Genomic DNA, 937,905 nt, shown 5'->3' with positions numbered 1-937,905 from the left:
ATTCATCTTTGTAAAATTTTAGTATTTTCAGTTGTAGTAGAAATTGAAAATTGACAATACTGCTTTTGTGTGGGATACTGTGGTAAATAAAAATGCCTGCTCAAGGCCTGGGGAGAACTAAGATGATTGGGGCTTCGGCTGCCTCCAGCTGCCCATGATGGCAATGATAGTTAAGAGGGTCAGTGTATCTGGATATCTGTAACCCATACATGTCACATCAGTGAACCTGCCCACATCATTATACCTTGGTACATTAGATAGAAAGCTGTAATCTACAAGACCCAAATTGTTATTTTTTTCAAGAAAGGAAGATCCATATTTGTTTTTGGGGGAAGAAAGGAACAAACTGCAGAAAAAGAACAAGGTTTACTAGGATGCTGAAGGATAATATTATATATTATATATGTAAAATTCATATGAATTATATCATATATTTTGTATGTATTTGAAATATATATTTAAATATATACTATATTATATAGTTTTTTGAGGTTTGTTTTGAGATGGAGTCTTGCTCTGTCTCCCAGACTGGAGTGCGGTGGCTTGGCTTACTGCAACCTCCGCCTCCCAGGTTCAAGCAGTTCTCCTGCCTTGGCCTCCTGAGAAACTGGGATTACAGGCACACACCACCATGCCTGGCTAATTTTTGTGGGGTTTTTTTTTTTGTTTTTTTGTTTGTTTGTTTGTTTGTTTTTGAAACAGAGTCTCACTCTGTCGCCCAGGCTGGAGTGCAAGTAGTGTGATCTCAGCTCACTGCAACCTCTGCCTCCGAGGTTCAAGCGATTCTTCTGCCTCGGCCTCCAGAGAAACTGGGATTACAGGCACACACCACCATGCCTGGCTAATTTTTGTGGGGATTTTTTTGTTTTTTTTGTTTGTTTGTTTGTTTTTGAAACAGAGTCTCACTCTGTCGCACAGGCTGGAGTGCAAGTAGCGCGATCTCAGCTCACTGCAACCTCTGCCTCCCAGGTTCAAGCGATTCCTCTGCCTCAGCCTCCCGAGTAGCTGGGATTACAGGCACGCACCACCACCCCTGGTTAATTTTTGTATTTTCACTAGGGACAGGGTTTCACCATATTGGCCAGGCTGGTCTCGAACTCCTGACTCGTGATCCGCCCGCCTTGGCCTCCCAAAGTGCTGGAATTACAGACACAAGCCACCACGCTCGGCCTAATTTTGTATTTTTAGTAGAGACAGGGTTTCACCATCTTGACCAGGCCAGTCTCAAAATCATGACCTCAAGTGATCCACCCACTTTGGCCTTCCAAAGTGCTGGGTTTAAAGGCGTGAACCACCGCACCAGGCCTAATAATAGTTTATATGTATTATAAAACACTGAACTATATATTCTGTAGTTTTAGAAAGGGGAAGGAACAGGCCAGGTGTGGTGGCTCACGCCTGTAATCCCAGCACTTTCGGAGGCCAAGGCAGGCAGATCACGAGGTCAGGAGATCGAGACCATCCTGGCTAACACAGTGAAACCCTGTCTCTACTAAAAATACAAAAAATTAGCCGGGCATGGTGGCAGGTGCCTTAGTCCCAGCCACTTGGGAGGCTGAGGCAAGAGAATGGTGTGAACCCGGGAGGTGGAGGTTTCAGTGAGCCAAGATCGTGCCACTGTACTCCAGCCTGGGTGACAGAGTGAGACTCCGTCTCAAAAAAAAAAAAAAAAAACCAACAACAAAGAAAAATCAGTAATAGAGGCTGGGCACGATGGCTTATGCCTGTGATCCCAGCACTTTGGAAGGCTGAGGGTGGATCACCTGAGGTCAGGAGTTCAAGAACAGCCTGGCCAACATGGCAAAACCCTGTCTCTACTACAAATACAAAAAAAAAATTAGCCTGGTGTGGTGGCGGGTGCCTGTAATCCCAGCTACTCAAGAGGCTGAGGTGGGAGAATTCCTAGAACCCTGGGAGCAGAGGTTGCAGTGAGCTGAGATCGCTCCACTACACTCCAGCCTGGGTGACAGAGTGAGACTCCAACTCAAAAAAAAAAACAAAAAACAAAAACAATAATAGAGATGAAAATATGTCTTCAATGAGCTCATCAATTAGAGTCAATACAGGTAAGCAAAGAATCAATAAACTTGAAGATAGGTCAATAGAAATTATTCAAACTAAAATGCAAAGAGAAGAAAGGGATGAATGAAAAAACACAACAGAATATTCATAAGATGTGAAACAATATCAAATGGACTAACATTTGCATAATTAGAATTCCAGAAGGAGAAGAAAGAGAGAATAAGAATATTTCAGTAAATAATGGCCAAAAATTTTCCAAAGTTAGTGATAGACACTAAATCATAGATCCAAGATGCTCAGAAAACACCAACCAGGAGAAATACCAAAACCTGGTAACTTAGGCTATATCACATTCAAATAGCTGCAAACCAAAGACAAACAAAAATCTTGAAGCCAGCCAGAGAAAAAGACACATTACCTGTAGAGGTACAAGAATTAGAATTACAACAAATGTTTCATCAGAAACCATGCAAAAAAGAAGAAAATGGGGTAATATCTTTCAAATGCTGAAAGAAAATGTCAACTCAGAATTCTATTCTATACCCAGCAAAAGTATCCTTTAAAAATGAAGAAGAAATAAACATTTTCTCAAACAAATAAACACTGAGTGAATTTATTGCCAATAGAATTACTCTACAGGAAATATTTTAAAACAATTCCAGGGAGAGTAATTATGTAGGCCAGAAACTTGGACCCATACAAAGAAATGAAGAGTGTCAAATGAAATAAATGCAAGTAAAATATTTTATTTCCTCTGAAAGGTAACTTAGTATACAGGAAAATATTATTCTACCATTGCATGAGGACAGCTATTTCAGGTAATGGGGAACACAGTAAAACCAGCAAGTTCTATGAGGATAAGTATATCATCATACCTCGTTTGTTATAAAATGAATTCCTTGGTTGGAAGCAATATTCTTTGGGATATTATGATTTAGGCATTCTATAAATCCATGGATTGTGGTGGTTTTGGCAGAAACATTGCAGGCAGGGAATGTGAGTACATTTCCAAAGTAATAGTTGATTCCAATGAGAACAAAGTTTAGCCTTTGAATGACGTGATTTAATGTAATGAACCTACTACCAGGATTGGCTTGCCCTCCCTGGAATGGTGCTAAATCAGGGGTTCATTACTGGTGTCTGCTCTTGGTAGCTCAGGCACATTGCTGTGGTTTTGGTCAATGGAAATCCATGTTTCTGAGTCCATGAATATCCTCCATCCCTGCCCACATGACTACGTTGCACAAAAGCCCACTGGGCAAAGACAGGGATGCCTGGGGAAAGATACTGTCTGACATTTATAGACCTTATTATCTTATCATCTTTTCTACCTTATTATAAAGACCCTCTTTTGCTAAGGATGCTCTTTGGTGACATTCACTAGGGACAGATACCTCCTACTCACTGCTCATTTGGAGAAGTCTGTCTAATCATGTACCTCTATCCCAGACTGTCATGTCACCAATCTTCCAACTCTGTTCTTTTCGTGTCCCAGACCATCCAGCCAAGTGTCAGCAAATAACCATGAATCAATATATATCCATAGTTCTTGCCAATTCTTTACAGCAGGTACAGTGGACAACTAAATGTACCACTTGAAATTCTGCCACTGAGAGGATTTTCTTTCACCAATATTCTTCAGATTCATTCCAGATTAGACTATCGTACTGCATCCATCCCAATTTCAGGTGATGCTAACATATAATGCAGAACCAAGCCCATTTTTTTTTCTTCCTTAGCCATGGTAACTCATATGGTGTGAGTTCAGAGAGGGGGCAATGTAGCAGGAGTCAGGGCTACAATAATACAACTTACTTCCTCCTATAGGAGTTTCTCCAAGCTGGTCTAGATTAATGATAGAGTGCTACTGGACACACTTAATTTTATGGTTTGGTAAGTTTATAACATTTAATTCATAATGGGCAGCTTAGATCACAGGGTAACTTGGTGGCCAATGGTCAAGCTATCAGTCTGTACTGAACAGAAGCTATTTCTCAAAGAGACAATAGTAATCTGCAGACAATGGAATAGCTTTGCTACAGAATCCCATAGGAGCACACCAAAAGTTCCAAACAGTGTCCATATCTACCAAAGATGGTGCAAGCATAATTACATCTGCTGGGTTAATATGGCCCACGTGGCAGAATAGATTGAAGAGCAACCTGATCTCATGCTGAGATTCCTCTTTCTCTGGGATCCAACCAAATCAGCAGCCATTTGAGTTACCAGGTAAATGGGTCAGAATACTATATGCAACTATAGTATATGTTGTCTGTAAAATCCACAGAGGCCCATTAGGCATTATGTCTCTTTCTTACTGTTAGGAGGGATCAGATGAAACTACCTGTGCTTAACTTTGGAAGGTTTATTAGTCAGGGTTCTCTTAGAGGGACAGAATTAATGGGAGATATATATATTATATATAATTTTATATATATATAATTTTACCAAACCATAAAAGTAAGTGTGTGCAGTAGCACTCTATCATTAATCTAGACCAGCTTGAATAAACTCCTATAGGAAGAAGTAAGTTGTATTACTCTAGCCCTCACTCCTGCTACATTGCCCCCTCTCTGAACTCACACCATATGAGTTACCATGGCTAAGGAAGAAAAAAAAATTAATGGGATATTTATTTATTTATTTATTAAGTATTAACTTACACTATTGCAAAGGTACCACAACAGGCTGTCTGCAAACTGAGGAGCAAGGAGAGCTAGTCTGAATCCCAAAACTGAAGAACTTGGAGTCTGATATTCAAGGGCAGGGAGCATCCACCACGGGAGAAAAGCTGTAGGCTGGGAGGCTCAGCCAGTCTCTCCATTTCAAGTTTTTCTGCCTGCTTTATATTCGCTGGCAGCTGATTAGATTGTGCCCACCAGATTAAGGGTAGATCTGCCTTCCCCAGCCCACCAACTCAAATGTTAATCTCTTTTTGCAACACTCTCACAGACACACCCAGGATTAATACTTTATATCCTTCAATCAAGTGGACACTCAGTATTTACCATCACAAGTCCGCTCCTTGTCAACTTGAACGTATACACATCCTCTGAGATCATACATAATCTTCAAATAAAGACAATAATAAGGTCATAATTACGCCTAACATAATACAGCTATTCTTTGTACTACCAGAAACACACCAATCCCCAACCCAAATACTATTACATACAGTTAACCATGCTTAAATACTGATATGAAGTCAATAAATCTTACTTCACATGATCACATGATAAAAAAGAAAGGAAATACAATAAAGATATTTTCTTGTACATGTGTATACAAGCACAAACATGTTTTTAACAAAAGAAAGAGGGAATACTCATAATAGTTACAGTCCTTGTTTCTGCAGCTGGTCACATGGTCGTAGCTGGTGTTGATGACTACCTTCTACTACCCATTCTGTATTCCCTTTGACTTCAGCAAGCACCTCAGCAGGTAGTGGTTTTATTCCTGGTGGAGTGACCCATACCTTCATTCCTGAAGGGTCTGGGTCATTTGTAGTCCTGCTGGATTGGGCTGTTGTAGTTTCCAATTGATCTTAATCACAGGGCATGGTAATACTAAGAGACGCCCTAATGGATCTCCTGTATTCCACGTGTACTCTTCCTTACCTCTATTCTGGAGTAGTAGACTGGTTTCATCTTGATGGTCTGGGTCAATTACCCCAGCCAACACTAACTCCCTTCTTATGCTGTTGACTTAAAGATAGGAGGAGCCTAAAGTGTCCAGGTAGCAATCTTAACTTCCAGTTTAATAGGATAATTTTTGTGTCTCCTGGTGGCAGCGTTCCTCCCTCTGGAACTAAGAACTCTAGACCAGCAGAGTATAATGTTGCGGGAACAGGAAGCAAAAATTTTGTTAGTGGATCCCTAGGGGTGATGGTGAGTGATCAATCCACTTCCACCTGCAACCCTTGATTCCTGGACTCATGAATCCTGGCCATGGGAGAAACAGTACCATACATTGGATGCTGATTCAGAGCATACACAGTCTTCTGGAGAACTTTGCCCTAGTCCTGCAAAATATTGTCACCTAGTTGGTGTTGTAATTGTGACTTCAAAAGGCCATTCCACCATTCTGTCAATCTAGCTCCTTCAGGATTATGGCAAACATGGTAAGACCAGTGAATTCCATGAGCATACGCCCACTGCCGCACTTCTTTAGCCATAAAATGAGTGCCTTGGTCAGAGGCAATGCTGTGTGGAATACCATGACAATGGATAAGGCATTCTGTGAGTCCATGGATAGTAGTCTTGGCAGAAGCATTGTGCGCAGGATAGGCAAACCCACATCCGGAATAAGTGTCTATTCCAGGGAGGATAAACCTCTGCCCTTTCCATGATGGAAGAGGTCCAATGTAATCAACCTGCCACCAGGTAGCTGGCTGATCACCTCAAGGAATGGTGCCATATCGAGGGCTAAGTTTTGGTCTCTTGCTTCTGGCAAATTGGGCACTCAGCAGTGGCCATAGCCAGGTCAGCCTTGGTGAGTGGAAGTCCATGGTGCTGAGCCCATGTGCAACCTCCATCCCTGCCACCATGGCCACTTCGTTCATGGGACCATTGGGCAATCACCGGAGTGGCTGGGGAAAGAGGCTGAGTGGTGTCAACAGAACATCATATCCACCTGTTTATTAAACTCCTCCTCCACTGAGGTCACCTGTTGGTGAGCACTCACATGGGATACAAATATCTTCACAGTTTTGGACCACTCAGACAGGTCCATCCACATACCTCTTCCCCAGATTTGTCACCAATTTTCCAATCATGCTTCTTCCATGTCCCTGGCCATCCAGCCAAACCACTGTCCACATCCCATGAATCAGTATATAATTGCACATTTGACCATTTCTCCTTCCAAGCAAAGTGTACAACCAGATACACTGCTTGAAATTTTGCTTACTGGGAAGGTTTCCCTTCACAATTGTCCTTTGGGGATGTCCTAAAAAGGGGCTATAGTGCTGCAGCTGTCCACTTTTGGGTGGTGCCTCCATATCATGTAGAACAATCTGCGAACCAGGTCCCAGTCTTCTCTTCCTCTATCAGCTGGTGATAGGGAACAACCCATGAGGCCATAAGGGCAGGCTGTGGGAGAGAAGGCAGGGTGGTAGGTGTGGAGACCATGGGCATTAGAGCCACTTCCTCATGTAACTTACTTGTCCCTTCAAGACCTGCTTGAGCCCAATCACGTATATACCACTTCCATTTGATGATGGAATGCTGCTGTGCATTACCCACTTTATGTCTAGATGGGTCAGCAAGCACCCAGTTCATGATAGGCAGCTCAGGTCGCATGGTGACTTGATGACCCATCATCAAACATTCAGTTTCCACCAAAGCCCAGTAACAGGCCAAGAGCTGTCTCTCAAAAGGGGAGTAGTTGGCCAGGCGCAGTGGCTCATGTCTGTAATCCCAGAACTTTGGGAGGCCGAGGAAGGTGGATTACAAGGTCAGGAGTTCGAGACTAGCCTAGCCAACATGGTGAAACCCGATCTCTACTAAAAAAATACAAAAATTAGCCAGGCATGGTGGCATATGCCTGTAATCCCAGCTACTCGGGAGGCTGAGGAAGGAGAATTGCTTGTACCCGGGAGGTGCAGGTTGCAGTGAGCTGAGATCATGCCACTGCACTCCAGCCTGCGCAACAGAGCAAGACTCCATCTCAAAAACAAAAACAAAAACAAAAAACAAACAAACAAAAAAAAGGTTGGTAGGGATTAGTTATCTGCAGAAGATGGCAGGGCTTTGCTCAAAAATCCTAGAGGCTTCTGCTGTGATTACCTATGGAAGCCTGCCAAAGGCTCCAAACAGCATCCCTATCTGCCACTGACACCTCAAGCACCATTGAATCTGCTGGATCATATGGCCCAAGTGACAGAGCAGCTTGCACAGCAGCCTGGAACTGTTTTAGAGCCTTCTCCTATTCTGAACCCCACTCAAAACTGGCAGCCTTTCGGGTCACTCGATAAATGTGCTGGAGTAACACACCCAAATGAGGAATGTGTTGCCTCCAACATCCAAATAGTCCCACTAGGTATTGTGCCTCTTTCTTGGTTGTAGGAAGGGCCAAATGCAGCAACTTCTCCTTCACCTTAGAAGGAATAACTCGACAGGCCCCACATCACTGGACCCCTAGAAATTTTACTGAGGTAGAAGGTCTCTGAATTTAGGCAGATTTATATCCCATCCTCTGGCATGCAAATGTCTCACCAATAAGTCCAGTGTGTTTGCTACTTCTTTCTCACTGGATCCAATCAGCATAATGTCATCAATGTAATGGTCCAGTGTGATATCTTCTGGAGTCAAAAAGCAATCAAGTTCTCTCTGAATAAGATTATGACACAAAGCCAGTGAGTTCATACACCCTTGATGTAGGACAGTAAAGGTATATTGCTGGCCTTGCCAGCCGAAGGCAAATTGCTTCTGGTGGGCCTTATGGACAGGAATGGAGAAAAAGGCATTTGCCAAGTCAATGGCTGCACACTAGGTACCAGGAGATGTGTTAATTTACTCAAGCAATGAAACCACATCTGGTTTGGCAGCTGCAATTGGAGTCACCACTTGGTTAAGCTTATGATAATCCACTGTCATTCTCCAAGATTCATCTGTCTTCTCCACAGGCCAAATGAGATAATTGAATGGGGATGTGCTGGGAATCACCACCCCTGGGTCTTCAAGTCCTTGATGATGGCACTAATCTCAACAATTGCTCCAGGGATACCATATTGTTTTTGATTTACTATTTTTCTAGGTAGAGGTAGCTCTAATGGTTTCCATTTGGCCTTTCCCATCATCATAGCCCTCACCCTACCAGTCAGGGAGCCACTGTGGTGGTTCTGCCAGCTGCTAAGTATGCTTATGCAATTATGCATTCTGGCACTGGGGAAATGACACAGGATGTGTTGGGGGACCCACTGGACCCACTGTAAGTCAGATCTGAGTTAAAACTCCATTAATTACCTGACCTCCATAAGCCTCTACTTTAACTGGAGGACCGCAATGATGTTTTGGGTCCCCTGGAATCAACGTCAGCTCAGAGCCAGTGTCCAGTAGTTCCTAATGTCTGATCATTTCCCTTTTTCAATGCGCAGTTACCTTGGTAAAAAGCCAGAGGTGACCTTGGGGAAGAATGGGAGAAAGATTGACTGCGTTAATTGTAAGTAATGTAGTGGGGTCCTTCCTCAAGGGGAACCGGACTTCCCTTCATTCAAGGCATTCTGGGTCTGTAAACTGGCTCAAGTCTGGAAATTGATTGAGGGCCCATGATTCTCTGTTTTTATAATTCAATTAGTCTTGTCCCTTCGACCTAGAAATTTTCTATTTGTATAATTTAAGTAGGAATGCAGTAGGCTTCCTATCAATTTCACTTCTAGGAACACCGTAATTAATCAGCCAATGACAGAGCTCTACACGAGTCAGACTATTCTGATTGCCTCTTTGCCTCTGCTGTCCATAACGGAAGATATGCCCACCTTGCCTTTGATGGTTGAGTGCCGCCACTTGGCCCCTGCTACCTCGGGATCCAATTATTTCCATTGTATTTAACTTTTGTAGTTTAGTGACTGCAGTTCCCACCGTTAGATCTGACATACAGAGAAGAGCAATTACAGGTCCCTTCAAAGATACAGGTGCTGCCCTCACAAATCTATTTCGCAAGGCATTGGTTAAAGGTATATGGTCTGGACCCTCCCAGCTGGGATGAGTAGGTCTAAAGTGGCTAATCCACTCCAGCATCCCAATCTCCCTAGGTCTTTGGATCCCTTCCTCTACATTAAACCAAGGAGGATCAGGCATTTCCAGCTCACTCACAGTGGGCCATCTTTTAAACCATATTTCAGCTAATCAAGCAAATAAACTATTAGAACCTTTTTTTAACTCCCCAAGCTGCAACATTAAGTGCAGAGTCCCTAATTAGTTGGCACAAATCAATAAATTCAGCCTGATCCATTTTTCACCATTATCCCATACACTTAATATCCATGCCCAGCCAGGCGTGGCAGCTCATGCCTGTAATCCCAGCACTTTGGGAGGCCAAGGCGAGTGAATCACCTGAGGACAGAAGTTTGAGACCAGCCTGGCCAACATGGTGAAACCCCATCTCTACTAAAAATACAAAAATTAGCCAGGCATTGTGTGGCATGCGCCTGTAATCTCAGCTACTCAGGAGGCTGAGGCAGGGGAATCACTTGAACCCAGGAGCTGGAGGTTGCAGTGAGCCGAGATTGTGCCATTGCACTCCAGCCTGGGCAATGGAGTGAGACTCTGTCAAAAAAAAAAAAAAAAAATCCATTCCCATGCTTGTTCTCCAGTTGCTATTCATATAAATTAGAGAACTCAAACAGCTCTTTTCGCCTGTAGTACACCTCCTCATGGGTTACACTCTCAACCATCTCTAGGGGGCCGCCAGGACTTTAGTCTAGTTATAGGTCTAGAAGCAAACAGACGTGTTCGGGGTGACATCTGAGGAGAATCAACATTATCTTGCCTGGCAACTGTGTCAGGGGAGGCCATCACTCTTGCCTCAGACAGTGCAGGGTTTATTTCTTCAGAGAAAGGTGGAAAGGCTGATGGCAGCATGGGCTGGGGAGGGGAGGTTGCCACTACTCAGGATGGGGAAGCTGTTCCTTCTGGCAAAAAAGGTTCATCAGAGTTTACAAACTCAGCCCCCCAGCATCATCAGGGTCCTCCCACACATCCCCATTCCAAGTTTCAGGGTCTCATTCTTTTCCAATCAATGCCCTCACTTTAACAGTAGACACCTGGTGAGACTGTGCATGTGTATTTCATTGCAGGTCAGACACTGGCATGATAAGAGCTTGTGTCAGTTTTTCCACAATTTCAGCTCTTTCTCTGTGGGAGATAAGACTCTCACTCATGGCAATCTTAGCAGATTTGAGGCTCAGTATCTGCTTCTGAAGCTGGGAGACAGAATCCCTGAGTTTATCATTTTCTTTCATCACTTTGTCCACTGACCTTAGGAGCAACTGATCAGCTTCATTATGTTCATTGGTTCTCCACATATGGTCCATGGTATGATGTACAGAGTCACCAAACTCCTCTCACGAGCAGTGAATCAGGAGTGTCAGATGCATTTATTTTGCATAACTCCCAAAACAGTACACATCAGGGACTATCAGTGTTCTCTATAATATTAGAAGTAGAGTTCTTAGCATTTTTAGGTCTAATCATATTAAGCAGCCAATCCCAGAAAGCCCAAAACCAATGAAAGAATTCCATGCTTAATATTCTGTTCCTCTAGACCCCACTCCTGGTACCAAAATCTGTATTAGTCAGGGTTCTCTAGAGGGACAGAACTAATAGGATATATATTGTATTAGTTTATATATAGCATATATTTTATGTATAGTATTTTATATCTATAAAGTATATAGTATATATGTTATATTTTTATACTATATGCTTTATATAGTATATAGTATATACTTTATATAGAGAGTATATATATATATATATATATATATATATATATATATATATAAAGGGGAGTTTATTAAGTATTAACTTACACAATCACAGGGTCCCACAATAGGCTGTCTGTAAGCTGAGGAACAAGGACAGCCCATCTGAGTCCCAAAACTGAAGAAGTTGGAGTCTGATGTTTGAGGGTAGGAAGCATCCAGCACAGGAGAAAGATGTAGGCTGGGAGGCTAGGCTAGTCTCTCCTTTTCAAGTTTTTCTGCCAGCTTTATGTTCGCTGGCAGCTGATAGATTGTGCCCACCAGATGAAGGGTGGATCTGCCTTCCCCAGCCCACTGACTCAAATGTTAATCTCTTTCTGTAACACCCTCACAGACACAACCAGAATCAATACTTTGTATCCTTCAATCCAATTAAGTTGACACTCAATATTAACCATCACAGAAGGGATCCTTTCAAGTCCATACCCTGCATCACTGGACTTTATAAGGGTCATCACTGATTCTTCAGCCAAGAAGAGATGAATTTACACAAACAGAACACAAAAAGGCTATTTCTACTGCCAAATTTGCTAGGCAAAATTGGGGGTTTGATGTATTTAGCTTCATTGGAATCTTCTCTATGTTCTGACCCCAGTTCTTTCACTCATTCCCAATCAATGCCCTGACATTAATATAAAAAACCATGTGGTGTTATAAATTCTATTTTCACTGTAACTTAGCCATCCACATGATTAGCCTTTGAGTTTGGTCAGAAATCTTGACACTTTGCAACTAAAAGAGCTGAGAGTTTATTTTAGGGAATTTGCAAAAGCCATCTGGTTTCTTACCTGGATCCAGAGCCAGGAATTTAAACCTCTGAACTTACATGTTTTTTTGCCCCAATTTCTACAGTACAACTAGAAGCAAGCAAACAACTTTGTTATTTTCACACTTCCCCAAAACTGATATATGACAATAGCTATTTCTTTCTTCTTTTTTTTTTTTTTGAGATGGCGTCTTGCTCTGTTGCCCAGGCTGGAGTGCAGTGGCACAATATTGGCTCACTGCAACCTCCGCCTCCCGGGTTCACACCATTCTCCTGCCTCAGCCTCCCAAGTAGCTGGGACTACAGGCGCCCACCACCACGCCTGGCTAATTTTTTATATTTTTAGTACAGACGGGGTTTCACTGTGTTAGCCAGGATGGTCTCGATCTCCTGACTTCGTGATCTGCCCGACTCGGCCTCCCAAAGTGCTGGGATTACAGGCATGAGCCACCACACCAAGCTGACAATAGCTATTTCTGTAGGCACTTGATTACTAGAAACATGGGTTATAATTTTTTTTTTTTTTTTTTTGAGAAGGAGTCTCACTCTGTCGCCCAGGCTGGAGTGCAGTGGTACAATCTCGGCTCACTGCAAGCTCCACCTCCCAGGTTCACGCCATTCTCCTGCCTCAGCCTCCCGAGTAGCTGGGACTACAGGCGCCCGCCACCACGCCCGGCTAATTTTTTTTGTATTTTTAGTAGAGACGGGGTTTCACCGTGGTCTCGATCTCCTGACCTCGTTATCTGCCCGCCTCAGCCTCCCAAAGTGCTGGGATTACAGGTGTGAGCCACTGCGCCTGGCCTTATAATTTTTAATAATTATTTTAATTGATAAATTAAAATTGTATATATTTATCATATGTGATATATGTTGAACTATGCATACATCGTGGAATGACTAAATGATGCTAATTAACATATTCATTACCTCACATACTTAACATTTTTTGTGACGAGAACACTTAAAATCTCTCTTAGAAATTTTTGCGAATACAATACTTTGTTTTGTTTTTGTTTTGGAGACAGAGTCTCACTGTGTCACCCAGGCTGGAGTGCAGTGGCAAGATCTCCGCTCACTGCAACCTCTGCTTCCTGGGTTCAAGCGATTCTCCTGCCTCAGCCTCCTGAGTGGCTGGGATTACAGGTATGCACTGCAATGCCCGACTAAGTTTTGTATTTTTAGTAGAGTCAGGGTTTCACCATGTTGGCCAGGCTGGTCTTTAACTCCTGGGCTCAAGTGATCCTCCTACCTCAGCCTCCCAAAGTGCTGGGATTACAGCTGTGAGCCACCCAGTGCCTGGCCACAATATAATACTTTGTTATTAACTATAGTCATCATGTTGTACAATAGAGTTTTTTTTTTTTTTTTTTGACAGAGTCTCACTCTATCGCCCAGGCTGGAGTGCAGTGGAGTGATCTCAGCTCACTACAAGCTCCACCTCCCAGGTTCAAGCCATTCTCCTGCCTTAGCCTCCCGAGAAGCTGGGACTACAGGCACCCACCACCACGCCCAGCTAATTTTTTGTATTTTTTTTTAATAGAGATGGGATTTCACCGTATTAGCCAGGATGGTCTCGATCTCCTGACCTCGTGATCCGCCCACCTTGGCCTCCCAAAGTGCTGGGATTACAGGCGTGAGCCACCGCGCCCGGCAGTAGAATTCTTTAATTTCCGCCTAAATGAAACTGTATATCCTTTGACCAACATCTTCCCTGGGCCCCCTTCCCCTGGGCCTTGTTAACTACCATTCTGCTTTCTGCTTCTATGAGTGCAGCTTTTTTATATTTCTATTGGTCTTTCTCTGCCTGGATTATTTCATTTAACATAATGTCCTCCACGTTCATCTATGTTATCAAAAATGACAAGATATTTTTCTTTTTAAAAAATGAATAGTATTCCATTGGGTATATATACCACATTTTCTTTGTTTATTGTTTATTTTATTTTATTTTATTTTATTTTGAGACAAGAGTTCTCACTCTGTCACCCAGGCTGGAGTCCAATGGTGCGATCACAGCTCACAGCAATAGCTTCAACCTCTTGGGCTCAAGCAATTCTACTGCCTCAGCCTCCCAAGCAGCTGAATCTACAAATGCATGCCACCATGCCCAGCTAACTTTTTTCCATTAGAGAACAGGGGTCTCACTATGTTGTCCAGTCTCTAACTCCTGGGCTTAAGCGATCCTCCCACCTTGGCTTCCCAAAGTGCTGGGATTATAGGCATGAGCCACCATACCCAGCCCCAGAGAACAAAATTTTAAAGCCCCATCATCACGTCCCTGTTCCCCTGGAACAAATTCCTATACAAAAAAAACAAAAAACAAAAAACAGTGTCAGCTAGGGTTTAGTAAGAGAAGTGGAGACCCTAATGAGTTTTAGAAATAAGAGGTTTGTTATAGGATTTAAGCCTTCTACACCTATACTAAGAGCTGAAGAAGCAACAATCCAGGTAGGCTCTTTGGAGAAACAGAGAATGAGGCACCAACTAATTAATCTGAAAAGTCAAGCACATACAATTACCTAAGTGGGACTGCAAAGGGAATGCTATTGCCTCTGTATAGTTCTCCCCTCTGTAGGTCCACAATTAAGTGTCTGTTGGTGGACCTGGGGCCATTGTTGGTCAGCAGATTTAGCAGATAAGAAGACATGCCGGAGGTGAAGTGAACAAGGGTGAGGGCAACCTGGAATTTATAATCAACTCTTTGCCTGTTTGTCACCATCTCTGAGTAGGATGACCTTCAGAGAGTAATGGCCAGTGCTCTATTTCTGCCTTCCAAAAATATTACATACTTTCTCTCCTTGCAATATAAGGAGAGGAAGTATGAAAAATTGATTCCAGATTAAGTCAGTTGAACACAGTTCAACCACCACAAGTACTTCAATCTCCTTTTGAGGCACCACTCTTCCTCATTCTTAGCCTGAGTCATTCTTACTGGCCTGATCTTACCACCCCAACTTCAGGCCTTAATATGTGAACGAGGCCTGTCTAACCACAGTCACATTGACTGGTTCAGCAATGGAAATATAATCCATCTCAACTCTGAAATTCTTCCTAAATCCACTAGAGAAACAGTTTTCTCTCTACTGGCATTAATAAACTGACACAATGTATGATTAATGTTGCTTCTGTCTGTGTTTACTTGCCTGGGAATAAAACCGACAGCAGGAAAAGCTGAAATATGGAGAATGATAGACAACTAATATTGTTATGTGAGCAACTAGATTTAAATAAAGTCTTATCCATCCCTGGATTTTTCTATATTTTCTTTCTTTCTTTCTTTTTTTTTTTTTTTTTTTGAGACAGAGTCTCACTCTGTTGCCCAGGCTGGAGTGCAGTGGCACGATCTCGGCTCACTGCAAGCTCCGCCTCCCGGGTTCACGCCATTCTCCTGCCTCAGCTTCCGGAGAAGCTGGGACTACAGGCGCCCGCTAGCAGGCCCGGCTAATTTTTTTGTATTTTTTTTTAGTAGAGTCGGGGTTTCACCGTGTTAGCCAGGGTGGTCTCGATCTCCTGACCTCGTGATCCACCCGCCTTGGCCTCCCAAAGTGCTGGGATTACAGGCGTGAGCCACCACGCCCGGCTCATCCCTGGATTTTTTCAACAGGTGACAAGAGTGCCTGAAATGTAATAATCAATGCTTAATGAATGCTTGAATAAGTGAACCAATAAATCCCCCCCACTTTTTTGGGGTTAAATAAGTTTAAAATATATACGTATTACTTACACACAAAAGGTTAATATACTATCCGATTCATACTCCTGCTGAGAAAACTGCCCTACATTGACCATGTCCACATTCCAGCCCTCTACTCGCACATGTAGCTATTAAACCAGAAGTGGAAATTTAATGCATTTGTATGACCAAAGATTTTGTGCTAGATAAGACCTAGCACAAACAGATGAGGTAAGCCAAGGCAAGAATGTTTGCTGCTCTGTTTAAAATAACAAATACCTAAAAAGTGAAGTTATTCAACAGTGGGTGGTAAAGTGGAAAGATGCCATAAAATTACTAGAGGCCATGTGCAAGTTATGAAAGAGCAGCATGAGCCAGGCGTGGTGGCTCGCACCTGTAATCCCAGCATTTTGGGAGGCCAAGGCAGGCGGATCACAAGGTCAGGAGATTGAGACCATCCTGGCCAATATGGTGAAACCCCGTCTCTACTAAAAATACAAAAAGTAGCCAGGTGTGGTGGCGGGCACCTGTAATCCCAGCTACTTGGGAGGCTGAGGCAGAGAATTGCTTGAACCCAGGAGGAGGAGGCTGCAGTGAGCCGAGATCACACCATTGCACTCCAGCCTGGGCGACAGAGCAAGACTCCATCTCAAAAAAAAAAAAAAAAAGCCCCGGGGCAGTGGATCACGCTTGTAATCCCAGCACTTTGGGAGGCCCAGGTGGGCGGATCACGAGGTCAGGAGATCGAGATCATCCTGGCTAACACGGTGAAACTCCGTCTCTACTAAAAATACAAAAAATTAGCCGGGCGTGGTTGCAGGCGCCTGTAGTCCCAGCTACTCGGGAGGCTGAGCACAGAGAATGGCCTGAACCCGGGAGGCGGAGCTTGCAGTGAGTGGAGATCGTGCCACCGCACTCCAGCCTGGGTGACAGAGCGAGCCTCCAACTCAAAAAAAAAAAAAAAAAAAAAAATGAAATGTATGACATCATCTCTGCAACATTCTTGCCAGCCACACAAATTGAACCTCAATATTTAAAAATGTTTAGATTAAACAAGTTTAAGGGAAATACAGGGATAAAATAACAGTTATAATTAGCAAAATCCATAGTATGAGAAACTCTACATGACAAATAAACTACCTTTTTCTGTTCTTTCTTTTTTTAGAGACAGTCTTGTTCTGTCACCCACGCTGGAGTGCAGTGATGTGATTATAGTTCACTGCCATCTAGAACTCCTGAGCTCAAGCGACCTGACTGCCTCAGCCTCCTCAGTAGTTAAGACAATAGGGAGGTACCATCATGCCCAGCTCATCTATTTTTATTTTTTGTAGTGATAGGGTTTCACTATGTTGCCAAGGCTGAAACTCCTGGCCTCAAGCAGTCCTCCCACCTTGCCTCTGAAAGTGCAGGGACTACAGGCATGAGCCACTGCACCAGCCAAATTACCTTTCCAAACAAATAAATAACAAAGGGGCCGGGCGCAGTGGCTCATGCCTGTAATCCCAGCACTTTGGGAGGATGAGGCAGGCGGATCACCTGAGGTCAAGAGCTGAAGACCAACCTGGTCAACATGGCAAAACCCCGTCTCTACTAAAAATACAAAAATTAGCTGGGCCCAGTGGCAGTCGCCTATAGTCCCAGCTACTTGGGAAACTGAGGCAGGAGACTCGCTTGAACCTGGGAGGCAGAGGTTGCAGTGAGCCAAGATCGCGCCACTACACTCCAGCCTGGGTGACAGAGTGAAATCCCGTCTCAAAAATAAATACATACATACATACATACATACATACATACATACATACATACATACATACCAAAGGGAAGAAAAGGATGGCAGGGATAATATATGGGAATGCGATAAAAACTTATGTTCAGCCGGGCGCAGTGGCTCACGCCTGTAATCCCAGCACTTTGGGAGGCCCAGGTAGGCGGATCACCTGAGGTCAGGAGTTCCAGACCAGCCTGGCCTGGCCAACATGGCGAAACCCTGCCTCTACTGAAAATACAAAAATTAGCCGGAAATGGTGGCTGGCACCTGTAATCTCAGCTACTCGGGAGGCTGAGGCAGGAGAATTGCTTGAATCCAGGAGGTGGAGGTTGCAGTGAGCCAAGATCATGCCATTGCACTCCAGCCTGGGCGACAAGAGCGAGACTCAACAACAACAACAACAGCAAAATAAATAAGTTTATTGCAGCACTATTCACAATCGCTAAGATATGGAATCAACCTAAGTGTCCATCAACAGATGAATGGATAAAGAAAATGTGCTGTATACTTACACAATTAAATACTATTTACTGATAAAATTAAAAAGATTGATTCTGACATTCATGGCAATGTGGATGAGCTTGGAGGACATTGTTTTAAGTGAAATAAGCTAGGCACAGAAACATAAATACTGCATGTTCTCACTCATGTGTGGAAGCTAACAGAGTTGATCTCATAGGAGCAGAGAGTAGAATAGTGGCTACTAGAGCCTGGAAAGGGTAGTGAGGAGGGAGAAAAGCCAGGGGTTGGTTAACAAATACAAAAGCACAGCTAGAGAGAAGGAATACGTTCATAAATAAACATTATAAAGTGCATTTCTATAATCCCAGTACTTTGGGAGGCCATGGCAGGAGCATCACTTGAGCCCAGGAGTTTGAGACCAGCCTGGGCAACATAGTGAGACTTTGTCTCTACAGAAAATAAACCAAATTAGCCAGGCATGATGGCACAGGCCTGTTTCAGCTATTTGGGAGGCTGAGGTGGATTGCTGGAGCCTGGGAGTTCGAGTGAGCCACTGCACTCCAGCCTGGGTAACAGAGTGAGACCCTGCCTCCAAATAAATAAATAAATTTCACTTATAACTCTGCAGTTGAATGGCAACTTTGGTGAATGGGAAATAGGACGGAGTATAGCATGAAAGGGAAAAGTCATTCATTTGATAAACATTTGTTCAGTACCTACTAAGTACAAAGCACTCTTTTGAAAACTTGAGATCCGATGCTAAATAGTCCTATTTCCTTACCTGGAAGAACTTATAGTCTAGCAAAAAGTAATATTATGTTCAAACTTCAGTGCTCAACTTTGAAATGAAATGGGTTTTTTGTTTGTTTGTTTTTTGAGACATCTGGTTCTGTCACCCAGGCTGGAGTGCAGTGGCGTGATCTCGGCTCACTGCAAGCTCCGCCTCCCGGGTTCACTCCATTCTCCTGCCTCAGCCTCCTGAGTAGCTGGAATTACAGGCATGCACCACCAAGCCTGGCTAATTTTTGTATTTTCAGTAGAGACGGGGTTTCACCATGTTGGCCAGGCTGGTCTCAAACTCCTGACCTCAAGTGATCTGCCTGCCTCGGCCTCTCAAAGTGCTCGGATTACGGACATGAGCCACCATGCCTGGCCAAGAAAATAGACTTTTTAAAGATATTTAGTTATTTTTTATTTTTCTGGCACCTAACCAAATAGTTAACTGAAGAATGGGAGTGTTAGCAAAAGAGGCCTTCAATCATTATCCCTTAAAGTCATTATCCAAAGAAAAGGAAGGTAAAATGAAATAAAGAAAAGTTTCTAGCTGGTATGAAACCATTAATATTAGGACAACCTCCAGGCTTTGAGCTTAAAATAAAGATTATGTTTCATATTTTATCACAGTTCAGCTGTATCAAATATAAAGAAAGTTTTGTATATATGGGTATTCATTTTCTTTCTTTCTTTTTTTTTTTCTGAGATGGAGTCTAGCTCTGTCGCCCAGGCTGGAGTGCAGTGGCGTGATCTCGGCTCACTGCAGCCTCCGCCTCCTGGGTTCAAGCGATTTTCCTGCCTCAGCCTCCTGAGTAGCGGAGACTACAGACGTGCGCCACCACGCCTCGGCCTCCCAAAGTGCTGGGATTACAGGTGTGAGCCACTGCTCTCGGCCATTTTATTTACTAAACTTCACCTATATCAAATATATGTCAATGTGTGTAAAAAAAAAAAAGTCTATCGTCAGATACTAGAGAGAAGTGAAATGCTAGATTACAGCTGATGCATAGTTTGCACCCTAACTTAGTGGAATGCGGCCAGCCACAGGGGAAGCGTAGAGTGCAAGATGTCTGTACGTCGTACATTACAAGTTCTTCTGTTTAGCTCTGTCTGGCCACGACTCTGTCTTAAAACTGCTTAATGTGAATTTTCCATAGGCTTTGTGCAAACACACAAACACACACAATGATATAAGCCAAACTCTCCGTCCTCACAACATTTTGTGCAAAGTCTGCAACAGCTTCTCTAGGTGGGAATTCTGGTAACAATGTAGTTCTTTCCTTGTCTCTATGATGTAAACTGTGAAGACCTTTCCTTTTAGCTTCTTCCTTCATACTACCTTCTTATGTTTTTGGTTTTGTTTTTTGCTATATTTTCTGTAATATTTATTAGAAACTCAACATATCTTTTAAACTGTGCTATTATTAGCATTTTTGATACTGCTTTTGTTAAAATATTGCATAAGGTTTGAATAGTTTTAGTGCACAATTTTGCAAGATTAAACATTCTTCAAGAATGTGTATATCTAGTTACAGCAGTCATCCAACTATTTACAGTATTAGTGAGGCAGTAAGGAAAAATCCAGAGCTTCCTGCACCACTCTACATATCTTTGAAGAGTTCCACAAATCCAGTTCTATCTGCACTCAAATGAATACCTTTCCCCCACATGCAAATCATCTTGTTAATGTCAATTAGGACTGAAATATAATATCACTACCATATGCAACTAAGAAATGCCCTAATGAGTAGGACCTGCAATCTACTGATGGTCAGAAATGCAAATTTCTAAGCAGCGATAAGGAGGTTCCTGAACAAAAGTTAGTTATCTCTTACTATTGTGATATAATCACACCTGAAAGGAAGAGAAATTTTAGCAAGAATTGCTCATGTGTTGAACTAGAGTGAATCTGGAGAACAAAAATTCAGTGGGCTCCTAATATTATTTCATAAAAAGATGCTGCTGTGGTTTGACTGTGCCCCCTCCAAAATTCAGGTGTTGCCAATGCGACCTTATTAAGAGGTGAGGGCTTTAAGGGGGGATAAGGTCATTAGGGTTCTGCTCTCATTAAGGGGATTAAGGATGTTATAAAAAAGGCTTCATGCAGCTTTGAGTTCTCTTGCCCTTCCTTCTACTTTGTACCATAGAAGAACACAGCATCCCTCCCTTTCGGAGCCTGTAAGCCCTCACCAGACAACTGAACCTGCCAGTGCCTTGATCTTAGACTTCCTGGCCTCCAGAATTGAGAAATTTCTTTTCTTTATAAATTGCCCAGTCTCTGCTATTCTGTTGCAGCAAATGAAACTGTCCCTAAGACAATGGGATTCTCTTTAACTTGTCCTCTTAATATAGAATATGACATATTCATTTAGCTTGTTCTTTAGCTTTCCTGCCATGTGAGGACACAGTTTCAGGTTTATTGTTGCTGTGTTTTTTGTTTGTTTTTTGAGACAGGGTCTCAGGCTGTAGTATAGGAATGTAATCATAGCTCACCGCAGCCTCGACCTCCTGGGCTCAAGTGATCCTTCTGCCTCAGTCTCCTTAGGAGCTGGGACAACAGGCATGTGCCACCAGGTGCAGCTAATTTTTAAATTGTTTGTAGAGGCGTGTCCGGAATTAGTGGGTACTTGGTCTCACTGACTTCAAGAATGAAGCCGCGGACCCTCGCACTGAGTGTTACAGTTCTTAAAGGTGGCGTGTCCGGAGTTTCTTCCTTCTGGTGGGTTCGTGGTCTCGCTGGCTCAGGAGTGAAGCTGCAGACCTTCACGGTGAGTGTTACAGCTCTTAAGGCAGCGCGTCTGGATTTGATCGTTCCTCCCGGTGGGCTGGTGGTCTCACTGGCTTCAGGAGTGAAGCTGCAGACCTTCGCGGTGAGTGTTACAGCTCTTAAGGAAGCGCGTCTGGATTTGTTCGTTCCTCCCGGTGGGCTCGTGGTCTCGCTGGCTTCAGGAGTGAAGCTGCAGACCTTTGCGGTGAGTGTTACAGCTCATAAAAGCAGTGTGGACCCAAAGAGTGAGCAGTAGCAAGATTTATTGCAAAGAGCAAAAGAACAAACCTTCCACAGTGTGAAAGAGTACCCCCAGCAGGTTACCATTGCTGGTTGGGGCAGCCTGCTTTTATTCTCTTATCTGGCCCCACCCAAATCCTGCTGATTGGTAGAGTGAATGGTCTGTTTTGACAGGGCGCTGATTGGTGCCTTTACAATCCCTGAGCTAGACACAAAGGTTCTCCACATCCCCACCAGATTAGCTAGATACAGAGTGTGCACACAAAGGTTCTCCAAGGCCCCACCAGAGTAGCTAGATGCAGACTGTGGACTGGTGCATTCACAAACCCTGAGCTAGACACAGGGTGCTGATTGGTGTGTTTACAAACCTTGAGCTAGATACAGAGTGCCAATTGGTGTATTTACAATCCCTGAGCTAGACATAAAGGTTCCCCAAGGCCCCACCAGAGTAGCTAGATACAGAGTGTTGGTTGGTGCATTCATAAACCCTGAGCTAGACACAGGGTGCTGATTGGTGTATTTACAATCCCTGAGCTAGACATAAAGGTTCTCCACGTCCCCAACAGACTCAGGAGCCCAGCTGGCTTCACCCAGTGGATCCCGCAATGGGGCTGCAGGTGGAGCTGCCTTCCAGTCCCCTGCCGTGCACCCACACTCCTCAGCCCTTGGGTGGTCGATGGGACTGGGCGCCCTGGAGCGGGGGGCGGCGGTCATCGGGGAGGCTCGGGCTGCCCAGGAGCCCACGGAGGGGGTGGGAGGCTCAGGCATGGCGGGCTGCAGGTCCCGAGCCCTGCCCCGCGAGAAGGCAGCTAAGGCCCAGCGAGAAATCGAGCGCAGCACCGGTGGGCTGGCACTGCTGGGGGACCCAGTACACCCTCCGCAGCCGCTGGCCCGGGTGCCAAGCCCCTCATTGCCCGGGCCGGCAGGGCCTACCGGCTGCTCCGAGTGGGGGCCCACCAAGCCCACGCCCAGCCGGAACTCCAGCTGGCCCACAAGCGCCACGCGCAGCCCGGGGTTCCCGCTCGTGCCTCTCCCTCCACACCTCCCTGCAAGCTAAGGGAGCCGGCTCCGGCCTTGGCCAGCCCAGAAAGGGACTCCCACAGTGCAGCGGTGGGCTGAAGGGCTCCTCAAGTGCTGCCAAAGTGGGAGCCCAGGCAGAGGAGGCGCCCAGAGCGAGCCAGGGCTGTGAGGACTGCCAGCACGCTGTCACCTCTCAGAGATGGCGTCTTGCTATGTTGCCCAGGCTGGTCTCAAACGCCTGGCCTCAAGTGATCCTCTTGCCTCAGCCTCCTGAAGTGCTGAGATTACAGGTGTGAGCCACCATACCCGGCCACAATCTAAGCTATTTTATTGTAGTAGCACAAACAGACTGAGACAACATACGAAAGGCTGTAAGAGCTTTGTCAGATTTCTTATGCTATGTAACTGGACCATATTTGTGGTTTTACTCATCCTATCTGTTGTTTAGAAATGGCAGTAAAACCCTTGCTATATTCCGTTTATTGAGGCTTTCCAGTTTCCCTGGTACTCTGCTAGGTACTTTAAATATATTGCATCTTTTTTTTTTTTTTTTTTTTTTGAGATGGAGTCTGGCACTGTCGCCTGGGCTGGAGTGCAGTGACGCAATCTTGGCTCACTGCAACCTCCACCTCCCAGGTTCAAGGGATTCTCCTGCCTCAGCCTCCTGAGTAGCTGGGATTACAGGCATCCGCCACCATGCCCAGCTAATTTTTTGTATTTTTAGTAGAGACGGGGTTTCACTATGTTGGCCAGGCTGGTCTCGAATGCCTGACCTTGTGATCCACCCGCCTCAGCCTCCCAAAGTGCTGAGATTACAGGCGTGAGCTACTGCGCCCGGCTGCATCATATAATCTTTATAATTTTCATAGGTAGGCATAATCTTCAAAGTTGAAGAAGTTAAATATCAGAAAGATTAAGTGACAATCACAGAGCTAGCAGGTGGTAGGAACAAGATTTAAATACTTGACTTGATATGGCCTAATTCTTTCAAAACAACAGAGATTCTCCAATCATGGAGTGAAAAAGAACTACTGGAAAGAGAGAGAGAATGAACACTAAGGTCCTATCCTAGATCTACTGAATCTAAATCTCTCTACTCACTGGCCAGTCTTCATGTTTCAAACTCCACAGTCCAAATTACAGAGGAAGCAAGAGTATTTGTCTTAGATGTTTACGATCACCCCTACAAGTAATCTCCTAGGTTGTAAGCTAGGTTCTTGTAAATCATGTACCTACCATGATCTAATCAGTGACACCGTAATGCATTTCAGAGCAATTTCCCTGAGCAAGGCTTAAAATAAAGAAGGACAGTGGATGTGGCAGTTAGTATGACTTTTTTTTCCAATATATTTCCTTTCTTGGGTGTAACTCTCTATAATTCCAAAAATGATCTAGTATCATATGAAAGACTACAATATATTCACTACCTCCTTAACAAGCATGAACAATTAGTCTGTCCAAAAATAGCATTAAGAGATGTGAGGACAGATACAGTGGCTCATGCCTGTAATCCTAGCTACTCGGGAGGCTGAGGCAGGGAGAATTGCTTGAACCAGGGAGGTGGAGGTTGCAGTGAGCCAAGATCACACCACTGCACTCCAGCCTGGATGACAAAGCAATACTCCACCTCAAAAATAAATAAATACACACACACACACACACACACACACACGCACACGCACGCACATATATATATATAATTTCCTAGGTTATATATATATATAATTCTTTATTCTTTATTATTCTTTATTCTAGGTTCTATATATATATATATATATATTATTCTTTATTTATTCTTTGCCATTATTTAGTCTTTGGACTAAATTCTAAAGATATATATATATTAGGAGAAAAAAATGCCCCCATATATTCATTTCCTAATCTCCAGAACCTGAAAATACTACTTTATATTGCAAAAGAGTGAATATTACCTTGTATGGCAGAATATCTGATTAAGTTAAGGATCTTCAGAGGAAGCATTTATCCTGGATTATTGGATTATTATGTCCTTGATTATTCTCCTAAATACAATTACATATATCCTTAAAACAGAGAAGCAGGGGAAGATTAGAAAGACGCACACAGAGGAGGAGGCAATATGAAGGCGGAGGCCCAGATCAGAGAGATGTGGCTGTGAGCCAAGGAATGCCAAGAAATGCCAGATAGCTCCCAGAAGAAGCTAAAAGAGGCCAGATATCAATTCTCTCTCAGTGGCTCTGGAGGGAGCATGGCCCTGCTGACACGTTGATTTTTACACTTCCAGTCTCCAGAACTGTGAGAGACAGATGTGTATGTTGTTTTGGTAATTTGTTATGGCAGCCACTCTAAACTAATACAAGGGGTAATTTAAAGTTGTTTTTTCTCTTTGGTTCAAAATATCTAGGTATTTTATATCAGCCCTCTAGTTCCTTTGGGGACCTATATCCAGGTTTTATTATATTTTATTTTTTGAGACAGAGTCTTCCTCTGTCACCCAGGCTGGAGTGCAGTGGCGTGATCTCAGCTTACTGCTACCTATGGCTCCAGGGCACAAGTGATCCTCCTACCTCAGCCTCACAAATAGTTGGGACTATAGGCATGTGCCAGCATGCCCAGCTAATTTTTGTATTTTTTTGTAGAGATGAAGTTTCTCTATGTTGCCCAGGCTGATCCTGAACTCAAGTGATCTGCCTGCCTCAGCCTCCCAAAGTGCTGGGATTATAGGCATGAGCCACTGTGCCCAGCCCCAGGTTTTATTCTTTGCCATTATTTAGTCTTTGGACTAAATTCTAAAGACAAAAAACAGAGATACTTCCTATTGATCAGTGATTTACAAATATTGGTGGCATAAGAATATCCAAGGAGACTCATCATTAGTGGAGAATCCTGGGGCCCCACTACAGACTGTGGGGTAGCAACTAAATTTTGACAAGTAGCTCAGATAGATCCTTTTGATGGCCCTTAGACTGATCACATTTTGAAAAAGTGATTTAAAATAGTGGAAGAAATATGAAATATTAGTGTATTAAGTAGAACTAGACTGAGCTGTGACAGAAAATCTACAATAATACTGACTTTAAAAATATATCAGTTTATTTTCTCACACATAAAAAAATAGAGGGAGCCAATCCAGGGCTGGGACACCCCATCATAAGAGATTCAGGCTCCCACTAAATTGTTGCTCGTTTCTTCCGTCTTGCTGCTATTCCATCCTCAGCATGAACCTTTCACCCCATGGGTCCCAGATGGCTGTTTGAGTGCCAGTCCTTACATCCACATTTGTCATGTGGGAAATTACTTTGACTCAATAGTAGCCCCTAAGTATACTACCATGCAAGCTATCACAGAAGTCATCGTACAAAAAGCCATGCAGATTAAGTAAAGATGCCTGAATTATGTGGTTTATTGAATCAATTTAAAACGCAGACTGAGGCCAGGTATGGTGGCTCACGCCTGTAATCCCAGTACTTTGGGAGGCCAAGACGGGCAGATCACTTGAGGTCAGGAGTTTGAGACCAGCCTGGCCAACATGGCAAAACCCCGTCTCTACTAAAAGAAATAACAAAATTAGCTGGGTGTGGTGGCGTATGCCTGCAATCCCAGCTACTCAGGAGGCTGAGGCATGAGAATTGCTTGAACCTGGGAGGCAGAGATTGCAGTGAGCTGAGACAGTGCCACTGCACTCCAGCCTGGTCAACAGAGTGGGTGACTCTGTCTTAAAAAAATAAATAAAATAAAATAAAATAAAGACTGGGCCAGGCGTGGTGGCTGACTCCTGTAATCCTAGCACTTTGAGAGGCCAAGGCAGGCAGATCACTTGAGGCCAGGAGTTCAAGACCAGCCTGGCCAACCTGGTGAAACCCCATCTCTACTAAAAATTCAAAAATTAGCCAGGCATAGTGCCACATGCATGTAGTCCCAGCTACCAGGGAGGCTGAGGCAGGAGAATCACTTGAACCCATAAGGCGAAGGTGGCAGTGAGCCAAGGTCGAGCCACAGCACTGCAACCTGGATGACAGAGCAACACTTTGTCTCAAAAACAAAAACAAAAACAAAACAACAACAACAAAAAAACAGACTGAGCAACAAGGATAAAGGAATGAGATAACAGGTAAACATACTTAGGATAGGATACAGGTGGGGCAAAAAGACCACATAATGTGAATCATGGGTTTCCAAATGTGTACAGGTCCTATCTTTGTTTCTGCTACATCAGTCTTCCCTTTGAAGGTATGCTCATGAGGAGCAGAATTGGGATTTGGACAAGGGAGCCTAGCAGACAGAGAGTGCCTGGAACCAACTCACTCATTTGCTCTATAAGCAAAAGGCAAGGAGGGCAAGTATGCCTGACTACAACTGTAGCTCCCTAATTAACCTGCTAAACAGCTGTGGGTGTCATCTGTGTTTTTAGGGTAGAGCACAGATGAGACCAGAATGACACCATAATGAGTATCACTAATGAGTAGTTGTGTTTGTTTCCCATTTCTGTGTAACAAATTACCACAATTTTAGCAGCTTAAAGCAATACCCATTTACTAGCTCATAGTTATATAGGTTAGACATTGGGCACTGCATGACTGGTTTCTCTGCTCAAAGTATCACTAGGCTGAAGTCAAGGTTCAACTGGACTGAGTTCTTGTCTAAGGAAAATCCTAAGGAAAGATTCACCTCCAAGCTCATTCTTCTTCTTGGCAAAATTCATTTCCTTGCACAGGCTGACAGGCTGAAGTGTATTTGTATTTTTAGTAGAGATGGGGTTTCGTCATGTTGGCCAGGCTGGTCTCAAACTCCTGACTTCAAGTGATCCACCCGCTTTCTCCTCTCAAAGTGCTGGGAGCAGGCCTGAGCCACTGCGCCCAGCCAAGTTTCACCTGTATCTTATAAGCTAGTAGTTTACCTGATATGTAGGCTTAATACTTCATATGAGTTTCAAATATCTCACTTGTTTGTCCTAGCTTCTATGGACCAATTGAATACTCTCAAAATATACAGTGAACATACATTATGACTTTTCAGTCAGCAAGGAAAAGGAGGAAGTGAAAATGGTTTGTTCCTCCCCCAGCATCCCTCACCCTTTAAGGATTTTCACAAACAACACTTCTGCTTATACTCCACTGGTCAGAACTTAGTCACATGGCCATACATGGCTTAAAGAGAGATAAGGAAGAGCAATCTTTATTTCGAGTAGTCATGTGCCAAGAGAAAAATCGGATGTTCTGGCCAGGCGTGGTGGCTCACACCTGTAATCCAGCACTTTGGGAGGCTGAGGTGGGCGGATCGCTTGAGCCCAGGAGTTCGAGACCAGCCTGGGCAACATGGTGAAACCCATCTCTACAAAAAATACAAATTAGCCAGGCATGGTGGCGCCCCCACCTGTAGTCTCAATTACTCTGGAGGCTGAGATGGGAGGATTGCATGAACCTGGGAGGGGGAGGCTGCAGTGAGCCAAGATCTTGCCATTGCATTCCAGCCTGGGTGACGGAGTGAGATTCTTTCTAAAAAAGAAAAAAACTGATGTTCTGTTACAGAAGAAGAAGGGGGAAAAAGAAGTGACAGAGGACAATTAGTAATTTTCACAATTACCAAAAAACAAAATTAGCAATAATAATAACTTTGACATAGAGACTATGGCTAAAGCCCTCATGTCTGAAACTGGTTGTGAGGCGGTAGCTAGTATTTATGACTTATCTTTCTTTTTACCTGGACTGTGTTCTTTGCCGTCCAGCAACACTTAAGCTTGTATGATACTGCTCCTCTTCCTTCTCCTCTCTTACCTCCTCACCCCACCCTGAGCAGAGTGACTTGTACCTTCAATTCTGAGGGTGATGAATTATTTGTGATACTTCCAATAGGTCTCAGGTACTCTGGCACCATTAGATAGTAGTAAAAGGAGGTGACCCCAGGTGTTCCCTAGGATTCTTGCTGTATTCTTCATTTCCCCTATGTAATCAAGATCTATAATACAGCTAAAGTCGTCACATCCTTTTTGCGTCTTGCTCTGATGGCATATGGAGCCTGAAATGGCTAGGTGGCAGTTTCTACTTCAAATTTATTTCCGCTATTATCACATTCCACCTTTCTCTTGGGTACTGAGAATTGAGAGCTGAAAAGCCTGTGGTTACAAGTTGAGGAGACAAAAATTCTGAAAACAGATTATTACATGCAATCATGAGCAGTGCCCCTCCCAAGTACACTGCTAGTTTCCTGGAATCTTATTCCTTACTATGGGAGGGAAAGTATCATTGTTGGTCACTGGTTCAGAACATATATCACATTCTGCAAGACAGCTGTAACTTTGCAAAATGAGGTTCCCAATCTTATAGTCTGGTTGAATTTTCAATAAAATGTTCCAGTTTCTTATATGGCTGACTTGTAAGCACAAAAAAAGCATAATAACAAGAAATACTGTGGACTTCAGCTTCATTTCTTATACTATGAAGAATGGTCTAAGGCAATGTCTGAGTGGTGTATAACGCATTCAGTAAATTCATACATGATGACACTATAACCATGAAAGCAAATACACAACCAGAGGGAGTCTAAGTAAAGGCAAAACAGTGACAAATACATGTCAAGGGGAGCCAGTGAAACTGGCTGACCTGCAATCAGATGCATGACTTCCCTGTAAACTATGGATGGACTTTCTGTTCATTAGTCAGCGTGCTTTGCCAATTTAAACTTCAGCAGGTCAGGCCTGGTGGCTCACGCCTGTAATCCGAGCACTTTGAGAGGCCAAGGCGGGCGAACCACAAGGTCAGGAGTTCGAGACCAGCCTGGTCAATATGGTGAAACCATGTCTCTACTAAAAATACAAAAATTAGCTGGGCATGGCAGTGGGCGCCTGTAGTCCCAGCTAATCGGGAGGCTGAGGCAGGAGAATTGCTTGAATCTGAGAGGCGGAGGTTGCAGCGAGCTGAGATCATGCCACTGCACTCCAGCCTGGGCGACACAGTGAGACTCTGTCTCAAAAAACAAACAAACAAACAAACAAACAAACAAACTTTAGCAATGCTAGCAGACAAGTTAGCCTTAGTGAAGTGAATACTGGGTGATAAACTCCAGGTGATAAGCCTCCTTCACTACCAGGTTGCTACTTTGAGCAAGAACCAGGCCAAGGATTATTGACAACCACAATGTAGATCATACCATCCAACTAATTAGTCAGACATCATGTTTTAAGCAGGGACTATGTGAAACTTCAGGTTGAGTTCAGAATCTGATTGGGACAAAGGTGCAACAAATTCATATTAGAGTTCCAACTATTATATGATATCTTAAGGACCTTATTCTGGCTAATGAAAATAGTGGTGTCCTGGGTCCTACAGAATTTGCATGTTAGATTGTAGTCAGTATCAATAAGTCCACAAAAATTTTGTTATTTTATTTCTCCCAGCGTGTGATATTATATAATCTTTTCTGTGGGGTTCCCCATCTCTCATTCATTCAAATATTCCACATTTATAAAGGCATTTACGTCAGAGAACTAAGAGCCTGCCATTCCATTGTGGTGGTTTAAGAACTCTTCATTAGGCTCAGTGTTTTCTGAAATACATATTAAACAACACCTTGATAAGCTGGTTCAATTTTTTCTTGCAAATTCCATTGTCCCAAAGCTAAAACCATTGATATCTGGAGTAAGGCATCCTCTGGCAGGATTCAGATTACTCTGCTTAATTATCTGCTGCTTTTTCTTTTAACCTCTGTAACTCCTATGCCTGGATCACTCACTACACCCATTTTATTTCCTTAAATAGTTGCCACTTAAGGCCGGGTGCAGTGGCTCACGCGTGTAATCCCAGCACTTAGGGAAGCCAAGGCAGGCAGATCACGAGGTCAGGAGATCGAGACCATCCTGGCTAACATGGTGAAACCCCATCTCTACTAAAAAACAAAAAATTATGTTGTGGTGGTAGGAGCCTGTAGTCCCAGCTACTGGGGAGACTGAGGCAGGAGAATGGTGTGAACCCGGGAGGCAGAGCTTGCAGTGAGCCAAGGTCGCACCACTGCACTCCAGCCTGGGAGACAGAGCGAGAATCCATCTCAAAAAAAAAAAAAAAAAAAAAAAAAAAAAAAAAAAAAAAACATAGTTGCCACTTGGGCCAGGCCAACCTCAAATCTTCCTAATACAATAGTTACAATAGTTAACAATAATCCGGCCGGGGCACGGTGGCTTACGCCTGTAATCCCAGCACTTTGGGAGGCCAAGGCGGGCGGATCACTTGAGGTCAGAAGTTTGAGACCAGACTGGCCAACATGATGAAACCCTGTCTCTACTAAAAATACAAAAATTAGCCAGGCATGGTGGCGCGGCCTGTAATCCCAGCTACTTGGGAGGCTGAGGCAGGAGAATCGCTTGAAAACAGGAGGCAGAGGTTGTAGTGAGCTGAGATTGCGCCACTCTACTCCGGCCTGGGTGACAGAGCCAGACTCCAAAAAATAAAATTTAAAAAAAGTACAATTAGGGCCGGGAGCGGTGGCTCACACTTGTAATCTTAGCACTCTGGGAGGCTGAGGTAGGAGGATCACCTGAGTTCAGGAGTTTGAGAGCAGCCTGGCCAACATGGCAAAACCCCATCTCCTGGGTTCAAGTGATTTTCCTGCCTCAGCCTCCTGAGTAGCTGGGATTACCGGCACCTGCCGCCATGCCCAGCTAATTTTGGTATTTTCAGTAGAGATGGGGTTTCATCATGTTGGGCAGGATGATCTGGAACTCCTGACCTCAGGTGATCCACCCGCCTGGGCCTCCCAAAGTGCTGGGATTACAGGCATGAGCCACCGCGCCCGGAATTTAATTTATTTTTTATGCTAGAATTTTGCTGAGGATTTTTGCATCACTATTCATTTGTGATATTTGGCTAGTTTCCTTTCTTTTTCTTCTTTTCTTTCTTTCTTTTCTTTGTGTTTTTCTTTTCTTTTCTTTTCTTTTTTTTAATGTTTCTTTGGTTTTGTTATTCAGGGTAACACTGGCCTCATAGAATAAGTTTGGAAGTTTTCCCTCCTCCTCTATTTTTTAGAATAGTTTCAGTAGAATTGGTATCACTTCCTCTTCATATGTATGGTAGAAGTCAGCAGTAAAGCCATCTGGTCCCAGGCTCTTCTTTGCTGGGAGACTTTTAATCATGGCTTCAATCTTGTTCCTTGTTATTGGTTATTAGTTATGGACATGTTAATAATATTGAGTCTTCCAATCCATGAACATGGAATATCTTTCCGTTTTTTTGGTGTCATTTTCATTGTCAGGCATCAATGTTTTATAGTTTTGGATTTCTTCATGGTTCAATCTTGATAGGATTTATGTGTCTAGGAAATTATCAATTTCTTCTGGATTTTCCAATTTATTGGCATATAGTTGCTCATAGTAGCCACTAATGGTCCTTTGAATTTCTGTAGTATCAGTTGTAATGTCTCTTTCTTCATCTCTAATTTTATTTTTTCAGGTCTTCTCTTTTTTGTCTTAGTCTGATCAAAGGTTTGTCAATTTTGTTTATCTTTTTAAAAAACCAACTTCTTAATTAATCTTTTGTATTTTATTGTTTCAATTTTGTTTATTTCTGCTCTGATCTTTATTATTATTTTTTCTTCTACTACTTTTGTGTTTGATTTGCTCTTGCTTTTCCAGTTCTTTAAGATGCATCACTAGGTTGTTTCTTTGAAGTTTTTCTTCTTTTTGATATAAGTGATTATAGCTATAAACTTCCATCTTAGTACTGCTTTCACTGTATTCCACAGATTTTGGCATGTTGTGTTTCCATTATCATTTGTTTTGTTTGTTTTTTCTGTTTGTTTTTGTTTTTTGTTGTTGTTGTTTTGAGACAGAGTCTCACTGTCACCCAGACTTGAGTGCAGTGGCACGATCTCAGCTCACTGCAGCCTCCGCCTTCTGGTTTCAAGTGATTCTCCTGCCTCAGCCTCCAGAGTAGCTGGGACTACTCTGGGGCTAATTTTTTGTATTTTTAGTAGAGACGGGGTTTCACCATGTTAGCCAGGATGGTCTCAATCTCCTGACCTCGTGATCCACCTGCCTCAGCCTCCCAAAGTGCTGGGATTACAGGCATGAGCCACCGTGCCCAACTTCGATATCTTTTTTAATCCCTTCATTAACCCACTGATCATTCAAGAAGATATTGTTTAATTTCCGTGTGTTTGTATAGTTTCTATTAATCTTGTTTTTTGTTTGCTTGTCTAATTATTTGTGAACTCAAATTAAGTAAGCAAATATTTTGTGCCCACTGAAAAACTGGATATCTGGACTGGTGAGTTTCTGTGCTCTGTGTTAATTTTTTTACCCATGGCTAAGGTTGTGGAATGGAATCTGCAGGTTCTTAATGTGTCTTCATGTGTATAGTTTAAAATAGCCTATATGACCGGGTGTGGTGGCTCATGCCTATAATCTCAGCACTTTGGGAGTCTGAGGCAGGCAGATCACCTGAGGTCAGGAGTTTAAGACCAGCCTAGCCAGCATGATGAAACCCTGTCTCTACTAAAATTATAAAAATTAGCTGGGCATGGTTGGCACATGCCTGTAGTCCCAGCTACTCAGGAGGCTGGGGCAGGAGAATCACTTGAACCTAGGAGGCAGAGGTTGCAGTGAGCCGAGATTGCACCACTGCACTCCAGCCGGTGTGACAGAGTGAGACTCAGTCTCAAAAAAAAAAAAAAAAAAATCTGAGGGCAGTGGCTCAGGCCTGTAATCCCAGCACTTTGGGAGGCCGAGGTGGGCAGATCACGAGATTAGAAGTTGGAGACCAGCCTGGCCAAAGAGACCAGCCTAGCCAACATGGTGAAACCCCGTCTTTACTAAAAATACAAAAATTAGCCAGGCATGGTGTCGGGTGCCTGTAATCCCAGCTACTTGGGAAGCTGAGGCAGGAGAATCGCTTGAACCCGGGAGGTAGAGGTTGCAGTGAGCTAAGATCACATTATTGCCCTCTAGCCTGGGTGACAGAGCGAGATTCCGACTCAAAAAAAAAAGAAAAAAAGAGTTATATGTCTTCTCCTTGATTTGATCAGTAATATATATTGAGTACAATATAAGCATTTAAGATTATAAAATATATAAAATTATGTATTCAACTAAATTGAATTATAATACTGACAAACTTTCATATCAACAGTAATTATGTTCTGTACTATGTCAGCTTAATCTCCAGGATGCTTAGTCTTGAGACAAATCTTTAAGAACTTTAAGACACTGAATTACTACTATTAATTAATGGTTCATATTTGAACCTGGATATTACCTAAATATGATAGAATAATGAAACATTGGTCATCAAATATAATTTTTATATATACTTTTCCTTCTTATTTTATATGTTGTTAAGCAGCTGAAAGTGTTCATTTTCACCACCTTAAGAAAGTGTTAAAATGATGTGTGTGTGGCTATAAAGGTCACCTTAGATATGCTCCACCAACCTGTTAAAATGCTTACATGTGACAGGTATCAATATCCTACTTTCTGGTTCTCTCTGTGAAATAGCAGTTAGCTAATTTGATTAAAATACATATATATAGGCCAGGCACAGTGGCTCACACCTGTAATCCCAGCACTTTGGAAGGCCGAGGCAGGCGGATCACGAGGTCAGGCATTCGAGATCATCCTGGTTAGCACAGTGAAACCCCATCTCTACTAAAAATACAAAAAAATTAGCCGGGCATAGTGACACGTGCCTGTAGTCCCAGCTACTCGGGGGGCTGAGGCAGGAGAATTGCTTGAACTGGGGAGGTGGAGGTTGCAGTGAGCCAAGATCGCGCTACTGCACCTGGGCAACAGAGAGAGACTCCATCTCAAAAAAAAAAAAAAAAAAAAGTACATATAATATATTAATAATAATATAATAAATTGAGAGTATAGGCAGTCCTTGCTTTGCACAGTTCTGATATGCACAAATTTTAGTTAGCATGTGTATTAGTTTCCTGGGGCCACTGTTACAAAATATCACAAACGGAGTGACTTAAAACAATAAAAATTTCTTCTCTCATAGTTGTAAAGACCAGAAGTCTGATATCAAGGTGCTGGCAAGTCTGTCTCCTTCCTTTCCTCTTTCTAGTTTCTGGTAGCTCTAAGGGTTTCTTGGCTTATAGCTGCATAACTCCAATCTCGGCCTCTATCTTCACATGGTCTTTTTCTCTTATCTTCACACTGTCTTATAAAGATGTTATTCATATTGGACTAAGGCCCCACCCTACTCAACTATGACCTCATATTAACTAATTACATATGAAACGACCCTATTTTCAAATAAGTTCACATTCAGAGGTTCTGAGAGTAAGGACTCAAATTGTTTTTTGGGGTCACAATCCAACAGATAACAGCAAGGTTTAGTTAAATAATACCAGTGCCCAGGGCCAGGTGCGGTGGCTCACGCCTGTAATCCCAGCACTTTTGGAGGCTGAGGATCACGAGGTCAGGAGCTCAAGAACAGCATGGCCAACATTGTGCAACTCCACCTCTACTAAAGACACAAAAATTATCTGGGCGTGGTGGCGAGTGCCTGTAGTCCCAGCTGCTCAGCAGGCTGAGTCAGGAGAATCACGTGAACCCAGGAGGCGGAGGGTTCAGTGAGCCGAGATCACACCATTACACTCCAGCCTGGGCTACAGGGCGAGACTCTGTCTAAAAAAATAATACCAGTGCCCCAACAACATGGCTCAATTTCACTTATGATGGTATATTAATTGGGAATAAGTGCATGAAGTAAAACTTTTGCTGCTGTTTAGTCCAAAAATCACTATGTAAATAAAACATGCACATGATAATCAGGGATCTATCGTATCTCTTCTTTCAAAATCTGTCAGTGATTGATCATTGTGCCTCTGTTCATTTCACCCACAGACACCAAAGCATGTAGTTGTGTTGCTTTCTTCTCTCCAGTGATAAACCTATATAGCATTTTACAAAAATAGAAAATCAAAAAAGGAAGTTGGCCAACAAAGATGAAAGTGCAGCAAAGAAACTAAAGTTGATGATGCCAGAAGTGAAATGCAAATCAAACATAATGGAGTTATAGAAGAAATAGCTGACTTCAGGGATGTTCACATTGCTACCATTAACGAGATTCTACATACGCAGCCAGAGGAACTTAGTAAATAGTGAGTTTATTGACATAATTAAGAAAATGAGGCCGGGCGCGGTGGCTCACGCCTGTAATCCCAGCACTTTGGGAGGCCGAGGCAGGCGAATCACGAGGTCAGGAGATCGAGACCATCCTGGCTAACACCGTGAAACCCCGTCTCTACTAAAAATACAAAAAATCAGCCGGGCGTGGTGGCGGGTGCCTGTAGTCCCAGCTACTCGGGAGGCTGAAGCAGGAAAATGGCGTGAACCCGGGAGGCGGAGCTTGCAGTGAGCCGAGATGGCGCCACTGCACTCCAGCCTGGGTGACAGAGCGAGAATCTGTCTCAAAAAAAAAAAAAAAAAAAAAGAAAGAAAAGAAAAGAAAAGTAAAAGAAAATAATTGTGGTTAAAAAAAAAAAAAAGGATGGCTACGTCTCAGAGAAAGTGATGCTATCAAAAAAATCTTCATGTTAAAATAAAATCTTGGAGATATAACCTTGAAAGCACAAAAGATAAAATGTTGGAAGCTTATCAAACTAAGAAGGGTACATTACAGTTTTCCAAGGCATGGAAAATATGTTCCTCCATATTGTAAGTTATATGACAAAAGAAGATGACAACCACTGTAGAAACTACTCTTTTTTTTTTTGTACCAGAAGATTATCCTTGGATATGAGCTCCGTGTTCAAACTACTCTTGATACTTTTTTTTTTTTTTTTTTACAAATAAATATAACACTGTAGTTTCTCAATGTTTCTAATATTTTGAAGTATGGTGTACTAAAAATATTTTTCATTTCTTTTTTTCCCCTATATACATTTAGACTGACAGAAAGTTTTTAATGTCTTTTTTCATTTGTTTTTCAGTACAGACAGTGTCTCAGTATGTTGTCCAGGCTGGACTCAAACTCCTGGGCTCAAGCAATCCTCCTGCTTTGGCCTCCCAAAGTGCTGGGATTACAGGTATGAGCCACCACACCTGGCCGTTTTTAACATCTTGATAAAATTTTTTGAAGGTCAAAAGACAATTGTTATTTTTTCCACTTTTTTTTATTATGGTAAAAAACACATAACAAAATTTACCATCGTAACCATTTTTAAGCATACAGTTCAGTAATGTTAAGTGTATTCACATTGTTGTGAAGCAATCTCTAGAACTTTTTCATCTTGCTATATCCATTGATTGGTAAGATGACTTTGCTTGGTTTTGGCTTCCCCAATTATTTGTATGATCCTGTACTACCATACAAAGTAAGGTCTATCCTTATATGTATTAAGGGCTGATCAGAAAATAGAAAACTCGAAAAAATGGATTTAATATAAAAATTATTACTAAGTATGAATTTCTTAACTAGCCATGGAAAAAAGATAAAAAGACAACTCTGAGATATCATGGAAGTGGCAGTTGCAATAAGCAGCTAACACCCCAGCACTAAAACAACAAAGGGAAGAGGTTGGAATTATTAAAACTTAGAAATTGTCCAGGCGCGGTGGCTCACGCCTGTAATCCCAGCACTTTGGGAGGCCGAGGAGGGCGGATCACGACATCAGGAGATCGAGACCATCCTGGCTAACATGGTGAAACCCCATCTCTACTAAAAATACAGAAAAATTAGCCGGACGTGGTGGTGGGCGTCTTTAGTCCCAGCTACTGAGGAGGCTGAGGCGGGAGAATGGCGTGAACCCGGGAGGCCGAGCTTGCAGTGAGCCGAATCGTGCCACTGCACTCCAGCCTGGGCTACGGAGCGAGACTCCGTCTCAAAAAAAAAAACTTAGAAATTTATATATTTATTTATTGAGACAGAGGCTCACTCTGTTGCGCTGGCTGGACTGCAGTGGCACTATCTCGGTTCACTGCAGCCTCCACATCTCGGGTTCAAGCGATTCTCCTGCCTCAGCCTCCCAAGTAGCTGGGATTACAGGCATGTGCCACCACGTCTGGCTAATTTTTTTGTATTTTTGATATAGACAGGGTTTCACCATGTTGGCCAGGCTGGTCACAAACTCCTGACTTTAAGTAATCCAACTGCCTCAGCCTCCCCAAGTGCTGGGATTACAGGCATGAGCCACCGCACCCAGCCTAAAACTTAGAAATTTAAAGGAGAGGTTCTGTGGAGCTAAAATCCAGACTTCTGAAGGGATGCTGAAGGAGTGCCAGTCAGCTGGTGCTGATGTCTCTGAGGGTATTGGAGGTACATGGAAATTCATTATGCCCCTGTTAGAAAAACTGCAAACTAGAGGGAGTTGATGTTATAATAAGAAACTGCCATGGCAAGTGTAAAGAAGCATTGCTGGCATGATGTTCACAGGAAGCACAAGCAGATACAAAGGGGCAGGTCCTTTCTTCTTCCTCTAGCCTTGCAGTCTCCCTTTATTATTATTATTATTAGAGACGGAATCTCTACTGTCGCCCAGGCTGGAGTGCAGTGGCGCGATCTCGGCTCACTGCAAGCTCCGCCTCCCGGGTTCACGCCATTCTCCTGCCTCAGCCTGCCGAGTAGCTGGGACTACAGGTGCAAGCCACCAGGCCCGGCTAATTTTTTGCATTTTTAGTAGAGACGGGGTTTCACCGTGTTAGCCAGGATGGGCTCAATCTCCTGACCTCCTGATCTGCCCACCTCGGCCTCCCAAAGTGCTGGGATTACAGGCGTGAGCCACCGCGCCCGGCCAAATTTATTCTTTTTTAAGATTGCTTTGGCTATTCAGGGTTCCTTAACATTGCATGTAAATTTTTTCAACTGATACATGATAAATGTACATATTTTCAAGTTACATGTGGTAATTTAATACATTCATTTAATTTGTAAAGATCAAATCAGTGTGCTTAAAATATTTATCACCTTAAATATTTGTTATTTCTTTATGCTAGAAACATTTAAATTCTTCTCTTCTAGTGATTTTTAAATGTACAATTGACTACTGTAAACTATAGTGACCCTACTGTCTGACACTAGGCTTTATTTTTTTCTATCAAACTGTCAATATGTAACCACTAGTCAACTTCTCTTTATCTTCCCCATGTGAATTTTAGGATAGATTTCTATTTCTAAAAAAAAAAAAAAAAAAAAAGTGTAATGAGACTTGGCATCTCTCCAAAATCATGCTCTGTGCTTTGTGCTGTCTTATTTATTACTGTTCTATTTTTTAGTTTCTCTGCTGTGGTTTCAATGTTCCCTCCAAAAATCATGTGGAAATTGAATTACCATCATGACAGTATTAAGGGATGGGACCTTCAAGAGGTAATTATGTCATGAGGGTTTATGTTCATGAGCAGATTACTGCCATTATTGTGGGATTGAGTTATTGTGAAAGTTCAGCTGCCTTTTTCTCTGTGTGTCTTATGGTTCTTTGCCATGTGATGCCATCTGCCATGTTATGACATGGCAAGAAGGCCCTCATCAGATGTGGCCCCAGATCTTGGAGTTCTCACCTCCAGAACCATAAGCCAAATAAATAAATTTATTTATAAATTACCTAATATGCACTATTCTGTTATAGCAGCAGGAAGTGGACTAAGACATCACCCTGAAACTGCTATGTTTTCCTGCAATTATGTTACCTTCTGTCATGTTTAAATGATTTCATTGTCACTTTGATTAATAAGCAGCCAAGCTATAACCATTTATTTTATTTTATTTTTTTTTTTTGAGACGGAGTCTTGCTCTGGCACCAGGCTGGAGGCAGTGGCGCGATCTCGGCTCACTGCAACCCCCGCCTCCTGGGTTCAAGTGATTCTCCAGCCTCAGCCTCCCGAGTAGCTGGGATTATAGGCATGCGCCACCACACCCAGCTAATTTTTGTATTTTTAGCAAAGACGGGGTTTCACCATGTTGGCCAGGATGGTCTCGATCTCCTGACCTCGTGATCCGCCCACCTTGGCCTCCCAAAGTGCTGGGATTACAGGCGTGAGCCACCACACCCAGCCAGCATCTGTTATTTGTTGACCTTTTTATTTTTATTTTTATTTTGAGGTGGAGTTTTGCTCTTGTTGCCCAGGCTGGAGTGCAATGGCACTATCTCAGCTCACTGAAACCTCCACCTCCTGGATTCAAGCCATTCTCCCGCCTCAGCCTCCTGAGTAGCTGGGATTACAGGCACATGCCACCACACCCAGCTAATTTTTGTATTTTTATTAGAGACAGGGTTTCACTGTGTTGGCCAGGCTGGTCTCGAACTCTTGACCTTGTGATCCACCTGCCTCGGCGTCCCAAAGTGCTAGGATTACAGGCGTGGCCTTGGCCTCCCAAAGTGCTAGGATTACAGGCATGAGCCACCACGCCCAGCCATTTTTTGACTTTTTAATAGTAGCCATTCTGATTGGTGTGAGATGGTATCTCATTGTGATTTTGATTCGCATTTCTCTAATAATCAGTAATATTTAGCTTTTTTTTAAATATGCTTATTGGCCACATGCATGTCTTCTTTTGAAAAGTATCTGTTCAAGTCCTTTGCACACTTTTTAATGGGGTTGTTTTTCTCTTGTAAATTAGTTTAACTTCCTTATAGATGTTGGATATCAGACATTTGTCAGATGCATAGTTTGCAAACATTTTCTCCCATTCTGTATATTGTCTGTTTACTCTGATGATAGTTTCTTTTGCTATGCAGAAGCTCTTAACTTTAATTAGATCCCATTTGTCAATTTTTGTTTTTGTTGCCATTCCTTTTGGTGTCTTTGTCATGAAATCTTTCCATGTTCCTATGTCCAGTGTGTCATTGTCTAGATTTTCTTCCCGCATTTTTATAGTTTTAGTTTCTTTTTTGCTTCTTTTTTTTTTTTTTTGAGACAGAGTCTTGCTCTGTCACCCAGGCTGGAATGCAGTGGCGTCATCTTGGCTCACTGCAAGCTCCGCCTCCCGGGTTCACACCATTCTCCTGCCTCAGCCTCCCAAGTAGCTGGGACTACAGGAGCCCGCCACCACACTCGGCTAATTTTTTTTGTATTTTTAGTAGAGACGGGGTTTCACTGTGTTAGCCAGGATGGTCTCGATCTCCTGATCTTGTGATCCGCCCGCCTTGGCCTCCCAGAGTATATAGTTTTAGTTTCTACATTTCAGTCTTTAATCCATCTTTAGTTGATTTTTGTATATGGCATAAGGAAGGGCTCTAGCTTCAATCTTCTGCATATGGCTAGACAGTTATCCCAGCATCATTTACTGAATAGGGAGTCTTTTCCCATTGCTTGTTTTTATCAACTTTGTTGAAGATGAGATGGCCACAGGTGTGTGGCCTTACTTCTGAACTCTGTATTCTGTTCCATTGTCTGTGTGCCTGTTTTTGTACCAGTACCATGCTGTTTTGGTTACTGTAGCCCTATAGTATAGTTTGAAGTCAGGTAACATGATGCCTCCAGCTTTGTTCTTTTTTGCTTAGGATTGCCTTGGCTATTTGGGCCTTTTTTGGTCCCATGTGAATTTTAAGGTAATTTTTTCTAGTTCTGTGAAGAATGTCATTAGTAGTTTGACAGAAATAGCACTGACTCTTTAAATGGTTTTGGGCAGTATGGCCATTTTAATGATATTGATTTTGCCTATACATGAGCATGGGATGTTTTTCTGTTTGTTAGTGTCTTCTCTGATTTATATGAGCAGGGTTTTGTAATTCTCATTGTAGAGATCTTTCACCTCCCTGGAGAGCTGTATTCCTAGGTATTTTATTCTTTTTCTGGCAATTGTGAATGGGATTGCCTTCCTGATTTGGCCTCTTGGCTTGGTGCTGTTGGTGTATAGTAATGCTAGTGATTTTTTTACATTGATTTTGTATTCGGAAACTTTGCTGAAGTTTTTAATCAGCCTAAGAAGCTTTTGGGCTGACACTATGGAGTTCCCTAGATATAGAATCATGTCATCTGCAAACAAAAATAGTTTGACTTCCTCTCTTCCTATTTGGATGCCATTTATTTCTTTCTCTTGCTTGATTGCTAGGGCTAAGACTTCCAATACTATGTTGAATAGGAGTAGTGAGAGAGGGCATCCTTGTCTTGTGCCAGTTTTCAAGGGGAATGCTTCCAGCTTTTGTCCATTCACTATGAACTTGGTTGTAGGATTGTCATAGATGGCTCTTATTATTTTGAAGTATGTTCCTTCAATACCTATTTTATTGAGAGTTTTTAACATGAGGGGATGTTGAATTTTATTGAACGCCTTTCCTGCATCTATTGAGATAATCATGTGGATGTGTCTTTAGTTCTGTTTATGTGATGAATCACATTTATTGATTTATACATATTCAACCAATCATGCATCCCAGAGATGAAGCCTACACAACTGCGGAGAATTAGCATTTTAATATGCTACTGGATTCAGTTTGCAAGTACTTGTTGAGGATTTTTGCATCAATCTTCATCAAGGATATTGGCCTCAAGTTTTCTTTTTCTGTTGTGTCTCTGACGGTTTTTGTTGTTGTTGTTGTTTGTTATTTACTTTTATTCTGCCAGGTTTTGATATCAGGAAAATGCTGGCCTCATAGAAAGAGCTGGGGAGGAGTTCCTTCCCCTCAATTTTTTGGAATAGTTCTGTAGGAATGGTACCAGCTCTTCTTTGTACATCTAGTCAAATTTATCTGTGAATCCATCAGGTCCTGGGCTTTTTTTGCTTGGTAGACTATTTATTAGTGATTCAATTTTGGAGCTCATTATTGGTCTGTTAAGGGAATCAATTTCTTTCAGGTTCAGTCTTGGGTGGGTGTATGTGTTCAAGAATTTATTCATCTCTTCTAAGTTTTCTAGTTTGTGTGCATAGAGGCGTTTGTAGTAGTTTCTAATAAATATTTTTATTTCTGTAGGGTCAGTAGTAGTATCACTTCATCATTCCTAATTGTGTTTATTTTAACCGTTTATTTTCTAGGGAGCTGTAATGGTTAATACTGAGTGTTAAGCAACTTGATTGGCTTGAGGGATACAAAGTATTAATCCTGAGTGTGTCTATATGGGTGTTGCCAAAAGAGATTAACATTTGAGTCAGTGGGCTGGGGGAAATCAGATCCACCCTTAATCTGGTGGATGCAATCTAATCAGCTGCCAGCAAACATAAAGTAGGCAGAAAAATGTGAAAAGGAGAGATGGGCCTAGTCTCCCAGCTACATCTCTCTTCCATGCTGCATGCTTCCTGCCCTCAAACATCGGAATCCAAGTTCTTCAGTTCTGGGACTCAGACTGGCTCTCCTTGTTCCTCAGCCTTCAGACAGCCTATTGTTAGACCTCGTGATTGTGAAAGTTAATACTTAATAAACTCCCCCAATAGGATATACATATCCTATTAGTTCTGTCCCTCCAAGAGAACCCTGACTAATACAGATTTTGCTACCAGGAGTAGTTCTAGAGGAACAGAATATTAAGGATGGAGTTCTTTTATTGGTTTTGGAGTTTCTGGAGTTGGCCACTTAATATGATTAGCCCCCAAAATGCTAAGGACTCTACTTCTAATAGTATGGAAAACACTGATAGTCCTTGGAAGAAACTGTTTAGAGAGTTATACAAAATAAATGCATTTGACACTCCTGATTCAGCGCTCGTGAGAGGCAAGGAGTTTTGTCACCCTATACATAATACCTTTGACCATATGTGGAGAACCAAGGAACATAATGAAGCTGATTGTTTGCTCCTAATTTCAGTGGAAAAAGTGATGAAAGAAAATGATGAACTCTTCCCAGCACTTTGGGAGGACGAGGCGGGTGGATCACGAGTTCAGGAGATCGAGACCATCCTGGCTAACATGGTGAAACCCCGTCTCTACTAAAAATGCAAAAAAAATTAGCTGGGTGTAGTGGTGGGCGCCTGTAGTCCCAGCTACTTGGGAGGCTGAGGCGGGAGAATGGCGTGAACCTGGGAGGCAGAGCTTGCAGTGAGCCAACATTGTGCCACTGCATCCAGCCTGGGTGACAGAGCGAGACTCCATCTCAAAAAGAAAATGATGAACTCAGGGATTCTGTCTCTGGCTTCAGAAGCAGATACTGAGAATCAAATCTGCTAAGATTGCCCTGAGTGAGAGTCTTACCTCCTGCAGACAAAGAGCTGAAATTGTGCAAAAACAGACACAAACTCTTATCATGCGAGTGAGTGGCTGACCTGCAACAAAAGACGCATGCACAGCCTCACCAGGTGCCTACTGTTAAAGCAAGGGCATTAATTGGAAAAAAATAAGACCCTGATACTTGGAATGAGGACGTGTGGGAGAACCCTGATGAAGCTGAGGAAAACTGAGTTTGTAAACTCAAATTAACTTTTTTTCCCAGAAAGAACAGCTTCCCCATCCCCAGTAGTGGCAACATCCCCTCCCTGGCCCAGGCCGTCTTTCCACCTTTGTCTGAGAAGATAAACCTTGCGCTTCTTGGACAACAATGATGGCCTCCCCTGAGGCAGTTGCCAGGCAAGATAATGTTGATTCCCCTCAGAAGCAACCCCTAGTATGTCTGTTTGCTTCTAGACCTATAACTAGACTAAAGTCCCAGCAGGGCCCTAGAAGTGAGGTTGAGAGTGTGACCCATCAGGAGGTGTACTATATGCGAAAAGAAAAGAACTGTTTGAGTTCTCTAATTTATATAAATAGCAACCTGGAGAACAGGCATGGGAATGGATTTTTTTTTGTTTTGAGAAAGAGTCTCACTCTGTCACCCAGGCCAGAGTGCAATGGCACAATTTCGGCTCACTGCAACCTCCACCTCCCTCCACCTCCCAGATTCAAGCGATTCTCTTGCCTCAGCCTCCTGAGTAGCTGGGAATACAGGCATATGCCATGAAGCCAGGCTAATTTTGGTATTTTTAGTAAATACAGTGTTTCACCATGTTGGCCAGGCTGGTCTCAAACTCCTGACTTAAGGTGAAATGTCCACCTCAGCCTCCCAAACTGCTGGGATTACAGGCATGAGCCACCGTGCCTGGCCAGGAATGGACATTAAGGGTATGGGGTAATGGTAGAAGGAACATAGAGCTCGATCAGGTTAGGGAGTTAAAAAAGATTCTAATAGTTTATTTGCTTGGTTAGCTGAAATATGGCTTAAAAGATGGCCCACTGTGAGTGAACTGGAAATGCCTGATCTCCCTTGGTTTAATGTAGAGGAAGGGATCCAAAAGCTTAGGGAGATTGGGATGGTGGAGTGGATTAGTCATCTTAGACCTGCTCATCCTAGCTGGGAGGGTCCAGAAGATATACCCTTGACCAATGCCTTGTGAAATAGATTCGTGAGGACAGCACTTGCATCTTTGAAGAGTCCTGTAATTGCCCTTCACTGTATGTCATATCTAACAGTGGCAGCTGTAGTCACTCGACTACAAAATTTAAATACAATGGGAATAATTGGATCCTGAAGTGGCAGGGGCCAAGTGCCAACTGTCAAAGGCAAGGCGGGTATAGCTACCATAAAGGAAAGCAGAGGCAAAGTGGCAATCAGCATAGACTGACTTCTGTAGAGCTCTGGCATCGGCTAATTAATCTTGGCGTTCCTAGAAGTGAAATTGATAGGAAGCCTACTGCATTCCTACTTAAATTATACAAACAGAAAACTTCTAGGTCAAAGGGACAAGACTTATTTGAATTATAAAAACAGAGAATCATGACCCCTCAATCAGTTTTCCAATTTGAGCCAGTTTACAGACCCAGAACGCCTTGAATGAAGGCGAGTCTGGGTCCCCTTGAGGAAGGACCGCACTACATTACCAACAATTTATGCAGTGAATCTTTCTCCCATCCTTCCCCAAGGAGACCTCTGGCCTTTCACCAGGGTAACTGTGCATTGGGGAAAGGAAATGATCAGACATTTCGGGGATTACTGGACACTGGCTCTGAACTGACTTTGATTCCAGGGGACCCAAAACATCATTGCGATCCTCCAGTTAAAGTAAGGGCTTATGGAGGTAACGTAATTAATAGGGTTTTAGCTCAGATCTGACTTACAGTGGGTCTAGTAGGTCCCGGACTCATCCTGTGGTCATTTCCCCAGTGCCAGAATGCATAACTGGCAGAGACAATTATGTTAGGTTAGCAGCTGGCAGAGCCCCCATATTGGCTCCCTGACTGGTAGGGTGACAGCTATTATGGTGGGAAAGGCCGAATGGAAGCCATTAGAGCTGCCTCTACCTAGAAAAATAGTAAATCAAAACAATATTGCATCCATGGAGAGATCGCGGAAATTATTGCCACCGTCAAGGACTTCAAAGACGCAGGGGTGATGATTGCCACCACATCTCTGTTCAACTCTCCTATTTGGCCTGTGCAGAGGACAGCTGGATCTTGGAGAATGACAGTGGATTATCATAAGCTTAAGCAAGTGGTGACTCCAATTTGAGCTGCTGTACCAGGTGTGGTTTCATTGCTTGAGCAAATTAACACGTATCCTGGTACTGGTGTGCAGCCACTGACTTTGCAAATGCCTTTTTTTCCATTCCTTTTCATAAGGCCCACCAGAAGCAATTTGCCTTCAGGTGGCAAAGATAGCAATATACTTTTACTGTCCTACCTCAGGGGTTTATCAACTCTCTGCTTTGTATCATAATCTTATTCGGAGAGAACTTGATAGCTTTTCACATCCGCAAGATATCACACTGGTCTATTACATGGATGACATTGTGCTGATTGGATGCAGTGAACAAGAAGTAGCAAACTCACTAGACTTATTGGTGAGACATTTGTGTGCCAGAGGATAGGAAATAAATCTGTCTAAAATTCAGGGAACTTCTACCTCAGTAGAATTTCTAGGGGTCCAGCAGTGTGGGGTCTGTCAAGATATTTCTTCTAAGGTAAAGAAGAAGTTGCTGTATTTGGCCCCTCCTACAACCAAGAAAGAGGCACAACATCTAGTGGGCCTATTTGGATTTTGGAGGCAACACATTCCTCATTTGGGTGTGTTATTCTGGCCCATTTATTGAGTGACATGAAAGGCTGTCAGTTTTGAGTGGGGTTCGGAACAGGAGAAGGCTCTGCAACAGGTCCAGGCTGCTGTGCAAGCTGCTCTGCCATTTGAGCCATATGACCCAGCAGAGCCAATGGTGCTTGAGGTGTTAGTGGCATACAGGGATGCTGTTTGGAGCCCTTGGCAGCCTCCCATAGGCCTAAGGCCTCTAGGATTTTGGAGCAGGGCCCTGCCATCTTCCGCAGATAACTACTCTTTTTTTAAGAGACAGCTGTTGGCCTGTTACTGGGCTTTGGTGGAAACAGAACGTTTGACTATGGGTCATCAAGTAAGTCACCATGAGACCTGAACTGCCTATCATGAACTGGGTGCTTTCTGACCCATCTAGCCATAAAGTGGGTCATGCACAGCAGCATTGGAAGTGTGCTGTGCACACTTCATCAAATGGAAGTGGTATATACGTGACTGGGTTCGAACAGGTCCTGAAGGCACAAGTAAGTTACATAAGGAGGTGGCTCAAATGCCCATGGTCACCACTCCTGCCACCCTGCCTTCTCTTCCCCAGCCTTCACTGATGGCCTCATGGGGAGTTCCCTTTGATCAGTTGACAGAGGAAGAGAGGACTAGGGCCTGGTTCACAGATGGTTCTGCATGATATGGCGGCACCATGTGAAAGTAGACAGCTGCAGCACTACAGCCCCATTCTAAGACATCCCTGAAGGTCAGTGGTGAAGGGAAATCTTCCCAATGGGCAAAACTTTGAGCAGTGCACCTGGTTGTGCACTTTGCATGGAAGGAGAAATGGCCAGATGTGAGATTACATACTGATTCATGGGCTATAACCAATGGTTTGGCTGGATGGTCAGGAAGAAGAATGATTGGAAAATTGGTGACAAAGAAATCTGGGGAAGAGGTATGTGGGTGGACCCCTCTGAGTGATCAAAAACTGTGAAGATATTTGTATGCCATGTGAGTGCTCACCAACAGGTGACCTCAGCGGAGGAGGAGTTTAATAATCAAGTAGATAGGATGACCTGTTCTGTGGACGCCACTCAGCTTCTTTCCCCAGCCACTCCAGTGATTGCCCAATGGTCCCATGAACAAAGTGGCCATGGTGGCAGGGATGGAGGTTATACATGGGCTCAGCACCATGGACTTCCACTCACCAAGGCTGACCTGGCTACAGCCACTGCTGAGTGCCCAATTTGCCAGCAGCAGAGACCAACACTGAGCCCTTGATATGGCACCATTCTTTGGGGTGATCAGCCAGCTACCTGGTGGCAGGTTGATTATATTGGACCTCTTCCATCATGGAAAGGGCAGAGGTTTGTCCTCCTTGGAATAGACACTTACTCTGGATATGGGTTTGCCTATCCTGTGTGCAATGCTTCTGCCAAGACTACCATCCATGGACTCACGGAATGCCTTATCCACTGTTATGGTATTCCACACAGCATTGCCTCTGACGAAGGCACTCACTTTATGGCTAAAGAAGTGCAGCAGTGGGCATACGCTCATGGAATTCACTGGTCTTACCATGTTCCCCATAATCCTGAAGCAACTGGATTGATAGAATGGTGGAATGGCCTTTTGAAGTCACAATTACAATGCCCACTAGGTGACAATACTTTGCAGAGCTGGGGCAAAGTTCTCCAGAAGGCTGTGTATGCTCTTAATCAGCATCCAACATATGGTACTGTTTCTCCTATAGCCAGCGTTCATGGGTCCAGGAATCAAGGGTTGGAGGTGGAAGTGGATCGATCACTCATCATCACCCCTAGGGATCCACTAGCAAAATTTTTGCTTCCTGTTCCTGCAACATTACGTTCTGCTGGCCTAGAAGTCTTAGTTCCAGAGGGAGGAATGCTGTCACCCAGAGACACAATGATTCCATTACACTGGAAGTTAAGATTGCCACCTGGACACCAGGGAGGGTGGCTCATGCCTGTAATCCCAGCACTTTGGGAGGCCGAGGTGGATGGTTCGCCTGAAGTCAGGAGTTTGAGCCCAACCTGACCAACATGGAGAAACCCTGTCTCTACTAAAAATACAAAATTTGGGAGGCCAGGCCTAGTGGTGCTTGCCTGTAATCCCAGCTACTCAAGAGGCTGAGGAAGGAGAATCGCTTGAACCTGGGAAGCAGAGGTTGCAGTGAACTGAGATCGCACCATTGCACTCCAGCCTGGGTAACAAGAGCGAAACTCCAACTCAAAAAAAAAAAAAAAGATTGCCACCTGGACACTTTGAGCTCCTCCTACCTTTAAGTCAACAGGCAAAGAAGGGCGTTACAGTGTTGGCTGGGGTGATTGGCCCGGACTATCAAGATAAAATCAGTCTACTCCTCCACAACAGAGGTAAGGAAGAGTATGCATGGAATACAGGAGATCCATTAGGGCGTCCCTTAGTATTACCATGCCCTGTGATTAAGGTCAATCGGAAACTACAACAGCCCAATTGAGGCAGAACTACAAATGACCCAGACCCTTCAGGAATGAAGGTATGGGTCACTCCACCAGGAAAAACACACGACCTGCTGAGGTGCTTGCTGAAGGCAAAGGGAATACAGAATGGGCAGTAGAAAAAGGTAGTCATCAAAACTAGCTACAGCCACGTGACCAGCTGCAGAAATGAGGACTGTAACTGTCATGGGTATTTCTTCCTTCTTTTGTTAAAAACATGTTTGTGCATGTAGACCCTTGTACTAAGAAAATATCTTCATTTTATTTCCTTTTCCTTTATCATGTGACATAAGATTTATTGACTTCCTGTCAGCATTTACGTATTGTTAACTTTATATAATACTATTTGGGTTGGGGATTGGCGCATTTCTAGTTGTACAAAGGATAGTTGTATTATGTTAGGTGTAATTATGACCTTATTGTCTTTAAGATTACATATGATCTCAGGGGATGTGTATGGGTTCAAGTTGACAAGGGGTGAACCTGTGATGGTTAATACTGTCACCTTGATTGGATTGAAGGATACAAAGTATTATTCCTGGGTGTGTCTGTGAGGGTGTTGCCAAAAGAGATCAACATTTGAATCAGTGGGCTGGGGGAGGCAGATCCACCCTTAATCTGGTGGGCACAATCTAATCAGCTGCCAGTGAATATAATAGTGTAGGCAGAAAAATGTGAAAAGGAGAGAGACGGGCCTAGCCTCCCAGCCTACATCTTTCTCCCGTGCTGGATGCTTCCTGCCCTCAGACTCCACGTTCTTCAGTTTTGGGACTCGGACTGGCTCTCCTTGCCCCTCAGCTTGCAGACAGCCTATTGTGGGACCTTGTGGATCCTGTAAGTTAATACTTAATAAACTCCATATATATATATATATATATCTTATTAGTTCTGTCCCTCTAAGAGAATTCTAATACAGGAGCATATAATTCTACTTTTACCAAGTGGCCAAGTCTCCTCTGTTTTTTAATTCCCATGATTAGACCCTAAATTTAAAAAAATAATAATTTCAAGAAGTCTTTTAAACTTATACTATCTTAGAGGTTTCCCAGAGAGTCCTTGGCAATCACAAAGATTTGTTTTTTTACCTCTTAGAAGGGAAGGCCAAAGTGGAATTTTGTCTGGTATCCTTTATATTTTGTAATTATTTCAACACTATTTTAAGAAGCACATAGTAAGAATTGTCAAATCAAAACAGAAGTGCGACTTTCTGTTGGTTAATTTTGAACAAGTGAAATATTACTAAGATAAATATGAGGCCAGGCATGGATGGTGGTTCACTCCTGTAATCCCACCACTTTGTGAGGCTGAGGCAGGAGGCTTGCTTGAGCCCAAGAGTTCAAGACCAACCTGACCTACATACAAAATACCCATCCATACCATTTTTTTTTTAATTAGGTGATTGTGGTGGCATGTTAACTGTGGTCCCACAGTACCTGGGAGACTGAGGTAGGAGGATTGCTTGAGCTCGGGAGGTGGAGCCTGCAGTGAGCCATGATTGTGCTACTGTACCCCAGGCTGGGTGACAAAATAGACCTTGGCTTAAAACAAACAAAGAAACAAACAAAAAACATAAATATGTTTCAGGTACTGTGTATACTTTACATGTAGGAGATTTGGCAATGCTCTCACTATCCCTAACATGTTCTTATCTTCAGGAAAATGTTTATTAATATTTAATAGAATTGTTATATATTTTTCCCTATAAAGAATTATATTCTCCGTCGGGCATGGTGGCCCATGCCTGTAATCCCAGAACTTTGGGAGGCCGAGGCAGGCAGATCGCCTGAGGTCAGGAGTTTGAGATCAGCTTGGCCAACATGGTGAAACCTCATCTCTACTAAAAATAGAAAAATTAGCCAGGCATGGTGGTGGGTGCCTGTAATCCAGCTACTCAAGAGGCTGAGGCAGGGGAATCGCTTGAACCCAGGAGGCGGATGTTGCAGTGAGCTGATAGCACGCCAGTGCATTCCACCTTGGGCAACAGAGTGAGTCTCTGTCTCAAAAAAAAACGAAACAACAACAAAGAATTTTATTCTCGGCCAGGCACGGTGGTTCACACCTGTAATCCCAGTACTGTGAAAGGCCAACATGGGTGGATCACCTGAGGTCAGGAGTTCGAGACCAGCCTGGTCAACATGGTGAAACCCAGTCTCTACTAAAAACACAAAAATAAGCTAGGTTTGTTGGCGCTTGCCTATAATCCCAGCTACTCGGGAGGCTTAGGCAGGAGAATCGCTTGAACCTGGGAGGTAGAGGTTGCAGTGAGCCAAGATCAAGCCACTGCACTCCAGCCTGGGCCACAGAGTGAGACTCCGCCTTAAAAAAAAGAATTTTATATTCCATTCTGATATTATTCGCTACTCTTACTAATTAATCAGAGCCATTCAGTCTTATCACCAACATGTGGTTCTGCTTTTCTCTCATGCTTGCTTAAATGCTCTGTCATAAGCTATAAGTAAAAATTGGGTCTTCATCAAAGAAGAACATCCTCAGAGCCTTATGAACAAGACTGTATCAGATACTCTAATTATTAATACTGCAGTGAATAAACTCGTGGGTATAGGCTTCAAGCTGGCATTGCTTATACTCTGTCTCACTATATCAGGGCACTTAACTGTGGTTTCAAGATTATTTTTAGATCAGAAGCAGATGACTCTGTGGAAACCCACTAACCCAATATCCTGTGGAGCAAGATTTACATAGAACTGAAAATCTAATAGTGACCATTTGTTTGATGAGGAATATTGTTATATTATTCCTAATGTTCTAGTTTCTGATGTGTATATGGGAAGCCCTTTATTTTCCTTCAAATTCTATCTCCAACTCTGAATGTAGAAAACTACTTTTTCAAGCTGGGTGTGGTGGCTCATGCCTGTAATCCCCACAATTTGAGAGGCTGAGGAGGAAGAATCACTTGATCCCAGGAGTTTGAGACCAGCCTGGGCAACATAGCAAAACCCTGTCTCTACAAAAAATGAAAAATTAGCCAGGCATGATGGTGCACGCCTGTAGTGCCCACAACTTGGGAGGCTGAGGTGAGAGAATTGTTTGAGCCTGGGAGATGGAGGCCACAGTGAGCATGTTCGTGCCACTGCACACCAGCCTGGGTGACTGAACAAGACCCTGTCTCAAAAAAAAAAAGAAGCCTTCAAAGTTTTATCTCAAACCTAGCAAATATATTTCTCTATGCATTTTCAGATTATTACATATTTCTTGCTCTTATAATTCTTCTTTAAGTTAACTTATTATCTGACTCATTAATGATTTAAGTAATAATCACTGACACGTGTTCATTCTATATTTATATGAAAGCCATGCTTTTAAAACTTATATACTTTTAAAATTATACACTGACACTTCTTAACAGCTTCTCTGATTTCTCTCTTCTAATTCAACCTACATACTGCTGTCAGTGTGGTCTTCCTAAAATATCATTTATGTCACTAACTCCCTTTCTTGCTGAAACCTCCTATCAACAAGATAAATTTCCAAAAGTCATCAGCCTAATATTCACAGTCCTTGACTGTTGAGCTCCAAGCACCTTTAGAACTTTATAGTCTACACAAATCTCTTTTAGGCCAAGCAAAAATACTGTACTTATTTTATTTTACCAGTTTATCATATTAAAAAAATTTTTTTTTAAATCTCATCTGAATGGCTTTCTCTGTTCTTTATCCTTCTTGGAATTTCTATTCCTTCAGGCCAGCTCATTTTATCTCAGCCAGTAGCCCCCAGTGGAAAGTGGGTAACTGAACACTTATAGCATTTAATACAATATAAAGATAATATATATTATATGTATGTATAACATGTATATACATATAATATATTACGGTATAATAAAGAGTATATCTGGTCTTTGTCTCAGTTCTTGGCATAGAGCTTCAAAAATTTTTGGAACTTCCAGAGTGACAGAAATGTCTTTGTAATACTAGGGGCATGACTCATTTTGGGCCACTAGCCTCAAGATGGTGACTGGTCATCAGAAAGATCAACCATGTGATTAGAGGATTAGATGGTTGGGACTTTGAGCCAGGCTGACCTGATTGAGTTCATTCACTTGGTCAATGATATACTCAATCAATCATGCCTACATAATGAATCTCCAATAAAAACTCTGAATACTGGAGCTCAGTGGAGAATCCTGGTTGGTGAACCTTGATGTACCAAGATGACAATTCATCCAAATTTGTTTAGGAGAGGTGACCAAAGCTCTGCCTTCCCTCCCAGAACTTTCCTTATGTGTGTCTTCAATTGATAATTCTTGAGCTGTATCTTTATAATAAAGCTAACAATAAGTAGATAATTTTCTTGAGTTGTTTTAGTAAATTCTCAAACCTGAAGGAGTTATAAAAACCTGAAATGTGAAGCCAAATTAGTCAAATGTATGGGTGGCCTGGGGACCTCTGGCATTTGTGGCTGGCATCTGAAGTAGGGCAGTCTTAAGGAAGACTGAACCATGAACCTGTGACATGTGCACTACCTCCAAGTGGTTAGTGGCAGAACTGTATGGCACTATACTCCAGCTGGGACTGAAACACAGTACATATTGAACACTGTATTATTTTAGAAGTCTACATTTTATGTATGAAGAAAACATGTTACTTCCTTTGTCTGCTTTATCCAGCCATCTTGGGAATTCTCTCCCATAGCAGTGGACTATGTAATTTTCCCCACTGGGCACAACTGTTCAGAGTGGATGCATGACCCAGCTATAGCTGAGACACCACGATTCTGTCTTTCAGAAATGTGTATAGGAATACTGAAATGTTCATATGTTGGATGGTGGTACTGGAGCAAGAGGTGTCTGGCATAGTAAGTATCCAACAGATTTTTGTTGAATGAGTAAATGAAAGAAGTGCCTGTGGCTGGGCGTGGTGGCTCACGCCTGTAATCCCAGCACTTTGGGTGGCTGAGGCAGGTGGACCATGAGGTCAGGAGTTTGAGACCAGCTTGGCCAACATGGTGAAACCCCGTCTCTACTAAAAATACAAAAAATTAGCCAGGCGTGGTGGCAGGCGCCTGTAATCCCAGCTACTTGAGAGGCTGAGGCAGGAGAATCACTTGAACATAGGAGGCAGAGGTTGCAGTGAGCCAAGACCGTGCCACTGCACTCCAGCCTGGGCAACAGAGCAAGACTCCGTCTCAAAAAAAAAAAGGAAGTGTCTGTAACTTCAGGGCTTTGATAGCCATTTCTCCCATGTACATGGAAAAGCAGAGAAAATCAGTTTTCTGAAAGAGAAGAGAATAAAGCATGAATGCTTATATCCCCCCAAAATTCATGTTGAAACTCAATCACCAATGTAATTGTATTAAGGGTTAGGGCCAGTGTGGTGGAGCACACCTGTAATCTCAGCACTTTGGGAGGCCAAGGTGGATTACTTGAGGCCAGGTGTCCGAGAACAGCCTGGGCAATGTAGCAAGTTCTTGTCTCTACAAAAATTACAAAAATCAGCCAGGAATGGTAGCAGGCACCTCTGGTCCCACCTACTTGGGAGGCTGAGGGAGGAGGATTGCTAAGCCCAAAAGGTTGAGGAGGCAGTGCACCAAGATCGTCACTGCACTCCAGCCTGTGTGACAGAGCAGAGCAAGACCCTGTCTCAAAAAAAAAGGCCCTTAGGAGGTAATTAAATAATGTAGGCAGAACCTTCATAAAGAAGCTCAAGTGAGTTGTTTACCCTTTTTACCATGTAAGGACACAGAGAAGATGCCATCTATGAAGCAGAGAGCCCTCACCAGACACTGAATCTGTTGATGCCTTTATCTTGGACTTCTCAGCCTCCAGAACTATAAGCAATAAATATCTGTTGTTTATAAATTTCCCATTCTAAGATTTTTTTTTTTTGAGATGGAGTTTTGCTCTTGTTGCCCAGACTGGAGTGCAATGGTGCAATCTCGGCTCACCGCAACCTCCGCCTCCCAGGTTCAAGTGATTCTCCTGCCTCAGCCTCTCGAGTAGCTGGGATTGCAGGCATGCGCCACCACGTCTGGCTAATTTTGTATTATTATTATTTTTTTTAGTAGAGACGGGGTTTCTCCATGTTGGTCAGTTTGGTCTCGAACTCCTGACCTCAGGTGATCCACCTGCCCTGGCCTCCCCAAGTGCTGGGATGACAGGCGTGAGCCACTGTGCCCGGCCCTAAGATGTTTTGTTATAAGAGTCCAAAAGGAGTAAGACAAAGCAGATGCAAAGTGAGAGGCAGAGACAAAAGATCATGTGGCTTTGGAAAAATGATAACTTCTTGGGTCTCCTAAAGATTTTTCTGTTCTAGATCTAGTGAAGCCTTGATGCATCCTGCCTTAGTTTCCCTTGAAATGGGCCTATATATTCCCATTATATTTCTCCATTTGACCAAGTTAGTTTGAGAGTTTCTCTGCTCCTAATGTTAAAGGATTTTTTCTAATGACAAAATCATGAATCTCAGCCAGGTGCAGGTGGCTCACACCTGTAATCTCAGCGCTTTGGGAGGCTGAGGCGGGCAGATCACTTGAGATCAGGAGTTCAAGACCAGCCTGGCCAACATGGTGAAACCCCATCTCGACTAAAAATACAAAAAACAAATTAGCCAGGCATACTGGTGCACACCTATAATCCCAGCTACTTGGGAGGCTGAGGCAGAAGAATTGCTTGAAACAGGGAGGCGGAGGTTTCAGTGAGCCAAGATCGCACGACTGCACTCCAGCCTGGGTGATGGAGCGAGACCCTGTCCCCCTGCCACCCCCCAAAAAAATTATAAATCTTATATAAATATAAAAAGAATGTGTTGAAGATTTTACTGACTCTTTCGTTAAATGAGGAAAACAGTTAAGATATTACAACAGGTCCAAAGGAGAATCCAAACAACAGGTATATGTATAAATCATAAACATTAAATTTCCAAGTGGATGTAAAACTGACTTTTGGGAGAGAAGGAAATTTGTCCCCTCACTGGACAGAATTCATCCACATGGTTATGGATAAAAATAATTTGTATTGCTTCTTGTTTTCTGCAAGATAATTTTAGTCTCTAAGGAGTTGTACAACTCTCTAGTCAAAGCCAAGTAAATATCCTTAGATGATCAGGTAATCCCAGGATTGTACCATTCCGCTGAAAGTATATCCAGAAATCTCTCTTTTTTTTGAGACAGAGTCTTGTTCTGTCGCCAGGCTGGAGTGCAGTGGCATGATCTCGGCTCACTGCAACCTCTGCCTCCCGGGTTCAAGCTATTCTCCTGCCTCAGCTTCCTAAGTGGCTGGGATTACAGGCGGGCACCACCACGCCTGGCTACATTTTGTATTTTTAATAGAGATGGGGTTTCGCCATGTTGGTCAGGCTGGTCTCGAACTCCTGACCTCATGATCTGCCCACCTTGGCCTCCCAAAGTGCTGGGATTACAGGTGTGAGCCACCACGCCCGGCCTGAAATCTCTTTTGTTTATTATCATGTTACGTGTTTCGTTATACTCATAAACGAATGATCCTTGTCTAAAGCGAGTGTTTCTCCTATCTCTATGAGAAACTCATCTGCTTTGTGAAAGATCTGCATAGGTGGAGAGAGAAAAGAAGGGAACCACTGCTGCTAACAATGGCTGAATCAATCCTAGCAACCAAAGGATAATAGAATCCTTTGAATCCAATCTCTCTAACCAGCTGGGTGCGGTGGCTCACACCTGTAATCCCAGCACTTTGGAAGGCTGAGGCGAGTGCATCACTTGAGGTCAGGCGTTCGAGACCAACCTGGCCAACATGGCGAAACCCCGTCTCTAACTAAAAATAGCCTGTAATCCCAGCTACTTGGGAGGCTGAGGCCAAGAGGCAGAAGTTGCAGTGAGCTGAGATCCTGCCATTGCACTCCAGCCTGGGCAACAAGAGTGAAACTCCGTCTCAAAAACAAAAAATCTCTCTAACCAAATTTTAAGCCACTTGAGTACAGGAAACTTGTCTTATATCGCCTAGCTTGCTTTCACAAAGTACCCAGTAAGAAACGGGTTAGAAAAATATTTGCTGCCGGGCGCAGTGGTTCACGCCTGTAATCCCAGCACTTTGGGAGGCCGAGGTGGGCGGATCACAAGGTCAGGAGATCGAGACCATCCTGGCTAACATGGTGAAACCCCATCTCTACTAAAAGCACACACACAAAAAATTAGCCGGGTGTGGTGGCGTGCGCCTGTAGTCCCAGCTACTCAGGAGGCTGAGGCAGGAGAATGGCATGAGCCCGGGAGGCAGCGCTTGTAGTGAGCTGAGATCTTGCCACTGCACTCCAGCCTGGGTTACAGAGTGAGACTTCGTCTCAAAAAAAAAATTTTTTTTGCTAATTGATTGCTCGAAGTCAGCAAATTGAAACAGGAAAGTTGTGACCCCGTTTGAAGATTTAAAACAGGAATGAGCCGGGCGCGGTGGCTCACGCCTGTAATCCCAGCACTTTTGGGAGGCTGAGCGGGTGGATCACGAGGTCAGGAGATCGGGACCATCCTGGCTAACATGGTGAAACCCCGTCTCTACTAAAAATACCAAAAAAAAATTAGCCGGGCGTGGTGGTGGGTGCCTGTAGTCCCAGCTACTCGGGAGGCTGAGGCAGGAGAATGGTGTGAACCCGGGCTGCGGAGCTTGCAGTAAGCCGAGATCGCGCCACTGCACTCCAGCCTGGGTTACAGAGCGAGACTCCATCTCAAAAAAATAATAAAACGAAATAAAAAATAAAATAAGAGAGTAAGGACAAAAACACACAAACTAAAAACAAATATTTTTCCTAGCCTGCAGTTAGCCAGAAATTGAAGAGTCTTGTGATCTAATGAGTGCCAATAAACTCATATCAAACTTTACAGGCTTTGCCATTATCATATTTCAGGAACATTAAAAAATCTCTACAAAACACATGACCAATTATACAACAAATGTCACTTATATGGTATGCTTTTATATGTATAAAAGAAAAATGTCTGTAAAACGCCTGTAAAAAATGTCAAAAGTTGCATGTACAAAGTGCTAGAAAAGTGGGCTGATTGTATCATTCTTGTTTCCTTTTCCTAACCCTCTCTCCCATCCCCAGGAAGCTACTGCGAGCGGGAAATGATAAAAGAGACCTGATAGTGGAGGCAGCTAAGCACTCACCCAGATACAGCTAAGAATGAGGCCTTGAAAATGAGGGAGGACTTCTTCCTGGGAGCTGACTGTTGGGTCAGGAAAGCGTGGCCTCCACGGAGATTCACTGGCCCAGTTTGCATGAGGAGGCCAATCACTGACCAGGGTTCCCCCATCTGCAACAGCTGCATGAATGCTTAGGCATGCTTGGGGAGATAAATATGAGACTAATGACCATAGATAATAAATTCAGAATGTTATGACAGCTAATTGAGAACTCACACATGGGCCTGCGGACTGCTCAGCCAAGGGCCCTGTCTCAATGCTGGCTGCGTTCTCCTTCCCTCCTGGTTGTGTGGGCTGTGGCCTTCTTTCTCGCCTTTAGGTGCTGCTGCTGTGTACACAACTCCTAGTGGTTCTCTTCTCGTCTGACCACACAGTCCCTCTTTAGGAAACCAGACTATGTCACCCCCAAATACGCTTCTTTGACATAAAAATTATTTTTGAGCTGAAGGCAATTGAGAAGCAGCAAACGGGGAAAAAACTCTTATCCTCTAGCTTTTCTTCCTGAAGACAGGATATAGATTCTCCCTTACTGGAGACAGCTCTACATTCCTGTCAGCCCTGAGAGGCCCCAGGAGAGTCTGCAAACAAACTTGACTCCCATGTATTTACCTTCCCATAATTTCCCATGCTTGGAAACCTAAAACCACTTTTCTTTGTCCTGTCATTTCTCTACACGTTTGTTTTTCTTTGTTGAAGATGCCTTGTAAGTGGAGTTCTAAGCCACCATTTTGAGTTACTTTTCACTGACGTTTCTCCCTTGAGATGTGCGCTGCATGCCTTAATAAACTGTTTTTCTTGTGTTAATGCGTCTTTTGTTACAGAAGTCTATTCCAAGGAAGAGCTTAGGAGGGTTGAGGAAAAACATTATCTTTCCTCCCCTGCATCCCCATCCTTCACTTTTCTTTCAGGCTCTAAAGACAAACCCATGACAGGAGGTTTTTTTTTCTCTCTCTCTTTAAGAGTTCTGTTGTTAATCACCACCACCAGGAACCAAGTAAGCGTGAAAAACCATGAGAGAAAAATGAGAAGTTGCAATGTTCTCACAAAACCCCCCCAGTTTCCAACTTAGTAAATGACAAGTGGAAAACAATTTTTGAATTTTTTCCCTCTTACCTTCATTTCTCCAGTGGACGAAAAGGTGGAGTTTTCCTTCTGTGTCACTCTCTTGCTCCACATTTAGATGTAAATTAGGCCTGAAGAAACGATTCTGGTCCAACAATAAGCATCCCTTTGGTACAAGTGGCAATTTACATCTTTCAAAACCCCTAGAACTTTTTCCCCGCCCAGGCAGAATCTTTTGTGCAAAATTGGGACCAGTATAATCCCAAATGGGTTACTTACCTCCTTTTGGAAAGAGTAGAAGAAAAACTTCAGTTTGGTATTTGGAATTGCAAATTTTGTTACTCAGGAGAAGTCTGTATGTAAAGATCTGGCTCCCTGAAAGAAGCATAATTATGAGGAAATTTGTAATTTTTTTAGAATTTTGGTTTCAGAAAAACCTCTAAAAATCTTTAAAATTAAAGATTTAAGGAACTAAAGAATTCTGATTTGGGAAAATTTTGCTCAGTAATATGAGAATTTAGTTTAATAAGTTCTTCACAAATTGAGGTGAAGTTGGGTTACAAGTGCCTAACCAGACTAGCAGTTCCCTTTGGGAAAAAAGGGGCCTTCTTGGGTTGGGTCAGAAAAATCCTTTTTCTTCTGCGACTAAAGACATTACTTTAGCATTAACTTAGGAATACTACCTGATACTTGACCAACATAAAAACAATGCTTTGTGTGATTTTACAGCAAAGTAAATTTAGTAATTCGAGACTGTAACTTTTTTTTTCTTTCCAACGTTTATTTTAAGTTCAAGGGGTGCATGTACAGGTTTGTTACATAGGTAAATTGTGTGTCACAGGGGTTTGGTGTACAGATGATTTTGTCACTCAGGTAATCAGCATAATAACTGATAGGCAGTTTTTCAGTCCTCACCCTCCTCCCACCCTCCGCCCTCAGGTAGGTCCTGGTGTCTGTTGTTCCCTTCTTTGTGTCCATGTGTACTCAATGTGTAGCTTCTACTAATACATGAGAACACACAGTATTTGGTTTTCTGTTCCTGAGTTAATTTGCTCAGGATAATGGCCTCTAGCTCCATCCATGTTGCTGCAAAGGACATGATTTTCTTCTTTTTTATGGCTGTGTAGTATTCCATGGTGTATATATACACATTTCCTTTATCCAGTCCACCATTGATGAGCATCTAGGTTCATTCTATGTCTTGGCTATTTTGAATAGTGCTGCAATGAACATACTCATGCATGTGTCAATACTGCAACTTGGCTGAGTGCATTGACTCACACCTGTAATTCCTATGCTTTGGGAAGCTGATCACCTGAGGTCAGGAGTTCAAGAACAGTCTGGCCAATATTGTGAAACCCCATCTCTACTAAAAATACAAAAATTAGTGGTAGTGGTGGCAGATGCCTGTAATCCCGGCTACTCGGGAGGCTGGGGCAAGAGAATCACTTGAAACTGGGAGGTGGAGGTTGCAGTGAGCCAAGATCATGCCATTGCACTACAGCCTGGGCGACAAGAGCAAGACTCCGTTTCAAAAAACAAAAACAAAAAAACCTCACAACTTAACTACCAGGAGAGTTGCAGATTGGATCGTGAAATAGGTGAAGCTTATGTTCTTCCCTTTCTAATGCTTTCATCCCTTTCATGTTTCCCTACTTTCCAGCTTCTTTATTTTCCAAGTCCTTCTCAGTTAGCTAATGTCTAGTAATTTTATTTTTATAATTTAAAAGTGGATTCTTAAACACCTGAGGGTGTAAAGGAAAGACTCCTGGTAGAATTGAAGCAAGGTGACCACCTATAGATATCTCTATCTGAATGCCTCATGCTGTGATATGCATCTGGTTTCTGCTTGGATGCTTAGTCACTGCCAAGTAATCTTCTACAATTGCTGTTGGCTCACTTACAGCTTGAATTATAGAAATGTTATTAAATTCTTGTTTTCCTTTCTTATCTTCCAAACAAAACATAGCAGGATCTGGCCAGGCGAGGTGGCTCACACCTGTGATCCCAGCACTTTGAGAGGCCCAGGCGGGTGGATCACGAGGTCAGGCATTCGAGACCAGCCTGGCCAACATGGCGAAACCCCATCTCTACTAAAACTAAAAAAATAAATAAATAAATAAAAATAAAAAAAATAAATTGCTGGGCGTGGTGGTGGGCGCCTGTAGTCCCAGCTACTCGGGAGGCTTAGGTAGGAGAATCGCTTGAACCTGGTGGGCGGAGGTTGCAGTGAGCTGAGATTGCGCCGCTTGCACTCCAGCCTGGGCGACAGAGCAAGACTCCATCTCAAAAAAAAAAAAAGAAGAAGAAAAAGAAATACGGCAGGATCTATGATCAGTTATTTATACCTTGACTGAAACTTTCGCTTTGTTCTGCCACTCTCAGCTTCAGTTGCCTTTGTCTTGTACTTGTGATAAACTTTCACCTAATAGACCTGGACACCTGGCCTGCCAACCCTCTTTCAGACTTGACTGAGTCAAATAATCCCAATTTATGTCAGATGAAAGCTGGGCACTGTAATCTCAAGGGAGTCCTCACGTACCCAGCCAAGGCAGGTGGATGCCGTAATCCTGAGATGGGCACTAAATGCTCACAATAGACCACTTTCAACCAGCTCTGGGCTTGAATAACTCATGAACCCAGGAAGGAGTAGCCAATGACATCACTCAGAGACCTTGCTTTCTTAATATGGGACAGATCTAGTTTACTGTATTTTGACTTCAAAGACTATCTCATTTTTTTTCTCCCCTAAGCCTCATTCCCAAGTCTACCTGAAGAGCTAAAATGAACTCTCTGTTTGGCAGTAAACACCTTTTCACTAAGCTCTCCATGTGTGCTCTCTAATAGTCTTATGTTTTTCTTCAACATCTTTGTGAAATAGAAGGCTTTATCTCTTTTCAAACAAATTTCTGGTGTCAAGGGACAGAGAGAAGAGTATTTGAGGAGTGGAGTAATGAGTAGGATAACCTTTCCATGGGCCATGAGATGTTACTTTCCTGACTCATGTCATCATAGCCAGTTGAGAATCACTAAATCTTCTTTTTTAGCATTAGCAAAGAACTGGTCAATTTTTTTTTTTTTTTTTTTTTTTGAGACAGAGTCTTGCACTTTCACCCGAGCTGGAGTGCAGTGGCATGATCTCGGCTCACTGCAACCGCCACCTCCCAGGTTCAAGCTCCTGCCTCAGCCTCCTGCGTAGCTGGGATTACAGGTGCCCGTCAAGACGCCCAGCTAATTTTTTGCGTTTTTAGTAGAAATGGGGTTTCACTATGTTGGCCAGGCTGCTCTTGAATGCCTGACCTCGTGATCCACCCACCTCAGCCCCCCAAAGTGCTGGGATTACAGGCGTGAGCCACCACGCCCAGCCAGAACTGGTCAAATTTTACGTGCTGTTCTTTGTGTTATTGATATGGTTTGGCTGTGTCCCCACCCAAATCTCATGATGAATTGTAGTTTCCATAATCCCCATGAGTCAGGAAGGGACCTGGTGGGAGGTAATTTAATCATGGTGGGGGTTTCCCCAATGCTTGTCTCACAAGATCTGATGGTTTTATAAGGGGCTTCACCCTTTGCTCGGCTCTCATTCTCCTTCCTGTGCCATGTGAAGAAGGACGTGTTTGCTTCCACTTTCTCCATAATTGTAAGTTTCCTGAGGCCTTCTCAGCCATGCTGAACTTTCAGTCAATTAAACCTCTTTCCTTTATAAATTACCCAGTCTCGGGTATGTCTTTATTAACAGCATGAATACAAATTAATACAGTTATTAAAGTCATATTAATACTTATTTGCTCCCTAAATAGAAAAATTAGCATATAGAATATACTTATTCACACTGCACAAATCCTCAGTGGTACAACAAATATACTATTGATCTGTGCTTGGCTTTTACTGGTTAGCATTCAAGAAATATGCTAATAATATAAATTTAAGAAAGTATGCCAGACATAAGACTTTTTTTTTTTTTTTTTTGAGGCGGAGTCTTGGTCTGTTGCCCAGGCTGGAGTGCAGTGGCGCCATCTCAGCTCACTGAAACCTCTGCCTTCTGTGTTCAAGTGGTTCTCCTGCCTCAGCCTCCAGAATAGCTGGGATTACAGGTGTGTGCCACCACGCCCAGCTAATTTTTTGTATTTTTAGTAGATACAGGGTTTCACCATGTTAGCCAGGATGGTCTCCATCTCCTGACCTCGTGATCCACCCAGCTCGGCCTCCCAAAGTGCTGGGATTACAGGTGTGAGCCACTGCACCCGGCCCATATATTTTATTCCTTAGAAGTCCATTCCAGGCCAGGTGTGGAGGCTCACTTCTACAATCCCAGCACTTTGGGAGGCTGAGGTGGGAGGACTGTTGGAGTCCAGGAGCTTGAGACCAACCTAGGCAACATAGTAAGACCCCGTCTCTACCAAAAAAAAAAAAAAATGTATATATATATATTAGCTACGTGTGGTGACACACGTCTATAGACCCAGCTACTCAGGAGGCTGAGGCAGGAGGATCATTTGAGCCAAGAGGTAGAGGCTGAAGTGAGCCATAATTATGCCACTGCACTCCAGCCTGGGTGACAGAGTGAGACCCTGTCTCAAATAAAATTCCATTCCAGTTTTCCGTATGTATATGGTTTATTCTCTAAGGTTTCTTTAAGTCACAGTGAAGTAGCTTCATACTCAAAATATCAGCTAGATTTTGTGCTGTTGATGACAGTGAAGGACTATGAAGAAGTAGAAGGCTAGGTTTCACTTCTATATGGTGATTATAAAAAGTTATCCATAGAAGGTAGGGAGGCTGTGCAGGTGTGGGGGCAGTAGGTACACGGGAACTCTCTGTACTTTCCACTCAATTTTGCTGTGAACTAAAACTGTTCTAAAAAAAGTCTATTTTTAAAAAAAGTTACCCAAGTCAGAGTGAAACAACAAAGAACTGACTGTGTAGGCTCCTGCCTGGGCCACATTTTGATACAAAAGATAGTTAACACAGTGAATTGTTAAAAGTATGATGGATATTGTGCAATGTGATTCACCTGCTAGAGCCAAGACTGCTATTTGTGATTAAATATCTGTTCTTGCCTCCCCCTTAGTAATAAAACCTTCAATTTTTAGTTGGACATTTGGCTTCCTAGTACAGAGGCTTCATTTTCTAGCTGCTCTTTCAGGTAGGGGTGCCAAGTGACTAAATTTCTGGCACAAAAATAGGACACAACTGGAATTGGTGAGTATTTTTTCTGGGCAGTGTACCCAAAGAGACAGAGCATACTTATTTTTTCTTTTTCTTTTTCTTTTCTTTTTTTTTTTTTTTTGCCTTTTCTTCCTAACAGCTTGGCAATTAAGCTGTATTCTCACAATTGGCTGAAAGCATCCCTTTCAGCTAGGTGTGCCATAGGGTTAAGTTATAACCAATAGGTGTAAACAAAAGTACTACCATGTACACTTCTGGAAAATTGTCTTTAAAGGGAGGTAACATAATCTTCCCGACTTTCTTCTTTTTACCAGCTAGATGCTTCAGCAGATTTGAGGAAAAAAAAAAAAAAAAAAAAAAAAAAAAATATATATATATATATATATATATTTTTTTTTTTTTTTTTGAGATGGAGTCTGGCTCTGTCGCCCAGGCTGGAGTGCAGTGGCACGATCTCCGCTCACTGCAAGCTCCGCCTCCCAGGTTCACGCTATTCTCCTGCTTCAACCTCCCAAGTAGCTGGGACTATAGGCGCCCGCCACCATGCCCAGCTAATTTTTTTTTATTTTTAGTAGAGAGGGAGTTTCACCGTGTTAGCCAGGATGGTCTCAATCTCCTGACCTCGTGATCCGCCCGCCTTGGCTTCCCAAAGTGCTGGGATTACAGGCGTGAGCCACCACGCCTGGCCAATTTGAGGAATATTTTTGAGGATGGAAGAACAATAAGATAGAAGACTGGGTCCTCGAGGACTGCTGAGCTGCTTTCAGGCCCTGCTCTATTTCTTTCCAATTTAGTACACATGAAAGAGAAAAACTTCCATCTTGTTTAAATAAGTGTCAGTTTTAGGTTGCTGTGTTTCATGCTAAATGGATTCCTAATAGATACAGGATTAAGAACTTGGAAGTGGAATACTAAGAAAAACCAAAAACATGATACTAGGCTTAGAAGTTGAGTGGCAGGTGGTATAGACTCAACATCACAGGCTGGTCATTTTGTGGCAAACATTTCCCTGCTTTAACTTGAAAAGGGGACCACATGCTGACTGAGGCTGTAGCTTTAGGGGAAATGATAGGAAAGATTAATGATTTTTGTGGGTATTGGTTGCCTACTGATGCTTTCAGAAAGCCTTACAGGCAAGAAGGCAGTGGAGAAACAGAGATAGAAGGGACTACAGCTTTGCTAAAAGATTGCTATTTTTCTCAAGTCTACAATCAAAGTTGACCATTTGGACCCTTGCAAGAATAAAAGGGCAACTGCTTTTGCACTCAAAATTGAACCAGTTATAAGCAGTGGTTGAAAGCCTGCAACCTTAGTAAGAGAGAAAACTAGTGACCCCTCATACAAAAGCATTGACCTGCTAGCAAAGAGTAGATTAAGGGTACTTCTCTCCCATCCAAGTGTGTTTTAAACAACTTTCAAGGTAGTTGCCATTAAATTGAGGGATAAGGCTGGGTGCAGTGGCTCATGCCTGTAATCCAAACACTTTGGGAGGCCCAGGCAGGCAGATTGCTTGAGCACAGGAGTTTGAGTTCGGCCTGAGCATCATGACAAAACCGTGTCTCTACAAAGAAGTAAAAACATTAGCTGGGCATGGCGCGTACATGCCTGTAGTCCCAGCTACTCAGGAGGCAGAGGCAGGAGAATCACCTGAGCCTGGGGAGGTTGAGGCTGCAATGAGTCTGGGCGTAGAGTAATACCCTGTCTCAAAAAGTTTAAAAATTGAGAGTAAAGCTGGGCACAGTGGCTCACACCTGTAATCCCAGCATTTTGGGAGGCTGAAACAAGTGGGTCACTTGAGGCCAAGAGTTGGAGACCAGCCTGACCAACACGGTGAAATCTTGTCTCTACTAAAAATATAAAAACTAGCTAGGTGTGGTGGTGCATGCCTATAGTCCCAGCTACTCAGGAGGCTGAGGTGAGAGGACCGCTTGAACCTGGGAGGTGGAGGCTGCAGTGAGCCGAGATTGTGCCACTGCACTCTGGCCAGGGCAACAGAGAGAGACTCTGTCTCAAACAAAACAAAACAAAACAAAAAAGATCTGTCTTCAGGCTTTAAACAAACAAACGAAAACACTGTGGCTAGACAAGATCTTTGGCTGTACTTACAAGGACAGAGAATTGAATGAAAATAAATTTTAAAAAATTATATTTGAAAGAATTATATTGCCTGCAAAAATCTGTGACTATTATAGCCCTATAGCAATCCCCAAGCCTGCACAAAAATGAAGTGGATTTAATAAAGAGTGTATCTCCCGAAAAAGGGATGACTCAGCAAAGCCAGTCTCAGATGTGGCCATGGAGGAGGCTGATGAAGGAGGAACTTCTGAGAGAGCAGAGCTAAGGACCAGGAAGTGCATCAGTCTTCTATGGTTGCCATAACAAAATACCACAGATTGGAGGTCTAAACAACTCTTTATTTTTTCATGGTTCTGGAGGCTGGAAGTGCAAGATCAATATATCAGCAGGTTTAGTTTATCCTGAGGTCTCTCTCCTTGGCTTGCAGATGGTCACCTTCTTGTTGTGTCTTCACATGGCCGTTCCTCTCTGCATGTACGTCCCTAGGGTCTCTTCCTCTTCTTCTTAGGACACTAGCCATATGTGATTAGGACCCCAGCCTTATGACATCATTTAACCTTAACTGCCTTTTAAAAGGCTCTATCTCCCAACAAACAAACAAACAAAACAAAAACAGTCCCATTGGGGGATTGGGTTCTACCCCAAATTCACATGTGGTGAATTTGGGGTAGAACACAATCCAGTCCACAACAAGGATAGTAATTGAAAAAGCTCATCTCAGAGAGCAGAACCAAGGGCTGCCTGGTGAGCTAATCAAAGAACTCCCTTCTCAGGCCAGGGAGTTCTCTGCAATTAGTGCTCAGCAGGGTTTGATAACTCCTATGGACCAGTACCAGTGAGTGTTACATGTTTCCTGCTTTCCTCTTCTCCAGTTGAAATTTTAATTAAGGTTACTCTATTCCTGTTTCACCACTATACAGTATACTGAATATGACCAAAAAGGCAGGATAAATAACTTTGTTTATGAGTTTCTGGAGCATGAGCCACTACATCTAGATAAGATGGAGATGACTCCATATCACCCAGAGTTTCTCAACTTTGAGCTTAAAGCAGTAACTAGAGGACACTTTGGAGTTCTCTCTCCTAGAGAGGAGGGCTCTATATAAAAAGAAGGAGCTTATGGATGAGAGGACTGTGGCAAGGACTGCTACGTCTCCCTTGATAGGTTCTTTCTTCCTCTTTCAAGTTTTAGCTGAACATAACAATTCCTAAAATAAAGGCTACACTTTCCAGCATCCCTTGCAGCTCTGTGAGATTTCCAGGACATGTTGTTTAAAAGAATGTGTGAAGGCAGCCAGGCGCGGTGGCTCACGCCTGTAATCCCAGCACTTTGGGAGGCCAAGGGGGGCAGATCACGAGGTCAGGAGATCGAGACCATCCTGGCTAACACAGTGATACCCTATCTCTACTAAAAATACAAAAAATTAGCTGGGCGTGGTGGCAGGCGCCTGTAGTCCCAGCTACTCGGGAGGCTGAGGCAGGAGAATGGCGTGAACCCAGGAGGCGGAGCTTGCAGTGAGCGGAGATCGCGCCACTGCACTCCAGCCTGGGCAACAGAGCGAGACTCCATTTCAAAAAAAAAAAAAAGAATGTGTGAAGGCCCGGCATGGTGGCTCATGCCTGTAATCCCAGAACTTTGGGAGGCTGACGCGGGTGGATCACCTGAGGTCAGGAGTTTGAGACCACCCTGGCCAACATGGAGAAACCCCATCTCTACTAAAAATACAAAAATTAGCCAGGTGTTGTGGCTCGCACCTGTAATCCCAGCTACTCGGAAGGCTGAGGCAGGAAAATTGCTTGAATCTGGGAGGCGGAGGTTGCAGTGAGCCGAGATCATGCCATTGCATCCTAGCCTGGGAGACAAGCAAAACAACTCCGTCTCAAAAAAATAAAAAAAATAAAAAAAAAAAAATAAAGAATGTGTGAGCCCAACTTACTCTTTTCTTTTTCCTGCTGGTTGGAATGACGACATGATTTTTGGAGCTTCACTGGCCATTTAGACTATGGAGTAAAGCTGCTTGCTGTGGATAGTAGTGCAAAAAGATCTAAAGAGCTAGGTTCCTGTCACTGTAGAATGACTTCGTCTAGACTTGTATGGCATGAGACAGAAATAAACTATACTTTTAAAGCCAATATTATTTGGGGTATGCTGGATTGTTCTGTCGTCAACATGACTAATCTGGGCAGAATTTTTTCCGGAATCCCTTATATGGACCTAGGTTAGAGTTGATCTCACGAGGAGCTTGCTCATAATTTGCAAGGCAGAAGTGAAACGGTAGCCATGCCTCTCTGAAGATCTTCATTGTGCCGCATGGTGATAGACAGATGTCAAGGTGCCCAGTGGGTTCAGCTTGTCCACTTTCCTCTGTTCTACACCAGGCTGTTCTTCCCAAATGCTAGCCCTGCTGGTCAACAGCAGTTGCAGGCCCACCACCAGACACTTAGCATACACAGAGGTGTCTTAAGAGGGGCATGGTTTCCCACACAATGCTTAGTGAGCTCCCTTTTTGCAGTACCAATTTGGCTGATGAATGTCCTGGATTTCTCAGATTTCCTTGCAAGCTTCGACTTGTCTGCTCACCCCAGGGCTTTAGGGGACTGCTTAGTGACTATTTCTCCAGCTTCCCCTTCCGGATCTTTACTTTCTCAACTCCTCCCACAGTTGTGTAAGTACTAGTTCCTATAATAAATCCCTTGCCTAATAACACTCACAGTAGCTCTGTTCCTTCACTGAACCCTGACTGATATATTGGATTTTATGACATGTAGATCACCTTTATTCTAACAGAGTCACATACATTATCCTGCTAAATCTTCCTAAGAGCCATGGGAAGGTAGCACTGTTGTTATCTCTATTTTACAGACGTGGAAATGGGTTTAGAGAAGTTAAATAATATTCTCACTGTCATACAGCAAGTAAGTGGGGATGCCAAGTTTGTAACCCAATCTGCCTCCTGCCAGAGCCCGAGAGCTTAACCACAACACCTTAATACATATGTACTTCCTGTCCAGAAGTTCTACGCTAATTCATATTCCTTCTTGCTTTAGTGTTTTTGTGTTTAAAGTCAATCATGCTACCTAATCAGACAACCATAATGTACGAACAACAAACAATAAAGATTGCTAGTGTCAACAGGGTTTACTTAATAGCTTTGGAAAGCGTCAGTGTTACTGACCGTCTGTTTGTTTATTTCCACTTCAGCTCTCTAAAAGCAAAACCCTTGGCCAAGTAGAGCTCCACTTCAGGCAAGAACTAGGGTCCATTTGGGAGGCTTATTTAATATTTAAAAGCTGAGGAAAGATTAATACCACATCCTTGGCATATGCCTGCTAAAGCAGAGACTGTAGGCTCAGATGCCAACAATTAATTCTGAAGGAACAAAAGAACAGGTCAGAGCTTAATATTGGGGTGTAAATGAAAATGAAGTCAGGGCCGGGTGCGGTGGCTCACGCCTGTAATCCCAGCACTTTGGGAGGCTGAGGTGGGTGGATCACCTGAGGTCAGGAGTTTGAGACCAGCCTGGCCAACATGGTGAAACCCCGTCTCTACTAAAAATACAAAATTAGCCAGGAGTGATGGTGCATGCCTGTAATCCCAGCTACTCTGGAGGCTGAGGCAAGAGTATCGCTTAGAACCTGGGAGGCAGAGGTTGCCCTGAGCCGAGATTCGCCAGTAGCACTGGGCAACAAAGGGAGACTCTGTCTCAAAAAAAAAAAAAAAAAAGAAAGAAAAAAAGAAAAGAAAAGAAAATGAAGTCAGACCTAGGGAACATTTTCGGGATTTACTAAACATCTACCCACAGGGAAGGAAGAAAGAATGTCAGCGATATGGACAGTTGCTATCATACATTTTTGGATTCTCTTAGATCTCAGTACTTTATAGGGAATCAGAGTCCTCATTTTTTTGGCCAGTGTGGAAGATCCTGTCAGTACCATGCTCATATCCCTGCAATACTTACTGTTTCTATATGTGCAGACGGTATCCTACTGCTAGTACATGATGCTGCCCGAGGGCTTTTCCTCAGTTCAGGTGTAGAGAAAGTCCTCAGCGCTGTAGAGTTAACACTCCTGGAAGCAACTATAAACTAATGACTGATAGTAATTAGAGGACAAACTCCAGCTTCCTCTTCCCCTCAGGTGGGACAGCTCCCACAGGTTCCCAGCATGACTGACCCTCGGTTGCCCCCATTGGTAACGTAATGGTCTAGGCTTCCCTCACTTCCCTGTCTTACTGCCCCTTTCCCCTGTCAGTGCTTCCTATGATCACCACTCAAACTACTTACATTTAAACCTTTTGCTTAGGGTTGGCTCCTAAAAGAATCTGGCAGAAGACAGCCTAATTATGGGGAAAGCACTCCTGCCCAAAATAATCGGCTAAATTTCTCCATTTTTTCAAGTTTCAAATTCTATCCATTAGGGGTGCATATGGGGGGCCAGGCATGGTGGCTCAAACCTATAATCCCAGTACTTTGGGAGGTTGAGGCAGGTGGATTTCTTGAGCCCAGGAGTTCGAGACCAGTCTAGGTGACATAGTGAGACCTCATCTCTGCAAAAAATACAAAAACTTGCCAGGTGTGGTGGTGCATTCCTGTAGTACCAGCTACTAAGCGGCTGAGGTGGGAAGATCGCTTGAGCCTAGGAGGTCAAGGCTGCAGTGAGCTGTGTTCATGCCACCGCACTCTGGCCTAGGTGACAAAGTGAGACCCTGTTTAAAAAAAAAAAGGGATGCATACGTGGTGTCAGGTGTCAATTTGGGAAATTCAGATACTCCTTGCAGGGTTATGAAGCAACCATCATTTTTTCCACCATATCTTAGGGAAAATGGTTGGTGACATTGCTTTCTTCTTATTACTATTTAATCTCACCCAAAATAATTGGCTAAAATTATTGGCTAAAATAATTGTCTGCTCAAAAGAATCATTAGCCATCATAAAGTAAGTAAATTCTCACTGCCTCATTCTGGGGCAGGCTCATGTCTGAAGGAGTGTGATCTCAAGTGTACATCTGCAATTTGGAATCGAAAGACTGCAATTTGAAGTTGAAATACAAATGGGCAGTGGCTGAACCATAGATAACAACAGAACTCTGACCCATGAAGGGGATCAGAACATGTTGCCCCCAAATACGCTGCTTTAGCATATTGATTATTTTGAACTGAAGGCAATTGAAAAACAGCAAATGGCCTCTTGACCTTCACTTTTCTTTTTTTTTCTTTTTCTTTTTTTTTTTTTTCGAGATGGAGTCTCACTCTGTCTCCCAGGGTGGAGTACAGTGGTGCCATCTCTGCAAGCTCCGCCTCCCAGGTTCACGCCATTCTCCTGCCTCAGCCTCCTGAGTAGCTGGGACTACAGGCACCGGCCACCATGCCTGGCTAATTTTTTGTATTTTTAGTAGAGACACAGTTTCACTGTGTTAGCCAGGATGGCCTCGATCTCCTGACCTCGTGATCTGCCTGCCTTGGCCTCCCAAACTGCTGGGATTACAGGTGTGAGCCACCACACCTGGCCTGACATACATTTCCCATGAGAAAGGTGCTCTCCCATAACCAGAAAGAAAACATTCTTATCAATGGAAATGGAGAATTGACACTGATTGTTTGTCTGCACAAACAAACCTTATTAATATAGCCCTTATCTTCCATTAGTTTTCCTCATATACTTCCTAGGTACTTTCCAAAAACTTACCACCTGTAGAAGCCCAAACCCCTGTCCTTTATCTACCTATGTCTTCACAATTTATTGCCTTTTGTTAAAATGGTATATAAACCTCTCTATCCACATGTTTTGAGGTTTTCACATCTTCTCTGTGAAGCCCTCCATGCCATATAAAAACATTAACACCAAATGAAATTGTATATGTTTTTCCTGTTGTAATATTTGTCAGTTTAATTTGCAGGCCCCAGGTACCTAATAACATAAGAGGGTAAAGTTCTTCCTTCCTTCATTGACAACATGCAGCAACCTATCCAGGAAACTAATCACTTATTTTCAATAGCCAACCAGTGAGACAGTCTGCTGTAAGTCAGATTTGTTGGGAGTCACAGATCTTTAGTGACAGTCTAAGAGGCCAAACAATAACAGTTGTTTCCTGTGACAACAAGCCAATATGGCCAGGACTTGATTAATAACTGACCGCTTTTCTAATTTTTGTCCCTGCTTCCAAATTAGGACCAATCAGAGGAAACCGGATGGGTGCAGTGGCTCATGCCTGTAATCCCAGCACTTTGGGAGGCTGAGGCAGGTGGATCACCTGAGGTCAGGAGTTTGAGACCAGCCTGGCCAATATGGTGAAACCCAGTCTCTACTAAAAAAAAATACAAAAATTAGCTGGGCATGGTGGCGCACGCCTGTAGTCCCAGCTACTCAGGAGGCTGAAGCAGGAGAATCGCCTGAACCCAGGAAGCAGAGGTTGCAGTGAGCCAAGATTGCGCCACTGTACTCCAGCCTGAGGACAGAGTGAGACTCTGTCTCAAAAAAAAAAAAAAAAAAAAAAAAATCAGAGAAAGCCAAATGTGTACCCCTAACCAATCACATAGGAATTCCTGTTTCTAGTTTGCCTGCTTACAGCTTCCTCATGCCAACAGCCTCTAACTGGGGCATAGTTGAAGCCTTTCCTTTTTCCTACAATAAAACTTTCCTACTCCTCTGCCTGCCTTGGAGTGTCTGCCAAAATACAAGTGACAGTGGTTGACTCCCTAGCTATAGCAATCTCTGAATAAATAGAATTTGCTTGTTCTCATTTGGTTTGTCTTAGTTTTTTTCCACATTCTGTCCACCCTTGTAACTTTCTATTTGGGGGACTTGTATTTGATATTATGCCTTATTCTCTCCATCCACTTTGTCCTAAAGTGGATGACATACTATTTTAGAGTTCCAATTGTAAAAATGCCTTTTATCCCTGGATAAGATTGCATTTTGATCCTTTTAATCTCAATGAGCCAGAAGTTTTAGGGCACCAAGAGAAAAAGTCTGGAGGGTTTCATATGTCCTTTTCCCCACTATCAAATGCAATCACAAAACAGTATTTCAATATTATCAGTACTGCTTTTGTTCCTATCCCTTATCTGAAGTCGAGAATCTTCAATTGTTTAAAGTTTCCTAGTTAAAGTTTCCTAGTACCTTCATATAGCACTGCTTGCTAGGTGTTTGAGGACAGGAGACTCTTGACTGCCTACAGGTTTACCATTGAGTCTCTACAGAGACTCTTCTTGGGAAGGCGAGTGAGTGTCTTGGCCTTTTTAGGGTCCATGTGACAGAGTGTAACTTTCTTACGACTTATCAGACTGGTTATTTGTTTGTTCTTGCGGACCTTGAATATCTGAGATAGGTCTCAGTCAATTTAGCAAGTTTATTTTGCCAAAGTTAAGGATGTGCACCTGTGACACAGCCTCAGGAAGTCCTGATGACATGTGCCCAAGGTGGGAAGAATACAGCTTGTTTTTCTTTTTCTTTTTTTCTTTTTTGAGACAGAGTTTCACTCTTTCGCCCAGGCTGGAGTGCAGTGGCTGATCTAGGCTCACTGCAATCTCCACCTTCTGGTTTCAAGCGATTCTCCTGCCTCAGCCTCCCAAGTAACTGGGATTGCAGACGCCTGCCACCACACCTGGCTAATTTTGTATTTTTAGCAGAGATGGGGTTTCACCATGATGGCCAGACTGGTCTCGAACCCCTGACCTTGTGATCCGTCCGCCTAGGCCTCCCAAAGTGCTGGGATACAGGCGTGAGCCACCGCTCCCAGCCCACAGCTTGGTTTATACATTTTGGGGAGACATGAAACATCAATCAACATATGTAGGATGAACATTGGTTCAGTCTGGAAAGGTGGGATGACTTGAAGCAAAGGCAGGACAACTCAAAAAAAAAAAAAAGGTGGGACCACTCAAAAAAAGCAAAAGCAGAGAGGAGGCTTTCAGGTCATAGGTAGAGAAGAGACAAATGGTTGCATTCTTTTGAGTTTCTAATTAGCCTTTCCAAAGTAGTCAATGAGATATGCATTTATCTCAGTGAGCAGAGGGATGACTTTGAATACAATGGGAGGCAACTTTGCCCTCAACAGTTCCCAGCTTGACTTTTCCCCTTAGCTTAATGATTTTTGAGGCCCCAAGATTTATTTTCCTTTCACATTTTCAACCTTCATTCTCACACTTCTGTGCTCTGCTGTGTGTTAGATTCTGTAATCTACATTTACAAACTTTTGGTCAGATTCTGCCAATGGAAAGAGATTAAAAGGCAAGAGGGAGGGAATTGTGACTCTCTTTTTCTAGTTTTGAGCAGTTGAAAAAGCAGCTGTTTCCAGCAGTTCCAGCACTACACACCAGTGATAAAAGAATGGAGGCGGCAATAGCGTTGATGGCAGGGGCAACATTAGTAGTGAAGTCTGGGGCAGACGAAGCCACGGGGACTCCGACAGCAGCCTGCGCTTGCAGGCTCCTGGGCTCCAGTTCAGGTAGCTGGGCTTCAATAACAGAAGCCTTAGCTGCATGCACCCTTGGCCTCTGCTCAGTGATTTTGCTTCCCCAGTCTAGAAATGGTTAGTAGTTACTACTCATTGAGTAAGCTTCTCGTCCTCTGGACTTCCCAACATTAACTAATTCCTTCATTTAAATCTCTACTGGTTGAAATGACTAGAGTGGGGTTTTTTTCCTCCTTAATTTGCATAATGAATGATAGGCTCCTCTCTTGGTGAAATCCAGTTAAAATTCCACCATAGTAGAATCTCAGGGCATCTTTCTTTGTTTTGTTTTATTTGAAATATAAAGGAACAAGTTTCCCTCTTATTTCTTTGGGAAGATATCTGCCTTAGAGAAATAAAGCCACTGGCAGTGGATTTGCATAGATTATTCCTTCTCCCTGAGCACAGATATGTAAATATATTCCAAGAAGGGGCTTGGTGACTTTGATCTACTCTATTTAAGATTAATAGCAGCCGGGGCACGGTGACTCACGCCTGTAATCCCAGCACTTTGGGAGGCCGAGGCGGGCGGATCACGAGGTCAGGAGATTGAGACCATCCTTCCTAACACGGTGAAACACCGTCTCTACTAAAAATACAAAAATTTAACCAGGCATGGTGGCATGCGCCTGAAGTCGCAGCTATTCAGGAGCCTGAGACAGGACAATCCCTTGAACCAGGGAGGCGGAGGTTGCAGTGAGCCAAGATCCTGTCATGCCACTGCACTCCAGCCTGGGTGACAGAGTGAGATTCTGTCTCAAAAAAAAAAAAAAAAAAAAAAAGCCCTGGCCGGGCGCATGGCTCACGCCTGTAATCCCAGCACTTTGGGAGGCCGAGGCAGGCGGATCACAAGCTCAGGAGTTCGAGACCAGCCTGGCCATTTGGTGAAACCCTGTCTCTATTAAAAATACAAAAAAATTAGCCAGGCGTGGTGGCGGGCACCTGTAGTGCCAGCTACTTGAGAGGTGGAGGTTGCAGTAAGCTGAGATCGCACCACTGCACTCCAGCCTGGACAACAGAGCTAGACCCGTCTCAAAAAAAAAAAAAAAAAAAGAATAATAGTCCTTTGTGTAGGCAATAGTCCCAGCTACTCTGAAGTCTAAGATGAGAGTATCCCTGGAGCCCAGGTGTTGGAGGCTACAGGGAGCTATGATCACACCGCTGTATTTTAGCCTAGATGACAGAGCAAATAACAGTCCTGATATTTTAGTACTCTTTTTTTGTAAATTTAAAAGAAAAAAATAAATAACAGAATAAGAAATTAGAAAATAATAATTACATGACCAGGACCAAACTTCACATGGAGACTTTCCAAAGTATCTCACAAAATATACGTTTTTCCCAATGAGCAATCTGAGATATGGTGAAGGGTTTGTGAAGGTAAATGAATACCTATCATCCTCAAACACAAGGCTCCTTCTGTGTCTAGGTGTGTTTTGCATTGGTGTGGAAGCACTGTATTTTTGTTTGTTTGTTTGTTTGTTTTTGAGACAGAGTTTTGCTCTTGTCGCCCAGGCTGGAGTTCAGTGGCACGATCTCACTCATTGCAACCTCCGCCTCCTGGGTTCAAGCGATTCTCTTGCCTCAGCCTCCCGAGTAGCTGGGATTACAGGCGTGTACCACCAGACCCAGCTAATTTTTGTATTATGAGTAGAGACGGGGTTTCTCAGTGTTGGTCAGGCTGGTCTCGAATTCCCGACCTCAGGTGATCCACCTGCCTTGGCCTCTCAAAGTGTTGGGATTACAGGCGTGAGTCACCATGCCCGGCCTTCACTGAATGACTATTGATTGAAGACATTAACATTGATTTTATTAATAAAAATAAAAATTAACACCTCCATAGTACTTTCTCTATATGGTTCTATTCTAAAAGGATATTAGCCAGGTGTGGAGGCTCATACCTGTAATCCCAGAGCTTTGGGAGGCCTGAGCTCAAGAGTTCAAGACCAGCCTGGACAACACAGTGAGACCCTGTCCCTATAATTTTTTTTTTTTTAATTTGCCAGGCATGGTGTTGTGTGCCTGCAGTCCCAGTTACTTGAGAGCCTTAGGTGGGAGGATCCCTTAAACCAGGAGTTTGAGGCTGCTGTAAAGTATGATCACACCACTACACTCCAGCCTGGGTGACAGACTCTGTCTCAAAAATAAATAAATAAATATATCAATAAATAAAAGCATTATTAACTCATTTGTGAATTGAAATTATCATCACCAACCGTACCCTATTTTACAGATGAGAAAACTAAGGCACAAAAAAATTATTTAAAACGTATCTGGTGGCTGGGCACAGTGGCTCACGCCTATAATCTCAGCACTTTGGGAGGGTGGCTAATTTTGTATTTTTGGTAGAGACGGGGTTTCTCCATGTTGGTCAGGCTGGTCTTGAACTTCCGACCTCAGATGATCCGCCAGCCTCGGCCCCACAAAGTGCTGGGATTACAGGCATGAGCCACCACGCCCGGCCACACCAAAGGTTTTTTAAAATCAACAAATTATTTGGAAATTATTTGAATAATTTTTTAAAAATTGCACAAAACTTATATGGTAAGCAGTTTTATACATACACATACATATATAACTGTATATGTAATTGAATAAGCAGTTTTATACATATATAATTTAAATAATTTAGAAATGGAGATTATATTTTTCAAATGTTTACATTTATATATTGATATCTAGGTTAATTTACAATATGTATTGTGGGTTAGATACGTTGATTTCATTCCCTACAGGAAATATCAGCAAACCTCATTCAAACAGACTGAAATGGTAAGGGAAGAAATTTACTTTTTTTCACATAACTAAGTAGTCCAGCGTAGGTTCCAGGCATGGTAAGATCAGTGGCTCAGTGATGTCATCAAAATTCTTTCCATGTCTGTTCTGCTTTCCTCTCTGTTAGGGTTTACCCTTAGGCTAGATCCTCCTGTTACTCAATATGGCAACAGCACTTCCTGCTGTTACATCTGTGGTGGTTTACAATATGTCCACAAATTCCTTAATATTCCTCCTTCCCTGCAAAAGTGCAGCCTAATTCCCCTCCTCCTAAATGTGGGCTAGACTTAATGACTTCCTTTAATGAATAAAATGAAGTCGAAATGATGGTGTGTTGTTCCTAAAATTAGGACATAAAATATAATGGTTTCCTCCTGTTCTTTTTGTTGGGATCACTCTGGGGAAAGCCAGCTACTACGACAGGAGGACATTCAAGTAACCCCATGGAGTGGATCACAGGGTAAGTAACTGTGGTCTTCTACTAAGAGCCAGCAATGAACTGAGAACTTATGCCAACAGCCATATAAGCCATCTTGGAAGTATATTCCCTAACCCCAGTCAAGCCTTCAGATGAATGCAGCCCTGGCAAATGTCTGGAATGGAACCTCATGTGAGAATCTGAGCCAGAACTGTCCAGCTCAGCTGCTCCTGAATTCCTGACTCACAGAACCGTGAGATAATAAAATAATTGTCATAAAAACATCCAGAGGGAGAAAGGCACATCCTTTCTCTCTCTCTCTGAGAAACTGCTGAGACTTCCTGGCAAACTTACTAAACCAGTTAGTGATTAGGAACTAATATTACCATGATTCTTATACTGAACCACCCTGTGGAGCTGGAGCTGGAGTCAGTGTCTTCTGAAGCCTAGGACTGTGTAGAAGACACAGCTTCTGATGGGAAGAAATGAGGGTACAGAAACAGATATCGACAGGTGACTAATCAAGCTAATTTAGGTTGTACTGTATAACAAATATCCACCAATTCTCTCAATGGCTTAACACACCAAAAGTTTGTTTCTTCCTCATACTACATGTCTAATGTGCCTTGGCAAGGAGATCTTGGCTCAAAGAGGTTTCAACTCAACACTTGCTTCCTTGATCTCTCAAACAGTGACAAATTGTTTATTAGATCTGAAAGCTTTTTCCTGGAAGTTACACATATCATATTACCTCCTCTTTTACCTTATTGACAGAAGGTCTAATTTCAAAGAGGTCAGGTCATACAATATTACATTGTGACCAGAAACTGAAATTTTTTTTTTTTTTTTGAGACAAGAGTCTCCGTCTGTCGCTCAGGCTGGAGTGTAGTGGCACGATCTCAGCTCACTACAACCTCTGCCTCCAGGGTTCAAGTGACTCCTGCCTCAGCCTCCTGAGTAGCTGGGACTACAGGCGTGCGCCACCACACCCGACTGATTTTTGTAGTTTTTAGTAGAGATGGGGTTTCACCATATTGGCCAGGCTGGTCTCAAACTCCTGACCTCATGATCCCCCCGCCTCAGCCACCCAAAGTGCTGAGATTACAAGCGTGAGCCACTGTGCCCGGTCCGAAAACTGAAATATTTTAACATCACTGATGAGTACCAGCAAGGGAAAATCAGGGTCTGGATCTGGGTGTGGTGGCTCACGCCTGTCATCCCAGCACATTGAGAGGCTGAAGCAGGTGGATAGCTTGAGCCAGGGCAACATGGCGAGACCCTGTCTCTACCCAAAAAATAGAAAAATTACCCAGGCATGGTGGCACATACCTGTAGTCCCAGCTACTGTGGAGGCTGAGGTGGGAAGATTACTTAAGCCTGAGAGGCAACGGCAGTGAGTTGTGATTACACCACTGCACTCCAGCCTGGGCAACAGAGCCAGATCCTGTCTCAAAAAAAAAGAAAAAAAGAAAAGAAAATCAGGGTCTGGAAAACGTGCTTACTAAGGGACTCGAAATTGGGATGTTACAACAGCAACAAACTTTCTCTACTTCAGCCCCTACAAGTCCCCGTATCTTTTAAGGAATCTCTCTTTCTTCTTTGCCCTTTAAGAGTCAAAGTGGTTAAATAGATTGGATGTTAGGGTATGTGGCACAGGGATAAATCCTAACTTAATTGCTGCTAGATCTTAGCCTAGCATGTGTGAACAGGTCTTAGCAGACTACTTGAAAACTTTAGTGAAAACATTAGTACTGACTCATGATCATGTATCTAATAATTACTCTTCTAATATTAGGTCCAGTAATGTGTAGTTTTGCTAAGAAATCTAAAGTTATAAATAACATGTTGAAATTTTAAAGTGCTTTGGATGTTGAAATCTGCATGTCAATAGCTCACCTTTTCTCAGGGTTTTCGTGCTAGTAGCTTAGTTATTATCCTGATAGGATGTTTGGAAGTTTCTGGGTAAGGAAACAGATCTGTTCTTCTGCTGGGCTAGTCCACCTGTTTCAGGTCCTGAAAAGCTACTGACCTAGTGGACTTCAGACTCCTTGCTTTGTCTTAGCGTTTGAGTTCTTTTAATTCTGGCTGGTAGCTGACCTGTTTGTTAATACATCTGGAATGAAAAGTCTGTTTTTCTAGCCAGGCGCGGTGGCTCACGCCTGTAATCCCAGCGCTTTGGGAGGCCGAGGTGGGCGAATCATGAGGTCAGGAGTTTAAGACCAGCCTGGCCAACATGGTGAAACCCCGTCTCTACTAAAAATACAAAAAATTAGCTGGGCATAGTGGTGAGTGCCTGTAATCCCAGCTACTCGGGAGGCTGAGCAGGAGAATCTCTTAAACCTGGGAGACAGAGGTTGCAGTAAGCCGAGATTGGCGCCACTGCACTCCAGCCTGGTGACAGAGTGAGACTCTGTCTAAAAAAAAAGAAAGAAAATTCTGTTTTTCTGACTGCTAGCTCTGGTTTTATTCTAGCTAACTCCATCTCATTTCTCAGCTCTTTCTGAGAAACTCACTGGCTATATCTCACTCCACTCAACCTTACTGTTTTTCATGTCCCTCCTCTTTTCTCCCATATCACATCCTCTTTTTCCTATCCTTATAAAGGATATGCCATGTCACTCTGGAATAGCTGACTTCCTGTGTATCTTCCCAGCCTGTAAGCTCTTTGAAAGTACATTCCACGCTTTATGTGATTTTTAAAACTCACAAGCCCAGCGTAGCCAATAGTACCATATTGCCTGGTTGTTAGGAAGTTTTCAATGAATGTTGAATTAATGTTGAATACAAGAATCAAACTTTGGGGAGGAAGATTATAACAATGTAAGAGTCTTTAGAAATTCACTACAAAGATCCATTAATTTGACTTCCTAAAGCGGGGTAAATTAACTTTATCTACTGAAATGTAAGTGTCTTTCCAGGCAAGGTGGCTCACGCTTGTAATCCCACCACTTTGGGAAACCAAGGCGGGTGGATCGTGAGTTCAGGAGTTCAAGACCAGCCTGACCAATATGGTGAAATCCCATCTCTACTAAGAATACAAAAAAAATTAGCCAGGCGTGGTGGCACATGCCTGTAGTCCCGGCTACTCGGGAGGCTGAGGCAGGAGAATCACTTGAACCCAGGAGGCAGAGGTTGCAGTGAGCCGAGATCATACCACTGCACTCCAGCCTGGTGACAGAGTGAAACTCTGTCAAAAAAAAAAAAAAAGTTTCTGTGGAATGGACAACATATTTGGGCCTTAATTTAATATCCATAGTTCATCCAATTAACTCCTTCCAAGGGTTCTCTGGCAGTGGTTCTTAACTTAGTCCCTGGGGGTGGGGGATGGGCAGGGACTGCATTTCCTGTCACCAAGTGACCTTAGGGCAACAAAATCTCTAGCGTAGACTGGAAAGTGTGCGACCCATGACTTCTCCAGTAATGAGGGACCCTCTCTCCTCCATCACTGCACAAAGGGACTGCTGCAGAGGTGTAGGTCTAGTTCTGGCTTTTCCGATTTTGTCATGGATTGGGCTCCTCGGGGACACCCAGACACAGAGAGCAGGACTTTTATTGCCACGAGGTAGCCGAACTCTTAACCTTTCTGGTTTATATAACTATTAAAAAATGACATTATTTGTAAGTGTGGACACTGATGGAAAATCGTCGGTTATTAGGCATACAGTAACTGCTGTTGTTCCTGGTCTTGCAGGCCTGGACTGACTACCGCGATGTTACCCTCATCTTTAAGGGCTGTCACACCCTAGCTCAGAGAGAGCAAGGGACAACCTTCAATGCGCTGGGTGTAGTCAGGCTGTAGATCATGTGAAAGCCTGGAGGAGTACAGTCACCAGCTGGTTCACTGTCTTCCTTGCAGCCCACTTAGCAGTAGTTTCGGAACTCGCTGGAGGAGGCTTGCGGGGGTGGGGCTGGAATGCCTCCTGCATTCCTCCTCGCCTCTTCCTCCTGGCTGCATTTGCGGGTGCGGGGGAGGGGCGAGCGCAGGGAGCAGAGCGCAGCGGCTGAGTCCAGCCAGCGCTGGTGGCTCCCAAGGCCCCGAGCACGTGGACACCAACCCTCCTCACATTATCTGGTAGGTTTATCACAAAGTCGGCAAAGGCAGGGCCTCCTTCACAAAGCCTTCTAAAAGACGCCCTGGTTCTCAAATTACAGTTTTGCAGAGGTCAAGTTCATTCATGCTTACTAATCTCTCATCTATAAAATGGGGATAAAAGAAAAATTACAGCAAATATTATTCACAAAAAGGAACCTTGCCTAACAATGCAGCGTTCATTTCCTGTGAAGAGTGGAGAGGAACTAAGTAATTGCACTTTGTTGATTTTATTTCAGCCAGATAACAAAGAAAGATCCTATACAACAAATGTTTCCCCTTTGTTCCCCGCCTTGTAAAGAGTCATTTCTCTATGGAGAAAGACTCCCCTTTGTGCATTCCCTAACCCGACAGGCCACGGGGATTATGAAGAGCGAGCTCTCTGGAGCTGTTTTCCTGGTTAGAGACATTGTTCTGGAAAGCAGACTGGGTTGCCATGGTGACGGCTCCCGGGGCCTCGCCCTGCCCCTCTCCACCCCGCCTGCTTGTGCTGCCTCCTGGTACCCCGCCAGGCCCGATTTCAAGTGTTCCTCCCCGCACAGCACGGAAATGGCAGGGAAATTCTAAACTCTTTTTCCCAGAGTGCCTCTGGGGGCGAAAGGCAGAAAAAAAAAAATCCCTTGTCAGACCGTTCTGAATTGTCCTTGAAAAAAACAGGCATTAGATTGAAAGCTTGTTGAAGGCAGGAACCAACCATGTTCTCATCACTGAACCAATTCTTCCCCTCTCGCTATGACCATCTTCCCCCAGCCGGAAGTAGGCTGACACGTAGTAGGATCTGAAAAAGGGTTTATAATCCGTTGCCAGTGAGGTGGCGGGTATAGTATCAGCTTAAATGTATGGATTTTGGAGCCAGAATCTTTACCTGCCACATTATAGATGTGTAACGTTGGTAAAGTACCGAATCATTCCAAACTTCATTTTCCTCATCTCTAAAATGGGGACAATAATTCCTAACTTGGAAATGTACGGTGTGTATGTTATAATTTAAGATAGGAAACACTTGGTACTGCCTGGTTTATAGTGAGTTCTCAGTATTATGGTTATTACTGTTTTTTAAAATTTATTTATTTATTTATTTTTTGAGACAGAGTTTCACTCTGTCGCCCAGGATGGAGTGCAGTGGTGGCATCTCGGCTCACTGCAACCTCTGCCTCCCTGGTTCAAGCAATTCCCCTGCCTCAGCCTCCCGAGTAGCTGCGATTACAGGCGCACACCACGACGCCCAGCTAGTTTTTGTGTGTTTTTTTTTAGTAGAGACGGGGTTTCACCATTTTGGCCAGACTGGTCTCAAACTCCTGACCTCAGGCAGTCTGCCCCCCTCGGCCTCCCAAAGTGCTGGGATTACAGGCGTGAGCCACCACACCCAGCGGTTATTACTGTTATCCTCTCCAGCCTACTGCATCTTCATGTGGGGCAATTCATTGTTCCCTACCAAAAAAGAAACAAATCCTAAAGAAAGAAAAGACCTATCAGAATCCCCAGCAGTCCAGATCTAATAGTTAATGAAATGGACGTAGAAGAGCTTCATGAGTTACTTATTTGTGTAATAAACATTAAATAGAAAATGTCAGCAACATGTTTCGTGTGTTTGATTTTCGCACATTAATAATGTAGAGTGGATTGTGTTCCAATTTTCCATCTATGTATCCATGGTAAAAGGAATAAAATAGCATTTTCACATCTTTCAGCTGATCTTCTTCCTTTTCCCTTCCCCAGTCTCTTAGGAATATTTCTGAAACCTACAGCCCTGCTTATAATTGAGCCTGTGCATGGGAGAGTCGTAAGCTCCATGCCCTGCCCCCCAGCTCGCACCAGGGCTGACTTCAGTCAGAGAAGCCCTGGGTCTGGAGGCATTTAGTGCCTCTGGAAGATTCTAAACATCTTTGGACACTTAGGGGAGAGGGAATTTACACACACACACAGTGTCCCACCAGGCCGACCTGGACTTTGTGTACAACTCCTAGGAATTTTTGGTGGGGAAGGGCTGTACTGGTTCGGGAAGGTTCTGAGCCAAACTTGGCCACAGGCAGTGCACAGCCTCCACAGCTGCAGACCACAGTTCAGTCTACTAGACAGTGTTAGAGGAGCCATTTCAGGGTGGGACTGATCAGATCTTAGGAGGTTCTGGCACTTGGGGGAGGGGAGCGGAGGACAGGATTATCATTCCATTGTTACCTAATACTGCTGTGTCTCTTAGTTGAGAAAGGCATGTACGGCTTGTATGTATTTCTGGACGCAGATGAAAAGAGAATGTTGACAGTATTGGGTATGGGTACTGCCATTTCATGCATAGGGCTGAAGGAGGTCCGATAATGACTTGTACAAGTGCCACTTGTATGTGGGGCGCTCCCACAACGCCTATGTTCAGTGTATTTTGAGGTTGTGCAATACAGCAAAGCTGTTGGAAAGGTGGTGTGAACTGCAGGGTGTGAAGTGCTGTTCCCTCTCCTTCAGACCCTCTCGCACATTCCCCCCCCCACCACCAGGCACACACATGAAACTACAGGAGACACATAATCCTCCCCTCCCCCAACATTGCAGACAGCTTTCTCTGAAAACTGATACCCTGAGGCCCTTTTTCCCTTACCAGCCACAATTAGGAGCAGCAAGACAGAAAATGCGGACTGGATTATGGCACAGAGACAGTGCTGTGTGATTTCTCTTTCTGGAAGAGGCCACTGTCCACGCTCCAGGCCTTATATTTCATCTGACTTTGCCACTACTGGCAGCAGCTTTAGGCTCCAGCGAGTCCAGGCCAAATCCAGTTCTTTCTGCGAAGTCCATGCTGGATTTTCTCTTTCACCCTAGTGAAGTCTCTGCCGAGGCTGTTGTTCTCAATCCAGCTCAGAAACTGGCTCAAACCGCCCTGAACTGGATTTGGTGGCTGTTGAGACACAGTTTCTGCCTCTTTGTTAGGGCGGATCCGGCCTCATTCGCGCTTCAGTTTCCCTCCCTCCTGTTTTCCCAGAGTCATCTACAGCCATTCCCCTCCCCCGGCCTCTCCAGTTTGGCATTTTTTTTTTACCCTTCCCTGGGCCAAGACCCCATAAAGCAGATTAAATTCTTTAATAAAAAAGTGGATTTAGATTGTAAACCTTCTGCTTTTATTACATTAAGTTCTGCTTTCCTCAAAGTTGTTATCTAACCAGTTGACATGGTGCCCTTAAAATCTTGGCTCGCATCCTAACCTAGAAATAACTTTAATTTTCACTCTGGATGGGAATAACTTTAAATTTCCCATCAAAGACTGAAGGGCTTTGGTGCAGTACATTGTTCATTTCCGTTTTGTAACCATATTTAAATTAAAACAATTTATTCATTTCTTTGCTGATAAATGACATAGTATGTGTAGAATTTTTAAAACAGTCACCTATACTGGCTTGTCTATTGCAACTGTGCAATTCCTAGAGGAAGAACTAAAGAACTGGGATGTTTTTGGTTTTCGAACCTGTAATTGTAACCCTGAATCCGATTCTATGAATTGTACAGTGACGAAGGCTGTTGGGGGAACACGTGGGGACCATTCCTGACAGAATACCGGTGGACACAAAACTGGGAATGTGACGAAATAAGGAGGATAGGACACGCCTGGGTTTTTGCAAGTTCCCTTTATAGAAAATTTAAACATTTCTTATGTTTTGGAACTAGATAGAGGTGACGGTTCCATAACACTGTGAATGAGGTAGATGCCACTTAATTGCACACTTTAGAAGGGCTAGTTTTATGTTATGTGGATTTTGCTTCAATAAAAAAGGGGCTTTGTTTTAAGAATTTCTCATTTTCTTTTTGTGTTTTTTGAAAATTCAGAGAAGAGACAGATAATAACCCTAATCTGGGTGTGGCTTCGTTGCGTGCTTCACGACTCTCTGGTCTCCCTCTGCTGGCCAAACTGCGCAACATGTCACCATGTCCCAAGGCCTCTTGAGAATGTCTCAATTTTATGTCGAAGCACAAATGCAAGGCTACGTTACTAAGAATCACTCTCCAAACCTGGTTTCATGTGCATTTTACGTGTGCAATATACTGAAAGAAGAATCAGATGTTTTGTTTCTATGATGTTACATAGGATTAATTATATATTAACGATTTAAAATTTGCCCCTAAGTCTCAAAACAGAGACAAAACCGTTGTCATTTCCCCTGGGCTTAAAACCAGAGTGAAATTGCTCATTTAAGTGTTTAGTTTCAGTAGAGCATAAAGCCCTGGAAAAAAAACAATTACAACAGTAGATATGGAAAAGCTATTTTTGTACACAGGAGGGGAGGGGTTGGCTTTGTCTAGTGAGTCAGTACGCTCAGAAGGATGTGGGTGCCGGTTTGGGCTAAGATAATCTTCAAAATGTATGTTAAAAGGACGTGAATTCATCAGTTGAATTTGTTTTTGTGAGATTTAAGAGTCATCAGTTATTGTGGGAAGGCACACAGTATATGCTACACGGGATTTTCCAAAATGTTCAGTATCAAAGGGGATTCAAGAAGGGTAGAGGTCAAGCCATCCAAACTGGCCCTCTGATTCTTAGAGATGCTTTTATTTTAGGATCTTTGCATTTTTCACTCCACCTTGAAATCTCCACCCTCCCCCCCCACCCCTTATTCCTCTCTCCTTTCACTGTCCTCTGAGTTCCTCCTACCCTCTGGTCAAGCTTTGCCTTCCTCAGAGGCCTTCCTGAATGCTTGGTCCAAAGTAAATTCCTTATACCTTCTTATCATCTTACATGGCAACCTCTTTTTTTCTGTTGTAGCACCACTGTAACTTACAATTATATATATTTGTTTTCTTGTACATTGGCTCTCCCCCTTCACCCGCAACTAGCTTTCTAAGTACCCTTGGGCCGTGTCTGTCTGATCAAAACTGTATAACAAGCATAGGACCTGGCAAAATGTTAGCAAGGAGCAAATATTTGTTGAACAGATTAATTAAATTCAAATATTATTTCTCTGGTCCCAGTCCACTACTTTCTGGCTTCTTCTTTTATACCAGTTAGTTCTTTTACGATTCAGTCTGTTTTCTTACTCTTGTGAACTTTCAGGAACAACTGATTTATTTCAGGGTTCCTCTTTACATAATGAGAGCTACTGAGTAGAATAGAATCTTCACAGCTTCTGGGGGGTACCAGAAAGATGCCCAGAAAGGGGGTACCATGGCCATTACTGGCACCTCAGACAAGGGCAGGCTTCAAACAGGGAGGCCTGTGGCAACCCCTCCCCTATGTCTGAAGCTGAGGGGATGGGGGAGCTAAGAACAAAGGAAAGAAGAGAAAAGTGTCCAGGGAACAGGTGGGGACCATGGTCTTCTTGCCCCATCTTCCTCAGGGGTTGGGGGGTACAGAGTTGGTGGTGGCCCATCCTGCTAGGTCCCACTGCCCCTCAGAAGAGGCCCCAGTCCTTCAGGTTGTTCTTGATGATGACGTCGGTGATGGCATCAAACACGAACTACGTTCTTGGTATCGGTGGCGCATGTGAAGTGTGTGTAGATCTCCTTGGTGTCTTTGTGCTTATTCAGGTCCTCAGACTTACTCTGGTTGTAGCTGGCTGCCTCATCATACTTGTTGGACCCTGTGTACTCAGGGAAGCAGATGGTCAGGGGCTGTGTGTGATCTTCTCCTCCAACAGCTCCTTCTTGTTGAGGAAGTAGATGATGGACGTGTTTGTGAACCACTTGTTGCAGATGCTGTCAAACAGCTTTTATCCCCTAAGAAAAGACACACTAGTCTTATAATTCTTACCGTCTGTGTTTTCTCATCTGTAGTACTTGATTTTACTCTGAGATGGAATTCAACTTGGGTTTTGGTTTCTGAGTCTGGAGTCATGCACATGGTTTTCCCCCTTCCATCTTTATCAAAACTGTCCCTATCACCAGAGGGAAAGGATTTACCAATTCCTCCTTTAAAAGAGTATCCTGGCGGCCAGGCCTGGTGGATCATGCCTGTAATTCCAGCACTTTGGGAGGCCGAGGTGGGTGGATCACCCGAAGGTCAGGAGTTCGAGACCAGCCTGGCCAACATGGAGAAACCCTCATCTCTACTAAAAATACAAAAATTAGCCAGGGGTGGTGACGGGCGCCTGTAATCTCAGCTACTCGGGAGGCTGAGACAGGAGAATTGCTTGAACCCGGGAGGTAGAGGTTGCAGTGAGCTGAGATCATGCCATTGCACTCCAGCCTGGGCAACAAGATTGAAACTTCGTGTCACACACACACACACACACACACACACAACGGGCATGGTGGCTCACGCCTGTAATCCCAGCACTTTGAGAGGCCAAGGTGGGCCGATCATGAGGTCAGGAGATTGAGACCATCCTGGCTAACACAGTGAAACCTCACCTCTACTAAAAATACAAAAACTTAGCTGGGTGTGGTGGCATGCACCTGTAGTCCCAGCTACTAGGAGGCTGACGCAGGAGAATTGCTTGAACCCAAGAGGTGGAGGTTGCGGTGAGCCGAGATCGCGCCACTGCACTCCACACTCCAGCCTGGGTGACAGAGCGAGACTCTGTCCCAAAAAAAAAAAAAAAAAAAAAATGGATCCTAGCTGGGCGAGGTGGCTCACGCCTGTAATCCCAGCACTTTGGGAGGCTGAGGTGGGTGGATCGCTTGAGGTCAGGAGTTTGAGACCAGCCTGGCCAACATGGCAAAACCCCGTCTCTACTAAAAATATAAAAATTAGCTGGGCATGGTGGTGGGTGCCTGTAATCTGAGCTACTAGGGAGGGGATACAGGAGAATCGCTTGAACCCGGCAGGCAGAGGTTGCACTAAGCTGGGATCGTGCCACTGCAGTCCAGCCTGGGTGACAGAGCAAGACTCAGTCTCAAAAAAAAAAAAAAAGATTCTACTCCTGGCCAGGGACTCATCCAAGCAGAAGTCTAATGCCACAGAATTTCAAGTAGGCAATTTGCATCTCTGAAAACCTTCAGATGAGAGAGAGAGAGAGGGGCCACCAATTCACTGGATTTCAGCCCAACACAAGAGTAATGTCTTTGGGGCTTTTTTTTTTTTTGAGACAGGGTCTCACTCTGTCACTGATGCTAGCTAGAGTGCAGTGGCCTGATCCTGGCTCCCTGCAGCCTTGACTTCTGGGCTCAAGTGATCCTCTCACCTCAGCCTCCAGAGTAGCTGGGACTATAGGCATGCACCATCACACTTGGTTATTTTTTTCTATTTTTCTTTTTTTTTTTGAGACAGAGTCTCACTTTGTTGCCCAGGCTGGAGTGCAGTGGTGCAATCTCTGGTCACTGTAACCTCCACCTCCCTGGTTCAAGCGATTCTCCTGCCTCAGACTCCCTAGTAGCTGGGATTACAGGTGCCTACCACCAAGCCTGGCTAATTTTTGTATGTTTAGTAGAGATGGGCTTTCGCCATGTTGACCAGGCTGGTCTTGAACTCCTGACCTCAAATGATCCACCCGCCTGGGCCTCCCAAAGTGCTGGGATTACAGGCATGAGCCACCATGCCTGGCCTATTTATTTTTTTATTTTTTCACAGAGACAGGGTCTCTCTGTGTTGCTCTGGCTGCCCTCAAACTCCTGGCTTCAAGTGACTCCTACCTCTGCCTCCCAGTGAGGTGGGATCACAGGCATGAGCCACTGTGCCCTGCCTGGAGCATTTCTTCACCTAAGCAAATTAGCTGTTCTAAAAGCTGTGCTAGGTGTTGGAGGACATTTGAAGCACAGCTTTATTGTGTATTTATTGCAAGGTTTTGATTGACTCGTTGTGAAACTGGTAGGATTTCCCTAACTGACTACAAAATTCTGTGACTTTCACTTCTTTTTTTTTTTTTTTTTTTTTTTGGGATGGAGTTTCGCTCCTGTTGCCCAGGCTGGAGTGCAATGGCACGATCTCAGCTCACCACAACCTCCGCCTCTGGCGTTCAAGAGATTCTCCTGCCTCAGCCTCCCGAGTAGCTGGGATTACAGGCATGCGTCACCACACCCGGCTAATTTGTGTTTTTAGTAGAGACAGTTTCTCCATGTTGGCCAGGCTAGTCTCGAACTCCTAACCTCAGGTGATCTGCCCACCTCAGCCTCCCAAAGTGCTGGGATTACAGGCGTGAGCCACCACGCCCGGCTGACTTTCACTTCTTTTAACTGGTTCAGGGTAATCAATAGTTGAGAGACCGAATATTGAGGTCAGAAAAACTCAAAGCTCTGAAGCCGTGGTTTCCTCATCTATTTTGTTTTTTCATCTATAAAAATATCTCTATAAAGTTGTAATAATCATTATAAGAGCAATTACATAGCAATACTTTGTGCCAGTTTACTGTTATGATATATATGTATATATAGTATGTATAAACCACATTGTATATATAAACTGTTTTCCTCATAGCCACCCTTTGGAGAAGGTACAATTGTTCCCATTTTATTTTTATTTTTTATAGTTAGGATCTCTGTCTGTTGCTCAGGCTGGAGTATAGTGGTGCAGTCATAGCTCACTGTGGCCTTGAACTCCTGGGCTCAAGTGATCTTCCTGCCTCAGCCTCCAGAGTAGCTCAGACTGCAGGCTTGTACCACTGCTTCTGGCTAATTTTTAGATTTTTAGTAGAGAGGAAGTCTTGCTATGTTGCCTAGGCTGGTTTTGAACTCCTGGACTCAAGTGATCCTCTCGCCTCAGCCTCCCAAAGTGCTGGGATTACAGGCGTGAGCCCCTGTGCCTGGCCCATTGTTCCCATTTTCTGCTGGGGACAAGGAAACACAGAGAAGTTAGGTAACTTGCCCAAGGTCACACAGCTAGTAGAAGGCAGAACACAAACACAAACCCAGGATGCTTGAGTCTCTACTTTAAAAATCCTAGTGCTAATTACCTGGCACAAGATAAGTGTTGTTAAATCTTAGTTTCTTTTTATATCCTCCCTTGAACTTTCACGAAAAATGGTTATTCCTTCTTCAAAGTATCTTAATACAAAATTAACCCCCTGCCTTTTCAGATGAGGAAACGGAACTCCAGAAAGCTTGAACCATGTGTTTTGTGTGGCCAGATAGGACTAGATCCTAGCTCTCCTGCCTAATCTGGGAAGGAATAATGGTTCTCCATATTATTGTGTTCCATCTACTTCCTTCCTTAAGTATGGTTTTGTTCTTGTTATTTTTGTACCATTTTTGAAAAGAAAGGAAAATAATTTCCTTCCTGAATCTCACTCTTATCTCCAAATTGTTTTCTGCAATTAAATAACACTCGCCGTGCTGACAGAGGCATAACTAAATGGAATGTGCTGCTTTTCTACCAGAGTGCACAAAGGGAGTGAGCAAGAGTCTATCACTGCCAAAGTGAGGAGAGGAAGACTAGTTGGCATTCATTTTCTTTCTCTCTTTTCCATCTTCATCCCTTCCCTCCTTGTTTCTGCCTCCAGCTCTCTTTTCCCTTACCTGGATTAGGAGTATGGGACTATTGCTGGTGTCACCCTAATAAAAATTCAAAGATAGGTTAATAAGAGATAGTGCCCAGAGATGGGTAGTAAGCTAGGGTGTCAGTAGCTGCTGCCTGGTCTCTTTTTTTTGAGACAGGGCCTCACTCTGTCACTCAGGCTGGATGGTAGTGGCGCTATTAAGGCTCACTGCAGCCTCAACCTCCTGGGCTCAAGCAATTCTTCTACCTCAGCCTCCCTAGTAGCCGGGACTACAGGCACATTGCCATCATGCCCAGATAATTTTTGATTTTCAGTAGAGATGGGGGGTCTCACTATGTTGCCCAGGCTGATCTAAAACTCTTGGGCTCAAGTGATCCTCCCGCCTCAGCCTCCCAAAGTGTTGAGATTACAGGTGTGAGCCACCATGCCCAGCTTTGCTGCCTAGTCTTTTCTTGTCTCTGAATGAAAACAGAGAAAGCCCCGAATTCCTGTCTTTATTGTGTCATCATCTCAATACATGCCTTTGCATAATTTAGTTAACCTGTACTAGCCATCCATGATTTTCTCAACTTTGTATGAAATACTATCTTTCCTATTATCTGCTCTCAAAGAATTTTGGCTTGGCCATGAAATAGTACAGTGACAATGACAATGTTCAAGAGATCATGGTGTTTTGTTTTATTTTGTTTGGCTTAAATAAAAATTCTCAGAAGTATCACATATATGTCTATAGTTGCAAAAGTGCAACATAGCTTTATAGTCTTTGAATAGCACTATTCTAAAAGGCCTTATGATTTTGGAACCTATAGCTAAATAATATATTTGATCATCCTGAAACATCTATTGCACAAAAATGAAAGGAAAACAGGATTACCACAGTAAAAAAATACCGTTTTCAAAACAGAAGAAACAATGCTTGCTTCAACAGCACATATACTAAAATTGGAATTACACAGAGATGATTAGCATTGTCCCTCTGCGGGGATTACGTGCACGTCATTTGTGAAGCATTCCATATTAAAAAAAAGAAAGGTTTGAGGTGGTCATTAGAATAGAGTTCCTCTCTTTTTTTTTCTTTAGCAGAAACCTTTTGGGAAGGTTTGGGGGCTTTGGGTATTGATTGGCTTAGATGCTGAGTAATCATAGGTCTTTGTTTGCTAGGCTCAGGTTTTTTTTTTTTTTTTGACAGAGTTTCGCTCTTGCTGCCCAGGCTGGAATACAATGGCGTGATCTTGGCTCACTGCAACCTCTGCCTCCCGGGTTCAAGCGATTTTCCTGCCTCAGCCTCCCGAGTAGCTAGGATTACAGGCATGCACTACCATGGCTGGCTAATTTTGTATTTTTAGTAGAGACAGGGTTTCTCCATGTTGGTCAGCCTGGTCTCGAACTCCCAACCTCAGGTGATCCGCCCACCTCGGCCTCCCAAAGTGCTGGGATCACAGGTGTGGGCCACTGCGCCTGGCCAGGCTTAGGGTTTCTAAAGCAATATAACTTACATATAATGTTAGTACTTTTTTGTTTTCTATTCACATTCCCCAAGGTTATAACCAAAACCAGAATTCTTTTTATCTTGTTTCTTAGAACAAACCAGTGCTTGGGCCGTCCACTACTTTGTAGCTTGTTGACCTCTATCATGGCCGTATCCGAGGTGGAGAGGCAGAGTGAGACAGTCCCTTCTTTTCTGGCTACATTCTTTTGACTGGCTCTTTGTAATGAGAACAATTGTCCCCTTTGTCATCCAGGGCATGAATAACAGGAAGTAACTGGGAGTGATCTGTGGATATCAGTATCCTGGCCTCCTTAGCGTTCACTTTATTTTTGGGTATAGAATTTTGACATTCTAATCCTGGAAAGCCAGAACTGATTATTGGCCATCCTGGATTATTAACCTAGGCAAAACTGTGTTTTTCATATTTTCTATTTCTAGACCAGCTAGGTTCAAACAAAGTTTGACTCTTTCTTGCTGGACTTTACCAAAAAGCAAACATTTCAACATAGTGAATATTCTATCAAGTCTCCAAACATCCAGCCTTGTTATTGTTTAATACATGAAGAGTCCTAATATAAAATAGGCAGCAATCTAACCAGGCGTTTTTTACCCAAAACCAGTAATTGATAATCATTCCTAACTGGGGAGTGGGGAAATTCTCACTACTTTATACCTCACCTCAATTAGCCAATTCCACGTTTTAGGGACTGTTATTATTTATTTATTTATTTATTTGAGACGGGAGTCTCGCTCTGTCGCCCAGGCTGGAGTGCAGTGGCGTGATCTCAGCTCACTGCAACCTCCGTCTCCCAGATTCAAGTGATTCTCCTGCCTCAGCCTCCCAAGTAGCTGGGACTACAGGCACGTGCCACCATGCCCGGCTAATTTTTTGTAATTTTAGTAGAAATGGGGTTTCACCATGTTAGCCAGGATAGTCTCAGTCTACTGACCTCGTGATCCGCGCCACCTCAGCCTCCCAAAGTGCTGGGATTACAGGTGTGAGCCACCGTGCCTGGCCTCTTGTTATTATTATTTTTTGTGACGGTGTCTTACTCTGTCACCCAGGCCGGAGTGCAGTACTGCGATCTTAACTCACTGCAGCCTCCACCTCCTGGGTTCAAGCGATTCTTGTGCCTCAGCCTCCTGAGTAGCTGAGACAACAGAGTGCGCCACCACACCTGACTAATTTTTGTATTTTTTTTTTTTTTTGAGACGGAGTCTCGCTCTGTTGCCCAGGCTGGAGAGCAGTGGCACGATCTCAGTTCACTGCAAGCTCCGCCTCCCAGGTTCACGCCATTCTCCTGCCTCAGCCTCCGGAGTAGCCTGCCACCACGCCCAGCTAATTTTTTTTTTTTCTTTTTGGAGACGGAGTCTTGCTCTGTTGCCCAGGCTGGAGTGCAATGGTGTGATCTCGACTCACTGCAACCTCCACCTCCCAGGTTCAAGCCATTCTCCTGCCTCAGTCTCCCAGGTAGCTGGGACTACAGGCATGTGCCACCATGCCCAGCTAATTATTTTGTATTTTTAGTAGAGATGGGGTTTCACCATGCTGGCCAGGCTGGTCTCAAACTCTTGACTTCAAGTAATCTGCCTGCCTCGGCCTCCCAAAGCACTGGGATTACAGATGTGAGCCACTGCACCAGCCGTATTTTTTGTTTTTTAGTAGAGACAGGGTTTTGCCATGTTGGCCAGTCTGGTCTCGAACTCCTGACCTCAGGTGATCCACCTGCCTTGGTCTCCCAAAGTGCTGGGATTACAGGCGTGAGCCACTGCGCCCAGTATGACCTCTTTAAAGGCTCTGTCTCCAAGTGCACTCACATTGGGGGTTAGCGCTTCAACATAGAATTTTGAGGGGGCACAATTTAGTCTGTAATAGCACTATTTTTGGATGCATTTGGATTCAGGACCTAAATGAAATCATTGAGACTCTGTCCAATCCTTATCATGTTAAATAGGCTTCCATGCGCTGGCCTTTCACAACTCTAAATTATATTCTTATTATTTAATAACTCCAACGCAAAGAAAACACCTTTGTCTCAATGATTCTAGCAAAATATTCTGCAGTTGCTCCTCATTGGCCTGGGGAGGAACATGTGCATATCTTTGGAATAATCACTAGATCCAGGGAAATGGGATATGTTGATTGTTCGTTCCTGGGTCTTATGTCCACTCCTGGACCTAGGATGGGGGTGAATTGTTTCATTTGAAACACAGGAACTCAGAATAGGTAAGAGGGTGTTTCTCCAAAGGAAAATCAAGGTGTTGCTATCAAGAGAATGAGGAACAGATGATGGCAGGCGAAATGCAATAAATACTACTTCGTGATGTCTAAATTTTCGTCTAATGCCAATATGCTATGCTTTAATCTTGAGTCACTGAGTATCTTGAATGATACTGGTCCATTGTTTTATAGGACAGTGCTGCCATTGTTTATAAAATTCAGCATTCTTTCCATAATCTCTGGAAGAGTAAAAGAAATATGTTATTAATTTTGAAGTTCAAAGTGTATGGAAGTACATTTCTCTACTAAAAATGTAAAATTGGACCCCCAAGGAACTATGCACCAGCCATCATCTTAAGAAGTGCAAAGTTGCCCGGTGCGGTGGCTCATGCCTGTAATCCCAGCACTTTGAGAGGCTGAGGCGGGCGGATCATGAGGTCAGGAGATGGAGGCCATCCTGGCTAACACAGTGAAACCCCGTCTCTACTAAAAATACAAAAAATTAACGGGCATCGTGGCGGGCACCTGTAGTCCCAGTTACTCGGGAGGCTGAGGCAGGAGAATGGCGTGAACCCGGGAGGCGGAGCTTGCAGTGAGTGGAGATCATGCCACTGCACTCCAGCCTGGGCGACAGAGCGAGACTCCATCTAAAAAAAAAAAAAAAAAAAAAAAAAAAAGAGAAGTGCAATGGTTCTGAGGAGTATAAATTATACAGTCCCACGTCCTGGCAATGGTTTATAAAATGTGGGATGCCCCACTTCCCGTCATTTGGCATGAGCTGTTAGTTTCGTGCAATATTTCCTTTTCCTTAGTTGTGAATTTAATTTCTAATATTGTCATTCATACATGCATGGTCACTACCTTTCTCTTCTATACATGACCAAGGATAAGAGGTTTGTCTCTTGAGTAAAATGGAGCCCACCATGGGATGTACTCCTAATTAAATTTTAAAAAACAAATTAATGTTATTTTGAGGATTATTTGTTCCTATTTTCTTTGTCTATACTAACAAGATGGTTAACTTCTGAACAGAAATGAAATAGGGCATGGCACTTTAAATACTATCTGTGAACAGAAATGATGGACAATGCACTGTTTTTTTTTGTTTGTTTGTTTTTTGGGATGGAGTCTTGCTCTGTCACCCAGGCTGGAGTGCAGTGGCATGATCTTGGCTCACTGCAAGCTCTGCCTCCCGGGTTCACACCATTTTCCTGCCTCAGCCTCCCGAGTAGCTGGGACTGCAGGCGTGTGCCACCACGCCCAGCTAATGTTTTGTATTTTTAGTAGAGACAGAGTTTCACTGTGTTAGTCAGGATGGTGTCGATCTCCTGACCTCGTGATCCTCCTGCCTTGGCCTCCCAAAGTGCTGGGATTACAGGCGTGAGCCACCGTGCCTGGCCGGATAATGCGCTGTTAATATACTGTTTACCTCTGGAAATTAAGACTAGAGGTTAGGCTGGGTGCAGTGACTCATGCCTTTAATCCCAGCACTTAGGGAGGCAGAGGCGGGAGGAGAGCTTGAGCCCAGGAGTTTGAGAGCTGCCTGGGCAATGTAGCAAGACCCCGTTCTCCACAAAAAGGAAAAAAAAAAGACTAGAGGTTAGGGTGCCATGGAAAGTTGGAAGTACTCCTTATTTATTTATTTATTGAGAAAGGTTCTCGCTTTGTCACCCAGGATGGAGTGCAGTGGCATGATTTCGGCTCACCCACCTCAGCCTCCTGTGTATCTGGGACCACAGGCACACACCACCACACCCAGCTAATTTTTTATTTGTAGAGGCGGGGTTTTGCCATGTGGCCCAGGCCAGTCTCCACCTCCTGGGCTCAAGTGATCTGCCTGCCTCAGCCTCCCAAAGTGCTGGGATTACTTACAGGCATGAGCCACTACACCCAGCTGGAGGTATCTTTTACATTATAAAATAAACTTTTCCATTTAAGCATAGTTTATACTGACAAAAGTACATACATTTTAAGTATATAGAGCAATGATTTTATGAATTTTGACAAGGGGAACACATTCTGACCACCCCCAAGTCAGGAAATAGAACATTAACCGAACCCCAAGCTCCCTTTGTGTTCTTGCCAATCACTACTTCCTCTTTCCCAAAAGTAAACAACTATCCTGAGTATTGACAGCATAGGTTAATTTGGCCTGTTTTGGAACTTAATATGAACTTTATTCCTTGGACCTCGCTTTTTCTACTCAACATTGTTTGTGAGAATCATCTATAATGTTGTGTATGCTCACATATTTATTGCTGTATAGTTTTGCATTATAACCACCATTTGTATTTTCATTGTTCCAGTTTTTTGTTTTTACAAAATGCTCCTAGGAACAGTTTTTCATTATTTGACCTTATACACTATACTAAGGTTTTTTTAAAAACCACAAAGATGATTTAATTAAAAGAAAACTATCATTAATGAGGATTACTCCACATCCTTAACAATTCTTAACCCTTTGACTACCCATTCTTCATGTTCTTTTTCAATTCCTCTTTCTCCCACTTCTCAAATGTGTTTACAACTTTAAGATTGAGTCTTAATCTCTGTTGCTTTTTTTCTTTACATTAGTTCCTTCACAGAATTATTGCTGTGAGGGCTTTCATGTTGCTTCTATATAAATGACTTAAATCAGTGTCCCTTCCCCAACCCCACGCTCACACTCATTAGTCAGTCCTTAAGCCCTACATTTCATTTCAGTCACTTTCCTATTTATTACACTAGCTTAGCACTAATCCTATGGCTTTATACCCAGCTTAACTGTAAAAGGCAAATACTTTTTTATATGAGGGTCCCTGTCCATATAAACAATTTGAGTCACTCAAAATCAGCAGTTCAATCTTGTGGGATCCCACAAAATAATACTGCTCTTACTAGTCACCTTTCTAGAAGTAGGCTGACTGCAGCCACAGCATAAGCATGGGTCCAGGATTTCCTCTGGACATCTGGGAAACCCCACTTGGGGGAGAGTAGAAGAGGAACCAAATGACAGGTAGGGTGTTGGAGAGTGCCCTGAAGGGATGCAATGGACATGAGGCCACTGTCACCTTGCCTGGTCTCAGGCAGTGGACAAGACTTGGAACTATTTGAGAAAGGCACTCCAAAGCATGGGGGTCAGAGAGAGGAGGCCCTGAGGCCCAAAGCCTAGGAGAGGATTCTACTGTCTAAAGGCAGTCCGGTCTTCTTATTACCTTCAGGGTAAAGTCCAGTCTTCTGTAACATTTTAATTTCTCCACAATCTGGCATAACTCTCTAACATTTGTAGAGGAAGGACCTTGATTCAATGGTATGCTGGAACTAACTTTCACTGCTTCCAAGAGGCAATCATGGACATTTCTTCCCAAGTCCATGTTTAGTTATGTCACATTGGTAGCTTGAAATTTTCCATGGTGGCTTATTCGCAAATGCTACAAATCATGTTTTTCTGGTTTAAGAGCCAGTTAAACATAGCCATACATCACTGCATAGATTACTGTGGAAGGAATGTCTTCTTACTAGAGTGAGAGACGTATGTTTTACTAAGGCCCCCAAGAAAAGGCTGTTTTCAGAGTGTTTCCTGGTCAGAGAGTTTTTTGGAACTGAAGAATTTGAAGGGAGAGTAAGAAAATTTACCAGAAAAGGATGGAATTCTAGGAAGGTTTTATTTATTTACTTGAGACAGAGTCTTGCCCTGTCACCCAGGCTGGAGTGCAGTGGCGTGATCTCAGCTCACTGCAACTTGGCCTCCTGTGTTCAAGCGATTCTCCTGCCTCAGCCACCCAAGTAGCTGGGACTACAGGCATGAGACACCATGCCGGGCTAATTTTTGTATTTTTAATAGAGATGGGGTTTTACCATGTTGGCCAGGCTGGTCTCGAATGCCTGGGCTCAAGTAATCTGCCTGCTTTGTCCTCCCAAAGTGCTAGAATTACAGGTGTGAGCCACTGTGCCTGACCAAGGAAGATTCCTTTATATAAACTTAATTTAAGGCCTTTGTTATCAGGCAAACATGGAAAAGTTGGACATCTCTGTCATTATTTTTATAAATTTAGATGATTTTAATACCAAAGACTAATAAGGAAGAAACAAAATTAGATCCAAAATTTATATAAAAATATTAGTAAGTATAATCCAAGAGTTAAAAATTGGTATTAATAATAAAGAATACCCAATTAGGGGCTGGGCAAGGTGGTTCACACCTGTAATCCCGGCACTTTGGGAGGTTGAGGTGGGTGGATCACGAGGTCAGGAGATCGAGACCATCCTGGCCAACATGGTGAAACCCCATCTCTACTAAAATACACAAAATTAGCCGGGCGTGGTGGCATGCGCCTGTAATCCCAGCTACTTGGGAGGCTGAGGCAGGGGATTTGCTTGAACCCGGGAGGCAGAGGTTGCAGTGAGCCAAAATCACGCCACTGCACTCCAGCCTGGCGACAGAGCAAGACCCTGTCTTAAAAAAAAAAAAAAAAAAAAAAAAAGATTACCCAATTTAGGACTTATTGTAGGAATTCAAGGATAGTTCAATATCAGGAAAACTCTCAGTATAATTAGTTATATTAGCAAGTTTTTTTTTGTTTGTTTTGTTTTTTTTTTTGAGACGGAGTGTCACACTCTCGCCCAGGCTGGAGTGCAGTGGTGTGATCTTGGCTCACTGCAAGCTCTGCCTCCTGAGTTCACACCATTCTCCTGCCTCAGCCTCTGGAGCAGCTGGGACTACAGGCACCTGCCGTCATGCCCAGCTAATTTTTTGTATTTTTAGTAGAGATGGGGTTTCACCGTGTTAGCCAGGATAGTCTCAATCTCCTGACCTCGTGATCTGCCCGCCTCGGCCTCCTAAAGTGCTGGGATTACAGGCGTGAGCTACTGTGCCTGGCCTATATTATCAAGTTTTAAATAATCTAAGTAGATTTTGAAAAGATAGTTGATAAATTTCAACAGCCATTTCTAATAAAACTCTAAAGTCAATGAAACAATTGATATATTTGACTATATTAAAATTAAAAACTTCTGACTGGAGCAGTGGCTCACTCCTATAATCCTAGCACTTTGGGAGGCCAAGGTGGAAGGATTGCTTGAAGTTTGATACCAGCCTGGGCAACTAAGCAAGACCCCATCTCTACAAAAACAAAACAGAAAAATTTGCTGGGTGTGGTGGCGCATACCTGTAGTCCCAGCTACTTGGGAGGCAGAGGCAAGAGAATTGGTTGAGACCAGGAGACAGAGGCTGCAGTGAGCTATGATCATACAATTGCACTCCAGCCAGTGTGACAGTGAGACCCTGTCTTAAAAAATAAAACAAAATAAAAACTTATTTTCATGAAAAGATACCACATACAAAATGAAAATGTAATCTGTAGACTGAGAGAAAATGTTTGCAATATTTGTATTTTCACAGAATTTTTTTTTTTTTTTTTTTGAGATGGAATCTTGCTCTGCTTCCTAGGCTGGAGTGCAATGGCACCATCTCAGCTCACTGTAACCTCTGCCTCCTGGGTTCAAGCAATTCTCTGCCTCAGCCTCCTGAGTAGCTGGGATTATAGGCACCTGCCACCATGCCTGGCTAATTTTTTTGTATTTTTAGTAGAGATGGGGTTTCACCATCTTAGCCAGGCTGGTCTTGAACTCCTGACCCTGTGACCCTCCTGCCTCAGCCTCCCAAAGTGCTGAGATTACAGGTGTGAGCCACCACACCAGGCCAGAAGTTTTTTTTTTTTTTTTTTTTTTGAGACTGGGTCCTACTCTGTTACCCAGGCTGGAGTGCATTGACATGATCATGGCTTACTGCAGCCTTGACCTCTCAGGTTCAGGTGATCCTCCCACCTCAGCCTCCTGAGTTGCTAGGACCACAGGTGTGCACCACACTCAGCTAATTTTTATTTTTTATTTTTTTATTTATAAAATATATTAATTAAAAAAAAACAGAGATAGGGTCTTGCTATGTTGCCCAGGCTGGTCTTGGTTTCCTGGGCTCAAGCAGTCCTCTCATCTCAGCCTTACAAAGTGCTAGGATTACAAGTGTGAGCCACCGTACCTGGCCTAGTCAGAAGATTTAAATAACTTTTTTTTTTTTTTTTTGAGATGGAGTCTCACTCTGTTGCCCAGGCTGGAGTGCAGTGGCACTATCTCGGCTCACTGAAATCTCTGCCTCCCGGGTTCAAGCGATTCTCCTGCCTCAGCCTCCTGAGTAGCTGATATGACAGGCATGTGCCACCACACCCAGCTAATTTTGTATTTTTAGTAGAGACAGGGTTTCACCATGTTGGCCAGGCTGGTCTCGAACTCCCAACCTCAGGTGATCCGCCTGCCTCGTCCTCCCAACATGCTGGGTTTACAGCCATGAGCCACCATGCCCAGTGCTTTGTTTCTTAAGTTGTGTGGTCGGAAAAAGGTTATTCTTTATTTTTCCTCTCTAGCTTCAAGGTCCTCTTATCTGTTTTGTGTCCCAGGAGGCAGAGGCTGACCTACATGACCTGCACCAATGAGCTTCCTTGCTCTCTGGCTTCCAATTGGGTCCAGCTAGTAGGGATCGTAAGGAGATGGGGAGGGGTAGAAGAGTAAAGCTGGGCTATCATCCTCATGTTTCTCTTTCGTTCAGGGTTTTCTTATTTACTTAAATAGTCTATGTGAACATGGAGAAAATATGGCAGACACAAATCCAGTTCTTGACACGGGTGTGGTAAGAGTTGGGGGTGGGGTAGAGGTGCTGATATGAGTGCAAGGGAAGGAAAGAAGAAAGAGAAAGCCAAACCCAGAAGGAAAAATAAAAGGATGTAAGGGTCAGATCCGGGCATTTTATGAAAGCTCTCTAGTGAATTCTGTTTTTCATCTAGACAGAATCAGCCAATGCAAACTCTTTGAGGCAGAAGGAGGCCAGCATGGCTGGGCTGGGTGACTGAGGGGCAGGATGGTAGGAGTAGAGGTGAGAGGTGGGGTGGGGACACTGTAGGAAACAGGATTTGGCTCTTACTCTGATGTCTGGACTAACAGCGTTTTGCTAATCTCATCCATAAATTCTCTTATCACTTGGGAGGAGATTTGTCAAACTCTCCCCTCCCCTTCACCGCCACCCTTATGGGGTTAGTCTCACTGTGCCTGGGGCTAAGGAGTGGGGCATTTCTAACCCTCGGCATCTGCGCAAAGGGCTGATGGGTAGTTTCCAAGTCAGAACTGGAAGAACAAGTCAAATCTGGGTTGCCAGTCAGGTGGGATAAATAAAGAATGGGAGCCAAGGTAGGGAGTCAAATGCAGGGCTTTAAGGAACCACGCCAGACAGGAGGGAGGGGCAGCGGTGCAGGCCAGCGGGAGGGAGGGATTCAGGAAGTGAGGCGCAGACATGGCAGTTTAATTTATCTTCATCACAAATCTTGAAATCACTGGAGCAGCTACTTGCCCTCTTACAATCTAGACATCAATCTAGAGTTTCAATTTCCTCTTACCAGTCTTCTATTTTTTCATTTGTAAGATATTCCCCTTGATAAAGAAAAGAGAAGTGAAATTGTTAAAATACCAATTTTCTTTGTTTGTCAGCGTCGCCATCTCAGTCCATTCTCTTCCCACAGCCACAGCAATCTTTCTAGTAAGCAAAGCTGATTGTGTCTGGCTCTCTCTCACATTTACAATAAAATCTAAACTTTTCTCTCTTTTTTTCTCTTTTTTTTGGGGGGTGTCAATAAACCTTCCCTAATTTTATCCCCGCCCCCTTTTAGAAAACGTTCCTGGATCATCGCTGCATTTTTGCTATTCCTTTCTGTAACCTTGCCATTCAAAGAGATGCCATTTGCGGTTACAGCAGTTTTTCAACAGTGGCAGTATTTGAGGTCAGATAATTCATTTGTCGTGGTTGGCTGTCTGTGCACTGTGGGACGTTTAGCTGCATCCCTGACCTTTACCCACTAGCTGCCAGTAGCACTCCTCCAGTGGTGACAAGCAAAAATGTTACCAGACATTTCGAAATCTCCCCCGGGAGCGATATTGCCTCTGGTTAACCATTGGGATAGGGTGTGCTGTTTCATGTCTACCCTCCCCTACGCCTGCTCCTCTTTCTGCAGGCAGTGGCCTTCTCCCTGTGGTTATCCTGGCAAACGCAGGCTCATCTCTCAAAATCTCTGCTCCGTGCTCCCTCCCTGGTGAAGCCTTCCCCGTCTGTCAAGGTGGAGTTAGGCAAGTTGGCCCTCCCATTTAGATGGCACCTTGCTATTAGAGTCAGATCGAATTGTAATTCAATGGAGTTGTCTGTTTCCATCTCAGGCTGAGGGTTTAGAAGGTCAGATTGTTTTTTAGTATTTTGTCTCCTGTACCCAGTTAAGTACCTGGGCCAGAATATTGACATCTAGGTGTATCTTTAACAATTTATGTTTCAATGTTGGAAATGATTAAAACAGTTTAGAAATAACATTTAAAGGCAGATTAATTTTTTTTGCCTCATAACTGATATGATGTCTGTGATATCTAGATTTTAATAAGCCACCACATCTCACATATGATATTTTGTATATGATTTGTGAATAGTTGCCTCTAGTTATTAAACTTGTTTTTGTCAGGTCGGGCCACACAGTCCCACGCCTGTAGTCCCAGCACTTTGGGAGGCCGAGGTGGGAGGATCTCCTGAGCTTAGGAGTTTGAGATCAGCCTAGGCAACATGGTGAAACCCCATCCCTACAAAAAAATATAGAAATTAGCCAAGGGTGATGGTGCATGCCTGGAATCTTACCCCAGAGGCTGAGGCAGGAGGATCACTTGAGCCCCAGAGACGGAGGCTGCAGTGAGCCAAGATAGCACCGCTGCACTGCAGCCTGGGTGACAGAGCGAGACCCAGGTCTCAAAAGAAAATAAAAGAAAAAAGAAACAAATAACAAACTAAGACACAAACACACTCATTATCCTAGGCCTCATTAGGCGATAGAAATTTTTCAGCCCCGTTGTAATCTGTTGTATTTTCAGTCCGAATATCTACTGAACTGTCATGTGTCATGTGAGTGTACTCTTGAATAACCACCTGCATAAAGCCACGCTATTATTTGACAATAATTTAGTATTTCTGCATTTTTAGTTATTTAGGACCAACTATACTTTAAAACGTTATTCCATTTGGGAAGCTCATTATCTATCAATAATAATTGTGAAAAATATTTTTAACATTTGATTTTTAAATACCTTACCAATGCTGCCATCTCCTGGATGCTTTTAAGCACTGTAACAATCAAGGAAGCTTACAGTTCTTAATAGTGGTTTCCAAAAATAACATGATATATGCCTATCAAAAGCTTTTATTTTTTGCCCCGTTCTTTTTCTTTTTATTTTTTTGGTTAGTTTGCAGAAGGCCTGTATACATTTTTACTATTTGCTCCATAAAATAGTTGACTATCTACCTACCTTTCTAACCTCCCACCGCTGGAGACAGAATGGTGTAGTAGTACTGTAGTGTAAAGTGATTATGCTACTTTTATTTTGCCTCTCTAGACCAATATCCACCCTTCTCTACTCTGCTTTGTGTCCTAGGAGGCAGAGACTGACCTATATGGAATGCATCAAGAAGCTATCTTGACTTTTAGCTTCAAATTGGGTCTGGGCAATGGGAAGCACTCAAAGGAAATTAAAGAGAAAGAAGAGCGTAGAGCTGGAGAGTTTATCCCCCCCAGCTCCCTTCTTATGAGGTCCCAGGGCTCTGTCCCTTCAATGAAGGTCATATCCCCAACAAGAGCCCTTACCAAAATAGTTCACTCTATGTTAGGGAAATAGTATTTACATCCTTTCTATATCTTTCAGGCCTAAAGATGATAACAGTACCTAAATGTTGTGAAACCCAGAGCACTTTGCTGTCCCCTGGGGTTATCCTACATTCTGTCCATACCTTTTAGATGCTCCTTTTATTAAATAGCTCCTTAAATTACCTAGCTTGAATATATTTCATTTCGTCCCGACCAAAACAATGAGAATAATGATAGCACTTAACTCAGGCTTGTTACAAGTGTTAAGTAAGTTAAAACGTGATTAATGTTTAAACCATGTCTAAGAAAAGAGATAAAAATGAAAGCAATAGGAAAGAAAATGATAGTGATAGGAGACAAAGATGATCCAATACTAGGATAATTGCTATTTGTTTAGTGGTTAGAAGTTCCCCCAAATCAAATATTTCTATTGAAATTGTCTTTAAATAAACAATTCAGAGATAAAAAAGAGAAAAACTTTTGTTTTAACTGTAAAATAAGTTTATTGGTGGTAACCTTATATAATTTTATTCCTGATAATTGATGTTACAAACTTTGGGGTCTTTGAGGTATGCAGTATCCTTGTATGTAACTTGCATAAACCCCATTATTTGAGCTCTCTTAATTGCTTTTGTGATTTCTTTCCGTGTCTTCCCACAAAGACCTGTTACGTGCCTTCCATAAATGCATCCAGTAAATGGAGAAATAAAATGAGACAAAAGCGGTACATTCTTATAATTTACATGCTTTCCACATGATATCTATGTTAAGCGTGTCTATATAAGAGACCACCTGAGCAGGCTTAGTGTCAGCAACAAGGCTGTTTATTCACTTGGGTGCAAGTGGGCTGAGTCCGAGAAAGGAGTCAGTGAAGGGTGGTGGGATTATCACTGGTTCTTATAGGTTTGGGATAGGCGGTGGAGTTAGGAGCAATTTTTTTTTGTGGGCAGGGGATGGATGTTACAAAGTACATTCTTAAGGGTGGGGAGGATGTTACAAAGTACATTCACAAGGGCAGGGAGGAGGTATTGTCACAAGGAGGGGGTGGGGATGTTACAAAGTACATTTACAAGGGCAGGGAGGGTGTATTGTCACAAGGCAGGGAGGAATGTTATAAAGTACATTCACAAGGATGGGGAATATCACAAAGTACATTATCACAAGGACAGGGGAATGTCACGATGGCTTGATCATGGTGTGGCCAGCTCAGAGGACCTTACATTCCTGTCTTTTTATGTTAATAATGAAGAACTAAAACGAGAAAGAGTAGTGAAAACTTGAGGCGAAAATTTTGGGGGTGGTCTGGAGGGGTGATGGGCAACGTTTCTCAGGGCTGCTTCGAGCGGGATTAGGGGTGGTGCGGGAACCTAAAGTGGGAGAGATTAGACTGAAGTAAGATTTTGGGGTAAGGGGTGATATTGTCAGGTTGTTAAAAGCAGCATTTGCCATATAGAGTGATTAGTGATAGCCTGGATGCGGTTTCGTAGGAATTGAGAGATTAACCGGAAGACACGAGGCCCGAATAAGAGAAGGAGGAAGATAGGTATTAGAGGACTAACAATTGGAAGAAGCAGGATACCCAGTTTTTAGAGAGTGGCCAGGTGGGTCCAGGATAATTAGTTGCCTGATTAGCACGTTTTTGAGCTCTGTCTTTGAGTTTTTTGATGTTATCATATACCAGGCCAGATTGATTTAAGTAAAAACAACACTCTTCATTAAGAAATATACAGAGTCCTCCTTTTTCAGCAGTGAGTAAATCGAGGCCTTGGTGGTTCTGGAGGACAGCTGCAGCTAAAGAGTCAACCTGGGCTTGGAGGACAGATAAAGTTTGTGATATATCTGTAATGCTAGCAGAGAAGTCATTAGAGAGGCTGCAGAATGTTGCGGCAGCGGTTGAGATGCCTGCTATTCCAGTTTCAAGTGCAATAGTGGAGGCAGAAAGTCCTAGACCCACAAGTAAAGGGATTAGTGGGATGACTCTTTTTTGTTGTGTTGGTGTCATGAGGGGGACAGGCAGTTGATCGTTCCCATCTGCAAACTGGATTTTGGGGGTAAGGAAGACTAGAGTACATGTGCCTGTCCAGTTGGCAGGTAGGCACATGTAGGTGGAAGAGCCACATAAAAAGAAGAGACCTTGTGTCAGGCAGAACTGGAAATGTAAAGTGAAAAGGTGAGAGGGTGTACTGAAAGAGGAGACCTGTGCCCAGAATCCCAGCAAGGGCAGCAGCCATTAGAGGTTGTAATGGGAATTGATGGTGCAACTGCATGGAGGCAGAGGTTCGGTTCTCATGGTGTATGAGAAAGCACATAGTGTCTACGAGTAACCTTTCACTGTTATTCATGGGGCTGGGTATAAGCAAGCAAGAGGAGGGGCTAGGAGGAGAGTCAGATGAGCAGGGGGAGGGTAGCCAAGGCTGGAGTGAGATGCAGGGTAGGTGTCTTCCTAAACAATAGTGACTGCCAATGTTTTTTAGTTTGTCAGTAATGATAGAGGCTTATCAGTAATGTGAAGTTGGAATGCTCCCATCTGTTTGGTAATGTGTGTGGCTGGGTTCTGGAGATAAAGAGTAAAGGAACATTTGGACGGTGGAAGGTTGTCTAAAGGGATTCCAGTAGGCTGTTGTCAGGAGATGCATAAAGGAATGGCAATAGGGATAGTTGTTTGTGTGGTTAGGGGTCCAAATATGGGGGCAAGGGTGGAATTGACATAAGGAGAAAGGTGCCATAAGTAGATGTTGAGAAGTGTGGCAGCTCGTTGGTGCGAAATGTCTGGGGAGTTCTCACCTAATCTGTCTAGAAAGTAAAGAAGTTCCTCAGATGGGTAAAGATGAGGGCTATTAAAGGAAGGTTGGAGGTGCAGGGAGACAGGAGAGGTAGCCCAGTTGGCCTGTAGAGCGGGGATGGCTGTATAAGAGCAGGAAGAAAGGGAAATGCATAGCCAACAATTCTTTGCTAGAGAAGGATTGGAGGCAGTGAGGAGAGAGTGGGTGAGATTGATAGTATGCTGGAGGTAACTAGGGAGAGGTAGAGAGTGACTGGAGAATGGGGGCAAGGATAAGAGTGAGTAGAAAAGTAAAAAAAGGACTTCATCAGGATAGAATTGGAGTGTACCTTGCCACTGAAGATCTTCTATCCACTCCAAGAGAGAGTTAAGGGTGGTGGTTTGAGGTAAAACCAGGAGATATCAGTTATGATGGTTTGGAGGAAAAGTGTAAACTGGCAGTGTAAACAAGGGCAGGGCATTTGCGAGTAGTTGAGAATGGTGAATAGGAGTATGATTAGACAGAAGATAGTAGGAATGACAAGTTTTTGGGGTGCAGTCCAAGTAGTGGGGGTGATTGCGTAAAGCCCTGTTGTAAAAAGCAGGGTAAGGACCAATAGACCTAATAGAATGAAGGGATGTATTAGGCTCATAAGGGTTATTACTGTTCTTCAGAAATGTGAGTTTAAGGGAAGTAGGGGAGAGTACTTGTGACTTCCAAGAGGAAGAGGAGAGATCAGGCTGGCTGTCCGAGGGACACAGCTTTATTCTGGAATGGTGAACCCAATGGGGAGGGTCCTGCAGGTGGATGGCAATTGGGGTACTATAGATGACTAAGTAGGGTCCGGTCCGTCAAGGTTGTAGAGTTTGAGGGGTCAGATTTGTAACAAGAACTGATCATCCAGCTAGGGTGTCTTCATATAGCTGGGAGTCTGGAGTAGGCAAGAGAAGATTAGCAGCCTGGTGAATTTCCTGTCTAGCCTGCTGGAGGACTGGAAGACAGTCACCTAGAGGGCTGGTGTCTGTCACGAGGTTGGGGCTGAACAAGAAGGTACGTCCATATATTGAATAAGGTGAGAAACAGATGGACGGAAAGAAAGTAAATTATGAAAAAGAGCTTGACTAAAGTAATGGGGGCTGTCTCTGAAGCCTTGCAGCAGTACAGTCCAGGTGGGTTGCTGAGATTGGTGGGTGTCAGGGTCAGCCCATGTGAAAGCAAAAAGAGGTTGGGATGAGGGGTGCAAAGGAATAGTGAAGAAAGCATCTTTGAGGTCAATAATGGAGTAATGAGTTGTGGAGGGAGGTATTGAGGATAGGAGAGTTTATTGGTTTGGCACCACAGGATGGATAGGTAAGACAATTAAGTTAATAAGGCGAAGATCCTGAACCAACCTGTAAGACTCGTCCGGTTTCTGGATGGGTAGGATAGGGGAGTTGTAAGGAGAATCTGTAGGCTTTAAGAGGCCATGTGGTAACAGGCGGGTGATAACAGGCTTTAACCCTTTTAAAGCCTGCTGTGGGATGGGATATTGGCATTGAGTGGGGTAAGGGTGATTAGGTTTTAATGGGATGGTAAAGGGTGCCTGATCGGTCACCAAGGAGGGAGTAGAGGTATCCCATATTTGTGGATTAAGGTAGGGAGACATGAGAGGAGGATGTGAAGGAGGCTTTGAACTGGGGAAAAGGGTGGCAATAAGGTGTGGCTATAGCCCAGGAATAGTCAGGGAAGCAGATAATTTAGTTAAAATGTCTCGACCTAATAAGGGAGCTGGGCAGGTGGGGATAACTAAAAAGGAGTGCATAAAATAATGTCCAAGTTGGCACCAGAGTTGGGAAGTTTTAAGAGGTTTAGAAGCCTGGCCATCAATACCAACAACAGTTATGGAGGCAAGGGAAACAGGCCCTTGAAAAGAAGGTAATGTGGAGTGGATAGCCTCCATATTGATGAAGAAGGGGACGGATTTACCCTCCACTGTACGAGTTACCCAAAGTGTCTGTGATGGTCCAGGAGGCTTCCAAGGTAATCGGCAGTGTCAGTCTTCAGCCGCTGAGCTGAGAAGATCTGGGAAGGAGTCAGTCAGAGAGCCTGGGGCCAGAGTTCCAGGGGCTCTGGGAGTGGCTGCCAGGCGAGTTGGACAGTCTCATTTCCAGTGGGGTCCCGCACAGATGGGACACGGCTTAGGAGGAATCCTGGGCTGCGGGCATTCCTTGGCCCAGTGGCCAGATTTCTGGCACTTGAAGCAAGATCCTGGGGGAGGAGGTCCTGGAGGAACGCCTGGCTGGTGTGGTTTAGGCATTTTGAAGTTCTTGTATGCTGGAGATATGGCTGGGGTTTCTCTCACAGTGGAGGCAAGTAATTGCAACTCAGAAATACATTGCCACTTGGTTGCCTCTTCTCTATTATTGTACACCTTGAAGAGAAGATTAATTAAGTCCTGTTGTGGGGTTTGAGGGCCGGAATCTAATTTTTGGAGCTTTTTGTAACGTCGGGAGTGGACTGGGTAATAAAATGCATTTTGAGAATAAGACAGCCTTCTGGGCCCTGTGGGTCTAGGGTGGTAAAGCGTTTAAAGGTTGTTGCCAAACGGGCCATGAACTGGGCTGGGTTTTTATATTTGATGAAAAAGAGTCTAAACGCTAACTGATTTGGGAGAGGTCAGATGAAGAAAAAGGAGCATTAACCTGGATTATGCCTTCAGATCCAGCCACCTCTCTAAGAGGAAATTGTTGGGCAGGTGGGGGAGGGCTAGTCGTGGAACAAAAGTGTAAGCCAGACTGGGTGTGAGGAGGGGAGGTGATAGAAGGATTATAGGGTGGGGGAGCGGAGGCTGAGGAAGAATTGGGACCTGGCTCAGCCTGGGGAGGAGGGGAGAGGTCAGATGGGTCTGTAGAAAAGGAGGATTCAAAGGACTCAGAGCTTGGGGTGGAGACTGAAGGACCAGACAGGAGAGAAAGAAGAAAGATTTGGGACGAGTTGCATTGGGAGCAGAGACTAGGAAGTGACTGATGTGTAAAGAATGCCTGGATGTCAGGCACCTCAGACCATTTGCCCATTTTATGACAAAAATTATCTAGATCTTGTAGGATGGACAAATCAAAAGTGCCATTCTCTGGCCACTTGGAACTATTGTCGAGTTTGTATTGGGGCCAAGCGGTATTACAGAAGAAAATAAGACGTTTAGGTTTTAGGTCAGATGTTAGTCGAAGGGGTTTTAGGTTTTTAAGAACACAGGCTAAGGGGGAAGAGGGAGGAATGGATGGTAGAAGGTTGCCCATAGTGGAGAAGGTAAGTTTAAAGAGGAAGGTAGAGACACGGAGAAATGGAGGTGGGCAGATACCAGGCTTCCAGTATGCGTCCCTGACTGAGTCCTGGGCTGTAATGTGGGTGAGCAGCCAAAGCAGGTGTCCCTGCAATTGACCTGCCACCAAGGGAGTGTGGGTGAATGATGAAGGCAGGCGTCCCCGCTATGATCAAACACCAAGGGAAGACTGTCTTCCCAAATCTGTGACGGACATTGGAGTTTTTGAGTTCACAGATAAAATGTGTCTCCTTTGTCTCTACTAGAAAGGAAAAGAACTGGAATTGGAAGGATAGGGAGACTGAAGGGTAGCAAGAGAGGCTGGAGAAGAGAGTGAAGAGACCGCTTCCTGATTTGAAATTGGTGAGATGTTCCTTGGGCTGATCTGATGACACCTCCAAAGGAACACAATGATTCTCTAGTAACAGACTTGAAGAAAAGGAAATCAATGAAATGCCTGAAAAGAAATTCAAAATAATGATCTTAAGGTAACTCAGTGAGATACAAAAGAATACAGATAGACAATTTAACAAAATTAGGAGAGAAATTCACGATCTGAATGAGAAATTCAACAAATAAATAGATATCAAAAAAAGAAACCAAACAGAAAATTTGGAGCTGAAGAATTTAACAAATAAAAAATATGGTTGAGAGCTTCAACAATAGAGTAGATCAAGCAGAAGAAAGAATTTCTGAAACTCTTTTGAAAGAATTCAAAAAGACTTTTGAAATAACCCAGTCAGACCACCAAAAATAAAAAGTTAAAAAGAAAAATCTGGGCACATGGGCTCATGCCTGTAATTTTAGTTACTTGAGAGGCTGATGTGGGAGAATTGCTTGAGCCTAGGAATTTGAGACCAGCATGGGCAGCAAAGTCAGACCCCATCTCTGGGGGAAAAAGATTAGCCAGGTGTGGTTGCATGCATCTGCAGTCCCAGCTACTTGCGAGGCTAAGGTGGAAGGATCATTGTGCCCAGGAGTTTGAGGCTGCAGTAAACTATAATCATACACTGCACTCCAGCCTGGGTAGCAGAGACTCTGTCTTTAAAACAAAGAAAAGAATGAAGAAAGCAGCCTAAGGGACTTGTGAGGCATGATTAAGTGAACATATATTTACACTATGGATGTTTAAGGAGAAATGGGAAAAGATATAGAAAAACCCATTTAATGAAATAACAGCTGAAAACTCCCCAAATCTTAGGAGAGATATAGATGTTAAATCCAGGAAGCTCAAAGTTTCCCAAATAGATTCAACCCAAAAAGGTCCCCTTCAAGTCACATTATAGTAAAACTGTCAAAAAGACAAATAATTCTAAAAACAGCAAGACAAAAGTGTTATTGCACACAAGGAAATCCCCATTAGAGAAACAGCAGATTCCTTGGCAGAAAGCTTACAAGCCAGGAGAGAATAGGATGACATATTCAAAGTGGTGAAAGAACAAAACTGCCAGCAAAGAATACTATACCCACCAAAGTTATCCTTCAGAATGAAGGAGAAATAAAGACTTTCCCAGGTGTATTTGGCCGTTCTTGCATTGCTACAAAGAAGTACCTGAGATTGGGTAATTTATAAAAGGAGAGGTTTTATGGGCTAATGGTTCTACAGGCTGTACAGGAAGCATAGTGGCATCTTGCTTCTGGGGAGGCCTCAGGAAGCTTCCAATCATGGCAGAAAGCAAAGAAGGAGCAGGCACATTACAAGGAGAAAGCAGGAGCAAGAGAAGGTGGGGAAGTGCCATATACTTTTAAGGGGCCAGATCTCATGAGAACTTACTGCTGGCTGGGTGTGGTGGCTCATGCCTGTAATCCCAGCACTTTGGGAAGCTGAGGTGGGTGGATCACAAGGTCAGGAGATCGAGACCATCCTGGCTAACACGGTGAAACCCCATCTCTACTAAAAAAATACAAAAAAAAAAATTAGCTGGGTGTGGTGGCAGGCCCCTGTAGTCCCAGCTACTTGGGAGGCTGAGGCAGGAGAATGGCGTGAACCCAGGAGGCGGAGCTTGCAGTGAGCCAAGATCACGCCACTGCACTCCAGCCTGGGCGACTGAGCAAGACATCGTCTCAAAAAAAAAAAAAAAAAAAAAGAGAACTCACTACTGAGGACAACACCAAGGGGATAGTGATAAACTATTCATGATAAATTTGCCTTTATGATCCAGTCACCTTTCACCAGGCCCCACCTCTAACATGGGATTACAAGTCAACATGAGATTTGGGCAGGGACACACATTTAAACTACATCACCAGACAAGCAAAAGCTGAAGGAATTGATTATCACTAGACTAGCCTTATAAGAAATGCTTAAGAAAGTCCTACGTTTGGAGGAAAAGGATGATTACTGCCATCATGAAATCACGTGAAAGTATAAAACTCACAGGTAGAACAGTTATCCAAATGAGAAAGAGAAAGGAATCAAACCTCATCACTACAGAAAACCACCAAATCACAAAGATAAACAATAAGAGAGGAAGAAAGGAAGAAAAGAAATCTAAAACAACCAGAAAACAATTAACAAAATGTCAGGAGTTTTTTTCTTACTTATCAATAATCTTGAACGAAAAACAAAATCTTGAATGTAAACATTAAATCCCCAATTAGAAAGATATAGGCTGGCTGAATAGATAAAAAAATATCAAGACTCAACTATATACTGCTTACAAGAAACTCACTTCACCTACAAAGACACACATAGACTGAAAGTGAAGGGATGAAAAAAGATATTCCATGCAAGCAGAAACCAAAAATAAACAAGAGCAGCTATGCTTGTATCAGACTTAAACAGACTTCAAGTCAAAAGCTATAAAAAGATACAGAGAAGGTAATTATATAATAATAAAGGGATCAATTCAGTGAGAGGATATAACAATTCTAAATAAATATGTACTCAACACTGGAGCACTCAGATATATAAAGCAAATATCATTAGATTTAGGGGGAGAGATAGATATCAATACAATAATAGTTGAGGACTTAAATGCCCCACTGTCAGCATTGGGCAGATTATCTAGACAGATAATCAACAAAGAAACACCGGATTTAAACTGCACCATAGACCAAATGGACCTAACAGACATTTACAGAATATTTTATTTAATAGTTGCAGAATAACTCATTTTTCTCATCAGCACATGGAACATGCCATATGTTAGGCTACGAAGCAAATCTCAACAAATTTTTAAAAATTGAAATCATATCAAGTATCCATGTTGCCCACAATGGAATAAAATTAAAAATCCATCACTAGAGTAACTTTAGGAAGTGTACAAATACATGGAAATGAAATAACATGCTTCTGAATAACCAATGGGACAATAAAGAAATTAAGAAGAAAATTAAAAATTTTTTGAATCAAATGAAAATAGAAACACAAAATACCAAAACCTATGGGAGATATAAAAAACAGAGCACGGTGGCTCATGCCTGTAATCCCAGCACTTTGGGAGGCCAAGGCGGGTGGATCACGAGGTCAGGAGATAGAGACCATCCTGGCTAACACAATGAAACCCTGTCTCTACTAAAAATGCAAAAAATTAGCCAGGTGTGGTGGCGGGCGCCTGTAGTCCCAGCTACTTGGGAGGCTGAGGCAGGAGAATGGCGTGAACTGGGAGGCAGAGCTTGCAGTGAGCAGAGATCGCGCCACTGCACTCCAGCCTGGGCGACAGAGCAAGACTCCGTCTCACAAACAAACAAAACAAAACAAAAACAAAAACAAACAGGAATAAGTCGGAAGTTGATGGCAATAAACAGCTATGTCAAAAAACTAGAAATTTTTTAAATAAACAATCTAATTATGTAGCTTGGGAGACTAGAAAAGCAAGAAGAAGCCTAAGTCAAAATTAGTAGAAGGAAAGAAATTATAAAAATTAGAGCAGAAATAAACATAGTTGGGACTAGAAAAATGCAAAGGATCGATAAATCAAAAAGTTGGTTTTATGAAAAGATAAAAAAATTAGACAAACTTTTAATTAGACTGAGAAAAAATGAGAGAAGACCCTAATAAATAAAATCACAAATAAAAAAGGAGACATTACGACTGATATCACAGAAATACAAAGGATCATTAGAGACTATTGTGAACAACTATACATCAACAAATTGGAAAACCTAGAGGAAGTGAATAAATTCCTGGACACATACAACCTACCAAGGTTGAACCGTAAAGAAATAGAAAACCTGAATAAACCAACGATGAGCAAAAAATTGAATCAGTAATAAAGTCTTCCAACAAAGAAAAGCCCATGACCAGATGGCTTTACTACTGAATCCTACAAAATTTTTAAAGAACTAACACCAATTTCTCTCAAATTACTCAAAAAAATTGATGGGGTGGAAATTCTTCCTAACTCATGAGGCTGGCATTGCCCTAATACCAAAACCCGACAAGGACACAACAACAACAGCAAAAAACTGTAGGCCAATATCCCTGATGAACATAGCTACAAAAATCCTCAACAAAATACTAGCAAACCAAATTCAACAGTACATCGAACAGATTATACCCCATGATCAAGTGAGGTTTATCTCTGGGATTCAAGGATGGGGCAACATACATAAATCAATAAATGTGATATATCATATCAACAGAATGAAGGACAAAAACAATATAATCTCAATATCATTCTGCATCTCAATATCTTTCCGTTTTTGAGAAAATTTAACATCCCTTCAAGATAAAAAAAACTCAACAAATTAGGTATATAAGGAATATACCTCAAGACAATAAACTCCATGTATGACAAACCCGCAGTTAACATCATATTGAACAGGTAAAAGTTGAAAGCATTTCCTCTTAGAACTGGAGCAAGACAAGGATGCCCACTCTCATCACTCTTCTGCGGCATAGTATTGGAAGTTCTAGCCAGAACAATTAGGCAAGAGAAAGAAATAAAGAACATCCAAGTTGGAAAGGAGGAGATCAAATTGTCTGTTTGCAGATGACATGAATGTTTGTGTGTGTGTATATATACATATGCATATATATATACATATGCATATACATATACATATACATATACACGGTAGTAGTCATCTCTCTTTACAAACAAGATATATGACTGGTTGTACTGCTTGAAGTTTTTCCCACTAGCAGAATTTCCCTTAGCTATTGTTTTGAGGGACATTGTATTATACTATAGTACTACAGCAATGAAACTACATTTTACACTAAATGTAAGCATTTAGTGTAAAACCATCTATAAACCCACTCTTAGTTAAGTGGCTGTAAGGAATTTTCCATGAGGCCATGCATGTATATTGAGGGGAGGTAACGAAGCAGGAATAGATGTTCTGGAAATCTGCGGTCCCTGTTTAAGCAACCAGCTTGTGCCCTCAGTACCTTTTGAGACTGATATAATATACATTATTTCCACTTTGTGATGAACTAGCTGCTGTGTCTGTCTAACACACAATTTGTGACGGGTAGCTCAGTTCTCATGATCATTTGAGTTATGATGATCAGGCATTTAATCTTTGCCAGAGCTCAGTAGAACTCCAAGACATGTTTCTCCAAAGAAGACATGTTATCTGCAGAAGAAAGCAAGCCTTACTTCAAAACTTTAAGTGGAGACATTGTGATTCTTCTATTGCCACGTTCTAGTGGTTCTGAATAGCATTCTTTCTGTTGCAAAAGCTGACTCTTATTGAATCTGCTAGGTCATAAGGTCCAGGTGGCAGAACAGCTTTTAAATTTCATCCAGGACCTGCTGTAGAGCTTTCTTTTACTTGTGGATTCACACTGGCAGTATGCTCAAATATCTATTTGTTGGCTATCAGATCAAGAGAGATCCAAATCATGTGTGTCTCTGTTTTCTTCTCACGAAGTGCAGTGTTCAGCAACTTCTCCTTTATTTTAGAGGAGCTATCTCGACATGACCCAGACTACTGAGCGCCTAGAGATGTCACTGAGGTAACAGAGTATTATCTGCCATCCTGGATCACATATGCGTATCACTTTGACAAATCGGATACTTGCTATTTTCTGCTCATCAGTTCTACTCAGCATGTTGTGATCTGTGAGGTGGGTTGGCATGATGTTCTGTGGCATTTCAAGACAATCAGCGTCTCTGTGAATTCGATCAGAGGTTGATATTTTCTGTAAAGGACCATGTGCTGAATATTTTAGGCTTGTGAGCTGTGTAGCCTGTGTTACAACTATTCAACCCTGTAGTGTGAAAACAGCCATAGATAAATAATATGTGAGCAAATGAGTATGGCTGTGTTCTACCAACACTTCATTTATTATTTTATTATTTATTTATTTTTAAATATCTTTTATTACACTAGTCAGAGAAATTAGAATTTCATTTAATTCTTATTTATCTTTAGATAAATTCATCATTTAATTTTTGTCAACCGTTTAAAAATATGAAGACGATTCTTAGCTTACGGACTATACAAAAATGTATCAGGATGAATTTGGTCTGTGGGTTGCAATTTTCTTATACTTGGGTTAGATTATGGCAGAAAACAAGAAAATTGACATTGACACCTAAGGAAAGACCATGAAAGTATACTGCTGACTCTACCAGGTGAAGGCAAACTGTTCCTGTGATCCTTACACATTGTTATTACAGAAATAAACATATAACACTGCAGAATAGACGCCACAGGCTGTATTGATTCACTCCACTAAAGAAACCATATCTGAAACAGTAGCTGCAACTGAACTCACCACCTAATTTATTTTATGATAATCTATAGTCAGTCTCCATGATACCTCTGCCTTCTGACATGTCATATAAGCAAGTTAAATGGTAATGTAATAGGAATCACTACCTTAGAATCTCAAGTTTTTGATAGTAACACTAATCTCTGCTATTCCTCCAAAGAATTTTAAAGTATAATAAAATACAATTAGTTAGAAATAATTATGTAGAGTATAATGGTGATTTACATATATATGTTTTTATGCATATATATATAACTAACGTATATATTACACTATTAAAATGGTTTTTATTGGCCAGGAGTGGTGGCTCACACTTGTAATCCCAGCTCTTAGGGAGGCAGAGGCAGGAGGATAGCTTGAGCTCAAGAGTTCGAGACCTGCCTGGGCAATATAGTGAGATCCTGTTCTAAAAAAAAAAAAAGTTTTTATTTGGTCATGGAATTATGTTTAATATTTTTTACTTTTGTACTTTTAAATATTTCATTTCTTGCAATGAACATATATTCCTTTACAGTCATAAAAAAAATCTAGTTTGGGCGGGGCGCCATGGCTCACGCCTGTAATCCCAGCACTTTGGGAGGCGGGTGGATCACCTGAGGTCGGGAGTTCGAGACCAGCCTGACCAACATGGAGAAACCTCGACTCTGCTAAAAATACAAAATTAGCTGGGTGTGGTGGTGCATGCCTGTAATCCTAGCTACTCAGGAGGCTGAGGCAGGAGAATCACTTGAACCTGGGAGGCAGAGGTTACGGTGAGCCGAGATCACGCCATTGCACTCCTGCCTGGGCAACAAGAGCAAAACTTCGCCTCAAAAAAAAAAAAAATCTAGTTTGTTTTTTATGTGAATCACTTTTATTTTTAAACTTTTTGTAGAAGCCAGCTGTGGTGGCTCAAGCCTGTAATCCCAGCACTTTGGGAGGCCGAGGTCGGTGGGTCGCTTGATCTCAGGAGTTTGAGATCATCCTGGGCAACATGGTGAAACCCCATCTCTACAAAAAATCCAAAAATTAGCCAGAAATGGTGGCTCGTGCCTGTAATCCCAGCTACTTGGGGGGCTGAGGCGGCAGGATTGCTTGAGCCCAGGAGGCGGAGGTTGCAGTGAGTTGAGACTGTACCACTGCACTCCAGCCTGGGCAGGCAGAGTGGAAACCCTGTCTCAAAAAACAAAACAAAACCCAACTTTTTGTAGATATGAGGTCTATGTTGCCCAGACTTGTCTCAAACTCCTGGTCTCAAGTGATTCTCCTGCCTCAGCCTCCCAAAGTGCTGGGATTATAGAAGTGAGCCACTGTCTCTGGCCTGAATCACTGTTAAAGTCAGAAAACTAAATTTAACTAGATGAGGGTCTATAAATGTAATCCTGAGAATAGTTGTACCAAAACTAACCTCAGCAGATTTAAATGTTTGAATCAAAAGTCACTACACCAATTTCACAACAATTTCAAATAGCTCATTATTCTTATTTTATTCTTTAATTAAATATTTGAATTAACACACATTTGGTCTTTATCATTTTACATATATTTTCAAACAGAATCCTCAAAGCTTTAACTTTTAAGTGAAAGAAAATTAATTAATGGTACATGATTTTTATAAATGCTTCCCATACTAGTGTTAATAGTGTATGAAATACATAACATTAAACTAACTAGACAATTCAGTACTGTTGCGTTTAACCACTGTGTTATTAAGATAGAGGAAGGGCTGGGCGTGGTGGCTCACGCCTGTAATCCCAGCACTTTGGGAGGCCGAGGCGAGTGTATCATGAGGTCAGGAGATTGAGACTATCCTGGCTAACACGGTGAAACCCCGTCTCTACTAAAAATAAAAAAAAATTAGCCAGACGTGGTGGCGGGCACCTATAGTCCCAGCTAGTAGGGAGGCTGAGGCAGGAGAATGGCGTGAACCTGGGAGGCGGAGCTTGCAGTGAGCCGAGATCACGCCACTGCACTCCAGCTTGGGCGACAGAGCGACTCTGTCTCAAAAAAACAAAAAAACAAAAATATTTTGTGAAGACATACCAAGTATGGTGTCCAGACCCTACTTCAGTGAAGGAATTGTTTTCCCAACTACTGGGAGTGCTACGAGGGGAAAGCCTTCAGCTAGCAGTGTCTTCAGGGACTGCATCAGCTTCCTGTGTGACTAAGGTGGGGCACCCTTACCAGGACAGCCTACATCCAGTGATCAAGGTGGAGGTATAAAGGCCTGGCTGTTTTAGTCCACTGTGGGACAACTCTGCCAATTCAGCTTCCTTTTAAGAAAATTAAGCTAGGGTCAGGCGTGGTGGCTCACGCCTGTAATCCCAGCACTTTGGGAGGCCAAGGCGAGTGGATCACGAGGTCAGGAGATCGAGACCACACTAGCTAACACGTTTAAACCCCATCTCTACTAAAAATACAAAAAATTAGCTGGACATGGTGGCGGGCACCTGTAATCCCAGCTACTCGGGAGGCTGAGGCAGGAGAATGGCATGAACCTGGAAGGCGGAGCTTGCAGTGAGCTGAGATTGCGCCACTGCACTCCAGCCTGGGAGGCAGGGATACTGTCTCAAAAAAAAAAAAAAAAAAAAAGAAAATTCATCTGGGATTTTTTTTTCTTTTCTTTCTTGAGACAGAGTCTCGCTCTGTTGCCCAGGCTGAAGTGCAGCGGCGCAATCTTGGCTCACTTCAACCTTGGCCTCCTGGGTTCAAGCGATTCTGCTGCCTCAGCCTCCTGAGTAGCTGGGATTACAGGGGCCTGCCACTGTGCCCAGCTAATTTTTTTGTATTTTTAGTAGAGATGGGGTTTCACCATGTTGGCCAGGCTGGTCTTGAACTCCTGACCTCAAGTGATCTGCCCACCTCGGCCTTCCAAAGTGCTGGGATTACAGGCGTGAACCACCACGCCCTGCCCTTTTTTCTTTTTTCTTTTCTTTTATTTTTTTTGACGGAGTCTTGCTCTGTCACCCAGGCAGGAGTGCAGTAGTGCAATCTCGGCTGGCTGAAAGCTCCGCCTCCCGGGTTCATGCCATTCTCCTGCCTCAGCCTTCCGAGTAGCTGGGACTACAGACGCCCGCCACCACGCCCAGCTAACTTTTTGTATTTTTAGCAGAGACGGGGTTTCACCATGTTAGCCAGGATGGTCTTGATCTCCTGACCTTGTGATTGCCTGCCTTGGCCTCCCAAAGTGCTTGAGATTATAGCCTTCTGTTTTTTTTTGTTTTTTTTTTTTTTTTTTTTTTTGAGCCAAGATATGGCTGTGTTGCCCAGGCTGGAATGCAGTGGAATGAACCCGGCTCACTGCAACCTCCTGGGCTCAAGTGATCCTCCCACCTCAGCCTCCTGAGTAGCTAGGACTACAGGCACCTACCACCACTCCCAGCTATTTTTTTTTTTTTTGTATTTTTTGTAGAGATGGGGTTTTGCCATGTTGCCCACACTGGTCTTGAACTCCTTGTCTCAATCGATCTGCCTTCCTTGGTGTGAGTCACTGTACCAGGCTGGGATTCTTTTTTTTTTTTTATGGCAGCAAGATTTAGTAAAGCGAAAGGGAAAGTAAAGGGAACGCAAAAGTAAAGCTTCCATGTGGTGGAAGGGGACCCAGAAGGATTGTGTTTTTTGGCTTGGGTGTCTTATGCTTATATCCCCTTATGACTCCTCCCCTTTTCTTTTTCTGTCCTATAGGATTGGCTAATTTTCTATCCACTTGTGGGTTGGCAGACCTGATTGGTTAAAAACATCAGGCTGCAGCTAGAGCTTGAACTCCCTATATGATTGGTTGAAGTTTCAATCCCTTAGTTTGTAGCTGTGACTCATTTTGGCTTAGGGGAAAGTCCCCTTTGATTGGTTGAAGTTTCAATCCCTTTAGCTTGCAGCTATGACTAATTTTGGCTTAGGGGAAAATCCCCTTTGATTGGTTGAAGTTTTAATCTCTTAGCTTGCAGCTATGACTCATTTTGGCTTAGGGGAAAGTCACTTTAGGGAAGTCCCTATTGACCCAGGAAGTCCAGCCAATTTAGCCACTTAGTCCCTCAGTCCCCCCTTTCAACAGGAAAGCCCAAGTGCTGTTGGGAAGTTGGATGACGATTGTTCTAGCTACTTCCTGCTGAACTGGGGGGTAGAAGGGGCACTGCAGTTGAGGTTTCCTCAGGAGGGGAGTCTTTGGTGTCGTGGTGTGAGAACAGGTTGGTGGGTGGGTCTAGGGGTGCTTGATAGTAGGTGCTAGTGGTGGTCACTTGGGGCTCCATTTGTAGAACCATTTGCAGCTTCATGGATTCTATTCTGGAAGAGGCAAATTTTACAAGGAGGTTAAAAATGCAGGGTCCAAAGATAAGCAACATCACAATAGCCACCAAGGGCCCCAAGAAGGGGAGAAGCCAGGGCATCCATTGATTGACAATATTCCAAGGTCCTGTGTCTTGGAGCTCTTGTGCCCAGCACTGTATCCCATCTCAAAACTCCTTAACCTTCTTGGTGACAATTCTGGATTGATTAACGAAATAGCAGCACTCTTCTAGAAAAAGAGGTTCCACCTCTTTCAGCTGTTAATAAATCTAAGGCTGTCCGATTTTGAAGGGCTACTGTTGCTAAAGAATTAAGCTGGCTTTGTAAGGTGACCAGCGAATCTGCGATTCATGCCATGTCATCATTTAACTCTTGTGATAATTTGTAATAGAATTGGATGGAGGTTGTAATGCCTCCAATGCCGGTTCCTAGTCCTCCTCGTATCCCAGCTCCTATAATGAATGGTAGGACAGTCCAGGTCAGCTGAGACCCTGGGTTTGACGGATCTTTAAAGGCAAATAAAAATTGAGAGTCAGGATGCAGAGGGATGCAGAAGAAAGTGTCCTTAAGATCTAGGACTGTAAACCATTCTGCTTCCTCTGGTTTCTAGGAGAGTAGAGTATAAGGATTAGGTACAACTGGATACAGAGGAACAACTGCCTCATTGATAATTCTGAGGTCTTGCACTAACCTCCATTGTCCGTTGGGGTTTTGTATGCCTAGAATACGAGTGTTGCATGGACTGTTGCATGGTTTTACTAATCCCTGTGCTTTTAGGTCTTTGACGATCTTTTGTAATCCTTGTTGGGCTTCTGGTCTGAGGGGGTACTGCCTTTGATAAGGAAAGGAGGTAGGATCCTTTAATTTAACTTGAACTGGACAAGCATTTTTTGCTCATCTGTATTGTCCTTCCTCTGCCCAGACATCAGGATTAACTCCCTCCACGAGTAGAGGGCAGCAAACAGGTATTTCTTCTTCTATATTCAAGTTTATTATGGCCCCTCCTTTAGCTAATATGTCCCTCCCTAGTAAAGGAGTAGAGCTCTCAGGCATGATAAGAAAGGCATGTGAGAAAAATAAGGCTCCTCAGTCACAATTTAGAAGGTGGGAGAAATACCTAGTGACTGGCTGTCCTAGGACCCCTTTGATGGTGACAGACCTGGAGGATAGTTGTCCGGGACAGAAGACTAAAACTGAGAAGGCTGTGCCAGTGTCCAGGAGGAAGTTAGTTTCCTGGCCCTTAATGGTTAAGCTTACCTGGGGCTCTGTGAGGGTGATGGCACGGGCTGGCGCCTGCCATGGGTACCCTCAGTCCTGTTGTTGGACCATCAGGTTAGTGGCCTCTGGCCCAGAGGACCTTCACCCTCAGAGGTAGTGTGCCTTCCAGTGATCCCCCTGGCACAAGGGACATGGACAAGGGGGTGGCTTATTTTTGTTTGGGCAGTCCTTTTTGAAGTGCCCCTGTAAGCCGCACTGATAACAAGCCCTGTTAGGCTGGTTGCCTGCCCAGCCCTTCTTTCTTTCAGAGCCACCGAAGTTCGTCTGCCTGAGGGCCATAACTAAGGCGGGGCCATGAGTAAGGTGGCGGCCTTTTTCTTGTCTCCTCTGTCTCATTCAGCCTGCTCCTCCTGATCCCTATTATAAAACACTGAAGTTGCCAAATTCAATAGAGTTTCCAAATTTTTCTTGGGGCCTGGGGCAGACTTTTGAAGGTTTTTTCTAATGTCTGCAGCTGACTGAGTGATAAACTTATCCTTTAAAATTAGTTGGCCTTCAATAGAGTCAGGTGACAAGGAGGTATGCTTTCTTAATGCCTCTCTTAGTCTCTCTAAAAATGCTGTAGGGTTTTCTTCCTTTCCCTTCATTGTGGTTGACATCATTATGTAATTCATTGGCTTTTTTCTGGTCTTTCTTAATCCCTCTAGTATACAAGTCAGTAAATGGCTGTGCTCCAAACTGAGGTCCCAGTGGGGATCCACACTGGGAACCGCCTGTTGGCCTGTAGGGAATTGTTCCCTTTCTTCTGATCTCATTTTATCATTTACCTGGCTTAGGTACCAGAGATCCCCAAACTCCCGGGATGCAGCTAAGGTGGCCTCTTCTTTGTTGGGAGTTAATGCTTGACCTAACAACAACAACATATTTCTCCATGCTAAATCAAAAGATTGTCCTAATCCCTGTAAGATATCTATGCGTCAATCAGGATTATCTGAGAATTTTCCTAGGTCCAGTTTGATCTGTTTTAAGTCTGAGAGGGAAAAGGGGACATGTACTTGCACTGGGCCAAAGTCTCCTTCTCCTCCCACGACTTGGAGGGGGCACAATTGAGGGCCATTGGCGCCTTTTGGTTCCTTGACTTTTTGTCTGGTTCCTTTTGGGCCATAAGGGCCACAGGAGAGTCCTTACTAGTTGGAGGGGGAGCTATGGGGAGACCTGAGTATGGGGGTAGGCTTTGAGGACCCCCAGTAGGATGTAAATTACATTTTTTTTTACATAATTGTGGGTTATCCCTTAGTGAGAAAAAAAACCTATACATATGGCACTTCACTCCATTTGCCCTCTCATTTACAAAAGAGATCTAGCTGTAGGATGGTATTATAGTTTATACTTCCCTGGGTGGCCGTGTCTCTCCTCTGGGAAGAGGATATTGTGGCCAGGTGGTGCTGCAGAAAAATATAAGTCGCTTCTTCTTCAGTGTTTGAGGGTCAAATTGGTCCTAATTATCCAGAATACACCTCAGGGGTGGCTTTGCTTTTGAGGGAATGTCTTCCATCTGAAAGGAGAACATAGGAGTGCCTGCACCCCTAGTCATCCCCTAGTGAGCACTAGCCCTAGTGTGTCCCCTATGGTTCTAGTGTCCTTTTCTTTCCAGGTTTCCAGGGTGCACAGTCACCCATGGAACCATGCTTATTGGATTTAATTGCACTTACTGATGTAGCAGTTTTGCCCACACCGTTTCCCACCCTTTTTTAGCCACAAAAAATGGGGCTGGGGCTGCTGGATTTTAGTGGCTCCTTACCAGCATGCACACAATTGCCTTTGCATCTGCAAGTGGGTCTTAGGTTCAGGGTGTATTTTGAGTTCAGAGACCAGGCACCAGTTAGCATATTTCTGGGCTTGGAGCTGTCCCAGCAAGATAAATTCCTTGAAAATAGCACTGAAGCACAACAGTTTTAGGGTAGGTAGTGGCAAATTGGAGGACCAGTGCTTTTCATACCTGAATTTTCTGTCCCCTGTTTGCCTTCATAAGAATATTCATTGACATTTGGACTTGGATTGGGGACCTATTGTCTATTATATTGTTTTTGGCCCATACATCTGACTGCTTCGAGTGGAGAAGTTCTACAGTTCTAATTGCTGATCCCAGACAGGAAAGGTGGTAATTAAAGTAGCCTCTACAATCTGGAGAAAGTTTAGGGCAACAAAGGGAAAAATGTCCTAGGCCTTCTATCAGCCACTGACATGCCTTTTGATGTCCCAGATAGTGCCTAGGGTACAGGTTATGAGGGACAGGTCCTGTATAAGTATACTGATACTCATTTGCATAAGAATAAGCCTGAGGACACCATGGGCAAGGGTCTTTGGATTGCCAGCCCCCTCGACTTAGGCTCCTAGCCAAAAGATTCTTAGACTCAGGGGTAGGAAAGATCCTAGAGGACAGGGCCTCAAGAAAGTCTTCTCTGAGGATGTTAGGACCCAGGAGGCATAGGTCAGAAAAGGCAGGGAACTCATGCATGGGCAGTTGTGGAGTAGAGGCTTCTCACTGTGCCATGATCTCCACTGGGTCAGTGCCAGGAGTTTGGGAAGACAGTTTTCCACCTCTAGCCAGCCCTCGGCTTTTCCCAGGAAAGGTAGAGAAAGGTGGAACTGGTTCCAGTTAAACCAACGCTCCCAGCTTGGAGGGCCGTGGGTTGCTAGAGAGCCCTTTCCCAGAAAGCCTCACACCCATGTCTTAAGTCTGGGCTGTGCTTGTCACTTTTAAATGGCTGACAGGTGCTGGGTGTTTTCCTCCAATTTCTAGTGAGAAGATAGAATAGCAACTGAAAGGGGTCCGAGGTTACTCACCGCTTTGGAGAAATCCCGGACCAGACCCCAGAAATGAGATGAGAAGTCTTCTCCTTATCGAAGGTTTTTCTCGATTGAAGGGTTCGTGGTCTCACAGGCTTCAAGAAATGAAGCTGTGGACTGCAGTGATGAGTGTTACAGCTCGATTAGAGAAACACACAGACCCAAAGAGTGTGCAGTGGCAAGATTTATTAAAGTGAAAGTGAAAGTAAGGCTTCCACGTGGTGGAAGGGGACCCAGAAGGGTTGCCCAGGATTCTTTAACTTAATTATTCTGTCTCTCTCTCTTTTTAAATTGAGGTATGTTCATTAATGAATTATGAGTAATTATCACTAACCCACAAAGTATTTTGGACCCATGACCTCATTCAAATAAATTGAGTGAATCATTTCCTTTAGGAAACCCCAATTAGAAAACTATTTTTCATTTTCTTCTGTCCTTTCTCTATGTTATATCAAACTTTATTTTATTTATTTATTTTCTCAGATAGGGTCTCGCTTTTTCATCCAGTTTGGAGTGCAGTGGTGCGATCCTAGCTCACTGCGGCGTCGAACTCCTGGGTTCAAGTGATCCTCCTGCCTCAAGTAGCTAGGACTACAGGCCTATGCCACCACACCTAGCTAATTTTCAAGTTTTGTATATCATAAAAGTTTATGGGTGGGGCGTGGTGGCTCATGCTTGTAATCCCAGCACTTTGGGAGGCCGAGGTGGGTGGATCACTTGAGGTAGGGAGTTCCAGACCAGCCTGGCCAACATGGTGAAATCCCATCTCTACAAAAATATAAAAATTAGCTGGGCATGATGGTGGGTGCTTGTAATCCCAGATACTCAGAAGGCTGAGGCAGAAGAATTGCTTGAACCTGGGAGGTGGAGGTTGTAGTGAGCCGAGATCGTGTCACTGCACTCCAGCCTGGGCGATAGAGCAAGACTCCATCTCAAAAAAAAAAAAAAAAAAAAAAAAAAAAGAAAAAAAAGTTTATGGGTGAGGAAGCTGGGCATTTGATCCTTCTATTATTTATTTTATTTTATGTTTTTTTTTAATTTTACGTTATTTATTGTCTGTGTTTCCAACAAGACTAAGTTCCTTGAGAGTGGAAAGCTTGTTCTCATAGCTTGTTTCATAGTAGGCAGGCAGTAAATACTGTATAATTTAATCTGCAAAAACCCAGCAAAGCATGTGAATGTGTGTGTGTATATAATTTTATTATTATTATTTTTCAATATATCCGAAAACTAAAGCTCATTTAAAGCCAAAGTCATTTAGCTTATAAGTGCAGAGTACCTTACAATTTTACAAAGGCATGCTTCTTTTTAAGAGTATTTCAAATATACCTTCCTTTTCTCTTTTGTATTATCCATGCATAATATTCTTAATGTCCAAGAACAATATTCTTTTTCTGTTTTTTGAGACAGAGTCTCGCTCTGTCACCCAGGGTGGAGCGCAGTGGCAAGGTCTTGGCTCACTGCAAACTCCACCTCCTGGGTTCACGCCATTCTTCTGCCTCAGCCTCCAGAGTAGCTGGGACTACAGGTGCCCGCCACCACGCCTGTCTGGTTTTTTGCATTTTTAGTAGAGACGGGGTTTCACCGTGTTAGCTAGGATGGTCTTGATCTCCTGACCTCGTGATCCACCTGCCTCAGTCTCCCAAAGTGCTGGGATTACAGGCATGAGCCACCGCGCCCAGCCACGAACAATATTCTTACTGTTCTTTACCCAATGCCTCATTTTCTTCTCAGTTATTCTCATCTCAAAAGACTCTAATATTTAAAAAAAATTCACTTATGCCTTCTGACTTGTAAATAACAAAGAACTGCTAATGACCCCGAAATATAATTGTCCAACCTATGGACTATGGCCCTGGAAATGTAAACTGATCCCAAATTGACATTTAATTAAATTTATCAAACATTTGAACCATACTAGATAGTTTATGCTACTAATGTGATTTGTGGTGGGGGTCTTGGGCCATGCTGAATCAGTTTGACCCCCAGAGGGGCTGGAGACTGAGTAAGGTCAGCCACATGGGTGCTCTCTTCCTACATGGCCAATCCCTAATTAAAACTCTAGACAGCAAGACTCAGGTGACCTTCTCCAGTTGGCAAGACTCCATCCATGTTGTCACACATTGTTGCTGAGAGAATTAAGTGCTGTCTCTATGACTTTACAGAGAGAGGAAAACTAGAAATGTGTTCCTGGTCTCTCCTGGACTCTATCCTTTGTGTCTTATTTTGCTGGGTTAAATCTTTATCCTTTCATCATAACAAACGGTATGAGTTTAACAGCTTTTCTGAGTTTGGTGGTCCTTCTAGTGAATTGTCAAACCTGAGGGTGGTCTTGGGGTGCCCCGTCACAGCTGCTTAGTAAATGTATCAACTTTGGGATTCTTAATGTAGGTTTCAAACCCGACTCTAAAACTTTCTGTGTGCTCCTGATCAGGTTAGTCAGTCAAATTTTTCCTCTGTTTCTACATAACTAAAACTAGCACAGTAACAGCTGCATTACAGTGTTAGTGTAAGGATTAAATAAGTAATGTAAGACAGGTGCCTGGCAAGTGTTTAATTAAATGTAGCTGTTTTTTTTATCATATTGGGGTAAGGGGTGGAGGAATACAAAGATTATTAAGACATTTTCCAATGGCTAGTAATCTTATCAAGGGAAAATCCTTTTCTTGAGGACTGTGGGGAAATGAGGTTATTTTCCACTTGGTCCACTCTTTGGAGACTGACAGCTCGTTCAGTCAGCCATACAAACTGTCCCTCCTACTCATATGCACTGCTATCCTGGGGCTGGGGCAGGGACAGGACAGGCAAAGAAGGAAAGACTTTTTCTACCTGAATCTGAAGATATATCTAAGATTTATGTACATGCAATTAGCCTATATATATCTCTCTTTTATCATATCAGTAGTAGGACATGGACCTTCAACAGGGTACAACTGGCCTTTAGTAACTTCGTAATTAATCATTCAGGACAGCCCCAAATGTTCCTTTTAGCCTTATTTTGCTTGAATAATGACACTGGAATGCAAGGAGACACCATGGGAGTGGCCTTCACTTCCCATTCTTTCCATGCCCCCTGGGTCCCCTGATACACATTGGGCCAAGTAAAGCCCTGCCTAGGGAATGGCAAGAGAGGACATGGAGTCAAATCTGTCTCTTGAAATCCCTGTTAGTAGAATAAACATTTTCAAACATCTAAATCAGTCTAGGTTATTTTTTGTTTAAAGATTTCTTTTCCTGGCTGGGCACAGTGGCTCACGCCTATAATTTCAGCACTTTGGGAGGCTGAGGCAGGCGAATCATCTGAGGTCAGGAGTTTGAGACCAGCCTGGCCAACATGGTGAAACCCCGTCTCTACTAACAATACAAAAAAAAATTAGCTGGGCATGGTGGCACACACCTGTAATCCCAGCTACTCGGGAGGCTGAGGCAGGAGAATTGCTTGAGCCCGGGAGATGGAGGTTGCAAAGAGCCAAGATCGTACCACTGCACTCCAACCTGGCTGATAGAGTGAGATTCTGTCTAAAAAAAAAAAAAAGATTTCTCTTCTTTTTGGAACAGGATCTCACTCTGTCATCCAGGCTGGAGTGCAGTGGTGAAATCTTGGCTCACTGCAGCCTCAACTTCTTGTGCTCAAGCAATCCTCCCACCTTAGCCTTCCAAGTAGCTTGGACTACAGGCATATACTCCCATGCCCAGCTAATTTTTTATTTCATTTTATTTTTATTTTTATTTTAAGTTCTGGGATACATGTGCAGAGGGTGCAGGTTTGTCCATGGTGGTTTGCTGCACCTATCAACCCGTCATCTAGGTTTTAAGCCCCACATGCATTAGGTATTTATCCTAATGCTCTCCCTACACTTGCCCCCATCCCCTGACAGGCCCCAGTGTGTGTTGTTCCCATTCCTGTGTCCGTGTGTTCTCATTGTTCAACTACCACTTATGAGTGAGAACATGTGGTGTTTGGTTTTCTGTTCTTGTGTTAGTTTGCTGAGAATGATGGCTTCCAGCTTTATCCATGTCACTGCAAAGGAGATGATTGCACTAATTTTTTATTTTTTTGTAGAGATGGGGTCTCACTATGTTGCCCAGGCTGGTCTAAAATTGCTGGGCTCAAGCGATCCTTCTGCCTGGGCCTTCTAAAATGCTGGGATTACAGGCATGAGCCACTGCAACCAGTAAGCAAAGGAGTTTTTAAGAGTGGGACTCTTTGGGTAAAAAAAGACTAAAATGACCTTTATTTGCATTTAAAGGAGATCTAGACTTGAGGACTCTCCCAGGCATCCTGGAGCTAGGCACTGGCTACCGCAGAGCGTTTTGTAGTTAGGAAATGTGATGTGGACTTGGTTAGTGGCAGAAGAGCGTCAGGAATGGGGAGGGAAGTATTTGCATATATCCTTCAACCTTCCCCTTTCCTACTGTTCCCACTCGTTTCTAAATACAAAATCTGCTCTGGGCCATGTGAGAAGCAGGGCAGGACTTTGGCTTCACTGAGGTGGAAGTAAAAGGAATAGGCAGGGAATTCTTAGGCAAGGGAAGCTGAAAGAAAGGAGTTTCTGGGATATAAATCAGAGGCTCCAGTATGAGAAGCCAAATAGCTTTTCAACAGACTGTATTGAGGTCACAGGGAAACTGCAGAGCAACTTGTCTCTTCCTTAAGAATGGAGACATGTGTACTGACCCAGTTTAAAGCCACTTACCCTGATTTTTCTATTCATATCCAGACTCATATCTATGTTATTTCCTCAAACCCACACCCCTCTCCCAGCACAAAGCAAGCCGATCTCAGATATTTACAAATTCACTCCTGCGGTAGAGCTCTCCTTCCATTCAAACCCTATTGAATAGATAAAGTACACATTTGACTGCCATAAATGCTCAGAAAAGAACAAAGTCCTTTAGTCTGTCTTGATTCAAAGTAATCTGAAAAATTAATCTTTAGCCAACAATACTGGAAACAATGTGAAAAAGTCCCCACATATACACACATGTAAGGATTATTGAAATTTTCACTCAAAAAAGAAAAAAGTTATTCTTTTTTTTTTTGAGATGGAATCTTGCTTTGTCACCTAGGCTGGAGTGCAGCAGTACGATCTCGGCTCACTGTTGCAATCTCTGCCTCCTAGGTTCAAGCCATTCTCCTGCCTCAGCCTCCTGAGTAGCTTGGATTATAGGTACACACTGCCATGCTTGGCTAATTTTTGTATTTTTAGTAGAGGTGGGGTTTCACCGTGTTGGCCAGGCTGGTCTCGAACTCCTGAACTCAAGTGATCCATCTGCCTTGGCCTCCCAAAGTGCTGGGATAAAAAATAATTCTGAACCTAACGATATGTGATCTCAGGTAGAGAATCTATTTTTCTTTGTTTTTTTGAGACAGGGTCTTACCCTGTCGCCCAGGCTGGAGTGTAGTGGCATCATCATGGCTCAGTCATGGCTCACTGCAGCCTTGACCTCCTGGGCTCAAGTAATCTTCCCATTTCAGCATCCCTAGTAGCTGTGACTCCAGGTGTGCACCACCATGCCAGGCTAATTTTTATATTTTTTGTAGAGGTGGGGTTTCACCATGTTGCTCAGGCTGGTCTTGAACTCCTGAGCTCAAGCAATCTGCCTGCTGCAGCCTCCCAAAGTGCTGGTATTACAGATGTGAGCTGCAACTCTCAGCAGCGTTTCCATTAAAACAAATAAAAGGAGACTGACTTAGGTCCATATGTACTGGTTCCAAAATCCCAGAAGAGAAAAATTAGACTGTGCAGCTGAAGCCAGGAGGACAGAGACACGTAGCGGCTGAATACTTAGAAAGGATTATGGGAGCAGACTCTTAGAGAAGAGAGAATGACAAATTCTCTTTTAGGAAGCATGGAGACAGAGAGGAAATAATTGGCATTTCGAATACGGAAATCTTATTTATCATTCTATCCCTTGTACCTAGTATATATAATGATGTTAAGTAAAACTGAGTTGAACTAAGTTTTAAGATAACTTAGTTATCTTAAGTTAAAGATAGGCAATTGCAAGTATATAAGATAAAGATTGAATCTATTTTGTTTCAGGTAGGAGGCACTGACTTTCCTTCGTCTGTACTGTGGGTGCTGTGGTGTGCTACCCAGATACAAATTCCCATCCCATCTAAGGCTTGAAGAATTCCTCCAGCTGTGGGAGTACTGGCAATCAACAACTCTCAGCTGAGTCTCTCTTCTAGCATTGCCCTTGGCTAAACAGAGCTGCCTAGCCCAAGGTCATACCTCCTTCCAGGAGGTAATTCATATCCAAAGACTGGTAAATGCAGGGGCACACAGGCCTAGCCCTATGACTCCAATTTGGGGCAACTCTGAAGGGTCATCCCAACTCTAGAGCTCCTAATAGGATGCGCTGAGGCCTTTGTTTTGACAGAATCATAGTTTGACTTTTCTCTGTAAACAATCTTGGGTTTTTTTGTGCCCCCACAGGAATTGATCCTAAGATTATTCGCCAATAAAGTTCCTACATGCAAATCTCTGCCTCAGAATTTGGTTCATGGGGAACTCAACTGGAAATAGCTGGCACCAGGAGGGTCTGAAAATGAAAACTCTAAGACAGGACTTTGGAAATGGATCATTCACAGGCCAAATATCAATGAGGGCCCCATCATTGGTAGTAGGTGGCACACAGACAGCAAATAGTCCATGGCATGCAGTAGCAATGCAATTTTTTGAACTTTCACTAGCAGTGAACTTGGATAGTCTACCAATGGAAGGAATGCACTTGTAGGTGCAATGTATCTGTCATTTGAGAAAGAGGAAATACTAAATATAAGGACTATAAAATTGGATGGCTATTGCTGAGGGCTATTCAGTTCTGCAGAAAGATAATGAAAGGGTCATTAATTATCAATTAATTAAAGGCTAAGTGTGAAAGCCAGAGGGTCTCCTTGGCAGCATAAAAAAGACTCTCATCTCCTGCAGGATATGTATGGTAGAGCTCCAGAAATGGTAGATTCTCAACCATGGAAAGTTTTCTCTGCACTAATTGGGAGCCCTGATTGGGAAGAAATGTAACCCTGACACAGGGAAGGGAGACATCTGGGTTGATGCACTGGAGAATCTTGAATCCTGAAATTCTTCTACAGAAATAGTCCACTTTTCCCTTGTAAAGACTAATTCTCCCTCTTCAGGTAAGCAAACAGTGATCTTTCTAAGTAAGCAAGTAGGCAATGATCCAGCCAGGTGATGTCAGGAAGTCTCTGTCATCAGCCATTCCCGTGCTGGTTCACTGGTACATGAACAGAGTAGTCATGGTGGCAGGGATGAAGTCTATACGTGGGTCCAACAAAATGGGTTGCACTTACCCAAGCTGATCTAGATTTTGTTGCTGTCGAAAGCTATGGAGACAAATCCTGAACCCCAATATAGCACCATCCCTCAAGGAGACCAATCATCCACTTGGTGGCATGTTAACTATTTGGATCCTGTAATGAATGGAATGTTTATTCCTATGTTGAAATCCTAACTCCCTAGGTGAAGGTATTAGGAGGTAGGGCCCTTGGGAGGTGATTAGGTCATAAGGGTGCAGTCCTCATGAATGGGATTAGTGTTCTTATAGAAGAGAGCTTGTTTGCTCCTTCTGCCATGTGAGGATGTGGCAAGTAACAGGCTATCTATGAGCCAAAAAGCAGGCTCTCACTAGATATTTAATCTTTTATTTTCTGAGATAGGGTCTTGCCTTGCACTGTACTCTAGGTTGGAGTGCAGTGGTGAGATGCTAGCTCACTGCAGCCTTGATCTCCTGGGCTTAAACAATCCTCCCACCTTGGCCTCTCAAGTAGCTAAGACTACAGGAAGGTTCCATATAACTAGCTAATTTTTTTTTTTTTTTTTTTTTTTTTTGGTAGAAACAGAGTCTCCCTGTGTTGCCCAGGCGGGTCTTGAACTCCTGGGCTCAAGCAATCTGCCCACCTCAGGCTCCCAAAGAGCTAGGATTACAGGCATGAGCCAACATACCTTGACATGTCAATATCTAGACACAGAATCTTGATCTTGAACTTCCCACCTCCGGAACTGTGAGAAATAAATTTCTGCTGTTTATAAGTCACCCAGTCTATGTTATTCTGCTATGGCAGCTAAATTTATCTTGGCTGGAATTGATGTATTCTGAGTATGAGTTTAACTTTCTTGCCTGTAGGGCCTCATCCAGCATCACTTGTTGAGGGCTTATAAAGTATTTGATCTACTTGACATGGGATCTGGATGACATCTCACTGGACTAAGGAACCCACTTAACAGGATAGGAAATGCAGCAGTTCACACATGACTTAAGATCCACTGGTCCTCTCACCTACCATTCCACCCAGAGCCTGCTGGTCTGATAGAGTGATGAAACAGCATTGGTGTAAACAGCTCTGATGAAACCTGTTAAGGTACCAACTTGGAGAGAACACCCTGAGAGGATGGGGCACCATTTCCCGGAATTAGTATACATCTGAAGTCAACCAGAGCTGTATGGGATGGTATCTTCAATAAATAAAGTCTGATAGAGAGAGTTAATTTACAACTGGACTAGAACAGCACTGTCTTTGTCTCTGTGAATGCCTTGATGTCTGGTTTCTGACTGTCAGACAAGATAAGAAAAGTGGAATTTATGATGTGCTGTTTGAAGTCTGAAACTCCCTTCCTAACTGCCAGGGCCAATTTCTATACTGACGGCCTTAAACTGGCCTAACTGGTTTGATAGCCCTGGCTAAGGGTACATAAAAACTCCACTGGGAACTTCCTTATTGAATTCCCCCAAAGCTAAGATTCCTTGCACAGATCTTGGTGGTTTGACCTAGATTCTGACTGCATCGTGTGCAAATCAGGACCCTGGGGAGCTGTGTCGGAGCTGTCTCTCAGATTCCAATGCTTGCCTGTACTCTCCATCTCTTGATGCAGTGCATCACTTGCCTTTAAATAAAAGCCTTGAGTCTGGTAAGGCCTTTAAAATATCTGAACTTGAGAAGTCTTTGCAACAGAATATAATGGGAACTAATGGATGGAGGCAAGAGTGGCTCCACCAACCGTTACTCCCCAGTAACTCACTGGGGAAATTGTGTTTCCTAGAGATCCTGATCCCAAAGAGTGAGCACTTTCACCAGAGGATACAGAAAGTGTTGCATTAAACCTCAAGCTATGGCTGCCATCCAGTTACTTTGGACTTATTGTGCCAACATACCAGCAGTCAAATAGGAGATTCACCCTCCTGGAAGAAGTAATCAACTCTGACCATTAGGAAATAATATGTTTGGCACCCACACAATCCACTTGGTTTCTTGATACAACAGGCATGCAGGTCCTGAGATGGGGATGATGACCAGGGTCTTAGATCCTCTCAGAGATGAGTGTCTGGGTCACTCCACCTAGGTGATAAGGTTTGGCTCTCTGTCCCCACCCAAATCTCATCTTGAATTGTACTCCCATAATTCCCATGTGTTGCAGGAGGGACTCGGTGGGAGATAATTGAATCATGGGGGTGGTTTCCCCCATACTGTTCTTATGGTAGTGAATAAATCTCATGAGATCTGAATTTTTTTTTTTTTTTTTTTTTTTTTGAGACAGGGTCTCACCCTGTTGCTCAGGCTACAGTGCAGTGGCGTGATCTCAGCTCACTGCAATCTCTGTCTCCCGGGTTCAAGCAATTCTCCTGCCTCAGTCTCCCAGGCAGCTGGGATTACAGGCACTCACCACCACACCCCACTAATTTTTGTATTTTTAGTAGAGACAGGGTTTCACCATGTTGGTCAGGCTTGTCTCGAACTCCTGACCTTGTGATCCACCCACCTCAGCCTCCCAAAGTGCTGGAATTACAGGCATGAGCCACCATGCCCGGCTGATCTGATGGTTTTATCAGGGGTTTCTGCTTTTGCATCTTCCTCATTTTCTCTTTGAGATGGAGTCTCACTCTGTTGCCATGCTGGAGTGCAGTGGCACAATCTTGGCTCACTGCAACTCCGCCTCCCAGGTTCAAGTGATTCTCCTGCCTCAGCCTCCCCAGTAGCTGGGACTACAGGCACCCACCACCACACCCGGGTAATATTTTGTATTTTTAGTAGAGATGGGGTTTCACCATGTTGGCCAGGATGGTCTCGATCTCTTGACCTCGTGATCCACCTGCCTCGGCCTCCCAAAGTGCTGGGATTACAGGCATGAGCCACCGCCCCCGACCTGCATCTTCCTCATTCTCTCTTTGCCTGCTGCCATCCATGTAAGATGTGACTTGTTCCTCCTTGCCTTCTGCTGTGATTGTGGGGCTGCCCCAGCCATGTGGAACTGTAAGTCCAGTTAAACCTCTTTCTTTTGTAAATTGCCCTGTCTTGGGTATGTCTTTATCAGCAGTGTGAAAATGGACTAATACACTAGGTAAGCCACCTAGGTCAGGAGAGAGAAAGGGAATCTAAGAGACCTATAAGGTAGAATGATGATAAGTATCATTTGTGCTCTTGAGATCAGCTGCATGGTGGGGATGGAGGCCCTGTGAAATTTTAAGGACCTGCTCTTGGAACTTGAATGAAGCAGGTGGATCCAAGAGACTCAGGGGTGGACTATAATGGATGTTGTACTACCCCACCTTGATCTCCCCACTCCAGGACTGAAGCCTTTTTTACCCCTTCTGCTGGGAGTGTTGTCAGTCAATAGACCTCAGCTGAATTCTTCTCCAGTTCTTGGCCTTGGTTGAAGAACTGCCCCTCCCGAAGAGTAGCTAACATCCAAGTGTCTGGTTGTTTTGGGAGCATAAAGGCCCAGTCCTCTTGCTCCACTTTGGAGCAACTCTAAAGTGTCATCCTATCTCCAAAGCTCCCTTTAAGATGAACCTAGGCCTTTGTTGTGACTCACAGTTTAACTTCTGTCTCTGCCCAATTATACTTTCTTTTTTTTTCCCAGTGATACTTTCTTCATGTCCCCACAGGTTTTGTTCTTGAGAGTACTCCCTAAGCAACATTCTGTACTCAATCTCTTAGAGTTTGCTTTTCAATGAACCCAGTCTGTGACCATCTGAATGCATCTTGCTTTCTTTCTTTCTTCCTTCCTTTTTTTTTTTTTTTTTTTTTTTTTTAAGATGGAATCTTGCTCTGTCACCCAGGCTGGAGTCAGTGGCATGATCTCGGCTCACTGCAACCTCCACCTCCAGGGTTCAAGCAATTCTCCTGTCTCAACCTACTGAGTAGCTGGGACTAGAGGCGCGTACCCCTGTGCCCATCTAATTTTTGCATTTTTAGTAGAGACGGGGTTTCACCAAGTTGGCCAGGCTGGTCTTGAACTCCTGACCTCAAGTGATCCATTCACCTCAGCCTCCCAAAGTGCTGAGATTACAGGCATGAGCCACTGTGCCTGGCCCTGAATGCATCTTTCTAAAATCCAGTCTAGTCTCTAAGAAGCCTGTAATTGCCTTCTTATTCTTGGTGTAAAGCTGCAATGGTTTTTAAACTGGGTTCCAAAAAACCCTTCTGTGGAGGTGCTTCATTGCAAATATTTAATTTGAATTTCATTCTTAAAAAACAATGGATACATTGTTTTTTAAATGTGTCCAAAAATGACTGGACACAGTGGCTCATGCCTATAATGAGCCACTATATTTGGGAGACTGGGGTGGGAGGATTGCTTGAGGCCAGGAGTTTGATACCAACCTGGACAACAAAGCAAGACCCTATCTCTACAAAAAAATTAAAAAATTAGCTGGGTGTGGTGGTGCATGCTTATGGTCCCAGCTACTTGGGATGCTGGGGTGGGAAGATCACTTGAGCCTGGGCTGTCAAGGCCATAGTGAGCCATGATTATACCACTGCACTCTGGACTGGGTAATAGAGTGAGACTCTGTCTCTCAAAAAAAAAAAAAAAAATTAACAATGTAAAAAGCACTAAAACCAAAAATACAAACTACTGAGAAAAACGAGCACAGAAATATAAATGTGCTATATCCTAAAGTTTACACATATTTTACAGTGTATTAACTTGTGGTGCCAACTCCTATGATTTTTGTGTAGAGCCCAGGAGAAAGTTTCACTTTTCATTATTGTGTACATATTTCAACTTTTAAGAAATTATTTTTGGCTGGGCACGGCGGCTCACGCCTGTAATCCCAGCACTTTGGTAGGCTGAGGTGGGTGGACCACCTGAGGTCAGGAGTTTGAGATCATCCTGGCCAACATGTTGAAACCCTGTCTCTACTAAAAATATAAAAATTAGCTGGGTGTGGTGGGGCGTGCCTGTAATCCTGGCTACTCGGGAGGCTGAAGCAGGAGAATCGCTGGAACCCAGGAGGTGGAGGCTGCAGTGAGCCAAGATTGCACCACTGCACTCCAGCCTGGGCGACAGAGCGAGACTCTGTCTCAAAGAAAAAAAAGTTTTTTTGAATATATAATATATGTACGTAGTTTGGAATTAAAAGATATAAAGGAGTATATACATAATTTTTTATATATATGTATTTATTTATTGAAAAGAATAATTCCCTTTCACCCCCATCTTCTAGTTCCCCTGTTCCCTCTCCAGGGGCAAATATAGCACTCGGTTTCTTGCATATTTTTCTAGAGATACCTTATGTATTAAATTATGTATATATAGTGAGAGTTTCCAGAATCAAAATGGAGTCTCTTGTGTCAGACCAAATCAACAACAACAAAATAAAGCTGGGAAGTTAAGAATGAAGGGCCCTCACTCACATATGCCTATGATAAGAACTATTACAAAGACTCTCTAAAGGGCTCTTACACGTGTGCCTATAGCAAGAGTCTTTGCCAAGGATTCCAAACTGTAGCTTGCTAGGTGAGTCACAAGGACAGCTGGAAAGATCCATAAGAATACTTGCCTGACACACTGTCTCTATTAAAAAATTAGTGTCATCTTCTGTGATAAGCCTCTGTAAACAATGTTCTCTGTTTCAAACCAAATTATGTGTACTTTTCTCTTTTGCCTTTAAAAGCATCTCCTTGCCTCAACCTCCTTGGATACAACTGTAGTCTCCTTAGCCTGCATATCTTGGATTTGCAGATCCACTCTGCACTCCCCATTAAACTCATTATGTTTGAAGATCATCTCTCTTTTCTGTTACTTAGGTTGACAACACACACATATGCACATACCTTTTCCCCCTATATACACTGTAACGTATGCTAAATGCTGTTTTAAAGGTTGCTTATTATTTTTAATTTAACATATCTGCAACATTTTTGTTTATGGAAAAGGTCTCTAATATGTCATTAGTTCATAACTGCTGCTTTGCATATTAAAGACCTTTACCTTTTCTAAAAGACCTGATCTTTTCTATAATAAATATGTGGATTTTGGGAAAGAGATTCCAAAGCAGAATATCAATAGCATGGATTGGCTGATATTAGCTGCATTCATAAGGTTATAAAAGAAAGAAATGAACTCAGAAAAAAAAAATAGCCTACTTGCAAGCAGCACTAAAAAGTAAGAGAGAATTCAGGCATTTTAGGACTGTGTCAAAAGATACCACTTTTTCTTTCTTTCCAACTAGTAAATGATAAAAGGAGGAATAATTTCATCTAGGAAGGCCAATTCAGCCTTAGGACAAAGACCAAATCAATGATGTAGCTATGAGATGTTCTGTTAAGACCTTGGATTGCATTAAGCTGGACCATACTAACCCATGCAGCTGAACAAAATGGCTTCTAGAAAAGTGACTAAGGGCAAGGTCCTGTGGAAACCTGATAAACTTAAAGGACCTGTAATTACATCTAGAAAGAAAGTCATGTTTCAAAAAGAATTGTTGGTGTGACTGAAGTCATAAAAAATGGACACATATTTTGGAGAGAGATTTATCGTCGAAAATGCCATGAGCTTGTATTACAAGAGACTGGGACCGTTTAGGCTATAAACGACTTTTGGGGCCCCAGATTTCCATAGGCTGAGAAAGGTGCCCTTCTGCCAATGAGACCATGTTCTCTATTGCCCTCTTTAGCTATGTCCAAGGAAAAAAATGAAAGATATAGAAAGTGCAGCCAGGCACCACAGAGAAAAGTGGACTAGGGAAAATAGTTTGAGGATCAGTTAAGGGCCTCCTACAAGCCACTAGTGAAGTCTTGGGGCTCTGGGTGTAGTGGGGTGTCCCAGCCTTCCTAGCAGCCTCCTGAGAAACAGCAAGATTCTAGAGGGAATGGATGCATGGTCTGTCTCCAGGGAGGGAGACCACAGGGCTGGATTGGTCATTGATTGCCTGTGTGACCATGTTGACAGTAGTAGTGCACATCTGAGCTATACCCTGTGTAGAAAAATGATTGATTATTGAGGGCTGGCCCAGCCCTCAACTACTACAGTCCCACTCCACCTCTTCTGCATTTTGGCACTGTAGGGCTTCAGAACTTTGGGCTGAGGCTGGTTGCAATGGCTCATGCCTGTAATCTCAGCACTTTTGGAGGCTGAGGCAGTCGGATCACTTGAAGTCAGGAGTTCAAGACCAGTGTGGCCAACATGGTGAAACTCCATCTGTACTAAAAAAAATACAAAAATTAGCCAGTGTGATGGCATGTGCCTGCAATCCTAGCTACTCAGGAGGCTGAGGCAGGAGAATTGCTTGAACCTGGGAGGCAAAGTTTGCAGTGGGCCGAGATTGTGCCATTGCACTCCAGCTTGGGCAACAGAGCAAGACTTCATCTCAAAAAAAAAAAAAAAAACCAAAAAACCGAAAAACCAAAAAAACAAAACTAAACTCTGGGCTGAATGAAAACAACAAATAAAATCGAGGCTGAATTTTTAGTCCATCAGGATTGGGGTTGAGAGTTAATTAAAATGAAGAATAGAATATAAAGAAGTGAGTTATTACTTGTATACTGTAGTATACTGGAGTTTGTTGATTCCTATCTGTTATAAATTCATTTACCCATTCAGTCATCAAAATTTTCTGAGTGTGTACTTTTTGTCAGGGCCTGAACTAGGTCCTGGAAATACATTGGTGAACAAAATCTTCGTGGAGTTTACGTCCTGATACATAGATGTCTTAGTCTGTTTTCTACTGCTATAATAGAATACCACAGACTGGGTAATTTATAAAGAAAAGAGATTTATTTGGCTTATGGTTCTTGAGGCTGGGAAGTTCAAGGGCATGGTGCTGGCATCTGTTTGGCCATCTGGTGAGGTCCTACTTGCTGTGACACACTATGGCCAAATGACGGGAAGGGCAAGAGAGCACATGCAATAGAGTTTCCTTTTATAACAAAGTCACTCCTGAGATAACTAACCCACTCCTTTAATAATGACATCAATTCACTTATGAGGGTGGAGCCCCCATGATCTAATCACTTCTTTTAAAGCCCCTACCTCTCAATACTGTCACATCAGCAATTAAATTTCAGCATTAATTTTGGAGGGGACATTCAAACCATAGCAATAGGATTTGTGACATTTGGCTGGAAACTTGGAAATAAGAGTATATATGTTGCCATGACATCCTGTTTATAAGTCCCACATCCACATTCAAATAATTTACTACTAACAAAGAGGTAGGTGCTATGTAATTATATTGTTCCTAGAACAGGGTACAAGTAACATTGGAATAATATTTTCTCTAAGGCAGGCTGGTTACACAGCTATCAGCACAAGCAATCTTTAGCTAATTAGGATTTCAAAGGAAACATAAACATTTAAATGTAATAGGATTATACCTGGGTGGAGGCATTAAGGATATCTATCTCTCTCAGTAGCTTTCAGGCTTAGTTAGAGAGCTAGGATGGTTAAGATTTAATTTTCATTTATTCAAAAAGAAATCAAATGTATTCTTCCAAGTGGGAACAAGAGGATTGGTGTCAGTCTGGTCTTTCCCCTGCCCTACTCAACTAGTTAAGCAAATGTTTCACAGCAAATATCTGTCTGTCGGATGTTTAAATTGTGTCAGGAACATTAATAGAATTTTTGTTACATGTTATCTCTTAAAAAATAGACCAATATTATTAATGTGAATCCTTTATTAAGATTATATTAATTATTAATAGAGTCACATTAATAACATTAATGTTAATTATTTTGTTATTAATAATAAAATATTAACAATTATTAATACCAATAATTAAATATTGATTAATAATAATGATTAAGCTAATTAAGTTCACATTGTATTAGTACGTTCTCACACTGCTAATAAAGACATACCCAAGACTGGGTAATTTATAAAGGAAAGAAGTTTAATTGACTCACAGTCCAGCATGGCTGGGGAGGCCTCAGGAAACTTACAATCATGACAGAAAGGGAAGCAAACACATTCTTCTTCACATGGTGGCAGGAAGGAGAAGAATGAATGCCCAGTGAAGGGGGAAGCCCTTTATAAACCATCAGATCTCATGAGAACTAACTCACTATCATGAGAACAGAATGGGGGAAACTGCCCCAGTGGTTCAATTATCTCCACTTGGTCCCTCCCACGACACGTGGGGATTATGGGAACCACAATTAAAGATGAGATTTTGGTGGGGACACAGCCAAACCATATCACATATATTAATGTGATAAAAGCAGGTAAAGTTCTGATTTTTTTCCCTTCAAACAACAAAACAATAAAACCCTAAATAAAACAAATAACATGATTATAGAAAGCATAATGTGGCAATAATCTCCCATTGAGGCTGTAGTTCTAGTTCTTTCTTTTTCAAAGTTTCAATGCCATAATAATTTGTCAGAGGAAAATTAGGCAGTAAAAAGCATCTTTTCTTTCCCTCAGAAGATTGAGGGAAAGGTTAAGGAGAGGGGAAAATAATGTGAGTAAATATGGTCAGCCTAAAATAGAGTTAATGTAGCTCCATATCTAACATTGTTTACCCAGACTGCTTTTTTCCATGAAGAACACCAATAATTATCAGTATTTGGCAACAAAGATTGCAGATTGCTTCATGTGAGGTTAATATTTACTTCCATTTTTCTCGGAAAAGACTTTCAAAAAGAATTTCTATTTGGGTGTTCTTGAGGGAATTGTACTGATTCATTTCTTTGTTATAAACTATTTTGGGGAAAAGCTGAAATGTTACATACCTACTTTTGTTTCTTTGCTTGGTGAAGTTGATTGTGCTGGATTTTGTAATTCTATTGTTTTGTTAAAATGACAATTTTTTTTTTTTTTGAGACACAATCTCAATCCGTCACTCAGACTTGAGTGCAGTGGTATGATCTTGGCTCACTGCAACCTCTGCCTCCCAGGTTCAAGTGATTCTCATGTTGCAGTCTCTCGAGTAGCTGGCATTATAGGTGTATGCCACCATGCCCAGGTAATTCTTGTATTTTTGTAGAGATGGGATTTCGCCATGTTGGCCAGGCTGGTCTTGAACTCCTGACCTCAAGTAATCCACCTGCCTTGGCCTCCCAAAGTGCTGAGATTACAGGCATGAGCCACTGCGCCCAGCCTAAAATGGCGATGTTTTTCCCCTATAGAAGCCCTTCTGAATTCAATGGGAGGCCTTCTTTGAGTTACTTGTCTTTACTTAGAGGGATATTCTGAAAGCCAACTATGGTGAATACAAAAATCAGGGAACTACAGGTCATAGAAATGTATCAAAATGTAGTGGCTGTCAGACAGTATAACTTAATTGATTTAACAGTTTTTATAATCAAGTTCTAGTGGTTGATTTCAATCTCCGGTCAATGTGGGTTGACCAACTAAATAATTCCAGGTTTTCTGCCCCTCCCCTGGCATGTAAAGTAATCCAGGTTTTTCATAGTGAAATTGGTATGCATTTTTTAAAGAGAATCAACTAAGCTTGGGTGTTTGGGATAATAACAAAAATGCTTTTTTACCTTCTACCTTATTAGCTGAGTCTTAACTGAGAGAATGTTTTTGAACTCTATTATTTCTCATTCATTCTACTCCCGGCTCCCTGGGATTTCAGCAATTATGGTAGCTCTTCCTTCTGATTTTTTATTTTTTCTCCACAAGATCTTTGGTATTCATGAGGCCAATCTCATCAGCATTCAAAGCTATTAGGGATTTCCAGGTCATAATCTCAGATCCTACAAGCCTCTATCTCTGTTTTGGTTCCTTGGGGGGTTTGCCAGTCTTCCTCAAGACATCAAGAAATGTTTATCAAGCTGGGCATGGTGGCTCACGCTTGTAATCCCAGCACTTTGGGATGTTGAGACGGGTGGATCACCTGAGGCCAGGAGTTCAAGACCAGCCTAGCCAACATGGCAAAACCTTGTCTCTACTAAAAATACAAAAAAATTATCTGGGCGTGGTGGCGCACCTGTACTCTCAGCTACTCAGTAGGCTGAGGCAGGAGAACTGCTTGAACCCAGGAGGCGGAGGTTGCAGTGAGATAAGAGTGTGTCCCTGCACTCCAGCCTGGGCAACATGGTGAGACTCAGTGTCAAAAAAAAAAAAAAAAAAAAAGAAGAAAAAAGCTGGAAGCCGTCATCCTCAGCAAATTAACACAGGAAAAGAAAACCAAACACTGCATGTTCTCACTCATAAATGGGAGTTGAAAAATTGAGAACACATGGACACAGGGAGGGGAACATCACATACCAGGGCCTGTTGAGGGGTGGGGAGTGGGGGGAGGGAACTTATAGGATGGGTCAATATGTGCAGCAAACCACCATGGTACACGTATACCTATGTAACAAACCTGCACGTTCTGCACATGTATCCCAGAACTTAAAGTAAAATTAAAAAATAAAAAAAGGAAGAAAAAAATGTTCTGGCATATAATAGGTGTTTTATTTAGATTTTTGAGTAATTGATAAATTCACATGGTTTCATAAATAAATAAATAAATAAATAAATAAATAAATAAGGTGGCTGGGCACAGTGGCTCATGCCTGTAATCCCAGAACTTTGGGAGGCCGAGGTGAGCAGATCACTTGAGGTCAGGAGTTCGAGACCAGCCTGGCCAACATGGTGAAACCCCATCTCTACTGAAAATACAAAAATTAGCTGGGCGTGGTGGTGCACACCTGCAATCACTCAGGTTGGCTGCTCAGGAGGCTGAGGCTACTTAGGAGGCTGAGGCAGGAGAATTGCTTGAACTTGGGAGGCGGAGGTTGCAGTGAGCCCAGATTGCACCACTGCACTCCTGCCTGGGTGAGGGCGTGAGACTTCATCTCTAAATAAATAAATAAATAAATAAATAAATAAATACACATGGTTTTAAAATCAAGAGGTATAAAAAGTTGTATAGTGAAAAGTTCCCTCCTTATTCTTCTATTCCAGTATCCTCATCTATCCTTCTTCCATTCCTCACTCATCATCCCTAGTACTAGTTTTGGTTTCCTTCTGGAGTTTATGTGCATTTAAGTGCCATTATAGACTAATTGAGAGATTTTCATCTTTTAACACCCACATGGCTTAAAATTTTATATGTTTATTATCTCCACCTCCTTATCATCTCTCATCTACTTAAAACAATACTTTAGGCTGGGCACAGTGGCTCACACCTGTAATCTCAGCTCTTTGGGAGGCCATGGCAAGAGGATAGCTTGAGCCCAGGAGTTTGAGACCAGCCTGGGCAACATAGCGAGACCCTGTCTCTACAAAAAACAAATTAGGCCGGGTGCGGTGGCTCACGCCTGTAATCCCAGCACTTTGTGAGGCCAAGGTGGGCGGATCACGAGGTCAGGAGATCGAGACCATCCTGGTTAACACGGTGAAACCCCGTCTCTACTAAAAATACAAAAAATTAGCCAGGTGTGGTGGCGGGCGCCTGTAGTCCCAGCTACTCGGGAAGCTGAGCAGGAGAATGGCGTGAACCCGGGAGGCGGAGCTTGCAGTGAGCTGAGATTGCATCACTGCACTCCAGCCTGGGCGACAGAGTGAGACTCCACCTCAAAAAAAAAAACAAAAAACAAAAAACAAATTAGCTGGGTGTGGTGACATGTGCCTGTAGTTCCAACTACTTGGGAGACTGAAGTGGGAGGATCACTTGAGCCCAGGAGGTAGAGGCTACAGTGAGTCGTGACTGCACCGCTGCACTCCGGCCTGGGTGACAGAGTGAGACCCTGTCTCAAAAACAAAAACAAAAACAACAACAACAACAACAAAAAACATAGACTTTATTTTTTCAGAACATAAAGTTCACAGCAAAATTCAGCAGAACACACAGAGATTTCCCATATACCTCTTGCCCCCACATATGTATAGACTCCCCCACTATCAAAATCCTTCACCAGAGTGGTACATTCATTACAAACAATGAACCTACATTGGCATGTCATTATCACTCCAAGTCCAGAGTTTACATTAGGGTTCATTCTTAGCGTTGTACATTGTGTGGGTTTTGACAAATGCATGATGACATGCATCCACCATTATAGTATCATACCGAATAGTTTTGCTTCCTAGAAATCCTCTGCCTGTTCATCCTTTCCTCCTAACTCCTAGCAACCACTGATTCTTTTATTCTCCATAGTTTTGCCTTTTCCAGAGTGTCATATAATTGGAATCATACAGCATGTAAACTTTTGAAATCGGCTTATTTTGCTAAGTCGATGCATTTAAGTTTCCTCCGTGTCTTTTTATGGCTTGATAGCTCATCTCATTTTAGCACTGAATAATATTCCATTGTCTGGATGTTCCACAGCTTATTTATTCACTCACCTACCGAAGGACGTCTTGGTTCTTTCCAAGTTTTGACAATTGTGAACAAAGCTGCTATACACATTCATATTCAGGTTTTTATGTGGACATAAATTTTAAACTCATTTGGGTAAATACCAAGGAACACAATTGCTGGATCATATGGTAAGAGTAAGTTTAATATTATAAGAAACTGGCAAACTGTCTTCCAAAGTGGCTGTACGATTTTGCACTCCCACCAGCAATGAATGAGGGTTTCCCACTTACTTTTCCACAAACTGCTGGCACTTTCCCACTTTCCCCACCCCACTAAAACAACTTTTGCTAAGATAAGCAATGGCTTCCCAGTTGCTGTCAATGTGTACTTTTTAGCTCTTATTTTACTGGACGTATCTGTTGACTACTCACATATACTTTACTCTCTTATCTCTTCACCTCGAATACTAGTCTTTTCGGTTACTCTTCTCCCATTTAGATGGCTCCTTCCCTTTTTCTGTTGTTAGTGGTTTCTGGTCTTGGTTTATCCCTCAATTGTTGATATTTTAAAATTTTCTCCTTCATACTTTTGTAACTCCGTACACTTTTCAGAGGTAATTTCCAAAATCTAGCAGCAATCCAAAGATTGTTTTTGTTTGTTTGTTTGTTTTTTGTTTTTTGAGACAAAGTCTCGCTCTGCACCCAGGCTGGAGTGCAGTGGTGCCATCTCAGCTCACTGCAACCTCCACCTCCGGGGTTCAAGCAATCCTCCCACCTCAGCTTTCTGAGTAGCTGGAACTACAGGCATGTGTCACCACGCTTGGCACTTTTAAAATTTTTAGAAGAGACAGGGGTCTCCCTCTGTTGTCCAGGCTGGTCTCGAACTCCTGAGCTCAAGTAATCCTCCTGCCTTGACCTCTCACAGTTCTGGGATTACAGCAGAAATTCTTAACTGAATTGGAGATATACATTTTCGTTGGCTTATTGTCTATTAGACTGCTAAAATTCAGCACACTACTCCATTCCTGGGCACCAAAAGTAAGCAAATCTCTGCTCCTCTTCCTTTATTTTTGATCCAGATGGGTGGCACTACTGTCCATCTTAAACTGCTCACACCTGAAATCTGAAGCCTTCTTAGATGACTTTTCCTTGCTTGGCCCTCCGCATTCAGGAAAATTGATTTTACTTCCTAGACACGCCTTCAGTCTGCCTCTCCTTTACATTGCCACAGCCACTGCCTTGGATCAGCCCTCCACCTTCATTTCCGGTACTGATGCAATGGCCTCCTGATTGTTCTCCTACTTCTGGGCTCACTCTCTGCTCTTCGCCCTCCACACCAGTGTCTGGGCGATCTATTTATAAAGTAACCCTCGACAGCGTCATTCCTCTGCAATACTCATGGCCTCGAGGAAAAAAAGTCCGAGCTCTCAAGTGTGGTGGGCAGCGTACTTCATGGTCTGACTCTACCTGTTCTTCGGACTCTGTTCCTTCCTGAATTTCCTGGGGCAGGCTTTCTTAGGCACCTGGAATGTCACATCTCTGCCTGTGCCTGAAATACCCTTCTCTCGTCTGCCTAGGCGCTGTCTCTATTCTAAAGGCCCTCTTTTATTTGGAGCTTCTCCCTCTTCTACTCCCATCTTCACCCCCCAGCTGAGTTAAGTGCTTCTTTCTTTCTGTACCATAATCGCTTGACATCTCAGCAGCACTGCCAGTCACGCCATTTTATACCGCTCTATTTTCTTGTTCAAGATCATGTGGACTTTTTATGCGCATAAGTTTTACTTTAACACTTACAAATGGCTTTCCCAACGCTATTTCCTTTGATCTTCATGGTACTCCTTTTGTCCTTGAATTGTGTATAAAACCCTAAAAACTAACAACAACAACAACAACAACAACAACGAGTCTGAAACAAAGTTTATACGTTAACACTTTATTTGGAGTGGAATTCCAGGGCAGCAAGAGTGAAGGAAGAAGGAAGGAGGGAATTCAAGCAGGGAGGGAGGGTAGGCAAACATAAGGTGGCATCTTTCTTATCCTGCAGATCACTATTTCACAAAGACACAGCCAAGCCCATCATACAAGGCATCTCCTGAGAGGCTGCATAGATCCATTGAGACCCAGAACAGACCATTAGGTTTGGAAAGGTGGAAAAGTAAGTGATTTATTCGTCAGTGGCTTCTTATTTTGTGCTTTTCATTGGACAAAATTTAACGATTTTTTTTTCTCTTTCTTTATTTCTTGCTTTTTAAAAATTTTCAGAGCAGAAGAACTTGACCATCTAATTATTTTTAAATTTCCCAGACCTCCAGGGTGTTATTTGCCTCCCCACCCGCCCCCGTCGCCCACTTTTCCCCGGCAGCTGCTGGGGAAGCCAACAGCTGGGTCCGGTCGGGTAGAACTTGGGCGCCTAAGCAGCCAAGGCTCCTGCTGGGGCAGAAACAACGCAGCTGTGTGGAAGCTCAGCGAGTGGCATGAGGAGAGGAAGCAACTGCAGTGGCAGGGGGCTGTCACTTTGGCAAGCTGCCAAGAGGCCAGGGCAGGTTGGATCAAGCAATTCTTTTTCTCTAATTGAGATTTTATTGGTTGTGTTGGGGATCAGTACGTACACAGACATTTCACAATTTTGCACACAATTTGTACACAATTTTGTACCAAAAATCTAAAAAGCCATGTATTGTAAGCGTTAAAAACAGATATTCTCATGACTTTGCCGCTTGAAATTTGAAGGCCAAATTTCCTTAAGATATCAAATGCCAGTGTCTTCAAATGTGGATAACCTGTTACGTAAGTACCATCAATGAACAATTTTATATCATAGACACTACGTACTGAAATTTTCAATCTTTCACAGCACATTAACAAAGTTCCTAGGAAAACAGGACCACCACAACCAAAGATGCTACAGAGCACACGTGGTTTTGACAGGGAGAGCCACCATCAAGGAGTAGTTGTCTTTTTTTATTGAGACAGAGTCTTGCCCTGTCACCCAGGCTGGAGTGCAGTGGTGCAATCTCAGCTCACTACTATCTCCACATCCCAGGTTCAAGCAATTTTCCCGCCTCAGCCTCCCAAGTAGCTGGGATTACAGGTGGGTGCCACCACACCTGGCTAATTTTTTGTATTTTTAGTAGAGATGGGGTTTTGCCATGTTGGCCAGGCTGGTCTCGAACTCCTGACTTCAGATGATCCACCCGCCTCAGCCTCCCAAAATGCTGGGGTTACAGGTGTGAACCACTGCACCTGGCCCAAGGAGTGGTTTTCTTAGGAAACAATTCTACTAAAAAACAACACGGGAATAGGATTAAAAATGTTCAAGACATTAAGTGCGGGACTGTGACTCCATATTGCCATGTAGTATGCTTTCTATTATAGGATATAAAAACTATCCCCCATTTGTGGAATATGAAGCCGACACCCAAGACAGTCAAAGTCTCCTGTAATCCAGTATTCCACATTATTTGCTGGTTGTACCAAAAATAAATAACTAGCAAATAATTTCATCTCTGAAATAAAAGCATTCACACTTAAAAAAAATGAGATGAAGAGGGATTCCCTCCTTCTTAAAAATGTTTCTAGAGGCTGGGCACGGTGGCTCGCATCTGTAATCCCAGCACGTTGGGAGGCTGAGGTGGGTGGATAACCTGAGGTCAGGGGTTCCAGACTAGCTAGGCCAACATGGTGAAACCCCATCTCTACTAAAAATACAAAAAAAATTAGCCAGGCGTGGTGGCGGGCACCTGTGATCCCAGCTACTCGTGAGGCTGAAGTAGGAGAATTGCTTGAACCTGGGAGGCCCAGGTTGCAGTGAGCCCAGAATGTGCCAATGCACTCCAGCCTGGGTAATAGAATGAGACTCTGTCTTAAAAAAAGAATATAAAAAAAAGAAAAAAAGAAGTTTCTAGAGCTACTAAAACACTTGGCATTTACAAAATAGTTGATAAAAAATATTCGTCTGGATTGTATAGGAAGGGAGACAGGGACTGTGGCTAAGACAGGGCATATGATACTAATCAGACTTGGCTTCTTTGTCTCCAGGTTCATCAGAGGCTGGACTGTCCCCATTTTCAGTTTCTCCATTTTCTGTAGGTAAATCTTCTTGAGTTTCCTGGTTAGCCATTTTGGCCTGTTTTCCCTTTCCTCTTCTTTTTCCCCTTTGTTTGCCTTTTTTGGTCTGAAGGTTTATCCTTTCCCACTGCCTTTTTTGTTTTCGTTTTTACTGTTGCAGGAGCAGGTTTATCTGACAACCTCACCCATCTCCTCTTGGGATCTTCCTTCACTGTGTCTTGGGCTGAGTTGCCCTCCTCTCGGGTATCTTGATGGTGAGGAGGCCACTGCTACTCCTCTTACAGCTCGAACTGCTGAGACCTGCAGCCAGGGCAGTGGGAGAACCTGATGGGACCTGGGTCAAGCCAATACGATACAGCACATACACGGTCAAATTCATCAATGATGTTAGAAAAACCCAGTTTTCCTCATATTGCTGATGAGGGAACTGAAACTAGAGAAACAAATTAACTTGTCCAAAGTCACACAACCATTATGATTGAGTTAGAATGTATTTCAAAGTACTTTTCCCTATATATTTTACAATGTTTTGCACTGAACAAATGTATGTCTGAAGTTTCTATTTTTTTCTCTCCTTCCTCAAACACTAATGACATTTTTTGTTTTTAACTTTTATTTTATAAAGTTCAGAGATACACGTGCAGGTTTGTTATATAGGTAAATTGTGTGTCATGGGAGTTTAGTGTACAGATTATTTCATCACCCAGGTAGTAAGCATAGTCCCCGATTGGTAGTTTTTTGATCCTCACCCTCCTCCCTCCCTCCAAACTCAAGCAGGCCCCAGTGTCTATTGTTCCTATATTATTATGTCTATGTCTGTTGACATGAAGTCCACTCAATGTGAGAACATACAGTATTTGGTTTTCTGTTCCTGTGTTAGTTTGCTTAGGATAATGGTCTCCAGCTTCATCCATGTTGCTGCAAAGGACATGATCTTGTTCCTTTTTATGGCTGTGTAGTATTCTATGGTATATACATACCACATTTTCTTTATCCAGTCTTCCACTGATGGGCATTTAAGTTGATTCCATGCGTTTGTTATTGTGAATAGTGCTATGATGAACATACACGTGCATGTGCCTTTATGGCAGAACAATTTATATTCCTTTGGGCATATACCCCATAATGGGATTGCTGGGTCAAATAGTAATTCTGCTTTGAGTTCTTTGAGAAATCTCAAAACTGCTTTCCATAATGGCTGAACTAATTTACATTCCTACTAGCAGTGTATAAGCATTCCCTTTTTTTCACAACCTTGCCAACATCTGTTATTTTTTTGACTTTTTAATAATAGCCATCTGACTGGTATGAGATGGTATCTTATTGTGGTTTTGATTTGCATTTCTCTTTTGACTAGTGATACTGAGCATTTTTTCATATGCTCTTTGGCCATGTATATGTCTTCCTTTTTTTTTTTTTTTTTTTTTTGGAGACAAGAGTCTTGCTCTGTTCCCGGGGTGGAATGCAGTGATGTGATCACAGCTCCCTGCAGTTTCTACCTCCTGGGCTCAAGCTATCCTCCTGCCTCCAGAGTAGCTGGGACCACAGGTATGCATCGCTACACCTGGCTAATTTTTTATTTTTAGGAGAGACGAAGTCACGATGTTGCACAGGCTGGTCTCAAAGTCCTGGGCTCAAGTGATCCTCCCACCTTTTGGTCTCCCAAAGTGCTGGGATTACAGATGTGAGCCACTGTGCCCGGCTGTATGTCTTCTTTTGAAAAGTGTTTGTTCATGTCCTTTGCCAACTTTTTAATGGACAAATGGTTGTTAATTTGTTTAAATTACTTATAGATTCTGGATATTACTCCTTTGTTGGATACACAGTTTGCAATATTTTCTCCCATTCTGTAGGTTGTTTACTCTGCTAATAGTTTCTTTTGCTGTGCAGAAGCTTTTTAGTTTAATTAGGTCCCATTTGTCCATTTTTATTTCTGTTGCAATTGCTTTTAGTGTCTTAATGATGAAATCTTTGCTAAGTCCTATGTTCAGAATGGTACTTCCTAGGTTCTCTTCCAGGGTTTTTATAGTTTCAGATTTTACATCTAAGTCTTTAAACCATCTTGAACTGATTTTTGTATATGGTTAAAAGAAGGGGTCCAGTTTCACTCTTCTGCATATGGCTAGCTGGTTATCCCAGCACCATTTATTGAATAGGAAGTCCTTTCCCCATTGCTTGTTTTTGTCAACTTTGTCTAAGATCAGATGATTGTAGGTGTGCAGCTTTATTTCTGGGCTCTTTATTCTGTTCCATTGGTCTATGTGTCTGTTTTTGTACCAGTACCATGCTGTTTTGGTTACTGTAGGCTAAATACTGATGACTTTTGATTTAGCCAGCCAATTAACAGTCCAGCCCTTTCTGTCTGGACTGGTCTTTTCCTTTCCAAAACTCTTATTTGTATCCCAACTTCCTGAACTCCATTTTTTTTTTTTTTTTTTTTCTGCAAAGAGCACTGGCGGGCAGTTTAAAGTAGGGCAAGTTCCTTCAGACTATAGGTTATCCCTGCCTAGGATGCATAGGAAACAGCTGCAGGTTCAGGCAATTATGATAAAGCCAGAGATACTAAGTTCTGGACTTCTTAGTGGCCTATTTGATTGGTAATTATCTAGTCTACAAGTCCTCAGGTCCAGGTAGGACAAAAAGGACACTATTACTTTATCTTGATTGGCTCTCTAGACACGGTTACCTTTTACATAGAAGGGAGGCTCTATCAGAGGAAAGTTGGAGATGGGACAAATCTCAGGTGAACCCTATTCTAATTGAGTGCACTAGCTCCATTAATCAGCAACAGCTGAGCAAGACCAGCATCCCTTGAACCTATTATCTTTGCGGCTGCCTTCCCTTTGTTTCTCACATTCACGAAGACCCTGCTGCTTGTGTTTGTGTGTAGATAGAAAGGGGATCTCTTGGGGCAGCTATGTCTTCCTCTACGGACAAGCGTGATACATATGGAAATTCCAAGTGGTGGTACCTGTGAAGAAGCGGACAATTCTGGAACCCTGGTGTTTGTGGCAAAGAAAGAAAGGAAGCAAGGAGAACCAGCCACCCTGAAAGGAGGTAGCAATGGTTAGCTTTATCCAGGGTTTCCTGATGTCACTCTACCTTCTTCATTTTTTTGTCTCATTTCTTCTTTCCCCCAAAGTAACAGTGCTAAATGTAAAATACTGTTGCATTGAACCAGGTCTCCTTCTAAGCCCGGGAGAGCTGGAACCTTCCTCCATTTTATTATGTATGTTTTTCTTTCTTACTTCCTCTTACTTCAGGCCAGAAAGCCTATATACTGCCAGGAATAAAACAATGAAAGCCAGTCTTTGCTGCTGGCTCTATGCATGTGGCCAAATGATTATTGGCAAGAGCACTGTTAGGATGCTAGCAGGGGATTCTGAAGGTGTCTGCTAATAACATATTCTCACGGGATGATTTAGGGAGGCTGCAGGAATACAAGGCTCTTTCTGGTGTGAAAAGCAATTCCACTCTCCTTGGGGGCTGTCTGACCTTGTCCCTTTTTCCTCTCACCCGAGACTGCCCTGTGGTCCCACCCAGTGTTTTCATAAAGAAACACTTTTAGATAATAACACACAGAAATTACCTGCTTGGCCAGTTAACATATCTGGGTGCCAGAAAGCCACCATGGAAGGGGCAGGCATTCTGTGGGACTCCCCTGCTTTTTAAAAGCTGAGTTCAATCTCTGTTCTATCTTCCAACAGTGTCTGGTGGAATCGTTTGAAACTTTCAAAATAAGTTGATAGGAATTTTATGTCTATTGAATCTAATAAAAAAACTTGAGCTTGTATTCCTTTTTTTCCCTCATTTTCTTCTTCTATTGACTCATTTTTAGTGTATTTTATTAGGGAATCAGGGGTAATTGGAAAAGAACAACAAAAAAATCTGTTCCACGGGCGTTTTGAGAAGCAGAGCCCCTAAGTCATGCTGGTGCCCAACTTCTCTTACCCATATTGGCGCAGGGATACCCTCTGCAGATGTCTCCTCCCAGAGTCCCAAAAAAGGAATGGAGCAATTTCCCTGCAGTCCCCGGTGTTCCCCCTCAGCCTGTCCGCCTTACTTCCGGGAAACTGGGAACCCGTTGTGGGACCACCTCCTGTCTTCCTCTTTCTTCCTGTCCTACAATCCCCTTCATCAGGAGAGGGCGGATGTTTCTTTAACTTCCAATCTATCTACTATAGTCCATCGGGACTAGCTCTTGATACACTTAATGTGAGTTAAAAATGTAGAGAATCCTTTCTCTCTCAATTGTGTCTGTTATCTAGTTTATTGTTATGCTACGCCATCTCTTGAATGTTATAAGTTGAATAATAACTCCTGCTCTTCTCATTCCTTCTTTCACAGTCTCAATCCAATCTGCACCTCCTTCTCTCCCACGATACTTTAGGTTTTGACAAAGATTCTTTGCTTGGCCAAAGTTTAGTCAGGCTTCCAAATCTTCTGCTCAGCCCATCTATGCACTTTCTTGCAACATCCAGTTTTAGCAAAGAACACTACTAAGTCAGTTTAGCCAGAACCCCTCATCCTCAGTATCTGATCATCCTGGATATCTGATCAGAATTTTCCTCTCCCACGTCCCCAACGCGATGCCTGTTCACCCTGGCCTGTCTTCAGCAAGAATCCTGTTGTGTTGGTTTAGCCAGAATCCCCCTCACCCCTGATGTTTCCTCTTAGTAATTTTCCATCCACTGACCTCCACCCTGCTCGTTGGCATCAATTATGATTTCCACCTGCTTGTGCTGTATTCAGAGTTGCCCCAGTCTCTCCCTGACTGCAAGACCCCATTGCCCTGGTCCCTGTAGCTATCGTGATGGTTCTGAATGACGTTTTCCTTGCCATGCTTTAACTAGTATCACTGAATAAGTTTTCCTTAACAGTTAATTAGGGAGAAGGTCGCATAATGTAGTTTTTCAAAATACTATCTTCCCTTGCACAGCCTCGTGTATTGAGTTATGCTAACAGCACCACTTCTGCCACGGATCCCACACCACACCCTAATAACGTGTAGAGCTGTAAATATATGGCATAATCATTTCTGTTGCATCACTTGTACTGAGCACAAGGCAGGCTCATTCTCACCCTTCAAGTCTCAGCCTAAATGCTGCCTCCCCAGAGATGCCCTTCTTGATGAGTGTCCTCTTCTAGTTAGTTTCTATCTCATCATTCTGGTTTTTTTTTAAATAACTTTATCACAATGTTTTATGCCGCTTGTTTACTTACTAATTGTGTCTCCCATAGAAATGTAAGATCCATGAGGCCAGGATCTTTTATTTATTTTTTATATATTTTTTGAGACAGTGTCTCACTGTGTTGCCCAGGCTGGAGTGCAGTGGTGTGAACATGGCTTACTGCAGCCTTGACCTGTGCTCAAGCAAGCCTCCTACCTCAGCCTCCTGAGTAGCTAGAACGAAGACAGGTACATGCCATGACACCTGGCTAATTTATTTATTTTTAATTTTTTTGTAGAGATGAGGTCTCGCTATGTTGCCCAGGCTGGTCTCGAATTCCTGGACTCAATCATTCCTCCTGCCTTGGCTTCCCAAAATGGGATTACAAGCGTGAACCACTGCTCCCGTGTTTATGTTTTCAGTTTTAATTTTAATTTGTTGGGAGGCCAAGGCAGGTGGATCACTTGAGCCCAGGGGTTTGAGACCAGCCTGGGCAACATGGTGAAACCCTGTCTTTACAAAAAATACACACATTAGCTGGGTGTGGTGGTGGGCACCTGTAGCACCATCTGCTTGGGAGGCTGAGGTGGAGGTGGAAGGAACACCTGAGCCTGGGAAGTTGAGGCTGCCAAGAGCTGTGATTGTGCCACTGCATTCCAGCCTGGGTGACAGAGTAAGACCCCGTCTCTAAATAAATACATATTTTTTTTTAGAGACAGAGTTATGCTCTGTCACCCAGGCTGGAGTGCAGTGGCACAATCATAGCTTGCTACAGCCTTGAACTCCTGGGCTCAAGTGATCTTCCCGCCTCAGCATCCCAAAGTACTGGGATTACAGGCATGAGCCACTGCAGCTGGCCCTTTTATTTTTATTTATTATTGTATCTCCAATTCCTAGCATAGAGCCTGGTGCACAGCAGGTGATTGTAAATCTTTATTGAGAAAGTGAAAAGGTACTAGAGAGCTCCCTCTTGTGGATGCTTAGGCTGCGAATCCCTTTTGAGGCATGCATGGAATTGCAACGTTACTCCTGCCCATGGCTTTTTGTATTTGAAACATCTGGAGTCCTGTAAAGGTGATTGCATTTTGCTATTCAGGAAGGGTCGCTAATTTCAGCTTAAGATGTTCAAGTTTCATAAAAAGAAAAGATGATAGGTGATGGAGCTCCCCCAGGAGAATTCAGAGAGCGAACCTGAGAGAAGATAGGGGAAGAGAAAATGGTCACGACTCAGACAGAGGTCCTACTGTCTCTATTATGTCAGTTGCCTAATTTGAGGCACACTTTTGTGGCCCAGGAGGTGTCCAGGCAAGCGAGCAAGGGAAATGATTGTTGTAAATGACCATTATGCCAGTGCCCGGGGCAGTGGCTGAAGTGGAGGACCCAGTGGGTGCCACATTTTAGGGTAAAGTGGCCCAGGCAGGCTGCCACTCTCTGCACCGCATGCCACTTTATGGTTGAAGCTAAAGATGACACCTGCTCTTTCCCTGGGGTATTTTGTGAGTCAGAGACTGAAGCCAGCACAGCTGCTCCTCTGCAGGGCATTGTCATTCCCTGCTGCAGCCCCATATCTGGGAGCAGCCCTGGTCTCCCCCTTCTCTCTTCCCTTCCACATTTGTCAATAGCCAATTGATTTAATCTTCCAACTCTCTCTTGATTATGGTTTGCTTTTCTCCTTCTCCTTTGCTGGAGACCAAGCTGGCATCTTTTTTGCCTAATTGATTGCAAGAATCTCCTGAGAGTTTATTCCAAATCAGACTTGATGGCTTCTATTTTACTTTTTAGTATGATCTCAATCAGGTCCGTCTCCAGATTAAATTAACAGATCCTCTGTTGTTTCATTGATCAAAGATCTCCGTCTTTCTCCTTCCTTAAGCCTTATCTTATTACTTATATTTTCTTCCCTCCTCTCAATTCTTAAGATTTTCCCCTATTTTTCCAGTTTCTAGAACTTATAATGCTTTTTTTTTTCTTTTTTTAAAAATAGTGCTTTTGCACCATAGTTTCATTTTGTCCAGCACACGATTAATTTATGTATACTGGCCTACTATTCTGAGAGCCTGTAAAGCTCACTTTTATTTCTATTAGCTTTAAAAGATTCCATAGTAATTTCCATAGAGATACTCATGTTGTCTGCAAATGAAGACAGGTTTACTTCTTTCTTTCCAAAGTGTCTGCATGTACTTCTTTTTCTTTTTATCTTTTTTTTGAGAGAGTCTCACTCTTTCGCCCAGGCTGGAGTGCAGTGGCACAATCTCAGCTCATGGCAACCTCTGCCTCCTGGGTTCAAGCAATTCTCCTGTCTCAGTCTCCTGAGAAGCTGGGACCACAGGCATGCACACCCGGCTAACTTTTGTGTTTTTAGTAGAGACGGGGTTTCACTATGTTGGCCAGGTTGGTCTTGAACTCCTGACCTCAAGTGATCCGCCTAGGCCTCCCAAAGTGCTGGGATTATAGGTGTGAGCCACCATGCCCGGCCATGTACTTCTTTTTCTTGCCTTATTGCCCCAGCTAGAATCTCCAGTGGTGTTAAATAAGCGTGGGGAGCATGGATGTTCTTCCTGATCTTAGGGGGAAAGGATTCAGTCTTTCACCTTTAAGTGATGTTAGCATACTTTTTTTTATAGGTTTTCTTTTTCAGGTTGAGAAAACTTCATTCTATTTTTTTTAGCTTGTTGAAAATTTTTATCATGAAGGCATATTGAATTTTATGAAATACTTTTTCTGCAACTCTTAAGATAATCATATGATTTTACTTTTTACATGGACTGATTTCAAATATTGAGCAAATTCTCTATTCCAAGAGAAACTTTACTTGTTTATTCTTTTTATATGTTGCCAGATTTGATTTGTTAATATATTTTTAAGAATTTTAGCATCTGTGTTCATGAGAGATCATGATATGTACTTTTCTTGTAATATCTTGGTCTGGACTTGCTATTAATGTTGGCCTGATAAAATTAGCTGGAATTTCATCTTCTACTCTCTGTAAATGTGTGTAGAATTTGTATTATTTCTTATCCAAATGTTTCATAGCCTTCACCACTGAAACCGTCTGGGCCTAGACATTTTTCTATGGGAATGTTTGCAGCTATAAATTTAATATCTTTTGTATATGATATTCAAGTTATCTACCTTTTGAATGAGATTTGGCAGTTTTAGCTTTTAAAGGAATTTGTCCATTTCTTGTAGGTTATTAAATTTATTGGTATAAAGTTATTCATAATGTTTCTTTATTGTATCTCTAGGATCTATAGTGATGTCTCCCTCCTTCATTCCTTTTTTTTTTTTCTTAATATTTTTTAGAACAGGTTCTCGCTATATTGCCTGGGCAGGTCTCGAATGCCTGGGCTCAAGTTATCCTCCCACCCCTACCTCCCTAAGTGTTAGAATTACAGAGCCACTGCCCCCAGCCTCTTTTATTCTTGATCTTTGTTAAATTGTGTAATTCTTTTTGTCTCTTAAGTCTGGCTATAGAGGTCTACAGATTTTATTAAATTTGAAAAAACCTAGCTTTTGGTTTTGATTTTCTGTGTTGCTTTTCTGTTTTCTATTTTAATGATTTCTACACTTTTATTATTTCATTTCTTCTGTTTGCCTTGGGTTTAATTTGCTCTTCTTTTTCTAGTTTCTTACCATCAAAGTTTAGACCCTTCTTCTTTGTTCATGTAAGCATTTAACATGACATACCTTTCTCTCTAAGGACTGTTTCAGCTGTATCCTATAATTTTGAAATGTTGTTTTCATTTTTTTAAAATTCAAAATGTTTTCCAGTTTTTTTTTGTGACTTGTTCTTTGATTACTGAATTATTTAGAATTGTTAATTTCCAAAGATTTGGAGATTTTTTAGATGTCATTTTAATATTGATATTAGTTGAGTTGTGGTCAAAGAACATACTGTTTATGATTTAAATTCTACTACATTTATTGAAATTTGTTTTATAGCCCCAAATATAGTCCATCTTGGTGAATGTTTCATGTGTACTTGAAAGGAATGTGTTTTCTGCTGTTGTTGAGTGTTGTGTTCTATAGAAGGCAATAGGTCAGTTTGGTCAATGGTGTTGCTTAAGTCTTCTATATCTATTTCTGTGTACCTGTGCTACCACTTACTAAAAGAGGAACTTTGGGGCCGGGTGCATTGACTCACACCTGTAATCCCAGGACTTTGGGAGGCTGAGGCGGGCAGATCACGAGGTCAGGAGATCGAGACCATCCTGGCTAACAGTGAAACCCCGTCTCTCCTAAATACAAAAAATTAGCCAGGTGTGGTCGTGGGCGCCTGTAGTCCCAGCTACTCGGGAGGCTGAGACAGGAGAATGGCGTGAATCCGGAAGGTGGAGCTTGCAGTGAGCTGAGATCATGCCACTGCACTCCAGCCTGGGCGAGAGAGCAAGACTCTGTCCAAAACAAAACAAAACAAAACAAAACAAAACAAAACAAACAGGGCCTTTTTTTTTAAGGGCCTTTAAATCTCCAATATGTTTGTAGGTTTTTCTATTTCTCTCTCTTTTTTTTATTTTATTTTATTTTTTTTTTAACATATTATTTTTAATTGGCTTAAGTTAAAACACGATTTGTTAATTTTATTCACAGGTTTTGATTTAAAATCCAGCTATATCCAGTTTCTTTTTTTTTTTTTATTATACTCTAAGTTTTAGGGTACATGTGCACATTGTGCAGGTTAGTTACATATGTATACATGTGCCATGCTGGTGCGCTGCACCCACTAATGTGTCATCTAGCATTAGGTATATCTCCCAATGCTATCCCTCCCCCCTCCCCCGACCCCACCACAGTCCCCAGAGTGTGATATTCCCCTTCCTGTGTCCATGTGATCTCATTGTTCAATTCCCACCTATGAGTGAGAATATGCGGTGTTTGGTTTTTTGTTCTTGCGATAGTTTACTGAGAATGATGGTTTCCAATTTCATCCATGTCCCTACAAAGGATCTCTCTCTTTTTTAAATTATACTTTAAGTTCTGACTTACATGTGCAGAACGTGCAGTTTTGTTACATAGGTATACACGTGCCATGTGGTTTGCTGCACCCATCAACTCGTCACCTACATTAGGTATTTCTCCTAACGTTATCTCTCCCCTAGCCCCCCACCCTCCGATAGGCCACAGTGTGTGATGTTCCCCTCCCTGTGTCCATGTGTTCTCGTTATTCAACTCCCACTTATAAGTGAGAACACGCAGTGTTTGGTTTTCTGATCTTGTGATAGTTTGCTGAGAATGATGGTTTCCAGCTTCATCCATGTCCCTGCAAAGGACATGAACTCATCCTTTTTTAATGGCTGCATAGTGTTCCATGGTGTGTATGTGCCACATTTTCTTAATCCAGCCTATCATTGATGGATGTTTAGATTGGTTCCAAGTCTTTGCTATTGTGAATAGTGCTGCAGTAAACATATGTGTGCATGTGTCTTTATCATAGAATGATTTATAATCCTTTGGGTTTATGCCCAGTAATAGGATTGCTGGGTCAAATGGTATTTCTAGTTCTAGATCCTTGAGGAATCACCACACTGTCTTTCACAATGGTTGAACTAATTTACATTCTCACAAACAGTGTAAAAGCATTCCTATTTTTCCACAACCTCTCCATCATCTGTTGTTTCCTGACTTTTTAATGATTGCCATTCTAACTGACCTGAGATGGTATCTCATTGTGGTTTTGATTTGCATTTCTCTAATGACCAGTGATGATGAGCATTTTTTCACGTGTCTGTTGGCTGCATAAATGTCTTCTTTTGAGAAGTGTCTGTTCATATACTTTGCCCACTTTTGGATGGGGCTGTTTGTTTTTTTCTTGTAAATTTGTTTAAGTAAGTTCTTTGTAGATTCTGGATATTAGCCCTTTGTCAGATGGATAGATTGCAAAAATTTTCTCCCATTCTGTAGGTTGCCTATTCATTCTGATGATAGTTTCTTTTGCTGTGCAGAAGCTCTTTAGGTAGATCCTATTTGTGAATTTTGGCTTTTGTTGCCATTGCTTTCGGTGTTTTAAACGTGAAGTCTTTGTCCATGCCTGTGTCCTGAATGGTATTGCCTAGGTTTTCTTCTAGGATTTTTATGGTCCTAGGTCTTACGTTTAACTCTTTGATCCATCTTGAGTTGATTTTTGTATAAGGTGTAAGGAAGGGGTCCAGTTTCAGTTTTCTGCGTATGGCTAGCCAATTTTCCCAACACCATTTATTAAATAGGGAATCTTTTCTTCATTGCTTGTGTGTGTCAGGTTTCTCAAAGATCAGATAGTTGTAGATGTGTGGTGTTATTTCTGAGGACTCTGTTCTGTTCCATTGGTCTATATATCTGTTTTGGTACCAGTACCATGCTGTTTTGGTTACTGTGGCCTTGTAGTATAGTTTGAAGTCAGGTAGCGTGATGCCTCCAGCTTTGTTCTTCTTGCCTAGGATTGTCTTGGCTATGTGGGCTCTTTTTTGGTTCCATATGAAGTTTAAAGTAGTTTTTTCCAATTCTGTGAAGAAAGTCAGTGGTAGTTTGATGGGGATAGCGTGGAATCTATAAATTATTTTCGGCAGTATGGCCATTTTCACGGTGTTGATTCTTTCTATCCATGAGCATGGAATGTTTTTCCATTTGTTTGTATCCTCTCTTATTTCCTTGAGCAGTGCTTTGTAGTTCTCCTTGAAGAGGTCCTTCACATCCCTTGTAAGTTGCATTCCTAGGTATTTTATTCTCTTAGTAGCACTTGTGAATGGGAGTTCACTCATGATTTGGCTTTCTATTTAGGTTTCCTGTTTCTCTTATCAGTCAGGCTCTGTAATTAGGTAGATACATATTTAGAATAGTTATATATATATGTACACACACATATATATGCACCATAAAATTATATGGTCATAAAAATTATATGTATAATATATACATATATGTACATATATGTATATAGTGTATACATATATGTACATATATGTATACACTGTATATATGTACATATATGTATATAGTGTATACATATATGTACATATATGTATATGCAATATGTACATATATGTATATACAATATGTACATATATGTATATACAATATGTACATATATGTATATACTATATACATATATACTATATATACATATATACTATGTATATATACTATATACTATGTGTATATATAGTATACACATATATGTACATACATATATAGTCTACACATATATGTACATACATATATAGTATACACACACGGCATATGTACATATATAGTACATATAGTATACACACACATGGCATATGTACATATATAGTACATATAGTATACACACGCATGGCATATGTACATATATAGTACATATAGTATACACACGCATGACATGTACATATATAGTACATATAGTATACACACGCATGGCATATGTACATATATACTACATCCAGTATACACACGCATGGCATATGTACATATATAGTATAGTATACACACATATGGCATATGTACATACATGTATATATAGTAATATATAGTATATACACATATGGCATATGTACATATGTATATATAGTATATACACATATGGCATATGTACATATATGTACGTATGTAATATGTACACACAGCGTATGTACATATATGTACGTATGTAATATGTACACGTATAGTGTACGCACATATATGTACGTATGTAATATGTACACGTATAGTGTATGTACATATATAATATGTACAAGTATAGTGTATGTACATATATGTACGTACGTAATATGCACATGTATGTACATATATGTACGTACGTAATATGTACATAAATGTACGTATGTAATATGTACATGCATGTACGTATGTGGTATATGTACATGCATGTACATATGTAGTATATGTACATACATGTACGTATGTAGTATATGTACACATGTAGTATACGTACATATATGTACGTACGTAGTATATGTACATATATGTACGTATGTAGTATATGCACATATAGTATATACTATATATAGTATATACTATATATGTGTATATTAGTATATACTAATATGTATATATTATATATGTACATATATGTACATACACCTATGTATATACATGTACATATATGTAATATGTACATACATGTGGGCACATATATGTGTGTATATATATTATACATATAATTTGTTTTTTGAGATAGAGTCTCACTCTGTTGCCCAGACTGAAGTCCAGTGGCGTGATCTCAGCTCACTGTAACCTCCAACTCCCAGGCTCAAGCGATTCTCCCACTTCAGCCTCCTAAGTAGCTGGGACACAGGCATGCACCATCATGCCTGGCAAATTTTTGTACTTTTTGTAGAGACGAGGTTTCACTATGTTACCCAGCTCCTGATCTCAAGCAATCTGCCCACCTCAGCCTCCCAAAGTGCTGGTTACAGGCATGAGCCACTGCACCCAGCCATCTTTTCTTAATGAATTGGCTTCTTTATCTTTAAGAAGTATTTCTTTTTATCCCTACTAATACTTCATGTTCTAAAATCTACTTAATCTAATATTAATATAGGCATTTTAGCTTTCTTTGGATTTTTTCTTCTTATTTTAACCCTCTATGTCTATGTATAAAGTGAGTTTCTTCTTGTAGACAGTATGTAGTTGAGTCTTTTTAAAAAATCAGTCTGACAATCTCTACTTTTTGATTGTTTAAACAATTTATATTTAATGTAATTATCTATATGGTTATGTTTAAATGCACCATATTGCTGTTTGTTTTCTGTTTGTCTCAATTGCTCATTTTTCCTTTTTGTCTTTACCTGACTTCTTTTGGATTGAGTATTTTTTTTTTCTGATTTCATTTTATCTTCACTAGGCTTACAGCCCTTTTTTTTTTTAAAGGTGATTGCTCTAGGACATACTGTATATATACGTATATATATACACACACACAAATATTTTCACTTTTCAGTCTATTTTCAAATATTATACCATTGTACATATGGTATAAAAATGTTAGAGAAGTGTATTTACTTTACTGTCTTTCTTTTCTTTGTGCTACTGTTATTATATATTTTACATCATATTTTTAATTTACTTCTACATATACTATAAAATCCATAATTAATTTTCTTACTATTAGTAGTTAATTATCCTTTAAAAAATAACTTTGTGGCCACGCACGGTGGCTTATACCTGTAATACCAGCACTTTGAGAGGCCAAGGCAGGAGGATCACTTGAGGTCAGGAGTTCAAGACCAGCCAGGCCAACATGGTGAAACCCCATCTCTACTAAAAATACAAAAATTATCCGGGCATGGTGGTGGATGCCTGTAATCCCAGCTATTTGGGAGGCTGAGGCAGGAGAATCACTTGAACATGAAAGGCAGAGGTTGCAGTGAGCTGAGATCATGCCATTGCACTCCAGCCCGGGTGACACAGCAAGACTCCATCTCAAAACAACAACAACAACAACAACAACAACAACAACAACAACAACAACAACTTTGTGTGGCTGAGTGCAGTGGCTCACGCCTGTAATCCCAGCACACTTTGAGTTCTCGTGTTGAGGCCAGGAGTTTGAGACCAGCCTGGCCAACATGGTGAAACCCCATCTCTAATAAAAATAAAACAATTAGCTGGATATGGTGGCACATGCCTGTAATCCCAGCTACTTGGGTGATTGAGGTGGGAGAATCGCTTGAACCCTGGAGGAAGAAGTTGCAGTGAGCCAAGATCATGCCACTGTCCTTCAGCCTGGGTGACAGAGTGAGACTTTGTCTTAAAAAACAAACACACTAAAACTTTATGGAAATATAATTGATGTAAAATAAAATACATTTATTTATTTATTTGATAAAGGGTCTTGTTCTGTCACCCAAGCTGAAGTATAGTGGCGCAGTCATGGCTCACTGTGGTCTCAACCTCTCGAAAATACCCGTTTTTATTTTATTTTATTTTTTTCATTTTATTATTATCATACTTTAAGTTTTAGGGTACATGTGCACAATGTGCAGGTTAGTTACATATGTATACATGTGCCATGTTGGTGTGCTGCACCCATTAACTCATCATTTAGCATTAGGTATATCTCCTAATGCTATCCTTCCCCCCTCCCCCCACCCCACAACAGTCCCTGGAGTGTAATGTTCCCCTTCCTGTGTCCATGTGTTCTCATTGTTCAGTTCCCACCTATGAGTGAGAACATGCGGTGTTTGGTTTTTTTGTCCTTGCGATAGTTTGCTGAGAATGATGGTTTCCAGTTTTATCCATCTCCCTACAAAGGACATGAACTCATCATTTTTTATGGCTGCATAGTATTCCATGGTGTATATGTGCCACATTTTCTTAATCCATTCTATCGTTGTTGGACATTTGGGTTGGTTCCAAGTCTTTGCTATTGTGAATAGTGCCGCAATAAACATACGTGTGCATGTGTCTTGATAGCAGCATGATTTATAATCCTTTGGGTATATACCCAGTAATGGGATGGCTGGGTCAAATGGGAAAATACCAATTTTTAAAGCATATAATTTACATATTAAGTTTTTAAGAAATAGAGATGGAGTCTTGCTATGTTGCTCAGGATGCCCTCGAACTCCTGGGCTCAAGTGATCATCCCACTTCAGCTTCCCAAAGCCCTGCATGTTAAATTTTGTTTTATTTATTTATTGATTGATTTATTTTAGAGATGGAGTCTCACTGTCTTACCCAGGCTGGTCTCAAACTCCTGGTCTCAAGTGATCTTCCCACCTCAGCCTCCCAAAGTGCTGGGATGATAGGCATGAGCCACCACACCCAGCCCATATTAAGTTTTTTTTTTTTTTTTCTGTGACAGAGTCTAGTTCTGTCACCCAGGCTGGGTCTTGGCCCACTGCAACCTCTGCCTCCCCGGTTCAAGTGATTCTCGTGCCTCAGCCTCCTGAGTAGCTAGGATTTTAATTTAGGAAAGGAAATTAACATTTATTGAGCATGATGCTGACTGCATAGGCTGACAACAAGCAATCCTTCAGCCAGCCGATAATGGTTTTGTTTTTAAACTCACTGTAGGCAATTTGTGAACTTGCCAATTCCTTCGACCACTCTTTCTCCTTATGAAACTGAGAGTGACTCTTAGAGGCCCCTTAAACACCAGTATGCTATTGCCTAGGAGAGAGACGTATTAGTGTTATGGCTACGGAGGGACTGGATTCACTTAGGATTGAAGCTCCTTTATGAAATCCAGAACCCTCTGGAATTGATTAGGGTGCCACATTCCACATCCTAGGCCACTGTATGTGATTAGCTTGACTCTCTTTTGCTTTGACTTCTCTACAGAATCCTGCTTTTATACTAGAATAACAAAACTCTGATTTTCTGTTAGCAGAGCAGGCACTTGAAGGCAGATTCTATTGCAGGAGAGAGGAAAAAGGCTAATCTGATAGGCAAAGCATAGTCTTTGGTGGATGGTGCAGATGGGGTGTAGGAGGTTAGGCAGTTGGCCATGCCATGGAGGTCCAACAAGAAGTAACAAGTGGAACGTTGGCAACACGTGGGGCTCCAGAGGGCAAGCCAAGAGTATTGTAGATCTAGACAGGCAGCGAGCAGCCTGCATCAATAATTGCTGACAATACAGAGGAAATAAAGATTAATCACTCTCCTGGGCATATTCTGTATCCCAGGTGTCCTGCCTATCACTGGCTCCTGGGATCCAGAGTTTTGGAATGCATGATCATTGGCAGTTGGTGGAGTCTAAATTATTCATGCCTTCTTTGACTTAACAGCTTGTAGAAACCACAGTTCCATTCTTCACACTTTTATAAAAGCTTTGTTTGCATTTGAACAGGGGAATCTCACTGACTAAGGTTAAAACTAGGAATAGTAAGAGGAATTCAGGGAGAGGACATCGAGAGTTTTCTCCCTTATGCATTATTAATCTTAAAACATGTTTAGGGATAAATAATGAGGCAAGAAATAGATATATAAACAGATTGCTTTTTCTTGAATAAGCATGCACTTCATCTGTCAGCATTTGATTGCTTTGGGAGTTGTGTGTAACCAACACTACATTTCCCCATTATCTAATAATCACCCATTCATGAGTGTCCCCCACACCAGACTGAACTCTTTGTGGATAGAAACGGAGTCTTATTAATCTCTTTATCTCTGGAACCTAGCAGTGATGAATGGTGAAGGTTCATCCTTTCCTTACCAAGCATGTGCTGTTTCAGAAGCCATTTAAATTAGAAATTCCTTCACAGCAAGCATCATGTCTTTCTTTTCTAGTGAAAGTAGGAAGTAGCTCAAAACAGCACTAACAGGCATTTAGTGACTGTTGATGATGCTAATGATGACATCTAGTTTCCATGGCAACATGCGCTTATCCTCATAATGTTTCTTGGATTATGTGAAATTTGAATGCATATATATATATATATATATATATATATATATATATATATATATACATACTTCTTTCCACGTTGTGAGAAAATCTTTTGTATTACAGTATTTCTTTTACCTCATCTTTTAAAAAATGTTTAAGTAACTGAATCAGTTATCTACATACTGTGGACTATAATGATGTCAAGTTTAGGAATGGTACTGGGAGCTTAGAAATGGTATTGCAGAGGGGGAGAAGCAGAGAATAAGTTGTTAAAAATACATGGATGGCAAACCCATTTTTAGTACATGTTTTCTTTTTTCTCCCTACTCTGATCCTCATCTACTCAACTAAATCTAGCTCTCTTTAAACCTTGAAATCACTTCAATTTCTGCATGGACTATACTGAAAACTGTGAAAGGGGGATCTAAAAAGCTGTGAGAGGGGGAATCTAGGCTATTTCCAGAACGTGTCCATCTAGGATGGTTACTCAGCTGGTGGACACCAGTGCGACTCTCCAGTTGTTAAATACTGAAAAGCTTTCCAACTGATTGGTCCCTTTCACTTCTGTCCCTCAGCCAGCCAGTGCTCTTCTCTGGGGACAATCTCAGTTAACAACTTTTTATTCATTCTTCTAAAGATAGTCTAATATTGTTTAGACAAATATAGAAATGTATGTTCTTTTTTTCCCCACAAATGAAAGCATATTATTTATACTGCTCTGCACCTTGCTGTTTTTACTTGCAGGTGTATCCTAAATATCCTTCTATATCAATTCATCAAGGTCTATCTCATTTAATAGCTAGAGAAGATTTTATTGTATGGATGGCCCATGTATCAGTCAGCTTTTGCTGGGTACAAACCATCACAAAATAGCAGCAGCATACAGGAATAGGCATTTCTTTCTCTCTCACGCATCTGTGGATGGACTGGTGTTGCTCTGTTTCTGATTGCAGGTGGATAAACCAGCTGAGGTGGTGTTGCTTCATATGGAGGGGCAGTCAATACTAGGCTATGTTTTTCTCATGGCAATGACAGATGCACAAGTGCATTTCAAGCCTCGGCTAACATCACATCTGCTAATATCTCATTGGCCAAATCAGTTTGTATGGCCAAACCCATAGTCAGAAAGTGGGAAAGTTTACTTCACCTACCTTGAGGTTATGGCTAGGTCATAGATATATAATCTTACTGTAGGTGATAGGATTGGGACTGAAAGTCCAATTTACCATAAATCCTATTTCTTTTAACCTATTTTATTACCAGCTCAATTGATAGATATTTAATTTGTTTTTACCTTTTGCTTCTTTATATACTTTAAATTAATTCCAGCTCTGAACTCCTGTTCCACTAATATGATGAGAATTCACTCTGTCATTATTAAGACTCACCCTTGGCTGGGTGTGGTGGCTCATGCCTGTAATCCTAGCACTTTGGGAGGGTGAGGCAGGTTGATCACCTGAGGTCAGGAGTTCAAGACCAGCCTGGCCAACATGGTGAAACCCCATCTCTACTAAAAATACAAAAAGTTAACCAGGTGCAGTGGCGCGTGCCTGTGGTCCCAGCTGCTTAGGAGGCTGAGGCAGGAGAACTGCCTGAACCCAGGAGACAGAGGTTGCAGTGAGCCAAGATTGTGCCACTGCACTCTGGCGTGGGCAATGGAGCGAGACTTCAACTCAAAAAAAAAAAAAAAAGAAAAGAAAAAGACTCACCCTTGCCTCAGTATGGTTCCCTGGTATCAGGATCATATGCAGGTCAAATATTGGAGAAGCCTCTCTCATTCTCCATTATTGGTCCCTTCTGGTTACCATGAAGGCAGGTCCAGGGAACATGACCTTTTTAGGACCTGTGACACTATTTTCGTGTCACAAGATTCTTTGGCCTTGTGCTTCAAGTTCAATCTCCAATAACAGTCACTCTTTCCACAAATACCTTGACATTACTTAGTTGTGGTTTAGCAAAAGTAGAATCTTTTGGGACACATGTTTTTCAGAAAAGGAAAATATATACTTGGGCTTCTTTTTATTTTGGCAATAGAGCACGTTAGGTACTTTTACTGCTGCAAAAATATTCAGATGGGATTACAGGAAAAGAAGGTAAGGTCTTATATAAGTTTGCTTGGGGTATACACATATCTATACATTGGGTGAGTTTCTCAGTGTATGAGAAGAATATTGCAACATAGCATATGTCCATCCATGTGTTTCCGAGAGTGTATAGTCTCCATAAAAGAGAAATTGGGAGGCGTAATATAAAGAAATCGATTGCAGTATTCTACCACAGTAACAAATATAACTTCAGACATTTTCAAGTATATAGCTACATGCTTAGAATTCAGAAAATTATTCTGCCATAACAGGCTGGGACCATCTTTCTTTATCTGTAAGAAGGAACATTATTCATTCATTTATTCTTTTACCGATTCTGTATTGAGCATTAAACTCAGCCCTAAGCACTGGGGATACAAAGATAAGATGGTGACATCTCTCCCACAAGGCGCTGGTAATACAAAAGGAGGTAGTGAACCAGCAAGCAGAGACTAGTCATGTTGAGTATAAATGCAGGAATAGGAAACTGTGTAAGGGATGGGGTTGGCACAAAGGAGGGGTGCCTAGGCATATGGGGGCAGATTTCACACAAAGGTAGACACTGGAACTGGGTTTTGAAAGATAAGTGAGACTGCATCAGCAGGACAGTGGAGGAAGGGTGTCCCAGACATTAATGCTGATAATAGTAGGGACATAAAACAGCATGGCATTTTGTGAGGTTGGCTGGAGATTAAGATATGAGGAGGGTGACTGGCAACAACATGAGTGTGAAACGTTAGGCATGGATTCCATTCTAGAGCTGAGAGCAGGGGAAAGACTACTCTGCAAAGGGTTGGGGATGGATTGGATGGGCAGGAGACTAAGGATTGGCAGGAGGCCAGGATAGGAAGCAAGAGACTTTGGTAACATAATGGGAGTTAAGAGGTTTGGGGGAAATATAGATCCCAGAATGATTGAACTTGACATTTTTTTTGGCAAATCCCATCGTGCGGCTCTCCCACTTAAAATCCTTTAGTAGGTCGGGCACAGTGGCTCACGCCTGTAATCCCAGCACTTTGGGAGGCCGAGGCAGGTGGATCATCTGAGGTCGGGAGTTTGAGACCAGCCTGACCAACAGGGAGAAACCCCATCACTACTAAAAATACAAAATTAGCTGGGTGTGGTGGCACATGCCTGTAATCCCAGCTACTTGGGAGGCTGAGGCAGGAGAATCGCTTGAACCCGGGAGGCAGAGGTTGCGGTGAGCCAAGATCACACCATTGCACTCCAGCCTAGGCAACAAGAGCAAAACTCCACCTAAAAAAAAAAAAAAAAATCCTTTAGTAGCTCCCATTGCTTTTAAGACATAATGTAAGCTCATCAGCTGGGCCCAGCAAGTCTTTCCTCTGAAGGTCTTCAGCTGCTCTTTCTTCAGCTTTCAGTTCCTCAGTTTGCATTTTTATGCTTGTGCTCTCTTCAAGTTTCTGAACCTTGCTGGTTAACCTAGAGTAAGTTACTCCTTCCTTCCATAATGAGCTTGTGTTTATATTTCAAATCTTACTTCCGACACCCCCTTCCCTGGGCAGTCACTGGATTCCCTCTCACCCCCTAACTTGGAATTTTTTTCACCATCGAATCTCAGCCACCGTGCCATAAACTGAATCCCCGAGTAGATGGTGAATATGTTGAGGGCAGAAGCTGTCTTTCTTTCCTTCCTTCCCTTCCTTTTCCCTTCCCTTCCTTCCCCTTCCCCTCCCCCTTCCCTTTACCCTTCTCCTTCCCCTTCCCCTCACCCTTCTCCTTCCTCTCTCCTCCCCTCCCCTCTGCTCCCCTCTCTTTCTTTCTTTTTTTTTTTTTTTTGAGAGGGAGTCTTGGTCTGCCGCCCAAGCTGGAGTGCAATGGTCATGATCTCAGCTCACTGCAACCTCTGCCTCCCGGGTTCAAGAGATTCTCCTGCCTCAGTCTCCTGAGTAGCTGGGACTACAGGCATGCGCCACCAAGCCCAGCTAATTTTTGTATTTTTAGTAGAGACGGGGTTTCACCATGTTAGACAGGCTGGTCTTTCTTCTCTCTTCTCTCTCTTCTCTCTCTTCTCTCCTTCCTTCCTTCCTTCCTTCCTTCCTTCCTTCCTTCCTTCCTTCCTTCCTTCCTTCCTCTTTCTCTCTTTCTTTTCTTTCAAAAATATCTATAGATTTTATTCTTAATTGTAAAAGTCTGTGTAATTCTTGTTTTGTTTTTTGTTGTTGTTTTTTTTTTTTTTTTTTTTTTTGAGACGGAGTCTCGCTCTGTCGCCCAGGCTGGAGTGCAGTGGCGCGATCTCGGCTCACTGCAAGCTCCGCCTCCCGGGTTCACGCCATTCTCCTGCCTCAGCCTCCCGAGTAGCTGGGACTACAGGCGCCCGCTACCACGCCCGGCTAATTTTTTGTATTTTTAGTAGAGACGGGGTTTCACCGTGTTAGCCAGGATGGTCTCGATCTCCTGACCTCGTGATCCGCCCGCCTCGGCCTCCCAAAGTGCTGGGATTACAGGCGTGAGCCACCGCGCCCGGCCAAGTCTGTGTAATTCTTAAAAGGCCAAAAATGAATTGGAATAATGAAGAAAAGAAGATCTGGAACAGAACTAGCTAGACTAGCCTAGCCTTCCATCTGTTCTACTAAGGAGAGGTTGGTAGATCACACCAAACTCACATGTATGCTATTTGAAGGTTGATATGCATATATAATCCTTTTTTCCAGTTTCCAATGGCTTTAATTGGTAAATATGCTCTAGAAAATAATGATCAATCCTGTTGCTTCCATGTCAGTGGAATGAAGAGCCGTATCAAGGGACACACCAAGCAGTGCTGAAGGAGACTGCTGCTGTGTCCACCTGTTATTCATAGGCCCAGTCATAGGCACAAGACTTGTAGTCAGCTGGTTCTTTGAGCTTAAACCATGGGCTGATTTCTTTTTCAACACTTTTTACTCAGTCACTGTCATGAATGATGTTCCTGCCCACCTGAATGCATGTCTTTTATTTCTAAATCTCCAGCCCTAGAATAATTCAAGGCTAAATGAGTAGGCTCTCAATTAATTCTTTTGAATAAATGAATGAAGTAGCCCCAATAATTCCTGGGACTCCTTATGTTCAAGTTCTACCTCTACTGGAGCTGTTCCAATACATTGGAGAAATGCGATGTTAAAACTTAGATCTGAGAAAAGAGTCAGAACATGTCGCATTGCTACGAGGTCCAAGTCTAAGAGGAAGCATCTGCCTCAGGTCTTGGCAGATTTCCTTGCCTCCCTCTAATCTGTTCTTTTATCCAACAGATGTCTAAGTACTGCAACCTCAAGATGATTAATAACTCAAGGACTGGGGAGGGGAGTATTTTTGTACTTTTTACCAGTACTTTGGAATCAGATCTTTCCATCTCAATGTGTGACATCAATTTTGTTTTCTTCTTTTGAGGTGTATACTTATATAGGTTTAACTATGAATAACTGTTAGGAATTTATAATCAGTAGTTTCAGAAGAAGTGACAGATGGGCTAGTATCCCAGAAAGCAGCAAAGAAGAAGGGGGACCAGGAGTCCTAGCAAGTGATAGAAAACCTTTAGGAAAGGAAAGTAGTTGGTTTAGAGGAATCAGAAAACAAGAAAAAATTCTGCAGCCCAGTGTGTTGAGGCCAACTTTGGTTAATCTCCTTATTGATTTAGGCAGTGATTCTAAGTATCTGACCAGGACACTTTGAGAGACCTTGGAATTATTGTGAGGGAATGGAAATCCAAATGAAAACTTATATTTTCTCAATCACTACAGTAAAATACAGTAAAAATACAGTAACTGGCACATGAGGGTTTCCATACTTAAAAGATTGGGAATGGATTTTAAACTAGTAGTGTTCACCCTGAGCTGGAAGCGCTAGTTTCATATTCGTATAGTATCTTGTAATGTACATAGGTCTTTTACTTACACTAATTTATTATATTCACCATAACTTTGTAGGGTAAGATGGGGAGGTATCACCATTTTTCAAATACAAAACTGAGACTTAGGCTGTGACTTGTATATGGTTTCATGACTTGAATCAATTCAGTTGAGAGAAGCTTGCAAATTCCATGGATCTTAATTCAGTCCTTTATACTACAAATACTTTTTCCTTGTGGAAAAATTATATCCAGAATGAAGGATAGGGAAATATGGGACTATAAACAAAATATATGCTTCTTAGGAACCAACAAAAAGGAAGAACAGGGCTAGGAGCAGGGCTGGGTTCATCTGTTGACAGCGGTGTTACAAACTAAGGGATTCTGGAAGTCAGACTTGGTTATGAGATTGAGCAAAGGTACATTATGGCCAACCTTAAACAGGTGTGCTTTAACATCTAACAGATCCTCCTCACTCTTTAAAAAGTGCTTTCGGTTTTGCATTCAAGAAAGACCCAAAATTATTTTGTTGATTTATTTTGAGAACAGATATAGGAGATAATTTAAAAGATTATATTCCCAAGGTCTCAGATTTAAGAATGAACTTTGAACTTCCATCTAAGTACCAAACAAAGGAGCATATGTGACACACATTTAATTAAAAAATTGAGTGCCTTTCTTGAATCACTAGAATATTTATAGCTCGATGGTGGTTCACTCCTATAATCTTAGTTCTTTGAGAGGCCTACATGGGAGGATTGCTTGAGTCCAGGAGTTTGAGACCAGCCTGGGTAACATACTAAGACTCCATTTCTACAAAAAGTAAAAAAATTAACCTGATGTGGTGGAACACGCCTGTAGTCCCAGCTACTCGGGAGGCTGAAGCAGGAGGATTCTTTGAGCCCAAGAGTTCCAGGCTGCAGTCAGCTATGGTTGCATCACTGCGCTCCAGCCTGTGCAACAGAGTGAGACTATGTCTTAAATAAATAAATAAAATAGAATATTTACTCTCTAGGCAGTAGCATGGCAAAGAATACATAATTCCTGCAGGGAAATCTGTATCTATCAGACTCAAATTGTGTTAAAGTAGCCTTTAAAAATTGATCATAATCTCCTATTTAGCTCAGTTAAAAGGGTAAGAAGCATCGACCCACAGAGAAATGGATATTCTATGGAAGTCTTCCAAGTAGCTAATAGAAATAACTATGGTTTATTGATTGTTTATTATGGATGAAGTAGTCTATTAAGCACTCTATCCATCTACTATCTATCTATATTAATTATTACAAAATTTCTAGTAAGTATTCACAATTAACTCAGTTTTTACAAATAAGTGCCTTAAAGCTTAAATAAGGTAAATGACTTGTCCAAAGTCATATAGGCAAAATGTGGTAGGAGGCTGAACAAGATTTTGCACTCAGAGACACCTGAACTTAAAATACATACTCTTAACCTTATGCTAGGTACTCCTAAAATGAGCTATATACAGTGTTTCTCAGAAGTCTTTGGAATTCAAATCAACGTCTGGCTATCGTGAATAACTTGTCTGACTTTTTAGCTGTCAATTCTGTAACCTCGATCCAAACCAAGAAAGTTTGGGTGCATTCTCTCTAGCAGTCACTAGGTGGAGCCAGTGCACTAAAAAGCCATCAGGCTTTTTGGGGACCAGGCAGGATTTATTCTAGGAAGTCAGGGGAAGTCAGCAAAGGCTGGTTTTGATTGGAAAAGTGCTAAAAAGATTACTCCCTCTGACAGCTGGCTTTTTTTCTTTTCTGGATAATGTAGATGAAGAGGAAGATGAGAGATCTCCGGAGGTGTAGAGAATTGCTAGAGCCAAGAGTTATGTGGGATGAATGCATAATCAACCAATTTTGTTCTTTCGCAGGAGTGGTTTCAATAATCTGATGTGTGGCTGGGTTGTGGGTTGTGGAAGCAAAGCACAATAGCCCCCTGCCCTGTGTGGTCTGCCTTCCCTTAGAGACCCCAGGCTTTCACATTGTATAATACTGGGCATACGCAGTTGGCCCCACGTCTAGTTTCTCAAATGGTCTGACTAAAATGACAATAATGATGATGATGATAACTGTTATTATGTTAACAAACATGTGCATGGCACTTTATTGATCCCTTTCAGTTGCATTTGTTATTGAGGTGAGTGGATCTTCTGGCAGGGGAATAGAACTTCATGGGATAAAGGGAGGGGATAAGGGCAGGATGAGATTTTCCTCTATGTCCAGGAAGAGTTCTCCAGAGAAACAGAACGAAAGGATCTCTCTCTCTCTCTCTCTCTAAATATATATATATATATGCCTATATATATATATATATGCACCTATATATAAATATATATAGGCATATATGTAGATATATAGATGCCTATATATAAATATATATGCATATATAAATATATAGATGCCTATATATAAATATATGTATGCATATATATGTGTGTGTGTATATATATACTCCCATGATAGGCAAGTACAAAATCCATAGGGTAGACCAGCAGGCTGGAGACCCAGGGAAGAATTGATTTTTGCAGCTTGAGCCTAAAGGTAGTTTGCTGGCAGAAAATTCCGTCTTCCTTAGGGGATCTCAGTCTTTTTTTTTTTTTTTTTTTTTAAGGATTCCAACTTATTAGATGAGGCCCTCCCACATTATGGGGAGTAATCTGCTTTTACTCAGAGTTTACTTATTTAAATGTTAATCTCATCTAAAAATACTTTCACAGAATCTCCAGATGTGTTTGAGCAAATATCTGGGTACAGTGGCCTAGCTAAGTTGACACATAAAAACCAACCATTGTAGGTAGATAACAAATTCTATGCTGGGCTTGAGGGGAAAATAGAGTTCCTTTTGCTGTCTTTGGTAGGGTTCAGAGCTGTTAATTTCTTTCTTTTTTTTTCTTGTTTTTGAGACAGGGTCTTGCTGTATCACCCACGCTGGGGTGCAGTTGCATGATCTTGACTCACTGCAGCCTCCTCCTCCCAGGTTCAAGCGATTCTCCCACCTCAGCCTCCTGAGTAGCTGGGATTGCAGGTGTGTGCCACCATGCCCAGCTAATTTTTGTATTTTTAGTAGAGATGGGGTTTTACCATGTTGGCCAGGCTGGTCTCGAACTCCTGGCCTGAAGTGATCTGCCCACCTCAGCCTCCCAAAGTGCTGGGATTACAGGCACATGCCACAGTGCCCAGCCCAGAGCTATTAATTTCAACTCTAGCAGAAGCAATGTACTCACCCTCTCTCTCGTCCCTGAAAGCTTGATGAGTTGGCAATGCTATTCTGGATAATCATACAAGATGTTTTTATATAAATATATAAAAAATCAGAATTCTATAAAGCATGACTTCCAACCATATCATTCTGTGTTCTGATTATAAGGTGGCTCTGAGATTTCTTAAAAAATATTTTTTTCTTTGTTTTTTTTTTTTTTTTTTTTTTTAGAGACAGGGACTTGCTCTGTTGCCTGGGCTGGACTATGGTGGCACAATCATGGCCCACTGCAGCCTCAACCTCCTGGGCTCAAGCAGTCCTCCCACCTGAGCCTCCCAAGTAGCTGGAACTACAGATGTGAGCTTTCATGGCTGGCAAATTTTAAAAACTTTTTATTTTGTACAGACAGGGTTTCACTATGTTGTCCGGGCTGGTCTTGAACTCCTGGGCTCAAGGGGTCCTCCTGCCTCTGCTGCCCAAAGTGCTGACATTATAGATGTGAACCACTGCTCCTGGCCCTGAAATTTCTTTTTTATAGAAGTACTTTGAAAAGGCATTGAATGAATAAAGTGCCTTTCAAGTAAAGTGTAGAAGCATCCAATGTTATTTCTGAAAGTGTCCCTAGAGATGGTATGTTTTGGATTTCCCCATTTTACAGATAAATGGAGACATAGAAGAATGAAATGACTTATTCAAGGTCATATCGGTATTATTTATTTATTTATTTATTTATTTATTTATTTATTTTTTGAGACAGAGTCTTGCTCTGTCACCCAGGCTGGAGTGCAGTGGCACGATCTCGGCTCACTGCAAGCTCTGCCTCCCGGGTTCACACCATTCTCCTGCCTCAGCCTCCTGAGTAGCTGGGACTACAGGCGCCCGCCACCATGCCTGGCTAATTTTTGTATTTTTATTAGAGATGGGGTTTCACCGCGTTAGCCAGGATGGTCTCGATCTCCTGACCTCGTGATCCGCCCTCCTCGGCCTCCCAAAGTGCTGGGATTATAGGCGTGAGCCACCACGCCCGGCCGGTCATATTGGTATTTAATGAGAAAACTAGGACCAGAACCCAGGCCTTCTGCCTGCAGTTTCATCGTGCTTCCTGTTGCAGCATGCTGCCACCATATAAAAGTGCAAGGATAATCACTTGGACTGCAAATGCCCAACCAGCTGTGCTGAGCAACATGTGTCTAAACAGGCCCAACCGAAACAGGAAATGCCAGTCTTGAGTGGGGGAATGGTTAATCAAAGAGAAAAATATGAAAATGCTGAATCCCAATCCTTCCCAGTGAAGTAGAGATACTAACTTGAATAAACCTCTGCTAGAGTGTGGCAAAAAGTGGGAGGAAAATGATGGAGGCTTAGGTTCCCGTAAGCCTTAGGTTTAGTGATGTCACTGTACTATCTGAGTATAGTCCTATCACATCTTAACAAGTGGCTTTGTGACCTCAGCAAACTGAGATATCCCAGGTAGACACTACTACAAAAGTCATATATATAAAAGAATAAAACAGTTTCTGTAATTAATTCTACAAATAAATCTAAGTGGAATCTACAGATTGGAAGCAATGGAGGCCTAATAGGTTTCTTCAGCCAGGGGATTTTGGCACTCCAAGCTGGCCGCCAGGAACCCTATTTAGTAAGTTGGGGGAAATAACAAAGATGACATTGGAATTAACATTTGGGCTCTTGGAGAAAATGTTGCCATTCAAATATCTTGCAGTTATTAGCCCCAAGGGAACTAATTAAAAAATGCTATAAGTGAGAGACCTAAAGGGGATGGAGAGAAAAGAGATGCCGCTAACAAAGTCATAAAAGTAGTGAGGAAAGAGTAGTTCCCTAGCAGGGCGCGGTGGCTCATGCCTGTAATCCCAACACTTTGGGAGGCCGAGGCGGGCGGATCACGAGGTCAGGAGATCGAGACCATCCTGGCTAACATGGTGAAACCCCATCTCTACTAAAAATACAAAAAAATTAGCCTGGCGTGGTGGCGGGTGCCTGTAGTCCCAGCTACTCAGGAGGCTGAGGCAGGAGAATGGCGTGAACCTGGGAGGTGGAATTTGCAGTGAGCCGAGATCGCACCACTGCACTCCAGCCTGAGCGACAGAGGGAGACTCCGTCTCAAAAAAAAAAAAAAAAGAGTAGCTCCCCATATTAAATCAAACATCGTTGGCTGGATGGAAGGGAGAGCAGTGTGCAGGCTAGTGAGTAGAACCATGAGGTCAATGTAACAGTGGTGGTGTAGAGACAGGATTAATGACAGTGGTAATGGTTGGGGCCATCCAACGTCAGCAGGAATTGGTTAAGTACAGCACCACCTGCACATTTTTGTTCACCAAATTCAATTTGATTAGTTGGAAAACATTTACCGAGTTCCTGGTATATGCCAGGTGTAGAGTGCAATTTTTTTTTTCTTTTTTTGACGAAGTCTCGTTCTGTCGCCCAGGCTGGAGTGCAGTGGCACTATCTCTGCTCACTGCAAGCTCTGCCTCCCAGGTTCACACCATTCTCCTGCCTCAGCCGCCCGAGTAGCTGGGACTACAGGCGCCCGCCACCACGCCCGGCTAATTGTTTGTATGTTTAGTAGAGACGGGGTTTCACTGTGTTAGGATGGTCTCGATCTTCTGACCCTGTGATCTGCCTGCCTCAGCCTCCCAAAATGCTGGAGTTACAGGTGTGAGCCACCGTGCCTGGCTGAGTGCAACATTTTTAATGCAATCCTAGAGAGAGATTTAAGATACACAGGAGCTACACAGAGAAAGGATGTTACATTTATTGGAGAATGAGACAGTATAAGAGAAGGTGGTCTAGATGTATTACTGATCTGGGTTTTAAAGAATGAATATGCATTTTCTTTTCTTTTCTTTTCTTTTTTTTTTGAGATGGAGTCTCTCTCTGTCTCCCAGGCTGGAGTGCAGTGGCGTGATATCAGTTCACTGCAACCTCTACCTTCCGGGTTCAAGCTGTTCTCCTGCCTCAGCCTCCTGAGTAGCTAGGATTACAGGCGCCTGCCACCACACTCGGCTAATTTTTTGTATTTTTAGTAGAGATGGGGTTTCACCATGTTGGCCAGGCTGGTCTTCAACTCCTGACCTCAGGTGATCCGCCCATCTCAGCCTTCCAAAGTGCTGGGATTACAGGAGTGAGCCACCGCGCCTGGCCTATGAATAGGCATTTTCTTTTCTTTTCTTTTTTTCTTTTTTTTTGAGAGGGAGTTTCACTCTTGTTGCCCAGGCTGGAGGGTAATGGCGCGATCTCGGCTCACTGCAACCTCTGCCTCCCGGGTTCAATTGATTCTCCTGCTTCAGCCTCCTGAGTAGCTGGGACTACAGGCGTGTGCCACAACGCCAGGCTAATTTTGTAATTTTAGTAGAGACGGCGTTTCTCCATGTTGGTCAGGCTAGTCTTGAATTCCTGACCTCAGGTGATCCACCTGCCTCAGTCTACCAAAGTGCTGGGATTACAGGTGTGAGCCACTGCACCTGGCCTGAGTAGGCATTTTCTAAGTAGACAAGAAGAAGAAAAACATGTGAAACAATGGAAACAGTAAACATACATTTTTACCGATAGGTATTGTTATGTAACAACCACCCAAAACTTAATGGCCTGAGACAATGGCAATAATTTATTTTGGTTGTGAATCTGTAATTTGAGCAGAGCTAGGCAGGAATGGCTTATTTCAGTGGAGGCAGCCGAACTCGGGCCTGGGGAATCCACCTTCACATTGATTTACTCACAAGTTGGTCCTGTCTATAGGTCCTGGCTATAGGCTGGGAGCTCAGCCAGGCTTGGGACTGTGGGAGGTCCTTACAGCATGATAGGATGGTAGCTGTTTTCAGGAGTGAATGTTTCAAGTACTTCAAGCAGAAGCCATATCACCTTTTATGATCTGGCCTAAGAAGTCACATAGCTCATACGTGAAAAAAGACCATAGTCTTTTTTTTTTTTTTTTTTTTTTGTGAGATGGGGTCTTTCTCTGTTGCCTAGGCTAGAGTGCAGTGGCATGATCTTGGCTCACTGCAACCTTCACCTCCTGGGTTCAAACCATTCTCCTGCCTCAGCCTCACGAATAGCTGGGATTATAGGTACATGCCACCATGCCCAGCTAATTTTGTATTTTTAGTAGAGACAGGTTTTCACCATGTTGGCCAGTCTCGTCTTGAACTTCTGACTTCAGGTGATCCACCTGCCTCGGCCTCCCAAAGTGCTGGGATTACAGGCGTGAGCCATCGCGCCAGGTCTATAGTCTTAAACTAATCCAGATTCAAGGATTGAGAACAAAGACTCCACATCTCAATGGGAAGAGCGTTAAGTCACGTTGTAAGGAGATATTACTGTGACTACCTTTGGAAAATACAATCTGATATAGGCATGTGAGAGTGAAGTATCATGGCCTGTTCAAGAAATACATCATAACACAGGTATTTTTCTCCTCCTCCTCTTCCTCCTCCTCTTCTCCTCCTCCCCCCTCCCTCTCCTGACCCTCTTCTCCTCCTTCCTTTCCTCAAACAGTAAACAAGCTAAATTATCTTACGTTTATGGGAGACAAGGATTCACATAGTAAGTCAATCTAGGTAAATCTCTCAAAATTTTGGAACCAATGTTTTATTTTTTAAGTAAGAATAATCTCACTTCTTTTACCTACTATCAGCATGCTTTTGAGGATCAAGTGAGATAATCCCTGTAAAAATTACTTGAAACTGATAAAGCACAATTTATGTTTATTTATTCAACCATCTACTCATTTATCTACCTAACCACCATCAATTCATCTCCACTCATCTGTTCTTTCATTATCGAATATATATTAAACATCTACACTGTGTCAAGTCTTTTACTATGGGGTGGGCCCAACGTAAGTAATTATTGGTTCTCTGAGGAGTATTCCTAAATGTAGTTTTTTGAAGTAACGCCAGTGAATTAGAATCTCTACACTCTCAAAAACGTTTAACTGGTATATGCAAAGTAACTGGTCACCAGAGGCAACTGTCTTATTTTAATGTTCAAATTTTCTGTTTGTTTCACCTTCTTCGTTAAATTTAAACTCATTCTTCAATACATTCTCAGAGAAGTTCTGCTTTCTACAATAGCAACACAAATAAGCTCAAATAACCTGCTTTATTAGATTTATCACAAGTAACTTATCTGCTCTATTTGGCCAGAATTGTAGGTTGGTTATCACAGCATTTTCTTAGTGTTATATATTTTTCAGTGGATGTCTTCCAACATATTATTGGGTTCATATTATAGTACAGCATTACTCAGTTTATAAACAAATTAAGAATTAATTACTTACATTTTATTTAAACAACAGTCTTGTAGACGTGTAGTATGAGTTATAGCAGCCAAGATAGCAAATCCTACAACATTCTGTTGTCTTATTAATTACCAAACATCACCTATATCTAACATCAAACAAATCCCTCATTTATAGATTATTAAAATTCTACGAAATTTTATTGTGGTTCAATTTGTCTAAGATCTCCATATGAATAAATCTTTGCCAGAAGAACCTCTATGCAGGTGTAACGTACAGTGGCTAATGGCATGACTTTAGAGGAGTAAGATAGAATGGTATTTTTGTTTGTTTGTTTGTTTGTTTGTTTGTTTTTTGGAAACAGGGTCTTGCTCTGTTGCCCAGGCTGGAGTGCAGTGGCATGGTCATGGCTCACTGCAGCCTCAAATTCCCAGGCTCAAGTGATCCTTCCACCTCAGCCCCCTGAGTAGCTGGGACTACAGGTGCACACCACCATGCCCAGCTAATTTTTTGTAGAGGTGGGTTCACTGTTATGCCCAGGCTGGTCTCAAACTCCTGAGCTCAAGCAATCCACCCACCTTGGCCTCCCGAAGTGCTGAGATTACAGGTGTGAGCTGCCAGGCCCGGCCAAGAGTAGATTTTTATTATGATTCTACACATACTTGCCGTGTGACCTCGGGCAAATTATTTAACTTCTTTAAGTCTTCACTTTTCCATCTCTAAGATGTATACAATGTTACACATTTATAGAGCTGTTACTAAGAAAATGAAAGAAATAATGCATATGAAGCCATTGGTAAAATTCCTTGCATAAGGTCTCCATAAATGTTGGTTTTAGTGTCTATGTTATTTTGACTAAATTGAGGTGAAGAGGTACTATATAGTTCTTTTTTTCTTTATGTTTGAACTTATAGATTATTTGTGATAATATAATTTGTATATATTTCATATAAAATTAGGTTCAGCTGTGTTACAGAGGCCTAAAATGACAGTGGCTTTAAAAATAGAGATTTTTTTTTCCTTTTTCAAGTAGAAGGAGGTAGGCTGACCAGGGCTGGTGTGATTTTTCTACTTTGAAAATTTTCCAAGAATTCTGAATTCTTAGTTGCGCTTCTGTCATCTTGAGGCTGTGACCATTATCCTCATGATCCCAAACGCTAGCTATAGCTCCAGTCACTAACTTCACATCTTAAGAAGTAGTGTGTAAGAATGCTTGAAGAAGAAAGTGGATGGGGAAAGCAAAGGGTATTAGATCATGGCTTTTAAAGGAGGTCTCCAAACTACAGGGTGTCTCCATGTATATTCCATTGTCTAGAATTAGTCAAATGTTCAGACCTAGCTGCAATGCAGGATAGAAAGTGTATTCTTGATTCTCAGTGGACATTTGCTCAGCTGAGAATTGCAAATCTATTTGCAAATCTATAAAAGAATCGGTAGAAAGCATACTGGGGGACACTGGCACACATCTCCACATTATGCAACTTGTTTTTAAAACTGACTCAACTCATTGTGGTGTAAATCTGAATGATTGATTTGTCCAATAACTTCCACCAACTTTTCTCTGCCAAGTCACCACTTTCTCTTGGGAACCAGCTCCCTTAATGGTAGTTCAGTCTGATTTCTTTTACTTTGGTCACTTTGGGCTATTCAGAATAGTCTTGTTTCAGTTTGTGAGCCCTAGTCCTCTTCATTTTAAAACATTATCTTAATCTGTTCCTGCTGCTATAACAAAATACTGAGAGTGGATAATTTATAAATAACAGAAATATGGGCAGGCGCAGTGGCTCATGCCTGTAATCGCAGCACTTTGGGAGGCAGAGGCAGGCAGATCACAAGGTCAAGAGATTGAGGCCATCCTGGCCAACATGGTGAAACCCCATCTCTACTAAAAAATACACAAATTAGCTGGGGATAGTGTCACGTGCCTGTAGTCCCAGTTATTCGGGAAGCTGAGGCAGGAGAATCGCTTGAACCCAGGAGGTGGAGGTTGCAGTGAGCCGAGATCACGCCACTGCACTCCAGCTTGCTGACAGAGCAAGACTCCATCTCAAAAAAGAAAGAAGAAAAAAGAAAAACGGAAAAAGAAATATATTTTTCGCAGTTCTGGAGGCTGGGAAGTCCAAGACCAAGTTGCTGGCAGATTTGGTAGAAAGTAGAATTGCTCTGAGAATGTATTCAATAAAGAGTTTTAAATTTAGTAAAGGAGAAACAAGCAGAAAATTTGAATATTAAAATAAGACAGTTGCTTTTGGTGACGAATTACTTTGTATATACTGGTTAAACATTTTTGAGAGAGTGGAGATTCTACTTTCTACAGTAGCAACACAAATAAGCTCAAATAACCTGCTTTATTAGATTTACCACAAATAACAACATATCTGCTCTATTTGGCCAGAATTGTAGGTTTGTTATCACAGCAATTTTCTTAGTGTTATATATTTTTCAGTGGATGTTTTCCAACATGTTCTTGGGTTCACATTATAGTACAACATTACTCAGTTTATAAGCAAATTGAGAATTAATTATCTACATTTTATTTAAACAACAGTCTTGTAGATGTGTAGTATGAGTTACAGTAGCCAAGACAGCAAATCCTACAACATTCTGTTGTCTCATTAATTACCAGACATCATCTATACGTAACACCAAACAAATCTCTCAGATTTGATGTCTGGTAAAATTTCTCTCTCTGCTTTCAAGATGGTGCCCTGTTGCTGCATCTTTTGATGAGGACAAACTCTATGTCCTCACATAGCAGAAGAGAAGAAGGGGCAAACTCACTTCCTCAAGCCCTTTTGTAAGCACAAAATCTCATTCATAAAGGTGAAGTCCTTATGACTTAATCACCCTCCGATGGCCCCACTTTCTAATACCATCACCTTGTGTATTAGCTGCTAACATATGAATTTTGGAGGGATGCATACATTCAAATCATAACAAACATCTGTCTGATGCTTAATTCAAAGCTCTCTCACTCCTCTCTCCAGTTCAGGTTTCAGGGGCCTAGAGGAAGGGAGTGAACCCTCTTTAATTATCAGGCCCAGTGAAGCATTGAATTGTGACAGTGTGTGACAGCAGTCATGTTTCACTTCCCTTTGAGCTAAATCATTTCATCTTAAAGCCACCTGCTCTGTGGGCTCTAGAGTAACTGATGCCAAGTAGCCATAAAATGCATTGCACTGGACATCATAACTCATACACTGTAGTTCAACAACGTAAAGCCAATCACTAACCAATGTTAATTCCATAAATCAGTGAGAATTCCTGTCTAACAACTTTGTATCTGCCCACTCCTTCTCCCCTTTTGCCTTTAAAAACCTGCTTGTAACAAAGACTAAATAGAAGCACTCCTCAAGGCAGCTTAAATGTGTGTCCCAGGTAGCCATCCTCAACCTTGGCGCAAATAAACTCTCTATGTTAATTGTGCCTTTATTTCTTTCTTTAGGTCAACAGGGTGGCTGTCATCACCTGCTCTTTCCATCTCCCTCCTTCCTCCATTGCTTACCTCCCTGAGACTGAGTCAGGAACAAGGCTGAGGGATGCAGATGGTGGCACCTCCCCACGTTTCTTTTAATCATTCTCACTGTCTGGCTGGTTGCTTGAAGGGTAGTGGTTTGCCACTGGTAGTACTGGGAATGACTTTAGATGCTCCTGATAAGGCTCCATCCCAGGTGCTCTGTTGGCATTGGTATTGAGGACATCTGTCCTCCAAGGTTCCCTACTGAGGGTCTGCAGCAAATTGTAGAATCCATCTTCTGCATGCCTCAGGAAACAGAGACCCAAGGGAATCATCTGTGCCCCTCCCCCATCGAGCTATACCCCTGAGTCCTGCTCCTTGGTGCTCCTTCTCTTGCTCTGGGGCAGGTCAGCAAGCCCAGTGGCCTTAGGCGGTGGCTTCTTCTCCTCCTCCTCCTCCTTCTCCTTCTTTTTCTTCCTCCTCTTCCTCCTCCTCTTCTTCCTCTTCCTCCTCCTCCTCCTTCTTCCTATATGTTTGCATTATTTAATTTTTAAATTTTAACTTTTATTTTAAATGTGGAGGGTGCATGTGCAGGTTTGAACCCAGGTTGTGAGCATAGTAGCCAATAGGTAGTTTTTCAACTCACACACCACTCTTCCCTTGCCTCCCCTCTCTAGTAGTCCACAGTGTCCATGTTTGTCCGTGTGTGCTCAATGTTTAGTTCCCACCAATAAGTGAGAACAAGTGGTATTTGGTTTTCTGTTCCTGCATTAATTCACTCAGGATAATGACCTCCAGCTCCAACCATGTTGCTGCAAAGGACATGATTTCATTCTTTTTCATGGCTGTGTAGTATTCATTCCATGGTGTATATGTACCACATTTTCTTTATCTGATCCACCATTGATGGGCACCTAGGTTGATTCCATGTCTTTGCTATTGTGAATAGCACAGTGATGAACATACCAGTGCATGTGTCCTTTGGTGTAATGATCTACTTTTCTTTGGGTATATACCCAGTAATGGGGTTGTGGGGTCAGATGGTATCTCTGTTTTAAGTTCTTTGAGAAATCTCCGAACTGCTTTCTATAGTGGCCAAACTAATTGACATTCCCACCCGCAGTGTCTAAGTGTTCCTCTTTCTCTGCTGCCTTGTCAGCATCTGTTGTTTTTTGACCTTTTTTTTTTTTTTTTTCTTTTTGAGAGGGAGTCTTGGTCTGTCACCCAGGGTGGAGTGCAGTTGTGCGATCCCAGCTCACTGCAACCTCCGCCTCCCAGGTTCAAGCGATTCTCCTGCCTCAGCCTCCCAAGTAGTTGGGATTACACGTATGTGCCACTATGCTCAGCTAATTTTTGTATTTTTAGTAGAGATGTGGTTTCACCACGTTGGCCAGGCTGGTCTCGAACTCCTGACCTCAAGTGATCCGCCCGCCTTGGCCTCTCAGAGTGTTGGGATTACAGGCGTGAGCCACTGCGCCTGGCCATTTTTTGACTTTTAATAATAGCCATTCTGGCTGGTCTGAGATAGTACCTCATTATGGTTTTGATTTGCTCTTCTCTGATGATTAGTGATGCTGAGCATTTTTCATGTTTGTTGGCCTCTTGTATGTCTTCTTTTGAAAAGTGTTCATGTCCTTTGCCTATTTTCTAATGGGGTTATTTGTTTTTTGCTTGTTGATTTGTTTTAGCTCCATATAGACTCTGAATATTAGATGTTTGTGAGATGCATAGTTTGTGAATATTTTCTCCCATTCTGTAGGTTGTCTGTTTACTCTGTTGATAGTTTCTTTTGCTGTGCAGCAGTTCTTTAGTTTAGGTCCCACTTGTCAATTTTTGTTTTTGTTGCAATTGCTTTTGGGGACTTAGCCAAAAATTATTTGCCTTAGGCTTTGTTTTTTTTTTTTTTTTGAGACAGAGTCTGGCTCTGTTGCCCAGGCTGGAGTGCAGTGGGGTGATCGCGGCTCATTGCAACCTCTGCCTCCCGGGTTCAAGTGATTCTCCTGCCTCAGCCTCCAGAGTAGCTGGGGCTACAGGTGTGCACCACCACACCTGGCTAATTTTTGTAATTTTAGTAGAGACAGAGTTTCATCATGTTGGCCAGGCTTGTCTTGAACTCCTGACCTCAGGTGATCCACCCTCCTCGGCTTCCCAAAGTGCTGCTGGGATTACAGGCATGAGCCACTGCACCCGGCCACCTTAGGCTTCTTAAACATACAACTGGGGCAAGCCATGCCCCTCTTCCCTTCTTTTTTTGCTTATTGTGGTAAAATATTTATAAACAAACATTGCCATTTTAATTCTTTTTGAGAGACAATTCAGTGGCCTTAACTACACTTATGATATTGTGCAACCATCACTATTACTTATTTCCAAAACTTTTTTTTATCACCCAAACAGAAACTCTTTACCCGTTAAGCAATAACTCCCATTTCCCCTCCCCCAATCCTCTGGTAACCTATAAACCATATTGTGTCTTTTACGTAAGTGGAATTTCATACCAGTGGAATTTGTCTAGCTGATTTCACTTAGCATAATGTTTTCAAACTTCATCCATGTTGTAGCATGTATTATAAGTGGATTCTTTCTTTTATGGCTGAGTAACATTCCATTCTATGTATATACTACATTTTGCTTATCCACATCTTTTGGCTATTGTGAATAATGCTGTAAAGAACATTGCCATACAAGTATTTGTTTGAGTCCCTGTTTTTAGTTCTTTTGTGTATATACTTAGAAATGGAATTGTTGGGTTTTGTGGTAATTTTGTGTTTATTTTTTGAAGAACTGCCAAACTGTTTTCCATAGCATCTGCACCACTTTATATTCCCACCAGCAATGTACGAGGGTTCTAATTTCTCCACATCCTCACCAACACTTATTTTCCACATTTTTGATTATAACTGTCCTAGTAGGTGTGAAGTGTGTCTCTTGGTGGTTTTGATTTGCATTTCTCTGATGACTAATGGTGTTGAGCACCTTTTCCTGTGTTTATTGGCCATCTGTGTATCTTCTTTGGATAAATGTCTATTCAAGTCCTTTATCCATTTTTTAATTGGGCTGTCTTTTCTTTCCCCACTCTCTCTTTTTTTTTTTTCAGCTACCATAGAGAGAGGAGAAAGAGGAAGACTTCTCTTTACTTTCTTAAGCCTGTGGTGTCTCTCTCTCTCTTTTTTTTTTTTTTGAGATGGAGTCTCGCTCTGTCACCCAGGCTGGAGTACAGTGGCACGATCTCGGCTCATTGCAACGTCTGCTGCACGATCTCTGCTCATTGCAACCTCTGCCTCCTGGGCTTAAGCCGATACTCCTGCCTCAGCCTCCTGAGTAGCTGGGATTACTGGTGTCCACCACCATGCCCAGCTAATTTTTGTGTTTTTAGTAGAGATGGGATTTCACCATGTTGGCCATGCTGATCTCAAACTCCTGACCTCCAGTGATCCACTAGCCTCAGCTTCCCAAAGTGCTGGGATTACAGGCATGAGCCACCTCTTATGGCTGTTGGCTGGTCAATCAGTTCAGGTTCTCTTGCCCCTGCGGTGGGGGCGTGGGTAGTGATGTAAGGCTCAGAGCAAGAAATAGGCTTTAAAAACTGTTCCCAGTAGGCCACGCTTGGTGGTGCATGCCTGTGATCCCAGCACTTTGGGAGCCTGAGGCAGGTGGATCGCTTGAGCTCAGAAGTTCAAGATCAGCCTGGGCAACATAGCGAGACCGCATCTCTACAAAAAATACAAAAAGTAGTTGGCTGTGATGGCATGCACCTGTAGTCTCAGCTCCTCAGGAGGCTGAGGTGGGAGGACGGCAGCCCACGAAGTCAAGGCTGCAGTGAGCTGAGATTGCGGCACTGCACTCCAGCCTGGGTGACTGAGTGAGACCTTGTCTCAAAAACAACAACAACAACAACAAAACCCCATTCTCAGTAATCTCCCCTAGAGGCTCAAAAAGATCTTAATCCGATCTTACACAAATCTGTTTCATTTATGCATAGAATAATTCAGTCTTAGAACAGGAAGGAATCATGGAGTTTATCACATCCAACTCCATCATTTTACAGCTAAGGCCTCTCTCAGGTCCTTCAAGGTGAAGTAACTTTGCCCACTAATTTACCATCTTAAAACAGATTTTTAAAAAATGCCTGACTTATGTGTCACTCGGACTGGCTGCAAAAGTATACCTTCTTTTTTTTTAAATTTTTTTGGAATCTGGAAGAGGAACACATTACAGATATGACCTATTTCTGATCTCCCTTCTCCATGTGACGGTGGCAGTTTTTGGGTGAAAATATTTTGTCAGCGGCTCTAACATATGGATAGTTTCTAGGCTTTTGGAGATCAGGTTATTATGCTAAATGAATACAGATGAGCATTATGCCTATATAGTGCTCTACACTTTGCAAAGTGTTATAACATCCTTACCATCAGTGAGCAGGTGTCATTATTCCTATTAGTTGGATAAGGACATGGCCAAGATCATCAGTCAACTGGTGGCAGTTTCTGTTGCAGAACACAGTCTCTTGTTTCTAGGTAGGTGATCTGGCTGTGATGTCTGGCACCCTACTGATTACCAGCAGGATGCAATGGAAAGAACATCAGAATTTGGAGCCAGAGAACTCAGGTTCAATTCTCAACTCCATCCCTGATAGGCTCTTACCTTAGGCAAGTCACTTTGCCTTTCTAATTCTCAGTTTTCTCATCTGTAAAGTGGAGACAAAAATAGCATCTATCCAGTTTTTGTGGGACTCAGGAAATGGAATAGAGTGCTTTGTGAATACAGAGAGTTATACAGATGTTAGTGATTGCCATTATGTGGCTGTCGAGGTAGGGGGTCACTCTGTGTATTATAAATAAGACTTTGTATGGTTTAATGGGTTTAGAAGCTTACACAGAGCTTCAAAGAGCTCCTGCAGAGTAAAAGATGATGTGCTCTTCCTCCTTAGGTCTTATCCTAACCCATAACCATTGTTATTTAGAATTCAACAGACATAACAAGCTAAGTCTTCTTGAAATATTCCTCTTTGTAAATATAGCTTTGCTTTTACAGTTCTTTCACCTGCAGAAAGATGCAACATTCGCTCATTTCACCTAGCATTTGAAGGGTCAGTCATGGAAATCTGAAAGTCTTTCTAACACACAAACCCAGTCATGATGCTCCTATTATTAAAAACCTTTTTACTCCCTGTGGCTCACAGGATCAGGTCTAAATGCCAGGGCTGCAAATTGTTTCCCTATCTAAGTGGAATATACATATGCAAATGGATTTATTAATCAGAGGCCTATCATTACAGTACCAGCCCTTTTCTGTGCTTCCAGCCTTTCATCCTAGTCCCCCCATTTCTTTCCTACACACTGTATGTGCCACAGCACCTCTCACGGGAAACAAAGCTCAGATGCCCTGCTGGTTATGGCCGCCTTCTGTTTACATGGGCTGCCTCAGCTGCATGGAGCCCTTGGCCTTCTCTCTGCCACTTCCATATCTCCCCTTTAAGACCCCACTCAAAACTACTTCTTCTGTGAGACCATCTCTGACCTCTTCTTCCTCACAGGGTGGATTCATCATTCCTTCTTTGTGCAGGGGGGAAAAAAAAGCGTTTCCCCCAGGATTCTGTCTTTTGCTCTATTTAATTTGAGATTTGTTTAGCCATTAGTCCACGAGTTTTGAGGGCTGGACAAGAATTGTATTCTCTGCATCTCTGTGCGCCAGTGCCCAGTGTCGGATGCAGAAACAGTAGGTACTCAATACATGTTTGCTACCATATACTGATAAGGGAAACAGGAATCTGTTTGCCAACAATCCTTATAGCCTGGAACTGTGCCCATTTGGGTCTTCCTTCCCCTCTCTCTGAGATTAAAAATACATCATCATCCTCTAGTCATCAACTGGACATAAATTAGACAAAACAGGCCTTACTTTAAAGTTCCACCCTCCAGGCCTCTCTTTTGGCCAGTTGGCCCATTGGCTGGAAAGCCAGGGCCTGTGACACTGGGTCCCTCTGTCTGATAACACTAACAAGCTATGTGACTTTAGCCCATCTCTTGGCTTCAGGTTTTGGACTGTCTGGGAGTTAGAGTAGATATTCTCAGGGATCCCACTCCATTCTGACCATTTCTCTTTTACATAGTTGATGCTGAAAAGCTGGGTGAGTTCAAGCCAAGGCAAATACTTTTGGCTGGAGCAGAAGACCAACGTAGAAACACAGGCTGGAGATGGGGTTGGGGGGGGGTTGGGTAGGACAAGTATCAGCACAAAAGCCCTGGGGCTCCCTTCAAAATTAGAATATTGTGTTGTTATTGTCTAGTCACTTCTCGCAGCACAGAGTAAGTCCTCCCAGCTCAAACACACCTTCTTCAGAATGCTCACCCCTCCCCCATGATGCTTTCTAACCCTGAGTGGGACTTTTTCCTCAAACCTGGTCACAGACTCCTTTAGAATGTCCCCCATTAGATTTCTTGTGCACTCTTTTTCTGCACTTGCTTAGAATTTCAACACACTGTTGCCAGTGAATTGAGAATGGAAAAGTGCAGAAGGGTCAGGTGAACTCAAGCATGTACTTGGATGAGAGCAGAAGAGCCGGCAGAGAGGAGTAGGAAGGACAGAATTGGTAAGAGCTCTGGATTGAAAAGGGGACATGGACAAAGGGGAGGAGTTAGGGACAAGACACATTTAGGAGTTTTACTGCAGACTTATTTGTTTTTAATGCAGTTAAAGTTTTGTTTGTTTGTTTTTGAGAGAGGTTCTCACTGTATTGCCCAGGCTGGAGGGCTGGAGTGCAGTGGCACGATCTGGACTCATTGCAACCTCTGCTTCCCGGGTTCAAGTGATCCTCAAGCCTCAGCCTCCTGAGTAGCTGGAACCACAGGTGTGCACCACCACGTTTGGCTAATTTTTGATAGAGATGGGTTTTACCATGTTGGCCAGGGTTTTTTTTTTTTTTTTTTTTTCAAAGAAAGGAATGTGTTAGAAGAAACTATGAAGTATGAAGATTGTACACCAGCACACGAGTGAAGATGAGAATAACCCAAGACCATGAAGTTAAATATTTCACAAAAAACATTTATATGAACTTTGTCATGTCTTTTGTTAAGTGAAAAGTAGAGAGAGACATTTATTGGATGGACTAGCTATGAATCCAATTTTTAGATAAATCCTAATATTTGTTGCTTTAAAAGGGTCAAGGTCCAACACCCAACCAAAACTGAGAAAGACACCATCAAGGAAAGGCCTAGATTCCGGGCGCGGTGGCTCACGCCTGTGATCCCAGCACTTTGGGAGGCCAAGGTGGGCGGATCACGAGGTCAGGAGTTTGACACCAGCCTGGCCAACATAGTGTTTAGTCTCTACTAAAAATATAAAAAATTAGTTTAGTCTCTACTAAAAATATAAAAAATTAGCTGGGCGTGGTGGCAGGCACCTGTAAGCCCAGCTACTGGGGAGGCTGGGGCAGGATAATCTCTTGAACCTGGGAGGTGGAGGTTGCAGTGAGCCAAGATCGTGCCACTGCACTCCAGCCAGAATGAAAAAGGTCTAAAAAACCCCAATATTTTCTTTTATAAAAGCGAAGAAAATGGGGGGAAACAGATTAAGGAAAAAGAACCAAAAATGGAAAGAGGACACACAAAGTCTTGTACTAAGGTGTCTGTGGACCAGCCGTTATCCAGTGAACCTCAGGGCAGGACTTCCTCCCCAATTTCCCATCTCAACTGTTTTTTTACATAATGAGAACAGGATAACATTGGGTAGTCAGAAAAATGTTGCTCAAGATTCTACTAAAGATAAGTAACAGCAAAGATATATCCAGTCCCTCGGCAAGCTACTGATGTCGCATAGCAACAACTGCCTAGTTTTATTTCTGTCACACGATTGCCATAAGGAAGCTTTGAAATTAATTTTTTTTTAAAATTTAAACAAACAAGGTAGCATACCTCACTGCACCCATCCAAGTCACCTGCCTGCTTCCAAAATTAGAAAGGCAGCCTCTTCAAAGAAGAGATAATTAAGGTAGTAGAAACAGAAACACAAATTTATCAGGTCTCTGCTAATCTCCATCCCGTGCTATCTCATTAAATCCTGGTAATAACCGTGTGAGGTGGGTTTTACTCTTATTTTGCAGATGGGGAAACTGACTTAAAGGCATTGAGTAACTTGGCCACCCAGTTGGTAAAGGGGTAGAGTTAGGATTGAAAGCATTCCCCTCACCTTTTTCCATCTGATTTGTAATCCAGTGCTTTTCCCATCACTCAGCCTACTGCAATGAGGTCAGTGGTACTGCAGCTGGCTGGAGTTCCCCTGCCACTTCTGAAGGTGTCTGGGATTGTGTCTGTTAACAGGCCAGTCTTACTTCCAGAGGAACACCTGGAAGAATTTGGACCCGAGTTTTATTCTGTGGGCTGGTTATTTCATGGTATAGACCTAACTGGGAAATCTAAATTTATAATTAGCCTAATGCAAGACAGTCACAGACAGGCAAGGGGCAGGACCTATGAAAACACAATAGCTCTTCAAGGCACTTGTGTTCTGAACTATTTGAGGGGAGTCCCTGTCACCATTTTTGGTATTGGTGTTTGCAGGCAGGTATTTAGGAGTTATTCAAGAAGTAAGTTCCCTATGTGTTGTGACAATTACTTGAATATTTTTTTTTTGAGATGGAGTCTCACTCTGTTGCCCAGGCTGGAATGCAGTGGTGCGATCTCGGCTCACTGCAACCTCCGCCCTCCGAGTTCAAGCGATTCTCCTGCCTCAGCCTCCCGAGTAGCTGGGACTACAGGCGTCTGCCACTGCGCCCGGCTAATTTTTTGTGTTTTTAGTAGAGATGGGGTTTTACCATGTTGGCCAGGCTTGTCTTGAACTCCTGACCTGGTGATCCACCCGCCTCGGCCTCCCAAAGTGCTGGGATTACAGGGGTGAGCCACCGCGCCCGGCCTCACATCTTATTATTTTTTTCCTAGCAGTCACTTCAGCGTCTATGAGTAGGAATAATAGAACCAAACACAAGGAGTCCAAGGTGCAGACATTTTTGGTCTCCCCTCTGCTCATGACTCGGGGGTGTGTTCTGGAAAGATCTCACTTCTGCTTGCTTACCACCCATATGGCTCTCACACAGAGGAAGAACTCAAGTCAACCAACATTCCCTGGGCCTCTATTGTTTGCTGGGCATTGAGCTGAGCAGCAGGGATACAAAGCAGTGTTACCCACTGAGCCTGACCTCAAGACATTCTTCAGCCTCATCAAGGAGATAAAAATCAAACAGAGTTACTACTGTATGATAGACCAGTTGCAAGCCTAAAGAAGTACCGCAGGAGCATAAAAATAAGTGTCATCCAGTCTAGTTCATTGGAAAAGGTTTTATGAAAAGGGTCCACTTGATCATATTAATGCAGGCATTGGGATCACTGGGGCATTCTAGGTGGAAGGACCGCATGGGGTCATGAAACAGGGAACCCTAAGCAGCTCAGTCAGCCTGGAGTATAAATTAGGAGTCAGTGATGGTCTGGTATGTGTGTATGTTAGGTGGGCGATGGTATGAGGGTCAGGGAGAGGCGTCCATTTTATGGTAATGGGGAACCTTCGACAGATGTTTGAGCAGAGAAATAACTTGCTAAGATTTGTGCTTTAAGAAGTCATACGTGGTGGCATTTAGGAAGTAGATGCAGCTGAGCAAGATTAAATTCAGAAAGATCAGAAAAACACTGGGTAAATAAATTTGAAGAGGTTTCTTTGCCAGAGGTCTCTTAAAATATTTTAATGTGCAAATGGGTCCTGTGAAATGCCTTTGTTGTGGATATTCTCCTTTTGTCCATCTGGGTTTGATCCCCACCTTTCTCTACCCTGACTCCAGGAGGCTGACCTTCTGGAAATGTCCCAGCTTGACTCTCTTGCCTGCTCCCTTCTTGTTGGGTTCAGCCAATGGGGGAAACCAGGAGGAGATCAGAGGTAGGAAGAAAGACAGCACAGAAAATTTTCTTCCTATCTGTTTTTCTTTCCTTTTTAAAAAATTTTTGTCAACAGGGCCTCACTCTGTCACTCAGGGTGGAGTGGAGTGCAATGACACAATCATAGCTCACTGTAGCCTCTGCTTCCTGGGCTCAAGCCATTCTCCCATCTAAGCCTCCAGAGTAGCTGGGACTGCAGGCATGCACCACTAAACCTGGATAATTTTAAAAATTTTGTGTAGAAACAAAGTTTCACTATATTGCCCAGGCTGGTCTCGAACTTTTGCGCTCAAGGGATTCTCTCACCTCAGCCTCCCAAAGTGCTGGGATTACAGGTGTGATCCACCATGACTGGCCTAGAACATTTCTAACCCTCTTCAGTTGGGCCTCAGTTTGCCAGTGGCTCTACCTGAGGTCATAATTCATGTTAGGAAGTCCCTTTTTTCATTTGTTCATTATTTTTAGTTTTTTATTTGACAAATGAAAGTTATCTATATTAATTGTGTACAATATGTTATTTTGAAATATGTATACATTATGGAGTGGCTAAATTGAGCTAATTAACACGTGCTACCTCACACACTTATCATTTTTGGTAATGAAAATGAGAGGTCCCATTTCTATAGCTACAGCTCACTCTAGATTCTATAGCCATAGTTCTCTCCTTCCTCTGCCCCTTCAGACCTCACAGTGGCAATGACTTCCTGCTATTGCTAATCTAGGGGTGCATCACTATCCTTTGCTGGTTCCTGTACCAGCCCACACCTTTGAAAATAATTTATTTATTCAAATGTCTTCAAGTGTCACCTCTGCATGCGTAGCCAGCTTCCTGCTGGATGCTGACTGATACAATCATGGAACAGTGTCTGATATGGTTTGTGTCACCACTCAAATCTCATCTTAAACTGTAATAATCCCCATGTGTCCAGGGTGGAGCCAGGTGGAAATAACAGAATCATGGGGGCAGTTTCTGCCATACTGTTCTCGTGGTAGTGAATAAATCTCATGAGATTTGATGGTTTCATAAATGGGAGTTCCCCTGCACAAGTTTTCTCTTTGCCTGTCACCATGTAAGACATCCCTTTGCTCCGCGTTCATCTTCCTCCCTTATTGTGAGGCCTCCCCGTCCTGTGGAACTGTGAGTCCATTAAACCTCTTTCCCTTATAAATTACCCAGTCTCATGTATGTCTTTATTAGCATCATGAGAACAGACTAACACAGTAAATTGGTGCCAGGAGTGGGGCACTACTATAAAGATACCTGAAAATGTGGAAGCGACTTTGGAACTGGGTAACAGGCAGAGGTTGGAATGGTTTAGAGGGAAAGTTTGAAAAAACTTCCTAGCAATTGTTGAATGGTTTTGACCAAAATGCTGATAGTGATATGGACAATAAAGTCCAGGCTGAGGTGGTCTCAGATGGAGACGAGGCATGTTTTAGCAAGACTTGCTATGTTTTAGCAAGAGACTGATGGCATTTTGCCCCTGCCCCAGAGATCTGTGGAACTTTGAACTTGAGAGAGCTGATTTAGGGCATCTGGCAGAAGAGATTTCTAAGCAGCAGAGCCTTCAAGAGGTGACCTGGGTGCTGTTAAAAGCATTCAGCTTTCTATATTCACAAAGAGAAGCAGAGCATAAACGTTCAGAAAATGTGTAGCCTGATGATGTGGTAGAAAAGAAAAACCCATTTTCTGAGGAGAAATTTAAGATAGCTGCAGAAATTTGCATAAGTAATGAGGAGCCAAATGTTAATCACCAAGACCATGGGGAAAATGTCTCCAAGGCATGTCAGAGGTCGTCATGGCAGCCCCTCTCTTCACAGGCCTGGAGTCTTAGGAGGGAAAAGTGGTTTCCTGGGCCAGGCCCAGGGCCTTGCTGCTTTGTGTAGTCTTGGACTTGGTGCCCTGCATCCCAGTCATGGCTAAAAGGGGCCAAAGAACAGCTTGGCCTGTGGCTTCAGCAGGTGCAAGCCCCAAGCTTTGGCAGCTTCCACATGGTGTTGAGCCTACAAATGCACAGAAGTCAAGAATTGAGGTTTGGGAACCTTTGCCTAGATTTCAGAGGATGTATGGAAATGCCTGTATCTCCAGACAGATGTTTGCTGCAGCGGTGGAGCCCTCATGGAAAAACTCTGCTAAGGCAGTGTGGAAGGGAAATGTTGGGTGGGAGACCCCACACAGAGTCCCCACTGGGGCACTGCCAAGTGGAGCTGTGAGAAGAAGGCCACCATCCTCCAGACCCCAGAATGGTAGATCCACTGACGGCTTGTACTGTGTGCCTGGAAAAGCTGCAGACACACAATGCCAGCCTGTGAAAGCAGCTGAAAACAGGGCTGTACCCTGTAAAGCCACAGGAGTGGAGCTGCCCAAGACTGTGGAAACCCACCTCTTACATCAGCATTACCTGGATGTGAGACATGAAATCAAAGGAGATCATTTTGGAGCTTTAGGATTTGACTGCCCCACTGGATTTCAGACTTGCCTGGGGTCTGTAGCCCTTTGTTTTGACCAATTTCTCCCATTTGGAATGGGTGTACTTACCCAATGCCTGTACCCCCACTGTATTTAGGAAGTAACTAACTTGCTTTTGATTTTACAGGCCCATAGGTGGAAGGAACTTGCCTTGTCTCAGATGAGACTTTGGATTGTGGACTTTTGAGTTAATGCTGAAATGTGTTAAGACTATAAGGGACTGTTGGGAAGGCATGATTGGTTTTGAAATGTGAGCACATGAGATTTAGGAGGGGCCCAGGGGTGGAATGATATGGTTTGGCTGTGTCCCCACCCAAATCTCACCATGAATTGTAATAATCCCCATGTGTCAAGGGCAGGGCCAGGTGGAGATAATTGAACCATGGGAGTGGTTTCTCCATACTGTTCTCGTGGTAGTGAATAAATCTCATGAGATCTGATGGTTTTATAAATGGGAATTCCCCTGCACAAGCTCTCTCTTTGCCTGCTGCCATGTATGACATCCCTTTGCTCTTCCTTCGTCTTTGTCCATGATTGTGAGGCCTCCCCAGCCATGTGGAACTGGGAGTTCATTAAACCTCTTTCCTTTATAAATTACACAGTCTCAGGTATGTCTTTATTAGCAGTGTGAGAAGGGACTAATACATTATCTTTGAGAAATACCCATCCATTTAAAGGAACTGTTCGATCTGGGGTAGAGAGAATGAGAGTTTTCACCAAGACTCACATAGTAAATAAGAAGGTGAGGACATAGACTAGAGAGATACTCAGGAAGCAGAATTTACAATATAGTCACTGATTGTAGGGTCAGGAGGAAGAAGAGGTAGAGAGAATTGCTCCTTGGATTTGGGCCTAAGTGCGTAGATGGTGATGTCATTCACCATATCACAGAATGTAAAAGGAAGGACAGGTACTAAGGAGAAAACCAACACTCTGGAGCACAGTAAACTCAAGGTGCCTGTGGGGCCTCTAGGGGTAAAAAGGAGCCCTTGTCTACCTCCTGACTTGAAAAACATGCATAGATTCAAATATTTTTTTCATTCCTGCTTGGAATTTTCCCTTTTTACTTTTGCAGTCCATTTCTCACAATCCTCTGTGAAAATCAGCATATGCTGAAAGTAGGTAGTTTCTGTTATCTTTACTGTGACTTCATGACACCAGAGGGCCAGAAAGCTAAAAATATTGAGAACCTAGGGCCATATCAATCTTCTTAAAACACCTGCATTTTTCTCTGCTCTTCATGAAGCTAAAAAAGGGTCTTGGCCGGGCACAGTGGCTCACGCCTATAAACCCAGCACTTTGGGAGGCCAAGGCAGGTGGATTGGATCACTTGAGGTCAGGAGTTCGAGACCAGCCTGGCCAACAATGGTGAAACCTCGTCTCTGCTAAAAATAAAAAAATTAACCAGGCGTGGTGGCATGCGCCTGTAATCATAGCTACTCCAGGGGTTGAGGCAGGAGAATCACTTGAACCCGGAAGGCGGAGGTTGCAGTGAGCTGGGATTGCACCATTGCACTCCAGCCTGGGTGACAGACAGAGCAAGACTCCATAAAAAAAAAATAAATAAAATAAAATAAAATAAAATAAATAAATAAAAACAGGGTCTCTTGAAGCTGGGCATGAAAAAGTCCTTGCCAGTCAGTCAAGCACTGCAACGCTCACAGCCCCTTCTAGTGCCCTGCCCCACTCTCTCTCTGGAGGACTCTGCTGCCCATCTGTGCCTGTCACCAGGTGGTGGTCCTGCCCTGCTGGCCCGGTGAGAGCTGGGGGTGTTGACGTCAATCCCCCTGCCTCTGACACCTCAGTTCTCATCCCTGTTGTGAATTTAGCTCAAAAACTTTCAACAATTATGGAATCAGAGTTTAAATTCTTTAGCCTGATGACCAAGTCACAGCCAAAATATTAAAGGAGAAAGCAGTGTCTCCTGGGGTCTGGTAGTATTCGTAATGGTAACTGATGGGCTATCCCTATGAGAGAAAGTAACTTTGAGGGAATAAGAGTCCGGGTCTCTTATTAGTGGGAGCTAAATCTTGGATTCACATGGACATAAAGATGGGAACAACTGACACTGAGGACTCCAAAAGGAGGGAGATAGGGAAGGGGGCAAAGCGTGAAAAACTTTCTATTGGGTGGTATGTTCACTGTCTGAGTGACAGGATCAATGGAAGCCCAAACCTCAGCACCGCACAATATACCCTGTAACAAACCTGCACATGGACCTCCTGAATCTAAAATATGAATGGAAACAAAAAAAAAGTCAGGGTTTCTAAGTCTAGATTCCATTGCCTGAGAGTGTGGTATGATTTTTCCGGAAAACAGTGGATTTTCTTTATTCTTTCATTTTTTAAGGTTCTATGATTCTTTTTAAATGCTTACTGTATATACTGTTCACATCATTCGTTCAGCAGGCAGACATATAATGATCTTATTCTAATTTTTCATGACATTCACCTTTTATTCCTGATTAGATTAATAAATCTCAGCATTTTGTATTTCTTACAACCCACTGTGCTTAAATGGGTGTTAAAAAATACTTGTTGAGTAAATGGATGAATAGATCACTAAGTATGAATCACTGATATAGCACTCACCTCGAATTGGAAGACCTGAGGCAAACACCCCAGCTTACCTTTCAAGGACAGCTCTGGTTTCTTTTAATGTTCATTGAGCTAATTATCTCAAGGTCAGTGAAGTTTGACAGAAGGAAAAAGATTATCCTAAACAATGGAGTTGTGTTTGATAGGTTAGTGCAGAGGCTCAGCTACTTGCTATAGAATCTTGAACAAATTACTTAATCCACTTGAACCTTATTTATCTATGAAATTAATTCATTTTAAAGAGTCAATGCAGTATAGTGAAAAGAGCATCAAACGTAAGTCAAAACAGCAGGCGATCCAAGAGAGATGGAGATAGAGATGGGGATAGACATAGACATAGACATACAGATGCAGATACAGATGGATGGGGATAGGGTACTGAAGACTGAGGCTGCAGTCTTTTATAATCTAAGAATCTTGGAAGTGATCTGCCATTATTTGTGCTGTATACTGTCAATCATAGAGAACAACCTTGGTACAGTGTGGGTGCAAATTACACAGGGACGTGAATACTTGAGACAAGGATTATTGGGGGCCATCTTGGAGGCTGCTACCACAGTGTTCAATAACTGAATTGAAAATATTCCCAAGTACTGTTCTTACCCTTTCTTGTCTCCTATGATTGTCTTCCCTGACAGAGTATAAACTCCTTATTCTCCATGATGTCCTTATATGCCAGGAACATGCTATATGTGTGCCCAATATTTGTTGACATGAATGAATGGGTGCTATATGTTATCCATGTTTCAGCTCTTTTTTTTTTTGAGATGGAGTTTCGCTCTGTCACCCAAAGTGGAGTGCAGTGGCGCAATCTCGGCTCATTGCAATCTCTGCCTCCTGGGTTCACGCCATTCTCCTGCCTCAGCCTCCCAAGTAGCTGGGACTACAGGCGCAAGTCACCATGCCTGGCTAATTTCTTTTGTATTTTAGTAGAGACGGGGTTTCACCATGTTGACCAGGCTGGTCTCGAACTCCTGAGCTCAGGCAATCTGCCTGCCTCAGCCTCCCAAAGTGCTAAAATTACAGACATGAGCCACTGCGCCCAGCCAGCTCTTTTTTTTCCGATGAGATGCAAGGAAACTTAAAGAGCCTCTAGTATATCTTTTTTTTTTTTTTTTTGTCTCCCAGGCTGGAGTGTAGTGGTACAATCTCGGCTGACTGCAACCTCTGCCTCTTAAGTTCAAGCAATTCTCCTGCCTCAGCCTCCCGAGTAGCTGGGATTATAGGTGTGTGCCACTATGCCCTGGCTAATTTTTGTGTTTTTAGTAGAGGCCGGGTTTTGCCATATTGGCCAGGCTGGTCTTGAACTCGTGCCCTCAAGTGATCTGCTTGCCTCAGCCTCCCAAAGTGCTGGGATTACAGGCGTGAGCCACTGCACCCGGTCTACCTTATCTTTTTACAGATGTGGAAACCAAGGTCTACAGAGGTCCCCTTATTTGTCAGCAGTGCAGCTAAGTCTAGAATCTGGTCTCTAAACTCCCAATTCTCTGGACTTTCTACTTCATTCTTTCTTAGCTTCAGTCTTTGTAACTTGAAATTACCCTTGACACAGAATTTAGTAGCTCTGTTAATAAATCATCTGCCTCTGCAGCTCTGCCTTTTGTCCTATTTGGCCTTAGTTCCACTTTTATTGAAATATTTGGTAATGCTTTCATCTGATTTTCCTTCTATATTACAATTTTCTCTTTCTGTTCACCTTCTGGTTTCCTGGCCCTAACCCTAAATGTAGTGAATGGCCAAGGTTTCATGAATATTAAGATCTAATATTTATGTGCACTATCATCTTCCATGCTCTGTTTATTTTTTTATTCTTGTGACACAGTTAATAATTATGCATCTGAAATGGCTGCAAGTTTAAAAAGCAAAAGGAAAAATTCTTTTGCAATAGGTCTTACTTAATTTACAGGTCTCATTTTTGCTTCATTTCTCCGTTTCTTTCCCTTATCTAGCACTAGCCTCATTAAAAACTTTTATATGAGAGATTAGCATTTTTAAAGTCAAGATCTCTCTTCTATACTTATGTTTGAAAAGGCCTCCTCCACTCTTTCTTCTTGGGTGATGGCACTTTGAACATAAAGCTAGTATAGTATGGGCCTCAATGCATTGGTATTTCCATGTTTATCTCCTCTGCCAGACTGAGCACCTTGAGGGTAGGCATTGTGTCTTAGTAATTTTTGTATACTTTAGTATCTCACAGTATAGCTCCTAAGAGGATCTCCATACATAGTTGTCAAGTGGAATCAACCAACCCTTCATATAATTTCAAATACATTAGATGAAACCATCCTTTTCCCAATAGTGATCGTTCTTCTATAACATATTCTTGCATTTCAGTTGAAGACAGGGATGTCCCCCGACCCCCCTACTCTGCCCAGGCTATCCTATGCTATCCCTTGAGTATCCCGTATCCCTAAGTCTGACCTGAGCAGAGCTACTTGAAAGTCTTCCTTTCCTGGAAAATGTGGTTTGAAGTGTGCCAGGAAAATCTCTCTCCCATGTGTATGGTCCTTTTTTGAATAAATCCAAACCCATTCTCATTTGGGGCTTGAAAACTTTTTAGCTTTCAAAAGCCTGCTTTGGAAATCCAGATGTCTCAAGGGAAGGCAGAAACTTGTCTCTCATCTGCTGACACCTTAGCAGCAATAACATTTCAGCAGAAAGTGCTGTGAGCAGCAGTTGGTAAAAAGTGGAGAGAAGCAGAAAAATGCCTTTTGTTCTTTCCCACCTGCTCTGGCTTTCTGGTGTTTGCTTTTTCTCAAGCATTTTTCTTTTCTGTTTTCTCTTCTCTTCTCTTTTTTCTTTTCTTTTCTTTTCTTTCTTTTTTTTTTGAGACTGAGTCTAACTCTATCTCCCAGGCTGGAGTGCAGTGGTGCGATCTCAGCTCACTGCAACCTCTGCCTCCTGGGTTCAAGTGATTCTCGTGCCTCAGCCTCCTGGGTAGCTGGGATTACAGTCACCTGCCACGATGCCCTGCTAATTATTATTATTATTATTTTTTGTATTTTTAGTAGAGACAAGGTTTCTACATGTTGGTCAGGCTGGTCTCAAACTCCTGACCTCAAGTGATCCACCTGCCTCAGCCTCCCAAAGTTCTGGAATTACAGGTGTGAGCCAGCACGCCCGGCCATGTATATTTCTTGAGCTCATATCCGAAGATGGAAAATTAGCCATGACACTCCCATGGGCTATTCGGCTTTGGGGGCCAGGGCAGCTTGGAGGGTCACCCTGTTACACACAGCTTTAGCCCTGCTAAGAGGGGCTGTAGGGACCCTTTTGCCCAGCAGAGGGTACTGTCTGTGCTGGCAGCCTCTCTCACTGTGGATGGTCCCGGCTCAACCGTGCTAAAGTTAGCTGCTGGTTTGAAAATTTTATTTGTTTCTGGTTTGTGACACAGTGCAACCCAAAACAGGATGACAAATGTTTACTCTTTAAATTACAGGTTAAAATCTTTAAAATCATTTTTGAGAGTTTAATTTTTGCCCCCTAAATCCTCCGATGGAGTTACAGACTCAGGTGATGTCAGGAAACAAGATTGAGTGTTGACTCTCTGCTCTCTTTTCTTTTGTAGCAAGCAGGTATGTTTGCTGCCCCTTATTCTTCTAGCTGAGTCTTCACCCTCATTTAGGCCACCCCCAGAGCAAGGGTGGATGTGGGGTCCCAGGAAGAGGTTGTATGTCCTTAAGGATTTGGGTGTTTTCCGACGGAGCACACTCATGGTAGATCATCTCTCTGGTCTTCAGGAGGACTTTGCTTAAGTCACAGTCCAGGTGAGAAGTATGGGGTTGGATGTGGTCTTCCAAGGGGGCCTTCATGACTCACATCGGTCGTTCCAGGCACATCCGAGGCCTTCCCAGGATGATGAGTGTATCTGTGCAATGACTGACCTATGACTAGCCTATTATCACTGATACCCCTTGGGCAAACCTAGCAGCCAGCAGTAGGTCAACAACCAAACAGAACTTCAGACAGCCTTTCACTTGTACCTTAGAACTTCCGACCTGCTATTCTTGGGAATCGCTCTGGGGTAGACATGAGATCCTCACCCCCTTGGCTTCTCAGAAATTGCTCTCCAGTTTTATTTAGACTGTATGAAGCAGGAACTGACAGAGCTGCCTAATGCTTCTTAGCATGCAATGTTATTACAAATATAATGGCGTTCAATTTAAAAATAAAATACATTTTCTACTTTGCAACCCTTCTGTTCTCTTTCATTTAGCTGTTTAATAATGTCAAATGCTTAGAACCCAGATTAGAGATTCTTACAATAGTCTCTGATTAAACCCTAATAAAAGCACAGTCAGGAAAATTCATAATATAAGGCATGCTAACTAACTTTTGGAAGCTCAATTTATATTTTGTAAGGCTAAGACTAATTTGAGGATTATGTTTTAAACTAAAAAGCTTTATGGGTACTTAGGCAAAATACTAGTAATAATAAATGAAATAACCCAAAACTTGGGTAGTTTTGTTCCTTCATTGACTAATTGCTTTTACTCCGTTTACTTTCAAAACATTATTTGAGAAAATGTACCATAATTCTTTAGAGCACTGAAGTAAAAATGCAAACATAAGGGCCAAGCAGTGAAGGACATTGAATAATTATTCCAGAAAACTCAAGTTTAAGGGAAATGTTTGCTTTTTTTTTTTTTTTTTTTTTTTTTGAGACAGGGTCTCACTCTGTCACCCAGGCTGGAGTGTAGTGGCATGATCTGGGCTCACTGCAGTCTCTGCCTCCTGGGTTCAAGTGATTCTCCTCCTTCAGCCTCCTGAGTAGCTGGGATTACAGGTGCCCATCACTATGCTTGGCTGATTTTTGTATTCTTAGTAGAAATGGGGTTTTGTCATGTTGGCCAGGCTGGTCTTGAACTCCTGGTCTTAGGTGATCCATCCACCTCAGCTTCCCAAAGTGTTGGGATTACAGGTGTGAGCCACTGCGCCCAGCCAGGAAATGTCTACTTTTAAGTCCAAGACTTAATTCTGGATTTTCTTAGAGCCAGGGAAACAAGGGAATCAGTTTGGGTTATCTAGCTCTCATATCTAATATGAGTAAACATACTGCACAAATGTCTTACTGGAATTAAATTCAAAAAAATTATGTTGTAAATCTTTGCAGATGTTGGTATACATAGTGGACATATCTTCAACAAAACAAGGTGTTCTTTATTTAGCATTATCTACACCAGTTTCTGATAGAAAAATGAGGGCATAGTATTAAGTCATAGTTTGTGAAGCCATTTCTATAAAGAACTAGAGCAGTATTCAGGTATATGACTTTCCAGTGAAGTGACATGACATAGCTTGGAAATTCTAAAAGAAAAACAAGAAGAATGAAAAGTTAAAATTCCTATAGTCTATCTTTCTTAAGCATCAGTGGTCAGAACTGGGTTTTTGTTAGGAACTTATAAAAGGTACTTCATAATTAAGGTCTCCTGAACTCCAGATATCTTGTGTGGGTTGAAATAATAATCATATACTTTAGAGATGTGGTGAGTAGATGTCTTATGATCCATTTGAAAGACCTTGACTTTGTATCCTGATGAAGGACCACACTCCAACTCTGAATAAATGGAAAAATACCTGCAAAAATACTAATAAAGCACCCCACAGACTGCCTGGTACTTAGAAGGCACTCAGTAAGTGTGAGTGCCCCATTAGGCAGGCAGTTAGCTATGGGCCCTGAGCATTCCTACACATTCTTGCAAAATGGCTCACCTACCTCCTGATGCTGAACAGTTCTGTAGCTAGTCACAGGCAAGTAAGCAAGTTTAGCTGACCACAGTGTGACCACCCTGTAACTGCTTGCGCCCTAGGAGGAGGGGGACTAACTTATTTTTTGCTTGCTACAATGTTTGCTGCTTGAGGGAACATTTCCGGATGCTAGGACTTGGGCTCCTCTCCTATAAGGCACCCCATTGTGTGAGCAGGTATTATTGGGTCCCGTCATGTCACCCCTGTTGGACTTGGGGACAAGGGAAACTGTGTAGATATGCTGATGCTCATGTTGCCCACTGAGGAATAAAGTCCTTTGTCTTTGATCCACACATCATCTTCTGTCCATTAAACTGTAGACTACCTTGTTAGCTTTCAAGCAGGGTAAAATTTCTGACTCTTTGCAGCTTGTGACAGCGGTTTCCTAAGCCATCAAACCCAATCTTCCTTCTCTTCAGATGGCCTCTTTGAGGCAGATTCATTATCATCACTAGCTCTAAGAGTGTTTTCTCCAACCAATAAGCTTCTGTTTACTTTCTCTACAATCACAATGAGCAGGAATCATATTATTCAGCTTAGATAAGAATTGTGTGGCTGGGTGTGGTGACTCACACCTGTAATCCCAGCACTTTGGGAGGTTGAGGCGGGCAGATTACTTGAGGCCAGCAGTTAGAGACCAGCCTGGGCAGCATGGAGAAACCCCGTCTCTACTAAAAATACAAAAATTAGTCACACGTGGTGGCGTACGCCTGTAATCCTAGCTACTCCAGAGGCTGAGGCACGAGACTCGCTTGAACCTGGGAGGCAGAGGCTGCAGCGAGCTGAGATTGTGCCACTGCACTCCAGCCTGGGTGACAGAGTGAGACTGTCTCAAAAAATAAAAAAAGAAAAAAGAATCGTGACAGTATGAGAGTCCCTGGGTGGGACATAAGATCCGTAAATATTCCTGTAGAAACAATAATAGTAAAAATAGTAATAACAATTAAATTACTATCATGAAGAAATTGATGTTCAGAGAGATTGTGCAGCTTCTCCAAGGTCACACAGCACATGAATGGCAGAAAGAAAATTAAAACCTACATCTGCTGATTCTTAGCCATTATTCTGTATTATTTCCTCATTAATAGTTTCCACTGCAGTTTTATATATATGCCTATATGTATGTGGTTCTTACTCTGACATCTTATTTGCCCTTGCTAGGGATCAGCAATCTTTTTAAAAATCTAGGACCAGTTCAAGATTTAATCACAGTGCCTGTGTTGTCTCCTTTCTTCTTCAGTACTATCTTCTTACAAATTGGCTTGAGTCTCCTTTAGTTTGCTTTGGGCTGGTGATTTAAACAAGTGATGGTAGAACCAAGGAAGTTACAGAGGTACAACACCCTAGGGAATCCTTAGTATTTACTTGTAATGACCAGTGAAGTTTAATTTTTTTTTTTTTTAGAGGTGGGGTCTTACTCTGTTGCCCAGGCTGGCCTTGGACTCCTGGGCTCATGGATTCCTGCTGCTTCAGCCTCTGGAGTAGCTGGGACTATAGGCATGCACCACTGTGCCCAGCCAAATTAGAAATGTTCTTAATATTTCAAATATTATTGTTGCTCCTCTTATTTTAAATTTAATTTATGTTATTGTTGCTCCCCTTATTTTAAATTTCTCTTAGTTATCTTTTTCTGACTTTTTTGGCTGCTTGTCTGTGTCTGCACATCCTGCACAATGTTGAAATTGTTCCGTTGATGGTTGAGAGATGAGTCCCTTTATCTATGATATTGGGAAAAGTTACTGAGCTGTCCACATGATAGACCTGGTGTTTGTGTAGAAGGACCGGTTCCTTGATGCCCCATTTGGAAGAATACCTCTAACTCTAAACAGAAACAGAACTTTCCCTCATTGTCCTTCCTATTTTTCACTTTGATGTAGTCCACAGCCACAACTTGACTAACAACTCCTACCTCCAAGGCTGCAGGTGTCCCAGACAGATTCCTTGGAACTGGTGCAGTGCAATAATTTCTTATGGCCTGATTGTAGATTATAAAACCAGCAAACGAATAATAATATTGATAATTATAATTACTACTACAACAACTACCACCACATTTGTTGAATATTGATTATTGACAAGGCTCAATGATAAAGGTATAGTATCTCATTTAACCCTTTTACCACTGTATCTAAGCTGGGTCGTGTTATGATTGACCCCATTTTACAAATAAGGGAATTGAGGTTTAGAGAGTTGACGTAGTTTCCCAAACCTGTTCAGCTGTCATGTGGCAAAAGAAGAATTTCATCGCAGGTGTTCAGGTGTCAGAGCCTTCCTCAAATGTTAGACCCACCATGCTCTAAAGGAGAGGTTCACAAAGTGTGGTTCTAAGAACAGCAGCATCAGCATTGCCTGGTAGCTTGTTATTAATGCAAATTTTGGGGCCTTATCTCATATTCACTGAATAAAAAGCTCCAGGGGCGAGGCCCGCAATCTGTTTAAATAAGTCTTCCCAGTTGACTCTGTTGTCTATTAGAGTTTTACAGTCATGGCTCTAAACTCTAAAGCTTTCTCCTCTCCATATAGATATCTAATGTCAGTTCCATGAATGTTGATAATAAGAAATAATTTACTTAAAAAAAGTATGTTTGTTAAAATACAGATTGCCATATACATATATCTGTAAAATATTCTTGACAACCCCCCTCACCCTACTCCTGCATGAAGCCTGAATCAGATGAAGCCTCCAGCTCTAACTGTCAGTTTACAGGCAATACAGAGGACAGAGGAACATGTTACACAACACCAAGGGAATGCAATCAGCAAAATCCAGACTGTGAGAAATTTTGCAGGATTAACGACCTGGTTTCTTCAAAAGATAAACTGCAATGAAGGAAGATTTGTATGAGAAATGCATTAAATGAGACTTAAGAGACATTAACCAAATGCAGTGTTTGGATCCCACTTAAAATAAAAAACAAGCAAAATAATATAAAAATTTTATAGGACAATCAAGTAGTTAGGGACATTTAAATGCTAATTGGATATTTAATGATGATAATGAATTAATGTTAGTTTTTAAAGATATAATTTTTTAAAGCTATGTGGTTATATTTTTTAAAAAAATCTTCAAACTTTTTTTTTTTTAAGTCTTCAAGCATACTAGAGCATTTACTGAAATAGAAGTTCCTGGGGTCAAGTTACTAGATTTAGTAAACACTGTGTTATGGCTGCCTCCTTAGCACATTCTCCCTTCTCCTGGTACCTACCCAGATTTTTATTTAAGTATTCGTACCCCTCGGCCCTGCTAAGTCCAAAGGGTGAGATATGTAGTTCATGCTTAATTTAGCTCAATCCTAAGCGTTAGCTACAATTTCTAGTTTGAAAAGGTGCCCTTTTGGCAGGAAGAACATTTTCTGTAAAATTCTGGGAAAGAAGTTTTCATTTTTTTTTTTTTTAACTCCGGGAAGCAACCCAAACTTGCTTCTCTAGGACATAGATGGTATAGCCAGTTCATAAGAGGGTCTCTTGGTATTCATGACCTTGGTATTCAGTGTAGTCTCCGCCTACACTGAATTAGGGCTGACCTGTGTGAGCAAGAGAGAATACTGTGGAAGTGATGGCAGATGGCTTCTGAGGCTAAAAGACATTTGCAATTTTCTTCATGCTGTCTTGGGTTTCTTGCTCCAGGGAAAGCCAGCTGCCATGTCACAAAGACCCTTGAAGCTGGTGGAGAATCCCACATAGACAGAAACCAGTTTGCTAGCATTAGCCTAACAGCCACATGAAAGAACCACCTTGGAAGTGAATCCCCTGTTCCTAGAAAGGTCTTCAGTGTCTTCAACTTCAGCTGATATCTGATTGCAACCTCATGAGAATGCCTAATCAGAATCCCACAGCTGAACCAGTCCAGAATTTCATAAACACATTGCCTACAAGAAACAACAGATGATTATTGTTGTTTTAGGATACTAAGTTTGGTGTAATTTGTCCTGCAAAAATCAATAATGAATGCAATACATGAAAAAATTGTAGCCCAGAGAGTTGGAAGTAGGCATTTTGTGACCACGGTGGGTTGAGGGGAGCCAATTTAGGGTGAAGCTTACATTTTGGGAGGCAAAGCAGAGAGACTGGAAGGAAATTGATTCCTCATCGTCATCAGTGAAACCCATCTCACTTCTGTGCTTTCCAGGTCATGAGCAATAAGTTTCTTTTATTGTTAAAGCCAATTTGGGTTTCAATTACTTTTAAATGCCTGATTGGAGCAGGAGATATGAGAATTTTGGTGGTGTAAGTGGACTACATGGACAGCATGATAATAAATGAAAGAAATCATAAGTGAATAAAAAAGTGATTCTGAATGGGTAGGCTATTGTATTAGTTTCCCAGGGCTGCTGTAGCAAATCAGCACAGACTGGATGACTTAATGCAACAGCATTTTATATTCTCATCAGAGTTCTAAAAGGCAGAAGTCCAAAATCTAGGCAGGGTTGGTTCCTCCTGAAGACTCTGAGGGAGAATCTCTGTCCTTGCCTCTGTCCTAGCTTCTGGTGGTTGCCAGCAATCCTTGGAGTTCCTCTGCTTATGGCTGCATCACTCCAGTCTCTGTTTCTGTCACTGATGTGGTCTTTGTCCTCGTGCAAGTTGACATAGATTTCTTATAAGGACTCTGCTCACTGGATTTAGGACACATCCGAATCCAGTAGGACCTCATTTTAACTAATTACATCTGCAAAGATCCTGTTTCCAAAGAAGCTCCCATTCTGAGTTCTGGGCAGACCTGAATTTCTGAGGGACACTATTCAATCCAGTACAGTGATAACTTACAGTGTTCATTGACTGAACAGATACTTATTGAGTGTCTACTGTGTGCTAGACCCTGGGTTAGTCAGTAGAGATAGTGTGAACAAGACAGATGTGACACATGTTTTATATAGAGCTTACAGTCCTTACAGTCCAGTATAGAAGACAGATATTAAGCAAATGGTTGCAAGTGTAATAAAAGTTACAAAAGAAGGAGCACTAGAATGTGATAGTATCACCTGAGAAGAGACCTAAACTATCTGAGGTGGGAGTGGTGAGGGTAGTCAAAAAGGCCTCCTTGTGGAAGGGACATCTAAGCTAAAACCAAGCAGAAAATAGGGATTAGCTTGGTGAAGAGTGTAAAGACCAGATTATTACAAACCAATGCTGTGTATGAGAATTTGCATTTTTAACAAGCACTTCAGTAATGTGCCCACATGCTGGACTTTGAGAACCCTTGCTCTGGGACCTCAGCTGACCTGAAATAGATCCATATCTCCCCAACAACTACTCACGAAAAAGACCACTCCTCCTCTGCTCTCTCACTCAGCCCTGTGAACCAGGCCAGGGTGAGGACACCCCTGAGAACTGGACTCCCTCCCTATTGGGACACTTGGGCCCCCTTCCCACCACTGTGCTGAATCAACTAAATAAAACACATGGCTTATATCTGGTTTAGATTTTTCTCCTTCTTCGGTGAGCATTTTCCAACTTTTCCCTGCCTCCAACTCTGTTCTATTTTCTGCCACATAGCAAGCCTATTGCTTTGCATTTCAGTTGATAATTTATTTGCCATTGAATTGCAGAAGTTCACCTTTCTCTTAAAAGCATCTCAAGTGTATGTTGCACTAATTCAGTGTTTTATATGAAGAAAAGGTGTTGACATTTTCTTCATTTCTCATTTTCATCAACTGAAACAGTTTTTAAAAACAGTATCTTTCCTTTGGAATAGGAGATAGAGAAAGTCCAGAATAACAATTCCCAAATATCCAACTGAAAAAAATTTTAACAATTGGGGCTGTTTCTCAGGAACAATAGTAGATTCTTACCACTTGATTCCTTTGCAAGGTTGGTGAAACTGACATTTAAACTGATAATGATCAGAGATTTTAGAGCTTTAGAGAGTCTTGGAGGTCACTGAAATTCTGAAAGACCATAATCTCCTTTATTTTACAGTTGAGGAAAATTAAAACTGAAGGAGGTAAGATGAGTTACACAGTCAGTCTCACCAGATAACTCCAAACTCCTCTTATTCCTCAAGACCTGTTATTTGGTTTATTTTCAGTGACTTAGATTCTCCACCTTACTTGGTAGCTAGGCTACTTATGCCTAAGCCACATGCTCAAGGTTTCTCCTCCTCATTTGTTGCCACTTAACCCGTAAGAAACCCAGCGCCTTCCTCATGCAGTGGCCCAGGTCTCAGAGAAATGAGGGTCATCCCTCATATCAGAACTAGGGAACCGGCCTCACACTAGAGCTCTGGCTTTTGAGTCTTTTTCAAAAGGTTATACATGCCTTAGACACACAGAAAAGAAAAAAAATATTTGAAAGCCGTTTTCATTCGTTGTCTCCAGTCTAAAAATAGGGTGACAGAGGGATCGTGGGATAAGCAGCCGGAGCAGGGAAGAGTCGGTTGCCACAGTAACCAATGAGCCATTTCGCCGCATTTGCCTTGACTGTGTGATTTCTGGGATGTTTTTTCCCCCTTTCCTTCTCTTGTGCGTGGGGGTGGGGGTAGGTGGTGGGGGCATTTTTAGATTATATAATGTGGAACCAGATTCCTTACCTCCGGAGTCAACCAGTCTTCATGAAATTGCTATTCCCTTTTACATCTCCCTCCCACTGCAAACAGCCTAGGTTCAGTTGGCTTTCACTGGGGACCAAGAGAAAAGATTAGGATCACACCCATCTCTAAGTACAGTAGTACCTTTCTTGAACACCTCTCCAATTTTTGACAGCCTAGCTTCATAGAAATATTTCTTGCTCCCTTCCCCCCAGTCAGGTTCTCAAATGTCACAGGCTCCAGGAGCCCACTGGGAGACTACTGGGGCTCTCCCTGTTCCAGAGCAAAGAGGGTTGGCCCTACATGAGGTTGCAGTCTGTGAAGTTGCTCTGAGGCTGACCTGGTTCTCTTGCCTCAAGAGAGCACCTCTCTTACCTCAAGCTCCATCCTCTCCCAACCTGTACATCCTGGGATCTGGACACAGGCCCATTTTATAGTGTAAACAGCACTGGCTTTGGAGGCAGAGACACTTATGTTTGAATCTGGAACCCACTATGACCTTGGGCTAATAATGATTTAATATTTCTGAGCCTGCTAAGAGACAATAGGCACAAAGCAGCCAGCACAGTGTCTGGCACAAGTGAGGCACTGAATAAATGTTAGTCATAGCCACTTCTTCCCCAATTTCCCTGTCCATCACTGCTCTCCTTTCCTCCTCCCTGCTATCATAGGCCTCTGGTAGACCACTGCAGGCTTACTCCCATCAGCATTTGAAACACCTAACGTATGTTTATTTTAGAGATCACTTTTTCCTATATCTCTTTTGATCTCTTTTCCTCTCTACGGTCTTCATTCTCCTGCTGGCTGCCTTGTGTCCTCACATGGCATCTCTCCATACTTAAGACCTTTCCTGGCTTGTTTTCATCAAAACACATCTATATCCCATTTATGAAGAGCCCAGGGGGTTCTTGAATAGCTAATCAGGTTTAAATCAAAATGTAAAAATGTGTTCAATGGACACAAATGAGTTAAAATGACGCAGGACAAGCTCAAATCTTTACTGCTTATTAGGGTGATGAGGTAGGAATGAAAAACTGAATGGGAGTGTATTCATTAGAAATATTTTTTTATTTGCAAATAAAATCCAACCTGAACTCACCTAAGCAAAAAGGGAATATGTTTGCCAAAGTAAGTAGGAAGTCCAGGAGTGAAGCTATCCACAGGGATCCCAGAGATTCAATGACTAGCATCAGAACTCTTTCTTTTGGCTATAGTTTGAATGTTTGGCCCCTTCAAATCTTGTGTTGAAACTTGATCCCCAATGATGGTGGTGTTTGGGTCATGGGGGTGGATCCCTCATGAATGGCTTGGTGCCATTCTCAAGGCAATGAGTGAGTTCTTGTGCTATTAGTTCCATGAGAGCTGGTTGTTAAAAAGAGCCTGGCACCTCCCTCCTCTTTCTCTCATTTTCTCTCTTGCCAGGTGATCTCTGCATGCTGGCTCACTTGGCCTTCTTCCATGAGTGAGAGCATACTGAAGCCCTTACCAGAAGCAAATGCTGGTGCCATGCTTCTTGTACAGTCTGCAGAACTGTGAGCCAAATAAACCTCTTTTCTTTGTAAATTACCCAGACTCAGGTATTCTTTTACAGCAACACAAATGGGCCAAGACAGAAAATTGGTACCAAGAAGTCAGGTATTGCTATACAGATATCTGAAAATGTGGAACTGGCTTTGGAACTGGGTAATAGGCAGAGGTTGGATGATTTTGGAGGGTTCAGAAGAAGACAGGAAGATAAAGGAAGGTTAGGAACTTCTTAGAGATTATTGGTGGTTGTGACCAAAATGCTGACAAAAATGTAAACAGTAAAGGTCATGCTGATGAAGTCTCCGGTAGAAATAAGGAACTTACTGGGAAGTGGAGTCAAGGTCACCCATGTTACTTCATGACAAAGAATTTGGTTGCATTGTGTCCATGCTCTCAGGCTTTGAGGAAGGCCAGACTTAAGAGTGATAGCCTAGAGTGTCTGGTTGAAGAAATTTCAAAGCAGCAAAGCATTCAAGAAGTGGCATGGCTGCTTTTAACAGCTTATATCAGGTATGGGAGGAAGGAAATGACCTAAAGGTGGAATTTATAATTAAAAAGAAAGCAGAGTGTAAAAATCTGGAAAATTCACAGCCTAGCCCTGTATTAGAGAAGGAAAGAGACTTTTCAGGAGAGGAATCCAAGGGTGCTGCAGAGCAACCATTTACTAGAGAGATTAACACGGATGAAAGGGAATCAGGTATTAATAGTTAAGACAATGGAGAAAAGGCCCCCAAAGGCATTTCAAAGATCCTCAGAGCAGCCCCTCCCATCACAGTCTCAGAGGCCTACAAGGCCAGAATCGTTTTAGGGGAATGGCCTTGAGTGCTGCTGTCTTGTACCACCTCCAGATGCTGCTTTCTAAATCCCCGCCACTACAGCTCCAGCCACAACTCAAATGGCTCCAGGTACTGTTTGAGCCACTGCTTGGTGGCTTCCACATGCTTTTAATTCTGCAGGATGCAGAATTCAAGAGCAGAGGCTCTCAACTTCTACCTAGATTTCAGAGGATGTATATAGGAAAACCTGGATGCCCAGGCAGAAGCCTGCTGCAGACTCTAGTAATGCAATGCTGAGCAAAAGTGTGGGGTTTGAGCCCCCATAGAGAGTCCCCATGAGCACACTGTCTAGTGAAGCTGTGGGGGCAGGGCTGCCACCCTCTAGACCCCAGAATTATAGAGCCAGCAGCAGCATGGAATCTCAGCCTGGAAAACCCACAGACATTGGACTTTGACCTGTGTGAGCAGCCACGTAGGCGGCACCCAGCAAAGCCATGGGGACAGTGCTTCACAAGGCCTTGGGAACCCATTCCTCACACTAGTGTGCCCAGGATGCTGGACATGGAGTCAAGGGAGATCATTTTGGAGCTTTAAGATTTAACATCTGCCCTGCTGGGTTTTGGAGTTGTGTGAGGCCTATTACCCCTTTCTTTTGGCCAGCTTATCCCTTTCTTTTGGCCAGCTTATCCCTTTTGTCATGGGAATGTTTGCCCAATGCCTGTATAATCATTGTATCTTGGAAGTAAATAACTTATTTATTTATTTTATGTTTTTTTCAGAGATGAGGTCTCACTGTATTGCCCAGGCTGGAGTGCAGTGGCTATTCACAGGTGCAGTTCTGCTACTGATTAGTGCAAGAGTTTTGACCTGCTCTGTTTATTTTTAGTTTCTTTTTTTATTATGTATGTATGTATGTATGTATGTGTTTATTTATTTAATTATTTATTTTTTTGAGACAGGGTCTTGCTCTGTCGCCTAGGCTGGAGTGCAGTGGTGCGATCTCAGCTCACTGCAACCTCTGCCTCCTGGGTTCAAGCAATTCTCCTGCCTCACCTTCCCAAGTAGCTGGGACTAAAGGTGCATGCTGCCACACCAGGCTAATTTTTTGGTATTTTAGTAGAGACGGGGTTTCACCACGTATCCCTGAGTTTCAAACTCCTGAGCTCAGGAAATCCACCTGCCTCAGTCTCCCAAATTGCTAGCATTACAGGTGTGAGCCACTGCACCTGGCCTCTTTTAATAATTTTTAAAATTATATTTGAACTTGCAGCACTGCATGACCTGCCCTGTTTCTGACCTGGGCTGGTTCACCCCTCCTTAGGCAACCTGGTGGTCCCCTCCTCTCAGGAGGTCACCATATTGATGCTGAACTTAGTGAAGACAACTGATGGGCATAGTGCCCTACAGCCCAGAACTCCTGGGCTCAAGTGGTCCTCCTGCCTCAGCCTCCGAAGTAGCTGGGACTATAGGAACACACCACAAGAACTTATTTTTGATGTTAAGGGCTCACAGCTGTAAGAAACTTGAGTATTATAGGAGACTTTGAACTTCTCAGTTGATGCTGGAACAGGTTAAGACATTTGGGGACTATTGAGAAGGGATGACTTTATTTTGAAATGTGAGAAGGACATGAGATTTGGGGCGCTAGTGGCAGAATTTTATGGTTTTGACGTTCGACTTTTTCAAATCTTATGTTGAAATTTGATCCTCAATCATTGACCAATGTTGGATGTGGGAGCCTAATGGGAGGTGTTTGGGTCATGGGGTGGATCTTTCATGAATGGCTTGGTTCTGTCCTCATGGTAATGAGTTCTTGCTGTATTAGTTCCTGTGGGAACCCACTGTTAAAAAAAGCATAGCACCTTTCTCCTTCTCTCTTACTTCTTCTCTTGCCATGTGATCTTTGAACACACTGGTTCCCATTCCCCTTTCACCATGAGTGGAAGCAGCTTGAAGCTCTCATTAGAAGCAGATGCTGGCACCATGCTTTTTGTATAGTCTGCAGGTCCTTGTGCCAAATAAATCTCTTTTGTTTATTTATAAATTGCCCAGCCTCAGGCATTCCTTTATAGCAACACAAATGGACTAAGACACTGTTCCTTAACTCTGCTTGTCTCCCAGTGGCTTTATCCTTGCTTACCACAGACAGGCTTTCCCCAGACTTATATTTTTCTAGCTTCTGTGACCCAAGAGGTAAGAATTCTTCTCTTCCAACTTCAGATTGCAAAATTCCAGGAAAAGACTTTGGCCTGGTTTGCATCTTAGGTGACTCTGAATCAATCAGAGACCAATCAATCTTTGGCAAAGAGAATGGGATACTATCATTGACCATGTTATGTCTCATGTTGAGGAGGTGACAGTCTGTGGTGAGTAGTCACCAGAATGACATGATTCAAATGGGAGAAGATCAATTTCCCCAAAGAAGATAGAACACTCGTGTAAGGCAGAAATAACAGAAGTTCACTTCAGAAGGTTAACCACAAAAGAACTGCCTGGACACTCAGAAAAGTATCTGTAGAGCTGCAGAGTAGGTACAAAGCAAGTGTCTGAATGACTCTGAAGACAAAGTTCTTGCCCTCAGGGAGCTGTGAATTCAGCGCAGGAGAAAGAATTAAAAATACAAAGAGAAGACAGGTGAAATTGCAAGGATACAGTTACATAGCTGGAGAGGAATTGAGAGGACTGAAAATGAAAACTTGAAATTGCCACCATATGTCAAAAAAGTTAATTTATAATAACATCATATTTCAAATTGGGTTCTGTGGAGTGCCAGCATTACATTAGATGCTGCTCTGGCTCTGGGCTGAATGCTTGTATTCCCCCAAAATTCCTATGTTGAAACCCTAATCCCTAAAGTGATGGTATTAGGAGGTGGGGACTTTGGGAGGTGATTGAATCATGAGAGAGGATTCCTCATGAATGGGATTAGTGCCCTTATAAGAGAAGCAAAGAGAAATTCCTCACTCCATACACCATGTGAGAACGTAGCAAGAAGGTGCTATCTATGGACCAGAAAATGGTGTTGGACCAGACACTGAATATACCAGCACCTTGATCTTGGACTTAGCTTCCAGAACTGTGAGGAAAAAAATTTCTATTGTTTATAAGCTATCCAGTCTATGGCATTTTGTTACAGCAGACCAAATGAGCTAGGATGCTAATAGGTGTTCCCAAGAAAAAATAAAAAAGAAAAGAAGGAAAAAGAAAGAGAAAGGGTCACTGTGCCATGTTTTAGAAATGATGGATTAAAGTTATTAGGTTTTAATTTCTTTTCTTAATCAGGTTTTAATTTTTTTTTCTTATTATGTTAGTACTCATTTCACACATATTTGACCATAGAACCAACCTTTTTAACCATAGACAACTTACAGGATCTTGAGGTGGATTCATGTCCCATAGATCACATTCTGGAGAATACTACCATAAAGACATCCACATAAATCATGGTGACAGTCAGAATATCAGGTTTAGAAGGACCTTTAGAGATCAAATATCTGAATACTTTTTTTTAAGGAAATTAAACTTTTTATTTTATTTAAGATAATAGATTCACATGCAGTTGTAAGAAATAATACAGAGAAATCCCATGTATACTTTACCTAGTTTTGCCTAATAGAAACATTTTACAAAGGAATAGTACACTATGACTACCAGGATATTGATATTGATATGGTCAAGATACTGAACATTTTTATCATCACAAATTCTTTTTTTTGTTGTTGTTGAGATGGAGTCTCACTCTGTTGCCTAGGCTGGAGTGCAGTGGTGCGATCTTGGCTCACTGCAACCTCTACATCCTGGGTTCAAGCGATTCACCTACCTCAGCCTCTCGCAAAGCTGGGATTACAGACATGCGCCACCATGCCCAGCTAATTTTTGTGTTTTTAGTAGAGACGGCGTTTCACCATGTTGGCCAGGCTGGTCTCAAACTCCACCCACCTCAGCCTCCCAAAGTGCTGGGATTACAGGCATGAGTCACTGCATCTGGCCCATCATCACAAATTCTTCATGTTGCTCTTTTATTACCACAGTTACTTCCCTCCTGCCCCATCCCCTCCTTAATTCCTGGGAGCCACTACTTTGTTTTCCATTTCTATAATATTGTCATTTCAATAATGTTACATAAATGGAAACATTGTGTATAACCATTTGGGATTGGCTTTTTTTCACTGAGCATCATTCTCTGGAGAATTGTGTATACCAATAATTTGTTCCTTTTTATTGCTGAGTAGTATTCCATGGAATGGACGGAAGAGTTTGTCTAACCATTTACCTATTAAAGGCCATCTGGGTTGTTTCCAGTTTTGGGCTACTATAAATAAAACTTCAATAAATTTTCATGTACAAGTTTTTGTATGAACATAAGTTGTTTCTCTAGTATAAATACCCAGGAATGTAATTGCTTGGGTCATATGGTACTTGCATGTTTAAGTTTCAAGAGTTCTTTATGTTATTCTAGATACTAGTCCTCTGTTGGATGTGCGGTTGGCAAATATTTTGTTCCAGTGTATAGCTTGTATTTTCATCCTCTTGGCAGGATCTTTTACACAGCAAAAGTTTTTAGTTTTGATGATGTCAAATTTATCAATTTATTCTGCTATGGATTGTGCTTTTGGTGTCAAGTGTAAGAACTGTTTGCCTAGTTGTAGATTCTCAAGATTTTCTCCTGTTTTTTTTTTCCTGGAAGTTTTATGGTTCTATGTTTTGCATTTAAGTCTGTTATTCATTTTGAGTTTATTTTTGTACAAGGAGTGAGATTTAAGTTGGAGATTATTATTATTATGAGTATTTGTATATAGACGTCTAATTATTTCAGTACTACTTGTTGAAAAAGCTATCGTTCCTCCATTGCATTGCTTTTGCACCTTTATCAAAAGGCTGCTGGGCATATTTGTTTTGGTCTATTTCTGTGTTCTCTATTCTGTTCCACTGAGCTATGCATCTATCTCTCTGCCAACACCACATCATCTTGATGGCTGTATCTATATAATAAATATTGGCATCAGGTTAATTTATTTATTCTTTATTCTTCCTTTCCAAATTTGTTTTAACTATGCTAGCTCCTCTGCCTTTCCATATACATTCTCGAATAATCTTGTCTCTACTTACAAAAACTCTTGATCGAATTTTAATAGAAATTATGTTAAACTTGCATGTGAGTCTGGGGAGAATTAACACTTTATTATGTTGAGTCTCTCAATTCAGGAACACAATATGTCTGTCAATTTATTTAGGCCTTTGATTTATTTTATCAGTGTTTTTTGGTTTTAGCACCCAAATCCTATACATATCTTGTTAGATCTATTCCTGAGTATTTCCTTTCTTTTTTAGGAATTGTAAATGCCATTGTATTTTTAACTTTGATGTCCATATGTTTATTGATAGTATTATATATACATATAATTGAGTTTTGTATGTTTATCTTATACTCTATGACCTTGCTGGATTCACTTGCTAGTTCTAGGTGCGTTTTTTTTGGTAAATTTCTTTAGATTTTTTATGTACATAATCATGCCATTTACAAATAAAGATAATTTTATTTCTTGCTTTATGATCTGTATCCATTTTAATTATTTTTCTTGCCTTATTGCACTAGCTAGAACTTCAAGCATTAAGTTGAATAAGATCAGCTAGAATCAGCATTCATGCCTTGATCTTAGGTGTAAAGCATTCAGGTTTTGTCATTAACTGCAAAGTCACCTGAAGCTTTTTTGTAGATGCTTTTTATCCAATTGAAGAATATTCCTTTTATTCCATATTTATGAGAGTTTTTTTTTAATGATGAAAGAGTGTTAAGTTTTGTGAAATGCTTTTTTTCTTTACTGATTGATATGTCATGTAACTTTTTCCTCTAGTCTGATTGGCAAATTACATTTATTGATTTTCAAATATTGAACCAGACTTGCATCCCTGCAATAAACCCCAATTGGTAATGATGTATCATTTGAAAAATATATTGCTGGGCCAGGCGTGGTGGCTCATTCCTGTAATCCCAGCACTTTGGGAGGCCGAGGCAGGCAGATTGTCTGAGGTCAGTTTGAGACCAGTCTGGCCAACATGGTGAAACCCTGTCTCTACTAAAAATACAAATCAATTAGCCGGGCGTGATGGTGTGCGCCTGTAATCCCTATTTGGGATAATCATCTACTTGTTAGGCCGAGGCAGGGGAATTGCTTGAACCAGGGAGGTGGAGGTTGCCGTGAGCCAAGATCATGCCACTGCACTCCAGCCTGGGCAACAGAGCAAGACTCCATCTCCAAAGGAAAAAAAATTATCTATCTATCTATCTATACACACACACACACACACACACACACACACACACACACACACATCTGGATTTTATTTGGTAGTATTTTGTTATAGATTTTTATGTCTATATTCATGAGGGGTATTGGTTTTTAGTTTTTTAAATTGTCATTTTCTGGCTTTGGTATCAGGCTAGTTGTAGCTTTATAAATTGAATTGAGAAGTGTTTCCTTTTGTATTTTCTGGAAGAGATGGTGTAGAATTTGTATTAATCTTTAAATGAAATGAATGATAGAATTCTGTGTTTTTTTTTTTTTTTTTTTAACAAGGTTAGTGGGATTCTTGAGCAAAACCATCTGGGCTTGGAGATATCTTTTTTGGGAGTTTTTCAAATCATAAATTCAATTTTCTTCATAGTCATAGACCTAGTCACATTATTTATTTTATGTGAGTTGTGGTTGTGTGTGTGTGTGTGTGTGTGTGTGTGTGTCTTTTTGAGGAATTTGTCCACTTTGTGAAATTTGTGTGTAGAATTGTTTGTAGTATTCTCATATTGTCCTTTTGATGTCTGCACAATTCAGAGTAATATCTTCTGTTTCATTCCTGATACAGGTAATTTGTGTCTTCTCTCTTTTTTCTTTTGTCAGTCTTGCTAGAGCTTGTCCATTTTATTTTTGATTTTTCAAAAAACCAAGTCTTTTTAAAATTGAATTTTTAAATTGTTTTTCTATTTTCTGTTTCACTGATTTCTGCTCTTACCTTTGTTATTTCCTTTCTTCTACTTCTTTTGAGTGTATTTTACCTTTCATTTTCTAGGGGCTAGTGGTGAGAGCTTAGATTATTGATTTGAGACATTCCTCTTTTCTTACACATGCATTTAGTGCTATAAATTATCCTCTCAGCCCTGCTATAGCTGTGTCGCACACATTGACATATGTTGTAGTTTCATTTTCATTCAGTTCAATATATATATTTAAATTTCCTTTCAGATTTCCTCTTTGTTGATATATTATTTACAAGTGTGTTGTCTGGGTTCCGAGTGTTTGGAATTTTTTGTTGTTGTTAGAGACAGGGTCTTGCTCTGTTGCCCAGGCTGAATTGCAGTGGTGTGATCATAGCTCACTGAACCTCGAACTCTTGGACTCAAACAATCCTCTCGCCTCAGCCTCCTGAGTAGCTGGGGCTACAGATGTGAGCTATTGTGACCGGCCAAGTTTTAAAATAAGTCTCTCTGTTATTAATTCCTAGTCTGATTCCATTGTGATTGGAGGACACACTTTGATTTCAGTTCTTTTAAAGTTGTTGAGGTTTGTTTTATAGGCCAGGATTTATTTCATCTTAGCATATGTTCCATGGACACCTGAAAGCAATGTACATTCTGCTGCTGTTGGGTGGAGTGTTCCATAACTGTTGATTGATCCTGTTGGTTGATGGTGTTGTTGAGTTCTATGTCCCTGCTAATTTTTTGTGTAATTGTTCTATTAATTATTGAGAGAAGGTTGTTGAAATCTTCAACTATAATTGTGGGTTTCTCTATTTCTCTTTTCCATTCTATCAATTTTTGCTTGAAACATTTACCAGTTCTGTTGTTTGGTTCATACATATTTAAAATTACTATATCTTCTTGGTAGACTGTTCCTTTTGTAATTATTAGATGTTCCTCTTCCACTTTTACTTTTAATATAATTGTTGATAAATTAGGACTTAAGTCTGCCATTTTGTTTATTATTTTTGTTTTCTATTTGTCTCTGTTGTTTTTCATTTTTCTGTTTGCTTTTTTTTTTTTTTTGCATTCCTGTGGGTTACTTGAACTTTTTTTAGAATTTCCACTTAAGTTACTTGTAATATTTTTGAGTGTATCTCTGTTTACATACATAACTTATCATAGTTTTCTATTATCATCATATTATCAGTTCGAGTAAAGGAACCTTACTTCCCTTTATGTTCTTTTACCTTCATCCATTTATAATATAATTTTCTTAAGTACTTCCTCTACATAATTCAGAACTGCATTAGGCAATCCTATATTTTTTTTCAACCATCAAACATAATTTACAAAATGCAAAAGGAAAAGTTATTGTGTTTATCCATTTTTTTCTTACAATATTCTTTTTCTTCATGATGTTCCCAGGTTTTTTCTTTCTTTGTTTTTTTTTTTGGTGACAGGTTCTCTCTCTGTAGTCCAGGATGGAGTACAGTGGCAGAATCATGGCTTACTGCAGCCTTGACCTCTTAGGCTCAGGAGGTCTTCCCACTCAGCCTCTTTTCTTATATATGTATTGAGTGAGTAGCTGGGACCACAAGCGCATGCACCACGATGCCTAGGTTTTTTTTTTTTTTTTTTTTTTTTGGCAGATATGAGATCTCACTATGTTGCCCAGGCTGATCTCAAACTTCTGGGCTCAATCAATCCTCCCTTGGTCTTGGCCTCCTGTCGCGCTGGGATTACAGGTATGAGCCCCTGTGTCTGGTCTCAGGTTTATATTTTTAATAATTTCTTTTCTGCTTAGAGAACTTTTGGTAATTCTTTTCAGAGTACAACACATTCTTTTAGATTTCTTAAAATCTGAAAATGTCTTGGTTTCCCCTTCATTCTTGAAATATATTTTTGCTGGATATAGGATTCTAAATTTACAGATTTTTCTTTCAGCAGTTGAGAAATGTGCCACGTTTTTTCTGGCCTCCATAGTTTTGATGAAAAACCCACTGTCTTTTGATTTGTATTTCTCCTATAAGTGAGGTATTAGTTTCTTTAGCTGCTTTCAAAGTCTTTAATTTTCATAGGTTTGACTGTAATGTATCCTTGTGTAGATCTCTTTGGCTGTATTCTATTTGAGGTTTATTCAGCCTTTTTTTTAGGCAGTCTCACTCTGTCACTCAGGCTGGAGTTCAACGGCATGATCTCGGCTCACTGCAACCTCTGCCTCCCAGTTTGAACCGATTCTTGTGCCTCAGCCTCCCAAGTAGCTGGGATTATCAGCAAGTGTCACCATGCCTAGCTAATTTTTCTATTTTTAGTAGAGATGGGGTTTCACCATGTTGGCTAGGCTGATCTTGAACTCCTGGGCTCCAGCAATCTGCCCTGCTTGGCCTCCCAAAATACTGGGATTGTAGGAGTGAGCCATGGTGCCTGGCCTATTCAACTTTTTAAATCTGTAGGTTGGTGTCTTTTGTGAGATTCGATGAGTTTTAAGTCAAACTCCTTTGCATACTTGCTTAGTTCCACCCTCTTTCCCTTCTCCTTCTGGGACTCCAATGTCTCCTTCTGGGACTCCAATGTCTCCTTCTGGGACTCCAATGTCTCCTTCTGGGACTCCAGTGACAGAACTGTTACTTTTTGTTACAGTCACTGGTCCTTTAGACTCTGTTCGTTTTGTTTTCAGTATATTTTCTCTCTTTTATTCATACTGGATAGTTTCTATGATTCTATTTTCAAGTTCACCAGTTATTTCCCCTGTTCCATTTTGCTTTTGAGTCTATCCATTGAGTTTTTATTTTGGTTATTGTATTTTTTATTTCTAAAATATCCATTTGATTCTTCCTTATGTCTTCTGTTTTTTTTTTTCTGAGACTATTTCTTTGCAAAAGATTACAATTTTTAAATTTTTTGTAAACATATTGGTCATTGTTTATTAAAATATTTTTATGATGGCTGCTTTAAAATCTTTGTCAGATAATTTTAGCATCTCTGTCATTGATTGGTATCTACTGATTATCTTTTTTATTTATTTTGAGATCTTCCTGGTTCTTGGTATGACAAATAATTTTTTCCTGAAATCTGAACATTTTGGGTATTATGTTATAAGTCTCTGGATCTCATTTAAATGTTCTGTTTCGCTGGCTTTCTCTGATACTTCTCTAGTAGGGGAAAGGAGGGATTGTCACGTCATTACTGCTAGGTGGGAAAGAAGTCCTGACTCTGGATGTAGTCTCTACTGATACCAGTGGAGGTGGTTTGCTACCGCCTAGCGGAGATGAAAGCACTGGGTTTCTACTTAACCTTGCCTGACACTATCCGAGTCAGGGTACCATGTTACAGCCTAGTGGTTGTAGAACACTAGACTTCTCACTTGGCCCTGAACTAGTGTGAGTGTGAGGTAGCTAAAGGTTTTTCTGTGGTGTTTGGTTATAGTAGAGCAGTATTATTGTAAAGTTTCATGTCTTGCTTCCTTGGTTCTTTTGGCTAAAGAGAGTGGGTTTTTGTTGGAGCTTATTTTGTCTGCACCTACCGATGTTTTGAGGTTGCCAACTTTTTCAGTACCAAGTCTAAAATATAGGAGGCAAATTGAAAACCCAAGGAACTTATCATTATGATTTTCCTTAGGTCCAGAAGTCCTGAGCTGATCTGTTATGTTCTCTCTTTACCTCCCAGAGTCTTTTATTTTTTTAAGTTTTTGATTTTATTTTTAGATTATCTATCTATCTATCTATCTATCTATCTATCTATCTATCTATCTATCTATCTGTCTATCTGTCTGTCTGTCTATTTATCTATGTATTTTGAGACCAGATAATGAGATTGGCTAATTTTTGTATTTTTGGTAGAGATGTGGTTTCACCATGTTGCCCAGGCTGGTCTCGAACTCCTGGACTCAAGCAGTCCTCCCACCTTGGCCTCCCAAAGTGCTGGCATTACATGCATCATGAGTCACTGCGCCCAGCCACCACTGTGGCCAGCCCCAGTGTCTTCTTATGTGTGCTTTATATATAATGTAGAGTGTTTTTAGTTGTACTTTGTGAGAGGAATGGGGAAAATTACGTGCTCTCCATTTTCCCAGAAGCTAAGTCCTCAACACTCCTTCGATAGATGAGAAAATTGAGGTCAGGAGAGGTTAAGTGAATGACCTAATATAAAACAGCTATATCCATACCTCTTATAGACTAAATACCTAACCTCCTGCTCCATTTTTTTTGTTTTTACTTTCTGTGCCACCTGAATTCTCACCCAACAAATGCAGTTGAGATTCTTCCCTAACTCTTATGATAGTCACCAAATTCAGAATTTTTAAGGGACCTGAATGAGGAAATGATATGTAACTTGTGATTTAATGCAGCAGCGAATTCCCCCTTAGATAAGAATTGTGGATATCAGTGATATACTATTCGTTTAAAAAGAAGGAACATTTGAGAATAAATCCAAAATGCTGTGACTGGAAATAATATGCTTTTTCATTGTGAAAGTTGATTTTGGACTCATATTCTTTTTTTTTTTAATTATACTTTAAGTTCTAGGATACATGTGCACAACATGCAGGTTTGTTACATAGGTATACATGTGCCATGGTGGTTTGCTGCACCCATCAACTCGTCATTTACATTAGGTATTTCTCCTAATGCTATCCCTCCCCCAGGCACCCACCCCCTGACAGGCCGCGGTGTGTGATGTTCCCTGCCCTGTGTCCATGTGTTCTCATTATTCAACTCCCACTTATGAGTGAGAACATGTGGTGTTTGGTTTTCTGTCCTTGTGATGGTTTGCTAGAATGATGGTTTCCAGCTTCATCCATGTCCCTACAAAGGACATGAACTCACCCTTTTTTATGGCACAGTATTCCATGGTGTATATTTGCCACATTTTCTTAATTCAGTCTATCATTGATGGACATTTGGGTTGGTTCCAAGTCTTTGCTATTGTGAATAGTGCCGCAATAAACATATGTGAGCATGTGTCTTTATAGTAGCATGATTTATAATCCTTTGGGTATATACCCAGTAATGGGATCACTGGGCCAAATGGTATTTATAGTTCTAGATCCTTGAGGAATTGCCACACTGTCTTCCACAATGGTTGAACTAATTTACACTCCCACCAACAGTGTAAAAGTGTTCCTATTTCTCCACATCATCTCCAGCATCTGTTGTTTCCTGACTTTTTAATGATCACCATTCTAACTGGTGTGAGATGGTATCTCATTGTGGTTTTGATTTGCATTTCTCTGATGACCAGTGATGATGACCATTTTTTCATATGTCTGTTGGCTGCATAAATGTCTTCTTTTGAGAAGTGTCTGTTCATATCCTTCACCCAGTTTTTGATGGGGTTGTTTTTTTCCTGTACATTTATTTAAGTTCTTTGTGATTCTGGATATTAGCCCTTCCTCAGATGGGTAGATTGCAGAGATTTTCTCCCATTCTGTAGGTTTCCAGTTCACTCTGATGGTAGTTTCTTTTGCTGTGCAAAAGCTCTTTAGTTTAATTAGATCCCATTTGTGAATTTTGGCTTTTGTTGCTATTGCTTTTGGTGTTTTAGTCCTGAAGTCTTTGCCCATGCCTATGTCCTGAATGGTATTGCCTAGGTTTTCTTTTAGGGTTTTTATTGTTTTAGGTCTTACATTTAAGTCTTTAATCCATCTTGAGTTAATTTTTGTATACAGTGTATGGAAGGGATCCAGTTTCAGCTTTCTACATACGACTAGCCAGTTTTCCCAACACCATTTATTAAATAGGGAATCCTTTCCCCATTGCTTGTTTTTCTCAGATTTGTCAAAGATCAGATGGTTGTAGATGTGTGGTATTATTTCTGAGGCCTCTGTTCTGTTCCATTGGTCTATATCTCTGTTTTGGTACCAGTGCAATGCTGTTTTGGTACCAGTGCAATGCTATTTTGATTACTGTAGCCTTGTAGCATAGTTTGAAGTCAGGTAGCATGATGCCTCCAGCTTTGTTCTTTTTGCTTAGGATTGTCTTGGCTATACGGACTCTTTTGGTTCCATATGAACTTTAAAGTAGTTTTTTCCAATTTGGTGAAGAAAGTCATTTGTAGCTTGATGGGGATAGTATTTAATCTATAAATTACCTCGGGGAGTATGGCCATTTTCATGATATTGATTCTTCCTATCCATGAGCATGGAATGTTCTTCCATTTGTTTGTGTCTTCTTTTATTTTGCTGAGCAGTGTTTTGTAGTTCTCCTTGAAGAGGTCCTTCACATCCCTTGTAAGTTGGATTCCTAGCTATTTTATTCTCTTTGTAGTAATTGTGAATTGGAGTTCACTCATGATTTGGCTCTCTGTTTGCCTATTATTGGTGTATAGGAATGCTTGTGATTTTTGCACATTGATTTTGTATCCTGAGACTTTGCTGAAGTTGCTTATCAGCTTACGGAGATTTTGGGCTGAGCTGATGGGGTTTTCTAAATTTACAATCATGTCATCTGCAAACAGAGACAATTTGAGTTCCTCATTTCGTAATTGAATACCCTTTATTTCTTTCTCTTGCCTGATTGCCCTAGCCGGAACTTCCAACACTATGTTGAACAGGAGTGGTGAAAGAGGGCATCCTTGTCTTGTGCCGGTTTTCAAAGGGAATGCTTCCAGTTTTTGCCCATTCAGTATGATATTGGCTGTGGGTTTGTCATAATAGCTCGTATTATTTTGAGATATGTTCAATCAATACCTAGTTTATTGAGAGTTTTTAGCATGTTTTTAGTTTTTAGCATGAAGGGCTGTTGAATTTTGTCGAAGGCCTTTTCTGCATCTATTGAGATAATCATGTGGTTTTTGTCGTTGGTTCTGTTTATGTGATGGATTATGTTTATTGATTTGTGTATGTTGAACCAGTCGTGTGTCCCAGGGATGAAGCTGACTTGATTGTGGTGGATAAGCTTTTTGATGTGCTGCTGGATCTGGTTGCCAGTATTTTATTGTCAGACTCATATTCTTAAAGCAGCCTTTTCAGACTGCCCTCCCTCCCCACTTGTAGAAGTAATCTGGCCACTCATTGTTTTTCACCTTCCTCGTATTTCTGATTTCATGGAACTTCTAAGAAACATCATTTTAATTTGTCCTCTTCCTCACTCCCCCCACCCCACCCCACTCCAGCACTCTATCTCCCTTACCCCAACACTTGCCAGGGTGGAACAATAGGGTCCTTTGATATTTGGGCATTTTTAGAGCCAAGTCATTCAGGAAGGGAACAGTGCCTTCTCTTTTTCCAAAGCAAAAGTGCTTTCTCTTTTCTAAAGCAGGGAGAACCCCTTCATTGATAGGATTGTTGATCCATAGAAGTATAAATGCTGGTGTAAACATTTCTGGCATTTGTATTTAAAAGAGTTCCTTAAGAGTGGGGCCCATATTGACTTAAAAAATATTGAGGAGAACGTCTAATAGTGGCCATCACCAACTTGATTTATTAGTAACCTTTATGAACAAATATCCATTTGAGGAAGGCTGCCCCGGCTGGTAGCCTGAAAAAGCCTGCTTTTCTCCTTGACTTGGGATTTCCTCATCTGGTTATTGTCCTTCCCTTTACCACAGGAGTTCACTAGTCCTCAAATTTAGCTGTAAAAGCTGGAATGACCACAAGCTTGGTTCTAGGCTCTTGATTCTCTTCTATTTGGATTCTCTCCTTCTGTAATCATATGTAGTTTAGTTGCGTTCTATTGCTTAATCTCAATATGCTGATGACTCCCATATGTGTACCTTTAGTCTGATATCTTTCCTGAGCTCCATACTCATATATGCAGCTTGCTACCTATCTCTTTACATATAAATATTATGTATCAATATTACATATAAATATATGCAGATTATATATGCATGTATACATGTATGTATATATGTACACATACATATGCACATGCACATATATACAATGTATATACACACATTATATATTTTATGTGTATACTTATATATAATGTGTATATATGTTATATACTATATGTTATATAATATCATAGACCCTATTGGTCTGTTCCTTGAGATGGATACATTCACGGATAGGTCATCTGACTTCCTACTCTCTGTTAGTCCCTCCCCATGTCACTTGAGTGCACACACCATGAGTGTAGCCCGTTTTTGTTTTCTTTATATCACTCTTCTCTCTCCAAGCCTCTCTTGATAATTTGCTGTCTGTCTATCGCTTGTCCCTTACATCTTCCTGCAGGGGACACGAAAGCAGTGGTGGCTTGTTTGCCTAATTCAGCCCTCTGCAGCCAGCACCCTTCTCAATAAAGGGTGTAGACTCAGTGGAGGAATGCCGTGCTGCCCTCTTCTCTGGCAGTTCTAGTCCCTTTTTTCCTATCTTGATGTAGCACCAGCTTAAGAAAGGGGATTCTGGATGATCCTGGTGTAACAGGGTGTAAAAACGGGACTCTTTTTGTCTTTGTTTTACCTGAGACCTGAAAAAGTAGGTTGATAATAGGCCTGAAAAGAATAGGTCAAAAGGATCTCCGTGTTCTGAAATGAGGTGCCAAGACTCCCAAGCAGGGTGTAAGGACTGGTGCTCTATGCCTTAACAGGCTGCCCACCTCAGCAGTGGGGAGGACTGAGGGGCTTATTCCTCATTCAAGGGTAGTTAGGGGCTATGGTGGAAACACTGTAGCTGCTTCTGCCTCCTGCTTGTGAGACATAAAGGTAAGTGGCCGGAGCTGCTTGCTAGGCTGGCCGAGCAGGGAGAGGTGGCTCACACAGGAGCCTGGTGGGTTGGGAGCAGAGTATGTTAGAGTAAAAGGATGAGAGAGTGTTTTCTATGGATCATATGTGTACCAGATATGAGCCATGCTGGGAGAGAAAGCTGCCCTGGGATTTTGTTTTATACTGCCTGAGAGGACCACCTGGAAGGGGCAGGAAACCACAGCAGAAAGTGTGACATCAGGTGTCTAAACACCAAAGGAGGAAATATTAGCGACCCATCTGTGGAGATGCATTTCCTGCTTCAAGGGAACTGCAGGTAAGCGACCTCCAGTGGTGTGTGGGAGTATCTCTGAAATGCTCACGAAAATGCCACCGAGAAGTGTCTTTAACGCTTGCCAGCCCCAGAGAACACCACACCAGCTCACAGCAGCACCAGTCAAATCAGGCCTTCCCTGTTTATGGTGCAGTTAGCTGAGCTGGCTCTGGTAACAGATTAGCCCCGTATCCCAGTGGCTTAACACCGTACTGGCTTTATTTGTGTCTACACAGTCAGTGCAGGTGAGGATGCCCTCCTTTATCTCATGCAGGGGAGGATGGGAGTGGAGGAGGCATGTCATTTCCTAACTTTCTTGACTCAGAAGTTACATGTCATTTCCACTGACAGTTTCTGGCCAGAATAACTCATCTGGCCCAAACCTAACTGTTAGGAAAGCTCGATATGAAGGAAAGGAGGACGTGGAATATGTGATGAGCACAACTTTGGCCTCACTGACCTCCTGCCCTTACCTTCCACTCTGCATCCTTTAACCTGGATGCAGAACCAGTCCTTATCGTGTACATACCAGTGTAGCCATACTGGTTGTTAAATTCTTTTAAATCTAGGTGATGGATATAAGGTGGTCATTGCATAATTCTTTCTACTTTTATATATGCTTGAAGTGTAGAATTTTGACAGTTACACAGGACTATTTGTTTAAAAAAGATAATTGAGCATTTTTTATGTTTTAGGGTCCTTACTAATATTTCCTTTTTAAATATTCACAAGCCTGTGAAGTAAGCCCTGTTAATGTCCCCAGTTTACGGACAAGGACAGTGAAACGAAGAAAGACAAAGTAGTTTAGCTAAGATTGTAGATCTAGTACAATCAATTGCAATTGCGTATGAGTTGTTTGTCAATTAGAAGAGGAGCTTTTTGGGTGAAGGGATCATTTATTTATTTTAGTACCTCTAGCATACAGCCTAGGGCTTGGCACAAAATAAGTATGTAAGTATTCTGTTAAGGATTGTAGTGTCTAAGTTAATCAAGAATATTGGTCTGTAGTTTTCTTTTTTGCTTATATCCTTTTCTGGTTTTAGGATTAGAGTGATGGTGGCTTCATAGAATGAATTAGGGCAGGTTCCTTCTTTGTCTATCTTTTGTAATAGTGTCAAAAGGATTGGTACCAATTCTTCTTTGAATGTCTGGTAGAAACAGTCATTTTAATTACTGAAATGGGGGCATAGTGTGATTTAAGTGACTTAAAAGACTGAGACATTTTAATTATTTAGGTGAGATTGGAAAAGTCATGTGTTTTCTAGACTTCCCTGAGGGTCAGAAAGGACCAGGTCCCACTGATTTGAGCAGAACAGGGCCTTATTTTCTCATGTACTTTTTAGGGTCCCCCTTGTTGCCCATACAGGTGACACTCATTTGGGAGGTAATTTTGCAGGGCTCAATGTGAATGCCACCTCTCACAGGAGACTTTCCTGAGCCCTGCAGCTCCTCGTCCCCACTTTTAGCCTCAGGCTCAGCCCTTTGATAGCCTTCTAGCTCTTACCACAACTGCAATTTTTAAAATTTACTTAAAAAGCTTCTCCCTCATGAGAATGCCAGCTCCATGAGGCAGAAACTATGTCTGTTTCATCTGCTGTTCTATCCCCAACCATAATAGTGATGAACACATTTTATGTGCTCAAGAATATTTGTTTGGTGAATAAACGAATGAATGAGGCCCAGCCCTCATGCCATCTTCTGTCCTGTACTCTGGCAGTTATTAAGAGTGGCTTGGAATGAACAAAGTCCTGCATTTGCACTGCTCAGTAGGTGGAAGTGAGGATGGAGAAGTGGCAGGGAAGCATCTGAGCTGAATGCTAGCAGAGAGAGATGTGGGTATCCAAGTAGATTAGGTTTCGTGGTGCTAATTGTCCAGCACAAAGTTATTCTGCGTGTACATTACTGGATCCGTTTTTGGAGGTGGGGTGGAAGAGTCTAACCTAGGAAACTTGTTATCAATGATAGTTGTATTTCTGTGGGAAAAGGTCCTCTGAGTTTTAATCCACAGAATTTAAATAGCACCTTCAAAATAGCTAATTTATAAGCTGAGGCCTGTCACCATATAATACTAATCTCTCATTAGGAAATCAAATATTGTTCATATGCTAGGCATTGTTGGAAATTAGAAATAGACAGTAAAAGTTACAGTTCCCTCAAGCACTGCACAATCTAGGGCAGATGGGAGGTTAGATTGCCCATCCCCCTCCTGAAAAAACTGAAAAGCAATGAACACCCACAACTTTATGCAATTCCATTGTGGGGAGACCTAGACATGAAAATACTGTGACTTCTGAGTTACTCTTAATGCTTTATGTCTTACTTTTATAAAGAACAAGATATACACAATGCAATGCAGAATCAGGTTGTCATTTAAAATAAATTTGACTTTCTTGTTTTAAAATGTCAAAATAGTTCTCCTTTCTAATAGCTGTGTAATTTGGTCAGGTGTTCTCTATCCTACACAGCTTATAACGTGATGAAATACTTGCTGCCTTTGACCTTGTGCTGCAGTTGGCAGTTTACACATCTGTCTTCCCTCACAGGCTGTACATTCCTGGACTCCAGGATCGTAGCTCACTGATCTTCATGCCTCTCCATTCCACATGCTGTCTACTTCATGTCTGAGCCATGCCAGACTTTGGATCACCACTAATTAAAACATGAAAATTGCATTTTCTTCTTCAACACACCTTTTGCACACTTTATGATTCTTATCATTATTGTGAAAGAAGAAAAGTCTGTCCTGTGTGTACTCTGGTTGTCATCAAAGGTAGCAATTGTCACAAAAACAGAAGACACACACACATCTATTCTTTTAGAATCTACCGATAATTCCATATATAGTTGTGGTAAAAAAGGAACTGCATACAATTTTGGGCAAAAGATAGTATCTTTTCAACATTTTAGGATAGGGTAGGAATATAAACCAAGGAGTTAATTTTTAGTGACAAAAGTAGATACTAGTTCTAACCATTTTTGTTACAGAAGTGTTAGGGAATGGGGAAGGGGCATAGTTTTGTAGATGCTTTTCATGGAATTTTTTTTCCAACTATAGCTGTTTATTTTTTTAAAATTTTTTTCCATAGGGTATTGGGGAACAGGTGGTGTTTGGTTATGTGAGTAAGTTCTTTAGTGGTGATTTGTGAGATTTTGGTGCACTTATCACTCGAGCAGTATACACTGCATCCTATTTGTAGTTTTTTATCCTTCACCCGACTCCCATCCTTCTCTCCAAGTCCCCAAAGTCCATCATATCATTCTTCTGCCTTTGTGTCCTCATAGCTTAGCTCCCACATATCAGTGAGAACATACGATGTTTGGTTTTCCATTCCTAAGTTACTTCACTTAGAATAATAGTCTCCAATCTCGTCCAGGTCACTGTGAGTGCCATTAATTCATTCTCTTCTATGGCTGAGTAGTATTTCATCATATATGTGTGTGTGTGTGTGTGTGTATGTACATATATATATATATATATATATATATATGTACATACACACACACACACACACACACACACACACACACTACAGTTTCTTTATCCACTCGTTGATTTATGGGCATTTGGGTTGGTCCCATGATTTTGCAATTGCGAATTGTGCTGCTATAAACATGCATGTGCAGGTATCTTTTTTGTATAATGACTTCTTTTCCTCTGGGTAGATACCCAGTAGTGGGATTCCTGGATCAAATGGTAGTTCTACTTTTAGTTCTTTAAGGAATCTCCACACTGTTTTCCATAGTGGCTGTACATTCCTACCAGCAGCGTAGAAGTGTTCCCTGATCACCAAATCCATGGCAACATCTACTTTTTTGTTGAATTTTGATTTTTTTGATTATGTCCATTCTTTCAGGAGTAAGGTGGTATCACATTGTGGTTTTGATTTGCATTTCCCTGATCATTACTGATGTTGAGCATTTTTTCATCTGTTTGTTGGCCATTTGTATATCTTCTTTTGAGAATTGTCTATTCATGTCCTTAGCCCAATTTTTGATGGGATTGTTTGTTGTTTTCTTGCTGATTTGTTTGAATTTGTTGTAGATTCTGGATATTAGTCCTTTGTCAGATGTATAGATTCTCCCACTCTGTGGGTTTTCTGTTTATTCTGCTGTCTGTTCCTTTTGTTGTGTAAAGCTCTTTAGTTTAATTAGGTCTCAGCTATTTATCTTTGTTTTTATTGCATTTGCTTTTGGGTTCTTGGTCATGAAATCCTTGCCTAAGCCAGTGTCTGGAAGGGTTTTCCCAATGTTATCTTCTAGAATTTTTATAGTTCCAGATCTTAGATTTAAGTCCTTAATCCATCTTGAGTTGATTTTTGAATAAGGTGAGACATGAGGATCCAGTTTCATCCTCCTACATGTGGCTAGCCAATTATCCCAGCACCATTTGTTGAAAAGGGTGTCCTTTTCCCACTATTTTATTTTATTTTTGAGACAGAGTCCGGCTCTGTTGCCCAGGCTGGAGTGCAGTGGTGTGATCTTGGCTCACTGCAACCTCTGCCTCCTGGGTTCAAGTGATTCTCCTGCCTCAGCCTCCCAAGTAGCTGGGATTACAGGTGCCTGCCACCATGTATTTTAGTAGAGACAGGGTTTCACTATGTTGGCCAGGCTGGTCTTTAACTCTTGAGCTCAAGTGATCTGCCCGCCTCAGCCTCCCAAAGTGCTAGGATTACAGGCATGAGCCACCGTGCCTGGCCCTTTTCCCACTTTATGTTTTTGTTTGCTTTGTCAAAGATCAGTTGGCTTAAAGTATTTGGGCTTATTTCTGGGTTCTCTATTCTGTTTCATTGGTCTATGTGCCTATTTTTATTCCAGTACCATGCTGTTTTGGTGACCATGGTCTTATACTATAGTTTGAAATCAGGTAGTGTGATGCCTCCAGATTTGTTCTTTTTGTTTAGTCTTGCTTTGGCTATGTGGGGTTTTTTTTTTTTTTTTGGTTCTATGTGAATTTTATAATTTTAAAAAAATTCTGTGAAGAATGATGGTGGTATTTTGATGGGAATTGCATTGAATTTATAGATTGCTTTTGACAGTTTGGTCATTTTCACAATGTTGATTCTACCCATCCATAAGCATGGGATGTGTTTCCATTTGTTCATGTCATTTATGATTTATTTCAGCACTGTTTTATAGTTTTCCTTGTAGAGGGATTTCATTTCCTTTGTAAGGTATATTCCTAAGTATTTGATTTTTTTTTTTGCAGCTATCGTAAAAGGGGTTGAGTTCTTAATTTGATTCTTTACTTGGTCGCTGTTAGTGTATAGAAGAGTTACTGATTTGTGTACATTGATCTTGCATCCAGAAACTTTGCTAAATTCTTTTATTAGTTCTAGGAGCTTTCTGGAGGAGTCTTTAGGGTTTTCGAGGTAAATGATCATATCATCAGCAAACGGTGACAGTTTGAGTTCCTCTTTACTGATTTGGATGCCCTTTATTTCTTTTTTTTTTTTTTTTTTTTTTTTGAGACGGAGTCTCGCTCTGTCGCCCAGGCCGGACTGCGGACTGCAGTGGCGCAATCTCGGCTCACTGCAAGCTCCGCTTCCCGGGTTCACGCCATTCTCCTGCCTCAGCCTCCCGAGTAGCTGGGACTACAGGCGCCCGCCACCGCACCCGGCTAATTTTTTGTATTTTTTTAGTAGAGACGGGGTTTCACCTTGTTAGCCAGGATGGTCTCGATCTCCTGACCTCATGATCCACCCGCCTCGGCCTCCCAAAGTGCTGGGATTACAGGCGTGAGCCACCGCGCCCGGCCCGGATGCCCTTTATTTCTTTCTCTTGTCAGATTGCTCTGGCTAGAACTTCTAATACTATGTTGAAGAGGAGGGGTGAGAGTGGGCATCCTTGTCTTGTTCCTCGTTCTCAGAGGGAATGCTTTCAACTTTTTGCCATTCAGTATTATCTGGGCTGTGGGTTTGTCACAGATGGCTTTTATTACATTGAGGTGTGTCCCTTGTATGCTGATTTTGCTGAGAGTTGTAATCATAAAGGGATGCTGAATTTTGTTGAATGCTTTTTCTTCATCTTGAGATGATCATGTGATTTTTGTTTTTAATTCTGTTTATGTGGTGTATCACATTAATTGACTTGCATATATTCTGAATCCCTGCATCCCTGGTACAAAACCCACTTGATCATGGTGGATTATCTTTTTGATATGTCACTGGATTCAGTTATCTAGTATTCTGTTAAGGATTGTAGTGTCTAAGTTCATCAAGAATATTGGTCTGTAGTTTTTTTTTTTTTTTTTGCTTATATCATTTTCTGGTTTTAGTATTAGAGTGATGTTGGCTTCATAGAATGAATTAGGGAGGGTTCCTTCTTTCTCTATCTTTTGTAATAGTGTCAAAAGGATTGGTACCAATTCTTCTTTGAATGTCTGGTAGAATTCTACCGTGAATCCGTCTCGTCCTGGACTTTTCTTTTTGGCAATTTTTAAATTGCCATTTCAATCTCGCTGCTTGTTATTGGCCTGCTCAGGGTATCTAGTTCTTCCTGATTTAAGCTAGGAGGGTTGTATTTTTCCAAGAATTTATCCATCTCTTCCAGGTTTTCTAGTTTATGTGCATAATGGTGTTCATAGCAGCCTTGAATGATCTTTTTTATTTCTGTGGTGTCAGTTGTGATATCTCCCATTTTGTTTCTTATTGAGGTTATTTGGATTTTCTCTCTTCTTGGTTAATTTTGCTAATGGTCTATCAATTTTATTTATCTTTTCAAATAACTTTTTGTTTCATTTATCTTTTCTTTTGTTTTATTTCAATTTCATTTAGTTCTGCTCTGATCTTGGTTATTCCCTTTCTTCTGCTGGGTTTGGGTTTGGTTTATTCTTGTTTCTCTAGTTCCTTGGGGTGTGACTTTAGAAAGTCAGTTTGTGCTCTTTCAGTCTTTTCAATGTAGGCGTTTAGGGCTATGAACTTTCCTTTTAGCACTGCCTTTGCTGTATCCCAGAGGTTTTGATAGGTTGTGCCATTATTGTCATTCAATTCAAAGAATATTTAAATTTCCATCTTGATTTTGTTTGTGACCCAGTGATCATTCAGGAGCAGGTTATTTAATTTCCATGTATTTGCATGGTTTTGAAGGTTTCCTTTGGAGTTGATTTTCAGTTTTATTCCACTGTGGTCTGAGAGTGTTTGATCTAATTTCTATTTTCTTAAATTTATTGAGGTTCGCTTTGTGCCTATCATAAGGTCTATCTTGGAGAAACTTCTATGCACTGTTGAATAGAATGTGTATTCTCTGGTTGTTGGATGAAATGCTCTGTATATATCTGTTAAGTCCATTTGTTCCAAGGTATAATTTAAATCCATTGTCTCTTTGTTAACTTTCTGTCTTGATGACCTGTCTAGTGTTGTCAGTAAAGTATTGAAGTTCCCCACTATTATTGTGTTGCTTTCTATCTCATTTCTTAGGTCTATTAGTAATTGTTTTATAAATTTGGGAGCTCTAGTGTTAGGTGCATACATATTTAGGATTGTGATATTTTCCTGTTGGACAAGGCCTTTTACCATTATGTAATGTCCCTCTTTGTCTTTTTTAACTGCTCTTGCTTTATTTGTTTTGTCTGATACAAGAGTAGCTACCCCTGATTGCTTTTGGTGTCCATTTGCATGAAATGCCCTTTTCCACCCCTTTACTTTAAGTTTATGTGAGTCCTTTTGTGTTAGGTCTCTTGAAGGCAGCAGATAGTTGGTTGATGTGTTTTTATCCATTCTGCAGTTCTGTATCTTTTAAGTGGAGCATTTAGGCCATTTACATTCGATGTTAGTATTGAGATGTGAGGTACCATCGCATTCATCGTGCTGTTTGTTGCCTGTGTACCTTGGTTTTGTTGTTTTTGCTTTTTAAATTGTATTTTTGTTTTATAGGTCCTGTGAGATTTATGCTTTAAAGAGGTTCTGTTTTGATGTGTTTCCAGGATTTGTTTCAAGATTTAGAGCTCCTTTTAGCAGTTCTTGTAGTGCTGGCTTGGCAGTGGTGAATTCTCTCAGTATTTGTTTGTCTGAAAAAGACTGTATCTTTCCTTCATATATGATGCTTAGTTTTGCAAGATACACCATTCTTGGCTGATAATTGTTTTGTTTGAGGAGGTTGAAGATAGGGCCTTAATCCCTTCTAGCTTGTAGGGTTTCCCCTGAGAAATCTGCTGTTAATCTGATAGGTTTTCCTTTATAGGTTTCCTGGTGCTTTTGTCTCACAGCCGTCAAGATTCTTTCCTTTGTCTTAACTTAGATAACCTGATGACAATGTGCCTAGGCAATAATCTTCTTGCGATGAAATTCTCAAGTGTTCTTTGTTCTTCTTGTATTTAGATGTTGAGGTCTCTAGCAAGGCTGGGGAGGTTTTCCTTGATTATTCCCCCAAATGTATTTTTCAAACTTTTGGATTTCTCTTTTTCCCCTGGAAAAGTGATTACTCTTAGGTTTGGCTAACATAATCCCAGACTCCTTGGAGGCTTTGTTCATATTTTCTTATTCTTTTGTCTTTGTTGGATTGGGTTAATTCAAAGACCTTGTCTTCAAGCTCTGAATTTCTTTCTTCTACTTGTTCCATTCTATTGCTGAGACTTTCCAGAGCATTTTTCATTTCTGTAAGTGTGTCCAGTGTTTCCTGAAGTTTTGATTTTTTTAATGCTATTTATTTCTTTGAATATTTCTCCCTTCATTTCTTGTATCATTTTTGTATTTCCTTGCATTGGGTTTTGCCTTTCTCTGGTGCCTCCCTGATTAGCTGAATAACTAACCTCCTGAATTCTTTTTCAGGTAAATCTGGTATTTCTTATTGGTTTGGATCCATTGCTGGTGAGCTAGTGTGATTTTTTAGGGGGTGTTAAAGAACCTTGTTTTGTCATATTACCAGAGTTAGTTTTCTGGTTCCTTCTCATTTGGGTAGGCTCTGTCAGAGGGAAGGTCTAGGGCTCAAGGCTGTTGTTCAGATTCTTTTGTCCCATGGGGTGTTCCCTTGATGTTGTACCCTCCCCCTTTTCCTATGGATGTGGCTTCCTGAGAACCAAGCTGCAGTGATTGTTATCTGTCTTCTGGTTCTAGCCACCCAGCAAGTCTACCAGACTCTGGGCTGGTACTGGGGCTTGTCTGCACAGATTCCTGTGATGTGAACTGTCTATGGGTCTCTCAGCTGTGGATACCAATGCCTATTTCAGTGGAGGTGGCAGGAGGTGAAATGGACTCTGTGAGGGTTCTTAGCGTTGGTGGTTTAATGTTCTATTTGTGTGCCGGTTGGCCTCCTGCCAGGAGGTGGTGCTTTCCAGAGAGCATCATCTGTGATAGTATGGAGAGGAACTGGCAGTGGGCAGGGCCCTAGAACTCCCAAGAGTATATATTCTTTGTCTTCAGCTACCAGGGTGGGTAGTCAAGGACCATCAGGTTGGGGCAGGGCTAGGCATTTCTGATCTCAGACTCTTTTTGGGTGGGTCTTGCTGTGGCTGCTGTGGGGAATGGGGATGAGATTCTCAGGTCACTGGAGTTGTGTACCTAGGAGGATTATGGCTGCCTCTGCTGAGTCATGCAAATTGTCAGGGAAGTGGGGGAAAGCTGGCAGTCACAGGCCTAACCCAGCTCCCACGCAATCCAAAGGGCCAGTCTCACTTGTACAGTGCCCCTCTAACAGCACTGAGTCTGTTTCCAGGCAGTGGGCAAGCAGGGCTGAGAACTTGCCCCAGGCTACCTGCTTCCCAGCTGTGAAAGAAAAGGGCTTTAGTACTTCCCCCACCTGTGGAGTCTCCACACTGGATTTGTGCTGTCTCCTGAGTTCTGGCCTGGAGGCTTCTTGCCCAGTTCAAATTGTTACAAAGTTCAGCTGGAGACTTCCTTCTCCTTGTGGTTTTCCCCTTGCCTCTGGTCACCCTCCCAAAGGATCCCTGTGATACCAGGCAGGAATGGCCTGCTTTGGGACCCAGTGAGTTCACAGGGCCTTTCCTGCTGCTTCCTCTACCCCATGTATTTCACTCAGCTCTCTAAATTGACTCAGCTCCAGGTAAGTTTGGAAACTCCTCCTTCAAACTAGACCTTCAGTTTCCTCAGTGGGGGTGTGTGTTCAGGGGTGGAGGATCTCCCTTTCCCCCTTCCACAGTTTGGGCACTCAGAGTACTTGGGGTGTCTCCTGGGTCCTGCAGGAGCAGTCTACCTCCTTTAGAGGGTCTGTGGGTCCTTTTGGGACTCCTGGTTTATTCCTGCAGTCATTCTAGAGCTAAAATTCATGATGTGAGCCTCCACATGCTGCTCTGTCCATCCAAGTTGGAGCTGCAATCTAGTCCTGCCTCCCATCCACCATGATGATCCAGGAAATGTCTTCATGGAATTTGTATTGTTTTGATTTGCTTTAAGTTTAAAGGTTGACATTTTCTGATTGTTCCTAAGTTTGGTTGGGGACCCATTTTGTGTTCTCAGGGCCTCTGTTATGGACTAAATATTTGTCTCCCTCTGCCCTCCACTCAAACAATTCATATCATGAAGCTCTAACTCCCAATGTGATGGCATTTGGAGGTGGGGCTTTTGAGAGGTAATTGGGTTTAGCTGAGGTCACAGTCCCATCCCTCCTGATGGGATTAGCACCCCTATAAGAAGTGACCAGAGAGCTTGCTGTCTTTCTTTCCACCATGTGAAGACATAGCAAGAAGGAAGCTGTCTGCAAACCAGGAAGAGGGCCCTCATATATACTGTGATTTAGTCTGTTTTAAAAAACTTTTAAAGTTTTGTATGCTTAAAAGGAAATTGTTTATTGGAAGCAGAAACTGACACTTTAGTCTATATCACCCATAAGGGATGGAAAAAATGAATGAAGAACAAATAAAGCTATGTCTTTTATAATTGCATGATTTGAGGAGTTTTAGCCTTTAAATCAGGAAATAAGCACCCTTCCCTCCAGATTCTCAATTCTAAGACAGTGTTGGCTCCCTGATCTTGGACTTGTCAGCCTCCAGAACAGTGAGAAATAAATATCAGTTGTTTAAGCCACTTGATCTATGGTATTTTGTTATAACAGCCTGAGCTAACTAAGATAGCCTCTGTGTACTGACCAACTGGACACTAATTCTGGAATACGCTCAGAGTTAGCATTTGTTTCTTCTCACTATGAGAGTCTGTATCAGTTATCTGCTGCCACAATAAGCAACTACCCCAAAACTCTGTGGCTTAAAACAATGACCATTCACTTACCCACGAGTCTGCAGGTCAGAGACTGCTGGTCTGGGAAGTTCTGCTGATCTCAGTTGTTTTCACTCCCACGTCAGCTGACTGAAGCACCTGGGCCACCAGGTTTTCATGCTCCAGCAGGCTAACTCAGGCATGTTCTCATGGCAGTAGCTGAAGCACAGTAGCAAGAGTACTTTTTCAACCTTCTGCATATATCACATCTGCTAACATCCCATTAGCTAAAGCAAGTCACATGGCTGAACCTTGAGAAATGCAGTCAGCTGGCCAAGTAGCATTGATTCATAGGAGGTGAAGAACTGGGGCCATTAGTACAATTAATACATTTAACTCCTCTCAGTCACCATCACATGCCTCACACTGAAGAAAAACCTTGGTGGGACTCCATTGTGGAGGAATGGGGTTCATCTTCTGGGTCCTCTCAGAAATCCTGTGCAATGTGGTAGGAAGAACAGGAGACTGAAACCAGAAGACTTGGAAAGGAATCCAGACTTTCCTATATATTTGTGACTTTGGTCAACTTATTTCACCTCCATAAATCCTTCTGTAAAAGAAGGTTGATAACACTTACGATGATTAATTTTATGTGTTAACTTGACTGTGCCACAGGGTGCCCAGATTAAACATTATTTCTGGTGTGTCTGTGAGGGTGTTGCCAGATGAGATTAGCATTTGAGTCAGTGGACTCAGTAAAGTACATTGTCCTCCCCAATGTGGGTGGGCACCATCCAATCTGTTCAGGGCCTGAATAAGAACAAAAAAGGCGGAGGAAGGAGGAATTTGTCCCTTTTGTTTCCTGCCTGCTTGCTTGAGCTGGGACACTGGTCTTCTGCTCTTAGACTGGGATTTACACTATCATGTCTCCTGGTTCTTAGGTCTTCAGACTCAGACTGAAATTATACCACCAGCTTTCCTGGGTCTCCAGCTTGCAGATGGCAAATCACAGGACTTGTCAGCCTTTATGGTTATGTGAGCCAATTTTTCTTTCTTTCTTGTTTTTTGAGATGGAATATCGCTCTGTTGCCTGGGCTGGAGTGCAGTGGCATGATCTCAGCTCACTGCAACCTCCACCTCCTGCGTTCAAGCAGTTCTCCTGTCTCAGCCTCCTGAGCAACTGGGACTACAGGGACGCACCACCTCACCTGGCTAATTTTTGTATTTTTAGTAGAGACGGGGTTTCACCAGGCTGGTCTTGAACTCTTGGCCTCAAGTAATCCATCCATCTCAGCCTCCTAAAGTGCTGGGATTAAAGGTGTGAGTCACTGCACCCAGCGAGCCAACAGTTCATAATAGATCCCTTTCTCTCTCTCTCTCTCTTTCTCTCTCTCTCAGTGTGTGTGTGTGTGTGTGTGTGTGTGTGTGTGTGTGTGTGTGTGTGTGTGCATGCTCTCTCTTTCTCTGGAGAATCCTGACTAATATAGACTTTGGTACCAAGAGTGATTCTAGAGGAATAGAATGTTAAAGATGAGTTTTCTGATTTGGTTCTGAGTTTTCTTCAATTGGCTTTCTAATCTGATTAGACTTAAAGATACTAATGATCCTATTTCCAGTATAAAGAGAGACTGATAGTCCATGGCATTTATAGAGATGTGCAAAATATCTCTATTGAATACTCCTAACCAACCACTTAAAAGAAGCAAGGAGCTACGTGACTCTATATGATACTTTCAAACATTTTTGGAAAACTAAGGAATATAGTGCTGTTGGTTGGTTGTTCCTAATGTTCTTGGACAAAGGGGTGAAAGAAAAGGATGAGTTCAGGCGTTCAAATTCCTTCACTGATACATTATCTGTCCCACAGCATTTTGAGGATCAAATTTGGTAATTTAAATATGTATAGTGCTCTATAAGTACCAGCTCAATAAGTGTTTACTTTATGTCAAAGATAGGCTATTCTTTTATGTATACAAGCTGTAGAACCTCTCTTTTGTGTTTGCCTTTTACTGGGAAGCAGAAAATACTTCTCATTTATCAAATGGATGGCACAGCCATGGGTAATTTTGAGGCATATACCATATTCACATTATATGTGAAGGATGGCTCAGAAATAGTAATAAGTTCATATCATAGAGCACCCAGTATTATTAGAATTATACCAACCACCAAAGAAACACAATGTTTATGAAAGTATTTCCAATTTAATAATTTAAAATTCCTTTCCTTATTTATACTATCTCAATATAATTCACTCCAGCTGAGTTGTTGTCTGGTGATTCTTATTTATATTTTAAGGTCTGTATTAGGGACACAGATGGCAATGTCTTTTCACTTCATAGACAGGGCCTAGGACTAATCATTAGAAAAATTTAAACCTTATTAATTGCCCCAAAATGTAAGAGGCTCATTAAGAATAAGTGTGTTACATAATAAGTAAACACATTTTCCTCAATAATTTGCTTCAAATTCATTTAGAAAAAATAATCATGGATAGCTTTTTGAAGCTTTATTTTAGTGAAAGTGTGGTGGGACCATTGAAAACATTTGGTTATAGAGCTTAAAGATGAACATATTTTATCAGCCTCTTATAACAAGTTCTTTAATATAGTCTTGTCTGTATAATTTTGAAGCTAAAAGCAATGTCTAAATTTAAGTTGGTTTTTACTAGCATTGCAAACTCCATCTGTGACTAGTCTCAACAGCTGCCTTTCCTGTTCCTTCACTGGCATAAGACCATTAATCAGGTGGTAGGGGAAAATGGGAGGGCTGTGTGTTATTGTTGATTGTGTTTTGCAGCGAAACATGAGTTTAATGTTATAGAGAACATAAATTTATAATTGTTTCCTGTTAAAGAGTCTGAGAATAAGAAATGAGTTCTTTCCATTGTTCCTTTAATCCCATTTAAAGATTTCTTGATCCCCTCATATTTCTCTGAGATGTTAAGTAGAAATTGGCTTGTATTGTTGTCTGATCTAGTCTTTATTTAAAATTGAGATATCTTTTTTATCATAAGTTTCTCATTAATTTTTGCATTACTCTCACCATATGCAAAAATTAACTCAAGATGGATTTAAGACTTAAATATAAGATGTCAAACTATAAAAATCCTAGAATAAAACATAGAAAATACTCTTCTGGACATTGGTGTAGGCAAAGAATTTATGACTAAGTACTCAAAAGCAAATGCAACAAAAACAAAAATTGACAAAATTGACAATTGAGACCTAAGTAAACTAAAGAGCTTCTGCATACCAAAAGAAACTATCAACAGAGTGAACAGAAAACCTATAGAATGGGAGAAAATATTTGCAAACTATGTATCTGATAAAGGACTGATATCCAGAGTCTATACAGAACCTAAACAAATCAACAAGAAAAAACATAACTCCATTAAAAAGTGGGCAAAAGATATGAACAGGCACTTCTCAAAAGAAGACATATAAGAGGGCAACAAACATATGAAAAAATGCTCATCATCACTAATTATCAGAGAGATGCAAATCAAAACCACAATGAGATACCATCTCACACCTGTCAGAATGGGTTATTAAAAAGTCAAAAAACGATGGATGTTAGTGAGGTTGCTGAAAAAAGGGAGTGCTTGTACACCATTGGTAGGAATGTAAATTAGTTCAGCCACTGTGGAAAGCAGTTTGGAGATGTCTCAAACAACTAAAAATAGAACTACTATTCGACCTAGCAATATCATTACTGGGCTTATACCCAAAGGAAAAGAAATATTTCTACATAAAAGACACCTACACTTTTATGTTTATTGCAGTCCTATTCACAATAGCAAAGACATGGAATCAACCGAGGTGCCCATCAATAGTGTATTGGATAAAGAAAGTGTGGAATATATACGCCATGGAATACTTATGCAGCCATAGAAAGAACAGAATCATGTCCTTTGCAACAACATTGATGCAGCTGGAGGCCATTATCCTAAGCAAATTAACAGAGGGACAGAAAACCAAATACTGCATATTCTCACTGATAACTGGAAGCTAAACATTGGATACACATAGACATAAAGATGACAATAATAGGCACTGGGGACTACTAGAGGTGGGTAGAAGGGAGGGGGCAAATGTTGAAAAACTATCTATTGGGTACCATGTTCACTATTTGGGTGATGGGATCAATAGAAGCCCAAACCTCAGCATCACACAATTTACCTATGTAACAAACCTGCACATGTACCCCCCTGAATCTAAAATAATTTTTTTTTTGAGTTGAAGTCTCCCTCTATTGCCCAGGCTGGAGTGCAGTGGTGTGATCTCAGCTCCCTGCAACCTCCGCCTCCTGCGTTCAGGCGATTCTTGTACTTCAGCCTCCTGAGTAGCTGGGATTACAGTCAAGCGCCACCACGCCCTGCAAATTTTTCTATTTTTAGTAGAGATGGGGTTTCACCATCTTGGCCAGGCTGGTCTCGAACTCCTGGCCTCAAGTGATCTTCCTGCCTCCACTTCCCAAAGTGCTGTGATTACAGGCTTGAGCCATCACACCCAGCCTAAAATAAAATAAAAAAATTATTAAAAAAGTTGCATTAAAATGCTATTTATGTTGATTATTGAGTTTTTAGGTGTTCCCTTAAATTTTTCCCTTAAGGCAGATGCCTCACTCAACCTCACAGTAGTCTTGGTCCTGGACAGTTTTACAAATCACGATATACTGTTGAATTCCATACTCACTACCATTATAGCTTTTCAAAGAGACTCACAATATAGGAATTGATGTTGAGAAAGGAAATTGTAGTAGTTAGCTATTGTTCCATTACAAGACACTCCAAAACTCACTAGCTTAAAAAAATTATTTAGCTCACAATTCTGTAGGTTGGCAATGTAGATTGTGCTCAGCAGTTTGTTATCCTGGTCTCAGCTGGGCTCCCTCAGCTTTGTTTGTGGTTAGCTGTGAGTCAGGTAGGCAGCTTTGCAATCTTGGCTAGCAGGGTTAGGACTAAGGTGAAATAAGGAATTGGACTTTATCTTATAGGCAATAGAACTCTGAAAAGTTTTGTAGGGGGAAATAATAATGTTATTATTAGATTTGCCCAGGTTGGTCTTGAACTCCTGGGCTCAAGTGATCCTGTGGCCTCAGCCTCCCAAAGGGCTGGAATTATAGGTGTAAGCCACCATGTCTGGCCTCTTTTTGCTATTAATTGTTTTCTTTTCTGTGGAGAAGCCTTTTAGTTTGATGTAGTCTTACTTACCTAATTTTGCTTCTGTTGTCTGTGGTTTTGGTGTCATATCCATAAAATCATTTCTAAGTCTAATGTCGTGAAACGTCCCCTTATGTTTTCTTGTAGGAATTTTGTTGTTTCAGATTGTATGTTTAAGTCTTTAATCCATTTTGAATTGATTTTTGTGTATGCTGTAAGCTAAGCGTCCAATTTAATTTTTTTTTTTTGCATGTAGATATCCACGTTTTCCAACACCATTTGTTGAAGAAACTATTTTCCCCCCATCATGTGTTCTTTGGCCATCTTTACATAAAATCAATTGGCCACATATGCATGGATTTATTTCTGGGCTCTCGGTTCTATTCTATTCACCAGTATGTCTGTCTTTATGCCAGTACCATACTGTTTTAATTACTGTAGCTTTATCCATGAAATCAAGACATGTGTTGCCTCCAGCTTTGTCCTTCTTTTTTGAGATTGTTTAGGTTGTTCAGGGTCTTTTGTGGGTCTCTATAAATTTTATAATTTTTTCTATCTCTGTAAGAAGTATTATTTTGATTTTGATAGGAATTTCTTTGAATCTGCAGATGGCTTTGGGTAGTATGATAGACATCTTAAAAATATCGAATCTTCCAACCTGTGACCACAAAATGTGTTTCCATTTGTTTGTGTCTTCTCTAATTTCTTTTATCAATAATTTGTAGTTTTCAGTATGTAAGGCTTTCACCTCCTTATTTAAATTTATAATTAAGTATTCTATTCTCTTTGATGCTATTGTAAATGGGATTTTTTTCTTAAACTTTGGGGATATTTTGTTATTATAGTACAGAAGTACAACCAATTTTTGTTTGTTGATTTTATGCCTTGCAACTTACTAAATTCAATTATTAGTTGTAATAGTTTTGTGGAGTCTTTAGCGTTTTCTATACATAAGCAGGGATGCTACATTTTGGATGTGCCCCCCAAAGTTTATATGCTGGAAACTTGATCCCCAACACAACGGTGTTGGGAGGCGGAGCCTAATGGGAAGTATTTAGTTTATTAGAGATCCCCCTTCATGAATAGACTAATGCCTGTTGTAAAAGGGCTTGAAACTGCGAGTTTGACCTCTGACTATCCTTCATCTCTCTCTTTCTTTCTTTTTTTTTCTTTTCTTTCTTTATTTATTTGAGATAGGATTTCACTCTCGTCACCCAGGCTGAGTACAGTGCCATGACCATGGCTCACTGCAGCCTCAACTTCCCATGCCCAGGTGATTCTCCCACCTCAGTCTCCTGAGTGGCTAGTGCATACCACCATGCCTGGCTAAATTTTTTGTATTTTTAGTAGAGATGAGATTTTGCCATGTTACTGAGGCTGGTCTTGAACTCCTGGGCTTAAGAGATCCTCCTGCTTCCGCCTCCCAAAGTGCTGGGATTACAGGAGTGAGCTACCATGCCCAGCCACCTCTCACTTTCATTTGTGCTCCCTTCCACCTTCTGCCATGGGATAATGCGGTAAGAAGGCCCTTACCAGATGTGGGCCCCTCAGCCTTGGGCTTCCCAGCCTTTAGAACTGTAAGAAATAAATCTCTGCTTTGTATTAATTACCCAGTCTCAGGTATTCTGTTATAGTAGCACAAAATGGACTGAGACAAGGAACAATTTTATTTCTTTTCTTCTGATTTGGATCTTTTATCTTTTTCTTTCCTAGTTGCTCTAGCTAGACATCTAGAACATTGTTAAATAGAAGTGGCAATAGTTCATTTATTTGGTACCCTTTGGGATTCCTTTTCCCAATCTTAGTGAAAAAGCTTTCATTTTTTTCTCTGTTGAGTGTGATGTTAGCTGTGGGCTTGTCGTATATGGCCTTTATAATGTTGAAGTAATTTCCTTCTATTACTAATTTGTTGAGAGTTTTTTTTTTTTGAGTTGATGATTCAGAGCTATATTTTTGACATGGAAAAAAGAAATATATTAAGTTTAAAAACAAATTATAAAAGAGTTAATTTTGAAAAATTCCATTTTATTTATTTATTTATTTATTTATTGTTTTATTTTAACCAGGAAAGGATGTCAAGTTTTATCAAATGCTTTTTCTTGCATCTATTGAGATGATCTTATGGGTTTTGTTTGTCATTTTGTTAATGTGGTGTGTCACATTAATTGATTTGTATATGTTGAGCTATCCTGGCATCCTAGGGATAAATCTCACTTGGTCATGGTGTGTGATCCTTTTAATGCGCTGTTGAATTTGATTTGCTAGTATTTTGTTGAAGATTTCTTACTTATTTTCACAGGAATATTTGTGTGTAGTTTTCTTTTCTTGTGCTGTCTTTGTCTGGCTTTGGTATCAGGGTAATGCTGGCCTCATAAAATGAGTTTGGATGTATTTTCTCCTCTACAGTTTTTCTTTTTTTAGAAGAATTTGAGAAGGAATGGTGTTATTTCTTTAAATATTTGGTAGAATTCACCAGTAAAGTCATCTGGCGCTGGGCTTTTCTTTGAAGATTTTTGATTACTGATTGAATCTCTCTACTTGTTATAGGTCTGTTCAGACATTCTATTTCTTCATGATTCAGTCTTGGTAGGCTCTTTGTTTCTGGGAATTTATTTATTTCTTTTTAGTTATCCATTTTGTTGACATAATTGTTTATAGCAGATTCTTATGATATTTTTTATTTCTGTGTTTATAGTAGACTCATGATCTTTTTCATTTCTGTGGTATCAGTGGTAATATCTCTTCTGTAACTTATGATTTTATTTATTTAAGTATTTTTTTAATCAAGCTAGAGATTTCTCAATTTTATCTTTTCAAACAACCGTTAATTTCGCTGATTTTTTTCTGTTGTTTACCTGTTCTCTATGTTACTTATTTCTGCTCTAATCTTTATTATTTTCTTCCTTCTGCTAACCTTGAGATTGGTTTGTTTTTATTTCTAGTTCCTTGAGATATAAGGTTATGCTACTTGAGATCATTCTTCTTTTTTAATGTAGGTATTTATTGCTATAAACTTCCCTCTCATTACTGCTTTTCCTGTATCTTATAAGTTTTTATGTATTGTCTTGTTTTTATTTGTCCTAAGATGTTTTTTAACTGCTTTTTAACTTTTCTTTGACTCATAGGTTGTTTAAAAGTGTAGTGTTTAATTTCCACCTATTTGTGAATTTTCCAGTTTTTCTTCTGCTACTAATTTTCAGTTTCATTCCATTGTGGTCAGAAAAGTTATTTGGTATGATTTTGGTCTTTTAAATATTTTAAGTCTTGTTTTGTGACCTAGCATGTGAACTGTCCTGGAGAATGTTCCATGTGTAATTGAGAAGAATATATATTCTGTTGTTGATTGAAAATATATGTCTGTAAACAGAGAGCCAAATCATGAGTGAACTCCCATTCACAATTACTACAAAGAGAATAAAATACCTAGGAATCCAACTTACAAGGGATGTGAAGGACCTCTTCAAGGAGAACTACAAACCACTGCTCAATGAAATAAAAGAGGACACAAACAAATGGAAGAACATTCCATGCTCATGGATAGGAAGAATCAATATCGTTAAAATGGCCACACTGCCCAAGATAATTTATAGATTCAATGCCATCCCCATCAAGCTACCAATGACTTTCTTCACAGAATTGGAAAAAACTACTTTAAAGTTCATATGGAACCAAAAAGAGCCTGCATTGCCAAGACAATCCTAAGCAAAAAGAACAAAGCTGGAGGCATCACGCTACCTAACTTCAAACTGTACTGCAAGGCTACAGTAACCAAAACAGCATGGTACTGGTACCAAAACAGAGATGTAGACCAATGGAACAGAACAGAGGCCTCAGAAATAATACCACACATCTACAACCATCTGATCTTTGACAAACCTGACAAAAACAAGCAATGGGGAAAGGATTCCCTATTTAATAAATGGTGTTGGGAAAACTGGCTAGCCATATGTAGAAAGCTGAAACTGGATCCCTTCCTTACACCTTACACAAAAATTAATTCAAGACGGATTAAAGACTTAAATGTCAGACCTAAAACCATAAAAACCCTAGAAGAAAACCTAGGCAATACCATTCAGGACATAGGCATGGGCAAGGACTTCATGGCTAAAACACAAAAAGCAATGGCAACAAAAGCCAAAATTGAGCAATGGAATCTAATTAAACTAAAGAGCTTCTGCACAGCAAAAGAAACTGCCATCAGAGTGAACAGGCAACCTATAGAATGGGAGAAAATTTTTGCAATCTATCCATCTGACAAAGGGCTAATATCCAGAATCTACAAAGAACTTAAACAAATTTACAAGAAAAAAACAAACAACCCCATCAAAAAGTGGGCAAAGGATGTGAACAGACACTTCTCAAAAGAAGGCATTTATGCAGCCAATAGACACATGAAAAAATGCTCATCATCACTGGTCATCAGAGAAATGCAAATCAAAACCACAATGAGATACCATCTCACACCAGTTAGAATGGCGATCATTAAAAAGTCAGGAAACAACAAGTGCTGGAGAGGATGTGGAGAAATAGGAACACTTTTACACTGTTGGTGGGTCTGTAAAGTAGTTCAACCATTGTGGAAGTCAGTGTGGCAATTCCTCAGGGATCTAGAACTAGAAATACCATTTGACCTAGCAATCCCATTCCTGGGTATATACCCAAAGGATTATAAATCATGCTGCTATCAAGACACATGCACACGTATGTTTATTGTGGCACTATTCACAATAGCAAAGACTTGGAACCAACCCAAATGTCCATCAACGATAGACTGGATTAAGGAAATGTGGCACATATACACCATGGAATACTATGCAGCCATAAAAAAGGATGAGTTCATGCCCTTTGTAGGGACATGGATGAAGCTGGAAACCATCATTCTGAGTGAAGTATCACAAGGACGGAAAACCAAACACCGCATGTTCTCACTCTTAGGTGGGAATTGAACAATGACAACACTTGGACACAGGGTAGGGAACATCACACACCAGAACCTGTCATGGGGTAGGGGGAGTGGGGAGGGATAGCATTAGGAAATATACCTAATGTAAATGACGAGTTAATGGGTGTTGCACACCAACATGGCACATGTATACATATGTAACAAACCTGCTCGTTGTGCACATGTACCCTAGAACTTAAAGTATAATAATAAAAAAAGATTCTAAAATGTATAATTACCCAAACATTAAAAAAAAAAGATTCTTTCTTTTCCTTCAGCAGCTTATTATGATATATCTAGGTGTGGATTTCTTTGACTTTTTTCCTAATTGGAGTTAGTTGAGTTTCTTGGATATGTAACTTAATCATTTTCATCAAATATAATAAATTTTTCCAACTATTAAAAAAAAGAAAATATATGTCTTTTAGGTCTATTTGGTCTATGTTGTTATTTACTTCCGCTCTTATCTTGTTGATTCTCTATCATGTTGACTTATCCATTATTTAAAGCGGGATATTGAAGTCTGTTAGTATTATTGTTTTGCTGTCTATTTCTTGCTTTGTTTCTGTCAATGTTTGTTTTATATATTTAGGGGCTCTTTGTTGAGTACCTATATATTTATAATTATTTTATCTTCCTGATCGATTAACACTTTTATCATTATATAATGTCCTTCTTTGTCTCTTGTGACAGTTTTTTTACTTAGGGTTCATTTTGTCTGATATAATGGTAGCCACCCCTGTTCCGTTTGGTTACCATTTATGCAAAATACTTTTTTCCATCCCTTAACTTCCATCCTATGTGTGTCTTTAAATCTAAAGTGAGTCTTTTATAGACAGCATAAATTTGGATTAAAAAAACCACTTAATCAGTTTATGTCTTTGAATTGGGGAGTTTAATTCACTTGCATTTGAAGTAATTATTCAGAAGGAAGTATTTACTATTTTCATTTTTTCAACTGTTTTCTGTTTATCTTGTAGTTTTTTTCATTCTTTGTCTTGCTGTATTCCTTTGTGTTTCATTTTTTTTTGTGTGTGTGTGTTGATATACTTTGATTCTTTTCTTTTCTTCTTTGGTGTAACTTTTATAGGTGTTTTCTTTGTGTTTACTATCGGGCTTCCACAATATATCATATAGTTATCATAGTCTATTTTAAACTGATAACAAGTTAACTTCACTTGCATATAAAACTCTACAGTTTTACCACTCCCCTCCACATTATATGTTATTGATGTTATAATTTATATTTATCTATGTCATATATTCATTTATGTAATTTTAACTGTCTTATTTTGTAGTACTTTTGTCTTTTATGTCAAGATTAAAAGTAATTTACTTACCACCATTAAAATAATAGAGAATTCTGCATTTGTTTACATATTTATTTCTACCAACGAGTTTTGTATTAATACTTTCTTATGCCATTGTGTTGCTGTTTAACATTCTGTTATTTCAACTCAAAGGGCTCTTTTTAGCATTTATTGTGGGCAGGTTTAGTGGTGAATAATTCCTTCAGCTTGTTTCTCTGGAAAAGTGTCTCTTCTTCATTTTTGAAAGACAATTTTGCGAGACATGGTATTCCTGATCAGCAGATTTTTGTTGTTGTTGTTTTGTTTTAGCACTTTGAATATATCATCCCACTCCCATCTGACTTGCAAGATTTCTCCTGAAAAATCTACTTATAGCCCTGTGTAAGTTCTTTTGTATGTGACAAGACACTTTTGCCATTTTCAAAATTCTCGTTGTTTTTGACTTTTGATTATTTGATTATAATGTGTTTTCAGTGTAGATTTCTTTGAGTTCATTTATTTGATATCCTTTGGGATTCCTGGATCTGGCGTCTATTGCCTTCCAGAGACCTGGAAAGTTTTCAGCCATTACTGTCATTATGATGTTTTGGTCAATGACGAACTGCATATATGACAGTGGTCCCGTTAAATTATGAAGGAGCTGAAAATTCCTATTATCTAGTGACATTAGCCATTGTAACATCTTAGTCCAACATATTACTCACATTTTTGTGGTAATGCTGGTGTAAACAAACCTACTGCATTGTCAGTTATATAAAAGTATAGCAAATACAATTATGTTATTATGATAATAAATGACCATGTTACTGGTTTGTGTATTTACTATAGTATACTTTTAATCATTATTTTAGAGTGCAATCCTTCTACTTATTAAAAAAAGTTAACTATAAAACAGCTTCAGGTAGGTCCAGAAGTATTCTAAAGAAGGCATTGTTACCATAGATGACAGCCTCATGCATGCTATTGCCTCTGAAGACCTTCCAGTGGGACAAGATGTACAGGTGGAAGACAGTGATACTGATGATCCTGACCCTGTGTAGGGATAGGCTAATGTTAGTGTTCATGTCTCATTATTTAACAAAAATTTTAAAAAGCAAAAAAGGTGTAAATAGAAAAAAAACTTATAGGGAAAGAAAATAGTTTTGTACACCTGTACAGTGTGTTTGAAGCTAAGTGTTATTAAAGGAGTAAATTTATTTTTAATTAAAAAGTTTGGGCCGGGCACGGTGGCTCACACCTGTAATCCCAGCATTTTGGGAGGCTGAGGTGGGCGGATCACCTGAGGTCAGGAGTTCGAGACCAGCCTGGCAAACACGGTGAAACCCTGTCTCTACTAAAATTACAAAAAAATTAGCTGGGAGTGGTGGTGGGTGCCTGTAATCCCAGCTACTCTGGGGCTGAAGCAGGAGAATTGCTTGAACTTGAGAGGTGGAGGTTGCAGTGAGCTGAGATTGCACCATTGCACTCCTGCCTGGGCAAGAAGAGTGAAATTCCATCTCAAAAAAAAAAAATTATAAAGTTTGTAAAGAAGAAAATTAACAGTGAGCTAGGGTTAATTTATTATTGAAGAGAGATAATTTTTAAATAAATTTAGCGTAGCCTAAGTATGCAGTGTTGATAAAGTCTACAGTAGTGTATGTTAATGTCCTAGACCTTCATATTCACTCACCACTCACTCATTGACTCACTTGGAAGAACTGCCAGTCCTGAAAGCTCCATTCATGGTAAGTGCCCTATACAAGTGCACCATTTTTTAATCCTTTATACTGTATTTTATGGTACCTCTTCTATGTTCAGATGTGTTTAGATATACAAATAGTTACTATTGTGTTACAATTGCCTACAGTATTTAGTAGAATAACATATTATACAGGTTTATAGCCTAAGAGCAATAAGCTATACCATAAAATCTAAGTATATAGTAGGCTATACCATTATACTATTTAGGTTTGTGTAAATTCATTCTATGATGTTTGCATAGCAAAATCCCCTAACAACACATTTCTCAGAACATATTCCCATCAGTAAATGACATACAACTGTACAAACATTAACACAAAATGGATCATAGTTCTAAATATAACTGCTAAAACTATAAAACCCAAAAAGAGGAAATCTTCATGCCTTTGAGTTAGGCAATGATTTCTTACCTATAATACCAACATCACAAGTGACAGAAGAAAATATAGGTAGATGAGACTTTATCACAATTTTGAATGTTTGGGTTTCAAAAGGACACAGTTAAGAAAATAAAAAGACAACCAACAAAATGAGAGAGAATGTTTGCACATATATATCTGGTAAGGAATGTGTATCTAGAATATTTAAGAAATCCTTGAAACTTAATAATAAAAGAGAAATAACCTAATTAAAAATAGAAAAAGAAGCTTTTATCCCAAAGAAGATATTAAGATGGCTAATAATTACATGAAAAGATGCTTAGCCTCACTAGTTATTAGGGAAGTACAAATCAAACCACAATGAGATACCACTTCATACTCACTAGAATGGCTAAAATATAAAATATAGGCAGTAACAAGTTTATAGAGGATATGGAGAAATTGAGACCCTCAGTGAATGCTGGTGGGGCTGTAAAATGGTACATCCACTCTGCCAAACAGTTTGACAGTTTTTCAAAAACATTAAACCTAGAGTATGACCTAGAAACCCCACTTCTAGATATATACACAAGATAATTGAAAACATATGTAAACATAAAAACTTATATAGCAGCATAATGGATAAAAAGTGAAAAACAAGCTCAAAGATACATTAACTAATGAGTGAAAGGACAAAATGTGTAGTATCTATACAATGAAGTGTTATTTGGCAATAAAAAGCAACAAACTACTGATACATGCTACGACATGGATGAACTTTGAAAACATTTTGCTAACTGAAGGAATCCAGTCACAAAAGGCCACATATTGTATAATGTCATCCATGTACAATGTCCAGAATAAGCAAATTCATAGGTACAAAAAGTAGATTAGTGATTGCTTAAGACTGGGGGTAGGGGAAAATGGAGTGTCCTTGCTTGGTGGTGGGTACAGAGTTTCTTTTGGGGTAATAAAAATATGCTTAAATTATATAGTAGTAATGGTTGCACAACTATGAATATACTAAAAAACACTTTACAATATTATGGCATGTGAATTTTATTTTATGTAAATTTATCTCAAAGCTGTTATTAAAAAGAAAGGACAAAAAAGGTAATCAATAATACTAATAAAAATAACACTACAATATGTCCCACAAATACTAAAAAAAAATAAGATGTTTCAAAAAAATTTATGAAAATAAATTTGAAAATTTTGATGACATGAGCAAACTCCCAGGGAAAAATTTTTTATTTTTAAATTTTTTATTGTACTTTAAGTTCTAGGGTACACGTGCACAACATGCAGGTTTGTTACATAGGCATACATGTGCCATGTTGGTGTGCAACACCCATTAACTTGTCATTTACATTAGGTATATTTCCTAATGCTATCCCTCCCCACTCCCCCCACCCCATGACAGGCCCCAGTGTGTAATGTTCCCCACCTTGTGTCCAAGTGTTGTCATTGTTCAATTCCCACCTATGAGTGAGAACATGCGGTGTTTGGTTTTCCGTCCTTGTGATACTTCGCTCAGAATGATGGTTTCCAGCTTCATCCATGTCCCTACAAAGGGCATGAACTCATCCTTTTTTATGGCTGCATAGTATTCCATGGTGTATATGTGCCACATTTTCTTAATTCAGTCTATCATTGATGGACATTTGGGTTGGTTCCAAGTCTTTGCTATTGTGAATAGTGCAGCAATAAACATGTGTGCATGTGTCTTGATAGCAGCATGATTTATAATCCTTTGGGTATATACCCAGTAATGGGATGGCTGTGTCAAATGGTATTTCTAGTTCTAGATCCTTGAGGAATCACCACACTGTCTTCCACAATGGTTGAACTACTTTACAGACCCACCAACAGTGTAAAAGTGTTCCTATTTCTCCACATCCTCTCCAGCACCTGTTGTTTGCTGACTTTTTAATGATCGCCATTCTAACTGGTGTGAGATGGTATCTCATTGTGGTTTTGATTTGCATTTCTCTGATGACCAGTGATGATGAGCATTTTTTCATGTGTCTATTGGCTGCATAAATGTCTTCTTTTGAGAAGTGTCTGTTCATATCCTTTGCCCACTTTTTGATGGGGTTGTTTGTTTTTTTTCTTGTAAATTTGTTTAAGTTCTTTGTAGATTCTGGATATTAGCCCTTTGTCAGATGGATAGATTGCAAAAATTTTCTCCCATTCTATAGGTTGCCTGTTCACTCTGATGGTAGTTTCTTTTGCTGTGCAGAAGCTCTTTAGTTTAATTAGATCCCATTGCTCAATTTTGGCTTTTGTTGCCATTGCTTTTTGTGTTTTAGCCATGAAGTCCTTGCCCATGCCTATGTCCTGAATGGTATTGCCTAGGTTTTCTTCTAGGGTTTTTATAGTTTTAGGTCTGACATTTAAGTCTTTAATCCATCTTGAATTAATTTTTGTGTAAGGTGTAAGGAAGGGATCCAGTTTCAGCTTTCTACATATGGCTAGCCAGTTTTCCCAACACCATTTATTAAATAGGGAATCCTTTCCCCATTTCTTGTTTTTGTCAGATTTGTCAAAGATTGGATGGTTGTAGATGTGTGGTATTATTTCTGAGGCCTCTATTCTGTTCCATTGGTCTATATCTCTGTTTTGGTACCAGTACCATGCTGTTTTGGTTACTGTAGCCTTGCAGTATAGTTTGAAGTCAGGTAGCGTGATGCCTCCAGCTTTGTTCTTTTTGCTTAGGATTGTCTTGGCAATGCGGGCTTTTTTTGGTTCCATATGAACTTTAAAGTAGTTTTTTCCAATTCTGTGAAGAAAGTCATTGGTAGCTTGATGGGGATGGCATTGAATCTATAAATTATCTTGGGCAGTATGGCCATTTTCACGATATTGATTCTTCCTATCCATGAGCATGGAATATTCTTCCATTTGTTTGTGTCCTCTTTTATTTCATTGAGCAGTGGTTTGTAGTTCTCCTTGAAGAGGTCCTTCACATCCCTTGTAAGTTGGATTCCTAGGTATTTTATTCTCTTTGTAGTAATTGTGAATGGGAGTTCACTCATGATTTGGCTCTCTGTTTGTCTGTTACTGGTGTGTAAGAATGCTTGTGATTTTTGTACCCTGATTTTGTATCCTGAGCCTTTGCTGAAGTTGCTTATTAGCTTAAGGAGACTTTGGGCTGAGCTGATGGGGTTTTCTAAATATACAATCATGTCATCTGCAAATAGGAACAATTTGACTTCCTCTTTTCCTAATTGAATACCCTGTATTTCTTTGTCCTGCCCATTGCCCTGGCCAGAATTTCCAACACTATGTTGAATAGGAGTGGTGAGAGGGGGCATCCCTGTCTTGTGCCAGTTTTCAAAGGGAATGCTTCCAGTTTTTGCCCATTCAGTATGATATTGGGTGTGGGTTTGTCACAAATAGCTCTTAGTATTTTGAGATACGTCCCGTCAATACCTAATTTATTGAGAGTTTTTAGCATGAAGGACTGTTGAATTTTGTCAAAGGCCTTTTCTGCATCTTTTGAGATAATCATGTGATTTTTGTCTTTGGTTCTGTTTGTATGATGGATTACATTTATTGATTTGCGTATGTTGAACCAACCTTGCATCCCAGGGATGAAGTCCACTTGATCATGGTGGATAAGCTTTTTGATGTGCTGCTGGATTCGGTTTGCCAGTATTTTATTGAGGATTTTTGCATCAATGTTCTTCAGGGATATTGGTCTAAAATTCTTTTTTTGTTTTGTCTCCACCAGGCCTTGGTATCAGGATGATGCTGGCCTCATAAAATGAGTTAGGGAGGATTCCCTCTTTTTCTATTGATTGGAATATTTTCAGAAGGAATGGTACCAGCTCCTCCTTGTACCTCTGGTAGAATTCAACTGTGAATCCATCTGGTCCTGGACTTTTTTTGGTTGATAGGCTATTAATTACTGCCTCAATTTCAGAGCCTGTTATTGATCTATTCAGGGATTCAACTTCTTCCTGGTTTAGTCTTGGGAGGGTGTAGGTGCCCAGGAATTTATCCATTTCTTCTAGATTTTCTAGTTTATTTGGGTAGAGATGTTTATAGTATTCTCTGATAGTAGTTTGTATTTCTGTGAGATCTGTGGTGATATCCCCTTTATCATTTTTTATTGCATCTATTTGATTCTCCTCTCTTTTCTTCTTTATTAGTCTTGCTAGCGATCTGTCAGTTTTGTTTATCTTTTCAAAAAACCAGCTCCTGGATTCATTGATTTTTTGAAGGGTTTTTTGTGTCTCTATCTCCTTCAGTTCTGCTCTGATCTTAGTTATTTCTTGCCTTCTGCTGCTTTTGAATGTGTTTGCTCTTGCTTCTCTAGTTCTTTTAATTGTGATGTTAGGGTGTCAATTTTAGATCTTTCCTGCTTTCTCTTGTGGGCATTTAGTTTCTATAAATTTCCCTCTACACACTGCTTTGAATGTGTCCCAGAGATTCTGGTATGTTGTGTCTTTGTTCTTATTGGTTTCAAAGAGCACTTTCTTTCTGCCTTCATTTCGTTATGTACCCAGTAGTCATTCAGGAACAGGTTGTTCAGTTTCCACGTAGTTGAGTGGTTTTGAGTGAGTTTCTTAATCCTGAGTTCTAGTTTGATTGCACTGTGGCCTGAGAGACAGTTTGTTATAATTTCTGTTCTTTTACATTTGCTGAGGAGTGCTTTACTTCCAACTATGTGGTCAGTTTTGGAATTAGTGCGATGTAGTGCTGAGAAGAATGTATATTCTGTTGATTTGGGGTGGAGAGTTCTGTAGATGTCTATTTGGTCCACTTGGTGCAGAGCTGAGTTCAATTCCTGGATAACCCTGTTAACTTTCTTTCTCGTGGATCTGTCTAATGTTGACAGTGGGGTGTTAAAATCTCCCATTATTATTGTGTGGGAGTCTAAGTCTCTTTGTAGGTCTCTAAGGACTTGCTTTATGAATCTGGGTACTCCTGTATTGGGTGCATATATATTTAGGATAGTTAGCTGTTCTTGTTGAATTGATCCCTTTACCATTATGTAGCAGTCTTCCTTGTCTCTTTTGATCTTTGTTGGTTTAAAGTCTCTTTTATCAGAGACTAGGATTGCAATCCCTGCTTTTTTTTGTCTTCCATTTGCTTGGTAGATCTTCTTCCATCCCTTTATTCTGAGTTTATGTGTGTCTCTGCATGTGAGATGGGTCTCCTGAATACAGCACACTGATGGGTCTTGACTCTATCCAATTTGCCAGTCTTTGTCTTTTAATTGGGGCATTTAGCCCATTTACATTCAAGGTTAATATTGTTATGTGTGAATTTGATCCTGTCATTATGATGTTAGCTGGTTATTTTGCTCGTTAGTTGATGCAGTTTCTTCCTAGCATCGATGATCTTTACAATTTGGCATGTTTTTGCAGTGGCTGGTACTGGTTGTTCCTTTCCATGTTTAGTGCTTCCTTCAAGAGCTCTTGTAAGGCAGGCCTGGTGGTGATAAAATCTCTCAGCATTTGCTTGTCTGTAAAGGATTTTATTTCTCCTTCACTTATGAAGCTTAGTTTGGCTGGATATGAAATTCTGGATTGAAAATATTGGCCCCCACTCTCTTCTGGCTTGTAGAGTTTCTGCCGAGTGATCTGCTGTTAGTCTGATGGGCTTCCCTTTGTGGGTAACTTGACCTTTCTCTCTGCCTGCCCTTAACATTTTTTCCTTCATTTCAGCTTTGGTGAATCTGACAGTTATGTGTCTTGGAGTTGCTCTTCTCAAGGATTATCTTTGTGGTGTTCTTTGTATTTCCTGAATTTGAATGTTGGCCTGCCTTGCTAGGTTGGGGAAGTTCTCCTGGATAATATCCTGAGGAGTGTTTTCCAACCTGGTTCCATTCTCCCCATCACTTTCAGGTACACCAATCAGACGTAGATTTGGTCTTTTCACATAGTCCCATATTTCTTGGAGGATTTGTTCATTTCTTTTTACTCTTTTTTCTCTAAACTTTTCTTCTCACTTCCTTTCATTCATTTGATCTTCAGTCACTGATACTCTTTCTTCCAGTTGATCGAATCGGCCACTGAAGCTTGTGCACGCATCACGTAGTTCTCGTGCCATGGTTTTCAGCTCCATCAGGTCATTTAAGGTCTTCTCTATGCTCTTTATGCTAGTTAGCCATTTGTCTAATCTTTTTTCAAGGTTTTTAGCTTCTTTGCATTGGGTTCGAACATCCTCCTTTAGCTCAGAGGAGTTTGTTATTACCGATCTTCTGAAGCCTTCTTCTCTCAACTTGTCAAAGTCATTCTCCGTCCACCTTTGTTCCATTGCTGGCGAGGAGCTGCATTCCTTTGGAGGAGAAGAAGCGCTCTGATTTTTAGAATTTTCAGCTCTTCTGATCTGGTTTCTCCCCATCTTTGTGGTTTTATCTACCTTTGGTCTTTTATGATGGTGAAGTACAGATGGGGTTTTGGTGTGGATGTCCTTTCTGTTTGTTAGTTTTCCTTCTAACAGTCAGGACCCTCAGCTGCAGGTCTGTTGGAGTCTGCTGGAGGTCCACTCCAGATCCTGTTTGCCTGGGTATCACCACAGAGGCTGCAGAACCGCAAATATTACAGAATGGCAAATGATGCTGCCTGATCATTTCTCTGGAAGCTTCGTCTCAGAGGGGCACCCGGCCGTATGAGGTGTCAGTCGGCCCCTACTGGGAGGTGCCTCCCAGTTAGCCTACTTGGGGGTCAGGGACCTACTTCAGGAGGCAGTCTGTCTGTTCTCAGATCTCAAACTCCATGCTGGGAGAACAACTACTCTCTTCAAAGCTCAGTTGGAAATGCAGAAATCACCCGTCTTCTGCGTCGTTCAGGCTGGGAGCTGTAGACTGTAGCTGTTCCTATTCGGCCATCTTGGAACCTCCCCCAGAAAAGATTTTTTACCGAGAGTGATACGTGAGGAAATCTGAATAGATATATAATGTTTTAAAATTTTTATATTTATAACTTTTATATTTATAATTTATAAAAATTGCATTTTCTAAAACCTAAGTACAGTGTATATATAATACGTATATTAAAATGTATATTTATATGTATAATAATTATATATTATATATATTTTTGTACAATTATATAATTTTATATTTATATGTATAACTTTACTTCCTCATTAAAGATAATTTTGCAGCCAGGTGCAGTGGCTCATGCCTGTAATCCCAGCCCTTTGGGAGGCTGAGGCGGGCAGATCACAAGGTCAGGAGATCGAGACCATGCTGGCTAACACGGTGAAACCCCGTCTCTACTAAAATACAAAAAAAAAAATTAGCTGGGCGTGGTGGCAGGCCCCTGTAGTCCCAGCTACTCGGGAGGCTGAGACAGGAGAATGGCATGAACCCAGGAGGTGGAGCTTGCAATGAGCCGAGATGGCGCTACTGCACTCTAGCCTGGATGACAGAGCGAGACTCCATCTCTAAAAAAAAAAAATAATAATAATTTTGCAAATTTAAGTTAATATATAAGAAAAAATGTTGCAAGTTTATGTTTTCTTTTTCAGAAAATAAAAGAGGAAATATTTTTCATCTCATTTTAGGCCCACTGAACCTTGATACCAAAACTTAATAAAGACATTGTAAAAAAGAAAAATGATAAGCCAATATCATTAATAAACATAAATGCACAAATTTGAAAACAATATCTTAAGCAATATATAAAACTGATAACTGAGTAGGAATTTTCCAGAATGTAAAACTTAGTATTTAATGTTGCTAAAGCAACATTTAAAAAAATCAGTAGTAAAATAAGGAAAATAAAATTATATAGTCAGTAGATGTGAATGAAGCAATGTATCTACTTTAAAAAACATTAATAGCAAGCATACTCTTAGCAAACTGGGAATAAAAGGGAATTTTCTTGTGATAAAATGTGTCTAATAAAAAAGCTACAGCAAACATCTTACTTAATGGTGAAATGTCAGATGCTTTCCCTCTGAGATTAGAAACAAAACAATAATGTCTGCTCTCATCACTTCTAATAAACACTGTACTTAGGTTTTAGAAAATTCAAGGAGGCAAAACAAACATAATAAAACTTATAAAGGTAGGACAAGAAAAATAAAATTATTACTTACAGATAATATGATGTATATTTAGAAAACTCAAGTAACTTACAGGTAAATTATTGAATTAATAAATAAGTGTAGCAGAGTTACTAAACACAGGATTACTGTAGAAAAAACAAATGTATATATAGCAGTGCAATGGTTTATTTTATGCCCAACTTGACTGGGCCACAGAGTGGCCAGATATTTGGTTAAACATTATTCTGGATAATGAGGGTTTCTGGATGAGATTAACATTTGAGCCAGTAGATTGAGAAAAGCAGATTCTCCTTCCTAATACGAGTGGGCCTCAACCAATCCATTGAAAGCCTGCATAGAAGAAAAAGGTTAAGTGAAAGAGAATTCTCTCATTTTGTTTGATTGTCTTTGAGCTGGGACTTTGGTCTTCTCTGCCTCTAGACTTGGATTGAGACTAAAATTTACAAAATTGGCTCTCCTTGGTCTCTAGCCCGCCAACTGCAGATCTTGGGGCTTCTCAGCCTTCATAATCATGTGAGCCAATTGCATATAATACATCTTTCTTCTATCTCTCTCTCTCTCCCCCCCATCCCCGACCCCCCTCACAGAAAGTTGGCAGGGCCCTGCATTTGCTAGTCCCCAGGGGCTATACAGAACAAAGCAAGCAGTGATTTTGAACAGGTATCAGGGCACTTCCCATAGCTCCTCCCCCTGGCTTATTCAGGCAATAAAACCTATAAAACCAAGCTTCTGGCTTCTCAGTAGAAAGAGCTCGATCACACAACTAGCACCCCAAATTTCCTGGCTAATATCCAGGGACTGGCTTCTAACTTGCCTGTCTCTGGGAGCTGATGGGACTTGGTATCTGTTAGTTCCCTGAAGGCTACAGAGACCAAACAGTAGTTTGAAAAAGTGTGTGGTTTTAATACCTGTGTGGGAAGTTGCCACAGTGGCTCTCTCACCTCAGTGCAGAGCAAGTGGGCAATAAACTCCAGCCCCCAACTTACCTTGTGGTGCAAAAAAGTGGACCACAGATTTAGCTTCCCAACTTTTTTGACTGCTGCTTAAGGAACTGGCTTCTATTTTGTTTGTCTTGGGTGCTGATGGGAAATGGCATTCTCTAGATTTCTAGGGGCTGCTAAGAACAAAGGACAGCAGTTTGAACCAGCATAAAGGCTTGAGAGGCACCCAGAATATCTGGCCAAGCTGATTAGTGAGGGTTTTCTATACAATACCAGTCTTTGAAGTCTAGGAAAGGTGGTTATTTTCTCTAATGCACAGGCCAACGCAGTTGTGGAAAATGAATAAATAAGAAAATGTATTCCAAATAAAAGTAAAGATACATCTTCAGAAATTGACTCTAATGAAATGGAAGTATGTGATTTACTAAACAGAGAATTCAAAATAACAGTCGTAACAATACTCATTGAGGTCAGGGGGCCATAGCATGAACAAAGTTATAATTTCAACAAAGAAATATAAAATATTTTAAAAGTACTAAATAGGAATTATAGAACTGAAGAATACAATAACTAAACTGAAAAATTAAATAGAAGGGTTCAACAGAAGACTAAATCAAACATAAGAAAGAATCAGGAAAAAAAGCCAGGTCATTGGAAATCATCCATTTAGAGGAGCAAAAATTAAGAAAAAAGAGTGAAGATAGCTTAAAGGAGTATGGGACAACAATATGTGCATTATGAGAGTTACAAAAGGAGAAGAGAAAGAGAAGGGGACTAAAAGCTTATTCAAAGAAATACAATCATGTACTGGTTAACTAGGGGGATATGTTCTAAGAAATGTGTCATCAGGTGATTTTGTCATTGTGCAAGCATCACAGAGTGAATTTACACAAACCTAGATGGGACAACCTACTACACACCTAGGCTATATGGTATAGCCCATTGTTTCTAGGCTACAAACCTGTACAGCATGTTACTGTACTGAATACTATAGGCAATTGTAACATAATGGTAAGTATTTGTGTACCTAAACATGTCTAAACATAGAAAAGATATCGTATAAATAAAATATAAAATACAAAAGTGGTACACTGGTATAGGCACTTACCATGAATGGACCTTGCAAGACTGGAAGTTGTTCTGGATGAGTCAGTGAGTAAGTAGTGAGTAAATGTGAAGGCATGGGGCATTACTGTATACTACTGTAGACTTTATAAACTGTACATTTAGGCTATGCTAAATTTATAAAAAATAATTTCCTTTCTTTAATAATAAATTAACCTTAGCATACTATAACTTTACAAACTTTAATTTTTAAAACTTTTTGACTCTTCTGTAATACCGCTTCAAACACAAACACATTGTACAGCTGTACAAAAATATTTTCTTTCTTTATATCATTATTCTACAAGATTTTTCTCTATTTAATTTGTTTTCTTTTTTACTTTTTAAACTTTTTTGTTAAAAATTAAGATACAAACACACATGTTATCCTAGGCCTACGCAGGGTCAGGATCATCAGGACAGCACTAGATGATAGGAATTTTTCAACTCCGTTATAATGTTATGTGACCACCATTGCATATATGGTCTGTTGTTGACTGCACCATTATTCTGTGGCACATGACTGTATGTGATGTGAGGGAGGGACTGAACTTCATACTTTTGCATGTGTATATCCAGTTGTCCAGGCATCATTTCTTGAAAAGAATATTCATTTTTCCATTGCATTTTCCTGGTGTGCTGGTAAATCAGTTTACCAGAAACTAAGGGTTTATTTATGGACTCTTAATGCTATTCCATTTATTTATATATCTAGACTTATGCTATATTTAGTCTTATGCTATTACCAAACTGTCTTGGTATTGTAACTTTGTAGTAGGTTTGAAACTGAGAAGGGTGTGTTCTCCAACTTTGTCCTTGTTTCTTAAAGATTGTTTGGTTATTCTGGGTTACTTGCATTTGCATATGGATTTTAGAATCAGCTTTTACATTTTTGCAAAAAAAGCCAGCTAGGATTTCAATAGAGATTTTGTTCAATCTATAGATCAGTTTGAGTGGTATTGCCATCTTAATAATATTACACCTTCCAATACATGATCATGGGAGATCTTTCTACTTATTTAGGTCTTTAATTTTTTTCAATAATGTTTCATAGTTTTTAGTGTAGAAGTTTTGCATTCCTCATCAAGCTTATTTCTAACTATTTTATTTTTCTTGATGTTGTAAAAGGACGTTTTACTTAATTTAATTTTCAGAGTGTTCATAGGTAGTTTACAGAAATACAATTGATTTTTGTGTATTAATCTGTTATCCTGAAACCTTGTTGATCTTGCAAGAATTTTTAGTCAATTTTATTAGACTTTTTCTGAAAACAGTTTTTTGTTTTGTTGATTCATTATTGTACCTTCTACAGTTATTTCACTAATTTCTTCTATTAATTGTTTTCTTCTTTCTGCTTTTTTTCAGGCTTTATTTTTCTAAAATTTGAAATAAATGCTTAGATCACTGATTTTTAGCATTTTCCCTTTCTTGTATACATTTAAAGCTACAAATACCTCTGAAATTTTTGACTGAATTTAAAATTTTTAAAAGTATAATATTTTTATTAGTATTCAGTTCAAATATTTACTACTATGATTTTTTTCTTTAACATATAGTTATAGTGTATTTTTAAATTTCTGAAGATAGTTGATTTCATTTATCTTTCGCTTGTTGATTTGTAGGTTAATTACATTGTGATCCTGGACATAAAATTTTATATAATTTTAATCTTTTGAAATTTGCTAAGATTTCTTTTGTGGCCTAAGTTATAATCAATTTTCACAAATATACTATACACAGTTGAAAGGAATGTGTATTCTATAGCTGTTGAGTGCAGTGTTCTACATGTGTTCAGCAAATTATATTTTTTTATCATGTTGTTCAAGTTACATTATTAATGATTTTTTCCCTTCGCTTAACTTATAGATTAATGAGAAAATTTGTCATAATCTCCGAATGTGATTGTGGATTTGTCTATTTCTACTTAGAGTTCTATTACTTTTAGCACTCTCTCTCTCTCTCTCTCTCTCTATATATATATATATATATACACGCACATATATATATATATATTTTTGAGATGTAGTCTTGCTCTGTCACCGAGGCTGGGGTGCAGTGGCATGATCTCTGCTCACTGCAACCTCTGCCTCCCAAGTTCAACTGATTCTCCTGCCTCAGCCTCCTGTGTAGTTGGGATTACAGGTGTGCACCACCACGACTGGCTAAATTTTGTATTTCTAGTAGAGATGGGATTTTGCCATGTTGGCCAGGTTGGCCTCAAACTCCTGATCTCAAACGATCTGCCCTCCTCGGCCTCCCATAGTGCTGGGATTACAGGCATGAGCCACTGTTCCCACCCATGGCTTCATGTTTTTAAACTATTTTGGAAAATTGCCACAATGTTTCTTCCAATATTGCTTTTGCCTCATTCACTATGTCAAAGAGGATGTAATTTTCATGAGTAACTCATATTCTTTGGACATAGTCTTCCTATAGGACCAGAATTATGGAGATCTATTCTACATTGTGGTGGATATTTTTCTTTATTAGTATTTAGAGAATGTTCTTTTTCTTTATATATGTATATATACATGTTGTATAGTATTCAGTGGCACAAATGTTGCCATAATTTGTTTAAAAGGCTCTCTGTTAATGAAATCAAAAAATTATTTTCTCAAAAAATGTTAAACTCACTTGTATATGTTAATGAAAATTTATAAACAAAACTACACATCAATTTCTTGGAATATATTTCTCCCTTGCATTTGCATTTTTTACTTCTCCTTGATAAGTCATGCCCATCTTTTATGACTAAGCTTAAATACAAAGCCCTAACAAACTCCCTCAAAAAGATTTACTCTCTTTTTCACTGCTTTTACGCATCCCTCTTTCAGAAGTTATTGCAATCGGTTGTGATCTTTTGTTTGTATGTCTATATTTTTCTTCACAATGTGAATATCTTATGATCAAGGGTCATGCCTGAGTTATTTTTGTCTGCCAATTGCTAGTGAGATTTTTTTTTTCTCTTCCCTCTTGCAGGATTTCGTTTTCTAGCCTAGTGAGATTTTTGGAGCCAGTAAACACTCAGTAAAGGCTGAATAAATAAATAAATAAGTTTTCCCTTAGAGATCTTCTTCATGCCTTCCTAACCCCCATACTATGTGCATTAATTATATCAATTACCTTAACTGTTCCATTACTGATTGCTGAAATGACTCATAAGACTCAAATCATTTATACTCTTCGAACACTTTTATTACAAGCAAAGGATACAGGACAACAATATCAGGAAAAGAATATGTATTTAAAATGTCAGGAGATTTCTTATCTAAGTTTCTTTGTCCTTCTGTTGCTGGGTCGAATAAAACATGCTTTGTTTCCAGGTCACAAACCACCACCACTGTGTGTGCAAAGCATCTCATTACTAGGAAGCTCAAAGACTGCTCCAGGTCCAGTTCTTTTATGCTGAGATGGCCATAGAGGCACATTATAGTTAAGTGACTAGATTTAACTGTTAAACCTGCCTAGTTCCACCAAAGCCAAGTACAAGCCATAAATCTAAGATGATTACTAAAAAAACTCAGACAGTCTGCTGCATTCTGTTGCAAAACAACTCATAGGCAAACAGCTGTAAAACATCATTTGTCTTTAGCTGATATGACATAGTGTGGAACAAGGGTCACCAGTATGTGCCAGTAAGACTTGGAATAAGCATTCCAGAACAGCTGAGATTATTTTTAAAAACTGATGAAAAGGATAATGTCAGGACAGTTTTCTTCAGTTCTTAGAGCACCAAAGATTCTTTTAAACTCAAAACGTGTGAAATATCAGTCCTTTTTTTAAACAGAAACCACATATAAATCCCAAATATATTTTTAAAAACCCTACAAGAATACAGTAGCAATATGGGCAAAGTGTATGAAAAGGCACCTTAAAAAGCAAGAAGCCCAAGTGGACAATCGCTAATGAAAATATGTTCAACTTCATTAGTTCCCAGGGAATTGAAAAGTAAAACAGGAAGGTACCATTTTAAATTATCAGATCAGTAAAATACAATTAATATGAGATGTAAGTCTTTAGATGGGCTAAACATAACTTCCTTGAAAAGAAATCCAGCCAAACTTTGAAATATATTTTTGGGAAATAACTACTTATTCTTGAAATCATAGCTAGCCACTGTCCATCTTCAGACTAACTGTTGTTTGGTGGCTTAGAGGAGAATAATTCAGAACCAAGAGTAAGTTAAAATTTAATTTGACCAACTCTCAAATACTATTTAGTTATGGCCTCCTTGTAACTATTACCCTCCCTTAGACCTCACTTCAGGCCTTACCAAATTACAGAATCTTAGGAGTGCGAGGGGCCTTAATTTATCTCAGGCTTACTTCCTTTTAATTGTGATATTTATACTCACTTTAATGCTATTACTGGAAAGAAGATCTGTCTCATTTCCATTCAAAAACTTTCTCAAAATTTTCTCAAAGCCCTCCTATTTCAGTATATTTTAATACTCAGCTATATAGTCCCCCTTTCATTCTATCATGCATAGTGCCTGGCATAGAGTAGGTGTTTAACAAATATTTGCTAAATGAATCAAGGAGTGTGCAAGTAATTGTCATGCCAGATAAAATTCAGCTCTTTGCCACTGTTGAATTTCCAACTTCTTCTTCCAAACTGTTAAACATTGCTAGAGGACATAATCCAACTGAGCTGATATGGCCCTTTCCAAATTTGTGCTATTAAATCCAGCTGTGCCCTCATTGATATTGAATCATCTTTTTAGTCATGTCTTGTTGCCTTTCTAGAACACTCACTGTAATAGTTTATTCCAAGTACTTTAACTCATTGAAACCCTAGTCCCACCCTGGGCTTCTTACTCTCTCTGGGAAAGGTTGTCAGGGAAAGGAAAGGTTGTTGAGAAAGTTGTCACTAGCAGCACTACTGACTTCCTGCCTTGTTGGGTGGTTACACGTAGTTATGAGTGATTGGGTGGTTACGTACATGTCTTATTTTGTCTTCTGATTATAAACTTCCTGAGGCCAGGATTCATCTTTTACTACCTTTTTCTCAGCCTGCATCATAACCCATTAAACACAGAACCGTGGTTTTCTAATAAATTGAGGTGCTCTGTTCTGATTATTGCTATATAACAAAGCTCCCCAAAGTAAGTGGCATAAAACAGCAACTACTTCATTATCTGTGTGTCAGGAATTTAGAAAGGATACAGTGAGTATGATTTACCTCTGTTCCATGGTATCTGGGGGTCTTAACTGGGATGACGGGGGAGCTGGAATTATTGGAAGACTAATTTACTCACATGTCTGGTGGATGGGAAAAGAGGAACAAAGACAAATACTGTAGACTAGAGCACCTGTATATGGCTTCTCCATGTGTGTTGGCTTTCTCATAGGATGGCAGACTCAAAGTCTTTGGACTTACTGAGTAGTGATAGTTTGAGGCTTTGAGCATGAGTGTTCCAGTGAGCAAAGTAGAAGCTGTATTTTCTTTTATATGCTAACCTCTATCCTAGCTTTCATATCTGCTGAACTTTATTGGTTGAAATGGTCACAAATCTCACCCATATGTAAGAGGGAAAGGCAATTGACCCTACCTTTTAAAGAGAGAAATACCAAAAATAAAATTGCAAGAAGAGCATGCAGGGTGGTAGGTATGGTTGCAGCCACCTGAGAAAAATACAATCTGCCATATTATCTTCCACATTTTTTCTTTGTCATTTCCAAAAATCCCTTTTAGTCCTCTACAAATCTCAAAGGCAAGGCTAATGCCTCCATCTCTACCCTCATCTCTTATTGGCCCTTGTTTCTTCAATGAAACAAACAATCAATCAAGAAGCAAGCCTCAGAGCCAAAGCCATACCCTTATCCCTATATTCACCCTCCTATTGGCTCTTGTTTCATCAATGCTGCCTCTTTGGTGCTTTTCTTTTTTCACTTGCCCATATTTCTTTTTGCCTGAAACATGCCCATTATCAATTATCATAAAGCTTACCCTCCTTCAATTCTTTCACTGATACTACTTTCCCTTTAAATTACTTTCCTGTAATTTTCTTTCTCATCCAAACATATCCCTGTGTCTTATTGACACATCATTTACTTGTTTTTTAACCTCCTGCACTCTGGCTTCTTTCCCTTCTACTTCCCCTGAAATTCCTCTGAAACCTATTAATATAATCCTAATTATCATAGAGTCTTTTCGAAGTTCTCATGCCCTGCAAAATCTCTGCATCGTTTTGTACTAATGCCATATGTATATCTATATAATTGATCTAATTAATCTGAACTACTCTGAACAGGCTTTATTTTTTCCTGACCCTGCTCTAGTGCTTAAGATATTCTCCTCACCAAAAATTCCCTCCCATAATCTACATCTTTGAAGTTTTTCTAATCCTTTAAGGCATGGCTCAAAATGCCTCTTCCTCTACAATACCTTTCTTAACTGCCCAGTCTCTGCTTTCTGACTTTCTTTAGAATCCATTGCCTCTGATTTATTGAAAAGAACATTAGGCATAAAATGTTAGAATCCTTTTGATTATGTCATTGTATGACCTTGGACAAGACAGTGTATCTGGGCCTCAATTTTTCTCATTACACAAATCTTAATTTGAATGATTTACAAATATTATACAAGTTGGTTATAAAAAATAAAATAAAAAAGTTTACTCAAGTAAAATTTTTTACTCCTCCCCAATTCCACTTCTGTTAATAATTTACTTTGGATTCTTAAAGATATTTCTGTACTCACATAATGCATACCTACAAACACATAGGCATACAAGTGCGTAAACATTCACACATTTTACCTATAATTAGGAGAATATGTAATACTATAAAACAACTTTTGAGACTTTTTATGGGAAGCATTATATATTACAGGCTTCTCTCATTTTTATGGTTTTATTGCTTTAAATTTGCACACATTGATTTTTTTGATATACAGTTTTGAGTTTAAGCACATATATGGATTTGTGTATGCATATATTGTATATGTGCACCAACACATATGCAGAATAAAGAACATTTATATGACTTCAAAAATTCCCTTGTGCTACCCTTTTGTATTAAGAACCTTTCCCCACCTGTAACCTCTGGCCCTTTTCAGTCATATGAATGGAATCATACATTATGTAACATTTGGAAACTGGATTCTTTTACTCAGTATGATTGTGTCTACATAGGAAATCTCAAGGAATCTGCTAAAAGTCTGCATACATGAATTTAACAACACTACAGGATACAAGGTCAACATAAAAATGTCAGTTATATTTTTATGTACTAGCAATAGGGATTTGGAAAATAAAGTAAAAATATAATTTTTCAATAGTTACATTAAAAATGATATACTTAGGGGTAAACCTAGCATCCTTGCCAGCTCTTTGAAATTAGGTTGTTTGCTTCTTCTTGTTGATTATCTTTTTCCTTGCAAATTGTTGAGATTTTTCTCAGTTCTTTTGTCAAGTAATCTGGATTGCATCATTGACGTTTTGATTGTTATAAGACTCTATGTCTTGTTTGAATCCTATGGAGAATGTTGCTTTTTGCTTGCTTGTTTTGGTAGGCATATTAGTTATCTGCTGCTGCATAACAAATTATGCCAAACCCCAGGAGCTTAACACAGCAAACATTATCTCACAGCTTCAGAGGGTCAGAAAGCTAAGAGTGACTTAGCTCAGTGCTTCTGGCTTAGGATATCTCATGATGCTGCAATCAAAGCTTGACCGGATTTTGAGGATCCACTTCCAAGCTCACTCATGTGGAGGTTGACAGGAGACTTCAGTTCTGCACCACCCATGTGGGCCTCTCTGTAGGGCTGGTCATGACATAACTTCCCCTAGATAGAGTGATCAAGACAGAGTGAACCCAATTCTGAAGCCACAGTCTTGTAACCTCGAAAGAGACAAGCAGTCACTTCTGCCCTACTCTATTGGCCATGTAGACCAATCTTGGTACAGTATGTGAGGAGAGGGTGTGAATACCAGGATGTGGGGTCATTGGGGGCCATCTTGGAGGCTGGCCACCTCATAAGGTATTTAAACTTATTATGTTTAAGTTGCATGTTCCTACCTGCTTTCTGTGGACTGTGTTTTCAAAGCTTTTGGAAAATTATTCAAATCCGTACTGTGTGTGTGCGCCACCCAGTAGGCAATCTGGGACCTAAGTGGTGTTCTATCCCATAGTTCAGCTCTCGAGCTAGTGTATTGTTTAGGATCATTTCCATGCATGCACACTTCAAGGGTGAGCCCAGAATTTAATGACAGATATATAGGATCCTTTGTTTGAGTGGCTTCTTCTATTTAATCTCCCCAACACTCTCTGCATCCAGGAGAGCCTCTTTCTGGTCCTTTGGGGGTGTATATATATATACACCCATCTCGAATTTTCTTGAATACAAAAGTATGAAGTGGATCTTTTGCCAAAGAGGAGTTCTCCTTCTTAGAGTTGCATGTGCCTATTGGTCAAAACTGCCATCATCCAGCTGCTTTGCATTCTACCAGCTTTCTGTGGACTTTGTTTTTCTGTGGACTATAGCTTGCTTGGAGTCTTGGTTAGGAAAGAGAAAAAGAAAGAAGGAGAAACAGAGGGAGAAAAAGAGGGAGGGAGGAGGGAAAGAAGAAAGGGAGGAAAGAAGGAAGGAAGGAATGCAGGGCATTTCTCTCATTTTCTGTGTCCTGTAAAGGGACCCATTTCTCACTCCTCAGATCAGAAAGAGAGGGCTTCTTTTGGAGCACCTGATCTGTGGTGAGTCCACAGCTCTGGGGTTTAGGTTGCTTTTCAGTCTAGGCTTGAAGATAAGGAAAGAAAAACAAAAAATGAAAAACTCAGGAAGTTTACCGCTAGATTGTTCATAATTTGAGTTTTTCTTTCTCAATCTATTACCAGTGGCAAGTCTGACCCATCTTCAGCAAACTCAACTCTTGCCTCCTTGGGGGAAAGAATTCAGCTGAGGAGCATAAAGTAGAGTGAGAGACCAAGGCAAGTTTTAGAGCAGGAGTGAAAGTTTCTTAAAAAGTTTTAGAGCAAGAATGAAAGGCAGCAAAGTACATGTGGAAGAGGGCCAAGCAGGCAACTGGAGCAATCTAAGTGCCCTGTTCGGCCCTTGACTTTGGATTTTATACATTGGCATGGTTCTGGGGTTTTCATTTCTCCTTGATTTTTTCTTGAGGTGGGCTGTCTGCATGTGTGGTAGCCTGCCAGCACTTGGGAGGGGCCGCATGCACAGTGTGTTTACTGAAGTTGTGTGCATGCTCACCTGAGGTGTTTTTCCCTTACCAGTGAAGCGTTCCCGGAGGAAGGGTCCCTGCCATTTTGCCTCTTAGTGTGCATGCTTGAGCCCACTTGCTCATCTCCTGAGACCTTATCAGGAAGCTGCTGATCACCAGTTCTAGGTGTTGTCTATCTATTGGGAGACTGTCATTCTTTGGTGCCAGCTGTGACCAATTATGATTTTAGAACGAGAGTTTAACAACCACCTGACCATCATCACCTGACATTCCTAGAGGAAGGGGTCCTCTCCTGTCCTGCTCATGAATGCCTAACTAGCCAAGAAATCTACCTGCTACCATTTACTTTTCAGTTTTCAGATAATTTTTCCATTCGTTTTGTCTAGCATTTTAATGGCATTCAGTATAGGGTTGCCAGGTAAAATATAAGACATCCTATATAATTTTTTAGTATAAGTTTATTTTAAATATTGCATGAGAAATATTTAAACTAAAAATTATTGCTTACCTGAAAATCACATTTAACTAAGCATCCTGTATTTTATTTGATACATTTGGCAATCCTAATTCAATGGAAGATGAGGTGGAGTGTGCTTACTCCATTTTCCCGAGAACAAGAACTTTACCTCATTATTTTAACAGTGCCTACCATTCTGTTTTATGGAAGTACAAAATGTATTTAGCCACTTTGCTATTGATATTTAGGCAGTTTTCTGTTTCCTCCTCTTTTAAATAATGCCACAGTGACATTCATTTATATTTATCTTTGCACACTTTTAGTCTCAGTTTTTTAAAATCTATGCCAAATAGAGAAGTGCAACTGCCTATCTCAAAGGGTTGTTGTGAGAATCAAATGATATGATGAGTGTGAATATGCTTAGTAAGCTGTTAAAGACTACAGAAAGTATTTCTCAGCACTTGTCTTGTGAGTGATGGACTTATAAGTGTACATGTTTAGTTTCCCTAGTGATTAAAAAAAATCCCTTGAGTGGATAGATTTTGTCTTATCTAGCTTTGTAATCAATTCTACTGAGTTTTGTAATAGTACTTTGCTTTTAGATGACTCCAAATAAATAATAGTCAAAAAAGAGAATTAAACTTGCCTACATTTGCCCTCATCTTCTAACATTTCCTTATCTCTTAGATATAGCTCATTAATTATGCTTATCTTGGTTCCCTTTCTAAAATCACCTATTTGTTTTAATTGATTTGTTTTAAAAATCATTGATCTTTAATTTTTTTTACATGTACCTTTAAGAAGTTCCCAGGTGATTCTGGTGACTCAGCCAGGCCCAGGATCCCTGATCTAATGCACTGTCTCAGTAATGCAGGTATTGACATTCCTTCTACTGAGTCACTAACTGGGGGAGATCTGACCTTGCCTCAGCACAGCCAGGATTCTTGTGGTTGCAAGTGACAGACAACTCAACTTAAATTAGCTTAAGCCATAAATGTGGGTACACATGGCTGAAAAATCCAGAGGTAGCACTAGTTTGATCTAACATCTCAAATGATATCACTGAAGTGATGCAGCTGCTTTAGATCTCCCTTCTGGATTGCAAAATTCTACAGCAGTCCTAAAACTTACATCTTCAAATCACACACTCCAGGAAAAGAAAGTCTCTTTAAATGGTTCCTATAGAAGAGAGAAGAATTTTCTCCTTCCCAGAAGTTCTAGCAAACATTTCATTGTCCTGCCTCCTAATGAAATCACTATGGTCAGGGACTGAATAGGCTGATTGGTTTAAGTTTGTGAAGGCCACCCCATGGTGTGTGAGAGAGAAGCAGAAAGAGTTAGGGGAGCCAGACAGTGCCAAACGTTCTCTTACAGCAGCCTTCCATGTTTTAGTCTTATTTCAAACATTCACTGAAAGGATCTTTTTTTAAAAATTTTTTTACTCATTTCCATTACTTTCTCTGTGTCAATACCAAATCCACTCACTAGAAGCCTGATTAATGGTAGATTCTGTTTAATGAAAATGTTTTTCTAAGGGTCAAGTAATTTCTTTTCAGACACATGTGAATTATAATTAATCATTTTTAAAAAGAGGCAAATCTCCTTAACTATCTCCATTGAAAATCTCTTGTAGTTACACAACTTTGCATTTAATACAAAATGAAAATACCAACTTCCTTATCCAAAGGCTGGTTTAACATATGGTTGCAGGTGGGTTCTCACTTTTAAACCGAATTTAATTATAGTGATTTGTCTGGGTAACAATTATACTAACTGAATGGAAGAGGATCACGCTTTTCGTTAAAATGCAGAATCATTGGGGAACTGAAAGCAGCCACCGTGGATGGGGGCAGACAAAAAAAAAAAAAAAATCAGACTTAAGAAAGTCCATCAGCCAAGAAGATGAAACAAATATGTTTTCTTACTCCTTGGATCTCTTACCACTGTCTTTAAAACATAATTAACTGCAAACAAATAAACAAGCAGCAGCAGTAGCAGGGATTTGCAGACCAAGGAGGGGGAAACGTTCCACTACGTAAGCGGTTCCCCTGGCTCAGCCATAGGGAAAATGAGCCCCTGATAGGAAAATTTATGCCGATTAAAAGCAGGGGAGTTTTAAGGCTAACCCCTGACTTTTCCCTTCATCTATTTTTTTTTTTTTTTTTTTTTTTTTGAGACGGAGTCTCGCTCTGTCGCCCAGGCTGGACTGCAGTGTCGCGATCTTGGCTCACTGCAGGCTCCGCCCCACGGGGTTCCCGCCATTCTCCTGCCTCAGCCTCCCGAGTAGCTGGGACTACAGGCCCCCGCCATCTCGCCCGGCTAATTTTTTGTATTTTTAGTAGAGACGGGGTTTCATCGTGTTAGCCAGGATGGTCTCGATCTCCTGACCTCGTGATCTGCCCGCCTAGGCCTCCCAAAGTGCTGGGATTACAGGTGTGAGCCACCGCGCCCGGCCCATCTAATTTTAATTGTTCCTCAGATCCATTAGATCACTTAAGGTGGCAGCCCAACACCCTCTGTTTATAAACAGAAAATGTCACTTGATCTGACAAAGAGCAGGCAAGTATGGGTAAATCAGCCCTTCTTAGGACGCATTCACAGAACCATACTGGACAGTAACTCTTGTTTCCAATGGAAGGTAGGCTAAATAGCTTCCAGGTTATTGCTCTCTGGTTACTGAGCAACCATGAGGTCTTTGCCAGTCCTCTCCCCACAAAATTAATCTCCTTGCATAATATCCAGTGGTCCGACCGTCTTGTCCCTCTGTTCCTCTCTTGTCCATTCCATTTTCTGAGGCCCCTCTTCCACCTGCCGTCCAGTCTCCCCAGTGCCCACCTCTCATGTCTGCTCTCCTCCCCCGTCCTCTCATTCTCTCACTTCTTCATCTCACCTCTTCTAACCCTCTGCAACTTTCTCGTTCCCTTCCTGCCCATCTTCTTATGATCACAATCGTGTCTGAACCTTGGCAAAGAGAACGCTCTGAAAAACATTAATGACTCCTATGGAAACAGCTGGTTCCTCTGAGTTGGAAATGAATATGGGGGCTGTGAATGGTGCTTGTTGTGAAAGAAGCAAGCAGAAGGAAAGAGTTCAAATAGAAAATCTTCCGTCTTCCTTGGCATCCTCCTGAATTACTGTCTCATTTCTTTGATCTCTCTTGTTTACCAAAAATGTAGCTAAGAGATTTATGATAGGTATGTGCTAAAACTCCCTCTGAAGTGGAAAATTTTCAATGAGTGTTGTTATTAGTCTTTTGGTTTCCACCTTTAATGTGAGGGTTGGAAGGGCTTATTGAAATGAAAATGTAAATTAATCCAAACATCAAATTGGTTGGACCCACTTATAGCATTTTTATTGTTTATCAGATAATTAATTAGGTCTACTTCTTAATCTGAAGTTTCTGTCACTTTTCCATTTTTTTCTGCTCCCCCTCTCTGTCAACATTTTACCGATTATATTAATCATGGTTCCAGTAGGAAATAAATGACACCCTCAAATTAGAAAAATGGGAGAAGAGTTTAATGAAGAGACTGTTTACAAAGGTGTGGGAAAGTGTTGGGGAACCACGGTGGATGGTGCAGGAGCTAGGGGCATGCAGGTGCAATAGGAGGGAACAATTATTAGAACTATTAGGGAGAGAGTCAGGTAGAAAGGACATCTGTTTTAGGCAATGTGATTTTTGGTCGAGGGGTGCAGCTTGCTTCTTAATCTTTTTCTCTCCTGATCTTCCACTATGTCCCCTCATTGGCTGAAACCCAACCAGAAGCTGGAGAATAAGAGAGCCCATTGATGTAGATCATACAAGTCAGTCTCTCCAGGGCAGAGATTAGGTTGGAAAATCAGGGACAGTGGATCTGGAGGAGTCAACAGAAAAGATATGAATCATTTTATAAAAAGAGGCAAATCTCCTTCACTATCTCCATTGAAAATCTCTTAGAGTTACATACCTTTGCATTTAATACAAAGTAAAAATACCTAAGACCTGCAGGCACATCTTTTGTGAGAGGAAGGCAAACCGGAAATAAAGAGAATAGTACAGAACGTTTATGTAAATTTATCGGGATAACATTTTATGAGTTAGGAGCCAATCTGAGATAGAAATACAAGATTCTTTGGTCTTGGTCTTTGATTTTAATTTTAGGCCTACATAATTTTTGGAAGCATTTTCATACCAGTGGGTACCCAAATCTTAGAAATATATGCCAATATGTTAGGTCCATCTAAAAATACTACATGGCAGGGGGGTGCCTAAATGTACTCATAGTTAGATGTTTTATGTGTCAGCACTGAATAATTTTAATAAATGAATACAAGTACTTCTGTTTTATAAGGAGATGCTATAGAGAGAACCTCTATTGGTTTTAGGCCTTCCACCCCCCACGCCCCCCTGCCATTTTTTAGAAATAGTTTCTTGAATTACCAATGGGGACCTTTTCTTTCTAACCCCTTATGGTTCTGTGGGTGGACGTGGGATTCAATTTGGCTGAAAGTGCACTCGATGCCCCTGGCCACAGGGATGTGATGAAGGATGAGTGCATGAAATAAGCCAGGCCAATCAGAGTGGCACCCAGAACACTTATTCTGCAAACTCCGCCTGAACTCTGGAGAGTGTTAGGACAGGAGCTGCTGATGGTCCTATCCACCACCAAGCGGACACTCACAGTGGAAGCAACATGAAGGAGAACAGAACCCAGGTAGGGAAAGAGGACAGATTCTGGTGACAGAGTTTGTGTCCTTGAATTCATATGTGTCAGAAGCTAGCTCTAGGCCTGTTGCATCCACTAACAAGTTCTCTTTTAACTCAAGCTAGTTTGAGTTGGATCTTCTGTCACTTAGAACTGAAATTTTCTTAAAATGATACAAAGTATTCCAGGTAGGTTATCAGGATAAGACTTTTCCTTAAAGGCAAATACTATTGTCTCATGAAATTCCTTTATGAAGTTATGATTTTTTTTCCTTCCTAAGAAAATTTTCTCCACAGGCTGTTGGAAATGAGATAAGAAGACCACATCACAGCACCCTGTGGTCTGTCAGCAAGCATGCTGTGCTTTGCAAAGCTTCTTAGACCTGCCTCCTTTACAATGGGAATTTTTCCCTCCTGTCCTATGCTTGCAGTTTGATTTGGCTCTCATCTTAATCTGAATATGTTTGAATACAGGTCCACAACAATATTCATGGATGGAGCCCCCACAGTGGGACCTGTATTTACACCTTGAACACTAATACTCAGAGTCTCATAAAATGTGGAGAGAATTCGTTCCTTACTGATCCTGTGAGCTCAGCCTTTGGTATAGTTTATATGAATGAAGGTTGTTTGTGTTCATACATGTATTGAATGAACCTGAATCTGGCTACTTTGTAGCTTAAGGGCAGGAAAAGGAAGGAGAGACTGAGTTTTGTAGACTGTGGAAGACTCTCCGAGCCATCCTGCTCCATGGGCGATGGCAGAGTTGTGGTTAGAGTGGGCCCTGACAGCCTGTGTCTCAGGGTTCTGATCTGGATAAAGTGATGACAGGAGTTGTGCCGTGAAGCCGGGGCCTGGACTCAGGATGAGAGAGGGACCCTGGTTGTGTAGATCCACAGGGAGGCACTCCAGTTGTGCTGGGAAGGCTGTAGCCATCATTACCTCTGGCTCACTGAGACAGCTCTGCTCACATCAGCAGCCCTGGGTCCTGTTCTCAGGGATGGATGTGTAGGTCAGCGCAAGTATTAGGGCATGATTCTTTTTTATAGCAAATGACAGAAAGTAGAAGGGTGAATTATCACTGTGGGGGCCAAAGGAGAGCTTTCACTTTGGCCCACTGAAGGTTCACTGAAAACCAACTCATGAAAGACAGATTAATTGGAGAAAAGGTGTACACATTTATTTAATGTATATACACAGGAGTCTTCAGAATAAAGACCCAAAGACAGGGGAAATTGTCCATTTTTATGCTGAGGTTCAACAAAATATGAGGCAGCCTTCTATTATAGAAATATGGTTGGACAAAAAAGGCATGATTGAATGCTAATAGACACTGGGGACACCCAGCAAGGCCTGTCTGTCTAGATTCTTCTTGGCCTCTCTGAGCATGCATTTCTTCCTTCTGGGTGTGCAGCAGGACCCTCTCTGGAATGGGGATCTTATGACCGATCATCAAACAAGTTAGGTCAGATAATTTCTTTATGGCTGGTTTTTACATAGATAAGGTGGAGGGAAAGTTAGAGTGATTTTTTAGGTTTTATGACTGGCTTTAGGAAAAAGGGATTCTGGCTTCTATGTCCCATGTTGGGGAAGAGAAATTCTAGTTTCTATGGCTAGCCTGGGGGGAGAATGGGACTGAGAGGGATGAAGGCAGGAGAAGGTGACAGAAAAGGTTTTGCTTCTGAAGCTGCTGTTGGGACCCTCATTAGGAGGCATTGTTTTTTGAGCCCCAGAATCTCCTTTCTCCATCTACACTAGCACAGTGATTTGACTCTAGAGTCAGAAAGACTGGGTTAAAAATTCTAGCTCCATCTTTACAAGCTGCATGGCTTCTGTAAGATGGAAACAATAACATCTACCTCACAAGGCTGTGAGAATTAAATGAGATCATTCTCACTAGAGTAGTTAACACAGTACCTGGAACATAAGTCTCCAGCAAATGTTAGCCTGAAAGGGAGCAGGGGATACACTCTATAAGATATTTTAAAAGTAAAATATGTTTCTATGATCAACTTTCCTCCACTCTCATTTACCCCCGAGCCTCCCAGCAGCTACTTAAGGTGTCCCCAGATTTCCTTGTCACACAGTTAAAATGACTGTGGATTACATTGTATTTCAAATAATCCAAGAACAGTACAGCAAGCTTAGGATCTGAAATTAACTTTGCCTTTATATTGTTCACGCTAGTTTCTCTTCAAGTACAATTATCATCAGAAAGCTGCCACTAAAAATAGTACTGATTCTCATTTTTCTCTCAGTGTTATCTGCTGCCATAGTATTTCCTAGGCATGTTTATTTACTTGATTCACAGTAGTGAATCTTTTCTCTTATTAGCCTGCCAGCAACAAGCGGATCCCACAGCAATGCTCAGTTCAGGTACAGTCTTTATTCCTCGGGAAGCACAGGAGGGCTGTGTCGCCATTTCTCCTTGAGAAACTCAGTGGAAGTGTTGGTCATGGCAGGAGCTGTGTGGACAATTTTGATGTGAAAGAAAGAGAAGATCAAAGTAGAACCTTCGCTTTGATAGTTTCAGAACTTTTCTCCCTCTGGGGAGAATGACAATTTAGCCTTCAGATTTCCTCTTGTTCCCTTTTCACTGCTCATATGTGCTTTGTGTGCAAGTGTGAATTTAATGGTAGTCAGAGAAGCTGATTGACAGCTCCCTGCATGTCTCACCCCCCCTCTGATGACTCTTGCTCACAATTTGGCAGTAAACTGTCTGAGTAATATGAGAGCTCTGTTTCTATCTTTCTCATTAGGTGCTAAGATGTTGGCCAGTGATACGGTTAGGCTTTGTGTCCCCACCCAAATCTCATCTTGAATTGTAATTCCTATAATCCCCATAATCCCCATGTGTCAAGGGAGTGACCAGGTGGAAGTAATTGAATCATGGGGTTGGCTTCCGCCGTGCTGTTCTCCTGATAATAAGTGAGTTATCACAAGATCTGTTGGTTTTATAAGGGGCTCTTTCTCCTTTGCTCAGCACTTCTCCTTCCTGCTGCTTTGTGCAGAAGGTGCCTTGCTCCCCCTTTGCCTTCCGTCATGAATGTAAGTTTCCTGAGGCCTTCCCAGCCATGCAGAACTGTGAGTCAATTAAACCTCTTTCCTTTATAAATTACCTAATCTCCTTTATGTCCTTATAGCAGTGAGAACAGACTAATATAGCCAGTAAGTTAGAACAAAATGCCATAACACTGAAAGCATTTTATCCTGGGGTATTCCCTCCTACCCCCCTGCCAATGTCTCTGACTTGTCCGTCACAAACCTAAGGAGTTAGCATTAGATAATTTGGGGCCTTCTTTGGGTAAAAATAAATTGCTGTTAATTCTAGAATTATTCAATTCTTTTCCTCTCCTCTCCAACACTTCTCCTCCTTTAAAAAAAAAAAAAGAAAGCAATTCATCCAACCCTGAGAAAAAGCAACAGGCAGTCTGAGGACACAGCTCTGTAATCTGTGAGCTCCAAGTGTTGGCTGTGAGTCTAGGAGATTTGCAGCCAAGGCTGCCAGTGAAGTAGCATCTGAAGCAAGCTTAGGAGAGACAGTGTGTCGGGGGAGGGAGGGGGTGGCCTAGGAAGGTGGGAAGGAAGGAATAGAAAGTGAGCAAATTGAAACAGGAATGGAAGCAAAAAAAAAAAAAAAGAACCAACCTAACCAAGCAATTTTATATTACAACTCCTTCAGTCTTGGGAAATAACCATGTGATGTGACTGGCCCTGCAGCTAGAGGCAATGTGAGAGACTAAAATGTTCTAGCCCTGGCTCTGACAATCACTAACTGTGAGATCCCCAGCAACCCTTAGGGGTCTTCTTACCACCTGTGTTGAATGGAGGATATGTAAGCTGCCCAAGCCATCTAGGGTTGATAGATGCTGAGGTCATATAACACTTTATGAAACCACTTTGAAAACCGAAAAGTCTAGTTCCAAATGTAATGTATTATCAGTTCTCTTCCAGAGAACATGTATCCAACATGCCTCAAGCTTCTGTTTCTTCCCTTCCTCAGAAAAAACAATGCTTACTTTAAGCCATCTTAGGCTCTGTCCAGAATCTTCCATTGTCAAGTCATACACCATGTTGTTTTTCTTAGCAAAGAAGTGAAGGCATGGACCCTGCTCTGCTGCTAATTCCCAAAGATAAGGATGGTGTCAGGTATTTTGTATTGTCTTGCTACTGGGCAGGCTTTTCCACTAATAAGATGAGCAACTGGAGATCACTGTCCAGTTGGCCAACCTCCGATATTGCATGCGGGATAGTCAACCTTTTCCACCATGCATAGTGAGGGGGTATCAGTTTGCAAGGACACGGCTAGCATGCTGGGAGCTCTGTGGTTCCCAGACGCCTCCAAGTGGCTTAGATTGGAGCTATAATTAAAACCATTCCTTGCAGTTTGAGGAGAGAGTGGGAATCTTCAGCCTCTGTAATCACCGGGTCATAACCAGACTGTGTTACTGTCAAATGTTTGGGAAGTCCATCATTTTTATCTCGGAGCTTGCTAAGACCCCGGGGCTAAAGTTTCACATAGATCTTATTCAGACTGAGGATCAGGACAGGGATTTTTTAATAATCCTTTTTGGTCTGAATACTTGGGCAGGATTTGGGGAAGTCCTGTAACGTCCTGGGAGTTTCTGTTCTCTATGACATGCTGGGAAAGAGAAATACAGCACCTCAGACACCCACCTTTTTCACCAATCATGGCAGGAGAATGTTTTCTGCATCAAAATCACTTAAACGGTGATAGACTTCCCTCTAAACTCTTCATTCGCTCATGTAACGTTAATTTATTGAGTGTGTGTTATGTGAGTAGCACCACAAAAACTGCAAATATTCATTAAGAATCTAGGAGGGGCTGGGTGTTGTGGCTTAATACTAGCACTTTGGGAGGCCAAGGCAGGCAAATCATTTGAAGTCAGGAATTTGAGACCAGCCTGGCCAACATGGTGATATCCTGTCTCTACTTAAAATAAAAATACAAAAATTAGCCTGGTGTGGTCATGTGCACCTGTAGTCCCAGCTACTCGGGAGGCTGATGTGGGAGAATTGCTTGAGCATGGGAGGTGGAGGTTGCAGTGAGCCACTGCACTCCAGCCTGGGTGACAGAGTGAGACTCTGTCTCTAAATTCTCTTAATAGATTTTCATTGTTGTACCTGAGACATATGAGATATTTATGTAAAAACTATGGTACAGAACATCTCTCAGTGCCAAATGAGTGGCAGAGAAAATAGCATGCAGACTAGACTGGTCTAGGACAAGTTCACAGAGGAGAGGGGACTTAAATTGGGCTTTGAATGAATATTAATAGGATTTAGAAGGCATGGAGAAGGTAAAGAACAGGTGCATGGGATGCCTAGCAGGAGCAAAGGTTGCACAGAGGCAAAGCTTGCACAGAGTTAAGACTGAATCAAGAGCAGAATGCTGGGTCCGTGAGTGGTTAAGAATATGCATTTTGGTGTCAGTCTGCTACCTACTCTCTGTGTGACCTTGGAAAAGTCATTGATCACCTCTTGGCTTCATTTTTCTCATTTATAAAATGAAGGTGACAGTTCTTGCCTTAAGAGGCAGTCATGAGAAGTAAATGAAATAATGCATAAAGTGTTTAGCACAGTGCCTAATTGCTAATAGTAAGCAATTATTAGCAATATTGATAATACTAGTTGAAATGTGGAGTTAATCTTTTCCCTGGGGAAAGTGGGGGAGCTACTGTGAAGACTTTTGTGCAGGAATGCGACAAAATCAGATCAATCTTTTTGTAAGCTGAATGACATAATGGTATAAAGAAGTTGTGGAGAGAGAAGACGCTAGATGTGGGAAGTCCAATTGGAAAACCATTTTAACCATTCAGCTGCGAAGATAATGACCTTGATCATGACGGAGGCAAGGAAGAGATGGAAAGAAAAGACATTTATGTCAATTTTCATGATCGGATGTAGGGAGTAAGAGAGTGGAAAGTTCCCATGATCAGAGTGTAAGCTTCTGAGGATGGAAGCCTGTATTTTAATTCTCTTCATCCCCAGTGCTTAGCACATTGCCTGGTACTGTATACTGTAGCCATCAGTAAATGTTTCTGAGTGAAAGTGTAAGTAAAGGAGTGAGTGAATAAATGAAAGAAAAATGATTCACAGGTCATGAGCATAGGTTGTTGAAAGAATGGCAGTTTCCACTGACCAAATTTAACCCTTTCTTGGAATGTTTTTGGTATCTATGTAGTCTTTATCCATCATATAATGTACAAAAATGTACATATTACACAATATACACAGGGTTCTATTATCAGTATGTAATTGCTCATTTTAAAAGAAATGGTTTTAACTTTAATGAAAGTGCTAAAGGGACAGTTTTTGTCTAGAAATTTTTGTTTGATTTTTTTAACTTGAATAGAGATGTTATATATGAAATGTGGTCTCTTTGGGATTACTAAAACTAAAAATGATACATGTTTTAGTTCAATTTTAGGAAACTTCTTTTAAACTTCAGGATTGGTAGAATGGGATTAAAAACATTTCCACTTTTATATTTGTATAATTATTTCCCTTTTCTCCCTTTTTCCATTTAACAAGGAGTTGAAGTAAATCGATGGTTTATGTAAATCGTAACTTTTTCAGAAAACTCAACATTTTGGTTTCTGAAAATGGAGGAAAAAGTTCTAATATGATCAGAATCAGGGACTTTGCTCTTATCCAAAGGTGAATATTTGCTGTCAATCTGTGGGTTGCAGCTTGAAACTGTTTACTAAAAGACCCCAACTTCTTTAATATTTAAATTTACTCAAATGCCTTGTTTATATTTTTTAAAGAGCCAAAAAGAGACCCAAGCACATTAACATCTGGCAATGAGGCACTTAATTTTATTCTAACTCATCCTTTGCAAATATTACCATGACATTGTAAAGTTCTCTAATTCTCATTTGCTGGACATTTACTAAGATAATTTTTCTTTTTTAGTAACAAAACCAAATCAATTCCCAGACTTCTCCTGAATGAAATAGGTGGAATTTAGCTGTGGACTGTGTGAGCTCTTATTGAAAACAAGATGCCCTCAGGAGCTATTTCACAGCATTCACCTTTCCATGTGCAAATAGAATAGAAAATGACTTTGTTACCTGCAGTCTTTTTGCTGGGTCCTGAATTGTGGTAATTATGTAAGATTCCTGCTTTTAAAAGTAAGCTTTCTTATACAAAATTAGAATATTACAGTTATATGTAGAGGAGTATAGATTTTTGATGTCACAGAAAACAAGGTTGTATAATGGCCACACCTCCCTTGGTAGGCAGTGGGGAAAAGACCTTGTACACAGTGCCACAGACCACCGTGTGCCCTGTTTCCTGAGAAATCAACTATAGGTATCATCATTTACACGCAACGTCACCAACAGGTGGATGTGAAGAGCACAGAGTTCTGATAGTCATCTTTCTGTTATTACTTGTCTCCGTCCCAGTGGCCATAGCTACTTAGTCTAAGAATAGACAACTAGTACAAGTTGGGCAATCGATGTTTCCCCGTGGTAAATACAGAATATTGAATGGAGACCCAGAAACTGAAATCTTTGAGAAGTGAGTCTGCTTTATGGTAGTGTTTTGGGAGGAAATCTATCACCACTGTGAGGTCCTAGAGCTATGCTGGTCCTGCTCTTCCTAAAGAGTAGGTGTGTTTGACTCCTCATTAGATTCTGTCACATATTCTAATATTCCTCCAATAAACCCTGCTTCCATGTGTCTATATGATAAGAGTGTGGAGCAGTAGGGACGGGAAGAGCTTTTATCAGTTAAATCATTACTGACAGAGATTTACTTTTATTTGATGTTAGCAGTGATTTGGGCAGCAGATGAAACAATGAAGAACCATGAGATGCCAACTTTTTTGATCTCCTCATAAAATGAGATTATCTTCCTGGACAGCTGCTCCCTTCTGACTCCTGAACAGGAGAAGAGCAGAGGCCACTGTCCCCTGAGGAGTCCTTAGGGGTTAGCCATGGGCTTCCATTCGGCCAAAGATAGGTTGGAAGAATATCAGAATATGTGACACAGTCTAATGAGGAGTCGAACACCCGCTCTTAAGGAAGGGCAGGGACCAGCATAGCTCTGGAACCTCAGGGTAGTGATAGATTTCCTTCCAGAACACTACCATTCAACAGACTCAGTTCTCAAAGGTTTTAGTTTCTGGGCCTCCAGTCAATATTTCATATTTACCTTAGAGAGATGTTGATTGCCCAACTTGTACTAGGTATCTATTTTTGGACTAAGTAGCTATGGCCACTGGGACAGAGACGAGTAAAGATGGCTCCCAGAAATCACCTCTGTGGAGAGATTGAGCCATTCTGTGAGATAGTAATATAATAAGTTTATGTTACTAGGTCCCTGTTGCTCTGCAAAAAGCCTGGGGAACTGAGATAAAATTCCTCAAAATTGCAGGAAAACTCATTAATCTAAGGGGCATTGAAGATGGCTTCAGAACTTTGGGGAATCTCTACATCCACAAAATGATGGACTATGGAATTGCTCATTACTAGTGTATCAGTTATGTATTGCTGCATAACAAATACCCTCAAAACTTAGTAGCTTAAAACAACTGTTGTTACTTGCTGTTATTGCTATTTGCTCATCATTCTATGGGATGAGCTTAGCTGGACAGTTCTTCTACTGGTGTAATCTAGATTCACTCATGTGGCTCAGTCACCTAGTGGCTTGAATGCAGCTGAATAGTCCAAGGTGGCTTCACTCATTTACCTGGCATTTGGTGCTGGCTATTGGCTGGGCCACTTTCCATAGTCCTCCATCCTCAACCAAAAGAGCCCAGGCTTCCTCACATGGCATCAGTGAGGCCTTGGTGTTCACATGGAACATCAAGAGACATCTTGAGGCCTAGGCTTGGGAGGGCCTCTGCATTCCACTGTTCAGAACAAGTCACAAGGCCAGCCCAGATTCAGGGGAGGGAAAAATAGACTGTCTCTATGGGAGGAGTGGCATATGGGGACAAAACAGAGTATTGTAGCCATCTCTGCAAACAATCTAACCTGCTTAGGACTTACCTATATTAAGAAATGAGCAAACAATAACAACAAAAATTCAAGCATTTATAGCAAATATCCAGCCATGGGAGAGTTGAATAGCATGGTATAATAAAGTACCTGTCAGAAGTAAGTAGCTAAAAAATGACTTAAAATTTCTACAGTTCACACAGCAGTTGTGAGTAAGGCACACCAGAAAGCATACTGGAGTGGGATTGGATTATGGATCCAGTCATGTTACCATCTTTCTCTGTAAAAGTTATAAAGCTGCTCACCTCCAAGCCTCAGTTTCCTTGTAGGCCAAATAAGAAAATGTATGAATCACATGACTATTATGAGAAAGAGCTCTGTGAACTGTAAAAATGCTATATAAATGAAGTCATTCAAAAGAATTCAAATTGTGAAACCATGTTTTCCTCTTCTCTAGTTATGTGGTTTAAAACAAGGAACGATCTCAGGCTTATGTAGCTACAAAAGACATGTTTTTACTAAAGTTTTCTTTCATCTAAATGCCTTTTGATGATTTTCCAGTGAATGTAGTGCAATATATGGTTTTTCTAAGTGTACAAAAATGTGTGAAATTAAAATACCCAAGAGGAGAGTAATTGAATGTATCCATTTGGAGAAAATAGAAAAGCACATGGAAAAGGAAATGAGCTTAAAAGCATAAGAGACAGTATGTCTTTTAGACTGCGTAAGAATAATTAGGTGAGATCCTCTGTGTGGACAATTTTAAGAGAAAATGATTTGAAACAGTAAAATGTATGCCAAGCTAGGTGTGAGAGCTGAACACAGCAAACTTTGAAGAAGTAAAAGAAAAAACTTTAAAATGTAATAACTACTTTCTTTTATTATTATTAATTTTATTTATTTGGTGTTTGTTTTTTTGCCTGCCCTGGAAGAGCAATAACTAATTTCATTGGAGAATGGATTGTGACAACAAATATAACACCACCAGATTTTAGTATTTCCAAAGCAAAAAAATTGCCTAGGGCAGTCCTCAACAAATGGCATAGCAATTGGTGGAAAAAGGAAAAAGACCCAGCCTCCACGTGGTCTACTGCAAGAGTTGGCCAACTTCAGCCTGTGTGCTAAATTCAGCCCACCTGTTTTTATAAAGTTTTATTGAAACACAGTCATGCCCATTCATTTACAAATCATCATGGCAACTTGCTTATTACAATGGCAGAGCTGAATAGTAGCAACAGAGATTGCATGGTTTGCAAAGTGAAAAATATTTATTATCTGGCTCTTTACAGAAAATGTTTGCCAACCTCTACTTTAGTGGGACGATTCTGAAGCACATTCTGCGTGGTTCCTCAGAGTGTTCTCAGCAAGACTGAGACCCAGATGTTCACAATGGTAACCAGCACTTTAATGCACACTTTATTGGCTCTTTGCCCTTTCCTATCTTTCTTTCTCTGCTCCCTCACTTCTGTTTCCTAGGACCATTTTGAAAATAAACTACCTGCATCTGAGACCTTGTCTGCTTTGGAGGAAATACAAATTAATATAGAACTCAATCCCCCTTGGTAGTTCTTTTTCATGTTACACTTATGAGATCTTGCTCCATTATTTACTTGGTGACTTATAACACATATTGTGCTAGTATGTGTGCGCTGCTAGAAAGGAATACCTGAGACTGGGTAGTTTATAAAGAAAAGAGGTTTATTTGGCTCATGGTTCTGCAGACTGTACAGGAAGCATTTGCTTCTGGTGAGGGACTCAGGATACTTATAATTATTGCAGAAGGCGAAGGGGAGCCAGCATATTACATGGTGAGAAACGGATCAAGAGAGAGGCAGCAAGAGAAAGAGAACAGGAGAGAAGGAACAAGAGAGAGAGAAGCAATGTCGCAGACTCTTAAACAACCAACTCTCATGTGAACTCATTACTGCCAAGAGGGTACCAAGCCATTCATGAGGGGTCTGTCCCCATGACCCAAACACTTCCAGTAGGCCCCACCTCCAACACTGGGGATCACATTGCAACATGAGATTTGGAGAGAACAAATATCCATGCCATATCACATACCATGCATAAAATGTAAACACTCACATACCATGCATAAAACAGAAAGACACACATATAATCTGTCACTGAAACAAATGTTTTACGACATAATATTTACCCTTGCTTGTATTTTCTATTCTGTTTTACTTTCTTATATTTTATTTTATAAAACTGTCTGGTCATGACCAGTTAAGCTGATTTCCACACAGCTCTAGAGGACTCTTTACCAGTTGTTGAACCCATACGTCTGTGAGTGGCTACAAGTCAAAATTGCATAGGCTTGGAGTCCACAGGCCTTGATCATATTGCCTGGTCAAAGAAACACAGAGTATGGATTTGGAAGACTTGATCAGGAACTCTTATTTGTAATGGCAGAAATGCATTGACACCATCCTGAAAAGAGCACAAGGAATAAAATGAGGGCATAAACAAAAAACTGTGTTTAGGATGAAAGAAGATGGAAATAGAGATGGAGCCCAGTGAAGAGGTGAATCTGCAAAGAGCTGCAGAACATCTCTTCATTTCTACGTTGTATAAAACAGGCCTCTGTGTGTGAAAGCAACAAATAACATTTGAATGAATATAAATAGTCAGAGTCCTTCCTACATTTTAAAGTTGATGTCGTCCATCAATTATAATTTATGCCATCGTCATCTCTTTACCTGTGATTTCAGATGATCTCCTTCTGCTTAGCACTATACTATCTGGATGCTTCTACCTCTCTACTACTCCTTCTTAGTCTCTTTTGCTGGATTCTCTTTGGTATTTGTTTTTAACTGTTGATGTTTTCCAGGGCTCATTTCTCTGTTTTCTGTTTTTATTACACTATACACTTCCTTTAATCAATTTTACCCACTCTCATGATTGATTATTTCTATGTTCCCGGTCCTCAAAATAAATACCTTCAGCCTAAATCCTCCACCCTCAGATTAATGTAGCTGCCTGCTGAATATCTAGACCTGAAACTTAACTTTTTTTTTTTTTTTTGAGACAAGGTCTCACTCTGTCACCCAGGCTGGAGTGCAGTGGTGTGATTTTGGCTCACTGGACCCTCCACCTTCTGGGCTCAAGCAATCCTCTCACCTCAGCCTCCCAAGTAGCTTGGACTATAGGTGCATGCCACCACGCTTGGCTAAGTTTTAAATTTTTCTTTAAAATAGTAGAGATAGGGTCTCACCAGGTTTCCCAGGCTAGTTTTGAACTCCTGGGCTCAAACCTATCTTAGCCTCCCAAAGTGCTGGGATTACAGGCGTGAGCCACGACACCTGGTAAAACTTAACATCTTAAATTGAACTCATCCTCTATAATGCCTGCCAAATCTCCTTGTCCCACTCTCCCTGTTTTCACTTTCTGTTTCCCACCATCAGGGCAATCATCCAGACCAGAAGTCCAAGAGACTCCTAAATGTCTCTTATTTTGCCCCTTCATCCATAGGTCATAGGTCCTAAATATTTCTTTAATTCATCTTCCTCCTTTATTGGCATTGTCAAAATTCATTATAGAATTTTGAGTTTCATCATCTCTCCTTTGTATTATTGAGATAATCTGTCTATTGATCTCCCTGTGTTCTCCCTATTCAATGCTCTCTTCCCAAAGCCGCCAGGGTCATCTTCTAAAATGCTCCAGATTGGATCACAGAAAGAGAAACCACGTGAAGTATTTTAAGCAGGAATGAATTTAAAACTGCTAACTGGTGCTTACAAAACCCTGGAAAGGCTGTAGGACTGTAGGTCAGAAAAGGTTGCCAGTGGCTCTGAAGTTTGCCAGTTGCTCTATAATGTGATAGCAGCGTTCTGGGATAAAGGAAGAGGCTATTGTTGCCCAAGTTAAGGACTTCAGAAAACCAGTGGTGATGTTCATAGTTGCCTGTAGCACAAAAATGAGTGTTTCACACACAGCAGAACGAGAAAAACCTAAGGTCTCTTGGAGCTCACGCATCTGCCTGCCACTGTTGGAGGAATAATGCTGGCTCTTTCTTTCTGAATCTGGCAGGATTCCAAATTGGTGGCCTTTAAACTGGAATACAGCTGACATGGGATCTAGAAAATGGATTCCCAGATTTTCAACTCATGCTATACAGGAGAGAGCATGAAAGGAGCGGAAATGGCTCTGAAGACCACAGATGATCTGGCACACACCACCCCCATCACTTGCGGGATAAAATCCAAACTGCTCAACAAAGAAAAACCATAGCCTTCACAAGCTGGTGTCTTCCTCTGTAATCATCTCTCTTCCTTTCTTCCTTGGCACTGACCTTATTGAATTACTGACTTGCAGTTGCACAACTGCACTTTATGCATAGTTTCATGCCTCCATGCCTTTGCAAATGCTATTCCCCAGGGGTGGAAGTCATTCTACCACCCTCTACTCCCATGAGTGGCCTTCTGGACAAACTTCTATTTGTTCTCATGACACCAATGCAAAGAGTCTCTGTTCTGTGAAGTTTTCTTGATCTTCTCTTCTCCCATAATTGTTCCTTGTACTCACCTCTTTATTTAGTGAATCCAGTATTCATTTATGTGCCTGCTTCCTGTGCTATACTGTAAGCTCCTTAATTGTTTCTTCTTTACCTTTATCCCCCAAGTGCCCTGCCTAATGTTTGGCTTATAATAGACACCCAATTCATCTCTTATGGAATAAATGAGTAGATGAAAGCTCCTATACGGCGCTGTACCTTGAGGTCAAAGCATCAGTGAAATTGCTTACAGGAGATATAAGCAGCCAGATCCCTTGCTATGGAGACACCATTTGCTAAATCCTGCCCTGTGGAAAATAGCGTTATATAGGTAGGTTCCAGCTGTCTTTCTATTCATAGCCTGTATTCCTTGTCATATCCAAGTAATTATTCAGCAGCTGCCTGCCTTTCTACATTCTAATATCTTTTCAAATGGATTCTGAATCTGGAAATGGTGTTGGACCCTAGCTGGATACTAGTTGGCTTAAAGAAAACCCACTCTCCTAAAATGCCTGTTTTGTTAGAGTGTGAGATTTCTGAAGAAGGAAATGGGGATGGGGTTGGGGATGGGAAACGGGAAAGCTGGCCATCTTTTTGAACAGAGAATGAGGAGGAGTGAATTGGTTTCCTAGGAGATAAGGCTCTTCTTTATTTAAAGTTTTCCCACAGAAAGGTTTCTGTACTGGTGTCTTCTTCTTAGTCATAAGGAGTGCACCATCAAAGATGCAGCTCAGAATTGCTTTCTATCAGCCACCATCAAAAGTGAGCCTAATCTTCTGGTCTTTGGTCCTTACTTTTTCTGCTAGTGTCTAATAAAGATAACTAAGAATACCATTATGAGTCCAACTGCAATGACTGTTTTAGTTATTTAATCACCTAATCACGAGGACAGGAATCTTTAACAATAGATTCACTGATAGAACATAAGCTGGTCTCCCCTTCACACAGTCTCTAAGACAGTTGCCCCCTACTGCCTTCTGAGCCCTTTTCTCCCACCAGATAGTCTAGATTCCCTAAAAAGAAGGGAGTACACGATAACCTCTCAGTTCAAGGACTTTAGTATCAGGAATGTCTCCCTTCCAAGGGACCTCTTAGCTTCAGAGAAATGAGAAGTAGCACCTTATTAAAAAGAGATTGTGATTCTGTCTCCCTGTGTGCATGTGATCAGGCAGAGCCAAATTGCTTTGCACACAGCTATTATTTGTCTTGGTCAGTTGGAGGTAATTGAGACCATCTTAGGTAAAATCATGCAGAAGCTGGAGGTTACCTCAGGCCCTATTTGATGTTTTCCTCACCTCTAGTGAAAATCATTCTTGCCCAATATTAAAGAAACTCCATACTTACAGTATTAAGTATTGCGCTGCAGTAAACACGTTTCCAAGTGTCTGTTCAGCTCACATTTCTCTTCTCCGTGGACTGTCACCCTCCTTGCCCTGCCACATGCTCCCACCTCACCCTCCCCCCATTATTCACCTTTGTTCTTGAGTACATGATATCCTGTTCTATGAGTATCTTCCAGCATCCCTTGATTCCACCAATGTTTGATTCTAACTCAAACTGGGCCAGTTAATTCTCCCTCCCTGTGAATTTAGGTTGAGACCAAGAAATGCTGGTTTTTAGCTAAGCTGGCTCTGTGGATGGAGAACATGTCAAGTCAAGACCTGTGCAGTAGCCATGCAGTGGGCTGAGGGGTGATGGGTGTAGAAGTGCAGAGATATGCAGTGCTGGGATGCTGAAGGAGCCCCCTGCCTGGGTTCCTGGTTTTTTGTGGTTCTATTCCCTTCCTCAGAAGAAATGAGTCATCTGGATTTTTACCTTAAGTCAGGTTCAAGTTGCAATTTGTCATTTATAACCTAGTTTGAGAAAGCCATGCACATAGAAAAGATGATCAAGTATTTAGGAACTTGTCTTTTATATGAAAGCATTTAGGTAACGAGGGCAATTGAGGAGAATTTCAGACAAGGATGATATGACCATCAAGTCTGGGATTCAGAGATGCAGCATGAACTTTGATGGCAGAAACAGCTGTAGGGTGTGTGTGTGTGTGTGTGTGTGTGTATGATTGTGAAAGAGGGATATACACGCACACACATGGCATAGCAGAGGTGGGGGCTGGCATTTAGTGCAGTTTATACAAATCCCTCAGTGAGTGTGGTTTGTTGTGGTTGTCCTGGTATTTCATTTAAGAGTCACACTGAAAACAGTGAAGATAGAGAGAGGGTCCTTGCAAAAAATGCAATTGTGAGCTCTCTTTATTTTTTATTTTTTGGACTTGGAACAATAAAGCAGAACTTGACATCTTCCACCTGAGAAAAAGCATAGCTTGAGCATGATGATAATGTCTTGACTCCTTGTTTAGAAAATTTGGTGAGAAAGCTGCAGCATTTATTTGCCCTCTAACTCCTGACCTTACCTGGAAAGCATGTAAATCTGCCTGCAGGGCCAGACTGGGTTGGACTTGAGATACATACAGCACAACACTTGCCATGGAAATGACCATTTCCTTCAAGTATAGCAGGACTTCTGCAGTTTTCCAAGCCATGGGGAACCATGAGCTTTCTTTTTCCTGGGCTTTCCAGACTTCCCTGTCACCCTGTCCTCTGTCTACTTTCAGGTGCCTATTGGCCCTCCTCTTCCCCTAGTCTTCCAATAGATCAAAGGCTGCAGTGATGTTAACTATTTTTGTTCTTCACTGTGAAAGCTATTTCAGAATGAGAGCACTAGAAGCTCATGGCCAAGGACTGCTCAGCTGGGCACATGTGCCCAGAGGCACATTCCTGGCACATTCCTGCCAGGTGGGCCACAGGACCAGAATTGCAATCTGCAAGAGTGCAGATCCTCTCATCAACTGTTGCGCTTTTTCTTTTACTTCATTCCATTCCCCTGTGGCCCCAAACTACCATCTGTCCTTTACCCAGAGTCCATCTTCAACACCTCCTCTGCGTACTCTAAAGGGCTGCCCTTGCCCAGCAGCTCACTTCCTCCCTACTTCCTCTCTTTGACGTGTGGTGATCAGGTAGAGCTGTTCATTCACAGTTTGCCTCAGAGTTTCTGCCACTGGCCCCTCCTGGACAGAAACTTCAAGAGGGAGCAGTGATAATGGCTTAGCTCAGCGACATATGAAGGATGGGACAGACAATGGCAGAACTTGGCAGTATGGCCAGGAACACCTCAGCCTGGGGCTGTATCAGGTTGGGGAAGAATGCTGAGATAGAACATGCAGCAATGGTTTTTGGAGCCAAGATTCTGGTCTCTTAATGACGCTGGAGATGAGCAGTGTATGAACCTTTACAAAGAATTCAAAGAAGCTGGGAATGTTTGTGTAATTAGTTAATACCAGAGAACAAATGATGTAAAAGTTTTGCTAGGTTTAGTAATTTACGAGAATGACTTACCCCTTATAACGAATTACTGCATGCACCATAGCTCTTATGCACATCATTAGTAGGTGACAGGTTACTTTTATTACAGGTTTTATTTGTTCACAATGCATGCTAAACCCCACAGATGCATGCTCTTTTTTTTTTTTTTGTCTGGCACTGGCTTCTGCTCACAACTTTGAATAATTAGGAAGCACTATTTGAGACTGAATTAGGACAGGGAACTTCATCTGCTCTTAAAAAAATCATACGAACATGGTAAAACCATTACTTATTAATTTAACAATGATCTTATGTTTGAAAATGATATGAATGCAATTACTATATGTTTTTCACATTTTATGAAAAAGATCAGGCTTGCCCTCTGTTCCATTCCTGTAGAACCGCTCCGTCTACTAGCCACCTATGGCTATTTAAATTTAATTAATTTAAATAATAAAATTAATCTTTTAGGTGCACTAGTCACATTTCAAGGGCTCAATAGCCACATTTGTCTAGAGGCTATCTACCATACAGTGCATATACAGAACATTCCCATCATTGCAGAAAGTTCTGTTGGACGGTGTGGCCAGAGTCCAGTTAGTGGTGAAAGTTAGTTCTATCTATCATGGGACAACTAGGTCAGCTGGCTCTGAGTTTTCTGCATAGATTCTGGGATCCTCAGGGCTCCTGTGTGGGGTAGATGACAGTGAGTGTAGCAGTGACTGAGAGGCAATGCCGATGACATGAGAAAGCTACAGTAGCATGTCAGGGAGACCAGGCAGGAAGTGGGGAGGAGCCATTGCAGGTGGTGTGGATCCCATCACTATTCATGGAAGTGGGTTGCTACTCTTTACTGTTACCTTGTTCAGTGGGTACAGAGAAGTCACATCCAAATCAGCTCAATTTATTGATCTTTCAGTAGCTGGCTGAGTATTGTTCAATAACAATTTGTAGAGTGAATGAATGCACGAGATGGTCCACTACACAGCAGATTTTTATAATGTGGACAGCTTTCATGCATACAAGAACTTTAGAGTTTAGATACCACTTTAGGCCCAGTGTGGGGGCTCACGCCTGTAATCCCAGCACTTTGGGAGGCCAAGGAGGGTGGATCGCCTGATGTCAGGAGTTTGAGACCAACATGGCCTACATGGCAAAACCCTGTCTCTACCAAAAATAAAAAAAATAGCTGGGCGTGGTGGTGCATGCCTGTAATTCCAGTTAGTCCAGAGACTGAGGCAGGAGAATCACTTGAGCCCAGGAGGCAGAGGTTGCAGTGAGCTGAAATTGTGTCACTGCCCTCCAGCATGGGTGACAGAGCGAGACTGTCTCAAAAAAAAAAAAAAAATTAGATACTGCTTTAATAATTTTTTCATTTGATCCTTGTAACGCATGTAAAGTGGGTGCAGAACCTATATCCTACTCTTGCTGATGAGAAAGTCAGGGCTTAGACAGTTGGAGATGTTTTCTGAGTCACTGAGCTACAAGTAGCAGAGTTGTGACTCAAATTCAGGGCTTAGAATTCCAAATGACATGTCCCAAGGCATTGCATGGCCTCTTAGGTGCCTTTCAGTAAGAGTCTTTCCAAGAGCAGACTGCTGATGTGATAGGATTCAAGGATGCCTCTGACACTTAGGGTTTTCCAGGGACCAGTTGGTTCAACTTTGATAAGTTTTTCAAGTTCTTGGCATGATGCACGGTTTTTATTTTTCACATTTGCCTGAGTTTCTGCTTTGAGGCTTTCACAGACAGACTGTCTGGCATTCTGAAGCAGTGGCTTTCACACTGTGTCCCACCCGTCCCTGTAGCTCCATGGAGGGGCTGCAGAGGCTGCTGTGAGGGTGGGGCACAGTGGGGTGGCTGTGTGTTTGGGCTCTGGGCTGTTCGGGGCTGATAGGCTTTAAACTATTTTTATATATTGACGTTCCTCAAAAAAATTTCACTCGAAGAAAGGTTCTTTTGCTAACCATTACAAAAAGAATCACTGTTCTAAAGGATTTTTATGGCAGTTTGCTTCCTGTGACAAGAAAGTGGGGCAAGCTGAACTGTCTGCCCAGGCGTTCTCCAGGAATGGCATTCATCTGCAGACCAACTCATTCTTTCTAGTTAGAAACAGCCCCTAGAAGTTTGGGGGCCTCCTACACCTGGGGAGCCACCCCTAAGCCAGGGCAGAGGGTCAAGGGCCTCTGTGCTGGGGTCAGAGGGCCACGGTTGTTTGGTGGTGCTGCCCTGTTTTCTTATTCTGCCCCTTTGCTCTTGCCTTCATCTCAGGCAGGAGTCCTCTCATTGCCTGAGCCCCTGTATCTGCCGGGTTCTCCTCTGTGGCTCAATACTCAGTCTCGAGGGTTTGTTGGCTTGGGCCAGAAGCACCTGCCAGGCTCCTGCAACTCAGAGACTACCGCTCCTGACTGCATCTGGCCTGCTGTATTCTGTCGTTGCTCACCTGCTCAATGCAAGGCAAGGAATATTTAAGAACGTCAGATTCATTGACATCAGCTTTTGTATTCCTTGTTGCTCTCTTGAATGTGAATACACTAAATTTGATTGAATAAGCCTGGATTTTTACATTATAATTCTGCGTCTGCCTAAAGTTTACTGTGTAATTCATCTTAAAGCTCTGAATTTTTCATTGATAAGCATGATGCTGTTGTCAGCATAAAAAGGGGAAAATGAAGTGTGCCACATGGGAACTGGAAAATAATGTTAACCTGTGGCAGTAAAACTAAAAAAAAAAAAAAAGATCCATACATAATGAATGATAAAATTTATACACCTGGAGGAAAAATTGAGAAATCGATGCCCAGAGGACAAGATCTGTGTGACAACATGGTATTCTATATAGCAGGATGACCAGGGTATAGTCTTAAGAACACAAAATGGTACCATGACTTTTTTCCTAGTTTAAAATTTTAATTGTCATAAAATATACATAATTTAAAATTTACCCTCTTAACTATTTTTAAGTGTACAGTTTGGTATTATTAAGTACATTTTTCATAGTTATGCAACCAATCTCCAGGACTCTTTTCATCTTGCAAAACTGAAAGTCTGTACCCATTCAAAACTCCCCATGCCTCCCCCGCTGCGTCCATGCAGACACCCTTCCACTCTCTGTCTCTATCAATTGGACTACTCTAGGTACCTCATGTAAATAGTATCAAACAGTATTTGTCTTTTTGTCTTATCTCACTTATCATAATGTCCCCAAGGTTCATCCATGTTGTAGCATGCTTTAGAATTTTTTTCCTTTGTAAGGCTGAGTATATTTCATTGTTTGTGTTTACTGTATTTTGTTCATCCTTTCATCCATCATTGACGGACTTTTGGATTGCTTCTACATTTTGACTATTGCGAATAATGCTGCTATGAACATGAGTGTGCAAGTACTTCTTGAACTGAAAGAGACCCTTCTTTCAGTTCTTTTGGAAATATACCCAGAAATGGAATTGCTGGATCATGTAGCATTTCTGTTTTTAATTTTTGAGGAACTACCATACTGTTTTCCATAACAGCTGCACCATTTTACATTCCACAAACAGTGCACAAGGATTCTAATTTCCCTGCATCTTCACCAACACGTATCCTTTTCTTTTTTGTTGTTTTGTTTTATAGTAGCCATCCTAATGGGTATGAGGTATTATTTCATTGTGATTTTGATTTGCATTTTCTTTTTTAAAAAATTATACTTTAAGTTCTGATATACATGTGCAGAACGCGCAGGTTTGTTACATAGGTATACACGTGCAATGGTGATTTGCTGCATCCATCAACCCATCACCTACATTAGGTATTTCTCCTAATGCTATCCCTCTCCTATCCCCCAACCCCCCGACAGGCCCCAGTGTGTGATGTTTCCCTCCCTGCATCCATGTGTTCTCATTGTTCAACTCCCATTTATGGGTGAGAATATGCAGTGTTTGGTTTTCTGTTCCTGTGTTAGTTTGCTGAAAATGATGGTGTCCAGCTTCAGCCATGTCCCTGCAAAGTACTTGAACACATCCTTTTTTACGACTGCATAGTAGTCCATGGTATATATGTGCCACATTTTCTTTACCCAGTCTATCATTGATGGGCATTTGGGTTGGTTCCAAGTCTTTGCTATTGTGAACAGTGCTGCAATAAACATATGTGTGCATGTGTCTTTACAGTAGAATGATTTATAATCCTTTGGGTATATACCCAGTAATGGGATGCTGGGTCAAATGGTATTTCTGGTTCTAGATCCTTGAGGAATCACCACATTGTCTTCTACAATGGTTGAACTAATTTACACTCCCACCAACAGTGTAAAAGCGTTCCTGTTTCTCCACATCCTCCCCAGCATCTGTTGTTTCCTTTTAATGATCACCATTCTAACTGGCATGAGATGGTATCTCATTGTGGTTTTGATTTGCATTTCTGTAATGACCAGTAATGATGAGCTTTTTTTCCCATGTTTGTTGGTTGCATAACTGTCTTCTTTTGAGAAGTGTCTGTTCATATCCTTCGTCCACTTTTTGATGGGGTTGTTTTTTTCTTGTAACTTTGTTTAAATTCCTTGTAGATTCTGGATATTATCACTTTGTCAGATGGACAGATTGCAAAATTTTTCTCCCATTCCGTAGGTTGCCTGTTCACTCTGATGATAGTTTCTTTTGCTGTGCAGAAGCTCTTTAGTTTAATTAGATCCCATTTGTGAATTTTGGCTTTTGTTGCCATTGCTTTTGGTGTTTTAGTCCTGAAGTCTTTGGCCATGCCTATGTCCTGAATGGTATTACCTAGGTTTTCTTCTAGAGTTTTTATGGTTTTAGGTCGTACATTTAAGTCTTTAATCCATCTTGAGTTAATTTTTGTATAAGGTGTAAGGAAGGGGTCTGGTTTCAGTTTTCTGCATATGGCTAGCCAGTTTTCCCAATGCCATTTATTAAATAGGGAATCCTTTCCTCATTGCTTGTTTTTGTCAGGTTTGTCAAAGATCAGATGGTCGTAGATGTGTGGTGTTATTTCTGAGGCCTCTGTTCTGTTCCATTGGTCCATATATCTGTTTTGGTACCAGTACCATGCTGTTTCAGTTACTGTAGCCTTGTAGTATAGTTTGAAGTCAGGTAGTGTGATGCCTCCAGCTTTGTTCTTTTTGCTTAGGATTGTCTTGGCTATATGGGCTCTTATTTGTTTCCATATGAAATTTAAAGTAGTTTTTTCTAATTATGTGAAGAAAGTCAATGGTAGCTTGATAGGGATAGCATTGAATCTATAAATTACTTTGGGCACTATGGCCATTTTCATGATATTGATTCTTCCTATCCATGAGCATGGACTGTTTTTCCATTTATTTGTGTCCTCTCCTATTTCCTTGAGCAGTGGTTTGTAGTTCTCCTTAAAGAGGTCCTTCATCTCCTTTGTAAATTGTATTCCTAGGTATCTTATTCTCTTTGTAGCGATTGTGAATGGGAGTTCACTCATGATTTGGCTCTCTGTTTGTCTGTTATTGGTGTATAGGAATGCTTGTGATTTTTGCTCATTTATTTTGTATCCTGAGACTTTGCTGAAATTGCTTATCAGCTTAAGGAGATTTTGGGCTGAGATGATGGGGTTTTCTAAATATACAATCATGTCATCTGCAAATGGACAATTTGACTTCCTCTGTTCCTATTTGAATACCTTTATTTCTCTTGCTTGCCTGATTGCCCTAGCCAGAACTTCCAACACTATGTTGAATAGGAGTGGTGAGAGAGGGCATCCTTGTCTTGTGCTGGTTTTCAAAGGGAATGCTTGCAGTTTTTGCCTGTTCACTATGATATTGGCTGTGGGTGTGCCATAAATAGCTCTTATTATTTTGAGATACATTCCATCGATACCTAGTTTATTGAGAGTTTTTAGCATGAAAGGGTGTTGAATTTTATTGAAGGCCTTTTCTGCATCTATTGAGATAATCATGTAGTTTTTGCCATTGGTTCTGTTTATTTGATGCATTATGTTTATTGATTTGCATATATTGAACCAGCCTTGCATCCCAGGGATGAAGCTGACTTGATCGCAGTTGATGAGCTTTTTGATGTGCTGCTGGATTTGGTTTGCCAGTATTTTATTGAGGATTTTCACATCGATGCTCATCAGGGATATTGGCCTGGAATTTTCTTTTATTGCTGTGTCTCTGCCAGGTTTTGGTATCAGGATGATGCTGGCCTCATAAAATGAATTAGGGAGGAGTCTCTCTTTTTGTATGGTTTGGAATAGTTTCAGAAGGAATGGTACCAGCTCCTCTTTGTACCTCTGGTAGAATTTGGCTGTGAACCTGTCTGGTCCTGGACTTTTTTTGGTTGGTAGGCTATTAATTACTGCCTCAATTTCAGAACTTGTTATTGGTCTATTCAGGGATTCGACTTCTTTCTGGTTTAGTCTTGGGGTGGGGAGGTGTATGTGTCCAGGAATTTATCTATTTATTCTAGATTTTCTAATTTATTTACATAGAGGTGTTTATAGTATTCTCTGATGGTAGTTTGTATTTTTGTGGGATCAATGGTGATATCCCCTTTATTATTTTTTATTGTGTCTATTTGATTCTTCTCTCTTTTCTTCTTTATTAGTCTTGCTAGCAGTCTACCTATTTTGTTAATCTTTTCAAAAAAGCAGCTCCTAGATTCATTGATTTTTTGAAGGGCTTTTTGTGTCTCTATCTCCTTCAGTTCTGCTCTGATCTTAGTTATTTATTGTCTTCTGCTACCTTTTGAATTTGTTTGCTCTTGCTTCTCTAGTTCTTTTAATTATGATGTTAGGGTGTCAATTTTAGATCTTTCCTGCTTTCTCTTGTGGGCATTTAGTGCTATAAATTTCCCTCTAAACTCTGCTTTAGCTGTGTCCCAGAGATTCTGGTATGTTGTGTCTTTGTTCTCATTGGTTTCAAAAAACTTATTTATCTCTGCCTTCATTTCATTATTTACCCAGTAATCGTTCTGGAGCAGGTTGTTCAGTTTCCATGTAGTTGTGTGGTTTTGAGTGAATTTCTTAATCCTGAGTTCTAATTTGATTGCACTGTGGTCTCAGAGACTGTTATGATTTCCGTTGTTTTGCATTTGCTGAGGAGTGTTTTACTTCCAAATATGTGGTCAATTTTAGAATAAGTGCGATGAGGTGCTGAGAAGAACGTATATTCTGTTGATTTGGGGTGGAGAGTTCTGTAGATGTTTATTAGGTCCGCTTGGTCCGAAGGTGAGTTCAAGTCCTGAATATCATTGTTACTTTTCTGTCTCATTGATCTGTCTAATATTGACAGTGGAGTGTTAAAGTATCCCATTATTATTGTGTGGGAGTCTAAGTCTCTTTGTAGGTCTCCAAGAACTTGCTTTATGTATTTGGGTTCTCCTGTATTGGGTGCATATATATTGAGGATAGTTAGCTCTTCTTGTTGCATTGATCCCTTTACCATTATGTAATGCCCTTCTTTGTCTTTTTCGTTCTTTGTTGGTAAAGTCTGTTTTATCAGAGATAGGATTGCAACCCCTGCTCTTTTTTTGCTTTCCATTTGCTTGGTAAATATTCCTCTATCCCTTTATTTTGAACCTATGTGTGTCTTTGAACGTGAGATGGGTCTCCTGAATACAGTACATTGATGGGTCTTGACTCTATCCAATTTGTCAGTCTGTGTCTTTTAATTGGGGCATTTAGCCCATATACATTTAAGGTTAATATTGTTATGTGTGACTTTGATCCTGTTATTATGACACTAGCTGGTTATTTTGCCCGTTAGTTGATGTAGTTTCATCAGGATGTCGATGGTCTTTATAATTTGGTATGTTTTTGTAGTGGCTGGTACCGGTTTTTCCTTTCTGTATTTAGCGCTTCCTTCAGGAGCTCTTGGAAGACAGGCCTGGTGGCGACAAAATCTCTCAGCATTTTCTTGTCTGTAAGGGACTTTATTTCTCCTTCACTTATGAAGCTTAGTGTGGCTGGATATGAAATTCTGGGTTGAAAACTCTTTTCTTTAAGAATGTTGAATATTGGCCCCCACTCTCTTCTGGTTTGTAGGGTTTCTGCAGAGAGATCTGCTGTTGGTCTGATGGGTTTCCCATTGTGGGTAACCTGACCTTTCTCTCTGGCTGCCCTTAACTTTTTTTTTTTTTTCATTTCAACCTTGGTGAATCTGACGATTATGTGTGTTGGGGTTGCTGTTCTCGAGAAGTATCTTTGAGGTGTTCTCTGTATTTCCTGAATTTGAATGTTGGCCTGTCTTCCTAGGTTGGGGAAGTTCTCCTGGATAACATCCTAAAGAGTGTTTTCCAACTTTGTTCTATTCTCCCAAGTCACTTTCAGGTACATCAATCAAATGTAGGTTTGGTCTTTTCACATAGTCCCATATTTCTTGGAGGCTATGTTTGTTCTTTTTCATTCTTTTTTCTCTAATCTTGTCTTCACGCTTTATCTCATTAAGTTGATCTTCAATCTCTGATAGCCTTTCTTCCACTTGATTGATTTGGCTATTGATACTTGCATATGCTTCATGAAGTTCTCGTGCTGTGTTTTTCAGGTCCATCAGGTCATTTATGTTCTCTAAACTGGTTACTCTAGTTAGCAATTTGTCTAACCTTTTTTCAAGGTTCTTAGCTTCCTTGCATTGGGTTAGAACATGCTTCTTTAGCTCGGAGGAGTATGTTATTACCCACCTTCTGAAGCCTACTTTTGTCAATTCGTCAAACTCATTCTCCATCCAGTTTTGTTCCCTTGCTGGTGAGGAGTTGTGATCCTTTGGAGGAGAAGTGTTCTGGGTTTTGGAATTTTCACCTTTTTGGGGCTGTTTCTTCCTCATCTTTGCGGATTTATCTACCTTCGGTCTTTGATGTTGGTGACCTTCGGATGGGGTTTTTGTGTGGGCATCGTTTTTGTTGATGTTGATGCTATTCCTTTCTGTTTGTTAGTTTTACTTCTAACAGGCCCCTCTGCTGCTGCAGGTCTGCTGGAGTTTGCAGGAGGTCCACTCCTGATCCTGTTTGCCTGGGTATCACCAGTGGAGGCGGCAGAACAGCAAAGATTGCTGCCTGTTCCTTCCTCTGGAATCTTCATACCAGAGGGGCACCCGCCAGATGCCATCCGGAGCTCTCCTGTATGATGTTTCTGTCGGCCCCTGCTGGGAGGTGTCTCCCAGTCAGGAGGCATGGGCGTCAGGGACCCACTTGAGGAGACAGTCTTTCCCTTAGCAGAGCTTGAGCACTATGCTGGGAGATCCACTGCTCTCTTTAGAGCAGGCAGGAAGGAACATTTAAGTCTGCTGAAGCTGTGCCTACAGCTACCCCTTCCCCCAGGTGCTCTGTCCCAGGGAGATGGGAGTTTTATCTATAAGCCCCTGACTGGGCTGCTGGCTTTCTTTCAGAGATGCCCTGCCCAGAGAGGAGGAATCTAGAAAGGCAGTCTGGCTACAGCGGCTTCGTGGTGCTGCGGTGGGCTCCACCCAGTTCTAACTCCCCAGTGGCTTTGTTTACACTGTGAGGGGAAAACCACCTACTCAAGCCTCAGTAATGGCAGACACCCCTCCTCCTACAAAGCTTGAGCATCCCAGGTCAACTTCGGACTGCTGTGCTGGGAGCGAGAATTTCAAGCCAGTGGATCTTAGCTTGCTGGGCTCTGTGGGGGTGGGATCCACTGAGCTAGACTACTTGACTCCCTGGCTTCAGCCTCCTTTCCAGGGGAGTGAACGGTTCTGTCTTGCTAGCATTCCAGGTGCCACTGGGGTATGAAAATATCCTGCAGCAGCTAGCTTGGTGTCTGTCCAAACAGCTGCCCAGTTTTGTGTTCAAAACCCAGGGCCCTGGTGGTGTAGGCACCCGAGGGAATCTCCTGGCCTGTGGGTTGCAAAGATTGTGGGAAAAGTGTAGTATCTGGGCTGGAGTGCACCATTACTCACAGCAAAGTCCCTCATGGCTTGCCTTGGCTAGGGGAGGAAATTCCCCCCACCCCTTGTGCTTCCCGGGTGAGGTGATGACCCATCCTGCTTTGGCTCACCCTCTGTGGGCTGCACCCACTGCCTAACCAGTTCCAATGAGATGAGCTGAGTACCTCAGTTGGAAATGCAGAAGTCATCCGCCTTCTGGTTGATCTCACTGGGAGCTGCAGACTGGAGCTGTTCCCATTCAGCCATCTTGCCAGCCACTCTATTGATTTGCACTTGATTGGTGATGGTGAGCATCTCTTCAGGTACTCGCTAGCCATTTGTATATTTTCTTTGGAGAAATGTTTACTTAAATCCTTGTTCCCTTTTAATTTTTTTAAATTTTTATTTTTTTCTTACTCAGGTAAATTTGATTTTATTTTATTTTGTTTTTGAGATGGAGTTTCGCTCTATTGCCCAGGCTGGAGTGCAGTGGCACGATCTCAGCTCACTGTAATCTCTGCCTCCTGGGTTCAAGCTATTCTCATGCCTCAGCCTCCCAAGTAGCTGGGATTACAGGCACGTGCCACCATGCTCAGCTAATTTTTGTATTTTTAGTAGAGACGGGGTTTCACCATGTTGGCCAGTCGGGTCTCGAACTCCTGACCTCAGGTGATCTGCCTGCCTCGGCCTCCCAATGTGCTGGAATTACAGGCATGAGCCACCATGCCCAGCCTATTTTTTTTTTTTTTGAAAAATAATTTCAACTTCTATTTTAGATTCAGGTGGTACGTGTGCAGGTTTGTTACTTGAGTACATTATGTGATGCTGAGGTTTGGGGTATGACTGATTGATCCCATCACCCAGATGCTGGGCATAGTACTCAATAATTTTTCACCCCTTGCCCCCTACTTCCTCCCTTCCCCGTCTAGTAGTCCTCAGTGGCTATTGACGCTTGACCTATTTTAAATTGGGTTGTTTTGTTGTTATTGTTGAGTGATAGGAATACTTTATATACTCTGAATGTTAACGCCCTACCAGATATATGATTTGCAAATATTTTCTCCCATTCCATTTATTTCCTCTTCACTCTTTTGACTGTGTCCTTTGATGCATGGAAGTTTTAAATTTTGATGTAGCCCAATTTATCTATTTTTACTTTTGTTGTGGTACCACAATTTTTGCAAGTGTAACCCAAGCCATTCCAGGAAACAGATGAAAAAGCTGAATCATAGTTTATAGTAATAACAGGGTCAGAGCATTGACCTGACCAATTGTCTGTTGCCTGTTTGGGCATATATATCTTGTATGTTGTAATTATTATATGATCACAATAATCATATAATATTGAGGGGGGAATCCAAAAAGCCATAGAAAGTCTCTACATCTCCAGCATTGTCCAAAAGATCTAGGGTATAGACAATGGAAACACACTGGTCAGTGGGAGAATCTCTTGTAGGATAGTATCTTAGGGTTTTCCAGAGAAACGGAATCAACAGGATGTATACAGATATAAAAGAGGAGACTTACTAAGGGAATTGGATCACATGATTCTGGAGGCTGAGAAATCCCATGATCTTCCAGATATGCCATCTGCAAGCTGGAGAACCAAGAAAGCCTGTGGTGTGATTTAGCTCGAGTCTGCAGTCCTGAGAACCAGAGAAGCCACAGTGTAACTCCCAGTTTGAGGCAGAAAGCCTGAAAACTGGTAGGGTTGTCGGTGTAAGTCCCAGAGTGGAAAGGCCCTAGAACCAGGAGCTCCAATGTCTGTGGGCAGGAGAAGATGGATGTCCCAGGTCCAGAAGGAGAAAGAGAATTTGCCCTTTCTCTGCCTTTTTGTTCTTGGGTCCTCAAGGGTTGGATAATGCCCACCCACATTGGTGAGTGCAGATCTTTACTTAGTCTAATAACTTAATTGCAAATATTCTCCCAAAACGTTCTCGCAGACACACCCAGAAATCATGTTTTACTGGCTATCTTGACTAGACATTCCTTAGACCATCTAATTGACATAAAATTAACCATCACATGTAGTGAAATTGTGAAATTTTATCTGGCTTTCCTAGAGCCTAGGTAAATGTGTTCAAGTTTTTGGCTGCAAAAGGTAGAGGAGACTTTCACAATTTACCCCAACTAGAGGGATTTGTTGTAAAGATACATAGGGAAATAGGAAGGCAGGGAAACAAAATCTACAATCATTTCACAGGCAGGTCTCATGGAGAACTAGCAGGTTGTTGCACTCGGGACAGCAGCATGGCTGTCACAGGAAGGGCCTCTGACTCCACTAGTCTGCCAGGTGCGTGATTTAGCACTTATGTATTTGCTTCTTTCTCTACCTCCGCTTGCTTTACACTGCAAATCCAACTAATCTGTTTATTCTTCTGTATAATTGCTTCTGATAAAAGATTGCTTCTACTGTCTTAAGGCTTTTACTTATTCTCTTTCTCCTCTCTTTCTGTATGTTTCATATTTAAAATCTAAAGGAGAAATGATCTTACTGAGTGGTCACTCACTATTCAGTACAGGGACACCTCCTAGACCTCTAGATAGTGGCCCATCTCTGTGGGATTGAGTGAAACAAAGAATAAAAATCTATTGATAGAGACAGATTTAAAAGGCAAAAATTTGGAGACTTCTCTAAGACTAATATAATTGGAAGGCTCTGATCAGTACAGTATGATTATTCCCACAAGTATCCCACTACCTTTGTTCTGATTCACACTCATCAAGTAGCTTTAGGATTATTAATTAAATCCATCAAGTGATCTGATACTAAGAGGGTTTCCTGGCTTGTGAGCATAGATACTTTAATTACTGGAAAGAAATGTCCCAAATTTAAATGAATAAGTTGACATTTTGCTTTATATCAAGTCTCTTGTGAATTAGTTTAGCATAGGACAGTTCTCCTGAGTTGATTCTATTCCAGGGGCTCTGAAAACTCACATTTCTCAATTAGCTAACATCCTCAGTTAATTTCTTTCCTCTTTTAACTGACTACATTGACCTTTTTCTGAGAAATTCAGTGGTTTATTTAATGTTTTTCAAAAGTACTTAAGATTCTTAAAGTTTCCATAGCACTGTAAAGTGAGATTCATATGATTGCCCAAATCAATTCTAAAGGATAGATAGATACTGGCTCAGCAGGCGTGGTGGCTCATGCCTGTAATCCCAGCACTTTGGGAGGCCGAGGTGGGTGGATCACCTGAGGTCAGGAGTTCGAAACCAGCCTGACCAGCATGGAGAAACCCCGTCTCTACTAAAAAATACAAAAATTAATTGGGCATGGTGGCGCACTCCTGTAATCCCAGCTACTCGAGAGGCTGAGGCAGGAGAATCGCTTGAACCCGGGAGGCCGAGGTCGCGGTGAGCTGACGTCATGCCATTGCACTCCAGCCTGGGCAATGAGAGCAAAACTCCATCTCAAAAAAAAAAAAAAAAAAAAAAAAAAAAGAAGAAAAGATAGATACTGGCTCAGAGTGTTTAGTCAGGGTAGATTCCAGAGGGTCATCTATTGGATATGCATGACAAAAGGCCAAGTGGAGAGGGGGTAGGTATCTCTAAAAGTTTTAGCTACTGTATTTATTTCCTATTATTGCTTTAACAAATCGCCATGGAGCTAGTGGCTTAAAACAATAAAAAATTATTATTTTCCAGTTTTGAAGCTCAAAGGTCTGAAATGTGTTTCATGGGTCTAAAATCAAGGTGTTAGCGGGGCTGAATTCTTCTGAAGGCACTAGGGGAGAATCCCTTCCCTTGACTTTTCCAGTCTAGAGGCTGCCCATATTCCTTGGCTCATGGCCCCCTTGCAGTTAACAATTAATTGCATCACTTTGACCTTTGCTCCCATCATCACATCTCCTCTGAGTCTGACTCTCCTGCCTTTCTCTTTCACTTACCAGCACCTTTGTGATTATGCTGGGCACACTCAGATAATCCAGGACGATCTCTCCAACTCAAGATCCTTAACTTAATTATACCTGCAAGGTCCCTTTTGCTGTAAAAGGATTCACAGGTTCTGGAGATTAGGATGTAGATTTTTTGGGGGAGGGCATTATTCTGCCTACCACAGTTACATTATTTTCTGGTTATGTGCTTTTATTATTTATTTATTTATTTATTTTGAGACAGAGTTTCACTCTTGTTGCCCAGGCTGGAGTGCAATGATACGATCTTGGCTCGCTGTAATCTCTGCCTCCCAGTTTCAAGCGTTTCTCCTGCCTCAGCCTCCCGAGTAGCTGGGATTACAGGTGCCCCCCACCACACCTGGCTAATTTTTTGTATTTTTGTAGAGATGGAGCTTCACCATGTTGGCCAGGCTGGTCTCAAACTCCTTACCTCAGGCGATCTGCCTGCCTTGGCCTCCCAAAATGCTGGGATTACAGGCAGGAGCCACCATGCCCAGCCTGGTTATACACTTTTAATAAGCATCTAGGTGTTATAGTGTGGCAGGACTCTAACATTGAAAATAAAGAACATAGAGTAATTTAGAGTCACATTTAAAAATCAACACCTAATTTACAATAAAGGTATGCAAAATCATCTGAAGAAGATATTATTTGTAGGCAAGCAAACCCATACTGTAACCTCTTCAGTGTCTTAATCACTAGTAAAATTAAATCAAATTAAAGCAGAAGGAGAATGACATAGGTTCATATTGGTAGTGCTCACCTAAGCTCTAAAATGGAAAGGGAGACTCAAAACAGAGACTGATTATTTTAGATCTCATGGACAGTATGTCCCTAGAATGAATAATTCAGAGATTTATCCTTGCATTTCAAATATACCAGGCCCATTGGCAAGATTATCTTTATGGTAGAATTATACATCAGACTAAGAATTCATTCATTCTGAAACTATATCTGTAGAATAGTATTGTTTCGTGAGCTATTGATAAGTAATCTATATAGACAGGAGTCAAATGCACTTTAGAAAAGCTGTCTGTCTGAGCCCTTTGAGATTCACAATGTATATCTGCAGTCCAAAGGAAAGAATGCAGTTATGAAATCTGAGTTTAATCCAGTGTTTCTCACATTTATTGTATTAGTGAACTTTTTGTCGTTGTTGGAAGATGTATTAAAACATCTCACAGAACATAACGCATTTTGGGAAACAATGAATTAAAGATTTGATTTATCTACATCCTGTTTTTTTGAGTCTGTGCTCACAAAACCATCTTTTGATTTCTATGTGATTGGGCCACAAGTAAAAAAAAAAATGTTTTGATCAGGCCAATGTGATATTTCTTGTACATGTGGTGTTATATTTCTCACTGTAAATTAATGCAAGAGCCTTTTGATGTTTACTTTCATCTCATGTACCTCTTAGCGTGAGTCAATTTGTCACCCACCTTCCATTTACTTTCAGATGCCTGTCTACTTACCTATACCTACAAAAGGAAGGGTAGCCAGAACTTTATGTACCACTGGAAAACAATAATGAGTTCTGGACTCTGAAAACTCATCCTGGTGACATGACATCATGGGAATTGCCTAGACTACTTTGAATAGCTGGATTTTGCATCTAAATGTCAACACAAAGTTTTAAGATTACCATATTTCTTTGCCCTTAGGCAATCACTTCAGCTTTTTTTTCTATCAACTAACTGATGCATAACAGCATCAATCTATTGTATGTGATTACTATGAAGTGTATTCATTCATACTGCTGATCCATAAAAGGGTCTTCCAAAGCTGAGAGAGAATACAAGGTCAACGAGGGGCAAAAACAGGTCAGGCCCAGCATGCAATTTTGTTTGAAAAAAATCAGCCTGTAACACAAAGATCTTTCATAAGAGCAAGTTAAAGTCTGAACCACTGGATTTTTGTCTTATTGTACTCAGCTGACTCTAATATATATCATGGTTTGTACTAAAATCCTTAACAACTCAGGAGAGGAAGAAAGCTTAGAGAAAGTTCAGATGAGAGTAACCAAGTATTGGAATATGAGAGCCATAGAGAAGGTGAAAAGATAAAGGATGATTTAGACTTGAGAAAATAAAATTATAGAAATATATAATAAGCTTCCATACTTTGTTAAGATTAGTATATTTAAACAAACTAAATACGTGGTAAGTAAAACTTTGTAATAGCCTTGCAGGTTTCATCCTTGCCATACTTCCTTGTTTGAGTTCCCTATTTACTCAAGCAGTGAGTTTCCCTCCCAAAAGTACTGTGTCTTGCAATGTGCCTTCTAAACCCCCTCTGTCTTCCAATGGTTCTTAATTACCACCCCTTGAGTTAAGATCTCAGACTTGTTCTCTACCTGCGTCATTTAAGAGTTATTCTTCTCACCAGTCCACACTGGCATAAACTTACAATTCCTTTTTGTTTAACGCTTTGCTAAACTGTGTTCTAGGTCTCATCCAATTAGAGAAAAAAGGATCACCTCCTCCCTTTTGACATAGGATAGGAAGTTGAACAGGGAATTCCACAAGGCACAATTCTCAGTAAGACCAGGACTTGTAGAAAATAATGTAATGGCACAAGATCTGAATTAGATCAAGAGAAAGCATATTTCCCTAAGAAATATTTTCTTTATATTTCCTGTCTTTTGTATATAAAAAGTCTAATTTTAATGTTGCATTATTAAGTTCTAAATTTATTTCTATTTAGAAAAGGTATAATTAAACAAAGCAAATCTACATATGACTTTAGTCTCATAGCTCTAAATAATAACACAATTACTAAATATTCATAGCAAGTTTTCATAAAAATTTCAGAATCGTATAAACAAATTACCCTAAATAGATATTTGGTACAAAAAAATGAAAAAAAGCTGTACTTTTAACTATTTTTAGTAGATTTATTTAATAGGCTCTGTGATCCAGAAATAGATTAAAACTTAAATCTTCTAAGTTTTAGTTATTTTAGAGTTATGGCTTTGAAGATTGAACTTTTATAAAACCCAGAAGTTACTAAATAAATGGTAGTAAGTGCTTGCAATTCTCCGTTCTCTCCAGTTATGAAAGGACTACAGTATCAAAGGCTATACTTAATTTCTGAATGCTCAAGAAAAATTTTATGTAGACAGTTTCTTTATAACTTTAAAATTTAAGAATTTAGCACTCTGCTCCCCCTCCCCAGGAATTAGTACTAATCTTTTATGCCTTTGTAATGGTTTTCAAACATATATATGAGATTATTTTATCCTTGCTTACAGAGTTTACGGGGGAACTCAGGAAACACATGTGGTTTGATGTCTGCATTTCTTCTAGTGGTTCGGAATACTGGATTGGAATATTGGGATTGTATATTACATTAATTTCGGTTCTTCAGTAAACCTTCATTGATTGACAGCTGCACTGTCTAATATGGTAGTCACTAACCAAATGTGTCTATCCAGGACTTGAAATGTGTCTAGTACAAATTGAGATGTGCTGTAGTATAAAACACACACCAGATTTTATAAATTTAGTATAAATAAAGTAAGGAAATCTTATTAATAATTTTTATGTTGATTATATGTCAAAATAATAATGTTTTGACTACAATGGGTCAAATAACATCTATTAGAATTGATTTTACTCTTAAAAAATCTCTTTTAAAGTGACTACAAGACTATTAAAGATTACAGATGTCATTTCCTTTTGTGGCTGGCATTTATATTTCTATTAGACAGTGGAAATCTACAGCCATTGCACAATGAAGTGTTTTACATGTTTATATTTTCCAAATGCACTTAAACATTAAAATGTTCACTGTTTAAATTACTTTTTGGAAAGCGTCCTTAAGTGTACTCTACTTCTACATCTTTTTCTTTTTGTTTTTTTTTTGAGACAGGGTCTGGCTCTGTTACCCAGGCTGGAGGGCAGTGATGCGATTGTGGCTCACTGCAACCTCTACCTCCTCAGCTCAAACGATCCTTCCACCTCAGCTTCCCGGGTAGCTGGGATTACAGGCACGCACCACCACGCCTGGCTAATTTTTGTATTTTTTTTTAGAGATCCGGTTTCACCTTGTTGCCAGGCTGGTCTTGAACTCCTGAGCTTAAGTGATCCACCCGCCTCGGCCTCCCAAAGTGCTGGGATTACAGGCGTGAGCCACTGTGCCCCACTACTTCTACATCTTCTTAATCAGAGAAAGCCACTTAATATAGCATTTTCTTGATAGGCCAGTGTCATCATTATGAAGCACTATTTTTTTATGTTCTGTTTTATTAATGCCTTATGAGTTAGTGAGTCTCATAAGACTATTACTGTCATATAATATGCCCCCGGTTGATGTGTGATTATGTTTGATAATTTGGCTGTGTTTTTCACGTTGTTTGTAATTGTTTCCTAAGTATACTTCTATGCCCTTTCCAATGCAACATGGATGCCCCTTAGAAATTCAGAAAACCTGATCTTTTTCTAGAGAAAGCAGATAGTTTATGAAGCCTATAAGCTTTTACAAAAATGTAAGTCTTGAAACCCATGGCAGGCTGTTTCTTCTGTAGATAAATTCCATAAGCTTTATTATAGCTGATTTCCTTGTAGGGCGGAGATCTTTCTGGCTTCTGAATTAGTGGTTACGGATGAGATATCTGTGGCTGCCAGAATTCTTCCTACTAATCTATTACCTGTAGTATGTGGCATTTTCAAATGAGATTAGAATTTATGCATACAACTGTTGAGAAAATAATATAAAAATAAATAAAGGATTGATAGGCTACAGGTAGAATTATTCTGTTGGCTTCTATTTTTTAAGATGATGCTGTGGGATCAAGCCACAATTGCTATGTTTAAGTTCAAGTGTGGCTAAGTAGGCAAATGTAGAATAAACTATGCACATAAGAAATATGATCCTGAGTTAGCAGAGGTAGCCCATTGTTGTTTAGCTTCTCACCTGAAGGCTTTCTTCACATTCATTATAGCGGCAGCTAGGGCTGATTGTGTACGGCTGTTATTTCCCAGCAGTCCAAAGCTCTGTGGCATTGCTTGAAGCTGTGCTTCGATATGTTCCTATAGCGTTTATCCTGCTCTGCTTGCTTGTGATTTTTTTGACATCAGCTTTCTTACACAATAGCTCCTTGAGTATCCTGCTGTCTTCCATTCTCTGCATACACACATTCCAGTGGTACATCAATATGAGGACTATCTCAATGCCAAGACTGACAATATTCCTTATGATGCTGGTAAGAGATCTGATTTTTAAGTTAACATTCCTAGATCTGTGAGGTGGTATCTTTCCCAAATACACAGACATCTATTTTGAGCCATATGACATTGTGTTATGAACAATTATTTATTGGTAAGTTCTATCATTTGAATGAGATATGCTAGGATGTCTTCTGCTGCCCCATAATGTAGATATTCTGTTTTAGATGCTGTGAATTGAACAAACCTGATAAAATTGCTCAAGAAGCTCTGTGTGGTATGGGCAAAAGATACAGGACTTGCAACAAAACAGAAGTTTAGAATGCATTTTTGCTTATGGGCCTTCAGTTTATAATGCTAGCATAATAGAGTAGTGCTGAGTTAGATCTAAACCTGATCTCTCGGCCTCAAAAAAGAAACAATTGAATTTTTTACGTACTTCTCTACTTCTTTGTTAATAATACTCAGAAGAAAATGGCTTTTTAAGGCTTATACCAGTCCATTGCCCTCTCTATAGAGAATTTCGTGATAAATCCATGACAGTTGTTTTGTTACCTTTCTATGGCATTTGATGATACTTGTATCTTAGGCATTACCCTTCAGCCTGGATTCATTGAATAGGTTGTAGGAAACAGAGCATGGTACTACTTTGTTTTATTGCTTATGTGTAATAGGTTAGATAGGACACCATCCATTATTAGGTGGCTGCATAAGTTAATATTGCTACATAGCAATGCTAAAAATCTCAGGTTTTTTTTTTTTTTTTTTTTTTTTTTTTTTTTTTTTTTAAGACAGAGTTTCGCTTTGTTGCCCAGGCTAGAGTGCAATGGTGCGATTTCGGCTCACTGCAACCTCTGCCTCCTGGTTTCAAGCCATTCTCCTGCCTCAGCCTCCCAAAGTAGCTGGGATTATAGGTGCCTGCCACCACGCCCAGCTAATTTTTTTTTGTATTTTTAGTTGAGACAGGGTTTCACCATGTTGGCCAGGCTGGTCTTGAAACTCCTGATCTCAGGTAATCCACCTGCCTTGGCCTCCCAAAGTGCTGGGATTACAGGTGTGAGCCACCGTGCCTGGCTTTTTTTTTGGACAGAGTCTCACTCTATTGCCCAGGCTAAAATGCAGTGGCTGCTATCTGGGCTCACTGCAACCTCTGCCTCCCAGGTTCAAGCGATTCTCCCGCCCCTGCCTCCTGAGTAGCTGGGATTACAGGCCCGCACCACCATGCCCAGCTAATTTTTTGTATTTTATTTTATTTATTTTTTGAGATGGAGTCTCGTTCTGTTGCCCAGGCTGGAGTGCAGTGGCGCGATCTCTGCTCACTGCAAGCTCTGCCTCTCAGGTTCACGCCATTCTCCTGCCTCAGCCTCCTGAGTAGCTGGGACTACAGGCGCCCGCCACCGCGCCCGGCTAATTTTTTGTATTTTTAGTAGAGACGGGGTTTCACCGTGTTAGCCAAGGTGGTCTCGATCTCCTGACCTCGTGATCCGCCCACCTGGGCCTCCCAAAGTGCTGGGACTACAGGCGTGAGCCATCGTGCCCGGCCATTTTTTGTATTTTTAATAGAGACGGGGTTTCGCCATGTTGGCGAGGCTGGTCTCAAACCCCTGACATCAGGTGATCTGCCTGCCTCACCCTCCCAAAGTGCTGGGATTACAGGCATGAGCCACCGGACCCAGACTCAGTTTTTTATAATAATAAATATTTGTTTTCTTATTCTTACATCTGTAGGTCAGTAGAGTTTCAGCTGGGGTTTGGCTGAACTTGGTTGAGCTCAGCTGGGCTTGGCTCCAGGTTGAAAATTGGAATAGATCTGCTTTATGTTTCTTTATTTTACTACCAATGACTATACAAGGTATGCTCCTCTGATGATGGATCACAGGAGCCCAAGAGCCAAGCCAAATCATGAGATTACATTTAAAGCCTCTGGTAATACATCATTAACATATGACCAAGTTCAGTATCAATGGAACAAAGAGATATATTCTTGCTACCCTATGAAGAGGTACTATAAAGCAATATGACAGAGGTGTTTCCAGCTATGATAGTATGAAGATGTTAGTGAATCCTCTCTATAAAAAAAAAAGTCAGATATAAAAGTGGAAAGTCTTTTCAATAACAACTATTTCAAGGATGTGGGAATTGGCAAAAGGCAGATAATAATTGAGATGTGTTTATTCTAAAAAAAATACTGCAAGAATTTAGGGTAAGAATTGTGGAAATATGTGGCTTTTTTTTTTTTTTTTTTTTTTTTTGCTTGGGGGAATCTCCCATACCTCCTCTCACCCAAGAAAGTTGGCAAAAGCAGCTATAGTTTCACCAAGGTAACACTGGCCATGAACACCAGTAGGGTTGCTTCCTGAGTAGGCAGACTCAACTCAGGGCAAAACCCCATGACCAAGCCAAATAGGAAACCTACAGGAAATAAATAGGAAACCTACAGCTTTGCTAGCCCAAGGCTCTGGTTTTATTTGGGGGAAAATAGTAGACCAACTAGTAATTTAATGGGGAAATCCTAGAAACAAAACATCCATAGAAGAGCCCAATAGGTGTTCCACACATTTCTGGATAACTCAGAATCTACAAACTATGCATGTGCACAGAGGAGACCAAAAAGAATAATAGAAAGTAAATGCCAAGCCATACTTTAGAATTGGCTCAGCTTTGAATTTATTTCCCAATGTAGACACATATTGATTATTGGGGATAGAAGTGCTTTTGGGCCTGAGGTATTTAAGTAAACCTCTACCTAGATCATTAGCTGACCATCAAGGTATTAGTGACACATAGGTTGAGCCCTAATAAGGCAGGCTAAAAGTAATTTTAAAAGCACAGTTTAAAACTTGAACAGAAACATCATCAGCTATACCCAATGTGGGAGACAAATTCTGCAGTTAAAGTTCATTCAAGTTATTATTTTTATAATAAATAAATCAATAAAGCAATCTCTAAATTGCTATAATATAGTATCTAAAACGTCCACTTTTTAACAAAAATATGAGACCTACAAATAGACAGGAAAGTAAAATCCATACTCAGAGAACAAGTAGTCTATAGAAACTGTGTCTTTGTGGGTCAAGATTTTGAGTTTAGCAGAAAAAGACACGAAAGCAGCTAACATAAATATATCTGAAGACTAAAAGGAAATCTTATTCAAAGAAGTAAAGGAAAATATGGTGAAAATGGCTCAACAAATAGAAAATCTAAATAGAGAATAGAAACTAGAAAAAAAAGCCAAATAGAAATTCTTGATTTGGAAAATACAATAGCTAAAATAAAACTATAAAAAAGAGCCAAATCTTTTTTTAAATATTTTAATGCTTTTATTGATTCTACATTTGGAAAATACAGTAACTGGAATGAAAAGTTTGCTAAATAGTCTCAACAGATTTGAAAAGGCAGAAGAGAAAATCAGTGTACTTGAAGATAGATCAATAGAAATTATCCATTCTAAAGAACAAAAAAGAAAATAAGATTGAAGAAAAATGAAGAGACTCAAAGACTTATAGAGCCTATCAACATATTGGAATGAAAGTTCATAAGGAGTGGAGAGAGTAAAGGGCAAAATTTTTTTGAAGAATTAATGGCCATAAACTCAAACCTAGTGAAAACCTTAGTCTGTATGTTGAAGAAACTCATTAAGCATCAACTAAGATAAAAGCAAAGTTATTTACACCTATACCCATGATAATAAAAAACTTTTAAAAGCCTAGACAAAAGCAAAGTTTTAGAATAGTGAGAGTGAGAGGAAAATGACTCATTGTGAATGAAGAACCATACACGATGGCTAGTGGCTTGCTTTTCATAAAACATACAGAGTGTAGAAGGCAGTGAAATAAATAGCCAAAGTGATCATAGGAAAAAAAAAAAGCCTATCAACGAAGAATATTCTTTCTAGCAAGACAGTCTTCGAAAATGAAGGCAGGCTGGGTGAGGTGGCTCACACCTGTAATCCCAGCACTTTGAGAGGCTGAGTTGGGAGGATTGCTTGAAGCCAGGAATTTGAGATAAGTCTGGGGAACATAATGAGACCCCATCTTTACAAAAAAAAAAGAAAAAAGAAAAAAGAAAAAAGCTAGGCATGGTGGTGTGTACCCCTACTTCCATACTTCCAGTTACTCAGGAGGCTTAGGACCCCTTGACCCCAGGAGTTTGAGGCTGCAGTGAACTATGATTGCACTACTGCATTCCATCCTGGGTGACACAGTGAGACCATATCTCAAAAAAAATTTAAAAAATAAAAAAGAGTAAAAAATGAATGCAGAATAAAGACCTTCCCAGATAAACAAAAATAAAAATAGACCTTGTCTACAAGAAATCTGAAGGCAGTCCTTTGGGCTGAAAGGAAATGACAGCAGATGATTACTCAATTACATAGGAAGGAAGAAGGACCAATGAAAATGTTAAATATGGCCGGGCGCGGTGGCTCACCCCTGTAATCCTAGCACTTTGGGAGGCTGAGGCGGGTGGATCACGAGGTCGGGAGATCAAGACCATCCTGGCTAACATGGTGAAACCCCGTCTCTACTAAAAATACAAAAAATTAGCCGGGCGTCGTGGTGGGTGCCTGTAGTCCCAGCTACTCGGGAGGCTGAGGCAGGAGAATGGCGTGAACCCGGGAGGCGGAGCTTGCAGTGAGCCGAGATCGCGCCACTGCACTCCAGCCTGCGCAACAGAGCAAGACTCCGTCTCAAACAAAAAAAAAAAAAAAAAAGAAAATGTCAAATATATGGACAACTATAAAAGACTGTCCAGTGTTTTCTCTTTTCTTAATTTCTTTAAAAACAAAAAGTACTTGAAGCAATAATTATAATGCTATATTTTGGAGGATATCTTACATATATAGTTGTAATATGTATGACAATACTAGCACTAAAGTGAGAAAAGATAGTGGAAATAATAAACTGGAGCAAAGTTCCTGTATATTATTACTATTATTATTAACCTGAAACAGATTATGATAAATTAAAGATATATGTTGTAGTCCTTAGAAGAATTACTAAGAAAATAATTTAAAAATATAATTAAAACTCTAACAGAGGAAAGAGCAAGGTCCAACTATATGTTATCTATAAGAGACATTATATTGAAAAATACCAACAGGTTGAAAGTAAAAGGAGAGAAAAAGCAAACAATAGCTAGTAAAGAACCAAACTGGCTTTATTACATACAAAACCATAGACCTGAAGACAAGTACTATTATGAGAGACAAAGATAACAATTTTATAATAATAAAATTTTCAGTATATCAGGAAGAAGTAGCAATTATAAATGTATAAACATCTAACACCAGAGTCCCAAATGTAGCAAAGATTGACAGAATTAAAGGACAGACAATATAATATTGTAGTAGTTGGAAATTTCAACATCCTTCTTTTAGTAATTGACAGAACTAGACAGAATATCAGTAAGGATATTCACGACTTGAACAACACCATTAACCAACTTGATGTAAATAATATATAGAGCACTCTATCCAACAACAGCAGGGTACACATTTTTTTCAAGTGTACATGGAACATTTTCCATGATAAATAATAATACTATAGACTGTCAAACACATCTCAGAATATGATTTTTGACTAAAAAAATTCAGGAAACCAACAACGGAAAAGTATTTAGGACTTCACAAATATTTGGAATTTCAACAAATAGTTTTAGAAAAACAGTGAGTCAAAGATGAAATCACCAGGTAAGTTAGAAAATATGCTTAACTGAATAATGATTAAAACCTAATCTATCAAAATTTATGAGAGGTAGCTAAAGTAGTGCTTACAGACAAACTTAATGTTAAGTGCTTATATTAGAAAGAAAATAGATCTAAAATCAATTTCCTAAGCTTCCACCTCAAGAAGCTAGACAAAGAATGGTAAGTTAAATCTCAAGTAAGCATAGGGAAGAATATAATAAAGACCAAAAAAGAAATAAATGAAATACAAATTGGAAAAACAGAGTAAATCCACAAAATCAAAAGTTTGTTTATTTAAGATCAGTAAAACTGATAAACATTTAGCTACACTAACAAAAAAAGAGATAGAAGACAAATTAACAAAATCAAGAATGAAAGAACATCACCACAGATCCTGCAGAAATTAAAAGAATTAGAAGGGAATATTATGCCAATGAATTAGACAATGTAGATGAAATAGTTAATATTCTAGAAGGATACAGGTTACCAAAACTGTCATAAGAAGAAATAGAAATCTGAATAAACCTGAAATTCATAGAGATTGAATTAGTAATTTACAAGCTTCCTACAAAGAAAAGCTCAGACCTGGATGGCATCACTAGTAAATTTTGTCAAACATTTAGAGAAAAAATAATACCAATCCTACACAAACATTTTCAGAAAAAAAGAGGAGGAAACCCTTCCTAACTTGTCAGTATTGATATGATACCAAAGCAGGACAAAGTTATCACAAGAAAAGAAAACTATACAATTATTTCTAATGAACATAGATGCAGAAATTCTTAACAAAATATTAGCTTATTGAAACAAGCAACATAAACAGAGGATTATATGCCATTACCCAGTAGAATTTATTCCTGAAATGCAAGAATGACTTTACATATGCAAATCAATTAATAAATATACTATATTAATAGAATGAAGGACTAAAGCTATACAATTTTCTCAGTAGACACAGAAAACAACTTTTGACAAAATATAGTATTCATTGATGTTTAAAATCTCTCAACAGATTAGAAATAGGAACGAACTTCCTGTACCTGAGAAAGAGTATGTATGAAAAACCTTCAGCTAATATTATACTTAATTGTGAATGATAGTTGTAAAAGTTTTCCACTTAGATTGGGAATAGGCCAAGTACATACACTCTCACTACTTCTACTCAACATTTTACTGAATGTTCCAGCCAATGTAACTAAGCTACGAAATAAATTAAAGGCCTTTATGATTTTGTATGTAGAAAATCCCAAGATTATATGTAGGTTAAGTACCAGTTAAAATTAATGTGAGTTTAGCAAGGCTGCAGGCTATGAAGTAAATTTGCAACAACCAATTTTATTTCTTTATACCAGCAATGAACCATTCGAAAATAAATTTAAGAAAGTAATTTCATTCACAAAAGTATGAACAAAAGAAAATTCTTAGGAATAGGTATAACAAGAGAAGTGTAGGACCCATAAGCCAAAATATTATAAAACATTGCTAAGAGAAATCACACAAGATCTAAATTAATGGAAAGAGATACCATATTCTTGGAATGTAAGACTCAATGTTATTAAGATGGCATTTCTTCTCAAAATGATCTGTAGATTTAACACAATTCCTATCAAAATCCCAGCAGGCTGTTTCTTGTTGAATTTGGCAAGTTGATTCTAAAGTTTATATGGAAATACAAAGAGCTAAAACAATTTTGAAAAAGAAAAATGAAGTTGGGGATTTATACTAGCTTATTTCAAAATTACAGCATGGTTCTGGTCATCAGGCAGTGTGGTATTTATTGATATAAGGATAAACATTGGTCAGTGGAACAGAATGGAGAGCCCAGAAATAATCTCTAACATTTATGATGAATGGGTTTTCAAAAAAGGTGCAAATACAATTCATTTGGGGAAAAATAGTCTTCTCAACAAATTGTGCTGAGACAATTTAATATCCATATGCAAAAGTACTTAGACTCTTACATTACCCTGCACACACACACACACAAAATTAATTCAAAATGGATCAGAGAGTCAAATGTAAGAGCAAGAACTGTAACATTTCTAGAAGAAAACATTAGATCACAAATATGATTTCTTCAATCTAACAAAAATGACAAAATTTATAAATTAGACTTTATCAAAGTTAAAATGTTTTACTCTTTAAAAGGCACTATTAATAAAACTAAGCCACAGACTAGAAGAAAATACTTTTAAGTCATATAACTGATAAAAGACATACTCGGAATCATAAATAGCTATTACAATTCAATAATAAAAAGACAAAGAATCTGATTAAAAAATGGGCAGGTTTGAATAGGTGTTTCACCAAAGAAGACATGCAAATGACTAACAAGCACATAAAAAGATGAAAACATTTAGGAGAGGCGAAGTAAAAGCACAACGAAATACCACTAGAGACCCACCAGAATGGCTGTTATCAAAGTCTTACAATATTGTGTCAGACAAGCTGAAATCCTTCTACAATGCTCATGAGAATGTAAAATGTTATATTCACTTTAGAAAAACAGTACAGTAGTTTCTTGGCAAGTTATACATATACTGTACTTACCATACTACCCAGCATTTGCACTCCTTAGTATCTACTCAGGAGAAGCAAAGACACAAATACTTGCAGGTGAACAGTCATAGCCAAAATCTGGAAACAATCCAAATGTTAATCAGCTGAGAAATGGATAAGCAGAAGGTGGTATAGCCATACAATTAAATACTAGTCAGCAATAAAAGGGAATGAAATGTGCTATAGGCGACAACATGAACAAATCTCAAAACCATAAGTAACCATTATGAAAGAGGTAAAAGATGATATATTGTATGATTCCATTTGTATACAATTTCTAAGAAACGAAAAATGGTAGAGATATGATTGCTTGGGGCTGGGAGTGGGAGAAGGGATTGATTAGAGACAGCATAAGGGAGCTTTTTGGGGTAAGAGAAGTGCTCTAAAACTGCACCGTGATGTTGTTCTGTTATATAAATTCCATTATATAAATGTATCCAAAATCATGGAACTAAAGACTTACAATTACTGAATTTTTATGGTATATAAATTATATTTTAAACTTGTTTTAAAAAGTCACTTGAAACAGGCTTTCTAATGTATAATAATGTATAACAAGTAAAAATATTGGAGCAATAATTTAATCTGTCAAGGTAACCAGATACACTTTTTTTTTTTTTTTTTTTTGGAGTAAATGTAATATGTTGGTGAATTTCTTGGGGCAGTCAAACTGAACCACTAGCTTCTACAGCTCACATCTGACGTTGGCTTCAACCTGACTCTCCCAGTCACATCTTTGTGATTCACCACTGTATCCTAGAAATTTATAGGACATATAGTAGGTGTTTAATAAATATTTTTGAATGACATGAATTACGAATGTCTTGAAGATCTGTATGTGGTATCTACAGCAAAACCCATTTCACAGTTCCACAGTAACATGCAAAGTCACATCATATTACTTTTTTCTCTTAAAATTTTTTTTTCAGTTTTGATGTAGGACTATTCTTACCAGGAAAAATATACATGTAGTTCACATTATCCTAGCTATAAACCACTAACCATGCAGGTGTTCAGACCTTTATACAGTGCTGCCAGCAGTGTCTCATCCTCTACCCAGTTCCAGCAGCCCCAGGAATACTTCATGTGTGCTCGAGTGCAGTTTGTCCCCCTGATATCTCCCCTGCAATTCTGGGCAGAGTAGTGTCCCTATTTGTGGCTATTTTCACTTTTCCAGGTAGGGCGGATGGTGCTTCTTCTCAACTGGCCCTCTGCATGCTGCGAGAAGGACTACACATCTGGCCTGGTAGAGTGGCAACAGGGAGGTACTGTGTAAGCCTGTGCTATTGCATCCCTGGGTATTGGACATATCAGTTGTACACGGATATGTCCAATATCAGCAAGCTCTCAGCATCACAAAACTTTGAGGTGGCCTACTGTGGAATTGAAGAAGATGCCTTCTGTACTCACAGGGTTGCATTGTGTTAGATGCACCCCAAGGCAGTGCTGCCTGGGCCCCAAACTGTTAGAGAGTTTAGAGAGAGACTTTTTCCATTTTTACTCATAGCTTCTTTCTTCTGAGTCTCCAGACCTGCATCAAGGGAACAGTGTTGGGAACAGATTTTCTCAGTCTCAACCATGCTGTTCTCAGAATCCCTATTCTCTTCTCACTTCAGAGGTCAGCCTTGTCATGCTTGTCTCCTTACCTGCCACTAAGTACTCAGACCCCCCTGAAAACATATTTTGTCAGTCTACTCCATGAATTTGACAAACACATCCAGACATACCTGAAAACACAGCAGCGGAAGATGGCTCAGTATTGATTTTTACTACATTGTTATTAAGAGGGCCCCAAGACAGCACCTTGGACAAAGGACTTTTCTTAAACCCTTGGATCTACTGTTTCTTTTCACCTTGTTAGAATTATCTTTATTTAGATACCAGAATTTTAAAATATAAAATTATCTTATGACATATAAAATTGAAGTTTCTTTACTTTTTTTGGATTGTGGCTGCTCAGGCAAAGTGATGAAAAGAACGTAAATTGGTTAAGTGTCACAGAGAGGTACATTTTGCACCACCACTGTGACTCTAAGTGTAACCTTCAGAAGCTGACCTATGGTATAAGTAGATACTCTGCTGCATCACAGGCCATTAATTGCCTCCTCAAATCTATTCTCTTTTTGTTTCTTAGTAACCAAACCCTCAAAATGGGCCCAGCTGAAAACTGTATATTCTAGCTTTTCTTGCAGATTGATGTGGCCAATGAAATGTAAGTGGAAGTGTTTTCAAGACTTTCAGGAAAGCTTCTGAAAGTGAGGGGAAGAGTATTCTTTCTTCTCTTCCTTCTTCATGGAGATGTGACCACTGGAATTAATCAGCCATATTGGAGCTGTGAATAAATTTTGGGAATGGAAGCCATGTTTTAGGAGGTTGGGAAGAAAGATACCTTGAGCCTGGGCCTCTGAAGACTTTGAGGAGCCACCATGGGGGCCCTGGTCTGTCCATACAAGCCTTCTTTTTTAGGTTTAAGGGAGAAATAAAGTTCTGTTGTTCCAGGCATTCTTTTTTTTTTTTTCTGCAATACACAGCCAACTCTTATTCCTAAAGACTATACCTGCTAAGCACAAAAGGAAGATGAAATGCCCCTGATATCAGAAGAATACAGTATGATTATTATTCTATTGATTCAGGAATGGTTCTCATTATGGAATGACATTCAGAAGAGCAGCTGTTACAGCATCCAGCTTATCTGAAGCATTTCAAATATTAGTTAAAAATAAATGTTTATGTTTATGACTCACAGAATCATAATGGCTCTGAAATGAAGCTCAGCTAAATACCAAACCTTTGAGATTGAAGTCAGAGAGGACAATTCTCTTTCCCATGCTGTGTTAAATACTATGCTAAATAAGCCGCAATTCTGATCCATGAAATGGATCCCGTATTGCCGTATGTTAAGTATAATAATCACCTTAATTCTTCTGCCTCTAAAAGAGGGTGATTAATTTATTAAAAAGTAACACATTGATATAATAAGAAACTCAAATAGTAAGTGCAATAGGATAAGAAGGTATATTTGAAACTACTAAAACCTACATCTATTTTGTTCTTATAGATTATAACCAAGAGAGGTTTTGGTGTGTATGTGCTTAACAATGCCTAGTATATTTTATCCTATTTAATGTATTTATATTTCTATTTATTTATAAATAAATATTATGAAAATAAGTAGGTATTTTCCAAGTAGATTATTAATTCTCAGAAGACAGAAGCTGTGTCTTAAGTTTACAACCCAAACCACTGGCCTACAGTAATCATAAATATAATATGTTAAAGATAAATTAAAATACATTTAGAATTAAGTACCCTTATCGTGATATAGCAGGATATTTTGGAATTCAGATATTGCAGGGATTGGAATATTGCTCTGTTTATCAGGGTCTGGGTGCTCTGGCATCTGGAACTAGGTGCACTCTTTCCAGCAGGCCTCTCTTGCATCCACAAATTTACATTCAGTGGAGGATTCTCTTAGAAGAAAATCAGCAGGTATTCTGACCACTCCGTCCTCCTACTGAGGTTCAGATATATAAAATAATGTCTGTTCTATGGGATGGCTCCAACTAAAGGAAAGGACAATGGGACACTTGAGGATAAATTTTCCACAATGCGGAGGTAAATCTATGACAGAGAATTGGATTCAGCATCAAGATATAAGTTATTAGAGATGAGTGATGATCTGGATAAAGAGTATGAGCTGGCAGTAGAATTCATTCTTGCTAAGGGTATTAGTTTCCCAGGGCTGCCATAACAAATTACCACAAACTTGGTGGCTTAAACAATAGAAATTTATTTTTTTACAGTTCTGGAGCCCAGGGGTCTGAAATTAAGGTACAGGCACACCTTGTTTCATTGTGCTTCTCCTTATTCTGCTTCACAGATATTGCAATTTTTACAAATTGTAGGTTTGAGGCAACCCTGCAAGTCTATCGGTGCTGTTTTTCCAATAATACGTGCTCACTTCATGTCTCTGTGTCACATTTTTGTAGTCATGATATTTCAGACTTTTTCATTATTATTATAGCTGTTATAGTGATCTGTGATCACTAATATTATATTACTATTGTAATATAATATTACAATGTTACTATTATAATTGTTTTGGGGTGCAACAAACCATTCACATAGAACATAGCAAACGTAATCAATAAATGTTATGTGTGTTCTAACTGCTCCACTGTCAGGCTCTTTCCCCACCTCTCTTTCTCTCCTTGGACTTCCCTATTCCCTGAGACATGACAATATTAAAATCAGGCCAGTTATTAGCCCTACAATGGCCTGTAAGTGCTCAAGCGAAAGGGAGAATAGTGCATCTTTCTCTTTATATTAAAAGCTAGACATAATAAAGTTTGGTGAGGAAGGCATGTCAAAAGCTGAGACAGACCAAAAGCTAGGCCTCTTCCACCAAACATTTAGCCAGGTTGTGAATGCAAAGAGCAAGTTCTTGGAGGAGAATAAAAGTGCTACTCCATGAACACACTAATAATAAAGTCAAACAGCCTTATTGTTGGAGAAAGTTTTGGCGGTCTGGATAAAAGATCAAACCAGCCACAATATTTCCTTAAGCCAAAGCCTAACATAGAGCAAAGCCCTAACTCTCTTTAATTCTATAAAAGCTGAGAGAGATGAGGGGGGTGCAGAAAAAAAGTGTGAAGCTAGCAGAGGTTGGTTCATGAGATCTAAGGAAAGAACCCATCTTCATAAAGTAATCGTGCACAGTGAAGTGGCAAATCTTGCTGGAGAAGTTGCAGCAAATTCTCCAGAAGATCTAGCTAAGATAATGAATGAAAATGGCCACACTAGGCTGGGCATGGTGGTTCATTCCTGTAATCCCAGCACTTTGGGAGGCCGAGGCAGGTGCATCACTTGAGCTCAGGAGTTCAAGGTCAGCCTGGCCAACATGGTGAAATCCCATCTCTACAAAAAAATACAAAAATTAGCCAGATGTGGTGGCACACACCTGTAATCCCAGCTACTCAGGAGGCTGAGGCAAGAGAATCACTTGAACCTGGGACGGGAGGTGGAGGTTGCAGTGAACTGAGATTGTGCCAATGCACTCCAGCCTCGTTGACAGAGTGAGACTCCATCTTAAAAAAAAAAAAAGAAAGAAAATGGCCACATTAAACAATAGATTTTCAATTAAGATAAAATAGGTTTCTATTGGAACAAGATGCAATCTAGAACTTTCATAGCTAGAACAGAAAAGTTAATGGCTGACTTCAAAGGACAGGCTGACTCTTGTTAGGGGTTTACGGAACTGTTGCCTTTAAGTTGGAGCCAATGCTCTTTGACCATTCTGAAAACCCTAGGCCTCTTAACAACTGTGCTAAATATACTCTGCCCATGCTCTGTAAATGGAACAACAAAGCCTGCATTTACAGCATGGTTCACTGAATATTTTAAGTCCACTGTTGAGACCTACTGCTCAGAAAAAAGATTACTTTCAAAATATTGCTCATTGACAATGCACCAAGTCATCCAAGAACTCTGATGGAGATGTACAAAGAGATTAATGTTGTTATGCAGCCCATGACTCAAGGAGTACTTTTGACTTTCAAGTCTTATTATTTAAGCAATGAATTTTGTAAAACTATAGCTTCCATAAATAGTAATTCCTCTGATGGATTTGGGAAAAGTAAATTGAAAATGTTCTGAAAAGGATTTACCATTCTAGATGCCATTAAGAACATTCATGATTCATGGTAGGAGGTAAAGATATTAACATTAACAGGAGTTTGGAAGAAGTTGATTCCATCCTCATGAATGACTTTGAAGAGTTCAAGACTTCAGTAGAGGAAGAAACTGCATTTGGTAGAGATAAATATCAAGATAACTAGAATTAGAAGTGGAGCCTGAAGATGTGGCTAAATTGCTGCAATCTCATAACAAAACTTTAATGAATGAGGAGTTGCTTCTTATGGATGAACAAAGAAAGTGGTTTCTTGAAGTGGAATCTACTCCTGGTGAAGATGCTGTGAACGTTGTTAAAATTACAACAAAAGACTTAGAATATTACATAAACTTTAGATGATAAAGCAATGGCAGGGCTTGAGAGGATTGACTCCAATTTTGAAAGAAGTTCTACTATAGGTAAAATGCTATCAAACAGCATCGCATACTACAGATAATTCTTTCATGAAAAAGAGTCAATCAATGCAGCAAACTTAATTGTCGTCTTATTTTAAGAAATTGTCACAGCCACCTCTACTTTCAGCAACTGCAACAATGATCAGTCAGCTATCAACATTAAGGCAAAACCTTCCACCAGCAAAAAGATAATCATTCACTGAAGGCTCAGATGATCATTAGCATTTTTGGCAGTAAAGTATTTTTTAAACTTAGGTATGTACATTTTTAGACATAATGCTATTGCATACCTAATAGTGTACAGTATAAACAGAGCTTCTATATGCACTAGGAAAAAAATTTTGTGTGACTTACTTCATTCTGGTTTTCTGGAACTGAATCTGCAATATCTCTGAGATATGTCTGGTTTGCAGGGCCGCACTCCATCTGAAGGCTGCAGGGAATCTTCACTTGCCTTCTGCAGGTTTTGGTGATTCCAGGTATTCCATGGTTTGTGACAACACAATTCCAAAATCTGCTTCTTCATTCACATGTTCTTCTTCCTTGTATCTCTGTGTCTGTTTCCGCTTCTCTTCTCTTACAAGAAGTTTTCACTGGATTTAGGGACCGCCCTAATCCAGGATGATCTCTTTTCAAGGTCCTTAAGTATATCTGCAAAGACCCTTTTTCCAAAGTCACATTTACAGGTTCTGGGTAGATGTATCTTTTGGGAGGACAGTATTCAAACCATTACAGTCTGCCCTCTGATCCCTCAAAATTCATGTTTATCTCACATACAAAATACATTTTCTACATCCCAGCATTATCAAAAGTCTCAACCCATTAAGCGTCAACTATTATTCCAAAATCTTATGGTCTAAATCAGGTATAGATAATATCCTGGGTCTGATCTATCCTGGGGCAAAATTTCTGTCCATATGTGGACCTGTGAACCTAGAAAACCAGTTGTTTGCCTTCAAAATACAATGGCGGGTTGGGTATAATATAAACAACTCTATTACAAAAGAGAAAAATTGGAAGAAATTAAGGGGTCACCAGTACCAAGCAAATCTGAAATCTGGCAGGGCCTGAGAATAATTGTCTGTGGCTTGTGGCTCCACACTCTGTGCCTGTGGCTTTATCATCCTTTGTGGCCTCAGGCAGCTCCACTGTGCTTTGTGCCCTTGGCAGTGGCTCCATTGCCCTTTGCCCCTGGGCCAATAGCACTTTTGCTCTTGAGTTTTTCTTCCTTTTTTTTTTTTGAATAGCACATGCTTGCAGCAGAATAGCTCTATAAGCCCATTTCCTGCCTGAAGACTTTTAGGAGTCTGACAATCTTTTAAAATTTTGTCCAGTCTCAGTCTCCTTCAGCCCAACCTCATAATGTTTCTTTTAGTATAATATTCTTAAACATCTGTGAGCCTCCAGTGTGTGTCACGGGGATCCACACCATCAAGCAAAAGGGTTCTCTTCTTAGATAACTTAATATTTATTCTTGGATTCTGCTAACATGGTTGATTGCATCCATGAATCACATACCTAATTTCTTTAGCAAAAGGTTTTCAAGTTGCACACTTGGCCTTCTCTCTGGAAGAGGATTTCTCAATAGCGAATTTTCTAATTTTAGCATCCTTTGTTCTATGGATCAGAACCTCCAAAATTATCAAGTGCTGGTTCATTTTTGCTTAACTTTTTGCTTCCTCAATTTATCTCTTTACTTTTGCATTTTACTATAAGCAACAAGAAGAAACTAAGCAGCACTTCAACACTTTACTTAGAAATGTCCTCAACTAAATATTAAAGTTAATCTCTTACAAGTTCTACTTTACCAAAGTGTAATAGAACACAGGTGAGCCAATTTCTTCCCACTTTTCACAAGGTTCACCTTTCCTCCAGTTTCTAATAACGTGTTCCTCCTTTTCTCTGGAGACATCACCAGAAGCATTCTTGTCATCTGTATTTCCATTAATCTCTGCTAGGCCATCTGTGATTTTCTATCAAGTACCTCAAAATTCTTTCAGCCTCTACCAGTAACCCAATTCCAAAATCACTGCCCACATTTTAAGGTATTTATTACAGCAGCATTCCTCTTCCCAGTTTCAAAATCTGTATTAGTCAGAGAAAGAGAACCAGTGAGAGATATAAAAATCAATCAATCAATCTCTCTATCTCATCTATTAATATCTATCTATCTAAATCTCTCACTCTATAGTTCTATCTGTCAGTCATCCCATCTATCTATCTGTCTATCTATCTATCTCAATGAATTAGCTTACATGATTGTGGGGGCCGGCAAGTCCCAAATCTACAGGGCATGTCAACATGTTGGAAATTATCTGGCAGAAACTGAAGTTGCTGAGGAAGATATTTCTTCTTCCTTAGGAAATCTGTTTTGCTCTTTTTAAAAAAACAGCTTAAGATATAATTCACATGTCATACAATTCACCCACTGAAATTATACAATTCTATGGTTTTTGGTATATTCACAGATATCTGCAACTATCACTATAGTCAATTTAGAATATTTTTTATCATCACAAGAAGAAACTCCATATCCTTTAGCTATCACTCCCCATCCCCACCATTCACTCTTCACCTAACCATAAAGAACAGCTAATCTACTTTTTGTCTCTACAGGTTTCCCTATTTTGGGTACCATGTCTCAATGCGTGGTACCATCACACACCTGGCCTCTGGATTCAGAACATTCAGAGTCATCCTGGATTCTACCCTCTCACCTAACTTCTCATTCAATTAGTGCTAAGTCCTATAGATTCTTTCCTTTTAATTTCTTTTTGACTAGCTACCTTCTTTTCCATTTCCTCCATTACTGCTTTAAATCAGTCTTCAAATAGTATTTTCTGCCTATGGTCATCTTTGCCCTCCAGTAAATCCTGCACACTGTTGCCAGAATGACTTTTCTAAATCTGAATATTATGACCCAACTGCTGTGCTTAAAACCCATTGTTAGCTGCCCATTGCCTAGAGGAGAAGCTCCAAACCTCAGGATGTGATAAACAAGGCCTCCATAGCCTGTATATCTATAGCCCTATCTATTGATTGGCACCATGTTCCCATCTACACTGCCTCTCTCCCAAACAAGAAGCAGTACTTCAGCGATACCCAAATATTTGCATTTCCCTAGACATTTAACATTGTTCCATATTCCTGTATTTTTGCTCTGGCTCTTCCATCTTTTTGAATGATTTATCCTCCCCACTGGGCTTCTCAACCTCCATCCACATAGGAGCATAACTAGTTATCTTTAAAGGTTAAATATCTAAAGGGAGTGGAGGGAAGGAAGAGCCTTCAAAGAAGGTTGAGGAAGTATTATAATAAGAGGATATAAGAAAAAGTGCCATATACCGAATAGTTTTAGGAAATGACATGGTTATTGAACAAAGATTAAAATTAAAAGCTTCAAAACAAACATTCCCTGGGGGCACATAAAAGTTGTCAAACTTTTATTTGCTTTTAGACTTGATATTTATATTATGATACTCTTCTATACAAAGATATACAGGTATTTCCTAATGCCCTGCTATAGCTTTTTAAAATTTAATAACTTGGGTTGTAGGTATGACAAGCTATATATATATATATATAAATTCAAGGAAATTTTCTTCTTAAAAGTGACACGAACTTTAACTCCATAGCCAGAGTTGCTTATTGTCTTCTTGTCTATGGCAGCCATTTGTGTTATTTGTCACAGGACCTGCAATGAGTATCTGTTGTTATAACTATATAATACGGTTGTTCTGGAGTCTAATAAATTCACTTCTGAACTTCTGCATAGGTTATTTCTACTGTAAGCCCAAACTAAGTTATTAAGCTTTAAGATATATCAGACAAAGAAAATAACATACGCTAAGGCTTTATGAAGACTGCATGTATTTATGTGTATGTATATGTGTGTGTCCAATATATGTCTATGCATGTAATTATGCATACACAATACATCTTTTTCTTGTGCAACTTTAAGTCCATTTTCTTTTACCCTGTCCTGAGTGGAGTGAAGTTAAGCTTGTTATCTTCTCTCTCAGACTAACCATTTACACCCTTGAATACTGTTAAGCCAGCTTTTAGCCTATTCACCGTGAAAGAATTATGTAGTTCTTTTCATTTGTCTTCATTCTATTTCCCAAACGTAAAAATCATTCCATTCCTGGGAATGCTGTCAAATTCATGTCAGGCTTCACAGATACCAAAATGGGGTTCCCCATTTCAGGAAATAGCACAGAAAGGTAGAATAGAGTAGGAGGATTTTTTTCCCCAGGGTTTTCTAGGAGATGCTTGTATTTATCTAAATATTAAAATGATTGCAGCAATAATAATACCATTTTCCATGTCAGATGTCTTTTGAGGAATTTTAAAACACTTAAAGTTTTTTGAACAGTACAATGGGATATGGTTGCTTTGCAGTTCAGAACTGAAAGCCCAAAAACTCTTAAAATCTTGGTATTCTTTTTGGTTGTGGAACGTGGCCTCTTATTTCAACAGTGTATGGAATGTGGCATTCACTGATAAGCAAGCCAGACTGAAGGACCTATTATCCTGGAAGATTACATTCCAGTTGCTGCTCAAGCACATTTTTTATTACACAAACGTACTTGCATGATTGTATATCTTTGACTAGTTTTAATATTAGGAGTACTTTACACAAAAGATTTTAGTTTCAGTAAGTACTTTCTCCAAAGAGGGGGATTAAGAAGGTCCTGTTACATTTGTGTTGAGATACTACCACAGCTGATGCTCCCTGGAAAGTACGACCTCCCGGCAGGAGGCCAACCAGCGCACAAATAGAACATTAAACCACCAAAGCTAAGAACCCTCACAGAGTCCATTTTACCCGCTGCCACCTCCACTGGAACAGGTGCTGGTATCCATGGCTAAGAGACCCATAGACGGTTCACATCACAGGACTCTGTGCAGACAACCCCCAGTACCAGCCCGGAGCCTGGTAGACTTGCTGGGTGGCTAGACCCAGAAGACAGATAACAATCACTGCAGCTCGGCTCTCAGAAAGCCACATCCATAGGAAAAGGGGGAGAGTACTACATCAAGGGAACACCCCATGGGGCAAAAGAATCTGAACAACAGCCTTGAGCCCTAGACCTTCCCTCTGACAGAGCCTACCCAAACAAGAAGGAACCAGAAAACCAACTCTGGTAATATGACAAAACAAGGCTCTTTAACACCCCCCAAAAAATCACACTAGCTCACCAGCAATGGATCCAAACCAATAAGAAATCCCTGATTTACCTGAAAAAGAATTTGGAAGGTTAGTTATTAAGCTAATCAGGGAGGCACCAGAGAAAGGCAAAGCTTAATTTAAGGGAATAAAAAAATGACACAGGAAGTGAAGAGAGAAATGGTCAATGAAATAGATAGCATAAATAAAAAACAATCAAAACTTCAGGAAACAATGGATGCACGTATAGAAATGCAAAATGCTCTGCAAAGTCTCAGCAATGGAATTGAACAAGCAGAAAAAGAACTTCAGAGCTTGAAGACAAGATTTTCGAATTAACCCAATCCAACAAAGACAAAGAAAAACAGGATAAGAAAATATGAACAAAGCCTCCAAGAAGTTGGGGATTATGTTAAATGACCAAACCTAAGAATAATCAGCATTTCTGAGGAAAAAGAGAAATCTAGAAGCTTGGAAAATATATTAGGGGGAATAATTGAGGGAAACTTCCCTGGCCTTGCTAGAGCCCTAGACAGCCAAATATAAGAAGCTCAAAGAACACCTGGGAAATTCATTGCAAAAAGATTATCGCCTAGGCATATTGTCATCAGGTTTTCTAAAGTTAAGAGGAAGGAAAGAATCTTAAGAGCTGTGAGGCAAAAACATCAGGTAACTTACAAAGGAAAGCCTATCAGGTTAACAGCAGATTTCTCAGGAGAAACCCTACAAGCTAGAAGGGATTGGGGCCCTATCTTCAGCCTCCTCAAACAAAACAATTATCAGCCAAGAATTTTGCATCCAGTGAAACTAAGCTTCATAAATGAAGGAAAGGTACGGTCTTTTTCAGACAAACAAATGCTGAGAGAATTCACCACTACAAAGCCAGCACTACAAGAACTACTAAAAGGAGCTCTAAATCTTGAAACAAATCCTGAAAACACATCAAAACAGAACCTCTTTAAAGCATAAATCACACAGAACCTATAAAACAAAAATCCAAGTTAAAAAAACAACCAAAAAACCAAGGTATACAGGCAACGAATAGCACGATGAATGGAATGGTACCACACATCTCAATACTAACATTTAATGTAAATGGCCTAAATGGTCCACTTAAAAGATACAGAACTGCAGAATAGATAAGAACTCACCAACCAACTATCTGCTGCCTTCAAGAGACTCACCTAACACATAAGGACTCACATAAACTTAAGGTGAAGGGGTGGAAAAAGACATTCCATGCCAATGGACACCAAAAGTGAGCAGGAGTAGCTATTCTTTTATCAGACAAAATAAACTTTAAAGCAAGAGCAGTTAAAAAAGACAAAGAGGGGCATTATATAATGATGAAAGGACTTGTCCAACAGGAAAATATCACAATCCTAAATATATATGCACCTAACACTGGAGCTCCAAAATGTAAAAGACAATTACTAACAGACCTAAGAAATGAGATAGACAGCAACACAATAATAGTGGGGGACTTCAATACTCCACCGACAGCACTAGACAAGTCATCAAGACAGAAAGTCAACAAAGAAACAATGGATTTAAACTGTACTCTGTAAATGGACTTAACACATATTTACAGAACTTTCTACCCAACACCTGCAGAATATGAATTCTATTCAACAGTGCATGGAACTTTCTCCAAGACAGATCATATGATAGGCCACAAAATGAGCCTCAATAGATTTAAGACAGTTGAAATTATATCAAGCACTATTTCTGACCACAGTGGAAAAAAACTGGAAATAAATTCCAAAAGGAAACTTGAAAACCATGTGAATACATGGAAATTAAATAATCTGCTCCTGATCATTGGATCAAAAATGAAATCAAGAGGGAAATTAAAAAATTCTTCTAATTGAATGACAATAGTGACACAACCTATCAAAACCTCTGGGATACAACAAAGGCGGTGCTAAGAGGAAAGTTCATAGCCCTAAATGCCTACATCAAAAAGTCTGAAAAAGCACAGATGATCTAAGGTCGCACCTCAAGGAACTAGAGAAACAAGAACAAACCAAACCCAAACCAATCAGAAGAAAGGAAATAACCAAGATCAGAGCAGAACTAAATAAACTGAAACAAACAAAAAACAAAACAAAAGATAACTGAAACAAAAAGCTGCTTCTTTGAAAAGATTGGTCTATCAATTTTATTGATAGACCATTAGCAAGATTCACCAAGAAAAGGAGAGAAAATCCAAATAAGCTCAATTAGAAACGAAATTGGAGATATTGCAACTGACACCACACTTGTGAGCCTTGAAAAGATCATTCAAGGCTACTATGACCACTTTTATATGTATAAAATAGAAAACCTAGAAGAGATAGACAAATTCCTGGAAAGATAAAATCCTTGTAGCTCAAATCAGAAATAATTAGATATCCTGAACAGATCAATAATAAGCAGTGGGATTGAAATGATAATTTAAAAATTACCAACAAAAAAAGTCCCAGACCAGATGGATTCACAGCAGAATTATAGTAGACATTCAAAGAAGAATTGGTACCAATCTTATTGACACTATTCCACAAAAATGGAGAAAGAGGGAACCTTCCCAAAATCATTCTATGAAGCTAAAATCACCCTAATACCAAAATCAGGAAAGAACATAATCAAAAAAGAAAACTACTGACCAATATCCCTGATGAACATAAACGTTAAAATCTTTAGCAAAATACTAGCTAACCGAATCCAACAACATATCAAAAAGATAATTCACCATGATCAAGTGGGTTTCATACCAGGGGTGCAGGGATGGTTTAACATATGCAAGTCAATTAATGTGATACACCACATAAACAGAATTAAAAACAAAAATCACATGATCGTCTCAATAGACAAAGAAAAAGCATTCGACAAAATCCAGCATCACTTTATGATTAAACTCTCAGCAAAATCGGCATATAAGGGAAATACCTCAATGAAATGAAAGTCATCTATGAATTCAGCAACGTTTCTGGATACAGGATTAATGTACAAAAGTCAGTAGCTCTTCTATACACTAAAAACCACCAAGCTGAGAATCAAATCAAGAACTCAACGCCTTTAACAAAAGCTGCAAAAAAACAGAAACAAAAACAAAACCTTAGGAATATACCTAAGCAAGGGGGTGAAAGACCTCTACAAGGAAAACTACAAAACACTGCTGAAAGAAATCACAGATGACACAAATAAATGGAAACACACCTCATGCTCATAGATGGGTAGAATCAATCCATGTGAAAATGACCATACTGCCAAATTCCCGTCAAAATACCGGCATCATTCTTCACAGAATTAGAAAAAAAGCCATCCTAAAACTCATATGGAACCCAAAAAGAACCTGCATAGCGAAAGCAAGGCTAAGCCAAAAAAACCCCAGAAACGAAACAACAACAACAACAAAACCCAAAAAGAAACAAACCAACAAACAAAAAACAAATCTGGAGGCATCACCCTACCTGACTTCAAACTATATTATAAACCATACTTACCAAGACAGCATGGTACTGGTATAAAAATAGGTACAGAGACCAGTGGAACAGAACAGAGAGCCCAGAAATAAACCCAAATACTTACAGCCAACTGATCTTTGACGAAGCAAGCAAAAGCATAAAGTGGGGAAAGGACACCCTTTACAACAAATGGTGCTGGGATAATTGGCAAGCCACATGTAGGAGAATGAAACTGGATCCTCATCTCTCACCTTGTATGAAAATCAACTCAAGATGGATAAAGGACTTAAATGTAAGACCTGAAGCTATAAAAATTATAAAAGATAACATTGAAAAAACCTTTCTAGACATTGGCTTAGGCAAGGATTTCTTGACCAAGGACCCAAAAGCAAATGCAAAAAAACAAAAACAAAAACAAAAAACGAAATAGCTAGGACTTAATTAAAGAGCTTTTGCATGGCAAAAGGAATAGACAGCAGAGTAAACAGACAACCCACAGAGTGACAGAAAAATCTTCACAATCTATACATCTGACAAAAGGAATAATATCCAGAATCTACAATGAACTCAAACAAATCAGCAAGAAAAAAACAAACAATCCTATCAAAAAGTGGGCTAAGGACATGAATAGACAATTCTCAAAAGAAGATATACAAATGGCCAATAAACATATGAAAAAATGCTCAACATCACTACTGATCATGGAAACGCAAATCAAAACCACAATTTGATACCACCTTACTCCTGCAAGAACGGCCATAATGATAACTAAAAAAAGATGCTGGTGTGGATGTGGTGAATGGGGAACACTTCCATACTGCTGGTGGGAATGTAAACTAGTATAACCTCTATGGAAAGCAGTGTGGAGATTCCTTAAAGAACTGAAAGTAGAACTACCATTTGATCCAGCAATCCCACTACTGGGTATCTACCTAGAGGAAAAGAAGTCATTATATGAAATAGATCCTTGCACATACATGTTTATAGGAGCACAATTCACAATTGCAAGAATGTGGAACCAACCCAAATGCCCATCAATCAATGAGTGGATAAAGAAACTGTGGAATATATGTGTGTGTGTATATATATATATACACCACATATATGATATATATACCATATATACACACTATATATCATATATATGATACCATATATATGCACCATATATATGATACCATATATATGCACCATATATATGATACCATATATATGCACCATATATATGATACCATATATATGCACCATATATATGATACCATATATATGCACCATATATATGATACCATATATATGCACCATATATATGATATATATGATATACATGATGTGTATATATATATGATGGAATATATATATATGTGTATATATATGATGGAATACTACCCAGCCATAAAAAGGAATTAGTTAATGGCATTCACAGTGACCTGGATGAGATTGGAGAGTGTTATTCTAAGTGAAGCAACTCAGGAGTGGAAAACCAAACATATGTTCTCACTTATAAGAGGGAGCTAAGCTATGAGGATGCAAAGACATAGGAATGATACAATGGACTTTGAGGACTCAGGGGGAAAGGGTGGGGAGGAGGTGAGGGATAAAAGACTACAAACTGGGTGCTGTATATACTGCTCGAGTGATGGGTGCACCAAAATCTCACAAATCACCACTAAAGAACTTACTCATGTAACCAAACACCACCTGTTCCCCAATAACCTATGGAAATAAAACATTTTAAAAAATTGTGTTGAAATGAACAGACTGCAACTTTGGTTTTGCACAATTACTGCATACCAGAAAGTGGAAAGAAGAATCAAATATACTGGTATGATATGTCAAGAATTAGTCCACAATTTAGACATTTGAATTATTCTCTGTGGATGTGCAACAAGGGCAAAGTAGCCTAAAAGGGAAAGACTGTTCTATCACATTGGCCACATATCCTGGATCCCAGATCCCAATGTGGAGGTGGAGAAGGCCTTGTCTTCCCTTGACTTATGCCCATTAGGAGACTGAGATGTCTCTGGGCATGGATTGAGGAGCAGAGGAGGAGAAAGAAAGAAAGGGATAATTATGTGTTGCACACTTCTGGATCAACCCAGCTTCTAGTGACATGGTAGTTGTCCACAATAAGTGACTTACGGCATAGAGACTTCAGTAAAGGGAAGGGCTGTATATGGAAGAATCACTGTAAGGAACATGTTTACTAAACAGCTGTAAGTACACCAATGCAATTAATTTCCTCCCAAAAAGAGTTTATGTCAACTTAAGCATTAGTCAAGGGAAACTCGAGGTCCAAATCTACTTTCTACGACCACCCAATACCCTGTCCTCAAACTCCTTTTGATTAAAGTAGTTGTTACTTTCCTATTCTATTTGAATATGTTGCAAGCTTTTTCCTGGTTCAAAAACGATCATTACAACATACTTAGTATCATAAAGTGGCTTCCTTTTTGCTCTTATAAAATAAGATGAAAGTGAAAATGACCTCTCTCCTGCCTTCACTTTTGCACTGCCCACTCTTAAACAGTAGCTTGTTGCTCCTGCTGATGAGTTTCCTCGCAGTGTGCATTTATTTAATGGTTCAGGAATGACTTACACATACTACAACCTGGTAACTGTCCATGTAACTCCCCAATTTTTAAAGTTATAACAGGTTCTTAAACCATGCTACTAAGCAAGAGTAGTGCTCCTCCAGTTTAGAAAGTCGAATTAATATTTCTGTGGAATGTTTACTTATAGATCAGAGTTTCATTCATATTCAATTTAATGAAGAGGGGTTTTCTTGTAAATATAATGTTTAGAGCAATCAATTATTTCAGGCATCTTGACTGATTTACCTTATTCTATATCTCCTTTGTCTTCCTCAAACCTAATGTGACCTGACCAATGTAGCAAGACATGCAGAGATAGATCAGAGGAGAAGAGAAACCCAGCCTGCCTTACAGCTTTCCAAACTAAATACCATTAAAAATCTTTATTTCTTCTGCCAAAGGGGGACATCGGGTACTGGGAAAGACTATTTTAGAAAATATAACATTGAGTTTTATGTATTTTTAACCTGGGAGTTCTTCTAAAAATTGTTATGAATTCCACTTTTTGAAGGAACCGTGAGGAAACAATTCTGAGATACTAAAGCTCTGGGCACAGCCAGTTTAATGTACGTAGGGCCCTCAGTTAGAAATGCCAATAGAGCTAATGGATTAGTAAGACATTTCCACCATTGGGCAGCTCCCAGCTCAAAGTTGGAGCTGATAACCCTGCAATTGTTTTTGAACTTATCTCAACAGAGCAAGGAGTACAGCAAGGACCTATTGTTTCTAGTGAGCAAAATAAACAAACATGAGGCTGTTCAATTCTTTTCTTTCTGATGTTTCCCTTGGAGACTGTATGGTTTTCTTACACTCAGGACTTTTTTGAAGGTGGAAGGAGAAAGTAAAGGTGCATGAGAGGACATAGAAGGATGAATGAACGTGAAGTTAGCTCATGAAGAGAGGAAGACCCTGAAGCTGGTATAAAGAAGGCCCTGTCCTTTGCCTTCTCTGCCTTTTCTGGAGTCTTAATAACATTGGGGCTCAGAAAATAGCACAAAAGAATAGAGGAAAATTTTCCTGCATTGTACTTTTTTTTTTTAGGAAGAAAGAGACCCGTGTGGCTCTGTCCAGTTCTTCCATCAAAAACATATTAAAAGTAAGAAAAATGGCCAGGCGTGGTGGCTCACACCTGTAATTCCAGCACTTTGGGAGGCCGAGGCGGGCGGATCACGAGGTCAGGAGATTGAGACCACCCTGGCTAACACGGTGAAACCCGTTCTCCACTAAAAATACAAAAAAATTAACCGGGCGTGGAGGCGGGCGCCTGTAGTCCCAGTCAGTCAGGAGGCTAAGGCAGGAGAATGGCGTGAACGCAGAAGGCGGAGCTTGCAGTGAGCGGAGATCGCGCCACTGCACTCCAGCCTGGGTGGCAGAGCGAGACTCCGTCTCAAAAAAAAAAAAAAAAAAAAAAAAGAAAAATCACTTTTATCAAACCATTAACTAAGACAGTGCCAGAAGCAGATTTTTTGTCAACTCTTTTGGAATAATTGCATATACTCTCCTATGACTAAAAGTGGTATTTTTGCCTGTTATTTAAACCTGGCCTTAATAATTGAATATAAGTAACCATCCTAAATTTGCAGCCTTTTTGAACACCATGCTGAAACTTGTAATTTAGTTTACAAGCTCTGAGCTGTCATTTTTGCTAATTGCTTTGTTTTTTTCACTTGTGTGGTCTTCATTTATTTTTCTAAAATCAAATCGACATTTACTATTAAATGTAGAAATGAAAAAAGGGGCATTATAATGAGCAGATTTATAAAATATATTGTGTGAATGGACATTTTTGACTCAACTATAATTAAGTTTGGGATGGCGCTAAGGCATGTGGTTTTCATTTCTCTCTATAAACTTTTAGTTAGGAATTATGCTAAAATTTACTAAGCGTACATATAGCATGCAATGATTGTAGAAGACTTTATAAGTCTTTATTGGTTATTGCCATATGACATCTGTGTAGTGAGTAGGAATTACTAGGAATATAATTTCTTCAGACCCAAAACAATAATTTTTAAAAGTGACAAAGAGTAATGTTTGGGACCAAGGAATAGTTCCAGCACTCTAAGTGCACGTTTACATCCTTTTTAATGAAAATATGACCTTCAGCCTCAAAGATAGCTCCAGCTCTAGATATGATTTTTAATTACATCTTTACTTTAAAAATGAGCCCCAAGTCACCATTTGGAGGGTAAAATAAGAGTTGAAGGTTAGAGAAAATATTTTAGTAAATTCTTGCTGCACATTCTTAGACTTCCCGGGAAACTGCACCTCATGAAGGGACAGAGGGGATAAGCCCTTTATGGAGAAATGAAGAGGGTTTCTTCTTCAACAGGAACAAGGAAACAATCCTCAGATACAGTAGGGACAGAAGAATCCAGAAGGAGAGAGAGCAGAAGCATTACTCTCCTGCTCAGCCACCTCTCCCGGCATTTCCATTTCCTTCAGCTCCTCTGCCATCTGACTTGCTAGAGTAAGCACAAGGAAAAAGGGCAAAGTGGCAAGAATAAAGAAAACTCTATGTATTAATGCATTTTCACACTGCTATAAAGAACTGCCTGAGACTGGATAATTTATAAAGGAAAGAGGTTTAATTAACTCACAGTTCCGCATGGCTGGGGAGGCCTCAGGAAACTTACAGTCATGGCGGAAGGCAAAGGAGAAGCAAGTACCTTCTTCACAAGGCAGCGAGCGAGAGAGAGAGAGTGAACGGGGAACTGCCAAACACTTTTAAACCATCAGATCTTGTGAGAACTCCCTCACTATCACAAGAACAGCATGAGGGAAACCACTCCCATGATCCAATCGTCTCTCACCAGGTCCCTCTCTTGACATGTGGGGACTACAATTAGAGATGAGATTTGGGTGGGGACATAGAGCCAAACTATATCACTCTATAAAATATAGAATAAGCATCCATTATATGTCTTTCTAAGGCACACATTCAGGAACGAGTCATCTCAAAGATGCCTTTGAATAATTCAAAATTTTAAGCACAAGAAAACGCTTTATCATCTTCTGTTCTCTAAATGAGATGGTTTTTTGCATATGTTTTATTTAAGAAAAGAAATACTAAAATGGAAAATGATCCAAGTGGGAAAGGACGAGGTTGTCATGGAAGTGATCTTGGAATATAATTTGAGAGAGTAAAAGGAGTTTTGCTGTTCAGTAATTAGCAATATTTAAAAAAAGTTTTTACATGTGGAACTAGCAAAACATTTTGGAGGACTGATTATTCAAGTACAAAGAAGCCAACAAGACACTCAATTCACCAGTCATTTTAGATATTTTTCCTGTTTCTTCTGAGCTTAAACTATGATCTAAAGAGCCATTGATTTTGCTTTGTTACTGTAGTTAGTGTAATTTTTGTGTGATATGATTCGATACAACTCACCATGAGATAGATTTAATTCATTTATTAACATTTATAATATGTTAAATGGTCACAGCATCAAAAGCATTAAAGCCCAATGTGTTGATAAGCACCAATCCACTATTGAGTTAATAAGAATCATTGTAATTTACATAGCATTTTGTAAGCTGCTCTCCAAAAAATATAGAAATTGGATTAGAGAATATAACTATCTACAGTTATGCATTGCTTAACGAAGGGGATATGTTCTGAGAAATGTGTCGTTAGGTGATTTTGTCATCATGTGAACACCATAGAATGGACTTATGCAAACCTAGTGGTATATCCTACTATACACCTAGGCTATATGGTGTAGCCTATTGCTCCTAAGCTACAAACCTGTACAGCACGTTACTGTACTAAATATTGTGGACAATTGTAACACAATGGTATTTATGTATCTGAACATATTCAAACATAGAAAAGGTGCAATAAAAATGTCATAATCTTATGGGACCACCTTCATATATGCAGTCCATTGTATATGCAGTCCATTGTATATGCAGTCCATCATTGACTGAAATGTCATTATGTGGCACATAACTGTATTCCTAAGGAGAAAGTATGGAAAAACTTGAAATGTAGTCATAAACTGCCTTCCTATTTCCACTTAGCCATGTAAGAACTGTGTCAACCGTATGACAACCCATGTGAGGATGCGAATGATACAGTATAATTCACTATTGTAGAATTAACAATCCACATTTTTTTCTGTCCTGTGCTGGGATTCTGTAAATAACAAATATCCTACATAAGTCATTGCCATGCTAAGCGAGTTAGAATTAATCCTGTAAGTGATAAGAGATAGTTAAAGGATTTTATGGTGGGAGGTGCCATGATCAATGTATGTTCCTAAAAGAGCCCTCTGGTGCATTTTGCTATTTGGGAAGGGGTCATTCAGAAGTTGGAAGAACAATTAAGAGTCTATTGCTATTGTTAATCTCCAAAACATATAAGAAACTTCTGCAACAAAGACGATTTTTGGAAATCATTGTTGTACAGTTGGTATTTGAAACCATGGGAGCAGATGAGATCAATTTGGAAATGAATTCCACAGGTGTTGTTTCAGTGAACTTTCTAATGCAATAATCTTTTCTTAATGAAGATAAAACTTCAGAAAGTACATAGAATTTCTCACAATGTAAGGCGGTTGTTCCTTTAACTTTGAAGTGGTGGATGACGACTGCTGTCAGAGAAAAGAGAGATAGTTAACATTGCTGCAAGAAGAACATGGCCTTTTCCTTAACTGTGCACAATCATTGCGAGTTTTTGTTTATCTCTATTTCTAGAGAGATTATGGCCAGGATGCTTCTGGAGTGGCTTCTGAAAAGTAATTCCCACTAATGTATTCTTGGAATAATAGTGTGGCTTTAGGCTGCCATGTGCAAGCACAGGTTGTATGATCTCTAATCCATGGAAAGCTACTGAGAAATGCCTTTCTATGCTGTATTTACCAGCTCTCTAAAAGTGTAAACCCTGGTTGTGTACCAGGTTCAACCTTACTCACATTCATAATACCAGTCTGCCTGGGTGATTCATGAAGTCATAGCGTTAAAGCCACATTGCAAAGGATGAAAATAATCGTCCAGACTTTCAGCACTAGATTGAGACTAATTTAGGCCAATGCAAATTAAGTTCCTGGGAGTTTAGAATATGGTAGTTAGAAATTTCTATATTTCTATAACTATTTAAAAATGTTTTTAATAGAAAAAAATAGGTTATACTAGGGGAAACATGCAAAAATAAATATGATAGGTATAATTTGAACATTCAAATGTAAAGAGAATGACTATAGATACATAAAATTAATATTCCTCTTCCACATAATAATTGACCAAAGAAGTGGAGCAAACCATTTGCACCAAGAAAGAATGAACACTAAGTCAGTATGCTTGTTAATAGCTACAGCAAAATACATTAAAGGCCATAGGAGATGTTCCTTCTTCCCTGTTGTATAAACAAATGTAAATATGGTAATAAAATCCAAGTTTGTGGGGCAGTAGAAGAAGAGGTGCAAGTAAGATTTTGCAAATTTGTAAAATCTATCTAGAGAACATTGGAAATGAAGGAAATACACATGACAGTACTTGGTGATCAATAATCCTACTTTGAAGGAACATATTTCAAATTAAATACTTCTAAAAAATGTATTTTTTGTGTTCAGATGTTTATAGCAAATTATTCATTATATTAAAAACTTGGAAACAAAACTTAAGGGATAGATTAGAAAATTGTAGTCTTTATCTTGATAAATATGTGACCTATGCAGATATCTAGAAAATTATATAAAAAGTAGATTTCAATGAGAAAAGAAAATAAGTAACAATCACATAGATTACAATTACATACAATTTACATATTTACATATATACCTATAAAGATTGAAGCAGGTGACATAACCAGCTGTTTCAAAATTAAGGTGTAGAGGAAATTGTTCTTTAAATGAAAGAGTAATTAAAAATACTACCGTGGCTTACGCCTATAATCCCAGCACTTTGGGAGGCCGAGGTGGGCGGGCCACGAGGTCAGGAGATCGAGACCATCCTGGCTAACACGGTGAAACCCCGTCTCTACTAAAAATACAAAAAAATTAGCCGGGCAAGGTGGCGGGCGCCTGTAGTCCCAGCTACTTGGGAGGCTGAGGCAGGAGAATGGCGTGAACCCGGGAGGCGGAGCTTGCAGTGAGCCGAGATCGCTTCGCTGCACTCCAGCCTGGGCGACAGAGCGAGACTGTTGCAAAAAAAACCCAAAAAAAACAAAACTAATACAGAAGAAACAGATTTTAAAATCTTTATTAATAAGTGTAAATTTAAGTTCTTTTCAAATAAAATGTGATGGTCAATCAATCATTTATAAAGATCTGAGGGCAAGATACAACTTAAAAGTAGATGTTCTACTTGACCAAATTCTAACAGACTTGATGTCAAGGGTAAATGTACACTCTTTAAAATCCCAAGAAAACCTATAGCGTGATGGCATGTTTCTTTGGAAAGTCTTAATTAAGCCAATCTGTTTTTCCTTCTGCAATCATGTTAATCGTTTTACCCTCACCTTTTTCTCCATTAGATACTGACATTATTAGATAGCTGTTAAGTTTTTAGTTCTAACATTTATCATGCCATCGAATATGACTTCCAAGTACAGGAAAACCTCATTAATTTTGACCTTCCTAAATTGAAATTTGCAATAATTTAGGCAAACTGTGTTTCATTTATCTATGTACTGCATCATACTGACTAGTTTTACTAGATCAGGCAAACTCTTCCTGACCCCTGGTAAGATTTGTCAAGGTCAACAGAGAGATTCTGAAGCCCATCCTTCCCTACCTCCCTTACCTCCTGACTCTCCACATGAACTGTTCTGGTCAGAAATAATTTACCTTTGTCATGTAAGGCTTTGCTATCAATGAACATAAAATGTTCTCTCAACCAGAGGTCACAGTCTAGATATTGCCAAGAAGTTGTGTTTTGTTTAATCCCTACAGTGTTTAATTGTGCACACATACACACACCCCTGCCCCCACTGGAATTTGAAAGCCTTCAGACTGAGTGTATACTTTCCAGTTCACCACAGCATTTGCCAGTCTTACATTCGGCTTCTTCATACATTTGAGTTCACCACCTCATTAACTGTTAAGATACTCTCATAAAACCATTTCAAAACATTCCACACTTTGCATTTTTCTCCGTCCTTCCTTCCTTCCTTTCCTCCCTCCCTTCCTTTCCTCCCTCCCTTCCTTCCTTTCCTCCCTCCCTCCCTTCTTTCCTTTCCTCCCTTCCTCCCTCCCCCTTCCCCCTCCCTTCCCCTTTCTTCCCCTCCCCTCCTCTCCCCTTTCCTTTCCTTTCAACAGAGTCTCAACTCTGTTCATTGCAGCCCTGACCTCCGAAGCTCAAGTGATCCTCCTACCTCAGCTTCTCGAATAGCTAGGACCACAAGCACATGCCACCATGCCCATGCCTGGCTAGTTTATTCTTTTTTCTTTTTTTGAGATGGAGTCTCACTCTGTCACCCAGGCTGGAGTGCAGTGGTGCGATCTTGGCTCACTGCAACCTCCACCTCCGAGGTTCAAGCGATTCTCCTGCCTCAGACTGCTGAGTAGCTGAGATTACAGGCACACACCGCCATGCCCAGCTAATTTTTCTATTTTTTTTTTTTAGTAGAGACAGGGTTTCACCATGTTGGCCAGGCTGGTCTTGAACTCCTGACCTCAAGTGATCCACCCACCTCGGTCTCCCAAAGTGTTGGGATTACAGGTGTGAGCCACTGCACCCAGCCTATTCATTGTTTTTGGAGAGACAGGGTGTCCTTATGTTGTCCAGGGTGGTTTCAAACTCCTGAGCTCAAGGCATCCTCCTTCCTCAGCCTCCCAAAGTGCTGGGATTACAGGTGTAAGCCACTGTGCCCGGCCTGCATTTTTTCTTCAGTGATCTCTGGAATACTATTTTTTTCTTTCTTTTTTTTGAGATGGAGTCTCACTCTGTTGCCCAGGCTGGAGTGCAGTGGTGCAATCTCAGCTCACTGCAACCTCTGCTTCCCAGGTTCAAGCGATTCTCCTGCCTCAGACTCCTGAGTAGCTGGGATTACAAGTGCCTGACACTATACCCGGCTAATTTTTGTATTTTTGTATTTTTTTTTTTTTAAGTAAAGATGAGGTTTTGTCCTATTGGCCAGGCTGGTCTCTAACTCCTGACCTCAAGTAATCCGCCTGCCTTGGCTTCCCAAAGTGCTGGGATTACGGGCATGAGCCACCGCCCCTGGCCTGGAATACTATTCATTTTCTGCTGCTTTGCTTGTGTTTATTAACATTTCATGGACACAGCCTGGTTCCTTATGGGCAGAGATAGGTCTTAAATAATGTTATGTCTCCACAGTGCCTAGTAGAATGTCCTTCATCTAGGTGTTCCGTGACTGTTAAATAACTGGCTAATATGTAACTAAGGGTAAATAAAGATCTGAACATCATATAGAAGGATACTAGTCATGTTGCACTTTGAAGTTCAACAATCAAAAGCATATGGATTATGTCATTTGATCTTTTCAAACCCCCGACAGGAATGGCAGTTATGACAGAAAATAGAGCACGAATGCCTTGTGTCTCGAGAAAAGAGGTAGAAATTAGGATAGATAAGTATACATATGTTTATCCAAATACATTTCAAATTAGTGCTTTCACTTTGATCTTGAGTTTTAAGACCCAAATGTCTAATTACTCATATGTTATGAGAGGCAGCATAATTGAGAGATGCAGATATCATTACTGCTAAACAATGCTTATGGCTCTATTCCTTCTAGACAGGATTGCACTTCCCTGCTCCCATGAAACTGGGCTTGGCCATGGGACTAGTTCTGACTGATGAGTGTGGGCAGGAGTGAGATGTATCATTTTCAAGCCAAAACATTTCATTGCCAGTTCAAGACATGTCATCCCTCTCCTTGCTTACAGCTGCTGTCTTGGTAGCACATGTTGCTGTGAAAGTGACATAAGATATAACAGAGAATGTTTTGTCAACACATGGATAACTATGTCTTGAAGGGTTGCCTGAATCTATAGTAGCTTTTGAGAGAGCAAGAAGTAATCTTTTGTTAAGCCACTGTTGTTAGGAGGCTCTTTACTGCAGTGGAAACTTGATTTTCCCTACTAACACAGCTATTGGGACCAGGGCCTACCATGTTGGAAGAACTCATATGGATTGATTCAACAGTGCATCTGTAAAGAGTGTGATCCTACAGCCAGATTGCCTGAGTTCATATCCAAATGCCATAGCTACTTGTCCAAGTTCCTTAACTTCTTTGTTCTTCAGTGTCCTTATCAGTAAAATGGGATAATAATGGCACCTACCTTATGGTGTTGATGTGTGAATGGATGAATTAATTCATGCAGAACACTAACAACAGTGCTTTAGAACAGTGCTCAGTGAGAGATAGCTATTATTAATGTTATCATTACTAGTCAGAAAGCATCCCGAGATGATAAATAAACTTAGCGTATTAGGTTTCTTACCACCAAACCTGCTCTTCCTGTCCTGTGTTCTCTATCTTAGTGGCATTGACACAGACTCTTTGGTTAAAATAAAAGATGTGGAATCTTCTTATCACACCCCATCACCACACATATTCAGCCAGTTGCTGTATCCTGGCGATTTTACTTTGACTATACAAATAAATAAATAAAACTTTTATAATCTCTCCAAAATACATTCCCTCTTATCTTTTCTTATTGTTACTACTGTAATTCATTACCACTTTCGTAGAGCAATAACCTCCTAATTTGCCTGCCTGCGTACAATATTTGGGAGACAGAATGATGATAGCAGAAACAGCACATATTTTGCCATGCATACTGACCTTGAACTCTGGCTGTATGTCTTGCCAGCTATAAGATTCTGGGAAAGTTACTTAATCTCTCAGTGCTGTTTTTCTTCATCGGTACAAGGGGATGCCAATATTCACTTTATAGGATTGTTGAGAAACTATATGAGATAATCAAGGTAAAGCACTCAGCATACAGAATCAACCATTCTAAATTTTGTTCCTTTTTCCTCCATTAAATTTGGCTCAAACTATTGCCAATATTATTTTCCAAAGGCTTAGGCCAGATCAAATTCCTTTCTTCCTCCAGAACCCTATGGTATAAAATAAACATAGATTACTTAGTATAAAATTCCATAGCCTCTAGAATGTGTTCCAATACTCTTCCACATTTGTGCTATCTCTTACTACTACTTGAAAGTCCCTCTGAACTTCTGTTCATGCCCCTCCTTCAGCTTGAAATGGTCTAACTCCTTCTCTCCCTGTCAAAAGTCTACTTCTAAGTCCAGAACTGGTACCACATCCTTTGAGATGCAAGATTTCCCTCATCCTTCTGTGTATCTGTTAGGTAGTGTGATAAAATTGCTGCACAACAAATGACCCTGAAACTCAATGGCTTATAACACCAAGTATTTATTCTTGCATATCGATAGGTTGGCTGAAAGTGGTCTGGGCTCAGCTAGGGTGACTCAGCTTTGCGCTGCGTGGCCCCTTTTCCTCCTAGGACAAACAGGCTGCCCTGGACATGCTCTTTTCATGGCAGTGGCAGAGGTGTGAGTGCTGAAGCAGAAAAATGCAGGCATTTTGAGACCTGGATGTGGAACTGGCACTCCACCAATTCTACTTCATTTGATTGGTTAAATCAAGTCATACTGCCCAATCTAAACTCAAAGTGTAGGGAGGTATGCCCCTTGCATTATCCGGGGGCCACTGCAGTGTTGCATGGCAAAGGCTGTGGTTATATGAAGAAATGAAGAATTGAGGGCAATAAAGCAGTTTCCACACTTTTGTTGGAATGAATGTTTAGAGGTATTAGAATTCTACTTCTATCTTTATTATAAGTGTTACATAGCTCTGTATTTTATTACCTGCATTTCTTTTTACATACTGACTTCTTTTCTTTAGACTACATATATATATAATTTTCTAGCTCTGCTAATAATTACTGCACTAATATCACTATCAACAACAGACATACTGTTACTTAATATTTTATTTCAATTCTCTTTGTCCTTAAGTTATTAGGAAACAGGGACATGGGAGTGTGGTCTCAAATTATCATCCAACAGATTACCTATTATGTACAAAAAGGGAAATGTACTTTCATATTGAGAGATCCCTTGGACACTCCCAAATCTGTGATCAAATTTGGAATCATCAGTAATGGGACAAACTGGCATTCCAGGCCTTCTGGTATGACGTGCCGGAGAAGTGTGCAATAACACCGTGCCAAAAAATGCTCATCCTTCATCTGTTTATGAGGAAAAACACACAGACACATTTAGAATATGAATATTCTGTAAGATTACTGGCCCTGACTATCCAAAAATGTCAATGTCATGGAAGACAAAATAAGGTGAAGGAACTATTCTAGATTAAAGGAGACTAAAGAGACAAATAACCAAATCTAATATGTGATAAAGGACATTTATGGAACAACTGTAAACTATGAATATTGACTTAAATAAAATTATGATATATGCATATTGAAAGATATGGGGATAGGACTAGGAAGAGTGCATGTGTGTGGCTCATTAGAGATTTTTTGTTTTTGTTTTTGGGGAAAGGGAGGCAAACCCTTATTTTCCACAGTGTTGTATCAATTCATAATGAATGGACCAAAAAAATAAGAAGTAGCAATGTAAGTGTACCATTTTGAGTTGTGAGAGTAAATGCCAAAAATTTCAATTAAAAAGGCTGAAAGGGGCCTTTAGGGAGTGAAAAATTGTGGTGCTGAGGGGATAAGAGGACTGCTGCCAAACTATTCAATTATTTTAAACTCTTTACTTACATAGTTTTGATAAAACTAAAATATAAATTAAAAATAAAATAAATATCAATTTGAAAACAAAATTATAAATGAATGTATTTTATAAAGAGCTACAGAGGAGAGGTAAGCTGGGACCAGACAGTGAAGGAACCAGTGTGTCAAGGGAGAATTTGAACTAAATCTGTTACTGCGGAGCCTGTTGAGAAGTTCAAGTAGGGTCATCATAATGCAGCTATTGTAGAGGCATAGAAAATCCTTCTAGAAATACTTACTGACCTCATTCTTCAGATCCCCTTACAAGTCATTCATTCATTGATTCATTGAGACACTGCTCTAGGTGTTGGGAATGTAGCGGTGAACAAAATAGGCCAGGCCCCTGCCCCTGTGGCGCTTACAGTACACACCTCCCAGGGTACGTGGCCAGGGGATTGATTGTGTGAATTTGGAACATGGGAGGAATAACCCCCCACCACCTCAGGTGGGGACCTCAGAATTCTCCAAAGGCACTAGAGGTGTGTGTGTATGTGTGTGTGTGTGCACACGTGTATGTGTGTGTGCCCTAATGAAATCCACCCTAATTCACACAATTTCATATTAATTTCATTTCACATTTATTTTGTGAGACTCCTGCCTCTAGATGTGAATGTCGCACACCCATGTTACTCCATGTTCTCTCAACAGATTGTCAAGGTCTCCCAGTGGCCTCCTCTTTTCCCTCAACTTGGGCAGATTTTTAAGCCGTTTTGTTCTCATTTCCTTTACTTGGGCTCCACAGAAGTTCTCTTGGCTGTCAGTGGGGAAGGGTGCAGGGTGCCAGGAGTGAGGGAGGGGTATATGTCTTTTCTAGAAGGGGGCAGAAGTCATTATCAATAAATGCTACTCTAGAAGATAAAAGGACCCTCTGAAGGGGAGTAGGAAAAAGAAGTGATATTTCCCTGGGGATGATAACAGGAACTGTTCCAGGAGGAAAGGCCCACAGGAAAGGAGACAGATATTACATGGAAAAAGAATATTGGAGCGCTGGATACATGGCTCACAAAAAAGCCTTTAAAAAATCAGAGAAAGGATGAAGTGACAAGGGAAAAGGGAACTAGTGAAAGGAGAGCTATAAAATTTATTTCCATTTTGTTTCCTCGTTTACCTCACTATCCAACTGCCTCTGGCAAGAAGATGTTCCAAAATGCCTTGAGATAGAGATTGGGTCTCTCATTCATATTGTCCATAGTAAAAGAAATTAGGGTACATTTTTTGAGAAACTCAAATAATGAAAGCAAAACAAAAGAAGAATATATGTCTTCTGTATATAATAATGGTGAGGCTAGAGACAGTCTTTTTTCCAAGGTGTTTCCATGAGAAAAAGAAAGGGGGGAGAAGACCTATTCGGATAGAAAAATTAAGATTCTAAAGAATTCTTTTTGAAAAACAGCTGGGTCAGATCTGGTGTTGTTGTATCTTTGCTATGTTGAAAGGGAAAAATACAATTAATAAGACAGTGCCAACTGTAACTGTGCTTAATAGGGGGTTATTTCCATTCAGGGTATGAGTGATGCTAGAAATAACAAGTAAATTATCCCTTTTCTTTAGTACAGAGAAAGCTTACTATCACATTGCATCCTATATTTCCACCTTTCTAGGTTCAATCATTCTTCTCTCTGAAAGTCTTATTCATTCCTCCTTTCTCTCTCTCCTCCCATCCTGCCCCTTTGATTAATTTCCAAAAGAAAAGGGCAGATTTAAGGGTCAGGTGCGGTGGCTCATGCCTGTGATCCCAGCACTTTGGGAGGCTGAGGCAGGTGGATCACGAGGTCAGGAGTTCGAGACCAGCCTGGCCAATATGGTGAAATCCTGTCTCTACTAAAAATACAAAAATTAGCCAGGGGTGGTGGCGCGTGCCTGTAGTCTCAGCTACTTGGGAGGCTGAGGCAAGAGAATCACTTGAACCCAGGAGGTGGGGTTGCAGTGAGCTGAGATCATGCCACTGCACTCCAGCCTGGCAACAGAGCGAGACACTGTCTCAAAAAAAAAAAAAAAAAAAAAAAAAGGCAGATTTAGATGAGTATTGAAGAAATGTTTCCATGAGAACACAATGTAAATGTCTAAAAGTGTATTGTTACAGTGTATACAACAGGCTCAATAAAATGCCCTGCATAATGAATAATTTTTTCATTGTTGGAGGATAAGCAGGTCTTCAGACAAGGGGATGAGGGTTGTTTAACTCTTCCTTTGAAAAAGACTGTCTGAGTTGAATAATTAATATTATTATGATAAGAACAAAATAGAGATTCTTTTAAAAGAGTAATGATGGTAGAGGCAGGATCTTAGTATGCTTGTGCAAATTATTAAAATTGAATGCTCTGCCTGTGTTTCCTGTACACTCCAGGAATTGCAAGCAAAAGAAGATGGATTGGATTAAGCAGAAAACATTAATATGCGTGTTGTCAACTGAGCCTTTAATGATTACCTTTTCAAAGATAAAAATCATTCAAATATTTTATCTAGAAACCAGCAAGCCTGTTTTACATTAGGTAATGAACTGAGAGGCAGACTGACTTTGAAACTAATACAGCTTCGAATTCATAGACTCTCACTTGGGCCCTTTCTAAGGTGTTGGGAGAAGTCCTAAAATGTGCCCAAATGTTTTGGTGAAATTTGCAAAAGTAGCATATTTTAATTGTAATCTATTATTATTATTATTATTTTATAATTGCTTCTTTGTCACCCAGGCTGAAGTGCAGTGGCAGGATGTCAGCTCACTGCAACCTCCGCCTGTCGGGTTCAAGCGATTCTGCTACTTCAGTCTCCCGACTAGCTGTAATTACAGGTGTGCTCCACCATGCTTGGCTAGTTTTTGTATTTTTAGTAGAGATGATATTTTGCCCTGTTGGCCAGGCTGGTCTCAAACTCCTGACCTCAAGTGATCCACCCGTGCCAGGCCTTAATTGCAATCATTTAAAATTGCTCTTTCCATTCCAACTTTCCCTGTCAGATTTCCCCTCACACTGGGTGTCATTGGAGTGGTGGTGACCATTTTTGGGATGAAGCTAAGGGAATGCTGAATTGGAAACACGTTCATTTAGGCTTAGTGAGATATATCTCTACACCTTGCAATCAGTTCTCCATAGAGTTAAGTTATTGCTCACTGTTCCAAATGAAGAAAAGGTTTCCAGGTGTGACACAAAGGTGTCACAGGATATGTGTCATCACAGGATATGTGTCGTCCCGGTATTCTAGTTCAAGAAAAAGCTGCCTCTCCCTTACCTCAAAGTTTCTGACCACTTTGGTATTTTGTAACATTTTTTTTCTCCTTCAGATTTGTCTCTCAAATGGAGTGTTTTAAACATATATGACAAGTAAGAATTTTCTTTAAAGAATCTAAGTGTAATGTTTACCCTTTGGAAGCTGCTCAAGCCTCCAAAGCGGGGCAGGGAAGTGCTGGGAAGGGAAGGGTGTGGTCCCTGGCGAGGGTTCCAACCCCATGCCTGTGCCCAGGGACCTAGGTGAGGACAGGCATTTTTGTTTTCCTGCCCAAATGTTGCATTTCCCAAGACCACATAATGTTGCATTTCCCAAGTCATACCTAAACTAATTATTTAAGATGAAAACAGAAATTCTAAATAGCGGTAATGAATAGACCCCTGGGAATGTTTGACAATCAAATTAATGAAGAGAAGTGAATCATATGAACATATTGGGGAAATATTTATATTTTTGGCTCATTTGAGACAAAATGCTGTCATTGATGAAGACAGTATAAAACTTATAATAAATTACAAACTAGTTAATGAATTTTATCAATTCAAGAGATATTTAAGATTAGTCACTGAACAAGAAAACTTGAAATCCTTGTAACCTGAGAGCTTATATATCAAAGAAATTTGATAAATGTCTTTCTAAATTTGACAACAACCCTTAAAAGTGTAAACTGTACTAATACCAATAAATAGGAAAATTTTCTAAATTATCTATAATGAAAAACAATTTTCAGTTATTTTGAAGAATAAACTGGATCCCAGATTATTTTTTTTGATTCTAGTATCTTCATAGAAAATTATAGTTTAAACCACAATGTGAAGAGGTACTCAAAGAGAATGTGGTAAAAAAAATACAAAAACAAATATTACAGAAATATGCAGTTAACTAGAGATTATTATTTAAATTTTTAATTTTTGTGGTGTTTATAACTACTAAAGAATTTTTAAATTGTTGTGATTTATTTTCTAAGTGGATATTCACTTTTGCAATTAATTTTTTATTCTTTCTCTTAAAGAGGGACTCCAAATTGTATAAACTTCAGGCTCCAGCCTTTGGTACCGTGTTTGATCTGAAAGATGTTGCCAGATAAACATACTTTTTTTGTTGTTGTTGGCCAGGCAAGGCATAGGCTTTGCGTTTGCTGATTGGGCCATGAAAAAGAGTGTTTGCATCTTCTGGGAACCTCTCTTTGGGTTGAGTTGGCAGAATACCTCCAAAAGTGTCATTAGCAGCCTCAAGCAAGAGCTTCTCCTCAATAAGCAATGCTGTGAAATATGATGCAACATTTTGTCTCATTAGAATATTGTTTTCTGTGTTGCTGGACTAGGAGTTAGGAAATATATATTTATGACACTAAGAAATGGTGTTTCGAATTTCATGAATCTGGGCGATCCTTGAAATAGTTTTATTTTATTTATTTATTTTTGAGACGGAGTTTTGCTTTTGTTGGAGTGCTGGAGTGCAATGGCATGATCTCAGCTCACCGCAGCCTCTGCCTCCTGGGTTAAAGCGATTCTCTTGCCTCAGCCTCCCAAGTAGCTGGGATTACAGGCATGTGCCACCACACCTGGCTAATTTTGTATTTTTAATAGAGACGGGGTTTCTCCATGTTGGTCAGGCTGGTCTTGAACTGCCAACCTCAGGTGATCCACTCGCCTTGGCCTCCCAAAGTGCTGGGATTACGGGTGTGAGCCACCACACCTGGCTGAAATAGTTTTATTGAGAGGCTTATGGTCCATGAAGGCAAAGGTTATTAGTGAGAAGAGCAAGTGAGTGACAAGGAGCCAGAAAAAAAGGAGACGAATCTTAGTTCCATTGAGTAGTCAATGGGCAATGAATGCCATGGGCAAGGGATATTACTTTCCACTTCACAATCTGTGTGGTCCCTAGAATTAGCTATTTCAGAACCAGAAAAACTGCTTGATAAAGTGGCTTCAAATAGTCATAAAAAATATCTATTGAACCTCTACTGCATGTCTGGAATTGAGCCAGGTACTGGGAATATATGGATGACTTAGGTTATGGTCTGTCCCCTTAGGGAGCTAAACAACTAGTTTGGAAGACAGGAAATTGACACCAGAATATAATTTTAAGTTTAACTTTATGAAATTGCCTTTTTATTATATGTCAATAATGGTTATTTCATATGATTGGCAATTTCGTATGATTGAATATCAATAGTCTCACATGGTTCAACATGAATAGCTACAGAGGTAATATTTTTCCCTATAGTGGGCCAGTACCTGGTTAATGAATGCAATAAGTTATCACCCAGTCAGTTTGATAACTGATCAAGCAAACTCTTCCATACATTGCTGAATACAGAAAATGAGAGTGGAGGGGATGGTGGTGAGGTGTCATCTCTCATTTCAAAATTCTTGCAATTTTTACAGAAATCAATTCAGGCTTGGTTGACTGAAAAATATCCCCAGAGGAGGTGGGACTTGAGCTGGAAACTGAAGAGGAGTGTGGACTCAATTAGGTGGAGGAAGTATGAGCGTTCATTCTTCCCTGTACACTTGGAAAAGTGAACAGGGTGGAATGGAATTGCAACAGGGTTCAGGTAGGGAGGAAAAGGAAAGAAAATAGGGAAGAATAGTATAATTTTGGTGAAGGGACTGAGGATAGGAAGGGGAACGTGGGCTATGAGCCAGAAATAAAAAATATAAAAATTTAAAAAGTAGATTCAAGGTCAACCCATGAAGATCCTTGAGTGAGCTTGGATGTTATTCTGAAGCTAATGGACCAGGTAACGGTAATTTTCCTGGAAAATTCAGGGAAGAGTGTTTCAGGAAATCTCTATTAGGTTCTTGCTTTCTGCATTCTATACTCCTCTTGGAATCGGCGTTCTAACAACTGCAAACCTGCCCATAGGCAGGTGAACTTGAAAACCCTGGAGACAAATTATTAGAGGGGCTTGGGTTGGCTGTTGTGTATCAAGAGGGCACAGCAACTCTGGGGTGCTTCGACACTTCCCCAAAGTAGTGAAAGATCAGTTCTAACTCTTAGAAAAATAGAAAACCATTACTGAGAAGGAATAATTTGCATGTGAACACACTCTATTTGTGTTTTCACACAATGCTTATGTGTTCGTGTGTGTTAAATATGTTAGATTCAAAAATTAAGCCTGAGAAAAACCAGGAAACAGAAGAATTACTGTAGCTCAGAAGTATGAGTAGTCTGGTCTACAGGACAGCAAAAACATATCTGATGGCTTCTACAGACTAAAGTTCCAAGCCACTAGGTATATCCACTCACACAGCCTTCTCTCCTGTGCGTTTGTATGGCCGCTTCTCAGGAATGCTGGTGAGAAGCCCATGATATAACCAATATGAAAATGTTCCACCACTGTAGTATTCTAGATATTTGAAAAGACAATGGATGAGAATGAAAATGATGCATATACAATAATATTAATGTTAAAAGTAAACAATACTACAGGTGGTGATAAGGGCTATTAAAATATAAAAGAGTTCAATAGGAAGAGAAATGAATGGATGTTTGCCTTTTCAAAGAGGGTGGGTTTGTAAATGCCAGGAAATCCAGTTTCCTTTAGGGATTATTCACGGGCCTCACCATCTTCTCTTCTCAAGGCATTTAAATAACAGGATCCACTTTAATAAAAAATGTCAAACTCCTCCCGCCTTCACTAGCAGCCAGAAAAGCACGCGTATGGTCCATACTATACAATTTAGCCACGAATGACACCTGCTTTGCTTTGTTTTCTATTGTGTTAGGCGTCAGCCTCGTGTGCTCAGATAGATCTTAAGCTCCTTGAAGGCAAGAAAGAACCCGGTCCCAGACTGCGTCCGACACACAGAATGCTCGTAGGAAGCACAGGCTGATTTATGGAAAATACAGCAAGGGTCTTCAATTTCGAACTACAGCTCCGCCTTGGAGATGCTTTCCGCAGCCCGCGGGCCGCCCACGGGGGGCACTGTCTAGCTCCCCTCGCCCCTCAGCCGCTCTCCGTCGGTGCTGTTCCCCGCTGCGGCCGGGAGGAGGCGCCACGGACTCGGGCTAAGCTTCTTCCCCCTTCCGTCCCCCTTCCATCCACCTTACCACCCCACTTCCCCAGCACATGACGTGGGAAGCTGCCTCCGCCAGAGTCTTAGCAAGAGGAGTGAGGGGGTGCAGGGGCTTGGGGGTGGGGTGGGGTGGGGGGTGTGGAGAAAGAGGACACGCGCGCTCACACCCGCCCCTGGGAGCAGAAGCAGTATCTTCCCCAGCTTCGTGGGTTTCTCCTCCCCCCGGAGTCAGGGTGTGCGAGGTAGGGGGTGTGTGTGTGTCTGTGTGTGTGTGCGCGGCACGTTTTTGAGTGTGAGACCCAAATCCAGACCAGGCAACCTGCGTTCCCCGCGCCTCCCCCCGTCCCCGGTGATTAATACCCATTTTTCTGACGCTCCCCTCCTCCCCTCCTGCTCTCCCTCTCCGGCTGCCGCGCGGTTGACTTGCACAGCCTGCCCCCGCCCGCTTCCCTTCCCCCGGCTCCGATCCTCACCAACTGGAATCTGGGCTCCTGCCTCTCCACCCCCCACCTCTTTTTGAGAAAGGAAGGTTCCCCCCACCCCCTTTCAAAAACCACTTCCTCCGGCTTCTTCACCTCTAGGAAATCTCGGGGCTTCGCTCTATCGAGAGTGCTCGTCAAGGGTGATTCTTGATCACCACCATCCAGTAGTGCTGGCGTCCGAATGCATATCCTTTTGCCTTGCAAAGAAGAGTCATGAACTTCAAAACCCCCGAGACGGATCATTAATCCTGCTTTGCAGGAAAGGAAAACCCTCCATTCCCAGCCACCGGCCACCCCTCTCCGCAGACTGCAACCGCGGAGGCGCTCGGAGCCGGTACGTAAAGATGGGCTTTGGAGTCTCTCCTTTGAATGTAGGGGTTTGGGGGTGTCAGGCAGATAAAGGGTCGAAGCCGTGAAATCGTGAACGAATCTGGCATGAGGTAAAGCTCTGAAATCCAGCAGAACCCGGCACTTGCTAATTTGGACGTGGCTTTTTTAAAGGTTTTTTTTTTTTGTGGGGGAGGGGGTGCTGTGACTGGGTAGGGCTGTCTCTGGTCTTTTGGGGGGTTTCATCCCTTCACCTAGCAGAGGGGCAGGGCAGCGGCGCCCCGGGCCGGACCCACGCGCCGAGCCCATCCGTCCAATCGACACGTTGCAGGTGAAGCCCCGTGCGCTGCACCTCAGCGCGGCGGCAGCGTGAGTGTGCGCGGGGGTGAGTGTGCGCGGGGGTGAGTGTGAGTGCGCGCGGGGCGCGTGCGCGTCGGGGGCGTGTGTGCGCGCGTCAGTGTGCCCCTTCCAAGAAATGCCCAGTGTGCACCCCGTGCACAATCAGAACCCATTCAGCACAAGCCCGGGGTGGGAGGCGGCGCTGCTGCTGGAGGCGATGGGGAGAGCGAGCGAGACAAGTCAGCAGCAATGCAGATGGGGCTGGGGGCCGCACTCGCTGGCGAGTTAAGTGGGAATTGTGTTTCTGCGTGTGTGTGAGTGTGTGTTGCTGTATGGTGCCGCTTCTCCCCCCCTTCCTCCTTCCTTCCCACTTCCCTCCTTCGCTCGCTCCCTCCCTCTCTCCTCTTCCATTCAGGTTGGCTTTCCCACCTCTCATCCGTGCCTGTCCCAGGAATGGTATAGCCAGACCTTTTCTGAATTATTTATAGACCGGTACCAGCTGTTTTCAATTCCTCTCGTGTGCACTCTGTGGGAAATGCGGGGTTTCCTCCCCCCTTTCCTTAAAACGAATTGATATCTTTTTCGGAATGCATTTTTCTCACCCTCCGGGGGACACGCGAATCAAGCCCTGACCGCCTCTTTTTCCCCCTTAGGAAGGGGACGCTTTGGGAATGACCATGCTCCACCGAGGGACGGAGCCGGCCCCCAGCTTCTCCACACAGAGCCTCCTCCACTAACGCTCCAAAAACCAAAAACCGTAATTGCCAGAAGAAGCGTTAAAAATCTATTCCAGCCACTAACCTCACATGCACACGGAATAATTACTCTGGATTCTGCATTGTGAGCTGCTCTCCATACCCTGAATTACCTTTGAATTAAATCTTTTTTTTTTTGAATTTGCATCTCTTCAAGACACAAGATTAAAACAAAATTTACGCTAAATTGGATTTTAAATTATCTTCCGTTCATTTATCCTTCGTCTTTCTTATGTGGATATGCAAGCGAGAAGAAGGGACTGGACATTCCCAACATGCTCACTCCCTTAATCTGTCCGTCTAGAGGTTTGGCTTCTACAAACCAAGGTAGGGCAAATTCTATTTTATTTTTTCCTCACCTGGGGTAGGGATTCCTCATTTTATCTATCTCTTCGAGTCCCTCAAGTGGATCTTTTTGGAAGAAAAGGTCACAAGATATGAAAATAATGCTGTTTTGGGAAAAAAGGCTTATTACAAAGAAGGAAATCTCCCATGTTTTTTCTTTTTCTTCTCTCATCTAACAGGTTTTGGGCTTTTGGGGGGCAGTGGGGGTGGATGTATGCAGGCACAAAAGATGTTGGATGGCATCAGGGGAATGTATCTATATCTATAGACATAGCCAGCCAGGAGACCTGTGTGATTTTCCAGTTAAATAGCATTTTATTCACCCAGAACTAAAGCTCCGATTTTTATGGGAATCTAGAAATCCTTTTTTTTTTTTTTTTTCAGGTTGGCTTTATTCCCCTTGTCACCTTCATGCCTCTCTCCCTGTCTCCTGTCTTTACCTTTCTAGGCATCCTTTCTATGCCCTTTAAAACAGATAAAAATAATGATTGAGATTACTGTGATTGTTGCCCTGAAATCCACTTGCTGTCTAAAGGGTTGACAAGGGGCCCAGAGATCCCGGGAGGCCTATTGCAGAGGGGTAGGTCTAGGTGGGGATCGGGCTGGTCTCAGAACACCTGGAATTGAAGGATGCTGCAGGTTAAACGACTTAAATCTTAAGCTCGGAAAGGAGGAATTCTGTCAATATTCTGCTTTTAATTTGTATTTTTTCCTGTGCTATTATTTTTGAGCTGTAAATTTCTCCTTCTGTCTACATATCTATTTATACCCACACATCCTCCAAGCAAACTGTTACTTCTACACTCTTGCAAAATGGCTATCTTGCAGAGTTCTAAAATGCTGTGCATGTGGAAGGGGTGCAGAATTCGACACGTGAGTCTTTGTGTTAAACAAAGAGATGTGCTGTTTGCATGTATTAGTCTTGTACCCTCAAAAATGGAATTAATACTTTAACATTTTCCCTTTCATCAATTTTTACAATATGTGAAATGTGATTAGGCAGTATTTTAATGTACTTGAGAAGAGAAATAGCAGGAGAAATGGAAAAGACTTAGCTAATGACTCTTCAGCTAGTCACTCATGCAATCCAAGACAACTCTTGAGAGAATCAGATCATTCATGGGTTGGAGGGCCATGATGGTGAGTGGGCTGCTCCTTTCCTTGCTCCACTGACCATATGTCCCTGAACTCTGAAGGCGTCTAAATGCAGGGATCAGGTTGGGATAAAGATCTCCAAAAACATGTAGCAGAATCATTAGCATCATTATTTTTCCTAAAAGTATTACCACCACCCCAACACACACACAATTTTTTTTTCTGGCATTTTAAAACAACAATTCTTTGATAATCCAAAATACCAAAGGGATGTGGGGAAGAGGTGAAAGATCTTTGTCGCTCAACATGACAGTAGATGATAGTTCTTCATTGTCCAGAAAGGATAGATGTAATCCAAATTCACTATCCCCCTTCTCTAGGTTTCATTCTTTTGAGTTTTACTGCTGAAATGCTACTTTGTAACCATGGTGTAATCAGAGTGAGAGGGTGGGATCCCACTTTGAACCATGTTCTCACCACGTCTACAAATGACTGAGGTTATCTGGTGTGTGCTCACCTTAGAGACACCTGAACTCATTCTCCATCTGCTTCCACTCCAAGTAGGAGGATGAACTCTTAATTTGACTTCAAAATAGAAAAGAGGTATGGGTGAGAAAGGCAGCTCCATGTGCAATGCTTTCATACATACAGATGGACAAGGAGAGGAGGGCATTGATGGGGCACAGGGCCCCTTTTGCATCCCCAGTGCCACAACACCAGTACTCTACACCCAGTAGGTCCTTTGGAATGTTCGTTTGTTGGTGATGGGTTTGACAAGGATGCTGTTTGACAGGATCTCAGCTACCTCATTTATCTTGAATGCCAATGGATGAAGCCAGGTTCCAGGCTATCATTAGTTGTCCCTAAGACTAGGCGAGGTTGAAAGGGGAGGGAGTTGAGGAAGAGAGGAAAAAGTGGGTGGGGAAGCTATAAAGGGAAAGGAGAGGTAATCCAACTGGAAGAGGCTTGTTAAGATTCAAGGAGGAATCGCCACAGGTGGTCTGTGCCTTTTCACCATGCAAAGCCATTTTGGAGACCCTGATGAGGAAGCAGGTGTTCCCCATCCTCGCAGGCAGTCTCTGTGAGGCTGTGACTCAGTGGTGCTCTGAGCCATCTCAGGGCCTTTGTTCTCGCCCCCTTTTTCCCCCTCACAGCACAGAGCTGACTGGGTTCTATTTTGTCTTTTCTCCTTCTGCCAGCCCCCTTACAATGTGGGTGACATGGGAAAGAAAGGTGGCGGCTGGTGGGAGGAAGAGCAAATTTAATTTCAATCGAGGAACCTCCATGATGTGCAATTAAGAAAAGTAATAATAATGGGAAATAAAGACTTCCCAGGACACAGTTAAGGACATTAGGTGGGTGATTTCAAGAGAAGCAGAACAACATGGTTATCTTCTATGTCTGTTTCAGGTGTGGCAGAGCATGGCGGATCTGTGAACACAGAGTGATGTGGCAGTTTAGAGTTAGGTGTTACATGTGAGGAGAGGAGCCGGGAGTACCACTGGATTGTCTAATTTTTCCTCTCCCGTTGGTTCCATCCCTAGGAAGCCTGTCTGTCTGAAGATCCATGCTTTGCTAATGTATATATGCAATTTTTGCCAGGGATGGACGCAGGCAGAGAGAATCAATAAGAAGGTGAAATGACAGGAAAGGAGGGGAAAGAGAAAAAATCCTCAATTCAATACTTTGCACACCAAGTGCTTTTCTTTAAGGCTGATTGAGAAGAGCGACTTCCTCTGGAGAAGGGATGAACAGCAGGAACCTTGATTTTGTGTTCTTGGTTTACCTCCAGAAAGATAGCTTTGGAATCTTGACTGTCTTCCCTGACCTTCATGTACATTCACCCAGTCTTGTGTGGGGAGAGGCAGGGGGCACCTGGGAGGTGGGCAAATGGACTGAAATTGGCTGGTGGAATGAGGGGTGTTTGGGAGAAACAGGACTGAGCTGATGCATCCCTTGGCCACAATATTACCTTGTAAAACATTCTTCCAGTTCCTCCATGAATACAATAAACCCTGGGGGCAGGATTTTTTTTTTCTATATTCTTGTTTAAGAATCTGAAAACAAAGGTGACATATATACTACTAACAGGTTAAAGTAAAAAAATTGTTAATATTTATGGGCTATAAATAATATTGATGGACTATAAAAGGAGACAGGTGAAAGGACAAATTGTATGGGAAGAAATCATAATCCCAAATCAGCATGTAGAAGCTAGGGAAGAGAAAAAAGCCAGGGTTGAACTCACCATTCTAAAGATGGGAAAACTGTTGTTCCAAACGATAGTCTTGTGTCTTTAATATTGAAGACTGGGGCCGACAAAACCACTCATCTTGTGTATTTTGTTGGAGTCAAAAGTAGCTGAGCTGGAAAAATGAAGCTCCTCTTTTTCCTCAGTGCCATTCTACCCCATCCTTAGGAATTCTAGAAATTTCTTCCTTTCAGTAAACTACATTTTCAGTCGCTGCTCCTGTGCACATGATTGGATGCCAGTATTGTCTCTCATTGTAAATAAATATAGATCAAAAGAGTTACTGGTCTAATGAATTGTTCGCATTTATTAAAGTGCATCTACTCTTTGCAACCACAAGAGGAAGTCTCCAGGGAGAGTAGATTAGTGGTTGAATTGATATCTTCCAGAAGGAGGCCAAAGCTAGAACAGAATGTAGTCGGGATGAAAGAGCAGGCATAGCTCAGAGAAGGTGGGTTTTTGAGGTTCACCTGCGGCTGTTAATGGTGCCTGCGGCCATTACACAGAATCCATTGTGCTGTGAACATTTTGGGGGATTGTGAACCCAGCAAGGTGTGTTTATGAACCTTTAGTTGTTTTCTTGATGTTCTCCACCTTATTTTTGGTCTTTTCACTTCCTAGTACTTTCAGCAGAGGTTGGCAGAGAAGGGACCTCATGCACGTCTACCTTGTCCCCTTGGTGAAACTCTCCATGGCTGCCCCAGGCTGTGGAATTGCCTTCCTTTCTGGTCTTCACCAGCATGTGCTCATGCTTCTTAGTTTATCCTGACTTTGTTTATATGCCCTGTTTCCCTAAGAAGTTTGTGCACTCCTCAAGGGCAGGGAGAGATGTTTTATTCATCTTAGAATCATTTGTACTTAGCGTAGTGACTAGCACATAATAGATTATCAGAAAATGTTAAATAAATGAACAGAGAAAGGAAGTGAGATATTAATTAGTTGATGATGCTACCTGTTTGTTCTGTTGGGTTTAGGAAGGGTTAAAATTTTGTTGTTAGATGAGATCAAGAATATCAGAGCTATGTGATACTTTAGAAAGCATCTACTCTGAACTTCTCATTTAATAAAGAAATTGAGATCCAGGGACATTAAGTGATTTTCCTAAGGTTGTATAACTTCTTTAGCACCAGTGCTTTGTACACCATGCCATTGATTAGAGTGAAATGCAGAGTTATCTGTGGATTTTAAATATCTACGTCAGTGCTGCTCTAACTTTATCGTATATTAAAATCATCTGGAGATTTTGTGAGACTGCATATTCTAATTCAGTAAACCTGGGCTGGGGCTCCACATTTTGCATTTCTAATGAGCTATCAGTTGACGCCAGAGTTGCTGGACCACGCTTCACAGGTCTACACCATCCCTGCTTTTAATTACAGACCATGGTTAGTGGCCTTGGCACCAGAACATTGGCAGTTGTGCTTGTATTCTACTTTTGGGATTCCAGCACTTCTTTTTTTGTTTTGTTTTTTAAATCAGAAAGAAACCTGTATATTTAAGTTCACCCATCTCCTCTCTTCTTTCACTCTTTCCACCTATGCACATCTTTTGCCTGCTCTCTTTTCATTCTGTGCTCTCTTATTCTGATGCTTCTCATAACTGATTCCTCTCTTTCTTTTTTTTCTTCTTATGTCCTCCTGCTTTTTAGTTTATCTTTTTGTTAATGTCTCTTAGTCTCTTTTACACTGTTCTTTTAACTTCATTTATTTTCATGTCTTTTGCTTTGTTCAATTATTCAACAACATTTAAGAATATTGTGCTATGAAAAAGAGTTAGCTCTGTCTGTACCTGCCAGGATCTAGTGGTGTGGAGCAGGATCTAGTGGTGTAGCCCAGGATCTAGTGGTGTGGACATGTATAAAGAGATAATTATATATTTAGGTAAGATCTAAAAAGGAGAGAAATCTGGGAGAGTGAGGAGGGCTTCATGGAGGGGTTGACATTTAAATTATGTCTTGAGGAAAAAATAGGAGATTTATAGGATACAGAAAGACAGGTCATTTTAGGAGGACAGAAAGCATATGAAGAGGAAAGTTGGTGTAAAAGGCAAGCCTCCCGCTCTTCCTTGCATCCCTTAACTCAAGGAAAAGAACAACACAGGAATTTGCTGCTTCTTTGATTAGGAATTTCAGATTACAAATGACAAGGTTAGAGAATAAAGCCAGGGTCGTCTTAAAAGAAGGAAGAGGCTCTAATTTCTGCTTTCATGATTGTATAGTTAGTGAAATCCTAGCCTTGTTTATTAGACTTGCCTCTAGAATGAGCAAATGATACAGTTTTCATCTTAGACCACTGGATTGCAGCTAACTCTGTTGATGGCCATTACAAAGAAAGGGACAGCTGTTAGTTGGTTTGTGTCCAAAGGGAAACCTGGATCCTAGCCCAGGCCAAGCTACTCAGAATGAAGGACCAGCCTAGCCCATGTGTTTCTGGAGTAGGGAGGTAAAAAGTTGCCATGCCCTTCAGACACCAGCTGCTTTCTGTAATGGCAAAGGGAGTGATGGATGAAGAGGGATCCCATTATTCCTAGGGGATTCACAAAATGCTTTTTGGTAGTCTATTTAGAGTGGCTTGATATTTTAGAGGTTTTTACTCCTGGGGATGTCCAGGTGTGGAGATGCTGGGGAGACACCTTCAGTCACCTCTTGATTAAACTATAGCATTGGTGCCTAAGGGAAGATGGGCTTGAAATGGATGATTCCCTAAATTTATTTTCTATCTTTTTCTGCTCCTTATCCTTTTACCATTTATCTACACTTTCACCATTCTTTGTATGTTGTGGTTTGTATTTGTTTCATTAGCAGAAGAAACCTAAGCTCAGCCTGATGACTTATTAAAGATGCATTACATATAAAGAGAGTACCCTGGATCTGAAGATATGTGGGTGAGTAAATTCCCACCATTGACTGACCTAAGAGTCAGGCATTCCAAGGGGACTTGAGAGGCAGAGCAGGGGAGGCACAGTGATGAGGCTGTGCCCAGGGTCCCTGAGAAGGCGGTGGAGGGGAAGCAGGGCCAGCTCTCTGTGAATGGCAGACCTGGAAGGAGAGAGAAGCTACAGGCTTTGGCCCTCCTTGGAGCCCAGCTTGATGGGGAGCGTAAAGTCTGTAGTAGAGGAGCTTCCTAGATTAAGACAATTAAAGTTTCAATGAATTAACCCTCTGAACTGCTCACTCAACTCACCAACGGCAAACTATGCTGTCTACACGCCATCCTCTGTGTCTTTCCTCACTGCCTCACTCAGACTGAAAATTTCTTTCTTTAGAAAGAAATGTCAAGCTTAAAGTTCCCATTAATCTTTATATAGACCCACTCAGGGCTTCAACCACATAGAATTTCTTAGGAAATCAGATCTTGTTTCTTTTTAAGAGGGGGGACTTAAAAACAATGGCTGAATAAAAGCACTACATGGTTACAGGAAGGGAGAAGAGAGTCTCAGAAGCCTGAAGCTCAGGTGAGGACGCTCATTCTTTTTCCCATAGCTAATTGTTCTCTGTGAAAATGGCCGACATTCTTAACTAATCCTCCCACCTTCTAGGGGCCGTAGTCTGGTCACACAGATGCCATAGCAGTTTGTACTTTGGATTCGAGATTAGTGTATTGGATATGTATCCAAATCCACACACCCCCCACACACCTGTGCATATTAGACTTGTGTGTGGATGGATATGTTTGTGCAGTGACTTACCTACCAAATATAGTAGGCCCCAAAATCTTAAATGCATTAAATGTGTGCAATTTAGGGACAATAATGCATGTGGTCTCTGTGTGTGGCACAGGATAATAGAACAATAATGCTGACAGTCACCTTGGAGGTTACGTGTCCTCCTCGACAACCACCCTTTAAAAACTGTGAAAATAGTCCTAAGGTTGGCCATGTGGCCTAAAGCCACATAATGTGGTCAGCCACGTCCACTGACCCTCATTTCAGTACTTTCCTTTCCCGTGCCCTGCCCCCAAGAGCCCCCTTGGAATGCATGGCCCTAAATCAGCCAGTGGTGTGCATTTGCTCATCTACATAGCATCAGAGTCCGGAGTTCTCTCTTATATGTAATGGGTCTTTAAAAATGTTAGGTTTTTCCAGGCTGTCCAGTAGCTGCCTATATGATAATGAAAGAGGTGGTGGTCTTAGGAGGTGGTGGTCTTAGGAGTCAGAAGCTTATATTTAATTCTGCTTGTGTTGCTTTATTCTGTGACCATGTACAAACCGTTGACTCTGGACCTCAATTTTCTAATTTCCATAAAGTGACAATAGTCTGAAGCAGTGATTTTGAACTCCACTTCAATAACAAAATCATCCACAGAGCTTAAACAAAAACAAATACAAAAAACTAAACAAGAATAACAACAAAGAAAAGAATGATGCCCATGCTCAGACCCTACCCCAAAGAGTTAAATTGAAATCTCTCAGGGAGGGATTCAGGCGATGGTCATTTAAAAAACTTCCCTGCAGGATTCTAATGCGAAGCCATATTTGAGAATGACTGGGCAAGATGATTGACAAGGCACCTGTTAGCTCTAAACATTATGTTACACTAGCATTTTAACATGAAGGTAAGACCTTGTCACTGTTAAACTGTTCTATGATTAGTGGAGGGTCCCTGGGCCAGAAGTTAAAAAAAAATGCTGTTGGGATATGACGGTACTTAGTCTACAGCTTGCACCCAAGGGGTGGAACTGGGGTTTGAATTAAGGGAAGCTCTCTCAACACTAACACTGGCCTGGTGTTGAAAGTTAGGAAACTTAGGGAGAATGCTTTCCTGACGCCCTTAAAACAGGTGTGGCTGCAAAATAGGGCGAGCAGTTCTTGGTTTTGCAAACATCCTCTGTTCCACTTAGTCTTTATTGAGGGTGCCCCATTTCTTGTTTCGGAGAAAAAACCTCATTTCGGTCCTTTGTAACAGTGTAAATGTAGGAAAACTATTAATAAATGGGGCTGGCTAAGCAGACCTTGATTGATTGGTGAGGGGTGTGAATGGTGCAATTATCTGAGTGCTAGTTGGAATTCACTAGCCCTGTTGCCCTCCCTCTCAGTGCCTGAAGTAGAATATTAAAGGCACGCAGAGGAGGAAGAGGGTAGGAGGCATCAAGATGTCGTTCTTCTCTGACTGTAACTTTAATCACTGATTATTAGGCTGGCTGGGTTAATAGTTTTCTCACATCCTTCCTTTTTGGCTTACTCTCTTCCCTGTTTTAAAATAAATGTGAACCTAAATGTACAGAGGCAAGAAAAAACCCAGATTTATGAATCCGTGTCTTTAAAAAGACAAACTATAAAAGAATAAAAACACTACTTCTCTTTTGGACAGCTGCTAATAGCCATTGAAGATAAAAGAGAAAGGGTATGAGTGTGGTTTGGACTCTGGTGTTTGGTGGGCTGTGTGGTGGTGTGAGGCACTAAATATTTAGGAGAAAACTAAGACGCATACTCCTCGATTTGAATTTTTCAAATATCTACTGGCTGGCCCCACACAGGCAAAACATCCAAATCATGGAGCTACTGCAGCCTTTACCCTGGAATTTGTTACCATGCAGATAGATCAGTTTCACCCGTGAGCTCTGTGGAGCCACAATTGCTGTCTTTGTGATTCGTGGTTCTTCCTCTCATCACCTTGTTAGAGGCTCCAGAATTGTTTCTGAGCTTGAGGGGGAATGGAGAATATTTCAGTTTTTATTTGATTTTGTTTACATCTGTATCCTGGTTTTTCCTTCAGTTCACATAGGAAGAAGGACTGCAGAAGAAATTCTACCCTGGCCAAATACAGGTGCTCAGATTTGAAAGATCTTTCCTGAGTAGGAGAATGCTACCCTTTGGATTTTTGAAGAAAGAAATACTGGATGTGTGTGTGTGTGTGTGTGTGTGTGTGTGTGTGTGTGTTTAGAGCCTGCATGTAGAAGAGAAATCACTTTTGTTTAAAAGTGATCAAATTTGTTAAAGTGATCAAATTTATTAATTTTTTATTTTCCTGTGAGGACAAGATTTATGACTTTGTCCTTTTATGTCCTCAGTGGTTAGCAGAGTGCTCTCTGCACATGGTCAGTGCTCAGAAAATATTGGTTGTTGGTAAAGATGATGATGGAAATGAACGTGCATTGAAGATAAAGCTGACATGTTTATACCTTTTATGTTTCTATTTCCTTGCCATCCAAGCACCTCTTAATGCTTTGGGTGAGATTTACTAGAGTGGAACAGACGAAAGTATCTTTAGTGCCAGCTTTAGGCTGATGAAGTGAAAATATACTCATTCCTTAGTGCCTCAGTTCTTTGAGCTTCCTTTCACATTGTGTTCGATATGGACATTTCTTCAAAAAGCTCTCTCTCATCACTAATTATGCTATTGCCCTTCCTTTCAAATTCCATGTAAATACTGTTCATTCCTCAAGGCTCATCTCAAAGGCAGGCTCCACCATGAGGTCTTGCTTGATCTCCCCAACTAGAAGTGAACTCTCCCTTGGGAGGCCGAGGCAGGTGGATCAAGAGGTCAGGAGTTCGAGACCAGCCTGGCCAAAGTGGTGAAACCCCATCTCTACTAAAAATACAAAAATTAGCTGGGCACGGTGGCAGTTGCCTATAATCCCAGCTACTCAGGAGGCTGAGGCAGGAGAATTGCTTGAATCTGGGAGGCAGAGGTTGCAGTGAGCTGAGATTGCACCACTGCACTCCAGCCTGGACTGTCTGGAATAAATGGGATCATGGTTACCTTCTCAACCTCTCCTTTTTATTATGTACCCATTTACAAAGCTGCTTTGATTTCAACATAAAATTCAAGTTTGACACTGAAACTCATAAATGATCTTTCAGTAACCATTGCAGGCAATCTAGTTTATTGATAAGTCTGCATTTACGCAACTGAGACAGAGATTAGGAAAAGGAGTGAGAAGGTCCTGGAATTATGTAATCAGAATTTGTATATCCTTTAAAGACAAGAAGTGGAATGAAAATGCTAAGAATTATTGCTGTCAGTCTAAATATAGTTATCTATGAGGAATTGCCTTGCCTTTGCTGGAGACAAATTTCTATGGAAAATTATATTCTAGATTATGCCAATTATCTTCTAGATTATATTAATGCACATTACTCAATCCTCACCACAAGGCTGACATTATTTCTGTTTCTCAGATAAACTGAGGAGTAGAGAGCTGAATGTTACACAGCTATAAGGAGCAAACTAGGGTTCCAACTTACATCTTCTGATTCTAAGCCCTGACTCTTTAAATTATATAGAGTTGCTTCCATGTTAAAAAAGATAAAGGTTTATGTTGCATGTGGGGAACTCATAAACAGCCTGTACTTGGAAACTTCAGCTAAAGTGATTTTCTTCTAGATCCCTTCTCTTGGGGCTTTGCTGTTGGTAAAAGGCAAAGTTGTTTTAAACTGAAAAAATGGATCCCTACAAAATAGTTGATTTCTGGACCTTAATTTAATTCAGTGAGGATGAAGGATGAGAAACTCATGGTACTGGCCATAAGCATCTCATTCATTTCACATATGGCTAAGGCCTGAGTATCATCATCTTAGCCTACCCCTACCATTCTGTAAATATATTTCAACTCTGAACCTGAAGACTCTGGTTCCTCTAAGAGGGAAGGAACAATCTACTTCTCTCTGATCATGTAATCTTGGACATTTTGAAGATTCTCCATTTTCTTGCATCTATTTCTTTCTCAAACCCATTTGCAAACTACTCCTTTGAATAGAGACTAATGGTTAAGTGCAAGAGAATGGCAGTCCTAAGTATGGCTTTGTGCTTGGATTTTACTATTAACAGGGGTCATCATTGTTAAAGAGGAAATTCCAAAAAGGACGTGAGTGAGCTAGTTTTGTTTCAAATATCTCTATCAGCTATTAACTCAGAGGGCAGTTTTATAGAAAATAAATATAAAATACAAAGGTTAAATTCCCCATATCTTTTCTTTCTATTATGAAAGAGGATATATATTGGTGCCACATGGAGTGCCTTAACTTTACCACATGCATATTTTAAAAAGGCCTTTCAGTAATTTGAAGCAAGGTGGAATTGAGGAGAGAGGCACTGGTCTTTGGCCCTGTTGAGCAGATCCCATCTTGGCCCCACCCTGGCCAGCACTGTGTGACTCAGGCAAACTATACAACCTTGCTGAACTCACTTCCTCATCTGTAAAATGAGGTCTTTAGGGGAGCCAGTTATCGTGTTGACCCCTGTAAAGATGTCGTTTTGTGGACTGAATGAGGAAATGTAAAAAATCTCCTCAACCATAAGCGTAATATACACATGGGCTATATGAAATAATAATTAATAACTGCATCCTGCTCCAAATAGCCAGTTTTCAATGTATGATGTGGCCTTGAATTCAATGCATCCACTCTCAGTGAACAAGAAAATGGAAAATATTTAATGGGCAAGACATGCCGTGAGTGGCAAGGTACGCAGCATTCTGAATGCAGAGTGGCACCTAGACATTGTGACCTGCAGTTTTTAATCTTTGGTCTATGTCTCCTTCCCAGGTTCTCTTTCACAGTATTTTATTGAGAAAACTAGATAAATACTTGTCAGAAAGGAGAGCAAAACTAATCTTTCTAGCTTTATGTGTGAAACTGTTTTTTCCAGGCTTATCTTTTATCTTTACATGATCCAAGAAGTAAAGAGATGGAGATGGTGACACAGGCAGGGGCAAGGGATACTGTGAAAGGCTGATTTACACTCCAGGCCTTTGCTCATGCCTCTTGCTCTGACTGCAGTGCCCTCCCCACCTCCCCTCATGCCTGCAAGTTTCAGCTCAGGGATCCTCAGCTCCAGGTCTTCCTGTCGCCCACAGACTGGAATCACTGGCCTCTTCCTGCTCCCATAGCCCACCCTGGGATGTGAAAGGACTGCTATCGTGTCTCTATCCATCCCACCTCCCGATGTGAATTTCTCAAGGGGAGAAACAGCATCCACCCTCATGTCCTGGTGTGTGCCTAACAGAATGCTGGCACACCATAGATGTTTAATGGATGGCTGCTACTTTGTTGTGAGCACCTACAGGTTCTGTGCTTAGTGCTTTCCATGAATTGACCAATTTAACCCTTTCAAACATCCATAGAGGTATGTAAATTTATCTGCATTTCACAGATGAGGATACTAAGACATGAAGACATTAAAAGCTTGCTTTGCTTAAATGGCACAACCAGGATTTGAACTGGGCGTTTTGGCTCAAGTTCACACTCTTAAACTCTTTGCTCTAAGCTTTGTAGTAAATGTTTATGGTTGACTTGATGCTCAGAGACTTAAAAGAAACATACTGTGTGTCTGGTTCTACATAATGAAGAGAGTGGAGAAAGAGAAGGGTGCACAGCAGGATTCGAAAGGTGGTTAGGACCTGGACTTCTGTGAATGATTTGTGGACCTCTTTCTTCTGATGTGCTCATTAGCTATAGGACACAGCCAAGACAGTCTTCCAGAAATGCACAGGAGTGTAATTAATGTAATTGTTGAGTTATGCAGAAGGTGAAATGAGTTGTATTTTCAGCACTTGTACTTCCTCAGCTCCTTGCTGTCATCTTGGGTTTTTTACATTTTCCCTGCTACTGTCTTCTCCACCTTTCTTTCTGCAGTGTAACATGGTGGCAGAGGCAGAAAATGGTGGTTTTTCTCCTGAGCAAGAACTCAGGAGTCATAGTGCCAGGGTTTATGTTCTGACCCTTGTTCATTTATTGGGAAAATGTCTTTATTTCTCTGTACTATCAGATTCCTTATCCATCAAATGGAGTATTAATAATTCTGGGTTTTTAGAGTTACTGTGAGAATCAGGTGAGTTATTTCACTTTCAACAATACTTGTCACAGAGTAGGCATTGTATAAATATTAATTATCGTGACTTCCCCTGTTTCCAACCCACTAGGTATTCGATCAGAGCTAGTTTGGGTGGTGCAGTGTGATGCTTAGTTGTCCCATGTAGAGGGCCAGCAGTCATTTCTGAATTAGAAGCTTCCAGATCAAGTCTGACTTCTTTGAGTATCTCATCAAATTACATCTGGCAAGAAAAGACAATCTGGCCACGAGGTGCCATGTTTCTAGAATATTTAGAGAACATGAATTTTTAGTACAAAAATGCAGAAGATACAAATGGAAACCAATTAATTGAGGATTTAAAGTTTCAAGTGAGCCTAGGACAAAGTCACCATGAACTGATCACACATGAAAAACTGTAAGGAAAACTAAAACAAGCCAAAACTTGAGAAAGAAAAGGAAGGTTTTCAATGAAGGAAGACAACGGAGGCAAAGACAAACCAAATTGGATGTAATAATATTGATCACTTACATTTCTAAAGCTTGATAGTGTGTCAATAGCTTTCTCATATATACTGTCTTCCTCATACATTATTTGGTCTTCCCAAGAACTCACCAGGAGGAATTCTGGGCATGAACTATTAACCCTATTTTAAAGGTGAGGAAATTGAGGTACAAAGTACTCTAGTGATATAAAGTGCTCTAATGATTGCCCAAAATTATGCCGTCAAGAGGAAGAAAAACCTAGAATTCAAGCCCAGCTTTTCTGAATCTCATGTCCGGGGCTCTTTCTCCTCTGCAGGTGCCTTGAGATAGTTTAGGAGATCAGCTTGCTCTCCTAGATGAGAAAGTCTGGAGGGATCCTGCTCGGATAAACAAAGGTCTTATTCTAAAAAGAAAGCCACTTCAGTGGGAAGGTAGGCATCTTCAGAAATGGTAAAAGTTGTGAAATCTGAGAAGAAAGATTGACATATCATGCAAAAGATTTAAGACTTTAGGAGCGATGCAATTATTACCATTTTACCTCTCTATCTTTACTTTCCAAAATTTCCACAATAAAGCATATCATTTTTATATTTAGAAAAGATGATTAGGAAATAAAAAATGAAAAACTTTAGTTATATGAGAAATTAAAGGGAAAGCAGTAAAAGCCATCTTCATAAGAACAAGAAGTATATCTTTAATTTCTTAGAAATATAATTGGGAACTGGTAACTAACATACAATCACACACACGTGTGTGTGTGTGTGTGTGTGTGGTGTGTAATCTGGATTCTAGCATGAGTTAGGGAACACAAGACCAACATAAAATTGGAGAGGATTTTAAAACATTAATTAAGGAGAATATGATAAATAACCCCAGGTCTTCATGACAGATTCTAAAATGTCTTTAACAAAGAAGTGGCCAGTGCAGGGCCAAAGGCTGCCATTTGGGAAAATCACAGAGGACTGGAAAGATCTCTGAGAGCCAGTGTATAACCTTCTTTGAAAAAAGAGATGATGGCTAGAAATTACAAACTCATAAGCATAAATACTAGGTTGCAAAAAATATCAAACCTTTCAGTTACCTTAAAGAGACCAGGGCTAGGAACCCTCAAAATGACTTTTTAAAGAACAAATCCTATTAGATCTGGGGCTCTGTGAGGATTTCAGGCTTGGCAGGCTGCAGGAACTGATATATGTAATTAAGGAAAAGTAAGAAAAGTTTAAGATCTGGCTTATCCTGAGATTCTACTTTCTAAACAGGGAAAATGGGGTGGGTTAAATAGATGGTGGTCAAAATGGAGTGACGGCAGTGGCTGCCAGCTAGGGCAATGCCAAAGATGCTATGTGGTTCTCACCTGGGGGAGCTTGGACCCAACCTATATTAACATTCTCAACAAAGGTGGGAACAGTTAAGTATTGTGCCTGCTTCTCAGGTCTGAACAAAGAAGGCTGAGCTCCTGCTGAGGAATGAGGTGTTCTGCGAGTCAGCTTTGCACCGCTGCCGTCACAAACAGCCTGGCTTACAGCCTGTGAAGTCCATGCTGCCCTCCTTGACCCCCAAACCCGCTTCATCTTTGCTGCCTTCCCACTTCTACCCTGACCTTTATTCCACACATTGAAGCAGCAATTCCCAAAATGAATGTTCTGGATCCTCTTCCCTGAAAAATCTACTTTTGTGCCAATGCCTCAAATTCCACATGAAGTATTTATTAGGGGACTTAGCATCCCTGAAGCCCATCTATGAATGGCAGGTTAAGAGCCCTTGCTCTGGACTATGTGTCCAGGGCACACCCTGGCAAATATTCCTCTGGTTACTTGTCTCTAGAAGGTGAAGACTTTGGAGAACAGCTTTTCCTTGCAATCCTGACTTTTTTGTCTTTCAAGTTTAACCCACCGCATGGATTCATTTATAGGATGTTTATGAAGGTTTGTGGCCAAGGGCAGGGCCTCTTTGCTGTGGAATCAAATTTAATGCCTATCCTCCAAGAGCTCACACAAACCAGGAGCTGAGATTTGGGCAAAAATGTCTAGAGAAGAAGGCAGAATTGATGGTGTCTTTAAGGTGGCAGAAATCAAGTAATGTAGGAGCCCAGCTATCTGGCCCAGACACGGGTGAGCCAACGTGACCGCCCAGGGATAGGGGATGCAAGTACTTAGGAAGGGATGAATGTGATTCAGATAATATTGGAATAGAGGAATACTAGCTTTCTTTATAATTGTCTACTATGTTAGCCACCTCCCAGTCCACCCTAATGGACTCTGACTCTTGTCTAAGGCCCTGAGAACAAATTCTAGCCACAGCCAGAGATTAAGTCTCCATCAGGACCCCAGGGTGAAGATTTCTTAAAATTTCTCGTAAGGTTCTCCTCCCCTCTCAAAGTTGATATTCAGTGGATTCTCTCTTTACCTTTCCCACCATGGGAGATTTGTCTCTATTTTGTCCTGGGTGCCAAGCAGTGCCTTACAAGGACAGCTGAGTCCTGGCACCCTCAGGATCCTGGGCTGGTACTGCTGTGGCTTTTACACCAAGGCAAGCCTAGATCTTGAATATTCAACATCTAGAAGTAAAGATGGGAGCCCTAGTGCCACTCCCCAGAGAGGCAGCCCATGGGAGTCAAAAGCTGGGTCTTTGATGTCAAAGGGACTTGAGTTCAGAATCCTGGAATTGCCACCGAGTGACTTTGGGTAGGGCATTTCAACTTTTGACTGCCAGCTTTTCCTCTGCTGTAAAACGCAGGTTATGTGAAGGTTAGATGAGGTGAAGTATGTAAAGCGCCTGGAACTGAGCTCTCTGCCTCTCTTGTCCATATCCTGTGAGTAACGCTGCCGATTTCTCAGTACGGTAGGAAAAAGCAAAAGGGATGGTCCTTGCTGGCCTTCTCCATCTTCTTTTGTTTTTCTTACATAAATGCCTACCCCAGCCTGTGCCTCAACGACCCTCCACTACAGCTGTCATGCCGCGGAGAATTGCAGAAGCTGGGTGCGTTCATTTCTGCTGATGAGGGAGATGGAGTAAAGTGTATGAAACCGAGTGCCTAGGAGAGCCTCAGGAAATTGGGAGTGTTACAGAATAAGCCCAGAAATTAGGTGTGTCCAAGGGGGCGATCCAGAGAGACCTGGGGGCTGGGAGCCTCGGGTTATTAGAGAGAATGGCAGGAGCAAGGAAAGAGGGAAATTTTTTAAAAAGAGAGGGTGACACTGATGAAAAAGAAGAAAGTGCCATAGCCAGGACCTGAACTTCCATCAGCTTCTCTGCTTTTTCTCCACCTGTGTGTTAAGGAGGGAAAAACTAGGGAGGGAGAGAATAAAGGAAGAGGAAGGATGAGAAAAACAGGGTAAAAGGAAGAGGTGGCGGGTGAGGGGCTGAAAGGAGGTCTGCCTTCTCTGACAGCCAGGGGGAGACAGAGGGTCTGTCTAACTGCATTCCCCAGGGAGGGACAGTGCCTATCACCCTTCCTCCTTCCTTGCCTAGCGGACGACGAGGTGGCAGCAATTTTGGCACTCTTCTGGGGGAGAATCAGAAAGCGACAGCTGCTCTGCCCCCCTGGGAAGTTCTGTCTGGACTCCAGGGAGTTTTTGTGACTTCTTTGTGGAGGTCAGCCCGCCCGCCCGCCTGCCAGCCTCCAAGGCTTGCTTGGGTGTTACGGTCACTGTGATAATCCAGTCCTCTGCCGGGCAGATATTTGCTTGGTGTACATCTCTTTGTCTCACTCCTGCCTGTAAATGGTGGCAAACAGACATTTTGGAAAGGAATTAAGCATTGTGAGTTCACAGAATGTCAAGCATTCAAGTGGCAAATATAAATCAATTTCAAATTGTTTCTGGTTTTAGGTTATTTGTAGTACGGTGCCTACTTGTAGCATAGGCAATTCAGGGTTACTTTTATACAAAACGAATGCAATTTTCTAAAATCTGAATTGAATAACTGCAGGCTGGTGGATATATTGATCTTTGTGAAGCCCTTCTGTTTCCATGGGAGAAGGGATGGTATATATTTAAGGCATTGGGTCTTGATCTCACTTTGGTACTGGAATCAGGGGTGGGCATGAAGTAGATGTGGAGACAAGAAGAGCGTGAGCCTCCCTCTGCTCCCGCCTGGTTCCTCGGTGCAGTTGGGTTCAAGCCCAGATGCAGCTGGAAGAAGAAGCAGCTGCCAAGCAAAGCCATGCTCCCTGCCGCTCACTGTGTGGAAGAGCCAGCTTCGTGCACGTGTGTGTGTGTGTGTGTGTGTGTGTGTGTGTATGTATGAGAGAGACAGAATCTGAGAATACAAATGAAAAACCATTTCTTCACAGGGTATAAGAACTTTAGGGTATATTCATAAGGGCACTGATTCTGATTTCTGTCTTAGGGACCAGCATATTTGAAATGCTGCTCAGGTGGTTCTAATGTACAGCCAAGTCTGAGAATTGCTCTTCCAGACCCTCCCACCACCTCTCTCACACCCGTTCCTTTGTCTCATATGTGCCTGAGCCGTGCTGCCTGCAACCTCCACTCTAAGGGAGGAAGACAGCCTCTGACTTCTTGGGACTCCAGTGATTCTTGTCTGCCATTCCGCTGGACCTACGTTTCTAGAAGATGTGGTGGGTTGATTAAATAAATGCTCTCAACCCTCTAATTTTATGCACACAGCTCCTCATGCTGTGGAAATAACTACTCTTAGATTTTTCATTGTAAGTGGATTGCCCAGATTGCCCAGAGGGAAAGAACTTAGTCTAATTTTAATAAAACAAGTGTTTATTTAGTTATTCAGTTAAAATGGTCAACATTTTTGCACTTTGTTACATTTTCTCCTACATATTTCAAAATATACACTAAATTAACTTTTTTAATATGTTGGATTTATGGATTCTTGCACATTTCCATTGCAGATCAACCACTTACCGGCAAAAATGTGCCCTCCAATTCTTCCACATTGCCTCTTTGTCCAGGTGTCCAGCAGCATTTCTTCCCTATGGTATCTCTCTCACCCCTCCCATAAGATCTGGATCCTCTCTCCTTGTGACTTCAGGCTTTGCTTCCTCCACTTCACTTACATCACTGACCTTACCTCTCAGTGTGGAATTCTCTAATGCTTCCTTCTCCTGGGCTTAGAATTCCTTGTTGCTTCCCTTCCTTCCCTCCCCTGCCACTCTGTTTCCTCGAACTGGAATTCAGCTTCTCCAGTACTGACCCACCCACTTGCAGGCATATCTGCTTTTAGTGTTCTGTCACTCACACTACTAAGGGCAGATAAAAAAAAAAAAAGTCGTCAGAATCCTTTCTTCCAGAGCCCATCATCACGAATGACGGCATGACCAGCCTTTGTTCACAAGCACCCACCCCACTCTCAAAACATGGGCTCTCTGAGCATTCTCTCCTCCATAGTCCTGGTCTCAGTTGATGGTGTCATCACACTTTGCTGAGAAATCATCATTCTTTGATGTAAAGGTCCATAATCATTCTCTTTCCAGTATAAACACTCATGTCTATCTTTTGTTTGCTGGATGCTTCAGAGGGGACTTTGTTTTGTTCTTTACAGCTACAACTGCCTTTGTCCTGACCCAATCCGTCTCTTCATTACGGACTTTGCTGTCACACAATACTTCCTGTCTTCCCTGACATCAGGAAGTTCTGTTTTCTCTGCTTCTTCACTGCTGCTTTCAGTGTGGTCACCCTAAAACCTTTACTGATCCAAAACAAAATTCATTGTCTTCCCCCAGCCCCTCTCTCTGGGGTCCCTGTTTCTTAGGTAGTATGAGCCTTCTTTTAGTGCCTTAGGCCTGATGCTTTGGGGTCTCCTCCATGCCCCCAGTACCCTCTCCGCAGTCCCCCTGTGGTGTCTTCAAAGTGCTTTTGCATATGAATCCTCTTGCCACAAAAAGGCAGTAGAGCCTTTTGGTAAAAAAACATGGGCCTTGGAGTCAAACTGCCTGAAGCTGCCACGTTTTAGTGGTGGAAACTTTGAAAAATTACATCACTCCTGAGTCTTGGTTTCCTTATTTGGGAATAATGGAGAATAATAGTAATACAGTGATTAAAAATATAGTTTTGAGAATTAAATACATTAATACCTATAGAGGACTTAGAACAGTACCTGGCATATTATAAATGTCTAATAAATATCAATATTACCTCTAACCCATGGGTCTCTACTGGGGGCTGTTTTTCCTCTCAAAGGACATTTGCCAATGTCTGCAGACAGTTTTCATTGTCATGAGTGGGGAGCAGGGGTAGAGGCCTGGGATGCTGCTCAGCATCCTAGGATGCATGAGACAGCCCTTGAAAATGAAGAATGAGGCATCGCAAAATGTCAGCATTGCTGAGGCTGAAAAGCTCGGCTCCACTTATGCCACCATTTTCTCAAGCCTCAATCAAGCGTCCATTCTGTTTTTTCTCCGTCCTCCACTCCCTTGAATGCTCATTTTCTCACCTGGTTTCAGTTACAAACTGGTTTTGATCATTCTGCAATCTACAGTTCCATCATCCTGAATAATAATATCTCCAGTGGTGGATAGAAAAATCTCTCCTGGCATGTTCTCCCAATATTGGAAATGGTGAAGACCAAAAAAAAAAAAAAAAGAAAAAGAAAAAAAGAAAGAAACCCACTGTTCCTCTCCCTTCTCCCTTCATTCAATCAGCATCTCTTCGCCAACACATTTCTATGGTTGCCAGTGGCACACTGTCCTGGCACCAGTTTCCACTGGCCCCCTCTCCAAAATCCCCCACTTCCACTCCATGCCAATGTCAGCCGGTTCTCCCTCCGCATGGTTTCCTTGGATCCTCATTTTCCATTTCCATGGCTACTGCTTAGTGCAGGACTCTAGCTGGCATCCCCCGCCTGGACCTCGCCTCCTCTCCTCCACCCTCCACACAGCTGCTGGAATTGTCTTCATTAAACACTGTTTTCTCTACTCACCAATCCACGGTGGCTCTCCATTACTGCTTATTAGCAAAAGGAAATTCCCCAGGAAGCCCTCTGCAGCCTGACCTCCCTCTCCCTGCGGGCCCCACCCTGGCGGCTGCCTGCCTTTGTGTTACTCCCTCCCAGTCTCTGGGCGTTCACCTATTGGAACTCCTCCCTGTCTGTCTCTACACCTTAGAGTGTTATAATTCCCCTTCCTGGAAAGCCTCCTTCTCTCCTTTTGCCAAACTCTGTCTGTCACCTCCTTTAAAATCTGGCTCAATTTTGAACTCCCCTAAGAAACTTTCCTGAATAACCCACCAGATTCTCTGTGTCCTATTACTCCGTCTCTCATTTTGGTCACAAGTATTTATTAGACTTGGCCTACATTAATTTACACTTGCTGATGTGTATGAAGAATCCCTTAGTATTTTTAGAGAATATCCAAATGTGTATGTTTCTTTCCCCCTCCACCCCCTTTTTTTTTCTTTTAAGCTAATTCCCGCGGTCCAAATCAAGTGCTCTGGATAGAGGAGGACTTCAATAAATGACGTCTCTATAACGTCTTTTTTCCCCTCTCTCAAAGCCAAGGCGGGACTTCAAGGGCATATTTTATGGGTGACTTTAAAATAACCTTCTCGTCTTTTTGTGGTTGTATTGGTAGTGGGTGGGAAGAAGAGGAGGAGGATGAGGAGTAGGAGAAGGAGAAAGAGGAGAAGGAGAACATGGAGGAGGAAGAGTGGAGGGAGGAGGAGGAAGCAAATCTGGGCTTGCCAAACACAGGCAACAAAATGCCTCCGTCAGAGGTTGCCCACGGGATGAGACATGTGGTATGAGAAAAAGGTACCAGTGCCATGTCCTGGGCATCTGCTAATGAGAACCTCCCTAGGGAAAAAGGAGACAGAAACATATTGTGTACTAACCTATGGGGGTACACCCAGCTTTTGTTTAGCATTTGGCAGCAAGCTGGACACTTTTAAGTATATTTTAAATCTATGACCTCATTTGGCAAATGAGATAGATGATGATGTTCCATTATGCAGCTGAGGAAGTGAAGGCTAGGGCAGCTCATGTGACTTGCTCCTGGGCATCAGGACTGTGCTGGCGTTTGGACTCAGTTCTTGTGAATTCCGGGGTCCCATGCTTTCCATTGAACCCTGTTGCCTTATCTTACTCTGTAAGGTAAAGCTTTAGTCCACTTCAGTGCCATTATTTTTACAGATTGTGTTGCCATTATTAGTCCACTATTAGTAAAACTCAGCCTAGAATTAATCCTAATTAGTGCTCTTTTCACTTTATCACAAACACTACATTTTATTCCTAATCCAAGGTGCAAATAGACCTCTTCCCAAGAGACTTGAGACCAGCGCTGTCCAATAAAACTTTCTACCGTGACGGAAATGTTGTCTAACTTTACTGTCCAATGTGATAGCCACTAGCCACCTGTGACTAGTGAGAATGGAGAATTTCAGTTAATTTAAGTGCCAACAGTCATATGCAGCCTGTGGTTTCCTCCTTGGACATGTCAGCTCCAGATTCGTTATGTCCTTATATTTGTCAGGGTTAGTAATTTGCCTAATCTGGGTTTTCACATCTCCCTTCCCTTTTCATCCTCTGGGAGGTTACAGTAAACCACGAAGATTCAGAATGTGGGAGCTCACCCAAGATGGGCCTCCGCAGAGCCTGCATCGTCATCAAGGGAGGCAAGAGAGATGAGGGAGCCGACTGCTGTGCTGGGGAGTCGGCACTGGGTGGGAGGCATTTGTGGAGGAGAAACCGCCAGCTCCTGGGTGGGTCTCTTCCCTTCTAGTAGCCTTATAGGAGCTCAGCACTCGTTCCTGTGTGGTTCTCGCCTCTTCCCACAGGAGACAGGTCATGGGAGGAAGCTGAACTGCTTCTCAGAGATTGGGGTGGAGGGGGCTCTAATATATTATAGCATTAGCCTTCTCCATCTGGCCCAGTGGAAGGTTACCAATGAGATGAAGATGAGTTCATTGGGTGCTTCTGTCTTTAATTTCCACGGAGAGATACCTCAGTAGTGCTTTATGGTAGAAGCCTCTCTTTGCAGTCCTCTCTCTCTCTGTCTCAAGCTTGTGTGTGTACCCATACACATGTATATGGTATACACACCAAATGCCCTAAGTACCTTTCTTCCCATATCCTGCATTACATCAAAAATACTAGTTACTATATTTACTGAGGCCGACCTCCCAGGAGAGGCTCCCAATGGCAGACTTGTTGCAGCTGAGCCGAGTCCAGTGGAAGCAACAGAAAATGACAGATCCCCAAGAGAACAGCTAATGGAAGCAATAGGTTGATGGTATGGCATGGTGTGGCCTGACCCTGTCTTTGCTGGTTTCTTTCTCTTTTCTTGTTCACTATTCTGCTCCACTTGAATTTTAATCTAATTTATTTTTTATGCCTATAAGAAAATAACCTGAACTCTCTTTAACCTGTGGGACATACAGCATTGGAATTCTCGCCCTAGATAAATTGAGTCTGTTTATACACAGAAATTAAGGGTAGAGGACGAAAAAGAACTTTCCTTAGAAATTCAGAGTCTTTAATTGCAGGACTAGAGGGAGGATCTGAACTCTGACTCTCTTGAGTCTAGAGAAATCGTGGAAGAAGTTAACCTCAGAGTTAACTGTTTAAGGGACATGGATGCTATTCATCCACGTAAAAATGTTCCGTCGTGCGCTTCATTGCCGTGAATATGTTTACAGGGAAATGGAAGTTTTGTTCTGTGGCTCACGGGCTTACTGGTGAGTCCCCAGAAGACCCTCCAGGTATGCTCGTGATGATGCGGCTCGTTGCTGGGCAGACAGATGTGAGCCCACACAGGGCACCCAGAGTCCATACGGAACGAACAGTTGGAGGAAACGACTTGGAGAAAAAGGCGCTTGTTTTCACACAGAGGCTTATAGAACAGAATGAGGGTAGGAGAATTCAGGGCAGCTGTGACAGAGAGAAAGAGTTACTGCCCTGATAAGAGATTTTTGCAAAATTTTCTCTGAGGAATGTAGATTTTAAGAACATAACTCAAATTGCCACGAGTTGTCATTTAAATCAGAGATCTAATCATATCTGCCTCCTCGGAAGCCTTTAATGGCTCATTATTGCGTGCAGAATGAAGTCCTTGTTTTCCTCCGCAGCGTGCCTGGGCGTCCGTGGTTCATCTCTCACGGCCTTTGTCGCCTCCTGCCCACTGCATTGCTTCCTCCTCTTTCTGCTCCAGCTCATTCGTGCACTTAGTGCACACTTGACACACTTAGTGCCCTTGACACATTTCTTTGGCTTTGCTCAGGCCGTTCCTGCCTTTGGTCAGACATATCCCCTACTCCATCCCAGCACTGTCAAAGTTCTGCAAGTAAGTTCTTCAAGGTGTCGCTGCAACCTCACCTCCTCTAGGAAGCCTTCCCATATCCTTCAAACAGGGGACGCATTTTTCTCTCCTGCATTCTTACGTATCACTCTGTATTCGCAACAGCCCTTGTCACCCTTGTCTTATTTGCAAGTTATTAATATACGCGTCTGGTGCCACCATGCAGCTGGGGCCCCCTGGAGAGCCAGGCTGCATCTTCTTGATCTTCACACTGCACGTACTCTAGAAAAGTGCATTGCATACAGCAGGCACATTAAATGGGATGGCTCTTTGTGTCTTAATTGAAACCACTGGCTGCTTACCTTTATCTCTTCATTTGCCTTTTCTACTTGTTTTGTAGTTTCAAAGTATTGTATGCCATATATAGGCCCAAAGGTGGAATTGAGTTAAGTGAAGAAGCCGGCTCCAGTGTACATGATGAATTCTGCTCATTTCATCTCAAAATTATTTGGATGCATAACTGACTTTAGCTGAGTAGAATAAGGACATTTTGCTTCAGTTAGAACCGGTTCAGCTGTTTCTTGCTCCTTGAAATCATCGAAGTAAAGTTTTGAATTTGAATGCCTCACAGGTTCTACCCTGTTCAAATAGAGCCAACATAATGATTTAGGCAAGATTCTATGTCTGCTGCAGACGTGTGGTGAGTCTTCTGTCCTTTCTGTTAATCTTTCAGCATCTTTGATATTACTTTCAGATTTTGGTTTTGGATTTGCATTTTGCCAGCTTGTGTTTCTGAATAGTACTTAGGTTTATCTATAGGTCAGATCCTGCTACAAGAAATAGCATGAAAATCTCTCTGCTAACAAGGAATGCTAGGTCTAAATAAATATGTAACCCATTTGCCTCAAATAATATCCAATCAAATAGAATATTTGACCTTAAAATATGTGGTCACATTTGTTTATAGTTTATTATAATATTTTATTTACTTCAAATATCTTAAAAGATGTTTTGTTAAATGCATGATCAATTTTGTCAAATCTTCTTCTCCTGGAATAGAAAAGAGACAAAGGATGGGTACATTGGGGAAGGCTCATTTATGTGCCTAAAAAAGGGCAACCACATGACTTTGTCCCTGTTTCTATCAGTTCTATAATGAAAGCATTTCTCTAAAGCTATTCCTTGTGATGGTATAATTGGAGGTCTCAGTTGCACAATTTTTCTTCCCTTTTGCAACAAATTATGTTCCTTTTGTGTCATAAGATTTTTTTTGTCCCTTCAAAGAAGAAAAAGTTTTTTTTTTTTTTTTTTCCTGAGACGGAGTCTCACTCTGTCACCCAGGCTAGAGTATAGTGGCAAGATCTCGGCTCACAGCAACCTCCACCTCCCAGGTTCAAGTGATTCTGCTTCAGCCTCCAGAGTAGCTGCGATTACAGGTGTGCACCATCGCACCCAGGTAATTTTTTTATATTTATGGTAGAGATGGTGTTTCACCATGTTGGCCAGGCTAGCCTTGAACTCCTGACCTCAAGTGATCCACCCGCCTCGGCCTCCCAAAGTGCTGGGATTACAGTACTTTCATATGAATGTCACCCAGTGGTTCCCCTGAACTTGGATGTGACTCAGTCTGCAGATGGCCAGATTTACTTGTAAGAGCCTGATGACCAATGCTGTCTTGCTTTTATCTAAAGCTGAGGAGGTAGAAGTGCTCTGAGCTCCCACATTAACCGGATGTGCTGGCTCCATCTGTCCCATTTCAACCTCAGGTGAAATGTCAGGGGCCAGTTGTTGCAGTGGAGATGGCTCTAGTATCTCTAACCTGGCCAGCACCCTTTGTTGAATCATGTAGCAAATTACGTTTGTTTGTGCTGAGATATTTTTTAGTGCTGAGGTGAGACGTTCAGAATCAATGCCATTGTGGGTTAGGCCCAGACCTAGTAGGCAGATTATATCTGAAAGATAGAATCACAGAATGTTAGCACCAAAGAGGACAACTCATTGTGTGGCTGAGGACACTAAGGCCGATGGGCTAAGCAAATACCAAAGTACGTAGCTATGCCTGGTCCAGGGCCAGAACTCAGGCAGCCTGACTCCCATTCCAAGGTTTTGAAACTATGTCAATAGTCTACATGCTTTTCAAATCCCACATTTTGATGAGTAAAACATTTGGGGGTTTTTATCCCTAGTCTGTGTATATTATTATTCAGTGAAGAAAACAGCCCATACTAGGTAATTCAAAAGGGAGAATTTAATGCTGGGAATCAGGGACAAAGGGATAAGAAGAGCTGAAAGCTAAATGGGGCATGGCCAACCCCATGTGCAACCCCAGATCAGCAAAGCAGGAAGCCAGTGTGAACCTTTGGGTCACAGGGAACAAGGTAGAACTTGTCCACTGAGAATGGAACAAGTGGTGGCTGCCTGGCAGAGAATGTCAGTCAGGGAGGAGATACAGCTCCTGGGAAGATGCTGACCAAAGCAGAGAGAAAGGGGGAGATATATTGTAGCTTCTCCTCTCTCCAGCACCCCCACCATCTCTTGGCAGTATCTCCATTGGTAAATCCTAGCCAGAATCTATTTGGCACGGGAGGCTTGGAAATGTGGTCTGCAAGGTTTTTGCTCTCTGCAATAAAGAGCAGTAAAGAGAAGGGATGGGGGACAGATCTCAGAGTGAATAAGCAAATTGGTGTAGATTATTTTCCAAAGGTAACTACAACAATCTCTCCCATCCCACATTCTCCTCTGCAATGTGACCTGGTCATTACTGCACATCATGGTGTGGAGGGTCCAGCCCCCTCCCCTTGTATCTGGGCAGCTTCATAATTGCATTGACTAATTGAGTATGAAGAGCATGGCTCTACGTGACTTCTGAGGCCAGGTCAGAAAAGGCCATGCAGCGTCTATCTGGTTCCCTCGGTTCATTTGTCCTTTGGACATCCCTGCTGCCATGCTGTGAGAAGCCACACAGACAGGTCATGTGTAGGTACTCTGGTCAGTGGTCCTGGCTGAGCCCAGGTGTCAGCCATGTAAGTTGAGAAGTTTCAGATGATTCTAGCATGCATCCCTGGAGTCACTTCCCAGATGCTTGGGTCTTCTCAACTGAGGCTCCAAAAGTCATGGAAATGAATCAAACAATCACAGCTGTGCCCTACCCAAACTCCTAACCCTCAGAATTTGTGAGCGTAATACACTGGTTGTTATTTTATGCTACCAAGTTTTGGGGTGGTTTGTTATGCAGCCCTACAGAACTGGAATGCCAATGACCAGCATGTTTATTTAGTACATAATTATATGTGTATACTGTCTAATATGTTGTGTTCATTATAAAGCACGCAAAAAAACAGAAATTAAAAGTGGGTGAGATAAAAATAAATATAAATAGAAGTTCTAACATTTTATTTTCATGCCCAGCTCCTGGGGGATTGGAAACCTCATGCTATTATATACCTTAAATACATGGCCAGAAGAAGACAGACTTTGATATTCAGGATCTTTTAAATAGTTTTCAACAATCTATGAAAAAGAAAGACGGGGGCAAGTGATAGAGAGGGGAAGTACAGATAGGGAGGTTCTCACCGGAGGAATGCAGGAAGGAGAGAGGAAACACAGGAGGAGAGGTTCCATGGGATAGAACACAGGGCTCCTAAACAGGGTGGAGATTTTCCTGAAGCAGTATTAGGCTTTCAGAGTATTTTAGTTTCATTTCTGTAATGCCATTCAGGAGGACCGTTGCTAACTATATCCTAATTTGTGGATTCCTGCGGACACTGTATAAAGGTGAGTGGGTAAGATGAGTTACAGTTTCATTAACACAACGGGGACTGTTATTGAGAACTGATTCTAGAATCGAGTGCTTCAGAGATCTGAATATTTTTAGAAAGAGAATTGGGTTGAGTCTTTTTTCTAATATCTCTCACTTCCTTTACGGAAGCTCTAACACATTCCGTGTGGGCACCTGACATGCACATATAGACACATCCTTAAGGTCCTTATATACATTTTTATTTTTATATCACCATATACACGTTGACTTCTTTCTTCACACCCCCAACCAAAAAAAAACCCAATAAAAATCTTTAATAATTTTCTCTCTTACTGCTATATATACACAGATCCACTTTTGATATATCAATTGTGCTTAGGTATAAGACCTGTACAGATAAATGTATTAATCTATTGCAAGCAATTAATAAGGATAGCTTTCTTTTTCTTTCTTTTTCTCCCCTCTTCTCTTTCTTATTACCAATAAAGTCTATTTATCCCCTTCTTCCTGTGAATTCCCTTACAGAAGCCACACAGGTTAACCAGCTATATAGTATGGTGGCCATTTGCTATTAGGGCTGTGGTTTCACAGATAAATTAGACCTTGTCTCCACTCTTGAGAAGCTCACAGTCTAGAGAGAGAGATGAACAGATAAATTGGTAATCATATTTTGTGTGGTGAGTGCTGTGATGGAAGCAAATACAGTGTGTGTGGGAGCCTGTGGTATGGACGCTAAGTGTCCATGAAGTCTTCCTAGATTTTTGACAAATGGGTGCAATTATACAGCTCTACCAACCATGAATTGCATGTGCTTGGCTTTTGGATGCAGTAAGCTTTCTACAAACAGACTGGATCATTTGACTTGAATATCCTGTTAACAAGACAAGCTAATTTGCCCGAGGGGACTTCTTCACCCTTACATTTAGGCTAAATGGTTTTTACGTTGGATTTTCTTATTCAGGCTGCAGGGTTCCTATCCTTCCCTGGAATGAATGCTCTCTAGCTTGTCTACCAGGCAGAGACTGCTCAGGGATCACTCTGGGTTTTTTCAGTGTTTCTATTTCATTTCTGGCCTCAGTCAGTCTGCATACAGGAGGTTCCCTGTACTATATCTAGGGTTGTCAGATTTAGTGAATTAGAACACTCAATTAAATTTGAATTTCAAATAAACAATAATTTTTTAGTAGAAGTATGTTTCAAATATTGTAATATTTGCATACTTATACTAAAAGTATTTGATATTTATCATTGAAGTTCAAATTCAATTGGGTGTCCTGTATTTTATCTGGCAGGCCATATCACTACTCTCTCTTGGCCTTGCTCTTCTTGGAATGTTCACAAGGGAGTGGGAGGTGTAAGAAATTTTTATCTCTAGAAGCACCACTTCTGGATTGGAGATTTTGTCCTTCATTTTTCTCTTCCCTGGTCAAACTTAGCTTTTTTCTATGTTGTAGGTGGCTAGGCCTGTCATTCCATGTTGAATTTATTTCTGATAGGGATTCTGGAGGTATTAAAATTCTGGCCCTTGGTTGAACTGCTTTACCAAAGTAATATTTTACCTAAAACTTATTTTTCTCCATAAGCTTGAAGTGGAAACTCTTTTTAAGGAATTGTGCCCAAAGCATGAGTCAGAGGCATGAGAGTAGGCTCAGAGAGCAAAGGGCATTTACTGTCGTGCAGGAATCTGAGGCATCTCAGCACTCCTTTTGTTTATTTCTTCATTGTTCATTGTGATCTGGCAAATGAGAAACCTAGGCCAGTAATTTTTAGATAGGCAAGGAGTCAAATATAAGAAACAATAATAGCAAGAATTTATTGAGCACATCCTAGCAAGCTAAATGCTTTTCCATGTATGTTCTCACTTAATCCTCATAATAATTTAATGAGATAAGTACTCTTATCATCCTTATTTTCCAAATAAGGAATAAACTTAAAGAGATGAAATAACTTGCCTTAGGTTGTGTAGCCCATAAGTGACCAAACTGGGATTTGAAGGCATGTAAATCTGACTACAGAGCTCCCACTTACAACCCCAATGCTACAGTCCTTTGGGGCTGAGCCTGGGCTGGGGTCTCAGTAAACACTCTTGGGTTGATTCATCTACTCTGTTTAAATGATTTCCAACAAGGAAGAATACTTTATAACCTCTTTTGTAACTTCTAGTGTGTGGTCCCCTATTTTGACTGGCTATTCTTCCATAGATTAATACGATGATTTTCCCTCTGCGTATAAAACCATTCCTTAGCCTCAGTAGAAATAGCAAATTGATCAATATCTTCCCCTTAAAGTGGTAACTTTTCTTTTTCCTCTGGTTGTCTCTTATTTTTTCTTCTTAGGTTCTGTAATCGACATCATGATCAAAGGTAATTTAAGTGCCTGTTCTATAATGTTTACTACTTTTTGTTGCTCTCTTTTGAGTTCCTCCTTAATGAATTTAGTATATTTTGGAGAATCACAGTGCTTACGTGCATAAAGTTCATAATAAACATAAATTTGATTGGTTTGGTTCTTGCAGGCTTCTGTACTGCAAACACAGTACAGCCTGGTACATATCTAAAAGTGAGTATTTTGCTGATTCCCTTTAGGCTGTATCCATCTCTGTCTCATGGCCCATCAATATACACTACATTGAATGCAACTTCTTGGCATCGTGGTTTGTGATCTTCCTCTGTAATACTAGAACATGTATGTAAATGAAATCGTTTGTTAACGATGCTATGTCCACCACATGGTACCTGACACCCTCCTGTAGAGGCTAATGGCAGTGTAGATGTTATATTGATCATGAGGCCATAGAGTCCCTCACAGTTGAAGCACCTTATGTCGGTGGCTTTGAGCTGATTGCCGAATGCCACGGCAGCTTCCACACTTAAAGGATTCCAGGAGGCCCTGTGGTCCCTCTGGTTGAGTGTTCAGATTAAGGGTCCTGGAAACCTGTAGCAACCCTGGAGAGAAGAGGCAGGAAGAGGGAGAGGAAAGTTTCTGCCTTTGATCTCAGAGGGTCTGGAGGATGTGGGAGGGCCTAGGAGTTGGAAAGATTGGAAACTCTGTTTGAGACGTCTCTGTAGCAACCAGAATCTTCTGAGATTTCTCTAATAACTCTCTTACCTAGCTGAGGTTTGCTTGCTGTCCAGGCTGAAATGCAAACCAGCATCTCCCTTCTCCCCTCATTTCTGTCCAGGAACTATGGGTTCTTCAGGCAGTGGATTCAGCCCTGATTTGGATCTCTGGGCACTCTTAGGGTTGAAGCAATGGTCCCTCCAAAGTCCGGCAACCACACAGATAATTCTGCTATCACCTGCTGCAGGGACTAATAGCCTGCCCCTGCTGAGGACTTGTGATACAGGGAAAGTAGTAGAACCTCTGGGAACACTCTCTTAAGACTGCTTTCCCTCCTTTCCCAAGAACTTAGTTCTTTCAGAGAAAAAGCGGTCTGCAGTAGTCTGGTGAGTTTGTGGTTCCTGGGTTTTCTGAGTGGCTGCCCATCAGTTTAGAGGGACCACAATGCCAGTGACTCTAAATGGCCCATCTGTCCATGGAATTCCCATTAGTCACCAGTTACCTTCCTTACATTCCGGGTGTCGCAGCACCACAACTTTTGAGTCTTTACTCAAAAGTAAATCAAGACACACCATCCTTGGCATGCTGATGAGATTAATGTAACCTACATTTAGGGGAATTTCAGAAATTTTGTAATTAGAGGTACCGTTGCTCCTTGCAGAATCCAGGTCTCTTCTCTTCAGAAATGTGGCTTTTGAGTGAATAGTCTTTGTTAAGTCACCAGTGTTGGCTCTGCCACCACCAACCGTGTTGAAATCTTTGGCATCAGAGCAGAACCGGATGACTCTGGCAAAAATGAATTTGAGAGGATATATATAAAAAAATCTAAGACCCAAATCTGTGAGACTGTGCTTTATCTCTAGCAAAGAAAAATAGGACTTCCTTGCTATTTACAGTGCTCTTTCAGCAAGGAACACATCTCAGCATCTTTAGTCCCCCCAGAGGGCTAACAAAGGTTTGTTGTTCTTTCATCGCAGCCCATTTTTGAATTTAGCATTTAAACATATGGGGCAGGGTTGGATTGATCCTTATGAAAAGAAAGCATTTACCCCAAGGATCCCCCCTGGCAGAGACTTTCTTTAGGCTTTTTCTGTGAGGCAATGTGGTTATATTTGCCCCAGAACCTTCTTTCTTGTAGCTATTAGACAACAAGTTGACATTTTGTATCATATTTATGCATGTGCTACTTTTAGATACCATCTTATCCTTCCCCAATGGCACTTCTACAATTAACTGCAACATTGTTGGGTTTTGAGTGAGTAAATACCATACTTTCAGGGCCTAGGTGGCCATATGGTCACCTTTGCCATTGTTTTCTTATGGAGAGGTCCTGAGGAGAGTGAAAGAACAATTTCAGTTTAAAAATGGGGGGCTGCTTCTCTGGTTCTGGGACAGGACAGTAAACCCAGAGGGTAGTAGGTTAAAGCCTACAGCGTGGTTTAACGTTATGGAAGTGAGTTGGAGAACAACTCATGCCTCATCCTCAGCTTTGCACTGTGTGTCAGTGATGGTTGCCATGGTGATAGCTTCGTGTCATCACTGGAAGATTTGGACTGCAGCTGGAAAATGAGCCACAGCCAAAGGTGGGGTCCTATCAGATCAACAGCCACTTTTGATGCTAGGGTTTCAAGTTGAAAAGGAGAGGATGGAACAGATTATTGAAAATCTAAGAATACATACAATGTAGAACACCCATGGGGATGTTGAAACATTCTGTTGCAGGATGTGGATAGGATTGCTACTGGATGTATGGGAAAACCACGTATATGGGCTTGTGATTGTCTTTTTTTCCCTTTATGGGCCACATTTCTCCAGTGAGGTGAAGCGTGACTGTCTGAGCTATGTTACAACTGCCCTGGCAAAGGCTGGTTCATGGGTTTTGCTGCTTGCTGGACCAAGCTGCTGACTCATCCCTATGGGAAGATAATGAGGAGAAGAAAGCAACATGCAGCCTACATTGCTATAATCCAAGGACAATTCACATGGCGAGCCTCAGTTTTTTCCTATCAATGGTGTTGTAGACAGTGAGGGGATACATACGTGCAACCTCATGGTTTATTAGCTACACTGACCAGTCAGTGGGAAAAGCAACAGGTCTAAAGTGTTTGAGAAGTTCTGCAACACAGCAACAAACTGGAGAACAGATACTTTTGTGAGTACATGAAGACTTTCAAAGCAGTATGAAGGCATGGATCATTTTAAAGGACTTAATGTTCAGATTATCAGTTTCCTACTATAGTCTTTCCTAAAATCCATCTGCTAGAGAAAGTGTCACCTCTCCTTTCATGGTTGCTCTTTTCTCTCCTTACCAAAGAAAATCACACCTCTCACTTACCCAAATTTTACTATATGCATCGCTCAAAGGTGAAAACACTTCTAAGGGTCACATAAAGGGATAATTGGAAATATTTGTGTTAGGAGAAGCATCCTTTCATCAAGAACCATAGACTATCTCTGTCTCCAGCTTATTAAAAGATAACAGTCCTAATAATACATTTTTATATATTTTAAACTGTGGTAAAATACACATATTTTAAACTGTGGTAAAATACACATATCATAAAATGTAATAAGATTTTACCATTTATGTTTAATATTTGTCTGTCAAAATTAATGTGGTTATTTTATTTTCACCAAATGTTTACAAATAATTATTGTAACACTATCTCAATCCAGAAAACAACACTTAAACACCTATGATTACAGGAAATAAAAAATAATTATAAACTGAAACTTTTATATATATATATTTTGGTTGCAAAGAAGTATAATAGTGACCAGTAAAATACTTTCAAGCATCATGTATATAATGTAACCTATATATTACATTACAATAAAATTTTGTGGGGGAGATGGAAGAGGAATTCAATGTCAGGGAAAAGAAGGAATGATATCAAATGTATAACTTAAAAAAAGGGTTAATCTTACATTTTAAAAATGGATGGTGGTAGATATAAAGTTACTATGGTCTTTATATTCCATGGAATAATTTGGAAGAGTGGTGAAGTAATTTTATTTTAAAATGTTAGTATTTATTATATGCCAGAAATTATATACTTTGTAACTATTTAGATTATGATGAATGAAATTAGGTATCAGCTTAAAACAAATTTTTAAGAATCCTTTTAGTGGGTAACTGAGCAAACAAGTTTGAAGACATTATTTACCCCCTCCACACACAGAATTTACATATTTATACTAACTTCAACACTGGACTGTCCTTGTTTCCTCTTTTGACCCATCAATATTTTCACTCATTATCTCTCCATGGGGTTGTCTAACATCATACTCTGGAATTTCCCACAGAGCTGCTACTTCTGTTCCCAAATGAGGCTTGTTCTTCCATTTTCTTGCATTGTTATAATATGCACTGTTGTTATAATATGAGCAGTGGCTTGGCATCCTAGGCTGCCCTGTTTGGCATCTGTAGTCATTCCTTGGAATTAAATGTAGTAATAGATGGTTTACTTCCAAGTATGACTGCATCAGACTCTATTGCCTCTGAAATCAATCAGGTGAAGAACTAGTTGTTTATGTTCCCATGTCTCACAGACTTCAGCTGGGGTTAGACTGACCTGCTTTAGTGACTGCCTTTGTACTGTTGCTTCTGAAGCCAAGAGATCACCCCTCATTGACTCTTAATACAGCCCATCTCACTGTAGGATTTGTACACACAGGTAGGTACTGGTGCTGCCCACTGTGCTCTATGAAAAGGCTAGCTCTGGAGAGGAAACAGTGGAAGTGGTCTATAGAAAATCTGCTGCCATTGTATTCACAGGAACTTATCACTGTTCTGCCAGGTAAGACCAAGGTTCTCGTATCAACAGCGGTAGGTAGCTCCTAAATAATCTTTCTCCAGGATCACACAGGCAGAGCCAGACTCAAGCAGTAACACCCTGCAGTGTGACAGGGATCTGGAGTGATACGGAAAACAAAGCCTTCAGAAGGAGGTGTAGGTTAGTTAAAACATTGTAACACCTCATAAAAATGCTTACCACCCTGCCACTTCTCACTCTTTCTAATGTCATAACAATGATACCTTCAATGGATTAAGAATCTGGAACAAGAAGAGTAGCAGGTGCTTAGTTGCATTTTGCTTTGTGGGCCTGTGTGTTTGCTTTGTGTTTTTCGTTTTTGGCCTGCCACAATTTGTTTAGACCCTGAACTTTTAGCCCCTATTTATGATTAGTGTCAACTTAGGAACTTCTATTGAACCACTCTATTCTTAAAAAGCACATCACCCTAGAAAAGTAATTTATTTTTCTAGCTGTAGCCATCTGAGAAGTGATTTATGATAAACAACTCATGGTTTACTGGAATCATACAAATTAACTTAACCAACAGTCCAGAACTTAAAAAATTAAAGCCGTAAGCATGTAAGAAAATAGATAACTGAATCAATGGCCCATAGCTCTCCCTCTCAGCTGGGAACTTCCACATTTCTTCTGTATTCTAGATTACCTGTCATGGTCTGAGACATATAGTCAATTGATGAAAAATACTTGATTTATTAGGTGAAAGCCTTTATATTTCTATGTTAAAACTATAAGAAATGTTTCTTTTTTGGACTCAAGTCAGTTATGGGTTCACGTCCCTGCCCCTAACTAACTTCATGGCCTTGGGCAAGTTGTTGCACTTTTCTGATGCTCATTTTAATTGTTTGTAAAATGAGAAGTAGGAAGCCTACCATGCAGAGTTGGGAGGACTAGAGGAAGTAGATGTAAAATACAAAGATGCTGAATAACTGGAGCTGCTGTTACCATTTTTCTCAAAGGCATCTCAGTAAGTGTCTCTCTGTATGTGGAGCTTTGCAAGAACCTGGCTACAGAGCAAGAGGTGGACAGCAGGCCAGCCAGCTGGGAGAAGCGTCTCAAGTAGACGTACACACAGCTCTGCTTCTGTTGGGAAGCTACCTTGGGGCATGGACAAGGATTCTATCTGTAGCAACACATAGGAGTCATTTGGTGATTTAGACTTGTGTGAAGTGTTGTGAAATGTTGGGTTGTATGACTGAGATAGTGGCTTTGGAATATTACCTCTCCTCAACAGTATGTGGTTAAAGAAGGGTTTTAGGAAATCATGGAAGGCACTTATAGGAAGGAAATGGTGGCAGTTCAAAACAGGGTGTTTCAGATTTGGAGAATGATATAAGACCTAGACAGAAATGGATGAAATTAGATAAATTGGGTAATGAATAGGCCCATCCATATAAATTTGAGATTGTCTTTTCTAGATTTGTTTTACAAATGAAACTTAAAGTACCCAAATCTGGATATATTGATAAAGGGATTTATGCTCATTTATTTATTCATTAATTCAGTAGATACTTATTGAGCGTCTACTATGTGCCATGAACTGTTCTAGTGCCTGGGATACATCAGTGAGCAGGCGAGACCAGGTCACTGCCTCCTGAAGCTTTCATCGTAATGGGAAAGACAATAAACGAAGAGATGCAAATATGATCATAGACGAGAGTGATGAGTACTGTGAATAAAATGGACTATAGGTGAGGGGCTAGACAGTGACGGAAATTTCTGTTTTAGGTAGAGGGGCCAGGAAAGGCCTTTTGGATAAGGTGACATTGAGCAGAGAGGCATAAATGAACTGAAGAGGTAGGAATGTAGTTCTTTGGGATGAGAGCGTCCCAGGCTGAGGAAACAACAAATACAAAGACCTTGGAGTAGAAATGTACATGTTTGTTAAAGAAAAACAAGGAGGCCATGCTTAGGGCTTAGTGAATGGAGCAGAAGTGGGAGAGATGAGATCACGGAGGTAGTCAAGGGCCAGTTCACGTAGGGCTTTGAAGGCCATGGCAAAAGCTTGGATTTTATTCTAAATTCAATGGGGGAGTCAGGGGAGAATCTTGAGTAGGAGTGTGACATCATCTGACTTCAGGATCCTTTACATAAACAAATTATTGTCAGGAAAATAGCAAGCCTGATGGGTTGATTCCATTTCAGATGTGAAGTTATGACTCAGACAGCCTTGCATTTGAATCCTGACTCTATTTCTTAAGGTTTTGTAACTGGGCAAAATGCTTAAATTTTGTACACTTCTCCTTTTTCATCCTTAAAATGGTGGAGTAATAAGAAGATCCACCTATGGGGCTGTTGTGAGGATTAAGTGAACTTTTCCTGAAGTGCTGTTGCACAGGCAGGCACATCTACTGAGAAGTGCCTGGGGGTGTGCTCTTATCAGACGGGAGCAGTGGCTGCTCTAAGGCTAGAAGTCAGGTCCCCTAATTCCCTGTGGCATCCCTTGCTCCACCCCCACCCCATACCACCTGCTGCTAAAGAGATGCTTTTCTCCATGAACCGGGATGGGAGGGCCTCTGAGGGACCAGAGGGGTCAAGGATGTGATCAAAATGCCAGCCAAGCAAGATAACTCCGACAGTGGCTTTCAGGATTTTCTGCAATTTATCCTCACAGGGAGAGATGATAATGAGATTGTGCTGTGTCTCTCCCATATAGTGCTGTGTACCCAGCAGGCTCTGGATAAATATTTGTTGAGGATGAGAATCCTTCAAAGTGATTATTGTCTCTACTGAAAGATACTGTATTCTAAACTCCCACTAATTTGAATTATTTTAATTTATATACATTAGTAGTTTGTATGAATGAAGAGTTGGAAATAAGTAACTTACTTGGGAACTTTATAGAAAATAGATGATTATCTAACTTAGGCCTATTAGGATATCATTAATTAATTTGCCTCATTTTATTTTACTTGTTCATATGTATCTTCTGTTAAAATGTTATTTGTACAGCAACTAAAAGTCGTGAAATAATTATTTCCAAATGAATTGAGTTTTCATTAATTTTGAGAAGACATTCTAGCCCTTAACATTTGGAATGAATTACATTTAATTACATTATTCAGTTGTACAACTTAGCTTCCCAAATAGTGCCTGTGCCTGAGGCTGAAGTATAGACATAGTATGTAGTGGGATGAAGATTGTAGGAGGGTTTTTTCTCAGACCCAGAATTGCCTAGAACAGTTGCAGGGCAATAAACAGAAAAAGGGGGTTCTTGCTTAAAGAGTAGATCAGCTCTGAAGTTCTGGGCTGTCCTCCCCACCCCTGTCATATCAGCTCTTCTGGCAAATGATGCTAATCCCTTTCCCACAATTACTTATGACCCCCGATGAAGTCTGTGATCTCAGAAGCCCTTGGTTCCAATGGAAAAAGTAACATGGTGGTGGTCATGGAGAGAGGTTTGCACGTGGAAGACGGTAAAAGCAGACCTTTTTTCAAAGGCTTGTAAAAGAGTGGATTAAAGATTAACTGCTATGGGGCACACAAACTTGAACAAGTTGTGACTCAAACATTTGTACCGACTTTGACCTTTTGCCCAGGAGAGGGCAGTAACATGCTAACATTTAAGCTTTTCCAGTTGTCCTTAGCAGACACTGCGCTGCGGGAGCCAGCATAGAATTAGTCACAGTTGGGCCTCATTTTCATTCTCACCTGATCAGCTTTCAATCTTATGTTTAGTTGTTTTCAGCCTTCGGCTACCATGGTTTGCACACACGTAGATCTAGAAGTGACACTTTTCATTTGTCCTTAGGACGCTAACAGACTGGAAATCTGCAGTGATGGTCCCCTGGGTTTGATGCTGTGAATGCTGCATGCCTCGGCCACCACTTCCCTGTGGGTCCAGTTTAAGGGCAGTTTATGCCGATCTACCTCAGCCACTGAGGTGGCTGTCCTGTCCCCAACTTCTCTAGACTATCAAGTCATGCTCCCCACAGTTTATATCCTCCATCCTACCCCACAGAATTTTACACCTCAGACTCAGAAACAAAAGGTCACACCCAATCCCGTTCCTCACCTGGCTTTGAAATCAGAGCATCATTGTGATTTTTTTCTTGTCCCTTTGTCCATCTTCACAGCAGGAGGGTTTGGCAACCTGCCTCAGCCTTATCATGCATATGACTGGAGTTGTCAGCTTTTCTTCTGGGACAACTTTCTGGCTGCAAGGTTTGTGGGGAGCTGTGTGCTAGTTACAGGCATTTTTAGCTTTTGACCAGGTTCAATGTGGGAACATAAAGGAGTATCAAAATACTAAAAATAGAAGGCAATGAAATATAAGCTAATTCTCAATATCTAGCAGTACTGTTTTGGTCATTCTTGGTAACTGGCCCAGCTCTATCCAACGGCCACAGAGAGTGTGAATCCCCTGTCTACCCACCCTCCTATCTACCTCCTACCTACTGTGTGTGTGTGTGTGTGTGTGAACATATGTGTGTCTGCTTTCCCTGGGGAAGCTAGTGGGGCACTAGCATAAATAATAATGGTTAGTGAAAGAAAATGTGGGAAATGAAGGGAAATTGGAGAGAGGGTTAATGTGAATTGGAGCCCCAAAGTCCCTGTAAGGTGTGTGGAGAGTCCCCTAGTTTCAATCATCATGTTGGAAGGTGTGTGGAGAGCATGGGTGATTGTGGGGTATATGTCAGGGTGGGGCAGGGAGGGAGAGAGATAATACAGAGATGGAACACTCATCCGTTACAGAATGGCTTATTTAGCAAAGTGGTTCTAGGATTTTAGTGAAATGTAAATTTCACCCCTGCTCCCTTTTTTTCTACCAGCCAGGCCACCTGTTATTTCCCATGGTTGAGTGTTTAATGATTTCCAGCCATAGGGCTTCCCTGGCTTCTCCTGGGAGCTTGCTTCACACTCTGTTGAGTTGAAATGTTTCTTGATATTCAGCCTACACTTCCCTTTGCTCAATTTCACCCCATTATCTCCTAGTTACACCCCTTGTATTACCCTCATAAATCAATCTTTTCTCCCACTTCGTCATTTTGGTAGTTTGGAGACTTATCTGTTTGCATGTGTACGTGTGTGTGCGTGTGTGTGTGTGTGCGCCAAGGAGATGAGTTGGAGGACAAACGGCAAGGTAAGAAATAAAAACCGCTGGGGAATAATGCCTTCAGGCTGAGCTATGTGGAATTCTTTAAAGGTGAGAAGGTTTCCTTATTCTGCTTTTCCATAAATCATAAAGCAGTCTGAGGTAAAGCCCATCAAAATGGATCTAAGTAACTGTAAATTGTATTGTTTTCCCAGATGCTGTGGGTGTAAGTGGCATCAGGGCACTGAGGGGTGAATGGGATGGAACAGACTCAAAAGGCAGGCCCTATTGCAAAATATTTAAGTCTTGGTTTCACTTATAATGGTGAAACTGTAAATATCTCAGTGGACTGGTAAAAATTAGCAATAGAATCTACAGATTGCAAACTCTTTTCTCCACATATTCATAAGCTTGCAATACAAATACCACTGGACCATGGACCTGCACTTACAGGTTTACAGGTCACTGTGGTTACTTCCCAGCTCCTGCCTTGATGCCGTACCTAATGCACAGGCACACTCAACCCTTTCTAGTTTTGTATTCTGTGTACTTTCTGTGGGCTGGATATGTTTCTTGGATTAAAAACTGTATCAGTCCATTTTGTGTTGTTATAAACGACCTGAGACTGGGTAATTTATAAAGAAAATTTGGCTCATGGTTCTGCAGGCTGTACAAGAAGCATTTTAACCAGCCTGGGCAACATGGTGAAACCCCACCTCTACTAAAAATGATACAAAAATTAACTGGGCATGGTGGTGTGCACCCAGCTACTCAGGAGGCTGAACTGGGAGGATTACTTGAGCCTAGGAGGAAGAGGTTGCAGTGAGCCAAAATTGCACTACTGCACTCTAGCCTGGGTGACAGACTAAGACCTTGTCTCAAAAAGGAAAAAAAAAAAAAAAAAAAAAAGCACGGTGCAGGCATCTGTCTTTCTGGTGAGAGCCTCATGAAACCTTCAATCATAGTAGAAGGTGAAGGGGAAACAGGCGTGTTATGTGGCAACAGAAGGAGCAAGGGAGAGGGAGGGGAGGCATGCCATGCTCTTTTAAACAACCAGATCTCCTGTGAACCACAGCAGGGAGAACTCACTCATTACCTGGGGAAAGGCACCAAACCATTCATGAAAGATTCAGCCCCCTGACCCAAACACCTCACATCAAGCCCCACCTCCAACACTGGGGATCACATTTCTATGAGATTTGGAAGGGATAAACATCCAAACCATATCAAGAATGTATTTTGTGTTTTTGAACTTCCCTGATCCACAGCAGAATTTTAAAAACTAGATTTTTATAGATAACTAAACGCTACTGAAGATCAACAAAGTTGATTAGTAACAATAATAATGATATTGGATGGTAATTCAAAGACTACATTCAGAATAGACAAGGAGTAGGGAACAGTTAAAGTCTTTCGAGGTGAGCTCCTATTTTGTTCTAATTCTCCATTTCTCTTTTCTTTCTTTCCTGAATGAGCGTAAGTTGAAGTTTGATGTAATGGCAAAAAGAGAAGAGAAGCATTTAATTGTCTTTATTTTTTAAGAAATTAAATCAACTTTATTGAAGTAAAATTGCCACAAAAATTTACGTATTTTAAGTGTACAGGTCCATGACTTTTGACAAACATAAGCAACTGTAATAGCTAGCAACTCTGATCAAGAAGTAGAACATTTCCATCATCGAAGGAAGTTCTCTTGTGCCCTTTTGCAGTCAGTTTTACTCACCAGTTCCCTACCCAAGACAACTATCACTCTTATCTGTATCCCCACAAATTAGCTTTGCTCTAGAATTTCATATAAATGGAATTACACACTATGTAATCTTTTGAATCTAGCTTTTTTTGCTTAGCAAACTGAGATTTGCCTATTTTATTGCACATATCAGTAGTTTGTTCCTTTTTATTGAGTATTGAATTTATGAATATACCACAATTTGTTTACTATTTATGGACAAGTGGATCATTTCCAGTTTTTGATTATTACGAATAAACCTACAAAGGACATTTACATTCAAATATTATTATGAACATATGTCAAAAAGTAGAATTGCTGGATCATGTAGTTGCAGGGTACAGCTTTTTCTATCCTTTTACTTTAACCCATATATTCCTTTATATTTAAAATGCTTTTCTTATAAATAACATATAGTTGGGTCTTGCTTTTTTTTCAGCATGACAATCTCTGCCCTTTAAGTGGAGAGTTGGTATATTTATATTTAATGTAATTATTGAAGTGATTAGGCTAATGTCTATGTCTTGCTATTTGGATTTCATTTGTGATTTCTGATTTTCATTGCTTCTCTGTTTCTTCTTTCCCGCCTTCTTTGGGGTAAATAAAATATATTTCATATTTTCTATTTTATTTCCTCTGTTGTCTTCTTACTTATACCTCTACTTAGTATCTTTTTAGTGGTTGCTCTAGGGCTAAAAAATGCATTCTTAATTATGTTAGTCTATTTAGAGTCAACATTGTATCTCTTCACACGTAAGGTATGACATTGCATACTTCCTGTTTCTCACTTCCTACCCATCACCTCCCAATTTTTATTTCCTGTTTCTTGATTCTCACTTCCCACTTCAGAAGTGTAATAACTTCGCAGGAGGATAATTTCATATGACTGTCCACCTTGTCTTTAGTATGATTGTTGTCCTATCTTTTACTTCTATGTATACTATAAACCTCACCTTATAATCATTTTTGTCTTAATAAACAGTGTTATCTTCTGTAAATTATAGAAAGAATGATAACATAACCTTTTATATTTAGTCATTTATTTTCCATTTTCAGTACATCTTATTTCTTCTTGTAGATCTGGGTTTTCATCTTGTGTTGTTTCCCTTCAGCCCGAAGGCTGTTCTGTCACTTAGCTTTTGTTTATCTTAAAATGCTTTTACTTTTCTCTCATTATTGGAGAATATAATTCTGGGTTGACAGTTTTTTCTCTTTTTTTTTCTTTTTTTGGCACTTTAGAGATATTATTCCATTGTCTTCTGGTCAGCAGTCATTTTTATCCTTGTTTCCCTGTACTTAATTTATTTTTCTTTCTTACTGGCTACTTTCAAGATCGTCTCTTTAGCCAGGTCTTCAGAAGTTCATGATGTAATTAGGTTTGATTCCCTTTATTTATCCTTCTTGGGTTTGCTGAGCTTCTTGGACCTGTAAGTCAGTGAAAATCAAATTGGCATTCGGGAAATTTTTGGCTGCTATTTCTTCACATGCTTTTTTCTGCTTCAATCTCATTTAAAAAAAAATCTTTTGGGACTCCTCCAGTTATATATATATATATGTTAGATTATTTAATATTGTGTCAAATATTAACATGCAGCTCTTTCATTTTTCTTCAATCTTCCCCCCCCCCTTTTTTTTTTTTATTTCTGTGCTGTTTGAACTCTAGCTCTTTACTGCAGTCAGGAAATTGTCTCTAGGCAGACAGCCAAGGTGAAAAAAATAAAAGAATAAGAATAGATCAATGATATTATTAATCTGTCTTCAAGTTCACCAACTCTCTGCCATCTCCAATTTGCTGTTAAGCCCATACAATGATTTTTTTTTTCATTTCAGTTAGTGTACTTTCTAGTTATAGAACTTTTATTTGCATCTTTTTTTTGTAATTTTCTGCTTTTCCACTGAGATTTCCTATCTGTTCACTCATTAGGGCCATATTTACCTTTAATTATTTGAGCATATTTTCTGTACTTTTTAAGACATATTTATAATAGCTGCCTTAAAGTTTCACATGCCAAGTCCAAAATCTGTGTCACATTTTCCATTTTCTTTGTATGTATAAATGGTTTTTTAATTAAATACTGGGCATTTTGGATAATATGTTTTAGAGACACTAGATTCTGTTGTTTCCCTTAGAAAAGTATTAATTCTTGCAGCTTAAATACTGGCTGATCACCTTGAACTTTTGCAGGCTTGGTTTTATGCTTTGTTATTACATATCTGTGGAAAACTCATGGCATTTTCCAAGTCCCTCTAACTTGGTAAGACTCAATCTTTAAACTGTTCCCTTGAGGATTTTGTTGTAGTTTGAATGTAGTCTTTATTAGGGTGAGACTATAGTAGGTCTTATTTTGGGGTACAGATCTTACTCCTACAGAGGGGCATTTCTGGAATCTCAGATTGATGCCACAGATGTTTTAACATTTAAAGAAGGCTGTTCTACTCTGGCAGGACTGGAACTCCAATCAGCTCCAGCACTTCTCTTTCCCCACCAGTGCTCAACCTCTAGTAACTGCGTTTTACCTTTAACACTGTAATGGGTGCTGTCTAGAAAATCTTGGAAGTCTTTCCCTGCGCATGTATAACTCAGCCCTCAGCCATGAATTCATAGAGGACCTCATCTTGGACTCATGGGGCCCTCTTTGCACATGTGTCTCTAATAATCCACCCTGCAGATTCTAGCCTTTTTAGCTGCCACAAACTATGACCTCTGCCTCCTCAGCACAGTGCAGCCACTGTGTTATGCTTTGACTCTAGCTCTCTGTCAGGAAATTGTCTCTAGGCCAAAAAGCCAGGATGATTATGGGCTCATCTCATAAAGTTTTCATTTTCTGAGGAAACAAAGTCTTATGCCGCTTATTGTCCACTGCCTGGAAATAGTTGCCTCACATCTTTTGTCCAGCTTTATAGCTGTTTCCAGTAGGAAACTGGCCTGAAATCAGGTATTTTATCATGGCAAAAAGCAGAAGGCTTCCACTTATCTTTGTCTTTAATAATAGTTAGCATTTATTGAATATTTACTTTCTGCAGGGTACTCTTCCATTTACTTTATATGTATGATTTAGTTTAATTCCCACAATAATGCCATCAAATAGGTACTATTTTTTATCACAGTTTTATAAGCGAGGAAACAGATGCATAAGGGGCTAAGTAACTCATGGCAGGAAATCCAACTAGTAAGTATCATAGTCTGAATTCAAACCCAGGCAGTTTGAATCAAGTTAATGCTTTTAAATCATATATTCCCTGACTTGACAATAGTCAGCGCTCTGGGAGGATCATTCAGTGTATTGTTACTATGGAGAAAATGCTTTTCTCCTCTAAGGATGAGACGAAATGCTTCATAAATGCACATATGATTATTGCTATGGGAATCCCAAAAGAAGGTGTGGTCATGTTATGTTCTGAGGTTGGTGTGAAGTAGTTTATTGAGTCCTGTTTTAGCATAGCAGTTACTAACTATGGCTTATAGTCAAGATTTGTATGATACAGAGGGCTTATAATTTTTTACTGGTCACATATGCTAGCCTTTTGAATAGCTATGACAGGGTCAAGCTTACTTAGCTATGGCTCTTTAAAACCCTAAGTTAATCTTACGTTTCCACATACTTTTCTCATCTATGGACCAATTGTTCCTTCTATCTCTCTATCTTACAGTCCCAGGAGTTCCTGGCTATCTATTCTCAGAAAACTTGGGTCTTCTTTTAGAGGGAAATGGAAACAAGCATCTTATCCATTCAGGTGAACCAGGAACAGGAGAAATAAGACAACAAGCTGCTGATTGTGATCGGATTTTTTAGCTGGAGACCTAGAAGAGTACCAGAGCAGAGTGTTTTCTGGCTGCTGGTCATATCTGCCTTGACAGATGATCAGAGGCTGAGGATGTATGAGCACACATGGCTTTGCTGACATCAGAACTTGGAGCCATGCTTTCCATATAGAGTGTTGGTGAGCATCACTCCTGAGGAGTGAGTGCAACAGCAAGTGGAAGCCAGGCGTCAGGACTCAGCATGTGGATTGGGGTCTTGGCTTCCTGCCAGTGATGAAGTTGTACGTGATGGCCAGATGCCCTGTTATGGGCATCTGTCTGTGATGTTACACCCACTTGGTAGCCTGTGGAGGAAAGAGGGTATCAACCTGGGGTAGGAAGAGAGACGTGCTAACGGAGAAGCACTGTGGAATAGCGGGCACAGACCTGGATTCTAATCTGAGTTAAAATCACTTACAAGCCCTGCAGTCTTGTGTAAGTTACTTAACCTTTCTGAGCCTTGGTTTCATTAATTCTAAAGTGGAAGTCACAATGCCTGTCACATCCCACCATTAACGAATTTTGTGAAGAAAAGGAAATAATGTATATGTAAACTATAGTATCTAACCCTGTTTCCAAATAGTTTCCTAAGGACAAGAGTCAATGGCATGCAACTTCTGGAAATTTAGTTATTGTGTAATTTTTGATTTTTGAATAAAACATACATGGAAACAGTTGGCTGGAGAGATTTGGACACAGAGGAAGAGCATGGGTAGGCATGGGTTGTCAAGGAGTATTAGGATTTGAGTCTGTGAGAGTCACTGAAAAATCAGCTGCCAAGATTAGCTAGTGAATTAATAAACATTTTCTGAAGTCCTCTTGGTACTTAGCACTAGGCTAAATGCTACAGAAAACAGCAGAAATAGAAGGCAGAATTCATGCCTCTATGTGCATATAGTCTCCTCAAGTGGTAGGACTTGGTGGTGGTAACAGATATTTTAGGAGAATCAGCAATTTGAGTAGGTTGGTGGTGAGCAGAAGATATTGAAGGGTAAGAGGAAGGCTTGAGGAGGAGGAAAATATTCACTCTTACCGCTTCTAGCCCTGCTCACCTTCAGGCAGGGTGAACCTCATTCTGTTAGCTTAGACCTGTCCCCATCCCAAACCAGGCTTTACCACAGCAAGTAGCTCCACACCCTACCATCTATAGTGTCTGGCAACTTGGCCATGCACCTGCAGCCATCCCTTCAGTTCTTACAATCTAGTTCCACCATGGGCCTCTACTTTACTTTCCTGGTTTCCTTTCCAATTGCTCTGCAGGGCCACATGCTCATCTTTGAGTCTTAGCTGCTTTGGCTGATACCTGATACCCTTCTTGCAGAGGTACCAGCAGCATCAGAGGCATCCTAGGGAATGGCTAGTGGGTTGCATTTGGGAAGGCAGGGTTAAGTGGAGAGTAAAAATAGAACAGAACTGTAAGTGTAAGGATATTCAGGTAGGACCGTATCAAGGAGATGTCTGGGGGAATGGTGATTCAATGGCTTATTAGCTAGAAACAGAGATTGTTGTTAAATTAATCTACCAGTCTTGGAGTTCAGGTAGTGACCAAAACGGAGATATATAGCAGCCACATTAAATTGATTGGATAGAAGATGCTGCCCCAGGGAAGGGTTTCATCTTTTGGGTCCTACCTGTGTTTCAGTCGGGGTGCTGGCAGGGAGACAATGGCATACTCAAAGGGTTTAATTGAAGAGAGTTTGTTAAAGGTACTATTTGCAGAGGTGGTGGGAAGAAATAAGAGACTTAGCATGAGCTGATGACTAACAGGCTGGAGACTAGCAACAGCTGGAAGCTGTGATCACCCCTGGTTGAATGGGCAAGGGGAAAGGAAACATGCCTCAGGGGTCTGGTGAGAGCTGTAAGCTGTAGCTATGGAAGAGAAGCTGCCCAACAGTAGCTGTGGCCATTCACACAAACACACACACACGCACACGCACACACACACACACACACACACACACACACACACGACAAAGCCCTTTTCAGTGCAAACAACAGTTTACCATTATTTTGGAATACCAATGAAGAAATACCAATAGTTTTAGATGAAGTCTTTCTACTTACCTTATCTGGGAAGAGAACAGTGTAGAAATTAGGCTTTTGTGGTTAAGGGTTGGCTGCTTCCTACTTCATCCTGATTTCTGAGAAGTCTAAAATCAAGATTCTCCCAACCTTTTGGTTCTTGACTGAACATTTCTCTGGATCCTTCCCATTTCTGGAAATCTCTCTCACTTAGTCTTAGTCTTTCCAGTACAAGCTTTAGGGTAGGCATCATAGAAAGGCCTCTCTGTGTTCTCTCTCTCAGGACTTCTCCTTCATGTTCCCATCCATTTTTTGAATGCTTAATACATCTGAAATAAAGACTTTTGACTGGGTGTGATGGCTACCTGTAATGCACAGATTAGTAGGCAGACATTTATTACTGCCAATTAAGTGGTAGGCATTGCTGTAGCCACTGGGAATGTAGTGATGAAGAAGATGGACAAAAGCCCTGTTGTAGAACTGACTTGCTAGTGGAGGACATAAATATTAATCATGTAAAACATGATATAAATTTAGACAATGTTAAATTCCTCAACAAATATAGAGAGTTTAGGGTTCTTTTGGGTAATGTAGTCATGGAAGATCTATTGGAGCAGGTGGCATTTGTGCAGATACCTGATAGATCAAAGAGAGTGGGCCACTAGAGAACCAACAACCAGGACATATGCCCCAGGACATGAGCGAGTTTGGTATGTTTGAGCAGTAGCTAGACAGTCAATGTGATTGGAATGTAGTGAGCATAAGTGTATTAAAAAAAGGAATTGGAAAGATAGATAGGAACTGAATCATGAGGGCCTTTCAGGCTACAGCAAGAGGTTTGGATTTTTATTCTATAATGGAAAGTCATTTTATTCTAAGTGTGATGGAAAGAGGATGATTGGAGGATGTTGTCTTTTTATGTTTTAATCTAGCTAGAGAGTGAATAGTTTGTAAGGGAGAGAGACACTTAGGTGGCTGTTTCATCATTTAGGTGAGAAATGATGGGGATTAAGGTCGCAGTTATGGAGGTGGTGGACAGTGTTAGATTCTAGATATATATTCATTGTACAGCTGACTTAACTTGCGGAGGTTGCATATGGAGGGATGAAGGAAAGAGAGGAATTGTGGATGACTATGCAGTTGCATAAATGGTGTTGGTATTAACTGAGATACGGAAGACTTAGGGAGAGGCAACGTTGGTGCAAGAAAACAGGAAGTGTTTTTGTCTGAATTAGTTTAAGGTATTTCTGATTTAGAAATCCATTTGAATCTTGAGGTTTGAAGAAGTCAGAACTAGACATATCAGCTTGGGAGCTGTCAGCATAGAGATGGTATTTAACGCCATGGATATGGATGCAGTCATTTAGGGAGTGAGCCTAGTTAGATGGAAAAAATGTCAGGTATCAATCCCTGGAGCATTCTACTTTTAGAGGGTGAGAAAAGGAGGAGAGACAGAGAGAGACAGAAAAGACTGACCACTGAAGTAGGAAGAAACCAGGATACTGAAGTGTTATTGAACCTAGAAAAGGAATCATTTCACAAATAAGAGGGTAGTCAACATTGTTGAATGCAGATGACAGAGGAAGATGAGAGATCAAATTGACCATTGCATTTGGTGATATGGGGATTACTGGTGACGTCTATGCAAGCAATTTCAGTAGAGGATTAAAGGGAGAATAGAGTGTGAGTAAATGATGTTCTGCAAGTATTAGGAAATAAATGCCACTGGGTCTTTCAACTAGTATAATTTAAAATTTTTAGATTAAATATTTTTTCTGTTCAAACCACCTCTATACGACCTCAAGTGCTTCTAGGTAATGCCTAGAACTGAACTAGTAGTCCATATGTGATCTGTCCCACGTAGAACATACCAGGAAAACATTTTTCTTCATTCTGAATATTCTATGTTTACAGTTGTAGCCTAAGAGAGGTTGCATTGCTTTTTTTTGACAATCACATTGAACTTCTGATTGATATTATCATCTAAGCTTTAAATCTTGAACACACATGCTATTTCAAAGCAAATTCTCCACCCTGTTATTATATAGATGGGTTTTTTTTTGTTGGGGGGCTGTGGTTTGGACTGAAGTGCTGGACCTGGTGGTTGTCACTGTTGCACTTCATCTTGTTTGATTTGGCTTGCCAAGGTCTATTTTACATCCAAATTCTGTCACTCGGGGATTGATGTCATCCTTTTATAAGCAGCTCCCTCTGCCTTTATCCAAATCATGAATAAACAGGTTACCTGCTTCATACATTCTGTGGAAGTAGCTGGGTATAAATTATAAATTACCGATACATTAATTCAAATGTAGACAAACCAAAGGCCATTTTTAAACACAGATTAATGGTGGGAAGGCCCCACAACATCAGAGGGTCTGGTTTTTACCGGCTCAAGATCAGGGGCAGGTGGATGCTGCTGTTGCGTGGGTGAATTTGGATCAGTTCACAAAGGCTCCTTCTAAGATGCATTCCCCTCATCTAGCTGTGAGCCTCCTTGATTGCACCATGAATCTGCCCACCATTCTCTCTTATAGTCTCAAAGATCTCATAGGAAACTTGGCCAAATGCCCCCATTGAAATCAAGATCCCATGTATTTATATTTCTCTGAATCACCAGTCTAATAATCCTATCAGCAAAGGTTATAATAAGATTCTATTAAAAAATAAGGTTAATAACTTGTATTATTTATTTATTTATTTATCTATTTATTGTGAGACAGAGTCTGGCTCTGTTGCCCAGGCTGGAGTGCAATGGCACAGTCTCAACTCACTGCAGCTTCCACCTCCCCGGTTCAAGCGATTCTCCTGCCTCAGCCTCCCAAGTAGCTGGGACTGCAGGTGCGTGCCACCATGCCCAGCTAATTTTTGTGTTGTTAGTAGAGATGGGGTTTCACCATTTTGGCCAGGATGGTTTCAGTCTCTAGACCTCGTGATCCGCCCGCCTCAGCCTCCCAAAGTGCTGAGATTACAGGTTTGAGCCACTGCGCCCAGCCAATAATTATTTATTTAGCATATTGTGGTGTTTGGAGTGCTTTAATATGTATCTCACTTAACCATTGCAGTGAACCATCACAGTAACCCGGTGTTACTGGGTTCTAGGGTGCTTTATTTTGCAGATGAAGAAATTATCAAGGAAGTGAAGTAGTTTACCCTAAGTTTCATGACTGCTTGTAAATGGTAAAGCTCAGATTCAAACCACTGACATGGAGTTTGGAAATTGGACCTAGGCAGCTCATTATGGCAGGCTGTTGTTCACAGGTGACAGGATAGAGGAAAGCTGGATGCTCCATTAGACACTCAGGGCTTTGTTCAGGCCTAGCGTAGTAACAGCAGGTATACAGCAGAAGACAGTTTGCAGATATCCAGCACTAATGGAAATCTTCTTTAGCATAACGTAAGACCTGCCTTTCCCAAACTCAGGATTGGATCTGGGCTGAGACTATGTTGTTAGGGTTATTATTACTGGCAGCTGGGCAGGGCTAGTGCAGAAATGGACTGGTAATGAATCTATGCTGATTCCTGGTGATCACATACTGTATTTTTTTTAAAGCAACAGCACTATTTGCTTAACGGTTTGGTTTAGAGCTTTTCTGTGAATCTATGCAAGTTAGAACTGGTCATATTTTATGGATTTCACTGTTTTTTTGTTTGTCTTAAAAATAACAACCCATGCCGGTCTCCCATTTAGGTATCTTTTTATTCTGCATAATTTCTTAAGGATTATTGATAATGATTCTTGAACAAATCTTCAGGTTATTTAAGTATCTATAAAAGCAAGACTTATGTGCTAGACACACTGAATTCAGGACCTAGCTCTATACTTACTAACTGGGAATTTGAACATGTTTCTTAATATTTTAGTTATTCATCCATAAAATGGGAAAAATCATAATACATACTACATAATATTGTTGTGGGGACTAAATTAGTTAATGCTTATTAAGTATTTAGCACAATGCCTGGCATCTCTTAAGAACTCAGTAAACACTAGCCATTGTTGTTAAGTTATTGTCATTGTCCTGGGACAGTACCTGATGTGTATGTTTAAGTGACTGACTACTTTTTAACTATTCCTTTTCCCATATAGGGTTTCAGTTTTATCTTAAACCATGTTTGCCTTACCCTTTGCAGTTTGAAGATCATTTTCCTTTGTGGAAGATATAAAAAGCAAGATAAAAGTTGAATACCTCTGCCTTCTCTTTGTCATTGTGTAACCTTCCATCATCACACAAAACTGTTTCTATCACTTCCTGGATCACTTTCTTTTGAACATAGCTTTAACAAGTCTTTTACCATTTTTTCTAAGCTTTAGCCACTTTTCTTACAAGTTTATCCTTATACTTTTATAACTGTTCTGTTTTTATATATTATGAGTGCATCCTCATCTTCTGTATATTTTGTTACATAATCTGATTTCATCACAGAACTTTTTAGGTAACCATATTATCTCCTTTAAATATCTTCTGAATTAGAATTGTTATCTATTATACAGCCAGAATGAAATAATTTAAAGCAGTGAATCTCTTTTAAATCACATTGCCCTTTTAGATGTGTCCATAGACTCAAATTCATTATTTCTTTTTTTTTTTTTTTTGAGATGAAGTCTTGCTCTGTCACCCAGGCTGGAGTGTAATGGCGCAATCTCAGCTCATCACAACCTCTACCTCCTGGGTTCAACCTGCCTCAGCCTCCCAAGTAGCTGGGATTGCAGGTGCGTGCCACCACGCCTGGCAAATTTTTCTATTTTTAGTAGGGACAGGGTTTCACCATGTTGGCCAGGCTGGTCTCAAACTCCTGACCTCAAGTGATCCACCCGCCTCAGCCTCCCAAAGTACCGGGATTACAGGTTGTGCCACTGCGCCTGGCCTCCAACTTTTTATTTTCTTTATCATCCTTTCCACAGCATACCCCCCCTTTTTTTTTTTTTTTTGAGACAGGGTCTTGCTCTGTTTCCCAGGCTGGAGTGCAGTGGTGGGATCACAGCTCACTGCAGCCTTGGCTTCCCGGGCTCAAGTGATCCTCCCACCTCAGCCTCCTGAATAGCTGGGGCTACAGGCATGTACCACAACACCCAGCTAATTTTTTTTTTAATTTTTATTTTTTTTGTAGAGATGGGGGTCTCATTATGTAGCCCAGGCTGGTCTTGTACTCCTGGGCTCAAGCGATCCTCCCACCTCAGCCTCCCAAATTGCTGGGATTACAGGTGTGAGCCACTGCATATGGCTGCACCCTCTCTGTTAGCTAATATAAACACTGGTAGGGTGTGGTCATTTTCTCACTGGGACATCGTTAGTTCCATATAACCATCTAGGGCAGGGGTTGGCAAACTACAGTCTGTAGGCCAAATCTGGTCTGCTATTTGTTTTTATAAATAAAGTTTTATTGGAACACAGCCACATCTGCTTGTTTAGTAGTGTCTATGGCTGCTTTTGCACTACAAGGGCAAAGTCGAATAGCTATGACAGAGGCAGAGACCATATGGCCCACAAAGTGTAAAATATTTACTATCTGTCACTTTACAGAAAAAAACATTTCTAGCCTGTTACTAAGGCTTCCTTGAGGTGGAAAATTAAACCCCCGATAGCAGCTCTTCTCAAAGATTTCTTAACCTCCAGGGAAATACTGCTGTTAGAAGGAAAAATCAGATGCCCTGTTTTAAAAGAATTAAACTTCTAGCATGTCTAAATACTTGAAATCTTGTATCGCTATCATATCTTGCCTTTCTGCCAGTTTTGTGATTTCTTTCAGTAAATATTTTCAATATCCTCTTTCAGGCTGAGATGTTGGGTGGTCTCTGCTCTTACAGTGATATTATTATCTGTCTTATTTTATCTTTCACTCAAATGCTCTCAGCCATGTATCCTGGTTCCTGAATTTCCATACACATTTACATCCCCTTAAATGCCTTCCATACAAATTTGTCTTTTTTTTTTTTTCTTTTTTTTGAGACGGAGTCGCGCTCTGTCCCCAGGCTGGAGTGCAGTGGTGTGATCTTGGCTCACTGCAAGCTCCACCTCCTGGGTTCACGCCATTCTCCTGCCTCAGCCTCCTAAGTAGCTGGGACTACAGGCGCCTGCCACCATACCCGGCTAATTTTTTGTATTTTTAGTAGAGCTTGGGTTTCACCGTGTTAGCCAGGATGGTCTCGATCTCCTCTCCTCGTGATCCGCCCGTCTCGGCCTCCCGAAGTGCTGGGGTTACAGGCATGAGCCACCACACCCGGCCACAAATTTGTCTTTTTAAAAATGCAGGCAGAGCCAGGCAGGTGGTAAAGTCCTTGACTTTGCTCATTTGTAGACTCACTCTGCTCCTTCTATAATTGTTGGACATCCTTCTCAGCTCTCATCCAGGTTCCATCCATGGGGCAGGATGATGCTGGAGAAACTGGGGAAGGAGGGTTATCGTACAAGGTGGTCTCTGAGCACATGCTGTCAACTGGAGAAGGATAAAACCAATCAGGAGAGTAGCTGCTTCTGCTCCCGGGAGGAAAGCAATGCACATTGTTTAGGTGTGGATGGGCTTAAGGATACACACCAGGCAAGGGTCGATAGCCCCGAGATTCAATAAGGTACAGAACAAGAGCAGTGAACCTGGAAGTGACGAACGGGGGATAGATGTTGCTTTTTGTCATTGGGTGTGTGTTGCTGAAGCTGGAGTGGCTTTTTAAAGATTCTGGATTCTAGTAGTTCCCTGGCCTGGTCATTCTGTCCATCTCCGACACCTTCTCATTTTCTGCCTTCTCAATTTGCACCATTTCCCTTTCTTCTCCTTGGTCTAAGTGTGCCCCAGATGGATTTATTCCCTCTCTAACCCACAGTTTCATACACACAGGACTTGGCCTTTACTTCAGATCTGGCATATTCTTGCCCCGTTCCATTGCCTCCTCTGATTGTCAGTTGCTAAAACGTATTCTTTCTGTGTACTTTAGTTTTCTTTATCTATGAACTCTTCAAATTGAACGGAGGAAAATAGTTTAGTCTGGAAAGAATGACGAGAAAAGAAGAGTTAATGGATTAATGTAAAAGCCCGTCACTCTGTATTTTAACAATAGGTCATTCGCAGTACTTATTGTAAAAACCATTAAAATCATCAACAGGTCATTAGTGCTGACTTTGAACTAGCTCATCAAAATTGCACTATTAATAGCTTCAATAGCTTTGAAATGCTTGAATTTTAATAGCCAGGAATGAAAGGTGGAGTAAGGTGACTATTGGGCTTGGTTAGTTTTAAGGCTGTTAGGGAAGTGCGGGGTGTTTCGGGGGTCCTTCCTTAAGTGTGAGGCTAATGCCATAGGTGATGGTGAATTCAGCTTGATCATAAAGCATCTGGTGCCACTGTCCAGGGAGAGATAAAGTGTAAGAAGTGCTGGTCTGACCTGCTGAGCCATAAACATGTTTCTTTTCAAAATGGTGGAAATCAGAAAAAGAAGCTGTGCTTTGAAGATTCTGTCAGTAAACATCTCAAAAATGACAGCTGTCCTACTTTCTTTTGCAGTCCTTTTGTGACATAACAGCTCTCCTTTTGTTGGAGTCTCTTCTAACATCACATTCCTAAATTACTCCTTAATTTCTTCCTGTTATTCCTGCTCTGTTATGCTTCGTAAAATAGGATTTTGCAGAAACCAGGGTCGTGGGTCAAGTTTTTATAGGAAGCCTTGGACTTTGCCTATAGTCAAAGACTGGGAGCTGCTGAGGGCTGTTTCTAAGGTGAAGTCAGGCTAAGTGGAGGTCAGTGCCATAGTCAAAGGCAACACTGGCGCTTCAGCCATTGTTTTTCATTGTCCTCTTAGTGTAGGTTTTCGTTTCAGGTGTGCATTAAATGATACCTGGATTCTGGTTTTTATGTATTGTTAAAGCACAGATTTTCTTTGTCCTTTGAGGTTTTGGAGGACAGTTAGCATTTCTACCATTGCCTTCATTTTTATTTCATGATTATAGCCTTAAGGAAGGTTTTGTCCATGTCTGTGACTGGGCATGGATAGTGGGAAATAGGAAAATACCACTTTTGCACCCTATGCTCTAGGGTGTAAAACTGTGAAATTTAAATAAAATGCAGATTACCATTTAGAGAGGATAAGGAGATCTCACACAGAAATAGAAGGGTTAAAAAATTACACACTTTGGAGGAATACGTGAAAAGTTGCCATGGTGTGAGAAATATAGATATAGATATCAGTGAAGATACAGATATTCCTCTTTTTGCTCTTCTAGATCCTCTTCCCATTCTTCTCACTCTGCTTTGACCGTGATGAGACTGAACCCTGTAGACAGGATCAGTGGATTTCCTAAGGATCTGGTTAGCATTGGCCAGGAGAGAGCAGTCAGGAGGGTGAGGTTAGATGGCCCTTTCCCCAGCTCCCTCTATCCCTGCTGTGCTGTGGGTTGAGAATCCCTGCCTTCTTCTCCCAAAAGCCAGAGCTCCTGTAGGGTGGCCACTCATACACGTCCAGCTCCTGCTGGGTTCTATTAGCAGCTCCCTCACCTTTCTTCTTTGGGGGAGCAGGGATGATAATAGCTCTCACAGTTGTCAGAGCCTGGGCATTTCACCAGTCCTTGTTGGTTCCCTTAGACTCTGCCCACACCTTTTAAAATAGTCCCTTCATTAAACTCTCCTCTATCTTCCCATTTGGAGTTGCCATCTGTTTTATGTTGGGACCCTGACTGATACTATCCTAGATATCTTATCCATATACAATATACCTATTACTGTGTACCGCTTTTACATGCTGTGTGCAGTGTATGCCTCGGGTCTTTTTAAAGCACCAACCAGAATGTGGCACTGACTAGTCCCCCCAGAGGCACAGGTTATAGATTCTGGGAAGAAAGAACAATAAGAGTAAGATTCTCTGTTTTTTATAGGGTAAGAAATGAATCTTCATTCTCTCCAAAACTGAGAAGAAAATATTCATCCTTCCTTTTCAAATTCTCCTTACAAGAGAGTGGCCTTGTTAGTTATTGTTGGAGTAGCTTTCTTATTCTGGCCCAAAAGCAATGTAGGTGAGTTGTCATGGAGACAGTGTAGGGTGTTTGTTCAATGGTAGAAACATCCATTTGGGCTGAGGGTAGACTGGCTTCACCCTTAGACTTTATTTCCTCTTTTGGTCCACAGTGGCTAAATTTTCTGTAATCAGCAAATATGGCCCTTAAACAAGGAGCTTCTTTTAGCCCCAAGCAAAGATGGCGGCATCCCTCCATGCTTTCTACCCAAGAGAGCAGGGCTGTTGGAAAACAGCAAGTGTATTGTGAACATTCATCCCTTTACCCTGGATAACCTGATTCACTTTTAGTAAACGTCTCTAAACTCCCTTGGATTTATTCTCTGCCTACTCTCTCTCTTTAAAGAAAATATGTACTTAATAACTCAGACAATGTACCATAGAGGTCACTTACCATGGATGTATTTTGCTAATGTCTGATGTGTTGTACTTTATGCAATATAGAACTTTAATGGTATTTAAAAGTGCCTCATCTCATTGCAATTTCATGTCTGATTCTCTGCCTTCACCTTAGTTCTAAGGTTAGGTGATTTGTTCCGTTATGTGTGAATATTAGAATACATTTCTTTTTTTCCAGAAAAAATGTCAGTGTGAATTGTTTCCAAGTTGAATCTAAACAATGTGATTTTAAAATAGACTGCTTTATCTATTGTGGTGTTTCTTACACTAATGTCTGAAAAATATTTTGAGAATTGCTGAACGATCAGATAAACAGAATGCATACCCTAGATTTAGTAGAAGCTGTATCTCCATTATTTGGGCCTTTTTTGCAGCTCATATAAAATAACATTGCCTAATTTCAGGAAAAAAAAAGAAGTATATTAGATTTAAAGAAAAAGGAAAGGAAAAATGCCAGGTGCTTCCAAGGATGTAGGTAGCAGGAATTAATAGTTTTTTATTTTTTTTCCTCAGAGATATGCTACTGGAATAAGTGATGCTAGATGGTTTAATGTCTTTGTATCAAAAAGTCTTTGTGATATTGTGCTTAAGATTAGAATTCCAGGAAGAGAGCATCCTTTTGGCCCAGCATAGGTCACTTGCCCATCTTTTAGAAGGGAGGTTGGGGCATGTTGTTTGACAATTCCATGGAGATTTTATCCACTGGAGGAGGCGTTGTTTCCCAAAGCACAGTTTTGGTGCTGTTACCACCAGTAGGAGATCAGGTGCCCAGCAGGCAAAGCCAACAGATATCCACTTCATCATCTCTCTTTAGTTTTTTGTTTGTCTCTTTTCCAGATCATTAACTAAGATGTTAAATAAAACCGGACTTACCACGGGTGCCACAGGCTCCCCACCAGGCATTCCTCTGCCTGTGTACATTATCGTTGATAATTATTCATTTGCCTTTAGTCAGACTTTAGCCTCTGTGATGAGTTTTACAGTCTTGCCCATTTGAAATTTCATGCGCTGCTGTATCAGTCTCTTTTCTGGAGTCAAAATGTATTATTTCATTGACTGTGTGCTCCTCTCTACTAATCTTGTAATCCTAACCCAAATAACAATTCAGTTTGGAAGACTGCCATGTGGCCAAAACATGAGCTAGTTTTTTTCTCTCCACCTTCCATTGTGGAAGCGGGGGTTTGAGCTCAGACACCCAGGGCACCCTGCTATCTGCCACTCTGGCTAATGAACTGGAGACACCATGTCTCAAATGATCTGCTGAAGCACTTTAGTGCTCTCTGAACCATTGAGGAAAGATTGAATTAGATTCAGTCTACTTGTTTAACCTAAGCATATTTTACACTACTCAAATCCAGTAAAAATTGATAATGATAAATATTATATAGGAGAGCTTACTGTGTGCTAGACACCTTACTAGGTACTTTGCTTGTGCCACCTCTCAAACCTTCGTTCCAACCCTAACAATCCTGAGAAATAGGTATAATAACACTCATTTTCCTGATACAGAACCTAAGGCTTAGAGGCAAAATAACTTGGTCAAGGTTGCATATTTAACAATATATATTTCTTATCATTTAACCTCTGTTGCCACTTGTGCTTGGTACATACTTATCTGCCTATCCATCTATCCACTGATTCTTCAATTCAGGGAATAATATATCTATCGCATGCCTACTGTGGGCCAGGGACTGTTGGAGATGCACAGTGCTGGGCACAAAGCTCATTAGACATGGTGTCTTCCCTGCCACCAAGGATCTGGCATCCCAGTAGGCTAAGAAAAGATTTATATGGAAACTCTGACTTCATTGAACCTGACTTGCTGTTCACAGAGAATGTACAGACTTTCAACCTCCCCAATACTGCTGTACCATCTGAAATCCCTTCTTAGGGAACACAAGAGAAACTTAGATAGACATATAGAGAGAAAGATGTGCAGTGTGTTGCAAACTCTTCCATCAAGATACTCGAAATTACAGAGGAGGGTGGAAGCTCATCCTTCAGGTTGAGACTGCAAGGTAAAGTAGCCTTCTGCAAGAGTTATTTTCTCTTAGCTTTTATATTTTGTCCTGAAACTTTTTTATTTGATTTTACTTTTGAGATATAGTCTTGCTCCTGTCACCCAGGCTGGAGTATAGTGGCAGTGGCACAATCTAGGTTCATTGCAACTTCTGCCTCCCGGGTTCAAGCGATTCTCATGCCTCAGCCTCCCAAGCAGCTGGGACTACAGGTCTGCACCACCACAGCTGGCTAATGTGTTGTATTTTTAGTAGAGATGGGGTTTCACCATATTGGCCAGGCTGATCTTGAACTCCTGGCCTCAAATTATCTGCCTGCCTTGGCCTCCCAAAGTGCTGGGATTACAGGTGTGAGCTACCATGCCTGGTTCCTAAAACTTTATTTTAATATGCCCTTTCCCTATGATGTTTCAGTGATTATTTCAATATAAAAATAAATTTCCAAAATTACCTACTATTGAGTAAAATGGCTCAAGAATACGTACTGTGCTTTGTTAGGGTTTTACATATCCTTGGTGCCGTTAGGATTGGTACAAATCCTGCAACTTGAGAACCATGGGGCAGACTAATGTATTAGTCAGGATTCACAGAAGCCACCTTGGGTATTTTGAAGAGGAAATTTAATACAGGGAATTCAAGGTTTACACAATCTTTAGAAGGCTGGAGGAGTGAAGAACAGGAAAGCTTCATTTGGGAAAAATGTAAGCGAAGGGCTACAGTGAGGCAAGTGGGTGATTCTCAGGAGATGCCTGATGTCACCGGCAAAACTGTACCTTTGCCACAGGCCAACATCAAAGTGACGTCTTCCAGGTGCACCTGGAGCATAGCAGCTTCTTTTTCTCTTCCACCTTCCCCACCTCAGTCTGGAGCCTCTCACTGCTGGGATCTAACCAGGAACTTGTTAGCAAAAACATCCAGGAAAGGAAGGAAGTTTCTAGGCTTCATAAACCTGGAATGCAAAAGAGAGCTTAGAGATGTGAGAATGGTGCTAAGGATCAACAAACAATATCCTGCACAGTTACAAAATGATGTTTTTGCCTAGGATAAAGCAGTCTTATCCCATCTTTTCCCTACTTCCATTCTATTCCTTTGAATTTTTTCCTTGAGAAGTTAAAGTACCAATGAATGATGCTTCTGTGAGAAGCGTAAGTGAGTTGGGGAAATTTAATTCTGTTGACTCTCATTTTTTCACTTCACCTCCTACTCTCCACCCTCCTAGTTCTCCCAATCCCCGTTTTTTTTTTTTTTTCTTGAGATAGGGTCTTGCTATGTTACCCAGGCTGGCCTCAAACTCCTGGGCTCAAGCGATCCTCCTGCCTCAGCCTCCTGAGTAGTTGGGATTACAGGTGTAAGCCACCACACCCAGCTCTAATTCCTTTTTTTCAGTGAGGAGGCGGGCTCTTAGTCCCAGGATTGTGACTGAATTCCTCTGAGGGCTTTTTACCACCCTAGGCCTCTTCAGAGATAAGCTCTTTAGGGAAGACAGAAGGGAGAAAATCTGAATTGATGGCAAGGCTTTGTGGTGTATTCCTCTGCAGGAATGTGATCTTCCTCCTGTGGTAAAGGGCGTCAAATGCTCCAGCCAGTTCATCTGCATCGTTGTTGCTCTCATTTTCAAGGTGATTCTGATATGACCCCAAGAATGTCTGCTTTTTTTTTGAGTTCCTGAGCTCCCACATTCCCATCAGTGTTCAGAATGGAGGGCCATGGACCCTTTCCAGGGAGACGATCCCCGCATCAGCTTCCAATTTTCAAGCAAGATCTTGGCCAACAGCTTTATAGGGTTCATTTGGATGCTTCCCTACCTTCTTATAAATGGATACTGTCATTTTCCACTAGTAAACCCAAAGACTTAGTTTAAGTTGATGCACGGTCTTAAAAGACTGCATCACGTGGCATTTGTTATTTTTAGAGATATTATTAAGCCCTTAAGAAAAAAACAAAAAGCCATATTGTCTCTACCTGGAATCTTTCATGTCATACAGGCCACTATTTCTAGAACGTTGAGGTCATTCCAAAAGTACATATTAGGGAATGTTAGTTTAGAAAAGAGTTTGAATTTTAGAAAAGTTGTGAGAGAAACAAATGATTCAATTTATGTGGGTGTTTCACTGGAATCATTATAATAGAATATTTGAAGAATAGGAGTTTTTAATCCCTAACTTGACTTTTTTGGCTTTTTACGTACATGATATATGGGGACTCCTAGAACCATAAAGTATAAACTAGATTCAGAAGGTCTCTAAGAACCAAACTTTGAACATACACACTCTAACTCAGAAGACTGGAGGTTAAAGGAGGTTAGGTCCGTGTGCATATTTGTGGGAAGGTTTGGTTATATGCACGCTAACTATTGAAATCAGGCAGATAAATGTAGAGCTTTTGGAATTTGCATGTGGAGGAAAAGAAACTCAGGCCCACTGTGGGAATTTCCCAGAAAGGGGTGTGAATCTCTATTCTTAGCTGGAGTTAGAAGTCTCTATTTTTTTCTTTTTGAGAACAAGATAGGTATTAAATACATGAAGTAAATGAAAATAAGTTAGTTGAACTGCTAATAGTTTTGAGTGGGTGGAAGGATTGAGAAGGATCCTAGACAAAGAAAGCTGACTTTCAAGCTAATTGTTCCAAAAAGACATCACAGAAGGGAGGGACTAAGAAATCCATTTTCAGCTTTGTTTTGATAAAGCCATTCATTTTTGAAACTACAACTACTGTATAAAAAAGAGACCTCAACTTCATAATGTGTAGTTTATGAATCAATCATCCACAGGATTTTAGGAGAGGAAGCAAATAACCATCCCTTTAATACATTTTCTTTTCTCCTAACCAATGTCTAATTGCAGAGCGTGCATTGAAAATGAAAGGGAACTGGGGTTGGTTGCTGCTATTTGTGACTGATAATTAGGCAAGGGGTCAGAAAAAAGGGATTTTCAATTGCCATGTGGCCATTTTTTTAACATGTCCAGATTTCAGAACATCAAACTCTTATTAATGCATAAATGCATGGTATTTGGTTGTCAAATTCAATTGAACTAAGATTTGTTGAGTACTGACTATTTTCCGTATCCTTTTCTTTTTTTGAGACAGGGTCTTGCTATGTGATCCAGGCTGGAGTACAGTGGTGCAGTCATAGCTTGCTACAGCCTCAAATTCCTGGGCCCAAGTTATCCTCCTGCCTCAGTCTCCTGAGTATTTAGGACTGCAGGCATGTGCCACAAGTCTGGCTAACTTTCACTCACATCATTATGTTAATCTTTGCAGAAATCTTGTGAGGTATTACTATTCCCATTTTACAGGTTAGAAAATTAAGGTCCAGAGGAGTTAAGAGATTTGTATCTTTAAATGCACTTAGGGAGAAAAGGGTGGAACTGGTACTGAAAGCTAAATCTGATGGATGTCTGATGCCAAGTCCAGGGCTTTTTTCACAGTGCTGCCCTACTTGGTTCCAGTTTCTGGGGACCTGAATTCTATCATTGATATTGCCAGCTGACCACTGTGATGCCTTTATTTGAGAAAATCCACCCAATATGTCCAAAGAGCCTGGTGAGGTGACCTAATTTATCAGAGGATTAAAAACAAAAACAAAAACAAAAACTCTACCAAAAATCTGATATTTTTCTAGCATATAGTATAATAAAAAAGAAAAAAAGAACACTGTTGCATATTTTGAAATTGCCACTTAAAGTGAGATATTCCCACAATAATGGAACAAATGTTTTTCATCCAAAAATTATAGGCTGGTTTTGACTTTATACCTATCAGTGATATTATATCGTTTTCTGTGAATGTTCTAACTTCCTTCTGTACTTTGGGGTAAGTGTACTCCTTAAAACTTGGTCTCCTTAAGCATGGCGTAGAAGATCAATCTTAAGAATCCAATGGCATGCCAGGAAATTTTCCAGCTAGTCCACATTTACCCTGGTCACTGCTGTCCTCTTTTTCCTTCTTGTGCGTCACTCTATTGGACTGTACTTTATGGCTGCTTTTAGCCTCCTGACATTTCTCTCTGTACATTAACTGTCATTTAGTGCCTCTTATTTAAGTACCACAGCACTTCGCAATACAGCCGGCCCACCCAGAGGGTCTCCAGCTCCCACTGGAAGTTTTGCGTCACCATCGTATGGATAGTTGGCTATCTGCAGCAGCAGTGCGTGGTCTTTTCCAGGAAACAGCAAACACTATTCCCATATATTGTGGGTTGCTGGGGCTTGTAAAATAAGCAGTTTTGATTAGCAGGGTTATGGGGTTTTATTAGTGGGACCCCATTTGGAGCCTTGTTTTAATGGGATGTGACCCAGAGGGACATGATGTGCTTGGACTGGTTGCCTAAATTTGGAAGAGGCTCAAGGGAGCCAGGAAGGACTGGCAGGTCTGACAGGCTTGAAAATAAAAATGGGGCCAGTATTCAGGCTTGCCCCTTAGTGTGGAATGCCCCTTTCTTCCTTTGTGCTTTCCTTTCTTCCCGTGTTCCTTTCCTGAAATGTAGCTTTCTCTTCCCCATCTTTGCCTGGCATATTTCTATTTGTTCTTTAAGTTGCAACTCAAAGGTTACCTCTTCGTAAAGCCTTTCTTGACTTTTCCCCACGCCAGGTATTGCTGCATTCTCTGTGTTCCCAGATGTCTTGTGTGCACCATGTACCATATATAATAATAATTTGCTATAGCATTGTTACTAACTGAACTTTGAGCCCATTGTCATCCTGGCGTACATTGAGGATTAAAATACACACACACACACACACACACAAATGTGTGTGTGTGTGTGTGTGTGTATATGTATATGTATGGAGAGAGAGAGAGATAGAGATGGGGTCTTGCTTTGCTGCCCAGGCTGGTCTCGAATCCTGGCTTCAAGAGATCCTCCTATCTTGGCTTCCCAAAGAGCTGGAATTATAGGCGTGAGCCACCACGCCTGGCCGATAGATATTTATCAAATGAGTAGATCAGTTTTCCTTTCCATTCCCAACTTTTTCTTACTTGGACCAAGATTTTTGTTTTGTTTTTGTCTAGAGCAACTAGTTTAGAACCATTCACACAACACATTTAATGTTATGGAATGAAGATCATGAAACCACACAAGACTCATGCCTTCCAAATGAGAGAATGAATCTGTTCTCTCTTAGGGCCAATCTCAGTTTGGCAAAGATGATAATTTGTTTATGATCTCAAACCTAACAAACTTCCTGATTTAAAATGAAAGTTAACTTAATATTCTTTATTGCTTCTTGGAATCTGATCTTGGCAAGATTAATGCAAAAAATATTGTTAAGTAAGGTATTCTTGTGGAATTTTTGACTGAGTGAAATGGAAATGTCAAAGATCTCATTTTCAAAAAGTCCCCCAGCCTCTTGCCCCTAATCTGCAGTCAGTGCACAGGCTTTTATTTCCTGGCCTCAAAGCTCTGGTTTTTGCTTAGGTGCCCCACAGCTCTATAGAGTTATCCCACTGCAGGAGGACCCTTCAGAGACCATTACAAGCATAGGTCCAATTTATGTACACTCCCCAAATACAGTGAACCAAGGGGAGATGTTGATTTTACCTGCATTTTAAAAAACAAATCATCTAGTTGCCTAGTGATTGAAGGGCACTGGAAATAGCCATTGAGTGATCTCATTTTCCTGCCTCATCACGCCAGCCTTGATGGAAGTAGTAGCAAAATCCAAGTAAAGATGCCAGCCAGGTGCTTGGAAGTTTCAGATGTCTTGTCTGGAAGAGTGGCTTCAGATGGACTTTGGCAACAACTGGAGGTGGTCCTAAGGCTGTGCTAGCCAATGCAGTGGCCACTGGTCTTATGTGGCTATTTACCTGTAAATTAATGAAAATTAAATAAAATAAAAATTCAGTTTCTCAGTTGCTAAGCCACATTTCAAGTGTCCAGTGGCTGCATGGGGCAGCTATAATGGACACTGTGGATATAAATTTCCATCACTGCAGACAGTCCTGTTTGAGCAGTGTTGTTACAAGGGGCCTGGAGCCTATAACATTGTATCTTCTGCAAGATCCTGACTTCCTGAATGGCCAGGAGCAGACCCAGGAGGCACAGCTTAAAATAGAGAGTGAGGTCAGCAAATGGTTTTGGCCTGCCTGTGGCCAGGGGTTGGGTGATGCCCATGGGTACAACTAGCAGGTTCGAAACATAGCTAGTGAAGAGGAAGGAAATGGAGTGGTTTAGACTCCAATCGGTGTCTAAGTACAGTGTGACTAACGTATGCCAGGAACTATGTTGTTTGCTTTTGGCTTTGTTACCTTATTTCAACCTCTAAGATAAGATAATGGCCTGCTAAAAAAATGGGTACACAATAGATGTACATATTTTGGGGGTATATGTGATATTTTGATACATTCATATAATGCATAAAGATAAAATCCGAGTAAGTGGGATAGCCGTCACCTCTAATATTTATCTTTTCTTTATGCTGGCAACTTTTGGATTCTTCTCTTCTAGTTATTTGAAAATATACAATAGATTATTGCTAACTGTGGAAACCCTACTGAACTGCTGAGCACTAGGTAGGTATTTTTTTGTACCCATTAATTAACCTCTCTTTATCCCCTCTTTCCTCTACCCTTCCTGGCCTCTGGTAATAGATAATTCTCTATTTTCAAGAGATTTACTCTTTTATCTCTCATATATGAGAGTGAGAACATGCAATATTTGTCTTTCTGTGCCTGGCTTATTTCACTCAACATAGTGATCTCCAATTCCATCCATGTTGCTGCAAATGACAGGACTTCATTTTTTATGATTGAATAGTATTCCATTGTATACATTATACCACATTTCCTTTATCTGTTCATCCATTGAAGGGCATTTAGGTTGATTCCAGATTTTGACTATTGTGAATCATGCTACAATGACTACAGGAGTGCAGACATCTCTTTGATATGTTGATTTCCTTTCTTTGGGATGTATACCCACTAGTGGGATTCCTGGGTCATGTGGTAGTTCTGTATCTAGTTTTTCTGAGAAACTCAATATTGTTTTCCATAGTGACTGTATTGATTTACATTCTCACCCACAGTGTGTGAGGGTTCCCATTTCTCCACATCCTCACTAGCATCCGTTATTCCCTACTTTTTTGATAAAAGCCATTTTAACTGGGGTGAGACGATATCTCCTTGTGTTGTGGTCTGCTTTTTACAGATGAAAAAGCTGAGACTAAGAGGCATTAAGTACCATGGAAAAGGGTGCAAGCTGGAACCTGATGCTTCTAACTCTTGAGTTCAGTGCTTTTTTGGCTTTAGGGGTGGGGAGGAGTGGGGAGGAGGTAGGCAGGGGACCAGTAGTGAAAAGGTGAGACAATTGATTTGAAGAAATTGACCTGGTTGCCCCAGTTCATTCATTCATCCCATAGAGCCTGGATCGTGCTCAACCACTTTCTCAAAGTCTGTTGTTAAAAGCTGATGCTGAAGTAAATTTTTCTTCTATGGTAAGCTTAATGAATGGAATGAGGATCTGCTGAATCTAAGATCAAAGATGAAAATATAATTAATAATAATGATGATGTAGCAGGTGCTGTTGTACGTGCCAGACACTGCACTAAGCATTTTTCATAAATTAACTTATTTAATCCTCTCAGCTACTCTATGAGGTAGATACTACTGTTACGTCTATTTTATAGATGAGGAAACTGAGGTTTGGAGAGAGAAAGTAAGTTGTCTAAGGTCACACAGCAAGAAAGTGGTCCCTGAGAAACCATTATCTCCACTAAGCATTTACAGTGGAGATGGCCTTGGGGCAAGGTAGATGATGTAAATGCTAGAAGTCCCTGAGTGTGGGGCAATAGGGAGAGTTGGAGTATGTGCCTCGTCTAGTGTTTCATATTCACACTACACAACACAACAATTCAGCAACATCTCAATGAAGCCCAGACAAAACTCACCTGCAGGTGGCATATTGCAGACAAGCAGACAGTTTGTAACTATTCAATTTTCAGAGGTTGAACCAGAGGCCCAGAGGGATGAAGTGACTCACTCAGTGCCTCACAGACAGCAGCGCCAGCAGTTCAGTGCCCTTTAGGATTCCTTCCCTGCCTCCAGCACCAGTTTTAACCCCTCTTGGCATAGTTGGTTCTCAAAGGGGGCACTGTTAGAGCCTTCTGGAGGCTCCAAAAAAACTCTCTTCTGTCACCTGTTTCCCTGTCAGCCATTCCACAAGTGTCTTTGGTTGTGTGCGAGTAGGGTGAGTACAGGAAGGGCATCAGGGGTGTTGAATGGAAGATTCTGGCCTCTAAAACCATACTTGAATGTTGTGCTTTCATGAGACTTTTGTTTTAGGAAAGAAAAGGAAACATGGTAAGCGTGGCTCCAACAGTACTAAAGATCTATGTGGGATCCTCCATCCAGGCCATGTGGACTCTGGGCATTGAGTTTCTATCCTTTTCACATGGGACAGTAGCTTTCCACTGCCACTGTTACTCTCGACTCAGGTGGAAGGCTGGGGGGCATGCTTGGGGAGCTCAGTCATTTCTTTCTGATGGGAGGACTAAGGAGTGACATGAGGAGTTACCAAACCCACTGAGGTATGGGACTACAATTCTAGCCTGTAGGACCAGGAGCCTGCCTACTTCGTTTTCTAAGCAGAGACATTGAGGAGGGGGGACCCAGGGATTTTTTATGTGCATCCTGACCCCTCTTACCTTCCTGCCTCTGGTTTTTCCCATTGGGAGGCGCCAAAAGTGCACTTTACAAAATACACATGCATTCACTCCCCCGAAGAACTCCATGAAGAACATTCATCCTCATTTTACAGATGAGGAAACTGAGACTCTTAAAGGTCTAGTCATACTGAAAAAAAAGTCGTTTGAACCAGCACCTCCAAATATTAAGGGCACACTCCTTCCATACTGCAGTGGCCTTGACTCTTGTGCATGGGACACTTCAGGTTCAGACAGAGCAAGGCTACATCCGCACCCTGTGCCCACAAGTACGGAGCTCCGAGCAGGAGGCTCAAGTGAGCCCATTGCTCTCTTAGACCGGCCATACTCCCTGAAACCCTAATGGCGGTTTAGTGTAGGTCATGTTCAATACGTAACTTCAATAGGAGTATTAATTCCTTTCAGCGTTGTTCACCCATCATTTCCTTTAAATGCTAAACCTTTGGAAAGTGATTCACTTTCCCCTCTCACTTTATGTTTCACTTACTTTCTCCTTTCTTCTTCATTAACATCTGCTTGTTTCTCCTCTCTTTTGCTTCTCTCTCTCTGCTGATTCTCTGTGAGTGGCAAGAGACCCCAGTTGGTTATTATTCACTGCACAGAGTTTTTAGATTGCACCCAGAGTGAATGTCAGCCTGTGACAGAAGAGCTACGGCATCAGCTCCATCTTAATGAGCGCCCCATGCTTCCTGGGGTGGGAAGCACTAAGGAACCGTCTACAGCAGAGTGCCCTTTCAGGGTAGCAGCTCCTCCCTGTGTAAGGTGCAGTTGCTGAGGGAAGAGGCAGTAGGCGAGTTCTGAGGGGCTTGGTTAATTTGTGCGCACTAGTCACTCATTCCCTGGCCCCGAGTGTGGCTGCTTTCATCTCTGTCTCTCCGCACTGCACGCACAGTACGGCAAAGCTTTGCTGCACTGATGGCAGAGGCAATCAAGCCTGCCGTTTTCTTGCTAAATGCTTTCTTCGTAGAAGAAATAGTGTGAGGGGTTGGAAAAAAACAGAGAAGGCAGAGAATGAAAGAGACCGAAGTGAGCAGGTATTTGAATACCTTCCCCTATGTGTCTGCGGTCATCCACCTTCTGCGAGGGCTGGACCACAGCACCCCTGTGGAATCTTTCATGCCGCCTGGTCATTTTGAGGGTGCGTGTGTACGTACTAGGCTGGAGGGAGACCCCGAGGTCTAGATCATGATTCGTGGAAAAGGGAGGGAGAAGAAATCTTTTTCCTTCAAAGCCATAGAAGAAAAGGGACCCACCAGAAAGACAGAAGACATGATTTTGATTTATTGCCTGGGGTAAACAGGTAGCCAAGGAGAAGTATGTGAAGAATAATGAGTATTGACACAAACTGCAGAGGCTGGGGGTTGTTCCTGTTTGCCAAGTGGTGAGCTCAGAGCAGACTTCTGAGGCTCACTTGCTTTCGTTGACGAGGCCTTCTTGTTGCTTACTTCTCCAGACCTCCACATCCTTGCCCCTGACTTCTAGCAAGGCTTGATGTGCACAGATCTGACATCTGATCCTTCTGTACAGTCCCCTCTGGCTGAAGCACCTATGTCATCATTCGTTCATTTCTTATTCAAAACTATCATCTTATTCTGCTTGGCTCATTATCCTTTATTTTTTTTTCTTGTAAATTCTGTGCTAAATGTTCGAGATACAAAAATGAATTAGGTACAGTCTTTTTTCCAAAGGAGTTCATGTCTAGTTGAGGAGATGATAAGACTCACTATGGTAGTAGGTGCGACAGTAGAGGTATCTAGGGGGTCTATAGGAGAAGAGAAAGGGCCTGGTCCAGGGAGATGCAGAAAGGGTTGGAAAATATCTTTTACGTAAGGGTGATGTGTAAACTGAAGTTTGATGGCTAGACAAGGAGAGAAGGAAAGGATATTCCAGACACCCATCAGTGTGAAAGCGGGGGTATGGAGATGCAAACAAGCATGACAGATTTGGAAACCTTGAAGTAAAGGGCAATTGGTTTGGTATAAATGGGTTCCTGAGAGATGCCATGAGATGAAAGTAAAAATCTATGAAAGATGCAAACCACAATGATCATTTTCAGTCATGCTAAAGGATTAATTTGAACTATATCCTCAGAGCTGCAGGAATCCACTGAAGAATCTTTAAACAGAGGAATGACACAGTGAGGTTTATATTTTATAACAAAAAATTTCCTTGGGAAATGGTGTGCGGCAGTGTTGCTTAGAGCAATGTGAATTGGTGGCAGAGCTCATTTAGAGACCTTTGCAATAATCCTGGCCAGAAAAGATGAAGACCTTAGCCAAAGCAGTGGCAAAGAGAGGAAGAGGAAGGAGGACTTGCGTCAAAGGATTAGCTATGGACAGGAGGGGCTGCACCTTCTTTGAAACCAGAGAGAAAGCAAGAGAAGGCTGCCTATTGCTAGCATAATCTTGTCCATGTGTTTTGCCCATTTCATCAGGCAAGTGTGGGTCCATTTTCATCCAGGAACCTAACACCAAGGCATTTTAGAGACATAGATTCTTGCAAATACTCTAAATATCCCCTGGAAGAAATTTGGGGGTGTTTATGTGTGTGTCCTATCAGTTTTATAAGACTCTATGCTCTTCGAGGGAGGGCGCACACAACATATTCATCCATCTGTAATGTGCATCATTCAGCACACCAGGGATACTTAATAAGTATTTAATAGTAATAAGATCTGAGCCCCAGGAACATTATTATATTTGTCAGTAATGAAATAACCAGGTTTGGAAGCAATTTGGCTAAGATTAAATTTTATAAGAAAATCTTAATTATTTGAACTTTTGAACATAGTCAAGCCCATTCCTGAAATATCTAAGTGGCTTCTGCTCTTAGTTTGTCTAGGTAAATATTTTAGTTGGCTTAATTGGAGATTGTTTCTAAAACTGTAGGAGGTAGTATTTCTTTGTTGTTCCATAATCTCTGATGACCTGTCTTTAGAAACAAGAACTTTTACAATGATGCTTAATATTTTCTAATTCAGGTCCCTCCTCTCTTTCCTGATACTTGCATAAGTCGGGACAGCCACCACTCATTTGTCTGTGATTTACAGCACCCTTTTCTCTCTATTTACTTCCTCGTCACATTTACCTTTATTGCTGCTAGATATTCCTTCACACCTTAAGGCACTTTCTTATCCTTTTTCTTCCCGAGTCTTTCTAGTCTTTGTCCCATTTTAAGGACAAGTGAAGTGTCAGCCGTCAGGCCGCTGGATGCAATCTGCTTTCACAGTGCATTAGTGCTGGGCACCAGACCATGTGGTACCTGTGTCTGTTATGATACACCCAGTTGATATTTTTCCCTGAGATTTTAATAAGCCTGATCAGAAAGTTTCACTGGATTTAAGAACAGTGCTCATTATTTCCTGCCCTCCCGTACATTCAGGTTCTACGTCACTAGGACACACGGCCCTATCCCGAGGTACTAACCTGAAGGTGCTGTTATTACTGACCATTCAACATAAACAATAGACTTTTAAACACCCTGGGATGAATCCAGGTAGTCCTTACCAAAGACAAGCTCTCATGAATGGTAGTGTTCATCTTTCTTTGCTGCGGTTATTCTCACAACCAGTCCTGGCTTAGCATATGATCTTCTATACATGTAAGCAGTAGTAAGTCAACTTTAAATGAAGCCCTCTGTAACATGGCCTGCCTGAGCTGTGGAATTTGGAGCTCCAAAATTTTGCCCTTTGTGCTGTCCGAGGATCATTGGCTTTGATGAGCTTGTGGAAGGCAGAAGGAGAGAAGAAAGTATATTCATGTCATTTTTTTGGAGCCTGCGTTTGTTACAGAGTACGAGCCAGCAGCCATTTATAGTGAGCATGGTGGACACACAATCCCAGGACTCCTTCTTCGGGTCACTCCACTCTTTACCAAACATTTCTAGATTCCATGATAGTGGCTCTTCCCTTCTGGAGCAGTGCAGCAGTGTGCTTCGTGTTATGCACTTATCAGACCACTTTGAAATATACTTTCTTCAATACCATGCAATCACTGAATATACTGGTGTGTGTTTTGTGAGATGTCTCAAGCAAGGGGAGATGACTTGAAACGAGTTGTAGAAAAACCTGTTGAAGGAAGTAGTGTTATTTAACTTGAGTAGAGAGGTTCAGGGCAGGGCATGACAGTTGCCTTCATGTATTTGAAATGTTGTAGGGAAGGAGATTAACATTGTTCTATGTCTCCTCAAAGATCAGGTGCAAGGTAGAGGGAGACAGAGTTCAACTCATTATAAGGAAGAACTTTCGGGTGTGATAGTTAAGAATTTTGCTCTGAGATCAGGCTTCCTGAATTTAAATCCATCATCTGCTAGTTACTAGCCATATCAACTTGGGTACATTTTTAAAAACTCTTTTAATCTTTAGTTTCCTCATCTGTAATATGGGACAATATTAGTATTTAACTCATGAATTGTTATGGTTAGCTGATGCCATACATCAGCTAACCATGCTCTTAGCATGATGCTCACAGGGATAATGCTGGCAACTATTAACAGTCTCAATTGTCTCAAGATAGTATACATGTTTAACAACAGTTTCCAGGATTTCCCATTATAACTGAGCACTATATGTTCTTTTCTGTTTTTTTTTTCAAATATGTAGTTCATTGAAATATATATGTGTGATTTTCTCAGTTTTTTCTTGGATGATAGAGATGGTTGGAGGACTGAGAAGGCTTAGCTTTCAGAATAACTTGAATGGCATAGATATTCCTGTGATGTTTAGGAAAAAGTATACAGTGCAGAGCGTCATGAGTTCAAAATAACTGGGGTATGGTGTAGGATGGGTGAGGATGCCATTCTGCCCTGCTGAAAAGTTGAATTAGGACTTTTTAAAATAAAAAAATGCAGTTTTAGGATTTTAAAATACTGTATGCATTTCCAATTAAGGCACTTAGGGTAGTAGTAAGTAAAATGCCATTCATGGACACTCTTTTAAAGAAAAAGATGAATTATTTTATCCTGAATTTTAAGAAACATTGAAATAATTAAATCTGTAATTTGCCATGTCTTGAGCTCTTGTTCATATACTTTTTTTTAAAAAAATTGAGGTATAACATACACACAGCAAACTTCACTCATCTCAAATATACAGCTTGATGAATTTTTTCATATGTATAACATCCATATAACCACTAAACAGATAAAAATATAAAACATTTCCAACAAATCAGTTTCTTCATGCCCATTTCCAGTCAATACCATTCCCTGTTATGTTATAACCACTATTCAGACTTCTGTCAACCTGAGATAAATTTTGCCTGTTCTTGAACGTGATAATAAAGGGAATCAAGCAATAGTACTCTTGTGTCTGGAGGACTTTTTTTTTTTTTTTTCCTGAGACAGAGTCTCACTCTGTTGCCTAGGCTGAGGTGCAGTGGAGTGATCTCAGCTCACTGCAGGCTCTCTGCCTCACGGTCTCAAGCAATTCTCGTGTCTCAGCCTCCAGAGTAGCTGGGACTACAGGTGTGTGCCACCACGCCCTGCTAATTTTTGTATTGTTAGTAGAGACAGGTTTCACCATGTTGGCCAGACTGGTCTCGAACTGTGGACCTCAAGTGATCCATCCATCTTGGACTCCCAAAGTATGGGGATTACAGGCATGAGCCACCACGCCCGGCCCTCTGGAGGCTTTTTCTTAGCATCTTACCTATGAGATTCTTTCATATTGTTGTATATAATGAGTTTATGCAAAGACTTTTTTTATCTAGATTGCTTTACATTTAGAATGAATTATTTTACTACAAATAAATTTTTGGAAATTGTGAGGCTGGGAGGAATCTTACAAAGCTTCATGTCCATATCATTTGATTTATGTGAAACATCTGACACCAGAAGATATTAAGTAATCTGCATAGTTTTAACTAATGGCTAAGTAACCTAGTATGCTGTATCTTCATAGAGATAAATCTGTTGCAAACATTATTCTCAGTAAGAGTCATGCACATAGTGTCTGAATTATACATAGAAAATGTGAATTTTTATAAATTACATTATATTAAATACTAAAATTTCAAATTAATATGATACAAATTAATCCTATTCATTAATGGCCTGGCTTCTTGGATTTTATACACATTTTGACAATGACATTGCTAGAGCAGTTTGTTCTTGTTGTCCAGTTAAGGAAATCATTGTCATCATGTTCATTAATGTAAGACATGAAGTGCTGTGTATAACAAAATGGAATTGATTTTGTCTGATTAAATCTTAAACACTTACATTCTCTTTTTCTCTCTTTCTTACACACACAAACATATTCATAAGGAGACATACACTACCTACATGAAATGTGTGAAAACCACACATTTTCTAGGGTATAACCATTTATCTCTAGATCAAGTGAGACATTGTCTCTCTACAACCCTATTGTTATTGAAACTCAAAAAGTTGTTCTTGCAATTGATTGAATACAGCAAAACTGTAAAATAAGGATATGAGAGGAGATGGAAAAGTGGTACAAGAATTGCCCTTTAGTGCTCAGTGTACTTTAAGCTTTGACATAGGAGGACAAGAGGTTAGGTCCTGACTACCTGTGGATTTATGGGTTTACTTGTAGTTAGGGGGCCAGGTACAAGATGGAGTATGTTAAGTGACAGAGGCATAAAAAAGACCATTCATTTCTGAGAATATGGCTGTGTGGCTATTTAGCCCAACCCTCTGCTAAAAACAAATTAAAATGTCAATAAAAGGATGTCTGAAACCATCAAATTGCTATAAGAAGATAAGGCATCATGATGCTGAAATCCAAGAAAAGTATTGGGAGCTCTGTTTACCCAACGGTATTTGCTGATAATTAAGCTGCACTTTTCATGGCCTGGCAGAAGAGGGCAGAACCAAATCTTGGGACTCAACCCAAGCGGGGAGCCTAGGGAAACCCTCCCATATTAAGCTGGACTCTCAGAACCAGAAATAACCTGTGATTATATGCACAGGCAATTTTATGGAGAGCGTCCTTGAGGCTGAGCAGAACGGGGCTGGGGATGGGAAAGTGAAGAAAACAACAACAAAAAACAAGACCCTATCCCTGAGAAGTTTCTGGCTCTCAGCTCGTCAGAATACTTGTAAGCTATATTTGCATAAATGAATGGTGAAGAACCCTCCAGCAGTGAATTTAGTTTGAGATGGTTCTCGGTCTGTAGTTCTTTTAAGCACCTGGCAGAAGCAAATGCAAAACTTCTTTAAGGAAGACGTCCTAGACTGCCGGGAACCACCTCCCCACTCCTTCATTTTCAAGGGTAGTGAATAGTATAGTCAAAGAAAACCAGAGGAAACAACAGAGTGCAGAAACAGATCAGCACATTCTCCAGACTTTGGAATTATTGGCATATAGTATGAAACAACTATACTTACCACATTTAAATAAATAAAAGGGAAGCTTAAAAATATCTCCAGGAACCAGGAAAGCGCAAAAAGTATTTTTGAAGATTTGTAAAAGAGCCAACTAAAACTTCTAGGAACAGAAAATAACTGAAAGTGTAATAAAAGCTCATCTGATTGATCTAGCAGCTGATTTGTATAGAGCTAAAGAGAGAATTAGTGAACTGGATGAGGAGTCTGAAGAATTTTCCAGAAGGCAGCAGGGAGAGACCTTCCCCACTGTCTTCCATGCATATAATCAGAGTGGTGAGAGAAAATAGGCAGAAAAAATATATCCGAAGAAATAATGCTGTAGAATTTTCCATGATCACATCCTCATGAGAAAAAGTTTATTCTACCAGAACTATGTAACAATTTTGAATTTGTACATACTTAAAAACATGGCCTCAAAATATCTCTGTTTATCTACCTATAGTTATAAATGAACAGATCTACAAGAAGAAAAAGTCAAATCTACAGATTCAAAAGGCCCAATAAGCACTAAGAAACATAAATAAATGTATGTAACATTTATATCTCAAAATGGTTTCTGCCTCAAAATTATATCATAATATTATAGCAGAAAATCAGCTAAGTAGAGAATATCTTAAAAGAAGTTATAGAATAATGGAAGATTATTTTTGAGAAATGATAGGCAGATGAACTCCTGACTTCTCAAGAACAACAAAAGCCAGGACATTGTAGAAAATTTATGTGTCAAAAGAAAATAACTGACACCTTAGAATTTTACACCAGTGAAAATGTCTTTTAGAATGAAATAAAAGTTTTAAAGATTTGGAAAAATAAAAACTAGAATTTTGAACACCAGCAAACCTTCAGTAAACGATATTCTAATGAACATAAGCCCAAGATGAAATGTCTGAGATGCAAGATGGAGTGAAGAGCAAGTGGAGTAGAAAATGGGAAACTAAATGATTATTAGCCATTTGCAAAAAGATAAAGATGACTAATAGTGATGCAATTAAAAGTAAGAAAAATAATGACAACAAAAGTGTACGTATAAATTAGGCAGGAAGGTTAATGGGGTTAAAGTGTCCTAAGATGCTTGTATTTTCTGAAAGAAGGGTAATGATATGAATTAACTCTAAACTTTGATAAATTAAGTAGACATATTTTAATTTCTAGGACAATCACTAAGACACCAGAAACCAAGTGTAGAATTTACAATTAGCAGATTGGAAATAAAAAATGATAAAATATTCAGTCATTGTAAAGAAAGGAAAGAAAGAGAGAAAGAAGAAGAAACAGAGGAGGTGTGGAACAAATAGAAAACACAAAATAAGGTGATAAATTTAAGCCCAATAATTACACTAACTAAAAATGCTGAAATTACAAAATCATTTTCATATTGTATTAAAAATAATATTCTGTTTATAAGTGACATATCTAAAACATAATGGTACTGAGTGACTATACAAAGTTGGAAAAACAGATGCCATGCAAATATTAGTCAAAATAACACTAATATACCTATATTAACATCAGATAAAATAGACTTCAGACAGATTGGTCACTTGAATTGATTAAATATTTTAGATTATAATGTAAACATCTTAGATTATATGAACCTAGTAGCAAATCTCAAAGTATATAATATCAAAGTTAACAGTTGTATAATGAGAAATAAAAATATTCATGATTATGATAGGAGGTTTTAAAAATACTTCTCTCAGTTACTGATATGGATATAGGAGATTCGATTAATATGATTAACAAACTTGACATGAAAAGGTAAATACAGAACACTCTAGTAAAAAGCTACCAAATATTACTTTTATTTCAAACATATATGGAACATTTAGGAAACTGACCATTTATCAAAACTTAAATTACATCTCAGTGAATTTCAAAGGGACTGAAATTAAGGCCAGGAAGACCTTGTTCTTCCTGATCGAAGTGCAATTTAGCTATAAGTAAAAAGCAAAAGGACAACTAGCAAATCTCATATGTTTTGGATAAATAACTCGTGTTAAAGATGAAATCATAATAGAAGTTTAGAAACTATTTCGAATTGAACAATAACTAAAATGCTACATATCATTATATGTAGGTTGCAGATAAAACAATCCTTAGACAGAAATTTATGGTCTTTATAGCTTATATTTTAAAAAAGAAAGACTGAAAAATAAACTAGACATCTGTCTCATGAAGTTAGGAGGAGAATAAAATTAAAAGAGTACGAAAGGAAGGAAATGATCAAGATGAGAGTAAGAATAAAAGAAATTTATGATAAACATATATTGCAAAGTATTCATGAAACGTAAAGTTTTTTTTAAACTTATACATTTACAAATGTCTGGTAAGGCTGGTCAACACAAAATAATATAAGGTACAAATGGTTTAAGGAAGAAAAATGGGGATATCACTAGAAGTGCTACATGAAATAAAGAGGTAAGAAATCATTATAAAATTTTATGTTGATGAATTAAAAAAATTAGTTGAAATAGAAAAATTATTGGAGAATATAACTCACCAATATTGATTTACAAATAAATAGAAAACTCAAAGATTATGATCATTTTAACATTTAATTATTAGTAATAGAAATCTTTCTAAAAAAGTGTGCCAGGCTTAGTTAGCTTCATTGGCAAGTCTTGGCAACCATTAAAGAAAGAAAAATTATTATTTTTATTATTATTTGAGAGGGAGTCTTGCTCTTGTGGCCCAGGTTGGAGTGCAATGGCTGATCTCAGCTCACTGCAACCTCAGCCTCCCGGGTTCAAGTGATTCTCCTGCCTCAGCCTTCTGAGTAGGTGAGATTACAGGCGCAGGCCACCACACCTGGCTAATTTTTGTATTTTCAGTAGAGACGGGGTTTCACTAGGTTGGCCAGGCTGGTCTCGAATTCTCGACCTCAGGTAATCTGCCCACCTTGGCCTCCCAAAGTGCTAGGATTATCGGCATGAGCCACCATGCCCGGCGAAAAAGTATACTCTTACACAAACTCTTCAGAAAATGAAAAAAGAGATGATAATCCTTAGTTTTTTGTTTTGTTTTTTTGGTTCATTTTTTAAAATGTATCTGCAAAGACCAAAAAATAATGTAAAGCATTATGAATTGAAGTAGATGAAAGGAAATGCTATATTTACATACTGAAAAACTGCATTTTAAAATTATTAACTTGCCCCCTAAACGATGTAAGATTCAATTTAATTGAAATTAATATGCGGCAGATTTTTTTTCAGAATTTAACAAATAGATTGTAAAATTAACTTGAAATTGCAAACAGCTAAGACACTTAAAGAGAAAGAATACGATGGGAAAAATTGCTTTACCAGATATCAAGATTTATTTTACATTACATTAACTAAAATTGCTCCAATTAAAAAATAATTATCAGATTGGATTATTTTAAAGCTGAATGGTGTAACATTTTTGCAAGGGTATACAAATATATCAATGAAATGGAATAGAAAACTTCCAAAACAGAGCCCCACTTTTATAGTCACTTGATAAATAATAGAAGGGCATGGCAGATTGGTGGAAAAAGATAGACTTTTTAATAACTAATGCTGAAAAAATTTGATATCTGTATAAAAAATACATTTCTCACCTCACAGCATATACAAAAATTTATTTGAGATATAAATGTGAAAGGTAAAATACAGAGACTATAGGAATATCTCATGAACTTGAAGTTGGAGTAGGGAAATTTTTTGTGTATAAAGCAAAATACTTCTAAAAATAAAAGATGAGATTGATAAATTCAACTATATTAAACTTAAAGTCTTTTATTTGTCAAATTATACCAAAAAGATAATGAAAAAACAGATCACAGAGTGGGAAAATATATTTATAAGATACGTAGCTGACAAGACTCATATTTACTATTATACTGTCTAAGACGGTAGCCAGTATTACATACGCCTATTTAAATTAAATTAGGTTTAATTTAATTTAAAAAATGCTTCTTTATTCTCACTAGCCACATTTCAAATGCTCAATAGCCACAAGTGGCTACTGGATACCATATTAGATAGACAACACTGATTTAGATTTTATAAAGAAATATATATCCAAAATATATACAGGGTAGTTTCTTTAAGTTATATTCATTTATATCTGTTTAAAGTATCCATAATGTATAAAGAAATGAATATTCTTGTATAAATGAGTAATAATAAAAAAGATAAATCAGTGGTAAAGTGGACAAATAGGCCTTTCCCAGAAGAAGATGTCTAAGTGGCCAATAAACATATGAAAAGATGTTCAACCTCATTAGGAAGCAAAGGAATGCAAATGAAAACCACTATAAATTGCCGATATATACTCAACTGATTGGTTAAAACATTGTTTAAACTTGGCAATACTGAATGTTGGTGAGAATGTAGAAGAGGAATACTTCTACACTGCTTGTGGAAATTTAATTGGCCCAATTTGAAAAAATTGTTTGGCGTTATCTATTAAATTTGAATCTTAGAGAACTTCAGTTATTATTGTACTAGGATTCTTGGACAAGAATAGACATGTCAGAATTGCCCCAAGTTGGAATCAACCCAAAGGTCTTATCTACATTCTAATGTAGATAAAGAAGTTGAAGTTTAATCATAAAGTGGAACAGTACATAGCAATTAAGGTAAATGAACCGCAGCTGCTCCCAACAACATGGCCAAATCTCAGAAGTATGCTATAGAGTAAAAGAAGCAAGAGGGGAAATAATACATATGGTATGATTCTAAGTGATTCTATCCACGTAATGTTCTAAAACAAACAACTGAACATACTGTTTAGGGATGTGTCATTATGTGAAAATTACAAAGAAAAGGAAGAATACGATGATAATACTCAGAATATGATTATAGTACTCAATGGGGGTTTCCTGCACTGGTGAGGGAGAAGGTTATAATATGGGAAGGGCACACAGGGACATTTTTGGACGCTTATGGATTCTTTAATCTGGGTGATAGTTATGGAAGTATTTGCTTCAGAATTTGGAACAATGTGCATAAATGTTTTATTAACTTTTTTTTTTTTTGAGATGGAGTTTCACTGTTGTTGCCCAGGCTGGAGTGCAATGGCGTGATCTCTGCTCACTGCAACCTCCGCTTCCTGGGTTCAAGTGATTCTCCTGCCTTGGCCTCCTGTGTAGCTGGGATTATAGGCGTCCACCACCATGACCAGCTAATTTTTTGTATTTTCAGTCGAGACGGGGTTTCTCCACATTGGTCAGGCTGGTCTCGAACTCCTGACCTCAGGTGATCCACCCTCCTTGGCCTCCTAAAGTGCTGGGATTACAGGCATGAGCCACCGTGCCCGGCCTTATTAACTTTTTATATGTATATTCCACAATGATGAAGAAGGGAAGCTCTAAGCTGCTTATATTTTCTTGAGTTGATATGAAAAGAACTTGTAGAGGAAGGATATTTGAGAGTGTTCTTGAAATATGAATAGATTTAACAAATAGAGAAAGAGAAAGATCATCCTAAGATGGGAACATCATGAAAACCACATGGGAGTGGTAAAATATGCCTGTTTGGAGCCTATGAATAATATGTGGGTGTCCTTTAGGGGAGCTGGTAGGATATAAGGCTGTTATACAGCTTAGAGATATAGCATGTGAGATCATCATAGACTCAAAGACTATGGTGAAATTATTCCTCAATTAAAAAAATTTGTACATATACTGTCTTCTATAAAGCACATCTGTGGATTTCTCTAAAAAAAGCATGGCCATAGCTACGTCTTCATAGGTTTTAGTATCAGACAAAATAAGAAAAGTTTCCAACATCTTAACATGCTCTTCTTTGTGTATGCTAGCTAACAGGAAGTGGATAGTTGGCAATGTCCCCCTTTGACTTATTTAATTACAATGAATTATTTGGTTTAAATTATTATTTTGACATAGGAAATAATCAGATTTAATGTTAATGTGTTCCTTAATGTGTGTCAGTTACTTTTTACTACTATGCTGTGTGCCTAACAAAAATGCCTGGGCCAAGAGGAGACAACACCCCTCTGGACATTGCTGCCTATTTTCATTTTCATTTGGGTTGAACATGGCTTACATAAGGTACCTCCCCGATTGCCCTACGATTAAACACTCTTCAACTTGACACTGACCCACTTCCTTTTGCCAGATCATAGTGTCTTGTCTTATTTTTATTGAACATTACCCAGTCTTTTTTTTTTCTTTAAGGGCTGTTTTTCCAATTTAAAGAAGCTGTGTGCTTTGTTTTCTTTCTTTCGTTTGTTTGTTTTTGTTTTTGTTTTTTTGACTTCAAAACAATAGGGGGCTTTGCACAAGTTAGTCTCCTATGTTAATTTAATTAATGTGGTCTTGATTCCAGAATTCAAATCTTTCATAATATATTTTGAGTTGTGTAAGACAGTGTTAGGTTCTAAATTTATCTCCGGTTTATAAGCTAGATTGACCTGACTTATTGGCCTCTTAGAATTTCAAGTTTTCTCATCTGTAAAATGGGGAAAGGAATTCTTATGGAAACCAAGCACAGTATCTGACAAAACATAATTCTCAGTAATTGGTAGTGGTAGTAGTTGTAATAGTGGTAGTAGTAATAGTTGTTGCTATTATTATTATTTTTGAGACGGAGTTTTGCTCTTGTTGCCCACGGAGTGCAATGGCACAATCTCGGCTCACTGCAACCTCCGCCTCCTGGGTTCAAGCAATTCTTCTGCCTCAGCCTCCTGAGTAGCTGGGATTACAGGCATGTGCTGCCACGCCTAGCTAATTTTGTATTTTTAGTAGAGATGGGGTTTCTCCATGTCGGTCAGGCTGGTCTCAAACTCCTGACCTCAGGTGATACACCCGCCTTGGCCTCCTAAAGTGCTGGGATTACAGGCATGAGCCACCGTGCCCAGCCCAGTTGTCGTCATTTTTTGCACTAGAGAATGTGCCAGGAAATGTAACAGGCAGACAAGGAAGAACCACACTTGTGTTCTTCCTCTTGCATTCTCCCACATCCAGCAAGTGGGATGATCTGGCCACATAGTGGTCATACAATGTCAACTAAGAGAAGTGCCTGTGGTTAAAAGCACTAGCCTGAGAATCAGGCAAGCCTGGGTTCAAATCCTTACTCTGCCATTTATTAGTTGTGTGGTCTTTGGCTAGTAACTTGTCTCTGCTTTGATTATTAAATGCAGTTATATGTGTAAATCACACAGCATAGTGGCTGGCACATACTTAAATACTCAATAAATGACATTATTATTTCCCTAGTTCTATTAATCAATAATATAAGAAGCTAGATAGAAATAATGACTCGGAAAACCCCTCCAGATCAGTGTCAGACCCTAATAGTTCCCATTTGCAGCCTGTGGATTTGTTTTGCTTAGAAAGAGGAGAGTAACACACTTAACCCCTGTCTATATTCACTGTCATTGTTTCTTTTCCACCTCTCTTTTCCTCATTAACAATAAGCCTTGTTGATAGAGCTAGTGCTGTATAAAGGTAGCCCTTTCTTTTTTATTTATTTATTTATTTATTTATTTATTTATTTATTATTATACTTTAAGTTTTAGGGTACATGTGCAGAATGTACAGGTTAGTTACATATTGGGAGGGTAGACAATAAGGACCAAGTTATTAAGATAATCTGGGCCCAGGATATAAAATTTTCTAGTAGAATGAAATCATTGAGTCATTCAATTATTATGACTTTCCCAATAAAAACATGCTTTCATTATATATCTATCATCTATTTATCATTATCTAAATATCTATTCATCCATCTCTTTCTGCTTTATTGATGTAATTTTTAAAATGATATTTAAAGATTCATAGGCTGTTATTTCCAGAAAAGACCTTTAAGATTACCTAATACAACATTCTTATTTTCTAGCGGGGAATCCCAGGGCCCAGAGGGATAAGTGTCCTGCCTGAGATCTCATAGCTAGTTACTTCTAAGAGTCTAAGGGCTCTCGACTCATTGGGAGAACCCACATTTTCTACAGATTGAAATAGAATGTGGAAGGCTTAGGAGACCTTTCTTTAGGTAAAGGTGTAAATCTGTACTCTGTCAAATATGGAGGATTTGGGAGTCTCTCTAAGCTGATGCTCTTCTGGTGCTCTTTATCACACAGTAAGATTTCTCTCCCTGGAGCCTGCTCATTGGTAGATTTTGGCTTTACCGGTGAAGCAGGGGCAGGGCTGGGGAGTCTTTTATTTAGAGTGTGCTAATGGAGTAAGTGATGGGGTAATTTGGACAGGTGCTGCAGTGGGGCTCTAGCTAGGCTGGGCCCTAGTCTCCCCGCGTGAGTGAGGCTGACTGAACTGAGAAGTTCTGAGGAAATATGCTGAGTTGGTGAGAAACTTTTCTAACACATCAGGCTTTTCCTAGTTCTTGTCCATTTATCGATGCGTTGCGAGTAGGAGGGGGAGTGGCAGAACGATGCTTCCTTTTAGGGTAATTGAAAAGGGCGAGAGAAGGAGGATTTTGAATGTTTGCAATATTTTAAGTAACATCCTCATCATAATCATTATCATAACTAGTATCTATTATGGGGCAGATGTTCCAGGCATCTTTCTGAGTTGCTTTACATACATTATCTCATTTAATTCTCACAAGAGTTCTGCAAGGTAGATATTATTCTTACCATTTTACAGATGAGAATACTGTGGCTTAGAAAGTTTAAACAGCTTACTCAAGGTCACCCAGCTAGTGCATGTGAAAGCCACACTAGCTCTGTCGGTAGTGCTTGCTACATAGTGAACTGTATTGCATATAATTAACTTGCTCATAAAACAATAATATTCTTCATGTTTAAATACCCAAAGGCCCTCCCCAATCCCCCAACACATTTTGTATTCTGAGCTTTTCTTTTTCAAGGACTTTACTGTCCACAGAGCTGTGAGATCATCATATGAGTATTATTTTAAAAAATGGAATGGAGTTTTGTAGTGACTTAAGGAGATCATTGCCATGTAGTTGTACATTATATTCATTTTGGAGACATGTTTCAAACGTTACAGGCGCCACTATGGCCTTAATGATCGTTCCCTTTAATCGTCCATTTTTTGCTTCCTTTGGATGCTTTGCATGCCCTCACTGGCCAGTGGTAATACTGCAGACCTTCTGAAGGACTAACCCATCGCTTTGCTCTTTTCAGTGGACACCCTATCCTCTTCTTGAGTCTATTCCAAATGGCTGTCTTGATCTTTAATTACAATCCTCCGTGGACTTGTCATAGCCAAGCTCATCCTGCACCTTCGCTTTGTCAGCTCTGCACTCCTGTCCCCATCTTCCTCACTATTACTCATTTCCCCTGGTGTGATCCTGCTGTTCTCAGCTTTGAGTTTATTGCCAGTTAAAGGAGCCTCCTCGTTGGTAGAGCCTTCTGTTAAACCTAATCTCTCCTCTGAAATCACACTGCGATCCTCTGTTTGTGTACTTTATTTTCTATTTTGTTATCAACATTGAGTTAGTATATGTAGAAAATATTTGCATAGTGAATTTGTTGAAATAGTATAGATTAATATAGGATATATATGATATACTATCGTATGCACACATGTATTTGGTAAAAGCCTATCAGATATAAAGGGAGTTTAGTTATTCTGCAAAGTGTTTTAAGTCATGACTTAACCTCTGCCACATACCATAGTACCATGATTAATAGGCACAGGACTCTTAAAAAAGAGCCAACACACACCTCATTAGAACTTGAAGTTAGAGGAGCTCACATAGCATGAAAAGATCTAAAGATCTACATTCCAAAACTTTTTCTAAAGTCCTAGATAATAAGCTTAATAAGTCACCTTGAAAAACTTTACATATGCTAATCACAGCAAGCAAGAATTGCAAAGCAGGGATAGCTAGCCTAATGTTGTACAAGAACAGTAAAATATTTATTATCTGGAGAGTTCCGTTTACATTATTAACCCACTTTTCTGTCATTTCTCAAGAACTTCTGAAATTCTTAGCCTTTCAAACTTTGGAAAGACCTGTTTTGATCTTAAAACACTAACAAAACAGACGTGCTTTAGCCTCTACTTTCAGTTTATTCTGCTAATTGAGATATTAGTGACCACCAGGACAGTCACATACATATCTAAGGGCTCAGCCACATACTTCCAACTGCTTTTTCAAGTCCCTTTAATGAAGGAACATACAAAATGGTTAAAGTGAAAGTGATTATTTCCTGCGTAGGGTAAGAGTTGGATGTTACTGCAACTTTATCTCAATTTTCCAGCTTCTTACAGTCATAATGCTGGGTGTAAATGTGGCAATATAAATTAGTGGAAAACCTCTCAGACCGGCTTTGCCACTGGCCAGCCAAGTGATCCTGAGCAAGTTCTTTGACCTCATGATTTCTTTGGACCTCAGTTTCTTCATCTGTTGAAGGAGGAGGTTGAACTGAATCAAACCATTCAAGTCTTAGTTGCTCTAATATTCATGCATATATATTTACACAATGTGCACACATTCACAAAAATTACACAAAGTACATATGCCTTTATATACACACAAATGAGGGTGCAGCACTTTAAATAAATGTGATAACTCAAACTTAGATCATGACTCTTACTTTACAGAAATGATTCTTTCCAAAATGATTCATTGTATGGTTCCTTTCAGTCAAGACTGGGAAATATGTGACCCTAGACAGATTTAGGCACTTAATTTTATCCAACTAATGGAGTAAATATTTCATATGCTAGTAATTGCTAAATTACAACACAGCCTTAAAAATTTAGTGGCATTACCTAAAAGGAGACAGGAAGTGGTTGATTCTCCATTAATCTGTTTCTCTGTCTCATTTCAGTTGTATTATTCTTCCTTTGTCTATCGACTGGTATATATACTTAAGCAATGTTTAACATATAACTTTAATAATTTTTTCTGATTATAAAAATAACATAAGTTCATTGTGGGATATTTGGAAAAAAAATAGAAAAGTTGACAGAAAAAAAAGTCACTCGAATTCTAACAAAGACAATTGCTGCTAATGTTCTGTTATTTCCTTCCAGCATTTTTCTATGCATTTTAAAATAGATGAAATCACACCGTTTTTTGGTGCTCTTTTTAAAATTAAGCATCACAGCATACAGATTTTTCTATGTTATTGAAATCTCTTGGTAAACATAATTTTTTTAGGCTACTTAGCATTCTGTCATAAAGCTATAGCACAATTTACTTAACCACCTTCTTACTGTCGGCCATTTAATTACTTTCCATTTTTCACTATTATAAATGATGTTGCAATGAACATTTTGGTATATAAAGCTTTTTCTGCCTGTATTTTACATTATTTCTTTAGGAAAGATTCCCAGAAATTGAATTACGGGGTCAAAGGTATGCACATTTTTAAAGCTCTTGATCTGTAATGCCAAATGGCTTTTCTAAAATGGTTTGTATCAATTTATATTCACTGTAGTAATATGTGAGAGTGCTGTGTTTCACCATGTCCTTGGCCACCCCCCTCTAAAATCTAAATAAAAAATCTTTATGATTTGGTAGGTAAAAATTACACTCCACCGCTGTGTTTTTATTTCTGTAATTATGAGTAATATCGGACAATTTTCCAGGTTTCTTCATTGTGGTTTCTCTTTTGTGAATTTTCTGCTCATATCTACAGTATATTTTAAATTCTTTATTATAGTTGTGAACATAATTCTGTGTCATCCATTTATAAATCAGATAAATGCAAGCCCCCTTCTTTTTTTTAAAAAAAGTCACTTTAAGTTCCCTTTTTTGCTCATTCTTGGCTGATTTTATTTTCCTGTATCAGTTCTTCGAAATCATTGTTTAAAATAGTAAGTTATGTGCTTTTGAGTAGATGGCTTTCAAATATCTGTGGAATACATTTATAGATTTGAGTTTTATGTTTAGCTTTTGAGGCACATATCTATTAAATAAAAGTGAGATTCACGTTTGTCTATCTTTTCACAGATTTCCAGGTCACTGTGGGGTCTCAAGTCTTAAGTTTTTCTGATTTGGCATTAGTTAATAATGATTAAACAAATAATTTATGAACATTTATCATCCAATATTTTGGTATATTTCTTCCTACTTTTGTATGTGGATTATTTGATTTGGAATCATAATTTTTCATGTTCTTTTCCTTTGATATGACAATTTAAGGATTTTTCTATTTTATTAAAACCTTTTTTGGAAGTATTAGTTTTTAATGTTTTCTGCTACCCCCTCCCCTCCACTATCTGTCTTCTGCATCATTTTTCACCAGCACAGGAAAAATAGAAACACATGCTTCTTCAGTAGTTGGCCATATGATTAGAAATCAATGTGTATGTAAGCCCTATGAATATTTTATTGATAACAGTGGTGAAATAGAGCATGTTTACTATTCTAAAATATGGCTGTTTAGATGTAATTCAAAGGCTGTTCAAAACAATTTAATCAAATTTACTTAGATAATGGGCCAAGTGCTAGTCATTGATCAATGCTAAGCAAGTCAATTTGAATACTGAACAAAATCTAGAGCTAACTAAATGATTCTCAAGGGGTCACAGGGATGGTTTTGGTCAGGTCATCATTCAGTTCTGACTTCAGGTTCTCATCCCTGATGACTGCTTACTCTGTGCTTTGAACCCACTTGTTCCATGAAAGAGAATGTTCTTTCAGGGAGTCAGGTGAATTCACGTTTAGAACAAGCTTTATAGGATTCATTCTCTACAGTTTCTTAAATCTTATATCTTCCTAGGAGGCTAAGTAGATAACCTTCACTCTCTCAAAGTCCTCAAGGGAACGATGTGATTTATGTGGGCTGCAGTTAGCTCTTGGGACTTTTGTTGGTAGTTTAGGCCCCCGTGTTATTCTCATATACCACAAAGCTTAGGAGACTGTTTTGTATTTACAAGGAGAGGTGTCTTTCTCTAAGGTGGCAGTCTCTGCCTCACCTCCACCACTTCTGCAAAGCTAAGTGGAATAAGCAAGCTGTTGGAGATTAGAGACAATGGGAGTTTAGTTTCATTCTGGCCTGCGCCCTGTTTCAGCTTATGGTATCCAGGAATCTTGGGTGCTCACTGGCCCCCTGGATCACTTAGGGAATCTCATTTATTCCACTCCCAGCATAGGGAGGATAAATCTAGCCTGTGTGATATTTCATTATGAGAATTTGAAATAGTTTTTTTAAAATAATATTCTTTATAAAAGGACCAAGACTGGAAAACTGTAAGGACATTATATTGGATTTGACATATAAGCATAAAATACAAATTAGAACTCGGCCATTGGGAGATGGGACTTCTGGTTTTTTTCTTCCCTTCTGTCATTATGGCCCTGAATGAAAACCTATTATGAGAAGGTTTTAATTTAAGGATCTCACCTTGGTTCTTTGGGACGGTTGTGTTTCACCTATGAAATTTCAATTCATTTCACTTCAACAGTTATTTATTCATGAGTCACTAGGGTGGTTTCTTTGAATTTAGCCTCCGTCATTTATTAACTGTAGAATCCTGGGCAAGTATGATTGTCATGAGGATCAAATGACATGTCCCAGGCTGAGTGATGGAGCATGGTGCCTGGTGTAAAAGAAGTGCTAAGGCAATATTAGTTATTGCCATCATTTTTATTAGATGTATGCTTCTAAAGGGCAAGGCTTGTCTTATGTTTATATTTAAGACAACTTAGAAGAGTGCCTTTTACATAGTAGGTAAATAATTTTTGAATTTGATTGGCTTCTTCAGTAGCTTCTTCTGGGTCTGAGCACCTCTTGGGCTTTTTGTGGCTTTGGTGTTGACGATGGTGATCATAATGGTGATGGTGCAGGCAGCATTTGTAAGATACCTATAATTCACCATTCTAAGGCTAAATAGAGGATTCAATTTTGCAGTTGCCAGTCTGACACCTTTTGCCAGCACCATGGTAAATTTCACTTTAAAAAGCTTTGTAAACTGCATTTTTTTTTTCATTAGAAAGGTTGTGTGGCCACATTTGTACAGTAGGTGAGAACATTTAAATTTAGACTTATTAAGCAGACTGCTGACAGTCTTAACCATGAGGTTAAGAATAAAATTCCAAATTGGCAGTTAGATGGTGTGAACCTCATTGCATTGGTGGCACATCTATAGATATGCACTAAACAATGCCTTACAATGACCATTATAGGTTTAAATGGAATTCAGTGGAGCCTGTAATTTTTTCAGGGCTTTGAAACTTAGTGAAGTTACAAGCTGGTCAGGACCTTGAAGGGAGGAGGGGGAGAACATTGGTGCAGGGGGATGCAAGGAAGATGTTCTTCCTTCTTGAATAGGAATCACAGTCCCATTAAAAGAAAAATGCCAGAGTCTTGGCAGAAAACACAGATTTGCATATTATTCACATGCATTTGCATATTGAGTTCAAGAGGCTCTGTCTTCAAGTATGTAAAATAAATAGTGTAATCTGCTGCAATTGTGTTCCAATCCAGTATCCAGGGCATTGCACAAATGAAATACGTAACATATTTAAAAATCACATTTCAGAAGATGAAAGATGGCAATCAGCTGAAGGTGGCTCTGCATCACTAATACTGATAGGGAGCGGAGATTGGCTGGCTTGGCTAATGTGTAAGATTGGAAAAGCCATTGCCTTAAGAGGCCTCATCTGCAGAGGAAACCTGCTCAGATGGGTTCCGGGCCCACTGGACTTTGCAGCCTCAAAGTTGTGATACCCAGGGCACTACCTGTCTCCCAGGGTGGAAAGTCTGCATGGTGCTCAAAGGACTCTGCCTTCTCTGAAGCTGAGCAGGAATCACACTGTTTCCAGACTGCAGACCAGGAATTTAATTTCATGGGCCCTTCCATGTTCAATCCTAGAGATCTAAGTGCCTAAGCTGGTTCAAGGGACAGCAATAAGACAAGGGGTGTCGTGGGAGAAACATATAATCCCATACTGTCAACAAGCCTTCGTGAAGCACCCCTTCTTCTCAAGAAATATATACACTAAGTAAAAATAGTGTGAGCTATGGAAATGCTACTCTATACCAAGTCCCCTGGTTTTCTTCTCCAACCAGATTGCTGCCACTGAACCTCTCCTGAATAGAAATTCTAGTGCTGCCACTGGGCGCATGGGGTAGTGGTGGTACCTGTCCTCCAGTCCTCCGCAAACGATCAGATTTTGAGATGCTGTTTAGGCTCTGCAGCTTACAGATCCCCAATATGGCTTTCAGAACCTATAGAGCAATCAGTAAGAGATTTAGATTTGAGGAATCCCTGATGTAGTTTGCTTACTAGAGGCGGTAGATAGGTGGGCAGACTTCACAGGATGTTAAAACCAAAAAGAACAGAGAGATAGGGCAAGAGAAAATTACTGGAGGGGGCAGTGATTTTGTAAGGAGTGGCAAAACATCCAGGAAAGGACACCCATTCTTCATCTGTGTTGAAACAACGTCCTGAATGTTTATTGTCCATGAAACGAGATAGGCCAGCCATATAGTCAGGGTCAGCCCAGCAGGGGCTGAAAGGAAGGCTGACGTCTTGTGGACAGCAGGGACTCACATCCTCTCAGTACAGGGAGGACAAAATTAGAGCAGGAAGACAGTTTCGATCCTCACTAACTGGAGGGTGCCAGCCTATTGTTTTGATCAGGCTTTTCTTAGAAGTCTAGGCAAGATGAAATCCTCTGAGCAGCAAGGCTGGAGAATGACGGTCACTGAAGGGGAGGATTGTTTCCCTGATTGTACATCTCTGTATCTGTTACCATTGAGCGTGTTAGCTTCCTGGGCTCAGATCTACTTGTGAAAATTGTACTGCTTTTTGTCATTTGAATGAAAGACAGGTGTATGCCAATTTTGCCAGTGCGAAAATCCATCCTTGCTGCCATTCCATAATGCCAGGAGGTTGACAGCATGATAGTTTCGGGGGAAAATGAGTTTGGCATGGTCTTGGGGAACAGAAATATTTTACTACAGTTCACCTTCTGATTCCACATGCTAGCCTTTTTATTCATTTTAAGGTAGTCACTTAACCTCTTGCTCGTGATTTGTCCATTTACAAAATGGGTATTTAATACATGCATACCTTGCAGAGGTTTTGTGAAAATTAATTAGGTAAAGGTTATAAAATAGTTGGCAGATGAAGCACTAACTGTTATTAAGCTGGGTAATTATATTGTGCTTACTTAAAATTTCTTCAGTAGACTCAGATATAAAAGCATTTTATATGTCCTATCTCAAGCTTAATCAGTAGATGGCAAAATTGTTTTATGTGCCTAGATATGTAATGTACAATTGTGTGCTGCTGCATAATGATGTTTTGGTCAATGATGGACCACGTGTACAATGGACCACATATTTGACGGTGGTCCCATAAGATGATAATGGAGCTAAGAAATTCCTATTGCCTAGTGACGTCTTAATGATTTTGATTCTGTGTAGAACTAGCCTAATGTATATGTTTGTGTCTCAGTTATTGACAAAAAATCTAAAAGCCAAAACAAATAATTTTTAAAATAGAAAAAAGCTTATAGAATGAGGATATACAGAAAGAAAATATTTTCTATAGCTGTCTTACAAAAGAGACAGAAGTTAAGCAATTTTAGAAGTTTATAAAGTAAAAAAGTTATAGTAAGCTAATTTATTACTGAAGAAACTCTTAAAAATAAACTTAGTGTATCCTAAGTATTCAATGTTTATGAAGTCTATAGTAGTGTACAGTAATGTCCCAGGCCTTCACATTCACTCCCTGACTCACTCAGAGCAACTTTCAGTCCCTGCAGGCTCCATTCGTGGTAAGTGCCCTATACCATTTTTTTTTTTTTATCTTTTATACCGTTTTAAAAAATCTTTTATACTGTATATGATATTTCTTTTTTTTTTTGAGATGGAGTCTTGCTCCCTCTCCCAGGCTGGAATGCAGTGGTGCGATCTCGGCTCTCTACAACCTCCACCTCCCGAGTTCAAGTGATTCTCCTGCCTCAGCCTCCCGAGTAGCTGGGATCACAGGAGTGCACCACCACACCCGGCTAATTTTTGTATTTTTAGTAGAGACGGGTTTTCACCACATTGGCCAGGCTGGTCTTGAACTCCTGACCTCCAGTGATCCACGCACCTCAGTCTCCCAAAGTGCTGGGATTACAGTTGTGAGCCACCACACCTGGCCTATTTTTTTTTTTTTATCTTTTATGCTGTATTTATACTGCACCTTTTTAATGTTTAGAAGTGTTTAGATATACAAATACTTACCATCGTGTTACAAGTGCCTACGGTATTCAGCACAGTAACAGGCTATACAGGTTCGTAGCCGAGGAGCAATAGACTATACCACAGAGCCTAGGTGTGTAGTAAGCTATACCAACTTGGCTTGTGGAAGTGCACTCTGTGATGTTCACACAATGATGAAATTGCTTAACAACACATTTCTCAGGGCGTGTCCCCGTTGTTAAGCAATACATGGCCGTATATTGATTTTTTTGGGTTAAACAAAATTGTTTCTTTTTACATTCTGTCCATTCCACTCATTCTCTTTCCCTTTCTCATTTCTCTGCCTTCTCTTTCTGATACCAATTCAGCTGTTTTATTGTTTGCTCAACTGACTTGGAATTAGGACAGAGGAGCCAACAGGCTTGTAGAAGTGGCTGAAGGTGGACTGTGCACTGCGTCAGTCCTGGGGCTAAGTCCACAGCCACTAAGATAGAGCCATTGTCACCATATATTTGAGGACATGACACAGTTTTCTTCCCATTTTAGAGGGCAAGCACTATGTAAATGTAATACCTGGCTGCAAAGCAAGCTTCAGAAGTAAATGCCTAAGAGCTACTCACCCATGGAGGCATCAGTTGTCCCTCTCTTCTTTTCGAGATTGCTCCAAAGAAATAAAATACATGAGATCCACAAACCATCAGTCTTCATTACTCACTTTCCATAATTATTACTTGTCCTAGATGAGTGGGTAAGTATAAGTAAGACTGAAATAAATCCCCAAAGCATTCTAAAAGCAGGTCACTTTGACTAAGAATTGATTCATTCTGTTAGAAGTTTAGATTTCTTTTTATTTATTTATTTTTCTACTTCCATTCATGCTATCTTTTGCCGATCCTTTTGTATGAGTTCTGTTGAATTCTGTGCCTTGTAATCCCATGCCTACGTATTAGTCTTTTGGGTTTTTTTCAGTTTTGAGGATAGAGAAAACTTTTTTTTCCTGTGAAGATTTTACTACACTTCCTAATTACAAAAGTATTGAAAAATATGAATGGTGGGTTTTAAAATAGAAATTCACTGAGCTGCATGTACATTTATAATGTATGTATTTATATGATTGTACTTGCCTGTATAAATACTACAAATTATTAAAAAGTTTTAAGAAGCCCCTTATTCACATCTGTGCTTTTTAAAAAAATTTGTGTCTTTGTTTCTCCTGTATCATTGAACGGTTTCTCCAAAGCATTGCAGCTTATTTTTGTAATAATTTTTGGCTTGAAATCTAATTTGTTTTCCTATGTTAACATCTGAGAGGATATATAGGGTAGTGATTAAGAGCATGCGCATTAGAGATAACTGCCTCGGTTTGTATCCTAGCTCCTCCATTTAGTAGCCATGTAACCTTGGGTTAGTTACTTGAATTTTCTGTACTTCAGTTTATTCGTCTGTTAAATGGGGCTAATAGGGCTAATAATAACATCTACCCCATAGGGTTGTGTGAAGATTAAGTGAATTACTATATATAAAGCACTTGGAGTGTGCATGTGACATGAGTACTGTATAAGTGTTTATGGGTGAGGGTTTATTCTGTGAACCTCTATTGTAGAAGCATCATACTCTAAACATGTGGTTAAGAAACACTGATACCCCCGGAGCTGGCTTGCATTAGGAGGTTTATTATAGAGGAAGGAGTATGGCCCTCAAGAGGAACTGGGGAGGGTGGTGGGTGAGTATTGGGCAGGCTGCAGGAACCAGGCAGCTGCTCTCCTTGTCTCCTTTCCCTGCTGGCTGCGGGAACTCGGTTCTGCTTCTCATTCTTTGCTTCTCAGATGGTGCCATTTCTGTTTCTCTTTGCCACCTGGCCCTTCCTGCTTGTTCATCAATACTCCTCTGTTCAAAATCCATCACCCCAAATGATAGTCTCAACCCAGCAGTTTAGTCGGCCTCAAAAGTCCATTGCCCACAGCTAACTTATTTAGCTTCTAGGCATTTATGTTCCAATTTTCCTAATTGGTTGAGCTTGGTCAAGCACCCAGCCCTAGCTCAAAGCCAGAGCATGTGGGGTGATATGGAACTGTGGGAGCAGATGATGTATAGGATGCTTCTTTGGAGGCAATTTCTGTATGAACTATATGAACCATGGCTTTTAAAACATTTCCAATTAAGAAATACATTGAACATCAAACCAGTACATACACCGGTAAATATTAAACTGAAAATAATCTTTGCCTTTACAACACGGTGTGAACTGATCTGGTCTATTTCATTCCCTTAAAAAATGCTAGTTATGAGCATATTTGGAAAAACACTGCTCTGAGACTTGTGTGTACTTGGTGCATTGGGTTGGGGGACAATTGGCTTTTTTGCACTCTTCTAATCAGGGCTTCTCTTTAGTGCACAACAGTGTCATCTGGGGCGCTTGTGGAAAATGTAGATTTCCAAATTTATCTCCAGGTGTTCCACATCACCTGGCCTGGGATCAGGCCTAAATATTGGCCAATTTTGCCAAGTGCTCAGGTGTTTCTGATGCAGGTTGCTTGCAGATTTTATTTTGAGAAACACTGCATTAGATATGTGCTCTCAACTAAGCTATATACCGTTACCACCTTTATTTCCTTCTGTGCATGAATACTTTGTCTAATGAACAAGTTGTATTCTGAAAGTCAGTTTATGAGACTCCTATTTAAAACTTCAGAATACTACTTCTTTTAGGAAGCTTGGTAGATTCCTAAACCAATACATAAAAGCCTTGTTAAGCGCTCCTGTAGATCTTGTTACCAGTGCTTCTCAGACCTGATTGCTGGTAGCACTGGGTTGAGTGACAGAGGGACCAGGATTTGGATTATAGGCAGGGGCAGTGAGGGAAGAACACAGGGGAAGAACATTTATATGGAGGATGAAGTGGACATGAAAGATGAAAGAGTGAAATCTTTCACATTAACGGGGAGAAAAGGTTCCTCTTAGAGGGCTTCTAACCACACCCGGCTAGTGAGGAAGATCTCTTAGGAATGTATACTTGCACTCTCAATTTAGAGATAGATTTCATTCTTGTAATGTCTTCATTTAGTTGACACTTAAGTCAGATTTTTCACCCTAACTGCTCTTTTTTGTGGTTTAATATTTGTCTTTCATTGTCTATAGGAACTTCTGCATTTTTATGTACTACTGCTAAAATCTGGAAATTGATATAAAATACACAGAACTTATTTTCTACATTGTTTCCCACCACTAACTTCTCCCAAATTTTGGTGTAGGGAACACTTTTGCACAATTTTCCTCTCCAACTTTTTTCACATCTTACTGTGTTTTACCCCTCATCAGTTTCAAATCTATTATCTTGTCTGCAGCATTTTTTTATGGCCTGATTATCTTCTACACGAATAGCTATAACCTCTTTGGGAGGTTTCTTACTTTCTGTGATCCTTCACTCAATCTCTCAAACTCTAACCAAAATAACCACTACATGTGCTAATTTAAGTGCACAACTCCCTTCTTAAGTCTCTACTTTTTGAGCAGCCAAGTTCATAGAATGAATCTTGAAGCAAGAGTGGAAAGAAATATTTCTTGTAAAGGAAAAAGACAAAAATATGTATATATATACACACACATATTCATGATTTAAAAAATTTCATCAAACTGGAAACGGAAAGGAACTTCCTCAGCTTGACAAAGGTATGAAAACCCTACAGGTAATATCCTATTTAATGCTGAAAAACTGAATATGCTACCCCTAAGATAAGGAAGAAGATAAGGATGTTCTCTGTTACTAGTTCTATAAAAATTTTTATTGGAGGTCCTAGCCAGTGTTATTGGACTAGAAAAAGAAGAGGAAGGAGAAAAAAAATTATCATTACTCCCAGGCAACATGACTGTCTATGTAGAAAGCAGCAAAAAATACACACACACAAAAACTACTAAAATAAATGTTTAGTAAGGTCACAGGATACATGGTCATACAAAAATTAATTGTATATATATTATCAATGAACAATTAGAAATTGAAATTTAAGAAATTTGTAGTAACATCAAAAACATGATATTCTTAGGTATAAATTTTATAAAATATCTGACTCAATATTGTTAAGGTGTCTACGTTTCTTAAATTTTTGTAGATTCAACAAAAACACAGTCAAACTCCCAGTAGGATTTTTTTTTTGTAGGAATTAACAGCTGATTCTAAAATTTACATGGCAAAACCAAAAAGGCAAAACAATTCTGGAATTAAAAAGTTGCAGGACATACACTGCCTGTCTGTAAGACTCAAAAGCACAGTAGTCAAGACAGTGTGGTAATAGCATAAAAGAGTCCACAAGTAGATTTTTGACAAATGTGTCAAGGTGGTGGAGGAAGGGCAGTCTTTCCAGAAAATGATGCTGAAACAATTGTACATCCATATGCAAAACATACATACAGCCCTAAATGAACCTCGACTCATAGCTTGTGCCATGTAAAGTGATTAATAAACTGAAAATGTATCATAGAACTATAATTATACAACTCTTGAAATTAAAAATCTTTTAGAGGAAAACAGGAGAAAATCTTTATATCCTTTGTTTAGGCAAAGACTTTCTAGATATACAAAATGTATGAGCTATAAAAGAAAAAATTAATTACACTGGACTTCATAAAAACAAAAACTTCTTTTTTTGAAAGGCACTGTTAAGAAAATGATCAGCCACAAAATGGGAGAAAATATTTATAAAATACATATTTTATATAAAGGACATATCTAGAATATGTGTAGAACTCTCACAACTCAATAGCAAGAAAACTCAATTGCAAAGTGGACAGAAGATGTGAACAAGCACTACTAAAGAAGAGATAAGATGGTAAATAAACATTGAAAAAAATTTTCACATCATTAGTTGGCAGGAGATTCGACTCAAAACTACAATGAGCTACCACTGAACACCAAGTAAAATGAATGAAATTTAACAAAAAGAAAGAAGGACCAAAGGCAGGTAAGAAGGAAGGAAAAAAAGAACATTCACAAGACTTTGGAAAGAATAGGTTGGTAGGAATGGTAAGAATGTGGAGAAACTGCTGGTGGGAATGCAAAATGGGATAGTCACTTTGGAAAAGTTTGGCAATTAAATATAAATGTTAAAGTACTCTAACCAATAATTTAGCAATCCCACTGTCAGGTACCTACTTAAGAAAAGCAAAAACATATATCCACACTACAGACCATATGTGAACATTATAGCAGCTTTATTCATGATCACCAAAAGTGGTAACACCCCTTAATGTCCATCAACAGTGAATCAATAAACATATTGTGATAAATCTATACAAAGGAATATTACTCAGCAATAAAAAGGATGAAGTTCTGATACACACAACAATATTGAGGAATTTCCAAAGCTATTATGTCAGGTGAAGAAAGTCAGACACAAAAGGCTGCATGCAGTATTATTCCATTTACAGGATGTCTGGGAGAAGCAAATTATAGAAATCACATCAGTGATTGTCACACACAGGAGAGGGCTAAGGGATTGATTATAAAGGAACACGGAAATATTTGGGGTGATGGAAATATTTTATATCTTGGTTATGGTGGTGGTTATATACTGTATATATTTGTCAAAAACCTATAGAACTGTAAACTTAAAAGCGTGAATTTTAATGTATGCAAATTGTACCTCAGTAAACTGGATCTTAAAAGATTTTCATAAATTAAAATTTACATACTGATGTATACATAAATGAATAATGTCTTTGTCAGGCCCATTTAGTAATAACAAGCTTCCACATTTGCATAGTATCTTTCAACTTTTAAACTGCTTTCATACCCATTTTCTCACGTAAGTCTCACAACGCTGTGAAAGAGGCATTGTTGCTTATATTTTAGAGATGAGCCTCTCTGAGGTTCAGAGAGGCTAAATGATGTGCTTAAGGTCACATAGTAAATCTTTCTCGAATCCAGGGATTTTCCACTATTTCTCAATGCCTCTTTAAAAAATAGATCATATTTGCCAATTTTGAAAAAAAAATTTTTATTTGTTTGTTATGGCTTACTTGGCTTCTCTTTCCTCCTCTTGATTGACGGGGAATTCCTGCTTTGGTGCCTTCCGTTTATCCAGACAAATTCCAGAGAGCTTCCGAGCACTTCACTAGTCCTCTGCCAGAGTTCCATTTTGTCCAAAGGACAGATCTCTTGGGAAAGCTCTCCTGATAAACTCAGAATCTCCTACCCTTCAAGAGCATTCTAGGTCAGGAACTGTGTCCCTTCCTCTTGGCAAATGAGACATATACTATGTTTGTATCTTATGTCACTAGTTTATCTCTGCGTTATTTCTTCATCTATCTCCGGGAGATTTGTGTAAGAAAGACTCATATTGACTCTGCGGTGAGGTGACAGATGGCAGTTTAGAGAGTTGGTGTAGGAATGAATATATGCACAGGATGATAGAAGAATGAGTAAATTTTAAGGTGTAGATGATTAATGAGGTGCAGAGGTAAAGGCTTAGTGATTCCCTCATTAAACTCTGCAGAGCTCAGACTGAATCAGGTATGTTCCTGTCAAGCCACATCACTATCTCTCTATGTAGATTCTTGAGGGAAGAGGAGAATAGGAGAGAAGATGTCAGGTTTTAGAGGAAGGAAAGTGTAGTATGGCAAGCAGGAGAAAATGATTCTAATGGAGATATTTTGATGTAGAATGAGAGGAGAAGCCAGAGAAAAGATGGTTGTTGGAAAATATTAGGATATTGCATCGGGTGATGAAGAAAGAATTCGGTGCTAAAGTAGAGAAAATAGCAGGGTTTGACTTAGGCCTGAATATATATTAGACAAACGAAAATGACAAGGGCATGCGAAGAGCTTGTGAAAATGTTTTAGATGGGTCAACCTTGCAGTGAGGCCAGGCAACTAGGCAGATGGATAAAAGTGTGAAACCAGGCCTTTCTTCTAGTTAAGGAAGAGTAACTTTTGAGTCACTGACTCAGTTGGGGGACAGGGGATTGGTGGGTCATGGTTATATCCTGGTCTAGAAATGAAACCCGCTGAAGAGACAGGATGAAGAACAAGAGAGAATGGCCCAGGCAAGGGAAGAGAGTAGAGGAAGAGGTGCCGAAGGAGACCGCCAGGTGCTAGTGGGCCACGGAAATGTGGAGAGATTAAGTGTTGAGGTGGATGGTGCAATGGGGGAAGAAACAGGTGACAAATCTTGTAAAGGACAACCAGGGAAAATTAGAACAGCAGAAAAAAAGCGGCAAGTGGAGTTGTTCATGAACATATTTTAAGAATAGAGAAGACAGATTTAAGACACAAGGTGAGGAATAGAACAAAGAGGATGGAGTAGGAGAGGCAAAATGAATAGAAATAAAGTTATCTTTTTTATACATACTCTCGTGTGCACATGTGCATGCACACCTGCGCACATGCGTGCGCGCACGCGCACACACACACACACACACAACCTTATACCCCTTTGTCAGCCAAAGCAAGGCAAGAGAATTTGAAAACTGAAACAAAGCTGCCTCCAGATGCGAGGTCTCAAATAGGCTGTGGAACAACCTTTGCACAGCATGAGAGTGAACACAGTAAACAGGAAGGCAAGAGCTGAAGGAAGACTTGGGCTAGAGATGAGTGAAGAGAGGCGTCTGTACACAGGGCAGTTGCAGGCAGTAGCCCAGGGTCATTGTACTTAGGTTCATGTGAGCAGAGGGAAGTTTTCGTGTAGAGAAGAAAACTGTTTCCATGAATATTATTTCAATTGAAAACGCTTCATTGAATGTTATTTTTAAGCACTTCAGTTTCTTAATCATTATAAACTGGGGTCTTCACTTCTCAACAGTGACAGCTTATTTGCTGTTTTTGGGAGGCAGGGAAGGAATTTCCATGCTGTAATAAGCCAGCCTAGCTGATTTCCTAAACAGCTCTCAGAGGCAGCTGCGGTTTCAGTCACCTAGGAAGCTGAGGATAAAATGGATTTAGCGATGGGAGATCTGTTCCTCTTCCTCCCGATCTTCCATTGTTTTTGGTTGCATCTCTAGCGTTAAGTCCGAGCGCCAGCTGAGCATCCCCAATTCCTTGGCTTGCCTTTTCAGCTTTTCTCCAAACATTCCTTCCGTGGGCTCTTGCTCCTGGCCAGGCCACGCTGTTCTCATTCCCCAATATGTTTTGTGCCTCACTTGTTTTCTGACTTAAGGCAGCCTCATTTTTGTATTTTGGCTCCTTTCCTCAGATACCCTCGGTGCTCTTTAGTCCAGCTCAAAAGCTGCTTCCTAATAAAGGCATCTCCAGGACCCAAGGCCAGGGCAGTCCCTGTGCCCTTGTCTTTATACTGCCTTAGCCCTCTCTGCGGCCCTGACAGTCCTGTGTTGGGGAGTGTGTGTGCTTTTCTGTGCAGGGGTGTCAGGTCCTTGTGGCTGAATTCTGACTCCTTATCACACTTTACAGTGACTCACAGATGGACACACAATAAGGACATGTTGGTTCATTGGACTTTTGAGGACAGAGGGATAGAAGCTGGTGTGTGAAGTCGTAAGTCAAGTTTTCAGCTTTCAACATTTAATTTAAGGTGGGAGAGTTGCAGACATCCTGATTGTACTCCCTTTATCTGATTTTGGAGAATTCTGCCCATGGATTCTGGCCTGGCCTGCAGCTGTGTCCGGCATGTCAGGGAGGAGCTCCATTTGGCCTCAGTGGGGCATGGACAAGGAGGCACTGACTGTACCGGCCTGTCCCCCTTGCCATTCCTATGGCGATGGTGGACATGGTCACTCAGGCCTGATATATGTGCTATTCTAGCAGGGTCAAGAGGCTGGATTCAGAGAGAGCAGCTACTTGCTTTCAAAAACACTATGAAATGTGAAGGGTGACCAAATTGCAACTATATTATTACTGTTACAGGAAAAGATTCACAAACAGTTCTCATTTTTTTTTTTTTTTACTAATTCTAATTTCTTTTCTGCATATTAAGAAAAACCACAAAGTTAACGTTATATATTTCTTTGCAATATCACCTTTTTATTTTCTTGTGTTGTTATACGGTCATGTGCCCTATAATGACAGTGGTTCTGTAAGATCATAATACTGTATCGTTACTGCACATCTTCTATGTTAGATGTATTTAGATGCAAAAATCCTTACCACTGTGTTACAACTGCCTACAGTATCCAGTACAGTAACATGCTGTACAGATTTGTAGCCTAGGAGTAATAGGCTATCCCATATGGCCTAGGTGTGCAATAGCTGTACCATCGAGCTTTGTGTAAATACACTCCATAGTGTTTGCACCATGATGAAGTCGCCTAATGATGCATTTCTTAGGACATAGCTCTGTCATTAAGCCACGCATGATTGTATTTCCTTATACTTTGGTTTCTAATTTGTATAGTCAGTAAAAATTGATTCTAAAACTCAATTTTTTCATGAATCAGATTCCGACCAAATCAAAGAGAAGAATAAAAAGTTAGGGCTTCATTAACCAATTTGTTTCTTCAGCAAAGTCCCATTTAATGACCACATTTTCCCTGAGTGAAAATGCACTGCCTTTCTCTGAATTTTATTTTGTAGTCATTCTAATAATTGCTTGCTATATTTTTCTGACTCCCAGTGCTTTTACATTTCTCATTCTCAAAATGCTGGCTCCCGACGGTTGTTCTCTTGAAATAGTCTTCAGCTGTTTATCTGTTCTTTGCTGAGGACCAGGCACCTGGAGACCATTGCTGCTTACGATGCTGCTCAGCAGGGCCTGAGGATAAGCAGGGAGTAGCATCAGGAGAGGCCATACTCGACTCAGTGGTGGAGTGGTGGTGGCAGAATTCAGGTCTTGCTTTCGCCACTTTGAATCAAAGAAAGCCTCATAGGTATTATTGTGGAACTCAGGAGGAATCTGTATCATTTATAGTCACAGCAGAACACAGAAGCCGCACTCAATTTGTTTAATTTGAAGATAGTTCAGTCAAAGGGCTATTTACCAAGGTGTGGACAGTGCACAGAAACCACAAGAAATGAACTGGCATCCTGGAGCTAGTAGCAGCTGGGTGTAGCTACCACCACCCGTGGCCCCGAAGGAGGAAGGTGGGAGCAATTTCTGAAGTCTGGAAGTAGGCTGTATGGAGCCAGTCATGAGGAGAGGATTGCTTAGCGGAAGCTGTGACCTTCAGTCAAGTGATACAACCAGCCCACAGTGAGTGGCAGAAAGGGAAGTGGGTCGGGGGAGTCGATAGCCCTGTCTTGGTCTTGTTCCTACTCATCTCCTGATTGTGTTGTCTATTGGCGAAACCCACCTGGAAACCGGACGACTGGGAAGTTTACCATATAGTCCAAACAGGTCTGCTTCCCAGGGCTTAGCGCAGAGCGGAGTAGACAGTAGATTTTTTTTTTTTTTTTTTTTTTTTTGAGACAGAGTCTTGCTCTGTCACCCAGGCTGGAGTGCAGTGGTGCGATCTCGGCTCATTGGAACCTCCGCCTCCCAGGTTCAAGCAATTCTCCTGCCTCAGCCTCCTGAGTAGCTGGGACTACAGGTGTGTGCCACTACCCCCAGCTAATTTTTTGTATTTTTAGTAGAGACGCAGTTTCACCATGTTAGCCTGGATGGTCTCAATCTCCTGACCTCAAGTGATCCGCCTGCTTCCGCCTCCCAAAATGCTGGGATTATGGGTGTGAGCCACTGCGCCTGGCCTGAGAGTAGATCTTAAGTGGTGAGTGGAAGACCAGAATTCACAGAATTTTAAAGCTGGAAGAGACTTCAAGAACCAGTTCATTTCTCTTATTTCAGAGATCAGGAAATAGAGCCACAGGCTTGTCAGTGGTAGAACTGTAACAAGGCCTAACAATTTCCTCAGTCTGTGTGCCTCCTACCCCATTATTCTACCCATCCTATAATTTGGGAGAAAGGAGAGAGAGGAGGAAGGCAAGAACAACTAAAGAGTAAAGCTTCAACTTATAATAAATGCTTCGAATAGGTGCTCAGTTACACAGGTAATGTTAGAGGGATTTTAACAAGTTCACAATTCGGTTATGCTTAGTTGTGTGGCTAACTATGTACACTGGTAGGAATAATGATGGAAATTTATATTAGGAAATGTGTGATTGCACCTATAGTTGGCCTGATAACCAGGAAGCTGAAATAATGCAGCTTTTGTTCCCTATTGACACTGGCCTAGCTACAGGGCTCTCTTTGAGGTATAGTCTCAAAAGCTTGTTTTAAACCTTGGCTCTGAGGTGAAGTCTGAGTCATACTTGGGTGCCATGTTCCATCAGCAGAACCATCCTATAGCTCAGAGACCAAGGGAAAGAGGGCTAATTTGAGCTCACACACATGCAACTCTCATATAAACATTGATTTACACATACAAATATACATCCAGATACATAGGCAATTACCAACTAACAACATTGACCTAGAAATGATCCCTATATATCAAGAAGTTGGAAATGATATTGGCGTTTATTGTATTGCCCTTCTGTTATAATAACCCTTGAGAAATGAAAGACCTAGAACAGTGCCTTTGTTTCTGATCAGTGGAGTTAGAGAGTTGCAACTCATTATTGGTCTGGTTCATTCATTAATGTCATTAACAAATGTTCATTGTGCACCTACCATTATGCCACATGCTTTGCCAAGTACTGGAGATAGATAAATAAGACATAGTCCCTGCCTCATTTCATTAGGGTTTGCAAGAAAAGCCTTGTTACTAGCAAAAGCAGTGAGTGTGACTTCTGCCTTTCCTGTACTTCTATACTCCTTTCCAGTACTCTTTGTGATTGAAGATATTGATTCCAAATCTGACGTGTGACTATTCTGATGTCAGTAATATGATAGTTGTATAAAATTTGGTGGCTATTTGGTGGCTGGTAGGAGGGAGGGAGTGAGGAAGTAGGTGCTGGCTCTCCCTGGGATTAGAATTTAAGTATTGTTTACATTACCCATGAGATTGTCACTTACAGACTTTTTAAAACAACCTATTTCTAAGGTCAGTAGAAATTGTGCTAAAGCCAGGGAAGGAGGTGGGAGGGCAGAAGTTCTTTGACTCCTTTCTAAGTAATTGGAGTCAACAGAAGCTCCTTGTCTGCCTCTGAACAGAATATATTCACATTCAATGAATAAATATCAGGTAACTGCATTGTGCTAGATGCTTTCAAGTAAATTGTTTAATATTCACAACAACTCTGTAAGGTGAGGATAATAATTCCCATTTTATAAAGAAGAAAATGAGGTCTAGGTAATTTAAGTTACTCTCTTCCTTCCCCCGCCCAAGATAAGTGTCAAAGCCAGGTTTCAATTCTAGCTCTTTTTGACTTTAGGGCCTTGCTTTCTTCAAAAGATTATAAGGATCTTCTAAATGATATTTTATTACTTTTGTAATTTCAATCTGCCGTTTTCACTACTATTTCCTACTTATCTGTTCGTCCTTAGCTCATTACTCTCCTGATCTCTTAGGTAGCACTGGGCATGCTCTGTCACAGCCCTCTCACATGATACTGTAATTTCCTGTTTATTTGTCTTGGCCACTAGTCTAATGGCTGCTTGGAGATAGGATCCCATTCCCATTCTGTGTTGGATCCTGTCTCCTAGCAGGTTCCCTGGCCCATGGAAAATGTTCAACAAACATTTATCAAATGAATCGATCTTCACAGTGATTCTGTGAAGGCAGTAGTTATCTCACATTTTGCAGATAAAGGACTTGCAGTTAGAGAGGTAAAGATCGCACAGCAAATTAAGACTAAATGTTAAAAGTGAGTCCATTAACTCTAAAGCTTTGCTCTCTCCATTACAAAACAACATGATTATTATTGCAAAAGAGGCTTTGTGGAGGGATGCGGTGGCTTGGAATATGTCTGGGCTACAGAGCAGATTGTTTTGGGGGTTGGGGCTTGGAAATAGCCTTCTTCGACACCTACATTTCATTTTATTTTTTACTTTTTATTTCTTTTGAGACAGAGTCTTGCTCTGTCACCAGGCTGGAGTGCAGTGGCGACATCTCAGCTCACTGCAACCTCCACCTCCTGGGTTCAAGCGATTCTCCTGCCTCAGCCTCCCAAGTAGCTGGGACTACAGGCGCTCGCCACCATGCCCGGCTAATTTTTGTATTTTTATTAGAGACAGGGTTTCACCATGTTAGCCAGGATGGTCTCGATCTCTTGACCTCGTGATCCACCCACCTTGGCCTCTCACAGTGCTGGGATTACTAAAGGCGTGAGCCACAGGGCCCGCCCATTTTATTTTATTTTTTTTCTTCAACTTTTATTTTAAGTTCTGGGGTACATATGCAGGATGTGCAGGTTTGTTACATAGGTAAACTTATAAATGGGAGCTGAACGATGAGAACACGTGGATACATGAATGGGGGAAAAATACACACTGGGGCCTGTGGGGTGGGGAGGGAGTGGGGGAGAGAGAGCATCAGGAAGAATAGCTAATGGATGCTGGGCTTAATACCAAGGTGATGGGTTGATCTCTGCAGGAAACTACTATGGCAGACGTTTACCTATATAACTCCTACTTTTAAATCTCCTCTAGTGCAGGCTGTTCATCTGTAGCTCAGAACACCACTGTTTTCTGGGTAGATGCCTATAGGTTTGGTGGTCTGTCCCCTATTCCCTGCTCTCTGTAGTCCTTCCAGTATCTTCCTTTGACTCCTTCCCAGTTGAGATTTTCCTGCTGCCCTGCTCCTGTGCTTCTCCTTTTATCATCTGCTCATTTTCACTGCCCGTCCCCCTCTTAATAGATAGTGACAAGCCAATAATTTTTATTAACACTTGAAAATGCTATTTTGCTGTTAAACCAATACACACAATTGCCCTAATCTGCTGCCAAATGGTAATAATCAGAATCAGGTTTCAAAAGGTTTGGATTTCAGCAGTGCCCACACTGTCCTTGGAGGCCTATAAATTAATTATAATTAAGAACTGCGTGCAGATATTAGGAGAGGAACTTTGAGCAATTTTGATGTCTGCTCTTGCAACATATTAAGGAAAAAAGAAAAACCCGTGAGTGTTTGCTGCTGGTGAGAGTACTGATAATCATCTACGTTTGTATTACAAATTTCTATTAAAATGCACACATGTAAAGTGATTTATAATCCTTTATTAGTTATCTGTACAAACCTTGTATCAAGAATATGGGTGACAGTAGAAGTGATACTTCTGCTTTGTGCATACAGCAGGAAAGAACAGCTCAGATAGAAAAACCTGGCTTGAGCCACTGGAAGTGCTGTAAGGACAAGAAGGAGCCCAGGTGACAGGTCTGGTTGAACGAAGAATGAGAAGGCTCTTACTCGGGAGAGGTTCCAGGAAAGATGTAGCAGAAATATTGCTGCCAAGAGATCCAGTATCACCTTTGCTTTTGGCAGTGATGGGGCCATCTTCTTCTAAGGGTCTACAGGAGCTGGGGGGCTTAGGATGGGCGTCCTTACCTGCATTATGTAAGAGGACTTGTTGGTTCATCTGCTGGCTCAGAGATTTGGATAATCAAAGCCTATGTCTTTTCCCTCTCTCCCATCTATCCTGCTCTTCTCTGATCAAATATTTTCCAAGAAACAGCTTTAATGAAGGTTTTGATTTTCTGTTTCCATTATTTATGTGGCTGTAATATGTTGAAATCCATTTGGGGTTAATTCTCTGCAGGACTATATTTAGGTGAGTAAATTCCCCAACTCCAGGACCAAGGATCCCTGTTTATTGTCATGTGGGTCACTCAATGACAAATGAATTGGGCATGTATCTAGCATGTCCAGGGAGATATTTCTTTCTCCACTGGTTTCACAGGGGCACAGTCTCAGCCCCTGCCTCCATGCCCCAGACTCTCAGGATTTCTTACCTTGCTCCTTTCTGAAGAAAGAGCAGGGCAAGGGAGCTCAAAAGCTTGAAAAGAGTAACGGATGATGGTAATAGTGTGAGAGGGAGGAAAATAACAGAACACAGAAGTGTAGGTTCCAAGTCAATTCAAATCAAAGATTGGTGCCTTTTATGTGTTATTTCTACAGACTTGGATGATATTTAGTAGTTTAGCAGACACTAAGTGCATTTAGAGGATTGAAATTGGATTTTTAAATGCCCTGAATATATAGATGCCATTTGACAAAAATAGATATTGGTCTTCTACTTAATAGTGATATTGAAAAGTAGATGTTTGTCATCTGTGATACTCACATTTCCTACCTCAGATGGTTGATGAATGCATGTATTGCCTAAGCTAAGCATTCTGAGTCAAGATCACTTCTTTGGTTCAACATTTGCCCTGCTTCTCTAGATTTAAATTTAGAAGGTATAACTTAAAACTTTAATTGACTTGGAACTTACAATTCTTAAAAATGTATTAATTAAAAATTATTTTGGATCTGTTCTGCAGAATTGAGTCAACCATACTTCTTAGTTCATAGCACAGTTTCATTATAGGTTCAGATAAGGACATTGTGTTTAATAGTTCTTTGGGTACTTTTATCCTTTCTTATACATTTTAGAATAAATTTATAGCATTTCTTTTAAAATCTTACTATTATTTTGATAAGAATTGGCTTGAAATGATAGAAAATAGAACTTAAAATACTATGATATCACATTCATGAATGTGGTATATGGTTACATTGTTTGGGTCTTCTTTCAAATCTTTTAATAAAGTTTTCAAATTTTTGCTGTAGAGGTCTTGTTAAGACTTTTGTTAATTCCTACATAGATTACAGTTATTGGATGTACCCACCAGGTAAAGGCTGACGATCTCTTGATTTCCTATTATCAAAGAGTGATGTTTTATTTGTTTGTTTTAAACACAATTTAACATTTCTATCATATATATTTCCCTTAGTCAAGTATGTTATCTGCATTTTTCTGAGATATTCATGTAAATATCTCATTTAGTTCTTTAATGTGGTGAATTATTTTGATACATATTCTGAAGTTAAGCCATTCTTGCATTTCAGATATAAACCGCAATTGATCATGGTGATGATGATTACTATTTAAAAAATATACTGTGTTTTAGTTAGCACTATTTTTTTTTTTTTTTTGAGTCGGAGCCTTGCTCTGTTGCCAGGCTGGAGTACAGTGGCATGATCTCAGCTCACTGCAAGCTCTGACTCCGTTGTTCAAGGGATTCTCCTGCCTCAGCCTCCAGAGTAGCTGGGATTACAGGCACGTGCCACCACACCCAGTTAATTTTTTGTATTTTTAGTATTTTTAGTGATCTGCTCACTTTGGCCTCCCAAAGTGCTGGGATTACAGGTGTGAGCCACCGTGCCTGGCCACTAATTTTTAAGGTTTTTTTTTTCCTTTATGTCCATAAGTGGAAGGGGTTTATAATAATCTTTTCTTATAATTATCTGAATCTAGAATCAAGCTTTCCGTCTTTTTCTTTTTGTTCCACTTATATGAGCAAGGCTCGTTTCCTTCTTAAAAGTTTGATATACTTAATCTATAAAACCATCTGTACCACTTTTGCTTCTTTTTATTTTGGCAGAGGTGGGGTGGGCTGGTGGGATGATTGGGTGGGAAGTGGAGGACTAGGGTAGGGAGTAGTTTTGTCACATTAGGGGTGTGGGCTTTAATAACAATTTCTAAAATTTCTAAAACTTAATTCAAATGTTCTACATTCTTTTCAGCCCCTTTCCCTATTTGCCATTTTTATTATATATTACACATTAAATGGAAAAGTAACTAGTTTTCATAATATTCATTATTTCAAAATTTCTATTATATATGTTATTTTCTCTTTCATTCGCATTTTCTCTCCTTTTTTTTTTTGATTCATCTTGTCAGGACTTTACGTCTTTTAAAAGATCAGTTTTGTTTTTTGCTTTTCTTTGTCTTGTGTTTCATTCATTTGTTATTTTCTTGTTTATTAGGGTTGACTGTTAAGTTTTTAATGCAGTAAGTGAAAACTTAATTATAATTAATCATATTTTATTTTCTTGGTTTCTTATAAATGTATTTAAAAGTGTATTTTTCTCTGTAAATGCTTTAATTGTGCTCTAGAAATTCTGACATTTAGTATTTTTATTGTTATTCTGTTCAAAGGAATTTTAGTTTCCCTTATGATTTCCTTTTTAACCTTATAGTTATTTAATCACAAGTTTTTTTTTTTTAAGATTTTGGATATGTAGTATTTTTAGTACCTTTAAAAAGTACTTTTAATTTAATCACATTATAGAAAAATGACAATTGATTTCATATTGATTTTTTTAATCTATTGATGTATTTTTGTAGATTTAATATTTTTCATGTATGTACTTAAAAAGAACATCTATTCTCTGTTCTATATACATTTCTAGGTATCTGAACTAGTTCGAACTTATAACTCATGCTTTAAAAAAATCTTTTATGTCTTAGTTAATAAGATCTTTTGTCAGTTGGATTTGTCTGTTTCTCCCCATGTAAATTTTAGTTGTTGCCTTATACATGAAAAGTCTATATTTTAGCCTCATATGTGTTCATAATGATTGCTTCTTCCTGGTACCTATATGTTATACCACTTAATGTCCCTTTTGATATTTTTTGCCTTTGAATTTTATTTTGTCTTGATATTAAAATTTCGATAGATACTACCACTTTGACCTCCAAAAAGGTTATACTCGTTTATACTCTTCTTGACTTCCATTGTATGAGAATTATTGTTTCCCCACTCTCTAATGTGACATATTTTAAGCCTATGTCTCTTAACTTTCTGTCTTTATTGGTAGCTTGGAAAACTGGACCTGATACATAGTTCTGGCATCTTAATCTTAACTTCACTCACTGCCTGTCATATTCCAGTCATAGTCTCCTTAATTGAATCACTCCAAATAATGTCCTGACTGCATTAAGGGATGGTGCTTGGAATATTTTTGACTTAATTATTGATTAAGTCACATTTTATTCTTCCAGTTGTGGTTGCCCCAGGACTCAGTTTTCTAAGGACAGGGTTGGCCTGGCTTCTCACCCAGATGTATCTTCCCTTTGAGCCTGCTCTGAGCCTGCTCTGAGCAAAGTGTAGACTGTTTCCTGCTATAGTTACCCTGTACCAGTTACCAGCATGAAGATAAGCTCCTGTGGCCTTCTGTTTGCTATGGATCTCGGGATCACTTAGCCCAAGCTTCAAGGAGGCAAAGAGCCAAATGAGTGAACAGTCAACTCTCTAATCCTGCTGCTTTGTTGCTGGTCCTTCTGGTGCACCCTGGTTTCTGAATTCATGGCATGATTTCGATATGCTGAGCTCCACTGATTCCCAATACTGGCCCTGGCCTGAGTGATTATTGAATTCATCTACATGACTAGTAAGCTGTCAGTGGAGGTCGCTGCTACCCCGAGGCCATTATGGGACATCTTCAGGGAGTTATATCGCTCAGGGAACTAACATCTTTTGCCCCATGCGCGGTTCCTCTTAACATTCCTTTCAGCCTCTGTCTGCCATTCTTTCACCCTCACCTCCCACACACTCACTTTGTGCTATCATAAATAGCTAGGCTCCTTGAACAGCTTCTATAGAAGCTTAAACGTAATATCCTTTGGATCTGTGGAGTATTTTAGATTATTCAAAGCACTTCCATATACATATTTTCATTTGATCTTCACAAAAATCTTTCAGGTATGTAGGTTAGGTATATTATCCTGGTTTCACCGATGATAGCATAGAGATGGTAATTAGGTGACTCGCCCATCCTCAGGCACTGTGTTAACACAGAACTGGTATTAAAACGTCAGTTGGTTTTGGTTGGGGATTTCATTCATTCATTCATTCATTCACTCAACACTCATATTATACTGAGAGGCCCCAGAAGGGAAAGAGCAAGGGCTTTGGAGCCAGACAAACTTGGGTTTGAAAATTGATGTCATCCCTTATTAGCTGTGTAATCTTGGTCATGTACTTAACCCTCAGTTTTCTCATTTGTAATAAAAGGAAAGTATGACTTACAATGTTTTTGTGAGTATCTAATAATGCATGAAATTTACCTGGCAATAATAATATCTGGTACCCAGCAGGTTGAACTATTTGACTAGCAGGTCAAAAATGGTCAAATATTAACAATTTTATATGGTTCAACCTAATGGTAGAAACTCAGTATTGGCCACCATTTATTGAGTCCTTCCTTATTGCATATGAGGCACTGTTAGAGCTCAAGAATATGAATAAAAGTGAGGAAAACATTTTCCTTATGGGTCTATGTCTGTATCTTCTGCTAGACCATGGTCCTGAAGGATAGAATCTGTATCTGTTGCATCCTCCCCACCAAAAAAAAAAAAAAAAAGAAAAAAAAAGAAAAAGAAAAAAGTTCTCTAGGTTATAAGTGCTCAATAATTACTGAATTGAAAAAGTCCCTGCTCACAAGGAGGTTATCAACTAGTTAAAGTAGGTGGACACATCATCATATATTGGTAATAAAAGTTTATGTGTATTTAGATAGATACATGCAGGCTATGGTGAGAGCCCAAAGGAAGCAATGCTCAATTCTACAGGGAGAGCAAGACTTCCTAGAGCAGGTGCATCAAGACTTATGGTCTCTGTGAGGAAGGGAGCAAAGCCACTCTGCTTATCTTGGACTACATGCTTTCCCTCAATGAATCCCCTTTTAATGTTGGAAATTGAGTTTGTATTCAAAGTAGCCTCTTTGTCTCACAGCCCCTCTGCTACTGTTATCTCCCATAATGTATTGCTTTGTAAAGTGCTTTGCTGTATCCTGAGTATAAATGAGATGCTCTGTAAAACCAGATGCTATTCTTTGGGTGTCACAACTAGCCACTGCATAGCCAAATATAATATATTGTGTGAGACAAGATAAAGGAACACAAGAGATACTTTAGAGAGAGCAAATAAAACATCAAAGTGGGAGAGTGGAGTGCATTAAAGTTAAACTGTCACGGCAGAGTGGGCCACTTTTAAACGTGAAGGAAACTAATTTAGTGACTTGTAACTGTAGGATTAGAATACCATTGGAATGAAGTTAGCTTATAGTTTTGCCAAATGGTAAATCTTTTGGCTTTCCTTGAGAACCAGTCATTGGAATTGAACTGTGTGTGTGTGTGTGTGTGTGTGTACTTTGTCCACAGCTCTTTGTGGTGTCAAACTCCTTCTGTCTTCCTCTGAATATCAGTACTACTCAATTGCCTATCTAGTGTTTCTTTCCTTTAAGTTCTGGGAGGAGGAATTCAGGCCCTGTTTCTCCTGCTAAATTGTGTACAGCCCATCAGCAAAGGTTTCCAGGGCTCATGGAGTCATTCTCTGTTTTCACAGAGACACTGAGATCAGAAAACTGTCAGGAGTAAACTTTGCTCAGGCATGAACCACTGAGCTACTCATCTTATTTGTGAGAGAGAGACAAGGCAATCAATACAGGTCTCCTTCTTGGCAGTGTTGAAGGATGACTATACCAGTAAAAGTTCCAAAATGTTTTCTGCCAAGAACTGGATTGGATTTTGTGCTTCTTCAGCCACAAAATGTCCCCAGCATCTTGCTCCCAAATCATTAATGCCCTTTGCAGTCAAGACTGACTGCTCAACTCGAACACTTCCTTATCTTTCTTTATTCAATACTGTCATGATTAGCTAATCTCTCAACACTTTTAGATTTTTAATCTCTCACCATTTTTTTTTTTTTTGAAACAAGCAGGAGATCTGAAGCAGCATTTTCAACCTTGATTGTATGCTCTCTCTCTTTGTAGAAGAATGAGAATCTGGTTTTGGTTCTGGTTGCAGTTTGTAGAGTATTGCCTTGGAGTATTAAAATGCTGTGTTTATGTATTGGCATGCTGGTGTTATAATGCCATTGACCTTGGATAATTACATAACTGTGTTGAGCTTCTGTTTTTCTATTTGAGAAATGGGAATAAAATGTCTAATTTATAGAGTGTCCATGAAGATCAGAGAGATTATATATGAGGAAATGTCTAACACAGTGTGCAGCATATAAAAGATGTACAATAAATGATTCTTTTTAATTTTTTATGGATTCGGGCAGTAAATATGTGCTTTTGTTACATGGATATATTGTATAGTGGTGAAATCTGGGCTTTTTAGTGTAGCCATCACCTGAATAGTGAACACTGATTATTTAAAATAAAGCGACATAAGCAGAACTAGTTATATTAAAATAAGAGGAGCTCTTGGAGAATAATGAGAAGCATAGAGAGAGATGGCCAAGGCTTATATTCTATAGAGCATTATGTCCTTAGTTTGATGCATAGAATAAGATTTAGGGTCATATGTGGAAGTAAAAAGGAAGGAGTTCTTTGTAGGTAAAAGGTGGCAAATTATATGAAAATACGGTATCAGTCATTTTAGGGAAGTCACGACTATAGGATGGCATCAGGAAAAAAAAAGGAACATTTTTCAAATGTGGCTCTAACATTACTTCAGCTGCTAATGGTATTTGTTTAAGTTTCTGTATTTTGGTGTATAAATAGATTGGAGTAATATGTGTTCCTTATAATAATTGGTTATATGAGAGGCAGTTCCACGTAGTGTAATAGAACACATATTGGAATACAAAAGTCAGAAGATCTGGGTTCAGGTTTGTTTCACTTAATTGATTGGTTCATGGTCTTAGAACACTTAGCTTCTCTGAGCCTTGGCGTCAACATTTATAAAAATGGTGATAATAATGTTTTTCTTATTTTATTCCCTACTGGGTCATTGTAAGGATCAATTGAGGCAATGTTTTAAAACTACTAGTCATGTATCAGTTGTTCTTGTAGTTTAATATTAAGAGCCAGATACTAACAAGGTTACTAAAGAATTTTCTGGCTGTTGTCCTCATTGAGGCAAACATAAGGTGAAGGCAGCAAGAATGCAGGGCTTGTGTACTTATAGCCCCCCACATCCAGTTTATCCAGCCCATGTTCTGTTGCTCACCTCTGCTGAGCACGTTTTTCTGCTCACTTTGTCTGGCCTTGCTTTCCTTCAGCCCAAGAACAGTACAAGGGTGGGCTGTAACAGGAGGGCCAGGAGATTTGTGTATGCATACTCGCATGGCTACCTGGACCACTCACAACCTCTTTTCCTCCTTTGTCTCTGCCTGTAGCTGCCAATGACTATAGCAATAGCACCTTTTATTGCCTTGTTCAAGGATTTCTGAGGCTTTTGAAAGTTTCATTTTCTCTCATTCTGCAGAGCAAATACCAGAGATAAGAGAGTAGGCTGGTAGATGGAGTTGGGTTTGGTGCTCAATGAAAGGAGATAAGGTCCTTGAATTGCAGTATCTAGCCTCTTCTAAGACAGGTTACGTGATGTAGATCCTATTTTAACATGCTCTTTCTTTGTGTTTGCAGGGAGTCGACGAGTTGAAGATGAAGCCCAGAGCGGAGTGCTGTTCTCCCAAGTTCTGGTTGGTGTTGGCCGTCCTGGCCGTGTCAGGCAGCAGAGCTCGTTCTCAGAAGAGCCCCCCCAGCATTGGCATTGCTGTCATCCTCGTGGGCACTTCCGACGAGGTGGCCATCAAGGATGCCCACGAGAAAGATGATTTCCACCATCTCTCCGTGGTACCCCGGGTGGAACTGGTAGCCATGAATGAGACCGACCCAAAGAGCATCATCACCCGCATCTGTGATCTCATGTCTGACCGGAAGATCCAGGGGGTGGTGTTTGCTGATGACACAGACCAGGAAGCCATCGCCCAGATCCTCGATTTCATTTCAGCACAGACTCTCACCCCCATCCTGGGCATCCACGGGGGCTCCTCTATGATAATGGCAGATAAGGTAAAAAGGGGCTGCAGGGAGAAGGGCCTGAGGGTTTGTGCTGAGGACTAAACCATGCATTTGTTTTCCTGTAAAACTTGATTGTTAATGATGGAAGGTAACCAGATTGCATTGACAGCGTGGATAGGCCAGCAATTAATCCTTTTTTTTTCTCTCTCTCTCTTTGAGACAGAGTTTTGCTCTTGTCAGCCAGGCTGGAGTGCAATGATGCCATCTCGGCTCACTGCAACCTCCACTTCCCAGGTTCAAGTGATTCTCCTGCCTCAGCCTCCCGAGTAGCTGGGATTACAGGCGCCTGCCACCACACCCAGCTAATTTTTGTATTTTTAGTAGAGACAGGGCTTCAGCATGTTGACCAGGTTGGTCTCAAACTCCTTACCTCAGGTGATCCACCTGCCTCAGCCTCCCACAGCGCTGGGATTACAGGCGTGAGCCACCGTGCATGCTTAGCAATCTGTTAAAGATGAAAGTGAGGGAAAGGTGCTGGTATCTAGAAACTCCTATAGTTTTGAAAAGGTTTTTGTGTCCACTTGTTTGTAAATGGACTCACTGAAATGACTAAGGGATGTTGACGCTTGTAGCTCTGGGATACCTTTTCTTCAAATAGGTATATGAAAGGCATACTCTGTTATTCTTTGGCAATACGTGTTCTCCCCCATACTGTTTTCAAGACTATAAAAAGAAAAATCCCTCAAGGCAGGTGATTTCTCTACTTGAAGATACAAATGTCATAGGGAAATAATTCTTGCCAAGGTATTAACGCTCATCACACATATTGATCTGCACATCCAGATGGATTTTAATCCGTGGAACCTGTAGCAACACATTTTTCCCCATGCTTAGATTTGAAGGCAATTGGGTGCACATTAAAATCACCTGAAGAGCTTTCAACACTGCTGATGCCTGAGTCCCACCCCTCGGGATTCTGATTATTGGCCTGGGCTTCGGGAGTCTTAAAAGCTCCCCAGGTGATTCTAGAGTGCAGTTAAGATTGACAACCACTGCTTTAAATCTCCAACAAATCCTAGCCTCTCCTGCGTTAATGTTAGGCTAATTGTCATATGACTAATTGCCACTTGACACTGGGGCTTATTCCCTAACTGCAGAAAAAAGCGTTTTATTCTGCTTTGGGTTGTTTTGTTTTTACATACTATCAGTTATTCAGTTATTTTCCTTGCTTTACTGATTATTGTTCATTACTTAGATACAGCACTTAGTACATATGCACTGTCCTTTGCAGCCAGCCATTCACGTCTTAGAATAGTTAGTTTCACCACAAGTGCTACGTTTATCATTTTTCATCATTTTGGGTTTCTACTATTGTCATTGTCATACTTTTTATCACCACATTCAAACCTGCCTTTAGTTTTGTACTTAAAAGACATGCTTTCGGGTTAATAATGTTTGTAAACACCTTAAAACCTAGCACAGACACCACAAGCATGCTGCCTGGCTAGTTGACAACCTCCGCAGTGGAGCAGCTGAGCCGAGACTAAAGGAACCTTGCATGACCGTTACCGCCACCTGTCGGCAGCAGGCAGAGATGACTAGCTTCTGCTTCAGAGCTTCCCTTCAGTCTAGGAAAGGTCAAGTTAAAAGTGTTAAGTGAAGACATTCCAGTATCATATGAGAAACATATTCTTCCATTTACGTGGGTGCAGGTACAGATGTTAGAAAATAGGCACTAGCACAAATAGCCCATGCTAAGGGAAGTGGGAAAAATAAGCAAAATGGAAAATGTAGACTGCTGTGGCAGAACCCGTTGAGTTGTGCTTCAGGTAGATTTTTCTTTTTTTCAAATATGATTGTCCTTAGCAAATTATATTTTATTTTAACAGTGGCAATTTGAGGGCACAATTTTGCTTTGAAAGAATTCTGATATGGTTAAGAGCGAATTTTAAAATTACCATGAATAAGTACATATCTACTTTGAGAGCACAACAGGTAAAAATGATTTTTTTCTCATGTGGGCTGTTGTGCAACCTATATTATTTCTCCCTGGTAGAAAAAGTTATGCCTAAACTAGCTGATTGCTTCTCTCTGGTACCTTTTACAAATCCACAACATCATTATACAAATATAAGGTAACTTGCAGAGCATGCAGAGAGACTGAACTCTTTTTTTCGCTGATGTATCTTAGGGGCTTTGAGAGTGTTCCCCATATGCTAGGCGCTTAGTGCTGTGTATGTACTATCTTATTTAATACTCTTAACCAGTTAGCGACCTAAGTGATATTATTTAATCTTTATCTTACAGATGGGGAAACTGAGGCTCAGAGAGGTTAAGTAACATATCCAAAATGCTACAGCTCTTAAGTGGAAGCCAGGATTTTAACATTGGTTGCTAGCTTCAAAGGCTGTGTACTCTCTTGTCTCTCAAGAAAATGACTGGTTAAGGTCTCATATATCTTACTACCCTTCACTTTCTCCCTTGTTAGATGGCATTGTGGGGGATGTCATCTGACTGAAAGTGATCTATTACATGATTTATAATCAGGCAATACTGGAGTCTAACTACAAGAGAACATAACAAGGGTATGAAATGGTGGAGCGCTTAAGTGTAGCACAGTTCCATAGAGGACCCACTGGCTACTGCCTTCCAGGAGTAAATAGGAGAACTGACACCAGTAAAGTGAATTCTTCTAGGTCACTGTAATGAGACCTCCTCTCATCACTTTCCCCTTGCTCCTTCCTTCATTGCTACCACACCCAAATATTCCATCATGTCTTTCTCTCCGCCAAATAAGGAGGTAGGTGGGCAGTGACTTTTAGATGCTTTTCTAAAATAGCGTAAATATCTGACTTTTGACCTGGAAAGAATAGTTTCTAAAAGGTAAGCAGCAAGAGGGAAAAGAAGAAAGAAAAAGATCCAGTAATGGAGATCCTGGAAAGTTGGAGGCTCAGCCCCAGGCGTTCGATGCTGAATGGGTGGTGGCAGGAGCTACCTGGAGAGAGAGTGCCAGCAGCAAACTTCCCAGCAGCCATGCAGAGGAATGTTTGGGGGCTTAACAGATTTGCATAAAGGCCAATAAAAAGAGTCCCCAAATCTCAGAGAAAAAAGCCTTTGGGACAAATTTCAAAGATAAAACACCTCAAAACTAAGGCCAGGTTTTTTTTTTGTTTTGTTTTGTTTTTTTAATAGAAGTTTATTTTTAAGTACCATGACCATATTTTACAAACATAGAATGGGGACACACAGTTGGACAACTATTAATCAACAACAGGGGAATAGGACAAAAAACATTTGAAAGTGGAACTGATGCAGTAAATCTAAGACATGTAGCTTGGCCACACTGAAGGCTCATAGTAATCGTCTGAAGGATGATCAATAAGCCTTCTATTTTGTTCTCCCCTTCTCGGAGACAGGTAATTGTCAGTCTGTTTTAACTTAAGTTTTTGTTGTTAGTTTATTTCCAATAAAACCCACTTATTAAGTGCTCTTGTGGATGATTGCATTACAGGGATAAAGTTTGTATTCAAGAAGTTTTTGATGCTGGAAGGACAGCATTCTTCTGAAGACTTTTGACAACAGCACAGACACAGTTCAGCAGTTCAGCACCTCGTCAAATAGCATGTGCTCACTTTTTTGCATATGCTAATTAATCAGTAAGAACATTAATTAGCACTCTGCTTTCCCAAAGAGGAAATGAGCTTTATATTATGGTGGAAAGAAGCACGGGGGCTAGCTGAGTAGGGCTATTAAAAAATCAGAATTTAGAGTCCAAGCTGGATTCGGGCATCACTTCCTAAATGTTAGAATCAGGACAAGTCACCAATCCCTGACTCTCAACGTTTGTTTCCTTGCCTGTATAATGGGGATACTAATATGTTGATTACAGGGTTGTCGAGGATTAAATGAGGTGATACATGGCAAGTGCTTCACTGAAGTGTCCAGCCTAACATTCAGCAGGTGAAGCTGAAGGCCATGTGGAGCAGTTTGAAGGGAGTGAGAGTGTATCATGATGCAGGAAAAGAATGAGAATCGAAAAGCAGCATGGACCATTGTAGAAAAAACTCTAAATTGGAGACCACCCAAGAAGGGCATATGGTTGAAAGGTGAAAATCTGGGGGAAGGCTCTGAAGTGTGAGGTGGGAGTCTTGGTCTCACCCCACCAGGGAAGCTGAGGCTCACAAGTAGTATGGAAGCCTGCTGCAGCCACACGGGGTCCCTTAAAGAAAATCTCTAACCTGGAAAGAACTGCTAGGTGCTTGTAACAGAGACTGTTTCGAATAGTAATGGAGAATGTTTAAAAATGTATGAGGTGCTTTTTGGCAGTTCCCCACCTGAGTATAAAGAGCCTATTTTATTTTGCCTTGTTATAATTGCTTTTATTCTCCCTGAGATCCTGGATTTAAGATGCCCATCTGAATCCAAATAATGAACTGAAGCTAGATGTATTTCCATTTATTTCTAGGAGGTTTTTCTACTGATTGTCTGAAATCTTCCCTGGGTTTTCAGATTTTAGCTTAGAAAGGTTAAGTAACTAATCCAGGATATCACAGCCCACTATTAGCAATGGGACTAGAATTCAAATCTCAGGAATACCTGTTTTGAAACCTATGCTTTCTATTATACAATTCTGCATCATAAGACACTGAACTAAGAATTATACATCCCTGAGTTTTAGTCTCCATTCTGATGAGCTTTGAAAATGTGGACAAACACATTAGTTATACTACATGATACTCAGTTTATAGTTTATGAGATATAAATTTTGTGTTCTGCCCTATACACCTTACATTTTGAAGATAAAATGAAATAAAATATATGGAAGATTTTAGGGCAGTACCGTGGCAAACAGACACTTTAGGTGAGGGAAATAAGGAGTAGTGATAGGGAATGACAGAGTCAATGACAACTGTTTTGTCCTTGGCATTAGGACTAATGAAAATGGCTTGAGCAGAAGGTAGGAAGGAAAATAGAAAGGTAGAAGTTACAGTAGGAGCAGGCAAAAGGATTCAAGATCCAACTTTAATGCTCCAAGAATGGGGAAGAAAAGGGTATGCTGAGTAAAGGGTCAGGATCTGGAAATAGACATGTTGATCAGGGTGTAGCATGGTAGCTAAAACGTGCATCACATTCTGGATCTTATTCTTCCTTAGATGACATGCAAAAATATTCTTACTGTGGAGTCTATTGCTATGATTCTTTCCTTTCTAAATTGCTTCTTTGGGGGCCAGGCACGGTGGCTCATGCCTGTAATCCCAGCACTTTGGAGGCGGAGGCAGGCAGATCACCCTAAGTAAGGAGTTCGAGACCATTCTGGCCAACATGGTGAAACCCCGTGTCTATTAAAAATACAAAAATTGGGCGTGGTGACGCACACCTGTAATCACAGCTACTTGGGAGGTTGATGTAGGAGAATTGCTTGAACCTGGGAGATGGAGGTTGCAGTGAGCCGAGATTGCACCACTGCACTCCAGCCTGAGTGACAGAGCGAGACTCTGTCTCAAAAATAAAATAAAATAAATAATAAATTGCTTCTTTGGGAATGGATGCTTTCAATAGCACTTTTCATTTTCTGTACTGAGAGCCACATTTTGGAATCTAATTGGGGATAGGAAGATGGCCCTACTCTTCTTTGGCTTCATCCTCTGGCCCTCTTCCCCTATCCTCTACCCCCACTTGCTTAATGACAGTGGGTTTGGAGAGAGTAGATGGGCTGGCAGTGGTGTGTGACACTGGGAGTAGACTATTGCCTTCCCTTGGCTCATATGGATTTGCATATCCAACATAATCTTGAAACCAAGATGGCTACATGTTACTCATGCCTTACCCTACGCTTCTTCACTAATTTCTGGTGTCTGTTAGATTGTTACCTTGCTTTTAGTTGTCTGTGATATAATATTCCTCGGGACAGAATACTTTGGGAGAAAACTGTAATGTTATGGCATTTCTTGGATGAAGGGTATTAAGACATAGAGGTAGGAAAAGTGAGAGGAAAAAAACTAACATAATATGTCAATTTTGAACCAGGCATGATGTTAATGAGCATTTTAATTCTTATGCAATCCCATGAGGGAAGTAGTAGTATTTCTTCTTTCTTGATGGGGAAACTAAATCAGAGAGCGTTTATGTATGTTGGCCAAAGTCACACATCTACAACAATAGTGGGACTGAAATCTGAATTCAGACATGCTTGACTTTAAGACTTTTTCCCAGTGCATACGATGAGGGAGTAAGAAAAAAAAGCCAGGACAAAATTACCTGGAGTTCAGTTTCTTCTCTCCAATTTTCCCTACTTGAACTATATTTTGGGGAAAGATGGGTAGGCAGTGCTCTCTAAGGCACTGGAAACTTTGTAGTGATGTAGCTCTGTCTGGCTGGCTCTTTCCACCTGCTTCTGTGAAATGTGTTTCTTGTTGGCCAGCACATCCTGTCTTTAAAAATTGGAGCTAGGATTTTCTTTAGGAGCAGTGTTAATGCTTGTAACAATTGAAGCCCAGAAATTGCTTCGACATTCATAGAAATACAGGCACTTGGTGCTGGAAAGTAACACACCAGCCATCACTTGTCATACATTTTCCAGGGACGTGATGGTGTCTAAAAGAAGGTACCAGCACAAGGAGAGAATGCAGACTTTGGAGTCAATGGGCTTGAGCTCTATTCATTCTCAGCCATGTGACCTTAGTTGGACTCTTCAGACTCTCTGAGCCTCAAAATCTCCTTCTGTAAAGTGAAAACAAAAATAACACCCAGCTTATAAAGGGTAGCAAGCCTTATGACGCAATGTACCCAGTGCATGGTAGACAGTTGGTGCTTAGTATATGCCATCTTGCATTCTCAAAAACCAGACTTGTCCTAAATCACTTGAGGAAAATGGATTCTAATTTTTCCTATTAACAGAAATAGAAGATTTGGGGATGTTAACCTGCTTCCATTTAGACATGGTGGATAAACAACAGCTCAGTAGGTTCCACCTCTTTGGTGATGCAATTACTGATATTGACTTGATCAGAACTTATCAGGATTTTCAAAGCAGAGACATAAAGTGATTTCAACAAACTGATACACATAGGATATAAGCATTAAAGACAAGTCAAGATCATTTTCTAAAAACATAACGGAATAAAATAGTGTTTGAATCAGAGTCACTCATAGATTTGGAAGTGTTAATATGTTAAAAAAAAGTGAATTATTACATGAAGAAAATATTCGTGGTACTAGGTGGGAAGTAGTAAAATGTTACAGATACAAGAAAACATAAATTTACTAAATATTGCCAGCCAATTTTTACATCACATTGATATTGCTGAAAAAAACTCCCTGAATTATGAGTTCTATACAAAGAGTATATTTTTAGTCCCCTTTCTGAGACTTCTGTGATTCTTTTTGTCTTACTGTTAGATCTACATTTTATTCAAAATTGTATTTTGATTCTGTAGTTTAAAGGTCTAGCATGCAGGAGAGTAACATTAAAGGTGGTTATTTTTATTCTACCTTTCTGAGTACAATAAAGGTTTATTGCTATAATTCTATTTTACACGGACAAAGAAGATCTAATTATTGTAAGTTATTTTGAGGTTATGATGAGAAAGACTGACACTGATCATTTATTTTTTGTCAAACTCTGAGTTAGTCACTTTATATGAGCTAGTCATCTTATATATTTTATCTCATTTAATGTTTTCATTGAATTTAGAAGGCACATATTTTATCTTTATTTTAGAGACAAGGAAACTATAGATCAGAGAGGTTAACTATGTTGTCCAATACCTTTAGGTAGTGATTTGCTCACCGTAGCTTAAACAAATGAGTCTGTGGGTGTCTCAGAACAAAGAGTCTAGAGACAGAGGCTGCTGGGGGTGGTTCACTGGCTCAGTGATGTCAGTACTGACATCTGGGGTTCGCCTGGCATTTTGTCATGGTTGGAAGGTGGCTGCTCCAGCGTTAGTCATCCATCATGCTCATACTTAACGAAGGAAGAAGAAGTGGGTTGGTATTGGATTAGAAGAAGTCTTCCCCACATCCTTGATTTCATGAGCCCAAACAATGTCACATGGGCAACTCTGTGGACGTTGCAAGTCTCTCTGGTGGAGGTGACAAGGGGGGAAAGGAGTGGGAATGGCTTTGGGGCTAGTCAACAGACAGTGTAGTCAACAGACAGTGTAGTACACTGTGTCTCAAAGGAAGTGACATCCTGGGAATTCAACCAATGCCTGTAGGAATCAAAGCCCAAACATGGTGCATTTCCCTTGTCTCACGCCAAACCCTCTTTTGTGTCTTTAGTCTAGTCTTCTCCAGAATTAGGATCTTGGTTCATCAGTTATTTTCTTTTTTTCTTAACTTTCAACTTATTCCTCTCTACTGGTATCTTCCCTTTTAGGGATTCTTAGAAGATGTTTGGGAATGTATGAGGGTGATTTTTGGATGCCATAATAACTGGTGTGTGTGAGAGTGTGTGTGTGTGTGTGTGTGTGTGTGTATGCACGCGTGCGCCACAGGCACTGAGAACTTAGAGAACCGGCATGTTAAGTGGCCTGTAATATATGTGTTAGTGTCCCACTGTCAAGAATAGTCTTACCCAAAATATCAACTATCACTGTGGCCCATAAATATGCTCAAATCACTCTCATCTTATTAAACAAACATGAAAGCTTTCCTTGATGCTCATTCTCCCTCCTTGTCTCCTTCTTTTCACAGTTCAGCTCCTTAAAGGGTAGTCTGAAATTGCCTTTTGCACTTCCTCATCTCTCACTTCTCCAAGGTGCCAAATCCAATGGACTTTTCAAGTTGTTCTTGACCTTCTGCAGCACTGAATACTGTTGACCCTTTTAGTGCTAGTCACAAAAATTATGATGACAAGAGTAATTAGATTTGTCACAGATTTGGTGACAGCAGCAATGAGAATGTATAGAATTTAGAACATGGGTGGGTCATATAGGTGGAAATGTCTAGTAAGCACTTGGATTTGGGCCTGGAGGTAGAGTGAATGATTTGGGCTGGACATGTAGCTATAAGCCTTATTTGCGGGGACAGGATAGCTGAAACCATGAGAGTGGATGAGATGGCTCAGAGTGAACAGTGGAAAGGGGAGAGAAGTGGGTCAAGGGCAGAACCCTGGGTGCACCACCATTTGAGGGATGGCCAGGGGAGGTGCAAGGTGCAGATGATAAAGGATCTGAGACAAAATTATCAGAGAGATAAGAAAAGAACAAGAAGAGCAAGGAAGGAGAAGCATTATAGAAACCAAGAGTTCTAAAAAGGGAGTTATTTCTCAGTCTGGAAATCAACTTAGAGCCCTCCCTTCCCCTCCGACAGTAACGGGACCTTGATAGTTCCACCTTCGTAGGTAGCTCCAATTTGTCCCCTCAACTCCATACACGCTGCAGTGACCCAAGGGCTGGCACTCATTCTCTCTTGTCTGTGCTGCCACATGGAAGCTTACCTATGATTCTTTGGAAACTCAGATCTATTATTACTTTTTTGCTTAAAACCGCCCTGGCTTCCTTCAGCTTAGAATGAAGCGTCCTCTTTAATCTGGTCCCAGGCCACCTCTCCAGGATTTCTCTTAACCTCCCTGCCCTTGAGCAGCAATGTCAAGCCACACTAAATTATTTACAGCTCCCCGAATGGTTCTGCCTGTTTTACATCTCTGTGCTTTTGTCTTTGCCACCTCCTCTTCTTAGAATGTCCTCTTCCTTGCCCACCCCTTGTCCACTTTATAGGAGAATTCATGGCGTTTCTTCTGTGCACACTTTCCTGACTCCCACCTTCACAGAATTTGGCATTTCTTTTCTTGTGCGTCACCTGTGCCCTCTTCGTGCTTTTATTGTAACCTGTCTTGTTAACACATCTGTCTCTCTTGCTGTAGAGTAGGCTCATTGTGGGCCAGGGCTATGCTTTAGTAATTTCGTCTTCCTAGCACATAGTGTCAGGTGCATAGTGACAGCTAACTTTGATTAAACAATTAACACTCATTAAACTGTGCACTCTATACACACTGCACTGGGTAGCATGGTGATCCTTCAAAAGATAGGTCCATGTCTTAACCCTTGGAACCATAAATGTGACCTTATTTGGATAAAGGGTCTTTGCAGATGTAATTAACTTAAAGATGTCATGATGAGATCATCTTGAATTATTTGGGTGGGCCCTAAATTCAATGACAAATGTCCTTATAAGACACAGAAGAGGAGAAGACACAGACACAGAGGAGAAGCCCATATAAAGAGAGATAGAGGTGGTAGTTGTTGAGCTACAAGCTAGGAAAGCCGCCAGAAACTGGAAGAGGCAAGGAAGGAATCTCCCCTAGAGCCTTAGAGTGTGAGACTCCCGACACCTTGATTTTAGGTTTCTGGCCTTCAGAACTGTGAGAGAATACATTTCTGTTGTTTTAAGCCCCCGAGTCTTCTGCAGCCTTAGGAAATGAATACACACACCACAGTTAAGTGAGGGAGTTCTGGAATCTCACTGCCTTGCTGTTTCCTGGTTCTATCACCACTTACTGTGTGACCTTTAGAAAACTCCTTCACTTCTCTGAGCCTTAGTTTCCTCATCTATAAAATAGTGATACAAATAGAGCTTTTGCTCTCTCACTCTCTGTCTCTCTTTTCTCTCTTTTGTCTCTTTTCTTTCTTTCAACAGGGTCTCATTCTGTCACCCAGCCTGGAGTGCAGTGGCATGATCTCGGCTCACTGAAGCCTTTGCCTCCCAGGTTCAAGTGATTCTGCTGCCTCAGCCTCCTGAGTAGCTGGGATTACAGGCATGCACCACCACGCCAGGCAATTTTTTTTTTTTTTTTTTTTCAGTAGAGATGGGGTTTCACCATGTTGGCCAGGCAGGTCTCAAACTCTTGACCTCAGGTGGTCCACCCACCTTGGCCTTCCAAAGTGCTGGGATTATAGGTGTGAGCCACTGTGCCTGGCCTAGACCCTATTTCTTGAGGTTATTAAGTAAGATTGTTCAAAGTACCTAGAAAAGGCCTTGAAAATGGTAGGAATCAGCAAGTATGGGTCTATGAGAGTTATTTGGTAAGTCTCCATTGAATAAATGAATGAAGTAAACAGAAACACAAACCATCAACAGTATGATCTTGAACTCACCTAGCTCTGTGGTCATTGGACATGCAGTTTGGGTGTTCTCTCCAAAGGTGATGCTCTTTCTAGTTCACTCCAGGCCTGGGACAATGCTGAAAGGGTGTCAGTGTTCCCTTTAGCTGTTCCACTACCGAGGCCCTTGGTGGGACTGGCAAGGTGAAGTTCGTCTTTTAGCACTAGTGTTTCCCTTTCTGCATGCCTCTCTCCTTGTTTTGTTTTTGCTTTTTGCTTCTTGTTTTGTTTTGTTTTGAGGTGGAGTCTCACCCTGTCACCCAGCCTGGAGTGCAATGGCACTATCTCGGCTCACTGCAACTTCTGCCTCCTGGGTTTGAATGATTCTCTTGCCTCAGCCTCCCTCATAGCTGGGATTATAGGCACTCACCACCACACCGAGTTATTTTTTGTGTTTTTAATAGAGACAGGGTTTCACCATGTTGGCCAGGCTGGTCTCGAACTCCTGACCTCGTGATCCGCCCACCTTGGCCTTCTAAAGTGCTGGGATTATAGGCCTGAGCCACTGCTTCTGGCATGCTTCTTGTTTCATGTGCATGTGCATGTGTGTGTTTAAGTGTGGTGCTGATATTTTTCTACTTTCCAGGGCCCAAGTGGTACATCTCCTCTAGGGCTGTACTCCTCACCCAAGGTCCTCATGCCCTCAGATATTTTTTCTTCTCTACCATCAGTTCAAAACTCCTGTTTCTTTTCCCTTTATTTCTTTTCATTTCATACATAGTCCATATCACAACTGTAAGTAATGGTAGTAGTTCTTTTAGTTCTCCGTCCTGCTAGACTACAGACTTTGCAAGGGCAAGGACTAGGTCTTTATCATTTTTGTATCACCAGAACCTAACATATAGCTTGTCACAGAGTAAGCCCTTAATACATATTTATTAAATGTATGGATGAATTAATTATTTCGGGGCAGCAAATGTCAGTTGCAATTAAGAGAAAAGTATTTTAAACCCAAATGAAAATGGCTGATAGGTTAATCTCTGTGGTTACTGGCAGATACATTCCTACGTCTCTCTGGGCTGCTAGCTCTATCACCTTTCCCTTCCTCACAGATATGAGGGCCAGATACCAGCAATCAGCAACCTGGCACTTCCAGCTGGAGTTATCACATTTGTGTCCACTTTATTTTTAGCAGACAGACATGGCAAAAGGCCTGCTTCAGGTTAGGGGTGCCATCTGAGGTAGCAGAGCAAGACTTTTATCATGAAAATATTTAAGTGCCAGTGATAGCCCTGACTTTATTAGCGCTCTTTCAAAAGAGTGAGCAGAAAGAAACAGTTTTAAATGTTTTGGAAAATAAACATATGCAATTCATATTATATGCTAATTGTCAAGGTATCACCCAACTATATTTAATCAATGTAATTAACTTTTCAAAGGTAGTAACTTCCTCTCCAAACAACATACTTTCTCAGTTATTTATTCACAAAATATCTTTTATCTACTGGGTATTAGGAACTATTTGAGGTTCTGGAGATGTGATCAGTAAGAGAGACATGTCCTCATGGAGCATTGACTGACAGTAAACAGACACATCAATTAAACAGTATTATTTTGGATAGTGGTGAATGCTTTAATGAAAATAGCAGAAAGAGGTATTGTGAGCTATTTTAGTTAGGGTTGTCAGGGAAGGCCGCAGAGGAGGTAGCCCTTGAGATTTTCATGGTGAGAAGGATCAAGATGCCTGAAGATCTGAGGGGCAGCATTTTGGCAGAGAGAACAGCAGGTGTGAAGGCCTTCAAGTGGGAAAGTGTTTTGGTTGCTGTTGTTTCTTGATGAGTAATAGGAGGGTCAGTATAGCTGAGGCTGAGGAGGTGCTCCGGAGTTGGCTGATATAGGGCCTGAGGTATTGGCAGGGTGCTGTTTTTTTATTCATTCTGGGTGTAAGAATGGGGCCATGTTACCTGATATAGTGTCTTTTCAGATGGCGGCAGTATAGTATCGTGGATGGAGCATATGCCATGGAGCCATTTTGAGTTCTGGTTCCACCTTTCAGAGCCCGGTGACCTCTTGCCACGTGTGATTTCTGTGATCTGTTTTTTTTTTTTTTTTTTCCTCATCTCTCTGTTGTGGTTAATACTCTTCCACCTCAAAGAACTATTATGAAGATTAAATGAAATAACCTTTTAAGTCACTCATTACTCTGCCAGGTACACACCTGGTTTTGAATAAATGGCTTCTGTTATCTACTAGTATTGAAAGACAAATTCCTCTTAAAAGAAAAGGCATCCTTTTCTTTTGATAGGTGTATTATGCAGGTTTTGTTTTGTTTTGTTATTTTTACAAAATTTGTTTACAAGCTTGCAAACAGTTGAGCAAAGCAATGGAGGAAGTTAGATACATTATAATTGGCTTTCCTCTAACTAAATGGCTGCTTCTCCTTTTGAGTTCTTGGAGTTTCCATGCACTAGTGTCCCTTGACTCCTCCTGGATTTGTCTACCTAGTTGCAGCTGAATATCATTTCCTCCCTTCCCAAAGTGGGGTGGTGGCACTGAGAAGAGTATCACAGGGAATGCTGCATCTGGGGTGAGCTTCTGAGGTATGGGTTGAGAGTGGAAGGTAGCACAATGGTGCAGCCAGCCAGGGTAGCCTGTCTTGAACTGAGGATTCCTGGCATACCCCCAAGTCCTCATGGCCTGCCACCACGTGTCTTGGGTGCCTTCTGTTGCCTTGGCAACATGTAATCCAGAGTAGTAGGGAGCAAGCAGCCTTTAACCTTTCAGCATCACGTTGCTAGGGCAACAGGCTTCCCAGGAAGCCAGGCTGCACTGTGGTTTCTGCATGCTGCTTCCACCCACCCACCCTCCTCCTCCTCTGCCTACTCTTATTTCTGCTGTCTTCCATCTGCATCGCTCCACTTCTTTTGCCTTCACAGATCTACTGTCTGCATACCCCTTCCATCTCCTTCCAACCTCTTTGCCTTTTATTCTTACCATTCCTGTATTCTCATTGCTTATATCAAAGCAAATATTGTAAATTCTCAAAAATAAAACAGTTTGACATAATGAGCTGAGAGGATGGTGAGAACGAAGGAGTTAAAAAATAGCAAGAAAGAGAGAAAGGAGCTTGGTAGAATTTATAGTTTATTTTAGTGTATGGTAGTGGTTGACTTTGAAATCAACAGGGGAGATTTTATTTTATTATTGTTATTTTAATAGAGGTACTCTGGCCTCATACCCAAGGATTTAGATTTAATAGGTTTGGAGCAAAGCCCTACTAATTACTGTTTTTATAAACTTCCCAGTTTGAGAACCACTGGTGAGTAGAACATGTCATGTTGTTTAGGTTATAAAGTCTGTGACAGGTCAGGCTCTATTTGGTGAGATTTCTCATCATGGTTTCCAGTGCAATGTCATTGAGTGAATGCTTAATAAAGATTAAGAAGGAGAAAGAAGAGTTGGAGAAAAATGAAAAGAAGCTAATGGAGATGAGGAAAGGAAATGAAAACAGAAGGGAGGAAACACCATGAAAATGACAAAGAAAGTCAGTGGAATTAGAGACGCTGAAATCCACCATCAGATGTCAGTTCAACAACTCTCTTGTCTCTGATATTCAGTGGGAGTGCAGGTTGTTAAGGGTCTTAACCCAGAATTGATTAACATACTCTTTTGGGTATGTTTTGAATCCTGGATTTGCCCTGGTTGGGAGGAGAGTGGGGTGGGCCAAATTTGGAGTTTCAGAAGAGGTCAGCTTCATTTTATTACCCCTTTAGAAAAACCAAATGCCTACTGCATTTCTGGTGCCACTCTTTATACGAAATGGTGCTTTGCCTGCACTGAGCCAATTTAACCTTCAAAGGAGACCTAGGATTTAGACAGTAGTATTATTCTCCTTCTTTTACAGATGAAGAAAGAGAATCAGAAAGGAAAGCAACTGGCCCGCACTATTAATGGCAGTGTGGAAACTAGAACACTTATCTAAATGACAGTGAAGTCCATGGATTTCACCAGTATGCTTCACTTTATTTTGAACACTTTTATTTATTCAGCCCTCCTGGGACATCAAGCATTTAGCCTTGGAGTAATAGGATATCCCAGCTATTGCAACAGGGGCTAACTGGAGCCTGGCAAAGTTGACTTCCTCCCTTTCCCAGTTGACCTTGATTAAGACCTAAATATTCAGAATAAGGGAATAGCCAAGGGAGAGACAAGAGTGGGATGAAAGACAAGAAGTAGAAAGGGAAAGAGAATTAGAGAAGAAAGGATGTAGGGTGGGCAAAACTGTCAGGTCCACCCCCAGTCTGATGGGGCCTGGGAGCTGCAGCTGCATGGGAATTCCAATTCTCTCCAAACTCTAGACTCTGGTTGAGAGTGAACCTGAGACCTTCAAGCCCAGAACACTTTCAACTGGATGCCCCAGGATTTGATCCTGGATCAGCTGAAACTCTTCAATAACCCTGGGGATTGGGGGAATTTTTTTCTGTACCATGGTGTGTGTGAGGAGAAAATAAAATTGAGTGCACATCAGTCTAAGGTCTAGGATTCCATCTCAGTAGATGAGAAGTTGACAAGGAAGAGAGTATCCTTTCCTCACTATCCTGGATGGCGATAGGTCTTAGAGCAATCTTTTCCTTCTTACTTCTTGAATAGTCTTAGAGAATCAGCTGTAATTGCTGTTACCACAGACCAAAATCTTTACCAGTCAGTGTTGGTGTTGCCCAAAGGCTGTTTCCATTGTCCCCCTCAGCACCCTCCCATAGTTCCTCCCATTGCTGGTCCTTCAGCATCTATTGTCCCTATTATTTTCCCAGGATAATCAGAGGCTTGCTTATCTGCAAGAGGGGTATTCAGGTGTTTGGAAGATATCTGTGTGAGCATGATGGGACAGATATCTAGGCGGGCTCAGGCAATGCATGAGAGAAGTAAATTTATCACACAGTGTGCAAGCCCTTTCTAGAGAAAGAGAGCCCCTTGGTTTCCACCCCTCATGACTGGGACAACACAGAGCACACGAGGTGTGCTCAGTGTGTATTTGTCGGTAATGATAGATTCTTTGAAATCAGATGGGAACAGGCCATATGCTCTTGGAAAACAGCCTACATTACAAGGTGGGATGGATGAGTGAGATGTGTTTTTGCAAGTTCTTTTCATCTCTAACATCTGTGATCCTGTGAATAATTCTCTTCCCCTAGGCCCAAGCTGGCTGCTTGCCTGGGGTCTCTGCCAGAACCTTTCCCCCACCGCCCCTCTGAATGGAGGTCATAGAGAGTCTTCTGTTCTGGAAGGATGGCTCTAGAAGCCAGAGTTGATACTGAAAACAGGAAATAAGGTCTGAAGCCTGGAGTCAGAGCCCAGGAAGAGAGGAATTGGGGCAGGAAGTGTGAGTGCAACAATTCCCAGGACCAAGCAGGGGAGAAGTAGGGGAACTGATGGCTCAGACCAACATTACCTGAAGTTGTCCAACGGCTGTGACAGCTGTAGGTCCAGTTACACTCATATAAGCCACGGAAGCTTTGCTCTGGCCAAATACAGGGACTGGCTGAGTAGCAGGACTCAAGACCGGGCTGCTCTGCAGGGTAGAAAGAGAGCAGCGGCCAGAGTCCCAGTTCTTGTCCTGCTTGCCTGCTTGCCTGCCATGTCATTTTTTCCAGACATCTAACCAGCACATCTGTATCAGAAGAGGCTGATACAGACGTGAATGCCCTGGTCTCTCATCACTGTTGTTCTCCAAGAACAAATTGGTGACTAATTTTATTGAGGAAAGTACTATTTGGGGTCATGGAACTTCACCCATTTGGCCCTGCAGTTTCTGTGCCCGAGGAGAAGTCTCACTGGTCAATGAAAGGGAAGACTTGGTAACCCAGCAAGTAGTTACTGGTGTCATTTCAGTTCTTCCAGAAGGGAAACCAGTTCAGTGGTTGTTATGAAAACTACTCAGCAAAGCAGAGAGGGGGATAAGGACACCGTTCAGCTTTCTAGATGCTCTAGGAGAAGAGCACTTTCTCTCACGTTGGTGTATTCCACTCTTGTGCTCTGTTGGGTTCAAGAAAGAGGCTAACTAGTCATTGTAGTGGGGGCTTCTGAAGCTGTTAAGAGTTGGAAGTATCTGGAGCTGGCTTTTTGTCTGTGGGAGGAAGCATTAGGGCTTGAAAAGGGTTTTTTTGTGTGCTTCTGGAACTTCCAAGTAGCAATCATGGCCACTTTGTGATCTTGATCTTGATGGTCAGTTCAGGGAAAAGTTATGCAATTGGAAAAGAATCTACTTTTAACCATTTTTTCCTTCCTTTTCCATGTTCTTTTCTGTCATTTGACAGCTCCTACCTCTAATTCTCCAGTGCCTTTTTTCTGCCCTTTGCCTGCCCAGAGGACTCTTTTCCTGCTTCCCTCTGCTCCTGGCACTGCTGGGGTTTCTCCAGGAAGTAGTGTTCGATTCAGTCCTGGGTCTGTCCTCCACGTGGCCCCAGAATTTCCTCCTTTCAGTCTGTAACACTAAGTCCTTGCCAGGGTCCAAATAGACAAGAGCAACTAACGGGTTTCCCTCCCTAGGGGCATTTGTATTCTAACTTAGTGAAAGAAGTTTGTAATAGTGGAATTTCAGATACCCCATTGGACCATAAGGGAAATATGTATTTTAAACGGAAGGTACTTTCCTGATGGCCACAGATTCCACCGTTTGTGGGGATCCTCTCTGATCCTAGCATGAGGGGTGGCTCTGCTGGGATACCTTGCTGCAAACAGAAACCCTGAAGGGGAGCTGCTTGAGGAGGGTGTCAGTTGTCCTCAGCTGAGCAGGGGACTGTCCATACCTGCTCTGGAGCCTGGAGAGAATTTTGTCTATTAAGGCAGAAGGACTTCAGGACCTGCTCTGGGAAGTAGAAGAGAATCTGGCAGAGGAGGGAAGTCCACATAAATTGGTGAACTCCGACGATTTATGGACCGTTTTAACCATCCACACTACAGAGAGGGCTTAACCCTACTTTCTGCACTAAGAACCCTCAGCTGCTTTTCCCTGCCCTCATGGACTCATCTCAGCCTGCCTGTGCATGCATCCTTCTTTGTTTCTTCCCCTCTTGGCTTCTCTGATTGTTCCTTCTCTCTGTCCTCCTTTCTCTCCTTGCCCTGCTCCCTGCTCTCCATCATTGCATCTCTGGTTCGTGTCTCTCTGCCCTTCTCCCACCTTGTCCTCCCCCCCATCTCCTGTGACCCACTGTTCCACACGGCTTCTACCTTATGTGGTACACGCAGCCATCATCGTGCTTCATCCTGTCAGTGCTGAGGCCCCTCTGTAGCCTACCTTTGGACCTGGCATTAGTTAAAAGTTCCCAGGTGGTCTGCTCTTGACTTTTGGAGCTATCAAACATTAGCTTTATTGTCTGTGGCCAGTTGGTTCAGTTGGTTAGAACTTAGCATGTAATGAGGCCACCCAAGGACATAATGCCCTATCTCTGTGGGACCTTGTAGTGCTCTTCCATCCCACGGCAGAGATTCCCTCCAGCAGCCACCTTCCCCATCCATATGCTTGGTCATAGTGGGGGCCTGGGTGAGGAGCTGTAGCTAATTTATTGATAAGGGATATCAGGAATAATAATATAAATTTTTTAGATTAAACATTTTGTTGTGAGATCATCATAGATTCACATTTTGTAATTTTAAAAATTGAAAAAGAGTTTGAGCTCAATATAATAGATAGAATTCAGGCCCAGACAGACCTGGACTGATTCTGGCTCTCCCTTATTAGTTCTATGTTCTTAGCCTGCTTAACTCTTCTCTGCCTCAGTTTCCTTAGCTTTGCAATAAGGAAAATAATAGCAACCGCGACACGTGTTTGGCCTCTTTTAACCTTCCTCTGCCTGCACTCCTTTCTCTTTCTCTCTCGCTCCTGGGTCTATTTTGTTATACTGCTTTCTTTCTTAATTGTTTTTTATTTTTACCAATGTTCCTAGGAATCCTCCCCTCCTTTCTCCCAATTTTGTGCTTCTCTTTCCATTTTCCCGACTCTTAACCATTTCCTTATTTTCACTCTCCAACTTTCTCATTTATCATCACCTCACTGAATTTTTACTGCCTTCGCAAATATGTTTCCTCATTCATTCCTCCCTGTCATTCACTGTTTCTGGGCCCTTCGTGGCTTCCGGGGGAATGTGCAATTCTTATTTATTTATAAGCATGGGAGAATAATTACAGAAATGATTTAATTGCTTTTTCACATAGATCCTACAGCACTGACTGAGCTAAATGGTGGTGGAGTCGAATATCAGCAGGCAGTCTCAACACAAGAAAAAGATTGGTTTGGGTGGATTTGAGGTAGAGATGCAACAATAAAGTCTATAGAAGTCTCAACCTCATTTGTCAAAGCAACTGCGAAAAATATGCAATTATTCACAACTAGGATTATATAAAATGGAAGGTATATGTCACCAATATTTGAAATAGAAGGAAAGAGAGTAGGGCTAATATTTTTAAAAATAATTTAAGTCTTATGGGCAATGTAGCGGATGGTATGCTGCTACTCGCTTTTTAGGGCTTTATTCTTCTTTGGAGTACTCCATAGGGTTGAATGGAAATATTCATTGCATGGTGTAGATGTTAGAGTGGAAAGAGCCTAAACTAAACTACCAAATCAAGAGGTCTGGTTCTCATCTTTGCTTTATAATCCATATAGCTGTTTGACTCTGGGCAAGTCCCTTAATCTTTCTTTGTTCTTCATCTGAAAATAAAGGGGTTGGGATTTACAATCTATTCAAGAAGTTTCTGGTATGATGTCCATGAGAAGAGAATGTTGAGTGAAGGAAAGGTGAGTGAATAAATAGGTGGAAAGCCATCAAAAATGCACAGGGTTCAGGGTGAGTAGATTAAAGTAAACAAAGGAAATGAGCAGTGGTGGTAAAATCTGAAGATGTATGATCCAATTATGAATTTTTAAACTGCATCCTTGCTGACAGATTTTAAGATTTGGCACATAAAAGGTTGCAAAGAGAATGTTGAAGCTCTTTACATGCAGTAGGGAAAGGAAAGGGAATTCCTAATAAGGCACACTCTATTTTCATCCCCACTCCACTCTATTCCTCACCCCTCCACAAAAATCCAGATGAACATGTTATCTTACTACATGGTATCAAAGACCATCAAGGTTGGAAGGGATCTTAGAGACTAGTCTCATGCCCTTATTTTACAATAGAGGACACTGAGGCCAAGAAAGATTAAGTGACTTGCCTGAGGCCACATCTCAATTCTCTCCTGGAGCTGGCCTACTTTTCCAGATTACCAGATCAGTTCTAGTAGAACTTTAAAGTCAACAAAATACCAGTCCTCTCTAATAGTTCATAGTCTACAGATAATATGATGTAATGAATTGCTATCTCTTCTCTCTCCTGATTAGAGGTGAGGACAAGGGCAAACTGAAATTAGGACTAGGGTAGGGAGGGAGGATATGATATTTTAATGTGGTTTGAGATAATTGATTGAAAGTATATTAATGAAATATATTGATATTGATAAAAGTTAATATTAATGACATTTGGGGCTGTATATAGTAGAAAGCCTATATATTAGAGATTATATGAACTTCTGATAATCGTAGGCAGACAGATGGAAAGAAAATTTGGATAATCTAAATTCTATTTGGGTGAGACTCTTCAATGATCAAAGAACACTCCAGAAACTGGTGTGTCCCAACTACTCACAGGCCATAGATAGTTCTTTTATTTCCTCCAAATGTGGCACCCTGAAGTCAGCCCCTTTACTCCTCATCTTGAAGCATTCTTCTAATGAGCTACTTAGGAAAGAAGTGCTCAAGTATGCAGAGAAATTCGTGTACAGCAGAAATTCATACTGGAAAAGCAGGGAGTCTTCCAGAAAGAAAGGAAAGGAAAATTGGAAGAGAGAACAGGAAGGAACACTACAGTACATGTGGCTGGAGGTAGGAGATAAAGATAACAAAATATTACCTTTCATGATGTTTTACAGTTTTCAAAGTAAATTTATATACTTTACCTTAATTTGATACTCATAACGATTGTGCAGTATGGGAAACTGCATCTCAAATTCTCTCTCTGAAAAGTGAAGATAGCTATTGTCACTATCCCCATCATCACCATAAGTCTCTGAGAAGTTAAATGATATGTCAAAGATGGAGAAATACTAAGTGGCAAGGCTAGGACTAGAATGTAGGTCTTCTGGCCCCTAAGTTAATGGCTGCAAGAGAAGAGAACCATGTAAGCTACACTGAAGAGTGCTGAATGGCTATGATTGATGAGTGGTGCCATGTCAGCACAGGGGAGTCAAATGGAATGCAGAGGATTTGGCCACGGAATTCTTTGTAGACCTTGGCTGATGGTTTTCTGTTAAATGAATAGCTTTGATGGGACTAGAGAGGATGAAGAAGTTACTTAAAGGGAAGAAAAAGAAGCTATGGGTATGTTAACAGTGCATGCTTAAGGGCCTAGACATTGATTGGAAAGGTTGGGCAGCTATCTAGAATGAGGAATTCATAGGCCCATACAGAGGAATGGACCCATACAGAGGAATTTTAAAATAAGGAGAAGGATTAAACCTCAGTTTAGTGAACAAAAGGCAAAACCATTCAAGCCAAATATGACCAAGTTAAGTCTACAGCCTCTCACCTTATCCGTCCCCTCCTGGGGAAGAAAAAGAGCCACTATTAAAGCCTTTTACCAGAGTACTCTTAAATCTGTTCTGAATAAAGCTCTAAATGGGCTGGGATGGTTTCCCTTCATTAACACTTCATTAAGCTTTGTCAGATATAAGCCTCCTAGCCAGATCCTGGCAAGGGACTCTCACTGAGGTGATAATGAGGAGAAAAGGTTTTGGCCTACTCCAGAGCTGTTGAATGTAGGCTAAAATATATTTTGATAACATTGGTATTAAAATGAGTATTAAACATCACTTTACCCTGGGTGGTGTAAATAGAATACATAGGCACAAACAGAAAGAGACAAGCATGCCAATATAACATGACACATTTCAAAGAGATTTGGTGATTGGCTGGAAACAAATTGTTAAAATCTAAGTCATGTTGGACTTCACAAATGATGGGATCTTGATAGATTTGCAACGTGTTCCTAATATTTTTAAAAATGCCTCTTTCAAAAACAGACATAATAATTGTACATGATTCTTAGAATGTTGGTGCTTCTAGCCCTAAATTGTCTTCTGACTGTTTAATATTTATCAACTACCAGCTGTTCTTAGAATTAAATTGTGCTAATCTTCTAGTAGCTTACCTACGCTCCTAAAAGTGCTGTCACACTGATTTAATATCCTGTGAAAGCCTGAAGGTGCAGACATTTTAAGAAAAAAAGGTATATTTAATCTTTACTTTGAAGAAGCTTCTGATTTGGCCTCATGGAAAAATTATGAAATTTTGTGAAAATATTATAAAAATACAAAAATTATAAAAATATTAACACAGAATCAAATGGGAATGACCCCTAGGGGTACTTGATGCAGACACAGTTGTCTGGAAGATCACACTCATAGTAATCAGCAATCAGATGTCAACCAAAATTTGGAAAGTGAGTATTTGTGTGTGTGTCTGTGCGAGTGTGTGTGTGTGTGATGTGTATGGGGATTCAGGAGAACATAAGAAAAGCCAAAATGGTGTTTTTGAGGTGGTTTTCCTGGGCCCAGTGTTGATATTATTGTTTTTAAAAAGCAGTGTTTTTTTTTTTTTTTTCCCCAGTGTAGCAAGCCTACACATTCTGCACATGTATCCTGGAACTTAAAATAAAATATAAATAAATAAATAAATAAATAAATAATAAAAAATTTTAAAAAGTAAAAATTAAAAAAAAACAAAACACCGCAAAAAATTAAAAAGCAGTGTTTTGAAAACAATAAGATTTTCTAAAAAAAAAAAAAAAAAAAAAAGAAAAACCAATCTTCACAACATTCCAATGAGCAACTAATCAGAAAAGGAGTTGGAAAAGGAAGACTATTATGTATGGAGCCCTTGCTATGTGTAAGAGCTTTATATGAATTATCTCGTTATAATTCTCCTAATTAATTTTGCCATCACTTCACTAGACCCCATTTTCACCCTATTTCCATAATGAACTGTAGAAGTTAGCCTACTTTTCAGGTTTATTTTTATGCAAGAAGTCAACATTTTGATAATTTCATCAAATTATCTAATGATTAGCTTTTTGGAAAGTGGTCTAGGATTAGTTTTACTCATTCAGAACATCCTTTATGTGTTAGATGTGGTACAAATCACTGAGGGTATGGTGAAGCTGGAGAAATAGATGAACATGCATAGTGTTTTAATCAATAGTGGTATGCAGAATGCATCACAAAAGGAGAAAATGGCACAGAAATTAGATGAGGAAGATTGAATTTGAGCAACCAAGATCTGGGGGACGATCATGAAAAGTTTGCGGCAGTGAGCTACAAAAGCCGGGTGTGGTATACCTTGGACATTTTAAGGGCTTATCTCATAGGACTAAGAAAAATAATGCATATCAAAACTGCTGGTGATGTTGACACCTGGTAGGTGGTTACCCACCTACGTTAATTGAAGTGAAAAATGAAAGCAAATAATTTAAAACAGAAGTCTGAACTGTAACATAATGAAACCCCTATGTGGCTGAATTCACAAGATACTTGAGTGGAGAGTGTCATATTGGGATATGGTTATACGAAGCTCCCTGATGTCCCATGACCCATACTGGCAGTGGCAGTCCCTTCGTCAAGCCTCCTTTTTGGCCAAGAGGGAACCAGTCTTGGTGGGGACTTTGCTCCTTCCAGGCACACAGCCTCTATTGCCAGTTGCTTAGAGGAGAGGTTTCTGATTTCTCAATTTGCAGACTAATTATTTTATAATGATAGTGGCAGTGGTGGCATGATGTAGCACGATGAATTGTTATTTTTCCAATTTCGACTTTTAAAAAATAGTCCTATACCATATTTTTTTTAAAAAAACAAAGGATATGGAAACTACAAACAAAACTAAGAAATATATGATCTCAGAATAAAGAACAGTCCTTTAAATTGAATACATCTCGCTGTGTCAACAACCCAATACATTGTTTTTATTTTTCTCATTTTTCTGTGGGCCAGTGATAACTTTATCATGGATTGTCATTGATCCATGGGCTAGTGTTTGGGAAGCACTGGTGTAGATATTGTTGCTAGAGACAGTGTTTCCAAGGAAATTGCTTCTAAGAGCTGTGGATCGAGATGCGTCCCCTGAACTGTTAGGCTAGAGCCTGACAGGTAAGGGCTCTGCTCGTGTCTTGTTTCTCTGACAGAAATTACAGCACAGTGAAAAGTGTGGCACTGAGGTCCTATGGGATATCATCATCTCCAGCAGTGACAGACTGATGAGGTTCCGGGATTGCGGGGGAAGTGATCAATGTACTGTGTCTTGACTTTAGCGAGCCTTTTATTTCTGTCCCGTGTGACATATTCATCAATAATCTGAGAAAATAGAATCTACACAACTTTCTGGTTGGAAGTTTATATCAAAAGTGTGGTACAGAGGTAAGAGGGCTTATCTGAGAGTTAGAAACACTGGGTTAGAGTTTAGGCTCCGGCATGGCTAGCTGTGTGATCTTGGATAAATCATTCATTAGGTCTCAGCTTCTTCAGCCATACAATGAGAATTGCATCTCCTGGGGCTCATCAAGTTGTCTTTAGTGTTACAAAACCCAACATAACTTCACATTTATCTACAACTAGGCTGCTTAGGCTAAGAAAAATATGTTTCTTTGCTTTGAGTTAATATCATGTCATATCATTGATGTACAGGAATCTCATGCTGCTCCAATATATATTTGTAAAAAGAGGAAAACTATGATTACTTAATAAACACATGGCTATAGGGCGTTATTCATACTCATAGTGAGGAACAATTTTTCTTTACTTCTTGTTTCTGCCCTCTGGAGAATGGAGCTGAAGGAGTTCTTATATTTTTAGAAATATGTAAAAAATGATAGGACAAACAATTCAGGGCTCAGAGAGAACACCACCACCATCACCACCAACAACAAAAAACTCAGAGAATGTAGCATACGAAAGATAAAAGTCAGCTATGTAGTAGTATTTTTGGAACCAATCAATAAAGAAACATCCAGTGATTTTTAGACAGGTAAAAGGTAGAAAGTAACCTAACTGGAACTGATCAGGTACTTTGCTGTGTGCTTTATTTTTTATTTTATTACAGTGGCTATATTATTTAATTGCATTATATTAATTAACATATGACATTAATGATCTTGTTTTTATTTTTCTATAATCCTGTGAGGTAATTATTATTACTCCCATTTTATATACAAGAAAACTGGGGCCCAGAGATGTTGAGTTGTTGTCAAAGTTGTCCAGCAGGTAAGAGGGGCAGCCAGGATCTAAATCAGGTATCTTTGTCTACGAATCACAAGGTCCCCTGCACTGATACATTCATTTACTGCCACCTCCTAATGCACAGTAAGCATCCAAGGCACGTTTCTCAGCCTTGGAATTTTTACCTATTTTATTCTGCTGTTTTTCCTTTCAACAAAATGACCTTGAATTCCTTTCCAGCTCCATGTTTCTAGAATGCTTGGATCCCTACCGAATGAACAAAATCCAGAGGGAGTGAAGTTGGCCCCAGTGATATGGAGGGCTGGGTGGGGCAGAACTGAGAGGCACAGGCTGAAACAGAGCAGTACGTTACGCACTGTAGTGGCATGCATAATGCCCTCTTAGAGATGGAGTGAAACACACCTCACCCTTTGAGTTACAAGTGGTTTGATCCCTCACTCTAAGGTAAACTCACTTGTTCTCCTTCTAGCTAGGTGGGGAGAAACATTACATTTTATTCCAAAAGATTCACGTATAAAAATATCCCATGGTTTCTATATGGGATAAATATACATGCATATGCGTATTTTCTATTATGGAGATTTTTTTATGTCCATTGAATGAGCTTACTGGACCGTTCAATAAAATCAAAGCTTTGACCTGGTTATGAGTCACTAAAGAAGCTGAATTTTTATAGTCAATTGATGCTGTTGGATGGCTTTAGTACACACATTGTTCTCGGTTCTTTGGGCCTTTCTTGTTCCTGTCCTTGTTTCTCTGAGCACTGTGGACCATGGTGGCATCAATCTGAGGCGTGCAGTCACAAGACCTTTGTCTGACACCTGGGGCTTCCGTTTGTCTCTGCCTCTTGCCAGCTGCATGACCTTGGGCAGATCACTGAACCTCTCTGAGCCAAAGCTGCTTTGTCCATAAAATAATGGATGATGTAATGACTGAAATGAGATACATGAGAGTGCTTCGTTGAGCTATAAGCACTGCACAATCATTAGGTATTGTTCATATTCTGGCTAGAGGGAGCTGAAAAACATCTCAGGGATTTTCACCATGACGATTGTATGTGTGGTTACATTTCACTGATTGAACCACTTTCAAATTTTCTCCAACTGGAAAATATTCTAGCCCAACCTCTCCTCTGTGTAAGTAATCATGGTAAAGCTGCTTCTGGGCTCCATCACTCTCATTCAGGTACTTCTTAGCCCTGATCCAACCTGTCTCCCTTGTTCTGTGGATGTCTCTGCATGTTATGCCATATAATTAATTTTAGATGATAGAAAATCAGCCTGCCAGGCTACTGTAGAGATGACGGATTCTTTGCTGTAGCTTCATTCACCTTTCTGCACATGTATGCTTCACAGTGCCAGAGCTGACTTAACCTCAGAGTGTGATCAGTAGGTGTTATAAACAGAAGAGTCCTTGGTGGCACCTCTTTTGCCATGTGTTGGCAGAGTGAATGGGTGAATATGCTGGCAAAAAAAGTGGTTCAGGCACTGGGGGCCTTGCTAAATGACTGCTATCTGATGAGCTCCCTGGTGGAGTGTTTCCAAGAGGGGCAGTTGTCAGTGAACATGAGTATGTGAATGCTGGAGTGCCTGGAATAATACGTAAGAGGGGAAGAGGCAGATTTATGCTGCTTTGCATCAGCAGGGCACTGGGAGCAAGCTGGTAGTTTCCTCTACACACCACCCTGAAATACAGATATTTCTTGGGCAAGACATCTGGCTTCTCCATCCACTCCCCTTCCTCGCCCTTCCTATTAGATTGCTTCCAGGCCATGTTAGAAATTCTCCTGTGCCACACCTGAGCATCAGTGACTGCTGATGGAATGAGTGTTTTCACCCTATTAATCCTTGAAGAGGTGACAGGAAAGGGAATAGATAAGATGGGGGGGTGGTGGGGAGAAAAGACAGACAGGAAGAGACAGATAGTGTAGGAAGTGGAGGCCAGAAGGTTGGCGCTGTAATCAGAAGAGGCCATTGAAGTAATGTGATAAAACAATGCATGGATAATTCAGTTATTTTTAAAATGCAGGTTATTCAACTGAGGAAAGGAGAGAGAACTAGGAAGGTAAGAAAGGTTACACTGAAGGACTGGGGTGCTTCGGATATGGACCTTTGTGTTTTCAGGATCAAATGGATTTAGACTAGGGTTTTTTCCTCAGAGAATGAAGCATCCAAGGGAATATCAGGGGCTTTAAGGGTGGAAAATGGACCACGCAGGTGCTTTGGGCCGAGGCTGACTGTGCTTCAGGCTTTGTCTTGAGGAGAATTTTAAGTAGTGTTTGTTAAACACTTCTTGTTTTCCTTTCTCATTTTCCCATTTGCTATTTACCTCTTATTCTTTCCTGTCCTCATCCCTCCGATATGTAGCCTTTTGCACATTTAATTTTGGTAAAAATGGATGGTTTTACATTTCCTCTTGTAACTCTCTTCTAAGTCTTTACATCCCTTGGTAATTCATGGAGATCCAACTAGAGAAAAAGCAAAATTGCAGTCAAAGAATGCATGGTATTTTCTATTAAACAAATATTTAATATTTATTTGCATTTGTTAGAAACGCAGTGTGCCCATGGCCGCTCCTAGGGAGGCAGGGAGGTAGGAGCTTCTAGCTGTTCACAGATTTCCATCAGCTATAACCCCTTCCTCTCCCCACACCATAGCAGCCATCCCAAATAAATACACATGTTGAATGTAGATGTGTTTGCTATGTGGTGCTGCCTCAGCACAGCTGCTGAGCCCTGCCTTTTGAACAGATCGCCAACCCCAAGCCCTTCTATTTGGACATCCTGCACCACCATCGAGAGGAAGGCCATGGTTAAGGACAGTGAATTTGAAAGTCAAAATTGGTTTTGCTGGCTCCTGTCTGTGTGAACTTAGGCAATGACTTAACCTTTTGGAACTTCAGGCTCCTCACTGTTAAAACAGGAATAATGCCAGCCATGTATGGTTAACATAGAAGGAAATGCCTTACCTCACTAAACACTCTGTCCAATGCTTGGCTGAGAAGGGCGCCCTTCTGATTGCCAGCCTGCAAATGGGCCAGGCACCATGCCTCCCTCCCCCACAGATATTTTATGCATGCCTCCCAACAATCCTGTGAGGTAGAGATTGTTGTACAAGTGCAGAAATGCAGGACTCAGGGGGACTGTGGTTTGGGCCAGGACATGCATGTGTGAAGTGGTAGAGGAGGACATGTCTCAGAGAAAGATCTGCTCTTGGTTGGAGGAGATAGGGCCAAGAGAGGGTGTGTTTTGTGGGAGAGGTGTGATTTCCTTTAGCTAGGGATATAGTGAAGCCCCCTAAAGGCCTTGAGGCCTCTGCCTTGAGTCAGGGCCATACAGGACAGATAAGATGGACTCATTCTGAGTTGTGGGATGTTTATGGAATGGAAAGTTTCAGAGAGAGCACAGCAGAGCAAGTGGAAATTTCAGTTTTGTGTGCTAAGAATAAATCTATAGAGAAAATGATTTGATGTAAGCCAATGAACAAAAAGAAAGAGAGAGCCCGGGGATAGCAGTGCACCCATCTGCTTCTATTATTATTGTTGTTGTTTAGCTAAGAGAAGAATGCATTCTCCATTCCCCGGGCCGTACGGGGCTCATCAGGTTACCTGGACACCTATGACACACACCACTTCTCACAGTGGCATCTGAGTGTGCCATGAGGCATGGGACCATTTGCTTCTCCTTCTCAGCTTCTGGCTTGGCCCTCACCTGCTGGAGCTGCTCAGCTCACAGGGCTCTGTCAGAAGATCTCCAGGTCCCAACAGAAGAGAAAAGGGGAAAGGCAGAGCAGGCAAACAGGCCAGAAGGACTAGGGGAGAGACTTCTGAAAGAAAAAAGAGACAAAGTAATGTGGAAGGCAATGTGATTGAGAACTAGTTGCAGGGTGAAATGAATGCTGAACATTAAGTGCATAATTTGAGTAATTAATGTTCCAGATGGGAGAACAGTTTTATATTCTTATTCCTATTTTCCAAAGGTTCAGAGCCACGCAGAAAACTCTTCCCTGAATTGCCAGCATCACTGGCTTGATCCCAAAGGACCACACATGGCATAACTTCATTTAGGCATGGTTTCCAGGTGGCTTTTACATTTTTTGAATAAATAAAATGTTTTTTCTTCCCCCTTAGGCCAGAATTCCTAACCAGTGTTCCATGCATGGTTACAGGTGTGGCCGAATAATTGCTGTGCTCAGCCCTCAGGACTGCTGGGTTCACTTCCCCAACGGCACAAGATCACATGCCCGTCAAGTCTCCTGGGAAAGGCCTGAGTATGGCAGGCAGGTTTGCTGTGGGGCTGGCAGCCCTGGAAAAGAGGATGAGGAGTACTGGGCTGGCAGCTGTGTGGCTTTGGGAGAATCTTTCTGAAGATACAGGTTAACTACATACAAATGCAGTCCCCAACCTGCCCAGATCAGAGAGAAAAGATCCAGTTCAGGACTTGCAGCTTCGCTGTATGAAATTTCTCTTGAAGAATGGCTGGGCCTTGGGCAGCCTCTCCCTCTGGCCCTCAGCAGGCTTCAGGGCTCTTCCTCCTCTCTCAAACCTCCCTTACACTCTTTTCTTTCTTCTTCTTCATAGTTGAACTATTTAACATGATGTTTAAAGGCATGCCTGGCTGCCTTGTGGAGATTCAGAGTTGCCATGGCAATGTGGCCTGTTTCTCCAAATTAGGACATATTCCTGCTGGCTTTCTTTTTTTTTTTTTTTTTTTTTTTTAATGTGCTATGTTTTCCCTCTCATACAACTCCTGTGCCTCTTTACATCCATCCCTGCCTTTCTCCCTGAGAATGCTAATTTAAGTACCTGTCCCCAGAACTGGAGAGGTCTGAAGGCTAAAGGGGGTGCCTTCCTGATGTTCTCTCCAAGCTCATCCTTTTCCCCATTGCACGTGGGTCTATGTCTGTGGGGCTGCCATTTCCGTGGCCTTCTGAGAGCCCTTTCTGTGAGGTTTTCTCCTGATGCCTGTTTTTTTTCTGGGCTGGGCTGGTAGCAAATGAATTTCTGTTTTACGTAAAACCCTTTTGTGAATGGCAAGAGGTAAGGAAGAGACAACTGTGGCTTGGATTTTAAATATTATTTCCCAGAAACTTCTTCCCAGGCACGTGCTCCCTTTAGGGGATGCTCACAAGATAGACAGGATTCAGGATAAATGAGGGTGCATGCGCCTCAGCTTTTTCTGTACCACTCATTTTAGGATCCCAGGAAAATATGAACTTCAAATCAAGAAAGCTCTGTAATCTGAGGGTAAGGACAAAAACTGGTCAATGTTTTAAAAAAAGAAAAAGAGAAGGCTGTGGGATGGAGGCGTTCCTTTCCTTCAGGATTATTTCTGCTCCATAGATTGTAGATAGCTCTTTGAGCCAGTTGAATTACAGTCTGTTATAAAAATGGGGAAAGAAAGAGAATGAGAAAAGCAAGACCGATTTAACTCTCCTGTTTCTTATTTTAATTGCTGGTGCTCTGTCCTTGGCACATGAAGGCCAATTAGAGAAGGCTCCTTGGCCCACACTTAGAGCAGAGATGCGCAAACTTGGCTGCACTTTGGAATTGCCTGGGGAGTTTAAAAAAATACAGATGCCTGGGTCGCTCCCATAAAGAGTCTGATGTAATTGTTTCAGGGTGCAGCTTGGGCATTAGAATTATTTTTAAATGCTCTCCAGTTGACTCTAATATACAGAAGTTGAGATTTACTGGCTTAGATGGTGATTGCTTTTGGAAGACAGAAATCATGGCTTCCAAATGTTTGGCTATAAAGTGGCTATCTCTGAAATCCTTGGACAAAAGGCACAAAATTCTCAGATTTAATTCATTCACACCTTCCCCTCTGTTCCCTGCATATTCACCTGTGAAAGGGCCGAAGGGAGAGCACCAAGACAATTAGCCAGGTAAACAAGACAAGAGTTGACCCAGGGACGAGGTCCACTGCAGCCAGACAGTGACATGATGGGAACCCAGGCAGTGTCAGGGCTGCTGATATGTGGGCCCAGAGTGGGAAATAACACTGGTGCAGTCACATGTAGGTCAAAGATGACACCCTGCATTGTAAGTGAAACATGACGTGGCCCTTTGATGTGTTGCTGGAGCTTGAGCTAAAGCTGCTGGTGGAACTTCCTGTGGACAGCCTCTTCTAGTTCTAGAAGTTAGCTAAGAGGGCTGGGCATGGTGGCTCATGCCTGTCATCACAGCACTTTGGGAGGCCGAGGAGGGTGGATCACGAGGTCAGGAGATCCAGACCATTGTGGCTAACACGGTGAAACCCCATCTCTACTAAAAAAAAAAAAAAAAAAAAATTAGCCAGGCGTGGTGGTGGGCACCTGTAGTCCCAGCTACTCAGGAGGCTGAGGCAGGAGAATGGCATGAACACGGGAGGCAGAGCTTGCAGTGAGCCAAGATTGCACCACTGCACTCTAGCCTGGGAGACAGTGCGAGACTCCGTCTCAAAAAAAAAAAAAAAAAAAAAAAAAAAAGAAGTTAGCAAAGAGACTACTGTGTTTTCACCTTGCACCTTTTCTGTAGGCAGTGGGCATGTGTACATCACGAGGCAGCAAGCTTTCAAATGACACACTTTTGACCACATTCAGAAAGCATCGCTGGAATGACCTTCATTTTTTTTTCATCTGTAATCTTCATTAGGGAGGAATCCTGGGGTAGTAGGAAGGACCTGTGATACCTGCTGTGCCATTAACAATCCGTGGTACTGTGGAAAAGTCCCTTATGCTCTGGGGCCTTCATTTCTGCATCTGTAAAATGGGGTAGGAATGGGAGTGAAGTGGGGGCTGTTGAGCCCCTTCGGTTGCAAGGATGTTGTTTGTTTCTATCAGTCCCATGTTTGCACCTGCTGTTTGTTAAAAGTTACCTATCAGGTGGCAACATGATGACAGCCTCGTTTTAGGTCAGAGTGGGAGATAAGCCAGATAGTAGGAATTCAAGATGTGGAGTATCTTGGGCTCAGAGGTCCTTCAGGAAAACTAATGAGAACACACCTGAATTTGTAACAGAACACATTCTCAGTTAACTTAAAGAACCAGACTTGGGAATCAGGGAAGGGCTGGAGAGCAAAACTGGAATAAGCAAAAGGCCAATATGCAGAGGAGATGGAGGGGAAGAAGGTTCCGAGGCCCATTGTGACTGTCCTAAGCCAGGTTCTAGGGTATTCATCTCCTCGTGAGGACCAGGCCTGGCAATTCTCCTGTTTGAGTACCTACCTCTGAGTGGAAGGATTGAAATTGTGAGATGTTTTAGTGATCAGGCATCTTTCTAGTTCAGGTTGATGATATACCCATGAGTTAATACAAGTCTACATCCTCTGTCTACTTTCAGTTCAGGGGATGATAATTTTTAATACCATATCATATGTCATGCACTGTGCTAGACACTGTTCTCAAGAAGCTTCCAACCACTGTAATAAGTACTTTAACAATGAACATTTGTATATCATCCAGTATACAGAGCCACTTTTACATGATCCGCTTTGTTCCTCCATACTATTTATTCATGATATGTTTTATTCATCAGAATGACGATTTTTTTTAATTAAAATATATAGTGTTGATGTGAGTGCAGGGAAATAGAGACTTTCATAATTTCATGGTAAACATATAAATTGGAGTGACCTTTGTGAAGACAGTTTGGCAATAAAAGCCTCAAAATATGTATACCCATCACTGCTATTCAACTTACAGAAATTGATCCTATGACAATGCAAAAATATTTACTTGAAAGGTGGTCATCATAGCATTAGTTATCACGGTGAGTAATTTGAAACATTTTACATGTTCAGTGATGAAGGGCTGGTTAAATTAAATTATGGTATGGATGATAAGCAACCATTAAAAATCATGTTATAGAAGAGAATAATAATGAAATAGGAAAATGTCATTTCTATAAATACATGAAAAAGGCAGGTTAAAATTATAATCAACAAATATTTATTGAGTGCCTGCTGTGTTCAAGACACTATACTAGACACTGAGAATAGGGTGGCAAATCAGACAGACTCTAGACTTCAAACTCCCATCCAGTGGGCATGAGGGGTCTCTACTCTGGGAGGTTTTATTCAGTAGTAGTGTGGAAGGTGTACACTCTCGAATACTATGTTTGATGTGGTATATTTCAGAGGATAAGGGTGAGATGAGGAGGAATACATGTTTGTACTATGAAGATGTGAGCATTTAAAGCAGATTACATATAGACACCAAAATAATGTTATATCTGAATGAAAAGTAGCACAGATGATGTAAATGTTCTTCTGTATCTTTTTAATAATTCTTTGATTTATGAGCATGCTTTATAATGTTCTCATAATAAGAATAAATACGTGTAAGAAGAAACATAGTTCTTAGAAAGTTGCTAAATTTTCATGGACTCTATTTTCATTTGTAAACACCACCTTTCTTTAAATTTATCCTTCTACTTCTGTTGGCCAGCACCAATAAATAAAAATAAACTTACAAAAACATGCTACCCTGCCCCCCACTGCCCTTCACCACCAGGGGAAGAAAGAAAAGCCCATCTATATATGGAAGCCTGTATTTTGGAACAGACATATGAAAGTGTTTCTTCCAAAGGCACGTTCTCCTGAAAAGATGATAGAACACTAATGAAACACAGGGTACTGCTTATTGTATTTATTTTGGGCCTGCTGATTTGTTTCTCTTAAGAACAGTCACATTAATATTTGTTTCTGGATATGTCAGCACACAGTGTTTATAAGGCTGAATAAGAAAAGAGACTAAAAACCTTTCACCAAGGAGGCGGCCAGGTCTGGCCTGGTGCAGACAAGGGGCCTATGACATTGGTCTAGAGGGAATTGTGGGTGGCAGTTACCGGGCTCCCCCACATGAGCCTCTTTTTCTTCTTCTACTGTCCTTGCCTATTCCTAACGTGTTCCCTTTCTCCTACTCAATTTCAGTCCCTTTCAATCCATCACATTTATTGAGTGTTGCTTGGTCTGGCATTATGCTAATCTCCCTCTCCATAGCCCTTGGTTTTAGTAACCTCTTCTGTGACTCCATGCCTGTTGGGCCTGAGCTGGCATCTTCTAGGGGATCCTAGAAGAGAGGATCACCAGCAGTTAATAAACACTGAGAATTCTCCCAGCTCTGTCATTGTCATTTGGGGCAACTTAGAATTTACTTGTACTGGTTCTATGGAGAATCAGAAAATTAACTTGCCTGCTGTCTTAGTTCATTTATGTTGCTATAAAGGAGTACCTGAGGCTAAGTAATTTATAAAGAAAAGAGGATTATTTGGCTTACACTTCTGCAGGCTGTACATGAAGCATGGCGCCATCATTTGCTTCTAGTCAGGGCTTCATGCTGCTTCCTCTGAAGGTGGAAGGTGAAGGGGAGCTGGTGTGTCCAGAGACCACGAGGTGGGAGAGCGGAAGCAGGAAGGTGCAAGACTCTTTTTAACAACCTGCTCTTAGGGTGACTTTCACAGCAGCTAATAGATTGAGAACACACTCATTGCCTTGAGGAGGGCACCAAGCCATTCATGAGAGATCCACCTCCATGACCCAAACACTTCCCATTAGGACCCACCTCCAACATTGGGGATCGAATTTCAACAAAGGTTTGGACGGTCAAACTACAGCACTTGCATTTTTCCATATGTACCTGTGATAAGGCAGGGCAGATGACCACGATGTTATATGCATTGAGATTTTTCCTGTTAGGCCTTATTTCCTCTTCTCTTGCAGAAAAAAGATTCTTTAAGGAATATTCAGGCAGAAATGTTGCCCGTGAATTAAGCCTGCTTTAACAGGGCTTTTGATCTGTATGTATGCCTGATGCTATCTTGTGGCTTAGTTTCTTAGCTGGGGAGGGTGTACATATATATAAAATGTAATATAGAACAGATACATATTTTGTGTGTCAATATATATACACAGATACATTTGGCCTTCTTCTGATAAGATCTTTTAAAGATAAGCTAATATGTGTGAAAGAAAAGCTAATGCTTGTGTTTGCTCCAGAGAATATTAGGACATTTGTTTTTTTCTCCTACTATGTTTGCTATAGTTTCTCTATGACTCTCATGTTCATTAAGAAATGAAAGAAATGGTATCTCTGGGTATTTCTGCAGGATCATAAATCTAGAAGTCATGTGTTGAAAAAGACTTATTTCTCAAAGTAGAAGCATGAGTACCTTAACCTTATTTGTTTCAGTTTTTGCAGTACTGATAGTTTTCTTAGCTGAAAGAGTCTGTGTACTAACAGGTTATAATACAATTCACAAAAACCATATTATTCAATCATAACAAAAAGTATGAGTTTACTAACTGTGCCCTGCTTTTGTTTTGGGTTGCTGCCCAAGTTATAATCCCTGACCTTAGATACATCCTTCTTTAAAGTCCCCTGCTTTTGTCAAATATCTCCTATATTCAGCTTGTTAACAGAACTCATTTTTGATGACACAGTGACAGACAATCTCTGCCTTCCAGATAGTGGGTCTCAGGTGCTTTAAAGAGTGGATTAGAACTGCCACACAGACTCTTGTTCCATCCTCCCAGCCCCTCCTACCCCTACTGCCTTACCTGCCAGCTCACTTTACCACTTCACTCCTTTACCTTCTCACAACATGTTGGGAAGAAGAAGGAGAAGACTCTTTGAGGCAGGTCCTTTCTTTAAGTCAGAGAGCTGTCGTAGGGACTCCATAGTATAAGCATGGAGCAACTGCTTTGATAAAAGTCATCTTTCTATCCTTCTCTCTGAACTCAGGAATATCTTCATCTGAGAAAGGAAAAGAAAGGTTTTCTGAACCTAAACAGGTGGACTTCCCAGGACTTCCCTTCCCTCCCACATCACCCTCTTAGAAATGGACATTGAAGAGGATTCCAATTTTAATTTGGATAAAGATAAATCTCAAATACTCAACCAAGACTTAGTTAACCTGCATTATCATTGGGTCTTCTCAAATTAGCTGTTAGGCCAGGGCTGCAGATGATAAAGCAGGAGTGGGAGCAAAGAAAGAACAATTAGAAAGACAGGGCAGTGGCAACGTTAAGGGCTCAATTCCCGCACCATCTTTTCTTATCAATCGAGGTCACAAGCCTATCTCTATGTTCTGAATTTTCATTAAAAATAAACAATATGTAACTCAACACATATTGAGTACCTAGTATATGCAGACACTCTTCTAGGTGGTGGATATTCCGGAGTAAATAGACATATCTTAGATCTAATGGCAGTTACATCTTCTGCTCTGGGAGTGGTCAGATAAAACACATCAATAAACAATTATTTTAGACAGTAGTAATTTCTATTAAGAAAATAAAATGGGATCTTTTAATGAAAGGTGATTGGATGAATAGCTAATTTGTATTGTGTGTTCAGTGAAGCCATTACTGAGAAGGTAAAGTTTGAACCGAGGTTAAATGACAAGAGGATGCCCCCTATGTGATGGCCTCTTCTATGGTAGAATTACCCTAGGAAGGGTTAACAGCAAGGTGAAGGGCTCCAGTATGGAAGTGTAGAGCAGAAAGCAAGCAAATGTGGCTAGAATATAGTGAGCAAGGGAAGATTGATAGAAATCAAGGTCAGAAAAAAAGACAGGCACCAGATAATGTATATCTTTCTTTAGAGGCCAGGGTAAAGACTGGATTTAATTTCATGTGTAATATGAAGCCACTGAAGGTTTATAAGCAGGAACTATATGATCTGATTTGAACATTAGAAACAAAAATTGTGATACTTTCACTTCCAGCCATGAGGGAGTGTGGCAATCTGAAATTACCCTCCCACCATAAATAACTAGAAAATTGGAAGGGGGAAAAGAAAATGGCTACTTTTAGACATTGGACAATGGGTAGCACAGGATTATTATTCCTGAGAAAAGAAAAGTAAGGTTTTTCTAGGCTGTTTACCTGGAGATAATTCCAGGACTGAGGTTCAATGAGGAGTAACCCAGCAATCTGACTGAGTTGAGGAGACAGAGATCAGCATTTGGGGAGGATAAGGCATGAGAGTTTTGTGGGATGGAATTCCTAAGGTTAGAAGGAGCTCCGGTAATATGCGCTGGGTTCCTTTTGAGTTTTTGCTCAAATCTGTGCATATTATAGGTGAAATTCCATGTCTGGACAAGGTTACTTTCTGTGGAAAAAAACAATTATCAAGGAGCCATAAGAAGAACAATTCCCAGAATTCCCACTGGGCCAGAGGCCATTCTAGTTCTCTTAAGCTAGAGTAGAAAGAACTCATTGAGACTTAATAGAGATCTCAGAAGAGCCATATCTTAGAGGCAGGGATAAATAAGTGCTAAAATAAAGGTTATTAGATAATGCCATAAAGAGGAACAAACTAACCTGAATGCTACTTCCTGCCAAAAAGGTCTCACATTTTAAACAGGAGCTTCAAAAATTATTACACACATGAATATGTGCACATGCACATACACACATACACAGTAGGAAATATGACCCATAAACAAGAAAAAAATGGTAGAAACAGACGGAGAAATAACAAAGATATTCACAATATTAGTAAAGAATATTAAAAGACCTATTATAGGCTGGGTGCGGTGGCTCACGCCTGGAATCCCAGCACTTTGGGAGGCTGAGGCGGGCAGATCACGAGGTCAGGAGTTCGAGACCAGCCTGGCCAATATAGGGAAACCTTGTTTCTACTAAAAATACAAAAATTAGCCGGGAGTGGTGGCATGCGCCTGTAGTTCCAGCTACTTGGGAGGCCGAGGCAGGAGAATCGCTTGAACCCGGGAGGTGGAGGTTGCAGTGAGCCAAGATCATACCACCGCACTCCACCCTGGGCGACAGAGTGAAACTCTGTCCCCACCCCCCACCCAAAGAAAGACGTGTTATAAATATGTTCAGAGATATAAAGGAAGACATGAACATGATGAAGAAGAAAAATGAAAGACATCTTTTAAATGACTCAGTGGAACTTAAAGAAAAAATATTTGAACTAAAAATGAACTGGATGAGATTAATGGTAGATTAGGCATTGTAATAAAATATGAAGGATCTAGAGTATAGCAAAAGAAAATGAAGCACAGAGAGTAAAAAGAACAGTATGAACTGTTTTAGAGACTCATAGGAAATTATCTATCAGTCCACATGTATATAATTAGAGACCCAGAAGGGAAAAGCAAAGAAAAATATTGGAAGAATTAATGCATAAAAATAGAATTCCACATTTGATTAAAACTATATGAAATTATTTGGTGAAAACAATTGATAAAAACTATAAATCAACAGATTTAAGAAGTTCAGTAAATCCCAAACTCAAAAAAAAAAAAAAAAGAAAACAACAATAAGGCACATTATAAACAAAATTGCTGAAAACTAGCAATAAAGAGAAAAATATTTAAAACAGCCAGAGGGAAAAAAAGACATATAATATTCAAACTAACAAAGGTTAAAATAGCAGCAGACTTCTCATCATAAAATATGCAAGTCAGGAAAAATGGACTGATGTCCTTAAAATACTGAAAAACATTAAAAAAAAAAACCTCTCAACAAAGAACTCTACACCTAGCAAAAATATCTTTTAAAAAGATACAAAAATATCTTTTTATCTATGTAAAGGCAAAATAAAGGCTTTCAGAGGAAAAAAAAAGCTGAGGTAATTAGTCAATGGTACATTTGTATTTCAGAATTATTAACGTTTTTCAGGCAAAAGAAAAATGGTATCAGATATAAACTTAGAACTACAAAATGGATTGAAGAACATCAGACATAGTAAATTGGTGGGAATTTATAAACATTATTAAAAATCCTGAAAAAATAACTAGCCATGTAAAGCAAAAAACTAAACAGTGTATAGTGGGGTTTATGATGTATATTGAAGTAAAACATATGATAAGTTCAGTAAATCCCAAACTAAAAAAAAGAAAACAACAATAAGGCACATTATAAATAAAACTGCTGAAAATTAGCAATAAAGAGAAAAATATTAAAAACAGCCATAAGTAGCCCTAAGAATGAGGGGAGGGGTGAAATTTACTGTTGGAAGTGTCCTATACTATCTATTTAGTGGCAAAATATTATTTATTTATTTTTTGAAATGAAGTTTCACTGGTTGCCCAGGCTGGAGTGCAATAGCATGATCTCGGCTCACCGCAACCTCCGCCTCCTGGGTTCAAGCGATTCTCCTGCCTCAGCCTCCAGAGTAGCTGAGATTACAGGCATGCACCACCATGCCTGGCTAATTTTTGTATTTTTATTAGAGACGGGGTTTCTCTGTGTTGGTCAGAATGGTCTCGAACTCCCAACCTCAAGTGATCCGCCCACCTCGGCCTCCCAAAGTGCTGGGATTATAGGAGTGAACCACCTTGCCTGGCCTGGTGTAATAGTATTTGAAGAAGGAGTGTAGCAGTTTCAAGAAGCACATTGTTAGTCCTAGAGAAACCATCAAAACAATGGCAAGGAGTATAGCTAATAATGGTGGAAGTAATACAGAACTCTAAAAAAACAGTCAATTCAAGAAAAGGCAAGAAAAAAAAAGAAGAAACAAAGACTAGATAAAAAAGAAAACAAATAGCAAAATGATTTAGAGCCAAACATATTAATAATAATATTAAATATAAATGGCCTAAATATGCCACTGAAAGGCATATATTGACAGATTGGATACAAAGCAAGACCCAACTATATGCTATCTATGACAAATCCATGTTAAATATAAATATGTAGATAGGTTAAAAGAGATTAATTGGCCGGGTGCGGTGGCTCATGCCTGTAATTCCAGCACTTTGGGAGGCCGAGGTGGGCAGATCACCTGAGGTCAAGAGGTGGAGACCAACCTGGCCAATGTGGTGAAACCCCCTCTCTACTAAAAACACAAAAATTAGCTGGGCGTGGTAGTGTATGCCTGTAGTCCCAGCTACTCGGGAGGCAGAGGCAGGAGAATCACTTGAACCCAGGAAGTGGAGGTTGCAGTGAGCCGACATCGGGCCATTGCACTCTAGCCTGGGCTACAAGAGCAAAACTCCATCATACACACACACACACACACACACACACACACACACACAAAATATATATATATTTATTATATATATATTATATATATATAAAATCTACCAGCTTGACCAAATTGACCTTTCTAGAATATTGCATCAAACAACAGGAGAGAGAATATACATTCTTTTCTAGTTTATATGTTATATTTACCAAGGTAGAAAATATTCTATCAAATAAGTCTTATTCTATCAAATGAGTCTTATCAAGTGTAAGTTGATTGAAATTATACAAAATGTGTTCTGTGACCACATTAGAATTAAAGAGAACTATAGCTAGAAAATACCTAAATTTTGGAAATTAAACATTAAACTTCTAAGTAATGCATGAGTCAAAAAAGAAATCACAAAGGCCTTCAGGATATATTTTGGACTGAATTAAAATAAAACAACAACATAGTAAAATTTGCACAATATGGCTAATGCAGCGCTTCAAGGGACATTTATAAAATTAAATGATTATATTCAAAAGAAGGAAGATAAACAATCAATGATCTGAAGCTTCTACCTTAGGAATCTAGAGAAAGAAGAGTAAGATAAACAGAATAAACAGAAGGAAAACAAATGAAGAGGGGAAATCAATGAAGTAGAGTATACACAAATTAAAGAAAATCAGTAAAACCTAAAGCTGGATTTTTTTTTTTTTTTTTTTTTTTGAAATGGAGTCTCGCTCTGTTGCCCAGGCTGGAGTGCAGTGGCACAATCTCGGCTCACTGCAACCTCCGCCTCCCGGGTTCAAGCAATTCTCCTGCCTCAGCCTCCCAAGTAGCTGAGATTACAAGCATGTGCCACCACACCTGGCTAATTTTTTTTGTATTTTTAGTAGAGACGGGGTTTCACCATGTTGGCCAGGCTGGTCTCAAACTCCTGACCTTGTGATCCGCCTGCCTCGGCCTCCCAAAGTGGAGGGATTACAGGCGTGAGCCACCGCGCCTGGCCTAAAGCTGAATTTTTGAAAAGATAAGATTGATAGATCTCTAGCAAGACTGGCTCAGAACTGAGGAGATAAAACATAAATTATCAACATCAGGCAAGAAAGGGGGATATCACTATAGAGCGTATCAAAATTAAAAGGCTAATAAAAGAATATTATAACCATCTTTATGTCAATAAATTTGACAACTTGGGTAAATAGACAAACACCTTGAGAGACAGAAAACTACGAAAGTTAACTCAAGAAGAAAAAAATAATAAGTCATTCTTTATATATCAAAGAAACTGAATTCCTGGTAAAATCTTTTCTTGTAAAGATAATGCCAAGCCCAAATGGCTTCACTGGTGAATTCTACCAAACGTATAAAGAAAGAACAATACCAATTCTACACAAACTCTTCCAGGAAATAGAAGGGGAGGGAACATTTTCTAACTCCTTATCAGTATTCTTTTCCTACCAATAAGTGACAAGATACTATAAGAAAACTATATACCAATATTTCTCATGAATATAGGAGCAAAAATCTTCAAAAAACATTAGTTAATGGAAATCCAGCAAGATATAAAAAGGATAATACATCATATCTAAGAGGTGTTTATCCCAGTAACACTGTGTTGGTTTAACATTTGAAAATTAATGTAATTCATTATATTAATATGAAAAATATATATGATCACTTCAATAATGCAGGGAACAGTTTGAAAAAATTGAACACTCATTCATGTTGAGAATTCTCAATAAACTAAATGTAGAACATCCTCCTCAACCTGATAAAGATATGTATGGAAAACCTATAGCCGACATCATACTCAATAGTGAAAAAGTGAATATATTTTCCCCAAGGTTGGGAAAAGGCAAGGATGTTTGCCTTTACTGCTTCCACTCAGCCTTATACAAAGGGTTGTAGCATATGGAATAAAGTACAAAAAAGAAATAGAATATTGATGAGAAAGGAAAGAGTAAAACCATCTTCCTTCACAAATGACATGACTTTCTATGCAGAAAATTCTAAGGAATTTACATAAAATCACTAGAACTTAGATGAATTTAGGAAGATTACAAGATACAAAGTTAATATACAAAAATCAATTGTATTTTTATATACTACTGGAGAATTATCAATTTAAAAATTTAAATAAAATACTATTTATAGTAGCATCAAAACCATGGAAAAAATTATACATATATATCAACATATTCAAGACCCCTACCCTGAAAACTATGAAGCATTGCTGAGAAATATTGAAGACTTAAATAAATGGAAAGCTATACTGTGCTTATGGATCAAAAGAATCAGTATTTTAAGATTTCAACTCTCTTTACCTTCATCTTTAGACTCATCTCCATCCTAGTAAAAAGCCCAGTGGGGTTTTTTCAGGGTGGGGGTAGAAATTGATGTCATTATAAAAAATTTATGGAAATACAAAGGACCTAGAATAGTCAATACAATTTTAAAGAATAACAAAGTTGGGGGACTTACAATACCTTAAAACTTGCTATAAAGGACAATGTGGTATTGGCATAAGAACAGATATACAAATCAATGGAACAGAATGGGGCTCAGAAATGGACCTATACTTATGCATTCAATTGGTTTTCAATAAAAATGCCAGAGTAATTTAATGGAAAAAGAAGGCTTTTCAATAAATGATATTGAAATATTTGGCTATCCAAATGGAATAAAATGATCCTCAACCCTTAGAAGTATCTTTAAGGAATTACAACTAGGATTGGGTGTCATTTATGTAAGAAAGATTGGAACGCCAGTCATCAAATCAGTGATCAAAAGAAGGCTTTGTTCCTATATCAAAAGATTGGCGGATGTATGCAAATTTATATATTTTGACTTAAAATGTGTAAAGACTAAATGTTTGTTGCTTAACCAAAGTTTCTTGTTTGTCCTGATATTGTCAGGGAGGAAAACTTTTTATCACTGTGTTTTTGTATGGTTTTATGAGACTTAACAGAGGTGTTGTAAAGTGCTTGGCATGTAGAATCTTCTCAATAAACAGTTTTTAGTATTACCCCCTACCTTCATTTCTTAACTGTTCCTCATCTCTTTACCCTTTGTCTTATTCTATCATATTTACCTTTCTTCATTGGCACACTGCATCTTACCAAATAGATTGTAAATGCATAGACTGTTTTTTATACTTCTAACCCTCACAACTACATTTTGTACTTCTAACCCTCACAGCTACATACAATGTGCCCGATTGATTATGTTTAGATCTTTTACTACTGCCTAACTGAGAGGGTGGACCTACCTTAGGGATACCTTTCAGAATCTGTTAGATTGTTCAGCTTCTCTTGACCTATTATATTAGAAGAGTGGTAACATTATTTTTAACCAAATATATTAAAAGTGTGATTCCATCATTTTTTCCTAGAGGTATTGTCTCCTCTTTTTGCACACATCCAAATTCCCTTTGAAACTCTTGTGCTAAAAATTTCATAAGACTTTAGGCCCAGCCCTTTAAGGAATACTTATAGTTCAGAAGGCAGAATAGAAAAGCAGAGGAAATGAAATTGTCTTCAATATCATTCCCTGGTTTTGCTTTGACTTGATACCTTATATATATTAGAATTAGGACATATTTCATGGCTGAGATCGAGAATATTTATGGCAGGCTTCTTACAGCTTCATTGCTTCCCGTATTTATTTTGTGTAATAGAGAAAGTAATGTTTAGAAGTCTGAAAAACTTCAAGGAATATATTTTCTTCGCTTTAAGTTTGGTTGGTAAAAGAACTTCTGGTCCTGGATAGAATGATGGCTTGAAATTCTTGTGAATTCAATAGTTCACTAGATTGTAAGCTGTTTGAGAATAGTGGACATATCTTTGTCAATCATATGTGGCTCCAAAAGAACATTGCACAGTGCCTGGTGCTACGATTTTTCTAAATGACCAAATGATCAAGATTACTACACAGAGCCAGGATTGATCCCAGACAAATGGTGAAATAAGGAAAGTTTGTTTTATGCTACCTCTTTTTATGTAGCACTTTTCTTCCTTTCTGTCTTCTGCCTTCTTCCTAACACCAGTCCCATTCTATTGCTCACCTGGCCATTAACTAAACCCTGATAAGATGGAAGGGATCATCAGGTTAGCCTTTGCATATGAGGCATCTTTCAGACATTTGCATTTTAGCAACTGCCTCTTAAAGGATGAGGGATGCATTTCACAGTTCAGATTTGGGGCCAAGAATTAGCTCCTCTGAGCTGCATGGTATGTGTAAGTGTGTGTGAACAGAGCCCTCTGTCCTGGGATCCACCTTTACTCTATTGCTTGGTTTCAGAGGATGAGGATGACTGCCTGAGGAAATAGAGAAACTCTGTGTAAGAAATGACACTTGAGCTGGTCCCTGAAAAATACTTGAGTTTTTCAGGTTGGGAGGTGGTTTAGGGTAGGGGACAGAGCGGGAAGAGAGAAATAGTAGGAAAGCATTCAAGAAAAATGGAACAGCATGAGCAGAGGTACAGAGATGGAAGAGCAGGGGGTATTTTAGGCACATCGAGTGGTTCTCGGTAACTGGGGCAAACTTTGTACGGTAGCAAGTAGAAGGAAATTGGAAAATAAGAAAAAAACCAGTTGGGGCAGACTGTAAAGGGCCATGTATGTTATTCAAAGGAGTTTAATCCTCATTCTGTGGGCAGTAGAATTCAAAAGGGGGAAGAATCAAATTCCTATTATAGAAAGCTCTTCTTGGTAGCAGTGTAGAGGGTGGATTTTGTGGGCAGGGAGACTAGTTACCAGGCTGTTAAAGCAATTCAGCCAAGAGATAGCAAAGGCTCAGCAGTGGGGAAAAGGAGGAAGGATTTCCTTTCAGATAGTTAAAAGAGAAAATGGATAGCATTTAGCAACCAGGTTTGCCCTCATCCCAGTTCATTTATTCATTAATTCAATCAACATTTAGCTCCCTAATGTAGGCCAAGCATTGTACTATATGCTTGAAAAATAAATAGAACATGGTTGCTTCCCATAACAAGCTCAAACTGTAGTAAGGAAAGCTGACACTTAACAATTAGAATGAATTGAGTACTATAACAGGGGTGAACAATGCGTGCTGTCAGAATACAGAGAAAAACAATTTCTAAGAAGCTCCATGAGGGTAAATTCAGTGTTTTACTCACTGTTGTATCTCTAGTTCTTAGTTGATTTGGGGAAACTAATAGGTGCTTAATAAATATTTATTGAATAAATATATGAGCTTGGGTAGGTGGCTATATATGGTCAGAGAAATGACAACGTCTTCTCCACTGTACTGTAGACCAGAGAAGTATCAAATATATAGGGTTGTGTCCCTAGGTGGTGGAGATTAGGATGGCATTGGTATTTGGCCATTGATCTAGTCTCTTTTTCTCTTGGGGGCTCATGTGGGCTCCATGGGGACTGTAAGCCTCTGAGAGTTAGCTAGCAAGAATAGGGTCAGCATGGCTGTGTTTGTTTCCTCTTTGGCATTTCTTGGAATTTGGTACAATCTTTTGGAAAATCTTAGCTTAGTTGATCAGAGATAAGGGAAACTAAGGGAGAGGTTTTGTCTACACTTGGGTCAGACAGAGATTCAAGGAGAGTAGGACCCACCTCGGGTCAGGAACCAAGTGGGAGAATCCTATGAGGAAAATGAAACCCCAGTGCAGGAAGTTTAGGTTGTTTATTGGTTGCTCCTGTTCACTGGAAGTCTCCATTTATGTATGGACCCTGGACCTTCTGGATTTCATTTTATTAAGGGAAGTTGACCAAGTCCACAGTCTCTTAATTGCCACTCTGAAATCCAACAGGTTCAGATATGCAAAGGATTTTTTTGTAGTTTATTTAGCATTAAAATATGAACTAATGTGAATTCATTTGGCAGCAAAATCTGACATACAGTGCTGTAAAACTGTTTGTAGTCTTAATTTCATCTTAAAAGTGCTCATATTTTTGTGTTTTGTGGGAGAAATGTTTATGTGTTTGATTATAGCATCTTGCCCCAGACACCCCTAGGATAGTGCTAGGTAGTATTTGGTAAATACACGCTATTACCTTTTCAAAATCTGAAAATTTTTGAACTAGGAAACACATCCTGTTCCTAGGATCTTAAAGAAGTGGAGATTTATTATATATTCCCTTTCAGGGATTAGTAAGGGTTTTTGGACAACATGAGTGTAGCTGAGTCTTGAAGATGCATAGAACCTTGTTTTGGTTCTCAGCTGGAGGTGGTATTGTCCCTGTTTTAGTTTTCTAGGGCCCCGGTAACAAAATACCACAGATGTGGTGGTGCAAACAACAGGAATATATTTTCTCAAAGTTTGGAAGGCTAGAAGTGCAAGATCAAGGTGTCAGGAGGTTTGGTTTCTCCTGAGGCCTCTCCTTGGCTTGTAGATGGCCACCTTCTCTCTCACTCACACGGTCTTTCTTCTAAATGGCTGTGTCCTGGTGTCTTCTTGTGTGTTCCAATTTCCTCTTTTTATAAAGACACTTGTCAGATTGGATTAGGATTAACAGCCTCACTTTAACTTAATCACCCCCTAAAGACCCTATCTTCAAATACTGTCACATTCTTAGGTCCTAGTGGTTAGGCCTTCAACATATAGACATTGGAGGGACACAGTTGAGCTTATAAAGCTCTCATAGGTGTTGGAAATGTGTGAATGTATTCTTTCGAGGTTATGTGGCTGTAGAGTGTTACTCTCTCTTCATGGGCAGGGCTAGGGTTGCTAAACAGCTTTTAGTATGAAAGAGACCCCTGTATGATGATTTGTCTGCCACAAAAGGCCGTCAACATCTCTGGTGTGAAACACTCATGAAGGCTCCAAAGAAAGGGTTGGACCAGTCTCTGGGACAGGCTCTGTCATGATGGTTCTGTCTTTGATGGAAAGTTGAGGGCTAGTAATCTTAAGAGAATGGATGTTCTCTTCTTAAAACTACTTTCTATTCTCTCTTTTTTACTCACCTTTTAGTTGGTTCTCTCAAGCAGCATTCCTGGACTTTGTGAAACAGGTATAATAAATAGATTTAACTATATGAGGTTTGACTTGGAGCTTTGGCTTCTCAATCTCTAAGAATAATGAGAAATATATACTTTCTGTGTTTCCTCAACTTACCTGTGACTCTTAGACTGAAATAACACCCCTTCTTAAAAATAAATCCTGCCTTGCCTCTAGGCTTGCAGTGGTATGAAATAAAAGTGCATGAAGAGCTTAGCACAAGTGTTCAAACAACCAGGGCATGAATTAGTACCCAGAAATATGCCTGTGGCATGTGTGGGCTCTGACTTCTTCTTGGAATGGCCTTTGGTTCCAGTATGTCCCCTTTTCTTTCCCACTGGGTCGCTGGCTCCTTCCTGCCCTTTGGTTAAAATAAAGGGAGTGGGACGATTCAGTTCTTTTCCTGTTTAGAATATTGAAATGCCTTGCAAATATTATTGCATTCATTAGTGCCATCATAGGTTGTTATTAAATTATAAATCAACATATCATACAAATGTTAAAAATAACAAGAAAATGAGTCTATTTCATAGGCATTCACTGCCCAGACAGTACTCCATTTATGATTTCTTGAGTCATGCTGAATTATTCAGGCCTCTTTTTACAATCTCAACATATAGGAGAAACAAAAAAACGATAACAATTGCCACTACAATACATAAATAAAAATGAATAATTCAGAACTCCCATCTTATTTTACTCCCCATTGTCTAACTCTGACTGATCCCAGCTTTGCTTTCCATTTCACAGTACTCAGCAAGGTAGACAGGAGAATTTTCAGGTATAGAAATAATGACAGAGCATTTTAGTTGTTTGACCCAGAAGAACCATTCCTGAGCGGTTGGAAACCCATGGCCTGACTTGAAATGTCTTTGCCTATATATGTGGGCTCTCCTTAGTCTTTACTCATCATTGGGTTATTCTGGGGACATTTAAAAAAATAATAACCATTCTCCAATCAGCAAATTTTTGAAACTTCCCTTTATTAAGTTTCCTCTCAACAATTTGACCAGCAACTGTAGCAACAGGTTCTTCTCAGGTATAATGCTTTTTTGCATTTTTGCATTCCACATGTGCTAGAATTAATGTCCCAAGTTTATTTTATCAGGTGGAGAAAGAGTTGAAAACAGGAATGGGATTTCAAGAGTTCTAACTACAATCCTGTGGCTCGTGTGTGGACCGTGCTGCTGGGCCAAGAGCCTTTCTGATATGCCCTGTCGAGTTCCCGAGCATCTGCTGACTAACAGGCTTCCTGACCTTTGGTTTGCTCCCAGTCAGTGGGCGTTGCTCCAGCCCAGCTAGAGTACATGCTGTGGAGGCAGATTCTGGACCACTGCACCGCTGTCTGACTGTCATTTACCCCCTTGGAGACATCAGAGAAGGAGGCACGAGGGCTACAAAGCTAGCTAAAGAGCCCATGCTTCCTTCTGTTGGACTTTTCTGATTCTAGAAAACCATTTCCAAACTTTTATTCTTCTTGCAAAATTATGACCAAGGGATAGAAATTGAGAAAAAAAAAAATCCTGCACCAAACCCTCAATGATAAAGATAGGGAAGAGCCTCTCCTTGGCTCTAACAGTTAATTGAATCCTTTGTATTTGTATGCTGGCATCCAGGCAGACAAAAGAAAATAAAAGAACCCAATGCATGGGATTAGTAGGCCCATCTCTTTAATAAACTGCTTGGCAAGATTTGTATTTTTCCAATTTCAAGTGTAGGGTTTTTGACTTAGGTTTAGATTGCTTAGGTTTTTATTTTTCTCTTCTTTACCAGCCCGTTCCCCAATAAAAGAGGAAGAAACATCTGAATTTTAAAATCATCTTTGAAGGAAATTAATGTACACACACATAACACATATAATGTATATTATCTTGTTAGAACCCCACTTTCTTAAGACATTCTTTAATCATTTGTGAGGGGGTTGGGGGCATGTGATACGGAGGTGGGTGTTGGAGCGATGCTTTAGTTTCAGAAGGCCTGGAGGCACAGAGTCACAGAGAGCTGTTTCCATGGCAGTGCTATGGAAACCAGGTCTGCTGCTCACTCCTTCCCAGAGTGGAATTTCCATGCTTCTTATAGCATGGGCTCCAAAAAAGCCTGCTGGTATCTTATCCAAACTGTGACTTTATCATTGAAATCTCATTGTAACCTATTATTCTGGCCTCTTTTAAGTATGGGAAAATGGGGGAAAAAAAGGAGTTCAAAACACTGCTAGAAAGTCTGAACCTTAGATTTTCTGGACATTTTCCAGAAGGATGGGGAGAATATTAGTTTTTTGTCTTATCAATTGTCATTTCCATAACCATCTACTTTTCTAGGTCCTGTTTTATAGCATTGTTAAGTCCCACAGTACTGTAGGTGATAGGTCCTTGTACCTATTTTTTAATCTGTTGAACTAGAGGTGCAAGATCTGTCCCTTTAGAGACCTGTCATCTCTAATATCTAGCCACGTAGGGTGGTCTCACCCTTCATATGACTTGTCCACGTGTGCTGTTTTTCACACATGTGGACCAGATGAAAGGTCACAGATGAGTCACTGTAAATTCTTTTTCACTCTGCAAATGCCTCTCAAGTATATCTCTTGCTAGCAGTGGGTTTGTGGCATCATTTCATACCTGAGGAACTGCAGGGAGTGTGTGTGTGTGTGCACATGTGCATGTATTTGGTTCTCTTGACATGAGATGTTGCTTTACACTTACAGTTATCACCTACTTGTGTTCTTTTAATGGAAAGATTGTTGTGTAAGCAATGACGTCAAATGAAGACCATGAATATAAGTACAAGAAGAAGAAATGTGAAAGTATACAAGCACATTTTTAGAATGGGAGAAAGAAAATTCGTGAGTATTTTAACCCCACCTTTTCACTTCAAAGTTAGGCATAATGAGCTTCCATGAGCAACACCAGGCAAGGTTGTCTGCAGCAACAGCTTATTTTGTTAGACTAAAAACCAGCAATTTTTTTTAAACTTCTCTGATTCTCTTATTACATAGAAACACTCCCCAAAGTCCTTTATCAGAATGTTCATACATCTTTTCTATAGTCTCTTCAAGTTTTTCTAGCACGTATCCCCAAATCTCCCATCTCTAATGATTCCATTTCCTTCCTCAATAAACAACCCACTCTTTATCATTTTAAATCATTTTCTGCTCAAGGAACTTGTGAATTTCTCAATACTCTGTGATTGTTTTGTTGTTACGGTGTCAGAAGTTCCTATATGTCTTTTTTTTTTTTCTTGTCTGTTCTGAATGATGCCTTTACTGAATTCAGGACTGAAACATACTCTCAGAGGTTTTTGCTTCATGGCTGAATCTCAGTACCAATACATTGAATTCATCTGAGGAAAAGTACCCTGAGTATTGCGCAAATGTCTGCTGCCTATCTGACTTTGTCACTCATTTATTCAACCAATATTTAGTCATCTATTCTTTCATTTATTCGGCCACTGATGGTTCCTATGTGTATAGCATTGTGCTACATCTAGGTCACATTGGAGAAGCCTATGATACATTATATAAAGTTGAATCATATAAGATTGCTGATATTGTACTGTTTTTGACCTATAAAAGGTGAATTTTACATATCTTAAGACAAAGATACAGTATAAACAAAATCTAGAAAAATGAGATCAACGTTTAAATACAGGTTTAAAAAATCAAAGAGATGAAACTTAAGGGAAGAGTTGAAAATAACATTCATAGACAAGAAGAACTAGAAAATAAGAATCTAGGACCTCTCAATGCTCTGAAGTTCCTGTAGTGACCAGTACAGTAGCCACTAGCCAAATGTGGCTATTTAGATTTCAATTTAAATTAGTTAAAATTAAATAAATTTAAAATTAAATTCTCAGTAGTATGAGCTTCATTTCAAATGCTCCATAGTCACATGAGACCATTGGCTATCACATTGGACAGCACAGATGTAAAACATTTCTATCATCACTGGAAGTTCTGTTGGACAGTGCTGCAAGGCTGTTCATGTCCATAACTTGATAATGGAGGAAAAAATAGGTTAAGGGAGCTTAAATTTCCTTGTGAAAATCTGTAATGGTGGAGAAAATGTTTTGTTACTTGGAGGCAATTCTCATTATTCACTGAAATTCACTGGTTTTCTTCTTAGGTACTAAGCTGATTTGTAGGTTATTTTGTAACTGTTAGTGGCCCAGTGAAATTTGTCATAAGTCCTAAAACATATAAAATAAGCATTACACTAAAACAAACACACAAAACCTTGCTTTTTAACGACTCTCTCCTTTGCTGGTCATCCAGCCAACCCTAATGGCTAAACATAGCATGTGAGATCTGGCTTGGCTCTTCGCTCTCTTCGTGGTCCCTCTAGCTGAGAATTAGTGCATACTGAGGAATACTCTAACACGGAAAGCAATCCTTTGCCAGCCTTCACATCTTTTGTAAGAGTTTTGTACATTAGGCATTAAGTTCCTAAATCTAAACACTTTGCAGATTCCCTAGAAACCTGAACATTTAATCCCAACTCTAAATCTCCGCTACTTCCTTCCTGATGACTTTTTGTCTATGGTAACTTTCCTATTTCCCCCAAGAGGAATCAGTTTTGGGAATCCTCAAGTGGTGACACATTTATCATTTTCACCTCTGAGTCATTGCCCATGTTGATCTGAAGAATCCATGATGATGCATGAGAATACATGTGCACAGAAGCATACAGACTATTAGTCTTGTGATTTTCAAATATCTCCAAAAGTAAGGCTGTTCAACTTAATGAAAAGCAAGGAAAAAAGAAAGCAACTCAAGACGGGTAATTTTATTACTTGTTTTGTGAGATTGGACACACCCCTATTGACATGTATGGACTCAATTCAAAAAAGGAATGAATTCAAAATTGTTCACTACTTTTAGCCTATATCATATTGAATGAATTAGCATTTTGACATTAGGCAGGCTTAGGTCTAAGTCCTGTATAAATGACCTCTGGCAAGCGCCTTCATCTTTCTGACCTCGGCTTCCTCATCTGCTGTAGAATCTTGTAGAGTGGTCATTAGGATGCAGTGAGAATATGTGTAAGGCACTGGAACATAGTAGGGGCTCATTAATGCTAGCTATTATTATTACTGTTATTTGGATGTTCCTGCACTGCTTTTGTTGTTATTGCTGCCAACAAACATTTTCTCCTCATCCTGTTTCCAATTCTTGGTACCCAGCGTCCCAGAAGTGTAGTAATGTTTGGAATTTACAACATATTCACATGCTTCCTTTGCCATCTGGTTCCGATTTTTGCCTCACTCTTATTCTGCCCTTATATCATAATTCTGATATTTAGCATTCGAATGGATGACTCTAAATAGCTTTATTGCTTGGTCTTTACTTTTTTTGATTTCCAGTTTCATATAAAATTTCCCAGGCCGGGCACGGTGGCTCACGCCTGTAATCCCAGCACTTTGGGAGGCCGAGATGGGTGGATCACATCAGGAGTTCGAGACCAGCCTGGCCAATATGGTGAAACCCTATCTCTACTAAAAATACAAAAATTAGCTGGGAGTGGTGGCGGACGTCTGTAGTCCCAGCTAGTTGGGAGGCTGAGGCAGAAGAATTGCTTGAACCCGGGAGGCGGAGGTTGTAGTGAGCCGAGATCAAGCTCGGACCACTGCACTCCAGCCTGGAGAGACAGCAATACTCTGTCTCAAAAAAAAAAAAAAAAAAAAAATTCCCAAAACTTCCCAATTACTTACCTTGTTGCAAGTAATAATATCTGGTTACAAGTTTGCCATGATTCATGAAATGCCTCTACAGATGTCTACAGTTGTCACGTTAAGGACAAGTCCATAATTTCTCCATTTCCAATGCAAATAGTTTCATGGTTTTAAATACCTTGTGTCTATAATAAACACCCTGAATCGACATATCTGATCTTACCTTTCATTTTCTTAGTTCTATTCCTCACTTCCATTTCTTTCAGAGGTTGTGCTCTAATCTCTTACAGCTTCCTCAGACTTAATAGATTAAAAAAACAGAATTCTTAATTTATATCATTTGCAGTGTTCATTTGTTGAATATTGTACTAATATTTCTTTAGTGAATGCAAAGTAGTGTAGCAGAATTTTGCTCATGGAAAATGTCTACAGTTGAAATAGGTTTAGTTGAACATGAGAAGAGGAACAATGAAAAAAAAAGATAAATACATATCAAAACAGAGATTAGGGAGAATACATAGTGGGAAATGATAATGTAATAGGCAAATAAAATTCAGTCCAAATGCATGAGCCCAGAAGTTATTTCAGGGCTGGGTGTGGTGGCTCATGCCTGTAAACCCAGAAGTTATTTCAGTCAACATTTTGCTAAGAATTTTGTTCCCATGTAGAAGAAAAGAATTCTGACTTTTTTTTTTTGCAGTTTCTTCTGTTGGGCATACACCTAAAAGTGGGGCTGCACAGTGTCTTTTATATAATTTGGGGCTTAGTACATATTTGTTCAATCGATTTTTATGGAGGTTGGAGGGGTTGATTAACTCAAAACTTTAACCCTGCCTGTGAACACCAGTATGTCTTCAGAATACAGAATATATTACTTTTTTTCTTTTGAGACTTCTATGAAAGATTGGCCACGAGTCACGGAGACCTTTGAGAATCTAATGAAAACTATAGACCCCTTTTCTGGAAAAGTATCCACTTACGAAATGCTGCATGCAGTTTCAGGGAATTCAAGGATCCCTTGAGGCCCATTCATAAACCCTGAGCTTTGTATGTTTACTACATGTTCATACATTTCCCTTAATGTCTCCTCCATTCCTTATCTCCGTTAAAAGAAGATCTCCGTGCCTAATTCCAAACTAGAAGCATTTTATCACTCTCCACTCTCCAGTCAGGCTAGTATGTTAGTTGTCTGATCCCACAGCTTCATATATTAAGCCTGGAATGTTCTACTTTATGAGGGGAAATGCAGGAAATGCCTGTTGCAGCCCTCAGGTAAGTAATAGAGTCCAGAATGTCATTGCACTGGCATAGGGAGGACTCTTCTTGATGTTTCTGTGGCAATAGTGACCATATTTATTTATTTAAAAGACAGGGTCTCACTGTGTCACCCAGGCTGAGTACAGTGGCGCTTTAATGGCACACTGCAGCCTCGCCCTTCTAGGCTCAAGTGATCCTCCTGCCTCAGTCTTCCAAGTAGCTGAAAATGCAGGCACATGCCACTGTGCCCAGCTAATTTTTTCTTTTGTAGAGTTGAGGTCTCTCTATGTTGCACATGCTGGTCTTTAACTCTTGAACTCAAGCGACCCTCCTGGCTCAGCTTCCTAAAGTAAACCGAAACCAAAAAAAACCAAAACCTGGGATTACAGGCATGAGCCATCATGCTCAGCTGAGTGATCACATTCTTTAGAAGACTAGGTCATTTCTGAATAACACCTGACCCTTACCAGATGAGAATAGGAGGAGAGAGTGTTTGGTTTTCATACTGCCAACTCTATTTTGGCATTTTTCTTATCCCCTTCCCGAACACTTATAAATGCCTGATGTCCATTTCACTGAAGTTAGGCCTCTGTTTTTGGCCAGTTGCCATAGATGGCAGTGGCTAATGATCAGATAAATGAATCTCACTACTGGACCTAATAAATTAATCTTTCTCAATGTGACATGTAGCTAATGTTTTATTGCTCATTGACACCTTAATTCAATTCAGAGAGTGAGACTTTCAGACCAGGTGGTAGATGGTTATCTGTAGAGATGTATTAGGGGTATTGGAAGGAGAAGAAGACAGGTTTTCTGTGACCCTCTTCTGATACAGTACGAGTGACTGGCCCAAGATTTGAAAGTGTTGACAGTAGCAAAGATTATTATTTCTTGTTCCTCTGATTCATCTGACAGTTAAGAGAAATCAACATTTTTGCCAGACACTGTATAGGCATTAGAAGTGCAATAACTATTAAGAAGAAGGACATAGAATCTGCCTTCAGGTTCAGTTTGGAGTGGGATATAGACATAGAAACTGATTGTTCATTCACTAGTAATGGGATTATTCCATTTCTCAGGGCCCTGTACGAAGGGAGGCAGGCTGCTGGAAAAATATACAGGCTCCACTCACAAATAATAAAGCCCTTTAGAATGACCACATGGTCATGAGCATATTCACAAAACTACACCCAATCAACAAATATTTCCTGAGTGCCCATTATAGGATAGACCTCGAAGCTACTGAGTAGACACAGTAGAATCCCTGCTTTAATGAAACTTTTTAGTAGAGGACACAGATGGAAAACCAAATGCGCGCACACACACACACAAATATCCCCGCTACTCAGGAGGCTGAGGCATGAGAATCGCTTGAACCTGGGAGTCAGAGGTTGCAGTAAGCCAAGATCGTGACATTGCACTCCAGCCTGGGCAACAGAGCAAGCCTCTGTCTCGAAAAAAAAAAAAATGATTTGAGACAGAATTAAGTACTATGCGGAAAGTAAGTACTGTAAGAGAATAAAGAATATTGGAGGTTGGTGGGGAGGGGGGTGGTGGGGTTTCATTTAAACAGGATGGTAGGGAAGGTCTCTTGGAAGCGATGGTGTCTGAGCAAAAACCCGGAGGGTAGGAAAGAATGGGGAGCTCTCTGGGTTCAGAACAGCAAGCAGAGAACCCCTAAGCAGGAATGATTCTGGAAGTTCAAGGCAGAGCAAGAAGATCTCCTGACTAGAGCAGAAAGACTGGGGAGAGAGGCACAAGATGAGGCAGACTGGATCCCACAGAGCAGCCTAACATTTCTGGGTCATGTTCTAAGTGTGTAGAAAAAAATTGGAGAACTTCTGTTTACAAAAGAGTACTCTGATTGCTGGATGAAGATTAGACAGTGGGAGTGGGGGAACAAAAGTGGGACAAAAGGCCAATTCAGATAGGTTTATCCATTTATTCAGTATTCATTTAGCACTGCTAGTTATAACTTATTCCTGCCTTTGAGGAACTCATCTTCTAGTGGGTGTTGCTGATTTCTTTCTTTTTTTCCTCCTTATACCCTTTTAAGACAAATTGTCATGCTGACCATCTCTCAGGCTAATATTTTACTTTATGAATTCTATCTTTGGCAAGTGGTTCTCTGTCTTAGATTAGCATTTTAGGATTTTGAGTCACATAACAACCATTATTTTAAAATATCTCCTATATAAGCAGCACCAGACATACATTATTATCTCTTTTAATCCTCTTAAAAGTCCAGCAATGGGGTTATTATTGTTCTCATTTGACAAACAAGGATATGAAGTCTCACAGAGATGAACTGTCTTAGTTATGTCCACATGCTTAGTACAAAGTGGCTGGGACTTGATCATAGCCTCTTGGCCACTAAACCTCCTGGTCTTCCTACCACACCTTGTTGTCTCATAAAGAGCTGAAGTGTATAGTGAGCTTACTTGGGAAATTAGGAAATTGGTTTTTCTGAGACCGGTAATATTCAAGAGCAGTTGTCCTTGATGAGGTAACTTTGCTTCCAGAAGACATTTGGCAAGTTGGGGTGGGGTTGATACTGGCATCTATAGGGTGGAGGCCAGGGATGCTGCTCAACATCTTACAATGCACAGGACAGGCCCCTACATCAAAGAATTGTCTTGCCTGAAGTGCTGATAGTGCCATGGTTGAGAAATTCTGTTACACCTCCACTGTACTCTAGGTCATCACTCTGGTTACGTTTCTTTGCTCTTGTTCTAAGCAGATGTTTGGGTCCAACTAAAGAGGATAGAATCTGTTATTAAGCTGTTTTTGGTTTGGTTTTGTTTTTGTCATGACTGGTTTTCTCCTAGCCTTGCTTTATCTATTGGCTCATGATAGCCTGAGCGCTGAACTCTATAGGGCTCGGGAACCCCCTCAGTCATTCTTTTATTTTATATGTATATATATATATATATATTTTTTTTTTATTATACTTTAAGTTCTAGGGTACATGTGCATAATGTGCAGGTTTGTTACATATGTATAAATGTACCATGTTGGTGTGCTGCACCCATTAACTCATCATTTACATTAGGTATATCTCCTTAAGCTATCCCTCCCCCCTTCCCCCACCCCACAACAGGCCCTGGTGTGTGATGTTCCCCTTCCTGTGTCTAAGTGTTCTCCTTGTTCAATTCCCACCTATGAGTGAAGTTCATGTCCTTTGTAGGGACATGGATGAAGCTGGAAACCATCATTCTCAGCAAACTATTGCAAGGCCTCTCAGGCATTCTGAGCCATTCTGATCATGTGCTGGGGATCTGCCCTGAGTTGCTCCATTGCTCTGTGCTGGGTTTCCTCTGGACTGGTGTAAGTTGGGCCATTAGAGCCCTTCTACCAGAAAGTTGTGTGAATTGGGATCAGGTCCTACTTAACTCTGTTCTTACTAGCAAACTCAAAGTGGCCCTAGAAGCTCTGAGATTTAGAACATGGGCTAGGAAGCAAATTGCCCATCAGTTAGCACCCCTTCAGTGTTTAAAAATGCTGATGCACACTGATGGGAAAGAGAGAATGTCCGCTATTGTCCCCCACCCCCAAAAGCACTCATGCAATCTTTATGGCTTTCTCAGTCTAGACACTAACATAATAATTCAGAGCTGCCAGAGTATATGGCCTTAGAAAGGCAGCAGATGTCCCACACATTTGCATTTAACTTTACAGTGGGTAATGTCATCTAGAATCATCCTTTGTCTCTAGGTCAAAAGGTTCATTCCATTACTAAAAGCATAACAGATTATGGATTATCTTTCTACTGCTGCTTAAACTTCCCTTCAGAGGAGCCATCCTAAGCTGGGTGGGTTGGTTAAGGTTCCTGATTCTATGACAGTCCTGCTCTGTGAGACGGACTCAGAAGCAGACTGACAGTCCTTGACTTGGTGCCCTTTTTTAAGAAGCCCCTTGCTACCTTTACTTTTCCTGTGACTTGCCTGACTACAAAAAAAAAAAAAAAAAAAAAAAAAAGCCTTCTGCTTAATAAACGTCTGCTTGTAATATTCTGAAACAAGGAGGCTAATCAAAGGCCCTGTTCTGCAGAACAGGGACGCTAAATGACAAGATTAATTTCCGTAATCAAGCAGCTTAATTTGGACAGTTTTTCCCTCTCTGTTGCTGATTGCAATTGAGGCAAATTTCGCTGTGGTGAGATTCTGCCTTTGCCTAGGAAAGCTTACTTACTGGTACTAGAAGAGGGGAGGCAAGGTGAATGTGGTCAGAGAGATGCAGGGAGGTGAGAAGGAGAAGGGCATTATGTGAAGTGAAATGTGAACGAGTGAGCTAGTGCACAAAGTCATGGGAATTTTTCTAGGCCCTCTTATATGAAGTGGTGTGAAGGACTTTATGCAATTGTCCACACAGCGACTACTCACAGTCCTGAAATATTTCCATCAGGAGAATCACAGCACGGTTGTCACTTAGACTCATACAGCCGTGGCAGGTTTGGGCAGAAGGTCACCATAGAAATCGTCTAATCCAACCACCTTTTTTTCATAAAGCATTCTCAAAAACATTAAAGAACTTGCACCCTGTTCATTAACACCAAGCAAAATTTCAAGACGAAATGGCTAAGCAATCTAATGAGATTTGCAGGAAAATAAACAGTAACATTGTGATGGACCTTATGTTTATATAAAGTGTTATAATTTACAAGGCACTGTGAGTAATTTTTTTTTTTTGAGATGGAGTCTTGCCCTGTCATGGCACTTTGAGTAATTTTAAGTGGCAGACTATATTACTCAAATTAGAATTTAAATGGATTTTTTAACCCTTATCTCATATATAAAAATCAAATCAAATGGATTAAAGACTTAAACATAAGACCAGAAACTGTAAAAAATACTAGGGAAAACAATGGGAAAGAGCTTTATAACACTGATTTGGGCAAAGATTTTTTAAAAATATGATCCCCAAAGCATGAGCAACACAAGTAAAAATAGACAAATGGGATTGCATCAAACTAGAGAGTATCTGCACAGCAAAGGAAACAAGCAACAGAGTGAAGAGACAAACCTACAGAATCGGAGAAAATGTTTGCAAATCATACATCTAATAAAGGTTAATATTAAAAATATATAACTCAAGAAACTCAATAGCAAGAAAACTAATAACCTGACTTAAAATGGGCAACAGACCCAAAAAGACATTTCTCAAAGGAAGACATACAAAAAGCCAACAGGTATATGGAAAAATGCTCAACATCACTAATCATCAGGGAAATGCAAATCAGAATCACAATGTGATATCACCTCATAGCTGTCAAAATGGCTATTATGAAAAATACAAGAGATAACAAGTGTTGATGGGGAGATGGATGAGAACATAACTTGCACACCGTGGGTGAGAATGTAAATTATTAAATCATTATGGAAAACAATTTGGAGGTTCCTCAAGAAACTAAGAATAGAATTACCAAATGACCCCAGCAATCCCACTTTTGGGCATCTCAAAGGAAATGCAACCAGTATATCAGAAAAAGCTGACTCCCATGTTCATTGCATCATTATTCACAGTAGCCAAGATATGGAGTCAACCTAAGTGTCCATCAGTTGATGAACACATAAAGAAAATGTGGTGTGTATATACAATGGAATACTATTCAGTCTTAAAAAAGAAGGAAGTTGTGTCATTTACAATAACATGGATGAATCTGGAGGACATTTTGCTAAGTGAAGTAAGCAAGATACAGAAAGACAAACACTGTATGATCTCACTTATATATGAAATCTAAAACCAGTTGAACTCATAGAAGCAGACAATAGGATGGTGGTTACCATTGGGAGTTGAAGGAATTGGGGTATGTTGATCAAAGGATACAAAATTCCAGTTAGACCACGTGAATAAATTCAGGAGATTTACTGTACAAGATGGTGACTATAGTTAATAACAATGTATTATATACTTGAAAATTGTTAAGAGCAGATTTTAAATGTTTTCACCACACAGAAAAATGATAAGTATGTGTGGTAATGTATATGTCAATTAGCTTGATTTAGACATTCCACAATGTAAGCATATATCAAAACATCATGTAGTACACTATAAATACATACAATTTTTATTTGTCATTTAATAAATAAATGCAAATAATTTGAATTCAATATTTGTTGACTTTTAATAACATAAATAATAATAGCCTGCCAGCTTATTGTTTCTTAGAAAGATGAAACACCTCCCCATGGGGATTTAAGAATCTTCTTTTTTTCTTGTGCTGTAGTTAGCACTGAAGAACACCACTTTCAAGGAAAAGAACAATACCATCTTGTAGTTTTGGATAACTATTTGAAATTTTGACCTTCAGGCTTTTCTAGATATAACTTTGTTTAGATTATCTTATGCGGATCCATGAACTCTGGTTTCTGCTAGGAAATACGGTGAGGTAGGTTAATCTGTGGGCAAGAAGCTAGGTAGCTATAGGTTTTATTATTAACTTTGTCTTTAACCTCAGTGAGTCATTGCACCTTTCTGCGCTTTGGTTTCTTAATTGTAAAATAGAGATGACTATACAGATCTACTTCACAGAAGAATAACTAATCAATGATTGAAAAGCTCTTTTCAAACATAAAGTACTAAATAAATACTAAAAAATGAAATAAATTGACTTCTAAATAAAATGGGGACAATTAAATCAAGGCTAGACCAGACTGAAACTAATAGTAAAAGCAACAAGGCTTTGTGTATGTCTGTGTATTGCGAATATGACAGGGGAAAACTTAATGACCAGTAAATCCATGAACCCTGGGTTAGCACAGTGAGGTATACATGGATCAAGATGCCACTGTGCACACTAACCCAAGCCCTCAAGAGCAGGATGTTAGAGAAACCTGGTTGGTTCATTTTCCCATTCATTCAAAAAATACTTAGTAAGTGCCTATTATGGGCAAGGCATTATTGCTACAAGACACTCTTCTAGACCTCATGGAGTTTAGAATGTATTGGAGGAGACAAGAAATAACCAAATGTATATAATATAAATCTCTATGAGAAACACGGCAGGAACTGTAAAAACTAAGTGTTATATAGGAAATCAGAAGTTTTAATTAGTGTGACCAGAGAAAGCACACTGGAGAAAATGTTATTTGAATTCTACAGGTTCCCTTGGGCACTGACAAGGCAAAGGGGATGCAGTCAAGGTGGAGGGACCAGGACAACCAAATATGAAAGTGTTATAATTTTTAAAAATGAAGGGGTTCAGATATCTTATGTTTGGATTTGCATTGAACAGATGGAAGAGACAGGACTAAAAATAGATGGGGTTGATCATAGTGAACCCTAAATGATTGTGGAGAACCTAAAAGGCATAAGACTATATGAAAGTAAAAACTTTAGGAATAACAATCTGAAACACTAACAAACCACTGATCTCCCTGGGAAGTGAGAAGAGCAGAGAGTGAAAATCAATTTAATAGAATGTAAGTAATGCAGTGTACGGTGAAAAAAAAAAACAGTCCACAGAGGATTAAATGAGCATTTAAAAGATTTCTTATCTAAAAATAATATCTCACTAACAAAAAAAAAAAAGAGAGCTGCAGAAATGACAAGGTACAGTGAGATCAGAAAGGAGAGGCAAAAGTTGGCAGGTTTATACTTGATCACCCAGGAATGCATATTCTGGTGAAAAGATATAATTTGGCAAGTTCAGAGAAAGACGAAAATGGGTAAATGGTGAATAAAGTACTTAGTGAAGTGGCAATTCATATTGAGAACAATATCATTCTTTGTCCTGTACTTGAAATAGAAACAGAGGGGCATAAAATGGCTGGTTGGGACAAACAGAACTGCAGGCTCACAGGCAGAAAGGCAAATGCCCAACTGGGTTGACTCGCTACATCAGCTCAGACTTGGCTGTGGGTAACCCCTTGTGAATTGTTGTTTCCACATGTGTGTTGCTTCATTTTTGGCTCTCCGTTGTCCCCATCACCTTCCCATCTCACCATAGGGTTTAGGGTATTTTGCTGTGTGTTCAAATAGAACATGAAAGAAGCCTTTTAAAAGTATTTCTGTGCCTATTCACAGTCCCCTAAATTTTATTACAGTTTTTACGTTGGTTTACAGAGTATTTTGGTTTGATTTATATGGAAAACTTCTTTTTTAACATTATAGTAGCATAGATTTTTAAAAAATGAAATTCTAGGAAACAAATATTATAGACTAGTTAGATGGCAAGGAGAACAGGAGTTTTAGAACTAACTTTTAATCTCCATAGGTACTAGTTGTCTGGACTAGCTGAGTCATTTCATCTCAGTAATACTTGGTAGTGCTGTGAATAGCAGATCTTGCATGCACAGAACACAGCCCAGTACCTGGCATGTGACAGGCACTTTATTTTCTGTTAAAGTTAAGTACAGTTGACCCTTGAACAATGTGGGGGTTAGGGGAACCAACCTCCCACACAGTAAAAAATCTGTGTGTAACTTTTGACTCCCCAAAACTTAACTACTAACAGCCTACTGTTTACTGGAAGCCTTGCTGATAACAGAAACAGTCAATTAGCATATATTTTGTATGCTGCATACATTATTATACTGTATCCCTACAATAAAGTAAGCTACTGAAAACAAAATGTTATTAAGAAAATTATAAGGAAGAGAAAATACATTTACTATTCATTAAGTGGAAGTGGATAATCATAGAGGTCTTCATCATGTCATACTCAAATTGAGTAGGCTGAGGAGGAGGAGGAAGAGAAGAGGTCGTTCTTGCTGTTTCAGGAGTGGCAGAAGTGGAAGAAAATCTGTGTGTAAGTGGACCCTGCACAGTTCAAACCTGTGTGTTCCCGAGTTAACTGTATCACTTTAATAATTTTTCTTGTTACAAAAGCAATGCATGAACATTTGAGAAAAACTAGAAGACAAGGAAAAAATTAACCAGATAGTTAATCTCACTAGATAGTAGTTAGCATTCTGAACATCTCTCAATGTGCAATATATAAAACAAAAATAAAGTCATATTGCACATACTGTTTTGTATTAGTCCTTTTCTATTTATGTAAAAAATTTAAATTTATTTGTATTCATATATGATTATCCTTTCCCATCAAGAAACATCTTTCTACATAATTTCTTATGGCTTCATGGAATTCTGCAATTTAACCAATTCTCTATTCAGTATTTTATATTATTTTTAAATTGGGAGATTTTACAAATAATAGAATGATGGACATCCTTGTAGATAAATCTTTTTGTCTATCCTAAATTATTTCTTCAGCATAAATTTTCAGAACTGGACTTACTTGGTCAAATAGTACCAACATCTTGTGGCTTTGAATATTTATTATCAAATTACTCTCCATTAATTTTAAACTAGTATGTGTGTTGATCAATAGTGTATGAGAATATCCACTTCCCCCGCCTTTGCAATATGGAAAAAAAATTTGTGCTTAAATTTCTATTTAGTTGATTTACTAGTGAAGTTGAACTTTTCAAATATACTTATTAGCCACTTGATTTTAATTTTGCCTTTGTGAATAGTATGTTATTCTGGTTGGTATTTTCAAATGGAAGCTGTCTTTTCCCCGTGTCTATCTTCATGATTTCATTTAGTAAAGTATTATTCTTTGTTCACATTTGTTTATTTGGCTAGACTTCAGACTCCTTCAGGGCAGGATTATATGTTATTCTTTTTTGTATCTTGAGCACCCAAGCACGGAAGAAGGACTCAGTAAGCATCTGGTGGGTGCGTGAATGGAGGGGTACCAAACAAACAGAAGGAAGGTTGAACCAAGGTAAGTGTCCCTGTCTGCTCACCCAGACAGTGAAGTCACTGGAGTGTAGGTAACTCGTCTTGTCTAAACCAAGTGTATAGAGCTCAGAGCAGTTCCCAGGGAACAGACTGAAGTGCTTAGTCCAACAAGAGATGGATGACATGTAAGACAGTGAGTAAATGAAGACAGAAATGAGCTGAGTGGTCTCCAAAAGTTCAGATGAAGGCTGAATGCTGGACAGCTCCTTGACACAGGGCTGCTTTTCTTTGGTTCTGTCAAGATTTTTCCTGAGTGACACCTTAGGATCGTTATGTCTGATTTCCTCATTGATCACCTCACCCGGAAGGAATTCTTTGGAGTATCAATCAAGGGTCCTTGCTGTATTTCTTATTGAGAAGGTCATTTTTGTTTGGCCAAGACTTTGTTTTCATATTAGATGGTAAAGCCATTTCTACAGGCCCCACTGGGACAGTACAAGTTTCTCTGTCCTTCTCTGTTCTGGGCCTGTGGTGTTGTACCTCCTAGATGTACTCTCTTGACTTCTTGCTCTCTTTCTTTGAAATTCTTATCTTTTGAGCTCCTAATAGTTGTAGAGAAAGATATAGGGATGAAAAAATGGAAGAAAGGGAATTGACACTAGATAATAAATCATTGATCAGTTTTTTATATAGGGGTCACAAACTGTGATCTGAACATGTGGCAGAGTGTTTTACACAGCCAATGTATGTTTGTAACATTTGCACAATACATTCCACATAGTGCGCTTAATGATCACGTACTGTCCTCGTTATATAGAACTTAATTTTAAGTCAGTATTTACAATCAATAAGTATATGTTGATATGGCAGGTTTTGGTTTATTACAAATTGTACGTATTGTTTGCCTACTGTTCCTGCAGTAGGGACAGACAGTTTTATAAATCTCCGGCGTATTAGGCATTCAACCAGAAACAAAAGAAAGAGAAGATAAATCCCCTTGAGGAATTTATTCTTAATTTGTATAAACTGTTAATACTTGCTGATCTACTACAATCTTCTTTTCAGGTAAATAACATATATAGACCTAGCATCTTACATCATTTATATCATTTTCTTATGTATTTACATCAGAATATAGCATAGCATGACATTTAAGACATCTCTATACAATACAAAGTGAATTTTTGACACGTATTTGGTTAATTAGATCATTGTGAACATCCAAATCATGACGTACATTCATAGTAAATGTGTTAGCCTGTGACATCCAGTTTGGTCCTCCATAGAAGCAAAATTAATCAGGCAATGAAAGACTATTATTTTCACTGTAACAGTATGCTGAACAAGGATGCCATGTTCATTTGTCTCATAATTTCTGTGCTTGTGAGTTCAGAGATGTTGATACTATATGGAAGCCCCAAGGGGTGACAGTTTAGACAATTAATGGAGATTTAAACCGTGGTTAATAACCAAATTTAAGTAAATTTGTGCATGCAGAAAATAATCAGGAGAGACATTAATAACTATGAAGCCACTTTAGCAAAGAGTGATAAAAATGGTCAGGAGTTTGGATAATGTCAGTTAAACTAAGTTTAACAAACACTGTCAGTGAAGAAGAGGCTGGGAGATGAAAATGAATGTGATTGTGCTATACAACTGAGGGAAGATTGTAAATGTTCCAGAGTACCCACAGAGCTTTGATAGGAGAAGGCAAGTAGAGGCTAAGAAACACTATGCCCAAACTTAGCAAAGACACCAGAGACTGGGATGGGTCCTTAACGTCAAAATTGAGCACAGCTGTAGGTTAGTCATCAGGTTCTAAGACTGCTGCACTAGAGAATGGTCTTTAAGGGAATGTGACATAGTCCTCCCATGGGGTGAATTATCAGTGATTCCAGGAGGAAAATGGCACACATCGGTTGGGTTTGAGGGAGCTGCTTTGTGTTCCCATTATTAGAGCTCTTTCTATTCTGGTGCTGATCTTTCATCAACACTGAAGAATGGCTGGTATTGTTCAGTAGAGTCCCCTGGGAGAAATAGAGTACTATGGAGCGGTTTCTTCCAGGCAGGCAGCAAGGTTTTAGGTCTGGCAGATCTTCATATTAGGAGCCTGAGTTCTCTCCCTGCCCTGCCTAGCAGGTTCTCCTGATGCATTCTCTCCCTCACTCTCACCCTGGGTGGCATCCTTAACTTGCCTGTACCCCCTGCCATCTTTTGACAGTCAATTTTTCTCAGAAACAATCCACCATGCTCCTGACCACCCCCAGTCCTCCTTCCCTGCTCCTCCTTTCCCCCCCTCTCTCCTGCTGATTTGTTATTATGTACTGCAGCTGCCCGGAGGATTTTAAATAGACCCATAATGGCACAGCAGTGCCTCTTGGAAGTTTAAATATAACCTTCTTGTTAATCTTGTCTGTGGCGGCAGCAGGAACAGCACCTGGAGAAGGCAATGGGCAAGAGATGCCCTGGGGTTCTACCCTGAGATCAGGTCTAGCAATCTTTCAGGTGTCCTGTGATATGAAAGTATTTGGTCTCAGCCTCATGGGTGACTGTGTCTCAGCCTTAAGTGGATTTGGTGCCAGATTGACAGTCCCTAGAAATGTGAGCACAGTGGAATACAAGGGCGAAAGAGACTGAGGGAACCACAAGGAAAGTTTAAAATTCCTCTCCACCTTCTGCCAAAACATGTCACCCATCCTTTGCCACTCTGAGAGGCAGAATGTGTTTAGTCCTATTTAGCCTTTGGCCCTGTGTGGGGACCTGCAGGGGGAAGGGCTAATTAGTGTCAGTTACATCAGTGGCCATGATTCTTAAGGAGCAGGTGTACAAATAATAAGCACTTCCAAGCCACAAAATAAAGGCCTCAGAACAGCTTCCAGGGGATGCAATGGGTGGTTGCTCTGACCCAGAGCAGTGAAATTGTTCGTGAAGGAAAGATGCCTACAAATTGCAGTCCCAGTACCCAAACTTGTCAGTATTTTCTTGGATTTAACAAATGTCAAACACTAACATTAATTAATTCATTCAATGAATATATGTTGAATACTAGTGGTTGTGGGAAATGTTCTCAGATCAATGGAAGAAAAGAGCAACAGGGAAAGGAGGCACCTTTTTGAATGTAAGGAGGCCTTCAATGCTGGAATGACAGACCCTTCAGAACAGAGATCGTCATGAGGACATGTTCTAAGATCCATCTAGTTTGGTTTTTTTCCTGTTGAAATGTTCTAGAATGAACTGATTGTCCAAGCGTGGGAATAAAAGAGATTAGACATTTAATGAAAAAGAATTTAAATTCTGTGGAGTGTAAAGAAGTATTTTAAATGCTTAGTTTTGGTGGAAGGGATACAGGTGGTGTCATTTGTTATCTTAAGGCAGATTACAATATAAGAGAGGAACCTGAACAAATAATAAATACATATGATAATAAGCATATCAAACATTTTATAGTATATTTTGGGGTATGTTGTATGTTTACATACATAATTCTATATTGTACTCATACTACCCTATATGGTGAACATTGTTATCTTCATTTTATGTAAGAAAAAATTAGCAGAAACTGATTAGATGGTTTATCCAAGGTTAATGAGCTAGTTAGTTGTGGGACCAAGACATCTAACTACAAATATGATTGTGTGTTATTCATAATTGAATCCCTAGGGGCTGGTATGATGCATTGCAACACTGACTTTTTTTTTTTTAGTAAATGAATGAATGATACTATTTCCTTGTTTCATAACTCTACAATCATATGTTCATTTTTAAATAAACACACAAAAGCCATTTCAAACATTTTAGTATTTTAGTAGAGAGGTTACTGAGGAAGGAGAATGGGTCAGGAATGGTTCTAATGGATCCATATAGTTGATCATGGGATACATTCTAGAGTTTTGCTATTCAAAATATGGCCTAAAGGCCAGCAGCATCAATGTTATCTGGGACTTGTTAGAAATACAGAATCTTAGGCTTCAGAATCATAGTTGTGACTTAAAGATTGACTTTGAGCAGGTAGAAAGTCTTCTTACAAACTGAAGTCTGCAAGTGATTATAGGTAGGAGATGTGTGATGGTAGAGAATTAAATATTACTAGAATATCACTGTAATAAGAGCAGAAAGCAAGTGGGTAGAGAAAGGATCACAGAAGGGCTTCTATCCAGCCTGTGCTTTCGTGAGGGAGAACAGCTGAACCATCCAATTTAGACAACACTTTTTTATAAGATTTCTAAGGATAAAGATTATGTAAAGTCTGTTTATAGAGTTTTAAGTCCATCAAACAAGAATATTACCTCCACCTCATAGATCATGAAACTCTTGCTGAATTTTGTTTATTTAATAGCTTTTAATCCTATAAGGAAATGGAGACCAGTTGGTTGTTACATTAGTCAAAACAGTATGTAGTTTCCTACCTATTTGCATGAAAGTAGACCTTTTTGAAAATGGCAAAGCAGGTCCTACCCACATTCTGAGAACCATTAGGGATTCTTCAAAACTATAAGCAGGTCTGATGTGAGTGAAACAGAATAAACCAATCCCTGCCCAAATGGGAACAGATTTCTCTACTTTCCATTATCATTTTAGTAAAAGTGCAACTTATAGTATTTGCTATTGTCTGAATGTTTGTGGCCCCTCAAAATTCATATGTTGAAATCCTAACCCCCAAGGTGATGATGTATTAGGGGGTGGGGAATTTGGGAGGTGATTAGGTCATGGGGGCAGAGTCTTCATGAGTGGGACCTTATAAAACAGACCCAAGAGAGAACTTTTGCCCCTTCCATCATGTGAGGAAGGCATCATCTGTAAACCAGGAAATGGGCTCTCATAAGACATTGATTCTGCTAGTATTTTGATCTTGGACTTCCAAGCCTCCAGAACTGTGAGAAATAAATTTCTGTTCCTTGTAAGTTACCCAGTCAATGGGTATTTTGTTATAGCAGCTTGAATGGACTAAAACAGTATTTTTAATCATCTATTTATTTCTTTGAGTGAGAAATACAAAAGCTGGATAATTTAGCCTCCTTTAAGGACTCACAATCTAAATAGATAGAGGTAGAGGAATCATATTGTTTGTCAAATAAAATCTTTGAGGTGAGAATGAACAAGGCAGGCATGACAGGTAATTAGGAAAACTAGGATCTGGTACCAATTTTGCCACCGAATTTGTGTTCTTAGAAAACATCTAATTTCTTTAGGTCTCAATTTCCCATCTGTCAAAATGAGAAGTTTGGATTGGATGGACTTTCAGGTCTTTCAGTTCATGCTCCCAAGCCTGCAGGGGAATGGCAGATCAAGTGTTAGAGTGATGGATGGAGAGGTTTCGCTGGCCAGATGGAAGACACTAGATATGCAGCATAAAGTCTGTTTATCTCACAAAGGTTTTTTAAATGAGTTGATCATTGTCTTTTTCCTTTATAAGATGGTTTAATATTTGCATCACTCATTGTCTGCTTTCAAGGTTAATGGACATTTCCATTTCAAATGGCCCTAAAAGCTTCTCTGAATTGGGGAAAGGCTTGTCTGGTGATTTGTAAACCCAAGCTATAGTTGATCATGCCTGTGCCTTGCGGTCCCAATTATGCTGCCCTCTGGCCTTCTTCCCCCTGACTCACAAAGTGAGACTAAAAAGAAAGATATCCAAGGAGTCTGGCTGATGACCCAGTTGGAGCCTCAGAGACTGGGGTTGGGGCCCAAAATCAGAGGGTCTGATCCTCAGCTTTGTGGGTCTGCAATTGGTCAAGTTTTCAGGAGAGGCCATATTTTACAACATTAAAAATGTGTGGTGTTCTCCAAAAACCTTCTACATTTTCGTTTATGCTTCTTTGGTTATATCAGAAACGGATGTTCCATTCATAGCCAATGTGTGTTGAACTCTTATTGCATACCATACACTGGAAAGCTGTTTCTTTTTTTTTTTTTTTAATTATACTTTAAGTTCTAGGGTACATGTGTACAACGTGCAGGTTTGTTACATATGTATATATGTGCTGTGTTGGTTTGCTTCACCCATTAACTCGTCATTTACATTAGGTTTTTCTCCTAATGTTATCCCTCCCCCATCCCCTCACCCCACGACAGGCCCTGGTGTGTGATGTTCCCCGCCCTTTGTCCACGTGTTCTCATTGTTCAATTCCCACCTATGAGTTAGAACACGTGATGTTTGGTTTTCTGTCCTTGTGATAGTTTGCTCAGAATGATGGTTTCCAGCTTCATCCATGTCCCTACAAAGGACGTGAACTCATCCTTTTTTATGACTGCATAGTATTCCATGGTGTATATGCGCCACATTTTCTTAATCCAGGCTATCATTGACGGACATTTGGGTTGGTTCCAAGTCTTTGCTATTGTGAACAGTGCTGCAATAAACATACATATGCACGTGTCTTTATGTAGTGTGATTTATAATCCTTTGGGTGTATACCCAGTAATGGGATCGCTGGGTCAAATGGTATTTCTATGCATTAGCTAGTTGAATTCTTACAACATATGCAACAATAAAATTATGCATTATCAATATGCCCATCTTACAGGTGAGAAAACGGAAGTTCAGAGTTAAGCCAAGCAGCATAGTGAAAGTGCATGGCAAGATCAAATTCAGTTCTTCCAATTGTAAAACGTTTTTTTTTTTCGCCACTGCATCAACCTGAGTTCCTTCTCTAGAAAAGATCTCAGCCATGTTTTAATAACTGCCTTCTTATATCTACCTTGCCACCTAAAATTTAGATACCCTGATGTGTTAACTTTTTTTCTATCTTATAGTATTAACTCAGTTAGCTTATTATCCACTAAATGTTGTTAGATATTTTTTCTCTACCCAATATAGATGGACACAGCTTATTTTTACTAAGCTCATTTGTTCTTGTTAAACTTTTCTTGTTTGGTTCTAATTATGTCATGATTATGTATCCTAGTCATTCTGAATTCTCATGAGTGAGCAGAGCTGGGCTTTAATTGCTCCTTTAAGTCTCAAAACATCAGAATGGCCCAAAGAATCATAGGGCTCTGGCCTTATCCAGCCATCCCAGGAGCTGGCTCTAGGCATGTGGCAGCTCCTCTCATGGTGAGGCTTGCTGGCAATAGAAAAGTGGAACTGAATTTCAGCACACACCTGCAGTGCAGTCTGGCTTCGATGCCCAGGACAATGAGGTAGCTTGGTGTCCATCTGGACTCACTGATCACCTCCTGGGAGGACAAAACCTGAATTAGATTGTCATGGCTGAACAGAAAGGGGCATTGTGCATTCTGAGGCTTGGCGAGTAGAGAAGCACTTGCCAGCATTTTGCTGAGTTATATCTTCCCATTCCATGGCTAACGTTATTTATTTTTAGTCTCATTTCTTCTGATTACTCAATTGACTTGAACATGAGAAAAATGATGGCTCTATCAGACAACTGTAGAGGGATTTCTTGCTGGAGACATATTGATGTAAAACTATTTTATTTTCTTGGATGCCACTGGATCTTTGTGACCTCTTGGGTATTTCGGGTCCGGGGGGGAGGTTAGTGGGGAGTGGTTCACAGTAATGGAAGTAGCTGAGGCATGATAGTGTGTTCTGGTGATAGCTCATTCTAGTTGGACATTTAATTTAGTAGAGCAGTGCCTTTGCAAATGCATTGAAATGGATCTGCTGCTGGAGAATACTGGCATCTTGCCATAGGAATGGAGGTGGTTCTGACTTAAGAATGTAGACGTGGGGAAACTACTCTGCTTTCCTTTGCTTTAACTTTTCTTATGCTTTCTTTTTCTTGATTTTTCTTTTTCTTTTTTTCTTTTCTTTTTCTTTTTTTTTTTTTTTTGAGACAGAGTCTCACACTATTGCCCAGGCTGCAGTGGTGCAATGAAGTGATCTCAACTCACTACAACCTCCACCTCCCAAGCTCAAGCGATCCTCCTGTCTCAGCCTCCCACAGGCACATGTTACGACACCTGGATAATTTTTGTATTTTTTTTTTTTTTTTTTTTTTTGTAGAGATGGGATTTTGCCATGTTGCCCAGGCTGGTCTCTAACTCCTGAGCTTAAGCAATCTGCCTGTCTTGGCCTCCCAAAGTGCTGGGATTACAGGTGTGAGCCACTGCACTAGGCCCTTTTTATCCACTTCCATGAAGGACTTGAAGACACAGATTTTAAAGGATTTAAAAACCTAACCCTCTCCCACTTCCTTCTTCCAAAAAGTCTGATTTTGAAGATATGACTTACTGATTGTGCTCAGAGGCTAAGACAGAGTGTGAAGAATCCCCCTGGAACACACCATTCAGATAAGGGGTCAAAATATGGAGAAAGCAGCTGGAATAGCAATAGCCAGAAAGGCCTTTCTAAACTGTAACCAGTGGGAAAAGTGCTAAGGATAGGTTACTAGAGCCCCTTGGGAACTGATGAGGAGTGGATTCGAATTAGGAATCATAGGCCAAAGAAAAGTAGGAGAAAAACAGAATCACAATTGGCATGGCCATTAGGGCTGATGACTTCATTCTGTTCAGAAAGGAGGAAGGGTACTGAACACATCTTTGGTTAGAGGATAAGCACATCCTGAAATTTTCTTGAGAACTAAGGATTTGTGAGTTGAATAACGTTTTTTTTTTTTTGAGACAGAGTCTCACTTTGTTGCCCAGGTTGGAGTGCAGTGGCACAATCTCAGCTCACTGCAACCTCCGCCTCTGAGGTTCAAGAGATTCTCAAGCTTCAGCCTCCCGAGTAGATGGGACTATAGGTATGCACCACCACTCCTGGCTAATTTTTGGATCTTTAGTAGAGACTGGGTTTCACCATGTTGGCCAGGCTGGTCTCGAGCTCCTGGCCTCGAGCTCCTGGCCTCATGCCATCTGCTCGCCTCGGCCTCCCAAAGTGCTGGGATTACAGGCGTGAGCCACTGTGCCTGCCCTGAGTTGAATAACTTTATCCAGCACATTCAGACTTGCTTTGGGGTTCATCTGAATTACAGACGTGACAAATGCAGTTGGAAATATTACAAGTAACACAGACTTCCCCAGGCTGCACCACTTTGTGATTGTATAATATTACTAAGAGTCCAGATCTCATTGATTCTTGCTTCTTCCTACTCATTTAAGACCACAATCCTCCACAAAATCACTATTCCCTGATGTGCTGTGGGGAGTTCTCAGGAGGGCCTATTACAGATTCACAGACAGTTCAGGTGCAATATCTGCTGAGAATGCCTGCCACTTTTTGTGTGTTTCCTGGTTTTTCCTGGGTGCTGCCAATGTTTCCTGTTCTAATTGCAGTGGGGACCACTATATGTGTTAGGCATGGCTGCTGCTTCTGTCAGGTGCCACAGCATCTGCCTTGCACCATGGCCTCTTTCAGACCCTGCGGTCTTCTTCCATTGAGAGCACAGACCCCTGTGGATACTAGTTTCCCACTAGTCACCTTCCTCAGGGAGCCTGAAGCCTTCATGAAGTTAAAGCTTCAACAGGGTCTGGGGTGAAGTATTTGAGAGAGATTCTTATCCCCAATTATGTTAGGCACCAAAGCTGGATGGTCATGTCACAATATCTCCTAAAGGTTTTAATGAAAAAGCTCCTTTGGTTTTTACTTACATCTTCTCCTTTCTTATTCCCTGAGGACCCACAGGCCAGGCTGGGAGAGCTTCAAGGGATAGCCATCATGGTGGTTTCTAAACCGCTTCTCTCATCCTATGACTATAGCTCTGTTAATTGATTGAGCTTGTTTGATTCCTTCCTTTCCTTTAAGTAAGTTCTCCTCTAGGGAGCTCCTCTGTTTCTCATGAAAATAGACTTCTGCAGAGCCCATCCCTTTAGTTTCTTAGACATGCCCAAGCACTCAAAATGCTGGCACTGGCTTAAGCTGGGGCATGCCCTTCATAGGTCCAAGGCCAATGGCCAGTGGCTGCCCTTGAGATGCTGCCATCAGTCACGGCAGACATTTGAGGCTTATGTTAAGTGAAACAACGAAGCACAGAAAGACGAATATGGCGTGTTCTCATCCATCTATGGGAGCTAAAAAGTGGATTTCATGAAGCTAGAGAATAGATTAGTTGTGACCAGAGGCCGGGAAGGGTAGGGGAGAGGGAGTACAAAGAGAAGATAATTATTGGGTACAAATATCTAATTAAAAAGAAGAAATGAGACCTGATGTTCGATAGATCAGCAGGGTGACTACGGTTAACACTAACCATTTGCAGATTTCAAAATAACTACAAGAGAATAATTCAAATGTTCTTAGCTTAAAGAAGAGATAAATATTAAATGTGATGGATACACTAATTACCTTGATTTCATTATATGAATGTATCACCTGTACCCTTAAAATATGTACATATAATACATATTAATAAAGAATTATTTAGTTAATTTAAAAAATTCCTACCTCATAAGGCTATTGAGAAAGTGAAAAAGCTAATAGAGGTGTTTATTCATGTGGTTAACTCAGAATATTGTAGGAAAATTATAGGTACCCCAATAAGAAACAGAGTGCAACATACTGTCCATGGTGCATTCTGTGGTTCTTTCTGTCATTAAAAATTCTGTAAGCCTTTCACATGACATGGAATTTTTTTTTTTTATTTTTTTTTTTGAGACAGAGTCTCGCTCTGTCACCCAGGCTGGAGTGCAGTGGCGCAATCTCGGCTCACTGCAAGCTCCGCCTCCCGGGTTCATGCCATTCTCCTGCCTCAGCCTCTCCGAGTAGCTGGGCTACAGGCGCCCGCCACCACACCCAGTTAATTTTTTTGTATTTTTAGTAGAGACGGGGTTTCACCATGGTCTCGATCTCCTGACCTCATGATCCGCCCGCCTTTGCCTCCCAAAGTGCTGGGATTACAAGTGTGAGCCACCGCGCCTCGCCAGGACATGGAATGTTAACCCTGCTGTCATAAACATATTCTACTTCAGCTCCTTAATTCTCTGTGTACTGTCATTTTTTTCTGTAGCTATGATATTATGACCTATGCTGAATTAGGTGAAGGCCACCCTGAGGGCTGCCCCAAGCCACCTTCTCCTTTCCCTGATGCCAAGCACAGGCTGTGACCCCTGTGTCCCTTCTGGACCCTAGTTCTGTGTCTGCAGGGAAGGGTTCCAGCCTCGTCACTCCCACTGGAACAGCAGCCTCTGGACTTGTTCTGCTTCTCACTCTTGGCCCCGCTCTCTGGGTCCTTATTTCAACCTCAATCTTGCCCAAACCAAACTGCCTTCCTTAGGTCTTGCTTTCAGTCCTGGCATAGGTCCTCATAATGGTCCTAATTTCACTTTAACAGCTTCATCAACAAGAGTGGGCCTCCTTTCTAAGTCTGAAGTTCCTACTGTGTATTTTATAAAATCACTACTCAGCACCAATGAACAGTGACCATGCCCCTTCAAACCAACTGAAAGAAAAGAAGTGATTCTCCACAGAGGATTCATGGGAGATGACTATTATAAAATGCAATTACCCCAAAAGTTATGGAAAATATAATGAGGGACCTCGGCAGACCTCATGTCACTGTGTTTAACTTGTACATATCTATTTGGGTCTCTCAAAAGGGGAAGTGAAAACATTTTCATCTGGGTCAGGTGGATTTATGATTAGGGAACAATGTTTTTAAAAATTAAGCTTCTTTGTTTCTATTAAATGTGTCTACACATTCAAGGAAAGTAAAGATAATAAGAGAGGTGACTCAGATTGGAAGGGTTTGGGGATGTGTGGGACAGGAAAGTCTGAAGAGCCAGGATGGGAGGGGATGAGAGGACACAGGAGAGTGGAAGGTCAGTGCAGAAAGATGGGGTGCTGTGAAGGAGGGAGGTTCCTGCAGTGATATTGAAAGAGGGACCAAGGTCCTGCAGGCCGAAGGCTTAGAGATTTACTACAGAGGGGCTGCGTCTGTGATGGATAGGCAGATGGAGGCCAGGAGAGGAGAGGATTAATCCAGGCCTGTACTGAAGGATATTTGCATCCCTCAGTTCCATGGGAGATCAGAACTGAGAAAGTGAGCAGTTGTCTCAAAGGAGGAGGATTTCTCAGCTCATACCTCAAGTATCAGGGGCTATGTAGGAAGAGTAAGGATGCTTTCAACTCATGCCAAGCTAAGTAACGTAAAAATCTACTTCCAATTCACCTCACCTCTATGGTCATGCATGTTCTGGGGCCCTTGCACATTTTAGTAAAGACGCTAGAGGAGCAAAAGATTGCTTCTGCCACTCACAGTGTCTCCCAATTTTACTTCTGGGTGATAGTAACAGCAAGTTAATTTCAATTGATATCAGTGGTTATGGGGGACTCTGCAAGACATTCTATTTAATTAGGTTTTCTTAAAAAAATAGCAAGTAACATATATTGAGCACTTACTTATACTCCTCACTTTACCCAACTCTGATGCATAGCCCTGAATCGCTTAATCCTTCCAACAATTCTTACATGAGCATAATTATTATCACCAGTTTATAGCTGAAAAAACTAAGGCTAGTAGTGCTTAGATAATTTCTCCAAATATTCAGAGCGACTAAAAAAAAACTGATCTTGGACTGACAGTTCTTACACTAGGGTATTTGCCATCAAAATAGTCTTCCTTTTAGGGTCTCTTGTGATTTAAGGAAAACTTGCCCAGGGGATGCAGGGGAGTGGGGCATCCTAAACTAGAAACATCCTTTTCCCTCATCCAAGTCCTTTAAGCTGCAGCCATCTTCTGAAACCTTTTTGCTGGAATGTGGAAGGCACATGCACTTAGTTTAATGGTAACATGCTTTTGCAGTTATTGCCTCTTAAGATCTCAGTTGTTAATGGGATACCATTATTGCACCGTTGCCAGTGGTTTTTCATTTTATTCTGATACTCTGGCATGGATCCTACAGAGGCTGTTGTTGAATATAAGAGTTTATAACCTCTGACATGCAAGTCTATGGATAAAACATGATTTGACTGTTTTAAAAACATTCTCTCTTGTTTAATGAGGTTTTTAAGTGTGTATAGGAAAAAAAACAACAACCAGGACTCTTTAAGAAGCCTTTGGCAAGAAGCTCCAGAGGTTTAGCTAGAGCTGACTTGAAATGTGGTGACCAGCCATTAATCGGATGGTCAGCAAATTAAGTGAGTTCGACATTTGCCGGAGCTTTGTATCTCCATTGCCAGTTTCATGTTCCACTTGCTTGCAGTCAGCCAGTGCAGAGGGAAGGTAATGATGCTCAGGCCAAGGCAGGTCTTCCTTGGAGAAAAAGGGAAGTGGTCTCTCCTAGCAGCAAAGATAGTTCTAGCAAAGTCCCCAGAGTTCAAAGGGAGATGCTTGGGCTGAAACTTAACACCTTCCCTCAGCAAAACAATCATTTTGGCTGCAAGCAGGTTTAACTGTCACATGAAACATCAATACACAGAAATTAAGGGTTCCTCGAAAAGGAAAGAAGGGAAACCAAAGTTTATATAAGAGGCACGTGAAATTGTTTTCCCAGTGGGCACCAGGTGATTTCTGTGTCTAAGTAACAGGAAACCACTTAATTTTTCCTTCCCTTGGTAACCTCATTTTTAAAACGAGGTTGGGTGGCTGACTTCCAAGGCTCTCTTGTGAGCAAGCATTCTATGGTTCTAGCAAATGCTTGGTAAGAGTTGAATATATTAATAAGGTCTTTATGCCTAGATTTTTATAATTTTTCTCTGATTGACAGTATCAGTAATGGTTATAATCAGTAGAAATGAGAGAAATGTGTTATTTTAATGGTTATATTTGCTGGAAACTTAGTCCATTCTGTTGAATACTATATGTGTTCCCTATAGTGGCCCTTCTAATGTTCTGAGAGTCCAGTTCTGTCCCCGCAATTCAACATCTTTTCTTTGGAACAAAGTGGAAAGCTTCATCACACATAATCTCTCTTCTAATATCTACCTGACTTTGGGAGAAAAATTATATATTTAGACCTCTCCCACTTGAGCCTCCCTCTACCTGCCACATAAGCTATTCAGATGGAACCTGATATTTTATCCTTCCTTCCTCTTCCCTTGCCTCTGAGATGACAGGATATCAGTCCCAAAAGGTCTTAAGGTTCACGAGGGCTCCATTGGCTTATGCCCCAGAGAGGCGTGGGGCTGCTATGAAGAATCTTCCTGGTGTATTTGAGATAAGTTGGTATTTGCAGGCTGGTCTGGGGTTGCAATCCCCATTTATTACATTGGATCAATGGGAGAATGCTTTTGGATTTCTAAATAACTAGCTTAAGGATGAATTTTTGGAATGTGATGTATTTATGGATTGGGGATTGATCAGCCTAATCAGTGAGATGAAGAAGTTGGGATCTTTATTCTTAAAAATGTAGGTTCCATGAAAGATGGCTCCCACTGGCCTAAATTGTATCTTCACAATTGTCTCTGAGTTTGTTACATGGATTGGAATCTTAGTTACAGGCTTAAACGACCATAATAGGATGTATGAAATCCTTAGATAATTTGCATATTTTCTGAACACTTAAATTCCTTGCTTTTTTTCTTCCGCCCATGAGATCTTTTTCTAGCTGAATTGGCAAATCTTTGTGTTTCAGTTCTCTGGTACGGCTTGCCCTTTTGCAGAAGTGCTAATAAGCTATAACATTGCACAGGGAGAGGCGCTGGGGGTTAAGTCACCTGAAATAATGCAGATGTTTCTGGCAGGTATAGTCCTAGAATTTGAATAGTACTTTTTCTATTTCAGACCATTGGTAGCAGCCAAGTCCCATTGTACTTGCCATTTCCTTTCTGTCTCCTAGACTATATGAAATAGAATCTTCACCTTTTCTGATGATACGTGTCCGATAAGCAATGAATGGCTGAAGAGTTGGGGAATTCCACTGAAGTTCATCTTCTTTTATGCAGGGGCTTCTCATAGACTTAAGACAGCTTTTCAAATAATATTCAGTGGCCACTTCTCCTAGCCTAGGTTAGACATGATCCTGCATTTCATCTAGTTAACAGTTATGCCTATTTTAATAGGCCTTAAGAAAAAACAATTTTAAAAAGATATTTCTTAGATGAATTGTGGTTTTGGGAGGTAGAAGCTGAACAGAAAGCAGCAGGTAAGAACTGTCTATCAAAGGTTCCTTGGAGGAGGTGGATCGTGCTACATACTTTTTTTTTTTCTCCTTTGAAGCCTGTATTTATTGTCCCTCCTTTGTGCAGAGTCTCAAACCGGGAGGACTAGGCACTCTTGAACGGGCCCTTTTACCTGCTCCCTCCCAGCCCCCACCTGCAGCGCAGCCTGCATGGACAAAGAAAGGGAGTGGACAACAGGCACAGCGGCAAAACAAGCTGTGTCAGTTTCCCTTTCTTCCCCTTTGAGTTTGTAAAAGAGCTATTTCCAAGCTTACATGGTTCACCTGGGTTTCAATTCAATCAGGGATTTTTTCTTTTCCTTTTTTTTTTCCCCTCAGCCCTGATACCTGTGGGAAAAATCTGGTATATTCCTGGTTCACCAGGCCTTTCTCAGCCCCTAGCCTCCGGACCCTGATCACCACGGCCAATGGCAGGTCTGCTTTCTTAAGTATGTAAGTGTGTCCGCCAGGACTCAGGACTGCCTTGGTTGACATTTTATGTAATTAAAATGGCGTGCAGTTCTTGAAAAGCAAATAAGTTCAGCTATGTGGCACTCTTTGAGAGACAAGTGCATAAAGTAGGATAGAATGAGAATGAGATTAACATGTTTAAGGCATCGGTGGTCCCAGCAAAATTGAATACAATTGGGTATATAGGACATTTAGTTCAGTTGTATATTAACAGGGTTACTGGGTGGAATTTTTCTGACATTTGAATCAAATTAAACCCCAAATTATTTTAATTTGGTTTTAGGCTTAATTTCTCCCTCTAGCCTTGGGACCCTTTGCTGAATAACTATGGATGATTAAAGCAGTAGGAGAAAATGAAATGTACCTGCTTAGTTTAGTCGAGGCGTTCTTTACTGAAAAAGTGGGCAAAGGCAAAACTCTCAAGCTTTACTGGAGAGACCAGTCAGCAATTATCCTTTCCTGGGCAGCAGAAAATTAGCATAAGATTGAGGGAATCAAAATATTTTGATTCATGATGTAGTACTGCTGGTGACTCTGTGACCTTGGGCAAGTCATTTAACTACTTTGTGGCCTAGTTTAGTTTATTTCCATAAATATGGAAAGTTCAAATGAAAACATTACTTAACACAGCACACTGGCTCCTAGAGTCTTAGATTCAAATTTTAGCTCTGCCTCTTAGTAGATATTTGACAACGGATTAACATTTTGAGTCTCAGTTGCCCATATATTACATATGGAAAATAGTAATCATAACTATTTTGTTATCTGTTGCTATATTTGTTACATCACAAGATTGATGTGATGATTAAAAGAGAATGCACATAGAGTGCTTAGCAGAGTGATAGCTCATAGTACACACTTAATATTGTCGTTGGTGTTATTACATTCTTTTCATTACATGAAGATACAGTGGAGAATTAGGATACCTTTTTAGAATTGGAGGCTTTGAATGAGACTTTGGTGAGTGATTGCAAGCACATGAAACAAGCTGAATAAAAATATGAAGGTGAGAGAGTAGGAGACATGCTTGGTAAAGGGTGGAGGCAGACTGGGGTGGCTGGGACATAAGGCATGTGGGAGTTGTGGTGTGAGACCAGCCTGGAAAAGGGTGTTTGGGCAAAAATGTCAGAGATGGAATTGGCCATCTGAGTAGTTCACACTTCATTCTGTACGTGATAGGAAAGGTCTAAACTTTTTAAGGAGGGGAGTGATATGATCACACCCATGTTTTATCAAGATAACCCTTACATATTATGCAGATGGGGTTAAAACAAGGATGGATGCCAGGGGAACATCTAGGGACTGATTTTAATGGAAAAATTAAGAAATAAATGAGGAATTTATTAAGTAGTAGCAAGTAGTGGGAACAGGGAAATGACACATGCAGACATGTTATAATTGAATTAATGATAAGGATTCCTTTGGCTTTTTCTTTTGAATTGAATTGCGAAGCTAAAACAGATCATAAACATTTAAAAACAAGGTTAGTAATGAAGAACATAAAACATAAAAGCAACATTTTGTGGGGTGTGTTAGTTTGCTATTGTTATATAATGAAATATACAAAACTTACTGGCTTAAAATAACAACCATGTCTCGTTTCTCATAAGGTTAGCAGTCAACTGGATAGTTCCTCTAGTCTCAACTGGACTCACTCCTGCATCTGTGGTCAGCTTTGGTTGGTAGGCTTCTTTGCTCATCCTGCTTGGGTTGCCCCATGTTTCAGTGTTGGCTGGTTACAGGCTGGTCCAGGATAACCTCAGTTGGGACAGCTGGGCTCTTAGCCATGTGGTCTCTCATCTTCCAGCAGGCTAGCCAGACTTATTCTCCTATCATGGCAGGCTTCCAAGGGAGAAAGCAGAAGTATGCAAAGCCTCTGGAGGCCTAAGCTGGGAACTAGCACAGTGACACTTCTATCACATCATATTGGCCAAGATGAGTCTTTAGGCCAGCTCATTTCAAGGGGGCAGGGGGGTGGAAATTGACTATAGCTCTCAATGGGGAGACAGCGAAGTCACATTGCAAAAAGGTGGACACAGGGAGGCCATCATTAGTGGGACAGCTATCACCTGGGGACAGTTGAAATTCTGTCACCTGGGGACAGCTCAAATTGTCATGTGGGGACTCCTCAAATTGAGCTATTGTGCCCACATAACAAATACTTATTCAGCACTTGCCGTATTTTAGTCACTCCTCTAGGTTGTTCCTGACTTCAGGAAGCTTCCTATTTAGCAGGGAGACAGACACCTACATAGATAGCTATGACAGCAAAGGGATTTTTTTTTTTTTTTTTTTTTTTTTTTTTTTTTTTTGAGGCGAAGTCTCACTCTGTTGCCCAGGCTGGAGTGCAGTGGCGCGATCTTGGCTCACTGCAAGCTCCGCCTCCCAGGTTCACGCCATTCTCCTGCCTCAGCCTCCTGAATAGCTGGGACTACAGGTGCCTGCCACCATGCCCGGCTAATTTTTTGTAGTTTTTAGTAGAGACGGGGTTTCACCATGTTAGTCAGGATGGTCTCGATCTCCTGAACTCGTGATCCACCCGCCTTGGCCTCCCAAAGTGCTGGGATTACAGGCATGAGCCACCGCGCCCGGCCGGGATATGTTTTTTTATTAGGTATACATTCAATTTTGCCTTTCCCTGACCTGCTAAGGTGCAAATTCTGAAAACACTGAACTCTCAGGCTCAGCCTCTTCTAGTTCCTCAGCTAATCTACACCAAGTCTGGCCAGCAGGTAGATTGTAGAGTTCTGCTGCTTGGAGCAGGCCTCTTTGTCTATTTAAAAGAATTTCATCACACTCTTTTCCTCTGATCATTTGACATTCCTTTTCCTTCATTACAATGAAACATACTTTTATCCCGTTGAAGAGCCCAGAGACCTTCATCAATTTCTCTGGGTATTCACAGACTTCAGTCAGCTCTCTTTGTCCATGTGCCCCAGATTCTTATGCCAAGATCATCGCGTCTTATTACTGCAGTATTTTAGCTTTTGAAATATGTCTCTGTTAACACCCACCTAACTCTGCCTATTGCTTGGAACAAAGGTGGCATTTCACCCTGCTGCCTATCTGTGGTTTTCAAAAAACAAAACAAAACAAAACAAAACCTATTTCCGTTACCAATTCTCTTGTCCTATATTTTGGAGATCAAAGAATGTCTGTAACTCATTACATAGGGAATCCTGTTGCCTATAAGCGGAAAGTAGATGTTGTACATGAAATCACTAACTTACTCTTTTCTTTATCCCTGGTGTGTGAGGTGTTTTATTTTTGTGTGTGTGTGTGTTTGTCTTTTCAGTGTCCTGCCCCTTGGTGATTGGGGTGCGAAAGAGATGAATTCATCTGGAAGAGAGTTGAATGAATTTTCAGTAAAGACATTGAGTAAAGTGAAGTTTTTGCTATTTTTTGGTAGTGTATTATAAAATTGACCTTTATATTATTTAAATTTGACATTAAGTGTATAAATTATAGTTTTTTAATACTAACATTTAAAACATTTCCCAGTCTTTGGAAAGTCTAGGTTTTTTGGGGGGAAGGACAGTGACTTTAAGTCACTGGCATCCTCTAAATGTGGAAGAGCTCCAGGTGTTTACACAGTGTATCCCCATTCCCATGAAGACTAGATAGATCCATTTTCCCCATCTGCATAGGCTAGTGGGTGGACTCTTTCCATATCTGTACTTTCAGAGTCCCTGGCCCACTGCTGGGCTGCAGCTTTGACCTTTGGTGCAGAGGTAAGATGAGGCAAGGAGTGTGATGGGGAGATAAAAATATGTGGGTGAGCTGGGTCTAGAGCAAAGAGCCTCTCAAAGTTTGATTCGCCTGAGTGAAAGACAGCTTAAGAAGGATGAACATAGCAGAACTATAAAGTAGTGAGAGTTATATTCTCAAATCTGCAAGAAACATGTCTCATTACATTACTGTCAGAAGGAGAACCATGTTGAATCATTGATCTTAAAACAAGAGCTGAGAGATAATCTAGAATTCTTTCTGTATTTTATTGTAGTTTCAACTCAAAGACAAGCATGGTATCTTACAATCTGGGAAATTTGTCCCTTGAGAAGAGCAAAAGTATATTACTGTTCTTAACCTCAGTGGCAAAGATCATCTGGATATTAAAGAGGAAGATTTGCTCACAAGCTGCTGAGAAATGTTGAGAGTCACAGAAGCCTGGTCTTGGGCTGTTAGCAGAAGAGAGATATATATATAAAGAGAGAGGGAGCGGGGAGAGAGAGAGAGAGTGTGTGTGTGTGTGTATTCTGAGTGGCCACCTTTTTTCCTTTCCCCTGTGTGACCCCCATTGTCAGGAGAACTGAAAACTCTTCATTTTTCTCTGTAGCCTTCCTGCTGACTGACATATGCTTTCTAATTATGGAAAAAGTGAAGCCTATAACATCAACTTGAATAAATTCAGACACCGTTTTACGTTCAACCTCACTAGCTCAAAGTCTAGCCCATAACTCTGTTGACATAATTGATCTACAGACACAGAAGAGCTAAGGTTTGTCTCTAGTAATCACACACATACTCTGTGATGGGGCTATGTGTATGTAATGACCTCACATTCATGTTATCATGTCAGACAGAACTGACTCAATTTGCTTATATTTTACTACATAAATACCATATTAAGAGTCTTAGAAGGAACCTTAAGGGTCATTTAGTTCAACATCTCACTGAGTGAAGGAATCCCTGACAGCTGACCCCGTGACTCCTTTTCTTCGAACATTTCTTGTGGCAGAGAACTCACCTGGATCATGAGGAGAATCCATTCCATTCAGATTGCAAGAGATTTTCCTTATACTGAGACAAAAATCTACTGTGCTATAATTGGCATTTTTAGGGTCATATTCTACTCTTTGGAGTTACTTTTAACAATTTTTTCATGTGATTGCCTCTGGGTGCATTATACATCTCAGGCAGTGTCTGAGTATTTTCTTCTTCAAACTAAGCAGCTTAAATTTCTTTAGCTGGCTTTCAAATTAAATGATTTTTTAGATATTTCATGCTGGAAACTTGATCAAGCTACCAATGATCAGTTTATCAGTGTATCAGTGTGTTCCACTTACAGTCAAGTACAATAGAATTATCATCTCCCTTGTTTGGTATGCTATCTTTTTATTAAAGTAGTTTAAGATCATATTAGCTGTTTGACAGCCGGGTTTCCCAAATTTACAATAATCTAATATCCAAAGTAAGCCAAACATTCTCATGTGTTCTTTATGAAGTTGGTTTCACATTTAACCCAGACGAATATCATTTGATTATGTTGATCTCAACTTTCGTGCCTACCCATGTATTTTTGAAGTTTGATTCTTGCCAACTGACACCTTCATTATTCTTTCTACCATCTGGCCATGTGCATATTTTTAAAATTAGTATAAATATTCTTCCCCAAGTTATTGATTAAAATGCTGAATAAAACAGGACTCAGTAAGTTTCCTTTGGTTATCTATCAGGGATCTCTCTCCATGTTATTTTTTTATTTTTTCTACCAGAACTACATAAGGAACTTTGTTGAGTGTCCTGCTGGAATATTGGTCTACATCTGTGATCAGAAAATATTTCTCCTTAAGAAAAATAAAATATAGTTTCATACTACATCTATAAAATTTATTCCATTTTTTTCCCTTTTTTGCAAGTTTTATAAACCATGCCACTTAACTATGCAAACATCTCTGTAAAGGCTTTTTTTTTTTTTTTTGGCAAAACCTGCCCTTACAATACCTTTTCTGGGCCTTGAAAAGAATCCATTTTTTTCTCCACAAGTAATGTCATACTATCTAGTTCTGCAAATATTTTGGTTCTTAGATTATTTCTCACTCTTGACATTTGACTTTCATCTTTGTAAATTCTCCTGCCACGTCATGTTATAAACCCTTGCTCTCTGTTAACAATTTGGCTCTTGATAAGACTGGATTCTTTACATTCCCTTCCCACTATCTACCTCCAGCCCTTAATTCCCAACTCTCCAGTCATTAATGTTCCCATTTCTTTTGGAATCTACAAGACTGTTTTTAAAGGAATTTCGGGAAACATAGTGCATCTGCTATTCTTTGTGGTTGAAATGAAGCCATGGTTGGGAATGGATATGACAACTGCTTAAAGGCCACACAAATAACATTCTGCAATATTTGGGAGGGTAAATTATAATGAACGTGTTTCTCTGGCTGAACCTTCATGAAATACTGGCTAGAATTCAGGCACAGAGCTTGAAGTTGCTTATGTAAATGAAGAGACTTTTTTTTTTTTAAATAGCTCTATGGTAAATAAGGATGCATACAATAGGTAAATAAAAATTGTGCTTATCACTGTCCTATACTTGGGCTATGGTTGGGTGAATTTACTTTTGTGTTACTTTTGGTCCATCTAGGCCAGGAAAGGTATCATCTAGTTAGTAAAGGTATGGTACTCTTCTAGGTAATTATTTCCGCAACTGAGAAAAAGCAGTGGCTGAGAAATGAGTTTCTGGAGAGAGAATTTTCCTGATATGGTGACACCCATTCTTTTGTATATTCAATAAAAAGTTGGAACAATGGATAGTAGTATTGGGAGAAGAAATAGCAAAATAATGATCATTTGATAATAACAGCTGACATTTATTGACGTTTTATTCTGTTTCAGGAATTGTGCCTTCTCACTAAATTATAAGACTCTTGCGACGTGTGTTCTATCATTATTACCGTTTGACAGATGGGGCAACTGAGGCACAGAGAGGTTATTTACCCGAGCTTGAGCAGCTAAGAAGTGGTGGAGCTATCAGTAGCTGGACTAGGTCGTTTGGCTCTAACTGCAGTGTTCAGTATGGTAGCCATGAGCCACATTTAGCAACTGAGCACTTGAAATATGGCTAGTCTGAACTAAGATGTGTTGTAAACACAAAATACACACTAGGAATTAAAGGGTTTATATGAACAGAAGCACATGAATTACCTCATTAATAATTTTTGTATTGATTTCACATTGAATTAATATTTTAGATATATTAAGTGAAATGTATTATTAAAATGTGTTTGCCTATTTCATTTTATTTATTTTAATATATCCACCAGGCTATTTAAAATTACATGTGTGGCTTGCATTATATTTCTGTTGGATAGTGCCATTCTAGAGCTTAATTCTTAAGGATTGCTGTTTGGCAAAATACCAAAAACAAAACAAAACCAAAAAACATCTATAAAGATAAAGAGGACCAGGCCAGGCACAGTGGCTCACACCTGTAATCCCAGCACTTTGGGAGGCCGAGGCAGATGGATCACCAGAGATCAGGAGTTCAAGACCAGCCTGGACAACGTGGTGAAACTCCGTCTCTACTAAAAATACAAAAATTAGCTGGGTGTGGTGGTGCACACCTGTAATCCCAGCTACTTGGGAGGCTGAGGCAGGAGAAGCACTTGAAGCCAGGAGGCGGAGGTTGCAGTGAGAGTGCACCACTGCACTCCAGCCTGGGTGACAGAACAAGACTCAGTCTCAAATAAATAAAATAAAATAAAGAGGAACAATGCAAGTTACAGAGCAGGGGTTGGGTCGCGTTAAGGAAAGGAAGCTGGTTATGGGATATATTATATCTGTAACCTAGAAAGCCTACAGAGGCAATTCTGGGTCATTTGAAGGGGTTAATTTCTCAATTAAAGAAATTCCTCAAATTAAAGAAAAATATTTGATCAAGAATGGATTGATTTCCTAGAAACCAAAAAATCTCAGAGCACTGGTCTTGGACCAAAATATAAAACGAAGAATGAACGATCAAGTGAGGGACAGGATTACTTAAAAGTACGGGTTTCAGGTGATTTGACAACAAGGAAGACTGGGGAGAGATGGAAAAAGATTTTTGGCCAAATAAAATGGAATCAAGTAAGATCGTTCTTGATGAGCCACTTGATTAAAGTTTAGCTGGTAAGCACTCATGTGGTTGTGCAGTTGTTAAGATAAGGAACTCTCTATACTAGTTAGTAAATGGCAGCTGCTCTGAGGCCTCTGGGTGCCCTGTTATTCCCCCAGACTTTCTTGTAAGTCAGCACCTAAAGGGCAAATACCTGGCAGAATAGGAGCCACAAGACCCTGTCCCCTCCCTAAGGCTGGCTTCTGTTCTGGTTGGCTGTTAAAGGTGCCGTGCTTATGGGGAACTGTAACTTGTAACTTCTCTAATTTTATATGATTTGCACCATCATGTAATATGATCGAAGAAAGTTGTGTTCTCCAGAATACCTTTCAGAGAGTGTAATACATTCTTCAGAAGAAACAACTTGAAAAATCCACCTGGGGTAGAAGCTGAGAGTTTGAGGGGATTCAGAGTGGGAGAAGCTGTTCTTGATATAGAGAATTACATGAATAAGATAAAAATAAGAAAACCATATATTTAATCTTCAAGAATGGGAGGACAATTGAGGAAGAAAGGAGCGGGTCAGAGGTGTGGAACAACCATGGAGATAGGGAAAGTCCACTCTATCAACAACACGGTCTTTCCCTGGGTCTACCCAAGTCTGCAAGATTATTAAGCTCACAGAATGGATGCAACAGGTAGATTTTTTTCTCCTTTGTGTAGAAACCAGTTAAGGCTTGACTTTGAATTTCAATTGTTTTAGGTAGAACCATAGCAGACAATCAAGGCAGACATAGGAAATTGGAAAGAGACTGAGAAAAAGTAGACCACAGATATTGTAAAAAATTTAGGAGAGATTGTGCTAGCCTCAGAGTTGATGTTTGGACCAAAACCAATAAGACTGCCCAAGAAGAGGGAGGAGCACCTGTAGCTTGTGAGCTGCAGGCAAATACTTAGCACCTTTAATATGTGATGCATCTATTCTGAATATCAGTGTTCTTTAGGGAAGGAGAACAAAGGAGAAAGGCTAAGGAATCCTAAGACTTTGGAAGAGAAATCACCCATGTTCTCCAGGAGCCAGTGATGGAAAGGCACCAAGCGTTAGGCACCTTCTCTTGTTTAGGGGCCTTGAATCCCAGCCATTGTGGATCTTGCAGCCACAGCTGCAGCCCTGCCTCCTCCCAGGTCCTTATTCTGAAGATGGGTATTGCGGAATACTTCAGTGCAGTGTGGATAGTGACCTCCTTTAACTCTTCCTTCTGCCTCTTTCCCTTTTCCCAACTTGCCTTTCCTGCAGATTCCTGGCACAGGTGAGGTGGACTGAAATTGACATGGAAAAGAAGAGGTCTAGAGGAGTCTGGAAACTATTGAGTGGTCAGGATGTAGATGAGAGTTTGGCCAGGTGATCACTCTTGAGCAAAAGAAGCTTCTCCAGGAAGTTGGTGAGAGGAAGCAGCTTTTGGTGTCAATTCATGCCCATTCCTGGCCCCATTTTTAACTCTTTATTTTCTGTGTGGCCCTTGCGTTTCTAGTACCAGGAGGGGACATTCCAAAGGGGATGTGGGCTGAAACATCCATATTCAGAAGCGATTCTTACTTAGATTCTTCTTGTTCACCTCAGGTCAGGACAGAGAGGGAGCCACTAGGTTAATGGGATAGGGCTTGGGATTCCCTTGGCTCTGAGAACTTGCACCTTAGGGACACCCATTAGTGTCCCCTTGCTCTGCCCCGCTGTATTATTAATCTCTCCTGCCTGCATTATTGCTCATTGTGCAGCACAAGCAGCACAGCCAAAGCTACACTTTTCTAAGTACAGAGGTAGGAAATGAAAGGCTATAAAATAATAAATGTATTAATTTTAAGAAGTTTTGGGGGCTCCTGTCTCCTCTCCTCCATTTCTTTGCCTTGCTTTGATAATCATGTTCCTCTCACTGTCTTTCCTTTTTTCTTTGTTTTGTTACCTATATTCATCTTTTTATCTGAAAGGTTTTCTGCTTATTCTCTTGTCTCCGCTCTAATCCCCACTAATTCCCGCTCCCCAAATCCCACACACTTGCTTTAGTATTAATCTTGTTTATTTCTGTTTTTTCCCTAAAATATGATAAGAAATGAACTAGCACATGTGTGCTGTCGTGTAAGATTATATTAATTTGTTCTCCTCAGTAATTTTCAAGGACTATATCTTTCCTGACTCTTTAAGTGCAAAGAGAAATTCTGTTACCAAAATTTCCAAAATTCCTAAAATTCAGAATTTCCCAATTTATAAAATGGGAAGTTTTTTTATTATTTAACTTTTATTTTAAGTTCAAGGGTACATGTGCAGGTTTGTTACATAGGTGAACGTGTGCCATGGTGGTTTGCTGCACAGATCATCCCATCACCTAGGGATTAAGCCCAGCATCCATTAGCTCCTCTTCCTGATGCTTTCCCCTGACCAACCCCTGACAGGCCCCAGTGTGTGTTATTTCCCCCAGTGTGTCCATGTGTTCTCATAATTCAGCTCCTACTTATAAGTGAGAACATGTGGTATTTGGTTTCTGTTCCTGCATTAGTTTTCTGAGGATAACCACTTCCAGCTCCATCCATGTCCTTGCCAAGAACATGATCTCATTCCTTTTCATGGCTGCATAGTATCCCATGCTGTATATATACCACATTTTCTTTATCCAGTCTATCATTGATGAGCATTTAGGTTGATTCCATGTGTTTGCTATTGTGAATAGTGCTGCAGTGAACATACGTGTACATGTGTCTTTATAATAGAATGATTTATATTCCTTTGGGTGTATATTCGGTAATGGAACTGCTGGGTTGAATGGTACTTCTGTTCTTAGGTCTTTGAGGAATTGCCACACTGGGGAAGACTATTTTTGTGAGGGAAAATATATGTGACTAATGAACATGAAAAATATTTAGCCTCCCTGTAATCCTATAGAAATTAAAACAACAATGACATATCATATTTTACCTACCAAATTAGTGAAAATTTAAAAGAATTTATTAACTATGGGGCATGGTACACTTTTCATATACTGCTTATGAGAGTGGGAAATGATGCATTTTCTTGAATACAATGTATACAAATGTATTAATGACTTTTGAAAAGTTAATATGTTTGGCTGATTCTTCCCTAATTCTATTTCTAAGAAACTATCTTCTTCTTGACATCAGATAGGCAGACAGAGAACTGCAAACAAATACCTGCCTCCCAGTACTATTTCCTAAGCACTTACTTGGTGCCCAGCACTATGCTAAGTGCTTCCCGGGTACCATCTCATTTACCCGGAGAGGCAGGTGCATTCCTAACTCACTTCACAGTTAAGGAAAAACATTGGAAGAGAGGCTAACTTGCCTAAAATAAACAGCCTGTAGATGATGGAGTCTGGTCCCTACCTGGACAATCTTACCACAGAGCTCTTACTCGCAAGCCCCACCTGTAATCCAGTATAGTTATTACCTATTATGTTATCTTCTGTTTATCTTTTGCTCCTCTGCTAGATCTAGGAGGCTCTTGTCTCCATCCTCAGCCTTTAACCCAGTGTTTGGTGTTTATTAGGTACTTGATAGATATCTGCCGAAGGGACAGCCTAATTGAAGCTTTACTGTCCTCAGAACCAACTCGTCACTTCTGTTTAAATTGTTCCCACTGCTGGAATTGGCCTCTAATCCCATGAATGCCTGGTAATAATCATCACCAGCGGCAGCACCAGCATCATCATCATCATCATCATCATCATTTTACCTCTCCTGCATGGGAACTTTCCTGATTCATGATCACATGTGATCTCTTCCTTTCCTATGCCGCATATATTTGTTTTCATTCATTTTGTGATAATTACATTTCACTTTACATTAGTGTCACTTGTATATTCTGGGTGTAAAAACTGTAAACTCTATTTGATCAAGGATAATTTCCCATTACTTTTGGTAATCTTTGTGCCTAGGAAAGGGCCTTTTATATGGTAAGTGCTCAGGAAAGATTGAACGCATGTTATGCGTTTAAAAGGAAATACATAAAGCTAAACTGTTTGCCAGACATGTCCCTCAATGACAACTCTTGATAAAATGTCTTTACCAAAGGCACTGCACATGTTATGGCACCATTTAAAAATGATATTTACTCTTGCTTTGTACACTTGATTTTGCAAGATTAGTAATCCAGTGGATAGTAATCCCTTCTGCTATAACCCTGTCCTCAATTGAGGCCTGTAAAATTATTAAACGCCTCTTCTAGACTCAGCACTATTCCCATTCATATTATTCCTAGTTGCTGTCCCAGGGATGAGCTTTTCCTGACGACATTGACTTGAAGTCACACTGGTTTCCATGTATTAGGAAAATGAGCCACAGTTCACCATCTGGATGCTCACCTTTCACCACATTACACTTCTATTTTTTTCACTTTTTGATAAAAACCCACTAGCAAAATTATCTAAATTAGACTAAAGTGGTTCTATCTTTATCTTTTGCGTAAGCAATTTTGCACCCATTTGTACTGGTTATCAGCTGGGGTATAAAGAGAAATCACATCCCTTATTTTAAAATTTACTACTAAAACTCCTGTCTGCTCATATTAACAGAAAAGCAGTTTTCCCTTCTGAAGTTCTCTCTAGTATCCACACCAGATTTTTCAAGAGCACTAGGAGTTTACTCAGGCCATGGGTCAGCCTGCTTCTAGACCTCAGATGAAGAGAGAACTGGACAGTCTGAGTGGTCCAGTACTAGACACTGTTATACTTATTTTTCTGGTTTGTCTTAGGCTTGCGATATTTTAAGTTAGTTCATTTGCTCACCCAGTGTTCCCAAGGCAGGACCTCTGTTCTAGGGTGTGTATGTCTGGAAGGACTTCCAGATTCAGCCTTATCCTGTGTGAAACTAGTTCCCCTCTATGTACCTCTAGTCTCTTATGTAAAGCTGGATTCTTTCTCAAATTCCCCACTGTCTCATGGAATGTTCCACCATTTTTCTTTGCTGTCCATGGTCTCAGTCTGAACTGTATCAAGGTACAGAAGAATTTCTAGTAATGTTGAAGGGGTTTGGAGTATCAGTCTCTCTTTTCTCAACAGAATCCTTGGCTCCTTATGGCTTTTCTCCACCTCTTCTCCAGAGATCAGTGTGCCCATACCAAGAAGAACAGTTTCGTCATACTCCAAAAGTCTTTTACTCCTCCTGAGAAAAAAGAGGCATTTGCTTGCCTTTGAGCACTTTTGGGAAGATGTAGACTTCTGTTCCAAGGTGATTCTCTGTGTTCACCTTAAAGAAGAAGCAGACAACTGCTTTTACAACAGTGTTAGGTGCCATGGCACCATGATCCACCTCATGTGTATTTGACAGATGCGTAGCTCTGCATGTACAGATCTGAGATGACTCATTTCTGCATTTTTGTACATAAACATTCAATATTGTGCAGGTGTGTGCATGGACACACTCAACTAAGGACATGCTAGCTACTTTAGACCTAAAAAAATTAGACTTGGGGGAAATATAGGCCTCCAAATAGAGGATATTTTGTCTCTTTCATAAAGACTCGCAGTTCCTTTATTGCTGGATGGGTAGGAACTTGCCAAGTACATGTCTGTGAGTCACTAGGTGGGTACCTGGAAACACTGGTCACTTTTGCAGTTCTAACTGTCCCCTCCAACCCATCACCCCATTGGTCTGGGGCTGCTCAAGAGTTCTTCCTATGATTGTGTTGGAGTGTGAAATCCACCCATCTATAGTCCATGGTATCTCTGGGCCCTTCCAGAGGATGGACCTTAGAGCATTTACTTCACCTTTGAGGATGTGGGTGAGAATGGAGGCTGAGACTTTGTTAAATGAGAATACATTTGCTATAGAGCAGGGGGTGGCTTTGATCCTGAGAAATAGCAATGGAAAGTGTGATTATTTTATAGTCCTGTGAAGATATTTAGAAATTGGTTGATTTGTAAAAGAAAAAAAAACCTCTTACAAGGTTGCAAACTTGCCTGTGATAGAATTGTGTCTTAAGTGATTCAGATATTCAGAATTTCAAGTTTTACTTCCGCCTTACCTCTTCTTGCTCTTAGTTCAGGTATTTACTCTGTGCAGACATGATTTAAATACTGCTTCTTTATCAGTAGGAATTACTTTGCATTATTTTATGTGTGTGCTTAGAGAATTTTATATTGTAAAATTATGATGCGCTGATATTAAATTGATACTTCAGCGAGTACACTGTAGCTGATGAATCATCCCAAAGAATCAGGGCAAGTGGGTGGAGCTTGTCGACTGAGCAGGGGGCATGAATGGGAGTGAGAAGTGGGTGGTTTAGCTTTTCTTTATGCTCAGAGCAAACCAGTCTGCAGATGAGACAAAAAGCTGGTGGCATTCCTCAGATTGGGGAAGAACTCAGAGTGGACAAGCCTAGAGGAAATCTAGATTTTCACATGGGAAGAAAGAGATTGTTTTCCTTAAGATAGTGAAGTGGAATTGTGGCTGGCAAAGGAAGGTAACCTGATGGTAAAAGAGCCATCAGTGGCACAAACCAAACCTCCCCAGAGGGAGCTGATCCATCTGAGACCGGGTGATAGCTGGGAATAATAGCTGAAGAACGTGACTTTTATGGAACAGTGGAATCAGTATCCTCAATGGGTTGTTGAACATTCTTCAGACATCTGACTATATAGTAAGAAGCAGGAAAGAGGCAAGATATTTCTCTTGGGCCAGGAATCATAGCAATCATCCAGCTGAGTGAATGACCTAAAGTCATGGGAAAAATCAGTGGGACCCACACCAGGCCCTGAGGAGGTGGAGTGTTCTGACATATTCAGAAGGGACAACTCAGGAGCCCATGCTGTTCTAGGTTGCATTGAAGGACCAGTCAAACTCGGAAGCTGTGTTTTTGATCAGATATGACTGATGCTTAGATGATGAGGACAATGAAAGTGATGGTTAATTTAACAACGTAACCAGTTTGTAAACCAATATGAAATGAAACGCATCCTCACGTATATTCTTGGCTATAATATGTGGTCAATAGATTCACACTTAATGAACCAGGGAAGTTACTGTGTGCTAGGCACTGTACTGAGCACTTTCTTATGTAGTGTTTCATTTAATCCTCTTTACAGTTCTATGAGCTAAGAATTAGCACTTTTATATTCTGGAGGAAAATGAGGTTTGGATATGGTAAATAACCTTTCAAAGATCACACAGCTAAGTATTCAGATTTGAATCTAAATTTCTGATTCCAAATCCAGTTCTTTTTTTTTTATAGCAGCAATATGCTTCTGCTCTGTTTTGAAATTATTGCTTTGTTACCTTGGCTACTTACTAAATCTTTCTTTGTAAAACTGTGTAGGTTTATCAAAACGAAAGTCTAAATTTTAGTTTTTTACTGTATTGTCTAATCTCATGCTGTTAATAAAGACATACCCAAGACTGATAAATATATAAAGGAAAGAGGTTTAATTGACTCACAGTTTCACATGGCTGGGGAGGCCTCACAATCATGGCAGAAGGTGAAGGGGAAGCAAGGCATGTCTTACATTGCAGTAGACGAGATGACTTATGTAGGGGAGCTCTGCTTTATAAAACCATCAGCTCTCGTGAGACTTATACACTATCACAAGACCAGCACAGGAAAGATCCACCCCCATGATTAAATTACCTCCCACTGGGTCCCTCCTATGACATATGGGAATTTTGGGAGCTACAATTCAAGATGAGATTTGGGTGGGGACAGAGCCAAACCATATCAGTTACTTAGGAGCCATTGTGAAGTGGTGGCTACAGAAACCAGTTGTCGAAATCATTCAGAAAGTTGAGGCACCTAGGGAAGAAATACGGGGAGTAAAACTTTGTAGGGGTTTCTGGAGGCTGGTGCCCCTGGTTCTTGTCAGATAGAATCCATTACAGAATATCTTTAGTTCCTCACAGCTTTCCAACTCTGCACATATATCCTCATAATAAATTGCCTGAGGATGATGGCTTCCAGCTTCTCACTCATAAGTGGGAGCTGAGCAATGAGAACACATGGACACAGGGAGGGGAACAACACACACCAGGGCCTGTCCATTACAGAATACCTTTAGACCATTATTCTCAGGAATAAATAGCACATATCTAACTCTCTTTGTGGCTTGTGTTGAGACGCTAATACCAAGGGCTAAATTGATGTTTATTTGACTTTTAAATCTGTGCTAACAAGTAACTCTGTAACCTCCTCTCACACACCAAATTTCTGTGAAGCCTATTAAATATTTCAGAAACTAGTCTTTCTGACAACGGCTTAACCACCATTTTACAGAGGGTAAACTTAATATCTTACCTTGTCTTATTCTGATATAGGGTAAACTTAATGTCTTACCTTGTCATATTCTGATATATTCAAAGTGAATCAGACTTGGTCAGTGTCAATGAACATTAAATTCTTTTGAAGTGATCATGGACACTTCATTGGCCAGTGTGAAACACCCAATGATTTGGAAGAAACAAAGCTGTAACCTTGATGGTCAGAGCCAGTTCTTTCATCCTAAATTCTTAAGGATGTGGGGAATGATGTGATTTGAACAAAGTGCAGATCAGCCTTATGTGCAATGAGGAAAAGCTGAATACTGGTGAATCTGGCCTTTGTTCAGGACCCACTGATAAGGTACTTGAGAGAGCAGAGCAAGATAGGAGAAATTTCATTTCTTGCAGCTGCAGAGAACTGGATGTAGTGAAAATTTTAGAAACCAAGAACCATATAAAGATGAGCAGAAACTCAAACAAAATAGAAGTTCAGATAAAATAAATAGCTAACTTTCCGCATAGTTTAACATCTGCTTGATATTGCACAAAGAACCTTCCTCAAGTCCTAATGGAGGTTTGTGTGAGTCCCACTGGCTTCAGACATGTGGAGCAGCCACCATATCCCAGGGTTTCATGCAGCTTCACTCATCTTTGATTATCCCCACATAATCTGGGATACCAGCCCCCATCTACCTGCTTATTTATTATTTGGGGGGCACGTTTGTAAGCAACTTCTGATTAACCCTTGCTATGCCTGTGAAGGCGATATGGTTTTGTTAGCATCTATTACTCAGCTTGCTGATGCAAACAGTATTTAATCTCCAAGCAAACTATAAATCTTCAAGTGCATGATTTGACTTTATCGCCAAGTAAATTGTCCCTGCTTGCTATGCCCAATTCTCTGTTAGCCATGAGCTGCATACTGAATAAACACCAGTGGCTGGATAGATGAAAGAACAGATGGAGAAATGCTGCAAATGTATACCCTTACAGCTCCAGAGACGTGCCTGGGAACTTGGGAGCATATGCACGAAACACTGAGTATGAATGTGGTGAGCTTGCCATCCATCTTGAGAACCGTGTGACAAAAAAAAGCCACACTTGAATGAATATTACAACCAGACAGGGGATGAAAACAGAATGGGAAATAAGAAAAGGGCCTTGAGGGGGTGGGAGGGTTCTTGTGTGAGTGACCTTGCATTACTGAGGGCACTCTGTCCCCTGTCTCAGGCCAGGGGACTAAACCTGACTCTCACCTTAGCTCTGCTGTGTTGCATTCTGAGCAAGGTAAACGTCATGGAGGCAGATGTTTGCCTCATGAAAATGGGAAGCTGTAGAATAAATTCCAAGAATGATACTGTAAAACAAGGAAATAGTAACTAGCGGTAGCCTTTATACCTGTTTATTTTATTTTATTTTATTTATTTTTTGAGACAGAGTCTTACTCTGTTGCCCAAGCTGGAGTGCAGTGGTGCGATCTCGGCTCACTGCAAGCTCCACCTCCCGGGTTCACACCATTCTCCTGCCTCAGTCTCCTGAGTAGCTGGGGCTACCGGCGCCTGCCACCAAGCCAGGCTAATTTTTTGTATTTTTAGTAGAGACGGTGTTTCACCGTGTTAGCCAAGATGGTCTCAATCTCCTGACTTCATGATCCTCCCGCCTTGGCCTCCCAAAGTGCTGGGATTACAGGCGTGAGCCACCGTGCCGGCCACCTGCTTATTTTTAATTAGGCTCTTTTAATTAGCAGGAGCAAAGACTAACTAAGTTGTTGCACAACAACCAACAAAATAAAAACAAAATACCAGGCAATTTACTACGAGGATATTTGTGCCTAGAGTTGGAAAGCCGAGAGGAACTAAGACCACTCCCCAGCTGGCTCCCTACTGGGTCTTCCTCAAGGACATATGGTCTGTATTTTGAAGATCTTGGGTTCTTTGCTTTCCACTTGCATCTGAGCCACTTCCTTCTCTACTGCAGGCATCCCCTGCTATCCCATAGCTTCTGCTTCCTCATTACTTCACAGTGCCCATGACCTTGGTTGTCAGGGCCCTTACTCTGTTTCATGTTATAGGTGAAAGACTTGCCATTCTTTCAAGTTTTTTTGGTTCAGACTCCTGAGAGAGACAGAGGATCTGATGGTTCTGGCTCATTTTTCTAGCCAGGCCCAGACTGCAGGCACTGGGCAGCTGCAAGATGGTCTGCTTCGGCCAGGTACCCACCTCTGATTAACAATACTTAATGTGCAAAGAAAAGCTGAAGCTGTGAACCAGGGCAGGTAGTCTAAAAGGAAAATTGGGCATGATGGATATGATGAGTTGACATATCAAAGAAGGAAGCTTAACTAATTCTGACTCTAGAAGGCATTCACTGAGCAAAGTGAAAATCCTCTTTTAGTGCATATTTAATAAATAAGGACAATTAGGTAGCTGAAGAGTTTTATTGTGGTGAAACTTTGCCTTTCTGTGAAGGAACAGAGAGGGGAATCTGAGGTTATTCTCCCTTACATTAGGAAAGGATTAAGAAGTTGAGAGAATTAAGGAGAGACAAACTTACCCTTCGTCACCGAAGATTTCAATATTAATAACTTACTGTAACTAGGTTACTAATACTATGGAGTTTCTTGATGAGAGGTCTTTTGGGGACTCTTATGAAAATTTTGATAACCTGTGCACCTTCATGGAACTCAAAAATATGAACAAAAGAGGACATTTTCCTACAAACCAAGATATCTTTCATCTGTGTGAAACTAACTTGCAAACTTAACCCATGATCTGGTAACTCTGTTGGTAAATTGTTACATAGATAACCAAAATAAGCATCAACATACAGACAAAAACATTGTGCCTTACTCTATTTGCACCTGGAAGTACCTCTAGCTCAGATCATATGCTGTTTTTTGGCAAAAGTTGAGAAACTATGTTGCTGTTTATAGTGTTAATACACATGGGCGCCATTGCTAGTGTATATCCACTTAATGTCATCATGCCAAGAATAAAAGCAGCCTTTAAAATATACTCTTGATTCATCAGTAAGAAAATTAGAAAAAAAATTACATTTCTTTAACAGACATGGAGGCAGTTTTGAGAACTGATAGCATTTAGGTAGTCATCTACGTCTTTTTAAATGAATGGAGCACAGGGACTAGTCAGTTGAACTGGAGAAGGAAAATTTGGCATTAGAATACTTTTTTTTTTTTTTTTTTTTTGAGACAGAGTCTGTACTTTCGCACAGGCTGGGGTGCAGTGGTGCGATCTCCGCTCACTGCAAGCTCCGCCTCCCGGCCTCACGCCATTCTCCTGCCTCAGCCTCCAGAGTAGCTGGTACTACAGGCGCCCGCCACCACGCCCGGCTAATTTTTTTTTGTATTTTTTAGTAGAGACGGGGTTTCACGGTGTTAGCCACGATGGTCTTGTTCTCCTGACCTCGTGATCCACCCGCCTCGGCCTCCCAAAGTGTTGGGATTACAGGCGTGAGCCACCGTGCCCGGCCAACATTAGGCTACTTGTGTGAGTTGCTTGGATTTAAATTTGAAAGCCCACATCATCTCTACGGTAGGAACGCTGAAATCATGATTGATTTCCTGACCAGTGTGTATAATTATTAAAACTGTCGGAAGGCTAGAGGAAAAAGGCCAGTGTAAAGAAATCAAATACACTGAGAGAAGAGAAGAGATGAGGAATTATCATTCCCCCAGCTTTTCTGAAGAATAAAAATCTTAACAAAATCAATTTGCAATCATTTGAAGAGAAAAAGGTTTTTTAACTGGGTAGCCTGACTTCATAAAGGACAAGTCCTGTCATATTAATCTAATCTTCTGAGATGAAAATGAAAGGCTGGGTAGATCATGGAAAAAGATATGTATAATTCATTTAGACTGTAGCTGTGATTTGGACGTGATACTCTATGGTATGCCCATTAGCTGAGACTCGATATCAGAGGCTCATTGTCCACCTGAGGACAAATACAAGGAACAGTTCAAGGCCCAGTGTTTCTTATGTTTCTTTTCACAGTCTGGCATTTGGATTGAAATGCACATGGATGTTTACTTTGCTCACTGCACAAAACTAGTGGGAGAACTGGGAAAGAGAGGGATAAGTAGAAAGAAGCTTGAAAAACAGAGTTGTCCAGACATAGTGCCCTCTCTTCTCACCATTCTTAGGATACTTATATTCTAAACTTCATGATGGCATTTAAGGAACATCGTCAATAATTTCATATATTTTTATCTTCCAATTAGCTTGCCTGAGGTTGATGATGGTTTATACTTCATTTCTACTTCCTACAGCACCTGATAAGCATTTAATAAATATGTGATTGATTAGCAAACAATAATGTTACAAAGAATCAGTTGTATGCATGTCCAGTAGAAGAACACTGCAGAGTAATAATGTGTACCGAGTCCATCACTAGTTAGCAGTGCCAGTGGATAGATGCATGGGATTGAAGCTTAAGGAATTAATGAAAATAATCTCTGTAATATACTAGGCAGAGGTTAGACTTTTACTAGACTACTGTAATCACTCTGTGCTTCCTAAAGAAACAAGGATGTATAGACAGTTCAGATGAGAGCTACAGAGATGAATAAAAGAAACTTGAGAACGTGTGCTGCAGTGGTTGGTGGGTGCACCCTGAGCCAGATCTACACAGGTTCTCTTTCCAGCGGTTACCCTGGGCAAGACCCTTCATGTCTCTGAAGCTCACTTTCTCTGTTGGTAAAATGGAGAAAATATCAGGGCCTGCTGCAATGGAATATGAAAATATATTCACATACTGCATGGACAGCATGGAGCCTGCTATAAGCACTCAATGAATATTGTCATAAGAACTATAAGAAATGAATTAGAAAGGGAGATTGTTTAGGCTCAGGAAGAAAAGGCTGAGAGTGGGCTTAGTAATAATCTTTACATACAAGGTAATGACAAACCATCATCCATCTTGACATCAGTTTTGTTCATACTGACAATATTCTTGAGGGCTTATCATGTGCCTTCCACCAAGGAGAGCATGAGACCCAAAGAGCTTAATCTGCAGCACGATGGACGTAAGGCAGACAAAGAGATGAATTTCTGAAAGTCAGGTTTCTGGACTCACCGGCTTAGGTAACTGAAGAAAATTGTGGACTTTTCTTTGAAGACTTGTAAAATAATCTAGTTTCACCTCATGTTCTACAAAACCGGTTTAGTTGTGGTCCTACTATGAGCTGGACTAATGTGTTCTCAGGGTACTCTGGTTAGTGTCTGTTCTTTGAGATCTTGGGCTGGCATTTAACAGAGAGTTTCATCTGTGCTTATAAAAGATGAGCAGATTGGCACTTTTAGGCAGTACCGAATTAACATCAAAATGTCATTGCTGAGCCATAAGGTTGCCCCCATTTTGTTTTGTTAGCATGGATCAGAATTCACAGTTGGCCGATGTGAGCCTGATAGCTTCAGGTGAGTTGATTTACTGCCAGTTCTAAAGATAACGAGACTGCATGTTGCACTCATACTTGTCTGGGATGATTCATTTATAGGCAGAGGCCCCATTGTGAAGGATTCAGATTAGCCATTAATAAGTACTAGTATCTGATTATAACAGTGACTGTGTACTCCAGAGTCTGACGAGGATGGGGGCAAGAATAAGCCCCGAGTTTCCTTCTGTTTGAAATAACAAATGACATTTTCTTTCAAGGACCTCTTTCTTGCTTGTCAACTTCCATCAGAGGAAAAGTATCCGGGTGAAATGCCATCAACAATAGAAATGTTGGAGACCACTGAATGTGGTTTGAAAGCAAACAAGTAAACAAATTTCAAAATAAAAATGAGTAAATAGACCATTCTTTTACTTGCCAAGTTCTTATTTCTAGGGAAGATTTTTTCTTATTTCCATCAACGTTGGCACCTTCCATGAGTGATTTCTGCTGCTTGTCCAGGCTTGGTCCATCTCCCAGAGTCAAGTTGAGATAGCAACAGCATTTCAGCTACCCAAGGTCCCACAGGGGAGGATGGCAACACTTTTTGGGCCAACGGTGTTAGCCGGTTAGAGCATTCCGTTGGGGTCTTTATCTGTGGAATTAGGACTGTGTAAAAATGGAGGCAAAGAAGGAAGAGGTCACAGCCTGGGCTGCAGTGCTGATTGCAGCAAGGAGGGACAAGATGGGCTCCAGGAATGTTGACAGGATTAGTACTGGTAAGTCAGAGGGGATGGGCTGGGCCAGAGAGAGTGTCTCTTGACTGTGTTGGCAACTGGATCCTTAGCATTCTGTACGTTCTAAACTAATATCCTTTTTTTTTTTTTTTTTGGTATGGATATAGAGAAGGATAGGCTCTTTTCTAGGACTGCGGACACAATTGTGTGGTTAGAAAAGTAGTTTTCGTGTGTTTCTCCCTGTATCAGGTTAGGAGCTGGGCATCCATCCTAGTGGATTGTATTGCACTCTCAATGAAACTTCACGTGTCTATTCCCAGGAAAGTTAGAGATCAAGAAAAGAAAATGAAGGTAAGCAGTTAGAACCTCAGAAGTCTTAAACATCCATTTTTAGTGCTAATAACCAGCAGCCATAAATGAGTAAAAGAAAAAGTTGAATAATTCTGGAAAAGGAGAGCAATTTTCAGTATAAAGAAAACAAAGAAAATCTCAAATAAACTTGGATGCAACCAATCAAACACTGAACACAATTTGTATTGCAGGCCAAGGTCTAGGGAGGGTCAGAAAGCTGGGAAAGATTGGACTTAACCCTGCCATGGGGTTGCCTGCCACAGGGTGGAGGTCAGCAAGCTCTGAGTCCCTATTTAAGAACAGATAACCCCCTTGGTGGGATTCAGGCTAGTGTGGGTGTGCAGGAGTTTGACAAAGTAATGGAAAAAGGCAACACAGATGTGTTGACACTAATAATGCCCTAATCATCTCGTATAGAACAGGAAACGGTAGATGTGTCAGACCCCAGCTGGCATCTGTAGGTACAGGAAGCCCAGCATCAAGGATTTAGGCAGCTTCTCATGGACCGTCCAATGTAGTTGGAGGCTCTGAATAAGGCTCCTCATCCACGGGAGACTGGAATAAAAATCAGAACATGAGGAAGTGATTTAGTCCTTTGGATTGAGTACGTGGGAGGCACACGAAAAGACAGGCTTCATCTGGGTGGCCATGTCTGAACCCAGCCAGGTTCACAATCAGTGCACCAATTCCTGGGTGTAAAGCAGCCCAGCCAGCTTTAGAAGATGGTGTCGGTGAGGACAGTACTTGGCCTATCCTGGTTTAAAGATCAGAAGGCAGTACTTGGTGACTAAAGTTCAAAGTCTTATAGTTGAATGAAGCTGGGACATGCAGGTGCTGACAAGTTGTTGGAAGATTTTTTTTTTTTTAATCTGTCTCTGTGCAATTTTATTTTCATTTCTGGAGCCCTTCAAAATGCATTGCCTCTTTTAGATGGAGGACCAAATTGGTTTGGGAGATGTGAATAAATTCAAAGCCTCTTTGATTGTGAACAGCCGTACTTTGCTATATGTGAGGAAGTAGTGATCAGTTTTCCAATCTAGAGACCTAGAAAAACACATCGCTGGATGTTTGGTGGAAAAAACAAAAAACAAAAAACCAAACAAAAAAAAAACTTTCTCAGAAAACTTCTTTCTGGATTTAGCCTTTGGAGACAATGGCTTGTTAATCTGTGGCCAAACAAGCATGACTGATCCACATTTTAAACTCAGCCATGCCTAGTCTCTCACTCCATATGGAGCTGGGACAGAAGGGCAAAGAGCCCTTTGTTTCCCAGGGATCCCTTGAAGAGGCCCATGTGTACAAGCAAGATCACTGTATCTAGAACCAGTGCTTGTGTTATTTTCAGCAACACATGAGGTACTAGCACTCATAGCTTAATCAAATATAAAATGCCTTTTCTACCCTTCCGCTTCTCTGCTCCCCTTGGTATATGAACGTGATGTTCTGATCAAATGTGTTTGAAGAGATGGGAATGTTAATTTATTTGAGACAAATGTCAACATCTTTACTCTGAAAAATGCCGCTAGTACGTCAAGTGCCATCACTGGCTTGCACTTAACTCTGCTCTTTAGTAATAATCACAGTTCTTTTGTAGATGCTGTCCTTTCGGCTTAAGTTAAATAAGATGATTTTGATGAGATAAGGCAATTTTGGATTTAGTATTTCATACCTAATAAGAAATGATGGCTGGGCGCGGTGGCTTATGCCTGTAATCTCAGCACTTTGGGAGGCCGAGGTGGGAGGATCACGAGGTCAGGAGATTGAGACCATCCTGGCTAACACGATGAAACCCCGTCTTTACTAAAAATACAAAAAATTAGCCGGTCGTGGTGGCGGGCGCCTGTAGTCCCAGCTACTCAGGAGGCTGAGGCAGGAGAATCACTTGAACCTGGGAGATGGAGGTTGCAGTGAGCCGAGATTGCACCACTGCACTCCAGCCTGGGTGACAGAGCTAGACTCCCTTCCAAAAAAAGAAAAAGATTCATCTTCCCTTTGGTTATTAGGTTTAGTTTTATGATGCCTGTCATTTTATTCTATAAATGCCCAGACCTATATTTGTGTTGACCACACTTGATTTTATTAAATTTAGTGTGATATTGATAACGCTACTACTTAATTAACACTTAGTTTAATATGTACACACCTTTTCTCTATTCATTTCATTTTTTTCCAACCTTTCCTATTTTCCTGCCTTCTTCCCTTGTGTTTATTTAAAAGTACATTTATTCAGTCACAGAACCTGATTGTTGCTGAACTTGTCAGCTTGCTCTTTTATAGAAAGGCACCTCTTAATAAAAATACAAGTCAGTCCATCTGAGAGTAGGTTTGATTGCTTTTAGGAAAGGAATTTTACTTTAAAATGAAATGAAAGAGTCTTGTTAAGATTTTAGTGGTCCCGATACCTTACAAAGGGGCACAAACACATTCTCAAAGTGCTCTTACTATCCTCCAGGACCTTTGCTCCCTTACTTCTGTAATTCGTTTAGGTATCTTAGTGATGGGGAATCTACCTGTTCCTTCTTCTCCTCTTATTACACTTCCTGTTGTTTTCTTCTGGCTATAAAGTTGTCTCTGTGACCTAGAATATCAAGAATCTTGTAGACATTCTCAAAGTGAATGAATACCTTTAGTTTGTTTCTCTACTGTGGTTTAAATTTGGCGATTAAAGCACATCCGAAGAGAGACTCAGTCAGGGAGGAAAATGGGGCCAAATTCAAGTAGAAAGGACAATTATCTTCTGAAAGAACAAATAATAAAAAGAATGCTGGCTTCTGCGGAAGTTGTTTAGTTATCCAGAGTGGCTCTTAAACTTGCCAGATCTGCTTGAATTTCTTTGAAAACTCAGAATGTTCTCCTTTGTGTGCAAGGGTTTAAAGAAAGAATGGGTCTGGCATTTAACAGGCAGGAAAGATCATGATTCTGTATCAATATGCTTCCATTGTGTGTTTCAGTCATGATATTTTTGATTAATGGTGAGGCTGGAGAACATCGGAAATTTTCCCTATCTTGCAAGACACTGTTCGCAAAACTCTGACACTATTCAAAGCCATGCTAAAGAACTAACTCCAGCCTTAGTCACCAGAAAAAAATGATGGTGTGGTATCAGAATTTCTACTCATCAAAGGAGATGATCATTTAGGATTTGGTGAGTAGAGGAAAGTATTTCCCCTTATTTTGGGAGGAGAAAGAGATTTTTTGTCTCCCATATTCTGCTTCTACTCTGTGCTAAATGTGGAAGGAGTGAAGATGGAGTACTCAGAACTTCTCAGGACAGCTGGGTAACCCTGGCCTCTTAGCCCATCATTTCTACATTTGCCTTCCTTAATCTGATGGAGAAAGTCTCAGGGAAAGCCTACCAGTTCCAGAGTTTTTCAGACACAGATTGTCCTCAAGAACTGAATTTAGAAGAAAAGAAGGAGAATTTTCTTTATTAATATAATAGGAAAGAGAGTAGAGGGAAACCAGATTGATTTAATCTGAAACTATACTAGTGTACTAACAGGATTATATTCCCTATGATATTATACAGTACTAAGATTTGAATAATGTGAAAGACTTTAAGATGCTGGAAAAATATAATCACAGTTGGATAGCCAACAAAGATAGGTTAGATTTGAGAGCATCTGGTTGCAGCATCCATGACCCCATTTAAAAAATTCAAATATTTACTGAGAGCACCCTATGGGCCAGACCTCAATTCCATAATTGTGGGTTATAGCAATGAACAAACACATGCCGATCCCTGCCCTCCTGGTGCTCACATTTAATTGGGAAGAGGCAGGTGAGTTCATAATAAACATGTCAAATAAGTAATCATGTAGTCCATCTGATGGTGAGAGATGCTATGGGAAAAAGAAAAAGCAAAGCTGGACAAGGGGATCAGATATGCCTATGAAAAGTGAGGACAGGCTTCAGCATTCCGTGTTGTGGTCAGGATTGAGAGCACTTTGTTGGGAAGGCAAGATTTTAGCAAAGACGTGGAAGAGGTGCATGTGTGATACCTGGGTAGCTGGAGAAAAAGTGTTTCAGGCAGGGGAAATAGCTACAGCAAAGGCCTGGTGCAAGAATGTGTGAGTGTGTTCAATACAGATCAGAGTGCATGGAGCAGAGTGAGGGCCTGGGACCCAAGGGCCAATATGGGATCAAAATCAAGGGTGCTGGCTGTTTCTTTGTAGTACACTGGGGAGTCTTTTAGGGCTTGGGGTATAGAATAACATCTTAAGTTTACAAAAGATCATCCTTCTTTGTTGAGCATTAGACTAGGGGGTTAAGACAGAGCCAGTGGTACCATTGAGCATGCTCTTGCAGGGATTGGATGAAGAACATCAAATGTTGCTGGTAGATAAGGAGGACTGCAAGTGGACATTGGCGTTGTCAATATCAAAGTCACCTGCCTTTTACAAGAGGGGTTTCAGTGAAGTGGTGGTGTTGAAAGTCTAATTGGATTCAGTTTATGAGAATGGGAGAAGAGGAATTAGGAGAATTGAGTATAGATGATGCTTTTAAGGAGTTTGCTACAAAGGGATGTAAATAAGTGACTATAGCATTTTCTGCCACTCTGGCTGGCTACAACAGGGATCCCCTCACATTTTGTAAAAGCACAGTTTATGTATAACTTTTTAGGCATGCCTTATTTCTGTGAGGTAGATATGTGCCATCAGCATAAAAATTTGAAACTAGCTGGGCGTGGTGGCTCATGCCTGTAATCGCAGCACTTTGGGAGGCTGAGGTGGGCGGGTCACCATGTCAGGAGATGGAGACCATCCTGGCCAACATGATGAAACCCCATCTCTACTAAAAATACAAAAAAAATTAGCTGGGTGTGGTGGTGCGCATCTGTAGTCCCAGCTACTCGGGAGGCTGAGGCATGAGAATTGCTTGAACCTGAGAGGCAGAGGTTACAGTGAGCCAAGATCATGCCACTGCCCTCCAGCCTGGCAACAGAGTGAGACTTCGTCTCAAAAAAAAAAAAAAAAAAAAAAAAAAAATTGAACTAGATGAGATCATCAAATTCATTTCAGTTACTCTCCCACCCAGTAAATAAAACGTCTACAATATTAATACAATGAACACTAGAAAAATGTTTCATGTGTCAGCTAGGGATCTAGAGATGAACAAGGTATAGTTTATCCTCTTGAGAAACATTTTTAGTCAGATAAGGCAAGTATGCATGTTTACTGTGTAAGTATGATGACGGAGGCATGCACAAGATGTGATAAAAGCAAAGGGGAGATAGAAGTAAGTTGACCAGGGAAAGTTAGAAAAGATAACATACCTAAAAGACCTGACATTTGAATTGGGTCTTAAGGATAATCATAAAATTTTCCAGCCCATGTACTGGCAAAAATCCCTCTGTTAGATAATAATCCAGCTCTTGTTTGAATGCTTACAGTGACAGAGAGCTCACTACCTTAGGAGACCCATTCCATTTTAAGAACCTATAATTTTTGCAAATGCATTTCTTATATTGAGCCCAATAATGCCTTTTAATATTTCTACTCATTGTTCCCAGTTCTCTTCTCCTCTGAATTTAATGAGCCAAGATTTGTCTTTCTACCAAATAAGTCATTTCAGTATTTGAAAATAGATATGTTCTCTTTGAAGCAATTTCTTTTTGGTGTTGAAAAGGGGGAAATGGGTAGAGTCAGGTTCCCAGGGAAGCAGACTCTGAGCCTGAGGTTAGTGTGCAGGGGGTTTATTAGGGGGTGCTTTTGAGATCAGCACCATGAGTGGGAAGGGAAGATTGGACAAGGCTGGACAGGAGAAGTGCAGGTGTGATGCAGTTTTAATGGAAGCTTCAGAAATCCTGTGGGGGAATTCTGAAGATAAACTGACCCTTTGGAGTTGTCTAGAGTTAGGGCAAGAAGATTAGGTCTTTACACCTGTAACAGCCAGTCATTCAGTCCCATTTACCCCAGGAAACGGATATGGCTTTGGGGAAGTGGGCTTTTTTAGCTGAGGCAGTCCCCAAGGGTGTTGAGTGGAAGCCCTATTGCCAGGGGCACTACCAGCCGCTGGGGCACTTAATCCTTTATTTATGAAGTGGATCCATAAGGGATCTGGATGATGCAGAAGAGGAATCTTAGGTACTGCTAATTTTTTAGGCAATTATTTTCTGAGGCAGATAATAAGATGAAAAAGCACCTCTTTTTTTTTATTCTTATTAGCAAATAAACACCACAAACATCAAAATGATGGGGGCCCCACATTATGGTTCTAGACTGTTAGGGTCTAGTGTACAATTCTACCTTCCCTGTGCTGCTTATTCATCTCTGTTAGGATGGCCCTTTATATAGGAATATGTTAAAGATGCTCTTGAGGTGAGTTGAAGAAGGACATTCAGGTAATAAATTTGACTGGGATTCTTCACTAGGAGGAGACTGCTCCAAGGACCCCTGCATGTCAACATTTTGTAATGACATTAGGAGATAAAAATGTAAGTGGGGAAGCATAGTGAGCTACAAACAGAATTATATCTCTGTCCTTCATCCTCGATAACTTGCGGTAATCACAGTGCATGCTGGGTGCCTGCAAAGATGGATGTGTGGCCACCAGTCCTTTCTACTCGATGCACACATGAAGATTTCCCTTTTATTTGTGGCTATGGCCATAATTTGCAAAGCCTGTCACCATTTGCAACTTACAGCTAGACTAGAGCTTTACTGAAAAAGAGCTGTCCCATTCCTGATCACTGTATACCATATTGATGTGTCAACTAAATGAATAATAACTGGACTACTCATTATACCAGGAAACATTGGCCCAAGCTATTATTCTGTTTCTTGACTTCTGTTTGGCTTCATTAGCCTCCTTTGGGTGCCAGATAAAATGGTCATATAAAGCATCCTTATTTAATAAGGGCTTGGCAAAATAAAATGGTTGAGCTGGGCATCAATCGGAGCAGAGGAATCAGGAAAAGGATCAGATTGTGGAGGACAGTAGAACTAGAAGGTACGGTAAGGATGTAGTTGGGGATGATGGAGCCATATCAATTTTTCTCATTTCTCACTCTCATTATGCATTGGCTTCCTTCACACAGTAGCTAGCAGTGTCTTTACAAGCTACTTGCAACTGGGGGAGAGAGAGTATTAAGAGAAGCCTAACAGAGGGGAGGGCCAAGTTGGTATTTAATAGATTGGTTTTCTTCTAAATTCAATCTAATTAACAAAGCCCATTTACTATGGACCCCCGTGGCTTTTGTACCTCTTGCTATGTATTTCAGCCAGCTGTGGTTTCATAGCACATGAACTTTGCATCTATTCAAGAGCCTTCTTGTGATAAGATCTGTTCATTTATCACAGAATAGGTAGACCTGCTTTGTTTGCCACTGGGATCCCTTTCATCCCAAGCTTGTACATCTTAAAGCATATTGGAAAGTTTCTTCACTTTGCTATAACCACTGGGCTTGTGGAAGCTCATGTGATAATATTTCTCATTTCGGAATCCCCCAGTTTTTCTTTAGCTGGAAGCATGACAGGAAAAACAAATGGGTGTCTCTTTAAAGTGACAGCTATTCTAGGGGTGTCACCTTGCCACTGGCCTTCCTTTCCTGTCGTCGTCCTCTGTAGGCCACTGACAATTCTTGGAATAAAATTGTATTGCCCCAGATTCCCACTTGTCTCAGTCCTTTCAGGCTACTTATAAACTGAGTAACTTATAAAGAACAGAAATTTGGATGGGCGCAGTAGCTCACGCCTGTAATCCCAGCACTTTGGGAGGCTGAGGCAGGTGGATCATGAAGTTAGGAGTTCAAGACCAGCCTGGCCAAGATGGTGAAACCCCTTCTCTACTAAAAATACAAAAATTAGCCTGGCATGGTGGTGGGCGCCTGTAATCCCAGCTACTCGGGAGGCTGAGGCAGAGAGTGCTTGAACCCGGGAGGTGGAGGTTGCAGTGAGCTGAGATTGTGCCACTGCACTCTAGCCTGGGTGACAGAGTGAGACTCTGGGGGGATAAAAAAGAACAGAAACTTATTTCTCACTTTTCTGGAGTCTGGGAAGTTCAAGATCAAGGTGCCAGTAGATTTGGTGCTTGGTGAGGGCTCATGCCCTGACTCATAGAGAGCATCTTCTTGCTCTGTCCTCACAGGGTGGAAGGAGCAAGGTAGCTCTCTGGGGCTTCTTTAATAAGGGCACTAATTTGATTTATGAGGGCCTCACTCATCTCTTGATACCATCAGATACCATCACCTTGGGAGTTAGGATTTCAACGTATGAATTTGAGGAGGATGCAAACATTCCGACCAAAGTCCCACTGTGTTATTTAACCTAACGACAAGGTCAGCTTTGCCTAAGAGTTGTACTCATGTAGTAGGAGAAGTCTAGGATCAGGGACTGGCCAGGGTTTGGAATAGATACACATGATATAATTATTCTATTGTGAATTCATTCCCTTTTTTCTACTCACCTATTCTTGGTGCCTCACCCTCCCTGCTTTCCTGAATTACATGATCCTATGAAGCTCCTCTTCAACTGTATCTTTAAGTCCAGAGAAGAGAGTGCTGGTGAGCACCATTTCACCCTTACCAGGAAAAATTACTCCTATATGACCAAACATCCAGGGTTTCATTCTGGGTAGCCTGTGGAAAATGTGAAAAGTTCAAGCTGTGAGAACAAATAGCCCAGGCAGAGCCAGGGGCTGGCAGCTCTCATTGCCGAATCAGGATTTTTGGATACCAGCTGGATATTTCCCAACCTGTATTTTTTTCAATAAGGGGTGCTGAAGAAATGCTCAGCAATTTCTCAGCTGCACAACAATATGTTCCTGAACTAAGAAACCACTATGTAATTTTGTTTAAAAGCCCAGGTCTCTTGTAACTGTACTTTGAAGCTCTCATTGGAGGATAAGAAGGAACTGCCCCTTAGAAAAGACACAGTTTTGTTAGCCTGGATTGCTATAAAATGGAGATGAGCCAATGGGATAGAAGATAAGGGGCACAGAGCAAGAAAAGACATACCATTACCCAGGAGGAAATCAGGGGAAATAGGAGGACAAGACTGAGAGGGTGTTCATTTTGTGTTTTCGGACTCATCTAGCTAAAGGTAGAGAGAAAATGCAGGACTTGATATCTCAGAACAGCAGGTGAAACACAGCTTAAAATGGGAGACATTTAAAATGGCTTCTCCCTGGAAAGGAAGGAGAAATCAGAAGACGCTCAAAATTGACACGGGAGGGTGTGTGCAATGCCCAGGTCAAACCAAGACCTGTGGTGTCCTGTAGGTCAGAGAAAGAGCATATCTTCTATATGTCTGAAGTAAAGCTTAATCAGATATGAGTTCAAATGGCAATAATTTTAACTTGCAGCTTAGACATACTGTTTGAGCCTTATTCTGTTCTGCATATATTATTATCAGAGTAGAAGTTAGAGAGCAAACTAAATGTGATATTAATTTAACATTTATATGTTTATAGAACACATAGTGATCCAATTTCATACTACGTATACTTCTCCCTGATATCTGTATCTGAGTACCATTCACCTTCTGGACCACTGAGCTTATCTCACCTCCGTAGATAGGTTTATGTGTAGCTCAATGACATTTTTGGATTATGCACTCTGTGACTGAGTGATACACTTTCACAAGCAAGAAATCCAAAAGCCTTGAAAAATGGAAAGTATGTATGTGTGTGTATGTCTGTGTGGGCATGTGCATTTGTGTTTGTATAGCTCATTTGACAACAAAACCTGACCTGAACTGACATGAGGCCGTTTAGAGCCTTTATTCTACACTATGTGACTCTTCATATGTTTTGCTTTAGAAATATTAACATATTTGATTTTAGGGAGCTTCCCTAGGCTCTGGCAGAAACCCCAAGGATTTCAGACAAGGCAAGTATAGACATAGGTTGATTTTCTGTAAAGTCTAGGAGACAATTTTAGGAAGAAAAGTATTACAAATATCTGCAATTTAAATATTTAAAAATATTTATTGTAAATACAAACTTGTAAAGGCATTATATAAAAATAAGTAATGAACACAAATCTTTGTACCCACTTGGTTCAAAATCTCCATTACCATCTTTGGTTTGATTTTTTTCTCTCTTCCTTTTTTTGTCCTGTTCTTTTTCTAGGATGAATCCTCCATGTTCTTCCAGTTTGGCCCATCAATTGAACAGCAAGCTTCCGTAATGCTCAACATCATGGAAGAATATGACTGGTACATCTTTTCTATCGTCACCACCTATTTCCCTGGCTACCAGGACTTTGTAAACAAGATCCGCAGCACCATTGAGAATAGCTTTGTGGGCTGGGAGCTAGAGGAGGTCCTCCTACTGGACATGTCCCTGGACGATGGAGATTCTAAGATCCAGAATCAGCTCAAGAAACTTCAAAGCCCCATCATTCTTCTTTACTGTACCAAGGAAGAAGCCACCTACATCTTTGAAGTGGCCAACTCAGTAGGGCTGACTGGCTATGGCTACACGTGGATCGTGCCCAGTCTGGTGGCAGGGGATACAGACACAGTGCCTGCGGAGTTCCCCACTGGGCTCATCTCTGTATCATATGATGAATGGGACTATGGCCTCCCCGCCAGAGTGAGAGATGGAATTGCCATAATCACCACTGCTGCTTCTGACATGCTGTCTGAGCACAGCTTCATCCCTGAGCCCAAAAGCAGTTGTTACAACACCCACGAGAAGAGAATCTACCAGTCCAATATGCTAAATAGGTGAGTGTGGAACAGAGGGCACATTGATGGTGGAGATGAGAGGGGAGCTTCAAAGACTGGGGTTGGAAGTTCAGAAACTGCAGGAAGAACAGTTCAAGACGGTAGCAGGTTGAAGCCTGGCCTTGGGCATGGCAATTGGTCATGATTGGGGGAGTGTTTTGGATCCAACCTTGCCAAAACAACTTTCATTTATTGAGCACTTATTATGTGTTAGATGTTACTCTAAGGGTTTTGCATGTTTGGTTTCATTTGATCCTCAAAATAACTCTATAAGTCAGGTTTTAACAATTGTTTCTATTTTACAATACGAAAGAATAGGCTTGGAGGTGTAAATTATACAATGTCATGTTGCAAGTGAGTGGTCAGTTTGGAGTTGAACCTAGGCCTCTCTGATCTGTAAGTACTACTTGATCGCAAAGAAAGATGCAGGAGACTTAGAAATAAGGGAGGACCAGTCCGCTTACCTTTGGAATGTTGCCGTATTGTAGTAAGATTGAAGAACAGGTTATGCGGATCTGTAGTCGTATGAAGGATATTCTTTCTTTAAAGAAACAGGCTTGGTTTTTGTCTCTTCCTCCTCCAGCCTCTGCCTTTAAGGGTGAGGATGCTGCTATAGAGGTGGCTTTTACAGTTACTCTTAGTCTGGTTTGTTTGGCAAGCCCTCATCTTGCATAACCCAGCCGTGACTGCAGTGCATCCTCCGTGGGGTATTAAATGACTCTGTGGGGTAGAAGATTCTATACTATACTTTCGTGGTTTTATTATTTGTATAAAACTTCTATGTAAGTACATTATAAAAATTCAAACTAAATAGAACATAAAGAAGTGTGTTTTAGAAATAAAAGTGATCTTAAATCCAACTAATTGGAGATAATCATTGTAGAAATAATTCGTGAACATCTTTCTAGATATCTCTCTATGCATGTACATTTATATGGACATAAATACACAATGTTACATATATGGAAATATAAGTATACTTGCTGTTCAATAGCTTGATTTCTTTCATTCAACAATGTGTTGGACATCCCTTTGAAATTATTTTTAATTGTATTAAGATGTACAGAAAGGTATTCAGAAAAACTTAATGCATACTCAGGTACTCACTATCTAGCTTAATAAATAAAATATTAAAAGGTGTACTTGGGATGTTAAAAAACATATAGTGGAGGTTGAGTGGGTAACTTCTAGCAGGGAGCTGGACTGCAGTCTGTAGAGTACAGCTTCAATTCAGGGTTGAAACTCAAACCAGGTTCACAGTAGTTATATCTGTGATCCAATCTTGATATTCTTCCACCATCAACTCTCTAGAGGTTCCTCTTTCCATCATCCCTAGGTATTGCCCCTTGCTTGGCACAGATTGTCTTGGTTTTTCTTCTACCTCTCTGGTTTCCTTCTATTCCAGTTCCATCTGGGGCTCCTTAGCACACTCCTGTTTTATGCATCCCTTAAATATGGGCACTTCTTGGGGTTCTAGACCCTCTTCCTTTCTCATCCATTCCCAAGGATACAATTAATGTCTGTATATTTTCCAAAGTGACATCTCTGGTTGCAACCTCTCCCTTGAGCTCTAAATTTGTATTCTTAGCTGTGGCCAGATATGTTTCTTTGGATTCCATGGGCACTTCGAACTCACAGTATCCAAAGCTCAACTTCTATCTCTTCTCCCACTAGTCTCCCACCCTCTCCTAGCCAAATCTGCACTGCCTGTCAATGATGTATTCTATTACAAAGTTACCTAAAATAAAAATTTCCTAGATGCCCTTGGTTCCACATCCCTGACACCTCATAGTCAATCGTACTGTTTGCCCCGGATTTTAGTCTCCCCATACCTCTGGAATGCCGTTCTTGTTTTCATCTCTCCTACAACATCCCAGTCCATTTTTTCTCACATGCATTACTACAGGGCTTCTTACATGATCTTCCTCCTCCAAGTTCTGCTGCTTTTCAATTTACATTGCAGCCAGGGTGATCAAAATTAAAAATGTGATTTCATCATTCTCTTGCTTAATACCTTTCAGAGGCTTTTCATTGCTCCTTTAATGAGGTCCATTCTCCTTAATATGGTTTATAAAGACTTCAGCCTCATGGGCCCTGCCTGTCTTTCCAAAATTCTCTCATGCTTTTCTCTGCCTTGCACGCTACCTTCCTGCAACACTGAGCTTAGTTCTTCAAAAACACCATGCTCTCTCTTGCTTCCAGCTCTTTCCTCTCTCTGTCTTAAACTTACTCTCCAGCGTGCCCCTTCCCACCAAACACAGGTGCTGATGTTCCCTTACCTGCCTCATGCTCTTCATTTGTCAGATTCCTCAGGCTTCAGTCTTGGCATTACTTCTGCTGGGAAGTCTTTCCTGAGCTTCAGAATAAGATTACTGTATTATTTGCCTTCACTACATCTTGTACTTTTCAGATAAAGCCACTCTTCAAACTGTGGCAATTGCATGCTGTATTATCTCCCTTCCCTGTGAGCTCTGTGAGAGTAGTGACCCTCCCATAGCACTCATTTCTCTGACCCCATTTCCTGCACAGTGCATGGCACACGGAAGTGAATGACGCCCTCCAAGACTCAGTGCACACCTGCTCTGCAGGAGCCTTCCCGTTCTGCTCTGTTCTTGCAAGATAATAAAGATTCCCTTGAAAAATGTACTGTTGATTCAGTTCTGTAGCTTTGGTTTTCCTCCCACTGCTTTTCGTGTTAAATTCAAATCTGATTCAGATTATTTTCCCAAATGTTTGCTAATTACAACCAAAGCTAACAGTGAAGGACTACTGAGACTAAAACATCTGCCCAACAACACGAAGAAATCAAGTGAATGTTACCTTAAAGCTCATAAATATGGCCCAGGAATGCCTACTTTTAACTTAAAACTTCTGCTGGGTAAACAATGATCTGCAGATATTATTATTTCCTGCTTGGCTTATGTTACATTACAATGTAAATGTCATCTCTGAAGCCTGGTTTCTAACCACATATCTCTGAAATCGCAATTGGTTTTAACCTTTGTTGCCATCTCTCTGAGGCCTGAGATGCTCCCGTGTGGCCACCCAGGAAGGTGGCCCTACTCAGTCCTAGAGGCCCACATCCGTCTTTTCCAGTGTAGCAGTCCTACAGGGAATAAGGATTATTATTCATCAATTCCTCAGGCACCAGTGTAGAGCAGAGAGACTGAGAGAGAGAGGGAGTCCAGCTTCACTTGATTTCCCAAATGTACGGCTTAAGAAGTGTCTTCAGATTTACCTACCTACTTCTCCACTAAAGCATTTCCTCTGCAAACTGCCCCAGTTCCCTGCCTTTACTTGGGTTCTGCACCTGCCTGCCCGCTGGACATCTCTTGGATGTCTCCCTTGTCCATACACCTCCATTCTTCCCTTATCTCCATTGTCTTTCTTTTCCTTCCTCTCCATCCAAATACATCTTCTTCTGGTTCTTGAATGTAATCCCTGCCTGTCTTGAGAATATTTTAGTATAGTTTCCTATCAGGATCCAGAAAGGATTGGGGTTGACTAACAGGGTTTATAGAGTTAGCCCCAAGTCTGCAGTTTTATCACCAGGCACAGCACGCTCAAAAGCAGCAGTGGAATCAATTAGGCACATTCAGTTCAAGCTCCTCCTACTTACCCTGCTCTGAAATCAGACTCTCCACCCCTTCAGAGCTCTGGTCTCACTAGGGTCACTCTTTTAAATAACAAACCAAGCAGCCACACCATTTAGCCACAGCAGGAAATCTTTGCAAATAAAATTGCTGCAAATGGCTGGTTGTTTTATAAGGATGACTTTTCCTTTGGCCTGCTATTCTCCTCTCAGCAACTGCAGTAGGGAGGAAGGCTCTCTGGGAGATTTCTGGGAGTGGCCCAGCCCCAGCATGACACTAGGGATGTAGGGTTAGGAAAGTGGCTTCTCCTCTCACCTTCTGAAAAGGCAGTAGCATTCATAGGCCCCTTTCCCTGCTAGAAGCATTGTAGGGGGAGGTACAGGTCTCATGCACACCTATCCAGATTACAGCTTTCTTTCCACGTGGGGAAAGTTCCTAAGTCTACACTTAGGGGATGGAGAGAAGAGGTTATATGATATACCTGAATCCCAAAGAGAGACATGTATTTGAAGTGATTCACTTGTTAGTTACCAAAGGAAGAATATATTTTTATGGCATAAAATCCTTCTCAGGGAGGATCCTTAAATGCACTATTTCAATTCACTATCAAATGAACATTACTTATCAGGTGTTAATCCAAATTCCTCACTGATAACTTCTTAACTCCTTGAAGCTTGGCCTGTTATAGACTTAGTGATTATCTCCAGATAGATTCTGGGTTGCCTGGAGGAGGCATTTTGCCAGGGTTGCAAGAAAAATACTTAAGCCAAGTTAAATTTGAATTTCAGATAAACAATGAATAATTTCGTTAGCACAAGTCAATACTAAATATTGCATGGGACATATTTATACCAAATGAATATTTGTTATTTATCTGAAATTCAGATTTCATGGGGCTCTTGTAGTTTTATTTGCTAAATCTGGCAACCCTACTTTGAATACATATAAAAATTAATTTTCTGTTGGAACTTCATAGCATTCATTTGTGCCTTATTAATAAATATAGTACAATGCCCTATACTATAGCCCAAGACATGCTAAGAGAGTTTTATTCCAACTGATAACTTTATTTGATTGAAAGGGCTGGAGAATTTCTTATGCTATATATTCTCTAAGGGAAGAATTTTCTTGGTTCCTGAGAAAAGTCTAAAAACGTTTTGGTACCAGATGATCTGAAAATGTTTAGAAAATGATTAGGTAAGTTTTCCAAACCCATCTTCATTCCCCTGAGCTGGGAAGAAATTGTGAGTTATTAGGAGGCACCCGTCTACATTTTTCATTTGTCATTTCTCCAAGGAGCAGTTAGTGGTTATTTTCCTTCTCCATGTACTCTGTAATCTCTGATGGTCTGTTTCTGTCACTCACGTGATGGTACACCTGCCACATACCTCTGTGCTCTCTTTCTGTCCTGAGAGCCCGCTGCTTCTCTTCATACAGAGCTACTTTTGGAACTTGTAGAAAGAACGGATGCTATTTGAGATAGATGGATCTTAATATAGCAAACCTCTTATGAATCTTGCCTAATTACTTTTCCCCAGTGTCTTTAGTTTTTCTACTCAACATTTGTTTCCTCCTTCCCTAAATTCTTCTTTCTTAGTGAAAGTTGCCATCTTAAAAGGCTGGATCGTCCTGGCCCAGCCTTTGAGGGATGGGGAAGAGTGACTTTGAATAACTGATGTGAAAAAAAGTACTTTCTTAGGTTCTTAATGAAAGAGCTGTGATAAGCTCAATCTTCCTACAACCTTGAGGCAAATTCCCCATCTTTGGAACCAATGTATGAGCCAGATTGTTCTCATGGGATCCTCATTTGACTCTTGGCCTGGAAAGTGCTGAAAGGTTAAAAAAATAAATGAGGAATTGAGTCAATTAGTTTTTAGGCATTATGGGCAAGAGCTGCTTGGTCATTACCCATCTTTTATTTGTTATTAAATGTTCGATGAGTGCCAGCACAGGCAGATTTATGGTAAGGCAAACGCATGTTATAGGTTCACTTCACTTAATCTAATTTACAGTGAAACAACCAAAAGGTTACATGAATGCATAGTAATAAGCGGTATAGCTGGCACAGTGGCTTTTCATCTTATTAAAGAAGTGCACCAGAGTCTAAGGAAAGCTACATTTTTATGTATATGCACAAAAATGCACATTTTAATGCAAAATGTTTAGTAAAATGACACACACCTGTATATAGAGGGAGGGAATGACTTTATCTGCTCAGTAGTGTAAAAGGATATATAAGTTGGGAAAAATAATCGAAGAACCTAATAACCTAAAAGATACATTCAATGCTTATTGTAGTTCAGGCATAACAATGCATGTGTTAGCTGTGTACAGAACAATCATTGAATGGGAGGACGATTCAAACTCTTCTGTTTTCCTCTAGTCTTTCACATTCCTCATATCAGACATATAGATGGTCATTTCAGTAAATGATTGTTGCTTCTTCTCCCTGAAGTCAAACTTGTGAAAGGCATTTTCAAGTATTTTTAACACTGAGACCCCCTACAGTATTCTTTCCTTAATCACTAATTCTGCGGCTGACTTCTAAGATTTAAAACTCACCCATAATATAGGTGGTGTTTCTCTTCTTTGTCTCTTTTTTGTTATTCTTCCTCTTTCTCCTCCCTTTTATTTTTCTCTTCGCCTTCCTCCTTTTTGCATTTCGATAAAGTTCAAAATGGATTCCTATAGTCCATTCTGCATTGCTCTAAAGGAATACTAAAGGCCGGGTAATTTATAAAGAAGTTTATTTGGCTCACAGTTTTGCAGGCTGTACAAGAGGCACGGTGCCAGCATCTGCTTCTGGTCAGGGCCTCAGGAAACTTCCACTCATGGTGGAAGGTGGAGGGGGGCCGGCATGTCACATGGTGAGAGAGAAAGCAGGAGAGTGAGGGGAGGAAGTGCCAGTCTCTTCAAATAACCAGCTCTCACATGAATTAATAGAGTGAGAACTCACTCATGACCATGGGCAGGGCATTAAGCCATTCATGAGAGATCCATGTCTGTGACACAAACACCTCCCACTGGCTCAATCTCCAGCATTGGGGTCACATTTCAACATGGGATTTGGGGGGGACAAACATCCAAACTGTATCACTCCTTTAAAAAATTAGTGTGATTTGGAGGAGAGGGCAGGGGATACAGAGGGTGAGTGAGTGGGGAAAGAGTTACATTTAACTGAGGACAGTGAGTGGGGTGGAGAATGCACATCTGTGCAGGGGAAGAAGATACAGACGGAATATGGTCTATGGGAAGGAATAGGATGGTCTTGAAGGCAGAAGCAAACCCGAGAAGGTTAATGGCTCTCAGTGGAGAAAGCAGACAAGCCTCATTCTGAAAACAGATTCTGCCTCAGAAAGGACGTGGGTTGGTGACAATGGCATGGGTTAAAAAGCGGGTCATAGGTATATATTTAAATCAGCCCCAGTTGTCAGCCAGGCTGCGAAAGTTATGAACTCCATCGTTAGTTGCCTTTTTGAGTACTTACTGCATCCCCAGCGCTGTGCAGTTACCTAATTTGATCCCTGCAAAAATCCTGATGCAAATGTCCTCGAGAGACATTCCCTGATCACTCTGTTTAAAAGGGCAACTTGTATTCCCCACCCTCCCAAGCACTCTCTGTCCCTTTCTCCTGCTTTATTTTTTGACATAGCACATATCTGATATACTGTATAAATTATATTTAAAAAATTTTTTTTGTCTCCCTCCTCCCAGCAGAATTCATGCTCAATGAGAGCAAGGTGTTTTTTTTAACCTTTGTATTCTCAGCACAGTGCCTGATAAGTAGGCAATTGATAAATATTTGTCAGATTAAAAAGCAGGAATGAAAAGACAGGAATCATTATTCTCATTTTATATGTTTTTAAGGAACCCGAGGCCCAGGGATCCCCAGCTCAGGCTGTGTGATGCCAGACTGACCTGATCTGCCTTAGGGGTCCTGGATTTCAGCCCCTCACTGTGCAGCACATTAAGGAAGCTTTAAAGAAAGCTCAGCTTTCCTTAGCATCAAAGCATTAGAGCTGGAAGAGTCTTTAGTGCTCATCTAATCCAACCCTTTCAATGCATGTCTTCTTAATGAATAGATGGTAGGATGGAATTTACATATGTGAAAACACAGTCTCAGAGCGGTCACTCCTCTGTTGGAGGCTGGGCAGGCACAGAAGCCAGGTGTCCTGATGGCAGGAGCGGTGCTCTTTGCTAGAGCATGCTACCTCTCCACTGCTTGGCCATGTCCTCAGAAGGGCAGGCTGGCAGGCAGCCAGGGCTTTGCTGTTAACCTTTGCCCTGGCCTGCCAGCGTCCCCAAGGCTCTTGCTCCCTTGGTTCTTACCTAGACAAGGATGCAAATTCACAGTTAATGGGAATTGAAGCTGGTATTATTTAGGAATTGAGTGGGAGTCGTTTCTCCATCTGCTCTCTCTTCCCACCAGAGGATAAAGGCTGCCTGGGTGGGGGTAAGGATGGGGATGAGTTGCCAGAAAGCTGGAGTGCTGTCATTTCTGGTTACAGACATGGACTGGAAGCCTGAGTGAGGGCTGGACCACAGCTGTGCAAGGTCAACTTAACTAACATGAGCTTCCCGAGAGCAGAGATGGTTGTGTGGCTTTTATATCTACATGAGATCTTGCACAATTTAAATAGATAATGGTTTGAGTCTTTCTCTTCGTTTCCTCTCAAATGGTGCTGTCAGGGATGCATAGGTGGTCATGTCCTGGAGAAAATTCTCCAGGATCTGATGTGGCCGATAAGGATTTGGAAGAAGCAGGGCATTTAGGATGACTACTGAGGGATCTGAACAGCACTGTAGATAGGGCACGGGAGAAGCCAAGGAAGATATGTGGCAGGAGCTAGCAAGAGAACCTTCCCTCGGCTTTCAGAAATTTTTGGTGGCGCGTCCTCTTCCGGGAGGACATGGTGGGGTTAGCTCGCCCAGACTGGCACCAGTCTCCAAGCTGAGCTGGCTGGTCACACATGAAGGAACTGCTGCTGACAGATTAGGGCTTCCCGCTGCTGAAATCTGTTCCCTCTTGTCCAGCTTCCAGCAGCAGCAGCCGGCCGGGGGCTGCCTACAGCTTCCCTCAATGCCCAGGCCTTTTCTTTCCCTCATTCATTACTGCTCCACACCCCACCCTCTTTCTTTCTTTATTCTTTTCTGTCTCTTTCTTTATTGGGTGTTTTGTTCATTGATCTTTTGCTGCCCCTCTCTTCTTTAGCCAGCTTTCATTTAAAGCTTTTAAAACCTTTCTTGCCTTTACCTTTCTATGTTCATAAATGACCGCCTGTGGAATTCTTGCACGCACACACTCATATTCATGTGTGCATGTATTCCTCATCCAGACAGCACCTATTTATGTATATTTGCATTTGTCAAGTGAAGAGAGAATTAAGAAAACTGGATAAAACACTTTTATATGTTACATTTCTCTAATGCTTTCTATTGCTGAGACTATTTAGATGATTACATGAGAAAGGTTGAATATGGGATAGAAGTTGGGAGGAATTCTTAAAAAATGGCTTGCCTGGAATTAGCTCTGATGAATATCAAGTAAATATTTCCTTCCAATCTGATTCCATTGTTAAAGTCTTGACGGCTGTAAGGATGGTCGCTAAATATCCCTAGCACATTTATTGTTTGGGCGAAGGAGGGAAACTTAGTAGTCAAGTGGTTTTATAAATTGTTGATGAGCCTATAAATGAATCTTCTTTTTCTAAAGTTAAGTTCTCCCCTGACAAGCAACAGGAATAGCCATGGAAACCACCCTGTGACAATATGGTATTCATTGTAAGTGGTCCTTTTCACAATTTTCCAAAAGAGATTATAGATGGGGTCCAGATGGAGGTAGGTGTCAAAATACATTTAGTGTTAGACAAAAAACCCAATTATCAAAAATTTCGTTGTTCATCATCATGGCTAATAATGATGATGATTAAAGTGAGGATTTTCATACAGATAATCTTCTTGTATATCGTCTCACTAAATCATTATAACAAACATGTGAAGGCTTCTTTTATTCACTGCAAGGATTGGCTGCGGACTTCAACAGAGAAACCTCACATACTTGCTTCCTTTTTGTTTTCTCAGAGGTATTTCCAGACACTCCCATTGACTTTCTTCCTCCCCTGCTTGAAAAAAAATCTTTCAGGCACTTTTGTTTAGGCAAAACAGCACAATAGAGCATTATTATATTACAGTTCACTATTACACAGATCTTAATAATGTGTCAAATTTCCCTCATTATTGACTATAGAGGACAAGGTGTGTGTGTGTATGTGTGTGCATATTAGAGACTATGACTCAAAATAGTGGACTCCACAGGCTGCACGGGGTCATTGTCCTCACTTCTGTCACACGTGCTCACATGTGTTCACATGGAGACTTGGCTTTTTTACCTAAAGGACAAGAGGTCACATATTCAACAACCTGATGTATCTAGAACATAACCAACAGTCATGAAGAAAGCAGAAAAGGGCTCTGAGCTAAAATCCCTGACACAAAACTCTTGCCCTAAAATGACTGCTGTTTCTTGTCATACAGAGTGTCGCTCAAAGCACGTTTACTCTAATTTTACACATACTTCTAAGAAGCTTGTGGGCAGTTGGGTTATCTATGGTGTGGAGTCCCAGTAACCCAGTTTAAATGAGATATGTGAGCATAGTTAGGTGGTCTGTCCAGAGCTGGGATGACAGCTGCATGTCATCAGGACTCAGATGCCTGCTAGCTTTCCACTCTTTCATCCACTGGGTATATCCTTCATCCCCATGCCTAAGATGGCTGCTGGAACTCCAGTTTCAAGCAGCAGATTGAAGTTAGAAAGGAAGGAAGGTAAATCATTTCCCTGTTTAGGAAATTCCCCTGAAGTTCCACACTTTGCTTATAGTCTGCTGGTTGGAAATCAGTCAATGGCCACACTAGCAACAAGCAAAATTGGGAAATATAGCTTAGTTTAGTTTTTAACCTGGGCAGTAATGTGCCCAGTTAAAAATCAAAGTTCTAAGCCGGGCACAGTGGCTCATGCCTATAATCCCAGCACTTTGGGAGGCCGAGGCAGGCAGATTACCGGAGGTCAGGGGGTTGAGACCAGCCTGGCCAACATGGTGAAACTCCATCTCTACTAAAAATACAAAAATTAACCAGGTGTGGTGGTGTACATCTGTAATCCTAGCTACTTGAGAGGCTGGGGTAAGAGAATCACTTGAACCTGGGAGGTGGAGGTTTCAGTGAGCCGAGATCATGCCACTGTACTCCAGCCTCGGCAACAGGGCGAGACTCTGTCTCAAAAACAAAAAAACAAAGTTCTGTTAACTAGTGAGAGAGGGCCAAGGCCATATCTTTGGTAGACAACTTTGAGATATTTGTTTATATGATTTCCTAGATAACAATAGCTTAGGTATAACAGACATGATGATGAGGATCAGATAGGCAAACCAACAGCATTAATAAATAACAGAATGGAAAAGAGTGGAAGATATTAGAAAAACCCAGCAGAAAACCTTGAAAAGCAGAGTTGTATAACACCATTTGGGGAGAAATGTCATCTACGCCCCAGAAAGCATATACCCTGCATAAAAATCCCTGTATAGCAAAAAAGCATAGTCATTGTTAAGTCATCAATAAGAGCTTAAATTATATCGATTATCTTAGGTATAAAAAGTCAGAGAACTCTGTAATGCCTTTCTGAAATTTTCCATTAAAATGCTTCCTATAATCAAGAAAAAGCCTGTACTTTAAAATACTAAGCTTCAGCAATTTAGAAAATTTATTTTTAAAAAAGATTATTGAGTGAATACTATGTGCCAAGGGCTTTATATAGCATAATTTAAGCTTAAAAGTATTGTACAGGGATATGATTGCCTCCAATTTTTAGATAAACTGAGATTGCCTGAGTGAGGTGGCTCACACCTGTAATTTCAGCACTTTGGGAGGCTGAGGCAGGTAGATCACTTGAGACCAGCTTGGGCAACATGGCAAAAACCCCGTCTTTATAAAATACAGAAATATTAAATTAGCCAGGCATGGTGGCATGCACCTGTAGTCCCAGCAACCTGGGAAGCTTAGGTGAGAATCACTTGGGCCCAGGAAGATAGAGGCTGCAGTGAGCCATGATCATGCCACTGCACTCCAGCCTGGGTGAAAGAGCAAGACCCTGTCTCAAAAAAATAAAACGAAAGCAACAACAAAAAACCCCAAACCCCCTGAGATCCAGAAAGATTAAGACTTTTGCTTACTTTGTGTTTCAAACTCAAATTTTTATGAATTCCAGGCGTACTTTGCCCCAGGTTATCCATCTTTCTATGTCCTTTGCTAAAGAGGTTGAGTGAATTAGGAATGACTCACATGTATATAAACATATCATTAACCTGTGGGACAGGGTGGTTTGGTAATAAAGAGTTTCCTGTCTGGGCGCGGTGGCTCACGCCTGTAATCCCAGCACTTTGGAAGGCCAAGGTGGGTGGATCATGAGGTCAGGAGTTCAAGAACAGCCTGGGCAAGATAGTGAAACCCTGTCTCTACTAAAAATACAAAAAAATTAGCCGGGCGTGGTGGCGGATGCCTGTAATCCCAGCTACTTGGGAGGCTGAGGCAGAGAATTGCTTGAACCCGGGAGGTGGAGGTTGCAGTGAGCTGAGATCACACCACTGCACTCACAGAGTGAGACTCCATCGCAATAAAATAAAATAAAATAAATAAATAGTTTACTTTCTTGGATTCTCTGCTATTTCTTGCCCTAAAGACTAGACCATGACACATCTAGAATCAGCCTGGGAGTGGCATCCAGGACACACATGGTAAAGACTTCCCACACTGAACCTGCTCATCTCACTCTCTGTCCTGAAGTGTGCCCATCTCTACTTGCTGGTCTTGCTCTGATCTTGCTGATACCTCCCTTTTCCTAATGGGAAGGAGGATTATTTTTTCTTATCCTATTCCCAAATCCTTTAACCCATAGAGGAAAAAACAACAACTTGTAGTCTTTGCATACCTGAAAAATCCTTGGAACTGAAGCGGGTGGAGACTTTCTGGTCTACAACCTGCCAAGGTTCAGGGAGATTACAGATGCATTGAAAATACTGTCAGGGACATGCAATAGAACAAAACAAGACCTTGGCCTCTGCCATGATTTACAAATGTCCTCCAGTACCACTATTCATTTTTGACAGGTCAGATAAATTTGGATTTGTTTAAGCCTTGTATTCAGCTGGAGATTGGAGAAAAGTTAAAAAAAAAAAAAAAGAAAATGCTATTAGAAATGAAAGAAACGGGACATGTGGGGCCCACTTTTCTGCACTTCACAAAATTACATTCATTCTTAATTCACTGAGTGACACATCCAGTAGGAATGTGGACCCCCTATTCTGTATGTACTGAACCCTGTGCCGGATGCCGGGAATACGGACAATACATAGCATTCATCTGATTGTCTTCACAAGGAGTGGAGTGTCCACAGATGCTTTTAGTTTGCTGTTTAGACTTATTTTTCTTGAAATATAAAGTGAATTGCCTAAAAGACTAGCAGAATGAGCTTCAGGAACGAAGAATTTCAGAATGTTAGTGAAAACCATCACGAATTTCCTGGTACCTCTGATCCAAGGCCATGGAGGATCCTTTCTGATAGAGACTAAGAGAGTGGAGTTCAGGAGAAAGGAACCATTCCAATATAGCTGATTCTAGTTTGATTCTCTAATCTCATTGTCTCAGTTTATTGGCCACCTGCAAACTCAAAACTTCATGAAAGAATATTCTTTAGGAATAGACCAGAGTCCCCTTCCCCCACGTGCATACACCCACACTTTGTGGGCTCACTCACTAAGTTTAAAAATAGGAACCATGGTGTTGCCATGACGCCCGGTGCTACTCAGCAGCGTTCCTTTTCCCTTTGATGTGATTCCTCTTCATAGCATGATTTAGTGAGAATCTGGCTCAGAGCGGCCTCTAGTGGCTCAATCCTTAGGGATGCGCTTCCTTCCCCAGCCCAGTTCCAAATTCAGCCCAGTTCCAAAATTAACCACCTTAGCCAAGTTGGACACTTGTGTGTTTAGAACCATTCTCCATGCAATCAGCTATTTTTTTTCAGAATCTTTCTCATCAGCCACAAGTATTACACCGGGGAGTACCTACTGAGTGCTCAGAAGTGTGCGGAACAGCCCAGGTATTCACCATCTCTCTGGCCAGGAGAGACCAGCATTACCCCAAACATTTGGTGAACAGTAGAGAGCAGTGGCAGGGAAGCTATGTGGTAGAGGCAGTAATGTTGAATAAAGTAATCCCAGTAAAATAGGTTGGTTAGGATCATCAGAAGTTAGCTTTTTTTTTCCTTTTCTTCTTTTTTTTTTTTTTTTTTTTTTTTTTTTGAGACGGAGTTTCACTCTTGTTGCCCAGGCTGGAGTGCAATGGTGCAATCTCAGCTCACCACAACCTCCGCCTCCTAGGTTCAGCGATTCTCCTGCCTCAGCCTCCCAAGTAGCTGGGTAGCATGCACCACCATGCCCGACTAATTTTGTATTTTTAGTAGAGACAGGGTTTTTCCATGTTGGTTAGGCTGGTCTCGAACTCCTGACCTCAGGTGATCTGCCTGTCTTGGCCTCCCAAAGTGCTGGGATTACAGGCGTGAGCCACCACACCTAGCCACATTTTTCTTTTTCAGATACAAGAGTCTTCTAAAGTGTATCAACTGATACTGACTCAACAGCCTCAGGGATGTATTGATGTGCTGACTTCCTCCCGTGCTGTCTTCACCATGTTTTCATTTTTCTGTGTTTTGAGTTCCTTGTGTCAGTGCTTCTCAGTCATGACTGCATGTTAAAATTTCCTGAGAAGCTTTAAGAAACTGTATACAGACCCCAAGGCCCCACCCAGCACACATTCTGATGTAGCTGCACTGGAAGAGGGTAAGGGCCCGGGAACAGACGTGTATTAAAAGCATCCAGGTTGATTCCTAAGGGCAGCCAGGAGTTGTAAATCACTGTTCTCCAGTCTCCTGTCATTTTTTTTTTACCTCGGTTATCAGAATAGGGTAAAATGCAATGATAGCATTCACATGCATTTGAACTTGGTGCTCTTGAAAGAATTCCTTCCTTTCATTCTTTCCTGACTAGTCTGAAAATTGTGATTTCCACTGGTGCTATGAACTTCAAAATTTGGAAAGGGTACAGGATATGAACATTTCATCATGGTGATCCTCTTGCAGGTGGTCATGATTTCCTAATTTGGTTTCTGTTCCTGTTGCTGGTACTTCATGAGTCTATTTTATGCAGAGGGATGAGTTTTCATCAGTAAAACTGGCAACATGAGCATCAAAACAAATTTGACTTTAAACAGCATTTCAATTCCTCTGTACATAGATTATAAACCCAAAAGAAACAGAACTTTGAAGTTTCAAATTTGATGTGTCGGCTGGCCTTGATGAGAAATTGATGCTTTGCTAAATTTTGGAGTACACAAGTGGTTTTAAAAATGAAAGTTATTAGCACTAGAAAGTGATGTTCTTTGTATTACTACACTGTTATTATATTTAATGAAATGGCTTTCTGAAGTACTGCAGATAAAAGGAAAAGCAGTGTTTAGAATAAGACACACAGGGTAAGTGCCAAGGTAAGAAAAGAAATGGTGGGTTGTCTTTATCTTACAGTGTTTCTCCTGGAGGCTGGGAGAGTCCTCCTTCAGGGGAACCAGTTGAGATGGAAAGGGTTTGTAGGTGGATGTGTAATGTGTGGCATTTTTGTGGTTCTGACCGAGCCCAATCTTGGCAATGTCTACTGTGGACAAGCAAGGCCAAGGTATAGCTTTGAAACTGTATTAAGAAAGAACATAATTTTTCAGAATTATGGGTAGGGTAATGTAATCTATCTGATTAAACACTTGGAAACTTTACGTTTGTCTAAAGGAATAAGAAGAAGAGGAGAAAGAAATGCTTATTACTATTGTTAAAGTGCTTTATGATTTCTGAGAAAAGAACCATGGCAGAACCTCCAGGTACACTTAACAAGTAGGAGATTATTAGGTAATTTTTATCATTGGCTTCAATCCCTTTCTTCCACTCATCCACCTATCTCTCTAGCATTTATCACAAAGGTGCCTGGATGAACAGACACCATTTTGTATCACGTCCTTAAGGTCATCGGACTTGAGTTTTGTGGAATGAGCAGGAAGAAATCAATCTAGAGTGCCTGTTCGCCAAACTTCAGATTTCACATTTAAGATATTATATGAACTTTCAGCCGGACACAGTGGTTCAAGCCTGTAATCCCAGCATTTTGGGAGGCTGAGGCAGGCAGATCACAAGGTCAGGAGATTGAGGCCATCCTGGCTAACACAGTGAAACCCTGTCTCTACTAAAAATACAAAAAATTAGCCAGGGGTGGTGTCAGGTGCCTGTAGTCCCAGCTACTCAGGAGGCTGAGGCAGGAGAATGGTGTGAACCTGGGAGGTGGAGCTTGCAGTGAGCCGAGATAGCGCCACTGCACTCCAGCCTGGGCAATAGAGAGAGACTCCATCTCAAAAAAAAGAAAAAAAAAAGATATTATATGAGCTTTCTGGAGTCTCTTCCCCATAAGTGTAATATGAGGGAAGAACTAATAACTATTAAGAAGCATTTATTAATTGCCACATAATGCATGTTCCTCTTTTGGGCTTGACAAGGAATTTATTATATTGTATGTTGCATGTTCTTTTTCTTCTTCTTTTTTTTTTTTTTTTGAGATGGAGTTTCTCTCTTGTTGCCCAAGCTGGAGTGCAATGGTGCAATCTCTGCTCATTGTAACCTCTGCCTCCCAGGTCCAAGCTATTCTCCTGCCTCAGCCTCCCAAGTAGCTGGGATTATAGGCGCTACAGGCACGCACCACCACGCCCGGCTAATTTTTTGCATTTTTAGTAGAAATGGGGTTTCACCATGTTAGCCAGGATGGTCTTGAACTCCTGACCTCAGGTGATCCACCCGCCTTGGCCTCCCAAAGTGCTGGGATTACAGGCATGATTGGCCCGGCCATATATTGCATGTTCTAATATTGACCTGGCTTCTCAAGGTTTGATTGCAAATATCTTACGTAGGCAGCTAAATCCTTGTTTTCCATATGAACAATGACTGATAGTGTAAGTGAGATTATGTGTTTAGCTGGCTTTTTTTTTATTTGAAAGTAAATAGACGTTTTTCTGGATTTCATATCACCGACACACAAAGCAATACTGAGTTCTGCATTTGAGGTTAAGGATGGGTGAAATGAGATGTAGCTACTACATTGCATCCTCAAACAATTTAAGACCTGGACATTTTAGTGGGCAAGAGTCTGTGTCCATTATTAATGTTCCTTGCACTTGACAGGGGTTTCCTTTCCTTGGTTGTCATTGTTTCCATCTTGCCTGAAGTGATGTCAACCTCATTTCATCCTGGCTATTTGGTGTTGTCTTGAGAACCAGAAAGGGAGAGGAAGAGGCACCATAGTTAATCTGCCCAGAGTGCCTGACTGCACTGGCTGCCATACTTTAAGGGTGACCTAGAAATGCCATATGCTGTCCTGGAGGAGCAGAGGAGCTGAGGGTACATCCAGGAGTTCAGTGGCCACCTGTTTATTCCCGCCAACCCCCCCCCCCCCCCGCTTTTCTATGGGAGATGATAGTTCATGTTTCTCAGTGTCAAGGAAACTGAGAAATGTTTCTTTTTCTATTTCTATTGCAAAGGTAAAAGTGAGAAGTGGGAAAAGCAAGCAAGCCCAGCATTCAATTCAGCCTTGGAAATCTTCTGAATCCCGTGTAAAGGACACACATGCTATGTCTGTCAGCCCTGGCAGTGACACGTGCTTCAGATTGAGGTTATTTTTTTCCAAAAAAAAAAATCCTGTCTTCCATTCCTTCCGAACCCTGGGAAAGGATCCTACTTCTCCACACTCGGTTGTCCCAGCTGTCGTATCAGTCATTCTGGTTATTGGTAAGCAGCAGGGAAATATGTCTATAAGAAATTGACAGGAGACATAAAGGAACAGGATATATCTGATGAGAAGGAGGGATTTCAGAAATAAATAAGATTAGGGCGTGATCCTGTAATGCCCAGGTGCTTAGTCCCCTGAGCAGAGCCCTGTTGGGCCAGCATGCATTGCATTGGCCCATTCTGATACTATTGAGATTCTGCTGAAAAAGCAGCAGCATCATGACAGGAGAGCAGTCTGCCTTAACATAGCAGCATTATGCCATGAGACAATGAAAACCCTGCTTTTATGAATTTAATTCAGGGAAAAGGAGGTTGACTCCTTGTAGGAGTATATGCTTAAAATTTCTCAAATACAGTATGCTTTCCTTCACAAAGGAATGAGACCCAAGGCTTGACCAGACATCAATTTCAAAGGCATGACAAAGACCCCAACAAGCATCTTCCAGGAAGCTGATGTCTAGTCATCGCATTGGATGATAAAAAACCTATCACCTTCATGTCTGCACTTTTTTAGATGGAAACATTATCATTGAAGACTTCAAAGTGTCTATAGTAGTCTTTCTCAAATCAAGTTGGGTATGAGAAAGAAGTTGTAACCATGTTTTATTGGCTCAAATAAGATTTCTGTGTGCTGCAAATAATAAAGAATTGGATATCTAGAGCAGAAACCTAATTTCCTCACAAATCTCTGATGACTTATTTTATCCACTGGATGTGGTCCACATTTCTTGGCAAGCCATAAAAGACCTTTGAATATCCGGCCTTAACCTTCATAATTGGGCTTATCTTATTTAACTACCCTCTCCTCCAACTCCCCACCTTATGCCAACATACACTGCTTGTGATCTCACAACATCAAATAACATTACTGGCCACTCTCTTAGTATGGCAGTCTTTTACCCCTTCATGCATTTGCATAGGCTGTTCCTTGTGATGCTCCTCTCTTTCAATTTCCCTGGAAGGACATAGGTGTCCTTTAAGATCTGACTCAAGTGTTGCCTCCTCTCTGAAGCCTTCTCTGACGATTCCAGGCAGAATTAGTCATTCCTCTCTTTGTGCTCCCATAGCCCTTTGTTCATACCTATGGCATAGCACATAGATGTGCAAACAGTTCACATTAAAAATTCATTATGGTATCCACCCTAGGATTCATGGCACAGTAGACACAAACATTTTCTATTGAATGAAAATGTGAATGAATCCATAAAGAAATAAAAGGTGGGGTTTGTGCACGTGGAGTACAAAACCTGATTATTATTTTTAAAGATTAAATATGCCATCTTCATGTGTGAAAATGACTCTTTGGATTCATTGGCAGAAGCAGTTAGGCTTTGAACTAGTTTTCAGCATTTGCTATGTGCACATAAAGCGTTCCCATGGTCTCGGGCTTTATAATCAGTAACGTACTTGGAAGGGATTCCTCACTGCTCTTTATTCCTTTTATATCTGCATCAGTCAGACGCCCATCACCCTGCACAGTGCCCCTAAGTTAAGTCATCCTTTCTTGCCACCTGCAGAGTCACTATCCTCATTAGCTTGTGCCTAGATTTCTATAACAAGCTGCTCTATTTCCCATATCTTGAATATCACAAAATCATCTACTATGAATTTTGTATTTTTCAAGTATCATTTCGGTCATTTTACTCATGTGATTAAGTACCTATGGGGGCTTCATTTAGCAAATTGAAACTTAGAATGGAAATTATCATCCCTAGATATCATCAACTTGATCTCAAATTACTTTCCGAAAGGAACTGTTCTCTAGGCAGACCCTTCTCTTTTCCCTCCAGACTGTATGGTATAGTGGCAAGAAGCAAGAGAGCATGGTTCTTTTCCCAGCTTTGTCACTAATTTGCTGTGTTACCTTAGGCAGGCAAGTCATTTTACCTTTTCAGACTTTGATTGGTTTTCTTCTCTGTAAAATAATGTCTTACAAGAGATGCTTACTTGGAAAGAAAGAATTTAGAAGACGTGAGCCCTACGTTCCTTCTGATTCCAAAGTTTTTTGATTTTTTGATTATATGAGGTATTGAACTTCTATGTTTCTTTCCAACCCTGTGATCAATGAAGAGGCTTGAAGAGATTTTAATCCAGAACGCTGGCCTCATTTATACCACAATATTATACAGCAGCCAACAATGTCTCAGAGGGGGAGTGAAGATTAAGAGCCTCTACGCAAGCCTACCTCTTGCATGGATGTATACAACACCAGGAGCCATCCTCTTTTAGATTGGTTTTAGGTTTTCATTTAGCCAAGCTTTTGATTCACTTGATAAAGAGAAATAAATAGGCCAGATTTTATTTTCTTTGATTGAAAAGATTTATTTTATATTCTCCTTGCCTCAGTGAACCCTAACCTACCCAGTTAGTTTAATTACCCAATTCTGGGCTGTCTGAGTCCTTGATTCTGCTTTCCTCTTCTCAGGCCTACTTGGTAGAGCTTTTACTTTTGGGGAAGTATAGGGTGTTTATGACAATGAATAGGGTAAAGGTCAAAAAAAAAAAAAAACTTGAAACCATTTTGGGTCAACTTCTTTTACCTAATAGGTTCTGCTAATGGAATTGTTCAGCATGCCCAAGGTTGAGTTTTCCTGATATACCCCCATAAACCTTGTCCTCCACTGGTTTTCTCCAACTCAGGGGAATGGCATGGTTATCCTTCCTGTTGCACGTACCAGAAATTCACAAGTTATTTTTTATTCTTTCCTGGCCCTCACTCCTTTCCTTTAATCATGTATCCCAAATCTGTTCACTTCTTTTCATGTTCTCTAGAGTCCTGGTTAAACTTTTAATATATGTGTGTGTTCCTCTAACTAGACTGTTAGCTCCACGTTGGCAGGGATGTGTCTGTTTCACTCACCATTGCAGTTTAATGCTTAGCACTTTAATGAGCTCAGTGCAGGCACTCATTATATACTTGTCAAATGAGTGAATTAACTTAAGCTAATTGTGAAATTAAGCTTGATTTGTCTATGGACTTGATTTTCTCTGGGCTCTTGGATTACCTATTGAAGATTTTGTTTCAGATTCTATTTTTAGATTCTTTATATTTTCAACAAACGGTAAAGTACCTACTTTGCAAAGAGCTATACTCACTGTGAAGGATAACACAATAGAAAAGACATGATCCAGCTCACTTAAGAAGTTGAGTTTAGTCAAGAAGTGAAGTCCCCATACACAAAAATGTTGAGTAAACATGAAATAATATGATTACATGTCTCACATTGGTATAGTACAATTCAAATGCTATAGTAGAGGGATATTGTCTAGGTCGGCTGAAGTTACAGCCTTGATACATCTTGGAGGGGTTGGAGTGACACTTGACCTGGATTTCAAAGAACGTAGAATACAGAGGCCCGAGGGAAGGAGGAGTTTCTTCAAATGGGAATAATAGCATGAACAAAGATTTGGACTTGACACTGAATGTTTATGTGAGGGTTATATTGGAATCAACTTGACCTGAATGGAATTGTGAACAAGTCATGGGAGATAAATGTGGTGTTTACAAGTGGAACAGAGTTGTTCTTTTGAAAGGCAACAAGCTATCATCAGAAAGGTACCATATTGGGAGTTGGCATGGAAATATGTGATCTTAATTAAGTCATTTATTTTCTCCAGCTCTGTTTTCTCATCCAAAAAAAAAAAAAGTGTGGTAATGAACATGCAATAGTAAAGGGTTGCATTACATTAAATTTTAGCTCTTATATGCTCTCATTCTGTAAATGAGTTCAACTAGGCACCATTAGTGTATTTTTGTTTTAAATCCTTTCTCTATGAAACAGCCTAGTTAGTTCTTGAATCTCTACCCATGGCTGAATGAGTGTTACTATTAACCAATAGGTCATGGAGAACCCTGAAAGGTAGATTAATGTCATTTAACTTTACTCTGGAAGGTAATCATAAAAAACACTTGATGAAATGGTTATGATAAATGGTTATTTTAAGAAAATTAATCTCATTATTACTATATGAGAGAATGGGGAAAGAGTAAATCAAGATGGGGAGGCAAGTCAGGCCTTTTTCAAATTCCCCAGATGTGAGGTGATGAGGGCCAGAATTTTGGTGGCCATTGGGATTGCAAGATAATTTTGAAGGACACTTCTTTAGGATCCAGTAATGTCCTCTGTAGAGCTAATACAGGGGACAAAATGGTCAAAGCTGGGCTTTTGGTTTCTTTTGTTTTTTGCTTGTTTGTTTGTTTGTTTGAGATGGAGTCTCACTCTGTCACCAAGGCTGGAGTGCAGTGGTGCAATCTCGGCTCACTGCAAGCTCCACCTCCCGAGTTCATGCCATTCTCCTGCCTCAGCCTCCCAAGTAGCTGGGACTACAGGTGCCCACCACCACGCCCAGCTAATTTTTTTTGTATTTTTAGTGGACACGGGGTTTCACCGTGTTAGCCATGATGGTCTTGATCTCCTGACCTTATGATCCACCCGTCTCAGCCTCCCAAAGTGCTGGGATTACAGGTGTGATGGCTTTTGGATTTTAAGATTGAAGGGATGATGATAGATTGGTGGAAACTGAGAAGTTGGAGTGGGAACTTGCTTTTCACAGAAGCTGCATCAAATTCTGAACTGAGGGCTGGACACATTAGTGAGGATGTCTTGTAGTGCCTACAGCTATGCAGTCTGGAACGTGGAATTACAGATTTAAAATTTATCAGCATAGAGTGGATACAACTGTCAGTGGCCCAGCTGAGAAAAGCTGAGTTGTCTCAGGAGAAGAGTATCTAGAAAAAAGTGAGCTATGGACTGAGCCTTGAACATCAGCTATAGTTCCAGGGCAGGAGGAGCCACAGTGTTCAGTGAAGGACACAGGCCTGGTGGAGACAGGGAAGGAGGATTGTGGTGGTCAGCTGTATAGGTGCACGTGTTATTAAAGCCAAAAGAAATAACCATTTTAAGAAAGGAAAGGGGTTTAGTCATGTCAAATGTGGTAGAGAGGGCAGGCATTTGTGGGCCAACCTTACCTTTTATTTCCCTTTTTTTGTACACTTAACTACCATTAATCAGGGATTAATTATTTAGTTTTTTAATTATTCTGCTCAGTTGCCTAATGTTTGATCATTTTATAAACAGCATAAGGAAGAAATTTGAGGGAAGGGAAAGATTCAAACCATTTTCCCCCTATTACGAGGTGTAGGAAAAATTTGGTGGGGAAGAAACTTAACACTCACTATCGCCTACAATGAGATTTGGGGCCCTTGACACATGATTAGATGCCAGGGGTCTCTCAACATCCTGGCCCGTATACTTGTTAGCTGAATGACCATGGCCAGGTTCCTAACCTGTCTGGGCTTGCTTCTTCATCTATAAAAACGGAGGCAACACTAAAGGCTTTGTACTGTATTTGTGCTCGTTAAATAAGAATGTATACAAAGTGCTTAGCAGGGGGCCTGGAACAAAGAGTACCAAAACACAGTCAGCTTGTTTGGTTATTAGTATCTAATTTTGCTTGTTTTATTGGGCTATCCCTGCTCATATTGACATTAATTATTGATAATTGAATAAAACATTGTATTTGGAAAGTGTAATCATTAAAAATTGTATTTTCTTTTTCTCATTTTTTGAAGACGAATGGATTTCTTCCATTATAGTTTTATAAGACATAAATCTATATGAAATCTGAGCAATTCCTTGTTCCTGAATTTTCCCTGCCAAGGGACCCCAGCCTGGGGATGGCACCTTTATGAGGAACAGTGAGGAAGTGGCCTGGGGATGCTTCACGATAGGAGGAAGGAAATTATCTGAGTCTCTCAGTCTGAAGTGTTTTACTGATGTTGGAATGGGGAATCATCCTGAAATTAAAAAAAAAAAAAAAAATAGGTGTATATTTCTCAGAGCAAAGATACATGTGCTGACAATTTAGATTTTTTGCCCAGAGATGCTGGCATTTTGTTTCTGGGGGCGGTTCTTATGTTTCCAACAGTGTTCCCACTGCATGCCATGTTCTCTCCTCCTCACCCTTATCCTCCCACCCCCCTCCCCATATGGCTTCCTCTTTGTCTCGCCCACCCTACTCCTGGTTTCTTTCTGTCTCTCTCTTCTCCTGTAGTTATTTCCTTTCGGCAGCAAAATGAATCCTTCACAGAACAGAGTATGACTTTCCTCAAACCCATTCTCCATCTCTTTCAGCTATTTCTTTTCTGGAAGTTCTCGAATGAGCAAGATATCTGGGAGACAGTCTTTCCTACATATTCTGTTGCACTTCTCCAGTGATTCTCTTTCCTCTGGTGATTCATTTGGCTCCATTCTCTGCCTCCATCTTCCCCAAGCTTTCTCCCTAATGACTCTTCCTTCCACCCGCCTCCAAGACTGTCTCTCCATGAACAGGCTACACCCAGCCCAAGACTTAACCTGGCCTTGAAAATCTTCATCATACAAAAGCTAAGACAGACAGAGAGCTACATAAAAACGGGAGAGACAGAAGGAAGATAGGACTCTGAGAATGAGTTCGGACATGACTAAAGATGACCCAAACAGCTGGGTGCAGCTGTGGGAATGGCAGTGCATTATTTGTGATAAAGAGTTATGATTGATAGTGCGGTACACAAGGACTTATCTACATTAACCTCCTCCCCGCCACTCCCATGCTGGGAATAAATGTTAAGTTATTGTTAGCATATTTTGTTTTCTTTGTTTAAAGCACAGGATAGCTAGTGCTAAGTAAGAAAAAAACAGAAAAATAAAACATCCCTCTTAGACTTTAACTCTGTCTCTGACTTCATCTCTTTCTCAGATGGAGACACAATACCGTAAGTGAGAATACCATTGTATTATGTTGTGTGATTTGTGTGAGAAGATACTTGTGTATGGAGAGAGTTTTACTGATGGGTGCTGAGGGAGGTAAGGGTTTCTTTTGAATAATTTAATAAAGAACAGAAAATAAGTGAATATTAGTTCTGTGTGAAGAAGAGTCCAGAGGAAATAAATGAGTAAGAAAGTGATTATCAAACTGGTAGGTTATTTGGGCATTCTGACTAGAGTTAAACAACTTACAGGTGACTGTTGGTAATGCTGGCAATAGCAAATTATACTCCCTCTGTGCATCCATCCACCCACCAATCCTTCCATCCATCCATCTAATTTTCACTGAGCATTGGCTGTGTGTACAGTCAGTGATAGATGCTGTGGGAGATCTATCAAGTTTACACCTGGTTCCTGCCATTAAGGAATCTTTGATATTGAAGCACACACAAAGAGGGTGTGAATTGCCATCTCCCCTCTTTGGCCTTTTTCTCCATCCTTTCTCTCTTCCAGTCTTAAAAATCGTCTCTGAAGCCCCAAACTACAGCTCTCTGTGTATCTCCTTAGGTATCAGATTACCTACAAAACAAATTTCTTATTTTTAAAACATATATAAGGAAAATATTCTGATGTGTAGGGAGTTGTGGGCATCCTTTGGTGGCTGGATGATGAAATATTAAAGCACTACTAAACAGTGGTTCTCTAAAACTGGTTGAAAAAAATTTCTAGCCTTCAATATTCTTTTTCTTCTCCCTAAAAGTTTATTGGTTCCCATACCCCAAAGTTAGTCCTACCCAACCACAACCCTGGGAGGACTACTCAGTGCATGAATCTGAGTCGTGGGCTGCTGAATGAAAGCAAAGTGATTGCAATCTGAGGAGGTCATAAAATCGTGCATTCATTCATTATTCAACCACCATTTCCTGAGTGCCAACCATGTTACTGGCTTTGTAAATACAGAAATAAAAGACCAGGGTTTCTGCCCTTGAGGGGCCCACAATCTCCAACAATGGAGGTGGCTGGGAAAACAGCCAAAATACCACATGTGATCAGTTTTACATAAGCTTTACTCACAATGCTACAGTAAGAGCTACAGTGAAAGGGTCAATGATGCATGCTATCCATGCCCAGGAGAAGGGGTGCATGCAGAGGTAGGTTTCCATGACTCACAGTATCTCCTTTATTGACAGATTTACATTTTACCCCACAGAGCTATTATCCAGAGCTGTTAATAAGTAGGAACATGGTTTGCATAAGTAGGAACATGGTTTGCATTTCCTAGCTTTTACTCACAGCCTTCCCTCTTCCCAGCAGTGATCACAGCATCAGGTCCTCCCACCTTGAGAAACAATGACCATCTGAGTCTCTATCCCTGTCACCATTTCACAAACTCTGCAGAAATAATGGGTAAAACATTGTGCTTTTAACAGGACTAATCATCATCATTGTTGTAATAACGGGATTTATATATTTCTTACAATTTGCAGGTCCCCTCAGCTGTAACAACTAGATTTCCCAGAGAGTTAAAGAACAAGCTGTGTCACATCTAATGAGGGAAGAGCTAGCATTTGGATCACCCAATGCTAAAGCCCCAAATGACCAGGTGTAAATCGTTACAATCTCAAGTGCTTTTTCTATACAGCCTTGATAAAATGAACATCCTTTGTGAAATTGTAAATCTTCAGATCAATTCAAGAACTCATGGGAAACCACCAGAAAACATAGACTAGACATGAGAACTGTTGTCTGGAACCAAGGCTGTGTTGTATAGCAACAAAAACATTAAACTGGAAATCAGAAGACTTGCATGGCAGTCCACACCCTACCTTGTCGTGGCATATGTCACTTAGTTTCTTTGTGTCTTACTCTCCTTATTTATAAAATGAAGGGAATGGGTTAGACAATCCCTAGGGTTAAGAGTGAAGAATTTGGAGCCTCTTACCTATATTCAAATCCTGAGCTCTGCCGCTTTCTGGTTGCTCTAGTTCTTTCCATTTCTTACACAACTTGATTAAATTACTAGTTATTTAATCTTGTTGAGCCTCAGTTTCCTCATCTGAAAAAATGGAGATAATAACTGTTCTGTGAAAGGATTGCTCCGATAACTAATTAGTTAATAGTTTTACTCAGGAGTGGAAAACCAAACGGTATGTTCTTATTTATAAGTGGGAGCTAAGCTATGAGGATGCAAAGGCATAAGAATGACACAATGGACTTTTGTGGACTTGCGGAAAGGGTCGGAGGCGGGTGAGGGATAAAAGACTACACATTGGGTACAGGGTACATTGCTCAGGTGATGGGTGCACCAAAATCTCAGAAATCACTACTAAATAACTTATTTATGTAACCAAATACCATGTGTTCCCCAAAAACCTATTGAAATAAAAAAGTAAATTTAAAAAAATACATGAAATTATAAAAAAGAAGAAAAAGTTAATAGAAATAGTATGTGGCTTGAGTAAATGTTATATATTTATATATATATTTATAATATATAAATATATATATATATTTCTTTCTTTTTTTTGACAGAGTCTCGCTCTTTTGTCCAGGCTGGAGTGCAGTGGCATGATCTTGGCTCACTGTAACCTCCACCTCCTGAGTTCAAGTGATTCTTCTGCTTCAGCCTCTCAAGTAGCTGGGATTACAGGTGGCCGCCACCATGCCTGGCTAATTTTTGTATTTTTAGTAGAGACAAGGTTTCACCATGTTGGCCAGGCTGGTCTCAAACTCCTGGCCTCAGGTGATCTGCCCGCCTTGGCCTCCCAAAGTGCTGGGATTACAGGCATGAACCAATGTGCCCGACAATTTTTTTTTAATTAAAAAAAAATATTGGCCCCTTCACCTCTAGGCTATTATGAGTCTTTGAAGCTTTGATATTTCTGGAAGTGGAGAAAGAATATACAATTTACAAAGTAGCTAGTTTAAAGAAAAATGCTGAAATGGCTAAGAGGTATGACTATTTCAGCAGGAAACTCAAGAAAGGATACAGTGGAATAAGAAATTAGCAATTTCATGGATGTAGGTAGAAATTCATGGGTAGAAATCTCAGTAGGGAAGCAGAGGGAAGTGATGTAATGCTCTGGACCTTCCAGAAATAAAGCAGAGCAGGTGAAGATCTGCAAGAAACTCCAGTCTGGTGAAATCTCCAGGAGAGTCATTGTGAAGTTCATTTTGCAGTTAACCCCATGCGCTCACCTCTCTGCCCATCCCTGTGTCCTGCTCTGATTTCTGGGCTCCTTCATTCTGGCAGCATCAGAACTTAGGGTTCAGTGAAGTTGGGGTTTCTCTTCACAAAACCCTGGGCCCTCTTCCCTGGAAATTGCTCCATTTCTTGTTAAGCAGAGGGAAAATGAAAATATTCTAGCTGTCTGTATTCTATAATAGTTTTGTGATGCTTTTCCATAAATTGGTATAAACAAATAAATACAAGCTATAAGAAGGCAGAAGTGTAAAGAGTCTGTGTATCCGATCTGCTTGGTTTCCCTCATTCTTGATCAAGTCCTGTGTCTTGCTCATGCTGTGGCCCAACCTGTAACTCCTAGCTGCTAATTTAGCTGAAGAATCGGTTGTTTAAAACAGGGACCATATGCCTTAGCTTCCCCAGCTGTATGACTAGGAGAACACCTTGCAAATGTATTGTGATGCTGAAATAAAATAAAATGTGTGAACTCACCAAATACAGTCCTGCCACCCTACTGCCTGACTCCTCCTCTTCCCTCTTACCTGCACATCCTCCTCCACCCCTCCTCTTCCCCTTTCTTTCCTCTCATTCTTCTTTTCTTCCTTGTATTCAAAATGACACAATCTGGTGACTAATTCCTGATCTGCTCTTTGATTTCCCCAGAGGAAGAACTGATCCCTCCAGGGGACACTATTATCCTGAGGCTAGATAGTGACAACGGTGTGCTGAGAAATAAAGAGCAGAGATTTGCCCAAAGAAGAGTGGTTTCAGGAGGGGCTTTTGGTAGGCACAGAGCACAAGAGTTTGCAATTGCTATACAAGCATTATTGCTCTGTCTCAAGGAAGTTGTTTGCCTTTCACTGACATCTGAATTTACTGTTTCAGATGAAGGGGGAAGAAAAGGAGGAGCAAATTATCTGCTGGGGACCTGCTATGTCCTAGACACCATAGTAGAATGCATCTGGCAATAATTTTTGGAGGTAGTGGTAGGGCCCTGTGCAGTCCCAGGATTATTTAGCTTGCCTAGAATTTCTACTTCTTAGAAGCAGCCTGTCTTAGCCTTTGTGCAAGGAGTTTATATGGGAAACAATCTTAGGGAGCAGAAATTAGGGAGTAGGAGAGTGAATGTGGAAGGGGGTAAAGCCAATGATAGGAGCCATATTGAGCTGAAACCCTGTGAGTGACAGGTGCTGGATCCCACAAGGGCATCCTAGGAGAGCCTTCAGAAATGCATCTTAGGACAGAGTCAGGTAATCAATTTTCAGTCTCACATAAAATTAATACTTCCATTTTAACATTCCCACCTTCTTAATCTTCTGATCTCTTTTTCAATATTTTGCCAAAGTCTTCCCATCATTTGTCACCTCATCCCCTAGGCCATCAACCCAGGAGTATATTAGGAATGCCTATAGGCATCTCTGCAAGGAGTTTGAATATCATTTCACAAGAAAGTGTTGCTGTGCCAATAAATTCTCTATCCCATTCTACCTCCAGTCTAACTTCCTCAAAGTTCACTCCTACATGTGCTTCCTGATTTCTGCAAACCTGTAATTGGCCGGGCCTTTCCATTGCAATTCCTTCAGTATGTAAACTATTTCCTCCTAGATATTCATCCCTTCTAGGGACTGTATTTTCCAGCTGTAGTTGTGCTATGACCTGGCTCTAGTTATTGGCCTGTAGGGACTACAGAGAGATGGGGTCACATATTGAGGACAGGAGTCAGAATGAGAGGCACCTGCTTCAGATGTGTTCTTTACAGTGTTTTTAAAGGCAGACTTATTTCCTTTGGCAAGAGGGGAGGAGCTTTTCTTGCCTTCTAAGAGGTTTCAGGAAAATCCTCTCTTACTGTCTTCCTAAGTGTACCACGTGGGTCTCCAGGTCCCATTCTTTTCCTATTGGAATTTCCTATTAGAATTTCCACAAAGGAGGAATTCCAAGGTTATGCATTTAGTCTCTTTGGTAGCATTGCCACTATTAGTTTTTTTCCTCTGGATCGATCTGATTTTCAGCAGGATTTCCTGAGTTGATAGTCAGTTCATTTGATTCTTCCAGTTTATTTTTTTAAGACTTGAAAATGTATTGACAAAGCCAGCCAACTGCTCATGTATTTTTCAAATACCAGAGCCACCACATAACCCAATACGTTACCCTCTACCACTAGCTTATCCCAATCCACCACAGGTAAGAGTGTTAGTATTTGTGATGCTAAAGAATGAACATACTAGGAATTAATACTACTTCACTCACCTGTAGCAGTGGGGTCTTCACTGAATTCCACAGTCCCATCTTGAGAAACTGATTTCTAAAGCCACTCCTAATGCCAGTTATCTTACCTGAGTTCCTTTGATGGCAGAGAATGAGGCACTAGCTTATATGCAAGTGTTTTTTTTTTTTTAAGTAATTCTAGGGAGCAGGGCTTAGGGACTAGAACAGTGAGACAGGGAAGGAGAGAAAATTGATACAAGGGTACATTATCTGGTTGAGCATTGCTGACAGCAAGTGGTCATTCATCCTACAAGAAATGCTCTAAGAAGCCTTAAGAAATGTGTCTTAGAACTGTATACTAAAAAACAAAAGGTGGGGGGCTAGGGGAGGGATAGCATTAGGAGAAATACCTAATGTAGATGATGGGTTGATGGGTGCAGCAAACCACCATGGCACGTGTATACCTATGTAACAAACCTGCACATTCTGTACATGTATCCCAGAACTTAAAGTATAATAATAAAAAACAAAAAAAAAAGGTGTAAGCATTTATTCAGAGGCTCCCTTTCAGTCTGCTGTATCTCCGGGTTGCATATATGCACGTCTCCAGCAGTTCCTTCACTAGTGTCCTGCTTCCTGGACACGAGTGAAGGAGAAACCCCAGGGCAAGAAGCTATAGCTGGACAGTAGCTACAGATGAGGTGCTCCGTGAAGTTGGCTGAAGCCAGAGCAGAAGTGATCACCAAATCCATCCCTGGAAGAGCAGGTGTGGTGAGACGATTTGAAGTGGTGCACAGTGGTGCCTGATGAATAGCCTCAGTTAAACAAACTGCTCATTTCTTGCTTGTCTGGAAGCAATCAAGCAACTCCAGTTTCTTTTCTGAACTGGAAAAACACAACCATGATGATGAAGCCACGGATCTCAAATCGTCACTCGAGTCAGCCCAGCACTCCAGCTACATTCCTTACTATGTTAACTTTCTCCCACTTCAAAATAACTTCGCACTCTCTCTTGTCACTCTGAGCCTATTACATATCCTCTTTTCTATAAGTAGCACTCTTTGCTGCTAAGTCTGCCTCATAATTCATTGAGAAAATTGAGTTATTCTGCCAGGAACTTTCTCATTTTTATACTACCAAAGTTACCAGCTTACCTGCATCGGTACCCATGCCCTCTGTCTACACTCTGGCTACTGTGGATGAAGAATCCCTGCTTCTACTAGAGACCAATTCTTACAAATAGCAAAGTCCTTGAGAAAGCAAAAGATCTTGAATTTCGCTTTTTTGAACTCTTAAATTTTGGATCTCAGGCTTTTTCCTTTTCAAGGACTTTGCTATTTCTCCTTCTCCACTATATTATTTCAAGTACCCACAAGTAAGTTCTAGTACATTCTATATATTAAAAAACCCCTGAAATCCTTGACCACACGTCTGCTTTTGCCTATTTCCTTGTTTTTCTGTTCCTCTTAATAGCAAAACATCTTGAAAGAGTTGTCTATAGCTGCTTTCTCTACTTCCTCACCTCTTTCACCCTCCTTAACCCATTTCTTTCAGATGTCCATTCATACTGTGTTAATGGAATGGTTCTTGTGGCTCTTGCCAAAGTCACCAGTGGTCACTATGTTACCAAATCCAATAGTCAGTCTACTATCATCTTGTCCCCTCTGCAGCATTCGATGAAATGACAGATTCCTTACTGAAAGATTTTCTTGATATTCACGAAGCTACACTCTTGTGATTTTACTCTCATCTTATTGGACAGTTTTTCAATCTTCCTTGCTATCTCTGTTCTTTTCTACCCACCACTAAATGTTCGCGGCCCAAAGGGCTCTGCTTGAGCTCCTTTATTTATTTATTTATTTGTTGAATTTACATAACTTTCCTAGATGACTTCATCTGGTCTATGGCTTTTACATATCCTTTATAGGTAATGACTCTCAGGTACACATCTACAACTTGGACCATTCCTCAGAACTCTAGACTAGACTCTCTAGTTACCTACTAAACATTTCCGAACGGTGTCTGTGAGGCACCTAAAACTTAGCATGGTGAAAATGGTAACTTTTTTCCTTTTTCAAATTGCTCCTTTTCTAGTCTTCCCCAACTCAGTAAATGGTGAACTAAGGTCACCAAGGCAGGTTTTCCTTACTTATTTTTCTTACACCGATATCCAACACATAAGTCCATGCTATTGAGCCTGTCTTTTCATCATCTCATCTGCTCTCCTTTCTGCCAATCACCCTAATCCTTTTCCAGGATTCCTGCAAGAGTCTCCCAGTTGCCCTCCCCACACAACAACCAGAATAATTTTTTTTTTTAAGGAAATCAGATGATCACATCAAAATTTTTCAATGGCCTCCTGTCACACTTAGAATAAAATCCAACACCTTCCCTGCCTTACTTTTTCTATTCCCCTTTGTCCTTGGCTGCTGTCTTCTGACTCCATCAGCTTCTTTCCTTTTCTTCAAATGTGCCAAGCTTCTTCCTGCCTCAGGATTCTTGAACATGCTTCCCTCTCTCCTTGGCATGTTTTTCATATTGCCAGCTCACTCTTGCCATTTAGGTCTCAGTTTAACTACTATTTGCTCAGAATGGCCTTTCCTGCCTACCCAATACCAAGCAGCTTCTTGGTCACTATCTATTGTACGGTACTAATTAATTCTCTAAATGGCTGCTACCATTAGTTAATATTTTTATTGCCTCAGTCTTGTGGTTGTAGTTTATTATCTCTCTCTCCCTTTAGACATGAGTATCATGAGTCCAAGATCTGTGTCGAATTTGTTCATATAAGTTTCTAAAGTGCTTATCCCAGTATATAGTAGGCAGTATATGTTAAAGGAACTGATTAGTAAACACTGTACTTACCCTGCAAGAGCAGCTCCAAGATGTTTCCTTTAGTCTTGCCCCTTAAAACAGGTTTCTGCCTCACACCTCCACTCAGGCTCTTTCTATATAGAAGTTCTGGAAGCCCCTCCTATAAATAAGGTGTTTGTTTAGTACTTTACCAAACATGGAGAGGGCAATAGAGGGACTTTCAAGAGCAGTGATAGGATTGCCATAAGATTGAGGCTTACTCTAGACTTTTCTAGCCCTTTAGAAATCTGCTGGTAGAAGGAAGCCAATAAGGGACTTTTAGTTCATGTTTTTTGACAGACTAGACTTTGCTTTTTGAAACTTAGCTTAATGCACTGTTGGTGAACAGTCACAAAGACATAAATCTGCCGCTGAATTAAATGCTTTCCTTAAAAACCTTCAAGATGACGTTTGACCCTAGCCAGTTTTATGTCTCAAGTACATTAATGCTACCCCCTTTCCATCATAGTAAGTCCTGTGCACCAGTGTAGACAGTCTGACACAATGCTAGAAAGGGCATGCCATTTTGTATTGGGGATGTAAGAAAAAGACTGCTTGGTTGAATATGCCAGAACTGAGGAGCCAGACACCCTGTGACAGATGCCAGGCCACAGGTACCTGGGAAGTGACACAAGCCAGGGGATTATCCACATGAGAAGCTTATTTTTTAATTAGACAAAGCCAGGCTGACTCGACATTCCCTACATCTCCATTAGCCCAGGGAACTGAGACTCTGGTTTGCCGTTTTGTTTCTATCATGCTCCCCTCACACTGTAAGTGCATCATGCCATCCCTGGGGCCAACCTTTCCCAGCCTTGCACAGGTCCCATGGTTTGGGATAGTTGTTCCTTCTGTCTGTTTAAAGGCTTACAAGGTAGCTGGACTGGAAGTTTTTCACAATCATGCAGTACTGTTGTGATAAACCAGTTTTGGTATTTGCAAGCAGAGGCTCCAGAATTTTAATGGACAAAAGCACCAAGTAACGAGAGTGATTGCCCTAAAAATTGCCTTTCATTTCTCCGAAATAACGAAAGAATTTCCTCCTGACCCTGTGGCCTTAAGACAGCTATACTTCCAAAGGGACAAGTTAGCATAAGAATGGTTTTCTGAAACAGACTCAATGTAAAGATGCAAAAAGTAGCTATGTGAATTTGATATCTACATTTTGGGCTTATCACAAGTTTCATGTTCAGTGAACAGAAATGTTGGCATGGCTTTACAAGAATCCCTGCACATTGTACTGTGATGGTCTCCTATTCAGGTACCACCATGTAGCTTCTCATGGTGGTAATCAGTGTTACCACCATTTTGGTTGTTAAGATGGACTTCTCTTGTTTGGAGTTTCATACCACAATAAATGTTTGTTGAAATTTATTGGAGACTTTAGACTTTTTTTTTAAGTGATCCTACTTTAGAGTTTACAACAGAGTACAAGGGATGATTTATCTAATTAATAAATCTGGTTAATGTGGATAAGTGAATTAAGGAGTAGGTTTACACTTAAGTGTTTATTCAACTGGGAAAAAGCCAACAAGAATGAGTGACCGAATGCACTGTACATATATTTATAGAGGGGACTGATTCCAGGAGCAAGTGGCTCACTGTGCAGGAGAGAAAGTAGTGGTGGTGAGCTTGCGGGAGTGGCAGTCTACTCTGTTGGATACCAGGTGTAGGTCATCCCCTGGCCCCTGGAAATGGAAGAGAGTGCGTGGTGATGAGTTAACTGAGTGAGATTTCAGTGTATGAGGAGCTGTTGGGGAGAATTCTTGTGACAACAGGCATGTGGGTGGGTGGATGATGGCCTCTTACCCATGCTGTGAGTGGTTGAGACTTAGCATGTGTCTCTTAGCAAAGTAGGTAGGTCAGTGCTTTGGTATATTTTGGCATGAAGCGTTGGTCTACAAAGGGCATCTTTAGTCCCTGTGCAAGTGGTGAGTTGGAGAGAGGTTGCTCATTGATGCATATCTTCTCTGTGTTTCTACTTACAGCGTGAAGGGAGCCAGTCATTATATCCCCTTTTAAACTAAAACACAAAAGTCACATAACCAGTGATAGCCCTGTGGTGCATTAACTTTGTCATCTCTACTAAGTTCAACCTTAGGTGACAGAGTTTGCCCACCAGGGATATCATGTGATTGTCTAGAGGGCTTCCAGATCCTCTTTAGAAGCTGCTGTGCAAGGCAACATTATAGTTTCTCTTATTTACATTTTTTTCACCTCCAGTTCCATAGGAATTTCCTAGAGAAGCTTTCCAACGCCATAAAAATGCTGTAGGGCAAAGCACACAATTTACACTTGGGTGTAAGCCAGTAACAAGTCCGGCTTCTCCTCACCCCACCCCTTCATCTTTGGAACTGCCTCGGTCCAGTCCGGGTCTTGGCTCTTTTTTTCCTTGGTACTTCCTCCGCAGCACTTGAAACTATATGTGGACTTTCACAGCTCTGAATCTCTCCTTAAATACTCCTGGTTAAGTTTCTTGACTGATCAGGCTGAGATGCTTTGTCTCCTCACCTTGAAGGAGGGAAAAGGAGGAAGAGGAGCAGCATGTATGTGGCATGCAGGCCACTGAGATGTTCTTGGAACTGAAACTCACATGTTCTTCTGGAGAATTACATGGGAGCTGCAGCAGCCAAAGCATGCTCCAGGTTAGAGAAAAGTGAGTGAGTGTGGCACTGGGGGAGGATGTCTCAGAATAGGAGACTAGGGTCACCATGTCAAACATAATCATGTCTGTGAGAGGCAAAGACTTCCTTTCCATAAGGAGATGCAGGGAATGAATCATCATTATAGATCCAAGAGACAAAGGAGGTCATGGAGGAGAACGAAGAGGAAAGACATTAAAGAGAAAATGGGAGAAAATGCCTGACGGAGCATCCTCAGTGTCTGACCTTAAGCCCCCATGTTTCTTTTGGGATTTGTTTTCCTTTTCTTGTTCTAAGGGTGGCTATAAGGGAAGCCACCTCAGTAGACAAACAGAAAAAGATACTGTGATTTGCGGCAAAAGAATGAGTCCATTTTCCGTTTTGGATCACCCAGACTGTGCCTCTACTTCCACCTCCAGTATTTTGTATCTTTTTACTTTTGCTTTATGACAGTGAAGGTATAGGTAGTGTGATCTCTGGGGGTGGGGAAGGGATAGGTAATCCTTAAAAATAAGACAACCATCTGTTATGATTTTGTGAGTTCTTGTGGGTTCTCGCGCGTCTACTGCATTATCATTCAACAAATATTTACTGAATGCCTACTCGGTACAGATTCTGTGCCAGGAGCCCTATTGTATAGGCTACTGGGTTAGGCACATTCACAAAGATTATCATATCTAGTTCATACTGCTGTGTTGTCGGGTAGTTCTTAGGCCATTTAACAGAGGAGAAACTGTGGCTAATGGAAAGTAATTTGTTTAAGGGTTGATGATAGAGATAGTATTCCAAGCGGGGCTGGATTTAATTCTAATGATCTTTTCTTGTTATTCTGCATTGCCTTGCTTTTATTTTAAATCAGAATTGTTTTTTTATTACCCAGAATTGCCTGTTTTCTGAGCTGCAGTATATTTTAGAGTCGGCCAGACCTAGTTATGAATCCCAAGTCTCCTGGGATTCATAACCACTTAGTAGCTATTTAACTTGTGTAAAACTGTCCATACCTCAGCTTTACCAACTGTAAAAAGGAGATATAAACTCCAAAATTTAAGGGTCTCTGTAATGATTGAGTGAATACACACACACACACACACACACACACACACACACACGCGTATGGCATGATACAATGCAAACATATTTATTACATAGGAAATGCTAGTAACCTTTCCCTCATTTCCCCTTCTGTTGAGAACTGACCGTTCTTATTTTCTGGGTTTGCAGAAAATTTAGTAGTTTTCTATAGTTCTTGCATTAGGTCAAAGAACTAAGTCCTTGCATATTTAGTCACATCAGGGTAGTCACCTTAGGCAGAGGTGTGAATGAGAAGGACTTTCTCAGTCACAAAGACCAAAGATTATGAAACTAACACTACTATATGTGGACACGACAGGAATGGAATGATAGGAACATTTGGCAGTGCGAAATGCCCTCTATTTTGTGTTTTCCTAAAGATCATCATATGACATTAACTCTCAGAGGACAGATTAATCCTTCAACTGGAAATGTGGGAAAGAAGAATTTCTTTCATTGAAAGCATTTCTTTCCTTCTTTCTTTCTCACCTTCATTCCATATCCCTGTCTTCCATCTTTCTTGAAAAATTCGACATCAATCTCGTATTTCACTTGCCATCATCCACTGTGACAATGAAATGCATGGCCCATTTAGGTAGGGTTCTTCTCAACGGTAAGATATTCAAAGTCAGAAATACCCTGTATAAGGTGCCACTGTGAGATAGCTCCACACCCTTAGAGCTTAGTGCTTTTTCATTTTAGATGCTTAGATTACTACTGGCTCATAGCACAGCCATTTATTTCAATATATTATTTAAGTCTGTCATCCTCCGTGAAGTCTGTTCTGACTTCACCTCCCTACACTATACTCTCCTGTCTCTAAATTTGCACAGTATTTATTTCCTATTGCATCACCCTAGTCCCATTTCTGCATTTAATCAATGGACATTTATTAAGAGGCTGTTTTATGCAGAACTTACTATTAAGTTTGTTGTAGATACAGAGGTATTATAAATTGGGGATATTCTTATCCCCAAGGAGTTTTCAACCTGGTGATGTTTAGGTCACCAACTATCCATTGAGACTTTCTTTGTAGGCTTTTAAAAAATCCTGCAGAAAGGATTGTGTGGCTGTTAGCTCAGTGATTTTTGGACTTAGATCATGAAGGACAGGATAATGATTTGTAAATAGATATTATGGGAGTTGTAAGCAAATGCTGGAAGAAACATACCTCCATCACCACATCCCATAGAGATAAAATTCTACTGCTTCTACAGATCTTCTGGTTAAAATTCTGTGGAAATTGACATGAAAAATTATAATGACCTAGAAAAGGACTTGCTCTTATGACATCATCATGACTAGTTTATTTTGTTTTATTATCAAGGGGTTATATTTTGCAGTAAGCTTCTGAAGCACATGTACAGTAATCTTAAAATACTCATTTGAAAGATCAGAGTTTAGGTTCTCTGAGATCATTCTTTCAGAGGATAAGCCCCAGATTTCTTACGATGTGATTTTTACCTGCACAATCAGTAACTATTCTAAAAAGTAGAGAGATATAGTTCAATGAGCCATTTATTCACTTACCCACTCTTTTGTATATTTATCCATTTATTTATCCAATCATGCATGCATTCATTCAAAATGTTACTAAGTGTTTACTGCATGTTACTTTTCCTAAGAGTTAGGAACAGAGACAACTTTTTACCTTCAGAGCAAGACTATTCCTGAAAAACCTTATATTGTTAAGAACTTTTATAGTTATCATTTTATTCTTGCCAGAAAGAAAAACATTTCTCAGCCTAATGGTGCAATAAGTTTAATTTGAATGTTACTAGCCAGACTCCTGGAATTCACTTTCTGCCATGTCTGCACTATTCTAGGAGAAGTGAATATGATATGGGTGATGATAACGGAGAGGCTTCAGAAAAGTGAATGAAGGAATACATACATAATAATTATTCCCAGAATAATTCACCCTGTCAGGTCATTTTTAAATTTGGCTTCATCTTGTTAGCGAACATCATTGTCTTCTTCATTATTTCATACATCATCGTCATAACTATCACCACCACCACCATCCATCAACGTTTAGCACCGTTAAGACCCATAATACTCCAGCAATGCGCTAAGAACTACGAGAAGCAATCTTTTACTGAAAAGATTGGCCCACTCTCTTCAGGTGGTTGGCACCTAATTTTATCTGAATAATGAAGTGATAGTACATAAACACATATTTCCCAGAGTTTTGAAATTTCTTGAGAAACTCTTTACTTTGGTATATGACGAGAAAAGAGTTAATGGAGACAACATATGTTATTCAGGCGATAGATACCCTAAAAGCCCTAACTTGACCACTACACAATCTGTGCATGTATCAAAACTGCATATGTACCCCTTAAACTTGCACAAACAATAATAAAAAAATTAGGTGATTTGTATTATAAAATATATTCTCAGAACATTTGACCTTCTCAGGCTTTCTTATTCTTTTTGGCATAGGTGGAAGGCTGGGTAACCAACCAGCGTTCCCCCTTTGGGCTTAAGATTAAGAGGCAGCATCAATATAATTTATCAGAGTTCTGAACCCACAAAATGCTTAGGACTCAGCAAGACTCTGTGGGATGGGGGCATTTTACAGGGGAGATATGACCTCCTTTTTAAAAAGTTTGGAGTCTGGGTCAGGTTTGAATCATAAGCATAAAAATACAGTATTTCTTAGAATCCTCAAATCCCTAGGGAAACTATTTCTCTCCAGCTTTGCTAAAGAAAGAACTGTTCTTTGTCTAAAAGTCTCCTCCATATCAAGCCTCTGTCATGGACTATTTTTTCCCCGCTGTATCAGAGGAAGTATCTTACTGAATAGATCTGCTTTGCTCCTGTTTGCTGAGACTTATTAAAAGAGCTGACTGCAAACAGATTTTTACTGCCTCAGTGTGGACTTACATCAGGTAGCACCCAATAAGACTTGACAAGCTGACATCTCCAATCCATCAGGAGTGGTGGGTGGGGGAGGGAGGACAGGAAGGAGAGAATCTTATGCCCTCCCACTTCCTGAGAGACAGACTTTGGTTGAGTGATGTAGGGTACATTTTTAGAAATCTATTTAATTTCTGAATTGGAGTTTTAGGGATTTTGCTTTTAGAATACAGGGCTAGAAACAATACTCATCTTGTCTATGCTAAACAGAAACTGAAAATTACACACCCTTAAGGTCACAAAGGAGCAAAGTCCTTAGGAGTAAGAAAAAAAAATCTTTACAAAACACTGGTAACAGAGCATCTTAAACACTCTGCATTGTTCTCCAGCCAGGCAGACTAAAAGCTCTAAGTGGTTGGTAATAATGGCAAGCTTTTGTTCAGAAGAAGGAAACATCTTGTAGACACAGATTTCTAAATATGCAAGCTTTATTGTCTCAACTTTTGCCCCACTCTCTACGTACTTTTCTTAAGCATTAGTGACCCTGATAGCAAGAAAAAAAACAGGCAAAAATAACAACCAGATTCTGAGTTGTTCCCTTGTAGAATTTTTGTTCACATGTGGAATGACGTATTGGTTCATGTGACTTCTTGTTCTATTAAGAACGTCTTACCAACACTGATGGCTCATCGCTAGGGAAGTATTTCATGGCTGCTCTTTTATGGGATGAATATAGGTACTGATTTCTGCTTAAATAATTTTCAGAATAATTAGATTCTGTGATTCATTTGAAAAGAAGTTGGTGCCTCTTTAGAGGGAGTCATACTGCCTGTCTTCGTAAGATGGGGACCTCTTGAATATGGGAGGCTTAAGCCACTAAGGTCAGTGTTCTTTCATGATCACTTGCTAAAATTATTAGGGCTAATAGGAATGGAGATTTGGTGGAATGACATCATCAGTGTCTGCTAATTATGTCTGCTAGGAGCATAAAAGGAGAGCATCAAGTGGACCAAGAGTAGGGGAAAAAAGTCATGTTGTTAACTTAAAATGGTTTCAACCAAGGATGTTAAAAGAAATACCTAACGTTTCTTAAATGTACTGTAAATGTTTCATGTCTTGTTGATTGTGTATTACACTCTTTAAAATTACTTCTATCCTGCCTATATTTTAATTCTTTGGTATCTCATCTTATGCTTGGTGGTAAGCATATTGAAGGAGGGACTAAATGCTATCTATCTTGGATTTCTTGCATCACTTAGCACCTTGCGTTGTATATAGTTATGCTCGGTAATATTTATTGAAGTGAACTAAATTGAGATCAAGAAACATTTTCACTGTCACATATTCTGAATATAAATTAACACCAAGAGAAGCTATCTCCAAGAACTGTTTGAAGATGTGGGGGTACCTAGAAACTTGGGAGAGAGATATTGACCATATTAACTTAGGGTTTAAAATTTTGAAATTAGAAAACATACGCCCTATACTTTATAGCAATGTATTTCAAAAGTTGATAGAAAAGATTGGCTTTCCCTGATAGTCAGAGACTTTATAATATTCTCCAAAGATAAAATTCTAATGGAAACAAAGCACACTAGGTGTTTCAACATTTATCTTAGGTGCCTATTCAGTGAGCTTTCACAAATGCCTTCATGGGTGTAACCCACACCTCTATCAGTATATGGAACATTTTTATCACTAGTTGTGTCTCATGCCCCTTCCCAGTCAATACTTGTCCTCTCCCCACTCCCAATACACATCTATACACAAAGGCGACCACTGTTTTGATTTATTTCACCATAGATTAATTTTGCTTTTTTCTTTCATTAATAATATATTTTATTTTATTTTTATTTGTTTTTTATTATACTTTAAGTTTTAGGGTACATGTGCACAACGTGCAGGTTTGTTACATATGTATACATGTGCCATGTTGGTGTGCCGCACTCATTAACTCATCATTTAACATTAGGTATATCTCCTAATGCTATCCCTCCCCCTTCCCCCCACCCTACAACAGGCCCCGGTGTTTGATGTTCCCCTTCCTGTGTCCATGTGTTCTCATTGTTCAATTCCCACCTATGAGTGAGAATATGTGGTGTTTGGTTTTTCCGTCCTTGTGATAGTTTGCTGAGAATGATGGTTTCTGGCTTCATCCATGTCCCTACAAAGGACATGAACTCATCATTTTTTATGGCTGCATAGTATGCCATGGTATATATGTGCCCCATTTTCTTAATCCAGTCTATCACTGTTGGACATTTGGGTTGGTTCCAAGTCTTTGCTATTGTGAATAGTGCCGCAGTAAACATACATGTGCATGTGTCTTTATAGCAGCATGATTTATAATCTTTTGGGTATATACCCAGTAATGGGATTGCTGGGTCAAATGGTATTTCTAGTTCTAGATCCCTGAGGAATCGCCACACTGACTTCCACAATGGTTGAACTAGTTTACAGTTCCACCAACAGTGTAAAAGTGTTCCAATTTTCCACATCCTCTCCAGCACCTGTCGTTTCCTGACTTTTTAATGATTGCCATTCTAACTGGTGTGAGATGGTATCTCATTGTGGTTTTGATTTGCATTTCTCTGATGGCCAGTGATGATGAGCATTTTTTCATGTGTCTTTTGGCTGCATAAATGTCTTCTTTTGAGAAGTGTCTGTTCATATCCTTTGCCCACTTTTTGATGGGGTTGTTTGTTTTTTTCTTATAAATTTGTTGGAGTTCATTGTAGATTCTGGATATTAGCCCTTTGTCAGATGAGTAGATTGCAAAAATTTTCTCCCATTCTGTAGGTTGCCTGTTCACTCTGATGGTAGTTTCTTTTGCTGTGCAGAAGCTCTTTAGTTTGATTAGATCCCATTGCTCAATTTTGGCTTTTGTTGCCATTGCTTTTGGTGTTTTAGACATGAAGTACTTGCCCATGCCTATGTCCTGAATGGTATTGCCTAGGTTTTCTTCTAGGGTTTTTATGGTTTTAGGTCTAACATGTAAGTCTTTAATCCATCTTGAATTAATTTTTGTATAAGGTATAAGGAAGGGATCCAGTTTCAGCTTTCTACATATGGCTAGCCAGTTTTCCCAGCACCATTTATTAAATAGGGAATCGTTTCTCCATTTCTTGTTTTTGTCAGGTTTGTCAAAGATCAGATGGTTGTAGATATGTAGCCCTATTTCTGAGGGCTCTGTTCTGTTCCATTGGTCTATATCTCTGTTTTGGTACCAGTACCATGCTGTTTTGGTTACTGTGGCCTTGTAGTATAGTTTGAAGTCAGGTAGCATGATGCCTCCAGCTTTGTTCTTTTGGCTTAGGATTGACTTGGCAATGAGGGCTCTTTTTTGGTTGCATATGAACTTTAAAGTAGTTTTTTTCCAATTCTGTGAAGAAAGTCATTGGTAGCTTGATGGGGATGGCATTGAATCTATAAATTACCTTGGGCAATATGGCCATTTTCACAGTATTGATTCTTCCTACCCATGAGCATGGAATGTTCTTCCATTTGTTTGTATCCTCTTTTATTTCATTGAGCAGTGGTTTGTAGTTCTTGAAGAGGTCCTTCACGTCCCTTGTAAGTTGGATTCCTAGGTATTTTATTCTCTTTGAAGCAATTGCAAATGGGAGTTCACTCATGATTTGGCTGTCTGTTTGTCTGTTATTGGTGTGTAAGAATGCTTGTGATTTTTGCACATTGATTTTGTATCCTGAGACTTTGCTGAAGTTGCCTATCAGCTTCAGGAGATTTTGGGCTGAGACGATGGGGTTTTCTAGACATACAATCGTGTCATCTGCAAACAGGGACAATTTGACTTCCTCTTTTCCTAATTGAATACCCTTTATTTCCTTCTCCTGCCTAATTGCCCTGGCCAGAACTTCCAACACTATGTTGAATAGGAGCGGTGAGAGAGGGTATCCCTGTCTTGTACCAGTTTTCAAAGGGAATGCTTCCAGTTTTTGCCCATTCAGTAAGATATTGGCTGTGGGTTTGTCATAGATAGCTCTTATTATTTTGAGATACATCCCATCAATACCTAGAACTTCATATAAATTCAGTCATAAAATATATCTTACTGTATGTCTGGCTTCCTTTGCTCAATATAATGTTTTGAGATTCACTCATGTTGTTGCATTTATCAACAGTATGCTCCTTTTTAAAGCTGAGTAATATACCATTTTATGAATATAACAGAATTTATTGTTTTCTGTTGATGAACATTTGGGCTGTTTCTAGTTTTTGGCTGTTGTGAATAAAAATGCTCTGAACATTTTTGTTTATATGCTTTTGTGGACATATGTTTTTATTTCTCTTGGGTATATACCCAGGAGCTGAATAATTGGTTATAGGATAGGTACATGTTTAACCTTATCAGATATGGCCAACCATTTTTCAGAGCGGTAGTATCATTTTACTTTCTCACCAGAAATATATGAATGTTTGTCAACAGTGGGAATGTAATATAGGAAATCAGACAGCTGGAAGAATGAAAAGGGAATGCTGAGAAATAATACCTGCCGGGACTTCGTTTTAGAGCTGGGGTTGTGGTTATTAGAATTTAGAAGCTCAGAGGTAGTGACCCGTGGATCTGGTGCAGTACTTAGAGCCTCAAGGAGAAGGTACTGCTCAGCTATACTTGTTACCTGTAAGTTAACTGACTCTTTCCTCTATTACTAACATTTTGGTCACTGAGTTCCATCCAGCAAGTATTTTTTATATTAACCATTATATTGTTTCATTTCTAAAATTTCTGTTTGGTTCTTCTTTCTATCTTCTGTGTCTTTGCTGACGCTTTCGATTTTAACTTGTTGAAAGCATGTTCATGATTGCTTGTTTGAGTATTTTTATAATAGCTGCTTTAAAATCTTGGTCAGATAATTTGAACATTTGTGTCATCACAATGTTGGGGGCCTGTCAATTGTTTTTTTCTTGTACAAGCCGACATGTTATGGTTCTTTGTATGCTGAGTAATTTTGGATTGTATTTTGGATATTTTAAATATTATGTTATGAGTTTCTGAGCCTTATTTAAAGCCACTCAGTTTGGTGACACTTTGAATTCTGGTGTTCTTCTCAATCTGCCTGTTGATATTTTATTCTCAGAGACCTCAGATAGGTGTGCCATGAATTTTATCAAGGTTTCATAGTTGTGTTAAGTAGGAGAAAAAAATTGGCATGTGTTCACTCCATCTTATCTGGAACCAGAACCAGTAAGTTTGGATTTTGAAGACATACTTCACAAGATGAAAGAAAAATCACTTCTTTATTTATGTAAACCTGGGTTTCTCATTTATTATCTATTACCACCATTAGAATTTAAGCTTTACAAGGGCAAGGATCTTTGTTCTATGTATCCCAGGTACTGGGAACAGAGTCTGGAACTAAATAAATATTGGAAGCACTCAATAAATATTTTCGAATGAATGAAAAAGCTAATAAACAAAGAAAACACTAGTGTACACTGAACAGTACTGCAAGAAGATAGTTAGAATTACCGATACCTGTCACCTTGGATAAGTTGATTAACCTCTCTGTGTATGTACCAGTTTTTTTCTTGTATGTAATAGGAAAATGATATTTTATAGAAAGAAATGATATATGTAAAGTATTTAGCATAAATAAGTGCTCAAAAAACCCCACAAATTCAATGTCTCCTCTCCTCTTCAAATGCCAAAATAATAAAGATAACTTTTAAAATGTGGAGCAAGAATAACCAAAGGATAGACTTATTTCATGGGGCAGTTGGTCTTATGTAAACAGATGATAAATGAAATCAGAAATAGTCCACCTCTATTTTAATTACATCTTCTCTATTAAGAAAAATGATCTTCGTATGGAAAAAGGGAGTTCATACATAGGCTTTGACGTTAGAGTGGCCTCACTGGTGACTTTTCTTAATCTCTCAGGTCGAACTCAATTCTCTCTGTAAAATGGAAATAACAATGCCTACTCCCACAAAGTTGTTTTAAGTGTGACAGAATAAAACTTACGGGAAGCGTGGGGGAAGGAGAGGACATAGCCTCTCCTCATTACCCAGCCTCAAAGAGAATCTTATAATTGCCAGCTCATTTCCAAAACTACTTCTATTGGGAAGTGGTAAATTCACAACCTTTATTAGTTTTGCTGCTGTTCACCTTTTGGTCTGGGATAGCTGGACTAAGTTCAACACAAGTCTGTACCTGCTGAGTCACAGCCCACTCTGCCTTATTGCCTGTAACTCCCCTGTTCCTTGAACAAACTCTACATGTATCAGGCTTCTAGCCTTGCTTAGACCTTCAGCTTGGGTCCAGCAGATCAGCTCTCTACAAGAGCTCTGTGGGAGACCTAGGAGCCTGTGCCTGTCTCTCTCACCATGATTGCCCAGTAAACTTGCTGTATATTTTACGTGTTACAAATTCTCAAAGAGATTTGTTGCTTTCATTCCTTCTTTTCAGGCATTGAATAGAAATATTCCAATAGGATTTACAAAAATTTAAGTTAAATTTTTTTTTCAATTTTACTGTCCACAAAGCAGCCGTGTTTTGTATATCTGCACATTCTCCACCTATCTCAAGCCCTGTACCGAATAGGTGCTAAGTGAAAATCTCAGATTTTATAACTGCTGTTCACTGGTGCAAGAGATCTGATAAGTGTTCAAAAAATGCATTGATTTCCCTGATTTAGTTGTTTATTGATATAACACTGTTTAACTTTTCTTTAGATAACCACAACATTCCAAAGACCCCAAGAAAATAATGTTAATCTTTTGGAAACTACATAAACGTATAGCAAATGGGCATCTCTATGAGTATCTACCTCTGTTTATAATTCTTTGGCATTTAGCTATTGAGTTCAGGAAGAAGATATAGTGATTAATATCACTGAAAGGGAATCAGAGGCTTCTTCTCCTGAGTCACAGGCCATCTTTCATAAAATATCCGTTAAAGAGTTGCAGGAGACCTACTTGTTTGGGCGTTTTCCCCTGTGAGATCTTCTGAGATGCAACCTGATGCTGGTGTAGATCTGTTGTTCTCCCTTGAATGAATTGCTGGAGTGAAAGAGAGACTACAAGGCCTTCATTAATGGAGTAAGAGCTGACAGAATTGACATTTGGTAGGCTCTTGATTCAGGAATAAAAGCAAAGTGAGATTTTCACTTTAATTACGATCTTGTGTTTTTTACCATTCATGCTCATAGATTAAGAATAAGACCTTTAAACAGAAAAGAGTTTACATGCTGACCCTCATGAGCAGCGAGAAGTGACGGGTTGGAAAACCTCATTGCCTCTCTATAGCCAAGCTTGGGCAAAGAGATTTTTACAAGGGATAATAGATGGGGTGGCTGTTCCTGAGAGGAGGAGGAAGGAGACTGTGTCTGAAAGCCTGCATCAAAGGGAAAGAAGAGAACCATGGAAGCTCTCTGGGCCTGGGAAGATGCCTTGGAACAAGGCAGGCCAAAATGTCTCCTGCTCCGATTTACTTTGTGAGTGTTTTGTCCCTGTAGCTGTGTGGAGCTGAGGCAAACAGGACTCACACAGTTCTGACATTCCAGTTTAGGAGATTCAAAAAATCTTCCTAGGGCAGGTGGCATCTGAGCTTGGGCTTTCAAGGTGGTTAACGCTTTGATGGTCAGACATGGGGAGGTTGGGAATTCCATGTTCAGGCTACAGGAGGAAATGTGTGAGATTAATTTGGGGACTACTGCTGTCCATACAGCAACATGGCATAAAGCTGGGGCTTTAGATCTATGGGAGGCATGTCGGTGTCCTGGAAAATATGATTAAATAGTGAGTCTACTTTGACCTTTTTATTTTCTCTGCTGATTGAGTTCTCCTTAGGTTGCTGGAAGATACTTTATTTTATTTCTAACCATTTAGTCTCCCACTGGGAAAGTATGAGTTTATGCATTTTTCTTTCGATCTTAACAGAGTTAGAATATGATCATATTGAAGAATGGCATTTCTTATGTCTATTCAGTCCTTAATTCTCCCACTAATCCCTGCTGTTTTCCAGCCTTATTGAGCCTCAGTGTTTTGCCAGTTCCAGTGTATTTCTGTGACCCATGAGATACCAATAAGCACTGTAAGAGACTCATCAAATCAAATAGGTGGAGGGGACCTCTAGAGGTCTTGGTGGCATAGCTAGATGATTACCAAAGCCTGCCAAGGTAGAGAATTGTTTACTGCCTCCTTGAAGCACTCCAGAGATGAGGATGACAGTCTCTCTCAAGGACTTTATTCTACTAATTAATCAGCCGGGAGGTTCTTCCTTATGTCTAATTGAAATCTTTCCTGATGTAATTTAATTTGTTTGCTCCTGTGTTGTCTACTGTGGGCATGGATAGCAAATGATTACTACCTCACTAATAACAACCCTTCATTAATGTGAAGCCAAACTCTCGTCACCTTTCTGCGCCTGCTGTCTAGACTAAACAATTGCAGTTTCTTGCACTGTTCATCAAAGGGTTTATTTTAATGTCTTTAGCCATCTTGATTAAAGTTCTCTGAACTCTTGAGTATCTCTACATTATTTAAAAATAATTATTATAGTAAAGAGAAATTTAGACTAAATTCAAAGTAACTGCTTTGGAGATCTCATCAATGACTTTCAATGTGGGGAAGCTTGTGGACTATTTTTGGTGAAAACAAAAATGACTGGTGTTACAGCCAGGTCATTAGACAGGGCCATGGGTGATACAGTGCATTTTTTGTTGTTCATTAATGTGTTAACAGACATAATCCCTTTGTGGTATACAAACACATTTTGGGAATCCTTATGAACGTATATTTGTGTGCCTCCTGCCATGAAAGTTCAAAATATAGTATACTTTTAAATTATAAATCTAGATAATACAAGACACTATGCCTTATATCATCCATGCCTTTCTAATCTGATCATCTGGGATTATTTCCTCTAGTGTCTCTTAGAGTGCCTTGTCCAGAGAATTTGAAATAATAGACATGATGATTACTACAAGTAACTGTGAGATCATATGGCATTTATTTCCTCATAAAATGGCTTTGTGGTTTATGGAGAAGTTAGGGAGATAATGGGTAATAGGGAAAAGCTAAGGCAAGAGAGCAGGGGAATCAAATTCAACTTTTGTTAAATACCTCCTATGTGTAAAGCACCTGCTAGGGATGGTGGATATATGAAAATGAGTATGCACAGCAAATCATTATCAGGGGGAAGGAAAAAAGAATGGATAGGATTGTCAAATCCAGGTATGCTTATATGATGACACAAAGGTACCTGGGAATTGGAGAAGGGGCTGCCTAAGGATGTATTGGTTGTGAAGATATTCCACTGAAATCAGTCATGGGGCATTAATATTTTAGGCAGAAAGAAACCGATTCCTCCAAATTAGGGCTCAGTAAAAAATGAGGAATAAAAGTATCAGTGACATGTGTTTTATTTACAAATGAGAAATCATTATAATAATGGTTAACATTTTTGAGCTTTGACAATGCCTCAGGCAAAGGACTTAGAAGTCCTTTTACCTGTATTAATTCGTTTAGCTCTCACAACAATGCTGTGAGGCAGATGCTGTTTTATCTCATTTAACATAGATGCAGCCATGGGGAGAAGAAATCTCATGGAATTACATGGGGTGCTGGGTCTAACTGGCAAGGAAGGAGTTCACTTGGAGATGGTGCCAATAGGATTTGGGGGGCACTAGATTAGGTGGGTATGTGGGTGTCTCCTAGAGATTGGGATGGCACTGGGGGATGGTGTGATGACCAAGAAGAACTGTAATGCTGTGGGTGTTATTTCAGCATATTCTGAAAATAGATGAATGCAGAGTTAGAGAAATCTGTTGGTGTGTCAGGATTTGGTTTGAGTCGTTAAAAGATACTGGGTAAAATGCATGTTCAAGGATTGGCCATTCAAGCAGTGTGTTTCACAGGGATCAAATCCTTCTTCCTTTCATCAGCCCATGCCCTTCTCCTCCATCCTTTCCCTTTCTCATTGAGAGTTTTCCCGCAAGCCCTGGCATTGGCTCTGCATGGTGGTGGTGTAGCCCCCATCTGGCTAAGTCCTCCTCATGCATCCTACCCTTGAGCATCCATGTCACTGTCAGCCTCCCGGTCTCAGCATCAGACTTTTCCTAATTGATGACTTTGATACCTTCTTCTCATAACTGGAGATGCCAGCCTCATGACCACATTACTATTTTCTTATCTCTCTGATAAATCTCTGACTAATTTTCATTTCTCCCCAATCTTCAGAACTCCTCTGCTATCCTGTCCCTATCTTCTTGCAGCCATAGCCTTATCCTAGCCTCTTCCTCTCTTTTGATGACAGAGACAAGTGAATGTATGAGGAATCTGTATACTGGGTATATTTCTGTATGAGTTGAGTTTGAATCTGCATGTCATTGTGAGTGAAAGTGACTATGTGAGATTACATTTGCTGTATGTATTTTTATGTTTCCCAAGTGGGAAGAGGCAGTTGGGAATAAATGGATTGAAGTTAAAAGGATCCCATGGTGGTCAACCTTACTTAAAATAAGGAAAAGGTTTATTGCACAAAGATATGCCTATGAGGGTGGTTATCCAGTTTTTGTGAATTGAAAACATCCTAAATTTTCATGAAGAGGGGGTTGATTAAATTTTGGTTAATAATTCAATGAAAGATTATGAATTTTTAAAAATATATTGCATATTTGTGTGTGTATGTGTAGAGAGAGAGATTAAAGTATTGAATGAAAATAAAACATTACAGCAGTTATGTATAATTGATATATATTTCTGTTGTATTTGCATATTGATGCCTAGATGTTTTCATCTGGGAAAGTTGCTAAAATAATAATGTGGGTTGTCTCTACAAAGTGAAATTATTATTATTTTTCTTAACTGCATTTTTTCATTTGCTCTAATGAACATATAGCATGTGAGTGATAAAAAATATAAAGTTGTGAGCTGACAATAGTATTTCAGGAATAACACAAATATGAAGAGTGGGCATCAGCAAGAGGTCTCTCATTATGCCCAAATAAGGGAGGGGTTTAAAGGCCTGTTATCTTTTCTTTCCCTCCTTCTCTAGCTGGCCATATGGGAGTGAAATCACTTAAAGAAAAGCCCAACCCTTGCATACAATCTTTTTCTAAAAACCCTCCCCAATTAGAAATTTATTTGAGGTAATAAACAAGTATCCCTGGGAGCATAAAAATGTAGTGGTGATTCACAAAACAGTTTAACCCACATGGCACCTTTGCACAAATTTTTTAACGTGTCCATTCCTCCAAACACTTTCCTGCCATGTGCTGGGAAATTGACATCATAAAAATGCTATGACCGATGTTCATGTTATGATGACCCTCTTCTAAGTTTGTGCAGTGCCCTTTCTATACAAACTTGTAAGCAATGAGTTAATTTGGAATGCATAGATTTATTTCTTCCTAGTCTGACTGAGACTTTAGCTGTAAGGAATGGGAGTTTGACAAGCACATAAACATGTGGTATGACAGGAAGGGAGAGCAAATGATAACTTAAAATTTTTAATGCTGGCCTGGGGTCTCCTGTTTGCATGAGAGCCCTGGAAAGCCACTCTTTAACTCTTGTGGGGTCCGTCTTTATGGGGTATTTGGAAGTGAGTTGAATCCCTGGTTATAATGGAGCTGGCTCTCAGGGATGGATAGACTTTCACTAATTGTGTATGGACCCCCCGGAGGGCGGATTAATGGAATCTATTCTTGTGTTCAAATCGTAATGCTTATTTAACAGCTGTGCTTCCTGGTTTAGTTGATAGCCGCTTATCACAGTTTCAATCCTAGATCTTTTCATTTATCACTGATACAGAGACATTCCCTAGTCTACTGAAGTCAAGAGCATAATAAGGCCAGACCAGAAAACCAATCAATCTCTGAGCAAACAGATGCCATGTACATGCTCTGACTGCTATGTTCTGTTATGAAGTCCTCCTTGGATCTAGGTAGCACATAAAGTTATCAAATAAAAATTAAATACCTTGAGATTCCCTCTTTAAGGGAAAGATCCTGGTGAACATATTTTTAATCAGTAAACTTATGAATATTTTCACAATTATAATTCTGTTACTCTGGATGTGATGGTAGTAGCTTGGAAGGAATCAAGCTAAGGTCCTATGGGAAATACTTTCTGAGAATGATAATGGAAGAACAATTACGTACATGAAAGAGATCCATAAATTATAAAACACTTATACAAATCTTAATTAATGTGATTATTTGTCGGCAAATTGCTGAAGTTCTGTTATTGCTGAGATTATTCAAATGTAGAAAGAAAAGACTTCTTGGAGTTTGAATTGACAAATACTGATTTGTGTAGCAAAGACTCAACTTACTTGGTAGAGGAGTTGCATATGAATTTTTCAACAGGCCTTCAAGGATTCTTCTCACAGCTCTTCTGAACCTCTGCTTTGCTTTGTGTTTGTCTTTTATCCAAAGAACACTGAAGTAAGGCTGTGTTCAGGAGGATTGGTGGAGTTCTTGTCTGGATCTTTGAGTGCTATGCTTGAAGCAAGCCAAACTGAACTGACAGCAGTTTAACACACATTGTAATGCATAGTCCTGGGCTTCTTGTGCTAGTCATCCAGTCTTCATCATCAAAACAAAACCTTCCATTGTGATCTTGCCTGGATGGTGCAGTTGTAGTTAATTCAGTTAGAGCAGGCACTGCTTGTTGTAGTTGGAGGGATGAAATTAGACATCTACTAGACCAAGAACACTGTGGTGGCAGGAACTGTCTGTTTTTTTTTCTTTTTTTTTTTTTTTTGTGCCACTGAATCCCTAGTGCTTCACACATAATAGTTGCTTGGTAAGTATTAGTTAAATGAATTTTTTGAATATGTTACAGAGGGAGACCAATGTGGTACTTTAGGCAGAAGTCAAACAAAAAGTATTGCTTTGACAGGATTATGACACCCCATGAATTTTTAGTCTTCCAATCTCAATTTCATAAGTTTCTTAGAGTTGGTCAGAATCAAGGCAATAACCAACCTGATATGGTTAGGCTTTGTGTCCCCACCCAAATCTCACCTTGAATTGTAATCCCCATAATCCTCATAATCCTCATGTGTCAAGGGAGAGGCCAGGTGGAGGTAACTGAATCACTGGGGTGGTTCCCTCGATGCTGTTCTTGTGATAGTGAGTGAGTTCTCTTGAGATCCGACGTTTTATAAGTGTGTGTTAGTTCTTCCTGTGTGCACTTCTTCTTCCTGCTGCCTTGTGAAGTAGGTGCCTCGTTTCCCCTTCACCTTCTGCCACGGTTGTAAGTTTCCTGAGACCTCCCCAGCCTTGCTGAATTGTGAGTCAATTAAATCTTTTTCTTTAAAAATTACCCAGTCTTGGGAAGTTCTTTATAGCAGTATGAAAACAGATTAATACACCTCACCAAACTCATCAAAGACTGAAATGTAAACCAGTTATCATTTAGTTACACAGTTTCCATTGTGGATTTTTCCATAGCAAATCACCTCCAAACTTATTGTGTTAAGTTAACAACACTTATTTATCTGCTAACAATTTCACAGTTTAGGAAGGACCCAACAGGGACAGCTTATTTTAGCTCCAAGTGGCATTAGTTAGAGTGTTTGACGAGGGCTGGAGGATCCACTCCCAAGGTGGGGTACTCATATGCCTGGTAGACTGGTACTAGCTGTCACCTGGGAGTCACCAGGACTCAATTCTCTTCCATGTGGGCCTTTCCACTTGGCCACTCGGGGTTCCTCAAACATTGTGACTAGTGCTGCCTGGCAAGTATCACTTCTGCTGTATTCTCTTGGTCAAAGCAGTTACAGCCCAATCCAGAGTTAAGGGTAGTGGGGGTATGGGGGAAGATAGAAGTAGACTACCTCTTGATGGAGAAAGTGATAGAGAAATTGCAGTCATTTTTAATGAACTCCAAACATTCACTGAAAAATATCTATTAAAAAGATTTGTCAATCACCTCAAGTTGGTTTTTCGTTATGTTCTCATTGTAGTAGAAAAATTCCACAGTTAGCGAAATTACATAGGCCAAGAGGAGGGGGATGGTATTTGACCTCCTTAAAATTGCCATCAGTTTCTCTTTCAAATCCTGGAAAATAGGAATACAATGAGAATAAAACCAGTGTACTTACTGTGCAGATGATGTCTCAAGAAAAGTCCCAGGGTACTGACATCTCCCATCCCACCTCCCCACAGACAGACAGCGTATTACTGCCCTTCAGTCCTCTTTTGTTGAAATTCTGGAGCTGCCTCTGCCCAGTTACAATAAAAAGATTCCCTGGTAAGTTTAGAAAGAGAAAAAGGAGTGAATTACGTGGTCTGAGGGTCTGGTGTCACTGAAGTTATAATCTTTCCATCTCAACTAGATTGTTATCTGCCAAAGGTATTTATTTAGACAAGAAAAAAAAAAAAAAGGCTGGGTGCGGTGGCTCATGCCTGTAATCCCAGCACTTCGGGAGGCTGAGGTGGGCGGATCACAAGGTCAGGAGTTCAAGACCAGCCTGGCCAATATGGTGAAACCCCATCTCTACTAAAAATACAAAAATTAGCTGGGTGTGGTGGCAGACACCTGTAGTCCCAGCTACTTGGGAGGCTGAAGCAGAAGAAATCACTTGAACCCAGGAGGCGGAGGTTGCAGTGAGCTGAGATAATGCTACTTCACTCCGGCCTGGCAACAGAGCAAGACTCCATCTAAAAAAAAAAAAAATTATTTTTTTTCCTTTCAGGTAGGTTTCTCCTCTCCAAGGTGCTAGAAAAGTCACTTTTTTATACATTAATTCTTCTTTTGTAGGTTTTCAACAGACAAGTTTCCTTTGCCAACCCTATCTTTTTTCAGAGATCCCTGTTAAACAAGTGATACATGTTAATTCTTGTGATTCTTTTGCAGATTTCTTATACTATTTGTAATACCTTGATAAAAGTTCCAAGCTTGCTTACTGTACTTCCATTTAGGAGACCCTAGTGGTCACCATTTATTAGTTATCTATTAGTTCCAGAAAGTGTATATGTCCTACTTTGTAGCACAACAATGCACTGCAGGTATTGGGGAGATGGGACCTCAGAGAAGCCAACTTTCCCAAGGCATATAATACGTACACAGCAGCAATACGAAAATCAGAACAGAAGAAAGTTCACTGATATTCCCACCATCCTAACATAAGTATTTTAATTTACTGTAGCCTTTAACCTTATGCATGCTTACTTTTATATAGTTGTCATCATAGCATGTGCCTAATTTTTATTCTGCTTTTTTAGACAATGTTTCAATGGATGGTCACCTTCCCAAGTTTCTACATGTTATAATAATAATTTTGATTTGGCCGGGTGCGGTGGCTCACGCCTGTAATGCCAGCACTTTGGGAGGCTGAGGCAGGTGGATCACCTGAGGTCAGGAGTTCGAGACCAGCCTGAGCAACATGGTGAAACCCCATCTCTACTAAAAATAGAAAAGTTAGCCTGGCATGGTGGTGCGCGCCTGTAGTCCCAGCTGCTCAGGAGCCTGAGGCAGGATAGTTACTTGAACCCAGGAGGCAGAGGTTGCAGTGAGCCAGGATCGTGCCACTGCACTGCAGCATGGGTGACAGAGAGAAACTCTGTCTCAAAAAAATAAAAATAATTTTGATTTGTTATGTAGTACTGTATGCGGATGATCAAAGTAGATCTTCTTTGGTTTTTAAAATATATTTTTTCTGTACATAAAAGTAATATATGTATACACATTGTGGAAATATTTGAAACAATTATATAATACACTGATTTTTATCACACACAAAGATGTAATACTGTTATATTTTTTGAATATTTTCTGCCAGGCTTTTCAAAATCTGTTATAAATATATTTTGTTTATTCAGACACAAGTCATTTTATCGTATACAAAATTGAAATTATACTATCAAAGCAACTTCAACTAATATTTACTTGTCTCCACAAAAGGAACATTTTGAGAAATTCCCTACTGTCTTGCTTTTCTATAGGGGCTCTCCTTGTGGAGGGTTTCATTGTTTCAACAAGGCAGGGATTTGCTGGGATTTGGAGACGTTCCTAAATGTAAAATCATTCCGCTCCCCGCGCCCCGCGCCCCAACTCCACCGCATGGTATTGCATCAGTATAGAACAGCATGCACGCGCATCCCTCAGCAGTGTGTGTTATCCACTCATTGCCTCATCAACCTTGGAGCACGGCCTGATAATGATGTGGGGAGGTGACCTCCAGCTGAATGCCGAAGCTGGAAGAAATAGTGCTGTTCTGTGCAATGGTAGTTGCATCTGAATAATGTCCCAGCTTCTCATTTAAGAAATGCTACCCAATGGAGAAGAGCAGGTGGGGTCTATTTATCATTCTACATGTCAGATGCAAAAGTGATCTTATCTGTGACTTTGGTGCAAGTTGCAGTGTCACATGTTGGATTGAGCAAAATGCACTCTCAGGATCAACATTCTCTGCTTAAGTAGTGAAACAGTAGTGTTGGTGCAGGTTAACTGTTTTTGTGTGTGTGTGTTTTATACAGTGAAACATTTTTAATGTGAAATTCTTGAAATGCACACAAAAGTACAGAAAATGCTAACTTGGATACCATGTTTTCACGCACAGATTTAATGGATGAGGTTATATTGCTTCTGATCTCTTTAAAAGGCTCTATTTCATTGGTAGGGATATTGTCCCTAAGTGCAACCTTGGACAAAATGTTTGGGATGAGGAACATGGAGTAGAGCCTCTTTGCTGAGGCTCCTTCCAGCCCCCGCACTCTAGTTCCTGCTTTTGGAATGTCACTGTCAAATAAGAAGTCTCCTTCTAGTGACTGTAGCACCTACATAAGAGAGAACAGGGGATAAGAATACAAGGGGAGATAAAGTCAGGTGTTCCCAAAAGCTAGTAGGGTGACAAGGGAGAAATGGGGTAGGGATACGGACTCAGCTAGATGTTAGTTGCACCATCTGTGAGTGTGTCAGAAGCCCTGATAGACTCAATAGACTGTTCTGTTTTTTTTTCTAATCACATTTAGAGACAAGCTGCTTCCTGAATTGGATGAATTTTAAGGTTATGGTTGCACATTTAAAAAGTGAAAATTGAGGCTTTTCCCATTCTTTGCCTCTCTCCTGAGTTGTGGGAGTAATTCATGGCAACTCAGAATTTACATCTTAGAGCAAACTTGCTGGGTGATTTGTCTTCATTGCATTTTGGGGGTGGGGGAATAAACCTCATCAAGCAGGGCCTGATTTTCCAAGAGCTCATCATTCAGGCACTTATTACCCACTTTGTGCAGTTTCTAGGTCTTTTGCTTTTCACCCTTTCCCCTCCTGCTGGGTTTTGGTCATTTTGCTGCTTGTTAGGACTTCCACCAGCTGATATGGAGAAGCATAAAGAACGGCTAAAGCATTATTAAGTTCTGCTTCATGGTAGGAGCTCTGCAAAGGGCTTGGTGGGGGAGAATTTTGAACCCTTTGCCTACAATAAGTTTTGGAGTTATCTGTTGATTTTGGTTAGGTATGCCCTCCCTGTCCTCCATTAGTACTGATAATGAAGAGCTCACTTACAGGAAAACAGGATGAAAGAGGATGGCAACATACAGCTGAGAATCACAGTGAGCCATGACTTAAACATGTTCCTGTAATATGATGCCGTAATGAGAGGGAGCCCAAGTCCATATGAGTTCATTGAAGTATCAAATTGGTGTGCAATCTTTCTTCTCATTCAGCATAGGTCTGGCACATATTGGAGTAGAAGTTTTTAGTGGCGGTGAGACTGCATGGTGCAGGTAGATTCTAGCAACTTTTTTATTCCTGGGGCAACTTTTTCAAATGATATGCACTGACATCTCTGAGATTTGAGAGGACATCAGGGTGTGGACTTTGGAATAATTACTGAAGCAATCATCTTATATCCCACCATGCAAAAGAGATGTTGGTGATTTTGAGAAGGCTGAACAAGAACAATGAAGATAGTTAAAGAACTCCAAGCTAGTATTCTCATGTCTGAAGATAGGAGGGCTCCCAAGGTAGTTACACACCTTTTGTTACATATATAAAAGTTTACTTGTGGGATGCTGTTTCCCTCACATCATTCTGTATACTCATACTAGCTCAGTCTTCCAATGTGCAACATGATTATGCTGCACCCCTTCTTGGTCTTCATTAATGCTCCAGGCTTCCTTTCCTTCTTGACTCCCAAGCATTTCTTCTTCCTTTGCCAATTTTAATAAGAACCAGTCAGCTCACCTTTGACCTTGAAGTCCTAAGGAGGTTGTAGTTATAGTAAGAAAGATCATAAATACAAGGTGTCATACCTTGATAGTGTCCTGCAGAGGTCAGAGCTATACTTATTCTCCCTGCAGTCACAGGGAGCAATTGATGCATTTAAATCCACTACATTTCACATGTCACATCCATCCACTCTTCACAATAGTCTCAGATTATTCTCCAGCATGCAATCATCATTTCCGCTACTGGGGTTCAGGTTTGCATTGTTTCCCTTATCTACACTATGAGCCGCTTAACTTGTCTTTATGCCAACCACTATTTTTCTTAACAACAATGAAAAAAATTAATTAGAAAAATTAATTGGATCACTTATCTGCCCTGTTTGAAAACTGTTCTTGGGTACTTATTTATAGGAATACAGCATCCTGTTCAAAAGCTTCACAATTGGCCCTGTTTTCAGCCTTATTTCTTCCATTGCTTCTGCCCACCCTGACTCCGTTATTCTCTTTCCTCCCTCCTGTCCTGCAGCTATACCTTCATCATTCCCATACTCTTCTTTGTACCTGACACACTCTCTGGACTCTCCATTCTTCTCTTCTTTGCCAAGTAGACTACTCGCTCTTTCAGACCCAGCTAAAATAACTCCCCTGGTGAAGCCTGAAGCTTGCTCCCCACCAGCTTCTTATGTTCTTACTTCTCTATAAAACAAGCATAGTCTTTAAACCATTGTTTTCATGGGGTTTTCCTCTCCTCAGCTTTGCTGCCTTGACTCAGTTATTGCTAGGTCATACACCTGAGAGATATGACAGTGGCAGGCCAGTGTTTGGCAAGGTAGAAGGGAAGGAAGGGGATAGGTGAGCGAAAGATGTAGGCTTTATGCACTGGTTTCCTATCCTGTCTGTTTTCTATATGATGGTTAGGATACACCCCAAAATACAAATTCCTTTATTTTCTTGACAAAGACTTCTTTCACATCAGTTTTCTCTCTTTGGTGAATTGAGTGGGACAATGTAGAAAGCTTAGAGATCCCTTTGCAGCTTTCCATAGAACAGCAAACTCCTTGTTCCTTGTCATTGACACCACTTTAAATCCTCTTAATTCTTCAGAGTCTGTCACTTCTAAAGTAGGAGCACACATAGCCTCAAGTCTTATGAAGAGGGAAGAATGAAAGAAAAGGCAAATGAAGGCCATAAAAAACTTTGTAATCCTTTACTTCATTCACAGAGACTTTTCTTCACTTTCCCCAGTCCTGGAAAAAGTAATGTGAGTAGTGTCTCATCTCTTCTCAGAAGACACATTCTTTTTTTGTCTCATCATATTTCCATGTATCCTTGGTGCCTGTTTGAGGATTAAAATAGAGGAGAAGAGTGGATATGTGGTGACCAATATTAATTAATTTATATATATATATATATATATATATATATATATATATATATATATATGACATTTTCTTGCACAATAGACTGGGAAGGAGCTACTGTAGTGGACTTAATGAAGTATAATTTTGGGGTAAACCTCAATTTTAATTCCAGTCTGTCACTTACTAGCTGTCTGACTTCAACAAAATGAGTCACCTTCTGATCCTTAGTTTCCTCATCTGTAACATGGGATTATATTAGGTAACATACATAAGACACCTGTAACACAATCAGTGCTTGAGAAGAATGATGACTTTTCTTACTTATCCCCATGTTCACAGTGCCTGACACATCATAGGGTTCAATGAGCATTTGCTGCATAAACTTGACACTGCCTTTGTCAGATGCCTCACCTGGTTAATTTCATTTTTTATACAATTATTTTGTTTTGGAAGAGCTTCTCCAAATATACAGTTGTATAAATCTAAACCAGAAAATGATGGTGTTCTCAAACAGTACGAGAGCTGAGTGTTGAGCTGTGTGATGTTCAAGGGCTCTTTTGACTTATCTTTAATTTTTCTGGCAAGGCTATGATGTAGGGAAGTACTTCTGTGCATGGACAGGAGAAAAAAGAGTGTGCTTATTTCTCATTCAAAATTTGGCTGTTTATTGCACCTTAAGACCTAATTACTCTCCCTTGCTGACTCGGTCCTCTGGTGGAACCTAGGTTCTCTTTCTTCCTAGTTCCCCTCTATCCCTTCCACCCAGAATTTATAGGAGAGTGCATCTGAGAGCAGACTCCTCTAGATGGTAGTAGTTGGTGACCAGAACTGGTCTAACTCATTTTTCAGTGCAGAAGGACACTTTTCTGGTCTCATAAGTGCCCTGGGAGCAGCTCTCTAACAGGTGTGATGCTGCTGTTCCAGAGGCAAGGAAAAGGTTCCTCACCACTGCTTGGCAAGGCAGAGAGTAGGGGAGTCACCGGAGAAGGGGAAGGAGGGATGTATGCTTCCTCTGATGGTTTCCATGCCTGTCTACACAAGACAACCACCCAGGGAGATTTAAAATGCATACTATGAAGCAGGGATATTGAATCCCTGTCTTTCAAGTGTGGCCCAGGAATCCATATTTTTAACAGGCTCTCCAGGCCAATGTCAGGGACCCAGCTCAGCCTCTGGATGTAAACCTGTGAGAAGCAGCCCTGGGTTGCATGTTATCATGGGCTCTCCACGAGTGCTGCTGGAAGGCATAAAAATACTGGAGAGCTTGCGGTTCTTATATGTGATGACCTAAAGGTGTAGAGGAAGGGCTATAAGGTATATGCCATGCTTTATAGTTTTTCCTTCACATATATACATATTTTGATATTTAAATATAAAATATATAAATGTGTATTTACTTTATATTTGCTGGGTAATTTTAAATGTCCCAAGAAACATGCAATAAGTCTTCACTTAACTTCATCGATAGGGTCTTGGAAACTGCAACCTTAAGCGAAATGATGTAGAATGAAACCAATTTGACCATCAGCTAATTGGTATAAAGACTTAAGTTCCTATAGTATCTCTCTGGTCACAAAAACATCATCAAACTTCTAAATAAAGACCTAACACACTTCTAATATTAAACATTAAGATAAATGTGAGCTATATGTATACTTAAGAAAGATTAGAGGCTGGGTGCAGTGGCTCACGCCTGTAATCCTAGCACTCTGGGAGGCCTAGGCAGGCAGATCACCTGAGGTTGGGAGTTTGGGACCAGCCTGACCAACATGGAGCAACCCCATCTCTACTAAAAATACAAAATTAGCCGGGTGTGGTGGCAGGCGCCTGTAATCCCAGCTACTCGGGAGGCTGAGGCAGGAGAATCACTTGAACCCAGGAGGTGGACGTTGCAGTGAGCTGAGATGGCACCATTGCACTCCAGCCTGGGCAACAAGAGCAAAACTCTGCCTCAAAAAAAAAAAAAAAAAAAAAAAAAGAAAAGAAAGATTAATGAAAATAAGTAATGATTACTACCCAACTATTCGAGTTCAGGGTCTCGGGTAACCAGAGACTACCCTAACAGCTGAGGGTCAAGGTGAACACTGACCTAGGACAGGATGGCATCCCATCACAGGGCACATTCACACACACCCATACTTGCTCATGCTGGCACCATGTAGACACGGCAGTTCACCTAACGTGCACAGCTTTGAGATGTGGGAGGAAACCAGAGTAACTGGAGAAAACCCACACAGATGTGGGGAAAATGTGCAAACTCCACACAGACAGGGGCCCCACCCAGCCAGAAATCCATTTTTTTCTCATCAATGTAAGGAAACAAATTGAACAAAAATATGTCATTTGAGGACCTGCTGTATGTATTCTGAGCACCTATATTCTCTAGGGACATCTTGACTATACTTTTAATAGGATTCTCCCTGTGTTACAGGGATAGATTTCACCAATGGACAGCCTGGCTCCCTAACGTATGAACTTGGTACCTATCTTCATAGTTTCCATTTTACCTGCCCAATAATGTTTTCATCAACTTTGTTACCCCTCCTGAAGCCACCTGGAAAATAAAAAAGTATATTCCTTCTGTGCAAGTTGCTGAAAAAACTTGGGAAAGTGAGTTAATTGCTACAGGGAAATTATTTACCTCACTTAATGATTTTTCTCTTGGCTTCAATCGGGGGCTTTTTAAGCCTCATTCATGTCATCCTGAGACCTTCCTGAATGATCTGGATTTGGCAGCCTCGACACTTTAGACACATTCTCACTCAAACTAGAGCTTTAGGTGTGGTTAGAAAAACAAATGGGAAGAAGAGTTAAATTCACAAAGATAATTCATCTCCTCTAGGTGGTTTTTGCCCATTGCTGAGTGCTTGTCTTCTCTTTCCACCAACACCTACTTGCTTGGATCTTGACTTATTTTGGCAGTTCTCTGTACATGTAATGTGGTTGCCATGGAGATGTTATCCAGCATGCTGCATGCTGTTTCATCTCCTCTCCATCTCTTCATTTCTCTCTAGTGTGTGCTTGTTCTCTCACATTTCTATCTCTTCTACACTCACCCCAACCCCCTTTGTAATTGAAGACATCAAACACTGTATTTCTTCAAGCTATTTTGCTTCCTTTCCCCAATCATATCGAATGTGTTTTTAACTTAATATAATCAAAGCAACCTGGTAATGACTGGAAAAGGGGGTAAAGAAATTGACTGAAATGCTAAATTCCTGTAGGTTATGCTAGGATGCCCAAGAATTTGAGGGAATTCAAGCAAGTGGTAATCAAATTAACTTCCTTTGCTTTCACAGGGATTAAGTCTTTACTGTGGTTCAGAGAGACTTATTCATAATACCTTTCTGATTTCCACCTGAACTACTTCATCATGTCCTGGTGTTATCTACAAACAAGAAATTTCTGAACTATCCTCAACTCTTAATTTCCCAGCCATGAAATATTCACTTCAGGCATTATTTGCATGGACCCACAGGGACTCTCTGAAGATACTGACATCCTGGGTTATTAAGAGTTGGGCCAAATGTAGAGAAGATCTTAGTGTGAATATCAACTATTCACCCTCACCTTGCTGTGATGTGTGTAGGGAGTGAGGAGTGGGAAGGAGTGAGAATGGGATTTTGTAGTTATGTGCACCTAACCATGTGAAGATTGAGAAAAAGATTATTCCTCTTCTCCACTGAGGATATTTTAATTTTCCTCAAAAATTGAAAAGTACTAGAAAAAAATAATGAATAAATGTCCCTTTTGTTTTTCTAGTTTCTCTTAAAAGACCTCCTCATCTCAATGTTATAAGTAAGATGAATTTGATTTCATTTCTTTCCAAACTGACAAAATGATTTACGTTAGTAAAGAATATTCACATATTAATTTTAACATATATTTCAGATTCCCCCAATGCTTTGAGTTTCTAAACTAAAAAAATCATAGCCACAAACTGCAATATCAAGAAATTTTATTTATTTTTCTTTCTTACGGAATAAAATATTTCAGAAACAAAGAGAAATCGCTTTTGATTTCTCTACCGATCATTAATTATGTTCACTCCTGTGTCAGCTCTCTCCAAGGGCACAATACCATGGAGAGAATAAGGATTTGGGTAGATTACATGATCCTCACAGGCAGATCTATGTTTTTATGGCAGTGTAATGAGAAAAACATCAAAAGGGAGAAGTTTAAAAAGAGTCTGGGCAAGAATGAAGTCAATCCAAACTTTCATCTCATTCTTTAGAAAAGAAAGATTATAGATAATATATTCTTTAGAATTTATTCTTTTTTTAAATTAATAATTGGAGGAATTACTTTCTTCCACAGGGAACCAGTACTCAATGCCAGTTGCATGTGTGTGTGTGTGTGTGTGTGAGAGAGAGAGAGAGAGAGGCAAAAAAAAGTATTTGTAAATAGATTGTGCGTGTGCATGTGTGTGTGTGTGTGTGTGTGTGTGTGTGTGGTGTGACATAGAAGGGGTGTGGGTGGGAATGAGAAGTGAGGAAGTAGCATGGGAGGATTTCAACACTAGTCTTCTGCAAGTGAAAAACAAATCAATAAGTATTATTGAATACTTACCACAAGCAAGATACTAGTTTGGGTTCTGCAAAGGATAACAGAAGGACGAGATTTGATTTTTACCTTTAAATAGTATGTTGTCTATCATGGAAGACAAGATACAGACAAGTAAAAAATTAAGTAATAAAAGGGAACAGAACAAGTCAAGTGAACAATAAATGAAATGTTGAAATGTGGACTGGAGGCAAGATAAGACAAGAGGAGAGAAGAGGGGAGAAGGCCTCAGATTGATAGGAAAGTGTAGAGAGAGGATAAGATTTGATCTGAGTCCATAAGCATGAGCAAGAGTTGGATTATGCTCAATTGAGAGAAAATGGAAGAGGCAGAAAGTGTAAATAATGTTTGTCAGGGGACAGCAAAGATGGTTCTTGGCTTCAGCAAGAGTTCATGTAAAGATGAGAGAATTCCAAACAGGTAGAAGGGACCAGGGTGTAGAGATCCTTTGCTGAGAGCAGACTTTGGCTCTAGGCAGTGCGGAGCCATTGGAGATGTTTGAGCAAGTAGTGATGTGGCACTAAGAAATCTCACGGTAAGATTAAATGGGGATAGTATTGGGGAGGGTGGCAATGATATAAGGCAAAGGGCCCAGGAGGAGGCTGTTGCAAGTATCTGGGTATGAGTGGATATATGCCTGGTCTAGGGTAAACATTTAGGGAGTAGAAAAGAAGGGACAAATGTAAGAATCATTTTGTAAAGAAAGGGAAGTTTTGGAGGATGGATTGGGCATGGGAAATTAAAAGAAAAATGTTGGAGACAGCTGGAAGATTTCAAGACTAAAGGAATAAGGCTAGTTAATATTTACTGAGTGCCTACTATGTGCCAGGCACCTTTCCAAGTGCTTCATAAGTTTTAACTCATTGAGAGAGAGGAAGAATTGAAAGTCAGCTATTTTGAGAGCAAAGATAAAGCCAATCAATTTCAGGCACTAAGAGTTTGTAATAGGGATAAATGCAAGTGGAGATGACTGGCAAAGGATGGAAATGGGGAATAAGAGGTCAGACCTGGAGGAGAAGAATTGGACTAATCCACTTAGAAGAAGAGTTTGTGCCATGGGAATGGCTGATATCTGCATAAAATGAGAAATAAACAGCCTGTTTTGAATTTCCTTTAAAAAGTAAAATAAGAGAAAAGATAAAGGCATCCAGTAAAGAAGGAGAAATCACAGATGAAGGAGGAGAACTAAGATAACATAGCATGGTAGTATCTAGACAGAAAGCAATTTCAAAGGAAGGAGCTATTCTACGGTGTGAATCTGTGGAGAGATCAAACAGGGTAAGTACTGAGACTAATTTATGTATTTGATTGTCCAGATCATAAGTGAAGATCAGCCTGTCCTATTGAGGGCAATTGAGAGTTGACTATAGCTCCAAAGAAATACTTTAATATTGTATTTTTAAGTCCAGAGAGAATTTGGATATTCTGTGCCAAAGCAGGATAAGTTTTTGTCACTATTAACCAAACCAAATAAATATTCTAGCTCTTATTGTCTGCCTTTAACAAGAACTCCAAGAATTCAGTCTTAGACTTTCATAACTGACTTCCTTCCAGAGCACGATCTAAGAATTAATTCCTCTATAAGTCCAGTCAAGCTTACTGCTGTGTGGTTTTTCTCCTGTTTTTTTATAAGGCAAATTCATTCAATTTCTTCACTTTTTTGGGTTAGTGCTTGTGAAATATGACAGATTGACAGCCCTTAGAGACTGGGGTTCTCTAATTATCCTATGAACATAGCTCCTTACCAGTAATGTGCCTCTGGTCTCTCTTAGGGCTGTAAAAAGCCTGTGTGTTTAGTTGACTTTCCTGTAGGCCTCTTTATGGTGATGGCATCAGGGACAATTTAAAACAACTGATGGACCACTGGTTGGTGTATAAATCATAATCAAGAGCCTAGGGCTTGGAGCCATTCAGATCTGGATTTGAATTTTAGTTCTACCATCTTAGAAGTTTGTGGCTTCTTTCTTTTCTTCTCTACTGACCATTGCTTCTCTTGACAACATTGTTCTTAGCGTGGGGCATTGGAAGGAAAATGGGCTTTAGAATCATTCAGAAGTGGATGGATTCAACTCCCAGTGCTCCCAACCTTGGGCCTTCATTATAGTATTTACCTATTATTTTATATCATTGATGTGAGAATGTAAAATAATGTAAAGCACCAAAAACAAGGCTAGGCATGTGCTCAATAAATGGTAACATTGTTGGGTTTTTTAAAAAATTGAGCAGCCAGAGCAGAAATAAGACTTCCAAGCAACTTCACTTATAGATCAGAAAGCTATGAGATTCATTTACCTTGTGGAGACAAAGTTCTGAAACTATGTGCTGAAGAGGGGAAAAATGTCAGTCAGCATATTTTGTACATGAAGCTAAACTACAGTTGACTTTTAATTGATTTGATTCATCCTGGGAATCCAGTGCCTAAGAGCAGCCAGCTAATTCTTCCTTTCATTCATGTGTTAAAGATGAAATTATAACAGAAAGAGAGAAGACAAAGCTGTAACAGTTTTAAAGCTGTAAGTGTGGTGGTCTCATTGTCTAAAGACACAGGGGAACCTGGCTTGGACTTGGTCATGTTAAGTTTGATCTGAGCATTCAAGTAGAACATTCCAATCAGAAATATTGAGCTGAAGGTCAGGGAATTGGTGGAACCTATGATAGGGATTTTGGAGACCTTGGCATGATTGTTGATGTTATGGCTGTGAATGCATCTCAGAGGGAGACAATATGGGCTCAAAACTGAACCTTGGCATACCCCCAAATTGGGGAGTTTCAAGTCAAAGTGGAGAAAAAATGGAGAGATGACTAGCCTGAGTTGTATAAGGAGAACCAAGATATTATCCTACTTTAAATAATAAAGTACAAAAAAGGGACTTGCTAAAAAAAACTGGGAGTATCAACTGTTAGAGACTATAGAACACTTAGGAGAATGATGATACAGCAAAGGCTACTGATTTTATTTTTGTTGATCTTTGTCTTAGTTTATTTTGTGTTGCTATAAAGAAAACTCAAGGCTGGTAATTTGTAAAGGAAAAAGGTTTACTTTTTGATGATGCTGATGGCTGGAAAGTTCAATATTGGGCATCTGCCTCTGATGGGGGCCTCAGTCTGCTTCTACTCGTGGGGGAAGGTGAAAGAGACACTGCATGTTGAGAGATCACATGGTGAGAGAAGAAGCAAGGTCGGGGAGGGGGGTGCACCCAGACTCTTTTTAACAACTGGTTCTCATGGGACCTGATAAAGAAGGAACTTATCCCCAAGGGAGGGCATTAATCTTTTCATGACCCAAACAGCTTCCATTAGGCTCCACCTCCAATATTGGGGTTCAAATTTCAACATGAGGTTTGGAGGGGACACACATCCTTGCTTGGATGGACAGACAGCCAAATCATATCAACCTTGTTTGATTATTGATGATTTTGCAGCTGTGATAGTTTCAGTAGAAAAGAGAGGCAAAAGCAAAGATTACAAGGGTTAAGGAGTGAAGTCTGGGGAGGAAATAGGGTCATCAGGCGCCAATTACTTTTTTAAAAAGTTCCCAGTAAGAAGAGATAGAAAATAAAATTACTTTTTCATAGGGGTTGAAAAATCTCTTTGTGATTTGCCCTGGTCAAAAAAGAGTTAATGGTATAAATGCACAGTAATTTCAGAAGCATTAAAGAGCATGTTTCCATGGAAACATCAACCTACAGAGGGAGAGAAAGAGCTAGGATCCCCTGACAAAGAAGGAACAGCAGAGTTCTAGCCCCCACACAGTACAGCAGGGAGAGATGATTACACGTTTCTTTCAGCTTCCCAGTGAAGATGCAATTGGGGTTCATGGTGCTGTCCTCTTGAGGATGAGAAAAGAAGGAAATGGGGTTTGGTTTGAAGAAACTCTTGGCCTCATCTTGCTTGAAATTCTGACTCAAGGGTCAATCTCATTTTAGAATATTGGAAAAGATCAATGGATATCTTTAACTAAATACATAAATAAATTTGATCTTCCCCAACCTCTTTATTCTAACCTGGTCTAGAAACAGTGCCATAATGTACTGCGTTAGAGTGAAACTTAAAGAAACTCTAGAAATATAAGATGTGGGTTTGACTGATAACTTTTGACCAGCACTTTTGCATTGTGGTTTTTCTCATCTAGATGTATTTTCTTTGATTATGTACACATTTGGCTTCACAGTTTTCAGATCCATAATATCCCTTTCACTGCCATCTAGTACAAATTTCCTGTACCCTTAAAACCAACCCTACTGTTAGAGACTGTTCATCTCACTGAACTGTAGCCCAGAAAGCTGTTCTCCAGAATGTGCTACAGGAACCACGTTAACAAACTCCTTATTGCAAACAAATCTTCCTGTCAGTTCACTTTCTCCATTCCCAGATTATATTCCACTTTGCATCTCTCTCATTACTCTGGTCTTTCCTTGGGAGAAATGATTTCGTTCCCTATGTGAAAGGATTTTATCTGTATGGTAGGTGTGGTTTATGACTGGGTTTTCTGAAGTCAGAGATATGTTTTTGAATGAGTCAACAGCTTCCACCACTCTCTCTGTCTCACATACATAGCATGACATGCCTGTCTCCCCTAAAGACATAATCTTCACCCAGGCATCTTGAGTCTTCTCTCTGTTGGAAATGTCCCCTTGACCCTGGAAGATCCTCCCTCCTTTGACCCTCTCCTCCTCCCAATTCAACATAATCACTTCTATAAATCTTCACTTGAAGAACTCTGCCAACCATTACTGGAAAACTAAATTATAACCTTCTTTTTCCATGAGTGACAATTCTTCATAACTTCCACTCTCCAGCCCTGTAAGTGAAGCCATCACCAACTCATCATATATTCATCTACCATTTTGCCCCCTTTGGCAGAGCTGTTAGAGGGAATTGTGAAGTCAAAAATATGGTAGCTACAGATGGGGCAGGAACTGTGTGTATGGAGATATTTCCTGTGTGTTGATTTTGTTGACCACCCAATGTGTAAGAGGAAGTAGAGAGAGGCTACAGAAAGGACAAATTGAGGAAATGGAGAAAGATCAAAAGGGAGAGAAAAGCCTTCTTATTCTTTTCCGTTGATATCATACCTAGGTCACTTTAGGTTCTTACCCAAGGGCTTCTTGAGTACATATGCTCAGTAGGCCTTGAGTACATTCTTTCAGTAGGCCTGAAAGTTCACAGGAAGGAAAGTCTTCCTGCCATAGTTGAATGTCCTAGAGAAATCTTTGCCAGTCATTGTTTACATAGCCCCTGAATAGTTTTTCCAGCCTGTGAGCTAAAATGGATGTCAGAAAGACAAGCCTTCACCTTAAAATTATTAATAGTCACAAAAAAGAGATAACGTAGTCAGTGATCAGCTAGCCTTTGATCTGCCTTGGTATTTTCTCTGGGAAGGTCTCACCACTTAGTTTTGATAGCCTACCTACTCTGGGCTGCATTCCAACATACTGAACACCTAATCTCTGGAAGAAGAAAGGAATTTTATTCAGTGTTTTAAGAAAGTGATTTTAACTTATATACAGCATGGAAATATGAACTAAAAGGAAAAATAATCCAGTGACAGTAACATTATGCAGAAAAGCTACTTGGTTTCTTCTCTCTGGGGATTTCTACCTTTCTAGCATTGTCTAATAAGTCTGGCTTTCCTGTAGCACCTTACCAGGTCTCACCTATAGTAGAGGTGACTAAGAGTCGTGAGCATGAGCACAAAGAGGAATTTCATTTTTCATCACTGAGTTCTGTGCGTAGAGCTAAATGAGAAGCAACTTTGGTATTCTGCACATTTGATTAATTGGCATCAAAAGGCAGCCTCACTAGTTCCCTAAGGAAGTGTGGTACCTTCACACATAATCAAGAATGTGTTCTCTCCAAAGGGATTTTAAAGAGAATTACATAGTGTTCAAAGCAGGGATCTGGGAGGTCAGAAGGGGGATCATTTTGAGGAATCATTTATTCTAGACTAAAATTATGGAGGTATGAGCACATCTTTTGCCTTCCTTGGAAAGTGAACTTTATATTGAAGTGGTATGATTTAGTGACTGCCCACTGCAAAAAAACCTCACAGGGGTAACTAATCATAGTAAGAACAAAACAAATATTCCCAAGCCTTAATAGTTTTGGATGTTATAGGAATGAGAGAGAATATACTGAACTGGTAGTATTATGGAAAAACAGAGATCCAGGAATTAGGAGACCCAGACTCAACTAAATGGGCCAAAGCATGACATCATTGTCCCAAGCTTCAGAGTGTTCAGCTCTAAATATGAACAGTTAGACTGTGATCCAAAAGTCCCTTCAAATGCTAACTCCCCTGACACCCAGGCAATGTAAAAAATAGGTAATAATAATAACAACTAATACATAATGCTTACTCTGTGATAGGGAGAATTCTAAGTCCTTTATATATGTTGAGAGCTTGTTTGGAGGTTCTAGAATGGAAGCCCAGCTACTCACATACCCTTGACCGAAGACCGGTCCTCCTTTATTGGGAATGGTCATCCTCTTCCACTGAGCCTGCAGCTTAGGGACGGATGCACATGGAGTAGTGAGGGAGGAAGGGGACACCCGCCTAGCCAGCCAGATCAGCTGAATCAACCCTGGCAATCGATGGAGTGACAGATGCCGCAGCCAGATCACCCTCACATCCCCTTTATATATATCGAAACACAACAATCCTATGAGATAGGTAATATTATTATTTATATTTTTTATGGTGAAGAAAATAAGGAAAGAGAGGTTAAATAACTTGCAAGACCACACAGCTTCAGAACTGGTGGGTGCAGGATTTGAATGGAGACTGTGACTATTACACTGTTTAAGAACTGTGCCCTTGTTCTTAAACACCTCGCTACACTGCCTGTTGCAGTATGAGTGTGTACGTGTGTTATATACACTGTATTCTTTCCCTCTTTAGTTACTGTTTCTCCCCTTTATTTTCTTTCTATTCACCTCTCACCACTAAGCATTTTGGGGCATTGTCCAGATTTTTTTCATTCATTTGAATGAGAATATCTTACTAATGAGAATGAGTTCCTCCATTTCATCCCAGATGGACCCGTAGGTAAGTCTAGAGAGCATTGTTCCCTAGCCATGGCCTGCCACATTGACCCTGCTTGGTGAAAGGTGGCATAGATAGGAGGTTATCACAGCTGGTGACAGAACTCCTTAAAATTCTCATTGCTTTGATAATTGGCCAAAGACAGCATCTTTCTGGAGGGAGGTTAATGTTCTCTACCTTCTTATATCAGTCCTCCTCTGTTTTCTTTCATTGCAGATTAAACTAATTCATGGTATTCAGTTGTGAAACAGAATCCAGGTAATAGCTCTCTGAAATTTTTTATTGTTAGGCCAAGGGGGCTGAAAGCACTTTTTCTTCATAATAGATGGTGAATTTACACATTGCCACTTACACCTCTCATGAATTCAGTTCAGCCCAAACTACTAAGGGGCTAAAGCACATTTCTCACCACCAGTAGGAGATAAGAGGTATATTAAATTTGTATCAATCACTGTTCAAGATACTTTAATATCTCATTAACTTAACACCACTAATTTAGAATTTAAGATACTTTAATATATCTCATTAACTTAACACCACTAATTTAGAATTTAAATAACTGTGATATGAACTAGCCCAAACTTGAACATTTTATGATTTGTGAAGAATGGTTTGCAAAATAAATTAATGGTATAAACACCATTTCAGAGAAAATGTGTTATCCACTGGAAGACAAACTATTTTTAACCCATCTCAAGTAAACATAAACTAATATTACAGTCTGCTCTTTAAATTAGTTATTCCTGAGCTTCTCTACAAGGTATCATTTTGCCTAAAAGAACAGCTTAGGAAACTGGCATTTCTAATTATATTGTCCAACCACAGAGTTTAATATTTTTATATATGACATATCTCAAAGGAATCATTTAAAACTTCTTCAAATCCTTCTTCCTTAAAAAGAGGACATTGTTGACCAGATTGTAATAATCTTGCCTGCCATGTTGACCACGCTAAACTGGATTAATCATTTTGGATTTATTTTGATAATTATGAATTTCTTAGCTGGGAAAAATTCAGAAATTTCTGTTTAGTCTATCTAAACTAGAACACTGAAAATCTAATTTTTAAATATCTTTGCCTCTTTTCTCCAATACCAGTCTGTAATTAGGTAGCTTTTAAAAGTTTTAAGTCCACTATTTCTAATCCTTTGGGAAATTGTTTCTACTATTTCTAGAGGTACTGTGTATAAATAATCATAATTTCTAAAAAGAAACTCTAGTCTTTCAAAAGAATTGTGTTTTTTCCATTCACATGGTAGAGAGTAATAACAGCAGCTAATAATAACAGAATTATAGCAATATTACTAAGAACAGTATTAATCAGATGAAATGTGAGGTGATAAGTTAATTTGCTTCACTAGAGTAATCTTTTTTACTATCTATATGTATCCCATAAAATCATGTTGGATACCTTACATATACACACTAAAAACTATGTTTAAAAAAGAAGAAAAGAAATGTAGAGATAAACAACAGGTCAAAGGATCCTCCCTGTAGCTTCTCACACCAGACAAGTAAGATGGTATGAACCACCTGTTTTATAGATGAGGAAGCTGAAGGCTTTAGAAGGTGACACATGCATGATACAAAGTTACAGAGTTACAGCTTTTCAGAGCCAGAAAATTGCAAAAAAAGAGGGGGTCAAGAATTTGTCCCTTGCCTGGAACTGTGTTCTTTTATCACTTTACTTTTAATAGCTAGAGAAGGAAAATGAGAGATATGAAAAACCGCCACTTTTTAAAAGCATGGTGGCACATGGAAAGAACACCGGACTAGGGGTTAGGACACCTGGGTCCTATTCTCAGCCTTGTCATCTAATCACAAAAGCCCTGCTGGGCTTTGTCTGTTTCATCTGAAGATGAAAAGATTGGATGAAATGAGATGCTATCTCTTCTCTGATTGACACATTAGCAGATATTAATTTTAAAAATCTAGTGCTTGTAAAGACATGCGGGGTAAAGTAAGTACTGTAGTTCTAGGGCTGTTGGTTGGCTGGGAAAATTCTGGTAGAGCTCCTTCGAGTGCCTCCCACTCAAGGTATGCCGCTAAATCATTGCTGTGGGTATCAACGTGGTGCAGTAGATGAGCTTGGAGTGGCATGGCCAGAGTCAGAGAGGCAGAAGGGCTCTTTAACCTTAGCCTGATCCCATTAAGCTCACTGTGGTGTGACTTTGGCCATATAAAGCAAATGTATTGGCTCTGAGCCCATCAGGATTCTGAGGCTCTTTCTCAACAAGCAGGCAAGCAGGTAGATTAATCATCTAAGATAGATTTTGTTTTATGCAGTCTGTATTAGGGATCTATATAGTCCAGGATGTGCCATGTGATTCAAGAATGCTAAAATGCACATCTGGAGCTCTGTGGAACTGATTTTACTTCACTTGGTGATCATGGAAGGACCCTGAGCTGAGAGTCAGAAGACTTAAGCTCCAGTCCTGAACAGGCAGGTCACCTTGGCAAAGTTGTTTTGCATCTTGGGACCTATTTTCTCCTCTCTAAAATGAAGGTTCTCTATGGATAATTTCTAAGTTCTCTCCTAGTTTTAGCAATGTGAGATTCTGTGTAATATTAGAACTATATGAGGCAGACCATCTGGTTTCTTAAGGTTCAAACTACATTCTAGAGACAAATCAAGCAATTTAAAATACACACACACACACACACACACACACACACACACACACACACACACACAACCTTGATGGGACTTCCAGGGGATTTGAGTCTCATGGGCAGAACTTCTGCATTTGGCTGCCACTTGAAGCAAAGCTTTTTGACTGTGTACTTGAGGATGACATGTTTGGAGAGAAATAGAATAGCTATGGCATCTCTTAATTATAATTTAATCCTTTACCCAGGATTCACACATGAACGTTTCGAGGTTCTAATTAATATTAAAAATCGACAAAGTACAGCCAGATCCAAGGGTAGTTGGATATTTTCAGGTCTTATGGAAAGTTAAATTGATTAATATAGCCATTTGATCTAGTTTAGCCTCCATATGTAGAAGCCAATCTCCATTTTTCAGATGTATTTCATTGATAATTGAGTCTTGTTAAAATGTGGTTATCACACTTATTCACTGAGGTTTAAAATCAAGCAACTTTCTTGCCTTTAGACTCTCAAATTATGCTAATATATTCTTTTTCTGAATTTTTCCTATTAAATAACCTTATATTTGTATCATATTTTATATAGTTTTCCTATCCACTCTTTCATTTGGTCATCACAACAGACTTCTCTGATAAGCTGGAAGTAAAATGATGTCTCCATTTTAGAGAAGAATAACTGAGATTCAGGTGCCAAGATCACATGTCTAGAAGTGACCACACCCCCAATTATTTTTTCACACTTTTCATTACCAGTGAATGGATGGGTTTGTTCTGCTATTCAAAGGGCATCTTGCTCAAGGCTGATGTATATTTGCATGCTCCTCAGTAATGGCTAAATGTTCTCACACCACAAGAAATTACTCATGAAAACACAGTGTGAATGATTAATCTATATGCTGCTGACAGATATGAATGATGAAAGGATACTTTGGAGAAGAATATTTTGTATATTGTCATAAAATTTTACTAATGTTTTTGATAAGTGTAAAATATGTGAGGAGTGCTTAGGTAGATAAAATGAACTTAGAGCTGGAAGAGGAGGAGCACCCCAGAAAGAGAACAATTTCTAAGGAAAATCAGAAGGCGCTGGAACAGGAATAGCCAGAAAAATTTACAGACCAATTACATTGCTCATGAGTGTGATTTATTTTCTGCAAGTTCAAATTTCTCAACTTGTACACCTAATTCAATGCTGTCCCCTTCAAAGAAGTCATCTTGAGAGGCTATATAGTTATTCCATTGATGTTGCTTATTAATTGAATTATTTTTGGAACTTCTCTTTTGTAATTGCCTTCTGAAATAGATACTTTCCTTTAAATATTCTTAATGGTGTTTTAGCTAAAGGCAGAATTATTCAGCACAGTGTCTGATAACAAGGTGGATGCTTACACCAGATAATTTATTTCCCTCCTATCCTTCTTCTTCCTTACCCCTCTCTCCTCCATCTCTCTCTTCCTTCCTCCTTTTCCTCTCTTTCTTTCCTTCCTCTTTCCTTTTCTTCCTTTTTCCTTCTTTCCTTCCTCTTTCCTTTTCTTCCTTTTTCCTTCTTTCCTTCCTCCTTTCAAAATAGATGAGACCAAATTGTTTTACATGTCTCATAAACTTTATTTGAAGACTCCAGAAATTGTTCAGGGTCTTTGTAGTAAGAATACATTTTCAAGTATATTATATTAGTGCTTATATTCTAGTTTGTTGGTTTAAAATATCCTGTCTCATGGTTTTGTAATTATATTCTATGCAATGAATTCTTCAGGGCCTTTGGTTGGAGTGTTAGAGTCATTGCAAACTATAAGAGACCTGAATATTACCTTCACACTAATGATGGGCTTGGGTGAGCCGCTCTGGGCTGAGAGCTGAGGAACAGGGCAAGAAGTGGAGCAGATTGAGCATTGAGTTGTGTTGGGGATGCTACATGTCACTGAGTGGAGGTGTCTGGAGAGAGCAGCCAAGGTGGGATGGTAGAAAACACGAAGCCATGGCATATGAGGAATATGTAAAGGCCTTGGGATGCTAAGTCTGATGTTGTATATGAGAATCAGGCTGGTGTCAGGAAAGGACATGAAACTGGAGATATTGCTTAAAATGTTACTTCTGCTCCCAATTAGCTGTGTAACGGTCATACTGGACCCTTGTTGACTCCAATAGCGATGGCACCATATCTGAAAGGCCTAAGAAGAGACCCAGAGATAATGAATGAGACATAGGATTTACTGGGGAAACTTACATACAAGGACAATCCAGTGGTGGTGGGCTGGACAGGAGAACTGCTACCATTTGTAAAATGCATGCAGTTTATATAGCATTTTCACTTAGCAATGTTCACCTAAACGTTCATTTAACCCAAAACAAAGGGCTCTGATTCCCTGTATGGCCTGCATTCCAGCAGATGAACTGGGGGTTTAGATGTCCTTCATAGATAAAAAGTGAATCTCTGGGTTGGCTATTCCAAGATTTCTTAGCTTAGGACTCTGAACATTTTTCTTAGACAGTAGGGTCATTCTCAGGGTATGCATAAGTTATTGCTGTCAGGTGCATCTGCCATACAATAACATTGGAAAATAATTTAACCTCCTTGTGCTTGTTTTTTAATCCATCAAGTTAAAATTACGGAACTAAAAGAGTTTAACAGGTCTTTAAAGAGTAAAATTGATTTCATAAGGGATGTATGATAAATGTCTTCAAATACTTGAGAAACTCTCATGTAGAAGAAGGATTAGACTAAGACTGTAGAATCTCTAAAGAGGAAACATGTATCAAAGGGTTGCAGGGGAGGAGGTTTCAGCTTTAAGTAAGAAAGAACTAAGTAGCCAACACCGAGATGCCTACCTTGAGCCCAGAAGGTGCCATTAAAAGTTCCCCATCAGTGAAAGAATTCAAGAAGAGCTAAGAAGACCAATATTATGATATAGAAGGGAAGCATAAACTGTAAGAAGTGGTAGGCTAGTTGATTGTGAAAATCTCTTTCAATTCTAAGATTCTAGGAATCGCTACTCCTTTGGGATCTTCTGTGTTCTTGATTGCATTTGTGAAGCTACACAGGACCAGGGAATGACAGGCTTAAACATCCCAGGTAGTTCTGGAAATGAGAAGTGATCCATGAGGGTTTGATTCATGCTGCATAAGCATCATTAGAATCACCAGAAGAATATGCATCCTAGCAACCTGGTTGTTTAACCTAATGTTACCTGGAAGAATCAAAGAAGACCTCCCAGTTTCATTGAATGAGAGGAGTTAAAAAAAGAGTCTTCAAGCTGCCTCCTTTAGCATCCTCACTGCAGTTACAAGATACCCCTTTTGCTTCTTAGCAGGGACATGGTCTCACAAGAAACATTAAGCCCAAGGCTCCAGAGTAACATGTCATATGAACACAGAGCTAATCATTATTGATTCCTTGGGCCATTATGGTAAAAAGACATTAATTACCATCAGTGCAGTTGCACTAATGCAGTTGTAATGAGCATGCCTTTGGGAATTCCCAGTGAAGGGACTGCTCATCAGATGACAGCAGCCAGAGGGGAAAAGGGTGGGCTGAGGTGAAGGTGTCCGGGAGGAAGACAGTTTCATTGGTCTGACTCTAGTTACCTCCAGAGTTTCTGCTAATCTATGCACAAGTAACCAGAGCACTCTGTGAAATCCCTTTCCCACCTTTTCCCATTCCTTAGTATTTTCTGTTCCCTATACATAGTGTAATAGCCCTGATTTCCAGATGCATCCTGTCATATCAGATCCCTGCTTACTGTACTCATCTCACAACTCTTAGAAGTATGGGCTTGGCAAGACCTTAGCAAGAGTTAAAGAGTATGTGCATATCTCTGGGATAGAGGGAGACTCTAGGCTCCTACATGCCACCTCTGTTAGCAGAAAGTTGTCTTGGTACACTCCTACTTTCATTTCTTATCTCCACCACTTCCAACCTTTAATCCACCTTTGTTTTTTGATAGCAATTGTTAGCACTTAATGAGACTCTACTATGCACCAGGCCGCATGGTAAGTGGTTAACCTAAGTTATCCCCTTTAAGCCTTACAAACCTAATGAAGTAGGTCCCTTTATTAACCTAGTTTTCACTGATAGGGAAAAACACAGAGGCTCAAAAAGGCTGAGTAATTTGCTCAAAGTCATACCTCTAGGCTGAACTTAAACCAAACACCTTTTTAAAAATTTTTATTTTTAATTTTAAGTTCTGGGGTACATGTGCAGGATGTGCAGGTTCATTTTATAGGTAAACTTGTGACATGGTGATTTGCTGCACCTATCAACCCATCACCTAAATATTAAGCCCAGCATGCATTTGCTGTTTTTCCTGATGCTCTCCCTCTCCCCACTTCCCTGCCTACAGGCCCCAGTGTGTCTTGTTCCCCTCCCTGTGTCTATGTGTTCACATTGTTCAGCTCCCACTTGTAAGTGAGAACATGCGGTGACCAAACATCTTTTATTTAAAATTTTTATATTACTTTTTCATGTGATTCCTACTATGTGAAAACTTGGATGACTCTATTGCATAATCAAATGCGAGTTCAAGAAGTACCAAATTTGATAATGGTATCTGTATTTCTATTTACTTGTCTGTCTCCAGCCAGCTTTCTCTCTATATACCTGACTGCCTTGTTCATGGTATACCCTCTTCATACTTTTAATCTTCCTTTTATTTTATCTTTACAGGTATCTGATCAATGTCACTTTTGAGGGGAGGAATTTGTCCTTCAGTGAAGATGGCTACCAGATGCACCCGAAACTGGTGATAATTCTTCTGAACAAGGAGAGGAAGTGGGAAAGGGTAAGACATGTCTTTGACAATTCTTGAGCAAAGTAGAGTAGAAATGTGAAATTTTGCAACACAATGAAGGAAAGTAGTCCTTTGGCTTTTGTCCCTAGACCTGTGGAGCAAGGGATCAATACCTTGATACACAGGAGAAGCCATTTCTCAAACTTGCATGTTCATTTACTTGCTATTTTGGTTAATCAAGGGATTGTTTTCTTTGTGTATTACCATTTATTGTTGATAATTGCATTGCTGTCTGAATCTTGACTTTGTTTTTGTGGGAGAGTATGTGTGTACAATATAACATAATTTGGTGAAGAAACTGAATTAGTGGTATAGTTCAGGAGTTGTGTCCTAGAGAGCATCTGGGAAGCTTATAAAGATGAATTTATGAGAAGAAAGGTTTAGACTTATTGTGATTGAAGGATTCCCATGCAAGGCTCTGCTCAATCTCTCCCACTGCCAGTTGATCACAGTGTTTGAAATTCTACCATCAGAAATTAATTTCTGTGGGCACCAGACTGTCTAGGTCCAATTCCCAGCTCTATGTAGGATCTTAGACAAATCTCTTCACTACTTGATGCCTCAGTTTTCTCATCTAGAGAAGGAAAATAATAATAATAGTACCAACAGGTATAAGGATGAAGTATACGTAAAGTATTTAGAAAGTTGCCTGGTTCATAGTAAGCACTCAATTAGTATTACAATTTTTTATTATTCCAGATTCCCAGTTGAATACAAGTATTCCTGAGAGTAATGTCATCACTGATTTTTCTCCAAATATGTTCTGCAGTGCTCTTGTCTCTCAAGACATTTTGCTGAAAAATAGCTTTACAGATACATAAGGTTGGGAGATGCTACCTACTGTTTCTCACTCTAGGAGAGTCTTGGAACATACTAACCCTTGGAAGTTCAGAGGTGTCTTATAGCAAAGAAACATCTTTACTTTTATTTAGAATGGAATTTCCTAAAATTATTCTACCTTGAGACCCCTTTGTTCATGATATTCATATTCTGTGAAAACATGTTGGGAAACTGATTTAAGACAACTTCCACAGATTCCATGGACCAATTGGCTGAGAATGGGCTTCAAAATGTTAGCATAGTTCTGCCTAGAATGGAAATCCAGCTATATATTTCTAGAGAGAGTTACCAGAAAATGAGGCCAGAGATAAACTTCTTGAAATTCACAACCTCATCACAGAGAGCCCTGGACAGCTAGTTATGTGAATGTGTGAATGCTCACCCGAGAAACTAGGCATGTGTGGCTCAGGCAGTAGAATCCAGGATCTAATTCTTCAAGTTGAAAGACCTCAATCTATCATGCATTTTCTCTTGTCAGATAGGGCACAATTATAAGGCTTAAATTATGCCAGCTTTTTATTTAATCTTATTCTTTTGAGACAGGGTCTCATTCTGTCACTCAGACTAGAGTGCAGTGGTGCTGTCATAGCTCACTGCAACCTCAAAATCCTGGGCTCAACCTGTCCTTCCAGCTCAGCCTCCCAAGTAGCTGGGACTATAGGTGTGTATCACCATGCCTGGCCAACTTTCAAATTTTTGGTAGAAATGAGGTCTCACTATGTTGCCCAGGCTGGTCTTGAACTCCTGGCCTCAAGTGATCCTTCTGCCTCAGCCTCCCAAAGCACTGGAATTACAGGTGTGTGCCACTGCGCTTGGCCTGCCTGATGTTCTTGATTAAAGTTGCCCTCCCTCCACTGAGTTATCATTTGTTCAGAAATGGTTGTTCCCTGGGCTTCTGCTTTTCACTACAATCAAGCTGCTTTCACTGCTGCTGTAGAGATGTCATAATTTAAGAAATGTTCTGGGTTCTTCATGTATAACAGGCACTTCTGTCTGTCTCTAGAAGAGGAACTATTAATAACTGAGGCTTCATAGGTAGCTCATAAGATGTACAGAGGGGGCAGCTTTCTTTGCAGTAGGCTCACAATTACTGTCTCAAGCAGGAGGAGGCATCTCACAACAGCCTTTTCTTAAAGAGACACCACTCACCATCAGGTCATATTGACTCCTCTTCTTGAGTCCAGAATCTGAGGCCTGCATCCCCTACCCCTTTCTAGAACTAGACCCTACTTCCTAGGGTTTGGATCCCTTCCCTCACCAATTCTATTTTTATTCTAGCTCTTGAATTTATTCTTTACTTTATATATGATCCAGGGACTATGTGACAATTTTTTAAATGGGCCTCCTTGTCCCTGGTACCTGCCTTTACTCCTTCAGATTAGTCCAAAATATGGCTGCCAGAATGAGCTTCCTGAAGCACAATTCTGACTGTGATGTTCCTTCTCTGCCCAAAGCCAACTTGAGCCTTCTATGGTTTATGGACTGGGGCTAGACTTGATCTGTTCTTGCATTCAAGGCTCTGGTCTGCCTTCCAAGCCTTTATTCTCCTCCTCATGATTTCCTGTCTCACAATTAAGCTACCCTGGGCTTCTTCTTGTTCTGAGAATGTGCCTTTGTAGGTCCCGTCCCCTGTACATGTCATGATGTGTCTTCCTAGAATGAATTATCCAATTATATAATCATAACCATCCTTTGAAACCCAATTAAAATGTTGCAGCTTCCTCCCCTCATCTTTGACTGAGATAAAATCTCACACTCCCTTGTCCCCTATAGATTTTGTCCATACGTCTGTGGTAGCACCCATCACATCTGCCTCTTGTTAGAGTTGTCCATATGCAAGCTTCCAAAGGGCAGAGGCTGTGTCTTTAGCTCAATTGTGTCCTCACAGCAACCTGTAAGGGCGTATTTCATAGAGCAGTTCAATAAATATTTGTAGCATGTATGAGAATCATTACATAATAAAAGAATCCCAAAATCTACCATTAAGAATCCAAGTTTATGTTGTTGCCCTTGATACGGTAGCTGTTGTTTCATGGGGAGGGGCAGGAGAAAATATTTGTGTAGATTGAATTTTTGTAGATCATACTTTACATGTACTAAAGGAAGTTGCTGTTTAAAGGAATTCTGTGGTTAATCTTTTTGTAGGGCATTTGGGAGGGGTTGAGATAATAGAATAGAACATTTTCATATCGACTCAATTAACCCAGGGAACACTTTGGAAGATAGATGTCTAGTGTTCATTGAGGTCATAGAGCCATGTAGCTCCCCAACTTGAAGGCTTCTATTAGGGCTCACCTGTGGGCAGGGAGGATGGCAGGAGCCAGGTGTGGCTCCAGGGAATGGCTGGGTTGTGGTGAGATTGCATCATGGAAAGTTGTATTGGTCCTTCCACTGTTATCCTCGTCCCCAGGACATCATCCTCAAGACGCCTAATGCTGCTTCAGAAAGTCCCCTTGGTCCAGGGAGGATTTAGTGTCAGTGGACTCCAGGGAGGCAGGCACCAGGGTGAAGATTCTACAGGGAGGATTTGAACACTGGACAGATAAGCAGGGGAGGAATGTGGGTTTGTGGAAGAAATATGGGCTACAGATAGGACTGTCAGCCACTGGTCAGGCCACTAACTAGCCATAGGACCTGCTTTTTTCACTTTTCTACATTTTTCTTTTCTCATCTCTAAAATGATGGCATGGGACTAAGAAGACTTCTTGGGTCCTTTCTAGTGCTAACTTCTGGGACTGCAAAATCTCCTTGCAAATAAATAGCAGATTGGAAAAGAAATTGGGTGAGGGATGGAACACACAGGAACCTGAGCTTGTTTTGAAGGGCATAGCTCCTAGGACATATTTGTCATTCCTGTCATTTAAGTAAATATTTCTCCAGAAAGGCCCTCCTAATGACCCATGATGAGGTAGTCACCCCGTCACACTGTCTAACAGTAGATTTTAATTTTCCTGAATACACTCATTATCTGGCGTTTTGCTTACTTGCTTGCTTGTTTGTTTATTGCCTGCCTCTTCACACCAGGATGGATGCTTCCTGGGGGCAAGGACCTTGCTCACCTCTGTAATTCTGACCCTTCAGAAGAGTGCTTGCCTTCAGTGTCTGGACCACTCAAAAGATAATTGCTAAATAAATGAAGAATCTGTATGCTTAGGAGAACTAGAATATTGACAAGCTATTTCACTTCTACCCTGAAAATCTCCCATTTAGACATAGAAGTTTACTGGAGACAGCATGGGAACAGGTAACTTCCCCTCCTCTGGAGTGAGCACCCCAGTGCCAGGGAAGGACTTGGGGGGAATTGTCAGGGAGGCCCAACTCCCAGTGGAGTCATACATGTGTGACCAGCTTTTAACAAGGCATCTCGGGTCAAGGAAGATTAAGTTGTTGGTGTGAACCATGTGATACGACTTCCCAATGTTCCTTTAGGTTCCTAAAAGTAGTCCCAATGCTACAGTCTTACACATTTTGTTCCCTTGGGAAGACTTGAAGTCAACACAACATAGTCTGTGGTTTTGGAAATCAGAACTGAGTTCAGTTCTCCATGTTGCCATTTATCAGCTAGTGATGGATACTACCTGAGTTTGTAACATAGGGTTTTACATAAGGCTGTTGTAAAGATTCAAAGAGGTTTTACAGTCAAACATCAGTGAATAGTCACTGAAACAGTCAGTCTCCAACAAATGTCAATTGGTAGTCAATACCCTTCTTGTGTAATTTTTAAGGTAATATTTGCACATGGTAAAAAATCAAATGGCACAAAAGAGTATCCAGTAAAAAGAAAGTCCTCTTCTCATCTATGACCCTTTGCTTCCCTCTCCAGAGCAATGCTGTTCCCAGTCTCTGGAATCCTCCCCAGAGCAATTGTTATTGCCAATTTCTTATGTACTCCTCTGAAAATACTCCAAACATTTACAGATTTGATACATTTACCCAACTACTTTAATAAAAAAATGAACAGTATCTGCTCTTGTGAACCTTTAATGGGATCCTATGTAAGGAACCTCTTGGAGGCTTAGGGGGCTAGAATAGCAAAGAGATCTCTGGATCAGAATTTGATTCACAGAAAGCCAAGAACATCTCCCTGGTATGTAGGAATGTGGAGAAGGACATTTAAAAAGAAATATTTTACACACACATATGCATGCAGACATAGCATGGTGAGTTGGAAAGGGTAGAAATGGTGAAAAAAAAAATCATTGTGTGCAGACTGGGCTCATTTGTAAGGCTCCTAAGTGGGGGACAGCTGCATAAACTTGCTTTAAAAATAGTCTGGCACAGAGATGCAGTTCCAACAAGCTTTAAGGCTTCTGTCTCTATCAGAGCCTCTCATGATTTGCTTCATTGCTACTGCTCTCTGCTTCCATTTAATCGTTCCTAAAATGGTGATAATAAAAATGAAATGCAGTGGGGGTGTGCTCTGAGTAATGACTTCAAGAAATGATGATGGTGCATTTTTGGGCTCTGAGATGTAAACAGACCTTAAAGGGACTGTCTGGGTCAGAATTAAAGGAGAATATGTAAGATTTGCATCTCTGCTTATCTTTTTCAGAAAGAGACAAGAGGGTGTTTTATAAGCCCACTCCCTCTTCCCTGCCTCCACCTACCAGAAAACTCCCTTCCTTATGTAGATTAAAAACATTTTCAGTTTGTGTAGATCGTTCTCTGGACTCCCCAAACCTGTTTCCATCTATGGCTTTCAACTCTGAGATGTCACAGCCACATCCACCAGTAAAGGAGAGACTAGAAATGAAAGTGCATGGCACACAGTTTTGAACCCATGATAGTACTCAGGAATTAATGGATGGATCAACTGGAGGGAAGGAGTGCAACCAAACCGAGAAAAGGGAGACCCCCACAAGAGCTGAAGCAATGAAAATGTAGTAAAACAGAATGCTCTGCCAGTATCTGCAGCCTGGAATAAATAAGACAGGCTAAGGGACGCTGTGTCTCTGGTGACCTCATGTCCAGGAGGTAGCACCAACTCCAGGGTGTGGGGGCTCTGTGATCCTAGCCCCTAAGGACTATGGTGATCATAGTCCACAATGATCAAATCAGTGTTTATACAATAGAGGTCAATCACTACCTCTATTGATATTACTTGAAAGCTTTTGACTGGCAAAATAAAACAGCTCCTCCATCCCCGCTCATACATATTCACTCACTCAGAAGAAACTGGCACATCTGTGTGCCTCTCCACTATACCTCTGTGCCTAGCATGGTGTGAGACATCACTGAGCAGGCCAGTAAGTGCAGTGTTGGTGACTGCTTGGGCACAGCTGGACAGACTTTGTTCCACCTCCCAGCCTCAGAGGAGAGGCCAGGGGATATTCATGCTCTCTCCAGGCTCTACAGAAGGCATCTAAGGGGGTGAAACAGAAGCTCCTCATGGCAAGCGTGTTTATTCAGGATCTCCTGATACCACCGTTTGACAACATGCTATTTTTACTGACTTTGAACTGAGTACTAATATGCATCATTGGATTAAGGGATTAGAAGACAGGATCCATGGAGAAAGGCTATGGGAATTGGGGTTGTTAAGGGAAAGAAAAAAAAGGCAATGAGGTGATGACTTATTCTCTTTAAATGTGTGAAGAATAATTGTACCAAGTGTGGAGATCAGCTGTTCACTTTCTCCTCTGAGACACAACCAGAGTGAGTGGGCTTAAGATCAAGCAGAGAGGGTTTATATTAGCTAAAGGGAGAATTTCTTAACAGAGAGAAGTGTTGAGTACTGGAACTGTTAACAACACCAGGGGATGACTTTGAAAGTCCTCAAAATTGTATATGTCCTTGTCTCTCTGTAATGTACAGTCCCGTGCAAGCAACAATGCGTGAACTAAATGGCTTATCCTCCCTATCTCCCCACCTCCCCTCCCTCCCCTCCCCACCTCCCCTCCATTCCCTCTCCACCTCCTCTCCCTCCCCTTCCAACCGCCCCTCTCTTCCTTTTTACTTCTCCTTCTTTCTCTTTCCTTTTCCTTCTTCATTCCTTCTTTCCTTCTCACACATAATTATTAAGCACCTATCATGAGCCAAGGACTGCCCCCACAAATTTGTATCATAGCTTTCCTGGTGGCTGGGAAAAACAAAACAAGTACATTGCAATAAAAAAAGTGCTTGTTGTGATGTTTAACATTTCTATAAACTAAGGTGATTTTTAAATCTTACTATTTGATACCATCTAACATTGGGTTGATGTTCATTAGTAAAGACTCCATTAATGTGTGTTTTACTTACGACAATGACACGGGGCCACTGGATTACATATTTTGTTGTGTTTTTCTGAGTTGTGATTAGTGCAGACCCTCACATCCAGATGTTTCCTTGTTCACTGAGCTCCAAGAGCCCTGGCCCATCCTGTTTGACTACACCATTCTCCAGGGTTCCAGAAAGAGATTACAGGAGGCAGCCATGGAGAGGAGGAGGTAGAGGTGTGCTGTTAATCCCTAAAGTCTCAACACTGCTGTAGGCTCAGTCCAAAATGTCAAGCTGCTACTCCCATGCACATTTATGAAATAATTCAAAGAGAAGAGCAGGATGTATTGGGGGAATAGACTTTGGAATATCATTTCAGAAAGGCTGGTTGCCTTCCAGTGCTTGTCAACAGCCACTGAATGAAAAGGATAAAAGAACAAGATAACCTTGGTTGACTTTACTTTTGAAACCTGTACATGCTGATGGACAGAGAAAGCAGAATTGAATTCAGAGACTGAAGAAGTGCTGGCCTAACCTTGGCTTCAGGAAAAACAGTGAAAAGGAAAGTGTTCCCAAAGCCAAAAGATGGCTTTCATCCATCTCATTTAAATGTTATTGAGATTTTTGTTTCATGACAGTTATCTGTGGTTTGTCCCTGAGTCCTCTAAACAATTTTTTCTAATTTTTATTTTACAATGCTTTTCCAGTACTGGTGTTGAAGAAGAAAGAGTGGTAGAGAGATGAGAAAATTCTATGTTTATATCTAGGTTAAAAACAACATTTATGATTTTCTTATTATGTAGGTAATTAATGTTTATTAAAGACATTTGAAGGGATAAAATAAAATTTACCCATATCTGCACCTACAAAGAATTAGCAGTTATATTTTAAAATTTCTTTCCAGTGTTTTTTTTCTGTGCATTCTGTGTGTACACTGTAATACAATACAGAATAATACAACAGAATTGGCATCTTAATGTATGGATAATTTGCAATCTACTTTTTTCTCTTCCTAGGATATTGAGGACATGTTCCCTTTTTATTAAATGTTTTTCAAAAGCATGAAACTTAATGCCGAATATTACACTGTGAGAATATAACATGCTTCTTCAAACTGGTTCCCTATGATTAGACATTCATATGCATGTTAAATAGAAACTCTGGTTCTCATATGAAAATAATTTCAGAGTTGGTGGTCTAACTGTGATGCCATAAGATTGCTTTTTAAAGTGAGAAGATTTGTCCCCTTTTTTTTGTATCCAATGTCCCTAAATGTTAAAAATGAAAACCCTTAATTTGGGAATTGGTTTGTTTATATCGATTCTGGAACAATCAGGGGACACATATGCAGTCTGGTGGAAGGCTGTCCTTTGTTATTTCGGGTCTGCTAGGAGTCCCAGAGGGTTTTCTCTTTTTGATCTTCTCATACAGTGCGCTGCCTTCTAACTTTGTTGAGATATGTATTTCTTATCTTTGGTAGTTACATCACAGAGAATGGGGTTGTCCATGTGTTCCATGTCTGTCTGCATTTTTCATCATGTTGGTTTCATTTTCTTGAAAGTTGAGGGCTTGTAAAATTCAGACTCACGTTCCCAAGGAGTCATATGACTACTGCTCAGTATGAGACCCTTTCCAGCGCTGTTTCTATTCTGTGGTTCATACATGACCCAGAAGGGAGAGAGCAATGCCCTTCTTTCACCAGTAGGGATAGAACATACCTGACTTGCTGCTATAGCAGTATATTATAAAAATACCTTTACATATTTTTCACCAAACAAGCTACTTTGTGCCTATATTAATAGCATATTGACTTTAGCTAAGACCTGAAGTTTGGCATTAAAGCTAAAATACCTGATTGTCCTTCATATGCAAACATGCCTTTATTGATCTAGCACCCGAAGATCTTATGCGTTGAGTTTTTCCTGCAGTGATGATGGATTTGTACCAGCCATGCACAGGCTGTATCTCCACAATACCTATTTATGAGAGCTGGCCAGAAACAGGGTAGAAATAATTCATGTATACAGGAAGAGAAGCTCTGACCTTGGCATGTTAACTCTGCCAAGCAGCCTGTGGTACAAACATTTTAAAGGAAGTAATAGCCAACAACAACAAAAAAATAAAATTTAAAAATAATAAAAGCTCTTAATAAAAACCATGAACATAAATTTCCCACAGCAGCCATAGCATTCAGATTATTCAGGGTGATTTTATAATTTTCTCTGTTAGGGTTATTTCTGCTCATAATTTGGTGAACCTTTTAGTTTATCCTGACAGAGATGTCTTAAGGTGGCTTGCTTAGGAGCTTTTCTACTTTCCTTCCACCCTCCCTCTCTCTTCTGTGGCCAGGTGTCCTTCGCTGTCATAGAGGTGGCCCATTGCTGGTTTTACAGGCGTTCCAGGTCTTAGTTCTGTCAGCTAGCTGTTCTGAAGGTTTAAACTTAAAGCAAATCTGTGCCAGGGGAATGGTGAGAAAGAAAGTATGACCCTGGAAGGAGAAGAGTGCACATAGAAGGCAGTCACTGGGGAGGGAGTGATGGACCTCGAGGGGAAAGAAGCCCGTGCTCCACTGCCCTATTCTCCAGGTGCACACCACATTCCTGCTCACACCAAACTTCTGGTGGATGCCTTTCCATGTTTTTCTAGCTCAAGCGTTTGCTGTCAGATGTCTTCTGAGGTCATCATCTTTGACTCTTCCTGAAATAATATGTACTCGTTTTTCTTCATTCATCCCATAGGAAAGGAAGTTTGCTGGCAAAGGAACAGAATATTCCCTTTGAGGTAAAATTCATAGTGAATATTTAAGGCACCTCAGCATTCTCTTTATAGAAAAGTGAACACAAAATTCCATTTTCCCTATAGGATCTGGGAAAGACATATAAATGATCAGACAGTCTAGCCTGGAATTAAGGGACATTAGGAAGATTTGGCCATGAATACATCTGACTTTTATGTAACATGTTATTAGCAATGTTATTAATGGACAAATTTAGCATATATGATCCCATTTTGATTCCTATTAAAATGTTGAGAAATACTTGTACATGTAAGTAAATTGAGGATCAGAGGTCACATGATTTTCCCAAAGTCACATAGCTAAGGAGTGGCAGAGCTGGGTGTAGACATTTACATCTAGCTCCGTTTGTGTCCAGTGTGCTTTTTGCCTCAATACATGGAGTATAAGAGTACAACTAGACTAATGGGATCCAAATGTAGCAATGTCAATGGGGATAAATTCATAGACAAGAGGACAAGTCACACTATAGAAATGTGCAGACCCTGCTACTTGAGTTTTAAAACTACGTGTTAAGAAATGGTCCAGCATCTGGGGTGGAGCTGGAGGTGTGGAGGCTGGTTAGCCCAGACTGTGACTGGCTATTTCAGTGTAACATTTTTCTGTGATTAGCAAAAATAGAAGGAAGAAAGGAAGGAAAGGAGAGAGGGAAAGAAAGATAAAGGGGGGAGAAAGCTTTCTTGTATCTTTCTATACTTATAATTCCTGTTATCACACACACACACACACACACACAAACACACACACACACACACAAACACACACACACCCTCTCTTTTCAGTTAGGAACTCAGAACCTATCTCCTCAAACTGTGAGGAAAGAACATGTTTCTTTGAATTACAAAGGCCATAACTACCTACAGAAACAGCTGTCTAGGTCCTCATTGCATGGAAGGGATTTTCGAGGAAATAGTCATCTTCTGAATTAAAAGCTTTTCTAAAATCAACCATCATGGCAGTGGCACCGTATCCCTGCAGCCCCATTGATCAGACATCTGTTGGAGGTGCAGAGAAATGTCAAAACACTGAGGGGAATTTAAAATAGCTGACCTACAAAAACAGCTCTTAAACCTTAGTGGGACAGTAACATGAAAATTTAACTGCTTTATTTGAAACACAAGCAACCAAATATTTTATGAACTCAACTAGCTAAGGGAGAGGAGTTTTGAGATCTTACATAAAATGAGATAAATTAAACTCAATTAAGTTAAAAAAAAGTATAAGAAAGAAAAAGTAGGAATAAAATTCAACAATAAGAACACTGATCTTCAAATTCATCATTGCTGCATCAGTGTTTCCTCACATGTGGCTGTGAATTTCAACTGTAGTATTTGAGTTAATTCAGAAGGGATGAGTATTTTTTTGTTTAAATAATCATCTATTTTTATAGTTATCTTCTACTTTTGGGAAGTGGCACAACTTACATTTATAGTAATGATACGAATTTTTTGATACATATATTCTTAAAGATTATTTCAAAAATTAGTATAGGTGGTATACAGATGTGGCAAAATTGTTACAGTACTACTTGAATGAATGAAATTTGGGAAACATTTCCACAGGGCAAAGTGTTCTTCTCCCCCACCCCAGCCCCAAAATCATGGTGTTTGAGGTTGACCCACCTTCCCTTCCTTTTCCCTCCTCACCTCTCTGCATTCAGCCTCCATGCCCAATAATTGCAACTAACTATTCTCCAGCACCTCTTGTGCTTTTATGCCTTAAGCCCTGTCTTATGCTTTTCTCTTGACCTTGGATTCTTGAACTTGTCTTTTGACACACAGTTCAAAAACCAAGAGAAACCATATTTTGGTCACCTCTGCCCAGTGCAGTGATTTATCTAAATAAATTTAAATAAATATTATTCCCCCTTTCTGTGCCTTTGTTTCTTCATCTGTAAAATGGGGATTATAATAGCACCTACCTCAAACTGTAAAGTTTTAATTTTGTTAAAACTAAAATTATAATTCATGTAAAATTCTTAGCACAATATCTGACATGTAGCAAGTGCTACTCTCGTGTTCACTATCATTTTACTTGAACACATTTTAAACCAATGATAATACAAATGAAATTAGATTCTAGAAAACAGGAAAATGGAAAAATTGACCATACTTAACTACACAAAGACACACACAAACTAGTTGGGTTTTGGCCTTAGTCACTAACAGGAAGAAACTAGAAAACAGTATATAGATTTTTGATGTGCCTAGTTATAAATTTGAAATGAGCAAGCTTTTTTCCTTCATTCTAAAATGACTTTTTGCACAGGGATTTTTAAAAGGTGAGTCTTAATTAATAATAAAATACTGACAAAGTCTACAGCATAGCACAGCAGCCCATGCTGGGCCTATCACTCAGAAATCAGGCAATTAGAAACCCCTCAGTTTTGATATAGCACATTGTGGGTTCTCAGTAACCATTAAATTACAACCAAAACACATTAAGCAATAATCACAGTTTATGAAACCTTATAGTGTGTCCTTGTGCTATTTGATCTACTTGGGTGTTGTTTCACTGTAATAAACCACCATGTTGTGGTTGATCTTAAAGAATTGCCAATTTTCCCTTTATGTCTTCCTTATTCTGCAGCAGATAGATTAGCTCATAACCATTAAAAAAAATTCCTTCTGCAAGGGAAAGTGGTTTAATGTCAAAAGACATGCCCATAGTCATGGTTAGTCATAGTTGAACATAAAGGGGATGGCGGTGAAATGGTAGGTGAGGGGAGTGGTGAATGGTCTTAACAACAGACAACTGAATAGCGTTTCACAGTTTACATCAGAGGTTCTCAAAGTGTGGCCCCTGGACCAACAGCATTAGCATCACCGGGGAACCTACTAGAAGTACAGATTCTCAGCTTCTACACCAGAAGCTCTAGGGATGAGGCCCAGTAATCTGAGTTTTGACCTATAAAACATAAGGGCCGCTGATCACAGACATTTCCTTTTCACAAGGAGAAGTATCTGCTTAATAGATATTTAAGGCTGCCACTCTGTCATTGTTCTCTGTTCTCATTTTATTTTCCAGCCATTAATTTTATAATAAAACTGAATCTTTATCCTTTCATAAAGTGGAGGACAGAGCCAGTAGCCCAGTAAGAAAAAGTTAAAGCCTGCCCTACTCACTCCAGAAGATTCTTAATTACCTGATATCTTCATGTAGTTGCTCAAGACATTCCCTGACACGAGGCCGATTGGGTTTATGCATTTGGCGAATATTTTCCCGAGCCCCTACTAAGGGCTGGGCACTATTCTAGGTGCTGGGGAAACAGTATTGAACAAGACCAACAAGTTCCCTTCCTCAAGGAGCCTGTGTCTTGGTGAGTGGGGCCAGACAACAAACATATAAACAAATCAATACATATGATCATTTCAGATAGTGCCATATACGCTTAAGGTGGTAAGACAGGGTGCAGTGGCTGTCAGACTCTTAAGGCCAGTCTCAAAGGGGCTTTTGATAGATTTATCATTTTAAATAAGTTGCTAGTTAAATTTCTTCAGAGTATGTTCAGCAGCTGTCATAAGAAATTTCACTAGCAACTTATGTAAGAACTTTCCAAATTATGTCCACAAGTCCTCTGCCTAAATTGTATACAGATTCTGTGTTGAGGCTACAGGCCCACTTTGAGGCCACAGGAGAAATATGAGTAGTATTTTATCTCCCATTTTTTTCTCGCTGCTAGATTTTAGAGAATGGGTATGGATTTATATAATCTGTCACATCAGGCTATGAACATTACAATATTTATGCTTGATTTTTCCAAAAAATCAAGAAGCATTAACCTTCATTGTTTAATAAGAACTGCATTTAGTGAGTTACCTACTCTAGCCTACTGTTCTAAGTGAGCATGGCATCTTTTGGCTTTCTTTCACAGCTGTTACGGAAATTACTTCACTTCCTTGTCTCCAGTTGACCCTGTACCATCGAATGTGACACAACATGGGACCTGGTGAGGGTGTATAGGAAAGGTCATAAACTGGCAGTCAACAGACTACTTTTGGGCCATCGACATGTTCTATACGGCCTAAAAGGTATATTTAAAGATTAAATTGGTTTCTAAAATTTAAAAATTCAGATTCCCATAGAACTCCAGATTCTGGATTTCCTGAAAAATCAGAAGATGGGCAACACTGCGTTCACATTCTGCGGGGCCGCCTTTGGTTGGAATACATGCTGTCCAGTTCATCTCAGCCCCCTGCAAGTGTCCCACCTCTTTCATTAATTATCTACCTAGCCCCTGCAGACACTGGAGTTTGCAACTCCTAGAACACGGATGAGTTCGAAAAAGAGTCATTCCCTGCTTAAAATCTAAAATGGATACCTTAGAAATGGGTAGATTTAGGATTAAGGGATTGGGCATTTATGGAGCTGACACAGCCTTTTGATTGCTCCTGCAGTTTACCTTGGAGTCTCTAGGGGGCAGCTGCGAATTCTGAGCACTGCCTTGGAAATGCAAGCACACGGAGCAATTACAGTTCTGTGTTGCACGGAATCTCCAGATGTACCCTGGAAGTGTAGAAGGCAAAAGGCACTACTTGTCTGAAGGGGGTTTTCTGTTTGTCAGACAATGAAATACAGAAATATCGACTTTTAATGCATTTAAAGGTTTTAGGCACATGAGGAGTGTGCATTTGTCTTTTTTCTTGGCAGAGTAACAAATAATCCTAACTGAAGGAACACCCGGAATGGCTTCACAGGCATGAGCTTTACAGAGAATTGGAGTGATCCAAGGGCATTTACCTAGCAAAGAAAGGAAGGCTTCAACAGAGAAAAAGCTCAGCTAGAGGACTAGGAGAATGAAGGAAAGGGGCTGGGTAAATGAAACATGTGAATATAGGAAAAACTGAAATTAGAAATGAAGGCAGGGCCAGAATGTTGCATCTTAAATGTAAGAATGGAAAACTGACAGCAATTAAAAACAGAGTGATATAGTCTAAAAGTGTAGAGAGAAAGCTTGATGATTTTAAGTCATGCTATACTGATTAAACTGTGGAGAGAGAGGAGGAAAAGCAGAGTCAAGAAAAGATGAGGTTGAAGTTGTCAAAGCAGAAGAGCCGTACTCAAGAGGCTTTGAACAGTCTGGCTAGAAGCGAAGGGAAGTTAATAATGACAATAATTACACGTGTATCTTTATATTGTGCAAGTGCTAAATAAGGATGCAAAGGAAGTGCTTAGTCTCTTTTTGGCGATTTTAGATCCCTTCATCCCACCCCAGAAGTTAGAAACACTTCATCTCAGAATGGAATTTCCTAATATTCATAGAACAACATTGACCATATAGCATTTTTCTACTCCACAAAGCTCTAGTGAACCTCTTCTTCTCTGATCCCCAGTGGTGTTTCTGCTTTTCATGTGAAAGCAGATTCTCAAAGTCCACGAGAAGGAGGCATTGCTTTTGCTGCCTGTATCCAGAGTTAGCACTTTTATCAATCAGTTAGCTTCAGTTCAATTCAACAAACCTAAACTGAAGGGCTCTTCTATGAAGGACTCTGTGCTGGGTGCTAAGAGGAAAATATAAAGGTAAATAGACACCCTGTTCTCAAGAAATGTACCCTTTTAACAGAGGGGTTAAGAAAATCACACAGGTATGATGCAGGGAAGAATATGATGTGGTAGGCAGCCGCTAAGATGACCCCCAAAGATTGTACTTCGTGTTATTCATGCCTGTGTGTGGTCCTCTCCCCCAGTTATGGGCTAAATTTAGCAACTTGATTATTTGGAAGAGAATAGTGAAGTGATGAGATGTCAGTTTTGAGATGTGCACATGAAAGGACTAGCTTCTGTATTGGGGCCCTCTCTCTTGCATCCCTTGCTCTAAGGGAAGCCAGCCACCTCGCTGTGAGCAACCCTGCCCAAGTGACAAGGAACTGATGTCCCTGAGTAGCAACAGATGAGGACTGGGGCCTGCCCGCTGCCATACAGCCCTGTATACAGCCCTGAGCCACAGGACCCAGCTAAAGCGTGTCTGGAAGCTGACCGACAGAAACTGTGGGATAATCAATATTTGTGCTTTATACCACTAAGTTTTATAACTTTTTACACAGCAATAGATAACTAATAAATGATAAGACAAAGGGGCTTATAAAAAGAAATTACATATCTGGTTAAGGGAATCAGGAAGGGTTTTGAGAAGAACATGATTTTATTGATAGGCTTTAAATGATAGGGAAGGTTTTAGAGGTGAGTAATATTGGAAGTGAGGATGATATTTCAGGCAGAGGGAGTAACAGGTGAAGTACAATATTTGTTTATTGAATAAGAGTTTTTTTTTAAAAAAATTGTCTAGGTGATAGGTACAAATAAGGGGGTAGAGAGACATCTTTAAGTAAAGATTGAGCTTAAAGAGCATTAGAAGCAAAGATAGTTTGAATTAACTCAAGAAGCAATCGGAAGCCATGAAATGTTTGTGAGTGGGAGAGTGATGTGATTATGACTTCTCTTCAAAAAATTCATCCAGCAGCTGTGATGGGGTGTAGGAACTTAGGTGCCTGCAGGAATGCCGCAGTCATCTTGGGCCTGAATGAATGTGGACAATCATGGAGCAGAGGTGGCTGCGAGAGTGATGGCAGAGGTGGAATAAATCTGTAACCTACTGGGAAAGATGAGACAATGACCACTGAAGAATTGAACTTCAGGAAATGGGACATTTATGGGACACTGGGACATCAAAACAAGGAACAAAATTAGTGACGGGGAAGCAGTTTCATGGGTTCAATTTTAGGATTTCTAATTCTGAGTTACTGTTGAGTCAGGAGGGAAGTAGAAATGTCAATTTGTGGTTCTGGTGTGAAGATACCACTAAGAATGCAGACTGAGGGATGTTCTCCACGGAGGGGATAATTGAAGGCTAGTGAGAAGATGAGTTTCTAACGAGAACAGAAGGAGAGGGAAGAGGACCAAGGACATGGGCTACAGGACATGCCTCTGGGTGGGTACAGGGTAAGAGGAGAGAGTGGAATCAGCAAAGGAAAGGGAGAAGTAGTCACCACCCAAGAGGTTGGTAGAGCCAGGACAGCCTGACAGCAAGGTGAAGGCAGGGGACTTTAAGGAGGAGAGGAGGGGATGAAGCCTGACTTCTCGGTGGTTCTCATTCATGCATCATTGGGAAGAAATGCTTCACAAGACCCCACCCCATCAAAAACAGACCATGCCAGGCAATCACAGAACAATGTAGCTCTGTTCTTTTACTCATTGTTTAAAACTCAGGCATTAGGGTTTTTCTTGACAATTTAAGGAATAGATGGACACAAATATTTTTACCCAAATATAAATTCTTATTGTTCTTCAGTGATGGATCTGTGCTCTTCAAAATCTATGTTTTTATTCTCCAGCTGAATTATTGGCCGCTTAAAAGACTCTTCTTAAGTGTAAGATCCTAAAGAAGGAAAATACCTTAAACCGTGGTCTTAAATGTATTCCATCTAATTATGAGGATCTCTTTTTCAGAATCTGAGGAATCCTGTTTCGTTTTCATTTCTCTTTTATGTAACGATATTTTGTTATTTGTGTCTGATGTCAAAAGTATAGCAGTCGTTCATTAAGGAAAAGTTAATTAGAGAAGAGCATGAAGAAAATAAAATCCACCCCAAATTCAACCACCCAGAGATAATTTGTTTATATTTTGATTTATATCATTTTAGTCCTTTTATCTTTATATTATAAATGTGTGGGTTGGCTTTTTAGCTTTTTTTTTTTTTAGATGGAGTTTTGCTCTTGTTGCCCAGGCTGGAGTGCAATGGCACAATCTCGGCTCACCGCAACCTCAGCCTCCCGGGTTCAAGTGATTCTCCTGCCTCAGCCTCCCGAGTAGCTGGGGGAGTACAGGCAGGTACCACCACGCCCAGCTAATTGTGTATTTTTAGTAGAGACAGGGTGTCTCCATGTTGGTCAGGCTGGTCTCAAACTCCTGACCTCAGGTGATCCGACTGCCTTGGCCTCCCAAAGGGCTAGGATTACAGGCGTAAGCCACTGTGCCCAGCCTATAAATGTGTTTTATAAAAACATGTGGGAATATTTTTATAAAATTGAGATAGTATTATACATCCTGTTTTATAATCTATAATCACAATATGCTGTGAATGATGTCATAAATATATTAAATCGTATAAACTAACCATTTATCTACTATTAAAATATATGAAATATCTAATCTCTGTCCATTATCTATTTAGATTCATGTATTTATCCCATGATTTTTAAATTTCTGCCCCTCTGTACTCCCCTCTTCCCTGCCCCCCAACACAAGGGGCAAATCTTGGTCATAGCTTATTGGTCTGAACGTGTTGTATTGATAGTAGGAAGATCTGGCATTTGTTGGCTTTGCCTTCTGCATCACTCACTTTTTAGTGAACTGCTGAAGAGCACACCAACAGGTGTCAGGGAACACCAAACACCTGCTTGTGTTGGCTCTTCCCATATCGCTAACATGAACTCTGCTCCTTCTCTAAGCAAGCACTGCCCTCCTGGGATTCCCATTGCAGCTACAAATCTGTCTCCTGGTGCTTTCTCTTAAATGCCTTTTTAAACATGCTTAATAATAGATGAGCACCTGGGCCCTTCTTCATGAAGGGGAGCTCTAGCAGCTTTTAGAACATGGAAAAGCTATTTGGCCCTTAAAAGCTGATTCTTGGAATATCCCCAATTCCCCAGGACACCATTCAGTAACCACGTGCTCCAAGACAGGAAGTGGTTTTCCTAGTGGGTTTTATTGCTCCACTTCCCCTTCACCTTACTTTTTCAATCCTGAAGATAACTTTTATTGACTCTTTGCAGTCAGTCAGCTGACTGGCAGCAAAGCAACTCCCAGGCCCCTCTCCTGCTCTCCTTCCCTACTCTGGCAATCCCATGCTGTGTGACTCAAGCAGGACATCTGTACTTGACTTGGTGCGATTGATCCGTTTTCTGAGTCCTAGTATCCCAGAAAGAAATGAGTCCCTTCCCCTTGGATTATCATGTCTTGGCTTTGCCATCCATCTAGTGGGTGACCTTGGACAAGTCACAAAATGTCCCTGGGCTTCGGTTTCCATCCATATCTATAAAACAAGAGGGTTGGATTAAATTCTTATGGTCCATCTAGTTCAAACAATCTGTAGTTTTAAGTACAGTTTTAGATTTTCCAGTGTTCTGACTATGGCGTATTTTTAGTGACATCTATTTATTCATTAGTTATAAGAATAGCTTATTTTTAGAACTTCATTTCTTAGATGGGGCAGCTCAGTCACTTGGTTCCATGGTCTTTGTTAACAGCTACCTTCCTGGGAAGGATGCTTGGAAGGGAGGTTGAATTTTTCCACTGTCCTCTTTCTTCTGCCTTTTTAGTAAAATTTAGTAAAATTCTCAGTAATAACAACCTAGAGCAGATTTCTTCAGAACCTTGCGACCAGCGATCAGAGAAAGACCTTTGACTCTCTTTGCTTTGTGCAGTTGACTTATTTGTGTCTCCTTCCTGGAAGAAACGTTGGTGATTCGAGTCAGGCTGAACTGCCTGCACATTGGTGTGTCATGGTTACGTGCACACAGAACACCACCAGTGTTCCCTACCCCACTGCAAAACAGTCTCTTTTTGTTTGTTCGTTTTATTCTGTGATCCTAGATACTGTTTTACGTGTGACCATTTGTCTCTTTCTCTGTAATCTTTTCCTTCAAAATTAGAAACAATTTATAGGGCACAGTGATGCTTTTTTTCCTTTTTATATTTTGAAATTATTATTGTATTCAGGAACTGAATCATATGTTCATGCTTTGGTTGACCATTCATTCAACAAATCTTTAATACGTTCCTACAGTGTGCTAGATTCTGTTCTCCAAGGAAGGAGATTGAGGAAGATGAGTGGAGAGAACTGACAGGCAGAGAAGCAAGAGAACGGAGAGGGAAAGGTAAAGAAAAACACTACAGGAGAAGCTAGAAGGGAGTGGAGGTGGAGTTTTCTCAAAAGAGGTAAGGAACAGCACAGACTCCATCTAAGGCAGAAGGCAGAGGAAATGAAAGTAAGGAATCAGAAAATTTAGGGAGTGTCAGCCAATCCTTCTTGTAAGACAATTCTCTCAAGCAACTGGAGCCCTGATTGACAGATAACAAAGTGTTAGTAATAGCTAACACTATAATATGTCTACAGTATGTCAGTATTTATAGGTCAGGCACTGTTCTAAGCAGATCACTTACATTAACTCATACAAATCCTCACAACATTGCTATGGAGTCAATATTTAATATGACAAAAACAAATATAGGCCAACAACATGAGGCCCAGAGAGGTTTAGTGACTTTCTGAAGGACACAGCTAGTCAATGGAAGAGCCAGGCGTTGGACCATGCAGTCGAATTCCAGAGACTATGCTGACCTCCCATGCACCACTGAATGTAACACAGAGAAAGGTCTGGTCCCATTCTCATTCTATTGAGGATGCAGTGGGGATTAATCTGCAGTAGCTTCTAAGTGTCCTAATGCCCATTTTCCTTCTCAGTCAATTCTTACCGCTGTAAAATTCAAGCCTCATACTTGATGTTTGCTGACAGCAAGAATCTGGCCAGCATTTTTGCTTTAGCCTTAGGCATGGCTTGAGTATCATCATGACTGGTTGGGCTGGGTGGTTCTATTCTGGGATGAGGTAGGTTAGGAGAACAAGCTTGAAAAGATGTGGCTTTTGACTCACTGGTTTTCTTGTACATGGAAAGAAGTATAAGAATTTTACGGCTTTTGAATGCCTTTGGGTAATCTTGTGCTCGGTGGGTTTTTTGGTTGAATGTTGATTCTCTCCAAATGATATGCAACTACCACCCTACTAAGTCTTAACTTCTCTGGGTTTCTCAAAAGTGTTACACTGGCCCAACTCAGGGAATTACTAATTCACTTCTTTTACTCATAGGGAGAAGGCTGTGGAAGACTGACATTTTTCAATTCCATTTCTTCCGTTGAAATATTGTTTTTTGTTCTCCTGGGTTCCTGTCCTTTCTAACAGGTGTAAGCCTGTTTCTCCTGCTTGTAAAACCTTCAGTGAAGTAGCCAGAACCTGAGACAGAATATTATCCTCACCCTGAGAGCTGTTCTGAAACCTTAGAATGGGCTTTGCAGAACTGGAGGCAAATCTAGCTTTTCCTCATTGTAATTGCCATTGTAACAGGTGAACAGAGATGCCAGGACCTGAGTTATCTGGACAATACCACCTGAGAAGAGCAAAACACACCAGCAGGATGGCCAGAACTGGACTTTGGGGCTTTTAGCAGTTTCATCTATGAAAGAAAAACAGAGTCAGCACTTTTTGTATACAGGAACTCAGTGAAAGTAAATTGTTGGAAACAGAACCATTTGACGCATTGGCAGCCAGCAGTTTGGGGGAGCCAGTCCTAAGACTGTTCTGTATATCATTGCATTGGCATTAACCTGTAAGGCTATTATCTGAAGGTTTAAGCAGAGACCATCAGAGTCAGCAATGGGTTTCTTAAAAGATGTGCTTCCTGTCAAGATTTTCACTTTGGTTTTTCATATACAAACAAGCAAACAGAATTAGTTAACCATTGTTGGGGTCTTTCATTCTTCTGTTTCCTGCCACTTCTCAACATGCACACATTTTCAAATATTTTCCTAGAGCTTCTTTGCAAAGAGCCCAGGGAAGCTTTTCTTTCCCTTGCCACCTCCTCCCTTTTCTTCCTATCTGGCCCTGCAGTGAGCTTCTCATTACACCTCTTATCATAATAATTCCAGAAATAACATCTACCTTTTCTGTCATGCCTTTCATCGGAGGATTCCCATTGAGCCACTCTAGCAGTGAGGGCTATTCAGCAGCCCACCCCTGGCACAGCATTCCTCTGCTTTTGGGTCACAGACAGAAAATACTGGAAGCATAGGTACAGCCTTTTTGGATTTTGAGAGTCAGAAGGGAGTGCAGAAAGGAGGTAGCAGAGTTGCATAACATTTTTTTGTGATTTTTGACAAAAATCAGATACTTAGTCCTAAGACTGGCTCAACAAATAGAAATTTTAGTGTGAACCATAGGCCTGTACTGCAGAAAAGAGGAAAGATGGACAATTAATGTTACCAATTAGTGGTTATAGATGAAACATGCCTACTGAAAATGGGTAGAGATATACTTATGTGAAATAGTGGATGTAAAGCTGTGGTGTTAGGTGAGCTCCCACCATATACACTTGAAGAGAATGAAAGTCGCCTACTGAGTTAATATTGTACTGTGTGCTTCCATTATAATTGCCCTTCCTAATGCCATTTGTGATTTCTTATGTGTAAATTTGTTAACTTACTGACATCTCTCTGACATTTGATACTGGGGACCCCTATCTCCTTGCAACTCCTCCTTTTTTTCTGTTTAAGTCTCTCCTTTCTCTGCTGGCTTTTTTTCTCACTCCCCCTCCCCTTACCTTCCATCTTTACTCCCACTCTGCCTTCCCTTATTTATTGATGTACTCCAGGGTACCGTTTTTGATCTTCTCATCTTCTCAGAGACCCATCTACACAGACTTCATGAAAAATGCCTGTCTAAAAGTAATGCCTTTCAAATCTGCATAGCCTGATATTTCTCCTGAACCCAACTTAGATGACCAACCCCCTTCTTTTAAGCCTTAACTTTTATGTCTCACAGAGACCCCAAGCCCACCAAACTCAAAAGTTAATGCCCCATTTTCTCCCCTCTCTTTCCAACATGCTTCTCCTCTTGTATCGATGTTGGCATCACAATCTACTTAACTGTCCAAGGTAGAAAGCTGGGACTTGCTAAGTGATTCCTCTTCCTCATCTATCCATCTCTTTGATCTACCATCTCTTCTTTATTTTCTCTTTTATCGCCTTTGTCATTGATTGCATGAATTACTGCAATTTCCTTCTTTCCTTGACTCTAATCTAGCCCTTTTCTAATCTATCCTTCACACAGTGTCAGATGGATCCTCCTAAAACATAAAATTATTCATGTCAGTTCCCTGACTAAAACTCTGCAATAGTGCTCCAGTGACATCAAGATGAAAACTCAAAGCCCCGCTAAGGAGCTTCCATTTCTATTTTCTTTGTTAACAGCTACCTTGCTGGGAAGGATAGTTGGAAAGGAAGTTGAATTTTTCCACCGTCTTCTTTCTTCAGCCTTTTTAGTAATTCTCAGTAATAACAATCTAGAGCAGCTTTCTTCAGAATCTTGCTACTGAGTGATCAGAGACAGACCTTTGACTCTCTTTGCCTTATGCAGTTGAACCATTTGTGTCTCCTTTCTGAAAGAGACATTGGTGATTGGAGTTAGGCCGCCTGCCCATTGGTGTGTCTTGCTTGCCTCTTCCTTCTCTTTTTCCATAATTTCTTAACTTATACCCATGCATAATAAATTGATTATGGTTCTTTGAATCTACCATACCTTCCTCACCTCCTTGCACTGCACATGGTTTCCGCTTTGTCTAGAAGGGCCAATATTCCTCCTCCTACATCAGACTGTTAGCACTTGGCTAACTCTTCACAGTTCTTGAAGGCTCAGTTCAAATGTTGCCTTCTCTGGCAAGCTTTTCCTGACTTCTCTGCGGCCTCCATTAGAAACAGATTAGGTGTTTCCAAACTAACCAACACACTTCATCCATGCATTTATTACACCATATTGCACTTGCTCATGTTTACTTGTACCTCTTCTCCAGAGGATACAGAGAGCCTCTCCACAGAGGCTGCAGAGAGGTCAGGAAAAGCTTGCCAGAGAAGGAAACATTTGAAGTGAACCTTCAAGAGTAATGAAGAGTTAGCAAAGTGCTAAAGTCTGAGGTAGGAGGAGGAAAAGTGGCCCCTCTAGACAAAGCAGAAACCATGTGTAGTGCAAGGAGGTGAAAAGGGTATGGTAGATTCAGAGAACCATAATACATTTCTTATGGATGGGTATAAGTTCCCTAGAGTGGGAACTGACTCTTTAGTCTCTAGATTCCTAGTGCATGATGCAGCCTAGAACACAGTAAATGCTCATTAAATGTTAAATGGATGAACAGATCAAATCCTGTTCTCATTTAATTCTCATAACTCATCTTACTGGATAAATATTATCCTAGTTTTATAGATGAGGAAACCAAGATCTGGAGAGGTTAGATGACTTTTTCAGGATTACGCAAATATCAAGTCAGAGAAACGTGGATCTGTTCAAACCTCATGGACATTTCGCATAGACCACTGGACTAATTTCTGTTTACTGGCACTAGAAAACAACTTCTGATATAGGCTGTTTTCTAGCTTAGTTATGAGACAGGTAGAGAAGGGTTCATATTAAGGAGTTAGGGTTAGAGTTACACTGAGTGGGAAATATCAGCAATGGATTCTAAGCCCAGTAAAATGGATGGACATTATACTTGCCACTATTTCACTTCCAGAATTTCTACAAATGCCTATAAAATCAACACCAGCCAATCAATCAGCTAATATTCATTGAGCCACCATTTTATGCTGAATATAAAGGTAGTGGTGCTATTTTTTGACAAAGTTTACACTGAGATATTTTTCTTTCCCGTCTCATCTCTGTTTCTTTTCCCAAAATAATTAAACTTCTTTCTAGATTCTTGTCCCCACTGGGTTGGGGACAGATGTTGGAGGCCCCGCTGTCTACACATGGCTGCTGATTAATTTTATTGACCACATGCCTGGTTTTAATGCAGGACAGACTCCACTATCAAAGACCATTCCTGGGCCCACATTGCCCTTGTCATTTCTTCTCTTTTCTACCATAGGCCATCCCTGCCTGAGGTACTAGACCTTGGGAAGATATAAAACATCTTAGGCCTTGGCTTTTGAGACAATCAGATGTATTCTTGCTATCTCTCTTGCCCCTTTTCTTCTAGCACTGGCAGGTATGCTTCAAATTGGACTTCCCTCTCATTTAGTGGAAAGATCCCAGCACAGATTTGCAAGGTAGAAGAGCAGAGAGTAAGAGGCCATATGAAGTCCTTTAGGTTAAATGGTATTCTCTAACTCAGCTTTGACCAGAGAGTTCTGCATTCATTTATTTACTTAAAAAAGTTTGTTCAGCACCTACTATGCACCAGGAACTAATCTACTACTCGAGCACCAGGGTTCAGTAACAAAAAAGACAAAAATGTATGCCTTCATGGAGTATTCATTCTAGCAGGAAAGATAGAAAATGTTGGGAATAAGTAAATTATACAATATAATTATACATCATACAATTTGTTAGACAGAGATAAGTGTTGAAGAGATAAAGCAAGGGAGGAGGTCTGAAATGTTACAGGGAGTGTGTTGACATTTTAAGTAAGGCAGACCTCATTGAGAAGATGGATTAGGAGTTACTGAACTGAATGAGGTGGGACTTTTTTCCCCCATTTGCCAATTGATGTTCATGGGATATAATTTCTTGTTCAGAACTCCAGCAGAAAGAAAGGGTGGCTGGTCGTCCTGAATCTCTACCTTTTAAGATTTCATGGGTAAGATAAATCAACACACATGTAAAGGGGATTTTCTATCATCTTAGTGAGAAGGCACACACTATGGTCTGCTGAATTGTAAGTGAGTGAGAGAAGGTCCCTACTATGGGGACAGGGCAGACTTCCTGTGATCTGATTGGTGTCCTGAAAGAAGAGAATTTACATTGACAGAGGGGAGGAAGGGGACAGGTTTCAGGCAAGATAATGCTGCGAAGGAAGGAGGGAAGCACATGACTGGGCATGTGGAGAAGGCATGTGGAATACTTTCATATGAAGGGAGTGTCCACATGGAGGAGAGGAAGGAGTGAAAGACCAAGGTTGGCATAATTATTGGGAGATGAAGAATATCAAATGCCTAGACTCTGGAGGGCCTTGACTGCCAAGCCAAAGAGATTTCTTCCTCTTTCTGCTTTGTTCATAAGGCAAACTCTTCCAGGAACCATCAATCGAAGGAGCCTGGGCAGTGCAGGGCATCTACCACACAGCATGGTGTATAGTGGCTGCTCAGTGAACACCTCCGAAGCTTCTGTTGAAGTGAATTGCTGGTTCTCTAGAAGGAACATAGTAATGTGTATAGTTTTCAAATTCTTAATCATGTAGTTTATGCTCACATAGAAATGTTAAACTGTTAGCGCTAGAAGGGTACTTAGAATATGTATCTTCATCCTTCTATTTTGCACATGAGAAAACCAGGGGGCCAGAGGTTTGAATGATTTAGTGCAAGGTCATACCACTTAGTTATGCAGAAGATGGGGCTCATCTTCCAGATTATTTTCCAAGCAGCTTCTTCTGGGGACATTTTCCCAAACAGTCTGGTGTCCACTGGTATGATATCTTGATATAAATATCAACTTGTATTCAATGGACCCTAACCCCATGTGATCTACAATGAAAAACTGGTTTCTATCAAGTTAACTTGGGAAATGCTGTCTATTATATTATCATCTCGAAGAGTTAAAATGCACATTAAAAAATGTAGGCTCTAAGATTCCTGTAGTAAAAAAAGTTGCTTAATTTCACTATAGCATTTATCCAACATATTTTACTATGATTTAATTTTTTCCCTGAATACCTGTAATCTTGTGGAAGTGCTCATAGGAACCAATTGTAAGCTGTTCTCAGCACCAGTTGACCTCTTGCTAAAAGGAAAGAAGAAGGTATATAACAGAGAAGCTTCAGCCGAAAACCTAAAACACTCAAGGAAAATAAGGCAGTAGAGAAGAGCGAGTCCCTCCCACTTCTATCTTCTGTCTTCTCTCCCTGCCTGCCTTTGTTCCTTCCTTTGATAAATTACTTTTGAGCATCTACTAGATGCAAATCCTCATGCTACCGGCTTCACATACATTATCTTGCTTATTCCTAACAACCCCTGGCAAGATCAGTAATATTCCCTCCAAATGAGGAAGCTGAGCTCAGAGGTAGCAGGGAATTGCTCAAGGTTTCACAATTACACTAGTGGCAGGGCCCAGATTCAAACCAGTGTGTGATTAAAGCCAGTATTTTTGTCCATTGTGCTATTTTTTCCCAGGCTATTTCTTCTTATCCCTCTTTCTTCTCCTTCTCTCCCTTGTGATGTCAACCACACATAGCACATATGTTAAAACCAATATCCTAATAAATTAAAGAAGATACTGGACCCTCAAGGAGATGTAACAATAAGGCTCCTACAGCTCCTATGCCTCTTAGGTATTTAATTTAGCATGTAATTTAGTATTCCTTAACTAGATCACAAGATCCTCCAGGGCAGAGATTTGTTATACTTATTCTAAAGTCCTCACTCCACACTTCCTGTGATTGCCTTCTGCTTGGAAGGTGGAGATGATAAAATCCAGAAATGTTCATTGAACTCATGGTCCTTTCAACTGGACCCTGCCTATTGTCAAAGGCGCTAACTGCAATAAGGTCTTTCATCAAAGGAGAAACTGCTTTCTCTGTGGCAGTGGGAGGAAATTTTAAATCCTAGGACTTCTTATAGCAAGTGACACCTTGCCCCTTAAGCTTTTCACACCTGCTGCCTGGTCTTCCAAGTGACTTAGTGTCACCTACTTGGCTGCGTTAAAGCCAGTGCCAGCTGTGCCCTTCATCATTGCTTGCTCCAAAGAGGCTAATTCCAAATGTCTGTAAGGTTGTTTAGTTATTAATGTTTATACTTCTCTATGCTACTGGATTAGATACTCTAGGAGGGTGAGAGCTATGTAAAACTCACCCTGTGTTTCCCTCACAGCACTCAGCCCTGGGCCTGGCATGGAATAAGTTCTCAACTGTCCGTTGAGCTTTTTCTGAAACTGTGCTTTAGAAATTCAGCAATATGATAGACTAGATAGAGCTAGGGTTTATACTACTCCGTATGTGCTCTCATGTAATTTGGCATGTCAATATTTTGATACACCTAGTTTATTACTGTTCTAGTGATTTAACTGTGGCCCATATATAATACAGTCCAATTTGGTCCAACAGCAGACAGGCCCAGCCAAGCCTCACCAATGAATTTTCAGCCTTTATAATCCACATCAAACAGACAGCCCCTAAGATATCTCAACCAATGCTCTCTGACTCGTCAAGCTCAAAGTCATCCCACTGCCAGCGTCCTTTCATCCAACTGAAACCAATAGTATTGAGGAGAAGCTGCGGGATTCATTAACCCAGAGCATGGAACCTTATTCATAGGCCCTAGGCTTCTGCCTCTGGGGTATTCCTGGTGAGAGGCTCATTATTTGTGACCCTCAGAGCTTTTTCCTAGGTGGAGCAGTTATCTTTTGGAAGACATTCACTGAATTCCCCTTTTGAGTGGGTGTGGACCTCTCTTCAATGCTAGTCAGGCTACCCCTCTATTCTATTCAGCCCCTTTCCTCTCCTCCTCTCCGCTCTTTCAGGGGTAAGAGGTGGGCAGCATTCCTTAACACGATGGCCAGGGAGGAGGGCATGGGGAGAGGAACAGACTACTTCAATTATTTTTAACTTCAAGACCATATACATTATGGGTTCAAAATCACCAGAAGTCATATTGTAATCCATACATAGTTATATTCAGTCAACAATGAAAGTTAATGAGAAGAGAATTGTGGAAAAGCAACATGGTGGATTGGACAGCATTTAACCTTTGGGCTTCAGGAGGACTTAAGTTTAAGTATGAGTCCTGTTGCTTTATGGGTTGTGTGACCTTGAACAAACTTACTCAAATTATCAAAAGCTCACATACTTAAGTTCTCCAAAGCTTAATTTCCTCTTCTATTAAAAAGAGATAACAATTGTATTAATTTTCTATTGCTGCATAATAAATTTCCATCAACCCAGTGGCTTAAACAGCACATACTTCTTATATCACAGTTTCTGGGGGTCAAGACTCCAGGCATGTCTTTAACTGGATCTTCTACTCAGGGTCTCAAAAGATGCAACCAAAGTGTCAGCCCTGCTATGTTTTCATCTTGAGGCTTGAGTGAGGAAGATGCTACTTCTAAGTGTCTGCTGCTCATTGGCTGAATTCATTTGCTTGTGGCTATTTGGCTGAGGTTCTTACTGGGTATTGACTGGAAACAACCCTCAGCTTTTAGAAACCACTCACAGCTCACAGCTCCTGGCCATGCGACCCTCTTCATAGGTAGTTGACAAATGGCTGTTTACTTCCTCAAGGCCAAGAGGAGAATCTCTTTCTCAAGTGTGTTAAGAAGAAATTTTGTGGCTGGGTGCAGTGGCTCACACCCGTAATCCCAGCACTTTGGGAGCTGAGGCAGGAGGATAGTCTGAGCCCAGGAGTTTGAGACCAGCCTGGATGACATAGTGAAACCCTGTCTCTAAAAAATGAAAATAAATACGGAAATAAGAGAAGAAGGAGAAGGAGAAGAGGAGGAGGAGGAGGAGGAAGAAGAGGAAGAGGAAGAAGAAGAAAGCGAAAGCTTATATAACATGACATAATCATGGGAGTGACATTATATCACCTTTGCGATTAAAACATAACCTAATTAAGGGAGTGACATTGTATCACTTTTCCATATTCTATTGTTTAAAAGAAAGTCACAGGGAGGGGATTACACAGGGCAGTAACCCAGTGTGGTCCCCTTTGGGTGTATCCACAATAATATCTACCACTTTTTATTACAGTGAGGATTTAAACAGCTGATGTATGTAAAACATAAAAGGAATGTCAGTGCCTTTATTCCTGTATATGGGAGACACACTAAGGCAGGTATTCTTAAAGAAGAGGAGTCAAAGACAGTAGATAGAGTTGGAGGAAGAGAAATGGGTAATAAAAGAAAAGCTTAGCAAGGAGAGTGCAGATGCTTCTATTCCAAAGCTTGTCATTAGAAATGTTGCATATATGTCTTTGAATTACTTTTTGTAAATCAGGGAGAGAAACTTCCTATCACTACCTCTCATATCTGCCGCTGTATCCAGCTCTTCGTTTTTGTTCCAGGTAGCAGCTGTTGTAGACTACTTACCAGTGAACACTGTCTGGGGAGTTAAGAAAGAAAAACTTTCAGTGTCCAAGGTGACTGACTAGAAGAATATAAATTTATGTGGTGAAATGATGCCTTTGAGTTTCTTCTAATCATTCCTCTCCAATTTACCTCTTTCTCTTTACTCTTCCCCAGATTCCACAACTAAGTCTTTAAGAGTCACCCCCTTCTCTTTCTGTTACTTAAACATTTATTTATGTAGAACTTGCCTTGAGGGAAAATGCGAGTGAATCAGAGAAATCAGTGAATTGGACAGGAGAAATGCTGAAGGAGGTCAGGGAAAGGAGTTGTTGACATCATTCCCTCTACCTAGAGGCCTAATCCCATATCAAGTGGGAAAGAAAATGAAAAACTAGGGTTTGGAGAGAAAAAAAAAAGGAAGAGGAGGAGGAGAAAGAAATTGTTTATTTCTCTGAAGAAATTAGCACAGGCACACCTGGTTTTATTGTGCTTCACTTTATTGCACCTCACAGACACTGTGTTTTTTACAAATTGAGCATTTGTGGCAGTCCTGGGTAGAGCAAGTCTACAGCTGCCATTTTCCCAACAGCATGTGCTCACTTCATGTCTCTGTGTCACATCTTGGTAATTCTCACAATATTTCAAACTTTTTCATTATTATTATATCTGTTATGGTGATCAGTGATCTTTGATGTTACTACTGTAATTGTTTTGGGATGCCACCAACCACACCCAGATAAGACAGCAAATTTAATTGATAAACATCTTATGTGCTCTGACTGCTCCAGCAACTGGCCTTTCTCCCATCTCTCTTCCTCTCCTTGGATCTCCTTATTCCCTAAGACACAACATTGAAATTAGTCCAGTTAATAACCCTTCAATGGCCTCTAAGTGTTCAAGTGAAAAGAAGATTTGCACATCTATCATTTAAAATCAGAAGCTAGAAATGATTAAGCTTAGTGAGGAAGCCTCATGGAAAACCTAGAAAGGCTGAAAGCTAGGTCTCTTGTACAAAACAATTAGCCAAGTTGTGAATGAAAAGGAAAGCTTATTGAAGGAAGCCAAAAGTGCTACTCCAGTGAACACACATATGATAAGAAAGCAAAGCAGCCTGATTGCTGACATGAAGAAAGTTTTCATGGTCTAGATAGAAGATCAAATCAGCCACAGCATTCCTTTAAGCCAAAGCCTAATTCAGAGGAAGGCCCTAATTCTCTTCAATTCTTTGAAGGCTGAGAGAGGTGAGGAAGCTGTAGAAGAAAAGTTAGAAGTTAGCAGAGGTTACTTCATGAGGTTTAAGGAAAGAAGCCATGTTCATAACATAAAAGTACAAGGTGAAGCAGCAAGTGCTGATGGAGAAGCTGCAGCAAGTTATCCATAAGATCTAGCTAAGATCATTGATGAAGTGGCTACACTAAACAACAGATTTTCAATATAGATAAAACAGCCTTCTATTGGAAAAAGATGCCATCTAGGGCCTTCATAGCTAGAGAAGAGAAGTCAATGCCTGGCTTTAAAGCTTTAAAGACAGGCTGACTCTCCTGTTAGGGACTAATGCAGCTGATGATTTTAAGTTGAAGCCAGTGCTCACTGACCTCTTCCAAAAATCCTAGGGCCTTTCAGAATTCGGCTTAATTTACTCTATCCATGCTCTATCAATGGAAAAACAGGGCCTGGATGAGAGCACATCTGTTTACAACATGATTTACCGAATATTTTAAGCCCACTATTGAGACCTACTGTTCAAAAAAGGAGATTCCTTTCAAAATATCACTGCTCATTGACAATAAATACATCTAGTCATTCAAGACCTCTCATGTGGATGTACAAGGACATTAATGTTTTTTCATGCCAGTCAACACAATATTCATTCAACAGCCTATGGATCAAGGAAAAATTGTAACTTTCAAGTCTTATTATTTAAGAAATACATTTCATAAGGCTATAGCTGCCATATGTAATGATTCCTCTGATGGATGTAGGCAAAGTAAATTGAAACCTTCTGGAAAGAATTTGCCCTTTTAGATGTCATTAAGAACATTCGTGATTCATGGAAGGAGGTCAAAATATTAACATTAACAAAAGTTTAGAAAAAGTTTATTCCGGCCCTCATGGATGACTTTAAGGAATTCAAGACTTCAGTGGAGGAGTTAACTACAGATGTGGTGGAAACAGTATGAGATCTGGAATTAGAAATAAAGCCTGAAGATGTGACTGCATTGCTCAAACTCATGATAAAACTTGAGGAAATGAGGAGTTGATTCTTACAGATGAGCAAAGAAAGTGTTTTCTTGAGATGAAATCTATTCCTAATGAAGATGCCATAACATTGTCGAAATAACGAAAAAGAATTTAGAATATTACATAAACTTAGTTGATAAAGCAGTAGTAGGGTTTGAGAGGATTGCCTCCAATTTTGAAGGAAGTTCTGTTGTGGGTAAAATGCTATCAAATAATGTAGCATGCTACAGAGAAATCTTTCATGAAAGGAAGAGTCAATTGTTGTGGCAAACTTCAGTGTTGTTTTATTTTAAGAAATCGCCATAGTCACCCCATTCTTCAGCAACTACTACCCTGATCAGTCAGCAGCCATCAACGTGGAGGCGAGATCCTCCTCCAGCAAAAAGATCACAACTCACTGGAGGCTCAGATGATCCTTAGCATTTTCTAGCAACGAAGTATTTTTAAATTAAGGTATATGAATTGTGATTTTAGACATAATGCTATTGTACACTTAACAGACTACAGTATAGTATAAATATAACTTTTATATGCACTTGGAAACAAAAATTTGTGTGACTTTTTTATCATAATACTTGCTTTATTGTGGTGGTCTAGAACCAAACCTGTAATATCTCCTAGGTACACCTGGTACTAAGAATTTGACTTCTTCAAAATTATTCTTTTCCAGACTCAGATTCAAGTATCCTTTAGAAAATAGCCTTTATATATTTCCTAAAGAAAATTATTTACACATTTCCAGTGTAAGAAATTTTAGAATAACTTTCGTCTTCACAGACTAAGTTGATGGTCATTCATCATTGAAAAAGAGACAGTTCTCTATTGTGTGGTGAGGCCTTTAATTGGTTGCTGCTATAATTGATGGTGTATTCTTTTGTGGCATATACTGAGTTTGAAGAATAAGCTAGGTAGCCATGCAATCATAGCATAATGGAAAGATTTCAGAACTCTACGTCCCAAAACCCAAAGCCAAGCCCCAACTCTGCCAAAGCCAGCTCCATGGCCCTGAGCAGTCACTAAACCAGTCTGGGCTTCAGTTTCCTCATTTTTCAAGTGAGAATTCTGAAATATCATATCGGTAGATGGGGACCTCATGAGAAAATAACAGTTATCAGAGTATCTGACACATAACCAGCATTCAAATATTTGAGCACGCACGGAGAAGGAATGCATAAGCAAATAAACATGCATTTTTGGCAAATGAATTCTAGGCAATATGCAAAGCTAGTCTAACTTTTACTTCTTAAATGTGTTTGAAGTTGTAATCTTATATGTAAGTGTCATGGGAATGCTTATAATCAAAGTATACATGTAATAATTAGCCACTGAGAATAATTAGCCCTTAAGAGAGAGTCATAGCTTCTTGGATCTGGAAGGCACATTTGATGAAGATAAGGTCTAGGCTGAGAAAGGTTTGGTGACTCACCCAAGATCATACGCTGAATAGCAGAGATGGAACTAGAAGCCAGCACCTTGCCTCCTACTTAGTGCTCCTTCAGCAAGGCAGAGTGTGCCCACAAGTGATTCTCAGGGAAGAATGGTGAAAATAGGTACTGACTTTCATAATCAAAATAATGAGTTGGGGTTTTTTTAAGTTACATTTTAGTTTAGTTTAGTTAGCTAGCTTGTTTGTTTGTTTGTTTGTTTGTTTGTTTGTTTTGAGACAGAGTCTCACTCTTGTCTCCCAGGCTGGAGTGCAGTGGCGTGATCTCGGCTCACTGCAACATCTGCTTCTGGATTAAAGCGATTCTTGTGCCTCAGCCTCCTGAGTAGCTGAAATTACAGGTGTGCGCTACCATGCCCAGCTAATTTTTTGTATTTTTAATAGAGACAGGGTTTCATCACATTGGCCAGGCTGGTCTCGAGCTCCTGACCTCAGGTGATCCACCTGCCTTTGCCTCCCAAAGTTCTGGGATTACAGGCATGAGCCATCACGCCTGACCTTAAGGTTACATTTTGAGAATGACTTTGATTAATTAAATTTCACTTGTATAGAAATACAGCCTTGAATTGCCAAAAATGTTAAAAATTCTAGCCAAGTAATTCCAGATGCTGAAGAAGGAGGCCTATATTTTCTAAACTGAACTTCATTAAAGCACCTGCCTATACATTTCCTCTAATGAGTAAACACTAAAAATGGTGCTGCACAGGGCTCAGTCCTGGATTCATTTCTAGTTAAGATGATCATCCATGACTTTGTTACCGAAACAGCATACTCATTAAGTTCATAGATGAGACTGAATTTAAAGTGTAGGCTAAAGTCTTGGGGGATGCAATTAGAATTGAAAATGACCTCAACAAATTGGACAAGTAATCAGAAACTAACAGGATGAAGTTCAATAAAGACAAGGGCAAAAGGAAGTCAAGAACTCAGAGAAAATAAAGACAGAGAAGTATAAGACATGGAAATGGCAAGTCAGGCTGAGAGCTACCCAAAGATACATGGGTTACCATGAACCTCAAATTAACGATGCAAGGCTGGGCCCAGTGGCTCACACCTGTAATCCCAGCACTGTGGGAGGCTGAAGTGGGAGGATCACTTGAGGTCAGGAGTTCAAAACCAGCCTGGCCAACGTGGTGAAACCCCCATCTCTACTAAAAATACAAAAATTAGCTAGGTGTGGTGGCAGGCACCTGTAATCCCAGCTACTTAGGAGACTGAGGCAAGAGAATTACTTGAACCCAGGAGATGGAGGTTGCAGTGAGCTGAGATTGTGCCACCGTCTGGGTGACAGAGCAAGACTTCATCTAATAATAATAATAATAATAATAATAAGCATGATACAATTAAGTAGCAGGGTTTAGCTTATATTCAGAGTTCTATGTTTTCTGGAAAGGAAAACTATGGTTCCGAAGTTTTTATGGAAGGTTTATACCCTAAATGGTTCTTCTCACAACAGAGTTGTGTCCACCAATAAGTAACCTGGTGTAACAACTAATGGTTACTATTGCTCACAAATTTTTAAAAACTTCAAATTTTTTTTAAACCTCATTATCTTCTGGTTACTTGGGTAGGTAATGAGTGCTGTCCTTACCTACTCGACCTAGGCTCCATCTCAATCACACATTTTGGTTCCTGCAGGTACAGGGAAATTTGGCTATGCCTTGGCCCTAAGCTTCTCATTCATAATAGATAGTTCAGAATGGTTCAAAGTATTTAATAGTGTTGTTATTACATTTTTTAGAATCAGCCATCACTGTGATGCTTGAACGTTTTGTCAACATGCAACATTCTGTAATGTCTAGTTATTTCTACTTAAAGCCAGATTCGGAATAAAGGAGCATAGAACATGAGGAGAATCCAGTCAAAGACAAACTATACAATAGAGAGGGGGAATGAATTGGATGCTGAGCCAGGACCAGAGACAACAGCTATGGGGAATAACAGACAGAAGGCAAGATCAATGTGTGAGACAAGATAGGCTTAACAATAGCAGGGCAAGGGGCAGTATGGAAGCAGGGGTTTTGACTATCACTTATGAACGTCCTACTTCCAGATAAAGTCCTAAACTGAATCTACACAGGCTATCTCATTTAATATTCAGATCTACATATAAATATAGTTGATATCTACATTTTTTTCTTTTTGGTTATTTTAGAGACAGGGCCTTGCTCTGTCATCCAGGCTGGAATACAGTGGCATGATCATAGCTCACTGCAGCCTCAAACTCCTGGGCTCAAGCAATCCTCCCACCTCAGACTCCCAAGTAGCTGGGACTACAATCATGTACCACCATGCCTGGTCTTGTATCTACATTTTACGTCTACCAGGGCCTGGTATCCCTCTTCCTCAAGGAAGTGCAGAATAGTTATTTTTCCAATGATACCATAAGTGGAAAAACTAGCATTTGAACCAGGTTTATGTGACTTCAACATCTCTATTTTTTCAACTCAACTGATTTGCCTCTAAAAGTGTAAAAAGAAGAAGAGAAGGTGAAGAGTAAGAGGCGGAGGAAGTGAAAGAAAAGAACATGGGAAATTTAATAAGGGAAAGGGATGGAGAGAGAAAAAGATGAAAAAGAAAATGAGTAGAGGAAGGAGAGAAGAAAAGACAAAAGAAGCAACAATAGGATAAACAGGTAAGAAAGAGAGGAAATAAAGGCTCCAGTGAAATGAAAGAAAAGAAGTGTGGAACCCCAGCAGAGGATGCAGTATGCTTCTGATAAGAGCATTCTGAGTGCTGATCAGGTCATCTCTCTTCTGGGGCACATTATGCTTTTCCAATCTTCCTTGAGTACTGGGTCCTGTTGAGAACTGCAGAATTTTCAGGAGATAAAAAGAACCTTGTGAATGTCTATTGGAAATCAAGAGAATGATTATAAGGCCAGTAAGTGGAACACGTGTGGGAACGTAAAAGGAGATGGGACATTGAACGTTGAGAAGTGACCTATTAATGGTCTTCGGGTATGAAAAAGCTATTAACACAGGGACTGCTGAAAACTGCAGGATTTATCTGGCATTAGAACTGACCTCTTCAGTGTCTATGAACACTGTGACTGCTTTTACTGCCTCTACCACTGCAGAATCTTTGTATTTTTATGACCCATCCAAGCGCTATCTGGCACTAGGGTCTGCTGCTGACTGGTTGCCACAGTCTATGAATCAAGGAGCATTGCTCCTGAAATTCTGCTGGGATCTTTAGTAGAATGGGCATGATCTAAACCAGACTACCTTGCCTGGAAAGAATATGGCTTTGGTAGAGACAATTGGATTTGATGTTTTGACACTGCAACTCATTAGCCCAATGACCTTGGGCAACTCAACTTTTCTCCCTCCTCAGTGAAATGGAGAAAACTTAACTTAGCTCACTGTGTATGCAGGCCTTCCTCAGGGCTTGAGAGATAGGAAGCATTCCATAAATGCTATTTTTCATTTCCTTTTTCCTTCCTCTGAGGTACAACAAACGTGCAAAGAGGGGCTCATCTTCACCATGGGTTGTCATAATTAGGGAACCAGGAGTAAGGTAACTGGGGTAAGAAATGGGGTAATGTCCAGAAAATTCAGACCCTTCCATTTCCATAGATGGAGTAGGATGGAATTTGCCATGCTGAGGTCACCAGGAATACACAGTTCTCTGGGTAACAGGACTTCTTGGAAGCTTCCGCCAACCTTATTTTCCAAGCAGTTTTTTAGTGTCAAGGGCTGACATCTGTGTCCTAATACTTACATTTTGAGGACAGAACCATTTTGAAATGAGAGTTCAAACAGAGATGGACTCATGTACCTCCAGAGGTACATTGAATTTGCAAGTGAAAAAGATCCTTTCTTGTGTTTTGAGTACCAGATGGAAAACTGAAGCCCAGCTCTTGCCTGTCTTTGGAAAGCATGACTTTTCCCTAGTGATACTTTCTACAGTCCATGGTCAGTGCTCAAGGGCTGCCTCTGCCAATAACCCCCTTCTGTTTGCATGGACATTTCCATTCACATTCATTCAGTATGTACTTATGCATTCACGTGGACATGTCTTGGTTTTGGTTTACTTCTTGCAAAAACAAAAATCACTGAGCTCAAAATCCTTTAATTATATGATTGTTATTTCCAGGTATTGTAGGGACTAGTCTCTTATACGACTTTTCTTTCAGTAACCTTGTGAACAATAGTGTGAAAAACAGGGTCAAGGGAGGTGCCCTTGTCTGAGAAGTTGTCTCTTGTGTACTTAAACCATTGGAAATGAGCTTTTGCCCAGTTTCTTTGAGCAGACCTTGTTTGTCTCTTTGTTTTCTCTTATGTTGTCTTTGGCTCAGGTCAAGGAGTACATAACTCTCACCATCTGGGACAGCAGAAAGATGACAGCAGGTTTTTCTGAAAAGTAGAAACCTTCCTTTCCACTTGAGTGAGAAATCTAATCTCGTTTCTTTTAAATCCCCTTTGCCACTCAGACACATAACACTTATTTGCAGGTCAGTAACAGCATTTTGGCCTAGACTCTTAACCAAGCTCTGTTTGAGTTGGTGAAACAATTCACTGATTGTTAGTAAATAAGTAAAGCCTGGGCCTTATTTATATGGTACACAAAGTAGACAGTAAAGGGAGAAGAATGCTGAAATAGTAGGTGGATGATTTGAATAAGTTTCTTAATAGATGCAGTTTCTCTCTATATTCTAAGGGTATAGTGTCCTAAATAGAGAAGAAAACTAGTAAATCTTTTCATCAGGGTCCTGCTTACTATTAGGTTATGAATGATAATAATTTGTTAGCTTAGGTAAGGCCCTGTGTCGTGATTATCGTTATCATTTTGAGAGAATTCTGACTACTCCATGGACTATTTTTTGCTGCAAGTGCAAACTGTATGGAAATTGTGACATTTCCATTCACTGGTTGGTGCCAAAACCTTTACTGGTGATGGAATATCTCACTTAAGAAGACAACTGATATTTTTCTTGAGGAAATGTACACAGGTGTGTAATTAAATTTCACACTGTCCTTTTCTATACTTACATTTTTTAACCTACTCAACATGGGCCATGAGTGTTATGATTAAAAACATACAAAGGGGAACAGTGAGCATAATAACCAATGGAGGTTCATCCTTCAGGTTTCCACTGAAACATCAGTTACCTACATCTAGATTAATTCCTCTTCTTGCATACTACCCTGCAACTCTGCCTATTTTCTCTTTAGCTCTCAAAACTCATATAATTTCTCATCTATTGCCTGAATTTGGCCAATGAGTACAAGATTATAAAATCCAGTCTTTCAACTTGCAAAATATTCTAAATGTCAATGTCTCTCAAATTTGTATCATCAGTTTTGAAGCCCAGACTCTTATGCCCACCTACTCATTAATATTTCTACTGAGATATATGATAGGAATCTCAAACTTACCTTGTCCCAATACAAACTCTTGATTTTCTCTGTGAGTCTGTTTCACACCCTCCATGTTCCTCATTTTAGGCAATATTTATTGAGAGTTTCCTTTACTCTAGATGCTGCTCTAAGTGCTTTACAAGTATTAACTTGTTTAATCTTCATAGCAACCCTATGATTTAGGTATTATTAATATCTCCATTTAACAGAGGATGAAGCTGAGATTCAGAGACAGAGATACAGAGGTCATACAGTTCATCACTAGCAGACCTGGGCTTTGATTTGAAGCTGTCTGGTATCAATAACTGTATTGGCCACAGCCTAATCACTGTTCTGCCCAGGATCTGTCTCAGTAAATGTCACCACCATTCACCCAGTGGCTTGGGCCCAAAACCTCAGAGTTATCTTCGATTTCTCTCTTTCTCTCAACCCAATATCAAATTCATTAGCAAATCCTCTTATCTCCACCTGTCAAACATATCCAGAAAGTGGCCACTTCACACTCCCTCTATTGCCATCATCACAGTCACGTCCCCATCACCTGTTCCCTTGTCTTTTGCATCCACTCTTGCTCCCCTTAGTCAATTCCTGTGTAGCAACCAAAGTGCTTCTTTCAAAATGTAATAGTTTGTGTCTGCTATTTGCTCAAAACCCTGCCATGACTTTCCACCACATACAGAATACCCAAAGCCTTACTATGGCTGCAGGCCCAGCATGGTCTGTGTCCTCCCTATCTCACCAGACTGATTTTCTGCCACTCTTCCCTTGGTTCCCCCAAGGTTCTCCAGCTATACTAGCCAACTTGCTATTCCTTAGACACTCCAAGCAAAGCCACATCAAAAGATCTTTGCCCTTGCAGAGTCTTCTGCCTGAAATCCTCTTTCTTCAGATAGTCACATGACATTCACTTTATTCAAGCCTCTGCTCACATGTCACCTCTTTAGAAGACTTTTCTGAACATCCTGTCTAACTCCCATCACACACCATCCTCTTTCCCACCTTTAATTATCTCAATAGCTCTCTCTAGCTGATATTTTGCTATATATTTGTTTATTGTCTTTCTCCCTCACTAGAATGTTCTGGAGGGCAGGGACTAGTTTATCATCACTGTCCTCAGCACCTAGAAAATTCCTGACTCCTGATTGTTGCGAAATAATACCTGCTGAATAAACGAAAGAAGAACTTATATTCTAATTACACATGTGAATACAGGCAACTTCTGCCTAAGCTTAGGTCTCCATCATAAAATCTGTGAGGTATAAAATACCTTTCTCAGCATAATGTAGAGGAAACTCCAATACACACTCATTTCTTCACTGCCACTAACTGCCTAAATGAAACAGAATGCCTTGCTTAAAACAAGCAAATGGCTAGATTCAGGGCACCAAGTTAGAAAGCCCAGGTTCACATACATGCTAATCCTTCTGTGCTTGTACTCTACCTTTTGATTGCTACTTACGTCTGCTATTTCCAACAGAGACTGCAGACACTGGGTGTCTGTTGATTCCAATTAGAAAATTGTCTTCATTGCAAAGCAGCAGGGGGTTGTAGTCCAGATGTGTGTGGCATTTCCATCTTCCTCTGCTCCTCCCAGGACCCTAAACTAGTAACATGGTGTCTGGGAAAGTGATGGAAGAGTAGTGAGAGGGAGAAATGAGATAAGTATCCATTCTTCACCCAGAGGAGCATTTAAAGGCATCTATTGATTTCCCTTCCTGTAGAAAACAGGAAAACATCAAAAGGCCCCCTCTCCATTTCCAGCTGACTTGGTTTCACCATCTCCCCTTCTCAGTGTGAAGAGGTTTCCTCCCATTTTCCTCCACAGTCTACGTTTCTCAGCCTCCTCTCAGCATTAATATTCCATCAGACCCCAGAATGAACACTCCGAGTAAAGCAGTTTCTGTCCTGCCTTACTGGACCCTCTGTTGGCCCAGGCACCTGAATGAAATCTATCACTCTCTGGGCAGTGCCAGCACGAAAGTGATTTCCATGGATTGGCACTAAGCAGTGAAGTATTGACTAAAAAGAAGAACACAAAGAGGTTAAAGATGCATCATTTGAAGATTGTTACCCTTCTCTTGCTGAATTTTTTCATAGCCTCCCAATAATGCTCATCCTTGGAATGGGCTATACTGCCCAGTCTTCAGTAAAACTCTAGGAAAAATCAAGAAAGTAGCAACGAGTTCAGATAACAGGATCCTAACTATAGCAGGATCTTCAGAAGTTACTGTGATAGTGAGAAACAATGAAACAACACATGTGTAAATAAATAAAACTGTCCCCCAGCCTCACACACCTTCCCCAACCATGCCCAGTATGGCAGAAACTGTTGGGTACTTAACAAAATGTGTTTGTTCACCTTTCTGGGTATACAGATGGACTCTATTTCCCATTTATGGTGAGGTGTGGCCATGTGATGGACCCGTAGCCAACATAATATGGGCAGAAGTGATGGGTGTCACTTCAAAGCTTAGCCCATAAAACCCTCCCCTGACAGCTCAACTACGCTCCTTTTGTCTCTCGCTAGTTGGAATGCAGACACCTCCTAGGGACTTTGGAAGACTCCTGTTGAAGATGGCAGAGTCTCCATTGGCTTGGGTTCCCAAATCACTGCTTAGAAAAGGCTGCCCTGCCAACCTCAATGTGGTTACACGAGCTAGAAATGAAATTCTATTGTGTTGGAATTATAATACATTTCACAGACTATTTGTTATGGCAGTTAGCCTACCATAGTTAATACACTGGAAGTTATAACGTCTTTCTCAATAAGTGTATTTCTCTTTCCTCAGTTTCATTACAAGCTCCTGGAAAGCAGAATCTGTGTATCCCCTACCGTATCCCCTGCAGGATCTCATACAGAGACTGGCACAGGACACATAATTAGTAAATACGTTGGTCAGAGAGATTATGTCTACCTTTTATTCTGGAACATGAGTAGGAACATGGCCAAATCATATGGGTTTTTCATTTTGCTTTGAAATCCATCTTGGGTGTGAAGGATCTTTTATGTATGTATAGCAGCTCAGGACTGGCATGGTCAACGAAGTGTGACACACATTTTTTATTATCCATAAATGGATTATCTGCTGTGACCCAGCTCTTCCATCATTCCGGCACATTCCTCCTGTCAGCAGCTGTGTCGTAGGCGCTGAGAGGGACCCTGAGCCAAGGGAGAATCAGAAACAGGTGGGGTGGGTTTGGGGGTGGGTGCTGGTGTTACTGACTGGGTATGAGTTGTGAATACATCTGCAAGTCAAATAAAATGTTGATTATCTTTTCACTATTATATGCATCTTCTTATTAACTATTATGAGACATAATCAAGAGTTGACAATTGAAAGATATAAGTTAAGACCAGGTAGGAGCAAATGAAACTTTTTCAAGTCAGGAATATATTAGTTTGGCATGAGCTCTCTTTGAGGAAACAAGAGACATTTTATTTCTACCAGCTGGCTGCAGGTCAGGCAGGCGATACCTGGTAAATATTAAAATCTTTGTTGTAGAAGGGGATGAGTTTTACCCTGCATCCTTGATTACTCCAAAGTAAACTTCCAGCCTTTATCCTTAGTGGCACAGGCCAGTATCCTCATGAACACCCCTACCACCATTACCTCCTACTTTTCTCCCTGTCTCCAAAGACTCACTTTTGGAAAATGGTTGTGTAAACCAGCAGTTCTCAAACATTAGCATGCGTGAGGCTTTGTTAAAACCAGATTGCTGGGTTCTGCCCACAGTTGCCAATTCAGTAGTTCTGGAGAGATGCCTGAGAATGTGCATGTCAAATGATGCCCATGCTGCCGGTCTTGGGGCCACACTTTGACCTTCACTGGTCTAAACCCCTCAACCTCATTCTATATCAGTGAAGGAATCTACAAACATGCACAAGTGCAACAGCCTTACAAGGTCAAGGATCCCAGCACCTGGGAGTGACTTTATGTGACTTCCCTTTCCCATGAAGCCAGATTGAGGCTGTGAAGGAGGAGTGGAGTTCTCAGGGCAGCTCAGTGAAATGTCACCTGACAGCAGGGACCCACACAGTCTCTCTTTTGCTTCTCCAAATGTGTTCCCTCATTTCCCCACTAGGAAAATCAATAGGTTGCCACAGATGTGTGGGTCTCAATTCTGGTGCCCATTAGAATCACCTGCTTAGCGATTCCAATATAATTGGTCTGAGATAGGTCCTAGGTATCAGCATTTTAATCACATTACAGGTGATTCTAATATATACACTGGTTGAAAACCACAGACGTTTTCTAGGTCACTTCCAGATCTACCAGTCTACCTGCACACCCTCCCTCCCCGTGGAATCCCACCTTGTCTACCTTTGCTTAGCCCTCAACCCTCCAGCCTAGCTGAACTCTTTGCCCTTACCTCTCTCCACATACATTATATTCCATTCACCCTGGGACACAAAGTTGCTTCAAACCTCATTAACTTCCCTGCTTAGGCAGAGGATGAGTCCCAAACAACTGCAGAAATTCACTGATAAAAATATAGACAACAAAATAGGAGCAGTTCTAGAACCCCTGTGAAAAGTTAACTGTGGAAGCAGTGGGGGAACCCATTCCTGGAAAGTAACTTTTACTCATAAAGTCACACCTGAGCCCGAAGAGTACACATTACACTTAATATTGGCTGCATATTATCTATTCTCCTGGGCTGGCCCAACCCCATTTTGTGGTGATTCCTGCAGATTGACATGTACTTTCTATTTACAAGTGACTCATGTGATAACATTTCTGCAAAGATGGTGGCTTTTGCCTGATAGGAATTCAAGTGCTACCTTAATTTTCTGTTTTACTTATCTTGGTACAGATGTGAACTTACCAACTGTTAGCCTAACTTACTTTCATTTCATTCTCTTTTGTAAACTGAACTGGAAGCACTGGAACCTTCTTTTCTGAACTTCACTTGAAGCTTTGGTTGGTGGAGATTTTCCAGTTGAGTTGTCAGTTTTAATAAGGTTATTGTTTGGGGTTTTGTTTTCTTTCAAATGGCTTAAGTTGGAGGGGAAGTCTAGTAATTTAATTCTACCATGTGGTCTGGCCATGAACCCAAGGCCTGAGGACTGGTGCCTTTCTGCTAATTAATTCTCGATGTCAGACATCTGGAAACCCGCCTTTTCTGCCTCATCTGAGTTGACTAATTAATTAAGCTATGTTTGTAAACAGGCGTTTTCTCCTCAGCACTTCTTTCATCATCTGTTTCTTTAGCCACAAGCTGGCAACCCCATTTAATGGTAGACTACCTGGCCAATAATTCTGTTCTTGCACAGGCTGTGGAGGTTCCTTTAGGAGGCCACTTAGCACTGTGCAAGCAGCCCAGGCTTTGGAGTGAGGCAAATCAGGATTTGAATCCAGTTGAGCCATTTATTAATTATGTGACCACAGGCAAGTTACCTGGCATCTTAACATGTCAGTTTCCCCATTTTCTCCCTGCAAAACCTACCACTTAGCCCAGTGTCTGGCACATCATTTGTTACTCTCTAAACACTGAGTATTTTTCTTTTTTTTCTTTTCTTTTTGGCTGGATGGGAGCATTCTTGCCAACTTCCTTGCCTTTGTCCAGGGAGTAGCTAGTTTCAAGGCACTTCCACAAATATTTTCACCTTAGTTTCTCTCAAACCTATATGAGGGTATTTTGGCAAATGTTTTTACCCTCATATTTTACAGTTAGAGAATCAGTCTCTGCAAGTTTATGTGCCAACATCCCATGGGCAGTCACAGACAGGGCTTGGCCAGGTCTTCATGCTCTTGGCGAAAATCTCTTGCTTTGAGACCAGATATCCGCCTGCCCTTCAGTGGAGGATGTGAGACTAGATTATAAACACTGGGAGGAAAAAGTTGCACAAGATATACTGAGAGCACCTGATATGGTTTGGCTCTGCGTTGCCAACCAAATCTCATCTCAAATTGTAATCCCCATGTGTTGGGGAGGGACCTGGTGGGAGGTGATTGGATCATGGGGGTGGCTTCCCATGCTGTTCTCATGATAGTGAGGGAGTTCTCATGAGATCTGGTGGTAAAAGTGTTTGACAGTTACCCGCTCCTGATCTCTCTCTCCTGCTGCCACGTAAGATGTGCCTTACTTCCCCTTCGCTTTCCACCATGATTTTGAGTTTCCTGGGGCCTCCTCAGCCATGCAGAATTATGAATCAATTAAACCTCCTTTCTTTATAAATTACCCAGTGTAAGGTAGTACTTTTTAGCAGTGTGAGAATATTGCTGTGTAACAACCACCTCGAAACTTAGTGGCCTGAAACAGCCATCATTTTATTACTCAGCCTTCTTTGGGTCAGCAGTTTGAATTAGAATAAGTTTGAATTAGTGGTTTTTGGGTTGGTCTCCAGGGGGTCACTTATCTGATGAGTCTACCAAGGCTGAACCATCCAAAATGGCCTAATTTGTGGGTCTAGTGTTGGTACTGGGGATCAGATGAGCCTCATTCTACGTTTGGTTGTCCTCAAGGAGGCTGGCCCAAGTTTTTTCAGCATTGTCAGCAACATTCCAAGAGGACAAGACAAGACCCACTGACTATCGCTCATCCAAGTCTCTACATGTGTCACATTTTTCGATATCCTATTGGGCAAAGCAAGTCACAAAGCTAAACTCAGAGTCAGTGTGAGAAATGATTGGAAAAGGGCATGAATACTGGGATATCTGATTCATTTAGTTACCACTAATATAAGAATCTACCATAAATGGATATAAAAATAATATCTACCTTATAAGACTATTCTGAAAATTAAATTTCATACTGCATGTGTTTTGCTCAGCATCACCTCTGACATACCAAATGCTCAATAAATATTAGCTAGTATTGGTAGAATCATCATTATCTATTATTAGCTGCCAGGAGCAGGTTCCCCTTTTGAAATCTTGCTGTTATGTGTTTAGCTAACATTTATTTAGTGCTTACCGTGGTAATCTTCCTTATGCTAGGTATTGGGGATAAAAGAAAATGATAATATTCAGTCCCTGCCATTGAGGAACTCATAGTCTACTGGAGGAGACCAGACACATAAGCAGTTAGATATAAGATATCATGGCAAGTTGTGAGGCCGAGATATGCACACGGTATTTTGGCAGTACAAAGGAAGGATACCTAACCCCTTAGTCCAGCCAAGGGGTGTGGTAAGGAAACACTTCTTGGCATAGATGCTACTGAGCCGAATCCTAAGGGAAGAGCTGTGTCATTCAGAAGACCAGGGGTTTAAAATAGAGGATTTTGGCATGAGTAAAGACATTCAGATAAGAAAGAGCATTCTGTGTTATCAAATGAAATTAAAAGGCTAGGAATCTGAAGAGATAAGCCAAAAAAGAAACAAAGGCAGGGAGGCAAGAGAGAGAGAGGAAAAGAGAGAGGGAGAGAAAAGTAAAGAAAGAGGAGAAGGAGGAGCAAGAGGAGGGAAGGAGGGAAAGAGGAAGGGAAAGGAGAAAGGGTGAAACGTGGGGAATAAATGTGTAATTTTCCAAAGTTAGATATTATTCTATAGGTGAATGAGGAGGCCCTGACAGCCTTTGAGAAGGGTAAGGATGCAGTCAGATGTGCAGTTTAGAGCAATCACTCTGGGGGCCAAGTGGAGCATGAATGGAGGTGGGGAAACCATTAGGAGTAATGCAGAAATCCAGGCAAGAGGGAGAGTATCTGTGAATGGAAGTCAAGGTAGGATCCTTTCTATTTCCACCCTCCACAGCTGAAGAAAAGCATTTCCGTGAGAGATGCAATGACCTTGGATATCCTAGTTTGGGAGCCTATAGTCTAGAATATCTGACAAAAAACTATTTTCTTCACTCTTTACAGATATTCTTATCTACCAAATTGACCGTTATTGTCTAGAAGAGTGGTCGACCCTGGGCAATCTTAGAGTGAGTGTTATTGTTAAGTATTTAGTCTTGTTTTGGATGGCCCTGGTGAGGTGTGAGGAAACTGTTCTATGAATTTGACAGGTCACCTTAGAGAGAACAGTAAGTACATTCTTAGACACAGATCCTTCAAGCCTTTTTTTTTCTTTGTGGTCTAGGCTTCTAAAATTATAATGTATTTTAAATGACTTTGACCTCTTCCATTTGTGCTCCCTCATTGCCTCAGTAATTCTTATGTGTCTCTTTAATGTTTATACCTTGTTTCTTTTCATATGTATTCACAACCTTATGTCTTGAATTTCCTGGATGATCACACTTTCAACTACATTGCTTCATTGTCCCAGAAAGCACATTCATAATTATCAGTGTTTACATTCAGATTTGTGGTCTGGAAAATATTGTCATTATACTTATGCAATATGTCCCTTTTCCAGAATGCTTCTCATTACTTTCTTTCTGATACTTCTGTATGGGCACCCTGCAGTGATAAAAGCAGCTCTCTGCAGTCTCATCTGATGATGTCCTGCTCTAGTCCAGCTACATGTTCTAGCTCCAAAGAAATTTGCTTGAGAACCAATTTTGCTTGTTTGATTGGTTTACTAAATGTGCAATGATTTGCATCACTTTTCATTAGTGTCCTGAGCTATATCTGAGAGGGGTTAGTTTAGTATGTCTAAGATCTATCAGTAGATTCCTGCATATTTTCAAGTAAACTTTTCTTTAAACATATTGAAAACACTTGAAATTCAGAGAAGGATCATGAAGAGGGTGTAATGAGACTGATCAGGAGGCAAGGGGTAGAGCAAGCTGGGGACCAGTCCAGTAAGCCTTGTTTGAAGACCAGTATAATCATTTCTGACTCCCAGGGGTCTTCTGCAACAACCTGGTGCCTTCTGCATGGTGGCGCTGTTTCCACTCAGTGTCTTTCATCCTCCTGCTTCTTTGGGCCCCTAGACCATCTAATGCTATGGCAGGCCCAAGGCACACAGAACTGCCAAGGAGAATAGGACAGGTGGGTATTCTAGATCAGCATCATTTATTAGACATTATTATGACATGCCTGATACTGTTCTCTGCATTTTATGTGCCTTATGGCACATAATATTAATATTTGTGGCATAGAGGAGTGGTAAAAAACAAAGCCTTTGGTGTCAGACTGCCTGTGTTCAAATCCTGTTTCTGCCACTTACTTGGTTTGGGAACCCCTAAGTGGGGAGTCTTAAAGGACCCTTCTGGTTATGAGCTCTTAATCCTGGGAAGGGTCTTGTAGAAGGAGTGCATGGGGAATAGAAGAGGAGACGGAAGGCATGCAAATGACTGCACCTAGCAGCAGGGTCTGGCACATGGGCCAGGTGGTAAGAGATGCCAAGTGACCTGCTGAGTGCGTTTGGCTGTGACTGTAGACTCTGTGGCTGTCCAAGCACCCCCACAAGGCCTGAGGGCCAGGAAGAGAATGCAGCCACAGGTCACTAACCAAACAACAGGAACTCTAGCCGATTGGCCCTGCCTGAACCCAAGACTCAAAGAGCTTGAGTGGAGGCCCCCTGCTGCTTCTTCCTTTGGAGAGACACTTGTTTGGAAATGGCTGAGGAATCTGCCTGTCACTTGCAACCCAACTTACTTCTTGGCTTCTGAGATGTTGACAGAAATTGGCGATGATAAATGTCACTACTGCCACCACAACCACTGTCATTTACTCAGGGCTCACCATGCTCCAGGCACTTTGCAAAGCACTTTATGTACATTATTTTATTTAATTTTCATCAGAACCCCACAAAGATAGTTATATTGCCATTTATGAATGAAATACACAGTACATTATGAGAACTGTTTTGATTATAAAGAATAGACACCCAACTTGAACCAGCTTAAGCAAAAGACAACTGTATGATAGGATACTGGATCATCTCAACAGAACTCACAATGGGAATGTGGTTGAGCCCCCAGAATAGCCATAAACCGGGACTCTGATGCTGTCATATATCTTGCTCATACTCTCACTTGTATTTACTTTTCAGTAGCTTCTGCCTTCATTCTTCTCTCCTTCCATAGGTCAGTTTCTCCATAGGCTACAAAACATGGCTGCCCAGGGCTTCTGAATTTTACATATTATAGCTTATGCCACTAGATTGAGACTGACTTAACATTCTCCTGGGTCCTACCAAAAATCCCGAGGATTCGACCCAGCCAGTCAGGTGCCCCACCCTTCAACCTCTCAGCTATGGCTGGGTCAGTGAGTAGACCAGGAGGTGGAATAAAATGGCAACCTCCACAGGATCACATGGGTGGAGTTGAGGAAGGGGCAGTTCACAAGAGGAGGAGATAAAGAGCTATGGTGAGGGGGGAGGGGGGAGGGTGGGGGGGAGGGGGGGAGAGTGAGTCAGAAGGAGAGGTAGGGATGGCTGGTTGGTAGCTCAACAGTAGCCATCTACAACACAGGGTTAAAAAGATTAAGGAACTCATCCAGAATCACATGCAACCAATGATGGAAAAGCAAGGATTCAAATTGGGCATTTCTGACTTCAAAGTCTATGTTCCTTACTAATATGACAAATTAGAATAAAGTAGGGTGAATGAATGAGTTCACATACACATACATACATATTTGCCTGAGTACTAATGAAGACCTTGCCAAGTCAGTGCTCAAATCCAGAGAGTCACAGTTCAGAATTGTCCAACATTACACACTTTTGCTCTACCCTCACAACTGTCATTTGAGAATAAAGGTAGAGAGTAATGACAAGGTAACCTGATGACAAGCAGTATCAGTGATTGCAGCCTGTGGCCCAGTTCCCAAAAGCAGATTATAACAGCATCCCTAGAACCCACCCATCATTTTCAGTCAGCAGTTCAGCATCGCTGCTGAGCTGTGTTCTGGAGCAAGCCAAGGCCTTGGGCATGGTGCACACATGTCCAGGAAGAAGTTGATTTAGAGGGAGTGGTCTGTTTGAGTGGTTCCTCACTGTGTCCTGCATGTCCCAGAAGATGGTTTGGGACCCAGTTTTGTTGTTCCAGAAGACAGGTCTTCATTGGAGGAAGGCACATCAAAGGAGAAGGTAGAGCTCGGTTCTCACTGATTGAGCTCCTATAAGTCTAAGAATAGGACTCTGAGGATTATGGCTTCCCAAGGATGGAGAGTTGTGGCTTGGGAGTTTTTGAGCCCTTGAGCCAAGAGGCATTAGATACTTCAGGAAATCCTGTTGAATCTTTCCACCTATTTGAGCCTGTTTAGCAAACTGTTTACAAAATTCTCTGACCTAAAAGAATTAATGCCCTTTTCTAAAATGGCATCTTGTCCCAGGGAGGGGTTTATGACGAGGCACCACCTCGCTCAATGGGACTCTTTGGATTCAAGACCTTGGGTAAATTCAGAAGGGTACTGGCATTTTTATTCCTGTGATTTCTGTTTTTATTTGCACGTGAATGAAAATAATGAATGAAACCAAAAGAACCTCATAGAGTTCGCCCTGATGTTTGGAAAAAATTGAGTTAAAAGCTTGGGAAGTAGAATTTGTTCAGTATTTCCCCCTTGACAATTGCAAGCCACTTGCACAAAAAATTATGTTTCTGGGAGGAAGTCACATTAAGGAGCTGCACTGATGTTTTCAATTGTAGTAGTAATAGTTATAATGAGAAGGAGGAGGAAAAAATAGCAAATACTTGCAGAAAACTAATGAGCCCGGCACAGAGAGATTAAATAATTCATGCAAGGTCACACAGCTTGTCAGTACCCTGCCTCCCACTGCCACCAGCCACCATTCTGCCTATCTGGCCCCCATTGTGAACTTCGGTCGCCACTTGCCATGAATCCTTTAGACACAACCATCAGGGATCTTGGGAGACTAGGGTGAGCTGAAACAGACTCTTCTACTCTCTTAGATCACAGTAAGTTTGCAAGGAATATAGAGGTCATAAATATTCTCTTGGTAACATAGCGTGGTGAAAAAAATATGAGCTGCTAGAGTCAAACAAATCAGAGACAAAATTCTGGTCCGTCAATGAGCCTTGGGTTTTTTGGTCTATATTGTAGGCAATTAATAATATCCACCTTTTTTAGTGGCATTGAATTGATAGACCTCCACAAGAAGTGCCTGGCCCTCAGCCTGGTCCCTAATGGCTCTAATTACTCTAATATGATCACATCTCCACCCGTGGTGTTATCTGAAATGACCATAACAGCTCTCTGGTGCTGAGAGAATCAACAACTTCTATTCCTGGCAGGTGAGTCTGCTCTACCTCCCCCATTTTCCCATTCCTTCACTCTCCAGAGTAGGAAAGATGGAAGGAGGATAAGCAGCGAAGAAGAGTCACTCAGAGGGCAGTGCCTAGCAGCAACAATGGGTACACACAGCGCTGAGGGGGCCTGGGCTCTCTTGGAGAGGCAGGGCTCAGCCAGGGATAGCATCTGAGGCCCGAGATGGCAATGGATGTCTCAGTGTCCCTGGGAGAGCCATGCAGGTGCCAGACAGGATTGGCTGGATGGGCTTCCCTTCAGCGTGTGTACCCAGAGACACCGGTCCCCAGCTTAGTAAGTGAAGAGGCAGTCATAGGCCAAAGGCAGTCATGGATCAAATTTAAATATGGAAATTATTTCCAAGCACACTTTTCAAAAACTAGATTTCTAAACCTAGATGGCACTGAATATGCAAATAATTAGGAGAAGAAGCATCAAAGCCATGCCAGTGGCCTTTTTAGATACTGCAGCAGATTGTGCCATTGCACTTAGAGCCATTCACATAGAACTGAGTCTGTCCAGGGTAACTTTATAATCAGGAAGGCTGAAGAGAAACAGAATGAAGCAGGCTTTACATCTTACATCCTTTTCATGGAAGAAAGAACACTGGAGGGAGATCTAGTGGAGGCTTTGTGGAGGGTGTGCAGTGACATCAGTCAATAATTTACTGAGAACATAGTTGTTATTCATGCCAGTACAAGGGACAAAAAAAAGGCAATCTAATATAGTCCCTGCCCTCGAAGGGCTTAAGGACCAGTTCAGAGATATGAATTTTGAAATACAGCTAACATTTTAATATGATAGCCAAAGGGAGAGGTTGACCCACAAAATTATTACAGGAGATCAAATAAGAAAGCTCTTTCTCTGGGCTGGGGTGATCAGGGACAGTATCATGGCAGTGGAGAGGTCTGAGAAGGGCCAAGGAGAATGCAGAACATTCCTGAAACATGGCAAGGGGACAGACCTGCAGGCAGGGGAAGGTCATGTGCAACAACAGAAAGCAAAACGGCATCTCTGTCACATGTAGTATAGGAAAAGCTACATGCAAAAGTATACTAATACCAAAGAAGAACACTTTGGGAATGGGGTAGATTGTTTTACAAGTTAGGTAGGAAACCAACCCTCCATTTAAGAAGAATATTATGTTCTACTGCAAAAGAAAAACAGTAAAATTTTGTGCACAGAAAAAAAGACCAGTCAGAAGACAAATCTCAGAGTGGGAACAATATTTCAAGCATACCTGAGAGATGAAGGGTTACTATCATACTACACCAGGAGCTCTTCTCTATGAATGGATAAGAAAGACAAACAACTCAATAGAAAATGGATAAAAGATGTGACTAGATGGTAAAAGAGGAAAATTTAAATGGCTAAGAGATGTGGAAAGGTGCTTGCGCTCACTGTGAGGCAAGGAGATGAAAATTAGAGCAGGAAGATATTGTGTTTCATTCCTCAGATTGGCAAGCATTTAGTAGTGATAAAAACTTAGTGCTGGTGAGAGTGTGAGCAGGATGCGCTCTTGTGCTTTGCTGATAGGAATTTCAATTGTTGCAAACTGTTGTATTCTGGCACCATTGAGAACATTTAAAAACATACATATCCTTTTGTTCCGCCTTTTCATTTCTGGGAATTGATGCCTTAGAAATACCAAGATATGTATTATGTCTTCTGGTTAATTTTTTGGAAATATCATAAATATCAATAGGGCTATGCTTGAGTAAATAAAGGCACATTCATTATTATAGGCTACTATGCAGTTCTTAAAAGAAGTTAGATCTACTGTTGGAAGAAATTCCACACTGAAGTGGGAAAAGTAAGTGGTAGAGAAATGTGTGTATTATGATTTGATTTAGGAAACACGCATACATACCAAGTCACACAAATCCCCTTCTTTGTATATATGTAGATGTATTTTGAACGGATACAGATAATGCAGGGCCATACAGTGTTAGAATGTTCACTTGGTTACAAAGAAATGAGGGGGAGAGGTAGTGCTGTAGTTTGAATGTGTCCCCCAAAGTTCATTAAGTTGGAAACTTAATCTTCAATGCAACGTTGTTGAGAGGTGGGACCTTTTAGAGGCAATTAGGTCCTGAGGCTCTGCCCTCATGAGTGAATGAATGACATTATCAAAGTAGTGGGTTGGTTATTGAGAGAGTGAATTTGTTATAAAAGTGAGCTTGGCTCTCTCCTGCTCTCTCTCTCACACATACTCTCCTGCCCTTCTGCCTTCTGCGTGGGATGATGCAGCAAGAAGGCCCTTGCCAGATGCCAGCACCTTTATATTGGACTTCCCAGCCTCTAGAAGTGTGAGGGATACATTTAAAAAAAAATAAATTACCCAGTCTGTGTGTTTTTTTTTATAGTAGCAGAAAACAAATTAAAGATAGGTAAATAGAGAAAAACAAAGATTGAGCAAAATGAAGTATTATCATATACTCAAACATTAAAAATCCTCAGAGTTGAGTTAAGATGTATAGCTTTGGGGGTGGGGAAGTGAGGGTGTCCTCCTGTCCTCGGATTTCTGCTCTATTCAGAGTCTGAGGCCTGCCCCGGGGCTGCAGGACAGAATGGGATGCAGAATTTAGGCTGCCTTGCAGAGACTCTGCCTCTTCCTTTAGCTTGCTCAGGGAAATAGCATGTAGCTTTAAGTTTCACATTTTAAAAGTCAGATGAAGGCTTAAAATAAGCAGCAAGTGTTTCATGTTACATCCAGATGTCATCTCAAGCAAAAAACAAAAATGCTTTGATTTTTGAAAAATAACCTTTGACGCCTAAAGAGGCTCTAATAAGTGTTTTTGCTCCAGAATCTTAAAAAATGACTTTCTATGCAGACAAGAGAGGCAGCCCGAGGAGACCGATGTCCTTTGCTAATCTATGCAAGGACTGCAGCAGCCTCAATACCCTGCCCTGGTCCCCTCTCCCTTCTTCACAATGACACATTCGCCCTTCTGCTCACATCAACTGTTCATGGTGGGGGGACAAACGTGGGGGCTTTCAGAGAGGAACACAGTCTCTGTGGTCTTTTTAATGTGTGGCCTTGTCAGGGTGCTAATTGGTGCCAATTTCACTGGCAGTAATGGAGGAATCTGTTAGCAGAAGGAAGACTTTGAAGTCTAAAAGCATTACAGATTAGTTCCCTAGAATTTTCCTACGGGAAGCCTTATGAGCCAAGTCCACTCGAAGGTACCACAGGTTTGTAAGGTAGACTTTCCTTCTGAGGAGAAATTCCCAGCTATTCAGGTGTTCAGCCTGTACCAAGAGAACCAAACCAGAAACTCTAAAACATCACTGTTTTTCTGAAAAAAAAAAAAAAAAAAAAAAAAAAACAAAAACTAGGCAATTTTTTTTTTCTCTTGAAAAAGATGATTTTGGTCCTCAAGAGATCTTTTTAAATGTTAGAATGGCAGATAACTGAATTTTTTGTAGACAGATGTTGTGAAATGTGCTTATGGTAATGATGTTTGTTTAGTTACCTCAAAGGAATTCTGAGTGCTTTACAGTCATTTTCTTCATTATTTCTTAAGGTTTTTTATTTTCCTGATCATATTTTAATCTCAAGCATAAATTCTTCATTCAGTTCTTCTCGCTACATTGTCTCTGAAATATCTCCTGTTAGCCTCATGTTCTACCGCTGTCTGCACTTCTAGGATTGTAGACTCACACCACTTCGGACATCCTGGATGCACTTTCAAGATGTTTGCTTGGTGTCTCCGGCTTCTCTTTCTCTATTTACTATTTTTCATTGCTCTTTCAAACTTTTCCATTTATATTTTTCACCATACTTTCTCCCCCTTGAGAGAAAGATTGCTTGAAATACACCTTGTTCTTCTACATAATTTTTGTTTCCTTTTTTGTTAATTTTAGTTGTTTACTCATTTGTAACCTGCCTTTGCTCCATAAAGAATTGGCAGTGACTATCTAAACATGTTCTTTAACATGAACCCTGTTTGTTGGAATTGGGAATCTGATATTCAGATTTTTTTTTTCAAAAAAGTTTCACCTTTCAGTACTCAAGGAATTTAACTTTCCCTCTTATTTTTTTTTCATTTCCTTGAAGAAACGAAAAAAAAAAATAACGACTTTAAGGCAAGCTCGTATTTTGTAGAAACAAATCAGATACTGCCACCCCTTCAAAAAGTAACCTCTAAAAGCACCTCTTCATCGTGCTTTAATTTGTAGGATGTAGAAAGCCCCTGTCCTAAAGAAATTATGATCATGAAATTATGTGGAAGGCACCTCAGAATGCCACACACCTATTTTTACAGATGCAGAAACTGAGGCTCACAGTGTTTTAGAAATGTGTTTACAGTCTCAGAAATACTCAGAGACATGTTTAGAATTATTTTAATTAAGACAATCACTTGGAACATTTAAAAAATCATTAAAGAAGGTGGTAGATACCATGAAATGATGAATGATTGGGTTCTGGGCAGTGGTGAGCTGGTTGACGTTTAACAACAGGGGCCAGGGCTGGACAGAGGGAGCCTGATTGATAGTGTTTGCCAACTTCACGGTGCCCATGCCAGTTTCAAGCTACCAGCCTGACACCCTTGAACAAGGAGTTGGGAAGAGATGAGCACAATCCAGTCAGCTCTCAAGATTGGCAGAGATCATCCGGCTACAGTGAGCAGGCCCGTAAGGAAGAGAACTGTGCTAGACAATTGCTCCCCATGCCTCAGACCTTACAGGTGTGAAAAATAAGCCATTTTCATTTAGCCTCTGCACCACTCTGTTCCCTCACTCTTGCCCTTTCCTTGGCAGATAAATAACTCTTACCTCCTCAGCTATCATTTACGTTTCAAGCCACAGCTCAAAATGAGGGTCTCTGTGAGATTTCTTCTGATTCTTTTAGAAAACATCACTTCTACTCTGAATGCCGGAGTACTTTATTTATATCTTTTATTACAGTAATTACCAAAGCCTAACTTGTCAATGGATAGTGGATATTAGAGTAATTACCAAAGCCTATTATTGTCGATGGATAGTGTCTTTTCCCTCTAGACTGTCCTTGGAGGAAAAGGAACATGTCTTACTCCTTCATTGTCAGAGAAGCAGTGCAGAGTGGTGGGTAGGAGTCCAAGCTCTGGAGTCAGACTGCTCAGCTTCAAGTCACTTACCGTGGGAGCTTGGGCAAGTCATCAAACTCCTCTGTAGCCATCTGTAAAATGAAACATTAAATGTGAGCTTCAATCTCACAGGCTCACTGTGATATAATGAGATTACTAGATATGGTCAGTGCCTAGCACATCTATACCCTCAACAAATGCTACCTGGTATTGTTACCTCTAGCACATAGCCCAGTGCCTGGCACAGAATCGGTTTGCAGTGGTTGGTGGTTGAAATGAATGGACTTGAAGTAAGGATATTACCCAGCTAACTTGGTAGAAGTTGGGAAAGGGTGTGATAGAGGGAACTGCGTGAACAAACTACTGTTGGGGAAATGAGAATGATATATTTAATAAAAATCAGTAGATTATAGAATTATAGGATCAGAACCCAGTTTTCCAGCTGTGGTATGATGAACACAGAGCAAGGTAGGATCATTCGTACCTTCCCTTCACCCCATATGCTAGATGATGTATGTCTATAAATATACCATTGTTATTGCAATAGCTTTTGTAGACTGCTGATTGAAATATCTCATTTTTGATACTGTGCAATTGCTTTTTAAAACATCAAAATGCTAGATTTTGAGTACAAATACTGTTACATTTCATTCAGTTTGGTTCAGTTCATCATTCCAACTAATTCATATCTCCTCCAAACTTGATTCTGCAATGCAGTTTATCTTTCCTCCTATCTAGTTTTCTGTTGTCTGCAATTTTGTAAGCATGACTTGTATTTTGTTTTCTAAAAGACTACCCAGGCCGCTTCTAAGAACAGAGTCCCCTGATATGACACTAGTGACTTTTTTCTATGTTGGCAGTCATTCATTAAACAATCTCTTTTTTTTCCTTTTTGGGTACAGATTTTAAACTCCTTTCAAATCTATCAAAGTGTGCAATATCCTTATTGTTCACAATAGTATCTGAGAAACTCTGCCAAAATGTTATGTCTGTAGCATTTTTTCCCACAGATATAGTAAGTCTATTAGAAAAGAAAATGCAGCTAGTTCGTTGCAAAGTGTTCCTGATTAATCCATGTTAGCTCTTAATACCAACAACTTCCTTTTCCAAGTTGAACTAAGGATTCATGATGTAAAATAGTGAAGTTAACTGTATCAAGGTAGGCTAGACTCAATGTACAGACCTTGACTATCTAGGTGAGAAATTTGGGCACAATTCTGAGGACAGTGAGAGATTGTTGAAATTTTTGAATCAGGATTATATGACAAAATTGTGTTTTAAGAAAGCCATCTGGCAGCAGTGTCCACAATGGACTCTGGGGGGACCCTTAGTGAGGTTTGAAATTTCCTGCAATAATGTCAGAATGGGCCGCTGGGCTATAATAGGCCAGGCTAGTAGCAATAAAGATGGAAAAGAATAAATTTGGATTTAAGAGAAAAAAAATCAAAAGGGACTGTTGAGGGAAGATGATAGGAAATAAATAAATAAATAAGTACTTTAGGGCTTCTCAACTTTTTACACATTATTGAAGGTGCAGAATATAAACCAGTTTGGCCACTAGGGTAAATAGGCCTATTTGGGGAGGGGGTGACCAATGTCCTGGACCCCCAGGACTGAGTCTCTCCTCTCCCAATTCCTACCTGGCCAAACTGGCAGAGGACATTAGTATCTCCACTGGCTGGAGAGCCATTTGGAAATTTCTGTTTTAGAAATAAGTAGTCTTAGCAATATGAGAAAAAACGGACTTGTTCTAAAATCAGGATCAACAGTTCAGAGAAGCCTATACACATGAAGGAAAGCAAACGTTTGGTTCAGTGCATGATTCTGAACAAAGAAGCAAAACATCATTTATACCCTTGAAAGAAAACCAACCAGCATCAGCCAAACAAGGACTGTGTAGGTACCAAATAAGATAGCCTATGCCACCAAGCCACTGCCTGCATTATAATGATGCAGTAACACAAGGGCAGTGGCTATGCAGGCTACTGGACAAAGAAACCAAGAAGGAGGGAGTCTGGGTTTTGCATTAATATGGAAATCCAAGCCGATTTGCTTGAAAATTTATGAAGTCCTACCAACTTGTTGCTTCTTATTGATTTCTGTAGTTAATAAATTAAGTGGTGCTGTAGTTCCTGGTGCCTCACCTGTTCTACTAATTTGCATTGCTGCATGGAGGAAATCATAGATTGAGAAAATGCAGGTGCTTGCAATCCATAATTCCTTACGATAATTGAAGATGCTCAGTTATAGAAAATAAGCAAGTGTTCCCTCTTTCTCCATTAAACTCAATGAGACAGAGAGAATGAGAACCCCCCAACAAAGCCATGTTGATTCCCTTATAAATAGGAATGAGTGGCTCTTCTGAAAAATAATGGAACCCATACATTTCTCAGGATGGTTGCCAGCAGGCCGCCATGTTCATGATTCAGGGACACTGGCCTTTCACATTGGAGCCCATGTGGATGGTGCTCCATGGTGTTGGGGCACTCAGCCTGTGTGGCCATAGGTGGTGGCTCACAGAGAGACATATCTGATTCATCCCAGGGCTTCCACCCAGCCCAGGAGGTGCACATCTGCATTGACCCATGTTCATCCCCAGCCTAACTGTGCTCCCTTCCCAAACAGTGTTAGTATTCTTTAATCCCAATTTGTAATTTTATTCCAATTTAGATCCACCTAGCTCTCCCCACTGGATCTCTTCTACAGCCAAAACACATCATTTTGGCTCATTTGCTCCCATTGTTCTGTTGACATTTCCAAAGCTATCTGCTGCTCTCACCATCATGCTCCTTGTTACAGTTAAATAGAAAAAACTGGCAGCCACACATAATGCGGGAACTCCAGCATCCTCACTTACTACACAGCGCTGCAAGATATTTGTTTACATATCTGACTCCACTCACTGTGAGCTTCATGAAGGATAGAATGATGCTTCTTTGAGCCATGGGTCTTAACAGGGTGCCAGCACATAGTAGGTCCTCATTTAATGTTTGGTAAGTGAGTGATAAATGAATGTATTGCCTTTCTTACATTTGGACACAGTAGTCTCATTTGGGGCACATGATTTAAAAAGTATTCCTATCTCTAGTATGTACAATGTTGGCACTTGTTGGCTTTTGTTCAACTGCTTCCTGGGATTGTTCAGACAATACTGGGACAGGCTGTTTGTTATGTTGTGGCCAGTGGTTTCTGATTCTTGTGTTCATCCTTGTGCAGGTGGGGAAGTGGAAAGACAAGTCCCTGCAGATGAAGTACTATGTGTGGCCCCGAATGTGTCCAGAGACTGAAGAGCAGGAGGATGACCATCTGAGCATTGTGACCCTGGAGGAGGCACCATTTGTCATTGTGGAAAGTGTGGACCCTCTGAGTGGAACCTGCATGAGGAACACAGTCCCCTGCCAAAAACGCATAGTCACTGAGTATGGCATCCTCTCAATGACTTTGGGTGGCATGGGAGAGTCAGCTTTGATGCACCTGTTAGCACTTGGCTGGCCTGAGACCTGAGGCATGAGAATTGGGCACTGTGTCTGATTTCTAGTTGCTTTTGAGCTGTGGGATTACTGGCAGCCCTCTGGTCTGATGTCTCGTTCTGTCCAGCTGGTGACCTGGGAAAATGATGGCCAACTTCCCACGCTAAAGTTTCTTCGGTCTTGCTTGGCCTTAATGATTAGGACCTCAAGTTTATGGAGATTTAAGTTTACTTCTGGTGTTCAAATATGTTTTCTTGGGCCAGCATGTCCCAGAATCTTGAGATTTAGAACCATTTTTTGAAAAATATAAAACTAATCTATGCTTTTAAAAGTCAGGATAATGGTTCTCCTTGGTGTGAAGTGCCTAGAGTGGGAAACAAGAGGCCTCTCTGGTACTGGTAACTTTTCTGTATCTGGATCCGGGTGCTGATTAATAAGAGTTCAGTCTGAAAAGTCATTGAACTGAAGCCTTCAAATATGCACCCTTTTCTTATGTATTTTGTACTTCAAAGGAGAATTAAAATTAAGAGGAAACATATCTCAATATGACGAGATAATGAGAATATTGCAGGTCTGTTGCCTGCTTTATTTCTTCACTCGAGTCTAGTATAAATTGTGCTGAGCTGTGAAGGGGGCCTGCTTTGGGATTGGAGGTTTTTTAATGGCAAAGGGTAATAAATGTTGGCTTTTTGTACAAAGACTTTTTTGTTTGTTTGTTTTTGTTTCTTTAATTGGCTAGGAATAAAACAGACGAGGAGCCGGGTTACATCAAAAAATGCTGCAAGGGGTTCTGTATTGACATCCTTAAGAAAATTTCTAAATCTGTGAAGTTCACCTATGACCTTTACCTGGTTACCAATGGCAAGCATGGGAAGAAAATCAATGGAACCTGGAATGGTATGATTGGAGAGGTGAGTGTCCACAAGGGCTGTTTCCATTTCCATTTTCATTTATTTTCCTTCTTCTAAATATAAGTTTAAAACGTGCTCACTTTATGCATTTCAGAAAATATAAAATGGCAAATAAGATGTATTGTTCCCACTATACAAAGAAAACCACTGATAGGCTGTATTTTCCTTGTGGTGGTCCCTTGCCCTCCTGAATGTTTTAATTGGAGCATCGCGCCTTTCTTTTAGGTGGTCATGAAGAGGGCCTACATGGCAGTGGGCTCACTCACCATCAATGAGGAACGATCGGAGGTGGTCGACTTCTCTGTGCCCTTCATAGAGACAGGCATCAGTGTCATGGTGTCACGCAGCAATGGGACTGTCTCACCTTCTGCCTTCTTAGGTAAATGATGGGTTTGCTGGTGGAAGGAAATGGACGTATGGATGGGGAAGTGAAATAAGGAAAAAAGGAGCACATGGCCAGGCTGTTCCAGCTAGAAGGTGGTTTGCTAGGAGCTCAACTCAGCCAGGGACTTCACTTAGGGGACTTCAAAATCAATTACTCTCAAACATGAAAGCTGATGAACACCCAGAAAAATAGGAAAGCATAATGCCATCTAAGAAAGTAGTACTGGGCTGGTCCTCAGAGGGCTTACTGTAGTCCCATTCCTGCCATTTAGTCAGCATGTGACCTTGAGCAAATTTGCTGTATCTGGGGACTTGGTTTCCTCATCCATAGGAGAAGTCATTTCAACCAGGCTGATCTCTGAGACTGCTTCTTGCCATAATAATTTCTAATTCTGGATATCATTGAAATATCTATTTATTTTTAATTATCTGCAAGAATTGCGCTCAGAGCTACCAAAAAAGATTTTTTGTTTCCACGCAAATTTTCTGAGGCTTTGCCAGATAGAGCTGATCTGATTCTTCCTCCCACCCCACTGCACCCCTCCCCATACCATTCTCTCCAGCATCACTTAAATGTCAAAAATCTCAGACGTGATATAAGACTGGGTGAGATGAGGCCAAGATTTCAATTAGATGAGGTCTTTTGTGAGCTCATACCCCATATTTTTTGCAGGGGCCATGGAATGAGGGGTTGGAAAATAAAACGTCACCTTGAAAACAGAACACTGGGCTAGCAGAAAGGAGACTGGGTTTGGCATAAACAAGCTGTAAGCCCCTGGACGAGTCACCGTCTCTCTAAGGCACATCAACATTTTTTAAATGGGGCTATTACAGTAGACAGTGACTAACATTTCTTTAAGCTCTAACCATAGGGAATTAATTCAATTAATGCATTGCAAAGTGGAGTTATAGGCTCCATAGAATTTTTCTATAAATTACTCAAATTTCTTAGCTAATCTTCTTACTCAGAGTGAAGCAAATTCCAGCCTTGCCAATTTTATGTGAAATGTGATTAGATAGTACACACTGTATCCAGTAATTCTCATAGCTTCTATACATATTTTATTTGCTTTTTTTTTTTTTTTTTTTTTTGCTGTGCAAGGATAGTTGGAACATTAAGAGATATAAACAAAACCACATTCTAATTCTAACCTTGTCAGTATAGCACTACCTTAACTTCTGAACTGGCAGAGCCAGTGGTACATTAATATATCCCTGGAATAGCATAGAAATGTCAGGCAGGGTGTGTTTACGTCTGTATTCAGAGGAGGAGCAGTTAGTTATAGGGATAAGAGAAGCCAACATTTATTGAGCACCTACTATATAATGTGCCAGGCATCATTGTACATCCTTTGGTTATATTAACTCATAAAATGTTATTATACCCATTTTATAGCTTAGGAAACTGAATCTTAGACCTATTAAGCCATTTTCCAGCCGTCTCTTAGCTGATAACTGGCAGCTCTAGGATTAAAATCCAGCTATGGTAGCCTTCAGAACCTGTGTTCTAGTACAAATAAGGCCGTTTCAGAGTTCAGCCCCTAACCCAGGAACCAGCATGGGGGGACAAAGAGCAATGTAATACAATGAAAAAACACAGACTTTTTGGCTCAGTTTGTAAGCTGACCCTGACACTTTCTGAGTATGAATTGGAAAGAACCTTGACCTCTCAGTCCTAGTTTACTCCTCCATAAAATAGATAAGGTAATCCCTAATGAAAGGGCCATTAGAAGGATTATATATATAGTATGTGGTAAAAGTAGTTTCTAAATTGTAAAGACCAAAACAGACGATGTATTTTGTGTATAGAAAGTTTCCCTGGGCCTAATGGGAGGAAAAGACCACAGAGGTGGTGCTTTTACTCAGTTATTCCCCAATCTTAGACAAAAGGGAAATCAGGGTAGAATTGCAATCAATTAGAGTCAAGTGTGCAGAGGTTTTCTCCACACCTCTGGAGAGAGCCTTTGAATTGTACCTCTTACGCTCGCATCTCTAGCTGCCATTGAAAGGTTTTGCATTTCACAGTTGGTGTGTTAAGCACTGGGGCTTTATCAAGATCTTTTAAAAATTGATTAAGTGACCAGGCTTTTACAATTCCTTTGGGAGTTCAATAACAAAGTAGGTTTCAGAGTAAGAAATATATTTTCTAATTTTCAGCCAATTTTTCCCCTTTTTAAACTTCATCTTTATTAATGATTTGGAAGATGGAGAAAACAGCATGTTAATTCACTTAGTTATGAGTTTACAATGTGCTGTGACAGCTAAAAAGGCCAGAACTATTTTGAGACACAATTGAGGGAGCATTGTATCATGGGACAGAATAGTGATTGTCCCTTTTTATAGGCCTTTACAGAGATGGCTTCTGGAATATAGTATCTAGTTTCTGGACACCTCCAAGCCAGAGAGATATTTAGCTCAATTGGAAAGGATTCAGCACACATGATTAAAGATATTAAAGAAAGCATATGTGGAACATTCTTGCTACCTTGCCCAGTCTTGTCCCATCAACCCTATCACTTCATAATGGGGGATAGATTGTAGTTGGTTTGTGAATTACAGCTTAGACATGTTCCCTTGTCACTTGTTAAATTCCCACTGTTGCAGATAATAATATTTAACGTGGAAGGATACTTTAACATTGACTTATATTCTCATACCCTAATGATGTCTGATAACATACAATACATCAAAGTAGGTTGAAAAAGTGAATCTAGGCTAGGAAGTTTAAGAGAAATGATACAAGGGGAAAAGGGGGCTGGTTATTTATTGTACATAATTATTCCTGAACAAATTCAACTCTAAAATAGTAGGTAGGTCTGTTGAGAAAGACTGTATCTGCAAGGTTCAGAAGCATTGGAGAAGGCATTTCCAGGCCTCCATTACATGGTGTGGCCATATAGATGAGAACATAAATTGAGTCAGTCCAATACAACTCACTCACTTCATAGCTAGTGCTTCTTCCAATTGCACCATTTACTGAAATACCCAGATATTGGTCCAATAATGGCAGAAGCTGCCTCTACAACCTAAGAGGCTCACGGGCATGAAGCTGTCCTTCTCATGTATTTGAAGGAAGGCAATCCTTGACCTTTAAGGAAATGGTTCAGTACAATCTAACCTAGGCCCTGGCTTCCTGAAGGCAGACAACACATTGTGGTTTGTTCCCCACCCCCTAAAATATGAAATGAATATGTGAATTAATTCGAATTCTTTTGCTCTCTGTTCTAACCCTGAGCACTGCTTTTTTCCCTTCCTCAGAGCCATTCAGCGCTGACGTATGGGTGATGATGTTTGTGATGCTGCTCATCGTCTCAGCCGTGGCTGTCTTTGTCTTTGAGTACTTCAGCCCTGTGGGTTATAACAGGTGCCTCGCTGATGGCAGAGGTAAGGCCGGCTGGAACCGCTGCACTTCCCCAGTTTTTTTCTCCTTATTTTCAAATCTCTGGACTCCTCATTTGTTATCTGCATTTTCCCTAGCATATCCATTTCTGAAAAGGAACCCTCAGGTGAACATTTCTAAGTCACCAGCTTGGCGTCTCTTTAGAAATACCCCAGTTAAGATGTTAGTTTGAATCTATAGGTCTGCTTTATGCCTGGCCCCAAGCCTAGTTTCACTCCCAAGTAAAGGAGAGGAAAAACTATTGGTAGATATGGGTATAGCATAAACATGTCACAGGAAACTATTTTGATAACCTTAGGCTGTGGGCAGTCTGTTGGAACAGATGTCGCTAACAAGGCAGATTGTACACACATGTTAAGAACAAGAAGAAATGGATTGCCCCAGGATATATGCAGGTGGTTGTGGCTGGTTGAGTTCCCCAGTGCCAAAGGATCACAACTGAGGTACCAGATCTCCAAAGCATATGCCCCTGGTTCAACCCCCTTGCCCGAGAGTATAAAAGTTGGGTGTTGGAAATAAAATGAATGGGAAAGACCAATTCTCACTCATAGCTATTATTGGGTATGGTCCAATTTCCTGGGTAGGTAGACCTAGAGATGTGAGGGCTGCCCATGTGTTTGAGGCATTTATGACAGTTTTTAAAAGTTCACATGATTTCTAAAGGGGACCATGGGATCCTTGTAAATAACTCCTCTAAAACTTCCTGAGAACCCCAGGATTAAGAAATATTCTGCCTTCTCTGAGTCTTCTCCATTCCAGAATGTGAGCTCTATCCTAGAATTAAACCTCCAAGAGGGAAGATTCTTAAACCTGGCTACACATAAGAATGATCTATGGGGCATCTAAAAGACACAGGTGCTTGGACCTCATTTTCTGATTCACTAAGTCTAGGTTGGGGCTTAGACCACTGTATGTTTCAAAATAGTGTTTCTCTACGTTGGTTGCATGTTAAAATAACCAGCCCCACCCTACACCAATTTAATAAGAATCTCTGAGTATAGGGTTTCAGGCAGCAGTATTTTATAAAATCTTCCTCATGCTTCTGTTGGATTCACAGTCTAAGCTGTGAAACAACACTTTACTGAAGTATTTCCAAGTGCAGACCTACCTTTTAATTTGGTTTGTGTATTCTGAGGTGGGAGTTGGGGTGTCTCCATGGCATGGTACAATCAGGGGCCTTCCACCTGTGCTTCATCCAGAAGCCATGACCTATATCCCAGCCTGTGTGGCACCAGTGAGAAGTGGAACATCTGGGAATCACATGAGTATATACTTAGGTTGGCAATGTCAAGAGCTAAAGTCAGTGTGCATTGCCTCTCTCCCTTGAAAAAATAACAGGAGCCGAAAATCCAGATTTGCAAAGAAAGCTCAGAGCGAGGGCTTACAATTACTCACTTTACCAAAGGATGTTTGTCTTCACAGAGGAATTCAACATGGGGCCACTTTAAATATCAAGTCTCCTTAGAGCATTTTACAATTTATAAAGCTTTGATTTATAAACAACGTTTTAGTTACACATCTGTTGCATGAAATAAGGTCCACACGCACAGATGTGTGTGCACAGTTACATATCAGGTTCAACATGAGTTGTCCCTGATGATTTATTTGGCTGAGCAGATGCTATCAGGATCACAGATTACATCATAAGACCTGTGCAAATATGTTGTAAAACTGTGCAGGCAGATGTTCATTTCTGCAGTGGAGGGGCTACATGGAGATTCAGACAACAGGCAAGATTTTACCATCAGCAAATAGAGATTGCAGTGAGGTCACAATACATACATGGGCAGAAGCCCAAGCACTGTCTATGCAAAGGTTAGGTGGGGGGAAATCAAAGTCAAAAGCAGCTTCCTTTCTCCCCTTAGATGCAGGTAGCCAGGCCAGGATTCTATGACTTCCCCTTTGGCCTTCCTGATATTCTTTTTTTTTTTTTTTTGAGACAGAGTCTTGCTCTGTTGCCCAGGCTGGAGTGCAGTGGCGCGATCTCAGCTCACTGCAAGCTCCGCCTCCCGGGTTCACACCATTCTCCTGCCTCAGGCTCCCGAATAGCTGGGACTACAGGCGCCCGCCACCACGCCCAGCTAATTTTTTGTCTTTTTAGTAGAGACGGGGTTTCACCGTGTTAGCCAGGATGGTCTCGATCTCCTGACCTCGTGATCCGCCCACCTCGGCCTCCCAAAGTGCTGGGATTACAGGCGTGAGCCACCATGCCTGGCCTCTGATATTCTTTTACACGCAAGCTTCTATGACAGGAAACCAGTTGGGAAGTGTTGGCATCGGAGTAGGATCAGGGTTGTCTTTGAAACATTGAGTGCTAAGTGCTAGAAGCTAAAGAAAAATCAGGAAAAAGTGCATTCTAAGCCATCTAGCATCAGTATAAACAGACTTGGAGAGGGTTTATGAATGGCAGAAAACAATCTTACCCAGTTCTTGCTGATGTTTTTGGAAGTTAAAATGCATTCTTGGTAGATACAAATATAAAATTTAGGAAAAAATGACAGACATGACCCAAGTGTGACCATAGTGACATAGTTGGCCTGTTTTACTCAGTTTTGATGTAATCTTGAGAGGGTCTTGTATATGGGGGCAGGTTGATGGCTCCTCCAGAGGGGAGTCATGACTGTTAGTTCAAGAAAGACCATCCTACACACACTCCGGGCTTCTGGTTTTTCTCCTAAGGAACCCTCTGCAGCCCTCCTGAGAGTCCCTGGAAAAGAGAGATACACACTCTCAAATTTAAAAGCCGTCTATAAAAGGGCTTGGTTTTAGCGGAAGGGTTTCCTGCTCTGAGCAGGGACTCACCCTGTGTATTTGTAGGTTTCAACAGAACCAGCCACAATGGCTTAACTTTCGTCCTTGTCTTTTTGTCATGCCAGAGCCTGGTGGACCCTCTTTCACCATCGGCAAAGCTATTTGGTTGCTCTGGGGTCTGGTGTTTAACAACTCCGTACCTGTGCAGAACCCAAAGGGGACCACCTCCAAGATCATGGTGTCAGTGTGGGCCTTCTTTGCTGTCATCTTCCTGGCCAGCTACACTGCCAACTTAGCTGCCTTCATGATCCAAGAGGAATATGTGGACCAGGTTTCTGGCCTGAGCGACAAAAAGGTAAGAGACTCATTTGAAATCTCCCGTCTTTCCCTCAATCCTGTTCTCAGCCATACTCAAAGTTCTCATGTACCTGCTTGTCTTCTAAATTTTTGGAATTGACCGTTCTTTCTTATGTTTTCTTGTATTGGAACATGGGAGTAGAAGTCAGTTTCCCTACTGAAATAATATGACTTCATGTTGGCCTCCTGATTCGTGAAAAGTTATCACTAGTACACCCTAGGCTGAAAATAAGGGGCTTGGTATGTTAGCGGCTTTCTGAGTGCATGGTACCTCTTGTTGGATGTGGTTGGGTGGCCTATCTGCACAGGGCTGCCCATGTGGGGTGTTATTAGAGGACCGCCGCCGTGTACCCACACCGAGGAGATGGGCGCATGATGGCCTCCTTTTCTTCCCAGTGGTGTTTGGCTGTGGGCTCTCCCTTGGTTCCGGTGCACACTCGTGTTTCTGGGGCTGAGCAGGAAGAAGCATTGTGTCTTGAAGAGAAGTAACTGCTGTTTAACTGGATGATTTGGATGATTGCCCCTGTGTGGTGCTGATGAATGGGCTGCCCCCTTACTAATTGCAGGCCTCTGCGGGCCTATGCAATTGAGAGAGAAGGGAAAGTGTCTGCTGTTTTCCATCACTGCTGGATGAGGATGTACAAAACCCATTCTAAATACATCTGACCCTCCAGTCTGCCTGAAGCATCACATTTTCCATGGGAGATCTGTCTCCTGAAACTATGTAACCAGGACTAGGGATGGGAGACACTTTCATGGAGTGTCCCATAAAGCTTATGGCCAAAATAATTTTGGAGACTTGCGCTTACAACAAATTTTCTACTCTATTTCCTTAAGATTTAGAAAATGTGATATTTTTCCACTCCCACCCCCACCCCCCCAGGATGAAGCCATGAGCTGCAGATAGGTGTGTCTTCAGACCAAATAGTACTTTGCACATGGGTTAGATTTGCCCAACCTAAAACCCTACACACTTAAGCAAATGGTCTGAGAAGAATGAAAAGGAGGAGATATTCTCTTCAGGGGCTCAGATTCTCATTTTTCCTTCTACATCTCTACTTATCAAGAACATTCAAAAGCATGTGGAGAAGATAAATAGTATCTTGAGAAAAGATACTATATATATTTATTATATATATTTTATATATTTATTATATATAATATATATTATATATAATATATATTATATATTTTATATATTATATATAATATATATTATATATATAATATATAATATATATTATATATTTTATATATTATATATAATATATATTATATATTTTATATTATATATAATATATATTTTTATATAATATATATTATATATTTTATATATTATATATAATATATATTTTTTATATAATATATATTATATATTTTATATATATTTTATATATTATATATATTTTTTATATATTTATTATATATATTTTTTATATATATATATATTTTTTTTGAGTGCATGGTACCTCCTGTTAGATGTGGTTGGGTGGCCTAAATGCACAGGGCTGCCAGTGTGGGGTGTTACTAGAGGGCCGCTGCTGTGTACCCACACTGAGGAGATGGGCACATCATGGCCCATGGAAAATATATACTCCACTGTGTTTACCCCTTTGTGTTATCTGTTTCTCTGATTTGTCTTCCTTTTTGCTTTATTCTTCTTCCTTATTTAAAAAAAAATTCTCTCTCTTGTATTTTTTTCTCTCTTATTTGGAAGCTTTTATTTACTTCTCTCATCTCATGATTTATGATACATTTATTTATATATCATCCATGTATTAACCCATTTTTAAACCCCTCTCTTATTGTTCCTTCATCAACATCTTTCATCACGACCCTAACTAAAATCTGAGTTGCACACCTCCTTTTCCCCCCATTTGCAGCCGCTACCACAATCGCCTTTTGGTGACTGTTTCTGTAACCTGGACAGTAATAGGGTGAAGAACAACCTCAGAGCTCAATACTTGGTTGTGGCTTAGGGTAAGGTGGACCACGCCCACCTCCTATTGTTTGGATGTCTGATCCCTTTAAATCTCATGTTGAAATTTGATCCCCAGTGTTGAAGGTGGGGCCTAATGGCCAGTGTTTGGGTCACGGGGGTGGATCTCTCATGAACAGATTAGTGGCTCCCTTGGGAGGGGTGGGACTGAGTGAGTTTTTGCTTTTTTAGTTCCCATGAGAATTCCCCCAACAGCTGATTGTTAAAAAGAGTCTGGCACCTCCCCTCTCTCTTGCTTCCTCTCTTGCCATACGATCTCCGCACATGCTGGCTCCCCTGCCCCTTCCACCATGAGTGGAAGCAGCCTGAGGATGTCACCATATGCCCAAACTTCAACTTTTCCAGACATCAGAATTGTGAGCCAACTGAATCTTTCTTTTTCTTTATAAATTACCTAGTCTCAGGTATTCCTCTATAGCAACATAAAATGCACTAACGCACCACCCTAAAACATGGATGTTGCAGAAACTTGATGGGCCATGCCCCATGTGTAGACTTGTCAGAGGTATGGCAGACCATGTCTTCACATGAGGCTGTGGCAGAGAGGTAGTAGACTATGTACCACACAGAGTATAGCAGGGCCATGTCACCATGCATGACATGGCAGGGGTGTAGTGTATCATGTCCTATGCATGGTTATAGCACTGTATGGTGAGATCATGTCACCGTGCATCAATATGGCAGAGATGAGGTGGGTCACAGACCTTCTTGGCTGTTAAGTGGAGGATCTGCATGGGTATCAAAATGCTTCCTTCAAATGTCTCAAAAATTACTTGGCATACTGCACTTATCTTTCTCTTACCCTCATGGGCCACGCAGTAACAACTGAATGTTTTTCTGTTTGAACTAAGCATAACTGAGATGGAGGAAGATAGTTTTCTTTTCCATGATTTTGAAATAAGTACCATTTCTAGGCTTCTTAAAGCGGACAGGATATGCACATGTCTGTCCTCCATACCGTGTTCATTATGTTCTAAAAGTTGGATCCCATCAGTTTGTTTTATAGAATGAAGACAGGTGTGTGTGTGTGTGTGTGTGTGTGTGTGTGTCAGAGAGAGAGAGAGAGAGAGAGAGAGAGAGACTTTCAAGACCTTTGCAAATAATTTCCACTGTGACCCCAGCTCTGCAGTCTCATTGGCCAATGCTTGGGTTCCTGCATCTGATATCCTGGGTATCCACAACTGTTCATCTTTTTCAACCATACCTCTATCTATGCATCTGCCCGGGAGGCTTTTTTCCCCACTTTTTCACTCATCAAACTCCTACTGAAACTTCAAAACCTAGATTAGAGATCCCTTTATTTGTGGAGCTTTCCCTAGCTCATCTGGGAAATTAGTCATTTCCCTAGCTCATCTGGGAAATTAGTGCTCTATTATGGCAACTATTCAAATCTTTATTATAACACGTATCTTCCGCATTCTATTACAATAATCTATAGGCCAATACCTGACCACCTATTCCTCTGTCTGACCCTGAACTCCACAAAGTCAATGACCATAAGTTGTTCATCATTAAGACAAAAAAAAAAAAGAGTCTGTGGGGAGAGAGGAAGAGAGGTTGTATTTACTTAAGAGCCCCTGGCAAAAACAACGGACCCAGAATCACAGGCAAAGAAAGCAACAAGTCAGCAAGTGCCCCTTAACAGCTGTTTACTTTGTAAATGGTTTTCTGATACATTTCAGAACTTTGCAGATGACAAAACAGTAAAGTGTAAGCACCCTACCAGAATCTGTCAACATGATTTACATAATTATAAAAAACATTTAAGTAACTAATGACTGCATATCAGTGTCATGGACAGTTATATAAATCAGAAAGAGAGTTTCCTGAAAATATACTTAAAATGTTAAAATTCTTATAGTCTTACTTACTTACAGTCTAACACCTAAAGAAAACAAATTATTGGGACAGGGTATGGTAATGCATGAGAGGAAGTATATTCTGTGAATTTAGAAAAAGAATAAAGACATTCAAACAATAATGTTGAGAAAAGAAATGAGATGATTTTGAAGATTATTTTCCAATGTGATTAGATTTTCATCAAGGAAGTAACATTTAAAATGGAGAAGGGTTCCTAAACTTGTTTTGACTATTACAGATGATGTATCTTCCATATAACTCACATCAAGTGATAAATATCTTGGAGCGATGATGGAAAGATATTTGTAGCCATTCGATTTATAGCTTTTTAAAAAGTTATCTTCAGCTTTATTGCAGAAAAAAATGTACTCAGATTTCATTTGTGTTAAGGTAGAAAACGAGAGTTAAATTTCCATGAAAACCTATTTTTGTACTCCTTTATACTGGAAGGCTTCCATTTTGCGGTAGCACATTACAGTGAATTCAGAATTATTCCACTACATGCTGTACCTAAATATGGGTGCAAGTTCGAACATTCAGCAACCCGACTGTACGTTCCATCAGCTCCCCCAGTGGGAGGAGGGTGTAAGGGAGCTAGTGACATCTTTCTTCTCTTAACAAAGAGCCCACAATGCATTCTCATATTTCTCACCCATCCAGATGGATTTCTCATTTTGCAGTCTGCCAACCATAGTATGAAGGAAAAAGAGCTTGGCCAGTGAGGGAGGGGGACATATTTGCTGGGCACTAGGTACATTTTGTATGCTCTGTGTATGCTATTTGGATAGTCTTCACACAGGTATGATTATTCTCATTTTACAAATAGGAACACCGAGACTCTGGAAAACTAGTAACTTCCCCAAAGTTATACATTATCAAGTGACAGAGCCAAAATTTGAGTCCCTGTGTATTTGGCTCCAAAATCACTCTGCCAGGGTGCTTCTCCTGTAGCTAATCTCAGGGAAAGCTGTGACATAGATAAGGACTGGAATTGACACCCCTGCCCCCACTTTCCTATTTAATTCCCTATCCTTTAATGTAATGCCTTGATTCCACTTAACAGGGCACATTAACACCACCACTACTATTACTACTACTAATAATGATTATCATTGTTATTATTATTAATAATAATATAACTTCAGCGATAACTTCCCAGGTAAGATTTTTTTCAGCTCTTACAAGCCAGGCATCATGCCAAATATATTTCATAGATTATCTTATATAATGGTGCTATTAATATCTTTATTTGTAGATGAGGCAACTGAAGCTTGGTGAGGTTAAATAATTTGCCCTTATGGTGTTCCTGGCTCACTATAGCCCCTGAACAGTGTGCCACCCTGTTTAGACCCTGATGCTATTTGATGCTCTTTCCAGTTATTCACTTTTCTTCCTACATTCCTATCTACCTTATCAATCAAAGCCTAACAAGTTAGATCCTTTCCCCCTACTAACATGTAGCTATCTAATTAATTGAGCCATAATAATTAGATAGATAGTATTGTAACATTTGCACTTTATTTAATAAGCCTTTTAGAGACATTATTTTAAATAGAGAAGAATGGTGATTTCCAGTACTTGGGCAGGCTAATGGCCCTCAAATTGACTTTAGCCTGTGTATAGAGTGACCCTTAGCTTTAAGCTACTGTTGGATGGTGGAGAATGGTGGCACCAGGAGTGAGAAGGGACAGTTAGGGGGTCAGTGGGGTCTGGGGTCAGATTGGAGGAAGCCCACAGGGAGGTGGAGGCTGCTAAAGTCACAGAAGTTTGCTGTTTGACCATTGGGCTCTCCAGGGTATCTGGCTGCAAACGATTTCACACGTTCCTACCACCATTGTGACACATGCCTGAAATATATTTTGCAGCTCTTCTCCTCAAGGAAGTAGAGGAGTTTGATTAACTTTCAAATGTCAAAAATGTGCTCATCTGCTTAATGAGGGTAGCTATCTTTGCCTGCAACACTGGAGGTACAATCAGGATGGCCACGTAACACCTAAATGAATAATGAGTCTTCTGGGTTTCCAAGAAGTCCCATGGGGGTCTGGAAGTCACTTCATATTCTTTTGGGATATAGGAAGGGCATGACTTTTAAATCAATATGCAGGCAAGTAAATAAATATGCGTTCTGGAACAAATCAGCCTGGTGATAAGCAAATTTACTCCACAACTACCCTGAAATGTTGAGTGGTTGTTGAGCATGTGTGAGGAAATGGGGCCATGCTTTCCACTGCACAAATTTATTTTCCTGCCCTATTAACTTTAGGCTGGAAGCCAGCAGGAGACAGCCAACCTCCAGCCCGATCTGTCACACCCTTTTCCTGGCCCAGAACATCTCGCTCAGACCATGGAATACTGGGCTAAAAATAACTTAATTGAGAAAGTAGCAGTCATGACCAACTAGCCAGGGAGCTAGTAATGAGGGCCTGGGTTGGACCTCTAGGTAGCTGAGCAAAATGTAAGGGTATGATTCATGCATGGGAGTCCTCTTGGCCTGTCAGGCAACTATTCTTCTTGGAGCTACTGATCAAGAGCAGATCTGAAAAATGTAAAACTCCCCAAATCCTGGGAGTGTCTGAGGTACAGAATGCACATGAGAGGGGGGAGGACACTTGCCTTTTGTTCTCTTAATTGGCAGAGCCAGTCTGGCCCTTTCCATGGACTGCTGTCCCAAGCGCTGAGCCTCCTTCATTCCTGCCAGGGTGACCTCCATCCAAATGGGTCCAGAACAGATCCCTGGGGCTTGGCTAGCCCCAGGTCTGTCCATCAGGGTTGGCTACCCCCACTTCTTATCTGGCATTATTTAAGAATGGGTCTGCTATATGCCCCAACAGGTATCCCCCAAGTCCTAATTCCTGAATCCATCTTTACTGAGACAAGAGATCCTTAACTTCAGTTCAACATCCTGTGGCTTAGTAGTGGGTCACCCTCCAAGTCCTGAGGGGCAGATGACCCGGAGTTGATGACTGGGTTCCTAGCAAGGCTTCACAGTTGCCTTTTACTCCTTCCCCTTTTGTGGTCCCCTTCCCCTTGAACGACCCTCTTTCCCTTGAACGACCACCTGCTTCTTGCCTTCCTATGACTTCTAACACTGTATTCCTCACCTCTAAGCTCTACTACCTTGTTGGGGCCTGAAGTGGGTTGAATTGTATCCTCCCAAAGATATAGCCACATCCTAACCCCTAGAACCTACAAACATTGACCTTGTTTAGAAAAAAAAAAAAAATCTTTGCAAATGTAATTAAGTTAAAGATCTCAAAATGAGATCATCCTGGACTATCCAGGTAGACACTAAATCCAAAGACAATTGTTCTTATAAGAAAAAGGCAGACACAGATTTGACACAGAAGGGGAGAAAACACACAGATGAGAAGACCATATGAAGATGGAAGCAGACACAGGAGTGATGCAGCCACAGGAAGACATGGAGCCACCAGAAGCCGAAAGAGGCAAGATATGGATTCTCCCCTAGAACCTTTGGAAGAAGCACTGCCCAGCTAACACCTTGTTTTGGAACTTCTGGCCTTCAGAACTATGTGAGAATAAGCTTCTGTTCGTGGCTATTTTTTATGGCTGCCACAGGGACCTAATACAAGGCCTTCACAACTTCTTCTGTAATCTGCACTTTGAGCTCATTGCATCCTTTAGACTTCAGTGCTTCTCCTCTTTGTCCCGATTTGCATTGTCAGTCTCCCAGCCCCATCCTTTCAAAGTGAGTATTTCTTGCAGTGGGATCAGATTCAGTTCCCCTCTCCTTTGCCTGGAAGAATGGATCCAGTTTGCACTGAAGCTTTGCAGAGACATGCTTTATAGGCAGTCTTCTCCTTGCTGGTTAATTTTAGGGAGACAATACAAAACCTGAGTGTCATTGTGTGCTCCCTTTTGCTGTGTCCTTGAGCCGGATTAATGTTAGTTTCTCACAATACGTACTACACTGCTTATGTGCACACTTCCCCACTACCTTCTACGAGGCCTTTTAGTAGTGATGTCCTTATCGAAGGGAATTGAGGACATGTTTCTGTGAGATGTATCATTTTCACAATTCCTTTGTGCAGAAAAACACTAATGCACTCTTCTCATATTCTAGACTGTGCCATGTTGTTTAAATCAGAGAACTGGAAGATACTTTATTTGATCATCAGGCACAGGGAACTCTTTTCTCATCAAAAGCAAACAGGTGTCCTCTCTCTTCTTGTAGCCTTATCCTCCTTGTTACACAGAAATGTACACACACACACACACACATGCACACACACATCCCTACCCTCCAAGACTACATAAAGGTACCAAGATAACTGGATAAATAGTAACTTAGCACTCACAAAGCTGCACAAGGAACACAGGTTTCCCATGTGCGTAGAAGACTTACTAAATAGATATCAGAAAGTTTGTCTTTCTTACCTGGGTAAAGAATTTGGCTTTGTCTCATTCTGCTGATATTAGTAGACTCATCTTTTTGTGAAACACAAAAATGAAATGAAGGAAGGAGAAGGAAGGAGACAGATGGAGAGAGTATGAGGGGAAAGAGGAAGGAAGGAAGGGAGGGAGGGAGGTAATCAGAAGCCAACGCTGTCCTGGATCTGCTCTGTATTACCCTTCTTAGAAAGGTATCCCTATGCAAGATATTAGAGGACCAGAGGCTTCCTGGAACTACGACTTTTTAATGCAACTATGCAAACTAGCATGAGTCTGAATTCACAGTTTTGTCACCTGCATTGAATTGAACTAGGCCCAAAATTAAAGCCAAAAATAGGCAACAAACAATTTTAATTAACAAAAATCAAAGTACACAGCATGGGATGTTGTCCTTTCAGATTTGGAATGTTCTGGATGTGGGAGAGGCTAGTGAGCACTTCTTTTAACTGTTGGAATCATTGAATTTGTCTATAGCTTCCCTATGTGGCCTCTCCCAGTCAGACTGACTCTCCCAGGTGGGGAGGAGCAGGTGGCTCTGAGGATTCCCACCAAATTTCAAATCTATTTACAGCCTAGTCTCTGTTTCTATAAGAGAGCTATTCTATTTAGCTAACTGTTGAAGGCAGTTGCTTTGTTCGAAAGTTTAGTTACATAAAATAGGAGAGTTCCCCAACATTCTTTTCTGATTAATAACAAAAAAATTATCAATGTTTTAGTACGGGGAGGGCTAATCTTTTATAAGTTCACTAAATTGTGGGTTGTGGGTTGAGAATTTATTAAGAATTAATGTTTCACTTCTGAACAACTAAGTTCGAGTCCTTTGAGACAAATTAATGCAGCATGGAAATTTATATGTGGCCAAAAGCATCAAGCCTAGAATGAGTCAGGTTTTAAAGATGTCAGAATTATATTCACAATGAAATTGTGGCCAGGGCTGCTCTGGGCTTTTGTGTTTCAGCCTTGTTGCCTCCAGCTGTAATGGTGGCAAGAGTGGAAAAGGTGTGCAGCCTGCTATATTTTTGGAACCTTTCGGCCTAGCTGGGCATATGCTAGGGCTGATGGGGGCCTGAGACTCCCTGAGGCTAGGGAAGCCCAACCATTTAGTTTACGATTCCACATCGAGATTTCCTGTCCAGCATGGGTCACAGAGAGCCATTTAAAGACCAAGTGGCTGACACTCTGAAAACACTATAGTCTCGGATGTTTCCTCTCCTATTTTACTCCAGTGCCACTCAGGTGATGGCTTTGATCGAGAGCATCAGGAGCATTGGCTTCAGGCCAACATGATCCTGAGAATGGCCAGAGTGGAGAGAAGAAAACGAGCAGGCAAGCCGACTCCCTCAGCACGGAGCAGCTTGGATTGTCAGCCATCACTCCAGGAGGAAGTCAGGAGGAGGAGGCTCAAGACCTCGGGTCCTCACTTTAAAAAGCACATGGCTAGTCAGTACCAGAAGTTGTTTCTGTTTGGGAGTGCACAGGAAGGAGTAGCTGCCAGGGAAGTGGTGGGGTAGAACAGTTCATTGATATCAAAATTATCTGGAGAACCCTTTCAAACCAAGTAGGACTCTCTCCAACCAGCTGGAAATAAAAGTACAGGTGCCAAAAGCTCCCACCTGTGTGGCACTACTCTGCCAAGGAGGTAGCCAGGAAATCAAAAGTAAGAAAAGGATTGTGAGAGAAAACTACTTTGGGGTGGTGGAGGGGGTGGGGTAGCTGTTGGAAGGCTGTGGAATTCTTTTTTCTGTACTTTTTAACCTACTGAAGCTGCTTTGAGGGTGTCATCTAGAGAGCTTGGTATCCACCCCCTGCAGTTAGAATGGAGAAGGGCTGGCATTTGACCCATACCTGAGAAGACTGAAGGTGACAGGTCTTGGTGAGAACTGGTCCCTGGCTGGTGGGCCATACTCCCCACAATGGCCAGATAGATCTGTTTCTCAAGACCAGATGAGGCCATATGGGAAGGAGGGAGTCAGTCTGGGCCTGAGGTCGAGGGAGGTGTTTTTCAAGGCTCCCTGCCCAAAGGCCTTTCTTCCCAAGATAAGGCAACTGCAACAGATAGAGTCAGGAGGGGTGCTGTCCAGTGGAAAAGCTGGAGGGACTGATGTGAGTGACCAGCTGCACTGAGGTTGGTCCAATGTTCTTCCTGAGAGCATCTCTGGGGAGCCCAGAACTTGCCTGGCAAGGAGGACATCTGCCATGCCTAGGGAGTGGCAATGCCAGACCACTGCGGTGCCAGCCAAGGAAGTGCTTTCCTGCCTCTGCATCTCCTCTTTTCCCTGACACCACTGCCTTCCACCCCACCCTAGAGTGGGAGGAGAACAACTAGAATGAATGCAGGATCTGTAAGAGCTGGCATCACGTTGAGTTTTATTTCTTGGCTAGATGATAGCCACTGGGATTCCTGGGGCCAAACCTGCCTATTTCTCTCTGCCCTTATTATTGAACTATGTAATGAACATATATTATGTGCCAAGCCTACTATTAAACTCTTCACATATGGTTCTACTGTTACCGATGGAGGGTCTTGACCAGAAGTTGTCCAGGTCCTTGGTATTTTGAACAAAGAACTGAACAAAGCACACAAAGTAACCGAGTAATGAAACACAGGAACCAAGCAGCAAAAGCAGGAATTTATGAAAGCGAGAAAGCACTCTGCCTGGTGGGAGTGGGCCCAAGCAAGTGGCTCAAGGGCCTGGTTACAAAGTTTTCTGGGTTTTAAGCACCCCATTTGAGGTTCCTATTGGCTACCCCTTGTCTGGATGAAGGATTTGGTCTGTGGCTAACTAAAGACTGAGGTGAATTGGTGCCCTATGCAGATAAAGGGATGGTCCCCGCTTGGCCCAGGGCCAATCCAAGGCACTCTCCCTTTTCCATCTGAGACTTGGTGGAAGGAGGAGGTTGGTAGGGAGAATAGCCTTTGATCCTTTGCTACTGGGAATGGGAGATGGGGTTTTTCCTTTCGGTTTAGCTTCAGGAAGTTTGCGTTAATTGGCTTTAGGTTCCCTGCCCCCAGGCCCAGGTTTTTTCTTTTTGATCCAGCTTTGGGAAGTCAGTGCAAATTGGCCTTAGATTCCGTGCCTCCAGACCTTGATGTTTTTCCTTGATTCAGCCTTAAGTTCCCTTCCTCCAGACCCTATTCTCCTGCCTCACTACTTTTAATCTTTATGTCCACCCTTTGAGATCACCATTATTAACATCGTTTTACAGATGAGGAGAGTCATCTAAGGATTAAGCAAATTCACCTAAGTCACACAACTAGAAAGTGAGGGTTCCAGGATTTGATCCAGAGAGCTGACCCCACAGCCTGCATCTGCCCCTGTGATACTGCCTACCAGAGCCCTGTGTCTTCTTTGTGTGGACACAGGAAAGTAGGGCATGCTTCTAGAGGCATTGGCCTGAGGCAACAGAATCTAATAAAGCCTCTGTCCTGGGGACCTTCTCTGGCCTGGCTTCTTGGATTCTCAAAGGAGTGATAATGGGACTCCAGCCAGAGACCACTCATTATCCAGCTGTGAGTGCACAGGAACCTTGAAGAGACCTTGTTCATTCTAACCAACAGTATTTCCAGCGAAGTTTGTTTTCTTCATTTGTGCACATACAGCCCCTTGCACATTTAAGAACCACTTATATAATGAGAGTTGACTGGATGAATGAATCAAAAAGACATCGAATATTATTGGGTGTCATGTTTTCTCTCTGCTAGGCAGTAACCAGTGTGTTTACTTAATCCAGCTACAAAGGAAAAGATCCCACTCTCAGCAACCTTCCCTTTATGGGAAAAGTAGAAAAGGCAGAGAGGGAAGAAATGGAGTGGAGGGAAGGACACCCTACTTCACCCCTCCATCCTCATCTCAGAAGGGAAATAGAGCAAGAGCAGTGTTTAGTTTCTGAAGTACTTGTGACAAGAAGACCATGAGTAGCTTAAGGCTATAAACCACCTTGGTATTAATTTCCTAAATGCTTAATTCTGTGAAACTCCTCTACACATCTCCCAGCTTATCACTAGCACCACAGTTTTCTGAGTAAAGTATTAGCCAGCTGTGTTTCTTGCAAGAACTGATTGCCAACAGACCCTGAGGCAGCTGGGACTCCACCTTTTTTGGACTGGGTACAAAAGAGATGTTGAGCTGGGTGTTATCCTGGTACTGAAGAAAGAATACTGTGATTTCTAATGATGTCTGTGAGTGGCCTCAAATACAAATTGAACAAGATGGCTAACAGCATTGTGTCATGAAGGACTCTGCAGCTGAGGACCTCTGGGGTTCAGGAACCTCTGGGAAGTGAGCCTTTTTTTTTTTTCTTACAGAAAAAAAATGCACTTGAACACACAAGGTTATTAACTCACATGCCTTTACATGACACACCCACCCATCCCTGCAAACACACCAGCACATACACCACATAGGGTACAGATGTGGTTTTGACTTGGAGCACTGAGCAATTTTCTGCTTTTCTTTTTATCCTTTTAAAAGCACACCAAATTAATTGTGGCCAACTACCTATAAATCCCTTTCTCTCTGCCAATCAGGGCTGCCTGAACAGGCAAGAGGCGCTCTCACCTGCCTCGTTATGCAAATTGTATTCAAGTGCTGAAGAACAATGCAGCCTTCAGCACTGCAATGATTCCAGGTTGCTAATGAGGAGAGGCTGCTGCTAGAGGAATTGTTTTAACCCTCTGATGCTGAGGCAAGAAGGCTGAGAAGGCATCAAGTGGAGATGGAGGCAGAGTCAAAGTCAATGCCAGTTCTCAGCACCAGACAGGGTGCTCCCAGAGCACCATTACCTGGTGCAACTTGGCCCCTGATATAGAAGGTCACCCCCGGGTCTGACATAATTTGGGATAATTTGGAGTCCAAACAGTATGGGCAGAATAGCTTGATTTCTTAAATATCCCTGTGGTCTGACAACCATAAGTACATTTTTCAGGTTATGGTGGACATCTGCAAGCACAGGGTCTGGCATGGTCACAAATGTATCGATCCTCAGAATACCTGTAGTCAAGGGCAGGCAGGATCCACCAGGCAAAGGGCATGAGAACGATCAACACACACACACAGGAAGAAATCAATGGACACTAAGACCTCACATCATGAGATTAGTTTGAAAAAGACCTGTACCATTCAGCCATTCATTCATTCAGGACCTGCTCTATGTGGAGCAAGAATTATTTCATTCTCCAGTAATCACAGTTGTCAGGACTTATTTCTCTCTTGACTGCTTCACCCTGTTACCTTGCCCCAACATTTCAGAATCTCCTCTTGGAATTTCAATCTCACCTCTCAAACCCAGGTAATCAAAAAGGGGCTTTTAACACAATTATGTAATTGTCATGCTGGGACTCTGTGTGAGCCAGACAGTTTATGCAGTAGTAAGGGGCATTTCCGCTAGGCAGCTGTGGTAGCATTGCCTTGGAATGGGGCAAAAAGGAATTTGGTATTGGGAAGCACAGCAGTTCTCCAGCTCCTTTTGAAGAAAGTCTTTATAATGCAACTTCAACTCTCAGTTGGAAATGCCCTGAAATCACACGTTATCCAATACACCCATGCTCCAAGATGAGTTTCCCCAGGTTACAGATGGCCTAGACAAGCAGCCACTCCACTTCTGCCCTTCCACTTGGCACTACTGGCACCTCCATGTGAGCGGCTTTTTTTTTTTTTAATACTTTAAGTTCTAGGGTACATGTGCAGAATGTGCGGGTTTGTTACATAGATATACACATGCCATGGTGGTTTGCTGCACCCATCAACCTGTCATCTACATTAGGTATTTCTCCTAATGCTATCCTTCCCCTAGCCCCCCACCCCCTTACAGGCCCCAGTGTGTGATGTTCCCCTCCCTGTGTCCGTGTGTTCTCATTGCTCAACTCCCACTTATGAATGAGAACATGTGATATTTGGTTTTCTGTGCTTGTGTTAGTTTGCTGCGAATGATGGTTTCCAGCTTCTTCCATGTCCCTGCAAAGGACATGAACTGATCCTTTTTTATGGCTGCATAGTATTCCATGGTATATATGTGCCACATGTTCTTAATCCAGTCTATCATTGATGGGCATTTGGGTCAGTTCCAAGTCTTTGCTATTGTGAACAGTGCCACAATAAACATAGGTGTGCATGTGTCTTTATAGTAGAAAGATTTATAATCCTTTGGGTATATACCCAGTAATGGGATTGCTGGGTCAAATGGTATTTCTAGTTCTAGATCCTTGAGGAATTGCCACACTGTCTTCCACAGTGGTTGAACTAATTTACACTCCCACCAACAGTGTAAAAGCCTTCCTATTTCTCCACATCCTCTCCAGCATCTGTTGTTTCCTGACTTTTTAATAATCACCATTCTAACTGGCATGAGATGGTATCTCATTGTGGTTTTGATTTGCATTTCTCTAATGACCAGTGATGATGAGCTTTTTTTCATAAGTTTGTTGGCTGCATAAATGTCTTCTTTTAATAAGTGTCTGTTCATATCCTTCACCCACTTTTTGATGGTGTTGTTTGTTTTCTTGTAAATTTAAGTGCTTTGTAGATTCTGGATATTAGGCCTTTGTCAGATGGACAGATTGCCAAAATTTTCCCCATTCTGTAGGTTGCCAGTTCACTCTGATGATAGTTTATTTTGCTGTGCAGAAGCTCTTTAGTTTAATCAGATCCCATTTGTCAATTTTGGCTTTTGGTGTTTTAGTCATGAAGTCTTTGCCCATGCCTATGTTCTGAGTGGTATTGCCTAGGTTTTCTTCTAGGGTTTTTATGGTTTTTGGTCTTACATTTAAGTCATTAAGCCATCTTGAGTTAATTTTTATATAAGGTGTAAGGAAGGGATCCAGTTTCAGCTTTCTGCATATGGCTAGCCACTTTTCCCAACACCATTTATTAAATAGGGAATCCTTTCCCCATTGCTTGATTTTTGTCAGGTTTGTCAAATATCAGATGGTTGTAGATGTGTGGTGTTATTTCTGAGGCCTCTGTTCTGTTCCATTGGTCTATATATCTGTTTTGGTACCAGTACCATGCTGTTTTTGTTACTGTAGGCTTGTAGTATAGTTTGAAGTCAGGTAGCATGATGCCTCCAGCTTTGTTCTTTTTGCTTAGGATTGTTTTGGCTATGTGGGCTCTTTTGGTTCCACATGAAATTTAAAGTAGTTTTTTCCAATTCTGTGAAGAAAGTCAATGGTAGCTTGATCGGGATAGCACTGAATGTATAAATTACTTTGGACAGAATGGCCGTTCTGATGATATTGATTCTTCCTATCCACATTATCCTTACAGCATCTGAAAAATTAGTGGTTCAGTAAAGAAGGAGGAATGACTTAAAATAGTTCCCAAGGCAATCTGTAAACTGGGCCTTCATGACCCATGTAAAGTGGCCTTCATGACCACTACATTTTTTTAGCATGCTTTTATGTATTTAAACTTCCAGTTTAACCCTTTATATAAACAACAAAAACAATTTTGGGGAAGTTGAATGCTTGTTTAATCACACATCAGTAAGACATTGTTTTCAAATTATCTTCCTTTTAACACCTAGATGTCATCACTTAGACCGAAAGAACAGGGCTTTTGATTTTGTGGATGTGAAAATAGGGGGTGTCAGGCTTGGATGCCCCAAAAGGAGGTTAGGAAAGCACCAGAGCTCAGCAAGTGGAGTACAGGTATAGATAAATGAAGTATGGGGGCCAGCTCTGAACCCAAGCAAATGCAATTCATTTTCCTTTCCTCCAATACTTCATTACCCATTTCTGGCCTTTGTCACCCCCATGTCATGGGTGCAACTGGCTAGGGCTACATCACAGGTGGTAAAAGAATTTACCAAGACAGTTGTGGGTAAAGAAAGGCAGATTTATTAGAGAAACTAAGAAAGGTGCATTGCAAGAGTGCAACAGGCAGTACAGCAGAGAGAAGCCTGTCTGCCAAGATGCAGGGGATGGAGGGGAGTTTTATAGGGTCATGCTGGAAAGGCTACTGCAGATAGGTTCATGCTGCTGGGGCTGTTTGGAAGGAGGTATTTGGGAACAGGATGTTTGTGGTTAGCCATTTCTTACAACAATAGCTTGTTAGCCACTTCTTAGAACAATGGCTCTCTTCTACCCTCATTCCTGTTCCTGCCAGCGAGGGCCTCTTTCTTGTTTCTATCAACTTATCAAGACTCCACACCCCAGACACCCACCCCTGTCCTCCTACAATGGCCCAAACACACCCGTCACCCTCCACTAGAATCATTGAGCAAGTGCTCATTTCCTTCACTGAATCATAAGCTCCTTGAGGCAAGAGACATGCTTTCAATAATTATGTCTTTCCAGCTCCTGAGACAGTACCTGGTACATTGTAGAAGTTTATTAAATGAGTAAATGTTCCAAGAACATAAGCTAATAATATTAACACAAAAGTTCTGCTCTCTTTTGGATTAAATTGGCTTTAATGAGCCAACCACTTATAGTATTGTTTCTTGGGGGCAGCATATTTCTGTTTGTGAGCAGCTGATTTATAAATGAACTATTGAGGACAATGTGTTCATAGGTTGGAGTCTGCCTATTGAAAATTGCAGTCCAAAGCCAAAAATATATTAACCTTTGTATTATGTGTTCTTTTGCAATATTAGCAACCATGGCCCTCATTCATGGTAATCACATGAAACCACATCAATAGTTACAGTCTCAGAGAGCATACCTGTCATTAGTGACTGCTGGGTGGCATTCTCCAGGCTAGATGCTTTACATTCTTTGACTCATTTGCCATCTCCCACTTTTAGGTAGATGCTACCTCTACTGTGCAGTAGAGAAAACTAAGACAAGAAGCTATGTGATCTGGCTAGGTTCCTAAACCCTTCTCATGCCTCAGTTTCCTAATGTGTAGAATGGGGATTAAAATGTTACCTACTTTATAGCTGCTGTGCTGATGAAAGAGTTACTCTTTGTAAAGCTTAGAAGAGTGCCTCAAGCATGCTAAATCCTCAATAAATATTAGTGGTCACGTCCTACATCCACCCAGGGTTCGCTCCTAAACCCAGCTCACAAAGCCCACGCTGTTTCTAGCAGATGATTAACATGTGCCCTGAAAGCCACAAACTGCTACAAATACACCCAAGAGCCCACCACTCAGCCCTCCTTCCACCCTGCTTGCCCCAGGCACTCACTTGTTTCAGTGAGATTTTGAGGTGGGAGTAGGAGGGCTGGTGGAGGGAAGGTCAAACGTCAGGGCTAAAAAAGATGTGGAAGGGGCAGCAGGCGAGTTGCAGTGCTTAGACCCCTTGAAACTAGCTCTGGCTCCGAGGATGCCTGGATGAAGAGCATCTTCATGGCCCTCTCAGACAAGAGGTGCCTAGTACCTCTTTGCAGCCAACCTTGTGGGTCTTTTGAAAGCATGCTCCCAGCATCCTCCTAGGCACATAGTAAGGGCTCAGTGAGCATTTCTGAATCTGTGTCTTTTGCCCATCTCTGTGGTAGAAAACAATGACTTCAAGAGTGAGCTTCAACTATGATTCCACCTGACTACTGGGCTCTACCCCAAGGAAATGGTTTCTCACAGGAGTGGGCAAATTATAAAACTGGTCTTTCCCCAGCAATTCCATTGCCGGGTATATGCCCAAAGGATTATAAATCATTCTACTATAAAGACACATGCACACATATGTTTATTGCAGCACTATTTACAATAGCAAAGACTTGGAACCAACCTAAATGCCCATCAATGATAGACTGGATAAAGAAAATGTGGCACTTACACACCATGGAATACTATGCAGCCATAAAAAAAATGAGTTCATGTCCTTTGCAGGGACATGGATAAAGCTGGAAGCCATCATTCTCAACAAACTAGTGAGAAACTAACACAGGAACAGAAAACCAAACACCACGTGTTCTCATTCATAAGTAGGAATTAAGCAATGAGAACACATGGACACAGGGAGGGGAACATCACACACCAGCACCTGTCGGGAGTGGGGGGCTAGGGGAGGGAGAGCATTAGGAAAAATACCTAATGCATGCGGGGCTTAAAACCTAGATGGGGAATTGATAGGTGGAGCAAACCACCGTGGTACGTGTATACCTATGTAACAAACCTGCACGTTCTACACATGTATCCCAGAACTTAAAATAAAATAAATAAATAAAAATTTAAAAACTAGGTCTTTCTTAAGGCCTTCCCTGCTTGCATGGCATATATTGCCAAAGAATTTTCTGTTCCTTCAGACACTCAGAAAAAGTAAACCTAATTTATTCTACTTCAAGCTCTCTCAGAGACTTAGAGAAGAGCCTTAGTTTCATTGCAAATTATTGATGCAGCCAGATAATTTATAACATTTCTAAGTTTTTAATTAATACCCATTTTGACTACTGTGTTTAGCAATAAAGTTGTTTTTATTGCCATAGTTGATAGTCTATCATAATCTGTCCACTATTAAAGGAAATACTCTCTCTGAAGGCCCCTTGCCATTTGGAAAATTCATAGTAATTTCAAGTTAGATGTGAGTTTGGGAGAGGCCGAGTCCCAGTGGTTTTAGTTCCTGAAGCTCCTCTTCTCCATTCCCAGCCCAGAGAGCTTGTCTTCCAACCTCTATACCACATAGGGTTTTTCCTGGCAAATTCATTCTTAAAGCATACTAGCTATTAATGTGACTTATCCTGTGTATCTGTTAGTTGCAAGTAGAATGTAATGATGTTCTCTAAATGAGGGATACAAGTCAGTTTCATTGCTTTTCAGTCTCACCGCCTACTTTTCATTTATTCATTCATCAGATAGATTCTAAATACTACATAGCACTTACTGGAATAGAGTACAGGAAAATCAGAACAGCTCTGCATAAACATAATCTCTGATCTTTTTGTTGGTACTAAGGTTAGTGTCCAACCACCTAGTCTATCTCAGGAGTCCTTAGCATCTGCCAGACTGCCTATAGCTAAGGCCTAGAGGCCCTCAGAATAGAAAAGATCAGTAGCTCTGTTTTGTTATCTCAAAGTCTCTAGAAACTGCCACCCTCAATCACCTTGTAAGCCCCTTGTTCAACTTGGATTCTACCTGTTACCAAAATCCTGCTCCTGTCCTCATTTCTTTGAATTAACTAAAGCCTCTGTTGTATCATCTACCTGGCTTTTAAAAGTTACTATATCCTCTGCATTTAAAATAATACCTAGTATATAACAACAATTAGCTTAATCGTTATTGAATAGTTACTAGTTAATCTTTGAATAGAGCTAACAGATTTAGCAAATAAGAATACAGGACACCGAGTTAAATGTGAATTTCAGGTAAATTGTGAATATGATTTTAGTATAAGTATGTCCCAAAATGTCATGGAAACCCTACCTTGTGAGACGTTGGAGATATGCTGAAACAGCCCTACTCTCAGAGTCTAGTGAGGGAGGCAGACACTTCGTTCTTAAAAAATAGGATGGTAAATACAACAGAGGAATTTCCTCTTTTGCTCCTTTCAAGGCTAAATATAGTCTTAATCTTTTACAAGAAGACTTGCTCCCCTCACTTTTAATCATTTCTGAACCTTCTGCTGTGAGTTATGGAAGAGAACACACGGTGGTCAGAAGCCCTCCTACTGGTGTATAACGCAGCCTGACCACATCCATTCCACATATTGCTCTTTAGCGTCCAGTGACAGGCTCTTTATTTTAAAAAAGCAGCACTGCATTATGTATGCATGCAGTATGTGGTCAGGTAGAACTGCATGATTTTTCTTGAGCATGCATTTGACAAAGCCTGTTCCTGTCCCTTCTAGTTCTAGTGCAGTGTGGTTTTACATCCTGTAAGAATTATTTTGTATGCTTCCTAATTTAACTTCATCCTTTTAATATCTTCTTTTGTCAGGCCAGACTTACTGTTTTGATGTTTAATTCTATTTCTCAAGTAGCCATCCATCCAATCCAATTTGATGCCTACAGCAGGTTTAAAGAGCAGGTTTTTTCATCCTGTCACTTAAGTTATTAAAGAAAACAAGACCCTTCCCTGTGTGTTTAATAAGTTGCCCCACACTCCCAACAACTGGTCATGTCTATCCTTTCACTAAGTATCTCACCTGCCTAGTGATGGAGCCTCTTATTTGAAAGAGAAACGTTTTATTTTACAGCATTCTTTGCTGTAGGTTAGAAACATTTTCCATTTGTTAATTAGCTCCTGCCTTGGAATTTCAAGAATTTTGAAGTAGGCTACCTTCTCTGTAATCCATTGACAAAGAGAACATGAGATGCACATTTCAGACCATGAAAAGGATTCAGTGGCCTGGTCTCATGATAGAATTATCATGGAGTTCAATAAGACCATTTGTGAGTAACTTCCCACTAGGTAGGTGAGGAAGTATCCCAATTAGTGAGTCTGTTTCCCTCTAATTTGCATGTTTAAACTATATTAAGGCTGGTGCAAAAGTAATCGCGGTTTTTGCCATTCGGTTTTGTCATTAAAAAATAATTACTTTTAATGGCAAAAACCACAATTACTTTTGCACCAACCAAACAGGTGTGAAATTGACTCATCGAGAATATTTCCCCAAATATCTGTTACAAATCAAAGGCAAGCTATTATACCAGTAATACTATTTCTTCAGCCCATTTGCTTACTCTAGAAAAAGTGTCTGCTCCAAGCCTGGGATGAAACAGGACTTCTGATTTTAAGTGGAAAAAATAAATGTTAATATGTTTTTCCGACATAAACTCGAAGTTGTTCTTCTGAAAATTCAGCTGGGTGTGGTGGCTCATGCCTATAATCCCAGCACTTTGGGAGGTTGAGGTGAGAAGATCACTTGAGCCCAGGAGTTTGAGACCAGGCTGGGCAACAAGACAAATATCTGTCTTTACAAAAAAATTAAAAATTAGCTGGGCATGGTGGAAAGCACCTGTAGTCCCAGCTACTTGGGAGGCTGAGGTGGGAAGATCGCTTGAGCCCAGGTTAAGGCTTCAGTGAGCTGTGATTGTGCCACTGCACTCCAGCCTGGGCAACAGAGCAAGACCCTATCTCAAAAACAAAAACAATACAAAAAAAAAAAAAAGAAATAAAAAGAAAAGAAAAGAAAATGTACATCAGGCTAGTGGGGCTAGACTCAGAGAGGAAGATGCTTACGAGTGGTATATTGTTAAAGACAAGGGTTTCCAGGGAATGACCAGTCTAAGTTCAGGCCACCAGATGAGTATCTGATCTAAAATTTGGAAGAGGATCTAAAGAAAGTTTACTCTTCTCTGTCCTTCCATCTTTTTATATGTTAATAGAATTTATATGTTGTATGGTGTGATATATTAATATTTAACATATTTATAATATTTAATTGTCTCTTCATACTAGACTGTAAACTCAATGAAGGCAAGAATTTGTCTGTTTTGTTCACTAATGGATCTGCAGTAATTAAAATAGGGTCTCGTACATATAGGTGCTCACATATTAATAGATGAATTAATTAACCAACTAGTCAATGAATGAATGAATAAGAAGACAGTTATGTAATTCATATAGTGTCCACAGCATAAGGCAGTACTTTTCACTCTTTATTAGCCATGTGAATTTGAGAACAGTGAAAGATAGTTTCATGACCAATGGTTGAGGGGGAAGGAAGAGAGGGTAATGTAGATAAGAAATATTTGACATTTAGAATCCCAGATAGAATTTTCTCACCTTGTGGTTTCTATGCCTGTCACACCATCTAAATCGGGCAGGTATTTCAGAAGAGAACTGAGTAAGTGAGGTCTCCAACTGTGCTGCTATGTGGCTTGTCGGATCTTAAATTATAAAGTTCTTTCAGGACCTATTTGGCAATGACTTCTTCAAAGCCCCTGATTATTCCTCGGCTCCTGTGTGAGACAGGCACAGGAGTCCCCTCCTTGTATGCATGTGTTAAGCCTGCCCTGTTCTTTGAATGGTGAGGCATCGGCTTCCCAGTCAGCCAAGTGTTTGCTGAGAACTTTCTATTTTCATAGGAAAATATCGCTTCTGTAACAAAAAGTAACCAACCCTAAAATAACTATGTCCCCTTGCCACTTTTAGAGGGGAAAAGATATAATGATAACAAAGAAAGCTTATATAAAGAAATTATTAAAAGTAATGACAGTTTCTAGGATATTCCTGGAATAAGTACATAGTAAACATAATGTCCTAAACCATGTATGGTCTTTTGTGTCTTAATTTCTGTATATCATTTACCTCCCTGTATCATGACACATAGCAGATGCTCACTGAATATGTTTGAATGACTATAGTTTAGAATGATTTTCATCAAAAGGGTTGAAAGTAAGTTTTTTGGCTTAACCCTTAGTCAACTGGAAAAATTGAACTTCATTTTTCTACCAACATGGTTATTGATATTTCACTTTTGTAGCAGTCACCTTATAATAATTATGTTTGCATTATAATTGGAGGTCCATTAAGGACAACTGAAGTACACTGGCATCCCATTAGTCCTAAAAGCCTGAGACATGGAAATGTCTGCCGTATCTTGCTGTCGACTGTTCAGGGCAGCTCCTGGTGCAGAGTAGGTACTCAATACATGTGTGGAGACTAAATTAAAAACAAAAGAGATGGAGACAGAAGCAGACAATGGCTGTTTGGTCTTCGATAGGTAATGAATTTCCCAGGCCTCTGTTTCCTCCTCTGTACAGGCAGAAAGTTGCTCAACTGGCATTTCTCAAACTGTTTCATAGCCTATGAGTGTTCTGGGAAACATAATGGCTATTCTTGAGAAAAAGAAATCCATGGGAAAATAAGTTTGGGGAAATGCTGTGTCAGGGTTACATAAGTTTCTTTACCAAAGGATTGTTCGAGTCCTCTCCTGTGATGGTCCGTTGTGAACCCCGAGGGGCATGCAGTGTGCGTGGTGGGATCGCCAGGCTGCATCCCAATACTAACATTCCATAAACCGGAGTGTCCCTCGCATAGGGCTGACTTTATTGACCAAAGGAAGAAGCTCTGCTGGGCTGTAAGTGGGTCACAATGTGACAGTAAGTACACATGCTGGCATTTCCGTGCCTCAATTTGGAACTGACAGATCTGATTGATTGCCAGGAGGGCAGAGACACACCTGTCCCCCTGCCTTGCCTGTCACTGGATCCTCACTCACCCTGGCCTCCGCCTGGCGGAGGTCTTTGACATTTCCGCCCCACCCCAGCTTCATGACTCTGAAGATGCTGATACCGTATTAGAACCTCAGGTGATTGTGCTAATAACTGGAGAACCCTAAATTCATTGGGAATCTTGCATGTGGAAATCTTGGTAGTCTTCTTTATCTTCTTTATCTCCTCCAAAATTTTATGAGCTGCTGAAGCTCCTGGTACAACTTCAGAATCCCAGTTTCCATGGTGAATCCATCTGTCTTCTTTACTTGAAAGCTTCTTTAAAGGCCATTTCTCTTTGCTAGCACCCACAGCTTTTATAAAATATCTGGAACAATCCCTTGTACCCTCCCAAGTTGGTCTGTGAGGTAGAGTGCAGTGGACAGTAATAACACCTCTTTGTAACAATCTTGTGTAAGAATAGGTTGAAGGAGCTCAACGAAGGCCACCTGTCACACACAGGATGACTTAAGGATAAAACTCAAATGCCTCTGTCCTTATGCCTCTGTTTCACTTCATCTCCATGTTATCATAATCATCTCTAACTCTGTCACATTTTTGGTGCCAAAGAAATATTCATATGCATTGTCAAGTCCTAAGTCTGACAGGCTCTTGCGGGATTTCAGATCTGATATATTTTGTGAAGGAAAAATGGAGAAAGTGCCAGGAAAGATGTCCTTGACTGGCATTAGGACACATTAACTCCTTATTCACCAGAGATGCTAGGCTTGCCCTAGATCTGAGGAATGTTAATGCTCAACTGTGTGTTGCATGATAATGTATCAACAGCTAAATAGTGCACTTTGAATGGAGTTTTTCATATAATAAATATATCCACATGTGCGATTCAATTCATTCATTCTTTAAATCACTCATTCATTCATATTGAGAGCTTACTAAGTGTTGGATGCTTTTCTAGGCACTAGAGATACAGCAGTGATCAAAACAGACCAAAACTGTGTCCATTATATTACATTCTAAGGAGGAAAGGGCAGAAAATAAAAAGGCAATTAAGTCTGGCCCAAAGTTAGTGAGGGATCAATATATGTGGATATCCAGGGCTTTTGGGGCAGAGAAGAGCATGTGAGGGTAGGAGCTTGCCTGGTGAGTTTTAGAAACTGCGAGGAAGCCAGTGTGGCTCCTGAGGAGTGGGTGAGGGAGGAGAGTGGGAGAGAAGGTGGTGGGGATGAGGCTGACTCTGCCGCTTCCTCTCCTTCGTTCTTCTGAATGTATAGGCAGACTTGGATTCAGTCAAGGCTTCCACTCTGATGTCTTTCTTTTTCATTTATCCCTCCCATTATTTTCCCTCTGAAAATAGTCCAGGCTCTTAGTAGTTTTCCAGTAAACGTCCCTTCTCTAACCTCTCTGTTCTTCGAGCCATGCTGCTTTAGCTGAACAATAGCTACACCTGAGCACTGTGGGGTTCACAGTGTCCTTCCTCAGTCTGACCATTCGGTGTGCTCCATGGGATGGTTTCTATCTAGGCGCCAAACATTCCTCCCAACGTCAGTGCAGATGCCATGCTCACGTCCCAGTGCTTCTTTTCTCATGCTATTTCGCTTGCCCCATCACCCTCCCCAGACCTCTTTGCCTGGATAAACTTGGCCAATCTGGAGGAGTTGGCTCCATCTCTGCCTGCTCTGTGCAGCCTCCCCAACCATATCCTTTTGTAATGATTTTCACTCCCTCTAAACTTCCGTAGCCCTTCCTTTCCTTACCTCCCATTGGATAGGCATACTAATTCAGGCACTGGATTCCTTAATCTGTACATTTTCTGAGCATCCATTCTATTTGCATAGAGCCCTGTGGTGTGTTTTACAGTTAAATATGAGTATCCTGCATTTGAATCCTTGCTCTGATAGTTTCTAGCTGTATGGCCTTATTCAAATTACTTACTGTCTGTGCATTAGTTTCCCTGTCCATTAAATGGAGATAATAATGCCTACCTCATAGCATCAATGAGAGGATCAATGAGTTACTATACGTAAATTATGTGACACATGGTGAGTGCTGTAGAAGCATTAGCTGCTGCTGGAATTATATAATTATCATCATCATTATTTCCAGCTAAACTGTAATGGTAGGGATTGTATCTGTTGCCTCATTTTATTTCAGAGCTCAGTGGCTTATATGTGGTTTATGCCCTTTAAATGTGTGCTACTGATGTGATATTTTATGGCCAGACACAAGACTTTGCCAAACACTTAAAACCTCAAGGTGCAGGTTATGATATGTTAAAGTTAATATAGTTAATATAGGAATAAACCCACTTTCTTGGCTCTGCTAACTCAGGGACCAAGCCTCAGCTAGCTAACATGCCATTATCTGATTTTATGAAATATTTCAGGAAATATTAAGGCTTATGTATCCAAATTTTATAAAATACAAAAGAAGTGACTGCCTTATTGCATTAAAACCATCGTTGCGAGGAAAACTGGTAATTAACTAAATTCCAGGAATCTGAAGAACTGGTGTTTTATTTGCTGCAAGCTTTTGTTTCGGCTCCAGCAGGAGGGTGATGACAGGAGAATAAGTTCCAGTCCTCACCACCCCCACCCTTCTAAGACCTATTATAGAACCCCAGCTCCACGTTGAGTTCAGAGAGGCACAAAATTCCTTCCCCAGCAGCACAGCATCCAGAGCTGTGAAGATACAGCCTCGAATGACAGCACAGCCAGAGGCAGGAGAAAGGCCACTTACCAGCCTTCTCACATCCAAGTGCAGGTCTCTTCATATGTAAACTTAAGGGTGTTTGCCACTGTAGGCAATTATAGCACTAATGTTAATAATAAGAGGAAAACAAGCAGAAACAATTAAGGTGTTGAATGCTTATTATATGCCAACTCCCTTTTTGGCAGTAGCAAAATGTCGTCAGATTCATCAGGGGCCCAGGAAGAGAACAGAGTTAATTTGGGCAATTTTCCTATATACCGGTAGCTTCTAACTACATTCTGCAATATTATTGTTTCCATAATTCAGCCATGCCTTTTGAATGAATTTGAACAATATTCTCTCCAATGAACACTTTATAATGAAATATAACAATAATTATTTATTCCTCTTACCTCCATTCCAGATTCTTTCATGGAGGTGAAGGGTTTAACTTTCTAATCTGTCACCATATCCACAGCCAGTTTGTTTTAGGGGTAGGGTCTTGGGGGGCCACTCCAGGCCCCATGTTTTGAGATGGAGGATTTGTAGTGAGATGCTATACCTTATTTCTCCTTTTGGAACATTGTTAAAATTCAGTTTCAAAGCTAAGTGGCTTGTTTATTGAGTCACACAGTTAATAAGTAGTAGAGCTCAGATTTGAACTTAGATCTTTGAGCCCATAACCCATGTGTTTACTTACGTTTTATCAATAAATTGTCTTTTTTTTTTTTTTTTTGAGACAAAGTCTCACTCTGTCACCCAGGGTGGAGTGCAGTGACACGATTTTGGCTCACTGCAACCTCTGCCTCTTGAGTTCAAGCAATCCTCCTGCCTCAGCCTCCCGAGTAGCTGGGACTACAGGCATGCGCCACCACACCTGGCTAATTTTTGTATTTTTAGTAAAGATAGGATTTTGCCATGTTGTCCAGGCTGGTCTCAAACTCCTGACTTCAGGTGATCCACCTACCTCAGCTTCCCAAAGTGTTGGGATTATAGGTGTGAGCCACCATGCCTGGCTAAAATTGTCTTTTCACTGTAAGCACAGATTACCTCCTTTTCACATCTGTCCCAAGCACTTATGGGCCATGGAACAGTGAAGGAGCTCATGCTCTCAGAAAGTCTACTCCTTGTGTGGTCACCTGACCTTCTTCTTCTCCCACTGGGCCCGACAAGGGATTATGGTAGAAGAGGAGAGAGGGTGCTTCCTGCAGCCACTTCCTCCCCTCTCCAGATGCTGCCCAGAGTCTGGAATCACACATACATATCCCTTCACCCTAATTGGGCCATAGGGTATTATTATGGAAGATTTAGTGATGGAAAACATGGTTTGGTGCAACACCCCTGGGCTAAGGAAGATAATGTCAGTTTCTGTACTTGCTTGATAGTTCCTGGAAAAACTGAGAAGATCAAAAGATAGAAGAGCTGTAAAAAACTTTGGGAGCATGGGGCATATGACTCATCCCTCCCACCCCTGAATATTTACCTTAGAAAAATGAAAACATGTTCACTCAAAAACCTGTACATGAATGTTTACAGCTGCTCTATTCATAATTATCTGAAAGTAACTCAAATGTCCTTCAATAGATAAATGGATCAACTGGTGCATTCACATAATGGAATACTACTCAGCAATAAGAAGGAATGACCTACAGATACATGCAAAGGCCTGGAGATGAATCTCAAAGGCATTATCATAAGTAAAAAAGCCAGTCTCAAAAGGTTATGTACTACAGGATTCCATTTATATGACGTTTTAGAAAAGGCAAAACTATGGGATAGAGTGGCTGGAGGTTAAGAGCAAAGGGAGTGTGTGACTTGAAAGGAGTGGCACCAGGGAGCTTTTTGAGAAATGGAATTGTTTTGTGTCTTGATTGTGGCGGTGACTGCAAGATTCCATACCTGGTTAAAATTCATGACAATAAAAGTCAATAATTTAAAAGTACTATTAAAATATAAAATAGGGTAATGACAATAATAACAGGAGGGTGCTGAGTAGGTAAAAATGTGGTGTCTTCAGAATTCTGATGTGCTGCCACCTCCTCATAATTAGCCCAGGCCCAAAGCCATTCACATCTCCTAAGCCTTTCCCACTTTTTCTCTTGGGTGCCTGGAAGGGCTGAGTGGCATTTGGGCATTGATTCTTTTTGTGATGCAAATGTAAAATCAGAAGTAATGGAATGAATATTTATGTGTAGGATTGTCAAGCTTTGAAGACAAAAGCCCCCAGATTCTATATCTCATATGGATGGATCCCTGCAAATAGGATGTGCAATATCCGCCTCTGCAAGGTCACAGCACTGGTTTGTCCTAATCTGCATATGCTGATTGGACACAGACTGAATGAGTAGAGCCATTTTTCAGGGAAGCCAACTACCCAAGAAGGCAGTTCCTCACCATCCTCTTCATTTTAACAGAGCTGCTTTCATTTATGTGCTGTTATTCACCGGATCTGACTCTGATTATTGTCCTTGGGACTGGGTGACAGCTGATCAGGAGATGGCCTTGACTGGTGGTCAGAACGACCACTGCTTTGACACCATCAGTATTTAGGACATTCTTGGTTTTGTTTTCAGAATCTGCTCCTCTCCTGGTGCCAGGACCTTAAAGACTTCTCAACAAGTATGTTTCTTCATTCTCACCCTGGAAGCTAACCAGGTTGGAGGAGTCTTAAAGCAGAGAGTTCCTCTGGTGTAAATTGATGTTAACGCCCCATCGCCACCCTTCCAAAGCCAATCCATCCTCCCTGCCAGCTTCAATTCAGCCTCCTTCTAGAAGCCTTTCAGGAAATTTATATGTCAATGGCGTGCACCTCTGTGGTCTTGTATGTTAGCTAGTAGTGTAGGGAAATATCTGACAATGCGTCTGTTCCTTCTTATCCGACTGTAGCACCCATACCCTCACCAGAGCTCAGGGCCTCTTCAGCTCTTGTCTCTCCATCTTACTCCTTTCAACCTGTTCTGCACACCAGCACCTGGTGACTTTTTCTAACACAAAAACCCAATCTTGTCATTCTGGCAGAGTTCTTCAGTTGCTTCCAATGGCGATGATGAAGATGATGATGACAATGATGATGATAGTAATAATGATAGTAACAATAGCTAACATAGTGTATTTATCAGCCAGGCACTGTGCCAATACTTTGCCCAGATTGACTGGTTGAATACTTAAACTTTATGAGGTAGGTGCTATTAGCAGCCCATTGTACAAATGTAGAAACTGGGGCACAGATAAGTTAAGTGAGTTGATCAAGGTCACACAGCTATCAAGTGGCATAGCTGGGATCTGAATCAGGCAGCTTAACTCCAGAAGCTCTGCTGTTTCTCATCCCTTATATTATGAACTCTAAACTCCTTTGCACAGAATTCAACTTTCTTTGTGATCCAGGCCCTGCTTCCTTCTTCAGCTGTGTCAACCTCCTGTCACCATGGCCATACCTGCTAGGCTCTGGCAACAATAAGCTGCTCGTGGTCTCTGATCATGCCCAATCTTTCTCACCACCTTGTGTCTTTGAACAGACACTCGTCTCTATCTAGAAACCATTTTGCTCCTCTTGTTTAAATGGTTAAGTCTTAGCCCCAGTGCACAGGCTCTGGGACACCATCGAGACAGCCCCCTTGTTCTGTTCTCTCACTGCTGCATGGGCACAGCTGCTCATAGCACCCGCCACATTATTTATAGCCCCTGGTCACACCAAGCTTGTTCCCCCATGTCAGAACCTTTGCATTTGCTGTTTCCTGAGCCTGATACATTTTCCCCCTTGTCTTTGTATGTCTGGTTCTTTCTTATTATTCAGGTCTCGGTTCAGATGCCACCTTCTCAGAGAGGCCTTTTCAGGACAGCCAGTCTAAACTTGTTCTCCTACCAATCACTCTTTATCCTATTATGCTGTTTCAATTTCTTCCTAGCACTTCTTTTTCACTATTTGAAATTATCTGTGTTTCCGTCACCTATTGCTACACAGCAAACTAGCCCAACACTTAGTGGCTTAAAGCAAGAATATTTTATTATATTTTACTGGTTTGTGGGTCAGATATTTGGGTAGGGCTTGCCTGAGTGATTCTTCTACTTCATGTAGCATGACTGATATTCAGTGGGAGGCTGGGCTGGAGAGTCCATAATGGCTTTACTCTAATGCCTGGCTCTGACTGGAATGGGTAGAAGTCCAGGGCTCAGTTAGGACTGGAGATGGGAGCACCTATAGGTGGAATCTCCGGCATGGTGGCCTCAGGGTTTTTGGACTTCTGACATGGTGCACCGATTCTCTCAGAGCGAGGTTTCCAAAGGCCAAGGTGGAAGCTGCAAATCTTCTTATGCCCTTGTCTCAGCAATCCCACAATGTTACTTCTGTCAACTTCTACTGGTTAAGCAGGTCACCTAGGTCAGCTAAGAATCAAGGTAGGGAGGGGACATGGACCTGTTTGTCATAGAGTGGCAAATAATTTCTGGCAGACTTTAGTCAACCGAATGGGAGGCTGAGGTAGGAGGATTGCTTGAGGCTGGGAGTTTAATACCAACTTTTACAACATGGAGATACCTTATCTCTACAAAAGATTGTTTAGAAATTTTAAAAATAAAAAACAGGCTTACTGTTTGCCTCTCTTCTTTATAATGTGAACTCTTTGAAGGCAAGATCATACTCTTCTGCAATACTGCATCTTCAGCACAGGCATCTCCTCTGTACACAATAAACACCAACAAATACTTGCTGAATGCTTATATAAATGAATGAAATCAATAAATACATGAAATGAAAAAGTAAATGGATGAAAAACTGAATGAATGTTTATGTTTCTGACTCTCTGTAATGCAAACTCCTTGAAAACTGGGTCTGATTTTTTTCATCTTTGTATCTCTGTTCCTAATACAGTCTCCTGCCCTAATAGATGCTGGGCAAATATTTGCCAAATGAATGGATGTATTTTAATTATCATAGTTAAAGGAGATAATGTAACTTATACCCAGTACATACATAGGTATTGAATAAGAGTGGCAATTATTAATGACTTACAATGCCTAATACATAGGAAAATCAATTTATATATTAAAAATGGACCAGATCCGTACTTCCCTTACTTGCTCCCCTCTTCCTTTCTTTCTCCAGCAGGCTGTATAAGAAGCTCTCTAGCGGGGAGGTGGCAGCCAAAACAGCCCAGGACCCTAGTGTCTGCTCATCTCTGGGTGGGGGCCTTGACTCCTGGCCCTTGAGCACCTTTCTCCTTGCATGGCTGCTGAGACTAATTCACTTTGAGGTCATTAAGATGGAGGCTGAGATGATCTGAACAGCTCAGAGGGCTGAATTCTGATTCCCTGCTGCTCTCCAGGAGGATCAAATGAGATTACAGCTCTTTTAACATTCTGGCATTGTTTTGCCCTTGTGCAAGTGTGTGCTCACAAGCAATTGCTGGAAGCCCTGTGTTAAATGCGGTGGGAAGGATGGGAATTGGCATTTGATTTGCCACAAAAGGAAGATACTCTATGTGGCCCCACTTACAGTGTGTGGCTTCACTCCCTAGTAGGCAGCAGTAGGACTGTTCAGCTAGCATTTCAGCTGGCAAAAGGAAGGCCATACTCAGGGGTCAAGTCTCAGCTTGTCCTCCCTCTACACTGTGTCTACTGGAACGACTTGATCTCTTCAGGACTTCGGTTTCCTCATCTATGAAATGGGGCCTGTCCTGTCTGTGTTATTTTCCTATCCAAATCTATGTGTTGATAATTCCAATCTGGGTGACTCCTAGAAAAAGATTCCACATTCAAGGAAGCTCTATGACCAAAGGTGATTAATAAAGAGTACTGAGCCCAGCATGGTGGCTCTCGCCTGTAACCCTAGCACCTTGGGAGGCCGAGCAGAGCGGATCGCTTGAGGCCAGGAATTAGAAACCAGCCTGGCCAACATGGCGAAACCCTGTCTCTACTAAAAGTACAAAAATTAGCCAGGTGTGGTTGCTCACATGTGTAGTCTCAGTTACCTGGGAGGCTGAAGTGGGAGGATCACCTGAGCCTGGGAGGTTGAAGTTGAGGTTTCAGTGAGCCAAGATCGCAACACTGCACTCCAGCCTGGGTGACAGAGTGAGACTCTGTTTCAAAAAAAAAAAGAAAAAAGAAAAAAGAAAATAAAGAGTACTATACACATTTCCCTACTTTGAAATCAGACTGAGTTTTTTAATTCAATTACTGAGCTCCCTGATATATTAGGCTTTTAAATTTGTTTAAAAATTATTTTTTCAGGGTCCTCACTGTTCTATTAATGTTAAGACATTCTGGTTCTTGACAGCGCTAAATTTTTCTCGTTCCCAAATTGCCACTCAGGCTAAGCAAGTGCCATATAATGTCTTACAGCTTGGGGTAAGTTTTATTACAAGGGCATTTTCTGGAAGCATCAGGATATTTGGAAATTATTTTTCCTTCTTCCCCACGGGCCTCCCTAAACAGTTCTCCATGAATGTGAATTTTAGTACAGTTCAAGTTCCAATGACAGTATAAAAAATCTCTGTTTTATGTAAACTTCACAGATCTCACCAGGCTGGGACAAGAATTTTCAAAAGAAAAGGCAAACTCACTGCTTTGGCTAATTCTGAGGCAATGTTCTCTCCCTGTTGGCCTCCAGACTGGCCTAGTTTAAGGAACAAATTAGAGAATAAGAATTTTCAAACTTAGGGAACATTGCCTTACATAGGACAATTTTAAATGTTAGAACTTCATCTCCATAGAAGCAACTAAGAATTTTAAGACTCCATCATGTGCCAGGTATTAAGTATTTTTTTTACATATTATCTTATTCATTAAAATAATACTTCCAGAAAAGAGGGTAGGTCCATAAATTTAAGGAACTTGCCCATGTTCATGCAGCTGGCCTGAGACAAAGCTGAAATCCAAATCCAAATTCTCTGCCTCCAAACCAGCACTTCCCTTCTTCCCAGTACTGACTGCTTGGTTTTTCTGATTATTTTGATTATTATTATTATTATTATTATTGTTGTTATCATTTTGGAGACAGGGTCTTGCTCTGTCACCCAGGCTGAAGTGCAGTGGCACAATCTTGACTTACTGCAACCTCCACCTCCTGGGCTCAAGCAATCCTCACACCTCAGCCTCCCAGGTAGCTGGGACTAGAAGCGCATGCCACCACGCACGGCTAATTTTTATATTTTTGGTAGAGATGGGATTTCACCATGTTTCCCAGGCTGGCCTCAAACTCCTGAGCTCAAGCAATCCACCCACTTTGGCTTTCCAAAGTGCTGGGATTACAGGCGTGAGCCACTGCACCCGGCCCGATTATTTTCATTTGAAGGATGCCTTAACTATATAAGTCTTGCTATGTTATTATCTAATTCCTTTAGTGTTTTAATAGCTTTAATTTATTTTCAAATACTTCTTCCCAGTCGGTGGCTTATCTTTTTTATGATTTTAACTGCATCTTTCAAAAAGTTCTTATTTTTATGAACTCCAATTTATCGTTTACCTTTTTTGGTGGATTGTGCTTTTGGTGTTGTAGCTAAGAAATCTCTGTCTAACTCAAGATTACAAATATTTTCTCCTATATTTTCTATAAGTTTTATAATTCTAGTATTTACATTTTAGATATATGATCCACTTTAAGTTCTGTGTATCTTATGAGGTGTGAAATGAAGTTCCTTTTTATCAAACAGATGTCTAATTATTCCAACACCATTTGTTAAAGGCCATCCTATCTCCACTGAATGGCCCTTGCACCATATATGTGGGGCTCTGTTAGTGGGCACTCTATCCTGTTCCAATGATCTGACTGTACGCTAATGCCACACTCTCGTGATTACTGTAGCTTTATAATGAATCTTAAAGTCAGGTAGTGTAAATCCTTTAACTTTTTTTTCCTTTTTCAAAGTTATCTTGGCTATTCTAGACCCTTTATCATTTCTTTAGCTTTTATTTATTCAGGGATACAATTACAAAACAGGATTTAGAAATCTAAAAATAATTTAAAATTAAAAATTACTATATAAAGAGCTGTATGAAAACTACCTATAATGTAGCTTCATCAGGAAGTGAGGCCCTCTGGGCACTGGATTCCATTTAGTTACCATAAAATTTAGTTGCAGATACCTTGCATGGATTGCCATTTTTTTCAGAAAAATTAAAGTGTAATAATTTATACCAGAATTGTATTGGACATGATTGCAATTTTCACTGATGTTTCAGAAAATACCTTGGGCCCTAGAGTATCTTAGTCATTATAAACATCAGTTGTCATTGTCCTAGTATTGTGGGGAATTACTGATTAAAAGGAGTTAATTAGTTGTATTGCTATCTACCATAGTTATTTACTCTACTTTTGATTTGAGGAATATCTTTCTTCAAACATCTGAAGTGTTGTATTTGATAGTGGTATGCAAAGCATTCTGGTGTCTGTCTCTTCCAATAAAGCATATCCCTATTTACTTTAAGCTTGCTATCTGCTGGAGACAGTGAGGAGTGACTATTAATTAGGCGAATTGAGCTCTGATCTGTTAGCTATCAATGCCACTGTGTGATGTGGAGCAAATTACTTACCCTCTTTGGGTTTCATCATTTGTCAAATGAAAGGTTTGGGCTAGTTAACCCTGAGTGGCCCATTTGGCTGTAGATTTTTCTTACTCTTTTGTAGTGTCTTTATCCACTTAAAAATTATAACCCCTTTCAAAATAATCAAACGAAAACTTCTAATGTCAAAAAGCCCTGTGATGAGTCAGAGAGGGAGCTTTCTCAGTCAGGAAGTAGTAGTTGTTTGGTGCATCACAGATTGCCTAACACCACGGCATGACTCTAGTTTTAACCATGGCCAGCACTGAGCAATTAAGATGGCATTTATGGCTCCTGGTGCTGAGATATTTTGTGGCCCATGGAACTCCCATATTCTAAGAAGGAAAAGAATTACTTCTAATCCCAGGCAATCCCAAGGCTTCAGAGTTCTCCTGAGTTGGCAGGTTAGATTTTCAAATGTTTCTCCAAAGTAAATGGTACTATTACTTGAAACCAAGAGGACTTCAAATATCTTCATTGTCGTTCCGATGCCAAAGCACAGCACAGCTACAATGATCATTGCTGTACTAATAGAATAAGAAGCTTAGAGAGTGGGTTTACTAGGAAATGCAGAATAGAGACACAAATTAAAAATAATATAAGAGAACATTTATTGGGCACCTACTGTGTGCCAGGTGCTGTGCCAAGCACTTTATTTTTGAGACGGAGTCTCTCTGTGTAGCCCAGGCTGGAGTGCAATGGCATGATCTCAGCTCACTGCCTGCTCTGCCTCCTGGGTTCATGCCATTCTCCTGCCTCAGCCTCCGGAGTAGCTGGGACTACAGGTGCCTGCCACCACGCTCGGCTAGTTTTTTGTATTTTTAGTAGAGACGGGGTTTCACCATGTTAGCCAGGATGGTCTCGATCTCCTGACCTCGTGATCCGCCCGCCTCGGCCTCCCAAAGTGCTGGGATTACAGGCGTGAGCCACCGTGCCCGACCGCCAAGCACTTCTTATGCATTATATTAGTTAATCCTCACAACATTCTTGAAAATTAGGCATTATCATCTCCTTCTTACAAATGAGGACAGGATGCACAGAGCGTTTATGCTACTTGCCCAAGGTTACACAGTGGTAAGTGGCGGAGCTGGTCTTCAATCCGTATCTGTTTCAATCTAGAGTTTAAACTCTTAATGATGACATCAGAGACGAGCTAGCACATTTAGAGAGTAATTGCATGTGTAGGATTACAGTGATCTAAACAAAGAATAACAGGTTCTGATGGGTCACTTTGGGGTAGACTTGATGGAAGAAAGAATTCACAGAAGATTTCTTGAAGAAATTGTTTTGAGTTTTATTTTGAAACGGATATAAATTGGCCTAGAGAGACAGATGAGTTGGCACTGAGGAGATGGACTATATGAGGCTGTGAAGATACAAATGAACAAATTTTGTGTTCAGGAAGCAACATAAAGACTTACGCATTGCAGGGTGATAGCCAGAAATAAAGCTGATGTCATAGGGATGAAAATCCAAGAGGTTTCTCTTTATTATAATGGGCACTGGAGATGTACTCTCAGTCTCAAGCAAGAAAGGGAACATAATTAAAATTGTCTTTGATTGTACAGTTTATCCTACAACTCATGTGGGATAAATATGAGCTTTCAGTGCATCAGGGAAGGTCAAAAGAAAATTTCTTAGCAAAACATATTTGATACTCAACAAATTATCTTCAGGAGTACCACATAGCTCACCTCACTAAGGCCCTATGGACAAAATAGTGCAATGACTGTGTATTTAGGCCTTTAAGAGGCCTGAATACAGATTTTACATATTTTTTTAGAAAGAAAGGTGACTAGCCCACTGCAATTAAGCCACCAGCACATTCCTTTGGCCCATCAACACTGGTATTGTGTAGTGTACATAAAAGGAACATAGAAGGGTTATAGATTAAAGTCAGGGTTGGGCAAATAGAAATCTCTCAGCAATATGTACTAAATTGAATTGAATTGAAGTCTGCTTTCAGATAGCAATTGCTGCTCTTGAGTGAGGGCTAATGTATTCGGTGAATTATAGTTGGGTCCCTTCCATTATAAATCCACTAATGCTAACTTACTTAATGTCTCTTCACATTTTCTAAAATGACTTTTCTCTCTCTCTCTCCCTCCATCTCCCGCTCTGTCTCTATCTGTCTTTCTCTCTCCAGTTCCAGAGACCTAATGACTTCTCACCCCCTTTCCGCTTTGGGACCGTGCCCAACGGCAGCACAGAGAGAAATATTCGCAATAACTATGCAGAAATGCATGCCTACATGGGAAAGTTCAACCAGAGGGGTGTAGATGATGCATTGCTCTCCCTGAAAACAGGGTAAGAACTGCTTCCAAGCTCAGAGTCCTTGATCTGTTTCTCACATTTATTAAGCATACTATTGAATCACATGCACTAGGTATACCATGCTTGGTATCATAAAATGTTAAAGAAGACTTCATTTGCTCTTTATGGATTTCCAAGTTAAATTTGATCGTATCATTTAGACCAGTGTACAACGATTCCTATGCTATTACTTCTATGTATTTTTTTTACAAATTATTTTCTAGTTGCACTAATGTAACCATGAAATAAGAGTGAAATAAATGTAGAAGTAGGAGGGCAGAGTGAAGGATAAGGTATTTGTGCCGTGTATGTAAAGACCTGTTGTCCAAGAGGTGAAAATTATGGTTCTGGTGTCTTATGGACAAGGGAGAAATAAAAGGGGGAAAGTGTAAATGTTTTTAGATAATTAACAGTAAGAATGCGTTGACTGATCTCCAGTGCCAGCTTGTGTTAACATACTCTGTCCTCTAGGGAGTGTTTGTCCATTCATAGGAGTTCATGACCTACACATGTGTTGGCTTGCACAGTCCCAGCCACACTGGTCCCTTTGTTCATTTGGCCTCCACAAGCCACAGCTATGGAAGATAATGGATAACAGAGCATTATAGATGTTGGGATTTGGAGGTCAAGGGGTCTCGTAGCTGATTTTCTTTGTTGTATGATGACTAACAGCACTTGGACCTTGTCTCAATACCCTTGTAGCTCCAGGTCTGGAAAAGGCACCTAGATAAATGGTTACTTAAAATACTGTTAGATTCTATTTTATCACCATAAATACAGTCACAGAAGATTTCAGAAGATGGAATTTGAGCTTGAAGGTAGGGCCACTTTGGGTAGTCTGACCACTGCTACACCCACTGTTCTCATTCATATCAGGGATTTGGTTTTTTGGTGTTCCCCTTTCTATCGGGTACCTAACAAGGTGACTTAACTAATAAAAATGAAGGGAATAATGGTGTTGCTTTTCTTTCTTGCAGACCTCTCTATTGCCTGTAAGGCTATATCTAAATTTCTTCCTCTACCTTTGATATGTTTAAATGTTGGTTTTAAATATTGATTCATGCCTTCCTGCCCCTACGCCTGGTCTTATTCCCTTTTTTATGTATTTCTGCCTTGCAAAGCACAATACATAAAATGAAGTTCTTATATGTTTAGGAACTATATGCTGTAATTTATGTATTTGAGAGATCTGAATTCTTCTGTATTTTGCTTTCTCTTGTAGTTTCACTCATCTGCTCTTACACAAGCCTGTACTGCCACCACCTCAACCCCTCACCTCTATCCTTGTGTTGCACAACAGAATACTGGAACCTTCCTGACCACAAAAATAGCATTGCACATCTATTGAAACACAAACACCTACACTTATCCCCACTCCAGACTGTAATAAACTGAGAAATGAAAAATGTTATATAAATCTAACCCCATGCTATTTGTTGCTCGTTGCAGTGGTTACTTTTCATTATTTCTGTTATTATTTTTATTGATCCCTTTTTACTCCTTCTTCCTTTCAGACACAGTTTATGAGTTGGCTTCAGGCCCAACTTACATTCTCATCATTCCCAGTGGGAAGAAAAGAACTCCTCCTTTCAACCCAAAAGCACATAAAGAACAGCCTGGGATTTAGGCTTTAGATTCTGGCAGAGTTCCAACTTAAACCTTACTTTGAACCAATTCTCCACATAGTTTTCTGGAACCCTACTGCTTCATATTAATGGCCCCACAGGTAGTTTTGTTCTAAAATTCCTCCATTGGATTTGTTTGCTTTTTTCCTGTACAGGAAACTGGATGCCTTCATCTATGATGCAGCAGTGCTGAACTATATGGCAGGCAGAGATGAAGGCTGCAAGCTGGTGACCATTGGCAGTGGGAAGGTCTTTGCTTCCACTGGCTATGGCATTGCCATCCAAAAAGATTCTGGGTGGAAGCGCCAGGTGGACCTTGCTATCCTGCAGCTCTTTGGAGATGGTGAGTTCAAGAAAGGGAAAGTGCCCATTTGTCCTCTACTGATGGCCAGTCCAAAACATCAACCTTTCCTTTTCTTCCATTTCTTTAACCTGTGCATTTCCGGAAAAGCATTTCACAGTATATTGTGTAGTTTTCGGGTATATATTTGTTTCCTATTGCTGCCATAACAAAGTGCCATGCACTGAGTGCCTTAAACAACAGAAATGTCTTGTCTCACATTTCCAGAGACTAGACGTCTGAAATCACAGTGCCAGCAGGGTCAATCTCTTCCGGGGTCTGCAAGGGAGAATCTGTTTCATGCCTCTCCTATAGTATCTGGTGGTTTGCTGATAATTTTGGCATTCCTTATCTTGTAGAAGCATACCCCTGACCTCTGATTCATGTTCACATGGTGTTTTACCAGTGTGCATGTTTTCCCTCTGCACATGTCTGTGTCTGAATTTCCCTTTTTCTTAAGAATGCCAGTCATATTAGATTAGGGGTTCACCATACTCTGGGATGATCTCAGCTTAATTATGTTTGCAATGACTCTATTTCCAAATAAAGTCACATCCCAAGGTATTGGGGGTTAGGACTTCAACATATATATTTTAGGGGGATTCTATAACATCTTTCAACCCATAACAAGCTGAAAGATGGCAGGGAGAGGATTGAAGCAGTTTGTCAAGGAGGTCTTTTTCTGGGTTGCAGGCTATAATCAAACCTTCAGGGATAAAGTAGGAGAACTGATATTAGATGTTTCATCCAGTCATCTCACATGTGGCCAAAATAATAGATGGAACTGTGGAAGGTCTCTGCTCTTTATGTGCCCAGAGGTAGGGCGGAGAAATAAACTTGCGGCCATCTCTTCATTCTTCCTGCTCTCCCATCTTGCTCTTTCAGCTGGAAGAGGCAGAAGGCAGGGTTAGGGTCCTCAGAGGCAGACACCATCAGCCACTCCCCAGTATCATCCTGGCAGCAGACTGAACCACCAACTTGAGTTGAAAAAAATCTCATCTTCTGTTTCATTATATTCCTGTCTTCTGCATCCCTCTTCACTTTATTGTACAAAGAAACTACTGTTTCTGTTAGCATTACAGAAACTAACTCAGTTGTGGATGAGCAGCCAGACCCTTGTTGGCTTCACCAGCCATCAGCCAAGTGGCTATCTCAATTATGTCTGCAGCTTTGCTGTTAAGGATGAGATCAGAAGCAGAAGACCACAGGTGGATTTTTAGAATCCAGGTGAAGTTGTCTGCTCCACTAGTTAGGAGAATCATAGTTTGATCAAAAAAATAAGGGAAAAGTGATTTGATTAACATTGGAAACAGGAGGATGTTTTAGCTGGAGTGTTACCAAGCCATTTTGGTATAAGAGCTTCTGTAATTTTAGTGTAGCTGTCACTCAAAGGCAATAATGGAGACTGTATCCATGAGAAAGAGATGATTTGCAAAAGTTGCCAAAACTTTAGTCAGATTATGCAAGCAAAGTTCAATTTTTTAGCCAAAGTAGAACTATGGGAATAGGCAATTTTCTCCATGAGATTTTTCAGAATTTTGCTTGTCTAGAATTAGATGCATTCTAGGGCACATGGTTTCTTTTACTTTCCTTTTGTCTGGGACCTCTTCCTACTTCCTCCTACTTCCTAGCATCTGGTGAAGTGGAAAAAGGTCATTGAAATCTGACATGAGTTAAAGTGATCAAAGCACCGTTAAACAATGTGTAAAGAAGGCAAGTCTGAATTTGGGGGTCTTATTTTATCCAAGCTTACTCCTCTTTGCTCTTTATTTTCTTCAACAAGAGATCAGTAAATCTGAGGGGCCCTAGGGAATCAATCAATCTCTCTGCCCATCTCTCTCTGCTTGTCTTCTCCCTACCCAATCTGCTTTGCACAATTTTAAGGGCAATTTTCTGAATCACTCGTTTGATTATGTTATTCCCCACTGTCTATAATATAAAGTACAGAATGCTTAATCTGATACTCAGATCTTCAGCACTCTTACATCACTCTTTTTTATTCAGCTTCTTTTGCCTACTATACCTTTTTCTGTTTGAACTGTTCTGCATGCCTTTACTTAAACAAGCCTTGTGTGTTCCCACCGACCATACTATTCCTGCTGCCTGGAGTGCCTTTTTGTACAATGTAAATTAAAATTCATCCATCCAGCATGCCCACTTCCAACTCCTACTTACTTCACGAAAACCCACTGGCCATGCCATCCACAGAATTACTGTCACCAATTTGGACTCTTGTTACCTGCAGACAGCTTGTCATTGTGATTATTTATATGCCAATTTATACAGGCTAGATAATGGAGAGCGGGAGCAACGTCTCATGTGTTCATATCGCCTGCGGTACTCATGTGAAATTTTTATTGAATGCTTACTAAGTACGTTGATGAATTAATATGTAATGGCATTAATAAGATTACTGTTAACTTTATTCATTTCCTTTCTTTTTGTCTCCTTGTCTCTTTTTCTGTCACGTATCTTTCTCTTTCTTGCTCAATACTCCTCTTTCTCCCTTTTCTCTGCTCCTTTCCTGTCTCCTCTTTTTATCCATTTTCCTTCTCTGTCCTTTCCCCAGGGGAGATGGAAGAACTGGAAGCTCTCTGGCTCACTGGCATTTGTCACAATGAGAAGAATGAGGTCATGAGCAGCCAGCTGGACATTGACAACATGGCAGGGGTCTTCTACATGTTGGGGGCGGCCATGGCTCTCAGCCTCATCACCTTCATCTGCGAACACCTTTTCTATTGGCAGTTCCGACATTGCTTTATGGGTGTCTGTTCTGGCAAGCCTGGCATGGTCTTCTCCATCAGCAGAGTAAGTGTTTTGATTTAAATGCCTAAAGCTTGTTAGGGACAGCTTAGCCTAGCACTGTGCAAAGCAGAGAGAACCAAGAGGACACTATCTCCACCCCCATGTTGCTCAAGCAAGAAACCACATCATGTATGTTTTCTTAGGAGTTTGTGTGATATGATTGCAAGTGGCTCAGAAAAGTGGGTGATACTATATTTCCTTCAAGAAACAGCTTTCTGTGTGGGATTTGGGCAGTTGGTTCTCTGTAAGAACTGACAGATCTGTCAAAATGGAAAATTTGGCTTTTTACCAAATGTCTTTCATCACCATTAGTTGGTTCTGTATAAATTGTATTAACTGTCTAATCCTTTAAAAATGTACATTTCTATTTAAATAATCATATGTAACATATCTCTCTTATTTTAACATACAAAGGTATATTATTAGTTGTTTCACTCTATGTTTTAACCATGTGTTGGTTATGGAGAGTTGAAGAGCTTAACAGAACCTTTAGAAATAAGCTCTGACTCATAAGAAATTTACATTCCAGAAACTTCCCTAGTTGGAGCAAGAGTAAAACTCTTAGGTCATTCTTTATTTAGGTCTCCTCTTCATTCCTAGTCTAAAATGAGACACTAGGAAGACAGTTTTATGTATGAACAGGTCACAGGGAGAAGTTTTTTTAAAAAGTGAGCTTCTTTTGGTTTTGTTAATAAAGTGGAGAGACTAAGTCATGAGAGGTGAACTCAAATGTCCTTTTAGAATGAAGGTCTAGGTTCCAGATATGGCCAACCAACTTTGACTCAAATGGAGTTTTGTATTAATGAGAAAATTGATTTCTCGTTAAATTATTTCATCTTTTCATCATTTTCCTATAGTATTTTACTGATAGAGAACAATTTCTCCGTGTCCTTTCTGGCTGTGAGTTAATTCAGGCCATCAGGTGAGCTCAGAACAGGAGGCTGGAACTTGGGGTGGTGATGATCCCTGAGCCATGTTGCTTCCTTGGTAGCCCTTCCCTAAGATCTCAGATAGGGGAACACCAGAAGCCATGGGAGCTGGTGATGTGTAATAAAAACCCCATTTATAATCCTTTGACATGATCAATGCCTCTATAGAGGAAAAAAGGCTTGGAATTTTCTCTTGAGCTTAATCAGGAAGGGTTAGAAGAACTGGGAAAGTGGAATAACCTTACCTTGAAGATCTTCCATCTTGCTGATGCCCTGTGAGACAATGAGACTTACCTTGTCTAAACCTTTCTTCTTTCCCATTTCGCTACGATTCTTCTAACCCTCTCCCCTCTCATTCCCATCCACGGAGACAACTTCCCTTTCCAAATTAGTCCCGTTCATTATAATGACACAATTCAAACAACCTCTTTTCATATGCTTTCCCTAGCCAGGGAGAAAAGTTCCAAGTTTGTCCACCTTTCCAGGCAGGGAACAAGATGTGAGAAGGAGGTTGGCTTGACTTTAGAATCAAACATACTGAGCCCTCCAGGAACCCAGCCCGTTGCCTCTCCTGCACGGTGTCCTTCAAAGCCCTGTACAAAGAGCTGTACACAGGGAGCTCTCGATCAATACTAATTTGTTAAGATGTTAATTATTGATGATAATATTAAGTGAGTGAGAAAGTATAAGAAGGAAAACAGGAGCTAAAGAGAGAATAAATGAGAGAATTCAACAAGGGAGTTATTTATTCCTATTTAGTACTGGCTGTTTTTCCCAATTCTTCCCTCCCACAGTGTAGAACACAGCAGGAGAAAAATCCTTCTTTGACCCCAGGGCTTGCTAATTCTCTCTTTCTGTGAATTTTGTTCATGCTTGGCTCAAGAAGAGAATTGCTCAGCTGTTATTTGGTGACCAAAATTCTAAACCTGCTTAAAATTTGTCAGAGCTAGAAAAGAGTGACAGTTGTAAGCTACTGAGCTCCCCTGTGCTTTACTGTCAGCCAGGTGTGGCCCAGCCACAGCAGAGCAACCTCAGTGTCCATAGAACATGGCCGTTTATTTCCAGGAGGCTGATGATATTTTTTGCTATGGGTTGATATCATGGCCTCATTTTTAAGATGTGAAAATCTAGGCATAGAAAACCACGGTAAGTCAACAGTGAAGCTGAGGCAAAAATGCCATATCTTATGATTCCAGTCCCTTTGCTCAAGTTACTGGGTGGGGCCATGCCCCCCCCTCTGATGGCCAGGTCACTGACCTCAGCTCACCACATGACAGTCACCAAATTTAGGGGTATAAATTAGGCAAACTTCTAGCCACATCTAATAGTATATTAGACTATTCGCTTCATGCTTTCCCTTTTTCTTATCCAGTTGGAGCAATTATTGGTGGGAGAGTGTTTTTTGTGGTCATTTCTAGCCTCTCTGGAGATCTAACCTGTCCCTCCATTCTTGCTTCAGGGTATCTACAGCTGCATCCATGGGGTGGCGATCGAGGAGCGCCAGTCTGTAATGAACTCCCCCACCGCAACCATGAACAACACACACTCCAACATCCTGCGCCTGCTGCGCACGGCCAAGAACATGGCTAACCTGTCTGGTGTGAATGGCTCACCGCAGAGCGCCCTGGACTTCATCCGACGGGAGTCATCCGTCTATGACATCTCAGAGCACCGCCGCAGCTTCACGCATTCTGACTGCAAATCCTACAACAACCCGCCCTGTGAGGAGAACCTCTTCAGTGACTACATCAGTGAGGTAGAGAGAACGTTCGGGAACCTGCAGCTGAAGGACAGCAACGTGTACCAAGATCACTACCACCATCACCACCGGCCCCATAGTATTGGCAGTGCCAGCTCCATCGATGGGCTCTACGACTGTGACAACCCACCCTTCACCACCCAGTCCAGGTCCATCAGCAAGAAGCCCCTGGACATCGGCCTCCCCTCCTCCAAGCACAGCCAGCTCAGTGACCTGTACGGCAAATTCTCCTTCAAGAGCGACCGCTACAGTGGCCACGACGACTTGATCCGCTCCGATGTCTCTGACATCTCAACCCACACCGTCACCTATGGGAACATCGAGGGCAATGCCGCCAAGAGGCGTAAGCAGCAATATAAGGACAGCCTGAAGAAGCGGCCTGCCTCGGCCAAGTCCCGCAGGGAGTTTGACGAGATCGAGCTGGCCTACCGTCGCCGACCGCCCCGCTCCCCTGACCACAAGCGCTACTTCAGGGACAAGGAAGGGCTACGGGACTTCTACCTGGACCAGTTCCGAACAAAGGAGAACTCACCCCACTGGGAGCACGTAGACCTGACCGACATCTACAAGGAGCGGAGTGATGACTTTAAGCGCGACTCCGTCAGCGGAGGAGGGCCCTGTACCAACAGGTCTCACATCAAGCACGGGACGGGCGACAAACACGGCGTGGTCAGCGGGGTACCTGCACCTTGGGAGAAGAACCTGACCAACGTGGAGTGGGAGGACCGGTCCGGGGGCAACTTCTGCCGCAGCTGTCCCTCCAAGCTGCACAACTACTCCACGACGGTGACGGGTCAGAACTCGGGCAGGCAGGCGTGCATCCGGTGTGAGGCTTGCAAGAAAGCAGGCAACCTGTATGACATCAGTGAGGACAACTCCCTGCAGGAACTGGACCAGCCGGCTGCCCCAGTGGCGGTGACGTCAAACGCCTCCACCACTAAGTACCCTCAGAGCCCGACTAATTCCAAGGCCCAGAAGAAGAACCGGAACAAACTGCGCCGGCAGCACTCCTACGACACCTTCGTGGACCTGCAGAAGGAAGAAGCCGCCCTGGCCCCGCGCAGCGTAAGCCTGAAAGACAAGGGCCGATTCATGGATGGGAGCCCCTACGCCCACATGTTTGAGATGTCAGCTGGCGAGAGCACCTTTGCCAACAACAAGTCCTCAGTGCCCACTGCCGGACATCACCACCACAACAACCCCGGCGGCGGGTACATGCTCAGCAAGTCGCTCTACCCTGACCGGGTCACGCAAAACCCTTTCATCCCCACTTTTGGGGACGACCAGTGCTTGCTCCATGGCAGCAAATCCTACTTCTTCAGGCAGCCCACGGTGGCGGGGGCGTCGAAAGCCAGGCCGGACTTCCGGGCCCTTGTCACCAACAAGCCGGTGGTCTCGGCCCTTCATGGGGCCGTGCCAGCCCGTTTCCAGAAGGACATCTGTATAGGGAACCAGTCCAACCCCTGTGTGCCTAACAACAAAAACCCCAGGGCTTTCAATGGCTCCAGCAATGGGCATGTTTATGAGAAACTTTCTAGTATTGAGTCTGATGTCTGAGTGAGGGAACAGAGAGGTTAAGGTGGGTACGGGAGGGTAAGGCTGTGGGTCGCGTGATGCGCATGTCACGGAGGGTGACGGGGGTGAACTTGGTTCCCATTTGCTCCTTTCTTGTTTTAATTTATTTATGGGATCCTGGAGTTCTGGTTCCTACTGGGGGCAACCCTGGTGACCAGCACCATCTCTCCTCCTTTTCACAGTTCTCTCCTTCTTCCCCCCGCTGTCAGCCATTCCTGTTCCCATGAGATGATGCCATGGGCCCTCTCAGCAGGGGAGGGTAGAGCGGAGAAAGGAAGGGCTGCATGCGGGCTTCCTCCTGGTGTGGAAGAGCTCCTTGATATCCTCTTTGAGTGAAGCTGGGAGAACCAAAAAGAGGCTATGTGAGCACAAAGGTAGCTTTTCCCAAACTGATCTTTTCATTTAGGTGAGGAAGCAAAAGCATCTATGTGAGACCATTTAGCACACTGCTTGTGAAAGGAAAGAGGCTCTGGCTAAATTCATGCTGCTTAGATGACATCTGTCTAGGAATCATGTGCCAAGCAGAGGTTGGGAGGCCATTTGTGTTTATATATAAGCCAAAAAATGCTTGCTTCAACCCCATGAGACTCGATAGTGGTGGTGAACAGAACAAAAGGTCATTGGTGGCAGAGTGGATTCTTGAACAAACTGGAAAGTACGTTATGATAGTGTCCCACGGTGCCTTGGGGACAAGAGCAGGTGGATTGTGCGTGCATGTGTGTTCATGCACACTTGCACCCATGTGTAGTCAGGTGCCTCAAGAGAAGGCAACCTTGACTCTTTCTATTGTTTCTTTCAATATCCCCAAGCAGTGTGATTGTTTGGCTTATATACAGACAGAGATGGCCATGTATTACCTGAATTTTGGCTGTGTCTCCCTTCATCCTTCTGGAATAAGGAGAATGAAAATTCTTGATAAAGAAGATTCTGTGGTCTAAACAAAAAAAGGCGGTGAGCAATCCTGCAAGAACAAGGTACATAAACAAGTCCTCAGTGGTTGGCAATTGTTTCAACCAGTTTGAACCAAGAACTTTCCAGGAAGGCTAAAGGGAAACCGAATTTTCACAGCCATGATTCTTTTGCCCACACTTGGGAGCAAAAGATTCTACAAAGCTCTTTTGAGCATTTAGACTCTCGACTGGCCAAGGTTTGGGGAAGAACGAAGCCACCTTTGAAGAAGTAAGGAGTCGTGTATGGTAGGGTAAGTGAGAGAGGGGGATGTTTCCAATGCTTTGATCCCTTCTTACTTAACCTGAAGCTAGACGAGCAGGCTTCTTCCCCCCAAAACTGATTACAACTGCTACAGAGCAGACAGTTAAGAGAAATGAGCTTGACCTTTAAGAGAAATGAGCTGCACTCCATGAGTGCAGCTCTGGAGGTACGAAAAGAGGGGAAGAGACTTGGAAATGGGAGACGGGGGCAGAGAGGGACCCTCCACCACCTCTTTGGGCCTGGCTCCCTGGGAATGTGACTTGAGCCCAGAGTGAACACTCTTGGTAGAAGCCCTTCTACCTTCCTGCAACACCTTGTTTCCCTCTCAGATTGTACCATTGAGGAATAAAAAAAGATATACATGTATAAAACTCCAGGGATGAGGGTACCAGCAGAACTGATGCTCCCTTCACTTAACATTGGAAAATTGAGAAGGGAAATGAATATGTATCACTGCCGGTCCTGAAACTTGCGGTAGGGCTATTTATTCTATGGGTCAGTTCCACTGTCCTGCCATCCTCCCCTACACAGGGTGGCATCCAGAGAGCCCCAGGTCTGTGTGGAAGCTTGACTGCAGGATCGCCATGTTGCACACAGGACACATAAACCAGAAAGGTGCTCATCCTCCTCTGGAAGGAAGCTGCCATGTCTCTTCAAGTCACTCCCTCCAGGGCTGCTCTTCGCCCCTGTTTGCCCTCACTCGTGACCCTTCCTCATCCCGCCCTTGACTGCTGTCCCCAACCCTCCTCCTTGATTTTTACCTCAGTATCTTTCATTTTAAAGCCAACTGAAGGCCTTGTAAAGCTTTGTTTTCTTTCTAAAATGAACATGGGGGCAAGGGGCTGAACCTCTCACAGATTTGGTGAGAGGAGCACGGAGTGCTTTACCTTAGATAACAGAAAAGACTGAGAGAGGACAGAGGGCATGAGGCACCTCCAGGAGGAAGAAGGCGAAGGGCCACGTAAACACTGCTTCGCCCTGACTCTGTCCAGGGGTCAGGGACTCATCCCCTCATCTTCCTCTTACCTCACCCCTTTCAAACAAAAAAACCAAACCAACTAACCTAGCGAACAGCAATCTAGAACCAAGGGAGCTCTTTCAGTCTCCGCTGGCAACAGAAATCAAGATGGTGTTTATTTCATATGTAAATATTTTGTTTTCTAATTTTGTATAGATAAAGTGTTCTCTTGTGAGTATTCAGGGTGTTGGGCTGGAGGGAGTGGGGTGGTGATGGGAATGAGAGGGAAAAAGTGTTTTGTTATGGGTTTTCATTTCCCATTGGGGGAATTGTTTTGTATGGCTTTTTTGCTTCAGGGTGTCTGGAAAAAGCGAATGCTCATGGAGGCCACTATGGTGAAAAAGCCAGGGGAAAGTAATTGTGTCCATCCCCCCCAGAAAACCAGTCTTCTTACTGGTTTGTGAGAAATGTTCATGCACTTTGGCCAGGGTTTTACATAGGGTTCAATTTGGCTCTAAGCAAACCCCAGGTCTGACTCCTATCTTCTAGGTAGACCCTAGGTTACCACATTCCACACAAAGACAGGCTGGTGGCACCATATTTCCTCTGTCAGTACCTAGGGTAGGAAAGATTCCCAAAAGGGCTTAAACAGAATTAAGGTCAAATTAACTTCCCATTCTTGGCGTGACTGAAAGGTTTCAGGAAGCTCAATCCTGAGAAATCTCCCAGCGGCCTCCTCTGATGCTGAAACAATCGTCTCAGTCATCTGAGTCTTTTCTTCTTTAGGACCTGGGCGCTGACTCACTCCCTGCCCCATCTCCACCCTCAGAAGTCAGCCTGGCAAACACACGTGGAAAAATCTCCACTAACTCTACTTTTTGAAGCATGTGATATCTGGTCACAGAGAGGTAGTGCTGGATATGTGTCTTACAAATTTGCATGCTTTTCTAGAAAAGATGATGGGATCCACTAGAAACTCAGTGGTGAGATGATTCCCTTAGCAAGATTGCTGAAGTTAGGTTTAGACGTGGGAGGGTGGGTATGTGAGCAATGGTGCCAATAGCGGCTCTTTATTTGCCTTGTCCTCATTACTGCCATCAGGAAGGTGCTACTGGCCTCGAGCCAGGTGTTCATAATCTGGCCTTGGGTTAACCAGACAAATAGAACTTCTTTTCCTAGACTGTTGGCTTTGTGGAGGTTGGCAGCCTCTATCACAGGATAAAATTTCCAAATCCATTTACCCAGTATATTCACTACATTTTTTCCTATCCTCCCATCATAAAAGCTGTTAGCTGGACAATTTTATTTTTCTAAACTTATTTGGCCCCAGTTGGTTGCTTTTCTTCAACTGGATATTTGCACTGGGACTAAGTTACTCATGGTCTGCTTAAGAAAACTTAAAGAAAGGAAGGCTGGGCATTGTTAAAATCTAGATGTTACTTAATTCCAGAATAACAAGCAAGTAAAATGCATGAGGAAGAATTCAGCTATAAGCCCAATCTATATCACAGATGGGTATGAAACAACACCCAATCCATCCAAAACTGTGAGATTCCGCAGATACCCTCAGGAGCACCTAATATTCCCATGTTCTTCAGAATCCATGCTTTCTCGCTTTGTACCCTCTATCATTCCCTTCCATTGCAGAAGTGGTTGGTGAGTGTGGTCCTGTATGAACTCCTTTCAGTGGCAATGCTTAAATCTCAGCATTTCCACTGACAATAATCTGACCCTTGAATTTGCCTGAGTCGAGACTTTGCACACCCTTCAAAGTGATGCATGTACAGTGGACTTTGTTATTTCAAAATCTGTCACTGTGTATCCTCAGCCAGAACTTGGGAAACATCCTTCATATGTATTTCCCTGCACTGGCCACAGCCATGTTGTGATTGAGGGGAAAATCCCAAATGATTCCATTAAATGTTGCTGGTGTCAGTAGTGCCAAAAACGCATGTATGACATGATACAGTAGGAGTTGTCTATACAGTTAAGTGACTATCACTCACCCGGTCTTCCGTGGCCATCAGGAGTTGCCCAAGGGAGAATTCTCTGCAGAGTGCTGGTCACCTGCACATGTCACTAAGAACTAGGTTTCTTTGGTTCATTTTTTTTTTTTTTTTGGTCGGTTTTTAGTTAGTTAGTTCAAGATTTACAGATAGAATAACCAGATTGTTTGGGCAATAAGCTTTTGGAAAAACTATTCCAGAACTCACTTTATTCTTTCAATCATCATCTCTCTAAAAAGGCCCTGTCATTGCTTGACACCCTGTGAATGTCTGTTTTTGTATGTTAGGAATGATTCAGATGTGTGCATAAATGATGTCACTGCAGTGATATTGATGAATGCATTCAGCATTTCCAGGGACTGTGGCCATACCTTATGTGCTCTCTGAGCCCAAAGCCATATAGGAAATACATGCTCAGTAGGCTGCTACACACTACAGCAGAGCTTTTGCTTTCTTCACTTGGGTGTCAGAGACTTTTCCTCCTGTTTAAGGAGCTCTTCATGGAGGAGAAGCAGCTGAAAGTGAATAGTCACACTGGGATGGGTCTGGCCTTATGTATGCTATGTGGTCCATGGTGTGTTGAAGGTCCTGAAAAGGTCTTTTTCATTTCCCACCCCACTGCAACTACCACCTTCCCACACAGATTTGTTGCTTTAGCACTGAGCTGAGCTGTCTGTCATTCGAATGAAAGTAATCCCAGGAAAGGTGACATATTAAGCCATATTAGGGATGTATACATTTAATCACCTAATTTACATTAGGAATCTCACTCCTTTTCCTGGGAATAAGTTATGATACAAGAGAAGAGGAAGGGAGCAGAGAGCACTGAGAGCAATAGAGTAGGGAACAAGGATACAGGTTCTAGATGGCAAAGACATTTAAACCATATTTTGGCCTCCGCCTGCTTTTATTTAAGCCTCATTTGACACCTAAATAGGACTCCTGGTTAGGAATTATTTTCAATACACAATCATATGAGTGTATAATTTATGAATTTCTAAATTCAGTATCTTGTAGGGCAGGTTGAGAACTATGATTCTTTCCATAGAAAATAGAAGAGTGATGCTTCTCCTCCATTACATGTTACTGAGTAGGCAGCTAGAAAAATCAAATTGAATTAGTGATACAATAAAATTTACTGTCATTGTCTGGTTTCTGTCCCAGTTTAATTAATCTTCCAATTAGCTGAGTTGGTCTATATCCTATACTTTCCACCTCCATAGGGGGTGCCCTGTTATCTGGTAAAAGAGCCACTTATGACCTCAGGTGCTACTTAACCTGGGGGGCAATTGTTTCTTAGGCCTAGCAGATGTTTGGGATGACACTAAAATGGCAGATTAGTCAGTCTGAGAATGTCTAATATTGATCTGAATCTAGGATTCTATTCTAGTTTGGGGGGTGGGGTTGCAGTATTGTATAAAATCATAGGATATCTGAGAACATCCCACCCTCAACTCATTCCAACCACATTGATTCAGTCACACAGTGGCCCTGTGAGCTCTATGACTTAGAAGAGATAGCCTATCTATTCCTATGACAAAGGCCCTCACCCAAAACCTTAAATTGAAAGCCAGTGCTGCTACTTTCATGCCTTGGAGAGAACTGTGACGTTTAGGGCTTCTCATTTACAATATTGAAGCAAGAAAAAAGAATTTTGTTCAGAGTAATGGGTTAGAATAGCAGTACTGGGAATAAGTAGGGAAAGTTAGAAATCTTCCACATTTCTCTCTACATCTCTCAAGAGCTCTGTACAGTGAGTTTCTGGAGCTGCTTCATGCTTTGAATATAATTGCTGGGGTGATTATGTGGTTAAGGGCTCCTGAAAGAACTGAAGGTGAAAAGCAGAGTAGATGAGTAGAATTCCTCAGAGCCTTGGCACTCTGGTGTGTAGAATCTGTGTTTTGGAGAAGGTGAAAGAACTCAGTGCAAGAATTAAGGTACAATTAAAAAGCACAACACTAAGCCCAATTTAAACTGTTATTTTAAAGATTAGGTTTCCACACTTTAAACCTGAACTCTTTTATCGGTAATTATTTTAATGTTGTGATTTAGGAGGTGGAGCAGATTCTAGTACTATGCAGGAGAAAAAAATAAAAGCTCTCTGGTTAAATATGTGAGTTTAATTAAACCAACGTCTATTGTGCACGTACTATGTCCCTAGGCTAGTTCTGTGAATGATATAAAAGGTTTCAAAATGGAGTATATTGTACTCACGTAGAATATATGAAAGCATAAGTATAAAATATGTAAATGTATGTATAAATAGGTATGCATACATTTGTATGATTATACATGCAAGTTTAATATTTTCTGGTTTCAGGGTAGGAGTCAAAGATATCCATTATGCTATTTGAAAAAACATTGCAGAGATTCAGCTTCCCATGTCATGGCCAGGCCTGGACTTATTCTTTTGAAATTATTACACCTCCCAGAGCTAAAACTCTGGGATTTCCTCTCTAACCACAACCTTGCCTTTTCTATATCTTCCTTCCTTCAAGACCCCTCTGTTGTTCTGGTCCATAAATCCATCAGGCCTCATTGAATTCCCTCTTTGGTCTAACCCTGTATTTACCCACATTAGCAATATTCTCACCGGCAATTCCTTTTTCCTCTTGCCATCTCACTACACCAACCATGCTTAGCTAACTGCATCCCATCCCCTTGTCATTCATTGCATCCCCAAGAAGAGCAAGTCTTAAACCTACGTGAAGAGCACAAATTCAATCAATTTAACCTCACCTGAAGCCTACTCACTTGGACTTTTTAATTTCTCCAATGTTGACTCAGTGTCACATTCTGTGCTTGATAAATTTGTTTTATTTTCCTTTCATGTTCATGTCCTGTCTTTCAACAGGCAATCTTTCCTACTGTGTTTGCAAGAAAATCTGATTATTGAATCCTCACATATGCTGTCCTCTCTGCCTTTAGATTTCTCTTGTCTTTCACACATCTTTTCCATCCTTTCTCCCAACCAAGTGCTCCTCTTCCCTATGCTCTGACCTCTTCTGAGGTGCTCTCCAGCCAATTGTATTTCTCTCTTTTGCATCTTTAATTCCTTCCACACATCTACCTGCAACTATCTCAAAAACACCCGTCCTACAACTATCTCTAAAGACAAATCTCTCAATCCAATTTGACTCTTGAATTTCTGTCCTATCGCTATCTTTTCACTTCCCAACTTCTCAAAAGGGTAGTCTTTCTTTCTCCACTTCCTCACCTTATGCTCATGGCTTCATCAATGGGCTACACCCTACCACTCTTCTGAAACTACTCTCAGGCAACGTTCCAATGAAGTTCTTGTTACAAAAGTCAATAGCCTTTTTTCTTTACTTACCCTGCTCTTCAACCTCATTGACAATTACCATTGGGAGGCAATACATTCTGGTTTTAATCTTAGTTCTCTGGTCCTCTAACCTCATTGGTTCCTGCTCTTCCTCTTATCTCCTTAGCATTGACTTGCCATGGTATATCTGAGCTTGACCCTCTTCTCCTTATCTTAATGCTTCTGTAGCAATCTTTCTGTCTTCTATGATTTCAATAACTCTTTGAATGAAGATGAATCCCAAATCTTCACTTTTAGCCCCTACCTTTTGCTTTTCCTTCATACACATACTTCCAGTCACCTTCTGAACACTCAACTTCATCTTGACTCAAATATCCAAAACCATTGCTGCAAACCAACATAATCACCAACTTCCTCCTTTTGCTTAATGGTATCACCATGTCTTCCGTCACCGAACTCAAGCTTTTCAGGCACTTTTGCCTCCTCCATTTTCTTCATCCTGCATATCTAAAAATTTGAAAAGCCTACTAATTCTTCCCCCTAAGGTTTCCAGTCTTTCCTTTTCATTCAGACCCTTCCTTCTAGTCTGGATTATTTCAGCGTCTTTTAGCATTGTTCCAATATTTTATATTTGAATCTACTCTTGTCAGTACTCACTTCCTACATATAAATCAGATGTCATTCTTCAGATCAAGAAACAACCTTCAGTGGGCTTCACTTGCCGTAGTCTGCCAGCAATAATTTCTTGTTACTTGACTATGTGTGTGTCCCATAATCCAGACAAGCTGAATAACATTTGTTTCACCTTTCCCTACCAGCTTGTTTTCCCACTTGCGTCTTCCCTTAAACTGTTCCCTTTGTCCAAAATACTCTCCTTCCTATCTCCCATCTCACTCCCTTCTTGAATAATATCCATTCCCTCTATATAAGTCTTCAAAGACCAGAACAACTTCTTTATCTTCCATTCAGAAAATAATTTTAGGCATTTTATGAATGCCCATAACACTTTCGTTGTTTCTCCCTAGTGGCAGCTATCATGGGCCATCTTATTTCATAGGTATTTGGTTATACATCTCATCTCTCCTGCTACAGCATAAGCTCCCTGTGTTCAGGGCCATGTATTTTTAAATCTTTTTATCTCCTGTAGCACTAAACAGAGTGCCTTGTATATGAAAGGCATTAGTAAATATTTGATATTATTATAAATTATAATTGAGAAGGAGTCACTTTATTTTGCCCATTTGTATCTGCAGTAGCACCTAAGGATGAATCCCCCCAGTTTCTCTATATATATCTGCACACACAATCACATGTATATACTACATGTATACAGTTCATTATTTCAAATGGAATCTGGATTTTTCTAAGTGCTTTGTCCTTTTTCTAAGTGCTTTGTCCTTTGAAGTTGTTTTGGACTGTTTTATGGTTAGGAAAGTGTACTTGGAACACTACATGTGTTCAAGTAAGTGACAGAGGGAGAAACTATGAAGGATATTGATCAAATTTTAGGTATCAGCTTTTCAGATGCTTTGGGTAGAGCTTGTATCCAGACACTTTACTACCAAGATTGAGTCTCTAATAACCTGATCCATGCTGGGACTGATCTGTGATCCAATATTTAGCTTCTTTTTTAACACTTTCAGCACCAAAAGAACCTTGTCACAGTTCTGGCTCACTAATCACACAGCCTTGTAGACCCCAGGTGGTGGTCCAACAGGACCACTGTATTTCACCACACGCTACTTCCACATTTGTGGCCTTGGGGGAACTGTCTGTGCTGGTCACCACCTTGTCTTTATATTTCTTTCCTGAGTTCTTTGGCTTCTCACCCTTTCTGAGGCTTTGTCTACAGGATCACTTCTCCCAAAGGGAGGATAAGAGTTGAGGTAATTGAGCACTTTACCTCTTATCTGTATATTTACAATGAAAGTAAGTTAGGATTTGAATGAGCTGGCTCAGAGAGAATGCTAGTCTCTAAACTACTCCTTTCTCTGTAAATATAAAGGGATTCATTACCTCAGGGGGAGACAACATCACTTCTGACCTTATGGCCCTCCCTTATCCTCTGGTCCCTGTATTCTTGAAGCCCTGTTAACCCTTCCTCCTCCTCTCTTGGCTCTACTTAGCAATCTATCAATCATTCTTTCTAGCCAGTGTCAGTCTCTGTCCCTCTGAAGAAACTCTTGGAGCTCGTACTGTCCTTTCACTTCAGCTGCTCTGGTAACCGATAATGTTTTCGTTCCTTCTCCCGGCCAGCCTTCTCTGTAAATCTCATTATGCCATTGGCTATGAATTATTCCCCTTTGGGAGGCATCTTCTGCCACTGTGTGCTAATTTAAAGCATACTATAGAGAACTGAACTCAAATAAGTTACAGGCAGTGACAAGTCTCTTTTTTTAAAAAAAAAGTGAAGAAAGTCCACTCTTCATTGAGACAGGAGTGGGTAGGACAATTATTATTGGCAAGGTAGGGCAAAACTTGTGACAACTTGGGAGATACCTAGTGAAAATTAAAATATAAGTCTAGAGAGATAATTTTGCTTTTCAAAAGTCCTATGGGGTCTAGATAGCCTTGCTCCTGAAAATGAGAATAGTTAATATTTTAGAGCAAAACCCATTTCATTATACTATGAGACTTTTTTTTTTAGCTGATGAAACAAATTATCTGGTAAACAGCTGGTGGGAGGGTAGGAAGACAGCCATCCTCATGAAGGACGTTCATGAATCTCATTTGGGCCAATAAATGGACCAAAATTCTAGGCATTTTAGCCATGAACTGTTCATGTCAATTATTTTGCCTACAAATACCCATAAAAGGAAAGGGAGGATATGAGGAAGGAAAAGAACAGGAAGTCTACACTGGAGCTTCCTTTTGTGTCACCAATAAAGCCAGAAGCTGACATGTGAGGCACATGGTTCCCCCTTGGTTACTGGCTTCAATGATAGCTTCGGAAAGTAGGGAAACTTGAAAGAGCAAGGACCAAAGCGGAGATGAGTGAGGAACCTGAATGCAACCTTATGTGTGAGGTCCTGATATCCACAAGGAACCTGGCCCCATGTCATTCCTGCCCAGGTCCTTCAGATTACAGCACCCAAGGAGCCCTTGATCATCACCCTGGGCAGAGGGAGTGACTTATCACACCACCCTTACCCACAGAATTTAGGCCACCAGGCTGTGACTCCATCTGTCCCCCTTGCAGTAAGAGATTCATAGTCTCTGAAATCTGACAGGAGAACAGCATCAGGGGAAGGGGCCACAGGAATGCGAATTTGTTGAGCTGCCTGCTCCTCTAGGATAAGTATATTACCTGTTTCCAGAGGGGATTGTTTTTTTTTCGAAATGAAACAAAACATGCCTGCCTAAAACTTCAGCCCTATTCAGAACAGTCTTGCAGTTAACTGTCATTGTCACATTTTAATTGTAATTGATTTTCTTTTGAAATCCATGGCTATTTTAATGCTCCCTTTGACCATGACATAAGAACCCTCTGCAAACCAGAGACCTGGCCATTAGGTTGCCTCTGGCTGAGTTATACTCTCAGTAGTTTATACTTTGCTCTCAGATATTCACCTGAACAGCACAACTACACAGAATTTGATCTCTTTGCCATGAGCATTCTGATGCCTATGTACCTCCCTAATGCACACACACAATCTTAACAAATAGATCCAAATTTCCTATGTCAATCATGTTATGGTAGATGAAAGTGTTCATTTAGAATGGGATAAAGAGACATATCATAATTTATGCAGCCAGTGTTTTCTCTTTGCTCTACCTGGCTTGTGGATCATTGATCCCTCAAGGTTTGACAGAAATATTCAGGCTTCATGTGAAGGCAGCATGTTCTTTGTGATGAAACAACCTAGTTATCGTCTCCATTTTCCCATTTTACCCTATGGAATCCATGTGGCCTTCTAAGGTCCTGTTGATGGACTGGTACTAAGAGGATGGAGAAGCAGAAGCCAGTCCCCCTGAGAACAGACAGTCCTGTTGCTTAGATACATACATATTCGCACATGTGCCCACATCTCTTCTTGGAAACATCATGAGCAGAGGTGGAGAGGTCTGTTCTCAATGGGAGGAATAAGGGTAGGAGAATTCCTTGAGAATCCCTATTCTCAAGGAATAGGGATAAATGCCTTCACGGATTCAATAATTTATCTGTTCTCTCTCTCCCAGGGTCAGGAGCAAGAAAAATATCAAGGTTTCACATAGGCAGGAAGCAAGGAGGATAGTGAAGCATCTAGGTGGAGGTGGAACTCTTACTGAGAAAAACATGAAGTAGTAAAATCACCCTTTCTTTGATATAAATGCATTTAGAAGTCAATGAGGGCACTTACAGCTGTGTTTCCCTTCACTAACTTTTCATCTCTTGCATTCTTTACTTCTCTTTCTCAATTTATTCATCTTGAGGTATACTTATCCTGAGTTGACTCTGAGCAGCCCATCCTCAAAACACAAACAATGTTAGGATGAGAAGTTGAGTGAGCACAGAGCTCGAACACGTGCATGGTACTTAATGTTTCCAAACTCGAGCCCAATCAGTCTAGCACAGTCAATCCCACTGCATTTTAATGACTAGGATGGGGCCTGCTGTACATAGCTGGACATCTTGGATTACAGAAAAGAGGCTTTATGTGAAGGCAGCATTTTCTTTGTGGTAGAGCAACATAGTTATCCTGCTAACTGTCCTATTTGACCTGATGGAATCCATAAGGTCCTGTTGATGGGTTGGTTCTAAGAGGATGGAGAAGCAGAAGTCATTCTACTGAGAACAGACAGTCCTGTTGCTTAGATACATACATATTCTTTATGACAGAATTCCTCCTGAGACTCTTGCACACCTTCAGTGATCAGCGCATTCACTTTGGTTATTTCTTGGTAACAGGCACGAGAAATGGGTCACATAGAAATCTGAAGAGTCATTTCTCGAGCATTTTTAGCTTATTCCCATGTAAAGAGGCACTGAGCTCCTGCAGTTCTAGCCTGCCTCTGCTCCCCTCCTTGGGGAATGGTGGAGTTTCTAGGATAACCAGCAACCCATTAGGCTCCACCACACTTAGCCTATGGTACATTCTGAGTAAATCACAGTAGTTGGTATGTGAATACAGAAGAATTTACCATAACCACTTCTCCAAATAACCTCCTTTGACTTGGAAATAAGATCATCTTTCAGTTTTACAGATGAGAAGTCAAAGCACAAAATTGGATAATTAGCCAAAAGTAAGATTATACAGAAAATTCTTGACAGAACCAAAACTTGGCTGAACCAAAACTTGTCCAAATTTCTAACTCTCAGTCTAGCTCAGCGAGTAATGCTGCCTGAATTGTCTGCCCCCACTGTAGGTTTTCAGCATCTAGCAGTGGAGAAAAGTCACGAAATCTAGGCAGCTGATTTAGCCAGATCTTATCTATGAAATTTCCCTTTGTAGACACACACACACTCCACATACATCTACAGAGACAAGTCAAAAAGAGCAAGAAGAAAGCAAAAATTTGAAAATCAGAAAGGTTAGAGAGGTTTCCACGGTGAAGAAAACTTGGTCAAATAAAAATGTTTTTGAATTCTATAGGGTAAGATATTGTGAATAATTTTTTATTATTAAAAATTTTTTTTAGGTAGCATGTAATCCACATAAATAAAAAACTCAAGAATAAACTGGGACAGAGGATTTCTTCCAGAGTGCTACATGGCAAAAGAGCCTTCAGGAACGTGTGCAGGGGTGTCATGATACTCCGAAGGTGTCAGTAGTTTTGGTCAGCCCACAGTGAGCAGGGCAGCCTCAAGGGAGAGCCCCTTACATCCTTTTCTGGGCACCTCTGTCTAATTAAGTTCAAACATACAAGCCTGATTCTAGGATTAAGGCATAAGTTAGTTCTGAACAGAAAAATATAAGGCAGTTCACATACACAATGAATTCTTGAAGAAAGAACCTATAGCCCCCAGACCGATAATAAATAATTACTGCCTGCCAAAATCCTGAAGAAAGGGAAGCATGGGGGCTCCAAAATTAATAGTCTCCTGAGAATACTTATGAGACCTTGATTTTGTCACAAGGTTGCAATGGTGAATTATTTATTAAGCACCCGCAGATCAGAGAATCTTGCAACAACCTTCTCTTACAACCCACCTGTTCACTTATGAATGATATCAAGCTCAGGATATAATCCATCTTTCCAAAGATTTTAGTATCTTTAGTTTGGGCTGCAGAAGAAATTTTGGCTCACAGCATTATGCTTAAACCAAAAACAGTGAAAGAGCTCTAGTGTCCTGCTTAATGTAGAGTAACTTTTTTTTTTTATCAGTCCTTCCTAGCCCTAGAGGGAAGATAGGAGAGGAGGTAGGAAGATGGAAAAGTCCTTAGATGAATGAGTGAGGAGACTTCTATACCATCAACTTCAGAGTGTACTGATCCCCGGAGCCTGGTTCAGGAGGCTAGTTTCAGATGATCGGAGGAAATGGAGGAGGTAGCTTTTATTCCCATGCATGAAGATGGGGGGAGGAGGTGGGCACTAGACTAATTTTTTAATCTAAAAAAAATCAAGCCTATTACAAATCTCATTTTTCCCTTGTCCTTTTGCCTCCCAATAATTCACATAAAATCGTGTTATCATAGTAAGCTAAGAGAGAGGGGCAGTAGCTATTTCTACCTTGACTCCGTGGTGACTTCATCTTTTTCATGAGTGTCATTACAGATACCTGGATCATGATGATCCTGAAAAACAGGTCACAGGGCCAACAGCTGATGAGTATTTGGAGCATCTTATTCCCCCAAGATGACCACTCCCTGTCTTCTGCTACACCTATATTCATCGGGGGGGGGAGGTGGGAAAATAGCAGGATTCTTGGGGACTCTGAGGGCATGAATGGAGAATTATTTGATTGAAACCACAGAGCTCTTGTACTTAGTATTAAATATTAAAATAGAAATGAAAAGTTCAGCTTTTCTGAGCTGTACCATAGCGGCCAATGGAGGAAGTCTTACAAAGAAAATCTATATCTGCACAAGACTGAAGCCACTAAACCGAGTATACACAACATAAAGATATCTTCCTATTTCAAGTATCCCTTAGGGGGCATGGGTGCTTAGCTATCCTATGAAAGACAGAGAAGATAAGCTCAATTTTAGAGCCCAGAGCTTGCTCCGGAACAGCAAGATCCACATGAACTTAAACTCTTTCCCACTGAGCCTAGGGGTGGAATGTAATTCCTCTGATGGTTTTGATTTATTTCCAAGCTAGACTTCTCTATTTGATCATTGGCACCTTGGCAGCTCACACATCTCCGTGGTCTCTTCTGTAGCTTTCAGAAAAAAAAAAAAAATATATATATATATATATATATACACACACATACATACATACATACATATACATAACCCTGTTTGGGTAAGGCCTATTGACAGAAGCCAGATATCTGGGTGGAAGTTAGAAGATGGGCAAGGAATTCTTATCTCAGAGTTTCAACACTGCGACAATGTGGAGAGAAGTCTCCTGGGAAAATGCAGATGCCCAATAACTTCCAAAAGAATCAGGGAAGTTGGAGTATTTTTGAGATTTACAGTGTCTTTACTTCAGTAAAACAAGCCATAGCAACATTATGCTCTGCAGAGTCTTCTGTTCACCTTTGGATGGAAAAGAGCTGCTTCTCCTAGGGAGACAACTAAGACCAAGAACAAAACTCCCATCTCCTAGGCCAATTATTGTTTTCTCCTTTCCTTTCTTTTTTATTCTCTTTGTTACATAATGGTGAAATCTACCTGGCCATTGCCAGTCAAACATTCTAATTGCTAAATATCATACAGAAATTCATGAAAAAAGAGTAGAATCAGCAGATTTCATTTAATCCCAAGGGTCTTTGCAGTTTTCATCCTCTCCCTCAAAGTTATCTCTTCTTTGAGACACATGATCACCCCTTTCCTCTTCTGGGTGGCCATGATTCCAAAATGAACTTCAGTGGTTGGTGCTTCACAAAAGGAAAGACAGCTATAATATAAAATAGACCAAAATACTTATATTTTTAGCCACTGCAAAGTGGGTTTTATCGTTGAGAACAACCTTCCAAGCTCCTTACTTGGAAACCCTTCCTCACCTCCCAGCCTCCTGGCAGCTCTCCTGGTTCCCCTTCATGTTTTTGGCTCCCCTCCCCGACTTTCCTTTCCTATGAAAATGGGATATATCCCTTAAACTGTATTCTTATCTAAACTATCAGACTGTTAAAAGAAACCCTTGACAGTAATTTTTCATGGTTTTCTCATCATTTTTTAACTTAGGAAGTTGGAGAAAGAATGACAAGCAGGCAAATGAGGTCTTGTTCCTGAGTGCTTCAACTCAAGATCAAGTGCTGGGATAGTGAGTGGCTCTTAGTGGAGAGGGATGTGCTCTGGAATATTAAGCCACCTCTGAGCATGTGTCCTGGTGCTCTGGTCAAGATGCCTGTTGTGTATGTGGAGGTATTTTGTGGCTTTTCTTGTTCTCTCTTTTTAAATTTATTTCAAGGCACAAGCCCTTTGTGATGGAGGATGTCTAGCTTGAACATGCTGGTAATGTGACACTATCCTCAGCTCCCCTTGGCCCTGGGTTCATAGGAGGCAAGTGTTTCTAAATTTCTCGCCCAGTGAGTTGTTGCATGTTATTTTTAACCATTAATATTGTGTGTCTATTGGAATGAGAAACAGAAGGTTGAATGGGAAATAGATTCAGTGACAAGCAGACAAAAAGCTTGGTTCTGAGAAATGTTCTTCACTGAGTTGAAAAAAAAATAATCTAGAAACAAAGAAGAGGGAAATTGGGGTAGAATGGTTTGGTGGTGAAGAGACGATGACACCCACATCCAGATGCTCTGGTGTATTCCCTCAGAGATTTGTCATTCCCTGTGAGCTCTGGCAGAAGGAGAGGCTGTGCTGCCATTGATGGCTCAGAAATGGTGACAGGCTGGCTTTAGAAAGAGACGTAGGCTTTCTTCCAGACAGACATTGATAAGCATTGTAGCTCGATTCTTCAAAACCTTGTCTACAAACCTTTAGGGCAGCCCCTCTCCAATGATTTCCATTCTCCAGTCAAGAAGATTCTGAGTGGAAGAGCCTTGTGTGCATTGTGATTACATTGACTTAAATTGGGAAGCCAAGGGGCACTGAGAACTGAATATATCAGGGGAATGGAGTTAGCTGAACCTTTTTTTTTCAATATTGGAATGATTTTGGATCACAAAGTTAGGTCACCTCTGAGAGAGAAAATCTGTTAAATAAAATTATATCTTCCCATCTCCAGTGAAATCACTAGGTTGTTAATGTGATTACTGTTTACTTCAGAAAGAAAATTGCTAGATTCGATTACAAATAGGCATTTTACAGATTGATTTAATCCTGAGTCTTACACATATTAACATGGAATTTACTGACTCAGACATGATCTTCTAAGCTATAAAATATTACTGGCGGGTAGTAGATCATATGTTCTAAGCAAACCAGGAAAGCTAAAACGTTAAGTAATCCTCCCAAATATTCAGCGTCTGTGTATTTCACTATAGCTGAAGGGGATTTGGGAGTTAGGCCGCAGGGGAGAGGAGGGACAAAGTGCCATAGATTAATGAAACTCGGAGTAACTTTTTTCTTACCTATTAAAAATAATAATTAACCCAAGGACAATTCTCAAACCAGAAAAATCATGAAAAGTGAGCTCTGCACTTGCCATTGGTTAAAATTTAGAAACACTTAGAATAAATATCCAGGTTTTGGGGGAGGAGTTGTTTCCTTGCTTGCATTGTTTTGTTTACTGGAGCTCTTATTTTGGGGATATTTGGTCTGTGGCTTCAGAGCATGTTTTGGATAAATGACTTATCCATGTTGATATTTATTGAGTGGAAACCCATGCCAGGCTGTTCTAGGTGCTGGAATATAAGAACGAACCACACAAAGTCCATACCCTCTTGAAGTTTGTATGTTGATGAGAGGAAATGGACAAAAAAGCAAATCAATAGATCTCATGTCAGATAGTGCAAAGTGTCATGCAGAAAAATGAGGCAGATTAAGGGGGATAGATGATAGGATGGGTGTGGGGTTGCTATTTTTGAGTAAGCAAAGATGACATTTAAGTAAAGGTTTGGAGGAAATGAGGGAGTGAGACTTGGGGCTTTCTATGCAAAGGCAAAGAGAAAGCAATTGCAAAGGCCCTGCTGTCAAACCAAATGCTTGGCAAACTTGAGGAAGAGCCGGGAGGCCAATGAGGGAGGAGGAGAGTATGAGAGGTGAGGTCAGAGAGGGGGCAATAACGCAAGTCAGGTAGGGCCTTGTAGGACACTGTCAGGATTTGGCTTTTACCAAGAGCAAGATGAGAAGTTGCTAGAAGGTTCGGAGCATAGAGTGATATGATCTGACTTCAGTTGAAGAGGAAGCTTTGGGACTGCTGTGTTGAGAGTATACCCTGAGAGGGCAGACAATGGAAGCGGCTGAAAGACCGGTTAGGAAGCTCTTGCAATAATCCTGGTAAGAGATCATAGTTGCTTGGGCCATGATGTTAGCAGGGGAGGTGATAAGAAGCAGTTGGATTCCAGAAATGTTTTAAAGAATCGATATCACACAGTTTGCTGATGAATTAGACATTGAATAAGAGAAAGAAAAATCTTAAGAATAACCTTAGAATGTTTGGCCTGAGCTATTGAAAGTTTGGAGTTGCCATCAGTGTAAGACAGGAATCCTGCAGGTGAGGCTGACTGGGAAGGAAAGCCTTATAGTTTAAGGTGTCTACAGATGTTGCAAGTAGAAATGATGATTAGGCAATTAGATATATGGACCTGGAGTTCAGGGAAAATGTATAGCCTGAAGATACATATTTAAAATTTGTATGCGTTTGGTTGGTATTTGAAGCCATGATACTGGAACTAGAGAATGAGTAGCGACAGAAGAGGATTCTCTAGACTGAGGCCCAGGGTGGAGGATTGTTCAAAGCTCCAGGAGATGAGAAGGGACCAGCAATGGGAGGAGTGGTTAATGGGTAAAGCAAGTACTATTATTGAGTAGGATAAGACTATCTGGAAACATGGAGGTCATCCCATTGATGACCTGGAAGAGAGCTGTTTCAGTGGACTGGTGGGGGCAAAAGCATGATGGGGTGGATTCAAGAAAGAGGGGAAGGAGAGGAGGTAGAGACAACAGGAATAGGCAACGCTTTAGGAGTTTGGCTGTAAAGAGGACATGGAAATAGCAGATCATAGAGAATGTGACGCCCAGGGAGGGACTTCTTTTTTTAAGATGGGAAAAATAACAGCCCATTTTATGTTGACAAGACTAATCCAGGAGAAAGGAAAAATTGATGATGCCTAGGGAGAGAGGACAATTGCTGGAGTAATGTCTTTGATGAAGTGAGAGGGCATGGGATTCAATACAAACATAGAGGGACTGGCTTCAGGGGACTAACCAGGTTTGTTTGTATTAATAGCAGGGAGATAGTGCATTTGGGCACAGATGCAAGTGGGCTGGTAAATGGGATAATGGGAGTATGCTTTTTCTGATTGATTTTTAGTAAACTATGAAAGGAGTTCATCAGTTAAGAGTGAGTATAGGGGAAGAGTATTGGAGGTTTTGGAAGGAAGAAAGCATGAATGAGTCATATAGCCATCCGGCAGGAAGAGTGAGAACAAAAATGTCGGAGACACCAAAAATATAGGAGACATGCTAGGGGGCATAAAGGAATTATTTGAGTTTTTATGATTATGAGTTTAAAGAAATTTGTTTTCTTCAGTCACCTTCAGCTGCTTAAACAGGGTGGCAAGTTAGATTGGAACAGGGTTGGGGTATAACCAGGTGAATATAATGAAAGCAAGAGATGTGGAGTCAAGGGCAACTGCAGTGTGTTAACTATAATGTTTGGTCATGGAATCTAAGCTGGGTGTAGAGGAAAGTGAGGATTTTTAGGGAAGGAGGAACAATGAAGCATATTAGAGGCAGAGGATTGAGATTCAAGCTGGGATCACTCAGTTAGTGAGTCAGAAGCAATAACGTAGAAATTAGGAGGTGGGTTGGAGAGGTGGATGCTTGAGGTTATGGAGGGCTTGCAGTTATTGGTGGTTTGGGGTCTGTTGTTGGGGTGGTGGGCTGAGATAAGATAGAGGAAAAGGTTATAGAAGGAGCAGGGGTCAAGGAACTGAGAGGCCAGGATATGGGAATTATATAGATATTGAAGTCAACAAAATGTTGACTTCCATATGATAGGAATGTAAATTATGACAGGAATGAGGGAGAGTGATTCGAGAACATTTCAATCATTGCATCAAGTAAGGGGTGCAGCTAGCCTAGTCTGATGTGCATCAAAGCTGGATTTTATGGTTGTTGCATGTTATTTTTTTTTAAAAAGGAGGGAGGATGGTCTGGAATGGCAATGAGGGGCAAGAAGGGCATCTCCACCTCCAGGCCCCAGGGCATGAGGAAGGTGCAAGTGGAAATGCTCACCACCTGGGAGTGATTCAGGGTCCTCAAAGAGGAGCCAGGTTTCTGTAAGAGCAAGAGGAAAGGAATTGCCAGGGTTGTGGCTGGTGATGAACCACTGATTCTTAGGCAGGATTTGGGAGTTGGTAAAGGAAGGGAAATGAGCTGAGATGGGAGATGTGCATGGGTATCTGGGGATGAAAGTCCAAGTGATAAGAGGGACTGGGGGTCTTGGGCTTCTCGTGGTGATTGCCCTAAGCGAGGCTGTGGGCATTTGGGGTTGGCCCTAATTGTCTCTATGTCAGATTGAGGTGGTGATGCTGCAAGTGCCCGGGGCAGGGACTTGATGGCAGCACATGGAACTCTGGTACCTCTTCCTCAGTCCTGATATTTGCTTTTTTAACTTCTACTAAAAACCCCACTGCTAACTGTGATAGGCCACAACATGTTTTTATAGATGTCAACAAATGTTATCCTGGATTGAGACCACATTTTGACTATTTATCCTGGAAAGTACACATTTTCACAGGAAATCTTGTCCTTTCTAAGGTTCCCAACTAAGCTAGTCTCGTTGTGGGGGGGTCATAATTATTTGTTCTTACTTACCTTACTCCTTGTTCATCTTTAAAAAAAAAATCAAATAAAAAGGATTGGAAAGCAACTTTGCTTCTGCCCAATTCTGCTAAATGAAAGTTTTCTCTGACAGATCATTTTGATTTTGTATTTTCTTTTGTGACAGAAACAGTGGGACAGGAGCATGGAAATGAATGAAAGTCTTTAAAAGCCTTGAGAGAGCGTTTTCAAGGATCAGGAGAGGGCTTAGAAAGAAAAGGACTCTGAGTGGGGCTGCATGAAAAGGGGGTAAGTGAGGACTCTTGGGGAGGGTCTGAAAAAAACAAGTAGTTTGGCAAGGAGAGCAGAAAAATAAAATTCCACTGTGTAGGCATTTGGAGATTTAGCAAGAGCAACCTAGAGTCTGCCCCCAGAGACACTGCACGTTGTTTCTGACACAGAGGATGCACTAATTCTATTTCCTGTGCCACCTGAAAAAATCATAATTTGAGAAGAGAAACTGTTAGGCCATTTCTAGTGAACTATTTTTCCAAACCCTCACGGAACCCTGAACAGGGTGTGAATGAGATCACAACTACTGCTGCTGCTGGTTCAGCCTCTCTGTCCACTAATAAAGGCAAACCCTTCAGCATGGTCATATCCTGCCAGCCGTTTTCCCCCAAAAGATTAAATTATGTTCATCTTGGCTCATCTAACGCCACATCTTGAGTTCTTAAGGTATCACAGCCAACTCAGTCATACCTTACTTTATGCACTGAGTACGCATTAAACTCTATTTAGGAAGGAAGAGGGAAGCAAAGGAAGCCAGGGATGGTTTTGTCATGACCTCTCTTTGCTTTCTGACCTCCCGGAATCCACTCTTTGGAAGATGTGCAGAAAACAATGTGACTTCCATTTACCCTGCCTCAGATCTCCCCTCCTTCAGACTGGCTCCCACCCCTGGTTAATGGGGTAACCTGGGTACGCCTATTTGTTAAAGGAATTTGTGGGAAGTGAGGGGCAAAATTGTTGGAGCAGAGGGAATAGATTTATGGGAGCTTTGTTACCCAGTGACTATCCCAGCATTAATACTTCAGAGTAGCCCTGACGCTTGTGGAAACATTTCAAGGGAGCTAGAGGCAATGTTACAGTGGAGATCAGAGAAGGGATGGGGCAGTGAGCTCTTGTCCCTAGGGGAAATCTCTTTTCCTCCACGTGACAGGAGCCAGTGCTCCAACAGCATCAGAATTACACTTAGCCACAATGACTGATGCGTGTGTGTGCCTGTGCACATGTGTGTGAGCGTGTGTGTGAGCGCACGTGTGTAAGGGGGTGATGATGGAAACATGATATGCATCCACTATGGGGTTGCGTTGCAAATTCACAGCTGCACCCCTCCCAAAGTCACATGGCAGAGGGGAAATGGTCATAGCTTTCCTGTGTGATGTCCTCTCCAGGGAGCACCGACGACTCAGGCTTGCCTCAGCTCTGCGAGGCCCAGACTCCACACTCCTCCCTGGGGCCGGCTCTCCTTCCTCTTGACTCTCAGATCCCCAGCCCATCCACCTCCAAGTTCTTTTTTTGTTTATTTGTTTTGCTTCTGTTTTCTGTAAATATCTATTTCTTATTTTGGACATGCAGGGATCAATTGAGATTCTGGAGTGGGGGGAGGGGCGGATGACTGGGTCTTTTTATTTTTTCCTTTCTCTCTTGGATTTTGGTGTTTGAACTTGAAAAAAATAATTACAAGTATATATATAAGCAAATGACTTACCTTTAAACAAAAGAAATAAGTTGATTTCATTCTTTTGATTTATCTTGTTTCTCATTGGGGTCGGGTGGGGGTGGGGGGTCTTTTGGGTGGAGGGCTTTTTTGTGAGCTGTATAGATTTCCAGTTTGGACTTGTTCAAATGATGCAGGAACAAAAATTAAAACGAATTAAAAAAAAGACAACATAAAAAAACAAGAAAAACTTTGTGATGTATAAAAGCTGTAAATAGTCAAAGATTCTTTCTCTTTTCTAATGGCAAATTATTTCTGTCACTTTATATTCAAAAAATAAAGAAACCTACCACAAATTATCAGGGTTAAAAAAAATCCAGAATCAGAGTTTTTTTCTTGGTCTTTGTGCTTTCTTTACTGTGATTCCAAAAAGATTGTTAAAAGTGCTGTTTGGGAAAAACCCCTTGCCCAGTTGGTTTCCAATTGTTGGTAGGAGTCTTGGACTGGCGAATCTACTTGGGTTGGGATCTGTTTCTACTATAGCTGGTGCTGGAGCCCTTGGTTACACTCATCTCCCCCTCATGTATTATTCTGAAACAAATCCCATAATTATATGGTTTCATCTGTAAACATTACAGTATATATCTCTTTTACTAAGGACTCTTTTTTAGTTTAACAATACCATTGTGACATCATAAGGTAGCCATAATTCCTTGATAAGAAATATCCAGTGTTCACTAATTGTCTCAAATGTAATACTGTTTTATGGGGTGGTGGTGGGTTTTTTTCCCATAAGTCATAAGGTCCATACAATTAGTTGCTATTTCTCAAATGTATTTTAAATCTAAAGATTTGCTTTCTAACTTTTTCTTGACATATACTTGTTAAAGGAATAGAGCACTTTATCCTTTAGAGGTTCCCACAGTTGGATTTTGCTGGTTCTTCCCAATATTAATGAAGACAATGTAAATTGGTAATTGTTTTACTCTTTAATGCATACTTCCATTGCTTGGAGGTGTCAGAAAAGCAAACCAGCCCTTGTTTTGCTGATTGTTTCCCACCCCACTCCCAGTCCCAGTCCTGTTACTGGCTTTATATATGGATTCTAAATGATCTCTCTTTCTATACCTTGATTGCTAAATTATCCAAGTTAAATAATAGTATCTCCCCCTTAGCTATCTTGGTAAGAAAATAGCATAGACATATTTAGCTTTTCACATGCCAATCATGAGGCACATTTCAACATCACTTTATTAAAAGCCACATGCTCCTCCTATAGTCCTAGTACTGGAAAGGACCTTCTAGAGACCATTTAGAAGAACTCTGTCTCATGGCCAAGGAGCCTGGGTGAGCTCATGTATGGCAGCCCTGGCTAGAAGCCAGCAGGGCTAATCCCTAGTTCCAGGAATCTCCCAGGATAATGTATTGTTATCTCTTTGAAGTTACTGTCTCAGAGAGATTATCTGTGAGGGTCTCTCTTGTACTTTCCTTTGTACTGAACAAAAATTCTTGTTTCTCCCTGAACATTCCAGAAAGTAGCAAGCTCTAACATAAAGCCAGATTCTTCCCAGATATAGTGATTCTCTTTACTTCTGGAGATACTTCCTTAAACCCCAAATTTTTTTTGGACAACAGAACTGCTTTAACAATAATCTGAAAATTATACAGTAAGTTTGATTTGAAAATCTGAGATTTGTTTAAAAAAAAAAGGGGGAAGACAAGACTTGAAATCTTGGCTCTGATTTTTCTGTTGTTTTTGTTTTTTTGTTTGTTTTTTTTTTGTTTGTTTGTTTTTTAAGAGGGTCTTGCTCTGTCATCCAGGCTGGAGTGGAGAGGTATGATTACGGCTCACTGCAGCCTTGACCTCCCAGGCTCAAGTGATTCTACCACCTCCGCCTCCTGTGTAGCTGGGTACTACTGGTGCATACCACCACACTGGGCTGATTTTGTATTTTTTGTAGAGACGGGGTTTCACCATGTTGTCCAGGCTGATTCTGAACTCCTGGGTTCAAGTGATCTGCCTGCCTCGGCTTCCTATGATGCTAGGATTACAGGTGTGAGCCACTGTGCCCATCTTGGCTCTAGTTTTAAATAAGGAAGCTTGCGAGTATTTATCTGGATTATGGTGGGAACCTCCAGTAGGATATCATGAAAGCTTTGATCATGATCACAACACCTTCAATAAAACAAAGACTCCAATGACAAGGGTGAGTGCCAGAACTTCCTGAGACTATGCCAAGTGTCTGTTCTTTATACAGCCTGCCTCACCCACACCTGGAATCTCTTAAATGGATTAGCTCAGAGCACCTGTGTCCTACATGCCCTTGTGCCACCCTGAAGTCCACTGCAAGGGACTATCAGTAAGACCAGTCTAATGAAAGGCTGAGGGAGCACCCGGTTGTGTCCCCATCAGCCAACTGTTCCGGAAAGATGAGCCTCCTTGGCTGTCCCAGGATTGACACTCTTCCCCTGCATACATCACTAGGAAGGTAGAACCTACCCTGAACACTTGATTTGAATATTTCTATTCCCCTATTCTTTTACAAATGCAAACTAATTCTTTCAAAAATATAAATGATCCTCTGAAAGAAATTTCTTGTGGAATTCTGGAATGACCAAGAAGATGGGAAGAGACCACCAGAAAAGTGGTTCTGAGAGTCTGCAGGGCCTGTCAAAAAAATTATGCCAAAGCTATCATTTGTGGCCTGCATCAAATCATCTAGACTTCCGTTTTCTTATCTTGAAACCCAGATGTTGGTCTATCTGCCCTCCCCATCAAAGGTTACCTGGAGCAGTAGTTCTCAGTTTTACATAGTGGAGTCATCTGAGTATTTCTGAAATGCTGATGCCTGAGTCTCATCCCCTAGAGAGTCTCATTCAATTGTCCTGGGTGGCTGGAGGGGTTAGGGGTTGAAAACTTGCCCAGGTGATTTTAATATACAGCCAGAATGTGAACCACTATGTATGTGCATCTGGGGAAAGCGGGCCTCCTATTTACTTCTAATCCCATTATATGTGGCAGCTGTTTGTTGTCACTCTCCTCTCACCATGGACAACTATTCACAGCACAGACAGTCACCCTTTGGAACTCCAGGACCTCTTTCCTCTTCCATTTGGAGCTGAAGAATGGACATAACGGAAGCACCATTTTATGATTACAGCCTCGTTCTCTAATTCTGCCTATCCCCAGCATACACGGCTAGATATAGACATACTGCAAAGCTCCTCTATGTAAAGGAAATTCTACACATAAAATTTAAACTTGGAATCGACCTTAAATGTGACTATTCTCATGATTATGGGAAGAAAATCAAAACTATAAACTTACTCCACAAGGTTGGTTCATTGGCCATAATTCCTGGACTTACTCCTCAATTTAAAATCTATGATCTTCTAAAAAGGCACCTTTTTTTTCAGCTCTACATAGCCTGGGTCTTGATTCTCTAACCCCCTCAGTTAGGGAAACCTATCCACATTGATGTTCTTTGCCTGGAAATTAGTCCCTTCCCCTCTTCCAGGCAAACTCTAGGACACTGTAGTTCCCTCAAGCACATGCCCCATAGTCGGAATAATTGTCTGACATCACAGGGGGCTTCATCAGGACAACAAAAGGTGGGCTTTGCTCCTCCACATCCAATCTTCTTTTAGATGTGCCCACGAGAGCAGGGGGTATATTTTTTCCTGGTTGACCAGTGGACACCTCTGGTATTATTCCACAAATAAGGGATTCTAAATCAAAGGTCAAAAACTGGTGTCCTGAAGACTGATTCTGACCTCAAAATCAGTCAGGAAACTGGTTTTGTGAGACGGGCACTGCTTTTTGAATATTCAGATTTGTGTGCCTCCAGAGAGTATCTGCTCTCTAGTTTGGGGCAGCCCCTACCATTTCTTATGACCTGTCTCACCTCAGGAAGCAAGTGAGTCTGCAGTAACTTCCCCTTTCCCACCACTGGCCCTCAACACACCCACGTACACAGGTCCCTTCTCCTAGCTGCAGCAATAGACTCTTCAAAGCCGTATTTATACCAGAGAAATAGTATTTCTTCTTTCAGAGAAAAGCAGTGCCAATTTTTTTGTTTTTCCTTCTGCTGTCGGTCTAGGTACTGACGTCCCTCAAATGAATAATAAAACAGCCACCATGTGGGGGCTATTTTATTAGTCATTGATGGGACCTCAGTACCTCATTACCATGGGGCTACTTACATGGTGTCTACACTGCTTAGCTATACACACTCTCGAAAGCTTTGAACGTCAAGATTGTTCTCTTTCTCTTTTGCCTTTTCTTGAAATTAATGTTTGTATAGATTTTTCTCTAATCCCACTGCACACAACAGTGTGATTATTTATCCTATCCAAGAAACCTCTCAGTTATCAGAGAAGAGGAAATTTTTTTCTTTCAAGTTACATCCAAAATAACTATCATTTAATGTGCACCTACCATATTCTAGTCCCTTTCATTCATTATCTCATGTGATCCTCTTAATACCTCATTTTACAAATGTTATTACAGTATTGAGGTTTGGAGAGATTTGTCAACTTGCTCAAAGTCATACAGCTATTAAGTGAAAGATCAGCAGTTCAAAACCAGTGATGCACATTTCCAAGCTCTTATCACTCAAACCACCTCACAGATCTACTGCAAAAAGTAAACTAGACAATGAACATGAAGCTATTCTGCAAACTGTAAAGTGCTGAGGATAAATGTAATGTGGTATCATTCTGTCTAGCAACACCTTGATCATTGACTTGCCCCTTTCTGATGCTCAACAATTAGTTCCTTATACTCCCTTAGGCACCAATCTTGGCAGATCTTGTCCCTTTGTAACTCTTTGTGTTTGAGGGTTTTTGCTTTGTTCAGAGTATCACGTTGGGTAGCCATTCTGAGAAAGTCATGAAGAAATGGTCTTTGCAAGAGAGAATCACCACCACCACTGTCAACATAAACATTAACTATTGGATACTTAATAATGGCCAGCACTGCACTAAACATTTTACATATATTGTCACATCTGCTGTTTATAATAACGCTGGGGAAAATGTATTTCCCTCCCAACTCCTCATTTTACAAAGGAGGAAATCAAGGTGCAGTGATGTTACTTAGCCAGCTTGGAGTTGCACAGTGGAACAGATCTATCTTAACCCAGAATTTTTCTGTTATGGAGCCTTTGAAGGCCACAGTGCTCCTAAAAATGTCATTTCTGAGGCAGCTTTATTTCTTGTCAACGTCTAGTCCAGAGGTTTTCAACTCTGGCTGTATATTAGCGTTACCTAAGGAGATTTTGAAGTTGCAGATGCTAAATACTCAGTAATTTGTAAAAACTCTTTGGGGGGTGCTCAGCTGGAGCCAGGGCTAGAAACAAGTGGTCTCAGTTAATGCCAGCAAAAATGAATCAGGGCCAGGAGAAGGGAAAGAGGCTGGTGCAAATACCTACAGCCAGAGGGAATGCACAGAGGGTTCACAGTAAGAATATAGGAAACCCAGAAATATTATTTACCCAATATGTCCTTTGAGGTGTGTCAGTTACTAATCTGGGGCTTCCACATTCACCCGTGTCCTTCTTGCCTTACTTTGTGATCCTGGTGGTCTCTGTAAGCTACAGCTCTCCTTTGCCAGCCTCTCTATGCTAGGCTCTGCCAATAGAGGGCGCCAGAGGGAGCCTGGGAGACTGGTGGATGAAAGGTTTTTTGTTTTGTTTTGTTCAGTTAGCAAGCCAGCCCCTCTGTGGGCATCTGGCTCCTGACGTCTCCCTAACTCTCGTGGGCAGTTCCCCCATCCCAGGATGGCTTTCTGCCCGTTTCTTTCTTGTGCAGCAGCCATGCCCTTGCCATGGTCTTAGTCTTGAATCTCAGCCTTGCAGAGCTCCCCTCTCAGCAGAAAGTCCCTTCCTTGTTCACGTTCCCTCTATCCCAGAGTGGAAGTCATTCTCTGTAGTTGCTACTCACATTACAACTCAGGGTTCTCTTTCACCCTTTCACAAAACCATTATGCAGTTAACAATTCCTTAACTTTTCCCTGCTCAAATTCTTGCTTTGGTCAGTTGCCTCAACTGGACCATGGCAGGTATATTGGAACACTCTCTTTATAACTCTGCTGTCAGATCACAAAGTGAGATGAAGGAAAAGTTTGCACAGGCTCCCCTCATGAAGCCTGGGAGAGCATGCCCCTTTAAGGAATGGGATCCGTTTCAATGATTCTGGTTAAGAAAAGGCTGCATGAGCTACTGGCGTATTTATTCTGTAACCAACCGCTAATGCCAGACTTTTTCTTTGCTTTCATTGCTATATCACAATGGTAAAAGAATTGACTTAATTAATTTGCAGCCTGTACATAATGAGAAGAATATTTCCTGACAGCTTTATAGAGAGGATGATAGTTACATAACATTAGTTACATAATATATAATTTATAATTTATTTTCTATAAAACTCATTTAATAATAATATCACTTATATAAGTAGATGCTTGTATATCTATCTGCTTTATATTTATTCTGTTGGTTGTGGTGGCAGTGGAGGAAAAAAGGATATCTTCATTATTTTGTCTGTGTAGCTTTTTTCTTAGGATAAACCTACTGGCAGATTTTGATAAAGCTGTTCTGATCTAAGTTAACAACGATCACAAAGGTTATGTGGGGACTGTGGAGATGATTATGGCGCAGGACCTATGAGAAAATTCTAGGGGAAGAGCAGGTCTGCCACTGCTTCTACTCATTTGCATTCACTCATTCATCCGAATATTTATTGAGTGAGCATGCAATGTCTGCTATGTGCCAGGCATTGTTCTAGGAGTTAAAGATCTAGCAGCTTGCAAAAGAGACCAGCAGTCCTGCCCTCAGGAATATACATGCCAGTGCTTCCTTGGGCAAAGTCTTGGAAAGCCATATATGGCCCCGACAAACTTGGGTTTGTCCCAAGTGGGAGGCTACTTGTGCCCACTGCATTTGGTCTCGCAGAGCCTTAAGGATGTAGGTCTGATTACTCATCCTGGAAAGTGCTACCTGTGCATGTGGTGCCAGCTTCAGTGGAGAAGCCTTTGAGTCTGGGGTGGAAGCATGAAATCCTCTTTAGAGAAGGGGATACTCTTGCAGAAGACTCATTTTGAAAGAGTATCTTCACAGCAGATTAGGAAAGCCACACCTGAATTGAAGTGAAAAAGAGACACAGGCATATATAAAAGTACAGAAAATGCTAGACTTGGGGATGTGGGAGGGGAGAGATAGAAAAGGGCAGGTGACTCAGGAAGAGAAATCGCTTCTATACATTGGTCTTTTTGAGTCTCACCACAGCCTTGACAGGTAGGTAGGCAGGCAGCATTATCATCATGTTACAGATGAGGAAACTAGGGGAAGTGACTTTTCCAAGGCCACACAGTGAGAAGTGGACCCCAGGTTTCCCAAGTCCAGTGCACTCTCCATTGTACCATGCAACTCTCATGATGATTGGCATGGATAATTGCAGAAATTTAGGAGAGGAAAAATGTAACATACGGTGATGAGAATGATGCCGCAGAAGCGAAGGTATAATGGAACCAAATATACAGACAGAAGCATACCCTTCCTCATAACTTTGATCTAGTCACTACTATAAAACCTTCACATGAAGAAAACAACTTAGCAGATCCTTTCTAAACATTTACCAGCAAGAAATGGATTGCATGAACCCACAAAACTTGCCCTGGCTCTCCTTACCTCACCATAACAGTGTCATGGTGCTGACATCTTATTGCACCGACATGCCTGAGGAAATACCAAAGTGAGAGCTGAATGTAGTCACGTTTCTGCTACTCTACAATTTGATCTCCCCACTCTGCTTGCACTGTGTCCCTCCCCATTCTCCCTATGAAATCAACAAGTACACAATTTTTCCTAGGGACAGGAAAATGTACCAGATTCTTGGCGAAGTCATTGCCTCCTGGTATTTCAGGCTCTAAATTATTTCTACGTCATCCTGTAGTGTCTGTAAGGTGGTCATCCCCTCTCTCCCACATCACTCCACAAGTCACTGCCATTTCTATTTAATCGGAAAAGAAAAAATGAGGGAGGGAGTCTCTAGGCTGCCATGTAGCCGCTAGAGGAATTCATGTCACCCTCCCCAAACCAGCCTTGGCCACCGGGAAGCTCTCATGCCGTATTGAATCCGAAGCGCGTGGACCCTTATTATCAGAAGATGAAGCTCCCAGATTCACCCAGCATCACTGATCTTGTGCCCTGCAGTGGGCCCTGAGCCATAGTGGCTTTTACCTTCAAGGGTGAACATCAGGGAAGTGGGATTCAAAGAAGAGATTGCAAAGCAATTGAGGGGAAAGGAAAGGTGAAGGCAACAGCTCACTTGGGGAGAGAGGTCTTCTCAAGAGAGTTTGGAAAAAGGATTGGATGCTTCACTGTATGATTTTGTGAGGACTGGCAGAAGGGAGGGTACAATGAAACCAAATATAGATACAGACATCCTTCCTTCCCTATGATTAAGTCACCCATCCCAGTAGCAAAACAAAACAAAACAAAAACATAGAATGCCAAATCTTCCTCTCCTTTTCCACATGGAGGTGAATGTCAGACATGGGTCAGGTCTCTATTTTTAATTCAAAGCTTTGTCTTCCTACTTAGTTTTCTTATTTAACCTACTTCAGGCCTTAACTTCATCACCCTGGCATGAGAATCCCTAGGAAGGAAGATGACAGGATTCTCCAAATTGGCAGGATCAGACAGACACCATGACCCCAAGGGAATGCTTTCCAGGTTAGGCAGGCTGTCCCCCAGGCCTGCCTTCAAGGAGGCCCTCCCAGCTCTCCTGTCTAACTTTTCATCCTAAGAATGTTGGCTCACAAACCAGAGGGGGTCACACCATGGGCCTGGAGGCTGTGTCAATGTGCTGATGCTTCCGGATAGATCACAGCCATCTCTTGTACCAGCTTCTCCCCCTGCAAAGCCTGGACCCAGGTTCTCCTTTAATCTACATGAACTCCTTTTAGCCACTCTGCCCATCAGATTAGAGCCCTGCTTTTCAGGGAAAGGGGCACAAAATGCCTCCAGTCTTTCACCATCTCCATAGCAAAGAGCAAAAAGCTTCACTTCTTAGCATCTTGTGGGAAAGTAATAGGCACTGTACTCTTAGCTTCCATTTCACAGCAGCGACTGCATTCACATGGGGCCTGGGCTCTGCAGGCCACCTTCAACCCATTATAATTTCCTGTTCTTTTCCCAATTACCCCAAGTCAATTGGTCCAACGCAGACTCAAAGCTTAGCCTTTGCAATTTAGATGCCACAGGTAGCTTCGTGTTTGGATGGTAGAGAAAGGAAAAATAATAACCTTGCCTTACTCAGGCCCCTGCCATGTCCCCGTGTCCTGGAGCGGCGCAGCTGTGTCTCTTGGACCCACTTAGTGGCCTTTGTCTCCTCTCACAAGTGCCACTTCTTGCCCGGTAGAGGCTGGCAAGAGTGAAACCATCTGCATAGAACAGAGCAGAGCTGCTGAGAGCCAACAGCGAGAAGGGAGGGGTGCACAAGAAACCAGAAGGGCAGCAGAGGAAGGCTCACAGGGAGAGGGTAATTCCATTAGCTGGAATCTGGCCTGATCCAACATAACCCCACCTCCACCCCACCTTACCTTATGAATAGCTCGGCAGGACCTTAATTACACTCCTAACATAATAAGTACTTTATGTGGATGGACCAACTGTGTTTCCATCACAGTCCCTTTTAGGCCAGGAGTTCAATGTACATAACAAACTTTGTTTGCCATTAGACTTTTATGCTGCAGAGCAGGTTGGTGAATATCAACATTACCCAATTCCAACAGAAAGGAGAAACTGAGGAACCCATTGGTTCAGGCACTTGCCTAAGGTAAGTCAGAATTCGGAAGCACTATGAAGGTCTTTTGACGTCGAAATCGATGTTCTGTTGCCCAGCACATCACCGCACAGCCTGTTGTGTGTAGCTCTAAGTCTCAGGTGTTCTAAAAGATTACAGAAAAGATGGACAAAGTGGGAACAGTTGCTTACTTTAACATCTTAGTCCTAGGGCTTTCCTACTCAAAATGAGGGTGAACCAGTGGGTGCATCCACATGGCCTCTGCAAATTCTCCCTCCTTATATGCCTTTTCCCTTCTCCCATGCCGAGGCTCAAAGTCTGGGTCAGCTTTGACTCGTTGACTCTCTTTGTCCCCACTCCAATATGCATCAGTTTCCAAGTCCTGTTAAATCTGCTTCTGAAATACATCTAAATGCTCTCCCTCCTTCTGAATTAGGCCCTCTGTATCTCCCTAAGGAATGAACGCAATGAAGTCCTGAAGGATCCACTCCCCTCAGAGTCCCTCACACCCATCCATCCTTCAAATCTGCTCAGATGACCTTCTTATGACACAAAACGGTCCTGGCCATTCGGCTCCCCAGGCCAGCTATGGCTTCCCACTGCCTGTGAATGAGCATGAACACTTCCCCGACATCGTGGGCTTGTTTCCCCTTCTGGCTTTCTTGTCTGGGGTTCCCTCACACACCAGGAGCTGAAGCTCACTTAGTCTATTTACTATTCTCCAATCGCATCCCATCCTTCCCTACTTTCACGCAGATACTCCCATTTGCACTCCCAATACCCCAAGAAACACCATCTCAAATGTCACCTCCTCCTTGCAGCCTTTTCCAGTCACCCTAGCAATGTGGGCTCCTCTTCCTTTGATGCTCACATCTCTTTTATGCCACTTGTTTTCTACCTGATCTCAAGAACACAGCCTGACTGGACGGTCCTGAGTGACAGATACCTGCACTAATGCCTCTCTGCACTCAAGGGTGTGAGCAGAGGCTCTGCATAGAGTACAAGGTTAAACAATGTAAAATTGGAAGCTCTTAGGCAAAAAATGCAACTTTGCCTTTTTTATATGTTTGTTTTCCCTTTCCATTCCCTCCTTTCCTTCCTTCCAACAAGTATCTGAGCATCTACTATATGCCAGGTAAATTCTTGTGACTGATGGTACAGCAGTGATCGGATCTGACAAAAATCCCTTCCTTAGTGAAGTGTGAGATCTGGTGAGTGGAGGCAAATAAAAAACAAACATGTAAGATGTTTACTGTGCCAAAGAGTAATCAATGCTATGGAGAAGAGTAAACAGAAGGAAGTGGGGAGAGTCCAGGGTGAGTGGTCAAGGAGGCCTCCGAGAAGGTTCCACATGAGCAGAGTGGGAGAGAGCCATGAAGGATTCTAGGGGAAGAGCATTCTATGCAGAAGGAACGGCCAGTGCAAAGGCTCTGTGAAAGGGATAATGTGGGGGTGTGTTGGGGAAACAGGAGAGAGGAGGAATCGTATGTATAACATTCTCTTTTTCTCTTTTACCCTTGCTGACTTCTAAGATTGGTGCACCATCAGGGCAGACAGAATTGATATTACTCAGGTTAATGGCTTAGACTGGTTAAACCCAAAGTTGGAGTGAAAAACCCAAATTTAGAGTGGAGAAACCAAAGGGAGTGGCAGAAACCCCTGTAGCCTAGCGAAGGGCAGTGAGCACACCCCTACATGTAAGAGGGTGGTGTATCTGTGTCTACAGAAGAGGGATGACCATGCCAGCAACAACCAGGCTGTTTGGAGATGCTACTGCTGGATTCCTATGTTAACATCTGTCGGGGGCTAAATTTGGGTTCCTTTTTGACATTATGAGGAAATATCTTACTGATGGCCTGTCCTGCCTGTGTTCCTTCCTGGCCTTTGACTTGTCTGGATATATCTTTATTCTCAACCTCTTCCATGCTGACAGTTTTGGCACAAAACCCGACATCACTGCTTAGGCAGGCCCAGTCTGCGCAAAACTGGGAATTGTCTTCAGAACTCCATGCTACTGGGTCAGTCTATCTCAGGTCTCTAAGTTAGCCCTGGGAGTGACGGCTGGAATGCAAACAACCCTACTGGAAGTTTAAGGCACACACTGTCTTTTGGTTTAAGGATTCTCATATTCAACGTAGAACACACTTCAGTTTTCCATCTCACTGTAGCATCTAGTACCAGAACTTCTCACCCCACCAAGATTTCAGTCCTGATGGAAAAGTAGACCTGGAGCATTTTCATGTTTGCCTTCATGAGTGCAAAAGTCAAAATAACCACAAAGATGTGACACTGCATATTTATGCTATTGTTACTCCCATTTTATAGGTTAGAAATTGTTAAGTAAATTATCGTGTAATATTCTGTGAGTCTTTGTGTTTGTCATTTTAAGGTAAGTATTAAATGATTGTATGCTTAGGGACTATTGGGATAAGAAAAACAAATATCGCCGGTGCAGTGGCTCAGGCCTGTAAACCCAGCACTTTGGGAGGCCGAGGCAGGTGGATCATTTGTGGTCAGGAGTTTGAGACCAGCCTGGCCAACATGGTGAAACCCCGTCGCTACTAAAAATATAAAAGTTAGCTGGGTGTGGTGGTGGGCACCTGTAATCCCAGCTACTTGGGAGGCTGAGGCAGGAGAATCGCTTGAACCCAGGAGGCGAAGGTTGCAGTGAGCCGGGATCATGCCACTGCACTCCAGCTGGGCAGCAGAATGAGACTCCTCTCAAAAAACAAAACAAAAAACAAAAGAAAAACAAATATTTATGGAGCACTTAGTGTGTGCCAGGCAGTGGAATTGATAGTTTCCATTTTCAGGTTTGATGTTTCCATAACACCACGAAGGGAGTAGCATTCTCATGTTCACAATGGAGGAAATAAGGGCTCAGAGAAGTTGAGGAACTTTACCAAAGCTACACAGCTAGTTGGTGAACAGGGGATTTTGATCTATATTAGCTCCATAGTTAGTGTGGTCTTGCAACACCCACAGCTCTTGAGTCTGGGGAAGGAAGAGACTTTAAAATGTGGGAAGAACTGAAATCATAGGCTGATGTGAAAAAGAGAGTGCTGGGACATGTGGGTAAATGGTCACCCCAGTAATGGGGCTGCTGCCTCTGGTGTGGGCCAACAGCACACTGAGGGGCTAATCCCCTCAGTGGTCAAAGAAGCCTGGATCCAGAAATAGGCAATAAGAAGATGGTGAAAATACAGGAACATGGGAGGTTGTGAGCATGGCCATTTTGTTTCACCCAGTTGAGACTCTGGATGATGTGGTAAGTGTGAGGCGCGACTGCCCACCGAATGGGAACGCACAGGCCCTATCGTCTCCTCCAGGCTTTCATGCCATGGATTAGATTTCTCCTTGACTTGAGTCACACTTCCCACATACACAATTAAGCCAGACCTCTCCCATCATGAAAAATGTCCTCCCTGAATCCTGGTTGCACTTTTAGCCATTATCAGATCTCTTTTAATTACCATTATAGGCATGTCTCTGAAAAAGTAGCCCACAGTCTACTTAACTTAGTTAACATTTATTGAGAGATAATTAAGAGCAGACACTGGGCCAAGTGGTTTATGTTACTTTTCTGTTCTCACAACTACCCAGTGACAGAGGTACTATTGCCATACCATTTTATGGACTAGTAAACAAAGACCAACTAAGATTAAAGAATTTCCCAAGGCTACACAGAAGGAAGTGGCACAACTGGTATTCATTTCCAGGTCATTTGAGAATGTAAGTAAGCTTTATAAGGGAAGGGATTTTCATCTTCTCTCATTCACTGATGTATCCCTAGGACTGAGACAAATGCCCCAAACACAGTGGGTATTCAATCACTGTTAGTTGAACAAATGAACCTGTGATGGTATCTCCACTTAATCATGATGCCAGGCTGCCCACTGATCCTGTGGCCTTCCCCTCTGCTGCATTTTCTACAGCTGCATGACTGTTTTCCTCTTCTGCAGTCCCATTTTCCCCTGTGGGATTCCCATGTCTCTCTAATGCATTCTCCTTCCCCTTTGCTGCATTCCATTTCCCACTCCTGCATTCCCATCTCCCACTCCTGCATTCCATCTCCCTCTGCTGCATTCCATTTCCCTCTGCTGCATTCCATCTCCCTCTGCTGCATTCCATCTCCCTCTGCTGCATTCCATCTCCCTCTGCTGCATTCCATCTCCCTCTGCTGCATTCCCATCTCCCACTCCTGCATTCCATCTCCCTCTGCTGCATTCCATCTCCCTCTGCTGCATTCCATCTCCCTCTGCTGCATTCCATCTCCCTCTGCTGCATTCCATTTCCCTCTGCTGCATTCCCATCTCCCACTCCTGCATTCCATCTCCCTCTGCTGCATTCCATCTCCCTCTGCTGCATTCCCATTTCCCACTCTTGCATTCCATCTCCCTCTGCTGCATTCCCATCTCCCACTCCTGCATTCCATCTCCCTCTGCTGCATTCCCATTTCCCTCTGCTGCAATCCCATTTACCATTCCAGCATTCCCATTTCCCACTGCTGCATTCCATCTCCCTCTGCTTCATCTTCCCATTTCTGACTCCTGAATTCCACCGCCCTCTGCTGCAATCCCTATCCCACTGCTGCATTCCATCTCCCTCTGCTGCATTCCCATTTCCCACTCCTGCATTCCATCTCCCTCTGCTGCAATCCCATTCCCCTCTGCTGGATTCCCATTTTCCAATTCTTTATTCCATCTCCCACTCCTGCATTTCCATTTCCCATGCCTGCATTCCATCTCCCTCTGCTGCATTCCCATTTCCCTCTGCTGCAATCCCATTTACCATTCCAGCATTCCCATTTCCCACTGCTGAATTCCATCTCCCTTTGCTGCAATCCCATTTTCCACTCCTGCATTCCCTCTCTCTGCTGTATTCCCATTTCCCATTCCTGCATTCCATCTCTCTCTGCTGCAAACCCATTTTTCTCTGCTGCATTCCATCTCCCTCTGCTGCATTCCCATTCCCCACTCCTGCATTCCCATTTCCAACTCCTGAATTCCGTCTCCCTCTGCCTCATTCCCATTTCCCACTCCTGCGTTCCATCTCCCCCTGCTGCATTCCCATTTCCCACTCCTGCATTCCATTTCCCTCTGCTGCAATCCTATCTACCACTGCTGCACTCCCATTTCCCACTGCTGCATTCCATTTTCTTACTCTGCAATCCCCTCTGCTGCATTCCCATGTTTTCCACTTCTGCAACCCCATTTTCCTCTGCTGTATTCCCATGTCCCTCTACTACATTCTCAATTTCCTTTGCTGCATTTCCATTTCCCTTTGCTACACTCCCCTCTGCTGCATTTCCATTTTCCACTCATGCATTCCTATTATCTTCTGCTGCATTCCCATTTCCATCCCTCCATTTCCCCCTGATGAATTCCCATTTCTCACTACTACATTCTCTCCATTGCCTTTCCCAGTGCTGCATTCCCCTTTCTCCATTTCTCTTCTCCTCTGCCTCATTCCCATTTCCGAGCGCTCCATTCCCATTTTCCACTAACACATTTCCCTCTGCTGTATTCTTATTTCCCACTGCTGCATTTCCATTTTCCACTGATGCATTTCCCTCTGCTACATTCCCCTTTGCTGCATGTTTCACTGCTGCAATGATAGGCTGTTCATTCTTGCAATCCAGCTTTCTCCCCACCTCCCTATGCTTTGCCCCACCCCTAAACTTGGCTCTGATCAAGCCAGTGAACACTGCAGGCTTTCTCTGTTATTTGATGCTGTTGAAAATTCCTGGTTGAAATTTTCTTTCCTTTGTGGTATCCATAATGGCAATGATTCCCAATTATCTTCCTGCCTCTTGAGCTGATATATACAGGGATTTTTTTTTCCTATCTTAATATGTTACTCCTCTTCAGCTCACCTCCTACAAATAGGCAGGCTCTTCCTAATTTAGCGCTCTTATTTTTATTGCACACACACACTCATTTAGATCTAATGCTCTAACTACCAACTATAACCTATAAGCTCCAAATCTATACCTGTAACCAGATCCATGTCTGAACTCCAGAGTAATATTTCTGCCTTCCTGTTGTAATTTACACCTGAAATCTCTTGGTGGCCTCAGATGCAACCTCCATACAATAGAATGTATTAGTTTGTCCCCCATACCTGTTCATTCTCCTGCAGCTCTTGTCTTGGCAAATCACACCACCATCTGCCTGGCCCCCCAAAGCAGACTCCAAGTGCCATTGTCCACACTGAATAGACACTAACTCCAGTCCCTTCTACTACCTATCTCTCTCAAACCTGGCCCTTGTCTTCAATCCACTTCCAGGATGGTTCACCCTGTGTCATCCCCCGGCCTACACAACACTAGTGCTCTCTTTCCAAAACGCTGCACTGTCCATCATTCAGCTGCCAAACATTTGTTCGTAGCTCCTTGTCACCTATGGAATAAATTCAAAACTACTTGTATATCATGAAGATCTTCATAATCAATCCCCACTCATTTTTCCTGCCTCATGTCCCATGAGTACCACATGCTCCACTATAGCTGCATTTTCCTGAACATACCAGGATCAGCTACTTGGAATGTTCTCTCCCTGCCTCCCAGCCCTACCCTGACTTCTCCAGCTTCTCCTTCCATGTGAAATCCTGATCACTCCAAGGTGCATTGTCAGCATCATCCCCTCTTTGATGTCTTTCCTGACCCCTTTCCCTTCAGGCACAATGAAGAGCCTCCTCCCTTAGTCCTCCCCCAGTGCCTGAGTCATTTTTCCCTTTCAGTGCTATGACACTGAATTTTAAACTGCAGGCAGTGCCCATCGTGAAAACTAAGCACGGTCCTTAGCTCTCACTTTTAATGGATCTTTTATAAATAAATGAGTTGGTAAGTAACTAAATGAAAGCAAGAATGAGAAAAACTGAATTCAGGGTTCTACCTACCAAAGAGTTGCTCGATCAGTGTGATGTAAATGAGAACAGATCTTCTGGTAGGAGAGTGATTTGCTTCAGAGACAGTTGACTTCTCTGAACTTAATTATATTTCTTTTTCAATTAGAATTGTCTTAACTAATCCTCCAGCAATTCTGTAGCTGAGTTACTTGTAACTCAGAAGGGAATATGTCATTTAACTTATGCTCAACACTGTGTAATTACAGCAGCTTCAGTGCATGTTATTTCCCATGCACACCAGTTAGGATACTTCTTTCTTAAAGAAATGAAACTTGATCCAGTGGTTTAGGAGAATTACAGGAGGATTGTGAATCACTCATCGATTCAAGCAAGGGAAAACAGTAAAAGCATTGGTGAGGGCATCTTTTTCCTGCCTATGAGTCTTAACCTGTATGTAAGTTGTAAAATCAATTTAGGGAGTTCCATTTAGCATTTAAAATGAAACAGAATAAAATCAAACGGGAAGTACCAAAGTATATTGCATATAGTAAAGGTAAGTATTAATTTGTGAAACTTTAATTTCAGATGCACATGTGTGTATGTCTTTGTCATGGGCTGTAGTGTAATATTCTTACCATGTGTCATAATCAAAAAGTTAGAAAACAGTGGTTAAAAGCATTTATTGAATTTTACTGATAATTAGGTCTGCTGCCAGCTCCCTCTGTGACTTTGAACAATTGTTTAACCTTAAACAGGAATAACAACACCCACTTCTTAATGCTATTATAGTGCTTAATGCTTATCACAAAGTATTATATGAGATTTAATATAATTATATATATTTATATAATTATTAATTAACAGTGATATGTTACATATATTACTATTATGGTCTATAATTAATAACTGGACTGGTCTCAAACTATTAACCTCACAAAGAAGTGAGAATAGATTTGCTGTAGTGCTGGTTCATGGATATATGAGTCTAATGTGGAAAATATAAAATGATATTTCCTAATGTGTTGAGTTCACCAATTCAATTCAATAGTTGTTTACTGAGCATCTACTACACAGTTTCTATACTTAGGAAATTAGAATCTATATTTTTCCTGTTTCTACTGGCAGGAAGGCACTAGGCCAAGCCTGGAACAGAATACCAAGTTGCAGGGTTATACTTCTTGCCCTTGAGCACTTAAGACCTAGTAAAGTATCTAAGACACGAAAACAAATGTCTCATTAAAAGGCAATATATAATATATGAAGAGTAAAAACGGTACCACAAGAGAACAAAGGAAATAACTTCTGGCTAAAGACATCACAGTATGGGAAGATGGGGTAACAAAGGTGGTTCTATTTGAGGAAGGACATGAAGAATGGGTACTATTCAAATGAGAGAAGACAGGAGAAAATGTATCCTGAGCAAGGCGAGGAGCATGAAGTCTATCACGAGAATTATAAGAGGTAAGAATGGAAACAGAGAGCAAACTGGGTTTTATGCCTTTGCCTTCATTAACACTGATAACTGCATCTTCTCCAAAAGTTTTTTCCCAGCATCTGAGCACCATCTCCCATCCTTTCAGCTCAACTTCTTGTTGAGTGCTTTGACCTAGAATACCCTTCCAGTCCACTGAGGCTGCCATTTCCCCCATTGCCCCCACACATCTTCACTGTCCTATCTCCAGCCAAGCAACATCATCATACTCATTCCCTCACAAGCATCATGAACTCCTTTGCCCTATTCTCTGTCCAAGAACTTGCCAGGCAATGCCAAAGCCTGGTTAAACAAAACTGTGTGGCTATTCTGAGCCTCCTCTGTAATTGGTGAACTCTGAAGAAAAGTGTATACTGGGCTGTTTTGCCTTAAATTCATGAACACACATTTTAAATGGCATTCAAAATTGATGAATGGCAATCCTATAACACTTCCATAGTATCTCAACTCTCGCAATCTTCGAGACTACTATTTCACACTTAGTCGCTGGAGACAGTTCAAACAATTGTTCTGTCACTTACCAGCTATGTGAGTTTAATCTTGATGTGCCTTAGTTTCTTCACATGTAAATATGTACCTATATGGTTTCCTCATATGAACCACTATATAGGATTATTATGAAAATTAAATGGGTTAATAGATGTAAAACATTTGTGTACTACCCAGAACATGGTAAGTTCTATAAAAATATTTGTTATAATTATTGTTCTTCTCTCTCTTTAAAGTCCCCTATTTCTTTTTCTCTTTTCACTTAATTATTGACCTTATCTCATACTTTATTTGGAAATAAGAACAATTGAAGCCAGGTATAGTGTGCATGCCTGTAGTCCCAGCTACTTGGGAGGCAGAAGTGGGAGGATCGTTTGAGCCCAGAAGTTCAAGGCCAGCCTCAGCAACATAGTGAGATCTGTTTCTATTAAATAAATAATTTTAAAAAAATGAAATTTAAAAATAGAAACAACTGGGAGAGGACTCTGGAAAGATGAAGGAGTGGGAAGCACCAAGAATCTGTCTCCCACCTAGACAATGATAGCACAAAAGAATTCTGGAGTTTTTTGAAGACTTTCAGCTTCCAGGGAAAGGCTTGCATAGTAAATTGCAATCAATTGTGGTCAATTTCAGTTGTTAGTTTAACAGTAGCTACCCATCTCCTACTCCCAGCCCTGTGGCAGGCAATTGTGCACATGTTCCTGGAGCAGCCTGCATGTAGCTTGCAGGAGCCAGAGTGGGCAAAAAGGACCCTGTCCTTTAAATATCAGGGATGTATGCCCTGACCACTGATTGCTGCTTCTGATAACAAAGTACAGATACAGAAGCAGTTGGCCATTTTTGTTACACCTTACCCTATTGTTACAAGTCCTTCCCCCACTGACTCAAGTAACTTCCAGGGGATTTAATGAGAACAAAGAGACAGTGTACCAGAATCTCTGCGACACAGCTAAAGCAGTGTTAAGAGGGAAATTTATAGCACTAAATGCCCACATCAAAACTAACAACCTAACATCACAACTAAAAGAACTAGAGAATCAAGAGCAAATAAACCCCAATGCTAGCAGAAGACAAGAAATAACCAAGATCAGAGTGGAACTGAAGGAAATAGAGACATGAAAAACCCTTCAAAAAATCAACAAATTTGGGAGTTGGTTTTTTTGAAAAAAATTAATAAAATAGACCACTAGCTAGACTAATAAAGTAGAAAAGAGAGAAGAATCAAATAAACATAACCAGAAATTATGGTTCTGGGGGATATCACCAGTGACCCTACAGAAATACAACCATCAGAGAATACTATAAACATCTCTATGCACGTGAACTAGAAAATCTAGAAGAAACGGATAAATTTCTGAACACATACACCCTCCCAAGACTGAACCAAGAAGAAACTGAATCCATGAATAGACCAACAAGTTCTGAAATTGAGGCAATAACAAATAGCCTACCAACCAAAAAAAGCCCAGGACCATACAAATTTACAGGTGAATTCTATCAGAGATACAAAGAAGAGCTGGTACCATTTCTACTGAAACAATTCCAAAAAACTGAAAAGGAGGGACTCCTCCCTGACTCATTCTATGGGGCCAGCATCATCCTGATACCAAAGCCTGGCAGAAATATGACAAAAAAAAGAAAACTTCAGGCCAATACCCTTGATGAACATTGATGCAAAAATCCTTAATAAAATACTGGCAAACTGAATCCAGCAGCACATCAAAAAACTTATTTACCACAATCAAGTTGGCTTCATCCCCAGGATGCAAGGTTTATTCAACATACACAAATCAATAAATGTAACTAATCATATAAACAGATATAAAGACAAAAACCACATGATTATCTCAACAGACACAGAAAACGTCTTTGATAATATTCAACATCCTTTCATGTTAAAAACTCTCCATAAACTAGGTATTGAAGGAACATACCTCAAAATAATAAGAGCCATATATGACAAACCGACAGACAATATCATACTGAATGGGAAAAAGCTGGAAGCATTCCCCTTGAAAACCAGCACAAGACAAGGATGCCCTCTCTCACCATTCCTATTCAGTATAGCATTGGAACTTCTGGCCAGGGAAATCAGGAAAGAGAAAGAAAGTATTCAAATAGGAAGAGAGGAAGTTGAATTACCTTTATTTGCAGATGACATGATTCTATATCTAGAAAACCCCGTCATCTCAGCCCAAAAGCTTCTTAAGCTGATGAACAAATTCAGCAAAGTCTTAGGGTATAAAATCAATGTGCAAAAATCGCTAGCATGCCTATACACCAACAACAGCCAAGCAGAGAGCCAAATCATCAGTGCACTCCTGTTCACAATTACTACAAAAAGAATAAATACCTAGGAATATAGCTAACAAGGGAAGTGAAGGACTTCTTTAAGGAGAACTACAAACCACTGCTCAAGAAAATCAGAGAGGACACAAACAAATGGAAAAACATTCCATTTTCATTAATAGGAAGAATCAATATTGTAAAAATGGCCATACTGCCCCAAATAAGTTATAGATTCAATGCAATTCTCATTAAACTACCACTGACATTCTTTATAGAATTAGAGGAAACTATTTTAAAATTCATATGCAACCCAAAAAGAGCCTGAATAGCCAAGACAATCCTAAGCAAAAAAGAACTAAGCTGGAGGCATCACACTGGTGGACTTCAAACTATTCTACAAGGCTACAGTAACCAAAACAGCATGGTACTGGTACAAAAGTAGATATATAGACCAATGGAATCGAATAGAGAACTCAGAGATAAAGTTGCACATCTATGACCATCTGATCTTCAACAAACCTGAAAAAAAACAGCAATGTGGAAAGGATTCCCTACTTAATAAATGGTGCTGGGAGAACTGACTAGTCATATGCAGAAAACTGAAACTAGACCCCTTCCTTATGCCTTGTACAAACATTAACTCAAGATGAATTAAAGACTTAAATATAAAACCCAAAACTATAAAAAAAGTAGAAGAAAATCTAAGCAATGCCATTCAAGACATAGGCACAGGAAAAGATTTCATGACAAAAATGCAAAAAGCAGTAGCCACAAAAGCAAAAATTGGCAAATGAGATCTAATTAAACTAAAGAGCTTCTGCACAGCAAAAGAAACTATCGTCAGAGTGAACAGACAACCTATGGAATGAAATAAAATTTTTGCCATCTATCTATCTGACAAAGGTCTACCATCCAGAGGCTACAAGGAACTAAAGCAAATTTATGAGGAAAAAAAAAAAAAACATTAAAAAGTGGTCAAAGGACGTGTCTTCTCAAAAGAAGACATCCAAGTGGCCAAAAAACACATGAAAAAAAGCTCAACATAACTCATTATTGGAGAAATGCAAATTAAAACCACAATGAGATACCATCCCATGCCAGTCAGAATGATGATTATTAAAAAGTCTAAAAACAACTAGTGGTGAGGTTATGAAGAAAACGGAATGCTCTTACACTGTTGGTGGGAATATAAATTAGTTCAACCATTGTGGAAGAAAGTTTGGCAGTTCCTCAAAGATCTAGAGACAGAAACACCATTTGACCCAGCAACCCCTTTACTGGGTATATACCCAAAAGAATATAAATCATTCTATTATAAAGTTACATGCATGTGTATATTCATTGCAGCACTGTTCACAATAGCAAAGACATGGAATCAACCCAAATGCCCATCAATGATGGACTGGATAAAGACAATATGGTACATATACACCACGGAATATTATGCAGCCATGAAAAGTAATGAGATCGTATCTTTGCAGGGTCATGGATGGAGCTGAAAGCTGTCATCCTCAGCAACCTAATGCAGGAACAGAAAACCAAATACCACATGTTCTCACTTATAAATGGGAGACGAATTATGAGAACACATGAACACAGGGGAGAAACAACACTCACTGGGACCTGCCAGGGGTCGGGGGAGAGCATCAGGAAGAATAGCTAATGGATGCTAGGCTTAATACCTAGGTGATGGGATGATCTGTACAACAAACCACCAGGGCACACATTTACCTATGTAACAAACCTGCACATCATGCACATGTACCCTGAAATGTAAAATAAAAGTTGAAGAGAAAAAAAGTTCAGGAAATTTATGAAAAACAAAACCTCTTCAGGCCAGGCATAGGTAGCTCACGCCTGTAATCTTAGCACTTTGGGAGGCCAAGGTGAGCAGATCACTTGAGGTCAGGAGTTGGAGACCAGCCTGGCCAACATAGCAAAACACTGTTCTACTAAAAATACAAAAACTAGCCAGGCATGGTAGTCCATACCTGTAGTCCCAGCTACTCAGGAGGCTGAGGCACAAGAATAGCTTGAACAGGGGAGGCGGAGGTTGCAGTGAGCCAAGATCTTGCCCCTCACTCCAGCATGGGTAATTAAATGAGACTCTGTCTCAAAAACAAAAAACAAAACAAAACAAAAAAAAACAAAAAAAAAAACCCTTCAATATTTCTTAATTATAGTGGTCATAGGGAACACTCATATGAACATTCTGAAATCAGGGAAAAATAAAGCCTTAGTTATTTTGTGAAAGCAAAAAAAGCCAGCACCCTTTCTTTTTTCCCTTTTGGGAGCTAAACAGTAACCTTTAGGACATGCAAAAATAACTGCAACTATGGGGAAAATTAGAAAGTAACCATGCACACTCAGGAAAGGGGCAGGCTCAGAAGACCTTAAGTTTATACCACAGGCTGATCCTTGGCACTGAGAGACATCATCTACAACAATAAAAATAAAAACAATAACAAAAAACAGCAAACTTTGGGGAAGAAGCAAAATCTGAATTCCAGAATTACCACATTTTTAGGTCCTAATGTTCAGTTTTCAACAAAGAACATCCCAAGGCATATGAAGAAACAGAGAAGTATGACCCAAAGAAAAAAAAATAAATCAACAGAAAATGTCCCTGAAAAATATCTGATGGCAAATGTGCTAGACAAATAATTTTAAACAACTGTTTTAAAGATGTTCAAAAAACTAAACAAAGACATGGAGAAAGTCAAGAAAATGACGTAGGAACAAAATGAAAATATCAATAAAGAGACTGTATTACTCTATTCTCACACTGCTATAAAGATACTACCCGAGACTGGGTAATTTTTAAAGGAAAGAGGTTTAATTGACTTACAGTTCCACATAACTGGGGAGGCCTCGGGAAACTTACAATCATGGTGGAAGGTGAAAGGGAAGCAAGGACCTTTTTCCCATGGCAGCAGGAGAGAGAAGAGAGAAGGGCCCCTTATAAAACCATCAGATCTCATGAGAACTAACTCACTATCATGAGAAGAGCATGGGGGAAACCACTCCCTGATTCAATCATCTCCCTCCCTCGACATGTGGGGATTATATGTCTCTCCTTTGACATATGGGGATTACAATTTAAGATGAGATTTGGGTGGAGACACAGAGCCAAACAATATTGAGATAGACAACCTAAAAAAAATTCTGTAAAACACAAGAACAAAACTGAAATGAAAAATCTATTAGAGGGATTCAAAGGCAGATTTAAGCAGGCAGAAAAATCAGCAAACTTGAAGATAGGCTAACAGAAGTTATCAAGTCTGGAACAGAAATAAAAAACATTAAAGAAAAGTGAATAGAGCCTATGGGACCTGTGGAACACCATCAAGTGAACCAACATACACATTGCGGGAGACCCAGAAGCAGAAAAGAGAGAACATGTGAAGAAATAATGGCTTCAAACTTCCCAAATTTGGTGAAAGGCATGAATATAAACATTCAGGAATGTCAGTGAAAGTCAAGAAAGATGAATTTTAAAAGATTCATGCTGAGACACATTACAATCAAACAGTGAAAATCCAAAAACAAAGAGAAAATATTGAAAGCAGCAAGAGAGAAGAGAGAAACACATAAAGGATTCTTAGTATGATTATCAGCAGGTTTCTCATCAGAAACTTTGGAAACCAGGAGGCAGGGCAGTGGGCCCATATATTCAAAGTGCTAAAAGGAAATAATCTGTTACCAAGAATTCTATATCTAGCAAAACTGTCTTTTAAAAGTAAGGGAGAAATTAAGATATTCCCAAATAAGCAACAGCTGAGAGAGTTTATTATCATTAGAACTGCCCTGTGAGAAATGCTCATTTTCATTTCACTCTTAAGAAAGTCCTGCAGGGTGAAATGAAAAAATACTAGACAGTAACTTGAAGCCATATGAAGAAATACAGATCTGAATAAAGGTAAGTACATGGCCAATTATAAAAGCAAATATTATTGTAACAAATGTTCATAATGTGACTTTTTGTTTTCTAGAATATTAGAAACTAATACTTTTTTTAAAACACACAATTACTAGTCTAAAAGCTAATATTATTATAGCCATGGTTTGTAACTCTACATTCTGTTTTCACTTAATTGACTAATGAATTTAAAATCATTATTTGACATAATATAATTCTGTTTCAAGGCACACAATGTATTAAGATGTAATTTTGTGACATCAACAGCTGAAAGAGGTGGGTCTAACTCTATAGAAACCAGAGGTTTTGCATGTTACTGAAGTTATACTAGTAAAATTCAAATTAGAGTGTTATAACTTTAGGTCATTAAATGTAATCCCCATCGTAGCCACAAAGAATATAGCTGTGGGATATATACGAAACAAAATGAGAAAGAAATTTAAACACTTCACTACTAAAAAAAAAATCAAACACAAAAGAAGACAGTAATGCACAAATTAAGGGACAAAAAGAGCTGTAAAGCCATAGAAAACAAATAGCAAAATACAGAAACAGATGCTCCCTTATTGGTAACTGGCTATTTTAAATGTAAACTCTTTTGTAAACTTTGATAGAGAATTAAACTCTATATCAAAATGCAGAAATTGACAGAATGGATAACAGCAAATGATCCAACTATATGCTGTCTGTAAGAGAATCACTTCAGATTCAAAGACACAAATAGATTTAAAGTGAAAAAAAATAGAAAAAGATATTCCATGCAAATAGTAACCAAGAGATGGCAGGGGTGGTTATCCTAATGTGAGAATAAGTGGACTTTAAATTTAAAAAAAAAGAGTTATAAGAGACAAAACATTATATATTAATATGTTTCAATATAGCAAGAATATAGAAAAATTATGAACATATATGTACCTAATAACAAACCATAAATATATATGAAGCAAAAACTGATGGAATTGAAGAAAAACATAGTTTTACTAATAATAGTTGGATACTTTAATATTCCCCTCTGAATAATGGATAGAACAACTGCACAGAAGTAAAGAAGCAGAAGACTTAAAGGACACATAAAACCAACTAGATCTAACAGACATATACTGAACACTTTACCCAACAGCAATAGCATACATATTTCTCTTGAGACATTTGTGATATTTTCCAGTATAGACCATATTTAGGCCACAAATTAAGTATCAGTACATTTTAAAAGATAGATTTCATACAGGGTACCCTCTCTGACTATAATGGGATGAAGTTAGAAATCTGTAAGAGAAGTAAAGTCAGAAAAAATTAAAAATTTGTGGAAATTATACAATGTACTCTTAAACAATGGATCAAAGAAAAAAATCACAAAGGAAATTGAAAAATATTGACAAATTTAAATGAAAACACAACATAACGAAACTTATGGGACATAGCAAAAGCAGTGCTAAGGAGAAAATGCACAGCTATAAATACATTAAAAACCTAGAAAGATCTCAAATTAACAACCTAACTTTAAAACTTAAGGAACTAGAAACAAACAAACAAACTAAACCCAAAGCTAGCAGAAGGAAAGAAATAATAATTAGAGATAAATAAAATAGAAAATAGAAAAATAATAGAGAAAGTAAATGAAACCAAAAGTTGGTTTTTTCAAAAGATCAACAAAATTGACAAACCTTTATTTAGATGGACTAAAAAGAAGGACTCAAACTATTACAATGATAATTGAGAGTAGAGAGATTACAAAGTATATAGAAATAAAAAAGATTATAAGGGAGCACTATGAATTACTGTATACCAACAAATTGGATAAGATAGATAAAATGGACAAATTCATAGAAACACAAAACCTATGAAGACTAAATTATAAAGATATAAAACACCTGAATAGGCCTATAACTAGTAAGGCAATTGAATCAATAATTTAAAATCTCCCAGTGAAGAAAAGTCCTGTACCTGATGGCTTTGCTGGTGAATTCTACCAAACATTTAAAAAAGCTAACACTAATCCTTCTCAAATTTTTGCAGGAAATTGAAGAAGGAGGATTTCCTAACTTATTCTATGAGGCCAGCATGACTTTGACACCAAAGCCAGAAAAAGATACTATAAGGGGAAAAACTACAGATGAATATACCTTATAAGCGTTGACACAAAAATCCTCAACAAAATTCAGCAGCCTATCAAAAGGATTATGTCAATGACCAAGTGAGATTTATTTCTGAAATGCAAGGATGGTTCAATATATGAAAATCAATTAATGTAATACATCACATTAACACAATTAAGGGAGTAAAACACATGATAATCTCAACTGGTACAGAAAAAAAACATTTGACAAAATTCAACACTTTTTCCATGGTTAAAACACTCAACAAACTAGGAATAGAAGAAAACTACCTCAACATAATAAAAACCATATATGAAAAACCAACAGTAAACATCATCCTTAATGGTAAAAGACTTAAATATTTCCTTCTAAGATCAGGAACAAGGAAAAGATGCCTCCTTTCACCACTTCTATTTAATACAGTATTGGAAGTTCTAGCCAGAGAAATCAGGTGATAAAAAGGACTAAAAGACATCCAAATTATAAAGAAGTAAAATTATCTGTTTGCAGATGATATGCTCTTTTATAGTATATAGAAAATTCTAAAGATTCCACCATGAAATAATTAGGACAAATGTATGAATTCAGCAAAGTAGCAGGATACAAAGTTGACACATAAAAATCAGTTGCATTTATATGCACTGACAATGAACAATCTGAAAAGAGAATTATGAAAACAATTTCATTTACAATCACGCCAAAAAGAATAAAATACTTAGGAATTAACTAAAAAACTCAAAGAATTATACAGCGAAAACAATAACACATTGCTGAAAGAAATTAGAGAAGACATAAGTAAATGAAAACACAGCCCAAGTTCATGAATTGAAAGACTTATTATAAAAAATGTCAATACTAACCCAAGGAGATCACAGATCCAATGCAGTTCCTACCTATCCAAATTTCAATGACTTTTTATTATTGCAGAAATAGAAAAACTCATGCTAAAATTTATATAAAATCTCAGGGGACCTCAAAGAGCCAAAGCAGTCTTGAAAAAAGAGAACATAGCTGGAAGACTCACACTTCCTGATTTTAAGACTTACCATAAAGCTATAGTAATCAAAACAGTGTGATACTGGCATAAAAATAAACTAATGGAATAGACAAGAAAGCCCAGAAATTAACTCTTGCATTACGGTCAAATGATTTTTGACAAGTATGTCGAAAACATTCAATGAGAAAAAGACAGTCTTTTCAACAAACGGCACTGAGAAAACTGGATATCCAGGTGGAAAGGAATGAAGCTGGACCCTTACCTAACACCATTTTCAAATTAACTGAACATGGATCAAAAAACTTACATGTAAGTACTAAAATACATTTTTTAGAAGCAAATGTAAGACAAAATCTTAACAACATTGGATTTGGCAATGATTTCTTGGATATGAAGCCAAAGGCATAGGCAACAAAAGAAAAACATAGACAAATTGAGCCTCATGAAAATGTAAAAATTGTGTGCATCAACACTATCAAAATGGGGGAGGTTAGGCATGTGTGGGAGCAGAGGACATATGGGAAATCTCTGTACCCTCCTGATTTTGCTGTGAACCTAAAACTTTTCTTTTAAATAAATATTTTTAAAAACCATCAAAGTAACAGCAACAACAACAAAAAAGACACTATCAACAGAGTAAAAAGGCAACCCACAGAATGGGAGAAAATAGTTGCAAATCATTTATCTGGGAAGAGATTAATATCCAGAATATACAGGGAACTTCTAAAACTCAACAATAACCAACAAACTAAATTCACAAATAGTCAAAAGACTTGAATAGACATTTCTTTAAAGAAGATATATAAATGACCAATACGCACATAAAAAGATGCGCACTGTCATTAATCATTAGGGAAATACAAATCAAAGCTATAATGAGATATCACCTCAACCAATTAGGATGGCTACTATCAAAAAACAGAAAATAACACATGTTGATGAGGTCGGAGAAACTGAAACCACGGTGCACTGTTAGTAGGTATATAAAATGGTACAGCTGCTGTGGAAAGCGATAGGGCAGTTTCTCAAAAAATTAAAAATAGAATTATCATATAATCCGGCAATTACACTTCTAGGTATATACCCAAAATAATTGAATGCAGGGTCTTAAAGAGATATTTGTACACCCATGTTCATGGTCAGCATTTTTCACAATAGCTAAAATGTGGAAGCCACCCAAGTGTTCATCAACGAATGAATAAGAAAAATGTGGTATATGTATACAGTAGAATATTATTCAGCCTTAAAAGGAAGGAGATTCTGCAATATGCTTTAACATGGATGGATCTTGAAGACATTAATGCTAAGTAAAATAAGCCAGTAGCAAAAACACAAATACTGTACAGTTATATATTACATAAGGTACTTAGAAGAGTCAAAATCATTCCATTGTTAATGGGAACAAAGTTTCAGTTTTACAAAAAAAAGTGATAGTCGCACAACATTATGAATGTATTTAATACCACTAAAATGCACACTTAAAAATTGGTAAGATTGTAAATTTTATGTTACATGTATTTTAAGATAATTTATAATTTTTTTAAAAGGAGCAATTAGAGAGCAACTCCATCTTTCTTCCACCAAGTCTACCATCCTTTTGGTATTGGTGCCCATGTGTCCACACTGTCTCCTGCTTTTATCCAGAGCCAACTCTTCCCTCATGCTCTGAACCCATCTGCTCTCACCTTCATGGACTTCAGTCTTGCAACTCGCCCCCCTTTCTTCTGCATTAATTGCCCCTCTCCTCTCTACTACACAAACAAGCTCCAGTATTATTTAATTTTGAAATAAAACTTTCGCTTGCCCACCAAAGCCTCATTTTTTTCTCACTTTTATAGCAAAACTTCTTCAGCTTCCTAATGTCACTTTCTCTATTTCCTGTCCTTTCCTGTCCTGTATTCTTTCTTCAAACCCACCCCTGTTAGGCTTCCAGTCCTACTGCTGCATTGAGACTACATTGGCCCGATGATTTTCATGTTGCTAGATCCAATAGTCTGTTCTCATATTACTCCCCCTCTCAGCATCCCACACAGTTGATCACTTTCTTCATCCCAAAATACTTTCTTTTCTTGGCTTTCATGATACCTTATTCCCCTGATCCTTCTCTTTCCTCACTGGTCACTTCTTCACAGACAACTGTGTCAACATTTCCTCTTCTACAATTCAAAATATTGCTAAGCCAAAGACCTTGGTGCCAGGCTCCCATCTCTATTCTACCTACACACTCCTTCCAGGTGACTACATCCGGTCTTGTGGCATTAACTACATTCCATATCCACTTTATTCTAAATTTTTATTGCTATCATGAACTTTTCCCTAGCCTAGATGCTTACATTCAAATACGTATATTCATTTATTTCACCCTTCAACTGGGAAGTTTAATAATTATCTAAAACATAACATGATAGGAAGATACCTACAGATAACCTATCCCCGTTACCCTGCTGCTTTTGAAACTTTCCCTCTTCAGTAAGTAGCCCCTAGTGTCTCACACCAAAAATCCATAAAGTAGCCTTGATTTCTCCCTATCATTCACCACAATATATAAAACATCATCAAATCCTCTCAGTTCCATCATCAAAATATATTCAAACCAACTCACTATCCTGCATCTCTACTGCTTCTACCCTAACAGAAGTCAATATCATTCTTACCCTTTTTGCCCTGCTTACAGTTTATTCACCACAGAGTGGCCACAGTTATTTTTAAATGCACAAATCACTTCATGTTACACCCCTTTGAAAACTCCTCCCACTGTTTTTTATGCTATCTGGAATAAAGGATACACTAAGTCCTTAGCCTGACTTTGAATTCCCTAAGTAATCTGGCCTCTGCCTCCCCCTCCAACCTCACCTAAGACCACTGTTCCCCCCAGTATCCTCTACCTGCACCAGCTTTCCTTTGGTTTCTCAGATTTTCAAGCTCATGGCCACCTTTGCCCTTGCTGCTCCTCTGCCTGGGATGCTGTTGCAGCAATCATCACAAGGCTGGTTCCTTCTTCTTCAGATCTCAGCTTAAATGCCACATTCGTGGTAAGGCAGTTTGTGGCTACATCTAAATTAGGCATTAGATGCTCTATCATTTCACTTCAGTATAATCCTCTGCATGGCACTTTAATGTATTCTTTTTGTGTGATTATATTCTCCTCCCCTACCCACTAGAAAGTGAGCTCTGTCCAAGCTTTTCTGACCATTCACCACTGACTATACCACGTGTGCCTACAACTGGCACATTCTAGAGATTAAGTAAATTTCTTGTTGAATAAGAAATGAGCTAAGATAGCTTTTGGGCTTCATAATTTAGCTATGAGGGGCCAGTGATGTGGTTAAAGGGGTATCATTTTCCACCCCTTCAGAAGGCCAGCCTCACCTCTTAATAGAACCCCAGTCCTTCATTCCACCGCATGTCCTCCCTTCTCTCCCAGCACTTCTCACCTGCACTGCGTCAATCGCCTTCTGATAACACTCCCTGTCCTCTTTCTTTCCCTGATCCAATCCATTCTACACATCACCACCAGAACTCTTGAAATTCTTTTGTCACCATATTGCTTTCCTGCCCTAAATCTTCACAAGTTTTCCACAGCTTACAGAATAAAGTTCAAAATCTTCAGCCTGAATCAAAGAATCTTTTACAATGACTGTGAAAGCTGCCTGTGAATATAAAAGAAACACCAAATATGTGTGGTCCAGCAGGTGGGACACTCTGAGCTGAGTTATGTCTCCTTTCCCTTCATAACTCAAGTGATTTTTTAAAGATGATAGCTGAAATTCAATGTCAAATGACCCCAGATAGTAGCCACTGCCCCGCCCCCAACCCACAATACCTGAGCAAGGCTCCACAGTAAGTATCACTACAGGTATCTGAGCTGAAGCCAAGCACATATGCACATCAAAATGCTTTTGAGAGTTTCACAAACACAAGGTTCTTCCCAAATCAATTTGAAAGGTTTACCAAGGCTCTATGATCATTTCTTTAGTAAAAGGCTTAGGTGGTTTTTGATGAGTGGTCTAGTATGTGTACACTCCTCCTTATATTCTTTTGATTCAAACCAGTATGGACAAGTTGTTCTGAATACTAAATGCACATTAGAATAATATGGGAAGCTTTAAAAAGAATACCAGTGCTGGAGCCCCACTGCAATTGAACTGAATCAGTGTCTCTGGGCTGAGACCCAAGCACCCAGGTTTTACAACAACTGTAAATCTATGACCCACTAATCGAGACATAAAATAGAATGAACTTGCAGGAAGGAAGACTCCAGGGAATCCTAGCACTTCCTAAAATATTAAGAATCAAAGTTTAAAAAACTACGTCGGCCAAGGGGAGGGCAAGGGGGGGGGGGGATAGGGAGATGACTAAGATAATTAGCATAGTAGCTGATATTTGATAACATATGATGCCAGTCACTGCTCAAAATGCACTAACTTACTTATCTTCACTGCAATCCTATGAGGAAAGTATTATTGCTTATCCCCATTTTACAGATGAAGAATCCGAGTCATAGAGAGAAGGTTAAGTAATTGCCCAAGGTCAGCAAGGTAAAGCTGTGACCTGAACCCAAGAAAGCTGACTTTAGAACCCTACCTTATCTGCCACTAATAGCAGCAGCATGCATTTACTTAGGCCTTATTGAGTACAAGGTGCTCTTCTGAGTGTTTTATACATATTATCTCACAAGACTGTTGTAAAGATTAAATGAGATAATATGTATAAAATACCTAGAACAGCACCTTGTACTATTAGTCTATTATCTCCAGTTTACACATAAGGACACTGAAGCACATGTGGGTTAAGCCACTTGACCAAGCACTCTACCAGGAATGGGAACTGGGAACATCCTTTGCTGTCCTCCTGGAGCTCCATGCTGCAGCTGTTCTCCTGGGGATAAGGCAGGTGCACTCAAAGTTTGCCTGTTCTCAAGAAAATTATTGACAGCTTCTTGGTGCTACCATATTCATTCTTTATTTTAATTTTAAAAGCCTGAAAGCCTGCTTATGAAGGTGTTAGGGAGCCCACAGCAGATGTTTGATTAGTAGTACACATGGGGTTGATGGGAGCAGGGTCCCCTCAGCCCCTCATAGAGGCAGAATTCCCTAGCTGGGAATTCTGAAGTGGATCTTTCTACAAGAAGCCAGACTGCATATGTATCAGACAAAAATCGCAGGCCCTTACCAAGTCCCCTCCTGTGGTTCCTTGGTCCCTCCCCATCCTGTGTGCCAAGTTCTCATGTGCCTCATGTGCCTAGTCCTCATGTGCCTCATGTGCCTAGGACAGGCTGCTCATAATGCTCATCAGAGCTCCTCGAACCCTCCTCCTCCTTCCATTAATATGTACCTTCTTTTCTATTCTAAAACTGCTCAAATGGATCAAGAAAGTATAATTTTAAAATATCCAACCTCTGTCCAGGAGAGTCTTTTTTTTTTTTTTTCCACCTAGGCGGGAATTCAGTGGCACCATCAAGGATCACTGCAGCCTTTACCTCCTGGACTCAAGCAATACTCCCACCTCAGCTTCCTGAGTAGCTGGGTCTACAAGCACCATGGCTTTGAGGGAAAGACAGGAATTAATAATGGAAATTAGAGGTACCTTGGTCAAGTTGAAAAGTTTATATTCAGTTTTACAGGCAAGAGGGAGCCATTGCTGGTTTTGAGCAGAACAAAGTCGTGGGTCCTACTTTAGAAAATCGATCTGGCAGTGATACGTAGAATGAATTGGAGCAGAGAAAAGAACAGTTGGTTGGAACATGGTGCTGTGAAGCCAAAGGCTTGGGAACGTTGGCACAGATCATGCGGATTCATCAGTACAAGCCATTCTTGCTGCTAAAAAGCCGGTCAAAGAGCACATCTAACTGATGGATTTGTATTAGGAGGACAGCACTTAAAATATGTGTCTACTCTGAGCTGCTTTTATCTTCAGATACCATGTTAGGAAAAAGCTTCCATACCTCTGTCATTACTGAGTTACTAGCCTCCTTGGTGCATTAAATCTTCTATTTTCAGACCTGAATGTCCTGGGCAAGTAACTCTATTTCACAAGGATGGGGATGCTATTTCATCTCTCTTTATGTGATGCAGGGCTGGATCCAGGCAGAACTTTCTGCAGAACCCTTCTGTTACCACCTCCCCCATGATTTGTCCCTTTCCTCTCCTTGCTTACTTTATCCATCTCTGACCCCACTCCAGGACACTCTATCCAGCAGAAGAATGATCCTTTCTCCCTGCCCATCCCCCTCCATTGTGGCTGACATCTCACCACCTTGACCCAAGCATTCACTTGGGTGACATTAGCTGTACTTTGATCTCTGACTCTGGCACAGTGACCAACAAATTTAGGGGCAAATAATTTCAGAAGCAAAGAATAAAAAATTCTTTGGCTGTGTTTATGAGTCACTGTGGCTGCAGGAATCTTCAGCTCTGCAGAATTCTGTATTTCCAGTGTTTTATTTCTAAACTTGAATAAAGCCAGGTTAGGCTACTATGTTCTAGTTCATGAACTTCTCCCATCAGACAGGCTGGGTAGAGATAAGAGAAATCAGGGGATCTTGTTCCTATGAGAGGGACTTTTCTGACCCCTTGGCCAAGTTTTGCCATGATCTGCAAGTTCCACCATCTCTGCTGTTGAACGTAGTGTTAATCATTCTCACGGCCCGCTTAGGTTTTGATCTGGGTCCTGAGTTTACGCATATTCTTTCGCAGACACACAAGGGTAGGAGGACCTCAATCAAATCCTGCCAAATTGTGGCTACTGTGTATTGTTATGGAAAGCAGTACAGGTTACAATCAATAGTTTGGGCAACTGAGATTTTCTTAATGATTTGGGGGATAAAATTGCTGACTCATTATTCAGACTGCAACCTCCCTTCCACTGTTACCCCAAGAGCAGCGAATTGGGCTTTCAGAATTTTCCTCTGCCAACTGCGCACGTCAAGAAGGCTCTGAGAGTCACTTTTTCCTTCCAATTCTTTTTGTTTTTCTTTGCTGAAAATCACCCTGTTTCTCTTCCTTTCTTTAACTTGCTGACTTCTCACCCTCACAACACTCTGTTCCTTTTAGAGTATCCCCTATCTCAGCCAATGGTAGCATCATTTACCCAGGAACCCAAGGTAAAATCCTGGAAGTTATCCTAGACTAGTGGTTCTCAAACTTGAGCTTGCATCAGAACTAGCAGGGCTTGTTAACACACATACTGCTGAACTCCAGCCTCAGTGTTTCTGATTCAGTAACTGGTTCACAAGGTCTGGGGTTGCCCCCAAATTTGCATTTCTAATACATTCCTATGTGTTGTTGCTGCTGCTGCTCCACCTATCACACTTTAAGAACCACTGTTCTAGAAACCTGCTCTTTTCCCCTTTCTTCCTATACCACAAATAACTAATCAGGTTCCATTGATTTATGTCTCCAACTTAGTCTATCTTCTCCCTGGAACTACTGTCCTAGGTCAGGCCTTTGCCATTCTTTCTTAAGCTCTTGAAATCACCTGTAAGCCACACCTCTCTACCTCCAGTCTTGCCTCTTAAATATATATAGCTAGTGAAACGATCTCTCTAAAACACAGATCAGGCCCCATTTTTTCCTTAATGACAACCCTTCAGTGGCTTTTACGCTACCAACAGAACAATGGTTAATTTCTTCAGCATGGCAGGCAATGCCCCTTGTGACCTGGCCCTGTTTACCTCTGCATTCTCATTTTGGCACTACCCCCGTGCTAACCAAGTGCTAAAAGTCCCCAGCATACAGCATGCAGTTTCTTGTTCTCTCAGACGCTGCCATTTTGTCTAGACCTGTCTTCCTGTCTGTACATCTTGGCTATTAGCTCAGCCTTCCATTGTCCAGATACCCTTCCTTTATAATCCCCATAGTGACTGCAGTGACCCCACGCAGCTCTCCCAGGGTCCCCTAGCACATCTCTACACTATTTCTGAGCACATTATATTGAAATTTCCTGTTTGCATGTCCTCTTGTGGCAGGAAATTTATCAAGTTTTATCTCTAGCACCTAGCTCAATGAATGCTTGCTGAGCTGAATTTCCTCACCAAAATTCCTTCTCCCCTTCTCCTGGTACTGGGCCTGGCTCTGCTTTTCCCCTACACACACTTCCCTCTTGATCTTCACAGAAGAGATTAAAGATCTCAGAAGGGCCAGTGATGGCTGAGATTCAGCCCACCGGCAGCATTTCTTAGTCACTCTGTGAAGTCTAGTTATATTTTCTCATGCATCCTTAATAAAACAACAGCTCTACTTTGCACAAAATCAGCCTTTCTCTTCAAAGACTTTAGGGAGCTTTACAGCTCTGGCTATGATATCCTAAGTGGAACACTGTGTGGTAAGGAGAGGCCAAAAAGAGATGAAAGTGGCACATTTAAAGGCCAAAACCCAAATCAAATACATTTCTTGTGCTGTGTTTATGAGTCACTGTGGTTACAGAAATCTTTAGCTCTGCAGAATCCTGTATTTCTAGTGTTTCATTTCTAAACTTGAATAAAGCCAGGCTAGGCTAGTGTGATGTTCCAGTTTCTGAGCTTCTGACCTCAGACAGGCTGGGTAGAGATAATAGAAATCAGGCACAATCCCAAATGAGAAAATGTTTCATTTGCCTCCCCTTCCTCAGGTTTTGTTTTAGCTTTCTGAGTAGGAAATTACACATTCAGAGAAAGATGCCCCTAACTTCTTAGCCATCTATATGATGTTAATAGATGAAAATTTCGATCCTAAAAATGTGAATGGGAGAAATTGTTAAGATTGGGTAGAGGCTAATGTAATATTCGGGATTAAAGTTTTTAAGTAGGCAAGATGAATAAATTTTGGAAATTAATCAAACAACTGACAATGTTTCACCAAAGTATTTTATGTGTTTAATATACACTGTGCACATTCTCCTACAGGCATATGCAAATGTATAAACTTAACATATTAAATAGCAGACTAGGGGATGAGAAGCACTTTAGTGTATAAAATATTATTATTTTCATTATTGTTATAGCAAACTTGAACACTCTTTACTGGAATCATTATTTGCTTGGAGAAATTTGCTGAGTTTGGCAATTTTCCACTGTCATTATGAATTTCTCTTTGTCAGGCAGCAGGGCCTCTGGAAGAGAGAAGGGTAAGTAATTCAGACAACTGGTTAGAAAAGAATCCTGTTTTTTTTTTTTATCAGTTTCTTTGGCCTGAATGCTGAATCTTTTGGCCATGAATTGTCTGAACCACCTGTCCCACACCGTCCATTTCTGAGAAATAGTCACTGCATTCTTCTCTAGGTTGTCAGAGGCTGAGAGGACAATAAATGGAGATAGCCAAGGATTCTTTCCAGCAAGAACTGTCTTGATCTATAGGCATCAGAGATAAGAGAAGCCCTGGGTGCTTTGTTCTAACAGGCTACTGAGGAATGATCATGGGTGCTGACCTTGAAATGCTGATGGAAACTCAACTCAAGTTGTGACATAGCAGTCTGCTTAACCAGCAGGGCAGAGCATTTCTCCAGCGCTCTTTCAAGAGGACTGTTAGTTGCATCCTGGTGTGCAGACTCAACCAACAGGAGGAAGAATAGACAAATAGTTCTTGTTCATTGCTGTTTTGGGGGCCCTTTTGAGTTAAGCTTAGTTTTGTTTTCTTAATGTCAAATCTGGCTGCTACAGTTTTGTATATGGTCATCTCACTTTCTAATTCTAGGTTTGCAAACATGAATGAGAAAATATCCAGCCAAGTATTTGGTGCTATCTGGCTTAGGAGCCATTGACCCAAATAACTGGTATCTCACAATGTGGATGACAAGGACCATAAACCAGCAGCACCCAATCCACTTGGTAAGGGTTTTTAAACAATGGGGTATAGTTATTTTTACTAATGAATATTTTACAAATAAAAACATTTGTGCTGACCTAGTTGAAATTTGGCAGATGTGACTGTTCCAAACTCAGCAAAGGGATATTAAAATAATGAATTCAATAAAGGAGTGTTACTTTCTTAATTCAAAATTGTTTATTAACTTTATTGGTATTTAATTTTTTTCCTTTTAAAATTAATTCCATTTAGTTGAAAGGTCAGAATTATGGTTCTCTCTATATTGGGGCATATCACCCTCACCAAATTATAGACACACAGGTTAGGCCACAATTGGGCAGTCTTTCTTGCTTGAACTGTAAGAGGCACAGGAATTAACACCATTGTATTCATGAGAAGAAGTAGAAGAAGAGGGAAAGAACATTTGTTTGGAGTAACAGTTACATTAAAAAATCTGAAGCTCCATAAATCACAGAACATTTAACAAAGAATCTGACTTTTCACTGCTTTACCACTCCCCTTCACCCCATCTATTTCCTTTGTGTATTCTAAATTAGGATGTATTCCAACAGTTATCATAATAGCTCTCATTTATGCACCCCTTGCATTGCGCTACTTATTTTATATATATTTACCTCTTAAAGCCATAAAATAATCTTATGAAATGTATCATGTTTCAGCCCCATTTTACATAAAACTGAGGCACAGAGAAGCTGAAAACCTTGCCCAGTATCACAAAGCTAATAAGTGAAGGAGTCAAGACTTGAATCTAGGTAGTTCGGCCAAGAAGGGATTAACAAAGTGCCACTATTTTCCTAGCCATAGTGCAGTATCTCCGTTGGCCAAAGGAAAAGGGGGAAATTTGGATCCCCCAGATAGGATTAAATAGTAGAATTGGTCAGGTTCCCAGACTCTGGGGGCTGTGGCCATAAGTGATCTCTCTGCTACCCCATGCTCAGAAAAAGGAAATGACCAGTCAAGACAAGAAATGCTTGATTCTAATAGGGTGTGGTAGTCTCTTCAAGACGGTCCTCTGAAATCCCCACCTCCTGGTAGTCATACTCTCATGCAGTTTGTTCCATTTTGTGGCAGTCATACTCTCATGCAGTCTGTTCCATTTTGTGGCAGAGTTGGTCTGGGACCAACAGCAAATGGCAGAAGTTATGGTATGTCACTCTCAAGGTAGATTACAATGGACCGCGGCTTCTGTCTAGGTTGTTCTCTTGTGTGTGCTCAGATTGTGGGCTTTGGGAAGCCAGAAGCTGTATCACAAGGACATTCAGGAGCCTATGGAGTCACCAGCCTGAGGAGGAGCTGCAATCTGCAGCCAATAGCTAGTGAGGATCTGAGGTCTGCTGACAACCATGTGAGGGAGCTCAGAAGCAGATTTTCCAGCCCCAGTCAAGCCTAGAAATGATTGCAGCCTGGCCGAAAACTTGATTAGTCAGAAGCACTTAGCTAAGACACTTCTGGATTCCTGACCCTCAGAAACTGTGAGATAATAAATGTTATTTAAGCTGACAAATTCTGGAATAATGTTGTTATTCAGCAATATATAGCTAATACATAAGGTGTGAAGAAGCAGTTATATAAGTTAGTATCGGTGCCAGGGGAAAGGAGGACCACTATGATCTGAGGAAGGAAATGGGTGTCCAAATGCAGGAGTGTGGCCCCACTGTTTAGAAGTTGCATCTGTGTGAGTCTCCATGGGAAATAAGGTATAGAACTCAGTAAGGATCCAGCTAAGACACATGGTAAATTGTGCAGGTGCCTCTCAGTTTTTCCTCATTTGCAGGATGTGCTGTATTGAGGTGGGAATGAGCTAAGCTGTGACTAGGAAGGCCTGTCTGTGATCCCTGGAGAAAGCACTATTGACTTACCAGCCTCTGCAGTCCCTCAGTTAAAACAGAAGCTTCAGAACAGCAGGGACAGCTGAAGTGGTTCTGCGCCACACCCAGAGAAATCAGTCTCAAATAAGATCACCCAGGGCCCACTTTACTCCAGAGGAAGAGTGGAGGAAGCATGGGCACCTTCGTCCACCTTGCAGAAAGCACTGACCTGGATTCTGAGGTGCGGCCCTGATCCCAGGAGTATTTGTTTCCCTGGACAGCTGTAACAAAGGATCACAAACCTGGTGGCTTAACACAACACAAATTTACTCCCTTGCAGTTCTGGAGGCCACAATTCCAAAGGCACAGAGTCAGCAGGGCCATGCTCCTTCAAGGGTGCTAGGGAAGAATCCTCGCTTGGCTCTTTCAGTTTCCGGTGGTTGCCTGCATCCAGGGCTCTCCTTCCCTCGAAGCTGCATCACTCCAATTTCTGCCTCTCTCTTCATGTGATGTTCTCTTCCTGTGTCTGTGTCTCTGTGTCCAAACTGCCCTACTCTTAAAATGATACCAGTTGTATAGCATTTGGTACCTACCGTATCTTTTTTTTTTTTTTTTTTGGAGACGGAGTCTTGCTCTGTCACCCAGGCTGGAGTGCAGTGGCACAATCTCAGCTCACTGCAAGCTCCGCCTCCCGGGTTCACGCCATTCTCCTGCCTCGGCCTCCCGAGTAGCTGGGACTACAGGCGCCTGCCACCATACCCGGCTAATTTTTTGTATTTTTAGTAGAGACGGGGTTTCACCGTGTTAGCCAGGGTGGTGTCGATCTCTTGGTACCTACTGTATGCTAATGTGATTATGTCTGCAAAGGTCACATACAGAGGTTCAGGTGGAGATGAATTTCGGGGAGACACTAACGACACTGACGTGATCGGTTCTCAAATATACCTCCTCCTTGTCATTGATTCCTGGCAACTGTGGTCCTGGCAACTTCTTCCCTGGCTCCTTCCACAGACTGAGCTTCCATTTCTCTGATCTCTGCTTACCTGCCTTCCCAGACTCCCTCTGCTCATCTCTCTACCCAGCCAGAGGTGCAGAGCAGACAGTCAACATGGCTCTGGTCTAGAATTGAGGAGAACAAGGATATCTCCTTGGGCTCTGTCGTTATGGTGTGATTTTAACTTCCGGGGTGATCAGATTTTCTGTCTATAAGATGGTTAGGTATCTGTGCTACATCTGTTATGACTAAGCAGTATGTTGGTTACACACAGTCCCTGAGTTCCATGCCACCAGTATTATTGGAGAAACTGGCTGTCATCATTCAGTATTAGCCTCTTCTTTCCCTTCAACAGATTAATATTGCTAACCTATTGCCTCTCTTTTAGATCTTCCTATTTTTCCTCCTGTTTAGCCAGATCCTGGTAAGCACACACAGGTTCCTGGCAGAGAAGTGACCCCGACATCACCACAACCTCCCACATCGGGAGACTAGAGCCTCTGGTCCAGCATCTTTCACCTCACAGAAAAGCATGGCCTTCACATTGAGGGAGGATTCAAATGTCTCCCAATTCTTCCAAACCCTGGCTTACGGACTCTCGTTTCCTTTCTGAAAGGCTCTGAGCTCCCGGCTTCCCACTGGCCCTTTTAGCCATTCCCTGTCCTCTTCCACCAACCCCCACTGCCACCCTCCTTACAGAGTATTCTGTCTCTGAGCAGAGCCTGCCAAGGCTGAGCAGGTTTGAAGGAAGCTCACCATAGCCCAGCCATGGATGGGGAGCATGGGGAGGGGTGGGCAGCCCAGCCTGGCCTGTGCAGGCTATGTGGCTGCACGGCTGAGAGTTCCTTGCCTGCAGCCTTCTCTCAGCAGGCTCCCCTCTGTGAGAAGCCCCTGACAATGTGTTCCCATTAGAGTGAGGTGTGAACCTGAGCTCTGAGTTCCAGCCCCGAAGCCTCAGGGAAGCAGGGAGAGCAGTGGCCTGTTCGTTTGGGAGGCCACACACTGCTGTATTTCCAGTTTTATTTCTGGTGTCTGGTCATTCCAGGTAACACTAGGGTGGGAGGACATCACATAGCTGACAGTTCACCTCCTCAAGGAGTAGCATCTCCACCCCAGCACAGGCTCAAAGGGCCAAGGTCAGACTGCAGAAACGGCAAGGAAAGAGAGCCAGGGACGCGCCTGGACTGAGTGCCCGCAGCACTCCACCTCACAGCCTTCACTATCAGTCCTAACTGGAAATGGCAGGTTATTCTCTAGTGAGGCAAGGAGGAGAGCATTTTGTTCACCTTCTGTGAAAAAGAGAGGAAACATCTGAGAAGAAAAAGAGAATGATTTGCCAAGTCATTTGCCTGAGGAGGAAGTGGAGCTCAACAAGATGCAAAAATTCTTCCTCGCTCCTTTAGTGTCACTTGTGGAGAGCGTGTCCCTGACTGTGCAACTGTGGGTCCCAGCACTGCAGTCTGGGAATGCTTCGAGTAGTGGCAAGGCAGCCAGGAAAGACACTCTGAGGGAGGTACAGGCTCCAGGGTGTTCTGAAGGGGAGACAAAGATGTAACCAGTCCACGTGACTGATGAGAGACTCAAAATTACGGTACAGGGAATAGGAGGTGGGGGCTGAGTCCAAACCTCCCCTCAGGATACAGGGCTTGGTCTGAAGACTCGCTGGAGACCTGTGTCTGGACCAGGAGCCTGTCTAGCAATAACCGAGGGGACAACACACTGCTAGGGATGAGCCAGGCTGATGCACCTTCCAGCTGGGAAGCACTGAAAGATACAGAGATGCCACTCATCCCTCTCAGTTCTGCTTCCCCCCATGGACCTTACCAGGGACTCTGTATGTATAGCACAGCATGCAGTTTACCTGTTTGTGTGTGATATGCCTCCCCCAACCATAGTGAAAACTCCACAAGGGCAAGTTTTTTGGTCCATATTATGTCGGCACCTGGCACACAGCAACACTCAATAAATATCTTTGGAATGTATTAATAAAGGAGGCCTGTAATTGTGAGACATGACAAATCATCTTTTTGAGCAAAACGTAAGTAAGGATTGCATACTATTTTATTTCTTTACAAATTCACTAGTATCTGGTGTTGAGGGCAAAAAGGTGTTTAAAAAGAGAAATCCAGCAATCCAGGAAAAAAAAAAAAAACCAGAGAGCCAGAAATCCAGATTATAACTTCGTTTCTCAGTGCCCAAAGTAACTAAATTCAGCCTTTACTCTGAAACTTGAAGAGTCATTTTGCTTCACAGAGCACCACTTCTAGAAGCATGAGGCATTTGATATCACTGTCTCTGCTTCCAAGGATTTATAACTGAGAATTTCCTATGTTAAACCATATAGATAAGCTTGATCAACAGCATCACTGGAATCCAATGATCCGTAGTTCATTGGTTCTAGACACACTTTTTTTTCATATTTTACAACATCTAAAACCAGATTGTTTCTTACCAACATGGTATATTAGAACCTCAGGAGGCTGGCAGGCCTGGTGACATTGTTATCATTCTTTGTTTTGTGCAAAGTTCCTGTCAGCTATTTGTGTCATTGCTACTTCAGCTGTTTATTTGTTACTCTTTGTGCTACACTATTAAGTCTAAATGCTCTTTAAAATATCTTCACAAAGAGTACATTGTGATTTAGCTTTGAAACATAGAGGTATTGTGCATACCCAGAAAGGTACAAAAACAGTGAGGCAGAAAATTGGTAATACTGAAGTAAATGTTTGATATTGAAGGAGTAACCAGTTTTTAAAATTTTCTTATAATGCAACAACCAAGCACCTTACAAAACATAGGAAGGATGATGCCTAATAGTAGATGAAGCTTTGTTATGTCCATTCAGTGATAAATGTGCAAAAAAGACACAATAAACAAGAAAGCACCATCTTCAAAATTTGCAGAAGGATTTCAACGGTGTAGGATAAAATCCCAAAAGAAAAGTGTTCGAGAAATTCTGCATCCCAGGGCTCCTGATGGTGCAGAAGCTGAGACTGTGTGCAAAAACACAGATGTTGATAACTCTGAGTTGAAAACAATTCAAAAAGATCAAATTATTGATTTGTAGCAGTTTTAGGAACTCCTTAACCAATTTATTTGGCTTACATTTTCTTTTTAATTTATGCAGATGAGTAATAAAGGGCAGTTATGTTTGAATAAGCTAAAAGACCTCCTTTAAAAGTCTTTTAAAAATTCAATATGATAATACATTAAGTCATAATTTAATTGGCAGCATCTTTTGTGGTCCATGGAATACGATATATGTCTTAAAATTTATAGTATGCTAGATTTGATGCAATATGGTACATATTTTGTACTCTTATCACACCTATTTTGTCTCACTTATTTCTTCAATAAAGTGTTTAGATTCTTAAGCAATATCCACAGTCATTGCTCATGCATTTATATTTCACAAACACAATTAATAGCCTCAGAAATTAGCATAGAGCTGTGGTCAACTGCCTCAATACTAATTTTGGAAATTTCTATGGCTGTGAAATTGGCTTGTATGTGGAGTTCATGATGAAATCCTAGGATTTTTAACTCTTGAGTAAATAAAACATAATATTTTAATGGTAAAAAACACCCCCCCCAAAAAAAAAAAATTACACATCTTGGCTACAAGAGAGAATTGCTGCACGTTTCAAACATCAAAGGAACAGCTCCAGTATAAATAGCTCCAGTTTGCAGCATATAAGCACTGAATTCCCAGCTACTTAACAGAATCTACCAAATTTCTTCCTCCAAAAACCAGCATTTACTAGAAAACATGTCCAATGTCAGCTAGGATAATCCCATTTGATTCATCACTATGTACTTTACCTGGCACAGTGCCTGGCACTTAACAGGCAGCCAATAGTATTTTTTAATAAATGAAGGAAAATCTCCCCTGCCCAAGCAACAGGGGATTGTACACTAATCCTCAGTTCTTAGACAGTGTGGGATAGTAAAAAGAGCACGGATTTTGGAAGAAGACAGATTTGCTTTCTGGCCACTGGTTGACAGTAATAGAGCGTACTCACTGAGTTGGTGGGAAGAGTAATAGATGTAATACCTATAGATGACTGAGTATGAGGGATGGGTATACAGAATATGCTAACAAATTATAATTATTACTATTATAAAATGTGACAAGTACTCTTCCAGAAAAACAATCTAGGCAAAATGTACTTATTGCCACAGACTAAGACCAGACTCATCCACCAGAGAGGATGGTGGTCTTTACATATACTTAGGCATGGTTTGGTTCTCATGGCTCAGGGACTGGGAAGAGGGAGCTTGTAGGGCTCAAAGTCAAGGCAGCTAGAAAAAGACAGTCACATACTTAGTGGTATAACTAAAGATATAGATAATTCTGAAGACTTATGCTGGCCAATATGGTAAGTCTCTAGCAATTTGTGCCTAATGAAATTAAAATTTTATATTCAGTTCCTCAGCCAAACTAGCCATATTTCTAGTGCTAGTGACCACATGCAGCTAGTGACCATCATACTGGGCAGTGCAGCTATAGAACATTTTCATCATTGCAGACTTTCTATTGGGCAGCATTGCTTCAGACAATAGTCTCTAAAAAGGCTTGTTACCCATGGAAATTGTTACAGAGCATTCATAAAAAATGTTTGTAGAATTTCCTGATTCCATCATCTCTGGGGAAGTAGTTCTAGCCTCTAAGTAACACTATTTGGCAGTAAGAGGCAGCGCAATGTGGTGAAAAGAGCACTACTGGGGACAGAAAATCCGGGTTTTAGTTCTGGCTCTAACTTGAACAATAACCTGGGCAATTTGCATATGCCCAAGTCACTCTATTTCTTCCTTCCTCAGTTCCCTCATCTTTAAGTGCATGAATTGAGCTAGATATATCTAAGTCACTGCCAGCTCTTATGCTTGGTAATTTCAATACACAACTGCTGGCTCCATGCTATCTGTCATTTTGCAGCTCCGCCTGCACAGCTCCGACACTGTAAAGGAAGACAGTCATGGCAAAGTATCAACAACCTGGATTGGAAAAATCAATATTGTTAAAATATTTATACTACCTAAAGCAGTTTACAGATTCAATGCAATCCCCATCAAAATACCAATGACATTCTTCACTGAAATAGAAAAAGTAATCCTAAAATTTACATGGAACCACAAAAGACTCAAAATAGCCAAAGCTATCTTAAGCAAGAAGAACAAAACTGGAGGAATCACATTACCTGACTTCAAATTATGCTACAGAGCTATAGTAACCAAAACAGCATTGTACTAGCATAAAAACAGACACATAGACCAATGGAACAGAATAGAGAACCCAGAAACAAATCCACACACCTACAGTGAACTCATTGAACTCATTTTTGACAAAGGTGCCAAGAACATACACTGGGGAAAAAACAATCTCTTCAATAAATGATGCTGGAAAAACTGGAAATCCATATGCAAAAAAGTGAAACTAGACCCCTATCTCTTGCCATATATAAAAATCAAGTTAAAATGGATTAAAGACTTAAATCTAAGACCTCAAACTATGAAACTACTGCAAGAAAATGTTGGGGAAAATCTCCAGGACATGGTCTGGGCAAAGACTTCTTGAGCAATTCCCCACAAGCACAGGCAACCAAAGCAAACATGGACAAATGGGATCACATCATGTTAAAAAGCTTCTGCACAGAGAAGAATACAATCAAGAAAGTGAAGAGACAACCCACAGAATGGGACAAAATATTTGCAAACTACCCTTCTGACAAGGGATTAATGAGCAGAATATATAAGGAGCTCAAACAACTATACAGGAAAAAATCTGATAATCTGACCAAAAAATGGGCAAAAGATTTGACTAGACATTTCTCAAAAGAAGACATACAAATGGCAAACAAGCATGTGAAAAGATGCTCAATATCATTTACCATCAGAGAAATACAAATCAAAACTACGATGAGATATCATCTCATCCCAGTTAAAATGGCTTACATCCAAAATGACAGTGAGAATATAGAGAAAAGGGAACCTTTGTATACCGTTGGTGGAAATGTAAGCTAGTACAATCACTATGGAGAACAGTTTGGAGGTTCCTCAAAAAACTAAAAGTAGAGTTACCATGTGATCTAGCAATCCCACTGCTGAGTACCCAGTTTGTTGTGTACCTGTTTGTTGTAGCACTGTTTACAATAGCTAAGATTTAGAAGCAACCTAAGTGTCCATCAACAGATGAATGGATAAAGAAAATGTGGTACATATACACAGTGGAGTACTATTTAGCCATAAAAAAGAATGAGATCTAGTCATTTGCAACAACATGGATGGAACTAGAAATCCTTATGTTAAGTAAAATAAGCCAAGCACAGAAAGACAGACATTACATGTTCTCACATATTTGTGGGATCTAAAAATCAAATAAATTGAACTCATGAACATAGAAAGTAGAAGGATGGTTTCCAGAGTCTGGAAAGGGTAGTGGAGGGATTGGGGCAAAGAGAGAGTTGGGGATGGTTAATGGGCACAAAAAAAAATACAAAGAATGAATAAGACCTACTATTTGATTGCACAATAGGGTGACTATAGTCAATAACAACTTAATTGTATATTTAAAAATAACTTAGAAAATGTAATTGGATTGTTTATAACTCAAACAATAAATGCTTGAGGGTATGAATGCTTCATTCTTCATGACGTGCTTATTTCACATAGTGTGCCTGTATTAAAACATCTCATGTACCCCATAAATATATATATTTATGTACCCACAAAAGTTTCTTTTAAATTTTTTTTTAAAGTATCAACAGCAAGCAGTGACTTTGTTCTATCATGATGTACTCTAGCAAGCTCAGAAATCTCTACCATCAACCCCTCCTGGGTGATCCCATGTATTTTTCACCTATCTCCCTTGGTTCTTACTTCACTGCACTTAATTATCACTCTGTAGATTATGAGTTTAAGGTGGACACCTGGTTTTTCTAACTCAAAATGTTTGTGGATGTCTAAATAAAGATGGATCAATTCTTGACCTGCTTGTGTGCCTTCATGAATAAAGTATCCTGTAATGGATCCCAGAACTTAACTTGCTTAATGTAGGTAGAAGATCTGGAATCCAGGATCAAGTTAAGCTGACTTTGAAACACATCTTCTCTTCACTCTTCCAGATTGCTTTGTTGAAATTCCTGTGCTATTGTGATGTCAATTATCTGTTTTCTTTCTGGTTGCTGATTCTAAGAACTTTAGGCCTGACATTTTGTCTGGTCTTTCTTTTTCTTTAAATTCCTTAGATGCGTTGCTTGCTGAACTCAGACTGTCACGTTCTACATTCATATTCCAGATGTCTTTTAAACCCCAAGTCCAACCTAATCCCCAAAATGACTACTGAGGCCAAACCATTTAAAATCTGTGGCTTTAGTAAGAATATAATCGTTGTTCCCATGTGCCTTGGTATATATGCATTTCTCCTTCTTCCTGCCATTTCCAAAGTTTATAGTCAGAGTCAAAGGCCTTCTGCTTACAAAAGAAATGTGTCTACTCTTTTCCCCTGAGAGATGAGAGAATGGGCAGCTCTAAGAAATGAAAAGAAAATTTAAGGGCATATATGGCAGGAGAAGGGCTCTGACCCACTACTGCTTCATTCTCTATGACTTTCCCATTTCTGGGATCCTTTTTAGGCATTTGAGTTTGTGTAACGTGTCTGCTTTCAGCACGCCAGAAATCCAGGTGCATCTTAATACTCTACTGCTTACATACCTCTCATGGTGTGTGGGACAAATTTCCTAAATTCTTTCCTAAAATCAGGAGCAACAGAGTCTGGCTACTTTAAAAGAAATTCTTAGGGGAAAAGAATTATAAACAGAAAATGGTACTTTTTGAATTAATATAAATTTGTTATATTTCTATACTTGTGAGAAATGGTTCTTTGTTTCAGCTAACATCTAAATACACATGAGCTGCACTGGCATAGCCTCAGGGCGCCTCAGTTTCATGAGGTTTGTTTGGGCCAGATGGTAAAAATAATCAAACCCAAGGCGATTCAGATTGGCACAGCTTCCATACCAGGTGGGCCCCTCATGCTTCTCTGACTGTCTGCACCATCTCAGCAACGTGCTACCTTTTTACTCCACCACTGGTCTGCCTTCCGTATTCAATCAATAGCCACAAAGATTCCATCCTAACAGCACTAACCTCACAATGTCTTCCTCACACCTTTTCCCATCTACAGCTCTCTAGTCATGCTTGTGATGTGATCTCCCTGTGCCATTAGACTGAAGAATTTTCCCAGTTGATCATTTAAGCTGTTGTCCTTCAGCATCACTGATTATTTTAAGCCAGCCTTTCTCTTTTAGTCTCTTCTCTCCCCATTTTCCTGTCTCTTCCCTCTAAAAGTTCTATCAGTGCCCAGTGCTTCAATGCCCAGCGCTATCTTTCCTTGTAAAGCTTTCTTCAGTACTGAAGGTCACTCTGAAACTAAAGTTTCATTCCTGCTTCAAAGACCCTTTGGGAATCTTTAAATATGTTTCTTTTTTATTGAATAAGAGTTTCCTCTAGTTTTTATTTTCAGAGTAGAGAAGCCTAAACTACCATGTGCATAGAGTCTAATCAGACCTTCCTAGGAACCAGGATTTCTTTGATGCCTTATCCAGGGGTGCTCTTGCAGAATATCCCACCAAAGGAGGAAGTTCACTAGGAAAATCCCTGTTCACTCTACAGGTGGCATTTCTCATCATTTACTGAACTATGATCATTTGGGATTTAAAACAGAACTTCATGGCCCTCCCCTGAGGATTAATATTTAACTTATAAAGTATTTACTGAGCAACTATACACCTTGGTACTGTAAAGAACTACAAGAATAACTAATACTGCTATTTGCCTTAAGAGGGTTTATTGTCTAATCGGAGAGGTAAAACATATACAGAAATAACTGCATTATGCAATAGAAAGTAGTAAGTACTATAAATGAGACACAATTTGCTAAGGGACCCCAGAAGAGTGGGAGTGCCTGTCCACTTGTAGGAGTCAGGAAAGTTTGACCATTTGAACCTGTGCTTTAAAGTGGCTAGATTTCAACATGATGTAATCAGGGCAAAGACACTCCATACAAATGTAACATCCCAAGTCAAGACATGATCATCTGAGGGTCACTGTGAGCCTTTACACTGGGCCGGAACATACGTGTAGTGAGAAAGTGGGAAGAGGACATTGAGGGCAGAGCTCAGAGTTTCTTGAAATTCAGACATTTGGGTTTTCTGTTTCTGGGTAATGATGAACAGCTGATGGCTTTTGATTAGGGGATAATCTGGCCTGTGATTTAAGATTACCCTGGCAAGAGTATATAAAGAGAATTAGAGGAGGAAGAGACTGTGTGTATTGGTCAAATTGAACCAAATAACAAAACAAACGAAACTCAAATCTCAGGGACTTAAACAAGCATAGTTTACTTCTCACCCCCATACACATCCATCCACATCATATTGGCAGGTACATCATTGGCACAGGCTCCACCATAGGAGAAAGAGGTCTGGAGACACAGTTCACTTCTGCTCATGTGCCATTGGCCAGAGCAAGGTGTGTCCATGCCTTGCCTTACTTCAAGGAGGCCAGAAGTACAGGGAAGCATGATTCTGCTGAATGGTATTAATGTTTCCCACTCTCAGGGAGAAGGAGGTAAGTCAGGAGCCTGATACCACTGTCCAAGATGGAAGTAATGGGAGCCTGGATTAGAATGGTGACAGACGGGGGTGGGTGGAAAAAGGAAGGAAAGAAAATAACTGAGAAGGTCAATGGGATTTGCAAGCATAGAGCCAAGAGGGAAAATCACTGGAGCTAGTGGTGAGTTTTTCAATGTGTTGGTTACAGGTTCTAGACAAAGAATAAGAAAGTGTGAAAACTGCCCTAGGAGCCTCTGTATTTCTCACCAAAGAGAATAGGAACCTTTTTTTTTTTTTTTTTATCAGAAAAGTGTTTATTTTATGTATTCACCAAAGGCCAATGAAGCTTTCAACAATTTCACTCAGGAGCAAAACAATTTAATTTTGGGGTACCAAAGGTCATAATCAAACATAAGTTTACAATGGGAAAGAATAATACTTTGCCCAGAAATACAGATACTACTCAACTTACACTGGGGTCACATCCTGATAAACCCATCATAAGTTGGAAATACTGTTAAGTTAAAAATGCATTCAATACACCTAACCTACCAAACGTAACTTAGCCTAGCCTACCTTAAATGTGCCCAGAACACTTACATTAGCCTGCAGATGTGCAAAATCATTCAACACAAAGCCTATTTTATAATAAAGTGTTGAATATCTCATGTAATTTATTGAATACTCTACTGAAAGTATAAAAACAATGTTTGCATGGGTACTCACCATTAATGTCCACAGCCAAAAGTACATGGGGCCTGGAGAAGCATTGAACTAAAGTTAATTGCTGATTGATGGGGATGCTGCAGAAATAGGGTCATCAATTTCTCTGTCTTCTGATGAGGCTCAAGAATAGAAGGCAATGAGGCATTGACACTTATTGATGGTTTAGTAGGCATAGCGTTTTTTGGGAAGATATGGAGTATAGGCTGTTTACCCTAGTGATCGCCTGGCTGACTGGGAGCTGCAGTTCACTGCCACTGCCCCTGCCCCTGCCCAGCATAGCAAGAGAATATTGAACCACATATTGCTAGCCCAGGAGAAGATCAAAACTCAAAATCCAAAGTACACTTTCTACTGAATGCATGTTGCTTTTGAACCATAATAAAGTCGAAAAATCATAAGTTGAACCATCATAAGTTAGGGACCATCCGTAGTCCTATACTTTCAGCTCCTGACTGTCTTTACTAACAGAGGGATGTAATAGTTACCAAACAGATTTAATATTCTTAAAATTGTATTTCAATTAATAAAGAGCAGCTGATATTGTAGGGCCAGAATAACCATACTGCCTACCCAGTAATAAAGGGAATTGTAAGGGGCCAACTCAAGAAGTACTGAAAAGTTCACAGGTATATGTATTTTGTTTTTTGGTTTGTTTGTTTGCTTGTTTTTGTTTTTGTTTTTTGAGACAGTGTCTCACTCTATTACCCAGGCTGGAGTGCAGTGACATGATCTCAGCTCACTGCAACCTCCACCTCCTGGGTTTAAGCCTCAGCCTCCCGAGTAGCTAAGACTACAGGTGGACACCACCATGCCCAGCTAATTTTTTGTATTTTTTAGTAGAGACGGGGTTTTGCCATGTTGACCAGGCTGATATCTGTACTTTGGCTTTACATTTCATGCTGAGATTATGCCACTTCTACAACTAATGCTGAGTATCATCCCAGGATAAATGATTAATAGATTTTGGTATGTTGGGGTTTTTTAATACCTCTCCTAAATTGAATATGAATTTGGATGGGGTTCAAGATATGCTTAAAGTAAACAACAAAAACAATGAAAAGTTGTCATAACCTATTTGGATAAGATAGCATCATCTAGGCAATATTTTCCATGAGAACTCCCATAACCTCCTAGTGAGCAGTCAAGTATGAATACCATTATGAGATTGATCCCTTTTCCTTTTGTTTCCCTGGGATTTCTGAACTAAATCCAAATTTCCAGGCTATATGTCTTAGTTTGTTCAGGCTGCTATAACACAGAGACCAAAAATTGGGTGGTTTATGAACAGCAAATATGTATTTCTCACAGTTCAGAAGACTGGAAAGTCCAAGATCAAGACACTGGCAGATCTGGTGTCTGGAGAGGGCCCATTTATTGTGACCTCACATGGTGGAAGGAACTAGCTATCTCTCTGCTACCTCTCTACTGTCTCTTCCATAAAGGTACTAATCCTACTCATAGGGGCTCTGCTCTTGTGACCTGCTCATCTCCAAAAGTCCCCACCTCTTAGTACTATCACCTTGGGGATTAGGTTTCAGCATATGAATTTTGGGGGAACACAAACAGATCACAGCATTACACAAAAGTGGATGCGGTCAATGATGCTATTTTCTGGGAAAAAACTTCACTGCATGTGTTACTAGTCACTTTACGTAGAGCTCTCTTCTAACTCACCTGGCTTCAGGTATGACCTTTAGTTCCAGGACGTTCTTCTCTATGGGTCATACCCGGGGGGAATGGAGCCCAAGAAATAAGCTGTGTTCTTAGAAAAATGGAAGCCACCACTCCTGCCACCCACCTTTCCAGACTTAGCAAGTAGGACATTTGCCTCATCGTGTAGCTAAATGGCCTACATCCTCCACCCCCAGCTTATGCCGTGAGGGAGTCTCCTTTAAGTGCTCCTATTCCAAATAGAAGGCCTCCTGGAAAGCTGCCTAGCTACACAATCAGGTTGTGTGTGGGCCGTGGGCCTTGACCTTTTCTATGTCTTCACCTGAACAGAGCTGCCAATAAGAATCAGAGACAAACACTACCTTTAATTGCCCTTTCTCAGGGGCTGCTTTTTCCCTAGTGACAGACACTGCTGAGGCGTTTTTGAGCTGGGTCCAGCAGACCCAGAAAATACGGCAAATGAGAAAGCCAGATTTTCTGGCAGGAAAAAGGTAACCAGCTTTCATGCTCAATGAGGGGCCGATCACAAATGAAGTCCAAGTGCATCGTGCCATAGCTGAGAAAACGCCAAGCTGGTTGGAACCCATGGCCCGCTTTCTAGAACATCAACAAAGATAGAAGTACTGTTAGAGTGCCCTCAGCCTTCGTCATCAAGGCTAACCTAAGCAGAGAGGTCCTCCAACTCAGGCTAAGGTGGGCAGGGACTCAAGGAGTCAACAGGTAAGGGACAAGGACACATTCAAGAAGAGAAAGGCTCATATATACGTTGTCAGCTTATAAATGCACCTGCTATCACCAAGGCAAAACAAGCAGAACAGTCCCTGCTCCAATCACTTTCTGCCTCATCTGCCATTTTGTCACTTCAGAGCCTTTTACAGCCTATCCTTCATGGTCATGTGTATCTTACTGTTATCAACATAGAAATATTGGTTACTAGGGATGAATATTCAGGATAATGTGTCCAGGGTCCAGGACCACTCCAGAAAGACTGGCTGCACATCTGCTAGAGTTGGTGACATGAGAGAAGTAGACTGAAACACATTACCCAACTCGCCAGTTCAAAGTCACTTCACCTCTTTGTGGCAATATTTGCCCATAAGGGCAGTCACTCTTAGTTGCTGAGAGGTCTCTGCAAAATTATTGTGGCCCCACGGAGATATCGGCTAGATGTTTGGGCATTGTTTTGGTGCTCCATGAACCAGCTTGGGGTTGGCAAGTCTGAGAAGTATTTTGAAAATGTGTGTGTATGAGCTGTAGAGGCTGGCAACAGTGCCCAGAAGGTCTATTTCTTTAAATAGCTTCTTCATATTTTAACCCTATTAAGAAAACTTCTCCTTTAAAAATTATTGAATTCAAATCTATCAATTTCTTGCAGCTCCTTATCAATAACTTTAATCCAGTAGTTTTCCTAGTAGTTAAAAGAAGTTTTTATTGGGATTGGCAGGTTTGGCCTAGTAGGACATGGCTAGGCAGATTATCTGAAGATATCCAAAGCCACAAGACAGTACCGAGTACTGGTGTTGGGTTGTCGAGGGGAGAAAAGGAAATTACCAATGTCAGACTTTGCCTGCTTTTCAGTTTCATCTAGTTTAAATTCTGATGCTGCTATGGGATTGTAGCCCCCTATTTTGCTGTTTGTTTATAACCCCTACAAATATTGTTTGGTCTACCAGGAAGAAGTATTATAGCTCTTGCCTCTCAAAAATGCTACCAGAAGCTTTGCAGTATTTTTCTACAAGCTTCATAAAGGGCACTTTGTTATATGAGATATCCATGCCCTAGTGACTAAAGCATGTATCAGTCAAGAATCATAACTTTGGAAATAACCATAACTAAGTGACTGCATTTCTGGTAGGAGCCACTCAGAATATTCCAAGTCTTCTTGTAGAATATTTTGTCTGCTGCCTTCAATGACCCTCTGAAGACTTTTCTTCCCTTGATCATCAGAGATGCCAGACATGCTAAGCCATGTACACTGTAGGGAATCAGGGCATCTCTTAACCTTGGATGGAAGAAAATATTTCTGAGGTACCTGTTTCTTGGGATGGACTTCTCTTATTCTATCCTTGAAACTCTCTGTTAGCAAAGTACCAAAGTTAGGTGCATTGACGTAGGGACTCATCTTTTTCCCATTTTTCAGATGAGGAAACAGAGGAACAAGGAGGTCAAATAACTTGCCTGAGGTCATGCAGCTAGAAGGCTGTCAAGCCAGAATTTGAATTGGGCAGATTAACTCCTGAACGCATGCCCTCAGCTACAGTGTTACCTCCCTCCCACAGTGCCAGGTTTGACTTTGACAGTGTTGAAGCCCATTTTTCCAAGTCATCTAAATGTCCAGAATATTTGCACCAGCACTCTCTGAACAACTTTGCTGAAATTATTTTCTGTTTACTTTCCCTCAGCCCTAGGCCACAATGCCTTCACTTACTACAGCTTCATAATCTATTAAGATGATTGTATCTGGTTTCCTGAAAACCAAATTCTCTACTCACCAGCACAGGCAGGGACACACATTGTGTCCTCCACATTTATGCAAACAAGACACAAGTCAAGCAGTGTATTTTTAAAAGAAAAACTTGAGAGATACCATGAAATAAGTTCAGACAGAACTCCATCCTTACAGCCCCACCACTTATCTCCATCTATGTTAATATGCCACTGAGTCAATGAAAAATTGGAATAACAACCGTAACACATTTTGAAAAGCTAAAAGGAACATTCCAGTAAATGATGGTCTTGTTACCTATATTGCTACTATTATAAAGGACTTATATTTGGCATAGTTTTATAATAAGTAGTTTCAAAATAATCTTTTTCATTTCAAAACTGGCAATCCCTTGTGTGTATGGTAACTATTGATCAGAATATTAAATTATAATAATACATTTAAGTGGTAACACTAACAGAGAATTTTATATAACTTGATAATATCTTTCATAATTGGTGACTATAAGATAGTATTCAGAGTAAAAGTATGTGAATTTTACTGACCAGGGTCAGTGTGAAAGAGAGGTTGAAAGCCAAACTTTTGGCCAGGCACGGTGGCTCACGTCTGTAATCCCAGCACATTGGGAGGCCAAGGTGGGTGGATCATTTGAGGTCAGGAGTTCAAGACCAGCCTGGCCAATATGGTGAAACCCCACCTCTACTAAAAATACAAAAATCAGCCAGGTGTGGTGGTGGGCACCTGTAGTCCCAGCTACTTGGGAGGCTGAGACAGGAGAATTGCTTGAACCCAGGAGGTGGAGGTTGCAGTGAGCCAAGATCCCGCCATTACACTCCAGCCTGGGTAACAGAGCAAGACTCTCTCTCAAAAAAAAAAAAAAGCCAAACTTTGGGGTGAGGCAGATGGTTCTATTATCCTGGCTCATGTCTACTTACTGTTTGACACTGGCATGCTGCTTAATCTCTCTGAGCCTGTTTCCTAATCTGCAATATAGTGCCTACCTCATAAAGTTTTGTGAGAATTAAATGAGGCTACCACATTTAGCACAATGCCTGGCACACGTATAAATATCCAGTATAAATATCCAAGCACGAGACATTATTATTTTAAGAATAGTAAAGAGAAATATTTTCCTTTGGGCCACACACTCATATTTGATATCTTTGCTGGAATATTTAATTCAGTATACCTAAGAATATAAATTATACTGAAATGATGTGTCCTAATATTTTCTCTGTAGCCTCACAAGCAAATTTCCTCCAACTTGTTATCTTGAAAAATTTCAAACCTACAAAATAATTGAGAGAATATTACAGTGAAGATGCATTTCTGTTTCACTGATTCACCAATTAACATTTTGCCACATGCAATTGCTTTCTCCAAGCCCCTACCTTTCTCTCCACCTTCACCAAATCATTTGAAAGTAAACTACAGACATCATGACAATTTGCCCCAAATACTTCAGCAGATGTCTCCTAAGAGCACCATAATTGTCAAGAAAGTTAACATTCATACAAGAATATTTTCTAATTTACAGCTCAATTTTCTCAATTCTCCCTATAATGTCTTATGTGGCTTTTCTCATTTGATCCATAATCCAATCAAAGCCTATGCACTTTATTTAGTTAATATGTCTCCGTAATCTCTTTTAGTCTTGAGCAGTCCCTGTTTAAAAAAAAAACAAAAAACACAACACTGAAATTTTCAAGGGTCAGGCCAATTATTTTGTAGATAGTCCTATAATTTAGATTTGTCTGATTGTTTTCTCATGATTACATTGAGATTAAAGATTTTTTGCCAAGAATACTACGCAGGTGATATTGTGACCTTCTTAGTACATCAAATCAGAAGACACAGAATGTCAGTTTTCCCATTATTGGTGATGCTGAATGTGTTCAATTGACTAAGGAAGTGACCTCCAGATTTCTACATTGCAATGTGTCACATGGTTTCTTTGTAATTAATACATAACCTGTGGGGTGATTCTCTGAGGCTGTGTATCCTGTTCCTATGTTTCACTCAGTGGTTTTAATATCCATAGATGATACTTGCCTAAATTATTTGAGTGATTATCAAATGGGTTACATTATATCATTCCTCTATATCTGTTAGCTGGCATTCTTTCTTAAGAAGAGCCCACTCCCCACCTTTTTATAGTACTATTATGGACTCAGGGATTATTTGTTTTATTAAGCATGTTATTATAATCCATTGTCATTATTATTCTTCTTCTTGATACTCAAATTTTACCAAATTTTGGGGATTGTGGCCCTAAGTTGCCTCTTACGTTCTTTGAACATATTTCCATCAGTTTTTAGGCACTTCCTTGCTTTCTGGAATCGATATTCCAGAATCACTTTGAACTTTCCATGCCCCAGATCTAAAATCAATCACCATTATTCCATGGTGCCCTGGTTTCTTCCTGCAACAAGTGTTTTGTCTTACAAGTACTCAGGACTAGTGAATAAAAATTTATCTGTGTGTATGTGTATAATAATCTAGACAAAAGAAAGTTTTTTTTGGCCATTACATTCTGAGAATTGGACTTCACACTAGGATCTCTCTGTTGGGTTGTATTTTTTGTTTAGTGGCATATATCTAGGGGAATGTAGAACGAGGTCAATGGCAAGATCTTTTTAGCTGATCAGATACAATAATTTGAAACATCACTTGGTGGGCTTTGCCTCAACGGCAAATCAAAGCCTTGAGGCCAAAATAGGACTGGGTGCAGTGGCCCATTGTAAGCCCAGCACTTTGGGAGGCTGATGCAGGCAGATCACTTGAGGCCAGGAGTTCAAGACCAGCCTAGGCAACATGGCAAAACCCTGTCTCTACTAAAAATGCAGAAATTAGCCAGCAAGGTGGCACGTGCCTTTAATCCCAGCTATTCGGGAGGCTAAGGCAGGAGAATCGCTTGAACACAGGAGGCAGAGGTTGCAGTGAGCCAAGATACATTGTGCCACTGCACTCTAGCCTGGGTGAGAGAACAAAACCCTGTCTCAAAAAAAAAAAAAAAAAAAAAAAAAGCCTCAAGCCCCAAATTGCTATATGCTGTGTGTATGTGTGCATTATATATATTCTTAATCATATGTGTATATAATCAAATATATATACAAAAATCACTTAATATGGAAACTGAGAATCCTTCCAGGCACTCTCACTCTTTTAAATTCCAACCAAAGTCCAAGGCCAAGAGAAGCAGAGCTTCTTCTTTAGGGGGTCTTCCTGTCTCAGTAACCCATCCAAGGCTTTGTGGAACACCACTTCCAGAGTCCAAGTCACTCTGCTTTCCATCTTGCCAGCTCAGCTAAATGTCTTTCTGTCACCTCCCAGATATTTGCTTTGGGCATCTTCTTTTGGGTTCTTAATGCTCACTTGATTTCCCTGCAGTAGGCAACTGGCATCCAGCCTATGCTTAATCTTAGAGGACGGCTGGGGGTAAACGTTCTTCTATCTGGTCCAGTAGTGAAGCTTCTTTTCCCCTTCTCTCCCTGAGGCTAGAAGCAGATCTCCTCTGTCTCATAGGATCTTCATCACTATTTGTCAATATTATTCTCAGCTAACATTTTTCTCTACATGTATAACTGAGATTTTTTTTTATCTTTGGAGAGTATTTCATCATTCAGTAAGTTTAGATTAAAATTATTAGCTCTCAAGTCTCTAGTATGTGTTTTAGCTGACTATGGAATTTATATGCAGCATTGAACTCTAGCATCCCTAATGACCTTAGTCATTTCCAAAAAAATTATACCTGCTATTTCTGTCACCCTTTTTTGGGACTTGTATGGCCTTCTGTTTACAGTGATAATAGATTTGCATAATTTAAAATAAATAGTTTCCTGGTCTTTTCCATCTATAACTAATTCTTATTTTTCTCTGGAATGTCACCAGATGAATTTGTGGGGACTCAGAACAGCATTCAGCACAGACCCTTATAGTCCTACTGAGCCTTGGAAATCTGTCTTAAGACTTAAGGCTGCCCATGTGCCATGTATCAGGCCTCTTTTCAGAAATCTGGGGAAGGTCCCCTCAACTCCCATGAGATTTTTCTGCTTCCATCTGTCAGTGGGCACACAGCTCTATCATTGCACATTCCTCATTTCACCAATCAGTAAATCAGCCTGGGATTCTTTGTTTCAAAAAATAAGACAAGTTACCTTAGGAAACCACCAAGCACCTCACCTGCCCCAGCTGCCTCCTGAGGCTTGACAATTAAAGTTCTCAGGTGGTGTTAGCAGAAAGTGTCCCAATGTGACCCTTGAATTACAGGCTGTGGAGTCTTTCCCTGTGAATTGAAATGTGTGGTTGGGAACACAGTATGACTTGGTAAGGTACTGAATTAGCAATGTGCAGGCTCCATGACAAAGGTATGGCTTCCTGAAAGCAAGGTCTCATTAGATTTGTCGTGAATGCGAGGGCGTTCCACGGTGTGTATGCATGCACTGCCACAAAAGGCAGGGATACACATTATTTAAGGTCTAAACAGTCTTAGTGGAAGGAACTATGTATGGATCTGGCTACTGCAAAGAACAAACCAGTAAACAGATATGGAGTGGCCATTGGCTTGGTGACATGCTAGGCAGCATCACCACACCGTGCAGGAAAGAGCAGAGCAGGTAAACAAAAGAGTCCCGCTTATAGACTTGTATTCTCACACAACTTGGCAGAATTAACATAAGAGAGAGGAACCTCAAATTTCTGAGGGGATTTTCTGGGGGTGAGAACGAGTCTGGAAAAATAGACCTAGGTTAGGGATTGCACGAAGATCACCCTCCTACCCAGTAGTGGGGGTCGCCAGAGGATGGACTCCTGGGTGGAATAGGCACAGGCATGGTGCCTGTCAAAGAGAAGGAATGATAGTTGACAGAATGCCTTACACACTTATGCCTGAGGTTGCAATCAGACCTTGGAAATGACCTTGAACGGTAGGCTATAAATAATTCCCACATGCTTAGCATTCCAATAATGGAACACTAGGCATAAATGGGTTAAAACTCAGATAAAAAATGCGTTGAGGCCTACTGAGTGACTGGCTTTGCCCAGTGATGATGTAGAGTCAGCTTGTGGGGTGAGGGGATAATATGGTTAGGCTTTGTGTCCCCACCCAAATCTCATCTTGAATTATAATCCCCATAATCCCCACGTGTCAAGAGAGAGGCCAGGTGGGAGGTAATTGGATCATGGGAGCAGTTTCCCTACTGCTGTTCTTTTTATAGTGAGTGAGTTCTCAGGAGATCTGATGGTTTTATAAGGGGCTCTTTCCCCTTCACTCGGCACTTCTGTGAAGAAGGTGCCTTGCTTCCCCTTCGCCTTCCACCATGACTGTAAGTTTCCTGAGGCCTCCCCAGCCATGCTGAACTGTGAGTCTATTAAACCTCTTTCTTTTATAAATGACCCAGTCTCAGGCAGTTCTTTATAGCAGTATGAAAATGGACTAATACAGGGGGCCACTGGAGACTTAAGCTACATCAAATCACTTTACAAAATCCTTCCCCCTCAGCATCTTCCACTGTCTGTAGAGGAACCTGGGATGAATGATTTGTTGAGGCAAAGAACTCCCACTTTTCTTATGGAAAAAGGTTACAGATTTTTTAAATGAAAGGATGATTATGTTTTATTAACTAAAACATGAGAACTGGATGTATATAATAAATAAAATGGAACCAAAGAGCATATATATAATTGGGTAAGTGTGAATCCCGCACAGGCACAGTGTATTCTGGTTCTTCTTATGCTCTGCTCTCTATGATAATTGGTCTGTCTTCAATTTCCAAGGCTAAGACAAATTAGGCTCCGATGTGGCTGTGAAAGCCTCGGAGAGGAGGCACTCTGCAGCCTCGGGTTTGTGGTCTGTTCTTTCCAGAATTCATCCTGTGTTTCATAATAGGTAATATGTCTCTCCTGAATGTGACTACTCTTTCTGAATGTGAAAATTTCTGTGATTATACACATAACATTTATAATGACAAATATACTGATAAGAGCCCCTTTTGGCTGATGACTGTAAAGAGTGAATACACTGTAATTACAATATAAAGTGGCATTATGGAAATTTCATAATATTGGCTAGAATCCATTTCCAGATGCTGATGCACCTATGTCCCCTCAACCGTTTCAAGTAAAGGTTACTGCTCTACATTGCACCCTGGGATCAAGCCCATTTCCCTTGAACAACATGGTAAGGGGAGGGGTTGCAGCCAGTACCACTGCAGATCACGTATAAGGCACAGGGCTCTGATGATTCGGAATCCAAAGCCCAGCTTGGCTCTTGCCCTGCTGAGGAATCAGCGAATCTGCCTGCTAGAAAGCCAGCTTTGTGTACCCCACTACCAGACTGAGACTGTGCACTCCCAGAGAGTGAGGACAGCACCCATCTCGTTCACATGTGTAACTGGCTTACAAGGCTGACAAACAGCTTCTCTATGAATGCTTGCTGAATACCTTTTGAGTGCAAGTGAATGAAGAGATGACTGATCTGGGATGCCACAAGAAGGGGCTGCCCTGAGTAGATTGTAGCACATGACCCTTGACACCACCACCTCCCATTTACACATGGTCCCCTCTCCTGGCTCTAGAACTCACAGGGCATAATGTATGTTTAAGAACCTTGGGCCATTTCTCAGTTGACAGTCGATAAATCTCTTTGACATGTTAGCTGATAACAGGGCATAAAATCTAAGCCTTCTGGGAGAATCTTGAATGTCAAAGGAATGGATATATTTATGGTGCTGGGACTTCCGTGATCACCATGTGGGTTTGACCCTCCAATCAATCACACCATGTGGGTGTCACCATTTTGCCTTCTTAGGATGCTCACCTGAACCTGTAACCTCATCTCCCTGAGACTCGGTTTATTGCTTTCTTTTCTCTAAATGTAGGGATCATTATATGCGGAGAGTAGCTCCTTTTCAAATCGTTGTGGGCCGTTTGTGCATCCTTGCAGAATACTTATGCAAGCCTTTTACTCATTTTTCTGGCAAATAGTTATTATAATGATTATTGATTTGTAGGGGTCTTTTAGGTATCTCGGAGATATAAAATATATTCTAAATATGTTATCCCACTTCTGTAATTTACGTTTTCTCTTAATAGTATTTTAGATAAATGAAAGTTCTTAATTTTTACTAATTCCTATTTATCATTTTCCCCTTTATGGTTGTGCTTTTTGTTCTCCATCTGATAAATTGTTCCTCGTGCCAAGATTTTGGAGGCATTTTCCTATGTCTTCTTCTAGATGCTCTGTAGTTTTTCCTTTTGTGTTTAGATCTGCAATTCACCAGGAATTGATTTTTGTGTATGGTGTAAGGTAGGGTAAAATTCATTTTTTACCATTTAGATATCCAATTAACTCAGCACCATTTACTAAAAGGGTTATCTTCTCACTGCACTTCATCATCTTTTTTGCAATACATCAAATGACCTCATATGTGTGGTCTATTTCTGGACTGTATTCTGTTCCATTTGTCTGTTTGTATACCCTTGTGTCAATACCACGGTGTCTTAATTACTGTTACTTTTTAATAAGCTTTCATATCAGTAATGTAATGGCTCCAGCTTCGTTCTTCTTCAAGAATGGCTTGCCTTTCCACATCCTTTTACATAGCCATGTAAATTTTAGAATCAGCTTACCCGTTTACACACATACACACAACCCTGATGGAATTCTGATTATTATTATTATGTTGAATTTATAGACCAATGTAGTAAGAAAATTTACATCTTTATAATATTTCAATATGTGAACATAGTGTATATCCCTTCGTTCATTTAGGTCTCTTAATTTACCTCAATAATGTTTTATAGTCCGAGGTATAGTGGAATTACATAATTTGGAAAGATTGTTTCATGGGTATTTTATGGGGTGTTTTGTTTGTTTCTTTTTTGAGATGGAGTCTCACTCTCTCACCCAGGCTGGAGTGCAGTGGCGCAATCTTGGCTCACTGCAACCTCCACCTCCCGGGTTCAAGTGATTCTCCTGCCTCAGCCTCCTGAGTAGCTGGGATTACAGGCACCCACCACCCCACCACTCTGTATTTTTGGTAGAGATGAGGTTTCACCATGTTGGCCAGGTTGGCATTTTATGGTTTTGATGGCTTTTAAATTTATTTTGGTTTTTAACCATTTATAATGGTTAAAAATATTTTAGCTAAAAAAATTGCAAAGATATAAAATATAAATCTTATCTTCATCATGAATCCAGCATTCTTGCTAGCTTTACTTATCAATGCAAACAGATTATCTGCATAGCTTTTGGATTTTCTACATAAGCTGTTTTATGCCACATGCAAATAATGATAGCTTTTTCTATTCCCTTTCGATCTTTATTTCTTTTTAAATCTTTGAGACAGGGTCTCGCTATGTTGTCCAGGTTGGTCTCGAACTCCTGGGCTCAAGCAATCCTCCAATCTCAGCCTCCCAAAGTACTGGGATTACAGACATGAGCCACCATACCTGGCTCCTTCTCAATCTTCATGCTTTCTTTTCTTGTCTTATTGTCCTAGCTGGGACCTGCAATGCAATGTTGACGATAAATGGGGATGGTGGTTGTTGCTGTTTATTTCCAGTGTCAGAGAACCTGGACAGAATTTCTAACCAATCATCTGCGATAAAGCAAGGCCTCCCCTCTTCTCAGGTCAATAAATCTGGTCTTTTAATATGCTTTGAAATTGGGGCTTGGGGGAGTTTGTGTCAGCAGAAACTGAAAGGGGAAAAAAACCTACAAAATAAATGTCAGAACTGCCATGCCTCTATGTGTCCACCTGCAGTACAATTGATGTGTCTATGTGCTGAGGTCTGTGGTGTTGGGAGAGCAGATGGAGTCTTATCACCAGGAAATAAGGACATGCCAGTCCACATAAGACCCTTAATCCCCAGCCCCAACTGGGGAAGAATCTGACTGGCTCAACCGAATTACCAAATCATAGGCTTGGGAAATACCTCATTCAATCTTCTACCCATGCCACGAGTCCCTGAGAATATCTTGAAGAGCCTGGAGTTGGAGGACAATTTTGGTTACCTTCACACCCAAGAGCACTTCTTCAGTAACATCCCACCAGCCCTTTCATGGCCCTGACTGGCCCCTTTCTGCAGTTTCTGACCCCACAGAGCTTCCTGCCCCCAACCGTTTAGCAAGATGGAGGTGGGTCTCACACCCCATTGGTACCTTCGCTGCTTCTGCGGGCACTCGCGGAGTTCTGAGTGGGCAGGCCATTAGTGAGCTGAGCCCTGTCCCTGGTTTTCAGTGAGCTCTGGAGGGACCCTCCTCCAGGCAGAGTGGGTGGTGAAGACCCAGTCTACCACAGGAAGAAAATCTAGATACTGGCAGAGCAACTTCTACTGGGCTCCCACTCTTCTGTCACTACTTCTTAGATGAACTGGAAGGTATCCAACCCTGATCTGCATTGCCTGCATTTCTCCAAGTCCTTGTTCTTTTTCCTGGTCAGATCCGGTGACTAGTTTATAGGGTGAGATGCTCCCACCCTGCCTCCGCTTCTCTCTGATTTTTCACTGTACTTACTCCCCAGGAGGGATGTCCACCAGCAGAACCCATATCTGACTCTACTGTACCCTTGGACTTAGTCTCCCGAGGACAGGAAAAGCAAAGTCCCAGGGCAGGGTCTGAGTTCTGTCACATGGGTACTATGTGGCACTGGCTCTGGGCAGCTCCATTATCTTCCCCAAGAGCCCACTGTTGGATTCAGAGAACAGAATCCTTTAGCCCGCACACTCCCTGTGGCAAGAAGCATAAGGAACATGATGCCAGAAGAAATCTTAGATCCCCTGTCAGTGAGAATGCTTCTTCTTGAAAGAAAAAGAGATTTAATGGGAATGACAGATCACAAGTTCACCCTCTCTGTTTTGTGCCTTGTTTCTCTTCTCTTACCTCCCTCAGCCCCACCTATGACTGCTTTCAATTTTTCGGACCCTGAAGGAGGAGAAAAAAGCAGTGACCCGCGGGACTGCAGAGAACAAGCAGCTACTCCGAGGGAGGGAGATGCAGCGGGGGGCTTTGCGTGAATGGAGAGGGGGGCTACACAGCGGGAGCCTCGGGAGGGTGGTGGAGCCAGCCTGGGCAGTGCCATGGGCCAGCTCCTCCCCATGCCTCATATGCATTCCTCACACTGCCACCGGGACTGAGGCATGAGCTGTGCATAATTAATTTTTATTGAAAGAGTTTTTTTGTCTGCAGACATTGTGTTCTGCTTTTACCATGACGATAAAGTCTCCAGTACAATTTTGGATTTAATTATAGCCCTATTTCGAGGGAATAAAAAAAACCTCCTATGTCAGAGGCACAGATAATTGGTGATGCCAGGTGGAATTGAGACATGGGTTCTGGGGCGCACAGCAGTGGCTTCCGGCTGATTCAGATCTCATGATCCATTCAGCTGGGCTTTGGTTGGGTTCTGGCCTCCCTCCCCTCTATTCCCATCGCCGGAACCAATGCGAAACTGGTGCCTGACAGGACAGAGACAGGACTAAGTCACGCATACAGACCAGCTCCTAACCCTTCTTCCCAACCCCTGCCACCACCCTGTATTCCAGTGACCTTAAGCCAGGCCAGGATTTTTCACGCTGGTGTTATTAGTAGATTCCTTAGGCCTGGAGGGGACCCTGGAATCTGTGTTTCAGACATGTTATCTGTGATTCTTGTGATGAGGCATGTTTGAGAAACCCTTCAGCAGGCAAAGGGGCTTGGTTTCTGTGGATGAGCCTGATCCTTCTGAATAAGTCACTGAAGTGAGGCTTAGGCAGCGGCAGATGAGATTGTAGGATTGGCTTTGGGCAGCTGGTCCCGGAATATGATATCTCATGGATAGGGACAGAGAAGAAAGTGGTGGAAAGGTAGGCAGGGAAGAGGGATCAGAAGGAAAAGGATGTTCTCCCAGGCAGCACTTGAAACCAGAAGAGGTTCAGGGTGGTCCCCATTAGGAGGGTGAGCAGCAGGCTGGACACAGAAGCAGGATAAAGAAATCATTTGATTGGCTAAAGCTAGGCATTTGCCATATTTGGATATGACTCGGTGGAAAGCCCCAACTTAGAGGTTAGTGGCAGTTTCTGATTGGTTATGCCTAAGTTTTGTTTTACTGTTTACATTGGGCTTCAGTTTGCCTGCACAGGAACCCAAGACACTGGAGCCATCTCAGCTGACTGGCCTCCCAGTTAAAAAACTTTTAACAGTGTTTAGAGCAAGAATCCTGGGCAGGCTATGCCAGGAAAGCATCATGGACCACAGCAGTGGAAACAGACTGCAGTTATAGGTGTGGCCCAGCTTTGGAAAACACAATATTCACATGGATGAACTCAGAACTTAGATGGTCAGAGGTTAAGAGGGGTTTCATGCTGTGGCACTTAGTGAACAATCTTAGACTATTTTAACTATTTCACATATATTTTGTCTTCTCAATGAATTTATAAGCAATTCCAGGATTGGACTCTACTATGTAAAGTTTCTTCAGTTATATTTTTCGTATATGACTAAGAAAGCTTGAGTTTAAAAAAGCGCATTACAAAAACAATTGGTTCAATGCTTAAGGACCAAAGAAATGCAGTGTCTTAATAAAATCCATTTTCCTGCAGGAATTTCAAAAGCAAAGCCTTTTTTATAGCTATAAGTGGGTAGCTATAAAATGCAAACATCACTGAGCAAATCCAGCTTCTGATTATATAGAGTTTTGCAAGGAGAAATGTCCTCCTTTTTCCTTTCGTCAGCCACATTCACCTTGACACAGGCTTCATGCATGTCCTTGTCACTGTGATTATCTGTGTTCTCCTCCAGCACCTTGCAGGACCAGCCCTAGGGCAGGTGCAACAGGTATCAGTCCATGTGGCACCATTTCTAGGATCCAGGAAATAGACTTCTTGCTCCTTAAAATAATCCTCCCCCATCTTCCTCCTCTCCCCAGAGAGTACCTAAAATTTCTTCTTGACAATGTGTTCTGTTCCTTACTTTGAGATAGAGCTTAACAAATAAAAACACCAAGAGAAGTAAGACATTGGCCCAGATTGAGAATAAAGAACAAACAGGTGATAGTTTTGTCACATAGGAAGGGGAAAGGTGACATGATAACCAGGCAGCCCAATCTATACCAATGTAGAGACTGTGCCTGGGATCCTTGGTCATCTCTGGGAATCATCTCTTTTCATACTATGTCCCTCACTTTGGTAAACTCATACTTAAAATCCAGCTTTTTATATTAAGTGCTGTCCCCTCATAGGTTTGAGTGCCCCTCCTCTGTGCTTTCTTTGGCTCCTGATGTTTGCAACATCCCATTGAACTAATTTTCCATGGCACATCTCCCCTAGCATAATGTGAGCTACACAGAAGCAGGCATTGGGCATCCTTCTTTATGTTTCCTGGCTCTAAGCACAGTGTCTTGTACACAGTGGGCACTTCATAACCTAAATTTAACAGTGGTACAATGGAATGAGTATGGACTTAGGAGTCAAGGGTATCTTTGACGGTCTCAGAATTTGCCAGATTTTTGACCTTGAGCAAGTAGTTCTGAGCCCTCATCTGTAAAAATGGGCATAATAAAATGAACTTGCGTGGTTGAAAAGATTTCATGAGATAATGCAGATGCTTCAGTCAGCACAGAAATTCACTACTTGTTTGTAATACGAAAGGGAAACCTATGGTGAAAGCTTACGATGAATCATCAGCCCTGAAAGGATGTGTGTTGTACACGCAGCTGTTTCTATAACCTCTGAAGCACATCTCTCCACATATGCTTGAGAAAGTAAAGAGACAAGGGAAAATGACTATCAGTCAAAAATCAGAAATGAGATTCAAATATGGCCATCTTGGGGGAAGTCTCAATTTTACCACATAAAAACCACCTTCCGATCTCCTTTTCTCTTCCCTCAGTAGTATCTTGGGTTGGGTTTCATCATTGCAGGTTTAAACAATCACTTGAGCTTCAAACTTAGATCTCAACATCTAATGTTGATTTTAACATCATTATTCCCTCCACTCTGCCCAGGAGATTTAGGTGAGATGAGATGAGGGAGGTTGAGGGATTCTACCCTGGTGCCTGGCATTTTTCATGTGCAATTCCAGGCAGCCCAATCTATACCAATGGAGGGGCAGAATCGAACCAGGGAACATGCCCACTCCACCTCTGTCTTTAAAGTCTAGCTCCTCCAGGGTTGTAGTGGGCTGGGGGCTCAGAAAGGAGGTAGTGGTGCCACAGATGGTGTTATAACTGACAAGTCGGTGGGAGGGCTGTCCTTGATGATTATTTGAAATGCTTGTGCTAAAACCCTGAATGTGTCTTCCACGCCAGTAATGCTTTTGGTACATGTGACAGGGTGGTAGTCCAGACAGAAGAAATAGCATATGCAAAGGCCCAGGAGAGACTACCTAGCTTTCAAGCAGACAAGAACTTGGGAATGGCCCGACAGGGACTTGGGTAATGGAAGTAAAGCAAGCAAAGGTCAGATCAGGAAAAAGTCCTTTCCTGCCAGGCAAAACAAGCTGGGTTTTACCCAGTGGATGATGGGGAAATGTTGAAGGACATTTAGGCAGACTCGTGGCATGTTGGGAAAATCTTCCAGGTAGAGCTTCACGGGTGGATTGGAGAGGACAAGGCTGGAGGGCAGGACACTCATTGTGAGGCTCAACTGAGGAGCTCAACTCCGGGCCCTTGCTGCGCACTCTGCCTCCCATGATGCTCTCTGCCAGGTATTCAAGGCCAAGGCCTCACCCACTAAGTTCCAGCTCATTTCCTCCTGCCCTGCTTCCTGGGTTCTCCTTTCCAAAGCTGCCCAAGTGCAGATGGGCTAGGGAAACTGTCAGACTCATTGCTCAAGGCAGCACTTGCTGCCAGTAGGAGAAAGGAGGCCTTCCTTTTATGGAAGGCCTGGGATTCTTCCTTGACAACAGCTCTTAGATCCTTGCTTAGTAACGGAAGATTCCCCCCTCCTGCCTTTCAAGTTCTCCCATCAGTGGCTCCCACGCAGGCCCCACCAACTCTCAGTCTGTGGATGGCACCCCCTGCTGAAGCTGAGGAAGAGACTCTCGGCCAGGTCTGAGGGCGCATTTGAGTTTCCCCGCCACACACACACACGTACTCATGCACAAGGAATGACCTTGACTTTGCCAATGGAGGGAAGTATATTTTGGCAGCCCAGGAAACTACACTCGACCCAGTATGATGAAAAGTAGTAGTCTAGTGACATTGGAGCCACACAAAACCATGCAGAATTAGGGAATACTAGATTCCCACTCTGCCTTGGAATTGGGCAGATTAACTTCTTTAAGCTTCAGTTTCCCAAACCGTAAAATACAAACAATCCCTACCTTTTGGGGTTGTTTTGAGAATTACTGTTTGTAATGTCCCTTACATAGAGATCTGTAATCAGTAAATAACTATTAATGTTATTAACAATCCTGTGCATTTCAACATTTGAGTCCTCCTAAGAATACTCCCTACCCCAGCTCCTGTTCTAAGAGCTTTTAATCAGTTTCATTTATTACACTTATTGAAACCCTACTAAGTTCAGAGCATGGTCATAAATAATTATAAGAGATAAATTATATAATAATCTTATCTTTGGATTGTTTGCAAAAGATGCAGAATGAAAATTTTGCTGAAGTGTTAGACTTTAATAATAGTAAGTAAAAAATAGTAAGTAAAAAAGAAGAAAGAAAAGAAGAAATGTATTGTTCAGCTTAATCCTAAGCCAGATATTCTCAATACTAATGCTCTGGTGATTTTTAAAAGTGTGTGTGCATGTGCCTCTGAATGCATATGTGAGAATGAAAGACAGGTTAAAATTATGAAATTGAACTGTGTGGTGTAGTGGGGAGAGCCCCACCTCCTTGGGACATAAGAAGACAATTACTGAACACAGAGCCTTGGACACACCTTCTCTGAAATGCTGGTCATAATCTCCTCTCAAATCACAGAAGAGTCACTGAATCAAATAAAACAGTCATAAATATTTCACAAAAGAAAACGTTAAATCTCTAGCAAAGGTGCTAAAGTAGTTGAACATAAGCCAAACCATGTATGGGTGAAGGCTGGAGGACTGGTATGTGAGATGAGGAAGGCATTTCCAGCTACAGAACTTGGCAAGTGGTCCCTCCTCCTGGCATATAGTAGGAGTTCAGAATTGACATCCCAAGGCTTTTATAGAGAGGAGGAGGGCAGAAGACATGGTTTATTTCCCGCAAGTCCATCCCTCCTCCAGTACTCAGTGACTGCTTCTTGCCATTTCTCCCCAGGTCTTCCCACCATGGTCTTTCTTCCTTGTCACTGGCATTGTCGATTACCTATAGCTTGACTCTGCAGGCTATAGGTAATGCCTGTTGGTCTTTGTTGCTTGTTGGTCTTCATCTCTTCCATCATCATCCTATACACTAGGACCTTTTAAAAAGTGGTGGCTACTCATTTCAAGCCCACAATCAGAGCTCTTATCCTTGGAGTCCTAGATTTTGTAACCCATCAGAATGTTATGACAATAATTTTTTTTAAATGATTGAGGGGCTACCATATTCCAGCCCTTTTCTAAGCACTATATATATATATATAAAACCTCATTTATACTCTATAACCATCTTGCAAGAGAAGTTCTATTATTATCCTTATTTTACTGATGAGGAAACAGGTATTAAGATTGAATAACTTACACAGTTAGTAACCAGAATACTCCAGTCTGACACCAAAGCCCATGCTCTTAACCACTCTATTCTACTGACTACGAACTTGGAACCAGGTGTGAAATTCCCTTTACCTGAAGGTTATCTTGAGGTCATTAGGGGAGATTCAGACAGTGCTCTGGAAAGATGAGATCAGTGGGAAAAGTAAACTGAATCTTCTTGGTTTCATATATAAGTAAGAGGACTGAAGTCAACTGGCATGGAAGACAGAGCGATGTCTTTGTGGGGACCATGGTAAAATGAGCACTGGACTGAACTAGCAGACAATCTTCTGTCACCAGCCTGCTGGGTGACCTTGGGCAGGACCACCCTCTGGGCCTTATTCTTACCTTCCGAAAAATACAAAGGAGTTGGGAAAGACTCTGTTATGATCTCACCCCTCCAATTAAACTAGAAAAGGATGTAATTTGGGGGATATCATTCTCAGGAAAACTATGCAGGCCCCTCCTCTTGGAGAAAGATCTTCAATAATTTCTTTTTCATTTCTTTGGCGTTTGGGTCCAAAACACAGAGTTGACAGTTGTCATTAACCATAAGAATATGGCAGACAGAGGATAAGGAAAAGGAAGAAAAATCTAGAAGCTTCTTTTTGCTGTTTTTTTTTTTTTTAACTTTTTCTTTTGGCAGCCAAATAACACATCTTGTCTTAGAGAGGCTTTCATGGTGTATAATTTAAGACCTATAAATAGATGGCTGTTATTAACAAACACACACACACACACACACACACACACACACATACACATACATTTTTCTCTCTATTCAGACATCAGCAGAAATATTACAGATAGGGATATGTGCAGTTTTAAATGGGAGGCACCTTTTTCTCTCCTCCACCAGCTGGAGGGCTGCATCTGTCTCTTCCTCCGCCTTTCCCTCTCAACTCTTTCTATTCTTCTGGGTTTTATTTCCATCTCTGTCCCCTCTGCTGCTCAACCCCACCCTCCACATTCTTGCTTTGATCTTTCTTTCAACTCTCCCCTCTAACTCTTTATGCCTTAGTCTTTTCCTCATTAATGATCAGTCCTCTTCCCTCTTTCCAAAGGCAGTTTTAAACCTTATTAGACTTCCCTAAAATTCCACAGGACACACAGGCATGGATACAATCACATTGGTAGAAAGAACTACACATTAAGAGTTAAACAGGTTCAAATAAAAAAGAAGCCAGGCCAAGAAATATGGAGCTGGTAATAAAATGTGTCTGACAGATGCTATTTATTACAGGAAAATTAAAAGGGGGTCAGACCTGGCATAAGTATGATGGATTCATTGATGATTATTAAAATGTACATTTATATAACAGAGAATCCAAAGAGCTCTTCAGTACATGATTTCAATTGATCCTCAAATCAATAAAGCAGAGGGCAGAGGAGACAATGAAGGTTAGGAGGCTTGATCCTCCCAAGATGCTACAGCCAGTGAATGGCAATCTAGGACCAACTCTTAGTTTTGTGCCACCCTCAGGAGGCATTAAGGCATGTGTCTTGTCACCATCTTAATATTTATCACACCAATTTATAAGGTCTGTTTACTTGTTTTTCTTCTCCCCTCTTCTATAAGTTCTTTGATTGCATCCCCAGAGCTAGGAAAATGCCCAACACAGGGAGGGGTAATAAATGTTTCTTCAATGAATTAACAAATGAAAAGAAGAATGCATGCATGTACCTTCCCCAAAAAGCCAACCTTAAACTAAGTGGTAGACAAGGTAAAGTTTGACGTGGGACACTTTTTATCGTTTCACACCATGTTTGCTTCTGGGGCACCTGCTTCAGCAGATCAGGATCCACATTCTCCATTCAACCATCATGGCCCCAATCTTTATTGCACCCACTCCTGTCCATCCAGACAATCTCAGCTCATTTATATCCCACCTCTAGCTGCATTCTGCCTGGTCTTATAATCTGGCACTGCCATGACTTCCCTCCTGCATATACTTTAAGCTTTCTAAGTAGCCATGTCTTATTCAGTTCCTTCATCTATTAATTTCAAGAGGATAACTAATACTCATTTAAGGTCTACTATATGCCAGATACTATCATAACCTCAGGAGAGTTACACTTTAATCTTTATTTTATTGATGAGGAAACTGAGTCTCCAAAAGCTTAATTTACAACTCCTCATAGGAGGTTAATACATATTTCTTTAATGCAGGAAGGAAAAATGATGCAAAGAGTAAGTGATTCAGAATTCAAAGTCAAGCTTTTCTAAATCCCAAACCCAAGATTTCTCCAGTAGATTAACCTCTTCCAATTCTAATTCCAGTTGGAATGTCCCTTCCAATTCTAAGACAACAGCAAGAACTTGTTAAATTGTCAATGAATTGAAAATCAATCCCTAGTCTCCAGGCACATGTAATCGTCATCATAATTCTTTGAAACTATTTTAATCTTTTCTTCTTAACAGCATAAGGAATAGTATACATATTGCTTATCACTGATGTGGCTTTATTTATACACAAGGGGACCTGTTATTAGTTCCATTTTTCAGGCTCAGGCATAAAATGCTATTTCCTTTGTGACCCCAGCTTACCAAGTAAGTGAGAGGTGGATCTGGGGATAAGAGGCTGATTCCCCTGACAGGATGCAAATACCCTGGTGCTTTCACTAGCCCAATAAGAAAGTTCTGGCATTCTCACTAGGTTTCTATTTTTTAACTTTAAAAAAGTACATTCAGGACGGGCGCAGTGGCTCACGCCTGTAATCCCAGCACTTTGTGAGGCTGAGGTGGGCAGATCACGAGGTCAAGAGATCAAGACCATCCTGGCTAACACGGTGAAACCCCGTCTCTACTAAAAATACAAAACATTAGCCAGGCATTGTGGCATGCGCCTGTAGTCCCAGCTACTCAGGAGGCTGAGGCAGGAGAATCACTCAAACCCAGGAGGTGGAGGTTGCAGTGAGCCAAGATCATGTTACTGCACTCCAGCCTGGGTGACAGAGCAAGACTCCATCTCAAAAAAAAAAAAAAAAAAAAATCATTATCATGTCTCTAAAAGGAGACCTGGGAACTGAAATGAAAGCTGTCAACACTGTTCTGTCACCTGGCACACTCCTAACTGATGCTTCTGCACACTGCCCATCGTGATCTAGAAGGATCCTGGATTTCTGTAAAGACATCTGAGCAGGCAAAGAAAGATTAAATCATTCTTTTTTCTTTTTTTTTGTAAGAACTATGCATTTATTCTCACTTCCCTGCCATTCTTGTTTTTCCTCCCTCAAACCCATGTAAATCCTGCTGGTGCTTCAAAGCCCTGGAATACCTTAACTACTCTGGAAAATCATCTCAGATCACAACTCTCTCCTTGATTGCTGTCTTGTCTGAATCCCAATTTCTTTCCTGGTCAGGGCTTTTTAATTGTTTCTCATGTTTTAAACTGTTTACCATACACACACACACACACACACACACACACACAGACATATATATGTGTGACGCCCAGGCTGGAGTGCAGTGGTGCGATTCGGCTCACTGCAACTTCCACCCCCTAAGTTTAAGGGATTCTCCTGCCTCAGCCCCCTGAGTATCTGGGATTATAGGCACCCACCACCATGCCCAGCTAATTTTTGTATTTTTAGTAGAGACAGGGTTTCATCATGTTGGCCAGGCTGGTCTCGAACCCCTGACCTCAGGTGGAGGTCCTTGACCTCCCAAAGTGCTGGGATTACAGGCATGAGCCACCACACCCAGCCAAGTTTTAAACATCTTAAGATACAGACCTAAGCACTAGAAATGCAGTAAGTGCATAGGAAATACATTTCAATTCCTTCAAAACCAGAAATATACAAGTTCTATATATGATAAACCTCTATTAATCTAAATTAACCAGAAAGGACTTTCTATTGCTCTAACTTCACAGATGTCAAAGACTTTCAGTCTCCTGCCAAGTGGGCTAGTGCATCTTTGGAAGCATGCACGGGGGACAGGAGGTCAAGCCCTGTGAGGACCTTGATCTGACACCAGGAGCAAGTGAATCCTGCTGGGACACTGGTGTCCATGTCTGCCCCCAGCAGCACACGGCTTCTAAAGCCATGAGAAAATGGGGCCAGAGGCTGACTCAGAGCTGCGACTATATTCAGTGTTGGGGCAGCACACGCTGAATTGCGTCACAGCAAATTTAGGCCTGTGCTGAACAAGTCAGGGAGCTCAGCACCTCCTCCTTCTCCACAGCCTGTCCATCGCCTGACATCTGGGCTACAGCCCATCTCCAGAGCTGTTCCTCAGTCTGGAAAAGGACATGCCCCTTGGACAATGGGTTCCCAGTAAAGGGGGTTATGAATGCTGTGAGCACCAAGGAAGGTGGTGTATTTGGAGACCGGGGCTTTGACAACATTTTCTTAAGGCTAGGACACATTTCGTGGGCTGGATTATTTTTCCCTTTTCTTCTTGTTCAGATTCTGTTGGACACCAGTGGCCGACAGCATTGCACAGTTACAAGCCTAAGCTGTCCTCTTGGGTTTTTGAATTTTAATGTGGGAAATTATGTATTTGCTAAAAATAACATTTTAATCAAATGTCCTCTAGAACCAAGCTCAGTGGGGCTGTAACATTACAAAAGAAAAGAAAGGGAAGTCAAGATCCAGAATTCAAAATCAGTGAGAACCTCCAGGTTTCTGCTTTTCAAAGCTGTAGGGAACCCCTGTCGCTATGTGTCTTACAACAAGACTATCAGATTGCAGCAGAGACTGCTTCTGACCCACTGTTTAGGAGAACAAAAACTTTCTTCGGATCTGTCCTTTCCAAACCCGGTTTTCAGGTGGAGGTAAATTTAACCACCAAGGACCAGCACTGATTAGCAAATTTATAGATAATTCCTACGTCTGTTCCCAAGATAATATGTTTTATTATTTTTGTTTTTTCTCTCTGCATGTGTGCAGTTCAATAGATAACTGCTGAGCCTAGAATAGTGAGCAATTATGCCTCTATTTACTCATCTGGTTTTTTCATAGCTGATTTTTAAAAACACTCTTTTGAAATGCTAAGAGGCTCTGAAATATTTAAGTAAACAGACTATTAGGCTGAGAACCTAAGTGTCAAACAATAAAGAAATAATGTAGCAATTTGCTATTTGGTAGACAGAATAGGGAGCTACATTGCAGGAGACAAAATATAAAAAATAAACTCTAATAAACTCTCTGCCTGAAAACAGAGCTAACCAAGAAGATCCTATAAAAGGACTGAGTTAGAACAATAAACAACAAAAACATAATTTCCTTCATTTGAGACAAGCTTTTCCATTGGAAACACCTTTCGCAGACACTAATCTCATTTCCATCCCATAATCACTGAGGCAGGCAGAGGTTATCATCCTCATTTTACAGGTGAGAAAATTGAGTCTCAGAGAGGTTCCATAGCTCGCCTAAGTTCACATAGCTAAGTAGTGATTGAACCAATGCTAAAACCACATCTTCTTACTTTAAACTCTTTACTATTTTCAGGAGACTGTGATGAAAGGAGAAGGCGTTACATAGCACTAGTCATCCTCTGTTTCCGGGTAAACCTGCGAGTGCATCTCCTGTGGCCTTTTTTCCTGCTGCCTCAGCCTGGATTACACTTACAGGATTATTATTACTGCTGTTGCTCTGTTGAGCAGGCCCTTATGAAAACCTTTCTGCTAAGGATGTCAAAGCAATTCTACCAAAGGAAAAATCCAGCCCTGAGAGGCTATAAACCACTTTATTCCAGTCCACCTAGTAATGCTACGAGAAGAGCAGAGTGTCTTCATCTTCCTCTGTCAGCCTTTAATAAATCCCAGACGAGGGGTCAGCAGTCCATGACAGAGATCTCCTGCTACTGCTGTGTATGGCATGTGTCAATCCTAGTCAAAACCCCTAGTCAGAGCTCTCTCCTCCTTAAACCAAATATTTGTGGAAAAGTTTAAAAATGGCAAAATGCTGTATAAATGTAAAGCATTATCAGCTTTATATTTTGTGGGCTCAACAGAAATACTTTTTATCTAACTTCCCCACATCCTGCCTTCTATGTCTGCCAGCTGAGCACCCATTTGGCTTATAGTAGGCACTCAGTAAAAATGTGTTAATATTAATACTGATTTGAACCCCTTAAGAATATCCCTTCCAGGAATATTCTCTGTGGCTCTTAAAGCTGTAAAGACCTTCTAGATTTAATTAACCCATCATTGCAGCATGCCAGGGATAGATGAGGTTCAAACAATAAACCTTCAACACAGGATAAAAGGTCAGCCTGCATATGCTAAAGAGCACTCCAGACATATAGACCTGTTGTTTCTAGCATGCACCTGCTATTTCTTGCTTATCCTCATGCGGTTCCCTTCTCCTGGACTATCCTTCACTACTCTGCCTGGCAATTGTCCTCTAAAACAGAGCTAAGGTGTCTTCTCTTCTGGGAAGACATCTCTGCCCTTAGACTAGCCTGCACCCTACTGTAATCATTGGTTTCCTCCTTCATCTTTTCTATGGGTGGTAAACTCTGAAGGCCTAAGTATTATTGCATTCTGCATCCCCAGTGCCTAGCACATGTTGCTGGCACACTAATGGTGCTCAGTTGATGTGTGTTAAGTGACCACTCGGGGCCAAGACTTGTTGCAAGAGAAGCTGGAACAATGAACAGAAAATTCCTTCTCAAGTCCTCTCCAAAAGTCTTAGACTCGGTGTCCTTGGCTCCCAGATGGACTGCTCTGGGTTTTGTTTTTTTTTTTCCATGTATTCTTCAAAGTTTACCCAGGCTACTCACAACTTCTGTGGATCAAGTATCTTCCACAGCCATCAGCAGATGGACACTGCCATCCAGGGATGATAATTTAATCTTCCCCTACCCTTTTAACAAAGTTATGATATATGGGTATATGTGCAAAAAAGTACACAAAACACATGCAGTTTAACAAATAAATAAAATACAGAGGACACCCACATGTCTACCAGCCAGGCCAAAAAGGAACCTTCACCATAGAAGGTCATGTATGTCCCTTTACTGATTACTACTTTACCATTTCCTCTCAGAGGTCACTACAACATTGACTTTTGTGATTGTCATTTCTTTGCTTTTTATGGTTTTACCACTCATGATGCAACTCTAAAGTCTTGTTCCCTGTTTTGGAAATATATATAAATGGAATCATTCTGTATTATTTGAATCTCGTTTCTTTCATTAGATACTGTGTTTGAGATTTGCATATACTGTGGAGCTGGGGCACTATTATTGCTGTACAGTATTTCATTGTGTGAATATACTACAAAGTATAATTCATCTATTCTGTTTATGGGTATCTAGATTGTATCAGTGCTAGAGTTATTACGAACAGTGCTGCAGTGCTGCCATGCACATGCTTGTAAAGGTTGACTGGTACACATATGCACAAAATTGCTAGGGCGTATACCCAGGATTATATTTCTGGGTGTGTATATTTAGAAGCAATATACTAAATAATGCCAAACTGATTTCCAAGTAGTTGCACCAACTTATACTCTCACCAGCAGTGGAGGAGCTTCCAATTTTCCACTACCTTTTCATGGTCAGACCTTACTGGCTTTTGCCCATGAAGTAAGTATGTAAGAAATCTCTTTATGACTATATTTGATTTACTGATTGATCTTATATTTAGTTCCATTTGCGTTTCCTTTTTGTACAGCATCTGTTTAAGCCTTTTACTCATTTGTCCCACTGAGTAAAATGGGAAAATTGGTTTGCCTTTTCCTTAGTGATTTGGAGGAATTCATTAAATGTTTCTGATACTACTCTGTTGTTTGTTATAGAAGCTAAAAATATTTTCTCCAACTCTGTGGTTTATTTTTTTTTCTGATGTCATATCTTTTGTAATTGATTTTTCTTCCACCCATAGTCTTTAATCCACTGAAACTGACTTTTGTAGTATATGGCATGAGGTAAAGCTCACAATTTTTTCCCATGTGGGTACCTAATTGCTTCAGTAATTTGTTGAATAATCCTTGCTTTTCCCACTAATCTTGACATATGATACAGCTAGTGAGTTCTACTTCAAGAGTATCTTGGATATTCTAACTTTTTGCATATTCATATAAATTTTAAAATCAGCCTGCCAAGTTAAACAAAAAATACAAATTCAAGAAGTTTTGTTTGGGTTTGTGTGGAACTTAGAATTCAAGTGACATTTTTACAAAAATCAACTATTCTGATTATAAACAGTATACAATCCACTTATTTTGTTTTCTTTTTTAATGTCTCAATAAGACTTTTAATTTTCTTGGGTGAAGCCTTAAACAGAAATATTTTGTTAGTTTTATTCCCAAGGATATCATCTTGTTTTATGCTATTATAAATGGTAGCACTTTCATTTCATTTTCAATTTCGTGCTTGATTATATGAATTAAATTTATTGTTTGAGTATTGAACGTGAATGCTAGAACCATGTCAAACTCTCAAATTAATTATAATAATTTTCCTATGAATTCCTTTGGATTTTCTACAGATCTCATCTATGAATAGTGGCAGTTACTCTTCCCCACTTTTCAATTCTCACACCTTTTATTTCTTTTTGTTATTTTACTGAGCCAGCAAGGAACTCCAGAACAAAATTGAATAGAAGGAACAATAGTGGGAATTCTTGTCTTGTTTCAAATTTCAAAAGTATTCTCAAAGTTTCAACATTAAACGTGATGTTTGCAATAAGACTGTAGTAGATACTATTCTATTCCTATTTTGGTAAGAGTTTTATAAATGAATGTTGACTTTTACCAAGTAATCTCCCTGAGTCTGTGATAATCACATCATTTTTCTTTTTTGTTAATGTGGTGAGTTGCATAAATTGCTTTTCCTAAGTCACACTAATCTTGCATTCCTAAGAAAAACCCAAATTAGTCATGATATATATATTTTTTATATATTCCTGATTTCAATTTACTAATTGTACTTTACATTTTATATTACATTCATGCATAAGATTGGGCTCTAATTTTTCTTTCTCATTTTGCCTTTGTTGAGTGTTACAATCAAAATTACATATAGCCTCATAAAACATAATGAAGTGCCCTATTATCCTGTTGTCTGAAGAAATGTGTATAAACTGGAAATATTTCTCCCTCAAACATTTATAGAACTTACTGATAAAATCATCTGGGCCTAGAGTGTTCTAGATAAGATTTTTTTCAATAATTAAAGAACAATTCAGGATTCTTATTTCTTCATGAATAAGATTTTGGCAAGTTACATTTTTCCAAGGATGTATATATTTCATATTTATTTTCAAACATATTGGCATTAAGTTTTTCATGTATCCTATTATCTTAATGTGTACTGTATCTGTACTAATGTTCACTTTTTCATTCCTAATATTATTTGTACATTTCTTCACCTTCTTGGTCAATTTCACCAGAGGTTTGTCAATTTTAGTCATAGTTTTAAAGAAATAAGTTTTGATTTTGTTTAATCTCTATTTTATATAATATTTTTCTATTTCATTAATTTATCTTGTTTCTTTTAATCTACGTTCTTCGGATTTATATTGCTTTGTTTTTCCTAATTTTGAAGTTGAAACTTCTCATCTTTTTTCCAATCCATGCCTTTGAGGCTATACATTTCCCTCTATCTCATGTTCTAACTGCATTCCACGGTTTTGTGGTAACTAGCTTGTAAAAATATTAAAAAGGAAAAGGAAAAAAGAAGGCCTGATTTGTAGCATGCCAATTTCATATTTGTCTTGTAAATACTCCACCATGACCAATTTCAAGCTACAAATGGTTTAACAACCAGTTGGAAAATTTTCTGAATATTTAACATTTAATATTGCAAGCTGATACAAACCAGCTCTAGCACACTCAAATTTTCAGTAGTATTTTCATGATTCCTTAATTCAAAATAGGTCCTAATAAACACTATACTTTGTTATCTGTCCACATGTCTTTAATTATTAAGAAGTGTGTTCAAATTTGCCATTTTATGGGAATATTCTAATTGTTAATTTCTTAATTGCTTTTATTAGAAATCATGCTTGATACAATTTCAATCCAGTAAAATTTATTGAGATTGACTCAAAGTCCAGAAATAATAGATTTTTATAAATATTATTTGTGTGCCTGAAAGAAATGTTTTCTGTAATTTTTTGGTACAATGTTCTATATCCATTCAATAGGTCAGATTTTTAATCTGGTTTAAATCTTCTGTGTCATTATTCTTTTTCTGCAAGATGTATCTATGACAGAAGTATATTAAAATCTCCTATTCTGTGCTCACTTCTGCAGCACATATACTAAAATTGGAACAACACAGAGAAGATTAGCATGGCCCTTGCACAAAGATGACATGCAAGTTCGTAAAGCATTTCATAGAATAAAAATCTTCTATTATGCTTTTTTCCTCATGCAATTCTTTGTTTATTTGGTTTTCGGGGACAGCATACCTTGTTCAATTCTGTAAATTTTTCTCATATATTACAAAGCTTTATTTTGTGTTCTTACATATCAAAGTTGTAATAATTGTGTTAATTAAAACATTTTCATTGTGAATTTATACTTCTCTAATAATGTTTAGAGTGTATTTTGTTTTATATTAGTGTATTCTTCTAAGATGTCTACTGATTACTATTTGCCGGCTGTATTTTTTCCATCCTTTTATATGTCACCTTTTTGTATCCTTACATTTTAGACACGTCTCTTGAAAATATTATACACAGGAATGTATGCGTGCGTATTTATAACTGCATATATACAAAAATATGAGTATTTATACAATATAGTACTCTCATGTTAATTTATTTTTATATGATGTCATGTGTATATGTATTTACTACAGCTTGAAAATCTTTGTGTTTTCTGGAGAACTTAATCCATTTAAAATTTTTAAATTTCTAATATTTGGGGGTTAAAATTTTATTTTGTTTTTATATTTGCCTTGCTTCTTTTATTACCTTCTTTTGGGTTTGTCTATTTTTATTATTTCTGTTTTCCTTCTGCTAGGGAGTTATACTGCTTGTATTATTTTAATATTTACCCTCAACATTGAAACATACATAATTTCTAAAATTTTAAACTTACACAATATATTTATGCTCATTACAGGTAGTATAAAGATCTTAAAACACTTAACTTCACTTTTCCCCAACTTATATTCTTATTGAATGTTTTGTTTTTTAATCTGATAAGACACAATTCTCAGGTTTCCAACTGACAAGTACACTTATATGGGCATACCTATGTATCATTTTGTCCTTCCTTTCTTCTTGCCTGAGAACATGTGTGTCATAAAGACTGGAAACCCAGGTCCAAGATGGTAAGACGGGATTTATAGTGGGCATCAGCAGCTTGGCCTGATGGAGCCAGGTTTGAGGGGATATCTAAGAGCTGATGGTCAAGCCATAGCAAGGGTCAAAAGTTAGGTGAGAAGAGAGTGGTCAGGCAAGTCTAGCCACGCAGGGAGCTGGATCTTAGGCAAGGAGCTGGAAACCAGGGATTTGGGCAAGACAGGACCCAGCAAGCTGTCCTGACTACAGATATGAGGCATCACAACCAGAACACCTGTATGTTGAGGCACCTCCCAGCACCATCAGGGAGCATCTTATGTTTCTTTTGCTGAGAGGGGCACAAGCCCACAGGTGTGGTCAGTAAGTCTGTCAGGGAGCTGGAGGCTGAAAGGAAATGGAGTCAAATAAGAACAGACCATATTGCAACCATTGACACTGTTCTGTTCAAAGTATTGATCTCCAGAGCATAGCTCAGTGCCCAACACTTAATAGGCACTCAATCAATGTATATTTGTTAACTTATTTACTGACCCATATTGAAAAATGGGAATATGCCAGGCTTCAGAATGATAAAAAACTTGAATTGGATATATTTTCTAATCTCCAAGTACTTATATCTAGGGGCTGAAGTCAATGTAACTAAAACATAAGGCATGGTATAGGTACTAACAAGAAGTTAAAATGGAGCCATTAGTGCTACCTGAGATTAACAGGATGGCTTCATGGAGAAGGTGGCAGGCTTGTTGGGAAGGTCAACTAGGGGGCATCTTCAGGACACAGATGGCCAAAGGGAACACTGCTATTATTCTGGACCTGTGCTTCCTGAGTTATTAGCACTGAGGTCAGGGCAAGGCCTTGCTCCATGGTGGACAGTATTTCTGGTGAAAACCTGGCCAACAGGGGAGACTCCTTCTACCCTGTCCCACCTCCCCACCACCAGCCAACTGGGAGTGCTGTTGTTTCTGCTTCTTGAAAGTTTCCTGCCCAAGATGTTGAATAGCAGCCATCTGGTGATGTGTGTCTCACTCCACCTCACAGTCCAGATGTATGAATCCTACAGCATTCTAAGTTTCTAAGGATGAGATCCAGGTCAGCTTCATTCCCATGTTCATTTTCTGTATAGTTCTGCCAACCCCAACCAGATAGTAGCAAAAGTCTTGGATTTAAAGAGTAATCAGTTAATGGGACCAAGTACAGTGGCTCATGCCTATAATCCCAACATTTTGGGAGGCCAAGGTGGGAGGACTGCTTGAGGTCAGGGGTTCAAGACCAGCCTGGGCAACATAGTGAGACCCCCATCTCTACAAAACATTTAAAAATTAGCTGGCTGTGCTGGTAAATGCCTGTGGTCTCAGCTATTCTGGAGGCTGAGGCAAGAGGATCACTTGAGCCCAGGAGTTCAAAGTGGCAGTGAGCTATGATCACATCACTGCACTCAAGCCTAGGTGACAGGAGGAGACCCTGTCTCTTAAAAAAAAAAAAAAAAAAAAAAAAGGGGGGGGTAATCACTTAATAAGTATTGGATAAATGCTAGAATGAATGTCTAAGTTTAAAAATGGGGGAAATAAATGAAGCATAGGAAGAAGCACAAGTCGGTCTGTCAGGCAGGTTACCAAAACGGAGACAAGTGAGAAAAGAAAAGAGCATTCAAATGTTTGGGTATCATTTGGCCATATAAAAGCATATCAAAATTCTGAGTGGTTGGAGGACAAGACAGGGGCAAGGTAAAGAGACTAGGAAAGGGACCAAGGCATATTCTTGAGGATCCTCAAAGCCCTTTAGGATCCTAAACCCCACCACTGGGATTCAGCTCTAGGTTGAAGGATGACCATGGCCTACATCACTTTCTATTACCAGCCCAGACTCCCCCAGCCAGGGGAGTTTTTATTGCAGCAATGCAAGCAAGAAAGGGGCATGTTGTCTGGCTTCCACATTCCATACACACGAACCCGCCCAGACTGCTGATACTCAACTTTCCCACAATCCCCTGTAAGCACCAGAGAAGTCACCAGAAAGGGAAGCAAAACATACAGCCTACCTAGGATTCCCTTAACTATGATGACCTGTCTGTCCACAGCATCCCAGGACCACAGACTGAGGACCTGCTCTGACCTCCAAGGCTACTTAGACAAGGCAGCATATGCAGGCAGAGTCAAGATTATTAGTGGGGTCTCCTATGCTGTCAAGAGGGAGATAACCATTACCTGAGCCACTTCACAAGCCCACCAGCTCCTCCACAGAGCCCTCCCTGTGATAATTCTTTTCTTGTCACTTGTCATTCTGAATCTGTTTAGCACCTATGTTATCCTGCCTTACAGGTACACATAGAGTTTATGTGTTGCCATGCACAAAGATTAGAAGAGTCTCGACAGTAAAACCATATCACGTTTGTATCATCACAGGGTCTAGTATAGTGTCATTCATCAAGGGTCCAACAGTGAGTCAGTCAACAAAGACGTACAGTTCATTGTTTTTTTAAATACCAGGCTACACTCAGAGAAGATGTTCCATGGGAAGCAGGTTGATGTTGAGATTTGATTTGTGTGGTGGTTTCCCAGGGGCTGCTACGCAGTGAGTGGCTTAGAACAACAGAAATTGATTGTCTCACAGTTCTGGAGGTTGGAAGTCAGAAGTCAAGGTGTTAACATGGTTGGTTCCTTCTGAGGGCTGTGAGACAGAATCTGTTTCAGGCGTCTTTCCCAGCTTCTGGTAGCCTCACACGTTCTTTGGCTCATAGATGATGTTCTCCCTGTGTCTTCACGTCATCTTTCTTCTACGCACAGCTGTCTTTATCTCTAAATTTCCCTTTTTCGTGAGGACACCAGTCATATTGTGTTAGGGCCCACCCTAATGACTTCATCTAAATGTGAGCATTTGCAAAGACTCAATTTCCAAATAAGGTCATAGTGACAGGTCCTGGGGGTTAGGACTTGAGCATTTTTTGGTGCATATAATTCAACCCATAATAATTGTATTTGTGTATTTACAGATTCAGAGAAAGGGCATTTCAGGCTGTAGATAGGAAATAAGCTAAGGCATGCAGATAAGAAGGGTGGGATTTGTGTGTTTGAAAGAGTACATGGTCTCCTTCGGTTCTGTGATTGGAATAATATAATGAATGTAAGTACATCTGAATTGTATGCCCATGTACATGAAATTTGTTTGCATATAAAGTTCCCAGTATAGACTCTGACTCACTTTTTAAGTCTCTGGTTCTAGATTTGCCTCATGTGTGTTTCAAGAGGTTACAGTTGGCTTAAAATACTGCCTTGGTATGTTTAGCACCCTTTCTAGTTTCACATAGGTGAGACACCACCTGATGTAATAGGGTGCCCTTTGTGACAGGTTGGTAGGAACTTTGATCAGGAAGAGAAATCAGCATAGATGGACTCTCAGAAAAGGAGACTGACACCTCAACCGTCAACTCCCCCTAAAACATTATGTAAACCAGGCTTATTTCCCATTCTGCAAGCATCGTGCTCTGTCCTGGATTGACAGCTCCCAGGAGAGTGGCATGTGCAGCCTGCTCAAAGCTAAGAGTAGAGTTTGTCAATCTCATCTTCATTCAAGCACCACCTAATCCTTCAGCATGCTGTAGCTGTGACCCAAGTACCACTTCTGAGAAGTGCCACAGGGCCACATGTAAACAGATGCTTCACAGTGTTTTTTTGGTGTTGACAATGGTGATGGTAGAGGTGATTCTGGCAGAGCTCTGACAGTGGTGGTTATAGTTCTAGTGACAGTAATGATGGCAAATGTAATGTGTTAAGCCATTACTTCAGTGAGTGTCACATGCCTGAAGCTTGGCGAGAAGTGGAATGAGGCTGCAGAACTTTTTATATCCTTCCCAATGCCTAGCCCTAGGCTTTTCCTACAGTGGATGCTAAGTCAATACTTGTTAATTAGATACATTATTATTCAATGTGATTCTTATTGAGTTCACAGTTCCATGCTCAGGAATTGAATCCTCACTCTGCAATTTATTAACTCTTTGATCCTACAGAATTTACAGCAACAAGTGTTGATACTTGATCTGGATATAGTGAGCCTTCAGTTAATGGACTCTTAGTATTATTATCCTCATTTGGGATTTACTAAAAAGCAACTTAGAGCTCTAACAGGCTAGTCATAGAGGCTGGGAACCTCTTTGCCCACTTTAAACACCAGTATAGCAGTGGGTGAACTGAAGGGGCACTACCATATCTCTACAATTGATACCCATCTGCCTCTGCCCCTACACAATGCTAGCTGTGGGTTTGCAGTGAAGTTTATAAATGACCAACATGCCAATAAAGTGACCCTCAATAAAGGACTGAAATTGTTGTTATTGATTCATTAAATCAAACCTCATTAGCTGTGACTAATATCTCTATGCCCTCTGTCTTAGGGAAGGAGGGGCTAAGGAGTTGACTTAGGCATCAACTTCCTTTCCCCATTGCAGCATTTCTCAGAGAAGTCAAACAAGAAGGCACAGGGAAGGGCCAGCGCCTCGTCAACAAACAGGTTCTGCATCAGCTTGGACTGGATTGCCTTTTGGATAGTGTATTAGTCCGTTTTCACACTGCTGATAAAGACATACCCAAGACTGGGTAATTTATAAAGAAAAAGTTTTAATGGACTCACAGTTCTGCGTGGCTGGGGAGGCCTCACAATCATGGTGAAAGGCAAAAGGCACGACTTAAATGGTGGCAGACAAGAGAGAATGAGAACAAAGTGAAAGGGGGAACCTCCTTTTAAAATAATCAGATCTCATGAGACTTATTCACTACCATGAGAACAGTATGGTGGAAACTGCCCCCATGATTCAATTATCTCCCACCGGGTCCCTCCCACAACACATGGGAATTATGGGAACTACAATTCAAGATGAGATTTGGGTGGGGACACAGCTAAACCATATCAGATTTTTTTTATCAACTTCTTTCTTTTCTACTGATTGCCTACCCCTTTATATCCTCTCCCCATTCCCTCAGCGAGGTATTAAATTAACTCAGCTAGTTTCCACCCAAATAAGAACGGGAGCCATATTCAGGAAAAGGCCAATATCCATTTACAGTGACTTATATATGAAGATATTGCATATCTTTCAAGAAAGTTGTAAGTAGCAAGCTTAGAGAGGAGATATGTCCCTCTCTCTTCCTCCCTCCCTCTCTGAGGCCTTCAGATTTTAAACACACACACACACACACACACACACACACACACACACACACTTATAAGCAGCTCTTGAGGGTGAAGTGATGCCTTAGAAGAGGAGGCAGGTGCATAGGCAGAGAGTTTATGTCCCACGCAGCGTGATCAGCCCTGATGGAGGTACAAACAATTTGCTGTGAAAACCTGAATGAGTCCAGCTGGGAGGATTGGAGAAGTCAGCTGCAGCCCATTTCAATCAGGGCTTTGTTTTTCCCAGCTTTGTTAGTAGCTGATTGTCTCAATTTTGGTTAGATCTGAATCAGCTGTTAGCATTGTGGACCGATCCAGAACAGCTATGCTCCCATGTTTCTTAACAATAGCTCACATTTATTTAGTGCAGCTTTTCCACAACCTCCACCATATATTATTTTATCCTCCTATGATCCCTATGAGCTAGCTCTGGCAGAAACCAAGGGTGGCCAATGCTGAGCTCAATGCTGCCACCCAGCAGGGGGAACTCAATGTGTGGGATTGGCTGAACGGGATTGGCTGGCCATGTGGATGAAGGAAAGCACCTATTTAGGTCAGTGGCTTTCTTAAAATGTCAGGGGTCTTTAATACCAGATGAGAAACAGAATCCAGCCTTTCAATGTTTTTGTCCACTTCTCTCACTCCATCTTTATGTGGATGGGGGGAAGGGGGAGAGCATATAAAGGGGTAGGCAAATCAGCAGAAAAGAAAGAAGTTGATAAAAGAATCTGATATGGTTTGGCTGTGTCCCTACCCAAATCTCATCTTGAATTGTAGTTCCCATAATTCGCACGTGTTGTGGGAGGGACCCTGTGGGAGATAATTGAGTCATGGGGGCAGTTTCCCCCATACTCCATCCACATAGTCAGGAATCAGCCATTCACAAGGTGGGATTGGTGTTCTTCCCCAAAATTCCCAACCTTACTGGAGTTGACTTATTTTTCATAGGACCTCATGGTTATTTTCAGTCTCCATATTAATCTGCAGATTTCAGTAGAACAATGAAGAAAACATATTTTGATTGTCAGTATCATCACCTCCATTATCAAAATTCATGTGGAAAGGCTATGAGCTATATAAGACATTTGCATTGATTAAAGTCACCTTTTTGCACTTCTGTTCCATTGCCAGACAGACTTCTTATTACTTGTGGCCCCAAGGTTGCAAGCAGAAATTATTTATGTATTTGTATATTACTTAAATGTATACTTAATTTTTTATACAGAAGATGATATAGTCACAACCTTAAAGACATAGAAGAAAATCACTTAAAAACTCTTACAGCATTAATACCAGGTTCATTTATTCATGTCACCTTCCCAGATCTGTCATACTGCATAGTGACAATTACAATGATAGTTTTGGACTATTTTTGTAAATCTTATTTCATCAGTTACTAGTCTATCAAAAATATTTTCCATATTGTTCCATAGACATTACAGTTATAATTATCATTTTAATAATATATTATTCCATCAGAGTGATCAATCATCATTTATTGACTCTTGAGTCCCTCATGGTTAGTCATTATTTCCAGTTATTTGTTATCATAGATAACACAGCAGTGAAGATATTTTAATCACAGACCACAGTGGTTTTATTTTGATGCCTATGACTCATGCTGATGCCCAGGGGTTTCATTTGTAGAATTCAGCAATGTTCATTATATAGTTACTACGTGCTGAATGTTATGTTATGAATACTAGAATATTATACAATTCTTTCCTTCAAGAAATGTTGAGCTTTGTTGGGAATGAGATAAAGGCACATGAGGCCACAGGAAGCTGTATGAGAAAGCACACTACGACATCCTCATACTGGACAGACACCAGGGGCTCTGAGCTCTTTGAAAAATGTGCGCGTCAAAAGGGATGGTTGGAAGGCAGACAGAGGACAAAGCACAGCATCCACTTTGTCACTGCTCAAGACGCCCCTGGGGGGCTGGTGCCTGCCCTCACCATCTCTCAGAGCAAGACTACACTTCACCTACATTCTGACGCATTGCCAAGGCCAAAGATATTAGTGATGGGGAACAGGGGAACCCCAAACCATCAGGAGAAGGAACAGGATGAGGGGGTCAAGAGACAGAGACAACTCACAGAATTAGGTCTCAGGCTCAGGGATGGCATCGTGTTTCTGAGGTTGGCAGGAGTGGGGGCGGGGTTCACCAGGTGCCTCTGGTGCTGAAACCTGCACTACACAGGACAGAAAACTCCCTCAGGGCCAGGGCCAGGGCCAGGGCCAGGGCCAAGATACCTCAGGGGGACCAGACATCTGTGTTTGCCTCACTCTTCATGGAAGTAGAAAACCTGTCAGGAAGCACATTAATTCCCCATAGAACACTATGATGGTATTTCATTCAGATACCCATTTGACAAACATTTATTAGATAGCTACAGGGCTTCTGTGTTCCGGGAACCAAGCTAAACTTTGGAGCCATACATCTGAATAATATGTGGCTAATTTCAAGGATCTTATAATCTACTGAAGGAGACAGGCTTACCAACAACTACCTACCTTATCTGTAAGAGCAGAATAAAATGAGCTCTACAACTAGAGAAAGGAGTGGTGCATTTTGAGTGGAGCATCCAAGGAAGGATGGAGTAGATGTGGCATTTGAATAGGGCTTGGAAGGAGAGGATTCCCATAATCCCAGAATGGGACAGGCAGTAGGGAGGGCATCCAGCTTAGGCAATCCCAGGGGCACAAATGGGCAGTGAGCCTGAGTAACCATGAGTGGGCAGTTTGGGGGGAACAGAGTCTGCACCTGGAAATGTGCTGGATGCTGAGACTAGAAAAGTGGATGGGGCCAGATCCACTGATGCCAAAAAATGTGATCTGAGTTCTCCATCCATGGAGAGCTCCCAAAGGAGCCTATGAAGTTCCTTCACTCTTTGGAAGCCCTGGACTTAGCTTGGACTTATCCCCAGCTCCTTGTTACCCACCAATGTGCCATCAGACTATGATTCTCACCAGGGCCCTGGCATGTCCTGGAGCAATTGCAACCTTTGGCTCTGGCACCCAGCTAGCCACCCTTTGCCCTTACACATGAGGCTGGAGCACCTGTTCAAGCTTTGCTGTGCACCCACCTCCTGGCTCCCAGCCTTGCTTTGCCAGCCCAATATTGGAGCAGAGAGCTCCGGATGACTGAATCCACAAGCCTCTAGGAGAGAGTAGAATAAACCCTACATACACTAGGTCACCAAGGAACCAAGCCACCACAGTGGCTCTGAAACAGCATAGTTCCAGGAGTACGAAGTCAGGATGCTGCTTAAAGAGCCTCATTGGCCCTTTGCATTGCCTTCTCCAATCCATGTGGAATTGGGCATCATGCCCAGGACAAAAAGAACATGGTAGTGAAAAGGCCAGAGGCTTTTGGACAATGAGAAGCAAAGAACAGGAAAAAAAAATGTTTTCTAGTTCTAAATTCTAAGCCTCAGGGGGGCATCATTTACATGGTATCTCTGGGAGATTTGTTCACTCAGCTAAATTAATTGAGTAATTAGTATTTGCACAGCATTTTATTGAATGTTATTTTAGATGCAGAGGTGAAGCTGATAGACCTTTCTCTCAGGAACATAGAGTGTTCAATACAAAATGAGACATAGCCTTAAGAGAATGCATGGGAAGGGCCATAACCTGTGAGGAGGAATTGATTTCTTCCAGCTTGGAGAGAGAAAGAGGCGAGGCAGAAGAAAGCTTCAGAAAGAAGGTGATATTTGAACTGGGGGAAAGCAGGGCATTGAAACACAAGTGGAATTTGGGCAGAGGCAGAAGGGGGTGGGGTGAAGAGAGCCATCCAGGCAGTGGGGACAGAGAGGTTTACAAGCCCAGCAGCTGCTTGAGCTCAGACATGCCACCTTTCATTTCAGTATCCTCCATGCCTTGCCCAGAAGTTCAATATCTAGTGAGTCAATGAATGAGGGAGTGATAAAGAAAAAGTAGTTTGATTTAGTTGAAACATAGGGAACATGAAAAGAGTAACGAGAAATAATGTTGCAAAGGCCACACCTTGAATGGATGTGGATTTTATTCTGCAGGGAAGAGAAGAGCCATTGAGAGGTGTTTAGCAGGGTTAGGACATGATGAAAGCGGTGCTTCAGGCAGATTAACCTGATACGTAAGACTGATTTGAGGGAGGCAGAGAGACCATTGGGAAGGTTACTGCTGCAGTCCAAGCAAGAGGTAATAAGCACCTGAATTAGGGCAGCAGCAATGAGAACAGAAGAGGGGACAGGTGAGGGAGAGAACAGGGAGGCAACATTGACAGCAGATGGGCTGTTGTGGGGGAGGGCGAAGCAGGGAGATTTTGAGCCTGGGTGGCAGGGAGGATGGTGATACCATTAACAAAAATAGGCAGCACAGGAGGTGGCGCTGGCTGGAGAGGGAAGATGACGAGCTCTGTTTGGCACATACTGAGATGTGGAGATACGTTCTTTTCTACCTGAACATGAATCAACTCTTTATCAGGAAAATACATTAGAGAGGTGGAGGGACTCTGCAGGCCAAGCAGCAGTGTTGTTCCATTTTTATGGACTAGGTCAAGACCCAAGCCATTTCCCGAATGCTGATTTTACAGACAACTCTATGCTTTACACAGAGAATGTTTTTGGAAAAAAAAAAAAAGTGTTGTTTTAATAATGACTTGAGATAAAAACCTGCCGGTGTTCTTCCTTTTCCTCATCATTAATGAATTAGGAGATACTCAAAACCTAATAAGAAAAAAAAAAAAGCACATAAAAGACTCATAAGCATTCTTCAGATCTTCTTTGCCAGTTGGTCACTTTCATTTTATAAAGCTAGAATTTCCAGTTTTTAAACATTACATAACAGCAGTATTTGACTATAGCTTTAACAGTATTTCAACAATAACAAAAAAAGTGTTAAATAAGCACTCTCTATGGAGTGGTACCATATGAGGCACGAGAAAAACTGAGATGAAAAGAGGAAAAAAAAAAGGTTTCCACCCTCCAGGAGGCCACAGTCTTGTAGAGGGGATAAACAAAACAATAAGTACATACAGCATGTGATATGTACCATAATAGAGATATAAGCAGGTGAGCAATGGTATTTGAGAATTATTTATTCTGTCTTCCGAGAAGTGATCTGGAAGACTTTGCAAAAGAGGGGACATTTGACAATGGATATGGAGGATTACGTTGGAACAATAATGGGAATATAACTTCTAAGCAAATATAGAAGGTAAAAAGCAAATGAAGATGATTTGGGATTTGAGGGGAAGGAAGGAGAGTAACAAGAGAGAATTAGGGGCCAGATCATGAAGGGCCATTCTGTATGTCACCTACTGAGAGAAACAGCTTTTAATTTTGATGAAGTGTTCAGGTTTGCACCTAGATGAGCCACCATGGCAGCTTTATGGAGAATGTCTTTGAGGGGTGTGAGATGAGGCCAGGACAGTGGCCAGGGGCCTTGCCACAGTCGAGGTGACAGATGGCAAAGGTGAGAGGAGATGAAGAGGCAAGAATAACAAAAAATGGTTTTAGGAAATACAAATCAATGGACTTGTTGATTAATTAGAGAGAAGGGTCTAGGATACATCTCAGATTTCTGGATGATGTTCCCACCTGTAGAGAAAGAAAATACTGGAGCGGAAATAGTTTGAGACAAGGGTTTTATGTTCAGATTTGGAAATGTTGAATTAAAGATATTTGGAGTCATCCAAGTGTAGCTGTCCAATAGGTACCTGTGTGTGTGTATGTCTGACACAGGGGGCGAGTGAAGACAGGAAGCACAGGACTGTGATCCTTGAGCGTAGGGAAATACACACAGGGCAACATGTGGTATCTTACAGTTTGGCGTCAGAAGTCACATGGAGTCTATTCAGTTTGCTGCCACACAAGTCTGCTCAGGTTCAAGTAGTTTTTTACTTGATAGAAAAGAGGAACATTTAAAAAAAAAAAAAAAAAAGCAGCATGTAGAACTGAAGATATCCTTGTGGCCAGATTTAGAAAGTACAATCTGCCCCACCTACCTTATGATCTAACAATCCCACTTCAAGGTATTTATCCAAGACAAGTGAAAGTATATGTCCACAAAAAGACATACACAAATGTGTATATCATGATTCACAGCATCCACATTCAACCCAAATATTCACCAACAGGAAAATGGATAAACAATCAAGGTATATTCATACAAGAGAATGCAACTCAGCAAGAAAAAGAAATGGATTACTGATACTCAATAACATGGATGATTCTTACATGATTCTAAGCTAAAGAATAAAAGAGTCTATATTCCATTTAAATGAAGTGCTAGAGGAAGCAAAACTAATCTTTGGTGAAAAAAATATCAGAAAAAAGTTTCCTCTGGAGGGTGGCAGTGTTGACTGGGAAAAAGCATGAGAGAATTTTCTGGAGTGATGGATATATATATTTTGATAGGGGTATGTGTTACATAGACATATGCATTTGTCAGCCTTGATGAATTATATACTTAAGATCTGTGCATTTATACTATTTTTCCAGAAAAAAAAAGTTATAACCAAAGTTGAACTCTGGCTAATTTTAGGTTTGGTTTTAGCAGTGATATGGATTAAGAATTCTGAAACTTTTCTGTTATCCTAGGTTTGAGAAAATGAGTAAATACATTGACAATAATGAGAGCCAAGTTTCTAACTGCTAGAGAGAGTTGTCATACAAAAAGGGGAGAAAAAAGTGTGCCCTCTAGAACACATGATTTTACTACGTATATATTAATCATCTTTCTATTATATATGTACATAATCTATCTCTGTCTCCAAGAAAGCCTAGAAACAATAATATACCAGTAGCACTAAGTGTGCACAGAACCCAGATTATAATTTCTAAATACCTTTCTCCATTAAAAGGGACCCAGATTCCTTGGAAAAAAGGCTGATTCCAGGCAAAGAAAGGATAAGATGAACCTGAAACATCTTGTTTCACAAGAAAGAAAGAAAATTCTCAAAAAATGATGGGGACACATCAAAAGGACACAAAGTCAGCTTGAAAGAGCTCATACTGGCCAAATCAGGGTAATTTGAACATCAAAAGAAACAGTAACTAATTTATTATAACTCATTGAATAACATAAGAATCTATTTTAAAAAAAACTCTCGAAAAACTAGCAGTAGAAGGAAATTGCCTCAATATAGTAAAGGCTACATACGAAAAACCCACAGAAAACATCATATTTTATAGTTAAAAAAAAATTTCCATCTAAGGAATTTCTAAGGAATAAGGCAAGGATGCCCACTCTTGCATTTGTATTCAGTGTAACACTGAAAGTCCTAGCCAGAAAAATTAGACAAGAAAAATAAATAAAAGGCATCCAAGGCATTCAGAACAATTTTACTTCTTCCTGTTTACAGGTAACATGATTTTACATATAGAAAATGCTAAAGATTCCATTAAAAAAACTGTTAGAATAAATGAATTCAGTACAGTTTCAGGACACAAAAATCCACATACATAAGTTGATTACATTTGTATACACTAACAATGAACTATGAAAAGGAAATCAAGAAAGCAATCCCCTTTATAATAGTACCAAGAAGAATAAAAATATGAAAAAGCTAAGGAGGTAAAGATTTGTACTGACAACAAAATACTAATGAAAGAAATTAAACAAGATACAAAGACATTCCATTTTTATGGATTGGAAAACTTAATATTGTTAAAATGTTCATACCACCCAAAGCAATCTACAAATTTAATGTAATCTCCATCAAAATCCCAATGACATCTTTTACAGAAATAGAAAAAAAAATTCTAAAATTCATATGGGACCACAAGAGACTATGAATAGCCAAAACAATCTTAAGAACAACAAAGCTGGAGATATCATACTTTCTGATTTCAAAATATATCACAAAGCTACAGTAATTAAAATGGTATGATATTGGCATAAAGACAGACATATAGACCAACGGGACAGAACAGAGCTCAGAAATAAATCCATGCATATTTGGTCAACTGATCTTTGACAAGCGTGCCAAAAACATACAATGGAAAAAAAGACAGTCTCTTAAACAAGTGGTTTGGGGGAAACTGGGTATCTACATGCAAAAGAAAAAATGAAACTAGATCATTATATCATACATGAAAATTAACTCAAAATGGATTAAAGACTTAAATATAAACTGCACCGAAACTGTAAAACTCTCAGAAAAAAATATAACACAGGGAAAAGCTTCATAACATTTGTCTTGGTGATGATTTCATGGATATAATACCAAAAACACAGGCAACTGAGGCAAAAATAAACAAATGAGACTACATCAAACAAAAAAGCTCTGCATAGTGAAGAAAATAATCAAGAATTAAGACAACCTGCAAGATGGAATAAAATATGTGTAAGACATATCTGATAAGAGGCTAATCTCCAAAATATATCAGAAACTCAATAGTAAAAAAAGTGAAACAAACCCAATTAAAAATGGGCTAAGGGTTGAATAGATATTTCTCTAAACAAGACACTCAACTGGCCAATAGATATATGAAGAAAATGTTCAATGTTGCTAATCATGAGTGAAATGCAAATCAAAACCACAATGAGATATCACCTTACATTTGTCAGGATGACTATCAAAAAAAAAGAAATAAGTAAATAAAAGACAAGTATTGGTGAGGATGTGGAGAAATTAGAACCCATACACACTGTTGATGGAAATGCAAAATGGTGTAGATACTATAGAAAACAATATGGTGGTTCCTCAAAAAATTAAAAATAGAACTACCATATGATCTGGTAATCCCATTTCTGGGTATTTATCTAAAAGAATTGAAATCAGGATCTCAAAGAGATGTTAGTACTCATGTGTTCACTGCAGAGCTATCTACAATAGCCAAGCTGTGGGAACAACCTAAAATGTCCACTCACGAATGATCAGATAAAGAAAATGTGGTATATACATGAATGAAATACTACCAGCCTAGGCTAGGCATGGTGGCTCATGCCTGTAATCCCAGCACTTTGGGAGGCTGAGGTGGGAGGATCACCTGAGGTCAAGAGTTCAAGACCAGTCTGGCCAACGTGGTGAAACCCTGTCTCACTAAAAATACAAAAATTAGCCAGGCATGGTGGCAGGTGCCTGTAATAATAGCTACTTGGGAGGCTGAGGCAGAAGAATCACTTGAACCCAGGAGGCAGAGGCTGCAGTGAGCCGAGATCACGCCATTGCACTCCAAAAAAAAAAAAAAAAAAAAAAAAGGTGGGGGGTCGGAATAATACCAGACCTTAAAAAGGGAAGGCTATTCTGCAATATGTGACAATATGAATGAACTTTGTGGGCATTATGCTAAGCGAAACCAGTCACAGGAAGACAAATATTGCATAATTCCACTTATATGAGATATCTAAAACAGCCAAACTCATAAAATCACAGAGTGGAATAGTGGTTGCAGGGAGAGGGATATGGGAAGTTACTACTCAATGGAAATAAAGTTTCAGTTAAGCAAGATAAATAAATTTTAGAGGTTTGCTTAACACATTATATCTATAGTTAACAATAATGCATTGCACACTTAAAAATTTAAGAGGGTAGATCTCATGTTGAGTGTTATCACAATAAAATTTTAAAAATTATAAGTTCTTACAGATATAAATAAATAGATTAAATGTATTTAAAGAGCCCAACAAGTAAATAGGGAAGCAATGAAGGACTTGGAAAGTCATCAACGGGTGTTAAAACTAGTAAGAGAAAGTCTCTTGAAAGACAGGATATCTCTTATCCTGAAACTGTTTTTTCATACATTACTTATTAATTGCAAAGGAAGAAAATGTGACTTAACAGAAGTGAAAACTGGCAGATGCTACCTTACTCAAATAAGCAAAGTTAACATCACCAATATTGGGACAAACTGACATTATGAGCCTGCCAAATGATATTTCTGCCAAGAATTCCCAGCCTGAATGTACTCCTGAGGAAATATCAAACTCTGCAGAGCCAGCAGCCCCTCCCAGGCCACTGTGAAGGGGAAACAGCTGGGAGTCAGCTTGGTCTGCCTGACCACTGTGCTGCTCCAAACCCTTCATTGGCTCCCACTTGCCCTGGGAAAAAGACATGAGCTTCCTTATCAGCATTAATTACAGTTACATGTCATTGAGCCTCTCTGTGTGCCTGGTAGTATGAGAAAAATTCAAGGACATTGTGGCATTTCACAGTATTATATTTGCCCACTTTACAAACAGGGAAGTGGAATGCTTTTGCCAACAACTCCCCAGCAGAAAGATCTGTGGGCTTCGGTGTGTGGTCCTCTTTCCTGTCCTCGATGGCATCTGGCCTTTGTTGAAGAACCAGTAAGGATTTAGGACTAGAATGCTGGCATTGGCATCTTTCTAGATGGGTAAACTGGACAAAGTCCTCAGGCTTCATTTTGCTTATCTGTCAAGTAGCAATGACAACAACACTTTCCCTATTTGAGTGGCAGGACTATTAAGGAGCATAATAATTGCAAAGCAAAAAGTGGGCTGGGAGGATAACAAGCATTCCTAGCTTGGTCCCTGGCACATGGCAGGCATCAGTAAAGGCTGGAACAGCAAAGCAGTGTTTATATTATTAAAAATATGAAAAGGACCAAATGTCCAATTTTAGAGGATTGGTTAAATAAACAGAGTACATTTTCACAATGACAAAAAACAAAAGACAAGCACCTCTGACTTTGGATTTCAATATTAACAGCATTTACTAGGCCCCACTGTTTGTTCTGAGGTCTGAACCCAGGATTCTCCCCTTAAGGAGGGCATGTGCACACAGATGACTAGAGGCCTCTCCTCTCACCTCTTTCCAGTTTGTACTTCTCCCTGTAACAAATGCACATTCCAGGTTTCCTCTACCTAGAATGCCACCCCTTGTCCCTAGCTAATTCCCACTTGTTTTCTGCCTTACCTCACTTCTTCCAGGAAGACTTTCCCAATTTCCCTTTCTTTGCCTCTAGCCAATCTGGACTCTCAACAACCCTACCCAAGGGAATGTCATTGCTCCATTTAAAAGAAAAAAGGAAATAGCAGACAAACCCAAGTACTGCGACTTTCTACAAAATAACTAGCCAGTACTCTGAAACAATGTCAGGGTTGAGAAAGTCAAAAAGCAGTGGAACTGTTTCAAATTAAAGACACTAAAGAGGCATGACAACTAAATGCAAAATATAATCCTGGGTAAACCTTGAACTAGAAAAATATTATAAAAAATATTGAGAAAATGGATAATATTTGAATATGTGAATTAACTACAACTATTACATCAATGTCAAATTTCCTGATTTTGATTATTATACTGGGGTTATGTAAGAGAATATTCTTGTTCTTTCTTTGGAAATACACGGTGAAGGGTCAAGTTGTAAAGTGGGATGATGCCTCAACTTACTCACCAATGGTTTAGAGAACACAACCATACACATACAGGGAAAGAGAGATGAGGAGGGAGAAGTGGAAAGAGAAGGGGAAGAAAATGATAAAACGGTTTTGGTGCAGGGCATATGGCAACTTTTCTTTGGAGTTTGCATGTAAACTTTTCTGTAAAGTTTATATACAAATAAGTCTAAACCAAGACTGGGAAGAAAAAGGAAATAAGTTCTAGAAAGGTGTAAGAGTGGATGGAACAGAGTATGAAAAATAATTGAATGATTGGAGTACTCCTAGGTTTCTAATAGGAAAACCAGGTGAATGTGAGTTTCTAATGGAAGAGGATCCACCAGATGAGGAAGGTGGAAGGGAGTGAGATAATGAGGTCACTGGAAACAGTATTGAATTTGATTGCTAGCAGAGCATTCGGGTTGAGCTATGCAGCAGGCGGGTGGATGGGTTGGTCTGGGGCTCTTTCATACAGAAACACTATGCCCACTTAACTCCTGAGGGTGGGAAGAAGAGAGAAGCCCCAGTTCGCACACTTGTTTTATTCCAGTCGCTGCCTAAACATGCCTGACTTGGTCATTCCAGGCCGTGGTCCTGAGAGTCGTCTGTGATCCTGGGCCTCTGTATCTAGTAATTACTTTTTGAAATCAGGAAGAGTTTGAAGAAGATAAGGACTTGAGTGACGGGAGAGGAGTGGGTGCTGGTTCTTACAACAGATGCAGGGAGGAGCACGTTTCCCCAGAATGTAGCAGCATGGCCTCTCCCAGCACAGCCATGCCAGGGAGACCTCCCGTCCCAACCTACCCACTCCCCCACTAAACCCCAAAATATTAGATAACCTAAGAGCTCAAAGTCCTTCAGAGCAACCAAGAGATTCTGACCAGCAATAGGAGTTTTTTTCAGATCCCCTGAACTTCAAAAAACTTCACAGAACTCCACTCACCTGAAGAACTCCACTCACCAAAGGCTTTTATCCTCACCATCTATACCCAGCTCACTTATGTTGAGCCCCACTTAGTTGCTGAATTAGCCTCAGCAGTGTCACACCGACATACACTGTCTCCAATTCAACATTTATTGTTTTTTTGTTTGTTTTTTTACTACCTACCAACACACAGGCTATTTTTCAGCTAATTGTTTACTTAGCTCCTGGGTCAGGCCCAGAACTCAGCAACACTGCCTAGCTCCAACCCGTTCTAGTGCTCTTAAAAAGCATTAGGAAATACTTCCAAGGTACAAAAATTATACAAACAATAAGATTGTTGTCTAAAGCCATACCACCCTGAACACGCCTGATCTCGTCTGACCTCGGAAGCTAAGCAGGGTTCAGCCCTGGTTAGTACTTGGATGGGAGACAAAGAATAACATCGTTTCTACATACATTAGTTCTATACTACCACATGACAAAGTTCCAAAAACTTAGCAGTTTAGAACAATACTTGTTTACTAGCTCACAATTCTGTGCGTCAGAAGTTCAGGCCCAGTGTGATTGGGTTCTCTGTTCAGGGAAACACACAAATCCAAGTATCGGCCAGACTTACTCACTGTTCATCTCATCGGTGGCTCAGCGTCCTTTTCCAGGCTTGTTTGGGTTAACAGAATTCAGTTCTTTGCTATTGTAGGACCAAGGTCCCTGTTTCCTTGCTGGCTGTCAACTGGGACTACCCTCAGCTTACAGAGGCCACGCTCAGCTCCTTGCCACATGGACCCCTTCATTCCAGCAAGAAACAAAAACTCTCCTTCACAGAATCCCTCGCATGCTTCAAATCTCTCTCACCAGGAAAAGTCCCACCCCTTTTAAAAGGGCTCAGCTGATTGTGTTAGGCCCATCTAGGATAATCTTATCTTAAGGCCTATCTTTTGGAACCTTAATTACATCTGCAAAATCCCTTCACAGCAGAAGCTCCACCAGTATTGATTGAATAACTGGGAGAAGCTGTGAGTACCCCAGGTGTGAGAATCTTGAGGACTCTTTTAGAAATCTGCCTACTACTCCCTATGTACCCACCATTCAGCTTGTGAAAGGAACTATTCTAATAACCTGTGTCCCTAGGTAGCCTCCCTTTGCCATCATGGGGCATTTATCATCATGCATTCATATGGTTTGGCTCTGTGTCCCCACCCAATCTCATCTCAAATTGTAATCCTCACGTGCTGAGGGAGGGACTTGGTGGGAGGTGATTGGATCATGGGGGTGGTTTCCCTTATGTTGTTCTTATGATAGTGAGGGAGTTCTCACAAGAGCTGATGGTTTTAAGTAGGGCACATCCTCCCTATCTCTCTCTCTCTCTCCTGCCACCTTCTGAAGTAGGTACTTGCTTTTCCTTTGCCTTCCACCATGATTGTAAGTTTCCTGAGGCCTCCCCAGCCATGCAGAACTGTGAGTCAAATAAACTTCTTTCCTTTATAAATCACCCAGCCTCAGGGAGTATCTCTATAGCAGTGTGATAATGGACTAATACACGAAATTGGTACCAGGATAGTGGGGTACCACTATAAAAATAACCTGAAAATGTGGAAGTGACTTTGGAACTGGGTAACAGGCAGAGGTTGGAACTGTTTGGAGGGCTCAGAAGGTAGGAAGATGTGGGAAAGTTTGAAACTTCCTAGAGACTTGTTGAATGGTTTTGACCAAAATGCTGATAGTGATATGGACAGTGAAGTCCTGGCTGAGGTGGTCCCAGATGGAGATGAGGAACTTACAGGGAGCTGGAGTAAAGGTCACTCAAATTATGCTTTAGCAAAGAGACTGGCAGCATTTTGCCCCTGCCCTAGAGATCTGTGGAGCTTTGAACTTGAGAGAGATGATTTAGTGTATCTGTGTAAGAAGTTTCTAAGCAGCAGAGCATTTAAGAGGTGACTTGGCTTATTCTGAAAGTGTGCTGTTAAATGCATTCACAAAAAGATGGTTTGAATTGGGAACTTATGTTCAAAAGGGAAGCAGAGCACAAAGGTTTGGAAAATGTGCAGTCTGACCATGTGGTAGAAAAGAAAACCCATTTTCTGGGGAGGAATTCAAGCTGGCTGCAGAAGTTTGCATAAGTAATGAGGAGCTTATGTCTTTGTTAATAGCCAAGAAAATGGGGAAAATGTCTCCAAGGCATGTCGGAGACCTTCACCACAGACCCTCCCTCACAGGCCCAAAGGTCTAGGTGGGAAAAATGGTTTCATGGGCCAGGCCCAGGGCCCCACTGCTCTGTGAAGCTTTGGGACTTGGTGCCCTGCATCCCAGCTGCTCCAGCTTCAGCTGTAGCTAAAAGGGGCCAACATACAGCTTGGGCCATCGCTTCAGAGGGTACAAGCCCCAAGACTTGGCAGATTCTACATGGCTTTGGGCCTGTGGGTGTGCAGAAGACAAGAGTTGAGCTTCAGGAACATCTGCCTAGATTTCAGAGGGTGTGTGGAAATGCCTGGATGTCCAGGCAGAAGTCTGCTGCGGGGGCAGGGCGCTAATGAAGAGCCTCTGCTAGGACAGTATGGAAGGGAAATGTGGGGTTGGAGCCCCCACACAGAGTCCCCACTGGGCTACTACCTAGGGGAGCTGTGAGAAGAGGGCCACCATCCTTCAGACCCCAGAAAGGTAGATCCATCAACAGCTTGCACCCTGTGCCTGGAAAAGCCTCAGGCACTCGACATCAGCCCATGAAAGCAGCTGCAGGTGCTGTGCCCTGAACAGTCCAGGGGCGGAGCTGCCCAAAGCCGTGTCAGCCCACCCCTTGCATCAGCATGCCCTGGATGTGAGACATGGAGTCAAAGGAGATTTTGGAGCTTTAAGATTTAATGGGTACCTAGCTGTGTTTCCACTATCTGCCCTCAGAATTATATTCACGAGATTTATCTATGTTCATCTGTGCAGCTTTATTTCATTTATTTTCACTGATGCATAGTATTTCCTTGTATGACTATATAATTATCTATTCACTCTTCTATTAATGAATATATAGTTTTCAACTTCTTGTGATTACAAATGATGCCGATACAAACATTTCTGTATATGTTTCTTATGTGTATACCTAGGAGAAGAGTTGATGGGCCACAGGGTATGAACATCTTCAATTTTACTGGGTATCACCAAGTTGCTCTCCAAAGTAGTTGCACCAATTTACACACCCATGCCAGCTGCTATTTATTAGTAATATAAATGGTCAATGTATGCATTCATTATGCACCAAATAATAACTTCTGTACATACATTATTGTATTTCATTATCACAAAATTATGAGTGAGGGATGATTGTTATCCCTATTTTACAGATGAGAACACTGAGACTTAGAAGAAGTATCTTTCCCAAAGTCACAAAGTTAGTGACAGAGCCGGGATTCGAATCCATCAACTTGAATCCAGAGAAAATGTTCTGCATCACTGTACAACACTGACTCCTTTTTCTCCTTTGAAAACAAGGCAAGATGCAAGAGGAAAAGGAAAGACTGGATGGAAATCAGATGTGTGTCCCTCCCCCTCTTCCCCCCTCCCCCCACAAAGCTTTTCTCATCCAGACATTCTTGGGACTCCATCTACTGGAAGATGAGGTATAAAATCTTATTGCGTAGGAAGAAAAGTTCAAATATGGGACTGTTCGGTGTAAATGGAGCTACTGACCAGAGTCACGCCTACAAAGACACATGATGCACTGTTCTGAAGTCAAGTCAATCTCAGCTTGAATTTATACTCCACTGCTAGCCAGATGATTTTTTCAGAAAGTCCTTTACGTGGTCCAATACTCAGTTTCCTCATCTATTAAACAGGATAATGATAATACCTACTGAACAAGTTGAGAGTCGGTTGAAATAAATGACGACATCTTGCACTGAGCCTGGCATCTGATGGGCACTCAGTAAATGTTGGCAAGTTGAATCCTTGGAAGTGGGAGATTTCAGAACCTTAAACGTTCTATTCAGTCTTTGAGATCGGAAGAACCCAAGCATCAAGGGTGTGTGTAGCCATTCACAGGAGGAATAGTCCCAGCACTGTCAGCAGGTCCCAGGGGGGTTATCACAAGGCTCCAGGCAGCAGTTACGTAATTCGGGGAAAGTGTGAGTCAGTCATATGGCACATGTGGCCATGGAACTCTGGGCAAGGAGGTGAAATACCATGTGCTGTTAGCCCCAATCTGTGATCCACATCACTCTGACACAAAGAGACCAGATCCTCCAACACAGGAGAAAAGCCATGGATGTGGTTGTGCCTTATCAGGGGGGAAGGGATTAAAAAGCAGCAAGAGCCAAAAGATAAAGTAATTGAAATTTACTTTAGCCGAAGTCAGAGATATGCCGACAGCATCCACGAGGCAGGCAGAGTTCAACTTACAAGGTGGATTCTGAAAGACATGACTCAGAAATGCACACATGCAGCTTTGTCCACTTACTCTGCCAACAACCTCTCCTAAAAGTCAGGGTAGGCTGGGGGCTAGATCAGGCTAACTCCCCTGCAGCAGTTCTGTGCTTAGTGCCACCAAGTCCAAGATAACCAAGCCTTGATCCTGGCTCTCGGGGACCTTGGCTCCGGCTCTGTCCGGCTTCCTCTGCAATGGCATTCCACGGCTATGTGCTCCTTGTTCCAGTACCCTGGGTCTATTTATTCCCCAGGACTCCTCTCCCTCCTGGAAGAGTCGAATCTCAGAAATAAATCCCTCTGAACCTGCAAGATAAATGGCCCATTATCTTATCCTACCTAAACTGTGTCCCCTCATTAAGGATCGCCACTAACACTGAGAACTTCAAGTAATCAAGGGAGATGAGGTTGCTGAGATAATCTCTTGGCACATCTCCAAGCATGCAGTGGAGCCCTGACAACTGCCAGGCTGGAGAATAAGCAGGTGTGTCATTTTTATACATTATATTTCCAAAAGGGAAAGGCCCAGAACTGAACAGCATCCTCAGCCTAATGCCACTGTAGGTTTTAGATGAAGTTGGCCTCATCTGGAAAAAGCTGGCTCTGGGAGGAGTCAAAACTAGAAAGGAGGCTCCAAATGCACCATACCCTGTTGAGGGGATGACAGCTAAGAGCATGGAGTGGTGCCCTAGCCAGAAGTCCAACCGTGAGAAAGGACTGGATCAGTTAGATGCCTAAGTCATGGGGATCATGGGAAAGGCACACATCTCATTCTGGCAATCCAATGCTCTTGAAAACCCTGAAAACTGCCAGTGAAGTTTTAAGCTGCATGAGCCATTAAAGATATTGAAAAAGGGAGATGGAGGAGAAGAAGTGAGGAAGGGCAGAGGGAGTGGGGGGAAAAGGGGAAAGGGGAGAAAGAGGAGAGAAGAGGAGGAGGAGGAGGATAAGATCTTGCCTCTTACACACAAGCCCAAGGAGCTGAATCTTATAGGAAGGAAATCTTGCCTATTCATTTGACCTGTTTTGAATGAGAATAGAGAAATAGGGCTTGCTGTTTCCAAGCTGCAAGTACTAGAACTTTTCCTGCTGGGATTGTGCTGGAAGAAAAATCAAACCGCGGCAGGGCCTTTTAGACAGAGGAGGTTGCCTTCAACACCAGCCTGGGGGAAAATAGTTCCAAGTAATAAGCTAACTTGGGGATTAAGCCCCCTGTGGCTGAGGGTGAGTCACTTCCCAGAGCATTGCAGTCTCCCATCTGCAAAATGCAGTAACGGTCCTAGACCTGAGCATGGGGAGGGGAGGGGCAGAGAGAGTCTGGAGAGAGTGGATACAACTTCAGATGCAGCTTGGGTTCTAGAAGTAAGGCACCAATTCTTTTATTTGGGTGAGAAGTATTTGCATCTATATCAGGTGACAGATTTTGCCCCAGCTCCACCTAACTCTAATTTCCTTACAGGGCTGAGCTCCATAAAATGCCTGGCCTGTGTGTGAAGGGTGGCAGAGTTTAGAAATGTGTTCCCTCCCAATAGCCTCCCAGGGCCTGTCATGAATATATGCCTCAGCAAAATAAAAAATTAACATGATATCACCCTTTGGGGTCTCTGGAAAAGGGTCAAAACTACAAAAATATCGACAATGTTTATGGAATTTTTGTCATTATGAACATGATATGTGCACATTTATACATATTAAATGTTCAAAACCTATAAAGAGAGTAATAAAAATGAACCATAAACAACTGTTAATATTCTGGTGTATTTCCTTCCAATCTCTCTATATGTAAATAAGATAATGGGATCACATTATGTGAATCCAATTTTACATCTTACATTTCATACTTTACACTATACTGTGGGCATTTTCCAAAGTCATTAAATATTCTTCAGAAACATGATTTGTAATGGTTTCATAAAATTTCCTCCTATGAGTACAATATAATTTATTTAATCTTCATCCATTTAAGGACATTTATATAGGCTGTTTCCCATTTTTCTTTCTTATAAATAATGATATACTTAAATTTTTGGATGAAATTATGATTATTTCATTAGGATATATTCTTAGAAGTGAAATAACTGGGTGAAAGGCTGAAGAACAGGCTTTCGGTGGCAAATAGCAAAAAGCCAAACTCAAATCAGGATGGCCACCAGCCACCATCATGGCTATAGATGTCCTCAGGCACATCTAGTGGGAGAGTGTACATTTCTCTCTCTGCCTTCCAAACAACAGTCTTAAGATTCACCCTGATTGGAATATAGGTCTGTGCCCATCCACAAAATAAACACTTTGGACCAGAAGTTCAAAAGTTCTAATTGCCTAAGCCAATCAGAGACATCCATGTTAGTTGGGATGTCAACTGCCCCAATGCACATGGTCTCTTGGAGAAGGATGGATATCCAGATAAAAACCTAACCAGTATTAGGAGGGAAAAAGGCAAAAATGAGGGCTGAATAAACACCCACAAATATTAGCTGCAAGAATGAACTTTTTAAAGAACTTGATATGAATGTTCAAATTACTTCCCATAAGGGTTGTACCAATGTAGAATCAGCCGTGTGTTAGAAGGCCTAAGTGTGCCCTCCACAGCATCCATTATTTTATTTTAAAGGAAGTTTAAATTACCCAATTCTGATTTGATGGGTCTAAACAGAGATTGCATCCCAATTTAAATGTATTTTCCTTGATTATTTATGTGCTTGTGGACATTTAGGATTTCAAAATCTTAAAAGTTAAATATTGATTATAAATATTCTAAAGACTGGTAAGCCTCAGGCTGATCTACTCTGTCCCTGACCATTGAGAAACAAATATTGTTAATATTTGGGGCCCTATCTCTACCAGTGATTGGAGTCCATGTTTAGCCTTTAGCCCTTAACTGAATGTTCCCTTAGTGAGTGCCTGAGCACCCCTAATGTCCTCTGTGCTTCTGGAAAGACAACTCTTGCCTAGTCCCAGCTCCAATTCCCAGTTTGCCCTCCAGGGCAAAGTTCCAGGATTGGCACTTTGATATTTTGTTCCAAATGAAAGGGGTGGCTGGCTGAACCTTAGCCCCTGATTTCTAGCTGCAGTCCTGTGTTTTGCATAAGCAGGAAAGGAGGATCCTGCCACTGTAACTTGTTCTTGGGGATTGAACCTCTTTAAGTGCCATCTCAGCATCTCAGGCCAGACAAGAACTTATAGCATGATTTGACTGCTTGCAAAGCCAGTCCTACAGCCAGGTCAGTCTCTCCAGAACTGGCCTTCATGACCCTTGTTGGGCCATCCACCTCCAGCCCACTACTAACATCTCACCCTGCCTCTCTGCCATGGTTGGCCTAATACTCCCAATGACATGGAAGTCTCCTCCTTCACCAAAAACCACTGCTCGGCCTCTTCTGAAACCCTGCACTACTTGGCTTCACCTTCCTGGGGGTTGGCATTAGAAAAGAGGAAAAGATATGTGTTATTCAAAGATAGAAATAGACTTAAGATTACATCTACCTTCCAGATAAAGCTCTAGCAAAAATTCAACAGGAAGGGAGGTCTCATCAAATAGGTTGTGGGGTTAGCAATAACAATATATGCTGAGCTTGGACCTAGGCTTTCAAAAGGGAAAAGGGAGTTCACAGGTATTTTTCTAGAAAAAATCCCCCTGGATGATGCTGGTTCAACATGCTGAAAATCTTGGACTAGCTTCTTCTTTTTTTTTTTTTTTGGAGACAGGGTCTCCCTCTGTCATCCAGGCTGAAGTGTACTGGCATGATTATAGCTCACTGCAACCTAAAACTACTGGGCTCAAGCAATCCTCCTGCCTCAGCCTCCAAGTAGCTAGGACTATAAGGTGTATGCTACAATGCCCAACTAATTTTTTAAAACATATTTTGTAGACACTGCATGTTCTCACTCATAAATGGGAGTTGAACAATGGGAACATACGGGCACAGGGAGGGGAACATCACACACTGGGGCCTGTCGGCGGGTGGGGGGCAAGGGGAGGGATGGCATTAGGAGAAATACCTAATGTAGATGAAGGGTTGATGGGTGCAGCAAACCACCATGGCACGTGTATACCTATGTAACAAACCTGCACATTCTGCACATGTATCCCAAAACTTAAAATATAATTTTAAAAAGAGGAAAAAAAAGAAAATATCAATAAGGTATAATTATATTCTAAATTTAAAAAAAATAAAAATGTTTTGTAGAGATGGGGTCTTGCTATATTGCCTAGACTGGTCTTAAATTCCTGGCCTTAAGTAATCCTCTTGCCTTGGCCTCCCAAAGTGCTGTGCTCACAGACAGGTGTAAGCTGCTGTGCTCACAGATAGGTTTAAGCTACTGTGCCTCATCAAGGACTAGCTTCTTAATTCATGGAATGCTTTAGTTAGCAGGAACTTTAGAGATCCCTTCCATTCATTCCACTTTTCAGCCAAAAGTGCCAGCCCTGGGCTAGTTGCTGGAGATATAAACAGGAATCAGATATGGCCTCTACCCTCAAAACTAGAAAAGCCAGGACAAATAAGTGCATGCAAAAAAAAAAAAAAAAAAAAAAAAAAAAAAAAAAGTGATACTGGTGCTGTTACAGCCATTTATTCAGCTGGGGCACAAAGAAAGAAGGGTTCAGACTGGCTCCACAGAAGAGGTGCCTTTGGACTGAGTTTTAAAAGTGAACAAGAGTTCTCCAGCTGCACAAAATGGAGTGGGGTGTGTTAAGTATGGAGAAAAATTGAGGGAAAGCTAGAAAGTATGAAACATCCTAGTATATGCTGAAGAACTACAGGTAATTCAGCATTTCTAGGTCATGAGGACAGAAGGACAAGAGATGGGTTATAGGAACTGATCAAACAGGCAAAAGAGTTTGATGTTTATACCATGGGCTAGAAAAGAAAGGACATAGATATTTATTTCTGATATCCTTATAGAAATTTAATGAAGCACCATACTGAATGCAAGATCGTTGTCATAGTCCAGGTATAAGATAGAAGAAGGAAGGCGTATGAGAGTTGGTGAAAAGTAGAATGCTTTAAAATTAAAATTAGAACCAGACTTGGTTACCAGTTGGATATAGAGACTGGGGGATAATGAGCAGTAGAGGAAGGCTTTTAAATCCTCATTCACACATTCATGCATGCATTCAATCACTTATCCATTCAATATCTATTTGAGTACCTGCTTATTGCCAGATAGGCTTGAGGAATACAAGCTAGTCATCCCTGTCTTTATAGAACTTACCGATAATTAAACAAATGATAACAATAAGAATGACTGATGTTATGATAAGGGAAGTACAGAGAGATTAAGGGCAATAATTAATCTTGTCTAAAGGACAGATAGAACCAAGCTGAGAGAATGATATTTACACAGATATATGAAGGATGAGCTGAAGTTAGCCAGGTAAAGGCAAGAGTGCAAAACAAAGTGTTCTGCATAGAGAAAAATAATTCACAAAGACCCAGAGGAAAAGAGCATGGCACATCTGGGAATTGAAAGAGGAGAAATATGGCTGTCACATAAAAAAAGAAAAACAAAAAAAAGCAGGAGAAGGGCAAGGCATGAGGCCAAAAACAGGACTACATCCAGAAAACAAATGCTAGGTAAGCTGTGTTGCCCTTTTTATCTGATCCTAAAGGCCCGCTGAGCCCTGTTGCAGAGTTGAGAACATACTACAAGTTCTCTAAACCCTGCAATGTGGCTTATCAGGTGAGTGGCATGATTAGATATACATTTGGTAAAGATTATCCTATCTGCATTGCAGAGAATGGTTTGAAGAGGAGCAAGACTTGAGGCAGGAAGACTCAACAGGAGGTCCATGACATCAAAAGCAAATTAAGGGGAGGCAGCTGGGTAGTGCCTGGGGTGTCCATCTATGAAGGGAAATGAATTCTCACTAAATTTCTAAAATATCAATGGAATTGAACAAGAAGGTGACAATTGTATATTCCGGATGTCTTGCCAAGCAGAAACATTGCATGTGATTGGAAAAAATGCTTGATAAGCCACTGTGGTTGTGTGGGACACCTTCCTGCCTCAACCACCCTGCCAACTCTACCAAGGGGCATGGTAGACCTACAGCAGATGATTTCTAAATTATTTAATGAGGAAGGATGCAAGTGCAAAGCCAGAGCTGAGTTGCTCAGGGCAATATAACAGAGGTCAGCAAGCTTTTTAAATAAAGAGCCAGATAGTAAATAGGTTTTGTAGGCCAGATTCTGTTTGTCACAACTACTCTACTCTGCCATTATTGCATGAAAGCAGCCAAGTACAATGCAGGAACAAATGGGTATGGCCGTGTTCCAAAAAAACTTTATTTATAAAACAGGTGGTCAGCTCACCGGCCTTCATTTGCCAACCTCTGCAATAAAAGATAATTTGATTGCTCCTTCCATGGATGTTGCTTTTCTACAATTTCCCTCTAAATAAATGATGAATATACACTTAAACAATGTTGTGAAGGTGTGTCAAGAAACTAGTAAGCCAGGAGAGCCCACACATCTTGCATCCCTGCCCATTGAATGATAGATGGCTGTCATCTTGATTGAGGCAGTGGGAAACAGAAGTGAACGGAGCTGAGGTCTATGTAGATGTCGGCGTTATTAGGACTCAGTGATTGGTTGGATGTGGCATTAGGTAGAGGATGGAGTTAAGAAAGACTTCTGCATTTCTGGTCTTGCCAGCTGGTAGACTATGGGGGCAAGAGAGGAGAGGGAGCTGTTTTGGGGAGTGGGAATGAATAGAGCACTTTAGATGTTTTCTATTTAAAGTATCCGCATGACATACAGATGGAGTGATCTCTCTAGTAAGAAGTGGGATTTCTGAGCCTGGAGCTCAAGACACACTTCCTGGCTGGAAATATAGGTTTGAAAGTCATCAGTAAGGATATGAGTGAAAGAGTCCAGAAAGAAAGAACAGCAGAGGGCTAAGAACAAGCTCTGAGAGATGCCAGCATTTAAGGGACAGGTAGACTAACACAGAAACAGAAAACCAAACACTGTGTGTTCTCACTTATCAGTGGGAGCTAAACAATGGGTACACATGGACATAAAGATAAAAAGAATGTACAGTGTGGACTCAAAAAGTGTGGAGGTGCAGGGATGGGGCTGAGCTGAAAAACTACCTATTGGATATTATGTTCGCTCTTTTGGTAATGGGCTCACTGAAAGCCCAGGCCCCATCATTATGCAATATACTCATGTAACAAACCTGCCCATCTACCCACTGAACCTATAATAATAATAAAATAAATAGGAGAATTCCCTTTTCCTGCTAGGACCCCTCAGCCTATCCATCCTCTTCTTTCTTTCTGGGGGCACAGGGCATCATGGCAAGCCCAGGCTGGTGTCTCTGCTGCCCCCACATGCATCCTACAATTCCTTGCCATCTCCTCCTCCAACACCTCTTCTAGGCTACCACCATCTCCAAAATCACCAAAGATGGGCATGTCAAGGCAGACCAACAAGAACCATCTAGTGCATCAGAGAATCAGGAAAATAACTCTAATTCCATCCCCTGTAAGGTGAAGAAAAGGAAAGTTTGTGTTGAGTAGGCCCTGGCTGAGCAGCCCTCCTTGTCCTGGAAGACAGGTAGTGCTAATTGGAGCAGTGAGCCCCTACTGAGACCCAGCAGGATGAACATAACTGACTTCCCATCCTGCCAAGACTCTTCTCTCCCTGTGTCCATGAGGAAAAATGATAGAAATCCTTGGTGCCCATTCACTCCAGAAAATCAGCTCATAGCGAACACCCTCTTGGGACTGTGCAGACTGGGCAGCTCAGTGAGATATCCTGGGAATGAAGACAAAGCCCATCGCCCCAGAAGAATGTGACAGAGGCCACTGGGAATTGACTATGATAGAGATCTTTGTGGGTCTGCAGCTTCTGGTGCTGATCTAGATGTGAAGGCAAGACATGAAAAGGGTTCTTCCCTCTAAGCTGCCTGCAAAGCAGCTCTTTCACTGAGGGAGTTCTGTTATTGCCCTTGGAGCACTCTCAGACTTCAGTGATTTATGGTCCCCAGGGCTCATTGTCAAACATCAGATTTAATCACAGAACATTCACGGTTAGACCATTTAGAACTACCCCTGGCTCCAAGTCTATAAACTGGGGAAGCTACAGGACTGTGTTTTACCTATGTTGTCATGGTAATCAGCATGCAGCCTGAGAGTAATCCTGGCCAAGTTCCCAAGCATCTGGTGGGCAGAGGATGTGTGAATCTGTATGTAACCAGTTTATTGAGCAGTCTGAACTTGGTGGGGTGTATGCATAAAATAATTGTATTTTTTTCCATCATGGCTTTCATCTCTGTTCTGTAGAACCTCCCTTTCCTAATACGTAGCACATTGCTCAATAAGATCTTGGGCAGATTCCATAACTTTCTGGTCATGCTTAGCTCTTCAAGTGCAGCCCAGGTTAAAGTTTTGATCTGTAATGCACTTAAATCACTTCTCCCTCTCTTCCCTCCTGCACAGCTTTGAGCTATGTATTCGTCTTCTCAGGCTGCCATAACAAAGTACAACACATTGGGGAGCTTAAGACAACAAAATTTATCATCTGAGTTCTGGAGAAAAGAAGTTCAAAATCAGGGCTGTGATCCCTCTGAAAGCAGTAGGGAAGGATCCTTCCTTGCCTCTGCCAGCTCCTGGTGGCCCCAGACACCCCTTGGCTTGTGGCAGCATAATTCCAATCTTCATATGAAGTTCTCCTGATGTCTATTCTCGTGTCTTCCCTCTGTATATGACTCTTCCCAAATTTCCCCCTTTTATAAGGACACCAGTCACAATGGATTAGGGCCCACCCTAATGATCACATTTTAACCCTCTACAAGGCCTTCTTTCCAAATAAGATCACATTCTGATGTACTGGGGATTAGAAAGCCAATCTATCATTTTGTGGAGGACACATTCAACCCCTAACAAGCTGAAATCCGGGACTTTGATCTGACTCTGAGCCACTTCCTGCACCCTAACCCCGCCAATCCTGATTCTCCCAGTGATGTTGGTGGGGGACGGGAGGGATGGTGGACACATGCCTCTGCGTGGCTGGCCACTGTCCATCCTCTCTCTCTCTCTCTCTGCTGACTATGGCTGCATCTCTAGTTTACCCAGACTGGCCATTGGAACCCTCCATGCAGCAGGCCTCCATTGTGGGCTGTCTCTCCTCAGATACACATGTGAGTTCTTTAGAGTACCTGTGAGCCTCCCTGCAGCACAACCCTTTGATGTAAAGGATTCACCTCCAGCTCGACCTTTTCCACCCGTCTGTCCTCCAGCTCCCAGACCTGTAAACCACCTCCCAGCTGTCCAGCCTCCTGCTGCAGAGGTCCTGACACTTGGCAGGCTTTGTGCCCCAGTTACCAATCCCAGGGCAACAGGAAACATTTCACTCACCATCCTGTGTGTGTGTATATGTGTATGTCTATGTACATGCCCACCCACACATACACACATACACATACATCATACAACAGAGACATCGCTCACACAAACCAACAGCAAGCGAGTTAATGTCTTGAACAATGTAGAAAACTTAATAAGTTGATTATCAAGTTGAATATCAGCCCAGAATTATTGATACTATCTATGGAACAAATTGTGCTTGCCTTTACTTTTTTTCCTAAGGTTAATGATTGGTTTTAAACACCATTTTCATAAACTCTCTCTCACAGAGATAGTTAAAGAAATAATAGTTACAATTTGCTGATTACCGACGGACATCAGTAAAAAGGAGAACACATAATGATTGCTACTGCTTATTGATTACTTTCCATATGCCCGGCATTGAGTTAAATGCTTTTATATGCATAATCTAATTTCTCTCCAAGACCTGTGAACTAGAAACTATTATTACCTCTATTTTATAGGAAACTGCTCAGAGCTGTTAAGGGCCATGCCCCAGATTAGGCTGCTAGTGAGATCTGGAGCTGGCAGTTGAACACCAGCAGCTAGCCTGACACAAGTTCCGACCCTGACTGCTGTACCCTCCTACCTTCCCTGGATTCCACACCATACACCCACCGCCACTGAATCCTGCTGACTTAGGGGACTCCCCTAGATCGTTTCTCAAATTCGCCCCCTCTCCCACCCATGTAACTCTACCCCAAGTACACAAGACGTTCATATAAATGCTCAGTGTCATCTGTCCTCACTATATGATCCTCCGCACCTCACTGCCTCTGGCCTCTCAGGAACCCTGTGGATTTGCACCCACCTGTACTGAACTGAGCTGTAGCGCTCCTAATAAATGCTGAGCTTAAGGTGGAGCTCATCAATATTTTAGGTTTAAATAAGGGTGCAGGGGACAGGGAATAAAAATAGGCACAGACAGGGAGGGGAAGAATGTTCCCCTCAATAGAAACTGAAGAGAGAGGGGGAAGGGAGGGAACTGTGATCACATCCATTCTTTTTACCTCTCAGAGGTCAATTTGAAATATTCAGGCTAGAAGAAATCTATGTAATATAACAAAATTCTTGTGCAATTATAATTACCTCTGGCAGTATTTTTGTTGTGTTCAAAGCATCTTTGAATATGAAATTGGGAAAGGCAATGGAATGGAAAAGAGAGAACAGGAAGCCGACAGAAGGGAAGAAGGAGAAAGTCCAGATTGAGGCCAAGTGGGAGGAGGGTGAGAATATGTGTTCAAGTTCCTCTGGCATTTTTCTCAGCAGAGTGTCACCTGTCAAGTGAGGATAGCCATTGTCAAAGGCTCCAGCAAAGCCTCTAGTAAATGTCTGACCACAGTGCAAGGTGATTTATAAATGAGCAAAAACAAATAGTAGAGAGTAAGACAAGAGAGAGTTGGCAAAGTGAAATATAATGTACTCAAGTCCATGGTTTCCATTCCTGGTGTATTTGGATGGAAAAGATAACTCATAATTCACAATAAGCAATGAAGCCAGGTCCTCTTGTAAGGAAGAGTGAGGAAGCACATTTTCCCATGAATGGAAAGAGGGCTGACATAACCACAGGAAATGCACACATACCATCTCCTCTCACTCACTCTCATTGCTTACTGCTAGTGGCACCTCATTCCCTGACATTCACAGTTTAATGTTCACTGAAGATACACTGAGTCATTTGCCACGGGGAATGCGGGAGGCATAATAGATTGAGTTTGTGCCCTAAGAATGGTCAATAGGTGGTTAGTGTCAAAGCTCCAAGAAATAGAAGATTCACTCGAGTCATGTTACAAGGAGAGAAATTTTATATGGAGGCCTGGATCACTGTATTAGGGAAGGGAAAGGAAAAGGAATAAAATCTCCAACATAGATTGCTTTCATTTTTCAAGCACTTTCAGACCTCTACCACTCACATCTTTTTGACAATCTTAGTTCAGGATCTATCAGCGTTTATTGCCAAAACAGCTTTCTCATATCCAATCTAAGTCCACCTTATCAGAGCCTAAATATATGTCCCAATAATGCAGTGACCATTCACAGATATGAAGGCTATTTCAAAAGTCACCCCCTTACATTTTACCTCTATTTTTCAATCTCTTAATCATCTTCATGACTAGATACTGAAAAAGTTTTCCTGCTCCATCATAACTTTACTGCACTACCAAAGGCCTCCATCAGTTTATTTATTACTTACCAGTGTATCAGACCTTGTAAGGGATACACACGCAGGGGTACAATACACCATCCCTACCCTTCAGAAGCTCCTAACCTATGACCTCTAATTGTTAAATCACAGTATTATAAAAATATTGAGTTACAAGAGAACCTGTAGTGTGCTTAACACACCATGACCATACACATTATTGCTAATGATATTCATATGAGCCACAGATGTTGGTGGGCATGCCATGGGCTGGGAGTTATGTCCAATTGCAAGGTAAGGTACCTTTCAGGTAAATTACCTTTCTCACTCCGTGAACCATGTCTAAATGCAAGTCATCAAATACAAAATTACTATTCTGATAAATCTGATGTTCTTTGATATATTAGTATAAAAAAGGCAAATAGTTTATAAACTTCTATACTTTGTTTCCATTAGTAATGCTTTTCTTGAAAACACCACAGTTGAACAACCCTTTATCTGACCCAATTTTTCACCAAGTTTATGGGGTTTTCTGTGACATACCTGACATGGTCATCCACTCTGGTGACAAAGTCCCAGGAACAGAGGGTTCCTTGACTGCGTAGACACCCCGCTTCACGATCTTTTCTTAATCCTTCCCACCTCGACCTCTGCAACTCAATCCCCCCTCAACCACCAACACTGTTGAATAAAGCCTCTCCTTCCTTTGAGTAATACACCCTGTCCCAACTCTGCTCTGATTGTGTTTATCCCATCTTAGTTGATCTAATTTGCCAACTCTAAATGTGATTGTAGCCTAAGGTTTGAATTTCTGCCTCTGTCTCTTCTCTCTTGATACTTTCTCTTTTGAGGACATCTACTTTCACTAAGCCCTCTTGAACCTGCATTCCCCTCCCTGGGCTTTAATTCTACATTTGCCTTTGTCCTCTGTACATTTCCATGTGGAAGTCTCTCTGTGACCCTGAGTTCCTTGCCCATAAGTTGAAGTTATACTTCCCTTCCCATACAAATGAATGTAAAGTACCCTCTTCCGATTCCTAAACTTCTGTATATAATGTTGTCTATTATCTCTAGAAGATACTGGGCACTCTAAAATTGCTTACTGAATATTGTTATCCCACTTTGACTGTAAAAATTTAAAGTCATGGGTCCTGTCTTACGTATTTTGTATTTTTAACATCTAAGGCAGTCTCTGACTAATATAGCAAGTACTCAATAAATGAACGTGTGTGTGTGTGCAGGTAAGTAGGTGTCACTGAATTCTTTTGCAATCCAGGCTGGAAACATTCAAAACCCTTGTTTGACCCATTTCTCTCTTCAATTCCATCTTCACCCAGCCACAAACACTTGTGATTGTTCCTTTGCAGTTTACCTCTATGTGTCTACCTACGTCCAACTGGGAATGGCCACCACTTCCGATAACAGTTCCTTCTATCCTGTGCTTGCACCTCCGAAGTAGCCTCTCACATAACCACTCTTTTCAAAGCTTTTCTTTTTTATTCTTTTTTTTTTTTTTAGATGGAGTTTCATTCTTGTTGCCCAGGCTGGAGTGCAATGGCATGATCTCGGCTCGCCACAACCTCGGCTCACCGCAACCTCCACCTCCCAGGTTCAAGCGATTCTCCTGCCTCAGCCTCCTGAATTAGCTGGGATTACAGGCACGTGCCAACACGCCCGGCTAATTTTTTGTGTTTTTAGTAGAGACGGGGTTTCTCCATGTTAGTCAAAGCTTTTCTTTACCCTGCTGCCAGACAAATTATAAAACATCATGCCCGCATGCAAAATATTTAGTGGTTCTTCATTGCAGGAACGGTGATATATAAACTCAATAGTCTAGCTTTCATTGTCTTCATGACCTGGTCTTAATCCTTCTCCCCAGTTTTATTTCTAACCATTCAGTTTTCTAATTTTCTATCTGTTCTTAGCCAGCCTGGCTCACTTATTTTCCTCGGACACATTTTCCTCTCTGTCCTGCCCTACCTGTACTCTTTTGTTTATGCCAATCTCCATTCTGCCTCCCTGATAATGTCTCCCATCATCTTCTTAGCCAATCCCATCCATCCTTCTAACTCACGTAGAGGTCCTGTGTCTTCTGAGAAGCCTTCCCAACCCACCTCCTTGGAGCTCCTAGAGCCATGATCATCAATATCATTCATCCGGTAATTAATCACATAATGTCTATAACATCTCCTGTGCTGCTGTCATCTTAAGCTGCTATTTATCCCTCATAACATTATTTAACTTTTCACTAATTTCTATCATGTTTCTACAACAAGATTATAAACTTGGCAGGGGTAGGCACCTTGTCTTATAATCTTTGTATCCCCCATAGTATTTAGTAAGATATCTTATGCACAGTAGGCACTCAATAAATATGCTGATTTATTCTCCCCCATCCTTCAAAGACTAGTTAAATTCCACCTCATCTAGGAACCCTTCCCTTAAAACTCCAGCACACATTTATTTTCCTCTCCTACCCGCCAAGTTCCATTGTACTTACTGTCTGTCCTTCTCAATACACACAGTAGGGAGTATAATCCTGTTTATGGTATCTTGTTTATAAATTGTGTTCATCCCATTAAACAGTCTGTTTCTTAAGAAAAAAAGCCCATTGTCTTTAAACAGTCTTTTTCTTAAGAACAAGGCCATTATCTTTATATTCTTCTCAGGGTTAGGGACTGGATAAATTCTAAATAAATATTTATTCATTAATCTAGAATAATTTTCAAATTGTTGTTAGGTATAATCTAACAAGATAGAAATTAAGCAAGATACCTCAGTAAGACTTGATTTGGATATGAATATTTGTCATCACAGCTCGCTATACATTACTTATAAATAAGGCCCTACAATATGGCATGTGATTTCTGTGTCTGGGTTTCAACTGTGATAAAGAAATATCATGTCACTTGCCTGAAATCTACATGACAAGTTAGAACTAGACCAAAGCAAACATACACAATCATAGATGCCTCACTCAACCTGTGGTTGGCTTGTGGGGCTTTTTACTTGCTGGCAGTTGTTTTTTTAGACGTGGTATATTCAAACAGCAGCTATAATGGCTATTATGAAAAAATGTCTAATCCTCAAGTCCTTTGCATTTTATTTGATAATAGACTTATTCATTAATTCATCCACTACAGAGACTATGTTAGCATTGATTGTACAAAAGTGAACAAAGAAGAAATGGCCCTTGCTTTATAGGAAGAGAATTGACTAAATAAGAAATCACAAGCAAATAATGACAAATATTCTGAATAAAATGACCAAAACTTTTCGTGTGGGTAATGTCAGTCTGTTCAAGCTCTATAACGAAATACCATAAACTGGGTAGCTTATAAATAATGAAAATTTATTTTTCACAGTTCTGGGCCGGGAAGTCCAAGATTTGGTGTCTGGTGAGAGCCCAACCATTTCCTGGTTCATAGATGGTGACTTCTTGCTGTGTCCTCACATGGTTGAAAGGACAAACAAACTCTTTCTGGTGTATTTTACAAGGGCACTAATCCCATTAGTGACCTAATCACGTCCCCAAGGCCTCACCTCTTAAGACTATCACACTGGGGATTAGGTTTCAACATAAGAATTTGAGGGACACAGACATTCAGACATGGCAGATAGGAAGGGATGGATTCTCAAGAAGGCATATTTAAGCTGAGGCTTGAAGGATGGAAGGGAGTCAGTCAAGGGAAGAACTGGGCAAAAAGCATTTCAGAGAATCACATGTGCAAAATCCCTGAGATAGATTTGAAGAACTGAAGGAAGGGCAGTATACCTACAGTATAGCAAATGAAGTGGCTTTCATAAGTGTATACATTTAAGACATTAAAGACATTACTCCATTTCATCCTTGCTAATGCCAGACTCCAAGCCTTCCCCAGCTACACTCTAGGAGGGCAGAGCACTGTGGATTGTGGTTGATAATGCAGGAAGCTGGGGCAGAGGAAAGACACCGAGCTGTGTGATGGAAACCCAAGTCAACTTACCAGTTCTACTCCTAAATAACTGTGTGACCTTGGACAATTCCTTTCACCTCTCTGGCCCTTTCTGTTGTCTGAAATAAGTTACACATTCATTCATTCAACTCGACAACTATATACCTGTTATGTACCAGGGCATATTCTAAATACAGGGAACATATAGTGAGAAAGGCAAAGGACAAAATCCCTACTGTCATGGAGTTGTACATTCTAGTGGGAGCAGGCAAACTGTATTTTCTTGCACACACACTCTCTGTCACACACACACACACACACACACACACCACACACACACACTGTTAACAGCCAGTAAAGCAAGGAAGAAGTCAGTGGGACTGGGGAATAGTCAGTGAAGAGACTCATGAAGATGACCTTTGAGCAAAAACTTGAAATAGATGAGGGTGCAGGCCAAGTGAAAATCTGGGAGGAGAGTGTTCCAGGCATAGGAAAGAGCAGCAAAGTCCGGCAGCAGGAGTGTCCCCATTGCATTCATGGAACAGCACAGAAGCGGCATGGCTGAAGCAGTGTGAGGAAGAAAATGAGAGCAATTATAATTGATCTTCAAGTTATCTTTCCCTACAAAATTCAGGGGTTCATGCTAATCTGCCAAGGGGATTGTCCACAGATGAATGATTGAAACTGACATACGGAAGTAACACATACAACAAGGTGAGAGTCACAGGTTCCCTCGGTTCCAATGAGCAATTAGTCTAACCCAGGAGCAGGTGGTAAAGGGGTACTAGAGTGTGATGATGAGATGTGGACCTAAGCCATCAGTAGTGTGAGGATCCAGAGCAGGAACATCGGAGACACAGAGGGAGTGACAGCAGAGGAGAGCAAGGCACAGGGCGGGGTGGGGGTTAAAATGTACAACGCATGGAAGAGAGGTGGCCCAGGGGAGACCACCATTAAGGCCCAGAGTGTCAACTCCTTGCAAACAGTGAAAATAACTGACTTCAGCCAGTGTGACTTCAAGGAAGAAAGTTTAGAGACTTCATAAATGTTTTCTAAAGTGAAACAAATGAAGAGAAGTAAAGACGTTCTCGACAAAGAAAACTTGCCAGGAAAATGAACCAACATGGAGACTAAGTCTAGGCCTAACTGAGGTTCCCTAAACACTGCCTGAGTGCCCAAGACTCTGCTTGCTGGTTTAAAGATATGATTTCATTTAATCTTAAGACAGACCTGTGAAATAGGCATTATTTCCGCCCTTTTACAGGTGAGAATGTCTTCCTGGTCTGCGTGCAATGGCACGTGGTATGCATTGGGTAGATTCAGGATATAGTAAAATGTTGCCCCTTCAGCTATGGGGAAGCCAGGGCCCTGGGAAGTGTCCCAGCCATGGGCAGCATCTTCAGTCTGTCATTATCACTTTTTACATGTAACATGAAAAAGGCTGGGATTTGTTTTAAGGTTCTTTTAAAAGGAGAGAAAAGGTGTAGTTAATATGACATAATATTAAGATTGGTGCAAAAGCAATTGCGGTTTTTCCCATTAAAAGTAATTACTTTTAAATTTTGCCATTAAAAAGAAATTACTTTTTTTTTTTTTTTTTTTTTTTTTGAGACGGAGTCTTGCTCAGTCGCCCAGGCTGGAGTGCAGTGGCGTGATCTTGGCTCACTGCAAGCTCTGCCTCCCGGGTTCACGCCATTCTCCTGCCTCAGCCTCCTGAGTAGCTGGGACTACAGGTGCCTGCCACCACGCCCAGCTAATTGTTTTTTTTTTTGTATTTTTAGTAGAGATGGGTTTTCACCATGTTAGCCAGGATGGTCTCGATCTCCTGACCTCTTGATCCACCTGCCTAGGCCTCCCAAAGTGCTGGGATTACAGGCATGAGCCACCGTGCCCAGCCAAAAAGAAATTATTTTTAAACCATAATTGCCTTTGCACCAACCTAAATAACAAATTGCTGAATTGCTTGTGTTTTCCAAGGTAAGGAGCCAGGATGAGGGGGAGAGAAGTTTCCTTGTTTTCAGAGTACCTGATGGCTTCAGGTTTACAAGTTTGGAGGACCTAAGTCCAAGCAAGGAGGAAGTGGACAGTGTTTAGGGGCCTGCAGGGAAGGGGGAGATATGGAAAGTGAGGAAGACAGAAGTTCATCCAGTGAGTGAGCCTGCGAACTGTGAAGCAAAGAGAGGAAGAAGAGAAGCTGTCAATCAGCAGGGAGATGGAAAGACTTGGGAGAGGGGATCTATTCATGGGAGCTCAGCAGGTTTTACTGTGGAGGTCTACAGTGTAAAACCCTCCTGCATTTCTGTACAAAATCTTTAGTAAACTCGACATGGCTCTAGAATACTTGTGGCATGAGTGGCCCCACTGGAAGGGCAGAAAGAGGTGCTGAATCCTACTGGATGGGTTGAGAAAATGTCAGCCTACACAGACAAGTGGAACTAGGAATCTGCCTTCTTACAGATGGGAAAACAGGCTCGAAGCCTGTAGGCTGCTTCCCAGGGCCACATGGCAGCAAGTTGCTGAGATCTTTCAGCTTCCAAAGCCAGAGTTCTTCCCACTCCAGTGTCCTTGGTCCATTTTGGTTGGCATCTCAGCAGCGACTTCAAAAATTTCAGCCTTAAAATGTTTTGTGTGTTTTTTCCACCAAATGGACCACTAGATAAATGTTTCATCTTCACATCTTTTTTTTTCTCTGTTCAAACACAAAATGAGTTGAAAACAACATAAGAGGGAATAAAAGAAACAAGCAAACGGAAAGTTCCGTAAGAATGAATATAATTGGAGCTAGGTCAAACACCGATGAAATCATGGACAAATGAAAAAGACAGGATGCTCGATTTTACTAGAAATCACAGGAGAGTGAGCAAATGCAGCCTTCCTTAGTCTTTCAGTTTAATAATGAGGAAAGCAGAAGTGGTTCTCCATGATAGTTCTGAGGAGTTGGGAAAGAACAACCATGGTAAATCAGAAAACATGTACTTCCAGGGTAGCATACTTAGTGATATAAACAAATTGTTGTTGTTGTTGTTGTTTTAAAGTTGGCTTCCCTAAAATAATGCCTGAAGGCTGGGGAGGGAGAGAAATGAATCAGAACCTAGAGACCGAATGCTTTTTGGTGTGCTCCTATTCTCGAGCTTCGGCTCAGACAGGGCATATGCATCATTTGAGGAGCAAATAGCTCACCTAGGGGAGCAGTTTCTGCAGCTCCCTGCCAATGCTGTTTTTCTGAATTGCTTATGTAGAAGTGCAAGAAAGTATTAGGATTGATCAGAAGAGCTGGTATCTTCGGCAGTGTCTCTTAACTTTTTTCTGGACTGAAAGATCTAAAATAAGCAAAAGACCTTCCTTATCATGTAATGGCACAGAGGCACATACAGATAAAGTTTGCATTTAAGTTGTCAGGGAGCAGAGATGGAAGGATGGGGATGGCAGGGCATGGAACTCCTAAAACCTCCTAGGCAGGGTTTCTCAGAGTGAGGTCCCTAGACCACCCTCATTCAAGAGACCCAGGATGCAAATTAAAAACACAGACAGGCTCTGGGACTTCCAGATTCCAGTATCTGCGTTTTATCCCACTCTTCAGGTGATTCTTATGTACACTAAAGTTTGAGAACCTTGTCCTAGCATGTCTGTGAAGCCAGGTTTAAAACTCCTGATTTAGAACCACCTAAGAGTGCTTATTTAAAATGCAGATTTATACTCAGAAACTGTGGTGGAGTAGGTCTAAAATGGGATCGAGAAATCTACATCTTAATCACCTGGGTGATTCTGGTGCGGGAATTCCAACACCATACTTGGAGCAATGGCCTGAAAGAACAACTCAGGAGAAGTTAGCATGGGAGTTTTTTGCCTGGTCTTGGTGTCCTCCATGAGCCTAGTGGTAGAGCCAACTCTCCATTACCCAGGCTTCTTCCATTATAGCTTCCCATTTTTTTTTAGAGCTAGCAATTACTTTTTTATTAGAAAAATTAGACTAGACTCATTTTAAAACATTTAATCCATATGTTGTCACGAATATGCAAAAGTACAAGTTGCTTATGCAAAAGGTATAAATTTTGTTACTCCTGTCACCAAAAATAAAGATGGGCTCAAAAGCAGAAAGTTACTTTTCTCAACTTTCAGAAGTACATTCTGTTTGTATTCCTGAAGGATTGAGTTTACCAGGTGGACTGATTTTGCATGCTTTGGAGTAGTATTATTCTGAACACAATGCGTTTCATTTTCATAATACTTTGTCACCAGCATTGCAACTGAAATTATTGTCTCTCCAGTTATTTGTGCAGTATCTTAAATTATTCGCTGCATATTTCGCTGCATATTATTTGCTGCATATTTCGCTTCACTTAAATTATTCGCTGCATATTTAAGAAACCCACAACTAAATGTAGAATTTCAAACATCTACTTGAGTGTAGATTACTCTCAATTGTGCAATTTGATGAATTCTAAACTGCCCTAGTCAATTTTTGCATTTCTCTGAAGATCTTAAAGTGGCATCCTTTTGCAGAAAACAAAATATATGACTTCACCTTCTATGAAATTAGAGAACTACAGTGTGGTCCTTCAGGCATTGAGGGTATGGCTTGAATGTGTGTGCTTACCACTTATTTTCCTGATAGGCTAACAAATACTTAGAGAAATCAAGAGACTTGACAAGAGCCCCACACACAGAACATGCTTCAGTGATGTTTATGCTCTTTGTTGCTAAAAGAGTCATGATGTGAAGATCTTCACTGTGAATTGCACTGTAGAGCCTATCTTCATTCCCTAGGCTTTAAATACCATCTATATGCTAATGACTTCCAAATTTATATCTCTCACACCACCCTCTTCCCTGAGCTCGACACTTATACATCCAGCTTGCTATTAACAGCTCCCTTCAGAAATCTCATTGGCATCTCAATACTGGCATGCCCCAGCCTTCGCCATCTAAGTCAAAGAAACCACAAGGCACCCAGTTGCTGATGCAAAAATCCCAAAGGCCTCTTCCCTTTCTCTGACCCCCACATCTCATAAAGAACCCCATGAATTATCCAGTAGGATATATTTTAAATTTAAAACTGAAGTTATTTCATTGCTAACTTTAAGACCTATCCTAAATCTAACTTCCCACCACAGTCCAAATGACTAACATCTCTCACTTTCACCACTGCAATTGCCTCTGGGCTGGGCTTTCTATTGACTATATGGCAGAATATTCTGTATTTTCCCCCTTTTATATGAAGTTTTTAATTTAATTTTTAATCAATCCATAACAGATGCACATAGTTTCAAAGTACATGTGATACTCTAATATAATCATATACTTTGTAAAAATCAAAACCGTGTACTTGGGATATTCATCACCCTAAATATTTGTCTTTTCTTTATGTTAGAACCATTCCAATTCTTCTCTTCTAGCTATTTTGAAATATACAATAAATTGTTGTAAACTAGAGTCACCCAACTGATCTAATACTGGGTCTGAATTCCTCTATCAAACTGTATATTTGTATCCACTAATCAAATTCTCTTCTTCCCCCACTCTTTCCTAGACTCTGGTAATCACCAGCTTACTCTATATTTGGGAGAAAAACTTTTTTAGTTTCACATATGAGTTAGAAGATGTAATATTTGTCTTTCTGTGCCTGGTTTATTTCACTTAATATAATGACCTCCAGTTTCATCCATGTTATTGCAAATGACAAGATTTCAATCTTTTTGTGGCTTAATAATATTCCATTGTATACGTATACCATATTTTCTTCCATTCATCCATTGATGGGCACTTAAGTTGATTCCATATTTTGGCTATGGTTAATAGTGCTGCAATAAACATGAAAGTGCAGATGTCTTTTCAGTATACCAATTTCCTTTCTTTTGGATATATACCCAGTAGTAGAATTGCTAGATCATATGATAGTTCTACTTTTTGTTTTTTGAGGAACCTCTATACTGTTCTCCATAGTAGCTATACCAATTTATATTCCCACCAACAATGTACCAAGGCTCCCCTTTCTCCACATCCTTGCCAGCATCCATTATTGCCTATCTTTTTGGTAAAAGCCGTTTTAACTGGGTGAGATGATATTTCATTGTAGTTTTCATTTGTATTTGTCTGATGATTCGTGATGTTGAGCATTTCTTTTTATAAACCTGCTGGTCATATGTATATCTTCTTTTGAGAATGCTCCTTCAGATCTTTTGCCCATTTTAATCAGATTGTTTTGGAGGTTTGCTATTGAGTTGTTTCGCCTTTTCATATATTCTGGTTATTAAGCCCTTGTCAGATGGATGGTTTGCAAATACTTTCTCACATTCTGGGGGTTGTCCCTTCACTTTGTTGATTGATTCCTTTGTTGTGCAGAAGACTTTTAGCTTGATGTAATTCCAATTGTCTATTTTTGCTCTAGTTGCCTGTGCTTTTGAGGTCTTACACAAAAAATCCTTGCCCAGACCAATGTCCTGGAGCATTTCTCCAACGTTTTTGTCTGGTAGTTTCATAGTTTCAGGTATTAGATTTAAGTCTTTAATCCATTTGACTTCATTTTTATATACAGTGAGAGAGAAGAATCTAGTGTTATTCTTCTATATATGGTTATCCAGTTTTCTCAGCAACATGTATTGAAGAGGTTGTCCTTTCCCCAGTGTATGTTCTTGGTGCCTTTGTCAAAGATGAGTTGGTTGTATGTGCATGGGTTTATATCTGGGTTCTGTATTCTGTTCCATTGGTCTATATGTCTGTTTTTATGCCCTACTATGCTTATTTGATTACTATAGCTTTGTAGTAAATTTTGAATTCAGGTGGTGTGATACCTCCAGCTTTGTTCTTTTTGCTCAGGATAGCTTTGGCAACTTGGGGTCTTTCACGGGTCCACATAAATTTTAGGATTATTTTTCTATTTCTGTGGTGAATTGTCATTTTGATAGGAATTACATTGAATCTGCACATTGCTTTGAGTAGTATTGTCATTTTAATGGTATTAATTCTTACAAGTCCATGAGCATGAAATATCATGGTTTCCATTTTTTGTGTTCTCTTCAATTGCTTTAATAAGTGTTTTATAGTTTTCCTTGTACAGATCTTTCAATTCTTTGGTTAAACTGATTCCTATGTATTTTGTATTCTTTATAGCTATTGTAAATGGAATGCTTTCTTGATTTCTTTTTCAGATTGTTTGCTATTGGTGTATATTAATGCTACTGATTTTTGTATGTTGATTTTGTATCCTGCAACTTTATTGAACTTATTTATCAGTTCTAACTTTTTTGGTGGAGTCTTTAGGTTTTTCTAAGCAAAAGATCATGTCATCCGCAAATAAGACTAATTTGACTGCTTCCTTTCCGATTTGGATGCCCTTTCTTTCTCTTGTCTCAAGAACTTCCAGAACTATATTGAATAAAACTGGTGAAAGTGGGCATCCGTGTCTTGTTCCAGCTCTTAAAAGAAAGGCCTTCAAATTTTCCCCATTCAGTATGATGTTACTGTGGGTTTGTCACACATGGCCTTTATTATTTTGGGATATATTCCTTCTATACCCAGTTTGATAGAGGATTCTTTATCATAAAGAGATGTTAAATTTTTTTAAATGCTATTTTGGCATATATTGAAATAATCATATGGGTTTTGTTCTTGGTTCTGTCAATATGATATATCACATTTATTGATTTGCATATATTGAACCATCCTTGCGTCCCTGAGATGAATTCCACTTGATCATGGTAAATGATTTTTTTAATCTATTGTTGAATTCAATTTGCTAGTATTTTGTTGGGAATTTTGGCCTCTATGTTCATCTATGATACTGGCCTGTAGTTTTCTTTTTTGTTGTGTCTTTGTCTTATTTTGGTATTAGAGTAATGCTGGCCTTGTGGAATGAGTTTGGAAATATTCCCTCTTCTTCAATTTTTTTGAAGAGTTTCAGTAGAATTGGTATTAGTTCTTTAAATGTTCAGTAGAACTCAGAAGTGAAGCCACCAAGTCCTGGGCTTTCCTTTGATAAGAGATTTTTTTATTACAGCTTCAGTCTCATTACTTGTTATTGGTTTTTGGAGGTGTTCTATTTCTTCATGGCTCACTCTTGGTAGGCTGTGTCTAGGAATTTATCCATTTTGTCTAGGTTTTTCAGTTTGTTGACATATAGTTGTTCATTGTAGTCTTTAATTATTCTTTTTATTTCTGTGGTCTCATTTGTTATGTCTCTTTTTTTTGTTTCTAATTTATTTATTTAGGTCTTCTCTCTTTTTTTCTTAGTTAGTCTAACCAAAGGTTAGTCAATTTTATCTTTTCAAAAAACCACCTCTTCATTTCCTTGATCTTCTGTTATTCTTTTAGCTTCAATTATATTTCTTTTTGCTCTGACTTTTATTATTTCTTTCATTCTACTAGTTTTGGGTTTGGTTTATTTTTGCTTTTCTAGTTTCTTGAGGTGCATCATTAGGTTGTTTATTTTAAGTCTTTCTGCTTTTTGATACTCATGTTTATTGCTATAAACTTTCCTTTTGCTGTATCCCATAGATTTTAGTGTGTTTTATTCCAATTTTCATTCATTTTAATAAATTTTTAAATTTCCTTCTTAATTTCTTCATTGACCCATTGGTCATTCAGGAGAATGTTGTTTAATTTCCAAGTGTTTGTGAAGTTTCCAAGGTTTCTCTTTTATTGATTTCTAGTTTTATTCCCTTGTGGTCAGAAAAGATAGTTGGTATGATTTCTACTTTTTTTGAATTAGTTCAGAGTTTAAGATATGGTCTATTCTGGAGAATGTTCCATGTGCTTATGAAAAGAATGCATATTCTGTAGCAATTGGATGAAATGTTCTGTAAATGTCAGTTAGGCCTAATAGGTCTCGTGTGTATTTTAACTCTGCTGCTTCTTTGTTGATCTTCTGTCTGGATGATCTGTCCATTTCTGACAGTGCAGTATTGAAGTCCCCCACAATTATTGTATTGCAGTCTGTCTCTTCATCATATTTATTAATGTTTGCTTTCTATACTTGGGAGCTCCAGTATTGAGTGCATAGATATTTATAATTGTTTCCTCTTGACAAATTCACCCCTTTATCATTATACAGTGATTTTCTTTATCTCTTTTTATGAGTTTTGATTTGTAGTCTGTTTTATCTGTTGTAAGTGTAGCTACTCTTGCTCTTTTTTGATTTCCAGTTGCATGGAATATCTTTATCCATCCCTTCACTTTCAGTCAATATATGTCTTTATAGGTGAAGTGTTTTATAGGTGAAGAGGCTGCATATAGTTGGGTCTTATTTCTTTATCCAGTCTGCCACATTATGCTTTTTAAATGGATAATTGAGTATATTAACATTCAGTTTTATTATTGATGAGTAAAGACTTACTACTGCCATTTTGTTGTTTGTTTTCTGGTTGTTTCATAACTCCTCTCTTTCTTCCTTTTTTACTGCCTTCCTTTGTGGTTAAGTGATTTTTTCTGGTAATATGTTTTAATTCATGAGTTTTTTTTAAAATTTTCAGTGACTCTATTGTATGTTTTTGCATTGTGGTTACCATGAGGATTGCAAAAAACGTCTTATAGATATAACACTTTATTTTAAAGACACGACAGATCACAAAGAAAAGAATAAACAAAAAATGAAAAAAAAAACTAGGGTTTAACTTTCTCCCCCTCACACACATTTTGACTTTTATTTGTCTCAATTTACACATTTTTATATTACGTATTTCTTAAAAAGTTGTAGGTATCATTGTTTTGACAGATTTGTTATTCGAGCTTCATACTAGAGATATGAGTGGATTGCATACCACAATTACAGTATTAGAGTATTCTGGGTCTGTCCATGTACTTAATTTTTACTGTGGGTTTTATACCTTCAAATGTTTTTGTTTGTTTGTTTTTGTTTTTGTTTTCATGTTAGTGTTTCTTTCTTTCAGATTGAAGAGCTTCCTTTAACATTTCTCATAAGACAGGTCTGGTAGTGGTAAATTCTCTCAGCTCTTGTTTGTCTGGGAAAGATTGTATCTCTCCTTCATATGCGAAGGATAACTTTGCTGGATATAATATTCTTGGATGGCAGTTTTTTTCTTGGATGGCAGTTTTTTTCTTTCAGTGCTTTGAAAAATGTCATTCTATTCCCTCCTGGCCTATACGGTTTCCATCAAGAAATCTGTTGCCAGATTAATTAGAGTTTTTTGATGTGTTATTTGTTTTTTATTTTTATTTTTCTCTTGCTGCTTTTAGAATTCTCTCTTTGTCCTTGACCTTTGAGAGTTTGGTTCTTATATGCCTTGGAGTAGTCTCATTTGTGTCAAATCTGCTGGGTGTTCTCTGACCTTCCTCTACCTGGATATTTATATCTTTCTCACATTTTGGAAAATGTTGTTATTATTTATTTGAAAACATTTTCTACCCTTGCTCTTGCTCAAATCCTTCTTGAAAACCAATGATTCTTAGATTTGGTATTTTGAGGTAATTTTACATATATTGTAGATATTCTTCTTTGCTTTTCATTCTTTTTACTTTTCTTTCCTCTAACCATGTAATTTCAAATAGCTTGTCTTTGAGCTCACTGACCTCCTTGTTAAATTTCTCTGTTAAATTCTGAATTGCTCATCTATGTTAATGTAGAAACTGCTAAGTTTCTTTAAAACTACTATTTTTGCATTCCTGGTCAGAAAGTTCACATGTCACCATTTAGTTAGGGTCAGTTATTGTTTCCTTGCTTTGTCTGTTTGGGGAGACTATGGTTGCCTGTTTGCTGTTGCTTCTTGTGGATGTACATCTATGTCTTTGCACTAAAGGATTACTTATTCCAGTCTTCTTTGGTGTGTTTTGGTTTTTATTGGATATATTTGCTTAGAGGTTCTTTACTGCTTGTTTACTGCCTCCTTTTTGGCTCCGGGTGGTGCCTTAAGCTTCACCTTAGCTCTAGTAAACAATCAGAGTGCTGCCCTTCCTGAATGTGGGGAATCCCAAAGGGGATACCTTGGCGGTATAAGAAGGCTGGCTAGGGGTTCATGCCCAGGGGACCTCTAGGATGAACCTCCTACAGCATGGTGCTGCTAAACAGCCACTCTGATTTGGCATTTCCTTTGGCCAAGTTACAGAGCAGAGTTTCCAGGGCTGGGAATGGTAGTCCCACCTCCCTCCTTTGTCTCTGCCCTTCCTCAGAAATATTTCTCTTTTCCAGAGCTCTCCATACTTCTCATGGGTTAAGGCAGAGACAGGTCTCTTGCCAGAGAACCCAAGATGGTGGGGAAGCTGGTTATCCATCTCCATCTCACTTTTTCTAGTATAGAAACAGTGAGTTGCAGGAATATTTTCTATGCACTGGTGCTGGGCAGAATGGGGGAAGAGGCATTGAAGATATGGAAGTCTGATTCTTTTACCATCTACTCAGAGCTTTTTCACTTCTCTGTGCCCACCCCCTCCCCCCAAGAACTGTCTTACTTTCTTTTTCTTTCTTTTTTTTTTTCTTTTTTTGAGACGGGGTCTTATTCTGTCACCCTATGGCCTAATCATAGCTCACTTCAGCCTTGTACTCTTGGGCTCAAGAGATCCTCCTGCCTCAGCCTCTCAAGTTGCTAGGACTGCAGGCATGTACCACCATGCATGGCTAATTTTTCTTTTATTGTTTGTAGAGATGGGGTCTCACAATGTTGTCCAAACTGGTCTTGAAATCCTGGCTTCAAGCAATTATCCTGCTTCAGCCTCCCAAAGCACTGGGATTACAGATGTGAGCCACAGCCACAAAGCCCAGCCTGTCTCATTTTCATATTTGAGATCTGTGTATTCACAGTAATAACCTTGGTGTTGTATATTTGTTTTTGCTTTTCTGTGAGGCCTGAGTCAACCCAGCTTGATTCTACGCCATCATTTTAGAACCAAAATTGTATATCTTCTCACTTAAATAACCTACCCAGGAAAAGTACCTGTTTCTTATGTCATTCTCTGATAGTCCAACCCAGCCAAGGGTAATACTGACTTGAAAAAGGTTAAAGTTTTGTCATGCCAGGTAATTTAATTTCAAATACATTTATATTTCTCAGGGTCCTCTGATATCTCAAGTCCTAGTAGGGACCAACAGTGAGGGGTTGTTTTATTTGTTTATTTATTTTTTTTTTTTTTTGAGAGAACAAAGATGGATGATCTGTCTGTTAAGTCCTACAGTTCCACCAGCAGCAGCCTTGAAACCATCTGAGGGTGCAGGCTATGGCTCCTTTAGCTTTAAGTGGGCATCTCTGACATAAGCCTTTGAACATAATCATAGCTCAATAATTGTGATTTCATCCTCAGATTCATTGAACATGAGTGGGTACCCACCCATGCCATTGGCCTACTTTTGTTAGACCCTTCTATAGAGTTCTGCACTTGGCTATGTCTGGGGAAGAAGATCTGGGTGATCAAAATCTTGCTCAAAGTAGACCTTATGCTTTTTTCCAAACCCAGGCAACAATTTAGTCTCTGGTGTTACAGAAGGGAGCAGTTCTCAATGATGTAGTTCTCTTTCTACTTCTTTCCCTCAAGGAAAGGAAGATTGTTGAAAGTAAAAAGATATAAATGCTACCACCATGAACAATTCTAAGAACCAAATAAATGATCTGACAAGTTTGTGTGCTCCAAACCGAGTAGCTGGAAGGACTGCAATAGAGAAGACAGTTTCAGAAAAGCGATTGGTCTCAAGAAAGTTTCCTTGAAAACTTAGTTTAAATTGGCTTGGATAGGAACCCGGCCTCATTGATTAAACAATGACTGAAAGACCATAGGGTAATGATAAATTGCCAAGGGGCCTATTTGAGGGTAAGTGTCTAATTGGTGCCATGGGGTTTAGGGTAAGAACCTGTCTTCCTTCACGGCTTTATTAATGACCCAGAAGTGGCTTAAAATGGTATATTCATGCTCAGTTGGGAGCTTATATAAGCAAGAGAACAGTAGAATAATGATACAAATAGACCAAGCAAAGTGGAAAATAGCCCCATGACATTCAACTTAGAAAAATAAACTTTAATATTTTTTAATAGGGGGATAAAGGGAGCCAAGAGGATTGGAAAGAAAATACTTAACGGATATAGCAAAGCTAGAAATACTCAGGTACAATAGCAAGTGTGCAAGCCCTTTGGAGTGTTGGACAGCCAGAGGTCAGGAAGAGTCCATGAAGGAAGGAAGAAACAGGTCAAAGCCACCCTCTACCCACATAGTACCAAAGCTGGCCCTAGCAATACTGTGCACTCTTGGTGGAACTTCTGTGTGTGCTCCAGAAGAAGCAATGTGAAGACAGTTTTGTGGCTGGGATGTGAGTTCCTGATATTCACAAGTTAAGGGACAGGAGAACTGGGAGATCAATACCTGGTTGGTGCTCAAGGAAGACACTCTAGCTGAAGCCAAAGTGTCCTGGACATAGTGAGAAAACGGAGCTGGACATGGCACCCATGTGTCATGGAAGGGACCTGGTGGGAAGTAATTGACTCATGGGGGCTGGTTTTTCCCATGCTGTTTTCATAATAATGAATAAGTCTCATGAGATCTGATGGTTTTATAAAGAGCAGTTCCCCTGCACATGCTCTCTTGCCGGCTACCATGTAAGATGTGACTTTGTTCCTTCTTCGCCTTCCACCATGATTGTGAGGCCTCCCCAGCCATGTGGAACTGTGAGTCCATTAAACATCTTTTTCTTTATAAATTACCCAGTCTTGGGCATTTCTTCATAGCAGTATAAAAATTGAATAATACAGTGACCATATTTGGAAATAGGGTTTTTGCAGATATAATTAGTTAAGATTAGGTCAAAATGGATTATAGGGAGCCCCAATCCAATGACTGGTGACCTATTAAGAAGAGAAAACAGAGACACAGACACACAGGGAGAATACCTTGTGAAGACAGAGGCAGAGACTGGACGGATATATCTCCAGGCAAAGGATTGCCAAAAATTGCTGACAACCACCAGAAACTAGAAAAGGCAAGAAAGGATTCTTTCCTAGAGCCTTCAGAGAAAGCATGCCCCTGCTTCATCTTGACTTCAGGCTTTTAATCTCCAGAACTGTGAGAGGATAAATTTCTGTTGTTTAAACCATCCAGTTCGTGGTACTTTGAGATGGCAGCACTAGCAAATAAATGCAGAAGGTGATCAATTGCATCCATACCAACGGTACTTGAGACTAAAGACAGTGAAGAATGCTCCCTCCTGGCAGACCAACAGGTCATGGGGAAGGTCCAAACTGGAAACTTGGGTTTGTGACTGTGAACACTGCTTCTGCTAGAGGCGAGAAAACTCAGAGAAGAGGGAAACTCTTAGTCAAAGACATTTATGTTAGCAGCAGAATAGAAGTAATAATGTTTTATTAAACTCTAAATAAACCCTAATTGGTAAATTCCCAAATCACAAACACATAGTCTGACATTAATTTTTTTTAATTTGGGAATTATTTAAATGAAAGCCTTCAGTGATATAAATTAAATTATACATTTTCATTAAATATATATTTAATCCTCTCTGTCAAAATAATAGTTATATTAACACATAGTGGTCCAAGAAAGTCTAGGTGTTGGAAATCAATCTTTCTGTGGTCCAAGGCATTGAATCACGTTAAGTACCTACTATGTGACAGGTACCCTGATAAGGGTGGAATACAATTGTTGAAGCCATCGGGTGGGACGTAACAATCTTTCCTGAATTCCAACACACTCTCCTAAAATTCTACCACATAGTAAAGTTTTGCCTCCCAGCAGTTCCCTGCTAAAACATAAACACTGTGTCCCTGAAGAGTTACTATAAGTCATTAAAATCTTAGCAGCTGGTCTTGAAAGCAAGTGGGCAAGGGATGAACTGAGGAGTGAGAGTAAGGGTGGGAGGAGGATTTAGGGGTGAAGGCAGATGGACTATTGTGAAGGTATCCATGGTGAGAAGCTCTGAGTATCTGGATCCCAGATAAGGACACAAACATCTGAGAGAGGCAACACAAAGAGAGGAGAAGAAGTAAAGGAGAAGTTTGAGGATATCAAAGCACACTTCGCCAGCTGCACAATTCTGCCATCTGGAGCTCTGAAATTTCAGGTGCATGTAATTTTGAGAATCACAGCAAAGCTAGAGTGTTGTCACCAGAATGTCTGTCTTGCCTTGGTTTACTTACTAAGCTATTTGTCTCAGAACAACAGCAGGCTGTGAACACTGCAAGTTATTTATATATTTTTTAATTACTTTTCCCCTGTTACCTGCAGTCTGTTCTTCTCTCATTTTTGTTTAAAAATCCAACAAGAACAACAACCCTCTCCCTATCTTGCCATGGCAGATGCACCCCTGGTCACACCTTCTCCCAGCCCAGAGTTGGGTGGTCTGTTGTAGATGAGCTTAAACTGCCTGGTTGTTGGAATTCTGAAAGAGCCTTTGGGTTTGGATCCCAGTTCCAGAGCCCAGTCGGGATGGACTCAAACGATCAAGGCTCAGAGATGCAGCTCAGCCGTCCAGATACAAAGCAGAGAGGTGGGCAGGGTCCACCATGCGAGACAGTTCAGTGTCACACTATAGACAGTGCTTTCCACACTGATCATCATTCCCAGTCATGAGCTTCCACCAAGATATTTATTTACATGGTAAATTCTAGGGCTGCATCCCCAACCTGCTGAATTAGGGGCCTATGCATCTGGCAACCATGTCAGCTGAGTTGTTGCTCAGGGAAGCCCTGAGACCACTTCCATGGGCAACTGGGTGCCAGGGAGGATTTTAGGCAGCTGTGAAAAGAGATCAGGTTTGTGATTTCTAAGCATCATTCTGGAGGGTGGGAGGAGATGGATTGGAAGGTGATGAGACCACAGGTGGGGAGACCATTTAGGGGGCTGTTTCAATAATGCAGGAGGAAAAAAGATGAGAGTCTGAACGAAGGCAAAAACCAGTAGGAGCTGGAGGCACATACAGGCATTAGAATCAACAGAACTTAGTAAATGAGCAGGCAGCTCTCGGAGGTCCACCGACTCACGCTGAGCACTCCTCAAGGAAAAGTCTTGATTGACTGGGTTCATTAAAATAAGAACCTGTGGGAAGCAGGAGGTTTCATGGTACTCTGCTGAATGTCTAAATGTGCTGAAACATGTTATTTAACTTTCTGACCCATTTCCTGTCAGCCACTCTCTTTGGTTTTCATTCAGAATGGTGTTTTCTCCATAGTAACCCCTGCAAGTTTCCAAGCTTCCTTTGACTCCAGCCTTAAGCTCCCTCATGCTGCCTTACAGGCTGCTATTTCTGCTCCTCCATACAACATCCCTAATCTCCAGGATCAGGGCTCTGGGTGGACCAGGGCATAAGGTTGTGAGAATTCATTGGTGCTCCCCTGGTGCCCAGAGGCTGCTCTGAGGATATA

The 937,905-nt window shown here is 40.8% G+C and overlaps 1 protein-coding gene, 3 long non-coding RNA genes and 7 pseudogenes across 12 annotated transcripts, besides 33 other annotated features; 5 read left to right on the top strand and 6 right to left on the bottom strand.

Moving 5' to 3' along the window:
• Nucleotides 19,305-19,805: an enhancer, noted in NCBI's record as "NANOG-H3K4me1 hESC enhancer chr12:14476213-14476713 (GRCh37/hg19 assembly coordinates)". NCBI's record gives its function as "activates a minimal SCP1, AML or CMV promoter by ChIP-STARR-seq in primed H9 embryonic stem cells {active_cell/tissue: H9 hESC(primed)}" and the evidence as "EXISTENCE:reporter gene assay evidence [ECO:0000049][PMID:30033119]".
• Nucleotides 19,806-20,306: an enhancer, noted in NCBI's record as "NANOG-H3K4me1 hESC enhancer chr12:14475712-14476212 (GRCh37/hg19 assembly coordinates)". NCBI's record gives its function as "activates a minimal SCP1, AML or CMV promoter by ChIP-STARR-seq in primed H9 embryonic stem cells {active_cell/tissue: H9 hESC(primed)}" and the evidence as "EXISTENCE:reporter gene assay evidence [ECO:0000049][PMID:30033119]".
• On the top strand, nucleotides 56,974-58,646 carry LOC124902883 (uncharacterized). The gene is made up of 2 exons (XR_007063217.1): nucleotides 56,974-57,012; nucleotides 58,345-58,646. It is a non-coding gene; the product is annotated as an uncharacterized LOC124902883 (long non-coding RNA).
• Nucleotides 58,796-58,895: an enhancer, noted in NCBI's record as "active region_6043". NCBI's record gives its function as "activates an Ori minimal core promoter by ATAC-STARR-seq in GM12878 lymphoblastoid cells {active_cell/tissue: GM12878}" and the evidence as "EXISTENCE:reporter gene assay evidence [ECO:0000049][PMID:35858748]".
• Nucleotides 58,926-59,135: an enhancer, noted in NCBI's record as "active region_6042". NCBI's record gives its function as "activates an Ori minimal core promoter by ATAC-STARR-seq in GM12878 lymphoblastoid cells {active_cell/tissue: GM12878}" and the evidence as "EXISTENCE:reporter gene assay evidence [ECO:0000049][PMID:35858748]".
• Nucleotides 62,063-62,172: an enhancer, noted in NCBI's record as "active region_6041". NCBI's record gives its function as "activates an Ori minimal core promoter by ATAC-STARR-seq in GM12878 lymphoblastoid cells {active_cell/tissue: GM12878}" and the evidence as "EXISTENCE:reporter gene assay evidence [ECO:0000049][PMID:35858748]".
• Nucleotides 84,685-85,614: a transcriptional cis regulatory region, noted in NCBI's record as "candidate enhancer chr12.662 targeted for multiplex CRISPR interference". NCBI's record gives its function as "positively regulates ATF7IP gene expression with high confidence in K562 cells {active_cell/tissue: K562}" and the evidence as "EXISTENCE:mutant phenotype evidence [ECO:0000015][PMID:30612741]".
• Nucleotides 87,598-88,170, bottom strand: GNAI2P1 (G protein subunit alpha i2 pseudogene 1; annotated as a pseudogene).
• RNU6-491P (RNA, U6 small nuclear 491, pseudogene) lies at nucleotides 92,743-92,852 on the top strand (annotated as a pseudogene).
• Nucleotides 93,176-93,690: an enhancer, noted in NCBI's record as "NANOG-H3K27ac-H3K4me1 hESC enhancer chr12:14402328-14402842 (GRCh37/hg19 assembly coordinates)". NCBI's record gives its function as "activates a minimal SCP1, AML or CMV promoter by ChIP-STARR-seq in primed H9 embryonic stem cells {active_cell/tissue: H9 hESC(primed)}" and the evidence as "EXISTENCE:reporter gene assay evidence [ECO:0000049][PMID:30033119]".
• Nucleotides 102,920-103,859: an enhancer, noted in NCBI's record as "H3K27ac-H3K4me1 hESC enhancer chr12:14392159-14393098 (GRCh37/hg19 assembly coordinates)". NCBI's record gives its function as "activates a minimal SCP1, AML or CMV promoter by ChIP-STARR-seq in primed H9 embryonic stem cells {active_cell/tissue: H9 hESC(primed)}" and the evidence as "EXISTENCE:reporter gene assay evidence [ECO:0000049][PMID:30033119]".
• Nucleotides 103,686-103,765: an enhancer, noted in NCBI's record as "active region_6040". NCBI's record gives its function as "activates an Ori minimal core promoter by ATAC-STARR-seq in GM12878 lymphoblastoid cells {active_cell/tissue: GM12878}" and the evidence as "EXISTENCE:reporter gene assay evidence [ECO:0000049][PMID:35858748]".
• On the bottom strand, nucleotides 105,760-105,823 carry MRPS18CP4 (MRPS18C pseudogene 4; annotated as a pseudogene).
• Nucleotides 121,717-122,016: an enhancer, noted in NCBI's record as "active region_6039". NCBI's record gives its function as "activates an Ori minimal core promoter by ATAC-STARR-seq in GM12878 lymphoblastoid cells {active_cell/tissue: GM12878}" and the evidence as "EXISTENCE:reporter gene assay evidence [ECO:0000049][PMID:35858748]".
• Nucleotides 121,717-123,057: a biological region, named in NCBI's record as "CDK7 strongly-dependent group 2 enhancer GRCh37_chr12:14372961-14374160".
• Nucleotides 121,858-123,057: an enhancer, noted in NCBI's record as "CDK7 strongly-dependent group 2 enhancer chr12:14372961-14374160 (GRCh37/hg19 assembly coordinates)". NCBI's record gives its function as "activates an origin of replication core promoter dependent on BRD2, BRD4, P300/CBP, MED14 and CDK7 cofactors, with strong dependence on CDK7, by STARR-seq in HCT116 cells {active_cell/tissue: HCT116}" and the evidence as "EXISTENCE:reporter gene assay evidence [ECO:0000049][PMID:35650434]".
• HMGN1P23 (high mobility group nucleosome binding domain 1 pseudogene 23) lies at nucleotides 150,796-151,069 on the bottom strand (annotated as a pseudogene).
• Nucleotides 157,038-157,157: an enhancer, noted in NCBI's record as "active region_6038". NCBI's record gives its function as "activates an Ori minimal core promoter by ATAC-STARR-seq in GM12878 lymphoblastoid cells {active_cell/tissue: GM12878}" and the evidence as "EXISTENCE:reporter gene assay evidence [ECO:0000049][PMID:35858748]".
• Nucleotides 191,037-191,625: an enhancer, noted in NCBI's record as "OCT4-NANOG hESC enhancer chr12:14304393-14304981 (GRCh37/hg19 assembly coordinates)". NCBI's record gives its function as "activates a minimal SCP1, AML or CMV promoter by ChIP-STARR-seq in primed H9 embryonic stem cells {active_cell/tissue: H9 hESC(primed)}" and the evidence as "EXISTENCE:reporter gene assay evidence [ECO:0000049][PMID:30033119]".
• Nucleotides 215,439-216,058: an enhancer, noted in NCBI's record as "NANOG-H3K4me1 hESC enhancer chr12:14279960-14280579 (GRCh37/hg19 assembly coordinates)". NCBI's record gives its function as "activates a minimal SCP1, AML or CMV promoter by ChIP-STARR-seq in naive and primed H9 embryonic stem cells {active_cell/tissue: H9 hESC(naive and primed)}" and the evidence as "EXISTENCE:reporter gene assay evidence [ECO:0000049][PMID:30033119]".
• Nucleotides 231,479-231,528: an enhancer, noted in NCBI's record as "active region_6037". NCBI's record gives its function as "activates an Ori minimal core promoter by ATAC-STARR-seq in GM12878 lymphoblastoid cells {active_cell/tissue: GM12878}" and the evidence as "EXISTENCE:reporter gene assay evidence [ECO:0000049][PMID:35858748]".
• Nucleotides 356,530-357,729: an enhancer, noted in NCBI's record as "P300/CBP strongly-dependent group 1 enhancer chr12:14138289-14139488 (GRCh37/hg19 assembly coordinates)". NCBI's record gives its function as "activates an origin of replication core promoter dependent on BRD2, BRD4, P300/CBP, MED14 and CDK7 cofactors, with strong dependence on P300/CBP, by STARR-seq in HCT116 cells {active_cell/tissue: HCT116}" and the evidence as "EXISTENCE:reporter gene assay evidence [ECO:0000049][PMID:35650434]".
• On the top strand, nucleotides 360,950-805,747 carry GRIN2B (glutamate ionotropic receptor NMDA type subunit 2B). 6 transcript variants are annotated; one of them, NM_001413992.1, is made up of 15 exons: nucleotides 360,950-361,168; nucleotides 361,508-361,742; nucleotides 362,728-363,156; nucleotides 476,858-477,286; nucleotides 589,169-589,767; nucleotides 667,225-667,339; nucleotides 726,427-726,629; nucleotides 727,420-727,591; nucleotides 727,817-727,970; nucleotides 731,234-731,359; nucleotides 734,252-734,481; nucleotides 771,120-771,280; nucleotides 773,067-773,254; nucleotides 775,821-776,059; nucleotides 778,445-805,747. In NM_001413992.1, exons 4-15 carry the CDS (start codon nucleotides 476,876-476,878, stop codon nucleotides 780,299-780,301), a joined length of 4,455 nt encoding a protein of 1,484 aa, NP_001400921.1. In that variant the 5' UTR covers nucleotides 360,950-361,168; nucleotides 361,508-361,742; nucleotides 362,728-363,156; nucleotides 476,858-476,875; the 3' UTR covers nucleotides 780,302-805,747. The 6 variants fall into 6 exon arrangements, with proteins under 6 accessions (NP_001400921.1, NP_001400922.1, NP_000825.2 ...); NM_000834.5 differs by lacking the exon at nucleotides 360,950-361,168 and having other exon boundaries at nucleotides 361,482-361,742; NM_001413993.1 differs by lacking the exons at nucleotides 362,728-363,156; nucleotides 667,225-667,339; nucleotides 726,427-726,629; ... (6 more) ...; nucleotides 775,821-776,059; nucleotides 778,445-805,747 and having other exon boundaries at nucleotides 589,169-590,627.
• On the bottom strand, nucleotides 504,956-509,644 carry LOC105369667 (uncharacterized). 2 transcript variants are annotated; one of them, XR_931370.4, is made up of 3 exons: nucleotides 509,580-509,644; nucleotides 506,306-506,420; nucleotides 504,956-505,063 (listed from the first exon to the last, which is right to left on the bottom strand). It is a non-coding gene; the product is annotated as an uncharacterized LOC105369667 (long non-coding RNA). The 2 variants fall into 2 exon arrangements; XR_007063216.1 differs by lacking the exon at nucleotides 509,580-509,644 and adding an exon at nucleotides 508,440-508,561.
• Nucleotides 593,180-593,915: an enhancer, noted in NCBI's record as "OCT4-NANOG-H3K4me1 hESC enhancer chr12:13902103-13902838 (GRCh37/hg19 assembly coordinates)". NCBI's record gives its function as "activates a minimal SCP1, AML or CMV promoter by ChIP-STARR-seq in naive H9 embryonic stem cells {active_cell/tissue: H9 hESC(naive)}" and the evidence as "EXISTENCE:reporter gene assay evidence [ECO:0000049][PMID:30033119]".
• Nucleotides 594,119-594,288: an enhancer, noted in NCBI's record as "experimental_26314 CRE fragment used in MPRA reporter constructs". NCBI's record gives its function as "activates a minimal promoter by MPRAs in K562 erythroleukemia cells, with activity observed for both the introgressed and non-introgressed 12:13901815 variant alleles {active_cell/tissue: K562}" and the evidence as "EXISTENCE:reporter gene assay evidence [ECO:0000049][PMID:34662402]".
• Nucleotides 597,055-597,983: an enhancer, noted in NCBI's record as "OCT4-NANOG-H3K4me1 hESC enhancer chr12:13898035-13898963 (GRCh37/hg19 assembly coordinates)". NCBI's record gives its function as "activates a minimal SCP1, AML or CMV promoter by ChIP-STARR-seq in naive H9 embryonic stem cells {active_cell/tissue: H9 hESC(naive)}" and the evidence as "EXISTENCE:reporter gene assay evidence [ECO:0000049][PMID:30033119]".
• RN7SKP162 (RN7SK pseudogene 162) lies at nucleotides 659,286-659,542 on the bottom strand (annotated as a pseudogene).
• LOC105369668 (uncharacterized) lies at nucleotides 723,013-761,053 on the bottom strand. 3 transcript variants are annotated; one of them, XR_001749013.2, is made up of 5 exons: nucleotides 760,852-761,053; nucleotides 734,327-734,466; nucleotides 732,484-732,625; nucleotides 727,858-727,986; nucleotides 723,013-723,302 (listed from the first exon to the last, which is right to left on the bottom strand). It is a non-coding gene; the product is annotated as an uncharacterized LOC105369668 (long non-coding RNA). The 3 variants fall into 3 exon arrangements; XR_931373.3 differs by lacking the exon at nucleotides 732,484-732,625; XR_931372.3 differs by lacking the exons at nucleotides 732,484-732,625; nucleotides 734,327-734,466.
• Nucleotides 746,969-747,727: an enhancer, noted in NCBI's record as "OCT4-NANOG-H3K4me1 hESC enhancer chr12:13748291-13749049 (GRCh37/hg19 assembly coordinates)". NCBI's record gives its function as "activates a minimal SCP1, AML or CMV promoter by ChIP-STARR-seq in primed H9 embryonic stem cells {active_cell/tissue: H9 hESC(primed)}" and the evidence as "EXISTENCE:reporter gene assay evidence [ECO:0000049][PMID:30033119]".
• Nucleotides 809,115-809,409: a silencer, noted in NCBI's record as "tiled region #1907; HepG2 Repressive non-DNase unmatched - State 23:Low, and K562 Repressive non-DNase unmatched - State 24:Quies". NCBI's record gives its function as "represses a minimal TATA promoter and a strong SV40 promoter by Sharpr-MPRA in HepG2 and K562 cells {active_cell/tissue: HepG2 | K562}" and the evidence as "EXISTENCE:reporter gene assay evidence [ECO:0000049][PMID:27701403]".
• Nucleotides 815,745-816,737: an enhancer, noted in NCBI's record as "OCT4-NANOG-H3K27ac hESC enhancer chr12:13679281-13680273 (GRCh37/hg19 assembly coordinates)". NCBI's record gives its function as "activates a minimal SCP1, AML or CMV promoter by ChIP-STARR-seq in primed H9 embryonic stem cells {active_cell/tissue: H9 hESC(primed)}" and the evidence as "EXISTENCE:reporter gene assay evidence [ECO:0000049][PMID:30033119]".
• Nucleotides 816,195-816,489: an enhancer, noted in NCBI's record as "tiled region #1480; HepG2 Activating non-DNase unmatched - State 23:Low". NCBI's record gives its function as "activates a minimal TATA promoter and a strong SV40 promoter by Sharpr-MPRA in HepG2 cells {active_cell/tissue: HepG2}" and the evidence as "EXISTENCE:reporter gene assay evidence [ECO:0000049][PMID:27701403]".
• Nucleotides 841,422-841,622: a silencer, noted in NCBI's record as "peak1577 fragment used in MPRA reporter construct". NCBI's record gives its function as "represses an SCP1 promoter by STARR-seq MPRAs in K562 erythroleukemia cells {active_cell/tissue: K562}" and the evidence as "EXISTENCE:reporter gene assay evidence [ECO:0000049][PMID:32103011]".
• Nucleotides 843,454-843,953: an enhancer, noted in NCBI's record as "H3K4me1 hESC enhancer chr12:13652065-13652564 (GRCh37/hg19 assembly coordinates)". NCBI's record gives its function as "activates a minimal SCP1, AML or CMV promoter by ChIP-STARR-seq in naive H9 embryonic stem cells {active_cell/tissue: H9 hESC(naive)}" and the evidence as "EXISTENCE:reporter gene assay evidence [ECO:0000049][PMID:30033119]".
• Nucleotides 843,776-843,945: an enhancer, noted in NCBI's record as "experimental_26305 CRE fragment used in MPRA reporter constructs". NCBI's record gives its function as "activates a minimal promoter by MPRAs in K562 erythroleukemia cells, with activity observed for the introgressed 12:13652158 or rs35910789 variant allele {active_cell/tissue: K562}" and the evidence as "EXISTENCE:reporter gene assay evidence [ECO:0000049][PMID:34662402]".
• Nucleotide 843,860: a transcriptional cis regulatory region, noted in NCBI's record as "Neanderthal adaptively introgressed variant 12:13652158 (GRCh37/hg19 assembly coordinates) or rs35910789 in the experimental_26305 CRE". NCBI's record gives its function as "modulates activity of the experimental_26305 enhancer by MPRAs in K562 erythroleukemia cells {active_cell/tissue: K562}" and the evidence as "EXISTENCE:reporter gene assay evidence [ECO:0000049][PMID:34662402]".
• Nucleotides 843,954-844,455: an enhancer, noted in NCBI's record as "H3K4me1 hESC enhancer chr12:13651563-13652064 (GRCh37/hg19 assembly coordinates)". NCBI's record gives its function as "activates a minimal SCP1, AML or CMV promoter by ChIP-STARR-seq in naive H9 embryonic stem cells {active_cell/tissue: H9 hESC(naive)}" and the evidence as "EXISTENCE:reporter gene assay evidence [ECO:0000049][PMID:30033119]".
• Nucleotides 868,538-868,627: an enhancer, noted in NCBI's record as "active region_6036". NCBI's record gives its function as "activates an Ori minimal core promoter by ATAC-STARR-seq in GM12878 lymphoblastoid cells {active_cell/tissue: GM12878}" and the evidence as "EXISTENCE:reporter gene assay evidence [ECO:0000049][PMID:35858748]".
• Nucleotides 869,987-870,146: an enhancer, noted in NCBI's record as "active region_6035". NCBI's record gives its function as "activates an Ori minimal core promoter by ATAC-STARR-seq in GM12878 lymphoblastoid cells {active_cell/tissue: GM12878}" and the evidence as "EXISTENCE:reporter gene assay evidence [ECO:0000049][PMID:35858748]".
• RNU6-590P (RNA, U6 small nuclear 590, pseudogene) lies at nucleotides 883,308-883,414 on the top strand (annotated as a pseudogene).
• RNA5SP353 (RNA, 5S ribosomal pseudogene 353) lies at nucleotides 902,083-902,200 on the top strand (annotated as a pseudogene).
• Nucleotides 903,780-904,301: an enhancer, noted in NCBI's record as "H3K27ac-H3K4me1 hESC enhancer chr12:13591717-13592238 (GRCh37/hg19 assembly coordinates)". NCBI's record gives its function as "activates a minimal SCP1, AML or CMV promoter by ChIP-STARR-seq in naive H9 embryonic stem cells {active_cell/tissue: H9 hESC(naive)}" and the evidence as "EXISTENCE:reporter gene assay evidence [ECO:0000049][PMID:30033119]".
• Nucleotides 904,302-904,823: an enhancer, noted in NCBI's record as "H3K27ac-H3K4me1 hESC enhancer chr12:13591195-13591716 (GRCh37/hg19 assembly coordinates)". NCBI's record gives its function as "activates a minimal SCP1, AML or CMV promoter by ChIP-STARR-seq in naive H9 embryonic stem cells {active_cell/tissue: H9 hESC(naive)}" and the evidence as "EXISTENCE:reporter gene assay evidence [ECO:0000049][PMID:30033119]".

Source organism: Homo sapiens, chromosome 12, assembly GCF_000001405.40.
Source record: "Homo sapiens chromosome 12, GRCh38.p14 Primary Assembly".
NCBI classification, from domain to species: Eukaryota; Metazoa; Chordata; class Mammalia; order Primates; family Hominidae; genus Homo; species Homo sapiens.
The sequence above is the reverse complement of the archived record's forward strand: the minus strand, read 5'-3'. Positions and strand labels throughout refer to the sequence as shown.

Coding starts and splice junctions, on each gene's coding strand:
- GRIN2B (NM_001413992.1), top strand. CDS start 476,876: ATGAAGCCCAGAGCGGAGTGCTGTTCTCCCAAGTTCTGGTTGGTGTTG. Junction 477,287..589,168: donor CTATGATAATGGCAGATAAG/GTAAAAAGGGGC, acceptor TTCTTTTTCTAG/GATGAATCCTCCATGTTCTT. Junction 727,971..731,233: donor CTCACCTTCTGCCTTCTTAG/GTAAATGATGGG, acceptor TCCCTTCCTCAG/AGCCATTCAGCGCTGACGTA.